At 47.2% G+C, this 1153433-nt stretch overlaps 2 protein-coding genes across 2 annotated transcripts; both read right to left on the minus strand.

The window, feature by feature from the left end:
* Positions 1-185270: 185270 nt before the first annotated feature.
* On the minus strand, positions 185271-757494 carry NIPSNAP2 (nipsnap homolog 2). Its single transcript, XM_069614879.1, has 10 exons — positions 757211-757494; positions 741759-741895; positions 741633-741678; positions 648395-648489; positions 577217-577287; positions 491955-492095; positions 390870-390901; positions 331162-331256; positions 291769-291852; positions 185271-186372 (listed from the first exon to the last, which is right to left on the minus strand). The coding sequence occupies exons 1-10, from the start codon at positions 757291-757293 to the stop codon at positions 186308-186310; spliced, it is 849 nt and encodes a 282-aa protein (XP_069470980.1). The 5' UTR covers positions 757294-757494; the 3' UTR covers positions 185271-186307.
* Positions 757495-888405: 130911 nt separating this feature from the next.
* MRPS17 (mitochondrial ribosomal protein S17) lies at positions 888406-1067934 on the minus strand. The gene is made up of 4 exons (XM_069614880.1): positions 1067871-1067934; positions 1067546-1067707; positions 992702-992846; positions 888406-892732 (listed from the first exon to the last, which is right to left on the minus strand). The coding sequence occupies exons 1-4, from the start codon at positions 1067888-1067890 to the stop codon at positions 892436-892438; spliced, it is 624 nt and encodes a 207-aa protein (XP_069470981.1). The 5' UTR covers positions 1067891-1067934; the 3' UTR covers positions 888406-892435.
* Between the last annotated feature and the right edge of the window lie 85499 nt (positions 1067935-1153433).

Here is a 1153433-nt window from a genome sequence, read left to right on the forward strand (position 1 = left end):
ACTTTTTCTAGTTTGCAGTTTTAAATGTAAAAAGGTTTTTTGTAAATAAAGGGGTGCAAAACACTGAATTGGAATGCGGTTTTGGGCAGGGTACTAGATGCACAGCCCAGGGACAATATACAGGGTAAAGGAGATTTATAGGTGGTGAATTGAGAGAGATTTGGAAGGTAGAATGAGGTTCGTTTTTAGGAAAATAGTGCAGTGAAAAAGAGAAAATCGGTTTTAAAAATAACAGGCACATTTTACTTAAACTATATTTAATGGCTAAGAAAAGAGGAACGCCACCCGTGAATATAAAAGTTACGCTGCAGTTGTAACCCTTCACGCAGTGTACCCCTTTTCTTTCGGGAAAATTAATGTAATCAAAATATTGCTAATGACTTGTGATCTATGCAAGACAGAAATGAAGAGAAAAGTGGCGCTAACGCTTGGAGATCAAGGACAAGATGCATAGAGAATTCTGACAGTTGGACAAGTTATCAGGATATGGATAGGGTTGCTTAGAGAGTGGAACAAAGACAAAAATAAAGATGGGGTAGACTTTGTGTGATGGGATGTGGATACTCACAGTCTGCTCTTAAATTTGGGATTAGGCACAGTCAACCGGGTTCTGGACTCCAGGGCTAGGGTCACTGGATGCCAGACTCTCCTGGCAAAAGACAGCTGGTCAAAGGTCTGGTCACAGTATAGCGACGCCTCAGCGGGATGGAGCGGGTAAGCAGGGCAAGCAGTCAATGGGAAAAATGCCGGTCTGGTTTCAGGAGACTTCCCAAAAGAACACCACAGCTTCACCTTTGGTTATTGGGATTTTTAGATCAGGGCTCTCTGGATTTAGGCCTTTCTGGGATGGTCAGCATTGCTATGGCCTTGCAGTGGAATCTGGAATCAGCTATGCTTTGCAGGGGGATCTGGGGAGTCCTGTCAGCCACCCTTTATATAAATCATGGTGACATCATAGAACTATACGGTGGGGCAGGCTTAGCAGAGCACGCCTCTCCACAACTGGATTGGTCAGAGGTAATGGTTGACGCCTTGCTCTCAGTTGGTTGGGTTTCAAGGGCATGCTGTCAGATTTATGATGTGAGTTTTACAATGTCCAGATCCTCTTACAGTTACGTTAGCTAGTATCCAGTTTTGCCATAAATGGCACATATGTACAGTGGTAGCATTTTAACAAATTACATAAACAGGTTACATATTTTATGCATCACAAGCCCGTCCAACTCTGCAGTCTGTAAGACATTGATTCGCCCTTCTAATAATGTTTGTTCATTTTTAGTGTGAAATATTTGGCCTAAAATTCTATAACTTTATACAGGTGTGTGAATTATCATTAGGCATGTCAGCATTGAAATTCGCAGTGGCATCAGGTATACTTTCCTTAGAATAGCCAATTCTCTGCCATTTCTGTTTCCAAGGTGGCAGTGAAAGCTACAACATCTTAAATTACACCTCACAAAATTACATTAAAACTGTTAACTTTTGACATTTTTGTGAATTTCTGCTGCAAAAATAACTGTCTTCAAAGTGTCTTAATAAAATAGTCTTTTGAAACAATAGGCTGGCTTTTGTCCTTCACTGGACCATTTTATTTTCTCTTCAGCTACCACCAACTGTCACTTCAGCCCTGTGTGGGATGGGGGTTCCCAGTTTGATTGAAGGTTTTATGGCCCCCTCCACTTGACAGGTTAGTGTCCCAGAACTTCTACTGTTCCAGCCTGGAGCACAGACGAATGTTTGACGAGCGTGTGAATGTTCTTTGTCTTGGTCCATACAAAGTTTTTCAAACTAGCAATTATCACTTTCGTGTCCTAGAAGTTTATGGTGGTTCCTTTTGGGGGAAGCCTGTCTGGAATGGCACTCTGTCAAGATTGGCACAGGGTACCCAAGTAGGGTTTGGGTGGCTGTGCTGAGGTAAGGTAGCATATAAGCACACACAGCAAGAAGTTCAACAAGAAAGAAGAGTAGGAAACAGTAGCTGTGAGCCAAAAGGGGCAAAAGATACAAAGGTACAAACAAACTGGATTCCCTCTTGGGGTGTATGCTGAAATGGGAAAGAGCGTTCCACGAACCTTAGAAAACTCCAGCCTTCTGCATAGATTGCTATAACAGAGGCCCACGCTGTATGCTCATGGCTGGGAACAACAGCAGTGGGTGTCTGTAACACTGAAAACGCGACAAAGGAAGGGGCAGAGGTTGCTTGCCGGAAACCAACAGGCAAGCTCTGTACAAAGGGATTACATAAGACACATGAGAAGACAAGAACAGAAATATCCAGCGAAAAGGAAGTCAATGAGCAATCTAGCAGAAGGAAATGAAGGAAAGGCAGTTAGACTGAAATAGATAACCTAAGGTGGAGTGCAGCGGACTCAAGGAAGAGAACAAGGAGCAGCAGTCAGGAAAACAGAAGGCTGCAAAGTAGGAAGCAGGTCTGCAGTCAAGAGTGGCACTAGGTGCAGGCAAACTGTATTGGACTGCGGAGGACTGTAGTAGGCTGAAAGGCAGGGAGTCCAGAAGAACAGGACAGAGAGAGATTAGTAGTAGGCGACAGACAGAGAGCCCAAAAGAATAGGGCCACTAGGTAGGGAGCCCAGAGGAGCAGGGCTGTAGGCAGCGAAGATGTGCAGGCTGCAAGGTAGGGAGGGAGCCCAGGGAACAAGGGCTTGGAGACAGCAGAAGGTTGCAAGCTGCACGGTAGGGAGCCCAGAGGACAAGGGCTGTAGGCAGCCGGAGTGAGGCAGGCTGCAGGGCAGGGAGCCCAGAGGACAAAGACGGTAGGCAGCCGGAGTGAGGCAGGCTGCAGGGCAGGAGGCCCAGAGGACAAGGATTGTAGGCAGCCAGAGTGAGGCAGGCTGCAAGGCGGGCTGTAGAGGACTAGGACTGTAGGCAGCCGGAGTGAGGTAGGCTGCAGGGCAGGGAGCCCAGAGGACAAGGACTGTAGGCAGCCGAAGTGAGGCAGGCTGCAGAGCAAGGAGCCCAGAGGAGCAGGGCAGCAAGGAGTGAGCCCAGAGGAGCAGGGCTGCTGACTGTAGAGGGCTGCAGAGGACTGTAATAAGCTGCAAGGCAGGAAGCCCAGAGGACAAGGGCTGTAGGTAGAAGGCAGCGGAGCGTGATCGGCTGCAAGGCAGGGAGCCCAGAAAGGGCACTGGAACAAAACAGGATAATGCAGGAACAGGAACAGCATACAAAGTAAAGGGTCAAGGCAAACAGGAGCGGGGATAACTCAAGATGCAAGACACTGTGCTCCTGCAGGCAGCTGCTTATTTACAGCCCTGCCCTGTTCTGAGGCAGGCTAATTGACAGCACCTGGGGCAGCACACCTGATGACAATCTGCCTCCTCCCTCTCAGGTCCTGAGCAGATCAAAGCAGCACTGGCCTCTGGGGATTGTGGTCCCAATAACGATGAATGAGAATAGCCAGGAATTGAGGACTGTAGCCAGGTGCATTATGGTAAATGTAGTTAATTGAATAAAATAAGAAAGAACCAAAGTTGAGCAAATGGAAATAAAAGACCAAGGCGTGAAAAGGAGTATTAGGAGGATACATGAGTACCAAGTAGTCCATGATGATTGCCAATGCGTGTTCCAGCTGCGCGGGCATGACAAAGCCTTAGCTTTGCCTGCAGGTAAAAACCGGTTCTGGAGCTTGCAAAATTCAGCCAATGCAGTTTAATTCCTTTTATTTTATTTTATTTTGTCCTGGATCAAAACAAACCTGTTGGATAAAACATCTCCTATATGTTTCCCAGCAAGAAACCCCTTTACATTGCTAGGCACCGAAGAGGAAGTGCCAATCACCATCCACACTCCAGCCACCCCCTTCGAAGTGCCAGGTACATTCACGCCGAAATATGTGACGTGTGATGAACAAATAAACCAGCAAAGAGCAGCGGTTGGGCTTTGCCCAGTGCCTATAAGAGTAACAGCACCTATTGAAGTACCGACACCTAAGAAAACATGGACAGTAAAGTCCCCATTGAGAAAACCATGTCTACAGGCAAGACAAAATGACGGTTGTCAGAATGGAATACCCAAAGAAGCCAAGAAGATAATAAAGGAAGACGAATGGTGACATCATAAGAAATCAGACTGACACACATATAGAAGATATAATCACCTAAGAATACTGACAAAGAGACGAAATACCATGGATAAGTGACATCTTGAGCCTAAGGTGAAGCAGTTGATGTCAAGACGCAGAAACATATGCTATATGCATGATGAAGATATTCAGTTAATTGAAACGTGTACAGATGCAAGAAACCGCAAGAAGCAAAGAAATCCTTAAGCTTGCTTATGCTTAGTAGCAAACATTGCGGCAAGCACCAACATATACATATATATACCTCAAAAGTACGTTATAGATGAGTGTAAATCCACTACGCACATAAGCAGAATTGAACAAAGGTTACTAAAGGTTGCAAAAGGAGAGTGTTGCGGCAAACAAATCGAGAATTAAGACGGAAAGAAACCCAGCTGAAGGTAACCATGCCAAGAAGCCAAGGCCTATCGTGCTGGAAAAGGTCAACAGTGGATAAAATTGAAGAGAAAAAGAACAGAGTATCCAGTTCAGAAAGGTCAAGATAAGCCACAGATGGTAGAAGACTGGCAGAATTAAATCAAATACACGAAAATGCATGAATAAGAGGCCGATTTCACGGTGTCCAAATCACGTGACAAGTGACGTTTATAGTGGCCATTTTGAAGGAAGGGCTTAGTTGCCCCACCTGACATTGATTATCCAATCCCCTCTCCCCGTTACCACATACAGTTGTAGTACCTATGTTAAAATGACCTTCCTATAACAAATCACGTTGCATGTTAGGTTTTTCAGATTGCGCGTCAGTGATGACGAGTTTTTGATATAAATATTGTGTTTTTTCTGAAATTAAGTGGAGTTGAAGCGCGAAGGAAGATCGAGCGGTTGCTGATGTTCATTGTACTCCCGTTTTTTGTACTTGTCATTTAACAAACTCCCTTTGCCAAACTATTGAGTTGTCATAGTTATTTGATGCAAGAGTACGAATCTGCATCCCCATCTATCTCGAGGGTGCTGCTACTCATCTTAAAGGGCTGTTTGGAGACCCCAAGTTAAATGGGTCCACTTGGTAGCAGAGATTAGATGGTTCGATTAGATAAGATACCCATTGGCCCTCGACATAAGAAACTTCGGGTCCTCTGCAATATCACGAGTCCTTTGCCATCCGGCTGAAAGAATGAGAAGCTCCCCGTAGACAGTGGTTAGTTTAATTAAAAACCCTGCAGGTTAGGTGTGAAGGGACCTTTGCTTTCCCCCAAGAACCCCTTCCCACTTCTACGAGCAGCTGATCGAAAGAGCGGCCCGGAAAGGCGGTAACGAAGGTGGTGATCCTGTGGGCTACATTGACCCACTGAACAGAATTTCGTCAAAACCAAGCTGCATTTGCACAGAAACAGCAAAATGATTGTGCTGGCTCCTGTGAGCACCATGACCGTAAAACTGTGTTTTGAAGCAACAAAAAGATGCCTGCACCATCGTGCCAAGCACATATTGGGCAGGATGGAACAAGGGGGCACACTAAGGAAGGTTGCCAGTGTGTTCTAACCTATACAAAAGAAATAAAGTGAAAAAGCAGCGTTGCCTGCTGCAAGCCCAAAATCCCCATTAAAAAGGAAACTTTTTCACCTTTAAAATAATGCTGCTGATGCTATTTTCATCTGTTCTTCCTTAAACCACAGTGATTAATAATACCCTGCCATGCCCAGTATATCTCATTGTGCTTCAGCAAAACCAGGCATGATTTCTGAATGACAGGCCCTGTCAAAGCAGCTCTGAGAAAAATCAACAAGGAACTCCACTTTTACCTGCACAGGAAAACGCATTCATTTTCTTTACAAAGTATCAAAACTCAGTAGTTCAAAGAATCTCCAGCTATTGGAGTCATGTCAATTTCAAGGCATCTGTGCTTTAAACAAAGCTCCTGCATACAAGAAATAACTATAGCTGCAAGACAGTGTGGGGATCCAGAGGGAGATGCAAAACCGAATTTAAAATGAAATGCCTGCTTTTCACCACACGTTTATAAAAATGTGCTTTGCAAACTAAAAAGGGGAAAAATTACTGTTTAAAAGTAAACTCTTGAATGAAAGCCTGCCTTAGCTAGCAATGTTAAGGGATTTTGTTGCTGGTGATAATACACACATGGGCTATTTTATTCCACAGGTTTGTTTTCATTCAGGACACAAAATAAGAAAATAAAGGTTTTAAACCACCTGGGATGGAGTTTGCAAGCTCTAAAAAAACTGGTTAATCCAGTTGGCAGAGCCAAGACGTCCCCCAGAGGAAGGGAACCACCATAAAAACTCTCAGCAGAGACTAACATCCTAATGATAATTACTAGGTTGGAAAGAATCTAGTCTGGGCTGAAACCCTTGGCAATGCAACCCCAGTACAAGAAAGTGTGAAGTGGGAAGGGGGCAATAAACCTTTGATCAAGCTGGAAAATACCCACCTTTCTCTGAAGGAAATGACAGTTGATGGGAGCTGAAGAGAACAAAAATGGTCCAGTGACAGACAAAGGATTGCCATTTGCTTCCAGAGACCATTTCATAAATAAACTTTAAAGACTTTTATCTCTGCAGCAAGACATTGTAAAAATGCAAAAATGCTACAGTTAAAATTTGATTTTATGGGCTTTCATTGAAGACATGGTAGAATTCACTGACACCTTGGGAATAGAAATGGCAAAGTATTGCGGATTACAAGAAAAGGATCCATGTTGCCAATGCAAATTTTTATACTTACATCCCTTATATTAATCCACACATGTGTATAAAGTTATGGAATTTTAGGCCAAATCGTTCATACCCAAAATTACCAAAAGGTTTTAAAAGGGCGAAACAATGTCTTACAGATTACAGAGTTGGAGTGCTATACTCTACATAAAATATGTAACCTGTGTATATAATTTGCTAAAAGATTTCAATTGTATAAATGTACCATTTGTGGCGGAATCGGATTTTGGCTAAAATAACTGTGGGAGGTTTTTGAACATTGTAAACTCACATCATAAATCTGACATCATTCCCTTGAAATCCAACCAGCTTAGAGCGAGGCAGGAACTATCACCCCTGACCAATCCAGTAGTTTAGAGGCGTGCTTAGTTAAACCTGCCCAGCCAATACTTTGGTGATGTCACTAGCCATTATAAATAAGAGTCCCTGACAAGACTCTACACACACACTCTTCCTGAAGTTCCTGCGCTGCGTTCCTGAGACTGCTCCATCCAGATTCCAGACCCACTACAAGGCCAAAGAATTGCTGACCCTACTCCAGAGCCCACTGTAAAACACAGGCATTGCTGATCCTATTCCCTGCAAGGCCTCAATTCTGAAAACCCACTAATCTCCCATTAAAAAGGAGAAAGCTGTGGTATTCTTTTAGGAAGCATCCTGAAATCAGACTGGCTTGCTGCCCCACTAACTACATGCCTGCTGCAATCCTGCCATCCAGCTGACCTTTAGTATCCAGTGACCAGAATTGCCATTCCGCCGTCCTTGCCATCCGGTGACCAGAATGGACCAGCTGTTTTCTTTTTTGCCAGGCGCACAGCCGTGTGGTGACCAGAACCCGTTGACGGTCCAAAAATCCCCAAACTAAAAGTGGACTGTGAGTATAATCCCTACCCCATAGAAACCCATAAACTATCTTGTCTTGCCTTTGTCCTTATCCCACTCTCTAAGCCATCCTATCCTTATCCTGATAACTTGTTAAAATTGTTAGAATTATCTGTGCACCCTGCCCGTGACTTTCTAAAGTGCTAGCGCCATCTCTTTTCAATTTTGTCTTTTTTAATCCTAAAACAATAGTCCTATTTCGAGTGATCGAGCTGGTTTCCGCCAGGATTGGGCGCTGGGATCACAGGGTTGAATTCGCGAATCAACCTTGGATCTTACTGTGTCCATCTTTGGTGGTCCAGTCTGAATACTCTAGTTTACAGTAAAACTGTTCTTGTCACAACTGATTTCCTTTCCTATTTCACGGCTTCATTTTACTCAAAGCGCACCTTTTTATATCTTGCATAACCCATCCAGTTTTATAGCTACAGACCTATTTTGAACTCTACAGTGTCCCTGTGATATATATCTATGCCCCAACCCCAAAACACTCCAAATCAGAGTATTTCACCCGTTTTTACTAAAAACCGTTTGGGTAATTTAAAGCGGGAATTGAAAAGACATGCAACTTTTATTACACATGTCATTTGGCTGCAATCTGTTCTAAAATGTCCACTCATTTTTTAATTGTATGCCTTTTGATGATCCATTGCCTTGTGATTGCCAGTGATATAACCTATGTATATTATAATTTAACCGCACATTAATTCATTATTTGCCATTTCAGATTGCTATTTTAGGCCTTTGTTAAAGGTTTGCTTAAAGTCCTTTTTTGCCTCTTATTCTGCGAGGGAAGGTCGTATTTTTATTCTGTCTTCTGCTTCTTATTCCTGATTACCTATTCCATTGTGCTGTATATATGTTCTAGGGGAAGGTTAACCAAGTGCATTGCTCACAATTTCATAGTAATTATCACCCCATTGGTGATTGCTGCACCATATTAAAAATGGTATGATTTATTTTGAATTTCAAAATAAATAAATATTGCATTTTACCAACCAGCCTGGTTCATGGTCCATTGTGACCTGGGGTATTTGAAAAGGGGGTGTGATACGAGTTGTATGCCATCTCAAATGGAATCTGCATAAAATAAGGAGAAAAGCATCTCAGTTGTGCGCTACATACTAGGCCGAGACCAAAGTGTGTGTCGCCTGATTGAAATCCTTAACAAACTTGGGGGCTTGTTAGTTGGGATTGAGTTTGGTTACCACCCGTGCAGTCTAGCACAGCAGACTAACCTGCAGGGTAGTGATACATTTTGTGGTTGGAATGCTGTGTTACACTGTACAAGCACCTCCCAAAAACAAATACTCTAAGTACCAGGCCTGTGTCTAAAAATTAAAGCTAATTCAACCCCAAAATAGACAGAAAGCAATAGAAGAGACGTTACCCTTACATAAATAAATAAATTAATAAAGAAAGGATATTTCCAGAATGGCTGTTTCAGTAGAGATCAATATGGCTAGGGAGCACCTCCTGCACAAGCCATTTGTCAGAAGTGAATGGCCAGAACAGGATGAAAAAATCTGGCTACAAGAAATAACACAACAGGTCACCGCCATGAACTTGGATACGTGGCACAACGGTGGCCTATTACACCAAGCTTTTAGTGAATTATTTATGACCCCAAAAATTAAAGAGGAGCAAATCAAAATTGTTAGAATCTGGGCCTACATGTATCTCCACATCGGAGCGATGCGGGAAAAGCATGAGGAAAATGAAACTCTAGCGCAGAATCAATCTGAACTATTAAATCAAGTCCAGACAGAACTACAATTAGCAGAACATAAATTACAAAAGAGCCAAGATTTGGAGGTAGAATCTGGAAATTACATCATAAAATTAAAAGAGGCAGAGAGAAGCCTCCACCTGGTCAAACAAAAGTACTATGAAAAGGGGGACAGGGCGGACAGGATTCTAGCTTGGAGGCTGAGGGAAGTACAGAAGAGTAGAATGGTGAAGGCGGTAAAGAATGAGGTGGGGGAGCTGGGACACGATACTTCTCACATTGGAGAGGCCTTCCGCCGATACTACGAAAGGCTATACTCGTCTGAGTACAGAGGGGACGGGGGGGAGATTGAGGAATTCCTAAACTCCATACAGGTCCCGTCTCTGACCAGGGAGATGGCAGAGGGGTTGGAGGGTCCGGTGACTGAGGAGGAGGTGGAACACGCGATCAGCGGCATGAAGGTGGGCACTTCCCCGGGCGAAGATGGATACTCAGTGTACTTTTATAAAAGGTTTCGGTCGGCCTTCGCCCCCCACCTGGTCAGGGTGTTCAATGCGGTCCTGGAGGGTGGTCCTCTCCCGGACTCCATGATGGAGGCAATCATCGTAGTTCTCCCCAAGGACGGTAGAGACCCCTCGGAGTGCTCCTCCTACCGCCCGATCTCCTTGCTGAATATTGATGTTAAGATCCTGGCCAAGGTCATCGGGAGCCGGGTGGAGGGGGTCCTACCGAAGCTGGTCCATGGGGACCAGGTGGGATTCGTTAGGGGGAGACAGGGCTCGGACAATATTCGCAAGTCCATAGACTTGTTTCATTATGCCCAGGTGTCGGACCTAGACGCGAGCGTCCTCTCCCTAGACTCAGAAAAGGCATTCGACAGGGTCGAATGGAGGTTCATGGAGCTCACTCTCCGGAAGATGGGCTTCGGGACCCACATTAGGGACTGGGTGGCCGCACTGTACAGGGCCCCTAAGGCCAGAGTCCAAGTGAATGGTAGACTGTCGGCCCCACTCCCTCTATCGCGAGGAACAAGACAGGGATGCCCACTATCCCCGTTGATCTATGTCCTAACTATGGAACCCCTGGCAATAGCAATCAGATCACACCCAGACATCAAGGGGATCAGGAGAGGCGACGTAGAATTCAAGCTCTCCCTGTTTGCAGATGACATTCTGGCCTATCTGGTGGACCCAAGATCCTCACTCCCACCTCTCCTGTCCCTGTTGTCCGCATTTGGGAGATTCTCAGGCCTAAAGATCAACACATCTAAATAAGTCCTCCTCCCCATGAGAACTCAGGACCCAGGGCTAGACTCCCGGGACAGTCTGGGGGGAATAGCGGTGGGGAAGACCTCAATCCGATATCTGGGGATCCTCCTGACCAGGGACCTGCACAAACTCGCCCCTGCCAACTACGACCCTGTTATGTCACAGATCACCGCTGATTTACGGAGATGGGGCTCCACGATCCTGTCCTGGTATGGCCGCATGACGGCAGTGAAGATGAATATACTCCCGCGCCTACTATACCTTTTCACCGCCCTCCCCACCATCGTCCCCGACCAAACATTCAGGGTCCTCCAGAACGCGGTGCGCGAGTTTGTATGGCAGGGCAGGACCCCGAGAACCGCGAAGGCCGTTCTTACCTTACCTAGAGAGGAGGGGGGGTTCGGGCTCCCTGATTTTCACCTCTAGTTCCGCGCCGCTCAATTGCGCGTCCTCTTGGAACACATGAGGGAAGGGATGGGCACATACTGGTCGTATCTGGAGGATATGGATGCGCACCCACTCAAGGTACGCGACCTCTTATGGGCCCCACCAAAATTCATCCCGAACAGACTCAAATCCCACCCAACACTGGGTGTTCTCTGGGCAATATGGAGGGAGGGCCCCCAAACGGCACATCTGACATCATGGCCGTCCCCGATGTCCTCCCTTTGGGGTCACCCACTCAGACTGGGAAACAAGGGGTTCCGTAATGCACAGTCCTGGTCGGACTCAGGGTTGGAATGGGCTGGACAATTGTTCAAAGAGGGAGATTTCCTACCATACGAGGACTTGCAGGCCGCCCTCGGCCCGGAGACAATCTCCATATTCGAGTACCTCCGATTGAAGGGTATCCTGTGCGATCAAGCATGGGGCCAGCGGCTCAAGAGGCAGATGACCCCCTTCGAGAAACTACTCGATACTGCAACCTCCAGGAAGGGGGCGGTATCTGCAATGTACAGAATCCTCAACACGGTTGACCTGGAGAAAAGGAGGGGGTTCCGCACTTTCTGGAACGAGCTGGCCGGGGAAGAAATATCTGAGGACTCCTGGTCGAGGATATTCAAAATAGCATTCCACGGGAACCTGTTCACTGCAGACATGGAGCACAACTTTAAAATTCTACAGGGGTGGCACAGAGATCCCGTCAAACTGTCAAAAATGTTCACGGGAACTTCCCCCGCCTGCCCGAGGGGATGTGACCAAGCAGGCACGAGGGGCCACATGTGGTGGCACTGTCCGAAAGCGCAAACATACTGGGAGAGGGTAAGGGGCTGGATCGCCGAAGTCACGGAGGAATCGCTTCCCCACAATCCCCTAACAGTACTGCTGGGCCTCCCCCCAGAGGATACGGAGATACACAGATACCCGAGGATGTGGGAAACAATGCTGAGGGCCGGGAGGGTGGCATTGGCCCAGAAATGGAAGAGCAGGGAGATGCCCACGAAGGAGGATTGGACACACAAGGTTAAAAACATGTTCTTGATGGACAAATTAACAGCGATGATGAACAATGATATGACCTCCTTTCAGACTAACTGGTACGGAGTACAGCAGATCTGGGGATGGGAGGTCCACTGAGGCTCGAGGAGGGAAGGTGGATGGAAATGAGGACCCACGTCCCGGGGGAGAATGGACGACATACAGCCTATCACGCAGTTGGAATTTTCTTGCTTTTTTCCCGAACTCCGGTCACACAAAGGTTGCAACGCATCTCCCTGCAAAGGGGGTTCTACTGGATCCAAGTTAATGGGGGGGAGGGTTTGTTTTTTCCTTTTTTCTCTTCTTTTCTTCCTTTTTCTTATCTGGGTGGGCGGGGGGGGGCTCCTCTTCTTTTCTCTTATTTTGGGGGCTGACGACATGTTGAATCTATGGTAATGCTTCCAGCCTGTTTGTTATATTATGAAAATGTTAATAAAATAAAGTTTAAAAAAAAAAAAAAAAAAAGAGGACTTGACTCCCCAACAGCGGAATAATGAAGACATAGAGGCCCAACTAGAAGCAGTAAAAACAGAGTGTCAGGAAAAGGTTGACTCTCTGGAAGGTCCAAAAGATAAAAAATTGGCCAAGAACCCCAAACCAGCACACCCCTGCTGCTAAGGTGGCGGAGGTGAAGGTTGCCCCCATTTTAGACCTAGAGATGGGGCAGCCTAAAAAAGTACCGACACAAAATCAGCAAAATCAGAGACCCAGAAGGCCTTCAGGCCAGTCACAAACAGGTGGTAGTCAGGGAAGTAATCCCACCAATGGGACCCCTAACTCCCCTGATTATATCAGTCCCTGATACAAGGGCATCCGACCAATCTTGGGGTATGTATTGACTCCCCCAGCTCCAGGGGAAATCCAATCAGGTAAGTACCGCCTGGGAAATGGAGGAGAAGGAGGGTAGATTTTATGCCCTGGTCCAAGTGCAAGGGCAATGTACATTTCCGGCGCTGGTGGACACTGGATCCCAAGCCACTCTTCTGTCAAAAAGGGCCTTTGAGCAGCTAAATTCAGGAAGGGGGGAGAGATACCAGATGTCTCTCACCACTCTTCCTGGACAACTCCAGAACTTCGATGGGAATGAAATTCCTGTTGAGGGGACTGCAGAGCTGGAAATTAAAATAGGGTGACACAAGATGAAGCACCAGGTCATAGTCGACTTGAATAGCGAAGAAAGCTTCATCAGCGAAGTATTATTTAGGAAACTCCCAAAAGACCAGACCCTGCCCGCTGTGAAGTCAGTTTATCAGTGGGTATGGGGCCTGGAAATTCCCCGCTCCAAACATCTCCTGCTTAGCAGTTGTATGCTAAAAATGTCTATAGGTGACAAAAGCATAGAACATAATTGTTGGGTCGTGCGAGGTGTTCCTTCTGCCTTTTAAATGGGCCGTCATATTCTCAACCGACTCAAAATGAATTTGGATCTGAGTTATTGCCAAGCCCAGTCCCAGCTGGAGAGTAAATCTGAGGACCCTGGCAGTCCTAAAGAAAGCATTCCGGTCATCCCCATTGCTCCAGTAGGCAATTGAAGTTCAAAAATGGAGAAGAGGTAACCATCCCAGGACTAGCCTACAGAATCCGCATCCCCAAAGGCGAATTGACAGAAGAGAAATGGGTCCATATTAATCAGCTAAAGAGTTGTCACCTTAGGCACACTTTGCAACAAATAGAGGAGCCCAGAGAGAATCAAATAGAGGAGACATCTGAAACATGAGAATAAGAAAAAGAAGAACCAGAAGGGAACAGATAGAGTCTTGGGTATAATTATGTAACAGGGAGTATTTTTCTTCATTATCAATTGTCATCATTGAATGCCTGCGTATCCCACTGCTGTCAACCCGATTGGAAGGCAGTTAATGGGAAATGGTAGTAACCGGTTTGTGTTCTCTTTCAGAAAGTTGTACTGGTTGCACCTTCACTACAAAGGAAGACCTCCTCAGGGACCTGGAAAGTAGAAACGCAAGTAAATCCGGGGGTGTTGCTCAACACCATAAAGGAAGACCTCACAGAAAGCTGTGGGTGTCGTTCCACGCGCCAACGAGGGACAGTGAGAGGATCGGGCGCTCCGCTCTGTGATGGAAGAAGAATTCCTGACCGATGAAGCCCACCTTTCCCTACTCTCCCTCGACAAGGATCTCAGAAGAGTCGGGGGAATCTGTGGGCTACATTGATCCACTGAACAGAATTTTGCCAAAACCAAGCTGCATTTGCGCAGAAATAGCAAAATGGTTGCGCTGGCTCCTGTGAACACCATGGCCTTGAAACTGCGTTTAGCAGCAGCAAAAAGATTCCTGCACCATCTTGCCAAGCACATATTGGGCACGATGGAACAAGGGGGCACACTAAGGAAGCTTGCCAGTGTGTTCTTACCTGTACAAAAGAAATAAAGTGAAAAGCAGCGTTGCCTGCTGCAAGCCCAAAATCCCCATTAAAAAGAAAACTTTTTCACCTTTAAAAAAATGCTGCTGACACTATTTTCATCTGCTCTTCCTTAAACCACTGTGATTAATAAGGCCCTGCCAGGTCCAGTATATCTCATTGTGCTTCAGCAAAACCAGGCATGATTTCGGAATGACAGGCCCTGCCAAAGCAACTCTGAGAAAAATCAACAAGGAACTCCACTTTTACCTGCACGGGAAAACGCGTTCATTTTATTTACAAAATATCAAAGCTCAGTAGTTCAAAGAAACTCCAGCTATCGGAGCCATGTCAATTTCAAGGCATCTGTGCTTCAAGCAAAACTCCTGCATACAAGAAATAACTATAGCTGCAAGACAGTGTGGGAATCCAGAGGGAGATGCAAAACCGAATTTAAAATGAAATGCCTGCTTTTCACCACACGTGTATAAAAATGTGCTTTGCAAACTAAAAAGGAGAAAATTGACTGTTTAAAAGTAAACATTTGAATGAAAGCCTGCCTTAGCTAGCAATGTGAAGGGGTTTTGTTGCTGGTGATAATACACTCATGGGCTATTTTATTCCACAGGTTTGTTTTAATTTAGGACACAAAATAAGAAAATAAAGGTTTTAAACCACCTGGGATGGAGTTTGCAAGCTCTAAAAAAATGGGCTATTCCAGTTGGCAGAGCCTAGGCTTCCCCCAGAGCAAGGGAACCACCATAAAAACTCTCAGTAGAGACTAACATCCCAATGATAATTACTAGGTTTGAAAGAATCTAGTCTGGGCTGAAACCCCTGACAATGGAACTCCCAGTACAAGAAAGTGTGGAGTGGGAAGGGGGTAATAAACCTTCAATCAAGCTGGAAAACCCCCACCTTGCTCTGAAGGAAATGACAGTTGGTGGCAGCTGAAGAGAAAAAAATGGTCCAGTGACAAAGGATTGTCATTTGCTTCCAGAGACCATTTCATAAATAAACTTTAAAGACTTTTATCTCTGCAGCAAGGCTTTGTAAAAATGTGAAAATGTTACTGTCAGGAGTAAAGGTTGGGGTAGGCGTGGGGTGCTACAGTTGTGCGGTAACCCAGTATGGAAGCTACAAGGGGCAAAGACTTCAATTCCCTGCAGCCCCTGAGCGCATGGTAGTCCTTTCATTCTGTGCCCGTTGCCCGCTGAACTCAATCAGGAAGGGCTTATCAGCCGGCAACGGCACAAGACAGGTGCGGCTTATTTTGTGTTCGAGGAGGTCAGAGGAGGTTGCGTTCTGCAGGTCCCTACATGACAGCTTGATGAACTGCAAACCAGAGGGGCACGCAGGTCGGAGGGAGAAACGCTGCGAGGCTGTTTCATTTCTGTTGCACCTTCTTCGTTGGGGTAGTCCCAAAGTGCTCCTGGGCTAAAGCTAAGTACTCAATACAAATATGTGTTTCTAGAAAAAAGGCCTTAAGCCAAATAATTTGGGTCCAACTTCAGAGTAAATATGTTCTTAAAGATGATTTATTTTTTCTTGTAGATATGCCCAACGCGTTTCGAGATCAATTCTCTTCGTCAGGGGCTGCAATAATTAATTCGACGATCAACAATTTTCTATGAATACAAAGGAAATATATACAAATATGTCAGAATTCCATTTTGAGGACAATTTATAGTTACAAAAAGTATCAATCATCGGTACCCAAGGCCTGCCCTAATCACCAATTTCATTGGTCAGTAATAGACAAAACGATCAACACTCTTAAATAAAGTGTTAAAAAAATTAGTTTTTTGAACACTTTATTTAACAGTGGCCTTGGGTACCGATAGGATTATCATGGATCTAGTGACTAAAAAGATCATTAGAAGATTTACATATGATTGATTTATGTTATTTACTAACATTGGGGCATTGTAAGGATGCACAACATTTGCTTTTATTATGACTTCAAGTGATTGGTGACCATAGAGATGTTGGAAGGTTGAACAAGATTACTCCATAAGGTTGACACAAATAAAAAGCTTTTCTTTGTGACTAGGAAACAATGAATTTAAGGGATTAGTTACCATTGAGGTGTCTGAAGGTTTAACAAGACCCCCCATAATGTTGCAACCAATGAATGATACCTTTTGTAACTATAAGTTGTCCTGAAAATGAAATTCTGATATAATTGTATATATTTCCTTTGTGGAGCTAGGACTGGACAAACCATGGCGACAAACAGGCTTTAGCAATTGAAAATGCACCAATATAGTATATGCCATTTGGTGCCCATGTGCTAAGATTTGTATCGGTATGACAGAGAGGAAAGCAAAACAGCGGATCAGCGAGCATCGGAGTTGCATCAAAAATAAGGTGTTCACAGCACTCAAGTGACATATTGAAATGGACCATCCTGTGGCAACAGACCAGAACCAATGACAAAGCAGAAGATGCAAGGATATTATTTTTTAGAGAACAATGGCTCATATTTCTAACCAAAGCATCTGAAACAGGTTTGAATGAAATGATAACCTGTAACAGTTTCTAAAAATACCACAAGTGCCAGCTCGTACTGTGTGTTGAATTCAGTGAGTTCTGTACGTTGCATGACACCCTTTGCAATATTAGTCGCACGTGCATTGTAGCAACTCACAAGAGACATTTTAAAAAAAAACATTTGGCACTTCACTTTTTACATCACAATAGGTTGCTAGTCGTGGCATTCAGTTGTACTGCCCGTATCTTTTTGTGTGAGTCGCACCCTCCATTGTACACCCACAAGTGAGGCATTACAGACCTTCATTTACTGCATCCGCAGTTGTTGCATGTAGTTTTCAGCGGACGATGCAGCTTGCGACGTAATTGATGGGCCGCCGATCTGGTCAGACTAGGTTTGTTTACATAGACCAGTGACGAGGCCGTGTTCCGCGATTGGAATGGATGCTAGGTGGACGTGCACGTCAACACGCCGCACGTTAATCACGTGAGTTCCCGCATCACGCACTTCAAAAGCACCGCATTGAGCTGCAGGCAGCAGACGGTGAGGGGAAACTCATACGCCTGCAGGTGATCCGAATATTGACAGGGTCCCAAGGAATCGACGTCTCTCTGCAGATGCGACAGAGCACTCGAACTGGTGAGCTTACCTTTATATACTGTGCGTCCGGTTTATAGAAATCCATAAAGACAATAGAGACATTGCGGCCCGGCGCTCATTGTCATTTTTCTTCCCCAATCATAGTGGAAGAATCTCACGGCCCCGTGAGTGCACACATCTTCGATTTTCAACGCGAGCCCTAGGTACACTTCAAGACCAGAATTATCTCCTCAAGTAAAATCCAGGTAATTGCCAATTAGGTAATCCGTTACCTGTTTAGTTACATGAAAAAATTAGTTGTGAACATGAGATGTCAATTGGGAATACGGGTGTTTTAGAGCACCCAGTGTTTGCACCCCTAATGGTACGGTCTTACCACCACACACACAGGTGGTGTGGCCTTGCCACACCACACACTAATGCGTTTACAATGGTGTGACTGTTTAGAACTATCGGTGTGCGCACAGTGGTCGAAATGTAAAAAAAGAAGTAGTGGAGCCATGTTCCCTACTGACCTGCACCGCTCCCCACAAACCCCATTGCCACACCCGCTCTCATGCACAATGCAAACCCCAAAACCATGCACTTGCTGTGTGAGGGCACGTCCAGTGCAGTGCACTGGAAGTGCAAGTTTCAACTTCTTCCTACACTTTTATTTTAAAACGAAACGTTCCGGAACAGTTTCTTTTTAAAATAAAAGTATAGGAACAGTAAAACTTATTTCAAAGAAGTATAGGCGCACCGCTCCCGACCGCTCCCACCCACTTCGACCACTGTGTGCGCAGGCTTCATGCTTCACCATAATATAGAAAAGCTGTGACAATACTCAGCACTAGATGATTAGCAAGAAGTATCCTTGGTTGTAACTCACTTTTTAAGAAAAATAGAAGACTGTCGAACAGACCTGACTGATTGTTTTATGTCTGTCCTACTCGGTCCCTTGTTTTGATGGGTGGTCTCTTTCTCTCTCTCTCTCTCCCTCTTTCTGTTCTCTAATTGTAGAGAAGGTGTCATCTATTTAGAAGACGAGAGATCTAACCGATTCCTGTGCCCAAAGGGAAACAACCCATACCTTTGTTGACACGGTAAGCCCATAGTGATGTTATTAGTGAATTCCTTGGGTATGCAGGTGTAACTGAACTTAGAATGACTATTAATCTCCTGCTTTTTGTTGTTGTTTTTCTCTCCCTCTCTTTCCTGTGTCCATTAGTCCACCATTGCAAACATTTAATTGTTTACTGCGATAACCCCTCGAAGGTCTGGCGTTGGGACTTCAAATTGCCATACTTCACATTGCATGAAGGATAAGAATATTAGCCTAGTGTGGAACAGGCTAAAGTAAACGTTTTGAGGCTGTTTTCTGTTTTTATATATAGTTGTCTGTTGTTGGTTCCCCTGAAGAAGTCTACAGATATTTAAAAGTACTTGTCTTTTGAAGACAGACGAAACATGTTGGGTAATATACACTGAAAAATAAACAGTGTGGAGAAATGTTCTTAGTTTAAAAATGAACGTCCCCTTAAGGCAGATAAAGGGCAACCATCAAGTACGGATTCTTCCAGTAAGGGATCACCATACGAGAATAGTTGTCTGATGCTGCCCAACTAACATTGTACTGCACTTTAGTAGTGAATTTGCACTTTACTATTGCACTGAGAAATGATTTGGTGTTTACACTGCACTATTGGTTTTAGTTTGATATAGGAAGGGTGTGGTTTTATAAATATTTTTATGTATGTTTTTTACTTGCCATTATTTTTAGGATGTATTTTAGGATAGGCAAGATGCTAATATTGTAAATTAGTGCCTCTGAAAATGGTATGTGTGTTACATTTGTATATATCTATTTTGTTGAATTTGTTTGTATGTCCCCAGTGACTAAATAAATGACATGATTTAAAAATATGTATTGACTCAAGACCTATTTGGTACATGGACCGAGTCGGGTAGTAGATGGATTGAAGAAGAAGAGGGAGGAAGACTGTTGGGTTCTTTAGTTGATGATTGTCCGTTTGCTAGCTAAGGGCTGAATCTAGCGGTCTATAAATTAGCCCGATCCAGTCTCTTTTTTGTTTTCGGTACATTTCCTTTGTATTCATAGAAAATTGTTGATTGTTGAATGAATTATTGCAGCCCCTGATGAAGAGAATTGATCTCGAAACGCGTTGGGCATATCTACATGAAAAAATAAATCATCTTTAAGAACATATTTACTCTGAAGTTGGACCCAAATTATTTGGATTAAGGCCTTTTTCTATAAACATATATTTGTATTGAATGCAATTTGTTTACCCTATTTATACTGCATTTCTCTTATGAAATATAAATTCAGTGAGCTTTTTTTAGCCATAAATAGTGTGCAGGGGACGGGAGTTCCCAAAGTGGGAACTTACTTTGTCTTCGTTTGTATGTACAGCCCATATGGCAGGGCTGCCAACTTTCTCCCCTGCACCTTGATTTGTCTTTAATACAACTCTCTTTGTTCCAAAGAGTGTTTAAAAATTCTAACCACACTAACCTACGTTATACAGATAGCTCAGTGTGCTAGGTGTTTAACTTTCCATTTTGTTCTAAAGCTAAGTACTAACTGGGAACGGGCATGACACTGTGATTTATTGCTTAAGAAGATTTCCAGTGAAAGTGTTTGGGAAGCAATTTCCACTGCATTTACGCAGCAGGGTTATCTATGGGATTACACTTGTTAATATGAAAACGTTTTGAACCTTGGTGAAATACTGATCTTTTGTTGATAACGTGCATGAACTTGGCATGGGAAAGTTAAGCAATCCTGGGCTTAGAAAATATGCACCTAGGAAACACGTGTCAGGTTTTGGGACTACAGTACTAGTGCTGCAAACTAGGGCTGTCTACAGAGTGCTAGCATTTGTGTATGTTCATGTGCTTCTGCTGCATGCCCAAAGGGCCATGTGTCTGCCTTTTCATGCAGGGATATTATCCCATTCGTTTGTTTCATCCCGCTTGAAAGCTTATTGCTCTCTATGTGTTCATGTTAGATGGTGCAAGTATTAAGGTGTACCTAACTAGGTAGAAACAGGGGGTAGGTTTATGGGACATGCATGTGTGTGAGGAAGCAAGCAAGGATTAGTGTGACAGGATTGTATAATCTCTTGCGCAGTCAGGTTAGGTTTTTATTTTTAAATTTGTTTATCAATCGACACACAGGAGAGATTATACAAGGACATTACATATAGTATCTCAGGTCATGTAACCCAGAGTCCCCGTCACCCACCCCGTACGTTCCCCGGCAAGCATAGTTCTCGGCCTTAGTCAGACTGGCTCGGCGGCACTGGTGGGTCCTCCATAGCGTGAAGGGCCCTTGTGATCAGGGGCGGTTTGTAGGTCAGGGCCGGATAATTCCGGTCATAGCCTAGCACTGGTTCCCAGATATCCCGAAAACGATGAAGCAGTCCCGCCCTGGCTGCCGTGACTTTCTCAGCTATTAGAATATCCCAAAGTTTGACCCATCAAAGGGCCATCAAGGGTCTGTCTGCGGACTTCCAGGTACGGGCCACCGTGATCTTAGCCGCTAATAGGAACTGGGATATCAGGGCCGCTCTTCTCCTTGACCGCGGGCATGAGCCTGACAATGGAATCCCTAAAAGGACCTGTTCGGGCGTGAGCGGAATGATCGCCTGGGTGACGTCTTTAATGGTGGCTAGACAGAGAGACCAAAACTCCTGCACCTGGGGGCAGGTCCACCACATGTGGAAGTAGGATCCTGGGAGGCCGCAAAGTCGTCAACAGAGAGGGTTTAGTGCTGGTTGGAAGTGATGAAGGCGTAGAGGGGGGTAATACCAGCGCAGGAGTAGGTTATGGGCACACTCCCTGTTGGTTATACAGCGGGAAGACGTCCGCGTTCTTGTCCAAATGTCTACCCATGTATGGTCCTCAATGGCGTGTCCGAGGTCCGTTTCCCATTGGGACATGTAGGAAGGACTGGACCGGAGGGGGTCCTCCTGTAGCAGCCTATACAGGGTTGATATTTTCCCCCGGGCCGGTAGGTCGCTCACCGTCAGTTCCAGTGAGGTAAGGGGTCTTGTGGCCGCCGCTCGGGTCTGTGGGTGAGAGCACCAGTGTCTGAGCTGAGCGTAGGAGTACCTATCTGTTTCCGCTAACTGAAAAGTCATCTTGCAGTGTTCAAAGGTTAGGGGGGAGTCCCCTGGGTTGAGGAAGATTGGGAAGAGTGCACTCAAGTCTCCTGGGACGCCCCGGTGTCTGCGAGCCCACTCCCAGGCCCTAATTGTTTGTTTTGTAGCTGTGAGAGTGCCCGGCCAGCTGCGGCGTAAAGCTGTGGGTAAGAACGGGAGGAAGCGAAGGTGAAGAGAGAGGCAGGATTGTTCGATCTCCACCCATTTCGGTCGACCCGTAGCAAGTCCCCATGCCTGTAGGTGGGCCAGCTGTGCCGCCATATGGTATTTGCGGAGGTCGGGGACCCCCAGTCCTCCCAATCTCGTGCTGGCCATCATTGTTCTCCGCGGATGCGCGGTTTCTTCCCTTTCCAGATAAAGTCCACCATCTTCCTTTGGAGCCGCTGCAAGGGGGAAGCGGAATGGTGATTGGGAGGGCGGCACAGGCATAGAGGAAGTACGGGAGTAAGTTCATGTTGCATGCCGTGATCCGGCCTAGGAGGGAGATCTCTTGGGGTTGCCAGCAGGTCAGATCCTTTTCTAGTTCCTCGAAGAGTGGCGGGAAGTTAGCTCGGTAAACTGCCGTTGGGCGTGGGGGGATATGAATCCCCAAGTAGGGGATCGATTTGATGCTCCATTCAAACGGACCTCTCTTCACCAGGGCCTCCCGTTCAGCTGGCGTCATGCCCACTCCCAGCGCCGCCGACTTTTGATAGTTAATCGCGAATCCCAAGACCATCCCAAAGTTGTGGATTTTAGTTAAGGCCTTGCTCATGGATCTCTCAATGTTTGTGATGGTAAGCAAAACATCATCCGCGTAGAGGGCCACTTTATGTTGCGCAGAGCCGGTGCACAGGCCACTGATTCGGGGGTTCTTCCAGACTCGTTGAGCCAGCGGCTCCATGGCCAAAGCGAAAAGCAGAGGGGATAGAGGACATCCCTGCCTCGTTCCGCACGTGAGGGAGATTGGGTCCGACAAGTGGCCGTTGACTCTCAGCCTCGTCCTGGGGGACTGGTAGTTTGCCAGGATCATCTTCTGAAAGGTCGGACCGAAGCCAAAGGCCCCCAGAGTGAGGCGCAGATAAGACCAGTCCACCTTGTCGAACGCTTTAGTTGCGTCCAATGCCAATAGGGCTAGCTGTTGGGAATCCCAAGTGGCGATTTCAATGAGATCCAGGGCCCTGCGGATGTTGTCTTTCGTCGACCTGTGGTTTATAAAGCCTGTTTGATCCAGGTCTATGATATTAGGGAGGACAGGTACCAGACGATTGGCCAAGACTTTAGAGTATATGTTGGCTTCCAAATTTAGCAACGCAACAGGTCTATATGAGCCAATATCGTGAGGGTCTTTCTGAGGCTTGGGGATAAGGACTGTAATAGATTCTTGCATCGTTGGGGTGACGGTGCCACTGGCCACGAATGAGTTGAAGAGGCGGGCTAGGGGGGCCGCTAGTTGGGGCCGGAAGATTTTGTAGAAGCGAGTGGAAAATCCATCCGGGCCCGGGGCTCTGGGTTTTAAGCTCTTAATGGCCGCCTCCACCTCCTCGATTGTAATCGGGGTCTCCAGGTCTTCCCTGGCCGTCTGGGTTAGGTGTGGTAGGGTCGCCTCTTGGATGTATGAGTGCTGCTTAATTGGATCTCTCTGGGCTGCCGTCATTATTTCCAGGTGGTGGGCTGTTGCCAAGCGTATTTTCTCATGGTCAGAGTAGTGGATCACCCCCTGCAGATCACGGAGGCCTAAGATAGTATTTCTGCTCTTTGCCTTTGCCAGTTTCCTAACCAGAAGCTTGTTGGCCTTGTTGTTGTGAGCGTAGTACCATTGCTTAGACTTCGTTAGCAGATTCGCCGTAGCCTCAGCGTAGTGGGCTTCCAGCCGTTTCCTGGCCATTTGCAGGATCCTCTAGGATTAAGGGGCCCAGCCCTTCCTTTTATGTGTAGCCTCAGCCTCTCGGACTGCTGCTTCCATAGCGTCACGCGACTCCCTCTTCCTTTTGTGGTATGCAGCTCCCTGGGCAATCAGCTCGCCTCTGAGGACCGCCTTCATGGCGTCCCAGGTGTTAGCCGAGGAAGTGTCCTCGTCCCGGTTTTCAACGAAAAAGTTAATAATGGAGTTGGCGATTGAGTCCCTCATTGCCATGTCTCCCAGGATAGGGTCATAGAGGCACCACCGGCGGCGCGGAGGGGGGTCTGGGTCATGAGACCGCAGGGTCAGAGTAACTGGAGCATGGTCCGAAAGGATCCGGGGGCCAATTATCACATCATCAGTGAAGGACAGGATCTGTGGGGAGGTCAGTATTAGGTCAATTCTGGAGAAGGTACGATGCACATATGAATAGAAGGTAAAGTCCCGTTCGTCCGGGGACAGAACCCTCCAAGAGTCCACAATGTTTAGTGTGCGAAACAGGTGGGGCAAGCCAGCAGCCAACTTCAAATCTCTAGAAGACGGGGGGTGAGATCTGTCCTTGAGAGGGTCCGGAGCCCCGTTAAAGTCTCCTCCCATGACGACATGCCCCTCGATGAATGGGAGGAGAGAGACCTCCAGATCCTGGTAGAAGCTCTCCTGATATTCGTTCGGGGCGTACACCGAAATGAGGGTGTAGAGCTGGCCATGGATGGAGCATTTGACTGCAATAAAGCAACCCTCCTGGCACTGTAGTGAGTCAAGGATCTGAGGCTTCAGGTCTTTTGCGAATAAAATAGCAGTGCCCCCCTTCTTAGTGCCGTTAGAGGCGAGGAATTGTAGCGGGAAGAGTTTGCTTCGCAGGCGTGAAAAGTCCGCCGGGATCAGGTGCGTCTCTTGCAAAAAAGCGATCGACGACCCGTTGTCTTGTAGCCTCTGTAGGATCGATTTCCTCTTCGGGGGGAGTTCAGGCCCCTAACGTTCAAGGAGGTGAACTTGAGTTTCAAGTGAGGGGGTTGGTCCGGGCGATCCTCTTGCCAGGAGGAAGGGGTTCGTGGGGGTATTAGGTCAGCCATAGACGTGAGAGCATGATCGAGTTGGAGTCTCCTGTGGTCGAGGGTTTTTTAAACTGGTCTCCAACGGGAGAAAACATATTCAAAAGCGACCTCCAACGGGAGGACCAAAGTGCGGCCAGGTGGGTCGATTTAGCACTATCGACGTGTCCCCTATGCACCAGGGCTGTCATTCGACAGAACCAACATGTTTGAAAGTCTCTCCAAGGGTAAAGTGGTGTCATCCGCCTTGGAGGGGGTTATGGACCGCATCGGATCCGCGGCAAGATGTGAAGCTTAGGGTCGTTCCAGCGTCATGGTTCCAGTGCAGGCGTTAAGGCGTGTCATTTGGGTTTGCGATTTCTCTGCACTCTGGACCATGGGGTCAGTTTCGGTTTTGGGGAGGTTGCTTCTGAGGCTGGGCTTGATCGGTCCAGAGCAGAGAGGTCTAAGGTCTCTGGGGAGTCCGGGCGGAGGATTGACGTTGCATCATCGAGGTGCGCTGAGTGCCCTTGTACGAAAACTGTAGGGCCGTAGGAAAGAGCCATCGATAACGGATCTTCTGATCCCGAAGAAAGAGTGACAGAGGCCGGAGCATTCTGCGCTTTGGAAGAGTCAGTGGGGAGAGGTCCTGGAAGATCTGTATCGGGATTCCCTGAAATGAGAGCTCATCCTTAGAGTGGCCAATCGCTGCTATGGCCTCCTTAGTGGTGTAGAAGTGGACCCTAGTGATCACGTCCGGGGGGGTCTGTATCGACCCCCCGGCGAGGGCGCAGTCTATGGGTCCGATCCAGCAGCAGTTGAGTCTCGTTCAGGTCTGGCAGGAGGGACTGGAAGAAGGTGCTAACGTATTCCGGGAGCTCCCGATCAGAGATCGAAGCGGGCACCCCGCGAAGACGTAGGTTGTTGCGGCAGGAGCGGTTCTCCAAGTCCTACTGTTTATGTTCGAGGATTTCGGTTCTTGCCACCAGCGATTGGACGGTGCGTTGAATTCCCGTCAGTGAAGCGGAGTGGTCGGTGGTCAGGTCCTCGACCTCGCCAACCCTCAGTTCGATGCCGGCGACTCTTTGTTCGGTCTGTTCCAATTTGGCGGTGAGTTCCGACATGCAGGCTCTGAATTCAGATTTAATATCGCTCATGAAAGCCTGAAGATCCTCCTTAGTTGCGAGCGTTCCGCCGCCCTCAGACGTTTTCTGGGGGGTGAGCTTGAGGGGGTCCGCCTTCCCACCCTTCCCAGAGGCCTGCAGCATAGCAGAGATGTCGGCTGATTTAGGAGGCTTTAGTGCTTTGGCCATCGTTACGCGGGGAGGGGACGTCCCCCGAGGGTGACTCCCGAGTTCACGTTTTGCAAGGGGTTGAGGGGGTGGCCAGATAGATGTGCGGGGTGGGCAAAGCCAGAGGATCCTAGGCGGTGGAGCGGACAGGTTAAGAGTCCAGCTTCTCGTGAAATAGAACAGTTCCTCAAAGTTGGCCAGTCCAGCGAGCTGGGCGTCCGCCTAGGAAGGTGGCGGTCGGCACCTCCGGCCGGTGGTGAGCAGACGTGGGCAGGGGTGCCCCAGGAAGTCGCAGGGGGGGACACACTCCGTGTGGGGTCGGAGTAGGTGGAGCTCGAGGGCCCTCCCGGCGGGGATATTAGACGCCCGGAGGGGGTGTTGTGATAGGCTTCAGGATAACCCCGGGGGCGGTGGGCAGAGAGCAGGTAGCAGAGGGGCCAGAAGACACGAAGTCGTTCCAGGGCGGTGTGTGTTGCTCAAATCGCTGACCCCCGAGCCGGGGCCACGCTGCAACAAGTAGACCTTCGATGGTAGCCGGGGGAGGCAGGGCCCCACCCCCGAGAGCAGCAGGCCGAAGATGGGCAGGGGCGCCCCAGGAATCGAAGAGGGTGCTGAGGTGGAGCTGAGGGGCTGCCAATCTCAGCCAGGCGACGTGTGTGGCTCTCACTCGAGCCGGGATCACGGGGGGCCTCCGGTGGTAGCCGGGAGAGGCAGCAGGCAGAAAGTGGGCAGGGGCGCCCCAGGAAGATGAGGGTGGAGGGTCTGCAGAGAGAGCAATCCCAGCGAGGCGTGATCACAGGGGCCCCGGCGGCAGGCCTCGCACCGGCAAGGACCAGGCACAGGGGGGGAGACGCTCCGGTGCAGGGTGTCGGGCGGGATGAGCCTCGTCCGCGTCTCATGGGGAGACAATGGCAGCCAGCCGCCAGCCTGGAGCGGGTCGCGAGGATGCGGCGGCCATTTTAGGTCGTGTTACGTGAGCAGGCCTTCGCGCTCCCCGTCGCATTTTCGCAGTTAGCAAAGGCGTTATGCCCTCAAAACGCTGCCATCCACTGCCCAGGACCACAGCAGGTGAAAGCTCCCCATCCCGACCAACGAATTTAGCTGGAAACGGGTAAAATTAACGCTGAGCCGCAGATCCGTCAGGTTAGGTTTTACCCTGTGCTTCCCCATTCCTATCCAAACTAGTTGTTTCCTTACCCCTTTTTCCAGTGTTCCCACTTCCCCACCCTATCCACAACCTCTCCCTAATCACTCTTCCCCCCATTGGCTGCCACGTGGTGTCCTGTATATATCTCAATCAGGTACCTGTGCCAACCACGGTGGGAGGGGTCAATTCATTCGGCTTCTGTGGTTCAGGAGAGAGTGTCGAACTCTCTTCCCCTACAAGGTGTGATTGTGACATAATAAGCCTCCCCCATATCGGGATACTCATAACCACCTAAGCCAAATGGATGTGACTCCTCCGCCTCTAGCCGATGTGCTAAAGGCTCTTCAAGAGATTCAGGTAGAATTGGCTCATGCCAGAGAAGAATCTACTATGTTAAAAGCACAAGTTCAGAGTCTAGTAGCTCAAGGTACTCTGTTAGAGGGGACGAGTGCAAATCCAGCTATGGGAGCTTCTACTGGTCAAAATTCCACCGTAATTGTTCAACCTCCCAGTATTGTACCATTGGCAGCTCCCGAACGGTTTTCGGGGGATCCCCGGAAATATATGATGTTTTTCACTCGATGTCGACTCAATTTTTTATGTAAACCTACAGCGTTTGAGACGATTCAGGCAACAACAGCATTTGTTATCTCCTATTTGACTGGAGATGCGGCGGCCTGGGCTATGCCACTGGTTCAAAAAGATGACCCTTTGTTATACAATTGGGATGGTTTTCTGGCTGAGTTTGGCAGACTGTTTGATAGGCGAGAAGTGTCATTAGCACAAGATAAAGAATTATTAGGATTACAACAGGGATCCCGTGATCTGGTAACATATGTGACACAGTTCAATAGGTTGGTGATTGAGACAGATTGGCCAGTAGCAAAACAAACAGTGCTCTTTTATCAGGGGCTACGGGAGGAGATGAAAGATGCCATCGCCCCGGTAGAGCCACAACCAGATAACTGTACGGCCATGATATATCTTGGCTTAAGATTAGATCATCGTATGAGTGAGAGGAAAGGAGACAAGAAAAGACCGGACCCAATACCTTTTGTAAGATTAGACAGGAGTCGGGGTGGCAGGGCCGGTGAGGTGGAACGGGAGTGTAAGAGGGCCATTGTCCGCGGCAGAAAAAGAGCAACGTAAGAGTAACAACTTGTGTCTATATTGCAGGCAGTCAGGTCATTTCATGCCCTAATACTCCTCAAAAGAGTGTTGGGGGAGAGAGGAGTAAGAAGGAAGTGGGAAAATACATGGACCGGCCTTAGAGGGAATGGAGGTGACAGGTCCAAAAGAAGCAAGGTTCCCGAGATGGGTGGCAAATACAGTGGGGAATAAGACCTTGCATTTGTACATTTTGGTGACGCTTTGTTTTGCTATGACAAAGCAGGTGGTACTAGCGATGGTGGATTCAGGAGCCACTGGCAATTTCATTGATATTACCATGGCAGAACAGTTGGGATTGCTGCTACAGGATAAACAGCGAGTGGAAGGAGTCCAATCAATCGATGGGTCTCCATTAGTGTGTCGGGTCCTAGTCGGAAACAAACTACGGCCTTGCACATGATATGTGACTCAGGTCATAGTTTGGAGATTACCTTTGACTTGATAGCAGCACCTCAGTTTGGTTTGATTTTGGGTATGCCTTGGTTGGTACAACATAATCCAAAGATTAATTGGGAAAAACAGAAAGTTTGGTTTGATGAGCAGAGGTGTCAGTCACACATGGTGCCGGAATTGGGCCCCACAGTTTCTTTGGCGGACGTAGGTCAGGTGGTGGGAGCAGTAGGATCAGTGATTTCGCCACAGTACATGGATTCTGGTAAAGTCTTTGATAAGGGTGGGGCGGAAAGGTTACCTCCACACCGACCCTATGATTGTATAATTGAATTGGAGACTGGGGCCAAGTTGCCCTGCAGTCGAATCTACACACTCACTGAAAAGGAAAATCAATATTTGGGGGAGTATTTGGATGACATGCTGGAAAAAGGTTTTATTAGGCATTCCACATCTCCTGTCTCTTCACCTTTATTTTTTGTTCCTAAGAAGGAAGGGACCTTACGGACATCTACTGATTATCGGGCATTAAACAAAGTAACGGTAAAAAATAGATTTCCCTTGCCGTTAATTTCAGTTTTGTTACATCATGTGAAATCAGCACAGATCTATACTAAGTTGGACCTGAGGGGAGCATACCATATTATAAGAGTACAAGAGGGGGATGAGTGGAAGACTGCTTTTCAGACTAAGTTTGGTTTGTTTCAGTATCTGGTCATGCCTTTTGGATTATGCAATGCGCCAGCAGCTTTTCAGTTTTTTATGCAAGAGGTTTTGAGAGAATTCATTGATTTTTTTGTGATTGTCTATATTGACAACATTTTGATTTATTCAGCTTCTCAGGAGCAACATGTAAAGCATGTAAGAGCGGTGCTACAACAGTTACAGGAGTACCAATTGTGAGGCCGATTCATGGAATTAATGTGCGCTGAAAATTCCCGCTCAAGCGTGCGAAAACGTGCGAAACGCAGTGCAAGTGCGAAAATCACAGCAAAACCCGCGCACATCGATTCATGGAAGTCTGTGCGCGAGTAAAATCTGTGATGTGCGCTGAAAATCTGCGTGGCGCACGCCGGCGTATAGGTCATCTAACGGCGTGCTCTACGGCCACAGCGAAAGCGCACATAGCGCGGCACACATAACAAAAGTAGGCGTAACACGAGGCGTCACACGCGGAATGGGGAACAACGCGTGAAAATGTGGGCATCACGGGGGAAGTACAGGAGGCAAGTGCGCGGAACGCCCACACACTCGCCTACAACACGTATTCATGGAATCGAATAGGGCAAACCAGCGCACGGGCGAAGACGCGCACAGGCCTAAACACGTCCGCCACACGAAGGCAGGCGGTAGCGTCCCTGCACATGAAAAAAATGTGCGCCAAAATGTGCGCTAACAAAAAGCACGTATATACAGCTCTGATGATTGTCCCATACTGTGGCCCTCTAGGACAAATGACGTGCAAAGGGGTACGCGACAAACACGAACACCCGCTGTGTCAAAAATAGCGTGTGAGTGTATTTCGGGGGTATGCGGGAAGTTTCACATGCGATTGGCCTTGGGCGAGTGGGGTGCATGTAAATCTGGGGTTCGCGGGAAGTTTCACACGCGATAGGCCCTGTGCGAGTGGGGTGCGTGTATTCCTGGGGTTCGCGTGAAGCTGCACACGCGATTGGCCTGGGTATGTGTAAATCTCGGGTTCACAGGAAGTCTCACACACGATAGGCCCTTTGCGAGTGGGGTGCGTGTATTCCTGGGGTTCGCGTGAAGATTCACACGCGATTGGTCCGGGTACGTGTAAATCTGGGGTGCGCGGGAAGTTTCACACGCGATTGGCCTTGGGCGAGCGGGGTACGTGTATTTCGTGGGTGCATGGGAAGTTTCACACGCGACAGGCCCTGTGCGAGTGGGGTACGTGTATATCTGGGGTGCAGGGGAGTCCTACACGTGAATTGGCAGTGTGGGTCCTCCCAGGTGTTGCCTCTATACCCTCCACAGCCCCTGCAGGCAGCCCACACCACAGGGGACTACCCTGCACCCCCTGGTCATGTCACGCAGGCAGCCCATCCACCATGGGCATGCCCCCCAGGCAAGCCACATGTCAGCTTGCACTACTGATCACCAACGCATGACCTCCTCCACCCCCACACCCCAGCAGTGCAGGGCACCTGCCAGCAGGCCCCCACTCATGTCCCACTCATGTCCCCTTGCACCCCCACCCCTCAGCAGTGCAGGGCACCTGCCAGCAGGCCCCCACTCATGTCCCCTTGCACCCCCACCCCCCAGCAGTGCAGGGCACCTGCCAGCAGGCCCCCACTCATGTCCCCTTGCACACCCACCCCCCAGCACTGAGGGGCACCTGCCAGCAGGCCCCCACTCATGTCCCACTCATGTCCCCTTGCACCCCCACCCCCCAGCAGTGCAGGGCACCTGCCAGCAGGCCCCCACTCATGTCCCCTTGCGCCCTCACCCCCCAGAAGTGCAGGGCACCTGCCAGCTGGCCCCCACTCATGTCCCCTTGCACCCCCACCCACCAGCAGTGCAGGGCACCTGCCAGCAGGCCCCCACTCATGTCCCCTTGCACACCCACCCCCCCAGCACTGAGGGGCACCTGCCAGCAGGCCCCCACTCATGTCCCCTTGCACCCCCACCCCCCAGCAGTGCAGGGCAACTGCCAGCAGGCCCCCACTAATGCCCCCTTGCACACCCACCCCCCAGCACTGAGGGGCACCTGCCAGCAGACCCCCACTCATGTCCCCTTGCACACCCACCTCCCAGCACTGAGGGGCACCTGCCAGCAGGCCCCGACTCATGTCCCCTTGCACACCCACCCCCCAGCACTGAGGGGCACTTGCCTGCAGGCCCCCACTCATGTCCCACTCATGTTCCCTTGCACCCCCACCCCCCAGCAGTGCAGGGCACCTGCCAGCAGGCCCCCACTCATGTCCCCTTGTACCCCCACTGCCCAGCACTGAGGGGTACCTGCCAGCAGGCCCCCACTCATGTCCCATTGCACCCCCACTCCCCAGCAGTGCAGGGCACCTGCCAGCAGGCCCCCACTCATGTCCCCTTGCACCCCCACGCCCCAGCAGTGCAGGGCACCTGCCAGCAGGCCCCCACTCATGTCCCCCAGCACCCCCACCCCCCAGCACTGAGGGGCACCTGCCAGCAGGCCCCCACTCATGTCCCACTCATGTCCCCTTGCAGCCCCACCCCCCAGCAGTGCAGGGCACCTGCCAGCAGGACCCCACTCATGTCCCCTTGCACCCCCACCCCCCAGCAGTGCAAGGAACCTGCCATTAGGCCCCCACTCATGTCCCCCAGCACCCCCACCCACCAGCACTGAGGGACACCCGACAGCAGGCCCCCACTCATGTCCCCTTGCACCCCCACCCCCCAGCAGTGCAGGGCACCTACCAGCAGGCCCCCACTCGTGTCCCTGTCCCCTTGCACACCTACTCCCCAGCACTGAGGGGCACCTGCCAGCAGGGCCCCACTCATGTCCCCTTGCACACCCACCCCCCAGCACGGAGGGACACCTGCCAGCAGACCCCACTCATGTCCCACTCATGTCCCCTTGCACCCCCACCCCCCAGCACGGAGGGGCACCTGCCAGCAGGCCCCCACTCATGTCCCCTTGCACCCCCACCCCCCAGCACTGAGGGGCACCTGCCAGCAGGCCCCCACTCATGTCCCCCAGCAACCCCTACCCCCAGCACTGAGGGGCACCTCCAAGCAGGCCCCCACTCATGTCCCACTCATGTACCCTTGCACCCCCACCCCCCAGCAGTGCAGGGCACCTGCCAGCAGGCCCCCACTCATGTCCCCTTGCACCCCTACCCCCCAGCAGTGCAGGGCACCTTCCAGTAGGTCCCCACTCATGTCCCCCAGCACCCCCACCCACCAGCACTTAGGGGCACCTGCCAGCAGGCCGCCACTCATGTCCCCTTGCACACCCACCCCCCAGCACTGAGGGGTACCTGCCAGCAGGCCCCCACTCATGTCCCCTTGCACACCCACCCCCAGCACTGAGGGGCACCTGCCAGCAGGCCCCCACTCATGTCCCCTTGCACACCCACCCCCCAGCACTGAGGGGCACCTGCCAGCAGGCCCCCACTCATGTCCCCTTGCACACCCACCCCCCAGCACTGAGGGGCACCTGCCAGCAGGCTCCCACTCATGTCCCACTCATGTCCCGTTGCACCCCCACCCCCCAGCAGTGCAGGGCAACTGCCAGCAGGCCCCCACTCATGTCCCCTTGCACACCCACCCCCAGCGCTGAGGGGCACCTGCCAGCAGGCCCCCACTCATGTCCCCTTGCACCCCCACCCCCCAGCACTGAGGGGCACCTGCCAGCAGGCCCCCACTCATGTCCCCCAGCACTGAGGGGCACCTGCCAGCAGGCCCCCACTCATGTCCCACTCATGTCCCCTTGCGCCCCCACCCCCCAGCAGTGCAGGGCACTTGCCAGCCGGCCCCCACTCATGTCCCCTTGCACCCCTACCCCCCCAGCATGAGGGGCACCTGCCAGCAGGCCCCCACTCATGTCCCCTTGCACCCCCAGCCCCCTGCAGTGCAGGGCACCTGCCAGCAGGCCCCCACTCATGTCCCCTTGCACCCCTACCCCCCAGCAGTGCAGGGCACCTTCCAGCAGGCCCCCACTCATGTCCCCCAGCACCCCCACCCACCAGCACTTAGGGGCACCTGCCAGCAGGCCCCCACTCATGTCCCCTTGCACACCCACCCCCCAGCACTGAGGGGCACCTGCCAGCAGGCCCCCACTCATGTTCCCTTGCACACCCACCCCCCAGCACTGAGGGGCACCAGCCAGCAGGCTCCCACTCATGTCCCACTCATGTCCCGTTGCACCCCCACCCCCCAGCAGTGCAGGGCAACTGCCAGCAGGCCCCCACTCATGTCCCCTTGCACACCCACCCCCAGCGCTGAGGGGCACCTGCCAGCAGGTCCCCACTCATGACCCCTTACACCCCCACCCCCCAGCAGTGCAGGGCAACTGCCAGCAGGCCCCCACTCATGTCCCCTTGCACACCCACCCCCAGCGCTGAGGGGCACCTGCCAGCAGGCCCCCACTCATGTCCCCCAGCAACCCCACCCCCCAGCACTGAGGGGCACCTGCCAGCCGGCCCCCACTCATGTCCCACTCAAGTCCACTTGCACCCCCACCCCCCAGCAGTGCAGGGCACCTGCCAGCAGGCCCCCACTCATGTCCCCTTGCACCGCTACCCCCCAACAGTGCAGGGCACCTTCCAGCAGGCCCCCACTCATGTCCCCCAGCACCCCCACCCACCAGCACTCAGGGGCACCTGCCAGCAGGCCCCCACTCATGTCCCACTCATGTCCCCTTGCACCCCCAGCAGTGCAGAGCACCTGCCAGCAGGCCCCCACTCATGTCCCCTTGCACCCCTACCCCCCAGCAGTGCAGGGCACCTGCCAGCAGGCCCCCATCCATGTCCCCCAGCACCCCCACCCACCAGCACTTAGAGAGAGAGGGTATGGTTGTCAACGAAGAATCTATCTTTGGTGGGGTCTCGTAAATTCATGCCTCGATTTATTGGGCCTTATGAGATAATACAATGTGTTTCTTCCACAGCAGTGAAATTATGTTTGCCAAAAACTTTACCCATCCACCCGGTGTTCCATGTGCCTTGGCTTAAACCCACAGATCCAGGGGTAACCACTAAACGACCTCTGGCTATTGAAAAAAAAAAGGTCAGATGGAATATGAAGTAAGACGCATTTTGGACGCTAAAAGAAGACATCAACAATTATGGTATTTAATTCAATGGAAAGGTTATGGCCCTGAGGATTGTTCATGGGAACCATGAAGAGAGGTACATGCTCCCCGGTCGGTGAAACAGTTTCATTTGTGAGATCCGGAGAAACCGGGTCCTGGGAAGAGCCCTAGGAGAGGAGGTACTGTCAGGAATAAAGGTTGGGGTAGGCGTGGGGTGCTACAGTTTGTGCGGTAACACAGTATGGAAGCTACAACGGGCAAAGACTTCAATTCCCAGCAGCCCCCGAGCGCATGGTAGTCCTTTCATTAAGTGCGCGTTGACAGCTGAACTCAATCAGGAAGGGCTTATCAGCCGGCAACGGCGCAAGACAGGTGCAGCTTATTTTGTGTTCGAGGAGGTCGGAGGAGGTTGCACTGTGCAGGTCTCAACATGACAGCTTGATGAACTGCAGACCGGAGGGGCACGCAGGTCGGAGGGAGAAAGGCTGCCAGGCTGTTTCATTTCTGCTGCGCCTTCTTCGTCCGGGTAGTCCGAAGGGGCTTCCGGGCTAAAGCTAAGTACTAACTGGGAACGGGCATGACACTGTAATTTATTGCTTAAGAAGATTTCCAGTGAAAGTGTTTGGGAAGCAATTTCCACTGCATTTACGAAGCAGGGTTTTCTATGGGATTACACTTGTTAAAATGAAAATGTTTTGAACCTTGGTGAAATACTGATCTTTTGTTGATAACATGCATGAACTTGGCATGGGGAAAGTTAAGCAATCCTGGGCTCAGAAAATATGCGCCTAGGAAACACGTGTCAGGTTTTGGGACTACAGTACTAGTGCTGCAAACTAGGGCTGTCTACAGAGTGCTAACTTTTGTGTATGTTCATGTGCTTCTGCTACTTGCCCAAAGGGCCATGCGTCTGTCTTTTCATGCAGGGATATTTTCCCATTTGTTTGTTTCATCCCGCTTGAAAGCTTATTGCTCTCTATGTGTTCATGTTAGGTGGTGCATGTATTAAGGTGTACCTAACTAGCTAGAAGCAGGGGGTAGGTTTATGGGACATGCATGTGTGTGAGGAAGCAAGCAAGGATTAGTGTGACAGGATTGTATAATCTCTTGCGCAGTCAGGATAGGTTTTACCCTGTGCTTCCCCATTCCTATCCAAACTAGGTGTTTCCTTACCCTTTTTTCCGGTGTTCCTACTTCCCCACCCTATTCACAACCTCTCCCTAATCCCTCCTCCCCCATTGGCTGCCACGTGGTGTCCTGTATATATCTCTATCAGGTACCTGTGCCAACCACGGTGGGAGGGGTCAATTAATTCGGCTTCTGTGGTTCGGGAGAGAGTGTCGAACTCTCTTACCCTACAAGGTGTGATTGTGACAGTTACAGTTTAAATTTGATTTTATGGGCTGCCAGCAGGCCCCCACTCATGTCATGGTAGACATGGTAGAATTCACTGACACATTGGGAATAGAAATGGCAAAGTATTGCAGATTACAAGAAAAGCATCCATGTTCGCAATGCACATTTTTATACTTACATCCCTTATGTTAATCCACACATGTGTATAAAGTTATGGAATTTTAGGCCGAATCGTTCATACTCAAAACTACCAAAAAGTATTGAAAGGGCGAAACAATGTCTCACAGATTGCAGAGTTGGAGTGCTATGCTCTACATAAAATATGTAACCTGTGTACATAATTTGCTAAGAGATTTCAATTGTATAAATGTACCATTTGTGGCAAAATCTGATTTTGGCTAAAATAACTGTGGGAGGTTTTTGAACATTGAAAACTCACATCATAAATCTGACATCATTCTCTTGAAATCCAACCAGCTTAGAGCGAGGCGGGAACTAACACCCCTGACCAATCTAGTAGTTTAGAGGTGTGCTTAGTTAAACCTGCCCAGCCATATACTTTGGTGATGTCACTAGGTATTATAAATAAGAGTCCCTGACAAGACTCTACACACACACTCTTCCTGAAGTTCCTGCGCTGCGTTCCTGAGACTGCTCCATCCAGATTCCAGACCCACTACAAGGCCAAAGAATTGCTGACCCTACTCCAGAGCCCACTGCAAAACCCAAGCATTGCTGATCCTATTCCCTACAAAGCCTCAATTCTGAAAACCCACTAATCTCCCATTAAAAAGGGGAAAGCTGTGGTATTCTTTTAGGAAGCATCCTGAAATCAGACTGGCCTGCTGCCCATTAACTGCATGCCCGCTGCTATCCTGCCATCCAGCTGACCTTTAGTATCCAGTGACCAAAATTTCCATTCCGCTGTCCTTGCCATCCGGTGACCAGAACAGCCTAGCTGTTTTCTTTATCCAGGCACGCAGCCGTGTGGTGAGCAGAACCTATTGACGGTCCAAAAATCCCCAAACTAAAAGTGGACTGTGAGTACATTCCCTACCCCACAGAAACCCATAACCTATCTTGTCTTGCCTTCGTCCTTATCCCACTCTCTAAGCCATCCTATCCCTATCCTGATAACTTGTTAAAATTGTTATAATTATCTGTGCACCCTGCCCGTGACTTTCTAACATTGACTCGAGGGTGGCCGAGCAATATAGTGAGATACCGGGAGTGGCCGAGATAAGAGTATACACCCAAGTACCTAGGTTTTAAAGAGCGCTAGAAGAAGCCTTAATTTAAAGTGCTGAATTGATAGGATGACGTAGAAGACCAGATCGATTAAAGACGATCTGAAAGAAATTAGCTTAAATTCCATGTCGGAATAGAAATTAGGGGCAGGATGCATCTGAGAAAGCAGATGCCATGACATTTGTGTAGCCGGCCGGAATCTGTCTGTCTTATGAGTTTTGGTAAATCTATGACATCATAAGGTAAAAAAACATTTTTAAAATAGCATGAAAATTGCATGATTGTAACGATAAGATGTTATATGACATGGATTGATGGTTGTAAATAAAAATAAAAGTGAAATTATTGTTGAAAAAACGGGATTGGAGCTTGCGCCGATTGGTGCTCGCTCATATTGTTGATCTTATTTGTGAAACGTAAAGCATACACTGTGCAAACAGCTGCCGAAGCATGCACCCACGCTTAAACAGTACAGTGCAGAATGGGTTAAAGGGACCATGAACAAAATGTTTATGCCATGGCCACAAGGTGGATTGCTCTCTAAAACGGTCCTGCAGCACATGACGACATATTTGCACGCCACGTATACTGGCAAAAAATTAGACAAACGCCTAGCTAGTTTAGAACTTTGGAAAATGTACCAAAAAGAAAATGAGGATGAGCCACCATTAGATTGGATACTGAATATATGCACAGAGGGGGGGTGAAGAGCCTTCTGCGCCACCCGTCCAGGCTGAAACAAAAAGCGAAGCTGGTAAAGACGAAGGATTATACCCCCTTAGGGAACGTAAAGCAGCTACGGGATATAGCAACCCATCATATGAGTCGCCTATGCAAAGTAGTGACGAAAGCCTAGAAAAGGACAGAGAAAGAGATTTTGCCTCCAAAGTCCCGAAGGACAAGGAGAGATGCGAAAATGAAAAAGGAGACCAAGCACAAGCAAGTACATCTCTAGATACGGGAAGATAGGTAAAGAGATGGAAAGGAGATGAGGATAGGACTGATGAGATGGCATTCACACAGAATTAATGGAGGGGAGGTCAGATTATATTGAAACTCGATGGTAAAGGCATTGAGGATATGGGACAAAGGGGAGAACAAGATGAATTAGAAAGGAAAGAGAAGGAAAAGGAAAAACGATTAAGAGACGAAGGGGCTAAGAAAAAAGATAGGCAGAAACGAGAGCAGTTATATCGTGATGAGCAGGTCAGAAAACAGGAAAAGGCGGAGGAACAAAGAAAACGCGATCATAAGCAGAGAACGGCTGATGATCAGGATAGAATAGAACAAAGAAGAATAGAAGAAGAACAAAAAATACGAGAGAGGAGAATAAAAAGACAAAGAGATGAGGAAATGCAAAGGGCAAATAAACGAAGAGATGCAAGGAAGCAAGAAGAAGATAGGGTCAGAGAGGAAGCAAGGAAGCATAGAGAGTTTGATGTCGACATAGAACGCAAGCGAAGACAGAGAGCACGAGATCTCAAATATCTGGAAAGAGAGGTTAAAAAACCTGATCCAGTAGTAGACTGGGAAGATATCTAAGAATTCTTTCCTGAGTATGATTCAGTACCACGCACGTCTAGGGCAAATATAGAAGGTGACTTCGACAACATAAGCATCAGAGAGACGATTGATAGAATATACAATAAGATGGGGCTATAAAAGGTACCTCAAGGGAAAGGAGAGGAAGAGTGTCTTGAGAGCACTCAGCTGTACGATACTGAGGACGCCTCTCGAAGTAGCAGAAATAGAGAGCTGTCCTTAGATAGGCTGACTTTAAATAGAAATGAGGAGGATGAGAGAAGTTGCATGAGTTGGGCACAGACAATATCAGATGCAGAAAGAGAAGAATGTGAAGAAAGAGAAGACGAGAGAAGTCACGAAAGACGCTTCTCTAGTGGAAAGGGAATAAGATGGTCGGATTCTAGTGGGTCAGCACCTAAGGCATCGGAATTAGCCAATCAATCAAATCGGCATGAAGGACTATCATACGGTCAGAGGGGGGTGTCTCCACCACCCTATGTGAGCAGATTAAGGACATTGCCAGGTAGACAGCGATGTAGGAAAATTACCCCTGCGGTAGACAGAAAAATGATGAGAGAGGAAAAGGAGTGTCATGTGTCAGAGTTCCCTTTACTAGAAAAAGGAGGAACAAGGCCATAATATATACCTTGGCCACAGATGGATAGAGAAAACCTGAAAAATAAGCTCCCAATGGTGACATCAGGAGCCAGAAAATGGATACATGAGTTAGAAGAAATGACGGAGGGAACACGTTAGCTATAGGGAATATTAAGGGTCTTTGACGATGTGCGGACACGTGCAGGTTACCCTGGGGTGACTACAGTTAATACTGCGCATGATGGAGCGCCGTTTAACAATTGCAGAACCGCGGTATGGAAAGTGCTTTGAGTGCGATACCCAGACACTTTTCATATGGGAGCTATAATGACACACAAGATGAAGGAGGGAGATGATCTGTTGCTTTACATCCAGAATTTCCAAGACACATGGGTATTGGAAACGCAGGAATCTTGGGGTAAATCTACACCCATGTTTTACCATATATTATACCAAGGGCTGCCAGAACAGGTACAGAAGCAGCTCAAGAAATTGGTAGGGATTGAGGCTAAGCCATGGTATGAAATATAGCTGACCATCGTACACTATTGCAGATTGCTGCAAGAGAAGAACCGCAAAAAGAATGCTGCACGAAAAAGTGAAGAGGTTAAATTAGTACAGAAAAAATTATCAAAGTATGTTAAGTGGGGATTTGCTCAAACTATAGAATTGTGATAATTTGAGCCTTCTAATACCAAGTGATTCCAACCCTTGTTTTTTGCGTTTATTTAACAGAAGTGCTAACTAGCCTTAAAAAGGGTAGCAGCCACTGCCAATAGAAGAGCAACAGTCCAGTTTTGCAATAGAGCAATTCCTTTATAGATCTGGTGGAAGATAAGACCCTGATTAAGGTACAAAAATATATTTTCATTTTTATGACCTTAATATATTCAATGAATGATAAGAAGTCCCCCAAAGAAAAAAAAACCCTCATTTCGTTACTTCTCAGAAATCCTTCTAAATTAGATTATGTAAATCTATTTTCAGGTGGACTACCCCAGTATTGAATAGGGTATTACACTACTCTCGAGGACATCTCTTGCTTTACTCAAGTTTGTCATCTCGACTATCTCCACACATCAAACCAGGTAAAGTTACCTCTAGGTCTTTTCTAGTTTTATACTTAAAACAGGGAGATGAAATTAAGCATTTTAAGCTTACCCGTTCTCCTGTATTGTTTTTATCAACAGTTGCAACACGTTTCATAATAATAAAGGAAACATCGTTCACACTGTTTACAAGACGCGGGAGAGAAAAAAACTCCAGCACGGTGCAATAAGAGCAGAAGTTTATGTTTTTATGAATAGCATGTGACAATTACTCCTGCAGAAAGGTCCTAGATCAAGTTAAGAGAACTGAAACACGTCGAGTGTATAACAATGGTATATGTCTGATCCATTGAAATTCCAGAGTGATTTAGATAATGACATTTTCAACTTAGAGAGTTAGTTTAGTCTCTCGATAGACAAAATCATAAAGGTTGATTTAGATCCTAGCCTATATTAGTAGGCACTGCCTGTCACAGTTTTTTTTATTGGTAATTTTATATACAGTGTTTTTTATGTTTGAATAAAGTAATATTTTTATATGTCAATATTAACAGTTGTAGTTTAATGTTTGTAACAGTTGATACAAGCTTTCTATCTCTTGTTTAAAATTTAGTCTATCTCCCATTATAAGTTATAGCTGCCACCTTATGGTGGTTTAGATGGGATTCTCTCTAAAACTTAGAGTGTATATTAATGGCATGGCTACCAGGCCTTGCAAACAAAACAATGAGAACCCCAGATGAGTTTCTGTTCAGACCAAGAATACCTATGCATGAGGAAGAGGGATGAGTGTTTCCCTTAACAATACAAGAAGCCATTGTGCGAAGAGAGATGGCGTTGCTTGATGGTTGTGATGATGAAGGCAGACAATGGTGCGCAGTAATCGTCATTGGGGAAGGTTACAAATTGACTGACGTCACTGATGACAATCTATTTGAAAAGCAAATAGGTGAAGACGAGATGACATTTGAGGTTAATCTCATTTATTGGGTGAAAATGATCAAAAGAGAGGTGCCTCAGAGAATGATGCTGGCACAAAAACGTCCTGAATATTTTGATGACGACATGGCAAAGGCGCCTGTCTCAGTGTGGACTACAGGCCCTTATGAAATAGGCTTACTGAAAGGAGTCGGAGAAATGAAGATTAAATTGAAACCAGGAGCAATATTACCAAAAGCACAACAGTATCCCATGTCTAGGGAGGCAGATGAAGGGATTTTTAAGACAATTTCTGCCATGATTAATCAGGGCATCTTAGTGACGTCAGAGTCGTCATGCAATACTTTGGTTTATAAGATTAAAAAATCAAAGGGAGGGTCTTGGCGTCTAATGCAAGATTTAAGGCTGATAAACCAGATAGTAGAGGCCAAGTTCCTTCTAGTCACAAACCCGTCCACGATCCTATGTAATATACCCATTGAAGCAAGGTATTTCACAGTGATTGACTTGAAAAGTTAATTTTTCTCACTCTCATTGCACAAGGAATCGCAAATTTGCCTGAAAAGCACAAGGTTACCTCAAGGATATTGTGAGTCTCCTTCAATTTTCAATAGAGTCCTGCAGATGGACTTAAAGCAATATTGCATTAGAGAGTGTTGTCTTGCAATATGTGGATGACATTCTTATTTGCAGCACAGCAGAGGAAAAGTGCAGACAGGATTCTATTCAGCTATTAACTATACTGGCTCCGAAAAGTATAAAGTTGACAAAGAGAAGTTACAGTATTGTCAACAAGAAGTGCTGTACATAGGCCAACTGATCACACATGGAGGGGAAAGGGTTACCCCTGAAAGAGCTGAAGCCATTTCAAAAACAGCCAAGTCACACACAATAAAACAAATGCAGAGTTTTCTAGGATTATGTAATAATGTCAGGGCATGGGTCCTAGACTGCAGCTCTTATACCAGGCCATTGTTACAAGCCTTAAAGAAAGCACAGGCAACGAAAGAAAAAATCGTGTGGGCCGAGACCATGGAAGAAGGGTTTGATTAACTAAAAAAGGCCATTTGCACGGCACCAGTCTTAGGGACGCCTAATTATGCAGAGGAATTTTACCTGTTTTCACACACGAATGGCAGTGTTATGACAGCAGTACTCACACAGAAAACCATGCTGGGGTACAAGCCCCTTGCATACTTCAATGGGAATTTAGACCCAGTAATGAGGGGTCACTTCCCGTGCGAACAAAGTTTGGCTGCCACAATGTTCACCATAGAGAAGGCTACAACCATTGTGATGGGATGCCCAATGACGTTATTTGTCGAGCACACATTATTTGCCATTTTAGAGAAACCGAAAGGCACATTGACATCTCAGAGTGCTTCTGCTTAGGAAGTGGTCATATCAAATCCAACGATTAAAATTGTTTGATGCAAAATAGTGAACCCGGCTATGTTTATAGCAGAGCCAGTCACTGAAGGAGAGCCAATACATGATTGTACGAACTACGAATAATTTTATGATGAGATTCCCAGAGTGAAAGAAAATGCATTGGCTGAAGGAGAAATCATCTTTGTTGATGGTTCTTCGAGGGTCAGTCAAAATGATGGACAGAGATATACAGGTGCCGCTGTGGTGAAGCACACGGCAAATGGGGAATTCTGAGTACTCATTAGTGCACGATTACCCTCACATTACTCAGCACAAGCTGCAGAATTATTGGCGTTGATACTCGCACTCGAGAATCTCGCAGACCAGGAAGTAACGGTGTACAGTGACTCCGCCTATGTGATGTCGATAGTGCACACAGGGCTAGAGCGCTGGAAAAGGAGGGGATACCTCTGAGCGGACACACGCAGCCTTATTGGAAAGACTCACTAAGGCACTACAACTCCCAGTGGGCATAGCAGTCGTGAAATGCACAGCCCACACACGAAAGGGAAAGATTTTATCTCACATGGAAATCAAGCAGCAGACACTGAAGCCAAACGTGTGCCAACCAAAGACAAAATAATAATGAATGTGGAAATATTTGATGTGCATGAGAGAATGATTGTTGCACGAAGTGAGCCGGAAGGCATTAGCAATATGGCAAAATCTCAGTTAATGGAGCTCGAAGGAGAAGCACCACAGGAAGAGAAGAACCTATGGAAGCGACAAGGGTGTTCTTTAAACCCCTCTGAGAGCTTGTGGTGACAAAACATCACTGGTAAACCAGTGATGCCTATAGCCTTATTGAAAATAGCACTGGAACAGTTACACTATCCAGCGCACATGCCAAAGGAGAATTTACCGGCAACAATTGCCGAAGACTTGTTCATACCGAACTCGGCAGAACACATTGCATTTTTTATGGTAAACTGTATAATCTGTCAGCAGTTCACGGCTGAACTGTGAGGTGGGAATGCACAGCTAATGTAAATCAGGATAATTGATGTGGAGTAGAAGCACACCAAAGGTGTTAGTTCACACTATTAAATAAAGAAATAATGTCAATGAATTTTATGGTGAAATTTCAGGTGCAGGCGGGCTAACGTCACAAGACCACTTGGGACAAAATATCTAAACAACCTAAACTACCTATTGCTAGGCAGTAAGCCCAAATGCACTCCTACCGAATCTTCGTTCGGGAGTTAAATGTTGACTCTTAGTTGATCAATTAATACTCTCATGTGGAAAGAGTGTTAATTGAGTCTTGACTTTAACAAATTACAAAATAGAAAATAAATAGCATCAATAAAGGGTAAACCGGGCATGTAAGATCACTTATGTAACCAATTATACAGATCTGGTACTGACTAATACTTTTTAATACTTTTTAATAGACCTCTCCAGGTCTGTTTTTTCCAAACAAATGAACAATGTACAAAAGAATTATTCAGACAATGGTGAAGCATCCAGGAATTCTCATTCCAATTAACAAACAGAGTATATCCTGGTTCGTGAAGGTACATAAATGCAACAAGAGCAGAAAGCAAGTAGCTCAAAGCCTAGCATAATTATTTACATCCTGTAAATGTTCAAAGGGACATGTATACATTTCATTAACCAATTGTAAACCAGCGATATAAATTTGACAAACAGCAATAAGTTCACTCTTGGGGTTTTGTATTGTGAAGTAGCTCCATTCAGGGAAGCCCCTTTTAATAGGTGACATAGGTAACCAACGCGTTTCGGATCGAATGATCCATCTTCAGGGTGGGGACTTCACTGTTCCTGTATGTAGTAGGGTAGTGATTGCTAAATGCGTTCTAAAAGCCTTTCCTGCGGGGAATTCAAAAGAGTAAACATTACCATTTAAGCTAATCAGTGAGGTTAACTGATGTAATTTTGAACCGAAATAAGTAGAGAGGTAATGGGTACTAACCTCAATCTGAGGCTGATAAAGTTCCAATTCAGACCCAGTCAACAGCTGTAATGCGCCGGAGGCCGGGAAGTGACAGAATACGGCCGGGACACCCTATAAGGAATAGTAACAGAGTAATGATCAGACCAAACAATCATGAGTCATCTAGATGGTCATAACAAAGTTTTCTCAACGAGCTATGTCTAAGCTATCCACCGAGGGGATAGAAACAGATATTAAATGTATATAGGAGCGCAAGCCTGGTATCTCGCTACGAGATACATGAAGTTCAATGCATCATGCCAAGTGTAAAAAGGCGGGTGCAAAAAAGTGCAGACGCAGGTGCGCCGTCCACACGGAGTCTAAAGACCTACCTAGGTTGCAGATAAACACCGAGTGAGCCGACCGCTGTAAGCGCAGCGGCTCCACTGCGGTAGGCATTAGTTGTTGTCCCGGTAACCCCACCCATGCGCGCTGGGCCAGCCGGGAAATCCGCCATATTGGTGTGGGCCACTCGTCGCAGAGAGAGGAGCTCCATAGAGTAATAGGTAAGAGCACCTTGGAATCAATGTAACCCATGTAGCGGGGTCTCTATATTAAATATGTAGAGGAAAGCACTCAAACAGGCATTGCTTACTCTGGGATGCGAGTGGAATGACTACTCGGAAAGCAAAAACAAGATGGACTGAGCATAAGTCTAATATTCGGAACAAGAGTCCCAAATCACCTGTTTCATTGCACTTCACAGAGGCACGCCACACTGTGGCGCAGTTAAAATGTGTTATTTTAGAACAAGTGACATCAGGTACCAGGGGGGGAGATATACAACGGAAATTAGCACAACGTGAAATACTATGGATTGATCTTCTAGACTCACTGCACCCCCGGGGGATGAATGTTGAATTTGATTTAATGTGCTTTGTATAAATTAGCCTGAATCGCCACAATGTCCGCCCAGCTGCAAGGGTAACTGACATATGATTGTTTCATGGACTACAATGCCTCACCCCAAGCTGTAAATAGGGTTGTCCCCACGCCATTGTGACTCTGAGCTCATATTTCCACTTTCTTTATTCCTTATTAGGTTTTCGTTCTCAAACATCTAGAGCCTGTGTCCTTAACATCTAGATTGTGTGATATCACATATTCCCCTCTTTGTCCACTCGATTCGTTACCATGGGCTTGTCGATACATTTACTCTATGACTTTGTCACTTGGTGATTAGTAGATTAGGAATGCACATAGCTATATTGGCTTGACTCGCCAGTTCAATACCTCTTTTTAGTACAGAGATACGGCCACCTGAGATACCCCCCCATAGAATTGTCATTTATATTGATGCGAGATGGGGGCACCCCGCGAATCCTTCTGGTTTCGCGGTGGTGCCCCCACTCGCATCCCAGAGTAAGCAATGCCTGTTTGAGTGCTTTCCTCTACATATTTAATATAGAGACCCCGCTACATGGGTTACATTGATTCCAAGGTGCTCTTACCTATTACTCTATGGAGCTCCTCTCTCTGCGACGAGTGGCCCACACCAATATGGCGGATTTCCCGGCTGGCCCAGCGCGCATGCGTGGGGTTACCGGGACAACAACTAATGCCTACCGCAGTGGAGCCGCTGCGCTTACAGCGGTCGGCTCACTCGGTGTTTATCTGCAACCTAGGTAGGTCTTTAGACTCCGTGTGGACGGCGCACCTGCGTCTGCACTTTTTTGCACCCGCCTTTTTACACTTGGCGTGATGCATTGAACTTCATGTATCTCGTAGCGAGATACCAGGCTTGCGCTCCTATATACATTTAATATCTGTTTCTATCCCCTCGGTGGATAGCTTAGACATAGCTCGTTGAGAAAACTTTGTTATGACCATCTAGATGACTCATGACTGTTTGGTCTGATCATTACTCTGTTACTATTCCTTATAGGGTGTCCCGGCCGTATTCTGTCACTTCCCGGCCTCCGGCGCATTACAGCTGTTGACTGGGTCTGAATTGGAACTTTATCAGCCTCAGATTGAGGTTAGTACCCATTACCTCTCTACTTATTTCGGTTCAAAATTACATCAGTTAACCTCACTGATTAGCTTAAATGGTAATGTTTACTCTTTTGAATTCCCCGCAGGAAAGGCTTTTAGAACGCATTTAGCAATCACTACCCTACTACATACAGGAACAGTGAAGTCCCCACCCTGAAGATGGATCATTCGATCCGAAACGCGTTGGTTACCTATGTCACCTATTAAAAGGGGCTTCCCTGAATGGAGCTACTTCACAATACAAAACCCCAAGAGTGAACTTATTGCTGTTTGTCAAATTTATATCGCTGGTTTACAATTGGTTAATGAAATGTATACATGTCCCTTTGAACATTTACAGGATGTAAATAATTATGCTAGGCTTTGAGCTACTTGCTTTCTGCTTTTGTTGCATTTATGTACCTTCACGAACCAGGATATACTCTGTTTGTTAATTGGAATGAGAATTCCTGGATGCTTCACCATTGTCTGAATAATTCTTTTGTACATTGTTCATTTGTTTGGAAAAAACAGACCTGGAGAGGTCTATTAAAAAGTATTAAAAAGTATTAGTCAGTACCAGATCTGTATAATTGGTTACATAAGTGATCTTACATGCCCGGTTTACCCTTTATTGATGCTATTTATTTTCTATTTTGTAATTTGTTAAAGTCAAGACTCAATTAACACTCTTTCCACATGAGAGTATTAATTGATCAACTAAGAGTCAACATTTAACTCCCGAACGAAGATTCGGTAGGAGTGCATTTGGGCTTACTGCCTAGCAATAGGTAGTTTAGGTTGTTTAGCAGTTCACGGCTGGGCATACACTATGTGTGATTAGAGGAGTTATCGCAAGGCCTAATGGGCCTTTTCAGCACTTGCATATCGATTATATCGATATGATTCAAGTATGTAACGGGTACATATATCTAATTGTTGTGGTGTCTCCATTCCATTCTCTAAATGGATACAAGCAGGTCCATGTACACACCCAGACTCTACCTGTGCGGCCAAATTCCTGGTGAGGGAGGTGTTTCCCAGATGGGGAGTGTGTGAAGTGATGAGGTCAGACAATGGTCCTCATTTTGTTAATGCAGTATTTGAACAGATTAGCTTGTTGCTTGGGATAAAGCAAGTTTTCTTCGGCGTATCATCCTCAAGGGAATCGGATATGCGAGAAGCTCAATGGCTTGTTAAAGGAATGTATAGCCAAGTTGAAACTTACCCTGTAGAAGGGATGGCTGCACTGTCCTCCACTGGCACTGTATGCACTCAGAAACCAGCCTGGTTCTGACCACCATCTCACGCCACACAAAATCATGACGGGCAGAAGGATGCAAACGCCATTAACACCTCAAAATAGAGCTAGATGTGATGCTCAGCCAACAGGAGAAGTGTTAGGATCGGAAATGCAAAACTACTTGAATTGCATGATATCTTGTCCTACTGTAATTTCAGGACAACTACAGCGACGACAAGAAGGATGTAGGGCAGTACAGAACACAGAAGGAGATGCTGCAACAAAGTTGCAGAATTACGAGTTCCTCCAATATTCCCTGGGGACACGGTCCTGGTGAGAAATCACACAAGGAAAAAGTGGGACGAGCCAAGGTTCAACGGGCCCTTTAGAGTGGAGGACATCACACCCTCTGCAGTCAAGTTACAGGGAAGAAGAGTTTGGATCTTCTTGGGCAACATCAAGCCATACATCGGAGAAAACCCTCTGCCTGCACCCCACCGCGAAAAGACTACAGACGACGGGAAGAATCACAGCACGTGCGGACAAGATCCATGACGAGGAAGAAGGACGCATGGCCAGCCAAGCAAAAGGCAAAGAACTTTTGTGCAAAGTTGTGGCTTAGTTCTGGAAACTTCCTTTGAACAAAATAAGGGAAGAAGGACATAAAAACACAGACACAGGGTGAAGGAGAAGAATGGTGCGTATAAGCCACAAAATAGCTTGTTGACTTTGAACTTTGGATTGAGCCACACTGAAGCCTTCACACACGAATGGCAGTGTTATGACAGCAGTATTCACACAGAAAACCATGCTGGGGTACAAGCCCCTTGCATACTACAGTGGAAATTTAGACCCAGTAATGAGGGGTCACTTCCCGTGCGAACAAAGTTTGGCTGCCACAATGTTCACCATAGAGAAATGCAGGAAGAAGGACGCATGACCAGCCAAGCGAAAAGGCAAAGAACTTTTGTGCAAAGTTGTGGCTTAGTTCTGGAAACTTCCTTTGAGCAAAATAAGGGAAGAAGGACATAAAAACACAGACACTCTGTGCATCCTAGCTGCAGGGTGAAGGAGAAGAATGGCGCGTATAAGCCACAAAATAGCTTGTTGACTTTGAACTTTGGATTGAGCCACACTGAAGCCTTGATAAGAAAAGAAATGCCAAATTTCGATCGAGGATACATCAATTGGAAGAGAATACAGTATCCTGAGTCTTTCCACACAGAATCCCTGTTTGGACTTACTTATGGTGTCATGCAATAGTGACCTCACCAAAGACATTCTGATCTATTTTGAGTTAGTATTGAGGTCATACCCGTAGTTGGTGGGAAGACACACGAAGATAACAGAGTTTCTTCAAGATCCTGGAAATGAAAAGACAATAAAGAGGCTACTCACGGTGATTGCAGAACAGTTTCTTTTAATCCCGGAGTACAGCGAGGACAAGACAAATGTCTCTGTCACAAGAGAATAGCAGACTAGCCAGTAATGTATTTTTCGCTTAATTGAAGACTTTCCAGAACTTGTGGGGAGACATGCCAATGTGGATGTCCTCACTTTCATCAGAGACCCAGTGAACACTACACATTTGAATATGCTGATGCATGGTTTCGTAATGCAGGTCGAACTTTCTAGTCAGCATCAGAATCACAGGAGAAGAGTGTAAACTTTCCTTCGAGGGACAGATCGTGGAGGTGCTGCCAAGGACTTCACTTTTGCTTATTCTGACAAGGAACCAACTTGTCGTCTGGAGGGAAACAGATTAGATGCATAGACTGGGAATTGGTTTACATGGAACATGCAAATTAAGACTTACTGAACTTATTGCCTCATTTGGAACTTTCGTTAATGGAAAAAGAACTGTTTCCAGAGACAAGAGACAGTCTATTTATCGGACAAAAGAGGATAATCAGTCCAGCACTCGTGACATGCAAGCAGAGGCAGCAGAATCCAGATAAAGCGGCAATATTTGGCATGTATTCAATAATTGGTTTTGCTTCCTTAGATGATCGAGATGGGAAACCAGAACAGCAAGGTTGTCCTCCCTCATGAGGAAAGACATTCATATTGGCCCAGGAACAAATGCTGCAAATTGATGTATAAATTTATCATTTACACAGGCATTGTGTTCATTATCATATTACTGTCATTGACGATTAGAAATGTGTTTTTCATTGGTGCACAAAGCGTTCAGATTTCCATGCACCCACCTAATGATGTACGCTTGAAACCTACAAAGGCACCCAGACTTTACATAGTCATTCCAGTTCATAGAAAGAATGATAGAGTGACTGAGGTTGAGATGGATGTGATAAAAAATGACAAGCACACAGCACTTGCATTAACAAATGGATTGGAACGCCGGAGACAGAGTCGGCAAAGTAAATCAGATAAGGGCTTGATGAAAGGTGCACATACACAGATAATAGGCACATACACACCTGGTCTAGTGTCAATGGCATCAGAATCACATTCCAGAAAATGGGGAAAGTTTGGACAAACAACGATAAGGTGTTTTACGCCAAAAGAAGTTGAGAGAAAAATTGAGAAAGCTGAACTTTTAAAGGGACAACAGGCTTTAGAGAATAAGCAAATAGAGACAACACCGGCAAGCGCACCTGATCCAACAAAACATGATATCAGGACCGTGCCTGGAAGAAAGACACAGACAGAAATCTTGAGAGACATTTTCATGCACAGTTGGTATGTTTAAAGGATGAATCATATTGCACTTTCTCCTACTCAAATAATGCAAGTGGAATCGCCCGGATCATTGATGGAGATGCCTGAGAATCCTCCAGCAAGAAGGAGTTATAAAGACGTACTGCGTGACATGCTTGTGAAAGCTCATATCAAAAGAATGAGATCCAGAAGAAGCACGCAAGGAGACAATAACGAATTGAACGATTACCTGGACAGCACAGCACGCTTGGGAAACAACATATGGTACCAACATATTAAGGAGGTTAGAAGACGAACCTCAGAGGAAGAATGCTTTGTTTGTGCACTCCTACCATACAGCATGGGGAAGTCAAAAATCTTCGTAGCTGTTGAAATAGATGGCAAGACAGCGCACTGCCTATCACATTTAGCAATGTGTATGACCAGAGGCCAATTCATAGTAAGTGATGCTTCACTCAAATGGGCAACTGAAGCAACTGACCCAGATGAAGATGATTATGTCCAAGACATAAAGACGAGAAACAATGGCAAAACAAAGAACATTGTGATCAGATATGAGAAGCCTGGAGTCAAAGGAGCGGAGATCAGAAGAGAAACAAACAAAAAGCTGAACGTCAAAGGGAAATCCACAGAGGAAGCTCAAAGATGGAAGGACAGAGGTCAAATGCAAATTTGAGGAACAGTGCTTTCTCCAGAAGGATGGGAGAAAGGAGTAGTGATCTGTAGAGCATGGATGATCATTGGATACCCTAAAGAAACAATTGAAAATGCACAGATGATATGCAAACCATTATGGCCGAGACTTGCAAGACTGCTAACATGGTTCGAAGATAGAGGAGGACCCCTACAGATAGTGCCATTGGAGAATTCCAAACTGTGCTTCAGAAACAATGGTACAAGAAAAATGGGAGAAAATTAGAATTGTGGATGAATCTTCGATGCTACCGCAATGATGCATGGAACAGCAGTGATCATGGATCATTATTGGGCGTGTGGATCCAAATCATATATCAGATTGCCGAAGAATTGGGGAGGTACATGTACATTGGTAAATGTCCATGTTCCAGCATTGGTGATTCCAAGAAGTGATCTGAATATTGACAGTTTCCTGAAAGCAGATGCTCACCTGAGGAAGAAGAGATCTGTGGAACTGATAAACAGGATGAAGAGAGAAAACTACTTCCCTGCCAAATTGATAGAAGCCTTTGATGCAATCCCATATGAACATAGGTTGTTCAGTTTAACCTCATCAGTGTTCATGACAATCCTGATGCCAAGAATTCAGGTTGGAGCAAATACTAAATGGCTCCAGATAACCAGATGGGAGTTTCTGCAGACCATCAACACAACCATACAGGGATGTAATGCAATCAAAGATGAGTTCAGAGCAATTCGACTAATGACGCTCCAGAACAGATATGTTTATGTTCTAGACATGATCACAGCTGTTTGTGAAAAATTCGGAGAATCATGTTGCACATTTATACCATCACACAATGGCGAAAATGGAACCTTAACAGAAGCTGTAGGTATGCTGACGCAACTACAGAATCAGATGATAGATGAAGTTGACGAAGTTGATGATGCCAGTTGGTTTGGAACACTGTTTTCATGGGTTCCACAATGGATGGCAGACGCATTCAAGTTCCTAGGAGCCATGTTGGTGATGATATCGCTTGGATTCTGTATAATCAAGCTAATAATCTCTCAGTGCCAGAAAACTGCAAAAAAGGACATAGGGATGAAAATCATGATTGATGTCGAGTCAGGATGGAAGCTCAAGAACCTGACTGACAAAGAAATAAGAGATTTTGTGAAGGCCAGCATTTATACACCAGAAGAAATAAAGTTCTGATACCCGAGGAAACATAGAAAATATGTGGGGAAATGAATCTACTGCAATCCAAGTGGAGAATGTCAACTAATGACATGGAACAAAGATCAGCACGTAAGAACAGCAGGATGCCTGAAGGGAGTCATAAAGATATGGACCCCAAAGAAACATTTCTTCAGACCTAGATGTCTAGATCCAGAGGATGAAATGAAAGTGAATACAAAGAAAGAAGTGACAGTGGTCGATGAATCACCCAGAGGGGGGAGTAAGGAGGAAGTGCCAAGCACCATCCACACTCCAGCCACCCCCTTCGAAGTACCAGGCACGTTCATGCCAAAATATGTGACGTATGATGAACAAATAAACCAGCAAAGAGCAGCGGTTTGGCTTTGCCCAGTGCCTATAAGAGTAACAACACCTATTGAAGTACCGACACCTAAGAAAACATGGACATTAAGGTACCCATTGAGAAAACCATATCTAAAGGCAAGACAAAATGACGGTTGTCAGAATGGAATACCCGAAGAAGCCAAGAAGATAATAAAGGAAGACGAATGTTGACATCATAAGAAATCGGACTGACGCACATATAGAAGATATAATGACCTAAAAATACTGACAAAGAGACAAAATGCCATGGATAAGTGACATCTTGAGCCTAAGGTGAAGCAGTTGATGTCAAGACGCAGAAACCTATGCTATATGAACGATGAAAATATTCAGTTAGTTTAAACGTGTACAGATGCAAGAAACCGCAAGAAGCAAAGAAATCGTTAAGCTTGCTTATGCTTAGTAGCAAATAGATTGCGGCAAGCGCCAACATATACATATATATACCTCAAAAGCACTTTATAGATGAGTGTAAATCCACTACGCACATAAGCAGAATTGAACAAAGGTTACTAAAGGTCTCAAGAGGAGAGTGTTACAGCAAACAAATCGAGAATTAAGACGGAAAGAAACCCAGCTGAAGGTAACCATGCCAAGAAGCGAAGGTCGTATCTGGCAGGAAAAGGCTAACAGTGCATACAATTAAAGAGAAAAAGAACCAAGTATCCTGTTCAGAAAGGTCAAGATAAGCCACAGATGGTAGAAGACTGGCAGAATTAAATCAAATACATGAAAATACATGAAGAAGAGGCCAATTTCATGGTGTCAAAATCATGAGACAAGGCAGGCAGGAAGGGATGAGACTTTCACACCTACGCGTGGATCCCTGCAATACCCATACTCCTTAAACCTTCTCAGACCAAGAAGCAGACTTAAGGCCAAACTACAAAGAAGTCATTGACACATGACCACTGAGTTGATGATTGGAGGAAAGCTGGGGTGCAGACAAACTCCCTGCACCTGGCTGGTTGTTCTGCATGCTGCTAGACGTAAGTGGAAAAGTATGAGTGAGGTGCCAACCCAATCATAGTGGTCCGTGAAATCTAGGGTCCTATAGTGAGTAGAACCAATGGCACGTCGTACTTTTAGTAACGTTTATAGTGGCCATTTTGAAGGAAGGGCTTAGTTGCCCCACCTGACATTGATTATCCAATCACTTCTCCCCATTACCCATACAGTTGTAGTACCTATGTTAAAGTTACCTTCCTATAACCAATCACGTTGCGTGTTGGGTTTTTCAGATTGCGCGTCAGTGATGATGAGTTTTTGATATAAATACTGTGTTTTTTCTGAAATTAAGTGGAGTTGAAGTGAGAAGGAAGATTGAGTGGTTGCTGATGTTCATTGTACTCCCTGTTTTTTGTACTTGTCATTAAACAGACTCCCTTTGAAAAACTATTGAGTTGTCATAGTTATTTGATGCAAGAGTACAAATCTGCATCCCCATCTATCTCGAGGGTGCTGCTACTCATCTTAAAGGGCTGTTTGGAGACCATCCAGTTCAGCACAGACACATTTGTGTTCAACATGGTACTTTTAAAACAGGCATTTTTTTTCTGGTTTGCAAAAGCTAATTTTTACATGTGTGAAGCCAGCTGGAATTTTCCTTACAAATTCCGTTTGTCTCTTCCCTCTGCATTGCCACATTGTTTTGTAGCCATAGTTAGTTTCTGGTAGGCAGCAATTTGTTTGAAACACAGATGCACTAAAATTGACATGGGCCCAGAGCCAGGGCCTCTTTGGCGCAATGATCTTTGATATTTTGTATCCCAAAAGTAAAGCGTTTCCCTGTGGCTGAAGTAAAACATCTTTTGATTCCTTCAGAACTGAATAACAAATAGCCTGTCATTCAAAGATACTGCTCTTGTCTGCCGGAGCACAATTTGAATGTGAATGGGCATGGGAGAGTCTCCTTAATAAAATAGTGTGATGAGGAATCAGAGGAAAAAGCATCAGAGCGGCATCATTTTAATGTCAATATTTCCCTTTTTCACTAAGAACTGTGGGTTTTCAAGCAGCAGAGCAGCACTGCTTTGATTCGCTTCTCTTGGGTGCACCCCAGAACACACTGGCACCTTTCTCTGTGTGCTCCCTGTTCCAACTCGCCCATTTTGTTTTTGGCAAGATGGTGCAGCCATTCTTTTGTCGCTGCAAGGCACAGTTTTGACGCAATGGTGCCCCAAGGAGCCAGCGCAGTCATTTTGCTGTTGACTGCCAAATAGCGCAGCTTGGTTATGGAGAAGAATTCTGTTGAGTGGGTCAATGTAGCCCACAAACCCCCCCCCCCCCGACTTTTCTGAGACTTGTCTAGGGAGAGTAGGGCAAAGTGGGGTTCGTTGGTAGGGCAAAACAGGGTGCATCAGTTATGGCAAAATGAGGTTCATCAGGTAGAAGTCCTTCTTCCATCAGGGAGCGGTACGCCACGATCCTCTCTCTGTTTCTCGTTGGCACATGGATCGACACCCACAGCTTTCCCTGAGGTCTTCCTTTATGGTGTTGAGCGACACCCCCAGATTTTCTTCGATTTCTCCTTTCCAGGTCCCCGGGGAGGTCCTCTGTCGTCTTTGGAGCGTGCAACCAGTAGGAATCTATAAGATAAAGAACCGGTTACTACATTTTCCCACTGACTGCCCTCCGGAAAGGATGACAGCAGTGGGACACACATACATTGCAATAATGACAATATTCAGATAGCAAGACAAAAGCTCACTCACAAGACACAGATAACTATTGTTTTTTATAGAAGTTTTGGGAATCCCTTTCGTCCTGATAATGAAGAAAAATACTCCCTGTTAAATAATTATACCGATAAATCTATCTGTTCCCTTCTGGTTTTTCTTTTTTCTTATTCTCATGCTTCAGATGTCTCCTCTATTTGATTTTCTCTTGGCTCCTCAATTTGCTGCAACGTGTGCCTAGGGTGACACATTTTTCACTTATTAATATAGACCCATTTCTCTTCTGTCGGTTCTCCTTTGGGGATGTGGATTCTGTAGGCTAGGCCTGGGATGGTGACCTCTTCTCCATTTTTGAACTTCAATTGCCTATGGTAGCAATGGGGCTGACCAGAATGCTTCCTTTAGGACTGCCAGGGCCCTGAGATTTACTCTCCAGTTGGGACCGGGCGTGGCAATAACTGGGATCCAAATTAATTTTGAGCCAGTTGAGGATATGACTGCACATGTAAAAGGCGGAAGGAACACCTTGCACGACCCAACAATTATGTTCTATGCTTTTGTCACCTATAGACATTTTTAGCATACAACTGCTAAGCAGAAGATGTTTGGAGCGGGGAATTTCCAGGCCCCATACCCACTGATAAACTGACTCCACAGCGGGCAGGGTCTGGTCTTTTGGGAGTTTCCTGAATAATACTTTGCTGATGAAGCTTTCTTCGCTTCAAGTCAACTCGGGTGAGAACAGACTCCTTCCTGTCATTTAACTGAATTGGGACGAAAAGCTGTTCGCCTTCTTCTGAAAGCCAGCTACGCTTTGTGCTGGTTTGTTATCAATTTTGGCTATAGAATTGGGATTTTCAGATTGTGAATCAGTATAAAATTTCAAAGTATTTCCTTCCAGTGTGGAATGCCACTTAAAACTGGAAGGAAGGTTGATTTTCAGGAATGGAGAGGAGTTCCCATGACCAGTTTGTTGTCCTACAGCAATTATTGTGACATTGGGTATTTCATTGTTTTGAAAATGAAACTTAATTTGATCTGATTTTTGTTCAACCATGTAGCATGTGCCATTTAGACTAACATGGTTGACACTCTGTTTTAATTTTTTTGACCTTTGAGTCTGGGTCCAGAGTACCTTGTTCACACAGTCGATTAGGGGAGACAACCTACAAAGGGTGTAATTCCCTAATCGACAGGGTGTTCCCTCTGGAGCCAGGTCTATGACCAGGTGCTTCATCTTGTGTCGCCCCATTTTAATTTCCAGCTCTGCAGTCCCCACGACAGGAATTTCATTCCCGTCAAAGTTCTGGAGTTGTCCAGGAAGAGGGGTGAGAGGGTGTATTGCTCGCCAAGAGTGCACGGACAGTTATTTATCACCAGTACATTTGCAGGGCAAATACTTTGAACGCGGGTAGACGAGGCAATGACTTACAACAACGCGCACAATTAGAGGATAATGAACACTTATATGGCTATTTATTCATAGTTAAACATACATAAGCAATGAGTGATAACACAAAAATGAATCACAGAAAAGATAGTAAGTTAGCAAGAATACATCACCCTGGGCGTAACTGAAATCCTCATCTCGCCAGAAGCGGCTGTAAGACCCCGAAAACAGCCAGGCCGAGAGCACAACAACCCACAGGGATTTCGGAAGAAGGCGTCCCTCCTTCGACTGAAGTCTTTGTGCTTTTCCCGCCTGACCTTTCCAGAGCTCCGCATATATGCCCTCCTACAAAGGGGAGGTAATTTCTTGAACCTTCTGGCATTAGTGCTTGCGCATTGATGGGTGACCGTTGATTGCCGGCCAGGTCTAATGACAGTAACCCCCAAGGAGCAAGGCGCTTCCCTCTTCTAAAGCACCATGGATAACAATTCAATAACTCATCTTGAAACTTCGGCGCAGGCATAGCAAGCCATAACAAACCTTATCGGGTACCAGCCGGCACCTGTGGATCCTAGCTTTCCCAGCGCTGTGTCCTTGGCTGAGGTATGCTTTCCAGTCTCAGCAACGAATAACATTGAAAACATGTTTTTCAGCAAGTGCAGCTTCCACTGAGTGCTCCCAGAATGCACTGCGCACCAGTGCCATGTTTTAGCTCAAGCATCAGAGACGGATCTGGTATCTCTCCCCCTTCTTGAATTTAGCTGTTCAAAGGCCCTTTTTGACAGAAAAGTGACTTGGGATCCAGTGTCACCACGACCAGTGCTGGAAATGCACATTCCCCTTGCCCTCGGACGGAGGCATAGAATCTACCTACTTTTTCCTCCAACGGGCAAAGTTAATAGGCATTCTGGGCAAGCTGGGTGGTCAATTGCTCTATTTTGGGCATAATTCTGTGTTGGAGTTTGGGAATTTGAAAGCAAAATTTGACATTCTGATATTTGGGGAGTTTCTGGCTCCCCATTTTCTGATTTTGGGCTGCCCCCCTGTCATGGCCACAGAACACAAAAACCACACCCTCTAGGGATGGGGGAAATGGGTCACTTGACTCACTTATGTCCCTTTGGGACCTATAAACACAGGGGCCCTGGCTGGACATCCTTAAGGCCGGTACTTCGCGTTACTGTGCACTTGCGTGCAACGTGACGCTCACCGCCGCTTGGACCAGTTTACTTACCTTTGAAACCAGGCGTTCTCCTGCATATTCACCTCCAGGAAACCGGTGCTTCATCGCTTCATCTGCAGACACATCTCCTGACATTCAGTGATCTTGACCCCGACGCCGCAGCACCGCACTCTGCATCCACGAACTCGCACCGTGTGAAGAAGAAGAAAGACAAGGTTAGAACATCCGTCCTAGGGCCGCGCTGCATTTGGACCCCGCGCGCCCCTAGTTGACAACTTACCAGCTACTGTACCGCTACAGCTTTGTTCCTCATTCCCTCCAGCTGTCGCCTCGAGCACCGCAGCTTCTGCCGGGCCGGCAACATCACCTGCAAATGAAGAAAGCAAAACAGCAAACATCAAAAGTGGAACGGACAGCAATACAAGACAACAAACTTTACAATACAACAAAAACAGACGAGGAAAGACCAAGGCAAACAGGAACACTTACCTGAAGTATAGTGGCTTAGTCACAGCAGGACTGGACTACCATGTGCAAGGGACCAGTGAAAGAACTCGGTTCAGATCATACAAGTGCCCCTGCCTGAAGCAGCAGGACGGAGTGCTTGCCAAAACTAAGCAACAGGTGAGCTTTCCAGGGACAGCACATCCTACGGGTACCACGGTTTGGGAGAAGGGGATCAGGCACACAAGCTGGCATACTCACGCCCCCTATTCTCCACGCAGGAGCAGTCCTGAGCAGCATCACCTATTACCACCAGTCACCACATAAGCGCAGAGGGCGAAGTCGGACCCGAGCGACCTCACCCCCAGGAGGGCTGCAACCGTGCCCCAACGCCTCCGCAGAGACCAGGTGAGCGTAACAGAACGCAAAGACTCTTCAAATCTCTGCCTGGACGTTATGGAAACTTCTGAAACGGACCAGTTGGCCCGATTACTGGGAGAGTTACAGGCTGAAGTTCATGCCTCAAGACAGGAAACCAATGCCCTAAGGAGGGATCTAATTGTGAACCGGGAGCGGACAGATGAACTAGCAAGGCAAATGCTCCACGCACAGGCAGGCCAAGTCCCATTGCCGGGGTATGCCCCTCCTGCCGCGCGTCCACAGCCCATGCCTGTACAGGTGGTTCTTCCAGGGGGTGTTCCCCTGGCCTCACCAGAATGCTTCACAGGCGATCCGAATAAGTACGCCATCTTTATGAATCAATGTCGCCTACATTTCTTGTGCAGATCTGGGGCATTCCCCAACGATCAAGCGAGAGTGGCATTTGTACTCTCATATTTGGGAGGTAGTGCAGCGGACTGGTCAATATCCTTGGTAAACCAGGATGATCCTTTGGTTCGAGACTTTGGAGGTTTCCAGCATGAAATGGAGAAACTATTTGCATGGCATACTCAAGGGCGGGCTCTGGACAATTAACTGTTATCACTACGGCAGGGTAATCAAGACCTACTAACATATATCGCTTCCTTCAATCGTCTGATAGCATTAACTAACTGGCCAGGGAGGGGGGGAGCGTGGCTTGGCAGCCATGGGGTAGGCTGCATCTCTACAGAGCTCTGTGATCCGGCAATTGATCCTAGGAAGCGCAAGCTGCCTGACAGCAGATTGCTGCACCAAAACAGCATCATAGATGTATGAAGGTGACTGGAATAAGAAGCACGTATCTACAAACAAATTGACCCAGGCGAATGGAAGATCCGACACTTTGTGCCCCGGGCCGAGAGCCGCTACAACAACAACAAGATGGTGGCGAACCTCAAGACAAAGGGACCCGTGAAGACATCAGGACTGAAAGTGAAATGTCCTGCTGAGGGTGGCACAATTCACAAGCTGATGAAAGCAGACGTGCGGCTGTGACAACATAAATACACTGGCCCGCAGACATAAGAGAGCGGCGAGCACGGTAACCAGTGGTGAGCGGAGGCCGCTGGAGACTACACGGCACAGCAAGTAGAGCGCGTGGTGGCTCGTCGCCGTGTGTGAACAAAACGAACTGCAGACCCGGCCCCCGTGAAGACCGGGAGACACAGGGTGCCCCCCAGGAGCAGGAGTAGTAGCGCGCATACGCGCATGGTATGCACGGCTGACGGCGGGGACACCCGTGAGGACAACAGCGCATCGGGGGCTTTCGATTCGTGAGCTGTAAGTGTTGCGCCGGTAAGGAGGGAACAGCCACCGAATGACACACTGCCTACAGCATTGATGCTAACTGTGGCAAGCAAGGAGTAGAGGGCATGCGACCTGGGAAGACATGCCCTCAGGATTAATGGATTAGCGCCAATGACTTTGCTTCGTGACCCGGGGAGCGCGAGCGCACATTGCGTGGCTGCATGCAGGCTGGGGGAAGTGCGTTGAGGACTACGTGTGGGCTGGGGAGTCGGTTCGGGTGCGCACCACTGGAGATGGAAGCTGCAGGAACCCTGCAAATCACATGGCTAGCAAGCGGCGGCAGCCAGACCCAAGCACAGTGAATAAGGGGTGATACTGTACAACGATCATTGCAGGAGGCTACCTGCACCTAAGCACCTAAATAGAAGCTTGAAGATAAGCCGACTAAGTAAGGAGTGGGGAACGGTCACTGGGAGACAGGATTGGACAGTCGTGGACCCCCTCCCCTCCCGAGGTCGGTCAGCAAGGAGATCTCCTGAAAGGGGTGGAAGAGCTGCACATTGCCCCCCTGAGATGCTGCACACTGCGACGTGACTAAGCACAATATTTCTGAAACAAGTGTGATGGACATTAGAGCAAATAAGTCAGTTAATAACACGCACCAGGAAGAACTGGAGAAGGAGAAGCAGGCAAGCTGAGGTGCAGGCGGCGGCACAGCATAAGACACCAAATGTGACCACAGTAAGGGGAAGGTGCAGCCGCAGACAAGGCGCTAAGGCACGACCTGGGAAAACAATCACTGGGGAGCATTGAAACCCATAGCAACGGACGGAAACACATGAGAAGCAGGAGTAGCTAGCCCCTGGCGAGGATGGGTCCTGGGGAACAAACAGGGCGGAGCAATGTCTGTAAGGGGCGGAAAAGTCAAGAGCAAACAGCCCATGATAGACATCTTTGTCAAGTCACAGCAATCTCCCACCACCCCGGCGTAAGGTACAGCAACTGCACTGACAGACGTGGCCGCTCCACGAGAGGACAGCGTAATCTTGACAGCCATAACGGAACTGAACACCTCATGGGGGGCAGCAATGGCAGACCTGAGAACTGAACTGGAAAAACAGAACAGATGCAGTGGGAATTGAGGTCAACCTGTTGAGACAGGATGTGAAAGCTCTGGCGGAATGAACGAGCGGCCTAGAAAGTGCGGTGAAGCCTAACACTGACACTAGCACGAACAATGTCAGGGAAGTCCACATATTGAAGCAACAGTTGGCTTACCTGGAGAATCGGGCAGAGGAGGCTGAAGGAAGGGCGAGACGCAACAATATACGAGTCGTGGGTCTCCCAGAGGGGGAGGACGGGCAAGACCCCACGAACTATGTGGAGAGCATGATACTGCAGGAGATAGGAGCAGGCAAGCTCTCCCAAGGGTTTGCAATTGAGCGTGCACACAGGGCTCTGATGAGGAGACCGCAATCTGGAGCCCCTCCTACAGCAATTATAGCAAAAATCTTGAACTACAGAGATAGAGAGAAGATATTGGAATTCTTCCGAAAAGGAGGGACGATAAAAAGGGGACCTGCGACCATCACTGCATATCCCGACTATACCATGCAGGTGCAAAGACAGCGGTATAGCTACGTGGCGATCAAGAGGAGACTACACACAGCTGGATACAAATACATGCTCCTATATCCTGCAAAGCTCAAAATTTTCCACAAAGGCAAAGCGCACTTTTTTGATACACCGGAGGAGGTGGCGCCATGGCTGGACAGAAACGGCTGTCCGGAGCGAGATAAGGAGCAGGACCAGCAAGAACACGATAAGTGACTATAATGCCATGTATGATGGTAGGAGGGAGGAGGGAGCCAGGAAAGTGGCTACAGAACTGGTAAACAGAATAGTATTGGGAGATGTTAAACATGTGACATTTGGACATGTGGGACTAGAATATAACCTGCGAAACGCAAGACGGGCAGCGATGAGGGCGCTTAGACTGATACATAAACTAGGAGCTCCAAGTTGGAGAAGGCCTACCCCAGAACAATAGAATAGTTGGATCGCCGTTAGGGCGATATCTCCCTGTTGAGTTGTGAGTACGGGACTTCCTGGAAAAGGTCTAGATATGGGGGTGCCTGAGATCCAGGGATGGAGCTGGGCATCAGTTGAGGGAGGGCAGGGGTGGGAGGGGATTGCAGTGGAAGTTGGGGCAGAGTGGGAAGGGGGGAGGGGGTGGGACGGGGTTGGGGAAGTTGAGGTGTTTGTAGTTGGGGAGAGTTTGGGTGGGGGGAAGTTGGAGAAAAAGTTTGGGTACGAGTCTATACCACGAAAAGGCGAGATTTGGACTGTATTTGTGGACGGAAGAGCGGGAACCTAATATGTCATCGGAGACCTTAAAGTAGTCACCTGGAATGTCAGGGGGCTCAATAGCCATTTAAAAAGAAATAAGGTCATAATGTATCTGCGTAGGCAGAAAATAGACATACCCTTGCTACAAGAAACTCACCTAACGCAAGAAAAGCTGGAGGTGGTCTGCAGGAAGTGGAGGGGGACCGTCGTGGGTGCAGCATATTCAGCCTATGCTAGAGGGGTGATTACCTGGGTGGCACTGCATGTCCTGTTTCAGTTACTGCACTCTACGGTTGAGCCAGACGGGAGGATGGTAATAATAAGGGGGTTGGTGGAAAACAAGGAAATATGTATTATAAACACATATGCCCCGAATCAGGATACCGCAGCATACTTTAGAACTCTATATAGCAAACTCATTGTGAACCTTGGGGGGGCGGTGATCTGGGGAGGAGACTTCAATTGTACACTAGACCCGAAAATGGATAGATCAGATGCCAAAATAGATAGACCTACCTCAGCTGCCAGGGCGTTGCAGTCTCTGTTAGCGGACTTCGGGTTAGAGGATGCATGGAGGTCACACCATCTACAGGACAGACAATACTCACACTATTCAGCCCCCCAGAACTTACACACTAGACTGGACTATGTGTTTGTCACACATGAACTAATGATAGAAATAGCGCAGGCAGATTACAAAGCGAGGGTCCTTTCAGACCATTCGCCGTTGATACTAGTATGGCAATACCGACCCCCAAGAGCTAAAATACCGACATGGCGCCTCCGAGCAGAAGCGTTGAAAGATAATATTTTTAGGGAGGACATGAGAGAGGAAATAATAAGCTATTTCGAGTTCAACACTGGCAGTGTGGAGACAGCGGGTATGCTCTGGGAAGCCTTTAAAGTAGTAGTGAGAGGTATAGCCATAGCCAAGTCCAAGGGGCTACAAGGAGGGATTTTGGTTGAACTGCAGGAAGCAGAAATGGAGCTAGAAGCAGCATTAAAAAGGGGAGGTAACACTAAGGACAGTAATGAAACAATACTTAAGCTGCAACAGAAATGCGCGGGATACTGGGAAAGGTTGTGCAACCTCAACTATAAAAAATACATAGAGAGGCAGCATGCAGGGGGAGACAAACCAGGGAGAGTCCTAGCATGGCTATATAAAAGTGAGACTCCCAGACCCACTATCATAACGATGGCGAAAGAAGATGGGAGTATAGTAGACACTCAAGAAGGAGTTAATCAGGAATTCCTAGATCATTACCGTATCCTGTACTGAGATGCGGAGGACAGCGACAACAAGGAGATAAGATAAACACTGGAGGATATTGGATTGCCGCAGATTAGCGCAGAAGAGCGAGAGGAGCTAGACGCACCGATCACGCTAGAGGAATTGGAAGAAGTAGTAAGGCAGCTACCCACTAGTAAGACCCCAGGGTCTGACGGACTCCCCAGCACATTTTATAAGATGTACAAAAATGGGGTACTCTCCCCTGCTCTTAGAGATGCAAAATGAGGCATATGAAGTTGGAAAACTACCAGAGTCCCTAAGAGAGGCGATTATCATGCCACTCCCCAAACCCAATAAGCCTGGTTGTGAGTGCGGTTCCTACAGACCCCTGTCGATGTTGAACCAGGACAGTAAAATATTGACGGCTGTCCTGGCAAACAGAATGAGAAGAGTCATTAATAAATTAATACACCCTGACCAGACAGGCTATGTCCCCCAACAGGAACATATCAAACAATCTTAGGCGACTCCACCGAGTCATTGAACATGCAAACGGGGATTCGGGTGAGATGGCAATAGTTTAATTGGATGCATTAAAGGCCTTTGACACGGTCAAAAGGCCATGGCTGATTGCGGCCCTGACCAATTATGGAATAGGACCAGGGTATCTCAGATGTGCCAAACTATTATATAGCGAGCCGCTGGCCAGAGTTAAGACAGGAGCGGTAATATCAGAGAGATGGAAACTCGGCAGAGGCACTAGGCAGGGATGCCCGTGGTCCCCCATGGTGTACATCTTGGCCTTAGAGCCCCTGGTGATATACCTGAGGCAGCAGTATGACATAATAGGTATTAACATAAAGGGGGAACCGCATTTAATTTCTTTGTATGCAGATGATATGTTGCTGTATTTACGCTACCCTGAAGAAAACCTCTAGTATGTCCTGGAAGTGATGAAGCGATTTGCAAGGCTTTCAGGCATAGCTGTAAACCCCAAAAAATCTTGTGTATTTCCACTGGGCAGGTACAAAGGGATCCCCTTAGAGCAGCTACCGATCCTGCAGATACCATGGCAGGTCAGCAAGTTTCGATATCTTAGGATAGACATATATAATACGGTGGAAGCAGAGCATCAATGCAACACTGATAAAGCTATTAAGAATATTGAAAATAGTATAAAGTTCTGGGTGATGCTCCCCTTGGCGATGATGGAACAAGGGGCAATGCTGAAAATGATGGTCCTACCAAGACTATTGCACTATTTTGGGAACATCCCATATTTGATACCTAGACGATTCTTTGTTAGAATAAACAGCATATGTAGGGAATTCCTCCAGCATGGGACAAGGAACAGAGTGGCCCTTTGGAAACTACAAAACTCACACGAGAAAGGGGTATAAAATTACCAAACTATGAGATTAATTATATAGCAAGTCAACTACAATATGTAGCTAAATGGCTCTCTGAGGAGCTGACTTCAGAATCCAGGCTGCTCCGCTTAGACTGTGCCCCATTCTTCCTAAAAGAAATGATGTGGTTGCCCAGATCGGATATGGAAGGACATCCAAAGATGATGATACTCAGGTGGGAGATATGGCGTAGAGCCTGTCAGATAATGGGGAATACATCCCCGTGTTCCCCGCAGGTTCCACTGGTCACTCTGGCGGGGAAAGAAAAGCAATTAAGACTAACGATTAGGAAGCACTGGGAAACCGGCGGGGATAGCAACAATGGGCGACATGTGGCAAGAGGGAAGTATAAAGGACTTTAAGGGGCTGGTGGAAGAAACAGGGCTACACACGGGGCAATATATCACATATCATAGGGTAGTGCAGCGAATTAAAGAGACTTGTTCTGAAGTAGTACTAGCGGATGAACCGGACGCCACTATAGACATATTATAAAACATAGCAGAGGGGGGACATGAAATATCTAGAATATATGAGCTGATGATGACCAAAGCGGGGAAGGAAGTGGTACAGCTTAGACAGGACTGGGAACAGGAAGTGGGTACCCCAATGAGTGACGGGATGTGGGAGCGGGCTCAAGGATATCACAAGAAAGTGTCAAGAAATGCCAGATTACAACAGATACAGTTATATATAACCCACAGAGCGTATATGACACCCCAGAGGATAGCCAAATTCAGAAATGTAGGACGACGGTCATGCTCAAAATGTCACAAAGAAAACGCCGGAATGGTACACATGTTTTGGTAATGCCCAATAATAGAGAGATTCTGGGGAGAAATAACACATAGGATGGAAGAAAAAGGGATCAATATGGTGGTGGACACAGCGTGGGCTTGCCTGATAGGAGGGTTTCCTAGACCACGTAAACTCAAGCATGTGAGTAAATTGAAAGACCTGGCGTATGTACTAGCAAAGAGAAGAATCGCTATGGGGTGGAAGGCATGTCATAGACCAAGAATAGAAGTGCGGTGGAAAGATCTACAGAAATGGGCGGAGGCAGAAACTGCAGTATGGCAGGAAGCAAGCAATGTTGGAGGGGACGAAGAGGTTGGTACCCTGATAGCTTGGAAACAACTGATAGCTGAAGTATTTGGGCCCACGCATGATGGAGCAAGTGACCGAGATCCAACAGAAAACATTGGACGGAGAAACAAAATATGAGGGATAGTAGGCTCGGGAGGGGGGAGGGAATGGGCGAAACAGTGGACACGGATAAAGTGATGTATACTCAAAGGTTATTATGTGCACTGTAAGTTTGGTTTGTGTTGGCAGTTGAAATAAAATCAATAAAAATTGTTTAAAGAAATAAAATTCACACATGCCCAACTGATGCAGAATGGAACTTTCTTTACTTGCACCTTTTCTTTTGTGTAACTTCCTTCAAATGACTTCCAGGCCACAGATAAGGACATTCCCTTTACTAAACCTCTTCAAAATTGCCAGGAAATCCCATGAGCCCCTTATGAGAGCAACTTTTTATGGCATGATAATTAATCTGCATGAATAAACACCTTTTTTCGTGATTCTTTGTTTAATAAAGATTGTTCAGCACCTCAAAAAAAAAAAACTAACTGCCCAGAGGAGAAAAGAACTATGTTCTTTTACCGAGGCTTGCGAGGGGAACTTAAGGACGTATTAGCCCAAGTACTAAATCCCCCGGAAAGATGTGCTGAATACATCGACCTGACAGTGCAGCTCGATCACAGATTGCAGGATCGGAAGATGGATCAGGCCAAGGCCGAGGGGCGGTTGGTCTACGTGCGACCCCGTGAGAATCAAACCAAATCACATAATCAGTCCGAGCCAATGTAAATTGGAGGCTTGCGGAGCCCACTCACCAAGGCAGAAAGGGAGAAAAGGAGACAGCAGCAGCTTTGTTTTGTACTCTGGTAAGGCAGGTCACTATCTCCGAGAATGCCTGGTTAAACTACCCAGGAAAGCAGTTGGAGCAACTGACAAGGGTGAAGAAGAAGAACAGGATTCTGGAAACTCCAGCGACCGGTAAGCTTAGGGGTCCACTTGTCGAGCGGTGAATAGGAACCTATACAGACCTCACATCTAGTCATCCCTGTGCTCTTGGTAAACCACAAGCAACCGTCGAAAATACATGCCTTGGTGGCATACATTGACAGTGGGGCTGTGGGAAATTACATGGACCAACATCTGGCTACCCGGATAGGGCTTCCTCTCCAACAGAAGAAGGTTTCGGAAAACGTCACAGCAGTTGATGGATCTCAGCTATCATCCGGCCCAGTGACGCATTACACCAAGAAGGTCATGCTTCTGTGTCAGGACGGTCACCAAGAGGACATCACCTTCGATCTCACTGGCGCTCCTCAGTTCCAGATGATATTGGGAATGCCCTGGCTGGAAACCCACAATCCCAGGATTGACTGGCGTAAACGAGTTCTGACCTTTCCCCAAGACTGTGCCGACACCTGTTATAGCAAGGTATTTCATTAAAAAGTCTTGCCAACCCAGGTGCGTCAAAGAAAGAAACCACACTGGGCCTCACCAGTTTACTACCACCTGAATACCTGGATTACCAAGATGTCTTTCAAAAAGAGCAAGCAAACACCCTACCTCAACACAGACCGTATGACTGCCAAATTCATCTGGTACCTGGAGCTCAAGTTCCCCGCAGCTGGATTTACACCCTAACAGAACAGGAAAACCAGCACCTAAAAACCTACCTCGATCAGTATCTGGCAAATGACTTCATTCATCCGTCCAAGTCCCCTGCATCCTCGCCCCTCTTTTTTGTGCCTAAAAAGGAGGGAGACCTGAGAACTTGCATTGACTACAGAGCACTTAACCAGATCACTGTAAAAAAAGGTACACGTTACCGCTTATCCCCAAGCTCTTGGATCAGGTCAAAAACGCTCAGATATATGCAAAACTAGACGAGGGGCCTACCATCTAGTAAGAGTCAAAAAAGGAGACGAGTGGAAGACGGCCTTTCGCACTCAATATGGCCTTTATAAATATCAGGTTATGCCCTTTGGACTATGTAATGCCCCGCCGGCGTTCCAATTTTTCATGAATGATGTGCTCCACGAACTGTTGGACGTCTGCGCTCTTGTCTATATTGATGACATTCTTATCTATTCGACCACCAAGGAGGACCACGTCAGCCATGTCCGGGCAGTTATGGAGAAACTTGTCATGAGTTCGACACGGCGTTGGTCTGTTTGGCGCCGTTGGTGTTCTTTGCATACGATACAGCCTTCTTCTACCAAGATGGCGTCACCTCTTACCAGTGTCGTTTCAGCTCTCCCACTGCTTGGGAAGCCTGTTGCTCCGCCCCTTTCCCAGGAAAGAGTATTTCCGGAAACAACGCCGGCGGATCCGTGCGTTGCTACTATCATCGTCAGCCATGCTTCGTGAGTTTCCCGAATTCATCTTCCCGACTTTCTTGTTAAAAGTAATTTCCTCTCGTCCATCCCATTCATCTTTCTCTATTCGTATTCCCTTAGCGGCTCTCTCGGCTTCAAGCCCTCCAGTTTTCACTTTCCGGTCTTCTCCCCGAGCAAACTCCTCTACAGTATTCTAAGGGTGTAAGTGAACGACAATCAGTTCAGAATTCTCTCCTATCTTTCAGGGTCTTAGTGGACATCTAACATCTCTCACCTTTCTGTAGCACGAGCCCGATCGCTCTCGAGAGTGGACTACATTTCCCATCCTCTTCTCGGATCGGATATCGCTCTCTGCTTCCACGAAGAGACTCAGACGCCTTTCACTTACTGGTAGGCTCCATAGTAATCCGTGCTTCGTTATTCCTTATCTGTCTTGCCCTGTCTAACCTTCTCAATGCCTTGCTCAAGACTTCCCAACAAGAGAGTTCCTTAAACTACTGCCATTCAGAGTTACTCGAGTCTGCTCCTTTCACCGCTACAGCCCGTTCTTCCAATTCGGATCTTTAAGGAGTCCTCTCAAGGTACCCCGAGTTCCCGGAGTGAAATTATCATTGAACACCAGTACAATATTCCCTAACCCCTGTTCCTTATATCTACAGATAGAAGACCAGGGTCCCACTTGAACCACTTCTGAATTCACCTCAGCCACAGCAGCGCTCACCTGCCCCATCTGCACTTTTCGGGGAGTTCCAACGCACCCCAGCATCACAGGGTTTTTCTCCCTTCAAGGGTTTCCCTGGCTCCTTCACCTCTCGTCTTAGTTATCAGGCAGGGTGAGGGGGGGGTCAGGTAGATTCTTAAATCCAGCTGTGTCGTACGAAGACAAGGTAGGAGTATCTATTTGTTCCTTTTTGTTGTTCTAAACTGCCTGCACTGTGGAACTGCTTCTGTCTGATTGGCTGTATGCCTTTTTAGTCTAACAGTGTGGTAGACTTGGTTGACAAAACTGCAGCCACAGCGGGTATATGCCAAATTGGAGAAATGCTTCTATCATGTGACAGAGGTAGAATTCCTCGGCTTTATTCTCAGACCACGGGGCATACGCATGGACACGCGCAATGTAGACGCTATCCTTAACTCACCCTCACTGACATCCATAAAGGGAGTACAGAGTACGCGGGTTTGCCAACTTTAATCGCCGGTTCATTCCCAGGTTCTCCCAGATCGTCCACCCAATCACATCTTTACTATGGAAAAAGAAACAATTTAATTGGTACGAAGAGGCAGAGAAAGCCTTCCAGGAGCTAAAACAAGCATTTACCACAGCACCAATTCTACGGCATCCTCGACCAGAACTACCATACGTGGTTGAAACTGATGCTTCCAACATAGCAATGGGAGCAGTCCTGTCAAAACGACACCCCGAAACAGGTCAGTTGCATCCCGTGGCATTCTGGTCTCACAAGTTTTCAGCCCCTGAATTGAATTATGCAATCACTGATAAAGAACAGCTAGCAATTAAGGCAGCGTTCGAAGCCTGGAGACATTATCTTCTTGGAGCTAGACATACAGTTACCGTCGTCACGGATCATCGCAATCTATAATATCTGAAGACCGCTAAAGCTCAATCATCACGCCAACTCCGCTGGGCTCTCTTCTTTGCGGAATACGACTTCGTCATCACCTATAGACCCCGAGTACGCAATGGAAAAGCGTGAGTGAGGGAGAAGAGGCATTCACTACACCAGACCCCGTGGCCATCATCGCTGAAGGACGAATCCAAGGCATGATTGCCGCAACCACCACTCTAGACAACTTAAAATCTGATCTGCAACACTTGATGAGTCCACCAGCGCAACAGGAATGTCTAGGGAAGGGAGACGCGTATACGATCGTGGACAACCTACCATACTACCAAGGACGATTGTACATCCTGGATAAGAAATTACAGAATCAAATCATCGCAAAAATATATCATGATTCATTAGTAGATGGGCATCCGGGAATAGCCAAAACCCAAGCTAAAATTTAAAAAAATGACTGGTGGCCAACTTGGTGAAAGGACATTGTCCAGTTCATCGCAACCTGTGGCACCTGTGCACAACACAAGTCCCAAAAACAAAGTCCTGCAGGTCTGCTACGTCCTTTAGAAGTACCCCAGCACCTTAGCATACAATATCAATGGATTTTTATTACAGACATTCCCTCCTGTAACGGATACAATACCATCTTAGTCATCGTAGGTCTGTTTTCCAAAATGGCCCACTTTATTCCCCTGAAAGGGCTCCCAACTGCTTCTACTCTGGCTACCGTGTCTTTGGAACAGATTGTCCGGCTACATGGTTTTCCATCAATATTGATATCAGACGAGGAACTCAGTTTGTCTCTGCATTCTGGAAAAGGTGTTGTAAAATTGCCAAAATCGACCTCCAGTTATCTACAAGCCATCACCCCGAAACCGAAGGCCAGACAGAATGGACTAACCAGACCCTTGTGCAATACATAAGGTGTATGCTGCAACAAACCGAGGCTACCTGGAAGGACATACTTTGGTTAGCAGAATATGCATACAAGAACTCCATTCACACCAGTACGGGACAAAGCCCATTCTACATAGTGTACGGTCGACATCCACGGACATCCGTTTTCGACCCACTCGAATCATTAGAAATGCCCGCTGTAACGACCTTACACAAAACCATCACACAGGTTTTTAAGGAAGCAGCAGAGCATCTTGCCAGAGCCAAAGAGAAACAGAAGCAGTTTGCGGATCGACACCAAAGTGAAACTCCCAACGACCAAGTCAGAGACAAGGTTTGGTTAGCATCCAAAAACATCCCCCTGAAAGGACCACGGGCATTCCATCCCAGATATCTGGGACCCTACACTATCAAGGCTGTGATCAACCCTGCGGCCATGAAATTAGAATTACCGGCCAACATGTACGCAGATCGATACTCCACCGGATCCCGAAATAGTTGAAGGAGAACCAGAATACGAAGTTAAAAGGATCCTAGGCTCTAAGATGGTCAGGTCCAAGTTATACTACCTTATAGACTGGAAAGGTTATGGAGCCCAAGATCGGACCTGGGAACCCAGTGAGCATGTCCATGCTCCACGACTGATCAGGCAGTTCCACTGCAATAACCCCACTAAACCAGGGCCAGGGGGGAAACCACCCATGAGAGGGGCCTTGAGGGGGAGTTCTGTCATGGCCACACAAAAACCACACCATCTAGTGATGGGGGCAATGGGTCACTTGACTCACTTATGTCCCTTTGGGACCTATAAACACAGGTGCCCTGACTGGACTCAGTATCGGCATCTTTGGCGCCAGGCTCATATAGAGATGTGAGCAGGAACACTTTATTTCAGTGCAGGAGTGCTTTTACTTTATTTCAGTGCAGGAGTGCTTTTATTTTACAAGAACTTTCCAGGAGCCGAATGTCGTTATTCCAGAGAACATCCTCATGTGCTGACACATCGGGTGTGGCTCCTTAGGCCTGGTCTTCATGTGCAGACTCATCGGGTGTGGCAGGTTGTGGCTGGCAGGCTGAACCTGGTGGGCGTGGCTTCAGAAGCTCAGCTATATAAGCTGCTCCATCCTTAAGGCCGGTGCTTTGCGTTACTGTGCACTTGCGTGCAATGTGACGCTCACCGCCGCTTGAACCAGTTTACTTACCTTTGAAACCAGATGTTCTCCTGCATACTCACCTCCAGGAAACCGGTGCTTCATCGCTTCATCTGCAGACACATCTCCTGACATCCAGTGATCTTCATCCCGACACCGCAGCACCGCACTCCGCATCCACAAACTCAGACCCTGTGAAGAAGAAGAAGAAAGACAAGGTTAGAACATCCGCATTTGAACCCCGCGCGCCCCTAGTTGACAATTTACCATCTACTGTACCACTGCAGCTTCGTTCCTCATTCCCTCCGGCTGTTGCCTCAAGCTCCACAGCTTCTGCCGAGTCGGCAACATCACCTGCAAGGGAAGAAAGCAAAACAGCAAACATCACAAGTCGAACGGACAGCAATACAAGACAACAAACTTTACAATACAACAAAAACAGACGAGGAAAGACAAAGGCAAACAGGAACACTTACCTGAAGTATAGTGGCTAAGTCGCAGCAGGATTGGACTACCACGTGCAAGGGACCAGTGAAGGAACTTGGTCCAGATCATACAAGAGCCCCTGCCAGAAGTAGCAGGACAGAGTGCTCACCAAAACTAAGCAACAGGTGAACTTTCCAGGGACAGGGCATCCCATGGGTACCACGGTTTGGGAGAAGGGGTCTGGAAGCGGATCAGGCGCACAAGCTGGCATACTCACGCCCCCTATTCTCCACGCAGGAGCAGTCCCGAGTAGCATCACCTATTACCACACGTCACCACATAAGTGCAGAGGGCGAAGTCGGACCCGAGTGACCTCACCCCCGGGAGGGCTGCAACCGTGCCCCAATGCCTCCGCAGAGACCAGGTGAGCGTAACACCCCCTCATTCTTGGAGACAGTCACCAGAATTGGTTTGGGAATCCTCTTGTGCTGGTTCTGGGCTGCCCCCCCCCCAGGAGGCAGTCACCAGAATTGATTTGGGAAGTTTGGGAAACCTCTTTTTCTGAATCTTGGCTGCCCCCCCCTTCTTGGAGGCAGTCACCAGAATTGGTGTGTAAGGTTTGGGATCCCTCCTTTAATACTTGATTCTCTGGATGCTCATTCTGGGGTTCAAGGATGGGCGATTCTGAATCAGTCCCCACATCCACCCAGTCTTCATTGAGATCTCTTGGGACCCATTTTTCTTTGTGAGGAGTTCCCCCGTCCCTGAAGGAGAAGATTGTTTTCCCAGAATCCTCTAAGGATTCTTCCTGTCCACATTGGAGGACACTAACTTCCTCCCCAAAATGGGGCTTTTTGAAGTCTTTATTTCTCCTACCCACCCTCTGTTCCCCGGGTTGCAGATTTTCAGGGGCAGGAGATTTTTGTTCCGATTCCACGGTGTACAGGGGCTCTTCACGTGTGGGCAAGGAAGCTTCCTCTAGGGCTTTACCCCTGTGCCTTCTTCTCCAGAACCGGTGACTTGTCGGGGTTCTCTCCCCGTCATTGTTCTGGGGTGCCAGACCCTTGGTTTGTGGGGATCTGAGCCGCCATGTTCATCTGAGGGTTTTGTTGAGCCCTCAACATGCAACCCAGATCCTGGGTAAGGTTCTGGACCTGGCGCTCCAGTTGAGACACCCGTTCCGGCTGGTACGGGGGTCTTTGCTCATACCTCGGTTGTTCACGGGAAGGGTAACTATCCCTTCTCCCATAGTAACCTGGATATGGTAGATTTTGGTAGCCCTCCCCCTTTGGCCTCCCCTCTCCTGGATTGGGTTGTCTGGGCTCCTGAACCCGGGGAAAGAAAGGAGGGTTGCCTGCAGGTTGGGGTTTTGAGGTTACTGGGGAAAGAAACTTAACCTGGGATTTGGGGAATTACTGCCCTCCTGAGGGAAGTTAGGAGGACGTTTCCTGGGGAGTACTTACCTGGCGGGACCCCCCCTTGGGCTGGAGGAGTCCACACATACCCCAATATAGGACAGTTGCCCTTTTATCTGGGACTTATATACTCAGGAGAATTAGGGGTCCCGTTAGTGGGATTACCTTCCCGATTACCAACTGTTTCTGATTGGCCTGAAGGCCTTCTTGGCCTCTGGTTTGGCAGTGGTGCATTTTTAGGCTCCCCATTTCCAGGTCTAAAATGGGGACAACCTTCACCTCTGCTACCTTAGCAGCAAAAGAGGTGTTGGCTGGGTTGGAGTTTTTAACCAGATTTTTATTTTCAGCAGGTTTTTGGACTTCATAAATGCGCGTCACCTGCTCTATTACCCAGTCCAGAGATCTTTTGTCATAGAAATTGCTCACCAGCTGGGTCATGATATATTTTGGGAGGGCAAGAAAGAAGGTAGTTATAAACTCCCTGCTATCCGTCTGAACCCTCCCAGTGGTTTGTGCAAAGGCGCGTTTTAGCTCCTGCACAAATTCTCGTAGGGCCTGGTCTTCCCCGCACAGCAAATTGTAGGCTGCTTTGCGAGCCTCTTCAGGGTTTCTGTGGGCGGGAAAAGTGTTTCAAGATGGCCGCCCTGTAGGTGGTCCATCTTGAATGGTTCTGGTCCTCCAGTCCAGCTGGAGTACTCTGGAGAGAACATCCACTTAGCATACTCTATGCAGTTCTGGTTGTCTTTAAGGTGGAAAGTGTCCATAATTTGCTCGTAGAGTTCCAAATGTTCCCAGACAGAATATTTTGCATTTTTGTGGTATGGAGTTATGACACTCCTAATGGCCTTTATCTGCCTAATGGGGTATTTTGCCATGACGCTCTTTATTTTATTTGCCTTCTTTGGCTTTGTCACCCGAGTCCACTCGCCCTCAGAGGCACTACTGTTGGTGGACCCCTCCTGACCTTCTAGGCGCTACCTGATTCTGTGAGCTTGGGAGAGGCTCGCAAAATGGTGGGGCCTAGTTTCTAATCCCCTGTGGCACACAGGAGAGTAGTCTTCTGACTCCTCTCTGCTGCCAGGGTTGGCGGAGGATCCCCCCCAACTGCTCTGATTGGGTGGAGGTCTTCAGAATGCTCTTTTTGGCCCTCATTTCATTCAGTTTTTTATCAAATTGAACCAACTGGTCCCTTGGCAGGTAATATTTTTGTAGATCTAATTCCCTGACTTTCCCCTCACAGGAGACTTCCTTGTCAGAGACATCAGCCTTGATGTTTTGGTATATATACAGGGACGCCCATCTATCAGTTTCTGGGGGGCGCTGACCTGTCAGATCCATCATACTAAACCTATTTAATTCTGCCGGCCTCATGGTTTCTGGTCCATATGGACCAGTAGACAGGAAGTCAGCTGTGTTTAATGTATTAAATGGGTTTGAGTCCCTTAGTACAGAGGTCATCATACTATGATCAGAGTTGCCCTGTCCCTCTCTACCTGTTCAGGGTCCCTCCAGTTTGTATTAGTTCCAGGATGCGCTTTCTTCAACCTCGCTAGTATTTCTTTCTCAGCCCCTATCTCTTGATAATAGGCAAAGATCTGAGCCTTTTGCTCGGCTACCAGAGCTTTAATGGCCTCCATGACCCGCTCTTGAGCTGCCACTTGTTTGTGGAGTCTATCATTCTCCTCACAGAGGGCCTCATTATCTCTTTGTGATGCCTGTATAGTTTGGGTACCCTGAGTCAATTTTTGTTGTGGGAGGTGAGCCTCCCTTTTTTGCACATTTAGAGCCTCTATGGCCTGCTCTAACTTGAGTTCCATTTGTCTCCTATGTCCTATTAATTTGTCATATTCTTCTTTTAGGCCGGTCAGGCCCTGAAGATCTGACTCCCTTCTCTCCAGATTGGTTTTTAAATTACACATTTCCTGGTGGGGGCCTCTTTCTCCTGACACAGGGCGGCCCTTTGTTCAGCCAGGTCATGCCTTTGTTGTGTAATGGGGCCTAATTTCTGGCGCTCTTCATTAAATTCGGATTGAGAGTAGAGGTCTCTCATAATTAATTTACTATTTTCCTCTTCCAATTTTTTTATCTGATTCCGTAAAGTGCCCATTTGCTCTATGCTGGCATTACTGTATCTCACTTGTTCTAATTTCAGTTGACCCTCTTCCAAGGAGTCAACCTTTTCTTGGCACTCCGTTCTTAAAGCATTTAGATGGGCCTCTTGGTCTACATTATTCTGTTGTTGGAGAACCAAGTCCTCTTTTAATTCTTCAATATAATCTACAGATTCTGCCTCAGAATCTTGGCTCTTTTGCAATTTTTGTTCCGCTAATTTCAGTTCAGTCTGTATTTGAGCTAAAAGTTCGGATTGATAATGTGCAAGGGTTCTATTTTCCTCCTGCTTTTTCTGCATCACTTCCATATGGAGATACACATAGGCTGCAATTCTAACAATTTTACTGTGCTCCTCTTTCATTTTCGGAGTCATGTATAACTCGCTCAATGCTTGGTGTAATAGGCCACCGCCCTGCCATATATCGATGTCTATGGCGGTGACCTGTTGCGTTATTTCTTCTAGCCAGACTTTTTCATCTTGTTCTGGCCATTCCCCCCTGACAAATAATTTGTGCAGAAGGTGCTCCCTAGCTATATTGATCACTACAGTGGCCATTTTGGAAAGTGTTCTTTCTTTATTAATTTATTTATGTAAGGGTAATCTGTATTTACTGCTTTTTGTCTATTTTTAGGGTTGATTTAACTTTAATTTTATACACAGGCCTGGTATTTAGGATTTTTGTTTTGGGGAGGCGCTACTACAGTGTAACACAGTGTTCCAGCCACACAAAGTATTCCTACCTTGGAGGTTAGTCTGCTGTGTTAGGCTGTCATGGGCCCCCAATTTGTTAAGGATTCGAATCGGGCGTCACACACCGGACTAGGACACTTGGTCTTATCCTGGGATGTGCTGCTCAATAGGAATGTTTTTTCTTTAATTTCAATGAATTTAAATTGAGCCGATACCCGACCCGTCTCACACCCCCTTTTACAAATAACCTTGGTCACAATAGACCATGAACCAGGCCGGTTGGTGAAAATACAATATTTATTTATTTTTAGAATTCACAAAAATCACACACATTTTAATATTGGGTAGCAATCACCAATGGGGTGATATTTACAATAAAAAAACTACAGAACTACACTTGGTTAACCTTCTACATGAACATATTCAATGCACAATTGAATAGGAACACTTTTTGAATTAGGATAGATAGCATCCAAGTTAATGTTTCCCCCTGCAATGTCCCCTCAACCGATGACTAATCAAATTCTGAGTGGATAGAAAGAAGCAGAAGGATTTTAAACCCAAGAGAATTCGAAGAACTGTCTGCTATGAGAAAACAAGCATTGGCAAGAGCCAGGAGAAAGAAAGAAAGTGTAACAAGTGCATGGTGGCAAACCAAGCCTGGCACAATGTCCGGAGAGTGTGACATATGTGAATGAATCAAGCATCACTGTCAAGTTGAAGCAGTGGCTCAGTGTTGATGGAAAAGCAGCAAATAAGGAGTATCAGTTGTTGACCTGTAATTGATGTACCGTGTGGTCCGACAACTGTGTCTAGACAGAGTGCACCCCTGTATGGAAAAGCCACTAAAAGCACCCACTAAGAAGCTTGTGTTTGAACTACAAAGAGCTTTTATGTGATTTTGAAGTCAAGAAACTGAACTACATATGTGAGCAAGTGAAAAGTAATAATATCAGACAAGCTCGGAAGTGTCCCAAGAAATTGTGTTGTTATGAAAAGCTGGAAGACTTTTAAAAAAATGTTTTATTATTGGCATTTCCAAATTTAACATAACTGAACAGACACAAATAAAAGAAACCAACCCCTCCCTACAGCCCTCCCAGACTTGCTGGCATATCATTTTTGTATTTCCAGGCATCGCCACATGATTGAGGAACGTCCCGTCATCTACATGATGTCCAATATTCTCAAGTTCTGAGGGCACAATTCTGACATATAATCTGCTGTAAAATATTCAATTACCGTCCCCCAATCTGTCCAAAATTTACTAGCATTCCCTTGAATTCTATATGTAACCCATTCCATTGCTATTATACCCCACAATTTGTTTATCCATTCTATGTTGGTGGGTGGCGATTTTTGCTTCAATTTTTTTGCAATTACTAACCAAGCTGATATTAACAATATCACAAAAGCTTTACGTTGTGGTCTCAAAGGCATATGATTTTCGGGGTTGTACATGCCACACATCCATTCGCAAGGTGTATTCATCGCTATTCCATTGACCATCAATGGTATCTGTTTAGTTACTTCTACCCATAAAGGCTGCAACAATGGACAATCCCACCAAATATGTCTCCAATCTCCCCTTCCTGAGCATCCCCTCCAACATTCCTGTGAGGTGGTAGGAAACATGTTATGTAATCTTTCAGGTGTATAGTGCCATTGAAGCATGATTTTGTACTACGCCTAGTTTGGATAGATCTCGTCAGCTTTGGTATATTTGTCTAGAGGTTTTCCCAATATGATTCTGTTACACCTTTGCACCGATGGTCGCTCTGGCGACAGCATCGTGTGTACAACACAATGCATTCTTACTCACCCAAGATGGCGGACGCCTCTGAATCTGTTTGTGAAGCTCACGCTGTAGAGGTTGCACGTTGTTTAACTTCACGCCGCGACGATCACGTGACTCCATATAATCCGACCAGGAAGTTCAGCAAATGCGTCGCTACTCTCCAGATCGGCGCTTCGTAAGTTCGTTCCTAGGGAATCTGTTTCATGTCCCGTCCTCCTATCTTTAGTCTTCTGTATCTAACTTCCTGTTCTCTCTGCCCCTTCCTCCATTAGGCCATTTCCCGTCATCCGTCCGCTCACCACCTCTCCTATAGGGTCCGATTCCAGCCTAAAGAGTGAGTTCTTGAGGGTTTATAGTTCCCTTCAATCCTCTTCCCCAATCTTAGTTCAAATACTAACATCCGCTTCTGGTTTCCGGAAACTCTCTCTCTTTCCTCATAGGACTCACCCCCTTCTTGAAGACGTTACACAGACTTCTCAAATCTCTCAACTCCATACCCGGAGTAAGTTAATCATAGCTTTTCGAATCAACAGCAGACTATCGAAAGTGGAGAAAACTCACCTCTCCTTTCTTTCGTCCAGGACCAGCTTCGTCCGCACCGGATCTTTTGAAGGAAAGCTGGCTGATTCATCCCGAAGGTCTACAGTATCCCGTCACAACAACACAGGGTTTTTCTTCCCCGGAGGGTTTTCCCTGGGGACTGTGGTTCCTCCGCAGCTGAAACTAACGGCTGGGAGGGAGCAGGGTTTCCCGGGAAGCCTTCACTATCTGCCTTGTTGCTCATACGGAGTCCGCCCGCTGCCCAGGTTAGTGAACTGCATAATTGTTCTGTCTCATATTGGACGCATTGTAATAGTTAGCGACGCCCAAGAAAATATTCTATTATAGGCTCTTGTGCAGACGGTGGACTCCGATGGAGCAACAAATGCAACAATTAATGGCTGCCATGCAGTCTATGTCTCTGGAGATGCAATCTCTGAAACAAGACAATGCTCAGTTAAGACAACAGGTCGCTCGAGCGTTTTCAGAAACTCCTCCTTATGCCTTACATATCGATAAGTATGACGGAAACCCGCACAAACTCAAGGAGTTCCTGGACAGTTGCCTGGTTCAGTTTACCTTTAAAGCACGTTTTTTCCCATCGGATAAGGACAAAGTAGGTTATCTGATATCCCATTTGACAGGCCCTGCATTGGCCTGGGCAACTCCCCTAGTCACCTCAGGAAATGCCATTCTAGACTCATACACAGCCTTTACTAACAGTTTGCGGTCTATGTTTAGTAGGCAGGAAATTTCAGTCTCTACTCAGGAGAAACTACTAGATTTAAAGCAGGGAAATAAGGATCTTATGAGTTACGTGACTCAATTTAAACAGCTATCAGCTGAAACAGGGTGGCCGGATGACGGTCTCCTCACGCTATTTCGCAGAGGTCTTTCCGAGGAACTGAAAGATGAGGTCTCAAAGGTTCCTCGACCCGCCAATTTAGCCGAGATGATTGCGCTCACGATGCAGATTGATTACCGTCTCCATGAACGCTTCCATGAGAAGAAAAGAGGGAAACCCACTAAACTCTTCTCTAGTTCTCCTTCCCCGGTTTCTCGATCTCAGAATCCCGACGAACCCATGCAAATAGGAGTGGCCAGAGGCCCTTTGTCAGAGGGCGAAAGAGAAAGACGGATGAGTCAGGGCCTATGTATGTACTGTGGGGCTTCATCTCACATGCTGAGGGATTGTCCCGCCATTCCTCCTCGTCGGATAAGGAATCCGATGCGGGGAAACGCCAAGACCCTGTCGTAAGGGGAACCACGGCAGGAAGTCCTGAAAGGAGTTCCCCAAAGAGACTTGGTACTTCTCTTAAAGAGGAGATTACGGAACACACTATGTTAGCACTTCCCCTGACCTTGAAATTACCAGACTTAGAGCTACGTGGGGTTCCGGCATTGATCGATTGTGGAGCAGCTGGCAACTTCATAGATGACCAATGGGCTGCGAAGCATGGAATCATTAGATCCGCCAAGACGTGTATAACTCCCATTCAGGGGGTGGATGGTTATCCCCTTAGTTCTGGACCTATTCGAGAACAGACTACTCCTCTTACATGCCTGATTTCAGCCCACAAGGAGACGTTAGTTTTTGACCTGATAAAAACTGCTCATTTTCCCATTATTTTGGGCTTACCGTGGCTGCGAACCCATAATCCTTTTATAAACTGGAAGGCAGGAACTTTGTTCTTAGGTTCCGAATATTGTGTTTCCCATTGTCTTGCTCAATCATCTGTTGGCATTCAAGCACCTTCCATGATGGTAGTACCAACCGAAGGCTCCCCGATTGGGATGGTCAGTCAGATCCCGAGGTGTCATCAACAATTCCAGTCCATATTTTCTCAGCCAGAATTCCCTACATTACCTCCTCACCGTCGGGATGACTGTCATTTAGATTTGTTCCCTGATCGACCGATACCTTTCGGCCGAATGTACATCTTATCCCAGCCGGAAAAAAAAGGCTCTCAAAGACTACCTTCAGACTAATCTTCAAAACGGTCTTATAACTGAGTCCAAATCGCCAGCCGGTGCTTCTTTATTCTTTATTCCCAAGAGAGATACAGAGGAACTACGGCCATGCATCGACTATCGAGGGCTCAATAAGGTTACCATCCCGGATAAGTATCCGATGCCGCTTATCCCAGACATTCTGGAAGCCGTTCAAGGGGCTTCTCTCTATACCAAGTTGGATTTACGAGGGGCATATCACTTGATTCGCATTGCCCCTGGCGACGAGTGGAAGACTGCCTTTCGGACCCCATTCGGTCACTACGAATATAGGGTGATGCCGTTTGGGTTGGCTAATGCTCCCGCTGTTTTTCAGCGCTTTATGGACCATCTATTCGCCGATGTACTCCTTCACTATGTTATCGTCTATTTGGATGATATTCTAGTCTTTTCACAGAATATAGTGGAACACATCGGACATGTCAATTTGGTATTAGACCGACTTAAGGCCAACCAGCTGTATTGCAAACTGGCAAAATGTGAGTTCCACAGGAACCAGGTGACGTATCTTGGGTTCGTGCTGTCTGCCCAGGGGATTTCGATGGACCCTCGGAAGATCTCGGCTATTTTAGATTGGCCTTCCCCTTCAAACGTCAAAGAGATCCAACGATTTTTGGGATTCGCTAATTTTTATAGAAAATTCATCCCAGGATTCTCCAAGACCGTGCTTCCCATTACCAGTCTTCTGAAGAAGGGGAAGACTTTCGTTTGGGATGACCCTGCGCAGAAAGCTTTTTCTGAACTGAAGAATCTTTTCACGTCTGCTTCCATTTTGCTCACCCCAGACCAGTCTCGACCATTCATTGTCGAGACTGATGCGTCTCACCATGCTCTAGGGGCAATTCTTTTGCAAAAGGACGAGTCAGGAGAAGAAGGACCAGTTGCTTATCTCTCCAAAACCTTCTCCTCCTCGGAAATAAATTATTCAGTCCTCGAGAAAGAATTGCTGGCAATCAAGCGAGCTTTTGAGGAGTGGAGACATCTGTTGCTGGGCTCGGCCTACCCGGTCGAGGTTCGAACCGACCATCACAACCTCAAAGTATTACAACAAGCCCATACCACAAACAGTCGACAAGCTCGCTGGGCTCATTTTTTTCTACCGTTTCGGATAGAATTTACTTTCCTTCCAGGAGATCAAAATCTCCGAGCAGATGCGCTTTCAAGAAAGGATCCTCCAATCAAAAAGTTCCATTCAGAGCCTTTCTTTCCTAAAGCTAAATTTCTGGCAACAGTAACTGATTTTCTACATATTGTCAGACAGGAAACGGCACGTCTAGATCCGATCTGCAGGAACTTACAAGAGACTCATTCGCTGACTCAGGAGAAAGGATACTACTTTTTTAATGATCAAGTATTCATTCCGACCCCAACACTTCAGAAAGAAGTCCTGTTCATGTGTCATGACTCCAAGGCAGCCGGGCATCGAGGATATCAAAACACCCTTGAGCTAATTACTCGTCATTTTTGGTGGCCAGGGATAACCAAGGATATCCAGGATTATGTATCAGCATGCACGGTTTGTCTACAGTCTAAGACTCCCAGGTATCCACCTTTTGGTTTACTCACCTGTATGCCGATTCCGGACAAGCCCTGGCAAGTCATTTCCACTGACTTTATTGTCGATCTTCCGTTGTCCTCTGGTTACACCACCATTATGGTGACTATTGACTATTTCACGAAGATGGCCCATTTCATTCCTCTGCAAAAACTCCCCGGGGCTGCTCTGATGTCAAAGATCTTTATATCAGAAATTTTCTCTAGACACGGTCTTCCTAACACTATTGTGTCTGATCGGGGTCCCCAATATATCTCGCAATTTTGGAAGGGTATCTGTCAAACATTGGGAATCAATAGAGCCCTTAGCTCAGGATATCATCCACAAACAAACGGGCAGACTGAGCGCCTAAATCAAACATTAGAAACATATTTGCGTTGTTTTGTTTCTGCGGCACAAGATGATTGGGGAGATCTCCTACCCTTGGCTGAATATGCTTACAATAATGCCAGTCATTCGGCACTAAAGACCAGTCCTTTTTACTGTTCTTATGGTTATCATCCATCCTTTGAACCGTCCATCTCAAAGTCCTCCTCCAGATGTCCTGGAATAGACAGTCTAGTCGATGGTATTCAGAAGGGTCAACAGCTCGCTCGAATAGCTCTGCTAGCTGCCCAAGATCGAGCCAAGAGGGCAGCTAATCGCCGTCGACAAGATCTGCCATCCCTTCGAGTCGGGGATGCGGTCTGGTTATCAGCCCGGTTCCTCCCGAGACATTTGGTGCCGTCCAAGCTGTCGCCCAAATATTTTGGACCATTTAAAATAAAAGCATTTGTCGGTCCGGTGGCAGTCCGACTGGCGTTGCCTCCTTCTTGGGCCCGTCTTCATCCGGTCTTTCACGTCTCCCAGATTAAATTATCCGTGAAGGATAGATTTCAACGCACCCCTGCAGTTCGTCCTCCTCCGATGATGACAGATACGGGACCGGAGTATGAAGTGGCAGAGATTTGCGATTCCAGATATCACAGAGGCCGGTTGCAATTTCTCGTGGACTGGAAGGGCTATTCTCCTGCCGAACGGACTTGGGAATTGGCATCGGGGGTTCATGCTCCCTCGTTGGTTCGACGGTTTTTCAGGCGGCACCCTGGGAAGCCGGGTTATGCGCCTCGTAGGAGGGGGCATACTGTTACACCTTTGCACCGATGGTCGCTCTGGCGACAGCATCGTGTGTACAACACAATGCATTCTTACTCACCCAAGATGGCGGACGCCTCTGAATCTGTTTGTGAAGCTCACGCTGTAGAGGTTGCACGTTGTTTAACTTCACGCCGCGACGATCACGTGACTCCATATAATCCGACCAGGAAGTTCAGCAAATGCGTCGCTACTCTCCAGATCGGCGCTTCGTAAGTTCGTTCCTAGGGAATCTGTTTCATGTCCCGTCCTCCTATCTTTAGTCTTCTGTATCTAACTTCCTGTTCTCTCTGCCCCTTCCTCCATTAGGCCATTTCCCGTCATCCGTCCGCTCACCACCTCTCCTATAGGGTCCGATTCCAGCCTAAAGAGTGAGTTCTTGAGGGTTTATAGTTCCCTTCAATCCTCTTCCCCAATCTTAGTTCAAATACTAACATCCGCTTCTGGTTTCCGGAAACTCTCTCTCTTTCCTCATAGGACTCACCCCCTTCTTGAAGACGTTACACAGACTTCTCAAATCTCTCAACTCCATACCCGGAGTAAGTTAATCATAGCTTTTCGAATCAACAGCAGACTATCGAAAGTGGAGAAAACTCACCTCTCCTTTCTTTCGTCCAGGACCAGCTTCGTCCGCACCGGATCTTTTGAAGGAAAGCTGGCTGATTCATCCCGAAGGTCTACAGTATCCCGTCACAACAACACAGGGTTTTTCTTCCCCGGAGGGTTTTCCCTGGGGACTGTGGTTCCTCCGCAGCTGAAACTAACGGCTGGGAGGGAGCAGGGTTTCCCGGGAAGCCTTCACTATCTGCCTTGTTGCTCATACGGAGTCCGCCCGCTGCCCAGGTTAGTGAACTGCATAATTGTTCTGTCTCATATTGGACGCATTGTAATAGATTCTGGATTTCCTCCCCCAGGGTTCTTTCCCAATTCTGCATGTAGGACCATTTACAATCTGATTTTAGATTGACTAAATTTGTATACAGTTTGGACACTAACTGTTTATCCCCTCTATGTGTTGTTATAAAAAGCTTGAAAGGTGTCAATGCCCTCTGAGATGCTTTTTTAATATCTGGTTGTTGCAGCCAATGGGGTAACTGATAGAATTCCATTATATCTTTTTCTGTTAAGCCAATATGATTTTTGCAGTCTTTGAAGGATCTTAACTCCCCATCTAATAACAAGCCAATGCTTGTTTTCTCATAGCAGACAGTTCTTCGAATTCTCTTGGCTTTTGCCAATGCTTGTTTTCTCATATAAAACAGTTCTTTGAATTCTCTTGGCTTTTGCCAATGCTTGGTTTACCATGTAAAACAGTTCTTTGTATCAGGCAGATTCACAAAACCTTTGTTCACTCTGATCAATATTCAAAACTTGCTTTCATTCTGATTGATTTTCAAAAGTGCTAAAACTTGCTTTCACTCAAATCGGTATTTACAAAATGGCTTGCTTCCATTCAAATCAATGTTCATTGCTCACTTTGCGTGCTTGCCTGCCATCCCGGTGTTCCCATTTCTTGGAACCCTCACTGGTCAGAGCGTACGGCTTTCCTGCGAAGTCCTCTGCCACCACAAGTTCTCTCTTTCCTGTGCGATGCCTCGCTTAGTCTCTCAGCAGCCCTCCAAAGCTCCGCTCACCCAGTGATGCTCCTCCTGCAACTCACGATTCACACGACTGATTCGCTCAGTCACGCCAGCCTCCCTCTCGCGGTTCCCCACCGGCCACCAGTGTCTCTCAGCTTTCGTGTCACGCTGCATACGTTCTGCATCCTCCAAAGGGTCCTGAGCGCTCAGCTTGCCACGCCGCTTCTCCAGAAAGGTCTGCCTTCACCCAGCAGTCTATAGCCCTGCTCCCACAGCTGACATCACTTCCACAATGATTCTGGCTTTTAAAACTCCCACCACTCTGATTGGTCCAAAAAGGACTAGACCGCTCACTGTTGTAACAGTAGTCCTGCCTTACTCTGGATGGCCTCCTCCTCTTCTCAGTACACATTGATGCCTGTATGTGTGTGAATTAACAAAATGAGGATGTGTTTCTCTAGTTGGTCTCTTCCTCGTTTCAGTACCGGACTGGGGTTTCTTGGGGAATGTTTTTTTTTCTCCAACTTTATTTAAAGCGGTTGCAAACATGGGCCATTGTTGCAACAGTAAGATGTAGGCATGCCTTGACACATCCTGTGACACATCTTTAGATCAAACCCATTCCCACCTCCTCAGGTCTCCCCTGATCCACTCCCTGTCCCTTCCCCGACTTAATCCGGCTTTGGCAAGGCAACATCTGTACCCCTAACAGGTTCCCAGAAACAGTTTAGTTAGTTGTGGTTTGTTCGTTTGCGCCAGGAAGTTCTGGTCATTTTCAGAATTGTGGACCAAGTGTCTGTGTACCGGTGTAGGCTACCTTCTCTAGTCGCAGTGACCTTTTCCGCCACCAAAATGTTGTTGGGGAATGTTTTAAGGAAAGAACATGGAAAGGACTGACACTAGCATATACAGGATTCAGGGCTAGAGGGTTTGTTATGGAAAAGAAATGGGGGATACCATGTCTCACCTAAGGGTGTCTCCTCTCCACTCCCCAAATCTCCTACACCCAGGTGATCCTCCCTCGCATATCCACCCCGAAGGTCGGAATCCAAGAGCGATGGCCTTTCCCTGACCACCTTAGAGGATGCTACAGGGAGAAAAGAAGTGAGGACGCCCTCAGGTTCCTCACACCCAATGGATAGGGCATGTATTTTTCGGCATATATCGATCTATCCTAAAAGAAATTCCATTGTATCTTACCTTAGATTTTGTCACATTTACACATGCAAAACTCATACATTGCAACCGCCATGATCCATCGCCCTAAGTTCAAGTGCGCCTGCGGCAGTAAATCATAAGACCCGCCCCTCAAGCTGACATTAGAAGCTTACGCCCCTTGTCACAAGGCCAGTGTACGTCTCATGTCAACGTCTCCCATCCGCCATGCCAACATCTCCCATCCGTCATGTCAACGTCTCCCATCCGCACCAACTGGGGCCGATCCTGCTTAGCTTCACAGGTAGCAGGGTAGAGCCCTTCAAGGCTGTAAAGCCAAATACAATCAGTGTTTCATCTCAGAACCCTGAATGCCACTAATCATTTGCCTGCTGCCTTTGAAGCTAAGCAGGATCGGTCTTGGTTGGTTTGCAGATAAGAGAGAGTGCAGGGGAAATCCCAAGTTTAGTGATTGATGCACATGGATTGTGTTTGTAAGTTTTAATTTCATTTGATCATGGCTGGCTCTAGATACCATGAAGGCATCATGAAGCAAGACACAGACAACAGATTCACGTTCTTAACAAAAAGGACTTTATTTTATGTCAGGATGGATTAAGGCCTAACTTGCCCTAGGCTACCTAAAGAAACAAAGAATATTCTGTGTCAGTAAGTTCCATTTAAGAATTTGTCTGGGAGGACCATCAGGGGGCACGGGAGACAATGGCCACTTAGTGTACTGCTCCCGCTCCCTCCAGCATAAATGTGAAGAGATAGAGCACTCCCAGCCTGAGGAGAGACCTGAAACACAGAAAGCTGCAAGCCGTCGTGTAAATTGTGGTCCGTAGCGGCGCTCGGCAGAGAAGGTGGAGACGAGGCCTCCCAGCAGCGGAGACATGACATGCAGCCCAGCAGCAGAGGTGCGGAATGCGAGTGAGGGATGCTGAAACCAAAACGGAGAAGGACCAGTGCCCGCAACGTAACACAGGTGGGCAGACTTGGCCGTGGTGGAGGGAGGAGGATCCACCCCCAGTAAAGAGGGAAGCCCGCGCAAGAGCAAGGAGAGGAGGCGGCGAGGGAGTGAGGCTAATGGCGGAAAGGGGAAGCCTGGGGGATAGGACAAAGACTGCTGAGTCAAGAAGTTGTAAAAACAGCCCTCAGTAGGACATACGGCAGATGACCCAGTAACAAAAGCATCCAGATAGGTGGTAAGGAGACAGAAGGGGTGGCCGGCCCCCTGGGAGGAGGATGCATCAAGTCCACAACCATCAAAGAGACTAGGGCTGTGACAAAAGAGCCACACCAGGGTTGTTAACGGTGGTAAAGTGGAAACAGCCACAGATCACCCCCAAACACAGTGTGAGGAGGGTACAAACACCACAGAGAGGAAAATAACACCCTAAGCTCTGGAAAACCCCCCGTAAACGCCGGAGAACAGAGAGGGGCAAGGTGGACCGGGCCCTCTGGAAGCTCCCTCCCCCCAGGTGGTTGGCAACCCCGAAAGAGTAGACGAAGCAGGCGTCCAAGATCGCAGGAGGAAAGCTGAATGATTTGAAGCAGCGGAGGCCCCTGGAGGAAGCAATGCCTCATAGCCCTGGGTCCCTGGGTTGATCAGAAGGTGAAGAAAGACCAGAGAAAGCTCTCACTCTGGGAGGTCTTGTGCAGCCAGGTTCGAGCAGCACAGAGACAGACCGGGGTCCATATTACTTAGCCCATTACCCCAGGGGGGGGAATAATAATTTTGCAATAAAGAGAGAAGGGCAACTACACAGGGCCAGACATCTGACACATGGACACACCAGGAATAAAGTAGATCCAAAGAGAGGACGGTGTACCCAGAGGAGAGACGGGAGAACCGCCCTGTGACAAAAGACAGGGATAAAGAGGGAGTGGAAAATACACAACGTTGCTACCCAACTGCCAGACACAGACCCCGGGGGAAAACCTCAACAGCAGGATAAGAAGAGCAGAGGACACACCTGTAGGCAAGGTAGTAGCGGAGGCCACAGAAACCATGGGCAGGGAAGGAAGACCACAGAGGAGGTGAAGCAGAGAGGGACTCATGGCCAGATGCCCGAACAGGGGAATCAGAGTTAAAAGGGGAGGCTGGACACAGAGAAGAAGGGGGACAAGGCGAATACAAAGGAAAGGAAGGAAGAAAGAAAAGAAAGAAACAAGAGGAGAGCATAAAAGAAAGCCTTAGAGGCAGCAACAAACATGAACTCAATGGCGCTGCAACCCGGGAAACAAGGAGGGTCAGCAAAGAAGACTCCAGAGAGGAGAGAGACTTGTCCAACCTCACGCTCTCCAGGCATAGAGATTGCAGACGCCTCAAAAAATGGTTAAAAGAAAAAAAGCATCAGGTACAGATGGGGATACCTATTCTCGGTGCAGTTTGAAGTGGAGGCAGTAGATTACCGCATAACTTCAGCGGACGAAGCGGAACAAGCCCTGTGTCACCTCACCGCAGACATGGAGGTCGAAATGAAGGGACCTGAAGGACTGACCACAAGCAGGGAAAAGCCACGTCCTAATCCAGGCCCAGAGAGAAGAAAAAGAGGACAAAAAGGAAGAAAATACATGCAACTGAATGGACCATCGTCCCACAAGGTGCCCACGACACCGAAGCAGCCGCAAGAGAGCAACTCCCGAGAAGAGACTGGGTGAAGGCTGAGGGAACAATGATAATCCCAGGTGGGAAGTAAAGGTATGAAAACGAAATGCTGGAGGGAGGGAAATAACTCCACTCTGAGGTGGCCCTCGGAAGAAAAGCAGGCGTCTCAATGACTTTTACAGAATTCAACAGGGTAAAGTTACAAACAGTTAAAAGGTTGATTGGGGGTTTGGGTAGTGGGTTAGGCCTCAATGTGGTGTGTGTCTATCAGGGGAAAAGTAGACTTCACAACAAAGATGATGCGACAATGAGAGAGTTAATAACCATAAAGGGGAGGGAAAGGCAGGCAAGTGGGGATAAACAAAATGGGGAAAGATGTAGTTAACAGGGGTCTGGCTGTGGGCACACTAAATGTAAAAGGATTCAATCCACCAACAAAAATAACTTTAGTGGCAAGGGAATTCCGTAAAGCATCCCTAGATGTGCTCTTTTTGCAGGAAACGCGACAGTTGAAGGGGGAAGAGCGGGCTCTGAGAGGGGTTGGTATAGGACAGGTCCACTGGGCCTCTGGGCCGACCAAGAGAGGGGGAGTGGGACTGGTCTTGCATAGACTACAATGTAGACTACGGGAGTGTGTAGTGACCAAACTACTGAAAGGACGGCTGCTGATACTGCAGGGCACTTTAGAAGGGGCAAGATTATTACTGGCCACGGTATACGGACCCAACCAGGGGCAAGCACAATTCATACAGAGAGCACTGGATGCAGTGCAAAGGCTGGAAGCAGAGCTATAAATCATAGGAGATTTTAATTCCTGGTCGAACAAAACATGGGATAGAAGAGAAAAGGGAGAGAAAAGGTCTCAGGAAAGAGAAAAATAGACTAGGACACCTAGGTCACGCAATAGAGGCACGCGGAATAGTGGACGTGTGGAGAATGCAACACCCGCAAGAGAGAGGCTATACCTTTTTTTCCACCCCACACACTACATCACTAGGATTGATTATTTACTGCTGAGCAGGGATCAGGGGACAAGGGCGACGAGTTGTGATATCAGACAAGTGGGATGGACCGACCATGATATGGTCCAGATGACCCTAGATATAGAAGGAATGCACAGATCAGATAGCAGCTGGCGCTGCAACAAACTACTCTGGAAAGACCCACTTTTTGCAGACCAACTAGCTAAAGCAATAGCAGAATATTTTGAGATAAATGATAACGGGGAGGTCTGTGCAGGGGTAGTCTTGGATGCCGGGAAAGCAACTTGGAGAGGGCTCTTGATAAGAGAGGGAGCGTGACGGAAAAGGGAAAGATGCCTACAGGAAGAAAGACTTTGAAAAGAGATATTTGAAGGGGAGGAAAGGATGCATGCCAGGGGAGGGAGGGCAGGCGAGATGAGGGAGGAATTGCTTTCAAAGAGGGCGGAATTAAAAGCGCCTGAGATGGGGGAAACCCTGGGGAAGGTAAGATACCTTAAACAGAAATACTATGAGAAAGGGGACAAAGCAGATGCACTTTTAGCGGCAAGGCTCTGGGCGCAGAGGGCGGAAAGATGAGCATCCACTTTGGAGGATCCCGAAGAGGGTCCCAGCAGCACACCAAAATAAATAGCAGAAGGCTTCTCCCAATACTGGGAGAAGCTTTATAAATCAGGAGTCCCCAAGGAGGAAATTACAGTGGGGGAGTACCTGCGGGATGTGAAAATGACCAGGCTCACAAGCCCAGAGGTAGACCACCTAGAGAGCCCGATAACTACTGATGAGGTCCAGGAGGCGATCGCTCGCCTCCTGAATGGGAAAGCACCAGGAGAAGATGGTTACACCATAGGGTTTTATAAGAGATACGCAGAGGTCTTGATACATCACATGGTGAAGCTATATAATCACATCCTAGACACGGGGGAGGCACAGCAACATTTAGCAGGGCGCTGATAACAGTAATGCCGAAGGAATGAAGGGACCCAGCCCAATGCTCATCTTATCGTCCTATTTCAGTCTTAAACATGGATGAAAAATATTCACATGTGTCCTAGCAACACAATTCGAAGAGAAGATGCCCTGAATCCTCCACCCAGACCAAATGGAATTTATAGCGGGAAGACAGGGCCCAGACGCGATACTGAAAACCCTGGACCTCATGGAGCACGTCAAAGGGGACCCGGCTGACTATCCTCTGTTGAGTTCAGATGCAGAAAAGGCCTTTGACCTGGTCGAATGGGGCTTCCTATTTGCAATTCTGCGGAAGATAGGGATTGGGGACAGAATGTGTCGGGCTGTCGGTGCAATCTACTCAGGCCCCACAGCGAGGGTGGACGTGAACGGAAAAAAGTCCAGGTAAATCAAACTCAGCATGGGCACAAGGCAGGGGTGTCCCTTGTCACCCCTCCTTTTTGCTCTGACAAAGGAGCCCCTGGGGGGAAAAGATATGGGAGGATGACCAGATAGGCGGCATTAAGGTGGGAGAGGATAGCCATAAAATAAGTATGTATGCAGATGACGTACTGTTATACCTCGCAGAGATATCTGCATAAGTCCCAAGGGTACTTCCGATACTAGAGGACCACGAGAGAGTGTTGGGATTTAAAGTAAATGTAAGCAAGTCGGTTTTCCTCCTTCCCTTGAGAGGTGAAACCGGGGAAAAAAGAGGGGAATGGGGCGGCCTGGAGATACCGGTAGAAGATGAAAGCATAAAATATCTGGGGGTGAGAATACCCAGGGAACTAGCTAGAATATACGAGTTGAACTGCCCCCCACTGCTGCACAGGCTTTTCGGTGAACTGGAAACATGGTCTAGGCTCACCATTTCATGGCTGGGCAGACTAAATGCTGTTAAAATGACAACTCCCCTGGGTAATGTACCTATACCAGGCGTTGCCAATAGAGCTACCGGACCTACACTTTGCAGAGTTAAGAAGGAGAATTGGGAGATTTCTATGGCAGGGGTAGAAACACAGGGTTGCATATAGAATATTGGTACAGTCCAAAGAGAAGGGTGGAGTTGGCCTTCCCGACGTGCGCACCTACTATAGAGCGGCTCAAGTTCCGAGCCTTGGTCCCCCACCTGCAGGTGGACAAGCAGAAGCAAAGCGGTGGGTGGGTATCGAAAATTACCGATGGAGGCCAGTCACACTGGGGGAATGGCTTTGGGCACCACGTAAAGCGATCCCCAAAAAGGTAAAGGCAGATAGAATTCTGGGTCTGCTTTGGATGCTCTGGAGGATTAAAAAGGAAATGGCAGGAGTCACAACCTGGCCGTCCCCAATGAGTCATATATGTCTACCCCCTATACGTGATCACATCCTAGCCCATGCTAGATTCTAGTACTAGTTTGATGCAGACTGGAAAGAGTAGGATAAGTCCTCAAGAAGAGAGAATTTAGAGACATTGAGGAACTAGAGCAGAACATGGGCATAGGCAGGGTCGAACTGGGACAAGAAATAGGCCCGTTCACCCAAAGAAAGTGGCCCACCCCTCGCCTCAAAAAAGTGGCCCACCACTCGCCTCACGAACCTTGACCTCTGATGACATCACCAGAAGTGATGCCATTTGACCCCACCCCAAAGTGACATCCCGGTAAGTGATGAAACACAACCTTTTACCCCTTGACAAAACAGGAAGTGGCATCAAATAGCATTGTTCCAAGGTACCCTATGAAAAATATGGTAATGATTTCACTAATGTGATATACATTTCATACAAGAATGGATCACCATATGTATCATTAATATCTGTGTGTATAGATCCATATTGTCAAATTGCTGTTAATCCAAGCAGACGTCCAAGGACAAATGATAATATGTTATTGTATAGCACTTATGCTTAAAGCTCTTTGTTATAGAACCAATATGCACACAATATCACCCAACCTGTGTAGGTACTCTTAAAGGTTGCAAGCTTCACAGACTGCGCTCAATCATAAGTTTGCCACAATAATGTGGTGTCAGTTGGTGCAGTTAGAGAAATTAGAAAATGAGTCCATTAATTTGAGACACACCTTGTGAGTTATAAGTAGTGTTCCTGTATTTTGATATTGACAAAAAACACATGTATTGCTATCATACATGGTATTGATGACCAAATCTATCTCTTTTCAGAACACATTTAATGTATGGATAGGCCAATTAAGTGTGACCATGGTCTATTCATGCATGATTACTTGGATGTCAAAGTATGACCCTTTCAACTGCTCATTTGATTTTTTGTCAATACCATGTATGATAGCAATACATGTGTTTTTTGTCAATATCAAAATACAGGAACCCTGGCAGGGGGATGGAAGAGAAAGAAACTCCCAGGTGAGCAATAATGAGCCTTGAAAGCCATGGACATGTATAGGATGGAACAACTGACTGGGGAGATACACAGCCTGGCCCCATCAAGGGAAATGGAGTGGGTGGCCTTCCTTGAAAGGTACGGCCCAAAGAGGTCACAGTCGACTGAAAGAACTGGGGAACCATAGACAGTAGACATCCTCAAGGGAAGTGAAAGGAATATGAATGATGGCATGAATGACAGCCGGCATGAATAACGATTAAGAGTGGTGACATAAGCCAGAGGCAGTGCAAAGCATAAAAGGTGTAAGTGAACCCTGGATCAGACCCAGAAGGATGTACGAGAAATTAAAAAGTGAATATGGAATAAAGACTCTCGGCACAAGGTGGAACGAGTGATACGAAGGGTTCCATGTGTTAATATCCCCGCAAAAATATTGCGATACAAAAATATTGCCATATTTTTGCGGCGACATTGACCCATGGACCCATGCATTATTTTAAAATGTGTGGGGGACACCCACGCAAACCCCGCTGCCACAAATTATCCCCCCAAAAAATATCGCCTATGGCGAGACAAACGGACATATGCACTGCGATATTTTTGGTGGGGATATTTTGTGGGGATACCATAAGAAGAGCTTGAATAGAAGGATCCAACAAGACACTTGGATCAGCCGCCCTGGGGCCGCATGTGGAAGGGGGGAAAGATTGGGTAGGTGTTGAGGGGGGAAAATGTTGGGAGAAAATTGACAGTGAAACGCACAAGGTGTGATGATGTAATGATTATACTTGTCTTGACAGTGTTAATTCCCTAATAAAAAAATACAAAATGTGTCTGTGTCCAAAATCTATACTTGCCTTCACAACTAACGATACACAATGTGCAGGGATGGCATAACCAAAAAAAACAGTCTTCAGAATAAAGTTCTGAGCTTCTTCCCGCTCAGGCTTGTTTCAGCTTCCCCAAGTTCAAAATAGTTGCACAAAAAGGACTCGGGATTCCCTTTCCCAAGTGTAACACAGTTCAAGGATATCTCAGGGTTCTCTTCCCTAAGTTCAACACAGTGCCAGGATAGCTCAGGGTTCCGTTCCCCAAGTTCAACACAGTTCCAGCTTATCTCAGGGTTCCCTTCCCCAAGTACAATTCAGTTCCAGGATATCTCAGGGATCTCTTTCCCGAGTTCAACACAGTTCCAAACAGCTCCGGTTTCTTGATTTTCACCAATATTCTCAGCTTCACTTTATACTCCTTTTGACTCATATCACTTTAAACAGAGGCTTTCTTTCACTTCAGCACTTGTATCATACAATCTTTATCTTTGGGCTTCTTTTGGCTCTTTTCCAAGTCAGGTTATTCAGTCTAGGTGCAGTTGTCGGACCACACGGTCCACCCATAACAGGTCACGCAAACAAAAACCCTTGGCACTTTGCGATGCTACATAGGCTCTCTTGATTAACACCGGTTTTCCACCTCGCACCAGTGTCAGTACTTAACATATGCTGTGATTTCTCTTTGGCATTTCTTGGGGCTTGGCCACCACTTGTATATTGGCAGTCTTTTGGCTTTGCCACAACTTGCATTCACCTTCCTCTGTGGTGTACATCTTCTTCCACCACCTTGCTTTCCGCTTGCCCCCCTTAGTTGCAACAACTTGTCTTTCACATTTGCTTTTCATTTAGTTCATAAATATTTATGGAAGCTTTCACTTTGTTTCTCAATGCTGCTTAGCAAGTTTAACTCCTTTCACAATAGCACATAATTCGCTTTCCACTATGTTTAATTCGGTATTCAATATATGCCGCTGCATTTCTCACAAATACTTGACACCTTTTCCATGATTCATTATTTCGTCATTCAGTTTCCAAACCCCATTCTCATAACCTTTTCGCTTTTTCGTATACATTAAATGTCCATGATGCACCCCAGAACACCCCGGTACGAGTATTCTCTGCTTAGCAAAGCGTCTTCTTGTCGTTCTCTGTCCTTCTCTCCACTCCCGGGTAGGCGTCGGGAGCTCCAGCCAGTGGTCGAAGTGAGTGGGAATGGTCAGGAGCGGTGTTCCACTACTTGTTTTTTTTTCCACTTCAATTTTATTAGGCATTCGTCAAAAAACAGTACCATGTGGTACATTTTAAAACAGCCAATAACAACAACCCTATTTCAAGCCCCCACCCCCTCCCTAACCCTCCACTCGTGCTATAGATACCAAGCCCCATCTTCTGATAAAGACACACGGAGGGATAGATATAAGTCCAGCCCCATCCGGTTAAATTGGCAATGTGGGGTTCAATATGCAGAGCAGGCACATACCAAACAGATTCGTAGGCCTAAATGGTCTGGTGCACCCCGCCACTCAGGACAGGGCCATATATTAAAGTTTCAGAGCATCACAACCCTCTTGTAACAATATAGCACTCAATTCAACTATAAAGCTGTCCATCCTATCATTCACAATCGCTGAAAGTTTTTTGTATGTAAAGATGCCCCACAGTTTTGCAAGCCACTCTTTCCTGGATAGGGTGGATGTTTGTTTCCATTTTTGAGCCAGGGTGATCCTTCCGGCCCTTAGCATGGCTTCTATTGCTTTCGGGTGGCTATTTATATCAGGGTCATTGGAAGGAACACCCAACAAGAGATCCATGGGATGCATATTCGGGCAGACCCCAACCATGTCCTTAATCCAGCTCAAGAGTTCCGCCCAGTAGATCTGAGTGGAGGCACACTCCCACCACATGGGATACCCTGTCGCCAGTTGGCCACATCCCTTTGAGCAGAGGGGGGAGACTCCCACAAACATTTTTTCGAAAGCCTAGATGGGGGAAGGTGCCAAGCATGAAGAATTTTGAAATTATGCTCCGTTGCAGCCGTGTAGAGGGACCCAGCCAGCATCACTTTGCAAATTGCACCCCAGATTTCATCTGCTATCTTCTCACCCACTTTCTCCTCCCAAAAGCGTTTAAAAGTCTGCCTCCCTGCAAGGTCCTCCGTAACCAACACTCTGTAGATTCTAGACAGTGCTCCCCTCCTTCTAGGGGACTCAACGATTATTCTCTCTAGGGGGATGAGGGGGCGGGAGAGCTCCTTACACCACCTGGGGTCCATCAGGGTGCCCTTCACTCGTAGGTATTCAAAAATCGACAGCGGGGTCAGGCTCATAGCCTCAGCTAGGGACTCATATGTGGTGAAGCTGTTCTCCCTAAACAACTGAGCGCCTCTCTCCAGACGCATGTCCGGCCATTGCTGAGTGTTACGTAGCCCTTTAGTACAAAGGGCCAGAGGAGGACCACATAGTGAGCTCAGGGGTGATGGCCAAGAGGAAAGGAGAGCATTTGTCTTGTACTTCCACATTTCCCAGAGGACGGCCAGCGTGGGATAAGATCTAAGATGAGGGGGAATTCCCTTAAGGGGGACTGTCAGGTTTAGTACTCCATCTACCCGTCTGTGGCGACCTCTCACACATTCCAAGGCCTTTTTAGTATCCTACGGGAAGCATCATCATGGGGTCAGACATACGCATCATGTAAAACAAGTAATGTTTTCCTGTGGGATCACTGAGCCCCCAGTTACAAGACTTTCCCACTCTCGGGAGCCGTACGCTTTGAGGGTGCCATGGTGATTATAGCATCCTTGGCATGCACGTTACACGTTCCGTGCAGGGGCGGACGCAAGATAGCCCACGTGTTGGAAGATACTTAGCCTTCTGGTTACCTGCAATTCGCTGCTTCTGATTTTTGAAGAATTGTGGCTTTCGTATCTTTGAACTCCTTGTAGATACCTTGTTACCAGACCCTTGCTACTCTCTACGGAATCGTTTTTCCCCCGACCTTTTGTACCTTGACTTTTCGGATACGTGTAACGAACCTCGGACTGCCTACGGATATTGAACTTTGCTACTGTTACTGCCTCTGTCTTTGCTCGCTCCCTCTCGATCCGGACCGTAAAATCATCACCCGATGCTCATTGTTTGGACTTTGGAATACCTTGCACAACGCTGACTCTGTCAACTCAAACGGATTGCTCTTGGATTGTAGAACACAGACATTCGGAGATAACATGCAAACAACATAGTGTCACTCCGGTGTACCTCCACCAAACGGAGCACACAGACTAGTAACTTCCATAACTGGTGCACGTCATTAGGGGTCCTCGTGCCGTCGTGACAGGTGAAGAACTGGAGACTCTTACCGTTCTATGCATCTGCGTGCCGTCGTGGTTAGTTGTTTGGTGGAGTACAATAGGTGTTTTTTGGAAACCACGAACCAACTTGTTTTCACTGTTTGCTCTCTACCTTACTGTAAGTCTTATCTCCACATTTCTGACACTACGTCTCATATCACCCCACTCTTCCTACAGTTTAAAAAAAAAAATAATAATTTTTACTATTTTCCAACATGACAACCATACAGCACAATACAAGCAACGTACATATTAACTCTTATGTACAGTTTCATGTTGTATTTTCTCCCCCCCAAATCCCCTCTCCTCCCCCAGCCTACAGAGTCCTTCAATCTTCCTCACACTCTCACACCAGTGTTTCCCAGGCTACTCTGCCCCTGCAGGGCTATCTTCCCCCCCAGATTTCCTGGTCTGACGTGAATAATGTCGCTATTTATTGTCTCCAGGCTATCAACGTGTCTGCTTCCTCCTCCTCGCCCATGCCTGCTGCTTCCTGCCACACCGTCATTTCGGCATTCGCCCATTTCTTAAAATCTTGCCACCAGACCTGTGTCTGCGGTTTCCTACTCGCTTTCCAGCTCATTGCTATTCTACACATAGCTAGTATATATGCCAGGTCTTTGAGTTTGCTCACATGTTTAAGTTTGCGGGGCCTGGGGAACCCCCCCCCTCCAACAGGCACGCCCAAGGGGAGCTCATGTCTAAGTTTATCTCATTTCCTGCCATGAAGTGTGACGTCTCCCTCCAAAATGTTCCTATTTCAAGGCATGACCAGAACATATGTACCATTCCTGCATTCACTTCCCCACATTTCGGACATGTCTGTGCTCCAGCGTGTTTAAACTTAGTTATTTTCTCGGGGGTCATGTATGCCCGGTGGGTGACATATAGCTGAATCTGTTGCAACTGTGTGTTTCTCAATACCTTTTTATGATATCCCTGCACTCTGACCCACAGACTGTCATCCATTGGTTCCCTCACGTCTTCCTCCCGGTTAAATCCCGTCTGGGACACCTCTTTCCCAACCGTAGACATCAGCAACTCGTATATACTGGATATCTCGTGGCCTCCTTCAGATACTTCGTAAAATGTTTCTATAGCTATCTCGGGCTGTTGGGCCAACACCTCTTCGAGCCACGTACCCTTGAGAATCTGCACCAACCCAGAATATGTAATATACTGTCTCTGATGTAACCCTGTGTCCTCCACCAATATATCAAACTCCTTCATCTACTCATCTCGCCACATATCTCCCATTGTCACTATGCCTACCGGTTCCTGCTTCCTTCTAATATTCAGCCTCATTTGCTCATCTACTCCTTCTAACGCCACTAGCGGATTCTGTGGGGAACACGGGAGCAGGTTCTTCATTAACTGGCAAGCTATATGCCACATCTTCCCTCCCAGGTCTAACAGTCTACCCTCTCCCACCCTATGTTGTTTTGGCAACCACATCCTCTTGTTCAAGAAATAAGGGGTGCTTCCCGCATTTAACAGTTTAGACTTGAGTGTTTGATTTTCTGATAGCTCCCTGCAACTGAATTTTAGTGAAACAACAAGGAGTACCTATCCTTGGGACCTGGGGTATTCAATTATTTATGATACTCATCTCCAGGGGTGACAGGACTAGGTTCTTTGGAAGTGGGCTTTCCCATTAGATAACAAACCTGCGGGGTGGGGATCTTCCTTCTTCTCTACATTCTCCAAACTAACTCTCTGGATCTCTTAATTAGAACCTCCTCTGGTCCCCCCTGGGGTTGTAGCCCACCAAATTCGCATCAGTGGGGTAAAACAGATGTATCTTCATTTTCCCCGTTCAAGCTGCTGGCCTACTCACTTTGTCCCATTGGCTTCTATGGAACATTAAGCTCACCATGGAATTCTGCTAAAGTGACTTTGTGGGGTATTTAACTGCCCAGGGACATTTTCCTGTACTCTTGTGGGCCAAGGGAGTTCTAGGCGAGGAGATAGATTGTTAGCACTTACCTGGGACTTTATATGTATTTTTAAAGTCATGTTCTCCACTTTAGCTGTGAGTATAAATGTACACTATCTAATTTAAAGACTATTTTACCCTGAAGTGACTTGCAATGAGAACTGTGTCTAAAGCCTATCCAGATGTTTTGGACGCATTTGGCTGTGTTCGATTTGTTTTTCAGCCTAGCCCTGCCGAACTGGGATATTTGCATTTACCAATACTATGCCCTACGGGGGCTTCATTATTGTTATGTTAGCATTAGGATATTTATGATTATTTTCCTGTGTAGTAAAATGTCTGGTTCGCTTCTCTTCCCACCCCTTGTCTGTGTGTGTTGAGTTCTTACTACCGGGCATAGGTCCTATAATATACATCAAATGTGGGTTGTGTCTTTTGGACGTTGTACTGTAGTGGACAGGCACTCGAGATATTCAACTGTATATTAGAATGTCTGGTTTCCTTTTTCTCTTCCTCGCCCCTCTTCGCATTGTTTTTGTGTGACTTGATGTGACAGTGGACCCACACTAAAGTATAGCGGTGAGTCCTTAAAAACCTTTTTAGACTATAGTGTATTTCTGTACTCTGTGCTCAAGTACTTACTTGACCGGACAGAGCTAAATGTGTACCATAATAAATGCATATATATATATATATGTTTTAGTATATCTGTGTACTGTATTTTCTATAGATAAGTGTAAGGACTACCTTGGAATCAGCCTGCTATCCCTTCCTAAGAGGAAAGCCTCATCGCTTTGCACACTAACGTGTACAAAAGCTGCCTGAACACTAACCATATCAAGAATGGAGTGGAGTGGATGCTCCCTTGGCCCATATTCCAGGAGGCTTTGCTACGGCGCTATGGATTTTACCCTGGCAAGGTCGGGGTTAAGCGTGTCCTGGTCTCAATACCTATAGGCTTCTGTCCCAGCTGGGTCTCTGTCATTTCAGAAAACTCCAAGAAGCCACTGGGATCAAAGCAGCACACGTATCCAGTGGTAGATCCAGGATCCTCAGCAGCCCACACACCCTCCCGCAGAAAGAATGACCAACTAAAGATAAACACCTCTCAGAATGCACATGGTTGCAACAGCCAAACCCGGCCAAGCCCAGTTTTGCTTTAACCAACGTGTTGCTATTTTAAAGCCTCCAAACTTAAAGAACTTTGAAAGGTGCCCCAAAACAACCCTGGGTACCACAAATGTCACATTAGGGATCCCAGAGTAGAACAGCATGGACCACCAGTAGGTCAGTGCAGTCCAGCATTACATCCTCAATCAAGATGGAGGGGAACCAGCATAGTCAGACCATACACCCTGCAATGAACTCACTAACAAAGGCAGCGGGCGGGACACACAGAGACAACACGAGGTACAGCACCAGAGTATAGAGAGAGTAAAGGTAAGGCATTGGGTCTCAGAGGGTGGTCCAATTGGGCTGGGTTGAGTGAGAGACTGAATTAAAAGCAGAGAGCAGAAAAGGGGGAGGTTAAAGGGGGGTTTGAGAGTCAGGTGGTATGTAATGCATGTGGGTGAGAGAGGGAAGTGAGAGGCATGAGGGTAGAGAGTAGAGGCAGTTACAGTTGGAGCAAGGGGGGGGGGAGGTATGGGGAAGACCAGCAAGGAGTTATTGGACAGAAACAGGAAATTGGAGAGACAGCAGTAAAATCAATAAACAGCATTGGGGTGATTGGAAGAGTGGGGGGGGTAAAAGAGAACGAGAACAGGGAGCAGGGAGATATCAACTGGAGGGTTTCAATAGGAGAGAGCAGCAAGAACAGGCATGTGTGGAGAGCCGAGTAGTCTCCCATCAGGAGGCAAGCGACAGACAAACCAGGTTAACTAGTAAAGCACAGAAAAATGTCTAACATTTCAATTGTCACAAGCTGTCGTCCCACTAGTGGAGAGACACCAGAAATGGCCACAGACTACTTTCATGGCAGGGTAGGATGGGAGGACAATGAGGAATCATCAGGAGAAGAATCCATTTATAAAAAAATAAGAACATTACTGCTAAGTATTTTCTCCTTCAATGGATTGCATTCTCCCACAGATTCCTCATCTGATAGACTCTGACAACAATACAGCATAGGGAGGCAGGATGAAAGTCTCAAACGAAAAAAGCTCTGTAATACTGATCGTGCATCAGCGCCATGTCCAGACAGTAGTGTTTTGTAAACGTTGGTGCGATAACCAAGTCATTGCCTGTCCCATCTCTTTCACTGCTACATCCCTTTGTTTGCAGCACGGTGGACGTAGCCACAGCCCTGATGGAATGCGCCCTACTTCCAGAAGGGAATTCCTTAGCAGCTTTTTGCTAGCACTCTGCGATGAAGAGAATTATCCAACGGGAAACCGACCACCAACCCTTTCCTGGACAGCAAGAAGGCTATGAACACTTGGTCATCAGGTCGAAAGCCTGAAGTACTGGCAGCATAGCTGCTGAGCGCCATTTTCGGGTATAACCTGTGCATCCATTCCTCAACCTTAGAAGGGTGAGATGGAGGATAGAAAACCAGAAATTCAATGCTTTGAGAGAAATTAAACCTCTGATAGCATTTTCGGAAAGAATTTGGGTAGCACTTTAAGTAATGCCTTCTCTTTGAAAAAAACACAGGAATGGCTGTTTAACAAGAGCGCCTGGAGCTTGCGTATACACCTTTCTGATGGGAGTGCAGCTAGAAAAGCAGTCTTAAGGGTGAGTATCCTAACCGAACAAGGATGCAACGGCCCAACTGGAGCCGCCATCAAAAAGGTAAGCACCAAACCAGTTAATGCAGAAACCTATTTACAAGGCCCGTCAGAAATTGGGTCATTACCGGGATGATGAAGAAGGATCCCCGATACAGAAACCTCTTGAACACGGACAAAGACTACAAGTAATCTTTGACCGTGCCCATCTAAACGCCAATGAGGCCAGGGATAGAAGAAATTCCATCACAATAGTGGTGGTGTAAGGGATGGGGGTCTACCCGCGCTCCCTACACCATGCCTCAAATTTTCTCCAACAGAATACATACTACTATCTAGTAGAAGGTCTGTGCAGCCAGTAACACCTCAAGTACTTTTTCTGAGAGATCCCAGTCATCGTACCTCATCCTCTAAAGAGTCACACATGTAGGTTGAGGGACTCCGGGTTCGGGTGAAGCACCCAACCTTCCGACTGGGATAGAATGTCCGGCCTCCGAGGAAGCCAGTGAGGTGGGCCGATGGCCATCTCCAGGAGTTTAGAGTACCATGTTCTCATCGCCCAGTCAGGGGCGATCAAGATCATGGTGGCCTGGAACCTCCTTAACCTGCTGAGAACCCACAAGACAGATGTGGGCAGAAACACGTAATGGAGGTCAAAGACCCACTGCACCAGCAAAACGTCCCCTAGTGCAACCCTCACTGGGAATTCCCTTGAGCAGAACTGTCTGTACTTCGTGTTGTCCCTCATGACAAACAGGTCTACTGTCGGGGTATCCCACAGATCGACGATTCACTCGTGTGAGACCATGCTCTGCCTGCTCAGAATGTCCACCAGCCTGTACTCTGCTCTTGCTAGATGGGCTGCAGGAGCTGAGATCTCATTTTGCTGGGGATCACCTGCAGATTCCCACAGTGAGCACCCAAGCCCTTCAGGGATGCATCTGTGATCACTTGCGCCTGGGGCCACAGTTGCCAAAAGGATTCCCCTGGCAACAGGCTCTTCCTACTGGCCCACCATGAGAGGTTGTTGGCCACCGACTTCGACACATTGAGGACGTCCTTCATGCTGGCAAAGTGCTGGGACCCTTGATCCCTCAAGAGCCACTGACGGGATCGCATCCGCAGCCTGGCGTCTAATACCATGAAAATCCATAAGGCTTAAAAGGTGGAGGAATAAAGCTGCTGGCAAGCTGTTGTGATTCTGGAAAAGCTCAACCATCTGTCTGACAGTGGATGCCAGGGTGTCCAGGACTGCCCAAATGACAGTTCAGGGAGAAGCCCAAACTGAAGCAGGAAACAGGTTTCTTTAATCTGCGTCGACACCTGCTCTGGTGAACCTCAGATCAACCAGTCGTCCAAGTAAGGTAATACATGGACACCAGATCTCCTGAAGGGAGCCGCTGCCACCGCTGTCATCAGTTTGGTGAAAACCCTGAGTGAGGAGGTTAAGTCAAAGGGAGCACCTTCAACTGAAAGTGCATATCCCTGATGACCAATCTCAGGAGCCATCCTGCTTCCGATGGATCGACACGAGGAAATAAGCTTCCTGAAGATCCAGCAACACCAACTAGTCCTGGAGCTATAGACCCTGGAGAATTTCTTTCAACGTCACCATCCTGAACCTGCCCTTACTCAGGAACTTGTTCAAGGCCCTGCGTATCCTCTTCCTTTCTTGGGGACTAGAAAGTAACGAGAATACCAGCCTGATCCTCTCTCCTCAGGTGGTACCTCTTCCACTGCACCTTTTAACAGCAGGGTCCTCAGTTCTTCCTGGAGCTCCTGTGCCGGCTGATGGAGAAGGGGGGGTGTGGTCTGTCTGGAGGTCTTTTTAAAAAGGGTAGACAGTATCCCCATCTGACGAGCTGCTAGGCCCAGGCATCAGAGGTGATCTCCTTCCACCTGTTTCAGTGCTCAGAGACTCTTCCCTCCAAGCAGGTAAATGTGCAGGGAGAACCCAAAGTGGCTAAGCGGGCACCGGCCCCCCTTCTGCTGACGTCTGCTGGCCCTTAGAGGCCCTTCTGACCTGTCTGGGGCACAAGAAATTCCTCTGTCCTTGATTGGCTTCATGTAGCTGTGCCTTCCTTTCAAAGGGAACATACCACCTGTGCGCAACGCATCTGGAGGAGAAGCAGAAGGACTGTTTGGCAGGTTGTTGCACCACTAGCCCCAGCAACTTAGCAGCTAGTTTAGAATCTTTACATTTCTCTAAAGACTTGTTGGCTTTTGGGCCAAACAGATGCTAACCATCAAAAGCCTTGTCTACGAGTTCGGCTTGGACGTTAGGTGAGAAAGCAGAACTGTGGAGGTATGCTGATCTCCCCAGAGCTCTGGATGTCCACATGGCACGGTCTGCAGTGTCATGACCCACCTGCAGTGCCTGACAAGCCACCTCCTCCCCATCATTAACCATGTCCAAGAGGCTATCCTTCACTTCTCCAGCTGGGAGATGATCAGCTGCTTCCGCTGTTATCCTCCACAGCACATGAGAGTATTTAGCGAAAGCGCAGGTGGCATGGATTGCCTTCAGGGAAAGATTTTCTTTGCCAGGGCATTCGTTTTCTTTGACTCCCTGCAGGTTTGAGGTGGATGGGGCTGGCCTAGAGCTTACTGCGGTGGCCTGGTCCACCAAACCCTTCGGAGTGGGGTAAGAGTTAAGGCAGGTCTCCCCTGTCTGGATTATATTGTTAAGTTAGTTCTGCATCCACGGCTGATGTGAAACATGGTTTCTGCCACAATGTGCCATTAGGGTCAGATATGGCTTCATTAAAGGGAAATGCTCTCTCTGCTGTCTGTAGGCCTTTGTCCAGGATGCCAGTGAGCTCATTGTCCATCAGAGGCTTGGATGCGGTGCTCATACCCAAGCCTAGGACCACCCTTTCCACTGCTTTCCTGTACTGGGCATTGGGATGTCCATAAGAGGATGCATGCTGCAGGTCGAGGTCAGATGAAGTATCGAGCCCATTTGCCTCATGGAGACCCTCAGCCAGGGCCAATAAATTGGCTTGGTCTGTGAAAAAGTCTGCTTCCCCTGCTTCTCCGCTCATCAGCTCCATGCCAAAAGGGAACGGATACCTTTCCTTGAAGATAGACCTCAAGGAGTGGAAAATCTCATCAACTGAAACGGTCGACCACCAGTGCCGACGGGATCATTCAACGAGACCTCTCAGTGCCGATATCTCAATGGCATTGGTGCCAGTATCAGCTTCGTAATTGTTGTGGTCAGGTTTGAAAGAGTAGGACCTGGCGCAGTCACCTTGGCGCTGGAACTTTGAGGCGCAACAGGTGCCTGAACTGCTCATGGCTTTGTGTTGGGAGCAGTACCCGCTACAGCTTTTTGAAGGAGCTGAAACATTTAGTCTTTAAATGCATCCCACACTTACCTCGGTCACACAATGACAGGCAGACTGGCCCCACGCTGAGGAGAAATGCCGGTCGTAGGGGCGGCCACTATAGCTTGAGACCATGCTGAAATAAGAGTCACCCGGGGGTACCAGGCTTCAGTTAAGTACATTGGCAACCCATGTGTACGTGTGAGCATGATTACCACGTGCGAAGATACAACACAAGGCTGTCTAGAATAAGGCGACATAACTTATGCTAACAAACTGTGTTCTGAGGGAGAACAATTTACAAAAGACTGAGCTTTCATTGTGTATAGTGTTTAGTTCATGCTGCCATCCACACTATACTTCTGGAGTATCAAGTCATGCTTATATCCGTCAGCTTTCCATCACACTTACCATGAGTTATGTTTATGTTGCTCAGAGTTTCCCATGCTCATCATGTATTCCATGTGCTCGGGCTGTAGATCAAGGTGCTAGGTAGGATTTCCACTGTGTATGAATTATAGCAGACTGGTGTGTACACGGTCAAGTTGCTTAGGCTGTGTTCAGGAGAGATTGAGTAAGTCGTAATTAAGAGTGTTCACTGTGTTTTCCCTAAAGTCCCCCATTCTATCCAATTACGTCACCCTAACCCTCTTTCCAGTTTTGCTAAATCCCCCTACCTATCCACAACCTCTCCCTAATCCCTCTTCCCCCCGCATTGGCTGCCTTGTGGCTACCTGTGTCTCTAAAATCAGAAACCCACGCTAACCAAGGTGGTAGGGGTTGTTCCCATTCGGCTTCCGTGGTTTAGGAGGGGGCGTCAATATTCACCTCTGGGTTCTGACAATTGCTGTTGAATGAAAAAATGGTTCTTACTGAAGAGAACCTTTCCAAAAAGAGTGTGCAGAAAAAAGGAACAGCGGTATTGGGGGCATAGTGGAAAAACATATGTACTGCCAACATCATTTCTGGAGCAGAGGAGTGGTGCGGCTAAGTCGAGAGGAGTCGGCGGTCGAGTCGTACCATGCTTCCTGTCGAAATGTTTCCAAGCAGTTGAAACTGGAAAAGATTCAGAATAGCTTTCCCTTAGAACAGCTGGCGCTTGAAAACCCCAGTTTTATATGGTAAAGCAAATGATTAGAGGTCTTGGGGCCGAAACGATCTCAACCTATTCTCAACCATGTTTTCATCAGATGAGGAATCTGCATGAGAATGCGATGCATTGAACCCCCCCCCACCCCTCCGAATTACCTCACAGATACAGTATTTCAACAAAAAGCTGAAACTAAATATCTGTTGTTGTGAAGTTGCGCACACAGGTGGCTCAACTTGGATGGGGTGGACTCTCCCCTTAGCCCTCAGAGGAGGCAGCCCTGTAGCATAAACAGTACAGCTGGTCATGGGCAAATCACTCAGGAACCCCAGATTCTTCCTGCATGTTGCTTTATTTCAGATCCTTGTTCATGACTAGGTTTTAGGTTCAAGATAAGGACTAGGAAGTACATACACACTGGGCACACCATCTCATATAGGACTCAGGCACCAACTGGTTCACAGAACATTCATCAGGCAAACCTAAACATTCCACTCCGCTTCGACAGGCCCGTCATACATTCCAGCAGGACGCATTCATGGAATGCAACACAAATCAATTAGTTGGAGGGGGTTTTCAGTAATCCCAATGTTTTCCCATTGGCTTGAATGGGTAAAGTCAAAAGGCATGCGTTGTTCTAGTGTTAGACTTGTTTGTCGAGGTAGAATAGGGAAGTCATCAGACCATAAAAAAGATTCCTATTACCACGGCTTCACCACCAAAGGCAAAAGTGACTGTTAGACAGGACTTTTACACCCTATTGGATTTAATTGGGTCTGCAGGCGAGGTGGGGGGACAACAACACAGGTATGCAATCCATTCCATCAAACCCAGAACAAAAAGAGAAGACTCCAGATAAGCATAGGCAGTTGGGAACGAATGTTTGCAGTGCTGGGTGCTAAGGTGTTCTTTGTTCATAAATGACTGACAGTTGGGATCAGTGTGTAAGCAGCTCTGAACTCCACTCAGGACATGTTTCTGGATACCATAGACACAAAGCTGAGGGAACCTCATCCAGCTCTGGCTGCACCCTTGTAGTTCAAACATTACTGCAAATTCTTAACAGGTATGTCTTCTTCACTCACCTTCTTAATTCTAAACATCTTTATTAGTGTTTTTCATTCCTTAAAAGCTGCAGAGGCTTGACAGTGTTGGCCAATGCGCTTCGGACAATCAAGTCCCTCCTCAGGGCATCAAACGGTAAATGGTAGATGCACAATTAAATATAAACCTTAAATGGAGATACCTCAACTAAAAAAAAGGAAAAATAAGTTTCGTACCAGTCTTCTAACAGGAATAGATAACGTCTGTGTTAGGGAACATGCCTATTATGATCAGCTACATGGATTATAAAACAGATAAACAACAATTGTAAATCATGATCATGCTCAAAGCAGGACACATTCTAAAAATGTTCTTGCAGAAATCATGTACAGTAATTTATGGTAAAAAACGTGATTTATGCTCTCAAAATAAACACTTAAAATAAACAAACCTGTTCACAAAGTAGTACTGGGTAGAAAATAGGTTAACTCTGCATAAACTGTGCCATATTTATAAAACCGGAGGTAAAGAAGAGAAAGACAAACAAACTAAGTACATGCCTTGTATGGAGATCCTTTTTACACACTAAACCTAGAAGATTTGATGGAGGACAACTTACCAAAAAGCAGTCTAACGCCTCTTCTCCGAGTGATCGCTATCAAAGAATGTATGTGAAGTCAAAGCCTCTCATATGCAAGTAAATCATAGATGCCAATGGAGCGTGTACCTGTCACGCGAAGACGTCATCACGTGAAAACCCAATGTCATCTTGTGAGGCCCGTGACATGCTCGACATCAGTGTTTCCACCCGTGCTATTCATACAAACTGCATCAAGTGATACTCCTCAATCGGAATACTTAAAACTTAAACCATACACTGATGCTTTCGCAATCCTGCACTATTAATTTTTCATTTCTTTTTACATTTGTATAGCGCACAAACAGACCTTGGGCATCCTGTCTCTCTCCATGGTATACCCTAATACTTTGTGAATGGTGTAACAATATACATAAAATGAAACAGAACAGAACTTGACAGTTATACAAAATGATTCACTTCTTTGGGGTACAAATGTAAATCATAAAGAACATAAACAGTTAATAAATGTTCCAAACAGATGCTCTTTAGACATGCCACATGTAAAAACCATTTCTCATCACACTTTTAACACTATCACTATCTATACAATAGGTATGTCCCTATGTAGTAATTCTTACAGTGTAATGATGAACTGCTAAAACAATGAAAGCTTGATATCCATAAAATTACCAGTTACTTTAACATAACGTTGTACATGGATTAGACATGACATGAACCTGTTACATTTGTTAATAGGCAATACTCTTTAAAATACAATCCTACAAAGAATCTTTTCAGAAATCATTAAGTGATCCTCTTCACTTACAATATATAACCTACATTGTTAAAGACTCATGCATATCGCGATGCATACAGTAATTCACACCATCTAGCAAACTGCATAATGGTCCATTTGCTAATTTCATGGATTTGGAATATTAATGCGCAATACGCATTTAACAACAAATGATGCACCATCAGTACTCATTCCATAACAAATAGTTGTCTGTGACAACGTTAGCACCAAGAGCATTTCATACCTTTCTTCTAAAAGGAATGGATAACGTTTCTGTGAAATTTGTTAGGGAACATGCCTATCATGGATCAGCTACAAGTATTATTTACCAAATTAATACATTCTTGTCTCTCCCATAACTATTACAGTAGTCATATAAGCCAGGCGCGCCACCGTGTTGAGTCTCGCTCCCAGGAACTGAGCGTCCTGCGAAGGCTCCAAGCAGGACTTCATATAGTTTATCGAGAACCCCAGTTCCATGAGCAGGCAGATGGTCCTCGCTGTGTGTTCAACAGCGAGTTCCCTTAACTTCGCTCGGATGAGCCAATCGTCCAGATAGGGGTAGACGTGGATTCCCTGCAGGCGCCTGAAGGGGGACCATCTGGAACTTCTGAGATTTTATGTATTTGTTGAAGCGGCGAAGAACTAGAATGGGCCGCCAACCGCTGGTCTTCTTTCGGACGAGGAAGTACCGCAAGTATACTCCGGAGCCCGGAGCCTCTTTGGGACGAGTTCTATTGCGCCCTTTTTCAGCATTGCTCGCACCTCTAGAAGCAGCTGCAGAATGTAGTTTTCTTTCCTGGCCACAGGTGGGAAACGGGGACACTTCCTTTGGAACTTCAGAGTGTGTCCGTGGGCCAGGGCATCCAGCACCCAACGGTCAATGGAGATGGACTTCCACACGCCGATGAATTTTGCCAGCCGGCCTCCCACTGGGGTGCTCGGGTGGGGGCCCAACATCACAGCTGGTTCAGTCCTGCTTCACCTAGGCGTTACCACCTAGGGCCCCTTGGCGACGACGACGATGTCCTCCGGCACTGTGATGGCGTGGTCCAAAGCCACCTCGCCTTCTTGCAAGATTTCAAGGGCCTCCGCCTTCTTGTCATCTGGGAGGAAGTCCAGGAGAGGGGCGATTTTAAACCACAGCTCCCTATCATAGCAGGCCACGATAGCGAGGGGGTTGGCCGCCTTAATGGTAGTCACTGCTGACGAGATGACCCAACGTCCTATGGTGTCCAGCTTCTTCCCCTCGCCATCCGGCGGGGAAGTGGAAGTCGATGCCGTCACCCCTGCAGATTTCTTCTTGGCCGCCGCAGAGACCACTGAGTCCAGGGATGGCTGCGCTCTGAGGCACATGGGTACAAAGTCTGGAACCCAGTATTTCTTCTCGTACCGGTCTCTCTTCACCGAGGCCGAGTATGGGTTCTTTAGGAGGGACAGCCCTTCCTCCCAGATGTCGTCCAACAGCGGGACCGAGAGCACGGTCTTCCTGTTGGCCTCTCGTCGCTGATAAAGGAATCCCTCATTCTGCTCTTCAGGGCGCAGCCGGAAAAGGCTCTGAGGTCCTAGCAATCATGGCGTGGAACAAGCTAATTTCGTCAGGAGGAGAAGCCCAGAGTGGTGGCGACGGGAGATCTGGTCCATCGCTGCCGTCGTCGTCTGTCCCCGTCTCTGTCTCGTCCCTCGGCGGAGGGGATGGAGGTGAAGGATGGCAGGGTAAGGGTGGATGGACTCGCCTCCGCTTGGGTAGAGGGCTTCTGATGGTCCAGGCGCCGCTGGATCACCCGCCGGAGGGAAAGGCATCCTTGTCCTTATTTCTGAGCACAGGGTGTGCAGGGCTAGTAAGATGTGCTCCGACCTGTCAGTCGGTGGTGGCAGCGGTTGCGACGGCAGAGTCAGCGTGGTGTTCTCCAGTTCCTCGCCGACCTGCCGTTCCTCGTCAGCTCCCTTGTCGCTTTCCACGCCCGCCTCGTCGGGATCCGTCCTGTAGGACCTGACCTCGACAAACTTCTTGTCAAGAACTGACTTGAGGCCCGAAAGCTCATCCTCGGAGGAGATATATGAGCCCGGTAGGACTATCATGCCCCCACCCTCTTTTCGGCCAGGGGCTTCACGGGGGTCTTTTTGATGGGCAGGAAAGACTATTCCCTCCGGGTGGGCAGGGAAACTCTTGGCTTGGAGGTCATCTACACTGGGGCTGCATCTGCGGTCTTCGCCAGGGACGCTACCACTCACTCAATCGAAGCCTTAGCCTGGTGAATCTGGGCCTTCACGACCTTAGGCACGTCTGATGCCTTAACCGTGGGGGGAGGGTCAACGCCTCGCTCCCCCTTGGCTTTCTCTGTCGGAGCCGACCGGGCCTTCTCCAGAAGCTTACCCGGGTTGTCAGACTTCCTTTTCGTCGAGCCGGAGTGTTGGCTCGTGGTTGACGGCGTCGGCGATGCTGCACCTGGCCTGGCAGCCGTGGAGCCCGTACCAACGGAGCTCCTGGGGCCCGTGGACTCGCTGTGCTTTGCCTTATGTTGGGCCCCCGTCGCCAGAGTGCCCTCAAAGGTCTTAGAAGACCGCTCAGACTTTCTCTTGGGAGAGGTATGTTGCTAGGGCTCACCTGCCGCCGGGCTCTTCTTCTCCAGCCTGTCAGCGAGTCGCTTGTGACGGTCCTTCATGGTACGGAAAGACATGTCCTTGCAGAATACACAGGCCTCCTCCACGTGCGATTTGTCTGAGTGCAGGCAGAAGAGGCATCAGGAGTGCCCATCCTCCTTGAAGATGTTCTGTTGTCCACATCCTGGGCAGATCCTAAACAGAGGCGTCAAGTCTCCTTTGTCTTCGGCCATGTTCACGCGGGGTAGGCTTCAAAAATCTTCGGAATCCTCCAAGAAGTGAAATTCGATGAAAAATCGCCCCTGAGGGGCATAGAGATTTCCGAAATGGGTTCCTGTTAATCGGAAGAAGAATCGGTAGAGCTTGAGGCTCAATTTGACCGAATAAATAAGAGTAAACACTGAAAAAACACAATACGCAGTAAAAGCTCGAGAGCTAAGCACGAGGACTCCCAACACTTGAACATGCGGTTAAAAATCTGAAGATGGCTGCCAGAGGAGGGGCTTAGGTAGAGGGCAGTAATTGGTTGGGGCAGTATGACCCAGAGAACAGTGATTGGTTGTTAGGAGAAAGACAGTTCAGAAACAAAACTTATTTTTTCTTTGTCGAGGATTCCCAGCCTGATGACAGGGAATATTCATGAGCATGTGAATCCATGCCAGACCCCATGCTGGAGAAATATGGGACTTGTCAATTTAGAAACTTAATTTATGAAGAGCCTTACGAATGGCTGGGTTGCTCATGTAGCGACTGCTATGTCTTACGAGGTATTCTTTTTTTTTCGTAAATTGAAGTTTATTGATTTTAAACAATACCAAGTGTTGAGGCAAACATAAACACACAAGGAACATGCCCTCCAGAAATCCTCCTATATACTGTACTTGTACCCGCCCTGCCACCCAGGCCCCACCTCAATTTCCATTAAACTCTTCTTTAGGCAACTGAACATTGCAAACTGTATGTTCATACATCGATAAATGACAAGTGGTCCATTAACACACATATCACCATATTTCACTGTCTGTGATGCACCCCTACCATTAAAAGTCTCTTGGGGTCGGGCTGGCACTTTCTTTGACCTCCGTCCACCCTCCTCCCCTTCACTCAAATGCATTGCAAAATTGGAGCCATTCTGTTTCTATGGATGCACTTCCCCCCATGAATGGCTGCTGTGATCCTTTCCATAGTATAAATGTCTTTTGCTGTGTTTGACCACTCTTTTACTGTGGGGAGGAGACCACTTTTCCAATATCTAGCTCGGTAGGCATGTGCTGCCAAGAGTAGAAAGTGCACCAGTGGTGTGACTGGAAGCCACTGATCCTCCTGCCTCACCAACCCAAACACCACCACCAAGGATTGAGCGTGCACTCCCCTCCCCCTCCTCCTTGATACAGCCTAGGACCTCCATCCAAAACACCTGCACCCTGGGACAGCCCCAACACATGTACCAATAGTCGGCCCTGGCACCGCATGCATGCCAACAATAAGGGTCAACTGTGGAGAAAATTCTGGACAGGCGCATCGGTGTAATAGCATCACAGCATGGAGCTTGTACTGCCACCTATGGACGTTTTAAAAGCCCTCCTACACATCAGATGCGATAGGTGCTCTCCCACTTCCATCCCCAAGTTCCTTTCCCAACGCGCTCAAAGCCCCACTATGGCTCCCAACTTTGGTTCCAATAGGGCCCAATAGAGACGTGAAATAAGACACTTCATTTCCGTGTGTCCATCAAGGACCTTTTCTACCGGCATGAGCTCTCTCTGTATACACTCTCTCCAATTCTCAGCTGTAAAGGTACCTTTTAACCTAAAATACAGGAGCACCGACAGCTTGCCTATTTCCAGTGCCGTTTCAGGTCCTGAATGCTTATAAAGTGATCTCCTTTCCACAGCTGACCTACCCTTGCAAGCCCACCTTCAAACCACGACTGGTATCTTTCAACCTCAGGTATCGCGTCTCTCACTGGTGGAGCCCAGATGTGGCTCATCAGAGTGGGCCATGTGGTAATCCCCTCCCTCTTCCTGCCCATACCCAACACCTCCCAATGGACCCTCCAAGATCGGGTGATCACATATGCGCTTAGGGAATCTACCTCTCAGGACCCAGAGCCATACACCCACCGTTGCCGGGAGCATGTACCGATTCTCCAAAAATACACATTGCCTCTCTGGGTCCTCCCTGAGATGTGGAACAAGTGCCCTAAGTTGTGCCGCCCTGTAATATGTGGATAGGTTAGGGAGTCCCACCCCTCCCCTGTCTTTTGGCAGTATCAGCATCGCATATCCTACCCTCGGCCTCTGACCCTGCTAGAAAAACTTCAAGATGTGTAACTTCACCTCTTTCCGGAGTGTTTCAGGGGGCCTGATAGGCAACATTTGGAACAGGTATAGTACCCTCGGGAGGAGGTTCGTTTTCACTGCATTGAGCCTCCCCATCCAAGAGAGCTGTCCCTTCCCCACAAAGTAATTTCTGCAAACAACCTCTTGAAAAGGGGGATAATTAGCAGTACACAGGTCCTCACCCGGTCCAACTATGTTGATACCTAGATATTTGAAACCTTCTCGCTGGATCTGCAGACCCAAGGGCCTGAGTGCATTTACATCTCTAACACCATCTGTCGCAAAGGGGACTATTACCGGCTTATCCCGATTGACCCGGAAACCAGAGAACCTCCCGTACTCCTCAATTATTGCCAGGGTCGCTGGGACTGACCCCCCCCCCGGGTTCACCAAATGGAGCATCATGTCATCTGTGTACAGTCCCAGTTTGAATTCTCTGCCACCCACAGTGATACCCTCAACCCGTGGAGCCAACCTCAAATATTCCGCCAGTACCCCCATCGTTAACGCAAACAAGAGCGGGGAGAGAGGGTGGGCAGCCTTGCCTCATACCCCTCTGTAGTTCAAATGACTGTGATAGGCGTCCATTCACCAAAACCCAGACCACCGGGGCTGCGTATAGTGCACGCATACACCTCTGCATCCCTTCTCCAAACCAGAACTTCCTCAACACCCCATGGAGGAAACCCCAGTCCACCCGGTCAAAAGCCTTCTCATAGTCCAAGGCCACAAGAACCGGGTTCCCTCTCACCCCTGCTGCAGCCCGCATTAAGATTAGCATCTTGCGCAAGTTGTCGGCCCCCTGCCTAGCCTGGATGAACCCCACCTGGTCAGAGTGGATCAATTTAAGCATGAGACTCTCCATGCGAGATGCAAGCATCCTGCATCGACATCAAGCAAGGAGATTGGCCTATATGACTTGCAGCTCTCTGGGTCCTGGCCTTCCTTGGGAATTACCGTTATCAACGACCTCCCAAAGGATGGGGAGCCATCCCCGTAGCCACAATATTGTTTAATAGGCTTGCCAGGTGCTGTGAGAGTGGCCCAGCAAAGGCTTTGTAGAATCCGGCTGTGTAACCGTCCTCACCTGGCGCTTTCCCCAGCTTGAGTCTACCAATTGCCTTCAATACTTCCTCGAGTGATCTCCTTGTCCAACTCACTACTCTCACTAATTTGGAGGTTCAGCAAGGGAACCCTGGCCAGGTTTTCATCTAACTCCTCGTTCCTCCCCTCGCCCTCTCTCCCATACAAATTCTCCTAAAAACACTGCAAATTCCTGGGCCACCTCCCCCTGCCTGGGTTAAAAGCTGCCCCCGATGTCCATGACACCCACCACCCATCTCTCGGCTCTCTGGACCCGAAGCCTGGCTGCCAATAGTGCATCGGCCTTATCCCCCATTTTATAATCTCTCTGTTTCAGGAACTGCAGACTGGCAAGAACCTTGCCCATCTCAAAGTCTCTCAGTTCTCTACGCTTCTCCCTTGCCGACTGAAGGTCTCTTCCCCCTTCCCTTGCGTCCTCTCCAGACCACGTATTTCTCCCTGGAGGTTGCTGGCCAACAGGGTCCTAACCCTTTTTTGGACGCACCCTCCCGAATGAGGAGGCCCCTCCATGTAGCCTTTGCTGCGTCCCAGACCATCCCCTTCTCCACCGTCCCCATTTCATTAAATGTGAAAAAGTCCTCAATCGCTGCTCTCATTTCTTCTGCAAACACGGTGTCCTTCAACAGGGTGTCATTGCATCGCCATAGGGTCTCCCAGGGCCTCAATCCTGTGAAGGTCACTGCCATCTCAACCATATCGTGGTCTGACCAACTGATCGGGGCATGATCGCACATGGCAACCCTACTGACACACCCCTGGTGTATAAACCAGTTGTCTATCCGCATTCGGGAACCATGGACGGGGGAGTAAAAAGTAAAACCCATCTCCACTGGATGTGACTCCCACCAGCTGTCCCTGTTCCGACATGTAATCCATGAATTCACCCTCCGCTAACCTTTCCCCGCCTCCCCGGGCTACCTGCCCACTGCTATGGTCCATCCCCCTTTCGGCCCTGTTGAAATCCCCCCCCACCACCAGGAGTAGACCCTCAGCTCTGTCTAGTATTACACCCATGGCCTCTCGTAGGAAGTGCATTTGTCCTGAGTTTGGGCAGTATATAGTAGCAAGGGTCAGCCTAGCGCCATCTATAGGCCCAGAGACCGCCAGGGCCCTCCCATCCTCTCTTTTCCAGATCACTGGGTCAACCACCCTCAACCTTCCATTGAAGATAATACCCACACACCCTTTCTTAGTGGGCCCTGAGGCCCAAAATGTCAGCCCTACGTGTGAACCTGGGATACATCTCTCTGATCATCCTTGTCTGCTGTACCAGAAAGATATCCAGGTCTCGATTCCGCATTTCTCTCCCCAGTAGCAAACGTTTAGTGGGCGAGTTTAGGCCCTTAACATTCAACGTTCCCATCTTGAGAACCTCTGCCCGACCCACTTTCTCAGGGTGCGCCATTTGTGGACATGAGTCTCCTCCCGGACCACTTGACCCCAAATACTGCAACAATATCTGAGCAAGCTGTAGCTGTGCCTTCAAATATCAACCTTTTGAACTCCGCCCCCCCCTAGACCCCCTCCCGGCATAATATTCCTTCCCTCTGAGACACCCACCATGTGATGGGCTACCAGGGATGAGTGCTTGCTCAGCCCGTCGTTCACAAATCACCACACCTCCCCCCTTCACATATCACAAAACACCGAAGCTTGTTTGTACATATTGGTTTGGTGGACTCATTCCACTTTTCATGGGGCCCCAGAGATCTTTTGTAGAGGGCTGTTGAGTTTTTAAACTTCCTGCCACCCTGCACTTATTCTTTATACTTTGTGGCCCATCTGGTCTACGCTGTTCCATTGGTTCCGCCTCCAACCCCCTCCTGTTCCCCAGCAGGGTCTCCTCTAAGAATTTGAAGGACTTGGTGCGCCTCCTTCCCGCTGGTCACTCGGTAGTCCGCTTCCCCTTTCTCGAAGGACAGTGCAAATGGGTAAGACTAACGATACCGGATTCCCCTTTCTGTCGGGCGGCAGTCTCTGCGACGAGCTAGAGTGAGTCCCGACAAGTCTTGGAACACCCTGACCGTGTCTGACGCTCTCTATTTTCCAAGTCGTCCAGCTTTAGGACGGTTTTCTCCTCACGCATTTCCAGGTCTGTTAAACGAGCCTCATACTTCATGTCAAGAAGGTCCACCTGTAGGTGGTTATTTTCCATTGCCTCCATCTTGTCCTCTAGCTTATCTACACATCCCTTCAAATCACATATTGAGGCTTGAAGGTCTGTCCACATCGCCTTAATTTCCTGATGTCCTTGAGGTTGTCTCTGGTTAAGGTGGGAGCCGGTGCGCCCGCCCCCCCAATGTCATTTCTACTTGGGCTGGGAGGCCCCCTCTCAAGTCTTCCACCCGGTCTCTCTGGAAACACTGCAAGGCCTGCAATCCTGCCTGAGCCCCACCACTATGCTTTGGCAATCCCTGGCTCTTATCCAGCGTAGATGGTTGGCGTGTCTACTGGCTGACCCTGGGTCTTCACTGAGGTTGTTTTCGGCCTTTGGTGGTTCAGAGGCAGACTCCCTTAGTCCTTGTTGCACTGTCTACTAGAGTTCCTAGGGCCCTAGAGCTCCCTGACTCCTCAAGCGGGAACAGCACCTCACCTCCTGACTATCAATATAGGTCCCTGCTTGGGGCAGGAGTGCAGTAAGTCCTTCGTATCGTGTAACCTGCCTCCCGCTCTTTGTAGCACTGCTTCTTCGTCGCATTGGGGCTCCATGGTCTCCCCTCATCGTCTGCTGTTAATTTTCACTGTTCAGTGCCAGGCTCCAGTTGCATTCTACATCCGACAGCATAGCTATTGTAAAGAGTCTGAGGGTGTCACGCATACAACGCCATCAGAGATGGGTCTATGGGAACTCCAAAGTGTGGCCGGCCATACTGCAAACTTTATGTTGGGCACCTTAATTAGCTCCTCTTGTGAGCAACCCGAGGAATTTTCCAGTGATACGGCCGCTCCTGGGAGGAGGGTCCCCTTACCAGAACTCTTTCTTGTGGGAGGCTGTGGGGGTGTTGTTCCAATAGATCACCACACTACTAAGTGAGGGTGTATGTCCAGGGTTGTGCCAGCTCCCGATGTCAGTGCAGGCCAGCCTTGACTGTGTCTCCAAATGTTGTTTCAGGTGTGTTTGTAGCATATGCAAGCAGCCTCCACAAAGGGCACTGGGAGTGTGCTCGCCCTGCTATTTCAATTTGCATGCTGCAGCACAACCTAGCCCCCAACGGGACGTAACCCCTCACCCAATGTTGCCCCCTTGTTTTTCACCACTATGGGCCTGGGTCCGTACTCACTGTCCCTCAGCTACTCTCCGCGCGCCTCCAGCCGCATCGCAGCCGTCTAATCAGGTTGGTGGGTGTTGCGGCCAGTTTTTCACCACTATGGGCCTGGGTCCATCCTCACTGTCCCTCCGCTGCTTTCTGTGTGCCTCCGGTCGCCTGCAGCCACAGTGCGGTTGTGTTATCAGGTGGGGGGGAGGGCGGGCCACAATGGCTTAGCTGCACTCGCTTCCCGCCCGGGGCCAAAGTTGTAACTATGCCCTGGGAGGGGGCGAGCGTCTCACGGCACCTCCTTCGTCCCCCCTCTGACCTGCCATGTGCGGTCTGAAGGACTTCCCACATAGCTAACCTCTTCAACGCAGGGCAGCCAGGTTGACGCTGCGGTTCCACGATGCGGCTCCTCCTGGTACCTCTTCTCGCTGCACATAAGCGCAGCCACGTCTTCTGTGGTCCGGACCCCTCGGGACTGGCGGACGCCACGGGTCGTCAGCACGGGTCCTCCTCCACTTTCCTCTGGTTCCTTCTTGCATCAGGGACACCGCGGGACTCCTTCTATGGGCACCAGGTCTGGCCCCTTCTGCACTTCAGGTCCACTTCAGGCCGCACCATGATTCACCAGCGCACTGCCTGTGAAGTATAGCGTACCGGCCCCCAAATCCTGCCTAGGACCCCGAGGGGTACGCGGAACTGTAGCCGCTAATACTGCAGGGGTGGGGGGATCCCAAAAGCTCAAGAAATACTGGGCTCAAGCGGAGCAGTGTTCTCACGTGGCCATCACAGTCCACACCCCCTGGTGGTCTCCCGTACAAGGTATTTTACTTGGGACATGTGACTATCTCAGCCTAATTCGCACATTGCTTCATATCTAATTAGTAAATAGGCATCCCCAGACTATCTCAACCATAATGTTTTCTTTTTTACCGTTTCTTTACAGTAGTAGACCTAACAGAGTCAGACTCTACTTGCCTCATACCAATCAAGTGGAACTAGAATTTAGTGAGGTAACAATATTCAGAGGCTAAACAAGGGTTTTTAACATGCACTTCGGTTTTACTTAATAGCACGCAAGGCGTATCACAGTAAGCATGCAATCTGGCCTGTGCTCACTAACTCCCATAATGGTGTTTTGAAATTAAGACAGTGGCAATTGCATAGGAATTGCATGAAATTGAACTTTGACTGGTGGCTAAGACGTACTACAATAATGGGGTGCTTCAGCAGTTTTGTTTTTTCTGATTCCATCATGACTGGATGTCATCGAGCTAATTGCAAGTTTAAGAACAGAAAACCAGCCCTTGCATCGGTACATCATACAGTAATCCCCTTATATACAGGGCCTTTACAGGTTTCTATGTGGGTATGTCTATAACGGGCCCATTACTGAAATGGAGACATGTAATGTTCGATCAATGTTTGGTCCTAATACCATTACCGATGAGCTGTGGGCTACATTGACCCACTCAACAGAATTCTTCTCCATAACCAAGCTGCGCTTCACAGCAAAATGGCTGTGCTGGCTCCTTGGGGCACCATTGCGTCAAAACTGCACCTTGCAGCGACAAAAGGATGGCTGCACCATCTTGCCAAACACAAAATGGGCGAGTTGGAACAGGGAGCACACAGAAAGGTGCCAGTGTGTTCTGGGGTGCACCCAAAAGAAGCTAATCAAAGCAGCGCTGCTCTGCTGCTTGCAAAAACAAAATGTTCTCATTGAAAAAGGGAATATTTCAAATTAAAAATGAATGCTGCTCTGATGCTATTTTCATCTGTTTTTCATCAAACTATTGTTATTAATAAAGCTTTACTATGCCCATCCATACCCCATTGTGCTTCAGCAGAAGAAAGCATGATCCCTGAATGACAGGCTCTTTCAAGCCAAACCTTGGAAAATAAAAGAAACTTAATTTTCAGCCACAGGGGAAACGCTTTACTTTTTGAGTTACAAGGTGTCAAAGATCAATAATTCAAAGAAATTCCAGCCCCCTGGGTCTATGACAATTTCAGTGCATCTGTGTTCAAACAAATTGCTACCTACAAGAAACTTACTATGGCTGCAAAACAATATTGGGAAGTCAGATGGAAAAAACGAATTTGAAAGAAAAATGACAGCTTTCGTCACGTGTGTCAAAATGGGCTTTTGCAAACCAAAGAAAATGCTAGTTTTAAAAGTACAAATGTTGAAAACTTATCCTTGCCTAGGAATGTGAAAGGGGTGTGCTGAGAAATATATATATATATATATATATATATATATATATATATATATAGGAGTTTTTATTCAGCAGGCTTTCTTCTGATTCAGGACAAAAATAAGTAAGATAAGGAATTATAAAGCAGTGGCTACATGGGGGGAAATTAGCCCAAAACAAGTTTCTGCTTGGAGGATGCTAGCAACAGAAGGCCCCTCACAGTAGATTGTCGGACACACAAGTGCTAAGTGCTACCTTGGCAGACTTCAGTCTGGGCTGGGTCTTCTTACAATGGAAATCTGGGACACGAAGATGTGAAAAAGAAAATCACACCTCCCCGCGACTTCTGCTGGGAGTTTCAGAGCCAACTCAAGAGCAGCCTTGGAAGCTATGCCCATATATGGGGAACAATACTGAACATTTGCTTCCAAAGACTATGTTATTAATAAAACTTGTAAGACTTTTATCTGTGCAACAGGACTTTGCAAAAATGTAAAAAGTTAACAGTTTAAATGTTATTTTATGGGCTTTCATTTAAGGCGTCGTAGGCTTCACTGCCATGTTGGGAACAGAACTGCCGAAGAAGTGGATATTTTGAGGAAAGTGTACAGGATGCCATTGTAAAATGTTATACTAATATGCCTAATAATAATCTATACACATGTGTAAAGTTATAGAATTTTAAGTAATATAATTCTCACTGAAAAGTGTAAAAAACTGGTAGAAGGGCGAAACAAGGTCCTGCAACCGTGAGGATTGGACTGCTATGCTCTACAAAAAATAGGTAATCTGCCCATGTGATTTGTTAAGAAGCCATAACTGTAGAAATGTGCCATTTATGTCAAAACTGGATTGTGGCAAAATTAACTGTGGGAAGACTTTTCACCTCATAAAATGCAACCTCATAAACAGACTCCTCCTCGAGGAGGCAATTAACTTAGGCTGATCTATCCGAGTCTTCGAGGTAGGCCTACCTCAGTTCTGCCCACCAATAATTCTGTGATGTCACCATGCTCTATATAAAGGGTGGGTGACAGAACTCTAGGACAGACTCTTTCCTGAATTTCCTGCGCCTGCGTTCCTGATCTTCTACCTCCATCTTGCCAGACTCCAGATCCCACTGCAAAGCCAAAGCATAGCTGACTCCAGATCCCACTGCAAGGCCAAAGCATTGCTGACCATCCCAGCAAGGCCTCAATCCTGAAACCCCACTACAAATCCCAATACCCAAAGGGAGAAGCTGTGGTATTTTTTTGGGAAGCATTCTGAAACCAGATTGGCTTTTTGCCCACCAACTGTATGCCCGCTGCAACCCTGCCATCCAGCTGTCCTGATTATCTGGTGACCAGACCTTTGCCCAGCTGTCTTTTGCCAAGAGAGCCCGCTATTCAGGGACCAGAATATTTTGTGACCAGAACCGGTTGACTGTCCAAAATCCCAGATTCAAAAGTGGACTGTGAGTATCCCACATCCCATGACACTTAGTCTACCCCATCTTGACTTTTTTCTTTGTTCCAGTCTCTAAGCAATCCTATTCATGCCCTGGTAACGTGTTAAAACTGTTAGAATTCTCTGTGCACCCTGTCCTTTATTTTCGAAGTGCTAGCGCCATCTCTCTATTAATTCTGTCTTGAGTAGATCATAAGGCCCTAGTCATATTTTGAGTAATCAATCTAATTTCCACATAAAGTTGAACGCTGGGGTGACAAGGTTGACGTCGCGAATCAACCTTGGATCTTACTGTGTCCCACTTTAACAATATAGTCTGAATAATTTAGTTTAAGTAAAATTTGCCTTTCTTTCAAAACAGATTTTCTAATTTTTAACTGCTTTATTTTCCTAGAAATTAACCTCATTCTACCTTCCAAATCCCTCTCAATTCATCGCTATGGCCCTCATTTCACCTCTATATTATCACTGTGCTGTGCATCTCTTCCCCTGCCAAAAAAATGCATTTGGGGGGGCGCTGTTGCGCCGAAGCAAGATGGCCGCCTGACTTCAGTGCTCCGGACCGGGAGAGCATATAATCTTCCAAAAATACCCTTCTCTGTGCACCATTCCGCCGTGCGCTACCAGTGCTGACGAGGGAACCCCTCCGGCATAACCCAGCTGTTTCTTGGGATCCTGCGCTCTTGGGGGACCTGGCTGTGACCCTCGCCCTCGACTGGGGCCGCCTGTGCCTGGTCGCCCCGTCCTGCGGCTCCAGCGTCGGCGGCTCTCTCCCCCGCCCGAGGGCGCGGCGCTGCAGGCCGCCGGGGGGAGGGGCGTCCGATCCTGCCTGGATACACTGACCCGCCTCGGCACTGCTGTGCGTCCTGAACTCCTCGGATCCCTGTGGTCCGCCACTCCAGCTGGCTCACGAGACTCGCCTGCATCCTCGGCTGTCTCCCTCGATCGCCGCCTCGGACGCCTGGAGACATCGGACTCCCCTGCTGCCGCGAGGTTCCTGGACGACGAGCCCCTGTCCCCTCACGCGGCCTGCTCCCCCTCCTGCTGCCGCCCCCATCCCACTTCTGCTCAAATCGTATCTGCGACTAGGTGGGGAGGTGTGGGGGGGCCCTGATATGCCGGCTCCTGCGGCCGTAGCGCCTGCATAACCCTATCCTGCGAGCATAAAGGGGAGGGGAAGGGAAAGAAAAATCCTTTTTTTTTTTCTTTTCTCTTTTCATTTTTACCGGCGCGGGCTCGCTCCAATACACTTCACATCGGCAGCTGGCCTCAGCCGTTGCCTCCCCCCCCCCGGGACCTGAGGGGAGCATACACGGCGACGTGGCCACATAAACAACACCACCATCCTCGGTGGTTTCAGTTCACTGGCCCTAACTCCCCATACTCGCTGCAGGCTGGCTGACCCTGCGTGTTGCATCACATTTGGAGGTACCTGATTGTTGGGCGGTGAGGTTTGTGTGCTGATCTGACCTGGCCACCAAGCTGCCTCCCCTTGGTTCCTGTCAATTCTTTTTGGGGTCACGCCCCCCGCCACTCTGCATCCCGTCTGCTGATACTGCCTACATTGACGGTGGCCGTGGGCCGGTACCCCCAGCGGACATTTGCCCCTGGCCACTGCTCCTTTCCCCGGTCTCCACCTCGCCTGCCCTCCCCCCCCTGCCGATCCGCCCCACGGTTGCGGCATCTGACTACATCGAGTTGGGAGGCATGCGGGGGCGGCTGTGCCCGGCCTCGGCGGTCCTTGCGGCCACCCCATCAGCCTACTGCGGATCTGGCGGACCACCACTCCTCTTCCCGCTATCCCGGTGGCGACTCACGTGCCCTTCTGTGCATGAACTGACACGGCTGGGGTGCCTCGCTCCTTCGCTACTTCTCTGCCCTAGTGGCCACGGCACCAACGTCCTTTTGTGCCCCCCCGGATACTGACTGTGGTCCCCAACCACAATTCCGGATCCGGACCCTGCACTGACTACCCCTGGTGAAATACACCTCCCCAGCTCCACTCCTACGCCACGGACAATTGGTTTTCCTCACTTCGTTATTACGCTGTTGTGAGCCTGTCTAACCTAGTGGCCCTCACCAGTCACCTTACTAATTACCATCTGGGTGGGGTCCCTGGTGCACTCAGGCCCTCGCCGGCAGTCTGCCAATAACACCCTGCTGTGCACCCTGACCCTTCTGCTCCGTGAGCCCTCCATGGGGACGGGTCCCTAACTTCAACAACCACGGATCCGGCCCAACATTCCAGCAGCAATATCTCGCCTGGCCTACCCCTCTGGTCCTCGCGTCCGACGGTCTCGCTCTGTGGGCCCTTGGGGGGGCCCCCAGTGTCTTCCCCCAGCCTCGGTAGCTGCTCTCCACGCCTTGCCTCCTCCCCCCTGGGCGTCCTGGGGCGCGGCGTTCGGAGGGCCTTCAGCCATATCTGTACCGGATCCTGGACACCAGATGTGTTCTATCACCATGACCAAGGGAGCCGGGTCTAACAAGAAGCAAAGTTCCCTGAATATGTTTGCTAAAACTCCCTCCACACCGCTAACTGACCCTCCGGAGGAGTCACCGGCCACTGTAACACCCTCAACCTCCGATGACGCGCAGAAAATGATGGAATACATGCGAGAGGGTTTCACTACGCTTCACACTAAGTTAGATGATATGAATGGGACCATCTCATCCATAAAGGCCCATATCGAAAGAACAGACAGTAGGGTTGCTGAGATTGAGACTAGGGTTGGCACCGCGGAGGACGACTTGGTCTCCCTACGCACAGCTGTGACCACTCTGACCAGCCGGGTCTCTTTGGTCGAAAAGAAAAATGACGACCTCGAATCCCGCTCCAGGCGGAATAACCTCTGCATTATTGGCATACCAGAGGACAGCATCAGGGAGCCCATGGAGGACTATATAGAGCGTACCCTTTTGACTCTCTTGGATAACCCCAAGCTTTCGGCACAATTTGCTGTGGAGCGAGCTCACCGCTCCTTGACCGCGAGGCCCAAGGCGGGTGCCCCACCCCGTCCCATCATAGCCAGAATCCTTAATTTCCGTGACCGTGATGCCCTGCTCCGGCGGCCAGGGCCAAAGGTGAGCTTTATCTTGGGGCAGCAAGGATACACTTGTACCCGGATTACTCCGTTGCTGTGCAACAAGAACGTAAGACCTTCCTTGCGGTGAAGGGGAGACTTCGTGACCTAGGAGTCAAGTACTCCATGCTTTTCCCTGCCAAACTGAGGATCGAACACTCTAACCAAACACACTTCTTCACTATCCCCGAAGAAGCCTCGAAATTTATAGATGAACACTTTCCTGGTTGATGTAAACAATGTTAATATGAGTTTTATGGTTTCTCAACACTTGCTATTACACCTGGGCCGCGGGCCGGGACCGCCACGGCGCTCCCCCCCACGATGGCCACTATTCATCGTATGTTATTGCTGTTCATGTTGTTAATGTTGCTCCATTACCTATCTGTGTAGGTATGTTTTCGCACCCTGCTGTTACAGCGTAGACTGCAATGACCATCTCTTGTTTTGTTAGGTCCCTCTCTCGGAGTTACCCGGCATTTCAGCCCAGTCACTTTTGTCGATCGGTCCCCGGGATCCGGTCCCCCTCAGACTAAGACCGCACCCAACTATGTTACTGCTGTGTCATGGCGCACGGCCGCACCCCAAACTCCGATGGTCCCATTGCTTATAGATCTGGTCCTGATGTGACTAGCTTCCACACTAAACACCCTGCTTGCCCCTACTACATAGCATAACTCTCCTTACGCTCTCCCGGTCCGGCGCGCCATCGCCCGGCCACAAACAGACCCCCAGGCATTGATGGCTAAGAGTTTATGGTTGTTTTGGATTTGTTTGGGTTTCGTCCCTCTGAGTGGGAGTGGGTGGGGGTTGGGAGGGAATGTTATGGTTTAAAAAGGTCTTGACAGCCTCCGGAGGCCCCGCAGGCACCGCGCCCAATCCATTCAAACATGCAGTCACCCGACCGCATACATCTAAGGTACACACCTTTTTTGTCCCTGGAATCCACCTTTGCTTATTCCACTGCCACTCCTACGAATATGGCTGACACTTCCTTAACTTTTATGAGCTGGAATGTTAGGGGATTAGGGAACCACAAGAAGATGGAAACAGATTCAGCTTTATGCAGAACGCCATGGAGTAAAGATCCTATGTTTACAGGACACCCACGCTCGTTCGGAGCAGTGTGAACGATTCGCCAAGCAATGGGGCCCCCAGAGAAATTACACAAATTATTCCACTCAGAGTCGAGGCACCCTCACCTCAATACATAAAAGTTTGAAGTTCACCTGTCAGCAATCCCACATAGATCCACTTGTACTCATAACTGGTACATTACAACATCAGGAGATAGTTATTCTGAACATATATGGTCCTAACATCGACGACCCTGGTTTCTACCTTCACCTAGCCACTCTACTTGAGAGCTACCCCCTGATTCCTATTTTATGGGGCGGAGACTTCAATACGATACTAGATGTCAACTTGGACAGGTCCGGTTCTCGCCCTCGCCAACTATCTAGGGCATCCTATTCTATTTTGACTTCGCTTCCCCGCTTGGCACTGGTGGACGCTTGGCGCCTGATGCATCCTGATGACCGTACATATTCCTTTTACTCCTCAGTACATGATTCCCACTCAAGAATAGATTGATGCTTGTCACAGATTTACTGGTTAGATGCATAACTCACTTCGCCATTCTCCCCAAGACACTTTCGGACCACTCACCGGTACTAATCTCCCTAAACTGGGGACCGGACCTTAACAAAACAAGACAGTGGAGGATGAGCCCTCACGCGCTTCTTGACCAGGTGTTTGCCTCGGAGCTCGAATCCTCTATCGAGGAATACTTTGAGATTAACACAAACTCTGTTTCCACACACGCTGTGCTTTGGGAAGCCTTTAAGGCACATACGAGAGGAGTCACCATCTCTAAGAGCACTGGCATACTTAAGGGCATCCGTGCTGACATTGCCACTAGCGAGTCAGCCCTATCTGCATATGAATCCCAATACGCTGTAGTTTGCTCCCCGGCTACTTTGGCGATGCTGGGTTCTGAGCTAGACAGGTTCCGTGGCCTTGCCGAGCACGAGGTTAAGTTCCTGGACTCCCCTCGATCGGCAAGGAAGTACGGCGATGGTGAGCGACCCGGCAGGATGTTAGCCAGGCTGCTACGCCGCGAATTCGGTGCCCCCAACATACCGGCCATTACTAGACCAGATGGCACACTCGCCACCTCCCCCCAAGACATCAATTCTGAGTTTCTCGCGTTTTACACCTCCCTGTACTCAGAGGCTGACACTTCTCAGATCTCAGAGATTGACTCATACTTAGAGAACCTCCCTCTATCAGTCCTATCAGCCGACACTAGTGCCTCCCTCGAGAGGCCCTTTACCCTAGAGGAAATTGTGGAGGCCATCGAGTCACTAGCATCGGGGAAAGCCCCCGGCCCTGATGGGCTCCCGATGGATTTCTACAAACTATATAAGGCTCAACTAGCGCCGCAACTACTGGCCCTGTGGGAAGAATCGTGCGATATAGGCATACTTCCACCGTCTCTTCGTGAGGCACTGATCACAGTGCTCCTCAAGCCCGGTAAAGTCCCCACGCAGTGTAGCTCTTACCGACCACTCTCAATAATTAATAGCGATATTAAAATACTTGCCAAACTACTTGCCAACCGCTTAGGCCCGTACATGTCCCACATTGTTCACCCAGACCAGGCTGGCTTCGTCCCTGGCAGGTCCACCTCCGTAAACCTACGGAGACTCTTTAATGTAGTTATCAGAATTGACCCGGCCACTCAAGCAGTGGCAGTAACATTAGACATTCAAAAAGCATTTGATTCAGTTTCTTGGAAATATTTGTGGTGTGTTCTTGAGAAATGCAAATTCGGCCCCAACTTCCACACCTGGGTAAAGCTCCTTTACACCGCCCCGTCGGCCAAAGTCCGGACGGAAGTTGGTGCTCCTCCCCTTTTCAGATATTTAGAGGTACGCGCCAGGGATGCCCCTTCTCCCCGCTCATTTTTGTCATTGCCATGGAGCCCTTTGCTGACATGATTCGGCAGTCACACTCACACAGAGGGTTGCGCACATTTGGCCAAACTGATATTGTCTCCCTTTATGCGGACGAAACCCTGCTGCTTGTTCGATCCCCTGAAATTAATCTTTTACCTATACTGATAGACGTGGCTCGATTTGGGGACATATCCGGTCTGACGGTCAATTGTTCTAAGTCTACATTATTCCCGCTCACAGATTCGACTCGACCCCCTCCCAATCTTCACGGGTTCAACTGGGCTCCCTCTAGTTTCACCTACCTGGGGGTGGTGGTCTCCCGGCACGTGTCACAGCTGCGTGACGACAATTATCACGCTTACCTAACTAACCTGCAGGTTAAAACCTCCAGCTGGACTAAGCTTCCCCTCTCACTAGCAGGCAGAATAGGCATACTTAAAATGATTGTATTACCTCAACTACTATATCGATTCACCAATCTGCCTCTGTTACCTGGGGATACCTTTTTCCAAACACTGCGCACTATATGTAACAACTTCCTCTGGCACTCTGGGGCTGTCTGGCTCAAATTGACCACGCTAACTGCCCCTAAGGCGCTGGGCAGCTTTAGCGCACCCGATTTTATCAGGTACTGGGTGGTGGCCCAATCACAGTTTGCTGCATTCTGGTTCAACACCGTTGACCCCCCCTCATGTCCGCTTTGAGAAGCTAGCTGTTTGCGACCGGGTGATCGGGTCCCTGGTTCTTCAGCCAATCCCCCCTGCTTCGGCTCTGCGAATCTGGTGGCTTGTACATCCCTGGCGTTGACTAAACTCTGGTCTATGATCGACACACCTCGCCCGTTCCATGGGGATCTGCCACTGTGGCTTCCCGATGTCCCGCACATTCCACTTTCGGTGGTCACTCGCTGGGCTGCTGCTGGTTTCTTGACCCTGCGCGATGCCTTTCATCAGGGAAGTTTCATAGAATGGTCTGATCTTCCCCCTTCACTCAGGCGCCGACCCTCGGTGTGGCTACAGTACTCTTCGCTCCGAGCACATCTCAAGTCCAGATACTCTGACTTCCCCGCCTTGCCCAGTGATGAACCCATAGTTGAGGAGCTTTGCTCCTATCTCTCCTTTAGGGGTAAGGTGTTGAGGCTCTATTCCCTATTGCAGACTAGAGCGGCCCCCCACTTCGCCGAGCTGAGACACAGATGGGGGGAGGACCTTGGTACTGAGATCACCGACGAGAGGTGGGCTCAGATGTGTGCCCGTACCCACGAGGTCTCCTACAACACTAAGTTTAAACTCATTCAGTTTAAAATTTTACACAGGTATCATCATACACCCATGAGGCTCCACCGCATGTTTCAAGCCAACCCCCCCACTTGTCCTAGGTGCGGCGCAGATCAGGCCTCCTATATACACATGTTGTTGCTTTGTCCCCGTCTGTCCCAATTCTGGCTGGACATTTGTTCTACATTGTCAGACGTTCTGGGACACCCAATCACCCTCACCCCACTGCATTGCCTATTCCATGATCTCCCGCAGTTACCCCGTGATGGTAAGAAACTGGCAGGCCTCTGCATGCTACTGGCAGTTCGCTGTATACTACTCTGTTGGCTCCGCCCTAGTCCACCTACTTATGCTCAATGGCTGAGATCGGTCACATGGGCTCACGACACTGAGCAGTCCTGGAGTGCCATGCAGCATTCCCACTCCAGGCCGAGGGACATCTGGCCAAAGTTCCGAGACTATATTGCTGCCATGACCTCGCCGTCTATTTCCCCGTCTGCTTCCCCAGGTGGTTCCCCTTGAATTGCGACCTGTTATGGTGTATGTATTAATACTTTGTGTATTGCTTTCCATCAATATGCTATATTTACGAAATATGCACTGTGGATTACGAAGTTTGATTTACATTTAGCGCTGGTGCCATGTGGCCCCCTCTGGTTGATGCTGTGCTGTCAAGTCAATAAAAAAGAGTTTAAAAAAAAAAACGCATTCGAATTCAGTGTTTTTCACCCGTTTTTTGTAAAAATCTTTAACATTTAAAGCTGAAAAAGTGTAAATGCAACTTTTCCACATGTGAACCCGGCTGCACTGGTTTTCAATTTCAACCTGCTTTGTGAACTGTATGCTTTTGTGATACCTTACCTTATAGTTGCTAGTGATACACAATACCTAATACTGTGATAAAATATATGTATATCATTATTTCAGCACACATAATTAATTATTTACAAAATCCGAGTGTCATTTTAGGCCTTTGCAAAGGCCTCTTATTTTGTGAGGGAAGGTCGGATTTTGATTCTGTTTGCTGCCTTAACTTGGGTGGTATCTTTCCTAATTCAAAGAGTGCTCCTATTCTTTTGTGCTTTGGATATGTTTTACTAGAAGGTTAACCAAGTGCATTGCTTTCATTTCCATTGTCATTATCACCTCATTGGTGATTGCTGCACAATCTTAATAATTTTTTGTGATTTTTGTGAACTTTAAAAATAAATAAATATTGTATTTTCACCAACCGGCCTGGTTCATGGTCCATTGTGACCCAGGGTAGTTGTAAAAGGAGGTGTGAGACGGGTCGGGTACCACCTGAATTTGAATTTGTTGAAATTAAAGAAAAAGCATTCCTATTGTGCACCACATCCCAGGCTAATACCAAGTGTCTTGATCCAGTGTGTGACGCCCGATTTGAATCCTTAACAGAGCACTATGATTTAATGATCAATGTCAAGATGGACTCATGATATTGGGAAACCCATGAATTAGATTCACGTTGATTTCGGAACGCAACAGCTCATGTTAATACACGGTTTGGAAAATGATGGCAGATTACTGAGGTTAATTGGAACATAGCACCAAATGGGTGATTAAAGGTTGACAGACAGTACATTATTACTGTGTCTACAATCAGTTTGATAATAATGTTTGCCTCTTTTCTCTCTTTCCTTTTCTTTTCTCTCCAATTCCTCCCTCTCTTGTTCTTTTTTACTTATGTCCTCTAGTATTTGTTTATGATCACTGATAATATTTTCATGGTTGTGTATGACCTCTTTATATATAATGGGGTCTGTGTGTATACCATTGGCCACTTATACGCTTTCAACTCTATTGTTTCGTCACATAACTATGACATGAATGAATGAATGTTAACATTAGTGTTCTACTCAAATGTGTATAATATAGATTTGCAACTTTGCCTTGATAAAGACCAAAATTGGACGAAACTCTTGTTGGCAAACCTTGTGGCAAACACTGTAGATTAAAACATAACAATGAACATCCAATCTGATTTGATTCTGTGTAATATATCTGGTGACAGCGCATGTTTATGGAACAACGGTGTGTTTTCTTGTTCAATTCTAGGTTAGGGTAACCTTAAATTCCATATTAACTGCTGCAGTCACCACTCCAATACCTCATATTCTCATAAACCAAAGTCCCAGCGCGCCATACCCTTGTCACCCCACATACTTTTATTATTAATTATACCCTGGAGTACCTTATTACTTGGATTGTAAATAATCAACGTATGACTTCTATTTTTTGTCCAAATCCTGGCTTTTTCTTTCGTTGTTATTTCTATTATTGTTGAATTTATCACGGTTTTGATTCCGCATTTGTCTAACAATTTGTCTCACAATCTATTTTATGCAGATATGCTTTTTGTGTTTTGTCTGCATGCCTTAGAAATATAAAAATACAAACATTCTTTTTTAACAAACATTTGAGATACTCTCTGTGACTATTCTTACACAATGTGAATTTTTAGAAATAATTGTAATGTGTACAACATATTAAGTTGTTTGCAGCGTGGACATTTCTTTGTTTATCATTGTATCTTGCCTCCAACCATGCATGCCCACAAGGGACTCCCCTATTTGATGTAGTATTGTACACTTAGCAACCGAGGTTGCTATGGGTGTGGAAGTCCCACTCTGAAAATCAAGGGCACAGATCAAGGACTACGGTTCGGTTTATCCTACTGCCCCGCTAACTCTAATATTGCGGACACACCTCACTGCCGGGGTTCTGCCCAACTCTCAAGAGTCTCACTTGATCCCATATAGAATGGCTGAGAACCAAACATTTAGTTATACACTGCAACAAACATCAGACATTATCCAGGGTCCTTCTACTTTTGATCCTACTGGATCAAACCAAAACGTGACACAGGAAGCAACGATTTACTCAAACTAAAAAAGAAACATTTTCAGACGGAACTGCATGGTCACTTTCTGCAGGAATATATAAAATCTAATACAATTCCTGCAGACCTCAGTCTGCAATGAGCCCTGTCTCTTCTTCAGTGACAAGGAATATACAACTACTGTTATGCTCACCTGGTCTCTGCGGAGGCGTTGGGGCACAGTTGCAGCCCCCCCTGAACTTGAATCACCCCCTTCAGGCCTCTCCCTCAGTAGAAAAGCTGTGAACGGTGGTACGTGGTGAAACTGCTCTTGTGTGGAGGTAGAGTGTGTGAGTGTGCCAATCTGTGATTGTTCTACCTCTCAAACCCTTCACCCCAAAGTACGGTTTCTGTGAGCATACGCCGGCCCATAAAGCTCACCTGTGAATTATGGAAGATAAGCTCTCCGTCCTGCTACTTCTGGCAGGGGCGCGTCGAATGGGATCTCGTTCCTTCACTGATCCCTGATAAGTATTAGTGCAGTCCAGCTGCGACTATGCTTCTCCTTATGATTGGTAAGTCTTTCTTGAGCTCTTGTGATGCTGTTCGTTCTGTTTATGTCTTTATATGTTGCTCCTATTTATGCCCGCAATAATGTCTCTCTTCTGTTTTCTTCCCTTAGATGGAAATGCGGCCTCAATGCAGCTGTGAGACGCGGCCGGATGGAAGATGGATGCTATCGCAATGTTCAACAGCAGGTAAGTGATGGTTTAAGGAAAAGCGCGAAGTATGGCAAAGTGCAACCTTAAACTGACTGTTTTTGTTGATGTCTAACCTTGTCTTCTGTTTTTCCTTGGAGGCGCTGCTGTCGACGATGGAGCGTGTCATGCTGCGGTGCCTTGATGAAGATTTCGGCGTTCTGGAAAGTGTAAAGATGTACAGGTAAGAACAGCTTACCCCAGTTGGTAAGTATGCTGGCAGGAAGCAGGATGTCCAGGAAGCAGGATCTTCAAAGGTAAGTCTGCCCTCAGGCGACGGTGAGCGTTACGCTGTTTGCAAGTGCAGAATAACGCAAAGCGTCTGTCTTGAGGATTGGGGCAGCTTATATAGCTGAGATCGTGGGCATGCCCATTAGGGCCGGCTTACCAGCCACACCCTGCCACTCCTAGAGAGTGAGCACGTGCAAAGGCAATCCATTAGCAGCCACACCCAAGAATACACTTGGGGCTGCTTAATGGATGGAATGTTCAAGGTTAATGCATCTGAAGTGCTATGTCCATAATAAAAGCTTTTTGGTGTTAAATGGATGTTCTTGTTTACTTTTGTTCATGGGCCTGGCGCCAAAGGCACCAGGGCAGTATCCACCCAGGTCTCCTGTGCATGCGACCCCTGCATGCCTGTGCCCCTGACTTCATGACCATGACAACTACCTTTAGTCATAACTCAATCAAGTGCATCCGTGACCTTATGGTCTTAACAATCTCAACTGCACAAAGAATTAGCGCCCAGATCCAAAAAGACTGTGATAAAGAGAAATGTTTAAATCATATAGCCCTCACTAATGCATGAGAACTGCAAGCGACAAACAAACTTTTTGATGAGGTTAAAAGCCGAACCATCACAAAGAAAACTAAGAAACTAGCAAAGGGCATCAAGGAATTTAAATTAGAAAACATCTTTCTGTACACAACTGACCAAGCCATTGAGGCTGCTAAGAAGCAGCAAATATCTCAGAAGCAGGGAGAAGGGCGAAAGAGATGGATTACTTTTCTTGAATTCGAGCAGCGACTCGGACTATCAAATTTGTTACAACCAAACACACAACTTTGGGACTTCTGAACAACCACCCCCACCACCACCTTTTTTAGGAAGAGGCGGAAGGGCAGCCCAGGATGGGGCCCACGTGGTTCTAACAATACACATCCATGACGCACCAAATACAAGTATGCCGAACTGGGAAGGAGAGGAAGAACCTCTGATGCCCATTTTTAACCTAGCAAATCTGGAATGATCTGTAGCACAATCATTGGTGCTATCAAACGGTTTGTCCTTTGTGTCTTGCCAGCAAACTGACTGGTTCAAAACAGAAATTGAAATTTGCAAGTTTTTCAGAACTATAACGCTCAAAGCCTTCTTCCAGGAACAACCCTACACAGATAGTGAACCTGACTCAGGCCTTCACGCACGGTCTAAATGTTGCCCTCTGAACAACCAGATATCCCCAGAGATGATTATATTCGAGAAATGTGTTTTGAAAGATTTGAATAATCTCAGAAAACAGAAAGAGAACTATAGACACGAAAGATGAAAACAAGGCAATAATTGAACTCTCAAAAAAAAATCTATAGTTATTAAACCAGCAGATAAAGGGGGAAACAGTGACTTAATGACCTGCATGCATTACTTGTCCATGATGAACACGCTGCTCATGGGCGACGAAAGCTATAGGAAAATCAAGAAAGACCCTACCAAAGAAATTGCAGAACAGATTGCAGAGATAGCCCAGTACACACTAGACCGTAGCTGGATAATGAAAAAAGAGTTTGAATTTCTCATCACCCATCAAGGACGTACACCCACAATGTATGCCCTCCCTAAAATTCACAAAAAACTTGAAAACCGCTTTGCAAATTTGTTGATTCCTTCTTAAAACCAATGAGCATCCTAACATCCACATATCTCCGAGATATAACTCACACAATTCAAATTTTTGAAGATTTGCCTTTTGACCAATCAAGACACTGGCTAACACCATGGATATACAATCATTGTACACCAGTATATCACAAGCAGTGGCAATAGAATGCATGATGGACCATCTCACCCAATACAAGTTGCAAGACAAATTGAATTGATGACTTTAGCGTTTGTAAAAACTATTTTGAGTTCAATGGCCAGTTCTATTTACAAATCAAAGGAACGGCTATGGGGGCAGCCTTTGCGCCCAGTTTAGCGATTCTCTTTATGTCAAATTATGAAAACAGCAACATCTTATCAAAAAAAAAACCTTTCCAAAATCAGATTTTAAATTGGAAGAGGTATATTGACGATTTTCTCTTCATTTAGGAAGGAACAGAAATAGATCTAGAATTGTTTTTACAATGGCTGAATAACGTTGATGAAAACATTCAGTTTACAATGGACTATAGTAAAACGGAGATCAACTTTCTAGACCAAAGAATTCAACACGCTGAAGGTGCTCTGAAATGCAATCTCTTTCACAAACCAAGTGACAGGAATATACTCCTACGCTTCTCTAGCGACCACCCTAAATATCTCTGCGAAAACCTTCCATATGGTCAATATTTATGGATTAGGAGAAACTGCATAAACCTGAAACACTCCCACAACCATGCCCAGGAGCTTGACTGAAGACTCGCCCAAAGGGGATACCCCCAAAAATGTATTACCAAATCTAAGAAACAAGCACAATTCTCTAACAGGGATGCCCTGCTGATTCCAAAAGAAGCCCCTAACCACGATGACCAGAGGACAACATGTGTCATTACTCACGGGACACCCACCTTTCAAATTCATAAGCTAATCTCCAAATACTGGCGACTGGCCAGACTGAGCCTCCCTAGCGAACCACTACCTAGGTTTGCATTTAAGCGTGTGAAGAATCTTTGAGATCCGCTAGTCCACTCCAAGATTTTGAAACTTGCACCACAACTGGGCCTTTGGAACCATAGAATTACAACTGGGCACTACCCAGGCGGTAGCTGCACAGCATGTAGATTTACAAAGAAAACAAAGGAATTTTGCTTTAATTGCCGGATATGGACTCTACGCAACCTTACCAATTGCAAGACCAAACAGGTAATCTACTGTGTAGAATGCCCCTGTGGCTTGAGGTACGTGGGCCAGACAACTAGACCTGTCCACATTAGAATTTGTGTACATATGTCAAGGATTAGGTGCAGAAATCTTACTGCACCACTGGTAAATCACTACACAGAATTTCAGCACACTGCGGATGACATGCTACAGTGTGTCCTTGACGTAGTCACTGAATCCTCTAATATCTTAGGAAGTCTACTGCAGAAAGAAGCAAGGTGGATATACAGATTGGATTACTATCAATGAGGAATTTATACCGCCTGTCTGACTGTCCACTCATACCGCATGATATTCAGAAGACCAAGTTACCTACCCTGAGGTCAGGCTCAAAGTATTTTTTGAGCCTACAAAAGAAGGGACCCCATGCGCCCTTAGCACTACATTCCCATCACATCCTGTAATATGGTACTATTTACCAAAAGTTCATTGAAACTAATTGGGCGGGCTCTATCACAATTGCAATTTCAGCACCCACAAATGCCAGATGTGACACCAGCTAACACTGCTGCAATAAAAAAATAAAATACAAAGGTGAAAGAGAACTTTTGGTGCCCTACCTGGCGTAAGGACATCATTCAGTATATTCAGTCCTGTGGTGTCTGTGCACAAAATAAATCACAGAAACAAAAACCATCTGGTCTCCTACAACCATTGGACATTCCTCCAGTTCCATGGCACACTCTTTCCCTTGACTTCATCACTGATCTACCTCCAAGCCAAGGGTTCAACACCATCCTTGTAGTTGTGGACTTATTCTCGAAGATAGTCCATTTTATTCCTCTCAAAGGCCTCCCAGATGCAGCCACTTTAGCAAAAGTGTTCCTGGTTGGCGTGGTTAAACTACATGGCTTCCCTTCAGTTCTGGTCTCTGATCGAGGCAGCCAGTTTGTTTCAAACTTCTGGAAAAAATGCTGTGCAATGGCGCAGATCGACGTTCGGCTATCTACCAGTCACCATCCCCAAACAGACAGCCAAACCGAAAGAACCAATCAGATACTCGAGCAATATTTACGGTGCATGCTGCACCATGAACAAAGAAATTGGGAAGACCTACTATGGATAGCCGAATATGCATATAACAATTCTTTGCATTCAAGCACGGGACAAACGCCCTTCTATATCCTGTATGGCAGACATCCACGTACCTCTGAACTAGACCTTCCAGCCAGCTTGGAAATACCAGCGGTAAAGACTCTACACACAACCATTACTCAGGCTTTCAAAAGGGCAAAGGAACACCTTATTCATGTCAAAGAAAAACAAAAGAGATTTGCCGACCAACACCGGAAAAAGGCCCCTGATTATCAAGTAGGAGAAAAAGTTTGGTTAGCCGCTAAATTCGTACCTATCAAGGGAACCCGGACCTTTCATCCCAGATTCTTAGGACCCTATACCATTATGGCAAATATCAACCCAGCAGCCGTGAAACTGGATTTACCACCAAATCTACACATCCACCCGGTATTCCATGTGTCCCTCCTGAATCCAATGCAACCCAGCACATGGATTGGGACACCACCTAAGCCCATACTTGTTGATGGAGAACCAGAATTCGAAGTCAAAGATATCTTGGACTCTAAATACTCTAGGACCTAGCTATATTATCTCATCGATTGGAAAGGATTTGGACCAAAAGATAGATCCTGGGAGCCCAGTGAGAATATGCACGCACCACGTCTAATCAGGATATTCCATCGGAACTTCCCAACCAAACCTGGGCCAGACAGAAGGAACACCATGGGAGGGGCCTTAGGGGGGAGTGCTGTCACGACCCTTGCCCAAAACCCCCTCTGGCAAACCCATTGGCCAAGTGGAGTCAGGACTCGGGCCTCTAGAGCCTGGCATCATCTTCAAAAGCCCTCATGGGGCCAGTCCTGGCACCTATGGTGCCAGGCTCATACACCATGAACAACAATGTGCTTGGGAACTACTTTATTGTATTGTCAGCCAACATGGAGGCAAACACATAGCTTGGTTCCCTAAGAACCAAGCTATGCGGTCTAGTGTTTTGGGTGTGGCAGGCCTGGAACTACTTTCCCTGGTACTACTTTACCTGGGCTAGAATAAACCACACCCTGACTGCAGAACATGCTTTGTGTTACTTTGTAGCTTGCAACGTGACGCTCACTGTGTCCAGCTATTCCCTCGAACCTCGAAGAAGCAGAACCTGCAAGAAAACAAAAGGAACATCATTAGCAGCAGCATCTTACCTGCAGTCTTCATCTTTAAACACTCACAGCTACTGGGAACAGCTTCCTCGAATCTGCATGCTTACCGGACAGAACGACCTGAAAGAGGAAGATAGAGGCAACATTAAAGAAAGCTGAAGAGACGTTTACAAATTACGAACTGCTCAAAAGGCTTACCTGGCTGGTCGCCTCTCGGCTGGCACCACTCCGGACATTCCACTCGCGCTAAAGAACACCGGGACCTACAAGGAAGGAAAACACAGGTTAGCAAAGGCAAGACTTCGCAGTGCTGCGCATAGCGCTTACTTACTGCATCATAGTGCTCTTAATACGCCATCATTTACCAGCGGGGCTCAACCAAGCCAGTTCACCACGCTGAAGCTCTGCATACCCAAGGGAGAAAAAAGAGACATTTTAAACAAAGAAAGGCATGCAGGATAGCAACAAAACTAAAGAACAGCAATAAGACCTACCTGAAGAATATCAAACGGGCCGGCGTCAGTGAAGTAACTGGACAGCACTCGCCCATGAAAGACAACGCGCCCCTGCAAAGAAGGCAGGACGGAGAGCACGCCTAATTCTACCACAAGGTGAGGAGAGGGCGCCAGAGGGACTGAAAGCATACGGGGGTGGAGGGAGGATACTTACCCCAGTCGGTCAGTCTTGAACACAGTCCTCCTGTATTTTCAGGCAGAACCTTCCCTGCAGACCACATCAGGGCAAAGCCGAGAAGCATACCAGTGAGTAACCCGGCCGGGTGGCGTCCCTGTGGATACCAGGTGAGCGTAACAGCATCCCTGTTTTAGGCCACGGGACGACGATATTGAATTTGACAGTAAACCAACACTTGATAATTTAACTTGGATGGAGGTTGCAGAGTGGAAATCAACTATCCACTTAAGGATATTCCAAGGGAAGCCTCTATCCAATAGTTTCTTAAATAATAATTCCTGGGGAACCGCATCAAATGCCATGCGAAAGTCTATAAACACAAGATATAGTGGTTGATTGCGTTGGGTTGCCTGAGATTGAACACTGCATAATTTCACTATGTTAATAGCCATACCAATGCCTGAAAGGTGTTGAATTCCTTTAGGACCAGTCGAGCAAAGATTTTCCCAGGGCAGTCAAGAAGGGCAATCGGGCGATACGATTTGGGATCACTTCTATCGCCCTTTTTAAAAATCGGCAAAATTATGGACTTCTTCCATGAATTTGGAATCCCTCCTACTATAAACACATGCTTGAAAATTAAATGAAGTATTTGGGCCCACTCTATTGGAATATCTTTTAAGGTACCATTATGAAGACCATCAGGCCCCACAGCTGTTGACCGACTCAGGGTTGCAATGCAAGGTAGAATGTCTTCAACCTCTATTGGGAAGGTGTACAATACATGATATCCCAATTTAGACCATTCGAATGAAAAGGAATATGGCGGGCTATAAAGATTCCCAAAATAGCACTGCCATGACTCGTTTGAGATTGCATTGGTTTGTAAGGCTCCCTGATGATGTGGATCAGCATTGTTTAGATAGGCCCAAATGCCACTAGTTGATTTTTTTATGATCTGTTGAAGCATATGTTCATTATCACGACGATATTGAATTGCACGTCGATCTTTTAACCAAACTTTATAAGCCTGTTTCAATTGTTTTGTTATGATAAATCTTGTTATTTCATCGTGATGATTTAGATTACGCAACATGCATCTCATTTTAGATTTATACTGTTGTACATCTGGATAAAAAAATGTACATGATTATTCCTGTATTTGGCATTTGGTGACTCATAATTCCCAACAGCTGCATAAGGTGGACATAGGAGTCAGATCCATCCTTGCAGGGAGATTTACAAGTCTGCTCAATGCAATTTCGTAAACGAGTCAAGGTCCTGGGATTCTAATGTAGGCGTGTACCTCTGGTATTAACAGTTGTATTCGTAATCACTTTAAATGAAATGATATGGTTCAATAGCTTAGCATTTGCATAGACATAGTCGAGAATTGAATGTTGAGATCCTCTGTTCCATGTAAATCGAGGAGGGACATCGCCCACAATTGCTCCATTCAGCATAATAAATCCCCTTTCCTTCATCATGAGAGACAATGCTGTTTCAACGACTGGGAGATCAACGGTATTCGCTTGCAATAGATGTAAATTTAAATCGCCCATTAAGATGGTATAAGACAAAGTGTGGTCCTGGAGTAAATCATCCAGGATGTTTGACAGGTGATTAAAAAAGTGATTTGGTGTAATTGAATTCTTGCTCCAATATATATTCACAATAGCAAACAAGGTGTTACCGCTTGAAACTTTCACTATTTGAAAGTAAGGAAATGGAGTAGTGCAAGATATACAAACAAGGCCAGAGATTGTTTTTATGGCCACAAGTAATACACCCATCGGACGACCGAGTCTGTGTTTAATGGCAGGTATAATGTGAATGACGTGCGAGTTCCATACCGGAGCAGAGACTAGCCATGTTTCTTGAAGAACCACGATATCTTGTTTGCTTAAGGAACTTTGCATAGAGTTAACAAGATGAGAATAGCCTCTAGTATTCCATGATGTGATATGAATATGATCTTGCTGACTCACTTGTTGTTATGCGTTCATACAGTAGGTTTGCATTGTTTGAGAGTAATTTGATGCATTTTGAACATATGTAGGAGTGACAGTTGGATTAGGATTATAGACGTTGATTAAGGCTTTTGAAGATTGTAAAATAGTACTTTCAGGTGGTTGGAGAAACAGAAAACCTAAATCAAAAATAGCCTTGCCACAGAATATTGGCTACAAGCCCTGAACGGACATGAATTCTAGCTTCATAAAGATTATTTTTGTTGGTGAATTCTATCAAATCAATATCGATTGAAGACAGGTTCTTCAATTATGGTATTTGAGCACATATGTTCAAAATGCTGGCACGGTTAGAAACATATTGAGGGGCGGGATGCTCTTGACATTTTATTATCAGACTATGTGGCTGTGTCTTCTTATGAGCATTTTCCAACGGCCTTGGAGTCTTATTTTGAATAGATTGGCTACCTGAACCCAGTATCTGACCCATTTTAAGGGATTGAAAGTTAGAATTTAATGCCTCCTGGTCAACATTTCTCTCCAAGGTTGGACCAAGAAATAACCTCTCTACATTCGGAAATTGAGCAGGATAAGACTTATCTCCATTCTGAGCTCTAGTATGTACTTCTGAGAAATAAGCTTCCATCGACGTTTTTATGATATCTCGCAGATTATCAGAACTTGGATAGTTCTCAACATTAGGAATTTGGGGAGTGGTAGAAATACTCAACTCAGTATGATTTGTCGATTCAGGAAAAATTGATGTAGTACAATTCTTGTTATACCAAATGTTCGTTTGCTGGCCTAAGTTAAATGATTTTGAGACCTCGGGGGGGGGTTCAAGAGGCACTTTTCTCCGCGCACCAAACAATTGATTGCCCTGGGTTGGAAAATGGTTTGGGGCAGTTGAAATAGCAGCAATAGGATGCCTCACCGAATCTGCTTTTGGGGATTTTTGGTTCTCATAAGTGGCTATCGAAGCACGAATTTCTTCTCTTAATGAGTCTTTTTTTACAGAATCTTGTTGGCCTGGTGCATGAGAAGTCAGTACAGAACGATTAATCGTAGTCTGTAATGACTTAAGGGAATCACCAGCAGGATTCAGAATCTGCATGGCTGAGGCTTTGATAGCAGGCACTGTAGTAAGCGTGTTTTGATTTGACAGACAAGAGAGTGCCACTAAATCATCAAGTGGCTGGTAACTATATTGGTCAGTGGCAACCATCTCATCTGAACTAACTGCAGAGGAGGAGTTTGACGTCTTCCTTAGTTGGCTAATAGCTTTAAAAAAAGTGCCTATTTTTTCCTCTCGCTGGAGCTTGTCGTGGTCTCTTGATCATTCTACTAGATTTTTTCGCAATCGGACCTTGTTTGGGTATAACAATATCTTGTTCGTTGCATTTATCATTAGGGATTGAGAACAGATTATATGTTATCACTTTAGAGACTTTGGGAGTTTCGGATGAGTTCACAGTAACATTTGTTAGTGACTTTTCATTGGGATCTTTTCTTGAAACAGTGGATTCTATTTTGGAGTCATTAATATCATTGAGGTTCTTTGCCGAGTCACAAGATATCGAACAAATCCCTGGTTCATCTAGGATCAAAATTGTCTTGGATTGATCGGGGGGGGGGGGGGGCAGGGGGGTGAGACATTTTTCTCTAAAGGCAAGGCTGATTTAGCTGGAGATCGCGTTGGAAGAAATAATCTCGGGTGTGGATTGAATATGATTGGCATTTATGATTTTTTCCAGGTTCATTACATTACCAATTAGTTGTTCAATCAGGGTGGTGTGATGATTCACCTTCCCCTCCATAATTTCATACAGCTTTGCTACTGCCAGCAAAGCTGTAGTCATGGCACTCAGTGTATTATTAAGTGCCGGGGCCTCAGGGAAGGAAAAGCGGGTCGACCGACCCTTTTGAATAAAACATTCTGGGTTATACTTATCATCATTGAACTTGGATCGCCTAGGAGTTGGGGGTGATAAATGAAGGTGATTCTTCAACGCAGTGTATATATGATTTATTAACCAAATCAGATATATGACTTTGGTTAAGAATTGGATCAGACAAATCTGAGGTAGGGGGCATCACTGACTTAGTATGGTTCTCATTAAGAGTTGGCATGGTATTTCCATGGAGTTGAATTAAATCCCCTGAGTTAGAGCATAAATACATTATTTCATGAGAGGACAGGCTGGATCTATTCGAAGTATTCATGAAATCTAATGCATCATCATCGATTTCACCAGCCAATGTGAGGGATTTGTGAGTATTCCTCAGGCGCTGCTGCGCAGAAACTGAGCACAGCACTGGTACTAGAGGATTAAGAGAGGCCATATGAGCCACTGTTGGAGCGAAGCATGTCAATCGATCCTCGTGCTCTATGCACACCGAGACAAGTGTGTTATCGGTGATTTCTATACCCACTTCATTTGTCTCAATAAGAGCAGAATTAGAGCTACAAGGGCAGTTACTAATGACTGTTAATGATACTACAGATGTAGAATTATTAGTGACAGTCAAATCCTTGATTCGATTAGAGACTGGAGGTGAAGGAGGGGCTATGGTTGTGTAAGTGGTACTAGAGATTTACTTAGGGTGTCAATGATTTGCATGCGCTTCTTTAGAGCAATAAGCACGAATATCAGTTAACCAAGGAAGAGTGTGTACGCCCTTTTTGCACAGGGTTCGCCCAGTCAGTAAGACTCGCTTTATGTCCGCCATTGTCAGTTTCTCCTGAGTTGATCGTGCTTGGCCTTTGACAAGTGCAGGCGGCAAGGGCGCAGAGGGCATGCCTGTTTTTAATGTTTATTTGGATGTAACCATGATCGTAATTTCTAAGGAACCAGTAGATCGCTATTAACAACAAAAAATAAATAAATAAAACTACCGTGAAAAGGGGCAGCTCCCTACTCCCGCTCAAAAGCAATTCCGCTTGGCAAATCCACTTGCCGAATGCGCGCGCACAAACTGTCTTTTATGTGGATTAGCTCAACTTGTCTGGGGGCGGGCTGAATACAGCTAGCCAATGAGAAACGCTCCAGGTCAACAGCTTCAGGACGCTCGAGCCTCGCACAGCGGTCCGATCCGGGAAACTTTGCGGCAGAGGAACAGGACAGGACAGCGAGACAGCAATTGCACTTGGCAAATCCACTTGCCGAATGCGCAAGATCAGGGTAAGGCCTGAACTTGAATCATGAAAAGGGCAATTTGTGGGTGAGGAAAGGCAGTACCTCAATTGCTTAAAAGGATCAGGTAAAACCAAAAAACATCCGTAGATTTACTGGAGGGAGGGGTGATTGGGATCTGCAGAATGAGGCTGAAGTAGCAAAAAGGAAACTCTTTCCTAACCAAGTGTGGGAGAAATGGAGTTCCTAATAAATATGCAGTGCAGAAAACACAATAAGACCAGTCCCTCACTGTTCAGCAAACAAATAAATGTAGACTAACTGGTGGGTGGGTGGATGGTTGGATGTGGGTGGGGGGTGTACTTTATAGATGGTTGTAAAAAATGGATGTGGAAATGACACACTTAAAATAAAATTAAAAAACGATTTAATATTTAAGCCAAGCCATGAAATTCAGTACATAAGTACATTGTGCATGCTTCAAGAGGCAAAGGTGGCGTACACATTCACTCACAGCAATGAGTCAGTATGATCAAATCAATATGAGTCCAAATAAATCATTATGGATGGAGGGGAACAAGGAACGTGTCGCCACCCACTTCTTAGTGCCAGTTTCAACTCGGATTGTTTGGGCAAGGGGGGACCTTTGGAGGGGAAGTCCAGTTACACAGTAAATCAAAGTCTATGTGCGTATGCTGGAGGTAGGTTTGCGTGTAGTCAAATACGGGGTGCCAGACATTGATGTAGTCAGAATATAGATTCAGGGTCAGTGCTGTGATTTTATTCAGCTGCCAGTGCATCCCAGATCTTGGTTCACCACATCTGCAAGAGTGTGCCTTCCACCCCCTCGCAATCATAATCCTTGCTGCAACCAATAGGTGTGTGTGTGTGACAAGTGTTGCTGTGTGCCCCCTCACTGGTATCACCAAGATGCATCACCTTTGGCTCCATAGGCAGCTGCACTCCCGTTATGGCCTTAATGTGCGACAGCACCTCCACCCAGAATATATAGCAGATTTGGGGCAGGTCCACCATCACATATGGAACAATGTGCCCGCAGTTGTACAACCTCAGTTTGGCATGTTGGCAAGTACCACCTGTAGCATAAAATGTGTGTATTCCTTGTTGGCGGTGCATCTAAAGGATTTGTGCATACAGGACCATATACGCCCCAATGTTTCTTAATCTAAGGGGTACCCATGTGCTCTTCCATCTGGACATGTATGTATGCATGGTAACGTCTCCCCAGGATCAAAGCATTCCAATAGCTTGTATAAGGAAAAAATCTTGGTCTTCGTTTGTACGGACTGGAAGGGGAGCTTGAGAACATCTAAGAGTTTAGTGCCCTCAGCTTTGATCCTGGGATTTGTCACCCAAGGCCTAATTGTAAATATTGCAATCTGTCCATCTCCTTCAATTTGAATTTAGCCTTTGATTATATTAATAGGTGAGAACCATCTCGGAAAAGCTGTTGTAAGGTTTCAAGTTCTTCGGCCTCCCAACTTGCAAATCTATCTTTTATCATGACGGGCTGAAACTCCAGATGGTTTATGACTGGGATAGAGGACAAATGCCAATCGCGGACCTCAACATTTGGTTGCCTTGCTCCAGTAGTGTATGGAGTTACAGGTAATATGCAATAACTGTGGCATATCCCAGAGTGTCTTGGAGCTGACGAACAGAAGGTGGGGGAGAGGTAGCTGGGTGGATAATCTGTTATATCCTGCTCCACTTGGTGGGAGGCCCTGATGTACCCCACTAAATATAGCAATTTGCACTGCTAGGTTGTACCTGTATGCATCTATGACCCCCCATGCTCCCCAACTTCACATTTCACATTAGGACTTGCTTAGAGATTCCCCACCCCTTACTGTGAATAAGGTTAAAGTCTCCCCCAATAAATAGTTGTCTCTCTACGAACACAGCTAAGTGTGGTAGGAGGGAGGACAGGTAATGATCTTGCTTTTCGTTAGATAGAGATTGAAACTAGTGTAAGCTTATGCCCAAGTAGTTCTCCTTTGACCTATACATCTCCATGGGGGTCGCACAACGTTTTAGTAAGGCAATCCCCGCCCCCCCATTAGAATTGCTACTCCCTTTCCTCCTCTTTTCCCTTGCAGAAGAGCAGTATTGAAGGGGGAAACGCTTGCTCTTAAGCCTGCATTCATCTTCAGGGAGAAGATGCATTTCCTACACACAAATCCTGGAGGTGTAGCAGGGCCCCATTCCTCTTCACAGGCGAGTTCAGTCCTTAGACATTAAAGTGATTACTTGGCGTGAGTCTAAACAGGAACAATAAGTGCTGAGTTGAAGCAAGGGACGAGTGATACAAACTGCAAATCCTGTCCAGTCCCATGGACATCCATTCAAGTCCAAATGACCCTTGACTTGGCCTTTTTTTTAATCCATAACAAGCATTACTACCCCCTCCCCCCCCAACAAGGATAATGTAACATGTTGCATAAACCTAACTCCAAGTGGGTCAGTGAGGGTTACCGGCAATAGCAGGGACGCCAAGCAAACCAAAATGTAAACTGACTGTCCGCCATGAGAATTCCAGGCGGGATACTTTGTATGGCTCCCTTGGACAGCAGCAACTAGACCCCTGTTGGAGCAGAAGATCGAACTTCACTGCCTTTTTGACTGGAGGGATGGCAGGTGGTCTCTTGATAAACTCCAGTGTCATGCCCTGGTGGATGAGGGATAGCACCCATTCATCGGTGATGATGTTGCTCCAATCCTGGACGAATTGAGATAGCCTTCCTACCACTGGGGTGCTGAAGTGGGAGGGCAGGACCCTGGCTAGGTCAGGGCTGTCTGGATTAAAAGGAGCCGCACCAGCGCTGTTTTGCTCTGCAGGATTGGAATTTTCTGTAAGGGTCTGGTGAAGTGTACGCATGTGATTTGTATAATGGAGATTGGTAGGCGGGCGGTATTCCCACAAAGTCCTGGCGAAACAAGATTTTCCAGAACGAAAGGAGATGCTTTTGTTGCAAGGTCCCTAGGGAGCGTGTCATGTCTGTATCAGTGTTGATGGTCTGTAGAGTTTTGTCTCCCTTTTTCCCCAAATCGATCTACTCCATTGAAAGACATGTCAACTAGCTTTGTTTGGACCTCTGGGTGGAAGTTGGTAGAATTCAACCATCCTTGTCAACGCAGGACAACCCCATTTCCTAGCTGCCGACAAGCTGTGTCTGCAATGTCCACAGACACTGAAATGGCATGGTCGAATGCAGATTCACCCTCGCAAAGTAGGTCCAATACCTCCTGCCTCTTATCTTCTGGAAGTAACTCTAGGATGGGTCCCAGCTTAAACCACAATTCTTTGTCATCCCTTTTGAGAGTGGCCATCGCATTAGCCACCTCCATGTTAGTGGCAGCCATGGTGATGATACTCTTCCCAAAAGCGCCAAGGTGTTTTCTCTCCACCAGGTGGAACAAGGGCTTGCAGACTGCTTACATGCCGCTGCAGAGACTACAGAGTCCGGTGTTCGATATGCTCACAGGCAGGTGGGCACAGAGTCAGGGACTCTACTTGATCAAACCTTTCCTTCTTGCTAGGCGCTGTTGACAGGTTGGTCATGGTAAGGAGGCCCTCCTTCCATAGGTGTGTGTTTGTTTATTCATTTATAATGCGCACCAGACCCAAGGGTATAAGGGCGCAGCAGATACAAGGATATGCAAGGCTTAGTTAATGTGATACAAAGTAGAACACAGTGTCAAGGCAAGGAATACAGGTATAGTACAACAGTACAAAAATACAATACAACAATGCAGAGAAATGTACATCGGTGCAGGGTGGGTCTTCGGTCATAGACATTAGATATTGTTAGATTTGAGCAGGTTGATGTAATTGAGTGTGAAATTCCGATAAGGTTGGTTTCTCTGATGGTGTGTGGCAAGGAGTTCCAGAGTTGGGGCGCTTTAACAGAGAAGCTACATTCACCCACCTTAGAAAGCCTAAATCTAGGTATGGTGAGGCAGTTGGTATTAGTTGGTCTCATGAGTCTGGTGGATGTTCTCCTATGGATTCTGTCTGTAAGATAGCTGGGGGCAGCATTGTTCAGAGCTTTGTGGGTCAAGGATGCAGTTTTAAGTTGAATTTTGTTGTAGGTAGAGAGCCAGATGTATTGTCGTCTTAGCACTGAGATGTGCAAACGTTTGGGTACGCCAAGTGCAGCTCTTAAGGCATTGTTTTGAAGGATTTGTATCTTCTGGATCATTGATTTGTTGGCACCGATGTATAGGGTCATTCAAAGGTAGAATAGCTAGTACAGACTCTGCTGCTCACGCCTTTGGTAAAGGAGGCTATTCTTTTGATGCTCCGGCAGTAGGCCGACGATCTTGGTAGCCCTATACATCATGGTGTGAAAACAGCAGCTCTTGTCAGGCAGGGAATCCCTGGTGGGGACCTCCTGCAGTTCACCATCCTCCAGAACTAGGCCATCAAATTCATCCAACATGTCCATGGTGTGGACGGATTGTTGTTGGTCTTGGTGCTCATCCTCGATTCTGTGGTCGTCACTTGTTGGGTTAGGGGGAGCAGGAATTCCACTGGGCACAGGCTGTGGGACCAAAAACACCTGGGGTGGGTGAGGGGTACATGGATCTTTTAGTCTTTGGTGAAACTTAGACACAAGAGCTTTCAGGGTGACCAGGATGTCCATAGAGATGTCTCTATGCACCAGTGTCTGTACTGGAAACAGTGTTTTCCTGCCGTGGTGGTACCTGCACGGGTATTGCCTTCGGAGGCGGCATGTCTAAACCTGGGCTCAAAGGGCTGAACTCCCCTTCTGAAGAGACAGATGTTTCCCCTTGAGGGTCATCCTGCACAGTGCCAGAACGCTGAAGGGCCATTTCTGGGTTGGTCCTAAGGGCCAGTGGATCTACTGGCTGTGAGAGTGCCACTAAAGTGGATCATTTTGGAGATGGAAGTGAAATGGATGCAGATTGAGTTGCTGTTGACCAGGGTTTTGTTGCCACCAAGGATTTAGTGGGCATCAACAAGGAGGGAATTGGCGCAGTGGCATTTGCACCCGCCGACTGAAGACGTACGGTAGTCAAAGGGAAGGTTTGCTAGGCGTTGATGAGGTCCCTGGGGCCACTGTTGATGAGGTTTTTATTGGTCGAGGATGAAGGGGATTTTGTGTCCGTAGCCGTCGGCGACAATGATGCCTTCATGGCCGTAGACTGGGCGGTTGATGATGACTAGGCATTCGTGGTCGACAAGGCCTTTGTGGCCATTGCAGGGATTGATCATCTCAGAGTGTGCCCTTTCATTTTTGATGATAAAGATACAAGCCTACCGTGCTTGCACAGCGTGGATAAACCTGGAGATTTCTCTACCGTTTTGGATGGCGCCATCATCGTCCGATTGTAAACCTGCAGGATGTGCCGCATGCAAATCTAAATGATTTGCCCGCGGGTGAAAGTCTCGCAGGCAAATCGTTCGCATGAGAAAAGTGCGAACTACCAAAAGTTTGCACCTTTCTCATGCGAACACATACATTCTCACGCACACACAATACACCCATGTCACCCCCCCACCCACACCACAACCCCAACATAAACAAACCCCACTTACCTTCATCTTCACGCTGGGTTCCTGCAGCGCCAGTTCCCTTTCACTTTGTGATCGGGAACCGGCGCTGCAGGATCCTTTTCTTTTCTTTTTTGTAACAGAAGGCTGCAGGGGTGTCCCTCGCAACCCACATTTTTCTTTTACAATGCTACCACCAAAGGTTCGAACTTTTGGTGTTCGAGCCTTTGGTGGTAGCATTTTTAGAACCTATGGTTAATGCGACCATTTATTTTCGGTAATTTCGTCCCAAACCCTGCATGCACCCTTTCTCTGCTTTTCAATGGTACTTCTGGACCAGTTAATAGAGGTGGTTCGCTGAGTAGACCTACTCTGTACTGGCACAAAGTCAGGAGAATGCGCAGACAGGCTAGAAACCATCAAGCAAGCATCTTCCACCAGGGGATACAGGATATGTGGAAAAACCGTAAAATATTATTTTTAACATTAATAACTTCAAAAGTAGAGAGATGGTGAGGACTCCCAACACAAAAATGTGTGGTAAAAATCTGAAGATGGCCTCCATGGGTGTAACGCTCACCTGCTATCCACGGGGACGCCACTCAGCCTGTTGTGACCTCTTACGACCTCAAACCCTTCCCTGGAGTCTACTCGACTGGAGACTGGGCCTTGTTTTCTTGGAAAGTGTGCTCTCCGTCCTGCTTTCAGCGCAGGGGCGCGTTGATTGATGCGGGCTCGTTGCTGCCAAGTTACTTCACTGGCAAGAGCCCGACAGGTAAGTATGAGTCTTTTGACCAGTTCTCGACCTTCGTTCCTTTCCTTCCTTAGATGATGGCCGGGTCCGGGGATGGCGAGGTGCTGCTGAGATGAGTAGTGCTGAAGGTGAGAGCACGATGCGCGATGCGCAGTGCGACCATTTAGTATTTGTATTGAACTGAGTTCTTTTTCTGGGTCTTTTAGATGCCGCGACGTTTTCAGCGTGGATGCCGGTTATGAAGAAGAAATGCGGTGAGTAAGCGTGGTATGCAGCGCCTCTAGATGTTTCCACGCTAACCTGGAGTGTCTTTTCCCTCTTGCTGATGGATGAGAAGTTCCGGAGACAGAGTTCCCCCAGAGCGGCTGGGATTCAGGTAAGCGTTTGAAGCTCGTACAGTCTTTAAAAAATAAGCAAAGATTTGCTGAATGCTTACTAATGCCTTTTTCTGTTCTTTTCCCTTTTCCTTAGGAAGCGGTGTGCCGGGATGGGAATTACACCGCCGAAGATGCCCGCAGAACAGAAGGAGCGATGAATGATGGGCAGAAGCGCCGCAAGGTAAGGCTGTTCCTAACGGTGTTTTTGTTCTTGCAGGAGCTGAGCGCAGAAGAAAGATGCAGGCCTACTGGAGACCAATCCAAACACGGTGAGTGTCACGCTGCAGGTGCAGAAAACACAAAGCATGTTTCTCAGCCTGGGCGTGGCTTAAATAGTCTCTGGGTATCCCAGGTGTCTCTGGGCTGAACCACACCCAAAAGACTAGACTGCATATGCAGTTCTGGGAACCAAAATATTTGGGGGCATACATCTTGTCCCCATCAATGCAATACAAGTCCAATCCCCAATGTTATCCTATGGGAGTGAGTGAGTCTGGTGCCACAAGCGCCAAGTCTGACTCCAAGTGGGTCTTTGGAGGGATGGGGAGGCCCTTGAGGGCCATATAAGTGATCGTGGCCTGGCTCCAGCCTGACATCTTGGAGGGCTGGGGACATGAGGGGCAGGAATCATGACAACGGGTGGAGCTTAGGATATGGCATTTATAACGCCTCTATACACAAGTGTTTCAAGACGTGACGCGGCAAGGGAGGGGGAACAGAGGGAAAACAGAAACAGCGATTCTACTAGGCTAAGTGTCATTCAGATCGCACAAGCGCAGGGAAGAAGAAAAGTGCAGAGTGGAAGGGTGGCGAAGGGGACAGTGTAGTACATGGGTTAATAGAATAAATAAACACAATAAGAAGTAGGGCCAGCTGGTGTCAAGTGCGAGGGTAAGTGCAGACAGGTGTCAAGTGCTGGTGGGAGACTTGAGGGATACAGAAAACTGTCCCCAAGTGCAGGGGTTGCCAGGGAGGCAGTGCAGGTGTGTAACTGGTGGGGGAGGGGACCTGGGCACGAGAGCAGAGGGTGGCCAGTTAACCAGTACAGTTTCAGCCAGGACTTCAGCAGGGGAGAGGTGGGGAGAGGGGGAGAGAAAGCAGAAGCTAAGGGGAAGGTTTTGAGGTGCTTCCGGAACCGGAAAGGATTCTCCTCAAGTTTCAGGGAGGCAGTTCCAGAGGGAGGCCCACCCGAAGAAAGAGATCTACCACCAACTCGTTGCTTGGAGAAGCGACTGACCCTGAGGGAGTAGGAGGTGGATGAACGAAGAGCTTGGGAAGGAAGATATTTAGGAAGAGAGAGTTGAAGGTATTGAGGCCCCAGGCCCCCGAAGGCCTTGTGGACAATGTAGAGGGTTTTGAACTTAATCCTCACAGCCACTGTGAGCCAGTGCAGAGATTTCAGTCCTGAGAGATACAATCCCTGGGCGTGAGGCCAAGGACAAGTCTCGCAGTCCTGTTCTGGAAGAGTTGCAGGGGGGCGGAGGGTAGACACAGGCAGATTTAAGAAGAGGCTGTTGCAATAGTCCAGCCTAGCAAGAACCAGAGCTCTGGAGACAGTGAGCGTCTGGGGGAAGGAGAGGAAAGGAAGAATACCTCTGAGGAGGTGGAGCTGGTAGTGTGACTTCTTAGAGACAGATGTGAGGATAGAAGGAGAGTGTGGAGTCGAAGATGACCCCGAGGTTTTTAGCCTCGCAGGTGGGAGCAGGAAGAGGACCAAGAGAGGCCAGCCAGAGTGACGGGAAAGGAGGGAGCGGGTATGCCGATGAGGAGAATCTCAGTTTTACTGGCATTAAGGCAGAGATCATTGGCGGCACACCACTCCTGGATAGCAGACAGACAGTCAGAGATGCGAGATGGAGAAGAGGGGGCCATAGGTAGCCTGAAAATGAGCAGTGTCTCATCCGCATAGCACTGTAAGTTGGGGCAGAGAGCAGCAATGCGGTGGGCAAGAAGTGCCAAGTATTGGTTGAGCCAGGTAGAGAGGTTAGACCCCTGGGGGACACCACAGATAGAGACAGAGGCCAGGAAGGACCCAAGTTGGACCTGGGAGGGACGATCAGAGAGGAAAGAAGTCAGCCACGCCAAGGCCTGACCGGTGATACCCACGTTATCACGGAGACGGTTCAGCAGGATGGCATGGTTGATCGTGTCAAAGGCAGAAGAGAGATCAAGTAAGATGACGACACGGGGTGTGGGAATTAAGGTTTGAGAGCAGGTCTTCACGGATGTTCAGGAGAGCAGTTTCCGTGGTTCTGGCAGCTTTGATGCCAGAGTGATGGTCATGAAGACAACCAACAGATTCAGTGTGAAGATTAAGCTGGGAGGTGGCCAGCTTTTCCAGGAGTTTGCCCAGGAAGGGAGTGATGGAGATTGGGCGATAGTTAGCCGGGCAGGACGGGTTGGCAGAGGGCTTCTTAAGAAGGGAGTGCTTCGGGGGGGGGACTGGAAGACGCTGGTGGCGAAAGATAGGTTGCAGAAGTTGGCCAGAGCAGGAGCCAGGGAGTCAATGTGGTCCTTGATGGTTTTGGAGGAACAGGGATGAACCTGTTTTGATGAGACTTTCATAGATCAGACTTGTCTAGAAACCTTGTCAGGGGAGAACATGTGAAAGGCTGAGAAGGAGGGAGGAGAGGTGGCCGAAGAAGGGAGTAGAAGGGGGAGAGTAAGAGAGAGGGACAGGATTTCCTGAGTTTTAGAGATGAAATGAGAAGCCAGAGCTGTGCAGAGGGCCTGTGAAGGGACAGGAGAGGTTGTCACGCTCACCTGATTCCCACGGAGGCGCAGGTCTGGCTTCGAGTGCTGATGCTTCTTCAATGGTGAAGCGCAGGACTCTGAAGATGGACAGGAAGGGCCCCTCTACTCTGGCTTTTCTGGCTCGCAGGAATATTCCCCTGTGCGTGAAAAGGGAGTATTACCTACTGACGGAATAATGCTCAAGCCTCCCACTCCCTTCCAACCCTCCATGATACCCTTCCACGATTCCCTGTGAAGTCTCACCTTAGGGTCTGGAAGGATGAGTTCTCCATCCTGCTTCTGATGCAGGGGCGCGTTGAAACCCAGTTACTTCACTGGATTGAAGTTTGATGGGAGTTCAAAATAAGCTTGACTATTCAGGTGAGGCGCTGTAAGAGTTCTGTTGCAAGTTCAAAAGTTCAAGCTTAATAATAATGTTCATTGTCTTATTGCAGCAAGCGCTAATGCTTATGTCTTTTTCCCCTTAGGGGCCGGGGTTCGGAATGCCGGAGATATGGCGCCGACCCGAAGTGAAACGTGCAGTTCCAGTAAATGACAGGTAAATTCTGGATGAGCGTTCAGGTAATGTCTTTGCTTTCGCTCATTCAATGTCTGTCTTTTTTCCCCATAGGGGCCGGGGTCCGGAATGCCAGGAAGCAGTAGGACCCGAAATGAAATGGGAATGACCCAACAGGTAAGTCTTAGAAGGAAACTGAGCTTTTCCTATTTCCCTTCCTTCTCTCACCTTGTTTTCCTGTCTTTCTCTCTAAGCTCTGGGAAGTGGGTGCGGATCCGGATGATCGCTGCTGAAGATGGAGGTGCCCAGGAAAGGTGAGTGAAATGCAGCGCTGCAGCGATCGAAGCAAAATGCTTTTAAAATGATGTCTTCCCTTTCGGGATCGTCGGTGTGATGTCTCTGTGATGCAGCATTAGCAGGTAAGGTCTTCTTTCTCTCCAATTCTCTCTTATCTCCCTTTGCAGGCGACCCAGGATGCTGACAGGCGTGGCTGAAGTCCAGATGCAGGAGCTGACACGGTGAGCGTCCAGCTGCGAGGAGCAGAACAACGCGAAGCGTGAGTTGCTGATCGGGCGTGGTTTAAATAGCTTTGGAAGAAGTTCCAGGTATGTATCCTTCCACCGATCAGGTATGTATCCTTCCCTGACCACACCCAGGTGGAAAGTAGTCCCACAGGTAAAGTAGTTCCATTCAGGCCTCAAGAGGGCCTGGATGTAGCAGCATGGTCTGCATCAGGTAAGTGCACATTAAAACACTTGAACACATGTCTAGCTTTATGAGCCTGGCGCCTTAAGGCGCCAGGACAGGGGTCCAACATGAGCCTGGCACCTAAGGCGCCAGGACTGTGTCCAAAGGGCCCCAGCTTGGGCCCGCTGGCACTTCCCTGGGGGGAATGATGCCTGCCTCTGGGGTTGCTGGGTCGGACCTGGCTCCTCGGAGGTAGGCATCATGACAGAGGTAGAGACTGCAGCAGGATTGGCCAGTTCCTTGCAGATTTTAAAGAGTTCGGCTGAGTTGTTAGATGCCGCAGAGACGCTGGCTTGGGTGCAAGCTCTCTTCTTGGTGTGGATAGAGAGCCAATATTGCCTTTGGAGCAGGTGGCAAGCCAGTTTGTCAGAGGATGTACCAGAAGCACGCCATTTCCACTCAGCAACCTTGCACTTGCATTGAGGGTGACGATGTGCGAGTCGTACCAGGAATTGCACTTAGCTTTGGGCTTCAAGCGGATCCTAATGACAGGGGAAAGAACATTGAGAGTATCAGATATAGCAGAGTGGAGCAAGGAAAGGGCTGTGTCAGAATGCGAGTCAGCCAAAGGGGGTGAGAAAGTGGCAGCGAAAGCCTCAACTGACACACGCTTCATGGGTCGGATAACCGAGAAGGTGGGTGGTAGTACTGGAATTGGCTTAGCCTGGGGGGGAGGAGAGGGTGAGCTGGGAGGAAAGGAGAAAGTGATCAATCCAGGAGAGAGGAGTGGTGAAAGGGAAAAGGGATAGAAAAGGGAAGGTCTGAGGAGATCAAAACATCCAGAGTTTGCCCTGCAGATTGAGTTGGGCCAGAGGGGAGAATAGAGGGAGAGAGAGAGAGTTGCAGAGGTCACAAGAGTCCAGAGGAAGGACAGGAAACATCCAGGTCGAAGTTAAAGTCTCCAAGAAGGAGGCGTTAAGTGGTCGAGACCAGGAGGGAAGAAGAGAGGTCTGCCCATTCAGAGAGGAAGGAGGAGATCTGACCGGGTGGCCGATAGATAGTAGCCACAGTAAGTGAATGGCTAGGAGAGAGAGAGACCCTGCAGGCGAGGCATTCGAAAGAGGAGTAGGCCTGCATAGGAATGACAGAGGGAGGAATCCACTCAGGAAGATCAGGGCTACACCCTCTCCGGAGGGGTTTGATCTGGGCTCAGAGAGGAACTTGCAGCCGTCAGGGCGGAGTGTCGAAGCTTATGACAGAGCTGGCCGTGAACCATGTCTCAGTGAGACCGAGGAAATCAAGGTCAAGTTCCTCCAGGAGTCGGCAGATGTCAGAGGAGTGTTTGACAGCTGAGCAAGAGTGGCAATATGGAGAAGGTTGTCGTCCTTGAAAGACTTCCGGTGAGGGGTACAAATCGGAGGTATGCTTTGCGGAGGTGTAGAAGAGGAAGAAGGAGAGGGCAAGGTAGCCAAGGAGGAGACAGCAGGGGAAGGCAAGGAAGCCGTGGAGGGAAGAGGGGGGACAGCAGGAGAAGGAAGGCAATTGATGAGGCGCGGGAAGCGTCTATCAAAGAGGAGAAGATTGGCCTGAAGGCCTTGGACCAAGACGGTACCATTCAAGTAAACATTAATGATGACCTTGGAGGAGTGGAAGGAGGTCAGGAGTGCCTCCCACCGGGTGTTCCCATTGATGGGAGAAGAGAAAGCACATAGACCATATGAAGAGCCCATAGGTCTGGCGAGGGAACGACAAAAAGGATGTTGGTGAAGGTTTGCCTAGAGGCGGCACTGGTATAGGTGTCAGCAATAGGGAGGCCTGGGTTGGAGACCAGGATATCCTTTTTAAACTTCTTCCTACCAGATTTAGTGAGGAGAGCAGGGTATTTAATAGAGAAGCAGTTAGAAATGATAGGAGAGACAGAGAATACCATAGAGTAGGTAGGGAGTGGTAGGGGAGACACAGGGCGGGGTGCAGACAAGACAGACAAGACAAGTTGACAATTGGACAAGACGACAGAACTCAGATAATGATAGACAGTTGCTAGATGAGTGCTAAATCGACCACAGAGTGGCACTACTATCACAATGATATTTAGATACTGGAGAAAAACACCCAAGTCAGAGTCCTGAAAGGGGAGGAAAAGGCATATGTTACATGTAATTTTAAAAACTTTCACAATGCAATGTCTGAGAATCTGCTATGGGGCAAGGTTGTCAGGGTAGGGTGCGGCTCTAATAACTAAATCAGGGCTGATCCTACCTTCCTTAGATGCTGCTGGTTGACAGCTGACCGCTGGCTTCCTCTGTGGACACCTGCAGATACAAGTTGGTGCCACCTCAGTGGGAGCTGGTCTTTGCCTTAGGGCCCTTAGCCACAGCGGCTGCCGGCAGAGGGCTGCCCTGGGTAGGTTGCTTAAGACCCGGGTCAAGCCCAATCAGGGAAGGGGGCGGGAGGGAAGTGGATGTCGCAGGAAGGGAACAAGGAAGGAGAGGTTGAAAGGTGGCCCTGGGGGCGCAAAGAGGCAAGACATTACAAAAAGAGATGGCCCTGAAAGTGTCTGCAGCAACAGCTGCATGCTCACCTGCTAACGCTGAAAGAGTGGGCACGGAGCACCAACACACTGTTAGGGGTGGAGGCAAAAAGGGAATCACCAATCAGAGAAGGGGGCGGGCTGGGAGGCAGGAGGGAACACAGAGAAGTGGATGTCGCGGGAATGGAGCGGGGAAGGAGAGGTTGAACGGCTGCCGTGGGGGGCAACGATGCAAGATATTACAAAGAGAGATGGCCCTGGAAGGGTCTGCAGGAACAGCCGCACGCTCACCTGTTAACGCTGAAAGTGCCCTTTCTATTGGCTGTGGGCAGAATGACCCAAAATGATTATGAAAGTACACTAAAGTGACTGAAGTTTTCAGTTTAAAATGTAACTGCTCCGTTACTGAGGATTCCAAGCCTAATGACGGGGAATATTCACATCATGTGAATCTATGTAAGATCCAATGCTGGGGAATAAGATTGGTTGAGTACAACATTACAGAGTCAACCCATGACAGTGTTCTATTAAAACACCAATTCAGATTTACTATACTAATATGATACTGACTAGCACTGTGGCTGGAATTTAGTGTACTATTGGCAGTGCAAAATTAACACTTAATGACACCTACAGCTTCCACCATTAGAACAGTAACCACACATTTACACAACAAAGAGCAGCCATCCTCTTTCCCCAAGACCCCCCCCTCCAAAAGACAAAGGACTACCTCAGTTTACTTGAACATATGGATAGTTCCCTTCTAAACGTACACTCATCACTTCAAAAACCTACAGGAGTTATATTTATTTGAGTAAGGTTGACCGGAAATCGGGAAGATGTGCGCCCTACCTGCTACTGTATACATCTTGGGATTTTGCAAATACCCTGCTACGAATCCGACTAAATCTGCTGCCAACAAGGGAGAACAAATGCTGTGGAGAGGTTGAGGGGGTAGAGGATGCTATCCAGGGCTCTAAATCGAAATGGAGGGGTGCTGGGAGCTATCCTGGTTAGCTTAAAAACAAGTTATAAGGAGCTACGTTTGGTTGCCCAGGCCAATTGATGCCGTACAAATATGTGACATTAATGTAGTATTTGAGAATGCTAATCAAGAAGAATGAGGGCACATCTAGTACACATTGAAACATATTGAATTATACAGAATGGACAAAATGTTAAAGTGTACAATTTATGTGGAAGTTAGATTTGCGGTGCACTGGGTACTCACTCATGGTTCCCTGGTGGTAGCTCATGCCTACTGGGTGATGTCTGACACCCAGGAGCTGGTTTTAGCTCCTGCTCATCGAATCTTAATTTGAAACCCTGCTATCTGTAGTCGTCGAGCAAACTCCATCGAAAATGTAAAACATCTGGTCTGGGGGGAGTATTACCTAAAATGCCCCAGTAAACTAAGTTTAGGCGAAGGAAATCGATACCCTGCAGAGCCTGGAGGCTCGGGCTGCTCATGCCTTAATTTCAGCGGTTCGGAGCGGGGGTCGAGCTGGGACCGTCTTCTCCCAGTGGGGGATTCCGACGTGTGCGGCGAGCCAAGATGGCGGACGGCGGACTGACATAACGAAGGCCCCTCCGATGTCCAAGTGGAATGGGAACTAAGGGAGCCATCCTCTCCGAAGCACACAACAGTGGATCTGCCCGGAAGAGACTGATTGGTAACACTGCCAGCACCCCCTGATTGTGGAAGCGGGGGCTGATCTCAGCCCAAGGAGCATAGGTGCGGGATCCCCCCCTCTGCCGGTGGTTCCGAGAGCTGGGGTGCGAGTCCTGCTGAGCCCCGCGACTATCCACAGCCGCCCACCTCTCGGGGGACTGCCGGGGGGAGCAGCGATGAGCGGGGGGCCCGCGCTGTACTCAGTCGTCACCCGCTGAACACAGAAGCGAGCTGAAGTCCCCCCCTCTCCGGCCCGAGAGAACCGCTGCGGACCCAGATCGCCCGCTCCCGCCACCCTTGAACAGTTGGGCCCGCGCCCGCCCCTGCCCCTCTACAATTGTCGGCCGCCACCAGGAACACCGGAGAGGCAGCGGGCAACTAGAGTGCCGGCGACACCCTACAATGTCCTCGGACGAACTCCGTCACTCCCTCCAGCAACCGCCGGCGGAGAGCACGGGACCCGGCCTTCCTCGGGGGGCTTGCTGGCACTTCTTCCGCCCCAGACCTGCACGGAGCAGCTCAGCAGGCGGGGAGTCTAGCCGCCCCCATCAAGCGCAGCCCTGAACAGGGGAAAAGAGGCTGAAGGCGGCCCCCCCATTGACGGGAGAGAATTCCCCCCCACCCAACGGCCCGGTGGGTTCGGGGCGGGAAGATCCTCGCAGCCCTGAACAGTGGAAAAGAGACTGAAGGCGGCCCCCCCATCGACGGGAGTGAATTCCACCCCACCTGACGGCCCAGCGGGGTCGGGGCAGAAAGATCCTCGTCCCCCCCCGGCGGCCCCTGCATTCTGGGAGGGCCCAGTCTGCCAGCCTCCCGGGGGCGCGGATCCTGGAGAGCGCTCCTGGAGGGAAGGTAAGGAGGCACCTGCCGCAAACTGTGGGAGTTTCCTGGCCCGTCCGGCCTATCCTTGCACCCCAGGGCCCAGTGTGGTGACCAAGCCAGCCACACAGACGCGGTCCCTCCGGGGAGCGACCCCGAGACTTGAATTGGCGGCGGCGGCCGCGCCTGGTCCCTAGCATCAACGAGGACTCCAGCAAAGACTCCACAGCGGCCCGGCTGGCCTGTAGAAAGGGTGTAGGGGGGCCCTAAGAGGGGACCAAGCGCTCTATAACAGACACAAGAAGTAATGTCCAGAAATCTGAAAGTAACCAAACAAACAGACATTGCGACACTGCTGTCCACTAGCATGGGAGAAAAGAACAAGAAAGGAGAACACAGTGACATGGTGGGGGCCACTCAAGAAGAACCCAACGGGGGGTCTGCAGCCCAAGCAGTGACCAAAGCCGACCTACAGGAGCTCCTCTCCGCCATAACCAAGGAATACCAGAAAGGGACAGAGGAACTAAAAGACAGAATTGCGTCCCTGGATAGGAGAGTGGGCGAGATCGAAACCAGAACAACAGAAATAGAAACCACCCTGTGCGAACAGAACTTTGAGATCGGGGAGGGGGCTGATAGACTCTCCGCTCTGGAGGCCAGATGTGAGTCCCTCGAGAACAAACAAGAAGAGGCTGAAAATAGGTCCAGACGCAACAATATTCGCCTGAGGGGAATCCCGAGTTCAGTCCCCGACGAGGAGCTCAATTCCTATGTCAAGGACTTATTTCGCTTCATCATAATGCTCCCAGATGGAGCTCCTTTGGAACTGGATAGGGTCCACAGAGTTAGAGCTAGACAAAACGCAAATGTTGCGCCGGATGTCTTAGCAAGAATCCACTTCTATAAAGTAAAGGAAGAAATTATGCAAGAAGCCAGAAGTTCTGCCCGAATTCTCTTCCGGGACGCCGAAATATCCCTATATCAGGACCTAGCTGCGACCACCCTCGCGAAAAGGAAGGCTCTTAAGCCACTAGCCGAGTGGTTGCGTGAGCGAAAAACAACATACCGATGGGGCTTTCCTACCTCTTTACTCTTCACCTGGGAGGGCAGGTCTTGGTCTATCCCTTCCCCCAAAGAGGCCGAGAGGTTCATGAATCCGGAAAGCGAAGAGGGGGCCCTCCCTGAAGTTGCCGAGGCCCCCGGAAGAACCCGTGGGGAATCCACCAGAGCCTGGACCAAGGTGCCTAGCCGCCGTAGACCCCGTGGCCCTGCGGGCAAGCTCAAAAGGGACAACAACCGCTGAAGAGGCAGCCTAGAACATGGAAAACACAAGCACCCCCCTGGCCGAACTCTTTGCTCCTCCGATGGGTGGAGCCGAGCTACCTCGAGATGCCTTTATCACTCAAATCAGTTAAGCTTATCCTGAACATTTACTGGCCAAAGGAAGAGGTAAAGTTTGCCTCCATGCCGAGTTCACATACCAGTCCGGCCGTATGCCCCGTTGGTTGAAGGCTGGCCCGGAAACCTTGTTATGGTTTGATGGGTGGGGGGTTGGGAGAGGGGGGGGGGACGAGGAGCAGAGGATAGCATCATAAAGATGGAAGGACGGAGAATTTCGTCACGCAAAAACAAGGAACAAGAGAGCTTCAAGGAACTATCTGAATCGATCTACGTGAAATCCAAAAGATGGGTTCGCTAGACAAAACCCTAACCATTACAACCTGGAACGTGCAGGGGCTTAATGCACCTAGAAAGCGGAAAGCAGTGGAACACAAACTAGACCAACTAGCAGCTGACATTGTCTGCATTCAGGAAACCCACCTCATTGCGGACGACGAAAGCAGACTAAGGTTTTGGCGCTACCCAAAACGCTACTTTGCTTCAGCCACACAGAAAAAGAGAGGCGTAGCTATCCTACTAAAAAGAGACCTCCCACTAACACAGATCACCATCAAAAGAGACCCCGAGGGCAGATTCCTACTTTTGAAAGGCCTCCTAGTTGAGCTACCGATCACCTTGGTGGCCACTTATGCGCCAAACAAAGAACAAGACCAATTCCTTCTCAGCCTTCTTCCAACCATCACATCCTTCGCAGCAGGCTGCCTAATAATTGGAGGGGACTTCAATCTCCCCCCGGATCCGACGACGGATAAGACCCTTCCAGCCTCAAGGGAGGACTTCTGCAAATCCCTCGCCCTGGCGAAATTCTTGCGGGAAACCGAAACAATAGACATATGGAGATTCCATAACCAAGGGGAAAGGGACTACACCTTCTTCTCGCACGTGCATAAAGGCTACTCACGTATCAACCTCTTGCTTGCCACGAACAACCTGGCCCCCTGCGTGGAGAAGATTCAAATCAGACCGATTGCAATATCGGACCATGCTCCAGTCACGATGGTGGTGTCTATCCATGGGGCCCCGGAACCTACCCAGCGGCAATGGAAACTGCAAGATTACATCCTGACAGATATAACGGCTAGCTCGGATCTCACTGAGGCGATTCGGAATTACTTCTCCGAGAACACAACCCCCGACTCCTCAACAGCTATGGTGTGGGATGCCATGAAACCGGTGATTCGAGGGGTTGCAATGGATCTAACATCCAGACTCAAGCGCCAAAACCTACTGAAGCAACAAAAGCTCGAGCAAAGACTCACAGACTTGGAAAACAAACTCAAGGCCTGTTACAGGAAAACAACGCACCAAGAACTTAAAAGAACTAAAAGAGAGCTCGAGATCCATCTGGCGGACCGGGCCGCTAAAGCATTAACTTATACCAAACAATACTATTACCTGAACAGTAACAAAGCGAACAGGCTCCTAGCACACAAACTGGAAAAGCTTCAGACCAGGAACCACATCCAATCTCTGCAGGACAGGAATGGCACCTTATACCACCAGGACCCCGAAAAACTCGGGTTAATGGTGCAACACCACGAAAAAATCATGGCAGGGCCCCCGACAGCCACCTCAGCCATCACCCAATTCTTGACCTTAACGCCAAAGAAACAGCCACCTCCATCCCTAGTGGACTTAGAGGGCCCTATCTCAGAGGAGGAAGTTAGCGAAACGATCCGCACCTGAAGAACACAACACCTGGCCCGGACGGGTTATGGGCAAAATTCTACAAAAAAATTGCTCACCTGCTAGCCCCACAGTTGGCAAATCTATTCAATTCATTTCTGTCCACTGGCTCCACGTCCCCTTCTGTGAACGAGTCAATAGCAGTGCTGATCCCTAAACCAGGAAAAGACTAAACGCAATGTGCATCGTACAGGCCCATATCGCTCCTAAACAACGATGCGAAAATATTTGCAAAAATCTTAGCAAACCGGCTGTCCCCCTTCCTCCCAGAGCTCATCCCCCCGGACCAGACCGGATTCATCCCGGGCCGGGGTACCCAAGACAACATTCGCAGAACCATCAACATCATTGAATCATCGAACAGACTGGGCACAAAGCTGGCAGTTCTCTCCTTAGACGCGCACAAAGCTTTCGACATGCTCGACTGGGGCTATGTTAGGAACATTCTAGAGCACTTCGGCTTTGGCCCGAACTTCGCAAAATGGGTCCTGGCCATCTACCAAAGACCCTCTACAAATCTTCGCCTCAACGGGACTAAATCCAGTAGAATAAACATAACTGGAGGCACGAGACAGGGATGTCCTTTCTCCCCACTTATATTTGCCCTATCTATGGAACCATTCCCTGAAAGGGTCCGCCGAAATGCATCGATATCCGGCCTAACGTTTAAAAAAGAATCCTACAAAATCGCGCTATACGCGGACGATGTGCTCCTCACACTCACCAGCCCAGAAGAGTCAATAAGAGCCCTATGGCAAACGCTCGAAGAATTCGGAGTAGCATCGGGATTCACAATAAACATCACCAAATCCGTCGCACTGGGCATAAACATCCCAAGAAAGACCAAGGCTCATCTCGAAGAGGAGTTCCAAATTTCCAAATCCCCTGGGCAGGAAGCAGCTTCATCTATCTAGGGGTGTAGATACCCAATAAAACTGAGAAGCTGTATAAAACCAACTTCCCGGCATTCTTCAGAGATTTGAGAAATGACATCAACCGCTGGAAAAAACAGGAAATCTCCTGGTTCGGCCGAACTACTGCGATAAAAATGAACCTCACGCCACGGCTGCTATACTACGCCCAAGCCCTGCCGGTGTCGATCCGGGAAAAGGCCCTGCAAAAACTGCAAGGAGAGGTGCTGAATCTACTCTGGAAGGAAAGAAATCCTGTATCCCAAAACGCATCATGCTCCGAAGTACCGCCCTGGGCGGCCTAGGGGTCCCAGACGTGTCAAGGTACTGCCTCGCGGCCCAACTAGCCCCGGACTTTGCCTGGAAGCTTCCAACCAACCGACCCCGGTGGCTAAACCTGGAGGAAGATTGGTGCCAGACCCCACTAGAATCCTTGCCCCACTCCAGGGAGCCCAAAGGGGCCCGGGACCTAGGCCCCCTATCAGCAACAAGAAACACAGTCGCCAGCTGGAAAACGGCTGCACGCCGGTGGAAATGCAGGAGCACAATGGGTCCACTCATGCCAATTTGGAACAATCCCGACTTCTCCCCTGGAATTACACCAAACCAGTTCACGGAGTGGCGAGCCGGCGGCTTAGAAACTATCTCCGATTTCTTCGAAAACGGCCTCCCCTTGAACTTCGAAGAGTGTAAAGCAAAGTTCAAAATCCAGGAAACAGAAAGGTTCCGCTACTCCCAGCTGAGGCACTGGATATCGCACCCTCAGGTTCGGAAATTAGGCAGCAGGGAGCTAACGGCATTGGAACAAACACTCTCGACAACCCCCCCCCCCCCCCCCCAAGGGAAAAATATCCGCCCTGTACAAAATACTAGATAGAACAGATCCCACAAAAAAAGAGCCATATATGGTGAAATGGGAAGAGGACATCGGGAGACCAATTGAACTGGAGGAATGGCAACACATCTGGTCCCGCGCACTGAAAAGCTCAAAATGTGTGACAAACAAAGAAAGTGCGTTTAAAGTTTGCTACAGATGGTACAGAACTCCGTCAATCCTTAACAAATGTAACCCGGCTATCCCAGCGCAATGCTGGAGGGGATGCCCGAACCGCGGAACCCTATTCCACCTCTTCTGGTCATGCCCCAAAGCCACCCTATTTTGGAAAAACATCCTGGAACAAATTAAGACAATCACCGGACTCAACATCCCCTGGGATCCAGGGATTGTGCTACTGGGGTCGACAGGAGAAGGCCAATTCCCCCTAACCGGCAACCTGGCGGACCTATGCTCCCATCTCCTGACAGCCGCCAAAATTACCATCGCCAGACTCTGGAAAAACCCGGAGGGTCTGTCCACACAGATGTGGTGGTCTAAATGCTGGGAAATCGTCGCAGCAGAGAAAGTCACAGCCATCAGGTCAGGCAATAAACCCAAATTTGAACACACATGGGCGCCCTTTCTGGACTATGGGCAGCAATTCCCTGGGGTGGCAAGGCAGCCACCTAACTTACGCTGGATGGAAACCCAAGACTGAAAAAGAAAGCACAGCCCCAAGCCGGACAGGCAGCTGAGTTCCTCCAGTCCTCTGAAGTGCCACGAATGATCAATCGATTTCCCCTGACTTGGAAGATCCGGCGCTAAAAGTACCCCGACGTAATCTAGTGAAAGTGCCACCTCGAACCCTTGAACTAGTCTCCTTGTCGAAATAGACAGTAATCTGTTCTTATGTGAAAACAGCTCCTTGTGAAAACTGCTCCTTGTCTCTTGCTCTCCCCCCTTCCCCCCCCACCCTGTTGTAGTTATTACTTTTATTATTTTTTATTATTGAAGAGAACGCAATATTAGCTAAGACCAAAGCACGCAAAATATTGTTCTCCTAGTTATATGTTCTAACAAGCTGGCATACATGTAATAATCTTAACTTCTGCATGACTTGTTATGTTGAAAACAATAAAAACAAGTTTGGAAAAAAAAACATCTGGTCTGCAAATACCCAGGTTTGACCAGGCTTAGAAATATCATCTTTGCTAACTTTATAGAAGGTCTTAGATAACAGCCCTGGAAATCTTTATGGAAGCTTTTACATACAAATAATTATGGATTGCTTGGTATTCCTTTATGCGAAAATTAGATCTTATATGTTTTATTTTAACTTTGATTATAATGTATTGTTTTATCTATTTAATTGTGTTAAGGCCTATTCATTTAAGCTACTAGAAACTAAAAAAATAAAAAGTACACTCAACATTGCTGTGTGTCAGAGAGGAATATATGCCCACCTTAACTCTCAGTAGTTACTGTATGAAGTTGGATACAATAAGTAAGATCAGGGAAATCAATCTTGACACCTCTGAAAAGCGTCTTACCTTTTAGCAAGAGCTGAACGAACAACATTGTTCTCTTGGGTGCCAAGGTGCAAGTAAGACAGTGCCCTCATTTGATTTAAAGCCATTGAGCTCCCAGGAAGGCATCCCGAAATTCCTCAGCACAGTGACTAATGGGGACACAACCTTGGATTCCTGTTCAGCTTCAAGAACATGCACCAGCTCTCTTCGTCCTCCTTAGAAGTTATAGGTAGGCTTAGTCTGCACACCTTGGCTGGCCATAACTAGTTTTGAAACTTCAGATTGCCTTTGAAGCTGTATAATGGTTGTGACGGTCTCAGAAATGTTGGTAGTTGGAGTCAGTGTCATTCACAATTCTCATTTAGACATCGAATGTCTCCACCTTTGTTGACTCTCCCTGTAGCTCACCAATACTAGAACTAACAGTGGGTGCTCATGGCTCCAAGGTGGTTTGCAAATCTACCACTCACGATTCTCCTACTTGTGGAGTGTCTCTCCCTGATTAAATGCAGTGGCTGGTACATCAATCACATCAGAAAACATTTTGATTGACTCCCCCATCATTGGAGTGCTAGGGGCAAAATCGTCCCTTTTTGGTTCTCTCGTTTTTCATTCTGTTGCAGCCTCATTCCACCACCCTCCTCAGACCAGGTCTACAGCTCGCGGTGTGACTAACCTCCCGAAAGTAACGTGCAGGACATATCTCCTAAACAAAACATGAATCTACACATTCAGAATAGCAGGGGAAACAAAAAACACATTTGCGTCCTCACTTCCATTCCCCCCTGACCCCTGCCCGACATCCTCTGCTCAGGTGGCCAGGGAAAGGCCAACCCTTTTGGATCCCGACCCTGGGGTGTATACGGGACAGAGGATCACCTGGGTGGAGGAGATTTGGGGATTGGGGAAGAGGATGTCCTTGGGTGAGACATGGTATTCACCATTCCCTTTTCACAATTAACCTTCCGTCCCAGCAGCCTTTATAAGTTACTGCCAACCCTTCCCCTTTCCTGGCTTTTCAAATAACTGTCGGAAATGCCATTATTATACTGGCACGAGGAAGCTATCAACCGGGAGGACACCTCCTTATTTGGGCATGTTAAATACACATCAGTCCCCTCTGATTTGCTCTGAGAAATATCAGATCAATGCCAAAACAAGGAGGTATGCACACTTCCATTCATTCACACCACTTTGGTACTAGGAAGAGGACTGTAGAGGGATATAATTGCAATGGCCAGGGATGTCCAGCTAATAGGCTTAACTATGGTCAGGCAACTGAAGACAAGGACTTGCACCTGCAAACATTTAACAGGCCCCAGGTGCATAAAAGGCGAGACCGCCACAGAGAAAGAGAGAAACCTGCCTGGAGGAGAGGATGCGGCTGGGAGACATGGAGAGGGGCTGGCGGGACGGATGCTCTGTGCAGCAGAAGGGTGGAAAAGACACCAGAGCAGGCAGAGAGAGGGTCGAGACACCTGCAGCACCCCTTGCCTTGTGTCCACATCTGAAGCTGTGGGATACTGAAGACTCCCAAGCACCGCGGGCTGTCGGTAGCCTTCGCGGAGGAAGAGCAGAACTACATGCAACAAGCAGTGAGGATTCCAAGACGGTGAGCGCTGCTCACCAGGATCCTGAGAAGCACAGGGGGAGCGAAAGTAGGCCGGAGAGAAGAAAGACGACACCCGGAGGAGCAGCCACATACCTGTGAGTGGAGAGAAGAGAACATTCAGAGTGGGGCACTTCATGGGCTCTGCAAGCAGCCATATGTTTTCTTTTTAAAACAATTTTTATTGATTTTATTTCAACAACCAACACAAACCAAACTTACAGTGCACATAATATTAATACACATCATTTTATCTCTTTTCACTGTGTTTCATCCATTCCCACCCCGGACAAGCCGACTTTCCTTCATGTTGTGTTTCTTCATCATGTAATAGGGTTTCCATATCAATTGTTTCCGGTGGGTCCTGGTCACTAGCCCAGTCATGTATGGGCCCAAATAATTCAGCAATTAGTTGTTTCCAGGCCATAAAGGTTCCTGCCTCCTCCCCCCCATCCCCGACATTACTTGCCTCTTGCCATGCTGTTTCCACCTCTGTCCATTTTTGTAGATCCTTCCACCACGCTTCTATTCTTGGTTTATGACATGCTTTTCATCCCATTTCAATTTTCCTATTTGCTAGTACATACACCAGCTCTTTCAGTTTACTCACGTGCTTTAGCTTATGCGGCCTAGGGAACCCTCCCAATAGGCAAGCCCATACTGTACCTACCTCTATTTTGATCCCTTTGTCTTCCATCCTGTGTGCTACTTCTCCCCAAAAGCGTCCTATTATTGGCATGACCAAAATATGTGTACCATTCCAGCATTTTCTTTGTTACATTTGGGGCACGATTGTCGCCCTGCGTTTTTAAATTTAGCTATCCTTTGTGGCGGCATATACACCCTGTGAGTGGGATATAATTGTATCTGCTGTAGCCTGACATTTCTCAACACTTTTTTGTGATATCCCTGGGCGCGCTCCCACATCCCATCACTCATTGGTGCCCCCACTTCTTCCCAGTCTTAGTTGTACCACTTCCTTTCCCGCTTTGGTCATCGTCTGCTCATATATTCTTAATATTTCATGCCCCCCCTCTGCTATGTCGTATATTGTGTCTATGGCGGTATCCAGTTCACTCGTTAATATTTCTTCAGGCCATGTCTCTTTAATCCGCTGCACCACCCTATGATATGTAATATACTGTCCTACATGTACCCCGTTTTTTCCACCAGCCCCTCGAAATAGCTTATATTCCCTTCTCGCCATATATCTCCCAAAGTCGCTATCCCCACAGGCTCCCAATGCTTCCTAATCATTCATCTTAGTTGTTTTTCTTTTCCCGCCAGAGCTACCAATGGCACCTGTGGAGAGCATGGGTACGGGTCATCCAACATCTTACAAGCACTCTGCCATATTTCCCACCCAAGTGCCATCATTCTCGGGCGCTCTTCCATATCCGATTTAGGCAACCACATCATCTCTCGAAGAAAAAATGGGGCACAGTCCTGTTGAAACAACCTGGATTCTGAGGTCGGCTCCTCAGAAAGCCATTTAGCTACATACTGAAGTTGGCTTGCTATATAATAGATCTCATAATTTGGTAGTTTTATGTCCCCTTTCTCGTGTGTGTTTTGCAGCTTCCAAAGGGCCATCCTGTTCCTTGCCCTTGCCAAAGGAATTCCCTGCATATACTGCTCAATTTAGCAAAGAATCGCTTAGGTATCAAGTATGGGATATTCCCAAAGTAGTGCAACAGTCTTGGCAGGACCACCATTTTAAGCATTGCCCCTCTTCCCATCATTGCCAAGGGAAGCTTCACCCAAAACCTCATACTGTGTTCAATATTCCGTACGGCTTTCTCAGTATTGTGTTGATGCTCTGCCTCTACCGTATGGTATATATCTATCCCAAGATATATCGAAACGTGCTGACCTCCCATGGTATCTGAAGGATCGGTAATTGCTCTAGCAGTATCCCTTTATACCTCCCCAATGGAAATACACAGGACTTTTTGGGGTTCACTGCTATGCCCGAGAGCCCTCCAAATCGGTCCAGCACTTCCAGGACATACTGGAGGTTTTCTTCCGGGTAGCGCAGATACAACCACATATCAGTATACAAGGAAATTAAATGTGGTTCCCCCTTAATGATGATGCCTATTCCAAGGCCAGGATGTACAACATGGGGGACCACGGACATCCCTGCCTGGTGCCTCTAACTAAGCTGCCACCTCTCTGATATAACTGCCCCTGTCGTCACTCTGGCCAGCGGCTCACTATATAGTAATTTGGCCCATTTTAGATACCCCGGCCCTATTCCATAATTTGTCAGAGTAGCAATCAACCATGGCCATTTGGCCGAGTCAAAGGCCTTTATTGCGTCCAGCGACACAATTGCCATCTCACTTGTCTCTTTGTTAGCATATTCAATGACTCGGTGGAGTCGCCTAAGATTGTTGGATATATTCCTGTTAGGGACATAAGTTTGGTCGGGGTGTATTAATTTAGTAATGACCCTCCTCATTCTATTTGCCAGGACCGCCGTCAGTATTTTACTGTCCTGGTTCAGCATAGACAGGGGTCTGTAGGAGCCGCACTCACACCCAGGCTTATTAGGTTTGGGGAGCGGTATGATTATCGCTTCTCTCAGGGACTCTGGTAGCCTTCCAACTTCGTATGCTTCGTTGAGCATTTCTAAGAGTGGTGGGAGTACCTTGTTTTTATACATCTTATAAAATTCACTAGGGAGTCCATCGGCCCCCGGGGTCTTACTAGTGGGTAGCTTCCTCACCACTTCTTCCAGTTCCTCGAGAGTGATTGGTGCGTCTAGCTCCTTTCGCTCTTCAGCGCTAATCTGCAGCAATCCTATATCCTCTAAAATTTCACTTATTTCCTTGCTGTCACTTTCCTCCACATCCCCATACAGGATGCAGTAATAGTTTGCAAATTATTGATTCACTTCCTCCTGGGTGACTGCTATATTTCCATCCTCTTTCACTATCGTCCTGATTACTGGTCTGGGAGTCTCGCTTTTGTATAACCATGCCAGAACTCTTCCTGGTTTATCTCCCCCTGCATGCTGTGTCTCTATGTATTTTTTATAGTTCAAATTGCACAGCCTTTCCCAATATCCCACGCATTTCTGCTGCAACCTAAGTATTACTTCATTATTGTCTTTGGCGCTACCTCCCCCTTTCAATGCCTTTTCTAACTCCTTTGACGCTTCTTGTAGTTCCGCCAAAATCCCTCCTTGTAGCCCTTTGGACTTGGCTATTGCTATCCCCCTCACCACTACTTTAAAGGCTTCCCAGAGAACACCCGCCGACTCCACACTGCCTGTATTGGTCTCAAAATAGCTTATTATTTCCTCTCTCATGTCCTCCCTGAAAATGTTGCCCTTCAGCGCTTCCGCTCGGAGACACCATGTCGGTATTTTCGCTCTCGGAGGTCGATACTGCCATGTCAATATCAGCGGCGAATGGTCCGATAGGACCCTCGCCTTGTATTCTATCTGTACTATTTCTGCTGTTAGTTCATGCGTGACAAACACATAATCCAATCTGGTGTGTAGATTCTGGGGGGCTGAATAATGCGAATATTGTCGATCTTGCGGATAGTGTGATCTCCATGCGTCCTCTAACCCGAAGTTTGTTAACAGACTGCAGTATCCTGGCTGCTGGGGTCGGTCTATCTATTTCGGAGTCTGATCTATTTATTTTCGGGTTTAGTACGCAATTAAAATCTCCTCCCCAAATCCCCACCTCTCCCAGGGTCACGCTGAGTTTACTATATAGGGTTCTGAAGTATGCCGCCGTATCATGATTCGGGGCATTTGTATTTATTTATTTATTTTTTGTAAATTTGATTTTATTAAGTTTTACAAGTGTGAGTCATGGTACATCAATAAGAAAAGCAGTACATATCTTATAACAATAGAACTAAGCCATAAAATTCCATGTATTCCGTGTTTGTCCGGCAGACACGATCTTCATACATAATGTTCGGTTGTAAACATGACTTCCCCCCCACCCCTGTTGCCCACCCCCCTCCCTCCCGTGGTCAAGCGGCGTTTGGTAGAGTTCTTGCAGCGTTCATCTTATGGTAATCAGAGTTAGTATGTGTTGTCGGGAACTTCCTCAATCCTGAGAGGACGTTTTAATGGTGGCGGACTCAATATTATTTAAGCCTCGTTTCTCTCTTCTGTCCTTGGGGTGGTCAGTCTATGGTTGAGGCATCCGTTGGGTAGGTGTATGTTCTTGTATTCCATCCAGAGGGCTTCAATCTGCGACGATCTTCCATGTAGTGACGCTGTGATATGTTCCATTATGCAAATGTTGTTGGCAACGTTGGTCCATTCGCTTTTTGTAGGGGTTGTGGGGGCTTTCCATTTCATTACCAGCGTTGCTCTTGCCGCTAGTAGCAGTTGTGGGGCTATATCCTTTATTTTGATCCAGTCATCCCCATCCTTCTCGAGGCCGAAGAGCATGAGGTAGGGATTAGCCGTTCTGATAATGCTGTCGACTTCTTTAATCCATCCTAACACTTCAGACCAGAAGACTTTTATTCGGGGGCACCCCCACCACATGTGCCAATAGTCTGCATTTTCCCCACATCCTCTCCAGCATTCTGGCTTGGTTGTCTGGAACATCTTGGCTAACCTGACTGGATCGTATTGCCATCTATGGAGCAACTTGATTGCGTGGAGCTTGTATTGGTTTGAGATGGATATTTGTGTGGCCGCTTGGCATATGGTGTTCCATAGGCCCGGTGTAATCTCTTCAGCAAAGTCTCTTTCCCATCTGTCTTTTAGTGCGTCCGTGTTCACTCCCTCCCCTTCTATCAGTGCCGTGTACATGTCGGATATTAGACCCTTCATTTCAGTTCTTGAGTCGAGTATCTTTTCAAAGGGAGTGAGGTCTCTCATGAATTTAGGCTTCCACAGAGGTCTCGTCAAGACGCCTTTGATTTGTATATATTGGAAAGTGGATAGTGGGCCTATTCCGAGGGCTTCGGTTAATTCTGGGAGAGGGATAAATGAGTCTTTTCTTTGTAGTTGCCCAACTCTTTCCAATCCTGCCTCATACCATGCTTGATATCGTCCTACGTTTGGAATGTGGTCGTTGATTCCAGGGGACCATAAGTGGCTTAAAGGGGCTGGCCAGGTGGTAATGTTCTGCATATTCTTTCCCTGTGTCCAAATATCCCAGATGGTGCTCAGTATGGGGTGACCTTTGAGTTTTCTTCGGATTCTTTCCTTCGGGGCCCAGAGCCATTCCGAGACCGTGGCTGGTGAGAAATAATGATGTCCATGTTGACCCACTGAATGACTGTTCGATTACGCAGATGTGGGATTAGTACTCTTAGTTGAGATGCTTCATAGTATTTGTGTAGGTCAGGGAGTCCGACCCCTCCCTTGTCTTTGGGGAGTGTTAGGATCTTGTACGGGATCCTCGCTTTCTTCCCTTGCCATAAGAATCGGAGCATGGCCCTCTTGGTTTCAGTAAAGAAACCAATCGGGATCTTGATGGGTAACATTTGGAAGGGGTATAGGAATCGAGGGAGGGATACCATCTTTATTGCATTAAGTCTACCCAGCCAAGATATTGTGAGCTTATCCCATCTTGCCAGGTCAGACCGGAACTGGTTTAGTAAGGTGGGGAAGTTGGCCTCATATAGGCCACTCAGCTTTTTCGTAATTTGTATCCCCAGGTACTGTAGTTTTGTGTGTTCAATTTTAAGGCCCAGGGGAGAGCATTTGGTGTTATTTTCATCTTCTGAGCCTTGAAGGGGAAAGAGTGTTGACTTAGTTTTATTTACTTTGAACCCGGATAGTCTACCGTATTCTTCCAGCAGGCAGAGGGCTCGAGGGATGGAAGAAAGGGGGTTAGTAATGTGGAGAAGGATGTCATCTGCATAGAGGGCAATTTTATATTCCATCGGCCCCATACGAATACCCTCTAGGACGGGGCCGGCCCTCATCGTTATTGCCAGGGGCTCTAGTGAGAGTGCAAAGAGAATAGCCGAGAGGGGACATCCCTGTCTAGTTCCACGCTGCAAGTTAAACCATCTGGAATATTCACCATTCACGAATATTGAGGCTTTAGGATCTGAGTATACTGCCTGTATTGCTGTCATAAACCTCGTGCCCATTCCCACTTTACCTAATACCGCTTTTAGGAATCCCCATTCTACCCTGTCGAAGGCCTTTTCTGCGTCGATAGAGAGTAGGACCGGGTCATTATCTAGGGTCTGGGAAGTATGAATGAGATGGAGGGTTTTGCGCATCGTGTCAGCCCCCTGTCTCCCGAGGATAAATCCAACCTGGTCTGGGTGTATGAGTTGTGGGATTAGCGTTTCCAGCCTTGCAGCCAAGATTCTAGTGTAAATTTTCGCATCCAGATTAAGTAGGGAGATGGGGCGGTACGAGGCACATTTCGTGGGATCCCTCCCTGTCTTGGGGATCACTGTGATCAGTGCCCTGGTAAAGGAGTCCGGGGGTTTCTCCGTGTCCATTATCTCATTGAAAAGGGTCGTGAGGAAGGGAGATAGTGTTGCAATGAAAGTTTTATAGAATCCGGCGGTGTAACCATCTTCACCCGGGGATTTACCTAGGGTTAGCCTCTTTATGGCAGCTTGGACTTCCGATTCTATGATAGGGGACTCTAACAATTCGGCTTCTTGTTGTGGTATACGGGGGACAATTATCGAGGACAGGTACGTTTCTGTATCTATTTGTTCAGGGTTCGCTTCCGATGAATAGAGTGCCTCGTAAAAGTTGGCAAAGGATTCGGGGATAGTGGTGTGAGCGTATGACGTTGGGGAGTTATCCTCAGAGATTTCCAGTACTCTTCGTTCCGCTCTCTGCTCTCGAAGCCTGGCAGCGAGAAGCGCATCTGACTTGTCCCCCTTTTCATAAAATTTTTGTTTCAGAAACCTCAGTTTGCGCACCACTTGTTCGTGTTCTAATAGTTTCAGTTCATTTCTTTTCTCTCTGGCTCTACTCATTTTTATGGGGTCTATTTCTGCGTCTGGGTCAGGTTTGCTCTCCAGTTGGTGGATTTCTGTTCGTAGCCTCTGTTCGATAAGGTTACGTTCCCTCTTTTTTGAGGAGCCCTCTCGTATCAGAATCCCCCTCCAGGTAGCCTTCCCAGCCTCCCAGACGGTCTGCTTGGACGTCTCCCCATTGTCATTTGTTTCGAAGAATTGGGAGATTTCCATCTCCATTTCAGCTCTGAAGACAGCGTCTTTCCAGAGGCTCTCATTGCATCGCCATTTGCCACTCCTGGTCGGCAGATTCGCCCACTGGATGTCTGTAAGGACCATGTCATGGTCTGACCATGTAATCGGGGTAATGCCTGCTTTAGCTGTAGCCTCAGCGAAGTCTCTGGATAAGTATATGTAGTCAATTCGGGTGTACGTATTGTGCGCAGCGGAATAGAAGGTGTAGCCGTGTTCTTCGGGATGATGTGCCCTCCACGCATCTATCATATTATACATTTCCATCATTTGCGCAAGCTCAGTTGGCTCAAGTCTGTTCTGCTGACTCGTGTTGGGGTTCCCAGGTTTACGGTCTTTGACCGGGTCCGCCCATTGGTTAAAGTCTCCGCCCAAGATAATGTGCCCGGTGGCTTCTAGTATTATCTTGGGAATCGTTCTGGAGAGGAATCTCAATTGACCCGTGTTCGGGGAGTACAGGGTCGCAATTGTTACGTTCACCTTACCTATTTGCCCGTTCACGAGCAGTGCTCGTCCTTCCACGTCAGACCATGTCCTGGTAGGAGTGAATGCTATGCCTTTCCTGATGAGGATTCCCACCCCTCCTTTTCTAAGCGGGCCAGAGCCCCAGTATTCATTCCCAACTCGTTTCCCAAGGATCGGTCTTTCTTCTCCTTTTATATATTTCGTTTCCTGCAGGAAGAGGATGTCTATTTCAGCCCTACGGAATTCTCTGGCAACGAGGGACCGTTTCGTCGGTGAATTGAGTCCTTTTACATTGAGTGTCCCGACTCTCAAGGAGACATTTTTCCTTGTATTAGTGTCTGTTGTCATTGCTCTTTCGCATGGGAAACAGTCTCTTCATGTGTGATTGGTAATGCTTTGTACTCGTGGATTGCTTGCTGCTGTGCTTGTTTTGGTTTAGTATGTGCGCTGCTTTGACCCACCTCGGCCCTATGGCCTGTCCCACACCCTCCCTCCATCCCTTCCCCAGTCCTAATTGAAGGCGTCCGATCGAACCCGGCCTGTTGCTCCAGGTCGGCATCGGACCACTTTGGGGGGCCGTTACTTCACGCCCCTTAACCGAATATGTTATCTTTGTCCGGAGTGAGCCCCTCCTTGGTTCCCCCCTAATTGTGGTCATTAGAGTTAGGGAAACGTGTGCATGTTCGTATCTCCGTATTACATCATTTGCTTATTTAATTGGAACTGTCTTACCAGTGTCACTTGGATTCAATTTTCTGCTTCTGGGGAGATGTTGCCTCTCTGGAATTTTCGTGACCCCTTTACTTTCTTTCTCCTGGGGCCTTGGATTCGCCACTCTCGTCCTTCTTCATGGTCTCTCCTGGGCCAGCCTCCTCTCCCTGCGTGCCAAGGAGGTTAGATATGCACGTTTGTATTTCTTTCTCGGATCTCAGCCTGACCCTGGTTCCATCATATTCAAATGAAAGTGAGAAGGGGTAGCCCCACCTGTATCGAACATTCTTTTCTTTGAGCATCTTTGTGAGCGGACCGCATGTTTTCCTTAGAGCCAGGGTCAGGGAGGAAAGGTCTTGGTAAATTGAGATTCGTGTTCCTCCTAGCGTGATCTCGTCGCTCCTTCTGGCTTTTTCGAGAATTCTGGCTTTGTCTCTGAAGCGATGGAATCGGGCAAGAACCGATCGTGGACCACCGGTGGGGCCACCTGCTCTGTGTATTCGTTCCGTTATCGGTTCATCCACTTCATCATCTGCTGTGAGGAGTTTAATAATATTGTGAAGTGTTTCCTTGAGATCTGCCTCCGTTTCCCCCTCTTTCTCAGGAATTCCAAAGATGCGTATATTGTTCCTTCTTTCTCTATTTTCCAAATCATCCAATTTGAGTCTGAACTCATCTTCCTTGCGTTCCAGGTCCTTTATTCTCTGATCGAGTTGTATCTCTAACGTATCGATTGAGGTCTGGTTATTTTCCACCCCTTCAAGCCTGTCTTCCATGCTGTCGAGTCTTTGGGTAAGCCTGTCTATTTTGCCTCCTATGCTAGTGCCCAAGTTCTTTATCTCGCCCATAAGGGCAGCAATGTCTCCCTTCGTTGCCGCCGCTAGTTCATTTTCCGCAGTGATGTTGTTCGCCATTGCTGGTTCAGTCAGAGCGGGAAGGGTGGGAACGTAGGCGAAGTGCAGGAGCTTGTGCTTGAAGTTCATGCGGGGTTCTCTACAGGCAGAGGAGGCACAAGCCCCTGTTTTGGGTGCCTTACCCTCTGTACCGATCCGCTAGAAGGCACATGGGGTAGTTCCTTCTTGGCAGTGGCGGGTTGGTTGCAGCTTTAGGTTTGGGTATTCGAAATACACTGCTGTGATGCTGGCGGGGAGTGTGTACTCGGTTCCTTTGGATAGAGGAGGCACACGCCCTGTGTCCAGGGGCCTTTCCCTCCGTTTGGTATGGTTTCGGTTTCACCAGCGAGGTGTACACCGGAGGGGCCTCAGGTCTGAAGATGCGTCGCATGTGTTTTCAGTCGGGGCACTGTTTGGTTCACGTGCCGCGAGTTGGGGTCTCACTACGGCGTTCTGCGCCGGGGTTCGTAGTTCGAAGGGTCGTCCCGTTCACCCCGTCTGCTGGTGGGTCCTCGGCAGACTATACTTCCGGTGGGTTTCTCGTCTCGGTTTCAGGGGTGCTTGTGATCGGCCGGTGGGGCCCCTCTACAATGTGCAGGGAGGCCGGTCCGTGGGTGCACCACGCTTCCGAGGTGGAGCCGGGCGCGTCGTGTAATCTCTCCTCGACTTAGTCCCCGGGTGATCCGATAGGTAGCCTATTGATCGCTTGGGGGGAGCAAATGCGGTCCGGGGGCCGTGGGGTGCAGATGTCGAGCAGCCCTGAACTCAGTGTTCGGCCACACGAAGGGGGGCGGGTAGTTAACAGGCCTCGCCTCGTGTTGTGGGGCCTTCGTGGATGCCCGGCAGAGGAGGTATCTCGACAAGGGTTCGGGTGGGTTTAGGGTTAGGGCACCCACCTGATTATGTCAGATATTTGCTCAGTGCCGTGATCCTCCGCAATCGCGTAGGCTCCGCTCGCGAGTTCCTGTCGTGGGCTATTCCCGAGAATGCCTTGCAGCGCACGTGTGCCAGGTTGGTTTCGGTTTCTCTCCGGTTCGGACGGCCGCCGCTTGGAAGTCGGATTTCTTCGGGATCCCAGGTCCGTTTTCGGTCCGGATTTTTCCCAGTGTTGGGGGAGATGTTCACACAGCAGCTTCACGCTTTATCTCCGGGGGGGGTCCAAAAAATGGGGGCTCAGTCCATCTTTCGGGGCGGCTGCAGCGGAGCTCACGCAGAGTCCATGGACGTCTCTGCGCCACCTGGTCCCCTGGCATTTGTATTTATAATACATATCTCCTTGTTTTCCACCAATCCCTTCAATATTACCATCCTCCCATCTGATTCAACTATAGAATGCAGTAGCTGAAACGGTACATGCAGTGCCACCCAGGTGATTACCCCTCTAGCATAAGCAGAGTATGTTGCACCATCAACAGTCCCTCTCCACTTCTTCAGGACTACCTTCAGTTTTTCTTGCATCAGGTGAGTCTCTTGAAGCAAGGCTATGTCTATTTTCTGCCTGCGCAAATACATCATAACCTTATTTCTTTTTAAATAGCTATTGAGCCGTCTCACATTCCAGGTAACTACTTTAAGGTCTCCCATAACATATCCGGGTCTCTCTCCACCCTCCACAAGTGCCCGCCAGGTCTATCAGGTCTCAGTCCTTCCCCTTTTTTATGTAGGCTTGTTCGCCAATACAAACTTCTAACTACTAAAACTTCCCCAACTCCCCGCCCCTCCCACCCTCCTCCCTTCCCAACCCCATCACACTCCCCAACTCTTCACCAACTTCCCCTCGTCCTCCCTCCCTTGCCCCAACTCACCCCACCTCCCCAGCTGTTGCCCAGCTCCATCCCCGGATCTCAAGCACCCCCGCATCTAGCCCTTTCCGGCATTTGCCTTACTTGCGGCTCAGCAGGGAGATATCGCCCTAGTGGCTGTCCTCCTAATCTAACTCTCGGGGGTAGGCTGTCTCCGTCTCTTTCTCCTTATACAAAAATCAGGTTAAATCACACTTTCCGCTATTCTTCTCACATTACACATTCTACATTCCAGTCCAACGTGTTCAAATGTCTCATTTTACAGCAACCCATCACCCCACGCCTTTCTCTTAACATGCATAGCTGCTAGGTCACTTATCGTATCTCTCTCGACCCTGCACCTCGTCCTGCTCCGGGCAGCCATGTGCGTCCAGCCACGTCGCTGCGTCTTCTGGGGTATGAAAAAAGTGTGTTTTGTCTTTGTGAAGAATCTTAAGTTTTGCAGGGTACAGCAGCATACATTTAAATCCAGCTGTGCGCAGTCTCCTCTTGATCGCTACATAGCTATAGTGTTGTCTCTGGACTAGCATAGTGTAATCAGGATATGCGGTAATAGTCGCAGACGCTCTTTATCATCCCCCCTTTCCTGAAGAACTCTAAGATCTTTTCCCACTCTCTGTAATTCAGGATCTTCGCTATAATTGCTCTCTGAGGGGCTCCAGGTTGCAGCTTCCTCATCAAGGCCCTGTGCGCACGTTCAACCGCAAATCCTTGCGAGAGCTTATTTGCACCTCTCTCTTGTATGATCATGTTTTCCACATAGTTCGTGGGGTCTTGGCCTTCTTCCCCTTCCGACAGATCGACCACCCGTATATTATTGCGTCTCGGTCTTCCTTTTGCCTCCTCTGCTCGATTCTCCAGGTTGGCTACCTGCTGCTTCAGTATGTGGACTGTCCTTGCTAGTATCCGTGTTGATTTTTACAGCACTCTCCAGGCCACTGGTCCTCTCCACCTGTGCTCTTACATCTTGCCTCAATAGATTGACCTCCACTCCAACCGCATCTATTTGTTTCTAGTGCAGTCCTTAATTCTGCCATCGTCATCCCCCACAAGGCTTTGAGTTCCGTTATGGCTGTTAAAATCATTTAGTTTTCGCTTGACGTTGCCGCACCTGCGGATGCAATAGCCACACTTTGCGTTGGGGTGGTGGGTGACTGCTGCGGTTTAGCAAAAATATCCATTGTGGGCTGTTTGCCCTTGGCTTGCCCCCTCTCACCGACATTTCCGTCTTACCGTGATCCGGTCTGTGTTCTTCAGCAATCTTTCACCTGGCTCAGGGGTTCGCACGGTGTGTCCCACCTCTGTTTCCGTGTTGTCCACTGGGAGTCACTTCCCCACTATGCCGGGTGCTTGATTGCCTGTGCCCATCGCCATCATTTACATTCACTGTGGTTGGGTTGGGCTACAGAAATTCCATTTGAATCAGCTTTAGGTCTATACTCCGCACCCAGGCTCTGTGGGGTTCATGTGTAGTATTTTGTGGTATTGACTACACGTTGCCTCAGCCAGCCCTTAATTACGCATCCGCGCCTCCTGCGCAGTGCACCTTTTCAGCAACACGGTCACACGTTCATCCTGCTATGTACCTGCTCTGGGCGTAGTACGTGGCTGTCCCTCTGTCTTTAGGTCCTCTTTATTTAATATGGCATCTGCACAGGCCGCGTCAGCCTTCCCTCCGGGCCCCTGGTATCCGTGTTGGGAGGGGCTCCGGAGTGCGCAGCGAACATTTTGTTTGCGCTTGTGTTAACATTGAACTCGCTGGCATCCACGGGGTGCTCCTTCCTGGTCGCCTCGGTCCAGGCGCCCCAGCACTGTATGTATTTATATTAATTATTTTATGTGCGACATAGAATTGTACGCTCGAAAGGGCAATCCGGCCATGTGGGTCCAGATCAACACATTCAGTCCAGGGAAACGCACCGCCGTCAACAGAAAAGTTTCACCTTGCCTCAGCCAGCCCTTCGGTGTACTCCAGTGTCTCCTATGCAGTATATCCGATCTTCCCCATGGCCGCACTTCCCCCGCCGCACATGTCCGCTCTGCCGTGCACTGCTATTACCACCAATGCCGCCCCTGTTCCCCACAGCACGTGGTACATTCGTGGTGTGCTCTCCATTCCACTTATACGAGTCGGGATCTCTCAGGCTCCGGGTTCCTGCCAGTTCTCAGCTGTGTTCCGTCACCGTTGCTCACTTGCTCGCATTAGCACCATCTTTGCCAATGCACAGTGGGAGGATTACAGTGTCCATTTTGTTGGTGCTTTCTTTCAGCTGACTCCAAGTCTCAACCCTCAGGTTGGGTTTCAATTATGTTTCCCGCTCTGGCACCCTGTCGTCACCAGTTTCTCTGCAGGGTTCCACATAGCACATTAATTTGTAATACTCTGCTATTACGGCACTTGTCTGCTCGCCCCTGTAAGCCGTATGCTACCATTTACACACTTTTGTTGCCGGCGATCACAGGCACTCCATTCCTCTCCGTTACAATGTCTCCGGCACTGTGTTGTCTGACGTTTGCCAGCTCCCGCTTGCAATGTGTTTTGGCCAGCGCAACAGTGTATCTACTGCTCAGCTGCGCTCCGCTTTGTTGGCTAATATTATGCACTCGCCAGCTGCAACCTTCAGTTCCACAGCCAAGTCCCCTCCACCTGTGTCATTTCCGTTTCACAAGTCTGCTGTGTCAGGCAACGTCTTCATCTCGTGGTTGTGTGTTCCAGCCGCGCTCGTCTACCCCTTTGTTCTCAGCAGGGCACCATCTTCTTTCCTGATTGGGCTGCTTATTCTGACTTTCGCGGTCTTACTACACAGCTCTCACTTCATTGTTCGTACGAAGCTCAGTACCGCTGCATACCCAACATCTTCATGTGACCTGATGTATTTGTACATCTCTCAGTCGGTTCTGGATATTCTTTTTTTCCCGGATCATGGACAGATCAGAAGGAGCTCACAGAGATCACGTCCTAGCTCGCGGCCATTGAGCCACGCCCGAGCAGCCATATGTTAATGACAAACTGAAAACTATAACTGATGGTTTTGGAAACCGAATCAAGTGTTTATCAATGCTGACAAGCTGCATAGTGTTATTGAGGCTTTTAAGAGTGCAACAAGTAATATTGAATACCGAACTAAAGGAATGGTATGATAAGCTTATGAACAAGGTGTAAGGCAAGTAATAAGCACTTATGAACAAAGTGAAAAGCAAGGTGATCGAAAAGGGTGAACACCACAGAGTGAGTTGTGTAGAAAACATGTTGCGGCAAAGCCAAGAAACTGCCAAGGAGAACTAGAAGTGAATGTTGACCAATGTCGCAGGTGCAGAGAGAAAACATCTGTGTTGGTAAGAGCTCGAAGAGCAAAGAAGCAGAACTAAAGGGCCAAGAGTTATCGAATGAGTGACCTGTAATGAGTGGACCGTGTGGTCCGGACAAGTGACCCCATCTTGGACAAGAGCCAAGAAAAGCGAAGAGGAAGAAGCTGTATTTAATAAGAGGTTGCTGAAGTCAATGAGAAAGAAAGCAATCTGTGTTAACCATAGAAAAGCTTGGCTAATTACAAAGTTGAACTGGAGCTGTTCTCGAAAGCCAAAAGATGTGAATTGGTCATAGATCGGAGGCCGAGAAAGCAAACCTCTTGGTAAAGGAAACCCAAGGCTTTGTGGACTATGTTGAATCCTTGGGGGGGGGGTGGGGGAGGAAGGAACCCCAAGGCCTTTCAGAAACTTTTCTAAATTAGATTTGAACTTATTGTACTTTTGAAACTGGAAGAACTGTCCTCTTGGGGAAGGGAACCCCGAGATTTTGTGAACTGTGCTGAACTCTTGGGGAAGCGAAACCCCAAGGCCTTTGTGGTACTGTTTTGAAATTGGGTAAGGGAAAGCTGGAAAGTAAGCCAAGAGCTGGAAAAAGCGCAGAACTTTATCTGGAACACGGTTTCCTTTTGGTGCCGACATCCCTACAAATTGTATATCTTTAGTTGTGAGGGCAAGTATAGGTTTTGGACACAGACATGCGCTGAACTTCCTGACAAAGACTATCCATTCATTAGGTAGGGAAATCCCATCTTAGCATAGGGAAAGTTAGGCCTTACTCCATCATGCCATTTAAAGAAATTATTTAAAAAATGTAATCTGGCGTCTGTGTCTTACTTTATGATGCCTTCGCACAAAGCATAGAAAAGAAACCGCATCACACTTAGCTGTCAGGCAGTAGATCCAAAGCGAAAACAATCCATCTAGTCATCTGCTCTGACACCGGCTAGGACTTTCTCTTCAAGCACTTTTCTATGCTTCAGCAAATCCCCCAATTAGGGATCTCAGTGGTGCAGGTACACCACCAGACGATCAGCCAAAGACACCTGCTACAGTGATTCCTCAGAATCCTCAGAGTCCAACAAGATCCTGGCCTTCAGGATCAGAGAGCCTTTGCAGCATAGGCAGCCGCCATCTTGCGCCTCGACCAGCAGTCGGAGGGTCCAGGCTTCCAGATTCAACACCAGAGCAACTCGCTGTTGCAACTCCCTGCAATAAACTAGCACACTTCTCTCATGCAAGAAATCAGCTCTTGGTAGAGATCTCGCAGTGGACTCCTAGCGAGTTGTGGCCATCATGGTGCTCTACTTCAAGTTTTAGGTTTTGAGAATATGCTGCCTACTGTGAGGAGCCATTAATGAGACTCGGACACAAGGGATTGATGGATTTGATCAAAGACTTATTCAAATAAAAAAGGGAGCTGGAAAGACAGGGAGCTGGAAAATAACTGTCCCTGCTCTAAGAGGTGTTTCCCTACCTAAAACCAAAACCAAGTGTCTGTCAATGTCAGAAGATCCAAAGCAAAACTGTCCTGTGCCCAAAGTACTTATCTGGCCCTCACATTCTAAAAAAATCAACTATAAGGTGGAAAGAGAAAATGTCTTTGGCTTTTAGTAGTGTACAAATGTTCAAAAAGGAAATGCGTAACTCCAACACAAAAAGTTCCAGAAGGACAGAGTTCCCTGTTCCATAGGGTAGATCCCTTCCCGGGGATTTCTCTTCACTTTATTTTATATTCAAGAATATCAGTTCCTTAGGTTTCACTTGATCCACAACACACTTGGCTGATGGTTTATATCATGTTAGGATATCTGGCAAACAGGTTGTATGTCCTCTTTAATAGGTTTCCACAGCCCTTTGCTGGTCCTGATGCATCCTTATCAAGACTTCCTTGGGTACTGTATATATTACACACTCATCAACTTAACAATGCCTGGTGTGCTTTCCTTCCAGGGCTTTCTCACATGAACATTCTTGCGACTTGCATTCACCTGGTACACTCTCCTGCCAGAACTTTTCTCACATGTATTCTTGCATTTTTAAACAGCCGTGTACACTCTCCTGCCAGGAATATTCTCATGTGTGCTCTGTGCACACTCAGAAACTTGATCATTCTTTGTTTATTCTGTTCCGTCTTGTCTTACAGGTGTACTGCATACACTCACAAACCGGTCATTCCCTTACGCTTATTCTGTTCTGTCTCTTTAAGAAATGTTTGCCTGTTCATTCTCATGCTCAATTCACGCTAATCTGTTTTGGCAGGGTTGCCAATACACCCCGATGCCCCTCTTCCCTTGGGCGGACTCACTGGCTCTTGCTGGCTTAGGTCGGTTCTTCCGCAGCAAGCCTGTGGTAGTCTTTCGGGGTTCCTCTCCCTTTCACTGTCTCCGCTTCTCAGCCTTGTGCGGCTCCTGCACAGCTGTTAATTGTCTTTCTGGGCTTCGGTGGCGTGGAGGCAGTATTCCAGTACCTGCGACCGCTCAGAAGCCTTCCGTTCACTTCTTGTGTTCTTGCAGCATATTCCTGCTTGCAGTCCGGTCCCTTCTTCCTTCTGGGCGAGCTGGTCAGCTCCACAGACACCTCTCCAGCCCCACGGACCCTCGGTCAGCACTGAGAGAATTAGCATTCTCCAGCCAGAGTGTCAGTCAGCTGGTCTGCCGGTTTAAATCTCCCGGCATCAGACTTGTTCTTGCAACACCTAGAGTGTAGCGTGTGCTCCGATCTCCTAGTGATCCTCATTACTCAGCTCATCTTAGTCACAGTACTTACATTTTTAGGGCAATAGTAGTCTGTTTCTGATAAATTGTATGCAAGTGATCTTAAAAGGCATAGTTTGGAAGAGAGTTTTCAGGAGTCTTGAGAGGCAAGTCAGAGTTTAAGGACTTGTGTACAGATCCTGTGAAAGTGTTTCAGGTACCTTTCCTGGTGGGTGAGGGGGAAGTATGACAATATGCGATTAAGGCAGGGGTAATGGCGGGGGAATACTCATAAGAAAACAGGGGATGCCATGTCTCATCTGATGTCATGACACCCTCCCAAGGACTGCCGCCTCCCCATGTGATCCTCGCTCATATCGCTGCTCCCAGAGCCTCGATCACGTAGCGGCTGCCGTACCCTGGCCACCTGGGGAGAGGTCATTGCCAGGAAGGGAGTGATGACACCATCAGATTCATCACACTACTTAGAAGGACACAGGATCGTGAAGGTTCTGGAATACAAGAGCATCAGAACAATTATCACAAAGACGTAAGGGAGATTTTTTCATCCAGATGGGCTATGGCTTGGTCCAGGGATTTACATGTGCAAAGAATCGCAAAAGAAATTAATTCGATTAATTATAGCATTAAAGTTGATAACTATTTAAAATAGAGAGGAGTCTCAAACACATAGAAGGATCGGGTACCTCTGCCTTCACATTTATTAAAAACAAAACACTATCAAATGATATAAATGATTGCATTTATTTTTGATGCAGGAAAAACATTTGCATATGAATTTTCTATTCACACGTTTTACCAATTGTTTTCTAGTAAAGGTAATTCAAGACAACTATGATATTGAGAAACAATTTCAAGTAGTCAAGTCAAGCACTGTACCACTGGACCAGTATGAAGATGAAACCCAAAAGGACCAGACAATTTAGAAAACTTTATTCTTTTCAGAAGGGTTCTTTCTACATGCAATCTCTTCTTACAAAGGTAAATATACATGTATCAACAAAAGCCACTTAATTATTTCAACACTGCGACTCAAGACCACAGTCATTTTATCGCTAGATAAAATGGAATGCAACAGATTTAACAATGTCAGGTGTCTACAGAACCTCAGACATTGTTTTGCAGCTATCGATTTGCCATAGAAACAGGCTGGTAAGGTTTCCTTTAATTTGTTAGAGATGTCATTAAAACAGACAAATCATCAATCATTAAACTACATCTCTGCCGATTCCATTCTCCGAATGTGAACAAATAAAATGTTTACAGTTGTGTTCTTTTAACAGATTTCCTCAATCTGAAAATCAAGAAATATTTGATTTCCATTTGAAATTCAACAAACACCAGTCTTTACATGTGTACTGCTTTAAAAGTTATAGGACAATGTTTTTGACAAAAAAGTACAGTACGTAATTGCACATGAGACAGATTACCTAAATTCTTTTCCAAAGTGGTCTTAAAGCAGTACATAAAAAAAAAGAAAATGCATTACTTGTGTAACAGATATCCAAGATTACAATTTACAGAGGCGCTTTTATGTTCTCCAATATGTGCAAATAGACCCAAAAGCAGAAAACGTTTACTTTTAACAGTTACATTCGAAACCATACACTGTTGTAGGGTGAGCCGGAGGGATGTGGATGGTAAATAAGTCTTCTTTTACATAGTAAGTACAGTATTACCAAATACAGTACAGGGCTCTTATTGGTAGCCCATCTAACTAATTATTTTCAATTGAGCACAGGTACATTCCGTTACTCGCACGTTACTGAAGTGGGGAAATTTTCAATGGGATCATTATTCGGGATTCCATTTCTTGAATAAGAGGCACTGAAATTAATAGAAATAGCAGTTTAGAACAGATGATATATTCAATACATATATTAAACACACACTAGATAAGATAGTTGCATTGGCAACTCATGTTTATGATTTCCAAACAAAGACTGAGCGCCAGGTGCAGATAAAAGTAATTATCTCTAATGCTTTGTTCATAGACAGATCACAATTTTCAGATGAATAATGCAGGCTCTAACAAAGCAAAGTATCAAGAACACAACTTAATATAATGTCAATGATGCATCGAGCAGCTATGTACAAATATGTGGGTTTACAGTTTTTTTTATTTACCAAGTATACCGCTTCTAGTCGCATTCATATTACAAGATAAAATGTTCGGAAGATGAGCTACAACTAGGACTCCAAGATGAAAGTTTGTTCTAATCTGGCATTTTGCATTTCAAATATTTCAGTTTGCAGAATCCCTCAACATTATTTAGAATGTATTAATGGCCATTTTATTTTTTTTTAACTTTATTTTATACAGTGCAAGACGTACATCATCAGTGACACATGTACAGTAATTCAGAATAGGCAGAAATCTTAAATTTAGCGGTCAGCATACACGCAGTTCATGTAAAGACATACAAGAGTATAGTAAGCATTTCAAAAATACAAGTTAAATGTCCGATCTCCTATTTCACAAATTCTCAGAATAGATTCCAAATGTCCTTAGGTCTACTGCTGGGTGCCATCAGGGATACATAGCATTCCTCTCTCTCTTGTTTGCATGTGTTAATTCTTTAAACCATAGTTTAATGTCTGAGGTGACCTTTGATTTCCAATGGGCTAGAATACATTTTTTGACAAACATCCCAAGTTAAACAATCATCTAATTATTAATGGCTATTTTTTTAAAAAATATTATTGATTTTTCTCATCAGTAACCTGAAATGTTAGCCACTTAGGTTTTTGTACATTGCAAGCGGTTCCTTGACACTACATACCAGGTAAAAAATGCCAGTTGCAAGTTACTAGCGAGCCACGTCGTCACTCCCCACCTCAATTCTACACATAATACACCATTTCTAAATCACCAAGAGACCATCATCATTAGTTAGTGGCAAATGAGCATTTTTAGCCTTGATATTACACTATCATATTAAATCAGTCTTAGATGAAGGCAGGAAGCAAGTGAGTTTTAAATGAGTTTTTAAAATGGTAAACCATGATCTTTTGCCTGAATTGGCTGAGTTAGGAATTCCACATATTATGAACCAGAAAGGAAAATTTTCTCTATTGATAACATCGCTCTCTATATATAGGAATGCCTGCATATATTACAACAGAATCTGAGCGAGCAAGTACAGGCAATTCCATAAATCAGAAACAGTCTCATGCATGTAGGCCCTAATGTGAAATTCAGGGTTTCATTTCACCTGCTGCACAATCTATAGACGTAGCAGCCCACACACAGCAGTAATCTGGCTGCTGCATTTTGTACTTGTTGCAACAAATGCAGCAAGATCTAACGTAATTACTATTCCCAGAGTCTACATTTGTGATTCCTAGTGAAACTGTGGCTTTGACTTTGTAGAAAGTAAAGAAAGGTTTAAGTTAATTACCTAGAACTATTGTTCTGCAGCATGGGTCTGGCATGGATTCCCATGCTCATGAATATGTGTGGTGGCCTGACTCCTATGACCTACCCGCCCTCCCTCCCTCAGATACTTGCATCCACCTTGCAATCAGGAACTCCTGAAGAGGTCTCATGTGAAGCCTGCAGAGGCAAAGGAGGCTGATGCAGGAGGACATCATGCCCAGCAGCAACATGGTGGACCGAACCGTCACCATCCAAGCTGATAAGTGCTGCACTTTGCCTTGTATGGCTCTCATCCTCGCCTGCGAGGTAGACGCCAAACACCTCACTGTGTTGAGTCGGGCACCTAAAAACAGCACGTCCTGAGATTGCTTCAAACAGGACTTTGGCTGGTTTATGGAGAACCCCAACTCTGTCAGCAGACGTACAGTTTTCGCTGTATGTTTGCTTGCCAGAGTGTGTGAGCAGGAATGCACCAGCCAGTCGTCCAGGTAGGGGTATACGGGAATGCCTTATAGACAAAGATGTGCCTGCCACCGGGGCCAGGCACTTCATAAAAACCCTCTGGCCGACTTCAGGCCAAAGGGCAGAGCCTTGAACTGATAGTGCTGACCTTTAACTACGAATCGTAGGAACTTACAGGGTTTCTTGTGATTGGGGAATGTGGAAGTAGGCATCGTCTAGATCAAATAACGCCAGAAATTCTACTTGCTCCATTTGGCCAAGCATGTGTTGCAACGTGACCATCCAGAACATTTGAGGCCAATATTTGTAGAGACGACGCAGATCCAGGATCGGCCTCCAACCCAGTTTTCTTTCAAACCAGAAAGTGTCTGGAATATACTCCAGAGCCCCAGAGACGCTGAGGGACGGGTTCTATTGCCCCCTTCAGTAATATCAGCCACACCTCTTGTAGAAGCTGAAGAGAATAGAGGATAGCACAGGGGCAACGCGCTGTTCTTGGAAGCAAGACCACAAAGAACAACTGAGGTTCGAATCCCCGATCCGCACTTAGAGACCCAAGTCAGGCACGCGATTAGGTGCGTTATAAAAAAAACATTTAAAACAATTAAGCGGTCTGTTTTTCTCGTCGCTGAATCGGAGGAATACGAGGACTCCCATTTTGGAACTCCAAGATGTGTCCTGTCCGAGAGCGTCCAGAACCCATCTGTCCGTGGGGATCTTTTACCACCCGCTGACAAACTTCGCCAGCCAGCCTCCTACTGGGGTGCATATAAGTGGGGGCCCGAGGCCATGGCCAGTTCAGGCCTGCTTGGGTGTTGGAGCTCTGCCCTGCGGGCGGTGCCGCTGATGTCTTCTGCTGCCTTTAGAGCGACGCCTTCTATGCTTGAGCTTATAACCCTCGGAAGACCTTCTTGGTTTTCCTCTGGAAGAGCGAAAGGATGACGGCAGTCGCCGCTGCAAATTTCTCAGGGAGCGTGCCGTCTTCGTGTCTGTCTTTATTGCCTGCAAAGACTCTTTGACTGCCTTGCCATAGAGGGTCTCCCTGTCGAACGACATATCCAGCACCTTAGTTTGAACGTCCTGGCGGAAGTTTATTGCCTTCCACCAACCTTGTCGACACGGACACCCCGTTCCCCATCTGGCGGAAACCCGTGCCCGCGTTGTCCACTGCCACTTTAATGTCGTGGTCGGAGGCCACTTGCCTTTCTTCAAAGAGTTCTAGTGCCTCAACCTTTTCGTCTTCGGGCAGGAAGTCCAGAATAGGACATAGCTTGAACCATAGTTCCCGGTCATATCGGGACAAAATGGCTAGGGTGTTAGATGGCTTAATGGTAGAGGCTGCTGTATAAATTGTCCTCTTGCCCACTGCATTCAGCTTCTGCCACTCCTGGTCCGGAGGTACCATGGCTGCAGACTATGGGGTTGCCAAGCGCTTCCTGGCTGCGGCCGAGACCACCGAATCAGGCGAGGGCTGAGACCTTAAGCACCCGAGTGCTGAATCTGGAACCCTGTACTTTTTCTCCAATCTGCCCCGCTTGATCGGCCCGTACTCTGGTGTCTCATTAGAGCTAGGTCTTCCAGGAAGGGAAGAGACAAGGTCTTTCTTCTCGACTCACGTCCCTGTTACAGGAAGCCTTCTTTCTTAGTCTCCCCGGGAATGAACTGAAACAGTTCAGAGGCCCTTGACATGATAGAATGAAAGGATCCAACTTCGTCCGGTGGGGAGGCCCTATGGGGCTCGTCAGCATGTGGTGTTTCTACGTCAGATGCAATGAAATTGGCATCCTTGGCGGTGCCCGTAGCCATGGTAGCCATGTCTGTGCCTGAGTCCGTGTATGGGGCCAGGGCTCCAAGTGAGGGTCTTCTCTCGAAGAGATGGTGGTGGAGGAGTCGGATGACGCGCAGGCGTAGGTCCCGGTGGCAGCATCCTCTGCTGGATTTCGGTGACCAGTGTGTGCAGTGTTGTAATAATATCCAGCGGCATGCTTCTCGGTCTAGGTGTGAAAGGAGAAAGAGGTGTGGGGTCTGGGCTGAAGAGTCTTCTCTTGCAAGCAGGGGACTCGGGTCCACCGCCCACAGATTTCCCCCCCCCCCTTTGTGATGTGTAGTAATCATTGCGCAGATCATTGCCTCCCTTGTCAGAACTGGAGTAGATCTGCTCCGGCCTATCTGGAGCAGCTCGCAAGTCTACATACTAGAGAAGTTCCAACTGGGGGTGGGGGGGGTCAGTCTCTCTCCCTCACAGGAGGTTGCGGGGTCGGTGCGGTCGCCAGGTCTTTTTCCTGACCCCGGAGTGGCCACTGCCTTAGTTGCTGCCTCTGTATCTCGCCTGAGGGGTAAGGACACTCGTGGAGTGGTTGTCACTACCTTCGTGCGTCCACTCCCCTTCAGTGCTGCCGTAGTGGATGTCGTCGACTTCACCGACTATGTGCTCATTGGTGCTTTCATCGACAGCACCGTTGTTGACTCAATTGACCTGGCAGACTGCAAGGTCTTAGCCACTTTCGACAAGTCCTCTCCGGACTTGTCCCTCTTCGGTTTATCCGTGGACACACAGTTTGGATTGGGTAAGGGACTTTCTCTTTGAAGAGGCCATTTTCGTTGGTAGGCTTACTGTGGAGGCCGACTGATGGAAATTGCCTTTTGCCCGACTCGCATCAGTGGCAAAACCAGTGTCGCAGAGCTTGGCCTTCTCTTGGAGCCCCGCAAGCAGGGCATCCTCAAAGGATCTCCACCTCCTCCCGGAGGGAGTACGCTCCTCTGACCGGACGGTCTTAGATGAGGCTTGACCCTGCCCAGAGGTTGAGTCGGTGGCCTTGCTCGACTTGAGCCACGCCGACAGTCTGCTGTAGTGGTCTTTTGGTTTTCTTAGAGTAACCACGGCACACCTCTCATCCCTCCACATTGTGGTCCGGATGCAGGCAATAAGCATTTATAATGCTGATCTTCCACGAAAACGTTTTTTTAAATACACACTGAAGAGGCTTTGACTTTGCGTCTTTCAGCCGTGACTGGGCAGAAGGAAAGTAGGCCCAAGGCCGGGCCTTCTCGAAACTTCAATGACGATTTGACAGTGGGTGAAGATCTTCGCTGGTAGCGTATCCCCGCAGCCAGTCTCTGTCCTTTAACAAAGAGTATCTAGCAAAAAGCCAAAACTAGTTTTGGGCAAAAATTCGAAATAGCACAAAAATTGCTCAGAGAGCAACTTGAGGACTCCCAACACAACAGTAAATCTAAAGGTGGCCATCAGGGGTGGAGCTTAAGGAGAGGACTGTCATTGGATGGGGGCAGTATGACCCAGAGGCCAGTGATTGGTTTAGAGAAGAAATAAAGTTTTAAAGTGAAACTGTCTTTTCTTTTACCGAGGCTTCCAAGCCTGACGATGGGGAATATTCATGAGCATGTGAATCCATGCCAGACCCTATGATGGAGAAAGGAACAATTCTTTTCAGTGCCCCGAGATGGAAGAATCCTTTTCTTAAACAGAAGCTACAATGAAGTTCAACTCTGTATGAACAAGGGCAGCACATTTCCATACGATTGCTACAGGTTCAAGAGTTTTTCATAGTTCTGTGGGCCATAAACTACTTGGCAAAGTAGCTGTTGTGCCACCTAGGTCTCTGTTTTAGTGGAGAGAGGTGAAAGATATTTGAGCTCATCCACTAGTCTATGAGGAACACGCTATGTGCAAAAGACTGAATAAGTGAGTAATTTGCAGGGAGAGTTGGCATTAAAGGTAGTGTGTCATTGGCCCTTCTATTTGCCTGGGGGTGGATTGGGGGAGGGCTGGTTGGTCATGGGAGTCAGGCAACCACCCACAGATTGAGGCTGGTGCCAAGGGGGTACAGGACACCACACCTCTCACCAGGTCTGTGTTAGTGGGCTGCACTAATCCCAGTCATTGAAGTCCCGTGTCCCTGTATACTCCTGTTGCAGGGAGCCCCCAAGCCCATAGCTGCACCTCACTTGATAGTCCCCCTTTTCAGGCAGCTTTGGGAGAGGAGAATTAGAAAGCCTAGCATATCTGAAAACAGGCTCTCTTATTGGACAGGAGCAAGCACTCAGCTACGCAGAAGCTGTGCGTGGGCAGTTTGCCCTGAGGAGTGCGGTCAACAAGGGTGTCATCCAAGATGGCGGCCAAGCCTAAAGTAAGCTCTGTCCCCATTGCCGCACTCCGGAAGAGTTGCTCCAATCGTGGTGTATGTGCAATAATCACAAACCAGGTCCTACTTGGCATTTGGATAACTCCATGGGTGGGATCAGGTCCAGATAAGAATGCTAGCTACTTTGACTTAGGTCTGAGAAGGGAGGGGTAAGAGAAATTAAAAAGGACAGAGAAGGTGCAGGTGTTTGAAGGAGAAAAAGAAGGATAGGTGGGAGGAGCAAGAAGGTAACAGGAGACGGGAGATTAAATGGGAAAAACAGGGATTGAATTGAAGGACGAAAGAGTGAAAAGAGAACTTGGATGATGGCGAGTTCGGAAAGGAGTGACTGGAGAGAAAAAGGGGGGGGGAGGGGGAGTGACTGGAGAGAAAAAGGGGGGGGAGGGGAAGTGGCCCTCACAAGGACTCAGGAGGAACATCTACGAGGAAGGTTGAAGGAAGTTGAGAGAACACAGAGACAGAAAATAAGGTTTAAGGGGACAGGGCACCCACAAAAGGCTGGGAGGAATATCTTAAAGGAAGGGGACAACCAGGATGCAGGAAAGATGGAAGAGGCAAGAGGCCAACCAGGGCTAGCTGGGTGAAAACATTAGGAAGGCAGTTCTAATCAGTAGGCAAAGGGAAGGGACTGGATAGAAGCATCAGGAAAGTACAAACTAATTTGGACTGAAGCATAGAAGAAAGAAAAGCAAGCACACAGGCTTGCCTGGGCACATAAAAAAGGTGAAGGTACAATCATGTTAAGACGAGAAAGGATACGGGTGCATTAGAGTTGCCCTTAGGCATGAGTGTGTTGCGACCAGTCAAGGAGCGGGAGGACTGGTTGTGAGGGAACAGAGCCAAAACCCTAGGGCAAGGAGGTGATGATCTTCCTGACATCAGGCTTGTAGACCAAGTAAGTTAACCAGATGCCCGAAAGGAGTCCTGTGGGTTTTGCCCACACTTGCGTTGCTCACAAGCTTCCATTGGTGAGCAGATCAAGTATGCAGGTGCATGCAGGCCCCAGAGACCGACAGTAATGGCCTTCCACAGCAAAGAAGGTGAAAAGCAAAATTACCCAAGCCAATTGCATTAAGGTTGAGAAACAGATGACCAGAAGCCTACTTGAGACAAGACAAGTGCTGGTTCACGTCCAAACCCCCAGGACTGAGTAATTGAACTGACCAACCTGTAGGGGAGGGGAGCCCAAGACAGGTTATTGGTATACCATAGACACCACTATTAGCAAGGGGAGAAGATACCTTTTTTGTGATCTACCTGTTAGGAGGGATTTTTTAGAACAGTCAAAAAATTGTGAATGCTCACACAAACACCATAAGGAAAATTACCTCAGTCCAAGTGTGCAAGCTGATGTCCTAAAAGATTGCCTGGAATCCAGGAAACCACCTACCTAGCAACGGTTTTAGTGAGAAAAACCACTCCCACAGCCTTTAGGCTAATCTGTAGGCATTCCCCTGCTGCTTAGTCAGACTACCTCCTCAGAGGGAGAAGAAACAAATGTAGGTCTACCAGTTTCTCCCGGCTCAATCCAAGGCCATCTATGATTTTAGAGTTTGAGTGATATGGCATGATGGGAAGAGTGGTTAAGGGAAAAAGCATATGAGCAAAGTGTTCCACAAAATGGCAAATGAATACACTGGCAAATTTCCGACTCCCTGGAGCAGAATGGGTCCCATTTGCAGTTTGACAAAGTAAACAAATTCATCCTCAGAACCGTCTCAAAAGAAACCTGGGACATCGCCACATACTAGATCTGTCTCATGATTATTGGAGTTCTGTCTGGTCTGGGAATCCTCCGGAATAGTGTACTTCTTTGCTAGGTGAGTCAGTAAAAGTGAAAAGTTGCATCTGGAAGCCCAGCAAATAATCACATCTGAGCACTGGAGCTTTTACCATGTCACCTTAACTGTAGATAATACAACTCCACCAGCATGGTGGTGCAGGCTGTGACTGTCAATATTAAATCGTGCATATTCCCCTCCAGTAGACAGAACATAAGTGATTGGATGCTTGGGGGAAGAAGGTGTTTGCGTCAGGCAGCACAGTCCTTCAATGCTGTGAACGCTTCTTGCACCGCAACGACTTTTGGCCTATGGTCCGCTATGGCGAACACGGCTGAGAATATTCCTGAGGGGGAGATCAGGGACGGCTTCCTAGCTATGGTCACAGACTGCAGGGAAGCTTCCCGATAGATTTTGCAATTTGGGTTGGACAGGGCTGACTGCATGGGCAGGTGTCCATTGCCACAGGTGCAATGCTCTGGTGTCACTCATGGATGAGGGCATCCAGATTCGCACAGGATGTCCAGGCTAAGCTCCTGGACATGCCCTTTGATGGCCAAAATGTGTTTAGGGTTAAAGTTGATGATGCCCTACAGAAATTCCAGTCAAGCGGCACAGCAAAGTCGTTGGGCCTAGTCGTGCAGCCGTCCCTCACATCCTCTACAAGAGACAGTGGGTATCGTCCCTCAGGCTCCTACACCCAGAGGGGTTGTGGCCAGGCCACCCTTTGAAGTCTGCTGGGCAGAGGTCCCCCCCAGAGGAGGAACAGCAGCTGCCACAGTCCCTTTAGCACCTCAAGGGGCCAAATCTCTGGCTTTCTGCCACAGTTTCCTTGTGGGGCGAGCAGAGAGAGGGGGAACTTTCCCTGTCCAGCACAGAATGGGTCAAGACCACATCCGATGCTTGAGCCTTGCAGATCATTCAACAGGGTTTCTGCTCCCTTCAGCGTCCTCAGAGCCATGGGCCTTACACTGCCACCTTAACCCTGGATCCCATCCTCTTGGAGGGGTACTATGTCATTCTTCCGCTTTCTAAAGGTCACACATAAAAAGACCGATTTACTTCAGTTGATTTTGTGCGGCCCTCAGAAAGCGGAAAATGGAAACAACCAAGGCATTTTTTTGTTTTTAATTCAGAGGGGGAGGAGGGAGAGTTTAACCCCCCCACTCCGAAGCACCCCTTGGCTCCTTGGCGCTCTGCTCCCCAACCGCATACACACGTTTTCCTCCACACACACACACACACACACACACACACACACACACACACACACACGCACACACACACACTTACCTCACACTCCCCCCAAGGCTCGTCCCTTCAGTCTCTCTCTGCCAGTCAGGCCCTGCGCTCACTCTTGAAGGGCTCTGGACCTTTTATTCTGTCCATTAACCCTGGTTCTGGATTTTCTGGTGACCTTGGCCCAAGCGGGCCTGGAAATTGGCACTTTTAAGGGATACCTCGCTGCCATTTCGGGTTTCAAGAGGTCCCCGGAAACAGGACTGGTTCTTAATCATCATCACTGTCAAGCAGATCTTGCTGGTTTTGTGGAACCAGTTTCCTCTACACCAGTTTGTCTCGTGTGGGATTTGAATTTGGTTTCGACATATCTGATGGAAGCTCCGTTTGAGCCTACCATTCATGTTCCATTAGACTGTTCACCCGAAGGTGATTTTCCTGTTTGCCACCACTACTGCAAGAAATGCGAGCAACCTCCAGGTACCATTACCGGTTTAATTTCCCTACTTAGTTTTGTTCAAGGCAAAGGTGAGAGTAAGACACCCTTTTCTCCCAAAGGTGGGCTCGGATTTTAATCTCTCAAAAGAACCATCTTCCTGTATTATTCCTCTGCCTCATCCTTCTACGCTAGAGGAGCGATTCCATCAGCTCAGCTCAGGGCCCACACCGGGTCCAGCTGATGGAATCGCTCTCTTGGAAGAGAGGCTAGGAAAGAGCTCTAGCTTTTCATTGGTTACGCTGGTGCTTGTGCTGGCAGGGCTGTGACCAAACAGAACCTGCCAAGGTGGATCCATCTCTGCATCTTGGAAAGCTATGATCTGACTGGAAAGGATATGCTCAAGGGTCTAAGAGTCCAGTCAAGCAGAGGGGTGGCTGCTACTACTGCCATCCGGTAACGTGGATGTGTCTGCTCATGTTCGCTAAGCCTTAATGCTTGGATTCCCTTTTGGGACCAGATGCCCGCTTTGTACGGCTGTACTCCAGAGTTTTCTGGTCTAGGTGGTGTCCTTGCTCTCCTCCAGATGTCTGTACTGCTTTGGGAGTCTACAATAGATGAGGAACCTGTGAGAGGAAGAAATCCATTAGAAGAACAAATGGCGTACTTCTCGGTATTGTTCTTTCTGATGGTTGTTCCTCCCATGGATTCCTCATCGCCCTTCCTACCTACCCTTCTAGTGGAATAGCTAATAAACAATCGGTTCCGCATAGCTGCAGTGTCAGAGTGCTATGCAAAAAGGCTGGAAATGAGGTCACTGGGTGCAGGCGGCCCCTTGCTGCGCCCTCTGGCAGCCAAAACGTTTCTGAAGAGCAGCTGTGCTGTGGATAGGATTAACAGATTGGAGGAAGGAGTGCAATACAACAGGCAGTTCTGGACAAAAACTAAGCCAAGGGCATTTTTTCTCTGTGGAGATGGTGCAAAGTATTAGATGTTGTACTCTTCCATCCGTGTGCAATACTGCAGTTAATTACTATCCTATGACTCATTAAGCCGGCCTGCTTTGTCTATACTTCTGGTACCCCAGGCAAGACTTCACAAAATCCTTGCAGAGTCATCAAATGGAGCAGATACAAAGCCGCACTGCACCGCTGGCGGCGGAAAGGTTTTCAAAGAGCAGCTGTGCTGTAAATAAGATCAGAGGAGGAATCCGTGGGCAGAAGATCCATCAGAGAGAACATTACCCCAGAGGCAAGTAATTTGTTCATTAATGTAGGTGCTGCAATGGCACAAAGTAAGATGTGATATTAAGGGTGTGCATTAGCTTGTACAGCATTCTGCAAGTGTTCTACAGAGGAATTTCAACCACTGATTGAAATAGAACAGCTTTTATCTCCTGCACCGAAGATGACCTCTGCTAGGATTAAATACCCTGAGGTTTGATGTTCGGCAAAACGAAATAGTTAATTTGCAAAGCTACCCCACTATCCCGTAGTGTATAAATCTTTGGCAATGCCTCAATGATTTGAAGGTATGCATTCTACAGCTTCAACATTCATGGCCTGAACAATTATAGCTATGCCCACCATTCTGACCTTTTCATCAAGAACTAGAGATCCAGACTACAGTGTAGACATTCTTCCGTTTCAAGTACTATTTAATAGCAACAGTAGCATCCTTTGCCACATTTGCTTCAATGGCCTTCTCTGTGTGCCCTTTTATGAGCAGTTTCAATCAATCATTCATGAACCTTTATTCGACTTTAATATATATAATAAAAACATAAAACAATAAAAACATGAAATTTGGTAAAACACTACTTATCCAACGTCTCAAATATAGAGTAAAATTGACGACAAAAAAGTAAGACACTCCCTGGTTAATGCGAAACAATCACAAATAAATAGAGTACATTCTTAATAGATTACAGGTTGTAGATTAAGCATTTTGGTCAATATTTTTCTTGAAACATTCATGGATTAAAGTGCTTAAGCGTGCCCTTAGGACACTCAATGATAAAGTGCTTCTAGTGCTCAAAAACGTGAACAGTAAAGTGCAATTATGTCTCCATGGCACAAGAAAATAAAACTACAATCCGATTCACATATAACTTAAACAGTTTGTGGTGGCGTAGCATGTAGGCTCATTACACAAGCAAGTGTTTCCAACCAAGCTCTGAGTATAAACTTTGTCACTGCACGTACTACATTCCCTATCACTTGCATGTATAGTAATTATAGTGCTTAGAAAAGTGCACAATAAAGTGCAATTATCTGACACTAGTGAAATGAAATAGAGGCACAATTTGGTTTAGGCATAACTTATCAATTTGCGGTGGCCTAAACTGTAGGTGTCTTTATACAAGCGAGCCTTCTTAGCAAAGTTGTGTATAAACTTTGCCATTACACATACATTACTATCGCTTGTAGACTTGCACAGTCATAGCATTTCCAATACAATGTACATTATTTCTAAGCAAAGGTTTCAGGTAATAAGACCTGTAGACTGTATTCTGAACAAAACAAAAAAATAAGTAGACTACTACCACTACAGCACGGATACATGCTGTTTTGTAACTGGGTCCATGATTTTGTAAAGAATGTGAATTTAGGTGTCCTCATTCAAAATCTTAGGTATGGGGATGTAGCCAGTGGAGGAGAAACATTGTCCAAATAGTCCTCTTACCCCAATCCTGTTTTGCAGTGCCAGTAGGACTGCCCTACCGATAGTTGTGCACACATAGCCATAATTCTTGTCTATAATGAAGTGAAAACGGTCTTAGCTAGTGCTTTGTTGCGTCATTGATGTCACTGGGTAGATCAGCATTTTGTGTAATTGCCAGGAAATACCTCAAAAGGTCATACACTTGCCTGGGAAAGCTGCTGCTTCCGCGCTCTAGTGTAAGGGAACTGCATAGTTAAGTCCACATCCTTGGTGCCAGAAAGTCTAGGTGTGAGGCAAAAGTGAAACCAGTAGTTGTCCCCAATTGAAGATGGCTGTTTGGATGGTGCGTATCCTTACCATTGGGTGGGCTTGGACTTACAGCCAGCTTGAACTTTGGATAAGAAGAGGACCTCTTCAGCAATTTCTTCAGATCATCATTCCAGTATCCCTCGAAGAGCAGCCAGCTGAATGTCTGAATACTACTCCTGAAGTGGCACAGCATCCCTTCCAGTAGGTAGCCCATTGAAGACCTGCTCCTCTGCCTGATCATCGAAAACCCTGATCAGTGCTTCCTTGGACTAGTGGGACCAACTAGTCTCAAAGCCTACGAGTATCCAGCCCTTTAGAGCCATCGGTAGTGTTCCTGGACTGCCTGGTGGACTGACTAGCTTGCTTGTGGTGTACCTCGGCAGAAGCATCAACAGTCCACATTCGAGTGCAGAAATGTGATGGTCACCAGCTTTTGTCACTAGTAGCCTTCTCCCCAGATTCAAATGTCCACATTCAAGGGAATCTTTTATTTATTTTATTTGTAGTGCGCGTAGACAAGGCCCGCAGGCATAGCGCCAGAACCAGACAACACAAATACAAAAAGCGCGGTTAGGGAATGAGTGACTTAAGTATCAATCAGGAGGGAACACCCAACTAGGACAGTCCTGAGATCATGTTTGAATTTTTCAAAGATCGGGCATGCGCTTAAATCAGGGGGCTGATCTTTCCACTATCTGGGTGCTGGGTGTGGAAATGATCTCTGAGCCACTAATGAAAGATTAGTGCTGGGAATGGACAGGAGATGGGAATGATTAGAACAAAGAGTTCTCCTTACAGGTAGGCATTTAAGTCTATTGACCAGATATCTCTGACTTTTCCCATAGAGGCATCTGTGCAATGCAGAGGGTCTGATAGGCCACGAGTCTTTCCACAGGGATCCAGTGCAGAGCTCTCCTGGTTTTTGTAATATGGACCAACTTTTAAAATCTTCCAGCACCCTCGCTGCATTATTCTGTATAACCTGGAGGCGGGCTAGTTCACCTTTACAGATGCCCTGAAGGAGGCTTGCGCAGTAGTCCATGCGAGTGCCAATAATTGCCCTGGAAATAGTGGTGCAATTTAACCGATTGAGGAAGGGTCTGATTTATGCTAATAGCTTTAGGTGGTAGGCCAAACTAGCAACAAGGCTACTGATGTGTGCAGTCAGATAGTTCTTGGTCCAGGACTACACCCAGCGTTTTGACTTTTGTAAGGGTCGCTATGGTGTGGTCCGCGATACTAAATGTCTTATATTCAGTCCCGAGTATCCTTAACTGGGCCGCTGTGCCTGTAATCATCAGTTCTTTTTTACGTGCATTAAGTGCAAGCCCATTGGTAACCATCCAGGATTCAATCTGGTTGTAGGTGTTGATCATGAGTGTGGCTTTAGTATGGTTGCCAGAGGGTGAGGAGACACTTATCTGCGTAGTTTGCATATAGGATACCTTCTTCTTACAACCTTTATAAAATGGGTATGTAAAAATGGTAAAAATGTTGAGCTCCCTGCTGTACTCTGCATGGGACCGGATAGTTGTTGGCCATGGCATTGTTATGAAAAACCTTTGCTACTCACCCTGCTAAAAAGGAGTTGAACCAGACGGCTGCGTTGGGGGGGGGGGGGGGTGGAAGGCTGAGTCACAGAGCCTGTGCACCAATATTTTATGGTCTACTACGCCAAAAGCTGTGGACTATTGAAAAGCATCAGCAACACTGTATTGGCCTTGTCGAAGTGGTGTACGAGGTTGGATTTAAGATGAAGCAGGGTGGATTGAGTGCTATGAGCATTCCTAACGCCGGTTTGTTTGTGGCCCCTGAGGTTGAGAGATTCCAGGAATTCTTGTATCTGCAAGTGTGCCACTTTGTCCAGAATCTTCAGCAAGAATGGAAAATTGGTGATGGGGCAATAGTTCTCCAACAGTGATGGATCTAGGGATGTTTTTTTCAGTAATGGAGAAATCCAGGCCTGCTTAATGAGACTTGGGACATTTTCTCGAAAAGAGCAGTTGATGAACTTGTTGATTACGGGAGTAAGTTGTGCAGCACAAGCTTTAACAACCACTGCCGGACACATGTCCCGTTTACATGTAGTGGGTTTAAGGCGGGAAAGTACCCCTGAAACATCTAGTTTGGTTACTTCATGTAATGAGAAAGGTGGGAACGTGGGTGGGGGCAGCCGATTCTTTTTGCCGTATCCCGAGTGGAAGCAGGAGCTGTGCATTTGGTACAAACCCTTTCTCGGATTGAGTCAACCTTGCTAATCACGGTTTGCTGAATATGGGTACACCATTCGGCATCTTTGGTAATTTTGACTGAGGCAGGGCAATTCAAGCTCTTTCAAGATTTTAAACAGTTCTCTAGTGTTAGAAGATGCCTCCTCGATTGTAGTGTCTTATGAATTTTTTTGCCTCACACACAGCTGTTTTGTAAAGTTTAGCGGCCCATGTGTATTTCTGTTGGTTGTCTAGAGTCTGGCATCGTGTCCAATGCTGAAAAGTCTTTTTTATATGTGACCTGAGTTTTTGTATTTCCTCTGAAAACCAATCTTAGAGGGTGTGGTCTTCACTAGGTGTCTCTTTTCAGGGGTCAGTTGGTTCACTGCTGTGGGACGCATAGACTGGTATGCTTCGGCCAAGTCATTTGCACAGGTCAAATCAGGGAGGTTCTGAAGTGTGGGCAGAAGGAGTGGTTCTAATGCTGCCACAGAGTTTGCGTAGCTTCCTATATTTAATCCAGTCCCCGGCACCTGCATTTTTAATGGGCTTACAGGTCAGGGCACAGAAAAGTGTATAAAAAAGTGGCTGGACCAGGGAAAGAGCAACACTTTGATGTTTGAGGTCAACCCTGTGGGTGGCCAGCCAGTCCAACATTCTACCTTTAACATGGGTGGCGACCTTCACATGCTGGAGAAACTCTAGTGCTGTCAGTGTGGAGTTGACAGAGTTAGCCAGGTTATCTGTGGAAGTCCCAGGTTCAGACCTCCCAGGAAAATCACTTTGGAAAGGGGTTTAAGAGGTGGGAAGGATCGGGTTACTGAAATGAATTAGAAAGTCCGGCATTTTTTCAGGAGGATGATAAATGAGAATGTTAATGGTGGGGTCGGTGTCTGTGGAGAGCTTGATACATAAAATTTCACATTCTGCCATGACAACACCCAGAACTTGATGCACTTGGAGCGAAGCTTGGTAGATCAGTGCAACACCCCCCACCCCTTGTGCGGGCCGTCAGCTGCATGAAGCCAACTTTCTGTAAGAGCACAAAGATCAATGTCAAGATCCTTAATATAGACTGCCATTTCTACTGCGTGCTTAACAAAAGAGCAAGTGTTATGCATAACGCATTAGAGGGAGTTGGGTTTAGGTCTCAGAGGACGTTGGTTGGTTCTAGTATCATGGTTTGTGGGAATGACTTCAGGCTGGGGGCGGTGGTGGAGAATGCTGCCATCAGGAGGCTGTGTTGGAAGAGGGGTCGATGCCCCTAAAATGTTTGTTTGCTTCTAGAGTTGTCTCTGTAGTGTTATTGGTAGACCCTGCCTTGTCCTGCAGAACAACCCCTTTGGGGGGGTGGAGGGAGTCACAGAGAGGACTGTGGCTCTTATGGCTGCATGAGCATGTACAGCATCAAGAGCGGACATAATAGTGTTGCATGGAAAGCAAGGACTGGGTAGAAGGGCTTCCCGATGAGGAGCTGCACTCCTATTCCTTCCCCTTCCTTACCCGGACGTAAACCTACGTCACCCAGCCTCACAGACAGAACACGCCCGCCTGGGGAAGCTGCTGTGACTGGAAGGACTCCGGTCGTTGCCTGTGTGCAGAGACAGTCGCCGGAACTCTCCTTCCTCCAACTTGTGCAGTGTCCTGAAGAGGTCTGTCTGCATCAGTGGATTCTGCCTTTCTTCTCCAAAGAAAGTTGCATCTTGCATGCCATAGAACCAGAAGAATCCTAGAACCTGCAACTCCTCTGCACCTCTTGATGGAACAAACAGCGGCAGGTCGAGCCCAGACGATCCCCAAAATAATCTGGGAATATTGGAATCAGGGGGGTAAGTAAACCCAGTGTGCCTGTCTCCCCTTCCCCTCCAACCGGTCCCTCATAGGATAACATTGGGAACAAGTCTCATTCCACTCACTTTGGTAGTCAAACCAAAGTCAGTTATCCTGCCCCTGGGTTAGCCTTGGGCCTGGAAGAAAGGAAAACACGTACTTACCTTTGGTAAAATTGTAGAACTTAAAAAACCAACAAAAGCTTATTGAATCCCACCTACGGAGACGTCATTCTGGTGAGAAACGTGGCTCCTGTGACATTTGGGTACAAGGCTCGATTAATCTTAGGGTTTGGACTTTTTCAAGTTAGGGCATTGTCTTGTGATCTGGTTCCCATCATTACTGCATTTAAAATACTTGCCTTCTTTGCTGCTTAGGTTATTTGATGTATAATTGAACCTATGGCGAATTGTATATATTTATAGTGTTGAGCGATAATACCACCTACTAGATTAATTTTCCATTGTGTTCAGTAGGCCTAATAACTATTTTAACCGTCTAAATTGAATTATTGTGTACCATACTGTGTGAACTCATTGGCAGCACCTGACCCCACACTCACTCTCCTGAGAATAAGCCTTGACTGCTCTCCATTGCTACCTTGATTGGTTTTTGGCTTATTCATTTTATTTATTGGGTTTTTATAATGCGCCAATACAGCAAACCGCGTTTCAAAGCCCCACAAGCCAAAAGGAGGTTGGGTGGGTGGAGGGGGGGGGGGGGTAAGACAGGGATGTTGACTGCCAAAAATGTTCCTACTAGCATTGTGTCATTTGGATCGTTCAAGTGCAGTAACAAGAAGTGCAAGGACGGGGCTGGATCAGGCTCAGTAGGAGTGCAATCCCCGCCAGGCTAGTGCAGGGAGGAGGTAGCCCAGTAGGGCAAGTGGTGGTCACAGTAGAACTAAGTGGTTGGGTAAATTAGTCGAGGAGGGCCTGGTGCCTTGTAAAACTCAGACGCACTAGGCAGCCAGTCAAAATGCAGCAGTGGGGGACATTAGCAGAGGAGAGTGAAGGAAGAAGAGAAAAGGAGGGCCTTGAGAAGCTTCCGGAACTTAAGAAAATCCGGCTCAAGCCTGAGAGGGGCAGGGAGGCTCCTGTGGAAGAGATATACTTCCCACTCTGCTTGGAACAGCATCTGATCAGCAGAGAGTTGGAGCTAGCAGACCGAAGGGCTCTAGAAGGGGGGTATTTAGGGAGAGAGTTTGGAGGTAGCGGGGCCCCAGACCCCAGAAAGCCTTGTGGATGATGCAGTGGGTCTTGAGCGTGATCCTTGCATCAACCGGGAGCCAGTGGAGAGATTTTAGGGCTGGAGTGATGCAGTCCCTGCGCTTGAGGCCAAGGATATGTTTTGCAGCCCTAGTCTGGATTAGTTGGAGGGGGGGGAATTGATTGAGGAAGAGGCTGTTGCAGTAGTCCATCTAGCTTAGAGAGGACCAGAGCTCTGGAGACAATGAGTTTCTGGAGGAATGTGAGGAAAGGGAGAAAGCCTCTTAGGAGGTGCAACTGAAAGTGGGCATTCTTGGCAAGATCTGCGATGTGAGGAGAGAAGGAGAGAGGAGTCGAAGACACCAAGGTTCTTTGCCTCACAAGAGGGTGAGGAGCGGGGACCAATGGAGGGTGGCCAGAGAGTAGGAGGGAAGGAGTAGCTCAGTCTTGCTGGCATTAAGGCAGAGATAATTAGAAGTAAACCATGCCTGAATAGCAGTCAGACAGGCATGAGAGAGGAAGAAGATGAGAAAGTGGAGGGAAGCTTGAAGGAGAGCTGCATGTCGTCTGCATAACACTGGAAGTGAGGAAACAAGGACGCAATCAAATGGACTAGAGGGGCAAGGTAGATGTTGAAGAGCCACATGGCAAGAGTGATGGGGAGAAAAGGGCCCAGTTGAACGGGGGAAGGTTGGTCAGAGAGTAAGGAGGTCAACCAATCCAGTGCCGGGTCTGTGATGCAAAGGGTATCTCAGAACCGATTTATAAGGGTGGCATGATTGACCATATCAAAGGCAGGGGAAATGTCAATAAGGATGAGAACGGAATGAGAGTTGGAAATCGAGATTTGAGAGCAAGTCATCACTGTGGTTTAGGAGTGCAGTCTCTGTGCCTCTTGCTGCTCTGAAACCAGACTGGTGGTCGGGAAACAACCAACAGATTCAGTGTGATTGATCAGCTGGGAGATGACCAGCTTCTCCAAGAGTTTGCCCAAGAAAGGGGTATGGAGATAGAGCGGTAGTTAGACGGGCAGGAGCGGTCGACAGAAGGCTTTGAGGAGAGGGTGCACAAGGGAGTGGTTGAGAGGTAGTGGGAAGGAGCAAGTGGCAAAGGAGTGATTGCACAAATCAGCCAAGGCTGGAGCAAGGGATGCAATGTTGTCCATGATCATTCCAGGAGAGCAGGGGAGAACCTGTTTGAAGGAGACTTTCATAGAGCAGACTTCTCTAGAGAACTCATCAGGTGGTACGGGCGAGAAAGAGGAGAGCAAGAGGGAAAGGGGGGCCAGAAAGTGCGAGGGAGAAGGGAGGGGTGACGAGGAGAGAGGTAACAATGCCCTGTGTTTTGGTTATAAAGTTAGAGGCCAGTGCAGAGGGTCAGGGATGGCAGGAGAGATGGACTGCAGTAGGATTGGCAAGTTTCTTGCAGATTTTGAACAGTTCCGCCGTGTTGGTGGCCCCAGAGATGCGGGCTTGGATATAGGCATTCTTCTTCGAGCAGAGTCTGTAATGTCTTTGAGGGAGGCGGCAGGCTAATCTGTCAGAGGAGGTGCTCGAGGACTGCCACTTCCGCTCAGCAACTCTGCACTTGCGCTTCAGAGAGGCTAGGTCGGAATCATACCCGGTGTTGCGCTTTGAGGCAGGCTTTACGTGGATCCTCATGATAGGAGCAAGGATGTCCAGAGTATTGGAGATGGAGAGGTGAAGGTTAGCAAGGGCTGTGTCAGTTGAGTCAGTGGCCGGAGTGGGAGGGGGAATGAAAGTGGCAGCAAAAGCAGCAACAGACACTCGCTTCATTGGTCGAATGACAGAGGAGACTGGCTGAGAGGGCAGAGGCTTAGCCAGGGCACCAAAGAGATCAAGGTGAGAGGACATGGTCAGACCAGGAGAAGGGTGAAGTCTGTTGAGATGAGGGCATTCAAGGTGTGTCCGGCGCAGTGCATCAGACCAAAAGGAAGAATGGTGAGGGAAAGTCACAGAGGCTGCATTAGGAGAGTGAGGGTGAATATTGGAGTCTGCGAGAAAGAAAAGCTTGGAGGTGGAAGCCAGGAGAGAAGAGGCGAGGTCGGACCACTTCAAAAGGAAGAGGGAGACAGGAACAGGGGTCCTGTAGATGGTGGCAAGAGACAGCGAGAGTATTGGAGAGACACCAAGCCTGCAGACAAGGCATTCGAGGGAGGTCTAGGTGGGTACAACAGTAGAAGGTAACCATTTGTGGAACATCCAGGTCACTCTGCCCCACAGCTGGTTAGGCCTGGTTTTAGAGGATCTTGTAGCCCTCCCAGAGGAGCGTGTCAAAAATAGTGACAGAGCTGGCAGTGAACCATGTCTCAGTGAGAGCAAGGAAGTCAAGGTCGAACCTCTCAAGAGTCCCCTGTTAACTATAACAGGGTGGCCTCCTAAAATCTGTCCAGCCCTGGGCCTTGAGCAATTGTCAAACAAGAGTCACAGATTAGAAAAATGTTTCACTTACTTAGAAATGTGTCAATACATCAAGTTCTCCCACTGGATAACCTAGGACATAGTCAATAGGTATGTGCAGTTACTGTGACACAAATCGGTTAAGTATTTACATACCAGTTCCCTGAAGAAAAGAACCATCACTGACAGTGCTCCAGTTAAGATTGAGGTGGGAGAATTTTACGCATGATTTTTCAAATTAGAGCGTAAATGCAATTTCAAGAGAGTAAAAATGAGTTTTCTCCTCTGCAAGAGAGTAAAATGTATCCAACATACACCCAATGCACATGTAAAATCAGACTCCTAGCCCAAAAGAGTTGTAGATCAAAGTTGGCTTTAACCATTTTATTACACTTGTAAGTTATTGGCAGAATATTTTCCACAAGTACCTGGTACTTACACAGCTTCATTTTCAAAATTCTAGAGCCTAGAAACTCTTAAGAACTACTATAGATTGAGACTGATGTTTTGCCTGCAGAGGGAGTGTGAGTAAGCAATTGTTTAGCATATGATTTACTTACAGCAACTTGCACACATAATCTTAGCCAAAGTCACAAACTGCTAATCTACCTTTCCCGCTGTCTGCTGCAGGAAATTAATGTGGATCGCCAGACACTAGTTGGCAATATCACTTCAAATAACCAAAAAGTGCATGCAAGCTGAATCGCATTATGGTAGACATATTTATAGTTTTACTGGTTCATTGTTTGTGTACAAAGCCAAACACCATAATTAAGGCAATTACAGTTAGGAAGAAATGCAGGCAAGTGCATAAGTTGAAGACTGGTCCCAAAGCCCTACTTCAACACTAAAGTGTGTGATCAGGGACAAATACTTTTGCCACTATGCCTTTTTAGCCAAAATAGAAATTGCTACTACAATTGATTTATTTCCAACTAGTTACTACTAAAAAAGCCTGACTGGCCTCCGTTCCACTGTTCGACCTGTAGCATTAATAGTAGTGACCATTTATATAATGCACATGACAAAGATTGTCTCTTGGCTTACTCCTTGCTGCTTGTTTAATATAACTTCACATGAACTCCGAGTATTAAAAACTTGTCTGTACCTTCCCCCATCTTCTACTTCCATCCTAGGAGAGCAGTCTTGATTGCCCGATAGGTTTCCTCCTAGATAGCCAAGAATCTGCATCTCGGGCATAACACGCATCACAGCAAACTCAGCCCATGACCGCTAATCACATCAGTGGTGGAAGTGGAAAAAAGGAACTAGTGGTTCTCTGGTTGCATCCAAAAAGGAGGGAGTAGGAATGCCGGACAGATGGGGTGGGAGGCAGGGTGGAGTAGGGGGACAGGGGACCAGGATCACAAGCCTTGGCTGAACAGTGAAGCAGGGATTTTAATCCACTCTGCAAATTTGACCACATACCTTCCAAGTGTTACTCAGTACTACAAATAGTTTGGATTTCAAGGCCTACAGTAATTATGTCTTAAAGAGTTTACTTCCAAAAACAAATTGCATAATCACACCACATGGCAACATGTAAATCCTTACATCAACATGTTAAGCCTGAATGGTAAACTCGAAGTCCGAAAAATCTAGTTAACCCCACTGTACTTTCAGTGATTTAATAAAAGAAGTTGTGTAATACCGGAGCAGGACAATTTGGCGCTGCCATTTCGGTGGTGGCCGATTTGGTGCGGCCGATTGGCCGCAGTGCCTGTTTTGGTGCGCCCATTTCAGCACGACCAGTTTGCCGCGGGGATGTTCGGGTACCAGGATGTTTTGGCACGGGTTTTGGCATGGGAGGCCTGCTGTCCTGTGGGGTGGAGGGGGGGTTCTGGGAGGAGGACATGCCGACTCTGAGCCCAGGATAGGAGTCTGGAGTCTGGTCACTTGCACCTCCCAGCTGATGCTTCATTGCGGCTCCGGGATCTTTCTTTCCCTTGTCCTCTTGGTTCTGCTCCGTCGCTGGCTTTCACCCGCTTGTGTCGTGCGGGTTGGGACAGTCACTGCCTTCCCAGCGCAACATCCACTTGTGTAGTTCAAGGTGTGCAAACAACGGGCCTGGGTCACCTCTACTTATCTGCAGGGCCAGTGCCATTTTCAGCTGAGGGGGCTGCCGAGCTGAGTCTGTGTCGGCTGATGACCTCCGAGAGCCTTGAGGGATCAGGCCCGCTGCCCCACTGGCGCTTCGTAGGCACTCCACATGTCCTGGCGAGCATGCTCAGAGCGGCCTGGAAAATGAACCAGTGTCCTTCATGCACCAGTATGGGAGGCATCTCCGTGATGCCCGCTGTCCTGTGGATGCAACAGGTGGGCTGGGGGGACGTCAGTCTTAAACATCTACTGATCTGGAAGATCAGGCTACCCCCACGGCACCAGCGGTGCTTGCCTCTCTTTTCTCGTAGATCCTTCCGTGCCGCCCTGGATGAAAAAAACAGCTTGCCAGAAAACCTAGAATATTACTCAGCTGGCATTTGGGTGCAAACATGCTCCGATGAAAATGCCATTCTTCCTTTCCCTGCCGTTCTTCGTCCGCGGATTGGTGTGCCCTCTGTCCTGTGGAGGTGAGGGGTGGGCTGGGGCAAAGTCCTTTCTAAACTGCAGTTATCAGAGTGGTCTGGCTACCCCCCGCAACGGCTGTGTTTGTCTTTCTCTTCCCTCGTGACCATTCATTTTCGCCACACGTCACTGGCTGTTTTTTGCATTTCGTCTCCCTTCCCTTTATACGGGCATTCCTGTGGGAAAACGTGCATCGTTTTAACAGCAAATTTCTTTTTTCACTGCAGTTTCCCGTCCTCGAATTACTAGGCATTCTGTGTCACAAGCTGTGTGATCCTGGTGCACTTCCCCTGCGCCCCAAGCAGAGCACCGCCGGGGCAGGGTGGGTGGCTGGCAGAGTGAGGGGGCTGGCGTGCTGGCTCTCACAGCAGTTGCTCATGCAGGCTCTGCTCCGGTCCCACACCCACAATTATTTTCAAATGCAACACGTTAACATTACCTGCCAACGTGCTGCATTTGAAAAGAATTATTCTTTTGAATTTGGCATGAGGGAGTTTAGACGTGGCTGCAATGTCAGCCACACCCAAACGTCCCTCACGCCAAATCAACGGCGCCAGAAAGGCTTCTGCGCCAAAATGGGCACTCCGAACTGGCCACTGCACCAAAGCGGTCGCGCCGAAACGGGATGTACCGGTGTAATACACTCCAATATGGAGATTATTGCCCTCTAATGCCATCTAGTGGAGGAAAGTATGCTTTTTAATGAAAATAAATACAGCGTAAACAGTACGCAGAAGACAATTAAATGCTCCGTAATGTCTATAATTACATGCGTATAAAGGCAAGATACACACCTTATCTGTAGGGCTGATCACCGATTTAGTGACTCAAAGGGTCCCCGCTACGAGAGTCCCATATCCAGGTTCCACCACCAAGCATTGGCAAAGCCAACAGGTTGGGCTTTTGTGTAGACATGGGATATGCATTAGCCGACACTACCATAAGGGTACTACCTGTCCAATAAGATACCTTGCCCTACGACGGTGTCTACCAATCTAATACCTATACATAAGCACAAACTGATGCTTTTGCCAATGCTTGTTTTTAATAGGCCTTCAGTGCAAGGATGCACACACACACTGCTTATAAATCAAGTGGCTGAAGGCACCCATGGTTAAAACTGGTTTAGTGCACCAATAACGCATTTACAACTGTGATTAAGCAATGTGCCCTCGGACGACTGTTAAGAAAGAACACTGGCAGGCCAAAGTTTAATGTTACTGCTTGATAGAGCTAGCTCAGAGATCCTACGAGTATGTGTTTTGGATGGGGAGGGGCCAGTACTGGGTTAGAAGGGCCGTACTGGGCTAGAAGGGCCATAGGCATTAGCATGGCAACGGCCAGTCAATGGGTGGGTAAACAACCAAACACCCACAAGCTGCGTGTCCTTTCCTCAGAACCCACCTCTCTCCTAGTTGCACTCAAATGCCATAGTTTTTGGCTTATAAGTGGCACTTAAGCACCACCTAATAGCCAGTATGGGTGCAGGGATACTGCAGGAGATTTACGGGGTCCTACCCAGTTGTCGCCACCACTTGCTCACGGGACACTTGTGGGAGTTTCCTCTGGTCAAGAGCGCTTTGCTGTACGGGAATTGCGTTGGACAAGGAATGTTCCAGTAGCAGCAGTCCTGGCTTTCTTGAAGGTTCTCTCTGGGCTTTTGGAATGGAGTTTCAGTGGTTGACTGAAGAACTGCTCCAAAACCTCCCTAGATAAACAAAATGCTGAGTTGGGGAAAAGCCAGCCCACCTATCGGGGAACATGTACCAATCCGGGATAACCACCTTGGAGACACCAAAGATGTTGGTCAAGGGAAGGATGTGGATTAGTGTGTCTGAAACACAAAGGAGGCTCGTCCACTTCACAAAATGAACGCCTTCTAGTGCTTGATATTCAAGGGATAAAAGCAACATTTGTGTAAAATGTTACATAGGAACTTTCAATAAAAATAGGTTTATTATATATATTTTATTATTGCCCATGCTTTAAGAGCAAAACATTTTTGAGCGCACTATTCCTTCAATAGATCAGACCCCTATTGGGCTACAAAGACCATTGAATGCTCTACAAGAGTATGTTAATTCGAAAGGGCCTAAAGATTCAATCCGGAAAAATCGAGTCATGACAATTGGTCCATCACAAGATGCCAAATACGCGTATATTTGCTGTTCTTAAATAACCAAAAGTTATCTAAAGTAACTTCTTTGCTCTATCTAGGAATGTGTCTTAACGCAGGTATGAGGGACGCACCGAGATTACTACTTTTGCCGAACAAGGCAAAAAACTTGGCATCACAAGCCAGGGTGATACAAAAAGAAACTGCCATTTCTCACTGATTCCACTAATCTCCTTTTACGGCGCTGAATCCTTTTTTGCACTACCCACGGATGTATGGCTGGTATTAGAAGGCATCTTTTGGAAGACCGTCCTTAATATACCAAAAAGCACGCAAATACAAGTGATTCAAAATGGAATTGGGCTTAACTTCACTTTATGCTATGGTTTTATGGATATCTTTATCTCTGTAATATCACCAAACCCATTGAAAGAATTCAAAATGGTAAAAGGATCAGACACTGTATTGAAAAAGTGGAAAGATTCACAAGGCAATACTACAGAATCTACAGACATCGAACAAGACCCTGACAACCAACCCACTGTGGGTCAAACTCTGGAGACAAGACTGGATAGAAACACAGGAGCAGAGAATCGTTCAAATTGTTTAAACGATCGCCAACGGAAACAAGAGCACTCAATGTCATACCCAAGTACCTCCAGAAGTTTCCAAATAGCCACTACTGAACTCAATTACTGCGATTGAACTTGTACGCGACACAAGAAATCCAAATCCTGAGAGCAAGGGCACGTCCACCTAAACCGAATCAAGATTGCAGACTGTGGCCCTGCGAGATTCCAAAGAAATGTTACAACATCTGGTGCTGTTTTGTCCCATACTGACTAATCTCAAATCGAATATGTTGGGATCATTTCTCCAAGATCAACCCTCGCTTTTCGCGGACAAATGGTGGGCTAAATTGGTACAGGGAGAGAGATTGTCACTGACCATAGCGTTGATAACATTCCTAAAAGACATGTTTATTCTAACAGAAGCATCAAAGTAAATGGATACTGTTTTTTTTTTTTTTTTTTTACAGATGAGACTTTTGAAGAGCACTAACTTAATGGATTCATCGTTCAGAATGTATGTATGCACAAGAATTCTGAAGCTTATGAGCAAAAGGTTTAATTTAGGCCAAATGCTTGCTAAAATAAAAAATAAAACATAATAATGATAGTATCTCATCTAATGCTGCTCCAAACAAACCGTTGTCCTCGACTGGCTTGGCTAATAGATTAACCTGTTTATTTTATTGTACATTTGTAAGGCGCTTATACATCAAGTAAATTGTGTTTCAAAGCACCCACAAAGGAACAGGGAGGGAACATGGGAGTGAAAAGCAAATATAACAATGAAAGATAGAGGCGGGCCTACTAGGCCTTGTGTGCATTCAGAACGTGCAAGTGCATAGAGAGCGAGAGAAAGGAAGAGCGAGAGGGGGCAGGCGGGGGTGGTTTTAAGTGCCAGGTGTACCATACAGGTAAGTGCTAGGGAGTGAGCAGCTGATGAGTGACTAGGTGGGAGTGGTCAGCAGCCAATAAATAAGTGCAGGCCTGTGGTGGAATAGGCCAGTGGGTGCCAAGTCAAGTGCTGGGAGTGGGCAGAGGCTGAAGGCTATTGGGTGTGTGAGGCCAGGAATCAGGAGGACACAAAGGCCCTAGTCACCAATCTCAGCAACTGTGGGGTTAGCAGAGGAGGGAGGAAGGGAAGGAGGAAGGGAAGGAGGAGATGAAAAGGAAGGTGTTAAGGAGCTTCCTGAATTTGAGGAGATCCAGCTCAAGACGAAGAGGAAGGCTGTTCCGTAGGAGAGTGCCTGCCGAGGAAAGATCGGCCAACAGCACCCTGTTCAGCAAAGCGCTTAACACACAGAGTTGATGCCGGAGGAACGTAAAGATCTAGAAGGAGAGCATTTAGTGAGAGCTAGTTGTAGGTGGCGTGGTCCCCGGCCCCAGACAGCCTTATGGATGACGCAGAGGGATTTTAATTTGATCCTTGCAGGAACCAGGAGCTAGTGGAGAGATTTTAGGGCTGAAGAGATGCAGCCCCTGGGCTGAGGCCAAGGATACATCTTGCAGCCCTATTCTGGATTAGATGGAGGGGCCGTAGAGAAGAGGATAGATTAAGGAAAAGGCTACTGCAGTAGTCTAGCCTAGAGAGAACCAGAGCTCTAGAGACATTGAGCTTCTAGGGGAAGTGAGGAAAGGAAGAATTCCTTTGAAGAGGAAGAGTTGAAAGTGTGCCTCCTTGGCAAGGTCCTGAATATGAGGGAGGAAGGAGAAAGGGGAGTCGAAGAAGACTCAAAGGTTTCTGGCTTCAGAAGCAGAAGGGGGGAGCCCATCAAAGAAGGCCAGAGTGAGGGGAAGGAAGAGGGAGCAGGAGTCCAATAGGAAGGATTTCAGTCTTGATGGTGTTGAGGCAGAGATTATTTGAGGTACAACCAGGATTGGATGGCAAATAGGCAGTCAGGAATGATGGAGCGGGTCAGAGGGAAGTTTGAAGAAGAGTTGTGCATCATCTGCGTAATACTGGAAGTTGGGGGAGAAGCTGGAAATGAGATGTGCAAACGGAGCAAGATAGGCGTTAAAGAGTCAGGGAGAAAGGTTGGAGCACTGGGGGATGCCGCAGGTGGAGATAGAGGTGGGAGAGGAGAAAGAGCGCAGAATGAGCTGGGACGGACAGTCAATGAGGAAGGTCAGCCAGTCCAGTGCCCGCTCTGAGATACCTAGGGTATCGTGGAGCCGTTTTATGAGAATGGAGTGGTTGACAGTATCAAATGCAGAGGACAGATCAAGTAGAATAAGAACAGCTGGAGGGTTGGAGTCAAGAGATGCAAGCAGTCCCTCACGTGTTTCTCAGACAAGCAGTTTTCGTGCCTCTGGATGCTCGGAATCTAGATTGATGGTCATGTAGGCAACCAACAAGTTCAGAGTGCTGGGTCAGTAGGGGAAGAGCAGCTTCTCCAAGAGTTTTCCAAGGAAGGGGGTGATGGATATGGGGTGGTAGTTATCTGGTCAAGACAGGTCTGCCAAAGGTTTTTTCAGGAGGAGGTGCACAAGGGAGTGCTTGAGGACAGAGGGGAAAGATCCAGTAGCAAAAGAGTGGTTGCAGAAATCAGCAAGTGCAGTGACAAGGGAGACAATATTGTCCTTAATGGTTCTAGAGGAACAGAGGGAGACCTGTTTGGAGGAGACCTTCATGAAGCGGACAACTCTGGTGACCTTGTCAGGTGTGATAGGAGAGAAGGAGGAGAAAAAGGCAAAGGGGGAATAGGAGGCCATAGGAGGCAGTGGGGTGGGGCGAGGGATGCAAGGGTGCTCAGGATGTCTTGAGTTTTTGCAGTGAAGTGTGTGGCCAGTGCGTTGCAGAGAGCCTGGGAAGGAAGAGTCGAGGAGGAGACTGCGAAAGGGTTGGCTAGTGTTTGCATATTTTAAAGTGTTCAGCCGTGTTGTTGGATGCACCCGAGACGCAAGCCTGGATGTGGGCCCTTTTTTTGGAGCGGATGGAAAGTCGGTATTGCCTTTGGAGCAGGCAGCAAGCCTGTTTGTCAGAGTGTGAACCGGAGGTCTGTCACTTCTGTTCCGCAGCTCTGCACTTGAGTTTCAGGGCTGCAAGTTCGGACTCGCACCAGGTGTTGCGCTTGGAGGCATGTTTCGGGCGGATCCTCATGACTGTGGCAAGAATGTCAAGGTTATTAGTATTTGTAAGACGGCGGTTGTTGAGAGCAGAGGTAGAGTGTGGTGAGGAGAGAGGGGGGGATGAAGGTAGATGTGAAGGCAGCAGCTGACATTTCATCGGACAGATGTTCGTGAACGAGGTTGGCAAGAGCTGGGGGCGGTGCAGTCAGAGTGCAGAGAGGACCTAGACGAGAGAATGGTGTTACCAGGAGAGTGGGGTGATCAGTGGTGGGGGGGGGGGGTAGGGGAAAAGTGAAAGATCACTGTGGATGAAGGCATCAAGAGTGTCTCCAGCCGAGTGGGTAGGACCAGGAAGGAGAATGGAGAGGGAGACTGAGGTGCAAAGGTCACGGAAGAGAGTGGATGCTGTGATTGAGCAGACAAGGTGGATGTTGAAGTCACCCAGGAGAAGGAGTTGAGAGATGGTTGTAAGGAGATAGGAGAAATCAACCCATTCGGAGAGGAACAGGGTGGTAGCGCCAGGTGGCCTGTAGATAGTGGTAATGGTCAGAGAGGAGGTGGGAGAGATGAACAGCTTGCAAACCAAGCTCTCGAAGGAAGGATAAGGGCTGGGTGGATATGAGGGAAGCAGGGACCCATTAACTGAAGATAAGAGCAACCCCTCCGCCAGCACAGTTAGGCCGAGGCTTGGAGATGATCTTATAGCCATCAGGGAGAAGGGAGTCAAAAGTAGTGACTGAGCCAACATTGAATCACGTTTCGTTAAGAGCAAGGATGTCAAGGTCTTAGATGCCGGAAGAGTGTTTGATGGCAGAACGAGCATTAAGCGTGGCTAGATGCAAGAGGTCACCCCTTTGAAGGTTTTCCGAGGTGGGGTAGAGGGGCGTGGTGGAACAGAGTGGAACAAGGAGTAGCAGGTGTGGGAAAGAAGTTAATGTGGGATGGAAGGCGCCAGCCAAAGAGGAGGTGGTTGGGTTGAGGACCCAGAACCAAGATAGTGCCTGTGTGATGGACAATGATATACTTGGATGATGCGAAGCCCACCAAGAGTATTTCCCATCTAGCGCCACCATTAATGGGTAAAGATGTGAGAGGAGTAGAGATGAGGAGTCCATAGATCTGGTGAGGGGCCAGAAAAGAGGATATCTGTGAAGATCTGAATGGAAGTTGTGCTGACATGGGTGTCTGCGATAGCTAGGCCGGTGCTAGTGGTTAGGATATCTTTTTGAAGCTTTATTCTTCCAGATTTCGTGAGAGAGGGAAGATAGGTAAAAGTATAGCAGTTAGAAAAGATAGGGGAGATGGCGAGTGCCATAGGGGTGTCGGAGGATAGGAGGAAGAAAGATGAGGGGCTGCACAGTACGAGTACAAACTCACCAGGCAGCCTAGAAGCCAAGGGAAGCAAGAAAACAGATGCACTGGGAATATTATTTTTTTTTTTAATTTTTATTTTGAAAAATAAACAATACAAACCAAACTTGCAGCATTATTTACAATAAACTTGTGAATATCAATTAACGCACATTACTGCTCCCCAAATCCCCCCCCCCTCAAGAGCTTATTTGCATTTCTAGTTCTGTATCCGCTGCGTGTGGCTGGGTATCGCTTCCTTCCGAAGCTGCAGGATCCACTACTGTGCCAAACAGTCCTGTTATTAACATTCTCCAAGCCATCAGGTTACCTACATCTTCCTCCCCGCAATTGCTACATGCCTCCTGCCATACCACCGTTTCAGCCTCCGCCCATTTTTGCAAGTCCCGCCACCATACCTCTACCCGTGGCTTGTGGCATTGCTTCCAGCCCATAGCTATCCTTCTTTTAGCAAGCACATATGCCAGGTCCCTCAGTTTCCCAAGGTGTTTAGTGTTCCGTGGTCTGGGAAACCCTCCCAACAGGCAGGCCCAGGCCGTATCTATGTTGAGCGGGACCCCTTTATCCGCTAGTTTCCGTGCCACTTCCCCCCCAAAAAGCTTCAATCACTGGGCAAGACCAGAACATGTGTGTCATATCAGCGTCTTCCTCATCGCATTTTGGGCATGCTGGTCTTCCTGCGTTTGCAAACTTAGATATTCTCTTCGGGGTCATATAGGCTCTATGCGTTATGTATAACTGTATCTGCTGCAATCTAGCATTTCTGGACACTTTCTTGTGGTATCCTATAGCACGTTCCCACATTCCATCGGTCATCTGTGCCCCCACCTCCGCTTCCCAGTCCAGCCTCAGATGAGTCAAATCCTTCCCCACCCGGGTCATCACCATCTCATATAGTCTAGAGATCTCGTGCCCTCCCTCCGATATGTCATATATTGTTCCCATCAGAACGTCTAAGCTCTTCCGCCAGTACAGTCTCTGGCCAGGTTTTGCGAATAGTCTGCACTAGCCTAAGATACGTGACATATTGGCCTCCATGCAAGCCTGTCTCTTCTCCCAGGTCTTCGAAATCTTTAATAGCCCCTTCTTGCCATATGTCTCCCAATGTGGCCAGCCCAACCGATTCCCAATAGGTCCTGATTATCATCCTGAGCTGGTTGTCTCCCCTAGCCAAGGCAACCAGTGGCACCTGTGGGGAACACGGGCACGGGTTCTCCATCAGTTGGCATACTCTGTGCCACATCTTCCACCCAAGCAACAGCATATGCGGGCGTTCTTCCATTTCAAGTCTAGGAACCCAGATAATCTCTTTTAGGTAAAACGGGGTGCAGTCCTGCCCAAACAGCATAGATTCAGGAGTTTCTTCATCAGAGAGCCATTTGGTTACATATTGCAACTGACTAGCTACATAATAGGCCTCAAAGTTCGGCAGCTTAATGCCCCCTCTATCATGGAAGTTCTGTAGCTTCCATAGCGCCACTCTATTGCGAGTGCCGTGCCATAGGAAGTCCCTACACAAGCTGTTCAGTTTGACAAAAAACTTTTTGGGTATCAAGTATGGTATATTACTGAAGAAATGTAACAGCCTAGGCAGGACCACCATTTTGAGCATCGCCCCCGTCCCATCATCGCCAGCGGCAGCTTCTCCCAAAACTTCATATTTGTGCGGATTTTTTTCACAGCCACCTCGGTGTTATGCAAGTGTTCCCCCTCCATAGTGTGATACACATCTATTCCGAGGTAGCGGAAGGAATCAGCCGCCCAAGGTACGGACAACACTGGCAACCATTCCAGAGGGGCTCCTATGTAGCTCCCCAATGGGAACATGCTCGATTTTTGGGGGTTCACCGCTATGCCGGACAGTTCTGCATACTTTTCCATGACCTCTAGAATATACTAAAGATTTTCTTCCGGATATTTCAAATACAGTAGCAAATCGTCAGCATATAAGGATATTAGGTGTTTCTTCCCCCCCTGCTTCAATTCCGACGATGTCATATTGTTGTCTGAGGTACACTGCCAGGGGCTCTAGGGCCAGAATGTATAACATCGGGGACCAGGGGCACCCTTGTCTGGTGCCTCTACTGAGTTGCCACCTCTCAGATATCACCGATCCTGTGCGTACTCTGGCCAGTGGTTCACTGTACAATAATTTCGCCCACCTAACATAACCCGGCCCCATCCCGTATTCTTCCAGGGCCGCCAGCAACCATGGCCACCTCACTGAATCAAAAGCCTTGACTGCATCTAGGGACACCACCGCCATTTCCCCATCGCTCCCGTTTCCCTCTTCAATCACCCGGTGGAGTCGCCTGTGGTTGTGGGTTATATTTTTGTTGGGGACATAACCTGTCTGATCCGGGTGTATCAGTTTACTGATGACCCTTCGTAGCCTATTAGTAAGGACCGCCATCAAGATCTTGCTGTCCTGGTTCAACATTGACAACGGCCTATAGGAGCCGCAGCAATGCCCTGGCTTGTTGGGCTTGGGGAGCAGCACGATTAGTGCTTCTCTGAGCGTGTCCGGTAGCCGACCCTTCTCAAAAGACTCATTGAGCATCTCTAGCATAGGGGGGAGTACTTCTGCTTTATATATTTTGTACAACTCACCTAGGAATCCGTCCGTACCCGGGGTCTTGCAGGTGGGCAGCTGTTTTACCACCTCCTCTAATTCCTCCAGGGTAATTGGTGCGTCTAGTTCCTCCCTTTCTTCATCACTAATCTTAGGTAATTCCATGTCTTTTAGTGTTTCTCTAATCGCCTCCTGATTGTCCCCTCCTCTGTCCTCATATAATGTTCTGTAATAGTCCAAGAATGCCTCGTTGACTCCTTCCTGGGTGTCAACCACCTCCCCGTCTTCTCTGGTTATTATCCTAATCGGGGGACTGGGGGTTTCGCTCTTATATAACCACGCCAACAAGCGGCCAGTTTTATCCCCACCTGCATGTTGCCTCTCGACACACTTTTTGTAGTTAAGGTTGCAGAGCCTTTCCCAAAGCTCCGCACACCTCTGCTGCAACTCGAGTACAAGTTCCGCGTCCCCTCCTGCCCGGTTGCTTTCGCGCTCCAGTTTCTCTTCCGCTTCCTCTAGTTCTGTTAGGACCCCACCCTGTAGGCCTTTTGACTTAGCAATAGCAGCACCCCGCAACACCACCTTAAAGGCCTCCCAGATTGTGCACGCTGAATCTACGCTGCCTGTGTTCACCTCAAAGTACTGTGAGATCGCATCCCTGATATCTTCCCTGAAGACTGGGTCTCTGAGCGCCTCCGCCCGGAGGCGCCACGTCGGTATCCGCGCCCTGGGGCGACAGTGCTACCAGGTCAGCACCAGAGGCGAGTGGTCCGACAGGACCCTCGCTCTATATTCTATTTGGGTGGTCTCTATCATCACATCTGGCGTGGCAAAAAAATAATCCAGCCTCGTGTTCAGGTGCTGCGGAGCTGAGTAGTGCGAGTACTGTGAGTACTGTGCTTCATTAGGGTGTTTCAGTCTCCAAACATCCGCCAGCCCAAAGTGATCTAGTAATGTCTAATACCCTGGCCGCCGGGGTGGGCCGATCAATCTTCCCATCAGATCTGTCTGCCTTTGGGTCGAGCACACAGTTAAAGTCCCCTCCCCAGATAACCGCTCCCCCCACACACGCGCCCAGATGAGTACATAGGGTTCTAAAATACGTAGCAGTGTTTTGGTTGGGGGCATATGTATTTATAATGCACACCTCTACCAAGGCCTTCAATATGACCAACCTACCCTCCGTGTCGACCACCTCTTGTGTGAGTTGGAGCGGAACGTGCGGTGCCACCCAGACCAGCACTCCCCTAGCGTAGGCAGAGTACGGAGAGCCCACTACAGTACCTCTCCACTTCTTCCCCACCAGTTCCAATTTTTGCTGGGTCAGATGTGTTTCCTGCAACAGCGCAATATCAATCCTCTGTCTTTTTAGGTACATCATGACTTTGTTCCTTTTTAAGTAGCTGTTAAGTCCCCTGACATTCCATGTTACGATCTTAAGGTCTCCCATGGCTCACGAGTGTCTTCCTGCCTCCCATGTAGCGACTCCCCTTTGCCCACGTGATACAGATACAGCCCTCCATTTTTGCTTGTAGCTTCTCGTACCAGCTCAAACTCCCCATAACTATGTACACAATAAATCCCCAACTTCCCTCCCCTCCCCCCACCCGTCCCTTCCCCAACATCACACACCCCAACTGCTGCCCAGCTCCATCCTCGGAGCTCAGGCACCCCCACATCTAGCCCTGCAAGCACCGAACGATGCAGAGCTCAGTAGGGTGAAGTCGCCCTAATGGCCACTTAACTAAAACTGTTGTGGGGTAGAGAGAATCGCTCCGTAAGGCTCCCGTTAAGTCAACATTAACCACAGTGCTTATGAAAAATAGTGCAATAGTCTGACCTTCTCTACTGAAGGCTGCGCAAGCGACTATATTCAAGTCCCACGTGCCGCGCCATCTTGCGGCACCTTCTTCATGCATCACTTATCTCTTCCGAGCTCTTTCTCCGTCCGACCTTCTGACTCCTGGGGACATCCTTGCGCATCGAGCCATCCCATGGCATCCTCCGGGGTCTCAAAAATCAGTTTTATGTTTATGAATGACTTTCAATTTTGCCGGATACAGTAACATATATTTGTGGCCCGCCTCTCTCAATCTCCGCTTTACCGTCCCAAAATTCATGCGGCTACGCTGCACAGACAGGGTGTAGTCCGGGTAAGCCGTGATGTTTGCCGCTCCTCGTGTGATCGTTCCTCCCTTACGAAAGTGTTCCAATATCCTCTCCCGGTCACGGTAATTAAGAATTTTGGCTATCACAGGCCTAGGCGGGTTCCCCGGTGGCGGCCTCCTTGTTAGGGCTCTGTGTGCCCTTTCCACTGCAAATCCTTGGGATAGGGCTCCTCCGGGTAGCTCTTGCAGTAGCATGGATTCAATGAATTCCGTGGGATCGGGCCCTCCAATCTCTCCGGAAGGCCCACGATGCAGATGTTGTTTCGTCGGGCTCGTCCTTCCGCCTCCTCCGCTCTGCTCTCCAAGTTGCCCACTCTTTGTATCAAGGCGTGCAGTTCGGCTTTATGGGAGGCGCAATCCAGTATTCGGGCTAACTTCCTTCTCAAGGGACTCCGTGCGCTCCGCCAAGGCCCTGACATCCTGTCGGAGTAGGTTAACGTCCTCCTGCACCTCTCCGACCTTGAGGTCCAGTGCTGTTTTTAGTTCAGTGACGGATAGTTCGTGCTTAGATTCCCAGGCCGCCCTTAGGTCCGCAATCGCAGCCAGGATTTCTCGATTGGCGCCCGAAGTCGTCATGCCGCTTGCAGGCAGCTTGTCCCTGCTCTTGGTAATGTCTTGACCCGGGGACGTCTTAGCGAAGTCGTCTAAGGTGGGCTCTTTCGTCTTCTGCCTCACCGTTCTATTCGACATGACCCAGGGAACCTGTATTTTGCACAAGTGACAAATGTGCACTCAGTGCGCCCCTTTCGCTAGGTCACCGTGCGGCCTGCTTCTTCTTTTGTTCCGGACATTGGTCGGCCATTTTGTGTCATCTTTCGTCTCTGGTGCTCCTTATCTCTTCCGCACCAATATCTGCCGCCGTCCCTCCTGCACCATCCAGAAGTTCACCACGCGTAGCCCAATCATTCACACACCGGCATGTGTATTTTCAGCGGTCGACGGCCCGTCTTCACGCACTTTTTTTGCCCGGATTGTTGCAGGATCTCGGGAGCTACTCCAGATCGCGTCCTCCTACATGGCCCTCGTAGCCACGCCCCTCCTGGGAATACTTTAGTACTGCAGATGGGTGCAGAGATGTTAAACAATACACCAGGCTTCAAGTTTGAACAAGAGACAAAAATGTGAAGAAAGAAGGAATACGTGAGATTAAGTAAGGCAAAGAAGGCAGAGAGGCATAGGTAGACCTTGGTTCAACAGTTGTTGGTGGAGGAGCAATGAATGTCCAGCTACAACGCACAGGTATTCTGCAGGGGTGTGTAAAGCTGCAGAGGCCCAAGTGCGTGGGGTAACAGGCTGCCTGTATGGAGACAGTTCCATGACGTGATGCAGGGGTTAAAGGAGGAGGGGGCACGTGGAGCCCTCCAGGCATGGACAGGGTCCTTATTTACGGGGCCTTGGTTGAAGGGGCCGGCTTCCGCCTGCCGGCGCCCCGGATTGGCTCTTCAAAGAAAGAGCTACCCAAGGAGTAGATATTTGTCATGCATATTTCAATAGCCAAGTGGCTTCTAATATAGTTGTATCTGCGGCTAAACTCAAAGTGAGTGATTGTGGGGCGGTCGCAAAGAAAAACACAAGATGAGCTGTCTGGCCCTCAGGAAGAACACCCTGGCCCTAAGAGGGAGGACAGGGGGGGGGGGGGTGCCTGTCCCTGGACAGCAGATGGTGCAACACCCATCTAAGAGGGATAGGTCAAGAGACTTTCCCTGAGTCTATACAAAAAATGCAGTTGATTGTAAAGCACACTCAATTTTGAGAAAACAGCCAAACAGATGGGGGGGGGGCAACCATCAGTGATTAAGGTGCCTACGAGAGGGTGATTAGATCTCGTAGTCTAGGACCAGACTGCTTCAGTTAGCATGTGGTAACTAGGGTCATCGAGATTCTTTACATATTTAATTACCCTGATGGCTCATTATTTGCATGCTGATGGTTGCCCGAATACTCGGAAGATAAAATAAAAAACTAAAAAAGTCTATGTTAGGAGATAAGATCCTTTTAAAAACACAAAGCCCATTAACTATGGGGCTTGCTATGGAGCCCACTGTGCTCCCATTGGCTAGGGGCCCTGTTCCCAGCGAGGGTCTACTGCCTCCCGGATTCTGCTCACCATTTCTTGTGGCCATCTCGTTGGGGTGAGTTCCCCTTGTGTTGCTGTGGCACATGGGTTAATTTTTTACATTTTAGGCACCTTGGCGCTGCAGCGCCTGGCACCCGCTCCTCTTGTCTTCACTTCCTTGTTTCCTTACCTTCCTCCCACTAAGCTCCTATTGGCTAGCTGGGCCCTTATTTTCAACCTGGCTAGGCAGCCCCTGCTGCAAAGGACGCAGAGGCTAAGGATAGCTCCCACCTAAGCAGCTCCAGATGGTATTAGCCGAGGAAGCATGAAGCCTGCAGCCGTTAACCTGCTAAAACTGATAGGTTAATTGCGGTGCGGACAAGGGAGGGGGCAGCAATCACTGCACCCCACTAAACTGACTCACGCCTCCAATTACTCATTTCACTTTCGCATCACACTTAAGCATCTCAGTGACCTGTATTGCTAGCCATCTCTCAACTCTCCAGAGAGAGAGAGAGAAAAAAGCACATTTCTTGCATTGCTGTTGTGTTAAAACTAGGCCTTTTGTCCCTCCTTTTAGGGAATGAGAATCTGGGTGTTTTGCAGTGCGCGCTACCCCTGGCCCCCTTTTCCGTCCTTACTGCCCACGCGTTCCGTGTGGTGTGATGGATGCTTCTTGCCTCTTGTGTGCCGCCTCCTCTGAATACTCCACCTCTGGTGCTCCCTGTGGTGCACGGCTGTGGGCTGTACTTTTTCCTCCCTCACTCCCCCCCTCTTGCTTCCTCGCACCCCCTATGGTGCGCTCCATCTCCCCCATCTTGTCAAACTGCTACTCTATCTCCTATCTTATCCCTCTCACTAAGTCTGGAAGGAAAAGGTTCAAGAGGGATATCCTCATCTCCAACCCAGGCCTCCCGATTGCTGACACCCACATTAGTGCTTCCTCCAGACAGGCTCTCAACAACATCCTCTTTGTTGTTCCGTCTTGAGACCTATGGACACCCCATATGGTCTCTGTTCTCTTGCCTTTCTCTGCCTCTCCCATTAATGGTGGTACCTGGCGGGAGGTCCTCGTGGCCCCCTTCCATTCCTCCAAGACCATGAATTATGTCTATCTAAATGGGACCATCTTGGTCCAGGGCTCTCATCCCAACCTCCTCCTCCTTGATAGGCGTCTCCTGTGTCCCATCAATTTCTTCCCTTCTCCCGTCACTCCTTCCAAACACCTCTGGCCCCTCTGCCTCCTCCGCCACATCTCTGGCACCCACCTCCTCCTCTTTGGCCCATATGCTATCTCCGTCTACTGCTTGTGCCCACTCTGGCCCTTCTACCATCCCTGCCGGGTGTACCTCTCCCCTGCACCCTACCACAGAAGTCTTTCAAATGTGGCAACCTGCTCCAAATAGCTGCTCTCAACTTTTGCTCTGCTGTCAAACATTCCTCTGACATCTGCCGCCTCCTCAAAGACCTCGACATGGATGTCCTCACTCTCACCGAGACATGATTCACGGCCAGCTCCGTCACAAGTTTTGATACTCTACTCCCTGAGAGCTACAAAACCCTCTCAGAGCCCAGAACAAACTGGCCCGGAGGTGGAGTAGCCCCAATTATCCCAGAGTGGGTCCCTGCTTCTGTCATTTCTTTAAAGGCATACTGCTCCTTGAATGCCTAGTCTGCAGGCTCTCTATTTCTCGTGGCCTCTCTGACCAGGTCACCCAATTACTCTTAGAATGGGCTGACCTCTCCTCTCCTTGCCTCGACCTCATAACTTCTCCTTAGAGACCTCAACATCCTCCCGGATGCCTCTAATCCCTCCTCTGGGCTCTACCACAACCTACGAGACACTCTCCCTCTCCATTCTACCCTCTGGTCCGACACTTTGCTGGAGACACCTTGGAAGTTCTCATCTCCTCAGACATCCCCCTCTCACCACTCCCCTCTCTTGGACTGACCACTTTCTGCTCTCCTCTCACCTAAAACTTCTTGCCCCTCAAGCAAAGCCTACCCCAGCACTGCCACCTTCCTTCTCAGTCATTCGTCCCATGAAGCAAGTGTCAGTGGATGGCTTTGCCACTACCTTGTCTGCTCCTCCTGCGAGCGACTCGCACACCGACACAGCCCCCCGTACCATCTGAAGTTCCGGAAGCAGCTTAAGACCTTCCTTTTCACCTCTGCCTTCTCTCTCTTGCTCCCTTGCTAACTTACCTGTCTGTTGCACCGACTAGTTGCTTGTGTTGCCTCAGTCTCACTGGGTACCAGGCTCCTCCACCACCAGTCTTCCTTTGCACTGCCTCCTACCCTACTGTGCACTTAGGGGCTGTAACTTACCGCCTACAGCCTCCTTGCACTTACACAAAGCCATGTGCTCTGGCTGCACTACTCAGAGCCATGCTGCCCTAATCGCACATCCTCATTCCTCCCCCCTCCCCTTGCACTCCTCCCCTCCTTCCCCAACTTTTCGTTGTCGCACTTGCACGATCCAAATGACAAGGCCTAGTAGGATTGTCTGGTCTTCGCTCCCCTGTCTTGTGGCACCTAGAAACACTTGTGCGCAGGCGCATTATAAATGCCATACCATATCATAAGGAAAGCAGTCTTGTAAGTTAAATGCTTGAGACTGGCCTTTAGCATTGGTTCGAAAGGTAGCCCCATGAGTTTTGCAAGTACACCATTGAGGTCCCGACCCGGTGGTGGATTTGAAATGGGAAGGCTGTAGTCTTTTAACCCCTTCCATGAATGCTTCGATTACTGGGTTTTTCCACCATGACACTGTTCCGAGATGTAGTGTAAGCAGATAGAGCTGCTAAATGTACTTTGAGAGAATTGAGCACTAGACCCGAGTCTGAACTATGTAGATGGGGAACAGTCAATTGGATTGATGTTTGCATGCTTTGCACCAAATTACAAATCTTTTCTATTTGTTAAAATAGCAGTGTCTTGTGTTAGGCTTCTGTGCTTCTTTTAGGATGCCCATACACCTTTGTGGAAGGTTTAAATGCCCAAACTATAATTTCAGGAGCCACGCTGCCAAGTTCAGAGTTTGATGGTATGGATGAAACCTTGTCCCCTTGTGTTGGGACAGCATATGTATGGGCACAGAAGTTTAACTGGTTTACACATTGCTAGTTTGAGTAGGTGTGGAAACCATGGTTGTCAAGCCCACACTGGAGCTATTAGGACAACAGTGACTTGTTCCTTGTGCATCGATCTTGTTGTGGAGAGGAGTCCGTGGAAAAGTGTAAGCAAATTTCGCTGACCAACTCATCCAAGGGCGTTCCCCTTGGGTACTGTTTGATGAAACCTGGATGCAAAGTCTGGGCATTGTGCGTTTTGTTGCAAATAGTTCTAGGGGTAGATACCCACATTGGGCAAAGATTGTTTAATATATCTGCATGAATTTGCCACTTGTGTTCAGCGTGTAGCTGTAGATCTCTGCTTAGTGCTTGCTTGTAAATTGTGTACCCGTGAAGGTGTTGTGCCAGTAGGTAAATGTTGCGTTTGAGAGACCACTTCCGAATCTTCGGCTACCTGGACAGTGTGTCACACATTGTTTGTTGAAATAAAACATGGCAGTGGTACTGTCTGTGAACTAGAACGGTCTGCCCTGTTAAGTGCTTTTGGAATGCTTGTAGGGCCTTGCGGACGGCCAGGTGTACTAGTAGGGTGAGGAACAAGTTACTTACCTGTAACTGTTGTTCTCCAGCATGGGTCTGGCATGGATTCACATGCTCATGAATATTCCCCGTCGTCAGGCCGGGAATCCTCGGTATAGAAAAAATCAGTATCAGTTCCGTTTCTGATCTGTCTTTCTCAGTAGTAACCAATCACTGGTCTCGGTCATGCTGCCCCCAGCCAATGACTGCCCTCTCCCTAAGCCCCGCCCCTGGCAGCCATCCTCAGATTTGGTAGCACGTGAAGTGGCAGTATGACCAAGTGAAGAGTCGCAGAGGGGTAGGCGGGAGGGTTCGCATGTGAATCCATGCCAGACCCATGCTGGATTACAACAGTTACAGCTAAGTAACTTGTTCCTTCTCCAGCATGGGGTCTGGCATGGATTCACATGCTCATGAATATAAGAATACATAGCAGTATACACATGCACAACCACAGGAGGTGGCAAAAGGCTCAATATCAAGCAATACAACAACTCAACATTAAGCAACTCTTACCTCCTCACCAGGCTCACCTTCGGCGAACAGGTTGCGCAGCACTGCCTGGCCGACTCTGGACTCCTCCCTGGAATCCCGGTCGACGCAGTAGAATCTCGTGAAGGTGTGCGTCGACCTCCACGTAGCAGCCCTGCAGATGTCGAGCAGGGGCACACCAGACAGGAATGCCGTAGTAGCAGCAATCGCTCTGGTCGAATGGGCTCTCGGACGGCCGGGCAGCGGTCGGTTTGCCAACCGGTGACAGTGCATGATGCAGCCGGAGAGCCATCTGGAAATGGAAGTCTTCGAGAGAGCCTTCCCTTGATTCACACGTCCAAAGTTCACAAACAGCTGTGATGTCTTCGGGAAACTCTTCGTGCGGTCCACGTAGAACTTCAGCGCTCTAGCTACATCTAGCGAGTGCAGAGCCCTCTCAGCCGGCGACGAAGGCGACGGGAAGAAAACTGGCAACACCAAGGGCTCGTTGAGGTGGAAGTCCGACGGCACCTTGGGCATGAAGGAGGGATGCGTCCTCAGCACCAGCCTTGTGTCGTGAAAAGTCAAGTATGGAGGCTTGCAAGACAGTGCCTTGATCTCTCCCACTCGTCGTGCAGAGGTGATGGCCACGAGGAATGCTGTCTTCCACGATAGAAACTTCAACGGCACTGAATGCATAGGCTCGAATGGGGCCCCCATGAGCCTAGTTGGTACCACGTTGAGCTCCCACGCCGGGGCAGGGGCCTTCACCGGCGGGAATGATCGGAACAGTCCTTTCATAAATTCCTTCACCAGACGATGAGACCACAAGGACACCCGTCCTGTAGTTCTGGTGTAACGTGAGACGGCAGCCAGATGTACCTTGATGGAAGCGTGAGATAGGCCAGCCTTAGCCAAAGACAGTAGGTACGGCAATACTTGAGGGGCCGTAATCCACAGAGGGTTAATCTTCTGTGCCCGGCACCAGACAGAGAACCTCTTCCATTTGTGTCCGTAGCACTTGAGAGTTGAGGGTGCCTTGGCCTTTGCAAGAACCTCTCTGCAGTCGGCCGGGATGTCGTATCCTCCAAACTCTAGTGCTGCAGGAGCCAGGCCTGCAAGTTCAGAGACTCTGGTTCGTGATGAAGAATGGCGCCTCCTTCTCTGGAGAGAAGATCCGCGTGCGTCGGCAGCTTGACTGGTGTGGATGCTGACCAGTCCAGAAGGTCCGGGAACCAGATCTGCCTCGGCCACGCCGGTGCGACGAGTATCATCCTGCAGCGGGACCTCTTGAGCTGGTTGACGAGCCGGAGTAGCAACGGCAACGGCGGGAATGCATAAAGGACCAGGCCATCCCAGGGGAACGAGAAAGCATCGCCCATGCTCCTCGGTTGGGGAAACCTGCTGGCGAACCTCCGGCACTTGGAGTTCGCCGCTGTCGCGAAGAGATCGATCTGGGGTTCGCCCCATCGTCGGAAGAGTCAGTCCACTTGATCCTGGCGCAGTTCCCACTCGTGGCACGAGCGCAGCTCCCTGATGAGTGAGTCGGCGATGGTGTTTTTTATCCCTGCCAGATGAAAAGGTACCAGAAACATCCCTTGGGCGATGGCCCAATGCCACAGATCCTGGGCTTCCTTGGATAGGGCAGGGGCTCTGGTTCTGCCCTGCTTCCGAATGTAAAACATTGTGGTTTTGTTGTCGGTGAAGATCCTCACCACCTTGCCCTTCAGGGATGGAAGGAAGGACCCGAGGGCCCAGAACACTGCGCGGAGCTCCAAGATGTTGATGTGGAGGGTCTTCTCCTCCGAGCACCAAAGGCCTCTCGCGTGGAGACCCCCAGTGTGCGCTCCCCAACCTTCCAGGGAGGCATCCGTCGTCACCGTCACCTGGTGGGCCGGGGCTAGGAAGCCTGTTCCCGCTGTCAGATGAGCGCGGACACCCCACCATCGGATCGCCTGACAGAACGTTTCGTTGAGCGAGATCCTGTCCTCGAAGCTGCCCGTCGTCTGGATCCAGTGGGCGTCGAGGAATTCTTGCAAGGGCCGCATCCGAAGTCTGCAATGGGGCACCAGATAAATGCAGGAGGACATCATTCCGAGGAGGGACTTGATAGACCTCACTCTGGCCACGTCCGTCGCCAGTAGACGTTGCACCTTTCCCAGGATGGTCCTTATCCTTTCCTCCGACGGTGAGGCCTGCCGCGCCACTGTGTCGAGCTGTGCTCCCAGAAACAGGGCGACTTGCGACGGGACCAGGTGGGATTTTGGAAAGTTGATGGAGAACCCCAGGTCCGTGAGCAGCTGGACGGACACCGCAGTGTGTTCCACGGCGAGCTCCCTTGTCCTTGCCCGTATGAGCCAGTCGTCCAGGTAGGGGTAGACGTGGATCCCCTGCAGGCGCAGCCGCGCCGCCACCGGTGCTAGGCACTTGGTGAACACCCTGGGCGCCGATTTTAATCCGAACGGGAGGGCCTTGAACTGGTAGTGCCGCCCTTTGACCACGAACTTGAGGAACTTTCGGTGCCTCTTTAGAATAGGGATGTGGAAGTAAGCATCCTCCAAGTCCAACGACGACAGGAAATCGCCCTCCTCCAGCTGTCCCAGCACGTGCTGGAGGGTGACCATCCGGAACTTCTGTGCCTTGATGCATTTGTTTAGTCGTCGCAGGTCCAGGATGGGACGCCATCCTCCTGTCTTCTTCCTCACGAGGAAGTATCATGAGTAAACTCCGGAGCCCTGAAGCCTCTTCGGGACGAGCTCGATGGCACCTTTCCTGAGCATCGCCCGTACTTCCAACAGCAGTTGAGGGACATGATTTTCCTTCCTGGCCACGGGAGGAATGCGGAGGCACCTCTTCTGGAACTCGAGGGCGTGCCCCAGGGCCAGGGCGTCCAGCACCCAACGGTCGGTGGAGATGGACTCCCACACGCCGACGAACTTCGTCAGCCGGCCTCCCACCGGGGTGCTTTGGCGGGGGCCCGATCCGACGGACGGTTCAATCTTGCTTGGAGGCCGCTTTGCCTCCTTGACCACCTTGGCGACGACGGCGGGATCCACCTGACTTGCCGTGTCCCCTGTAAGCCTCCTGCGACCAAGACCTTGCTGCTTGACGGTAAGTAGAGGAGCTGCTGCCGGCTCCCTTGGAGGCACCCTGTCTGTCTCCGGAGCTCCGAAAGGACGGCCGTCGCTGTTGGAGCACACCCAGTGCACGGGCCGTCTCCGTGTCCGTCTTGATCGCCTGAAGGGATTCATCAACCGCCTTGCCAAAAAGGTTGTTCCCATCGAAGGGCATGTCCAAAACCTTGGTCTGAACGTCCTGGCGGAAATCCGTTGCCCTGAGCCATCCTCGTCTCAGGCAAACGCTGTTGCCCAACTGACGGAAACCGGTGTCGGCGATGTCCGTAGCCACCGTAATGGCGTGGTCCGAGGCAATCTCACCTTCCTGCAAGATTTCCAGGGCCTCAGCCCTCTTGGCATCCGGAAGGAAGTCCAACAGAGGGGCGATCTTGAACCACAACTCCCTGTCGTAGCGGGCTACGATGGCCAGGGCGTTGGCCGCCTTGATGGTCGTCGCTGCAGATAAGATGACCCGTCGTCCCATCGCATCCAGTTTCCTACCCTCGCCGTCCGGAGGGGAGGTTGAAGTCGAGGCCGATGCCCCCCCGCTTTCTTCTTGGCCGCCGCCGAAACGACCGAGTCCGGGGTAGGTTGCACCCTAAGGCACAAGGGGGCAGCGTCGGGGACACGGTACTACTTCTCATACCGGTCCCTCTTCGCAGGAGCCATGGCAGGGTTCTTGAGGAGGGCGAGCCCCTCATCCCAGATGTCATCAAGAAGCGGTACGGCGAGGAACGTCTTCCTTTTAGCCTCGCGCCGCTGGTAAAGGAACCCCTCCTTTTCCTCGGGGCAGAGCTGGAAGAGCTCGGATGCCCTGGAGATCATTGCATGGAAGGATCCAATCTCGTCGGGCGGGGACGCCCGGGCGGGGGGCGACGGGGGGACACGTCCCGTCGTCGCCTCCGTCGTCATCCGTACCCGTCGTAGTCGTGTCCATGGCTGTATCATCCCCGTGGGTAGTGGACCGGGGGGAAGGCAGAGAAGGCTGCCGAGGCGGGAGAGGAGGCCTAGGATGCGTCCTCCGCCTCTTAAGCGGTGGGCTCCCTGAAGGTCCTGGCTCCGGATCCTCCGTCGAGTCTGGCTCAGGCTCCTCCGTCGGGGGAAGGGGCAACATAGTCCTCATCTCCGAGCATAAGGACTGGATGGCTGACAAAATGGCTGCCGAGGTGTCCTGCGGCGCTGGAAACGACAGGAGCGAGGGCTCTTGAGGAGCCTCGTCTGCGTCACCGTCGCCCTCGTCGGGATCCCTCCCGATGGGCTGGGTCTCCTCCACGACTTGGATGAGCTCCTCTTCAGAGGTCGTGTCCGTATCCACGACGGCTACACCCCCTCCCCCCCTTTCCAACGAGGACTTCGTGGGGGTCTTCTTGATGGGCCTGAAAGACGACTCCCTCCGCGGTGGCAGGGAGCCTCTGGTACCTGAGGGCGCCTCCACTGGTGTAGCCTCCACAGGCTGAGCCAGGGCCGCGGCGACATCCTCAATCGAGGTCCTAGCAGGGTGAATCACGGCCAACGTCACCTTCTGTACGCCTGGGGCCTTCACCTTCGGGGGAGGGTCCGAGCCTCGCTCCCCCTCTGCCGGAGTCTTCGAGATCGACCGGGGCCTCCCCAGAAGCTTTGCCGGGTTCTCGGACTTCCTCTTACCCGAGCCAGAGCGTTGGCTCGTGGTCGATGGTGCCGGGGAGGGTGCGCCCTGCCTGGCAGCCAAGGAGCCCGACCGTTCGGCGCTCCCGGTGCCCTCTGACTCGCGGTGCTTAGCCTTTTGTTGGGCCCCCGTCGCCGGAGCACCCTTACAGGACTTAGAAGACCGCTCGGACTTCTTCTCGCCTGGCGGGCTCTTACCTTCCAGCCAGTTGGCGAGACGGAGGTGGCGATCCTTCATGGTCCGCTCCGACATGTTTCCACAAAACGCGCAGTCCTTCTCCTTGTGCGTCTTGTCCTCATGGAGACAGTAGAGGCATAACGAATGCTCGTCCTCCTTGAAAACTTTCTGAAGCTGGCATCCAGGGCAGGTCCTGAATAGCTTCCGGGGCGTCGAGCTCCCTTTCTCCTGGGCCATGTCCGGGGTAGGCCTCGGAACTTCTGGAATCCTCCAAAAGCCTAACTCGACGAAATCTTCACCCTTGAGGGGCGTAGAAAACTCCGAAACGGATCCCCGTTGATCGGAAGTAGGAACGGTGGAGCTTGAGGCTCTTTTAACCGAAAAAATGAGAAAATCTCCTGAAAAAAGCACGAAAACGCAGCAAAAGCTCGAGAGCTAAGCACAAGGACTCCCAACACTTGAACGTGTGGTAAAAATCTGAGGATGGCTGCCAGGGGCGGGGCTTAGGGAGAGGGCAGTCATTGGCTGGGGGCAGTATGACCCAGAGACCAGTGATTGGTTACTGAGAAAGACGGATCAGAAACAAAACTGATACTGATTGTTTCTATACCGAGGATTCCCGGCCTGACGACGGGCAATATTCATGAGCATGTGAATCCATGCCAGACCTCATGCTGGAGAAGGTGGTTTATTGCCGTTTGTGTGAACATCCTTCGAGTGATACGTCCGTTGCGAGAGTGGCCTGCACTGGTGGGCTGCGAAAAGGTTTCCTTTTCTTTTGTTAACCAGTTTAATTTTCCATCGGAGGCATAAACAGTTACAACATACAAAAGTCAAGGCTATGTTATACATATAAATAACTTGTACAACAGTATTTGGACTTTGTTGATTTCGGCAATAGAACGGTTGCCCCCAAAGTTTTACCATAAATTCTTAACTACTGCCCCCCCTTTTTTTAGCCTCCCCCCCCCTACTGAATCCCCAATTGTTGGCCTCAGAGTCTTCTACACCTTACTAGGTTTCCTTCCGATCTGTGAGTGAGGCCTTTCTTTGCCTTCGATCTGTCAGCGAAAATGCATGTTTTTAAGAATTTGTGGTTTATGGAAGTGGGCTTCTCTGTCCTCCATAAATTCTTGGAAAAGGGTCCCAAATCGACAGAAATATCAGGTATTTACCTGCTTTTAGGTCACATATTTTTCCCATTGCCATGAACCCCCCCATGACACCCCCCCCCCCCCCCCCCCCCCGAGACCTTGACCCTCCACCAGGGCGTTGTTGGACCCACTTTAGTCTTCCATCTTTGTGCCAGTGTCATTCTCGCCACCATCAATAGGTGTGTGATTAGGGTAGCTTTGTGTCCCGATGCTGCGCAAGTGCCTTTTGCTACAGCTCCTAATAAGACTATTTTGGGCGTCAGTGGCAGATCCGCTGTGGTTATGTCCTTGATGTGCCCTAGGACTTCTTTCCAGTACGTTACAGCTTTTGGACACGTCCACCACATGTGGTACAGATCTCCCCTCCGCCCACATTGGCTCCAGCATTCTGGGGATACTTGGCATTGATTTTGTGTAGGCAAAAGGGGGACATATACCACCTATAAACATGGTTTATATGCCGATTCCTTGATCGCGTACATTTTGACAATTTGTGTGCTCAACCATATCTGGCCCCACTCTTCTTCCGTGATTGTTTTCCCCTATATCCTTTTCCCAGTTCTCCTTATAGAGAAGTTTGTCTTCTGTTTGCGCGTTGTTCAGCAATCTATATAACTTGGCTGTCCCACCCATAGTTGCAGCCTCCTGCATGGTTAATTCCAGCCCAGTCGGGGTCCTAGCTCCTGCCCATTTCACCGATTGATGAGATCCAATGTCTAATTTGTGTGTATTTGTATCTCCCCCCCCCCCCCCCCCCAATTCCAAATTTCTTTTTACAATCTGTAAAGGGCAGAGGATCTCCTTCTTGGTACATTTCCTTTACAGTCAATGTTTCTGCACCTGTCGACCCCTCCCAAAGTTTCTGCTGAAGCCCCGGCGTGAAGTCTGCGTTATGCACCAGAGGGGAGAATGGGCCTAATCCCCGCCGGATGTTCTTCATGCTCAGTGCTTTGTCCCAGCTACGCAGAAACGCCCTGGTGACCTCCATCAATTTACCCCTGTTCTCACAGGCTCCAATGTTAAGGGACTGTAGATCTTTTAACAGGATTGTAGTAGATGCTTGTTCTATCCCACATCACCCTTTCAGGTTTTCATGTCCCACCCACTTGAGCATTGGCGCCAGGTGGGATGCCAATATGCATCTCCCAATGTCCGTGGCTCCCAGACCCCTCCTCCCCCAAGAAGCAGAGGGTGCATCAAGGTTCGCCTTTGAATCCTAGGTTTCATATTTTGCCAAATAAAGGTGAATATTGCCTTTTGGAGTTCCTTAATTAGGCAGGGCGGTATGTCTGTGGGCACCGAGCTTACCACGTACAGCAAGCGGGGGAGGAGGGTCATTTTTACTGCTGAGATTCTATGTGAACCAGGACAGTTCTTGGGCTTCCCATCTTTGCATGTCATCCTGTAGTTGCTTCCAAAGCAGTGTGATATTTGCTCTAAATAGATTCCCTGTATCCCTTGCTAAATATATTCCCAGATACTCCAATGTTTCTTTTTCCCGGATTAAGGGGTATGTTTTCTCCAGACCCTTGATCACTTCGCTCTGTTATGTTTAGTGCTTTGGATTTGGAGTAGTTTGCGAACTCTTGTAGTTTAGAAATGGCCACGGGCAGTGCGTTTTTGGTGTCTTCCATGTAGACCATTACATCGTCCGCATATAATGCAATTTTATGTGTTATCTACCCACATTTCACCCCTCTAATCTCTGGGTCTCCTCTGATCTGTACCGCAAAGGGCTCCATTGCCATCACAAAGATCAGAGGGGAGCGGGGACACCCCTGTCGTGTGCCTCTCCTTATGTTGACCTGTTCTGAACTTTGGCCATTTACTATGAAGTTTGAGGACGGGAGTTGGACATTTGCCAATACCATCTTAATGAATGTCGATCCACACCCAAACTCCTCCAGGACTAGCTTTAGGTATTCTCAATCTAGGCTGTCGAAGGCCCACATAGCATCTAAAGGGGCTACTGAGAAAACTTACTTTCATTCTTGTTCCCATGTCGCTGACGTCAATGGCCCATCTAACATTATCTTGCATGCGTCTTCCCCTAATAAACCCAGCCTGGTCTTCATGAATGATTTCAGGGAGGACCCTCATCAACCTGGTTGACAATATCTTAGCATTAAGTTTTGCGTCCGTGTTTAGGAGCGGTAGTTGGCGCATTCCGAGGGTTCTTTAAATGGCTTTAGGGTATCGTTGTTGATTTCCTCATATCTGCAGGGATCGACCCTTTCTCTCTAATGATGTTTAAGAGGCAAGTAAGGGGAGCAAGCCACTGTGTGCGGAATGTTTTATAGTAGCCATTTCCCAATCCCTCCGGGCCCAGTGTTTTATTCACCGGCAAAGCAGATATTGCGTCACTAAGTCCTTGGCCCGTTATCTGTCCCCAAAGTGTGTTCCTGTCATGTTCTGTGATTTGGGGTAGGGGTGTTGCAGACATATAGAATTTCTCGTTTACGATGTAAAGGTTTTCACAATGTAATAATTCCTCATGGAATTGTACCATTATTTCTAGTTTCTGTTCCTCTGCAGTGCGTAATTCCCCCTGCCTATTATTAAGATGTGCAATGTAATAACGTGTTTTTTGTTTCTTCAGTTTAGCTGCAAGAAATTTGTTCGCTTTCCCTTCATTTATATAATAAGATTGTTTGGTGCTCAATAGTGTCTGTGCCACTCCATCCATCTGCAGTATTGTTTTCTAGCTGGGCCCTGATTTTCCTCAAGTCTTGCAGTGATTTTTGTGTTTGTCGGGTCTTGTGTTGTTTCTCTGCCTCTTGTAGTACTCCTTGTAGCTTTTGCGTTATGAGGGCCCTCTCTGTTGTATGCAGCAGCTTGTGCGATGAATTCACTGTGCACTTCCACTTTTCCCGCGTCCCAGACTACCCTCCAGTCTGTCTCACCATTATAGTTTTCTTTAAAATAATTGTTTATGGTACCCTCCACTTGTGCCTTGAGTGTTATGTCCCTCAGGATCATCTTGTTTAGTCTCCAGTGTGGTTGTTGCCGGTTTCCAACTCTTTCTATCTCTACACAGACCAACACCGGTGAACGGTCTTAGGTATTTCGCACCAATTTTCACTTTTGTCACATATGGGGGGGGGGGGGAATCAGGGATGCAGAAACCAGAACCACGTCTATCCTAGAATAGCCCGTATGTACTGCTGAGTAATGTGTGTATTCCGTTTTCTTCCCGAAAGAACCGCCATGTTTCAATCACCCCCAAATCTCTAAAGAGCTTTCCCAGTGCTTGTCTATTCTTCTGGTCGGCTGCTGTGGGTGGAAGTGTTTCATCAAGTGTTGGGTCCTTCACACAGTTAAAATCTCTGCCTATGATTAGCTGACCTACGCACCCCCTTCACCCCCCCAACTTCTGCAATAACCCGGTTATACATGTGTCCCGTTTCTGGTTGGAAACATAGTGCCAGTATTGTGTAGGCTTGACCCCAATTGTGCCCTTGATCCCCAGGTATCTCTCATCTGTGTCTTTGATCTGGTGTAGCTTTTGAAACCCTAAGTCTCGATTGAGCAGTATAGCTACTCCTTTTGTCTTTTTGCCACTGGAGGTTTGAAAGTACTGCTGGAGGAAGGCCTTGTTTATCACCCACTTCATCTTTTGGGAGGAGATGAGTCTCCTGCAAGATCCCCATCGCTGCTTGCATCACTACTAGTCTACCCAGGATTGCACAGTGTTTACTGAGGGAATTCAGCCCTTGCACATTAATTGATATTATTGTTGCTTCAGCCATTGTGATGTGGACCAGTGTTGTTGCCCTCGCCCTTCGCTCTGCCTCTTACTTAGGACTCCCACTTCCATCAATTTGCGTCTTCCTCCCCTACCTTGATCCCTGGCCCAATTCTCATTTCTAAAGTAATTCTTCTCCCCCCCCTTCTCTTTCCCTCCCAGTCCCCACCCTCCTCTCGCCCCCTTCCAAATCCCTATATATGATATAGTTGTAAACAACATCTGTTGTTCGTTAGGTCAGTGTGTGATCTTGCAGCCCTCAGGATGTCCGAGCAATCAGCACATCTCTGGGTCTCGCCCCTGGTTTGTTTCTTTTGGGGCCTACCCGATGTATCATATCCAATTCGAACTTTTCCGGTTGGGTGTCATTCAGCAAACTACTAAAGCATTGCTGCATGGTAGCTTTTAGGTCTCTGTCCATCACCGATTCAGCCAGACCTTTGACCCTGATGTTGGACCTACGTGATCGGTTTTCCAGGTCCATGGCCTGGAGTTCTAGGTTGTTCGTTGCTCTAGCCACCTTGTCCAGTAAGACTATTTTGTTTTGCTTCTTCCGCCATACTTGAAAGACCCTTCTCTACTACATCTACCCTTTCCCCCCAGTTCATTACTTTCCTTTCTGACCTCCTGTAAGGAGGATTTCAGCTCCTCCTTCATTTGCCCCATTTGATTTTGGAAAGTGTTAGTTAGTCTGGCTTCCATCCCCTTCAGACAGTTCAAAAGTTCCTCTTTCTCAGTAGCCATCATGGTTGGGGAATTGCTATGTCCTGAAGCCGTCGGTTCTTGTGATGGTGTGGGTGATGGGGTATCCACCTGCTGTGTCTGCCTCCAGCACTTCTCCAACTGGTCTGCTTGACACTTGGCTGGGGTTTTGGTTCTCGGTGGGACGTTTCTCGATTTGGCCCCAGGCATCAGGGTTACCTTGGATGGGATTGATGGGGGGCGGGGGAGGAAATCGCAACAGTGTTTCCTCTGAAGGGAAGGTAGGATGAGGGTTACTGTGTTGGAGATGCTCTAGTCGCAACATTTCCTTTCCTCAGGACTCCCCACACCTCCATAGTGTCTGTCCTCCTCCTTTGATTCTACCAGTTTCTTCCTCAGCTTATATTAGTTCTGGGGTAGTTCCCACTCTGTGTAGTACTCTGTGTCTTTGCGGTTCCACTGTGAACTTGCTTCCTCTTTTCCCTTTCATCCCCAGGACGTTGGCTGTTATTAGTTCTCTGAGGTTCAGGCCGTTTCCCAGTAGCACTTTACCTTCCCTCTGTGTTCTGGGCTTGCCAGAGTGAGTTCTGCGCTATTTGTTTTTCGATTCCGTAGGGCGAGTGGCTGTATTTCCCGGGGGCTTGTGGTACCCCAGGTCACGTTCCCACTTTATGTATCAGTGTTTTGGCTACTGGTAGAAGGCCAGAGGTGACCGTCTCACGTACGTGGGACGTACCGGTTTGTTGCTGCTTTTTTGTGCTAGCGCGTCCGCCAGGGCAAGCCTTTAGGCTACCACTCTGAATGCTAAATCCTCTGGGGCAAAGTCTGGGTGTTTGCTTCACCTTGGGTTCTGGCCTCTCCTGGGTCTCTGCCCATTCTGGTGTTGCCTGGGAGTGGGATTTGTACCATGCAGACCCTTCCCGGGTGCTTTTTCAGTGCCCTTTCCCTCCCGGGCTCGATGCGGGGGAACGTGGGTATGTGCTCTGGGTCTTGCTTTTCCTTGTCTCTACGATCCGATTATCTCTCTCCTCACCTTTCTGTATTTTACTGCTGTGTTTGCCCCTTCGAACCTGTGGGGATGGGTTGGTTATTTCTTGGGAATTTGTTGTGGTTCCAAGTGTGTTGTGTCGGGCTTGAATTGATTGCTCCACACTCACCCGTAGTCCGCTGCGTGTTGACGCGGTCTGAGTGGATTACAGGCTTGTCCACTCAGTTTCACCATCTGTGGGTGCCCTTTCTATTCGCTCCCTACAATGTTCACTTGTTCTTAAAAGTTTGAACCCCGTTTCTTCTTCAGTTGCAAGCGTACGATTATCCCTTGGCCCGGGTATGCGTTTTTTTTATCCCACCTCTCCCTCCATGGTGTGTATTGGTATCAGAACTAGGATTCTCCCCGAAGTACCCTCTTCACTTTGTGTCTTGCAGGCCGTACCCCGCTGCAGGGGCTTGATCCGGGGTAAATTACGTGCTTGGGGCAGTTCGGTTTTGCGCTTCACGCTTACGAGTTAATCACAGTTTCCCGGGCCATGCTTGTGCGCTTACCAGTCAGACTCGAGGCGGGGTAAACTTATGCCTTCCGTCTGTGCTCCAGAATTGGAGCCCTGTGCGCTCTGTTCCTGCGCTGCTTCGCTCTGTGTGGGCCCGACCGGAGCTTCGGGAGATGTCTGGTTTTACCCCACCTTAACCGCTGATCGGGTCACGACCCATTGTGCGCTCCGGCGGGCGGAAGGGGGGGGCTACTCCTGGTCTAATCCGCTTATGTAGCCTGTCCGGTCTTTGGGCTAGGCTTTTCCGTACCTCCTATTTCTGGGTTGGCGGTTACCCAGGAGAGGTAAGATCGCACGCCGGCTCCTCATAGCGGCTGGATCTTAGGGCGCGTGTTACCGTCTCCTCACAGCCTTGGGTTGCCTGGATCTGATGCGGCCCGCCAGCTGAATTCCGCTGTCGGCACCCGGCTCCGGTGCCAGAGGTTTGTGACAGTGGATCTGCCCTCCTTACGTTGGTGTTGTGGCATATAGTGGCACTGGACTGCGCCACACCTTCTCCGTCGACCCTCTTGGCAGTCTCTAGTGGGCAGGGGCCACCGGATATCTCCTTCCCTCCGCTGACTACTCGCCGGGTTCCTCCGGATGCATTGACTGCACTAGGTTTTCAGGCTTCTTGCTGTGCCCCGGAAAACTCAGTCAGCATGGAACTATTCTTCATGTCCCGCAGACGAACACGCTTCCAGACTGCTTAGTTTAGAGTGGAATTTAGCTTTTGAAAGTCGCAATTACCACCTTTTGCTTCTCGTCTGTACGGAGGACCAGAGGTGTGCGTCCTCACTGTACGGCAGCGACCCTTTTGACATGTTCTCTTTGGTCCACTAGCGTAGAGTTTGTACTAAGGTTTGCGAAAAAGCCACTAGATCGCTCCACTGACCATTTGCCCGACAATTTTTTAGCTATCCATTGTTGCATCGGACGCATGCGCAGCCACGCGTGTGTAACAAGATGAATGCAAGACGCCATCATCCCGAGCAGGCGCATAGCCTTGCGCATTTTTATCCACATAGTGAGGTACCTGGAATAGCATGTTTTGTACTCTCTCGTTTGAGGTGAAAACCAACTGTTTTTAATAGTTGCTCGCAGGAATTGTTTTACTTGACTGGGGACGAGACTTTACTTTTCCTCGTTGATTGAGACCCTTGATTGAGACGCCCACAATCTGAACAAGGAGATTGTTACCTGGGTGTTCTTTTTGCAAATTTGTGGCTCCCCCCACCCCCGTTATGAAGAAATCATCCAGATATGGGTACACTGGGATTGATTCCCTCCGCAGGTGTGCTGCTAGGACTTTGGTGAACACCCTTGGTGCTGATGAAATGCCAAAGGGGAGTACCTTGAATTAGTAGTGTACACCTGCTTGTTGGAAGCACAGGTATTTTCTGTGCGCTGGCAACGTTGAAATATGAAAGTATGCATTTTTCATATCCAATGTTGCCATGCAATCCCCGCACCCCCTTTCAAGAGTTGAACAAGTTACTCTCTTACCTGGTAATGTTCCCGTCGATGGGATGGTCCGACGACGTATTCCACATCTATGACAGGTAATCACCACAGCTGTGCTGCGTCGGAAAATTTTCAGCGTCTGCGTCCTGCGTCGATGAAGTCGATACATTGTCCTCGAGGGCCTTCGTCGAGCCGACGTCACCGGATGTTATAAGTAGGACGCACGACGCCCGTAGCCTCAGTTGTAGTTTTTTCCCCAGAACGTGTGGCACCAATCTTCTGCCAGTATGACCACAGAAAGCTTTGTGGAAACCTAAGCTACAATCACATAAGAAATTCTGTAGCGGGGCAGGGAGGGAGCGATATGGAATACGTCATACCATCCCATCGAAAGAACGTTACCAGGTAAGAAAGTAACTTGTTCTTCGAGGGGATTGAGTTCTCCAACATATATCTATGACATACTCCCAAAGCAGCACCAACGTATGGAGGAGGGAAAAGAATTTAGAATATAGAAATTTAGAATGCCCAATCAAATTGCAGAGTAAAGGACCGCTTTGCCAAAGGCCAGATACTGCCCATGGATAAAATCTAGGGAGTAGTGTCTTACGAAAGTATGGACCGAAGCCCAAGTGGATGCTTCACAGATGTTACGAATAGGAACACCCCTCTGCAGGGCAGTAGAGGCAGCCATATCCCTAGTAGAATGGGCCCGTAAGCTTACCGAGGGTCCTTACACACCAAGCGGTAAAATTCAGAAATTGGCAAGATAATCCATCTAGACAGAGTCTGCTTAGTATCAGCTTGTCCCAAACGCCTTCCAGCGTACCCTATAAAGAGCCGATCGTCCACTCTGACCCGGGACATGCGTGAAATGTAGAAACTTAAAGCTCTCCTAGGATCCAACCTATGGAGCCTCTCCTCTTCCTTAACAGGATGCGGAGGAGGATAAAATGCCGGAAGAATTATCTTCTGGCTTGAATGAAATTCCGACACAACTTTCGGAAGAAAGGAAGGATGAACCCTAAGGACAACCCTGTCCTTATGAAACACCGTGAAGGGTGGCTTAACAGAAAATGCCTGCAACTCACTCACTCTGCGATCGGAAGTAACCGCAACTAAAAATACAGTTTTAAGTGTTAATAGTCTCAAAGGACAACAATGTAAAGGCTCAAATGGAGCACCCATTAGGAATTTTAGAACAAGGTTCAAATCCCAACCGGGCACTTGGAAAGGTGACGGTGGAAACACATTAGTGAGCCCTTTCAGAAACTCAGAAATTAAAGGAATTTTGAAATAAGAACACTCCTCAGACGAGCGCTTAAATATGGACAGCCCCGCCAGGTAACCTTTAATGGTACCCACTTGCAGGCCCACGAAAACAAAAAGGACAGAACCAGAGGAATGTCACATGAAAAAGTATCCACATTCTTAACCCTGCACCAGTCGCAGCACTTTCTCCAACGGCAACAGTACAGGGACTTTGTTGCAGGCCGTCTGGCTGAAAGCAACACCTCCATCACATCTTCAGGGAGATCCCAAACCTTATACCTCAACCTTTCAGAAGCCAAGCGTGAAGGTTGAGGGATCTGACCTCTGGATGGAGAACCTGACCCCCCTCCCCTGAGAGCAGATCGCCTCGGTAGGGAAGACGACGTGGAGGGCAGATGGACAAGCCAAGAAGGTCCGGGTACCACGTTCTCCGGGCCCATGCCGGAGCAATGAGGATCATCCGGGAACCGAACCTCTGTAACCTCCGCAGCACTTGCAGGATGACGGGGACTGGAGGAAACTCGTACAGCAGTGGGAAGGACCACTCCACCACGAACGCGTCCCCTAAGGCTCCTATTGGAGGAAATTCCCTGCAAGCAGAACCTTTCGCACTTCCGGTTGACACTGGAGGCGAAGAGATCCACTTGTGGGGTCCCCCAAAGGGCGAAGATCTCCAGGAGAATCAGCTCCCACTCGTGAGATATCGTGCTCTGCCTACTCAGAGTCCGCCGTCTCGTTTTCGTCTCCGGCCAGATGAACTGCCGAGATCAAAGTTTCCTGCTGGATGGCCCAGAACCAGAGCTGCATCGCCTCCCTGCACAGAGGAAGTGACCCTGCCCCCGTCCCTTTTTGTTGAGGTAGTGCATGGCCGCTGTGTTATCTGTCAGAATCAGGACATTATTCCCTCGCACAGTCAGCAGAAAAGCCTTCAGGCCAAGCCCGACTGCCCTCATCTCCAACAGATTGATATGGAGTCTGGACTCCGGAGATCAACGACTGCTGACTGTCAACTCGTTGGCATGAGCTCCCCATCCCGTGAGGGATGCGTCCGTCACGATCGTCAGCTCCGGCCAGGGTAGCCAAAATGGAGCCCCCCCCTTCATCAGATTGCCTTTGATGCCCACCACAGACGGTCCTGGGCGACCGCGGGTGGCACCTGAACGGGGTCCGGCATCCTGCCGGAGGACTGTGACCACTACATCTTGAGAGCCCATTGCAGAGATCTCATCTGCAACCTGGCCTCTGGCACCAGAAGAATGCAGGATGCCATGAGGCCGAGCAACCTCAGGAACTCAAACGGCGGGAGACTCTGGGCATGTTGAAACTTGTGCACCATCTGCTGAATGTGAGGAGCCCTCACCTTGGGAGGGAAACACTGCCCCAGGGACGTGTCTAGCACTGCTGCTGATGTACTGGAGCTGCTGAGTTGGCGTCAAGTGGGACTTTAAGTTGAGGGAGAAGCCCAGCTTGTGAAGGGAGTGGCAGGTGACTGACAGATGATCCAGGACTTGCTCGGGAGAGCGTGCCTTGATCAACCAATCGTCCAGGTAGGGGTAGACTGAATCCCCCCTTTCCCAAGATACGCTGCCACCACCACCATGAGCTTGGTGAAAACCCTCGGGGCGGAGTCAGATCCGAACGGCAGGACCCGAAACTGAAAGTCGCCAACCGCAAACCTCAGGTACTTCTTGTGCTTGGGATGGATCCGCAAATGAAAATAAGCGTCCTTGAGGTCGAGAGACACCAACCAGTCCTGAAGTTGAAAGGCCTGGAGGACTTGAGGGAGAGTAACCATCTTGAACTTGTCCTTCCTGAGGAGCTTGTTCAAACCACGCAAGTCCATGATGGGTCTCAATCCTCAGTCTTTCTTCGAAATCAAAAAATAAGGGGAATACCATCCCTGGTTCCTCTCCGCTACAGGCACCAGTTCTATGGCACCTTTCTCCAGCTGCAGTTTTATTTTCTGCACAAGGAGCGGATCCGGACTCTTCAAAGAGAGATTCCCTGGTGGATTGTCGTGAGGCCTCTGCTGGAAAGGAAGACAGTAGCCGTGGGCTATGATCTCCAGAACCCACACATCTGAAGTAATGGCACGCCATTCTACAAGATGCTGCGCCAGCCTTCCCCCCCAACCGGCGAACCATGGGACATGGCCTCATGACTGAGCTGAAGTGGCTGCAGCGTTGCCTGAGGGCAAAGAGGCAACAGCCAGAGCAGCCTTGGCACCTCGAGTACCTTGTTTTCCACCTCTGGCACTCCTACGGTGGCCCCTTTGACTTGCAGCTCTTCTCGATCTACCTAAGGATGAGTAATATCGAAAGCAACCTCCCCTCCATTGCTGTCCCCTAGGACGAAAAGGCGGAATTTGGAGAATTGTAGCGCTCAACAAATTCACTGCAGCTTTGGAGGTCTGCAACCTCTCAAGGCTCTCGTCAGCCGTGCTGCCAAAAAGATGTTCACCATCAAAGGGCATGTTGAGAAGCTGGGCTTGTACATCAGGAGCAAAGCCTGACTTCCGCAACCACGCAAATCTGTGCATTACGGTGCTCCCCGCCATGGACCGGCTGACACAATCTGCCATGCCCAGACCCGACTGAACGGATTCACACATGGCATCCTTGCCATCCTGAACAAGAGCAAGAAAGCCATCCCGTACCTCACTTTCGGGAATATGTTCAGCCGCCAAAGAGACAATTCCACAGAGTATGAGTGAAACGTGCTAAGGCACACACGGAGTTGGCTGCCTGTAAAGCCATAACCCCTGAAGAAAACACTTTCCTCGCCCAGCCATCAAAATGTTTGTCGTCCCTATCAGGAGGGATGGTAAGGCACGACGCCGGTTTTGCCGGGGCCGTAGCTGCCTGCACCACCAAACTCTCCGGAGTGGGGTGCGTAGTCAAGTAGATGGGGTCGCTACTGGCTGGACGGTATTTTTTCGGCAAATACTTGCTCACTGCCGGGAGCCTCTCCGGAGCAGTCCAAGCCGCTGCCACCCTTCTTTGCAAGGCCATATGGAATGGCAGTACCGGGTCAGTTGGTGGACCTTGGTCAAGGATATCCGTCAGGTCATCCTGCAGAATATCCACTGGTGACGCAGACCACCCCAAGTATTCCATCACTCTCGACATAAGGTGCCGGTACGAGGACTCTGCGTGCGTGCCAGGCTCAGGCCTACCGAACTCAACCTCCGGAGAGGTGTCCAGACCACTGGCGTCGTGCAACAACTGACCTAGGTCTTCTAGCTGGCTATGACCAGACATGAGTTCGTCAGGAACCTCATCAGGAACCATACCTTCATCAGACCCTTCATCCACCTCAGAGATGTAATCCAGAGGCTGGAATAAATCCCTGGATGAGGGCACAGAAAAAGGCTCAAATACAGGCCTTACTGACTTCTGCAGGGCCTTTCTCGGAGTTTCCACCGGTCTCCGGGGCACCTCTGATAAAGCCTCCTCAAAAGGCGTCGACAGAATCGGCGTCGAGCGTGCCGCCGAAGGCATCGACACAAGCCTCGAGGGCGGAGCCCCGAGTGTGTCCTTCGACAGCCTGGGCGCCGATGGTGTCAATGGCGTCCTCGGAGGCGGATCCTCGAGAGAGTCCTTCGACAGCTTCGGAGCCGATGTCTTCTTCGAAGACCTCACAGGCTCCGACGGTCTTGAGGGCGTCGAGGACTGGGACCTAGAGCGGGCACGGCTAGAGCGATCCACCTTGTCTGACCAGGACCTCGAAGGTGCCCGGTGATTGCGACGACCGCTCGAGCCCGAAGGCTTGCGAACAGAGTCTCTAGCACGTTCCCTGCCAGCATTCTTCGACAGCACGGACGGAACGGAGCCAGGCGACTGAAAAATCGCCATCATCTCCTTACGAAATTAATCCCATTCCGCAGGAGTGGAATGCTTGTTGGGACAAGCAACCCGCCGACGGGCAGAGTCCTTGGACGAGGACGGCGACCGGAGACGGCACTTCCGTGAGTGCCTCGAAGAGGCAGAGGAATGGCAGGACCCACTCTGGGACCGAGACCCCCTGGACTTACGCCGACGATGCAGAGAGTCACCCCTCGAATCGTCAGTCGAAAGCCCAGTGGATTTCGACTTCCGGGGCTTGGACACCTTACCGACAGAAAGCTTCTTCTTACGCTCCCGCAAGGCCTTCGATATTAACGACTAGCACTCGTCACAATTGTCTGTGGCGTGGTCCTCACCGAGGCACCAGAGGCAGGCGTCGTGCGGGTCCGTCAACGACATCTTGGAACCGCAGTCCCAACACTTCTTGAAACCCGGCCACGGGGTAGAAGACGACGAAGATATCATGGAAATCTTCACAACCTAACAGGTTCGAAGAACCGAAAGAAGAAAACTCAGAAGAACCGAGGCGCGCTGAGATCTCCGAAGCGAACACGTTCGTGGAAAAAACAAAACTGAGGCTACGGGCGTTGTGCGTCCTACTTATAACACCCGGTGACGTCGGCTCCACGGAGGCCCTAGAGGACAGCGTATCGACGTCATCAACGCAGGACATTTTCTGAAGTAGCACAGCTGTGGTGATTACCTGTCATAGATGTGGAATACGTCGGAGGACCCAATCCCCTCTAAGAATAACCTCTTGTAATATCATGCAAAACGTTTGTGGTTTCACATACATGTTGGCTGGATGCAGGTCTAACAGGGCGCATAGTTAAATCTTTCTTTGGCACTAGGAAGTACACAGAATAGATACCCCGGTTTACCCGGTGAGCTGGAACCAGCTCCATTGTGTCTTTTTGAAGAAGCACCTTGATTTCTTCCAGCAGTATCCTCTGATGTTGTGGAGACATCTTCCTGTGTTTGAGGATGATGCTGGGGTTTGTCTAAAAACCAGATGAGTACCCCCCGTGGATAACAGCCACTGATCGGATGCGATTCCCTCCCATGCGTGGGTGAATTGACAAATGGGACCTCCGACTGTAGTTGCATGGGAGGGCCGGTTTTGGAATGTCATTGTTTAGAGGCAGAGGAGCCTTTAGTAGTGTCGGCTCATCCCCCTACCTATAGCCCCTTTGAAAAAAATTATTGGCAAGGGATTTATTGCACCTGGGAATTACTCCAGGCAGAGGACGGTCCTGATTGTATCCCATTGAACGTGTGTTTACTTTCCCTCGAAAGGTGCAGCGTGTATTGAACACCCCTGTTGTATAAAAGGTTTGTTGGTGATTTGACCTAATTACTTTAATGTTTCATGTTCTTCTTTTGCACTTATAGTGCATAGACAGCTTTACCAAACAGAACATTGAGCTCGATTGGCATGTTTAACAGGGGAGCACAGGGTAGCCCCCAAATACATTTGTTTAATGCAGCTGGCAACCAGTTTGCCGTCAGAGATGGACTTGAATATTTGTGACATACTAACTCGCTCATATGGTTGGCGATGCGTGTTTGGTAGGCTGCCAATGTTGCCACTTTCCAGCCCATTCATGTAGAACATCTTACTTTCTTTGTCAGGGTGTGCCTATGTGGATGCCAATGGGGTGCCTGCCCTTTTCCTTGTGGTTGTTACCACCAAGGAGTCTGGTTTCAATTATACTCTAATCTAGAGGGGATCAGTAGGAGTAAGTAAAAAAAAATGCAATCCCTGAATTAACAGCTCTAGTTAATATATGAGTGGGTAAAGACAGTTGAATTTGTCTTTGGAAAGATTGGAGCAAGGGATTGAACTGTGTTACAGCTTTTTTATTATCTCCCAAAATGTCATCCACAAAATCTGCATCTTGCAGGGCCTCTTGAGTATCAATTTTAAAGTGTTGGGCTGCCTTAATTAGCAGTTCATTGTACTGCATTCGATTGTCTATCGGGAAATTAGCAATTGGCTGGTCTTAGTCTTCTGGGTCATCGTCATAAAATTGGTCCGGGTGTATTGGTCGTCCTGTGAGTACTCATCACCTTGTTGTGGTGGGTCGAGGTATAGATCCTCAGAAGTGTCTTGACTGACTAGGTATAGGCTGGGCTAAGGAAGTACTTGGTTCTGAGGTGTCTAACTTTTGTACTTTAGAAGGTGGTTCCACACTATCCTGTGGGTGCCTGTCCATGAAGTCTACAAAGCATGATATACGTTTAATTACTTTTGCAATATTTTTGTAGTCCACTGAGTGGATTTTGGAAATGGGTTTGACCCCAAGAGAGAAGGTTCTGGACAAGAGGCACGTTTCTCTTGATGTAAAGACTTGGTTAAAGTTGTGTTGGAAGGTGTATAATGTGTCCCCTGTGAAGTGACATCTATGGGTTCCGGAATACTTAAGGATTTCAATGGTTTAGCTGTAAGCAGTGTTTTCGGGACATGTTTTAACTGTAATTGTTGCATTTTCGACATACCGGCACCTTGCGTCGAGAGGTTAGTTTTCGGCGCTTGACATTCGGCACGCGAAAGAAAGGAATTTTTCGGAGCGGTGTCAGTAATGGGCTAACTCAGCATCAGTCATGCGGTGATCGCGACTGCGAGGACCCAACTGACAATGATACTTGGAAGAAAGGGGTTTCCCCTTTCTTTTGACACTGCATGGCTGTGTTTTTCAGACAATGTAGCCAGGTTACGGCTAGTGGTTGTGTGCTTAGTGTGGTGATGGCTTTGGATGGTTTTGTCACAGAGTGTGGTCTCCATCACAGGGACGTCTTCAGCATTATTATGTGCGCCGTAGCTGCCTTGATCGTCCGACTCTTCAGCGCCTGCTACATCTATGGACGCTTTGGTGTGGGCAGTCCAACGTTTAGTGCAGCAGCCCTTCAAAGTTTTGGGTTTGAAGAGCTTACACGACCTAGTGTTTTTCTGCGCGGTCTACAGGAAAACAATGACAGAACACATGGTGCGTGTCCTTCCCAGGGATATTTACGGTTACAAGCGAGGCACAATTTAAAAGGTGTATTTTCCATGTCTGATGCGACAGGCAGCTCAACGATCGATGGAAAGTGGAGTGAAAGTAATAGAGATTCTTTAAGTACAAGAGTAAATGATACCCACTCTGGACCCTGCCCAACCCAACAACTACCGTCCCATTACAACGGTTCCATTTCTCCTTAAAATCTTAGATAAAGCTGCACACATGCAGATCCAGTCTTATTTGGAAAACAACTCTGTCCTAGGGAAAAGGCAGTCTGGTTTCCGCAAAGGTCACGGTACTGAAACTGCATTACTAGATTTGAAGAACCAAATCACCCAAATACTAGATAAAGGCAAGCCGGCCCTCCTGCTCCTCCCAGACCTCTCAGCGGCATTTGACTTGGTTGATCATACCACCCTCACAAACCATCTCACACAGGGTGCACACTTCTCCAAACAGGCCACGAACTGGATCACCTCCTTCCTCGAAGGAAGAGTGATGAAAGTGTTCTCCAATATAGCAAATGCAGAGCCTACCATCATCCGGTATCGGGTCCCTCAGGGCTCATGTACGGCTCCTACCCTCTAATCTTTTTACCAAACCTCTCTTTGATAAGCTGGACGCACTTGGGATCACCTACACTAATTACGCTGATGATACCCAAGTGCTCCTCCCGCTTATGGGACTATACCATCAGGACACTGCCACCCTCCAGAATATATACGCCACCATCCAAGCATGGATGGCCATGAACGGACTATGTCTTACGGAGACAAGACCGAAATCCTCATCCTTGGTCAAAAATCCACTCTCACCAACCGTGACACACACTACTCCAATTTCTGCATAGACAACTGTGTCATCCCAGTTCTATCTTCTGTTAAAACTCTAGGAGTCCACATTGACACTTCACTCTCTATGGACAAGCAAGTCAAAGTCCATCGTTTCTGCATCCGCCCTGAGCACCAAGCTTATTAATGCCATCAAACCTTTCCTAACCCAAGATAACTGCCCATCTATTGCCAGAGCCACCATTGGAGCCAAATTAGATTATTGTAATGCGCTACTGGCCAGCACCTCCAAACCAAATCATAATAAACTCCAAACGACAGAACAATGCACTCAGAGCAGCTCTCAATATACCAAAAGGGACCACATCTCGCAAGCTAGAAAGTCAGCACATTGGCTACCTGTCAAAGAGCGTATTACCTTCAAAAGCCCTACCACTACACACAAATGTATCAATCTGTCAGCCCCCATACTACTTGTCTGATACGATAGCCAGATCACACTCTACCAGACCTACTAGACAATGTCACACCAACCAACTAAGGGTCCCACGCATCAAACGAGTTAGAGCAGGTGGAATAAGCTTCCCCTACATTGCCCCTAAGCTATGGAATGCACTACCCAGCACACAGAGCAGAAACCTCCCTCTTTGCCTTCCGCAAAAAACTAAAAACCACACCGTTTAACTAACACACTCTTCCCTCCCTTTGTTTGCTCTTTTTTCCTCTTTATCTGCAATTGCAGTACGCCTCTTGTAACTAAGTAATGACTTCTCTGTATGTCTAATAAGTCATTTTCAACCTCTGTAACAAGCGCCACGATGCCCTTGGGCTGCCTGTGCGTTAAACAAATGTGAATAATTAAATATTATATATCTCACTTAATGCACCGTGGTTACACTTCTATTCCAAGTACCCTTATGCTTTTAATTTGCAATTGTATGCAACAAGATTTGAAAAGCTGGGCTCCATCTTATAAAATACGAGCCCAAATAAACTCGATAGACCGTGAGAACAGACCCATGACAGCAGCAGCGCTCTAGTATAACCCTTCCAATTGACTACTGTCAATGATTCGAAAACCCCAACAAGATGCAGGAATTGCACACAAGTGTGCAAGGATGCATCAAGCTCAATCGGTTTCAAACATAGTTAAGAGCCTACTACATTGGCATATTCTCATGTAAAATTAGCTCCTAATGCTAAATAAAATGCTAGTGCCATAAGATCTCATACTGCACAGGTCTCAAAGTGCTAGTGCATCGGTTGAACATTGCAAATGTGCAAAAAGCAAAAATAGCTGATTATTTAACAGTTCAGTCTCAAAGTGCTAGCGCAACACAAGCTAAATATGCGACGAGCAATAATAGCAACTATTCTATTAGCAGTTAACCATTAATAAGGTGCTTGTGCTTTACTTCACCAAGTGTGAGAAGATAAAAAATAGCAAATAACCCATTGGTAATAAAATCTCAGAAAAATTCTAGTGCAAAATTAGAGCCAATGGTGTAATGGCAATGATGACATACGTCGCCTATACAATGTGCCCAGCATCTTAAGAGCTAAGGGACAACATAACAAATACAGTTCATAGACCGTCTCAGTTACATATAGGCAATTTCCAATATTGAACTCACCCAGTCTCAAAGTGCTATTTCATCACTTGAAACGGACATTGGCAAGGTGACCAAGTATACATTGACAGTACTAGGTTAAAACGTCACCCATGTTGGGAGATAGAACCAGTGTTATGTATCAGTACTTTTTTATGTTTAAAGTTGTTGGATGTTTTCAAAATGCCTATGAATGACAAATGTTATACTAGCCGGACGAAGCCCCGGTTGGGGTGGAACGCATGGCAGTTTTTGCTCAAGGAGTCTCATTTTGCCATGGCTTTGTGGTTTTTGTATCCAGAATCTATTAAAATCCCTCTATTTTTTTAATTGGTGGAGTGCTGCGACTTATTTCCTTTATGGCTGTGAGAGTATGCCTTGCATTCACTTCGAAGGATTGTGTTGCGTGTATGAGAGTATATGAGTTATTCTAACTTGCCTCACATATGCAAGCTGGATTCGCAATTCTCCTTGGATTACCAGCTCCGTACCCAGAGATAGCTGCTCTTTTCACATGGGCCTCATGACTGTTTGACCTTTAGAGTGTTAATACTTTCAAGGACTGACTGTAGCAGGGTTTAAAAAATATAATGCAGTTGCCATGTGTTGTCTTAGTGTTTTATGAGATATTTAAAAAATACGGCATCGGGGACTGTGGACTGTCTCCCATCCATGCAGTAACTGGGAAAGACCCTGCTTATCATCGAAGCGAGGAAGGGGCCAGCCCCATCCTCATTTTGAAGCCAAGTAGGGTCGGTCCCGGTTACTGCATGGATGGGAATCCCGGATGCCTATTGTGGCCAGCGATTTTTCACCCACAAGGTCACTATATATATATATTTTTTTTAACTTTATTTATTGGTTTTAACAGTTTAACAAACACAGTATGCATCACTTGTAATATCAGACGTTAATCAAAGAAATACGTATCCCCCCCACCCCAACCCAAACTCAAGACCACAGTCAACATTATCTTCCAGTTATGGGCCGGATTGATGGCTAGGACAGTCCGAACCGTCCGAGGTATCGTCAGTGTTATTAGGATGCAGTAGTGGCTGTCAAAGCCACCCAGCGATGCAGTTCTCCACTGGAGTCCAGCCTCTGTTCAAGGATTGCCGTTTCCCACGCGCCGGTCTCTGCCGTTATCCATTTCGTCAGGTCCCCCCCCACCACAGTGCCTCATACGGGGCCCTTGGGCTCTTCCATCCCATGGCTATGCGTCTCTTCGCAGTTATGTATATCAGATCTTTGAGTTGGTTTAGAGGCTTATTTTTGTGGTTGCGTTTGCATCTGCCCAGTATGCAGGCCGCGGGGTTGTTCACTTCTAGCTCAATATCTGCGTCCGCCACCCTCTCCTGAACCTGTGTCCAGAAGTGGCGTATCTCCGGGCAGCCCCAGAACATATGCGTCATACCCGCTCTCGGCTCCTTACATTTGGGGCATACCTGGGCCTCAGCTCCTTTGAAATTGGATATGGCCTCTGGTGTTAGGTAGGCTCTGTTGGTGATATATAATTGAATGCGCTGCAAACGGGCATTCCTAGAAACTTTTTTGTGGTAGTGAGTTATTTTCTCCCATTCGACATCTGCAAAGTCTTGGCCAAGTTAGATTTCCCATTTTGCTTTGCTTTTGAGCTCGCCGTTTGTCGTGCCCTGGAGCAGGGTTTCGTATAATCGCGAGGTTTCGTGGCCACCTTCGGCTGTGTTTAATAGTGTTTCTATGACCTTGTTTTCCGTCTTTGGGGTGTTAGCCTCTGGCCATCTAACCATTATGGCTTGTGTCACTGCCCTATGGAGCAAAAATTGCCCAGCGGGTAATCCCGTAGTCTCAGAAAGGTCGGGGAAGGGTATGATCTCTTGGTCTCATCTCCTAGGGTGGCCACTCCGTAGGGTTCCCACTGGGTGCGTGATTCGAGAGAGCCCCATGGCTGGTAAGCCATAATTGCTGCGATGGGGATTTGTGGTGAGAAGGGATCAGCTGACCCCACAGTTCTGCACGCTCTGTTACAGAGCTTTATTCCAAGTTTGATTAGGTATGGGAAGGGCTGTGAGAGTCTGTTACGGACCCATAGTAGGTCCCTCAGGAGGAGATTGGGCAATGCAGGTTGGAGGAGCCTAGTGTCCGTGGAGGTCTCGTCAGCCATCCATCGCGTCACATGCCTTAGTTGGCTTGCCAGGTAGTACAATTCGAAATTGGGGACTTTGATTCCTCCCCTCTCATAGGGTCTTTGGAGTGTGTCCAGCGCCACCCTGTGTCTGCCTCCCTGCCAAAGGAACCGTCTACATAATTTATTTATGTTTCTGAAGAAGGAGGGGGGGATGTTGTAGGGAACGTTTGTAAAGTTCTATAGTAAGCGGGGAAGAGCAACCATTTTGAGGAGACCGGCCCTTCCGGCCATCGAGAGTGGGAGCTTGCCCCAGAATTCCATAGATTTTTCGAGGGTGTCTTTAGCTCTCACTGTGTTGAGTATATGTTCCGTGTATGGGTCCCGGTGTATAGTGATTCCCAGGTATCTAAAGGAGGTCACTTGCCATTTTAGATCCAGGGAGGGAAGGGATCTTAGGTCTCCTTTATACAGTGCGGCAAGAGGGTAGAGGCAGGACTTGTCTTTGTTAATTCGGATTCCCGTGTATCTGCTAAATCCGTCCAGTGTCTCTAGAATGTAGGGCAGGAGGTGTTCGGGGTTATGTAGGTACAATAGCGTGTCGTCCGCGTACATAGAGACGAGGTGGGTCACTCCGTCTATTACGATGCCCCCATCTGCGTATTCCTGTCTAAGGTATGCGGCTACGGGTTCGGTGGCAATGATGTATAACATCGGGGAGAGTGGGCAGCCCTGACGGGTGCCCCTGTGTAGGGCCCATTTGTCTGAGAAGGTCCTATTTGTGCGCACCCTAGCGGTGGGGTTGGTGTAGACTAGCTGGGTCCATTTCAGGAAGGCGGGTCCGACTCCCATTCTAGCCATAGTGGCATATAGCCATTCCCAACGCACTGAGTCGAAGGCCTTGGTGGCGTCAAGTGACGCAACCGCGTATCTCTGAGGCCTCTGTTCCGTGCTGTATATGATGTGATGCAACCTACGCAGGTTCTCTGTTATGGAGCGACCGGGCACATAACCCGTTTGGTCCTGGTGGATCAGGTGGGGGATTACCCTTCGCAGCCTACTAGCTAGCAGGGAGGTTAGAATCTTGCAATCGACATTTAACATGGAGAGGGGCCTATAGGAGCCGCAGTGCGATCCGTCTTTCCTGGGTTTCAGGAGGGGGATTATCACCGCTTCCCTCATGGAGTCAGGGAGGGCACCACGCTCGTAGGCTTCGTTAAACACCTGTGCCAGCAGTGGGGCCAAGGTTTCTTCGTACAATTTATAAAATTCCCCGGGGAGGCCATCAGTGCCTGGGGATTTACCGGCCGGGAGTGATCTGATCTGATTACTTTGACCTCATCTGGGGTGATGGGTTCGTCCAGGATGTCCGTCATTTGAGGATCGAGCCTGGGAAGGTCTATGTCGTCCAGGACATCCTCAATGTCGGAGTCGGCCATGGGTGGGGGTTTGGCGTATAATTTGCCGTAAAAGTCAGAGAACACCAAATTAATTTCAATCTGGGTGTGCACTAGGGAGCCGTCTGGTTTGAGTACTTGGCAAATGGGTGTTCTCGGGGTCTCCCTCTTGTATAGCCAAGCCAGGAGTTTACCGGGTTTGTCACCTAGGGCATGGGTTCGTTCAACGTGTTTGGCATAGCTCAACCTACCCAGGGACTCCCACTGCGTAAGACAGGTTTGTTTTAGGTCAATTATTTTCTGTAAGTGTTCTGGGGATGGGTCTAGTCTGCCTTCCAGTTCTCCCAGCTCCCTCTCTGCGTGTTCTAGGGAGGAAGTAACCGACCTTAGTGCTCTGCCCACGGCTGCGATCATCTCTCCCCTCATGACCACTTTGTATGCCTCCCAGGCGGTGCCTATGTGTTTGACACTGTTGAGGTTCCTTTCCCAATAGTCCTCTGTCCTGTCCGCAATGTGTTCGCGGAGGGGTGTGTCTAGAAGGGCCTCAGCCCTGAGTCTCCAGGTGGGGACAGGGGGTCTAGGCAGGTAGACCTCCCAGGTGGCCAATAGTGGGGAATGATTGGACAGCACTCTGGGCTGGTACTGAGCCCCGCCAAACATTGCCTGTTGTTCTAGGCTTACGAAAAGATAGTCAAGTCTAGAGTGGACCGCGTGTGGAGGGGAGTAAAAGGAAAACTCTCGCAGGTCTGGGTGTTGTTCTCTCCATAAGTCTCGGAGTTGTAACTGCTGTACCAGCCTGGACAGTATTTTGGCTGGCGGGGAGGGGCGTGTATGCTTATCGTCAGACCTGTCTTTCTGGGGGTCTAGGGTGCAGTTGTGGTCGCCCCCCCATATCATGGTTTGGTCTCTGTAAGGGCTGAGACGTGAATATAGGGAATGAAAGAAGGCTGTTGCGTCGTGGTTGGGTGCATAGGTGCTGACTAGGCATGTCCCTCTCCCTTCGATAGTGCCGCATGCTAGTGCCATCCTGCCCTCATTGTCTACTTTGGAGCTTACTAATCGGAAGGGGATAGAGGGGTCTACCCAGATCAGGACACCTCTGGCATAGGAGGAGTAGGAGGATCCTACCAGAGTACCGCGCCAAGCTTTGGCCAGTGCCTTCTTTGTTTTTACGACATTGGGTGCGTTTCTTGAAGTAGGGCTATTTTGGTTTTACTTCTTTTGATGTAGGTGAGTATGCGCCGTTGGTTCACAAAGCTATTTATGCCTCTGACGTTCCACGTCAGGATTTTTATCGAGTCAGCCATGGGAATCGGGGGTTCTAGTGACTATATCAGGCCCACCCGGATGCACTGCATGTGGCGGGAGGTGCGTGGGGATCGTATGGGTTCTAGGTGGTTCATACATGTGGGTCCCAGCTGGGGTACTTGCGTCCTTTAACCTCTGCTCCGGTGACTGTAAGCCCATCCAGCGTAGGGTAGATGCTTCGTCCGTGCTGTCTAAGGTGGTTGTTGGTGGTCTTGGTTTTCCCCGATTCGGGCACTTAACAGCTGTGCCAACTTCCCCTGTCCCACCCCCCCGTAACTTTGAACTTCCCAAACATAAACCAGGTCGAGCGAGGTCTCCCACACTATGACAGACCCGTTTCCGCTCCTTTAGACCGAACATCGGTCGCATGGTTCCCTACGGGCGGGTATCGAGTACCCTTAACAAGAAAGAGCTTTCGGGGGTAGGAGAGTGTTCGTCTGGGCGTCTCGTGTCGAGCAATCCAGTCAGCTGCGGCGTGTGTAGCCGTTCCTTGGTGGGGCCTCCGAGAGACATTGGGGCAAGGTGTAGCCATTGGGAGACGGGGCTCAGCGGGGTTGTCGCTTCCTGACTTCGATATCTGGGATCTGCTCCCTGTCCATCCAGTCCCGAGCCTCGGCAGGGGTATCGAAGAGGTAAGTTTTGTTGTTGCGTATCACCTTCAATCTGGAGGGGTAAAGGAGCATGTAGCGTAGACCGGCAGACTTCAGTCTAGCTTTGGTATGTATAAACAGTGCCCTCTTCATTTGAACCTGAAAAGTATAGTCTGGGTAGATGGAGATCTTGGCTGAGCCCCTGCAGATCTGGCCGCCTGATCGCGAGAAGGCGAGGATGGTTTCACGGTCTCTAATTAAGTACTTTAGCGATCACTGGTCTGGGTGGGTTGCCAGGGGGGGGGGGTTCCGATGTGAGGGATCGGTGAGCCCTTTCGATTGTGAAACCCTGGGAGAGTTTCTCTGCACCAATCTCCTGTAATAGGAGGTTCTCGACGAAGTTTGTGGGGTCCGATCCCTCAATGCCCTCAGGGAGCCCCAGGAGGCGAATGTTGTTACGGCGTGCGCGCCCTTCTGCCTCCTCGGCCCGGTCTTCCAGGTTTTTCACTTTTTGTCAGAGTACATCGACATCTTTGAGGAGCACAGTCTTGGCTTTGATGTTTTCGCGGACCTGGGCCTCCAGCGTGTCTGTCCTGCCGGCCAAGGAGCGGACGTCTTGGCGTAGGAGGTTCAGGTCTATGGCAACTGCGTCAATTTTATGTTCCACGGCTGCTTGAGATTGTTTGATGGCTTCGAGGATCTGTGTGTTGCTTGGTTCCGATGTTGGCCCCGAGGGGTCGAGTAGGTCTGCAGCAAGTGTCCCGTTCATGATCTCAGGCACTATGAGCCCCGCCCCCGTGAAGGTATCAATGGTGGTCTGGCGTTGCTTGGCCTTTGCTCCTTTGGTAGACATATCATCTGGGCCACAGGGCTTTGCCGTTATAGGGGTGGCCAAGGTGTGATGAGATGGAGGGGCAGTAAATGCCCAGTGCCCGCACCCGTGTCGTTGTGCGGGCGAGCAGCGGTAGAGGGCAGCAGTATGTTATGGGCAGCTCCGGAGGCACAGAGGGACAGCTAGTGCGGAGGGACCAGGCCAGCAGTGGTGGTCTTTGAGTTTCCGAAACAGGGCGCGGCTGGCGAGATACATTTACGTCCGCTTGGCGCTTCGTGAAGGGGACACCGTGCCTATGTAGGGTGGAGGAGGGAGGGGGGGGCCGCCCCGAGGGCCGGCGATAACAGCCTGTATATATCAGTTGGGTTAGTCCCCCCCGCTCACCTCGAAGGATCTCTGAAGCCCCGGCTCACGGTTCCGCGGTGGGTAGCGCCCTTATCAGGGATGTCTCAGGCTGGGTTCGGCGTCCTGGTTGCGCCTCCTCTTATTCACGCACCCGGCCTCACGGGTGCTTCGCAAGTCCCCCTCGTCGGTCTAGCCAGGCGCTCGTGTGCGACGGAGGGGCCTTCCCCCCCTCTGGCAGCTGAGCGTTGTGGCTCGGAGCAGCCTTAGAGTGCAGACCGCCGCGTCGTGCTGGGTGAGGGAGCCGCCATCTTGGCCCTGGTCCGCTGGATCGTGTCGCACGGTCTATAAGGCGAAGCCGGTCGCCCAGAGCCACGGGAGGGGACCCGCAGGTGCAGCAGGATGTTAGCCCTCGGTGAGGCGATTTGTGGGGTTCAGGACCCCTGAAAAATGTAGTTAAAGGCAGCTTATGATGGTCGCATCAGGCGGAGCGCGCGGAGCAAACGTCCTCTTCACATGGCGGTTAGCCACGCCCCACCACACACAAGGTCACTATAGCTGTAAAAAATATATCTATTACACAGCCACGGTAGTGGATGTGTAGTTATGGTTAAAGCGGTTTCTATAGGAAGAGCACTTTTTGGGCGGCTTATAACTTCGCTCCCCCTGGACGAATCCTCACCAAACTTTGCAAAAAAAGTATATGGGACACCGAGTTTTTTTGCAAAGTTTGGCGATATATATATATATATATATATATATATATTTCAGAATATTTGTCTTGTGGGGATGATTGTGGGTACACCTTCTTATGTTTGCAACCTTATATTGTTTTCAGCTTTTCAGCCGTGTGGCAATTATTTGGAGGAACCAATCCCCTACCTCCTCGGTTAGAGAAACAGAAACAAGTGGTTTGCCACACAATGATTGCGCCACACTTGAGTTTCAAATAGACATTTTTCTTTATATTTTAATGTTGGGTCTCAAAAGTTTTCCATTTAATATCACATAGCCCCTTAGTTGACATGTGTTTCGGATACTCAAGAGCCTTTTTTAAAACAAATAGGGCAAAAGCATCTCAATTCAGTACAAAATCATATTCTTGCTCTAAATCCAGGTTAAATTACATTATGGTTATGCCATTCATGTATTATCCACAGAAAAGGAGAAAAGAAGAGTTGCATTTAGATAGTCAGTTATAAAGTTTTCCATAAAAACACGAATAGAGTTATAATAAATGAAATCAAACAAACAACGCAAATGATCCCTAATGCAATAATGAATACATGTCATTGTAAGAAATGCACAAATAATGAAAAACAATATAACAAAGAAAAAACGGGGAAGGGAAAAGAATAGGAAAAAAAACGTTTTAGCACACTGTCATGTACGTAATATAAATCAAAGAAACCACTTCTTAAATTGCTATTTGTTCTAGTATCCCAAAAAGTAACCATAGTTCAGCTCAACAAATGCAGTGTATTCCATTTCATAATATAAATATATCTCTATATATGTCACCAATGTCCACCTTGATAATGTAGATTTAAAACTGACATTTGGCACCATACCAAAATATAACAGAAAAGGAATAGGAAAAAAGATAGTTATATCTTGCCCATCTTTTTTGAAAGAAAATCCCGGGTCAATCCCTACACAGTGTCAAAAAATATATATGTATAATATGGGATAGTTTTTTCTTCATGTTATTCACAAATGCTTAAATACACCGATTTACTGGAATCCCTAGCGCAATCTAAGATGCAGATTCATTCGTATTCAAACTCTTTTGTTTATAAAGAATAGATCGTTTCGGGTATCACTAGTACACATACCAATACCACATGGCATCCGGAATCGTAAGCCGCGATGCGTGTTGCGAGAAATAGTATCTATTTTGAGCTGTCCAAGGTCCATGTATCCCTTCTTTACGTTGCCTCAGTACGGGCATACAAAAATGTCTCCTCAATCCCTGTTCCATGGCCCCACAATGTCCGCTTACCTCATCGTACTATTTTTCCTGTTCCTCGCGTCGGCCTTGCACTGCAATGAGCCGCCGCGCGGGCTCACATTGTTTTCAATAGTGTTGCCATGGTTTCGAGACAATCCTTTTTCCGCTTCTACTCGCTTTCACATGGCCGCCATTTTGGAGCGGTGTGGAATACAAAGCCATGCAATGCGATCACATTGGTGTTCCCTAGTGCATACAAAGGATACATATGCCATCCCTATAAAAGTGTTCATGAATTGTAAGTCAATAAACATAGTATTGTTTACAGTGTTCCTTTACAGTACTATTTCAGGAAATATTTCCCCTATTTCACGGTTGTGGTACAGTAACCACAGGTGCCAAATGTACCATGCTGAAATCTACATTAGGTTTTTTTTTAAAACAAAACACTATACAAGCATAATGCCCCCACATTTTATAAGTGCTGTTTTGCAGATTCAGCTTCGAAATATACACTACTATAAATCCCAACCATAATAATATCGGCCATCTTAGTAAACACTACAGTAATTACCGTCCTTCACCATGTTGTGACGCCCTTCACATTTATAACTTAAAAATGCAAAATAAGTTCAAACATATAGTCCCATTTCTGCCTATGTACACCCCAGAGGCCAAAAACAGTTCATACAATTTGGCTTTTCACTCATATTCACAGAAAACTCCCCATTTCATTATCCTGATTCAGACCAAATTCTATTGATCTGAATTTACAAATTAATCTTGCTTCCATCTGTCTCAGTTTTTCTTCAAGGTTTCCCCCTCTTCTTCCTAGTTTCACCTTCTGTAAGCCAATAAATTTCAATTCCTTTTTATCATTCATCTGATGATTACGCTGCCAGTGATGGGCCAAGGGTAATGATGCATCCTGGCTTCCGATCGTTGAGAAATGCTCCCGTATACGTATTCTTGTTTCCCTGATCGTACTTCCAATATAAATCATTTGGCATGGGCATATTATCGCATATATGATATATTTCGAGCGACAATTTATATTCTCTTTAATTTTCACACTTGTTCCTCTGGAGTCCACAAAGACAGTGTTTGCCTCATGTGCAAATTGACACATGGTGCATTTACCACATTTCCGAAAACCTGCCACACTTGTGTCAAGCCATGTTCTTGTCACTTTAGCATCCCTATCTGGGAGTAGTGAAGGGCTCAAGGTCATCTTCAGTGTTTTTGCTTTACGATATGTCATTTTCGGTTTGTCACTGATGTATCCCATTAAGTGCGGATCTAGCTGCAAAAGATGCCAATTCTTATTTAAGGTTTTTATTAGTTCTGTATTATTCAAACTATATGCTGTGATAAAGTTTATTTCATTAGGCTTGGTCTTGATTTGGGCACCAAAGTATGTTCCCATGTACATTGTCAACCTTCTGTTTTGCAGTTTGAATGCATTTTCTTGAGTATCCTCTTTGTCTAAAACGGCTCTTCAATAGTTCACACTCTGCCTTAAAATCATTCGTATTCTTACAATTCCTCCGGGCTCTAATAAACTCCCCCTTTGGGACATTCCATTTGACAGGTTTGTGGTGAAAGCTGTGTGCATGTAGTGTGGAATTGACCTCAGTTTCTTTGCGGAATGTACGTGTTGCTAATTTATTTTTCTGTACGAAAATGGTCAGATCCAGAAAGTTTATAGATTTCTTGTCGTCCTGTCCCACAAATTCAATGCCAAGGTCATTCTGATTCATTCTCAATCTGAAGTCATTCAGTTCCAGACTTGTTCCATCCCAAATTAATAGATCATCGATAAAGCGAACCCACAGAATCACATGCTCATCAAATGCCTCATCCACATATACAGTTTTCTCTTCGAACATTCCCATGAAAAGGTTTGCCAATGCCGGTGCGTACTTTGTGCCCATGGCAATTCCCTTTCTCTGCTGGTAATATTTATTATCGAACATGAAAATGTTGTTTTCTAATGTCACTGCCAACATCTCCTTTAGCATTTCTATGTAGTGGTAATGCGAAGCCGAATCATCTTTAACTTCAAAGTCTATAGTTTGTATGGCTGCCTGATGTTCAATAATTGTATATAGCGCACAGACATCCCAGGTAGCTAGTAGGTAGGAAGATTTCCAAAATATTTTGTCAACTGCCTTAATTGTGTCAGTAGTATCCTTGATGAACGCCTTCAGGAAGGTCGTCCAATACTGAGTGGTATTGGCTGGCTAACGGAGAGGATTTCGGAATACATAGACAATGTACTAAGACCAAGAGTCCCTAAATTGAAGGCTTTCAAAGTCTATAGTGCCAAATGATTTATATTGGAAGTACGATCAGGGAAACAAGAATACGTATACGGGAGCATTTCTCAACGATCGGAAGCCAGGATGCATCATTACCCTTGGCCCATCACTGGCAGCGTAATCATCAGATGAATGATAAAAAGGAATTGAAATGTATTGGCTTACAGAAGGTGAAACTAGGAAGAAGAGGGGGAAACCTTGAAGAAAAACTGAGGCAGATGGAAGCAAGATTAATTTGTAAATTCAGATCAATAGAATTTGTTCTGAATCAGGATAATGAAATGGGGAGTTTTCTGTGAATATGAGTGAAAAACCAAATTGTATGAACTGTTTTTGGCCTCTGGGGTGTACATAGGCAGAAAAGGGACTATATGTTTGAACTTATTTTGCATTTTTTAGTTATAAATGTGAAGGGCGTCACAACATGGTGAAGGACGGTAATTACTGTAGTGTTTACTAAGATGGCCGATATTATTATGGTCGGGATTTATAGTAGTGTATATTTCGAAGCAGAATCTGCAAAACAGCACTTATAAAATGTGGGGGCATTATGCTTGTATAGTGTTTTGTTTTTAAAAAAAACCGAATGTAGATTTCAGCATGGTACATTTGGCACCTGTGGTTACTGTACCACAACCATGAAATAGGGGAAATAATATTTCCTGAAATAGTACTGTAAACAATACTATGTTTATTGACTTACAATTCATGAATACTTTTATAGGGATGGCATATGTATCCTTTGTATGCACTAGGGAACACCAATGTGATCGCATTGCATGGCTTTGTATTCCACACCGCTCCAAAATGGCGGCCATGTGAAAGCGAGTAGAAGCGGAAAAAGGATTGTGTCTCGAAACCATGGCAACACTATTGAAAACACTGAGCCCGCGCGGCGGCTCATTGCAGTGCAAGGCCGACGCGAGGAACAGGAAAAATAGTACGATGAGGTAAGCGGACATTGTGGGGCCATGGAACAGGGATTGAGGAGACATTTTTGTATGCCCGTACTGAGGCAACATAAAGAAGGGATACATGGACCTTGGACAGCTCAAAATAGATACTATTTCTCGCAACACGCATTGCGGCTTACGATTCCGGATGCCATGTGGTATTGGTATGTGTACTAGTGATACCCGAAACAATCTATTCTTTATAAACAAAAGAGTTTGAATACGAATGAATCTGCATCTTAGATTGCGCTAGGGATTCCAGTAAATCTGTGTATTTAAGCATTTGTGAATAACATGAAAGAAGAAAAAACTATCCCATATTATACATATATATTTTTTGACACTGTAGGGATTGACCCGGATTTTCTTTAAAAAAAGATGGGTAAGATATAACTATCTTTTTTCCTATTCCTTTTCTGTTATATTTTGGTATGGTGCCAAATGTCACAGTTTTAAATCTACATTATCAAGGTGGACATTGGTGACATATATAGAGATATATTTATATTATGAAATGGAATACACTGCATTTGTTGAGCAGAACTATGGTTACTTTTTGGGATACCAGAACAAATAGCAATTTAAGAAGTGGTTTCTTTGATTTATATTACGTACATGACAAAGTGTGCTAAAACGTTTTTTTCTATTCTTTTCCCTTTCCCCGTTTTTTCTTTGTTATATTGTTTTTCATTATATTTGTGCATTTCTTACAATGACATGTATTCATTATTGTATTGGGGATCATTTGCGTCGTTTGATTTCATTTATTATAACTCTATTCCTGTTTTTATGGAAAACTTTATAACTGACTATCTAAATGCAACTCTTAATTTGTTTTTCTCCTTTTCTGTGGATAATACATGAATGGCATAACCATAATGTAATTTAACCTGGATTTAGAGCAAGAATATGATTTTGTACTGAATTGAGATGCTTTTGCCCTATTTGTTTTGAAAAAGGCTCTTGAGTAGCCGAAACACGTGTCAACTAAGGGGCTATGTGATATTAAATGGAAAACTTTTGAGACCCAACATTAAAATATAAAGAAAAATGTCTATTTGAAACTCAAGTGTGGCGCAATCATTATGTGGCAAACCACTTGTTTATATATATATATATACATTTCACTTTGGCCTATAACCACGGCTATGAACTACAAATACTGTTATACCCTCAGTTAATATTTTGTCGTCCATATACCCAAAAATGCTTCCCTGCCTTTCCAGATCCTCACCAAGTACCCCCCCTCATGTGAGCCAGCTCCCTCCACTCCCCTAATAGCTTCCTCACCTATTCCCCCTCCCCACATCACTCGCTGTTTGTGACATAGTTTTCTCTGAAATGTTGGCTATTTGCAGCTATTCTGTCCAATAGCCAAGGTTGGAGAAAAGCTTTGCATTGCAAACTCAGTCTCTACACCTCCTCCAACTCACAAATTTAACTTGATGTCCTATTACCCGCTCCTCCCCCCACACCTTTACCGTAAATGCATTTCCGTTTTTTCACCTGCAAATGAAATGTTCCTGTTTTTTCCGCTTTTAGCTAGCTGTGACTATCGCTTTGAGAAAAAAAAAAATAGAATGCAGTCGTTTCATTTATAAACACCCAGTTTCTTGGAAATGTACCCTAGATATAGCCATCTATTTCGGAAAAGGGAGCACACTATTCTCTGTCAAATACCGAAAAGTACTGGACGGAATAACTCCAAAACATAAAAGGATCGCAAGTCAACGCTTTGTGCCCAAGTTGTTACAGACCCGATCCAAACCTGTCCATTGGTTTTGGCTGTGCGATCTGGCAAACAATCTTTTTGTGGGGCGGGGGAAGACGAATGTTTTTGCAAAATGTCAGCCAAATCTGTCACACGTGTCAAAAGTTATTAGCAATTTATTTTGTTCAATGTCCTATGTAGCCCTGTTCTACCTTACCCGTAGGGCTGAGACCGCCACCTTACTATATATATATTTTGGGAGTCTGGTGTTGGCTGTCCTAGTGTAGTGCAAACAGTGTTCGCGATAGTTATATATATATATATAATATTCAGTGAAAAAACTTTGTTAAAAGGAACGTTATGGTTAAGTTGCGCTACTAAAAACCTATGAAATTCAGTGAAAAAACTTTGTCAAAGGGACGTTATGGTTCCAAGTAAAACCGAAAAACCCTTGAAATTCGCCAGTTATGGTAAGGTAAGGAACCATAACTCGCACCACCACTGTGCACTGCTAAGACTAACATCCAGGACATCAAAGATGACATCACAAATGTCATTGATGACATCACTGGTGACATCACATGTGTATGTACTTTTCATGAAATATGTGTACAAGGGATTCTTATTATAATGTTGCGAAACAAGTGTCAAGGATCATTGCAATAAATATCATACCCTAATTAGTGCATTGAACGATGCATTGATATAAATAGCATTCTATTATGGGGTTCTATCTAGTATACTAAGCTACTCATACAGAAACATAACATTGTGTGCTGCGTACAAGATGAAGGTATAATATTCGTAATGTTAATATGTTGAATAATGAAATGATAATTGTTTTCTTAATAGATTTTTGTGTACTGTGAAATATGTAATACGTAGCCAATAAAACACATCTATTACATAATTGCATTACTATAGACAAAACACAAAGACACAAGAACACATACCAATATGGGTATATACAGGGAAAGTGAAGTTAGCAAAAAAAGCACAAATAGTAGCAGAAACAATACATAACTTAACTGATTATTTTCATGCAAATAAATGATTGCTCTGTTTCAAAGCTGCTATTTACCCTATGTATTTGTATCACTTGATGTGATTGGACCCACAGGGAAAGTACAGCCATAAAAAACAAAACAGAACTATCAGAAAGTGCTCATAAGTCTATTGATTATCTTTATGCACAAAAAGGATTGCTGTCTTTCAAGCTTGTGTCTTCCCGTATGTATATGTTTCATATGATGTGACTGGACTCTAAGGGAATTACTGTAAGAACCTACTTGAAGGATATGTCTACAAATAAAACAACATTTTTAGTTTCTGACTGTTACTGAAGAAAACCATGTGGCCTAGATATGTCAGCAAAAGAAAAGAGTGAGCCAGACATGTGATGTCATCAGTGATGTCATCAATGACATTTGTGATGTCATCTTTGATGTCCTGGGTGTTAGTCTTAGCAGTGCACGGTGGTGGCGCAAGTTATAGTTGCTTAGCTTACCATAACTGGCGAATTTCAAGGATTTTTCGGTTTTACTTGGAACCATAACGTCCCTTCGACAAAGTTTTTTCATTGAATTTCATAGGTTTTTATTAGTGCAATGTCACCATAACATCCTTTACAATAGATCAAGACCACTAACATCTTATGTCCTCAAAGTGGGAACGCCAGGTGGTAAAAAAAACAAAAAGATTTTCCTTCCTACACCGGGACGCCGCAGGTAATCTTTTACCAAGATGGCCACCATGGAAAGGGAAGGTGGGGTGTATAAAGAACACAACAGGGCATGAGCGGGGGGGTGGGCAGGAACAGGGTACAAACGGGGCATGAGCAGGGGATTGGGGGGGGAAGGAAGGAAACACGGGGCATGAGCGGTGGTGGGGGAACACGAGAGAGACACGGGGCATGAGCAGCGGGTGGGGAGGAACACGAGGGAGACACGGGGCATAAGCGGGGGGTACAGGGCACAAGGGGCATGAGCGGGGGGTGGGCGGGAGGGGGAAAGACACAAGGGGCAAGAGCGGGGGGTGGGCGGGAGGGGGAAAGACACAAGGGGCAAGAGCGGGGGGTGGGCGGGAGGGGGGAAGACACAAGGGGCAAGAGCGGGGGGTGGGCGGGAGGGGGAAAGACAAGGGGCAAGAGCGGGGGGTGGGCGGGAGGGGGAAAGACACAAGGGGCAAGAGCGGGGGGTGGGCGGGAGGGGGAAAGACACAAGGGGCAAGAGCGGGGGGTGGGCGGGAGGGGGAAAGACACAAGGGGCAAGAGCGGGGGGTGGGCGGGAGGGGGAAAGACACAAGGGGCAAGAGCGGGGGGTGGGCGGGAGGGGGAAAGACACAAGGGGCAAGAGCGGGGGGTGGGCGGGAGGGGGAAAGACACAAGGGGCAAGAGCGGGGGGTGGGCGGGAGGGGGAAAGACACAAGGGGCAAGAGCGGGGGGTGGGCGGGAGGGGGAAAGAGGCACAGGGCAAGAGCGGGGGGTGGGCGGGAGGGGGAAAGAGGCACAGGGCATGAGCGGGGTGGGCGGGAGGGAGAGGCACAGGGCATGAGCGGGGGTGGGCGGGAGGGAGAGGCACGGCATGAGCGGGGGTGGGTGGGAGGGAGAGGCACAGGGCATGAGCGGGGGTGGGTGGGAGGGAGAGGCACAGGGCATGAGCGGGGGTGGGTGGGAGGGAGAGGCACAGGGCATGAGCGGGGGTGGGTGGGAGGGAGAGGCACAGGGCATGAGCGGGGGTGGGTGGGAGGGAGAGGCACAGGGCATGAGCGGGGGTGGGGGGGAGGGAGAGGCACAGGGCATGAGCGGGGGTGGGAGAGGCACAGGGCATGAGCGGGGGTGGGTGGGAGAGGCACAGGGCATGAGCGGGGGTGGGTGGGAGGGAGAGGCACAGGGCATGAGCGGGGGTGGGTGGGAGGGAGAGGCACAGGGCATGAGCGGGGGTGGGTGGGAGGGAGAGGCACAGGGCATGAGCGGGGGTGGGTGGGAGGGAGAGGCACAGGGCATGAGCGGGGGTGGGTGGGAGGGAGAGGCACAGGGCATGAGCGGGGGTGGGTGGGAGGGAGAGGCACAGGGCATGAGCGGGGGTGGGTGGGAGGGAGAGGCACAGGGCATGAGCGGGGGTGGGTGGGAGGGAGAGGCACAGGGCATGAGCGGGGGTGGGTGGGAGGGAGAGGCACAGGGCATGAGCGGGGGTGGGTGGGAGGGAGAGGCACAGGGCATGAGCGGGGGTGGGTGGGAGGGAGAGGCACAGGGCATGAGCGGGGGTGGGTGGGAGGGAGAGGCACAGGGCATGAGCGGGGGTGGGTGGGAGGGAGAGGCACAGGGCATGAGCGGGGGTGGGTGGGAGGGAGAGGCACAGGGCATGAGCGGGGGTGGGTGGGAGGGAGAGGCACAGGGCATGAGCGGGGGTGGGTGGGAGGGAGAGGCACAGGGCATGAGCGGGGGTGGGTGGGAGGGAGAGGCACAGGGCATGAGCGGGGGTGGGTGGGAGGGAGAGGCACAGGGCATGAGCGGGGGTGGGTGGGAGGGAGAGGCACAGGGCATGAGCGGGGGTGGGTGGGAGGGAGAGGCACAGGGCATGAGCGGGGGTGGGTGGGAGGGAGAGGCACAGGGCATGAGCGGGGGTGGGTGGGAGGGAGAGGCACAGGGCATGAGCGGGGGTGGGTGGGAGGGAGAGGCACAGGGCATGAGCGGGGGTGGGTGGGAGGGAGAGGCACAGGGCATGAGCGGGGGTGGGTGGGAGGGAGAGGCACAGGGCATGAGCGGGGGTGGGTGGGAGGGAGAGGCACAGGGCATGAGCGGGGGTGGGAGGGAGGGAGAGACACAGGGCATGAGCGGGGGTGGGAGGGAGGGAGAGAGACAGGGCATGAGCGGGGGTGGGTGGGAGGGAGAGATACAGGGCATGAGCGGGGGTGGGTGGGAGGGAGAGACAGGGCATGAGCGGGGGTGGGTGGGAGGGAGGGAGAGAGAGACACAGGGCATGAGCGGGGGTGGGTGGGAGAGAGAGACAGGGCATGAGCGGGGGTGGGTTGGGGGGAGAGAGACACAGGGCATGAGCGGGGGTGGGAGGGAGAGAGACACAGGGCATGAGCGGGGGTGGGTGGGAGGGAGAGAGAGACACAGGGCATGAGCGGGGGTGGGTGGGAGGGAGAGAGACAGGGCATGAGCGGGGGTGGGTGGGAGGGAGAGAGACAGGGCATGAGCGGGGGTGGGTGGGAGGGAGAGAGACACAGGGCATGAGCGGGGGTGGGTGGGAGGGAGAGACACAGGGCATGAGCGGGGGTGGGTGGGAGGGAGAGACACAGGGCATGAGCGGGGGTGGGTGGGAGGGAGAGACACAGGGCATGAGCGGGGGTGGGTGGGAGGGAGAGACACAGGGCATGAGCGGGGGTGGGTGGGAGGGAGAGACACAGGGCATGAGCGGGGGTGGGTGGGAGGGAGAGACACAGGGCATGAGCGGGGGTGGGTGGGAGGGAGAGACAGGGCATGAGCGGGGGTGGGAGGGAGAGACACAGGGCATGAGCGGGGGTGGGTGGGAGGGAGAGACACAGGGCATGAGCGGGGGTGGGTGGGAGGGAGAGACACAGGGCATGAGCGGGGGTGGGTGGGAGGGAGAGACACAGGGCATGAGCGGGGGTGGGTGGGAGGGAGAGACACAGGGCATGAGCGGGGGTGGGTGGGAGGGAGAGACACAGGGCATGAGCGGGGGTGGGTGGGAGGGAGAGAGAGACAGGGCATGAGCGGGGGTGGGTGGGAGGGAGAGAGAGACAGGGCATGAGCGGGGGTGGGTGGGAGGGAGAGAGACAGGGCATGAGCGGGGGTGGGTGGGAGGGAGAGAGACAGGGCATGAGCGGGGGTGGGTGGGAGGGAGAGAGAGACAGGGCATGAGCGGGGGTGGGTGGGAGGGAGAGAGAGACAGGGCATGAGCGGGGGTGGGTGGGAGGGAGAGAGACACAGGGCATGAGCGGGGGTGGGTGGGAGAGAGACACGGCATGAGCGGGGGTGGGGGGAGGGAGAGAGACACGGGGCATGAGCGGGGGTGGGGGGAGGGAGAGAGACACGGGGCATGAGCGCGGGGTGGGGGGAGAGACACACGGGGCATGAGCGGGGGTGGGAGGGAGAGACACACGGGGCATGAGCGGGGGTGGGAGGGAGAGACACACGGGGCATGAGCGGAGGTGGGAGGGAGAGAGACACGGGGCATGAGCGGAGGTGGGAGGGAGAGAGACACGGGGCATGAGCGGAGGTGGGAGGGAGAGAGACACGGGGCATGAGCGGGGGTGGGAGGGAGAGAGACACGGGGCATGAGCGGGGGTGGGAGGGAGAGAGACACGGGGCATGAGCGGGGTGGGAGGGAGAGACACACGGGGCATGAGCGGGGGTGGGGAGAACAGGAGAGACACGGGGCATGAGCGGGGGTTGGGGCAACAAGAGAGACACGGGGCATGAGCTGGTGTGGGAACAGGAGACAGACACGGGGCATGAGCGGGGTGGGGAGATCAGGATACAGACACGGGGCATGAGCGGGGGGTGTGGGGGGCAACAGGAGACAGACACGGCACATGAGGGGAACAGGAGACAGACACGGGGCATGAGCGGGGGTGGGGGAAGGGAGAGAGACACGGGGCATGAGCGGGGGGTGGGGGAAGGGAGAGAGACACGGGGCATGAGCGGGGGGTGGGGGGGTGGTCGAGACAGGGGCATGAGCGGGGGGGTGGGGGGGTGGTCGAGACAGGGGCATGAGCGGGGGGGTGGTCGAGACAGGGGCATGAGCGGGGGGGTGGTCGAGACAGGGGCATGAGCGGGGGGGTGGTCGAGACAGGGGCATGAGCGGGGGGGTGGGGGGGTGCGAGAGACAGGGGCATGAGCGGGGGGTGGGGGGGTGGGAGAGACAGGGGCATGAGCGGGGGGTGGGGGGTGGGAGAGACAGGGGCATGAGCGGGGGGGTGGGAGAGACAGGGGCATGAGCGGGGGGGTGGGGGGGTGGGAGAGACAGGGGCATGAGCGGGGGGGTGGGGGGTGGGAGAGACAGGGGCATGAGCGGGGGGGTGGGGGGGTGGGAGAGACAGGGGCATGAGCGGGGGGGTGGGGGGGTGGGAGAGACAGGGGCATGAGCGGGGGGGTGGGGGGGTGGGAGAGACAGGGGCATGAGCGGGGGGGGTGGGGGGGTGGGAGAGACAGGGGCATGAGCGGGGGGGGTGGGGGGGTGGGAGAGACAGGGGCATGAGCGGGGGGGGGTGGGAGAGACAGGGGCATGAGCGGGGGGGTGGGAGAGAGACAGGGGCATGAGCGGGGGATGGGGGGGTGGGAGAGAGACAGGGGCATGAGCGGGGGGTGGGGGGGTGATAGAGAGACAGGGGCATGAGCGGGGGGTGGGGGGGTGGGAGAGAGACACGGGCATGAGCGGGGGGTGGGGGGGTGGGAGAGACACACGGGCATGAGCGGGGGGTGGGGGGGTGGGAGAGACACACGGGCATGAGCGGGGGGTGGGGGGGTGGGAGAGAAACACGGGCATGACCGGGGGGGGTGGGAGAGAAACACGGGCATGAGCGGGGGGTGGGCGGGAGGGGGAGACACACGGGGCATGAGCGGGGGTGGGCGGGAGGGGGAGACACACGGGGCATGAGCGGGGGTGGGCGGGAGGGGGAGACACACGGGGCATGAGCGGGGGTGGGCGGGAGGGGGAGACACACGGGGCATGAGCGGGGGGTGGGCGGGGGGGAGACACACGGGGCATGAGCAGGGGGTGGGCGGGGGGAGACACACGGGGCATGAGCAGGGGGTGGGCGGGGGGAGACACACGGGGCATGAGCAGGGGGTGGGCGGGGGGGAGACACACGGGGCATGAGCGGGGGGTGGGCAGGGGGGAGACACGGGGCATGAGCAGGGGGTGGGCGGGGGGGGAGACACACGGGGCATGAGCGGGGGGTGGGAGGGGGAGACCCACGGGGCATGGGCGGGGGGAGACACACGGGGCATGAGCGGGGGTGGGCGGGAGGGAGAAAGACACACGGACATGAGCGGGGTGGGGGACTTATTGTGCAGGTGGGATACAAAGCCTCTCATGCGAGGAACAAAGATGGCGGGCGTCTCTGAAGCCAGACGCACTGCACGCTTTCACGCATCCAATGAGAGAGCACGTCAGATGTCCGCGGACATCACGTAAGCTGCTTGCCCAATCACCGTCCTGTCCGCGGAGCGAACAGGGAAGTGTGTCCGCGAAGCGAACACAGACATCACTAATTTTTTTCACTTACATTTTTGTCATTTTCTTAAAAACTACTGGATGGATTTACACCAAATAAAGCAAAGCACGCTTTCGGGACCAAGCCGCCGCTTCTGCTGCAAATTTGGTGTAAATCCGTCCAGCGGTTTGGGCTGTAGGCGTGAGCAAAGTTTTTTCCCATTATGTCTATGGGAAAAAAAAAGTCTTGGGACCCCCTCTATAACTTTGCCCCCCCTGGACGAATCCTCACCAAACTCTGCAAAACAATTCAGAGGGACCCAAATACTTGTTTTGCAAAGTTTGGTGAGGATTCGTCCAGGGAGAGCGAAGTTATAAGCCGCCCAAAAAGTGCTCTTCCTATGGAAACAGCAACTTAACCATAACTACATGGCCACTACCGTGGCCATGTAATATATATATATAAAATATAATAATACAAAGTTAACGACTGCCCAAATGAGTACATATGACATAGGGGTCTAGTGATTTTAATATTAAGTTACCATAAATGATACAAGCTGTAAAACAGAATTGTTCTTCTGAGAAATACTTTGTACAAAGTTATTCATGCATAGTAAGAGATACCTTTGACCTCTTCGATAATTATAGTTGTTTCTTCCTGTGCAACTACTGGTGCAAACATCCATGGACCCGTTTGCGTGAAAGCAGGGGCACAAGCTCTACTATTCCAATAAAAAAAATGGGGAAATGGGAGTATTCATGTATTTCTCAGGATTAAAAGTGGCTGATACACACCTTATCTGTAGGGCTGTGTAAAGCAGCAATTTACTTGCATTGGTGCTATGTGCCCCACCCTCGAAGGCAGCTATGTGGTGCATAGGTTAAAAAAATGGAAATGTTTCCTAAGGCAAACTCCAATGGGCAATCTCCCTCGGTATACAATTGAGGGTGCTCAACATGATCCCCCACCTTGAACTTCATTATTCCCCCAAGCATACTCTCTGCCCCACACAAGAGGTTAAGCATGCCAGTGAGTGATAAGTTAACACCTTTGAACGGCAAATGTAAATTTTCAGAGATAAGAGAGGACCTGTGCCTATAGTGAATATGTGAATAATATCAGCACCTCCTTGCAAAAATTACAAGTTAATCATTGTAGTGACTAACGTCCCCTTTCCTCAATAGTGCACGGTGGTCCTCGCTAGGCACAAGAACAGAATTATTTTTTTTAACACAAAAAAACCTTTCCCCCTTTAAATTTCGCTGCGCGCGGTGGCATGGTACCAGGAGCATGCGCTTCCCCTGACTCTGCCGCCATGAGTTGGGCTTGCATCACAGTGTGTTAAAAGGTGTTGAGTAAATCCACGCTAGTATAAACCAGTTCATTGCAATACTGGAAATGATGTTCATTGTGTAACTGTTAACAATTTGATGTTTGATTTATGTACCAGATTTTTCAGGTTTTATGCATGAATTTTAGTGTTTTATGCTAGGATTGTGTAATAAAATGGAGACGTAATTTTTACCTTTAAAAAAAATTGGTGTTGAGCAGGAGGTCTATTTGTTTGAGACCAACCGTAGGGTGTAAGGAGTTTAGAGTAATTGATAGCATGATAATACCTTCCTTTTGTTTGTTTAAGATGAACAAGTTACTTACCTACTGGTAACATTCTTTTCATTGGATGTTCCTCCAACATATTCCACATCTTTTACATGTAATGTCAACAGCTGTGTACTTCGGAAACTTTTTCGGCAGAGGGCGTCCTGCGTCGATGCCGTCGGTGCGATATCCCTTGAAGGCCTCCGTCGAGGGCGACGTCACCGGATGTTATAAATAGGATGCACAGCACCCGTAGCCAAAGTTTGTTTTTTCCCCCATAACGTGTGACATGCAGACATCGAATGCCTGCTTGACTGCACAAAGTCTTGCGGAAAAGTAAGCTGCAATCGCATAGGAAATTCTCCAGAGGGGCAGGCTGGGAGGGCAATGTGGAATACGTTGGAGGAACATCCAATCAAAAGAATGTTACCAGCTGGTAAGTAACTTGTTCTTCGAATGGATTGTGTCCTCCAACATATTCCACATCTTTGACAGACTCCCAAAGCAGTACCAGAAAATGGAGGAGGGGAAATAATTTTAGAGTATCCAATAAGATGGCAGAACACCTTACCAAAGGCCATATCTTGACCATGGCGTGTATCCAGGGAGTAATGTTTAACAAAGGTGTGGATAGAAGCCCATGTGGCTGCATCACAAATATTCCTAATGGGAACTCCCCGCTGCAGGGCTGTGGAAGTAGCCACGCCCCTAGTGGAATGAGCACGCAACCCTTCAGGAGGGTCCTTGCCCGCCGAACGGTAACATTCAGTAATGGTGAGGATAATCCACCTGGACAAGGTCTGTTTTGTAACAGCCTGGCCCAATCAGTGATCAGCATACCCCACAAAGAGTTGATCGTCCACTCGGACCCTGGACATCCTAGAAATATAAAAGCTCAGAGCTCTCCTAAGGTCCAACCTATGGAGTCGCTCCTCTTCCTTACTAGGATAAGGAGGATAGAAAGATGGAAGAACCACTTTCTGGCTCAAATGAAATTCAGACGCTACCTTAGGAAGAAAGGAAGGACGTACCCTCAGTACAACCCTATCCTTGTGGGACACAGTAAAGGGCGGCTTAGCTGAAAGTGCCTGCTATTTACTCACTATGCGAGCGGAAGTAACCGCAACCAAGAACACCGTCTTGAAAGTCAATCTCAAAGGACAAGAGTGCAAAGGTTCAAACGGAGCACCCATGAGGAATTTCAAAACCAAATTCAGATCCCAAACCGGCACCTGGAAAGGGGACGGTGGGAACACATTAGCGAGCCCTTTAAGAAATTGGGAAATAAAAGGAATCTGAAAATAAGACCATTCTTCAGACGAGCGCTTAAAGATAGACAGCGCCGCCAGGTAACCCTTAATGTTACCCACTTGAAGGCCCCGGTGGGCCAAAGAAAGCAAGAAAGACAAAACCACAGGAATGGAACACTGAAAAGGATCAACATTTTGTCCTGTGCACCAGTCGCAAAATTTACGGCAACGGCAGAGGAATTTTGTTGCTGGCCTCCTGGCCGAAAGCAACACATCCGTCACGTCATCTGGGAGGTCCTAATCCTTATACCTCAACCTTTCAGATACCAAGCGTGAAGGTTGAGAGTCCCGACCTCTGGATAGACACACTTCCCCCCCCCCCCCCCCGCACAGATGGCAGAAAAGCCATCAGGGACAGCCTGATGGCCCTCAGCCCTAACAGGTTGATGTGGAGTTTGGACTCCGACTGAGACAAACAACCACTGGCGGTCAAGTCTTCGGCATGAGCTCCCAATCCTGTGAGGGAAACCGGCCACGGTTGCCAAAACAGCTCCCCCTGCATCAGGTTCCCCTCGTTGGCCCACCACAGAAGATCCTTGGAGACAGAGATTGGAATCTGAACGGGATCTGATATCTTGCCTGAGAACTGCAACCACTGCATCTTGAGGCCGCATTGCAGGGATCTCATCCTCAGCCTGGACTGGCACCAGAAAAATGCAGGATGCCATGAGGCCGAGCAACCCTAAGAATTCGAAAGCCAGGAGACTCTTGGCATGTTGAAACTTGTCCACCATCTGCACAATGTGATGAGCCCTAACCTTGGGGTGCGATCACTTCCCCCAAGGGCGTGTCCAACACAGCCCCGATGTACTGGAGCTGTTAGGAAGGTGTCAGATGCGACTTCTTGAAATTGAGGGAGAAGCTCAGCTTGTGGAGGGAGCGGCAGGTGAGACCGAGGTGATCCAATGCTTGCTCGGGAGAACACGTACGGATCAGCCAGTCGTCCAGGTAGGGGTAGACATGAATCACCCCCCCCCCCTCGCCTGAGATACGCTGCCACCACCACCGCCATTAGCTTGGTGAAGACCCTCGGGGCGGAGGTCAATCCGAACGGCTTGACCCAAAACCCAAAGTGCGAGTCGCCAGCCGCAAACCTCAGGTACCTTCTGTGCTTTGGATGAATCGGCACATGAAAGTAAGCACCCTGTAGGTCCAGAAACACCAACCAATCCTGAAGTTGAAGGGCCTGGAGGACTTGAGAAAGAGTGACCATCTTGAACTTGTCCTTCCCGAGAGGTTTGTTCAACCAATGCAAATCCAGGATGGGTCTCAATCCCCCGTCTTTCTTTGGAATAAATATGGGTAATACCATCCCCTGTTCCTCTAGCAGGGTCAAGATTTCCTGCACAAGGAGCGGATCTGGAAGCTTCAAAGATTCCCAGGTGGATTGTCGTGAGGCCACTGTAGAAAGCGAAGGCAGTAGCCATGGGCTATTGTATCCAGAACCCACGCATCCGAAGTAATAGCTCGCAGATATGGTACCCGGACCTTCTGGACATGTCAGCATCCCCTCCAGTCAAGCTTCCGGCGGACGCAGATCTTCTCGCCAGGGAAGGTTGCGCGATCCTACACCACGACCCGGGGTCGCTGAACCTGCTGGTCTGGCTCCTGCAGCACTAGAGTTTGGAGGGTACCAGATCCCGGCAGATTGCAAGGAGGTGCTTGCCAAGGCCAGGGCTGCTTCGACTCTTAAGTGCTATGAACATAAATGGAAGAGGTTCACCGTCTGGTGCCGTGCACAGAAGATAAACCCTCTACGGATTATGGCCCCTCAAGTGCTGCCGTACTTGCTGTCGCTGCCCAAGGCGGGGCTGCTGCATGCCTCCATTAAAATTAATCTGGCGGCTATCTCTCGCTATATTAGAACTCCGGGGTGGTAGTCTGTGGTCTCATCACCTGGTTAAGGAGTTAATGAAAGGACTTTTCTGCTCGTTCCTGCCGGTGAAGGATCCGGCCCCGGCGTGGGAGCTCAATGTGGTGCTGACTAGGCTCATGGGTCCTCCGTTCGAGCCTCTGCATTCGGCACCTATGAAATTCCCATCGTGGAAGACGGGGTTTCTTGTGGCCATCAACTCCGCACAACGGGTGGGAGAGATCCAGGCCCTTTCATGTAAGCCTGCGTACTTGACATTCCACGAGACGGGTCGTGCTGAAGACGCACCCCTCCTTCATGCCCAAGGTGCCGTCGGACTTCCATCTCAACGAGCCCTTGGTGTTGCCTGTTTTCTTCCCGTCGCCTTCGTCGCCAGCTGAGAGGACTTTGCACTTGCTGGATGTAGCTAGAGCGCTGAAGTTCTACGTGGACCTCACAAAGATTTTTCGGAAGACATCACAGCTGTTTATGAACTTTTGCTCTGTGAACCAAGGGAAGGCCCTCTCCAAGGCTTCCATTTCCAGATGGCTCTCCGGCTGCATCACCCATTGTCATCGGTTGGCAAACCGACCGTTGCCTGGCCGTCCGAGAGCCCATTCGACCAGAGTGATCGCTGCATATACGGCGTTCCTGTCTGGTGTGCCCCTGCTGGACATGTGCCGGGCTGCTACGTGGAGGTCGACGCACACCTTCACGAGATTCTACTGTGTCGACTGGGATTCCAGGGAGGAGTCTAGAGTCAGCCAAGCAGTGCTGTGCAACCTGTTCGCTTGAAGGTGAGCCTGGTGAGGAGGGTAAGAGATGCTTAATGTTGAGCTGTTGTAATGCTTAATGTTGAGCCTTGCCACCTCCCATGGTTGTGCATGTGTGTACTGTTATGTATTCTTTATACATGAGCATGTGAATACATCCCAGACCCCATGCTGGAGACAGAACATTTTACTTACCTGTAACTGTTCTCCAGGATGTGCCTGGCATGGATTCACATGCGAACCCTCCCGCCAACCCCTCTGCGGCTCTTCTATTGGTCCTACTGCCACTTTACGTGCTACCAAATCTGAAGATGGCTGCCACCGGAGGGGCTCATGTAGAGGGCAGTCATTGGCTGGGGGCAGTATGACCCAGAGACCAGTGATTGGTCGTTAGGAGAAAGACAGCTCAGAAACAAAACTGATTTTTTCTTTACCCGACGACGGGGAATATTCATCAGCATGTGAATCTATGCCAGACCCCATGCTGGAGAAAACTGTGCTCACAGCCATGGACCGGCTAACACTGCGGGTGTGTCCAAACCCGACTGAAGGGATTCACACATGGCATCCTTGCCATCTTGTACGAGAGCAAGGAACCCATCCCTTTCCTCCCCTTCAGGAATGTGCTCAGCCGCAAGAGAAACAATTCCACAGTGTGTGTGAAAATCTTGCCAAGGCACAAGTGGAGTTGGCCGATTTCAGCACCATACTCCCAGCAGAAAACACCTTTCGTGCCCAACCTTCGAAGCGTTTGTCGTCCCCATCAGAAGGGATGGTAGGGTACGTCACCTGCCTCGAAGTGGCCGTAGCTGCCTGAACCACCAAACTCTCGGAAGTGGGGCGAGATGAAAGATAGCTGGGGTTGCTACCGGAAGGGCGGTATTTTTAGTTAATGATTTGTTAACTGCCGGAAGAGATTCCGTGGTCTGCAAACCAGTTGCCACCCTTTTCTGCAGAGTCAAGTGAAACCCTTTTCTGCAAGGTCAAGTTAAAAGGTAACACTGGGTCAGAGGAAGGACCTTGATCCAGAATATCCATTAAGTCAAACTGAACAAAAGCTTCAGGAGGAGATGGCCAACCAAGATATTCTGTGACGCTAGCCATCAGTCTCCTGTAGGAGACTTCAGCATGAGCTCCAGGCTCAAGCCTGCCAATCTCCACCTCAGGAGAAGAGTCCAAGCCACTGGCATCATGAAGAGATTGCCTTAACTCTTCCAATTGACTATCCCCAGAAAATACAGGAGCCACATCAGGGTCAACAGGGTAAAAAATCTAAATCAGACCTCTCCTCCTCCTCATAGATGTCATCCAGAGAGAGGTAAAAGTCCTGTCTTGGGACAGCCGAGGGTCTCAAGTCCTTAACAGACCTTACAGACTCAGAAGTAGCCTTCCTTGGAGGATCCACAGTACCAGGGATCTCTGATGGCAAATCCCGGGCAAAATGCGCCCCGAGGGTGACGAAGGCTTCGACGTCGAGAGCGCTGGTGGTTTCGGCGGCAAGGTGGACAACGGCGCCGAGGGCTGGTACAAAGGCAAAGCTTCGACGTCTGTATCCAATGGACACCGTTGACGCCGACCTAGAGTCCTTAGCAGGTTTCTGCGGTCTCGCTGGGGACGAGGACTGAGACCTAGAAGCACATCTCTTCCGACCATCCTAAGCCTTGTCCGAATGGGACCTTGAAGATTCCCGATGAGGATCGCGCAAGGACCTGGGCCCAAAGGTGGACAAGCCACGGATCGAGACCGTTCCTTGCCATCTTCATCAGAAGGAACTGTGCCCTGGGATTGGAAAATACCCAGCATTTGTTCCCTGAAGGCAGCCCATTCCTCCAGAGTCGAGGACTTTGTTGGTCAAGCCACTTTCCTCGCAGCTCCATCCTCCGAGGACGGGGAAGGCGACCAGTGACGGCCCTTCTTAGAATGGCGAGACGAGGATGAATGGCAGGAACCACTCCGGGACCGAGATCCCCAGGACTCCTTCCGACGCGGAGAGTCGCCCGATCGTCAGTGGACATCCCCTTAGACTTAGACTTAAGGGACTTACTGGGTTTAGAACCCCTACCTACCTGAAGCTTCCGCTTAGGCTCCTGCAAGGCCTTAGCAGTCAGCGACTGGCATTTGGAAGAGTCGTTGGTGTTGTGACTCTCGCCCAAGCAACACAAACAAATGCGATGCAAGTCAGTAATAGTCATCGTAGACTTGCAGTCCCGGCAAGTCTTCAAGAAAGACCGCAGAGTTGCAGGAGTCGAAGAGGAAGACATTCACAAGGAATACACAAGGTGCGCCGAGTCTCCAAAGCAAACACGTTTGCGGAAAAAACGCAACTGGAGGCTACGGGCACCGTGCGTCCTATTTATAACATCTGCTGACGATGCCATTGACGCAGGACGTCCTCTGCCGAAAACGTTTCCGAAGTACACAGCTGTGGACATTACATGTCAAAGATGTGGAATACGTTGGAGGACACAATCCATTCGAAACCGGTTTCCCGCAAAGTCAGAAGACATCATATCCCCAGTGGGGGAATAGCCGAGGTGAGATTGGTAGCCAGGATTCTTCCACATTGCCTATTCTTTTTCAAGGGGCTTGAGGGTGGGTGCAGGTTTCGCAGGGGGGGTCTGACACATTTTGTTAAACACCACTACTGTAAGCGTATAATTTCTTGCCTTCTTGCTTTTAGTCTGGGGGGTATTCACCAGTTGATAAGGGCACTCCACCTCGCTTTCCTGTATTGGCCACTACTAGAGAGTCTACTTTGAGTTGACCTCTTATGTATATATAAAAAGGTTGCTGGGGGGCTGCCTTGTATTTTTTTTTTAATCAAGGATAAAGCACTTAGTTTGGACTATGTTAATCGAATCGGAGATGGTGATATTCTTTGCAGGAGACTCTTGAGAAGAGCTATGGACTGTGAAGCAGACTTCCTTTATTTAAGGATATCCTCAATAAATTCTGCCTTCTTGAGGGTTCCATTTTTGAATGTCAAACCTAGCTGCCGCTCTTTTTAGCAGATCAGCATATAATACCTTATCTTCTGTGGGTGAATAAGAGGTTGATGGTTCGCCCATGTGTAGCAAGGGGAGAGTATAGGCTTCTGGGTCGACGTCTAGGTTTACCTCTTCATCCCGAATGATTTCTCCATCAGTGTAAGTGTCTTCCTCCATTATCTCTTGCTCAATTTGTTTTACTACTACTTTTGCCTTGATAGGTGTATTCTGAAAGAGGACCCCTTTCCGTTTTGTTGGTAATCTATCGCAGAATTCCATTAAATTCTGCATTTTGACCATAAAGTAATGAAACCTTTGTTCTGACCATGGAATTCCTAGAGGGGTTACATTATTTGGTTCTCTGACACTGAAATGCAGATGTTGCACATGTTCTGCATTGTGGATGACAGTTCTGTTCCCCTTGTATGGTTGTGGAAATCGATATTCCCTTTTCTTCTGTCTGAGCTTGTTTTGTGAGTTTTAGACCCTGCGAGAAGTCCTTTGAGGTGTGTTTATCTCCACTCACCTTTGAGGTCTACTCTTGTGTTTTGCATTTGTTTTGATACACTCGTTGAGTGTTCTGATGTGCTTTCATGTCCCCCCTGCTCCGCCATGTTCAGTTGGTGGCCTAGGTTTAGGTGCTGAACTGGAGTGTTTGTGTGCTTTTGCCTTTTGTGTAGAAACCGGAAAGTCTGACGAATGTCGACATTTTTGGGCTGGAGGTCTTGTACAGCCTTACACCAGGGGTTGTCTCCAAAGTAGGACCCGACGTTGGTCCTACAGAGCTGTGGGCCGGCTGCGTGGCAACATTAAATGTTTCCTCTATATCCAACTCTTCAGCATCGCTCTCAAACTGATGCCCGACTTCTCTGACTAGATGTCTTCCGCTGTAGCGGCATATACTCCCAACTTCTTTAAAGCCTGCATTGGCAGGCTGCCCACTTTTTCGTAGAATGATCTTTCAGGCTCTACGGCTTAAAAAGCTTGCAAGGGAACTTGGTATTACAACTGGGGCACAATTGAAATGTAGTTTTCTCCATTGGGCAGCCAGGAAACCGGCGAGCCAACTGTAATAAATGTAGGTGAATCTACAAATGGAGTTAAATGCATTCCGTAACTAAGTATTTAGAAAGGTGTAACTTGCCTTCTCCCACTTTCCATACTGAATCACCTTTTCTGCATGATGTGCTTTTTGGAGTTTGCTCTTGAAACCATGACCGCTCCAGGGATTGAAATTGCTGTGAGCTATTTAGCCCTTACCTCTAGCTGAGAAAAGCCTGGTTAGCTTGAAACCATCAGCTACCAAGAACTACTTTTGACTCCCCAGGCCAACTGGCGCCATAATAACATACATACGTGATATTAACTGTATGTTTGGTAATATAAATAAGGGAACTCAGACATCTAAGGGGCATTTAAAGCAGAATGCAGCATATGATATGACATTTATAACGTGCCTGTACACAAGTGTTTCACGGCGCGACAAGACGAGGAGGAGGAAACAAAGTGAGGACAAAAAAAACAATATTACTACGACCTGTGTCATTCAGATAATGCAAGTGCGGGGAAGAGGGAGGGGAGAAGTGCCGGGGGTGGAGGGGAGGCGAGAGGGGGTTGATGTGCAGGTAACTCAATAAGTGCAGCCAGAGGGTGGCTCATAAGTGCAAAGAGAAGGGACTGCAGGGGATGCAGATACAGACCCTGAAGTGCTGGGGGAGCCCGGAGGCAGTGCAAGGGAAACTGAACATGCAGGAGCCTGGGCCCGATTTCAGAGGTTAGTCAGGTGACCAGTGCGAGGAGAAGTGAAAAGAAAGGTCTTTAGTTGCTTCTGGAACCGGAGGTGGTCCTGCTCAAGTTTGAGAGAGGCAGGGAGGCTGCTCCAGAGGGAGGCCCCAGCCAAGGAGAGAGATCTGCCCCCCCCCCCCCACCACCACACTTTGCTTGGAGAAGTGTCATCCACCACAGGAGAGTTGGAGGCGGATGAGCAGTGTGCTCGAGAAGGAAGATGTTTAGGAAAAGAAAGTTGGAGGTAGTATGGTTCCAGGCCCCAGAAATCCTCGTGGAAGATGCAAAATGACTTGAACTTGATCCTTGCAGCCACAGGGAGCCAGTGAGGAGATTTCAGAGCTGGAGAGATACAATCCCTGGGCTTTGATAAGTCCTGTTCTGGATAAGTTGTAAAGGTCGAAGAGTAGAGACCGGCAGATTTAGAAAGAGGCTTTTGCAGTAGTCCAGCATAGAGAGGATCAGGGCTCTGGAGACAGCTTCTGGGGGAAAGTGAGAAAAGGAAGCATACCTCTGAGGAGGAGGAGGTGCAGCTGATAGTTTGAATTCTTAAGAAACTGAGATGTGAGGAGAGAAGGAGAGGGTGGAGTCAAAGGACACCAAGGTTCTTAGCCTCACAGAGTCCAGAGTGGGCGCCAGAGAAAGAGGAGAAAGAAGGGAGCAGGTGTCCCAATGATGAGGATCTCAGTCTTACTGGCATTAAGGCAGAGATCATTGGCGGCACACAATTCCTGAATTGCAGCCAGACAGTCTGGAATGAGAGAAGCAGAGGTGGCTGATGGGGAACCTGAAAGAGAGCTGGGTGTCATCCGCATAACATTGCAAATTGGAGCTGAAAGTAGCGATGCAGGTGCAAGGGGTGCCAGGTAGTGGGTGAAAAGCCAGGGAGAAAGGCTAGACCCCTGGGGAACACCACAAGTAGAGAGAGATAGAGAGGTAGGACTCCAGTTGGACCTCGGGGGGTCGTCAGTGAGAAAGGAGGTCAACCAGGCCAGGGCCTGATCAATGATACCCAGGTTGTCATGGAGGCTATTGAGCAGGATGGCATGGTTGACCGTGTCAAAAGCAGAGGATAGATTGAGTAGAATGAGGATTGAAGGAAGATTAGAGTCTTAGATTAGCGAGCAAGTCTTCACAGGTGTTCAGGAGAGCAGTTTCCGTGCTTCTGGCAGCTCTGAAGCGAGACTGTTGGTTGTGAGACAACCAACAGATTCAGTATGCAGATTAAGCTGGGAGATGGTCAGCTTTTCCAGGAGTTTGACCAGGAAAGGAGTGATGGAGACTGGGCGATAGTTAGCAGGAGAGGAAGGATCGCCAGAGGGCTTCTTTAGAAGGGGGTGCACAAGGGAGTACTTAAGGGGGAATGGAAGGTTCCAGTGGCAGAGGAGTGATTGCAGAAATCGGCCAAGGCTGGAGCAAGGGTGTCGATGGGGTCCTTGATGGTTCTGGATGAGTAGGGGAGAACCTGCTTTGACGAGACTTTCATCGATCAGACTTGTCTAAGGGGGGGGGCTTAACAAGGGGAAGGAGGAGGAGAAATTACCACAGACGGGCCAGGAGTGGTTGAGGAGGAGGAAGAGGAAGAGAGGGTGGAGCGGATGTCCTGAGGTTTAGTGGTGAAATGAGAAGCCAAGCCCATGCAGAGGGTCTGGGAGGGAACAGGAGTGGTAGAGACTGCAACAGGATTGGCCTGCTCCTTGCAGATTTTGAAAAGTTCGGCCAAGTTGTTAGACGACGCAGGTTTGGATGTAAGCTGTCTTCTTAGAGAGGACAGAGTCTGTACTGCCTTTGGAGCAGACAGCAGGCCAGGTTGTCAGATCAGAGGGTACACCTGATGCCCTCAACTTCCTCTCGCCTACATACATCATGGAAAAAAGTTTAGTGTTTGCATCTCATGCGCAAGTTAGATTTGTGGTGCGCTGTGTACTAGCTCCTGGTTCTACTGATATAGCTCCTGCCTCCTGGTAGATGGCCAATACTCAGGAGCTACTTTTAGCTCCTGCTCATAAAATCGAAATTGCAACCCCTGGGCTCCCACTGTTGCACTTTATGCTGTAGCTTTTTGGAATGGACCTTGATTAGGCCTCAATGGTTTCAACTTCTTCACGCTTACAGAGGCGCTGTGTTTAGTATTCAATATCAATTGGGGTGGGGGACAATCCGAGGATGTCAACGCGTGAAGGATAATGGGTACATGGAGGAGGAGTAGTGATCGTGGTTACAGATATGCCCCCTATCGACGTCCACTTTTTCGAATTACAAAAAACATATGTAATACTCTGCACTAACCCCTAGATGGCAGCCTGTGCAAAGCATGTGAATCCAAGCAGATTAACCAGCCATTTTCATAATCTCAGTTTATGGAGACTTAAACAGCAAGTGTGAATGTGAAGACAATTTGCTACTGTCTGGCAGAAACAAAGAACATATGCTGATCAGATAAGCCTGGCACTGCTCATGTATCCACTGCGCAAAGGGTTCCATCACCAAAGCGAAAAGGAGTGGGGAAAAGTGGGCATCCTTGCTTTGTTCCTCTTAATCGAGAATGGGCTGGTTACCTCCCGTTCACTTTAACCTTAGCTTGGGGATTCTGGTAGTTGGCCTGTATCATTTTTAAGAAAAGTCAGTCCTATTCCCACCTTAGAGTGTTCGCTCCATGAAGGCCCAATTGACGCGGTCAAACGCCTTCTCGGCATCTAACATTAATAAATCAGGCAGGTGTAGCACCCCTCACCCCCTCATCCCCTCATCCAGCCTTGTCAATAATGTGTAGGACCCTTCTTATATTGTTGAACGTGTTCCAACCTTGGATAATACCCGTTTGGTCCTATGCAACCAGATCTGGGAGAGTCCCCTCCAACCTCGCCGCCAGTACCCTTGTGTAAAGTTTGGCTTCTACATTAATGGGCGCTATTGGGTGGTATGAGGAGCACAGCTGTGAGGTTTTCCCTGGCTTCGGGATGAGAGTGATGTGTGCCATGCTCATGGATTTGGATAGTTTCCCCTTCTCTCGAAAGTCATTATATCCATCTGTAAGGGCTTTGGCGAGCAGGTCACTGAATGTTGTGTAGAATGCTGCCGTTATCCCATCTTCCCCCGCACTCTTATTAGCCTTTAGTCGTGCTATTGCTCTTTGCACCTCTTCGCATGTTATGGGTTCTTCTAGTTGGTCTTTTTTCTTGGGGATAACCTTGGCCCGAGCCTGCCATTTGCCTTCATCGGTTGGCTCCTCCCCATACAGGTCTGCATAGAATTTGCTCACTATCCTGCATTTGGCTCTCTCCGTCCCCACTTGTTTGCCTCCCCCATATCCTCCAAAGTAGTTATGAACGCCTTCTGTTCTCTGGTCCTCATCGGTCTCGCTAAGACTGTCCCCACTGTTACCATGCTCATAGAACTTGATCCTTAGGAGGGTACTCTCCACTGACCTATTGGTGAACTGCTTAAATTGCCCTCTCGCATGTGCTAGCCTTGTGGCCACTTTATTTGTTCCCTTCTCATTATGCATCCTCGCAAGTTCCTGTATCTCTCTTTCCAACCCCCCTCTGCCCCTTTTCCTTGCCTCACGGCTCTGCTTCGATGCTCTTATGAAGTGCTCCTTAATGTGCTGCTTAAACGCATCCCATCTCTCCCCCGGGTTGTCTCCCCACCCCCACCTCCATACATTTTCGTATCTTATTCACTGTTTGATGCCTCGCTCCACGATCTCTGAGAAGATATTCCTCCGATCTCCATCTCCCAATATGGGTCCTTCTGGTTGCTTGAACCACCCCTCACGTTGCCATAATGTAATCTATTCGAGAGTAGGTCTTGTGAACATGTGAGAAGAAAAGAGTAGTCTCTCTTGTGGATGGTGTGCCCTCCACACATGAAACCACTCTTAAACCTTATTCTCAGGCGTTTGGACATTGTCCCTGTTGCAGGTCCCCTCAGCCCATCTGACCTATCCCAGACGGGGTCCGCTGCCAGGTTAAGTCCCCAGCTACGATCAATTCCCTCTCCTCAAACCTGCACAGTTCCTCCAAAAACCTTTCAAAGAACGCTTCTTGCCCCTGGTTGGGGGCAAAAACTGATGAGTGTATAAGCCAGGCCACCCATTTTCCCTTTCACCAGCACATACCTCCCCCCTCCGAGTCCCGTTTCACCTTAGTCCCTTCTATTCTTAAGCATTTATGGAATAGGATAGCCACCCCTACCTGTTTGGTTCCAGCGGCTGCATGGTATTGGAGTGGATAATTCCTGCTATGCAAGCGACTTTCATCTCCCGTCATCAAGTGCGTCTCCTGTAGACAGACTATTCCTGCCCCCTCTGTCAATTTCCCGCAGGATTGTGGCCTGCTTATTCTGGCTGTTCAGTCCTTACATTCCATGAGTTTAACCTATACATTCCTTCTTGCTAGTGTGTGCACCAGATTGCCCTGACTCCGCCCGATTCCTCAGACTGACAGCCTTAATCCCGCTATACTCAGTCGCCCCCCAGAACTGGGTATACATCCAACTGCCCCTTGATTCATTGTCCAGGTTCTTGACGTGTTCCACTTATGCAAAAAGTGTGTGATATTCGCCCCCCGCCTGTCACTCTCCCAATTCTTTACTCTGCATCAGGCTATATTCTAGTCCTTTTTAGTGAGCCTCCACCCGAATCACATTCTTCATGTCTTCTTTGCCTTTTTTGTGCTCCACCACTGGGACCTAGATCGCGCCTCACCCAACATATCCCCTGGTTGTTTTTTTTGTGCTGTCCTCCCCTGCCTCTCTGAGCCACCCCCAAGGCCGTCAGACCGTCCTTGTCCCAGGAAACAGTTTTTTTATTCATTGCCCATACGAAATTGGAGGCTTGTTGGGAAGAGCCTTCTAGATCTCATCTTCCTCTTGTTCAATTCCTCCGTGAGCGGTTTAAACAAGCGTCTCCTAGCCAGTGTGGTTTAGGATAGAGCATCATATATCGGGATTTTACAGTCCCTCACCCAGATTCTCTTTCATCCTGGCCGCCCCCATGAGTCGTGTTTTATCCTTATAGTTGTGCATCTTCACTAGTATGTTCTGAGGTCTCGCACCAGAGTCCGCTCTCCGGCTGCCCACTCTGTGTTCCTTCTATCTCTATATGTCGGGCCTGCTCCCCCTCTACTAGGTTCTCAAACAGTTCTCGAATGTAGACTTCTAGGTCGAGCCCTACACTCCCTCCCCCAGGTCCTTAATCCGGATATTGTCTCTTTGTGACCTATTTTCTAGGTGCTTGGATTTCTCCTCCAGGGCCCTTATCCTCTCCTCCTTTGTTGTGCCCATTCGGCCCCTATGTATCCAGCTCAGTAAAGCGCCCCTCATCTCCAAGACTCGCTCATCTAGGGAGTCAATGTCTCTGCGGTTGTTCGTGATGGCCTGCGATAGCTCTTCCCTTATGCTAGCTGCCCTTGGGTTTATCAGTTTATCCTACTGGGCCTCTTCTCAACTTTGGATTGCCTTCCTCTCCTGCTTGCTCCTTCAAATCTGCTTTTCTAATTCATGTGGAGTTCTCCCAGGTGACTCCCGCCACCCCATCTCTCCAACGAGGCGTCCCCTTCTGCATGCACTGGGGGTCCTCCTGAAGCGTCATGGGCCTCACCCCTAGGGATGTCTCACCACTCACCTCCTGTTGCTGTGGGTGTGAGGCCCCTCACTTCCCAAGGGCCTTGATGTGGCTGTCGTCCTCCCCTCGGCTGTCCTTTGGCCCCTGGCACCACCTTACCCCAGGGGTGCCCTGTGCTGGTGAGTATCTCTGCAGGTTATTCAGTAGTCTCCGGGCCCAGAGCTCCCCCAAGTCGTGAGTGCTGTTGCCCCTTTGCAAGCTGTGCCGCTGTTACGCGCCTTCCCTCCACTTCTCCAGTCCTTTGCTCCACTATGCCTGCACGCGCAGGGTCCATGCTTGCAGCCTTTCTCCTTCTCGACTCGCTGAGTCTCCCTGTTGGTCTCCCGACGCTCTGGGCTTTTCAGGGCACTTTGCAGCTTCCTCCTCACCTCGCACCACACTCCCCGCTTCCTGGCTCTGCTCCTCACCTCACCGCTGCACAATCTCCAGCAGCTTTGATGGGCGGTCCTCCTGGGGGCCAGATGCTTCCTGCGGTGTTCCTCCACTTCACTCCTCTCAGGCGGCGCGCTTCTTCTGGCTCACCTGAAGTGTCCCCATACTCTGCCCCACTGCAGGACAGCTTAGGATTCTTGCGTACTTTCCTTGTCCCAGCGGCACCTGTTCCACTCCGATTGCTAACCCTAACCCCCAGACAGTTGGGACCGGGTGCCTCCCGCTGCGCAACTTCTCTCCCGGGTCTTCCCTCGCCTTGCATGTTCCTTCCTGGTCCGCCTTCGTTTGACCCACCGGGGCGCTATGCACAGCGCTCCTACTCCTTCCCAGTAGGGGTTCTGCTGCTCTCAAGTTTTCAGTGGCTTCCCTGCGGCCCTAGGTTAACCAGGAGGCGGATCCACCACTTTTTGCTGGGTCTAGCAGGGGCTGCCTGCCATTTTTACTTCAGGGCCTTTGTTGATGCGGTGCCCGTTATGTGCCTTCTCCTCATCTTAGTACGGGGTTGTCTCACTGATCCAACTCGTTCCACAATGATACTCTACCTTGGCTCGCAATATTGCTTTTAATTTTGAACGCGCCTGAAGCAGGACAGAGCTCATCCACAGCACGTCTGCTCAGCCCGCCATTTTAGCCACAACCCCATTAACTAACTTTACTAACTTTATATGTCCAATACAAACTTAGTTTCTAATTCTAAAGTAGGTTTACATGAAAAATTGTTTGCACTTTTCTTGAAAGCAGTGCAGATTGTCAGCATGTTGATTAGGTTTAGTTTTGGTTATGCTTGGCAGTGTTTTGATCAGCATTTTCTTCTGTATTGTATCTTTTGATACGTTGAAAACATTGTCACGTAAGGCTTGGTACTATGACATAATACATATTTATTTTCTTTGAAAATAAAAGTTCTTTTCATTATAATTTTAACCTTGGAGACAACAAGTCTCAAGTAAAAGGGGTTCATCCTTCGGTACCATTAGGTGAGTAAGCCTAGTGCCTTAGAGTCAAAGTTACAGGTAAGTAAACAAGCAGGGAGATGGACGTCTTTAGTTCCTGCCGAACAAGCATTGGCAAATTAAATAGTTAGGTAGAACTTTTAGAATCAAGGCTTCTTTGTAGGTAACTGGTAATATTTTTGGTTTATTTAGGGGTACTCTCAAACCCACCACACAGTGTTAACGTGGGTGGGGGCGGGGGTGAGGATGGAGGAGGTGGGGGACCCTTGACTAGAAAGGCAACGATCATAGCTAGACAAAAGAAATGGGGAGTGGCCTTTGCACCTCTGCGATTCCCATCGCGGGGAGTGGGAAGGGCACAAAAATAGATAATTACACTTGGGCGTCTTACTATATTTTCTAAGTGACCACCCCAATGGTGCTCAGACAATGGGGACAGTTGCATCTGTCACTGGTTTTATAGATAGTTGTCGAGGGCAGGTGCAGTGGCTGAAGAGGCTTCGGGAGCAAGTCCGGTTTTGTGGCTGGTCAGATCTCCATTTCAGGAACAGCTCTGATAGACTCAAAGCTCGATAGGCGAGACATCAAGGCTGAAGCCACAGTGGGTCCCACGATGTGAAAAGCCCTCCAGAACACGGCAGAGCAGATAACCAGCAAGGAAAACCCTGGTAAGGGTGGGGCAGGTGAGATTTGTGGTGAGATAAAATAACCCGCTTCAGCAAGGCCTCGGTTTGTGCAGGAGAGCAACAGAAGAGATAGTCTTATGTCACAAGTGGACAACCTGAAGAGTTCAAAGCTCCAGGCAAGGAAGGCACTGGTGCAGCAGAGATACCCTTGCAGAAGCTGATCAGCACACTGAATGGTATCAAGAAAAGTGTGAATATGGGATGCACAGCTACATTCTAAACTTCATGTATTTGATCATTTAAAATGTTTCACATACATCAGGTGCTAAGGGCCCGTTCCCAGCCAAAAGAACCAAAGGCAAACTATCAAAATAAAATCACCCAAAAAAACCTAGAATGAAGCCCTCTTTTTGTTAACTACCGTATAACTCAAAGAAAATAAAGCCACAGTTAAATTTAAATTCAAAAGAATAGTTTTTACTAACAATCTTTGTCATAACATGGAAATTAATTTTCTTAGAAAAAGTTTCTCAAGCAGCAATTGTAGGCTGTAACGTGAATTGTACACAATTAAAAAAATTACAATTGAAAAATTACATGCATCAAAAATATATCCTTCATGAAAAAAGTCATACAAATACATACATTCCTCCTAAAAGTATCTTCAGAATTTAAAATATAAAGAAGGTTCTTTGTGTATGCACACAGGAGGGCCCCAGGACACCAACAACTTCTGGCGACTGGCTTCTCATGCAGAGTTCAGGACTGGTTTATCTAACCAGTCAAACAACAAGTGAGGCTCTTGTAGGATAGCTGCAAGAGAAGCAGGACTTCGGAGTGGCAATACTGGTTTTCCGTACCAGTAGTAGTATGGGTCTTCGCTCAAGCACCTCTTCAGGGTCTTGACTCCAATGGAGATGTGCTAAACTGCTGCAGAGCTTGTCATCTGAAATTATTTGGCCTGCGGCTGCCCATGCCCATCAATAGCAAGGGGATGCACCATTCAAACATGTAAAGACAGGACAATCATGGACATACTCAAACCCCACATCTGCCTAGCAACAGGCATGCTCTGACTTGGATAGTACCAGTCTTAATTCCCCCTTCTACAAGATCTAACACACAAAGGATCCTGCAAATGCATACCACAAATGATAATTTCTGGACCAGAGAAACTAGGAAGAAGGCCAATGAACAAGAGGACTAAAAATGAGGGCTTAAACCGCCTGGCACCAGCCTTTCGAGTATATGATATTTAAAATAGCATTACGCAGTCAAAAAGATGGTGCACGGAGTGACAGGAAAAAAAAATAAACACGTTTTACGGAGAACACCATCCTAGGCACATGGAAAGGGTAACAAATATGTTATATAAAACAAAAGAAAAGGAATAAAAGGTACTCCTGCAGGATTTCACTGTAGGGTGATGTGTTCTACAGAAGACACAGGAATCATGAAAGGAAATAGTTCCCTGACACTGGCAACCATATGGGTTGGCCACCTCTCCCAAAAATAAATGAGTTAAGCAACACGAGTAATGCAAACAGGCTTCAAGGCATAGCAAAATACCTAGGGCTTCGATTGATGCCAATCGAAGGAAAGCTTCTTAAAAAAAGAAAAAGGCTACCCAACACACCCAATTAGAAATTAAGTAAAATGGTTGGGGTGCATCAGTAAACTAGATAGGGTAGTTGTGTTTCAAAGGACGTTTTCTAGCAGCTGCTGCATTGAAACCAGATTGGAAAAGGGGATTTATGTTGTACATTGATGTCAATGGGTAAATCGGGTTATTTGGCAGTATTTTTCACAAAGAAATAGGTTACCTGTATAATATACACATTCATCCCAGCCATCCTTCTGCCAAGCAGCATTTCGTGTATCATCTCTGCTTTGAAGGTCTGCATAAGCTGGAGGAAAAAACAGGAAATAGAATTTTTTTAGTGTGTAGTAAAGCATGCACTGTGACCAATTAACTGAACTCAGTAAATCAGTTATAGCACCTGCGCAAATGACGCTCAATAGAAAGGATGTTCAGACAGTTCTAAGAGAATGATGTGAGCATTGTTACCCATGTTAATACTGGCTAGGTCAGTCTTGGTAGGTAATATGATAATGGTACGGTCCAGTTAAATAGATAAATACTTCAATACCGTATATAGTCTTCAATAGGTCTTATTTAGATCAGTGGTTGTGTCTGGATAGCCAACACGTGTTTCAACCCACAAGGGCCTTTAAGGCTATTAGCACAAATAAAAATCATATTTAATGAATCATATTTAGTGAACAAAAACGGGGTTTTCACCCAATGTGCAGGCCCTGTGATATTGCAAAATAAAATTTAAAAAAAGAAAATCTGATCACTCCAATTACATCGCACCATTATAGTATAGTAGAATTCCATCAATTGCAGCAACATTGTATCACATTAATCATATTTCAAATTAAGGACATATTTGCAATCACAGTGAAAAACCGTTCAAATACACATTTTTTCAAAATGGGAGGATAGTGTAGAGGAAGGAGAGAAAAAACAGCTTATCAGGTGAGTGACATCATACACACACACACACACAACATAGGACATATTCAACATACATTAACTGGGCTTTGATACGCCAGTAACTAAGGTCACAAGGCCATTTCACAACGCCAAAGCACGTCTCGTGTCAACAATCGCTGCGCTTCAGCTAATGACGTGTCGCCAGGGAAATGGCAAGACGCCTCTTTCCTCAATAAGTATAAACAGACCGTTTCACAACACACAGCAGCAGATTTTCGATTCCATTCCTCTGTGTTACTTTGAGTATTCTGTGACTCGTTTCTGTGCTCTGGTCAGCTACCTTCGCCGCTTGTAGCCCGTGTGTACACCTGTACCATCGCTATAAATCATTTTAGTTTGTTTACCACACAATGGCTACAATAATGCCCTACATGTACGAGCCCGAGTATACTGAGGAGGAACTACTGGAAAGGGAAACATGCGAAAACGATGGGGCTTCGGACGGCAGTTGGCAGGACGAATCAACGGATGAAGACACTGGACCTAGTCGCATGGACGGTGTTTCCACCTGGTGCACATGCAATCGGTGCAAGCTAATGCCAACCGAGGAGGAGAACTGCTGCTGCTGTGAAAACTCAGGATGCGTGGCCTACATTTCGGAAGGCGAGCCACGACCGCAATGCATCACCCAGCTGCCAGACTTCAGGGCAGCCTGCCTCACACGGTCCGTTGTTGAGGATAATGTTGGTGCTTATGCACGAACTTCGTGCAACTGTTCGTCCTCGTAATCCGAGTAACAATTAAGTATAATCTGCTTGTGATGGAACTACTATTTCATGGTCGTCTCCTATATCCAAAATTACATCTACATATCATTGTAACGCATGAAAGTCGTTCAATAGTGTGCAGTGTCTAAATAGCATTTGTCCGAGCAGAATGCCATTAGTTACAAGAATTGTCATTGACAAACGTTTAATCAACTTACTAATTGACTTGTAGTGGATAGATACTTGGTCCCGTGTGCTATTCACCCATTATAATTAGCAAATGTAAAGCATCCAGCTGCGGGAGTCTCACAACCTGAGAATCCTCCACAAAAGATTCATCCTATAATGACAATGGTTTTTTGTATGTTGCAAAGCTATCATTGCGCTTGGAATAGTCCACATCCATAGTATTGTGTTTGGTAACAATTATAGTCCACACATTGGAATCAAAATGTTGTTTTCTTCATATATATAAAACACTCCTGACTGTAATAGAAGAGATGTTGTGCCATGACTGAAATAATGAGCAGAAATTGAGATATTGAAGATTACGACATAGGATAAGGCCTTGAGAATGACCGCAGAGGTCGAAACACGTGTCGGCTATACCATTGTTGTTCTGCACGATAAGAATATAAAGAAAACAACATTTTGATTCCAATGTGTGGACTATAATTGTTACCAAACAGAATACTATGGATGTGGACTATTAGTTCCAAGCACGGTGATAGGTTTAATCAACTTGTCTTGGTCATTTAAAAACAGTTTGTCGTAAATCTCCCCCGTCTCACCTGAGATCGCTTCTTGCTCGGTTCAGCTGGAGGATTCCTCTTGTGGACGGATCAGGTCTTGTATAGGCTCGCTCGAGTCTCATCCGGCTGCAGAGCGAGTTCAGAGTTCCGGGAAGGCTGCTGTTCCAGGATGTCCAGGAAAAAGGTAGCGGTCGCTTGGGATGAGGATTCCGGGAGCAGATTAAAGGGAAGGGGTGAAGGGAAGGAAGAAGGAAACAGGAACTAGGAAAAGTGGATTCGCCGAACAGCACACACACGTCAAGTCACTACCTAATGATGGCGTTGAGACGCGCAGGGCCATGGGGGTGTGGCCAATTTATAGAACGTGCCGTGTGCGACGTGAAGGCTGGTGCGAGGCAAGTCGCTTGGCACGGCCATGTTGGGAGTAACAAAGAATACAAGCCCCGTCGCGATAAGGACCAAGCGTACAGAAGTGGCAAGTTCTATGGGTCATGACAGCATGCCTCCTCCGAAGACCTGTTCCACCAGGTTTGCCCGGATGTATGAGATGGAATCTTCTAAGCAATCGAGGGGTATTTAAGTTAGAAACTGGATCCCAGGTTCTCTCGCTAGGAGGATATCCCTTCCATCCAACCAGGTATTGAAGTCGACCCAGTTTATACCTGGAATCGCATATTCTGGACACTTCATATTCCAGCTGATCGTCCACAACAGGACTGGGTCTGCAGTAATTTCGGGTGGATTGGATGTAAGGTTTCAATAGGGAAGTGTGAAAGACTGACTGGGTGTATTTTCTTCCAGAAAGCAGGTAGCTTGAGTCGGAATGAGACAGGATTGATGATTTCCTTTATGGAAAATGGTCCATAGTACCGAGGGGCCAATTTGTTTGTCCGTAGATGTCACGGTAATAGTTTCGAGGACAACCAGACTTGATCACCAACAGAATAAGAAGGTGCTGGTCTTCTCTTTTGGAGTCCGCATAAAGCTTAGTGAGAGTTTGGGCCTCTTTCAATTGTCCCTTGGCTTCCTTGTGTATGTTGATGAGAGTCTGAATCCATCAGTCGAGAGTAGGTACTGGAGTGGGATGTGGAAGAACAGAAGGTAAAACCGACGGGTGAAAACCTTGACTGCAATAGAAAGGGCTGACCTTGAGTGCTGAGTGATCGGAATTGTTGTAGACAAACTCGCCAGGGGTATGAGGAGAGACCAGTCATCCTGAACCTTGGTGGCAAAACAACAAAGATATTGCTCCAGAGTTTGATTTACACGTTCCGTGGCTCTGTTGGTTTGTGGGTGATAACCTACTGAGAGCGCGCGTTGGATACCTAGAATACGACAGATGTTTCCAGAATTGTGAGATGTATTGAGGTCCTCGGTCCGATATGATCTTGGAAGGAAGTCCATGAAGACAAAAAATATGTTCCAGGAAGATTCCAGCAAGTTCTGAGGAGGATGGTAGTTTATACAAAGGTGTAAAATGAGCCATATGAGTGAACAAGTCTATGGTTACCATGATGGTCGTGTAACCTCGGGAAGGTGGTTATTCCACAATGAAGTCTGGAGCAATAAACTCCCATGGTCTTGTTGGCAGCGATGGTTGTAGTAAAAGACCGGGCGGTCTCTCGTTATGTTTGTTTTGACTGCAGATAGCACAAGCCTTGACGTACTGTTGTACGTCGGTCTTCATTCGAGGCCACCAAAACTGTCTTTGTATAAGACGGAGGGTGTTAGTTATACCACGATGACCGGAGTGAAGGGTATCATGGCAGAGGTTTATTATGCTTTGTTGTAATTTCTGCGTAGGAATGACCAGTGTATTGTCCTTGAATAGATATCCTTCCTTAACTCTTAGATTCCATGGATTCTTCCTTGAAATATACTTCCAGAGGTCAGAGGACTGGGTTTGCACTCGGATTTCTTCCAGGAGGTCGATTGCTTGAGCTATAAAGATAGCGTGGGGAAACATCTTAGGATCGGCCTTGTCCTCAGTGGCTACGTAGTCAGGACGTCGAGATAAGACGTCAGCAATCATGTTTTGTGATCCGGGAACATGAGTGATTTGGAATTGGTACTGGGCAAAGAAGTAGGCCCAACGCGCCTGCCGACTGTTCCTGCACTCCAACAACTATAAAATGTGTAGATTCCGATGGTCTGTGCGGACCTGAACTGGATATCTAGCACCCAGAAGTAGGTGTCGCCATTCAGTGAAGGCTTGGCGGATGGCCAACAGTTCCTTCTCCAGGACGGAATAGTGTGTCTCGCTGGGAGTCAGGGTTCGTGAAAGGTAAGCAATGGGGTGTTCCAGTTTATCCTCAAGTTCCTGTTTCAAGACTGCTCCTATGGCGTAGTTAGAGGCATCCGTTTCCACTAGGAATAGGCGATTTATGTCGGGCTGGGTCAGGATGGGGGCTTGATTGAACTCTGTCTTCAATCGTTGGAATGCTTTATCTTGCTGCGTAGACCAGATAAAGGGGGTGTCTTTCTTTAATAGAGCAACGATTGGCTGAACGATCTCAGAAAAGGTAGAAATAAGCTTCCGGTAGAAATTGGCGAGCCCCAGGAAGGATTGGACTTGTTTCACAGATGTGGGAGTGGGCCAAGCCAGTATGGCCTTTACCTTTGAAGGGTCCATACCAATTCCTTCTGGGCTAAGGATGGATCCTAGGTAGTGAACAGAAGTAACGTGAAACAAGCATTTTTCAGGTTTGGCTAACAGTTTGTGTTCACAAAGTCGTTATAGTACTGCCTTTACATCTTCATGTTTTAGAGGATCCTTGGAAAAAATCAATATGTCATCCAGATAGACAATGACGAAGAGGAACAACATATCAGAGAACACCCCATCCATAACATGCTGAAAGACTGCGGGAGCATTGGCTAGTCCAAAGGGCATGACTAGGTATTCATAGTGACCAAAGGGTGTTCTAAAGGCTGTTTTCCATTCGTCTCCTTCCCGGATACGGATTAAGTAATAGGCACCCCGGAGGACCAACCTCGTGAATATTACAGCCCTTCTCACAGCTTCCAGGATATTCGAGATCAGGGGCAGTGGGTACCGATCTTTGAGGGTGCATTGATTTAAGCCTCGATTGTCGAGGCAAGGTCCGAGTTCCTTGGTATCCTTCTTGGGAACGAAGAACGACGAAGCACCCGCTGGAGATTTCGATGGTCTTATGGTGCCGTTTTCAAGATTGGCGTCTAGGTATTCCCGAAGGGCTTTTCTCAGGTTCGGAAAGAATGAACATTCTGCCGAAGGGAATTACTGCTGAGGGATCTGTATCTATGGCACAGTCTTCGGGCCTGTGAGGGGGTAAGGCTTGGACTATGGCAGTAGAAAATACATCAGCATATCCCCGATAGACCTCTGGAACTTGTATGATATTGGAAACCATGAGTGGTGTTTCTTGGTCTCTTGGTGGTTCTTTAGGAGTTTGAGGAGGGATCCAGGGATGGAGAGGGGGACATACAGAACTCTGAGCCCAGGAATAATGATCCTGCTGTCCCAATTGATATACGGATTGTGCTTTTGTAACCAGGGCATACCCAAAACCATGGGATAATGGGCTGACTTAATGATGTCGAATGTAATCCGCTCTTGATTATGGTTTATGGAAAGTTGGATCTCTTTAGTCTGCAGGCTTATGGGTCCTGAAGAGAGGGGTCTTCCGTCAATTGCTTGCACCGGCTGCATGGCGTTTCGTGTCTCGTACGTAATATGATGACTAACAACCCAGTCTTGATCAATGAAAATTCCCATAGCTCTGCAGTCCACCAAGGCCAGAATGGGATAGGTCTCATCTTTGGAGGGCGACAGGAAGGCCTGTAGTATCACCAAATGAAAGTTCAAGGATGGAATTGATGTGGAGCAAACATCTCACTCCCGACACCTCGCTCCATCTAGGATCGGGAGCTGGCGTTTCCTGAACGCCGTGGAGGGGCTAGAGGGCATTCTCTAACAAGGTGTTTATCCGAGGTACAATACATGCACAGGCCTGTGTGGATACTTCTCATCCTTTCTTGAGGGGAAATAGGCCCACGGAAGACCCCTATTTGCATGGGTTCCGGATCAATGTCTGGGTTTGGGGCAGAATCAGTTTTAACAGAGGCCTCAAGGGAATTCTTTTGAAAGGGTATCTTGGTCTTTCTTCTTTCAGCCTTTCTTTCCTGGATTCGGAAGTCTATTTGCATGGCTAGATCCATAAGAGCCTGGAATGAACTAGGACGATCCACCCTGGCTAATTCATCCTTAATGTCCTCGTTTAGACCCCTGCGAAAGAGTGAAACTTGCTTCTGAGGACCAATCCGCTTCCTTGGCCAGTTGTTTGAATCTAGTAACTTACGTTAGCATATCCTGAGTACCCTGTCGGAAATCAAGTAACCGTTCCTGAGCACTAAAAACCTGTTCTGGGCGGTCGAACATATCTTGAGCGCCTGAATTAAACCATCATAATCATCCAGGAGGGCATCTCCTGAGTTGACAAAGGGAGTGGCCCAGGTCAACGAGTTTCCTGTGAGGTGCGAGATTATGAAGCCCACCTTCGCCCTAGAAGTTGAAAAATAATAGGGCTTAAAAGTAAAATGCACCAAGCAGGAATCCAGGAATTCACGTAAGGATTTTGCCGAGCCATCATATTCGTCTACCACTCCACCCAGTAACACACTGTCCTTGTTCGCAGGGTCGCGAGACAAAACAAGCTGCCTTAACGCAGCATTATCAGCTTTTAAAGTTCTGTACTTCAGTTGTGAGCTCTTGCATGCCACGCATAAGGTCCTGGACCGCTTTCTCCATAGCAGTATCCGTGTTGGTCGTTGGGCGTCTCAAACTGTCGTAAATCTCCCCCCGTCTCACCTGAGATCGCTTCTTGCTCTGTTCAGCGGGAGGATTCCTCTTGTGGACGGATCGGGTCTTGTATAGGCTCACTCGAGTCTCGTCCGGCTGCAGAGCGCATACAGAGTTCCGGGAAGGCCGCTGTTCCAGGATGTCCAGGAAAAAGGTAGCGGTTGCTAGGGATGAGGATTCCGGGAGCAGATTAAAGGGAAGGGGTGAAGGGAAGGAAGAAGGAAACAGGAACTAGGAAAAGTGGATTCGCCGAACAGCACACCCACGTCAAGTCACTACCTAATGATAGCGTTGAGACGCGTGGGGCTGCGGGGGCGTGGCCAATTTATAGAATGTGCCGTGTGCGACGTGAAGGCTGGCGCGAGGCAAGTCGCTTAGCACGGCCATGTTGGGAGTAACAAAGAATACAAGCCCCGTCGTGATAAGGACCAGGAAGTCCAGAAGGGGCAAGTTCTATGGGTCATGACATTTGTATCATTTTTCACAGGTGGTAGCGGCTGGTGGCCTACTGTTCCTTTACATGGTGGCTTCACGGGAGGCTTGGACACCGCGTTCGAAGAGTAATAACCGCCTGTGCCGTTCGTGCCATAAGAGAAACTTTCCCGAGTGACAGCGGTCAGTACAGGGGATTTTCCCTCGCTGTGCTGCAACCTGACCTGTACAATGTGTAAAGTTTTGTATTTTTGTGCCATCAAAAACAAACAAAATAAAACACCACATATATTTTAACGTTTGTTTCAATTTTTTAAATGAATCAAGTGTGTCTCCATTCAGCAGTCTTCCTGTGCCTTGTCTGCACCCCCACCGGCCCATCCATCCATCCATCCACCCCCGTCCCCTACCAAAGGTGGAGTATAACTATATAAAGTATAAAAAAGTGGTTAGTTTAACAAAAACAAAAGTCCATAACAACAAGTCCAGTGGATGCGCGCTGCCATGGGGGGCTGTCAGGGGCGCCAACGGCCAAGGTGCCAAACACCATGTACACTTCAAAAAGGTATCCCACGCCAAGGGGCCATCGCTCACATGGCCTCCTCAGACTATCTCCAGGCAGGGCTCCCCTTGAAGCAGGCCGCCCCCCTGCAATCCACATAAGTGTGTCTCCATTCAGCAGTCTTCCTGTGCCTTATCTGCACGCCCCAGGCCCATCCATCCCACCCCACTCTATCAAAGGCGGTTCGCGCCAGTGGATGCGCGCTGCCATGGGGGGCTGTCAGGGGCGCGAACGGCCAAGGTGCCAAACACCATATACACTTCAAAAAGGTATCCCACGCCAAGGGGCCATCGCTCACATGGCCTCCTCAGACCCTTTGTGTCCAGCCAGGAATCCCCCTCCTCACGCTGGCCGGCCCCTGGCAAACCACATAATACCACGACATACACACGTCATTCATTCACAAACACACCCCTGTTTGTAATACTTTATAAACCCCTTGATGTCTCATGAGAACATCTTTGTGCTTTGCAAGTCAACTCCTGAATGTGCTACCTGAGAAGCACTGAGATCTATGCTAATCTGCTCGTCGTCGTGCTATCCGTGAACTTCTGTGACCGCTTCGAGCAAACTCATCAGTGTGCTACCTGTGGCCATCTACCTGTTCTCCTGCAACATCAAGTTAAGTCCATGTATCCTAGTCATATTTCGTTGATTTTTAAGTTTCTATCTATTTGCGAGTAGAGTACTCAATAGTGCTATGTTCATTGGTCTCATTGATATTGACTTGAGTTTCCATTGTTATGCTATCAATAGATCTATTTGTTTTCATCTGGGTCAATTGTCATCGAATTGCATCCTTCGGGGGTCCAGTCTATAATGTAAGCATGTTCCCTTCTCGTGCAAGACAGAACATCCAAGGGACGAGTCACATGTTCAGAGTTTAGTCACACCATTTATACATTTCTGCAACTTATGCAAATACTAAGCTGCACATGATGAACTGCTATAGTTCCTGCGACCAAAACAAACCTTGCATTGAACATTGTATGGTTCATTTACTTTTGTATCACATTTTTATTCATCAAGATTGTATAATAATGTCGATATTTACTTTTCAAAATTTGACAATGCCTGCCTGTTCGATTAGTGGTTGCCCTTCGAAGACCCATGCTAAATCTGAAGGCACTACAATGCATGTATTCCCGAAAACTGTTGATCGAATAAGAGAATGGGTCAGACATTGCGGATATCCACTGGATGAGCTGGAAAGTAGAGTCCAACAAGTCTTAGAGGACAAGAGGGGTGATTGATACCGCATCTGCAGTTGGCACTTTTCCTCGAACATGTACACAACATCTTAGGTAACAAAGAAGAATAAAAGGCGAACAACACGAAAATTGCTCGCGAACGCTATTCCCACTCTATTCGTCCACATTCCGCCTCTGGTGAGTCAAGTGTCCAGATTTAGCTTTAGGCCTTGCGGTAGTGTGTAGGTAGCCGAATGGATCCATTGATATTTTAGGTGTTGTGTCCCTTGTAATACTTTCGACATTGATATGAGTGTATAGCTTTTTGAATCATGACATTTATCGATATATTCTTTATCGATTTCATAACTCACAAACAAAATCAATATATGGGCACAGGGAACTGTGCTACATTGAGCATTTTCAATAGCATTACTCTCAAGCATTCTGTCTCCTTACATGGCAATTTTTAATATTGGCATTTCATTATCAATCAATAATTTACCTTTACAACTGCTTGACTATCCATTGAATCTGAAGCAAGAACATTCTACATCCGTGAAGTGCTCGCAGTTAGCAACCACTTCTAGCGCGTATCAGGTAATCTTACTTGGCTATTCCGCTACAGACTTGTTTTATGCATGTCAAGTAATATTTTTGTTGTATCGTGTAATTATTTTACCGAATGTTTAGTTAGTGCTTTCCAATTGATATACACCTTAGTTATCGTCCACTGGTGTTTGTTTTCAGTTATAATTAGTGTTATCCATAGTAATGCAAGAACTGTCTTTCAGGGAGATGCTGAAACGTCCACCACATTGACAACATCCCTAGATGTTCTTCAGCAGCACGAGGTATGGATACTGACAGCTCCATCAAACTAGATCATCAGAGCTGGAATACTTGTCGTTTGATTGTTCTACACAATGTTTCATTCGTGGTTAGCCATTGATATGTACCTGTGCGATCGACCCCAAGTGTGTTATGTTTTCAATATTGTAATCCTTACTAATGCAAGTACTATGTTTCAGGCAGTGGATGGAGCGTCAACCCCTGCACTTGGTGCGGAGCCTGACATCCAAGTAATTCTAGGGGAAGCGGGACCTTGCGTATACGAATCGGTGCAACAGCTTTCGGAAGTGCGCACTACATTTACAACATCCCTACATATTCTTTGGCAGCACAAGGTATGGATACTGACAGCTCCATCGAGCGTCATCATATAACGTGATTCCATTGGCTATACTTTCTTCCCTATTAACGCAAGTACTGTGTTTCAGGGAGACGACGGAGCTTCCACTACAATAACATCCCATTTAGATGATGCAAATGTAAATAATTCGGAGAAATAAGTCGATGAAATCTAATCATATTTAAATATTCCTTGATTCTTTTAGACAATGCATCATTTGTGGTTCTCTCTTTATGTACCTGTGCCGTCGACCCCAAGTGTGTGTTATGTTTCCAATATTGAAAACCATACTAATGTAAGTACCGTGTTTCAGGGAGTTGCTGATGCCTCCTCTCCAATACAAACATTCATGGCAGTCCATGCAGAGCCAGAGGTATGGATACTGACAGTTCCATCGAACTAGATCATCCGAGCTCGAATACTTGTCGTTTGATTGTTCTACACAATGTTTAATTCGTGTTTAGCTATTGAGATGTACCTGTGTGTTCCTCCTCACGTGTTTTAGGTTTTCAATATTGTGATACATAGTAATGAAAGTACTATGTTTCAGGGAGACTATGGAGCGTCATTCCGTGCTGTATATGTGGATCCAGAAAATATAGTCGTTGCAGCGCAAGAGGAAGGGAAGACATGCAGAAACGAATCGGAGCAACAGCGTGCAGATATTGAAGTTTGTGCCAAGAAAGTTGCAAAGACAAATAAAAATAAGGTTAGTTACAAACAGTTCATAATTTTGGGGACTATATTATGTTTTTTTCCTGTCAATTGTACTATACTTTATATTGTGTTTAAAATGAACATCCCTTTTCCAATCTGTCCTCTAGTTACCCGTGGGTGTACGAACTATACATACACAGACAGTGAAGCAAATGAGAGATGTTGCTTGCCAGACCATTTACACTATGGAGGAACGATTAATTCAGACGCAGCGTGTTGAGACTCAAGATGCTCATGTCCAATGGCCAGAACATGAATTGAATGTGTCCGGAGAATCCAGTAAAGTTTTATTGGACCATTGCTACAGTTCGACCGCACCACCAAAAGAAGATGATACTGAATGTATTGAAGATAGCTCTGAAGTAGTCGCAGATCAATTCACACATTCTACACCCGCCAAAAAAATGCCACCCAAAAAGCTGTCGACATTGTTGTGTTCTCCCATCAATGCTGAAGTAACAGATGTTGAAATGACAGAGAATGAACCAGCAGCAGCACCCAACCACGCATCAGAAATTGATATCAGCGATATTTCTTTCAAATTTGTTGATATGTCCTCAACGGCACAGTCCGAAACAACTTTCACGCCGGATGACAGTCTAATGAAAGAGGGCAAATACATAGTATTTGACAGTTGTTTGATGGATATTATAAGTATGCTGAAATGTGGGCATTCAGTTGGAGGGGAAGTATGTGGGGAGCCATTGATTCATGTGACTTGTAAAAAAAAAAAAAGGCAGTAACGTCAAAATACATGCCGCCTGTAGATTAAATCATGCGTTCTCATGGTCTGCACAACCGATGCTGGGGAAGCTGCCAGCAGACAATCTACTGTGTGCATTTGCCTCACTTTTTAGTGGGTCCAGTTTTAGAAAGTTAGAGTCTTTCTTTCAGTTTGTGGGACTCCATTTCATTTCTAAAACACAGTACTACAAATACCAACATGATTATCTGTTTCCGGCCATTAGTGATGCTTGGAAAATTGAACAATTGTCTCCAGCAAGTACATTCGAAGGGAAACGATTCAGGGTAGCCGGCGATGGACAGTGCGACAGCCCTGGATTTTCTGCCAAGTACCGCACCTACCACTTTCAGGACATGGATAGTAAGAAAATTGTGAGTTTGGTGGTCGTGCAGGTGTCCCAATGTAAATCCTCAGTGGCAATGGAGAAACCAGGATTTATAAAATCATTGCAATATCTACAATCAAGGGGAATGCACATCGACCTCATAGCCATGGAGAGAGAGACACGTTTCAATTGCCAAGATAATGAGAGAGCAGTTCCCACATATTAAACATCAATTTGACGAATGGCATCTTGCTAAATCAATCAATAAGAAAATCTCGGCTGCAGGGGAAAAAAAAGGTTTTGAAAGTATTTCACAGTGGTCCCAGTCTATCAGCAACCATCTTTGGTGGAGCTCCAAAACTTGTGAAGGGTCAGTGGAAATCCTACTTGAAAAATGCCAGTCACTGATGCACCACTGTACCAACGTTCACCGCTGGACAGAAAACCAACATTTCCACCAATGTGAACATGGCCCTTTGTCCACAGAGGAGGCATGGGAGAAGACGTGGTTGATTGCATCTTCACCTACACACAAAGCCATTGAGAAGATTGCTTTCGATAAAACTATCAAGAGATTTGAGGGAACTGACATAATTCTGTCACACAGGAGAATTGGAGGTGTTCCACAATATGTGCCTAAAGTACAGGCCAAAGCGATTGCATTTCGGCATATAGGGCATGAAACATAGGTCTCTACTAGTGGTCTTGGCCCATAACGAGAATGTGGGCCGTGAACAGTCTAGGACTACGGGAAAAGTAGGGATGTCTCGCTACACTACGACCTTTGGAAAAAAGAAGAAATGGGTGGTGAAACCAGTATATGAGGAAATGGAGTTTGACTTTGTTAAAGGCCTTATTGTTAATGTACTAGAGAAGCACAGATATGGAATTTTGAGCGTTTCTGTGCAGAGCACTGATGCATTGCCACCAACCATTGCCACTGTGCCATGTCCACCCAAAGCAGAGCTCGTTGAGAAGTTCAAATCCCGGTTTAAATAAATCATTGTAATCGGTTTGCCTTTTTGAAAATAATGTTATTGTACAGTGTGCATACAAAGTATGCTAACCCTAAACCCTCCATTCACCATCCTGGGTGGCGAACAACATGGGTGTCATCTTTGACTTCTCTATTCACCTCATATCGCTGACCTTGTGAATATGTGTATGTATATAATTTTGTTGCTGTAATTAAGTTTGTTAATCTCATGTAAATGCTGCGCACTGTTAACCAAGGTGAGGCTCGTGTATTGCAAATAATAAAACAAATAAATAAATCTCACTTTCAACTCAACTCCTCGGGTACTTTATACTTTCCCTGACCTTCTCCCAAAAAGTCAATGTCTCCATAGTTATGGTTCTCTAGGGCTGCAAAGCTCGCGGACAAAGAGGACAAAATTGGGGGCCTTAGAACGCACCAAGCGAGGTATTGCAGATGGGAGAGAAGCTAGTTCGCATTTGCACATTGAGGCCTAGTACAAAGATGGAGTCGGAAATTCAAGTTCTAACAGATGGCTTTACACGGGATGTTGCAAAGTAGGAATGTACGCTCATGCAGAGTGAAGGTCAGCGGCTTTGATTTTTTGCTCGCGGGCTGAAGAGGCCCGCGAATCGCACTGGCAGTATAAGGTTCTATTGTTTATTTACCTGGAGAGACAGGGACCATGCTGAAAGGACTTCATTTGAAGGAGGGGGGCAATAAAGTAAGAGACGATAAGGCTGAAAATTCTGAAACTAGACCGAGTTTCATGTTAGTTCAGTATATGAAAAATCGTTGGCACGAACACAGTGGGATTTACGGACTGCATTACGCAGATACAATGGAAGAACAAGTTACTTCTTACCTTGTAACGTTCTTTCGACGGGATGTTCCTCCGACGTATTCCTCATCTTAACTATCTCCTTCCAGCTCTGCTGGCCTCGGCAAATTTTTTCTCTCTAGAGGGCGCTGCGCGTCGACGTCCTCCGAGTCGATGTCCCTCGACAGCCGCCGTATCGACGTCGACGTCATCCTGCCTATAAAGGCGGCGCGCAGCGTCCGTTGCTCAGTTCCGTTTTATAGCCCACAATAATACTTTCTGGACTAGACTAATCACCCTGAAGGAGCGTAAGCTGCAACAACACGGGAAGTAGAACTGCGGGGATGGATGGGAGGGCCGATGAGGAATACGTCGGAGGAACATCCAGTCGAAAGAACGTTACAAGGTAAGAAGTAACTTGTTCTTCGAAGGGATTGTGTCCTCCGACGTATTCCTCATCTTAGATAGGCTCCCATAGCAGTATTCTATTATTGGAGAAGGGAGTACTGACTTCACGCTGTCTTCTATTGATGAATAGAATGCAGTACAGCCCTTCCAAACCTAGTCTCTTGACTGGAGGAGGAATCCAAATTGTAAAAACGTGTAAAGGTATGGACAGACGACCATGTAGCGGTCGCACAGATGTCTTTAACCGGCACGCCTCTTTTGAGGGCCGATGAAGCTTCAATACCTCTGGTCGAATGAGCCCTAAGGTTTTGAGGGGGCTCTTTCCCTGCCAGTTTATAACATTCCAGAATGGCTAGAATGATCCATCTGGAAATGGTCTGCTTAGTTATTGGTAACCCCAGCTTGTGACCTGCGTAACCTACAAATAGCTGGTCTGCCTGTCTTATCCTGGCCAGTCTACTGATGTAAAAACTTAAAGCCCTTCTAGGGTCTAGCCTGTGTAACCTCTCTTCCTCTTTCCCCGGGTGAGGAGGAGGATAGAAAGATGGTAGGGTAATCTTCTGAGTGATATGGAATTCAGAAACCACCTTTGGGAGGAAATTAGGCTTCACTTGCAGGACAACTTTGTCTTTGTGAAATATTGTGTCAGGGGGTTTACAAGAAAGAGCTTGTAATTCGCTCACCCTTCTAGCAGATGTAAGTGCTATTAATAAAACAGTTTTAAGGGTAAGGAATCTTAACGAACAAGAATAGAGTGGTTCGAAAGGTGTGCCCATCAGGAAAGTTAGTACTAAGTTTAAATCCCATAGGGGAACTTGGAATGGTCTTGGGGGATAAACATTGGTGAACCCCTTTAGAAACTGTATTACCAAGGGTAATTTGAAATAGGATGGTTCTTCCGCAGTGCGCTTAAAGATGGATAGCGCTGCGAGATAGCCCTTAATGGTGCCAACTTGAAGGCCTGAATTTGCCAAATATAGTAGGAAGGACAAAACCATTGGTGTACCACATGAGAAAGGGTCGATATTCTGTTCTCTACACCAGCTGCAAAATCTGTTCCAACGGCAGCGGTATGAAGACTTTGTTGCTGGCCTCCTTGCCGAAAGCAACACCTCCATAACATCATCAGGGAGGTCCCAATCCTTGTACCTCAGCCTTTCAGAAGTAAAGCGTGAAGGTTGAGGGTTTTGATGTCTGGATGGAGAACCTGACCTCCCTTCTGTGAGAGTAGGTTCTCTCTGAGTGGAAGTCGAATTGGAGGGCAGATGGACAAGTCTAGAAGGTCCGGGTACCACGTTCTCCTGGCCCAATCCGGGGCAATTAGGATCATGGTTCTCCGGAATCTTCTCCACCTCCTGATCATTTGAGGAAAGACAGGGACCGGTGGGAACGCGTACAGAAGCGGAAACTCCCAGTCCACTATGAACGCGTCTCCCAGAGCTCCTCTCGGGGGGAAATTCCCTTGAGCAGAACAGGTCGCATTTCCTGTTTAGGCTGGTGGCGAACAGATCTACCTGAGGGGTTCCCCAAAGGGCGAACATCTCTTGAAGGACTTCCTGAGCTAGCTCCCACTCGTGGGAGACTGTGCTCTGCCTGCTCAGAGCGTCCGCTGTCAAGTTCTTCTCTCCGGCTAGGTGAACTGCCGATAGAGAGATTCCTTCTTGGATTGCCCAAAACCAGAGCTGCATCGCCTCTCTGCACAGGGATAGTGATCCTACGCCTCCTCTTTTTTTGAGCTAATGCAAGGCCACCGTGTTGTCCGTCATTATCAGGACGTTCTTCCCTTGTACAGCTGGCAGGAACGCCTTCAGCGCAAGTCTGATGGCTCTCAGCTCTAACAGGTTGATATGTAGTCTGGACTTCGATGGAGACCAACGACCGCTGATGGTCAAGTCGTTGGCGTGGGCTCCCCACCCCGTGAGTGAGGCATCCGTGACTACTGTTATCTCCGGCCAGGGTTGCCAAAACTGTTCTCCTTTCAGAATGTTCTCCTGACAGGCCCACCACTGAAGGTCTCGAGCTACTCTGTCGGGAACCTGAAGAAGATCGGTCATTCTCCCTGAGAATTGTGACCACTGAGTCCTCAGTGCCCACTGGAGGGATCTCATTCTCAGGCGAGCCTCTGGCACAAGGAAAATGCAGGATGCCATGAGGCCTAGCAACCTCAAAAAGTCGAAGGCTGGGAGACGTTGGGCATGTTGGAGAATATCTTGAGCCCTCACCTCTGGTGGCGAGGCTTTTCCCAGGGAAGTGTCCAGGATCGCTCCTATGAACTGGAGTCTCTGCGATGGTATCATTTGTGACTTCTTTAAATTGAGCGAGAAGCCCAGTCTGTGAAGGAAGTGGCACACGTGATTTAGCTGGATCTGAGCTTGTTCCGAAGAAACAGCCCTGATCAACCAATCGTCCAGGTAGGGGTAGACGTGAATCCCTTCCCTCCTTAGACTTGCAGCCACTACCGACATTAACTTGGTGAAGACCCTCGGGGCGGAGGTCAGCCCAAATGGCAGCACTCGAAATTGATAGTGAGCGTTGCCACTTGCGAACCTCAGGTATTTCCTGTGTTTGAGATGGATAGGCACATGGAAATAAGCGTCCTGAAGGTCCAGAGATACCAACCAGTCCTGGAACTGAAGGGCCTGGAGGATCTGAGAAAGAGTGACCATCTTGAATTTGTCTTTTCTGAGGAATTTGTTAAATTCTCGCAAGTCCAAGATGGGACTCAGTCCTCAGTCTTTCTTTGGAATGAGAAAGTAAGGGGAGTACCAGCCCTTGTTCCTCTCCGCTACAGGTACCGGTTCTATGGCACCTTTCTCTAGCAGGTCCAAAATGTCTTGCAAGAGGAGCGGATCTGGAGCTTTCTGAGAGCTGATCCCCGGTGGATGACTCTGAGGTATACGTAGGAAAGGCAGGCAGTAACCTTGGGTAACTGTTTCCAATGCCCAAGCATCGGACGTGATAGCCTGCCATACCGCCAGATTTTGAGTCAACCTGCCTCCTACAGGTGTCCTGTGAGGGAAGTCCTCAGAGTGGTTTTGGGGCGGCTGATGCAGATGCCGATGGTAAAGAGGCACCTGCTGTTGCTGCGGCTTTTGAATATCTACCCCGTCCACCTCGGGTAGTTCTTCTTTGTCCCCTTTGAGCCGGTCGTCCTCTACCTCTTCCGAATGCAGAGTAGAAGCGAAAGGACTTGCCCCTCACAGAGGTTCCTGTGGGACGAAAAGGAGTCTGACGGATTGCAGCTCCTAGGGATTTTGCTGCTGCTTTTGAAGTTTGCAGTTTCTCTAAACTGTCATCCGCCTTTTTCCCGAACAAAGAAGAGCCATCGAATGGCATGTTCAAGAGCCTGGCTTGCACATCTGGGGCAAAACCAGACATTCTCAATCAAGCAAATCTCCTGGTTGATGTACTTGCCGCCATTGCTCTGCTGATACTGTCAGCCGAATCAATGCCCGTCTGGAGGGATTCGCACATAGCGTCTTTACCGTCCTGTATAATATTCAGGAACGCATCCCTTTCTTCTCCCTGCGGGATGCAGTCAGCCGCTGTAGAAGCACACTCCCAAAGTGTATGGCTGAACCTAGCAAGGGTGCAAGTAGCATTAACAGATTTTAACGCCATGCTACATCCTGAAAAGACTTTCTTTGCCATAGCATCATATTTTTTATCGTCCCTGTCCTGTGGGACGGTAGGATAAGCCGACTTGACATCGGTAGAGGATGCTGCCTGTACCACCATACTTTCTGGGGACGGGTGTTTAGACAAAAACTCCGGGTCTGTAGAGGATACCCTGTAATTTGTAGACAGTTTTTTATTTACTGCTGGTACGACATCTGGGGTTTCCCAGTTTGTCATGATCTTCCTCTGAAGAGCTTTATGAAAAGGCACCACAGGATCCTCCTGTGGGCCTTTGTCAAGAATATCTGTGAGGTCATCTTGTTGGAAAGATTGTGAAGGTGCAGACCACCCCATGAACTCTGTGATCCTGGCCATTAAGGCTCTATAGGGGGTTTCAGCATGCTCCCCCGGGTCTGGCCTAGCAAACTCCACCTCAGGGGAAGTGTCTAACCCACTTGCCTCATGTAAGGAATCATGAAGATCCTTTAACCTGCGTTCTTCAGAGGACAATTCCTCTCTAATTGGGGTTACAGGTTCCTGCAACTCAAATGTATCTTCCTGTTCAGACAATTCACCCTCTTCCAAAATTGAGGACATAGTTCTCAATTGTTCTGAACTCATAAAGGGAGTAAATCTCATTTCCAAGGCAGAGGGTGCCGAACTTGTCATTATCGGCCTCGAAAACGTCGATGTCGTCGACGCCGAAGGCTTCGAGCGTGGCGTCGAAAACAAAGGCGGAGGCCTCGATGACCTCGACAGAATTGGGATTCTACTCGACAATCTCGAAGCCATCGCCATCGAGGATCTGGGGATAGTCACTGGGTGTGTCGTGACCGTGACCTTTCTTGGCGTCGACGCCGGTGTCGAAGCTGGCGTCGAGTCGACAGACCCGTGTGTCGAAGGTCCCTTCGACAACGGCGTCGAAGACACCGACCTCGGCGTCGACGGAACCTTCGAGGAAGGTTTGGCGGTCATAGTCCTACTCGAGGGTTCGAGACGCGCTCGAGAGGTTTCCTTCGCCGGGTACTGCGACTCGCGGCGTTTTTGACCTTCGGGTCTTTCGACCAGAGCATCGCTCTCGACAGTCTTCGAGGGGGGTCGAGGCCGCTTTCTCGAAGACACTCATCATATTTTTGCGGAATTCCTCCCATTCAGCCCGGGAACTATGTTTCGTGGGGCAAGGGATTCTTTTTGGCGAAACAGAGGAAGAGGAAGACGGAGAAGGGGATCTTCGACGTCTCCTCTTCGAGTGCTTCAATCTCGAGGAGTGATGGGACCCACTCCGAGACCTGGAGCGCGAATGGTGACGAGGAGACGAGTGTCTCGACTTCGTCGACGAAGAAGCAGCTTTAAAAGTCTTACCTTTCTCCAGCTTCCCCCTACGCTCCTTCAGGGCCTTAGCTGTCATGGACATAGAGTCCTCGGACTCCGAACAATGGTGTTCAGCTCCCAAACACCACAGACAAACTCTGTGAGGGTCAGTCAGCGACATCTTTTTCCCACAATCTCGGCATTTTTTGAAGCCGGATCGAGGAGTTGTCGGTTCCGACGAGGAAGCCATCGAGTACGGATCAAATAACTCGAGGTTAATAGGATTAATCTGACAAGAACTGAGCAACGGTATTCCGAGGCACTGAGTAAGCGCGGAAAAACGGAACTGAGCAACGGACGCTGCGTGCGGCCTTTATAGGCAGGATGACGTCGACGTCGATACGGCGGCTGTCGAGGGCCATCGACTCGGAGGACGTCGACGCGCAGCGCCCTCTAGAGAGGAAAAATTTTCCGAGGCCAGCAGAGCTGGAAGGAGATATTTATGAGGTATACGTCGGAGGACACAATCCCTTCGAAATAGCAAATATAATGTAAGTAACTCTTTAGACGCTTTTATACCGGAATGAATGAATGAATGAATGAATGAATGAAGAGCAAGTACAACATTTGTGGGATCGTCTTTCTACCGGGCACATGGGCATGCATGTGCCCATTCGACACGCATGTAGAGAGTCGTTTCTCGGTGGTTCAACGGTTAAAAAAAATCATTAGTTTGTGTGTTTCCCTCGATTTATTTCGTTAGTTTTCGCATTGCTTTTAGAGCCGAACATACTCCATTGCACTATCCTCGCAAGCAAATAGTTTCAGCTTGCCCATAATAAATAAAATGAATAATAGTAATAAAGATCGGCTGCTGAGACTAATTTCAATTTTTATGTTTTCTAAACAGGTACATCCTACCGTACTGCCACTGCCACCTATTCCAGACCCCGGCAGACAGATTTTTCAACCGCCAGCTGCAGCTTCTTGTAAACAACTGCACAACGTTGACCATTTTATGGGACGATTGCCAAAGGGCCATATGCCCTTACGCGGTGCTAGCGGCTAGAAGCAACATATCGACCTTTACGGTGGCCTAGTGCCTAGTTGATGGAACAGCCTTGCGGTTCACCGTGTGTCCAAAGTGCTTCTTTTAACGAAAACCAACACCCTGTGTACCATAAAGGAACAGCGCGTGACTCACGATAAACTTATCCGAATTTGCGGATCGAGAGAAGAAAAAAAAATTCCATTCCGATTTAATATGCCAATTGCTGAATATTCTCTAAACATTTAATGTCAAATAAATGTACTTTACCAAAAGTACCGTATTGCTGTTTGATTTTAAAGTACAGTTTCATATTCCGAATTGTGGCACACTGTGTTGTGAGCTGATCTGTGTTGGTTTCCAGGTTCTGTGTGAATTCGCGTAGAAGACGACTGAGTGCGTTTGCCTACGCAGCACAGTAACGTCACGGAGAGAGGCGGGGAATATGAATGTTTTGATAATGTCAGGCTCAGGGGCGGGGGATATGATTTAGTGCCGCAAAAGCAGGTCAGCCAGGGCGATGGGGCAAGTGATAGGATTATCACAAAATGGCAGCGCCCTGGTGCCTGTTTTCACGTGTGTTTAATGGACGAAAACTCGGGTAAGGTCCATAGTACATTTTTCTAAAATCGAGCGACTTAGGCTTAAAAACACATGGCCGACCCGTAGGGAAAATAAAACATTTTGACCAAACCATTCCTTTAATCTGTGGGAGATCCATCTTACCCTAAATGCTATATTATTTCCCAACAGAATATGTACATAATATTGAAGAGCCTGTTGCATCGTATATCGTGTCTTCCTATGGATGAATAAAGAGAAGGAGACCTTCCGTTATTTTGGGAATAATTATCCCTAATGTCCACAGTATGCAACGTTTTGAGAAACAAAGGGGTTTAACCTTGGTGACGAATATAAACTTATCTTGTTATAAAAAGGAAGCCTTTCCCTTTGCCGCATCAAGTTGGAACAGCTAATCAGAAAATCATTAGTTCATGCAAGGTTGTCATGCTTGCATATCGTTTACTCACTGGGTGTCTATACATAGATTTAAAGAAGAGCGTTCTCTTACCTAGCCGAATTACCACAAATGTAGCATAGGATGTCTGGTTCAGACCATCATGTCACTTGAATTAGTGTTGCGGCATTTTCCGTAACTCGATACGATTAGCTCTTATCTAAGGAACTATGGATGCGTCCTAATTGTAGAAACTCTAAAGCAGATTCGTCCTAATGCGGCACATGGTAATATGGGATGCTTACCTCTAGTTCAATGTTCTAGGTCATTGCATCGAGCGGTGTTCAGCTTAGCATGGCATACTGCAAGAGAGTCACAGACATTTTTGTACCCGATTTTATTTACACAACGACATATGTGCAATGTATGAGGTCATCAGTGAATTAAGAATGAGGACGTAGTTCAGTATTGCAGGTATAGGTCATGATGTGTTACTATAAAAGATCCATTGTGGCTTGTATAATGACAAACACATAAGATGCTTGTAACAAAAGGGCAAAGGACACTTGGTAACAATTGCTGAACTTATCTGATTCCATGTAATCGTGACTGGAGGCTTGTCAGCCAAGAGTCTTAATTAGTAGCATTCCTAAAAAGTCTGCTGTGATCCCTTGGTCCATCTTTATTTCAGGGCGGATTATAAATGGTATAGAAAAACTGAAATGCATGGTTTATTACCGAATTTAAAGCGTACAATAATATTGTCAAGTCCCAATGCCTGGTTTGGAAGAAAAAACACAACTTGGAGCCAATCGTTTAAAAAAACTACCACACCACACACAAACGGTTCTTTGGGAGAAAAGGTATAAGCAATTAGTTAATATGTCAATGTGTTGTAACTGGGAACAGATATAAACAATGTCCTAGCTGTCCCCGACAGGAGTGCCTGGCCCTAGATAGTGTGTAGTGCACAGCCTAACTAAAAGGGATAGTGGAAGAGAAAATGTCCCTGATCTCTACCAATTGGAAAGTGCCAAATGCTTTTAGAGTTAAAAAAAACTTGATACAACCAATCAGCTATTGAGACTCAAACATAGCTGACTAGCTGGTGGAAAACGATGTATATTTGTGACCGTGAGACTTTTTAAATTAATTTATTCACCCACAGGTATCAAATATGCCAAAACACAATTGGTTGTGCTCGAAAATATATTAAAAGCAAATGCCCATGTAAAGTGGACCTTTAAAAAGTGCTAGAGTACAAGTAGAATTAGGGTATGTTGTATCCCTTTTGATTATATGGGATATCAAAAAATGGTCACGAGACCCTTCATGATCCGCTGGTCGACCGTGTCGATGATATTCAAGTTTCAACCATCTTCTTCAGGAGCTTTTTTTGTGTGGTGATTCACATTCCAACAAGTCACTGTTGTACAGTGAAGACGAGCGCCTCTGTCTCCTGTAGGGAGACAGACATCAAAAAGCAGGGTATAAGTACCCCAGTGGTTACATAGGGTCTACATTAAGACAGAATCACAGCTGCATTGTTTTAATCAAAGGAATACAACTCAAAATCTCATTCAAAAGAAGAAGCGTGCCACGTCGTTGACTGGCTGTGCAAAAACTCAATACTGGACTGGAGAGGGTAAACGGGGGTGAGTGAAGGAAACATGTATACATATGCTCATGGTTGTCTAATCTCAACCTGGATATAGTTCTGGTGGTACAGAAAATTCCATATTGGGAGTGATTGCATGAACCTAAAATGTGTTTGTCCACCCACCTGGTTGCAATGGATGGTCAATGTAGAAAGGAGGATAGCGTGGATGCAGGTCAAGCCTACTGCAGCTTGTTTTCTGCGGGCGTCCCGTGTCTGAGGGACAAAGAACACGTTAAAGCCGGCTGTAACTCCTGCATCAATCTAGTTGTAGTCAGAGTCCAAACAACAAAAAAGAAGGAGACCTTGCAGTGTAGCGAATGCTTACCTTTCTGTGTTGCTTAGGTTGCTTCTCATTAGTCGCCGGTCGCTCCGGTTGCTGGAAACAGCAATGCAAGTGCGAGCGAGGAGTAACAACACTTTTGTGCTCGTCACAGTGGCCGTGGTCAGCTTGATCACGTGGCTGCGTGCTGAATCATAAGCGGCGGCCATGATGGATTGGACTCAAGCAGTGATTCTGAAGGCACGCATTACTGTTTGCGTGGTGACGCAAAACCTGCATTGTATTCTAAAGTGTGAATGTACAATGCAGGATGGCCTCAATGCAAATAAATACCTGATACTTAAGTTAACACAAATTCCACAATGGTGTTGGCTTATACACTAGCCGACTCAAGGGAAAATATGGTGCTCAGTACAGCTACTAGCAAAATGCTGAGGAACTGTTTGGGTATTCAATCCATACCTTAGCCAGATTCACTGGGTGTTAATAAGTTAATCACGAGAGATGGTTAGATCTAAAGGAGAGCATCAATATGTGATTCATGGTGGTCAAATTGGGCTGGCAAGGGCTTGTATGAATGCCTACCAATGTCCTCTAGGAGCGAATTCTGCGTGTTCATGCATCTGCGAAGGAAAGTGATGACTACACCGGACACTCCATTGTTATCGGGACATCACAGCTAGTTCCTGCCACTGAATAGCTTCATTCAGGCCATGCTTGCAAGTGTTCAACCGAAAAATCCACATCTGTTCTCTCCTTAACAGGATGTCATGGTAGTTTCCACCTCGCTTAGAGGTGGGTTATTCTTTCAATAATGGTCCATTTGAAATAGTCTGCCTAATGACCTTCTGCTAGGAAGTGGGGAGCCGACACCATTGTGGAATTTCTGCTAACTTCAAGTATCAGTTATTTATTTGCATCGAGTCCATCCTGCATTATACATTCACACTTTAGAATACAATGCAGGTTTTGCATCACCACGCAAACACTAATGCGTGCATTCGGAATCACTGCTTGAGCCCAATCCATCATAGCCGCTGCGTACGATTCCAGCACGCGGCCACGTGGTCAAGCTGACCACGCCCACCGTGACAAGCACATTACTCCTTGCTCGCATGCTGTTTCCAGCAGACTGAGCGACCGGCGATTAATGAGAAGCAACCTAAGCAACACAGAAAGGTAAGGACTCGCTACACTGCACTGTCGTCTCCTTTTTTGTTGTCTGGACTCAGACTACAACTAGATTGATGTAGGAGTTAGAGCCGGCTTTCCCCTCAGACATGGGACGCCCGCAGAAAACAAGCCGCAGGAGGCTTGCCCTGCATCCATGCTATCCCCCTCTCTACATTGACCATCCATTGCAACCAGGTGGGTGGACAAACACATTTTAAGTTCATGCAATCGCTCCCAATATGGAATTTTCTGTATCACAAGAACTATATCCAGGTTGAGATTATTATGAGGAGTCTCATGACCATTTTTTGATACCGCATATAATCAAAAGGTATACAACATACCCTAATTATAATTGTACTCCTGTCTAGTGAGCACTTTTTAGAAGTCCACTTTACATGGGCATTTGCTTTTTAGAGCACAACCAATTGTGTTTTGGGCATATTTGATACCTGTGGGTGAATACATCAATTAACAAAGTCCCAAGGTCACAAATATACATAGTTTTGCACCAGCTAGTCAGCTATTACGGACAGGATCTAATATACAGTCCCGTTTGAGTCACAACAGCCGATTGGTTGGCACTTTTCAATTGGTAGAAATCAGGGACAGTTTTCTCTTCCACTCTTCGTTAGATAGGCGGCCCACCACACATTATCTAGGGCCAGGCACTCCTGTCAGGGACAAGGTGTTCTTCAGTCAGGGACAGCTAGGACATTGTTTATATCGGTTCCCTGTTACAACACTGACATTTTTAGTCATTGCTTATACTTTTTCTCCCAAAGAACCGTTTGTGTGTGATAAGACTTAATGAACAGTTCGTCCTTTTCTTCAATTGTACCCTGTTGTTGTATACCTTAAAAAACTACCAGTCAGTTGCTGGCCTGGCTTGGCCTGCTAAAGTGTTGGAGAAAGTGGTAATTTCCCAATTGCAAACCTTTATGGAAAAAAGAGAAATGCTGGACGAACTCCAATCAGGATTTTGGCCAAAGCACTGTACCGAGCCTGCTCTGCTGGCCATGCATGATGATATGTTGGTGGTCACAGATGGTGGCGGATCAACACTTTTGTTAATGCTGGACCTCTGCGCGGTCTTCGACACAGTTGATCATGGAGTCATGCTGGATCGTCTTAGGACAGTGGGTAAGGTCTCCGAACAGGCAATGGAGTGGTTTAGATCTTTCTTAGCAGAGATCCCAGCGGGTATTATTCGGGGGTTATACCTCAAAATCTATTGTCTTGAGGTGTGGGGTCACACAGGTATCGTTGCTTTCCCCACTGATTTTCAATCTCTATATGCCTTCAGTCTTAAATATATTGAGGTGTTACGGTCAGAGTTTTCATTCATTTACTGACGACACTCAAATCTATATGATCTGATATATGGCATTTATAACGCACCTATACACAAGTGTTTCAAGGCGCGACGAGGGGGGGGAACAGAGGGAGGACAGACAATGATCCTACTAGGCCAGGTGTCATTCAGATTGCGCAAGTGCATGGGAAGGGGGAAACGGGGAAGTGCGGGGGGAGGAGAGTGCAGTATATGGGATAAAAGAATAAACAACAATAAGTAAGTACGGCCAGCAGGTGGCAAGTGCAAGGATAAGTGCAGACATCAGTGGAAGTGCTGGTAGTGGGACTGTAGGGATGCAGAAACAGTGCACAAGAGAGGGGGTTGGCAGGATGGCAGTGCTGGTGTGTGACTGGAGGGGGAGGGGACCTGGGCCCGAGATCAGAGGGTGGCCAGGTAACCAGTTTTTAAGTTTCAGCCAGGAAGTCAACATGGCAGAGGAGTAGAAAAAGCAGAAGCAAAGAGAAAGGTTTCGAGGCGTTTCCGGACCCGGAGCTGGTTCTCCTCAAGTTTCAGGGAGGCAGGGAGGCTGTTCCAGAGGTAAGCCCCAGCCGAAGAAAGATCTACCACCAACTCGTTGCTTGGAGAAGCAACTGACCCTGAGCGAGTTGGAGGAGGATTAGCGAAGAGCTCGAGAAGGAAGATATTTGGGAAGAGAAGGTTGCAGGTATTGAGGCCCCAGGTGTCATACCCCTTGCCCCTGGCCCTCACTGGCAAGTCAGCCTTCCAGTTAGGGCCAGGTCAAAGGCCTTAAAACCTCATCCAAGACTCTCTTGGAGTCAGTCCTGGTGCCTTTGGCACCAGGCTCATAACCTTCACGAAGACCAACATTAGAATGGGACTATTTACTTGGGACTATTTAACTTGGGGGGGGGAGGGGTTCAGCCAACATGGAGGCACACACATAGCTCAGAGACAAGGAACTGAACTATGCGGTCTAGTCTTTTGGGTGTGGCTGGCCTGGGACTACTTTACCTGGACTACTTTACCTGAGACTATTTAAACCACACCCAAACAGCAGAACATGATTTGTGTTATTCTGCTGTGGGCAGCGTAACGCTCACTGTGTCCAGTTCTTTGATGCCAGCTTACCTGAAACCAAGGACCTGCAGAGAGAGAAAGAACACTACGAAACTTACCTGGAACAGTATCCTGTCTTCAATCCATCGCTGACTTCAGTTCCACTCACCTGAAGGTACGAACGCCATCATCCGGCACTGCATGCATCATGGACTACCATAACCTGGAAAGAGGAGAAAGAAAGACAGCATTAGTAAGAGTTTACTCACATTTCCTCCCGAATAAAGAAAGCAACACAAATCTTACCTGGGTAGTCATCTCCTGGTCAGTATCATTGCTGGAACATTACGGCGTTTGGCAGCGAACATCGCAACCTGCAAGGAGAGAAAAGACACAGGTTAGCAATATAAAAGGCGAAACAGCGCTGCGCATCGCGCATTACTCACCGGACAGCATCGCGCACACCGCGCTTTCGCCTACCGGCCCATGCTCATCTTCCAACTGCATGGCACCACCAAAATACCTTTCCATACCTAAAAGGAAAGAAGCAAGACATTATTATTCGAACTAAGAGGAACATAAGAACTGCATATAAAGACTGTAAAGCAGCAAACCTATGGAGTCGCAGCAGGCCTGGATTCCCACAGGGGGGCTTGCACCAGTGAAGTAATATTCATGAACATTCACATGTTCATGAATATTCCCCGTCAGGCTGGGAATCCTCGGTAAAGAAAAAAATCAGTTTCAGTTTCGTTTCCGAACTGTCTTTCTCCTAATAACCAATCACTGGTCTCTGGGTCATACTGCCCCCCAGCCAATGACTGCCCTCTACCTAAGCCCCTCCTCTGGCAGCCATCCTCAGATTGTGTAGCACGTAAAGTGGCAGTAGGACCAAGTGAAGAGCCGCAGAGGGGTAGGAGGGAGGGTTCGCATGTGAATCCATGCCAGACCCATGATGGCGAACAACAGTTACAGGTAATTAACTTGTTCCTTCTCCAGCATGGGGTCTGGCATGGATTCACATGCTCATGAATACAAGAATACAGAGCAGTACACACATGCACAACCACGGGAGGTGGCAAGGCTCAACATCAAGCATTTCATCAACTCAACATTAAGCGTCTCTTACCTCCTCATCAGGTCCACCTTCAGGCAAACAGGTTGCGCAGCACTGCCTGGCCGACTCTGGACTCCTCCCTGGAATCCCAGTCGACGCAGTAGAATCTCGTGAAGGTGTGCGTCGACCTCCACGTAGCAGCCCAGCAGATGTCCAGCAGGGGCACACCATACAGGAACGCCGTGGTAGCAGCGATCACTCTGGTCGAATGGGCTCGGACGGCCGGGCAAAGGTCGGTTTGCCAACCGATGACAGTGCACGATGCAGCCGGAGAGCCATCTGGAAAATGAAGCCTTCGAGAGGGCCTTCACTTGGTTCACAGGTCCAAAGATCACAAACAGCTGTGAAGTCGTCCGAAAACTCTTTGTGTGGTCCACATAGAACTTCAGCGCTCTAGCTACATCCAGCGAGTGCAAAGTCCTCTCGGCCGGCGACGGGAAGAAAACCAGTAACATCATGGGCTTGTTGAGATGGAAGTCCGATGGCACCTTGGGCATGAAGGAGGAGTGCGTCTTCAGCACCACCCTTGTCTCGTGGAAAGTCAGGTATGGGGGCTTGCAGGAGAGGCCCTGGATCTCTCCCACTCGTCGTGCGGAGGTGATGGCCACAAGAAACGCTTTTTTCCATGACAGGAACTTCAACGGTGCCGCATGCAGAGGCTCGAATGGCGGCCCCATGAACCTGGTCAGCACCACATTGAGCTCCCACGCCGGGCCAGAGCCTTCACCGGCGGGAACGATCAGAATAGTCCCTTCATGAACTCATTCACCAGGCGATGGGACCACAGGGATGGACTCCATCGAGTTCTGGTGTAGCGTGAGATAGCAGCCAGATGGATCTTGGAGGCATGAGCCAGCCCCGTCTTGGCCAGCGATAGCAAGTACGGCAGCACTTGAGGTGCCGTAATCCACAGAGGGTTAATCTTCTGTGCCCGGCACCAGACAGAAAACCTCTTCCATTTGTGTGCATAGAGTTGAGGACGCCCTGGCCTTTGCAAGGACCTCCTTGCAGTCTGCCGGGATATCGTACCCTCCAAACTCTAGAGCTGCAGGAGCCAGGCCCGCAAGTTCAGTGACCCCTGGGTCGTGGTGGCGGATGGCGCCTCCTTCTCTGGAGAGGAGATCCACATCCGTCGGCAGTTTGACTGGGGGCAGGGGGGGACGCTGACATTTCCAGAAGGTCCGGGAACCAGATCGGTCTCGGCCACGCCAGTGCGACGAGGATCATCCTGCACCGGGACTGTCTGAGTTGGTTGACTGTGTAGACTCATTGTGGAGCCCTGACCCCACACACCTCTCGTGATATTTAGCCAGGGACCCTCTCCACGCTGCCTTGATTGGTTTGTCTAAACTCCCAGAAGTTGCTGCTTGTTCACAATACCAAGGGTGGCCTCCTAAACCTCTATCCAATAGGCCAGAGTTTAGAAATCCATTATAACAAATAATCGCTCACTAAGGTGCCCCTCAAGCCATGAGAAAAAGCAGAGGGAGGGAAGACCCGAGGAAGGTGACTCAACCCAGCAAAAGTCGATTCCAGCATTTAAGAACGCAGCAGCAATCCAGCTAAACACTGTCCCAGCAAGGAGACCGAGAAGGGAACCCCAGCACAGCCCAATGAGCAGATGGGAATGGTATTGGTGTGCAAATACCCTTCAAGGTGACATCCGAGACTAGCACCACGGTGGCAGACCCTGGCAGGAAGCAGCGCTAAAATGGTCACGAGATGGTCCCAGCATGGAAGGCCTGATCCAGCACACAAGTGGAGCTAGGAGGACCAGGATTGGCAGCCAGCAGTATAAACCCCAAACTGATGTGCCTTAGCCACTGTCTTCAGCCAGCATTGCCAAATGTTGGCCTAAAATAGGAGAAACTGTGGCCCAGGTAAATCTAGTGGTAAATAAGTACTAACACACATTATATGTAATCGCAATTATAAAAAAACAACACTATGCTTGAAGGTGCACAGACCAAAGCATAAACCTTATTTGGAACACCTAACAGTAGTTCTAGGGAAGTCAAAACCTTTTCATCCACATTCAGTATAGGTCACACCTATTCTTGGGGAGTAGGACTAGTGACCAACAGGCAGTGTCAGGATAGGTTCTTCAGTAGCAAACGTCAGAGTTCCTTAGGAAAACTGGGCAAACAGGTGAGTACTTTATTTCTGAGTTAAAAGAGGGTCCAGGGGCTTTGCAGAAGACACCCTAGCAGGATTCTAGCAGTGGGACTGGGTGCACTGGATGAGAGGCCTTCCCATCACAGAAAACACCCCACAGCTACACAGAAATCCTAACAGACTTAAGGTGAGTACATACCCAAGCCAACACAGTACCTCAGCATTGAAGAATATTTTGCAGCAGGACGACTTCAGGGTCTGCAGCCAAATACCCGGTCAGTGCCTTCCTTGTTGTGGTGACTGAAAACAAGACCTCAGAAGGAACTTTGCAGCAGGGATCGATGAAGACGGCTCTAGGCAAGTTTCTCCTCGCGGCTGAGAGCGGTTCTGCGGATTTGGCGCCTTTTCAAGGAGCACAGAAGACAGAAAATCGTGGTTGAATTCTCATTGTTACAAAGGTCCAGCACTCTGTTGAGGGGACTTTTCGGACTCGATTTGTGTCTGGAGATCCACCAGGATGCCTACGAAGTTTCTACGAGATTCGGAAGACCGTGCACGGCACAGCGACTCAAGGTCCCAGGGTATTGGGGTAATGCATCAACGCAAGGTTGCAGCATTGCGTGGGATGGCTAATATGCAGGTCTTCTTGAGTCTACTTGATCTCACTAGGCTCTGGGTCAGGGTCGTCGTTTTTGGAGTCCCCAGATCGATTGGAAGGAAGGGCTACAGCAGGCTCCGGTTACACAGCAGGCACTCCGGTCGCTGCAAATCGTTTCTACCGCATTTCCTTCGTCGTCCTCTTCGGTTTCAGTTCCAGTGGTAGACTACTCTTCAGCTTCCAGGTTTGCAGTTTTTAACAGGAACTACAGCACAACCTCTGCAATCTCTGCCCACATTTTACAAGAAGGGGCGGTCTGGTTGTCCAATCAGGACAGCCAGCCCCCCCCCCCACTGGGATTTGTCCCCATTCAAGCAAGGTGGAAGGCAAAGGGCTGGGGAGTTTTGGACTCCTCCCTCGCTTCCTGCCTTCACAGTCAGACTGGAGCCTGGGCGGGGAGTCCAGGGGACTCCCGCCGAAGATACAAATCGCACAAGAAATTTCCTGCCCTGGATGTCAGGGAAAGGAACAAGAAACGACAAACACTAAAATGGTGAAAAAAGAAGACGGGGGCCATTTTGGTCAAATGAGCACCCTTCGGTGCCTTTACTGCAGCTGTGAACACAGCCCGCGTTAAAGATGCACCAAGTTAATACAAGGTTTCACTGCCACCAGCCATTGAAGGCAAGCTTGTCCCTGTAACAGAATTGTTACAGTTTAATGTGAAAAGGGATACATTGTATCTCCCCAGCACTCCACATATGGTGGGGCATGCTGGCTTCACAGAATAAAATGTAAAAGGGATACAAAGATCCTTTCTACCCATGGGAACTTTAGTTCTCTCAAGGTTAGCAAAAGAAAGTTAAAAGGGGAGCCCCTAGGGCAACCCAGCAACAACAGGCACTTATTGGCAATAAGTTGTTGAAGAAAATAACTTTAAAAAGACTATGGAGAGTCAAAATAATGACACTGATAAAAAGAGTTAAAGATTCCGTGAGTGTGGAAAAAGTTTCCCACTCTCAGAGGTATTAAGGAAAAATATACCACTAGTAAAGCAAAAAGTTCTGGGGTTGACCCAGGTCAGGAAGATTTACCAGTTCAGAGAAAATCTTACCTAACAAGTACCACTACTCAAAGTCAGCGTACCAATCACAAGAGGGGGCCAGGGACAAAGGGATCAGGTGGCTAAACAATCTGGTTAACCCCTTGAACTGCCATTCAACACAGAAAACTCCTACACGACGTGATGGGAGCAGCAAAGGCACATGCATTGGTCTGAAACAGTAAAAACCTACATGGAGAAGACTCCAAATGGGCCCACAGAGTCCACATGTGCAGTACGGCCATTGTAAGTCCACTTCATGGCTCCCAGAACAAAGAAAATCCCTGAAACAAAATTTGAATTACACAAAAAAACATTGTGGTACCCAAAGTACTACCAATAAGGTGCACTGGGCCAAATGCGGTAAATGGCATGCTCCCTTAAAATCAAAGAACAAGTTACTTTCTTACCTGGTAACGTTCTTTCGATGGGATGGTCCGACGACGTATTCCATATCTATGACATGTAATCACCACAGCTGTGCTGCTTCGGAAACTTTTTCGGCGTCTGCGTCCTGCGTCGATGACGTCGATGCGCCGCCGTCGAGGACCTCCTCCGACGTCCGACGTCATCCGATGTGATAAGTAGGACGCACGACGCCAGTAGCCTCAGTTGTAGTTTTTTCCCCCAGAACGTGTGACATTAGTCAACTGCCAGTCCGACACAAAGCCTTGCGGAACGTAAGCTGCAATCGCAACAGAAATTCTGCAGCGGGGAAGGCAGGGTGGGAGCGATATGGAATACGTCGTCGGACCATCCCATCGAAAGAACGTTACCAGGTAAGAAAGTAACTTGTTCTTCGAGGGGATTGGGTCCTCCGACGTATTCCATATCTATGACAGACTCCCAAAGCAGTACCAAATCAAGGAGGAGGGAAAGAATTTAGAAACAAAATTTAGAATAGCCAATCAAATAGCAGAGCAAAGGACCGCCTTGCCAAAGGCCAGATCCTGCCCTCTGATGGAATCGAGGGAATAATGCCGTACAAATGTATGTACTGAAGCCCAGGTGGCAGCATCACAGATGTTGCGAATAGGAACACCCCTCTGCAGGGCAGTAGATGCAGCCACGCCCCTGGTAGAATGGGCCCGCAAGCCAGCCGGTGGGTCCTTACCCGCCAAGCGGTAACACTCCGAGATGGCCAAAATAATCCAGCGTGACAAAGTCTGTTTCGTCACAGCTTGCCCCAAGCGCTTACCAGCGTAACCAATAAAGAGTTGATCGTCCACTCTGACCCGGGACATGCGAGAAACATAAAAGCTCAAAGCTCTCCTAGGATCAAGCCTATGGAGCCTCTCCTCTTCCTTACCAGGATGCGGAGGAGGATAGAAAGCCGGAAGAACAATCTTCTGGGCCAAATGAAATTCCGTCACTACCTTTGGAAGAAAAGAAGGACGAACTCGAAGGACAACCCTGTCCTTGTGAAATACAGTGAAGGGTGGCTTAACAGAAAGTGCCTGTAACTCACTCACTCTGCGAGCGGAAGTAACCGCAACTAGAAACGCAGTTTTCAAAGTCAACAGTCTCAAAGGGCAAGAATGTAAAGGCTCAAACGGAGCACCCATAAGAAACCTAAGAACAAGGTTTAAATCCCAACCGGGCACCAGGAAAGGCGACGGAGGGAACACATTAGTGAGCCCTTTCAGAAACTGTGAAATTAAAGGGATTTTAAAGTAAGAACATTCTTCAGATGAGCGCTTAAAGATGGACAGCGCCGCCAGGTAACCTTTAATGGTACACACTTGCAAGCCCCTGTGGGCCAAAGAAAGCAAAAAGGACAGAACCATGGGGATGTCACATGCAAAAGGATCCACATTCTGAACTCTGCACCAGTCGCAGAACTTACGCCAACGGCAACGGTACAGAGACTTAGTTGCGGGCCTTCGGGCCGAAAGCAACACCTCCATCACGTCTTCAGGGAGGTCCCAATCCTTATACCTCAACCTTTCAGAAGCCAAGCGTGAAGGTTGAGGGATCCGACCTCTGGATGGAGAACCTGACCCCCCCTCCCGTGAGAGCAGATCGTCTCAGTAGGGAAGACGACGTGGAGGGCAGATGGACAAGTCGAGAAGGTCCGGGTACCACGTCCTCCGAGCCCACGCCGGAGCAATGAGGATCATCCGGGAACCGAACTTCCGCAACCTCCGCAGCACTTGCGGGATGACGGGGACTGGAGGAAACGCGTACAGCAGCGGGAATGACCACTCCACCACAAACGCGTCGCCTAAGGCTCCTTTCGGAGGAAATTCCCGCGAGCAAAACCTCTCGCACTTCCGGTTGACACTGGAGGCGAAGAGATCCACTTGAGGGGTCCCCCAAAGGGCGAAGATCTCCAGGAGAATCTCCTGAGCCAACTCCCACTCGTGAGAGATCGCGCTCTGCCTGCTCAGAGCGTCCGCCGTCACGTTTTCGTCTCCGGCCAGATGAACTGCCGAGATCGAAACTTCCTGCCGGATGGCCCAGAACTCGAGCTGCATCGCCTCCCTGCACAGAGGAAGTGACCCTGCCCCCCCCTTTTTGTTGAGGTAGTGCATGGCCACAGTGTTGTCCGTCATGATCAGGACAGCCTTTCCTCGCACAGTCGGCAGAAAAGCCTTCAGGGCTAGCCTGACGGCCCTCAGCTCCAACAGATTGATATGGAGTCTGGACTCCGACGGAGACCAACGACCGCTGACTGTCAGCCCGTTGGCATGAGCTCCCCATCCCGTGAGGGATGCATCCGTCACGATCGTCACCTCCGGCCAGGGTAGCCAAAACGGAGCCCCCTTCATCAAGTTGCCTTCGACAGCCCACCACAGAAGGTCCCGGGCGACCGAGGGCGGCACCTGAACCGGGTCCGACATCCTGCCGGAGGACTGCGACCATTGCGTCTTGAGTGCCCACTGCAAAGATCTCATCCGCAGGCGAGCCTCTGGCACCAGAAGAATGCAGGATGCCATGAGGCCGAGCAACCTCAAGAACTCGAACGCCGGGAGCGTCTGGGCATGCTGAAACTTGTGCACCATCTGCTGAATGTGAAGAGCCCTCACCTGGGGAGGAAAACACTGCCCCAGGGAAGTGTCGAGCACTGCTCCGATGTACTGGAGCCTCTGTGTTGGCGTCAAATGGGACTTCTTTAAATTGAGGGAGAAGCCCAGCCTGTGAAGGGAGTGGCAGGCGACGGACAGATGATCCAGGACTTGCTCGGGAGAGCTCCCCCTGATCAACCAATCGTCCAGGTAGGGGTAGACGTGAATCCCCCCTTGCCTGAGATGCGCTGCCACCACCACCATGAGCTTGGTGAAAACCCTCGGGGCGGAGGTCAAACCGAACGGCAGGACCCGAAACTGAAAGTGCGAGTCGCCAACCGCGAACCTCAGGTACTTCTTGTGCTTGGGATGGATCGGCACATGGAAGTAAGCATCCTTGAGGTCGAGTGACACCAACCAGTCCTGAAGCTGAAGGGCCTGGAGGACTTGAGAGAGAGTAACCATCTTGAACTTGTCCTTCCTGAGGAGTTTGTTCAAACCGCGCAAGTCCATGATGGGTCTCAAACCCCCGTCTTTCTTCGAAATCAAAAAATAAGGGGAATACCATCCCTTGTTCCTCTCCGCTACAGGCACCAGTTCTATGGCGCCTTTCTCCAGCAGGGCTTGAATTTCCTGCGCAAGGAGCGGATCCGGACTCTTCAAAGAGAGGTTCCCCGGTGGATTGTCGCGAGGCCTGTGCCGAAAGGGAAGACAGTAGCCGTGGGAAATGATCTCCAGAACCCACACATCTGAAGTAATGGCACGCCACTCTACAAGATGCTGCGCCAGCCTTCCCCCAACCGGCGAACCATGGTACATGGCCTCATGACTGAGTAGGAGCGGCTGCGGCGTTACCTGAGGGCAAAGAGGCAACTGCCCGAGCGGCCTTGGCACCACGGGTACCTTGTCGTCCACCTCTGGTACCCCTGCGTTGGCCCCTTTGACTGCCAGCTCCTCTCGCTCTACCAAAGGACGAGTAATAGCGAAAGGAGCCACCCCTCCACTGCTGTCCCCTAGGACGAAAAAGCGGAGGTTGGCGAACTGCAGCGCCCAACGACTTCGCTGCAGCTTTTGAGGTCTGCAACCTCTCAAGGCTCTCGTCAGCCTTGCTGCCAAAAAGATGTTCACCATCAAAGGGCATGTTGAGGAGCCGGGACTGCACATCAGGAGCAAACCCCGACTTCCGCAACCACGCAAACCTGCGTATCACGGTGCTCGCCGCCATGGACCTACTGACGCATTCAGCCAAGTCCAAACCCGACTGAACGGACTCACACATGGCATCCTTACCATCCTGGACCATAGCAAGGAAACCATCCCGTTCGACCCCTTCGGGAATATGTTCAGCCGCTAACGCAACACAGTTCCACAGAGTGTGCGTGAAACGCGACAAGGCACAAACGGAGTTGGCCGCCTGAAGCGCCATACCACCAGAAGAAAACACCTTCTTCGCCCAGCCATCAAAACGTTTGTCGTCCCTATCAGGAGGGATGGTAGGGTACGACGCCTGCTTTGCCGGGGCCGTGGCCGCCTGCACCACCAAACTTTCCGGAGTGGGGTGCCTGGTCAAGTAGCAGGGGTCGCCACTGGCTGGACGGTATTTTCGCGACAAGGATCTGCCCACTGCCGGGAGACTCTCCGGAGCAGTCCAAGCCGCCGCCACCCTACGCTGTAAAGCCATATGGAACGGCAGTACCGGGTCAGTTGGGGGACCAACATCAAGGATGTCCGTCAGATCATCCTGCACAAACTCACCTGGGGGAGCAGACCATCCCAGATACTCAGACACCCTAGCCATAAGGCGCCGGTATGAGGAATCGGCATGGGAGCCAGGCTCAGGCCGACCAAATTCCACCTCCGGAGAGGTGTCCAGTCCACTGGCATCATGCAGCGACTGCCTCAAATCGTCAAATTGACTATTTCCCGAGACAATGTCATCCGGCACCTGACTAGGAACCAGGCCATCCGAATCCTCATCCGCCTCCGAAATATAATCCAAGTGGTGGAAAGGCACCCGAGAGTGCCTGCTCTTAACCAGAGCCTTCCTAGGGGGAACACCCGAGACACGGGGCACCTCCGACACGAAAGGCGTCGATGGCGCCGAGCGAATCGGCGCCGACGTCGAGAAAACCGGCAACGGCGCCGAGAGGATCGGCGTCGACGTCGAGGAAATCGGCGTCGACGTCAGATGCAGCGCCTCCAGTATCGGCGGCGTCGACACAGCCCTCGAAGCCGGAGCTCCGAGCGTGTCCCTCGACGACCCGACCGTCGACGGCTTCGACGACTTCCTCGGAGCCGGAGCCTCGAGAAAGCCTGTCGACGCCCTCGACGCCTCAGACGTCGATGTCTTCCTCGAAGACATCACAGGTGCACACGGTCTCGATCGCGTCGAGGACCGGGACCTGGAACGGGTACGGCGAGAACGAGCCCCCTTGTCCGAACGGGACCTCTCCCGTGACTCGCGCCGACCACTCTAGCGAGCGGTGGCTCTCGACCTCTCACGGCCGACCCCACTCGGGGGCGCGGACGGTTGAGTACCCTGCGACTCAAGAATCGCCAACATCTTCTTCCCGAAGGAAGCCCATTCCTCCGGCGTCGCACGGCTGGTGGGGTAACCGACGTGCCGGGCAGAGTCCTCTGAAGAGGACCTGGAAGGCGACCGGTGTCGGCGCTTCCGAGAATGCCTCGAAGAGGCCGAGGAGTGGCGAGACCGACTCCTAGAAGAAGACCGACGAGACTTCCGACGATGACGCGGAGAGTCACCCCTCGAATCATCCGTCGAAAGCCCCGCCGACTACGACTTCCGGGGCTTGGACACCCGACCTACCGACAATTTCTTCTTACGTTCGCGTAAGGCCTTGGACGTGAGCGACAGGCAGTCGACACAGTCATCCGTGTCGTGGGCCTCCCCGAGGCACCAGAGGCAGGCATCGTGCGAGTCAGTCACCGACATCTTGGACCCACACTCCCCGCACTTCTTGAAGCCCGGACGCGGGGTTGAAGATGAAGTGGAAGACATCGTCGAAGGAACAATTCACAAACGAACAGGTTCGAAGAACCGGAAAGAACAGAACTCTAATGAGTCGAGGCTAGAACCGAGAAACACGAAGCAACACGTTCGCGGAAAAAACGGAACTGAGGCTACTGGCGTCGTGCGTCCTACTTATCACATGGGATGACGTCGGACGTCGGAGGAGGTCCTCGACGGCGGCGCATCGACGTCATCGACTCAGGACGCAGACGCCGAAAAAGTTTCCGAAGCAGCACAGCTGTGGTGATTACATGTCATAGATATGGAATACGTCGGAGGACCCAATCCCCTCGAAACTACATTGCAGCCAATAGCCAGCCTACTCCTCAAAACCAATGAATGATGAAAATCACCATAGGGCAAAAACTGGAGGCTTGACGCGCATTGGTGGGACTGTGAGCTTTATGGGTGACCTAATACCATATTCTCAAGATGAGTGAAAAAGGGGTTGCATAGCAGGGGAATTTCAGCAGAAGTACCTCTAACCAACAAAATCGGTCAGTGATCTACAAATAAAAATAGGTAAAAGGGGACAAAGTTGAGGGGCCCCAAAAAGTGGCTCTCAAATTCCCAAAAATAGAAATTCTGTCATAACAGGAAGCAATGTCTACACTCACACAACAGATTTGCCTTCCATTTTACAAATTAACCTCATGTGTGGAACACTATCTGCACAGAGCTTTGACAGAAATAATCTTCCTCAAACATTGCAATTTACCCCAAGAAAGATCCCTGGTAACTGCTCGTCAGAGAACCTCCGACAAACCGTTGTGCAGAGTCATCAGAGGGCGGCTGAATAGTCTCGGTTCCAGGCATAAATCAACCACAGAGTAGAGTGTCAGGTCGTCCCTTGGAATTCAAACTATCACGAGACCCATGTGCTCTCTCCAGTATTACCCTCCCTCAAAGGAAATACCCAGCATAGCCACCAGCACAGCAACTGTTAGTAGTACTAGATCTCAGTGAGCCCCTCCAGTGACGGGTGAGGCGTGGGAATGAGTCACTGGGGTGGGGTACGGTTGAGAAAAAAAAAAAAACATTCAACTTGGCTTATTTCTTCGCCTTAATGAAGGCCTTGAAATCTCCAGAAGGGTTTGCTTAAAGAGCTCTTCCTAGCACTTGCAAGTGCATCACATGCTGTACATCGCTCCACTGCAAAGTCCTGGTCTAAGCACTCTAAGCAGAGTGCATGCAGGTCTGACGTGGAGAACAGTCTCACATAGCTGGACCTATAGATCGAACACCATCGCCATCCCTTTACGAAGGCATAAGTGGAAGGTTGCACTGCCAAAAACAGTGTGTGAAGCTGTCAGACAGAAATGAAAAAACAAAGGAGCAAGATGCTCATGTGCTCAAAGGAAGTATCCATGTTGTGCCACGTAGAGAGAAAGAATGATGGGCAAGATCTGGTGAAGAGAGGCCAGGTGTGTGTTGTTGAGCGAATGTGCCCTCGCTTTGCTCTTCCTTAAAGGGATTCTTGCATTGCAAAAAGCTTTGGCTTCATCCCTAGTGGGCAGATTTCCCCAATTAAGTAGGAAAGGACAGAGTATATTTAAAAAAAGAAAAGCATTTACAAATAACAAATTCAGATACCTACCCCAAAGGTGATGCACCATGTACAACTGTCCAATCTGTGAGAAGAAACCTGCAACTGCTTCATCATTGTCTTGACGATAACCAATAGCCCGAGCCCTGGACGGATGGACATTAAAGCATGAGTTTAATGAGAACAAATTCACTTTCTACAGGGCCAACTTCATTCCATGGAATACTTCAATTAATGAGATCAATTTCACCCCAAACACCATTAAAACATCACAGGCTGCATGAAATAGAACTACCCATTTGAGTGGACAGTAGACTGGAAAGGTGCAGCAAAAAATGTGACCACAATATTACCATCACTACCATAGGTTTTCTAGAAAGCCATTACAAATGTATTTTTCCATTCATATTTATAAGGTGCCACATGCCACCCGATTACTTGTCAGGACATTGTGTGCTTGCTGTAAAGATAAGTGCTGCTTAGATAGCTTGCCGGTAGAGGATAGCTTTGCAAACACGAATTTAGAAATCTTGTTGCAAAAAGGCAGGTTTGTTTTTCTTTTTTAAAAGGTGTACATTTTTCAATAGTCACTAGCATTACTAGAATGTAAACAGGCATATAGCTCAACTGGACAAGGCGACCAGGAATAACACACAAGAAAAAGATCCTATTGATACATCAAAGCCTACAATATTTGTATGAAAGCCTGGTAACAATTCTTACTACTTTCTACTTGTGACATCACATCTCTCCTGTAGTAAGACAATGACAACGGCTGTAACTGTATGGATTTGTTGTATTTTGATGTCAATACTTGAGCTTGAGCCAGCATAGAACAGAATTTCCAGGTACCTCCAGAACACAAAACCTTGTCTAGCTTTTGAGATTATTTTCTTTATTAATACATTTCAATAACATTTTAGTCATTAACAGAACTAACGCTTTGGTAGTATTTTTTTGTTTACACTTCTGAAGGTTAATATAGTTTTAAATGCACTGTAATGAACATTGTTATAACACATTATAAGCTGCACAACTTTTTTTATCCGAACAGACTGTGCTTGGAAGAAGTCTTGCATTAGAGTAAGCCAGTGACCAATTTGAATGGAATATGGTGCAGCCATGTATTACAAAGAATGAATTATCACCTACCGTACATATAAAAGGACATTATTAGTCACCTTGGAGTTCTGTGACCTCTGACTGTTCAACTTGATAAAGCTCCCCGGCGACTTGCAATATCCTAGGGAGTACTTTAATTGATCAGTTGATTCACTGAAGCCCCGAAAAAACGTTTAGGTGCTTAGTGAAGGCTTCCCCTAAGGCGCAAAACACGTTCAGTTTACAACAAAAACACATAGACACTCCGACTCCTAGGAGCAACTGGACAGGCTCTTAGATACTTCATGCCTCTATGAAAGAACTGACAGAATAAAGATAGGTCAGAAGTATTTTATAGTGTGCTAGACAGTGCCAGGGCTCTCTGGTGCTCAGCCCCAGAATTTATTTTTTATAGGCAGAGTAACCGTACTTACTGTATCTGGGAGCCTCATACTGCAGTGCTAGCCTCACAGACCTTTGGAATACAAATCACATCAACTCAGATAGGTGTGGCGTGTATGCATGCCTGCCAGTTTAGTCTTCCTGGTATGCTGTCCCGGGTCAGAAGATGGTAGGAAAGGACTGCCGAAGCTGTAAGTGCATTATAATTATAAGGCAGGGTATATGGGCATTGATTTAAATGTACTTTTTTCACTTTACTATTTACAGTTCTCTTGTTTCACTGATTTGAACTGCATAGCCGTATTTAAGGGTTAAGTGTAGATAGTCTCAATCTGATACTACTAACTGTGTACATGCGTATAGGTGTGATTTGGGGTTAAATGCTTTTCTTAAACTTTAGGCTTTTAGCATGGACTCTAATAGTTGACTGCTTTGTGTAGTGTTAACTGTACTGGACACCGCTCCTCATCTCCCGAGGTAAGCTACTTGTGGGACACGGTGGCCAGAGGCTGGATCCTTTCAAGAGGGAAAAAGGGCCGCTCCCGACCTGGACTAGGCCCAAGATTTATGCAAGAGCCGATGCTATCGGAGAGGTGGGGTGAGGGAGTAGGAGGAGCCCCAGTCTTTGACCCAGCTGAGCATAACTTATTTGCTACTATTGGTACCAGCGTCAACCAGACAATACATTGCAGCTTCTTTTCTGGCAAGTGTTCTTTGCCCTTTTCAGAACCACGAGAGCCAGAATCGAACACAGCACCAAACAAATGCAAAGAGTGGATGGGGAAGACATTGACAAATTAGTTCCTATCCCCACAAACCTACACCTTATCATGCAAACCATGAAATGCCATGGTTGATGAAAGGCAAGATGACCGCAGATGCCAACCTGCCCGGAATGCCAAGGCAGCATTAACGCCCACAAACAAAGTGGGTGGGTCCAGGGGTAGGTTTTGAAACTATACCTGGATATCCCGGACCTGGGGATGTGCATAGGACCAGATTTGCCCAACTGTCAGGTGACGCAAGGAACCAATAGAAAGGGGGACTAAACAAATAGGAAGGCACAGGTATAAAAAGGCCTGCATTCACAAGACAGAGTGGTGTGCGGGTGAATTCAGCAGGAGTGGTGGTGGACCGAGAGACCAGGTGGAATGTGGAGCATAGTACTATGAAGTCTGTGGAGGTGTTGGATGTGAGTACAGGAAAGGTATTGAATGCGAGAGATATGCCAAATGTGAAAGGTGAAAGTTGGGGTTGTGAGAATGTATGAGTGGGTGGTAGCAAGGAGGTTAGTCGTTTATTGGATTGACAGCACTCACACACAAGTGGCGCACACAGTACGTTACAGGCGCACAGAGCAAAACCGATAGAGAATGAAAGCGTGAGAGCAAACGTGAAAAAGAAACAAAAGGAAAGACAATGAGAGAAAGTGAGAGAGAAGGAGAAAGAGGAGCATGGGAAGACCGCAAAGGCAGACAGAAATAGGCATGGAGGGAGGGAGTTGGGGAGATTGGAGGTAAAAGGGAGTGACAGAACAGCGAGAGAAAGGGCCTAGGAATGTAGAAGAAAGGGGCGAGAAGGCGAAAGTAGGCAGAGAACGGGAGAGAACAAGGAATAAGAAGGTACAAGATCAGGGAAAGGATTGAGCGAACCTGTGCTTTATTGAGCCCTTTGTGGGGCGCCAAGAGTAGGGAGTACCTAGAAAGACCTGTAGATGGCTGGCAAGATAGATAAGGCCTCAGCCTCTCGTCTCTCACCATAAGATTAGGATAGTTTAGACCGTAAGGGTTTCTTTTTTACTTCTTTTTTATTAGGTTTTTTCTTACAAGAAAACATGAGTACACATTGGCAATAGGAGACTTATCAGTGGGAAAGTAGCACACGGCATCACATTTGACAGCGAGTATCACAACAGGTGCAACAATGTGTGATGCTCAGTGTGGTCACCTAAGGTGTCTGGGCTACCCCCGTTTCCTGGTAAAATGGCTATTCCTCCCACTTCCGCGCATATTTTCTGAAACTTCCGGGGACACCCCCTTGCTGTATAAATTTGCCTTTACAGGGATGCGCACCTATCCATTTCATTGGACCAGCGGTCTATGCTTATCTGGTTCGCTGAGCCCCAGGTAGTTGCAGTTAGTCTCTTCCCCATCCCTAGTGCCACGCTCAGAAATGTCTTTTCATATTTAGTGAAGTTAGTTTCGCCCCCTATTCCCAGTAGAATGAGTTTGGGGTCTTTTGGGATTGGGGCGCCCATTATTCTGGAGAGGCTCAGTAAACACGTCCAAAATTCCTGCAGCACCCCACATTCCCAAATCATGTGGTAGAAGGTGCCTTCTGCCCTTTTGCAACGGAGGCAGGCTGTGTTGACATCTCCCCCCCCCCCCCATCTGGCCATTTGTGTTCTGGAGTAGTAAGACCTGTGTAGGATTCAAAGCTGTATCAGTCGGATTTTAGAGTTTATGCCAATTTCCCATGGGGACATCAATGCTCCGACCATTCTTCAGCCTCTAGTGCACCCAGGTCCTGTTCCCATTTTCCTCTGAGGTGAGCGAGTTCCCCAGAGCCAAAGGTGGAAGTTACCTTGGAAGAAACACGGTGTGGGAGAACATTTGTCTCCAGAGGGGAGCATGAGGGTATGTCGGTGAGGCTCAGAAATTGGGTGTTGACAGCATGTGTAAATTGGAGATACCTAAAACGGTCCATAGGCAGTAATCCATGTGTCGTTTTTAGTGCTTCGAAATCTATCAACCGTCCCTCGTGAATGATGTCTGCCAGTGTGGATATCCCTTTTCTCTCCAAGGTTTCAAAGTGGCCCATTCTCTGGATTTCGGGGAGGTATGTATATTGCCATAGGGGTTGGATCAGGGTTGGTCTGCCATCCCAGCCTGAGTGTCTATGTATTTCCTTCCAGATTCGGCAGATGTGAAGGGACCCCTTCTGCACCCCCCTTAAGACTCTTGTTGTCATGTGTAGGGGGAGAAGGGAGGCCTGTGTCTCTTGTTTCGACCCGGGTGTGTGGAAGCGTTGGGTCCAGGAGTCGCTAATAGCCGCCATGATGTCTGTGACAGGCCCGTGCCCCATATCATGGCGTCTTCCTCCACCTCATTTGTCGATTCTGGGAGCTTTGCTGGGGTACTCGTTTATCTATCCACTTTGTTCTGCGTTGCCCCTCTGCGGGGAAGGATCTTCCCCATTTCCCCGCCCTCAGTTAGGCGGCCTAAGGTGCCCGTGTCTTGCTAGGCAGGTGTGTCGCAGCCAGCGTGCCCATGGTCTCCCCGGGTATGCCCACCGTGCCTTGTGTGGGCCTCCCACACTATCCCGGCCTGTGTGGCAGCCTGTTAGTTATGTCCACTCTGACTCGTGTTAGGGGGGTGGGGAGGGAGGGGAGTTCTGGGTCCACCGATGTTTCCCCCTTCAAGTTGTTCACTGGACCGCAGGTCGCTGTGTCCTGAATCCCCTGTAAGGTATGGCCACTGCCTGGCATCGGTGTCTGGAGGGTTCCCTGTTCAGGGTGTTCACCCTATCTGCAGGTCTATTTTGCTGGTATCTGTGCCTGTGTGGCCCGATGATAGCAGGTCTTCTATGTAGCCAGGGCCTGGGGTAGTGCATCAGGTAATTAATTGCCAGCACGTGCTCCTGGTAGATTAGTTATGCGTTGTTTCAATCCCCAAGTCGGCGTAACTAACGCCCCTGACTCTGTGTCCTCCGTAATGTCTCGAGTGCAGGTTTACTGCAGACCGTGTATTACACAAGTATGGAGTGGCTTCTGGCCTCATAGGCTTCAGCCAGTGTTCGTGGCTGGCAGCCGCTCAACCGGCGTGGTCGCTGAAGTCCTGGGCCCCGTCCCGCGTAGGTGTATTTGGCCCCCGGACGTACCTTTATAGAGGACTGTCGCACCAGAGGGGCACCCCTCGACCTACGGCGCCCGACCGCTCGCACATCGCACACGGTGGGCGACGGGGAGCCCCGCATAGCGGTGGTGAGCAGAGAGGCACGTCTGGTTGGGTTATAGTGCTGCTGTCCTGGGTTTCGGTCTGTACTGCTGGGCTCAGCACTCCCCGCGGTGCTAGTCGCCGGTCAGGGCCCTCGTGGGTCGGGTGTGAGCCGCCAAGCCGCAGGTGGGGGATGGGCAACGCAGCCAGGATGTAGTCGGCCGGACTCTGGTTCGCGGTGGCCACACCTTTGTCAACGGTCCTCACATGCAAGCACGGTGAGTCTCGAGGACGGCGCAGGAGACCGAAGGCTGCTCAGATTTTTGCCGGAATTGCAGGGAGGATGATGCGGGTGCAGTCTCCTTTCTGAATATATCGTTTTTGTCGATTTCTGCTCCAGGAAGATGGCAGGATGTTGAAGGATACAGGCTGCCCCAGCAGAGTGACGGAGTTAGGTCTGCATCTGACGCCCCCTGGTGGCCCTCTTCCGACAGTAAGGGTTTCTGATCACTAGTTCCACTATACCAAACTCAGAAGAGACACCTGAGCTAGAGTGGTGCAATCCCACTGGAGGTCAAGGGATCAGTCAAAGACAGCCAAAAGTCTTCCAAATTTAACAATTTGAAAAAACAAATTAACATCCTTGAACTGTTAATCAATTTGTGGAAGTATTGAAGCCATCATTGACACCTACCGCTCAGTCTATGTTACATTGATAGCGTTTGGCTTGTCCAAATGTCAAATATTCTGTTCACTAACTATGTTGCTTCTCCGAATTCCCCCCAGCCTCCACAGGATTGATTCGGAATATCCATTTCAGAGTCCAACTCACAGGTAAGTATTTGAGATGGAAGATGGATGTTTAAAAGTCCCCCTAGAACAAGTTGTGGTAAAGCCAATAGGGTGGTTTTAAGTTGAATAAAATTGCTTTTGAAGAGAACAGTTAAGTAAAGTGTTAAGAGGTACTCTCTCAATCCCACCACTTTAGGGGTTACCCGTGTGAGGACGCTGGATCTCTGGCTAGACCTCCACCAATCGAAGCCAGGCATGAAAGTTAGGGAATTGTGTTTACAAGCAGATAATACCTCTATTGGGTGAGGGATGCAAAAACATGCAAGTGACCTTGCACCCCTTACTCAGATTTTTTTGGCTGACCGCACAGAGGATACTCAGGATAGCTGGGGACACTTATGCCGGTCGTGGGTCTCATCGATTGAGGTCCAGGGGTCAGAGGTGCAGTGGTTGAAGTTGATGTCGGTATTGGGTCTAGCTAAGCAGTGGTTCCGAACTCCAGTAGGGAGATTGCAAAGAACTGAGCTGGACAGCCCAGGCCTTTCAGGACAGCAGCCATCACAGGTTCAAAGACAAATTGAGGGTTTGTAGCGCTATATAAATGCTAAATTATTATTATATTGAGACCTCCAGAACAAAGCAGACCATAGTAGCAGCAAAGATAATCCTGGAGTGGCAGGCATGATTCGTGGTGATGTAGAAGCAACTCCAAGAAGGCCCCCTTCGTGCAGGAGAAATTGTTTTAGGTCACAAGTCAAAGCTTCAGCTCAGGACGGGGACCAGTGCAGAAGAAATGACCTTGCGGAGACTGGATAGCCCAAAGGATGATCTTCGGACACTTGCCACAGCTTCTGGCGATCGGCATCTCGTGCAACAGTCAGCACTAATCGGTCCCACTAATCTAGGGGATGAAGCATTGGTGAGGGCCTTCCAAGATTGCTGCCAAAGAAGCAGGGCTCACCGGAAGAGGGCTTTGGCAATGATGGTTGTCCTTCACAACAGTCTTCTGGGTCTTCAGCGTGGCTCCTCTTCTTCAGGTCTTGGCTGCAGTGAACCAAGTAAGAAATACAGGGCTCCTCTTATTTTAAATTCTGGCTGGGGACTGCCCCAGCGTGCCAATAGGAAGGATCTGCACCATTTAACAGTGAGGGCTGTCCAACCAGGGACAACCTCAAACCTCAACGTCTGCCCAGCAACAGACATTCTCTCGCATGGATGTAGATTGGGAAAGGGCATTCCCAACACCCATTTCCGCCTGTCAAAACACAAAACACTTTGCCCGGGAATCAAAGCGCATCCCACGAAAGCAAATGCCATATATGGCATTTTCTGGACCCGATAGGGCAGGAAGGCCAAAGAACAATATTGCCAAAGAATATGGCTTAACCTGCATGGCACGGCTATGCAGCAAAATAAAATGGTGCTCAGAAAAAAAAAAAATGTATAAAATGCAGTTCATTGCCATCCGCCTGTCCCAGGCACAGGTACATGTTTTACTGTGGACAAAATGGGTTACAAAGTTCTGCCGCAACACTATTGTAAGGTGATATGCACCACACATTTAGAAAAAAAAAATGTAAAAAAAAAAATAAAGAAGGGGGACCCTGTCCCCCTACACTAAACCAAAAATGGCTGACCAGTGCCCGCAAAATAAATTAGTTCAGCAAGATAGGCGAAGATATAGGGCTATACTTCGCTACAGACTGGTAAGGGTTCAAAGCATGGACAATATATGAGGGTCCCCTTGATGAAAATGGAAGGACAGCTGCAAAAAGAAAGCTTTCCTAGCAGGAAACAGCTATTGAAAAGGTGAATGGGATTTTTTTCTACAGGTGGAACAGGATTGGTGTTTACATGAATCAGTCAGATCATTGCTGTTTGGTGGGTTCTAGCAGTTGTTTTACACATGCCATTGGCTCTAACCATTATTTCACCTGAGGCCAGGAGTAACAGAGTAGCCATTCCCTGAACCACCTGGATGACTAAGGACGACTGTTCTGATCCAGCTGCAACCAACAGGCTCAGTCAATGCTACATCAATCAGAGACACCATCGTTCATCAGATCTCGCTGCTGTGTCTGCAGTGCTGATCGTGTGTCCCGCTCTCATTCAAGTGTATCCTTAGTCATGCACAGATTTTGGACAGGAGAAGAACAAGTTACTCTTACCTGGTAACGTTCTTTCGATGGGATGGTCCGACGATTACTGTCATATCTATGACCGTAATCACCACAGCTGTGCTGCTTTGGAACATTTTCGGCGTCTGCGTCCTGTGTCGACGTCGATACGCCGCCCTCGAGGACCTCCTCCGACGGCCTACGTCACCCGATGTGATACGTAGGATGCACGACGCCCGTAGCCTCAGTTGTAGTTTTTTCCCAGAACGTGTGCCACCAGTCTTCTGCCAGTCTGACACACAAAGCCTTGCGGAAACGTAAGCTGCAATCGCATAAGAAATTCTGTAGCAGGGAAGGCACGGAGGGAGCGATATGAAATACGTCGTCGGACCGTTCCATCGAAAGAACGTTACCAGGTAAGAGAGTAACTTGATCTTCGAGGGGATTGGGTCCTCCGTCGTATTCCACATCTATGACAGGCTCCCAAAGCAGAACCAATGCAATGAAGGTGGGAAAAGAATTTAGAAAACAGAAATTTAGCATGCCCAATCAAATTGCGGAGTAAAGGACCACCTTGCCAAAGGCCAGATCCTGCCCCCGGATGGAATCGAGGGAATAGTGACGTACAAAATAATGTACCAAAGCCCAGGTGGCTGCATCACAGATGTTGCGAATAGGAACACCCCTCTGCAGGGCAGTATAGGCAGCCATACACCTGGTAGAATGGGCCCGTAGGCCGACCGGTGGGTCTTACCCGCCAAGCAGTAACTCAGAGATAGCCAAAATAATCCAGCGAGACAAAGTCTGTTTCGTCACAGCCTGTCCCAAATGCTTTCCAGCGTAACCAATAAAGAGCTGATCGTCCACTCTGACCCGGGACATACGTGAAATATAAAAGCTTAACGTTCTCCTAGGATCAAGCCTATGGAGCCTCTCCTCTTCCTTACCAGGATGTGGAAGAGGATAAAATGCCAGAAGAACAACCTTCTGGCCTAAATGAAATTCCGACACCACCTCCGGAAGAAAAGAAGGACGAACTCTAAGGACAACCTTGTCCTTATGAAACACAGTGAAGGGTGGCTTAACTGAAAGTGCCTGTAACTCACTCACTCTGCGAGCGGAAGTGACCGCAACTAAAAATACCGTTTTCAGAGTTAACAGTCTCAAAGAGCATGAATGCAAAGGCTCAAACGGAGCACCCATCAGAAACTTGAGAACAAGGTTCAAATCCCAACCAGGCACCTGGAAAGCTGACGGAGGGAACACATTAGTGAGCCCTTTCAGAAACTGAGAAATTTAAGGAATTTTAAAATAGGAACTCTTCAGACGAGCGCTTAAATATGGACAGCGCCGCCAGGTAACCTTTAATGGTACCCACTTGATGGCCCCTGTGGGCCAAAGAAAGCAAAAAAGACACAACCATGGGAATTTCCCATGCAAAAGTATCCACATTCTTAACCCTGCACCAGTCGCAGAACTTCCTCCAACGGGAACGGTACAGGGACTTTGTTGCGAGCCTTCTGGCCGAAAGCAACACCTCCAACACGTCTTCAGGGAGATCCAAATCCTTATACCTCAACCTTTCAGAAACCAAGCGTGAAGGTTGAGGGACCTGACCTCTGGATGGAGAACCTGACCCCCCCCCTCCCGTGAGAGCAGATCGTCTCGGTAGGGAAGACGACGTGGAGGGCAGATGGACAAGTCGAGAAGGTCCGGGTGCCACGTCCTCCGGGCCCACGCCGGAGCAATGAGGATCATCCGGGAACCGAACTTCCGTAACCTCCGCAGTACTTGCGGGATGACGGGGACTGGAGGAAACGCGTACAGCAGTGGGAATGACCACTCCACCACGAACACGTCTCCTAAGGCTCCGTTTGGAGGAAATTCCTGCAAGCAGAACCTCTCGCACTTCCGGTTGACACTGGAGGCGAAGAGATCCACTTGAGGGGTCCCCCAAAGGGCAAAGATCTCCAGGAGAATCTCCTGAGCCAACTCCCGCACATGAGAGATCGCGCTCTGCCTGCTCAGAGCGTCCACCGTCTTGTTTTCGTCTCCTGCCAGATGAACTGCCGAGATCGAAACTTCCTGCTGGATTGCCCAGAACCAGAGCTGCATCGCCTCCCTGCACAGAAGAAGTGACCCTGCCCCCCCCCTTTTTGTTGAGGTAGTGCATGGCCACCGTGTTGTCCGTCAGGATCAGGACATTATTTCCTCGCACAGTCGGCAGAAAAGCCTTCAGGGCTAGCCTGATGGCCCTCGGCTCCAACAGATTGATATGGAGTCTGGACTCCGGAGGAGACCAACGACCGCTGACTCAACTCGTTGGTATGAGCTCCCCATCCCGTGAGGGATGCGTCCGACACGATCGTCACCTCTGGCTAGGGCAGCCAAAATGGAGCCCCCCCTCATCAGATTGCCTTCGTCGGCCCACCACAGAAGGTCCCGGGCGACCGAAGACGGCACCTGAACAGGGTCCGACATCCTGCCGGAGGACTGAGACCACTGGAGCTCATCTACAACCTGGCTTCTGGCACCAGAAGAATGCAGGATGCCATGAGGCCAAGTAGTCTCAAGAACTCTAACGCTGGGAGAGTCTGGGCAAGTTGAAACTTGTGCACCATCTGCTGAATGTGATGAGCCCTCACCTGGGGAGGAAAAAACTGCCCCAGGGACGTGTCGAGCACTGCTCCGATGTACTGGAGCCTCTGAGTTGGTGTCAAATGGGACTTCTTTAAGTTGAGGGAGAAGCCCAGCTTGTGGAGGGAGTGGCAGGTGACTGACAGATGATCCAGGACTTGCTCGGGAGAGCGCGCCCTGATCAACCAATTGTCCTGGTAGGGGTAGATGTGAATCCCCCCTTTCCTGAGGTGCGCTGCCACCACTACCATGAGCTTGGTAAAGACCCTCGGGGCGGAGGTCAATCCGAACGGCAGGACCCGAAACTGAAAGTGCGAGTTGCCAACCGCAAACCTCAGGTACTTCTTGTGCTTCGGATGGATCGGCACATGAAAATAAGCGTCCTTGAGGTCGAGAGACACCAACCAGTCCTGAAGTTGAAGGGCCTGGAGGACTTGAGAAAGAGTAACCATCTTGAACTTGTCCTTCCTGAGGAGTTTGTTCAAACCACGCAAGTCCATGATGGGTCTCAATCCCCCGTCTTTCTTGGAAATCAGTTCTATGACGCCTTTCTCCAGCAGGGATTGAATTTCCTGCGCAAGGAGCGGGTCCGGACTCTTCAAAGAGAGATTCCCCGGTGGATTGTCTTGAGGCCTCTGCCGGAAAGACAGACAGTAGTCGTGGGTTATGATCTCCAGAACCCGCACATCTGAAGTAATGGCTTGCCACTCTGCAGGATGCTGCGCCAGCCTTCCCCCAACCGGCGAACCATGGGACATGGCCTCATGACGGAGCTGAAGCGGCGTTGCCAGAGGGCAAAGAGGCAACAGCCCGAGCAGCCTTGCCACCTCGAGTACCTTGTTTTCCACCTCTGGCACTCCTACGGTGGCCCCTTTGACTGGCAACTCTTCTCGCTTTAGCAAAGGACGAGTAATAACGAAAGGAACCTCCCCTCCATTGCTGTCCCCTACGACGAAAAGGCGGAGGTTGTCGAACTGCAGCGCCCAACGACTTTGCTGCAGCTTTGGAGGTCTGCAACCTCTCAAGGCTCTCTTCAGCCTTGCTGCCAAAAAGATGTTCCCCGTCAAAGGGCATGTTGAGGAGCCGGGCCTGCACATCAGGAGCAAACCCCGACTTACGCAGGTTTGCGTGGTTGCGGATCACGGAGCTCGCCGCCATGGTCCGGCTGACGCAATCTGCCATGTCCAAACCCGACTGAACGGCCTCACACATAGCATCCTTGCCATCCTGATCCATGGCAAGAAAACCATCCCGTTCAAACCCTTCGGGAATATGTTCAGCCGCCAAGGAAACAGTTCCACAGAGTGTGCGTGAAACGAGACAAGGCACAAACGGAGTTGGCCGCCTGAAGCGCCATACCGCCCTGCAGAAAACACTTTCTTCGCCCAGCCGTCAAAACGCTGGTCGTCCCTATCAGGAGGGATGGTAGGGTACGACGCCTGCTTTGCCAGGGCTGTAGCCGCCTGCACCACCAAACTCTCCAGAATAGGGTGCTTGGACAAGTAGCAGGGGTCACTACTGGCTGGGTGGTATTTTCGCAGCAAAGACTTGCCCACTGCCGGGAGACTCTCCGGGCCAGTCCAAGCCGCTGCCACCCTTCTTTGCAGAGCCATATGGAATGGCAGTACCGGGTCAGTTGGTGGACCAATGTCGAGGATATCCGTAAAGTCATCCTGAACAAACTCCCCTGAGGGAGCAGACTATCCTAAGTACTCGGTGAACCGTGACATAAGTCGCTGGTACGAAGAATCGGCATGAGTGCCAGGCTCAGGCCTACAAAACTCCACCTCCGGAGAGGTGTCCAGCCCACTAGCATCATGCAGGGACTGCCTCAGGTCCTCAAACTATCTATGGCCCGAGAGAATCTCGTCAGGCACCATGTCAGGCACCATGCCATCATCAGAGCCCTCATCCACCTCTGAAATGAATTCCAGATGGCGGTAAGAAGGCACAGAACTAGAACCAAAGCCATGCTTGACCTTAGCCAAAGCCTTCCTAGGTGGTTCCCCCGAGCCACAGGGTACCCCCGTCGAAAGCCCCGAAAGGCGTTGAGTGAATCGGCGTCGACGACAGACGTGGCGCCGACAGCATCGATGGCGTCGACACAGGCCCCGAGCGTGTCCCTCGACATCCTGGGCGCCGAAAGCATCGACTTCCTCGGAGGCGGAGCTTCAAGAGAGTCCGTCGACGACCTCGGCGCCACAGACGTCTATGTCTTCCTCGAAGACTTCACAGGTTCACGCGGTCTCGAGCGCATCGAGGACCGGGACCTGGAATGCCGAGAACGATTCCCCTTGTCCGAGCGGGACCTTTCCCGGGAATCGTGACGACCACCCGAGCCCGAAGGCGTGCGAGCAGCATCTCTTGGCTGATCACGTCCGACCCCACTTGGAGGCGCGGACGGACCAGTGCCCTGCGATTCGAGAATCATCAACATTTTCTTCCCAAAGGAAGCCCATTCCTCCGGTGTTGCATGCTTGGGGGGTTAAGCGATCCGCAGACGGGCAGAGTCCTCGGATGAGGACGGGGAAGGCGACCGATGACAGCGCTTCCAGGAGTGCCTCGAAGAGGCAGAGGAGTGGCGAGACCGACTCCGGGACCGAGACCCACTGGACTTCTGACGACGACGCAGAGAGTCGCCCCTCGAAAGCCCCGCAGACCTCGACTTCCAGGGCTTGGACACCTTACCTACCGATAACTTCTTGGGCTCCCGCAAGGCTTTGGACGTGAGCGACTGGCAGTCGACACAGTCATCCGGGTCATGGGCCTCCCCGAGGCACCAGAGGCAGGTGGCGTGCGAGTTCGTGACCAACATCTTGGACCCACAGTCCCCGCACTTCTTAAACTTAAAGCCCAGACGCGGTGTGGAAGACGAGGTAGACATCTTCACGAAGAAATCGTACACAATCAGGTTCGAAGAACCGAGATGAACAACAGAAACTCCAAAGATTCGAGGCGTACCGAGATTCATGAAGCGAACACGTTAGCGGAAAAAACAGAACTGAGGCTACAGGCGTCGAGCATCCTACTTATCACATCGGGTGACGTCGGCCGTCGGAGGAGGTCCTTGAGGGCGGCGCATCGACATCATCGATGCAGGACGCAGAAAATTTTCCGCAGCAGCACAGCTGTGGTGATTACTGTCATAGATAGGGAATATGTCGGAGGACCCAATCCCCTCGAAACATGATTATCCCCTTCACCCACCTTCGGATGATGCAGCACTTCAGTTTGGTGAAGGCCTCACGTGGAATTGCCCCTCATCACTGCAGCTGTATGATAGTGCAAAGAGCTGCCGCTTCCACCAACATGAAATGCATTGGCTCCATTTCACACATCTGTGATTTTTAGCATACTTGATTTCACTGCACATGCAATTACACTTCAGGTTTGCATTCATTTGTAGGAGCATGAGCCACTCAAGATGCTCGATCCTCACAAGAATAGAGGGAAATATGTAGGCTGGTTAGTTTGGGAGACTTCACTAAAATCTATCTGGTCAGGGTACTTAAGAAGGTCTTCATTACTTGGGGTACCAAGAATTCCCTCAGGCTTCACCAGGTTCTTGTCTTAATGTAGGGTCTCAACTGCTCATAAGAAATCAGAAATTATACTTGTCTTGATTACTACAAGAGTTTTTGACTCCGATTCGACTAAGGTTGTGGGATAAACTTAAATCGTGGGTACTAAACACTGGTGTGCTTCACCTTGTTAAACAACCATTGTCAGTAAAGATAGGGCTGAATAATGATGGGCTATTATCATCGATTCCCACTAATCAGGTGGTTGGCAGGGGTTGGGGGGGGCGGGAGGGGGTAAGCAGGGCATCTAATGGCCTCTTTGTTGTACAATAGCTATTTATCCGATATGGATGTTGTATTTAAAAATATCAGTAATCGTCCCATGAGGTTGGGTACGACGGCGTAAACATGGCTTTCTAACGATGATACCATTCTATTGGACAAGACAGCAATTGGACTTCAGCGAAGTATGAAAGCTCTATTAAGTTATTCAAAAGAAAATGCGCTGGAGATGAATATTAAGACAAAAATCATGGTTGTTGGTAGTTTGAAGAGTGACAAGAGGTTTGCATGGAGGCTATGTGATAAACCGCTAGAAGTAGTAATTGAATCTAAGTATTTTGAAATTACGGATCGGTACGGTTTAGGTGCCACTGTACTGTAAAAATGTTCAGATCTGTTGGACTTGACAAGAAGCAGCGACCTCCTGGGAGTCACGAAGAAGGGTCTTCTTATTGAGAATCAGAGCCTGCTCCCCACTGTAATTTTGACAGGTACATGACTATGAAAACTAAGTAGAAGCAACTTATCCTATGCGCTTCGTAGCTATTGTGGCACCTCAAGCAGGAGGTGAAGTGGGATATATGTCACACACACATACCATAACGTCCCTCCCCCAATGTGGAAGGAATGACCTTGACCTGTCTTGGAGCTCAAACCACCGGGGTACCTCAGGTTACACTTTAACTTGATTTAATGATAGGGGGCGATGGGACCAAAGAAGTCTAGTCATGGAATACCAGAAGGTCACAGGACAAGCACGGACCCATGGAAAACCCGGTCTGCGATAAACAAGAGATGCTAATAACATAGTATCCAAAGATCCGCATAGAGCTGGATCGGCATTTGGAATACACTGCGTCTCACGGGTGACTTGCTTTTCACTGTGCCGGCTCCCTGGCATCGGCTGATGCGCAATGTCAGTGGCCATCTTGGGTCGGGGAGTCTGACCCAACCCAGCAGCCTTCTTCGAGGTGGCTCACTGCCCGCCTGGGACCATTGAATGTGGGAATCTGGCGATGGCTGCTGCTTAGCGGCGAGTCTATCGGAGCTGGCACAGTCAGCCAAGGTGGAAAGGGGCATGCCTGGTTTGGACACAAGTCCAAACGGAAGTCAAATTTACCTAAAGTACTTGCAAAATACCAACTTATCAAATCCTTTATTTCTGTGAAAGGTGGGTTCTCTCTGGGTGATATGATTAAGTTATATGTTGCCAGTATAGTATTTACATACTGGTGGGGCTGGAAACATTTCTGGAAAATGAAATTGGGTGGATAAAACGTTTAGCGGGAAGGTTATAACGTTTAACATTGGGGTTGCCTAACCATATCCTGGTTGAGGCTCTATGTTGTGAAATGGGTCAAACATCTATTGTTAACCAGCGGAGAACAACCAGGAGCTTGTTCCATCTTCAAATGGTTAATGCAGAGGTGGATGGCTTGCACTGTTGAGTTTATTTAATAAGCTAAATAGGGATATGGCCTATGCTTATGATTAATTTATTCCTGAGATTGAGGATTTTCATGAGGCCACTGGGCTGATTAAACTGCCGTTAAATCTCAGATTGATTGCGAGAGAACTCAAAGATAAAGCCAAGACTTGAGAAAGAAGTGAGCAGTCTAGATATTTGGCAGAGGAAAGGAAGTACGGTAATTACGTAATACAGGTTCTATTTTCCTCATTCCTTTTCTTATATTACTACTCAAAATCGTCCGATTAATCTCATGTTACATCTTTGTTTTAATGTTCTTGTTACTATAGGCAATCTTGGCGCATGGTCCAAAACACCATATTCTCAGTGGGTCTGCAGACTGTGCAAAATTGATGTAGAAACTGCTCGACATGTGCTAACTCAATATGAGAAGCTCAGTCTGATACCTAAAAGGGATATAGCCGGTTTGTTGGGAGCATTGAGAATATTATGCACGATCAGGCTTAAGCTAAAATTTTCTCTGGAGAATTGTAGCTTTTGCTGCTCAACACACTTGACTTGAATTTGAAAGTATGATTGGATGAGTTGTCAAATTATGAACTGGCTTTTTGCCTTATCGGTTTTAATAGCTGAAGTTATACTGTAGATATTTTATTATACATATCCAACATATGTTTGATTCTATGGCAAGACCAGATGCGAGCATTATGCTCATCTTTCTTTATTGCTACTCTCCAACAGCCCGTCAAGTCTCATTTTCTTTGACTGGAAACTTCAATAGACTGTTGCCCAATTTTTTTTTCTTAACTTTATTTATATATCCGGATGCAGCAGAAACAGGGTAAGTATATATGCAGACAGACAACATGATACAGTAAGTAGCTCCGCCCCTGCCCTCCTCCCATTCAGAACTCCCCCAAACAGTCCGAGTTTTAGGCTGATCCCCGACTATGGTCCCTCCAACTGTAAAATAAGCTGTGGGCTTTTATGCTCTTAAAAAGCGTTTCGCCTGCTGCGGCTGGCAGGTCAGAGCCGGAAATTCGCTATTTTATTCCAGCATCAGAGCCCAACAGTGCGTAAAGCGTTGTAATGCCCCTTCCTTTGTCGCTGTGACTTTTTCGTCTAGCAGCATCTTGCAGACCTTTACCCACCAAAGGGAGATAAGGAGGCCCTCCTGAGTTTTCCATTTACGGCCAGGGTTATTTTTGCTGCGAGGAGCAGCTGCATGATCAGTTTAACCATGCGGCACGTTTTTGGTTAACACTCCGGCCACAGCACCCCCGGTAGGAACCCCTCCAGGATCATAGGCAACTTGAGCCGAGTAATATCTTCAGTAATCTGTATGACGACCTCCCAGAAGGCCCGCGCCTTCGGGCATTCCCACCATATATGGAGGAAGGTTCGGCGAGCGTCAAATTGCCTCCAATATGTTGGGTCTTTGGACTTTTGAAAGTGATGTAAGCGCTCTGGGGGATAATACCGGCGGTGAAGGAGTTTTAATGCGCATTCCTCGTTAGTTATGCATCTAGGAGGCAGAATGGATCCTAGTCCAGACGTCCACCCATGTCAGGTCCTCTATGGGGTGCCCCAGATCTGCTTCCCATCTGGCCATGTACGTTGGTTTGATTGTTAGCATGTCATCCTGTAGTCTTTTTTAGAGCTTGGTAATCAGCCCCCAGCGCGGGTTTTCCCTTATCGCATGTTCCAGTGAGTGGAGATCTCTCGTGGCTCTTGGTAGTTTTCTTGCCTTTCCTTCCCCACGAGTCACTTCTTGCCTGGGTCCCTTCCTCTTTCTTTTGGCTGCTCTTCCAGCAGATAAGTACTGGGTTACTTCACGTTGTGGGATTTTTACATGTGCTATGTTAAAGAGGGGCTAATATTATTTGGGAAGTATTACTGTGTGCAGCGCATTTGGCAGTAGAATTTATACAGCTGCAGTACTGCAAAGAGATTCATTTCAGGTTTGTTGACACCAGAGGGCGCAGGAAAACCTAAGATATAGCGATTTGGTAAAGCGGTCATGGTGCGGGTTACACGGGACGAGCCAGTGAGCAGATTCATTCACACTGGGGCTCTGTACTATGCCCCCACTGTAGATTACAATTTCCTTGCACTCACACATGCGACGTGTCATTACAGAAGGTTCCCCATTAAAAGAGAGCACCTAAGCACAGCGAGTCTGTGTAGATGATTGCAGTGAATTAGATGCAGCATTCAGTTCTGGAAATCAACAAATAAGCGATTAGTATCACGTGAGGCGGAGACCATGGGCACAACGCTCTTGGAGGCACATTAGTCATTTTTGGCACATACCAACGTTGGGTGTGTAAACCCAAGGAAAAACTCGCATGACTGCAGAAAGACAAGCGGATCAGAGTGAGTGGGGTGAAGGGTGTCAGGAGGAGCCGATACCAGAGGGTGAGAGAGACCTGCCCTTAAATTTTAAAAAGGTGCTGGGAGAATCATTGATGCAGGGAGCCTCTCAGGGGGTTAAACTCCTTCAGGACAGGTTGGAGGTCCTGGAGAGTTTTCTGGGCAAGAAGGAATCACAGTTAAAGGCTGGTCCAGGTAGAGGTAGAGATAGATGGGCAGCCAGCCCAGGTGAAGGTACGTTCCTCAGGACACCTCAACGCAGGTAATGAGAGTCAGGGGAGAAGCAAAACCCTGAAGAGGCGCCTCTATTCTACTCCCCCGGGTTCATATGATGGGGTCAAGAGAAAGCCACATTAGGCTGGGGAGGCATTAGACAAACTAAAGAGTGCTTTTCTCAAGTCGACAATGCCCAGCCTCATACTCTCCTCCCCCAGGGGCGAAAAACAATGCATACAGACACATCCATCGACGATGACGCAGACAATGTGGATGATGATGGGAGGGAAAACATCCCGGGTAGGAAGAGTGTCTCCATACAAGTAGTAGAGTTCAGCACAATGGGAGCAGTACTAGAAATCATTGAAGGCATGTCGGATTGTTATTTATTGTGCATTTGTAAGGCGCCTATACATCAAGCGCACGTTTGAGCCAGACAGTATCAGACACCAGAGATCCCCAGGGTGGCGGCCCTCACCCAGGGTGATGTTGTATATGGTTCACAAGATGCGAAAGCCCTTACAGAAAAGCAAGATTCCAAATGAGAGCAGAATGTCCTAGGCCTGAGCTGCCAGACAATGTAGCAGAAACACCTGAATTAGATCCTAAAATGATTGCGTTCATCACTAATGCATCTAAAGATGTTTGCAAAGGGATGGACAGAGCGTCGAAAGGATTTCAGGATAAGGTGTTTGATTTGGCAGGACCCAACGCTAAGATAATGGACCATGCGGAAAGGGCTATAGACACTGGAGAACTAGTTGACCCGCAAATACCGGAAAATTGGGCACAATGAGGGGTTTTTGCAGTTCGTTTGCAATGAGCTTGGCAATGCCAACTGTGCATTGTAATTGGAGAGGAGAAGAGATCTACTCCTAAAGATAAACTGGGCGACCTCGCCTCTTATGAAGCAGGAGAAGCGGCACAGGGGTTGCTCTGTCGAGGTTTTCGCGAAGGAGATGAATACGTTTGTTGGAACTTTTACAGCGCTAGAAAAAGCCCAGTCCCCAATTAGGAAAATCTTTGATTTGAGTTTTTGCAGGGACTGGTCGATCAACCGATCACTGCAATTTCCAGAGGAGATTGCAAGGACCTAGAGTTCAATATTGTGAGAGACAACAGCAAGATTAGTTTCCCCCCAATGGAGGCAGACGATAAAGAGGATGCAGGAGCAGGGGCATGTACAGACACCAGGGGGCTCCCACAGTTAAGTCGAGATGTTCCTCAATGCCCGCCGGTGGGCAGCAGGACAGCGCAATTTATAGGCAATTGGTGCAAGCTATCAAACGATGCATGGGTTATGCAGGCACTAGACGGGTTACAGTTGAAATTCTTAAGAAGGCCCACACAATTTCAGATAATCCTAAAGATTGATATCGCAAGCAGAGAGAATTCTCTTAGATTCAGAGTCAGAGCTATTATGGAGGGAGGATGCTATAGAGGGAGCGGATCCATTAACTCAGGGTTTCTACAGCAACATGTTCTTAGTACATCAGAAAAGTAAAATAAGACCAGTAATCAACCTCAAACACCTGAACGATTATCTTGTTTACAGGCATTTCAAAATGGAAGGCATCCGTCTGCTAGAAGATATCCTCAGGCGAATAGATTGGTTAGTGAAAATAGACATGAGATGAACAAGTTACTTCTTACCTTGTAACGTTCTTTCGATGGGATGTTACTCCGACGTATTCCTTATCTTTGATAGATCATCTCCCAGTTTGCTGGCCTCTGCAAAATAATTTCAGTAGAGGGCGCTGCGCGTCGACGTCCCTTGAGCCGATGTCTCTCGACGGCCTCTGCATCGGCGCCGACGTCACCACACGTACAAATAGACTCGCACAGCGTCCGTTGCTCAGTTCCGTTTTGACATTAACAGTTGTTTTACATGAATTGGTTATTGACCTTGAAGGAGTGTAAGCTGCAACCACAAGGGAAGTATTACTGCGGGGATGGATGGGAGGGGCGATAAGGAATACGTCGGAGGAACATCCCATCGAAAGAACGTTACAAGGTAAGAAGTAACTTGTTCTTCGAAGGGATTGTGTCCTCCGACATATTCCTTCTCTTTGATAGACTCCCATAGCAGTGGTGTGCAATTGGAGGTGGGAGCAAAACGCCTCGTTTCCTTTTAGGAATGAACCAAATGTAATACGGCTTTGCCAAACCTAGTATCTTGACTAGAGGAGGAATCCAGGTTGTAAAATCTTGTGAAGGTATGTGCGGACGACCATGTGGCAGCCGCACATATGTCTCAAACTGGAACCCCTCTTTGGAGGATCGAGGAGGCTGCAATACCCCTGGTTGAATGAGCCCTAAGATTTTGAGAAGGCTCTTTCCCTGCCAGTTTGTAACATTCCAGGATTGCCAAAATAATCAATCTGGAAATGGTTTGTTATCGGTAGTCCCAATTTGTGTCCTGAGTAACCCACGAACAGTGGGTCTGCTTGCCTAATCCTAGCAAGTCTGCTGATGTGAAAGCTTAAAGCCCGCCTTGGGACCAGCCAATGTAGCCTTTCTTCCTCTTTCCCCGGATGGGGAGGCGGATAAAATGAAGGTAAAGTAATTTTCTGAGTGATGTGCAATTCAGAAACCACCTTTGGGAGGAAATTAGGCTTCACCTGTAGGACAACCTTGTCTTTATGAATAATTGTATGAGGGGGTTTACAAGATAGAGCTTGTAATTCGCTCACCCTTCTAGCAGATGTTAAAGCCACTAATAAGACAGTTTTAAGGGTGAGAAATCTTAGCGAACAAGAGTGGAGTGGTTCAAAAGGAGTACCCATCAGGAAATTTAAGACTAAATTTAAGTCCCATAAAGGAACCTGGAAAGGTCTTGGAGGGTAGACATTTGTTAATCCCTTTAGAAATTTTATTACTAAGGGTAATTTGAAATACGAAGGCTCCTCTGCAGTGCGCTTGAAGATCGATAGCGCTGCGAGATAGCCCTTAATAGTGCCAACTTGAAGGCCTGAATTTGCCAAGTAGAGTAGAAAGGATAACACTGTTGGTGTACCACATGAAAAGGGGTTGATATTCTCTTCTCTACACCAGCTGCAAAATTTGTTCCAACGGCAGCGGTATAAAGACTTTGTTGCTGGCCTTCTGGCCGAAAGCAACACTTCCATGACGTCATCAGGGAGGTCCCAATCCTTGTATCTCAACCTTTCAGAAGCCAGGCGTGAAGGTTGAGGGTTCTGATGTCTGGATGGAGAACCTGACCTCCCTTCTGTGAGAGAAGATTCACCTTGAGTGGAAGACGAATTGGAGAGCAGATGGACATGTCCAGAAGGTCCGGGTACCACGTTCTCCTGGCCCAGTCTGGGGCAATTAGGATCATGGTCCTCCGGAATCTTCTCAACCTCCTGATCATTTGAGGAATGACAGGGACTGGTGGAAACGCGTACAGGAGTGGAAACTCCCAGTCCACTACGAACAGATCCCCTAGAGCTCCTCTCGGGGGAAATTCCCTTGAACAAAACAGATCGCACTTCCTGTTGGTACTGGTGGCAAACAGATCCACTTGAGGGGCTCCCCAAAGGGCGAAGAACTCCTGAGGGACTTCCTGAGCTAGTTCCCACTCGTGGGAGACTCTGCCCTGCCTGCTCAGAGTGTCCGCCGTCAAGTTCTTCTCTCCGGCTAGGTGAACTGCTGATAGAGAGATTCCTTCTTGAATTTCCCAAAACCAGAGCTGCATTGCCTCTCTGCACAGTGGCAGTGATCCTACGCCTCCTCTTTTGTTGAGGTAGTGCATGGCCACTGTGTTGTCCGTCATTATCAGGACATTTTTTCCCCTGTACAGATGGCAGAAAAGATTTCAGCACTAGTCTGATTGCTCTCAGCTCTAACAGGTTGATATGTAGTCTGGACTCCGATGAAGACCAACGACCGCTGATGGTCAAGTCGTCTGTATGGGCTCCCCACCCCGTGAGTGAGGCATCTGTGACTACTGTTATCTCTGGCCATGGTTGCCAAAACAGTTCCCCCTTCCAGATGTTTTCCTGGCAGGCCCACCACTGAAGGTCTCGAGCCACCTTGTCCGGAACCTGAAGGAGGTCTGTCGTTCTCCCTGAGAACTGCGACCACTGAGTTCTCAGTGCCCACTGAAGAGATCTCATTCTCAGGCGAGCCTCTGCCACAAGGAAGATGCAGGATGCCATGAGGCCTAGCAACTTCAAAAAGTCGAAGGCTGGGAGATGGGCATTTCGAAACTTGGTGACCATCTGCAGAATATCTTGAGCCCTCACCTCTTGTGGCGAGGCTTTTCCCAGGGAAGTGTCCAGGACCGCTCCAATGAACTGGAGTCTGTGATGGTATCATCTGTGACTTCTTTAAATTGAGGGAGAAGCCCAGTTTGTGAAGGAAGTGGCAGACATAATCTAGCTGGATCTGAGCTTGTTCCGAAGATACAGCTCTGATCAGCCAATCGTCCAGGTAGGGGTAGACGTGGATCCCTTCCCTCCTTAGACTTGCAGCCACTACCGACATTAGCTTGGTGAAGACCCTCAGGCGGAGGTCAGCCCAAATGGCAGAACTCGAAATTGATAATGAGAGCCACCAATTGCGAACCTCAGGTATTTCCTGTGTTTGAGATGGATTGGCACATGGAAATAAACATCCTGGAGGTCCAGAGATACCAGCCAGTCTTGGAGCTGGAGGGCCTCAAGGATCTGAGGGAGAGTAACCATCTTGAACTTGTCCTTCCAGAGGAACTTGTTCAATTCTCGTAAGTCCAAGATAGGTCTCAGTCCTCCGTCTTTCTTCGGTATGAGAAAGTAGGGAGGAGAACCAGCCCTTGTTCCTCTCCGCTACAGGTACCGGTTCTATGGGACCTTTCTCTAGCAGGCCTACAATTTCCTGCAAGAGGAGTGGATCTGGAACTTTCAGAGAGCTGTTCCCCAGTGGATGACTGAGGGGTGCGTAAAAAGGGCAGGCAGTAACCTTGGGCAACTGTTTCCAATGCCCAAGCATCTGACGTAATAGCCTGCCATTCCGTCAGATGTTGAGTTAACCTGCCCCCTACTGGTGTCTTGTGAGGAGAGTCCTCAGAGCGGTTTGGAGGCGGCTGATGCAGATGCAGATGCCGAGGGTAAAGATGCACCTGCTGCTGCTGCGGCTTTTGTATTTTTACCCAGTCCGCCTCGGGTGAATTTTTTCTGACCCCTTTGAACCGGCTGTCCTCTGCCTTTTCCGAATGCGGAATAAAAGCGAAAGGACTTACCTCTCCAAGAGGTTCCTGAGGGGCGATATGGTGTCTGACGGATTGCAGCTCCTAGGGATTTTGCTGCTGCCTTTGATGTTTGTAGTTTTTCTAAATTGTCATCCGCCTTCTTACCAAACAAAGAAGAGCCGTCAAAGGGCATATTCAAGAGTCTGCTTTGCACATCTGGAGCAAAACCAGACTTTCGCAACCAAGCAAATCTCCTTGTTGTTGTACTTGCCGCCATGGCCCTGCTGATGCTGTCAGCAGAATCGATGCCAGTCTGAAGGGATTCGCACATTGCGTCCTTACCATCCTTAATGATGTTGAGAAACGCTTCCCTTTCTTCTCCCTCTGGGAGGCAGTCAGCCGCTGATGAATCATACTCCCAAAGTGTGTGGCTGAACCATGCGAGCGTACAAGTAGCATTGATGGATTTCAACACCATGCTACATGCAGAAAAGACTTTTTTGGCCATAGAGTCATATCTCTTATCATCCCTGTCCTGTGGAACAGTAGGGTAAGCCGATTTACTACCTGCCGAAGTAGCTGCCTGAACAACCAGACTCTCCGGAGTTGGGTGTTTGGATAAATATTCAGGGTCAGCAGAAGACGCCCGATATTTAGCTGATAATTTTTTTGTTAACCGCCGGGATTACCTCAGGTGTTTCCCAGCTTGCCAATATTCTCCTTTGTAATGCCGCATGAAATGGCACCACAGGATCCTCCTGTGGACCTTTGACCAAGATGTATGTGAGGTCGTCTTGCTGAAAAGCGGGCGAGGGTGTGGATCATCCCATAAACTATTATCCTTGCCATCAAGGTTCTATAAGGGGTTTCAGCATGTTCCCTTGGGTCTGGTGTGGCAAATTCCACTTCTGGGGAAGTGTCCAACCCACTTGCTTCCTGTAGGGATTCATGGAGGTCTTTCAACCTACCTTCCTCAAAGGTAAATTCCTCTGGTGCAGGAGTTGCAGATCCCTGCAACTCAAAAGGTCTTTCCTGATCCGAATCCTCCCCTTCTTCATAAATAGAAGATAAGACTCTGGAGTGATCAGGTCTTGAAATGGTGTAAATCCCATTTTCAGAGCAGAAGGAGCCAAATTCATCATGATTAGCTGAGAAAACGTCGTCGACGCGGACGTTAAAGGCTTCGAAGCCATTTAAAAAGGCGTCAAGAAAGGTGGTAGAGGCCTTGATGAACTCGAGAGTATCGGGATTCTACTCGAGGTTGTCGACGATATTCTCGTGCTCGAGGCTCTGGGTATGGCCACCGGCTGTGAGGTGGCCGTGGGTTTATCCTTTCTCCACGTCGACTCGACTGACCTGTGCGTCGAAGAACCCTTCGATAACTGCGTCGACGATGCCGATCTATATGTCGAAGGGATCTTCAATGACGGCGAAGACGCAACTTTGCCTTTACTCAAGGGTTCGTGACGCTTTCGAGTGGCTTCTTTCACCGGGTACTGCAACTCGCGGCTTTTTGATTTTTTGGGTCTTTCACCCAGGGTATCACCCTCAGCAGTCTTCGAGGGGGTCGAGGCCGCTTTCTCGAAGACGCTTAGCATCTTTTTCCTGAATTCCTCCCACTCAGCCTGAGAGTGGTGTTTTGTGGGGCAGGAGACCCTTTTTGGGGAAACGGAAGACGAAGACGAGGAAGGGGATCTTCGAACGTCTCTTTTTTGAATGCTTAGATCTCGAAGAGTGATGGGAACTGCTTCGAGACCTAGAACGAGAATGTCTTTTGTGATGGCGAGGTGACTAATGTCTCGACTCCGCCGAGGAAACTTTCAAAGAAGTTTTAACTGCCTTACCTCTCTCGAGCTTCCCCTTACTTTCGCCGTCATGGACATGCAGTCCTCGCACTCCGAACAATGGTGCTCGATTCCCAGGCACCACAAACCGATCCTGTGAGGATCCGTCAACGACATTTTCTTTCCACAGTCTCGACATTTTTTGAAGCCGGACCGTGGAGTCGTCGGTTCGGGTGAGGAAGCTATCGAGTACGAGTCGGTATTCACGAGGAATAATTGATATATTTGACTGAAGAACTGAGCAACGATATTCTGAGGCCACACGAAGTGCAGAAAAACGGAACTGAGCAACGGATGCTGCGCGAGTCCATTTGTACACGTAGTGAGTCAGCGCCGATACGGAGGCCGTCGAGGGACATCGGCCCGAGGGACATCGACGCGCAGCGCCCTCTACTGAAAAAAAAATTCCGAGGCCAGCAAGCTGGGAGATGATCAAAGATAAGGAATATGTTGGAGGACACAATCCCTTCGAAATGTACCTTACAATACCTGTGAGAAAGGAGCAGCAGCATCATCATCATCATCATCATCATCTAAGATTTGGTGAGAGCAGTCCTCGCAGTTCAAGAGTCTCCCATTTTGCCGCTCATCAGTGCCATGGGCTTTTACCAGATCATGAGGCCAGTGGCGGCTGCAATGAGGCAGAGAGGCATACAAATGGTAATATATTTGGATGACATCCTGATGGTACTAGACAGTCAGCAGTTGCGAGAGCAGGTAAACTGGATGATCACTGCTCGCTCTTTCCTCAGATTTTTGGTCAAAAAGGAGAAATCTGCTCTTGCCCCGAGCAGACATACAGAATTCCTGGGGTTCATGATAGATACCAGAAAGGCAACACTGAAATTACCAGTTCAGAAGATGAAGACGATAAAGAAGGAATTGAGAGTAGTGATCAAGAAGAAAGTTATTTTGCTTAGGAGTCTAGCCAAAGTAGTGGGTGACTAGCTTCTAGTCAGGTGATTTCTCTGCGGCTACTACACTATTGGGCACTGCAAAGGTTTAAAATAAGGTACCTTCAAGGAGGAGTTTGGCATCTTCAGTTGATATTAGACAAAGCAAGCACGATCGAGCTGCAGTGATGTTGCGGAACATGGAGGCTTGGAACGGTCGAGCAATATGGAGACGTTCCAGATTTAGTCATAATCAGATGCAAGCAGGTCAGACTGGGGAACCATATGCAGGCCGATACAGACAGGGGGGAAACTCTCCCAAGGAGAGTAAGAACTACACATCAACTGCCTGGAACTGCTAGAAACATTGTGCGCGGTAAAACATTTGCGAGAGGGAAGGCTTGTGTTGTATACTTCTCAGGATGAACAATTTATCTGCGGTACAGTATATAAACAAACTGGGAGGAAAGAGGTCCAGGGTGTTGGTGGAGTTAGCAAAGGATTTCTGGCACTACTGCCTTGGGAGAAAGATCACTATTATGGTGGTATGCCTTCCAGGGGAACAGAGTAGCGGGCTGGAATTTTCAGTATCTATGGGGTTCTAACGACTGGAAGCAGTGTTCTCGTCTGGGGACAGTAGCCATGAACCTCTTTGCATCCAGACTAAACGTGGAGAGCGCAGTATTTCAGATGGAGGTTGGACCCAGGGGCACAAAGTTCTGATGCGTTTCATCAACAATAGACTGAAGCAGTTCAGTATGCGTTTCCGCCGACTGCAATGATCGCAAGAACACTAGTGAAGATTTGCAGGGAGGAAGCAGAAGTCATGATTTTGCCAGTCTAGAGATTGCAGGCATGGTTTCCAGTTCTGGTGGAACTTTCTTTGGATTTTCCGAGGATGATTCTGTTCCAGAGAGATCTACTGATAGACCCAGGAGAAGCAGTACATCAAGTTAGTACAGTCGGGGAGTCTCAGCCTATTGGTGTGCAGAGATTCCGGAGTAGGTGGAACATGCCAGGAATTTCAGAAGGGGCTGCTGAGTTAATCAGAATATCTTCGGGGGGCGTGGCTAGCGGCCATCTAGAGAGGACGCACCTTCAGAGAGCTCCGCATGATGTGTCCATGATATGCTGTAAAACATACTAAAAGGCTGAAAATTTGTTTGGGAAACAACGTGATTGCTGCTGGGGGCATCAGGAGACGTCTCTGGGAGTTATACAACGCTGCAGCTTCTGCTTGAGACGCACCACCGACCGAAACTGAGCCGCGGACTCTAGGGAAAATGGCAGCCGCGGCCCGATAACACAGAGCCGCTGAAGAACCCGACTGGAGCCTGTGGCGCTGCGACCTGCGAAGACTAGGACCTCGCGCTTGCTGCATACGCAGAAAATGTATTAACTGCTAAACAAAGCCTTTTTAGGAGACCTCCTGGAGGGTGCCAGATGGACTAGGCAGCCGCAGCGTACCTTGAGCCCACTGGTAGCCGGAGACTACGATCATATATGTATAGACCCCCCAAGCTGGTATCCGGAAGACTAAACTGCAGCAACACACCTGGAGCCCATCGGTAGCTGGAGTCAGAGGAAGTCGCGTGAGCCTGGGTGACAGAGGCGGAACCGGACCCCTCAGCGGCGAGAGCGGGCCGCGGGGACAGATCGAGGCGCACGCAAGGAGCAGCGAACAGAGCACTGCTACCGGGCGCAATAGAGGAGCCCCCTGCGGACCCAACGGTTGGAGGCGGATTAGCAGAGTGCCTGCAACGACCAGCGGCAAAGGAGCAGACCGGCGCCTGGGGAGAGAACCCAACCACGCAACGTGACAGGTGAGGGGCTGGTGCGGGGGGGGGGGGGGGTGACCCAACTGTTCGCTCGCACTGCCAGTCCCCACCGGCTAGGTTGGCCCCCCCCCGGCTTCCCCCAGCAAGAAGAGGCAAGCCTGTGTCTAGCCCAGAGAGGGTGGCGGACACCCATAGCGCTGCAGACCCCAGGGCTCTCTGCAACCGCCACCTTGCATGAGCGGAGGGGCGGCGCGCTCTGGCCGTGACACAACACTACTGCGAAAGCTTGGCACGCACAGTTACTGGAAAGGAGGGAGTGCCGTTCCACCCACCAACAGCATCACTGATACGGCCCTCCAACTCTGGAACTGCTTAGTAAACCGAACACAGCGTCTTTTTTTGGGCGCACATCGCCCATGCAGGATGTCACCGTTAGAGGAGCTGCACTCATGCCAGTATAACCACGAGCCTTCAAGCCTGTAACTGATTCCCACGAAAGAGGCATAGCGCAATTTAAGGGAGGCACAAGGGATAGACAGACGACGGCCAGCACCCCAGAGCGACTCCGTCCAGCGCCTCTACTACAACAGCACTCAAGAGGGCAAAAGGGAGCGGCGCTATCCTCTTACAGCACAGCACCTACTGGAGACGGTTGGCCCCCCTACTGAGAACCGAAGAACCCCTCGTCCTCGGCGTAATGTTCTCAAATGGAGGGAAAGCCAAACAGACGCACACCACACTGGAAACTTTCGCGGCCGGTGGGCGAACAAGACCAGAAGCTAGCATAGAAAGCAGTGCAGTTAAACTGCCCGGACCTCCTGGGGCCATGGCGGAGCCGGGAAATTTACAGATTCTGGAGGCCATCAAAACACTCCAGTCAACCTTGGAGACTAAAATAGACGCTGTGGCCATAGATTTGGGCCTACTGAGACAAGACGTCCGTCCTATCGCTGGAAGGACAGATGTACTTGAAGCCCAGGTCTGAGAAAACACAGAGGCCAAGACCCAGATGATGGACGTTGAAGAATTGGCGCAAAAAGTGAAGCAACTAGAAGACAGGGCCGAAGAAGCGGAAGGGCGAGCATGCCGAAATAACAAGGATTTTAGGCCTGCCCGAGGGTATTGAGGGAACGGATCCCACCAACTATGTAGAGAATCTACTGATCCAAGAGGTCGGAGCGCAGAAACTCTCACAAGGATTCACTATTGAAAGAGCCCATTGATCTCTCACCAAAGGACCGTCGCATGGAGCTCCACCACAACCAGTGATTGCTAAAGTGCTCAACTATAAAGACAGGGATGGACTGGCCTTTAGGGAACTCTGGAGATTTCCCGGTGGGCCTCTGCACCCTGGGCCTCTTTTCTGTGATATTTCCAAATTTTCTCATAGGAAAAACATTGGGCTTGCTGAATAAGTGACATATAGGGCCACTTTGAACTTTATTTCCAGGGCCTCTTTTGGTCCCCAGTTATTATTTCCAGGGCCTCTTTTAGTTCCCAGTCCAGCCCTGCAGGGAAACTATTCTGGCTTTTTCAAGAACAAGAGGCCAGATCCAAAGAGACTCAACGAAAATTGCCATATATCCCGATTACACCTTCCAAGTCCAAATGAAAAAAGAGTGCAATACAGCTACACGAAAGCTAGATTGTAAAAGGCAAGACTTCGATATATGCCCCTGTACCCAGCAAGATTAAAAGTGCTCTAAAAAAATCGTGCGCTTCTCTCCGAGTCGCCTGCTGAGGCCCGTGAATGGATGGACACTGAACAGATTCAGGATCTCGAAGTAAAAGAATGCAGTGCACGCTAGGGACTGCCCGGAGACATCCCAGGCAAGACAAGCACGCCAGCTGCAATGATTAGATCACGTTCACACAAGAATGAGATGGAACCCATACACAATTCACAGCAAGATCAATTGCATACAGTAGCCACACTGGAGGAGGAATGCTCCTGATAAGAGTAGACAACAGCGGACCTCTTCCGCCCCCAGAAGCAGTTTCGGTATTATTAACTCGCCCATAGGGCACCAGGAGACGAGTATAGAGTCAAATGGAGAGGAAACGGGTAAGTCCTAACAGGAGGAACCCCGCTGGACAAGTTTTGTTAAAAGGGAGTTTAAAGAGGGGTAGGGAGGGCACATGGGAGTTAGTAAAAAGGTTGGGGAAACAAAAGGGAATACAAGACCACCCAGGGCTCCGAAGACTGCCAGACCGAGAGGAAGTGCCACAAGATACGCCACCCACAAGCACACTTTCCAAACATTATGGCTGACAAGATCAGAGTTATGACGTGGAATGTCAGAGGAATGAACAATTACGCCAAGCGATGCCGGATCTATGCATACATCAAGCGGAATAAGATTGGGGTCGCCCTGTGCAAGAGACCCACCTGGACTCAAGCAAGCAAGCAGCAATAGCTAGAACTTGGGGAGGTACAGTGATGGCTCCACGTACTCCACTTATGCCAGTGGGGGTTCTGATCTGGGTTTATCCCACAATCCCTCTCAAACTATCACTACTAAAACTGACTATGAAGGCAGAATGGCCTTATTACATGGAACCATAGAGGGCAAGGAGGTCTGTCTAATAAACACTTACGCCCCCAATCCCGACGCTACAGTTTTCTTCCGCTCACTATACAAAAGGCTGAGCCCATTCAGAGGTAGTACCCCAATATGGGGTGGAGACAACAATTGCACCATGGATCCCCGCAAAGATAGATCTGACAACAAACATAACCGTCCATCCCCCTCCCGCCAATATACTAGCTGCACTGACAACAGTTCAAGCTCAGAGACCCGTGGAGAGAGCAGCACTGTGAAGACAAAGAATACTCATATTACTCTCCCCCGCATGCCGTCCACACCAGGATAGACTATATATTTGTGAGCGAGGAGCAGCAGGCCATGTTGAGTGACGCACAATACTTAGCCAGAGTTCTATCAGACCATGCCCCACTCCTGGTCACCTGGATGGTGTTTCCTATTAGACCCCCCCCCCATACCAGCATGGCGGCTTAGAAATGAGGCCTTGCTAGATGTCGCCTTCCGCGAACAGATCAGAATAAGCACGCAGGAATTCATGCAGATAAATGAGAACAGTGTACGAAAGGTTGGCACAGTTTGGGAGGCATACAAAGTGGTCATACGGGGGGAAAGGTTTGCTGCTACCAGGGGGGCCCAAAGGTCCATTGAAAACACATTAGCTCACACTGAAAGGGAACTGAAAGCATTAAAGGCAGGGCTAAAACAGACCCAGAGCATTCGAAAAAAATAGGTGGAGCTCAGACAGGCCTGTTTAAAGCAATGGGAAAAATTGGGGAAATTTAGCTACATGAAACAGATGGAAAGGAGCCACGCCCTAGGCGACAAACCTGGGAAACTATTAGCTTGGCTATACAAGCGTGAAGCCCCCAGGGCACAAATATGTCATGTCAACACCCCAGAGGGCAGGACCGTGCACACACAAACCGAAATAAACAGTCTTCTCAGCGTTTTACCAGGACCTTTACGCTAGCACCCATTCGACCACAGATACCGAAATAGAGGATGTAATTGACATCATTAAACTACCCAAATTAGACGCTCATATGGCAGAAGCATTAGACTAACCCATAACCCCAGAGGACTTCCTGGTCACCATCAGGTCCCTACCATCCGGTAAAGCCCCTGGGACCGACGGGCTCCCAGGAGAATTTCACAAGGCATACGATTAAGTTCTGGCACCAATCCTTACCAAAGTATTTAAAGGAATGGTTCGGTCAAAAAATGTTATTGCCCCTACGGGTCGGCCATGTGTTTTTAAGCCTAAATATCTCGATTTTAGAAAAATTTCCTATGGACCTTACCAGAATTGTCGTCCATTAAATGCACGCGAAAACAGGCACCAGGGAGCTGCCATTTTGTGATAATCCTATCATTTCCCCCATCGCCCTGGCTGACCTGCTTTTGCAGCATTAAATCATATCCCCCGCCCCTGAGCATGTCATCAGCAGACGCGTACCGCCCATTTCACAGCGCCAAAGCAAGTCTCGTGTCAACATTCGCTGCGCTTCAGCTAATGACGTGTCGCCACGGAAATGGCAGGACGCGTCTTTCGTCAATAAGTATAAACAGACCGTTTCACAACACACAGCAGCAGATTTTCGATTCCATGCCTCTCTCTGTGTTACTTTGAGTATTCTGTGACTCGTTTCTGTGCTCTGTCAGCTACCTTTGTTGCTTGTAGCCAGGACAGATACCAGTACAACCGCTATCAATTATTTTAGTTTGTGCAACACACAATGGATACAATAATGCCCTACATGTACGAGCCCGAGTATACCGAGGAGGAACTACTGGAAAGGGAAACACGCGAAAACGATGGGGCTTCGGACAGCAGTTGGCAGGACGAATCAACGGATGAAGACACTGGACCTAGTCGCATGGACGGTGTTTCCACCTGGTGCACATGCAATCGGTGCAAGCTAATGCCGACCGAGGACGAGAAGTGCTGCTGCTGTGAAAACTCGGGATGCGTGGCCTACATTTCGGAAGGCGAGCCAAGACCGCAATGCATCACCGAGCTGCCAGACTTCAGGGTAGCCTGCTTCACACGGTCCGTGTTGAGGATTATGATGGTGCTTATGCACGAACTTCGCGCAACTGTTCGTCCTCGTAATCCGAGTAACGAGTAAGTATACTCTGCTTGTGATGCCACTCCTATTTCATGGTCTTCTACTATATCCAAAATTACATCTACATATCATCGTAACGCATGAAAGTCTTTCAATAGGGTGCAGTGTCTAGATAGCATTTGTCCGAGCAGAATGCCATTAGTTACAAGAATTGTCATTGACAACAAACGTTTATTAAGCCTATCTTGGTCATTTAAAAACAGTTTGTTTCATTGCTTTTAACAGGTGGTACAGGCTGGTGGCCTATCGTTCCTTTACATGGTGGCTTCACGGGAGGCTTGGACACCGCGTTCGAAGAGTGATACCCACCTGTGCCGTTCGTGCCATAAGAGAAACGTTCCCGAATGACAGCGGTCAGTACAGGGGATTTTCTCTCGCTGTGCTGCAACCTGAACTGTACAATGTGTAAACTTTTGTATTTTTGTGTCATCAAAATAAGCTACAAAATAAAACACCACATATTTTAACAACGGTTGTTTCGATTTTTTAAAATCAATCAAGTGTGTCTCCATTCAAGGATGGACGTCAGACACCTGTGCTCGGAATGGGTGAAGTTCGCTGTGAAGCGGGGTGGTCACTATCTAAGCGAACATAATATATTATCAATAATGCATGCACTAAATAACACTTGTTCAAAGTCTTTCAGTAGGTTATGTCTCTATAAATGTCACACATATCAATACTATCAATGAACATTGGATTATACAGGCCTTAGGTCAAGGATCTTGACCATTATAATACAGTGTTTGAAGTGTGGGTCTGTGCTCACAAGAATCTCCGATATGTGGCATTTGTTATTGATAGACAACGATATACTGCAGTAGGGGTCTAATGTTAGTTGGGGATCTGCTAGGTGGCCATCATGGCGTGGACAGTGGTCTGGCACATGAAGAGAATACCTTTCAGGGACACAGGGTCAGAATAGCACTAACATTCCACTGGCGAGGGTGCGTGGGCAAGGACACGTTTGTGGAGATGAACGAGCCATGTGCTTGGTTCAGGCCGGTTCACATGCAGGACCGTGATCTCAGAGTGATGTGTTACATTTATTAGCTGTTGCAAATACCTCTCGAGTTTTCCAGTCAGAGTGGGAACGAGGCTGTGGGCCATGTGCACTGCACGCTGTACTATCGCAGTGAGGCCTGGTCACCAAAATAGAGTGGAAAGGGGGTACACAAATGGATGCCCCGTGTGCTGCTCAGTGTTCCCATCTACGCGAATGTCATAAGGGCAAGGGACGGGCACAAACGGCCAAGGTGCCAAACAGCATGTACACTTCAAAAGGTATCCCAGGCCCAGGGTCCATCGCTCACATGGCCTCCTCAGACCCCGTGTCTCCAGGCAGGCCTCCACTGAGGCAGGCCGCCCCCCTGCAATCCACATAAGTGGATCTCCATTCAGCAGTCTTCCTGTGCCTTATCTGCACGCCCCAGGCCCATCCATCCCACCCCCTCTATCAAAGGCGGTTGGCACCCGGGGATGAGCGCTGACATGGGGGGCTGTGAGGGGCGCAAACGGCCAAGGTGTCAAACAGCATGTACACTTCAAAAGGTATCCCACGGCCAGGGGCCATCGCTCACATGGCCTCCTCAGACCCTGTGTCTCCAGGCAGGCCGCCCCCCTGCAATAAACATAATACCACGACATAAACACGTCATTCATTCACAAACACACCCCTGTTTCTAATACTTTATAAACCACTTGATATGTCTCATGAGAACATCTTTGCGCTTTGCAAGTCAACTCCTGAACCTTCTACCTGAGAACACTGAGATCTATGCTAATCTGCTCGTCGCCGTGCTATCTGTGACCGCTTCGAGCAAACGCGTCAGTGTGCTACCTGTGGCCATCTACCTGTTCTCCTGCAACATACTGCTCGGCCTGCTGAATCCAACTGTTTGTTGGTCAAGGTAAGGCCATGTATCCTAGTCATATTTCGGTCATTTTTACATTTCAATCTATTTGCTATTACAGTACCCAATAGAGCTATGGTCATTGGTCTCATTGCTTTTGACTTGAGTTTCAATTGTTATGCTATCAATAGATCTATTTATTTTCATCTGTGTCAATTGTCATCGAATTGCATCCTTCGGGGGTCCAGTCTATAATGTAAGCATGGTTCCTTTTCGTGCAAGACAGAACATCCAAGGGACGAGTCACATGTTCAGAGTTTAGTCACATAATTTAAAAAATGTCTAACTTATGCAAATACTAAGCGGCACATGATGAACTGGTATAGTTCCGGCGACCAAAACAAACCTTGCATTGAGCATGGTATGGTTCATTTACTTTATGACATTTTTATTCATCAAGGTTTTATAATAATCTTGATATTTACTTTTCAGAATTTTCAGCAATGCCTGCCTGTTCGATTAGCGGTTGCCCTTCGAAGACCCATGCTAAATCTGAAGGCACTACAATGCATGTGTTCCCGAAAACTGTTGATCGAATAAGAGAATGGGTCAGACATTGCGGATATCCACTGGGTGAGCTGTTCTACACCAGGTTTCATTTGTGGTTAGCCGTTGATATGTACCTGTGCGGTCGACCCCAAGCGTGTGTTGTGTTTTCAATATTGTAATCCTTACTAATGCAAATACTATGTTTCAGGCAGTTGTTGAATCGTCAACCCACGCACTTGATGCAGAGCCTGACATTCAAGTAATTCCGGTGGAAGCGGGACCATGCGGATACGAATCGGCGCAACAGCTTTCCGAAGTGTGCACCACATTGACAACAGCCCTAGATATTCTTCAGCAGCATGAGGTATGGATACCGACAGCTCCATCGAGCGTGATCATATAACGTGATTCCATTTGCTATACTTTCTTCGCTATTAACGCAAGTACTGTGTTTCAGGGAGATGATGGAGCTTCCACTACAATCACAAGATCCCATTTAGATGATGTAGATGTAAAGAAATCGGAGAAATAAGTCGATTAAATCTGATCATTTTTAAATATTCCTTGATTCTTTTAGACAATGCAATATTTGTGGTTATCTCTTTATATGTACCTGTGCCGTCGACCCCAAGTGTGTGTTATGTTTACGATATTGAAAACCATACTAACGCAAGTACTGTGTTTCAGGGAGTTGCTGATGCTTCCTCTTCAATACAATAATTCGTGGCAGTCCATGCAGAGCCAGAGGTATGGATACTGACAGCTCCATCGAACTAGGTCATTAGAGCATGAATATTTGTCGTTTGAATGTTCCACACAATGTTTAAATCGCGTTTGGCTATTGAGATGTACATGTGTGTTCGTCCTCACGTGCGTTTTAAGCTAACAATATTTTGATACAAAGTAATGAAAATATGTTTCAGGGAGTCGATGGAGCCTCATTCCGTGCTGTTTATGCGGATACAGAAAATATAGTCGTTGCAGCGCAAGAGGAAGGGGAGACATGCGGATACGTATCGGAGCAACAGCGTACAGATGTTTAAGGTCGAGTCAAGAAAGTTGCAAAGAAAAGAAACAAAAATAAGGTTAGTTACAAACAGTTCATAACTTTAGACATTTTTTTGTGCTGGGGACTATTTTATGTTTTTTTAAAGTCAATTGTACTATACTTTATCTTGTGTTTAAACTGAACATCCCTTTTCCAATCTGTCCTCTAGTTACCTGTGGGTCTACGAACTATACATACACAGACAGTGAAGCAAATGAGAGATGTTGCTTGCCAGACCATTTACACTATGGAGGAACTATTAATTCAGACATGGCGTGTTGAGACTCGGGATGCTCATGTCCAGGGTACAGAAAATGAAATGAATGTGTCCGGAGAATCCAGCAAAGTTGTATTGGACCATTGCTACAGTACGACCGCACCACCGCAACAACATGATACTTGATGTATTGAAGATAGCTCTGAAGTAGTCGCAGATCAATTTACACAATCTACACCTGCCAAAAAATTGCCACCAAAAAAGCTGTCGACATTGTTGTGTTCTCCCATCAATGTTGAAGTAGCAGATGGTGAAATGACAGAATGAACCAGCAGCAGCATTCACTGACGCATCAGAACTTGAAAGCAGCGATAGTTCTTTCAAATGTGGCGATATGTCCTCAACGTCACATGCCGAAACAACTTTGACGCAGGATGACAGTCTAATCAAAGAGGACAAATACATAGTATTCGACAGTTGTTTGATGGATATGATAAGTTTGCTGAAATGTGGGCATTCCGTCAGAGGGAAAGTATGTGGGAAGCCATTGATTGACGTGACTCGTCAAAAACAAGGCAGTAACGTCACAATACATGCCGCCTGTAGATTACATCATACGTTCTCATGGTCTGCACAACCGATGCTGGGGAAACTGCCAGGAGGCAATCTACTGTGTGCAGCTGCATCACTTTTTAGTGGCTCCAGTTTTAGAAAGTTAAAGTCTTTCTTTCAGTTTGTGGGACTCCATTTCATTTAAAAAAAACTCAGTACTACAAATACCAACATGATTATCTGTTTCCGGCCATTAGTGATGCTTGGAAAATTGAACAATTGTCTCTAGCAAGTACATTCGAAGGCAAACGATTCAGGCTAGCCGGCGATGGACAGTGCGACAGCCCTGGATTTTCTGCCAAGTACTGCACCTACCACTTTCAGGACATGGATAGTAAGAAAATTGTGAGTTCGGTGGTCGTGCAGGTAACACAATGTACATCCTCAGTGGACATGGAGAAACTAGGATTTATAAAATCAGTGGAATATCTGCAATCGAGTGGAATGCACATCGACCTCATAGCCACGGACAGACACGTCTCAATTGCCAAGACAATGAGAGAGCAGTTCCCACATATTAAACATCAATTTGACGTATGGCATCTTGCTAAAATCAATCAATAAGAAAATCTCGGCTGCAGGGAAAAAAAAAGGTTTGGAAAGTATTTCAGAGTGCTCCCAGTCTATCAGCAACCATCTTTGGTGGAGCTCCAAAACTTGTGAAGGGTCAGTGGAAATCCTACTTGAAAAATGGCGGTCACTGATGCACCACTGTACCAACGTGCACCGCTGGTCAGAAAACCTACATTTCCACCAATGTGAACATGGCCCTTTATCCCCAGTGGAGGCACGGAAGAAGTGGTTGAATCCATCTTCACCGACACACAAAGCCATTGATAAGATTGTTTTCGATAAAACTATCAAGAGATTTGAGGGGACTGACAGAATTCTGTCACACTGGAGGTTTGGAGGTGTTCCACAATATGTGCCTAAAGTACAGGCCAAAGCGCTTGCATTTCAGCATACAGGGCATGAGACATAGGACTCTACTTGCCGTCTTGGCCCATAACGAGAATCTCGGCCGTGAACTATCTAGGACTAAGGGTAATGTAAAGATGCCTGGCTACACTAAGGCCTTTTCAAAAAGAAGTAAGCAATGGGTGATCAAACCAGTCTATGAGGAAATGGAGTTCGACTTTGTCAAAAGCCTTATTGTTGCTGTATTAGAGAAGCACAGATATGGAATTTTGAACGTTTCTGTGCAGAGCACTGATCCATTGCCACCCAACATTGCCACTGTGCCATGTCCACCCAAAGGAGAGCTGGTTGTGAAGTTCAAATCCCGGTTTAAATAATTGTAATAAGATTGTCTTTTTGTAAATAAATTTTATTGTACAGTGTGCATACAAAGTACGCTAACCCTAAGCCCTACCTTCACCATCCTGGGTGCCGAACTACCTGGGTGTCATCTTTGAATTCTCTCTCTATTCACCTCATATTGCTGACCTTGTCTATATGTGTATGTATATATTTTTGTTGATGTAACTCATTTTCACAATCTCTTATAAATGCTGGGCACTGTTAACCGAGGGGAGGCTTGCGTATTGCAAATAATAAAACAAACAATAAATCTCACTTTCAACTCAACTCCTCGGGTACTTTATACATTCCCTGACCTTCCCCAAAAAATTAAAAGTCTCAATAGTTATGGTTCTTTGGGGCTTCAAAGCTCGCAGACAACGAGGACAAAATTGGGGCCTTACAACGCGCCAAGCGAGCCGTTGCAGATGGGAGAGAAGCCAGTTCGCATTTGCCCATTGAGGCGCACTACATAGATGGATTCGAAACTTCAAGTTCTCACAGATGGCTTTACTACGGGATGTTGCAAAGAAAGAATGTATGCTAATTTCTAGTGAAGGTCAGCGGCTTTGATTTTCAGCTCGCGCCCTGAAGAGGCCCACAACTTGCACTGGCAGTATAAGGTTCTATTGTTTTTTGACCTTGAGAGACAGGGACCATGCAGAAAGAACTTCATTTGAAGGGAGGCTTGGGGGGGGGTGCAATAACGTTTGAGACGATGAGGCAGAAAATTCTTAAACTAGACCGAGTTTCATGTTAGTTCAGTATACGAAAAATCGTTGTCAAGAGCACAGTGGGATTTACGGACTGCATTACGCAGAGACACAATGGAAATTGCAAATATAATGTAAGTAACTCTTTAGACGCTTTTATACCGGAATGAAGAAATTAATGAATGGATGCATGAATGAATGAAGAGCTTTGAAAAGGTTTGTGGGATCGTCCTTGTAGCGGGCACATGGGCATGCAGGTCCACATTCCACAAGCATGTAGACAAAGTCGTTTCTCATTGTGTACCAACCTCGATTTATTTCGTTAGTTTTCGCATTGATTTTAGAGCCGAATATACTCCATTGCACTATCCTTGAAAGCAAATAGTTTCAGCTCGGCCGTAATAAATAAAATGAATAATATTAATAAAGATCGGCTGGCGAGACTAATTATAAATTTTATGTTTTCAAAATAGGTACATCCTTCCATTTTGCCCCTGCCACCAGTTTGACACCAGCAGACGGTTTCTTCAGCCGCCAGCTGCAGCTTAAAGTAAACAACTGCACCATTCTGATGATCTTATGGGACGATCGCCAAGGGCCCATATGCCCTTACGTGGTACCAGCGGCTAGAAGCAACATATCAACCTTTACGCTGGCCAGTGCCTACTTGATGGAACAGCCTTGCGGTTCAACGTGCGACAAAAGTGCCTCTTTCAACGAAAACCAACACCCTGTGTACCATAAATGAACAGCGCGTGACTCACGATAAAATTTTAAGGATTTGCGGATAGAGATAAGAGAAAATAAATGACTTTCGGAGTTCATATGGCAATTGCAGAATATTCTATAAACATTTAATGTCAAATAAATGTACTTTACCAAATTTACCGTGTTGCTGTTTGATTTTAAAGTACAGTTTCATATTCCGAATTGTGGCGCGCTGTGTTGTGAGCTGATCTGTGTTGGTTTCCGGGTTCTGTGTGAAGTCGCGTAGAAGACGACTGGGCGCGTTTGCCTACGCAGCACAGTAACGTCACGGAGAGAGGCAGGGAATATGAATGTTTTGATAATGTCATGCTCAGGGGCGGGGGATACGATTTAGTGCCGCAAAAGCAGGTCAGCCAGGGCGATGGGGGAAATGATAGGATTATCACAAAATGGCAGCTTCCTGGTGCCTGTTTTCGCGTGCGTTTAATGGACGAAAACTCAGGTAAGATCCATAGGAAATTTTTCTAAAATCGAGCGACTTAGGCTTAAAAACACATGGCCGACCCGTAGGGGCAATAACATTTTTTTGACCAAACCATTCCTTTAATGCTGCGTACGACGAAGGTATCCTCCCCGACTCCATGAGGGAGGCTGTAATTATCCCATTACTGAAACCTGGGAGGGATGGGGCAGAGTGTGGCTCATTTAGGCCCTTGTCTATGTTAAATCAAGACAATAAGATTCTGACAGCACTCCTAGCGGCGAGACTGCGGAAGGTGATCCCTCTACTGATCCACCAGGACCAGACGGGATATGTACCTGGGCAGACCATTTCCGAAAACTTGCGCAGACTGCACCATGTCATACACAGCACCAATGGCAGACCCGTAAAATGCGTGGTGGCGTCTCTGGATGCCACTAAGGCTTTCGATTCAGTCAGATGGAACTGGCTGTACGTTACCATGACGAAGATGGGGGTTGGACCAGTCTTCTTAAAATGGACCAAACTCATATACACGGGTCCGATGGCTAGAGTGTGTACAGGCAAAACATACTCTGATAAGTGGCAGCTACACAGGGGCACACGGCAGGGAAGCCCACTCCCCCCCCCCCCCCCATGTTCTACATCATCGCCTCTGGACCGGTAGCTGCCTAGTTACGACAGGAATATAGAGACGGGGGCATAGTAATAGACGGGGTACCACATTTAGTGTCTATGTACGCAGATGACACGCTACTGTATCTGAATAACCCTGAACACATACTACCATATATGTTGGAGACACTAAACTGGTTCGATTGACACACGGGGATCCAAATAAACAAGGATAAGTCATGCCTCTTTCCCCTAGCCGCCTTGGGCGAGGAAAGAATTGAGAACCTCCCTACCATGGCCCTCCAATGGAGGCCCACCTCATTTAAGTACCTAGGAATCGCTATCCATCGAGACCCCAAAATAGACCACACATTAAACAGTGAGAGCTAGAGAGCCCATAAAACTCAATGGACTTCTGGAGTAAACTGCCACAGTCAGTAGCAGGGAGGGGTGGGCTCCTCAAAATGGTGGCATTGCCCCGGCTGTTGCACTGCTTTAGCAACGTTCCATTCAACATCCCCCCCCACTGTTTTTCAGGGACCTGGATAAGCTCTGCAGGCAATTCCTCTGGCAGGGTGGAAGGCACAGAGTTGCAGTGCAAGTGCTGCAGAGACCCTATGAGAAGGGAAGCTTGAAAATCCCCAATTTTGAACTATATTTCTTGGCAGGTCAATTGTGACACGTAGTGAAATGGATGGAGAATGAGATCACGACGGACACTCAACTCCTACAACCAGCCATCCCACAAATGCTCCTCAGTGATCTACTATGGGCCCCGACAAGTACTACACAAAACTGTCCCTACTTGCCGAAACTTGGGATTGCAGACCCTGGGGTCACACGGAAATAAGAAGTGGGTGGCAGCCCTGCAGAGTAGCCACATTGGGGGACCTGTTTAACGACCACGGATCCTGACCTTTACTGAACTGCGTGAAGCTATGGGACTGCCCGGAGGTCAGTTCCTGCTGCATAGAGCAGTGGTGGAAAGGCTCATGGAAAGATGGCCCGATATTAAGAAAGAAACAGAACATGAAACTATTGAGAACATAGTAAATGTCGCTGAAGGTGGCCAAGAAATCGAGGCTTTACGAGACACTACTGGACAGTACATCCAAGGAAGAGCTTAGATGCAAGGCGAAATGGGAAAACTAATTGGGCATGGAATTCGAGGGCACGCCATGGGACACCATAACCCACTACCAGAAAAAAGTCTCCAGAAGTGCCAGATTGCAGTTAATACAGTTATACATCACTAACAGAGCGTACCCTACACCAGACGCTCTCTTTAGGTTCAAAGGGACAGGAGCCAAGGAATGCCCTAAATGTAAAGAAACTGGTGCCGGAATGACTTGCATGTTTTGGGGGTGCCGAGAAACAAATTTTTTTTGGACAAAGTTAGCTGCAATGGTGGCTGAGGTAGGCATAAACCTGGACATACAGACCCCTGTGGCATGCATTTTGGGCAAATATGAGAGAAGTCAAAAGAACAAACCACTGAACAAGCTAAAAGACGATGTATATATTAGCAAAAAGACGCATCACCATGGGGTGGAAAAACACCAAAAGCCCAAGAGTGGAACTGTGGTGGAGAGATCTCCAAAAATGGGTGAGGAGAATGCACTACAGGAACAGAAACTAGACAACAGTGAAGATCTACAACAATGGGTGGCGCTAACGGTGACCTTTATTCTATTCAAGGAACGATGACACCACCACGGAGGAAGCAAGCAGTTTGCAATCGGAGCCCTGTAACGGTAGACTCAATGGACAGACTGTGGTCTTGGGAGGTACAGAATGGTGGGGGGGTATACAGGTCAGGCATATCTGCAGGGCATGACATGGTAGATGGTTCTCCAGTGGGAGAACATCCAGCACCTGTCAGACTTATGAAAGGAGTAAAGATCAACAAACAACCTGCCCTTAAATATTCAAAGTTATGGCATGTTCACTTGGTACTCGATCAGTGGCCAAGTAATGAGCTACTGACAGATCAACAATTGTCAGGCAAGTTATCCATGTTGCTCTGCCTAGTGTTGTGTACGAGAGTGTCGGATGTGAGAGCTCTTGAAGTAGGTGTTTTTTTAAGCTTCCAAAGCATTTAATGCAGAAGTGTCATAGCAGATTGGTCTGGTGATTCCACCTTTAAACATTTTATTTTAAACCAATATCCAACATTGCAGTGACAGTTATGGAGCGTTAGACAAGCTTAATGCTTGCCTCCGTTCTCGACTTAGAATGAAGATTACCCAGGCTTTCAGCTCAGGGAGTCTTGAGTCTATTAAAGACAGAGGCGCAAGCTTTATACCTCCCTGAATATGCATCACAGGTGATAATAATGGTATTGGTAATACTAAGATGCAGGAAGCATATTCCCTACCCTAATTATGATTGTGCTCTTTCTATAGGTGAAAAGCAGAAGAATGGTTAAGCATCAGCGGATGGCAGGAGAAGGTTTGGGATGGAGAGTTAAAGGAGTTTCTGTAGGATAGCACTGCAGCAAAGTTCTTGATCAGTTCAAGTGGAGGTCTTCAGTGTTTTGGGGACAATTATCTTAAATTCAAGTAGTTTGTTTTTTGAAAGTGGAAGTGTCTCTTTCAGGACACCCAAAAGAAAGAGGAAGGGACCCAGGCAGGAAGTGACTCGTGGAGAAGAGGAGGGTCCTCGTTGGTTGAACCTGAAAACAGGAAAACTACCATCAAAAGGAGACTTATAGGCATAATGCTACCTCTGTCTCTAAACAGAATCAAGACTCCATGAGCTGAAAGCCTGGGTAATCTTCAATGTATCTTTGATATGTTTTTTTTCATGGGTGTTCAGAATGGTTGTATATTTAGTAATGTAAATGTTTTGTATATATTCCACGATTGTATTTTTTTAATTGTGTTAAGGTTGTATTGATTAACCATATAAACAATGAAAAACAAAATATATATAATATTCCTAATATAAGAAAAGGCAAGAGATACAACACTTACAGTCAAGTACACTTCAAAAAATAAATTCAACACTAACAGAAGTAGAAATAGTTTAAAAGAGTTCCCCAAAGTCTTTCTTAGAAGGGAAAATGCATTGTTAAGCAAGAAATACTAACATCTTCAGAGACTAAGGGCAACCAGTTGTGTAGAGGTGGACTTTTTTTGGAGAATGATTACCCTTTACAGAAATATGCTGTTTCTGGAGTACAAGGCACAGGAGACCCTTGGTGAAGGAGACACACGAAACCAGAATCAAATGAAGAAAAGACTGGATCACCATCAGCGCCAGAGAGTGAGTTGAGTGAGTAGAAAATACACTCGGTCCTAGAAGCAGTTCTGCAGCAGGCAGTTTCGGAGTTCACAGAGGTGGTCACTGGATATGTAGCTTGGTGACCATAGTGGGCTCTGACAACACGTGCAGGAGGGTCCTCAAGACTCTTGGGAAGAATGATCATTGATAAGTTAGTGTCATCCCCCCCCGCCCCGGGTAACGTTTTGTCCAGAGGAGGGTTCCTCCATCATCCTCAGTTACAGGATTCGCTTGAGGATGGGGTTGGAAGGCAGATTATTCACGACTTGCTTGCAAAGTCATACCAGAGGAGGCAGCCTCAGAAAACTGGCTTCACAGATGGAGGAGCTAATGGCAGAGTATTTGCCTGATGTCAGGGGATGAATAAGCAGGTCCAGGTGGTGTTGAGTCTTTGGGATACCAGCAGCGAATGGGCTCCCACTTCTGTATCTGGCAATGACCACTACAGTGATTTATTTCTTGTATTCTGTAAAGGCAACACTTCAACCAATCTAATTTGGTTAGGCATTAAAGGATGTGGAGAGCGTTGATCCATCCTCAAGCAGCAGGCCTTCCTTGAATGCAGGTTCAAAGTTCCAGCAGTAGCCATGGTGAGTGTGTAAGGAAGCCTGGTTGTATCCCTCTCGGAAGGCAAGGAGTCAAAACAGCACCCAATCATACACCAAGAATTATTTCAACAGAGATCTGGCCAGCTAATGAGTCGATTACTCCAGGCACAACCATGCACTCTGAAGGCCTCTCACACAAAGTAATGAATCTGCACTGTCCCCGAAAGGCATCTGCATAAGGCAGAACTGTTTTAAGGGTCATGACAGCCCCCAGTGCGTGTTTACAGGTACAAGGCATACATTAGTTTTTAAAAATTGATTAGCAGAGTTTGCCCATTAAAATGTTCTTCATTAGCAAACAAACCCATTTGATTAGCAATGTTCTACTAATATTTGTAATGTCACAAGAAGTTATTTGTTCCCAAGACATAAAATGAGAAACAATACCGCAGTTGTGTACTGACATTAGGGAGAGGAGTCGAACCTTGCAAATTCTTCAAAATTCACCAGACTTGCAGGTTGAGTAACTTCATTTACCTGCTCGACCTAAGAGAAATGCACTCAAATGGCAACGGATAACAGACAAATTGAAATGTGCTTTCTGTAAAATAGTACATATGACCAAAAACCCACTATGTTTGGCACACTGCTGCCACCCAGAGGCCAGCCATGCACAGTGAAACGTTTTTACATTTTCTGCAAACAAAGTAAATGTTATATAAAAGTTTCAAACCTCCCATGCAAATGGTACTCGCCCTGTACAAAACCTACTCGACTACACTAGTGGGCGAAAAAGACTTTGCGAGCCCTGGCCGAGTGTCTGTAAAATGTAAAACATTACGAGCATGAATGGACACAAATAGAGAGGATAAAACGGCTCTGAAAACAGTTTGGCCAGCTCTCTCCCACATGAGTTAATATATAACGCAATCATAAAGCAAGGCGAGCTCTGGAGGCCAACTACAGTGTTATGGTATAGCAGTAGATCTGTAGCTATATAGAGTGGATGGAACTATTGATCACTCCTTTGCAGAAACATCTAGTCAGCTTTTGTAGTCATTATGTAAGAGGAAAGAAGGTAAGAGTAAGCAGAGTGGATGGCATAGAATAATAATGGTATTAACGGTTTATGCACGAGCGGCATGTACACAAGCTGTTTGGAAAAAAAACTACTAGTTTCATTACCAACGCGAATATTTCACACGCAAATCCAGTGAGTTTTTGCAGAAATTAGTTTCTAGTCAGCAAGACCTATGAGAGGTGCCTGTAGTTGTGCAGTACGCGCACAAACACAGGAAATTAAGTAGCACCGAATAATAAGCCAGAATGTATCTTGAACGACTTCAATAAGATTGAAAATGCTTCCACAAATATCAGCTGAAATGAGAACAGGCCGTTAATGAATCGTTCAATGTTTTTCTTATCTACAGAAACATATCTGAGAACATATTCAAGATATTGTGAGAATATAAAATAGAACTTTGGCCTGGTTTGTTTCACTGTGATAAAATATGGAATGAACAGAGAAGACCAACTCACAGGTCTTTAACAGTGAATGGTATCAAGTTTCTCAATTGAGCAATAACGAAAAGGAAATTATGTAATTTAACTGCTAAGTAGAAACGACACAAAATACATAAATATGCCTTTTAAAATATTCATTTATAGATCGGGTGAATAATATACCCTACTTTGGGGAAAAAAAAAAAAATCGGAAATAGTTTATCTGAAGCCAAATGGGAGAACAAGCTCCATTGTTTTGAAAAATAATTGAAGTTCCTATCCGACTACAGTGTTTAAGGCTACAGGTGGGTAGCCATCAAAGTTTTTTTTACTAATAAAACATGGTTGTCATATATCTAAAGTTTTTACCATGGCATTATTTGCTCTTTATTTGTAGTAATTTTGAGACGACAGCCTGAAAACAAAAATAATCTCTGTCCTGAAGATGTCCAAAAACATGTAATGATGCTAGAGATGGCATCTAATTTACTTTTGAAAATGTCCGAAACATATGTCGACACATTTGAAGAGTTGATATTGAAATAATCTGTATAAACTAATATAACATCTGTTGATTCATAACAGTCATTGTTCTGTCACGTACTAACCTCACATAGAACACTGGGTGTTCTTAGTAAAGTATATTGAAATGCCAAATTGTTTTAGGCATTCTTAAAGATTTTAGATTGTTAATGAATAAAATTTGTATTATGAAATATTGTTACAACCATGCCTAGTATCCCTATTTTTATGATTAGAAGAAAATAGATGTAATACCACACCTGTTAACTTTAACCAAGCGGATTGAGAAAGGAGTAGTTCATCTGGTCTCTTCATATACGTAAAAAAAATAGAGCCAACAGTCTACACGAGGCAGGATATAGTTAGCTTAATAAGATCCTGATTATTTCTGGTTTGCAATTATATGAAAAAGAAAAAAATGATCGTGTCTAACACTACTATACAGGCTTTTGGCTTTTGCACTTGCTCTCCATTAGCCCCTTTGAACTTGCAGTGAAAAGAGGGCGGAGAGAGCCCTGAGGTCAAGAGGAATGCAGGACTTCCTGTGCTTTCATTGAACAGGGTAACTTAAATAGCTAGCTTTGCTACATAAGTGTCAATTGAATTAACAAATTTACAGAACTGCATAGCAAATTGCTATAGGCCTTGAAGCATCCAGTGGCCAAATATGCCCACCTCCTCTCACACAGAGGGACAAGGGACAGGCATTTGACTACTCAGGTTTTTGGTGGAGGAGGTGGGAGGCACAGAAAAGGACCCAAACAGGTAACATTCTACACTACACAGGCATACACGCCACTACCAGGCTAGCCACACGACTACCAAAAGGGGTACCTTATCTGGACCACTATGTGGTACCCCTGCCTTAGATGTCAAATACTCTTAAGGCAGAGCATATTGAAAGAGCTACATTTAGTCAGGACTGTTTTTCTCGGCTAGGTTTAATCCAAGTCCAAAAGCCAGAAAAGCCACCAAAACTACAGGGGGCTACCTCATCTGGTAAAATGTGGGCTTCTACTCAACAATGAGCTACTTACTGTAGCTATGTATAAGGCTATGCGCTGCCCTTATATCAACATAGGAAAGCTTGCAGTACTGGAGTTTACGCTACTAGCCGAGGGCTTGCACTGCTGTGGCCTATACCGACCTGCTCTTGCAACATTGACTTGTTATACATGTGGGTAGATTGCACTGCTGTGAATCGTACTGATCTTTGTGAAAGTTGTGGTGAGTCGGAAAGAGGACACAGACTCTCAGAGGTCATGATGTACTCTTACTTATTACCGGAAAAAAGTAGAAAGGCCTAACTTTCCCTAAGTCTGTGGGTGGTCCCTGCCCATAACAACTAAGGTGCTTGTTTGTCATTCGTGAATATCCAAAGAAATAAGTCAGCTGTTCCAAACTGACCCCAACAGTAACAGAAAAACTTGGGTCAGGGGAATGACTCCCTTCTCCTGATGGTACTGCTAGAACTAATCTTTAATATCCAATTCATAAATCGTTTCTCGTGACTTGTAGTCTCTTTAATTCATAACTTCCACTGAGAGGAGTTGGTAGTATATTATAATAACTCTTGACAAAGTCTTTGTTGCCATTTAGTTTCAAAGCAAACTATTTCAGGTTTTCTACTGTGACGAGTTGGCTGTATAACATTTTGAGTCTCTGGCGCCTCTCGACACCTCCCACATACCTGGCTACCTTCTTTTGTGGCTGGGAACATCAGAGTGTTTCAGACCCAGGGTTTCCCCTTTCTGCTGGTTGTCGTGGATGCAGTTTCTTCCCCGATGCTCAAGTGTTTGCTCTCATTCTACTGGTGCCGTCGTGCTTGACTGCAAACACGGACACCAGTTTCTTCTGTGTTATTGACAGTCTGTGACGTTATTACAGATGGTCCTGCCTGTGGTCTCTCCACCACCTCTGCTTAGGCTTGTGTTTCTGCCCTGTCGTTTTATCACGTCCCGGGCTTGCTGAGGCTTTGGCGTCCTGAAAAGAAACTGCAAGCGAGTTTGAAACTATATTTGTAATGCAGCTTGGGACCTCCCACAGCCTGCAATTATGCCTCTTTCTCTCTCGTCTGATGCTTCTCTCACTTTACACTTCGGAATCCTACCTTAAACAATTCCATACGGACGGCCAACGGATGGAAGAAAAACAATGGTGGCATAGAATGAAAGGTGGAGACAGAGCTTCCTGGCAAATAGCGCTAGTAAAAATCCTCCAACATACTCTTGCAACGATGCCTTGATCACCAAGGCAAAGTCAGCTAAAGCAGGTGGCAATTCGCCTTCGAACTGGTTGCTTCTTTCTTTCAGCACGAGCTTCAACAGACTTTAAGAACACATGGTTCTTTTTCTTCACTTCTTTTGTAAAAATCCTATTGGATTATACACAAATAAAATTTAAAAAAAACAACCATTATAGGCATGCCTCATGGTTTCAACAAAGAAAGAAAAGCCCCAAAAACAATATTCTCAGCAGACTACTTATTAAAAACACTGGCAAGTCAACATTTTATGTTACGGCTTGATTGAGTTAGCTCAGATCCAAGGAGGATGTGGTTGGGGCAAAGTCGGGCAAGTAGTGGATGGGAATGTCCATTGGGATTACAAAAAGAAGCATCTATCAGAGCACACCTAATTACTCAAAAACTAAATAACTATTTAGAGACATTTTATTACAATTCTGGGTGCTGGGGAGGAATACACACCCTGACACTGGAGCATGTGTTAAACATAAAACAAAAAGTGTCTAAACTTAAAGACACTCCCGTCCCCTGCACACCTTACAAGCTGAAATAAATCAGTCAAATTTCATAACATTTGCACTTTTATATATAGAAAGAATTGTCAATTTAGAACATAGGTAACAAAATATCTTCATAAAAGTACAGAAAAAAGGTATCAACTGACTTCCAATATGGCCAGCATGAAAAACAAATCAAACCAGACAAAAAAATAAGATCCCCATTTTGAACTGCAGCTTCAAGCTCTACGCGTTTCGGGGACTATCCCCTTCTTCAGGAGCAAAAATATCTGCAAGTATAGATATATATACAATTAGAGGACATCTCACATATCATTAAACGTTTGGACAAACTAAACAAATTAAATAAAGAGAATACATTAAATAATTATGTACACATAAATCCAACCACAATTCTACATAACATACACAAGTGGTTGTATATTCACAGTGGTACAACTGGTATGGCTCCAAATGTAAATCTCAAAATGCATTAAAACCTAAAACATTTATACGTATGTACCTCACAGTGGGAATGTTGTCAAAGAAAATAGAGTCTCTGTCTGTGCATCTGTCTGTGCACGACGTACACAGAACCAGGATCCCTGCGAATACTCCTGCCGTCCTCAACAAGTGAAATGTGATTGCCGAACTCTGGAATACCAAAGCATATCTATCAGCTCCAATTACACGTAGTTAAATCACCAAACCTTAATGACTAAACAACTACTTCAAAAACCACCTATTACTCATTGGCAACTAATATGTGCAGCTCAACGATCACCAAAATCCACAACCTTGTGCCACCACCTCATCTTTGTGCCAACACATCAACTTAACACAGAAAGTTAAAAAGCCCAAATCCTCAAAGAAAACCCAAAATTTAAATTGTGCAACTCTTCCAACATATATTATTTACCCAAGGCAAATCAATAGCCAATCCAATCCAAATTCAGGACTTCCAGTACCCCGCATCCAATGTAAAGCATCCTGCTGATTATAGAAATGTATAATGCAACTAAAAAACAAACACAAAATATACCATTTACAAACTAACACCACCTTTCCAATACAAACACAAATAAATATAAACACATCCACACAGCTTAAACTTACTTCCAGAAGCGCACCTCTTCACCTCAGATTCAACGGCTCCTCTCCAATTCACACAACAGATCCCAACCCACAACACACTTCCTGGCTCATTTTATACTGTTTCCTGGTAGTCACATGATAAAGTCACGTGACCCGCCGGCACTGAATACTAAAAGAATGCACAAAGCTCCCTGCAACCTGCCAAATACACAGGTAATGCTAACTAAGCACACAGGTACTGAGTGAGTAAATAAAAAAAAATAAAAAAGACACCAAAGATGAATGTGTGTGTATTTAAAAAGGAGATAGACATAGAAGAAAGACTACATTTTTGAAAAAATTGAAAAAATAATGAATAAGTGCCTTAAAACAATTGCTGTCCATCAACCATACCTAACTACGCGGCAAATTCAGAAATAACCAAGTAAACTAGTTATGTACTCATTACACAAACCCAATAACTACTCTTCCATACACCTCTAATGGAACAACCAGTATGTAACGCCCGGAAAACACAAATCACTCCATGTGACCTCAAACACATATAAATTTATGCATTATGAACGACTTAAACCATTCACCAACCATACCTCGACACCTACACAAAACAATTCAAAGAGAACTCTTCATTGAGCCCTCTTGGAGATAAAGTCCCCAAGAGGTCAATCCAAAACATCCCTCTCTGGGCTAATATTCTCAAAAAGTCACCTCCTCTGGGTGGTTTCTTCACCACTTCCAAAACATTAAACCTCAATTGTGCAATAGTATGTCTAGACATATTAAAATGCCTAGCAACTGAAGATTTCTCATTTTTTCACCGTATTTGAGATTTATGTTCAGTCCATCTTTCACATGCGGATCTGGCTGTCTGTCCAATATACATTAATCCACACGGGCACTTAATGCTGTAAATCACACCTGTGGATCTGCATGTGGCAAAATCTCTAAGAGTGATTTTTTTGCCCGTCTGCGGGTGAAGAATGTATTCTCCTTTAGCCACATTGTTACAATGACTACACGACAGACAAGGAAATGTTCCCTTTTTTTTAGTCACCAATGTCATCTGAATTTCCTTCGGGCCTCTTTCGGCTCTCACAACCCTATCTCTCAGGTTCCTACCTCTTCTATACACCATCATTGGTGGAGATGTAAACAATCCCAGAAGTGTAGGATCATGATGGAGAATCGACCAGTGTTTATGTATGATTCTTTTAACATGCCAACTTTGTCGAGAGAATTTGGAAATATGCAAAATTGCATCAGACTCCTTCTTCACCTTAGGTCTTTCTTCTATGTCTATCTCCTTTTTAAATACACACACACATTCATCTTTGGTGTCTTTTTTATTTTTTTTTATTTACTCACTCAGTACCTGTGTGCTTAGTTAGCATTACCTGTGTATTTGGCAGGTTGCAGGGAGCTTTGTGCATTCTTTTAGTATTCAGTGCCGGCGGGTCACGTGACTATCATGTGACTACCAGGAAACAGTATAAAATGAGCCAGGAAGTGTGTTGTGGGTTGGGATCTGTTATGTGTGAATTGGAGAGGAGCCGTTGAATCTGAGGTGAAGAGGTGCGCTTCTGGAAGTAAGTTTAAGCTGTGTGGATGTGTTTATATTTATTTATGTTTGTATTGGAAAGGTGGTGTTCGTTTGTAAATGGTATATTTTGTGTTTGTTTTTTAGTTGCATTATACATTTTTATAATCAGCAGGATGCTTTACAGTCCTGAATTTGGATTGGATTGGCTATTGATTTGCCTTAGGTAAATAATATATGTTGGAAGAGTTGCACAATTTAAATTTTGGGTTTTCTTTGAGGATTTGGGCTTTTTAACTTTGTGTTAAGTTGATGTGTTGGCACAAAGATGAGGTGGTGGCACAAGGTTGTGGATTTTGGTGATCGTTGAGCTGCACAGATTAGTTGCCAATGAGTAATAGGTGTTTTTTGAACTAGTTGTTTAGTCATTAAGGTTTGGTGATTTAACTACGTGTAATTGGAGCTGATAGATATGCTTTGGTATTCCAGAGTTCGGCAGTCACATTTCACTTGTTGAGGACGGCAGGAGTATTCGCAGGGATCCTGGTTCTGTGTACGTCGTGCACAGACAGATGCACAGACAGAGACTCTATTTTCTTTGACAACATTCCCACTGAGGTACATACGTATAAGTGTTTTAGGTTTTAATGCATTTTGAGATTTACATTTGGAGCCATACCAGTTGTACCACTGTGAACATACAACCACTTGTGTATGTTATGTAGAATTGTGGTTGGATTTATGTGCACATAATTATTTAATGTATTCTCTTTATTTAATGTGTTTAGTTTGTCCAAACTTTTAATGATATGTGAGATGTCCTCTAATTGTATATATATCTATACTTGCAGATATTTTTGCTCCTGAAGGGGATAGTCCCCGAAACGCGTAGAGCTTGAAGCTGCAGTTCAAAATTGGGAGCTTATTTTTTTGTCGGGTTTGATTTGTTTTTCATGCTGGCCATATTGGAAGTCAGTTGATACCTTTTTTCTGTACTTTTATGAAGATATTTTGTTACCTATGTTCTAAATTGACAATTCTTTCTATATATAAAAGTGCAAATGTTATGAAATTTGACTGATTTATTTCAGCTTGTAAGGTGTGCAGGGGACGGGAGTGTCTTTAAGTTTAGACACTTTTTGTTTAATGTCCATTGGGATTAGCAGGGTCATGGCCAGTCAGCTGATTGGTAAATAACCAAAATCCAACAAAAAGTGTCTATATACATGGTGTCTCCCTACTATCTGCACTGCAATGCAATTGTTTGGGCTTGGATGTGGTGCTAAAGTGCAACCTAATAACCCAAACTAAAGGTTTGCAGAGATGGGGAGACTTCAGTCGAAGCCCCTCCGGCCACAAAAATAAAAAAAATAAAAAAATATCACGTTTAGGGGTCCCATACAAGGGATGGCGGGAACCGCCAAAATGGAACCCTGCCAAAATGAATGTGATTTTCGAATATCCATTTTTTGGAATTTTTAAATGCCAGTAAAGCTATGGTTGGGGAAAAAAAATCAAAAGTTATTGTTTGCATGTTTGCATCACATATGGAAGCTAGATTAGAAGCACTTTACATACCATTTCCTTGTTCCCAGAGAAAGTTACTGATTACAGGTTGATGGTAGATTCGCAGAGGCGGCTTTTACCTCTTGCTCATCAAATCTTTATCTCGATCCCTTCACCTAGCATTACTTCTAAGGACGACCAAAATGATGTAGTACCAGAACGAGGTCTTGCCAGATAAGGGGGTGAGGGCACAGACTAACAGAAAGCCTCAAGCTGGCCCCTGTGAATTTTGTATACAGATGTTAGGCAGTCTCTTCTTTCGAGTAACTTTGATAGACCCCCCCGCCCGCCAAACATTTTGTGTTTTTTAACCTGTCCGGACTATTTGCAGTGAAGTGACACTTTCAATATCACTCCTCTGGCCTTTTGCTTATTTTGTTATGGGGAACCAGTTAGTCTTTCAGGTCATCAGTGCTGGAAACTAGGTTTCCCCTTTTGTTCTTCACCTTTTACTTTTTCAGCATTGCACACAGCATCTTACAATGCAGTGTAATGGGGTTATTTTTGCATCACCTTAGTCTTTTGCATTTGGGATTTTTGGTTACTTTAATTATGTCTAAAGATAGGCTGGTGGCAGCAGATATTTTTTACAGTGCGTTTTTTCTAGTGTACATTTTCGCGTTTACCGCGTATTGCTACTAGAACGTGGCTAGCGTCTTAAATGACCACACCACAAGATTTTCACTTGTGCTTTGGCCATGTTGTAGTTTGGTTTTCTTCCTGCCTTGCCAGGTCAGGAAATCTAGGAAATCTAATAAGGTGATGAACTTACACGGGAAAGCTGCTGATTTCGTGGGCTAGCAATGCCTTTGTGCAAAGTCGTCTGTGTGCAGTGACAGTCACTGGAACTCACCTTCCCCATCCTCTGAATCATCCTGAAGAGGTCTGCATTGGTGCTTTCTGTATTTCTCCATCGACAAGGGATGCACTCTGCTCCTGGACCAGGCCAGAGGAATCCTTGCACCTGCAGCTTCTAGGCACCGCTCAATGAAACCAAAAGATGGGGAAACCAACCTCCAGCCACCCCCAGTCAACCCATCTAATCACCTGGGAACATTGGGAGCAGGGGACCGGGGCGGGGGTGCGGGGGGTTAAGTAAACTTAAAGCCATGCGTCCACCCCTGTCCTCCATAGGATAACACAGATATCCTTCCATTCCACTGCGTTTTAGTCATCGCCCCTGAGCAGCTTTACCTGAAAGAAAACATTCCGACTTACCAGTAACTTTGGTGCATCTCTTCTCGAACAATCACTAATGCCAGTACTTTACCTGCAACAGATCCATTCCGAGAGAAGCATTGTGACTTTTGTGCACAAGGTCTCACTCGGCATAGGGATTGACTTCTGAAGTTTTATTTATTACATTTGTGGATCGCCCAGACCCAGGAGTATCAAGGTGTTGGTACAGTGCAGTGGTAGAGAAGAGTCATGCAGTTCTAAGCATATTTGTTAAACAACCAGGTTTTTACCAGTTTTTTTTTTTAAAGGCTGTAGGACTGTCCTTTTCTGATATGAGGGGGTAACAAGTTCCTGAGGGTAGGCACTGTGACAGGACCCCACCAGATCTCATCTTTCTGAAGCGCGGGACAAGTAGTGTAGGACTGGAAGCAGTTCTTAGTGAGTTCATATGATACTTAGTGGAGATGGCATTATTCAGTTATATGGGTGCTTCTTTGTGCAGTTGTCAGTGTTTTCAAGTTGGTACAGGTTTTAATGGCTAGCCAGTGGGCTTCTATTCTAGTTGCCGAGATATTGTCTGATCTGCGTAGGCCCAGTGCCGCACGCAGGGCTTTGTTCTGTAGCAATTGGAGTTTAGCCAAGTTAGTTACGGTGGTGCCCATTAGGAGTACATTGGAATAATCCAACTTGCTGATGAGAGCTTTGGAGAGTGTGAGGCAGTTCTGGGCGAAAAATAGTCTACTCAGATCAGTTTGTAGGTGGTCGATGCTATCGCAACGGTATGTCATGGACAATTCTGCATCTAAGTGAATATGTAGCATTTTAACATGTTTGAGGACCGAAATGACATATCCAGCAATGCACAAGGTGGTGAAGGCTATGTCCAGGTTTTTTTTAGACGGCGAGGAAAGCCTACAAAGGATTGTGGGAGGCCATCCAGTTTTGTACGATACTGTAGGTTTTGTTTATAGATTTGTTATTGCATGATATGGGGATGAGAATTTGTGTATCAGTGGAGTTAGTACAGATGATTTCAAGGGAGTCCAGCAGATCGAACAGAGGCTTAGTTTAGGTGTTGTAAAGAGTAGGTGAGAGACATGCGCGTTGGGGGACACTGCATGGGATCGGTGGCTGAATCACCAATGAAGGCCCTTGAAGTGCCATCACTGAGGAAGGATTTGATCCAGATTGTGGCTTCAGGCGGGAAGTGGGAGCTGAGGTGCTGGAAAAGTGTCATGGTCAACAAGGTGCCGCGCTGCGGACAGATCCAAGAGGAGTATGGTTAAGTTCGCTAAGCCACGGATGCGGCCCGTCTGGATTTTTAAGTCAAGCAAGGCTGTTTCCGTGCTGTGTTTCAGGTGGAAGCCAGATTAGCTCGTTCCTAGCTAGTAGTGTTATAGGTATGTTTGTACTTGGGAGTAGGCTAGTCCATCTAAGATTTTGAGGAGGAAAGGGACTGTAGTGATTGGTCAATAGTTGGTGGGAATAGTCAGATCGAGTGACTGTTTCTTGAGAAGAGGGGTGACCTCGCTGGATGTGAAGCAGACATTCACGAAATCAGTAACAATGGGAGTTAAAGTGGGTGCACAGAGTTTGACCGAATGTGCAGGGCAGGTATCACCCTTACAATTGTAGGGTTTCAAAGCTAGTAGGGTTACAAGGACCTTTTGCTTGGGTAACTTTGGCAAACAAAAAGGGTGGGGGCGGGAGGGACATTTTTGTGACTTGGTTTCATCTTACTGCATCACTAACGTACCTTACTTTATTAACTTAAGTAACTGAATGCATATCAGAACCTATGGGGGCAGTATATATGTTCATCGAGTTGTGCGATATCACCTGCTTGTTTCATATTTAGTGTATTTTGGGCCTTTTTTGTACATTTATGTCTAAATTGAATTGTGTGCTTCACTGTGTGGACTCATTGTGGATCCCTGACCCCACTCCCCTGAACATAGCCTTAACTGTTCTCCACTGCTACCTTGATTGGGTTTTGGCTAACCTCAGAGTTCCCCCTGTTGACGAATAACAAGGTTGGCCTCCTAAAATCTGTCCACCAGGCCAGATTTTAAAAGTTAATCTCAACCCCAAGGCACACTCCATACAATTAAGGTAAAAATATCTCTCTCTCACTCTCTACCTAGGTTTGTAACAGATGGCCCAGAAAACACTCAGTCTGTGCGACAGTCCAATGCTTTTTATTGAAAACGTGTGGGCCCTCGCCCTCCCCCCCTCACCGTCTCATCTCCCTTAGAATTTCCATCCCGAACCCAGGCATCTGTAATCCCAGAATAGGGATAGTGATTGGTAACCCCTACTGTTTAATTCATGACTTTTACTGATCGTCTCCTTAAATGATGCTTCTCTTAACTCCCAGAGGCACTTACTACCTGTCCCTACTCTCTTCCCAGGGGTTTTAGAAAGTGCTCTGCTCTTCAGTCGGACTCGAACTTGTTCATTCGCCCCCACACCCTTTCCATTCTCTACTCTTACAGTCTCCCCTTACTCCACCAATCACTTATCTGTCCCTTCAATGTTACCACTCCACTTTATTACACCCCCCTCCCTCCAGTACTACTACCCCCCCCCCATTCCTCACCCCAGTACTACTCCCTTTCCAGTGTTACTCCCCGTTCCACCCCACCCCCAGGTACTTCTTCCCACCTTCCTGCCAGTACTGCTCCCCCCCACTACTGCCAGTTCTATTGTCCAAGAACCATCCTTTCACCCAGAACTATTTGCTTCACTCCCGACACCGATATCCTGTACTCACTTGCCACACAAACACGCTCTCAAACTGCAGAACCACTTTCAATCCTAAACAAATACCTCACCTGCTGCACCAGTCTCCTCCACCAGTCGCCACCCCCACCATCCTCCTGCGGGTCTCTTGGTTCACCTCCACTGCAGAGGTCATGTGAAAAACTCCTACTTCTTTCCCTGTGTTTAAGTACCCTTCCCCTAGTGGGTATGGATACCTCTCCCTACTCAACCTCTGCTCTGTGTCCCTCCTCCCTGGGGCGCGTGATGTGTAGGGGAACGTTTTTAAACTGGGGCTACGCACCGCCCACCGTCTCGATGGGAGATTGCCCGATATAACGCATGGCTTCACAGAAGGTTCATGGTTACTGTTTTGGGCCACATTCCGGCTCCTTCCCCACACTTAAGTATCTTGGGGATATTTAGTCCACACCCGGCTCCAGGATGCACATCTGGGTTCCCTTCCTTTGTCTCCCATCAGCACTCAGCAATCTGCTCTTCATCATTTAGCAAGGGAGGAGGGGACAAATTGTTTCCATCTTCAGCGTGTTTAGTCCTAAAGTTAAGGCCGCCTCGGGCTGGCTCCAATCCCCTACCAGGGGAAGGTGTCTGCCTCCCCACCTGACCCTCCCTGCTACTTCACATCCTTATATAGGATACATTGTGAAATCTGGCGGTTGTAGAAGACTGGTCTCAACCGTGTATAACTAAGTGCAACAACATGCCAGTATCCACGCGCATGAAGAGAGTGGGGGTTTGTCAAGACCTACAGAAGTAAATTACAGGCTCACGATGTCAGCAAATGTGTAGGTCAACTAAAAAAAAATGTATCAATGAATTCCAAATATTCGTCTCAGAAAATTTAAAATACTTGAAGATCGTATTACGCTGTAACCAAAATTAGGTTTTTCCAACCAGAAATTGTGAGTGCAATTGCCAGAGATGTGAATACTATGCATGTCCAAAATGTTGGGAGGGGTTATGCAATATGTTGCCTGACATCACAGGTTTAATGATTTTAGTTTTACCCCCCCCCCCACATGTTTATTCGGGGAGGTTGGAGTAATCTTCATACTAAAGAGTACATTTGTAAAACGTGGGTACGTACTTGATGCATGCTACAGAATGCAAGCATCGAACATCTCAGCGAGTAGAAATGTGCTGCATCGACCTGCTCTAAAGTGCTTCCTATATTTATAATTTATGGACTGTTGCTGGGTACATAAAGTTTAAGCAACGTAATGAAGACAGTTCTTAGCATCCAGCACCTCATTTACGCAAGCTAAACATTATGCATAATAGAAACTGACAAAGTTCTACTCAAATGTAGGCAGTCAGTGAAACGTTCACTCCAACCATATGCTGCACATGCTTTTCCTTTATGAGAATAAAAAAGTTACTGAGAAACTAAAACAATTAAGTGGTAACTTTCATAAGTGATTACTCCTGAAAGCCCAGAAAGAAATAGATTAAAATAACTATATGATTGGGTTGAAGCGCCGTACTTCAGGTTTTATGTGCTTTCATCGAATTCAACCAGTGCGGCAGTCGAGAGGGGTCAACCAAAACAACAAACCAACCATTAAAAGGCAAAGTGGTTCACATTTCAGAAAAGGATGTCCACAATGATTTTTTCATGGGGCATTACAAGAACTAATCTTGAACAGCCTTCAAATGACAAGTGTTTTTGTGACAGATTTAGTTTTATGCAGATTTTGGACTACACACGGAAATCGTAAAAAGCATAGAAAAATATACTTACCAATAATTGCCCCATTCAATCATTGTTCCAGGCTAAAAGAAAAAGACAGATGCATGTCATACTTTGGTTTATGATAGGTTATTTATAACACAGAAAAGAACATTTGTTCTGTTCACCAAAATCAAAACCTACAAAATACCACATGCAATCCTTAGGCGCCAAGGAAAAGCTTATATTTATCGTCAAAAATATGAAACTTTTACATATAACCAAAGTTTAAAGGAGAACTAGAATCTATGGTCCTATTAACAGAAGATCACACATTTGTATAGCACTTCCAACTGTATTCCTATAGCTTCCACAAATTATAATAAATCTTGCTATTTACTTAACTTCATGATATTCTATCTACTGAGTAGACCCTGCCAGTCTTCAAACCAATGCCTCCTGGTTCAAAGCCTCGATGAGAAACCTTACTGTAACAGTTATGATTGTAGGCGTCTCCCATGGTCAAAATAAAAAATGGGACCGTTTGTCTTAAGGTCCTAAAGTGATCTGTTCCCGTGAGTTAGCGAGCACACAGGGTTCAGGACTCCATGTCTCATCTGTAATAGTACTTGTTGCCACTACCAGCCTAACTGGTGTGTGGAACCCTAATGCTCCAGCAACACAATCAATGGGTAGTGTAAATAAAATATGACCGTTAAAGAAGCATTTTGTGTGCAGGGTCTCCACTCCAACTGCAGTCCCCTACCACCATGTCACATCACACAGGCATAGTTGTTGACCTTAAGCTAAGCGTACACGTCCAGTGTCATTTGCCAGGAGGTGAGGGGCTTGGTCTAGGCTCCTGTAAAACCTACACCTCTTCGGCTTAACTTGGACTATGGAGCTCCTCAACCAGAGGCTTGCCGACAGGCTGTCACGGACCAACAAAGTCCATAAAAAAAAAATCACCAGGCAAAAGCTGTAACTAACAGAATTTGCACTGATGGTCTACAGTTTGACAACTCCTTTTAACTTTAATCTGCAGGCTTTTTCGGGTATGTTGGCTTACAATGGAACATTAAGTCATGCCCCTCCACATTGCAACACTCCATGGTGCCCTTTGAGAATTAAGGGGAGTCTCACCAATCGCAATGTGTACTGGATCCTCACCAACCACACTGCTATCCTCCTTGTGCTGATGTCATTGAAATTTGTTCATAGGGAATCCCTTAGTGTTTTCCATGAATCTTGCTTCCAGGTAACCATCTATTTTATTTGGCATCCACTTCGATCCTCTACTTATTTTCCCTACTGTAACATACCATCCACAGTATTTTACTCCGAGGTCATTTATATCGAATTGTACACTGCTTTTAAGTAAATTTTCACTGCACATGCAGCAAGGTGTATTTTGCTTCTAGGTACTGTGATGAATCTGATGTCATCACATCTTTCCCAGGGGGTAACCTCCCCTCAAGTGTCCAGGGTATGGCAGCCGCTACCTGATCCTGGGGATGGCTATTTGAGGTAGGATCACAAGAAGGGTGGCGACCCCTCAAGGGGGCGGTGGGGGGGGGCAAACATCAGGTGAGACGCAGTGTCCCTGCAAATTAAGGGTGCCCAGACACCCTCCCCCTCTCCCCCTTTCCTACAACCCTAGGAACAATCCCTTCCCTAATGGACTCATGAGTTGTATTTATCCTACCATTCCCCTAAAAAGTACTGGGACCAGGAAGAATAGGACTTACTTCAATGAAGATCCCTTTCCGAGTACTGTGGTGAGAAAGATCCCCAATGACTCAGAAGTGGTTCATAACATCAGTACTGTGAGGGAGAATAGAGAAATGAGGATTGCATGTAAGAACCTAATACAGCAGTCTAGTCTTTCAAAAATCCTATTGGCCAGAGCCAGTATAAAATCAGGAGAACACCCAGGAGGTATATGAGATGCCCTCCATGGAGGACAAAGGAAAAATAATAGTTTGTTGCAGAAGGGGTTACCCTTGCACCTCAACAGCTTGTGGGGAACTGGGGAGCGCTGAGGGAACCCAGGGAACCACTGTGGGCCCCAAAAAGGGGGAGCACCCCTTGGCACCAGCAGTGTGCCAAAGGGAAGCTGGCGGTCCCTCATTGGGAGAGTTCTAGTCCGGACAGCTACAAGGTATGAGAGGGCAGCCACGGTGAGCAACGTGTTTTGGAGAGGCTTGCAGAAATCTGAGCACGAGGAAGCAAGTTGTTCTTCCTGGAAGCTACAGAGTCTGGGATGCCGTCCAGAGTACAGACGCTTACAAGAGACACTGCCTGGGGAGGTGCTGACCGAGGAACTGCCAAGCTGCAGAGAGGTCAGTGAAGCAAGCCGGCACAGGGAGAAGGCCAGAGAATTAGGAGTGCAGGTGCCAGTCTGCTGTGTGGAGACTGCGAGAACAAGAGAGCGAAAGATGGCCATGGGAACCAAAGAGCAGTATCAGTGCCGATCGAAAACGGAGAAGTGTTCAGCAGGCCAGCGGGAGCCGTGAAGTACGTTGAAGGCCCCCAGGGAAACCTGTGAGTCCATGAAGTCGAGGCAGGACACTGAAGCGCTGCTTCCCGTTTACCACAAGGGATACTAAGAACGCCAAAGAAACCCGGTGAGCTCTCCGGAGGGAAATTGGGACAAGTAGCACTTTGGCAGCCATAGCAAGTACAAATAAAAGCAAGTGAAGTGAATGAAAGGGCAACATGGAAACAGGTATTTGCAAAGGAAGAACAATAGAATGAACATGAGAAAGACCAGTTTGCAAGTGTGCAAAGTGAGTCGCATGAGAAAGTCCTGGCAGTATAGTACACCAAGCAAAGCCAAGCTTGTGAGTGAAGCTACATTAAAGTGGAGAGGATGCTGGAAGGGGAGTACACCAGGTATCCTACAAAGTTGGGACTTGCATCCAAGTTGTTTCATACAAAAGTAGTTTTTGTTGACCAGAGAATTCCAAGGAAGACTCAGGTCCTTCGGAGTTTAAAGTGTATCAAAGAGAAACCTGGGGAAGCGAGCCATCCCTTGGAACTGTGTCCATTAGGAATCTTTGTGTTGGAGTTGTATCTTCCTTTTGAGTTTGAACATTTGTGCCCTGTCAAGGCAAAGACATTACCTGTAACACCTTAGAGTTACTTTTAGAATGGTAGGGCCAGAAAAGGATTTCAGACACAGGACATTTGCTTTGGAAATCCTGACATCGGACAGACCCTCAGGTTTGATTGCGGTAGGGAAATGCCTCACAGCAGGGACAGCGAGGCATTTTGCAACCCTCTTATTATTTGAATAAAAGTGTATAACAAATCAACAGGACTCCTCTGTCTCTATGTCTCATTCCTGGTTCATCACAGTACCTGCACACTATGTAGCCTCCACTGAATTATTCTTCCAGGTGTACTCCCACCATATAATACATTTAGGTGTTTTAATAAACCCCACTTCCCCCACTGCACTATCTCTGGGTGCTCCCCTACAGTGGCTAGAGCCTAAGCCCATCAATGGTGTCCCTTTCTTTGACTCACCTGGGTGCTCTGCTGTGGGAGCGGGGTCCTGGGATTCCCACAAATACTCAAGTGTAATCCACACACAGTCACCATTTACTGCCTGCTTTCCCTTGTTTAATTCCATATCGCAACACGACTTACTAGTACAAGCACCCTCCACTCCAACATCCAACTGAAAAGCAAGGGGTATAGCCACCCTCCACAGCATTCATTACATATTTTTCCATAAAGAACATCCAGAAAGCACCCCATAGTACTACACAAGAACGTCTCGCTATGACCAAGGGATGAAATACAGCAGCATATCATTGAGAGGGACAGAAGGAGTTAAAGACATCAATGAATGAATCAACAAGAAACAGTTAATCCAAAGACCTCTGACCTCCATTTGCACATCACAGATGCTTTCCCGCACCAGGAACAGACTACCCTCACTCACTTCAAGCCATCACGACAGAAAGTGGCCTACGACAACTACAAAGCAAGAGCAGCAGCACTGGTTCTCTAAGACCCCATCTACAACTAGGCCACAGATCTTACCTGGACAGGACTATGGATTAGAAAACTAACCAGAATCGTTCTAGGAATCAGAACAGATCACACCTTTTTTTAAAACTACTAAAACGATTACCCATTGGCAATAGACCCAACCACCACCCTGACCCCGAAAAACATGCTAATTCTCTTCAAAGATTAATACAATGCTCCAAATGCATCCTTTCCCCTCAATGTCTGGCCGGGCCTCCCTTGGCCCCCCTCCTATCCCCACCTGCGAGGCTAAGAACCTCAGGGTCAACATTGACTCTACACTTTCCTTCTCCGCCCACATCTCTGATGTCTCTAAAAAGTCAAACTTCCTACTGCACCTCCTCAGAGGTACTCTGCCTTTCCTCTTTCCCTCAGAAGCTCATGGTCTCCCAAGCTCTGGTTCGCTCTAGGTTGGACTATTGTAACAGCCTATTTCTAAATCTACATGCCTCTACTCTCCGCTCTCTGCAACTAATCCAGAACAGGACTGCAAGACTTGTCCTTAGCCTCAAGTCCTGGGATGTTATCTCTCCAGCTCTGAAATCTCTCCTTGGCTCCCAGTGGATGCAAGGATTAAATTCAAAACCCTCTGCATTGTCCACAAGGCATTCTGAGGCCTGGGTCCAACATATCTTCAGCTATCCCTCTGCAAATACCTCCTCTCAAGCTCTTTGCTCCTCTACCTCTAACTCCCTCAGGGTCAGTCATTTTTCAAAGAAACGAGCTGAGGGTAGATCTCGGTCTTTGGTTGGAGCCTCCCTCTGGAACAGCCTCCCTGCCACTCTAAAACTTGAGGAGAACCATGTCCGGTTCCGGAAGCACCCCAAGACCTTCCCCTTTGCTTCTGCCTTCGCTCCCCCTCCACCGTGCTGATCTGTTCTCTTGGCACTGTGTCACTGTGTCATTGCATCCCACTGTGCCTATGCTAGATGAAATCTAGTCACTGTAGCCCACTGTGCCTATGTTGAATTCTGCCCATAGTGCCTGTCCGAAGGATAGTGATTATAGCCCACTGTGCCGGAACTATGTAGAATTCTGCCTATTGTGGCCATTCAAAGTAGCCTTTCAGCTTACTCTGCCTATTGGAACTTAGCGTCCACATCATGAGTGGCACGCACTGTAGCCTGCCAATGTATTTAATTCTCCTAATCATCACCCTCCAGAGAGCGGACTGCAGCTTCCCCACAGCGCTCACCAGAGCCCTCAACAAATCTTCCATGACCCCCCCCAGCTACCGGTACTATTATGGAACACCCGGATCCGAGTCCTTCAATTGAGTACCCAAGTAACCCTTGCAGTCTACTCCTCAGAAATTCCAGGCTCCGAGCTAGACTTACGAGACTTCGTGAGCCCCTGACTAGGACCTTACCTTCCACTAACAAAAGATCCAACACCCAGAAGGCTAACAACTTCCACCCCAACAGCCTGAGGCCTCTCTCCACCATTACGAAAACAGAACCGCCCCAACCTACTGCCCCACCCCCCCTCAAAGGAGGACTAATAAATGCCAGATCCTTGACTGCACATGCCGCAGACATCTGCGATTTGATACTGCTCGATAACTTGGACTTCCTCGCTATCACAGAGTCATGGCTGCACAACGCGGCAGGACCCCTACTCTCCCTAGCAATCCCGGAAGACAATACCATATTCAGACAAGCTAGAACCAATATGCGCGGTGGCAGCATTGCTATCATCGCAAAGACCAGTTTAGGCATGAGAATTACACCCACCATAGCATCAGATTCTTGCGAAACGCTCGCCATCAAACTTCCTCTAGCTAGTTCCCAAACACTAACCATCCACCTTATCTATAGACCACCGGGACTTATAGGGACATTTGAGGAGGACATCCACAACCTACTTTCTAACAACCTCAAAACCTCCCAACTACTTGTCCTAGGGGACTTTAACCTGGGTTTCAATGACCCTCTAGACAAAAATGCCACCACCATTGCCAACTCTCTTTTCAATCTGGGTATAATGCAAAAAACTCTAGAACCCACTCACAATAAAGGGAAAATCCTTGATTGGGTAGCAGACTACAACTGCACCGCCAATATCAAAGCCATTGTCCCCCAACCCTGGACAGACCACTTCTTGTCATTTGAATTATCTACCCCCAGACCATGTCCGCCAGTATCCATCATGGCCCCGCCATGCCTAACAAGAAATAAAAAGAGCATCACCAGAGATAAAGTGATCCTGGCGATTCTACCCACCCTTAACCGACTAGAGGATCACTTAGACCCAGAAACATTAGTCAACGAGTATAACAAAATTATGTGAACCACCCTTGACAATATCGCCCCTCTGAAACTTAGACCGAGTAAACCTAAATCTCACCTAAACAAATGGTTTACCCCTGAAGTAAAAGATCTCCGACTACTTAAGAGGAGTTGCGAAACAGCATGGAGGTTTATCCCCCTCAGAAGATCACAAAATGAAACTAAGAGAAATCTCCTCCCAATATAAAAAAGAAATCCACTTGGTCAAGCAGAACTCATTCAACAAGCGTATATCCAATGCTAATTCAAGCATGAGGGAACTGTTCACTATCCTCAAGGAACTAGTCACCCATCCCTATTCCGGTTATATGCTCCAAAGATAAAACCTGGTGCTCCGATATTCAACAAGCACTCAAATAAAATCTCCTTACTCCCAAAAAAAATAGCCAATAAAAAAGCCTCCCTCACTCAAACACCCAAGACTTACAACCCCAACAATAGACTGTGCTCTAAAGGAACAGGACCCAGCTTCACGATTTAAGTTCTGTAAAACATCTATCCTTGAGGTGGAGAAAATCATCCTCTCTTTCAAGCCTTCAAACTGTCAGGGAGATACCTGCCCTGCCCAGCTGATAAAAGATGCCGCGAGGGATCTTTCTCCATTTATTTCAAAACTTGTCAATTCCTCATTCACGTCCGGCATTGTGACCACCAATCTAAAACAATCTTGGGTACTACCCTTGCTCAAAAAGCAAACGCTAGACCCACTTATAACCACGAACTACCGTCCCATCACGACAGTTTCTGCTTAAAATCCTGGATAAGATTGCTTATAATCAAATCCAAAGCTTTCTGGAACACAAACTCTTAGGAGAGCGTCAATCAGGATTCCGACCCCAACATGGCACAGAGACTGCCCTCATTGATTTGAAGGCACAAAAAGATGAACTAAGAGAAAAAATGGCTCTCCTTTTGCTGTTGGACCTCTCGGCGGTATTTGACCTTGTGGACCACTGGGGACTTTGCAGCCACTTAGACTCTGCCGCACATTTCTCCAGAGAGGCCATAACTTGGGATTGAATCCTTTTAGTGACAGGACCATGAGGGTGTTCTCCCCATTTGCAGCGGCCGACCCAATTCCCATCTTGTGTGGAGTTCCTCAGGGTTCTTGCGTCTCCCCTACTCTATACAACAAATTTAACAAGCCCTTTTTTGATGATCTGGACCTTCTTGGTATCACCTACACTAATTATGCAGATGATACCCAGATTCTCCTCCCACTCTCTGGGGATTATGGTAAGGATTTGGCCTTGGTGAATAGGGTGTATATGATCATCCAGGCATGGATGGCAACCCACGGTCTATGCCTGAATGACAAAACAGATCTCATCATCCTAGGGACTCATTCTAACCTCAAAAAACTAAGCCAGGAATACACCTCATTTGAGATCGATGGTAATATCATTAAGGTGTCTAAAGAAGTGAAGACACTTGGCTTCCATCTGGATGCCACCCTCTCTTTCGACAAACGGGTGAAGTCTCTGTCATCTGCCACTGCTTACACATGTAAGCTCATTAGAGCAGGCAAACACTTTCTCTCAGACAAAAACTGCCTTATGTTAGCGAGAGCCTTAATCCTCTCTAGGCTGGATTATTGTAATGCCCTCTATATTGGAGCCAACAAATCCATTACCCATCGAATTCAAATCTTACAAAATAACGCCCTGCGAGCGGCTCTTGGTGTGTCTAAAAGATCGCACATTTCAAATATCAGTGGCCAAAACAACTGGCCGTCCACCCAAAATAATATCAACTTAAAAGTGGCATCCCTTGTTCACAAAGCCCTGAACAATGCTGCACCGAGCTATCTCACAAATAAACCCATAAAAAGAAACCATACATGCCCAGCTAGAACTTCTAATGCCAATAGCCTCATCATACCTAGATTTAGGCTAACTCAGGCGGGGGGAGGCAGCTTCCAGGTTTGAGTGGCCCAATTATGGAATTCACTGCCACACCCTTTACGCGAGGAGCAGCCCTTTCCGAAATTTAGAACCAACTATATCAATCTGCTGAGGTCTGCCAATGATTAGCCCACTAGCGTTTACTAGTTTGTATATAGTCACATCACTGTCCTGCCTATTTTTGCTCTTGCAGACATTTTCACTTTGCCCATCTAGCCGATGAGCTATTGTCCATTTAGTGTCTGTACGTATACTGTCTTCATCGTAGTTTGTACCTACTATGCTTGTATTTAAACTGCAATTGCCGCACTAACTGTAACAGTGTATTTGTATGTAACCCATGACCCTACCCTGTAACTTAAGCCTTGCATTTTCTGAACTGCTGCGCCTGTCTAACTTAGGGTCTGGTGCACATTATAAGTGAATAAAACAAATGTGCACCTGGCCACCCTTTGTCCTCCGGGCCTCGGTACCTGCTCACCCTGCCACCCTCCCGCACTGCCTCTGCGCCACCCCTTGCCCGTACAGTCCCCCCCCCACCCCTTTTTTCCTGCACTTCAGACTTACCCTGTCTGCTGCCTTAAACCCAGATCTTGACACTGGCTGCCCTACCACTGTTTGTTGCCTTTATTATTCATTTATTATTTTTTATCTGTTTCTCCTTTGCTCCGCACTTTGCACTTCTCCCCCCTGCCATGCACTTTTCCCCTCCCCTTCTCTCATGCACTTGCGCGTTCTCAATGTTACTGGGCCTAGTAAGACGTTGTTTTGTTCTCCCCTGTTCCCCTCCCTTGCCTTGTCGCGCTCTCAAACACTTGTGTACGAGTGCAATAGAAATAAAATATCAATATCTACGCTCGGACGCTTACACTCCAAAGGTAAGAACTTAACTTTACTTTAAATCTTATAACGCGGCCAGATCACCCAAAGGTCTCAAGGTAGACACAAGAATCGAAAATACAAAGCAGGAGGCGAATGAAGAATCGTCTCTAATCTACACCTAGATTGAAAAGCAAGGTCAACCTGCTAAACCAGGCAACAGAGGGGACCAACAAAGACAATCCTAGAGCCAGATGCCTGCTCATCAATCCCCTCTCTGTAGCTACAAACCCCTTTGACACATAAGAATTTCTCAGCAAAGACAAACCTGATCTGCTTTTGATCAGAGACCTGGCTCACAGAAGACTGTCAATTTAAACTAATACAACCTATAAAATGAAACTAGTCAACAGAACCACTAAGAGGAGGTTGAAAGAAACTTTTACACAAACTATTGTAGAAAGTCAGAATCGGGAGACTGTTGTGAAAACACGAGTTATCAATCACATAAAACATATCTAGTCCCTACAGCCATGTTGCCTATACTAAAGCAAAAGAAAGGTTTCAAAGGGTGCTCCTCAGGATGTCGTCCAAAGGAAAGGCGGTCTGCCTTCAGATAACCTATTTTAGCCTAAATTCTAGACCTAACATTAAAAAGAAAACAAAAGATATCCTTCTGCCTTTTACCCAGAGGATAAAAGATGTGGTTGGTTAGACAACTGGTAGAAGAGAGGATGAGGTGGAGATGCGCTAGACACTCCAGCAATAAGGCACACAAATAATACAGTTGATGTTTTAATTGTAGCAGAAACAGCCGACACGTGTTTCGACACGCTGGTCGCTCTCAAGGCGTATGCGAGACAAATGTTGATAAATCGTGGTGGGGTAATCCCACAAAAAAGGAAGGCGATGTGAGACTCACTCGGACATCGCATGCAGATAACAATCCCTGCCGTAATGGCCGTGACAAATATATTACTCGTACAATCGAGCGGTCAAATAACAAGGAAATCCCCGAAAGCCAACCTCTGTAAGGTCTTTGTGGTTAATGTGGCCTTTCCTCTAAGACACCATTCGGATCAGGTCATCAGCAAATTTCTGTGGTGGCCTCACTTTTTTACAGTTTAAAAAGGGAAAATAAATTTCTTTAGGGTGCTTAGCTCAATGAACAGTATGAAAGAAAACAGGAAACTTGTTTCAGGCTCTGTGCCCGTAATACCATTCTCTCTCTCAGCCTCCTCAGGGCCCTTTTGATTTCACCTTTCCTGTCCTGGGATCTCTGGTGGCACCGCCTTGGTGGAGTTCTCCTCCCCACGGCCTACTCTGTGCCCTTCCGACTAAATCCCACCCTGGGATTTTGGGTTGCACACACCCTAGTGGGGTTGCATTCCTCAGCCCCCTTTCCTTCTTTATGCTGCTTGCTGACACTCGACCTCGTGGGGTTGCCTTTTTCACGCCCGTTCTGAGTCTCACACTGCCCTGGGATCTCAGGTCACCATTCTGCCCGCTTTTGGGCTTGGAGCAACCGCATACCTGGTTTCTTTGTGCTTTGCTGGTAGGCATTCGGCCAGGCCGGCAAGGCTCTTTCTCTGAACCCCTCTGGTGGCGCTCCGTTCGTAGGAATAGCAGCTCCTCTTCAGCTTATGATCAGCAGCTTCTTTGGCTTGAAAATTCAGTGTTCCACTCTACATCATTCTCGAGCGTAGGCTGCCATTGAAGAGTACCCCAGACCATCCTCCTCTAGTCTAGCTCTCTGGAATGGAGAGGGCCGCTCTGCGGTCACCTCCGCATTGACCCTAGTCACATCGAGCGAGCATGCTCTATGCTCTAGTGCACCCTCTCACGGAGGGGGTCGTGGGGGTCTTTCCTCATTCTTGACTGGTGAACAGTCTCACGCTCCGTAGTCCTGCAGGCTCCTCTGTCCATTTCCTTCTCTGAGATCTTGCTTTGTATACTCCATGAAGGAAGGGAATGGGAGCTCCCCCTATACTCAGCCCCATGTAAGCAATGGTGCCTTAGGGGTCAGAAACCATACCAGTGGAATGTCAAGTAACTCGTTACATACATCAATCCCCACGTAACAAATAACTATGGGATAAGGAACAAGTTACTTACCTGTAACTTTTGTTCTCCAGCATGGGTCTGGCATGGATTCACATGCTCATGAATATTCCCCGTCGTCAGGCTGGGAATCCTCGGTAAAGAAAAAACCAGTATCAGTTTCGTTTCTGATCTGTCTTTCGTAGCAATAACCAATCACTGGTCTCTGCGTCATACTGACCACAGCCAATGACTGCCCTCTACCTAAGCACCGCCTCTGGCAGCCATCTTCAGATTTGGAACCACGTGAAGTGGCAGTATGACCAAGTGAAGAGCCGCAGAGGGGTAGGCGGGAGGGTTCGCATGTGAATCCATGCCAGACCCATGCTGGAGAACAACAGTTACAGGTAAGTAACTTGTTCCTTCTCCAGCATGGGGTCTGGCATGGATCCACATGCTCATGAATAAAGAATACATAGCAGTACACACATGCACAACCACGGGAGGTGGCAAATGCTCAACATTAAGCATTACATCAAACCCAACATTAAGCACCTTACCTCCTCACCAGGCTCACCTCAGGCGAACAGGTTGCGCAGCACTGCTTGGCCGACCCGGGACTCCTCCCTGGAATCCCGATCGACGCAGTAGAATTTCGTGATGGTGTGCGTCGACCTCCACGTAGCAGCCCTGCATATGTCCAGCAGGGGCACACAAGAAAGGAACATCGTGGTGGCTGCGATCGCTCTGGTGGAATGGGCTCTCGGACGGCCAGGCAGCGGTCGGTTTGCCAACCGATGACAGTACATGATACAGCCGGAGAGCCATCTGGAAATGGAAGCCTTCGAGAGAGCCTTCCCCGGATTGACAGGTCCAAAATTCACAAAGAGTTGTGACGTCTTCCGAAAACACTTCGTGCGGTCCACGTAGAACTTCAGCGCTCTAGCCACATCCAGCGAGTGCAAAGTCCTCTCAGCCGGCGACGAAGGCGACGGGAAGAACACAGGTAACACCAAGGGTTCGTTGAGATGGAAGTCCGACGGTACCTTGGGCATGAAGGAAGGGTGCGTCCTGAGCACTACCCTCGTGTCGTGAAAAGTCAAGTACTGGGCCTTGCAGGAAAGGGCCTGGATCTCTCCCACCCGTCGTGCGGAGGTGATGGCCACAAGAAACGCTGTTTTCCACGACAGAAACTTCAACGGGGCCGAGTGCAGAGGCTCGAACGGAGGTCCCATGAGCTTGGTCAGCACCACGTTGAGCTCCCACGCCGGGGCCGGGGCCTTCACCGGCGGGAACGATCTGAACAGTCCCTTCATGAACTCTTTCACCAGACGATGAGACCACAAGGACGTCCGGCCCGTGGTTCTGGTGTATCGGGAGATCGCAGCAAGATGAATCTTGATGGACGCGTGTGCCAGTCCAGCTTTGGCCAGCGTCAGCAGGTACGGCAGTACCTGGGGAGCCGTAATCCGTAGAGGGTTAATCTTCTGTGCGTGGCACCAGACAGAGAACCTCTTCCATTTGTGTCCGGAGCATTTAAGAGTCGAGGACGCCCTGGCCTTTGCAAGAACCTCTCTGCAGTCGGCCGGTATGTCGTATCCTCCAAACTCTAGCGCTGCAGGAGCCAGGCCTGCAAGTTCAGCGATTTCGGGTCGTGGTGGAGGATGGCGCCTCCTTCCCTGGAGAGTAGATCCGCGTCCACCGGCAGCTTGATTGGCGGGGACGCTGATAAGTCCAGAAGGTCCGGGAACCATATCTGCCTCGGCCACGCAGGTGCGACGAGGATCATCCTGCACCGTGACCTCTTGAGCTGGTTGACGAGCCGGATTAGCAGTGGCAAAGGAGGGAACGCGTAGAGGAACAGGCCCTCCCAGGGGAACGAGAAAGCATCGCCCATGCTCCTCGCCTGGGGAAACCTGCTGGCGAACCTTCGGCACTTGGAGTTCGTCGCCGTCGCGAACAGGTCGATCTGGGGTCTGCCCCACCGTCGGAAGAGGCGATCCACTAGATCCTGCCGTAGTTCCCACTCGTGGCACGAGCGCAGCTCCCTGCTGAGCGAGTCGGCGATGGTGTTTTTTATCCCTGCCAGATGAAACGGCACCAGAAACATCCTTTGGGCGACGGCCCAATGCCATAGGTCCTGCGCCTCCTTGGACAGTGCTGGGGACCTGGTTCCGCCCTGTTTCCTGATGTAAAACATGGTGGTGGTGTTGTCGGTGAAGATCCTCACCACCTTGCCCTTGAGTGACGGAAGGAAGGACCTGAGGGCCCAGAACACTGCACGGAGCTCCAGGACGTTAATATGGAGGGACTTCTCTGTCGGGAGCCAAAGGCCTCTCGCGTGCAGGTTTTCGGTGTGCGCTCCCCACCCTTCCAGGGAGGCATCCGTGGTCACTGTCTCCTGGTGGTCTGGGGTCTGGAAGTCCATGCCCGCCGTCAGATGCGCGCGGGTGCCCCACCACTGGACCGCTCGGCGGAAACTCTCGTCGAGAGTGATCCTTTCCTCGAAGCCGCCCGTCGTTTGGATCCAGCGCGCGTCCAGGAACTCCTGCAACGGGCGCATCCGGAGCCTGCACATGGGAATGAGGTAGATGCAAGAAGACATCATTCCGAGGAGGGACTTGATGGACCTCACCTTGGCCGCGTCGGAAACCAACATCCGCTGTACCTTGCCCAGGATGGACCTGGTCCTTTCCTCCGACGGGGAGGCCAGAAGGGACACTGTGTCGAGCTTCGCTCCCAGAAATAGTGCGTTTTGCGCGGTTACCAGGTGGGACTTGGCGTAGTTCACGGAGAATCCCAGGTCCGTGAGAAGTTGGACGGTCCTCGCAGTGTGCTCCACGGCGAGCTCCCTCGTCTTGGCTCCGATGAGCCAGTCGTCCAGGTAGGGGTAGACGTGGATCCCCTCGCGGCGCAGCTGCGCCGCCACCGGTGCAAGGCACTTGGTAAATACCCTGGGTGCCGACCGTAGTCCGAAGGGGAGGGCTTTGAACTGGTAGTGACGCCCTTGGACCACAAACCTGAGGAATTTTCGGTGCCCCTTTAGGATGGGAATATGGAAGTAGGCATCCTCCAAATCCAACGACGACAGGAAGTCTCCTTCCTCCAGCTGACCCAGGACGTGCTGGAGGGTGACCATCCGGAACTTCTGCGCCTTGATGAATTTGTTCAGACGTCGCAGGTCTAGGATGGGGCGCCATCCTCCCGTCTTCTTCTTCACGAGGAAGTATCTTGAGTAAACTCCGGAGCCCCGAAGCCTCTTTGGGACGAGTTCGATGACGCCCTTCCTGAGCATCGCCTTTACCTCCAGGAGAAGCTGAGGGACGTGAAGCTCTTTCCTGGCCACGGGGGGGACGCGCGGGCACCTTCTTTGAAACTCGAGCGCGTGTCCCCGGGCTGAGGCGTCCAAGCACCCAACGGTCGGTGGAGATGGACTCCCACACGCTGACGAAGCTCGCCAGCCGGCCTCCCACCGGGGTGCTTCGGTGGGTGCCCGACCCCACGCCGGTTCAATCCTGTTTCGACGAGGCTTTGCCGCCTTGACCTCCTTGGCGACGACGGCGGGGTCCGCTGGACTTGCCTCGTCCTCTGTAGGCCTCCTGAGACGACGAGCGGGCCGCTTGACGGTAGGTGGAGAAACCGCCGCCGGAACCTTTGGAGGCACCCTTGCCTCCGCTGCTCCGAAAGGGCGTCCGTCGTTGCTGCAGAACCCCAAGGGCCCGGGCCGTCTCAGTGTCCGCTTTAATGGCCTGGAGGGAATCGTCCACTGTTTTCCCAAACAGGTTGTTCCCATCGAACGGCATGTCCAGGACTCTGGTCTGTACGTCTAGACGGAAGTCCGTAGCCTTGAGCCATCCACGCCGCCTAAGGCACACGCCGTTGCCCAACTGGCGAAACCCAGTGTCGGCGATGTCCGTCGCAATAGTGATGGCGTGGTCCGACGCCACCTCGCCTTCCTGTAGGATCTCCAGGGCATCCGCCCTCTTGTCGTCCGGTAGGAAGTCCAGCAGGGGAGCCAGTTTGTACCATAGCTCCCGGTCGTAGCGGGCCACGATAGCCAAGGCGTTGGCCGCTTTAATCGTCGTCGCTGCCGACGAGACGGCCCTGCGTCCCATAGCGTCCAATTTCTTTCCCTCGCCGTCCGGTGGGGAAGTCGATGTGGAGGCCACCCCCCCCCCCCCGCTTTCTTCCTGGCCGCCGCGGAGACGACGGAGTCCGGGGTAGGCTGCGCCCGCCGGAGGCACAGGGGGGCCGCGTCCGGGACCCGGTACTTCTTCTCGTACCGGTCTCTTCTAGCTGACGTCGTGGAAGGGTTCTTGAGGAGGGCGAGGCCCTCATCCCAAATGTCGTCCAGTAGAGGCACCGCGAGGACCGTCTTCCACTTGGCCTCGCGCCGTTGATAAAGGAATCCTTCCTTTTTCTTCTCCTCGGGGCAGAGTTGGAAAAGCTCGGATGCCCTGGCGATCATGGAGTGGAACGATCCAATCTCGTCGGGAGGAGAAACCCTGGTGGGAGGTGACGACGGTAGATCCTCGTCGTACACCTCGTCGTCCGTACCCGTCGCTGCCGTGTCAGACCCCGTATCATCCCCTCGGGTGGACGGGGAGGAGAGCTGGACGGGGCGCGACGGCTGAAAAGGAGGTGGAGGGTGAATCCTTCTTTTCTTGTGCGGGGGAGCGCCAGAAGGTCCCGGTTCAGGATCCCCCGACGGGAGAGGTTCCTCCGTCGGCAACGGTAGTCTCGTCCTTATCTCTGAACATAAGGACTGTATAGCCAACAAAATGGCCGCCGAGTTCTCTTGCTGCGCTGGCAGAGGGGAATCCGACGGGCGATCAGGGGCCCCGTCGGTACCCTCGACGATGTCGTCGTCACCTGCGTCGGGATCCATCCCGACGGGCCGGTCTTCTTCCACGCCAAGGCCGTGGCTTAAGACCTCGATCAACTCTTCCTCTGAGGTTGAGGCCGAATCTACGACGACGCCCTGCCCCCCCTTTTTCTTCCCCGCCGGGGGTTTCACGGGGGTCCTATCGATGGGCACAAAAGAGGACTCCCTCCGAGGTGGCAGGGAGACTGAGCCCCGAGGTCGCCACCACTGGTGTAGCCTCCACAGGCTGAGCCAGGGCCGCCGCGACAGTATCGATAGAGGGCTTGGCCGGATGGATTAAGGCCTTCACCACCTTAGGTGCGCTCACCGCCTTATCCTTGAGGGGGGGGGACACTGCCTCGCTCCCCCTCCGATGGGGCCTTCGAGCTCAATCGGGGCCTCTCCAGGAGCTTCGCCGGGTGCTCGCCCTTCCTCTTACCCGACCCAGAGCGTTGGCTCGTGGCTGAAGGTGCCGGGGTGGGTGCGCCCTGCCTGGCACCCGTAGAGCCCGACCGTTCGGCGCTCCCGGTGCCAGCGGACTCGCGGTGCTTGGCCTTGTGTTGGACCCCCGTCGCCGGGGCGTCCTCAAAGGTCTTAGAAGACCGCTCGGATTTCTTCCTCTTCTTCTCGCCTGACGGGCTCTTCCCTTCCAGCCAGTTGGCGAGACGTTGATGGCGGTCCTTCATGGTCCGCTCCGACATGTTGCCGCAAAACGCACAGTCCTTCTCCACGTGCGTCTTGTCCTCATGTAAGCAGTAGAGACAAAAGGAGTGTTCGTCCTCCTTAAAGACGTTCTGCAGCTGGCATCCAGGGCAGATCCTGAACAGCTTTCCGGGCGTCGAGCTTCCCTTCTCCTGGGCCATGTCCGGGCCTGAGAAACTTCTGGAATCCTCCAAAAGCGTAGCTCGACGAAATCTTCACCCTTGAGGGGCGCAGACGAATCCGAAACGGGTCCCCGTTGATGGGATGGAGAGTCGGTGGAGCTTGAGGCTCTTTTGACCGAAAAAACAAAGTTTTTGAGAAAAAAACGTGAAAAAAAATAGCACTAACGCTCGAGAGCAATAGCACGAGGATCCCAACACATGAACGTGCGGTAAAAATCTGAAGATGGCTGCCAGAGGCGGTGCTTAGGTAGAGGGCAGTCATTGGCTGTGGTCAGTATGACGCAGAGACCAGTGATTGGTTATTGTTACGAAAGACAGATCAGAAACGAAACTGATACTGGTTTTTTCTTTACCGAGGATTCCCAGCCTGACGACGGGGAATATTCATGAGCATGTGGATCCATGCCAGACCCCATGCTGGAGAAGGGAGGCGAATACTCTTTTCTAGTTAGCAATGTCCTGGTCTCAAAGGGGGCCTTCAATGGGACCTGCTTGCCATGAACCCTCGGGGATGTTAAGTGGAGCAGACTCATCTCCCTAGTCCCTTTGGGGGTGACTTCCCCTTGATGGGAGGGGACAAATTCCCTGTATTCATCCCACTATTTACATTAAAATCTCACAGTGACAACATTGCAGACAATCAATTTCACCTCATGACCTTACTCATTGCGAGTTTGTCTCATCTACAGAACACCCTCACACACATCCCTCTTTTGCAGATAACCTGGCAAATTTGATCGTAAAGCAAGGCAACTGAAAAATGTTCACCCGTAGGACAGTTTTTCTTAGCAAAATCATACAACTGAGACAGTACAAAACTCCACACTTCGTTTAAGGCTGAACCACCAGAGTATGTAGTAGCACAGACAGAGCAGCCACGCTTATCTTAGGAGGGAGAGAGAGAAGCTGTAGCATACAAATGGTCCAAGAGAAAAACTTACACTATACCAGGAAGTATTATAAACAAAATAAAGGTTTATGATGGATACAGATAGGGCAAGGTACATTTTGGTGGGCAAGTACTTTGTAATAAAAACACAATGTTTAAGGTACACAGGCCAAAGCATAGACCTTGTTCAGAACAGTATTTTTAGGCAAGTCAGACCTAATCATACACATTTAGAATAGAACACACCTATTCAGGGGGTGTAAAACCACAAGTTACTTTTAGTACACCCTGTCAGTCATGCAGTGACTCAGTTAAGAAATCACTTCATAAACCAACCCTCTTACCACGATACTTTTCTGAATAGTGGAACCCAAATTCAAGGAACAGTACAAACCTATAACTATATTCAGGATAAGGATAACCCAGTTATACCAAGTGAGTAAGACCCAATGTTGTAATAAACGATTACAGTTGCTTTCAGATCATCAGTGGAAACACAGATTGAGGTAAGCAATGACCAACATATTTTAGGATGGCACAAGCAAGGTTTGTGAAACCCACAGAACACTTAAGAATTTCACACGGTTATTTAAGGTAAGTAAAACCCAAGACAGACTTACTCTACACAGGCTATACAGCAGTTTGGGGAAGCAAGACCCAGTTGCTAGACTTATATATTTATATTCTGAAATAAATAGTTAGGTGAAGCCAACAGCATTACCTCTGGGAAGTGGGGGACCCAATTCACAGGTGAGTAAAATAACCATACATATACTTTTCAGAATGTATAAACACATTCAAAGGACTTTTGTAACTGCTGGTATTTCAGAGGGACAGTTGCCAACCAACTCTTTCACAAGTAAGTAACTTTTAAAACTTTGTACACTTTTCAAGGCAGAATAATTATCTTATCCAGTCCTTCCCTGGTCTACTGCATGAGTTCTCTCAGGGGCAGACGAGGGACCCTTGTGGTCTAGGTGCAAAGGCAGGTTGAGATAGGGTTCAGTTGAAGGAAAGGTCCGCGTTCCTGAGGATGTCTCTTCAAAACAAGTAGTTCACTTTAGAGTTAGAAAGGGTCCAGTGACTTCAGAGAACACACCCTAGAAGGATCCCAACATTGGGCCTGGGTGAACGGGATGAGGGGACACCCAATCACACAAATCACCCCCAAAGCTTCATAGGAATCCCAAAAGGCTTAATGCAAGTAATGCCCCAGCCAATACAGTACCTCATCACAGAAGATGAGTTTGCAGCTGGACATCTTCAGGATCTGCAGCCAAACACCTAGTCCATGAATTCCTTCTCGCGAAGACAGGCCACTGGAAGGAATTTGCAGCATGGATCAACAGCAAAGGTTCCAGGCAAGGGTTTCTTCATGGCTGGATGCGGCTCCGATTTTGGCACCCTTTTCAGAAGACTGAATATCGCTGGTCAGATTCTAGTCACTCATCTGGTCCAGCACTGATGAGGACTTCAAGGACTCAAATCGTGTCTCTGGAGAGCCAGGAGGAGGCAACCAACGTTTTGGATGGATTCGGACTTTGGAAGACCATGCACCACACAATGGCTCGAGGACCCAGGGTATTGCAGCTCGCAAGGGCGCAGCACGACGTGGGATGGCTCAAAATGCAGGCCTTCTCGAGTCTGGTGGATCACTTCAGGTTCTGGGTTGGGGTCGTTTTCAGGACACCCCTCTCCCCCCCCACCCCGGTCGATTGAAAGAAAGGGCTACAACAGGCCCTGGTTACACAGCAGGCTCTCTGGTCGCTGGAAATCGCTACAGCTTTTTTCTCTTATCTTCCTTTTTGAAGTCGGCACCAGTGGTCGACTTGTCAGCAGCTTCCAGGTGCGCAGTATTTAACAAGAAACTACAGCACAACCTCTGAATTCTCTCCCTGCATTTCACATTAAGGGGCGGCCTGGCTGCCCAATCAGGACAGCCAGATCAACCCTGGGAGTTGGTTCCTTTCAGGCAAGGTGGAAGACAAAGGGCTGACGCAGGTCAGGAAGATTTACCCCCAATTTGAAAATCTTTGCTAACCGCACCATTTTGGGATTTCAATCTCTGGCTGGAAAAGGGGGAACAACACTGCTATAAAACAAATGCTATATGAAAACATGGGTGTCTTAAACTTGAAGCAACTAGACAAAAAGACCAAGTCCCCCAACTATCTCCTCAGAAAGAAAACCGGAGACAAGTGAACTTAGAGAGAAAATCATCTACCAACACACAATAGTTTATCACAGACTCCTCCAGATCTACAGAGAAGAAACAGACCAATAAAAAAAGCCTCACACACACACTGCATAGATTGAGTGCAACGTGCTCAAATTATATGTTCAAATTATCTGGAAATGCAAACATCTTTCAGCCTTAAACAGCGCATAAACCCCACCCCCAACCCCCAGGAGTTGTGTGTGTCCATTGCAGTACACTTCAACAACAAAATTAAACGTATCTAAGGTGATCTAGATAAAAGACCATCACCAGCAGATTCCATCAATGAAAACCGCACCAAGTAACTTACTCCAAGATAGACAGGCTTTTGTTCTTTCTCAATACCAGTTTTCCCAACCACGTTCAAGATTACCAATCCAGCAGCTTTGTTGAAGGACCCATGCCCCTCTCCCCCACATCTACAAAGATATCACACAACAAGCCGACTAGCTCCATCTTTCCCATATTTCACAGTCACTGCTAAAAAGGTCGCCCCTCTCGTGCTTGCGAAGCAATTTCAGTCAAGACTTCCAAAAAATAAAGCTGATCCCAACGACCCAGCAAACTGACAAATTTCCAACACACCATTTGGCGGAAAATGGAAGACAGTTATGTACAGTTCTGAGAACATGTGGAAAGCAACAGAGCCCTGTGAGTCGACGCAAAGTCAAACTTGAGGAACAGACTATGTCCCATGTTCCATATGGGACATGAGAAAAAACAATGATGGAATTTTGCCTGCTGCACCTATTTTAGTAGATATCACTGCCACACTGGATACCATCAGCCACGAAATTGTTAAACATTGAGGGAGTCCGATTACGAGAGAAAGTGTAACATCACTTCATTCCTCACCAACAGAGCTGAAACAGCAGTTTTCAGATCTCCGAAGCCTCGCCTATGGGCTACTCCAAAGATCTACATGACCCAACATCCCTCAATCAAAATCTCAAGCCTAACTTGTGTTTAAACTACATAGACCATACCAGAATCTACAAGCTTACAAATAACTGTACATCAAATAAACCAGGTATCAGCACATTACGTTTGTATGTTGACAAAGAAACTTAAGTCAGGGAGATTTTCCATAAACCTGGTCGTGGGGGTCATTAGGAGTATCTTCCTGATTAAAGAACTGTTTGTGGTTCCTTCAAAGTCACCAACACCTCTAAGCTTGAGAGTAGCTGGGCAGTTCAGGCCTTACTCTCAGGATGTGGAACAAGGTGGTCAACAGGTACAGTACACACTTTGATAATAACCGATTTGAGAAAGTCCATAAACTATATTTTCATAGAAAATATATTTACATATGAAAAGGATGGAGAAAAATCACTACACTTACCTGTAAGTAAACTTTGCAAAATAAAGATGCTGAAATGTAACAAGTAGGTAAAACAGTTACAAGAAACATTATCAGAGTTCCGTAAAGAGCATTTCCTAGAAGTTAAAATGTAGAAGAGGTAAGCAACATACTTTTCCGATTTAGGCCAGAAAGATGAGGCGACCAAGGGAGACCAACTGTGCGAGTTGCTGGCTGTCTTTGGTGGCAAAGAATAACCTTCTGCAAAAGTGCTGAAGGTAACAGTTTCAAAGTCTGGTGAAATGAGACACAGAAACTTCTTGATGGTGAGAAGGGGCTTCAGGGATGAAGACACTGATTAAGAAAAAAAGAAGCAACGCTAGCGCGCCAGGAGATCAATATCATTGGATGAAAAAAAACAGTTCTGCAGTAGTGGTTTGGCGATTTACAGAGGCAATCGCTGTGCACATTGATAGGTAATAACCATAGGGTCCAGCAACCACAGAGGTGCATGAGTGAATTCAAGAACCTTGGGAAGCACGATTAGTCACGATTCAGCGATTACCAGGTCGAGGGTCCGAGCCAGAGGTGCTGAAATGAGGAGATGTTGCGGTTGTCAGCGATGAAGTTTCTCATATCACGCTTGAACACGGGACTCACAAAGTCCCACATGAGATGTGCCAGACATGAAAGGAGTATCGAGAGAAGAGTTTGCTGGTGCAGTTGCTGGATCGCAGACAGCACAGGCCTCTGGAAATTATCACATGAGGAGATCGAACAAGTGCGCTTGCCTGATGTCCTTGGAGTCGTCTTTGGTCACTTTTCATAGGAGAGCCTTCAGAGTCCGGTCAGTGAAGCAGACATTGTGAGGTGCTTTAGGGAACAAAGAACTTTGAGCATGAGCTGTGATCCAATTGGTCACATCTGATCAGGGGAAAGGAGCACTACATTTGGTCATTCTGAAGAGGCCAAGCACTGCTGTTGGATTCCTCAGCGTATCAATGGATGCTAGCACAGAGCTTCAGGCATTCCTCAAGTAGCATGCCTTCCAGGTATGTATGAACAGTGTTCCAGCAGTAGACAAGAGGAGTGGGTAAGGGGGTCTGGTTTTATATCCCTCGGGAGGCAGAGACTGGACACAGCACCGTGACAAGTATTTAAACCGAGCGATGGTCAGCCAAATTTAGAGCATCCCTCCAAACACCAATGTATACTAGAAAGCTTTCACACACAGTGAATCCACATGATCACAGACAGGCAGATGCATATACCAGCCAGAACTACTAGCAGGCCAACTACAGCCAGAAGACCTGGGATACATGCATTATGTGACCAAAGATGGTCACTTCTCACATACACAGGGTAAATGATAGTCATCTGACCCCACAGATCTTCGAGGCCAACAAAGACAACACCTATTTTGGTGAAATGGATACTGGGGGGAGTGATCAAAAAAAAGACCCATCCAAGTAAAATGGATTCAACCCTGTGGAACCACATTACACAAGAAAAACAGCTACCACCAGCCTAGCCACATGACAAACAGAGATGGGATACCTTCTCTGTGACACACTAGGGCACTTTTGGAGTCATGAGGGCAGTTGAGGCAGAGCAAATAGAGCCACAGGTAGTCAGACTTTGTATAAAGCCTGTCTGGGAGATAAACAGTCCAAAACCCAGAAACTTTAGTGAAAGGTATAGGGGCTACAACATCTACCCAGCAATAACCTAGATAAAACCTGTATTAGATATTCTGTCACCATAATAGCAAGCCGAAACCAATACCTTGGCCTGAAGAAAAGGAAACTTGCCTACTGCCCCAGGTCCAATACAGACACTTTAACAGCCAGCACCCACACACTGGAACGACAGGTTAAAATCATAGTAAGAAGTCATTCAACTTTGAACAATCTTTTACAATATGACTTCCCTTAACATCCTATACAGTACAAGACAGCCGCTGCACTAGTGTTCTTAAAACTGGATTAAACCAATAGTCTGCCCCTGGGGCTCCCGGATACCTACTGAGCAAGTGTCCCAAACACAGCAGCTAGATTTCTGAGACAAAGAAAAACATTGCCCCAATCCTTAGAATAACTTGGTTCCCGATCAAACAGAGGATTCATTTGAAACTATGCATAGCTTCTCGCGCATCAACAAGGAATACATCAACTCTAAAGCCAAAGATCATAGGGGACCCAACTCATTTCGGTTGGTTCCGCTGCACCCCTGAAATCCAAACTGTTTACCATGACTTTGCCCAAGTAAATTATTTTGCTGTAATTTACCTCGACAGCATTATTTTATGGGGATGTACGTTGGGCATTTTGAGAATCATGGGGTAGTGGCAGGGAAGGGGGATTATGTGGGCCTCTCTCCCACCACATTAAAATAAAAAAGTAGTAATGTTGAAGTAAATTACCAGGTAATTTGCTTCAGCAAAACCATGTAGAAGCACCCAAACAGTACTTGTGGACATGCTAGGACACTGTACTGAGCAACAGCAAAGGAATACTGGAGCGATCAGATGGATTCGTGTCTGTCTCACTGTGCGCCCAATAATGAAACAGGGACAAAAAAACCTTTAAGAAAAGGAAATCTTTGAGCAAAGCTGGAATCATAAACTTAGACCAAAGTTTCTCACTCACTAATCCATTCCCTGCCCCTGCCCCCACTGCCAGACCCGCATCTTGATCTCTCTGCACCTTATGCTACTTGCACACTCAACCCTCAAACATGGCAGCAAGCTGGCACCAAAACATGCCATACTAGCAAAGCAAGTTTTACAGCCAACTTCTCTAGGACCCTCGCCCATCTCCACCCCACCACAGCCAACCAGGCCCTTGCAGCACAGACTTCATCTTATCGATCTTGGTCTCTTTCCTTTGCATGAAACACCCATGGGTCTCCACAAAGGCCAATCTGAGAGGCCAATCTAGTGGATGAGCAAGGGCTTTGAAACTTGGCGTTACCTAGTTATTTCTAGCTAGTGTAGGCTGAGCATTATGACAGATTTAAGAGATCAGGGACAATTAACACTTCAAGATAACCAAATATTAGAGATCCACATAGGTTAAGACGAGATATATTTATGCTAACCCCCCCCCCCATCTCCACCACCTTAGTAGTCTTACGCTGCGTATCCCTGTCTTGGTATCGGTGTAAGGGGAGGTACTCATTTTATTTTTAAACACTACCAAAAAAAGGCATTTGAAATCCCCCTTTGCCCGAATTGGTGTCAAAATCTGCACTCAAAAACTGGATCTTAGTTTAAAGGACCGTTCCAAAAATATCCATTGGCTTGCCTATTAGAGTTATTGGTCAGTATAAAAATGCTTGATTAGGCCACACATATATATATATATATATATATATATATATATATACACACATACAGGCACGCCTGTGTCGACGCCCATTTTCGACTTTCGAAAAACAAACTGTAATACTCCGCAGCTTCCACTAGATGTCGGCCTATGCACAGCATGTGATCTAAGCAGATTCCACAAGCCTCAGAAATATATATATATATATACACACATACATACACATATACATACACACACACGCACACATATATACACAGTGAGCATTATGTACCCAGTAAAAGTCCATCTACTTACAGTCGCATGCTTTGCTTTGAAGATACCCATGATCCCCGACGCATCAACGTTTCTCAGATTGTTATTCTGATAAAAGGTGTTGCATGATAGCATTATTTTAGCTTCCATTTTGGGACGCTAGGAGGGTGTATGTGGCCAAGCACATACAAGCCACAGTGACTACTAGGAAAATAATGCACTCCTGGGACGTGTTAATATGCTTAGATTGACATGCTTTCGATAGACTACCTAGCAGTACCTGAAGAAGGTGGCATGTAAGCAGAAGTAAGACTCGTAAACAGATGTTTTAGTATTCCTTGACCCACATTGCTTGTGGGTCGACACAATAGGGTTGTGCTAATGGGTGAACTGGACTCCAAAGTGCCGCTTTGCAAATAGCATAAAAATAGAATATTTGCTGGTCCAGTACCCCAGGAGAGCGAGCTTTGGCAGTGAAAGGAAAATGTTTGAGTCAGTGTTAAACAGATCTTTACAGTGAACAATTCATCTTACAATGATGGATTTAGTTACTCGGTCACCCTCGCTTCTCCGTCGCAATGGACAAAGAATGTACTTGTTTTGCACAGCACTTTCATTTGACTTTAGACTGATCATAGCTACTCTATGTACACCCAGAGTCTGCAATGCCTTTCCCCCCCAGTTTTGTGGATTTGAGAAGACTGGTGATTTTATAGATTGGTTCATGTGAAATGTATTTGGGCAAGAATAATGGATGTGCACAAAAACATTGGGCCTCATTACACGGATGGCGGTAAGGATTTACCGGTACCGGTAAAATACCAGTACCGGTAAATCCTTACCGCCTTACTACGAGGTCCCTTTGCGGGTTGGGGAATTTAACGCCTGCTTTTTGCAGGCGTTAAAATCCAACCTGCAAAGGGACCTCGGAGCTAATTACGGCACTGCAAAATTGCGGTGCCGTAATTAGCGCCTTCCCCATTCCCATAGAGCCCTATGGGGCAGAAATGGGGAAGGGCAATGGTGGAAGGGGGATTTACCGCCCCTCCAACCTTGGAATGGGGCGGTAAATCCCCTTTCCACCAAGGCGGTGCCGGTATTTTACCGGCATGAGCCATGGCGCTAATAGCGCCATGGCTCACCGCCTACCGTGTAATGAGGCCCATTGTGTTTGTGAATAGTTGTTAGGGAGAATTCTCAGATTTGTGCTAATTCCTCTCAACCTTAGAGACCCCCAGCAACTTTGCTGGATTTTGAGGACTTGATTTTTTTTTTACCTGGAGAGAGTGAGCGCCTTTTCCCCACTCTCTCATGTATTTTAATGTGATTTTGATCTCTGTTTCTTTTGGTTGTGGAGCCTGACAAACTCCATAGGCATCATCTTTTGCATTGTGCCACACAGCACCATCAGCGCAGTGACACAGGGAAGTCTTTCAGATTTTCCAAATGTTTAAATACCCTCTCTTGGATAAACTACTGTTTCCAAGGGCAGTAAAGTGAAATTGACTTTACTTACATTTGTAACTTTCTAGACCCAGCGCAAACTATCTTACAATAGGGTGCTGGAGGGGTTACTCTATCCCCTTTGTCTAGCTTCTCATGTAACAATTTTATGTTACCCTTTCCTCGATGAATGGCTGGTGGCAGTGGTTTACTTTTAACTACTGTGGTGTGCTTTTACCGCAGGCTGCAGTTGCAGCCAAGCACCAAAGGGTGCCATTTTTTCTCAAAATGGCCCTGGTTGTCTGTATTCGCCATTTCTTCTTGAAAAAGGTCCTTCTTGAGATTTACTGTACACGGAAAACCAGGTTTGATCTCTGTTTGCTTTGCCTTTGGCGGAATTCACGAGTGAAGCCTGCCTCTGGCTCCAGGGTGTCTGGCAGGTGCAGGAAGCCAGGGAGGTGCCCGAAACTCCCTGTGCTTAGTCTCCTAGGAGACAAGAATGCACTCTTAAGTGATTGGCTGGCTGGCCGGCAAGGACAGTCACCCTGCTTGGTGACTGACAGCTGGGCTGGAATTAATAGGAAAACCTTCATAAAAGGCGAGACTTTTTGGCTTGGAAGGCAGTCGACCACTGGACAAAGGAATCCAAAGAAGAACTTGAAGAGGACGCCTGCTGCAACTCCTGGACCATTAGTTTGCCCGGTGAAGCCCTGCTGCAGTGCCGAAACGCCAAGTTGGCATCGATAGAAGCCCCTGCAAGGACGACTTCTCCCCTTGAGTTGGTGGGACCAATCAACTCCAAAGTAAGCCACCTGGACATCCTCTCGGAGTGGGTTGAAATTCCACTGCAGTTGCTGCTGGAACCGAATATCCAGGGTGAAGAACACCAGATCATGTGCGTTACTTTTAAGCTGGCCAAGAGCTCCAGGAAATTCCTCTGGACTCCCAGGAAGCAGGACTGACAAAGCCTGAGCCACAACAGAGTGCTGGACCCCAGATGCAAGAAAGTCCATCTCGACAGCCAGAAATCACGGTGGTGCTGTTTGCGGTAGATGCGAGGAGCTGAAACACTGAAGTGCCACTTGTTTGAAGATTGCTAGTTGCGGTCGGTGACCGTCCCATTGCAATGCAGGAGTCCCCAGAAGCCCTCCCTCTTGTCCCCCACGACTGAGGCCCAGAAACACCAGGATCTGCCGAGCTGCACAGGAACAGAAGTCATCTGCTGCACTTTTCTTCAACCTAAAGGTACTATACAGTCTAAAAGAACTTACCTCTTGTCATGTAACCGCACTTGTTCTCTTTTGGTGAGACTTGTGGTGGTTGCTCTGTAGAGTTGCTGATAGCTTCTTTACTTCACAAGCCTAAACAGCTTGTGGCCCTACTTTGAATTCTTCTTTTCTTCAAAAAACTTCTAAAACATCGTGCAAGCCTTTTACCCACCTCTGAGAAGTGCTTCAGTTTACCTAGACTTTTTGCCCAATTGACTTTGGCCTAGCCTGGCTCCCTGAATGACTCTTCTTCCCTCTGTTAGTGTGTTCCGTCTTCCTTATAGGAAGGGGTTAACTAACTTTGGATTGGGGGGTTTCCAAAAATACTTGCCCGTTTTGAGAATATTTGTGAGATCTCTTGTTTTGTCATAATAACCTCTCTGATTCTAAATGCCAACAGTAGTATATTAATGTCCACATTGTCCAAGTTACTAAAGTCACCTGAGGGTGTAGGAAGTGTGTGTGCCATCCCAAAAGGGTACTTACTGGTTTAGAAATATTAAGAGTGTGTATTTTGGAGTGTATTTGTGCGTTACCATTATATTGCCCCTTTCTGAAGATTCTTACTCTTAATAATAGTTTGATCACAAAACCTTGTGGGTAAGTTTATTTGAATACTTGTCACTGAATCTCTCTAACTCCCCTACAGCTCACATTGACCCCTCTTGAGATAAGCCTGGCTGCTCAACACGCTACCAACCTGTGTAGTACAGACTTGTACCAAAGGTTGGGTTCCTATTGCCAAAAGGTCACGGTTGTTGTAGTGCAAACAAATGCTACTGCATACAATCTTGCCCAACAATAGTGGCACATGCTTTGTCCACTGAAAGCGCCTGAAGCTCGCTTACGTTCTGTATAGAAGGTAGGGCAATGAGGAAGGCCATCTTGTATGTGAGCACCTTAAGACAAGTTTCATGCAAAAATGGGTCTCGTGCTCCAAATAGTTTATGAAGAGTATTTTACGTGACAACCATGCAGGGTGTGCATGACTGGTGGATATATGCGCTTTATTCAAGACACCTTTTATTGTGAGGCAATGTATATATACTGCCATTGTAGATGAACATACTTTAAGTGAGTTCTATGCCACCTTGAGCGAAGGAGATAAACCAAGTAGGCAACAATATCTGCCGGTGAACATTTAATATGATTGGCTAGTTTTGCTGTGCACCAAATGACAAAAAGCCTCACATTAATTGAAGTAGAAGGGTTTGGTTTTCGATTCCTTGCCTAGTCCAGTATATCTATACATTGCTACAGTAGGTGCAAATGACCAGACAATGACCGGCGCCAGGCTGCCAAGTTTATAGTTTGTGGATTTTGGTGTTCTGTGAATGATGTGTTAAAAGGTTGTGAGTTGAGCGCAACTGTAGATACAGATACCACAGCTGCCTTTCCCCATGTTGGAGAAATGAAAATCGGGATTAAGCTCTCCTTGAGTAATCTATTAATTACTCTCAAGTAGAGGGTTAAGAGAGTCCACAGTATTTTGGTGAAATGGGAAGCTACACTTGGGTCTACCCACAGTCAACCAAGGTAGAGTAGCTGAACAGTAAGGATTAGGCTTAGGAAAAGTGGGTGTAGTGGTACAATGACACACAGCCCTCAAATCAAATTAGATGGGGAACATAATAGTATACTGACAATAAGCAATAAAAAGGGTAGGTAAGTAGAACTACTCAGTACATTCTAAGTACACATACATTCACCAACAGGGGTAACCTAGATGGAACAAGTTACTTACCTGTAACTATTGTTCTCCAGCATGGGTCTGGCATGGATTCACATGCTCATGAATATTCCCAGTCAGGCCGGGAATCCTCTGTAAAAAGAAAAAAAAAATCCCTTGCACTTGCAAACTGTATTTTGCCTCTAAACCAATCATTGTACTCTAGGTCATACTGCCCCCAGCCAATGACTGCCCTCTCCCTAAGCCCCTCCTCTGGAAGCAATCTTCAGATTTAGTAAGCATGTGAAGTGGCAGCATAGCCAAGAACAGCCGCAGAGGAGTAGGAGGGAGAGTTTGCATGTGAAACCATGCCAGACCCATGCTGGAGAACAATAGTTACAGGTAAGTAGAACAAGTTACTCTCTTACCTGGTAACGTTCTTTCGATGGGATGGTCCGACGACGTATTCCATATCTATGACAGTAATCACCACAGCTGTGCTGCTTCGGAAAATCTTCAGCGTATGCGTCCTGTGTCGATGATGTCGATACACCGCCCTCAAGGACCTCCTCCGATGGCCGACGTCGCTGGATGTTATAGGTAGGACGCACAACGCCCGTAGCCTCAGTTGTAGTTTTTTCCCAGAACGTGTGCCACCAGTCTTCTTCCAGTCTGACCCACAAAGCCTTGCGGAAACGTAAGCTGCAATCGCATAAGCAATTCTGTAGCGGGGAAGGTAGGGAGGGAGCGATATGGAATACGTCGTCGGACCATCCCATCAAAAGAACGTTATCAGGTAAGAGAGTAACTTGTTCTTCGAGGGGATTGGGTCCTCCGACGTATTCCATATCTATGACAGACTCCCAAAGCAGTACCAATGCAAGGATGTGGGAAAAGAATTTAGAAAACAGAAATTTAGCATGCCCAATCAAATTGCGGAGTAAAGGACCACCTTGCCAAAGGCCAGATCCTGCCCCCGGATGGAATCGAGGGAATAGTGACATACAAAAGTATATACCGAAGCCCAGGTGGCTGCATCACAGATGTTTCGAATAGGAACACCCCACTGCAGGGCAGTAGAGGCAGCCATACCCCTGGTAGAATGGGCCCATAAGCCGACCGGTGGGTCCTTACCCGCCAAGCGGTAACACTCGGAGAGCCAAAATAATCCAGCGAGACAAAGTCTGTTTCGTCACAGCCTGTCCAAAACGCTTTCCAGCGTAACCAATGAAGAGCGGATCGTCCACTCTGACCCGGGACATGCGTGAAATATAAAAGCTTAACGCTCTCCTAGGATCAAGCCTATGGAGCCTCTCCTCTTCCTTACCAGGATCTGGAGGAGGATAAAATGCCGGAAGAACAACCTTCTGGCCTAAATGAAATTCTGATACCACCGTCGGAAGAAAAGAAGGACAAACTCTAAGGACAACCCTGTCCTTATGAAACACAGTGAAAGGTGGCTTAACTGAAAGGTGGCTTAACTGAAAGTGCTTGTAACTCACTCTGTGAGCGGAAGTGACAGCAACTAAAAATACAGTTTTAAGAGTTAACAGTCTCAAAGGGCATGAATGCCAAGGCTCAAACGGAGCACCCATTAAAAACTTGAGAACAAGGTTCAAATCCCAACCGGGCACGTGGAAAGGCGACGGAGGGAACACATTAGTGAGCCCTTTCAGAAACTGAGAAATTTAAGGAATTTTAAAATAGGAACACTCTTCAGAAGAGCGCTTAAATATGGACAGCGCTGCCAGGTAACCTTTAATGGTACCCACTTGAAGGCGTCTGTGGGCCAAAGAAAGCAAAAAAGAGAACCATGGGAATTTCACATGCAAAAGGATCCACATTCTTAACCCTGCACCAGTCGCAGAACTTTCTCCAACGGCAATGGTACAGGGACTTTGTTGCGGGCCTTCTGGCCGAAAGCAACACCTCCATCAAGTCTTCAGGGAGGTCCCAATCCTTATACCTCAACCTTTCAGAAACCAAGCGTGAAGGTTGAGGGACCTGACCTTGGGATGGAGAACCGGACACCCTCCCCCGTGAGAGCAGATTGTCTCGGTAGGGAAGACGACGTGGAGGGCAGATGGACAAGTCGAGAAGGTCCGGGTACCACGTCCTTCGGGCTCACGCCAGAGCAATGCGGATCATCCGGGAACCAAACCTCCGTAACCTCTGCAGTACTTGCGGGATGACGGGGACTGGAGGAAACGCGTACAGAAGTGGGAATGACCACGAACGCATCTCCTAAGGCTCCGTTTGGAGGAAATTCCCGCGAGCAGAACCTTTCGCACTTCCGGTTGACACTGGAGGCGAAGAGATCCACTTGAGGGGTCCCCCAAAGGGCAAAGATCTCCAGGAGAATCTCCTGAGCCAACTCCCACTCGTGAGAGATCGTGCTCTGCCTGCTCAGAACGTCCGCTGTCTCGTTTTCGTCTCCTGCCAGATGAACTGCTGATATCGAAACTTCCTGCTGGATTGCCCAGAACCAGAGCTGCATCGCCTCCCTGCACAGAGGAAGTGACCCTGCCCCCCTCTTTTTGTTGAGGTAGTGCATGGCCACCGCGTTGTCCGTCAGGATCAGGACATTCTTTCCTTGCACAGTCGGCAGAAAAGCCTTCAGGGCTAGCCTGACGGCCCTCAGCTCCAACAGATTTATATGGAGTCTGGACTCTGACGGAGACCAACGACCGCTGACTGTCAACTCGTTGGCATGAGCTCCCCATCCCGTGAGGGATGCGTCCGTCACGATCGTCACCTCCGGCCAGGGAAGCCAAAATGGAGCCCCCCTCATCAGATCGCCTTAGTCGGTCCACCACAGAAGGTCCTGGGTGACCGAAGACGGCACCTGAACAGGGTCCGACATCCTGCCGGAGGACTGAGACCACGAGCTTGAGTGCCCATTGCAAAGATCTCATCCGCAACCGGGCCTCTGGCACCAGAAGAATGCAGGATGCCATGAGGCCGAGCAGTTTCAAGAACTCGAACGCTGGGAGAGTCTGGGCAAGCTGAAACTTGTGCACCATCTGCTGAATGTGATGAGCCCTCACTTGGAGAGGAAAACAATGCCCCAGGGATGTGTCGAGCACAGCTCCGATGTACTGGAGCCTCCGAGTTGGTGTCAAATGGGACTTCAAGTTGAGGGAGAAGCCCAGCTTGTGGAGGGAGTGGCAGGTGACTGACGGATGACCCAGGACTTGCTCGGGAGAGCGCGCTCTTATCAACCAATCGTCCAGGTAGGGGTGGACGTGAATCCCCCCTTTCCTGAGTTGCGCTGCCACCACTACTATGAGCTTGTTGAAGACCCTCGGGCGGAGGTCAATCCGAACGGTAGGACCCGAAACTCAAAGTGCGAGTCGCCAACCGCAAACCTCAGGTACTTCTTGTGCTTTGGATGGATCGGCACATGAAAATAAGCGTCTTTGAGGTCGAGAGACACCAACCAGTCCTGAAGTTGAAGGGCCTGGAGGACGAGAGAGTAACCATCTTGAACTTGTCCTTCCTAAGGAGTTTGTTCAAAACGCGCAAGTCCATGATGGGTCTCAATCCCCCGTCTTGCTTCGAAATCAAAAAATAAGGGGCATACCATCCCTTGTTCCTCCCCGCTACAGGCACCAGTTCTAGGGCGCCTTTCTCCAGCAGGGATTGAATTTCCTGCGTAAGGAGCGGATCCGGACTCTTCAAAGAGGTTCCCTGGTGGATTGTCTTGAGGCCTCTGCCGGAAAGGAAGACAGTAGCTGTGGGTTATGATCTCCAGAGCCCACACATCTGAGGTAATGGCGCGCCACTCTGCAAGATGCTGCGGCAGCCTTCCCCCAACCGGCGAACCATGGGACATGGCCTCACGACTGAGCTGAAGTGGCTGCGGCGTTGCCTGAGGGCAAAGAGGCAACAGCCCGAGTAGCCTTGGCACCTCGAGTACCTTGTTCTCCACCTCTGGCACTCCTACGGTGGCCCCTTTGACTGGCAGCACCTCTCGCTTTACCAAAGGATGAGTAATAACGAAAGGAACCTCCCCTCCATTGCTGTCCCCTAGGACGAAAAGTCGGAGGTTGTGGAACTGCAACACCCAATGACTTCGCTGCAGCTTTTGAGGTCTGCAACCTCTCAAGGCTTTCGTCAGCCTTGCTGCCAAAAAGATGTTCCCCGTCAAAGGGCATGTTGAGGAGCCGGGCCTGCACATCAGGAGCAAACCCTGACTTCCGCAACCATGCAAACCTGCGTATCACGGTGCTCGCCGCCATGGACCGGCTGACACAGTCTGCCATGTCCAAACTCGACTGAACGGCCTCACATGGCATACTTGCCATCCTGAACCACGGCAAGGAAACCATCCCGTTCGTCCCCTTTGGGAATATGTTCAGCCGCCAAGGAAACAGTTCCACAGAGTGTGCGTGAAACGAGACAAGGCACTAACGGAGTTGGCCGCCTGAAGCGCCATACCCCATGCAGAAAACACTTTCTTCGCCCAGCCGTCAAAACGCTTGTCGTCCCCATCAGGAGGGATGGTAGGGTACGACGCCTGCTTTGCCGGGGCCGTAGCCGCTTGCACCACCAAACTCTCCGGAGTAGGGTGCTTGGACAAGTAGCAGGGGTCACTACTGGCTGGGCGGTAGTTTTGCAGCGAAGACTTGCCCACTGTCGGGAGACTCTCCGGAGGAGTGCAAGTCGCCGCCACCCTCCTCTGTAGAGCCATATGAAACGGCAGTACCGGTCAGTTGGTGGACCAATGTCGAGGATATCCGTAAGGTCATCCTGAACAAACTCCCCCGGGGGAGCAGACCATCCGAAGTACTCTGTGACTCTTGACATAAGGCGCCGGTACGAATAATCGGCATGAGTGCCAGGCACAGGCCTACAAAACTCCACCTCCGGAGAGGTGTCCAGCCCACTAGCATCATGCAGGGACTGCCTCAAGTCCTCAAATTGGCTATGCCCCGAGAGAATCTCGTCTGGCACCATGCCATCATCAGAGCCCTCATCCACCTCTGAAATTAACTCCAGATCGCGGTAAGAAAGCACAGAACTCGAACCAAAGCCATGCTTGACCTTGGCCAGACCCTTTCTAGGTGATTCCCCCGAGCCACGGGGTACCCCCGTCAACACAGCCTTTGAAAGGTGTCAAGTGAATCGGCGTTAACGCCGAGAGCGACGTCAACAGCATCGACAGCGCCGACAGTCCTCGAGGCCGGGGTCCCGAGCGTGTCCCCCGACGGCCGGGATGCCGATGGCGTCTACGACTTCTTCGAAGGCAAGCCCTCGAAAGAGTCCGTCGACTACCTCGGCGCCACCGGCGTCGACGTCTTCCGTGTAGACACCACAGGTTTACACGGTCTCGAGCGCGTCGAGGACCGGGACCTGGACCGGGCAAGCCGAGAACGATTCCCCTTGTCCGAGCCGGACCTTTCCCGCGAATCGTGACAACCAACCGAGCCTGAAGGCATGCGAGCGGTGTCTCAGCTGATCACGACCGACCCCACTCGGAGGCGCGGACGGACCAGTGCCCTGCGATTCGAGAATCGCCAACATTTTCTTCCCAAAGGAAACCCATTCCTCTGGTGTCGCATGCTTGGTGGGGTAAGCGACCCGCCGACGGGCGGAGTCCTCAGATGGGGAAGGCGACCGATGACGGCGCTTCCGGGAGTGCCTCGGAGAGGCAGAGGAGTGTCGAGACCGACTCCGGGACCAAGACCCACTGGACTTCCGACGACGACACGGAGAGTCGCCTCTCGAGTAGTCCGTCGAAAGCCCCGCAGACCTTGACTTCCGGGGTTTGGACACCTTACCTACCGATAACTTCTTGCGTCCCGCAAGGCTTTCGACGTGAGCGACCGGCAGTCGACAAAGTCATCCGTGTCATGGGCCTCCCCGAGGCACCAGAGGCAGGCGTTGTGAGAGTCTGTGACCGACATCTTGGACCCACAGTCCCTGCACTTCTTAAAGCCCGGACGGGGTATTGAAGACGAGGTAGACCTCTTCACGAAGAAAAACTTCACAAACACCAAACAGGTTTGAAGAACCAAGAAACAACAAACTCCAAAGAGTCGAGGCGCGCTGAGAATCCCGAAACGAACACCTTTGCGGAAAAAACGGGACTGAGGCTACGGGCGTTGTGCGTCCTACTTATAACATCCAGTGACGTCGGCTGTCGTAGGAGGTCCTGAAGGGCGGCGTATCGACGCAGGACACAGACGCCAAAGATTTTCCGAAGAGGCACAGCTGTCGTGATTACAGTCAGATATGGAATACGTCGGAGGACCCAATCCCCTTGAAACTTGTTCCTTCTCCAGCATGGGGTCTGTCATTGATTCACATGCTCATGAATAAAGAATACATAGCAGTACATAATTACACAACCAGAGGAGGTGGCAAGGCTCAACAGAAGCAATTACCCTTACCTCTGGAACAGGCTGACCTCAAGTGAACAGGTTGCGTAGCACTGCTTGGCTGACTCTGGACTCCTCCCTGGAATCCCTGCCCGTTGCAGAGATCGCTCTGGTAGAGTGGTCTCGGACAGCCGTGCAGTGGTCGGTTCACCAACCGATGACAGTGCGTGATGCAGCCGAAGAGCCACCTTGAGATGGAAGCCTTGGACAAGGCATTCCCATGGTTCACAGGACCAAAGTTAACGAACATACGAGAGATATTCCGAAAACTCTTCGTTCGTGCCACGTAAAACTTCAGGGCACGAGCAACGTCCAGCGAGTGCAAGGCCCTTTCACCCGGCGATTAAGGTTTTTCGGAAAAAACACTGGCAACACCAAAGACTCATTGAGGTGGAATTCCGACTGAACCTTCTGCAAGAAAGAGGGGTGCGTCCACAGCACCACCTTCGATTCGAAGAAAGTCATATATGGCTGTTTCCAGGACAGGGCCTGGACCTCACCCACCCTCCTTGCCAAGGTGATGGCCACAAGCAAAGCAGTTTTCCATGAGAGGAACGAGAGGGGCCTGAATGCATAGGCTCGAAGATGGCTCCCATGAGCCTCGTCAACACCATGTTGAGCTCCCACGCCGGGGCAGGAGCAGGAGCCTTCAACGGCGGGAAAGATTGAAACAGTCCTTTGAGGAACTCCTTGACGAGACAACGGCACCAAAGAAGATCTTCCTGGAGACCTGGTGTAGCGGGAGGTAGTCGGCAGATGCACCTTGATGGAGGCGTGTGCCAGTCCAGCCTTGGCCAAGGACAAGTATGGAAGAATCTGCAGGGCTGTGACCCTCGGAGGGGTGATCTTCTGCGACCGGCACCACATAGCAAAACGATTCCACTTGTGACCGTAGCACTTAAGAGTAGACAATGCTCTGGCCTTGGCAGTGACTTCCCTGCAGGATCTCCCAACAAGCGGACCCCATCGGAGAGGGGAGAGACCGGGAAGAGAACGCCACCCCGGCGGCTCGAACACCAAGAGGAACAGGCCGGGTCCGGAGACGTCGCAGCTCCGGTGGGGGAGGAAATTGACGAGGGAGAAACCCGCCGAGAGAAGGAGTCGGCCAGTCGGGAGAGGTCGCACACCCCCCCCCCCGGCATTGTGCGGGCCCAGGAAGAGAAGGCGGCAGACGCAGTCGGCAAGCAGCAGGTTGCTGAGTCCAGAGGAGCCCAGCGGAGCTCCCGACAACGCAGGTACGAGGCGGGGGGAGAGATCCCGGGACCAGCGGGGAGGGAGTATCCCCCCCTTACACAGACGATAACGCGTACCCCCCCACCTCCCCCCCCCGAGCGCATTTGGGAGGGAAAACGGACCAGGACAACAGGGGCAAGGGAGATGAGGGATTGTTTCCCCCCCGCACTGTATACGAGATCACAGCAATTAATCCAGCGCTCCACACTCGTGCATCGGAGAGAGTCAGCCTCCCCCCTCTAAAAAAGAAAAAGAGGCCCGCCCGGTAGCCGGGGGGAGGACTCAACGGTCCCAGAGGGCAGACCCCCCCAGGTAAGGGAGACCACGACAAAGAGGATAAGCAGGGGCCCAAAAGGGAACAAGGCTACAGGGACACGAACAACCCAGTAGAAACGAAGAAAGAATTTGCAGAGGTCCCACAGAGAATCAATACAGATCCCCGACAAAGAGTCCCAAAACCAGGGGAGAATACTCCATCAGATTCAAGAAGTGGGACAATAATCATTAATTAGTGCAAAAGCCATAACGCGACAGTGCCTCCTAGTTGAAATCAAACGGAATACAACAACAGATACCTGGACCCGAAGTGAGGAAGATAAAGAAGTACTCTGGTAAAGAATCACACACGTCAAAAGCTAGAACGAAGACTGGGCCACAGGCAACGGCGGCAAACAAAAGCGGATCCAGGCAGGACCAAAACCTGACTCATATCTGGTGAATAGGGAACACAGTACCCAAGCGGACAAACAGACAGAAAAATAAGGGGGGAGACCCAACAGAACAAAAAGAGGACAGACATGGCATCGAGGGACGATATGAAAACCTGGTTTAAGGAATTCCAGGACCAGTTCATCGCATCAACCCAGGTGCAGTTTGACAATATGAAGAGCGAATTGAAACAAGCAGTCCACAAACTGAAAAAGGACATAGAAATCCTAGAGGAGAGAACAGACAATTTGGAAAGGTCGGTCCAGAATATGGACGAGGAAGTACTCCAACATGCAGAAGCACAAGACCGCCTCGCACATCTGGCATTGGAATTGGAATCCCAATGCGAAGATTTGGAAAACAGGTCCAGGAGATCGAATATAAGAATTAAAAATATGCCAGAAACCTTTGACGACAAAAACCTTCGCACAGTGGTACAACAAGTATTCCAAGATACCCTAAAGGATGGACCCGGGGAAGAAATCCACATCGACAGAATACACAGATTAGGCCCTCGAAGAACAGGGGAGCCCGTATCCCGCCCAAGAGACATACTAGTGGCCATGACACGATACTAACAAAAGGAACAAATCTTAAGGAAGGCCAGAACTTTAGAGCAAATAAGAATGAACGGAAGAGAAATACTGCTGTTCCAAGACTAAGCTCAATCCACGCTCAGAAAGAGAAGAGAAATGAGCCAGTTAACCAAACTCCTCACCGAAAAACAAATACGATATAAATGGACATTCCCATTCGGCCTATTTACATGGGAAGAAAGACAATATCGAATCGCTACATGGGAGGAAGGCCTCAATCATGGGGTGCCAGGAACACGATCCCGAGCCCCCAAACACCAGTGAACCCCAAAGACAAAGGAGACTACCGAGGGTTTGGCAAACGGAGAAACAAAAAACAAGACTCCAATCCCGCAAGACGTAGAGAAAAACTAAGCTCCCCCCGAACAGGCAACACGCAGCACGAACAGACGGAGGGAGAGGCAATTTTTGCACAGACAAGCCAGCCAGGGCAGGTGCCCACATGAAGGCGCGGCAGAGCCACGGGATGGACATGGAATCCGTACCACAAGCAGGGTTTAGGAACCCCTGCGAACTGTTCACCCTGAAGTTAGAGGGCATGGAGCAAAGGCAAGACGCCGGAGCAACCATATGGCCCAGCGCCCTCCTCAGGGACAAAGTTGAGGGGGGAAGGAGGGAGGGGGGAAGTTGAGGGGGAAGTTCAGAGGGGACAAGACTTGATCACTGGTACTAATGTGCTCCGCAGCGACCCACAGGTTTTATCCAAAAAGAAACAAACACGAAAGAATGGGGCTGAAAATCTTAACTTATAACATCAGACGGCTGAATATGCCAGTGAAGCGGAAAAAAAATGGAACACTTCTTGCGTAGGGAAAAGTATGACAATTTCGCTCCAAGAAACTTACATACAGAAAAAAAGGAGAGGCTCAATCCGGATAAGAGGCTACAATCAAATTCTCCAATCCAATGATGGAGAAAAAGAAAGGAGTATTCATAGCATTCGCTAACCATCTACAGGTCCAAATTAAAGCGTCACTAGCAGATAAAAACGGCCGCTTTGTCTTTGCGAAAGGTCCAGATAGATAATCGCCAATTAACTTTAGCCACCCTATACGCTCCAAATACTGGCCAGGAGGGATTTATCAGAGACACGATCAACAAACTAGAAAACTTTGCAGAAGGAGAGCTGATCCTGACCGGAGACTTCAACCTAGCATGGAACCATACAGAAGACCGATCGAACCCCAAAAATAACCAACAAGGATCTCCCTCACCAGCGCTGAAACAGGCAATGCAGAACTTGGCGCTAGAGGACGTGTGGCGCAGGCTCAAAGGAACAACGAAAGGATATACATACCACTCGCACGTTCATTATACTAGCTCCAGGATAGACTACATATGGGCTACAGGGGCCCTAGTTGGATAAATCCAGGACATCGAGAAAGGCCAAATCTCACTATCAGACCACGCTCCATTGTGGATCACACTCCCCAAATTCACGAAACGATCCGGTCTATGGCGATGGACCCTCCCCAGAGAAATCATACAAGGTCCAGTGGCAAGAGAAACAATCAGAAAAAATAGAGGAGTACTTAAGAGTACGATTCTCCGGATGTCTCCCCAAGCACAACATGGAAAGCCTTCAAAGCGGTGATAAGAGGTCAAATAATAGCATTAAAAGCACAAAAAGATAAGCTCTCACACAAATGGGAAGACGAACTGGGGAAAAAACTGGAAGAAATAAGAAATAACCAAGAATACTTCCAGGAAAATTAAGAGGGCGCACCGGCACATCCAGAACCAGATAGACCTGATGAGGACCAAAAGAGCAGAAACACAATTCCTGCACACAAAACACTGGTACGCAATGAAATCAAACAAAGCAGACAAATTGCTAGCTAGACAACTAAAAGGCAGACGGCAAGAGCAATGGGTGCAAACCCTGAAAGACGGAGCAAAGAAAACACAAACTAAAGACAAAGAATTATTCCGAGACTACTACCAGAACCTGTATTCCTCACAGCACCCGAGCGAAAAGGAACAGGTGGCCTTCCTAAAAGAAATCACCCTCCCAACAGTATCCCCCACCGAAAAAGCGGCCCTGGATGAGCCAATAACGCCAGAGGAGGTAGCAAAAGCAATTGGAGATCTTCCCAAGAATAAAGCCACAGGACCGGATGGCTTCACGGCGGTCTTATACAAAACTTACGCGGATATAGTAACTCCCTATTTAACCACTGTTTTCAATACCTTCAAGACCTCGAACAACATCGCCGCCTCCATGAATGAGGCAAAGATACTAGTCTTCCACAAAAAGGGGAAAGATCCGGAAAACCCGAGCTCATACCGCCCAATCGCCCTTATCAATGTCGATGCCAAACTCTACACTAAGATACTCGCTAACAGGCTGGCGCCTCTGCTCCCCAAACTCATTCACCAAGAACAATCAGGATTCATCCCCAACAGGAAAACCCACGATAACATAAGACGAATAGTACATCTCAGAGAAGGCCGGAATCATGAAACTCCCATCAGCAATTATTTTGTTGGATGCAGAAAAGGCATTCGATCGGCTAGAATGGACAATGCTTTTTGCAACACTAAAGAAAATGGGCATGGGAAACGAATTTATAAATATGATCCGAGCCAACTACAACTCACCTTCGGCCAGGATCGTAGTCAACCGGGAACTCTCGAATCCAATCAGAATAGAAACGGGCCCAAAGCAGGGATGCCCTCTGTCTCCCTTGCTGTACGCAATCTTCCTAGTACCCCTCCTGGCAAAAATCAAAGCGTCCCCAGACATAAAGGGCATAGAAATGGGAGGGCAAATGCATAAGACAGCTGCATACACCGACGACATGATGACCACCATAACAGAACCAAGCAAGACGCTCCCTCTTCTCATCCAGCACAGACAACTATGGAATAATTTCGGTTCTGAAAATAAACAAACAGAAATCGTCGGTAATGGCATTGGCGGGAGACAAAGAGGAGATCCACAGGATAACGAAAATCCTACAACTACAAACGACGGAAGAGGGAGTGAGATACCTTGGAGTGAATCTGACAACTAAGATAAAAAACCTCTACATGGAGAATTATACAAAACTCCTGGAAGACGATAAGAGATCTGAACAGATGGAACCCGCTGACAATCTCCTGGTGGGGCAGAATAACGGTCATCAAGATGACGATTTTACCCAGATTGCTTTATCACTTCCAAGCTCTCCCCGTACGGATCCCGACAACCTTCTTTAAGTCACTCACCAAAATAACCACCAAATATATATGGCAAAACAAAACACCAAGACTATCACAACAGGCGCTTACAGCACACAAATTAGATGGAGGAATGGCGCTTCTCCACTTCAGGAAGTACTACAAGGCGGCACAACTGTGGGTCCTAAACGAGTGGATCACGGACACATCAGAAAAATGGTGGGAGGCACAGGATAGAGCTGTCGCAAGATCAAACCTGCGCCACCTCCTGTGGAAGAGACCAGAGCACAGACACCAAAACATTAAGATAAGTGAAGTCTTGAGTACCACCATGGAAATATGGGACAGAGCCACCAAGAGAGAAACCCTCACAATTGATCCCGCCCCATTCATTCCAATGTTTGACAATCCAGACTCCCCCCGTCCCCGCCCCCAGGAGTGGAAATGGAACTTTCCAGAAATGGCGAGATGCCGGCTGTACAAAAGTGGGAGACATGTTCGAGGGGCAGCAGATCAGATCTTTCATAGAATGTCAGGAATTGCTGGGCCTCTCGGAAAAGGACAGATACCAGTACGAACAGATCCACCACTGGCTCACAACCCCAAGAATAACGAAGGCCCTGACAAGGGATCCCACCCCATTCGAGACTTACATGTTGACCCAAAAGGGAGAAAAGAAATTCGTCTCCACCCTTTACAAATTCATCAACGCCCAAGAAGAAAACATTACGTGGCTCTACATGAAAAAATGTGAAACCACGCTAGGGAAACAAATCACGAGGTATCAATGGACATATCTCTGGCAAATAATCCCCAAATGGACACGGGCAATACAAACGAGGGAAGCCTGGACAAAAGTGATGGTCCAATGGCACTATACCCCGGAAAGATTACCCAAAATGTTCCCGACAACACAAGGGAAATGCGACACCATGGGCACGTGGAGACACATTTGGTGGGACTGCAAGGAACTACAACAATTCTGGGCGGAAGTGAAAACACAGATGCAAGAGATGTTCAAGGGAACGGCCAATCTAGAAGAAGAAATATGGATGTGCGGCATGTGAGCCCCCAGGGATAAGACACTTACAAAGACACAAAAGCAGAACTTTATGGGGCTCGTCATAGCAGCCTGGCTAGCAATACCACAAAAATGGAAACAAAAGTCCCCTCCAACCACTCAAGAATGGCTTCATAGGATATGGACCTTTATAGCGATGGAGAGAATTACATATAACCTCCAAGGGGACAGACAGCGATTTGCTATGGACTGGGGAGACGCCATAGAATTCCTGCAAAGCGACTACATGCTACAATGGTGCCCCCACAACCTACGCATTCTGGATATGTTCACTAGCTAAGACCGAAGCATTCAAGGGGCGCGGTGGAACTGCAAGGACGCTAATACCGGTAGGGAGGGAGGGGGGCGGGAAGGGGGTATTTGGGACAATGTTGAGTCCCGATGTTTATGTTTAAAGAAATGCCAATAAAAACGTATTTAAAATATTTACTGTCTAAATTGTATTATTGTGTGCCATACTGCGTGGACTCCATGAGGGCCCTGCGTAAGCCTCAATTTTGTTTTGGCCTACTTCTTAGAGTCCCCGTTCATTTTAACCAAGGTCCACCAGGCCCGATTCTAGAAATGCATCATAACAGGTTCAGCAAATGGTGTTCCTTTGCTGTGTGTTTTCATGCAGCCCACACTTTTCCTCTCCCTCCCACCCCCCAACGTGGATGTTAAGGTCGTTTTTGTACAACCTTCTGTTAAGTACTGTACAACAAGGTTGTGCCAACACACCTGACAAGAAAGGGAAGCCAAACCTATCATAGCTAAATAACGTGGACCGAGTGACAAAGCTCAGCTCTGGTATCGGTAGCAGAAAGACACAGGTAGAATTAGTTCACACACCTATACATAGAAACATACAACACACGGATATACACAAACATATACATGTATTGTGTTTACTTCGGCACCTATTAAACAGTATTAACACATTCCCAGTATATGTATAAAACAGTACATTCTCTTTGCCCATAAACGCTAATGTGGGTCCAAAATCACAGACCGGCACACAACCCTACCGATGAGGAGTGTAGCATCCACTTTTATGCCGTAAAATTATGCAAATTTCCCACCCCAAAATAATACTCCCAAAGAATAAGAAAATGGCACAGGAGCGCATCTCTCAACTTTAACCCACAATTCTAGAAATGCTTGGATCAGTAGTACAGTGTCACAGGAAAATCAGATTATTACTGTGCTCTCTGTAGAAGTAAAGTATCTTTTCATGTGCATTAAAAACTAGGTGCAGAGAAATATGCATCACTAAAATAATCCCTTTAAAGAGTTAAGGATTTTTATTTGCTTGCAAAATACTCCCATTGGGAATGGCACTTCAACTCCCTGAAAAGTAATTTTGTTCTGAAGTATAAAAAATAAGGAATAACATACTTTTCACTTCAAAATCTTATCTTGATCACAGGGGGCACGAGGGATGGGTGGGGGGAAATGAATAAGACAAAGTCCCTGGTGCCTGTACAAACCTTAGTACAGTGTCCTAAAGACGCAACCCACTTCTTTATGCGGTTGTGGGCTTACATTCATTTATAGGGCTGACAGTATATAGCAAGGGTGGGAAGAAAAGAACCAGACATTTAACACAAGGAAATTTAGTCATACATGCCCCCAAGGCCAACACTGATACTGGAGATTAACTCAGGCCCTCAGGGGAACAGTACTTGAACACAAATGCATACATTATAATTAACAGTTTTAGAGGGAGAAAACAATTATTGCATGCAGCCAACAAATCAGGATACATTTGAAAAATAATTAGCAGTGCAATACACATCAGGGAAAAATAGTTGCTAGTCACTAAAATGTGCAAGTGTAATAAAGCATTGACTGTTAAAGAAGTGGAGAGCAAGACTTCAAAATACATTGAAAATCCCAGTTAAACACTAAAAGTCCAGGTCTTGGCATAGAGCTCCCTGAACCCCTTCTGTGTACAAGAAAAATGTCCAGGGGCAGGCAAGTACCCCAAAGTCACTTTAGGAGTGTTCCAGGACAAGTAGAAAGCGCCATAGAAGTAAATGGGAAAGTCAGTAGACCACCCGCTTGTTTGTGGAAAAATAAGGTTAAGTTTCTGTTTTACCATGCAGATTTGATGGAAAACAACCTCAAGGAGGACCAGAGAAAACCCCAATGAAGAGATCAAGAGGTTGGCTAAACAACCTGAATAAGATGCAGCAAAGCAGGAAGACATCCCTCCTACAATGTTAGTCAATGGGAAATACAATTGAGACTGCAAGGAATATCGACCCCGTCCCAAAAGGGACCCCCCGAGGATGAGTCCATCGAGTATTCACCTGCTCTGAGGCCAAGTGTAAGTACTCAAGTCAGCAGTTTCAGCGAAAACCGATCCAGCAGCATGAAACACGTAAAGTACATGACATCTTTTCCAGGTTCGGTTTACCAGATCCAGTGTGCCCAGGGATTGAAATCTTGGCAAACAAGAACAAGCAGCCTTCCCACGACACAGTCCCTCGAGCTAGTAGTAAAACCACTAACAATGAAGACTACAGGAACACGAAAGAACCTGTGAAGATGGATTAAATTAAAATTAAGCCAGAGAACATCTCAGTTTCTTTTGTCGGGTTTAAGTCTTTGAAATACAGTATTTAAACCCATACGAGATCTATAAACGACATGTAAATTAATAGTTGGGTACTCTCAGAGTGGGAATTAGAATGGTAAAAATAAACTTCAATTATGCATAACATTCTATACACATTTTTGAATATTCCGATAGTTTATTACATGATGTGTAATTTTTAAATCAGCTCTACAAAGCAGATTATTCCTTTTAGTTCACAAAAATGAAACTTCACAAATAACAGCGGGTGAAACCAACCAGGAAACGAAGTGATCAAGTGCAGACGTTGCAGACCTAGCTCAAACCCCAGCTTCATCACTTAAGCAAAGTGTTTTTTTTTCCTGGGCAACTCGTTTAGCCACAGTGCCTTAAACTGTTAAAATTGCCAGTCCCCAAATTCAAAATTGTCAGCCGCTACAAGGTATTTAGAGTTCTCTTTAATAAATGTGGGTCAACAGGCTGCAGTGGTACTTAATATGTAAATCAGAGTGACCGACTGAATATTGCACACCACATCAGTTCTTTTGTGGCTCACTCTAGTTAACACAACTTGAAAAGCATGGCTCTCAGTCTATTTTAAGTTATGTGCACCCTTATAGTAACATACTCTGTATCATCTATATATGCAACAGCACGTTCATCTTCCTCATTCCTTCCGATCTGGCCTCTGTATCAATGATAAAGCAGACGTACATTCCGTGAAGCTGCTAATCTAAGTTCTATGTCTATGCTGGTATATCCATATCTTTTAGATAGGTGAACTGACATGTGCCCTGCATATATACTGCAGCCTGTATGTTGTGACAGCATCATGAAGCAAGACACAGACAACAGACTCAAAGTTGAAACAAATATTAACAGATGTCACAATGGTGTAAGCCCCAACTTGCCCTATGCTAAGGTGGGATTTCCCTACCTAAAGAAACTAAGGATAGTCTGAGTCAGTAAATTCAACATAAAAGTCAGTCTGTCACATAAGTATATACCTGCCCTCACAGCTAAAGCTAAACAGTGTGTAGGGATGTCAGCAATAAAAGAAAGTTTTCCAAATAAAGTTCTGAGCTACTTCTAGATCTTGGCTTACTTTCCAGCTCCCTTTTCCCCAAGTTCAAAGCAATTCCAAAAAGCCTTGGAGTTACGCTCCCCAAAAAAGACAACACAGTTCACAATGTCTCGGATTTCCCTTCCCCAAGATGTCAGCTCTTCCAGCTGGCCAACTCAAAATCAGTTCGTTTAACATTACAATCCTTCAGGTTCTGTTTATGCAGATTGCCATCTTTCACCTTCACTACAGCAATCTAATTCACAAGTGGAAATCCTTTAGCTTTACTTTTCATGGCTTTTCCAGAAGGGGTATCCTTGGTCTAGGTGCAGTTGTCTGACCACACAGTCCACCCATTACAGGTTGCGCAACAGAAAACCCTAGGCTTTCTTGCCCACACAGGTTTCTCACTGCACCAGTGATTTGGTTTGAATTTACTTTGACTTCACCTTGACAGTCTTTTGGCTTTGCCACAATGTGTTCTTCCACACAACTCACTTTGTGGTGCTCACTCTCTTCCACCACTTTGCTTTCCCAATCTTTATAGGTGCTCATCACTTTGCTTTTCACTTTATTCATAAAGATTCATAAGTGCTCATTACTATAGTTCCACTATGTTCATAAGGATTCACTGCCTTTAAATGTTAATTGTGTCTTTTACACATGCCCTCATTTCATTCGTACGGTTAGCAAAGCTTTCTTTTAGTTCTGTATTCAAGAATGTTCGCTTTATATTCCGGTTCCTTCACTTATGTGTCAGCATTTACTTGTGGTGTTCAAAAACCTCTCACTTTGGGTTCACTGTTACTTGCAAATGTATTATTTCATCCGGCATCACCATATGCCCCAGCTGTAGCCCCAGGAGCACCCTGGTACAAGTGTCCCCTTCACTGAACTCGCTGGTCCTCGGTAACTACTCTGGGCGTCCTCTCTCTTTTCCTGCCATTCATCGGCTCCGCGCACACTTATTGGACGCTCTGCGTACAGCGCTTGCCTTCAGCCAATCTCGCTGTGGGTTGCCGGTAGCTCCGCTCCTCACTCACAGACGCTACCAGTGGCCTGCAACACTTTGGGATCTTCCGTGCCCCACAGTTCTGGCTGTGGGCACCCGGCAGGGAAGACTCCCACGGTTTCAACCCTCTCACTGCCTTCTCCTCTGCACCTGCCGGCGTCCTGGCCTCCAGGCAGGACTCTCCTTGGCAGCCCTCTTCTGGGCAGGGTTTCTCCCTCTCAGACCAGACACATCCAGCCCGGCGGCTCTCCTGCTGGTTTCCCCTTCCTTGCTTGCGACTCCACCTTTTATGCACCTGTGACCAGTTAACAGGTTGCAGGTGTGGGCCCTTCAACTTAATTGCCCAACCATAATTACTTCAGTTCTCTGGAGATGCCTGACCCTTGTATTAGTTTCCAGGCCTCTTACTCGTCACGGTATCAGAGTGATGTGGCTGAATGTTAGTGGGTTTAACTCTTCGTAACCTCTTCCTAATCTCAGTACTAGAGTAGTGTGACTGAGGGGAAATAAGAGGAGCTGAATGGCAACAACCTCTGAAGGTAGGGTTTATCATTACAAGGGAAAGGGGGATACAATGCCTCGCCCAATGGCAAATTTTCCCCACTCACCAAGGACCCTCCACCAAGGTGATCCTCCCTCACAACTCCACTCCCAGAGTCAGGATCCAAAAGCGATGGTCTTTCGTTGGTCACTCGAGAAGAGGGTCCAAGGGGAGTAGGTGTGAAGATGCCCTCAGGTTCCTCACAATGTGAAGATTGGTTTCTAAAATCAACCCTGAGGGGAAGATTTTAGGAGGTTATCCTAGTTATGGTGAACAGGGTGTCTAAAAGAGTTTAGCAAAAGCCCAATCAAGGTAGGAGAGCAGTCAGAGCTTTATTTTAGGAGTGAGTGAGAGTGGTCTATGGCCACAGAATCCACATAGAATAAACCAATAATTCAGCTTAGAGAGTATGCATAAAAATACAGTTATTTATCAGACCTTTAAGAACACAATAAGAAATGAAATTACTAGATAGTATCACAAAAATATACATTTACCGGAAGGATCACTTACCTATACGTTTTGACTGATGCATTGTAAGTAAGGTAAGTAATCAGATGCCGTTAAAATGAATAGAACACAATCCCAAGCCCCTTTCACTTAAGAAGTCCAGCCCTACAATGTTTGGGGCCAAATGCCCAAAAGTCAGAAATTCCAACACAGGTTTCTCCAGGGAAAGTATTCTCTATAAGGATACAAATGGATTGTGGTGGTGATTTCCAACAGTACCAAACTATTTAAAAGTGGAATAACTAGGGGAACAGGGGAAAGGAAAGGGGGTGGGAGGCAGGCAGAAGAGGAATCGTTACATTTACTTCCCCTACATCCCAAACTCAGATTTTCAAAGGAGACACAAAAAAGCCAGTAGTTGTCCAATCAGGGACAACTATTGGTTTCACATCCACCCAGCAGCAGACTCTCTGGCACCATGGGATGTGGACTGGGACCAGAGTTGCATATTCCTCCTTTGATCACACACAACCATGCACACAAAGGTTCACTAGCCCGCGAAAGCAGCAGCTTTCCCAGGCAAGAACATCACCTTATGTGGGATTTCCTGACCTGAGAGGGCAAGAAGAAGCCCAAACTGCAATTTGGCTAAAGAACAAGGGAAAACCGCCTGGCACGGCCATCTTAGGTTGCTAGCCACCTTTTGTAGCCATTTGTGGTAAAGGCAAAGTGCACAAGTAAAATAAAAACCATAAAAACCTTACTGCTTGGCTGACAAAGTCCGAATTTCGTTCCTGCATGGCAGAACTTACCACCAAATTAGAACATACCGATCAAAGGGTGACTGAGGTGGAGCAGAGGCTGGGAGAGATCGAGGATCACTCACAATAACATACAGCTACATTGGGGGAAGTCCAACGCTCAATCAGAGCCCTACAAGACAAATGTGAAATCCAGGAATTTAAACAGGACCTTGAAAATGGGGCACGGCGCAACAATCTCCAGATCTGAGGGATTCCGTCCTCGATAAAAACTTGGCGGAATACGTAGGGGATTTTTTCCAGACCCTGCTCCCACAGCTGGACAAATCCCAGCTCCTGTTAGACCGCACCTATAGACTGCGCCCTCGTCGGGAAGTGGACTCGGACCTCCCCCCAGATGTCATCACCAGGGTCAATTTCTTCACTACAAAAGAGGCCATCTCTGCCATAAGCCGTTCTCATGACGAACTCTTTCCAGGGCTCGCCAGTCCAGATTTACCAAGACCTCTCAATGCTCACTCTCCAGAAAAGATCACCACTCCGGCCCCTGACACTCTTTCTTCAAGATCACCAGGTGTGATATAGATGGCTACTCGCAACGGCCCTACAGTTCTCATATAAGGGTACGTTACGGCAAATCAGCCACTTGGAAGATGCTAATAAAATCATGTACCCAGCCTCGCCTAGAGAGACCACTTCACTGGACCTGGAGGGGGGGGGGCGAAAATTCGGTCCCTGCTCCCCCCCCCCGAAACCTAGGCAGTCCTCGTGGTCCAAGGTACAGCGGAGCAACAGGAGGAAATAGCCGGGGGGGGGGGGGGGGGGTGACCGCGCCCTACAGACCCATACCACATTCACTCACCGGCCGCCCAGCCCTGCTCCACAGGAAATCATCATCTCCGACCCAGCAAGCGAACATTTATAACCATGGCAGCGGGCTACACCCACGGCCCATGCCCATTCAAAAGGTACGTTCCATCTCCGAGTCCTTGGAAATCCATAGTATCTCTATTTACTTGTTGGCCCGGTTGGCCAGGGGTGCGACCGTACCTACAATGTCGGCCCACCCACCAGTTAAAGTTAAGGCCTCCCGTTGGGGGCTTTTGTTAAAACTCCAAGTGCAGATGACACTTCTAGCTCTCACCAGAGATGGCGGATGACCCGCTCACCTTCAAACCCCCCGTGCCCCCACTAGATGGGATGGCAGGGAAGGGCTTAGCCCAGGAACATCAAAACCTAAAGCTCCTCTCTCTTAACGTCAATGGGCTGAACTCCCCCCGCGAAACGGAGAGCGATCCTGCAAAAACTCCAGGATGAAGAGGCTGCGGTGGCTATGCTCCAGGAGACTCGCCTGTTACCGGCAGACGTCGGGCGGCTCTGCTCCCGGCTATACCCACTCCAGTTGATTGCCTCAGGAGGCACCAAAAAAGGAGGTACTGCGATCCTTTTCAGGAAGGACCTAAACCCTCAGGTCCTAGATTCAAAAACATACCCAGATGGCCGATTTATAGCAATCAAATGCCTTCTGCTAGGGGACCTTTACACCTTCATCTCACTCTATGCCCCCAACTCTGGGCAATCAATCTTCTATGACTCGCTGAGTTCCACAAAGCGTGAGCGGGAGGAAGGCGACTTTAATGGAGTACCAGACCCTATAAGAGAAATCTCACCCCCACCCCACGCTGAGTGACTTCACCCAGGCGCTCAGCCTACTTCGTCTATTCAGATCCCTGGAGGTAGTGGACTTGTGGCATGTGCTCCATCCCACCGAAAAAGATTACTCCTTTTACTCTTACGTTCACCAAACCTTCTCAAGGATCGACGACCTACTAACGTCCCCACAAACTCTCGCCTTTGCCAACAAAGTGACTATTGGCCCAAGGATCCTATCTGACCACGCCCCAGTGATCATGGAGAGCTGGGCACAACCCCAAGCCTAATTCCCCACGTAGATGGTCCCTTTACAACCCAATCCTCAATGACATGTCGACAAGGGACAGGATCGCAACCACGATCAATAACTTCCTCAAAGAAAACCCAGTCTCAGACACTTCTCCAGCAAATAACTGGGATGCCATGAAGGCAGTCATTAGAGGAGTTTTGATTGCACAAGGGGTGGCCTACCACTGGAATAGGCGGCAGATCTAGATGGCTCTGGAGGAGGAACTTAAGAGTGGCAGAGGAAATTCACAAGGAAAAAGGCTGGTCCCCTAGGACGCAGCAAGGCATTCGCATAGCCAGGAAGAAACTAGAAATCCACTATGCTGAACAAACCGCGCAACTAATGGCCAAGTCCAAAAAATCTTACTATGCAAAGAAAAATAAAGCAAACAAAATCCTGGTAGCCAAACTGGCTAAAACAAGACAAACTAATACCATCGCCGGCCTGCGCAACTCCCAGGTAGTCATCCAATATTCAGAACTAAAAAAACAACAACTGGCTGTGGACCACCTGACCCAGGTAAGGACTGCTCGGCCGCGAGACCAGTCCAAACAGGTAGAATACCTGCGAAGAGCGGCATTGCCCCAACTCACCGACTCGGCAAGAGATCCTAGAGGCGCCCATCACAGATGAGGAGGTCGAGGAAGCCATTAAAGCTCTTACATCTCGGGCCCCAGGCCCACAGGGGTTCTCTGCAAGATTCTACAAGCTATTCAAACCCCCAGCTGGTCCCTCCCTTGGTGACACCAACTCCTTCAGAGAAACAATTGGATCAGTGACCTCTTCAATGCAGGAATCCACCACCATCCTCCTGCCCAAGCCAGGCAAAGACCCGAGAGACCCGGCTTCATACAGGCCAATAGCCCTAATGAATATAGATACTAACCTGTACTCCAAAATTCTCGCAAACCGCCTAGGTCGCATACTGTAACGCTCACCTGAACTCTGCGGGAACCTTCTGGAACTCCAACTGACTTCTACTCTCCTGGGAACTAGACACGGAATTTCTGTGAAGAAAATAACAATTTTCCCTTCCTTAGTTTTCTTTTGTTAAATAGGAGGAACAAACTGATAACTATGGGACCAGCAATCGCTCACCTTGGTATTTAATTTGTTGAGCTCTTGATCCTGTTCTATACAGGGGCGCTAGTCCTGAAGATGGGGCACTTATGGAGAGAAATTATCACTGGGAAAAAAGGGAATGACAGAAACCCTATCCTAATTAGACCCTAAAAGGGGCAATATGCTGTGGTGAGATGCATGTGTAAAAATTACAGAAAAAAGAGCTGTGAAGAACTATTACGACTTGCGAACTTCCTCACTACAATGCGTGACGGAGTAGAAAACCCCTGAAAACAAGTAGAAGGGTCAGAGAACTACTTGGTCGGCAACATGGAAGCACCTTATGGCTTGCGTAATATGAACATGAGTGTGACCAAAAATATCTGACTAGAAACAACTTCCAAGGCAAACTCCACAGAAAGGGCACGAACCCGCCAATAACAACGTAATACCCTGAAATGCGTGAGGGATTGTAATAACATTTATACACACTTCAATGTAACTGATAAAGCAGCAAAAACAAAGCTAATGCATTCGCACATCACTGGGAGTACTTGCGTGAGAGAAAACTGCCACGACTGTGAGGTAAGGAGACCGCTCTGACAGGACTCCGGACTATGGACTGTGACTGAGCCGGAACGACTGCAACTGGAAAATACAGGAAGGGAACTGATATCTAGTAAATGTTACTCATGGAATGAACGGTAATTACCTGTGGGCAAGGAATATTGAGCTGTGACAGGAAACGGAGGTATGCGGCGAGCGTTCCATCTGAACTCAGACGAACGACGCGAAGCGCGAGCCTCCTGATGGACGGGGCTTAAATAGCCGGCACCTGAAAACAACTAGACCCGCTAGCTAACTGACCCAAAGGCACCACCTAGCGGCCATTAACGAAACTCCAACCAACCATTAACATGGGGAATTTAGGATCAATAACCAGCTAGGGCAAATGGAGTCCTTATGAACCTGCATTTCTTAGGACTAGTATGGGAAAACTAACCTGTGGTCATGACACATACTACCGGAGATAATTCATCTTGATCAGGCGGGCTTCATCTTAAACAGAACAGCAGGAGATAATATCCGCAGAACCTTGAATTTGGTCGACCTCGCCGCCCGAAGCTCCCAGAGACTAGTACTAATGGCCTTAGAATCTACCAAGGCATTTGACAAGGTGGACTGGTCATGTATGAAACTCACCTTAGAGGCCTTTGGATTTGGAGCAATGTTCCAGACAAGGATACTGGCTAACTACAAAGCTCCAAAGACACTTCTGAGGATCAATGGATCCCTCTCGGCCCCAATCACCCTGTCCTGCGGAACCAGACAGGGCTGCCCGCTATCGCCTCTGCTTTTCGCACTCACCATGGAACCCTTTGCTCAGAGGATCAGACGGAAAAACCACATCAAAGGCCCGCAGGTCAGTTCATCGCAGCATAAAATCGCCCTGTACGCCGACGACATGCTGCTCACGATCTCGGAGGCCCGCTCCTCTTTAAAGCACGCCCTGACGGAAATAACCAGCTATTGAGAGGTTTCCGGCTTCTCTGTCAACTTCACCAAGTAGGTGGCCTTAGGCATCGGCCTCCCCCCAGAGGAAATGGAAACATTGGCCAAGATGTGCCCCATCACTTGGAAAAGAAGGGCCATCCCCTACCTGGGAGTCCACATTCCGGCGAACCCAAAAGATACATACCAGGCTAACTTCCCCCGGCTGTTCAAGGAACTAGGAGACCTGAAACGCTGGACGACCCAGGAAATTTTTACTAATGGGACGCATAACAGCCTGCAAAATGAACCTTATCCCGAGGTTTCTCTATGCCTGCTCTTCCCTCCCAGTGGCAATCCCTGCACCGACCTTTCGCGACCTGCAGAGGAAAATGCTGAAGTTCATTTGGGGAGGTAAAAGGGCTAGAATCCCCCACAAGACAATGTTGGGCAGCTCTAAACTGGGTGGGCTTGGGGTCCCAGACCTACAGGCCTACGGGGTGGTAGCGCAACTGGCACATGTCCACGCATGGCAGACGATCACAAACCGCCCCAGATGGGTTGAAGTGGAGCAGTCGCAACTTCCACTCCCCCTGCGATTCCTGCCACATATCCCACCCCCCCTCAGAATGCGCTGGGAAGGTCTTTTGTCGGCGAACAAACACACCCTGATCTCCTGGGACTGTGCACTCAAACGAAAGGGAATCCCGAGGGGTCTGAGCCTGCAATCGCCAATTTTCCATAATCCAGCTTTCTCACCCGGGTCAAATCCTCGTAGCTTCCAGAATAGGATAAACGGCCTCGAGACCCTAGAACAGCTATACACGGGAAATGTACCCCATACATTCGAACAGTGCAAGGAAAGGTTCCAACTCCAGGAAAGGGACAGATTTACATATATTCAACTGCGTCATTGGTGCTCACACCCCCAGAATCTCCAGGCGGCAACACGCCCCCTCACCCCCCATCGAACTGACACTCGAGGACCTCCCAACTCGTGGCAGGGTCTCCACCTTATATAGGCGCTTTTTGGGAGACTTCCTGGCATCAAAGATCTGATGCATGGCTCAGTGGGAGGCCGACCTGGGTCACCCAATTGAGGATCAGACATGGGTGGACATGTGGGCCCGAGCACACTCCTCGGCCACCTGTTTCACCAACAGGGAATGCGCATACAAGATCATGCTGCGGCGGTACTACCCCCCCACCCCCTTAGGCTTCACCACATGAACCCCCAGGTGGACCATACTTGCTGGGGAGGGTGCGGTTAACCAGTCTCCTTCCACATGTGGTGGACGTGCCTGAAAATCCAGCAATTCTGGAAACTATATCTGGTGACTATTGCACAGATCACCGGGACAGCAATCCCGCTGGAGCCGGAACCCGTTCTGTTGGGGGTCCCAGTCCCCGCGATCTACCCACGCTCCAGGAACAGAGTGAAATTGCTGACCCAAAGTCTCCTAGCCGGGAAAACGGTGCTGGCCTGCTTCTGGAAAGCCCCGGACGGTCCCCTCATGTCCCAGTGGTGGATCAAGCTATGGGACATACTGATCGCGGAGAAGGTGACAGCAGCAAGAGCCGGAGTCCTCCACTGATTCCAGAACATTTGGGCCAGTGCTGGAATACAATCAGCGATTCCCTGCCCTGACCTAAAAACCTGCCAATGCCCGGTGGACCCTGAGGGACCAGGAAGACCCCACATAGCCGATGGGGCTGCAGAGTGGGTCACCCGGGGGTGGTGGGAAATCCAAACTTGCCGCCTTCCACAGAAAGCTACAATATAAAAGCCAGAGCAGATCTCGAGACATGAAAATGTGGAAAGCTAGACCTGCTAGGCGAAGGGAAATCCCTCAAGACTATAGTCCATTTATCACAGTGGAATGTGGCAGGACTGCAACAGAACCCTTTGCCTTCAGTGTTTCCCATTCATCCGCACCCAGCCTTAATGAATCGAGTGATGCACCAAGCTCAAGGACAGTCAAACTTCTGCCTGAAGTGCTAGAAACTGTACAGTGAGGAGATGATGGCCTACCCTGAAGAGCGAGGTGTCACATCACTGGACACTTCCTTTTCCGCACCAGACCATGGGAGTCATTCTCTTTAAGCAATAAAACCACTTTGACACCAAGCTTTATCAGGCACACTATCCAGTTCACAAGGAAACGATGGTAACTTGTACTGCTTCAAAGGAGTCTGCAATACAGAAGGCACAAATAGACTTCACTGTGAGTGTGCACAGCTTTTAAGAAGCATAGTTTAGGCTAAGTGGAACGTATTGCACCTTGTCGCATTTACTTTAAGATAATACTTACCATTTTTGTCCTTTACAATCAAATATGTATATATTGATAGTGAAACTTTGTTTCATTTTTTAAACTTCTTTTTCACTGTATTTTTCTACGTTTTGTCATCTAAAATACAGCTGAACGGTTTGGAAGAGATTTGTTATTTATTTTTTTTTTTTTTAACTGTCTCCCTCCTGTTTAAAACGCTTTGGAGGTTTACAAAGTCAAGTGAGGTTCTAGGTTAGTTTGATAGTCCGGCTTTTGAACCTCTGTCATCCTATAAAGCATTTGGTGTGTTGTATTACTTACGTGCCCAGTTTTTGACTTCTCCATGTGATGCTTATTCATCTGATGAAGCAACGATTTTGGCCTCAGCTTTTCTTTTTTCTCCTCTCTGTGGTCATGACAAAGTTGAGTTCTTACTTAAGTTTGTTTTTAAGCATTTTGTGGGCACACCTTTACCAAATATTATAGGTCCTGTCTGAGGGAACAGTTGTTTGCACAAATTGCACAAAGTTAGCGAACTTCAACATGAATCAGGCCTGAATTGTAAGCTTAGCCCCGGATCGAGATTGGGGGAGGGGGGAATAGGACTTGAGGGGGATGTTTGAGGGATCTCCGTGTCACATCTAATGCTCAGGTTGTACGATTGCCAACCTGCCTTGGATTTAAAATAAATATTTAATAAAAAAAAACTTTACTGCTTCCACCAACTTGTCTTGGGCACATGTGATGGGGTGGCCCACCACAAAGAACCACGCTGACTCTTAATAGTAACACCAAGGGAGTTCATTTGGAATTACAAATGGAGTTGCTGTATTTTCTTGGCAAAGGCATCTGGGCCTAGCAGGGTGGGCAATTTGGCGCTAGAGCTGGCCCTCTCCCTCTAGTCTACCCCAGCATGTCCCCCACTTCCCTAACCCAGGAATCCCTAATGGGGTTGTTAGTGGCTATATGATCAGTAACCCCCCAACTGTCTTTCGCGTCAATCGTTTCCCCTAAAACGTTGGCTACCTGACTCCCTAGGCGTCTAACTTTCCCTCTCCTACCCTGCTTACTAGCCTCAAGAAGTTTGGGATGGTGCCTTCTGCCTGGTGTAACACCACCTCTCTCACCCGTTCATACCTGCCCCTTCACTATACCTGGTCTCTTAAGGTGTTCTGCTCCCACGATGCCACTATTCCTCCCATCTCTCACTCCGCCTTTCCCCCTCACCCTTCGATCTTCCTTCTTTTCCTACTCATATTCTTAATATTGCTCATACCTCCAACTACCTCTCTACCTCCATTACCTTCTCGTCCCCTCCTTCCTCTCACTCCACTTCCTTGTCCCACGCTATTCTTCTGGTTATAATCTCTGTTTTACCCTATGCTGATAGCTACTCCTTTTCTCCTACTGTTGCTACTCCGCTACTAGCGCTACCCCTTTAGTACCTGAAACGGTTACGGATATGGTACCCTGCTCAACCCTCTACTACCACTCTACTAATTTCCTTCACTCGCTACTCCAGTATCTACTATCTTTACTCCCAACTACTACTACCTGCCACTACTACTACTCCGCTACTCCTACGTTTTCCTCACACACAAAATCGCCCCTAAACTGGCTCCTTTTAATAGCCTCTGCACTCCTTGCGCTCACTTCTCCTCTGGTATCTCGATCATCCTCCACCACCTCTTGTCCTCACCCAATGAACCCACATTAAAGCATTCCCACAGGCTTATACCTTGCTTTAGGGGGTGTGACAGGACAGGGGAATGCCATGGGAGGGCTTCAAAGGGCTGGTAAACCCTGCCCCTTTCCAACACAGACCCTGCAGGCATCCAAGGATGTTGCATGGAAGGCATCCATGGGGACTTTTAAAATGATATTCCCTGGTGGGCTATTGGAAGAAAAGGCCTCTCTAGAGGCCTTTAATTTAACAAATTAATAATCCCTGGTGGACCAGCGGGCCCCCTGTGGGTGCAGACTCCAGCAGACAGTCTGCTAGAGCCTACTGGTGGTGTGATGACGCGACACCCCTTGGTGCCGCATCCATCCTTGTCACGGCTAACAGCCGGGGTGGGCGTTCGCGGCACCCCTCGACAGGGATGCCTTGAGATCGCAAACCTCTTCTGGTTGTACTTCTCCCCTGGCTGCTGTGCTGCTCCTACAGCCTGCAGGCCACCATCACCGCAGGTAAGGAGGGGGCCTGCCTGCATTCAGGCACCATTGTCGAGTTGGGAGCCCCCCACTCCGCACCCCAATACTGGCCCGGTCACAATAACAAGTTACCAAAAACCCAAAAGATTAAAAGTAATCGGAATAAAGTATCCCCATTGCACTGCAAGGTGCTGTGTGCAATCACTAAAATACAATAATTACAAATATAAACTTCTTAGTACGGGAAGTCTGAGAGACTAGTCGGTTTCCCCATAACAATGAGGAAAAGGTAAGGGAAGTGAAAGCTCAGGAAAGGTAAAGAAAAAAAAACAAATAGAAAGGTGCCCCATTGAAATCAATGAAGGGAAGGGTGCAAAAGAAAATCTTTCCTCACACTGTGCACCTTAACTTTGGTACTGTTAAAATATGTTTTGTGGATAACACAAGTACGTCAGACAGCCAATACTGCTCTTGAAATTATACTTTACAATTTTTATTTTATTCCAGCACAGATGAAGGGGGTTGGGGGGTGCTCCATCAGCGTTCAAGGGAGTTCACATGCTCATTTAAATTGCTACCAGAGAAACGTATCAAGCTATGGGTTGCAATCATGACTAGTTGGGGGAGAGGAGGTTTGCATTCCTTAATTTATTTGGTTTGATGGGGCCCAAATTTGTCTGCACCACAGGCAGCAATATCACCAACTATGGCCCTGTCCAAGCACAACAGCTACTCACAGCAAGGTTGGAGACGATGTTGAAAATCTGCAGCAAAAGGCAGTATAATGAATGGCCTGTAGATGGTACCAGTAAGGAATGCTTGAGCCGACACCAAAGTATAGTTGGCAGGATAATGCAGGAAAGTCGGGCTAGATTTCCAGATGCAGATAAACCCAACCTGGATGTAAGCAGCCTCTACATTCATACACTAAAGCCTTAGGGGGGCCAAAAATACACAGTGTAGGAATCAATGGAAAACTCATCCAGCAGGACGGCAGACTTGCTTCTTCCAATTTACAGTAACAAGAGCTCAGAGCAGTGGAAGTGGTAATGGGAGTTAGTCAGGAAGGAGCCAGGTACCCAACCTTTCTGGTTGCCACCTGGTCAGCAACTCAGTCCGGACCAGCCCCACAGGAAGCTAAAGGGAGAATACAGGGACTTGGAATGGCCCAAGCCAGTTAGAACCAATATAGAAGCTGCAATGTGGGTGCACAGAGCCCACGTGATAATAATGGACATTTTAGCCTTACCTCATGGTTGACCTGATCAAAGGAAGCTGTGAAATACAAAACAGCAGAAACCGACAAAAAAAACAACAACACATTGTTACACCAATGGCTACTGATAAGGTACATTGAGCTACCAATGCAGTAAAATTGCTTGCACACTTAATAAAGCCAAAAATTGCAGCTGCCACCAACCTACTCCCTAAAAACAATGTAGATTGATCTGATCACCCCGGGGCGAAACTAGGGTCTCCGCTAGGCATCTTTGGGCTGGGAGCCTCATTGGTGGCTCAATAGCATATACCTTAAGAAAATAAGGGATGGAAATGGCATGACTACTTCAAGAGATGCCCTTCCAGCCACCAGAAATAAGTCAGCGATCCAAAGAAATACAGGGGGAAAAATAAAATGTTAAGGGGCCATATAAAGTGACCCTAGAATCACCAGAAATATGAATTCTGTTTTAACAGTGGGGGGAGGCTGTTGATATACATAGGGAGATTGAATGCAACTACTACTGCCCCAACACTACCTCCGATGAGAATTCTACGGACCCCATTTTACGTAGAGAAAAGAGTAGACCCCAACAACATATATTCTTTGAGGCTTGGCAAAAGTAACAGACTTGCCCTGCGAGGCTCCCTTCTCAGCTGTAGAGATTTTACCCTTTTCAGTGACTATTTTTGTCAAGGCTTTACGCTTCTTTTTGGTATACCGTGTCAATGCAGAAAGTGCTTGACGACTCTGACCTATCGGCCTCTGTTGATTACAAAGTCGACCCTGATTTTTCAGCACTCCCCCAGAAGTATGCCTTGTGCGATGAAGCAGACTGTCACCAGATGTACTGTCTCAATATGCGTCCATTTGGAACAGAGGGCCGACTGCACAGTTATCTTATCGCACCTCTTAATGGGTCGCCTGGGGTCGATCTCAAGCTGCGATTGTTCAACCTCGATAACCTCAGTCAAGGTGGATGCCGCCCCCTACACTGACCTGCATAGCTGTTACGCTCACCTGGTCCCTGCAGAGGCATTGGGGCACGGTTGCAGCCCTCCCTGAACTTGAATCACCCCCTTCAGGCCTCTCTCTCAGTAGAAATGCTGTGAGCGGTGGTATGTGATGATACTGCTCCTGCGTGGAGATAAGTGTGTGAGTTTGTCAATCTCTGTTGTCCCTCTCAAACCCTTCACCCCAAAGTACGGTTTCTGTGAACATACGCCGGCCCATAAAGCTCACCTGTGAATTATGGAAGATAAGCTCTCCGGCCTGCTACTTCTGGCAGGGGCGCATCAAATGGGATCTAGTTCCTTCTCTGATCCCCGATAAGGATTAGTCCAATCCGGCTGCGACTATGCTTCTCCTTATGATTGTTAAGTCTTGAGTGCTGTTTGTTCTGTTTAATCTCTTTATATGTTGCTCCTAGTTATGCCCACACCAATGTCTCTATTCTGTTTTCTTCCCTTAGATGGAAATGCAGCCTCAAAAGACGCGGCCGGATGGAAGATGGATGCTACCGCAATGTTCGACAGCAGGTAAGCGATGGTTTAAGGAAAAGCGCCAAGTATGGTGAAGCGCAACATTAAACTGACTGTTTTTTCGATGTCTAACCACGTCATCTGTTTTTCCTTGCAGGCCTTGCTGTCGACGATGGAGCGCGTTGTGCTGCGGTGCCAAGATGAAGATTTGGCGTTCTGGAAAGTGTAAAGATGAATACTTGGTTCGCCGAAGAGATTTACAGGTAAGAACAGCTTCCCCCAGTTGGTAATTATGCTGGCAGGAAGCAGGATGTCCAGGAAGCAGGATCTTCAAAAGGTAAGTCTGACTTTAGGCGACGGTAAGCGTTACGCTGTTTGCAAGTGCAGAATAACACGAAGCGTCTGTCTTGAGGATCAGGGGAGCTTATATAGCTGAGATCGTGGGCACGCCCATTAGGGCTGGCTTACCAGCCACCTGCCACTCCTAGAGTGTGAGCACCTGCAAAGGCAATCCATTAGCAGCCACACCCAAGAAAGCACTTGGGGCTGCTTAATGGATGGAATGTCCAAGATTAATGCATCTGAAGTGCTATGTCCATAATAGTGTTTTGGTGTTAAATGGATGGTCTTGTTTACCTTTGTTCATGAGCCTGGCACGAAAGGCGCCAGGACAGTGTCCACCCAGGTCTCCTGTGCATGCAACCCCTGCATGAATGTGCCCGTGACTTCATGACCATGACAATAGCATAGGCCACCTAGCACTCAAATATGCACTCTTAAAGGGTCTTCGTTTTAAAAGGCTTCTATGCCAGGCACTTGAATTCATCATGGTCCCTTGGAAGGTACAGTATGTGCGTGTGCCCTTCTCCCTACAGTATGCCTCTTTCGACTGATCGAAGGGTTATGGCAACCTTTAGTCTGCTTGTTCGCCATCAATCGCTGAGGTGAATTCTGGTTTTGAAGTAGTTGAATGGTGTTGAGTCACAAGTTTTTCTACTCCACTTGAATGCGACCAACCAATGGCAGAAAAAGAAAACCCCAGGACGTTGAGGTGTGCTGATCATATGCATCTACACATGTACGGTAGGGACTGTGTGAAAATGCCCCGTCAACCCTCTCACTATTTTGGAAAAAAAGTACAACACCCTAAACCAACCACTGAAAGGCGCTCTATGCAAATCATCTGAATCGAAGCAGATTCATAATCTTCTGCTGCAGGACGTTCAGAAGGAGTGGAGCATAACTTGCAGAGTGTTTGGAAATCACAAGTGCATAATAAATAGCACCAATGTGAATTTTTTATCCCTAAATAAAGTCTTCGACGTGGTGTTGTGAAGAAATAGACATTGCCAAGTTGTTGTAAGCTGATCCTTACCACAGAAGGGCTTGTAGTTCATTGTTTTTTCTGGCCTGGCAGGAGAGTACACCGGGTCAGAGATTGTGGTAACACTTTATACTGTTCTGGCAGGAGAGTATACTAGAACAGAAGACATTGCAGTAGTATGCCTGGCATGGGAGTAAACATGGAAGTTGAAGTATTGTGAAGTGGTACTTACAAGTCGTATAGAAGAAGTGGTAGAACCACTCATTTGTTTTTGTGAAATATTACAGAATCTTCCTGACAAACCTTAATTGCTGAAGCAAGTGTCGAATGAACTGCTGCATAAGGGTTGAACATTTTCAAGCAAATACATTGTTGCAGAATAATCCTGACAAAGACAGTTTTTGTAAATCCTAATGAACTAAGGAAATGTTCTTGGTTTAGAAGAAGGTTGTTCTTAATGTCACAAGTAGAAGAGGGAGAAATCTTGTGAATCAATTCTGAAGTGTTGGAACATTTGTTGCCTAGTCATTCAACAGGAACTGCGTTGGAAACGCTAGTTGTCAAATTGGAATCACAAAATCTGTGTTGGAACTTTGTTACAAGACAGGATTTCCTTATTCTTTTGGAACTGTTGAACACAATCCTGCTTGAATTTGGGGAAGGAAGATTCACCCATATTATAGGGAACAACATTCATACTGTGAATTTATATTTGTTGCTTTATGAAACTTCCCTATATTACCTTTGTTGAGTTGTTTTATGTATATGTGTGAGGGACATACACAGATCAAATCAGAAAGATCAGTTAATTTGTGCTGGGAAATATTACCGACAAGTGCCAGACAGGTGGGGTAGCCCAAGTCCTTTTGCTCAAAATACAAGTGAGGGACAGACATCCTTCGTTAGAGATTATTTTAGGAAGGGAAATCTTTGTCAAGGTAGGGATGGTAACGCGTTTATCCAACCTTCTGAGTTAATAAAATGGCATCTTTTGAAAAACCTTCACAAAGTTTTCCGCCTCACATTTCTGACCTTTCACAAGAGCCTATGGTCGCTGCATTTTCCCAATCACAGACACATGACTTGGATGTGGACTAGAAAATCTTGTGGCACAGCCGTTTTACAGTATATGGTACTTGAATTGGCATTAAGCTGTAAAATGCATAAGTACATGATGTTAGGGAGAATTCTCTTATAAGGCTAATTTCCCAAACCTAGTGAGTCCCCCAGCAGCTTTGCTGGATTTTTGGGGTTTGTTTTTTTCTCCTGCTAAGAGTGAGACTCTTTCCTCCCACTCTTAGGCATGATTTGAGGTAGGTCTTTGACTTTTTTTGTGCTTATGGGCTATGGGGTCTTTTTACTTCATAGGGTATCATCTGTTTTAGTGTATGTGTTACACAGCACCCTCAGTGCAGTAACACAGGGGTATCATAGTGACCCCCAAACAGACTCCATACCCTGGGACTGACTGCTGTCTCCCGGGGCATGTAAAGTCACCATTGACTTTACTAGTCCAAAATTGTGAACAGAACCAGTAAAAACCATCATATTGTGGAAGTACTGGAAGGGGTTAATTAGATTGCCCCTGGGTCTGTTTCCAAGGGGGCACTGTCCAGTTGCCCCTTGTGGAGTTTCTGGCTGGTGGCAGTGGTTACCACGCAAAATATTCCACCGGAATATTTCCTATGGGATTTTCCCATGGATTTTAAACGCACCACTTTTTGGTGCAATGTTAAAGATACCGGCGGTTTATTTATTTAATATAAAATCACCGTTTGGGTCTTTTCACCAAAACTCTTTTCTAAAATGGCGTTCGTGTCCGTCTCTAACTCCAACCAAGGTCGGGCCCTTTGTTCCACTTTTTGGCGGGCTTCTCCACAGAAGCCCTCCAACTGGTGCCACTCTGTATGGGTTCCACAGGATGTGTGGGTGGGGGAATTGGCACCCTGGACTGCGTTGCCTTAGCAACTCAAGTCACACTCTGTTCTGATTGGCCCAGTGGTGAGCCGCCTGGCTCACCACTTAGCATGTATGAGTGACAGCCAGGCTGTTGAATGGGGGTTTTTCTGCATAAAAGCAGGGCTTTTGGGACTGGAACTTCAGAAGTCGCCACAGGACCTAAGAAATCCGAAGAGGTGAGAAGCTGAGCCATCTGCTACGACGACACCACCGGTGGAGCCCTGCTGCAACGACCACCACTTTCCAGACGACACAAGAAGATCCTCTGCTGAAAGAGTCTTCTTCCTCTGAGCTGGTGGGATCAACCAGTTTGCCATTTCGCCTTCCTGGACGTCTCTTGGTCGAATCGCCCGTGCCAAGCACCCCGGCGGCCGGATAGCCAAGCTTCACCACTGTGACCGCGAATAACAGGAACGCACCTTTTAACTGACGAACTCCGCGGATGGTCTCTTCCCTGGGCAGTGCAACGACTCCAAGTTTCCTCCTCGACGAGATCTTCTCTTCCCCTGGTCTAAACCATGAACTGCACCCGCTGCCAGGAACAACTGCCACAGCTGGAGCTTCCTCAACTTTAAAGGTACTGTGTTCCACCTGGCCTCCCTTTCTACGGTTTGCTAATCCTTGGCTTTCCAACTGGGTTGGCCCCCAGAACTTCTAACTTTACCTTCTGAATCAACCAAACCTCTTTTGAACATTGTTACAAAGACTTGAATGCATTTCTAAACTGTGCGATCTTGGGCACATTTCACCTTGCTCAATTTAAAGTGGGCCTGGCCTATGAACTTTGGCTCTACAGTAGACTGCCTTCACTAACTTGTTTTGGTCTTAGAAAAGTGTTGGGAACAGTTTTATTTTCATGACCTGCCTTTTTCTCTCCCTTTAACTGAATTATTGGAGTGCCATCTAAGTTACGGGCTCGCATCTGTTTTTACAAATAGTGGTGTTTTGACTTAAACTTGTCTAATAATTCTTGAGAGGTGTGTATACTTTTCTGATTGTGTTTGAACTTGCTTTTATTTATAGTGCTAGTGTATTTCCTTAAGTGTGTGTTAAATTAATTATATACTTTTGATACCAAGCTCTGGTCAGTGTTTGCTTGCTCTACTGTGTTTTTAGCCCTATTGTGTATCCTCTGTATACTGCCCTACTCTTCTTGAGAGAAGTCTGACTGCTCAGCCACAGCTACCAGGTAAATCTGGGTGGTACAGACTGCTACCAATTGGGTTTACTGCTTACTCCTGTAGTCTTAATCATCTTGCAGTGGTCCCCAAGGGAACTGCACAGGATTCTACCCAACACGTGATACTACAAAAAAGAAACAATTACAAATGTATCTGCTGCCATCAGCCCATCATGCAATTAACCACAAAGTGACAAAAAACAAAGTTACAGGGACACAAAGTGTCCCTACCAGACTTCACATAACGTGATGTGTGCTTGAAAAATAAACAGACAACTTAACTTGGAGAACAGAGGTCTCTTGCACTGATAGCTGATCAGTGCCGACTAAGTGGATGAGCTTAGCAAGATGGGTGGAGTAAAAAGGCTTCCACTTGCCTTCAAAAGTCAGGAAAGTTTCAAAACAACAAAAGGTAAGGTGCCCCCATTGATGAATTTTAGGGAAAGCAGCAAAAAGAGGAGACTTCTTTCTTAACACTGTATTACAAAGTACTACATTTGACCTGATTGATTTCTATGTGTAACTTAAGAATCTATTTTGTCAGTATATCAGCACAGAGTATTTTTGAACGAATTGTATCTTTGCGTCAGCCTGCTAACCCAAGATCATACAAGGAATGCGCAGATTTTACTGCAAAAGCCGAAAATGTAAATTTTCCACATCCCCATTTCACCCCATATATGTGGGGGATGGGTACAGTAAATAATTAACGCTGGAGGGAGTAGGGAGGTTGCGCGGGGTCTCACCTGCATATATATGCAGTGAAAAGGGGGTAAAAAAAAAAACACTTTACAAAAACAGACTTTTTTGGTTGTTGCAGTAAAATTGGTTTAGTAATCACATAGATCCACTAACCCTACCTGAGAGTTAAGCCTTGGCGCTGTGCTCACATTACTTGCCTTAGGAGGGATTTGGCTTCCCTTTTTTGGCAGGTGTTCGCACCCCCTACCACTCCCTATTTAGTTCAGTAGTTGTAGTTCCTACAACAGGCAGTGGGTCAAAAGCAGCTTTAACGGGTAACATGACTGAGCCGTAAGCTTTAGACTAAGGTGGGAGGAAAATTCATAAGTAAATGTAAAAATGGGTTTCTAAAATCAGCCCCTGTATGGAGGATTTTAGGAGGTGACACGAATCATAGCATTCAGTCACTTTCCCCAAGAGGGGAGCCCCTTCCTGTGAGGCTAGGGAGGTGAGCCCCGTGAGGCAACATTCCCCCTATGGGCGGTGGCAAGTGGGACTTCACCGGGATTGAGACCCCTTTTGGCGATAAGGACTCCATTTCCAATGAGGAACTACCTTCTCATACTAAAAACCCCAGAACATCCCTATTAATTGACAGACAAATATACTCCTCTTACATATGTTGTGATATAATGACAGCAGAAAAGTATCAGCCTGGTACTGTGAGTAAGGACATAGGAGTGATAAAGAATGCCTGTGTCAGTGACTGAGATGAAGAAGATAAAAAGAAGTTATGACGAACATGGCCGAACACAAATGAAGGACTTTCCTGAGAAGCTGGGGAAGCCCCAGCAGTGCGTAATAAAAAGAGGCGAACCAAGAGAAACAGGGAGCGAGACCTGGGAGGTTCACACCGGCCAAATCGAGGAAGCTGGGAACCCATGGAAGGCGCCGATTTACACGCACAAAAGCAGCTACAGAGTAACAGTACCAGCAGTACGCAGTCCGAACGACAGACTGGAGGAAGCCTGTCAAAGTTCCAGGAGGGACATTCGAGCAGGGTCGGAAAAGAGCCCCAACGTTGGCAACACACCAAGAACGGAACAGAGGGAGCCTGTTCACGGAAGGAGAACCTGAGGAGAGAATTGAAGGAGGAGTGGTGGTGGCATGGAGGGGAAACAAGTGAACAACCCTTTCATCGCTGATACCATCATAAGACACTGAAGGGTGTCGTAAAAGCGGAAAGAGAAAAGCTGGAGTATCTTCTTGATCAAATACGACGAAGTGAAAGAACGCCGCCCCAGTGATAAAGGTAATGGTGAAACAGGGAGACCAGAGGAACGAGGCATAGAGGAAAAAGCGGCCAGGGATATTCCACCCAATAAGCAAAATGAATCATTGGAAGAAACCCACTCGTCCCAGTGAATGGCAAGATCACAAGAGTAGGTGTGAAACAGACTCTTTCCATATTTCTCAGTGAGAGGCTAAATAACAAAAGGAGGATCTGTGTTTGTATCCAAATGAAAAAAGAAGGGTTGTGAAGCACAACGCATGACATGCATTACTTACCGTAAATGCATTTCTGATGGTTATATCTGCTTAGATTCACATGCTGTGCATAGTCCGACATCCAGTGGTCACGGCAGAGAATTGAATCTTGTTTTTCGAAAGTCGAAAAGGGGACATCGACATAGGCGTGTATGTAATACTATCCCTATAGTAATGTGTAGTGTACCCAAAATCCCTCACGCGTCGAAGTCCCTCTGTTTGTATTTATTCTGCCATGAGGGAGCCTTATGACTACGTGAGAGTACAGAAAAGAGAGAAAGTAATAAGACATCTATGTTCCTTCCATCCGAGCGGGGAGGAAGGGTGGGCGCATGTGAATCTAAGCAGATACAACCATCAGAAATGCTTTTACGGTAAGTAATGCATGTCTTCTGATGTATGTTAATCTGCTTAGAATCACAAGCTGTGCATAGACTAGCAAGCATTACCCGGAGTTGGAGGTGGGGTATTTTCTGTGCTCTGGCAACATTGAAATATGAAAGTATGCATCTTTCATGTCCAGTGTTGCCATGTAATCCCCATGTGTGAGCAGGGAAATTACCTCCTGCAAAGTCACCATACGAAATTTATTAGGTTTTACGAATTTGTTCGCTGGGCGAAGTTCTAGTACAGGGCGCATGGTTAAATCCTTTTTGGGTACAAGGAAGTACACTGAATAAATACCCTCCTTTACCTGTGATAGAGGCACGACCTCTATTGCTTCTTTTTCCAGTAGCAGTTTGACTTCCTGAAGAAGGATGGAGAGGTGTTCCGGTGATAGGCGTCTTCCCCTTGGGGGTCTGAATGTAGGGGACCGACTGAATTCGATGCAGTAATCGTGGGCTATGGTTGACAGTACCCAGCGGTCTGTTGTAATTCCCTCCCATGCTTGTAGGAATGATGTTAACCGGCCCCCGACCGGAGATGCATGGGAGGGGACCCGAACTTTCGGGTCATTTGGTGTTGGCAGCCGGGGAGCCTCTGGGAGTGGGACCCCAACCACTTCCCTTGCCACGACGTTGCGCCTCTGAGCATATTGTCCATTGGTTCCCTGAGTGGAGGACCAGTTGCCTGCTGAAGAGTATTATTGTTGTTGGTGGTGGTGATTTTGTCATTTAGAGTTTCAAATTCCTTCTTAGCTGTCTCCAGTGAGTCGTCCACCGCCTTACCAAACAAGTTTGAGTCTTCCTGGGGTTTGTTGAGGGACGCCTGGGTTTCTGGCTTGAAACCTGCGTTCCTGAGCCAAACATGACGCTTAAGAAGTACCCCCTGGACTAGTGACCGGCCAGCCGTCTCTGCAGCATCTAGCGTGTTCTTAATGATGCTTTGGTTTACCAGAGTACCTTCTGTCACAATGGCTAACAAGCGGGTTCGTAAGGGCTCAGGAGCTTCTTGTAGGCCTTCGCGCAACATTCCCCATTGGGCATCAGCGTAGCTTTCCAACAAAGTATTGTTGTTGGCAATCCACATGGAGAAAGCTGCCGAGGATGTAATCTTTTTTCCCAAGGCATAAAGCTTCTTCCCCTCCTTGTCTGAGGGTGCTTCGCTAGTAGATAGCGGAACCCCCCCCCCCCTTTTCCTTGTGGTGGTTACTACCAGGGAACCAGGTATGGAGTGACCCCTAATATATAAGGGATCCGACGGTGAGGGGCTAAAAATCTTCTCAATTCTTAGGTTGACACCTAACCAATGCAGGTGTGGATAAAGATGGAACGAGGCGTCGCTTGACTGAGGCAAGAAGGGGTATGGCCTGGCTAGTAGGTGGTTTTTCCTTAATTATTTTCTCCACAAAGTCTACTTCTGGAATAATTTCCCCTGTGTCAATTTCAAAATGTGCTGCCGCCTTGCGTAGCAATGCATTGAAAGTGGGTTGGTCATCCACAGGTGACGGGTTTCTGACCGGTGTGGTCTGAGGAGAGGACAGATCTAAAATGTCAGGGTCTGTTGACGCCCTTGGAGACTGCCAGGGCTGGGGTCTTCTTCAAAGTCCCCTACAGGGTCTTGTAGATCCTCAGTATTTAGGAACTCTTCATCTTCGTGAAAATGTGGGTCCTCTTCACTGAGGTCATATGTATCAATTTCCTCTTCAAGTGGGTCAAAGAGACTTGGATATTTGGCCCTGGGCTGGTCGTGAACAGTTTTCGGCGGTGCCGGAACCTTTTCACCGACGGTCACTCTTCCGAGGCGCTTAGTCTGACGTTTTGGTGGTAGCGCTCTTAGTTACGGACGGCCCAGTCGCTGGTCGCGCATGTGGCTGCGGGGAGGGCTGGCGACCCTTACGGTCGGCGCAGGCTGTCGGTAGATTCGGCGTCTCCGTTGGCGCTGGGGCCTTCTTCGACTTAGTCGAGGAAGGGCCGTGGGTTGTGCGTTTAGTTTTCACTTTTTCATGTTCGTCGGCGTCGCCGGGGTGTACATCCCCATTATTAGGGCGTGAGCCGAACTCTCGGGGCCGGGGAAAGACGCGAAGGAGCGGGAGCGCTCCTTAGAGAGGTCGACAACCTCTGATACGTTATCACCATCTCCCTCGTCAAATTCGTCGGCGGCGGGTGAGGAATCAGCCTTCGACATAGCGTAGGCTGCCCACCTCTTGACCCTGTGGTCCTTCAATGTTTTTTGACGAAGGAGTTAACAGGCCGCACAGCCGGCCTCGTTGTGGTCGAGGGGTAAGCAGCGGTTACACCGCTTATGCTCATCTTCCACAGGAATTTTCTGTTACGAGGGCAAAATCGAAAAAGGAGTCCTTTCCATAGCTGAGGATGTAATAAGTGATAACGACCCCGAAGGAAAAGGGGGGGGGTAGAGAAAGGCATTATAGCAGAAAAAATGAAATCTCGACAACAACCCCCACTCTCCCTACTGTGTAGGACGGCGAGGCCAGGCGACGTGTTCGGCAGCGGCAATAGGATCGCCTTTGTCGACACCACCGCCAAAGATCTTGACTCGGTGAGGAAGTTGCTTAGCTGTCGAAAGAGGGCTGGAGGTGTTTGGATTAACGATAACTGACAAAACGACCAAGGGTTGAAAAAATGGTAAATGCAATGTCTCTTACGAGCTCCGCATAAGGCGACCAGTGTTCTGGGCGGAAAAAAACAATCTGAGGGACCCCGACGCGTGAGGGATTTTAGGTACAGTACACGTTACTATAGGGATAGTATTACAGACACGCCTATGTTGACATCCCCTTTTCGACTTTCGAAAAACCAGTTGCAATACTCTGCAGTGACCACTGGATGTCAGACTATGCACAGCATGTGATTCTAAGCAGATTAACAAACATCAGAAACACAGATATTAAGGCAAGAACAAGAGAAGGTCCATAAAGGAGTCTGAAGAGTACAGGGACAAAATACACAAGGGCCGGGAAAAGCACCTTGAAATAACTGAAAGAATTAATACGAGAGATAGCAAGAGACTATTTGTAGATTACATATTGCGAAGAACTTTGCTGAGAAGCAATCCATGTGAAGAGAGTCATTCTCCTGGCCTTTTTGTTTTGTATTAATAGTGGTAGGGTCAGCCTAGCTTAGTTTCAGACGGAGGACAGACTTGATTTTGTACTTCATTTCTGATGACAAGCACCCTAGTTTCGTTGTTAGGTAGGGAAACCCTTAGGATAGGGAAATGTAGGCATTTTCTTAATCATTTTCCAATAATCCTTTTTAAAAATGGTACAGATTTGTCGGTTTCCTCCTTCTGACCTACCACAGAGGCAAATCTATATGTATGGTACACAGGGAAGACACAGGGGGTAGCCAAAACCCAATCAAGGTAGCAAGGGGTCATGAACCATCGGACGCGTCCTTTCTGGACTTCCTGGTCCCTGACCCATAGGGGCTTGCACTCAACAGTACTCCCAACATGCCCGCCGAACGCGGAATACTGTTTACCAGTTTCCGCGCCGTACACATTACGTTCTATAAAGCGGACACGCCCCCGCGGCCCTGAGCATCTCAACGCTACCGCTTGCCATGGCTAGATGTGTGCTGCGTAGTTCGCTTGAGTTTCTACTTTGATTCCTGGTTCCCAATTCCCCTAATTTCCTCCTCCTTCATTCCCCCTCCTTTTGTCCTTGCATCCTGGATCTCCGTGCACTCGTCTTCTGTGTGCACTCTATACTGTTTTCCTGGATTTCCTCAGACTTCCCAGACATCTGAACGTTCCCAGGACACGGAACGCTGAACGCACGCTGGAACCCGAGGACCTGCACTCAGGGTTATAAAAGACCTGAACCCTACGAAAGAAAACTCCATCAAAGAACTCCCACAAACAACAAAGACAGGTGAGAAGGGGGGGGAAACCCTTGACGCAAGGGTGAGCAGACAAAAGGATTTGTCTCAGAAAAGAGTGAGAATGGTTTGTGCTATGGGTCCAAACAGAACACCAATAAGTTATGAAGTATGATAATGCATTACTTACCGTAAAAGCATTTCTGACGGTTGCATCTGCTTAGATTCACATGCTGTGCATAGTCCGACATCCAGTGGTCACTGCGGAGTATTGCATTTTGTTTTTCGTAGTCGAAAAGGGGACGTCGACAAGGCATGTCTGTAACACTATCCCTATAGTGACGTTCAGTGTACCCACAATCCCTCACGCATCGAGGTCCCTCTGTTTGTATTTTTTCTGCCCTGAGGGAGCCTTCTAGACGTGAGTGAGTACAGAAAAGAGATAAAAGGATGTCTATGTTCCTTCCATCCGAGCGGGGAGGAGGGGTGGGCGCATGTGAATCTAAGCAGATCAACCATCAGAAATGCTTTTACGGTAAGTAATGCCTTGTCTTCTGATGTTTGTTAATCTGCTTAGAATCACATGCTGTGTATAGACTAGCGAGCAGTACCCGGAGTTGGAGGTGGGTTGTGAGAAGTAACAGTAGAGAAAAGGTGTCTTAATACTGCTTGTCCCACCTGTGAATCAGACCTAGAGTGGGCATCTAGACAGTAGTGTAAAGGTGTGTACAGAACTCCAGGTTGCCGCCTTGCAAATGGACTCGAGGGGAACATTTGCAATGAATGCTATGGAAGCACCAGTGCCTCGAGTAGAGTGTGCTCTTGGCTTGAAGGGTAGTTCTCTCTTAGCAAGAGAGAAACAGAGGGTGATGCATTGTACGATCCATCTAGATATAGTGTATTGTGAAACTGCATCTCCTTCTCTTCCTGCTGCCACCGAGACAAATAACTGATTAGTCTTTCTCAGTGGTCTAGTTCTTTCCATATAAAACATAACAGCCCTGCGCACATCCAGTGTATGCAGGCTTTTTTCTCCCAAGTTTGAAGGGTTTTGAAAGAACGTTGGTAGTTCTATAGATTGGTTCACATGGAACTTAGAAATGAATTTAGGTGGAAACCTAGGGTGTGTGCGTAGAACCACCTTATCTTTGTGAACTGTTACAAAGGGGTCTAGAATAGATAGCGCTTGTAGTTCACTTACTCTCATGATGGAGGTGATAGCTATTAGAAAAGCAGTTTTAAGGGTGAGGTCCTTAAGCGTTGCTTTGTGCATGGGTTCAAAGGGTGAGCCCATGAGCATGGTTAGTACAACATTTAGGTCCCATCCGGGAGCTGGGTTAGCTATGGGAGGGTGTATTCTTTTAACTCCTTCCATGAAGGCTTCAATAACTGGGACTTTCCACCACAACACTAAGTTGAGAAGCGGTGTATGCGGAAAGTGCAGCTAAATGAAACTTAATAGAATTAAACACTAATCCTGAGTCTAGTAGGTGACTCAGGTAGAGAACAATTTGTGTGTGAAAGCAGTCAACCGGGTTGATGCTCTTATTTCTACACCATATGACAAATCTTTTCCACTTGCTAGAGTAACAGTGACGAGTGTTAGGCTTTCTAGCTTCCTTGAGAATGTCCATGCATCTCTGCAGGAGTTGTAAATGACCAAATTCTATGATCTCAGGAGCCATGCTGCTAAATTCATGGTCTGTGGGCATGGGTATAGTGTCTTGCCCTTGTCCTGTGACAGCATGTTGTACGGGAAGGGTAGTTTCATCGGTGGAGACGGAGACATCTCCATCAGGTGAGCAAACCATGGTTGCCGGGCCCACATAGGGGCCACTAGTATCATGGTGACTGGGTCCTGGTGCATCTTGTGCACTCTCTTGTTGAGAAGGGGAGTCAGGGGGGAAAAGCGTAAACAAATTTCCCTACCATGGTATCGATAGACCGTTCCCCATGGATTGGTTCTGGGGGTACCTGGAGGCGTAATCTTGGCATTGGGAGTTCGAGAGTTGCGAACAGATCTATTTCTGGGAATCCCCATTGTGTAAAGACGATGTCTTCTTGTAACCGCCATTCGTAATCTGCGGGCAGAGGGAAGTCTCTGCTGAGTTCGTCTGCTAGCAGATTGAGTACCCCTGGTACATGTTGTGACAACAGGAACATGTGTTTGAGAGCCCACTTCCAGATGTTCTGGGACAGCTTGGACAGTCCTGGAGAGTGAGTGCCCCCTTGCTTGTTCAGACAGTACAGGGCTGTGGTGCCGTCTGTGAGGACCATCACTATCTTCCCTTGCAGGTGTGCCTGAAAAGCCTTCAGTGCTTTGAAGACCGCTAACAGTTCCAGCAAGTTTATGTGTTTGGACGCTACGCTCGGAGTCCAAACTCTGTGTGCAGTCTGATGGGATAGGTGAGCCCCCATCCTGTGAGGGAATGCGTCTGTGGTTAGAGTGGCCTCCACTGCGGGGGTGGCGAATGGTTTCTCTATTACAAAGTTTTCCTTCGACAACCACTGTAGCGAGAGAACCAAGGCCTGCGAGACCACCACTAGATCGTCCCATTGTCCACTGGCCTGACACCACTGGCTGTTGAGACAGTCTTGCATTGGGCGCATGTGCAGTCGCACGTGAGGTACCAAATATATACATGACGCCATCATTCCCAGCAAACGCATTGCTTTGCACACGTCACCTCTCGACCGGCCACATTGAGGGATCTGAAACAGCATATTTTGGACCCTCTCGGTGGAGGGGAAGACGAGGCTGTCCTTTGTTCGAATTAGAGCCCCTAGGAATTGTTTGATCTGGCTGGGCTCTAGGCTGGACTTTCCGTTGATGGAGAAGCCCAGTTGGAACAAAAGGTCTACAGTCTTTTGGGTATTTGAGAAGCGTGTCTCGTAAGAATCCCCTGTTATAAGCCAATCGTCGAGGTAAGGGTATACTGGGATGGACAACCTGCGCAGGTGGGCCGCTGCCACTGCCAGTACTTTTGTGAATACCCTCGGCGCTGACGCTATGCCGAAGGGTAGCACTCTGAACTGGTAGTGTTTGCCCTCTATCATGAACCTGAGGTATTTTCTGTGCGCTGGCAACATTAAAATATGAAAGTATGCATCTTTCATGTCCAGTGTTGTCATGTAATCCCCTTGAGATAACAGGGGGATTACTTCCTGTAATGTCAACATACAAAATTTTTGAGGTTTTATCTAGTACAGGGCACATGGTTAAGCCCTTTTTGGGTACAAGGAAGTACACTGAATAAATACCTTCCGTTACCTGTGATAGAGGCACAACCTCTAAAGCTCCTTTTTCTAGTAGCTGGTCCACTTCTTGAAGGATGGCGAGGTGCTCTGGTGACGGGCGTCGTCCCCTTAGGGGTCTGTACGTCGGGGAGCGGTTGAATTCTATACAGTAGCCGTGGGCTATGGTTGAGAGTACCCAGCGGTCTGATGTTATTTCCTCCCATGCTGGAAGGGAGGATGTTAACCGGCCCCTGACCGGCGATGCATGGGAGGGGACCCGAATCTTCGGGTCATTTGGTGTTGGTGGCTTGGGAACCTCTACGGGTGGGACCTCGACCTCTTCCCTTGCCACGACGCGGTCCTCTCTGGGTGTATTGTCCACTTGTTCCTTGATTCGAGGACCAGTTGCCTGCAGAGTATTGCTGCTGTTGATGTGGTTGCTGGCGTTGGCCTCGAAAAAAGCATCCGTTTCCATAACCTCGCTTGTTGGGAGGCCTTGAAACCTGATCTAGGGTCTTAATGGTGTCAAAATCCTTTTTTGCAGTCTCTAGTGCGTCATCCAACACCTTCCCAAAGAGGTTGGCATCCTCTATTGGTTTGTTAATGAGAGATGCTTGTGTTTCGGGTTTAAACCCTGAATTACGTAGCCATACATGACTTTTGCGGAGGATTCCTTGGACTAGGGAACGGCCAGCCGTTTCTGCAGCATCTAGAGTATTCTTAATGATGCTCTGGTTGACTAAGGTTCCCTCAGTAACCATGGCCAGAAGCGGAGTTCTTCGCGGTTCAGGTACCTACTCGATGTCTTTGCATAAATTGCTCCATTGGGCTTCTGCATAACTTGCCAGTAAGGAGTTGTTGGCAATCCTGGTGGAAAAGGCTGCCGAGGCTGTAATCCTTTTACCTAGGCCATACAGCTTTTTACCTTCTTTATCTGGTGGTGCCTCGCTGGTTGATAGCGGGACCCCTGCCCTCTTTCTTGTATTTTTTAATACCAAGGAGTCCGGTACTGAGTGGCCCCTGATGTATAACGGGTCCGATAGAGAAGGACTAAATAATTTTTCTATCCTTGGATTGACCCCTCTGACCAATGCGGGTGTAGATAGCGAAGGAATGATTTGTCTCTTTACTGAGGAGGGGAATGGTCTGACTGACAGGGGGTTTCTCCTTGATGATCTTTTCCACAAAATCTATGTCAGGAGAAATGTCCCCAAGTCTCGATTTCGAAATGCGCTGCTGCTTTGCGTAGTAGTGCATTGAAGGTAGGTTGATCGTCAACAGGTGGCGTATTCCCGATTGGTGAGTCTTTGGGGTGTGGGGGGGGGGGAACAGGTTTAGGGCGTCAGGGTCTGTGGACGCTGATGGGGACTGCCAGGGCTGTGAAGCACCTTCTGGGTCTTCTTCAAAGCCCCCACCACCCATGTCTGGGTTATCCTCGAAACCTTCCTGGTCTAGATTTTGTTCTTGTTCGTTAGTTAAGAACTCCTCATCTTCATTAAAGTGGGAGTCCTCTTCAGTGATATCATATAACTCTACATCCTCCTGGGGGTGGGGGGGGGGGTTAAACAGCCTAGGGTACTTAGCCCTGGGATCCTCCAGAGGTCCCTCTCTTGGTCTTTTGGGTGTGGGTAGGTATTGAGTACACATAAAACTCTCCATTTTGTCCATACAAAACTGAGTCTCTCTAAGGTCCCTTGTGGTAACCCAGAGCAGTCTGGGGGGGTGGGGGGGGAGGGAAGGCTTTCGGCCTGTAAACGCTTTGACCTATCCCTTAACATTGAGGATAAGCTCCCATCGCCTTCTGAGAAGCCTTCTAGTAGGCTAGCAGTCCCTTTCGACTGAGGGGGCAGTTCCTGCCTTCCTTCCACCCCTTTCAGCGTTTCCCTGGCCTTGCGAGCGGTATTCGGCGTCTCTTTCGCTGTCCGTCTCTGGCTATTGGTGGAAACAATACGAGCCAAGCTCTCGACGACTAAATGGTCTGTCGAGGGTTCCTCTGGCATCGACGTTACAGGTGTCGCGTTCTCTACGCCGACGGGCACTCGCTGACTGGGCACGTCGTCTGGCGGATTGGTGATAGCGCCCTTATCTGGGGGTAGCCCAGTCGCTGGTCGCTTCTGCGGTTGCGAGGGGGGCTTTGGACTCTTACGGTCTGTGGAGGCCGCCGGTAGGACCTGCGTCTCCGTTGGCACTAATGCTTTCTTCGTCTTCGACGAGGAAGAGCCGTGGGTCGTGTGCTTATGTGAGTGCTTGTGTGCGTCAGTGTCGCCGGGGTGTTCATCCCCATAAGCAGGGCGTGAGCCAAGCTTGTTGGGGCCGGGGACAGATGAGGAGTGTGACCGCTCCCTAGAGGGGTGTACAACCTCGGAAGCGGAGGTCGAGTTATCACTTTCGGCGGCGGGTGAGGAATCGGACCTAGACATGGCGTAGGCTGCCCACCTCTTGACCCTGCGATCCTTTAAAGTCTTAGGCTTAAGAAGCTTACAGGCCGCACAACCGTCTTCTTTGTGGTCGAGGGGCAAGCAACGGTTGCACCGTTTGTGCTCGTCTTTCCAGGTGGATTTGCCCTTGCAGCGCGGGCAAAATCTAAAGGGTGCCCTCTCCATAGCTGAAGAAACAGTCAGACGTGATAACAACCCTGAAGGAAAAGGTGGGGAAAGAGTCATTCTTAAACAAACAAGAAATGTCCCACGACCCCACTCTCTACTGTTTCAGGCCGGCGAGGCCAGGCCACGTGTTCGGCGACGCCTAAGGATCTCCTCCGAAGGCACAGCCGAAGATCTTGTCGGCGGAGAACAGCTTCATCGAAGGAGGAACCTAACGTAAGGTAAAGTTAAATAACGACCAAATGGTCGAGTGAATATTTGCAATGTCTCTCGAGGAGCTCTGCGTAAAGGCGACCAATATCTGGGCAGAAAAAAACAATCTGAGGGACCTCGATGCGTGAGGGATTTTGGGTGCACTGCACGTCACTATAGGGATAGTATTACAGACACGCCTTGTCGACGTCCCCTTTTCGACTACGAAAAACAAAATGCAATACTCTGCAGTGACAACTGGATGTCAGACTATGCACAGCATGTGATTCTAAGCAGATTAACAAACATCAGAAATGAAAATACATTTATAATGGAATTCTAAACACAGCATAACATTCACAGGTTAGTATTGTACTCCATCATGTATCATATATAAAGATTACATACGAGTACAGGCGAGTAATTAAATGCAGTAAAACCAGTTAAATTAGATAGAATGATCACAACCACAGTTACCGCTGTCTGAAATCCAGCCCCAAATAGTCACAAGTTCCACTAAGGTTGCTCCAGGGAAGGTATTTCAGAACTGATGCAGTGGTTATTTAAAAGTTCTTTAAAGGAAGTTAAGTATTTACCTCACTATATCCTGTTCCAAACCCAAGTTTTAGGACAGGATCCTTGGCCCAGGTTCAAGGACAAAAGGGGCAGGCCAGAGATTTTAGGGACAATGGCTCCAACCTAATGTTATCCTATTGGGGATGGGGGAATCAGAAACTGGTATGTTCACTTACCTTCTGACTCCGATTCTTCCAGGTGATACTGCAGGTCTAACCGAATAACGGAATTTGCTGGGACTCCAGTCCTCCGTCCTTGGTTCGGGTGAGAGGAGTCCATGTGCAGAGGTTGCTTTTAGTGTTGGGAGCTGGTCGTGGTTCTCACCAGACTCTTCCAGGCAATTTATTGAGGACCACCAAATGAAGGAAGGCCCTTCAGAACACCGCACGGGATTGCAGAAGAATGCTTCCAGCAGAGGTCATTGCAGTCAGGAGGCAACAGGCTATCTTCCAGTGGTGAACACAGAAGGAGCCCCAGCTCAGCTTCCTTGTTATGAGAAGGCTGAAATTGTGAGGACAAGCAGCTTACGGCATAAGATGAAACTTCCTGCAAGTCCCAAGGCTCTGCTCAGAATGGCGATGGCTGAAACATGGTAGCCCAAAAGGGAGCTGGTAGTCCACCGAGCGGTCTAGGGGCAATTACAAAGGCTTCCATGGCCTGTATCCGTGAGCAGGGGTTGAGCGATTGGTGCTTCGACCCATGGACCAGTGGGAACCACAATCAGTCTCTTCTGAGATGTGCCAGAGAAGCAGGGCTTCACTGGAGTCGATGCTGGTCCGCTACAGATGGTCATCCTTGGGTTGTCAGTGGGCTGCTCTTCTTAGTAGAAGTCTTGGCTCCAACAATGATCTGTCGAATAGCTGCAGGAGACCTTTTATCCAAGTTTCAGGCTGGGAGCTAGCCCAAGGCCACCAATGGTAAAAAACACTGCCACATTCAAACAGCTCAGGGTTTCCCAATCCTGGACAACCAGTGGTCATCATAACCGTCAAGCAACAGATGTCAGTCCAAGCCCCCTCGTCAGACAGACAATCACTTTCAGCGTCAAGGGTTTACCATATATGGCATTTCTTGACATGAGAAGGCAGGAAGAAGGCCAAAGGACAAGATGGAGAAAGAACAAGCGAAAATCTTGCGTCAGGGCTAGTTTAGAGTGCTAGCCACCTTCAGTAGCCAGCCGCAGTAAATTCAAAAGTGCACAAGAAAAATATCACAAACCGGTAAAAATCACACATCGGCGACCAGCTTGTCTTGGGAACATCGTTAAATTAACCAAAAAGCCACCAGGTAAAATGTTAAGGATACAAAGTATCCCAACTGCACTTCACTGTAAGGTGATGCGCAATTGTAAAAATACAAGAATTCCAAAGAGATAGAAAGTCTCCCAGTACTGAGTCTTGGGGACTAGTCAGTTCCCCCATAAGGATAGGCAAAATAGGGAAAGGGAGTAAAGCATAAGGCTTTACTGACCTCCAAAAGTCAGGGTTGGGGTAAAAAAAAAACCAAAAAGACTGCATGTTCCATAGGAATCTATGGCGGGAAAGGTTCAAAAAGTGAATCTTTACGAAGAGTAAACGATTCTATAAACTCACACAGCACAGCATGTGTCCAATCACAACTTGGATCAAAACAGTTAAACACAATACTTTTACATAAGCTAAAGTCGGAGAGAAAATATTAGGTTGCATCACAAACTTTGTAAAAGTATAAAGCATGCCACAAACAAGGAAATAAAATAAAATCTTGAAATTTACAATCCTACCGTAGAGACTATTGTTCATCAAAAGTCAAAAGTCACAGGTAAGTAATCAGTTTGGGGTATTTGGAGGAATTGACAAGTTCTACCAAAGTACTCCCATAGTGTTTAACTGGCTCAATAGAATACCTGCCTTGTGTATTGCCGCCATCCACATGGCAAACAGAGCCAGATGCCGGCATTTCTGCAGCACTGTCACAATCTGAGACTGACAGATGCAAGCAGATCTTGCAGTCATGGAAATGCATACTCTGTTTCCCAGAGGTATTCATTTAATGCATTGTTTGTGAAACTGCCTCAGAGTGGCTGAATACAATACATTAACAAGCAGTCACAAAACGCATCTTTGCCAGCAGCGCTACAGGCACTGAAAGGATCTCATTTAGAGGCTCCATCCCCCACCTAACGTCTGAAAACAGAGGCCCATCCATTTTACACTCCTATTTAAGGGATACAATCTATGGTGGTCTTGAAACTTTTTTCACCCCCCACCCCCCCGTGAGCAAAATGTGGGCAGGCCAGGCCCCCCCAAAAATGCCAAATGGACAGTAAGTCCAAATGGCTATGCACTATTGCATGCCGTCACCACACCCTACTCCCAGTATAGTGTCTGGGCTCCCCCCACCTGCTCCCATCACAGTCTCTGGACACCCTCACCCCACTTTTAGCCCAGTCCCTGGGCTCTCCCCACTGTGAAAATGAACCCATTTTGTTTCATTTTGGGTTAGCCTAGGCACAGACAAAGTGTGGTCCTCAGGCTCCATTCTGGTTGCTTTGCTCACTTATGACTGTTTTCATGTTGCCTACAGAATAATTATCACATCCGTAAAGGCTGGTGAATGCATCTCTGTAAAGAATGCTTAGCCAAAGGAATTTAGCAGCTCTGAGCCTTGAACATGTAGACACAGACCGATAAAGTATAGTTTATGTCTCTCCTTGTCTCCGGCTTGCCAGAGTTAAGTGTGCGACTAATGTTTGGTAGGGCTAATTGAAGTACCGAGCCGAATGCAGTGTCCTTCTTGGAAGGAGCGAAACCACAGATAAGTGTGTCCAGGAATGCTTGTGCATTGGGAGCAGGGTGAACCTTAGTGCTCCGAGACAGTAAATTGTACAGAGGTGACGCAGAGCAAGGTACCACATGTTACCATGGTAAATGCCTGCGTTACGTGGGTCGTAAACTATGCATTATTTCGCAACCAAAGCCGGTTTGAAATGTACTGTCTGTCCCCCATATGAATGCTCAATTTCTCTATGGCTGTTCGCGGACATAGCTGAACCAGAGACCCGCTTGAAGCGAGAATAAAATATTGTTTATATTTGTGGTGTGCTCTTCATTTACTTGCAGTAACTCAGATTTGGGACTAACACCACCCCACCACAGACCCTGGACTCTCCTCACCAGTCTCCGACCAAGGTGCCTGGGCTCGCCCCACCCTGCTCTCTCTACTATGCATTGGTCCACCCCATCCTGCTCCCAGCACAGTCCCTGGGCTCATCCCACCTGCTCCCAGCATAGTGCCAGTACCAACTGGTGAATTATTTAAGTGGAGGGGCATAACCGAGCACAGCGAGGGAAGCCCAAGTCCATCACAGAGGGTTCGGGGGGGGGGGGGGAATCAGACTAGACTCCGCCCCCTCTGGGGATATTCGATGTCCAGTAACTGCAGGGTATTTTTACTGAACATCTATGATAGATGTCCAGTAAAAAAAATACCATCCGTCCCCTGTGCTCCACAGCACCTCAGAAGGAGAGCTAATTTTGGCATGTGGGTAGGGGGATTGTGCAACAAAGGCATTTTTTAAATGCACTGTGGGTGCCGAAATGCCCTGCTCCAGCCTGCTAAGACTGCATGTGCGAGGAGAAGCAAGAGCTCCCCCTCACAGATCCAGACATGCAGTTCTCCAGCCAGCATTTCCAATGAGCTACGCAAGGCTGGCGAAGCAAAAGGCCCCCAGCCTTGCATGGCTCGTTGAGCATGTGCGGCTGGGGAACTGAATTGCCACAGTTCAGCCAGCCCTGCAGCACTCCCTCAGCTGGAAAAGCAGCTGAGGGAGCACTCAGTGTTTCACTTGCCTGGCTCCTCCATAAGGGGTGAAGGGGCTATTAGGTCGACACCCCCTCACCCATTATGGAAGAGCCACACCTGCATAGGACTCACCCTGCCCAGCTTTTTCTTGCCTCCCGGTAAAAAAAGGTTACACAAAAAATATTTTAGTGTCATGCTGGGGATCCGTGCACCCCTGGGAGTGCGGGCAAGCCCCCCCTCAGAGAGGAACACCCCCCAGTTTGAATGCCTCTGATCCATGGTGAGGTGTCAGATGTTGCTCTGAATATGAATGGACTCAAACCAGAAGCTTTTGCAGCAACATTCAGCCAATATATTCTTTGGTTCCCTAAATCTGCAGCACAGGCTCTGCAATGATATGATATTTTATTTGTATCGCGCTCGTACACAAGAGTTTCAGCGCGCGACTAGGCGAGGGAGGGGTACAGGGGAGAACACAACAACGATCTTACTAGGCCCAGTGACATTGAGAACGCGCAAGTGCATGTGAAAGGGAAAAGGGAAAAAGTGCATGGAAGGGGGAGAGTGCAAAGTGCGGAGTAGAGGAGAGTAGATAAATAACAAAAATAAATAGAAAATGGAGGCAATAAACAGTGGTAGTGCAGCCAACAAGTGGCAAGTGCTGCGTTTAAGGCAGCATACGGGGTAAATCTGATAAGTGCAGAAAAAGAAGAAAAATGGGGGGCTGTATGGGTACAGATACAGTCCCCAGTGCAAGGAGTAGCCATGAGGCAGTGCAGGAGGGTGGCTCGGTGAGCAGGTACCTGGGCCCAGGGGACACAGGGTGGGCAGGTGCACAATGCCAAGAGAGCAGATCAGCAGGGGAGAGTGGGAGCGAAGGCAGAAGCAAAGAGGAAGGTCTTGAGGATCTTCCAGAGATGGTTCTCCTCAAGTTTTAGATTGGCAAGAAGGCTGTTCCAGAGAGAGGCCCCAGCCGAAGATAGAGATCTACCCCCAGCTCGTTTCTTTGAAAACCGACTGACCCTGAGGGAGTTCGAGGTAGAGGAGCTATTTGCAGAGGGATAGCTGAAAGTATTTTGGTCTCAGGCCACAGAAAGCCTTGTGGACAATGCAGAGGGTTTTGAATTTAATCCTTGCATCCACTGGGAGCCAATAGTTAATGTTTGTGCCCTGACGCTCTGTTGCAGGAATCAACACCACGATTTCACGAGAATGAGCCAACTATCAGTCTTTATAAATATAAACTAGTCTTGGAACACTATAGGATCGACGCTAGTACGCGTGTCTTTCAATACTAGATCATGGCGCCAATTCACCCCCACCCCGCTAGAAACTATATCCTTTTGCTTTATATTCCCCATTGTGTCAATTTCTTCTAGGGGTTGCCCATTGCCCCTTTTTATAAAAAAGTCATGAACACAGACCACATCAGTAGTATGTGAATATGTCACCAGTTTGTTAGCGTGGCAGTCTGCTCTTGATGGCTTTTGGTATAAAAGTAATGCGCCTCTCTAGGCTGCGCGATCTTATAGCGATTTCGGTCCTTACTGTTTAACACTACTATACTGGGCAGCTTTACAAAATTATTTTGATGGACTCTTCGAGGTGTGGTGCATCCGAACCAGTTTTTGGTGCGCACAGACTGAACATATCTTCCTTCCCGAGAACTTCGCTCATCCGCCTCCAACTCCCTCATGGTCAGTCGCTTCTCCAAGCAACGAGTTGGTGGTAGATCTCTCTCTTCGGCAGGGGCCTCCCCTCTGGAACAGCCTCCCTGAAACTTGAGAACCATCTCCGGTTCAGGAAGCACCTCAAAACCTTCATCTTTGCTTCTGCTTTCTCTCTTCCTCTCCCCTGCTGAAACTGCGCTGGTCACATGGCCTCCCTCTCTGCTCACAGGCCCTGCCAGTTGCTCAACTGCACTGCCTCCCTGGCAACCCCGCACTTGGAGACTGTTTCTGTATCCCTACAGTCCCCCTACCTGCACTTATGCCTGCATTTACCTTGCACTTGCCACTAGCTGGCCGTTTATTTATTCTCATTCTTCTATCCCATGTACTGCACTTCCCCCTCCCCCTGCACCCTTGCACTTTCCCTTTTTCCCCCCTTCCCATGCACTTGCGCGATCTGAATGACACCTGGCCTAGTAGGATCGTTCTCTGTCTTCCCCTGTTCCCCCCTCCCTTGCCAGGTGGCGCCTTGAAACATCGGCGCGTTATAAATGCCATATCATAACAATCAGAGATTTCAGGGCTGGAGAAATACAATCCCAAGGCTTGAGTCCAAGGACAAGTCTTGCAGTCCTGTTCTGGATAAGTTGCAGAGGGCGGAGAGTAGAGGCAGGTAGATTTAGAAAGAGGCTGTTACAATAGTCCAACCTAAAGAGAACCAGAGCTTGAGAGACGGTGAGCTTCTGAGGGAAGGAGAGGAAAGGCAGAGTACCTCTGAGGAGGTGCAGTAGGAAGTTTGACTTTTTAGAGACCTCAGAGATATGGGCGGAGAAGGAAAGTGTGGAGCCTCTCAGGTAGGGGTAGGGCCAAGGAAGGCCAGCCACAGGGTGAGGGAGAAGGATGGAGATGGTGTGCTGATGAGGAGGATCTCAGTCTTGCTGTCATTCAGACAAAGATCATTGGCGGCACACCGATCTTGAATGGGAGTTAGGCAGTCAGAGATGAGAGAGGGAGACGAGGTGGCCGAGGGCAGCTGGAAAAGGAGTTGAATGTCATCAGCGTAGCACTGGAAATTTGAGCAGAAAATGGCAAGGCAGTGGGCGAGAGTTGCCAGGTATTGGTTGAAGAGCCAGGGTGAGAGGTTAGACCCCTGGGGAACCCCACAGGTAGAGAGGAAGATAGATGATAGGAAGGACCCCAGTTGGACCTGGGAGGGTCGATCAGAGAGGAAAGAGGTCAGCCAGACCAGAGCCTGATCAGTGATGCCCAGGTTATCACGGAGACGGTTGAGCAGGATGGTGTGGTTGACAGTGTCGGATGCAGAAGAGAGATCAAGAAGGATGAGGATAGAGGGAATGTTAGAGTCCAAGTTGGAGAGCAGATCTTCACTGATATTCAGGAGAGCAGTTTCCATGATTCTGGCCGCTCTGAAGCCAAACTGGTGGTCTGGCGGTCAATCAACGCAGCCTTCAGCACCTGTTCCTGTCTTTCTACCGTCCCAGTGCCGGCCTGAGTTTTAATGCTTGGGTCTATAATCCAGTCCTGATGAACGGTGTTTTCACTAATATATCTGCTGAAACGTTTAACAAGTGGGAACATCTTGTATTTCTGGTTTTATAAATTTGCCAGACCCCACATAGACACGTTAGGTTTCACTCACGTCAACACCGAGAATACCCAATAAGAAACTAAACTTCTCCCGACTACCCTAGCATTTATCTAAATAGTTTGAGGACCTGATTGAAAGTAATGCACTTTTGTTAGAGAGAATACCTGGTGGACACTAACCAAATTGGATAAGAATGTCATTAGCATGACTAAACATGCACATGTTTTTCAAAACTGTACTGAATGTAACAATTAATTTATATGAATGGTTTGAAGATTGATTCTCAACTGATAAGAATAATATTGTTTTTCCTTTTGATGTTGTATTTTCTATACTACCTCACTGGTTTATCACAATTCCATTCACTTTTTCTTTCTATTTCCTACACTCTTTGCAGGTCATAACACTTTTCAGGCTTTTTCTCGTGGACTCATCTTTATACTTTGAGCTTCATTCAACTACAAGACTTATTTAATGTGTATATTGTTTTTTCCTGTTAAGTACATGTCAAATGATTAATATATTTGTCTTACTTCTAATTGACACATTGTTGTCATACTTAGCCTTTGTTTCTTTACCAATAACTATACAAGTGATTATTTTTTTGTGTTTAACCAAATTGGTTTTTACAAAAGTTCTGCGTTTGTCTTTTTTATTCTTGGCGTTTGTAGGCTACTTAGGACACCACTTTTGGACGAGAAGATTCTGAGAGACTGGACATAGGGTTATAGAGACACAGGGGACGAGATGGTGTCTGACGAATTGGCTCTTTTTAGGGCCACTACCAAAAATGTTGCTGCCATCCTGGTCCATCTAGCAGAGTCACCTGCAATCAGCCGAAACCATCCAGTTTCTTCATGTAGTACCGAAGCCTGTGAAGTAAGTGGTGCCAAGTAAGATTGTCTTTCCAATGATAAATCTGGGCAGGACATGAGGAGATGTCGGATTGTTTCCACTTGTTCAGTAACTCCACACAGCCGACAATTGGATGCAGTCGTGCGCACTCGGGTAGCCAGGATTTCCCTAGTATGGAGCAAGTTTAGTCGAGCTCACAAATGTTTTTCTTAGATCTTTCTCCGGAAATTTCTCACAGTACTTCAGTGGGACTTTTAGCTAGTTATGGGTAGGTGGTAGGTGCTTTAAAGATTTATTCAACAGAATCTTCTCATTTGTGTTGATCCAATCCTGTTGCTCGAGTTTCACCTTCACTCGTCCTGGATTAGTAATTAGAATTTCCACAGTGCAGGCAACTTGGAGCTTTTCTTGGACTTTTTTACCCATGCAGTTAGCGGTTTACAAGTTCCTTTGTGGATTTCTGTTGCCACAACCTGAAAAATCGGCAGCAAGCTTGGCGTCAGGATTTTTCTGTATAGCTGGATGGCGCTTTGAGCTACCACCAAGGGTAAAGATGGTAGGCCTAGGTCGCGCCGAATTGCTGGCATTGGAGTGGATTTGGGCAAGCCCAGCACCGATTTCCACAGAAAACCCTCCAACTGGGTCCAAATCTCTGGAGGCAGATTTAAGTTGGCCACCATTCCGTAGGTTATTGCTGGAACTACTTTAGCTTTCTGAAATGCTGGTATCCATGAAAATGTCCCAATTATTTTGTCTACTGCACGAGTTTGCGCCACCAGATTTCTTATTTTGTCCCCACAGAGAATTCTGAAGGGAATTTTCGTTCAGTGTGTTGTCAATCAGGACACCCAGGTATTTGAATTCCTTTACTACTTCGATTTTTGTCTTTTCCAGAAACCAGGACGGAGTGTTCGTTCTGGCTTTCTTTGGTTGATTTGGAAAATAAAATATTTTTTGTTTTCTTTTTGTTGATTTGTAGGTTGTTACTTTCCATGTATGTGGTTAAATTGGTCAATTGCCTTTGTAGGCCTATTGCAGTCTGGTCCATAAGGATCAAATCATCGGCGTACCACAATCTTGACACTTTACTGTCTCCTAGTTTCGGCGGGAAGGAACGGACCGTTTTTTCAGACTCCTGAAAGTCACCAAAAAAGGCTATAAACAGCGCTGGGGCCAAGGGACAGCCCTGTTTAACTCCTCGTTCTGTGTGGATTTGATCTGAAAGGATTCCTTGTTGGCTTAAGCGAACCCACAGGGATGTCGCTGTGCGTAGGGCCATTATTGGTTCTAGTACCGGGCCAGGGCACTTCCAGATTGTTAGCTTTGACCACAATTTATTGCGGTCCACCGTATCAAAGGCTTGCGACAGATCCACCATGGCCATATGGACCTTGGGCGCGCCTCCCTTCCCTTTGGCTTTGATGATGTTGAGAATTAGGAGGTTGATCGTTGTTCAGGCGCCCTTTTGAAAGCCAGTTTAGAAGATATCTGCGGCCTGGGATTTAGAGGCCCACTCTTTGAAGTGCCGCAACAGAAGAGACACGAAAATCTTCCCAATAATGTCGAGTAAGACTATTGGTCTGTAATTGGCCGGCCTGTCTCTTGTCCCCTTTTTGAAAATCTGTACCAGAACTGCTTCCGTCCAAGTTTTAGGAATTTGCTTCTGTTTGAGGCAGTAGTCAAATAGCTCACCAATCGCTCGAGCCCAAACGCTCAGATATTTTTTCAAGTCTAAATTAGTCAAACCATCAGGGCCCAGAGCCCTTGAAGATTTTGAGTTAGAGATTACTCTAAGGACGTCTGCCACGTTTGATAGTTGGACCCATGGTTCGACATTCAAGGGTAGCTGGTGAGGTGCCACAGTAGAGGGAAGGCGCTAGAGTTCAGTATAGTGCGAGATCCACTTTTGTTCCGAGACAGAGTTTGAGAGCGGCTGTACATTCTGCCCGTTTGCACTCTTGAGAAGGGACCAGAAGTCTCTTGCATTCCTTGAGGCCCAGGTTTTTAACATGGCTTCTGCGTCGTTCTGGTACAGAATCTGGTGCTGTTGCTTTAGCCATGATTTGTAGTGTGTTGCTCCAGTTTGGTAAGCGGTCCAAGATTCTTCAGTTTTATTTTTCAGGGCCAGTCTTTTTAGATTTCTCACTTCTTGCCACTTAACCACTGTGATGTTATACGTGTGGATGTGTTATGGCTGGATCAGTTTCTTTCCGGCAAAACTCACTTTATGGGGGGCCAGTAGGGAGACGTACTCTGGTCTTGTCTCTGCCATACCTCTGCTTAAGCATCCTTGTTTCCTGCATAGTTTGTCCTGAAAGGTTCTTATGTTTTCAGACGAAAGGCGTAGCCGATTTTGCTGTTTATTGGACTCAATGTCGGGAAAGTAGTACAGTCGTTCCGGAGACGCTCCACCCCATGACATATGAAGGAGATTGTGGTCACTTTCGCTTGTCTTTTGGACTTTGAAGGCAATGAGATATGGAATCGGGCCTTCCGTGATGAAGATGTAGTCCAAGTTGGCGAACGATTCCGCCCGTTCCCAGGTTGGGATAAGATTGCCTTGGTCTTGGAGTGTCGACACATTGTGGAACTTTCTCGACTTCATTAGGTTTCACCAAGATCGGCCTCTTTCATCGATCCTCGCGAAATTTGGGGGAACTGTGCCGTTAGAAGGGGCTGCCCCACATTTTGCATTTAGGTTTCCACATATGATAATAGCGACGTCACGGTCGACTCTGATCTCGTCAATGGCATTGGCTAAGGAGATGCAGAATTCATTAATGGTTGTTCTGTCTGGGTTCCAGCACAAGGTAATTATGGCCAGTTCAGAATTTGCCCAGGAGTCTCGGTCCAGGTCTCGGTAGTGCCACGTGGTTAGGGTAGTCCGCATACCGTACTTCTCTATAATTGTTTTCCTTCGGGGTGATCCCTGAACCCAGGCGTATTGCAGTCAGTAATCCTGCTGATGGTCTGCCCAAGGTAGGCCTGGATGCAGGCGAGACTTCGATTGCAAAACCGTCCAGTGCCGGTTTTTCCAGTAGCCATGTTTCTTGCAGACATATCAAGTCGAATGAACCCAGGTTTACGTCACTTGGTCTAGTTAAATGAAGGTGGCCTCTTGCATTCCACGATGCCATCTGCAGAACGTTCTTGTTAAGATGAACCAAAGAATTTGCAGTTTGACTGTTGCTGTCAACGGCACCATGAACTCGCTGCTATTTCATCTGATAACGGCTGAAGGTGTCGGCAATCCACTTCCATGGTTTATTTGCCACTGATTCCTTCTTTTCCGTCTTGGGGGGGGGTGTCACCTTGGCTCCCTTAAGTTGTCCATCGTGAGGTTGCTCCACAGGTCTTTTTGGAGTTTTGTCTGTTGTGCGATTTCCGTTTGTCCGATTGTATGGTCGATCTGCAAGCTGTTCGCTCCACTCCCTGTCACTTCTCTTGCAGGGTTCTTCCCATCTACAATCTTTCGGCACATCTTCTGATCTTAAATCGCGGCGCTTTCTCGAAGCACCCCTCTTGTTCCTTCCAGACTCTTCCAGGATAGAGTCGGGAGTCTGTAGCTGTTGGAGTTTGAGCCCTAGACGATGAAGATCATTCGTCACTCCTGTGGGCAATTCACTTAGCGCCTTTGTTCTTATGTGCAGATATGCTTTGGCTCTGTGGTCCCTATGGTAGGGTTCTACAAATACAAAGTCGTCAGTAGCTAGATGTTGAAGCTTAACGACTTTCTCCGTTATTTTCAGCACCGTCCTGTTCACGACCGTATAGCTTTCCCTCGCTGATTTGCTCCAGTTTGAAAAGTGACGTTCTTGCTAGCTTTACTTCCTTCTTGGATTTGAACTCTTTGTATCTTCGGGCTTCCTTGTACGATGGTACTCGGAGCCTGCCACACTGGTACTTTCGGTCCGGTCCTGAATCACATTCACGATCCACTATGTGGTTTGGAGCCTGTTCTGAATTCTTCAGAGTTTTTATTGCCTCTATAGCGGCGCTTGGCGTGTTCGAGCGGGACCTTTGATGACGAACAGGTGGGCTTCCAGCCGTGAGGTTTTTCTCTGCCTGAGAAGGCAACGTCATTTGTTCAAGGGGGGCCTTTTGAGATGTTCGTCCACTGGCTTTATAGTTAGTGGAGAAATCACTTCCACGGAATCTGAGTGCTGAGACAGATTCAGCAGGTCCGTGGTAGAGGCCGCATCTTCGTTCACTTTGAGTACGAGTGACGGTCCGGACCAGGTCTGGGTGTTTGTCATTTGAGGTCGCTTTCTTTTTTGATTGGGCTTTGTTGATATGTCAGCCGGGGGGCTAGTACGTCGGGCCTTCACGCCGCTTGCCGGTTTTTCATATGTACGTGGTGCGATGTTGGAAGCGATGTTGAATGAGGTGGACTTCTTCAGCTGCTTGGTGTTCCCTGTGGACACGAGATCAATCAGAGACGACGGTAGAGAAGGGGCCTATGGTGGAATTTTTGAAAAGATTGGGGCCAGGTCTTTCTGCTTTTTGCCCTCTGCAGTCTGGGTGGCTTTGGTAAGTGAAACTTTGGCAGTTTGGATCGATTGGCCTCTATTCATCAGTTCTTCCCCAAATTTTAGTATTTTTTCTTCCAAATTCACTTGTATGTTGTTTGAGTTTCGTTCCACAGCAGTTAAGTACCCTTCAATGAAAGTCAGTTTATCCCTCATTGTGGCTATCATTGAGGTGTTATCTTTCAGGGCCTCGTGAATGGACTCAGAGCTTTCCAAATGGGTTTAGTGCTATCGAAACAGCAGACATAATTGATAGCAAATCAATATTTTTTTTGAGGGAGTCTCTTTTTCCGAAAGGCCTGAGATTTCACGTTGCCGTCTATTTTTGGGTGGGGTGTTTGGCCCTTTTTCACTTGGGTGCTGCTGAGGTCTTTCAGATAGCCTTTTCTCAGATGAGATCAGTGACTCTTGCGTAATAGACAGGATTTCTCCACACAATCTGCTGTTGCCTTGAATGTGCGGTCGAGTCCATGCGTGATATTCCTCAGCTTGTGCTGGTCTGGAGTTGGATTTGGACTTGTCTCGTGCTGCGGCACCTGGAGTTTGGGCAAGCGCTAATTCAGGCGTTTGTTCTAGATCTGGCCTGTCTTTAGGCTTGTCACTGATTTTATCTCTTGAACCCAGTTCAGTCTGGGGATTCGCTGTCGCTTGAGGTAGGATGTTAGTTGTAGTCGCTATACTCCCGGTCTCTCTGCTCAGACCTGTGTTTGTACTAGTTTGGGCATGCCATTTAAAGCTTGGGTTGGGCCTCCGTGAATTTAGGTCCGTTTTTCTTGCTTTGCTCAGCGGAGAGCAGTCTTGAATGGCCTCCAAAATTTCTGCATCCGACAGCTCCGGATCCTGCTCTAGTTTCCTTTTGTGCTGTTTTATGAAATATTCTTTTAAAGACGACATCAGAGGTGCTGGTATACATTTTGAACCCCCCTGGGTTTTGAGGCCTACTTTCCAATGTTTCTTTGAGGTTAGCTTGTCGCATTTGGTTTTTGATTTGGCGCTTCCCTTGGTAACCACATCAGGACCTCGTCTGAGGCTGTAGGACGGGTTGAGGCCGGGTTAGACTTTGGGCTTGCAGTTGGAGAAATGAGGGGTAGGCCCACGCCTGCCCCATCCACTGTATCTGCTGCCGTTTTATTTTTAAGTTCGCTTGTTTCTGTAGATAAATCCTGATGAGTAGAGTTTGCCTCATGAGTCACTTCGAAAACTGAATCCTCCGACCTCCTGTTCGGCGAACACACCGGGTCCTCACTGTCTGTGGCCGAGGAGTCATTTGGGCTGGTCGTTTTAGATATGGTTTTTGGTGCACTCCGCTGTAGATGCTTCGGCTGATCAGCTGATGGATTTAGACTATGATGGATTTGCGCCAAGATCATTAGACCTTGTCCGGACGAAGCCGGTACCTGCTCAATTGGGTCACTGGGGCTAGCCTCCCGAAAGAATGGGACGCGGCCGGCCGCTGTATGCGGATGCAACTTTGAATTGACACCATCGGAAGGCACTGCCCCTGGCCAATTAGACCCCCGCCACGACCGTCCTCCGACAGTCTCCGGCGGGGAGTTCCTTGTCGCAACGGTGAAACGGCCGGGCGCTCTCGGTGCAGTTGGTCCTGGTGACGTGCCAGAAACGCTGGAAGCAACCCCTTCAGGTTTGTGGGATGAGGCCTCCTCCGCCAACTCCAATGTCGCTGAAAGGAGCGCAATAGCAGAGGCATTTATGTAAGCCCCCTCGCCATCCTCTTCTGCTGGAGTCTGTGATGATACGGGGTGAGTCGATCTTCCTGGGGTCCGGGACGCCATAGCCGGGGCAGAATCAAGAGCCGGGCGTCAGTCTGGGCAAGAGTTTCCAGATTTCCCTGAATGTTTACCGTAGGGCGAGGTTTCCTTTCACTGGATTCCAGTTGTGGTTTACTGCTTCATAGCCATCGGCCTGAGTCAGCTTCGGTCAGGGAAAGCGGGGCCATCTAGCCGACTAAGGTTGTGATTAGCAGAGTGAGTTTATGTTCTTGTGTTTACTGGTGGGAGGTGCGCACAGTCCTTGCCGGGAAGGGGGTGGGGGGATCCGCTTAGCTCGCCTCCCGTCTCCAGACATCAGACACTGCTTAGGAAGTTCTGTAGTAAATTCAATGGAGCTCAAAAGTGGACTGCAGCAGCAGCAATCCACGAAGAAACGAGGAGCGAAATGAGCAGGGGTCTGTCCTCATTCCTCAGCCAGACACACTGCTTCGCACACAGTGATTATTTAGCAACGTCATTGCAAGTGCCAGTTCAAATTTCTTTTTTTATTTGAAAACTTTTTCATTACATTCCGGTGGAAGCATTTGTTTTGCTTCCTCAAAAGAATAGGTAAGCATTGCTGTAGTGGCACAATCTTAAGATGGTTATCACAGATGGCTCAATGAATACTCTGTCATACAGACAGTGGTTTGTTTTTGATTTTTTTCAGGGCTCTACGGCTGTCCATCTCACCTCTAGAAAGTACCAATCTTCCCTAGGCCAGGCGCCCCATCTTCCCAGCTTAGTGTATACCAAATATGAACCCCTACGGTCTTAAGTTCCAATTTAAAATAGAGGTGAAGACTTAAAAGCAAAATGTCTCAACTCCCCCCGCCACCCTCAGGGACTTCCTAGACTATAGTGCTTAGTTCTCTAAAATGGGATATTGAATTGTGCCCGGACACGATGCTTTAATCAGTCTCCCCTCCCTCTCCTCCTGATGCCCCCCTCTTCTACTCTCCCGATTCTGTCCGCCTTCTTCATTTCTTGCATTATCATCCTCTCTCCTCTGATGTCTCACTCCTAAACCTTGCCTTCATCTTTTGATTTTACTACTCCCTCCTCCACACTACGCCTCCACCAAACCTAGTTAAACACCCTCCACTTACTTCATAATCACTCCTTACACTCCATCACCTACGCACACACACCGACAATGCAGTTCCACCTGCACTCACTAACCAATGCCTCACCTGCTCCTAAAATGGCCTCCACACTCCAATCCACCTTTCTCCTGCTGATCTCTCCATCTGCCATCTCCGCCTGACCTGAACAATCGACAACTTCCTAGTTCCAATGGTTTCTTTCAACTGCCTCTATATGTTCTGGCTGGTTTACTGTCCCTGGCCAATCTGGCACTAGATACCCTGACAGGGAGGTGTTCCATACAACACAGCTTTCATATATTGCATTAAGCCTGGCCTCTTTTGCCTGCACGGGACCGTTGCAAAATGGAGATTTGCGTACAAAGTTAAAGTTTATGCTGGGGTGTCTGGCTTGCCCCCTTCAAGGCAAGTCCAGTCTCTTTGGTAAGATTTTGCCCTTTGTCCCTGTGTTCTAGGGTGGCTGCACTGGTCTCCTTGCTGGGCAGGCTGAGAGTGGCACGTGGTGCTTGGTAAAGGAAACCGCCACGTAGCAGCTCCGGGTTTCCTTCCCTCTGTTGATATCTATCTGACGTTTGTGCAGGACTCTGAGCCAGACCAAAAGGCCTCCTGTTCTCTCCCTCTCTGGCTAGGTTTATGTGGGGCGCTAATGTTCTCATGCAGGTAATCTTCTCCGGTGTCTACAGCCGATCTGGAAAGAAAAGGAAAAATGTAGCCAGCATTTGGAGTCATAGGCATGCGGTGATGGAAATGGGTACTGCACATAAACTAACTGGCACACGAGGAGTGGACAGAAATGTGGGCCCTCCCAATTCAGTAATACAGATTCTCTCCCTTATGGAATAATGTGCAAAGCAAGCTCAGCTCTACTTACGGGTTCTCTTAAGTAGTGCAGGGTGCCCACCAATCTCCCTAGATGAGATTCCCATATCCAGGTTTCAACGAAGGTAAAGCAAGGGTGGCTGCTAAGCAGGTCTTTAAGTCCCATTGGATTCAAGGGGGAACTGGGTGACAAAAGAGGCAAGTCGCCCTGCCTCCCAAACACTGGTGAAGTAGCCCAGCAACACCAGGTAAGTCAAGGCTGTGGAAACAACTATTGTCAGTGTTGGTGGTGGTTCAGGGGTTACAAGTACAGAGGTGTCTGACAGATGGGTCCGGGGAGTCGGCGGTTCTTGCCTCCATGCAAGATTCCTCACCAGTCAAGATTCCACCAGGCTGGATTTCAAACTTTTTATCGGTTGAAGGACTTTTGCTTTAGCACCCATGATGAGGAAGGCCCACAACCATGAAGTAGTCGGGAGAAACAGCCTTTGTGATCCAAGGCGGATAAAGGACTTTAAATTCAGTAAGGACCCTCTGCATGGAGTGCAGCATCAGTGCCACAAGTGTAAGTACCTCTACAAAGTCTTACAGCACGGAAGGCTGCAAGGAGGCTCCAAGGAGTCCTCTTTTCAGAGGATGCAGACCAGCCATGGGGCCACTGTTTTCATGAGCTTTCCAAGGACGTCCAACAAGGTCTAGGACTGAACAGGTTGCTCCCAGCCGTTCAAGAAGGAGAGATACAATTGAGTCTTTGCCTAGTCGCAAGAGGACAGAGCTTAGCCTTAAAGGAGCTAGCTCTGCCAGAACCTGTCACTGCAGCAGCTTTCCTGCTGTAGCCCCTTGCGCCCCAGAGTCCAAGATCCAATGGTCAGCTGAAGAATGGCACCAAAACTCCTACATTTAAAAAAATACTGGACTGGGTTTGACCCCAGCTACCCTATCTGGGAACATATGCACTATTCAAACATTTGAATGGTAATTTAATCATCGATATCCAACTTAGACACTTGTGAAGCCAATGGAAGGATGCAGATTAATGTGTCTGTGCCCTAAAGCAGTCCCCACCAGTTCCAAAGATGTGGCAATTTCCAACCCTGAGCTGGTGATTTTGGGCTGGACAGGGGCAGTGGGGATAGGATGTAGACACCAATAAAGCATAGTGGCTCACAGAGAAGAACTAAAAGAAATGCAAAAATGGCCACCTTGCTGTAAAAGCACCAGGAAAAATCAGAATGTCACACTGCCACTAGCCTGCCTTGGAGCCCAGGGGTGTAAGCAGAAAAAACAGTTTTGGGAAACTGGTTCCACTAGCATTACTTCTCTTAAGGCGTACAGTAGTGCTAGACCAAAATGAGAAAACAATTGGACGATAGTGTCCCCCTTATACAGAGTGCCTGAGCGGCTGACTAGTATTGCCCCAAAAATATGAGCCATAAAAAGAAAATGGTCAAGTGGTGCAAAGAATCAAAGGTATTCGTCCCTTCTCCCCAAGGCGGAGCCTTCCCCTTTGAGGCTGGGGAGGTGAGCACGCGCCACAAGACCCTCCCTAGGAGAGACAGCCACCCACCCCGCTTTGGGACAAGGACTTCCATTCCTGTGATCAACTCCCCAAGTCACAGCCAATAGCAAACATGGGACTAATTGCTACAAAGACTAATGTACCTTATACCCGATTGGCTGAAAGCAATGCGGGAACCTACCAGCATGAAGAAGGAAATGAGAATCTCTCTTTAAGAGGTCATGCATACTTAACTGGGACGAGTGGAGTAAGTTAGAGAAGCAGAGATTATCCTACATCAGAGAAGCTCCCTGAAGTGAGCACGCCTGGAGGTGGCGGACCAGAGAACAGTCACGGAGCCCGTGACTTTCGAAGAGCGTCTGAAGGCCCGAGTGAGATGTTGGAGACCCAGCGCATCCAACAACGGGAGAACCGCTGTACTGCAGGAAAGCAGAGTCCTGCTGCAGGTGGTGGCGAGAACACATCTCTTTCGTGGTGGGCAGGGCGGCCAACTAAATATGTCGGGACCATCCGAGAAGGTAACTGGAAGCGTGATCAGCTTCTAAGCGGTAAAACCCATGTACGGCATAAGGGAAGCTGAGAATGAGAGACCAGCGAGCACACAGTACAAAAGTGTCATTGGGAACACGGGCAGCTTCGCAATCGCCCACTGTGCATACGGCAGAAGGACAGGTGGAGACGAGGGCGGGATGAAGAGAAGGAAGAAGAAACCCAGTACTGGAGAAGAGCCCCCAAGCGAATGCAAGAGTCTCCCACGTTCCCCAGCCTGCAGAGAGGTAATTGGGAGAAGTGGGAAGTCGGCAGGGCAACGTAAGACGAGAAGAGGAACTCATTCCAGTACTCATGAAGAGTTACTCAATATAAACTGTATAACTGTAATTGGGACTGTATAAAGCGGAGAAGGGAATTGAATAATTCTGGATGGAAAATCTATGAAGGTTCCAAACTAGAGCCTAATAACAAAGGGAAAATACCATATGAACAACATGCTGCAAAGATAAGAAACTGACAACGTCTGGCAAGAGACTAGACAAATTTGTCAAGTACAGAAAGTGGCAATAAAGAGAGAATCCATAAGTGGTGAAATATCAAGTGGGCAGAAACCACAACCAAGCAGAGAACCTGGATCAATAGACAGAGGTCTAAAACCGCCAACCAACAAGTGAGATAGTATAACAAGGAAGGTTGAACTAAACCCTTTCTTAAAGAGAATATCAAATCCAAGAATGTTGTACAGGAATTACAAGAGTTAATTCAAGAAATAGAGATTACTGAAGATTCTGCTAGATAAATAACCATAATAAAGGCATTGATATAAATAAGCCGTTGGAAAAGACTGGGACATCCAGATAATCAATCCAATCTCCTGGAATTGTTTAGTTTTAGTGGTAGGGTCAGGGTAGAACTAGATTTGGACGGAGGGCTTTTCTTTCTTTGGGACTTCCTAATGACAAATGGGCACCGTTAGTTCCTTTAAATAGGTAGGGAAAACCCTTTAGAATAAGGAATGGTAGGCTGTTCTCTTATTTAAATAAAATTAGTTTGAAAATGTCCTCCAAACGTCCGACTACTCCTTTCGACCCACCAGAGTGGGGTTAAAAACATGCCTTTGTGAAAATATTTTTTTATTTGACTTGATTTATCTATTTGTAATTTTTACAAGTTTTGCGCCTTGTTAAAATATGAATTATTTTTCCTCGTTTCTTCGTCTTTTTCCTTATTGAAAGAAAAGTCAATTTATGACTAGAAGAGTAGATGTCCTTCGGTTTCTAATCCATTCCTGTTGTAGGTTATTTAGAGTCCAGATTTAGGCTTTCTAAGAAATTCCCCACTGCGATGACCGGTTTGATGTGTTCTCCGTTCATCAAGTATGCCCACCAGTAGTCTTCTTCCAGACTACAGAAATAAGTGTAGAGATGGCCAAGATGTGTGCTTCTGGTGGCCGATAGGCCTTTGCAGTTAAGGAGCAGATGTTTTAGTGTTTCCACTGTTTGAGGCTCCTTGTAATATCGGCAGTTATTTGTTTTATCCCGAATTGCTTGAATTTCCTTCGTTTTAAGAATGTTCAGCCATGGCTCTCTCATGAAGATCGAGCAAAGTTTTTTGTTAGGGAATTTCACCAGGTAGTTTACAGACATGTTCAGCTTCTCTGCTGCTATAGGCAAATGAGGTGTCAATTTGTTCTTCCCAGCCGTGTCCAATGTTTTTGTGAAAATATATGCCATGAGAAATGTCTGCGGTTGCTTGTGGTCTTGCACAAAAGGGATATTACTAATCAGTTCAGGATGGACTGTCCCTTTTTGGGTGGGGCCATGTTTGATTTCCATATTGTCTTTCCCCTGTCTGTACTGGCTTAGAAAGCTTAAGAACAATGGTTTGTGGGTTGCCAAGTGCAATGCCAGAGGCTCAGATTAATTCTGAGACTTCCAGTCATCACTCCTTATGTTTTGCCTAGGAAAACAGACGGCAGATATACCAGGGGTCTAAGAATGTGTGATGAATCCCTGGTGACCATCTCTTCCCACAGGGCCAGGAGACGGTAGCCACTTCCTGACCCTGTGGGTGGTATTATAAGGGAGGATCATGTGGGAGGGGACGACTGCCGGGAGAGAGATGCAGTATTTCCCCCTCTTGTATGACGAAAAACCTGTGATGCCTAATATTCTGATGGCATAATATTCAAGATACCATTCATATTTCACAACACACACACCTAACATGTCCTGTTTCTAATGTTTTCTTAGGTGAAAGTTCTGAACAATATTAATGTAGAAATCTTAAACATTATGCGAACTCCAACTCCCATATGCTACCAGAAACTGAGACAAGGAAGGAGGAGTGAGGAGTTGATGCAGATTGAAGAAAACTTCAATCTGAATGAGCAGACTAGCTATTTAGGAAGCTCAAGAGTGCACGGAACAATTAAAAAATGCAGTCCGCACTTCAACTGCAGAGAGAACACGAGAAGGAAGCGTACACAAGAGCACCACGCCAGAGGAGATCAAGGAGGCAAACTAGTCCAAAAAACAACTTGCAATCATCCGAGCTGCTTACTGGTGTGGTGCACGACAAGTAGAGGCGCTGTAGGGATCGCTGGAGTACCAACAGAACACTGGCAGCAGCAACAGATCTCCCAGAAACACGATCACACTGAGCGGCAGCGTTCTTTAATCTCGGTTGCAGTGAGAAGCCAGCAGGTGAGCTACAAGCTGCGAGGTGAGCCAGAGAAAGGTCTGCAGAGTAAAAGACGCTGTCCTAGAGAGGAAGCTTCATCGAGACAATGTGGCACGAGTCAGGAATGCTACGAAACACTGGTGAGTCCACCTAAAGCCATAGGGAGCACTGGGGCGTATCAAAAGGCTTGTAAGCCAACAAAACATAAGAATCTGAATACCAAACAAATCAAGTGCAAAAGCAGAACTTTATCAACTCTCCATATATGGGATGCCAATATGGGGAAAGTTGGAGCAAGAAGAACCCTAAGCCAGTGAAGGTTAAAGAAATCAGACAGCGGCAGAACTTTAACAAATTCCCATATATGGGATAGCAATGTGGGGAAAGCTGGAACAAGTCATACCTCAAGCAAATAGATACAACCTTGTTATGTTAAAAAGATATTGTAGTCTGGATAAAAGGATCATCAGGCAGTGAACATTTGGTAACAAGATACCTGGTAGGAGAGTATACCAGGGGATCTGTAGAGTAAACTCGAAGAGTAGAGGAGTACTGGCGGGAGGGGTGGGGAGGGGAGGGGGTAGTATACCAGGAGGTCCATCAAAGCTGTATTAAGAAACTTACTTAGTTTATAAAAGCACATGGTAAATGAGTATACCCTACACCTTTGCCATCCCAAAGGAATTATTGTTTTAAAGACTTTTGCCATCATAAAGAAATTCATTTGAAAGATCATTTTTGCCAGCCTCAAGATAGTGGTTTGGAAGGGTCACTTGGCCATCCTATCTAAAATCAGCGGAAGGAAACCACCCTCTAGATCCAAGAAGTTCTCCTTGGAGAAAATCATTTCTATTGGATTTCTTTTGATTATGAACACTTTTTGGCAAGTATAAGTTTCAAATATTTCCTCTCACCCTTAAATGAGCATTTCTAGTGCAAGGGTCAGATTAGTTTGTTTTGGACACAAGGACCATTTATAGGATTTGACGATTTGACACAGACTGATGTTTATTTTTAGTTTCTAGGTAGGAAAACGCTTTAGGATAGGGACAGAGGCCTTCATCCAACCCTTTTGTTTTAATAAAGATGTCTGATGTGGAGAATATTAATGCTTTGTGCCCGCCTAATTTCTGACCCCTCACAAACGGGTCTGAAAAAGCTGTGAAAACAAAAATCTAACAATGCAGCAGCCAGGAGGAGCCTTTTCGTACCCATCCTCGCTCAAAGTGTGCTTGTGCGCGCCACCTTTGATAAAATAAGCAGGAATAGGTGTTATATGGGTTGTGGAAAAAGGGTGATACCTTTTCTAACCGTTGAATGCTTCTCTTCCACTCCCAGAGGACCCCCTACCAAGGTGATCTTCCCTTGCGCGTCCACCCCCAGGGTTGGGAGCCAAAAGCGATGGCCTTTCCCTGGCCACCTGAGTACAGGATCCCTGGGAACGGATCTATGTGATCACTGCGCTGCCCGTAACTGCGACGGCCAAAATGCTGCCGCCAGTTACAGCGCGGCGCAGTGATCAAATGGATCACTGTGACCCCTTCCCTGGCCTGCATTACCCCTCCCAACCCCTCCCCCCACTCCACTTACCTTTAGGGCGGCACACGCAGAAGTGTGCTGCCCGTACTCTGCGATCCCTGCAGCGTCAGCTCCTCCCACTAACGTGGGTTGGAGCAGACGCTGGTGGGTGCTTTTTTTGGTTTCATTTTTTTTCTTGTGTCCCCGCTTGCCGAAATAGAAAGCGGGGACCCCCCCCTGCAACCCCAGACCCCCATTACTGCACCCAGGAAGAGCGGGGGACACTCCCGCTCTGCTTGGGCGCAGTAAATGTCACCCTCATTTTGTGCACCTCCAAAGTAGCAGTGACTGCACAGGTGCAAAAATGAGGGCGACATTTTTGTACAACACCCTGGGAACTAGGTTGTGAAACACCCTCTGGTTTTTCACAGCATCCACTCAGGGGAGCAGAGACATCCTTTAGGCAGATTAAACACTGGAAGTCCAAGGGGGAAAAGGTTTGCCTGTCTTTGTGGATACAGGTCCTTTCTTTGAAACAAGTGCAATAAAGTGCACTTTGACTGCAATCCTTTCCTTGCACCAGCTTCAATGTCCTATGAATAAACAATGAATAGTATTTTTGATTGCATGTGTACCATGTGCCCGTTTTGAAAACCTCTGTAAACCGGATTGCATAATTCAGAAAAGACAAAGGGACTACTAGTCCCGAGGGAGAGGAGATCGTGGTAGGTTTGCCATTTTTGGAACAGAATGTTCAACACTTTAGAAACAGTTGAAATCTGCAGCAAAAGGTATTGAAACAATGCAACTAAAAACAGAGAAGTTACATGACAAAGGAACATTCAGAAGCTACATATGTATGCCTGCTCAAAGGAAGACCTTTTCAATTGTTTTACTTACTCTAAGTTGGTAAGATCGCAGCTCATAAATGTTAGGTCCCTCCCTGGGTGTTGGTTCATTCCAGAAGCTGAATTCCAATAGGAGCTGATTCTTCCGAGATAAAAGCATATTGCCCCGCTCCTTACGAAACTCTGTAAATTCCTTAAAAAGGGGTAAAAAAAAGAAAAAAATTGATTTCTGAAACATTAATATTCCTACTATGCCTAATTTTACTTCCCCAATTGCCCCTCACTGCATTGTTTAAAGTAACATTAAAGTGTAGCTTTTTCATTTGGTCATTGGTAGTGTGACAACATACAGGCTTCAACAATTACTGTACTGACCCACTCAACTATACAACTGTGTTTACTTATAACTCTTTGTTCACATTAGCTCATCTGTCAATGGAAGTCCCACTTATGTGTCAATGTATTATTCCATTCTGCATGCAAATATCCAACCAGACGCCAGATTTCTGAACAGGTCTTTGACGCCACCAATAATGTGGAGAATGTGTCATGCAACAGATTAAATGGTTTGCATTAAATAAAAAAAAAAAGAAAAACAGCCAAGTAGAAAGCAACATTGATCTTTCTTTCTTATAAACATGTCTGCATATCTCACTTTTTAGTTACCAATTTACACATATGCCAAATTAATGTCATAATATTTTAAACAAAACAAAGGGGGGTCTGGGAATCTCTCTACCAGCGCGAACACAGCCCAATGACCTGTTCTTGAGTGAATAACCCCTGGGAGAGACTCTACCAAGTCTTTAGCTCACTGTCTCTTTGACAGAAGAAATTTCCCCGCATATCAGCCTTTGTCATGCCCAGGGGCAGTCCAGCGCCGAAATGCTAGGTAATTCTCCTCTGAACAAGAGTACCACCAGTAACCCCATACACGCGTTTCAGCCTTGTTGGGCATCATCAGTAAGGTGAAACTGTGCCTCTCTAAGAACAGTGAACAACCCCCCCCAATGTATAGCCCAGCAAAGGGAAAATGCCGGCAGCGCCATAAAAACCCCTGGGTCCGAGACGTTGAGAAAGGTCTTCTGGATTGTAAACCATGGAAAAACCGGACCAGGCTGAAAGGTCAAGGAGAGAGTTGCCAAAGGACATATTACAGCTGAAACAGGATGCAGAGCAGGAACACCGAAATGACAGAGCAAAGGCAGACTGAGCCGATAAAGCAGGAGAGTGCACGTCGGTTGGGGCAGAGCGCCAGGCACAACAGTAGCAAGCAGGTGAAAGCAAAGTGAAGAAAATATCAAAAAAGGAAGCAGAGAACAAACAAGTGTCTAACCCCGGAGAGTGAATCAAAAGGTTTGCAAAGTGGAGCAAGGAAGTTTTGAACATGAGATAACCTGCAGTGTGGGCACCATGTTGAAATAGACTAGACCGGTGAAAGCTGTGGGAGAACAAACGTGATGGAACATTCAATGGCTGATGCTCCAGGAATGCCATAGCTTCCAGGGGGACCGAGTTATGACATTCTTCTGCTGAGCTCATCCAGCCTCTCCATAGTAGGTCCATAGTGTAGGTCATCGAGTAGCCTCTTGTGATTGGTTCCGTCTGCCAAGGTGTCTCATATCGGGATTCGGCTTTCCCCAATGTCCTCTCTAAATGACCTTCTCTGCATTGATTAATGATATTACCAGCCTAATCTGGTGGTTAACAGGCTTAATAGGGGCAGCAGAACGCCATTTTGAAGCAGCTCCACATTCTGCAACGTCAAGCATCCTCCCAGGATCAGGAAGCAAGTAACAGCATCCTTGTTCAACCATGCAGAAAGTTTCAAAAGTTAATCATTTTTGACAAAGACAATTCAAGGTGATTGCGTGTCCGCAAACAGATGTTCAAATCTGTTTGAAGTAGAGTTCCCAATTCATGGTATGAAGCAGTCTGATAAATATGCTCAGAGTTGAAAGTTGGGATCATGGATGTCCAGGGTGGGCAGTGGCGAAGAGGTGGAAGAAAGCCAGCAGGACCCCACTCCAGCTGTCCTCTGGGAAGCACATTGGGTAGCTGCCAGACCAGTCACTTGCTGCTCGCCTGCCTCACATATTAGGATTGGGAGTCCTGAGCTCACCTCATCATACAGTGAACACATTCTAATAAATGCAAAGACAAATTCACTGTAATGCACTGTTAAATGCCACAGCTTAAAGTTATCGAGCCAGGAAAATGCACGTAGCAGAAATGTTTTCCAATTACAATATGCAAAGATGTATTCTCCATAACAAGGTGATGACATGTCACATTCTAAACTAGTAACCAGGCAGAATATTCACTAGCTAGTTTTGCACATGCACGCAGCTCACCATTTCTTACTCGCAAATAGAGAATTATCCCTCTCTAATAGAGGGAGAATTGTATGTCCTTCAATAAATTGTCATAGCATGCCACAGTTCAAAATTGTTACTCAGAAAGATACCCACCAAATAGGAACAATAAGTCAGAGCCGACAGTGTTCCCTGGCATGTAATATTATTCTAAGACCGCGCCTGTGAAAATACTGCTTTAGTTAAGATGCAACATCCCAATGAAAGGCACACTCTAGAAGACCGTTACAGATTGTGATGACATTCTTTAACCACACTGTTAAGCAGCCCAAACACCAGAATATCAATTTACCAAGTAGCCAGGAAAAATGTATTGCTTAAAAGCAACATTTTATAACTTTCCTCTCCGATTGCACAGTTGCAATAGCTTCTACAATACAATACTATAGCAGGGGTTTCACTATGCTGAACTCTTTCTGCATAACAGTACAGCTGACTGACAACCGGCAGATCTACATACTGCTGCAAAAACTAAAGTTAGTGGTCAAGCTCCCTCACCAGTCCTACAAAGGCACAGCCAGGATATAGAACATCAGGCCTTGCTTCCTGAGTCAAGATAACCTTCTCGGAGTGAAAAGTTAACTGCTTTTTTACAACTTCTGAAGCAATCAAAACCTGACCTATTTCAAGAAAGTAATAAGCCAACACCCACTGCCCCAGGGAACGTTCAACTATGCGCTCTATAAAAATCATGTATGTTTAGTAATCTGTCATTTCTTTCAAAGTGTTAAAGACTGCCTAAAGACATCATGCATATATAAATCACTAAATAAAACATGAAGTAATTGGGTCAGGTGGTGCTAGAGCAGAATTCTTTTTTCGGGGTAGAGTTCCCATTTTTCAGGACGCCTAAACCTTGCATATTTCTCTTGGTTTTCTGAAATCAACAACATGTGTTGGTCAGAAGAACCAAATACTTACCCAGGTAACTTTCTTTCGACTGGATGTTCCTCCCACATACTCATCATTGATACTCAAGTCTGCTTGCAACTTACTTCTAAAAGTTTTTTTTCAAGTATCGGGCGCCGTCGAGTTGTGGCCCTCGACAGCCTGCGTCCAGTCCTCAGCTCCGACTTCTATGCCAGTTTTAGTAGCACACATGGCGACCATTGCCTCAGTTCTATTTTTTCCTCTGCATGTTTAGTCGATGTCACCGAAGTCTCCAGGAATGAAAGAGGAAGGTGTAACATCACGGAAATTCTAGGCAAGTAAGAGGGCATGGATGGGAGGGGAAATTAGGAATACGTGGGAGGTACATCCAGTCGAAAGAAGATTACCAGGGGCAAGTAATTTCTTCTTCGAATGGATAGTGTCCTCCCATGTATTCCTCATCTTTGATATACTCCCAAAGTAGTCAGAATGAGGAGGTGGATGCTGATCATTTCCTTTAATTATTGATGCTGTCAAGTACAGCTTTTCCAAATTTGGCCTCCTGACCTGAAAAAGTCTAGACAATGTTTACTGAAGGTATGTAGAGATGACCAAGTAGCAGCTTTGCAGATATCCTGCATGGGTACTGCTCTTTCAAGAGCCAAAGCAGTCGCAACTCAGAGTAGAATGTGCTCTCAATCCCTCAGGCAGGTCCTTGCCAGCTGAAGAATTGCATTCTGAAATGTATAATATTATCCATCTTGAAATGGTTTGTTTTTTGACAGTCGACCCTAATCTGTGGTCTGAGTAGCCTATAAAAAATTGGTAATCCTGCCTGATTTTTGCCATTCTTGAAATGTAAAAACTTAAGGCTCTCTTTGGGTCTAAACAGTGTAACCTCTCCTCCTCCTTAGAAGGGTGAGGTGGTGGATAAGAGGAAGGTCATACCATCTTCAGTGTTGAAAGGAATTCAGATACCACCTTTGGTAAAAAGGATGGACACACTCCACACCACCTTGTCTTTGAAGAAGGCTGTGAAAGGTGGTTTGGCCGAAAGTCTGCAGTTCACTCCCCCTGTGGGTAGATGTTATATCGGTCAAGAAGACAGTTTTAAGAGTTAGCATCCTAGGAGCAAGAATGTAGAGGATCGAAGGGCATCCCCATTAGATGTCTCAGTACCAGATTTAGAACCCAAACTGGTACAATAAAGGAAAAAGGTTGGTCAATCCCTTTAAAAATGAATAATCGGGTTCTTAAAATGGGAGCCTTCATCCAGCGAACGCTTAAAAATAGAAAGCGCTACCAGGTATCCTTTTACTGCAAAACATGAATCCCAAGGTGGGCTAAATGAAGAGACAAAACAGCACAAGTGAAAGGATCACTATTCCTTTCCCTCCACCAGCTGCGGAATGCGTTCCAACGGCAGCGGTATAGGATTTTTTTGTTGCTGGTCTCCTAGCCGAAAGCATCACCTCCATTACTACTATGGAAGATCCCCATCTTTGTATTTTACCGTTTCAGCAACCAGGCGTGAAGATTCACAGTACTGATTTCTGGATGAAGGAGACACCGCTCTTGCGAGAGTAAGTCCTCTTTTGGGGAAGACTAATTTGAGTGAAGACAGCCATCTCGAGAAGGTCCTGGTACCATGTTCTCACGGAGCAATCAGGATCATTGATTTCCAGAACTTCCTCAGCCTCCTAATGACATGAGGTATGACAGAGACTGTCAGAAACACATACATAAGTGGGAATTCCCAGTCCACTACGAACACGTCCCCTAGAGCTCCTCTTTGGTGGAAATTCCCTGAAGCAGAACAGGTCGCACTTTTTGTTGACAGTGGTTGCAAACACATCCACTTGAGGGGTTCTCCAAAGGGCGAAGATCTCCAAAAGGACTTTGAGCCAACTCCCACTTGTGGGAGATCGTGCTCTGCCGGGTCAGAGAGTCCACCGCTGTGCTTTTTCGAGCTAGATTCCCTCTTAGGGCCCAGAACTAGAGCTGCATTGCTTCTCTGCACAGAGGCAGTGACCCTACAACTTCTCTCTTGTTGAGGTAATGCAGGGCCACTGTGTTCGCCGTTATCAGGACCTTTCCACCCCCATACCGAGGTCAGGAAGGCCATCAGCGCTAGTTTGATTGCCCTCAGGTCTAACAGGTTGATGTGAAGTCTGGACTCCGCTGGAGACCAATGTCCGCTGATTGACTTCATGTGGGCTGCCCATCTTATAAGGGAGGCGTCTGTCAAAATGGTCTCTGGCCATGGTTGCCAAAAAAGGTTCTCATATTCTCTCAGCAAGCCGACCACAGCAGATCCTGGTCGACCTTGTTCAGGATCTGAAGTAGGTCCGTCATTCAGCCGGACAATTGAGACCACTGGGATCTGACTGCCCACTGAATGGATCTCATTCTCAGATGGGTTTCTGGCACCAGAAAAATGCAGGATGGCTTGAGGCCAGAAGTCGAAGGCCGGAAGAGGTTAGGCACTCTCAAATCTTTGGACCATCTGCGAAAGTGGTCGAGTCCTCAACTCAAGTGGCAAGGCTTTTCCAGACGCTGAATCCAGGACTGCTCCAATAAATGTAGACTTCTGTGATGGTGTCAAGTGGGACTTCTTGAAGTTCAGGGAGAAGCCCAGCTAGTGGAGGAAGTGGCAAGTGCGACTGAGGGGATTCTGAGCCGGTTCCGGAGAACAGGCTCTGATCAACCAGTCATCCAGCTAGAGGTAGATGTGCATTCCCTCACTCCTTAGACTTGCTGCCACCACTGCCATAAGCTTGGTGAAGACGCTCGGGGCAGAGGTGAGCCCAAATGACAGAACTCGAAACTGAATGGGAACCACCAACTGTGAACCTCAGGTACTATGTGTTTTAGATGAATGGGCACATGAAAGTAAGCATCCTGAATGTCCAATGACACCAATCAATCGTTGAGTCGAAGGGCCTGAAGGATCTGCTAAAGAGTTACCATCCTGAACTTGTTTTTCCTGAGGAATTAGTTCAATCGTCTCAAGTCCAAGATGGGTCACACTCCTGCGTCCTTCATGGGAATTAGGAAATGAGAGTACCATTCCGGACCCCTCTCTGCTGCAGGTACTAATTCTAGCACCATTCTTCAACAAGCATCCAGGGTTATGCCCTGCCAGCTCTCAAGATGCTGAGACAGCCTGCCCCCCACCACAGTATTGTGTGCCAAGGAATCAAAGGTGTTTTGAAGGTGCTGCTGTGACTGAGGGCAAGGCAGCTGAGGCCGAAATGGAGGTACTTCCTCCTCTACCCTCTGAACCCACGTTGAGCCCTTCTCTGTCCCCTTTGAGTGATGTGGCCTCTTCCCCTTGACACAGATTAATAAAATTGAAAGGGCCGCCCTCTCCAAGCATGAGAGGAACCTTGAGGTTGGGTAGGCTGGCAAACTGCTGCTCCTAGGTATTTTGCTGCTGCTTTTGAAGCTTGCAGCTTCTCCAAGCCATCATCAGCCTTTTCGATAAATAACTTGCACCTGGCCCATTAAGCGTGCTTGTACATCAAGCGTGAAACCAGACTTTGAGCCATGCAAAACGACTTGAGACTGTCCTGGCTGCCATTGCTCTACTAAGTGAATCTGCAGCATCCAATCCAGATTGTAGTGATTGGCCCATTGCCTCCTTGCCATCTTGTACCAAGTTTAAGAATTCATCTCTCCTCACATTCTGTGATCCGTTGCGCCACCAAGGAAGCAACATCCCATAAAGGTATGGGAGTACTTGACCAAAGCGCAAGTTGCATTAGTAGATTTTAATTCCGTATTTCCAGCACTAAAGACCCTTTTCCCCAGGACATCAATCTTTTTCATATCCTTATCCAGTGGAACGAAAGGGTAGGCTGAAGCTCTCGTCTATACTACTAGACTGAGTCAGGTACCTGGATACAAATAGAGGGTCTATAGAAGCAGCCCTATATTTGTTAGATTTTTGTTCACTAATGGTGTGGAGTCAGGCTTAAGCCAGTTCTCCAAAATCCTGGTCCTCAAAGCAGTGTGCAACGGTAGTATTGCTTCCTCTGGTGGTCCACTGTCGAGGATGTCCATAAGATCTTCTTTCTCTACTATGTCAGCCAGCCTCCTCCAACCAAGATATTCAGTTACCTCACTCATCACCGACCTATAAGAAGGATCAGAGAAGTTTCCAGACTGGTAGCTTCTTTCAATGTTTCCGTAGGGTTTTTCATTCTAAATTCTTCCGAGATTAGTTCCTTGAGTACATTGGGGGTACCATACTCTTATCCAAAAGGTACATCATAGTCCTCCTCTTCCTTGAATATGGATCCCATAGCCCTGAAAGAAAGGTAGAGGCTTAAAAGTCTTCGATGCCTCAACAGTAGGTTTGGAAACCTAAAGCGGCTCAGATGGTGCCGTCGGCTTTGCCAATTTAAATGAATGCTTCGACACAGGTTTCGAAGGCCCAGGTGTCTTACCTCTCAATCGTCTAGGAAGAAGAACCCGACTTAAGCCCGTGTACGAGAAGACTCCTTCAATGCACGACGAGGAGATTTTCTTCCGAGGCTTTCTGGCATGAGAGAAGCAGAGGCTACAGGCACCCTGTCAGACGCAGTGGGCTTAAAAAGACTTTCAGCTCTTTTGGAGGGGCGCTCAGAGGGACACTCAGCGCAGCCTTTTGGAAAACCTCCAACATCTTTAATCTAAACTTTTCCCAGTCAGCCGGGGATGCAGACTTCTTTGGGAAAGTAACCATCCTGTCAGGTGAGGAAGAAGGACAACGGTAATCTCTGGCATCCCTGCTTCTACTTTTTATGGGCGGTTAATGACCAATGTCAGGATCTCAACCCAGAGCGCTTTTGGCATTTAGTGTGCTTTTTTTGTCTGGGAAACATCCCTCGAATCATCGAGGATCTCCTCTTTGATGGGGTAACAGAAGGGGGGATTATGGTGGGGGCCTATCTGTCACCAGTTTCCCCTTCCTCTCTCGCAAGGCCTTTATTATAGTAATTGATTAGCAGGAACCACAGTCATCCACTCGGTGGTCCGCTCCCAGGAACCACAAACAGACTTGATGCAGGTCTGATATGGATATTTTCGCCCCACAATCAGACCACCACTTGAACCCAGTCTTGGGGTCCACATCATGATTTCTCAATGAAGCGCAGTAAAATTTTGCTGAGGTGACGAGCCGTTCGAAGCACGCTAGCATGCAGAAAAACAGAACTGAGGCAATGGTTGCTGCGCGTGATACTTCTACTGGTGTTGGCGTCACGGAAGAGGACTGGGCGTAGGCCATTGAGGGCCACGAATCGACACTGCACGGCACCAGATACTTAAAATCCTGCCATTGAAGGCCATCCATTTGTGGAAAAACACAACGAAGGCCTAAAATGGCTGTTGTGCACACATGGGCTCACACTGAACACAGCACTGCATCTCTGTAGAGGTGTGGACTTTAGTAATCCCTTGCCTAAGAGGTCAATAGCTAAATTGTGTGGATGGATACAAGTAATTGGCATTTTTTATGGGATAGCCATATTGGCTAGTGACAACTGCGGAAAGCGGGAACCATCTTAGATTGTTAAGCAATTCCAGCAGTGCTCAATCAATCATGAATTTGGTGTATTTGGACACAAAAGCCTGCCACTGATGCATACCGTAGCTAAACTAATTCTCTGAACCCGAGATCGGGGATGAGGACCCACGGTGTTGTCTGCTCCCTCGTGAAATGTATTGCTGCTTAGCTATTCATTAGTTACAACACTGCTTATATGCTGAATCATATATGAAAACTAATGTTCATAAAAAATATTTGTAATCAGGAGACAAAAGGGAATACCGAAGTCCAATGCATTTCGGACTATGTTAAGTCCTTCATCAGGGATGGATCTGCAAGAACACAAAACAAAAAGCAATGTAAATGCCAATCGTATTTTGAACAATCTCTTATAAAGTTGAAGTGAAAAACTACTTTATCAGTCTCCTTTCTGAATATTCATTCCAGATTTCCAGTCTCAATCGGTTTGCAAATACAAAGTAAGGCATAAATAAAAGTATCCAGTGTCTTCAAATAGTGCTTGCGGTTGTTGGCCTTAACTATGCCTGGGGAACATGCATGCATAGAGGAGCCTTGAGCCTCGCCTCCCAGATTGGCGCTGCTGAGGTAGGGAGCAGCCGCTCCTATTCCACATAGAAGGAAAACTACGGACAAAGTTATCTTTTGTGCAGGCAAACGACAAGACAGGGGAAAAAACTATGGAGAGCCCAGACCTGTCAACAAGCTGAAAGCAGCCAGCTAATACGCAGAATTGCCTAATATGAAGCCACAGGTGTCTCAGAAGGTACGCTAGCAGGGGGCGAGGCGAGACTGCATATTGCAATACGACTGACCACACCCGAGTCGAGCAGCAGGACCAGTGGGAGCGCATCAATATCAGTAAAGTCTCCCAGGAGGTCTGGGTGTAAAGGAGGCAGACACCAGAACGTCCAACTACAGGCTCTCCTACTGGAAATGAGGACACTAAACCAAAGAGTGATCAACACCAATACAGCAGTACAAGAGGTAGCGAAAGGACTCGAGAGTTGATTCATCATATGAAACTACAGTATCATCGGATCTCAGATGACGAACACAACTAAGATACTCTTGTAAGTGAACTGGAACTGGCGGTAAAAGAGATCCAATGCCTCTCGACCAGATGGATGACCAGGAAAACCAGTTGAAAAGGGTAAAATCTCCAGTTTGTCAACACCAAGGAATTCGCCATTGAGCGCCCCAACAGAGCACCTATAGCAGAGCCAAGTAAAGGAGAACGCCCTTCAACCATCACAGCGTGTTTCTTAAATTTCCATCACAAGATGGAGGTCAATTGGGCATACCAGCGCCAAGGAGAGACGATACAAAAAATAACAAAGGGGGGCGCCGATACGCTTCTTTAATGACTTCCAAACAGAAGTCTCAAACAGAGTGAAAGAAATTAAACCCATGTTTGAGGTACTGAAAGGCTCTGTACTGTGCTACTACAAATATACGAAAATATTCTCTCAGCTATGGCTGGGAAGGGTGGCTCCCATCTGGCAGCAGGAAAGCTAGCCACAGACTTGCATGAAAAATAAACTGATTGAAACGAGTATGTCGGAATAAAATGCCTAAACCTTTGGGTCCTGCAAAGGAAAAGAGACTCTGGCATTGGTTTGGAGCAACGCCTAATGAATGACAGCGATCTACATTAGTCAAACATTCCTTTATTCGACAATAAAGGTCATAGAAAACATTACATAATTCCTTTGTTACGTATGAGAATATGTAACACGCTCTGATGACTACACAGGGAGCAATACATGCTTATATGAGGGACGTTGCATGTCAAAACACATTTTAAATAATAAATGTGAGCTAAACGATGCAACATGTTCATCAGGGTTCCACTGTGTAGAACATTAGCCGGTCCGATAGCACAGCGAGTAGAGCGCTTGCTTTGACATCTGTGCAGAGCCTGCTGACGTAGGTTCGAATTCCAGCAGGGCCAAACTCGGCCTTTCATCCTTCCGAGGTCGATAAATGAGCACCACACACCGTGGGTAATAATGAGCAGCACTCAGATACCCGAGGGTTCGTAGCGCTCTATAAATGCTACATTTATTATTATGGTCATGCCAGAGTTAATTTCTTCCTGATCAGCCATGCTCTAAATATAAATTTAGACACTACATACATAGAAATCATTTCCACATGATTTACATATGGCTATTGCATCAGATAAATGTCACATTATTCCAAAAGGGGATTCAAATACGTTTCTCTCGGGTGCTTCTACCTCGAACAAACTAATTCAAAATGTTCATTACTCAGCCTTGATCCTCAAGCACACAAGGCAAATGTCAAACGTTTATTTTCCTCCATGCATACTACTGGTATGCTAATGGTAATGTCCCCAGGTGAACCCTTACATATGCTTGAAGAAACTCAACTAGCATCTTACACTCTCCATGGAATCAAACAGTAAACCTCTGCCTCTCCAGCAACCAAGAATGAACAGACTGTGGCTCACCTTCCCTCTGTTCTGGCAGGGACAGCTGGATCATCCCACAGCGTAAAGGTCTAGTCTCTCCAAAACCCCTAGCTAGGTCTTCAGAACCTGTCCCAGAAGCAGGACCAGAAGACTCAGCAATCCTCCAACTGTTGGACCAGATGCATCTCCTATAGGGACACCTGGCAAGTGCTCTGGTTCCATCTTGTCCCCTCTTGGAAGCTCCAATAGCTTGTGCTGCCCTCTTTCTGCCTCACTGCATCACTGAACATTCAACATGGGGACTAACAAATGCTCTTCTCTCCTGTATAGCCCAGAGGACAAATCAAAGAACCTTCCTTACCTGGTGTCCATCAACACCGACCCTACCATTGCAATCTTGTTCCTTGGCCAAAGATGTTGGAACACAGAATCTCTGGCGAGTGCCAACATCAAAGGCCGACAGCTACTTACAGTGAGGCTGGTTTAGACCTGTGGTGTGGCTGGCAGAGAATCTGCAATAATCAATCCTACAAGAGGAGTCTACAATAGTGCACCATCACTGAAGTGGAAGAGGGAGGAGGTTCCAGAGAACCTTAAACTCTGGACCGCTCCTGCAACCAGGCACCACACCTGCACTGGGCCTGACCCCTTTGCTCTTAATTTAGTTTAATATGTATAATGCGCCAGCGGACCAAAGGCAAAGAGGCGCACACGCAAGACAAGCATAGCCATAAACACCAGACAAAGAATGCAAGACAATTTCCAATTAGCCATGAAAGAAACTGGGTGATATTTGCTAGTTTAAAACCGGCAAATAGGGCATATTTTAAGTACAGATTCAAATCTTCAAGGTCCTCTTAAAACTTGTCTGAGAGATTGTTTCTCTAAGAACTGTTGGAAGGCTATTCCAGAGACGAGGAGAAATGGAATCAAATGCCAAATTACCAGCTCTGACAAGTTTGATACGTGGTTTGACCAAAAAATATGAGGTGTTGGATCGCAGGATTAGGTTTAAAGGCAAATCGGTTTTTGGAAGTTAATGGGAGCACTCAAATACAAACAATTATGAGTGATGGTAATAAACGGAAAACAATATGCTCCCTGACGCGAAGCCAGTGAAGAGCAGAACGAGCTTCAACCTGGTCTTTATGGTTAAGTGGGTTAACAATCTGAACAGTGCTGTTGTGCAACGTCTGTAGTTTGGCCATGTTGCCCTGCAAAGAGTCAAATAGAAGGTTGCTGTAATCTATTTTCGCCTCAACAATGTCACGTAGCAAATGAGTACCATTCCCTTTGGATAAAAAGGAGCGAATACGACAGAAGCTTCAGATAATAGGAAGTTGTTGAGACAATATGATTAGTGTGTGCTTTCATATTCAAAGCAGCATCGAGTTAGACCCCCAGGGTCTTAACTTTTGCTACCACTGAAATGGTGCTGCCACTGAAATGGTGCTGCAAGCTGTTGTAAACTCCTTCTACTCATGGGGCAGCCTATATAATCTATGTGTACCTATAATCAAATTCAGTTTGAGTCGTTGAGTGCCAATCTATTATAAGCCATCCGATTCTGAATAATGCAGATGTTATTAATGTGATCTACATTGTATTGTATGCTTGTATTCCCTAGATAACTGAAGTAATACCGGAGTATCATCAGCATAGAAGGTGTAAAAGACGTCAAAATCATCCAGACTGTCGAAGAGAGGTTTGGTGAATATATGAGGGACGCCACATTGAACAGTGATTGGAGTGGCTACTGCAGAGTGGTTGAGGACTCTGGTGGAACGCTTGGATAAAAAAGAATGAATCAGCTGTTCGCATCAGATGAAAGGTAGGCTAAAGAGCATAATCTATCTGCAAATATCTTATTGTCGACCAAAGCAAAAGCAGCACAGATATCAAGGAGCATAATCAGTGCTAATTTACCCTTATCCATAATCTAGAACATACTGGATTTAAGATCTACAAGGGTGGTCTTCGTACCATGTACAACTCCGAATCTCGACTGTATGGGCGAAAAGATTGTGCTTTTCTAGGCAGGGCTTCAACTGCAGGTATGCAATCCTATCCACGATTTCCTTTTCTTTAAAACTTTTTTTGTAAGTTTTGATGGACAGGATTCATGTACACCGTCTAAACCTGTTGGCTGGCAGTGAAGTCCGTGCCCAAGCCTAGAGCAGTGCTAGATATTTATATAGCTTGGGGCATGTACCCGCCATGGTAAGCTTCTTGCATGTACTCTATAAAGGGAAGCCAGGTAGCTATGTAGGAAGATTATCTCCCTTCCGCCAGCTCCGTGATCTTCTCTGATGACAGCATATCCCATACATTCTCCCACCACATGCCCAGCACCGGCCCATCTGCATTTTCCCAGTTCGGGGCTAAGGCTATTTTGGCTTGCAAGGAGGCGAGTAAGCAACCTGGCTCTGTGTCCCGTCAAAGGATAAAGCCCATCTCTGCAGTCCCCTAATAAGACAATCAATGGGTCCAGAGGTAAGTCAATGGCCAACAGGGTTCTGATGTGCGAGAGAACCTCATTCTAGTAGGATTGAGCTTTAGGGCATTGCCACCACATGTGGAAGTTCTGTTTTCCTGGCAGCCCCTCCATCCGTTCTCAGGGTACGAGGGAGCTATGCGATGGAGTGTCGGGGGAGTAATACCATTGGTAATAAAGTTTTAAGTTGACATTCCTTATCCGTGGTACACCTGGAAGCCCTGTGGTTCCCAGATGTCGCACTATAAGTCCTCTCCGATCTGCATCCCCAGGTCTCTCTCCCATGCCACCATATAAGGTAAGCGTTCTTGTGGGTCAAAGCGGTCTAGCAAGTTGTAAAGCTTTGAGACTCTGCTCTTGGATCTGCCTGCTGAGCATGAGAGTTCTACAACATTCAGAGTTCTGCTGTCCCTCTGTAGGACAGACGGGTGGGACCCCCCAGTGTTGCAGTTGAAGCTACCGAAACCTCAAAATTAAGTGGGGATCCGTTGTTGCAAAGCTGACGAAGTTCCCTCATGTGCCCAGCTGTCCAGGCTGCAAGTGTTGCTGCATGTTTGCCCAGAGAAAACTTGTGATTGTTAATCACGGGTGACAGTGCGCCTAACCCTGTGGGAGTGTTCCATTGTTTTGTTGCAATGTTCCAGCATCGAAGTGTATGAAGTGTCGAAGACAGGAGTGCAAGTTTGATCCACTTCCCCCCTCACCTTAACAAACGGCAGCTGTTTCAGCAGGATCGGGTGGCTGCCTGTTCGTTGCGCCCACTTCCCCGGACTGACCCCATGTGAAGATGGGCGAGAGGCGAGATAATAGTGGTAGATGTCAGGGACCCCCAAACCTCCCAAGTGTTCCCTGCGCATAAGAACTTTCTTAGCTACCCTCGGTACATGATTTTGCCATATGTAAGCCAGAATCTTCCCCTGTAGCCTGTGTAGTTTTGAGAGTGGAACTGCGGCGGGAAAGGCCAGGAGTGGCAAAGGAGTCTGGGAATGACAGTCATTTTAACAGCCGTAATGTGTCTGAGCCACGGCGTGGTTTGCTTGTGCCACAGATTCTACCCCAGTGAATAAGGAAGGACCATTGGCCCGAGTATACTGCTTTGATGAAGGTGGGGATATTAACTCCCAAGTACTCAATATGGTCTTGCCTCCATTTAATTGGACAGGTGTGCGCCAGCATGTCAGTGTCCCCGGGTACTAATGAGATTGCCAGGCCAAAGGATTTTGCTTAATTAGCTGCAAAACCATAGGCCCGTCCAAAGCCCTGCAGTTCTACCCTCAGGGCTGGGATCGACTGCCGCACATCCGCTAAAGAGAGCAACACGTCGTCTACAAATAGGGACATTTTGTGTTCCCCACCCTGATCGGAAATGCCCTGAATGTCCTGATGGTTATGCACCTGGGCCGCTAGAGGAAGAGGGCAAACAGGAGCGGAGATAGGGGGGCACCTGTTATGACCACGTAACAAATGATTACACAGAATATATGGACCGTACCCGAATGCAGAAAAACCCTGTCCGGGATGAATTTGGGGAGTCTTCCATAACCCCTCACCGGTTCCTGGGTGATGGACCCAGAGTCCGGTGGGGGTGGGGGGCTCTGGGAAACCCTGATGGGGAATAAAACCCAATGGGAAGTTCCCGGAGTAGTTCCTTGTGGGGTGTTTTTCCTTGTAGAATGGACACTGATGTTGCAAGATATTTCAGAGATTAAAGTGAAGGAGGGAAAGGTTATGTTCCTCAGATCAGATATGCACAGAGAGGTGGAGAGGAATGAAGATCGATCGCAAAGCGCAATAAGCTAGTAAAGCAACAAGCTGCAATACTGGAGCGTGTAGGAAAAAAGCAGGGTACAATGAGGGATACGGCGTCAAGATTCGGAAAGGAAGGCATGTTGCCATTAAGGCTTCAAATGGAAAGGGCAAATGCAGGAAGAGAAGTAGATGTTGTCTGGGGTGTGTGGACCGTGTTGCGCAAGGGAAGATCTTGGCTCGTAATGGTGAACGAATTGCAGGCTGGAAAAGGATGGACGGTCCCGATGTCCCACGAACATAATATCGCTGGAGGAAAGGAATGAGTAAAGAAAAAAAAGGCAGATAGCGAGGCGGGTAGGGAGAAAGAACGTAAAGAGAAAAGTAAGGAGAGCAAGTTTAGGGGAAAACTCACAGTAACGTCGGGTCAAGGAAGAAGCAACGCGCCAATCCCCATGTGGGGATGCTACTTATACAGTTGCTTGAGTGTTTCTGAATGAATGGTTGTTTTGCCGTCTGCCATTTTGAAATAAACTAGACCGCAATTGACAGTTCTCAATGGAGGGGCAATCCGGCGCCATCGTGGATGTGGGTCTAATAAGTCCTATTCATCTCTTTCTCCACCGGTGACATAATGACCACGTAGGGTAACGAGTCATGGCAGCACACTTGCCGTGAACTTGAATTAGAGGGGTAGCTCTGCCGTTCACCAAGATCCAGGTCAGCAGGGCCGAATAAATAACCAAGACCAATTGGTGAAAATTCAGACCTAGCCCTGATTTTTGAAGAACGGCCTCGAGGTAGGACTAGTACAACCGATCGAATGCCTTATGGCCATCGAGGGCCAGGAGGCCGGCTTTAGTCTTTGTTCTGGCTATTCTCAACTAAGTTAAGCGCCTTCCGGATATTGTCCCGAGTGGAATGACAGGTGATAAAGCCGGTGTAGCCCACATGGATCAGGGTTGACAAAGCCGGTATCAGCCTCGTAGCGAGAACTTTGGTTTGGGGGCATCTAGATTGATGAGTGAGATGGGATGATACGAGTCGAGAGGGTGGGGATGTTTGTGCGGCTTCAGTAGTACGATGGTGGAGGTTTCAAACACTGTGGCCGTTGAGTGTACCGGCTTCAGGGAAGCCGGACCGGACCCGGTGTGTTCTGTCCAGCTCAATTGGCTGATCTGCCAGGGCATCTAGGATCTGACAACAAGGTCTATGGTGTAGGCATCCAGGTCGCGATCCAGTATCTCAGAGGGGAACCCCCTGATGCGAATATTGTTTGCTGAGAAGGATTCTAAGAGTTGTTGTACTTCTACCCCAAAAAAGGCCATTATCTTCCAGTGCTTCCGTTCGTTGAGCCCATTCGCTGGTTTCGTAGGTTTGCACACGTACGGTCATTTCAACTTCTTCCACTCTCCTTTCAGCCAGATGCTTATCGATAGCCGAGACCTTACCTGCCATCTCTGCCAAGCTTCCCTGAATGTCCTTCTGAATTTCGGTTAGCCATTGCAGGTCGTCTTTCGTAGCCAGTTGCAGGTTTATGAGTGGTACCCGCCTCTCCACCATGAACCTGTGCCACTGTCGCACTTTCTTTCCTGCCCCAGTCCTGAATCTGCAGCAGTGATGCGATATCTGGATTTTTGGGCTTTCCCCGATTTTGCCATGGCACCCAAAGTGTCACCAAGCTGCAGGTCACAAAAGACTGTAGGGTTGCAGGGTGCAGGTGCATGGTGTCGCTGAAGAAGCTCAAGGGTCCAAGACGGTAGCTCCTGACTCCTGCCAAGTGAACCCTGGCTCTGTGTAGCGGGGTGGTGGCGTGGAAGCCCCAGGCAAACAGCCAGACCTGTGGGACACGAGCGAGGACTGGGCCGATCTTCACTGATTCTCACCGCACTGGAAGATCCCAACCGAATAGGCCCCAGCTAAGATGGCGGCACAAAAAGCTCCGGCCTGCTGGGGCCTCCTCTGGCGTGTCAGATGGCTCTTACACCTATGCGTGCGCCAGGCGGGCACCCCTCCTATGCTGCCGCATTTGACGAGCCTCAAGGTGCTATAGGGGGTTGCAGGAGCTGTCTAGGTACTCCCAATGGCTCCGCGCACTGGCCAGGCCCAGCCAGGTGGCCGGCGTCGCACAGCAGGCCACTCCTCTGTTGTAGCAAGCATCCAGGGACTACAGCAGGGCAGGACTCCACCCCAGGCCTTGTGACTCCATGGCAGCTTCAATGGGGCTTCCGTGCCTGGCTTCCGGGCCCAGCCACACTCTGGGGCAGCATTAGCAAGATTCCACCTCAGGCAGCCCCATCAGCAGTGCAGTCTCAGAACTGAAGCACTTACGGGCCTTGCAAGCCCTCAGGCCCGACCTGGCCGAGAAGACCACCAAGGGGGAGGGGGAGGGGAGAGGGGAGGAGCCCAGGGAGGCACACATGCCACTCACTTGATTATAGGATGCAGGCAGAGCTCTGTCAGCTCGTGGGTGCTGCTCGGCATGTGGGCCTCAAGCTCGTCGCGGGGCGCCCCGTCTTGAGGCGGCTTCCCAGCATGTTGAAGGCCCGGCATGGCACACGCAGGGGCACAACTCCTCTGGGCCTCTCAGACCTAGCATGCGCCACTGCAGCTCTGACCAGACTCTTCCCGCGGCAGCCCCTGCGTACCATTTGGCTACCGCAGCCCGCATGGATCACTGGAGCAGGATCCCTGAGCCGCACTGCTGACATCGCCGCCAGCCCCCTGGTACCCACTGAGCGACAGCAGCCGTGTCCTCCAAGGGCCCAAGCGCGTCGGGCTGAGCGTGGCTTTGGCGCAGGCATCCAGATCGAGCCCGCCCACTGAAAGCCGCCCACTACAATTAAGACTCTGGAGGGTTTCAAGCACACCAGCCGTGTGTCTGCAGGCAAGTCTTGGTCCTTTTACACTATTTAACAGGTATTATCTCCCTGTTCGATCAGGAGCTTTTAGGCGGCTATGCTACTGCACATAGCCTCCACCCACTTATCAATGATTTTTAATAATAAAACAGGCATATTTGTTATAGGCCGGTAATTAGTGGCCATCCTGGGATCAAGGATAGGTTTTTTCAAGAGTGGAGTGATCCAGGCCTGTTTAATTGAGGGCAAAATTGTGGCCTATCTGAAAGAGGCATTACTAAACCTGGGGATGGACCCAACTAAAACAGTAGCACATTCCTTGACAATGACTGCGGGACTTGGGTCCCCTTTACAAGCTGCAGGATAGAGGGACTCAATGGCTGTAACATCTTGTTCTGAGACCTGAGAATGTGAATGGTGGAAAACCTGGCAGAGAGAAGCCTAGATGAAATAGAAAAAGGTACAGGCTTTTTAGGAATTGCCTGCTGTAAAGTATGAATTGTGTTCATGAGAATGGATCTACACCATGTTTCGTCTTTCAAGATGGTGTCATGTGGCTTCACATCTGGAGACACCAATTCCCTTAGGATTTTAAATAGTTCTTTTTATTCTGAATTTACACAGGCAATCCGAAATTCGTTGTGTTCCTTTTTTGGCTTTAATGAGATCACTCTTGTATTGTTTAGAAGTAAACAGATGGCTTTCCTTAGCACTGTCTGATATTTTCCGAGCCAACTTTTCTGACGTGAACAAGGTTTGTTTGGTGGCCCTAATACAAATCTTGTGATCTGCAAATGGCGCAATCTTCGACTGCTAACAACCGAGTTGGATAATCGTATTCTGCCATCAGCCCTCCAGATAAGGGGCGTCTAGGCCTTTTTACGCGCTTAATCCTCGTCAATACGGCCCTTTTAATTCTTCGTTGCGTACAGATTATGCAGGCTATTTTTAGCAACACGCCCATGAATCAAGAGTTCACTGGTGACAGCCTGGCCAGCAGCAGCTTGCAAAGCCACTCTTCACTTTAGCAATCCACACAGTTCTTTGAAAGAAGAAACTGGGATGAGACCTGGTCTGTTTATTTTTTTAACACTCAACTGCTCAATTCTATCAAGATAATATTTTAAGTAATGTAGAAGGGAATTTGTGTTTTGTTCAACTGTCTGAATTTTGTATCAGTGTTATTGGATCATTTTTAATCATGGACATGCTTTTCACATTGCTTTAGGACACATGTAGTATTGTGTAAAATGAAAATGGTCTTAACCTATGGCTGCATTTTTGCTTAATTTTGCTCTCTTTTAATTAGCTTTTATAGTGGCAGCGCAGTTGCAGCAGAATGGCATTCAATACTGTGTTTTCTTTTCATCACAGAGGCACATACATGACATTTATTGGCTTGTGGTTCTTGAGGTCTTGAAGTTTTATAAGATCCTAACACATTTCTTCAACATCTCAATTGATGCAATCATGAATGACAGCACTGGCTGCTACAACGTCTATGGCTTTCTAGTAGCCTTTAAAGTGCAGAGCTGAATCAACATAAGCACCAATTTGCTTAATATTTTCTATGCAGCTCGCATAGTTTTTAAATAGCAGGTGTACTAGGTTTGACGACTGACTTGAATTGAAGCCTCATGTTCCTCGGGGCCAAATGTGAATCAAAGTTCCACAATAGAAAGCAACAACTTGAGATTACGCTCTAAATTGACACTCCTTATACAGAAACTAAGATAACCCTCTCTCAAATAACTGTCAAAAAGTCCCTCTTCAATCCGTGCACATTGTGCAGTTCCCCTAACTGCACAGATTGCTGCAAAACAAAACAGAACCAATTTTATAATCCTGACATTATTACAATGAATCAATGTCATACCCATCTTGCACAGAAGCTATAAATACCTTCATCTTCCAAGATCACTAGGCAATTCAACATGCGTTAATGTGCATCCAAGTATGGTCTCAACATACTGCTCCATTCCTTGGTGCAAACTCTGAATACAGAAAAATTAAGACGTATTGGCTGCACCAATACATGCCAGTATTCCCATACGAACATACTCATGTTTGCTTTGCCATAATGCCAATAATACTAGAAGAAAACATGTCCAAAACTGGCTTTGCCAATATATGCCAATAGCCCTGAGCAAAAACATACTTGCGTTGGCAAGCACACAATCAATTCATATCCATTTGCCCACCACTCACTCACCCATACACTGTCACAATCGCATGCTTTCAGAATTCTGCATTCTCCACATGGACCCCCCCACAGAACATTCACACACACTGCACTGAGTCACAAGACATGCACACTCACATATACATATGACAAACATTCCATACCTGTACTCTCTATTCTTAGGCTTGCTTCGCATAGGCCGATATATGGTGGTTTGTGCAGAGTATTACATTATTTGTTTTCGAATGGGGTTGTCGGCAGGGCATTTCTGTAATGCTATCCCTACTGTGGCGTGTAGTGTACACGTCGAGGTCCTCCGATTATTTTTCGGACCTGAGGTTGCATGAAGTGTATAGTGAAACATGAATGTTGAAAATTCTTACATAAGACATCTTGTCTATAGTACCTTTCTGCTCCCAAGTGGAGGATGGGTAGGCGCATGTGAATTGAAGCAGATACCAGCATTAGAAAGACAATTACAGGAATGATGAGTACAGAAGTTTTGTCTTCTGAGCCTTACGGATCTGTTATGTTATTTGGCATTTATATAGAGCCTTATGTATCATTGGTATGACCTCAAAGCGCTGGTAGGTGGAACGCCCTCAGGAACCGCAGTTCAAGTCAGTAGAGAGACAGTAGTATGGTGTGTGGGCGCACCGGATGTGTGCAGCTGGTGTGGTTGTTGCATGATAGCAGCTTCTTAGCAGTAGGTGTGGTGCTGAGGAAATCAGTTGTATGTGTGGAGTCTGGAGGGTGGACACCCAGACTGAGTTCTGGCTGCGTTATGCCTGAGTAGACGCCTAAGCTAGCCGGTATGTGCTCAGCTGGCTGTGTTTTATTAGGATGATGATGTGTTGTGGGGTCATGTTAGTATGAGAACAGCTAGGCCGAATGTGTCATAGCATAGCTGTGTTCTAGTTGAATGATGGTGTATAGGAGAGAGTTAGCGTAGTAGTGTGATATGGTGGTTATCAGTAAAGCGCCTGTGACCAAGCACGAGAGCCGGACCGGGGGCGTACATAGCGGCATACGTATATAAAGCGACAGGATGGATAGGGAAAACATGTGACAAAGTGAAACTACTCGCTCCGCATCATCCAGTCCCTAAAGGTGCTTCCAAACTGGTTCCCCTGCCACATCCTTCCTCATGGCAGTCCACAATTCTGCTTAGAATCACATGCTTTGCATAAACTAGCAAGAAGTACCAGATGAAGGCAGTGGGTTGATAGAAGGAACAAAGACAAATGTTTTAACAATGCTTATCTGACATGCAAGTCATTTCTGGCATGTGTGTCAACACAGTAATGCTGTCTGAAAGTATGCACTGAACTCCATGTAGCTGCCTTACAGATAGCCTCCAGCAGTACATTTGCACTGAATGCGAGTGTGCTATAGGCCTAAATGGCAGTATTTTTATTTAACATGGAGCAACACTGCTGATACACTTTACAATCCATTTAGCAATGGTAGCCTTAGAGACAGGATCGCCTTCTCTTCCCGCGGCTAGAGACGCAATGAATTGGGCAGTTTTTCGTAGTGGTTTTGTTAAGGTAGAGGACTGCCCTCTGAAAATCTAGCATAAGGAGAGCCCTCGCCACAGTTGACATGGATCTTAGAACTGTATTTTGGCAAGAAGCCAGGGTGAGTTCTTAAGACCACTTTATTTTTATGAATTTTATATGGGTGCTGCAGTGTGTTTTGTGGTCACTTGAAGGAATCACTGTTAAGTGTCTACCCTTGCTACTGCTATTGGAGAGGAAGAGCCTTTATTACATCTTTCCCAGCGCGGAGCACCAACGATGCAGTCGCTCTCCTGGTGGCCTCCGTGGGATGCCCGCTGCATTTCACATCCTGATGTGGTTCCTGCGATTTACTACATGATTGAATGGCAGCGACATACGAGGATACAGGGTCTCTGCAGTTTTAGGGACGGTAGTCCCGGGAAGGCGGAATAAGGACTTGATTACCTCGCAGCCTCCCTGCCGCATAATCCAAGATGGCGGGCGGAACCACGAGACCTGTGCGGGGCAGAGGGGGAATTAAGGAGTCTGCAGCCCCTCTGAACCACGCTGCTGCGTCCTGGAGACCGTGTGCCCCCCCCCGGATGCCGCCATCGTAACCCCTCTTTGGGGTTCTGCCTCATCGAGCACCTGATGAAGAGAGCTGGGGGGGGCTTCCTGCGGCGTCCCTCTGTCTGCGCCCGTGCCCCAGGGCCGAGACTTCGGGGCTCTGAGAGGGCCTCTGGTTGTGCCATGAGGAGCAGTGGGAGGAGAGCTCCGAACCAAGCGAGCGCCCGACATCAACAGCCAGCTGCGTATGATCCCTTCTGGCAGCCTGAGTGGCTTCTGCAGTCCTCCCCGGATAACATCATTGGTCTCCCGTGGGCTGCCCACCGAGCCCATCCCGTCCGCCTGCATCCTACTAACCCTTTCTGAGGGGGCGGGCCCGGCGGCAGGTTGCGGTGTGGGATCGTTGAGGGGCCCGACCCGGCCTACTTGATCTAACAAGCCTCTTCTGGAGGCAGAGGAGCCTTGGGACTCTGGCTCTCCCCCGCTTCTGCCACTTTGAGACCCACCGGCTTCTGAGCCTTGCTCCTGCCTCTGGGGCTCCCCAACCACCTCAGGAGCCCATTGGTGGGGACCCCCCCACTCACACCCCCGTCTGGGGCTTAGTGGGGGGGCACTGGATTTGCTGACCGAAGAACCCCCCCCCTGCGCCTGCCCTTCATCCACACACGATAGGCGCTCTGGCTGACCACGACACAGGCTTCGCCTGGGAGAATCCGGTGGCCCATCGCTGCACGAAGTGGTGCTCTAGATCTGTCAAGGGGCCTCTCATTGCAGCCGGAGTCCCTCGCCAGGTGGAGCACAATCATCGCGCACAAACAGACTCTGGGAGGCTCCACTTCAAGATGCCCCACTGCCTCCACTGAATACTGGCTCTCCCTTCCCTCCCCTCACATGAGCATCTCCTGGGGCACCCTGGCCCACTCTCCAGCTTCCTCCCTCTCTCTGCTGGCCCAGGCGGGCTCTCCAACTTCACCCGCAACTCAGAGGTAAGGGCTTTCTCCCCCACCAGCAACTCCATCATCCTCACGTACCATAGAGCTGTAGTGGTAGCCACCTCAAATTCAAATTTTGGACAACTGCTTACTTTGCCCTCTCAGGGGGTCGTCATACCTCCCATTCCATTGTTGGAGACGTCATGGCCAAGTAATCAAAATCCAACAAGAACTCGGACATCGCCACAATGCTATTATCAGCTGACAAGGGGAACAAACAAGACCCAACCCTAAGCCACAGAAGACAGCGGAAGACAAGGGGACCCTCGCAACCAGAGACGACCTACTGGCTTTCATGGCCGATATTAAAATCGGAATTTAGGTCCCGCATGACCGAACTTTCCACAAAATTAGAACACACTGACCAGAGGGTGACAGAAGCAGAACAAAGACTGGGGGAGGTCGAGGATCAAGCCCAGGATCACACAGCAGCCCCAGGCGAATTCCAATGCTCGATTAGATCCTTACAAGACAAATGTGAAATCCTGGAGTTCAAACAAGACGACTTGGAAAATAGAACCTGATGCAATAATCTGCGGATTGGGGGTATCCCGGCCTCAATCCCAGATCAAAACCTGGCGGAATATGTGGTAGACCTCTTTCAGTCCTTGCTTCCACATTTGGACCAATCCCAACTCCTGCTAGACCGCACCCACAGGTTGTGCCCACGCCAGGGGGTGGAGTCAGACTCCCCCCCCCCACCCCCCCTCACCTCCCCTCCTGATATCACCAGGGTGCACTTCTTCACTACAAAAGAGGCCATCTCATCAATTAGTCGCACCCGGGATGAACTGACCTTTCAGGGCTCTCCCCTTCAGATTTACCAGGACCTCTCTTCTCACGTTGCAAAAAAGGAGGAGCCTCTGGCCCTTGACCCTCTTCCTATAACGAATCTGGTGGTCTTGAAGGTGGCTCTTTCCGACAGCCCTACAAGTTCACCTACAATGGCACCCTACGGAAAATCACCCACCTCGAGAATGCGTAATAGATCATGCACCCAACATCATGCGGGAGCCCTTCGCCCATAGCTTCTGAAAACAATGCGGACAAAGATCCTACTTCCCCACTAAAAGGGAAGCAGACCATTGTCGAGAGTCCCAAGATACAGAAGGAAGAGATGATTTAATACAAAAGAAAGGCACATAGGCGGGAGTGCCAGACGCTGGAAATTTGAAGCATGAACCCTACGGCCCCCTGCCCGCCTACAATCCCATCTGGCGCAACTCTGCTCTTCCTCTTGACCTGAATCTTTCACCCTGATAGAGCACCACCCACGAACGAACAGAGGAACCACCACCCCCCACGGTTCCTGCCCATTTCCAAGGTACAAACCATCAGCGCGTCCTTAGAATAAGGTATTACCCAAATTGACCTTTTACAATTGACCTTTTGCACAAATGACCTAATTATAGTGGTCCGAATTGACCTTCTGCACAATGGACCTTTATATTATTTTATATATGTATTGGGTTGGTTTTGGATTATAAATAATATAAGGGGATTGGGTGGGGGGTTGCAGGGGGTTTTGGATTGGGTAGGGGGTTGCGGGGGGTTTCCCCCCGCATATGTCCTAATTGACCTAAATTAGGTCAATTCTCCCAAGGTCAATTCTCCCGAGGTCAATTGTGAAAAGGTCAATTAGTATACAACCTAGAATAACACACACCGTTTGATCCTAGTTCCAGCCATGTTGGCTGATCGCGGTTACTTGGCCCAGTTGGCCTGGGGTGGTGCCAGACCCACAAATCTGCCCCCCCCCCTTTGGTTAAAAGCCAGCTCCCCCGTTGGAGGCATGGTCGAAAATCCCAAGAGCAGGATGGTGAGCCGCTTCAGACTCTCCAAAACGATGGTTGATTCACACTCAGCCAACTCCCCCCATGCGAATTTAGCAGCGACCTCGCTACCCGCCCAAGAACACCACACCTTGAGATTTGTTTCCCTTAACCTCAGAGGATTAAACTACCCCACCCGCTCCCAAGCGCAAATCAATCTTACAAAAGCTCAAGGATGGAGATGCAGCGGTGGCCCTGCTCGAGGAAACACCTATTACCAGCAGACTTTGGGTGCCTTCGCTCACGACAATTCCCGAAGCAACTCTTCACCTCAGGTGGCACCAAGAAAAGGGGCACAGCGGTTCTCTTTAGGAAGGGGCTAAATCACCAAATTCTGGAAACAAAACTCTTCCCGGGGGGCGTTTTTGTGGCGGTGAAATGCCTACTGCTGGGCCAGCTACACACCTTCATTTCGGTGTACAGCCTAAACATAGGCCAAGCCGCATTCTATGAGGCCCTAGGCGCCACTCTGTCTCCCTTTATAGGAGGGCCAAATGGTAATGGGGGGGGGGTGACTTCAATGGAGTCCCAGATCCCATAAAGGATAAAATCACACCCACCCTCCCCTGGAGACTTCACGCTGGCTCTGCTACACCTATTTAGGACCCTAGAGGTGGTGGACACGTGGCAAGTGCTTCACCCCTCAGAGGAGGACTTGACCTTTTATTCCTATGTCCATAGAACTTTCGAGAATCGATCTCTTGACATCCCCGCAAATGCTCGCCTACACCAATGAGGTGTCCACAGGATCGAGAATCTTATCCGACCATGCCCCAGTAACCCTGGAGATTCGTGTACATGAGCTAACTCCCACTGGCCAACGCAGATGGACCCTGTACGACCAGATACTTAACGAGATGCCGATAAGAGACGCAATAGCAACGTCAATCAAGAACTTCTTCTAAGAGAACCCTAGCGAAGACAACGCCCTAGCAAAAACGTGAGACGCTATGAAAGCGGTAATTCGAGGATAGTTGATAGCGTGAGGAGTGGCATACCACAGGAGCAGGCGGCAAACCCTCGAAGAACAACTCCGGAAAGCAGAGGAGACTCACAAAGAAAAGGGCTGGTCCCCAAAAACACAACGAGCCATCCATATTGCACGGAAAAAGATTGAAGCCCACTGCGCAGAGCACACTGCGCAATTACTGGCAAAAGCCAAACAATTCTATTATGCAAAGAACAATAAAGCGAACAAATTACTGGTGGCTAAACTCGCCAAAATAAAGAGGAGCCACACAATCATTGGACTGCGAGACCTGCAGGGCAGGATTCAGTACTCTGAACCGGAAAACTACGGCTGGCAACAGATCACCTGGCACAAGTGATGGCCACACCACCGCGAAACCTTAAGGAGCAGACAGAATACCTCAGAAAGCAGCCCTTGCTCGGCTGAGTGACTCAGCCCAAGACATCCTTGAGTCTCCGATCTCAGGCGAGGAGGTAGATGAGGCCATAAAATCCCTTAAAACCCGAGCTACCGGCCCTGACTGATATTCCACCAAATTCTACAAGATTTCTAGGCCCCCAACTGCTGACACCACTAGTGAAGCTCTTTAACTCCTTTAGGGACACGGGCAGGGTTACCCCATCCATGCAAAAATCAGCATCCTTTTACTCAAACCTGGGGTGGATCCGAGGAACCCGGCGTCTTACAGACAAACTGCCCTGCTGAACATTGATGCCAACATCTACTCTAAGATCCTTGCGACGGGACTTTCCCACATACTGCCTGACATTTTCCACCCTGATCAGACCGGGTTCATCAGGAACAGGTCCACAGGCGATCACATCCGTAGAGCACTGGACTTGGTGGACCTGGCACCCAAGACTCCCAGGGGCTAGCACTTCTGGCCCTCAACGCCACTAAAGCGTTCAACAAGGTGGAATGGACCTTTATGAATCTCACCCTGGAGGCCTTTGGGTTCGGGCCGGAGTTCCGAGCCATGGTCCTGGCGAACTACAAGTCACTAAAAACCCTCCCGAGGATCAATGGCACCCTTTCCGATCTGATTTCCCTGTCCAGCGGGACTAGGCAAGGATGCCCGCTATCCCCGCTCCCGTTTGCCCTGATCATGGAACCCTTCGCCCAAAGAATCAGGCTGAAAAATCTTATCAAGGGTCTCCAGGTGGGCCCCTCGCAACATAAAATCGCCCTGTACGCAGACGTCTTGCTCACTGTCTCAGAGCCCTGTACCTCACTGATACATGCCCTAGCCGACAGATAGCTACGGAAGGGTCACTGGCTTCTCCAACTTTAACAAGTTTGCAGCCCTGGGGATAAGCCTAACCCCAGCCGAGAGGGAAGCTTTGATCCTGCTGTGCCCTATTCAATGGAAGGCTAAGGCAATCTCCTACCTGGGTATCCAAGTCCCAACGAACCAGAGGAAAGTTTATCGCATACATTTCCCCCGACTTTTAAAAGAATTTGAAGATAATCTGAAGCACTGGAAGTCCCAAGAAATTTCGCTAGTGGGCCGCATCACTGCCTGCAAAATGAATCTCCTTCACAGATTTCTATATGCTTGTTCATCGGCTCCCGGTTCCCGGTTCCAATCCCGTCGCTAGCTCTCCGTGACTTGCAGAGGAAAATGCTACGATTCATCTGGAGGGGGGAAAAAGCCTAGGATTCCCCCAAAAAACAATGCAAGCAATGCAAGACTAGGCGGTCTGGGGTCACTGACCTGCAGGGGTACCAGATGGCAGCACAACTGGCGTGCACTCAAGCATGGCAGGTATCCACTGGTCGCCCCATATGGGTGGAGCGCGAACAATCCCCGCCTATCTCTCCCCCTACGCTTCCTTCCACACATCTCACCCCCAATGCGGCGGAAATGGGAGAGACTGCTGCTATCCACCAGGCACACTATAGACACTTGGGACAGAGCCCTGAAGCAGAAGGGGATCCCAAAAGGACTGAGGCCCTCATCTCCGGTATTCCATAACCTGGCCTTCTCACCCAGGACAAATCTTCAGAACTTTAGAAACTGGATCTCGGGGGGGCTGGAGTCTCTGGGTCAGCTGTTTGTGGGGGAGAGGGGGGTGTGCCCCGCGCCTTAGAACAATGCAAGGAAGCCTTCCGGCTTCAGGAAAAAGAGGTTCTCCTATATCCAGCTTCACCACTGGTGTTCCCACCCACAAACCCACCAGGCAGCAACCCGCCCCCCCTAAACCCCTGGAGCCGACTATGGATCTCCCAACCAGAGTGAAGATCTCTACTCTACACAGATGTTTCCAGGGAGACTTCCTTGCCTCCAAAGCCTGATGATGCATGGCACAATGGGAGGCAGATCTAGGCCACCCCATAGAGGAGACTTGGGTAGATATAAGGAGATGTGCCCACTCATCTGCCTGCGTCACTAACAGGGAATGCGCCTGCAAAATCCTGCTGTGCTGGTACTATCCCTCCATCATATGAACCAGGCACTCGACCCGGGATGCTGGAGACAATGTGGTCATCCGGGGTCCTTTCTCCATATGTGGTGGACATGCCCAGGGGGCGTGGCTAGCCGCCATGTAAACTGGTCGCCTTTCAGTGAGCTCCGTCTGATGCGGTTATTATCCTGCTGAATCCCACCAATTCCCGGGCGAAAAAGCAGTCAATAACATCCACGAACGTGGCTGATCGAGGTCGGGTGATCCTGCAAAAAAAAAAAAAAAAAAAAAAAAAAATTAAAAAAAAAAATCGGATCGCGGAGTCCCTTCCCTGCAGGGAGACACCAAGGAGCTATCGTGGGGCCCACGGCCTGAGGTGGAAAATGGTGCCTGCGGTCCTGTGATCCTCACTACACGAGCCCGCGACTCGGCGGGCGAGTGGGCAGCCTGCGCGAGCACTGGAGAGCTCGGCGAGCGGACTGCGCTTGGAGTCGGCTGCCGCTGGAGTGGAGCCTGGAAACCCCGGAGAGCCGTGCGCGCTCTCCCCCTAACACCCCCCCTCCCGAGAGCTGAGAGACCGAGGCACAGCAGGCCGGGCGCCGGGCCTGTGATCCACACTACGCGAGCCTGCGACTCGGCAGGCGAGTGGGCGGCCTGCGCGGGCACTGGTGAGCTCGGCGAGCGGACTGCGCTTGGGGCCTGTGAGCACGGGCGGGCCCTGTGAGTGGGGACCGCGCCACCCACTGAAACGCTCGGCCACGACGTTCCGCCTCCTGCATAACCGAAGCAACCCCAGGAGGGCGGGCAGGCCCGCACTGCGGCACCGAGTCGCTGTGGGACTCGGAGCAGCGCCAGGTGAGGAGGAGGTGGGCGGGGGGACTGAGGGGCGCAACACCACCGCCATAGGCGGCCCCCCCCTGGCCACAACAAACTAAGCCGGCGCAACCTTGCTCTTCGGGCCCAGAGGCTGGACCCCACCGACACCTAGGTGGGCCCCGCCGGACTGGCTGACGGGACGAACACCCTTGCTTGAGCACTGCCCTGGACTCCCTCCATAACATCGAGGGGCAGACCCAGCGCCTGCTTCACGGCTCACCCTGAGCCTTCCCGCTTTACTGCCCAGGAGCGGCCCGGAGGCTCCCTCCCCCCATAAAATCAGAAGACACCAGCACAATAGTGTGGAGCGCGGGCTGAGAGCGCGGCTGAGACCCAGACCAGCCATCCCGCAACCCCCCGGGACCCCCATCCCGTCAGCGTATGCCCGCTAAAAACGTTAAAGGCAGGCAGAAGCAGACCACAATGGACATCTATGCTGCACGTGGGGCGTCCGGGGCGGCGGCCTGCCCCACGCCGAATCAAGGGGTACCGCCTGGGAAGCCAACAGAACTAGCAAACTTGCAGTTGATGGAAGCCATCTTGACACTGCAAAAAACCATTTAAAGCAAAATCGATGCAGTGGCAATCGACCTGAACTTGCTCAGACAGGACGTCCGTTCCATAGCAGGCAGAACAGAGGCCCTTGAGACCCAGGTCCGGGAGAACACAGACCAAAACCCAACTCCTGAGGGACATGGACATATTAACCCAAAAGATGAAAAACTTGGAGGGCAGAGCCGACGAAGCCGAAGGGAGGGCACGTCGCAACAACTTAAGAGTCATTGGCTTGCCCAAGGGCATTGAGGGGAACGACCTCACGGACTACATTGAGAACCTCCTACTGCTAGAAATAGGGCCAGGGAACCTGACGCAGGGTTTCACCATCGAAAGAGCGCACCACTCGCTCACCAAAAGACCGCCCCCGGCGACGCCTCCCAGGCCCGTGATCGCTAAGTTGCTTGATTACAGGGACAGAGAGACTATCTTGGCCTTCTCGAGATCGGGAGGCTGCATAAAGCGAGACGCAGCAAAGATAGCTATATACCCTGACTACACATTCCAAGTGCAAGTTAGAAGAGCCCAATTCATACAAACGAAAGCTAGACTGAAGAAAGCGGGCCTGCGCTACATGCTCCTGTACCCCGCCAGACTGAAAGTACTGCAAGACAACAAGGCGCACCTGTTCGATACCCCTGCCGAAGTTACTGAGTGGATGGACAAACAGCAACTCCCGGACCTCGACATAAAGGACCGCAAACCACGGCGTACAGCGAACGGAACAACCGCCCGGAGCCAAGGTACCTGCACACTCGGAAAATGCATTGAACACAAGTCAGCTCACAATTGGGAACAGCAACTTAAATCCTACCTGAGCTACACTGAACCATGACCGCACCGACACCTCTACGGTCAAAGCGGCGCCTTCTGCCCCCAGGAGGAATTAGGGTACATTAAACCCGCCCATAGGGCACCAAGAGACCACTCCGAGGTCAAATGGAGCTGAAATGGGATAGTCAGAACGGGGGGAACCCCGCTAGACTTTATACATTACAGGGAAGTTTAACGTTAGAGGGGGGAGGGAACCTGGGGTTATGCACCCACGGTCGGGTTAGTTGTTTTATTATACCAAGACCACTCAGGACATGGAAGGCTGCCAAAACCACAAGAGGACGCACCAAGAGTACCACCCAAGCAAACCGGACTAAACCAGACCCATGGCAGACACCATTAGAATTTTGACTTGGAATGTCCGAGGAATGAACAGCTACATCAAACAGCGCCGGATCTACGCATTCCTAAAGCGCAACAAAGTCGGAATCACCCTTCTGCAGGAAATGCATCTCAACGCACTAAAGTTAGCCTCCTTGTCCAAAATCTGGAGGGGGACACCGATTGGATCCTAATACTCAACGTACGCAAGCGGTATCCTGATCTGGATAGCCCCCCACCAACCCCGTGAGGCTGCTGAACACTAAAACAGAAAATGAAGGCAGAATGGCTCTAGTGCATGCCAACATCGAGGGCAAGGACTTCTGCTTAGTTAGCACCTCTGCACCCAACCACAACGCCACTGTCTTCTTTCGCTCCCTATTTAAGCGCCTTAGCCCATACAGGGATTGTACCTTCATATGGGGTGGGGACCACAACTGCACTCTGAATCCCATTGTAGACAGATCTGATGACAAGCACACCCGCCCGGCCCCTCCCGCCAATATCTTGAACACACTGACAACAACTAGTGCTTAGAGACCTGTGGAGAGAAGGTCACCCAGAGAAAAGGGAGTAGTCCTACTATTCGGCCCCACACGCTGTCCACACTAGAATCGATTATATCCACGTACGCGAAGAACGCCTAGCCATGTTTAGGGACACACAATACCTAGCCAGGGTGCTGTCAGACCACTCCCCATTGATAACAACGGGGTCAGTGTTTGGACCGAGACCCCCTGTGCCCACTTGGAGGCTCAGATCTGAAGCCTTGCTGGATAAGGCTTTCACCGGACAGGTTAGGGAACGCACCCTAGACTACTGGCAATTAAATAAGGACAGCGTACGGCTCATCAGCATGGCCTGGGAGGCGTATAAAGTAGTCATAAGGGGAGAGATGTCGCAGCAATAGGAGGCGCCCAGAAGTTCATACTCACCTCACTAACACGCAACGAAAGCGAGCTCAAGGCACTGGAGGACAATGCTCCTGCCAAACCCGCCCATGTACAGAGAATAATAGAGCTTAAACAGGTCTGCCTGGAGCTCTGGGCTAAACTAGGGAAGCTTAGTTACACCAAGCATATCGAGCGTAGTCATGCCCTAGGTGATAAGCCAGGTAAACTGCTAGCATGGCTCTACAAAAGGGAAGCCCCCAGGACGCCCATCTGCCAAGTCCACACCACCGATGGCGAAGTGGTGCATACGCAGGCTGATATAAACTCAGCTTTTGCCGGTTATTACCAGGCACTGTACACTGAACCCCAGTCAGCTTCCGATAGCAAAATAGAGGATGTCTTAGACATCATAAGGCTGCCCAAACTTGACAGCCAACTTGCCGAGGCCCTAGACGAACCCATTACCCCAGAGGAGGTCTTGGTTACCATCAGATCCCTCCCCCCCGGCAAGACTCTGGGAAACGATGGGCTCCCTGGGGAATTTTACAAAACATTCCAGGAAACGATGGCCCCGCTCCTGGCTCAGGTGTATAATGAGGCATACGAAACTGGCACCCTCCCTGATACCATGAGGGAAGCGGTGATTATCCCCCTATTGAAACCGGGCAAAGACAGCGGAGAGTGTGGCTTGTATAGACCCCTATCCATTCTCAACGTAGATAATAAGATCTTGATGGCCCTATTGGCTAGGAAACTGCGCAGAGTGATCCTCCAGTTGATACACCAGGACCAGACGGGCTATGTACCCGGCCGAACCATCACCGAGAATATACGCAAATGGCATCAAGTAGTGTACAGCACCAATGGCAAACCCGGGAAATGTGCCCAAAGCATTTGATTCAGTCCGATGGAAATGGCTGCATGCTACCATGACCAAAATGGGGATAGGGACGGCTTTTCGAAATTGGATTAAACTCATCTACACTGACCCCACGGCTAGGGTGCACACAAACAACACATACTCAGCAAAATGGAGCCTCTACAGGGGCACCCGTCAGCGATGCCCACTCTCCCCCATGCTATACATTATTGCAATAGAACCTGTGGTGGCATACCCAAGGCAGGAATATGGGGACGGGGGCATCACGATTGATGGAGTGACCCACCTGGTCTCCATGTACGCGGACGACACTCCTCTACTTAAACAACCCTGAACACTTATTGCCCTACATATTGGACACTAGACGCGTTTAGCAGATACACAGGAATACTAATCAACCACGACAAATCTTGCCTCTTCCCCTTGCATCGCTAAGCGAAACCAGCGCAGATGGACTCCCAGCCATGGCCTTTAGATGGGAGACTACCTCCTTCAAGTACCTAGGGATAGACGTACATCGATACCCTAAAACTAGAGCACACCCTCAACACAGAGAGAGCCAGATATAACCTGGAAAAATCTACAACTTTCTGGGGCAAACTCCCGCTTTCTGTCGCCGGAAGGGCGGGCCTGTTAAAGATGGTGGCGCTACCCCGCCTACTCAATATTTTCACCAACGTTCCCTACAACATCCCCCAGAGGTTCTTTAAGGACATAAATAAACTGTGCAGGAGATTCCTGTGGCAGGAGGGGAGACAGAGTGGCACTGGAGGTGATGCAAAGACCCTACAACAAAGGCGGTCTAAATATCCCCAACTTTGAGCTATACTACTTAGGCGGCCAACTAAAGCATGTGATTCAGTGGATGGCGGACGAGGCCACCACCGACACTCGCCTTTCACAGCCAGCCATCCCCCACATGCTACTCAGACCTATTCTGGGCCCCAGATAGAGTGAGCCAGCATGCACCTCACTTAATGAAGCTGGGAATCCAGATCTGGAAAAGAGCCTGCAGGATCATAGGGCTAAGCGACCCATACTCACCCCAAATACCTATCGCAGCAATCATGGCAAGCAGACCGGGAGGCCTGAAGGAGATCAGAAGCACTTGGGAATCCTGGGGGGGTCGCTACCCTCCGAGACCTCGTGGACGACCAGACCGGTTTGGCGTTCTCGGAGTTGCATGAAAACACTGGACTGCCGGTAGGACAGTTCCTGCTCCACGGAGCAGTGACAAGGAAGCTCGCCAACAGATGGCCTGATGTGGAGGACCCCGAAAATGGACTCGATACCATTGAAAACATGTTAAGTACAGCTGAGGGCGGACACGAGATCTCAAGACTATACGAAACACTCGTAGACAGCGTAACCAGACAAGATCTCAAATGCAGGTTGAAATGGGAATTGGAGCTAGGCCAGCAATTTGAGGACAAAGAATGCGATTCAATAGCCCACTACCATAAGAAAGTGTCCAGGAATGCCCGGCTCCAACTAATACAGTTTTATATCAGGGGTACCTCACACCTGATGTTATCGCCAAATTCAAAAGGAGCTAGATCATCGGGGTGCCCCAAATGCAACGAGCCCCATGCAGGAATGACCCACATGTTCTGGGACTGCCAAGTCATACGAACATTCTGGTCACAGATAGCGGCGAAGGTCGCTAACTCGGACACTATCGTGGACGTAACATCACCCGGTGCGTGCATTCTGGGTAGATACGAAAGGAACAAGAAGAATAACAGGCCCTTGTGTAGGCTCAAAGATTTGATATATATCCTAGCAAAACGATGCATAGCCATGGGGTGGAAGTCTCCCAAAACCCCCAGCTTAGCATCATGGTGGGAAGATCTCCGCAAGTGGACAACTGCTGAAACAGGAGCGTGGGAAAACGCGCAGAAGGAACAGAGACTCTACATCAGTGAGGACTTTCAACAATGGGTGGCGCTCACAGTGTCATTATTTCATCCACCAGCACCTGCTGCTACCTCCTAAGATAGCGGCAGCCCTTAAGGCAACCCGAACTTTAAGTATCGCTATGGAACATTTGCGGTCTTGGAAAGTTGGGATAGGAAGGGGGGTTATCTGAGGTTTCATTTGATACAACAGTGATGTTTAACTGTTTATTTGTTCAAAAACCAATAAAAACATGTTAAAATAAATTTGGTGGACATGCCCAAAAGCCCAACAATTTTGGAAGCAGTGCCTAGCCACCACTGAAGGGATCACCCAGACTACGGTTCCACTAGAGCCCGAACCCATCCTTCTGGGCCCCCCAGTTCCTGGGATCTACCCAAGGTCAGGAGCCAAAGCCAAGCTACTGTCTCAATGCCTCTTGGCAGGAAGAATAGCGATCGCCCACTCATGGAAATGCAAGGATGGCCCTCTCCTGCCCCTTTGATGGGTTAAAATATGGGACATACTAATCGCAGAGAAGGTAACAGCGGCCTCCGCCGCTTCCATAACATTTGGGGCCCATTACTTGATTTTTCCAGCTCCAACCTACAAACCCCAACAGGCCAGGAGGGTTCTAGACAATGGGGGCACACTCCGGGAGGGGGAGTAGGGATAAAAAATGGAGAGGAAACCCTGAACTTCTGAGACTTTGGGCTGGCACCCACAGAGGGGGGTGGAGAGCTGCTGAGCTTGTTCCCACCCTGCCTTGGCTTAAAATAAACAATCAAAAAAATGAAATGATGTAGGAGGAGTAAAGTGTGAAAAGTAATTGCCAGACTACCTTTTAACCCTGCATCCACCGATCAAACGCTGCCCGAGTATTCTAGCAAACACCTTTTTTTCCCCCCACATTTTGTTGAAAACATTTTGCTGAATTTTTTTCTTCAAATGTATTTTTATTTTATGTGTGTTTTTTTATTTCGTAAGTTTAAAAAAGTGTGAAAAAAGTGTGGGATTGGGGGGGAACCCCCCCATTTAAAAAATAAACAAACATTCGGGAAAAATAATTCGGCAAAATTGTGTCGAGAAAATGGCATTTGAAAATATGCCATTTGAAAAAATCACTATACACCATGAAATATAGCAAGCAAATCCAAGAAGGATTAATCCATCTTGAAAGTGTGGCGTAGTGTGGTCTATTCTTCCTCCTTGCTTGCCGCAAAGGTTATAATTACAGCAACGGAAAACTTAAAAACGTTAAGATGCCAGCAGTTGGGAGGGGACCGAGTTGTGGACAATACATCTGTGCTCGTTGGGGGGACTGCGGGCTTTCAGCCTTTGAACCACTTACAAATAGACTATGCTGGGATATGTGAAGAAAGCGTAGGAGATTCAGCTGTTTGCTAGACTAAGCAAATAACTGTGCGTTAAGGGGAGACAGTGGCCCTTTGGCCTCTGAACCGCTTACCAGAAGGCTGTGCATTAGCCGTGTGAATCCACATTTGGCAAATCGATTGACCGTAATAAAGAGGATCCCCCAAATAGTTACTAAGCAATGGTGGCTACCCTTAGAAGCATGAGACTGGCACCCGGGTCCACCTTGGATGGGGAAAAAGGCTGCAGGTATGCTGGGCATGGGCGGGGGGGATGGACATTAATGGCACAGCCTTCCTCTACATGTGCACCAACCTTGAGTCCTACAATCCCTGCTGTGGTAGGAGATGCAGGGCAGCAGGTTAATTTGGGACTGGTTGGCCGAGGCAAGGAATAGCCGGCAATAGCAATCCATGTTCCTGACAATTATCTGACGGCAGCAATGGGAAATGTGGACCAACCGTTACCCAGGATTGAGGAAAACATACATACTATGGTGGATGGGGATTTCAAACCAGGGATGGACCTGGTCTCAGAGGTATCCATGTTGTTTCCGGTCATTTCACCTGAACTAGGGAAGTTAGTTAGACCATCACTGGACTTTAAGACTAATCAGTGGGCTTTCCTAGAATCACTAGCGAGGGCCCAGGGTCTAACAGAAAGTATGTTATTTCAGCCAGAATCACTAAACCCCAATAGAGGGAATGCCTCCTGCTCAGTGGAACTACATGGTCGGGAGGTCGGGACCGGCAGTTAGTATATTCAGGGGGAGGAAGGGCCGGAGGGTCTCCAAAATATACAGTCCCCTCAAGAGGGCCAACTTGGTGATGGGGCATGCCCATCTGGGAGAGGGGGTGGGGTGGGGGGGAACACAACATGTGTGGTTGATGAGTTGTCATTTCCAATCTTGGTACGACTACTAGATCACATGGATAGGGGGTATGACTCCTTGAATCTTGAGCTAAGGGAGGCAAGCCAAACCCTAAAAGATCTTGTGGGGAAAGTGAGTTTTTTGGAAGAGTATATTGTTGCTTCAACACAGGTTCCTGTGAATGCAGGCCGTGAGAGGCCAAAATTAAAGCCCAAGACCAACATGGAAAAGAAGGTCATCCTTGGGTATTGTGCGGAGACAACTCAGGCTGCGGTCCCTGCAGACGTACCTCTGCTATCAGTGTCAATCCTGTGGATGGTCTCTGAGGTAGCAGGGTTATTCTGTGTAGTAGTATAATTGAGGCACCGCCAGCTGCTAGAGGTCCAAAAAACAAAGTAAAATCGGTGGTCGGAAAGAAAAAAAATAATTGTAAACTTCCACCTAAACAGACTAATTGGGGATCACATAAATTCCTAAGGAACTTAAGGATGGAGGTGGACAAGCGAACGGCTCTGGCGATAGAAGATCTTGATCGGAAAAGGGACTATTTCAAAAGCAGGAAGGTAAAGGGCAAGATTGAGCCGGCCACTGAACTAGGGCTAGTTGAGGCAACAAGGACAGAGGGTAAGGTGTTAAAGGAAGTTAAACAAGTTAAAGATAGTCTGTCCGTTGATCCAAGTAATATTTCAGCATACAAGGTGGAGGATGAGAACATAGATCGGGGAAAAGATGGTGGTAATCAAGATATTCCATTAAAGATCAACCCAAGTGAGTGGGGGTAGGGGGGAGTGAGTGTGAGTGTTAGTGTTATGAGGGATTCAGTTACACACTGCTTCCATGGAACCAAGCCAGTGAGGGTAGTAGGCGATACATCTGGGGTGGTGGACTTAAGATCTGTATTGGGGGGACCAGAAATTGTTGTCAATATTCTCTAGGAACATGGTGGTAAAGGAGGTACCACCAGTTGGCGGCTTGCAGGGTACCCCATGTACAATCCCAGTGCCCATGTCACGCACCATTGAAGAAAAGAGGTTGGGGATCCCAAAATGTAAACCTCTCCAAACAACTGTGGTACACGAAACCAATACTAGGTAGGCAAGTGAAGGGTCTAACCAGTGTGTCAACTATTAAGAGAAAGCCAGAGGAAGAGGCGTTCTGTTTTTACCTTAGTCGCCTCTTCGAAAGTTCTAATAGAATCCCCCTAAATAGACATTACATACTGTCCTTGTTGTTTGAAATCAGAGTTTAAGGTTGGTAACTACTGACGATATTGGGCTAGTGGAATGTGTTCATCAAGATTGCCTGGATATTGTCAAATTGCATTTACGCTCACAAATTGTCAAAAATGCATTTCTGGCTGAACATGAATCATTCCTCTCTCTAGGGTTTTAAATTGCTGATGTGGGGACTACCATTATATCAAGATTTGTCCCCCCAGAAATTGGGTTTGGAAACAGGAAAGTTGAGCGACAAAGTGCTGTGCAGACAGATATGGTTGGGTCTTCACTGTGCTCTGCACAGTTTCTGCAAAATGGTGTGAACTATGCCTGGACTACAATCACGTAGCCTCAAAAGCGGACTTGTCTTGTGTCCTGGAATTCTAGGGGTTTTGTGAATATTGTGAACAATCCAGATTTGTTTTCCTCATATGATATCGTGTGCTTGCAAGATGCTTTGCTGATGGAATAGCTGATTATACATGGTTTGGATGTAGTCTATATTGAGGCAGAACTAAGTACTTGGGGTTTGGGGGAGAGAGGGGGGGCCCATTTGGAGGGATATTGATTGCCATTAGGAGAAATCTGAAAAGGAGTGGCATGCTGGCCATCTTGCTAGAATGGATGGGGGAGGGTCTAGCAAGTGTTTGCTGGTAAATGTATACTTAAACCCAGAACCTGTTAAGATGGCGGAAACCCTGAACTTTGTCTCTTATTTCGGGGGGAAATCCCTGAAGATGGAGCTTTGGTTATGGTCCTGGGTGATTTTAATGCCGAATGATTGGATTGCTGGTACCAATAATCAGTGAGGTTAAAAACATTAAGGGAAGCACGGGACAGGAGACAAAGGGTATGACAGGAGTTAGAGGCTTGGGACTTGGTGCCAGTGAATGGAAACGTCTCCTCAGGTGATGTCCCACACCCCTCCTCCCCCACCCAGAGTTTCACTTGGCAAAATGGTCCCTGGAAGTCGACTAGCGGCTATATTCTCCTGTCTGTCAATTTGTTCCAGAAAGGTGGAAGCTTGAAAGTTAAAGGTTCAGGATTGAGTGGTCATGCTACGGTTTTCTGTCAGCTCCCCTTTTTAGGGTAACAGTCTGTGGGAAAGGCACTGAATGTGTTGAAATTAATCCAAGGAACCATGCAGTAAGTGGTCCCTGAGAATAGCCATGGCTTTTGATAAGATGGGGAGTCTCTTGTGCAGAGGCTGATGTCCTGTGCTCTCCGGGTGGGTTTGCCCCCTCTGTCTCCAATGTGCTAGTGGGCCTAATGCCAGTAAAGTAACAGGAAAAGGGATTCAGGAAGGTGGGCCAAAATCATGGCTTTGATCCTATGGTCCAGGAGCGTAAAAAGAAGATGGGATGAGAGCTAAGGGTGAAACGGAGGGCAAGGACGCCCGGGGAGTTAAGGGAGGTAAGCAGTGTTAAACAAATCTATAGAAATTGGCTAAAGGGCCATACATTCCTTATGGGGATCAATGAGGCCAAAAATATGTTGTCCTGCATGCTGGGTAACACTGAGGTTCTGGCAGTAGATCAAGCCAAGGGGGACAGACCAATATCTGCAAATTCTATCTGAAGACGCTTGGGTAAGATATTTCTCCGATGTATATGTGAAGTCATGGGTGCCTGGGGGGTTCCCAATTTGCACATGGTGGTTGCCGGAGGGGCGGATCTTATTTGGACCCTTGATGATATTGCAGTTTTGATTAAGCTCAGTTAAAAAAAAGAAATCGAATGCTCCTGGGCCGGACGGTTTAACTAACTTCACCTTCAAATCAAATGTTCTGTTATGGGCCCAGCTTTTGTCACTCTTGTTTGGTAATATCGTGGTAAGTAGAAAGCTTCCGGGATCCTGGTGAGCGACCTCCGATTGTTTTGATCTTTAAGGGAGGAGATAGATTGTCCCCGACGCACTACAGGCCCATTTCTTTACTAGACGCTTCCAACAAAATGTTTGCCAAGATGATGTTAAAAGAATTGCAAGAGTGGGCTAGGGGCGTGAACTGTCTGGATCCCTACCAGGCAGGTTTTAAGAAGAGTGGGAACAACCCTGAATAATTTTGCTTTGACGCTTCTGGCTTATCTGGCAACCGTTTGGAAGAGCCTGTCTGATAGTGGATGTCCCCAATCGTTAATTGGTATCTTGGAGGACTTGCATTGTGGAACAAAAATAAAAATCAGACTGGACTCACATGGTTCCTTCTCTCAATGGATGGAGACAAACTGGGGACTGCGACAAGGGTGTGTCCTCGGTCCATTTTAATTCTCTTTCTACATAAAGGACATGCTTGCCTGCTGGAAAACTGTTAGACAAATACGCCCAAGTTGGGAAATGTAGCAGTACAATATTTAGCATATGCAGACGACGTGGTCATCTGCGATATGACTCCAATAGGCCTGCAAAGAGCTTTACAGGCAGTTGATTTCCTTAGAAAGCTGGATCCCTCAATTAAATCTAAAATGCTGGTGCTCAAAAGGAGAAAAAGATGTAATATGAGAGGTCAAGATTTGGAGGTGGTTAATATGTAGATATACCTGGGCTTGTGCATTTATGATGGAAATGGCAGGAATGCGCCGGAAGCTGAAGTAAAGTCAGTGTTTGGCAGCGACTAGTCAGCTTATCCAATTTGACTACAAGTTTGGAAGTTTTTCCTTACTACCTGTGTTGAAATTGTTTAAACAGAAAATTGGCCCGAAATAAGTTTTCGGGACCCAAACATGGGAAGATGGGAGTCTGCTGGGCAAGACTGGAGGCTAAGTTGTGGAGAAGGGTGTTGCACCTACCGGCCTCGGTCACAATAGCAGATATACTGTTTGAGTTGGGGCAACAGCCAATTCAGACAGTGATTGAATGGGGAAAGTTGCAGTCATATGCTGGCATAGTTTCTGCACCTAATGCCTCGTTTTCTGCCCACATGAATGAATTGTGGGTAAGGGTAATTGTAAGGTGTTGGTGGATTGGGGTGCATGGTGTACGCAGACCCTTTCAAAAACTGAATCAACATATGAACAGGCATGTTAGTTTCATGGTTGGGCAAATTGACATTTTGAGGAGGTGGGAATACCTCGTTGGACGTGCCCACGTTAGTGCTATTATAATCATAGTCAAGTGTTCTTAATGCAATTTGCGGATTACTCTGTCCAAGAATGGTGTTGGAGGTAAAGAACTTGCAAGTATCCTTGAAAATCTGATGCAGTGCGTTCCTTTGGATTCTTTCTGTGGAAACATGGTGTAATTTGGGCATTTTGCATTTCTTTTGTGGCAAGGAGATCTATAGTTGATTGGCCCCAAGACATAAACATGTTAAGTATGTCAGAGAGTAGCTCCCACTCGTGTCCTGAGGGTTGTGCGTTTAATGTGTCTGCTAAGGAGCTGTGTTGCCCTGGAACATGCTGTGCCTGGAAGTGTATTCCTCCGTGGAGGCTCCATTTACATCTTCTGTGGCGGTGTGCACACACTTGAGTGAATCCTGCCCTGTTTGTTGAGGTAAAACATTGTTTTTATGTGGTCTGTGATAATTAGCAAATCTTTCCGGATTAAAGGATGTTGGAAAGCTTGAAGTGCTTTGTAAACTGCCAGAAATTCCAGAACATTGTGTTTCTTTGAAAGTGGTTCCTTGCGCCGTATGATAGAGACAATGGGCTCCCCATCCTGAGAGTGATTAGTCTGTTGCGATCGGGAGGATGCTGGCATGTTGATATACAATCTTCCTTGTAACAGGTTTCCTTTTGTGCACCACTTCAGAAACCTCCACTAGATCATCCTAATTGCCTTTCGCTTGCAACCATTGTTTGGCTAACCATTCTTGCACTGGACACAGATGTAGACTTGCATGTGGCACAATTAAGATGCATGATGCCTATTAAGTGCATTATCTTTCTGACTTATCTGCTGACCAGCTGCGTAACAGGGGATTTATTGCATTCAGTTTTGGAACCCTCACGGCGGGGAAGACTAAAGTGTTTTCTGTACAAATGAATGCTTCCAGGAACTAGATTGGATTGCTTTTTGATTGAAAAGGCCAGGAGATGATTTGTTTGCATATTTTTCTGACAAACAGGTTTTTTACTAGGCAAAGCTATACTGGGATACTTTCCCTGCGTAGATGCACTGCTGTAATTGCTAGCACCTTTGTGAATACATGAGTGGCTGATGCGATGCAGAAGGGAAGCACCTTGAATTGGTAATATGCTTTACCTTTTTTGAACCTTAGATATTTTCGATGTGCTGGCAGCACTGAAATATGAAAGTATTGTGGTAGGTCAGAAGGAAGAGACAGACCAATAGGTACCAAAAAGGTTTTTTGGAAAATAAAATAAATGTCTACCTTTCCTTATCCTAAGGATTTCCCTTCCCCAACACCAAAACTAGGGTGCTCGCCAGGAATTAAGTGCAAAATCAAAAGTCTGTCCTCAGTCTGGAACCAACCTAGACTGACCCTACCACTATTGATACAGAACAAAAAAGGCCAGGAGAAGGACTCCCTTCTCCTGGATTGCTTCTGAGCAAAGTTCTTCTCAAAATGGAATCTTCAATTAGTCTTTTGCTTTCTCTCGTTATAATTCTTTCAAAAGGGCTTTTCCATGGCCTTGTATATTTATTCCCTCAACGCTTCAGACTCCTTTCTGGGCTTTCTCGGATTCGTGACTTGGTCTTCGAGTAAGCATTCTGCTTCACAACCCTTCTTTCTTCATTAGGATACAAACAAATTCTCAGTCCAATCCTCTTTCCTTGTGTTAGTCATCTTCGCACTGAGATATGTAGATAGAGTCCGTTTGATTATTGCTCTTATTATAAACTTGACAATCGCTGGGAGACTACACCAGCCCTCTTGGTATTAGGTAACCCACCTATTGGTATAGGTCTGTACTACACACGTTGGTAGTGTGACTGAGCAGCCAGACCCCTCTCATGAGGGCTAAATGTGAGCTGTTCTCATGATGCCTACCCCCGGGCATCCGGATCAAGCCCATCAGCCCCGGGAGCAGGCATCCAGATATTTAATAAAACCCCAGCAGCCCCGGCTGGGGGCTGTCTGGGTTCAGTCCTGGCGCCTTAGGCGCCAGGCTCATTGACTTTACTTACCTCATGCAGACCATGCTGCAAATGAATCCAAGCCAACGTAAGGCCTGGATGGGACTATTTTACTACAGGGACTATTTTTTACTCGGGTGTGGTTCTAAGGACTTACCTGGAACTACTTTGGAGGCTATTTAAACCACGCCCGAACAGCAGCACATGCTTCGCGTTATTCTGCATCCAGCAGTGTAACGCTCACCGTGCCTGCAGTCAGCATCCAGTCTTCAGCCACGCCCCTCTCGAATCCAGAGCTCCTAGCAATAGAAGAAAGACGAAGGAAACGTTACAAAACAGATATTTCAATCCTTACCTGAATTCCGGATCCATCACGTCTTCAAACTTGAAAAGGACATTATTCTACACGCGTCGCATCGCCAGCTGCACTACTCACCAGTCCTCAGCATTTTTCGATCCGGCGCAGCCTCCATTTTCTCCGCCGAATTCCACCATCTAGGGGACAAAAGAAACATAAGGTGAGCCGAGAGAGCCAACAAATACAACCTCTCCACCATAGACTTACCTGATTAACAACTGGAGGCATTATTCTGTAACAAACCGCAACTTCTTACGCCGCACCTGTAAGGAGAGAGAAACCAGCAATTTAAACACACGCATCTTTTGCCAGACAGTGTTGGGTAATAGACTCTTACCTGAACACCATCAGATGCCACAAGACAATCTTCCCTTGGACCCAGCTGCAACACAAGAAAGGAATGTACAAGAGGGAACATCGGACATATTGAACTCTTTGAACTTTATACTTACGGGTTCTCGCCTGGAACTTCGGAGTCAATATTCATCCGGAACTCTTCCAACGCCTTCAAACCAGTGAAGTAACTGGTATCTACGCGCCCCTGCATTCCACGCAGGATGGAGAGCTCATCATTTACAAACATAAGGTGAGTTTACTGAAAGTGAATATCGGTGGTGATTAGTGGGGAGAACAGTGGGGTGCCATTACTAAAATCCACAGGTGGCTAAATCCCTTTCTCCACTTGCGGGAGAATACTTCTACGGGTCAGGCAGATGAGATTAGGTGGTCCAGTCCAGTCTCATCTCTGCACTACGCTTCACATTGGAGGAGGTCGCAGCTGTCCGGGTCCGATCAACGCCCCTGTGGGAGCCAGGTGAGCATAACAGCTGTAGCATCGAAATCCACAAATGCAAGTATCAAAATAACACACTCAAGGTTTCCTAGTGAAATAATTATTTATCTATCAGTTTTAAATGAGCATTCTTTAAAAAAAGGCAATGTGCAACAATTAAAAATCCACTTCAAAATACTTTCTCAGAATCAAGGCAAAGCAAGTAGACACTCTTTAGAGATGCTTCATACACACTTCCTACAACCTGAGGCGACTTCACCAACTAGGACAGCATTGGCATTTATATATCACTTGTGCACTTTGTAAAATTCTGAGGTTGGTAAAGAGGAAAGGTTAAGGGAAGGAAAAAGATGAACAAGTTCTCAGAGCATGTGAGCACTTTAAATCTCCCAATTAAGTCTAGATAAAAACCTTTCTGAGCAAATATTAGTTAAAAACCAATGTATCACCTATGAGGTACAGTAAAAATCTAAGGCAGTGGGTTAGAAGAGTCTGCAGGGAGCCAGAACAGCCAAAGTCAATTTGGGACAAAGTCTATAGAGCCGAGGCACTTAGATAGCAACAAAGGTCTTGCAAAGTTAGAGTGGTTGTAGAAAATCACTGTTGGGCCACAAGCTACTACACTTGTGAGAAGTTAGAGCTGAGATCAACTCTAGAAAGCAGCTACTGCAAGTCTCAACTGAGAAAAGCAAGCTACAGACAAGAGGTAAGTACCCCTTAGTCAGAACAGTATCTTAGGTTAGAGGAATATCCAGCTGGCTTCTGTCTTGGTTGCAGTTCCTGTGTTCCTGGGCCTCAGTCATGGGGACAAGAGGGAGGATGTCTGAAGGACTCCTGCACAGCAATTCGGAGGCAGCTACGAGCTCTTTTCAATTCAGCTGCACTTCTCAGTTTCAGCTACCGGCAAATAGCACCACTGTGGATCTTTGACACTGGATGGGCCTCCTTCACTCCTTGAGTCCAGCACTCTGGTGAATTGACTCGAGCTTGGGTTGTCCTGCTTTGTAAGGGTCCTCGGGAACTTTCTGGAGCTTCAGTCCTGCTTAAAGACGCTGCACTCTACTACAGATTTCTCTGCCCCTGGCACTCTGTTCCACCAGAAAAAACAATGGGCTGAACCAGTAGCTAGAGGCTGACAAGATTCTCGAACTCAATTTTTAAATGCAATTTTATTTCATCAATACAAAAATATATACATTTATGTTGTATATCATGAATCTCAAATACATGCAAATATCAAAATCAATTCCTTGGCCAAGAGAACTGTAACAACAAATGGAGAGTGACACCTTTATTAAGGATAGGGTCCAAATATGTTGTAGACGCACTCGACTAAAATATGGTGTAACACAGGGCTCTAATTGCACAGAAAAGTGGGGAGCTGTTGCTGATATGAGAGTGTGTATGTGAATGAATGACGAAGATATTAGTGTGAGCTGTATTCGACTTTATGATATATATATATATATATATACACATACACACATTACTCACCATAATCGTATTTCTGATGCTTGTATCTGCTTAGATTCACATGCTGTGCATAGGCCGACATCTAGTGGAAGCTGCGGAGTATTACAGTTTGTTTTTCGAAACTCGAAAATGGGCGTCGACACAGGGCGTGCCAGTAATACTATCCCTAGTGTGACGTCCACTGTACCCATGATCCCTCACGCGTCTAGGACCCTCAGATTGTATTTTTCCTGACATGAGGTAGCATGAGGAGTAGCGCGAGTACAGATAATCCAAGCAGATAGAAAGGTAAGAATACAAGCATCCATGCACCTTCTCTCAGAGGGGAGGAAGGGTGGGTCGCATGTGAATCTAAGCAGATACAAGCATCAGAAATACGATTATGGTGAGTAATGTATCCCTACTGAGGCTTTTGGAATCTGCTTAGATCACATGCTGTGCATAGATTAGCGAGCAGTGTTAGAAGGAGGTGGGATTTGAGAAGGGTTATGAGCAAATAAATGTCTTAGAACCGCTTGTCCCACTTGAGTATCTGTCTTGGAATGGGTGTCAATGCAGTAGTGCCGAGTAAAAGTGTGAATACAGCTCCAAGTAGCTGCTTTGCAAATGGTGTCAAGGGGAACATTTGCAATGAAAGCCAGAGTGGCCCCAATGCCTCTTGTCGAGTGGGCTCTGGGCGTAAAAGGCAAAGTTGTCAGAAAGAGAGTAACACAACTGGATACAGTTGACAATCCACTTGGAGATGGCACCCTTAGAGACGCGATCTCCCTCTTTGCCTGTGGCTACGGCGACAAACAGTTGATCTGTTTTCCTAAGCGGTCTGGTCTTGTTTACGTAGTAAAGGACCGCCCTACGCACATCTAGGGTGTGTAGTTTAACCTCAGCCGAGCTTTGTGGGTTTTGGAAGAAAGCCGGAAGCTCGATGGACTGGTTTACATGGAATTTAGAAATAAACTTAGGTGAGAACCTAGGGTGTGTCCGTAAAACCAGCTTATCCTTTAGTAAAGAAAGGATCCTGCACTGACGGAGCCTGAATTTCACTGACCCTTCTTATGGATGTAATGGCTACTAAGAAGGCAGTTTATAGGTCAGGTGTTTGAGACTTGTCTTATGCATAGGCTCGAATGGGGGGCACATGAGTTTAGATAGCACCACGTTCAGGTCCCATCCTGGTGGTGGGTTAGATATAGGGGGATGAAGTCTCTTTACTCCCTCCATGAATGCTTTAACCACGGGTACCTTCCACCACGACACCTTGCCATGTGAGGTGGTGTACGCTAACAGGGCTGCCAGGTGTACCTTTAGTGAGTTGAAAACCAAACCTGCGTCCAGCAGGTGGAGCATGTATGCCACGATTGTGGAAGGAGTGCAATCAACTGGGTTGATTTGTTTATTCTGGCACCAGATAACGAATCTCTTCCATTTGTCGAAGTAGCAATGCCTCGTGTTCGGTTTCCTAGACTCTTAAGATGTCCATACATCTCTGTGGTAAATTGAAATGTCCAAACTCTATGACCTCAGGAGCCATGCTGCTAGGTTCATGGAGTTGGGTAGAGGATGCACCTTCTGACCTTGGTGCTGGGACAAGAGATGGTACCAGCCCGGGAGTTTGATGGGATCGCACACCGAAAGTCTGCATAGGTGCGGAAACCACGGTTGTCTCGCCCACATGGTAGCAACTAGGACGAGCGTCATCGACTCTGTTCATCTTGTTCACCACCTTCCTGATGAGGAGTTGGTGGAAAAGCGTACGCAAACATCCCTGACCAGTTTATCCACAGGGCGTTCCCCAGGGAGTCTGGTTGGGGAAACCTGGATGCGAATCCTGGGCACTGTGTTTTCGCTTGTGGCGAATAGGTCTATAGTGGGGAAGCCCCACTGAGAGAAGAGATCTTCTACGATATCTCTGTGTAGACACCATTCGTGTTCCTCCGGAAGGGGATCTCTGCTCAAAGCGTCCGCTAGAGAATTGAGATCCCCTGGAACATGTTGAGATGACAGAAAGATGTTCCGTCTGAGTGCCCATATCCAAATTTTCTGGGCAAGTCTGGACAGATTTGGCGAACAAGTCCCTCCTTGCTTGTTCAGGTAGAACATGGCTGTCGTACTGTCCGTTCGGATCTGCACTGACAAGTTCAGTAGGTGGGGCTCGAACGCTTGAAGTGCTCTGAAAACTGCCAGAAGCTCTAGCAGGTTGATGTGATTCTTGGCCACTGTGTGAGACCAGAGACCCTGAGCTGTGTGGTGGAGATGGTGAGCTCCCCATCCTGTCAGGCATGCGTCCGTCGTGACTACCGCCTGTATCTCGGGATCGTAAAAGGGTTTCCCCTTGGATAGATTGTCTCTTGTCCACCAGTGGAGGCTTTGTACAAGTGTTGGCGAAACGACCACTAGATTGTCCCACTGACCACTTGCCTGAGACCACAGTTTCGCCAACCATTCTTGCATGGGATGCATGCGCAGGCGCGCGTGGGGGACCAGGTAAATACATGACGCCATCATGCCCAGCAAACGCATTGCTTTGCGTACTGTTATCTGGCGACCGGTTTGATATTGCGGAATGTGCAGTAGTATATTCCGAATTCTTTCCTCTGAAGGAAAAGCCAACCCCTCTTGAGTATTTAGAACAGCTCCTAGGAACTGCTTGGAGGTGCTGGGCACCAGACTATTTTTTCTCGTTTATGGAGAAGCCCAATTCCAAGAGGAGGTTGATAGTTCTTTGAATGTTTGTCCTGCAAATTACTGGGGTCTCCCCCGTGATGAGCCAGTCGTCCAGATAAGGGTACACTGGGATTGCCTCACTGCTTAGGTGTGCCGCCGCCACCACCAGTACCTTGGTGAATACCCTTGGAGCCGAGGTTATCCTGAAGGGCAGTACCTTGAACTGGTAGTGCTGACTGTCCACCTTGAAGCGCAGATATTTTCTGTGCGCTGGGAACATGGAAATATGAAAATAGGCATCTTTCATATCCAATGTTGCCATGTAATCCCCCTTTTTTAGGAGGGGAATTACCTCTTGGAGAGTAGTCATGTGACATTTTTGGAGCTTGACATACTTGTTTACAGGCCGTAAGTCCAATACTGGGTGCATTGTCAAATCTTTTTTTGGCACAAGGAAGTAAGTTGAATAAATACCCTTGTTTACCTGGTGTCCCGGGACGAGTTCTATCGCGTCCTTTGCGAGAAGAATTTCGATCTCTTCGAGTAGGATCTTCTGGTGGTCTAAGGAGTGTATTCTTTGTCGTGGAGGGTGGTTTCGGGGACACTCTAGGAGTTCTATGCAGTATCCTGCGGACACTGTGGACAGCACCCATCGGTCTGATGTGATCCCTTCCCAAGCTTGGGTGAAGATGGAAATGCGTCCCCCTACTGGGGATGCGTGAGAAGGGACCCTGAACGGAGCGTCACTGTTTTGGTGGAGGCGTGCCCCCTCCTTTATTGGGACTGCCTCTACCCCTACCATGACCTCTTTTGTTACCCCTGCCATAACTCTGGGTAGACTGTTGGTTAGTGTTCCATGTAGTACCCTGGCCTTGGGAATAGTTTGAGCCTCTTTGGGAGTTTTGTCCACGAGGCCGATGAAAATTGCCATTCCCTCTCTGGTTAGGGGGTTTGTTGGTTAGTTGCCCTAGGGACTTGAGTGTTTCGTACTCGTCCTTGGCATTCTTTAGCGCGTCCTCGACCGCCTTTCCAAACAATAGATCCGGCTCCACCGGCTTATCTATCAATGATGCTTGGGTCTCAGCCTTGAAACCAGACTGCCGTAGCCAAGCATGCCTCTTGATGACCGTGCTTTCAGCAATTAATCTGCCGGCGTTATCCGCGGCATCAAAGGTTGATTTTAAAATGCAACCTGACACGGCTCTCCCTTCTGCCGAAACTCGTGCCAATTGGCTCTTTAAGGGTTCTGGGGCGGAGTCTATGAGAGCCGAGACTTCTTCCCATTGGTGGCAGTTGTAACTAGCCAGCAGGGTGGTGGAGTTTGCAATCCTTGCCTGGTAGGCGGAAGTGGAGGCTACTTTCCTGCCCAAACCATAAATCTTCTTGCTCTCCTTGTCGGGGGGAGCTTCGGACGATGACAAGGGTGTTCCCGCCCTCTTACGGCGTTTGTAACAACCAGGGAGTCCGGTTTGAGATGTCCCCTTATGTATAGTGGGTCAGATTGGGCTGCCCTGAAAAGCTTTTCAATCCTGGGATTTACTGCCCTAGTGAGATTGGGGTTAACAAGGAAAGGGTCATCCTCCTTTGTATTGACTTAAGGATAGGGATGGCCTGAGCAACAGGTCTCCTTTCTCCCACCAGTTCCTCTGCAAAGTCCCTCTCTTCCTGAGCACCCTGGGTGTCAATGTGGAAGTGCAACCGGAGAGGTTGGTTGTCGACAGGGGAGTCGGTAACCGCGGGCCCTTTCTCTACCGGGGAATCTATCCTGTATGTATATGGGTCGTCCTCTTCCTCCTCTTCCTACTCCTCCTACTCCTGGTCCTCATCATCCCCATAATAGCCTGTCCCAGTTTGTTCTTCGAACATGCCCACGTCTGGATCCTCAACAAAGGATGGATCTTCCTGGTATTGAGAATAGGGCTGTATATAGAAGGGGTCTGAAGATTGTGCTTCACCCCGGGACTTCCTACTTGGGGGTATTGGATCCTTCGAGCCTGAGGGAGTTGACCCTTCTGGGGTATAAGAGAGAAAGTATTCCGGGTTCTTGGCATAGAAATCTGCCAATGATGACATCCTTGACATTACTCTGTCTATGTCATCACTGGACCATTCCCTTGAACTGGGAATAACTCTTTCCTGGAGTGCTTTCCCTGTTTTATCCTGACTAGACCTACTGGTTTGAACAGGGGCCTTAGGGACAGGGGACTGAGACTTGTCCGTCTGTTTAGGTGGAGTAGAATGTAGTTTAGGAGTGGAAGTAGGCTGGGACTGCTTACTTAGTTGTTTTCCCCCCTCCCCGTGGGTGGAAGAGTGCTTCCCTGACTTTTGTGCCCCATCAGAGCTTTTCGATGCCTGGCGTCGAAATTCGGGGGTAGAGTCCCTGTCTCTGGAGAGTAACGGATTTGGTAGGAGCCTTACCGCTGCGTGCAGACGCCAACTCCTGGAGTGCAGTTTGGGGGTAGAGGTCGGCGTCGTCCTCCGACGACCGAACCTCAGTCACCAAGGGGAGCGAGGCACTTTTAGCAACAGTGGAGGGTTGCTTGGTGACATGAAGCGATCTCGAACGCGAACGCCCAGAGGACACGACTCGGTGGACCGTTCTCTACGTGCCTCTTTCTGAGAACTCGACGTGCGCGTCGAGTCTCGGTTGGACTGGTTTGCTGGAAGTGATGTGGGTAGCGCTCGTGTCGCCGGGGGTCTTCCCCATAGCTGCCCTTCCGGACAACCTTCCGAGGTCGGAGACTTGCGCTTGGCTGTCCATCGACGCCACATTGCCCTCGCCGTCCGAAAGTACGGCATCGCTGAAGGCACCCTCCGCGGCCATGGCCTCTTGTCACCTGGCGTGGTGGGCCCAACGCTTTGTCAAACGGTCCTTAAGGGTCTTCGGTTTAAACCGACTGCACGCTAAGCAATTCGCCTCGGGGTGGTCCCTCGGCAAGCAGAGGTTACACATGGCGTGTCTGTCAACCCAAGGATACTTGCGGTTGCCCTTGGGGCAAAACTGAAAGGGGGTACCCTCCATACGCACCCTATGGCAGCGGGCTGGGAGTGTAGGAATAAGTAATGTACCTATATTAATCAGAGTGTAGGATATGTGCCGCCCCCCACTCTCCCTACTTGCAGGGCCGAGGCCAGAGGCCTTCCGAGGCCCAAATCCGTCGCTGTAGTCCGACGGTTGAATTTTCTCCGATCCGGCGTCGAGTGTCGATGTTCGGAGACTCGACGTATAGGTGGAATAAACAGGGAAATATATAACAATATTTGCAAAATCTGACTAAGTCAGGGAACTCTGCTCAGTGCTTCCGACCAGCATGGCGGAAAAAAACAATCTGAGGGTCCTAGACACGTGAGGGATCATGGGTACAGTGGACGTCACACTAGGGATAGTATTACTGGCACGCCCTGTGTCGACGCCCATTTTCGAGTTTCGAATAAAACAAACTAATACTTCGCAGCTTCCATTAGATGTCGACCTATGCACAGCATGTGATCTAAGCAGATTCCACAAGCCTCAGAAATATATATATATATATATATAACAAAATTGCATTTAAACAGAAATTGAGTTCGAGAATCCGGTCATCCTCCATCTACTGTTTCACCCCATTGTTTTTTCTGTTGAGCTACCTGACGGACCAGAGATTAAGAACAGGTAACCCCTATATTTCTTGACTCGGTTCCAGCAGCAAAGAAGTACAGCCAGTTGGGGAAGGAACTTCCAGCAAAGTTAGTTTTGGGGTTAGTTCGTCCCAATAACCCAAGTTAAGAAGTTGTCCTTTGCTGAGCTTCTCTTGTCAATTCGGAAAAGGAGTATCAGTACAGCAGCGGGGCTTCACCAGGCAGTTCAACGGTCCAAGAAGGATGCAGCAAGCTGGTCTTCACGAAACATTTGTCGGATGTTTCTTCCAGTGGTCAACTGTCTTCAGTCCAAGAAGCTCCGCCTTTTATGCAGGTTTCTCCCATTCATGTACAGTCTAGCTGTCATTCACACAGCTGGGTGGCTATCTGGCAAACCCAGCCAGCCAATCAGGTCTGGGTGCATTCAGGTAAACAAGGAGACCAAGGCCAGGGGAGTTTTGGGGGGATCTCCCTCACTTCCTGTCCTGCCAGACACACTCGAGCCAGAGGCGGGTTTCAGGCAAAATGAACAAAATGGTTAAACCTGGTTTGGTGTGCAGAGTAAAACCCAAGAAAGACCTCACAAACAAAAAATGACTAAACAAGAAGACTGGGGCCATTTTGACACAATGGTCACCCATGGGTGCTATACTGCAGCAGAGGATTGAGCCATGATAGTATAATTAAACCACAGCCACCAGACATTAAATGTAGGGAGGATAACATACATTTTGTTTACATGAGTAAGTAGGAAAAGGGGCTACTAAGTAACCCCCCAGTACTCCACATAGGATAGGGTGTGCTGGACTACATAGGAAAAAGGTAAGTAAATTAAATTTCACTTTACTATTCTTGGGAACTGTAGTTCACCCAAGAAAAGGTATTTAAACCTTAAGCGAAATCTAAAGGATTTCTCTGAATCACCACTGAAGGTGCTGTGCGTCGTCATACAAAAAGTAGATGGCTATTGAGTTTGTCAGACTTCAAAAACAAAGAAAAAACAGAGTCCAAATCAGATCAAACATGAGGGAGTGAGAAAAAGGTCACTCACTACAGGGTAGAAATTAAAAGTCCTAAAGTCCAGCAAAAGAGCCGGGGGTCTCTAAGGTTGATGGGAATTAGAACAGAAATGACAACTCTCGATTACAGAGACAAGTAGATGGGTCTGCAAGTGACTCACACTGCTAGGCAAAGTTTGAATGTAGTACCCTCTGGGAACACTACAAGCAAATATGACTGCAAGTGTAAGCAAACCAACCTTTGGTATAAGTCTGTACTACACAGTATTGGTAGCGTGTTGAGCAGCCAGGCTTATCTCAAGATGGGAAATGTGAGCAGTAATGATATTGCACAGAGGTCTACAATCACAGGTGTTCAAATAAACTTACACTCAAGGTTTCTTGGTTAAATACTTATTCATTTATTAACTATTCAATTATAAAACATTCAATAGGCAATCATAACACAAATATACTTCAATACTGTACAATCTAAGTTTCTGAACCAGTTAAGACCCTTTTAGGATGGCCCACAGACAACCTACAATCACAGGTAACTTTAGTAATAAGGGTGCAGGGAACATTAATATCTTACTGTTGGCATTCAGAATACATTTCAAGAGGAATAAAAGGAAAAAGGTTATTAGAACATAATAATGTTACAATTATTCTTAGAAAGTGCAAATATTTTAGTTCACCAGAAAAGTCAGTTCAATTCAATAGGCTAGGCCAAAGTCAATGGGCTAAAGTCTTGGATAGGACAAAGCAGTTCTGGTAAGTAGATGGAAAAGTCTCTGCACAAGTTCTTAGAAGTAGTTTGTAGAAAGAAGAATGATCTGTTGAGTCACAAGCTGATTAGCCATGCAAGTTGCGAAAGTTTCAAGCACTTTCACCGAGAGAGCCAAGTACTCAGTCTTGTACAATGTAGAAAAAGGCAGCCGATGACTTCTGTTCCTAGCAGTTCCTGCAGATCTCGCTGTTCCTGGGCCTCAGTCGTGGGGACAAGACTGCACTGAGACAGTCAAAAGCTCACAACCGGCCTCTTCAATTCCAGTGGCTGTAAGTAACTAACACAAACTGGTGTCCCTCTCCCTGGTTCTACGGTTTCCTGCAGCAACTCTAAGGAAATTCAACCAGCTCCGAGATTGGGTGTCCAGGTGGCTTACTGTTGAGTTGATTGGTCCAAACAACTCAAAGGGAGAAGTCGTCCTTGCAGGGGCTTCTCTGTTGAGGTGAACTTGGCGATTCAGACCTGCAGCAGGGCTTCACCAGGTAAACCAACGGTCCAGGAGCTGCAGCAGCCATCCTCTTCAAGCTCGTCTTCGGTTCTTTCGTTCAAGTGGTCGACTCTGCCTTCCAAGCCAAGAGACTCGCTTTTATTCAGTTCTCTCCCATTCATTCCAGCCTAGCTGCCACTCACCCAGCAGGGTGGCTGTCCTTGCCGGACAGTCAGCCAATCACCACAGAGTGAATTTGGGTCTCCTAGGAGACTACGCACAGGGAGTTTCGGGCACCTCCCTCACTTCCTGCCCTCCTCAGATACTCGGGCACCAGAGGCGGTCTTCGCTCCTGAAGCCTGCCAAAAGGGGAATGAACAAAGGGACCAAACTAGGTTTGGTGCGCATAGGGAAACTCTAGAAGGGCCTTTCCAAAAAGAAATGGCGAAAAAAAGACCGGGACCCGTTTAAACAGAGGGGGCTCAGACGCCATCTTGAAAAACATGGCTCGCGCAATTTAACACTACCGGAGCTACGAATAGTTTGCGGTCGGAAAATCATGGTAGTTCATCAAAAAAAACCTGCCACCGCCATTCTGAAAGGGAAGCATTTGGCTGCTACATGAGTATCTAGACATAGGGGATACTAAGTAACCCCTTCAGCACTCCATTGTAAGACAGGGTGTGCTGGGTCTAGGAATTTAAATGACTAGTAAAGTCAATTTCAATGTACTTACTCTGGGAAACAGTAGTTTATCCCAGGGAAGGTATTTAAACCTTGGGAAAGTCTGAAAAGGTTTCCCTGTGCCACTGCACACAAATGAAGAGGATGCCTATGGAGTGGGTCAGACTCCATAACCAAAGAAAACAGAGGTAAAACACATCAAAATACATGAGTGGGAAAAGGCTCAAACTCTCTCCAGGTAAAAAGAATCAAGTCCTCAAAATCCAGCAAAGTTGCTGGGGGTCCCTAAGGTGAAGGGAATTAGCACACTCTTGAGAATTCTCCCCAACACACACACTTCTGGTAATCTGGCCATTCACTGGGACAAGTGGGTTTCTTCCAATAGGTCTATTCAGTTGCTTATTGGGTGGAATATCACTGTCCCCTTTTTTCTCTATGCCCCGCTCTCCGGGTCTCCCGCTCTCCCCATCTCAGAACGAATCTCCCACTTTCGTTGCATCACTCTTCCAACATGCTTCTGTGTCCTTAAGATGATCTAGGCGATGAAAGGGTTCTTCACTCATTTCCCTCCACACCACCACCTCTCACCTTAGGTTCTCCTTCTGTGAACAGACTACCTCGGGTACGTTCCTTGCAGATTGCTAACATTGGGGCTCTTCTCCGGGCTTTCTGCTCAAATGTCCCTTTTGGGTCTTTAACAGGCTTTCTCAAGTCTGTCAATCGTACAACTAGTACTTCTACGTAGATGCCTGTGTGTGTAATGAACATCTTCCTCAGCCAGGTTTCCAGCCTCCTGGTTTGAAACTCCCGGGTCTCACTTGCTTTTTCTCATGCCCTCCTCTTTTTATTACACACTGCTGGGGCTTCCCCATCTTATCAGAGAAGTCATTCCTTTGTGTTAGGGCCATGTTCTTCAGAACGCCTTTTGGCGTCTTCGCCTCAGTGATTGGGAGCTAGGCATCCTTTATTACTCCTATGTTCTTACTCTTCACAATACCAGGTTGATACTTTTCTCATCTCATATCACAATAACATGTAAGAGAAGTCTAGTTGTCTGTCAACTAATATGGATGTACTGTTTTTTTTAGTATAATGGGGAGTTCCTCATTGGAAAGGGAGTCCTTATCCTCAAGAGGGGAGTCGCTCCATGTGAAGTCCAGCTTACTGCCACCTCTAGGGGGAATGTGGCGTAGGAGGCTCACCTACCTAGCCTCACAGAAAGGGGCTCCCCAGTTGGGGAAAAGTGATCAATTCCCATCACTGTATGCATTTTTCATATCTAGTGTGGCCATGAAATCTCCCTTCTCGAGTAATGGGATGACTTCTTGCTACATTGTCATTCCGGATTTTGTGGTTCGGAAAGGGTTCGCTGGTCTTCAATCGAGCACCAGGAGTTTTATTTGGTCTTTCTTGGATCAAGGAAGTACACATAATAAATACCCTGGTTTACCTTTGATGCTGGTACATGTTCTATTGTTCTCTTTTTTTAGTAGGGTCAGTATTTTGACTTGTAGGACCCGTTGATGCTCTACCAGTATTCTTCGGTGTCTTGGCGGACGCTCGCACGGTTGATCTAGAAGTTAAATGCAATAGCCATCTGGAACAGTTGACAATACCCATTTGTTTGACGTGACCCCCTCCCATATGTGGACGAATGATGTTATGCAACCCCCTACCGGGGTGACATGGGAGGAGACCTGGAACAGGGAGTTCTTGTTTTGAGAGTGCGGCCGAACCTCTGGTAGCTTGGCCTCTACCCCTGCTACGCCCCCTTCTGAATGGTCTAGAAAATGAGGACTGTAAAGTCGACAGTAGGATATGTTTGGTAAACCAAGGGCTAGACCCTGCACCTCAGCAATAGCCGGACTGCCCGGATGATCTTGGGTAGCTTTGGCCTACAACTATGGAAGTTGGAAAATGAACCTCTTTGATAAGCTCCGCTTGTAATCTGTCCCAATGTTGTCAGTGTTATATACTCCTTTATTGCATTTCTAGAACTTCTACTGCTTTACCGAATAAGACATTGTGTTCTACTGCCAGGTTAAGCAGGGTGGCTTGAGTTTCTGGTCAAAAGCCAGAAATCCTTAGCTACGCCGGTCTTAAAGTGACTTCGGCAAATATTCTCCCCTTCTATTCATGTTTTGAGCATTTCTGACCTTGGGTACTCATGAACACCATTAAAGAGATACTCAATGTGATCCCATTGTGCTGTATTAAAACTTGCCATGAGAGGTGTATTATTAGCAATTTGCATTTGGTAAGCCGCTGATGTTCCAACCTTTTTATCTATGTGTGGCAAGCCATGAAGACACTGACCAGAGGACATACTACTTACGTGTCTTTATCCTATTTTAAGGAATTTTAAAAAAAGACTCACTCAACCTATTGCTAAAAGGGGAGTTCCCTTCCTATCAAATTAAGGTGCTTGTCAATAGTCAAAAGAAGAATAGTCTGCTGTCCAAACCTATCCACTAAACTGGCCCTACCACTTAGACAAAAAAAAAAGAAAATTAGGTGGGGTGACCTCCACTCAGTGTTGGATGTTAAAAGGTATTTCCCAGCTACACCAAGCTCTATGCTTCTTCAAATTCATCACATAACCCTTCCACTGGCCTTAGGACCATGTATAAACACAATTACATCATTAGCATAGGAAAAGACCCAGCTTCGAAAGGGTAAGGAGGCCTTTTTGACCAATTATGTATAATACATTGTTTTGATCCAGGTAGTGATACATGTGTATATAATTTCAACAACCCATGGATATGATGTTTACCTTGGGAGGCCAATGAGCTCACTTCTACTGATGCAGAACGCCTTTTAAAAAAGTCAATACATCCTACAGCTTTTGTTTTATATTGTGCAAAGCTTTCTAGGAGGCATTGGAGCGCATCACATTTGTATAACGTTACAGAATGTGAATAGGGAAGAACAAATCTGTATTAGCAAGCCAAAGTTACGAGATCCAACCGAAAGAGAATCCTAGGACTATGCACCCAGACTAAAGGTCCCTGCTCTTAGTGGCTGTAAAACTTCCAGCAATCTTTAGCTTTTTGGCAAAAAAGGGTTTTGCAAGACAAATGCCTTGTAAGCAATATAGCCCATCTTGAAACGGATACACTTACTAAGCGAAGCCAATATAGGCGTGCGTCAGTAGAGAAAATATAGTACTTCTATGGAAACAAGTCTGGCACCTGCATGAAGTACAGACCTCAAAGGGTGATGGGTGCATTCTGAAGTTGCTTGGAGGCTAGCATACGGCCAATCAATATGAGATGAAACCATAAACTGCACCCCTGTTCTAAAAGATCTTGTTGGTCAGGGGAGAGAAGGTGAATATTTTCTTGAGCAAAGCAAGCTGAATGTTAGCCATTTGAGATCTTTTGGGGGCAGGTTCCTTCAATGAACATTTCGGATCGAGCCAGAAGATGAGAAATTGAGAGGTTACCAAGGCAAAGGTTGGCAAAAAACCATCTTTAGCCAAATTGAAACTCAGTTAATTGTGTCCTCCTTACATTGTGGTGGGAACATAAATGACAAACATTGTCGGCACTATAAAAACTGTTTGATATATTAATAAGGAAAACAAACAGCCAGATGTAAAATCTAGGACTTTTACCGTCGCAAACAAGTGTACAAAATATGAGGACTTTTCAGAACCAGCCCTGTGTGATTTACGTGTTCAAAGTGGCTAAAGTAGGGGATGAGCAAAAGCCATTCACTCTTGGCCATACCAAACTAGGGTAGCTTAGAATGGGCAATAAGGCATAATTAGGAGACCAGGGCTTTAGTGTGCAAGAACAGTTAATACTTGGAGATAGTCGAGTAAGAGTCCCACAGAGTAATATAAAATATACCATTTATTAAGTCTTAACACAAGCAAGTAAAACTTAATACTATGCACTACATAACACACATAAAACACATATGCACACAGTAAGTAATCTTAAACACGATAACATAACCTGTTACAATATAAACAGTAAAAATCAATTCAACAGAAAATCCTACTGTACCAAGTAAAATGGGTGGAAACATGGTTAAAAACAGAAGATTCCAAGATGGTGGGCGACCGTGTGTAGGAGAGCTCCGCCCACAATGGGCCGCAAAAGAAGCAGATAATAAAAACACGCACCCCCGATCGCAGGCTGCGACAGTGCTCTTGACCCGATACTGAATAGAGTGCCCAACCAGAGCATGGAAATCGGCTCTGACAAGCAGAACGATAAGCCAGTCCATCGGCGGGGCGAGGCAGCGTTCGGCAAAGCAAGCTGCCGCTGGAGCCCCAGGCAGTGTAGAGGAGTGGAGTGCTAAGGGCACAGGGCCCGGGGTTGAGAGGACCTCTACCTGGTAAGCCGGCAAGTGAGAGGCATTCACCCGCCTGGGTAGGAAAAAAAATAAATGCACCAGCAGGAGGCCGCGTTCCCACAGCGGAGCTCCCGACAGCTAAAAGGAGCTCAGAATGAAGGGGGGCACACACCAGAGACGAACCAGCACAACTTATATCTCTGCTGCAGCATAGGGAAAGCACCGGGGACACAGGAAGGAGTCCGGCAACGCCGAAGGCAGCATTTATTCACCAGAGTCCCCGGGAGTAAGGAGAGCCAGTAAGCGAATGGGACAGGCCTTGGGAGAGAAATGCTACAATTTAGCAGAGCCAGCAGGCATGAGATTCTATGACAAGACTGGAGGCGAGCATTATGCTTCATCTTCATTTATTTCTACTCTTCAGCAGTTCAACAAAACATATATAAAACCATGAAAAGTGTAGAACAGATTTTTTCTCTTTTCAAAACTACAATATCCATGAGTCTCTGTAGTCCATGCCCTTTCCACCAGTCACAACCCACTTCCTGTGCTTGGGCTCCTCCTCTTCTTTTACTGCTCTTCAAGCAGATAAGTACCATTTCTTCCCTCTCCGCATGTCAAGGTTGGAATGACTGGGTTTGAGTGGAAGATTAAGATTATGCCTAGCACAGTATGTGTGTGAAAGAGATTTGTTTATGTAGCATATAAAGAAAAAAAAAAGGAAATCATTTCTGTAATAATTTATCCAGAGTGCTATAGGCGCGTAGTCTAGTAACACGGACGCGTGCTCTTGCGAGTTTGAGTGTTTTATCGTAGCTACGCATCGGAGTAGATTCCGCAAAGATTTCGTGAGGCAGAGATCTCGTTCACGAGGCCGACGGCCCCGTGTCCTAAGACCGGCACTTCAGGGGTTTAGTCAGCCTCCCGAAGACGGAGAGCTCGCAAGCAGGCAACCCCCGCCCGCGGGTGGGCGGAGCTGCCGCGAGCCGTGTGTAGGCTCTATGCTCCGAAGCGTTACCCCCACCCGCGGGAGGGAGGAGTTAGGCACGTTACGCGCGCCTCAGGACGCCGCATTTGTGCGACGTGAGAGTTTTCCTTACACACCAGCAGCAGAGCGCTCGGAAGAGCGAATAGCTTACGTTGGCTTGATCAAGGCCCTGATACCAGCGATCTTACGATCGTGAGCGCCGTTGCTCCAGGAGAGCATATTAGGAGACTGCAGGTCCACGTGGAGAGAGCTAATGAGCTAAGACACTGCAGATCCCTATACGGTTACTCAACAGAAGATTGGTGCCTTAGAGACAAAGGCTTACTAGAGCCTCAGAGCTAAGGACATAGGTGCAGCCACTGAAAAAAGAAAAAAAAAAAAGAAAAAAAAAGAGAACAGAGTTAAGAAGTAAAAGGACTTTACTGACTCTGATTTATCAATCAGGAGCAGTGGCCGTTCTAAGAGACCTGTCTCAGGTATATAAGGCACACAGCACTTCAGAAAATGTCAAGAGTTCGAGTGGAGCGAGGAGGAGCAGTCGCAGGACCTCGCTGCCAGCTTTAAGCAAGTGCTGGGGAGCTCTCTGGTTGATGCAGTGGCAGAGGGCGTCAGGCCCCTACATGAGAGGCTGGAGACACTGGAGGTTATGTTTTCGCATCCTAGTAGCAGCACCAAGGACTGGAAACGCACGCCCACAGACCCCTTAAACGGGGAACTCAAGGGGAGTAAAACAGCCCTCAAGAGGAAAGCCTCGGACGACCCCCAGTGCGCTTTGGAAGGGGCAGCGAATAGGGCCCCAGAGGTGTCCGACGCGTTTGCTAAGCTGAAGGAAGCTTATCTGCAACGGCAGGCGGTGCCGAACCTCATGACCCCCGCTCCAGGGGATGAAAATACAGGAGATGACCCCGGCTCGGAAGAGGAGCAGGCTGACGATCAGACTTCGCAGGAAGATGAAGAGGTCGAGGAAGAAGACTGGGCGAAACCCAGTGGGGGCAAGAGAGCACGGAAGGAGAAGCACCTTCTGGAACCTCAGGATGATATGTTTGACCCGGAGAGCATCCAGAACCCGAGGTCCACCGAATGGCAGCCATACCCCCCCCCCCCCCCCCCCCCGAGTGGCACAGTATATGACAGAAAGACTACGCAAGCCTTTGGACAAGGAGGTGAGACAACGACTGCGGGCAGAATGCCCGCGTCCAGATCTCCCGGGGAAAGTAGCGGAAGCCCCAGAGCTCGATCCGAAGATGCTGACCTTCATGTCAAAAACCAATAAAGACCCCCGTAAGGGTATCGATAGGTCCTGGAAAAGTTGCCAGGAAAAGGTTTTAGATTTGGCAGGCCCTCTCGCGAAAATCATGGACCTCGCAGAGAGAGCTACGGACACAGGAGAAGAAGTGGACCCCGAAGCTCTGGCGGGATGGGCCCAGAGAGCAGTATGTCTTCTTGGGAACGCCAATTGCGCCATCGCTTTGGAGAGGAGGAAGAGCCTTTTGCTCAAGATGGATTCGAAACTTAGCAACCTCTCCTCAGATGAAGCGGGAGAAGGAGCTCAGGGCCTCCTATTCGGAGAGACCTTTGGGAAGGAGATGGGCCGGTTCGTCAGGACATACGCTTCCCTCGAAAAGGCTCAGGCATCGATTTGGAAAATATTCCCAAGTAGAGTTTTTGGAGGGACCGGCCGCTCCAGAGGTCGTGCAGCCGGTCGCAGTCAAGGAGGCAAAAGACCTCAGAACCCCAGAGCGCAATACTGGGAGAACAAGAGCCAGGATACATTCTTTCCGTCCAGAGGGAGATTCCCAAGAGGCCGCAGATCCAGGGGATCAGGACGAGGTCAAGGATTTACACCAGGTGAGAGCGATTCAGTATCCTCCTGTAGGTGGGAGGACACGCATGTTTAGAGAATTGGCGCAAGCTTTCAAGCGATTTCTGGATATTGCAGACCGTTAGAGGGCTGCGGCTAGATTTCATAGAGAGCCCAGTTCAGCGGAGCAGACCACAGAGTCAGAGGCTAGCGCAAGCTGAACAAGCATGCTTAAGACAGCGAGATAGCGCAGCTTACCCGCAAACAGGCGATAGAGAGATGCGAGACCGCCCCCAAATTTGTGAGCAATATGTTCCTAGTGCACAGGAAGGAAAAGGTGCGTCCAGTCATAAATCTCAAAGAGCTGAACGGATGGATAGTATACCGCCACTTCAAAATGGAGGGCATAGATCAGCTCAGGGACTCTCTAAGAGAAGAAGACTGGCTAACGCTTTTAGATCTGAAGGACGCCTACCTCACAGTCCCGGTCCTCAGAGAGTACAGACCATACCTAGCTTTCCGCTGGCGAGGACAATTCTGGCAATTCAAGACAATGCCATTCGGGCTTGCTTCAGCACCCTGGGCATTCACGAAGCTGATGAAGACAGTAGCGGCGGCAATCAGAGAGAAGGGCGTCAGACTAATCATCTATCTGCACAACCTCTTACTCCTGGCAGAAGATCGAGAGGTGTTAGTATACCAAACGAGATGGGTACACGAACTTCGAGTCTCACTAGGATTTCTAGTGAACACAGAGAAGTCAGATACCATTCCAGCACAGAGATTAGACTTTCTCGGGTTCGTACTAGACACAAAGAAAGCGACTCTGGAGCTGCCAGCTCGAAAGCTCAAAGATATAAAGAGGGAGATCAGGTTATGTTTAGAGAAACAACGAATATCCCTCAGGACATTAGCGAGGATAGTTGGGCTGTTAGCAGCATCTATTCAGGCCATATTCCTAGGGCCCCTGCACTACCGGGCTTTACAGAGATTGAAGATAAAACATCTACAACAGGGTCTGAAGTATCACCAACAGGTGCCCCTAGATCAGGACTCCATTACAGAACTAGAGTGGTGGTTAAAGAATATGGAAGCTTGGAATGGGCGAGCCATATTCGGAGACAAGCCAGATCTGTTAATAGAATCGGATGCCAGCCGGAAGGGCTGGGGAGCCAGATGTGGGACCCTACAGACCGGAGGCAAGTGGAGCGAAGAGGAGCTCAGTCTCCACATAAACTGTCTAGAGCTCCTGGCAGGATCATTCGCGATCAAAGCCTTCACAATAGGAAGGGTGAAATCTGGTGTACTGCTGAAGATGGACACATCAGCAGTAAGGTACATAAACCACCTAGGCGGTACAAGGTCCAAGATGCTAGCAGAGCTAGCGAAGGACTTCTGGCACTTTTGCCTACGGACAGAAAAGTCAGTGACTGCAGAGTACCTACCAGGCTCGCTGAATGTGGTAGCAGACTGGAACTCTTGTTACCTGACAGACTCCAGCGATTGGAAGCTGGATCCAGCAGTGTTTCAGAAGCTGGACAGGAGATGGGGACCGTTAAACATGGACCTCTTCGCCTCTCGGCTCAAAACACAGACGAGCCTCTATTTCAGCTGGAGGCTGGACCCAGGAGCGCAAGGAACGGATGCTTTCCTGTAGGAATGGGCAGGAGGCCCGCATTACGCTTTACCTCCCTTTGCGATGTTGAGCAGAGCGCTAGCGAAGTGTCGGAGGGAGAAAGCGGGACTGGTATTAGTAGCACCTTTGTGGAAGTCACAAGTGTGGTTTCCAACACTAATGGAACTAGTAGCGGACGTTCACAGAGTCCTCCCCGAAGGAGAGCGACTGCTCACGGACCCAGTTGGGTCGTGTCATCCTCAGAGTGAGAGGGACACTCCCGCTCGTCGCGTGCAGGATATCAGGAGACGCTGGGTGCTGCCAGGAATTTCGGCGCAGGCTGCTCAGCTTATCGCGGAGTCCTGGGCTCCATCCACTAGGAGGAGCTACGACCCAGCTTGGGAAAAGTGGACAAGCTGGTGCAAGAACAGAAGTGTTCATCCCGTTTCAGCACCTGTAGTGGAAATACTGAATTTCCTGGCACACTTATTGCAGAACGAGAAAGCTTTACGGACAATAGGAGTATACATATCAGCAGGGCATATGCCAACAGAAGGGGTACCGGCAGGGGAGCATCCTGCGGTAGTGAGGCTCATTAGAGGAGCGAGATTCAGAGTGCTTCCAGGGCCCAAATATAGTACAACATGGGACGTGACGACGGTATTGCGATTATCATCATATTGGCCATCAGATAAATACCTTTCGCTTAAACAGCTATCAGGTAAACTAGCTATGTTATTATGTCTGTTTTCATGCAAATGAGTGTCAGACGTTAGAGCGCTAGAAATTAACAGATGGTCCTTCGGTCCGGAGGGAGTCACATTCTCCATAGCCAGGAGGACAAAGACAGGCACCTCCACAGTGCATTATCCGTATTTTCCGAACGATTCGAAATGGTGCGTTGCACGGTGTATTAAAGAATACGAGAATAGAACAGCAGAGAATAGAGCAGTAAATACTACTCAGTTATTAATAGCGCGTAGGAAGCCTTGCCACGCAGTGGCATCAGCTACCATAGCTAGATGGGTCAAAGAAGTCATGCAAGCAGCAGGTGTGAATGTGGACACGTATGGAGCTCATTCAGTGAGAGGAGCAATGGCATCATCAGCCGCAAGAGCGGGAGTGCCTTTGAGCGAAATAATGCTAGCAGCAGACTGGTCAAGCGATCGTACTTTTAAAGAGTTTTACTTTAAGCCAGCAGAGGGTTTGGTGGCTGGTGCAGTGCTGGAGAAGCTTTGAACAAGCATAATGCTCGCCTCCAGTCTTGTCATAGAATGAAGATTACCCCTGCTAGCTGCGCAGGGAGTATTAATTCTATTAAAGACTAAGGAGGCGAGCATTAAATTCCCACCCGAGTACTGTAATGTATATAAATGTTGATGCATTATATGAGTGAGGACATTACATACACACCACCCTAAGATCTCTTATTATGTTTTCATAGGGGAAGATCAGAAGAACTGAAAGCAGTGTCGTAGCTGAAGGTATCAAGAGTCCGGGAGAGCACCGGCAGTTGAGTTTAAAGTTCAGAAGACCCTCTGCACCGTTGGCAAGGATCAGTTAAAGAACATGAGTGACCGTCAGAGCGAGTAAAAGCAGAGGAGGAGCCCAAGCACAGGAAGTGGGTTGTGACTGGTGGAAAGTGCATGGACTACAGAGTCTCATGGATATTGTAGTTTTGAAAAGAGAAAAGTTCTGTTCTACACTTTATGGTTTTATATATGTTTTGTTGAACTGCTGAAGAGTAGAAATAAATGAAGATTAAGCATAATGCTTGCCTCCTTAGTCTTTAATAGAATACATACTCCCTGCGCAGCTAGCAGGGGTAATCTTCATTATCCACTTGGGGAAGAAGCAAAACAGATGGAGGCTGCTTCCCCATAACAGAGCTCTCTGCAGTTCAGTGGCGCCAAGTGTGAAGGGGGCACTCACCAGAGACGAGCCAGTATGAGATTGCTGCGCCAGGGGGCTAGAGGTGATCGACCAGGTGAAGGCTTAACGGACCCTAGCAGGAAGGCAAATCGTAGGCCCACCGGCCAGTCAGTGTTCCCGGTACCACGCGTATCATCGAAGGAACTAAGCAAAGAGCGGAGCGCATGGAAACATCTAAGGGAATGAGGTCACGGGCAGTTAAGTCATCGAGATTGCAAATGCAAGGTAGGCGTTCATTAAATTAAAGCCTCTCGCCGACACTTCTCAAACAGTGAGAGCTAGCACTGCAGACAACGGTTGTGATAGCGAGCAAAGTCTTGCAGGTTTTTCTGTCCACTATTTTAAAGTCCGGCATGATTGCGGACATCACATATTGTCCCAGTGTTTTACGCCGTCTTGTCAGGCACTCTGCTAAGAAAATTGGATGCGACTTTTTTGGTACACCAATCCCAATTTTCAATCAACTGTGCATGTTTTTTAAAGAAATTCCAGAGGAATTATTGTCAGCATCAATGACCGTCGCCTAAAAAGGAGTTTATGCTAGTAATATACAAACCAGGAGTGTTTGAAAGCAAGGCCCTTGGCAGTGCACAAAGTTTTTTTTTTTTTTCACATGGTGGGGTATAAAGGAAATGAATATCCCCGGGCCTGCGCGGTTCCTTGCACACCCAGGCGAGCCCAATGTTAAGTGGGCGGATTGGAAAGATGGATTCATGAGGTATCTGCATGGAGTATATGGGAGTCATTTTGCAGTTGACTGCAAGGACTCTGCTACATCATTGTCTGGGACAAGAGGGTCAAACGCTATTAATAAAACTGCCGAATTATAGGCCCAAGAAGCAGAGGTTTTGTCTATTTTTGAGCAGAGTCTGTTAAAAGTTTGATACTCACTTCATTGTCAAGGAAAATTAATTCTAAGAGATACCACTTCAATATAAGGGATCAAAGAAGTAATAAGGAAGAGACTAAACAGACAAATAAAAAGAAAGTAGACTTCAAGGATGGAAGACCCTTCGTCAAGAGATGTTCTAGATGGGAAAACCCTGACCATCTGACTAGCGATAAGCAGTGTTTCGCGCCTCATGTGATATGCAAGGACTGTGGAAGGAATGGTCAGGTGGCTTGCTGTTGCAGGCACTGGAACAGGCCTGGTGGTATTAAATTGGTCCAGGATTGCACAACTTTTTGGCAGAACGAAGGAGTGGTTGAGAAGAAGTGCGTGTGTGGTAAATGATGTTTATGCTATGCCCAAAAGTGTTACGCTTCACACAAAGAGATCAGTCAATGTAGTACTTGTTAAATTACGGATAGTGGTGCGGATTATACTCTTGTGAATATGGAAACTTGGAAGAAACTTAATTGTTGGGATTTACAAGAGTCAAATGTGAGCGCACATCCCTATGGGGATGTTCCCATCAACATCGTAGGGGAATAATTTTGGGCTCAGTTCAGATATGGTGGGAGTAGTGCCCAAGGAATGGTTAGAGACATCCAAGAGTGGGAATCTACTGTCCTCGGAAGCCAGGCCGATCTTGGGTTGAGACTGGAGCTGAATCACCCTTCTCAAGTAATAGGTGTGCATAAAGCCCTGGGTTCAGTAGAATCTGTTCAGGTGATGGATACAGGCGTGGTTAAATTGTTTACAGAGGTCTTTGTACAAAGGATGGGATGTCTGAAGGGATTCAACCATCTGATAAAAGTAAGGCCGGGGCGGTACCAGTAACGTCAACAGCATGCACTATACTGCTTGCTTTGCTGGTGGATGTTGAAAATGGACTGAAGCATATGATGAATGAAGATTTGAGGAGGCAGATGGAGCAGAATGGATAAGCCCCATCGTGGCCGTGAGCAAGCCCAATGGGAGTTTGAGGCTGTGCATTGATCTTAGGGGTCTTCATAAAAATGTGATGCCGGATAGATTTCCACTTTCCAAAATGGATGATTTGGTGGTGAGAATTGAAGTGGCTGCAACATTTTGAACTCTTGACTTGAAGGCAGCTTACCATGACCCAACTGCATTTATAACACCCGTTGGCCTATATCGATGCAAAAGTATACCGTTTGGATGGTGTCTGCTTCAAGTGTGTTCCAAAGGGTTATGGACAAACTGCTAAAGGGACTAGCATGTACATGATGTTATCAGGATGATATATTGGTCTGGGGGAAGAATGAGGAGGAGCAGGATGAGTAACTGAATGTGGTGTTGAAAAAGATAGCAGAAGCAGGTTTGACTATCTAGGTAGAGAAATGTAAAGTTAAGGTTGCGAAAGTTCAGTATTTGGGACACAAGTTATCGGAAGATGGGATGAAGCCAAAATATTTAACCTGGAGATCAATGCCCCCAAAGGATAAAACAGAGTTATCATATCTGGGGTTGGTTGACATTTATGGAAAACGTATCAAGTAACTGGCTAAGAGAACAAAGACCATGAGAACATTGGTTAAAAAAAGGGTGTGAGAACGAGTGCGAGGCATGTATGGAAAGTGATAAGGAACTACGTACCAGGGTACCGCCCAACAAGATTATGCAGCCACCCAGTTCAGTTTGGGATATGGTTGCCATGAACATTTTGGGTCCAGTGTCTGTTTCACGAGCAAAGAACATATCTGGATGGATTGATGGACTTGTTGTCGAAGTGGCCTGAGGTGTGCATCGTGAGGGACATTAGTGCCCGTGGGATAATAAGGTCACTGGAGTCAGTGTTCTGGAGACAGGTGTTACCCAGAAAAAAAAGTGTTGGATAATGGACCCCAGTTTGTGGGAAGAGAGAGATGAAGGTTTTTCTGGAGGAAAATGGTATTGAACACTCAATGACGGCACTGTATAATCCAAACGAAAATGCAACCGTTGAGGTTTAATAGGACGTTGGTGAAGGTAATTGGAATTGCCATCGCGTCATGAGAAAATTGGGAGCGGACTGTTACGGAACATGTGGTACAATACAGGATTGCTCCACACTGTCATGATTCCTGCCCCTCATGTCCCCAGCCCTCCAAGATATCAGGCTGGAGCTAGGCCACGATCACCTACATGGCCCTCAAGGGCCTCTCCATACCTCCAAAGACCCACTTGGAGTCAGACTTGGCGCTTGTGACACCAGACTCACTCCGGTAGGATAACATTGGGGATTGGACTTGTAGTGCATTGATGGGGACAAGATGGATGCCCCCCACATATTTCGGTTCCCAGAACTGCATGTGCAGTCTAGTCTTTTGGGTGTGGTTCAGCCCAGAGACACCTGGGATACCCAGAGACTATTAAGCCATGCCCAGGATGAGAAACATGCTTTGCGTTTTCTGCACCTGCAGCGTGGCACTCAACGTGTTCGGATCGGTCTCCAGTAGGCCTGCATCTTTCTTCTGTGCTCAGCTCCTGCAAGAACAAGAACACTGTTAGGAACAGCCTTACCCTGCGGCGCTTCTGCCCATCATTCATTGCTCCTTCTGTTCTGCGGGCATCTTCGGCGGTGTCATTCCCATCCCGGCACGTCGCTTCCTAAGGAAAAGGGAAAAGAACAGAAAAAAGGCATTAGTAATCATTCAGCAAATCTTTGCTTATTTTTAAAGGCTCTACGAGCTTCAAACGCTTACCTGAATCCCAGCCGCTTTGGGGGAACTCTGTCTCCGGAATTTCTCATCCATCTGACAGAATGAAAAGACACTCCAGGTTAGCGTGGAAACATCTAGAGACATCGCATACCGCGTTTACTCACTGCATTTCTTCTTCATAACCGGCATCCACACCGATAACGTCACAGCATCTTAAAGACACAGAAAAAGAACTCAGTTCAATACAAATGCGAAAGGGTCGCATCGTGCTCACTCACCTTCAGCGCTACTCATCTCAGCACATCGCCTTCCCCGGACGCCGGCCATCATCTAAGGAAGGAAAGGAGTGAAGTTAGAGAATTGTTCAAAAGACTCATGCTTACCTGTCGGACTCTTGCCAGTGAAGTAACTAGGCAGCAATGAGCCCGCATCAATCAACGCGCCCCTGCGCTGAAAAGCAGGACGGAGAGCACACTTTCCAAGAAAACAAGATGAGCTGTGGATCAAAGGGAAGGGTTGGACCCACGGGAAGATGGGGTTCAAGCACACAGACAATAGGGAGTTAAACTCTACCAATTCTGTGTTTCAGGCCCAGTCTCCAGTCGAGTAGACTCCAGGGAAGAGTTTGAGGTCGTAGGAGGGCAGAACAGGCTGAGTGACGTCCCCGTGAATACCAGGTGAGCATTACACACACCAGGCGACTGGTGTTTCCCCGTTTGAGGCGTTGAGAAAAAGGGTGCCTAATTCCAGGTTGCATCGTAGATGGATGAAAACATTTATGGAACAGATATTGAAAGCAGCAAGGGAGTCAGAACCAACAGGAATCAATGATGTTGAAGTAAAACGATTCCAAGCTTTGGCACAAATCACGTTGCAGAAAAGAAGAGGGATGGGGCCGGTAGTACAATTTCTAGTTCAGAAATGTTTTAAATACAAATGGATATTCTCGTTTGGGCTCCTGTTCATGTGAGAGAATCAGCAGCATAGGATCACGACGTGCGAGGGGCTGCAGATTCTGCAGATACAGGAAGACTGAGGTGGGAGCCTGGAACAGTTCAAGAGTGGGAGTTGAATCGGTAGGAACCTGTGGGAATAGAGAACAGTGTCAAAGAAGGGGAGAGGAAAGGAGGTGGAGCAAGGAAGGGCTTCTGGGAAGACATTGAGCAACAACCTGAGGACAAGTGGGTCAGTGTTGGGACAGCCCTGTGGCGGGCATGACTACATTTGTGTTGGCGATGCAAGAGTGCAATGCAGTTATAGCAGCGGCACGGTGGGGACTGTCGGAATCTGGGCAGGGGGATTTTAGGATACCACATTGGTGGGTCTCTGAGAGATTGAGGGCCAAGAGCAGAGGACTCTACATCCAAGCTTCCATAGGAACTTTGGCCCTCCCCTTGCATTGGCTAAGGGAAGGGGTAGGGGTGAGGGACGAGGGGCAGTTGACTTGGCTTTTTTTTTTTGGGAATGTGAGGGTGTGGGCAGGGGCGGTTTGGGGGCAGGGAGGAAAAAGAAGAAGAATCACAGGAGTTCGGGGGGCAGGATGATGGGAGAGTGGTTGCAACAATGGCCCTTAAAGTCCTCACTTAAAATGTGCGGGGCTTGAACACCAGGGGGGAAGAAGAAAAAATTGGAGGCATACTTGAAGAGGGAGAAATCAGATGTATTAATATATCAAGAAACCCACATTAGAAAACAGGATAAAGGGAAACTTTGGATTCAATCAGGCGAATGCAATGGATAAGCCGGCAGGGGTGCTCATTGCGCTGCAAGATGGTCTGGTCAATCAGGTTGTTGACTCTCAGGTGGACTCGGCATGGGGGGTATGTGTTTAAACATGCAGATGGAATCCCAGGAATAAACAATGTCCACTGTCTAAAACCCGAATGCAGATCAAGATGGGTATTTGAAGGGGGTACTGGCCCAATTGGATCATTCGCGCAGGGGGATTTTAACATAGCATCAGTCCCCGAAGAGGATAGAGTAAACAGGCATTGCAGCATGTGTTGGCACCATTTAAAGCGCTAAAGCAAAGGATAGCTATGTTGGCACTGGATGATGCCTAGAGAGAGGTTCGGGGTAAGGCGAAGGTATATCGAAAAAGTTACTTACATGTAACTGTTCTCCATAACGGGTTGTAACGCTCACCTGATTCTCGTAGAGGCGCCGGTCTTGACTGGGCGTATACCGTATCTTCAAAGGTGATGTGTAACACACGGCTGGCTCTTTGGGCTGGACCTCTGTGCACTGTATGTTTGACTCGAAGGGTAAGATGTCTGCAGATAGAAAATATGGGATTAATGAACTGGGTTATTGAATGTCTCTCTCTTCTTCCCTTTCTCTTCTCCTGTAGAACTCCGAAGGTTAACGCTCTCACCTTAGGTAAGTGAACGCCGTGCTCTCCATCTGCCTCGGGGCAGGGTGCTGTAACCTGTTTCTTCACTGGATAAGGGGAGCAGGCCTCTTGACTTCAGAGGACTGCTGTCCGTCGTTTACTGCACGAACGGTAAGTTTCGAGTAATTCTAATGTCTTTAAAGTCTTTAGTAATGATGTCTCTTGTTTTGCAGGGTTCCGGCGATGGTGGATGACGGGCTGAAGTGAGTTGAAGATGGAGCCCGTGTGATGAATAGAAGCACCTGGAAGCACGTAAGTAAGCGCTTGTTGCCTGCTTCACGATGCGCTCTAACTGTCTTTTTATTTTGCAGGTACAAGTTCGGAGCGGCTGCAGGGTGCTGGAATACCAACTGGGTTAGATGTGGAAAGGAGTAATGGCACGTGAGTATTAAAGTTCCCCAATGTCTTTAAACGCACCTTGTTTTGTCTTTCAGATGCGGGATGCAGCGCCGAAGGCCTCCAGAGCGTGCGAAGAGTTGGTAAGCTTTTGTCTTTCAGATGCCGGAATGCAGTGTGAAGACCTCCGGAGCGCACGAAGAGTAGGTAAGCCTTTGTCTTTCAGAATGCAGCGCAAGGCGTTGGTGACAGCCGATGGCCCAGATAAGTGAAGAGCTGTCACTGAAGACCGTAATGCTAACCTGTTCTTTCTTGTCTTTATAGGTGTTGCTGAAGACTGGATTCAGGATGGTAAGCCTTTTTCCTTAGGCCCAGGATCAGATGCAGAAGACACGATGGCCGTTCTGCTGCAGAGGATGCAGAATAATGCAAAGCAAGATTCATCCATCGGGTGTGGTTTAAATAGCCTCCTGTAGTGCTTAGGTGTCTCCTTCCACAGCCACGCCTAGGTAAGAAAAGAGTTCCTGCTTTCCAGAAGAGTTCCAGTGTTCTGAACCTAGGGAGTGGCTCCTGCCCCACCCAACAGGAAAAGTAGTTCCAAACAGAAGAGGATCAGAGGCTCAACTGGCAGGCAAGTAAGCAGCATGGTCTGCTGCAGGTAAGTCCACCCAAGCATTATGAGCCCGGCGCTTCTAGCGCTGGGACTGGGCATATTTATGAGCCTGGTGCCACTGGCGCCAGGACTGGGTCCAAAAGGTCCCAATTGGGACTGGTTGGCACTCGGAACCTGGGTTATGAATCTGCTTCCAAGGGAGTTGGGAAAACCCTGACCTTTTGGAAGCAGAGATCATGACAGTACCCCCCCTCAAGGCCCCTCCCAAACCGGGCTTCTCCGGGGGTTTTGGCTTGTCAGGAAATGTTCGGTGAAATCTTTTGATTAGGCGAGGAGCGTGGACATATTCAGCAGGTTCCCAGGATCTCTCTTGGGGGCCGTAGCCTTTCCAGTCAATTTGGTAAAATAGTTTAGATTTGGAGATCTTGGAGTCCAGAATGCTTTTGACTTCAAACTCGAGTTCCCCATCAACTAGGATAGGTTTTGGAGATTTGGTTAGTCGGGTTTGAGGTTGCACGGGTTTTAATAGAGAGACGTGGAAGACCGGATGTATCTTCATGTGCGGGGGCAAGTCCAACTTGACCGCTACTGGGTTTACTATGGTAGTGATGGAATAGGGACCAAGGTATCTTGGGTTGAATGTGCGTGGCCCTTTTAGAGGTAGATATTTGGTGGATAACCAGACTTGATCCCCTACTCGATATTGAGGGGCTTCCTTCCGATGTTGATCTGCTCCTTTCTTGTATTGTTCTTTAGCCCTTTGAAGGTGAGAAACAGCTTCCTTAAAGGCTTGGGTGATTGTAGAATGCAGGTAGTCTACTGCTGGTGTTTCAAGATCTTGGAGGGGATCCAACTCCGAGGTTCGAGGGTGACTGCCGTACAAAAGAAAAAACGGGGTTTTCCCAGTTCCCGAATGGACAGAGTTATTGTAGGCATATTCGGCTATCCAAAGGATGTCTTTCCAAGTATTTTCAGTTTGTTGCAGCATGCAGCGTAAATACTGTTCCAGAGTTTGATTGGTCCTCTCGGTTTGTCCGTCGGTCTGAGGGTGGTGACTGGTCGATAGTCTCACATCAATTTGAGCCGACCGACAGCAACTTCGCCAAAAATGAGAAATAAATTGACTACCTCGATCCGAAATTAGAACCGAAGGAAAACCGTGCAGTCGGACGATGTTTTCGAGAAATTCTCGGGCCAGAGTTGCTGCTGTTGGCAAGCCTTTGAGCGGAATGAAATGCGCCATCTTGGAGAATAAGTCCACGATTACTAGAATCGTATTGTATCCGGAGCATGGAGGTAGATCGGTGATGAAGTCCATAGAAAGCGTATGCCAAGGGCGAGGTGGGATGTCAATAGTGCGTAAGAGGCCTGCTGGTCTTTCCTTTTGACTCTTGTTTTGGGCGCATACTCCACAGGACATTATAAAGTCTCTGATATCTTTTTTCCAAGACGGCCACCAGAAGTAGCGCTTGATCTTTTCTGAGGTCTTGGCTATACCGGGATGTCCTTCCATTAAAGAATCGTGATAACAAGAGATTACTTCTTTCTGTAAATCTGTGCTGGGTAGGTATAATCGTTCTTGGAAATACAATAAGTTGTCCTTTACTGCAAAGTCCTTTCCTTGCAGATGCCAATTCTGTATGTCTGCTGGAGTTACAAGTTGCCTGGCTTTATCCTTAACTTCCTCTATGGATTGTGTGGCGATTACACCCAGAATTCTTTGTTCGGGAATGATTGGTACAGGTTTAGGGTTGATCAAGTGTTCTTCCACTCCCATCCGAGAAAGGGCATCAGTTTTACCGTTTTTTGTACCAGGTCGATAGATAATTATGAAGTCAAACTCGGCAAAGAATAATGCCCAACGGAGTTGTCTAGAGGATTGGGCTTTTGCCGTTTTCAAATATTGCAGGTTTCGGTGATCCGTAATCACAGTAACGGTGTGTCGGGCCCCCAGCAGATAATGCCGCCAAGCCTTAAAGGCAGACTTAATAGCCAGAAGTTCCTTGTCAGTAATCGTGTAATTGATTTCAGGAGGCGAGAGTTTGCGGGACCAAAATGCCACGGGATGCAACTGATTGGTTACCGGGTCCTTCTGTGATAGAACTGCCCCCATGGCAAGGCTTGAAGCATCAGTTTCCACGATGTAGGGGAGTTCGGGGCGAGGGTGTTTTAAGATTGGTGCAGAGATAAATTTAGTCTTCAAATCCTGGAAAGCTTGTTCCGCCTCGGCAGACCATTCAAAACATTTGTTTTTCTTTAAAAAGGCAGTGATGGGCTGGACTATTCGAGAGAATTCGGGGATAAACCTGCGGTAAAAGTTAGCGAAGCCTAACATGCTTTGCACACCTTTTACGGAGGATGGTGATGGCCATTTGAGAACTGCATCGACCTTCTTTGAATCCATACGCACTCCGCCAGGTGATATGAATCCCAAGAATTCAACTTCAGTCACGTTGAAAACACATTTTTCCAATTTAGCGAAAAGTTTGTGTTGACGCAATCTTTCGAGGACCATTTTCACGTGTTTCCGATGTTCAGATTCCGATGAAGAATAAACGAGGATGTCGTCAATGTAAACAACAACACACACATCTATGAGCTCTCTGAGGACATCGTTCATAAAATATTGAAAGGCGGCCGGGGCATTGCAAAGTCCGAAGGGCATGACCTGATATTCAAATAGCCCATACTTGGTGCGGAAGGCCGTCTTCCATTCATCGCCCTCTTTTACTCGTACCAAGTGGTAAGCTCCTCTAAGATCCAGCTTTGTATATATGCATGCTTTTCTGACTTGGTCCAGGAGTTCAGGGATCAAAGGTAACGGATATCTATTCTTAACGGTGATCTGGTTCAGGGAGCGATAATCTATACAAGTTCTAAGGTCTCCTTCCTTTTTTGGAATGAAGAACAAAGCTGAAGAAGCAGGGGACTTGGAAGGACGAATAAACCCATTTGCCAGGTATTGATCCAGGTATTGTCGAAGGTGAAGGTTCTCAGGCTCGGTGAGGGCATAAATTCTACTACAAGGAGGAGTAGATCCAGGTATCAGGTCTATCTGGCAGTCATAAGACCTATGAGGAGGTAGAGAGTTAGCCTGATCCTTCCGGAAAACATCTTGGTATTCTAGGTATTCGGGAGGTAACTGGGGAGTCTCTGAAGAAATTGCTGCCAGTGCAACACCAGGTGGAGGGTGACAAGTAGAGACACATTCTGGAAACTGGACCGTTCTTGCTCGCCAATCGATCAGAGGATTGTGTTTCTCTAACCAAGGTATTCCTAGAATAATCTGAAACTGAGGGGCCTTGATCACATCGAACACGATCTTCTCATGGTGTCCATCTTGACTTATTAGCGTCACTTCTTGAGTGGTATGCGTTACTGGCCCGGAGGCTATCTCCGTACCATCCACCGTAGTAATGACGTCCTTTACAGCCTTGGGACAAAGAGTTAGATTCATCCTCAAAACCATTTCATGATCCACATAATTGCCGATGGCACCGCTGTCGACGTAAGCTTCAATTGCATGTAATCGATCCGGATTATCAGGGCTAATGAGGACCATAGGTATCACGAAATGCGAGGTCACGGAACTGGTTTTCACGCTCGGCAAGAGGACCTCTATTCTTGTCGGGCGAGGTCGTTTCCCTGCTCAGAGTTTGTAACTTTGGTAACTGCAGCTCCTACTGCCTTCTTGGCAGGTTTCACCGGACAGTCTCGAAGAAAGTACCCTGAGTTTCCGCAATAGAGGCATAATTGCAACTGTTTTCTCCTTTCCCGCTCCTTTTGTGTTAGAGGACCTTTCAGACCCCCTATTTGCATGGGTTCCCCGGAGTCTACTCCTTTGGAAGGAGTTGGCGGTTTGGAAAATACTCGAGCATCAAACTTGGAACGATCGGCCTTCCTGTTCTGCAGTCTGTGATCTATTTGAACGACTAAGTCTATATAGTCCGAACAATCTTGTGGGGGATTCACTACTTGGGCTAACACATCTTTGAGCTCTCCACGTAGACCTCTATAAAACAGCGTAATCCTTTTGTCCTCAGGCCATTGAGTTTCCACTATCAGTCTGTTGAAAGACGCAATATAAGCCAAAAGGTCTTGATTACCTTGTCGCAACGAAAGAAGCTCATTGTCCAAGGTCTGCCCCTGTGAATGTCTTGCGAACAGTTTTTCCATACTGAGCTGAAAAGCTTGAAAATCATGGAGGACCGGATCATCTTGATTTACTAGAGGGATCGACCAGTCTGCCGCATTGCCACTAAGGTACGAAAGCACGAAAGCTACTTTAGCTTGATCAGTTGGAAAGGCTGCTGGCCGGCATAAGAAATGCAACCGGCACCGATTGATAAATACTGCAAACCTCTTTGGGTCACCAGAAAATCGTTCGGGCGGAGCCAGAGGTACATTCCCAGGTAGGTTGATCTGCACTGGATTCATAGAGGATGTAGAAGGAAGATTTCCCCCAGATGCGGGTAACGGGGTCTGTCCGGCTTGTGACTGTAGCAATTGTCTAGCGAGATCATCTGTTCGCTCCTTGGAAATAATCAGTTCCCTTCTTAGAGCGTTCGTTTCCTGACGGGCTGCATGCACTTCTGCCCTTAGTTCCCCAAGTAACTGGGCTAGTTGGTCGGTATCCGAGGTTTCCATAGCGCCTGGACGGGAGTTTTGTGGTAGGCTTTGCATTCTGTAACGCTCACCTGATTCCCGTAGAGGCGCCGGTCTTGACTGGGCGTATACCGTATCTTCAAAGGTGATGTGTAACACACGGCTGGCTCTTTGGGCTGGACCTCTGTGCACTGCATGTTTGACTCGAAGGGTAAGATGTCTGCAGATAGAAAATATGGGATTAAGGAACTGGGTTATTGAATGTCTCTCTCTTCTTCCCTTTCTCTTCTCCTGTAGAACCCCGAAGGTTAACGCTCTCACCTTAGGTAAGTGAACGCCGTGCTCTCCATCTGCCTCGGGGCAGGGTGCTGTAACCAGTTTCTTCACTGGATAAGGGGATCAGGCCTCTTTACTTCAGAGGACTGCTGTCCGTCGTTTACTGCACGAACGGTAAGTTTCGAGTAATTCTAATGTCTTTAAAGTCTTTAGTAATGATGTCTCTTGTTTTGCAGGGTTCCGGCGATGGTGGATGACGGGCTGAAGTGAGTTGAAGATGGAGCCCGTGTGATGAATAGAAGCACCTGGAAGCACGTAAGTAAGCGCTTGTTGCCTGCTTCACGATGCGCTCTAACTGTCTTTTTATTTTGCAGGTACAAGTTCGGAGTGGCTGCAGGGTGCCGGAATACCCACTGGGTTAGATGTGGAAAGGAGTAATGGCACGTGAGTATTAAAGTTCCCCAATGTCTTTAAACGCACCTTGTTTTGTCTTTCAGATGCGGGATGCAGCGCCGAAGGCCTCCGGAGCGTGCGAAGAGTTGGTAAGCTTTTGTCTTTCAGATGCCGGAATGCAGTGTGAAGACCTCCGGAGCGCACGAAGAGTAGGTAAGCCTTTGTCTTTCAGAATGCAGCGCGAGGCGTTGGTGACAGCCGATGGCCCAGATAAGTGAAAAGCTGTCACTGAAGGCCGTAATGCTAACCTGTTCTTTCTTGTCTTTATAGGTGTTGCTGAAGACTGGATTCAGGATGGTAAGCCTTTTTCCTTAGGCCCAGGATCAGATGCAGAAGACACGATGAGCGTTCTGCTGCAGAGGATGCAGAATAATGCAAAGCAAGATTCATCCATCGGGTGTGGTTTAAATAGCCTCCTGTAGTGCTTAGGCGTCTCCTTCCACAGCCACGCCTAGGTAAGAAAAGAGTTCCTGCTTTCCAGAAGAGTTCCAGTGTTCTGAACCTAGGGAGTGGCTCATGCCCCACCCAACAGGAAAAGTAGTTCCAAACAGAAGAGGATCAGAGGCTCAACTGGCAGGCAAGTAAGCAGCATGGTCTGCTGCAGGTAAGTCCACCCAAGCATTATGAGCCCGGCGCTTCCAGCGCTGGGACTAGGCATATTTATGAGCCTGGTGCCACTGGCGCCAGGACTGGGTCCAAAAGGTCCCAATTGGGACTGGTTGGCACTCAGAACCTGGGTTATGGATCTGCTTCCAAGGGAGTTGGGAAAACCCTGACCTTTTGGAAGCAGAGATCATGACACGGGTCTGGCATGGATTCACATGCTCATGAATATTCCCCGTCAGGCTGGGAATCCTCAGTAAAGAAAAAAATCAGTTTCACTTCTGAACTGTTCTCCTAGCATCCAATCACTGGTCTCTGGGTCATACTGCCCCCAGCCAATGACTACCCCTCTACCTAAGCCCCTCCTCTGGCAGCCATCTTCAGATTTGGTAGCACGTAAAGTGGCAGTAGGACCAAGAGAAGAGCCGCAGAGGGGTAGGCGGGAGGGTTCGCATGTGTATCCATGCCAGACCCATGCTGGAGAACAGTTACAGGTAAGTAACTTGTTCTTTCTCCAACATGGGATCTGACATGGATTCACATGCTCATGAAAATAGAATACATAGCAGTCCACACGCGCACAATCACGGGAGGTGGCAAGGCTCAACATAAGCATCTCTTACCGCCTCACCAGGCTCACCTTCAAGCGAACATGTTGCGCAGCACTGCTTGTCCGACTCTAGACTCCTCACTGGAATCCCTGTCGACGCAGTAGAATCTCATGAAGGTGTGCGTCAAACCTCCCCCCCCACGTAGCAGCCCTGCAGATGTCCAGCAGAGGCACACCAGACAGGAACCGTTGACAATGAGTGATACAGCCGGAGAGCCACCTGGAAATGGAAGCCTTGGACAGGACCTTCCCATGGTTCAGAGGACCAAAGTTCACAGAGAGCCGAGAGGTTTTCCGGAAACTCTTTGTGCGGGCCACATAAAACTTCAGCGCTCTAGCCACTTCCAGCGAGTGCAAAGTCCTTTCAGCCGGCGACAAAGGTGTCGGAAAAAACACAGGTAACACCAAGGGCTCGTTTAGATGAAAGTCCAACGGCACCTTGGACACGAAGGAGGGGTGCGTCTGGGGGAACCACCCTCATCTCAAGGAAAGTCAAGTAAGGTGGTTTACAGGATAGGGCCTGGATCTCCCCCACTCGTCGTGCAGAGGTAATGGCCACCAGAAAAGCCGTTTTCCACGACAAGAAGTTGAGTGGTGCAGAATGCATAGGCTCGATCTGAGGTCCTGTGAGCCTAGTAAGCACCACATTTAGCTCCCACACCAGGGCCGGAGCCTTCACTGGCGGGAATGAGCAGAATAGTCCCTTGACGAATTCCTCGACAAATCAGTTCCACCACAAGGATGGTCGTCCTAGGGATCTGGTGTAGCGGGAGATAACTGCCAGATGAACCTTGATGGCGGCGTGGGCCAGCCCCTAATTGGCCAACGACAGCAAATATGGAAGTACCCGAGGAGCCTTGACCCTCAATGGGTCGATTATCTGGGAACGGCACCAAATAGCAAATCTCTTCCACTCTCGTCTGTAGCATTTCAAAGTAGACTATGCTCTAGACTTGCCGAGAACTTCCTTACAAACCGCCGGGAGATCGTAGCCATTGAATTCTAGCGCTGCAGGAGCCAGGCCTTCAGGTTCAGAGACCCCGGATCGTGGTGAAGAATGGCGCCTCCTTCCCTGGCGAGAAGATCCACGACCACTGGCAGCTTGACTGGTGGTGACGCAGACATGCTGAGAAGGTCTAGGAACCAGATCGGTCTTGGCCACGCCGGCGCGACTTGGATCATCTGGCACCCTCACTATGAGTTGACTGTTGACTCGAAGTAACAACAGCAAAGGGGGGGGGGGCGCATACAGAAAGAGGACTTCCAAAGGGAATGAGCATGCGTTCCCCCACGCTCCCCTGCTGGCAAACCTGCAGCACTTTGCGACGGCGACTAACACCAAGTCGATCTGCGGATTGCCCCATTTGAGGAACAGGTTCTCCACTAGGTCCTGCCGAAGTTCCCACTTGTGGCAAGAGGGAAGCTCCCTGCTCAGAGAGTCGGCGGCCGTGTTCTTTACTCCTGCCAGATGAAACTGGATGAGGAACATCCCCTGGGCAACGGCCCAATGCCATAAATCCTGCCCCTCTTTGGAGAGCGCTGGGGACCTGGTCCCCCCTGACCCCGTTTCCTGATGTTAAAAATTGTGGTGGTATTGTTTGTGAAGATCCGCACCACCTTGCCCTTGAGGGACGGAAGGAATGATTTGAGGGCCCAAAACACTGCCCTAAGCTCCAGAACGTTGATGTGCAACGACTTCTCATCCAGCAACCACAGGCCTCTGGCGTGAAGACGTCTGGTGTGGGCTCCCCATCCTTCCAGGGAAGATCCCTCATTATCATCCCCTGGTGTGGTGGGGCATGGAAATCTGCGCCTCCTGTCAGATGAGAACGCACGCCCCACCACCTTATCGCCTGCCGGACCCCTCGTTGAGAGCGATCTTGTCCTGGAAGCTTCCGGACACTTGAATCCAACGGGTGTCGAGGAACTCCTGCAGTGGGCGCATCCGTAATATGCAGAGTCGGATGAGATAAATCCATAACATCATGCCGAGCAGAGAATTGATGGCCCTCACCGTGGCGATCTTCAGAGCGAGTAGCCGTTGCACCTTGCCCAGGATGGCCACTACTCTCTCCTCAGACGGTGGCGCTAGGCATGACACCGTGTTGAGCCGGGATCCCAGGAACAGCGCCTCCTGCAATGGAGTCAAGTAGGACTTTGCATGAGAACCCCAGATCAGTCAGTAGACGGACGGTCCTCGCTGTGTGGTCGACAGTGATGCTCTGTGAGCTGGCCCGGATGAGCCAGTCGTCCAAGTAAGGGTAGACATGGATCCCTTGCAGTCGCGGATGGGATGCCACCGGTGGCAGGCACTTGGTGAAGACTCTTGGCACTGACTTCAGTCCGTAGGGAAGGGCCTTGAATTGGAAGTGCTTCCCTTGGACGGCTAAGCGCAGAAACTTGTGGTGTCCCTTGTGAATGGGGGATGTGGAAGTACACATCCTTCAGGTCCAACGACGACAGAAAGTCCCCCTCTTCTAGCTGTCCCAGCACGTGTTGAAGAGTGACCATGGAGAACTTTTGGGACTTGATGTATTTATTTAGTTGTCCTAGGTCGAGAATGGGCCTCCAGCCCCCGGTCTTCTTTCGCACTATGAAGTACAGTGAATAAACTCGAGACACGGAGTCGCTTTGGAACTAGCTCTATCGCTCCTTTCTTTAGCATGGCTCAAACAGCAGTTGAGGGACATGGTTTTCCTGCCGGGTCACAGGTGGGATTTGAGGACACTTTCGTTGAAACTCTAAAGTGTGTCCATGGGCGAGAGCCTCCAGCACCCAGCGGTCGGTGGAGATGGTCTTTCACACGCTGACTAAGTTCGCCAGCCAGCCTCCCACTGGGGTGCACGGGTGGGAGTCTGACGTCACGGGCAGTTAATTCTTGCTTGGAGGTCGACAGGCCGCCTGCAGGTCCTTGGCGACGACGGAATCCTCCACTGAAGGTCTTGGAGCGGCCATTGTTGGTCTCTTGGGCCAAGATTCGGGAGGGTTGGCGGTACGAAGAGCCACCGCTGCAACCCTTCAAAGAACGGGGCGACTTGCATCTTGACGACCGAAAGTACGACGTCGTAACATGCCCAAAGCATGTGTCGTATGTGTCCGCCTTGATGTCTTGTAAAGACTCCTCTTCGAGGATCCCGAATATAAAGAACCTGCCGACTTCATGGCTTCTGCAGAAACCAACGATTCAGGTGACGGTTGGGCCCACAAGCACTTGGGCGCAGAGTCCAGGACCCTACATTTCTTCTCAAAGCTGGGGCAGTGGAAGGATTCTTCATGAGCGCCAGTCCTTTGCCCCAAATATCATCCAAGAGTGGGACTGACAGGATGGTCGTCTTCGCCTCACGGCACTGGTATAAGAAGCCCTCCTTCTCCTCGGGAGCGAGCTGGAAGACCTCTAAAGTTCTGGAGATCATCGCATGGAACGAGACAATCTCGTCCAGCAGAGAGGATCTGGAAGGAGGTCCCCCATGCCACCGTCGTCATCCGTGCCCATCGTCATCGCTGTGTCCGACCCAGTCTCACTAGTGGGGGGCGTAGGAGAAGGTGGCGAAAGGTGGCAGGGAGGCATAGGGCGTCTCTTCCTCTTCATGGACAGCTGCTCTCCCATTAGCGGGATGGAGGGCACCGGAGCTGCTGGGAGATTTGGGGGGGGGGGGGGCGTCGCCGGCATCCTCTTCTGTATCTCAGGTACAAGAGTATGGAGGGTGTCCAAAATGTTCGACAAATCTCTGGAAGGCAGCTGCGGTGCAGGAGGCAGCTGCGGTGAAGAAGGCATCAGGGGCAAGGACGCAGGGTCCTGAGTCTCCCTGTCCAAAGGCCCTCCAGTCTTCGATGGTATACTAGTCATTGCCCTCATCTCCTTCGTCGGTGCCCTCGTCGTAGGGCATGACCCCAACATTTCCCTAGTCATCAACCTCCTGGATGGTCTGGAGGTACACTAGTTCCTCATCCTCCGCAGAGGAGATATCCGTGCCCTGGAGGACTCGACCGCCCTCCTCCCCCCCCTTTGTCCGCGTCCAGAGGGGACGGTCTCGGGGAGATGACCGGCATCTTCTTCTCCGGGGTCCTCTCGATGGGCTGGAATGCAGCTTCCCTCCTGGGCGGGAGGGAAACTCTTGCCTTCGGAGGGGCGTGCTGAGGGTCAGCCCCTGCAGCCTTTCGAGAGAGAAGCTACCACCACCTCGAAGGGAGCCAGCTTCGACTGGTGTACCTGGGCCTATACGGCCAGGCCAAGACCCTTGTCCTGCTTGGCCTTCACCTTCTGGGCCTTCTCTGTCGAGGGAAGGCCGCATGCCGTACCCTGTTTGGACTTCTCCTTGGTCTTTTCCGGGGCCACCTTCAGCTTGCCCAGGTAATCCGACTTCCGCTTGGATGAAGATCCGGAGTGTTGGCTGGAGATCGATGCAGCAGGAGATGTAGAACGCGCCCTGTCCACCGAGGAGCCCGCCGAAACGGTGCTCCCGGCAGTAGCGGACTCGCGGTGCTTAGGCTTCCGTTGGACCCCCACGGGAGGGGCGCCCTCAAAGGACTTAGAAGCCGCTCAGCTTTCCCAGCCTATTCCCGGGACCCACCAAACGTCGAGGCCTTGGTCTGCAGCCACTCATTCAGCCGCTTATGCCGATCTTTCAACATGTGTGGTGTGAACTCTTAGCAAAATGCACAACATTCTTCCTTGTGCATCAGGTAAAGGCAGTAAAGGCACTGATAAGGTTTGTCCTCCGTGAAAACATTCTGCAAGCCGCAGTCGGAGCAGAGCTTGAAAATGGGGGTGGAATCCTTATCGTCCGACATGGTCCACATGGTGTAGGCCTGAAGAATCTTCTGGAAGCCTCCACGAAGAAACTCGACCAAATCCGCCCTTGAGGGGCACTGAAGAATCCGAAAAACGGGTCCCCATTAATCGGAAGGATGATCGATGGAGCACAAGGCTCGATTGACCGAAAAATAGAGAAACTCTTCCAAAAAGCGAAAAACGCAGTAAAAGCTCGAGAGCCAAGCACGAAGAATCTCAACACTTGAACATGCTGTAAAAAACTGAAGATCGCTGCCAGCAGTGGGGCTAAGGTAGATGACGGTCATTGGCTGGGGGCAGTATGACCCAGAGCTCAGTGATTGGTTGCTAGGAGAAAGACATTTCAGAAAAGGAAACTGATTTCTTTTACCGAGGATTCCCAGCCGGACAGGGAATATTCATGAGCATGTGAATCCATGCCAGACCCCATGCTGGAGAAGGGGTGTATTCAAAGCATTGCTTTTTTGTGTGTTAATTATCAAGTATCAAGAATTAATTTAGGAAGATCTGTCTTCATTTGCATCTTCTATTGTCTTCAGGACTATTTACTTGGGAGTCCTGGCCTTTCTAGTCAGACTTAAAACCTTTTCATTTTTTCTCTGAGCTAGATAAAAATAAAGTAAAACCCCCAAAATGTTAATATATATCTTTTCCCAGGTCCCAGGTCAAAACATTTGAAACCATATTTTCTGAGAAAATGCCTTCAAAAGTGTTATCGAATTATATTTAAAAAGAAACAACTTTGAATAATTCTTTCAGGATTACTTTTTTTGTCAAAAATAAGAAAATTATTTTGACGCATTTTAATGTCTCACTGCAGCACTTATATGTGGTACACGCACGTTTTGGGAGTCTTTCAAATAAAGCAAACTGGAGTCAATGGCAGTACAATCATTCATTACTATAATCATTGATCGATGTGTGAATTTTGGTAAATATCTGCATCATTTCAGATACTAAGAAGCTTTACATAAAGTTAAGATCAGTGGTGATTCGACAACAGTGTAAACAGTCACTGTACTGGCATATGAATAGCAGTAGTAAAAGCAACATGCCTAGGAAACAAAATCCTCTAATGCACAGAAGACTATTTAATCTAACCTGGTTTTTCCGAAGTTTACTCATCACTTCAGTGAGAGCTGGATAGCCCCCCTCATACCGCCAGAGATGCACTAAAATAGTAAAAAGAAAAAGAAAAGAAGAAAAAAGTTTAAAAAAAAACTATTCTTATTGATACAGAACACTGGACAAATACAAATGTGTTACCATCACAAATACATGCACTTTTCTGCTGGAGGTCAAACAAGTTGCCACGCAGGACAAACTGAACATAATAAACATAATCTGAACAATTTAGATCCTTTGGTCTACTATACATTTAGGCCTGAAGTTGTGCTCATTCTAGACACCTGGGTAACCACAAATAAGGCATGCAAGATTGTTGACACAATCCATCCCCCAAAGCCAAGGGAAGCGAGCTGTAAGCAGCACAATTGCACTTCATTTCTAACAATAGCTCTTGCAAAGGCCTAGTTTACTTTCAAATTGAGAGGTAACTATTTACCTTCCATTAGCCTGTATTATTTAGACTAATACGAGTGAGGACTGTAGAGGTAAAAGTCGTGAGCAGGAGCGCTTGAAAAATACAAGCAGGATATTTATAATAAAATCTAAATAATACGGCCAATACATCATGACATTCACATACAAGCATAATGTGATTGCAACAGGACAATGAGGAGATCTACAGTATTTCAAGAGAATAGTATCAACCCATTCTTAAACATACAAGGAATATAATCTCCATCAAGATACAGACTAACCAAGAGCGCATTGGGAAGAGAGGCAGTTAGTACAAATAAGTGAGTAGGTCTTGATTGTGTGATGGAGATGTGACAATATCCCCTGGCTGACCCTTATGTTGTGTGGGGGAGGAGGGGGGTCATGGGAGCTGGGTACTGCATTCTGCCATCCGCTTCATTATGCAGGGCCTGGAGGAAGTTTGGGGAGAATCCCCAGGTCTCCAATGTCAATACCAGACTCAGGATCTCATTGCATGTACTGCACAATACCATCTATCCCTTTAAGAAATGCCCCAAATTTATTTAGGACCGATATTGGTGCCGCTGACCCTTTTGAGTTAGGGGCTACAGTGGGGCATTCCATTTTGTTCTACGCAGGCTAAGTGCAGCTCTCAGAGCAGGACAATACCTCTCACAGAAATTGAAATATCAATTCAGATCCCCAGAAAACAGAGTGTGCCAGCTTTGCCCGTCCACACACTAAGGAACTCTGGAGTCTGTGCGCATGAACAGCACTAAAGAAGGATTAAAAATGGCCGACTATGTAACTTTGGTCTCAGAGATCCAGGACACCCACATCTCAATGAAAATGACCTTAAGCAAAATGCATATTCAAAAAGGACCAATCCTGCACCAACAAAAGGAATCCCTCCCAGGTGCAAGCCCAGAACCACAACCAGACTGATTGGATGACTAAAGGCATATATTTAAGGCGATTTCAGAAATGCAGAGGGATTGGAGTTTGGAGAAGGAAAACAAGATGACAGAAGCTTTCCTAGGAGGTCCAAAGAAAGCCAGAATTACACCAGTGAAAGACACAAAATCTTTTCTGTGGGTTTTAGAAAGACTTGGTTTGTTGACAAAGTCGTTCGTTTTACCTTACCGTTACCAAGAGACGAGAACCCCAGCCGGAGAGAAGACGTGCAGAGGGCTGTGATCTTACCCCAAAAGCATGCTATTCTGACAACCCAAAGTTATTCTTTAAAGCTTCTAGATTTGCATACGATTGCACCAAAGCACAGTCTGCAGCAGTCCCCGATATTGCACGCAAACCTGGGCTTCCAAGCAGAGCAACACATTCAGGACTTCTAAGCCTCTGGGTGAGAAAGAATGACTAGAGAGAAAGTATGAGCTTATGAGCAAATCACCAAGCAGAACATCTAATGGAAGCGCACCAAAGTACAGCCAGCAGCAGTTCGCTGTCAGGCAAGGGCCATGGCTATAGATAAAATTGCAATTTCTGACTTCGAAATTGGCAGGAAGCTATTTTACCTCTACTTGTAACCTAGACGATTGTTACCAAACACTAATGGTTGCCAAAAGATACTTTAATTGTCGAAAACGCTATATAAATAAAATATTTGCCGGGCCAGCTGGTGCCAAAGAAAACATATCTATGTGACTTTAATTATGGGTGTCTGAAACAGGACTAGGACATGTTTAGAAGACATTTAAAACTTAACCGGTCATATATAATTGACAAAAGGTTATAGATTACTGCTCATTTGGAAGGTACATTAGTATCTTGCTATCCACTAGCTCCTTGTTACCCAAAAGTAGCCCCAGATTGCGGGCTGAGGCAGCAGCCTCTTGCTTTTAGTTCTGTTCAAGGAATCCTTATTTCGACCGTTGCAATTCATCTTCAAACTATCTATGAAAATGATCATGTTGTAAATGGGCAGCGGTACCTTATCCAATTTCAAAACAGATTATACATTCAACATTTCCCAACTTTACTTCCATTTGTTTACACCACCGCTAGTTGCTAGCTGTCGGGTCTATTGCTTGGAGACAGATCTTTTTCTGCTTCAAATTTACTAGAAGTAGGTACAACTGTGTTCGATTATATTTGGACTAGACTACACAAATCTAGCAAGGCACGTCCCTGAACATGTGTAAAATCTGTCTATTACATATTCTCACCCTCCAACTGTTTTTTTTCAGTTTACTCTGTGGCATTAATGCTGCCATCCATCCAGTGGCAACTCAAAAGTTGGTCAAAGCTAGAAGGAGAGTCACTAAGCCAGTCAGATAATTTTCCCCAATATCCTTTTTTGGAGCCTCCTTTGTTCATAAAACCGTCTTCTTAATTGCACTTCGTGCTTTACATTTTCTTGCACTCACAGACCTAGTCATACAATTGAACCGGGTTTAGATCTGGATTAGTTTTTTAAAAACGAATCAAAATAAAAAGTATAGGTTTTTACATGCCAACCAGAAGGTTGTGCAGCAATGTTAGCTGGTGCCAATGGTTCCAGAGAAGATTCTATTAAGCCTTATGTGTTTTAATTACTTTAGCCATCTATTATTTATGCAACTGTTCTTGTTTTGGATATCTTTGATTTTTGACATTTGAGCTATTTTTTGTGCGTGTTTAAGCGTGTTTGTGATGTCAAATCCGCTAAGCAGAGTGCTGGACCGAGATAGCGAGGCAAATCTGATCGGTGACTACCGTGCTTCATCTAGTACCTTGAAAAGGGCACCAACTCCACAGAACCGCGCGAAGCACTGAAGAATCCTTTGTTTGGGAGCCTTTTCTGTCAACTGCTGTAGTGATTTCCCATCCATGGTCTGTTCTTTCTTCACCACAACCAAGAATCCAGAGACCGGGGGGACTGTGTTGCTGCATCGTGAAGGCGTCCATCTGCAAGCTCTTCTTCACTGCTGAGGTACTTGTGTGGCTGAGGGTAGTACTTACCTAAAGTCTTGTGTCACTCCTGCATAGCTGAGTGGGTGATTGGCGTGTTTGCCCATATTGATCGCACAGGCCCAATGCTGGAATGCTACTAGGGAGCCTTCTACAAAGTCCCTGAACACTTTCTACTAATGCTAATGGCTGTGCTTGTTCAACGAGAAATCCTCTGGATCTCTGACTTTCCTGCATCTGAGCCATATCCTGACCTTCCTACTATTGGCCTCTGGATCACCAGTCTCTTCTGCTTTGGAGATCACTCATGCCTTGGAATAGGGAAGGACTTGAGTAGAAGGCCTCTGACTAGAAAATATAACACACTTGCTACGGTGTTCGTGCTGTAACTATCTCTGCAATAGAATAATTTACAAAGTGTTGGCGTTCTTGCTTACCTAAGAATTGCTTACTGCTATTCTGAAAAGTAAACAAAGTTATTTACTTACCTTTCAATTTTGTTCCACTATTCTAGAAAGTAACATTTGTATAACTACAAATTCCTATAAAAATAGTGTACGTGTGTATTAGCAATAAGGTTTTTGTTAAGACGGATTTCTGAACTCTGTCCTGGTGGCGCAGAAGTTCAGAAGGCCAACCTAATTACTTGGAACAGGGTAACCTCTGGACGAGCCAGACCAATCAAGGTAGCGATCGCGGCGGTCAAGACTAGGTCTCAAGAGGGGTGAGGGTGACTGAAAGCCCGCAATGAGCACACAAAGCAAGATCACTTACAAACTACTCCAAACAGGTGTTATATAAAAAATATATACACATTTATTTTAAGGCCTTTAAAAAAATGACCGTAGCGAGAAAATCACAATATAACGATAGTAAACCAACACATACCATATCAACACAATATATATACAAATACGACAGTCGCAAGCGTTATATGCACGAAATGTGTAGTCCACCTGCAAGGGAAGGAAAACAGGCAGTGCGATACAATGCTTTAGACTCAGTTCGTCTTCAGAGGCACCTAACTAGATGGAAGTCCGAGCCCTGCGAAGAGTGGAGCCTTGTGCTCAAAAGTACCTGCACACGCTGGTGCCAACGGGAAAAAGGAGATTCTCTTCTAAGGAAATCAGGCAGTTCAGTTCAGTGCACAAATGAAGGAGAACAAGTTCCGCGACTCAAGCGCAGCCTCCACAGTGGGCAGAAGCAGAGCGCGAGTACTGCAAAAGGGTGCTGTTTTACCGAGCGGGGAAAAGCAATGGGCTCCTGCAGGAGGGCGACCAGATCCTAGCTAAACTACTCACCGGTCCCCCTTGCAAGCAGACCCAGGCTTCTCCGCGTCAGTTTCAGCAGCTGGCAGGTTCAGAAGAGCAGGGAACGCCTCGTCGTGTTGAGTAAAAAGACGTCCCAATCGAAGAAACCCGCACAGTTTGTTACCACAGCAGGGAGAACGGAGCGGCCGTGTGTATCTGAGCCAAATGTACACTACTCACTTCAGACTTGGGAACGCCAAGTGTACGAAGCGTGTGAGAGTGACAAGGACTCGTAAATACTACACAACCTGGCGGCGGTTACAGAGCAAGACTCCCGTGTAAACTGGTCAGTCAACTGGATGGCCCAGAGACGCTTCCGAAGGCTTACTGGCAGGAGATGGTGAAGATGCCGAGAATAGCTGTTCCCGCTATTCCAAAGGGTCGAAGTACCAGTACAGGCCTTCTGGTTCGATCAAAGGTGAAAAGGGTTTCACAAGGCGACAGCAGTGCAGAGGAGGAGTCCTTCAGCGGGTCACCAGCGATTCCTCGGTCCAGCCTCTTGGTTGCAGGATACTTGGCTCCTGTATTCCTTCGTTCGTGAGAACTCAGGAGATCGACCTGGTAGTGGTGTTTCCAGCCCCCTCTTATCCATGGTTCCCTTCGCACCAAAACAGAGGGGACCCAATGGGAGATCCGCTCATCAACACTCACACCATTCGTGGACCACGGTGGTCCCAGGCATTCACACCACCCTAGACTCTCTGGCACCCAGGATGTGTATTGGGACCAGACATCCCAGCCCACATCCTGGAGGCACACACAAGACATGTAGAAGCCCACGAAAGCATCCGTGTTTCGCGGGAAAGTACATGCCCAAATAAGGAAGGCCCCGGGTCGGCTCGACCTGGGGAAGGTGAAGGGAGCAAGACGGTCAGCGGACAGGACAAAGGAGCCTCGTGGTCTGGCCATTTTCGGAGCCAGGCCACCATTTTGGGTTAAGCGCAGAAAACGCGCTTGGAACGCCAAAAGGAGCTCAAAATACAAAGAAACGATCGCTGCCACCATTCCCGTCCCTGAATCACTTGCACCGATCAAATACAATCCTAAACGAGTATCTAGGGCCTGTAGAAGGCTAGAGACCCAAGAGAGCTGTAACTTAGCTTACAGTGCCCTCTTGTGTCATGTTGCACTAAAGCCGCAACATGATAAAAGAAACTACGGGAAACAGCGTTCCCCGGTACTGACTGTCTTAAGGGCATGTCAGTTTCCCCGTAAGAAAGGAGCGAAAGCCCAGAGGAGTGCGGCAGAAGGCTGCACTTCTCTGGCAAAGTCAAGAACAAGGTGAAAACAACAGCAAAAAGTTTAGGGGTTGCCACATGGAAGGAAAATTACCTACAATTACGAAATCTTTCCTAACAGTTTTACTCATCTTGAATATCTTATTGCCATTCTAAATGTGTATCCTGAGTTCTTACTTCTCCAAGAAGTGCTTACTGGCCCTCTGAAACGTAATTCTTAAGTTATTGCTTACCTTAGGATTGTGTCCGCTATTCTGAAAAGTATTGTTGATTTAACTATCATTCCTGAGAAAAGAAAAAAATCACATATGTTGCAAAGTGCTTACCTGTTAAATTTGGTAGTGTAACTTTATTATTCCTAATACAGATTAATTTATACAAGTGGCCAGGTACTTGTAACAGTGTTGGTATTACTTTATTATTACGGAGACTGGATAAGTGTAAAGTTCACCAATAGGGTTTGCTTACCTTGAATTACATACTGTCATTCTAAAAGTCTACTAATGTGGTTTTACTCTCCATGAATAGCTTAGTGCCATTCTAAATGTGTATGACTAGGTTTTACTCACCTTGAACTGCATACTACTATTCTAAATAAGGTTAACACTTGGTTTGCATACCATAAGTATAGTGTTGGTTTTTATAATTGTGTTTCTGAAAGATCATAGTACTTACCTTTCTAAAACATGCTCTTTGCCTGTGTATATAAAATAAACCATTATCTTTACTATACATAAGAATCATGGTTCTTTGGATCACATGTCTGCTACAGGTTCTTTGTACACATCTACAGCCCTCTCTCCCGCCTAAGATAAGTCTGACTGATCTGTCCACGCTGTTTTATGCAGTACAAGCATAGACTTCTTTACAAAAAGGCTGACTAGGCCCAAGCCTAGGGCAGCAGATTGCCAGAGGCGCTGTACTTTATTGCAGTTAATTTTCAATTTACCGGTTATTTTTTTTTTTAACTATAAAGCCAGACAAGAGACTAGTGACAAGCTCATGTGTACAGCGTTCAGTGTCGGGAGCAAAGTCAGGGTGCCGTGGTGGGGGGAAGCAAGCTTGTCCGCCTCATCAGGCAGTTTTCAGGCTGCATTAAGGTGCGCCATTGAGCCGTCGTTTACCTAAGGTGACCCAAGGTAAGCTTCCCGACCGGGATCGCAATGTTGAGTGCAACCTGTCATGGGCGCCAGGTATAAGGGAGCCTTTCTGGGTCCTTGTTAAATTTGTAAGTCTGTATGGCACTTGGGGGCCCTTTGTAAACCCCCCCCCCCCTCCACAAACCTCATCTAGCAGAGCAGCAGTTGCCCGCAGGGGGCGGCTGCCTGCAGAGCTAAGGGATATACTGTAACTCTCAACTGCTGCCTGATTACGGTACCTATATTAAAGGATCCAAGGATTTTTGATCCGTGTATTAACACAAAGGAAATGCATTGCACTAGGAGTGTCGGAAGCGGCTGACAGTGCAGCTTGTTACCCCTGGTGCTCCGTTGGGAGTGTGGTGCTTTGTTTGGCGCCTCAGTCCATATTGTGCAGAGGACAGCGGCGGGTTAATCCACTTTTTGGCTGGAATAAATCACTGGCTGTAAAAGCCCCAATGGAGTAGGAGATTGCAGATTGAAAGAGCTCAGAGACATCTGCACTCGATTCTGGGCACTGTTCTACCTCAAAAACCTGCAGAAAGTGTGTGCGTTTCAGAAAGAGGCTGATCTAGTGGTAGTTGGGCAATCTGGCAGACAGTCTGGGGTATAAACTTGAAGTTGCCTTTGGGAAGTGGAGCAAAGTGGTAAGGAGAGACCTGTGCAAGAAAAGAATACAACAGGTTATCTGCGCTGCTGGACCGAGCAGAGGACCCCCGAATCCCTGTTCTCGTCCTCCTAGCATGCACGCGACTGATAAAAAGTACTCCCTGCGCAGTAACGTGTGTGTTCTAGGAAAAAGTCTTCGTCAGTCAGCAAGCAAATAAATAAATATAAACAAACAACGTTGAGAAAGAACATCACTGATGCGATTGTGGGATCACTTGACAAATGTGATGGGGTGAACTCTGCAACCAAGGGAAAAAGCACCTTTACTTAAATTGAGAAACCCTCACACATTGGAAAAGATCTCTGAAGCGCAAACAAGTAGTAAACATTTCATGGCGATGGTGTGGCCAGGCAGGCTCGGGTGCAGGTGGGCCTGCTGTAGGCTCCGTCTTTGAGCACAAGTTTTACCTCCTAATGTGGTCAAATTAAATGCTTTTGCCCCTCGGATTGTTGGGCACCTACTCCTGAATTAAATGCCTCCTTGAGGACTGACGTGGTGACCCCAGGAAGCGCTTCAGACACAAGGTGTTGGCCCGGGGTCCTTTTCCCCCATGGTCGCTGGCATTATGGCAGCATCCCGCACTCTGCAAGTGAACGGTGAGGGCATGGTCCGCTGTGGGAGGTGCTGATGCTGGGTCGGCTTTGGGGCAGTCTGAGGCCGAGATACCTCTAATGCAGGTGACGACGGGAAAAGGCAGTAATGGAGGAGGCACCCCGATAACCCGTGTGGCGTCTTCCTCCCCCTCCCCCCCTTGGGTAAGTTTTCGTTTCCTGGCTGATAAGGAGTTCGAGGGATTCAGAGAGCAAAGGTAATGACTGCACCGTTTTGGGATTATTGAAGGATAAATGTTCGTTCAGGGATGAAAGGTGCGGTCGTGCCATATTTGTTGGCTTGATAGTAATTTTTAGCAGCAATGTGTAATGGTACGGTGGGTCTCTTTCAAGCGGGGTACACGAGGCGGATGTGTTGGAAAGCAAAAGAGCAGTCGCTATGCAGTAAGCAAGGACGGTCGCTGTGCCGCTTTGTGGCCTGCTTGTGTTTAGGGACGTATTCTGCGTTTCCCTTCGGGGGATCTGCAAGGCTTGAGGCAATAAAAAGGGCCTTTTAACTCCCTCAAAATAAATACAGGGAAAAATATGTTTGACTGTTAAGGAATGTTGGTGGATCTTGTGGTCCCGGGCCGTTTTGATGTTTCTAGGCACTGGCGAGATTGCGCCAAGGACTGGTAATGCTTAGTAGATGACATACTTACATGCCTCGTGAAACATAGGAAGTCATTTAAATTGAAAGGCATTCTTCAGCCAGTACAGAGGTCGGAAAGTGTAACTTGGGGTGCAAAGGGGAATGGGTGTTTTAAATTAGGGCGGCAGATTGTAAAGAAAGCCCAGGGTTTATGGAAACAGCACACCATTTAACTATTAAACGGCCGCAGTATAGCGGCAGCCGGGACACCCGCATTGGCGTTTAACGGGTTTGAAAGGCATTTGCAAACATGGTAGGGTAGGCTGGTTACAGGCCGCCTTGTTGTATAACTTTACCTGATCGTTTGCCCAACTGCATTCTGGTATTCATAGTCTGTGTGGCAAACACTTTGTATTCATAGTGGAGGTAGGGGTGAGCGCCATGTGTTGAGAGGTGGCTAGCTTGCCCCAGATGTGTTGTAAGGAGCAATGTGGGGTGTTTTTGTTAGTGGGACGATGATTCAAAATAAAGGCCCAGTAGAACACGCTACGCATTGCTTAATATGCATAGCTTACTGAGCTGCATGCCCTGTGGCGTGCTGAGTATGACAATATAACGCCGGGGGGATAAAACAATATTACAGCATAGGACGTAATATGTAATTTATGGAATATGCAATTCATGGAAGTCAAATGTTTATGTAATTTATGGAAGATAAATGGTTCTGTTTAGCGGATGGGACAGTGAGGAATTGTGTTTGAGGCAAGACGGGCGGCTAACAACTGTAATAACTTTCTATTGAACATGTGCTGGTACTTTAGGGGCGAGGCACGGGTACGGCCGTGGATTTAAGTACATGCTTCAACTACCCGGCTACGTTAAAATACTTAGTGCAGATTTTGACGGTTGCCTTCGAGGCATGCTTACTGGTAAAGAGCGAGTGTTGTGCATGTTAGAGAAGTCACCAGGCAAGACGTTTCGTGTTCCATCATTCAGGCGGAATGGCCCCCAATATGCACGCGCATTTCTATCCCTTTACGGACAATTTCGGCATAGCCATAGTTTAACCTTAATTAAGTCGATAATCAGGCTTTGGTGAGGCGCATCGGTTGACAACCGGGGTATATATCTCGGTGGGTAAAGGGAGGATAACCAAAGGACAACAAGCTCAGCTGAGAAGCAAGGCTACGGTAACGACGCATGGGGATCTTCGGGTCCGGGATTAGAAAGTGCTGGGTGTGTAGTGCAGTGGGAGCTTCCAGGCGGAGGTATTTTTTGTTTAAGGTTGTCACTCGCAAAAGTACAAACCTACCAGCCGGGTTTCTGGGGTTTGAAAGGGCTTCTTGCACTACGGGGAGATGTAATACTGGCCTCGGAGTATGACTGGTGGATAGTATTCATAGGTAGGTTACACAGCCTCTGGGTTGATTATCACGCACCTTCCTGTGTGGCGGTGTGAGACCGACCCCGGTTTTCAACTGGGGACACTGAGGGGAAGCGAGCAGCGCGAGAACGAGGATATTAGGGGGGGATGGGGGGGGAGGGAGTAGCTTTACTATTATGGGATACAGCAAAGTTGGGCATGGTAGGTAATCTTATAATGGCAGTGGCATGGGGAACTCTGGGAAAGGTTGCCTCTCAAATACACCCCATTGGTGCCAGTGCAGGCACACCTGCCAGAATGCATTTTGATTGGTAAAGGTATTGCTAGTTACTCTGCAGAAGCGGTGCATAAAGTACTGATACAGATTACTGGATAGGCAGGATTTACTGACGTGCAGGTTCGGTGGCTGCCTAGGTGTAGAAATAACTGTGGGTGGTCCGAAGTGGTGAGCACGGGAATGAGGATGTTCGGTGTAGTGGCCCCACGGCTCAGGGTTTGTAGTTTTAGAGTAACAGTAAGGGTTCTGGAAGGGCGTGGGAAAGAGAACCTCCAAAGATACCCGGTGGCCTGGGGCAGGAGCACGGGGCAGGGGTCTCGACTAATGGCAAAAGGTAATTGGAGAGGGGAATAAGTTGTTAGACAACCCTGTAGCTGACAGAGTGCAACAAAATAACGCCAAGGGAATAAACCAAAAGGCGGGGTACGTGGAGCGCTCGAAGGCAGAGTCAAGTTTCGAGCAACATAACAGGAGTTGAAAGTATCAAGAGTTAAGAGGATTTAGAGGTTAGAGTGATTGCCTTCCCGAGGTAAGAGAAGGGCATGCAGGGTACAGGGTTCTCAAACTTTTATCCCACACGCTGTGGGAATAATGAGCAATGGTGAGAGGCCGGAGGGTTCGTTGCTAATACATAGAGGCTGAATTAGTACAGGTTTTAAGGTGTTTCCTTCAGGTAACTCACAGGGATGCGCCGGCTGTGGATCCCAGATTAGACATAGGAAGCTGTTAAGGGACGGCTGTGCAGCCTCGGACGCCGCTAGGGGCCAGCTGTTTGTTTCTTCCATGGCACAAGAGTACACAGCTCAACTTATTAGTGATGGTGCACTGTGGCAAATCGGTTACAATCCCCAGGGGCGCCAGGCGTAAAACATAGCGCATGGGTACAAATGAGAGGGAGGAGACGTTTAGAGCTTGATTGGGGCTTGGTCTGGAGCAGCTTAGCAGGAAAGACAGGAAAGACGGAGCTAGAAGGGCGCAGAAGCTCGCAATACGCTGGGAAAAGTGGTCTGCAAGGAGGTCATCTGGTGATGACACAGGGGTGAGCGACATTGTGAATATTATGACTGGGGGGCCAGGTGTCCAGCATTGCCAAAGCGTCTAGGTAAATTGTGGAAAGGCATTCTCTAAATATAAAGGGTCAGGCGATGCACGGGGGGACATCGGTAGCGTTGGATCTTGGGTTCTAAGGTTGGAACAGGTCGGCAAGGCCATCTCAGCATTTCAATCCCTCGGGGGGCGATATACAAGTAGCATGGGCTCAGGGACGTCTGGTAGATAGTAGTTTGGGTGGTGTTAAGACGCTACTATGGCTGGGAAGTTATGGCTTACATAATGTATAGAAGAGAGGAAAGGGGTCTCTGTTAAGGGTAAGAGGTTGGCACACTACCGTGACAGGGTGGGTAGACGAGAGATCTCCATTGCTGCTGCTGTTCTGTGGAATGGTCTTCCATCTGTTATCATCCCTTGCGCCATGATGCCCCTGGGCGACCGTGCGCTTTATAAGATTAAGTAACATAACATAACATAACAGCAGCTCTGGGTCAAGAATGGCACTCCCCCAGGCGGTTAATACTCCCGCAAGGGCAGGCAATCCACAGAGGATCAGGGTAGGGATGATTCGACCTACATGACAAGAAAAAAACGGAATTGGTGGGCACCCCTCCCCCCCTTTTTGTTGGAAAGTCAGGAAGCAGGGGGGGCTTTTGCTAAGGGGGTTAAAAGGTAAGCTTCTCCCGACGGAATCGGTACAAGGCCGTGGGTTCGTGTGTGGGCAGGTTTGAGCATGATAAAAAAGGGAGAGGACTGTGGCAAAGTGGAAGTAAAGCAAAGGTAGTGTCTGAAAGTCTAAGGACTAGAAACGCTACTTCACCCGCCAAGAACACGCCGTGATAACTTTTACAAGGGCAGGCGAGCAGGAATAGGTTGGTTGGGGAGTTTTCGCCTGCGGAAACATGGAGAGAACTTACTGCGGGCGAGGTATGAAGAATGGGTTGACCCGTCAGCCGGGTTAAGAGCATGAGCCGGTCAAGGAGCCATTGCAAAGCCGGAAAGGATGTTCACTCCTCCCAGACCAGCGCCTCTTGGGAGCCTAGAAGGCGGGGAACACCTGCAAGTGCAGGCGAGGCACAGACACGAAGGGTTGGGAGAGTTGTGCCTACGGAGGACTTTGTGGAAAGAAAGGGGAAAGCAGGTTGGACACGGAGCAGTCGCCGCATCTTCAGAACTATTTTCACTAATGTGTGCAGTGTTTTTATGATGTTGTGAAAAATAAATCTGCTGCCTTTTTATGCCAAGAAAAAGACGAGTCTCATTCTGCACATTACTGGGGGGACAATGAATGAGCATGTAGAAATGTTATTGGTGCAAAATGGACAGAGGCACGGGTTATGGAGGAGCGCCCAACCTCACCAACTGAATGGTCCTAATCTTTTCTCCTTTGGCTGTGTGGCAACGGTGGCTACTACGAGCACTCTGGTGTGTCAGCAGCACCACGCTCTGAAAGTTGCCGGTCTTGTGGGGCGGCTGTGGCCCGGTGATAGGCCGCTTCCTTCTGCGTTGGTGCAACACTGGTTGAGCTGCCCCCTTTGTGTGGGAACTGCTGGAGGCCAACAGCAAACAGTGTGCATTTCTCCAGACTGGGAGCTTGCTGGTCCTGTGTCCACGTGCATTTTTCTTGTTCTGGGAGTTTCTAACTCTCAATGCGGCAGCTCTCCCCTGGGTGAACCCCCGGGGCATAGCCGCCTGCTCAGAAGAGCGTCGGGGTCTGATTACAAATATTTCCGCAGTGCCTCTTGTACTACAGGTAGCTGGGGGTCTGAAACGCCACGTACCTTGGACGCCCACCGAGCATTTGATTGCATGTCCTGGGACTATCTAAAACCCTTGCTTCCGCTTCTCCAAACTAGGGCTGGCGAACTTCCAGATCCCGGCTACCCGGCTTAAGGTAAACTCACTCTGGTCTGCTTCCCTTGGGCAGAGGAACCAGGCAGGGCTCCGCCCCTACATCCTCAGGTTTTTGCCAAGGCTATGGAGCCATTGGTGCAAAGAATACATCGCCATCCCCGGATCACTGGTTTCACATAGAGCGGGATGAGCCACAAAGTAGCATTATACGCAGACAATGTTTTGTGCTTCCTTCGCGATCCATTATCCTCCTCACCGGTCCTAGCGGAATTCCTAGATCAATTTGCTGGGGTGTCAGGATTCTGTATTAATTATGGGAAATCTGTAGGTCTTTGCCTGACCGAAACACGAGGCTTTGGCTACCAAGAGAGACCTATACTTTTCACTGGGCAGATCGGGAATTCACTTGCTTGGGGGTACATATTACTTCAACTAATCCCAACTTAATGAAAGCCAAGATTCTGCAGCTATGGAAAGAAGCCAAAGACCTACTGCAGCGCTGGAATGCTCAGATATCATGGCTGGGGGCTAGATCTGCACTGTCAAGATAACGCTGCTTCCAAAATTGCTCTATATTTTTCAGGCCTTACCTATCCTAATCCCAGAGCGTGAGCTGCTGGAACTGCAGAAAGCAGTCAGGCGGTTCATCTGGCAGTGTAGACGGCCACAAATCCCTCACAAGCTGCTCACAATGTCCAGGGCTCTGGGAGGGCTTGGAGTCTGGTCAATCCAGAGATACTTTAAAGCTTCCTAAATCGCCCCAATGCTAGACTCGGCCCTAGGAGAGAGTTCATCCAAACGGAAAGACATAGCACAGGCCGTTTCCCCTTTTCCTTTGGGTCAGCTGCCCATCCAACCCAAGGAGCAGACACACTCATGGCAACCTAGTGGCAACCACTCTGCAAAATTGGGACAAGGCATGCGCACAACAGGGGTTCAGATCGGGGTTGGGTCCTCTCTCCCCGATCCTCCAGAACCCTGCTCTCTCACCAGGCATGCACACTAATTTGTTTAAACAGTGGGCCATGGGGGAGATACTACGGCTAAGTGACCTATATAAAAACGTAGCTCCACTCACATTCATTGAATGCAAAGAGGTTTAAGCTTAGTGTCGAAGTGCTTCCGCTATGCGCAGGTATGCCATTGGATCTCCAATAATGGGTCAAGCAACTGGGCTGTCGCCCTCCCATGGGTATACAACTACAGGTGCTTGAGGGGCAGAATTTATGAAGGGTCTCAACAGGTTACCATTTACTTGAGAACGCATCTCAGGGAAAAAACTTGCACGCATGCTGCGCTGGGAGAGGGAGATGGGTATAACAATCCCGGAAGAGTCATGGCTGAAAATGTGGGCCCAGGCGCATAAGAGCCCTTGATGCACTCAAAGAGAGTGCCATAAAACTATGTTTCAGATGGCACTTATCTCCTCAGCATTTACATGCGATTCGCCAGGATTACCCTGACCGCTGCTGGCATGGCTGTGGACAACTAGGAGACTTACTTCACATGTGGTGGCACTGCCCAATCATACAGACTTGATTAACAGGAAGTCTGACCCAAAATTAAGGAGATCACAGGCAGTTTGCTCCCCCATGTGTCCGCTGTCCCTAAAGATGGCACATTTCCAATGACAGGCCACAAAGTAGACTTGATCTCTCAATTGCTGATGGCTGCACGGATTACCCGTGCGCATTTCTGGAAGACAACCGAAGGCCCATGGATTTCTTATTGGTGGGTGAAGGTGTGGGAAATCATAGGGATGGAAAAGATGACAGAACTCCTCACAGGCTGAATACTGAAATTCTCTCGAACCTGGAGCCCTTTTCTGGAGTATGTGCGTGATAGGGAGCATATGTTCTTGCGGCCACTGATGCTGAAGCACCTTACTTTGTAATAATCAAATTGATGTGAACCATACGAACTAACAGAGTACCTGAAACAATGTTATTGTCTCTAGTCGTGTGATATATACGAGACATTACTCACCGTAATCGTATTTCTGATGCTTGATTCACATGCTCTGCATAATCTGACATCTAGTGGTAGTCGCAGAGTATTACAAGATTTGTTTTCGAAACTTCGACAGGGTGTGTTCGTTATACTATGCCTAGTGTGATGTGTACTGTACCCATGGTCCTTCACGCATCGAGGTCCCTCAGATTGTTGGTTTCTGACATGAGGTTGCATGAAGTGTAGCACAAGTACAGATGTGATAAAGCAGAAAGAGTGAAAGATCAAAAAAGATCAATGCACCTTCGACTCCAGAGGGTGGGCGCATGTGAATCTAAGCAGATACAAGCATCAGAAATAAGATTACGGCAAGTAATATATCCCTTCGGAGGGTTGTGGATCTTCTTAGATAACATTCTCTGCATACATTAGCAAGCAGTATCTAGAGAAGGAGGTGGGATGTCAGCAGCAAATAGATGTTTTAGAACCGCTTGTCCCACTTGTGAATATGCTTTAGAGCGAGTGTCAATGCAATAATGCTGTGTGAAAGTATGAATGGCACTCCATGTAACAGCTTTGCAAATGGCATCTGGAGCAGGGGTGCACAACTGATTTTGACCGAGGGCCGAAAGTACCTTACATGAGGGCTATAGTGGGCCGAAAAGTAAATGTGGGCGCGGCGGTAGGCGGGGCATGGCAGGAGGCTTTTTTAACCCCCAATTTTTATTAAACACATGGAAAAAGAATGTTTGAGTGGTAACAATTTTTATTTGCAAATCAAACTTACATTTTGTACTACACATTTTCCATTGTCAATGTATTTATATTTAGTTATTGTAGATCGACTGTTTAATTAAATTATATATATTTTATTGACCCTAGATTGGACATTCCGTTTTTTTTTGGACTGCTATAGTTTGCTGATTGGGTTGCCCAAGAGGAGTATGGCCTTCGTTGTCAGGTTTCCTCAAAAAGCAAAGGATGTACATCTCCTAACTCTGCCTGTTTTAGCTTTATTATTGGGTTCACTCTTGGAGTGCAACACTATGCCCCATGGCTCCCTCAACCCCCAACCAAATACTATGCCCAATGTCCCTCACCCCCAACCAAACACTATGCCCCATGGCCCCCACCCCTCAACCAAGCACTATGCCCCATGTCCCTCATCGCTACACAACTTGGAGCAGGAGCACTGGCTTGAGCATGCACAGCATTTGTCCAGCAAGCTCTAGAACCCACTGGGCCTCCCCTTTCTGTAGCCCAGTAGGGTGAAATAGGGATTCTAGCAGAAGCTTGGCGTGTCCATAAGGGACAAATGAGTGCCATGAGTGTAACTGTCCTCAACTACACACGTTCCATTTGGCATTTTGTACATGCAGGATTTGTGTTTGTTCCCATCATTCATATAATTTACTAGAAATGTTCCGTACTCCAGTGGTATGTTCGGCTGGTTATATGATAATTGTTTTTTATACAGAGCAGTGTACAGTTTACACTTGGTGCTGTAAAACACCCTCAAACCAGGTATATGTCCCTACCTAATTACTATAGAAAAATAAGTGCTTTGCTATTATAACAAAACTCTGGTTTGGGATATGGCAGCTGCTGCTGAAGAAAGTGCTCTCGTAGGGATCCGAACCCCCACGCCCCAACTCAGCACACACTCTCAAGCATGCACCCATACAGACCCGAACCCCCCACCGCCCAAATCAGCATACAAACTAGCAAGCATGCACACATACAGACCCTGCAGCTCAACATACACCACACTTAAACTCCAAAACAAACATTCATGCACACCCGACAACCCCCCACCCCTGCATCTCAACATACACAACACAAACATACAGCAGAACAGACCCGACACACACACAAACAGACCACTTACCGGACATGCTGGAAGGCATGCTAGCTGGAACGCTGGCGAGGTAAGTGGAGTGGTACTACGGCTGGCGTGGCAAGCAAGGCTGAAATGCCTTCCAGCATCAAGCCTTTCTGGCCATGCCAGCCGTAGTGCTGGCCCTCCATTGGTGGCTCGTAGGAGCGACGTGGTGCATGTGTGCTGAGCCAAGGACTGCCAGTGTTTTGTCCGTCCCGGAAGACAAAAAAGACTTTCCTAATGGAGGGTGGCCGATGCTGCTTGCGGGCCGCCCTCCATTAGTAAAGTCTTTGTGCCTCACGGGCCGGACAAAACAGCATGGCGGGCCGCAACTGGCCCGCGGGACGCATGTAGTGCACCCATGATCTAGAGGGATATTTGCAATGAATGCCAAGGTAGCTTCGGTACCTCTGGTAGAGTGAGCCCTGGGAGTGAAGGGTTAAACTCTTTTGGATAGGGAATAGCAGAACTGTATGCCCCAGACTATTCATTTGGAGATATGATAGGATATGTGATTGTTTCCATAGCACCTGGGAGAGAGGGCAAAGAGTTGGTCTGTTTTCCTTATGGGTTTAGTTTTCTTCACATAGTACAAGACCGCTCTCCATTCATCAAGTGTATGCAGGCTTCTTTCAACTGAGTTAGATGGATTCTGAAAGAAGGTTGGAAGTTCTATGGATCGATTAACATGGAACTTTGAAATGAACTTCGGTGAAAACCTAGGATATGTTCTGAGGACAACATTGTCTTTGTGGATTATAAAGGAAGGGTCTTGTATGGACAAAGCTTGTAGCTCACTGACTCGTCTTCTAGAGGAGATGGCTACTAGGACTGCAGTTTTGCAAGTTAAATGTTTTAGGCTGGCTTTGTGCATAGGCTGGCTTTGTGCATAGGCTCAAAAGGCGGACCCATGAGCTTGGAGAGCACAACATTGAGATCCCAACCCAGGGGAGAGTTGGGAATTAGGGGGCATAGCCTCTTTACCGATTTCATGACTGTCTTATTGACAGGGACTTTCCACCAGCCAGGACACCTTGTTTTGTCAAATGGTGTAAGCCGATAGGGCCGCCAGGTGCCACTTTAAGGAGTTAAATACTAGGCCTGAGTCTAGTAATTAAAGCATGTAGTGATGAATGTTAGCTGGAGAACATTCTAATGGGTTCAATGTTTGTGATCTGCACCATGTCACAAATAGTTTCCATTTATAATAGCATTGCCTGGTGTTGGGTTTTTGTGCCTCTTTAAGGATATCCATACACCTTTGTAGAAGGTTTAGATGGCCAAACTATGACTTCAGGAGTCAAGCTGCCAAATGCATTGATTGTGGGCGTGGGTTAAGGGATGCTCCTCTGCGTTGAGTCAACCTGCTGTACGGGCATGGGAGCTTGATTGGGTCACACATCGCCAGTTTGAGCACATATGGAAATCAAGGCTGTCTCGCCCACATGGGAGCAACCAGGATCACGGTTACTTGTTCCTGGTGCATCTTGTGCACTATCCTGCTCAGGAGTGGTTTCGGGGGAAACGCTTAAGCAAATTTCACTGACTAGTTCATCCACAGGGAGTTCCCCTTGGACCCTGGCTGGGGAAACCGGGACGCAAAGTCTGGGCATTGTGCGTTTTGCTTTGTGGCAAACAAGTCTAATGGGGAGGGGGGGGGGGGTGACCCCCCAAAGTGAGAATATTCTGTCTAAGATATCTGTCGCGTTGCAACTTGTATTCTTCTGGCAGCAGGTGTCTGCCAGATGAGTTCCCTATGAACATGTCGAGATGTTGGAACATGTTCCGCTTGAGTGCCCACTTGCATATTTTTTGGGATAGCTTGGACAGACTTAAGAGTGTGTGCCTCCCTGTTTGTTCAACGAGAACATAGCCGTGGTGCTGTCGGTGAGGACCTGCACCGTTTTGACCCTGAAGATGTTGCTGAAAGACCTGAAAAGCTTTCAGAATTGCCAAGAGCTCCAGGAAGTTGATGTGTCCAAGCAGCAGCGTGTGTCCACCGTCTGTGGGCTATGTGGTGGAGGTAGAGCACCCCCCAACCGGCGAGTGAGGCAGCTGTTGTTGGGATCGCTTGGGCTGGTGGAGCGCAAAAAGGTTTTCCATTTAACAGGTTTTCCTTAGACCACCAGCGAAGAGCCTGAAGCAGGGTTAGCGAAACAACCACTAGATTGTCCCACTGTCCTGCTGTCCTGTTAAGGATTTTAATCGGATGTCAGACACTGGACCAGGACCCTTGCCCTTAGCCTAGGATGTAGCGCTCAATTAGAATACTTTTTCTTCATTTCCTAGAACTCAGATTGAGCTGGCACCCAACCCGTCTCAAACACCCTTTTAGAAATACCCCGGGTCACAATGGACCATGCACCAGGAGGTTGGTGGTAATACAATATTTATTTTAAATTCAAAGAAAATCACACAATTTTACTATTGGGCAGCAATCGTCAATGGGGTGATAATTACAATGTAAACTGATGAAATACACTTGGTTGACCTACTAGAACATATCCAAAGCACAGATGAATAGGAGCAATTATTTTGTTCAGGTAGATAGCACCCAAGTTAAGATTTCCCCCTGCAATGCTCCCTCAAACCCAACTAATCGAATTTTGAGTGGATAGACAGGAGCAGCAAGGAGTGAGCGATACTAGGCAGCAAACTGAATTAAAATCACGAAATAGAAAACCTTTGCTATTGCATAAATAACACTCAATTGGTAAATAATTAATGTAATGTGCGGTTGAATAACTGAGGTAAATATGAGTTATCACAGTATCAGGGATGTAATAACACTAGCAACTACAAAGCAAGGTACCAACAAAGGGCAGAGAATTCAAAAATCAACTTTGAAGTGACAACACAGTGCAGCCAGAATAACACGCACAGACTTTGCATTTGTTTAAACGTCAAAAACGGTTTTGAAAAATGGGTGAAATATAATCGGAATGCAGTTTGTAGGCTGGGTGATAGATGCACATCACATGGATAATAAAAGTGAAGGAGTGACTAGCTGAAGAACTGGATGAGATTTTCAAGGTGAAAGGAAATTTGGTTTTAAAAATAAAAGCAGTTAAAAAAAGAAAATTGGTTTAAAAAAGGAAAGAACAAGTTTCACTTAAACTAGATTTAGTGGCAAGATTGTTAAAGAAAGACACGGTACGCTCCAAGGTTAATTTGCAAGGTTAACCTTTTCACCCCGCGTTCAGCTCTATGTGGGAATTAATTAAATTATTCAAAATATGACTAAGGACTTATGCAAGGCAGAAATGAATGCAAGAATTGTGCCAACACTAGAAAATCAAGGAACAGAATACACAGAGGATTCAGACCATCTTCAACAAGTTATCAGGGTATGGATGGGATTACTTAGAAGGTGGAACAAAGACAAGGTATCAAGTTGGGTAGGCTATGTGTTATGGGATGGGGAAATACTCCAATCAGCGCTTGAGTTAGGGATTTTGGGACAGACAACCGAGCTTCTGGACAGCGAGGCAATATCTAGTCACTGGTCACAACGGTGTGCTCTCCTAACAGAAAACAGCTGAGCAAAGGTCTGGTCACGGCACAGCAGCCTGCAGGTAGTGGGGCAAATAGTCAGTCTGGTCACAGGATACTCTCAAAAAGGCTACCCCAGCTTTTCCCCCTTTCTCCCCATGTTAGTGGGATTTTATTATGGGGTTTAGTTCCGATGGGTTGTTCTGCCTGGACAGGAAGGCCTGGATCAACTATCCCCTTCCTGGCAGTTGAGTCTGGAATCTTGCAGGACGAATATAAAATGTCTGGATAAGCAGGCGCTGGGAAATTCAGAAGGGAGTGTTCTTTGTCTCTGTAAGCTCCCACTTTTTATAAGGCGGGTGACATCACAGGATTTATTGTTGGACAGAACTAAGCTAGACCTACCCCTAGAGATCAACTAGGTCTGCCTGTGTTATGTCGCCTCCTTAGGGGCAGATTGAACTGAAGGAGGGCACTGGGTGTGTTTTTATGGAGGTACAAAGCCACCCCCCACTCATTTTTGCCAAAAAACAGTTCTGACATAAACTGGACCTTTTTTACAGCTGTGGTGCTTTCACAAATCATACAGGCACATTGCATATTCCACACAGAGCATAATACTCCGACTCCCAAGTTTGTAGGACTTTGTTTTGTCCTTCTAATAATTTGTGATTTTAAGTGGGAAATATTTCACTTACAATTCTATAACTTTATACATGTGTACGTTATTATCATAAGGCAGGTTATTATTGAATTTCAAAGTGGCACCATATACACTTTCTTGGGAATATACAATTTTCCGCCATTTCAGTCCCCGATATAATAGTGAAGGCTACCACGTCTTCCACGTCTTCATTTAAAGCCACAAAAATTGCATTTAAATTGTAAAAGTCTTGCATTACTGCGTTGTCCGACAGCAGAAATAACAGTCTTAGTTTGTTAATAAAATAGTCTTTTGAGCCAGATGGCCAGCATTGTCTCCCAAATAAAGGCATAACTTCCAAGGCTGCTCTGGAGTTGGCTTTGAAGCCCCCCAGTTGAAGTTGGGGGGGAGGTGTTATTTGCAATTTCACACGTAAGTGTCCTGGAATCTATTGTACCAGGTCCAAGCCCAGACACAAAGTCTGATGAGCGTGTGAACTACTTCCTCTTGGTCCAGAGTTTCAAAGGGGGTGGCCCCTTTTGGGAGAAGGCAACTCCTGTTCCCAGCAAACAAATGTCCTTTGAAGCCAAGCAGGAACACCTGTTTTTTCTCGTTCCCCAGTACAGCAAATGGATTATTTCTTTTTCTGAATCAGAAGCAAGTCAGTTGAAATAAAACATTCCATATAGGTTTTCAAGAAAAATCCCCGGTTTTCAAGCAAAACCCTCTTACATTTTCTAGGCAAGGACAGGGCTTATTCAACATTAAACTTTTAAACTGACATTTTTCTTGTTTGCAAAAGCAACCATTTTTACACATGTTAATTCTGCTGGAATGTCACATTCAAATGTAGCCTTCTTACATCATTTTCTGAATCTTTCCAAAGCCCCAGTCATGTTTCCAATGCAGAAGCATCTGTCAAAATAAAGATCCCTTCACTGGCCACCAGGGGGCGCACGGGTGATGTTGTGCCCCGTCTGAGCTCGCTCATCAGAGGTCCTGCGAGAGGTCTGAGCCCCCACTTCTAGGACCCCCCCCCACAGCTGAGACTCGAGACGAGGCTTTGGGAAGGTGCCCCCCGCCAGTGGCAAAAAACCCGGAGCAAATCGGTGGAGTTTTCGCCTTACACCGACCGACTGAAGTTCTCCCCCGTTTCCACATCGAAACGATACGAACGCACGGAGCCCAGCGTAGGCCCGCCTAGCAGGAGCTCTGCGGAGGCCTTGCTCCCAAATACAGGCATCTTCAAGTGACTGGAAGCGGCACAACGCACATACTGCGCCTTCCCCCCCGCACAGTTTCGATCGTCAGAGAAAGCCGCGGACATTGGAGCACCGACGGTGCGCGGAGGTGCGCTCCCGGTCTGCGGGGAGGCCCCTTCTGCGCGCGACTCGTGTGGTGTAGCGGTAAGGGGACCCACAAAACTGCAGCGTGGCGGCTCGCACCCCCGGCGGATGAGCCACGGATAGTTCCACGGATTTGGGAGCCCGAAAGACCGCACTACACCACCCCACGCCCTCTTAGCAGTGCGGACGGCCGCGGGTGGGTGTAGCACCGCAGTGCCGCGGATCCCCATGAGATCCGAGACGAAAAAGGACGATCACCCCTTCCTACAGTAACGGGTCACTCCGGTGACTGCACAGCTCGGCAACTTGCGTCGCAGACTGCAGGCCCACGGACAAGGCCTCTAAGAGACATCCATGGGGGAAAATTGAAAAAACAACCCAGACCCACGGGACGGACTCCTCTACATAGGGCCGCATAGCATGGCGGGGTTCGCCCAGTTACTGTGACAATTGGCAAGCTGAGGGTTGGGCCCCCAATCCTTGGGGCGTGTGCCCTCCTCGATTACACTGGACACCTTGCTTCAGCCAAACCACGTCAGTAGGTAGACCCCTCACACGCTTGCGGTGGACCTCACAGCGATGAGTCTCTCCTACTCCTGATAATCAGGCAACCCACTCATTACGCGCACAGTAACCGAGGTAAGGAGCTACAAACCCTGCACCCAGAAAACCACACTGCGACTTAGAGTTCCCTCTGCCGCCCCTCTGGCGCGCTACAGACTCGTTCCAGCACTATTGGGACCCTGCCTAACGGATTACTGGCCTACTTTAGATCTATGGACTTTAAACAGAAATTGGCCAAATTTCAGTATAATCAGGTCTCTGAAGCACCGCCCCTGCGCGAACCCTCCACCATGGCCTCCAAAAATCCAGAGGCTGCACTGACCAGGGGTGACATCGCTGACCTCCTTTCAGAAATGAAAGGGATGAGAGCAGACATAGGCAATAAGATCGACAAGATCACAAGCAGAATTGACAAGATGGAGGAAAGAATTGAGGAGGTTGAGCATAACCAGACCTCCTCAGGCATCCTTGAAATGCAGGTCGACCACCGCCTTATGGAAATTGAGGGCAGAGAGGAGGAACTCCGGCTAAAAGTCAATGATTTAGAAAATAGAGAGCGTCGGAACAACATACGTGTCTTTGGTGTTCCTCAGGTGGACGGAGAATCAGAGACACACCTCAAAAAAACCCTACATGACATTCTGAAACTCCTGTTTCAAGACGATGGAATAGATGCACCCAAAATTGACAGGATCCACACAGCCGGAGGAAAACCGGGTAGCCCGAGGTCCATCCTGGCCCGGTTCCACAATTATGCAGACAGAGCCCGGATTCTAGATAAAGCCAGGCTTGCATCGCAGATTTCTCTGGAGGGGTCACGCATCACCATTTTCCAGGACCTGTCCTCCCTTACACTAGCGCTGCGAAGAAAATGCCAACCAATTACCAAGTTTCTCAAGGCTAAAGGTGCCAGATATCGGTGGGGCTACCCATTCTCACTAACGTTCGAATGGGACGGCACGAAAATGAAACTCACATCAGAAAGAGACATTTCCAACGCCATTACTGAATTACTAGGCCCCCAAGCAGATGGAGCTCCCATCCCGACAAAAAAAGAATGCTGAAGAAACTTGGCAAACTAAAGGCCCTCGAAGACGGAGAATGCAGGGTTCCAGGAAATTTAGGAGGATGAACGCCTCATCAGACATGGAACAGTGACTTCGCCACTATTTTTAACACCCACTATGAAGAGGCAACTCGAACGACAGAAGCAAATCGGGTGACACTTCTACTACGCTGACTCCCAAACTGGACCCAAGTAAGAGGTTGGCGGGCGGTGTCATGCGAATTGAGGTACAGGGTGGGATCAAGGGGGGGAAACGATTAAGATCTCGACTACACCTGGGCGGAGAGGGCCATTTGAGATTCTGTTGGCTGGTAATGGAGGAGGCCTCTTTCCCTCAGGCATCGAATGACTCGATTGGGGGGGGGGCTCGAAAGTTTAAGTTATGATGTGTTCTTATTGAGAACGGACCGATTGCTGTGCGGTTCACACTGGTGGTTCGATAACAGTTGGGTGATGTCAAACCAACTGCATCGGACGCCGCGGGAGGGAATGTTTAGGGGTGACCCTACAACGGGCCACTTTGTTCTTGGTGGGAGGGTGGGGGTTTGGGGTAGAAAAGTTGGACTTTTACAGGTTCCTTTTACATAATGCAGGATACATTTGCAAACAGGTGTCGACCTAAGAGCACTTACTCAGTGTGGCAAGGAGCACATTTCGACCACATGGCTACGAGAGTCCACAGAGTCAACACGACAGGCACAGAGAGTAGCAAAATCTTCTTCAGTAAGCCCTGATGGCAACCACACATAACATTGATCAACTACGCATAGGCACACTGAACGTTAAAGGCCTAAACTCCCCTACGAAGCGTTCCTTGGTTGCAAGAGAATTTAAGCGCTCCAAGATTGACATCTTATTCATCCAAGAAACACATTACACGAGAGGACAAGAGAGGGCAATCACAGGTAGACCTATTGGCTATACCCTATGGAGCTCCGGTATATCGGTCCAAAGCTCGTGGGTGGACACAGAGGGAAGAATGGCAATCATTACAGGACTCATACAGAACGAGTCTGTCACGCTGGCCACGGTATATGCTCCCAACCAGGGCCAAAAGAGGTTTCTCCACAAAGCAATTGAAAAAGTGTTTAATATGGCAAAGGGGCAAACGATCCTTGGAGGAGACTTCAATATGTGGATGGACCCCGCCCTAGACAGACAAAGTGAAACAAACACACCCAAACCACCACGCCCGGCTGAGGACAGTGATATGAAAGTAGCGCTCTCGACATTTGGGCTGACAGTTGGCGTCATCTCCACCCCACAGACAGCGGCTTCACCTTCCGCTCCATTCCCAATGGAACCCTCACACGAATTGATTACGTGTTCCTGTCCGAAAACCTACTACGAGAAACCTCTGCTGCAGAAATATGTACGATCTCGTGGTCAGATCACGATATGGTTATGACAGAGATACGATGGGTGACGCACATCCCCCAGAAAACAAAAATGGAGGTGCAACGGCTCTCTGTGGAAAGACACGGCGTTCAGAGATGAATTTGAAAACGAAATTAAACAATTTTTCGTCTCCAATGACACTGGGGAGATTTCAAAAACTTCGGTATGGGAGGCAGCAAAAGCAACATGGAGAGGTATTCTTATTAGAGAGGGGGCCCGCAAAAAGAGAGCGAACCTTGATCTAAGAAAATATCAGGCAGAAATTGAGCGCAGTAGAGAAGCTGGCACAATCAAACCCACAGGAAAGAGCGAAATACATCAATGAAGCCAGGGAACTCAGAAGAACTAAAAATACTAGAAGTCGGCAAAATTACCCAAACCCTACAGTATTTAAAGCAAAAATTTTACGAAAAAGGTGACAAGGCTGATGCTATTCTAGCAGCAAGACTACGCGCACAGAGAGCTGAGAGGTGGGTGAACGTAATAGAGAGAAGGGACGGCACACTCCTAGACACCACCGAAACCTCACCCCAAGGAATTCAGGAGGCGTTCGCTTTTTTCTACGAAGACCTGTACACTTGTGACCCGCCATCTCCGCCAGGTGCCATAGAAGATTATCTCAAAGAAGTCAAACTACCATCGTTGTCACGTGCTGAATCGGAGGCGCTCAATGTCCCTGTTAGCGAAGAAGTCGCCGACGCTATCAAGAGACTCAAAGCAGGGAAGTCTCCAGGAGACGATGGATTCACCCCTGGCTTCTATAAATCATTCACCGCGTACGTTGTCCCCTTCTTAACAACGCTCTTTAACGAAATCTTTGAAACAGGCAAAGTGCCCCCTCCTTCGCACAAGCACTGCTAACGGTTATTCCAAAAGAAGGCAGAGACCCGAAATTATGTGAATCATATCGTCCCATATCGCTTTTGAATATAGACGCCAAAATATACGCAAGGGTCATAGCAGCCCGAATGGAAGTCCATTTGCCCCGACTGGTGAATCCGGATCAGGTTGGCTTTGTGATCCAAAGACAAGGGGCAGACACCATGAGGAAAACACTCCACCTGATACACAAAGCACGGCGCATGCCAGGAGACCCCACCCTCTTGTCACTGGACGCCGAGAAGGCCTTTGACAGGGTGGACTGGGACTTTCTAGAAAAGGTACTCATCGAGGTGGGACTTGGCCCGAGGCTCCGCCTTGCTATAAAAGCTTCATATTCATCCCCGCAAACATCTGTCTCTGTCAATGGTGGCTATTCTAGATGGTTCCCCCTGGGAAGGGGAACGAGACAGGGATGCCCACTGTCAGCCATCCTGTTTGTCCTCTCTCTCGAACCTTTGGCACAACGGCTAAGACAAGACACCGGGGTCCGAGGGATCAGAGTCGGAGACAAGGAATATAAGTTGGGTCTCTATGCCGACGATATATTGCTTCATCTCACCTACCCGCTCGAATCTATCCCGGCAGCTCTAAATATTATTGAAGAATATGGACAGATGGCAGGCTTGAAAATCAACACTGGGAAATCAATCCTGCTCCCGCTTGACAAGAGCAGAGACGATGAAGTGGAAAGATTCGCCCCACTAGGAATGAAAGTGAGCCTGACCACCCTACGATACTTGGGCATCAACGTCACCCGAGATCTCGATACTTTGTACCAAGCTAACTTCCCGCCCATGTCACTAACATTGCAAAACAATATGAAAAATTGGGCCAAACTCACAATCTCCTGGATGGGGCGCCTAAACGCCATTAAAATGGTAATTCTCCCTAAGATCCTATACCTGTTTCAGATGCTCCCTATAAAAATGCCTAAAGAATTCTTCACTGAAATGACAAAGTCCCTGTTGGCTTTTCTTTGGCAAGGTTAAAAACCGAGAGTCCCCAAATCCCTTCTGTATCTCAAGAAAGATGACGCGGGAGTGGGCCTCCCAAACTTAGAATCATACTACAGAGCGGCTCAGCTGCGAATATTAATCCCTCACCTGAGACAACAGACAGACTCACATTGGATAGCTTTGGACAATTTTCATCTTCGTCCGTATACTGTTGGCGAATGAATATGGGTTCCTGGACCACAACTGCGAAACAGTATCAGAAATCACCCGATACTCGGGACCATTTGGTCAATCCTGAAACCAAATAAGGACATGAAAGGGATTACAACCTGGCCCTCTCCCCTAGGACATCTTTGGGTCCCGGGAATATGTGATGACATATCCGAACCACTAAGCTACCAGTCTTGGTATGAAGCCGGCCTAGAGCGGGCAGGCCAATTGTGGAGAAATAAGGCTTTCATAACCATACAAGAACTCGAGGAGGCACTCAATATAGGTCCTCTATCAGTTTTCCAATATTTAAAACTAAAAGGAGTAATGTCACGAGAGAAGTGGAAGGACCACCTGCAGAGGGACCTCACGCCTTTTGAAAAAATTCTGGACACCTGGACGGGCTCCAGAGGTTTGATAAGCGCCATGTATAACGCCCTGATAACAACCAATATAGCCCCCTCAACCAAACTGAGGAACAAATGGGAAACAGACCTACGCAGACCCCTACACGACGAGTTGTGGCTGCGCATGTGCAGGCAGACAGCCAAATCATCAATATAATGTTAATATAAACTTCACAGGCTCAAACTCCTCCACAGGTGGCAGTACGACCCACTCAGACTTGCTAAAATGTATCAAGGGGTCAACCCGCAATGCTGGAGGGGCTGTGGCCAAGACGCGAACTACTGGCACATGTGGTGGGGCTGTAGCAAGGTACAGGCTTATTGGGATGAAGTCCTCAGTTGGATAAAAGATCTAGATGATGAGGACAGAGAGAAACATCCCATACTGGTCCTCTTTGGCTTAATTGAAGAAGACGAAATGATCCTAAAGGCCCCTAAAATGATCGTGGGTTTACTGCTGGCTGCAAGAGCTTGCCTCACAATGGCATGGAAAAGACCATCCCTCCCCACTAAGACGGAATGGGTGAACGTCACACGAAACATCTTCAGAATGGAGAGTTTGACCGCTGCTCTACACGGACATAATACCTCGGTGGAAACCGAATGGGCTGACTTCCGTGCACAATATATTACTTGGAAATTGGTGTGTGTAATGCCTTAGTTTGATCTCATAGAATTATCTGATGCCTGTATAAATAACATGTTGTTCTCATTTCTCTCGAACACTTGTGCCTACTGTTGTCATCCGAACTCTGTAAAGAACTTTACTAAGTAACAGAAGAAACGTCCCTGTTCGCATCTGGGACGCAACTGAAAGGGGGGGGGGGTGATTGATGTTTGCGATGTTCTTCTTTTGCTGTTACCAGTATATCACATGCCACACTCTTATATGGTTTCTTTTGTATTCAGATTACATGTTCTTTTTCCGCGCACATGCTTGCATTGAAGAGGTATCTCTGTTTTACCTGTAAAAACCAATAAAACTGAAATTTAAAAAAAAAAATAAAGATCCCTTGAAACTGACAGATGCACAGAGAGATAGGGTTTCTTTTGAAGAGTTTATCTGGGATATTTTGTAGGAAAAAAAGTCAATCATTTTTCCATACGGCTGGGAGTAAAGTTGTTTGTGATTTCACAGATTTTTCCTGACACAGCCTGTCATTCAGTGAGAAACATTTTTAGCTGGGGCACAACCTGAATATGGCTGGGCATAGCTGGGTCTCACTGGATCAGGACTGTGTATTGTTGAACAGATGAAAGAGCATCAGGGCGGCATCATTTTAAATGTAAAATATTTCCTTTTTCAATGTGAAATTCTGAGCTAGCAGCAAAGCAGCGCTGCTTTTCGATTCTCTTCTTTGGTGCACATGAGGAAACACACTGGCAGCCTTTCTCGGTGTGTTGCCCGTTTCATCTTGCCCCATAGGTGCTTGGCAAAGACCGCTCAACCATTATTTTGGAAACTGCAAAATGCAGTTTTAAGGCAAGGCGATAGTGCTCAACAGTGCCAGCACAGCCATTTTGCTGGTAACTGCTGAAGTGCAGATTGGTGATGGACGGGAATTTGGTGGGGTACATTTACCCACCCAGCAGTCCGCTTGCCTGAGACCACCGTTTCGCTAACCATTCCTGCATTGGACGCGTGGGGAACCAAGTAAATGCAAGAGGCCATCATACCTAGCAAGTGCGTTGCTTTGCATACCGTTATCTGGTGATCAAATTGAGGTACCTGCAACAGCATATTTTGTACTCTCGTTTGAGGGGGAATGCCAGCTCTTCCTTTATGTTTAGGATAGCCCCCCAGAAATTGTTTGGTCTTGGGACTAGACTCAACTTTTTTCATTGATAGAGAAACCCAGATTGAAGAGTAGACTTATTGTCTTTTGCATATTTAACTTGCAAGTTTGAGGAGATTCCCCAGTGATTAGCCAGTCGTCCAGATAAGGGTATACTGGGATGGACTTTTTGCGCAGGTGTGCTGCCACTACTGCAAGCACCTTGGTGAACACTCTTGGGGACGAGGCGATGCCAAATGGGAGTACTTTGAACGGATAGTGTACTCCCGCTATCTTGAAACGCAGGTATTCCCTGTGCGCAGGGTGCATTGAAATATGAAAGTGTGCATCTTTCATGTCCAATGCCACCATGAAGTCCATCCACGTTTCAGGAGTGGAATCACCACCTGATGCGTGTTCATGCTAAACTTGTAGTTTGACATATTTGTTTACGGGGCGCAGATCTAATACATGTGCATGGTAAGGTCTTTTTGGCACAAGGAAGTATGTTGAATAAATACCCTGGTTTACCGGGACAATTTCTAGTGAGTCCTTCACAAGCAGCTCCTTTATCTCCTCCAGCAGTATGGATTTTTCTTCTGCTGTTAGTTACTTTTGTCTTGGTGGACGGTATGGTGGTTTCTGAAGCAATTTGACGCAATACCTGTCTGCCACGGTGGACAACACCCACTTGTCTGATGTTATGCAGTCCCATGCGTGGGGGAATGGAGTGATTCAGCCGCCTACTGGAGTGGCATGGGAGGGGACCTGAAACGGCGTGTCATTGCTTGGGAGGGGCTGAGCCTCTCCCAGGTGAGACTCTGCCTCTTGTATTCCCTTTTTGAAAGCTGGACGAGGATCCTTGGATTTGAGACTAGTTCCTGCACCCGGATTGTCCTCCCTGGAAGTAGTCTGAGGAACGCTGTCCACGTTGGCTCTGAAATCTCAGTTTGAGGAACCCCGTTGGGACTAAGGGTCTGTTAGTTAGCTGGTCCAGGCCTTCAGAGTGTCGTACTCGTCCTTGGCACTCTTTAAAGTGTCCTCTATGGCCTTATCAAATAGGATGTTTGGTTCTACTGGCATGTTTAGGAGGGTCACTTGGGTCTCTAGCTTAAAACAAACTGCCTAAGCCAGGTATGGCATTTAATGAGCATCCCTTCGGCTATGATGCGCCCTGCGTTGACCGGCGCATCAAGGTTGCTTTTCAATATGCAGCTTCAGATTTGTTTGCCTTCACAGACCTAAGCAGCTAGGCCCTTAGTGGTTCGGGAACGGCTTGCAGCTGTTCCAGCTCGTCCCATTTGCGACAGCCGTAATTAGCTAACAGGATTGTATTGTTAGCAATTCTTGTCCGGTATGCTGCAGAGGAAGCTACTTTTCTCCTAAAAGTGTAAATCTTGTTACTCTCCTTGTCTGGCTGGGCTTCTGCTGATGCCAGGGGAGTGCCTGCCCTATTTCTGGTGGTGGCAACTACCAGAGAATCTGGTCTGAGCTGGCCCCTAATGTACATGGGGTCAGTGGGCGCGGGCTCAACAGCTATTCTATCCCTGGGTTAACCGCCCTTGTAAGATTAGGTGTAACGAGGGATTGTTGTATAAGTCTCTGGATTGGCTACAGGAAAGGTATGAATTGAGTGGCAGCCTTTTTGTCCCCTGGTCCTTATCGACGTGTCTCCCCTGTGTCAATGTTGAAATGTTGCGCCGCCTTCTATAACAGTTCATTATACTGTGGTTGTCAACTGGCGAGTCTGCAACCGGCTGGTCTTGATGGTATGGTGACTGTACTCTGGGAGGACACAGCTTACCAGTGTCGCCCTCCCCGGTCATGTGTAGCTGACACCCGACAGCTGCAGGTACCTCAAAAGCCTTTGGCCTTGGGCAGCCTGATTAGAATTTCAAGGCCCCATGGAATTACATCTCCATTGTCAAATCTTGATGGTGGCAGGAATACTGAAGCATGTTAATTAGCAGGCCTCAGGAAAGGCCAGACACCAACACCTCTTTGTAATGCAATGTGTCAACTTGGTACTGACACCGTTCCTTGGTATGAAAGGGCAGTGAATGTCCTGTCTGGAACCTCTCCTTTCAGAGCAGGGAAGTATGTGAATTATAGGAGAAGCAAGTCTGCCTGCAACCCCGTACTTCAAAGGAGGCCCATGTTGTGAACAAGCACTGCATAGGGCTCAGTTAATTAGGGAGATACTTTCATGTACAGCAGACCGGAAGATGGGTGGGACTTAGAAGTACATGTTGTCATCCATCCCCTGTCTGTTGCCAAGCGATCTGATTTTGACCTGAAGCATCACTGAAGCTTGCTGGTGGAGACCCAGGATTGGCTCACTTAAGTTGGGCTTGGCCTACACCAATCCCTGGGTCCAGTTTGGCTTTAAAAGAAGGTTGAACCCCTCACTGAGCAGATCTGAAGACTTTGTAAGGATTAAGAAGGAATCATTTGGACCCGAGCTGAAGTAACAGTCTACCTTACATCTTCCGCCAGTGAAAGAAGGCCAGGCCAGAGAGGGTGTCTAAGGGAGTAGAAACCTCTTTTTCGGTGACCTGGGGGGAGGGGACAGAGGGTGGGGGGGGGGGGGAGTTGAGGGGGGAAAGGGCTGCTGGCCCAGAGTACATTAAGGAAACCTGAGGCTTTATCCTCGGTCACTGCATGAGCACTGCTGCTCGACGATGCAGTGGAGTCAGCCATGGTGTATATCCTTAGCGTACTTGTGTTTGTGTGTGCTGTGGCCGCCAAGTGTCTTCTCCATCACAGGATCACCGCCGGCCTGCTTCTCGGAGTCGGGGGCCTGTAATTGGTGTCCGGACACATCCGGATCACCCTTGGTGTCACTCATAACCAACTGCCCTTGCTGGAGGCTTCCGTCACGCCTATGGAAGAATAGGATTGCATGGCGGGAGCGGCCCAGCGTTTCATCAGCCATTCTTTTAGGGTTTTTGGCCAGAAAAGCGGAAAAGATTTACAGTGATTTTCAGCGTGATCCCTCGGGAGACAGTGGTTGCACACCCAGTGTACGTTTTTCCATGGGTATTTACGATGTCAGGAGGGACAACATTTAATTGGGGTTTTATCCATTATGTTTATACAGGGCAGTTTGGAGTAAATAGAAGAAAGGGGCTAAAGAGATAAACATTCTCTAGAAAAACGAGTCAGTATAGAGAACCTCCACCCTCTCCCTACTGTAATGGGCCAAAGCCCAAAGAGGCCCATAAGGCCGCGTCTGGGAGTCAATCGAGTCGACGGGTTGGGTGTTCGTCAGGAGCCGTCGAATGGGTGAACAGTCATGCAGCGAGGCGAACAATGAAGGAAAGGAAGACATTCTACCAATATAACTTTAGTAAATCAAAAAGGTGTAGAGGAGCAGCTGAAGGCCTCTGCAGGAAGTCCTGCCCCCCTTCTTCCGGTATGCTGGGAGCCTGAGATTGTACCATGCCGGACACCAGCAGTTGTGACCATACCACCGCGGGTATTCGAGAAAAGGTATCCATTGAGAAAACCGTATCCGAGGACTCCCCGAAGAGATGACAAACTGAGTGAGGGACTCTCCGAAGGAATATTAAAAGAGCGAAAGAAGATCTGGTGATGTCACGAGAGACAAAGGTGATGCCCTGAAGACTGGTTGAAGAAGAAAACATATGGACCTTATAGAAACTAACGATGGAGTAAAGAATCAAGTAAACTATCATACGCGAAAAGAGTGCATGAGTAAAAAGCACTGTGGAAAATGCAAGCCGTTCAGTAATTGTACAAATGCAGCAACGCAAGTAGACTGAACTTAGAAGCTGGCTATACGTAGTGAATAGACTGCAGGCAAAGCCGCAATTGTATAGAAACTGGACATCGGCGTCATGAATTAGTAAGCTCAGACCCACTGAGAAAAAAGGATTGAGAGCTGTGTCGCAGCAAAGAATTAACTGAAATCGAAAACTTGAATGGTGAAGCTGACTGGCCTGGTATCAAAGTTGAAGCAAGCTAAAGCTGATTATCTATTCGAGGCAAACGTGAGAATCGAATCATTCCTTGTTAAGGTGCAAAGAAAGAACACCAAGCATGGCAAGTTTTATTCCGTTAAACATTTAATTACTACAAAAATGGTCCGAATTGTGGTCTTATGTCACATGAATAGATACAAATAGAGTCAAGGGGCTATCACCTCCTGTCTATACCCAAAAGTTCACAACATGAGCCAAGGATGAAAATAGAGCTGGGAATGCAGTTCCAGAACTATGATAGCGCGTGCTCACACTCCCTTATATTCACAGAGATGAAAATATACTGCAAGGCCAAGTTCAAAGAATCCTCATGGCAGAAAGCATGGGTGATGAGACGGTGGGCTCATTAGGTGGGCCGGTAAAGTTATGTCCACCTCCTAACACCTGGGTTTGAGCTTACATGCTGCTACGTCAGCCGAATGTTCCAGAAATGGCACAAGCGTGCCAACCAATTGTAGAGGGCCGTGTAATGATGGGCCTTATAGTTGAGAGCCAATGCAATAGTGTGTACTTAATGATGAAGATGACTTGCACTAGAGGTGGGCATAAATTGTCCACCTGATGGATATCCAATCACAACCCAACCCCTTATACAAAGTTTACTTACATGTTCCCCTTGAACGTAACACAATCCCACTTAGGTTTTTCTATTTGCCACGTAGTATGACATCACGTATGACTAATTTCTACATAACGATTTTTTATGAAAAGTACGAGAGAGCGCTTGTGCAGCATCCGTTGATGTCAGTTGTACCCTGTTTTATACAATTGATATTAAAACAAACACTTTGCCATCTTCCTGAGTTGGTTTGATTATTTGGTGTCAGTTATTCTGCATCCCATCCACTACATGCGCGTTACCCAAAGATCTCTCTAAAGCTCATGTGGTAGCACTGCAGATAGTTCAAAAAGATCCAAACTAGTTCAGCTACATTATTTCGGAAGATCGGACATCCACTGCCATTTAGCTGGAAGATCGTGGGGGTTTCCTGTGGTGAGCGGCCGATAGAAATAAAACTTGCAAGTAGAACTAAGACAGTGGGCAGGTCCCCCTTTTGACGAAATCCCTGCCTGGTTTCCACAGGCGCTCTGTGGACGGAAGGAAAAGTGGTCCGTTGGAGGAGGAGACGATACCGAAGGCCTGGAGTCGATTAACGAGTGAATGGCGAGAAGACTAAGGGAAATGGCAAATTAAGGGAATGGGATTATGATAATTTTGAATAACAGGAAATATTGTGTGAAGAGAGTAGCGCCTAGAAAGTCCTGGCTCAAGGAAGCTTCAGAAAAAGACATCTCAAACAGTAGGAGTTGAGTGAAATATATAACACACAAACAGATTTGTGTAAGGTGATGTCTTAAACCCTATACAGGGTATTTAAATAGAGGTGAGGGAGAAAAGGTGTGATCAGTGTTTTACTTAAATGTGTAAAGTCAACTAGTCTGTTTGAGTAGAAATATTGAAGAGGTGGTAGAAGTTGTGACATTTTTGAGAAAAGAATTGAGAAGCTATAGTAAATACCCTAGTGAAGAGGTTGGTACCAATCCAAAAGTAGAGATAGCTAATTGAAAAAATTAGAGGCTTGAGCAGCGATTGATGGTGTGCGCTCATATTTGGTATTTTGAGGTGTTGAAGAAAGCAACTTAAAAGGTTGTTTAACAAATATGGAAAGTATGGACAGTCAATTGAGACTTATCATGGGAGACACTCATCTTATGCAAGACACTGATGTTTGGGCATGTGCTTTGGCAAACAGTTTAGTGCGGAATGGGTGAAAGGCACGGCAGACAAAATGTTCATGCCATGGCCACAAGGAGTATCACTGTCAAAAGCGGTATTGCAACACATGACTACATACTTGCACGCTGCGTACACAGGGAAGATGTTAGAGAACAGGTTAGCTATTTTAGAGCTCTGGAAAATGTAGCAGGAAGAGAGGATCCACCACCTGAGGAGTGGATGCTTAGCCAGTGTGAGGAGGAAGGTGTTGAGCCCTCAGCTCCCCTTACCTCGCCTGAAGGGAAAGGCGCTAGTACGGAAGAAATAGGGTTGTACCCTTTAATGGAACTGAAAGCGGCGGCGGGGTATTGCAATCCAATATACGAACTGCCCGCTTATAGCAGTGATGATAGTCCAGAGATGAATAAGAGAAAAGAGGAGATCTTTAAGATCATACAAGATGAAGAAAAGAGTGAGCGGTTCAATATGTCGACAAACAGATCAAGAGATGGAAAGGAGAGAAGGATAAAGCTGATTAGGGAACGCTCGTGAGAAAGAATGGATGGGAGGGCATTACTTGAACTAGATAGGGAAAGCATTGAGGAAGTTAGGCAAAGGGAAAATACGGACAAACAAGATAGAATGGATAAAGAACAAGAGAAGAGATTGAACGAAGATGAGCATAAAAGAGCAGGGAGCAACGAGAGCAGATGTTTCAAGAGGAGCAAGAGAAAAAGGAAGAAAGGGCAGAAGAGCAAAGAAAGTATGACAATAGACAGAGCGAAAGAAGATGGGGATAGAAAAAGGCAGAAGGAAGAGGAGGAAGCACAAAAATTAAAAGAACACAGAGGCGAAGAGAGGAAAAGGGAAGGAGGGCAGGAATAAGACGAGAAGAACAGAGGTAGGAGGAAGATGGAATTAGAAGGGAGGCAAGAAAACGAAGGGAATGAGATTAAGAGCTAGAACGAAGGAGGAGATAGTGGGATCTTGATATTAGCCATATTCGAAAGGTGCCAGTAGGGGCCAAGCCAAGCAATACGATGGGATAGAACAGAAGAATTCCTGCCTATAAAGGAAGCAACGCTCAGGGCATCCTGTCATAAAATCAACAATGTATCAATTGAAAAGGATATGGTAACCAAAAAAGGATACAATTGGTAGGGCTCTTGCGGATCCTTTTTCACACAACTTGATTGTAGGTAGATCAAATTAGACCTTCCAAATGATACAACTCTCTGACTGATGAAACAGGCACAGAGATGGATCACTGGAAAGGGCGTGGGTATTGTATCGGAAGTATGCCTAGGATAGATAAAGTATCATAAAAAACTGTCCCAAAACCAAATCACTATGATAGCACAGTATTAGCATAAATTCCAAACACTGACCTTATTGCAAAAAACTGAAGTATTCAACGAAAGTCTCTTGAAGAAAACCAGGAGTTGAACCAACGACAAGGAGGGGAAGATTAGTAAGGGAGACTTATCCCGAACGGCACGAGGCTCACGCTAGATACCGGGTTGGTGCACCCCAGGATAGCGTCCAAAGTACTGTGCACAATCACCTTCCAATAGTTCATGAAATACTTCCTTTCCCACGAAGAACAAAAATTAGAAGTTCACCTGTTAACTGTCACGGGTACCAAAGGTTCAAAGTAGTTCAGAAAACCACGTGCAGGATTGCACGCGAACAGGATACACGCAGCCCAGGACAGCCGTGCTTGGAGACAGCGTCCGCGTGGAGATTTGGCAATCAAACAGGATACACGCAGCTCAGGACAGCCGCGCTTGAAGACAGCATCCGCGTGGAGATTTGACACGCAAACAGGATACACGGCTCCAGGAATTAGCGTGTGGAGGAAAACACGCTCCAAAAGGCCAAAGAAGTTGCTGAAGGGAATGCGAGAACGCAGGTCCAGAGTTCAGCTACAAAACACCATAAATGAATTAATCAGAAGCAGCAATCGACGTTTCCACGCTGCTTATGTACGTACTGCCGTGATACACGTGACGGAACTAAGTCACGTGAATTTAACGACGTGAAAAATGCAGATGTCGTTTTCTGGGCAATGCAAACAAACTCCATTTCGAATAGAATGGTCTAGCGGTTCTATGGGCGTAACTCATTTTGTATGGAGAGGTTGTTCCTGGTCCAGAGATATGTCCAGCAGGCATGACACATCCAGGATAGCACTGGAAAAAGAAAACATTGATATAGGAAGCATCTAGGATCGATAAAGCCCATCAAGAATTTAAGGAAGGTAGCAACTATGGAAGTCGAGGGAGGAGGGATCAATCTCTAGCATTCCAGTTACGAAGTGAAGAAGAAACTCTGTTACGCCACCAGCACAGAGCATTGTCCTTAAGCAGACAGAACTTCGACCATAGCCATACTTCTTGGGAACAAGAAATGTCAGACGAGGGCAGAGTCCATCCTCGAGGCAGGAGGGGGAGCGCAAGCGCCCCCGAAGAAAGCCTACAGCTAGACAAAGAAGTGAGATGGTCGGATTTGGAACAACCCAAGGATAGGACACAAGGACCAATAGCATATCCAGAGCGTCCTTGAGGACCATCATATAGTGAGAAGAAAGAATCGCCGCCATATGTGAGCAGATTAAGATTGCTACCATCAAGGAGACTGTCCGGGACGATCGTCCCTGCCATGTATAGTTGACAATGGGAGCCGACTGCAGGTTGGGGTTTACACAGTTTCCCTTATTAGAAAAAGGGGGGCAAGACCACAGTATATTCCATGGACGTAGGTGGACAAACATAATTTAAGATATAAGCTGCCGAATTTAACTTTGGGCGCTGGGAAATGGATATACGAGTTGGAAGAAATGACAGGAGGAAACATGCTGGCCATAGGGGACATTAAGTGTTTCCTGGCAGCTGTTCTTGGGGAGAGAGCTGATGACATATGGTAAAGAGCAGGGTATTAGAGTGTGACAGCACAGAATACAGCGCATGACGGAGCACCATTTAATAATAGCAGAGCAGATGTTTGGAGGGCTCTCAGGCTACAGTATCCTGATACAACGGATATGGGTGCAATTATAACTAACACGTAAGATGAAGGAAGAAGACCCTATTGCTTATATTCAGGATATTCAAGAGCGAAGGCAGCTTGAAACACAGGAGCCGTGGGAAAAAACTGTGGCATTATTTTACCACATTTTATGTCAGGGGTTGCCTGAGCAAGAACAGAGACAGATGAAGAAACAAGTAGGAATGGAAGCAAAACCATGGCCTGAGATACAGTTGACGATAGTGCATCACAGTCGGTTGTTGCAAAAAACAAATAAAGATGAGGTTAGGAAAATCGAGGTAGCCAGGCTAGTTCAGAAGAAATTGTCAAAGTGTGCCATAGAAGGGGTGTTCTTGACGAGTGGAGAAGGTCTGGGAATGCAGCAAGCAGTAGGTGCATCGCAGGCGAGAAATCGGCACCCGATGGATCAAGGTGGATATTGGTTCGTGCCACGGGGCAGACGTATGGGCTATAAAGAAGACGAGGTGGATTCCAAAATAATCAAGGTGGGTTTCAGAATGCACAGAATGAGAACCAGAGCACCCAGGAAGGACTTGGTAGGCGAGCACCCCCAGTAGTTGGACTTGCGGGATGACAGGGCACATTGCATGAGTATGCGGGAATCAAGGGAATGTACAGAATGGTCAATAATCAAGAGGGACATCTTATCCTCCACCATATAGAACACAGACTAGAGAAGGGTATGCCCAAGATTGTATTAGACGCAAGTGCCACGAGTGCAGCATGTACAGCAACCAGAGTGAGTGCAAATGAATCCACCAGAAGGGCAGTCTCAACAAGCCTCTATGCAGACAGCAATATGCAAACACAGGACAGGTGCTGACACCCAGAATAGGAGATGCCACGGTGGTAGGAGGAAATCCTTTCACAGGAACGGGAATATGCTTATACCCACAGCAGGACCGCTCACAAGGTGAATTGATGTGTTCAGTACCATCAGTGACACCTGACCCCTAAGAGGAACGAACGATGTGACAATAGGAGGCAAATAATTCTTTAATAGACAAGGGGGATAATCGTTTGTGTGTGTATACGAGAGGGAAAATATCCAATGTCGGGAATTGCCATGAATGCTCAAGGGTACAAGTCGAGTTCCTTTTACTGATGAATTACCAGTCTCTATAGGAGAGCGTGACATGTCTGTTCTTTTGTTTTATTTGCAACAGACACCAGTTAACATTTTGGGAAGAGATTTGATGACAAAACTTAACATGACAATTTCATTCACTGATCGAGGGAAAGTGTGTTCCGCTCCAGGAATACACTACTTAAACGTGGGCAAATGTATACTGGCATTCACAGGGCAACTGACTCTGCGAGGCGTTCCAGTAGAGACAGAGGTTTTCTTGTAGGAGGTGAGCATGCTACTGACATGGCTGCCTGGCTTCGTGGAAAACATTGTAAGAATACCTGATGAGTTTTTGTTTAGACCACGGATACCTATGGACAAAGAGGGTGGACAGACAATCCCTACAGGATTGTAAGCAGCCATAGCAATAAGGAAAATGGCAATGCTTGTAGGAATAGCCGATGAGGGCAGACCATGGAGAACAGCAATAGCTCTCGAAGAAGCTAACAGATATCAATGACTACATGTTTAGGGAAGACCAAACAGACAAAGTGGTGTTTATGAGCATCACATACTGGATAAGAATAGGGAAGAGGGAAATCCCACAGTGAATGACAATGTGGCAGCGCCCAGCATATTTTCAAGAAGACTTGGAAAAAGTGCCAAGTGTCCTTTGGACCACAGGCTCTTATGATGAGGGTCTGCTGAAGGGAATAGGGACAGTCAAAATAAAACTGAATCCAGGGGCAATTTTACTTCGAGCAAGACAGTACCCCATGTCTCGAGAGGCTGATGAGGGTATATTTCACACTCTCTGGGCACTGATGAAACAAGGTATTCTGGTGTCATCTGAATCATTGTGTAATACTGCTGTCTATCCGATCAAATAATCGAAAGGAGGGTTGTGGAGACTTATACAAGATATGAGACTGATTGACCAGATTGTAGAATCAGTTTTTCCTTTAGTTCACAACCCGGCGATACTATGTAGTATCCCAGTGGAAGCTCGATATTTCACGGCGATGGATTTGAAAAATGCATTTTTCTCGATCCCGTTGCACAAAGACAAGACTTAACCTCCTTTACGTTTCACCAAACTCGACTGAAACATACTTGTTTGCCCCAGGAGTTCTTTGAGTCCCCATTGATCTTTAACAGTCATAAAGATCGATTTAGGCAATATTTATCTTAAGAGTGCGGTGTTACAGTACGTAGATGACATTTTAATTTGCAACACCAAGGAAGAGGAGTGCAGGCAAGATTCGATTCAGTCGATGACTATTCTAGCTGGCAAGAGATACAAAGTAGACAAAGAGAAGTTACAATATCGTCAGGAAGAGGTGTTATATATAGGACAGTTGATCTCACATGAAGGAAAAAAGGTAACACTTGAAAGTGCTGAGGCGATTATGAAAACCGCAAAGCTACACAAAGTGCAACCATTTCTGGGATTATGCAACTACGTTAGAGTCTGGGTGTTTGATTACAGTTCCTACACAAGACCCCTTTTGCAAGCCTTAAAGAAAGCACAAGTGGATAAGGTAAAAATGGAATGGAGAAATGGAAAGGTTTCAAAAGATGAAAAAAAGCAATCTGTACGCCCCCTATTTTGGGAATTCCTAGTTGTGCCGAGGAGTTTCTTATTTTCGCATACGAATGGGACAGTCCTGACAGCAGTGCTTACACAGAGGACCACATATGGGTACAAATCTTTAGCATGTTACAGTGGGATTCTAGAGAGGATACTTTCCTTGCGAACAGTCATTGGCAGCCGGCGCGTTCGCAATTGAGAAGTCTACAAGTATTGTGATGAGCTGCTCGAGGACTCTTTTCGTGGAGCATGCTCTGTTTGCCATTTAAGAGAAACCCAAAGGTACATTGACATCCCAAAGAGCATCAGCCTATGAGGTAATGATTTCGAACCCAGCGATTAAAATGGTCAGATGTAAGATCGTGAATCCTGCCACGTGTATAGCTAAGCCAATAGAGGGCAATTATGTGCAGAACTGTGCAAATTATGTTGAATTTTATGATGATATACCCCGTGTGAAAGAGAATGCTTTAGCAGGAGGAGAAATTGTCTTCATTGATGGTTCTTCAAAAATGAATCAAACTAGTGGGGAGCCACATTCTGGCACAGCTCTAGAAAGACAAGTTAAATGGAGAATTTGAAGTTGTAGCAAGTGCAAGACTACCGTCTCACTTTTCGGCGCAAGCAGCAGAATAAGTGGCACTTCTTGGCACACTCGAGAAACACGAAGGGCACGAAGTGACTGTGTACAGTGACTCCGCCTATGTGAAGTCAACCGTACACGCAGGGCTAGCACGTTGGAAAAAATAAAAAGGGTTTACTCCTGTGCAGACGGTACTCCAGTGCAGCAAGCTTCCTTATCAGACAGGCTTATTAACGCAATACAGCTCCCAGTGGCCATAGAGATGGTTAAGTGCCCAGCTCACACAAAGCAAACAGATTTGATCTCTTACGGCAACAAAGCCGCAGACGTAGAAACCAAAAGGGTTGCATATTCTTCAGATATTTCAAGTATTAATGCTCCAAATGTCAAGGAAAAGGTAGTCATGACCATGATAGCGCAAGGAGGGTTTAATAAATTGCTGGATGGAGATTCAAGGAAGCACACTGCAGGAAGAGCATCAATTATGGAAGAGAAGGGGGTGTTCTTTATCTGCCACAGAAGTATTATGACGACAAGATAGCACCGGAAAGCCGGTGATGCCAGTAGCATAATTGAAGGTTGCGCTTGAACAGCTGCATTTCCCTGCGCATGTAACTAGGGAGAGTCTTGCTGCAGCGACTGCAGAAGACTGGTTCATTCTGAATCTATTAGAGCATGTTGCATTCTTCATAGTGAACTGCACTGTGTGTCAAACGTTTACTGCTGGGCATACACTGAGAACAATTAGAGGGGTAATACCTCAACGAAATGGTCAGTTTCAGCGTTTACATATTGATATGCTGCAAGTACGTAATGGATACAGGTATCCGATAGTGGTGGTGTGTCCCTTCTCTAGGTGGATGGAGGCAGGTCCGTGTACACATCCTAATGCCACTTGTGCAGCAAAGTTTTTAGTACGCAAAGGCTTTCCAAGATGGGGTGTGTGTGAAGTGCTGAGATCTGACAATGGGCCACATTTTGTGAATGAGGTGAACAGATAGGGCTCTTATCAAATATTAAACAAGTATTCTTAAGCTTATCACCTGCAAGCAAACAGAATAAGTGAGAGAATTAAAAGCCTCCTGAAAGAAAGGATGGCCAAAATTAAATTGATATTGAAGGGATGGCTAAATTGCCTACCCTTAGCTTTATATGCCCTACGGAATCAGACTGGCTCAGACCATCACCTCACCCCCCCCACAAGCTAATGACAGGGAGGCGAACAAGAACGCCTCTTACACATCCGTCTAGGAGTAGAAGTGATGTCCGGAGCACAGCTAAAATGTTAGGTGATGAATTAAATAACTATTATACTTGTATGACCTCTTGCATCCCTCTCACTTCCGATCAAGTCGAGCGTCCGGGGGGGGGGGGGGGGGGCGTGGGGGGGGCGGTTGGTCTCAGAACACAGATAAAGAAAATTGAACAACCGGATCATGTGAACTTCTATCAGCACCCAAGTTGTTTGTTGGCGATTCTTAATTAAGAACTTTACTTAGGAAGTGGCATGAGCCACCCTATCATGGTCCCTTTTGCGTTGAAAATATAACTCCTCCAGCATTCAAGGTCCAAGGCAGGCGAGCTTGGATGCACTTGGGTGATGTGAAGCTATATAAATGGCTAAACCCACCCTGCCGCCATTGTGTATACAGAAGCTAGACAAGTAGAATTTCAGCATGTGCAGACTCTAACGATGACAAAGAAGAACAACTATAAGCCGACTGGCCGATGATACACCCTTAGTCCAAATGCAAAATGTGCAACGGACAATCCTTATAGATATTTTAGCAGGAGTGGAAACCCTTGCTGAGAATCTTAGGACATTTTGAAAAAAGAACGTTTAGAAACTTGTTGACGTGTCTAAACATCAGTTCTTAATAAGAAATTGGAAACAAGCTCAGTATCCAGATTCATTTCATGGTGCACATTTGTTTTAAGTAGTTAACCCCTATGGTCCTCACAGATAGTGATGTGCATAGACTTGTGCTTGCTGTTTGTGTGTTTATACTTCAACCTTATCCTGCTCTTGTCAGAAGAGACGTTGGTATTCACACTTTACAAGATCCTAAAAATTGGCCCTGTGATTAGAAGGTTGCTAATTGCAATCATTGAACAGATACTGCAACTGCAGGCGTAAAATAATGTGGTACAGTGGACTAAAATGAGAAATTTGAAGCTGACATGGTTCTTGAGGTTGAACAACAAGTGCCAAAATGTCTCAGAACGTGGTTATTTATGTTTTGGTGTATACTGTATTCCAGCACGATGACACAGTCTTTCCATTTCTCACAGTCTCTATTACATTAGTACTTCTGCTAAAGCAGAGGCCATTGTGGTTCCCTCCACCATGGGAACTGCTGTTTAATTGCCTACTCCCAATAAGATAGAAACTCTTGTGGTGTCCCACAATATGAGAGCTGCTTTGGCCCCCAATATGAGAGCGGCTTTGGAGCGGTTTACGTATTACGCAGCCCTTATATTTGGGAGACGTAAGAGAAGTGCAGAAGATGATAACAAGGGGATAAATGCTTATCTAGATAATGCAGCACACAATTTTAAAAATAAGTTGGCATTCATGTAGTGCTACGAACCCTCAGGTATCTGAGCGCTGCTTATTATTACTCACGGTGTGTGGTGCTCATTTATCGACCTCGGAAGGATGAAAGGCTCAGTTTGGCCCTGCCGGGATTCGAACCTGCGTTAGCAGGCTCTGCACGGATGTCAAAGCGAGCGCTCTACTCGCTGTGCCACTTGACCAGCGTAACATGGGTAACATATGGTACCAGCACATGAAGTGTGGGGGAAACGTCTAAGGAGAGTTGCTCTCATACCTTATGCCATGAATGCCGCACAAACTAATTTCCAGAGAAATTCCAGATGCCTTGTTCATCTTGCAGCATCTATGACCTGAGGATAGTTTCAGGGAATTTGTGCTACCTCAAGATGGAGATCGAAATGATCATTTCCGTTCCAGAATGATTATATCAAGACTTCACAGATTGCGGAGTAAGCTGGATGGGAGAGCAAGACGCTCTTGTATCTTGTAGACAGACAGGAAGAAATGGTCATAAAAGACCTGAAGAGAAAGGAATGGCCTGATATAACAGATAGCTGAATACCCTGGATGATTGGCATTAACTCAATTCTTAGTTTATGGACAAGTGAAATCTGAGAAAGGATGGGAAGCAGGAATGTCGCCCTAAAAAGCTCATTTACTGAAGTCAGAATATGCACAAGAAGTACAAAGCGTAAACGATGGGCATTTAAAGTCATGGGTGAAGCATGCCAAATTGCGGACGGTGGTAGAAAATGAATGAGGGCCAATGATGACGATTCCATTGGCGAATGCAAAGTTGTGCTTCCGACGAGAAGGAAGAATTTGTGTAGGATATAACAAAGGCTGCAAACTGCAGTTGACATGACCAGAATGGGAGCAGGGACAGCAGTCCTGATGGATCGATATTGGGCTTGTGGGCCCAGGGCCTACACAAAGCTACCAGAGGATTGGGGAGGAACGTGTTCCTTGGTACTCGTCCATGTTCCAGCATTAGTGATTCCTCAGAGTGACCTGAACATTGGAGAATTTCCAAAAGGTAGATGCCCATTTGCGAAGAAGATTGCTTAAATTTCTCAATCAAACCAGATGAGAGAACTACTTCTCAGCTAAGTCAATACAAGCCTTTGAAGCTATTCCATACAAGCACAGGTTATTTAGCCAAACCGCTTCGATGTAACTCTCACCTTGTATCCACAGGGACGCCTCTGGACTGGTCCGGGACACCTCTGAGCTCTCTGCAACTCCCCCGGACGTTCTACCTGGGATAAGTTCTAGAAAAAGGGAGAGGGGTTTAGCGACTTTTTGTCTTCCACAGCCCACCTCCAGGTCTTCTCTTGCTATTTCCCCTTGGGACTCCGCTCACCTTGATTTTCGTTATGCTGCACTCTTCGTCCTTCCGTGCTTGGCAGGGGCCTGTCGCTGTTGGTGTGGTCCGCCGAGTTACTTCACTGGCGTTACCCTGGAGTCCAGACCGGCTGCGACTCCTTTCAGGTAAGTCTTTTAAATGTTTCTTTTGAAAAAAAGTCTACGTTGATGAATGTCCCAGTAACCACCTTCTTTTGTCTTGTAGAGGCTGATGGAGAATGCTGAGGCCGACTGCAGAGTTCGAGAAGGTAAGGATGCGCTAGATGTGGCGCTGAAAGCGTCCTTGCAAATGAGCTGACCTGTGTCGTGGTTCTTTTCAGGTCGCAGAGAATTCCTGGAAGCGACGATGGATTGGGGGACTGAGCGCCAAAGGTGAGGTTCGTAATGGCAGAGGCCTTCCAGGTGAGATGGTAAGTAGCTTCTTGTTCTTGCCTCTCGGAATCCTGAATATGTAGCCGAGGACCGATGGACATACCCTCGAAGGCTCCTACTGGATGAAGAGTTGGAGCAGGTAAGAATAGCAATGTTCTTCCAGGCTGTTCGCCCGAGCGGGCCAGGATACAGAGCAGGACCCGGTGTATGTCACGCTGCAAAGCAGAATAATGCGAAGCATGTGCCTCGGTTCGGGCGTGGTTTATATACCCGGCAGGTAACCCAGGTGCCTTAGGGGCGGACCGCGCCCAGAAGCTAGCCTGCTTGTTGCAGTTCCCCGATAATCCTCGTAGGGACAGCCATATTTCCCCCCATTGTCCATTGGAAACCATACTTGCCAAGTGCGCCTGGTGCAAACGGTGCCAGGATTGTGTCCAGGGCACCCGCGACAGGCTAGTGTGGGCCTTTCTGGCCTTGGAACGGTACTGAGGTGGAGGCCATGGTGCCCAAGACCCACAGCCAGGGCTCGGGGTCGTGACATTCGATATTCACAACTATCTTCATGCCTCTGATCCAGACGATGGCCAATGCTAAATGGTTCCAGATTACAAGATGGGAGCTCCTGCAGACGATTACCACCACCATAAAGGGATTCAATGCTATCAAGGAAGAGTTGAGGGCCATACGACTGATGACCCTGCAGAACAGATATCTCCTTGATATGATCACATCAATGGAAGGAGGAGTTTGCGCCTAAATCGGGCCATGATGTCACGTTCATACCTTCTCATGACGAAAATGGGACCTCGACAGAGACCATAACATTGCTGATTAACCTGAAAACCAAGATGGAAGACGAGACAGAGGACATTATAGATTACAGCTGCTTGCGTCTATATTCTCATGGATTCCGCAGTGGATGGCAAATATCTTCAAGTTCCATGGGGCACTATTGCTCATGGTGGTGTTCGGATTCTGTACAATCGAGATAATAATTGCCCAGTGTAAGAAGACCGCAAAGAAAGCAGTAGGAATGAAGATCATGATCGATGTCGAATCAGGGTTTAGAACAAAGGAGTTGACTGATGAAGTCAGAAAATACATAGTGGCCAGCATCGTAGCACCTGAAGGAACGAAGAAAATACATAGTGGCCAGCATCGTAGCACCTGAAGGAACGAGGTTCCTATATCCAAAGAACCACAAGAGGTACGTGGGATTATGGGTTTATTGTAATCCGAATGGACAGTGCAGTTAAATGACCTGGAGTGTGGATGAACATATCAAATTAGCTGGTTCCTTGAAGGGAGTGATGAAGATCGGGATTCCAAAGAAGCACTTCAAGAGAAGGCATCAAGATGTGGAAACCGATGAAGATGTGGTTGCTGGATCAACCAGAGGGGGTAGTGTAGAGGAGCAGCTGAATGCCTCTGCCGGAAATCCTGCCCCCCTTTTTCTGGTATTGGGAGCCTGAGATTGTAGCATGCCTCGCAGCAGCAGTTGTGACCATGCCACAGCGGATATTCGAGAAAAGGTATCCATTGAGAAAACTGTATCTGATGCATCCACGAAGAGATGACAATCTGAGGGAGGAACTCCCCGAAGGAATATGAAAAGAGCGAAAGAAGAGCCTTTGACGTCACGAGAGACGAGCGTGACGCCCTGAGGACTGGTTCAAGAAGAAAACATTTGGACCTTATAGAACCTAATGATGGAGTAAAGAATCAAGTAAACAATCATATGAGAAAAGAGTGCACGTGTGAAAAGCACTGCAGAAAATGCGAGCCGTTCAATAATTGTACAGATGCAGCAACGCAAGTAGACTAAGTGACCTTAGAAGCAGTGAAGAGACTGCAGGCATAGCCGCCATTGTATAGAAGTTGGACATCGGTGTCATGAATTAGTAAGCTCAGAACCACGGAGAAAGAAGGATCAAGAGCTGCGTCGCAGCAAAAAATTTGCTGAAATTGCGAACTTGAATGGTGAAGCTGTCTGGCCCGATATCAAAGTAGAAGCAAGCCAAGGCCGGTTATCTAGTCTCAAGCAAATGTGAGAAGCTGAATCATTCCTTGTTAAGGTGCAAAGAAAGAAAACCAAGCATGCCATATTTAATCAGTTAAGACATTTAATTACTGCACAAATGGTCCGAATTGCGGTATTATGTCACGTGAGCCAAGGATGAAAATAGAGTTGGGCATGCAGTTCCAGAACTATAATAGCGTGTGCTCACACTCCCTTATATTCCCAGAGACTAGACTCCACTACAAGGCCAAGTTCAAAGACAATCTTTTTTTTAAACATTTGTTTATTGGCAGAAAGGCAAGACAGGTACAGCAGAGAATACACAGAGGTAAACAAGCATCAGAGTATGGCATATTGGCATTGCATCATACTACATAAAGCAGTTCAAATTTAGAGAAGGGGGGGGGACTGATAGCACAAAGGGGGCCTAAGAAGTCAGTGCTTGCAGTGAGCTGGACGGCTCAGGCGGAGGGGTGGATCTCCACTCAACCCTGTCCCTATTGTTCAGGTAAGTGCTGAACTCAGTCCACACGTTTTTGGGACGGGATGGAGTGGGCAGGGATCTGACATACATCTCCTCACACACCTGCACCCAAGTAAGGGCCTTCAACCACATCTCAAAGGTGGGGGGGCACGGCGTTTCCAGCATTGTAGTATGCATCTCTTTGCTACAATTGCGCTTACATTTAAAAATGTTGACATTTTCCCCACGTTTTCCCCCCGTCCACATTCCGAAAAACATATCAAATGGATCCGGGTGTACTGGGGACCCAATTATTTCAGAGAGCGCTTCTGTCAATTCTGTCTAAAACGGCTTCAGCGCCGCACAGGACCAGAACATGTGTGCATGATCCGCTTCTTCAGACTTCCATTTAGGGCATGTGTGGGTCGGGTTATGTGTAAATACCGCCACTCTGTGCGGTGTGTAGTATAGCCTGTTGAGAAGTTTATATTGTATGCAGCGGAATCTGGCATTGAGGGAAACTCTGCGCGTGTGTGCACACATCTTGTTCCACATTGCTTCGGTAATTTCTGTGTCCAACTCATTAGCTCATGCCTCCCGCGACTTGAGGGATGAAATCTCTAGTTTCCCCAGTTGGATTTTATACAGTGAGGATATTATGCCCCTTCCCCCTGCAGAATTTGCAATGTACTGGAGTTCTGGTGAGTCTGGGGGCTCATCTGGGTAGGAGGGCCACATTGCCCGGTCCGCCGCCCTCAACCTGAAGTATTGTAGTAGTTCCGTCGCTGAGTTGGAATGTCCAGGTCGGCATGTCTGGGGGGTGATAAATTTGCCATCAGGGAATAGGTCAGTTAAGGCTCGGTACCCCAGGTTTTCCCAGTGACGCAATAACTGTTGGTCATATGTTGGGGAGAGGCCCGGAAATTGCCATAGGGGAAGCCACTTCTAGTACGGGCACTGTTCTTGTTTGGAATGCAGAATACTATTGCATACTCTGATCGTGGTGGCCACCGGGTCGGATGGGGCGTCTGACCGGAATGTACGGTGTAACAGTAGGGTCATAATTTCGGTCCCATCACCTGCCAGTCTCTCTAGCTTGACATGAGGGGGCGGGTTCAAGTGTGTGTACCAGTGCGTGGCATGTTGGGCCTGTGCAGCGTTCCAGTATAATGCTAGGTCTGGGGCTGCAAAACCACCTTTTTCATAGGGTGGGGTCATATGGTGCCACTTTTTGCGGACAGCTCCGGAGTGCCAGAGGAAATGGGCGCAAGACGAATGGAGCCGTACTGCTTCCCAGGCCACACTGGTACATTAGCGAAGATATATAGGAGCTTGGGGACCACAATCATCTTTATTAGGGACAATCTGCCTGCCATGGACAGTGGGAGATTGCGCCACTTAAGCATCTTGGATTCAATGAGTCGTGCCGTAGACTCGTAATTGTCTGCCAGCAGGGAGGTTGTGGTTAGCAAGACTTGCACCCCCAGGTATCTGATGCCCTCTGGGGACCAGCGTAGGGGAAATTCACAAGATGGTCGCTGGGTTGCTTTAGTGAGAGGGAATATTTCTGACTTGGAATAGTTGATGGTGAAGCCAGAATATGTTCCTATCTTGGTTATGTCACGGATGATTGGGTCCAGGTATGTGGAGGGGTCTCTGACATACAGGAGCACATCATCAGCATACAGCAAGATGATTTCTGGTGTGTCCTGAAGGCAAACACCCTTGCAGGTGCGACGGTTCCTGACATGGTCTGCCATGGGCTCGATAGCGAGCGCGAAGAGGATGGGGGAGAATGGACAACCCTGGCGAGTGCCTCTGTGCAGCTCGAAGGGGGAGGAGGTTGTGGAGTTAACGAGCACCCTGGCCGATGGTCCTGTATATAGTAATTTAATATAGGAGATCATTTGTGGCCCTACACCCATTTTCTCTAGCACGGCCCACAGGTATTGCCATGAGACCATGTCGAATGCTTTCTGGGCATCCAGTGTGACCGCCACCGCATCAGCCTTTGGATCTATCCTGGACATCGCATTGAATAGGCGAAGGATATTAAGTGCCGTAGAGCGACCAGGGACGAATCCACTTTGGTCGGCATGGATTAAATGGGGCATGAATGGTAGGAACCTATTAGCGATGATTTTTGAATATATTTTCATGTCGGTGATGAGCGATAAGGGCCTGTAGGATCCGCATTCGTCTGGGGGCTTCCCTGGTTTGGGGAGGACTGTTATTAGAGCTTCCCTTAAGGAGGGGGCAAGGGTGGGTAGTTGGAGTGATTCTATCCAGACCTCGTGTAGTATGGGTGCTAAAATGGCCACGTGTTCTTGGTGGAACTCAGATGTGAGCCCATCTGGGCCTGGGGCCTTATTCTTAGGGAGGTCTGAGATTACCCGGACTATCTCGTCTAACGTGAACGGGGCTTCCAGTTGCTCCCTAGTGTCATGGGAAATGTGGGTCATAGGGATACTCTCTAGCCGAAGGTCAAGGTCATTGTGTTCCGGCTGGGGGCCATATAGATTAGCGTAAAAGTTAGCAAAGGTGTCAATGATGGCCTGGTCCGACCAGTGTCTTGAGCAATGGTCATCGATGATGCTATCTATTCGGGTCTTGCCACCCTCAGCGCGTACCAGTCTAGTCAGGGTCTTTCCAGGTCCATCTCCCTCGCTGTACTTTCGAGCAGCCTTGGGACGAGCAAAGTAACGCACCTCGCTCAGGGGATGGGACTCGAATACCTCTAGTTCTGCTCCAATTTTTGCTATGGTGCCGGTGACGGTGTGGTGGCGTATTCTTGTTGTAGGGTTTTAAGTTTGGCTTCGGAAGTATTTAAGGACTGTCGTATGGATTTGAGGACCCCGGCCTCCTTCGAGATAGACATCCCTCTAATGTACATCTTAAACGCCTCCCAGCAGGTCCCTGCGGTTGTGTCACGTGTGTTATTCTCAAAGAACGTGTTCACGTCTGCCAGAATCTCCGCCTTGAAGACAATATGACAGCCTCGGATTTAAAGTACCAGGCGGGCCGATCTGCTAGTGCATTACCCATTCGGATCTGGAGTAGTACAGGGGAGTGATCCGAGAGCGTGCGTGAAAGGAACTTGACATCTGAAACCCTGCCCATCCGGCACCCCGAAAGGAGGAACATATCTATTCTCGAAGAACTGTCGTGTGCCGTAGAGTAGAAGGTGTAATCTCTGTCGTGAGGATGGAGCATTCTCCATACATCGTGTAGATTCAGGGAGCTCAGTTGCATGTGGAGGCGCCTGGCTGCCCGAGTTGTGCCCCGGCGGGTAGTGGTCGTTCTGTCCAGGATGTTAAGTAGAAGATTCATGTCCCCCCCAAATGATGGGGATTTCCACATACCTCGTGAGAATGGCGGTTACAGTGTCTATAAATTCGGGTGAATCGATATTGGGGGCATATGTGTTAACAAGCAAGCATTCTTCGTTCGCGAGAGTACAATGGAGAATCACATATCTACCCTCTGTCATTGCGAGATGTGTGGAGTCTGAATTTCACAGACTTATGGATAAGAGTAAGGGCCCCCCCTGGCTTGGGTGGAGTATTGGGTATAGAATCTGTTGGGGCCCCAGGTCTGTGCCAGGTTCGATGAGTTTCAGAGCGTGCGTCTCCTGTAATAGAAGTATCTGGACCCCATGCCTTTGTGCATATGTCGTGATCCTGTGGGACTTGGTGAAATTAGTTAACCCCCGAACATTCCATGTCATTATTTTGATAGACATACTAAGAGTCTACCGGACATCCCAGGTGCAGAGTATGACTGGGTAAGGCCATGTGTATCGTGATGGCGAAAAGTTGCCTCTCTTTACCACCAGCCTTTACCATGCTGCCAGTTTTTGTACAAATCCCCCCAGTTTTCCCACCCTCACCGTCCTGTACAAACTAGCAGTGTGACAAATCCCACCCCTGAAGCAACCAATTGGTGCCATCCCCAACTCTGCAACGCCTGACCAAGAGCCCAACCGGGGCTTGAACAAACACACCGCCTTAGCAGGCATTGCAGCTGCAGTGGGGGCTGCTGCTGCCGTTGACCCACATAAGTTAATGCATATTGTGATGAAACAATCTTCAAAGCGACAAGTGAAACATTGGATTACAAGAAAAAAAGAGGCTAATTTACGGGTAGCGAGAACAACCATAGTGTTGCCCTCGGCCAGAGCATCACAGCACAGAGAGGTTTAGTATACAAAGTCCTAACCCAGTGTGTGGTGTTACGGTTAGATAACTTAAGGATGCCTCCCCTTGCAAAAATGCCCCTTATGTGCCGATATGTCGGCATTATACAGCTCTACGTAGGGCGAAGAGGGGGAGATCACCAGTCCACTGGGGGACAGTCGATAGAATGCATCCGGCCCGAGGGATCCGTAGTGGGGCCAAAAAGCCCAGGTGTTAGTAGTTATCCATAGGTTCCTCAGGGGGACCAGTCATTGGGATTTGTGCCTCGATGAACTTGACGGGCTCATCAGGAACAGTGAAAAAGTACATCTTGTTGCGGTGAGTGAATTTTAGACGGCCCGGGAATAGCATTGCATACTTGATTTTCCTGTCTCAGCATTTTTTTAACATCCACGAATTGCCGGTGCTCGGCCTGCACCCCCACAGAAAAGTCAGGGAAGATCCTGATGATTTGCGAGTCCAGCCTTAGCTCCCCTTTCTCCCTGGCCAGCCGGAGTATGTGGTCCCTGTCCTTGTAACTGAGCAGTTTCGCAATTATGGGTCTGGGGAAGTCACCTGGCTTAGGCCGGGGGGCCAGGAAGCAATGTGCTCTTTCAACCGTGAGAATGGAGAGAGCTCGGGGTTATCCAGGAGGTCCTTCAGCAGTTGTTCCACCGCGAGTTTCATACGACCTTTTAATGCAGATTCGGGAACCCCCACTATGCGAACGTTATTTCTTCGTGACCTTGATTCTAGGTCGTCGCACTTAGCTGTGACCCGTTTCATGTCGCGGACAAGCTCCGTGACAGTATTTTGTAGGGTATGGATGTTGTCCTCATTGGTTCCTATCCTTTGCTCCGCCTCGGTGATCTTAGCCCCCTGTTGGTCGAGCTTAGCTCTCAAAGAAGCGACATTTGCGTTTATATCGTCTAGTTTTTCGTGAAAAGCCACAACATTTTTGGCCATGGACTCAATCAATGCAGTCAGAACCGGCTGCGGGGGGTCCGGTAGAGCCTCGCCATCGTCCTGTGCCATGGAGGAGGAAGCCTGATCAGCCCTGGGCGCTGCTTTGGCGAACTTGTCCATAGCGCCCACCTTGCTGGTGCCTTGCGATCTGTTGGACATCGCTGTGGTAGGTGGCGGTGGTAGCTCGGTAGGTTTGGAGTCGGCCGCGGGCCAGGAGTCGTGCAGGGGTGTTGAGAATCGGCCCAAGGTGTGGGCTTGTGAGTGGCGTGCGACAGGGGTTCTGATATTGCCCCAAGAGCTTGGATGTAGGTTGTCCTGGTTGGGCGATGGTAGCAAGATTGTCACGGTCATGCGGTTCCTGGGGGAGTGGGGGGGGGGGGGGGAAACTGTATGGTGATGGGTTCCAGTGGTATATCGTGGCTGCCACAGGCACAGTGGGTGGAGGGCTCTGGAGGATTGCAGACGGCCCCAGAGCAGCTGCTACCACTACAAAGCATGTATGGGTTCACTGGAGTTTAAACCGTTAGCCGATTAGGTGCTAGAACCACCAAGGCGAAAAACAAAACAGTACAATGTGCAGATCTGTGCAGTAGAGGCGTGGGGCGCTCCACTCTGTTATGGCGCTCCAGGGATCTCAAGGCCGCAATGGGAGCTTCCCAGCGGGCGTGTGGAGCACACCGATGTGGAGGGGAGGAACAGCAATGTTTATATGGGCCTTGGGGGGCAGCCGCCCGGCCCTCCGTACACCGGGTAGATCAGCCTGCAAGGAGGATATATAGGAGCGGGCAGTCAGCATGTGAAGGAGGGAGCCCGATCTCGCAGCTCCGCACTCGGGTCAGCTCAGCTCAGCCGCACTCCGCTGCCAGGTCGGAGCAGGCAGCTCTTCAGATGCTCCGACTGGCCGAGCAGGGCCGAAACCGACCGCCGCCGCACCCAGGCAGGTGAGTCCATTAGTGAGGAGGGAGGGGGACGGGCGAACCCCGGCCACCGCCCCGATGGAAGAGGGCCCGCGGGAGCCAGGCAGCCAGCCCTTCAGTCCCGCTGGCAACAGTCACGGTCCCTGTCCCCCACAGCACCTACCGTCGCCGCACGCTGACCACACGGGGCCGCGGCAGCAGAGTGGGAGGCCGCGGAAGAAGCTGCAGCGCAACGGCCCGTCTCACTCTGCAGTGCGGCAGCGCTGCCGATATTAGCCCAGTCGGGGGAGTCCACAGTAAGGCCCGCAGGGAGGCAGGGCGGCGTCGCCCAGGGCCGCCGACGTCCTGCCGCACACCATGTCTCAATGGGCCCGCCGGCGTAGATGGTCGTAACTCGGCCGTCATTGATCCACCAGTAGCGATTTTTCCCCAGAACGTGCCTTATGTTCAGGGGGTCATCCGGTGTGATTTTGGGGGTCAGTGAAAGGATTCCGCCGCTGCTCGTGGATCGAATTTCGTGGGTCACGGAGCTTGAAGGATAAGCAGCCATCTTGCTGGCTGCACAACAGCGCCGCTCCAAAGACAATCTTCATGGCAGAAAGCATGGGTGATGAGCCGTTGGGCTAATTAGGTGGGGAGGTAAAGTCATGTCTACCTCCTAGCACCTGGGTTTGAGCTTACGTGCTGTTAAGTGAGCTGAATGTTCCAGACATGGCACAGGCGTGCCAACCAATTGTAGAGGGCCGTATAATGAAGGGCCTTATAGTTTGAGAGCCAATGAGATTCTGTGTACTTACTGATGAAGATGTCTTGCACTAGAGGTGGGCATAAGTTGTCCAATTGATAGTAGATATTCAATCACAACCCAACCCCTTATAGAAAGTATACTTGGATGTTCCCCTTGAACAGATCACAATCCCTCTTAGGTTTTTCTTACGTGCCACGTAGTATGACGTCACGTATGATGCATTTTTACTATATAACTGATGAAATGTACGAGAGAGCTTGTGCGACATCCCTTGTAGCTCCCATTTTAGACAATTGATATTAAAACAGAAACACCGCCATCTTCCTGAGATGGTTCTATTAATTGGTGGCTGAGTTATTCTGCACCCCATCCACTGCATGCATGTTACCCAAAGGGCTCTAAAGCTGAAAGGCATCAGCCTAGAAGAGAACTCTGAATTTGCGACCGACTTCGATGGTGCAAAAAAACTATCCGAGGGACCTCGACGTGTAAAGGACCATGGATACAGTACACGCCCAATTGAGTTTCAAAAACAAATCTTGTAATACTCTGCAACTTCTACTAGATGTCAGACTATGCAGATATAGATATATATGTCCTTGTACAAAGTCAGTAATTAGTCAGTAATTCAATACAAACCTAGGCTAAAAAATATATACATTTTCCATGGCACAGATGCAAGCAGACCAGTCAGCCATTAATCCTATAGACAATAACTAAGTGATAAACCTCTGTTTGAGCCTTGAGAAGGAGAAAGAGGTTACTCCAATAACGGAATCAGTGCACAATTGTTAACCTATTATCCTGCCGGCTACGTTTGGCAATTTGTCCAACACCACGGATCTGGCTAAAATTGCAGAACATTTTCAGACCTCTTCGCCATTGCTTAGCTCGACATTTTCTTTGACTGATTCTCAGGATGAAGACCAGGTCACAAAGCCTGAAAGGATGCCAATATTAAAAGAACTGTTGTCCCTTTGCAATACTTTGCACTGTGATCAACAAATCATTAAGAGCAGACTCATATGCTTTGCTGATACTGTTTTAGAAGCCAATGCTAATGCGCTGCCGTTAGTGCTGGAAGCAGGTAATGTTTAATCTACAATAACAGAAGAATAAAATGCAAAACACCATAAACGGCGTTCACACAACCAATACTCAAAACACCAATTTACGGGCAGACCCCCACACAAATGGGGGAATTAAGGGGAAAGAGACAAAGACTTGTTACAGAAAAAGAAAATCATGCCCAAAAAAAAAAAAAAAAACCCATAAGGGATACTTTAATGATCAAGGAAATACCCAAGATAGGCATGTTACTAAGAAACAACTTAAGACTGTAGTACCGGAAGAACATCGGACGATTGCAGATATTTCCTGGGATATTTCCAGGGATTATAATGAGGATAACTTAAGAGAAATCATATAGCAGTCCACAGGGAGACCAATGACAAAGAGAATTTTTTAAACAAGAGCCCTCCTAAACCCCTGGAAAATAGACTAAGAGGCAAAACTGCAAAAACCTCCCCCATGCGCAAAATGAGAAACTAGACGGGGAACTTGGATCATCAAAAAACCAATGCGAAAATATACAAACTAAAGATGGTGTGTTGGAAGGTATAATCGAAGAACATAAGTATATGGCAGCCTCAGAGGAGATCAATAAGAATAAATTGCAATATACTCTGGAGGAGCAATGGGTCACTGAATATCGATAGAAAGCCCTTTTTCTTTTTAAACAGGTGTAATGTTCTATCAATCCTTCATAATGGTCTTGACTTGTGAGTTATTACCACCAAAGATGTTGCATTAGTAGAGTTTCCCAGGTCAGCATGTGATGAAAATTGGGCAGAAGCTCACCTATTTTCTTCCCATTATTGTTGAAGTTATATATGGCCCATATGAGCGCTCGAGAAAATGGGCTTCAACATTGAAAGAATGTTCAATTGTGTGGAAAAATCTAAACAGCCAAAAAAAACAGAATGGGAAACCACTCGGATGAATTGTGCAAAAATCTAAAAGGATGACAAAGACGACAGATCTAAACACATCCAGGTCATCTTGTGGAATACCAAAGGGTTTAATTACTTTACTTCTAATTCTAAGAGACAAGCCTTCATCCTGGCATCAGATGTATTCCTCCTTCAAGAGACCTGGATGATGGATTGATATTCCCTGGATGGCTTCCAGACAATTCAGAGGAAAGCTGTACAACCTAATAGTGGAAGGCCCTCTGGGGGGCTCCTCATAGGGGTTAAAAACAATCCTCCAATGAAAGTTTAAACTGAGGAAAAAGAAACGCAACATCTAGGAGGTTAAAATAACCCCGATTAAGGCTAATACGCTGGCACACCTTCTCCTTAATGTAGGTTTGGCTTCAATAATAAACACCTTGGAAGTAATCATTGCAGACTGGCTCTTAGAACAACCTAATGTAGCTTGTATTATTGCAGGGGACCTAAATTGTTAGCTGTTTCATGGAAGTAAAATGAGCACACCTAAGCCATAATATGCTCTTAAATCAATACGAAATTAACGGTATAGAGCATATTCTGAAAGTTTACCCTTGCGGAGAGGCCTATGGAATAATTTTGTTGCTACTCGAGACCTGGTTCAACTTACTGAGAAAGCTGAAGACCCAATGTCCCCCCCACCTTTTACCTGGACTAATGGAAATAGAGCCTCCTGGATAAACTAGATCTTGCCATCAGAATGCTCATTTGAAAGTAGTATGGATTTTCAGCTGGGTCTTACCGATATCAGTGATGACAAAATCTTACAGTTTTGAATTTTCCTGGACCATGATCTAGAATATGAAAAATTAGGGGGAAATCTCCATGTCAACAAAGCGGGGAATCGGGTGATATGGACGGAGATCACGATTTCATTGAACGCTTGTTGGTTTCGGGGGGTAACCCCTTTGGCAATGTCCCCATTATCACTGAGATCAGTGATTATGAATACATAATAGGGTGATGTATATGGCTGTATATTGCAAAGGGGACACATTGTCACTGTAGATCGCAGGTTGAAAACATTTATATGGCCAGCGTAGAAAGGAAAAACCAGTTGAAGATGGCCATCAAAGAAATAAAACAAATGCCTGTCTCTGACCTTGAGAGGAATGGTGAGATTGCCCAATGCAAGACGGAGTAACAATTGGATCTGCGCCCATAAAAGTTCCCTCGCCTCTGTTCAGTGGCACAGTATGTTCCAGGCCCTGAAATCCAGAAATCCAAACTGCCAAAAATGTTGGTCTCAAAACCCTCTTCCACCGTCCTTTTAAAAAGGGAAATTAATCCAATTGCAGAAACAACTTGGATTACTTTTGTTCAAGAGATGTATTTTAGGGATATTCATGAATAAGAAGCTCCTATGTTTTATGTATACTCTGCAGACAGGGACCTCTTGGATTTCATCATTGGGGATGTTGAACATAAAATAAATTAGAAATGTCCAGGTTACCAGGTCCGGATGGCCTGGCCAACAAGACCATTAAATAAGATCCTTGCAACTGGGCTTTAGTTCTGTATGAAATACTCTCTCTGGTAATTAAGAAGGAGATACAGATGTACCCTCGAGCTGGAGGAAATCCTTGCTCATTGTGGTCCATAAGAGCGGTTCGAGGAAAGGCCGATAATTAGTAAATATTAGCTATGGTGGTCACAATTGCAAAGATATTCTCCTCATTCCTACTTGACCAACTTAATATCTGGATTAAAGAATTAAAGACACTAAGCAATCAGCACATAGGCTTCTGCAATGGGGTGAGCACTTCAGCCAGTCTATGGACTCTGATACGCAAGACCATTGAGGATAGGTTATCCTCACCGTTTCATAGAATACAGTAAAGCATTTGACTCGGTCATCCAGAACATATTGTGGAATAAGCTGGAGGTTCTGAGTATCCATCTTTAAATCCTACATTTCATCAGAAGCCTTTATATCAACACCATTGTTCAAGTTAGACTAAATCAAGAAGGTCATCTTAGCCAAAGTATCCAAACTAACCATGGCCTAAAGGAGGGGGGTACGTTAGCTCATATGCCATTTAATTTATACACCTCTGACTTTGAGATCGCTATGGCTAAGTGTAGGAATTTCCCTCCCTGAATTAAAACGAATGCCATCGCGTAGGAATCAGGATTTTATATACGACCCTTATTGGTCTTCAGACGAAGCTTATGACAATAACTGAACATGCGGAAGCCAATAGTCAGTATCAATCATAAAAAAACTAAAATCATGGTGATTAGTCACCCGGAAAAAAGGACAATAAATTCAGGTCGAAAAGTAAAGATGAGGTAATCGCACAAGTTGAGAAATACACCTATCTGTGCATCCCCATTACTAATCTAAGTGCTAGTAAATTGGCAATTTATACCACCAGGAAAAGATAAAAAGGTTTGATAGGAGTCATTTATAACGCGCCTGTACACAAGTGTTTGTCGCATAGAAGGGTGGCTTTGCCACCAAAGATATGGTAAGGGCATATCAAAGATGTACTATTAAGAGTTCCCTTTATGGAGATATTTAATAACAAAGAGGTTAAGTGGCTTCCGAAGCTGGAGGGTAGAGTTTGGCGTGCCACACTGGGGTGGTCTTCATCAACTCCTATTGAAGCAGTCCGGTGCGAGTTAGGCCTCATATCTCTTCTCACCCTAAAAAAAGATAGCCACAAACATATTATACTTAAAGATGATTGTTGAAAGTTCTCTATGACACTGTAAAAGCAAAAGGAAATATCAAGGCTGAGTACCCCAAAAGGAAATACACCAAACGCGGGCTTATAAAGATTCACAGATCTTTATTCTAAGACTGTACAGTTTACAAAGAAACAAAGTATAAGATAGCTATCTGGCCCTCAGTACATCACAGCGAATACCAGCCCTTTCGGTGTGAGGAGTGAGTGGTATTGGACATCTAGACAGTTGTGCATTTTATACATTCCCAATTATAATGTCCAGCCCCTCTACAGGTTAATGATACTCGGTCTAGGGTTCGTGCCGAGTTCACATCTAGTTTGTCCAACTATATGCATGTGGATCATCATCAGTTTGCATGTCAACAAGTTACAATGGCAACAGTGTATTCCCGGATTTAACAATAAGCCTTAACGATTACCAGACATTTGGTCGAAAAAAATTGGACGACCAGACAAATGGTCGATGTCATGATCTCTGCTTCCAAAAGGTCAGGGTTTTCCCAACTCCCTTGGAAGCAGATCCATAACCCAGGTTCCGAGTGCCAACCAGTCCCAATTGGGACCTTTTGGACCCAGTCCTGGCGCCAGTGGCACCAGGCTCATAAATATGCCCAGTCCCAGCGCTGGAAGCGCCGGGCTCATAATGCTTGGGTGGACTTACCTGCAGCAGACCATGCTGCTTACTTGCCTGCCAGTTGAGCCTCTGATCCTCTTCTGTTTGGAACTACTTTTCCTGTTGGGTGGGGCAGGAGCCACTCCCTAGATTCAGAACACTGGAACTCTTCTGGAAAACAGGAACTCTTTTCTTTCCTAGGCGTGGCTGTGGAAGGAGACACCTAAGCACTACAGGAGGCTATTTAAACCACACCCGATGGATGAATCTTGCTTTGCGTTATTCTGCATCCTCTGCAGCAGAACGCTCATCGTGTCTTCTGCATCTGATCCTGGGCCCAAGGAAAAAGGCTTACCATCCTGAATCCAGTCTTCAGCAACACCTATAAAGACAAGAAAGAACAGGTTAGCATTACGGTCTTCAGTGACAGCTCTTCACTTACCTGGTCCATCGGCTGTCACCAACGCCTCGCGCTGCATTCCGGCATCTGAAAGACAAAGGCTTACCTACTCTTCGTGCGCTCCGGAGGTCTTCACACTGCATTCCTGCATCTGAAAGACAAAAGCTTACCAACTCTTCGCACGCTCCGGAGGCCTTCGGCGCTGCATCCCGCATCTGAAAGACAAAACAAGGTGCGTTTAAAGACATTGGGGAACTTTAATACTCACGTGCCATTACTCCTTTCCACATCTAACCCAGTGGGTATTCCGGCACCCTGCAGCCGCTCCGAACTTGTACCTGCAAAATAAAAAGACAGTTAGAGCGCATCGTGAAGCAGGCAACAAGCGCTTACTTACGTGCTTCCAGGCGCTTCTATTCATCACACGGGCTCCGTCTTCAACTCACTTCAGCCCGTCATCCGCCATCGCCGGAACCCTGCAAAACAAGAGACATCATTACTAAAGACTTTAAAGACATTAGAATTACTCGAAACGTACCGTTCGTGCAGTAAACGACGGACAGCAGTCCTCTGAAGTCAAGTGGCCTGCTCCCCTTATCCAGTGAAGAAACTGGTTACAGCACCCTGCCCCGAGGCAGATGGAGAGCACGGCGTTCACTTACCTAAGACATCTTACCCTTCGAGTCAGACATACAGTGCACAGAGGTCCAGCCCAAAGAGCCAGCCGTGTGTTACACATCACCTTTGAAGATACGGTATACGCCCAGTCAAGACCGGCGCCTCTACGAGAATCAGGTGAGCGTTACAGTCGAACCAATTTGGTTGAAAACCAAATGGTCGAATTTTTCTTTTTTTCTTATTTTCACCCTTTTTTTGGGGGGGGTCCCCCCCCCCAACCCTCTTTTTCTAAAAAAAACCCTTTTTTTTTAAACAAAAACCCGAAAAATAAAAATATAATTTAAAAAAAAAAATCGACCATTTGGTTTGAGACGAAATTGCGTCGACCAAATGTCTTTCGACCAGTTTTCGGTCGACCAAATGTCTGGACACCGCCTTAACACATGTCCTATACAATGCAGTTCATCTAGAGTCCACGTTCAGTATTAATACTACATTGTGGTTGATTTATGTCCGTGGATCGGACTTGTTGGCGCAGATAATCCTCTGTCTACAAGTGGCATGGGACAAGGTCTCTTTACTCAACCCAAACATTCGGCCAACGGACAGTTTAGACATTAACTTGCGTACAAGGTTCAGGATGGCTCAGTTACAAGCGGGAAACACTGTCCACCATTTTAGAACACAGAATCACTTTAGAATAGAAACAAAAATGGCGGACGGACCTAAAATGGCGGCTAAGTCGATCTAAGATCGGAACGTTGCAACGCGGTTTTCTTCGCAGAGCGACTGGGTTTAGGCCAATATATACAATAAAGGAGGCACAACATAATATCCCGTTTAACACCACAGGTCAGGACAATATTGTAGCGCTTACGAAATTGGACAGTGGCTGGGGAAAACTCCCAGCGGGGTGATTCTCTGTGCAAACCTTTCCCATCAGACAAGCCAGTAGGGAAAGGATGACAAGAATACTAAAGCTGAATCATTGATGTTCATTTGTCTCATGTGAATTGTGTGTTATCGTGTATTGCTTATGGTAGGAGAGTTGCTCTCCATGTGTGTTATGTGGCTACATCATATTCACTGTATGTGCTTACATGTTTAGGGAAGTCAGGAGGCAGACAGGTAGCAGGAAGCAGGACAGGTTTGCAAGTGTTAGGCATCTGACTCGAGCAGAAGAGGCCCTATACACTTTGTGGCATTTGCACGTATATGGTATGGTTTTTTCCCCCCCTTTATTTCCCTGTACCCATCCATCTTTGCATCCCTAAACCTCTTCCCAGTGATCCTCATCTCCCTCTACCTATCCACAACCTCTCCCTAACCCTCTGATCCCCCCCCAAAATCGGCTCTCTCGTGGGGAACTGTTTATACGCATCAGGGACCCGTGCACAACCAAGGCAGGAGGGTCGTACACCCTTTGGCTTCCGTGTTTAGAGAGGGGCTGCGGATACCCCTTCTGGTGTGACACTGAGGAACCTTGTTTGTAGAAGAAATCCAGGATAAAGGGATCTTCCTCTGACCAAGGAGGGTTTCTCCAGAAGGAACTTGTGCTGAAAAAAAATCGAGGGGGAAGGAATCATCATCTGGAACAATGACCTTTTGAGAACTTTTTTCTTTGTTGAATAAACATCCAGAGGAAGGGAATCACCCTCTGGAACAGGCACTCTAATCCTTGGTGAACTTTGTAAATAAAGAATAAATGGTTTCAACTCAAACTCTTTTCCAAGCACCTAAGGTCATACACATTTCCTTTTTCACCTTGTAGTTTACTTTATAGTGCACAGGTCAGAATATAACTTTTGGATATAAGGACAGTTTTGATATCCTGACAGACAGATCCTTAGTTTTGATTTTAGGTAGGGAAATTCTGCTTAGAGCAGGATCAGAGAGGCCTTTTACCAACCCTTTTATTTTCAATAAAAGGCTTTAACCAAAAATATGGCTAACTTGTGTTCAAGTTTCATTCCCGACACCTCACACCACGTAGAGAATGGATGTGCATATGGCTCTAAAAATTGTATGTCTGCATTTTTCTATAGCGCCAATACAATAACCCAAAAGGCCTCATGGCGCTTACAAAGAGAAACAGACACAGGTAAGAGGGACACCAGGAAACATGCCGAAAATTAAAAGAATAGTGTTGGAATATTGGCTTATCAGGGTGTAGAAGAGTTTTTAAGTCATTCCACCGACTTCAGCATCGAAGAGAAAAGTTTCCAAATGTTTCTTGAAAAGAGTGGGTGAATCGCTGTCAGCCAGATGTTTGGGGAGAGCATTCCACAGGGCGGGAGCCCAGGAGTTAAAGCTGGCTCCCCCAATTTTCTTCAAGATGATGCGTGGTGGACTCCAACAAATAGAATCATTGGAGCGGAGAAGGCATCCAGTGGACTTCTTTATTCTGGTTTTCAGATAGAGCGGTGCCTTATCGTGAAGGCATTTTTAAACTGACTAGGCCCTTTAACTGTAACCTTTGTTGGAAGGGCAGCCAGTGTAAGATCCTGCGGGCTTCAGTGGCGTGTGTTTTGCGGTTCGAACCACAGACTACGCGTACACCGCTGTTCTGAATTACCTTGTTTTTTTTTATATTGGTCTGCGAAGTTCCCATCAATAGACTGTTACAATAGTCCAATTTACAATGATAGCAGCTGCTATAATCTCTCGATTAGCGTCAGACAGGAAAGGACGAATAATAGGTTGGGTGTAGTAACAGCATGGGGATTTAAGATGGCTGACGAGACGGTTGAAAGAAAGTTGGGGATCAAGAAAGACTCCCAATGTCTTTACTGTTTTGGAAACAGGGAGAACATGTTGGGCAATGGTAAAGTTATCATAGTTGGAATCAAGCTTTTGAAGCTTGTGTTGGGTGCCTGTGATGAGAAGCTCAGTCTTTGAATTGTTCGGAGCTAATGAATTCCTTGCCATCCATTTTTGAATCACCATAAAAAAGGTATTATTGATGTGCACAGGGTCATCAGTGTGTACGCGTGATAACCTCAGAACGATCTGTGTGTCATCGGCGCAATTTTCAAAATATACCCAGAGGGTAGACAGGAGGTCGCAGAGATGTCTTGAGTAAACATTAAAAAGCAATGGTGACGAGCATGACCCCTGAGGTACCCCACAAGCAAGAACAGTCCTATTTGGGTATGCAGTGTCATTTGCAACATTCATACTTCTTGGACCCAGAAAGGATTTGACCAATGCTGTGGCAGAAGGGGTAAATCTACCAACAGAAGATAGTCTAGCCGCAAGAAGACAATGATCCACAAGATCAAAAGTGGCAGATAGGTCTAATAGCAAGAGCAACGCTGCATTTCCTTCTTCAATAACGCCTGCAATATGTGACTTCAGGTCACGCAAAGATGTCTCAGTCCCATGATGGGGACAAAAACCAGATTGCTGAACTGCTAAAATGTCCTGGTTTTCAACAAACATTTGGTACTGCATACATGCTATTTTATCCAGAACTTGAAGGATAAAAGGAACATTGGTTATAGGGTGATAGTTACCAACTTCTGCTGGATCAAGGTTGTCCTTCAATAATGGGGTAACCCAGGCCTCCTTAATGTTTTCGGATACAGAAGCCTCTTGGAAGGAACGATTTATGAATCTTGTGACCCAGGGAACTAGTGCAGTGATGAACTCTTTAAACAATGTAGCAGGAAATATATCGCCTCTGCAAGGTTTGTGGACTACTTCCAGGACTTACTCATCTGATACGGTTTTAAATGCAAAGAGTACCAATTCAGGAGCAGGTCCTTTAATCACACTGTAGTAGAGTATGTAGTAGCAGACAGTAATTTTACTTGGTCTTGTATATTGTCCTGATGTTTACGTGTTTTATCTGTAAAACCATCATGGACGCGTTGACACCAGTTATCTACAGGTGTAGTGGAAGTAGCAATACATCCTTTTAGTTCCTGTAGAGTTGAGAAAAGCTCCTTTGGCCGTGATTTTTCTGCTAGAATCAGAGTATTTAGATTGGATTCCTTAGCCTTAAAACTCAGATTCAAAGATTTTAGCAGCCTGTTTGTAGGCACTATGTTTTCGCCGGGCCACATTCCAGTTTTCGCTTCTGGGCTCTGTCCTCAATTACCTCAGGCATGATGGGAACGTTGAGCGTGGTAAGCTTTTTCTGACGTAAAAGTTTCTGAGGGGCTAATATATAAAAAGCCAGGTCAAGAGCCTGTCTAAAACCAGAGATGAAATCTTCGAGAGGTTTTCCTCTAGAGAGGGCAATAAGGGAGAAACTAAAACACAAAAAGCTTTGTGGGTAACTTTCCAAAAGTTACGCGATCGACTGGGTAAAGAAGACTGCTGAGTGCAGGTTGAAGGAGCCTTATTGTCGATTTCAAAGAATACAAAACAGTGGTCGGTCCAGATACATCGCAACAATAGTATGAGAGATGGTCAGATTTTTCGATAAAACCCAGTCCAAAGTGTTACCCCCAATATGGGTGGGCAGCTTAGCATGTTGTACAAAATCAGGAGTATGAAGAGACTCTAGTAGTGGTGATGCCTGCAGGTCCGAGGGATCATTTTCCCAAAGATTGACGTCGCAGAGGATAAAAGTGGCCGAATGCTGCTTGCAGGCACTTCCCAGAAAAGCCAATAATTGTTCCTCAAACAGAGGTTTCAACATCGGTGGTCTACATAACAGAATATTTAGCGTTTTGACAGGATCAATGCTAAGTTTCAAGAAGAATTGGGCTATCTGAACTGGATCTTTGTCAATCAGTGGACATTGTTCAGAAGCAGCTAGACGATGGTGAAGGCTATGCCCCTGCTCTAAAGTACAAACAGGCAGCAAAACTGCTGGGCTCTGTGCACTTAATACATCACTCCATATTAACAGAGGGTACTACACCAGCACTCCCAGTCCCTCGGCCCCACACACCCTCCCCCTCACCCTGGACTCAGCGGAGTGACTCGCACACAGGACTCCTAGTTCCATTAAACAGCCCTTGCTGGCCTGCACAGCACTCATTTCTTAAATACAAACTATCCTGCAAAGGACTGGTAATAGGAGGCGCCACGACCCACAGTGTCCACAGCCAGCAACTACGCTTTGAGCTCCTCGACCACCATGTGCGCAGATTTGGGTTACAGAGTAGGTGGCACCATGCTCCAGCATCTTGCTCACAATTCTTTACTCCAGCGATGTAGAAGTGTGTCCTGGAGTCAACCTGCGTAGACGCTGGTTGCTGCCTGCATACCCTGCACCTATGCTGCTGAACCCTGGCTTTGCACACTCCTTTTCCCCCCTCAACACTAGGCTTGCCTATGTCGATAACATTGGCCTGTAGACAATCACTAGGTACAAGCTAAGCAGAAGTAGGAATTGCGCTAAATGCCTCCTTTTCCCCATAACACAAGCTTTCAGTTTGCACTTATCAAGTGTTATAACACATGGTTTTTCCAACAGAGGTCACTGACCTAAAGACACCAAAGCTCTCCTTTCTTGATCTAACCCCTGTACAAACATACTAGGGGACAAATTATCCCCTCAATTTCCTATGAACATATGCAAGAGGACAATATTGGGGTGACTGGGAATAAAAGGGATGGCATGCCACTACAGCTTTTAGCAGGTTTCTTACCCTTTAGCGGACATTGTGATGCCCAGATGGATCTATTAATGCTGGCTTGGCTACTGCTTGTTTTTTGCTAGCGGACTCTTGAGCATGAGCACAAAATAAGTCTGAGGCTGTTGCCTTGTAGTAAATCCAGCCAAGGTGTTTAGGCCTATGTAACCTTAAGAACTGTTTGCAACAGGCCTAACCAAAGGATCGCTCAGAGCAGGTGTGACACGATAGGAGGGGTGCCTTCGAGAAGGACTTGGTCATGAGACAGTAACCAGAAGAGAATATGAAGGAAAGACTAGATCTGACTGAAAGGATGTAGTGTCTTGGATGGAGGTGGGATGTGACGGCTGGAAGACTTTCAGAACATTCTTTAGGCTTCGAATCAGTCATATGACCAGTGACAAAGGTGAGGGTATCTGGAGGGCAGGTTAGGTCCGTTAGGTCCCAGTAGACATAGGATGCTGTTTCTTTTGTCTTGCAACACAACAATAAAGCAGTGTCGGTTTGCAGTCACCAAAAACGAAGCGTGAGCCTGGTTTCTCCAGCAGTTTAACAAAGACTTTCCACTGTGTTGCTATTTACAACCACTAAGACAATGAACGGTTTGCAGTGTTGAAGGGACATGGCTAGTCAACAGGGCAGGCACAGTGTGAAGGTTAAAAGAATCGGTCTACACTTATAGCAACAGCAGTGCATGAATATAAATTGTGGACATTTTTAAAGGAAAGGTTCCGAGACATGAGATACAAAAGTATTGATTGGGAACAGAAACAGAGCCATGTTCTCCCTAGAGATGGTGAAGGGTAGGCGTTGCAAATCTTCAACTCCAGAATTCACACTCTCCCTCAGCCTTAGACCTGCAACAACTAGAACATGGCCAGGGTGACTGTCTCTACCCCAGTTTTTGGTCAGAGGAATTCTAGTACAGATAGCAAGGGAGCATGGAACTTGCCTTAAAAGTCAAACCCCCCCCCCCACAAATAATAATGCATGAGAAAACCTACTGGCTATTCCACCCATCGGTACCATGCCTGCCAGTGTACATACCCGCAGGCAGCCACACTTGAAGGAATAAAGCCAGTCAAGGACCCATATTGCACCTATCACAGGGCCCAGTTTGCCAGGAGGAAAATGTGTGAATGATTTACTGAGAAAGAAGAACAAAGAACCAGAGATGCCTCACTAAGTTGCATAGTGCAGTGCTCGCAGCTGGGTCCTAGCAGATGCTTACAAGCAGACAAACGAAAAAGAAAAAATCCAGTGCAGCTGGCTATCCCTCTATGTGGGATTCCACTTGCCAGATAGAACCGGTATTGAAGCATGCTGGTCCAGGGAAGTTGTGCTGGCATAGAGTAAAGAGACCAAAGGCGCAGAATGCTGTGGAATTCAGAGGAAAAGGTGGGACGGCCACCACAGATGGTCCGGGCTAGCGAGACACAGGAAATTAATAAGTTGACTTGAGCCACTAGAAGGAATGAAGCAACCCATTAACGAGAGTGATCAATCACAGGACAGAAGAGAAAATAAAGCCAGAGGCCCCATCAGTTAAAGAAGTCACCTGGAATAGAGGTAGAGAGCTAAATGGAATGTACTTCGATTCAACAAAGGAGCAACACTATGAGTCACATAAATTATCTGGCCAATTCACAGGAGCTACAACTCTAAAGAGCTGCAACAGGCCGAGAGAAGTGGCATCCTGATGCTTTTAGAACAGCAAGCTGGATTCTCAATCCTGGATACAGTGAGCTGGGCACTACGTCCCCACTACAGTGAGCCGGGCACTAAATCCCTTGATAAGTGGGCTGGGTGCTGGACAAGTAACACAAAGTATACCAAAAAGACAGTGGGAGCCAGGATCCCTCATATAGGGCATCAGAATGTGTTGACATGTCATGGCAACCGTTTTGTTCGATGATTCAGAAACCAGACCCTTTCTCTTTCATTAGGTTAAACCCTAGACCAGTGTTACCAAACCTTGTTGATGTTGAGCTTGCCTTTGAGTAGAAATAGAATATGGGGCCTAGGCATTGAGCGTTTATCCAAACCCCAACCTACCAAACCCTTTGTCGTGGAATATATACACATCGACCTAATCACAGAGTATGGGCAATCAACAGAGTTTGAATAAACCTAGTGTCAGACCAAGATCGATGTGAAATAGGATACCAATATACATCGCAATCTGTCCACCTCCTTCAACATTTGTTTTGATTGTTTTAAAGTTGGAATTTCCTTTTCAGATATAACCACTCATTTCCAGAAGAGTTCATCCCAAAACCCAAAACGGACAACATCATAAAGACTCTTGAAACATGGTTTCATGTGTTCTGCTAATCCACTGCATAAAGGTACCGCCAATATTATGGGGGTTGAACTTGCTCCAAACAATGATAGTTAAGGAATAAGATTTTGGTTTTGAAAGATCATGGGTCTGCATACCAGATATGTCACAAGCCACTTGTGTAAATGAGAACTTAAATGACCTTTACTTAGGTGGGAGTATTGTTCAGCAAAGACTTAAATTCTTTTATCGGTTTGTAAATATGTTAATACTCTATAGTAACTATGAATGTGGTCCAAATGTGAATAGTAACTAAGACCATTTTAACCTATATATTTCAGGGCCTCCATTTTGATCATAGACCTTGTAAAACATTCCATCTAAGTTTACCATATTCTCATCTGGTTCATGTAGATTTGAAATCCTGAAACACAGATGTGACTAAGCACACATAAGCTTCGCAGTTTGTAACAAGGACTTCAAAAGAGCAAAACAATGGTAGCAGGTCTACGGATTTTTAGTACACTTGCAGCTGCTGCTTTATGCTAAACTTCACTTGGGAAATCTTTTCATAACCAGGGTAATTTTTTGGGAATGTTGCATTTCCCTGTCAGTTTTATTTTTGCGTTATGATACAGAGGAGGAGTTTCCCACATTCTTTTATTCGTCAAAGCTAACATTCTCTGGACTACTCCTCGTTCATACAAATTTGCTTGTGTACTTTTTACAGCAGAGATAAAATAACCAAACTATAAAGTTAAATAACACTTGCTAATTATTCATGGGTACCATTTGCTGAGATAAAATCTTTCTTCTCTTGCTAAGCTGCCATTTAGTTGCCACTTGCGTAGACAGGGAACCCCTGATCACTTCAGTTGGAAACAAACATTGTCAACTCACAAACATTTCGGAATAATAAAAGTCTACCTGTGGAAACACATCAAAAGGAGTAGCATTGAAGGGTTACATTTTAGCATTAACGCAAACAGGAGGATTTATAAAAACAGAAATATAGTTCATGTTGCAAAATTCTAGTATAAAACAAGCTAATTGTTAACTGGATTAAAATAAAACGTGCATCTTATGGGTTTTAGAACAGCACTAATGTTAATCATAAAACTCAATCACTTGAGATGGAACTTAAGAAAATATAATGCCGATCCATGTTCATTCTAGTGACCATTTCAACATAGTCAAGCGATGTTTGTTGGCAACCCTGATGCCATTTCAGGATTTAACAGTATTACAACACACAAGGATTTGGCAGCATATTTATATATTTTAAGAGGGAAAATATGGCAAGCAAATATTGCATGTTAAATTTAGCATTAACATTCTGTCGTGCTATCTCATACCAGCCTGATCTTGCTCTCCGTACCACGTGTTCCAAGTTCCCACCAGTGTACAAGGGTAGTTTTTTTCTTCATGAATCTTTGGCAGCACCTCTTCACTTAAAAACAAGGAATATTGACACTATATTGCATTCGTTTCGGTGCCAACAAGACAATCAATGCCACCATTAACTAGCTTATCAAGTAAAAACTCTAACATCTATAAAACTAGCATGAACCTTTTATACATTAGATCAGTATAGTACAAAGACCTAGATTATTTAGTTAAGTAAGCAAACAGTACATCTTTTTTCAATCAAAATGGCAATCATAGGGCCTCAGACTATACTTGAAAAGCAACAGCATGTTTTTTTCTTAATGCTGCCAAACAGAAGTTGGATTTAACAAGAGCATCGGTTGCTTTAGGAATACAAACAAAAAGAAAGTGGGGCATTAGTAGCAGGTGTTGGCAAACATCTGCGTATGGACAGACCTGACCACTATCAAGGGCCGACTGCTACAATGTCTAAAAATTCAGTGAGTGAAGTAAGTTGGCATAACTAAGGTCTGTTTCGGGGTGGGGGGGTCCGTTTTTAAGAGAGTCATTGGACAGAGCATTGACAGGCCATATCAGAAGAGAATGCAATCCCAAAAATGACCACAGAGGATGCAAGCAAGAAGAATGGGTCCCAAGGACTCAACATGGCAAAATGAATAGGTTCAAGGATTGCTGGTCTACTAGCAGAAATATAATTATTAATGGGGACGGGGAGCAGAGGAATTAGAGAAGATGAGAAAAAAAACGCATGGGTAGATTGATTCATGGCCACAGAGAAGCGTGGGTTCTGACATATCAAGAGATTGAGGGCGTGGAAGGGTAACATTCTCACGAAATGCAACTTTGGGAACATTAAAATATCCAATATGCACTTGTGACTAATTGAAGGCTGAAAATAAATTGGTAGAAGGGGGAAGGAAAAAAAAAAAGCAGCGATAGTTGTGGACCCAACCAAACAACCAGGGTGCAAATAAAAAAAAATGTAAAACTTACCATTAAAGAAATTAAAAGATCGCCATCATGATGGATTGAGATTGCAAATGGTGCACAGAAGAAGAATCAAAGGCAGGTTTAAATACATTAAATAATGTAAATACTACCAATGTGTCCACAAATGAACTGCGCAACAACAAAGGGCTACGGTAACGTAAGCATTGAAAAGGATGTTGGGCATTGTCACTTCGACACCTCAGCAACTCAATCACCTAATGACAATCTCTCTGCATGCCAAATACACAGCAGTGTATGCAGAGCATGAGGCATACATTTGCGCTACAGCTGCTTTTTTAACTGCCAATGGATCATGATCTGAAAGGAATACCTTTATTGACTAGGCGCAGGAGCCAGATTGCCTGCAGACGGTGGCATTCACAAAACAAATGGTATCACTAGTACACGGCTTTTAAGACTGCTGCCACACTGTGCATCATTTGCCATTCTATCCTTCTGGCTTGCTTCAATACCTGAATTTTACAGATTATGGTGCACTGGAAGATCTTCTGCCCCCGCTAGCCCCAGCAATGTTACACTGGAAAACAATTGCTGCACCTTTTCAGTGCTGGGCTGCACACACCCGCCGACCTGCAACTTTTAACAGGCTCCTCGTGGGTGACATGGCTCTTCACCTTAAGCGATATCGTCGGTCTACCTGTGGAACCTGGGAGCAGGGACAGTTTGCTTTCAATTAATTCTCGGATCAGGCGACATGGCCATCCAACCCAGGCGTATTGACATAGCTGTCAAGTGTCCATGTTCCATGTGATAACTCGAGCCAGTCCTGGTGTTTCCCATTGGGTGCTGGTACTTCGAGTTTTGTTTTTCCCTCTAAGTATTGCCTACAAAGTCCCAGCATGCAATGAGAAAAACCAAGACAGACTAGTGAGGTTACGCATAGAACTGGCAAACGTGACGTATGCTGCTACACTAGAGAATCTCTCTGTTGGATCATTACCATCACTTTACCTTCTCAGATTGGCGTCCGCGCGGCATGCATATGCTCTGTGCTGCTGCTTGAAAGGCGTGCTTTGAAGGGGAGCAATTGACTGACTATGTATGTCTATTTATTTTTTTGGTAATGCACACTAAACCCTTAGGTAGCTGGGCGCAGCAGTTACAAGGATACTTGAAGCTTATTTGCAGAATACATATAGGTACATACATCATAGAAACATATTACATATTTACAATTTGGTTGGGTATAAGAAATGCATAGTCGATACATTGATGGGGCAAATGGAAGCAGACAAATATATAGCGGTAGTGGCCGTGTAGTTATGGTTAAGTTGCTGTTTCCATAGGAAGAGCACTTTTTGGGCGGCTTATAACTCCGCTCTCCCTGGACGAATCCTCACCAAACTTTGCAAAAAAAGTATATGGGCCACTCTGAATCTTTTTGCAAAGTTTGGTGATGTTTGTTCCGGGGGTGGGGGGAGGAGTTATAGGGGGGGTCCCAAAACGTCATTTTTTCCCATAGACTGAATGGGGGAAAACTTTGCACACGGCTACAGGGCAAACCGCTGGACGGATTTTCACCAAATTTGGGGCAGGGGCTTGGTCCCGAAAGTGTGCTTTTGTAAATTTGGTGACCTTCCGTGCAGTACTTTTCTTTAAAACGACCAAAATGTAGATCTAAAAAAAAAAAATTTGTGATATCCATGTCCGCTCCGCGGTCACACTTCCCTGTTCGCTCCGCGGACAAGATACAGATTGGCCAAGGGGCTGGCATCAAGACCACGGACAAGCGACGTCTCCGCCGATTGGCTGCAGTGAGACGTGTTCTGCGTCAGATTGTTTGGATGCACCCGACATCTTGGATCCGCCGACAGCGGAGCAGCAACATGCTATTTCGAAAACTATTTTGCTGTGTCATAGTGTTTGGGCAGGTTCAGACACTAAGAGATAGGTGAAAAACTGCATTTTTTCTGGCGGTAGGTGTTCAAGATGTATTTTCTATGACCGCCTTTTTCGGGATGTTTGTACGTACAGAAAACGAGGGGTTTACTAAGGTTAGTATTTCAGTCCGTGCTGTGCACAGGGACCTTGAAACTGTTCTAAGGACACACGTGGTGTTAGCAAACATTGAAATTGAGTACATGCCGTATTTACATTATTTTTTCCTATGGGTATGCTATTCATTAGTAAGCCGCCATGGGTGTGACATGCTGCGGTGGTTGTGGCCAGGGCCTAGAGTCTTGGATGCATGGCCGTAGGCCGAAGGCCATACTTCCAAGACTGTAGGCCCTGGCCACAACCACCGCAGCATGTCACACCCACGGATAGACCTGTAGTTTTGATTATCTGGTTGTGGGCAGTGTGTACAGTCCTGGGTGCACAAAGTTACGCAATGGAGGTCTAAGCCACTGCAGACCCATACATTGCAATATCTATGGACAAACAAATAAGAGTCTATACTATGGCCTCTTCCTCTGCAGCATACCACACCTATACATATACCCGTAGTATCGCACATCCCTCAAGCAGTGCAGGATATCACATTCATACATCATACCCATACATTAGATTATGTATCTGGTAGGTGTGGGCAGGGCCTAGAGTCCTGGGTACAAATTGAGTACATGCTACACTTATGTTTCATTGTATGGGTGTGTTACTCATGTATAAGCGACCATGGGTGTAAGATGCTGCGGTGGTTGTGGCCAGTGCCTAGAGTCTTGGGTGCATGGCCGTAGGATGTAGTGTAACGCTCACCTGATTCCCACGGAGGCGCGGGTCTTGGCAGGAAGGTGTCTGTAACACGAAACGTGATGTGCAGGATTCGGTTGGCTTCTGGGGTCGACCCTCTCCGCACTGTGTGTCGAACTCGAAGGGTGAGGTTTCTGCAGGTGAAATAATATGGGGATTAAAGGTCTGGGTTGCTGAATGTCCCTATCTCTCTCCTCCCAGCTTGACCGTTGAACCCCCCTCCCAGGTCAACGTGCTCACCTTAGATAGGTGAATGCTGGGCTCTCCATCTGCGTCTAGTGCAGGGTGCCGTTGCCAGTTCCTTCACTGGTGAAACGTGGGCCTCTTGACTTCAGAGGATGGGTACCGTCGTTGACTGCACGACCGGTAAGTTTTCTGGACACCTTTAGTCTTTATAGTCTTTTATGCGTGGCACTGAAGCGCCTGGAGTTGCGTAAGTATGGCAGCGCTCTTACTGTCTCTTTCTTTGTCTTTGCAGGAGACGATGCAGAATGAAGAAATCCGGAATTTGCCACGTGCTGGTAAGTGTGACACTGCTGTTTATCTTTGCAGGTGCAGATGCAGCGTGAAGAATCTGGAGTGCACAGCGTGCCAGTAAGTATAGTAATACTGTTTATCTTTGCAGGTGCAGATGCAGCGTGAAGAATCTGGAGTGCACAGCGTGCCAGTAAGTATAATAATACTGTTTATCTTTGCCGGCGGAGGTGCAGCGTTAGACACGGCCGCTGCCGAAGGATCAGGTAAGCAAGCACTGCGTGTGAAAGTTCGTTCTGCTAACCTGTTGTTTCTGGTCTTTTGCAGGTGCTGAAGTTGCTCGGGTACAGGAATGGTAAGTATAATTCTTGCAGGTTCAGGATCCCAAGAAGAAATGCTGGAACAGACTCGGTGAGCGTTCTGCTGCAGATGCAGAATAACGCGAAGCACGTTTCATCAATCGGGTGTGGTTTAAATAGCCTTGGAGTGATGAGGCGGCCCCGCCTAAGTAAAAAAAGAGTTCCTGCTTCCAGAAGAGTTCCAGAAGAGTTCCAGTGCTGTATCCAGGGAGTGGAGCTGCCCCACCCAGGTAAGAAAGTTGTCCCAGTACACCGAGGACTTCTAGGAGTTTGGCAAGTAAGCAGCATGGTCTGCCGCAGGTAAGTCCACCCAAGCACCTTCACACCAATGATGAGCCCGGCGCTTCCAGTGCCGGGACCGATGCTTCTGATGAGCCTGGTGCCACCGGCGCCAGGACAAGGTCCAAAAGGTCCCTGTGGGGACCGGCTGGTGCCTAGGATCAGGGTTAGGGGCCTGCTTCCAAGGACGTTGGGCTGGTCCCGGCTCCTTGGAAGCAGTGATCATGACAGTATCCCCCCTCAAGGCCCCTCCTAAGTGTGTCTTCTCCGGGGGCTTTGGCTTGTCGGGGTGATTCAGATGAAATCTCTTGACCAGACGAGGTGCGTGGACGTGTTCTGAGGGTTCCCACGACCGTTCCTGGGGACCGTATCCTTTCCAATCAACCAGATAGTATAATTTAGACCTGGAAATCTTGGAGTCTAGGATGTTCTTCACTTCAAACTCGAGTTCTCCGTCTACCAAAACGGGTTCTGGGAGTTCAGTCAATCGGGTTTCTGGTTGTACTGGTTTTAATAAGGAGACATGGAATACTGGATGTATTTTCATATGCGTAGGTAATTCCAATTTGGCAGCCACCGGATTGATTATGGCAGATATGAGGTAGGGCCCAAGGTATCTCGGAATGAAAGTGCGGGGTCCTTTTAAAGGCAGGTGCTTCGTGGATAACCAGACTTGATCTCCTACAGCGTAGTGAGGGGCCTCTTTACGGTGCCGATCGGCTGCCTTTTTGAATTGAGCTTTAGCTCTTTGCAGATGGGCAGTGGCTTCCTTAAAAGCACAGGTAATCTCCGAATGCAAGTGATCCACAGCAGGTGCTTCAATTTCTTGGGGAGGATCCAGGTTGGAGGTTCTAGGATGGTGTCCATATAATAGGAAAAAAGGAGTCTTCCCGGTTCCAGAATGAGTCGAATTGTTGTACGCGTATTCAGCGATCCAAAGAATGTCCTTCCAGGGGTTTTCTGTTTGTTGGAGCATGCAGCGATAGATATTGTTCTAGTGTCTGGTTTGTCCTTTCGGTTTGTCCGTCCGTTTGGGGATGGTGACTGGTTGAAAGTCTTACATCAACTTGGGCTAGACGACAGCAACTGCGCCAGAAGTGGGAGATGAATTGACTTCCTCTATCGGAGACTAAAACCGAAGGAAAACCGTGTAAGCGAACGATGTTCGCCAAGAATTCCCGGGCCAATACTGAGGCTGAAGGCAGACCCTTCAAGGGTATGAAGTGCGCCATTTTCGAGAATAGATCCACGACTACTAAGATGGTAGTATATCCCAAGCATGGAGGTAAGTCCGTGATAAAATCCATGGACAGGGTATGCCATGGACAGGGAGGGATGTCAAGTGGCTGTAATAGGCCGGCTGGTTTTTGCTTTTGACTTTTATTCTGGGCACACACACCACAGGAGATTACAAAGTCTCTAATATCCCTTTTCCACGATGGCCACCAGAAATTTCTTTTAATCTTTTCCATGGTTTTGGTAATGCCAGGGTGCCCTTCCATTAGAGAATCATGATAACCGGAGATTACTTGTTTTTGTAGTCTCTCACAGGGCAAGTGCAAACGTCCTCGGAAATATGGTAGGTCTTGATCTACTGAAAACTCTTTTCCCTTTAATTGCCAGTCTTGCAAATCGGTCGGAGTTAGGAGCGATTTCACCGTGTTCTTGATGTCTTCAAAAGATTGAGTGCTGACCAAACCCAAAATCCTTTGTTCTGGGATTATGGGTATTGGATCTGGATTGATCAACTGTTCATCTACTCCCATCCGGGATAGGGCATCCGCCTTTCCGTTCTTACTACCTGGTCGATAAGTAATTATAAAGTCAAATTCTGCCAGGAACAGAGCCCAGCGAAGTTGTCTGGAAGACTGAGCTTTGGCTGTCTTTAGGTATTGTAGATTGCGGTGGTCAGTCATTACGGTGACTGTGTGTCTGGCTCCTAGAAGATAATGCCGCCAGGCTTTAAAGGCCGATCTGATGGCCAAAAGTTCCTTGTCCGTAATTGAATAGTTGATCTCAGGAGGCGAAAACTTGCGGGACCAAAAGGCAACCGGATGTAGTTGGTTTGTGACCGAATCTCTTTGTGATAACACTGCTCCCATAGCAAGACTAGAAGCATCCGTTTCCATGATGTAAGGAAGTTCTGGGCGAGGATGTTTTAAAACAGGTGCAGAAATGAATTTAGCTTTTAAGTCTTGAAAAGCTTGTTCCGCTTCCGAAGACCACTCAAAACGTTTGTTCTTTTTCAACAGAGCGGTGATGGGCTGGACTATCCGGGAAAATTCAGGAATGAATCTGCGGTAAAAGTTAGCAAATCCTAACATGCTTTGAACTCCTTTTACAGAGGTTGGTGATGGCCACTTGATAATTGCATCAACCTTCTTTGAATCCATATGGACTCCGTTAGGTGACAATATGAATCCCAGGAACTCGACTTCGGTTGCGTTGAAGACGCATTTCTCAAGTTTAGCAAAAAGACGATGTTGACGCAATCTCTCGAGAACCTCTTTAACATGTCTCTGATGTTCTCCTTCCGATGATGAATAGACGAGGATGTCGTCAATGTAGACAACTACACACACGTCAATGAGTTCCCTAAGGACATCGTTCATAAAATATTGGAAAGCAGCAGGAGCATTACACAGTCCAAAGGGCATCACTTGATATTCGAATAGCCCGTACTTGGTGCGGAAGGCCGTTTTCCATTCATCGCCCTCTTTGATCCTTACCAAGTGGTAGGCTCCTCTGAGATCCAGCTTTGTGTATATACGGGCGTTTTTGACTTGGTCCAGGAGTTCAGGGATCAAAGGTAACGGGTATCTGTTTTTAACAGTGATCTGATTCAGGGCGCGGTAATCTATGCAAGTTCTAAGGTCTCCTTCCTTTTTCGGAACGAAGAACAAAGCCGATGAAGCTGGAGATTTGGAAGGACGGATAAACCCGTTAGCTAGGTATTGGTCCAGGTACTGTCTGAGGTGAAGATTCTCTGGCTCGGTGAGGGCATAGATCCTGCTGCAAGGAGGAGTTGTTCCAGGTATCAGATCTATTTAACAGTCATAAGACCTATGAGGGGGGAGGGTGTTAGCTTGATCCTTCTGGAAGACGTCTTGGAACTCCTGGTATTCGGGAGGTAATTTGAGAATTTCCTCAGAAGAGATCGCTGCCAGTGAAACATCAGGTCGAGGATAACACGTGGTAGAACACTCTGGAAACTGAACCGTCTTTGCTCGCCAATCAATCTGAGGATTGTGCTTCTCCAACCAAGGGATTCCCAGAATGATCTGGAACTGAGGGGCCTTGATTACATCGAACACTATTCTCTCCCGGTGTCCATTATGACTTAACAGCGTCACTTCTTGGGTGGCATGCGTTACTGGTCCGGAGGCTATCTCCGTGCCATCCACAGTAGTGATGACGTCTTTTACTGCCTTAGGGACAAGGGGTAGATTCATCCTTGACACCATTTCACGGTCCACATAGTTTCCGATTGCTCCGCTGTCAATGTAAGGTTCAATTGCGTGCAAACGATCCGGACGTTCAGGACTAATGAGGACCATGGGTATCACGAAATGCGAGGTCACGGGACAGATCTTAACGCTCTGCAAGAGGACCTCTACTTTTGTCGGGCGAGGTCGTTTCCCTGCTCAGAATTTGTGGTACAGGTATCCGCGGCTCCTACAGTCTTCTTAGCTGGTTTCACGGGACAGTCCCGAAGAAAGTGTCCTGAATTACCGCAATAGAGGCATAATTGCAGCTGCCTTCTTCTTTCCCGCTCTTTCTGGGTTAAAGGTCCTCTCATGCCCCCTATTTGCATGGGTTCCGCAGTGTCAGCTCCCTTATTCGAGGTCTGTGGTTTGGAAAACACTCGGGTATCAAATCTGGAGCGATCTGCCTTCCTGTTCTGTAGTCTATGGTCTAGTTGGACAACTAAGTCAATATAGTCTGAACTTTCTTGTGGAGGATTCACAACCTGCGCTAGCACATCCTTGAGCTCTCCACGCAGACCTCTGTAGAAAAGCGTTATTCTCTTGTCCTCGGGCCATTGTGTTTCCACTATGAGTCTATTGAAAGAGGCTATATAAGTCAAGAGGTCTTGGTTACCCTGTCTTAATGAGAGAAGTTCATTGTCCAAAGCCTGCCCTTGTGCATGTCTTGCGAACAGTTTCTCCATGCTGGCCTGGAAGGCTTGAAAATCGTGTAAAACCGGATCATCCTGGGTGACTAAAGGGATCGACCAATCTGCAGCGCTGCCACTGAGATAAGAAAGCACGAAAGCCACCTTGGCCTGGTCAGTTGGGAATGCAGCTGGTCGACATAAGAAGTGCAGGCGGCACTGGTTGATGAACACTGCGAATTTCTTTGGATCACCAGCAAAGCGTTCGGGCGGAGCTAAGGGCACATTACCGGGCAGATTGATTTGCACTGGATTTGAAGCTGAGGCAGAAGGGTAACTTCCTCCTGGAACGGGCAAAGGTGTCTGTCCTGCCTGCGTTTGTCACAACTGCCTAGCAAGGTCCTCTGTTCGCTCCTTAGAAATTATCAGTTCTCTTCTTAGAGAGCTCGTTTCCTGGCAAGCTGCATGTACTTCTGCTCTTAATTCCCCAAGTAACTGGGCTAGTTGATCAGTATCTGAAGTTTCCATTGCGCCTGGGTAGGAGTTTAGTGGTTGGCTTCGCGTTCTGTAACGCTCACCTGATTCCCACGGAGGCGCGGGTCTTGGCAGGAAGGTGTCTGTAACACGAAACGTGATGTGCAGGATTCGGTTGGCTTCTGGGGTCGACCCTCTCCGCACTGTGTGTCGAACTCAAAGGGTGAGGTTTCTGCAGGTGAAATAATATGGGGATTAAAGGTCTGGGTTGCTGAATGTCCCTATCTCTCTCCTCCCAGCTTGACCGTTGAACCCCCCTCCCAGGTCAACGTGCTCACCTTAGATAGGTGAATGCTGGGCTCTCCATCTGCGTCTAGTGCAGGGTGCCGTTGCCAGTTCCTTCACTGGTGAAACGTGGGCCTCTTGACTTCAGAGGATGGGTACTGTCGTTGACTGCACGACCGGTAAGTTTTCTGGACACCTTTAGTCTTTATAGTCTTTTATGCGTGGCACTGAAGCGCCTGGAGTTGCGTAAGTATGGCAGCGCTCTTACTGTCTCTTTCTTTGTCTTTGCAGGAGACGATGCAGAATGAAGAAATCCGGAATTTGCCACGTGCTGGTAAGTGTGACACTGCTGTTGTCTTTGCAGGTGAAGATGCGGCGTGAAGAATCCGGAATGCACTGCGTGCCAGTAAGTAGAATAATGCTGTTTATCTTTGCAGGTGCAGATGCAGCGTGAAGAATCTGGAGTGCACAGCGTGCCAGTAAGTATAGTAATACTGTTTATCTTTGCAGGTGCAGATGCAGCGTGAAGAATCTGGAGTGCACAGCGTGCCAGTAAGTATAATAATACTGTTTATCTTTGCCGGCGGAGGTGCAGCGTTAGACACGGCCGCTGCCGAAGGATCAGGTAAGCAAGCACTGCGTGTGAAAGTTCGTTCTGCTAACCTGTTGTTTCTGGTCTTTTGCAGGTGCTGAAGTTGCTCGGGTACAGGAATGGTAAGTATAATTCTTGCAGGTTCAGGATCCCAAGAAGAAATGCTGGAACAGACTCGGTGAGCGTTCTGCTGCAGATGCAGAATAACGCGAATCACGTTTCATCAATCGGGTGTGGTTTAAATAGCCTTGGAGTGATGAGGCGTCTCCTTCCACGGCCCCGCCTAAGTAAAAAAAGAGTTCCTGCTTCCAGAAGAGTTCCAGTGCTGTATCCAGGGAGTGGAGCTGCCCCACCCAGGTAAGAAAGTAGTCCCAGTACACCGAGGACTTCTAGGAGTTTGGCAAGTAAGCAGCATGGTCTGCCGCAGGTAAGTCCACCCAAGCACCTTCACACCAATGATGAGCCCGGCGCTTCCAGTGCCGGGACCGATGCTTCTGATGAGCCTGGTGCCACCGGCGCCAGGACAAGGTCCAAAAGGTCCCTGTGGGGACCGGCTGGTGCCTAGGATCAGGGTTAGGGGCCTGCTTCCAAGGACGTTGGGCTGGTCCCGGCTCCTTGGAAGCAGTGATCATGACACGTAGGCCATACTTCCAAGACTCTAGGCCCTGGTCACAACCACCGCAGCATGTCACAGCAATGGATACGGCTGTAGTATTGCTTATGGGTCTGATGGTTGTGGAGAGTGTGTAGAGACTTGGGTGCATGGCCACATGCAGCCGAGATCAAAGTTGTAAGCACTGCAAAGCCACTATGGATTTTATATACTGCAAACCCATACATTGACAAACCTATGGCCTTACACCCAAGTCTGTAGCCTGTGGCCACAACTACTGCATTTCACAGGTATAGGTACACTCGTACTATGAAACATCATTCAGGTGGTTGTGGGGAGGGCATAGTGTTTTGGCCACGCTCCCAAAATCAACTTTATAGTGAATTTAGAAGCCACAATGGTTGCAATATGATTTGGTGATTGGCCGTGTAGATTCGCATATGTATGAAATGACTAATTATACTTACGGTTTAATTTGTTCAGAATCCATATATGACTTACATGACTGTAGTACTTGGTGGAACTAGCCTTTTTAATTTCTGTGATAAAAGAAAAAATCATGTTAGTGTTTGCATTTTAAGAAGATTACATTGTATGATAGACAGTTTGGCTTTTTTTATCCTCATATTTAGTTTACAAACCAGTGTACTGTGCATTGTGCTCAGTTTCTGTGTTTGTTGTTCAAATCCTTGGGTCTGGGGGGAAAAAAATCCTTGTCAGATTAAAAAAAACCTTTATTTGCTATGTTACAAACTATTTCTTTGCTTTCTTTTAGTGTTTCTGTGTTCTTTCTGAATAATGTTATGTTTGTTGCCTTGTTGCCGAATTTTAACAGTTAGATACCTGTTGGCGTATTCTAACTGTGCATTTGTTGTTACGATTCTGTGGTATTCATTTATCTGTGTCGTTGTTATACACTCTTGGGCAGTTAGATACCTGTTGGTGTATTCTAACTGTTTGTAGTCTTTTACTTCACTTTTTGGTAATGTTGAAGTACACATTAGTTATTAAATTTTGGCTTTAGGAAGATTAAATACGCATTTGTAAGATTAGCTGGCAATCTCTGCTTTAGAATAATGGTGCTATCATTACATTCCAACCATCCACATTTCTTTTTAATGTATGCAGTGTAGTGACCTCCATTGGTTGTAGCTCCTGCATGGTAGATAATACCTACTGTTGTAAAGGTTTTCTTTCCAAGTGACACTTGACCGTGTGTGAATCCAGTCAGCTTGCAGTTGTTTTTGGTACCATCTGCATTATAACGTAGCAGCATAAGTATTATGTACTTACTATGTGCTTGTATCAGTAAGGTGGAGCGTTTGTCTGAATTGCACATGGTACATAATCTGCCATGGTTTGCATTCTGTACAAGATGCTGAAATGGAATGGATTCACAATTGGGTATGGATACATACACAAATCGCTCATTTGGGATTTTTTCCTGTATCACATTGCTACAGAGTGCATGTAGGTTTCCACATGTATGAAATCTGGAAGATTTCATTTATAGTTATGTTTTTGTTTTCCAGTACTTGTAGTAAGTACATTAGAAATTCTTGTGGATCTTGTGCGTTTAAAGTGAATCTCACCATTCGAGCACAGTAGTCCAATTCTTGTCTTATTCCGTGAACACTGTGTTGTCAGCATTGTTTGTTGCGTTTCTATGAAGGACTAACATTTGCAAACACAATTGGTCTGTACTGTGTAAGTAAATATTGTTAACAATTAGTGGCAATTGAAATAGAATATTCATTGCTACATTTGCATAGCAACTTACACCAGTTTCATTTGAAAATTTGAATGGACCAGCTAGTTCTATATCAGTGCTTTTTTCGGAGTTTCTCTTCCTTCTTTGAAGTAGTAACTGGATTACTTTCCCTAATAGGTTCTTCTTTGCTTCTGGTGATTGATGAATCTTTACCTTCTTTTGTTTTCTTTTTTTTTTTAACTTGTTTATTTTTGGTTAGCGCACAGGAAAATAAATTAGCATATCAGTTGAACAGTTCATAACCACATTAACACATAGTTGTATATCCCCCTATACCCACTCCCAGCTTTTAGTTCCGGGAGACTTCTGAGGACTCTCTCTTTGCCCCTAAAGTCCGGTCCCTGACTCATCAGCCTCGGTCATCCCCCACACCACTTTGTCCTCCCCCTGAATCTTCGAGTTTACGTCACCAGGGCCTGATTCTGGCTATCCTCCGGGGCCTGCTCCTCTCTCGATTGAGTCTGTTCTCCCTCTGCCGCCCGCAGGGCACTCATCACTAGGCGCGGCTTGTATGTCAGCGCCGGGAAGCGCAGATCATAGTCTATCACCAGTGACCAAATGTTTGTGAACCGGTGGAGGCGGCCTCTATTCGCTGCCATGATTTTCTCAGCGATGAAAATGTCCCAGATTTTCAGCCACCACAGCACTGTTAAGGGGCCTTCCAGGGACTTCCATGTCCGGGCTACTGTTATTTTAGCGGCCAAGAGCGATTGAGTGATGAGGGCCGCCAGCGAGCCTGCTTTTGGGTAAATGCCTGGAATCTGGGTCCGCAGCAGGAGAGGTTCCGGTTCCAGCGGCAGGGAGATCTGGGTAATGTCTGCGATGATAGCTACACATTGGGCCCAAAAGACTGACACTATCGGGCACGACCACCACATGTGTAGGTACGAGCCTGGCGAGCCACAGCGACACCAGCATTGTGGGTCCAGCGACTGATTGAAGTGGTGTAGTTAAAGCGTTGGGAAATACCATCGCAGGAGGAGTTTATGTGCGCATTCTCGGTTGGTGATGCAGAACGAAGATGAATGCGTGCGGGCCCAGATATCAGTCCAGGCCTGATCTTGGATCGGATGCCCTAGGCCTTTCTCCCACTGCGACATGTATGTTGCTCTGGCCGACAGTAGGTTCACCTGGAATAGTCGGTGTAGTGTCGAGATGCGCCCTCGGGCTGGAGGGTCGGCCACCGTTAGTTCCAAGGCGTCCAGGTCTCGGGTGGCAGCCTCCCATGTTCGGGGATGTGAGCACCAGTACGTACCTGATTTGGCAATATGAGAACCTGTCTGACTCCGTGAGATTAAACGCTCTTTTGCATTGGACGAATGTCAGCAGCTGGGATCCTTCAAATAGTTGGCCTAGGGAGCTGAGGCCTCCGGCGATCCAGTTTCTAAAGTTCGAGGGGGAAGATCCAGGAGAGAATGCCGGATTGTGGAAGACTGGAGCTGAGGGGCCTTGGTCTCTCGGGATGCCTCTGGATTTGCGGGCCCAATCCCATGCCTTTAGCGTCTGCTTGGTCGAGGATAAAATGAGTGTAGTCGGCAGGTGCAAGAGAAAGCACAAGGGGAGAGGTAATCGGGATTGTACTATGTCCGTCCATTTGGGGCGGCCTGATGCTATGGTCCAAGCCCGGGTGTGAGCTATCTGCCTCGCCATTTGGTATTTTTGGAGATCCGGGACCCCCAAGCCTCCATGGTCCGAGGCACATAGCATGGTCCTCCGCGGAATGCAAGTTTTCTTTCCCCTCCATATGAATTCAAAGATCTTCCTTTGGAGTCGCTGTAGCTGGGGGTGGGGGGACTATGATGGGAAGGGCCGAGCAAGCGTATAGAAATCGAGGCAATAGGTTCATTTTACAGGCCGTGATGCGACCTATTAGTGATGTTTCCTGAGTGAGCGTCCAGGTCTTTTTCCAGTGTTTTAATCAGGGGCGGAAAGTTAATCTGATAAGTGTCTCCAGGGTTAGCGGCGAGCTGCACCCCGAGATAGGGGATGGATGTTTCACTTAGTGGGATCGCGCACTGGGCGCTGAAAGCTTCCTAGTCTCTTTGATCCAATCCTATCCCTAACGCTGTTGATTTCATGAAATTGATGGCAAATCCGGACACCTTCCCGAATCTGTGGTCTGTGGATTTCCGCTAGGGCGGTTCTTAAGGACTGGGAGGTGTCTGATGGTTAGCATCACGTCGTCAGCGTAGAGCGCGATCTTATGCTGGGTGGAGCCCACTTGGAGACCTTTGATTCTGGTGTTGAGGAGAATCTGTTGGGCCAGGGGTTCCATCACCATAGGAAACAATAGGGGAGAGAGGGGACAGCCCTGTCTAGTGCCGCATGTTAAGGTGATCGGGCTGGTTAGTAAGCCGTTGACTCGGAGAAGGGTAGTCGGGGTTTGGTAGTTCGCTAAGATTAGCTTTACGAAGGTGGGTCCGAGGCGGAACGATTCCAGGGTAAGGCGCAGGAACGACCAGTCCACTTTGTCAAAAGCCTTGGTCGCGTCTAAGGCTAGCAGGGCAAGTTTCTGTGAGTCTTGCCTCGCTATCTCGACCAGGTTGAGGACTCTACGAGTGTTATCCGTGGTGGCTCTGTTCAGAATAAAACCCGTCTGGTCCGGGTCTATGATGTCCGGGAGGAGCTTCGCTAATCGGTTTGCCAAGACCTTTGAATAGATATTCGCATCCAGGTTTAATAAGGAGATGGGACGATATGCTGCGATATCTCTAGGGTCTTTTCCTGGCTTCAGCGCTAGTACTGTGATCAACTCTTTCATCGATGAGGTTGTTGATCTAGAGGTGGCGAAGGAGTTGAAGAGTGTTGTCATTGGCGCTAGCAGCTGGGGCCGAAAGAGTTTAAAAAATCGAGACGAGAAGCCATCCGGGCCTGGGGCTCTAGTTTTCAAGCTTTTAACAGCCTCGTTGATCTCTTCGCCGGTGATCGGGGCCTCCAACTCTTCTCTGCCTGCCTCTGAGAGTTTGGGTAAGGAGGCTTCCCGCAGGTAGGACTGCTGCTCTCCGCCGAGTTTTGGAGTCGCTGTCATAGTCTCGATTACGTGGGCCTCTGCAATCCTCAGCTTATCCCGATCTGCGAACTGGACTGCACCCAGGGAATCTCGGAGGCCTATAATAGTATTTCTCCTCTTGATTCTTGCCAGTTTCTCCACCAGGAATTTATTTGCCTCGTTTCCTCTAGCATAGTAACTTTGCTTTGTTTTGGTTAGGAGCTGGGCTGTGTCCTCCGCATAATGAGCCTCTAATTTCTTTCGGGCCGTCTGCAAGGCTCGGTAGGTTCTTGAGGACCAGTTTCTGGCCTTACATGTCGTCTCGGCCTACTGGACCTTGTCTTCTAGGACGCGCCGTGACTGTTTGTTTGTGGTAGGCCGCTCCTCGGGAGATCAGTACTCCTCTTACCACAGCCTTCATTGCGTCCCATGTATTCGCTGGGGAAGTATCTTCATTTTTATTTTCTTCAAAGAACTGCTTAATTGTTTTAGCTACTATGTCCCTGGTGGCCATATCATTTAGGATCGGGTCATAAAGCGACCATCTGTGTCTTGGGGACGGGTCTGGGTTATGCGCTCTTATCGTTATTATGGGCGCGTGGTCTGAGTGGATTCTGGGACCTATGAGGACATCATCTGTGTATGCCAGGATCTGCGGGGATGCCAACAGAAGGTCGATGCGTGAGTAAGTTCTATGTACATAGGAATAGCACGAGTAGTCTTGCTCCTCTGGGTGGAGGATCCTCCAGGTATCTACCACGTCGAAGGTACGGAACAGTTTAAGTAAAGCATTCGCCAAGCCAAAATCCCCGCGGGCTGGGGGGTGTGATCTGTCTACTAAGGGGTTAGGGACCCCGTTGAAATCTCCTCCGAAGATGGTCTGGCCCTCCGCAAACGGTAGAAGGGTGCTTTCCAGGGCCGAGTAGAATGCCTCCTGCTCTTCGTTCGGGGCATATACGGAGATCAATGTGTACAGTTGGCCGAAAATTCGGCACTTCACCGCTACAAAGCGGCCATCGGGGCCCAGCTTAGAGTCCAGGATTTGCGGCTTCAGACCTTTGGCGAATAAGATTGCTGTGCCACCTCTCTTTGTTCTGTTCGATGCCAAAAACTGTAGTGGGAATTGACGATCTCGGAGCCTCGTGAAATCCGCCGGGATCAGGTGTGTCTCCTGTAAGAAGACAATGGAGGCCTTGTCGTTCTGAATGCGTTTTAGGATCGCTTTTTGTTTCTGTGGGGCGTTGAGTCCTCTAACGTTCAACGATAGAAACCTTAGTTACTGATATGGAGGGGGAGCCTCCTGGATGTCCTCTGGAATGGGATTCAGTTCCTCGTAGGGGGGCTGAGGGTATTCAGTCTTCATTTCGTGACTCAGAGTTAACTAAGCTTTCCTGCGGCTGAGTTTCCTGTGTCCTCCAACGGGAGGGTGAATTTTTATGTGAGTGGGCCAACTGGGCCTTAACTGTCCTCCCAGCCCCTCTCCAACAGGAGAGTAAACTTGAATGGGAGGGTGAACTCGAGGATGTGTGGGGGGCCGGGGTTTTCTGCGCGGCCCCCTCCACTGCCAACTGGGCCGAAACGGTTTCCTCCGCCAACGGGGAAGGGGTCAAACCATCAAACTTGGTTTGCCTCCAAGGGGGAGTTGATGACATACACCTCGGAGTGGGGTATGGGCCGTTCAGGGCCCGCGGCATTACTGTGCTTTGTTTCGGTTCCTGGAACGGGGTTCGCATTGTAAAAGCGGACGACTAGATCACCTCATTTTCCGGCGTCCCTGTGCTTTGGACCAGGATTTTTGCTGCCGTCTCTGGGGTGATTGGTCTGGTTCCTCAGGCGGGAGATGCAGACTGGAGGTGAGCGAGGCTTCTGGGGAGTTCGAGTGCAAAATAGATTTCGCGTCTTCAAGATGGCTGATTTTACGCAGGGTTCCCTGGTATGAGAATTGCAAAGTGGAGGGGAAGAGCCATCGGTAGCGGATCTGCTGGTTCTGAAGGAACAGGGTCAGGGGTTTGAGGGCTCTTCTTTTCTGTAGAGTTATCGGGGAGAGATCCTGGAATATCTTTAGCGGGGTCCCCATGAATGAGAGTTCGTCTTTGGTGCGGCTTATCGCCGTGATGGCTTCTTTGGTAGCATAGAAGTGGACCCTAGTGATCACATCTGGGGGGCCGTCTGAATCCACTCCCCGTCTCGAGCGCAATCTGTGGGTCCGGTCCAGGACGAGGTTAGCTTTGTCCATCAGCGGGAGGAGGGCCTGGAAGAAGTTGCTAATGTATTCCGGTAGCTATGTCTTGAACCGACAACGGGATCCCCCGAATGCGCAAGTTATTCCGTTGCGCCCTATTTTCCAGGTCCTCCTGCTTAAATTCAAGGACTTCGCTCTTAGCCTGGAGCGCTTAGATCTCGCGTTTCATTTCTATTATCGTTGCATCGTGGCTCTGGGTCAGGTCCTCAACCTCTCCTATTCTCTGTTCGGCTTCAGTGAGTCGCTGGTCCGTTAGTTCTAGACGTGTAGTGAGCTCGGTCATGCAGGACCGAAACTCAGCTTTAATATCACTCATGAAGGCCACAATATCATCTTTGGTGGCCAGTTTGCTTTGTTCCTTCGGGGTCCTCTGTGGGGTGAGATTAGGGGGGAGGGTTCTGCTTCTTTGTCTTGTCCGTTGCTAGTAGCATGGCAGAGATGTTCGGGGTTTTAGCCGATTTATTGAGCCTCGACATCCTGTCCACGCAGTGATTTCGGGGCTCCGTCTTTAAAGTGGGTCACGTAGAGCAGTCGGGACTTGGAGAACTCAGAATTCGGGGGGTGGGGGGGACGGGGGGAGTAGTAGGGGAAGGAATTCCACAATGATTGGGCTCGCCATGGGCACTTTCCTGGTTCCCAGAACTGTCCGTTGGACGGGAGTAGACCTACGTCAGGGCCGTGGATCAAGCTGGCGGGGTGATGATGGGCGGGGCGCCCCAGGAATTCGGCTGGTGGCTAGGCCAGTTAAGTAGAGTAAGGCTCTTGCAGGGAATTGGCGGCAGCAGGGGAGGATCTAGGGTATGCGAGCAGGTGAAGAGCGTGTTCGAGGAAGCCCAGCGTCAGATGGATTTGCTATCTGATCGCTCTCGCCTGTAGTTCCAGTCCGGGTTGGAGAGCCTAGGGTAACAGGCCTCTTCAGTGCCCCCAGCGGGGGATCTCGCCCTCCGGGGACGGTCCAATGGTCAGCTGGCGACAGTGAGGCAGTAGATGGAATGGGGGCCACGGCTCCCGAACCAGGTCCACAGCCTGAGGCAGGGTAGAGGTGGCAGGACTTTGGTTTGCCCTCCGCCGTCGCTGAAGATAGAGTGGCTGATGGAGAGGAGCGATAGAGGGGAATAAGGCTCCTTAAACAGTTGTGGGTCAATGGTGGGCAGGGGTGCCCCAGGAAGACAGGGGGGAGGTGGGGGAAGGATGATCCTGGGGCCTCAAGCGGGACCTTGAAGATACCAACAGCCCACTTCAGTATGGGGCCCGCAGCAGGGATCTCAGTCCACAGAGTCCATTCGTAGGGGGGCAGGCTGGGTGTAGTACAGCGTCAGAGCGCGGGATCTGGGGAAGACTCCGCACTCGGACACCTCCACCTGGTGCAAGAGGCAGGGGTGTCCGCCCATTTTGGGATAATGCCGGCATCGGATGGCTCAGCGTCTGATAATGTTGAAGTAACCCCCAGCGGCTATCGCCGGCGGGAGCCCCGTCTCGGTCTCCCGCAGCAGGGAGAGTCAGCGCGTAGTGAGAGCAGCGGGAAGACTCCGCTGGTGACGTCCTCCGCCAAAAGCCTGGATCAGGCAGGCCGGGGGGGGAGGCGGAGCGTCCCGGAGCAACAACGGGTCTGACCTTGGGAGGGACACAGGGCTTGCAGGCGCACTAAGGGTGGAGACGAGAAGCTCCGCTTCTGGAGGAGCAGCCTCCGAAGGGCCCAGACTGGGCTGGGCTATTGATTCGCTCACCTCCGCGTATCTCGTGAGGGACAGCGAGCAAGCTCTCCAAGCTGCTGCAGCGCGTTCCACAGTTATTTCACCCGCCTGGGATGGATCGCCGGGCCACTAGTACTGACGGCGGGAGGCCGCGACTGGGTTACGGCATGGAGGCCGCCATCTTGGATTCGGGTGCGCAGCCTCGCTGGAGAGTTTCTCTGCCGCATTCTTAGGGATTCTGGATGCGTTTTCGGTCGTGCTTGTCACCGGTGATGCTGCTCATCTTCCGCTGCTCTGAAGTGTTTGCAGCGTCATTCAAGGGTAACAGGAACCATTAGTATTCCGCGGGCCCGAGCAGAGGCCGTTAAAGGAGCTTCTTCATAGCTGGCGCTCCAGGCCACGCCCCTTTTGTTTTCTTTGAAGGATTTGCTGTCAGCTTCTGTTGCATTTCTGTTTCAATTAGTTTTCTTTTACCACGTTTTACTTTTTCTGGAACAGGATATTGTTTCAGATGGGGGCAGGGGTGTAGAGTGAACGTAGTCTATTGTATTCTAAAATGCAAGGAATATCAGCTTTCAATTTACTTGCATCAACGTTGATTAGAAATAGACCGTCAAGAGTACGTAAGCGTGGTGGTGCTAGGTAGCTCATGCCTTCTTTAATGACTGTTTCCTATATCTATCAATGCTTTGTCTAGGGTAAGACCTTGGGATTTATGAATGGTGACCGCATATGCAAGAGTTAGAGAAAATTGTTCTCTACGTACATACATGTCTTCTCTATTTTCTTGATAGTGACACATGCTGGTTTCCACTTCTGTCATAGCTAATTGTGCCTCATTAGCTATTAGTGGCTGCCATAGTGGTTCTTGGCTTCCTGTTACAGAAGGTTGACTACTGTCAAAAGAGTCCTTATCTAGTTGGGCCTGAAGTTCTTCATGTTGCTGTTCATTGTGCAACATTGTTTTGTACTGCGTAAAGTTCACATCGGTGATGGCGCTTTCAATTTCTTTGAAAGTATCTTCAAAGCAGTCATAGTTATCTAGTATCTCTTCCTCTTTTCTCCATGGTTTAAAAAGTTGTAGCAGAGACATGTAATATAGTTTTCTGTTGAGGAGTTTTTAATGACAATTTAACATGATTAATTAAGCTTTGTTTGGTAAGTTTTACTAAGCTGCCTTCACAATCTGTGACTCTATATCTGCCTTTGCTTTCATCGGGTTTTATATTATTTTTGTATGCAAAGTTTTGAGCTATGTGGTATAGACACATGCTTTCCAAAGTGCTATTCCTGTTCAGATAGTATGTGTCCAGGAAATTGTTTTTTAAAAATGTCTTGGCTGTTGGGATCATTTCTGGCAATTGTTTCTATGTCCTCATATGATTTCAGAACTCTTCCTAGATTTAGCAGGACCAAGACTTAGCCATACTATGTTGTCTGATTTTCCGTACAAAGCAGTACCGGTTAAACGATCTGCCGCTTCATAGGCACCACATTCTCTATGAGAGAGCATTTTTATGCCTAGGCTGTACAATTTCTGAGATAGTGTTTTGTCTGATGATGGGTCATCCCAGAGGTCTTGAAGCTCTGTTTTTTCTGCTTTTGTTAAGTAGGCTGTAACATATCGTGCAACAGCAGTGGGATTGTCTGCAATATACTGCACATCAATGTTTGCATTCCATAAGAGGGCAATGATTGCATTGTAATCATGGATATATTTTGATTCTTCTGTTCTTTTTATGTAATACGTGTTCTTGGGTGATTTACCTTTAACACTATGTCGAACTGAAGACATGAAGTTGTTCACTTCACCTGTTTCTGTAACTGGTCTAGGGAAACCAAACCGGCATTTGGGTAGTATTTCCCTTTGTTTTTGTATTTGCACCGGCAATATTTGCCACATTTGTGTGTTTGAAATTGTAAAATCTGCCCATGCAGGTCACTGTGTGTCTGTTGTGAAGGGATTTCACAAGTGACATTTTTGGATGAACTGCAAAACAGAGGCATCAGTGTCGTGACCAAATTTAGGTGCAACTTTGATCCATAAAAGCATGTGAATATGTGGTGCTCCTCTCGCTTGGTATCCTTTTCTCCAAAAGAAGTGTTGCACTTCTCCGAGGGATGGAACAGTTTTATTGCAAATAAAGTGTAGTATAGCAATGAAACTATGATAAAAATAGCTTGAGACATTAACTGGATCTAGAGAGCATAGTTCTTCAGGCGTTAATAAATGTTTGTTGGTTTTATTGCTGTTTGATATGCGTAGGAACTGATGTAAATCTTCCCATGCATATTTTGCACAACTTAGTGTAACATACCAAGTCGGTGGTCCAAGGTTTCTGATAATACAACGTACATCTCCGTGCCGTCGGAACCAGTATTCTTTTGTGTCACGCATGTTTGCAAACAAATTTGTAATACTTTATTGTAAAACCTCATCTTTTTCTTGTACTTTTTATATTAATTACGTAGCTGACATATTTCGAAAGTGGGTTCCAGATTTCAAAATGTGTGCAACTCCGTAACATAGGGTTGCTAGTTCACTTTCAAAGAGTAGGTGGAATATGTATTCCACATTTTGTCTAAACCTGGGATCTTCCGAATACATTCATAATGAGCGGTATTCTGATGCTGTAATCTGAGTGGGTCCATCATCGTATCTTCCACCTTTGCCAGTAGGAAATAGCAGTGGAAAAGCACGTGCTTCTATACTTTTTTCCCCCATATGCTCGTTGGTGAACATTTGGTTTGTCGCATTTGGTAAGTTTCTAGTGCATCATCTATGCTTTCATTGGAATGCAATGGATGAATTGTGTACTGGTCCAAAAGAGTGGATACTCCAGTTTCCGATGACTTCAATTATTTCAGTTGTTTCCCTTAAGCTTTCTTCAATATTTATTTCCTTGTAAAAATCGTTATTCTCTTTTAGATATTGCAAGGCTTGTCCAACTTTATGTAAGTCCACCAGTTGTTGCCACATTTTTTTGTCTTTTGTTGGTAAACCATTTACCAAGACAATTACAGAATATTCTATTGAACGTTGCACTCCTAGAGTGTGTACATTTTCTCTTAGATCTAATGGCAAATAGACTACTTTGCCACGAATGCCTTTCACCAATTCAGAGAGGTAATTTTGCTGTTTTTGGATGAAGGCGTATAATTGCTTGAAATGGGTGAACGGTTTGAATTATGATGCTCTCATACAAATTGAGTTGTTGCAAGGTTTTTGGTAGTGGAAACAATTCCAAATTATTTGTGATAGCATGTGAAGGAGTTTGCTTGTGGTCCAGTTTTGTAGTACAGTAACTGCAACATATTTGGGGTTCACTTACTTGATATTTGTTTTCGGTTAAAAGGTAGAGAGCTAATTCAAACCATTTGGAATCTTTCATTGTCTTCTATTTTGTATGCTAGGTCTATATTTTTTGTGTTCCTTTTGTAAAACATTCTGCGGCAACACACACACACACACAGGTTTGGTATTTCAGCCGATGCACTTTTACATTTTAGTACTTCTTTTTTGTATGTGTAATAATTATTATTATAATAATTATAATAATTATAATTAGGCATTTATATAGTGCTACGAACCCTCAGGTATCTGAGCGCTGTTTATTATTACCCACGGTGTGTGGTGCTCAATAGAAGGTTGCTATGTGCAGAATTGTTGCTGGTCTGCTCTTACAAGTATTGCATTTTGTAAGTGGCTTTTACTTCCAAAATATTTTATCTGGATATGGTCAATTTCTTCTTGTAGATATTTGGGTGTACCATGCAGAAGAGTGTGATTTAAATTGGCTAATTCTGAAGCTGGACTTTTTTTTTAAAAAAAAACATTATTGATTGCGGTACACGTCGCCAAATCAACACAACATTCCATCCATTTTAGTAACTTAGTTGTCAAGTACAGAAACACAGTAAGACATAATATTTACATAGCCGGCTCATTTCAAGGACCTGCCGGGCTACTACCGGCCGATCGCAACTCGCACAAATATACTCTGAACGGAGGCCAAATGTCTTTAGGTTTACTTGTCCTCGGGAGTGATATTACATACTGTTCCTCACACTCATTGACATACGCCAGTTCTTTGAGAAGTGATTTCTGCGTGGCGCGTGTGTACTCTTCCAGTTCTGTAATATACATTTTTTAGCCACTACACACGCAACGTTAAATAGTCTTCTAGTGACTTCTGAGATCTTCCCAATGTCTCCGAAGAGGTATATTTGGGGTTTTAGGTCTGCTGGGACTTGTGTGATTTCTACTAGAATGGTCGCCACTTCTCCCCAGGATCTGTATATATGTGGGAAGCTCCAGTACATGTGAAATGAGTCGGCATGTTCGCTCCCGCATTTCTGGCAGCCGTCAGGGCCATCCCGTGTAAATTTAGCGATTTTCTGAGGTGTGTAGTGCAATTAAAAAATACCTTAAATTGGATCTGGCGGAGGCCTGCATTGATGGATACCCTCTTGGTTAGTTCACAGTATCTTTCCCATGACTTATCCGATATGGTGGTTCCCAGGTCAGCTTCCCAGGAGGCTTTAATCTTATTTACCGTCGGCATGTTTGCCTGCACAACTGCGTAGAGCCCCGAGATACTGACTCCCGCCTGGGTGGACAAGGCCACGAGGCATGGGTGTGGAGGAGGCTCGTCTGGGAATAGAGGCCATCTAGCCTTAAAGGCCATTCGCATCATGTGATATTGTATTTTCAACTGATCCCTCCCCATCCCAACCTTGAATTCTTCGAGTGTTCTGAATTTACCATTGGGGAAGATGTCTTTAATTTTGAATTCTCCCTCTGGGTCCCATGTTTTCTGAACATCAGGGTCGTAAGATGGTGCGATGCCAGGGAAGTTCCAGAAGGGGGCTCCCAAGTAATAAGGAGTTTCTAGTTGGAGCCTACGATAGATCCTAGACCATGCATGCACTGTTGTGCTGACTGGGTCGAATGGGCAGTCATCTTTATGCTTAACTTTAAAGATGGTGGATCGTAAGTCGGTCGGGCGTGCTGCGCGTTTCTCTATACAGATGTGAGGTGAGGTGTTCAGGTCATCATACCAGAATCTGGCCTGCGCTACGAGGTAATATAATTTAAAGCCCGGGGCTGCTATGCCCCCTTTGTTATATGGCTCCACCATTTTATCCCATTTCATTCTAGCCGCCCCCCCCCCCCCCACACCACACAAACTCTACAACCAGGATGTGAGGGCTGCGAAAAACTGTCCACCAGGCCATATTGGGATGTTAGTAAAAATATATAATAGCTTTGGTAGGATTACCATTTTTAGTATGGCCACTCGACCAATAAGTGAAATAGGAAGTTTTGCCCACAGGCGGAGTTTGGTGGAGATAGTACTCAATAGGTGTTCATGATTGTCGCAGTACAGGGAGGTTCCCACCCCACCCCCCGACACGATAATTCCCAGATATCTTATTTTAGTGGGGGGCCATTGCAGTCCATGTGTGTTGTTCGGGCACCGCGTGGCAGGGGTAAGGGGAAAGATTTCGGATTTAGACCTGTTGGTCCTATAACCGGAGTATTTGGCAAACTCGTGTATGGTTTCCATCGCCGGTTCCCGGACATACAGCAATGTATCGTCCGCGTATAAGGATATTGATTGGGTTAGGTCGGCCATCTTTATGCCCCTCTGTCCCCGATGTTCCCCGATGGCTGCTGCGACTGGTTCCATTTTGAGGGCGAACAGTATGGGGGAAAATGGGCATCCCTGTCACATGCCCCTTCCCAACCCAAACCAGTCGGACAGCGTTCGGTTAGTCAGCACTCTAGCTCCGGGATCAGTACAGTAGCCTGACGCATCTCAGGAAGTACGGGCCAATTCCGAATTTCTCAAGCACTGTAAATAAGTACGTCCATGACACTGAATTCAATGCTTTTTCAGCGTCGAGTGATACAGCTACCGCCTGGGCTTCAGGTTTTATCTGGGCCATGATTCCAAACAGTCTCCGAAGGTTTAGAGCCGTAGACCTGGTGGGAATGAAGCCACACTGATCTGGGTGTACTACTGTGGGCATATTTGGTAGAAGTCTCGTGGCGAGGATTTTAGCAAAGATTTTGGCATCGCAATTTATTAGGGACAGGGGTCGGTAGGAGGACATCTCGTTGGGTGGTCGCCTAGGTTTCAAAAGCACTGTTATTATAGCCTCTCTCATTGATGGTGGGAGGGTTCCTAATTCTATAGATTCCTCCCACACCGACAGCAGCACTGGGGCCAGTTCCTCGTTTAGATCCTTGTACAACTCTGCTCCCAATCCGTCTGAGCCCGGTGCTTTGCCGCTGGCCAATGACTTGATTGCTTCTGTGATCTCATCAGTCGTTAAGGGTTGGTCGAGCGACAGTTTGTATTCTATGGGCAGTGTCGGGAGAGTGATATCGTCGAGGTACTTTCTTACATTGCTGGCTGATTTCAAATCATGATAAGAGTATAGTTCTGAATAAAACCGGGTAAATACTCTATTTGTTCCCTCTTCGCTAGTGACCACTGTGCCCGTCCCCTGCTAGTATGCTGGAGATCGGTGTGTGCTGTCTCTCGGCTTTTAACAGGTTGGCTAAGGTACGACCTGCTCTATTCCCTTCACTGTATCTGCGTGCTCCGAGCGGGGTTGACATATAGAGCAGTTCCCTAGTTGCTAGTTTATTGAATTCCAGTAGACTGCCGTTAATGTCTGAAAGGGTTTTGTCTTCATGCGTAACTGTGCATCGCGCTTCCAGGTCTCCCAAGTGTTTCTCTACCTCTGCCAGTTCCACCCTGACTGACTTCAACATACCCGTAGACTTGGAGATTAGTATTCCACCCTCCCATACTTTAAAGGTTTCCCAAAGGGTTGAGTTCCTATCAACTGATCTCCTGTTGGTATCAAGGAAGTGTTCCACCTCTATATGCAGTGTGTCAGCTACCGCTGGGTCCTTAAGAATGTCTGGTGGCATCCTCCATCTCCTAGTCGGGGGTTTTACATTTTCTAGTTTAATTTCCACTGTGATGGGGGGGGGGGGTCTGACAGGGTGCGGGGAAGTATCTCACAGTTATCGATCTGGTGTATGAGGGATGCGGATACCAGCCAGTAATCTATTCTAGACTCAGTGTTGTGCACCGAGGAGTAGAACGACTATTGTCTCTTATGTGGATGTAGCAATCTCCAGGCATCAACTATTGTCAATTGTGATGGAATTTGTTGTAACATTGCTGCTGTCTTGGAGAGAGTTCGGTGTTTGGAAGTGGAACGGTCTAGCGTGATGTCCAGGATGGTGTTAAGGTCTCCGCCCCATAGGATCTGTTCACACCCCGTGTAGCCTATTTCATGTACCAGGTCTATGTACAAATCAGGGTCATCTAAATTCGGGCCATAGGTATTTACTAACACCATCTCCCTCCCTGCAATGCTACCCCATACTATGACATAGCAACCCCGAGTGTCTATTTTGCTCTTACCAAATCGAAAGCCTACGGAGTGTGAATCAGAGTAAGAACACCTCTTGCCTGTGTGGAGTATTCAGTGTAATATCTATGTTGCCCCCAGTTCTTCTGTGTTTACCTTCCGGATTGCGTGAGTTTCTTGCAGCATGATCACCTGAGGGTGATGCCTAGTGACATAGGCTGCCAACTTGCTCGATTTAGTTTGGTTTTTCAATCCTCGAACATTCCATGTAAGAGGTTTTAGCTTCGGCCCGAGTCATCGCTCTAGTGCGTGCCATTACTGTGTCTTTACTGTGTTCCTTATCCCAATGTTTCTTGATAGCATGTCATGTACAGCGGCGCAACCACAAATTTTAACTTGCAGGACCCCTCCAACTGGGTCCCGGAACCTCATCCCCCCCCCCCCCCCAACTCGAATCCCATACAGCTCAACATATCGAAGTCTCATTTGGCAATTAAACCCCCCGACCCGCATCATCTCCCCCAACATAACTATGCTGCCAGATAACTCTCGGAACCTTCCCCATAACTGATGAGGCTTTCCTGAGGGAAGCCTGCTGCAGCCATCCGGCTTACCCTGTCAGGGGCTCAAGGCTCGAAGCTACAATAAACCTGTGTCCAGGCCGTTCTTTGCAAGTGTTCCTTTCTTCCTGTGACAGGGATTAGATGGTTTACTCCGGTCAGTCTGCTGAGTCTCGCCTCTCCTCTCCCGGCTGTGGTCTGGCGTTTTGATCAATTACCCGGTCTCTGGGAGGCAACGGGATAGAAGCCTCCTCGTATGTCATGGCTTCCTTGGGGTTTTCAAAAAAGTGGGCTCTACCACCATGTTGGATTCTGATCTTCGCAGGGAAGATGAGGGCACATGGTACGTTGCGCATCTGCAGTTTTTTCACCAATTCGTAGGATCGTCGCTGTGCCCGGAAAAATCTGGGTATATATGAATTCTATTATGTTCAAAATGTAGAGTGCCTTTCTCTCTGGACAGTCCGAGTATAGAATCCCTGTCGCTGTAGTTGAGAAGACGTGCTATTATGGTGCAAGATAACATGGCGCCAGAGCCCCTCTCTCCTGATGCCCATACTGGACTTTACCGTAAAATGGTACAAGCACGCTGGAACACCATCACAACATGAGATAGCAACAAGATTACGTGGCCCGCCGGGCCTCCCACACATGAGCACACAACGACAACCCCCGAAAGACCAGTGCAGGCCTGTTGCCAGCACAATCCTGCTCGCGGCGGAAACCCTGAGGGGGCCAGATTGCGCGAGAGCACCTGAGCACTGCACCTCACCGGCAGGAGCTGGGTGCACCAGTTGTGTGTTACCGTTGAGACCGTTCTTCTCCCCAGAACCACCCAAAAAATCAATGAGCATTCGACACCTAGAAATGAAGCTGGCCGATCCGCAAACACAGAACAAGAAATGATGCACAGTAGCACGAGATCTTGTGGCGGAGAGACAAGGGGCCACCCACGGCAACAACCGCATCCAAGCGATGGCGCCACAACTTAACATAATCACATGGAATGTCAGGGGGATGGGATCCTACGTAAGGAGGAACCGTGTTCACTCATACCTGAGGCGCAAGAAGGTGTCGATTGCGCTCCTCCAGGAGACACACCTCCTGGCAGACACCACACACAAACTGGCAGACTACTTGGGGGGCCAAGGCAGTGGCGCATCGGACTCCAAATTCGCACGGGGCGTGTATACATGGGTGAGTCCAGACACACCATTCCATCAAATGGGGACAGAAGTGGATAGGGACGGAAGATACGTAGTGGTGTGGGGCATGATAGAGAACACAAGGATATGCATTGTAAATTCATACTTCCCCCAGCACGGCGTGCCTTCCCATCTGAAACAGTTATGCGCCAGAATTGCGCACCGCAGAAATGACACCTTCCTATGGGGGGGGAGGGGGAGACTTCAACTGTGTCATGAATGAAGAGTTGGACAGGTCTAGGACGCCACGAGCTACCAACAATTCCGCTTCGAGGGCACTCTGCAAAGCAGTGGAAGACCTGGCGCTGGTCGACATCTGGAGAGACCTACATCCAGCCGATAGATCCTACTCATACTACTCATCTCCACATGGCCTCCACACCAGGATAGACCACTTTTTCATCAACAGCGAACTACTCCCACAGGTGCACTCCGTAGACTACCTGGGCAGGTCGATCTCGGATGACTCCCCTCTGCTCATGCAACTAAATATGAGAGGCCCGAGGCCCCCCCCATCCCGATGTGGCGTATGCCTACGGAAACTCTGGCCGACCCTTCCTTCAAGGACACCCTAGGGGAAAGACTGGAAGAATACGTGAGGCTCAACAAGGGGTCGGTCGAGAAGTGGAGCACGCTCTGGGAGGCAATGAAGGTAGTAACCAGAGGCGAAGTGATAGCAGAAGCAGGAGGCAACTAAAAAGGGAACTTGAGACCAAGGAAGAGGAGATTAGACGACTGGAAAACAGCCCGACCCCAACCAGCGAGAAGGAATCCAAGCTGGCAGAAATCAGGGACGGCTGCCGACTCGCCTGGGAGAGGCTATCCAAATTCAACTTCTCCACACGCACTGTAAAGGCACACAAGGAGGCGGACAAACCGGGTAGGATATTGGCCTGGCTGTGCAAGAAGGAGCACCCAAGGCAGGCTCCCAAGGAAATTAAGGACGAACACGGTGCAACTCAGAGGACACAACAGGCAATTAACGATGTCTTCTCAAACTTCTATGCCAAGCTCTATGCTCACGATGAACAGGTCCGAGTAGAAGACATTCGGGACACCCTGGCTGAAGTTGGCCTCCCCAAACTGAGTTCGGAGCAACGAGAGATGCTGGGAGAAGCTATCACGACGGAGGACATCTCAGAGGCAATCAGGTCCCTCTCCACAAGCAAGACTCCTGGAACAGATGGCCTCACACCAGAATTTTATAAAGCCTATGAGGAGATCCTAGCCCCGATGCTCCATGGAGTATACGAAGAGGCATATGAGACTGGCATACTACCTGGCACCATGAGAGAGACGCTTATAATTCCAATGCTTAAACCTGGTAAACCCGTCGACGAATGCGACTCATATTGCCCTTTGGCAATGCTGAATTATGACAGCAAAATCTTAACAACCATACTGGCGAAAAGGCTGTCCAGGGTGATTGGGTCTATAATACACGAGGACCAAAACGGCTTTGTCCCGGGACGTAACACCACAGCCAACCTGAGAAGGCTCCAACACGTTGTAGCTCAAACCGCCGGGAGTAAGGAAGAACTGTCAGTACTCTCGTTGGACGCCATAAAGGCATTTGACTCAATATTCTGGGAATGGCTGATTGATATAATACTCCAGTGGTGAGGGTAAAGACAGAGGGCGTGGTGTCAAAATCCTGGGATATTCAAAGAGGAACGAGGCAAGGATGCCCACTGTCGCCAATGTTGTACGTCCTTGGCCTAGAGCCAGTAGCGATCTATTTCAGGAAGCAGCTCTTCGATGCAGGGATCAGAACGGGTGGGACGGATAACATCATCTCGTTGTACGCCGACGATGTCCTCTTGTACCTGCGCAACCCCCGAATGAACGCACCAATAGCATTAGACATCCTAGACAACTTTGCGAACTACTCCGGGATCAGGTTTAGCAGGCAGAAATCATGCTCCTTTCCCCTGGCCGGACTTCTAGGGAAGGAAATGGAAGAACTACCTGAGATTGGGATTCAGTGGCAGACAGAAGCGTTCCGCTACCTAGGACTCACCATCATGCACACGCCAGCTTCCACACACGAAAGCAATACGGAGGTAGCAATGCAAGGGGTGCGCAAATCCACCAAATTCTGGTCCAGACTTCCACTCTCCGTGATGGGCAATGCAGCTATCACTAAAATGATAATACTACCGAGATTCTTGTACTATTTCACCAACATAACATACTACATTCCTCCCCCCTTCTTCAGGAAATTGGAATCCCTACTCAGAGATTTCCTATGGGGCCCGGCCAGACACAGACTTTCGCTGAATACCCTCACACTTCCATATAGGGAGGGTGGAATCCAACTCCCCGATTTCCAGAAATACTACCTCGCAGCACAACTGACACACGTCGTCAAGTGGTTGTCCGATGAACCAACAGCTGAGACAGGCCTCCTTCGCCAACTGATAGCACCAATGTACCCCAAAGAATTAATATGGAACTCACAGGTAGGGCCTCCCGATCCGCCCATGCTGGTTAAGCTGGGGAGACAAGTCTGGAACAAGGTCTGCTCATCGCTCGGCCCGAGCCCACCATATATGCCCGAAATCCCCTTGCTTGCCGGTGTCTGCAAGACACCCACCGACCTACCGGCAATGAGGAAGTAGGAGAATTCTGGCCTTTACACGTGGGGGGACATGTTTGTGGACGGAATATTCCGGGACTTCGACTCATTACAGACGGAAGAAGGGCTTGCCGCTGGCCAATTTTTATGGTATCAGAGGGTGAAATATGCTGCTAAGAAGACCTGGAGCACATGGCCCGAGGAACCGGAAACACACCCTCTCTTGCAGGAGATGCACAACTTGAGCGATGGCTGGAAACCCACGTCGAGACTATATACCCAACTAAATGATAGACGCAACCTGAAGAGTGAGCACCTGAAAGAAAGGTGGGAGGCTGATCTGGAGACTAACATCACAGAGAACGAGTGGGACAGGGCCCTGATGTACCCGAAAGAAGTGTCCCGCAATGCCAGGTTCAGGCTCATCCAGCTGAATGTCCTCTACAGGACCTATATGACCCCACACAGGGTATCCACATTCAGTGATAAAACCCCACCAGTGTGCCCGTGGTGCACCAGTGAGCATGCAGACCTAATCCACATGTTCTGGACCTGGCCCAGAACTAAGAAACTCTGGTTCGCTGTCGAGAGGACTTGCAGGGGGGCTGGAGTGGAAAGGTACGAGTGGACGCCCAAGGAATGCCTCCTGGGCACGTATCCCAGACTGAGCAAAATTAAGCACATAGTGAAATTAATGGACATGGCTTGCATTCTAACGAAGAGAACGATAGCAATGGCTTGGAAATCTCCTGGAGGCCCCAGATATGAACCTTGGATCAGGGAAATGGAGAGATGGACCAGCGCTGAAACTAGGGCCTGGGAAGAAGGGAATAACCGGGGAGGCGAGGATGTGAGTGCAACATTGGAATCCTGGAAGGCCCTCCTGAGAGACATGATCTTCTCGACGAACTTCAAGCCCCCCTGAGCAGACCCATTGTCATGGACAGTTGTCATGGAAAAGATCTGACAACTACACCCACGCTTACCCCGGCACTGCGACCCTTCGGGACAGCCAAGTGGTGTCTGGAATGTGGCCCGGAGTAGGGCTAGCAAGTAACCCTATGGTGGTGGGAGACGGGACGGCCAAGTTAATGTTTGTTTGTTCACTGTTATTGTTTTGTAATGTTTATTGGACAAATCTTGTAACACTCTGGATGCTGAGATGCATTCATGCTTAACTGCCCTCGGTCTATACAAAATGCCAATAAAAACATGTAAAAATAAAATGGTGCGAGGTGGTGCCCCTGGTTTTGGCGGTGGTGCCAGAGTGCGGTGGGCCCTCTCCACGAGGAAATGTTCCGAAAAAGATTGTTCCCAGGATATCCTTCAAAAGGTTTTCCACTTGTCGCTCCATGTCGTCCTTGCCAAAAGTTTCCGCAACTCCAACAATCCGGATGTTATCCCTTCGAGATCTCGATTCCAAATCTTCGCACTTACTTTGGGTTTTGCGTAGTTCTGTTTGGAGTTGGGCTATGTCGCGGCCATGTTGTGAAATTGTGTCTTCGTTCGTGCTCATTCTACTCTCTACTTCCGTGATACGCGTGCTCTCCTTCTCCACTCTAGCTTTCAGGGATCCAATCGTTGTCATCCAGTTTGACATTGACCGCCATAAATCCGTTCTGGACCAGTGTTGCTAGGTGCTCTAAGGGATCTTCTTCCTGTCTGTCGGGCGCCTGTTGCATCCCATTGGCTGCCCTGTGTGGTTGGGAGCTGGCAAAGGAGTCCATTGGGCCAGTCTTTTTCCCTCCTGTGCCCTTCCTCTCGGTGCAGCCCATGTGTTGTAGTTTATGGCCTTAGAGTGGACGGTGTTCTCCCACATATTAAAGTCAGCCGTGTATTTGTTCCGTGGAAAGGGAGCGGATAGTATGGAAGCACTTTCTCCTTTTCACCCCCTACCTGCACGGGGTGTTTGCACACTTCTTTTGTTCCTTCTATTGGAGCGGAGATCTCTGCCAGGCGGACCCCAAAAGTCTGATCAGGATGTTTATCTCAATGTGGTTCCCAGCAGGGCGCCCCTCTACACCTCTCCGGGTCGAATGGAGTTTAGTCCTGACCCCTGTAATTACGAATGTCCTTAGGGCACCGGCAGCCACACCAGGGGTTTGTTATTATCCGATCAATGTTTTCTCACCATGTGCCAGGGGTGCAGCCCCTTGCGCCTCCCCCGCAGTGCCAGCGCTGGCCCACAGCGGTCACTCAGGGGCACTGCCAGTGATCCCCCACCACGTTCCGTATGTTATACACCCAGGGCCTTGTGATTGTCCAGTCGTTTCAGTAGTGGCTCATGGCGAACATTAATGAGCTTTCCCCGTGGTCCCCACCACGTTGTGTACAGTTTCCGCCGTGGTGTTTATTGTTGTGGTGGGGGGTTCCTTTCCCCACCTCGCCCCACTTACTTGGCACGAGGGACGGGAGTTCCCCCCCTCCCCCCGCGTGTCTCCACTCTGCTCCGAAGTACCTCCATCGGAGTGGCTCCTTGGCCAAGCAGGGGCCGGTCCCCTGGCAGCGGCTGCAGCGTCGCGTGCCAGCAAGAGCAGTGCACAGCCCCTCCGGCGGCTTCCCGCTTCTCCCCTGCTCTGCTTATTCAGCTTCGGTCGCCCGCGCTGTCCTCCGGCGGCAGCACCACACACCAGGCTGGGGGGCGGCCGCACTTTGTTTTTCTTCCGGGCTCTGCGATAAGGCAGTCACCGCAAAGCTCCTCCCCAATGCGGCCTGTTCTTTCGTACCGCACCTCAGGCACACAGCGAATGTCCTGCGGAGCTGCTGGGCGGCTACGCCAATTCCTCACGGCCGCCAAAGCGCTTCAGGCAGGATAGCACAGCAATCTCGCCACGTATACGCCCAGCTTTTCCAGGTTTTGTCCAGGAGACCTTCCGCCACAGGAATCTTCCTTCTTTTAGCGTCTAGAACGGCGTTGGAAGGATATATTTTTAACAGGATTTTCATTCGAGCCGGAGCTCGCCTTTCAGGCAGCCATACTCAATGTGCACAACAGCGCCCCCTGCCCTGAATAGGGGTGTCACGGTATTCGTTTTAGGACGGTACGATAACCTTCTTGCCAAATGACGGTATATCCTGGTTATCGCGGTATAGCAGGTGGAGTTAACTGATCTTAACAAATATTTTCTAAAAGGTCATAAATTGACAGATGTATCATCACAAACAAAACCAGGCACCCAGGGCCAGAATTGGGCTGTTCAACATACTTTGCACTGAAATGCCTTGCTTCCACCAAACACAAACACACGTGTGGAGAGGAGGGGGCGGGGTGGAGGCCTGCTGTAACTGGCAAAGCAAACTGAATAGATTTTCTTAAGTGGTCATTTAGGCTTTTTGCTTCCCCACTGGTGAAGATGAACATGTTGCCATCTTGATAACCTGCATGCCACAGATCAATGGAGGCTGATGGTAGTATACGCACACACACAGTTTTTCATGGTGTATGAACCTGGCACCTTGAGGGCTTTTGAAGAGGATGCCAGGCTCTAGAGTCCCGAGTCCTGACTCCACCTGGCCAATGGGTTTGCCAGAGGGGGTTTTGGGCAAGGGTCGTGACAGCACTCCCCCCCCTAAGGCCCCTCCCATGGTGTTCATTCTGTCTGGCCCAGGTTTGGTTGGGAAGTTCTGATGGAATGTCCTGATTAGACACACACACGCACTCTCTCTTTACGTTACAGCCTTTAGTTTACTTGCGGGCCAAAAGGTGTTCAGTAATCACCAACATGTTACCCTTTGGTATGGCAGCAGGGAATACCCACAGAGATGAGTGAATTTCGCAGTGTGACTTATTATATGTAAATTCAATGATAGAACCAGGGAAATCCCCCATCGCCATATGTTTCGAGAACATTATCCATTATAAATATATAAACCCCAAAGCCGCCACCCCAAAGTAAAGCCTTTTCCTTCTTGGCACTGTACCTATTCTTCCTATTGCTAACATATTGATTTTGTGTAAGGCACGTGTGGTTTATGGAATGGCATTAAAAACTGCTCCAACTGAAACTACTTGGCAGAGGCACATCCAACAGTGCAAAACCAAGACTGCGCAGCAATTGCTTACTGCAGCCTTTCCAAATCAGATTGAAAAGCATACTTAACGGTATGAAGGGTATAACGGTATAAACAATGTGACGGTTATTATTGTTCAATTAAGTGGTTCACGGTATCTTTAACGGTATACTGTTATACCGTTACATCCCTAGCCCTGAAGCTGGACTTTTAGCATAGTATATTTTATACACTAGATTTCTTACATTTTAATGATGTATTCATATCCTTTTGATATCATGGAAGTTGCTTTTGCAAATAGGTCCAGAAATGCAGGCTAATGAATGTCCTTGTAGTCCTGTGCATTTGCGCACTGGACAGATATCCATATTTTGCAGCACTTTCATTTTAATTTTGTCTTTACCTTTCACATACTGATGGAGGCACTGACGTAAAGATTTGTTAGGAATGGCACACATTGACGTGCACGGCCATTTGTATACTGGACGGTCTGGTTCAGTCGAATCGAGAGGTAATTCTGAGTTTTCAGGGATACTTTTCTAAGCAGTGTTTCTTGTTCCATGATGCCATTATTGATTTCTTCATACTCTCTTCCACTGCTATGGATGGAAACTGTGTTGGTTTGATTTTGTTTGTATGCAACTTCATTAAAATATGGTTCTGTGGTTGTTGTGTGACTCCATTCACCTCCACAAATATGTAACAAGTTATTTTTGTTCACATTGCGTTTATTGATATGTTTTTTTTGTAGTTTGGTACTTAGTTTTGTTAGTGGTTTCATCCTATTTGAACATCAATATAAACAACTTCCTTTTGAGAAGGATTGCACTGTCCACGAGATTTTGTAGGATTAATTTTCTACGGTAGGTTTTTAGGGTTGAGAAGGATTTCAGTCCTCTTCTTATTAGATTCTGAAGGACTCTGTGGCGAAACATTTTTGCTAAAATCATTTTTCTTACTATAGGTTCTTGTTACTGTATCAGGATTAATAGGAGCATTGTTAGCAGTACTGGTAGCCAATACTTTTTTGTACAGTGTTTTGTGCCACATTTTGTTGGAGGAGGTAAAGTTTAGGTCGTTGAAGCTTCCTTTGTTTCGCTAAACGACAGTATTAGTTGTTTTGTTCCATAATTCTCTCCAAATTTTGCTACACATGGATGCTTAGGTTGGACACTTATTTTTATTTGCTCTACTTCTGCGTTCCTTTCTACGGACTTGCTTTTTGGTAGGCATTCTTTGGGGTCTGTTGAAAAAAAGAAGGCATGGTTTTGTCTGTTGTACAATGTATGTGTGCTGTGTGCATGCGCAAATGAGTTTGATGGGGAAGCTCTTTGTGGTGGTGTGTGAATGTGCATTGGCCTCTTACCATGATTTGGGAAGGCTTTTTCTCCGTTTGTATACCACTACAATGTGCTTCAGATGAGAGTACATAGTGGGTAGTGGTGAGGAGAAGCATTAATAGTAAGTGTAATGGCATAAAATTGAAACAGCTATCTGTTTTCTAGTACTACCATTCTAAGGCTTCTGTATGCTATTTGAGTTCCGAAAAAACACAGGGATTTGTGAGCCATTCTGCCTGGTACTCTTTGTTTAATAAATAGGGATTTGTGGGTAGAATGGTTCAGAAATCACTGTTTGCTTTGGTGCGCAAATTACATACATAACCAACACAGTCTGTTTGAGGAATAGTTAGAATATAAAGGTCGTACTGGACTTACTTTTTTTTGCAGAATAACCAGATTTCTTCGGATATGTCGTTTGCAGTGTAGATGCTGTTGATTTTCAGGAGAGTAGTCTCCACTGCGATTGCGATTGTAAAAAGAAGAAGTTAGTAACTTTGTGTGTTTAAAGCAGTGATGTTACTTGACACGTTACTTTTGCATCTTTCGTCAGAGTATTCTCCTTTGATATTTCAACTCAGTGCATGTATGCATTTCACTTCACTATGTGCTGCCTTTGTATGTTACTTCCCGTATATTAGTTGCACGTGCTTCAGAAATGAGTACATTTTTTTAGGGAAATGAAAATGCCTTGTTTCTTTTAAGCTGTCTCATCTATAGCAGAGAGGTTTGTAAGCAATAGGTCATTATAGTAGATGGGAAAAATGTCTGTACTTTCATATTATAAGTATACGATTTCGAAAAACGTTTATTTTTCTTATAAAATCGCATTGAAAGTTGCACTTATGTAGGCGGTACACAGTAAAAAATGGTGCCATTTTGTAATAAAAATCGAGTTTGGCGCTAAATAGGGAGGGTTGTAACGTATGTATAGTTTATGCGGGAGACAGTAAGAAGTAGTGCGGTTTGTAAATGACAAATCGGACATCTTGTACTTAAAGGGGGAGCGTTGGTATGTATTGGCTATGCAGATTTAGTTGCATTAATTTGTTTAAATGCAATCATAAGGGTTGCAGATGTTCTCCGATTAAAATATGCATACCTGTACTTTATACGCATGCATGTGCGCATGCATGGAGCTGTAGGTAGAAATCCGCGACACTTGCTCAGTAGTTTTTGAAGTAGGTGCTTTGCAATGATACGCAACTTGCATTCAGAGTGATCAATAGTACATTTGAAGTGCGAAATTTTGATGACAAAGTTAGATGAGGGATGTTGAATGTGATTGGTGGATGGTTGTGGGAGTGCTTAGCTGTGTCCAATGAGGGGAAGGGATTCGCGAGTGATGTGGAAAGGGTAGGAGGACTGGTTAAGAGTTACGTGCCTCGCGTAGACAACGCTTGTCTGCGGGTAGGGCACGTCACATACGGGTTTCTACAGCAAATTCAGCATGCAACGGAGACTCTAGGCATCAGCCAATTAGATGTTCACATTGCCCTTTGTGTCGAAAGACGGTGCGTATACTGAAGATGGCAGAGGTGCAGAGGGTTAGGGTTTTGGTCCTTGGAGACATTTTTTGTGCATGCTTTACAGCGCAATGCCGAAAGTAGGCATGTGGCACACCATTTCGATGTGAGGAGTGGAGGTGGTGTGGAGCGCTGAGACTGATCGCAATGTTTGGGCAATTCTTCAAGTTTGCACCAAGATGCGTACGATGACCAACCTCATGTGGTACTTTTGCACTACGGTGCTTGCCATTTGGGCTACGTGAGTTCATGTACTTTGTTGGAAGATTTGGAACATTTGGTTCAAGCAATTCATTTTTTCCTGTAACATCAATCGCGGCATGCATGCTTTTATGTTATGCGCTGGTATGTTTTTCTGCAGCCACGAGAACATTGTTCCCAGTAATGTGGCTTATTTTGAAACAGATGGTGTTGGTGTGCGTTATCTTCTTTGGGAAATGCCATGTTCTTTTGGAATGTGAGGCTTGCTTTGGAGAAGGTTCTGTAAGGGTTGTAGGGGTAAGGTAAGAACAAAAAATATATTAAAAAAACAAAAAAGGGTGTCTAAGGCATCTGCCCAAAAGAAAAAAAAACGGCTCTTTTCAGAGCTCACCTTAAAGGGGAAAAAGGAAATAATATTTAAATGTACAGTCACGCTTTGATCCTGTTTGGTTCTGCGAACATGCGGTAATTTGCAGGCGGCGCGTATTACCAACGGGGATTCTGGGGTGGAGACGCATGCAAATGAGAATGTGCGAAGATAGGGATTGATCAATAAAGTTCAGTGGGTGTGTTCTGTAGGGAGAAATTTAGTGAGAACGTCTTTTCCCTGACAGGAGACCAGACAGCCATGGCTCTGTGTGCTCGAAAACAGATCTGGATTTTGGGAGACTCGTGGATACATTGATTGAAGGTGCATGCAGAAAGTTGCGGTCTATCTGCAGATCTTGGATTTTATCATGTGAAAGTGCACTGGCATGGCGTGTGTGGAATGAGGTGGCTGGACTTGGTACCTCTCTGTGCAACTTTACAGTCAGAGCGTCATCCTGATCTAATTATCATTCATTGCGGAGGAAACAGTTTAGGCCATGTCTCTGTAATTTCTTTGCAATTTGCAATGAACGAAGGACTTGCGACGGTCATGGACATGTTGGCAAATTGCCAAATAGTTTTCTCCGTATTGCATAAAGGCAAATATGGCTGCGTTCTTCTGCATTTGGTCCACAAATGGAGAAAGCGAGGCGCAATGTGAATAAGGCAGTTTGTGCCTAAGAGATATTGGAATGTCCACATTCCACAATGAAAATATTTTGTTTCAAAGCTCTTTCATTTTTCGCAGAGATGGAGTCCATCTCACATATGCTGGCAATCAGATTTTTCTTCGCAATGTACAAAATGCATTACGACTTTTTTTGGAATCAGTGTCACCTATTTGTCAATCCATTTTTGACCACGTACATTTTTTGAAGCACACACAACACCACCAAAAGGCTCTTTTCAGAGCCACCACTTACTCCCAGTGAAAAGTCCATTGGTTTTGCTATGCTTGCACCGTCCATTTTTGTGTGTCCCACGACTGTCCGCGGACTTTTCCAAAAATGCGCGGGGGCCTACAACAGTCACTTGCTAGTTCTATTGTTAACTGAGAAAGGCAGCTCTGAAAAGAGCCTTTTTTAAAATGTTTGTTATTTTCCAGTTTACTGCTTTTGGAGGACACGACACACTAGGAGAGGTGGGCAAAGGAGTGTAAGGAAGGGACACCAACCACGGGGATAAGGAGGGCCAGGTTGAGAGAGAAAGATATAGGGTGGGCTTTAGGTAGGGAGCAGTTCTTCTGGTGCTCCGTGACCGTAGCCTCAAAAGCACTTCAAAGACTCTCCCCCTGCAGAGCACTACATACACAATATTGTGACCCTCGAATGGGTAAGGGTCAACAGCATCGCAAATGGCTTGTGAGGCAGCTGGAGGGATGCGCTCCCCCACAGGAGTTTCTCGTGGTGAGAGGATCGGACATGGAGGATGCTGTGGAGGAACTCAATCTACTACATTCTTCGCATGGCACCACCTTGCGAATGTCCGCACTGTGGAACGAAGTTAGGCTTCATGGTTGTCATACCAAAGCTGTACGCACCAGGTCTCCCGCGACTCAGCACCAACTGGCACTCGTTACACCAGACGAGGTTCACACATGCTTTTGGTACGTTCCCAACAACGCAAAACAATCACCACACCCACGACTCCCGGCGAGTGTTTGTAGTGCGGAGTTCCTCCACCTCATTCTCTTCTTCCTCGATCTCTACATCCTCACCCGTAGATCCCTCTGTAGGGCCTTGGGGAGGTGGTGGAGGTGGAGGGTGTGAGGGTGGTACTGAGACTAATGAAGCAACAGTAGACATGGATGTCATAAGGATTAGTTGCCAAATGGTCGCTACAGCAGTAAAGGCAGCACAACTCAAACTGCTATAGCCAGAAGCACAATGAAGATGAGCTCGGGGGTGTGGCCATTTATAGGGGTGGAGGGGTGCGCCTCGTGACCATATTCATCACTCATAAGCGCTGCTAAAATTCTAAACGACTCGTTCACAGGTAGAGATATTGAATGGGACATGTGAAATGGTCATTTTATACTGTAAAATAATTTCCCATGTATGTATAAGTTCTTTTGCAATGTTGTGGAAGCAGACAAAAAACGCAAATTAGTCCACATGCTCAGCGTGGGTGCGGCCACATGACGATGTCCTGAACAAATCCTTGAGGGAAATGCGTGCCCGCTGGACAGCAAATGCAGAGTTTCAGCCGTGCGCATGCGCACGGGTGTTCTACGGACAGTGTTCGGGTCCTGAAAGTAATTAAAAGTGCGACACAAGTGAGACGGACAGTTAGGGACAGGCGCGATGGTCGCAGCCCTTATGGGTGTACTGCGCATGTGCGTACATGATCTGATGACTGTACGGACAGGTCCAGTGTCCTTAGGACACCTCCATTTGCTTTGACTAGAACAGGCGCGGTGGCCGTCATGTTCGTACGGACGCTTCCATCTGGTATAGTGTCCTTAGGACACTCCCATTTTGCTCGTTTACAGACATCGCAGACACTAACAACATGTTTTCTCGTTTGTGAGCGTTTCGGAGAGGTATAATGTCCTTAGGACGCCCCATTCTGTTTATCTACGCACAACTTGCACAGATGGTGCGTTCTTAGATCAGTTCCATCTTAGTTGGCATTGGTACGGGTAGGTATATTGCCGTTAGAACATCCATATTCTATTGCTTACGGATAGCTGGAACAGGCGTGTTGTTCGTGGACATTTTAAGTCTTTTTTGAAAAAAAATTGCCTCAAACTCTTCAACAACAACTAACATACAAAAACATTCTAAAAACAGACACTTCAATCTAAAGAAATACAGGTGGAAGCAGATACTGACACGAATATAGGGGAATTAGGATTCAACACGGGCTGGTTGCAAGGGGATGATTTATGAGGTGAAGAAGGGATGGATGTTTCATCAAAAGGTCTACTTTCTTCTTGAAGGTTTGGGGATGGTTCACTAGGGAATGGAGAAGGGGGGCAGGTACAGGTGGGACAGCGAGAACGTATTTTTCCTCTCACAAACTCCTCCACAAATTGCCATAAACTGTTGAAATTGTCATTTCAGGTGTCCATTTTCAGTTCTATCCTTTTCAGCCTGTCGTCCTCTGTGTCGTTTGTTGGCCATTCTTTTTTTTCCTGGTCTGTTAAAAATAAATATATGTTAAATGCCCATAAAATACTGACCATTGTTTGGTTATGCAGAGCAGTATGCACCATTTTATCGCTATCTTCGGACATTTCCCCATGCGGAAAATTCTCCTCCAGCCACTCCAAAGCACAGCACATTTCTGTGTCAAAACATCAGAAAGAAATTTTTTATGCCCCACATACCAAAAAAAGTACACACACACACATACGAAAAATGAAAGTCCCTTACTATTTTGTTGTAATTTGCCTTTGTTGTACTGCGTGCGTCTGTCGATCCTGGCTGCCGAGTTTCTGTGAGGTAATTACGTTGGAGGCATTTTTTCTTATGGTATAATCCATTTAATTCTACATGGTCATTAAATGCATGGTTTTTATTTCACACGTTTAGGTTTCCCCATTTATTTATTAGTACTAATGTCTTTGTGTGTTCTTTTTCAAAGTTGAGCATTTTTTGTGTAAGACAATAGTACAATTTCAGATAACCCCTGACTGTTTGGGTACTGTTAACCTTGTCCGCGCCCGTCCGCAAACAGGCACTTAGTCTGTGCCTTTGAGATATCAATAGCGAGGAGGTTCTGTATGTTCTACGTTACATCAATATAAAGTAAGTAAATTATACTACATATCTCCCAAGATCACATGATGATCGTGTGTATTCAGCAAAAAAACTATTAACGCGAAGTTATGATCATGTTCCCCTTCAAAAAAACCTGTGAAATTCAGTAAAAAAAAAAAAAAAGGGGATGTTATGGTTAAGTTGCCCACCAAAAACCTGTACACTTCACTAGAAAAAAAAAAACAAAAAAAACAAAAAACAAAAAAAACTTTTCAAACGTGCCATTATAGTTCAAAGTAAAACTGAAAAAACCCAGAAATTTGCCAGTTATGGTAGGCTAAGCAACCATACCTGCCATCACCACTGTGCACTACTAACACCCAGGACATGAAAGATGACATCACAAATGTCATTGATGACATCACGTTTACCCCCTTTGTTTTTGTTCACTGCCATATATATATATATGTATGTATACTCAGTAAAAAAACTTTGTTAAAGGGACGTTATACTTCACAGTAAAACCGAAAACCACTTGACATTCGCCAATTATGGTAAACTAAGTAACCATAACTCACGCCACCTACGTGCAAAGTTTTTTTAGTGAAGTGTACAGGTTTTTGATAGGGCAACTTAACCATAACGTACCCTTAACAAAGTTTACTCTTTAGTGAATATGACAATGCATTACTTACCGTAAAAGCATTTTTGATGGTTGTTTCTGCTTAGATTCACATGCTGTGCATAGTCCGCCATCCAGTGGTCACTGCAGAGTATTCCATTTTGTTTTTCATAGTCGAAAAGGGGACGTCGACAAGGCGTGTAACACTATCCCTATAGTGACGTGCGGAGTACCCACAATCCCTCACGCGTCGAGGTCCCTCTGTTTGTATTTTTTCTGCCCTGAGGGAGCCTTCTATACGTGAGTGAGTACAGAAAAGAGAGATATAAAAAGATGTCCATGTTCCTTCCATCCGAGCGGGGAGGAAGGGTGGGCGCATGTGAATCTAAGCATATACAACCATCAGAAATGCTTTTACGGTAAGTAATGCATTGTCTTCTGATGTTTGTTAATCTGCTTAGAATCACATGCTGTGCATAGACTAGCGAGGAGTACCCGGAGGTGGGTTGTGAGAAGGAACAGTAGAGAAAAGAGGTCTTAATACTGCTTGGCCCAACCTGTGAATCAGATCTAGAGTGGGCATCTAGACAGTGTTTTGTAAGGGTGTGTACAGAACTCCAGGTTGCCGCTTTGCAAATGGACTCCAGAGGAACATTTGCAATGAATGCTATGGATGCCCCAGTGCCTCGAGTAGAGTGTGCTCTTGGCTTGAAGGGTAGTTCTCTCTTAGCAAGAGAGAAACAGATGATGCATTGAACAATCCATCTAGATATAGTGGACTTTGAGACTGCATCTCCTTCTCTTCCTGCTGCCACCGAAACAAAGAACTGATTAGTCTTTCTCAGTGATCTAGTTCTTTCCATATAAAACATGACAGCTCTGCGCACATCAACCCTTCTCACATCAAGTGTATGCAGGCTTTTTTTCTCCCAAATTTGAAGGGTTTTTAAAGAACGTTGGTAGTTCTATTGACTGGTTGACATGGAATTTCGAGATGAATTTCGGTGCAAACCTTGGGTGTGTGCGTAGAACCACCTTATCTTTGTGAACCGTTACAAAGGGGTCTAGAACAGAAAGAGCCTGTAGTTCACTTACTCTCCTAATGGAGGTGATAGCTTAAGGAAGGCGGTCTTAAGAGTGAGGTCTTTAAGAGTTGCCTTGTGCATGGGTTCAAAGGGTGAGCCCATGAGCCTGGTAAGTACCACAGGGTGTATTCTCTTTACCCGTTCCATAAAGGCTTTAATAACTGGGACTTTCCACCATGACACTTTAAGTTGGGAAGTGGTGTATGCAGAAAGTGCCGCTAGGCGGACTTTAATAGAATTGAATACTAAACTTGAGTCCAGTAAATGGGTCAAGTACAGAACAATTTGTGTGGGAGAGCAGTCAACAGGGTTGATGTTTCTTCCTCTACACCAGATGACAAATCTCTTCCATTTGCTAGAATAACAGTGCGAGTGTTAGGCTTTCTAGCCTCCCTGTGGATGTCCATGCATCTCTGCCGGAGTTGTAAATGTCCAAATTCTATGATCTCAGGAGCCAGGCTGCTAAGTTCATGGTCTGAGGGCATGGATGCAGTGTCCTGCCCTTGTCCCATGACAGCATGTTGTACGGGCAGGGAAGTTCTGGAGGAGATAGAGACATCTCCATCAGGTGAGCGAACCATAGCTGCCGGGCCCACATAGGGGCCACTAATATGGTAACTTGTTCCTGGTGCATCTTGCGCGCAATCTTGTTGAGAAGGGGAATCGGGGGAAAAGCATAAAAAAAATTTCCCTGACCATGGAATCTATAGACCGTTCCCCTTGGATTGGTTCTGGGGGTACCTGGAGGCGTACTCTTGGCATTGTGAGTTCTCCAGGGTTGCGAACAGGTCTATTTCTGGGAAACCCCATTGTGTGAAAACATCGAAGACGATGTCTTCGTGTAAACGCCATTCGTACTCTGAGGGCAGAGGGAAGTCTCTGCTTAGCTCGCCTGCTAGCAGATTGAGTTCACCTGGTACATGTTGTGACAGTAGGAACATGTTGTGTCTGAGACCCCACTTCCAGATGTTCCTGGACAGCTTGGAGAGTGAGTGCCCCCTTGTTTGTTGAGGTAGTACATGGCTGTGGTGCTGTCTGTGAGGACCATCACTGTCTTCCCTTGTAGGTGTGCCTGGAAGGCTTTTAGTGCCTTGAACACAGCCAGTAGCTCCAGTAAATGTATGTGCTTGGATGCTACGCTCGGAGTCCAAACTCTGTGCAGTCTGATGGGATAGGTGAGCCCCCCCATCCGGTGAGGAATGCTTCTGTGGGTAGAGTGGCTTCCACTGCGGGGGTGGCGAATGGTTTTCCTATTACCAGGTTTTCCTTCGACCACCACCATTGCGAGAGAACCAAGGCCTGCAAGACCACCACTAGATCGTTCCATTGTCCGCTGGCCTGACACCACTGGCTTTGAGCCACTCTTGCATTGGGCGTATGCGCAGGCGCGCGTGGGGTACCAAATAAATACATGACGCCATCATTCCTAGCAAGCGCATTGCTTTGCGTACCGTCACCTCTCGACCTGCTACATATTGAGGGATCTGAAATAGCATGTTTTGGACCCTCTCGTTGGAGGGGAAGACGAGGCAGTCCTTTGTTTGAATTAGAGCCCCTAGGAATTGTTTGACTTGGCTGGGGTCTAGGCTGGACTGCTTCTCATTGATGGAGATCCCAGTTGGAACAAAAGGTCTACAGTCTTTTGGGTATTTGAGAAGCATTTTTCGTAAGAATCCCCGGTTATGAGCCAATTGTCGAGGTAAGGGTATACTGGGATGGACAACCTGCGCAGGTGGGCCGCTGCCACTGCCAGTACTTTCGTGAATACCCTCGGTGCTGATGCTATCCCGAAGGGTAGCACTCCGAACTGGTAGTGTTTGCCCTCCATCATGAACCTGAGGTATATTCTGTGCGCTGACAACATAAAAATATGAAAGTATGCATCTTTCATATCCAGTGTTGTCATGTAATCTCTTTGTGATAGCAGGGGGATCGCTTCCTGTAAGGTCACCATACGAAACTTTTGAGGTTTGACAAATTTGTTCGCTGGGCGCAGATCTAATACAGGGCGCATGCTTAAGTCCTTTTTGGGTACAAGGAAGTACACTGAATAAATACCTTCCGTTACCTGAGATAGAGGCCCGACCTCTATAGATCCCTTTTCCAGTAGCTGGTCCACTTCTTGTAGAAGGATGGCGAGGTGTTCTGGTGTCATGCGTCGTCCCCTTGGGGGTCTGTACGTTGGGGAACGGTTGAATTCTATACAATAGCCGCGGACTATGGTTGACAGTACCCAGCGATCTGATGTTATTCCCTCCCATGCTGGAAGAAAGGATGTTAACCGGCCCCCGACCGGCGATGCATGGGAGGGGGCCCGAATCTTCGAGTCATTTGGTGTTGGTGGATTGGGAACCTCTAGGGGTGGAACCCCGACCTCTCCCTTTGCCACGGCGCTGTCCTCTCTGGTTGTATTGCCCACTGGTGCCTTGGTTAGAGGACCAGTTGTTTGCAGGGTATTGCTGCTGCTGATTTTGCTGCTGGCCTTGGCCTCGAAAAAAGCACCTATTGCCAAAGCCACATTTTTTTTTTTTAGGAGGCTTAGAATCTGGTCTACAGTTTTGATGGTATCAAACTCTTTCTTTGCTGTTTCTAGTGCCTCATCAACCGCCTTTCCAAAGAGGTTGGCATCTTCTATAGGCTTGTTGATTAGAGATGCTTGCGTTTCAGGTTTAAACCCCAAATTACGCAGCCAGACATGGCGTTTGAGGAGTATTCCTTGGACTAGGGAACGGCCAGCCGTTTCTGCAGCATCCAGAGTGTTTTTCACGATGGTTTGGTTGACTAGGGTCCCTTCAGTAATCATGGCCAGAAGCCGTGTACGTAGGGGTTCTGGTACCTCCTCGGCGTCCTTACGTAGCTTGCTCCATTGTGCATCTGTGTAACTTGCTAGCAAGGAGTTGTTGTTTGCAATCCTTGCGGAAAAAGCAGCGGAGGCTGTGATCCTCTTCCCCAAGGCATTTTTTACCCTCTTTATCTGGTGGTGCTTCGCTGGTAGACAGCGGGACCCCTGCTCTTTTCCTTGTATTTGTCACCACTAGGGAGTCTGGTACAGAGTGGCCCCTGACGTACAACGGGTCTGAAGGAGAGGGACTGAATAGTTTTTCTATCCTCGGGTTGACCCCTCTGACCAACGCGGGTGTAGATAGTGAAGGGATAATTCGTCTCCTTACTGAGGCGAGGAGGGGAACGGTTTGGCTGACAGGGGGTTTCTCCTGGATTACCCTCTCAACAAAGTCAATGTCAGGAGAAATCTCCCCAGTGTCTATTTCGAAATGCGCTGCTTCCTTGCGCAGTAGTGCATTAAATGTAGGTTGATCGTCTATAGGTGACATGTTCCCATTAGATGAGTCCTCGGGAGGGGAAAGGTTTAGTGCATCAGGGTCCGAAAACGCTGATGGGTACTGCCAGGGCTGTGATGCACCTTCCTCTGGTTCTTCTCCGAAGCCCCCCCACCTATAACTGGATTTTCTTCAAAACCCTCCTCCTCTAGGTTCTGTTCCTCTTCATTGCCTAAAAATGTGTCCTCCTCCTGAAAGTGGGGGTCCTCTTCAGTGAGGTCATAAATCTACATCCACTTGGGAGGGATTAAACAGCCTAGGGAATTTAGCCCTAGGGTCCACCTGAGGTCCCCCTCTTGCCCTTTTGGATGGTGGTAGGTTTGAGTCTCCATAAACCTCTCCATCTTCTCCATACAGAACTGGAGTCTCTCCAGGGTCTCATGAGGTACCCCTGAGTGGTCTGGGGGGTGGGGGGGAAATAGGGTTTTTGGCCTGAAAACGCTTTGATCTCTCCCATAACGTCAAAGAAAGGTCTCCGTCGCCGTCTGAAAAGCCTTCTGGCAGGCTAGGAGTCCCTTTAGATGAAGGGGGCAGTTCCTGCCTTCCTTCCGGTGTTCTCGGCGTTTCTCTAGCCTTCTGAGCGGTATTCGGCGTATCTTTCGCTGTCCGCTTCTGGCTATCTGCGGAAACGATCCTCGCCAGGCTCTCAACGACTAATCTGTCTGTGGAGGGGTCTGGTATTGACGTTATGGGCGTCGCGCGTTCTACGGCGATGGGCGCTCTGACGGAGCGCTTCGTCTGGCGGTTTGGGGGGTAGCACCCCTATCTGGGGGAAGCCCAGTCGCTGGTCGCGTCTGCGATTGCGAGGGGGGCTTAAGACTCTTACGGTCTGAGGAGGATGCCGGTGGAACCTGCGTCTCAGTTGGCGCTGATGGTTTCTTAGTCTTCGACAAAGAAGAGCCGTGGGTTATGTGTTTTATGGGAGTGTTTTTTGTGTGCGTCAGTGTCGCCGGGATGTTCACCCCCATAAGCAGGGCGTGAGCCGAGCTCGTCGGGGCCGGGGACAGACGAGGAGCGCGAGCGCTCCTTAGAGAGATCTATGACTTCCGAAACGAATGTCAGGTTATCACATTCCTCGTCACTTTCGGCAGCAGGTGAAGAATCGGACCTCGACATGGCGTAGGCCGCCCACCTTTTGACCATGCGTTCCTTTAAAGTCTTAGGCTTGAGAAGCTGACAAGCCGCGCAGCCGTCTTCCTTGTGGTCGAGGGGCAAGCAACGGTTACACCGTTTATGCTCGTCTTTCCAGGTGAACTTGCCCGTGCAACGCGGGAAAAACCTAAAGGGTGTCCTCTCCATAGCTGTGGAAATATGTCACTGTGATAACCCCGAGGGAAAGAGGGGAAAAGGAAAGGCATTCTCAGAGAGAAACAAGAAATGTCCCACGACCCCACTCTCCCTCTTTTGGCCGGCGAGGCCAGGCCACGTGTTCGGCAGCTCCGAAGGATCTCCTCAGTCTTGTCCCCACCGTCGAAGTTCTTACTCGGCAGAGAAACGGCTTCGCAGCTACGTCGAGGGAGGGATCTTATGTAAATAGATATTAATAAATAACAACCAAAGGTCGAGTAAATGAATTTGCAATGTCCCTCGAGGAGCTCCGCGTAAAGGCGACCAATATCTGGGCAGAAAAAAACAATCTGAGGGACCTCGACGCATGAGGGATTGTGGGTACACCGCACGTCGCTATAGGGATAGTGTTTCAGACACGCCTTGTCAACGTCCCCTTTTCGACTACGAAAAACAAAATGCAATACTCCGCAGTGACCACTGGATGTTGGACTATGCACAGCATGTGATTCTAAGCAGATTACCAAACATCAGAAATATATATATGATAAATTACTCACCGTAATCGTATTTCTGAGGCTTGTATCTGCTTAGATTCGCATGCTGTGCCTAGGCCGACATCTAGTGGAAGCTGCAGAGTATTACAGTTTGTTTTTCGAAACTCGAAATGGGCATCGACACAGGGCGTGCCAGTAATACTATCTCTAGTGTGACGTCCACTGTACCCATGAACCCTCACGCGTGTAGGACCATCCAATTGTGTATTTTTTTCTGACATGATGTAGGATAAGAAGTAGCGCGAGTACAGATTATTCAAGCAGATAAGATAAGACTACAAGCATCCATGCGCCTTCTCTCAGAGGGAGGAAGGACGGGCGCATGTGAATCTAAGCAGATACAAGCATCAGAAATACAATTACGGTGAGTAATGTATCCCTTTTGAGGCTTGTGGAATCTGCTTAGATCACATGCTGTGCATATATTAGCGAGCAGTGTTATAAGAAGGAGGTGGGATGTGAGAAGGGTCATGAGCAAATGTCTTAGAAACGCTTGTCCCACTTCACTAGCTGTCTTGGAATGAGCGTCTCTTGGGAGGGGATCTCCGCTCAGAACGTCCGCTAGCGAATGGAGATCCCCTGGAACATGTTGAGATGACAGGTATATGTTCCGTCTGAGTGCCCACATCCAAATTTTCTGGGCAAGCTTGGACAGATTTGGGCAAGCTTGGACAGATTTGGCGAACGAGTCCCTCCCTGTTTGTTTAGGTAAAACATCGCTGTTGTGCTATGTCAGGGTCTGCACTGACAGGTTCAACAGGTGGGGCTCGAACGCTTGAAGTGCTCTGAATACTGCCAGAAGCTCTAGCAGATTGATATGATTCTTGGCCACTGTGTGAGACCAGAGACCCTGAGCTGTGTGGTGAAGTAGGTGTGCTCCACACCCTGACAGGGATGCGTCTGTTGTGACTACAGCCTGTACCTCTGGATCATAAAAGGGTTTCCCCTTTGACAGGTTCTCTCTTGTGCACCAGTGAAGACTTTGTACAAGTGTTGGCAAAACGACCAATAGATCGTCCCACTGACCACTTGCCCGAGACCACTGTTTCGCCAAACATTCTTGCATGGGTCGCATGCGCAGGCACACGTGGGGGACCAGGTAAATACATGACGCCATCATGCCTAGCAAACGCATCTCTTTGCGCACCCTTATCTGTCGACCGGGCTGATATAGAGGAATTTGCAGTAGTAGATTCTGAATTCTTTCCTCTGATGGAAAGGCCAACCCCTCTTGAGTGTTTAGGACAGCTCCTAGGAACTGTTTGGAGGTGCTTGGCACCAGGCTTGATTTTTTCTCGTTTATGGAGAAACCCAATTCGAAGAGGCGGTTGATCGTTCTTTGAATGTTTGATCTACTAATTACTGGGATCTCCCCCGTGATGAGCCAATCGTCCAGGTAAAGAGTACACTGGCATTGCCTCCCTGCGTAGGTGTGCCGCTGCCACCACCAGTACATTGGTGAATACCCTTGGAGCCGAGGCAATACCGAAGGACAGCACCTTGAACTGGTAGTGCTGACTATCCACCTTGAAGCGCAAGAATCTTCTGTGCGCTGGGAACACGGAAATATGAAAATAGGCATCTTTCATGTCCAATGTTGCCATGTAATCCCCTTTTTTAGGAGGGGGATTACCTCTTGGAGAGTAGTCATGTGAAATTTTTGGGGCTTGACATACTTGTTTGCAAGGCGTAAGTCTAATACTGGGCGCACTGTCAAATCATTTTTTGGCACAAGGAAGTAAGTTGAATAAATACCCTTGTTTACCTGGTTGCCCGGGACGAGTTTGATCGCGTCCTTTGCTAGAAGATTGACGATCTCCTTGAGGAGGATTTTTTTGTGGTCCAAGGAATGGATCTTGACGTGGAGGGTGGTTTCGGAGACGCTCAAGCATTTCTATGCAGTATCCTGCGGACATTGTGGACAGCACCCATGTGTCTGATGTGATCTCTTCCCAAGCTTGGGTGAAGTTGGAAATGCGTCCCCCCTACTGGTGATGCGTGAGAAGGGACCCTGAGCGGAACGTCACTGTTTTGCGGGAGGCGTCCCGCCTCTGCTAGGGCTGCCTCTACCACGGCTCATCTGGTTTCCTCTGCCGTAACTCTGGGTAGTTGCTGGTTGTTACCCCGTGATGTACCCTGTCCCTGTGTATAATTGGATCCCCTTTGGGAATTCTGGTCGCGTGGGCGACGAAAATTACCATTGCCTCTTTGATTAGGGGGCTTGTTGGTCAACTGTCCCAGGGATTTCAGAGTATCATACTTGTCTTTGGCAGTTTTTAATGCGTCCTCTACCGCTTTGCCAAACAATAGATTAGGTTCCACCGGCATGTCGATTAAGGATGCTTGTGTCTCGGGTTCAAACCCCGACTGTCTTAACCAAGCATGCCTCTTAATGACAGTGCTCTCTGCTATTAGCCTGCCCGCGTTATCTGCGGCATCAAAGGTTGCCTTAAGGATGCAACCGGACAGCTCTCCCCTCCGACGCGACCTGGGCCAACTGGCCCTTTAGTGGTTCCGGTGCAGAGTCAATGAGGGCAGCTACCTGCTCCCACTGGTGGCAATTGTAACTTGCCAGCAGAGTGGTGGTGTTGGCAATCCTTGCCGGGTAAGCGGAAGAGGAGGCTACCTTCCTTCCCAACCCGTAAATTTTCTTTCTCGCCTTGTCTGGGGGGGCCTCAGATGATGATAGAGGAGTCCCCGCCCTCTTCCGGGTGTTAGTAACTACCAAGGAGTCAGGCTTCAGTTGACCCCTTATGTAAAGCGGGTCTGATTAGGCTGCCCTGAACAATTTCTCGATTCTGGGGTTTACTGCCATGGTGAGGTTAGGAGTGAGAAGGGAAGGATCAATTCTCCGTTGGATGGACTTGAGAATTGGAATGGTTTGGGCAATGGTTTCTTTTCTCCCACTAGTACCTCAGCAAAGTCCCTGTCCTCCTGTGCTCCCCGAGTGTCTATGCGGAAGTGCTCTGCCGCTCTAGTCAAGACCTCATTTAGGAGGGGCTGGTTGTTCACTGGAGAGTCAGTAACCTGAGGTTCTTTGCCAACAGGGGAGCTTATACTGTAGAGTTCTGGGTCATCTTCCTCCTCATCTTGGTCCTCGTCGTCCACATAATAGCCCACCCCAGTTTGATCGTCCAACGTTACCAAGTTTGGATCCTCATCCTGTTGTGGATCCTCACTATACTGGGTGTAAGGCTGGATGTAAAAAGGGTCTGAAGTCAGACCTTGCGTTGGTGTCCCAAACTGAGGTTTCTTACCAGGGGGCTGCGGGTCCCTAGATTCTGAAGGAGTAGCACTGTCAGGGGTATATGAGAGGAGGTGCTCTGGGTTCTTGGAGTAGAAGTCTGCTAGGGAGGACATTCTAGTCATAACCCTGTCTATATCCTCACTAGTCAATTTTTTGGAGCTGGGAATGACCATTTCTTGAGAGAGTTGCCCCTCTATTCCTTGTCTGGACCTATGGGCCTGTACATGGGTCTTGGATTGATGATTATCTGAAGACCTAGAACGGTCTTTATGTATCTGAGGTGCAGAAGAAGGGCGAGATGGTTTCTTCTGTGGTTTATCCCCTTCCCCATGAGTAGAAGTGTTACCCTGATGTTTTCACCTTCTCAGAGCTTTTCGACGTCGAGATTCGGAGGTAGTGTCTCTTTCGAGTGAGGACATCGGGACTCGGAAGCAGCCGCCGAACGGTCTGCCGGAGTCGACTGCGGGTGTGCGGCCTGGGGCTGGTGGTGGATTTCGTCTTCTGACGAGCGTACCTCCATGACTTTGGTGAGTGAGGCACCTTTGGCAACTGTGGACGGTTGCCTCGTGTCGTGCGGCGATCTTGACCGAGAACACCCAGAGGACACCGATTCGGTGGACCGCTCTTTCTGTGCCTCTTTCCCAGAACTCGACACACGCGTCAAATCTCGGTTGGACTTCGAGTGTTTAGGTGTAGAAGTGGTGTGGGTAGCGCTCGTGTCTCTGGGTGTGCTCCCCAAAACTGCCCTGCCGGACAATCTTCAGAGGTCGGGGACTTGCGCTTGGGTGTCTGTCGACACCTCCTTGCCCTCGCTGTCCGAAAGTACGGCGTCGCTATAATCACTGAAGGCGCCCTCCACTTCCATGGCCACGAGTTGCCTGGCGTGGTGGGCCCAACGTTTGGTCAAGCGGTCCTTTAGTCTTTTAGCCTTGAACTGGCTACACGCTCTGCAGTTCGTCTCGGGGTGATCTCTTGGCAAGCAGAGGTTATAGGTGGCGTTTGTCAACCCAAGGGCACTTGGGGTAAAATTTAAACCGGGTACCCTCCATACGCACCCTGTGGCAGCGGGCTAGTGTGTGTAGGAAAAATAAGAGTGTAGAGTATGTTTCCACCCCCCACTCTCCCTACTTGCAGGGCCGAGGCCAGAGGCCTTCCAAGGCCGAAAGTCTGTCGTGCAGCTCTCGACAGTTGCTTGTTCTTCGGGCCGGCGTCGATCTTCGAACTTCGATGTCTCGATGTGGGAGTGGAAGAACGGGGAAATTAATATGATGCTTAGCAAAATATGGCTAAAAGCCAGGGAACTCCACGCAATGCTTCTGACAAGTATGGCAGAAAAAAAACAATCTGAGGGTCCTACACGCGTGAGGGATCATGGGTACAGTGGACGTCACACTAGGGATAGTATTACTGGCACGCCCTTTGTCGACGCCCATTTTCGAAAAACAAACTAATACTCGCTTTCACTAGATATCGGCCTACGCACAGTATGTGATCTAAGCAGATTCCACAAGCCTCAGAAAAAAAAAAAATATATATATATATATATACATACATACACATATACATACATACACATACATACATACACACACAGTGAAAAAACTTTGTTAAAAGGGACGTTATGGTTCCAAGTAAAACCGAAAAACACCTGAAAATCGCCAGTTATGGTAAGCTAAGCAACCATAACTCGTGCCACCACTGTGCACTGCTAAGACTAACACCCACGACATCAAAGGTGACATCACAAATGAAATTGGAGGTGTCTTAAGAACACTATATCTGTCTGTACTGTTCGCTAGCAAGTTAAGTGTTCTAAGAACACACGCGGTGTCCAGAAATGTTCATCAATGGACCAAATGTGGGTGTCCCGACGCTGTCTGTATTGTTCGCTAGCAAGATGAAAGTGTTCTAAGAAAATATTATGTGTCCTGGGATGTTCGTAAATAAACAAAATGGGGGTGTGCTGAGGACGCTATGCCTGTCCGTATTGTTCGCAGGCAACTTGAAACTGTTCTAAGAACAAACGCCTGTCCGTAACTGTTCGTTTCACTTGTGACGCACTTTTAATCACTCCAGGACCCGAACAGTGTCCGCAGAACACCAACGCGTATGCGCAAAATAGTTTCAATGCATTTGGTGTCCTGTGGACACCCGCTCCCTTTGCGGACATGTTAGCGAAGTCATCATGTGACGGCACCCACGATCAGCCTATGTTCTGATTGCGAACACTGTTCGTGTCCCCGAACAATTTAAAACTACATTTTCAAGTAATCTATAATATTTTCCAACAAAAAATCACCATAGAACAAGTCCCACATATGAATCCTGAGTTTCTACATACTTTTTGTGACTTTTTAAAACCTTTTTTCTGTTCGATCTGTCCGCGGACAGCTCGCATGTGCGCGGTTCGCGGACAAGCACCCCTATAAAAGACCACGCCCTAGAGCTCAATCACATTGCGTTTCTGGCTTTCCTACAGAGCACAGTGAATTTTCCTGCCAATTTGCAGATTTTCAACGCCAAGCTGATGGTTTCCGTGGCTCCACTACTGCCACCTGCTGCTGCATCTGCGTCAGCACCACCCCCAGCCACTCCACCTCCCCAAGGGCCTGAAGAGGGGAACAGGAGTGAGGATGCACAGGAGGAAGAAGAGGATGATGAGAATGGGGTAGTGGAAGTCCTCCCTACTACCAGCACTCGATGTGAGACTTGGGTGTGGTGGTTATTTACCATTCGTGGTAATGGTCCTAAGGCGCGTGCGAACCAAGTCACCTGCAATGAGTGCAAAATGATACTCAGTCGCGGGAGGCAAGGTTCATACAGCTTTGGGACAACTACCATGAAGCGATACCTAAAGTCATTCCACTCAGGGGCCGTTCGCAAAGTTGTACCTTACGAGGAGCATAGCAGGTCCGATCCTGTCACCACAAGGAACACTCCTGTAGGACAGTGTATTCCTCAAGCTGCCTCACAAGCCATACGCAATGCTGATGACCCTTACCTTTCGAGGGTCACAGTTGTGTGTATGTACTGCGACGCAGTACTATGCAGGGGAGGGGGGGGAAGAGACTTCGTAGTGCTTTTGAGGCTATCGTTTCAGAGCACGAAAAAGTCTGCTCACTACCCAAGTGAAACCCACTCTAAATCTTCCTCTCTCAGCTCGCTCTTTCTTATGCCCGTGGTTGGTGTCCCCCACCTTACCCTCCTTTCCCCTCCTTTCCTAGTGTGTCTTGTATAAAAAAAACAAAAAAAATTTAAAACAAAAAAAAAAAAATGAGGCTCATTTCAGAGCCGCCTTTTACAGTTAAAAAATAGCAGTGAAAATAAATGAAGCAGGACTCTGTATTTTTTAGAAGTCCACGGACATCTAAAATTTTTGGGTGCTACCCTATCATAACCATTGCAGTTTTATCTGGAAGAAAGTGGTGGCTCTGAAAAGAGCCTTTTGGTGGTGTTTATTTGTGTTTCAAAAATTTGAAATGCTCAACACCTACTATAAAATGGATGCTGTAGTTCCAAAAAAGGTCGCAATGCATTTTGTACATTTCTCGAAAAAATCTGATTGCCAGCATAAGTAAGATGGACTCCATCTCTGCGAAAAATGTATGTACTACGAAACATAATATTTTCATTGTGAAAAGAGGACATGCCAAAATCGCTTAGAAAGGCACAAACAGCCTTATTGACATTGCGCCTTGCTTTCTCCATTTGTGCACCAAATGAAGAAGAACGAAGCCACATTTGTCTCTGCGCAATCCGTGAAAAAATTACTTTAGAATTTGGAAACAGGTACATGACCTTCCCAAGTCCTTCTTTCATTGCAAATAAATTCCAGACACATGTCCTAAACTGTTCCCTCCACAATGAATTACAATTATGTCTGGATGTTGCTCTGACTCTAAAGTAGCACAGAAAGGTAGCAAGTCCAACCACTTCATTCCACGTACTCCATGCCAGTGCACTTCCACATGTGGGAATCCAAGATCTACAGCTACTCCACAGCTTTCTGCATGCACCTTCAACCAATGTATCCACGAGTCTCCCAAAATCCAAACAATCTGTTTTTTGAAACACACAGCCATAGCTATCTCTTCTTCTCTCAGCAAAAAGAGTATCTGAGAAACTCTCTCCTGACACATCACACCCACTAAACTTTCCTGACCAATCCCTTTCTCTGCTCATTCTCATTTGCATGGCTCCCCAACCCAAAAAATCCCCGGATGTAACACCCGATGTCTGCGAACTACCGCCATGTCCGCGGACATATTGTAACATGAACAGTCCTTCTACCATTTCCTTTTCACTTTCTGTGCCATTCCCTCATTGGATATAGCTAAGAAGTCACATGAACATCCACCAATCACATACAAGACCTCTACATCTAACTGCATCATCATAGATCACCACTTTAAATGTACTGTTAATCTCGGAGTACAAGTGTCATATCATTGGCAAGCACCTTCTACAAGAAATACTGTACAAGTCTCCAAGATTTCTACTTGCAGCTGCATGCATATCCATATGCATGAACACAAACTACAGGTATGCATATTTTCTATATAGTACATGTACAATTTTTATAGATTCATATAAACAGATTAACTGACTTTTAGCTTGTATAATCTATAAAATGAATTTACTGTCATTTTTTCCATCTGCTATTTAATTTCTTTTCACACACACATTTTCAAAGCATGAACTAACATATTTAAAGTACAATATGAAGAGTTAACATACTCAAACAAAATTGCATGCACACCGTATGTTCAAAAATCAAACAACAATACTTGTACAAAAATGTAACATTTATTTACTTATATTTATATACTGCACAAGCAGCCCATGGCATTGAGGCGCTGTTACTTACAAGAGCTTAGTTACAGAAATAGTGGTATTCAGTGGTATATTATGAATTCCACAAGGCATACAAATGATATTTTGGTTGGTACAGTTAGTCATTACAATACAGTTTATGCATTATACATATATGATAAGATTTGTCGCATCAGTTGAATACATATGTGAATAAGATAGTTTTCATGATTTTGAGGAATGCGCTGAGGGTCAATGTCAATTAAAAAAAATCAATGTCTAAATTAAAAACAATGCTATATACAAACAAAATTCCTTTCTTGTTTTCTTTACAATTGCAGTGAAGACCATTCGCCTGAAAAGAAGCATCCGAATTTGAAGTACAATGAACTAAGAAGAAACCTGCTCATTTAAAAAAAAGTAAGTTGAATACCACCATATTATTTGTACTATTATTTAAACACACTAATGTTAATTCATGCTATTTCTGTGTCTAAAAATAGAGATTGTGCACCATTCGGTCTACAAATCCCCATTTCTTAAACAGATTTACAGGCAGAATGACGCACAATTTCTTAGTTTTCGACACAAATAACCCAACAACCCCTAGAATTTTCATATTATAGAACAAACTGTTTTAAATTGTATACCATTAGATTTACTATTTCTACTTCTCCACACCACCAGCTTACTTTCTACCATCATCTGAACCCCAGTTTAGTAGCACATAAATTCAAGAATAGCCATCCCAACTAGTTGTAGTTGCCCAATGCACAATCACACACCATTACATACATCTTTATTATCTTACTCACACACTCATGCAAATATCACACATACATTAACACCCCAGCCCATACCTTCTTTATTTTTTTCAACAGACCCTAAACAATGCCTACCAAAAATCAAGTCTGTAGAAAGCAACGCAGAAACAGAGCAAATGAAAACAGAAGTGTCCAAAACAAGAATCCATCTCTAGCAGAATTTGTAAAAAACACAAAACAGCTAATACAGTCATTTAGCGAAACAAAACAAGCTTCAAGTACAGAAACTTTGCCTCCTCTATCAAAATGTAAAACAAACCACAAAATAATTAACAAAAAATCAGCTACCACTACAGATGAAACTGCTCCTATAAATCTTGATAAAGTGCAAACTAAGCATACAAAAAAAGTATTTTAGCAAAAACGTTCCGTCAGAGTCCTGCAAAATCTTATAAAAACAGGAGAGAAATCAAACTCAACCCTTAAAACCTATTGTAGGAAATTAATCTTAGAAGCGTTGATAGACAGTGCAATCCTTCTCAAAAGAAACGTATTTATTTTAGTGTTAAACAAAATGAAACCACTAAGAAAACTAATGACTAAATTACAAAAAAAGACTTCTCAATAAACAAAATGTCAACAGAAATAACTTCTTAAGTATCTGTGGAGGTGAATGGAGTCACACTAGGAGCATAAAATCATACTTTAATGAAGAAGCATACAAACAAAATCAAACAAATAGAATTGCCATACATAGCACTGAACGAGGTTATGAAAAAGTTAATACCATAATGGAACAAGAAATACTACTTACAAAAATATCCCCAGAAGTCTTAGAATTACCTCTCCATTCAACTGAATCAGAACATCTAATATACAAATGGCCATGCACGTCAATGTGTAACATTCCCAAAGAATCTTTCAAGTCTTTACGCCAATTCCTCAATCAAGATGTGAAAGGCAAAGACAAAATGAAAATTAAACTACTGCAAAATATGGATACCTGTCCAGTGCGCAAGTACACAGGACTACAAGGACATACATTGGCCTGCATTTCAGGACCTACTTGCAAAACCACCTTCCATTATATCAAAATGGTATCAACACATCATTCAACTATAAGAAATCTAGTCTATAAACTGTACTATGCTAAAAGTCCTGCTTTAGCACTAGCCAATTTAAATAACATTCTTCTACATGGTACAGCAAAAGACCTACTTGAAGAAATTGACTATATCCAGAAAAAATATTTTGCAAGTGAAAGCCACTTACAGAATGAAATAGCCTTAAAGCAAATTAGCAACAATTCTATGCAAGGCAACCTTCTACTACACACATACAAAAAAGAAACACTGAAATTTAAAAGTACATCTGCTGAAATACCAATCCATGTGCGTGTATGTTGCCGTAGAACTTTCTATAAAAGTAACACAAAAACTGTATACCCAACATATAAAATAGAAAACAATGAAGATTCTAAATGGTTTGAATGAGCTCTTTACCTTATAGCAGAAACCAAATACGAAATAACTGACTCCTTAATACTTTGCAGTTACTGCATTACAAAACTTGACAACCACCAAACTCCTTCACGTGCTATCACAAATAATTTGGAATTATATCCACTACCAAAACCCCTACAACAACTGAATTTATATGAGAGCATCATAATTCAAACAGTGCACCCCTTTCAAGCAATAATACGCCTTCAACCAAAAACAGCAAAATTACCTCCCTCTGAATTAGTGAAAGGTATTCGTGGAAAAGTAGTGTATTTACCTTTAGATCTAAAAGAAAATGTGCACACTCTAGGAGTGCAACGTCCAATGGAGCAATCTTTAATTATCTTAGTAAATGGTGTACCTAAATTTGGCAACCACTGGTAGACTTACATAAAGTTAGACAAGCTTTGCAATATCAAAAAGACAATGATTACTACAAAGAAATTAATATTGAACAAAACTTGAAGGATAGCACTGAAATAATTCGAGACACAAGAAGCTGGTCAATTTCAGCTCCTAGATCCTGCTACAATATCCAATACATTAGACCATTATACAATTCACCCGTTGCAGTCTAATGACACTGTAGAAGATGCACTAGAAACGTACCAAATGCGTCAAACAAAAGGATCACCAATCAGCATATGGGAAAAAAGTATAGAAGCACGTGCTTTTCCTCTACTTTTTCCTACTGGCAAAGGAGGAAGATACAATGAGACCTATTCAAATAACAGCATCAGAATATCGTTCATTACGGATGTATTCTGAAGATCCACATTTTGTCTAAATCTGGGAATACATATTCCACCTACTCTTTGAAAGTGAACTAGCAACTTTGTGTTGCCGAGTTGCACACACATTAAAATCAGGATCCCACTTTCAAAATATGTCAGCTACACAATTATTACAAAAAGTGCAACAAAAAGATGAGGTTTTACAATCAAATATTACAAATCTATTAGAAAATATGCGTGGTACTAAAGAATACTGGTTTCGATGTCACGGAGATGTACGTTTTATGATAAGAAACCTTGGCCCACCCACTTGGTTTGTTACATTAAGTTGTGCAGAATATGCATGGGAAGATTTACATGATTTCCTATGCATATCAAACAAAAACAAAACAAACAGATATACTAACACCTGGAGAACTTTGTTCTCTAGATCCTGTTAATGTTTCAAGATATTTTCATCATCGCTTCATTGCTATGCTACACTTTACTTGTAATAAAACTGCTCCTCCCCTTGGAGAAGTACAACACTTGTTTTGGAGAAAAGAATACCAAGCCAGAGGAGCACCACATATCCACATGCTTTTATGGATTAAAGATGCTCCTAAATTTGGTCAAGACAGTGACGCCACTGTTTTACAGTTTATTGAAAAATATGTCAATTGTCAAATTCCATCAGAAGCAACAAATAGTGATCTCCAAGCACAAATTTTACAATTTCAAAGACACAAATGTGTCAAATATTGTCGTCGCAAATACAAAAACAAAGGGAAATACTACACCAAATGCTGCTTTGGTTTCCCTATACCGGTTACAAAAACAGGTCAAGTGAACAGCTTCATGTCTTCAGTTAGACAGTGTTAAAGGCAAATCACCTAAAAACAGATATTACATAAAAAGAACAGAAGAAAAATATATCAATGATTACAATGCAATCATTGCCCACTTATGGAATGCAAACAGATGTGCAGTACATTGCAGACAATTCCACTGCAGTTGCACGATATGTTACAGCATACCTAACCAAAGCAGAAATAAACAGAGCTACAAGACCTCTGGAATGACCTGTCATCAGACAATACACGGTCTCAAAAATTATACAGCTTGGGCATAAAAATGCTCTCCCATAGAGAATGTTGCTCCTGTGAAGCAGCAGATCGTTTAACTGGTACTGCTTTGTATGGAAAATCTGAAAATATAGTATGGCTAAGTCTTGGTCCTGCTAAATCTAGAAAAAGAGTTCTAAAATCATACGAAGATATAGAAACAATAGCCAAACATGATCCCAACAGCCAAGACATTTTAAAAAACAATTTGCTGGACACATACTACCCAAACAGAAGTACCACTTTGGAAACCATGTGTCTATACCACATAGCCCAAAACTTCACATACAAAAATATTATAAAACCCAATGAAAAAAAAAAGGTAAATACAGTGTCAAATTGTGAAGGCAGCTTAGTAAAACTCACCAAACCAAATTTAATTAATCATATCAAATTGTCATTAAAGACTCCTCAACATAAAGAACTATATTACATGCCCCTGCTACAACTCTTTAAACCATGGAGAAAAGAAGAAATACTAGATAACTAGGACTCCTATGAAGACGCTTTCAAAGCAAATGAAAGCACTATAACAAACTTTACACAGTACAAAACAATGTTGCACAATGAACAGCAACACGAAGAACTGCAGGCCCAACTAGATAAGGACACTCCTGACAGTAGTCAATCTTCTGTAACAGGAAGCCAAGAACCACTGGGAGAGCCACTAATAACAAATGAGGCAGAATTAGCTATGACAGAAGTAGAAAACACCATGTGTCAGTATGAAGATAAAGACGACTTAACTGTACTCCAATCAAAACTAAACAATGAACAACGTGGCATTTTTGAAGAAGTAACAAAAGAAATTGCACATGGTGTATAACATGAAAACAAAGAATGCACCTGCCAAAATTACAAACCTATACTACTATACGTCAGTGGTGAAGCTGGTTCTGGCAAAACATTCTTAATCAAAATCATCAGTAAATTCCTTCAACAATTGACAAACAACAAACTGTCAGCTGTTGTCACTGCCACCACAGGTTTAGCTGCCTACAACATAGGCAGTGTCACTTTACACCGATTACTACTCCTGCCAGTAGAACACCAAAACAAATTACACTATTACAAACTTTCTACAGAAGCTGCAATGGAACTACGCAGAGTATTAAAACAAATGAAAATGCTACTAATAGATGAAGTGAGCATGGTCTCCAACCTAATGTTGGCCTTGATTCACCTCAGATTACAAGAAGTACTCAAAACAAACTACGAAGAGCTCTTTGGAGGAAAACACATTATTGTTTTCGGAGATCTTCAATTAACACCAGTGAAAGCTGAGCCTATTTTTAAAACCCTAGGACACAAACTCCGCCGTAGAACTGTTGGCAGCATTGGAAATGTCAACCTTTGGCAACATTTCCAATACAGAGAATTAACACAAAATATGCGGCAATCTGCAGATCTCCCTTATGCCAACATCTTAAAAAGTATTAGAGTTGGTATATTATCAAATTGTGGGTAAGATTTGTGTTTGGAGGGGAGTTGGTTCCTGGTTTCCTGAATGAAACACTTGTGCTATCACTACAATAACCAGAATCCTTTGAGACTGAAATTGAATGATATTGAAAAAAGTAATTAGCAACACCAGAAAAGGAACACAGCTAACACAGCCTCCCTGATGAGAGTTTGAGACTTGAAAGTACTTGGAGGAGTAGAACTAACTATTGTGCTTTGGAACTGTAGCAGTTGGGATTTAACCCTGGTCATTTGTGAACATTGTTGGAACTATTTGCATCGGGATTCAGCCCTGTTATTATTTTTTGAACTGTGTTGGGATTCAACCCTGTTATTACTTACATCAGGATTAAATGACTTGGAACCAGAGTGCGCGCCTGACCTTTTTCTACTTAGAATTGCACAGTACACTGGTTTGTAATCTACTAAATATGAGGGTAAAAAAAAAAAAATATAAAAAAAATGTTGATTATTCAATCTTATAAGTTGTTACAAAATACCAATACTAACATGATCTTTTCTTTTGTCACAGAAATAAACAAGAAATACATTTACTACAGTTACTAAACCCAAACAGTAAGTATATTATATTAAGTACAACCATCACAGCAAATCACACCCATAGTGGCTTATAACTTTGGCTGCTTATAGATTTGTTCTTGGATCCAAAAGTTATAAGCCACTATGGTTGTGATATGCTGCGGTGGTTGTGACTAGGGCATAGAGTCTTGGGTGCATGACCATATGGCCATGCTCCCAAGACTATGCCCTGGCCACAACCACCACAGTATATCACACCCATAGAGTCAAACATTTTAACTATACCATATGGACACTTTTAATGTCCGCGGACATCATGAGTGTCCTTAGTACAGTTTCAACTTGCCTACGAACAGTATGGACAGACATAGCGTCCTCAGGACACCCCCATTTTATTTATTGACGAGCATCCCAGGAAACATTGTGTTCTTAGAACACATTCAGCTTGCTTGCGAACAATACGGACAGGAGTAGTATCCTCAGAACACCCCCTTTTCGTTTATTTTGAACATTTTAGAACATCTGCGTTGTCCGCGGACAAAGCGAACACAACAGGGGGGTCTACCACCTAAATAAATAAAACATTTAACCCATTTCTTACTCTCCCACTGTCCCCAAACACTTTCACACAACAACACACTGTACTAAATAGTATTTTTCAACAAAGTTTCACCGCGCTGTCCGCGGACGTCCGCGAATCCAAGATGGCGAGCGTTCCCGAAAATCTGACGCGTTTCACGCTCTTCACCGTCCAATCAACGAACACGTGTGTCCGCGGACCAAACATAGATATCACAATTTTTTTGTGACCTACTTTTTGGTCATTTTATAAAAAAACTACTGGATGGATTTTCACCAAATTTGCAAAAGCACGCTTTCGGGACCAAGCCGCTGCTCCTGGTCCAAATTTGGTGAAAATCTGTCCAGCAGTTTGAGCTGTAGGCGTGAGCAAAGTTTTTTCCCCATTCAGTCTATAGTTTTGGGACCCCCCCTGGGCCAAACCTCATTAAACTTTGCAAAAAAAATCAGTGTGACCCATATACTCTTTTTGTAAAGTTTGGTGAGGATTCGTCCAGGGGGAGCAAAGTCATAAGCCACCCAAAAAGGGCTCTTCCTATGGAAACAGCAACTTAACTATAACTACACAGCCACTACTGTGGCTGTGTAATTATATATATATATATATATATATATATATATATATATATATATATATATATATATATACACACAAATGCAGGTTTAAACAAAGATCGGAGGTCCAACTGTTATTAGTTGTCATTGGTTTGCAGCCAAGTCTGCACATTTCGCCTGAAGCTAGAGTATGGTTGTTCCACTCTGATGTGGGTGGGCAAAGCATTCCAGGAAAGAGCAGCTTTGACAAGGAAGCTGGTTCCACCTGCTTTGGAAAGTCTGACTCTAGGAATTTCAAGGCAGAGGTGGTTGGAGGCGCTGCTGTGGTGTGTTGGGATTTTTCTAGTCAGTCTGGCAGAGAGATGGGGAAGCGGCATTGAGACATTTGAAGGAGAGGGGCGCCATTTTGAGAAGTATCCTGTCGCTAATTTTTAACCAATGCTGGTCTCTTCTATGGTTGGAGATGTTTTCTCATCGTGGTATATCCAGGGCGCTCTCAACGCACTATTTTGTAGTGTTTGAATTTTGTTAATGATACTTTTGTTAGCGCCAGCATATAAGGCATTACAATAGTCTAGTTTAGACATTATTAATGCATTGGCAAGTGTAATGCAGCTGGGTTTGTATAGAAGGGTCTACAGGCCCTAATTAATTTACAGGTATAGGCTGTAGATGAGTCCATGGAGCTAACTTGTTTTTTTTTAGCGATAGTGTGGAATCCAAGTAAAAACCTAGTGTTTTTACCCGAGTGACTACTTCATCAATGGTAAATGCAGCATAGTTGGGGCTTAGTTTTTTTAGGTTTGAGTCAGAATCCAGGATCAAGATCTCGGTTTTGTCATCATTCAGGCAAAGTCCATGTGAGGCCACCCATGTCTGAATGATGAGGTATATCCTATTTACCAGAGTTGTATCTTTGACAAAGTTGCCCGAGAGGGGAATGAGGATCTTAGTGTCGTCAGTATAATTAGTATATGTGACGCCCAATCGGTCAAGTTTGTCAAAGAGTGGCCTGGTAAAGATATTATACATTGTCGTTGAGACGCATGAACCTTGTGGAACACCACAGGTAATTTGGATTGTGTCTGCTGAGGCTGATGGGGAGAACACTCATCGTACAGTTGGCTGGGAAGGATTGAACCCAGGCTATAGCAGCACTCGAGAGGTGTGCAGCTGATGCTAGATGTTCGCATAACACTGCGTGATCCACCTGATCAAAGGTTGCCGAGAGGTCGAGGAGGAGCAGCATAGCTGTTTTCCCTTTATCTTTCAATTTGTGTTTTTAAGTCAATTAACGCCGTTTCAGTCCCATGTTGTGGTCTGAATCCAGATTGGTGTGATCCTAGTAGGTGGTTTGCCTCCAAGTAAGTTTGAATTTGGAGGTAGGCTACTCTGTTAATAATTTTGAGGAGGAAGAGAACCGTTTTTATAGGTCTGTAGTTGGTGGCGATGGAGGGGTCTAGTGTCTTTTGTTTTTTTTTAAGAAGTGGTAGTACCCACGATTCTTTGAGATTGATCGGGACGGTACTTGAGTTAAAGGAGGCGTTAATTAGCTTAGAGATAAAAAGGTGCTAGATCTCTGGCTGCATCCTTAATTATTTGAGCTGGGCTGCTGTCACCCTGGCAATTGGAGGGTTTCAGGGAAAGTATAACCTTGTCAGTGTCCAATATGGAGATATCATTAAATCTGAAAGGTGAGTTCATGATTGAAGTGGTGATGGGAGGGATAGGATGGGTCTCAATGAAGTGCAAGGAGGCTTTTTTGACAGATATTTTAGCCTGCAACGTGGCTATTTTGTTAGAAAAGGCGTTTGGATTCTAGTGCACCATTGTTTATCTTTCGGGCTGTTATCTGTGGGTGGAATAGGGTTTTCCATTTCACGAAGGATAGTGAAGAGCTCCTTGGTGTTGGAGTTGGCTTTGGAGATTCTTTAATTGAATGCATTTCTTTTGGTAAGGATTATTTCTTTTTTGTACATATTGGCGAAGTTGGTTAATGTAGATTTGTTTTCGACTGTAGGGGGGTGTCGCCAGATGGCTTGAAGTTTCCTCTTTTGGAGTTTTAATTCTTTAAACTGGGGAGTGAACCACGTATTGAGATGAGACTTGTTTACATTTGCAGACTTTGGTAGGTGCAATGATGTCAAGGGCTTTCGTCATGGTATCATTGAAGGTGGCTACTAGAGTATTAGGGTCAGTGTTATTAGTGAAAGAGGAAAGGGAGGGTAGGAGGAGTGGAAGTCGTTTTTGTACAGTGATGTCTTTTGCTTCTAGTGGGGAGCGGTGGTGCCATTTCGATGTTTTTCTGTTTTAGTGACTCTATGGCAGTCGAGAAGTTGATTAAATAGTGGTCGGTCCAAGGTTGGGGGGTTATTTTGATGATGGTGATAGCGCAATTTAGATTAGCTACCCAGTCTAAAGTGCGTCCTTTTATGTGTGTAGGGGAGAGGACTGTTTGGGTCAGGCCATGATCAGTCAAGATAGCTTCGATCGATTGAGCATGTTTGTCCTTGGGGTCACTGAATCCCAGATTGAAGTCTCCTAGCAGTAGGAGTTGGTGTCCTTGATGCTGTTAGTAAGGAGGCTGGATAGGTCCTCTTCGAATGAGCCGATTGGACCAGGGGGTCGCTATACTAGGAAAATAGTTAGCGTGCTATTGTCAGAGATTGGGAGTTTGGCTGAGAGTAAATCACAGGATTTGAATTTGAAAGGTGTACTCGGCCTTAATGCTAGTTTAGTTTTGGCTATGATGGCCAGGCCACCCCCTCTGGCGTTGGGCCTGTCCACCAAGTATTTGTAGAGTAGAGAGTATATCTGCTATTTCTGTTGCATGTACCATAAGGGATCTGGCATTAATGATGGCTCCTGTGATAGTTGTTGCTTTGTGCTGCCCTTGGGTAGAGGAGGGTCTTCGTTTAGGGAGGTTAGTTTTAGAGTGAGTTTTGTATGCAGTTTCTGCAGGTGGTGTAGGTTAATAGGAGCGTGAAGTTCTGGTATTCTGCCGTATGTTAGAGTCTTGGAAGCGAAGGCTGTTAGCCTTAGGTTTGTAGATCTGGGGCAATCTTGCTCCGAGTCTTGTATTTCTCTCCTGCGAGGTGCAGGGTATAGGAGTAATACAGGCCATTGTTATGAAGGCGCAGAGGAGTATTAGTTTTATAAACATTAGTTGAGTCTTAGTAGTGGGCATGGTTTGGTTTGGCTATAAGCATACATTGAGCCCCCAGAGGTTGTACAGCCAGAGCAGGCAAGGCAATATTGGGTAAACAAGTGCTAGATGGCTATGCTAGTTGGAAAGGCAGTTCGGCTTAGCACAGTAGGCAATGTAGGGTAGATGAGTAGGCAAATTCGGTATAAGGTTAAGGGTAGGTTCAATTAGTATCACTGGTCAGTATATGCTAGCAACAGAGATGGGTTCAATGCAAAATCAGTGACTGTATATGCTAACAAGTTGCCGGTTCAACTTATAATCAAGCGACAGTATAATCTTGTTGAGCATACATTCAGTTCTGAGATCGAAAGACAATATGAACTAGCACGAGTAGGCAAGGTCACTTTAAGGTTGGAGGACAGTAGATACTGACTAGATGGGCATGTTCAGTTAATACTAAGGATAATCAAGTCTATGCAAGTTTGAGTTGTAATCATATGCTAGTACACGTACAGTGCTGGTGGGCAACTAGGGTCCTCATATGTCACACAAAACAGGTAGATTAGCATGCAGTAGAGGAAGTACCCATGGCATGAATGACTAGAGGCACAGGTATATTAAATAGCAGTAATATGATGAATAAGCGAGATCACATGCAAAGTTTAACCTAGGACGACTTAGGCAGTGAGTGGGAAAGCAGGGGGAAGGACTGCATGATCTATATAGAGGTAAGCTTATTAGACATTAGCAATGGTAAAAATAATATCATGCAGGCAGTTTGACATACTCGTGTAATGGTCGGTATGGGATCGTTATTCTGAATCATAGTTAGTGCGACAATACGGGTAGATTTGGTCCCGTTTGTGTCTCAATTAGGGATAACTTGCATACTCCTGCGGGGAGAGTTACGCTGTAATTCATCGCCGGAATAGGTCTAGCGGGTAGGGCGAGATTCACTGTTCATAGTTCGGTAGATCAGGTGTTCTTAGATGCTTGGCGACTTGGAGAGTAGGTTGAATGGTAATAGCACAATGAAGGGCAGAGGGGAAGGCAAGTGCTTGGCAGGGTGCTAATTGAGCAGCATGCCGTCGCCTGGCGCCGGTTGCGCTCGGTCAGCTCAGTCAGAAGCTCAGCCTTTTCTCAGTGCCTTCTCTCGTGGGCCAGCTCTCGCCTGCCGGTGAACCCCCCTTGGCTTCTTACAGTGGAGGGGGGCTAATCACGTTGGTCTGGTTGTCCCCTGGGCGTGAGCCTAGTTAGGTGAGAAAGTGGTAGCCAACAAAGCGGCCATTTTGGACTGGATTGAAGCCTCGTGGGTTCCAATGGTGAATATATCAGAAGGTGAGTAAAGGTGGGTCAGATCCTATGCTCTCAGATCACTGCCCACCGGCTTGGTCTACGAGTTGGGCCTTTGGTGGTGTGTGCTTGCACACTTTTGAGCCGTACTTTTTAATCTCCATGCATCATGCTAACGAACAATACAACTGAGTTACAAAGTCACTGACTAACCTCAGAAAACCATTTTCAGGTCACAAACCAGTAACCAGATAGTCCTTTCAACTTAAAGGGTACACTACCCATCACCACAACGCAATTTAGTGTCAATGGCACATGGCAGGAAACTCCCATCTAAATTGTCTTGCAGGGCAAAAATCATTTTAAGGAGGTTCCGTCTCATGTAGTGGGTCTCCTAGACTTTGCTTTTAGCGGTTGGTTTCCTTGGAATTTTAACCTTATTTTTGCGGTCATATCATCCAGTTTTGCTGTCCTATGGTTGCTCATATGGCTTCTAGAGCAGGGGGAGTCGTCATTTTAGGCCCTAGGGTGACTATCTCACCCTACACTAATGGAGTTAAAAAAGGCTGATGGCAGCTGTAAATAGTTTTTGCTACACCATGGGCGTAGTCTGTCTACCCCATTAGTAGATCAATGCAGCAGTATGCTAGCCATTGGGGCACTAATTTATTTAAGTCCTACTCTCTTCTGGGTTTGGGCCTTTCCTTAAAAAGAAGTCACTAGGCATGCTAAAATGGCTGTTGTGCAGCCATGGGTTCACTGAACCCACCCTGCACCCTCAGGAGTGGTGTGGAATAATTTAGAATGGTTTCTAGTTCGAGCAAGGCCATCACAGATACTGTATGTTTCGATTGAGTGTTTGGTCTATTTTAGGGTCGATGCAATTGGCTGGCCCCAAAATCAAATCTTGTGTAACTACCCTGGTGTTATTGGAGAGCTGGCATAAGGCACCCAATGAGAAATGTGGGTATTTCTAAGGGATACCCTGACCATTCCTCAATTCTGCACGTTTACTTACCTGCAGGGGGACTTTGCCACAAAGCTTCTGCTGCAATTTTAAGACCAGGTCTGTCCATACTGGCTGGGTCCTGGATCCTAACTCTTTGCTCAGATTCTCCTCTAGGCTGCCAGACAACCTTCCTGGGTAGTTCCCACCCATCCCCTGCCCCCTGCTTCTCCACATTGGATAGGTTGGGCTCTCCATGCTGTAACTGTCTGAGCAACGTCACTGCAGTTTCACCGCATTACCACCTAAGGTCTTGCTCTTAGAGTAGGAAGCAGCAATAGCGCAGAAAGGTGCTGTGATCTTACTACCAAACCTCTGCTGTTCGCCTGAGCTGCCATAGGTTGCCTCAACCATTGTTCCATGCTGGGACTGTTTTCTGATGATTGGCTGCCCAACTTTGCCATCAGGATCCAATTAGTTAGGTTCCACTCTTTTCCTGGAGCCAGCGTGCCGCTTTTTCTCCCCTACACCTAGCTGGCAGGTCCCACTCCAAGAAAGGCAGATTGGTCTTTTGCATCATCACTTGTCTGGAGATAAAGCCCCTAGGTGATTGGGTTCTTAAGAACTTTTCTACTCACTGGGTGTTTTTGCCATTCCTGAGTAGTGTTTTTGGGAACTGTGACCAGGAGAACTAAACATCTGTGCCCTGGCTTGCAGAGCTATTCGTGATCTTAGCCTCTGTAATCCCAGTGGTCGAAGGTTTGTGCAGGTTGCCTTCAACTGAGTCTCGCCATTGATTAACATTGGTCTGAATAATGCTTTGCTTGCTTCCTTCGTCTTCTGGGCCTTGAACCTGGAACTAATCAACTCTTCTTGAAGGTCTCCTTAAATCCTCTAGAGTTTGTTGCACCTTTGGGATAGAACGAAGACTTAAGACTTTATTCCATCACTGCAGTTCGGCCTATTTGAGGCGTCTTGATACTTCCTAACTTTTCTTCAACTTTTAAAGACCTAAAAAAAGTGTGTGTCTTGAAGGTAATCACCTAACAAGTGGCCTCTTTGGCCTATTTTGGGTGTCACTGGAGTTTATTACAAGAACAAGAATTGTAACTGGCAATGCAGATTTATACTGACTTAAATCACTGAATTACACTCCTGCCTTCTGAAATGTACAAGGATACCATGTACAACTGGGGTTACTTTGAATCCAAAATGTTTCTAGGAGTGCAATGAGAACATCATGTCTAATACAAGAAACCTACGCACATATTGACCTTTGGGTGGACCTCTGGGCCTTGTGTATGGTTCACCCCCTTCTCTTCCTTTAGGCCTTATATTGAATATGTGTTTTGCAAGTGTAATAGTGCTTTTACCATCTACTAGAGGTTGGGGGAAATTACTGCGACTTTATGGGCCCTCACTAGGACTCAATGTGTGATGTTTGGGTCTAGGGATCCTTTTCACCAAGAATCACAATGGACTGATTTTATCACATAGGTATAGGTCATACATTTAGCTTCAGAGAAGAAATGGTCTGTCTCAGCCTCCTTTTACTGACACACACACACACTGCTCTATTGTATTACAACTCTATTGGAGCCATTTGCGTTTTCAGAGTAACCCCTTTATGAGAGTGTATATGTTTCAGTATCTGATCAGTGTACTCTTGGGTTGTCTAATGGGAACATAACTACCTATACAACAGCCTTACCAGCATTGAGTGAAGTCTGACTAATCTGCCACTGCTACCAATTAAGAGTCTCATCAAGCTTTTGGTTAGAACCCTGTGGGGAAGGAGCTGGTGCCTCCTTTCATTCTGAAGCACTTTAGAATTAGGCAAGACTTCTTTTGACTGTTTCGAGGCACTACAAGAAACCAGGTGGGAGGAGCACTGAGAAAGCTTTTTTCATGCAAATATAATCACACACACACACACACACACACACACACACACACTAAAAGAAGGCAGTTATTTAAGTAGAAGGTGCAAATAATTATTAGCTGAATACATCTGTAAATGTTAAATTCTATTTAGTTGTACAATCTGTAAGCACACAATCGAAGCAGGCTCTCTGCCGTGAAGAATGCAGCCTGTGCTAAAAATGGATTGCAGGGCTCATGCAGTGTTGCGTCATTAAGGCTTGCAGAGAGCAGGAGTTAACTCAGCAGCTGTCTGCTGTATGTCAATAGCCCACGCATGCTAATTGGGGATTTTAACATGGTCAAGGCACACAATGCAGAATTATGGAAAACAAGGTTTTAAGGGGAATTACTGTACCAGAAAAAAACATGGAGAATGAATGAGGCATGGAGAGAAAGACTGGAAAATGTTTTTGTACATTAGTCATAGATAGCAAAATGAAGGTATAGTGTATTTTCTCATAGGCTAGCAATATGTAAAGTACTAGGTCCTAAACAGAAATCGCCGTCCATGGAGAAGGGAAGACTGGAGCATCCCTTGTATGGAAGCAGGACGGTGTGGGCTGGAGCCATGCCCATAGCCAGAGATGCCACTACAGCAAGTTATGAGTATAAAAGCTCCTGCCTGGCACCAGTTTGCAGGAGAAAGGAACGGTTGAGGGACAGAAGAGACCGTTAGGGGAGCAGAGTTCTTTGCCCCATCCTCATTTCTGTAAAGATTAAATGTGTTATCCTTGCAAGATAGACTCACTTCCCTAGAGGGGTGCATTTACTCTGGTGGGAGTGTGATTTGGGATACCAGTATAATTGAGGGGTACCCCTAAAGTTGGGCTATCCTGACACTGTGTACCCTTTAGAGATGTGGTTTTTCACTAAAGGGTTGTGGAACATCTCCCTAAAAAGGATCAACTCCAGGTGCAGCAATGGACGACGGCACCCAACGAATGGAAGAGACAACATTGAGGGAAACACAGACTACTCTCCCTATAGTGCTACTATTACAACCAACAGTGGCAAATGTTTAATACAAGTTGGGTGCACTCACTTCAAAAGTGAACCCTCACACTACAAGCAATGGTGTCAGATTATTGAAGCAGAACAAAGCAAGTAGGACTGAACGCCATGCAAGCAGTAGAGAACACCAAATTTTGCCACAAGGATCTGGAAACTGGTTGACCAAAAGCAACAGATTTGAAATTCGTACAAGGAGAAACCATATTTGCATCCCAGAGCTGCCAGAATCCATGCCAACAGTTTGCTTGGAAAAACCCCTTCCAAAGTCATTGGGCAAACACACCCTTTCAGATCAAAAGATCACATACGCAGAGACCAAGTTGATGGTCTTATTTATTAGGATCAGGCTATGCTTTTGTGAGCTGCAAGATACAAAAGGAGAAAAAAAATGGGCGAGTCGGTGCCAGAATGTTCTCAGCCAAGTAGAAATTATGTAATGGGAAAGCCAGTTTCTTCACTTCCAATCGCGTTTGTAAGCATGCATTTGAGAAAAGTTAACACGGTATGCTAATAACTTGCTGCCGCTATTGGTGAGTTGTAATATTTGCCGAGTCTTGGGGGTCTTTTAATGTACGACTCAGTTCTCCATCTGCACAATAGTCTAAACACTGACACCTTGTGTGATGGCGTAAAAACTAGATTGGCCCAGGTTTTAAGCAAACGTTCTGTTCTGAGCACACTCTGGTTATAGCACTCACTGATATATGAGCACTGCATCAAAAAGATTATCTTCCTTACCCAACGATTAAGAATGGGTGCCTAATGTGTAAAACTGAAGCCAATTTATAAATTTGGGCTTGAATACACCTTTGGCAGTACTTCAATTCCCACTAGTTTCACATTAACCATTGCAATCTTTTCAATTTGTTACTGCATATTGCGGTTTGAGTTGCTGTGATCCACTCACTGGACGTTGTGGTTTAGCTAGTGTTCGAAGAGGGATGAGGGGGGAGGGAGGAGGAGGATTAAGGATGTGTGTTTTAGGTTGCTTTATGCAGGATGTTAGGCAGGTTTTGCATAAATTGGCAGCATGTTTTTAATGACCAGACTTTAGGTGATGCATCAACTTATGCAGATTCTGTCCATCTATTCTGGATGCATGAGAAAGAAGACTGGTTTCTAATATGCTGGTTTTCTCCGTTTTGTGTGTTTATGTTTTTAGTTATTTTCTCCGTTAACGCTTGATCCTACCCTATGCCAACCCCGGTTATGTTGTTGCAAAATGTTTATGATTTGATAGCACATGTCCGGTTTTGACAAAGGCCGTTAACCAATAGGCGTAACTAACAATATTAAATGAACACGTGGTACAATCTAGAGTGTCTGGAGGATGGGGGAAAACTCCTTTGACACTCTGAATGCGACTGTTTAACGGCATAATACTGTCACAGGAAGATCAACCCTGAATAACCTATGGCTATGCTTCAGAATATATGTAAAAATTAAGAATTTCACACCAACACTTTCAAAAATTAAGAAAAATGTGCACTTGCCATTAGCTGTCAAATAGTGATAATGGACTCTTGCCGAGTACAAAATTATGCGCTATGTGTACGTGTAGAATGCGAGTGGCACTATGGTTTGCAAACTAAAATGTTTATCTGTGCACCGGGATTAGGGCATATAATCACACAATGCTGTATTTGCAACTGAGGGGAGAGATGGTGGACAGATTTCCTACATTTCTGGGAAATAACTTAGTACACCACACTTGGGCATCAAGAACATGCAAGTCTCTCTCCACAATGTATAGGATAGTTGGTATTACCCAAATTGTTCATATATATGGTTGGGGTAATAATAATGTAAGGGGTTTGGGTTTGGTGGGGGTTTCCCCCCGCATATATATCCTAATTGACGTTTAAATTCGGTCAATTGTGCAGAAGGTCAATTGACATTCGGACAATTGTCAATCGAACAAGTCGTATACAAGTGGATAGTTCTGCAAAGGCAGTTAACCCAACCCCAACAATCAAAACATTTAAGCGGGGTGGCTCTTGGAGCAGAATAAAACCATGTGTGGGCAGAAATCTGTGGTCAGTCCAAGCGCATTTTGCTCATAAGCAACCACTGCCTTTTACATTTCTCCAGATATACAGGCCCCTAAACATTAGAAATGATAAACAGATTGACCGTATGGCCTTCAATGCTAAGACGGTGAGGTGGATTGTATGATGTAATCTGGAATTACTTGGCAGCACAAACTACTGACTTCGAGTGACCCAGAAAAGGACCAAAACACTGAACAAATCATTACCCTCAATCATTTTAGTATGCTTATTGGGCTCCATACATGCTCCACCAAATACAGCTGTGTAGCTTTAGCTCCAGAAGCCATGCACACTCATCGCCCTGCATTGGATACATCTCACCATTCCAACATTAAATGCCTAGCTTATGGAAAGGACATGGGTAAACGGGCATGAAGAAACATCACCATGCACCTCGACCTAAGAGGTGCCATTCTAAAGATTTTTGTTTTCACAAGCTATTTGGCTTCTCTTACCAATGCTTACTAGAGGTTAGGTTATCCACTATACAGGCAGAGTCTTATACAATTATCTAATGTACTGTGTATTTTATCAAATAGATCCATTTTTTACTATAAATAACGAGAATGCAATGTCAATTCTTTTCCCCACGATTAAAATTCAATAAAATGTCAATCTTCAATAAAAAGATGGAAAGCAACCCACACACACAAGACAATTGCTTTTAATCCAAGGCTAGAAACCAGACTCTCAGCAGAGGGACAAAATTGGCATACAAAATGTGGTAATTGGGACGAAGTTACCAAATAAAAAATACATACAAAATAGAGACAAAATCAGTCAGACAAGCCTGGGTCCAAATCTTTACTTAATGTTAAACTAATGATAGATTGTGTCATACCATGATCAATGCCAAAGTAACATCTTCAAACAAGGTATAGATCTGAGAGCTATCCTGGATCCGTCAGTGTGTATGTAGCAGACCTAATCGCTTCCCCTGAAGGGATACCTAACCTAAATCATCTTTGACAGTGTATATAGTCACAATCAATCTAAAAGGGGCGGCATTGCCATAATTTTCAAAAAATCCCTTGGACTTGGACCCATTCCTTATACACAAATCCCCTCTGCCGAACTGCTATCAGTCAAACTAGCTATCTCACCTAACCATACAGCTACCATGCACCTCATTTATAGGCCTCCAGAACCTCTCTCCTCCTTCGCAGAAGACATATCTACGATCCATGCTACCAACACAAAGCCAAACTTACAAATTAGATTACTTGGTGATTTCAACCTTGGCCTCCAAGGCCCAAATGACACCTCCACCTTCAACCTAGCCAACTCTCTGACTGATCGAGGCTTCACCCATCACATCCAGGAACCTACTCATATCAAGGGTAGAACCCTTGACTGGTTAACAGACTTGGTTAACAGACTAACTGTACAATTAACCTATCATCCATAACACCACCATGTTTATCTTCGGATCACCACAAAATAATCTTCACCATTAAAGCTTCTCCGTCTATCACCAAAACAAACATAGAACCTGCCACCCTCCCCCCCTTGCAACAAGAAGGACATAACCAAGTAGAAATTGCTCCCTTTAATCACACCCCTTCTCAACAAAATGTCATCATCCAACTCTGACCCTACGGTCCTTGTCGACACTTATAACCTTACTATCTTAAAAGCCTTAAACACCATTGCACCACTAAAATTACGCAATCCAAAACCACGTCTTCATCTGAACTCATGGTTTACGCCTCAGCTCAGAGACCTCCGCAAAGCAAAAAGAAATGCAGCGGCGCATTGGAAAAGTACTCCATCTGACGTCAATCAAAGCTACCTGATCACTGCTTCATCAACATACAAAGAAGCTATCTTCCTCGCTAAAAAAGATGCCTGCAACAATCCTATCTTGTTGGCCCAATTTAATACCAAAGAGCGCTTTAAGATTCTTAAAGAACTCGAGTCACCCATAACTCCATTAGACCACTGCAACACAGATTCCTCCTGGTGCACTAACCTCCAGAAAGCTCTCCTTTATAAAGTCACATCTCTCCAAACAAAAATCAACTTTAAAAAATGCAATATCAACCCAGATCCTGCATTCAACTTGGCATTTAATACCACAACCTCCACTTATCCTGCCAAACCATTCAGCTTCTCACCACTCTCCACATGGGAAGATGAAATCATCATTAAAAGCTCAAACCCACCAATTGTCAAGGTGACTCTTGCCCAGCACCTATTATTAAAGGTGCGCCCTACGTACTTGCCCCATTTATCACTACTATCAAATGCCTCCTTTAAATCTGGGATTGTACCAGACAACCTCAAGGATGCATGGGTTGTCCCCTTAATTTAAAAAACCCACCCTCGATCCCAGTAACCAGGGCAATTGTAGACCTATTACCAAGGTACCCTTCCTCCTAAAAATTCTGGACAGGGCAGACTATTTACAAATTCAGGCTTACCTTGAAATCGAACAAACTTCTTGGCCTCCGGCAATCGGGCTTCCGTCCTAAGCACGTAACAAACTGCCCTTATTGATTTAAAAAACACAAATTGAGGATTTAAAAGAAAGGCAAACTGGCCCTACTTCTACTACTTGACCTATCGGCAGCTTTTGATTTGGTCAATCACCAAATTCTGTGCCAACATCTCAAAACTGCTGCCCACTTGTCAAACAAAGCCACTTCCTGGATCAGCTCATTCTTAGCAAACAGAACTATGCGTGTCTTTTCACCAATTCCTTCTGCTGAACCATCCCAGTCTTATGTGGAGTCCAACAAGGTTTGTGTGTCTCTCTCAACACTTTACAATGCATTTACGAAGCTCCTTTTTGATATTCATATTCGACTATCTGGGTGTCACCTATACCAATTATGCAGATGACACCCAGATACTCATCCCCATCACGGGCAACCACGCAATTGACTCCAAAGTACTTCATGATGTTTACTCGGTCATTCAGGACTGGATAGCACATCATGGATTGTGTTTAAATGAGAAAACCGAGCTACTCATCCTAGCCCCTCACACGAGACATAGCAAATTGGACCTCACACTCAAATCCTTTATCATTGACGGGAATACTATTGCTTCCAAGGACACAAAAACATTAGGTATCTACCTTGATTCCACCCTGTCACTCACAAGACAAACAAATGCTGTTGTATCTGCACCAGTCTACACTTGTAAACTAACAGCATGTAGACCGGTTTTAACCGCCCCCAACCGCATCACCCTCGCCAGAACCCTTGTCATGGCAAAAATTGATTACTGGAGTGCCTTATATGTAGGTACTAGCCAAAGAAACCTCAACAAGCTCCAAATCACCCAGAACATTGCGGCCCTTAACATCCCTAGGAAATCACACATCTCCGACACGCGACACAGTCTACACTGGCTCCCTATTGTCTCTAGAAAATCACTCTGGCACTCACTCACAAATTCAAAACTAACCAGGCACCTCTCTTGTCAACCGCTTCACTGCCCACATTCCTAACAGACCCTTAAGATCTGCACAAGACCACACTCAGCTCCAGAAATCAGGGGGGGGGGGGGAAATCTAGTTTCCCAGTCCTCGCTGCTAAACTTTGGAACACATTACCCGCTACATTGAGAGTCGAACCATCTTACCTGACATTTATGAACAGTCAAATCCTGGCTCATCGAGCAGGACCACAGTACATCTACTATGTAATCTGCTGCACCTTCACTATCTCCTCTTTTTACCGCATGTTAATACACCACCTCACCGTACGAACTATGCCTTCTTGTAAATTATGTCTTCCAATTTCAGATAGATTGCCTCGCTGAAAAATCTGTAAACTTACTTTCCACAGCTGTATCTGGACATTACTGTATATTTATTGTCATACTATGTGACTCCTCCATCACCCTTCCCTAAGAAATGCGCCCAGGTGCCTTTGGGCCAGGTGCACAATACAAATAAAATAAATACAAATATGTTGCACAATGGCCTCCGAGCCTCAGAAAAGCTGGCATTCATCATGGTGTGTGTAATGAGACCGGAACATCTATTACCAAGCTGTTTGTCGTCTGCCCCTTTGCTCTTCGCCCCAAAGATGGAGCACAAGAAATGGCGAGGAGTAATTTGTCAAAAGAAAAAGAATAGAGAACACATCATGATGTTTTGTTATTTGTAGACAATGTAATATTCAGATCCCAAAGAGTTACTGCCGATACTGCTTGAGGAACTGAGAATTTTGGCAAGGTCTGGTTTTAAGGGGAAAAAAATAAAACAAAATGGGAAATTATAAATTTGAACATGAATAGGTGGGGAGACGATAGAGAAGAAAGAAAAAAAAAGTTTAATGGGTTGAGCGCTCTTTAGCTACCTAAGAATAAATATAACTCTGAAGCGCTTTGTTCTTTACTATGCCAACCAGCTGGAGCTATATTGCCCCCTCGAACAGTTCCTTGCAAGTTCTGGAGGGTTTGAGCTTCTCCTAGTTAGGCAGAATATCAGTTACAAAAATGAATATTCTCCCATGGATGCTATATCTTTACAAATCGGTCCCAATAGAGAACCCTGGAAAGGAACAAAAACTGGCAGGAACTATCAATTAAATGTGTTGGGGGAGGCGGGATGGGATGTGAGTGGAAGAGCGATCACCTTCCACGAAAAGATACTGTTGACACCATGGGCGAGGTGGAGGTGGGATGACTGGACAACATCCGGGAATACCATCTGGTGGCGCAACTAGCTAATCTGGAATGGATAAGAACAATCACACACAAAAAAAAAATGGCTTATAGAACAAAGCATCGCAGGGAAACATATGGTCCCAGCCACGGTTGCCCAAAAAATATAGCTCTCTGTGCATACACATATGTACAAAGTTGTGTGCTATGGTATATAGTATCCTTCAGTTGAACTTGCATGTGTGCTTGGGACTAATAAAGAGTCTATTTTTATACTTCGGTATGAAACTCCATTACCTTTCTGTATATATGCGTTATGGCACATGGCCAAGGGAACACACAACTACTGACAACAGAATAAGCTTAAAGGTTTTAAGATTTAGATTTTTTATTTTTAAAGTAAAACATAAGACTAACTATTCTTGGGAGATTTAGTACTTGACCTCGGGATTATAAACTAAGGACAGCAAACAAAAAGGCATATCCATTATACAAGTGACAATTACATTAAGGACAAGGCCTCTCTGCATCTTGGGATTTTGGGCTTTCACCCTTTGCCAAGTGTCGCAAAAGTCATAACCATCACTGCTGCTCAACTTTTTTCTGTTACTTACCTCTACCAGGGACAAGGAGCTCTCTCCCCTCTGTTTTTACGCTGGGTTTATGAGGCCCTGGTCGCACACCCAAGTATATGGTGCCCTGCTCAGGTCTCCCAGGGAGGGACATAGTGCCCTGCTTGATCTCTGTCTCTTTACTGTAGCACAGACCGATTCTGGATTCCAGGGACACCACTCCTGTTACACATTCCATCTTCAGTGGCCAAAGTCACTACTTCTCACCCCTTACTTTTCTTGGGTAAGTGGTTTTTCACTGGCCACATCCCTCTTCTTGGGGCCCAAGGCATCGCCTTCTACTCACAGGAGTAACCCTCTTCCAGGGGCCAAGGGGCTCTTCGCCCCCCCCCAAACTCCACCCCCAACAACTGCAGAAAACCCCTCTTCAGGGTTCAAAGGGCTCCCTTGCTCTCCTGCAGACAACTCCTTTCCTCAGCTCTGAACACAGCAGGAACTGTCTGTTCCTTCTTTGGGAGTGAAAGTAGACCAGGGTGACGTGCTGCCGAAGCTGGATACATGAGGAACTTGCTACCTAGAAAGGAGGTATTGCATGCCTTGCCCAGCCTACAGCAGTTTCTCTGGAGTGGGTTAACAGAGCCCCTAGGCTGCAGGAGGGCAGTCTGCTGGGTGAGGCGGACCCAATGAATTGTCCTGAATTAATCAGGGAGACACAATATCGTCTGCCTGAAAAGGAGCCAGAGTTTGGAGGGGGCCGCGGGGGATGCAGGGTGCGGAGGAAACGGTTGAAATACATTTTGAAGGCTGAAGAAAGTGAGAGCGACCTCCTGCGAATACTGTCAAACCTAAAGTCTTTGGTATTTTTTGTCCTGCATACATAAGTCTCTCCCATCAACGTGAATGCAGAGGAACCCAAGCTCTGGGAGATACCTACATTCCGTAAGGAGGGTTGGGGGAAAATAAGGACACATTGAAGGCAGCAAAGGCTGAAAAAAAGCCTGAATGAAGGATCCAGAGACAAAAAGGAAGATCCCGAGACCTAGGTCGTCTTCAAAGAAACGGTGAAAGCACAAAGAGTGCGCAAGACTGAGAAAACTGTGACAGAGCCTTCCCATGAAAACATCTGTTTTGTTAGCTTAGGATCGTACATTTGAGATCGGAACTTGTGAACTATTGTTGGCTGTACCTTGAAACACTTGTGCTGTAAATTTACAGAGGGCAGGATGATAAAAACTGTTAAAATGAGGTTTTACAACGTTTTGTTGCCCACATCCTTTTGACATTTTGTGGTAAAAGGTATCCTTGGGAGGGCCAACGACTTTTAAGAATAGATTAAGAACTTTAGGATTTGGACACTTGTTTTTTAAGATGGACCCTTCCCATGATCCATCCCTGAAACTGTTCACTTTAGAAACATCATGGGTTGTTCACATATCCATGAATCGTATAGCCATTTTGTCCAACCGCACCCCTGAACAAATAATTGATAAGTCCTTGAATTGTACCACATTTGTATAGTGTCACATGGATCATTGCTCGGCCTTGCTACAGTAACTCTCAGATGGGAAAGCTATAAACCAGGACTCAAAAACCACTAGGCCATCACTGTTCAGCCACTTGCTTTATTTCCGTTTCATCATTCCCACATTGTGCCTGTAGAAAGTGAAAACATGCTACTTCACACAGAAGTAAAGCGGAGTGGAACTGAGTGGAAACTGGTCTCTTTCCATTCTATTGTTGGAGGAGGAGCAGTTTATTCAAGAAGTCGGTGTCCCCCGGGGAGCGGTGTGGAACTGCGTGGCAGTCTGGGCAGCAACTCTTTGGAAATTGTGATCTTTCTTTCCATTATATTGTTGGAGGAGGAGCTTCTTATTCAAGAATCCTGTGTCCCCGCGAAGCAGAGTAGAACTGAGTGGAAGTCTAGCCAGTCCAGGCGGGACGTGCCGGAAGAGCAGCCCATCGGAGAAGTAACTGCTTCACGGACTGCAGGCTATCGATAAGCATGTAGCGTGATTGCGACACTGTTGGTTACTCTGTCCGGGCACCTCCTCCGCCACATTATAATTTGAGAAGGCATTAGGGGCAGTGGCTGCAGGAGGGGCACTGTGACGACACTCCATTCGGGGAAAACCTTGGCAAGATCGGCCCAGTGACCACAGGGGAAGCCGCTGCAGAAATCAAAATTCTCGCAGGGCTACTACGGTGCAAACATCTAGACCCACATGGACGAACAGCGTTGTGCGAGCCAAGGCTTTATGGTGGTCAATATTGTGAATAAAGATGACAACACTAGCGTAGATATTACACGCAAAGTTAAAATTACAGGCTTCTTTCATCCAATAAGCAGCAAGCCTACGACGAGTCGATGTACAAGTATGGCGATACCTGAAGCCACTATTTCACCTACTCCTTCCACAAGCATAGATAACACGTTAAAACTATGCATGAATTTAAAATCAAGGACTCCAGAGAGGTCTAATCGCAAGGAGCTTACACAAGGCGGGACTGAATCTCATCAACCCCAGTCTTGGAAGGATTAGGCTCTTCCTCATCTGAAGATGGATTTACTAGTGACTTCTCGAACCCTACTAGTGGCAATGGCCTGGCTAATACAGACAGGCTTTCCTTTGAGTACCTCCAAATGGTCGGCATCGATAGCAACCATAGATGCCAGGTTTTCCTTTCCACATGCAACCTGCTCCTGCAAGAGCAAAGTGACGAAGATTATTCTGGCCTGAGTGGTGGACGTTATCCTTGCAAATAGTCAGGAGGTGGATTTGCCTAAGCAAAGCAGTGACGAACAGAGGTGTGACGCATCTATATTCTCCGATTGCGGTACTCCACCATCTCTTTTACCTAGTTCCTGACATGAAAGCTCTAACACACATATGGAAGTAAACATGGAAGTGGACAAAACCCCTCCGGATAGGTTTAGCAAAAGGTGCTCACAGAAGGAAGCACTGAAAAACATCCGATATAGGGGGAGGAGACAAGGGACAAAGAAAATAAAAGCAAAATCCAACAGCCAGGTTTTGGCCACCTTTAAAAATAAAGAACTACTGTGTGTTAAGGAAGAGGGCTTTTATATATTAACACAAGCACATAAGAGGAAAGTGGAAAAACTCACATCAAGCAAAATGAAAACCAAACAAACTTTAGATAAATGGTGTAGACTGGGGTAGAAAGGCAGCAAGATCTGCTGAGGAAAGGATCCCATAATTTCCACAAAATGCTTGGCTTCTGCCAGAGGCTGCGCTTCTTACAGAAGTAGTGACATCTAATAGCAGCCCGTTTTTTATGCCGCTCAAATCTGTTACAGATTATACATTGGATTCCTGATTTGAGAATAATAGTGTCTACTGATATCAAAAAAAGTGGAATTGCCAAAGATGGGAAGTGGTTCCGATTGGGTGATTGTAACCTTTGTTTCACCCATCACTGTGCAGATCAGGACTGCTTATTCTGAATGTTTTGCACAGGTGGGGTTTAAAATGCAGGCTAACACAAATGTGCATGACCAGTCCCTATTTGGGGCATTCCAGAATCGGCAATATCCAAATGCAAGGAGGCAGGACAGAGAATGCATATAGCTACCAAGGGAGGCAAGCGCAGAATATATACAATTGACCGAACATAATTAAAACTTATGGTTCGAAATTTCCATCTTGCAACACTAGGGGCTTACACTCTCATGGTGAACCTGGAGGGTCAAAATCTGTTGTGCCGATATTGGTCTTGCAGGAGACTTGGCCATGGAAAGAGCTAACTCAACCGAAAAAAAAAAAAAAAGAGAAGGTCGCCCGTTCTGGCGGTTTGTGCATAAAGTTCGGTTTGAGATTGCCTCCTATATGAGTGGTATCCACCGAGTATCTGATGTCGGCAGTGATTAGCAGCGTTCCTACAGCAAAGAATCAATACACTGATACTTGCATTATATGACCCTATGGGGAGTAACATCACCTCTGACTTGCTAGAGAAAGTAGTTTTCATACCGACATCTTGGTTAACGAAGGGAAAGGTGGGAGAGAGGGCTGCTATAGTAGCAGGAGATGTTAATGCCCACTGTCCATCATTGGAAGTACTGGAGCTTGGCTTTGGAGGAGACGGTAAAGCATTTATGGAAATAAATACGTCAGCAAGACATGCTCTCCTCATACAGAAGGTGAAAAAATGGGTGGTCGCTCTGAGTGATTTTGGCATGCATTAATTGGAACCTATAGATAAGTGATACTTTGGAGGTGCATTAAATGGAGAGCTAGAGGACAATCCTCTTGCTTGGATGCGATCTTCGTGACCACTAACCTAGGTGTAAGGAGATCTAGTTACAAGATTGGGTTCAATAACCTAAGTGATCATGCAGCCCTGTCAGTTAGGATAGAAAAATCAGAGGGTAGCGATCAAAGCAATCCCTTAACGGCTTTAGCCACGGTTAATTCACAGAGGAATAGATTGCAATGTCAGCTACAAGCACTGCTATGGCAAATAAAATCTTGCTTGTAGCAGCCAAGAGGGGGCTGTCTCAAACTACAGACTATGTGCAAGCTTTACCTAGTTTGGTGCAAAATATTATTGATGTAGTCAAGATGGATACAAGAACACATATTGCAGAGTCCAAGGGTAGTGCTTATGATGTAACAGTACACAAAATTTAAAAAAAACAATTTTCGGAGAGGCTCTAGACTGATCCGTAGAGGGATATCGTAGGAGGAGAAAACCCTGGCTCTGAAAAAGCTGAGAACGAAATGTAAAGCATGAAAAAGCTGAGAATGAAATGTAAAGCACGGATAAAGCAAAACAAGCATAATAAAAATATCAGGAAAATGATATATAGACTAATGAGGGCAAAGGACGCCAAATGTTTCTGGCAGTTATACCGCACTCACATAGCAGAAAAACCTCGCGAGTTGGCAAATATTACTGAAGCATCCTGGGACCGATATAAAAAGAAAATTATTGTATAGAACTGGATAATGTAGAGCGAACTAGCTAACCCAAGCAGGAAGCAGATTGGGGTGCTTGGACTTTGATGTAGATGGCATTCATCAGATAATAACAAGGTCCAAGACTTCGAGAGCTCCCGGCCCTGATAGTTTACCTAACATCGTAATTAAAAAAGGGGCCTATGTTGTGAGCCCGATTTTTTGTAGCGCTTTTAAAACTATTGTGAAGAGCGGTACAATAGCTGAGAGTTTGAGATCCTCTATCCGTACACCGGTTCATAAGAAAGGACCTAGAGATGACCCAAGGAACTGCAGGCTGCGGGCTATGTTGGATGCCAGCAGCAACATTTTTGCCAAAATATTGTTAAGAGATCTCAATAAATGGAGTAAGAATATTATCTTAAACATGAGTCAAACAGGTTTTCGCCGTGGAGGAAGCACAGTGCATTGTATATGGGCTGTTAAATTGATACTAGCATAGATTAAGAAAACACCTGGGGCCCAATCATATGTGGCATTTGTGGATTCCTCTTGCACCTTTGATTGTGTCAGAGATAGACTGTGGGTGAAAATAGAGGCCTGGGGGAATAGATCTGTGCCCATTATATTTTATAAAAGAATTGTATATGGGTACTAAGGTGATGGTGAGAACATCTCAAGAGGGAACTAACGGATTGAAACGAATTTGGGACTAAAACAAGTCTGCATCCTTGCCCCAACTTTGTATTATCTGTATGCGAGATACCTGTGTGAATGGTTAAACGAATGTGTGAATTTCCCGCCAAAACTAGCTGGAGCGCCTGGGCCTTTTCAGTGTTATGCAGATGACAATTCTTATGGATCAGACCCCAGTAGGCCTACAGAGGTCGCTGAATTGTTTGGAAAATCACACATCAATGAACTAAAGAACTAAACATCAAAGAAAATCCAAAATTATGATCTTAGAAGGGAAAAAAATCACAAAACCAGTTCGATTATATTACTCACCGTAATCGTATTCCTGATGCTTCTATCTGCTTAGATTCAAATGCTGTGCATAGGCTGACATCAAGTGGAAGCTGCAGAGTATTACAGTTTGTTTTTCGAAACTCAAAAAGGGGCGAACTAGAGCGTGCCAGTAATACCATCCCTAGTGTGACGTCCACTGTACCCATGATCCCTCACGCATGTAGGACCCTCAGATTGTATTTTTTCTGACATGAGGTAGCATGAGGAGTAGCGCGAGTACAGAGTATCCAAGCAGATAGATAAGACTACAAGCATCCAGGCACCTTCTCTCAGAGGCAAGGAAGGGCGGGGGCATGTGAATCTAAGCAGATACAAGTATCAGAAATACAAATTCGGTGAGTAATGTATCCCTTCTGAGGCTTGTGGAATCTGCTTAGATCACATGCTGTGCATAGATTAGCGAGCGGCGTTAGGAGGTGGGATGTGAGAAGGGTCGTGAGCGAACAAATGACTTAGAACCGCTTGTCCCACTCGAGTATCTGTCTTGGAATGAGTGTCAATGCAGTAGTGCTGAGTAAAGTGTGAATAGAGCTCCATGTAGCTGCTTTGCAAATTGTGTCAAGGGGTACATTTGCAATGAAAGCCAGAGTGGCCCCTGTGCTTCTTGTAGAGTGGGCCCTTGGCGTAAAAGGCAGTGCTTTATCTGAAAGGGAGTAACACAACTGGATACATTTGACTATCCATTTAGAGATGGCACCTTTAGAGACACGATCTCCCTCTCTGCCTGTAGCTACGGAGACAAACAGTTGATCTGTCTTCCTTAGCGGTCTGGTCTTGTCTACGTAGTAGAGGACTGCTCTTCACACATCTAGTGTGTGTAGTTTCACCTCAGCAGAGCTCTTGGGTTCTTGGAAGAATGCCGGTAGCTCAATGGACTGGTTAACATGGAATTTAGAAATGAATTTAGGCGAGAACCTTGGGCGAGTTTGTTGAACCAGTTTATCCTTATGAACAGTAAAGAAAGGATCCTGCACTGACGGAGCCTGAATTTCACTGACCCTTCTTATTGATGTACGGCTACTAAGAAGGCAGTCTTATAAGTCAGGTGTTTGAGATTAGCTTTCTGCATGGGTTCAAAGGGGGGGTCCCATGAGTTTAGCAAGCACCACATTAAGGTCCCATCCTGGTGGTGGGTTAGAATTTGGAGGGTGGAGTCTCTCCACCCCTTCCATAAAGGCTTTAACAACTGGCACTTTCCACCACAACACCTTGTTATGGGAGGTGGCGTAGGCTGACAACGCCGCCAGGTGTACCTTGAGTGAATTAAATACCAACCCTGCGTCCAGCAGGTGGAGCATGTAGGTGACAATATTCGAAGGAGTGCAATCAATCGGGTTGATTGGTTTGTTCTGGCACCAAATTAATCTTTTCCATTTATCAAAATAACAGTGCCTTGTGTTAGGCTTTCTAGATTCTTTCAAGATGGCCATACATCTCTGTGGTAAATTGAGATGGCTAAACTATGACCTCAGGAGCCATGCTGGCAAGTTCATCAAGTTGGGCTGAGGATGCACTGTTTGTCCTTCGTGCTGGGAGAGTAGGTTGTACCAGCACAGGAGTTGGATGGGGTCGCATACTGCCAGTCTTCCCAGGTGTGGGAATCACGGTTGTCTCGCCCACATAGGAGCAACTAGGATGAGCGTCATTGATTCCCTGCGTATCTTGTTGACCACCTTCCTCATCAGAGGGGTTGGTGGAAAAGCGTAGGCAAACATCCCTGACCAGTTCATCCATAGAGCGTTCCCCTTGGAGCCTGGCTGGGGGGACCTGGATGTGAATACTGGGCATTGTCTGTTTGCTTGTGGCGAATAGGTCTATAGTGGGGAAACCCCACTGAGAGAAGAGATCTTTTACGACTTCTTCGTGTAGACGCCATTCATGTTCTTCTGGAAGGGGATCTCTGCTCAGAGCGTCCGCTAGTGAATTGTGATACCCTGGAACATGTTCGGACGACAGGTAAAGGTTCCGTCTGAGTGCCCATATCCAAATTTTCTGGGCAAGCTTGGACAGATTTGGTGAACGAGTACCCCCCTGTTTGTTTATGTAAAACATTGCCGTCGTGCTGTCTGTTAGGATCTACACTGACAGGTTCGATAGGTGGGGTTCGAACACTCTGAAGACTGCCAGAAGCTCTAGCAAGTTGATGTGATTCTGGGCCACTGTGTGAGACCAGAGGCCCTGAGCTGTATGATGGAGGGGTCCTCCACACCCTGACAGGGACGCGTCTGTAGTGACTATGGCCTGTATTTCTGGATCGTAAAGGGGTTTCCCCTTTGAAGGATTCTCTCTTGTCCACCAGCGAAGACTCTGTACTAGTGTTGGCTAAACGACCACTAGATCGTCCGACTGACCATTTGCCCGAGACCACTGTTTCGCCAACCATTCCTGCATGGGTCGCATTTGCAGGCGCGCGTGGTGAACCAGGTAAATGCATGACACCATCATGCCTAGCAAACATCGCTTTGCCAACCCTTATCTGGCGACCGGACTGTTTAGGAGGAATTTGCAGTAACAGATTCCAAATTCTTTCCTCTGATGGAAAGGCCAACCCCTCTTTGGCGTCTAGGACAGCTCCTAGGAACTGTTTGGAGGTGCTTGACACCAGGCTTGATTTTTTCTCGTTTATTGAGAATCCCAATTGGAAGAAGTCAATCGTTCTTTGAATGTTGGATCTGCAAATTACGGTGGTTTCCCCTGTGATGAGCCAGTCATCCAGGTAAGGGTACACTGGGATTGCCTCCCTGCGTAGGTGCCCCGCCACCACCGCTAGTACCTTGGTGAATACCCTTGAAGCCGAAGGCTATACCGAAGGGCAGCACCTTGAACTGGTAGGGCTGACTGTCCACCTTGAAACGCAAGAATCTTCTGTGTGCTGGGAACATGGAAATATGAAAATAGGCATCTTTCATGTGCAATGTTGCCATGTAATCTCCCTTTTTTAGTAGGAGGATTACTTCCTGAAGTGTAGTCATGCAACATTTTTGGGGCTTGACATACTTGTTTGCAGGGCGTACGTCTAATACTGGGCGCATTGTTAGATCTTTTTTTGGCACAAGGAAGTAAGTTGAATATATACCCTTGTTTGCCTGGTTGCCCGGGACGAGTTCTATTGCGTCCTTTGCAAGAAGAACAGCGATTTCCTCGAGGAGGATTCTTTGGTGTTCCAAGGAGTGTATCTTCTGTCTTGGAGGGTGGTTGCGGGGGCGTTGCAGTAGTTCTATACAGTATCCCGCGGACACTGTGTAGACAGCACCCATTTGTCTGAAGTGATCCCCTCCCATGCGTGGGTGAAGGTGGAAATGCACCCCCCTACTGGGGATGCATGGGAAGGGACCCGAGCGGAACGTCACTGCTGTTTATTGGGAGGTGTAGCTCCTCTGCCTGGGCTGCCTCTCCCTCTACCACGGCCCCTCTTTTGACCTCTGGCAAAACCTTGTGAAGCTTGTCGTTTGCCGCCCCACGAGGTTCCTTGGTTCTGGTAGTTATTAGATCCTCTTTGGGAGTTTTGACCGCGTAAGCAACGAAAATTGTTATTTCCCCGCTGGTTTGTGGCCTTATTAGTTAGCTGGCCAAGGGACTTTAAGGTGTCATATTCGTCCTTGGCCGTTTTTAGTGCTTCCTCCACTGCTTTTCCAAACAGGAGGTTGGGTTCCACTGGCATGTCAATGAGGGTGGCCTGGGTCTCGGGTTTGAACCCTGAGTGGCTCAACTCAGTCTCCCTGCATTGTCCGCTGCATCAAAGGTAGCCTTGAGAATGCATCCGGATACTGATCTCCCTTCCGACGCAATCTGTGCCAACTGGCTCTTTAGAGGTTCTGGTGCAGAGGATATGAGGCCAGCTACCTGTTCCCGTTGGTAGCAGTTGTAGCTTGCCAGCAGAGTGGTGAAGTTAGCAATGCGTGCTTGGTATGCTGAAGTGGAAGCCACCTTCCTTCCCAGGCCATAAATTCCCTTGCTCTTTGTACGGGGGAGCTTCTGAAGATGCTAGTGGTGTTAACGTCCTTTTCCTGGTGGCTCAAACCACTAACGAGTCGGGTTTGAGCTGACCCCCTATGTAAAGTGGGCTGGATGGAGCGGCCCTGAACAATTTCTATTCGAGGGTTAACATCCCGGGTAAGATTAGGGGTGAGCAAAGAAGGATCGATTCTGCGTTGAACAGACTTGAGAATCGGGACGGCTTGGGCAATGGACCTTTTATGCCCTAGAATTTGTTCTGCAAAATCCCTGTCTTCTTGTGCCCCCACCCCTCCCCCGAGTGTCGATCTGGAAATGGGCTGCAGCCTTGGCCAAAACTTTGTTGAGCAAGGGCTGGTTGTCAACAGGTGAGTCATTCATCGGGGGGGTCCTTGGGAATAGGGGAGTCAATACTATATGCCTCCGCCTCATCATCTTCCTCCTCTTCCTGATCCTCATCTTCTCCATAATAATCTGGTCGTCCAGTATCTGTACTACTGGATCCTCACCATACTGCTGGTAAGGTTGAAAATAGAGAGGGTCTGAAATGGAGTCTCAGAGAGGAGTCTCTTAGCAGGAGGTGGAGGGTCTTTGGATCCCGAAGGGGTAGAGGGTGTAGGAGTATAGCTAAGGAAGTAGTTTGGGTCTTTCTCATAGAAATCTGCCAGAAAAGACATCCTCCTCATTACTCTGTCAATGCCCTCAGATTTCCATTCCTTGGAACTGGGAATAACTCTTAGCTGCGGTGGTTCCTCCTCTAATCCCTCCTCTAATCCCATATCCTGGGAGTGGGAGGGACAATCTTTGGCCTAGTGACAGGGTCAGGGGCCTTGGACTTTTCTGGGTGTTTCTCCTTCTCAACCTGGTGTTCAGAGGCTCTTTTCTGTTTCTCCCTGTGTAGAGGAGTGTTTACCTGACCCCTTGGACTTTTCAGAATCTTTCGACACCTGGCGTCGAGAATCGGAGGAAGGATCACGAGATTCGGAGGTTTTAGAAGAGGGACGTGGAATCTTGGACACACACGTTGCACAAAGAGCCTTCGAACATGCTGCCTGAGGGTAGAGGTCTGATTCATCATCTGACGACCCTACCTCTGTGACTAAGTATTGTTGCACTCTTAGCAATCGTAGTCGGTTGCCATGTGTCATGAGGCGACAGTGACCTGGAATGCCCAGAGGACATCGATTCTGCGGACCGCTTCCTTAGTGCCTTCTTCTGCTGATCACTCGACACGTGTGTCGAATCTCAGGTGGGGTTTGTGTGCTTAGATGAAGATGTGTGGGTAGCGCTCTTGCCGCTGGGTGTTGTCCCCATAACTGACCCGCCGGCCAGTCCTCTGAGGTCAGGGGCTCCCGCTTGGGTGCCTAACGACACGATAAGGCGGCGTTGTTGCCATCACTGAAGGAACCCACTGTGTCCATGGCCTCGAGTTGCCTGGCGTAGTGGACCCAAAGTTTGGTCGAGCAGTCCTTTAGTGTCTTGGCTTTGAAGAGCTTACAAGCTCGACAATTCGCCTCTGGGTGGTCCCTTGGAAGACACAGGTTACAGGTGTTAGGTTTATCTACCCAGGGGAACTTACGGTTGCAGTTGGGGCAGAATTTAAATGGAGTATTCTCCAGATGTTAAAACCTGGCAGCAGGCGGGTATAAGTAGGAAAACGAATGTGTGAGTATGTCCACCGCACACTCTCCCTACTTGCAGGGGCCGAGGCCAGAGGCCTTCCAAGGCCCAAAGTCCGTCGTGTAGTCTCGACGGTTGTTCGTCCTTGTTCTCAGGTACCAGCGTCGGTCTTTGTCGAACTTCGACGTGGGGTTTGAGAACGGGGAATTTTTGATGTTAAGATAAATGGCTAAAAGCCAAGGAACTCTGCAACTATGCTTCCGACAAGTATGGCAGAAAAAAACAATCTGAGGGTCCTACACGCGTGAGGGATCATGGGTACATTGGACGTCACACTAGGGATAGTATTACTGGCACGCTCTAGTTCGACGCCCCTTTGAGTTTCGAAAAACAAACTGGTATACTCCACAGCTTCCACTAGATATCGGCCTATGCACAGCATATGATCTAAGCAGATTCCACAAGCCTCAGGAAATTTTTTTTTTTTTTTATATATTATACACATACACACACATTTCTGAAAAGATTTATACCAGCAATAATGTATGCTTTAGAGACCGTCCCTGCACAGCATATACATTGGATGGACCAACTGGAGGGAAAACCTTTAAGATCAATATTGGGAGTCCCACAGGCAATTCCTGTGGAGGCTTTGCACCTTGAATTAGGTTAAACTTCCCTGATAATATAGAACTGTATACCACCTCAGTATATAAATTGGAAGAGGGCCTTACGCTGAAAAATACCCTGGTAAATCACACTAAATGGGCTAATTAATAGAGCGAGAGAAACCAGGAGAAACTTAGCACATACTGAATTAGGTATTACTCCTCTCCACCACCTTCAAATGTTGAACACTGCACTACCTGTGGATGGGGAGTTAGAGCAATTCAAGGCAAAGCTTAAATCTATTTATTATGATAAAGTAGAAAATATTGATCAACTCAACACAAAACAAAGGTATATAGTTTACACAAAGCAGGGATTTCTTCTTAACGAACCACAGACCTACCTGGTTAAATGGACAAGTATAAAATAAGGCAGATTTATTATTTATTGGCGCTTAAATAGATTACCTGTCCACGAATATACTGGAGCATGGCGCGGTATTACGCGAGACAGACGTTCATGCAGACTATGCACTGAATAGATAGAAACAGAGAGACATGTCCATACAGGCTGTGAAGCGCTTGCCTCAATATGAAAAAAAGCTATAATAATTTTGTTAGAGAAGTGTCTGGTTATATCACGGACCAATTTTGGTCTACTATCCATGTGACTAATTCTCCGATAGTAACTGCTGCCGCCTACCATGTATGGAAACAATTTTTCGGTAAACTGCCTATGGAATAAACATTTGACATGTTTTTAAATATTTAAGTCTTCAACTTTAAAAATATTTCAGTGCTCAAATAAATAATGTTCAAAAGAAAGAAGTATAAACAATCTTACCAAAGCTTGTTGTAAGCGTCCAAGTATTCCGGCTTTACGTTATGAACTGAAATACCAATATTCATAAATTACTCTTGGCACAAAAGAAAAGCAATTACTCCAAAAATAATTAGGATTATAGCTTACACTGTATTTTGTAAAGGCTACTGGTCTCTCTTTTGGCCAGGAGATTGGAGTGTGCATCTTTCCTTTGGTCGACTTTACGAACAAAGAGGGATTTCAACCAGCTGTCTTCTCGTTCTCGATTACTAGACGCCATTCCCCTGTAAAATAAAATGACAGTTCAATAACTACTACTTGTATTCAAAGTAAGAGTACATTAAGTGACTATGTATACTTGTGGAACCCTATCGGAAAGAAGTGTATGTTGATGGATACAAAAAAAAGTTTGCCTGATTAAAGATAAGGAAAGGACATGGGTTGTGAAACCAAATGGGGCTTGAGACAGAGGGACTCCGGTTATAGGAGGAAAACCAAGGAGAGAAAATGTACACTTACAGAAAAATATACTCATGGAAGCAGTGTGCATGCTTGTAAAATTATTTGGGTGTGAGGAGAGAGTATCCAATCCATCTGGAACAAAACAAACTTTCTGGATTCACAGGAGAAAATAAAACCTACTGTTGCAAAACATGAAGCATGCACACGTGAAATTATACTAAAAGTAGCTTTTCTTGTGCAAAAGTATAATTGTACACTTTTGGAATGGTATTTGAAAATAAAGTCCTTGTGCAAGTGTACGAACAATAATATTGTTGTGTTCCAAAATGTAAGCAATCTATTCCATGTATAAAATTATATTAAATACACGCACACACGTATCATGAAATAGCATAAGTATCGAAATGGTTCAGTTTCAGCATTATTCCTCAATATTTTCAGCTTGTATGCACAATAAGACTTGTGAAGCTGGACCCCATTTAAATATTACAGCCCCAACCCCGAGGACGCCCCGCAATGCCTACAAAGGTTGGTAAAGCAAACAGCTCCATGGGTTCTTGATCTAAAATTGTTCTCCCTCTCGTACCATGGAGGTCTCCCTCTTTGGTTGATTGAAGGTCTCCACAATTGACTTGCTGACCTACACTCTATTCCCTTTCTTCACTGAACACGAATTACAAACAATTTCCTTTGATTACTTCAAAGCAAGTACCTGCTTTGAGGAACCTGAGGGCATCCTCACTGCCTCCTCCCAGATATCCTCTGCTCAGGTGGCCAGGGAAAGGCGGATCCCGACCCAGGGGTGGATATGCGAGGGACTATCACCTGGGTGGAGGGGATTTGGGGAATGGAAGGAGAATACCCTTAGGTGAGACATGGTATCCTCCGTTTCCAACTTCCGTCCCTGAAGCCTTTAAAAGGAGACTGTCAAATCCCCTTCCTTTCTTCCTCAGGTAAATCATCAATATAGAGGAATAGGGAAGAAAACAATGACAACACCTCCTTATATGGACAGGCTAAACCCACATTCACCACCTCTTTAAATCTAGAAATTGTCAAAATACACCCTACCCTCCCCCTGCCATTGTAGGTTATTACCAGTCTTCCCCACTGTCACACAATCCAATGGTCCCATATTCCTATACCTTTAAAACTGGTAGGAAGAGTCAACTAGAAGTAATGCACACTCCCAGCTATGCACACCACTTTGGTTCTGAGACAAGGAAGAGGACTGTGGAACACCACTAGAACGGTCAGGCATGTTCCACTGACAAATGTTATGGTCAGACAAAGGACTTGCACCTGCAGCCAATTGAGAGGCTACAGTGCATAAATGGAAGCGACCCGCCTAGAAAGAGACCTGCCGGGGCAGTAGGACGGGGGAACCTGATGTTGAGCAAGCTGGAGAGGGGGCCGGTGAAAAGGGCACCGAATGCTGCAGGAGAGCAAGAAAGACGCTGTGGCCAGGGCAGGCCGTGAGGGTCGAAAGCACTCCAGATTCCAGAGCTGGGGGACAAAGAAGCCTCCAATATGCTGCCGACAGCAGCAAGAAGGTTCAGAAGAGGGTAGCTGGGGGCGCTGTTCAAATACATATGTGTGCCTTGTAGGCTCCACCGAGGCTGCAGACATCCTGGTTATAACATCCTTATCGGCGAGTCACCCAAGCGTATAATTGGGACAGTTGTTGGCGTGAGCTGATCGCACATCTTGTGCCAACTTGGGTTCGCCCCAAAGCCAGGAAGGCCTGTGTGCTGTGCCTGAAGGCGGGCTGTGGTGAGAGGGGCTCCGCTCCATTTTGGCAGTGCAGCCGATTCTGAAACGTGTGAGCTGTGGGATAGGCGAGAGGCAGAGCAGCAGTGTGTGACATCTGTGCCCAGCCACAAGCCCATGAAAACGCAGTCCATCCTGGACAAGCGAGAAGCAACCTGGAGCACTGTGTGGAGGACCGAGCAGAAGGCGCAAACGTCCCTGCACTCCCCGGAGTGCGCCCAGGGTCAGTGGGCAGACTCTGGGTCCAGACCCATGGAGCCACTCCAAAGGGCGAGTGACTAATTTGGGCTGCCACTGGTGGGTGAACTGGGCCAGCGGTGATGCTCCCCGTAAGGGAGCCGACCTAAAAAGGTGCAGGAAGGTTGGTTTGGCCTTGTGAGAAGAACACAGCGGGAGCTGCTCCATGTGAGCGCCAGTCGCAGATAGGCACCACCCCAACGCTGGTGCCTTTACACTGAACTACCTAGGCCGCAGTGGTGAAACCTGCCTGACAGTGCCTGGACACTTGCGGGGTGCGGGATCAGCTGAGGCAGCCAGGCGGTGCAGTGGGCACAGGAGCGCAGCACTAGCCAGGCCCCCTATACGATTGCATAACCTGGGCAGCAGCGGTGCAAAGGACAGAACGCAGCGAGGCCCTGGCCGCGGCACAGTGTAAGTAGCTCATGGTGGCAACAGTAAAGACGGACGACACAAATGATCACAGTTCAAGGGCGTTTATTAAACTGTATAAATGGGTGAGAAAAACGCCTAAGCTAAATCTAAAATGGGAGCAAGCTACGACCATCAAATAATAAAGCAGTTTTTAAACGTCTTGTCAAAATAAGTGCCTATACTAAAAATAAAAAAATAAACTATTGCCTATCCTTACCGCTAAGTTATAAAACAGTGTGGGATAGTGTTCAGAAGAAAAGAAAGTAGTTTTCACAAAATCATAAGTCAGGATGTTCTAGCCTGTGTGTCCGATCCCCACATTTTTTTTAGCATGGGACAAGATGGGACTCTTGAGCACAGCCCACCCCTGGGCTTCTCCAGTACGAGGCTACAGTTTCTTGTAGCTCTATCTGGACCTTCGGTTTCCAAGTCTTTGCTAAAAGTCTTGTGCCTCCGAGGGCCTGATGTATCAAATTTACAAAACAAAAAGTTCTACTCGTTTCTTCTGTAGGTTGAGGACTCTTCACCCCTGGATCCCCCTCAACGAGGCTCCGATCCTCTCAGTGTGTTCGCCTTCCTCCGCTGGGTTCACTACGGCCTTTCACTCAGCAGAACTTTACGTGAATTTGCAAGTCTCACAAGTCTCAATGTCTTTAAACAACCTCTCACTGTGGACATCCTTCAGCCGGGTTCACCGTTGTCAACACAATGTTCACGGGTGCATTACTATTCGCCCCACTTCGCAGGCATCCCTCGGGTCGGGTTCACGTTTGCCAGTTACACAGTTCGCTTTATTTTACCACGATACAGGATTCACTTCCCTTAGCTTTCTCCTGGCATCCCTCCGTCGGGTTCACATTGCCATCTTAACATCATTCAACAGAAAGTCATTCTAGACCCCTTCGGTTCTTTTCTTATTCAAGTTCAGGTCTTAGTCCCCAGTCAGGCTTTCCCGTAAGCCCCAAGTCAGGCTTTGCACACAATTCTTTTATCACAGTGTTCACAGATGGTTACGGTTTACCCTAATTTGCAGGCATCCCTCAGTCGGGTTCACACTTGCCTCTGCTACGTCCCAAAAATGTTCAAGGGAGCTTGGCTTGACCCTCGTATGACCACTGACATTTCACGCCGGTCTCCCCTAAGGCCTCTTGGCAACTGTAGTTACTACGACAAGTGAAGACTTCGACTATGCACAGGATTTAACATAAACCGCTGCAGGACCACTTCGATTTCCCAGTTTTACACATTCTCCTTTTTTAGGAGCACGGTATTAGCTAAGAGTCCTAGAATAAGCACCCACGTGGTGCCGGACCACTAAGTCCGATACCCAGTACATGCACAAAAAGACCTCTGTGTCTTTTAATCTTCTTAAATGTTGCCACTGCAACCTTGAGTTTAAACACAGTTCGGGTCCTATAAGGTTCTTCCGACTCACCTGCTGCGTCGTATTCGTTGGGTGTTTCTTTTGCCACTGAAGTCAAGGACGGTACCACCATTGCAAACTCGTCTCCCCGCCCTAGCTATCAGTGCAGGAGGGTTCCACGTACCGCTGACATCAGCCACACCATTCACCAGCTGCAATTCCCGGTCTTATGCTTCTTTTTTCAGAGGAATAGCGGGTCTGGGTTGAAAAGGGCAATTCCCTCCACGCCGTCCTTTCAGGTCTCGCCGCCTTTCTCCTCCATTTCAACTGCCATCCTGGAATGACTGCTTCCGCGTAAGGTTGGCTTTGCCCTCAGTGTGCTCTTGTGCTCCACCTTTTAAGGCCCGAGAAAGGGCCACCAGGTGTGGGTGTGTAGTTATTGTCAATGAATTGCCCGATTCTGCCTGGCCCTCGTGTTGGGGCATGTAAGGTAAACAGCCCTGGTTTTAGTCTGTTTTCTTTCACAATGTAAAAAAAGTGTTTGTGTCGGGAAAGGGGGGGGGGGTGCTGAATATCCTACAGGGTAGGATGGGGAAAAGGTGTTATAAGGAAGTGGGTACCGCATTTCACCCATCTGCATCCCACTCACTCCCCGAGGACCACTCATCCACGTGATCCTACTGCACTGGTCCATCCCCGGGTACTGGATCCAATAGCGATGGCCGTGTCCTAGCCACCTGGATGACCTTCAGGTTTCTCACAACTGCCTGAGACAGAAGGTGAGCGGCCTCAGCCAACCGAACGGGGAGCAGCGGTAAGGGTCATTATGGCTCGGCACTGGTCGGAAGAGCCTGCACTGCATGCAGGTATAATGTGGGGACCCATTCCACCGAATCAGATCTGTGGGACCAAGTTGAGCCACTGGAGCAGTGGGGAGGGCACACACAAATTGGAACTGCAATCAGCCAAGATTGTCATTGAAAACCACGCACCCCCAGGAAAGTGGAGACTTTGGTTTGTGATCCCCAGGGCTGTGGTCCTCTGCATGCTATGGGGGAGAGGGGGGCATCCCAGCGGGGGTGCCGGAGTGGATGAGTGGCCCTTTGTCTGGGAGCGATGCCCCGCAAGAAGACAGCCAGGTGCCACGCGCTCAAACTAGCAGGGACAGTTGGCTAGCACCACGGACATGGCCAGTGAGCTAGTGTGGAGAAAAAGCTGAAGGGCATGGCCCCCCAGACAGTGTGGATAGACCGGCACATCCGAACATATCACAGGCTGGCAAGGACTAAGGGGGAAGAGGCCCACCCTTGGCCGGGCACAAGAGAGGCAGCGGCTGGGAGAGAGACGTACAACTGGGGCAGCAAGAGTCCCCCTGTACCACTGGTGAAGTGCGTGGAAGCCGCAGGACACAGGCAGAGCCTGGCGTGGAATAGTAAGCAATGAAGAGAAAGCTTGTACGTGCAAACCACAAGAGAAGCCTAGGAAGGGGGGCCTGGGGACGACTCAAAACAAAATGGACCAATATACAGTATGCAGCCCATCCACTACCTCCATTCCCACCCCGGCAGAGGGAAGCTCAGCTCTCCCACAAAGACAGAATAGGAGCCATCCAGGAATTTTAGTACCTACGCAAGAACTATGGAAGCTCTCCACAAAGGTGGGGAAGGCAGAGCAACACATCTCCGACTCAGAGGACGCTTTAAGGCACCTGGAGAAATAAATGGCTGCAGTATCTTAAACACACACCCCTCTGGAGCGAAAGGCAGACGACAGCGGGGGAAGTTCCAGACACAACAACCTGCAGATCCTTGGGATGCCCGAGAGGGAAGAAGGCCCCAGTATGGAGCTCTTTCTAGAGAAATGGCTTGCGTACCTATTGCCCCAAAGGAACTGCCGAAGTTCTTCTCTATTGAAAGGGCGCACCAGATTCCAACAGGTCGCCCAGTGCCAGGGTCCCCCCCGCCCACCCCGCACATAGCTCGGCTTCTGCATCTGCAGCAGGAAGCCCTGCTGCAGATGGCAAGGGCAACTGGCCCGATAACATACAATGGCCACATCATCAGGCTTTTCCCAGATGACACCAAGGAAGTGCAGAAAGCCCAGCAATCCATCGACTCAGTCAAACAGAAACTGGCAGCCATGGGGATTAAACATGCCCTCTTCTGACTTAGACCACCGAAGGGAAGGCCCAGAGCAGAGGTGGCTGGGGGAGCATCCCCACCTCCGTTTGACTCACAGCCGGCAGAGCATCCTGGCGAAGCGGCAGACGAGACACTCCGGGGTCCCCGGGTGAACTCAAAGCTGCACATTCGGGTCCAACTTATTGGGGACTGCAACAGGGTGGAAGTTCAATGCGGGCGGCTGATGGAGGGAGAGTGGTCTGCACAGACTGTCTGAATGCGCACCCCACACACAGTTGTTTCTGTTTTTTCATGTCCGTTTGACAAGGCACTAGGGTGATAGGTGCGTCTTGCGGGGGGGGGTAGAGGGAGTTGGGTTATTTGTGGGGTCATGTTTTCGAAGGTATGAGGGGCATGTGGGGGTCTCACGGATACGGGGAGGCACAGGGCATGGGGTGGTAGAGGGCAGAGTGTGTGGGCGCGAGAAGCCAGCAGCACAATAAGGTTTCTCTGGGATGACGGCTCATAATAGGAAAGTTGATGACCTGGAATGTCAAACGGGCTATGCACTAGTGTTAAGCGCAGACTAGTGCTACAAGTTCTCAACAGGCAGTCCCCCTATATTTTATTCCTCGCGGAGACGATTTTTGCGGGAACAGAGTGCACATTTTACCTTTGGTCCAATTATAGGCTGGCATTCCATGCAGGTTTCTCGATGGGTTGCTGGGGGAAGCTTATTGTCCTGCATAAGAGGATCCCATTTCAGCTTGAAGAGGTGAGGTCTGACCCTAGGGGACGCTTTGTGCTGGTTAAAGGAGAGCTGTGGGGTGCCACATGGGGTGTGGGGGTTGATGCTCCACCACTTGCGCCCAACCTTCTTTCGGAACTTCAGGGGCTCATCTTTCAGCACCATGCCGACACATGGGCGTTGGGGGTGACGGGGGGGGGACTTCAAGTAGGTGGACAGGGTCCTAGACAAAACACACGTGGGCAACGGGAACCCGGAGCTTTGCAACAAACTGTTCTTTTGCCACTGCCCTGGGCTGGGTGGATGCAGGGAAACATCTGCACGCAACAGACAAGGGGTATTCCATTTTCCTCTGGGGTTCACGCCATGTCAAGGCTTGATTTTTTTTTTTTTCCATTGAACATAACTCATATGCTGCTGTCTGCTAGATTCCTGGCCTGAGGGATATCAGACCACTCACCACTGGTCATTGAGGTGAAAAGCGGGTAGCCTAGGCCCGCTGGCGTTTTAGCTGGGCGACCCGGAATTTGTGGAAGATCTGTCCACCAAGACTGAGGAATATTTTATGATAAACATGGGGACTGTCGGCAGCCCTGCGGCCCTCTGGAAGGGGTACAAGGCAACACTGCGGGAGAAGGCGCTCTCACTGGTCGCAGTCAGGCGGAAAAACACTGTACAGGAGGTGGAGGAGGCAGAGAGGGCTTTAAGACGAGCAGACTAGTTCCTCTCCTCAGAATCGCCAGAGGCAAGGTTGACCCAGACTATGGTGCAGGAGTCACTGCGTAACGTGGCACTGGCTAATGCCTGGGAGGCACACTGGGATAGATAAAGCCAGATCCATGAGGCATGGGACAAGGCAGGTAAAATGCTGGCCTTGCTGGAAAGAAGGGATAGGGGGAAGCGGACAAGTGCCGGTTACACAGGATGCCCGAGAGAGGGACCTGACCGATGATATGGATATCGCAGAAGCCTTCACCCAATTTTATGATACTTTTAAGTCCCTTGACGGGGAGCTTGACGACTGGGGGGAGGGGGGTTGAACATGTTGAAGCAGGTTCCTCTTCTGAAACTCCTGCTCAACAGGCGTTTGGTATGGAGGCCAACATTTCTGAAGATCTCAGTGGCAATAGGGCAACTAGTCGGTGCAAGGTAAGGCATATTGGACATCAGACGTCACAGCCTTGGAAGTGGACAAGTCCTTTTCGCCTTCGTGTGTGACCTTTCACGTCACCAAGAGGCCTAAAACCGGGACCAAGGCAGTGACTTATCCATCTTTCCCGGATCAACCAAAGTTGTGCCTTGTCAAGTATCTGGTGGCTTACGAAGTTATGACAGCTCCCTTTAGGCCGCAGGAACAATCCCGGCTGCTGCTAGCATTGCAGAAGCCTTTTAAAGCGGTGTCTGCAGCCACTCTGGCTAGATGGATACGGTGGTGGTGGTGCATGCAGCAAGCAGGCATCAATAATGAGGCTTACAGAGACCACTCGGTTCAAGGCACTATGGCCTCCAAAGCCTTAAACGAAGATATTATGAAGGCGGCCGACTCGTCTAACAAATCAAGTCATAAGACCTTCAACTTTAAGCCAATTGAGCAAGTTTCAACCTTGGTGGTAAGTAAGCTTTAAACAAGCATAATCCGTGCCTCCGGTCTGGACATAGAATCTTAATTCTATGTCAAGACCGGAGGCACAGATTATGCTTCTCTCTCTTTACTTCAAACTCGAGCAGCATATAACAATTACAACTCATACAAAATTACCCATCCAAAAGACAGCATTTCTCATATATAGCCGTTTTTGTCTAGTCAATTTTGTGATATGTCCATAAAAAAACCACGTGGCACTTTCAGCCAATCATCTTCCTCTAAATTCCTGTGTGCTTCCTCTTTCTTTGCTGCTTGGGCAGCCAGATAAGTAAGTATTTTTGAATTTACATACGATATTGATTGCAACGAGGGATAAAATTTGTTTAAAGTGAATTATTATTTTTTTTTGTTTTATTTCATTTAGTTTGTACAAAACTTTTTGAAAAGAGATTTCCCATGCCCCTCCCACAGTGTGTCGGAAAAGTTCCATGGTATCAACATGGTGCGGAGAGTAGCTACTCTGTGCGGCTACTTGGAACCAAGTAGCGACAGCTTCTGGGCTCTCAGATCCCATTCGTTCGGCAATGTCCCAAGATACTTCTTTATCCTGTTTTCACATCACAGCTTCTCCGACACACCAGCGTCTTAGGCCCCACTGTTTATCATCTTTCTTGTCCAGCTTTGAGTAGTATTCCCAGTTTCTGTAGAAAATGGGTTAACCCAAAGATTTCTTTTTCCCTTTAGTTATGGAATTTGCGCCATAAGTCCTCTCCACTTAGAGTGTCATACTGTAGTACCAAACTTCCTAAGTGAACAGATCTGAGATCTTTCAGACTTTCACAGTACAGTGTGAGATGTTTAAGAGTCTCATATTGTTTCTCGCAAAAGCGACAATTAAGCATTACTGTTGTTTTCCGTGCTCTTATCGCTTGGCTCACTCTTGCATTGAATAAGTTTAAACGGAATTTCATGTAGGTCATTCTGTGTCGCGCGTTAGGTGTCTTAATCAAGTATTGCAGCATCTGTTTACGGTCTTTGGCTTCAATGGGTGCATCATCAAAGAGCTTATGACGATTTCGCTCGTCCACTGTCAGACACATATAGGTTTGGAATGCGCACGCACGAAGCACAGAACTTGTTTGGTGGAGCATATCCGCAGTCATTTGAAGACAAACTTTGTATGTATGTATATCAGTTTATATAGCGCCGGCAGCCCGCAGGCATCAGGGCGCTTTAACAAACAGCCACAAAAACTATCCTGAGAAAACAAAAAAGCTAAACTGTAACCCTCCTAATTCTATGTTCTTTGTCTCAGGTTGTCGTTAAAAGCGTTCTGGGTCTGGGACCTCCACACCTTCAACTCTCTCTTCCTAAATATCTTCTCGCTCTAGCTCTTCCGCCTCCAACTCCCTCAGGGTCAGTCGCTTCTCCAAGCAATGAGTTGGTGGTAGATCTTTCTTTGGAACAGCCTCCCTATCTCCATGAAACTTGAGCATAACCATCTCCGGTTCCAGAAGCACCTCAAGATCTTCCTCTTTGCTTCTGCTTGCTCTCCTCCTCTCCCCTGCTGAACACCTGACTGTGGGCCTGATCATGACCTCGGCGGTAACGCCAACGCTATTAGCGCGGGGGCTATTAGCGCAACCGCCATAGCCCCCGGCGCTGATAGCGCGGGATCATGAGTTGGAAGTTCCCATTCCTCATTGAGCACATTCGGGAATGCCCCATTCCCCATTGGGCTCAATGGGGAAAATTTGCGCTCTTACCGCGGCGGATTTCCCGCCGGCGGTAATAGCGCAAATCGAAATGCGCTGAAGCCCTCATTCGGCAGACCCTTAAATCCGGCGGTAATAGCGCTACCGCCAGATTTAAGGGTTACCGCCGAGGTCGTGATCAGGCCCTGAAACTGCACCTGGCTACCCGCTGTTCTCTGGCCCAGGTCCCCTCCTCCACCAGCTGCACACCTGAACTGCCTCCCGGGCAACCCGTGCACTTGGGGGCTGTTTCTGTATCCCTACAGCCCCCAACAGCTCATTTGATGTCTGCACTTAACCCTACACTTGCCACAGGTTGGCTACACTTTTACCTATCGTTTTATTTATTCTATTTATTACTGTTGATCCTGTGTACTGCACTGCCACTGCACCTTTCCTTTCCCCACTCCCGTGCAATTGCGCTAGCTCAATGTCACCTGGCCTAGTAAGATCGGTGTCTCGGTCTTATCTCCGTTTCCCCTCCCTTGCCTCGTCGCGCCTTGAAAAACTGGTGTATATGCGTGTTATAAATGCCATATCATATCATGTGTTACGGTGCATATATGATGATCCCAGTATCGAAGGAAGATCAGAGATTGCTACAGTTTTGGTAGAGAGGCCAGAAGTAGGAATTCACATGCCTCCCATTTGGTCTAGCATCAGCTCCTTGGAACTTTACGAGGTTAATGCAGACAGTAGTGGGTCACCTCAGGGAACAAGGCATCAGGCTGATAATACATTTAGACGACTTTTGTCTGATGGGACAAGACAGGATGAGACTGGTAGAACACGAAGAGGCAATCCAATTATTATAGGAGCTGGACTTTAATAAATTGGAATAAAATCTGTGTTAGAACCATAGTAGACATGAAGACAGCCACGCTCAATCTACTGATGGACAAAGTGAAAGCAATCAAGAAGGAGATCAGCTCTATATTAAACAAAGGAAGAGTTGTCGCTCAGGAGTTAGCAAGACTAGTGTGAAGACTAGCATCATCCATTTAGGCGATATCCCCGGGGCCGTTGCATTACAGGACGTTTCAACGCCTGAAGATCCAACACCTGAGAAAAGAGTTATCGTACGAAGAGAGCGAGGACAGAGCTATAGTGGCAGTTCAGACACAGAGGCATGGAACGGAAGAGCGATATTTGGCTCATCCCCAGACCTCGTCATAGAATCGGATGCCAGTCGATGGGGAGCCCATTGCAGAGAGATGACAACGGGAGGCAGGTGGTCAGGAGAAGAGCACATCAATTGTCTGGAGCTACTGGCGGTGAGATGCTGGACCTAGGACAGGGTTAACTCCTGCATACTTCTAAAGATGGACAACGTCTCAGCAGTACGGTACATAAACAGGCTAGGCGGGACGAGGTCCAGGATGTTAGCAGAGCTGGCGAAGGATTTCTGGCACATGTGCCTGTAGAACAAGATCAGCATCATGGCAGAATATCTCCAATGTCTCCAGAACATAGTGGCAGACTGGAACTGACGACCTGAGAGATGCCAGCGATTCGCAACTGGAAAGGACAGTTTTTGCGCCCTTAATGTAAGTGAGAGGTCCATGCAGGACAGATCTGTTTGCATCCAGGATGAACACTAAACTGGAGCGATTTTTCAGCTGGAGACCCGATCCAGCAGCAGAGGCAACAGACGCATTCCTACAAGTGTGGGGACCGGACAAGGAATATGCGTTTCTCCCACTTGCAATGATTCCGAGGACGATAGCACAGGTCAGGAGACAGCAGATAACTAATTTTAGTAACACCAGAATGGAGGAGTCAGGTATGGATCCCGGACATTCTCAAACTGTCAATCGACAAGCCGCAGAAGCCAAGGCTTTCGGGAGATGCTGCAAAATTAATCGAGGAAGCTTGGGCACCAGGTTCCAGAAAGGCCTACAGAGGTGGACTAGCTGGTGTGTGGAATGGCATATACATCCCAATAAAGCAGATGTCACGCAGATAGTAATTTTCTTAGCAGCTTTGGCAGCTCAAGGGAAGGCATATTGAACGGTAAACACATGCAGATCAGCCATATCTGCCGGCCACCCGAAGATAGAGAATATGGCAGTGGGAGAACACCCACTCGTATGCAGACTTCTTAGCGGAGTGAGACTTTTAATACCACTGTTATCCAAATACACTCAGACATGGGACGCGAACACTGACCTGAATAGGTTTATCGACTGGCCAGACAACGACAAGGAAAGCAATATCGCAAAGCTCACCACAGTGCTCTCTCTGCCTCATATCTTGAAAAAGAGTATCAGATGTAAGAGCATTGAAATAGACAAGAAATAATTCAACCATTCAGGGGTCACATTTCCTATTAGCAGGAGAACCAAGGCTGGTATCAAAACAGCATCATACTCTGCTTTTCCGTACCAACCAAAGTTATGCCCAGTCCGGTGTCTAAAATAAAATACGAAGAGATGACAAGTACACTAGGCCCGCAGGAGTGATACAACTGTTTATATCACTGAGGAAACCTTTCAAAGGCTTTGCGGGGGCGGCCCTAGCCAGATGGGTTAGATGGTGTATGCTACAAACAGGCATTGACATTGGTATGTACGGAGTGCATTCCATTAGGGGAGCTATGGCGTCTAAGGCCTATAAAGCAGGAGCTAGGTTGGAGGACATCCTAAAGGGCAACAGACTGGTCTAAGGAGTCGACATTTAAGCTATTTTATTTCAGACCAATAGAGGAGAGGTCTGCGTTGGTGGTAGGTAAACTTTAAACAAGCATAATCCGAGCTTCCGGTCTTGACATAGAATATTGATGTTCCATACTTACGTTATAGAAAGTCAGAATTCTATTAAAGACACAGAGGCAAAGGATTATCCCACCCGAGTAATCGCTATATGGAAATGTAAAGTAGTTTTCTATTTGTTGATGAAAACTTGTGACAAACATGACGCATATGACTTAAGAGATACTACAGTGGTACAGTTTAATGGCGACTTAACGATTATCATCCCTATTACAGCTAGACTCAGCTACTTGTTTGATTACTTTACAGGAACAGAAAGTTGAGGATGAAGACAGCGTTTACCGGTTGGCGCGCAAAAGTTAAAGTTGGGGACAGACAAAGAAAGAGGAAGGACACAGGAATGTAGAGGAAGATGGGGAACATAATTGGCTAAAAGAGTCACGTGTTTTTTTTAAATGGACATATCAAAAATGGACTACACAAAAAAGGCTATATCTGGGAAATGTAGTTTTTTGGATGTGTCATTTTTTATATGAGTTGTAATTGTTATCGAGTTTCAAGTAAATTGAGAATCTAATCCTTTGCCTCCGTGTCTTTAATAGAATCTTGACTTTCTATAATGCAAGTATGGAAAATCAGTATTTTCCATAATATCGTTACAGAAAGTCAATTCTATTAAAGACACAGAGGCGAAGGATTATCCCACACAGGCAATCGCGTAGAGGTATGCACGAGAGCTATATGTGTACACAGTGGGACAGTTTTCTTGTTCGCGATTGCCCGCCCTTTTTCTTACCCTGCAGTCACTGTTGCTATATTCTGTTTTTTTCATGCAGGTGCAGAGGCTAAGCCGGCGGGCTCGTTTAATAGCAGTCTAAGTTTGTTTGGTTGAAGCTTTTACCGGTATGGATGCCAAGTTGAGTTCATAGCAGCGAGAGGAAGAGGATCAGCAAGCCGGGGTGGTCTAGCCTCAGGTGGACTGGAATTGTCTGGCAGAGTCACATGGACTTTTTCACACTACCACGTTAAAACTACAAAATTAGGTGTATCTGGATTAAATTATCGTATATGGATATTGTAATTTTTCTGGTATTGTGTTGTTTGACAGTTGTTAAAAGACGCTGCTCCAGAAAGTAAAAAGAGTTGATCGTAATCCTTCACCAACCGTGTTTTAATAGAATTATGACTTTCTGTAACAATAGTATGGAAAATCTGAATTATTTTTCGGATGAAATCATATTTCGGTAACTGTCTTGAGCTTCTCAGAAGCACTATAGTTTTGGACTATCTACTCTGGTCAAGGAACAGTGCACAAAACACAGGTTAACCGGTCTATTAAAGTAAATTCTTACGTTAACCTTTCTGCATAATCAGGGTTTGTTACAAATTATTCTGCTTTGCTTCATCAGCATTAAACCTATTCTGCATGGCTGAATGGATTAGGTTAATAGCCTGCAGGAAGGAAAATACCATTAGCATTCTAAAAAAAATGTAAAGACAAGATAATAAACAAGTTAGGGACACAGAGTACTAACAATCCATGTTTAAAAGTAACTTCTCTAAAACCAAATGTAAACAGTCTTAAATTACTGTAAATAGTGTTCTAGTGTATGTGCAACAAATGTCAGCATGCATCTCCACGAGTTAAAGCCGTTTTAGTTCCGAGATGGTTTTACAATTCGTTATCGCGGTATAGCGTACCATTTAGTTTCCTCCCAAAACCCTCAAGGTGGATACCCTAAGGGGCAATTGCACTCTTGGGTGCTAACCGTAGATCTAAGCGAAATCACGCTTTCCGTAATTCTTTAGAATGATTAGCAAGCAAATAGCAAATGTTAACTAAACAATCGTAAGAGCATTGTTAGAGAAGTTCCGTGTCCTTAAGTTTAAGGCCGGATTCAGTGACCTTGAGGCTTCGAGTATCAGCTGCTTGGGCAGCTGCTGTCAAATTCAGTCACCGCTTCACACTTAAACGAAGAGCATGCACATACGCAAAGCGGTGCTGGTCGGTTACAAAAAAAACGGTAGGCGCAAACTCAACAAAAGGTTCACCACTGACAATGCTGAGTTCACCTCACACGAGTCCAAGTTACTCTACTGGCAAAAGCATTTACACACCGACCTATCTGCACGGGCATTAGAGCATGTATGTTAGGGTGAGATGAAAACATCTCTCTGGTTTAGGATGTGTGCGTTTACGGTAAGAAACGAAAGAGTGTTGTAGACCAAACATGATGGAGTACAAGGCAGCAAACAACAGCACTCGTGTGTGTGTATATCAGACATTTGTCCCTATGTATTATAAGGAGGCATAGCTGAAGAACACATGGTCAGTCATCACTGTTACATACGGTAATGACTCTCGGCTATCGAAGCCGACTAGAGAGACAGTGCATTACGGGCACAGCCTTCGTGCAAGCAGCACCCTGTCTCACCTAAACGCGAATCCGCATAGCGCGCCGCGGCTTCCCGTCAGACTCAGCCCTGCTCCAAAGCTCTTCAACACTTGGCTCGCCATTTTCAGCTCTACTGTGAAAGTCGGAACTCTGAAGGAGTGGCCAAGGAGCAGTACTGCTGCCTGGAGGTGACGCAGTGCCTGTGCTGCGTTCAATGAGCATTCACCGTGCGGAGGAATGATGTAACGTCACAAGCGACACCTTCCAGCCAGCAGCCATCTTCCAAGGGAGCCAATAGCGGTCCATTTCAATAATCCAACATTACAAAGTCGCGCAAACAAGCCTCTCTTTTCTAACTCTTGCCACCTCGATGAACCGTGGGTTTAGCTGTATTTCTTTCCCGTTATAAATACACAATCGAGTGCGGGTAGAAGCGCCCAACTGGTCTGCATAACACCAGGGAAAGAAGAACAAATCCCTTTTTGTGGGATCTAGCTTCAATTTAATAAACGTGTGACACCAACGATTGTGTTTAGCTTACTTGTCAATTTATCCCAGTGATGAAAGAAAGCTCATTAAGTGAAGTTTACATTCTAGTTCACAAGCAGATGAGAGTATTACCTCCACGCTTCTCTTCCTCGTCTCAGTACTTAATTTGGAGGCACAGCTTCCATGATAAGAAACTTAATCCTGGGCTACCTGCAGGGCTAGAGTCTCAGTGGAGGAACTCATTACATCACAGAGTCCTTGCAGGATGCAGGCACTGCCAGTGGCGTCATTAGAAATCCGTATTAGAGGGGGCAAACCAGGGGGCACGAATACAAGAGGGGCACATCAAATAAGGGTCAGCAGAACAAACTGGTTAAATGGGTTTTAAGTCAATACAAGTTTTGCTTCAAGTTAATATACATCCTAAAAAATGTATTCATGCTCAACAGTTTCAAAAATGTCCTATGCACTAAAGAGACCGCATTCTTTTAATTCAAGCGGACATTAACATACATAGCAACCCTCCCGATTTAGGCAGGAGATTCCCGATTTTAAATGAAAAATTTAGCTATTTTTCACTTTCTCCCACCTAAAATTATTCTAACCATAATGCATTCCTATGCAATAATTATTTCCTCCCAATTTCTATGTAAAATTCTCTCTCCCAGGTGCTTCAGAATGTTGCCATGTATGCATTACTCCCAGCAGAGCTTCAAATAATGCGTAGTTAGAGGTGGTATTTAGCAGAAGAGACATCACTTCCAGCTCAGCTTTAAATAATAACCAGTCATAAAGAGTCTGTTTAATAGAAGAGATCTCACTCATACCTCAGTATCAAATGATAGTCAAGGGAATTCTGTTTAACAGATAAAATATCACCTATAGGTGCCGACTACAGGGGGGAAAGGATGCAACTGTTCGCATGGTTCTTTAGCAATGGTTACAGCAATCTCACTTTGCCCCCATAAAATTGGTTACAGTTTTTAGTTTCTGGCTGTACATCCCAGTGGTGGCTGGTACATTTTTTTATTGGAAGGGTGTACATATTTACCCCAAATATGCCAGAGCGACCCAGCGTAATGAGGGAGCCAACTCAAGAAAGAGGTGTTGGGGGAATGGAAGTCCCGCCCTCCTCCCCAAGAACATGTTTCAAAAAATGGCTTAAAATCGTGCATTTTAAATACACTTTTTTTGAAAAATTGAGTAAAAAACCAAACAGTTAGCATTTGGTCTTGTAGGGTAACCCATAAAAAAATCAAATAGATGCAAGTCATCAACAGTGCAATGGTACATTTCCCCAAAACATTTTCATGATGCCTTGCCCACAATATATACCAGTATAAAAACATTTTCACGCTGTCTGTGCCCATACATTTCCATGCTGGCTGCACCAATATGCACCAGTATTCCCATATAAAAACATACTCGTTTGCTTTGCGCATAATGCGAGTAATGATACTATAATAAAACATGTTAATGCTTGTTTTGCCAGTATATGGAAGTATCCCCACCTTAGAACATACCCCATTTGACTTTATCATTAAAAATGCCATGCCGCAGTATGAAAACATGTCCAAACTGGCTACTCAAAATGCCAGTCTAGCCACCTAATAACACTGATCATGATTCCTTTATCGAAGATGCCAAATACAAAATGTCTAGCCACCGTAAGAAATGGCTACACTGGCCACATTAAAATGCCAGTCTAGCCATACAATAGCACCTATCATGCTTGCTTTATCAAAGATGCCCAATACAAAATGTCATGCCAGAGTAGGAAATGGTTTGACAGGCTGCACCAAAATGGCAATCTAGCTACATAATAAGACTTATTATGCTTGCTTTATCTGTCATACCACAATAAGATATGGCTAGACTGCTACACCAAAATGCAAGTCTAGTCACGTAGTAACACTTATCATGCTTCCTTTATCAAAGAAGCCCAATCCAAAATGCCATGTCACAGTAAGAAATGGATGGATTGGCTGCATTAAAATGCCAGTCTAGATACTTAATAATACTTATCATGCTTGCTTTATCATAAATGGCCCGTAGAAATCACCATTCCTGTCCGTTTGAACCCAGGCGCCTCGCACACGCACAATCAATGTGAGTCATGGTATTTTTTTTTACAAGGCATCTGTCATAGAGGCCCAGTAAAAAAGTACCATGCCTGCCCCCTAGGCCCGCAAGCTCCTCGCAAAGGGATCACATTTTGGCCAGTAGGGAAGTGGGTTGTGCAACAACAGTATTTTTAAAATGCTGTTGTTGCACAACCCCTCTACTCCCCCCAACCCACCAAAATCAGCTCCCCGGCCCAGCACAAACGCGTTCGCATATTCACACAACATTCCCACGTGCACCCATTATCATACACCCACTCATTACACACAACACAAACATACACATATTTAAATTAACATTCCTTCTGTCCGGGTCCTTAAGTGTCCTCCCAGTGCTCCAACTCCTGCATTGCATGAACAAGAACCAGGAAGCAAAAAACACTTCCTGGTTCCTGCACATATGCGCAGGAGCCGTAGCACTGATGACGAAGTGTCCCGCTCCGTTTGTATGTGCGGGGAGGTGCAGGATTACCACCTCAAACATACAAACATGCAGGTCCCCAGACAGCATCCACAATAGGCCATTCAAGGTTGGAGAAACGCAACTCCCCAGGCTTTGCATGGCCCCTTGGACATGCATGGCTGGGCAACAGATTTGTCAAATGGAAATCGTGTTTCCCTTTGACAGTTCAAGCCAGCTGTGATGAATTGAGGGAATTCGTCCCTTCACCCCAAGGGGGAGCCCCCCAGAGGCTAGGGATGTGAGCCTGCTTCGCAACATCCTCCCTAGTGGTCGAGGCAAGTGGGACCTCACTGGGAAAGACTCCCCCTTTGGGGACAAGGGCTCCTGTTCCTGTGGGGAACTCCCTGGTGGCATCCAAGTGACAGCTTATATGGACTTGTATAATACACCAGAATATTATCAGTTTCCTGAAAATAAAGTGAACCTATATCATCAACAACCAGAAAGTGAGGCTGTCCCTTTAAATCCAAGACTCCAATGGACTCTGCCGAGGAGACTGAAAAGGGATGAGATGCCAAAGAACCAGCGAGAGAGAGAGCAGAGAGCTGAGAAAGGGCAGAAAGCTGAGAGAGACCAAGAGAACCAGGGGATCCCCCTGTACGTAGCAGAACGGAAGGAGGCAGGCTGTAGCAGAACACAGTGCCTGCGCCAGGCTGACCACCTCCGATGCAGAGCGAGAAACACTGGAGGACTGGCATCTGAGAGCGGAGGAAATCGGACGAAGGAGGAACAGAGAGTTCTTCGGTGGTGGTGTGACCACAAAGCAATCATGGTGGGCAACCTACCCATACAATGACACCGATACCACCAGCGGGAGGAACCACTTTTCCGAACCTAGTCACAGCACCAGTGATATCCCAAAAGCAAGAACGGAATGGAGATGAGAGTGATACTGCGGAAAGTAAGCCACAGAACCCCGAGGATCGCAAAAGAGAGTCCAACATCCTACATGTACCAGCGACTTTGCCTCTGAACACAGAAGGTAATATAGGGAACGGTAAAACCAGAGAAATAATAGGGACTTATTATAAGCTAATCAAAACTCATCCCAGTACTAATACTAAATGAGGTGGAAATTATTTGATGAACCAGAGCTGTGTTAATGAGATCAGAAGAAATACAATAACCACTAAGTGGGAAAGGAATAGAGCTGGAACCTTGCTACCCCGGGAAAAGGGAAAATTCAACCCATATTCCGAGGATAAGGAGGAGATTATAACAGAGAAATATAGTTGGGGAGTGCAGACCTGTGAGCTCAGAAAATTAAGACTCATATATGAAACAACACTCTGGGAAGAAGTGAAGTGTAATGGGAAATTGAGCAATGAAAATATCCGAAAGGAACACAATATACGAGAGGGTCTCAAGCCCTAGTGGAGAGAGGGAAAGAGCATGAAGAGAACTAAAACAATATGTAGGAAAGAGGACAGGGAGACGACCAGTCTTCTAACTTCAGAACTTAATCCAGAGGATAGCAAAAGACTATTTACATTTGGTCTATTGAGCAGAAAAAGAAAGCCAAGAAAACCCTTTGATAAAACAAGCAACCAGGAGTAGGGAGTCATTCTCCTCGCTGTACTTGGTTATACTAGTTATACTAGTAGTAGGGTCAGATAGGTTAGTTGTGTACTGACAGATGAGCACCCTAGTTAGTAAAATAGGCAGGGAAGACCCAGTAGTTATAGGGAAAGGGGCCTTATTTTACTGTAAATAGACAACACAGTTAAAATGTCTTTATTGTGTCCGCATCCTGATTTTCCACACAGCCCATGAGCGCTCCCAGAGCTTCAAAAAGCAGCTGAGGGAGCACTCATTGTTTACACTGGGATGCCTCCTCGGCTCCTCCATAATGGGCGAGGTTGCCGGTGGGCCAGTATGGCTGGAGATGAAATACTGTTGACTTTAATGTCACGTACATGAACTGCACTGTTGTTAATGCATTGATCTTGAACACATTAACGATCCATAGACACACCCAATAGTAGAAAACTACCAGTATAGCTCAGAGGGTTCAGTGACTGTTTCTGAGTTGTTATATATTTAAAACTGCCTGTAAATCTCATGACATTTTGCAGTTCCTCAAAAACAACAAGTGCTACAAAATGCGTTTGGTCATGGGTTGGGTTGGGCTGGTCGCTTGCTTATATTCAGGGAGGTGAGGGTGGATTTCTGCCCCTTTAGTGAAAATAAAAGGTTGGCACACATGAACCCACAGTGTAGTTTCCTAAGAACTGCTGTCAGCACAATAGAAGCATTTATTTGTGAGCAAGCAGTATGAAAAGCAAACAACATCTTTAGAAATATATCCTGTGATAAAACACAAAGGAAGGGGCACAAAAAACACAAGGTATTTGTGCGGTAGTCTGACAAAAAAATTAACACATTTTAAAGAAAACTAGAGAATGCAAGTTTAAGAAGCATGTTTCAGAAATGTCTTTTTTGTTTGTTTCTATGAAAGTGTAAGATGCACGTTTGGAAAATGATGTACCCACCGTGTAGGACACCTGCTTTTAACAGTGATGTCCCCCATCCCAGTGATATTCATGGCCAATTGATTCCTGTGGTGTCTGTGATGAATGTGATTGTGTCATCACTCCTTTCCTGGCAGCGACCACTCCTCATGTGATCAGGGACCGGCAGCCGCTACCTGATCCTGACCCTCGGGGCGGCTATATGAGGGAGGATCACTTGGGGGAGGCAGCCCTTGGGGAGGTATCATGGCATCGCCCGACGAGGCATGGTATCCCCCTTTCTCTTTTGAGGATACCTCCTCCATTCCCCATGCCTTAATGGCATATTGTCATACCTCCGCTCCCCCACCTAGGAAGGGTACTGAAAACACTTTCACAGGATCTGTGTACAAGTCATCAAAATCCAACTTGCCATTGAAGACTCCTGAAAACCTATTTCCATACTCTGCATACTCTGCATACAAGTCATCAAGAATGGGCTTGCCTTTCAATGAGAACACTGTCCCAGACTTTGCCTATAAGTTATCAAGAACTGCCTTTTATTTTCCTAAATGCAAAAATACTGCGATGAAGAAGATGAGCCGAGTAATGAAGATCAATGGAGGCCAAGAGCACAAGATGCGCTGTAGTTGTCGCAGGAACATGCCTGATGCTGATAGATTTAAACCAGTGAACAAGCTGACAAGCAGACGCTGGCTGGACAACTCTAGTCCTCTCAGTGTTGACCGATGGACTGCGTGACAGGTGGGAGGTCCGTGGAGCCAATCGGCTTGCCGAATAGGCCAAGGATAGCTGACTGAAGGGTAAAGTACGGTGCAAGGACGCCTGAAGCAGGAGAAAGGCTTCAGAGCGTTCACAGGTAGCGAGAGGCAGCCTCCGCACTGCCCAAGCCTGGAAAGATGCTGAACAGACGAGCGGGAGCCGCGAGAGACACAGAAGCTACAGCGCAGAGACGGCAGAAGGGAGCAGAACACCGAAGAGATGCAACAGGCTTGCCGCAGGAGAACCTAAACACACCATCAAGAGCCTGTGAGTCCACCCACGGGAATCAGGGACACCAGGGAATATTGGCAACCCGGCAAAAGCAAATAACAGTGAATGCAGTATATAAGAAAGAACAAGCAAGTGAATGGGCCTCATTACACGGTAGGAGGTAACCATGCCGCTATTAGCGGTATGGCTACTCCCTTACCACATACCAGGTCCGGTAGGCGGTATGGGGACTTACCGGGTCATTCCGACTCTGGAGGAACCGGTAAGTCCCCATTCCAAATACCATTCCCCATTCCCATTTGAATGGGAATGGGGAAGGAGCTAATAATGGTACCACAATTCCTTAGCGCCTACCGTGTAATGAGGCCCAATGTCTCTTAAAGAGACAGAACAAAGTACATATAAGAGACTGTCAAGTTTGTAAGTGTAGGCCGTATATCTATAAGAAAGGATAGTATACCAGGCAGATTCAAGACAGACCAGAATAAATATAGAACATCATCAAGTTTGTAAATGTGCACAGTGCACATATAAGGAAAGCCCTGGCAGGACAGTACACCGGCAAACTCAAGACACAAGAACATACCTTTGAGAAAAGCCCTGAGAGGACAATATAACAGTCAGGTTATAGTTGCGAGAGTATACATATGAGAGAAGCCCTGGCCAGAGAATATAACAGTCAGATTCAAGTCACAAGAGAAAAGCCCTGGCAAGAGAATATAACAGGCAGATTCAAGTCACAAGAGAAAAGCCCTGGGAAGGGAATATACCAGGCATATTTAAGTAACAAGAGAAAAGCCCTGGCAAGAGCATATACCAGGCAGATTCAAGTCACAAGAGAAAAGCCCTGGCAGGAGAGTATACCAGGCGGTTGCAAGTGTGTTCTTATAAGAAAGCCCTGGTAGGAGAGTATACCAGGCAGATGCAAGTGTGTTCATAAAAGAAAGCCCTGACAGGAGAGTATACCAGGCGGATGCAAGCTGCAAGTGTAGTGTCTTCATATGAGCAAGCCCTGGTAGGGAAGCATACCAGGCAAGAAAAAGTTGAAGAGTGTGTGTAAAATACATCATCTAAGGAGTGTGAGAAACCTGAGGGTATCCTCACACCTACTCCCCATGAATCCTCTTCTCAGGTGGCCAGGGAAAGGCCATTGCTTTTGGATCCTGACCATATGGGTGGAGAAGCGAGGGACCATCACCTGGGTGGAGGGTCCCTGGGGATTGGGAAGAGGGTATACACAGGCGAGACATGGTATCCCCCTTTCCCTTATGAGAACCAACCTGCCCCCAACCCTGCCTTTTTGGGCTATTGTAAAACCTCTCCCCACATTTTCCCTCATTCACCCTACTACAGTACTGGGACGAGGAAGAAGCGACTTGAAGGAGTGAACACTAGTACGTAATTTCACCACTGTAGTACTGATACGAGGAAGAGGCCTGCAGACTATTGTAAAAGTCAGGCATGTTCTAAGTTCTCCTCTAATCGCAGTCAGGCAATTTTAATTGGGAACTCACACCTGCAACCTGTTAAGTGGTTGCAGGTGTATAAGAAGGGGGGAGACCAACAGAAGAGAGGCCAGCAGGGGATGCTGTATGCGAGGCAGCATCCGTGGTGGGTCCTGCAGGAGAGCCAGGATGCTGGCAGAGAACCCCAAGGAACTGTGGTGCCCTGAACCAGGCGGGCCTTAAGAAAGCCACAAGTGTGTGAGACTCCGTAGTCGGAGATACGCAGCCAGAGATGCGGGCCAAGAAGAAGAAACAAAGCAGCAGCTAGTGTCCGTTGAAGAGAAGCAGAGCTGCCGGCTGGAGCAGAGGAGCACCCGAAGTGCAAGCTGGACTCGCGGTTGATGGCAAGCCAGCAGGTGGAGCAGAAACAGAAAAATGAAGCTGCCCAGAGGGAAGACGAGAAACTGTTGAGTGAAGGGGAAAGTCACTCAAGACCGAGGCGCTCCTGGGGGGTTGTGCGAGTGAGACAAATGCCAAATGAACAGAATAGTATGCGCACAAGGAAACAAACCCAGAGCCACAAGTTAGGAGAAAAGTGAACCGGCAAAAGTGAACGATCACTAATATTGAATATCAAACTGAATAAGCACTTTAAGGCCAGAGCTACAGCCTGATGACAGATGAATGTGAATTTACCCATTCGAAAAGCAACGTACGAGATAAGAAAGCAAGTTTGGAAGATTGTGAAAGAGCAAGACAGAAAGGTGTGGAAGAAAATAAAACCACTGCAAAGTGAATTTTATGCATGAATACAGTATGGCAAGGCCATAGACTGGCAAAGGATATTGGCAAAGTCAAGAGGCCGACAAGGAGAAGCCAAGTGAGGGCGAAACCGTCACATAAAGCCAAAAGGCTACCAAGGAGAAGTGAGAACATTCACACGGGTAGATACAGAAGAGCCTGTGTTGGTTAAGGAGCCTGGGGTTCCTGGTTGCGTGACCTCTGATGGGTGGTCCGTGTGGTCTGAAAACTGCGCTTAAACCAGGGAACCCTCAATTGTGAAAGCCGAAGACATTGTTGATGGAAAATCAAGAAGGAGTAATCTGATTGAACTGTTAATCCAAACCAGAGGTAGTGCCCAGTGGATCTGGAGTTGTTTCGAACATTGAAAGACTGAGACTGAGTATAAGTTGGCAGGTTGAAGTCTTGGGAAGGGAAACCTGAGACTTAAGGAACTTTAGTGCTGTCTTGAGGACGGGAACCTCATGACTCTTATCTTTGGAACTGTGTTGCCTTGAATATGGGGAAGGGAACCCCGAGGAGGTGTGGAGCTGTGTTGCCTTGAACTTGGGGAAGGGAATTTGTAAGGAACTCATTTATTTTGGCAACAGTAAAGACAGACACAAGTGATCACAGTTGAAGGGTGTTTATTAAACTGTATAAATGGTTGAGAGCAAGCTACAACCATCAAATAATAATAAAATAGTCCTAGTGGCATCTTGTCAAAATAAAAGGGCCTATACTAAAAAAACTATTGCCAGTCCTTACTGCTATGTTACAAAATAGTGTGAGATAATGCTCACAAAAAGAAACAAGTGTTCACAAAATTATAAGTCAGGATGTTATGGCCGGGGTCTCCCCTCTCCATGTTTTTAGCATGGGACAAGGCGGGACTCTTGAGCACAGCACACTCCTAGGCTTCTCCAGTACGAGGCTACAGTTTCTTGGAGCTATATCCAAACTTTTGGTGGCCAAGTCTCTTTCCTAAAAAGTCTCTTGCCTCCGAGGACCTGATGTATCAAATTTACAAAACAAAAGTTATTTTCCGGTTTCTTCTGTAGGGTGAGGACTCTTCACTGTTATGCCGTCTGTCCCACATGCCCCACAAGCGAGCTCCCACCGGTCTACTACCACCGCCCTCTCTGTTCCCGATCCACATTTGCATTCTCATCAATCAAATTCGCCTCCCATCTATAGATCCCCACTTACACATGTAGGGCGGCAGCAACAAGGCAAGCATAGGCAGCGCACATGGAGACAGCCTATTGGATATGGGCGCCCAAACTTTTTGCATCCGTTCCGCCAGTGGCAAATACCTTGGCGTCTCAAGCTGTTCGGCGTAGCCACCGGCCCGTCTTGCTGCAACGTCACGTGACCCGGAAGGCCCGGCCGACTGTTGTTGCTGCGGATCACGTGGCACGGAAGCGTAGGGGACCGCGCGTCATGTGACGCGATCACATGACGGGTTCCTTTTCCTTCAAATGCTGTGAGGGAACGCTTATTCAGTTCTTCACAGCTGAATTAATTCGGCACTGTTTGGCGTTCCTGTTCCTTCGATCACGGTACTGATTTACGGACTGTTTTCTCAGATTTTCTTCTTGTCAAGCCCTTGGTTTTGTTCTGATCTGCTAGTTACCGGACTTCTGGACTGCTTCTGGCTTCCTTAGACATCAGAACTCTTATCGGATTGTCTACGGATCACCCCACTCATTGCAACACCCGAACTTGACATTTCAGCTCACGCAGGTGTCCTAGTGCGAGTCCATCCGGATTGCCGTCCAGTGTGCTACATCACTTGCTACTGCCAGTTACACCCTGCATCAACCCTGTATCAACTCAGAACATTTCTCATCCTGTCTTTCCAACTCAGGGTTTGGTTCCCTCCACCTTGGTAACCTCTTTAGAACTAAGTTACGTTGTGGTCCTCGCGTGTTTTTCTTGTCACTGCACTTGCCCATTGTTTGCCTTACAGCGGTCGGGGGGTTTCCGGTGTTCCTGGTTCCTGGCATTTCCGGCACTCAATATCTGTGCCCTCAAGGATCACACAGGGAGTTGTTTTGTATCTCCCTGTGTGGTACTTGGGGATAGAGGCCCCATAATCTTCAAGACCATCAAGATAGAACAGACTGTGAAGCCTGATTGGTCATCCGGCTTATGGAGGCATCAGCCGGGGACCCTGTGACCGCTCTGGTGCAAGCTGTCACGATCTTGAGAGCAGATATGGCCGCAGCTACAACGGCAATACATCACCCCCTTCACTCCCTCCAAAGCACCCGCCATCCTCTACCAGCTGACTCCGAATTCGGGGATACCACACCCCAGACCCCCAGTCCCTCTACTGCTCCATCCGCCACCACACCAGTGGTAGTTCCCACCCCCTTTCCTTTAGCACCCCCTGAGAGGTTTCAAGGCGACTCTAGGAAATTCCGTATATTTTTTAATCAATGCAAACTCCACTTCCTCTGCAGACCCCTAGCGTTTCCCGACTCAACCACCAAAGCCGCATTCATGCTGTCCCATTTATCCGGCATTGCCGCCACCTGGGCGAACCCACTACTTGAAAACGACCACCCAGCCCTTTATGACTTTGACCTACTGGTGAGCGAAATGTCCAAGGTATTTGACACAAGGCACAAGGCCCAGTCTAGGGACCTGGAGCTGCTCGATCTATCTCAAGGGAAATACACCCTCATAGAGTACATAACACACCAGTTAGCGACAGAAACATCATGGCCAGAAAACAAGAAAGCCGTGGTTTTCTATATGGGTTAAGCGGCTCCATGAAAGATGCTCTATCAGTGGTACCATTACTTCCGGCTTTGTATCCTGACCAATACCTGTGGCCTCAAGGATCGCACAGGGAGTTGTTTTGTATCTCCCTGTGTGGTACTTGGGGACAGAGGCTCCATAATCTTTGCGACCATCAAGATAGAACATTCACCCCTGGATCCCCCTCAACCAGGCTCTGATCCTCTCACTGTGTTAGCCTCCCTCTGTTGGGTTCACTACAGCCTTTCACTCAGCAGAATTTCACTTGTTGTATCGGCAAGTCTCAATGGGTCTCATTACGGGTTTGGCGGTAGCCATGCCGTTTATAACGGCATGGCTGCCTCCAAAACCGGGTCCGGGTCCAGGTTCCCTGAATGGGGAATTACCGGGCCATTCCGAGTTCGGAGGGCCCGGTAATTCCTCCCTCAGGGAACCCGGGCCCGGACCTTCCCCATTCCCATTTGAGCCCCCATAGCGCTCAATGGAAATGGGAGCGGGAGCTAACAACGGGCCGATTACGACCGGCCCGTTGTTAGCTCCCTGGTCCCCTCGCGGGACCCGGTAAGGATGCCTGGTTTTACCAGGCGTCCTTACCGGGTCCCGCGAGGGGACCTCGTAATATTGCGGAATGGTGTTGACGGGCCCGCCACCATTAGCGGAGCCCGTTAACCCATTCCGCAATTCTCGTAATGAGGCCCAGTGTCTTTTTAAACAACCTCTCACTGTGGACATCCCTCAGCCGGGTTCACCATTGTCAACACAATATTCACGGGTGCATTACTATTAACACCACTTTGCAGGCATCCCTCAGTCGGGTTCACGTTTGCCAACTACACAGTTCACTTTATTTTACCATGATACAGGGGTTCACTTCCCTTATCTTTTGTCTGGCCTCCCTCCGTCGGGTTCACATTGCCATCTTAGCATCATTCAACAGAAAGTCATTCTAGTTCTTTTCTTACCTAAGTTTGGGTCTTAGCCCCCAGTCAGTCTTTCCCTTAAGCTCCCAGTGAGGCTTTCCACACAATTCGTTTATCGCAGTGTTCTCCAATGGGTTATGGTTTACCCTAATTTGCAGGCATCCCTCAGTTGGGTTCACACTTGCCTTATTTACACCGTTCACTTTGTTTAGCTCCCTCTTGGCATCCCTCAGTTTGGTTTACATTTGCCTCCATTAAGCGCCAAGCCTTTCGACTGTACTAGGGGGTTTGGCTTGACCCTCATATGACCGCTTTGACATTTCACACCAGCCTCTCCTAAGGCCTCTTGGTACTTGTAGTTTCTATGACAACCGAAGACTTTCGACTATGCACGGTATTCAACATAACCCGCTGCAGGACCACTTCGATTTCCCAGTTTTACACATTCTCCTTGTTCCGGAACACAATATCAGTTAGAGTACTTCGAATGAGCGCCCGCGTGGCGCCGGACCACTCTAACTCTGATACCAAGTACATGCACACAGAAAAGACCACTGTGTCTTTTAATTTTCTTAAATGTTGCCACTGCAACCTTGAGGTTACCACAGTCTGGTTCCTATTAAGTTCTTCCAACTCATCGTCTGTGTTGTATTAGTTGGTGTTCCTTTTGCCGCTGAAGTCTTGTATAGTACCACAATGGCAACCTCGCCTCCCCAGCATGGCTATCAGTGCAGGAGGCTTCCATGTACGGCTGACATCTGTCACATCATTCGCCAGCTGCAATTCCCGGTTTTATGTTTTTTTTGTCAGAGGCTTTGTTGGTCGGGGTCTAAAAGGGCAAAGGCAATTCCGTCCTTGATGTGCTTACATGTCTCGCTGACTTTCTCTTCCGTTTGAACTGCCATCCTGGAATGACTGCTTCCTTGTTGTCATGAACCACCGTCTTCGTCCCTTCTGGACTTCGTGGTCCCTGACACATAGGGGATTGAACTCAGTAATCCTTCCAACATGGCTGCTTGATGCGGAACGCTGCTTGCCAGTCTCTGCGTTACACGCTCCATGTTCTACAAAACAGACATGCCCCCGCGGCTCTGCGCGTCTCAACGCTACTGCTCGCCGTAGCTGGATGTGTGCTGCCGGAGTTCGCTCGGGCCTATTTTCCTGATCTCCCTATTCCTGGTTCCTTGATTCCTCCTCCTTTTCCTTTCATCCCTCAACTTACCAAACTTCCTGGATTTTCACCCGCGCTCGAGCCACGGGTTCAGTGCCTCCGCGCACGGACATTGTTTCTTCCTGGTTCCGTCCTGGACAATCTGAACGAAGCACGCTGGAATCCGAAGACCCGCGCATGTGCTTATATAAATCCCGGACCGTGCGGAGGAAGTCACAAAAGAAGGTTGCAAGCAAACAGGAAAGACAGGTGAGAAGGGGAGAGACTTGTGACAAATTGAGACGCCTAAAATTCGATACGGATACAGGGATGGAAGCCACGGTTCAAAACCTCATGCAAGGCATGCAGGAACTCACCACAGAAGTGCAAAACCTTAAGGCTGAGAACGCTGCCTTAAAGCAGCTGGTATTGTCTCGTGATTCTGCTACCAAGGAAAGTGTGTTATTGGGAGGAGTGGTGGACAAATATGATGGCTCTCCAAAGACCCTTTGTGCCTTCCTTGATTCATGCTTGGTGCATTTCACCTTCAGGCCATACTACTTTTCCACCCCTAGAGCAAAGGTGGGCTTTATGATATCACACCTCACTGGCAACGCATTAACCTGGGCAACTCCCCTAGTCAATTCGGGCAACGCCCTCCTGGATGATTACAATGGATTTGTGGAAGCCCTAAAGGCCATGTTTGATCGTCCTGAGCAGGTTTACAGCGCTCAGGAATGTCTACTTGATTTCCGACAAGGATCCCAGGATATGCTTACCTATGTCACCCGTTTCAAACAACTTATGAAGGAAGCTGATTGATCCCAAGAGACTAGCTTCACTCTCTTTCGCAGAGGCTTGAATGAAGAAATAAAGGACGAGCTAGCCAGGGTAGCTCGCCCTAATTCCTTCCAGGCCCTCTTGCACCTTTCCTTGCAAATTGATTTCCAAATCCAGGAAAGAAAGGCAGAAAAAAAGAAGTCAAAATTATCATTCAAAAAAGCTGTCGTAGACCACTCTTCTAGCCCAGAACCTGCAGTCTCTCCGACCTCAGATCCAGAACCCATGCAACTGGGAGCATTCCGTGGACCCATTACCCCACAAGAAAAGATGCGCCGTATTCACACTGGTCTCTGCATGTATTGCGCCTCCGATAAACATCTTGTCAGAGAGTGCCCTATTGCTCCTCCACGGCGTTCGGGAAACGCCAGCTCCCGATCCTAGATGGGGCACAGTTTTGGGAGAATGATGTCTGCTTCACATCAATTCCTTCCTTGAAATCTCCTGGACCAAACAAGCTCGTGATTCTTCAGGCCTTCCTATCGCCTTCCAAAAAAGAATCTTACCCCATTCTGGCATTAGTGGATTGCGGAGCCATGGGTATATTCATAGATCATGATTCGGTCACTACTCACAACATTCCACATGAAACTCGAGAGACGATGCAACCAGTAGAGGCAATTGATGGAAGACCCCTATCTTCAGGACCCATAACCCTTCAAACTAAAGAAGTCCTACTCTCTATAAATCACCATCAAGAGAGGATCAAATTTGACATTATAAGATCTGCCCACTATCCGATGGTTCTAGGCATGCCCTGGTTACAGAAGCATAACCCCTACATCAATTGGGCAGCAGGCTCCTTGTTTCTTGGTTCTGAACACTGTATGTCCCACTGCTTATTCCTAGATTCCTTACCAAAGTCCTCTGAACACTCGCAAGAAAACCAGCAGAGTCCAGTCACTGTCTCTAACATCATCCGAATTCCCAGGGCCTATCAGGCTTACACCAATGTATTTTCGACTGCCATAGTTCAAGCTCTTCCTCCTCACAGACCCGAGGATTGTGCCATCGATACTGAGCCTTCATCAGTGATTCCTTTCGGGAGAATGTTTATTTTATCTGAACCTGAAAAAAGGGCCCTCCGGGAATACCTGGATACTAACTTGGAAAATGGCACCATATGACAATCAAAGTCCCCGGCGGGCGCTTTGTTATTTTCCGTACTCAAGAAAGATACCAAGGAGCTTAGACCATGTCTAGATTACTGAGGCCTTGACCAGTGTACTCTCAAGGACCGCTACCCATTGCCTCTCATCTCGGATATCCTGGAAGCAGTAAGAGGTGCAGTAGTATTCACAAAATTAGATCTCAGGGGTGCCTACCATCTAATTCGTATAAAGGAAGGTGACAAATGGAAAACAGCCTTTAGAACACCTTTTGGCCATTTTGCATACCTGGTTATGCCCTTCGGACTTGCTAATGCCCCAGCGGTCTTCCAACGTTTTATGGACCAGGTGTTTTCAGACATGTTGTTCCTCTTCGTCATTGTATATCTGGACGACATACTGATATACTCCAAGGACCATCTGAAACATGAAGAACACGTAAAGGCAGTTTTACAACGTCTACGTGAACATAAGCTCCTGGCTAAACCCGAGAAGTGTCTTTTCCATGTATCCACTGTTCACTATCTTGGATTCATTCTTAGCCCTAAGGGGATTGGAATGGAACCCTCAAAGGTAGATTCCATTCTATCCTGGCCCGTTCCAACTACTGTAAATCAAATTCAATCCTTCCTGGGGCTTGCTAACTTCTATCGGAAATTTATACCAGCCTTTTCGGAGATTGTACATCCTATTGTTACATTGCTAAGGAAGGATACCCCCTTTTAGTGGACCTCAGGCCAAGATACGGCTTTCCAACGCTTGAAGTCGGAGTTTACACAAGCTCCCATCCTAGATCAACCCGACATTGATCGTCCTTTTCTTGTGGAAACTGATGCCTGCAACTACGCCATTGGGGCAGTCCTAAAACAGGAACTTGATGATAAGTTAGAACACCCATCGCCTATCTTTCGCGCACCTTGACTCCCAGTGAAACTCATTATTCCGTCCTGGAAAAGGAACTGCTAGACATCCGCCAAGCCTTCACTGATTGGCGTCATCTTCTCCTGGGAGCCAAACACCCGGTACAGGTCCGCACAGACCATCAGAATCTTCAAGTCCTGCAATCCCTAGAATGTAGAAACAGTCGTCAAGCCTGTTGGGCCTTCTTTTTTACTCAATATCAGTTTCAAATCCATCATGTCGCTGGAACACACAACTTAATAGCCGATGCCTTATCCAGACGTCCTGATTACGAAACCCTTGAAGATCGGACTTTTCCTAAAATGTTTCCCCTCACAATATTTGTTGCCCAAGCAATCACCCTCCTGGAGGACATTCGACTTCAAACTCAGTCATCTGAAACCTGGAAGGAGTTTAAGAGCAACAATCGATGGAAACTCAAGACAAAGGACGGATATCTGTTCAAGGACAATCGCTTGGTCATCCCCACTCCTGGACTGCGGCAAAAGATCACAGCCTATGTAATGATACTTTTCATTCAGGACACCGTGGCATCACCAACACCCTCCGTTCAATACAAAGACAATTTTGGTGGCCGAGGATGTCCGGATCCATATCCAGGCATGTGCAGTCTGCAATCAGAACAAATACGATAATAAGAAACCGGCAGGTCTACTACTTCAACCAGCAATACCAACAAGACCCTGGGAATTCATCGCCACAGATTTTATCGTGGAACTACCATCTTCCAGGGGATACACAACAATCATGGTTACCATTGATATGTTCACTCATATGGCTCATTTTACACCTTTATACAAACTGCCATCCTCATCTGAACTCGCCGGAATCTTCCTGGAACACATTTTCCGGCTTCATGGGCTACCCTCCAAGATCATTTCTGACGGAGGACCCCAATACATATCCCAGTTCTGGAAACAGTTATGTTGAATACTGGGAATCCAACGTGCCTTGTCCTCAGGTTATCACCCACAGACCAATGGAGCCACTGAACGTGTAAACCAAACTCTGGAACAGTATCTTCGTTGCTTTGCCACCAAGGTCCAGGATGATTGGTCACCCTTAATACCTGTGGCCGAAGTCGCTTACAACAATTCGGATCATTCAGCTATCAACACCAGTCCTTTCTTCTGTAGTCAAGGATATCATCCTTCAGTTCTTCCTTCCATTCTCCCACACCCTACCTCAGTTCCTACGGTTGATTCCTGGATTGAAACCCTTATTAATGTATACAAAGAAGCAAAGGAACACTTAGAAAAGGCCCGAAAAGACGTTAAACATCATGCTGACTCCAAAAGAAGACCTGGGCCTTCTTACTCAGTAAGCGATAAAGTCTGGTTATCCTCGAAACTCCTTCCTCGACATCTGCGACCAAATAAACTGGCTCCCAGGTATTACGGGCCCTTTTCTATAAAATAAATCGTCAATCCAGTGGCCTTTCGACTTCGGCTACCAGAATCATGGAAAAGGATCCATCCTGTCTTCCACACGTCTCTATTAAAACCATATGTTCAGCCCTCTCGAACTGCTCCAAGATCTACCCCAGTGATTTTCAATGACCAACTCAAATATGAGGTTTCCAGAATCTGTGACTCTAGATACCGACGTGGTCAACTATAATATTTGGTCGAATGGAAAGGGTACCTTCCCAGTGAGCGCACCTGGGAACCCGTGTCAAACATGAATGCTCCCGGCTGATACGAAGATACCATCTTATGCATCCGGGCAAACCCGGAGGAGCTGGCCTTCAGAGGAGGCATACTGTCATGAACCGCCGTCTGCGTCCCTTCTGGACTTCGTGGTCCCTGACACATAGGGGATTGAACTCAGTAATCCTTCCAACATGGCCGCTTGATGCGGAACGCTGCTTGCCAGTCTCTGCGTTACACGCTCCGCGTTCTACAAAACAGACATGCCCCCGCGGCTCTGCGCGTCTCAAAGCTACTGCTCGCCGTAGCTGGACATGTGCTGCTGGAGTTCGCTCAGGGCTATTTTCCTGAACTCCCTATTCCCGGTTCCTTGATTCCTCCTCTTTTTCCTTTCATCACTCAACTTACCAAACTTCCTGGATTTTCGCCCGCGCTCGAGCCACGGGTTCTGTGCCTCCGCGCACAGACATTGTTTCTTCCTGGTTCCGTCCTGGATAATCTGAACGAAGCACGCTGGAATCCGAAGACCCACGAGTGTGCTTATATAAATCCCAGACCGTGGGGAGGAAGTCACAAAAGAAGGTTGCAAGCAAACAGGAAAGACAGGTGAGAAGGGGAGAGACTTGTGACACTCGTATGGTTGGCCTTGCACTCTGTGTGTTCTTGTGCTCCACCTTTTATTCCTGTGGGGATTCTGATGTCTATGTCTTGTTTCATGATGCCTTCACAAATGGTGTTAGAAGTGGGATGCAGCTCAACCAATACAAGTTGGGGGACCCTAACATTTCAAAAGCTGAGTGCCAGAGCATCAGACCCCTCAGTAGCCACAACTGGCTCTATTGAATTTGATATCTGTAGCAGTTGGCATGAGACTATTTCTCCAGGTGAACGAAGACTGATACCCACTGATTTGATACTAATTCCACCCACTGATACATACATCAGACGAGCACCCAAATAAGGGCTGGCATGGAGGTTTGGAATTGATGTATTGGCGGGAATGATGGACCCAAACTTTAGAAGTGATATTATGTTACAGAACCACAGGAAGTACCCATTCCAAATTCATCAAAGGGATAACATTGCTCAAGGGGTGCTTGATAAAGCAGTGTTCCCTAGGGTTAAAGAGGAATCTGGGAAGGAGACAACAGATAGAGGAACTCAAGGCTTCGGAGAGGCTGATAAAACATCTGATGGCCCTCCCCATCCCGAACCTAATAAAGCTAAAGAGGAAGGACCCGAGACACTTCCAGACTTAGCCTTTGCCCAAAGAAATTACCATTTCTTAGTTGAAGCCTTTTTAAAGGTCCTATCAGAGCCAGAGGGTCGTGATAAAAGGGGGACCTCTTTTGTTGAAACATGGACTTCTGTATAGAGGAGACAGTTCAGAGGGCTTGGTATAAACGCAATTGGTGGTCCCTAAAAGTCACAAGCAGGTAGTCCCAGAGATAGCCCATTCACATTTGACGGGAGACCTTCTGGGTCAGTCCAAAACTCAGGCCCAAATAACGAATACGATTTACTGGTCCTGAATCCATGTTGACATTACAAATTTCATTCAGGCTTTTTAAATCTGCCAGAAAACTAGCACTCACATACCACCACAAGTTCCCTTAAATCTGTCACCAATAATTGAGGTTCCATTTTCCCGGATTGGTATGGACATTGTAGGGCGCCTGGAAACCTCCAAACTGGGGAATACAAACATTCTGGTCATTGTAGACTACGCTACACAATATCCCGAGGCCTTCTTCTTGAGAGCCAACAAAACACAACAAATTCTGAAACATCTCCTGCCTTTCTTTTCCTGAGTAGGGTTTCCGAAAGAGATACTAACTGATCAGGGCTTTACTTTCATGAGCAAGCTTATGGGGGAAGTTAAGCAACTTTTGCATATCACCACACTATGAACATCAGTGTATCTTCCCCAGACAGATGGCCTGGTGGAAAGATTTAATAATACCCTAAAAACTATACTATGCAAGTAAGTGGAACAGGATGGTAGGAACTGGGATTAAATGATACCATGGGATTTTTTAACAGTTAGGAAAACCCCTCAAGCATCAACAGAATTTCCCCTGTTTGAACTCCTTTATGGACGAGAACCCTGGGATGTTCTGGCTATGCTGAGGGAAACGTGCGAAGAGGGAGAGGAGCCCCCAATTCCACTCTCCCAAACTGCAACTAGGCTTAAAGAACATATGACGGCTGTTAGATCTTTAGTACAATCTCACATGGTTACAGCACAGGAACAGCAAAATACCTTCTATGTTAAAAGGGTTTCTTTAAGGTCCTTTTCCATAGATCAAAAGGTGCTGGTACTATTGCCTACTTCTGAAAATAAAGTTGTATCCAAGTGGCATGGACCATAAGAGGAACTAGAACAAATGGGTCTGTGTAATTATAAGATTTCACAACCGGACCGCCGTCTTAAAACCTAAGTCTATCATGTAAACCTATTAAAGGAATGGAGAGAAAATCCTTCGGAATTGCAGGCTGTAATATTATCTTGTCTGTTACCATAAGGCACAGATAACAACGCCTTAATTGCCCCTGACCTAAGTAACAATCAAAAGCAAGACCTGTATGACCTTCTAAGACAGCTTACGGAAGAGTTAAGAGAGGAGCCCGGAAGGGTGAAGGATGTTTATCATCGTATCTGCACTTCTGTAGGCAAAGTAGTACTCTTAAAGCCCTATTGATTATCTGAAGCTAGAAAGGATACCATCATTCATGAAGTTAAAAACATGCTTGAGGCTAACAGCATCAAACCTTCTGGTCCTCCCCTATCGTGTTGGTGGCCAAACCTGATGGAAGTTGGAGTTTTTGTATAGACTTTAGAAAGTTGAACGTATAGACTTTAGAAAGTTGAACTTCATCTGTGCCTTTGACGCTTAGCCAATGCCCCGTATTGACGATCTGATCGACTGGCTGGTAAATGCTGTCTACCTTTCAACAATAGATCGAATGAAAGGGTATTGGCAAGTTCCTTTGTATGGACCTGATAAAGAGAAAACTGCCTTTGCTACTCCCATGGGATTGTTTCATTTTAAAGTCCTGCCTTTTGGTCTACATGGCGCTCCCGCAACATTCCAGAGGTTGATGGAAAAATCCTATAGCCATACTCAGAATTTTGCAGAGCCAACATTGTGATACATATAAGGACATGCGAAGACCATTTGGACCACCTTTACCCAGTCATGAGAGTGTTACGAAAAGCAGGGCTGACCGCTAATCCCAGAAAATGCAAACTAGCCCAATCTATGGTTAAGTATTTGGTGGTTTTGGTGGGTAATGGTACTGTCCAACCCCAACAAGAGAAGGTGAGAGCCGTTGTCATGACTCGATGGGCTCGCCCCCTCTGGAGATCGTGGTCACAACAGCACCGCTTTGCGGCGTCCATTTTTCCTTCCAACATGGCGCCAGCATCTTTCCAGCCACATTAGCGGTCTAGTTTCCTGGATCCTGTTTTCGTCACGGCAGATAGGCACCGGACTCGAATTCAGCTGCACGTCTCAACGCTCGAACTCTGAGGTCAGCGCATCGTTGCTCATATTCCTTACCTGTTACGCAGCCTCTCTCCTTCCTGCCACTTACCTGCTTGCTTCCGCATAGCCCTCTCTCTTCCTGGCTTCTTGCGTGTTGTTTAGTCTGCTTCTTCCTGGTTGTTCGTCCCTGGTCCTTCCAGGATTCCTTCCCGGATTGATACTGTCAAACTCCTAAACAAATGGTACATCCGGTGCCTGCCAATCCAGCCCTGGCTGACAGGGCGGTGCCTGGAGACGCGCCCTTATCTCAGAGACACACGCACCAAGAAAAAGGACAAGCCTCCTGCTACAAAGAAAAAGAACTCCAAGTGTAAACAGGTGAGCCCGGGGAGAACTCGTGACAGCCGTTCTCGATACCCCTACTCCAAAAACAAAGAATGATCTAAGGGCCTTTTTAGGACTAATCAGGTACTACCGTAGGTTTATTCCAAATTTCTCCAGCACAACATCCAGATTGACTGATAAATTGAAAAATGCTGAGCACTAACAGATCAGATGGAAAGAGGAGGACAAGCTCTGTTATACAACCCTGAAACAAGCCCAATGCCAGAGCCCCATTCTGAATGTCACAGATTTTTCTAAAGAATGTATTCTCCAGACTGATGCTTCCTTAATGGGGTTAGGAGTTGTCTTATTCCAAAATCATAATGGCATGTAACATCCAATCTTGTATATTAGCAGAAAACTGTTCCCCAGGGAGAAAAACGACTCAGTCATTGACTTAGAGGCAATGGCAATCAATGGGCAGTAATACACCTAAAGTATTATCTACTGGGTCGTAGATTTCACCTAATAACCGATCACTCTGCTTTGGTATGGATTAGTCAGAGGAAAGAATCCAACCCTCTGGTAATGCAGTGGTTCCTGGACCTTCAACCGTATTGCTTCACAGTAGAACACCAGAAGGGCCAAGAGCAAGGTAGCGTGGACTTCCTCCCCCTGTTTCCCTGTGAACCACCCCGGTCCAACCCGCATTGGGAAAGGGTATGTGAGAAACCTGAGGGTATCCTCATACCTACTCCCCATGGATCCTCTTCTCAGGTGGTCAGAGAAAGGCCATTGCTTTTGGATCCTGACCCTCAGGGTGGACAAGTGAGGGAGGATCACCTGGGTGGAGGATCCTTGGGATTGGGAAGAGGGTATTGTGAGAAACCAAGGGGTGTCTCACCCGCAAGTCCCCGGGGATCTGTCATCCAGGTGGCCAGGGCACGGCCATCGCTATTAGATCCAGACCATGGGGGTGGACCAGTGCGGGAGGATCAACTGGGTGAAAGGCCCTCAGGGAGTGGGAGTGGGACACCTTGTGGTGAGATGTGGTATCCCCCTCTATAATCCCTTTGTCCAATCCTACCATGTAGGATATCTGGGGACTGTAACACCCCCTTCCCTTCACGAACACTGCTACACAGACAGCCTGCTCTGGGAGAAAACAGACTAGTACCCGAACAATGTGTCTGTCTTCACTGTTTGATACCATGCCTTTCCTACACGTGGTGTCAGGAATGGGATGTGACTCAATTGATAAAGATTGAGGACCCTTGAGGTAAATTGTTACCACCCCAGAAGAGAAGCCCAACAGATTAGAGAATAATATCATTTGAAACTTCAGTCCCTTGACAAAAATAACCAAGAAGCACCCTGATTACGGAATGGGCCTCACCTTTCATCTTTTAACTCCTCAAGCCCTTTCCCCAGTGAGGAAAGTGGCGGAGGGAAATATGTACCATCTATTTTGACCTCAGCATTATGAGGTGCCAGGTAGAGAGAAGGTAATTATCTCCATGGACCTACAAGTGAACCTCCCTACTAACTGATACATATATGTTGTACCCCACCGGTAAGGAACTTGTGAAATGTTACCTTTGTTGTCCTATGGACATAACTTAACATTCTTTTTTTTAAAATGTTCTCCCTTGCCCAGATGACTTAACCGGGGTGAGACACTCGGGACTCTAAATCTTAGAACCTTCCCCTTTTCCTAGTGACATCTATGGGAAATCCCAACCCAACTCTTATTTTTCACCCAAGGAACTAGAAAAGGAAGACTTCCTTTACCCCATTGAGGCAAAACCCTCTAGTTCCTCTATAGAAACAATACTCGCCATTTGGACGCATGGATAAACTCTAAGGAGACCGAAGACCTTACAGCTTTGAAGTATCCTCAGAACTCACAAAGCCCTGCTATGCCATCTGAGAGGGATGACTTCATTGGTGACCCCATCATGTATATGACTCAGCAGTGCCTGAGTTGTGCCAGAGTTTTGCAGTCCTGCAGTTAACTCTCTCACAGTCTGTCTACCAGCGTGTCTTTGGCAAGAAGGCGTGAGGCAGAGCCTTCATAATATGAAACTTAGTTGTGCCAGAGTTTGGCAGTCCGGAAGGAGAGTTGAGGCGGAGGGCAGGGGCCCCTGCAGCGTCCAATGGATACGAGCAGAAGAATGACGACCAACCCGGCAGTTTCCTGTGAGGCGGAGGTAGAGATTGTCAGTGGAGTCTCACCAACCTCCTCACCCAAGTCAAGCATGTTCGTAGTGGAGGAGAACAGCTCGAGTGTGACAGGGGCAGTTTTCACAACTTCAGGTAACTCTTGGGAATCTATCCCGCAGTTTGCGCCCTCTCCACCCCCACCGCCCCCTTTGAGCATTGAAGTGTCTGTCAATGCCAGCACCGCCTTGTACATTGACAGAATGAACGGTACGTCTAACTTCATCCCGCACCTTGTAGGGAATTCAGTGGTGTGAGAGGAGGAGTTAGATGCGGAAAGCCCGCGTGGGGTGGTTGCGAGACAGGATCTCAGTGTTTGTCATCCCCATTATTAACTGAGTCAGCAGAGTCAGTGGAGTTGGTGAGCAAACCGACTGCCCTTGGGCAAAAAAGGGGGGCTGGGCCTCTGTGAAAGCTCTCTGGCCCCTAATTGTCGATGGAACTCTGAGCAACAGGATATGACTGTGTCTCTGTGCCCCAGCCCCCCCCCCCCCACACCAGCCCCGCTAAAGGGCGGCCCGAGAGTCATACAGAAGGGCATCCATCAACAAAGAATTGATGCACCATTACACTGGGGGATGAACAGTGGCAAAACTCCTTTGATGAGACAACCCTCTGGGAACAGCAAGTGGGAACCAACAGGCATAAAACCCCTGGCACCTCCAGTTGGCAGGCATTTTTCCTATCATGCTCAAGGCGCTGACGACAAACTGGTCCATCATGTCCATCTAGCTCACTCCAGCTCCCTCATTGACACTGAAAACATACTGAATGGTGAAGTGCCGGACCAGCTGCTCCTCGCAACATCACTGTTGATGGAGTCGGGGGCAGCCTACGACGGGGGGTGTCTCACCTAGCGGGCCAGTTCCTCGTCCGCAGTGTGTGGGAACCACTGAATCAACAGCACCCAGTTTTGTTCCAACTGAACATTGCGTGAGCTCTGCAACGAGGTCCACTACTTTGGCTCTAGCCAGCAACATATGGAAAGGCCCAGTATTACAATCAGGTTACTTAGCTCGAGTGAGCAGGCACCTGCAGGATGACATGCCTGTATCTGAGCAGGAAACAAAACAGATGGAAGCTAATGGTACCCAAACGAAAGAGAATAGTCTGGATATGCCCAGGGGTGGACTCAAAGAATTGGACTTCGTTTTGGTTGCAACCCTGACTTTCATCTTATCGCCCTTTATGAAATTATACAAGCAAATGGGTGAACAATTAAAAGACCAAACCACAATGCTCGCTCGTTAATAACCACTGAACAGGTTATCATGTCTGTTCTTGCGAGAGAGGGGCGCCCGCTACCTTTGTAAAACAATTTTTAAGGAACCTGGGATTGGTAACCCTAGGTCTCCTGGGGGCAACCAGACGTGGTCTCCCTCTCACTGTGCTTAGAGAGGCATCAGCTTCACCTCACTGATGATCCCCAACAAGGGTGAAACACGTGTATGGGGTTGCTGGTGGTACTCTCGTTCAGATTGGAATTGCCATTGTATTTCGGTGCTGGACTGCCCCTGGGCAGGACAAAGACTGATATGCAAATGGATATTTCCCATCTGTGAAAGGCACAGTGAGTAAAAGCAGTGGCTGCGAACTCTCAAGTGGTTAATAACCACTGAACAGGTTATCATGTCTGTTCTTGCGAGAGAGGGGCGCCCGCTACCTTTGTAAAACAATTTTTAAGGAACCTGGGATTGGTAACCCTAGGTCTCCTGGGGGCAACCAGACGTGGTCTCCCTCTCACTGTGCTTAGAGAGGCATCAGCTTCACCTCACTGATGATCCCCAACAAGGGTGAAACACGTGTATGGGGTTGCTGGTGGTACTCTCGTTCAGATTGGAATTGCCATTGTATTTCGGTGCTGGACTGCCCCTGGGCAGGACAAAGACTGATATGCAAATGGATATTTCCCATCTGTGAAAGGCACAGTGAGTAAAAGCAGTGGCTGCGAACTCTCAAGTGGTTAATAACCACTGAACAGGTTATCATGTCTGTTCTTGCGAGAGAGGGGCGCCCGCTACCTTTGTAAAACAATTTTTAAGGAACCTGGGATTGGTAACCCTAGGTCTCCTGGGGGCAACCAGACGTGGTCTCCCTCTCACTGTGCTTAGAGAGGCATCAGCTTCACCTCACTGATGATCCCCAACAAGGGTGAAACACGTGTATGGGGTTGCTGGTGGTACTCTCGTTCAGATTGGAATTGCCATTGTATTTCGGTGCTGGACTGCCCCTGGGCAGGACAAAGACTGATATGCAAATGGATATTTCCCATCTGTGAAAGGCACAGTGAGTAAAAGCAGTGGCTGCGAACTCTCAAGTGGTTAATAACCACTGAACAGGTTATCATGTCTGTTCTTGCGAGAGAGGGGCGCCCGCTACCTTTGTAAAACAATTTTTAAGGAACCTGGGATTGGTAACCCTAGGTCTCCTGGGGGCAACCAGACGTGGTCTCCCTCTCACTGTGCTTAGAGAGGCATCAGCTTCACCTCACTGATGATCCCCAACAAGGGTGAAACACGTGTATGGGGTTGCTGGTGGTACTCTCGTTCAGATTGGAATTGCCATTGTATTTCGGTGCTGGACTGCCCCTGGGCAGGACAAAGACTGATATGCAAATGGATATTTCCCATCTGTGAAAGGCACAGTGAGTAAAAGCAGTGGCTGCGAACTCTCAAGTGGTTAATAACCACTGAACAGGTTATCATGTCTGTTCTTGCGAGAGAGGGGCGCCCGCTACCTTTGTAAAACAATTTTTAAGGAACCTGGGATTGGTAACCCTAGGTCTCCTGGGGGCAACCAGACGTGGTCTCCCTCTCACTGTGCTTAGAGAGGCATCAGCTTCACCTCACTGATGATCCCCAACAAGGGTGAAACACGTGTATGGGGTTGCTGGTGGTACTCTCGTTCAGATTGGAATTGCCATTGTATTTCGGTGCTGGACTGCCCCTGGGCAGGACAAAGACTGATATGCAAATGGATATTTCCCATCTGTGAAAGGCACAGTGAGTAAAAGCAGTGGCTGCGAACTCTCAAGTGGTTAATAACCACTGAACAGGTTATCATGTCTGTTCTTGCGAGAGAGGGGCGCCCGCTACCTTTGTAAAACACAATGCTCGCTATGTTCCATTCTAAAATGTTCTATGTCGTGGGCTTTATAACCAGCATCCAACATGATCTTGATACCAGTACAGAGAAAGTGGCGTCACTTCTGCACACGATACTGGACCCCATAATCAAAGAAAAGAAAGGAAGAAGATTATCTGGAGCATTTGAGGCGTATGAACTGCCAACAGTAGCTTCACTGGTCCTGAAATCTTCAGTACCCATAGCAACACAAACTGGTTCGGCAGGGCAGGCTGACAGCAGCTGACGTTTCGGGGGGTCCGCCACCGCCCGAGAATGAGGGGACTAGACAACCAGCCCTTTGTATCCCCACCCAGGTAATAACGAAAATCAAAACAACATCAAAGTCCTCAAGAAGAATGGGCTCCCACTTCAGCAAGAGGAGTTGATGAATCTTTCTAAAAAAAAGGGAAGGGCTGCCGGCACAAAAGGAAATGTTAGAGGCGAAAAGACCACCACACCAATCACCCAACCAACATTTCATAATCTTTACCAATGCTAGTACGAATAACAAGGGAACCACACCTGTGAATACAAAAGGAGATAAAGACAAGGAGAATAAACAGCCGGTTATGAAAACCGGCTCTAGATCTTGGCAAAAGCATTCAAAAAAATCCAAAAATCAACCTGTACCAATAAGACAAAGAACAAATGGGGGAAAGACTTTAGTGAAAAACACCTCACTCCCGAAGACTATAGTATGCATGAATGCTCCTTCTGCAAATAGCAAAAAGGCAAATGAAGTAACCAAATCATTGGTGCCCCAAACTTTGGGATCAATGACAGTCAAACCTGCTCAGAGAAATGAAGCAGATGTTATAACGGAGACTGATTTGATTAATTTATCCACCTACACAATATCGGAGCCAGATGACCGTGAAGCACACAGCTCCGACCTCGAAGACCCTACTTACCATCGGGCAACATCAGACAGTGATACTGAGATTCTAGGGGCATCTGGGCCTTCCTGCTCAAAACTACCACTAGGGCTGGGGTTTTTGTCCCGAAAGGCCAACAACCATCTACGGAGGACCTCGGCTGCGACCCGGCCATATGGTAGTAGGCAGGTCGTTGACAGTAAGCAGCGACAAACAACCCTAATTCCAGTTCCTGGGGAGGACCGGAGAGAACGTGCAGATCTGAACCCCTGGGGCTCTTGTGCTGCCCGAACTAGAGGTAACCAGCAGCCAAATTTGAGTATTAAGTTAATACTTGACCTGCAAAACACGACAACTGAACGAAACAACAAACTCTGAAGCCGAGGTTAATCGGAGAGTCGACCTGACCAGACGATGGGACCGAGTCCCGCTACTCATGATGACTACCTAATATCCCCTCTCATAATAGTCAAAAGAAAATCACCAAGACGTAATGCGCACAGAAAGGATGCCTCAGCAACTCCATCTGCAAGTCATCCTAAAACAGCAATATAACATAGTGATAATACCAGTTTAAAGTTATCTCTGGAGAGACTGATTCCAACTAGCAACGGTTTGACTCTGAATAGGGCAAACGTTATCAGGTTGTTTCATCATGTACCAGCGCTGAGACTCTTGACCTCTGATGATTTAGTAACAATCGAATTTCTGGAGGAAGCCAGATTGGATCGAGTGAACCTACATCTCTCAAGTCACCTTACTAAACATCTACTAATTGAAGAAGCTAGGTACTTGAGGCCTATGGGCTTCGACCTAAGGGCCCTGAGTGAAACAAGTCTAAAACCTATAGAATTAGAACCGAGAAAGCAGCACCCGCTACACAACAGGAAAAGGGAGTAAAGCAATCGAAGAGTGTGGTCGAACACTAATGATACCAGGGAGAGAACAAGGAGGATGCGCCGGTTGCTCCGAGGCGGCAGATAAAATAGGGTGAAGGTTCTGAAGATAATTGGAAATGGTTAGCCGGATTACTAGCTCTGAAATTGAATACAAATGTACAACAAGATCAGGACGAGACCCCTCTTACCATAATAAGCTGGAACACCAACGTGTTCTCCCACCTGTTTCTTGTGGAAGACCTATTAACAAAGGAATATGACATTATATGCCTGCAACAAACATGGTTGAGAGAGCTATCCATATTGGAGGGATATACCGCATATTTAAATCCAGCATCAAAAAGTACACAGGGAAGACCCACGTCAGGCCTCCTAATTGCATTAAGGAACAACCTACCTCTCCAGGTTCTGGAGACGAGCAATATCCATGTGCACTTACAACAAAATTACTAGCGATCATGAATGTATACTGGAACCTGGCAAATAAGAAGCTAAATGACCTACTTGAACAGATGGTCGACAAGGGAAAAATTGGGAAATCCCCATTTCCTTATATGCAGTGACTTAAACTCCCACTGTTGGTCCGTGGATGGCTATGAGACTGAAGTAGATTGGTCAACAACAACAGCTGCAAGGAAAAGAGGCAATCAGTGGAGAAAGGCCATCTCTTTGAGAAATATTTACATCTTAACTGACAACACCAGTGGTAATAGGTCTCACACCAATACATGGAGAGGGAAGAAGGGGGGCCAGATAATTGACTACATCTGCGCATCAGAAAATCTTAGGATGACAGTTCAGAGTTTGGTCGTTGAAGTAAAGCCTCAAAGGGACCATAATCTCTTGAAATTAAGCTGATCTTTTCCAATGAGAAGACAGGTATATACTTACCCCCTGGACCCCGAGGTAACCGCAGGCAGGAATCGTTTAAGGATCCGCCCTGACCAACTAGTAAATTTAACAAGCAAAGTAAATGAAGCAATATGGAACACGAAGACCAACAGAACCTCTCAAATATTAGACTGTACGACCTTGTTTAGATCATTCGAAAGTATGAAAGGAACTGGGAAAATACTGAGATTCAAACATCGGCATACTTTCGACTCGATCATGTGGGAGAAAAAAAAGCTATTGCCATTGGACACGTATATTAAAAAAAGAAGCCTCTGCTTCGTCGCTTATTAAAATAGCTAAAATTAAACAACATTACAGGAATGTAACGCTCACTGGTTCCCACGGAGGCGCGGCGTCGAAGGCGCAGAACTCTGAAGATGGACAGGAAGGGCCCCTCTATTCTGGCTTCCCTGGCTCGTTGGATACCCTCCTGTGCGTGAAAAGGGAGTATTACCAACTGTGGAACAATGCTCAAGCCTCCCACTCCCTTCCAACCCTCCACGATACCTCCTCCACGATTCCCTGTGAAGCCTCACCTTAGGGTTTGGAAGGATGAGCTCCCCATCCTGCTTCTGATGCAGGGGCGCGTTGAAACCCAGTTACTTCACTGGATTGAGGATTGATGGGAGTTCAGGTAAGCTTGACTGTTCAGGTAAGGCGCTGTAAAAGTTCTGTTCAAAAGTTCAAGCTTAATAATAATGTTCGTTGTCTAATTGCAGCAAGCGCTAATGCTTATGTCTTTTTCCCCTTAGGGGCCGGGGTTCGGAGTGCCGGAGATATGGCGCCGACCCGAAGTGAAACAGTTCTGGATGAGCGCTCAGGTAATGTCTTTGCATTCGCTCATTCAATGTCTTTGTCTTTTTTCCCCATAGGGGCCGGGGTCCGGAGATGCCAGGAAGCGGCAGGACCCGAAATGCAGTGGGAAAATCCAACAGGTAAGACTTAAAAGGAAACTGAGCTTTCCTTATTCCTTTTCTCCCTCTCACCTTTGTTCTTGTCTTTTTTCCTCTAGGCGCCGGGGCGTAGCTGAATCCGGAAGATCGCTGCTGAAGATGGAAGCGCCTTGCAAAGGTGAGTAAAATGCAGCGCTGCAGCGATCGAAACGAAATGCCTTTAAAATGATGTCTTCCTTTTCAGGGCCGTTGGAGAAATGACTCCGGGATGCAGATTTAGCAGGTAAGGGCTTTTCTTCTCCTATTCTCTTCCTTTCTCCCCTTGCAGGTGTCCCAGGGTGTTGGCAGGCGTGGCTGAAGTCAGGATGCAGGAGCTGACACGGTGAGCGTCCAGCTGCTAGGTGCAGAACAACGCGAAGCATGTGTGGCTGTTCGGGTGGGGTTTAAATAGCCTTGGAAGAAGTTCCTGGTATGTATCCTTCCACCAATCAGGTATGTATCCTTCCCAGACCACACCCGGGTGGTGAAGTAGTCCTACAGGTTAAGTAGTCCCATTCAGGCCTCAAGAGGGCCTGGATGAAGCAGCAAGGTCTGCATCAGGTAAGTGTGCACCCAAGCACTTAAACACATATCCTCTTCTATGAGCCTGGCGCCTAAGGCGCCAGGACTGGGGTCTGCTATGAGCCTGGCGCCTAAGGCGCCAGGACTGAGTCCAAAGGGCTCCGACTTGGGCCCGCTGAGACTTCCCTGGGGAAAATGATGTCTGCCTCTGGGGTTGCTGGGCCCGGCCTGGCTCCTTAGAGGTAGGCATCATGACAGTACCCCCCCTCAAGGCCCCTCCCAAGGTCTTTTCCTCCGAGGGTTTTGGTTTGTGCGGGAATCTTCGATGGAATCTTTGAATTAATCGTGGTGCGTGAACATAGTTACTGGGTTCCCAAGATCTTTCCTGAGGTCCATATCCTTTCCAATCAACAAGATAGAAGAGTTTCGACTTAACTATCTTGGAATCTAAAATGTCTTTCACTTCGAATTCTAATTCTCCATCAATTTGGACAGGGCCTGGGGGCTCAGACAGTCTGGTTCCAGGTTGTACTGGTTTTAGAAGAGATGGGTGAAAAACGGGATGAATCCGCATGTTGGATGGTAAATCGAGTTTAAAGGCCACTGGGTTGATAATAGCTTTGATGGGGTAAGGCCCAATGAATCTGGGATTAAAAGTTCGCTGACCCTTGAGGGGTAGATGTTTAGTTGCTAGCCATACCTGATCTCCTACTTGGTAAGGAGGAGTTTTACTTCGGTGCAAATCAGCGTTTTCTTTATACTTTTTCTTGGCTTGCTGTAAGTGGGTTGTAGCTTCTTTGAAGGCTTGGGTTATTGTGGAATGTAGGTGATTTACTGCAGGCATCTCCAGGGTCAGAGGTGGATCTAGGTCAGAGGTCCGAGGATGGTGACCTTACAGGGTATAAAAAGGAGTCTGTCCGGTTCCAGAATGCACTGAATTGTTGTATGCATATTCTGCAATCCAAAGGATGTCCTTCCAATTCAACTCGGATTGGTGTAACATGCACCGCAGATATTGCTCGAGAGTCTGATTGGTTCTCTCGGTTTGTCCGTCGGTCTGGGGGTGGTGGCTGGTGGATAACCGCACGTCTATTTGTGCTAGTTGGCAACATTTCTTCCAAAAGTGGGAGATAAATTGACTTCCACGGTCTGAGACTAATATGGAAGGGAAACCATGTAACCGCACTATATTTTCCATAAATTCTTTGGCCAAGGTGGAAGCTGACGGCAATCCTTTTAAAGGGATAAAATGGGCCATTTTGGAGAATAGATCCACTATTACGAGAATCGTGTTGTAACCACCACAAGGAGGCAGGTCAGTTATAAAGTCCATTGACAAGGTGTGCCAAGGTGCTGGTGGAATGTCCAAAGGTTGAAGTAGGCCGGCTGGCCTTTTCTTTTGACTCTTATTTTGGGCACAGATTCCGCAAGACAACACAAATGACTTTATGTCTTTTCTCCAAGAAGGCCACCAGAAGTGGCGTTTGATCTTTTCTTCTGTTTTCGCGATACCGGGGTGTCCTTCCATTAATGATTCATGATGACGGGTAATGACAAGTTCCTGCAATTCTTTACTTGGCAGAAATAACCGCTCTTGGAAGTAGGGTAAATCATCCTTAACGGTGTAGTGAGGACCCTTTTGACTCCATTCCAGTAAGGCAGAAGAGTCAAAAAGCTGTTTTACTTGAGCTTGGATGTCCTCAATGGTTTGCAATGAAGTCAAGCCCAGAATTATTTTTTCCGGTATGATTGGCACAGGTTCTAAACTCGAATTGGGTTCTTCCATGCCTATCCGGGATAAGGCATCTGCCTTACCATTCTTGCAGCCAGGGCGATAGGTAATTACAAAATCAAATTCCGCAAAGAATAAAGCCCATCGGAGTTGTCGCGAAGATTGAGCTTTGGCCGTCTTTAAATACTGCAAATTTCTGTGGTCCGTAATTACGGTGATGGTGTGTCTTGCACCGAGAAGATAGTGACGCCAAGCCTTGAAAGCTGATTTAATAGCCAGTAGTTCTTTGTCGGTAATTGCGTAATTGAGTTCAAGTGGAGAGAATTTTCTGGACCAAAAGGCTACAGGGTGTAGTTGGTTAGTTTCTGGGTCTCTTTGCGACAGGACAGCTCCCATGGCCGAACTGGATGCATCGGTTTCCATGATGTAAGGGAGATCTGGGCGCGGGTGCTTCAATACAGGTGCAGAGGTGAATTTGGTTTTCAGGTCCTGAAAGGCTTGTTCAGCCTCAAGAGTCCATTCAAAGCGTTTGTTTTTCTTTAGGAGAGCTGTGATGGGTTGAACAGTTCGAGAAAATTCCGGGATGAACCTTCGATAGAAATTGGCAAAGCCAAGCATGCTTTGCACTCCCTTCACAGAGCTAGGAGATGGCCATTTGAGAATGGCGTCCACTTTCCGCGAGTCCATTCGGATTCCTTGAGGTGTCAGGATGAATCCGAGAAACTCCACTTCTGTGGTATGAAAAACGCATTTTTCGAGCTTGGCAAATAATTTGTGCTGGCGCAATTTCTCAAGAACTGCCCTAACATGGTTTCTGTGATCAGATTCTGAGGAGGAATACACCAGGATGTCGTCAATATAAACGATGACACAAACATCGATAAGTTCCCGAAGAACATCATTCATGAAGTACTGAAAGGCGGCAGGTGCGTTGCACAAACCGAAGGGCATTACTTGATATTCGAAGAGCCCAAATTTGGTGCGGAATGCAGTCTTCCACTCGTCGCCCTCTTTTATACGTACCAGGTGGTAAGCTCCTCGGAGATCTAGCTTGGTGTACACACAAGCATCTTTTACTTGGTCGATAAGCTCAGGTATCAGGGGCAAAGGGTAACGATTCTTAATCGTTATCTGATTTAGGGCGCGGTAGTCAATACAGGCCCTAAGGTCTCCTTCCTTTTTAGGTACGAAGAACAAAGCGGAAGAGACTGGTGACTTTGATGGGCGAATGAAACCATTGGCCAGGTATTGATCCAAATACTGGCGCAAATGCAGGTTCTCAGGTTCAGTAAGAGCATAAATCCTACTACAAGGTAGTTGTGAATTGGGTACCAAGTCGATTTGGCAATCGTAAGATCGATGGGGAGGTAAGGTGTTAGCCTGCTCTTTCTGAAAAACGTCTTGGAATTCTTGGTATTCAGATGGTAGCTGTACAGGGGTGGAAGTTACAGAGGCTAGACCCATAGCTGGATTCCTTGGGTAACAGGTTGGTTCACAATCAGGAAAAGTTATCTTCTTTGCTCGCCAGTCTATTCTCGGATTATGTGTTTCTAACCAAGGGATTCCAAGAAGTACTTGAAATTGTGGGGCCTTGATCACATCAAACACGATTGCTTCCCGATGTCCGTCCTGACCCACCAGAGTGATTTCAACTGTGGAATGCGTTACAGGCCCTGAGGCTATTTCGGTTCCATCAACTGTAGTAATTACATCTTGGATTACTTTCGGGCGGAGAGGAAGCTTAATCCTGGAAGCCAATTCACGGTCTATGTAATTTCCAATAGCTCCACTGTCCATGTATGCTTTTATAGCATGCAACTGCTGAGGCTGTTTTGGGTTCACAAGCACCATTGGCATGACAAAATGCGAGGTCAAAGAGTTTGTTTTCAAGCTCGGCAAGCGGACCCCTACGCTTGTCGGGCTAGGTCGTTTCCCGAACCAGGTGTCAATAACTCATTATCAGTGGCTCCAACCACCTTCTTGGGTGGTTTAACTGGACAACTTTGAAGAAAGTGACCGGAAGTTCCGCAATACAGACAAAGTTGCATTTGTCGCCTTCTCTCTCGTTCCTTCTGCGTTAATGGTCCTTTAACACTGCCAATTTGCATAGGTTCGGAAACGTCAGTACTCTTGGAGTTAACATGGGTCTTGATAGGTACTCTGGTTTCATACTTGAGCCGATCTGCTTTTCTATTTTGAAGTCTGTGATCAAGTTGAACCACTAAGTCTATGTAGTCTGCGCAGGCCTGGGGTGGATCTACTATCTGAGCTATAACATCTTTAAGCTCTCCGCGCAGGCCTCGATGAAACAATGTGATCCTTTTATTTTCAGGCCATCCGGTTTCCACAACTAGTCTATTAAAGGTGGCGATATAGGACAAAAGATCCTGATTACCTTGTCGTAAGGATAGCAGTTCGTTGTCAAGGGCCTGTCCCTGCGAGTGTCGAGCGAACAATCTTTCCATGCTGGCCTGGAAGCCCTGGAAATCCCGGAGAATGGGATCATCCTGATTTACCAATGGAATAGACCAATCGGCAGCACAGCCACTGAGGTAAGATAGTACAAAGGCTACTTTGGTCTGGTCGTTGGGGAAGGCCCCGGGCCTGCATAAAAAGTGTAAACGGCATTGGTTCATAAAAACGGCATATTTCTTGGGATCCCCCGCAAAACGTTCCGGCGGGGCCAAAGGCATGTGTCCAGGTAGATTGATTTGTACCGGGTTATTCGAACCCATTGTTGTAGAAATATCTCCGGAAACAGGTAAAGGAGTGTGCTCTGCCTGGCCCTGCAATAACCTTTTGGCCAGATCATCAGTTCTTTCCTTGGATAGGATTAGTTCCCTTCTGAGAACATTAGTCTCCTGGCGGGCTGAGTGCACTTCTGCCCGTAATTCCCCTAAAAGATGGGCCAGCTGATCTGTCTCGGAAGTCTCCATAGCGCCCAGGTGGGAAATTGTGGTAAGGCTTCGCGTTCTGTAACGCTCACCTGGTTCCGACGGAGGCGCGGCGTTGAAGGCGCAGAACTCTGAAGATGGACAGGAAGGGCCCCTCTATTCTGGCTTTCCTGGCTCGTTGGATACCCTCCTGTGCGTGAAAAGGGAGTATTACCAACTGTGGAACAATGCTCAAGCCTCCCACTCCCTTCCAACCCTCCATGATACCTCCTCCACGATTCCCCGTGAAGCCTCACCTTAGGGTTTGGAAGGATGAGCTCTCCATCCTGCTTCTGATGCAGGGGCGCGTTGAAACCCAGTTACTTCACTGGATTGAGGATTGATGGGAGTTCAGGTAAGCTTGACTGTTCAGGTAAGGCGCTGTAAAAGTTCTGTTCAAAAGTTCAAGCTTAATAATAATGTTCGTTGTCTAATTGCAGCAAGCGCTAATGCTTATGTCTTTTTCCCCTTAGGGGCCGGGGTTCGGAGTGCCGGAGATATGGCGCCGACCCGAAGTGAAACAGTTCTGGATGAGCGCTCAGGTAATGTCTTTGCATTCGCTCATTCAATGTCTTTGTCTTTTTTCCCCATAGGGGCCGGGGTCCGGAGATGCCAGGAAGCGGCAGGACCCGAAATGCAGTAGGAATAATCCAACAGGTAAGACTTAAAAGGAAACTGAGCTTTCCTTATTCCTTTTCTCCCTCTCACCTTTGTTCTTGTCTTTTTTCCTCTAGGCGCCGGGGCGTAGCTGAATCCGGAAGATCGCTGCTGAAGATGGAAGCGCCTTGCAAAGGTGAGTAAAATGCAGCGCTGCAGCGATCGAAACGAAATGCCTTTAAAATGATGTCTTCCTTTTCAGGGCCGTTGGAAAAATGACTTCGGGATGCAGATTTAGCAGGTAAGGGCTTTTCTTCTCCTATTCTCTTCCTTTCTCCCCTTGCAGGTGTCCCAGGGTGTTGGCAGGCGTGGCTGAAGTCAGGATGCAGGAGCTGACACGGTGAGCGTCCAGCTGCTAGGTGCAGAACAACGTGAAGCATGTGTGGCTGTTCGGGTGGGGTTTAAATAGCCTTGGAAGAAGTTCCTGGTATGTATCCTTCCACCAATCAGGTATGTATCCTTCCCCGACCACACCCGGGTGGTGAAGTAGTCCTACAGGTTAAGTAGTCCCATTCAGGCCTCAAGAGGGCCTGGATGAAGCAGCAAGGTCTGTATCAGGTAGGTGTGCACCCAAGCACTTAAACACATATCCTCTTCTATGAGCCTGGCGCCTAAGGCGCCAGGACTGGGGTCCGCTATGAGCCTGGCGCCTAATGCGCCAGGACTGAGTCCAAAGGGCTCCGACTTGGGCCCGCTGAGACTTCCCTGGGGAAAATGATGTCTGCCTCTGGGGTTGCTGGGCCCGGCCTGGCTCCTTAGAGGTAGGCATCATGACAAGGAACTGGCAGAAACATTGGGAGAAGGATATCTTGAAACAAGATGCTGAAACTATGTTACATCACATCAGAACTAAAAACACTAAAGAGATTTGGGCCATCATTAACACCCTTGACACGCCAGGAGGCTCTTGCTTCCAACCCGATCTCTGCCGCAACCTGGACTGCCCATTTTTCCAGCTTTTTCGATCCAACCTGAATACATTCCTCCCCAAGGTGTTAACAGTACCTTGGACCAAATGGCCATAAACAACGAGTCCATACTAGAAGCAATTGAGAAACTTAACAACTCAAAAGCGCCCAGCCCTAATGGGCTAAGCAATGCCACCCTGAAGCAGAACCCCAGACAATGGTCCAAGTTCCTATTGTCTCTCTTTAGACACATCATGAAAGAACAAGTACTACCAACATCTTGGAAAACAGCGATTACTATACCAATCTTTAAAAAAAGCGATAGGACAGAGCCAAGCAACTACCGACCTATAGCATTGCTTGACGTAGTGGGGAAGGTATTTGCTTCTTTGGTCTTGAAGACCCTGCGGAAATGGAGCATTGACACCAACCACAGAGACCCATGGCAGGGCGGGTTTATCAAGGGAGTCGGAACATCTCTGAATATCTTCCTCATTAATATCTTGAAAGCCCAGGCAGAAAGAAATAAAGGCAAGAATATCTATGTGGTCTTCATCGACTTGACGGCAGCCTTCGACACAGTTGATCACCCAAGATTATGGTTGAAACTATGCCAATGGGTTGTCAGTCGAATACACTTGAAGTCATTCAGGGTTCCACTCAGGCACCTCTACGAGAATTAGATTGGATAGATCTGGAATGTTAAGTAAGAAGATTCTAGCCAGCAAAGTCCTGAAACAGGGCTGCCCAATGGCACCAGAACCTTTTAACCTGTTAATTTCGTATATCGATGAATCCTTCTGTAACACCAGGGGTTGTCCACCAAAAATTGGAGGTGTGGAGATACAACGTTTGCTGTACGCTGATGATGTGGTCTTGATAGACCAGACACTGGTAGGTCTGCAGCGCCAATTGGAGGCCCTCCAGAATTATGTGGAGCTAAATGGCCTCACAATAAATCCAAACAAATTGAAGATCATGGCTTTTGGTGCAGGTTCAGGAGGGCGATGTAAGAGAGGTAACTGACGCCTAAGGGGCAACGAAATTCCCCAGGTCACATCATTCATATACCTGGGTGTATGCCTGAACACGAGTAGCTGTTATCTGCCAAGGCTGGATCTTTTGAAAGCAAAAGCACGAAATCTGACAAGCCATGGCAGAATGCTTCTTAAAAGATTCTGTGGCATTTCATTAGAGCCGCTCATCGCTTTCTATCGTATGAAAGCCCTTCCAATCTTAACTTATGGTGCAGAAACTGTATTTTAATTTCATAAGAAAAGCTGGGCCATCATCGAATGGAGCTAGGTCTCATCTCAATGAAGACTGTGGTGGTTTGGAAATTCCTAGCTTTATATAGGAAATGTTTAGAAGCACCTGAGAGAGGTGTCTTTTTGCCATAAAAGAAGCCTTAACTAGTAACAGCGACACAACTCTATTAGAGTGGGGCAAGATCTGTCAAGCAATCCTAGTTGACCTAGGGGAATCGGTTAAAGCACTACGAGCTAACCCCGATAAAATCAAAAGGAAACTTCATACAAAAGACTGGACTGATACACAAGACGAGAGGCAACCCTTGAAACTGTATGAGAAACCATTTAAGGAAGCAAGGAAGCACAATACCTTGCAGCAGTATCTTAAATTATTCCCAAATTGGTTCTTTAGGGACCAATTGTTGTGAGTGAGACTAAACCTACTCCGTACTGCTGGAATACTGAGTCGAAGAAGGAAGGGCTTGGCAAATGCCAGGTGTAGACTGTGTGAGAAAGAGACTTCAACTGAGACACTAAAACACTTGCTGATGTGTTGTCGTGTAATGGAGTTGACAAGGACTAGTCTCATGACTGAATTTACGTAAAAACACAGTTGGAGATCAAAAGAAGACTGGCAAGAACTGTTAATGGGAAGTCAAATCCCAGTGACTTTGGCTTTAGTGAAATTAGTTTTAGAAATGTTTAAAATAATCAGAGAATTAACATCTAATGGACACAATCCTTAAAAGAATAACAAAGTTGTTATCAAGGATTGTACATGTCTTGATAAATGGCAAAAAGGTTGTTATATTTAAAACCAAATAAAGCCTTAATAAAAAAAATATATAAATATCTTTGACTCCAGTAAAGCGCTCTCTCTCTCTCTCTCTCTCTCTCTCTCCTCTCTCTCTCTCTCTCTCTCTCTCTCTCTCTCTCTCTCTCTCTCTATCTCTCTCTCTCTCTCTCTCTCTCTCTCTCTCTCTCTCTCTCTGACAAAGCCAGGATGACCTAGATGAGGAAAGTAGGGAATGAGAATCCCTTTTGGAGGAGAAGGAAGACGTAATTCACTAGTGCTCCTCTGTAGGGGAATATGAGTCTCATATAGAAAATAACCCCTTAATCAAAATTAAGAAAATCCTCATGACTCAAAGCGCCACCAGGGTACCCTATGAAGATGGGACGCCTGACTCAACGTTACATCCATGGAATTAAAACAACTTAAAATTCTCCAGTACCAAATTTAAAACATGTTACTTCTGTAACTGGGTCATGTGGCACGACATTATCCTTTCAGAAAGACCAAGACTACCATTCATCAAAGGCCCAATACAGAACAAAGGAGAAACTCTGAGATTGAATCACCTCCAAATCCCAGTTTAAAGAATATTTGTAAAAAAATTCACCCCAATGCCCAACCCTTACCAACACAAGAAAAGAACCCCATTAGGAATATGCGAGACTCCTTGGATGGATTGGTCTGTGGTTCTCTCCAAGGCCCACCTCGCATATGGGAAGGGTGTGTGAGAAACCAAGGGGCTCTATCATCCAGGTGGCTAAGGTATGGCCATTGTTATTAGATCCAGACCCTGGGGGGGTCCAGGGCAGGAGGATCACTTGGGTGAGGGGTCCTCGGGGAGTGGAACACCTTGTGGCAAGACGCAGTACGCCCCCTATGATCTCTTTGACCCATCCTACCAGGTAGGATATTTGGGGACAGTAACCCCCACCTACCCCTTCACGAACACTGCTACACAGACAGTCTGCTCTGGGAGAAAACAGACTAGTACCCGAACAATGGACCGACTAGTACCCGAACAATGGACCGGACATGTCCCATTACCATGGTCAGGCAGAGTCAGGCAATCGCCATTATCCCCACACGAATAAAAGGCGGAGCACGAGAGCACACTTTGAGCGAGGCAGAGCACACGAAGGAGCAGTTTCTTCCAGACAGCAGCTGAATCGATGGAGAAAAACGACTGGTCGAGAAGAGAGAGAGAAAGGAGGGAGATGCCCTTGAGCTTTTTGACGAGTGATCGTTCTACTCTTGAGGATTTGAAAGCAGCCCGTGTAAAGCCAGGAAGTGAAGCAAGAGAATCCTATTCTGTGTGTCCGAGATACCCGGGGCCTTCCTGCATAACTGGCCGAGTCAGGGAAGAACAGCAGCTGCTGTGGTATCGTCCTTGGCTACCGGATCAAAGCTATAGCAGAACCTTCAACACAGCCGGTGAGTCAGGAGGAACTGTATGAGGCCGATCTGTGTTTAAATGAAGGTTTAAGAGAGGTGACAATGTATCCTCAGAGAGGGAACATTGAAGCGTTTTGATGAAAGATGCAAGTAAAATACAGAAAGCTGATAAGTGTGCTGGACATTAAAATATATATATATATATATTTATTAGTTTTAGTACAGCGATTCACAAAAGACAACAAGAACTATTCAACTTTTCCCGTCACCCCTCCCCGCCAAAAGTGGTGTCTGTCTCTACCATTGTGCCAGGTATTCGCTTTGTAGATATGTCAGCACTGGTCCCCATACCTGTTTGACTTTGCCGTGGTCTCCTTGGATGTTATATGTTCCCAATTCTAGTGCCACAAAGTTCCACACTTTTTGCAGCCAGTCCTGTATCGTGGGAGCAGTGTGTTGTTTCCATTTATTGGCTATTGTCAGCCATGCTGCTATCAGTTGGGTCATCAAGCATTGTTTCTGGGTTTTAGTTGGTGTTTTTGATCGTGGATCCCACATTCCACACATCCAAAATGTGCCCCCATTTGTTCCGTTCCCTAGAATGTTTGTATAATTGGGCAGGTCTTCCATATATGTCCCCAGTCGCCCACTACCTTGCATTCTCTCCTGCACTGATCTGATGCTTGGGGAAACATAGCATGGATCCTTTCTGGCATGTAGTGCCACTTTGATCCACATTTCCCTTAGTTGAATGGAGCGAGTTCGTTTGAGGATTCTTCCCCACAGATTTTCCCATTGTCTTCTTGGAGTGGACTCTCCCAGTGTTTCCCCCTATTTTCTCATGTACTTCCACTGTACCTGCTCTTCTTGATCATTTAAGTGTTTATATAGGTTGGATACTAAGCTTTTTGACCCTGTATTTGTAGTAATAAAGTGTTCAAATGGCGTCAATTGTCTAGTGGCTACTTTTTTAATTGTTAGGGTGCTTAGCCAGTGTTTTAGTTGATGATATTTGAATCTATCCCTTTCCATCAGGCCTAAATCCTGGATGCATTCCTCAAACGTTTTGAGATATTGTCCCTGATACATGTCCCTTATTTTCTGGCAGCCTGCTTTTTCCCACTTCCTGAATGCCTCTTTTGCCATTCCTGGTTGAAATTCTGGGTTCCCAAACATTGGGAAGAATGGAAATGGTTTCACCAATAACGCCTCCTTACCGGTTACCCCTCTCATGTTTCTATTCCTACCCCCAGTATCTCACTTATACTAGTGTTGGGGTGTCTCTTCCTCTTGTCCATCCACAGAAGCCACAGGAGTGGTGATACCGATACAACTCTATTCTGTCATGCCCTTATTTTGTGTTGGTCTCCCGTCAGCCATTCCTTCTTGACCTGTAATTGAGCAGCCTCAAAGTATCTGGAAAAGTGGGGGAAAACCAGCACCCCTTTATTCCTCGAGGCCGTAAGTGTTGTCATTGCTACCCTGTGAGGTTTTCTCTTCCATATGTATGCATTAATAGCCTTATTGGGTGAGCCAAAGAAGGTTTTTGGGACTCTAATAGGTAGTGCTTGGAGAAATAGTACATTAATTTTGGTAGTATCAACATTTTTATTGTCGTCATTCTGCCCCACCATGTTATTGTGAGCGGGTTCCATTTCATCAGGTCTGTTCTGATTTTTTCCAGTAGTTGAGGATAGTTTGCCCCATATATTTGTTCTATCTTTCTTTTAGGGGTAATGCATAGATATGTTAAACCTTTTTTTAGCTTGTTTCAGGTGTGTTTTCGACTCTAATCTGTTCATTACCTCGCGGTCCTCTGATAATTTTAACATTTCAGATTTTTGTCTATTTATTTTTAAGCCTGAGATCACCCCAAATTCCTCCAAATCTTTTATTAGGACCGGTAATGAGTGTTCTGTGTTCGACAGGGCTACTAGCATATCGTCCGCGAATGCTATTGTTTTATGTGTTTCCCCCGCCATTTGTATATCTGTCAACTCGTCTAATTGCTGCATCCTGGCCAATTGGGTTTCTAGGTATATGCCATAAAGCAGCAGAGGTAATAGGCAGCCTTGTCTGGTTCCCCGTTGTAATGATACCTTGTTCGATACCATACCATTTAGAGTTATCCATATTGATGGTGTTGCATAATTAACTTGTATCATTCTGAGATCATTTGTGCCAAACCCCATGTTTCATTGTTTTGAACAACATAGACCACTTGACCCCATCAAACGCTTTTTCTGCGTCTAGCAACACTAAAATAGCTGGGTATTGTGTTATTCCCGTTTTTTCTATTAGATGGCATATTCTGCCAGTATTGTCGAATGTTTGTCTGGATGGTATAAAGCCCGATTGGTCCTGTCCTATTATTTTCGTCAGGAGATGGACTAGTCTATTTGCAAGTATTTTAGTATATCATTTTGCATCTATATTTATTAATGCTATTGGACAGTAGGACTCTGGAGTTGTTGGATCTTTACTTTGTTTATGGAACACAACTAGTTTTACTTTGTTCATTGAAGATGTGATATTTCTCTTTGTTTTGAATGTATTAGAATGTTTTGTGAGGATTGGGGTCAGAATGTCACTATTTATTTTATAGACGCTTGCCAAATAGCTGTCCAGGCCTGGGCTTTATTCTTTGGAAGGTCTCTTATGGCCTTTTGGACCTCTTCTTCCCTAATTTCCTCCTCTAAATCTACCTGTTCCTCTTCTGTTATCTGTGGCATGGGGAGTCTCGACAGATATTTTTCTTGTTGTTCTTCCGAGGGATTATCTGATGCATATAGTCTCTGATAGAATTCCCTAAATATTTCTCCCATATCTTCATTTGTTGTCTTGTCCTGTCCTTGACTATTTCAGAGTTTTATGATGGTTTGTGTCTCCTTTTTTTCCTTCAATTGTCTGGCCAAATGTCTATCTGCCTTGTTGGCATTCACGTAGTGCCACTGTTTTAAATATAGTAGTGCTTTCTCTGCCTTCTTTGTCCTTAGTGTCTCTAGTTGTCCCTGAATATGTCTCAGAGCCTTTCTGAGTTTATTGTTTGGGGCTTTTGACATTTCCTCTTGCACGTCTCTTAATTTTTCTTCCAAATCTTTTTCCCACTGCCGTCTCTGTTTCTATTTCCCCACCTTTAGTGCTACAAGGTGCCTCCTCAATACTGCCTTAAATGCATCCCATATTATTTCCTGTGGTACCTCCTCTGATAATCTTCTATGAAATATTGCTCAATCTATTCTCTTATCAATGTTCTCCCTATAGGGTCATATAGTAGGTCAGAGGGGAATTTCCACTTCCATAGTCCCCCCATAGTATTTCCCAACTTCATGCCTATCCACAGAGGGGCATGTTCTGAGAGGGAGATAGATCCTATTTCTATTCCACTTACTTTCCCCAATGCCCATGTAGATGACCAGATGTAGTCTATCCGTAACATGGTGGAGTGTACATGTGAGTAATGGTTGAATCCCTGTTCCTGCCCTTTAATTATCCTCCAAATGTCATGTAGGGCCATTGTGGCCATCTTTCGTCTTAGTGCTTTTGAGGGGGCTTGAGTTCCCTGTGCCATATTCCCACTCGTATCCTGACGCGGGACCCATGCTATGTTGAGGTCTTCCGCTAATATGATGTCCCCCTTAGCAAAAGTCTCTAAAATGGACAGTTCTCCCCTTAGATAGCCATCCTGCCCTGTGTTTGGAGTGTATATGGACACCAGCGTTATCATTTGGCCCCCTATGACTGCGTTCACGAATACGTACCTTCCCTCCTTGTCCGCTACAGAGTTCTTGACCTGTGTTCCCAGCCCATCGTGTAACACGATCAACACCCCAACCTTCTTGTCTCCGGCATTAGCTTGGTAAATTTGATTATATCCCCTGATTTTTTATTTGCATTTGTCTTGTTTTCTTATATGTGTTTCTTGGTACATGAGTATATCTCATGTTTCTCCCTGATGGTGTTGTTCTATTTTTATCTTTTTGACCAAGGTGTTAAGTCCCCTCACATGGTATGTTAGTATTTTAAGGTCCTTCATCTGGGTTTCATCCGTCCCCTCCCCTCCCTAGTTACCATTCTAATGTTTATGTTGTCCCCATCCTGGCTCCCTCCCTTCCCTCCCCTTTCCTTCCCCGGTCCTCCAACTTGTCAACAATAACTCTCAACTTGAACTACCTCCCTCCCCTTATGCCTCTCCCTGAGGAGGGTCCAGGTTCCTATGCGCACTTAGATGTTGTGTCCATCACGCCTGGCCCTCGTGTCTTCCCAGAGAATACATTATGGGGATTACTAAACCCCACTAAAGGTTCCAAGATACGCACTCCTCTTCCTTCCCCTTGGACCGCAATCTTGAGTTAAGAGGTATTGTCTTACCCTTTCTTCATGCTCTGCTCCTCCTTTCATGTTTTGGTTCCACTTCTTCCCTTCCTTGTCACTGTTTTCCATTCCCACGGGTTGGCTTTAGGTAGTATCTTCTCTCCTGGGATTTGCAATATTCCCTGTGGCCCACAATTGCTTTATACCTGGTTCTTGCTTTCCTTGTGGGCTTTGTTGGTTTGTTGTCGCCACCTTTGCCCTTGTTTTGGACATGTGGGAGCTGTTTGGGACTCTTCCGATGTGACCCTTCTGTGTTGGTAGTGGTTCCCTTCTTTTGCTCACGTTGCTGAGGCTGTGCTGTTGTTCTATGGTATCCCCAGTTCGTGTTTCCCTTCTCTGCCTTCTTGCAGGCTCCAGGGGAGGGTATTTGTTTTTTCAGTCTATTTCCTCTGTTTCTTTCTGGCCTTTTGCCCCTCAGCTGCTCTGATTCTATTTCTCCCTGCTTTTATTGAATCCATTGGGGGGAGTGGGTGGGCCACCCCCTACACCTTATGCTTGCTTGGGTTCCCCCTCTTTCGGTCCTGTAGCTCTTGTTTCTCCCCGTGCCCTGCGTGTTTTGGAGGTCGGGATCCTATCTTCCTTGCTTCTCTCCCTCACCTTCTTCCTTTGCCTTCATATATTTTGGCCCCCGGGCTCTGCATCCCTCGCTTAATTCGCCTTTATCTTGGCGTTTCCCTTGTTTCCTTGCCTCCGGGTCAGTCCACTTCTGAACTTGCTTCCCCACTCACTGGTGGTTAAGTTTGCTTCCCAACCGGGGGGTATCTCTGCTCCCCCTCCATCCTTCCTTCCTGCCCGGATGTTCACTGTGTGATCTGATCATGTATGGGGTCAGCTGGGTTATTCCTGCCTTCTCCCATCCCTCTCGCAGTTGTCTCTGCTGCGCCTCTAGCCGGGTCCTGATTGTCGTCTTTGTCTCTGACCTCCGGCTGGCTCCTGCTCCCCCACTGTGTTCACCTCTGCTGTCTGGGTGCTGCTGCCACGTCTCCAGGCGTTCATCGTCAGCAGGGTTTCTTCCTGTTGTGGAAAACTGCTGTGTTTACTTTGACACTCTGAGCTGGGTCATTGTCCTTTTCTCGCCTTCTGTGTGGAGGAATAATTGTTGTACTGGCTCCACGTATCTTTATAATTTATCATTTTTGTTGCGGCCCGGCAGGAAGAGAAGCTCATACAGGTATTCCTCCGCAGGCCGCCATCTTGGATCCCCTCGTGTTGAACATTTTATGAGAGAAACAAAAGATACAAGTTTGCAGAGTGGTCCGGTACCACGTGGGTGCTCAATCGAAGGTTATGTTATGTTATGTTACTTGGCATTTATATAGCGCCTTATATATCATTGGTATGACCTCAAAGCGCTGGTAGGTTGAACGCCCTCGGGAATCGCAGTTCAGGTCAGTAGAGAGAAATAGTGTCGAATGGTGCACCGGATATGTGTGCAGCTGGTGTAGTTGTCGGATGATAGCTGCTTTCTAGCGATAGGTGTGGTGCTGTAGATATTGGTTCGATGTGTGCAGTCTGGTGGGTGGACACCCAGACTGGGTTCTGGCTGCGTTAGGCCTGAGGAACGCTTATGTGAGCAATTAGGCTGGAATGTGCTTGACTAGCTGCGTTTTATTGGGTGATGGGTGTTCATGGGGTCGTATTCGTATGTGAACAGCTATGCCGAATTATCAGGGGTATAGCTGTGTTCTAATTGAGTGATAGTGTATAAAACAGAATAAGCGTAGTGGTGTGATATGGCGGTTATCAGTAAGGTGCCTGAGACCAGGCACGTGACCAGGATGGTGGGGACATACACAGCGACATACGGATACATAGGGACAGGGTTGATACAGGTATAAATGGGGATACAGATTTCTATCTAGATGCGAAGCAAGGCTATAGTTCACAATTTCATCCAAGTGTGGGACATGCTATCGCTCACATTTCTATTTAGCTGTGACGCAGGCTAGAGTTCATAAATTCATTTAAGTGTGGCATATGCTATCATTCGCAATTCTGTTTACATGCAGCGCAAGCAAAGTTAAGAATTCCGGCCAAGTGTGGCTAACATTAATAATTCTATCTAGATGTGACGCAGGCTAGTGTTCACAAATTCATCTAAGTGTGGCACATGCTATCATTCACATTTCTATCTAGATGCGATGCAGGCTAGAGCTCACAAATTCATCTAAGTGTGGTGCATGCTATCATTCACATTTCTATCTAGATGCGGCGCAGGCTAGAGTTCACAATTTCATCTAAGTGTTGCGCATGCTATCATTCACATTTCTATCTAGATGCGACGCAGGATAGAGTTCACAATTTCATCTAAGTGTGGTGAATGCTAGCATTCAAATTTCTATCTAGATGTGACCCAGTCTAGAGTACGCAATTTCGTGTAAGTGTGGCGCATGCTATCATTCACATTTCTATTTAGATGCAACGGAGTCTAGAGTTCAACAATTTCATCTAAGTGTGGCGCATGTAATCATTCATATTTCTATCTAGATGCGACACAGGCTAGAGCTCACAATTTCATCTAAATGTGGAGCATGCTATCATTCACATTTATATCTAGATGCGACACAGGCTCGAGTTCACAATTTCATCTAAGTGTGTCGCATGCTATCATTCGCAATTCCGTTTACATGCAGCGCAAGCAAAGTTAAGAATTCCGGCTAAGTGTGGCTTACATTAATAATTCTATCTAGATGTGACGCAGGCTAGAGGTCACACATTTATCTAAGTGTGGCACATGCTATCATACACATTTCTATCTAGATGCGACGCAGGATAGAGTTCACAATTTCATCTAAGTGTGGCGAATGCTAGCATTCAAATTCCTATCTAGATGCGACGCAGGCTAGAGTTCACAATTTCGTGTAAGTGTTGTGCATGCTATCATTCACATTTCTATTTAGATGCAACGCAGTCTAGAGTTCAACAATTTCATCTAAATGTGGCGCATGCTATCATCCATATTTCTATCTAGATGCGACGCAGGCTAGAGCTCACAATTTCATCTAAGTGTGGCGCATGCTATCTAAGGCTAGCTTCTCTTGGTCCTCCCTACTGACAGGCATGGTCCAGTACCCATTGGTTAGGTCAATGGCAGTGTATACCTTTGACCCCTGAATCTGGGCCAGCCCCTGGTCAATGTAGGGGAGAGGCCATCGGGACATGTGGACCCGTTTATTTAGCTTCCTAAGATTGGCACAGAGTCTCCACTGGCCATTCGGTTTTAAAATCCCCAGCACCGGATTATTAAAGGTGCTGTGGACTGGACGAATTATCCCACAGGACTCAAGGTTTTTGATGATTTGCATGAGGGACTCCATGGATGCGAGAAGCAAGCAGTATTGCTTCTCAAACACTGGAGTCATTCCAGGGTCCATGGGAATTGTTGTAGTATGGATTTCGGTGTGACCACAGTCATACGAGTCCACCGCAAAGAGATCTTGAAAATCTAAGAACACCTGTTTCAACTTTTGCTTTTGCTCCAGAGTCTCACAGGCATCAGCCAGGTTGACTCCCTCTTCAACCATTTGCCTGAAGCCTGGCAAGACTTACGGTTTTGCTATCTCAGCGGCCTCCTCCAGCTGGGTGGAGAGGTCCCTGGTTGGAGTATTGACCTGCACAGAGGTTTTCAGGTAGGAGAGACAGTCCTTGTGGACCTGGAAGATCACCTCATCCTGCCTGATGTCGCAGTTTACCTCTTCCTCACCATAAGGGCAGGAAGAATACACCAGGAAATTCCCCCCTTGCCGGGTGAAGATCCTGTCTGGTGGTAAGTCATTGTCACTATCACTGTGAAAACAGTCATCAGGGATTGGTCCTATCAGTTCATTACCTAGATCCATGGATAAATGTCGGTCATCAATCGCCATTCCAACAATGGTGCCTGCGCCCATAGTGATACTACTAAGGTCGCTGTTATCCATCAATATTGTAATGGTGTTGTGTTCTACATTGACTATTGGTGTTGGGTTTAATCCCAACCGCTGCTGTTGGAGATGGGCATTGAGGTGTACATATGCCTCAGGATTTTGCAGTTTCTATCCTTTTTCAATTTTTAATTCAAGTGGGAATAGTCGTGTCCGTCCTGGGATGGTGACCTCCTCTCCAATTTGAACTTCAACTGCATACGGCAGCAGTTGGGCTGACCGAAATGCTTTTTCTGAATCCTCAAAGTCCATGGGATTACCCCATAGTCGGAACCAGGATTTGTAATTTATCAGATCCTGATTAATGGCAAAACGATTGAGAATGTCACTGCCCAAATAGAATGCAGCTGGGACATCTGGCACGACCCAACAATTATGTACTATGCTTTTGTTTCCTATAGACATTTTTAGCATAACCTGCTAGGCAGGAGATGTTTGGAATTGAAATCACTTTTGGCTATGGAATTGGGATTTTCAGATTGTGAATTGGTATAAAATTTCAAAGTGTTTCCTTCCAGTGCGGAATGCCACTTGAGACTGGAACGAAGGTTGATTTTCAGGAATGGGGAGGAGTTCCCATCACCAGTTTGTTGTCCTACAGCAATTACTGTCACATCAGGTATTTGATTGTTCTGGAAATGAAACTCAATATGATCAGGTTTTTGTTCACCATGTGGCATGTGCCATTTAAACTAACATGGTTGACACTATGTTTCAATTTTATTGGCCTGTTAGTCTGAGTGCAGAGGACCTTGTTCACACAGTCTATTAGGGGGGACAACCTACGCAGGATGTCATTCCCCAGCAGACAGGGCGTGCCCTCTGGAGTCACAACTATGACAGGGTGTTTCATTTTGTGTTGCCCAATTTTTATTTCCAAATCTGCAGTCCCCTAGACAGGAATTTCATTCCCATCGAAGTTCTGTCCAGGAAGAGGGTGAGTGAGACTCCCCCCCCCCCATGGAGCTAAGAGAACTGCTAGATTCTGCACAGATTGATTCCCTAGTAATTCCCCCAAAGCGAAAGTATTCGGTGGTGACAGTCCATGCCGAGTGTCACCAGACAGCCACCCACTTTTCTTTGCTCTGCCAGGATCTTGCGTTTAGTTTTGGCCTCAGGCTTAGAGTGAGTTTGCAGATTGGAAAGAAGAGTAGACTTGCAGAGAAAAAGAGTCAGGTTGGTGTCTCCTCCATTATCAATCTTCCAACAATCCTCCAGCAAGAGCGAGGGCATCGGGGAACCTCCGGCACGCACCCTAACCAACCACAATGACCCCCGTCTCCCACCGACTTCTCAATCTTCTGCTCGCTGTTCACTCTCACCTCGGCTTTAGGCTTTTGAGAGCTGGTCCTTCTTGACCAATCTGATCCTCTATGGTGCTCCCTTCAGACCACTAGTAGGGGGGCAGTTAATGTCAGGCAAAGCACCAGCACTTATGGACCAGCCAGCGCTTGTGGAACTCCCTTTCACAGTAGAACTCCTGTGCCCTTAATCCTCACAGGAGCGGGATGCAGCTTTTGGCGGCAGGGGGGGTGGGCCTCACTCGCCCACAGAAACGGTGGCCGTCCTGGGATAGATGCTCTCCCTTCGAGAGTAGAACTCCCGCACCCTTAATCCATGCGGGCTTCAGCCCTGTGGGATGCACCTTCAGTTGAAATTCTTAACGGAGCAGGCATTTGATGGAGTATGATCTGCCGCAATGTCTGTGGGGGTAATGATTTCTGGCAGGAGTCATCTGCATCACATGTATTGACAATCTGAAGGTTCACAGAAGGCAACAGACTAGAAGCTTCCCTTTGAGGGTATCATGGTTTTTGGGACTTGCTGGAAGGGAAGTTGTCTTATGTCTTTAAGGCAAACAAGCATGTGGATAAGCTCAGACAAAAGTAGCCTATCAATGTCAGACCACAGTTTATCGCAAATTAGCCCCTTTCTTCATCACAACCACAGCACAGGCGGGAACTGAGGGAGAGGGTTTTTCTTAATCCTGCCATTTTGCATCAACCACAAGAAGGGCCAAACTATGTCCACAGAGATGAGAGGAAGCATTTTTTCCGGAAGCTGTGAAGATTAATCCATTATTGGCCAGCATGGTAGGTAGATGGTAATTGTAAGTGTAATTGTCATTTATATGGCGCCTTTTAGCATTACTATAGTCTCAATACACTTGTGGCGGGAACACCCTACTCCCTATAATCGATCTAAGTGTAACACATTTGCTATTCCTCATAAACCACCTAAGTGTAATACATTTCCTACCCACCACAATCCATCTGAGTGAGACGGTATTAAGTGAAAAAAACGAATAAAAAAAAAAATGGAGAAAAAAATGACCAATTTAGAAAGATGCTCCGAGCGGTCTTTCTAAATTGATCTGTCAGCCCCTGCAACGCACACGAGTGCGTGCAGGTGTTGACAGGCACTGCAAGACTCAGAGGAGGAGGAGTGCCAGGTGAGTGCATCACTGTCTGTGTGTGTCTGTCTGTGTGTGTGTATGCGCGTGTTTGTGAAGGGGGAGGGGAAGGGGGAAAGGAACGTGTTTCGTGTTTGTGTGTGTATGCGGTGGGGGAGCAAGGTGGAAAAGGGGTTGGGGGGTAAAACCCCTGGAATTGGAAGAAAAGCAGCAGGCATGTGCTTTTTTTGGCTTTTTGAGGGCTGAACAAAATCGACCTAAATAAATCTGTCTTTTTTATGTGCGGCCTTCAAAAAGTGGAAAATCTGCATTGAACAGAGAGTGACACCTTTCCTACCCCTGCCAGTCCATCTAAGTGTAACACATTGTCTACCCCCAAATAGTGCAGAGGCTGTAACATTGACTATCCCTAGAAATCCATCTAAGTGTAACACATTCCCTACCCCCAAATACAGCTGAAGTGGAGATATTTCCAACCCCAACAATCCCTCTACGTGTAACACATGTCCTATCCCTCACAAAAGTATAGTACATTCCTTTCACCAGCAATCCATCTAAGTGTACTGCATTTTCTGCCCCCAAAATACAGCTGAGTTTGCTACCCCTAACAATCCATCTATGTTTAACACATTTCCTATCCATCACAAGCCATCTAAGTGTAACAAATTTCCTACCCCCAACAATTCACTGGGTGTGATGCATTTTCTACCCTGCGCAATCCATGTAAGTGTAACACATTTCCTATCCCTTGAAAACCATCTATGTGCACTACATTTCCTAACCCCAACAATCCAATTGTGTGTGACGCGTGTCCTACCCCCAGCCATCCATCTAAGTGTGACACATTTCCTATCCCTCGCAGAACATCTAGGTGTAACACATTTCCTATCCCTCACAAAACCATCTAAGTGTAGTACATTTCCTACCACAAGCAATCCATCTAAGTATAATGCATTTTTTGCCCCCAAAACACAGCTGAGGGTGAGATTTTTCCTACCCCGAACAATCTATCTAAGTGTAATACATTTCCTACCCTCAACAATCCGTCCTGGTGTTACGCATTTTCTAACCTGAGCAATCCATGTAAGTGTAACACATTTCCTATCCCTCGCAATACATCTAGGTATAACACATTTCCTACCCACAACAGCCCATCTAATTCTAGCAGGTTTCTATCCCTCATAGACCATCTAAGTACAATACATTTCCTATCCCAACTAGCCAGCTAAGTGTGACGTGTTTCATACCCATAGCAGCTACGTTTAAGCAACATTAGCAGCAGCCCTGCAAGTCCGTAATTGGTGGAGGATTGGGCTGTGTGGATAGCGGTTGCCAAATTGAGAGGAGGGCCTCAGCAATAACCGCCTGCACTGCCTGGGGTTGCAAGTATGAGAGGCGAGCCACCGCAATAATGGCCAGTGCAGCCTTGGGTGTTAGGTCATGACCCTGAGGAGTTTTGCACTGTCGTTATTGGGGGATGACTGATCTGTGTTATGCTACTCCTTGCAGAGCCAACTAGTTTGTGGATGGAAGAGTGATGATGTTGTGATGGAAATGGGGGAGGGACTCCCTTCCACTACACGGTTCAGAACGCCACTGGAAACAGCCATGTTTTTAGGTCCTTTCTGAAGGAGAGGTAGTGTTTGTTGCGGCGGATGTGTAGTGGAAGGGAGTTCCAGATGGAGGGGGCTTGGATAGAGAAAGTGGATCCTACCAATCTGATGGAGTTGTGAGGGAGGGGATTACAGGAAGGAGTGCTGAGCCGGATCAGAGAAATCTGGTTCGATGGTAGTGAGTGGTCTTGTCTTGTAGGAACTCTGGTCCAGTGTGGTGGAGGGCATGGTGAGTGATGCACATGGCTGTAAATGTGGACGATCGGCTGATAGGGAGCCAGTGTAGTGTTCTGAGGACGGGTGTAATATGTTCTCTGGTTGAGAGGGTGAGGAGGAGTCTGCCGAAAAAGTTTTGGATCAGCTGGAGTTTCCTGAGCTGATGTGCTGGGACGCCTACATAGAGGGAATTGGCATAATCTAAGCATAATCTAAGCGGGAGAGAACAATGGCAAGTATTGCAGAGAGTCTATGAGGATAGGATAGGTACAGAAAGACTTGCCTTAGGATGTGTAAATGGAAGTTGCGTGTTCTGGACACAGAGTTGATGTGTTGGGAACTGGGCGAGGGGTGGACGTGAAAGGCGGAAGGAGCATGATTTGCGATTGATTAGAGAGGAATGATGAGATCCATTTATGGGCAGCGTCTCTGATGCCCAGTGCATGAAGCCTCTCCATGAGAATTGCATGGTCAATGGTGTCAAAGCGGCAGATAGATCGAGCAGAAGAGTGCAGAGCGTCCTTCCAAGTCACATATTCTTTTTAGATGGACACAAGGGCAGATTCGCCTCGAAGGGGTATGAAGCCACGTTGTCTCTGTGCGTCCTTCACTTTGCTATAGTTCTCCTTATTCTTTGGCCCTGCCAGCAGTGTTTGGTCCTGTCCCAGTGCCGCCTCGAGTTCTTTTTTTAGTTTGTCCTCTACTTTTCGTCTTTGGGCTTTTAAGGAGATCAACTCCCCCTTCAAGACTGCTTTAAAGGCATCCCAAACTGTACACGGGGGGACCCACAGCGTATCGGTCATTACCAAATACTCTATGATTTTAGCCCTCACCATTTCCCGTAAGACTTCATCCCCAATAAGTTCTTCTAGCATTCTCCAATTCCACAGTGCATTACTTGGTTTCAGCCCCCTAAGGTATATCTTTATCGAAGCATGGCCTGACAGGGAGATCGGGTTTACCTCTATATCTGTTAATGCCCCTAGTATTTCCTGGGAGCCCCAGGCGTAATCTATCCTAGAATAGGTTTGATGGACGTGGTAGAAACATGTATATACCAGCTCCAGCCCCTTTTTTCCCTCCATAAATCGCTCTATCATCGACGTTGATGGATGCAAACCTTTCCCAGTGGTCTTGCCACTCCTGTCCTTCTCTGGGTCCCAGGCTATGTAAAAGTCTCCCGTAAGGATGATTTCCCCTTCCGCAAACTTTTCCAATTTCCCTAGCGTCTGATAGAGGAAGGCGTTCTGTCCTATGTTAGGGGCGTATAGCGTTCCTATTGTCATGACCCTTTTATCTAGCTGCACCTGTAGAAAGACATACCTCCCATTCGGGTCTGCTAGAGTTATAATAATTTCCCCCCCCAGTGAATTTCTTAAACCCACCAGGATGCCCACCTTTCTATTGCGGGCATTTGCCTAGTAAATTTGTGCGAACTGCTGTATTTGTGTTTTATGACTATCCCCTTTCCTATTGTGTGACTCTTGTAGAAGTATTATATCCGCATTACTCCTTTTAATCTGTCTGGCTACCTTCATTCTTTTTGTCGGGGTGTTTAGGCCTCGTACATTATGAGAGAGAATTAGCAGTGGCCTTGTCATTGCCCTGTTGCCCCACCCCTCCCGCTACTTTGTGTTTCTGTGTTTCCCCTCTACATCCCGCCTGCCCATGTAGTTTTGTGATCTTTTGATGCAGTTCCCCCCTCCCCTACCACTCCCCCTCTGCCTCTGCCTCTCCCCCACCCGGACCTGGCTCAGTATCCTAGGATACATCCCCCAAAAGGGAACCTACCCACATTCCTCCCAGACCCCCAAGGTTACTTTGACCTTCTAAGATTGCAAGTGGTGCCCCACTCCCTCCTGGAGAGGGCCGCTCATTCCCCAATGGACAGCACCCCCTGACCTTGAAGATGCCATTTGTACACAGCCTTCTATCCAGTTTAGCCTATCTTTCCAGGCTTCCCCTTTATAGTTTGTTCTTCAGAAATAGTGTTATTTTTCTTTTTCTCCTCTTTTTCTGGGGCAAGGGCCCCTCAGCGTCTCTCTTCACTTTCCATGCACGGTGGTCCATTGAATCTAAGTGATCCAGCCGTGGCTGAATCTAACACGGCCGGAACGTTCGCATGAGAAAGGTGCAAACTACCAAAAGTTTGCACCTTTCTCATGTGAACACACATACATACTCACACCCACACACACAACACACCCACAACACACCCATAACACCCCCCACCCACACCCTCAGCACACCCCCACCCACACTCCCAACATAAACATACCCTACTTATCTCCTTCTTCACGCTGGTTTCCTGCAGCGCCAGTTCCCTTTCACTTCCGTGATCGGGAACTGGCGCCACAGGGTCCTTTTCTTTTTTTTTTTACGGGGGCTGCAGGGGTTTCCCCCGCAACCGCAGCTCACTATACTGTAAAGTATAGTGAGCGGGGTGTTGCGGGGGACACACCCGCAGCCCTCGTTTTTTTTTTTGTTTTTTTTATCATTTTTTTTTTGTTTTTTTTTTTTTTGTTTTTTTTTTTTTGCAGGTATGCCTCGGGGGTATCCCCCGCAACACCCTGCCAGGCGTGCGGGGGGCACTCCCTGCACACCACAACTTCCCCAGAGAGCCTCTTCCTACACTCTGGTCTCCGGATCCTACAGCTTGGTTTTCTGGATGGGCTACTTTCCACGGCCTTTGCCCCGGCAGCCCCTCTCCTTCTTAGTGCAGCGTCTCAAACGGCTCACCCAGCCATAGAATCTCCACTGGTTGGTGTGCCGCGATCTGCTTCCTCCTGTTCGCTCGCCAGCAGCTATGCTGTTTCACGTCTCATCCTCACTCAGGGTGCGCGTTTCACATTGTGGTGATAATGGTGTCCTTTACTTAAAATTGTACACCTTCCACAAGGACTCGCCGGGATCTCGTGGGAGTGCAACTTCACTCTCGGTGGCCATCTTGGATCAATGGTTGATGGTTTTAAGGGATTTGAGGGAGGGTGTTTACCACTTCAGGATGGGGCCCGATCTCTGAGAGGTGCGTCTAGTTGGCATGAGGGGGGTCGGGGCGTTGATGAGCCAAGGATCGAAAAAGGTTGATGGACGGTTATCCACTGTGATGAGAGGACTGGAAGGGTGTTTAGAATGGACTTTATTCCAGAGTGGTTCTGTGGGGCGGGGGACAGAGGTGGGGTTGGAGGGGTATGGGTGGGGGTGAGAAGATGTCAGAATCCGTCAACCTCCGGGCTGTTGAGCTCATAGAGTAGCTGACCAATTCTTCTAACCAATGTACCCCTCTGAGTGGTGAAAACACCCTGAGGAGTCTATTAGCGGGAAGATGGAACACTGGAACGCAGACCGTAGGCTGTAGAGGGAAGAAACAAGGCACTGTCAGGGTTTAAGCAAAGTATGGACCAATACAATGTACAAGGTGACTTGAAACCAGCCTTATTGTTGATTAAAGACGTCTGTATAACAGGAACTAAACCCTCGATCTGGATAGGATTTGATTCTGTAATACAGGTAGGTATACTTAGACTAATGATCAGGAGTAAGTAACAGATAGCATAACATGATACATAGTGTCGCTTACCTGTTGGTTAGGTGTGCAGGAGATGTTGATCAAGGAAGTCCTCCAAATGTTCAGAAAGATTAGAAAACAACACTGAACCGACGGCACAAGGATGCCTAAACCTAAGGTGGCAGTCAGTCGCCAGTCCCAGTTCAGGCCACTGGAACTAACGGCACGAGGACACCTAAAAGGTGAAGCAAACGCAGTGTAGGAAATTTCTAGTCCGTGCGTATAGGCAGAGAAAATGAGATGCAGCAATCCAAGCAATCCAACAATCCAGGAGAATAAACAGGTGACTTAACTGGAGGGCAGAGTATGTTGCAAAACGTGAGGCAGGCAATCCTTTATAGCAGAAAACAGTTCGGCAACTGGCGGGCTGTAACGTTACCAAACGTGAAGAGAAGCAATCCAAATGAGGCAAGCCGGGTCTTGAGCGATACGAAAAGTACTTCACCGAGGAAATCGAGGTGCAGAAGGCAGTCCGAAGTACGAAGCAAAATTTGTCAACGAGGGGTCAAGAATGAATTGAAAGGCAGAGCGTAGCAAATCCAGGGACAATGCGAGATTCAGTAACAGGGATATCCAAAGTTCCAAAGCAAGAATACACAGCAACTTCATGTAATCAGAAGCACCGAAGCAGGATTCAAATGCGGCTTAAATGTTCATTGTCACGTGACCTCACTCAGAAGGTGCTGTGGAATTGGAAGCGTACAGAGGACGCCAGCGTCTCCATGGCAACCTCCAATGCTCCAATAGCCATGATCTGCTCGTAACGGAAACCCGGGTCTGATCACTAACAAACCGCGGCATGGAGCGCAGAACGGAAACAGTGACCATTAACAGATTGTAATTGGACATATCCTTTCTTTCCTTTCTTTGCCAGGCAACTTGATTTATTTCCCTTGTGCAACACAGCATGATTCTTGACAGAAGAGTGCACGAGGGGGAAGAATATAGCGTAGTGATCTGTCCAAAGTAGAGGGTGAGGCAGGAGGATGGACAGTAGGCTTGATGTTCTGAAAAGGGCCTCTAGGGTGTACCCTGCAGTGTGAGCTGGGAGGGAGATCCGCATAGTCAAGCTGGGAGCTTCCAAGTTATCAGTTAGCAAACTGGTCATAGGGTTGGTTGGGACGTCAAACCAGATGTTGTAATCTCCCAATAAAGTGAGGGATGGATGTAGGATTAGGCTGACTAATGGGGAGTCCATGAGGGAGTCAGCGAAGTTCCTATTATGGCCCTGAGACCTATATACAAGTAGAACGCTGTGGGTGAGAGTGGGGAGGAGGCGGATCTTTACTAGTAATGATTCGCAATCAGAGTTACAGAGTAGATTTTCAGTGGATATGACTGAAAGATATTGTTTGTGGAGGATGACTAGTCCTCCTGCTCTGCTGGGCCTATTTTGTACGATCAGAGAGTAGCCCGGGGGAAAGCCTCATATGGGATGGGCCCATAGTCATCGGTAAACCATGTTTTTGTGATGAATAGATATCAGGATTTTCATTGGAAATAAGGTCGAACATGTATTTGTTTTTTGAGACAGATCTGGCGTTAATGAGTATGCAGGACAGCTGGTGTGGCTTCTTGTGTGGGGTCCGATAGGGGATGGCATGGGAGATTTGTGCGGTTGGGGGGTGATGAATAAGGGTTACTCGTAGCGAGGATGGCCTGAGGGGGATCAGAGTGGTGATCAGTTGCTGTGCTGTAGGCGGGGAAGTGGTTGGTGGCACGATGGTGCTTCCAGTGCGGTGGGGGGCAGGATATCTTGACTGTTGGTAGGCAAAGGGGGCTTTAGCTGGGAGGTGAAGAGAGCCAGGATGGGGTTGGGAGTGGGACGGGAGGGTTGAGAGGAGTAAATAGGTGGTGTCCAATAGGATCCTGGGTAGATCTGAGGAGAGGACTGAGGGTGTGAAGTCCTCTGGTGGATGAGGCTTGTGCTTTTAGGGGGAAATTTGGGGGCTATATGGGTGTGAATGAGAGTGGGAGATGTTACGTGAGGTGCGCTTGCCAGGGCGGCCCGTGCTGTGCTATGTAGGTGAAGCTCGAGAAGGTGGCACTAGGAGTTGGTGTAGGTGGAATAGGGTTGGAGAGTTGACGGGGAGGACAGGGGGTAGGGGAGTGTCTGGGAGTGTGAGGGAGGTGAGGGTGTATGAACGCAGGGGCTGTCTGGTGGTAGCTGGTGCTGATATTCTGGACAAAAGAAAGCCAGTGTGCCGCTGTGTTCCTGGAAGTGTGGAGGACACAGTGGGAGTGGGTTTGGCTGATGTCAGGTGAGGGCCAGTGGCAGACGCAGGATGGGTGAGGAGGCCAGTTTGGTTGGTAAGGGAAGTGAGAGTGGGTGAAAGAGACTGAACATTGGATGGTGGACTGCAGCTGATGTTCTGGGCAGTAGAGCGAATTTCAGTGGAATTACTGCAGAAGCAATTCTTCCGGCTGTAAATCCGCCGAAGTTTGGCAGAAAGGTGGCAGATTTACCTCCAGCTCATAGCTGGAGGTGAATCCTCCAACATTTCGCTAAACACATAGTTGGGCTGTGCGGTAAGGCGTCAGTAACAGTATTACTGCCTCATTTTACCCGCACTGCCCAACTCATAATGAGACCCAATGTGTGTTTTTTTATCATTTTGACCATTACCGCTGAGACAGACTATTGCATTGGAGTACAGATCCGGGAGAGATGAGATGTGCAGGACACAGCTTGTGGATGTTATTTGGTAATGTAATCACCCATTTTATTGCCCATGGCCTGGCCATGCTAATCCCAATGCCCATTGGAACCTATATTAAATTCCGCACCCAACATCCTCCTGGCATCTCTCTGAACAAGGTTTACCAAGCAGGAACATCATTATGTGTGCTATACATGGCCTGCCAGTATTTTTTCAAAAATACTGTGCTGAAAGTTAATGGCTTAATTACAGCTTTACTGGTGTAATAAACATGTCTTAAGTGTGGCTTCAGCCACTTGATTTATAAACAGTATGTGTGACCTCCCATCTGTTCCTTGTCCCATGAAACCCAAGCATTGGTAAAGTCAACAGTTTGGGCTTTTATATAGTTGTAGGGGGAGGTATTTTTCAGGCACTGCCATGATACTACCTGACCAAAAGAAGGCATTAGCTGGCAACTGATGATGGTGATTGGGATGGGATGTCACTGCTTGGCAGGTGAGGAACAATGGTCTGAACGGCTGCCCAGAGCAATGCCAGAGGTTAAGATTCATTCAAAACCTTCCAGCCATCACTGCTTTTGTTTTGCTGAAGTCACCATGAGTGGGACGGGTATGCCCAGAGGTGGGTCCTGTGCCTGCTGGGCCTATAAACGCAAGCTACTCCTCACTGATGATGCTCAACAAGGACGAAACATGTTTGGGGCTGCTTGTGGTCTCGTGCAGAAGGGATGAGACTTAGCAATTTGGGCTGGACTGCCCCTTTGGAGGTGGGACCAAGCCTGATTTGCATATACTTTCCCCTTCTGTAGTGGCTTGGCAGGCGAAGAAAGATGGTCTGGGCCTGGGGGTGCCCAGAGCAATACCAGAGGTTAAGATTAATTCTAAACCTTCCAGCCATCACCCTTTTGTTTTGCCCACATGCTTTATTAACCATCAGTGCCTCAAAATAACACAAAACATCGACTATGAATACTTCACATTCGTGGGTCAGTAATATGATCGACCGAAATGATAAGCGACTCATCAGTAGAGCACTATAATCAGTGGTTTAAGATCATCAGTGGCAATGTCTTCTCAGGGGGTTGGCATTATCGGTGACTCAGTATCATCAGTAACTAAGTATCGGTTGTGTGGTCAGTTGGAGAAACTCCCATTCTTGTTTATGAGGGGGGCGTGCCACAGGGCGCAGGGCTGGTTAGGTGGCATCCTATTAGTCTCCCAGAGGCAGAGACGTTTATATGGGAGGGCAAAAGGTGCACTTGCCCAGGGCCTCCAACTTGTAGGGGGCCCCCACAAGGCTGCCTGATCTAAAGAAGTAAGATTCAATTGTTAATCAGACTTAAATAGCACATGCCATAAGATTTTATGGCATGCTGCTGAGGTTTTAAAACTATTTCCTGTCTGTTTTGACAAGTACATTTTGCCTTGATCAATTAATCATGTAATGCTTTCTGTGTTCACTTTGGAATACATAGTTTGTGTGTTCCGTATGGCACAAAACCTGTAGCATTCTTTCCTTCTAGTGGGAATTATGTTGATCATGTGCAATAGCCAAAGTTGAAATGCATATTTATAAACTGAGTGCCACAGTGGTTCAGAAGTTAGCTCAGCGTGTTAAGCACTCATTGCAGACATATGTGTTTATATGAAAGATTAGAAGACCACATTCCAGCAAGGCTGGCTGAACCTTTCTATGTCTGAAGTTTATAAACCTACTTGCATATGTACTTGGTTTTGTAACATAACAGGTGCTTTTATCAGCAACGTACCTGTAGAGGAGCCAAATGCATCTACCAGAAGTCCCGCCAACATTTTGCCTACATGTTGGGAACCGGAATCTGTGACATGGGCAACACCAGTAATGATGCCTACATCACAAAAAGCCTTTGAGACAAGGTATCCATTGAGAAAGCCCTATATGATGTATCCTCGGAGAACTGACGGTCTCCTGGAGGGAATCCCAGAGGGAATAAGAAGATGAGTGAAAGAGAAGATTGGTGACGTCACATGAAGTAAAGATGACGCACTGAGAAGAGTGACCAAGGGAAAGGCTGAATAGACCGTATAAAATCTGATGATGAAGTAAGGAATCGAGTAACCTTTTACGTGCGGAATGAAGATTGCACGTGTGAAGAGCGCTGTAGAAAATGCAAGCCGTTATTATAACTGTACAGCCACTGTAACGCAAGTAGACTAAGTAATCATAAAGGCTGGCTATATGTAGTGAATAGACTGCAGGCGGTGCCACCATTATATAGAATCTGGATATTCAGTGTCACACTTTAGTAAGCCAGGACCCCTGAAGAGAAGGGATGAAGTGTAGCGCAGCAGAGAAAAACAGCTGAATATCGAGGAAGGATTGAGAATGCTGCCTGGCCCAGTGTCAAGGGTTTGGGCAGCCAAGAACTGGTTAAGCCAGATAAGCCCCTGTTAAGGTGCAAATGAAAGACACCATGAGTGTCGAGTTTTATTCATTTAATATTATTAAATACGAAAAAGGAGCTAAAACACGGTCTCCTATCACATGGGGTAGATGGAAATAGAAAGTGGGCAAGCAGCACTGAGACTTGAATATAAGAACATACTTGCACTCCCTTCTATTCTCAGGAGCATTGATACTTTGCAAGGCTGAGTTCAAAGTCAATTCAAATGGTAGAAGGTATGAGTGATGATGGATGATGGGCTAATTAGGTGGGCAGGCATGGTCAAGTCCACCCACTGATACCTGGGGTACCAGCTTGCGTGCTGCTAGCAAGTCGAATATTCCAGAAGGGTACAAGCGTGCCAACCAATTATAGAGGGCCATGTATTGAAGAGCCCTATAGTTTGAGACCCAATGATGTACCGTGTATCTAACAAATGTTGAAGATGACTTGCACTAGAGGTGGGCATAAGTTGTCCACCTGACTATAGAGATCCAATCACAATCCAATCCCCTACAGAAAGTATACCTAGATGTTCCCCTTAAGCCAACCACAATCCCAAGAAGGTTTTCTTAGTTTGCCACGTAGTATGATGTCACAAATGATTACATTTTGGCATATAAGAATGTTTTTTTATGTGATGCTTCGAGATTATGCTGTGCGACGTCTGTTGATGTCCGTTGTACTCCCTGTTTTAGACTATTGAGAATAAAACAGAATACTTTGCCAACTTCCTGAGTCAGTCTTATTATTTGGTGTAAGAGTTATTCTGCATCCCCGACCATCTAATGATGTCCTACCTCATTTAAAAGGGCTGTAACGGTTCATACCTGCACCAGATAGGGTTGCTATAAAAACTACCATGTCATTCGTATGATGAACATCTAGAAATTGGTTTGTTCAGATGGGGTATTGTAAAACCGAGGCAATCCCCACCAAAGATGAGCATAAACTATTAGTCCAAGAGGTGAATAAGTATCCAAATTCAAGACTGTGGAACCAAAGTGTTCATGCTTGTATCCTGGCTTTGCCAGCGGACGATACAGTAATCCTGGTCAAATCATCTAATATCTCTGTGCTGTCTTCTGTGAGGTTTGCCTTCTTGCATGCTGGTGGCATCGTTTAGCTCATTACTTGATCTTTCTTCTTATGTAGGCCATTTGAGTGGAAAGGGTGGTAGACAGGAGGGAACGGACCAGTTGTTGTAGGCCTTTGGCAAGCATATTTTAAGGTCTGCTCATTTGACACAAAAAACAGTTTGCTTTTTCTATAAAAGTCAAAGATTTTTCTGCACGTTTATGAATAACAATTTCACAAGCCATTGTTTTGGAAGTATTTCAAGCTGAAAAGTACAAAAGACACACCTAGATTAAATATGTTAAATCACATCGATTGGTATGCCGGTACTTATATTCTTCCCTTGATGATGGAGAGAATGAAGCTAGAATCATTCCCATTTTGCTTAACACGCTTATATAATATTTTCGTTTTAAAAATGGTCAGGTTTGAAAATGTGATTTGTGTACTTTTCAAGTCAGTTTTATAAAATTAGATTGTTTTAGTACGTGGTAAGAGCTGGAAAAGAACGTGTTGAAATGCAGAAATTGCAGAGTTGGCACACATCCCAGCTTCACCCCTTAAGCAATGTGTGATCCTGAGCAGCTCATTTAATCTTGTATTGCCTAACCTCTCAGAAATGCCAGTCCCTAAACCTTTCAAAATTGTCAGCCCTTCAGAGTGATTTCCTTCTCAGAGTATGATCATCATAAAAGCCTCACTCATGGTTTCACTGGCTATAGGGTTGCTTCCACTATAATAGTGAGCATTGATATACTGCACAGGCACTTGTTCCCTTGATCTATAATGGCAACACTATTTGAAAATCATGTCCTACTTTTAATCTCAGTCTGTATGGATAGAGACACCTTCCTGGTAACTTCTAATCTGCATCCACTATCCATGCTAGGCTGTGTGCATCTTTCTCCTTCCTTACAATTGGTCTCCTCTATCCATGATTGAACACTTTTACATTCTCTGAGGCAGCTTATGTGAGTTCTCTGCCTATTCTGGGTTACATGTACCTTTTACATACAGTCCTGTATTAATACTACAGGCTGCATACCATCCCGGATGCTATTGATACAAAGTATCCTGTTTCTATACTAGAAGAGAAGTAACCTCTTTGCAGATTGCTAATTTTTCCTCCAAATGCTACTTGTTTACCATTCTGATTAGACCAAGAATGGAGAGGGGGGAGGAGGGGGCTTAAAAGGAGTAAACATGCTTATTTTGAATGCTTAAAATAGCCGTGCCCAAAGGATGGATAAAATGGGGTTTCCTAGGGTTGCTCTCCCCACAGAGATGCAGCATTCCTTTAAGCCATGATTCAACGTATTCCTTAAAACCTGAGTTACACTACAGGTTTCAGCATCTCCTACAAGGTAAGAAGATGGGAAGTGTAAATATTTCCGAAACGAATACTGAACTTGTCATAGGAAGCCCACATTTCAGGGAATTGTTTTCACCAGACTTGCAGATCAATGGAAAGGCGACCCAAGTAGGCGTTCGCTGAATGCAGACAAGGATTAATACATGGGAATACGAATGAAATACCGTACCCTCAAAGCAGAGTAGACCTTTGGCAAGAAAGCTTCAAAGCAGAAAGCTCAACATCCCGAAACTCCACAGATCCCGCGTCAACCTGCATTTGCAGATCCAAAATGGCGCTGACAGCAGTGGTAGAAGTGTAACAAAAGAAGTAGTGGAACTGTGACTCTGACAGGGATGGGGCATTGAGCGGGCCATTTCAATTTTTCTTTCATTTTCATCCCTCATGAAGCAAAGTTTCTGGTAGAGGCAAAGCAGAAACGTGATCCTCGCCTTGCAGTATGCTTGATTAAGTCACTCCTAACTCCTATTCTTTTATTGTAAAAAGAAAGTGCTCACGAATGGTTTCTTTTCAAAATAAAAGTATAGGAATGGTGAAAGTGCAAAAATAAAAGTATAGGAGCACCTCTCCCAACCGCTCCTGCTCACTTCGACCACTTGCGCTGAGGGCTTGACTCATGTTAAAAGGCTTGAGCCAACCATTATTTTATACTTCAGTTAAGACGCTACCAATGCCACAAGAGAGATAATAAAACCACATTTCAAATGAAACATGATGAGAGACAAAACCAGTGAGAGAATGTTAAACTAGCGGCACAATGGAAGGACCAATGCTGGGTTGGCTTAGAAAACGTCTACGTAGCACGAGGACGAGTGGAGGCTAAAACACCTACACAGTCCTCACAATTTTAGAAACCAAGAGGCAACACAATCATAAACAGGCACAGTTAAGCGATATAGCTCCATCGCCTTTTGTGGTAACATGGGCCCATATAAAGCTGTACTCTCAAAAGGGGTATGAATGTGAAACACTAGCAACCCAAACAGCGAAGAACATTTCTAAAAAAGGAATGTCCAATCAAGGTTCTATACAAATATATAGTATTTAATTAAACACACCATATGAATTCATAACTAAATAGAAAACACTACAAAAAGCCACACCAGTAGAAAGAAAACAGAAGATATTGTCACGACTCGCTCCCTTCGCTCCCGTTCCCACCACTTGGGGGCATGATTTGGGGTTTATTCCCTACTGGACCTTTCCTCCGAACCTTATGCTACAGTGCTGTGATGAATTGGGAGCGCTAAATCCCTATTTTCCAAGCTACTTCCCTTCCGGATCCATTCCAGGTTTTTGGCAGCCAGCATGCTTCTTTAACCAAATGACTATGCTTCCCAGAATGCCTGGCCCACTGCTCCACCTCCACCCTTGCAGGACAAGGTTGGGTGGAGGATAGGTAACAGCTGTGGCTGCAGGTGCAGCAATCAGCACACCTGAGGCGTGTGCTCATTAAGCAGCTTTAAAAGCCTCAGTCTTACTTCAGTCCAGCGCTGGTCATCGTTTGCAGTGTTCCTGTTGTGACTAGTCCCTTGTTCCTTGCCTTTGTACCTAGTTCCTAGTTCCTGTTTTCTTGTTCCTCCGCCCTGAATCTCGGATTCATGCGCTAATTGATTTCTGCTCCCTTGATTCCCTTTTTGTCTTCCTCTGTTTGCAGGCAGCATTTCTCAGTGCTTTCCCCTTTTAGATGCAGCCCAGTTTGTCTGTGTTCTATATTTCTTTGACTCTGTCCTTTGCTGCTGTAAACCCGTATGCCTTAGCCTTCCTCTTAGATTGCTTCCTGTCTTTTCCTTGGAGGGGTAGGGAGAAGTTTGCATTGGTTATTTCGTTTTTTTCCCTGCTCCTGATCCTTACTTTCTATTGGGATCCATTCCATGTTTTCCATTGCACTTATGCATTTATTTCCCATTTGATTATTAGGTGTGGTGTGCGGTTGTAGCTAGCTCCTGTGTGAATGCTTATGTTTTCCTCACTAATTTGTAATCACTTTTCCAACTTAGGTATTTAGTTTTCCTCCCATTGCTGTTCTAGCCTTTCTGGGTCCCAGTTTCATCAACAGGATTCGTGGGCTAGCTGACATTCAAGAGGTTTATCTCGTCCTCGTGAGTACAGTTCTTTAGTTCCCTTATTTAATACCATCAAGAGTGTTAGTTCACAGATCCTGTCATTGCTTGCCCTCCACGTGGGTTTAGCGCTGTCAGTACCTGTAACAGCAATTGGGGGTAAGGCGCTTGCCGACTTTCCTCGCGGTCAGGTGCTTACCCCACATCCCTTTTCATATATTGGTTTTGTTGTCACACTCTATTTGCACTCCTGGGTTCTAGCATACATGAGTCGTTGTCCCTGTGTGCACGTAGTTTAATTCGAAGCTATTCACTGTGTGATTTAGTGCACATTTCCCTTGCCATATTCGCTGCCTTTGTACTCGCCTGACTAATCCTGACAGATATAAGATAGCAAGATGCAGCACTCTGGTAAACAAGAAAGAACAAATGTTCAAAAAGCATATGTTCTTGAGTCAAAAAAAAGGATAAATGTGACATAGCCAGTCTCCAGAGGAAAAAATGGGGGTTGGGGATAGGGATCAGGCAATAATACCTTTACAGTGTCTTGGCGGTTCAGCAGTGAACCAGGCTTCTCAGCGCTGGCAGTAGTTTGATTCAGTTCGGTTCGAAATGCAGCAGTCGTGGTCGTCCAGCGGCAGCCAGGTGTCGAGACGGGGTTGAATGGAAGGGTGCTGCTGTTTGAAGTGGTATTCAAGCAATGCGGCTCAAGGAGGTCACCAGGTTCAGTCTGGCCATCGAGATTCAATGGCAGTCGAGCTGGTGACAGGATGCCCAAGAGTTGGTTCGATGTAGTGGCTGGCAGGAGTGGTTCAAAGAGAACACCAGGATCGGTTCGATCGTTGACTGGGGTGGTGACGAAGAGATGGTTCAAGTGATGCAAGTGCAGGGATGCTCTGCTATTCAATCAGAGGCAATGACGCACTTCAGCTGGCACGGTAGTGAACTAGTTCAAGTGGGCGAAACTGAGGTTTGAAAGATGGCAAGTGCCCAAGGCATCCTCGGGGGGTCCTATTAGTTCGAACTGGGCAAAACGCAGTTGAATCAAAGCTTGCAGTGGTGCGATGTCAATGTTGCAGGAATCCTGGCTGCCTTGGCTCTCAGGGGTTATGAGTCCCACTCCAGGGTCGCAGGGAAAAGAGGAGCCCTTTTTTCTGACTCCCAAAAGCGGAGAAGGCTGGCACACACGTTCAAGTGTCCTTCAGCACATTGAGGTCTTGGGCAGCAGTGTATGGGAGAGATACAGGTCTTGTTCCAGCAGCAAGTCAGCCCCAATGGATGGTTAGCTGGACAGAGCAACTGGAGGACTTTGGAAAGGACTACTCTCCCAACAGGGTCCAACAAAATGTTCTTGAAGGTTTTAAGCCCAGATATGATTCAAAGGAGGATTGGGAGGCCCCTTCTTTTAAAGGAAAAGTTCTACAAGTGTTGGAAAAAAGCAAGTATGCTGTGAGGGTCCAATCCCTGTTCTTGAAATAATTGGACGTATCCTTATGACATCACACACAAAGTGCTTTGTTTTTTAAAATCTTATTTTAATTGTACAATAGTTCAAAAACTGACCTTTTACAATATTTACAATTACGAATACTTCACACACAACACATATTAACTCACATAATAAAACATTTTCCAACACTTAAAAAAAATGTGTTCAACTTAAAATGATAAAACATCACATTAAAAAGAAGAAAGAAAAAAGAAAAACCAAATCATTATTCAGGCCTTCATGTGAGATACCCAGTATCTCACATGAAGGCTCCCACGGCTCTCATTTGCCGGGGCAGGACACCACAACGAGGGTTATCCTGATATTCGAATCCATACACAAAGAGGGCTAAACCAACAGCTGTATTAAGATCTTCCAGACCCAATAGAGGGCCAACAATTCAGATATTGTTGAAGTGTTTACACAGAACCCATCACTTTTGATAGTGTCTAAATTGTGCACAAGATGTCCCAGTGCAACCATATACAGAAAACCTAGTCTCGGACATTCCGTCAGGACATGTTTTGCTGTCGCAAGGTTGGTAACAATTTGGCAAAACCTGCAATATCTGGCCTCACAGGGATCTTTTTTCTTGCACCACAAATAGATAACACTGGCAATTGCTTCACACGTAGCGGGTCAGAACAAAGTTCAAGGTAGCACTCAGGCTTCATATACTGGTGTACCAATGGCGCAACACTCAGGTAACTTTTCAGGGAACTGAGATGATTATAATTGCAAACCCAGTCGTATTCCCGTACCTTACACCTGAATGCACCTTTTAAGGGATCAAAGTTGGAACAGTGATTGCAATCAGGTAGCCATCCAAACTCTTTCACATAACTCATGGAATAATTGGGAGTGAGGGGATTTGTTTCTCCCACCCAGTTCCAGCTCATAATCTACTGCCAAAGCGCTCAGTAATGGGCAAGAGGGGGAGGTCCTAGATTTCAGCATCAGGCAAACTCTTTGTGTTAACAACTGGTCTCTAAGAGATAAAAGTCCCAGTTCCAAACGAATATATTCCACCGAGGTTGACCTGGGTAAATATAATACAGTTCTCCAAAATCTAGCCTCCACCCCATCCAACCATTTCAAGTCTTTCATCGCTAGAGATTCTAGCCCATACAATACAGTTGTACATTACGATTGTGTTATGGTGTTAGCTTGAGTGGAACATGGTGATGCCACTTAGAATGTTACATATGTTGTTGTTGTTCTATTAGTGTTGATGTGTTTATGTTTGCTGGGATTCCAGGGCACGGCGGTTGGAGTGTAGCAGTTCCACTAGTGGCTGCACTTGGCTGTGCTGGGGGTCCCTTTATGCCTAAAAGCTTATCAATAAAGCTTCCAAAACTGTTACTGTGTCTGTGCGTCAGTAACTCAACACATTGCTTATAAAGCATTAGCAACCCGTCGGGGGGAGAAGCCTGAGTGCTCCTTTAAGAATTTCCTACAAACCCCTGTTATTTGTCTGGCCCTGCTTACCTTAGCGGCTATAATGTCAGCATAAACCTGGGTCCCAGAAATCTCCAGCCCCAAATATTTGTAGCTATCTACATACTCAATGGTCCCTGTAGAGGTCACCAGCTTCACCCTGCTGATAGTTTGGGGAAGACACCAGCATCCCCTTGGTTTTACCAAGGTTAATTGACAGCTTAAATTCTTCTGCATAGGTGGCCAATTCCTCCAGCATCGCCTTAAGACCAGTCAGCATGTGGTAATAAATAGCCAAATCATCGGCATATCGCATGCCACCAATTCTGGTGTTTACTATCTTAGGGGGGCAGCCCGCTCTCTCCAATCGTCTGGCAAGTAAATCTACCACATAGATATTAAGAAAGTAGCAGGGCCAGCATATACCCCTGTCTCACCCCCTTATTGATGCGTATTGTTTCTGACCGGGTACCCTGATCAATCAGTCTGATCCGGGCGGTGCTATCCTCATGCAGAGCTCTAATAACCTCCAAAAGCCAGCTTGGACACCCCCACTTCTGCAGCTTTCCCCACAGAATACATCAAAAGTGCTTTGTGCAAAGGGAAGTGGAGGGGACAGGAAGGAAATTAAAGGCAGAGAGAAACAAGAAGGTGGAACCCTCCTCCAGCGGTCAGAAGCTCCCTCTGTCTGCACTAACCCTGCCCCTTTTCTTTCTCAATAGAAAAAAAGGGCACTTTTGGCATGCAGCACCCTTCTGTGAGGCTAGTCTTTTTGTGAATGGGTGTGCCCTTTGATGCCTATTCCCAGAAAAGATTTCTGTGAAGTGGCAGCCTCTCTGGGGAGGGTGTTACCTGCCCTCACAAAAGGATCAAAGAGGCCATCACCAGGGCTACAGCCTTGCTGAGGGAAAATAGCACAACCCTTTCACAACTGAGCTGGGCTCATAGGACTGACATCGGTTATATCAAATTGGTGTGGCTTAGAATAACAGATGCTAGCCACCAAACCTCAAGTATGGTTTACATTTACAATTTAACTTACCACCATGATGGAAATCTCATAGTTAAGATTAGTTTTTGAACAGAGGTGCACATCGTAAATGCAGCCCCTGTGCTGCAGAGACTTGGCTGTCACGGCAGCCATCAGATGGGCAACCTGTGACTACCGAACCTGCTCTGATCAGGCTACTGATTCCGCAGGGCACAGTTATACCTATGCTTTTGACAAGGAGTTCATGCAAGGGGAATCTGATTACCAGACTACCCTTTCAGAGATGAAAATACCAACATCACATCAATCAATACAAATAAAAAAGCCAGCGGTTCTACACCCATGCCAGATGGCAATTCCTCACACCAGCATAACACTATAAAAGAAGCTGAAAATTGCTAGAGAACGGTGAGGACTGAGGAGGTAGATGTGCATTCATCCACTCCCTGGATACATGGGGAGACAACTCTTGGGAAGAGGTAATTGATTTACGATCAATTGGGCAGCAGTTGCTTTATACTGAAGAGGGGACCTAGGAACAGGTCTCATCTGCCCAATCTGATATTGGAAGGAAGTCCTGAGGGGGGTGAGGGGGATACCTACATGATGCAGATTGAGAAGAACTATCCATGGCAGGATGGTGACTATCTTCAGCATGGGAAGGACCATGAATGAGAGGGGGGTACATGTTTTTTTAATTATAGCACTTTTAATTCTATTATGAAAACCTTACTGAATTATACAAATCCAAATAAAATAATAAATGCATACAATTAAGTTTGTAACTAAGAACTCTTTTCACACTTTATTAAAATGTAAGAACATGCAAAAGCCTCTTTAATGTTGTAGAGATTTCAATTTACTCCTGTGCTAATGATTGGGTCTCAAAATATTTTAAACAATTAAGTTTATCATAGAGAGTGGCCGTCATTTATTGCTTGATGGGTAGGGAATGGTACAATCTATGTTTAGTTCATTTTCTGAAGAACATACACATTTTCAGGGAAGAATTGTTTCAGAACCTTTTTCAGTTGTTGATGTTCGATACCATTAAAACACCCAACAAATAATTGGTTGATGCCATTCTTAATTTTATAAAGAAAGAGCCATGTTTTTTAAAAATTATTGTCCATTGATACCAATCAGAGTACCGCAATCATTTGTATCAGCATACTTTTGGGGAAATCAAGAGCAGCCCTCCATAATTTTTCTTCTAGTCAAGACACCCACTTTAAGGACATGCCAAGGTAGCAGTCCACACCATAGACAATAATTGGAATAACTTGTTGCTGGCACCGTTTAATTAAAAGCGTACTCATTCCCTTGGCCATTCATTTTTGACCAGTCAGTGTTATTTATGTGGTCAGTTAATTCCCAAATAACTTAAGTTATTCATATCTTCTACGCGGCTATCGATAAGGCACTACGTGAACTCTTTTTGCAGCTTGGCTGCAGCAAAGCACATTATTTTAGCCTTGTGTTTACTCATTTCCAGGGAAAACATCTCAGCGAATTTTGACAAGGCATTTAAACTACGTTGATGACCTATCTTGTTCACATTAAACAATATGTTGTCGTCCATATACGGAAGATAATTTAAGCGAGTATTCTCAACCTTGACTGGATAGGCTATGGCATATTGCAAGGCAACATCAACATGCGCAATGTAGAGGTTAAAAAAAGGAAAGGGGCACAAATACATCCCTGTCTGATGGCCCAATCAGTAATTATGGGCTTTGTAAATGTGCCTTTAGCATCCATACAAATGCCAAACTTCATTTCAATGTGCAACTGGATTATAGACTTTGCTAGTCCCTGGTCAATACCCTAGTCTGCCACCTTTTGTCATAGATCAACTTTGTCAAATTGATCAATGGCAGCAGAGAAATCGGTAAAAGCTTCATACAGAGGCACACTGCCCTCCGTAAACATTCTTCTTGTCAAAAAGCAAAGGCAAAATCTTTTAATGGAATTTAGCATACATATGGAAAGTCCAGCTTGATAAGAGGATATTACCCAAAGGGCACTGATCCAAATATTCAAGACACTGAAAAAAGGGAAGCAAAGACTATATTCGTCAAGTCCAACAGTGCCATTAGAAATTCATATTTTGGGGGTTCTTCCATTTTCCCCTTTCTACACAAGGCATACATTAAATTGATTAGCAGAGTTTTCCAATTCAAGTTCTCTTGATTAGCAAACAAACCAATTTCATTAGCAAGGGTGTACTAATATGTTTAATGTCAACAGAAGTTATTGGTGCCAAGACATAAAATGAGCAACAATACAGCATTTTTATGCACCGCTCAATTAAGGAATTAGTGAAAAGAGTCAGGCCTTGAAATTCTTTACAATTCTGCTAGACCTGCAGGTCTAGTAACTTAGTTTACCTTCTCGACCTGAGAGAAATACACCGGACTGCAGCAACAGATGATAAATGTTAATGTGCTTTCTATAAAATGGTGCATGTCAGTGATGTCACAAAAACCCACATTAGGTTTGGCACGCTGCTGCCACCCAGAAGCCAGCCATGCACAGTGAAACTTTTATTTGACATTTACTGCAAAAAAAGTAAATATTAAATAAAAGTTTCAAACATCCCCTGCAAGTAGTATTTACCCCCCATAAAATATACTCGACTATGTGGATGCGAGTGGATGAGTAAACTTTGTGAGCCCTGGATGAGTGTATGTAAAAGGTTAGCTGCATGAATGGACACAAATAGATATGATATAAAAAGGCTCTGAAAACAGTGTGGCCTCCTCTTTCATGTAGGTGCTATTATATATAAGGGTATCATAATTCTAGAGCAAAGTGAGCTCTGGAGGCTAACTACGGTGGATGGTATTGCAGAAGATCTCTGGATGTACATACTGGATGGAACTATTGATCACTACTTTGCATACAGATCTAGTTAGCTTTTGTGTATTCATTATGTAAGAGGAAGGAAAGTAAGAGATTAAGCAGAGTCAATGGTGTAGCAGGCAGAGAACTTGACAAACCACGTGAAATATTGTAGTTTGTGGCCATCTCACTTTCAGGGAAGCGGATATAAAACAACAGGGTGATAAGATAGAATGTATGGGTTCAGCTCATGGGTTGAGCACCAGTTGCAGATGTATGGAACCAGTAGGTCATAGAACTAGGTTTGCCATCAAAAGTATTTGGCCATGTAATAATGTATTTTTTCAAAAGTGTTCATTCGTCAATATGCTGGATCTTCCCCCAATGAAATGAAATCCAGTTGACATAGAGATTTAGATATACTAACCTAAACTTTAATGTAAAGCGTGGAGTCAATTCAATGTTTTACAGTAGTGCAATTATGCATTAAGTCAGGAATGGATTTGCATTACTGTGTTTAAAAAAATAAAAGTTAACACATACTAGTCTTTGCCAGACAGGATATAGTTGGTTTAATAAAAGTGTCATCCCAATGACTTCTGGCTTGCAATTAATTAAGGAAAGAAACATTTTCACAAGCCCTCCCAAGTGGTGGAGATGATTACTGCAGTGAATAGATAGAAAAAAGGGTGGAGAGAGACCTGAGGGCCAGAGAGAAATGCAGGGTGAGCTGTGTTTTCATTGAACAGGATAACTTAAAGCATCTACGTAAATTTACCAAACCGAAACGTTCGACTCCCAAAAGTCATTTTATTTCTTCTTCAATTTTCTGCAAATATATATGTGGGAGGGGGACCCCCCAGACCTCCCCCACCATACCCCTATATATTTCTTATTCACTTTACCTCCCCACACATATATATATATATATATATATATATATATATATATGCAGAAAATTGGGGGCACAAACTTTTGGAGTAGGTAATTTTGTACAATACCAACTTAAAGACACTGTTTATTTTATGCCATGCTACATACAGAGATGAGAAGGGCTCCCCATCCAACTTAATAAAAACATGAAGAAATACAATATGTGTTTTGAAGTATTTTCAAGACTATTGTTCAAGTTACTGGGTCCTGTTTTAGGACATCTAGACCCAGTGGTCTTGACGATTTAAGATGCATATTATGTTTTCTGGTTCCCAGATGTTGAATATGCATGCTCACTTTGCTTTCTTATCATCACAGCTAGCAGCTACCAAGAATGTAGTAGCCCTAAATGCTTGACCTCTAAAGCGCCCACATTTGAATGCCTCAATTGGACTTAGTAGTTTATGCTCCACAATTGTGGGTGAATCCTTTACCGTTGCCCAGAAAATGTTGGTATAATTTTCCTTGATTATGCTCAACTCAACATGTCGGACCATTTCTCAGCCCTTGATGATTTACTTTATTTTTTATGTATATTTGTTGATTTTCAAATATTCGTACAATCACAGCCCTCCTCCACCCTTACACCGCGATGCCCCCCTCCCTTCAGCACAACCGGTTGAGCAAGATAACACGTAGACTTGTCAGTACATTCAGAAATGACTTCTTTCCTATGTAATGTCTAGAATTTTCAAGTTCTGAGGACACCACTGTTGAATATAGTCCCCTTTAAGGAAGTCCATTATCGTGCCCCAATGATTCCTAAATGTGTCAGTTTCCCCCTGAATTCCATAGGTAACCCATTCCATGGCTATTATGTTCGATACATTGTGGAGCCAGTATGTAATCCTTGGGGGTGGGGGGAGGCCTTCTGGTTCCGTTTCATGGCAATCACCAGCCATATAACCAGTAGCATGAACGCTTTACGTAGAGGTTTCATGGGGATTTGAAGATCTGGGACCATTATCCCACATAACCTTTCTTTAGAGGTAAACTGTTGCAGTCCATTAATCATCTGTTGCACCTGATGGCTAAACTCTCCCCAAAAAGGGACCAGTACTGGACACTCCCGCTCAGACAGGTCTCCAATCCCGCTTCCCTGAGCACTCCCTCCAGCACTCTTGTGTTGTGTCCGGATATATGCAATGTAATCTTTCCTGTGTATAGTGCCATTCAAACATGACCTTATACCAGGCCTCCCTGATCTGTATGGATCTTGTGAGCTTAGTAATATTGCCCCATAGGTGTTCCCAGTGTGTCCCTGGTATTTCTTCTCCTAGTGTCTTTTCCCCATCTATGCATGTAAGGCCATATAGTGACCTGCTCCTCCTCCATCATGATCGAAGACAGGTATGAGACTAAGTGTTTGTCAACCCAAGTGAGTCGTTAAACATTTCTTGAATGCTGTGAGAATCCTAGAAGTCACTGTTTTGAATATTGTCTGTTTCAGCCAATGTCGCAGTTGGTAGTATTCCAACCTATCCCTTTCTGTCAGGCCAAAGGCAAGTTTTACTCTCCTCAAACGACATGGCTGCCCCTTCCCGCACCATGTTACCCACTTTCACACAGCCTTTTACCCTCCAGCCTCGGAATGTTTCCTGCTTCGTCCCGGGGAAGAATTGCGGGTTATCAAAGAGCAGGGTAAACGGGGATGGATGCGTCAATAGATGACCTTTCCTTAGTAGTCGATCCAATATGTTACATGTTACCAATAGTATCTGTCAGACACTCTGGGGTCGGTCCTGTTTTTCTAGCCATAGGAGCCCCGCGAGCAGCGTGGTTGCCACTGCGCGATCCATTCCTGCCCATTGCCTAGTCTTGTCCGCCGAAAACCATTCCCTCAGTACCCTTAGTTGGCCCGCCTCATAATATTTAATAATATTTAATATTTAATAACATTCGGAAATCCGAGAACGCCTTGCTCCTGGAAGCCATCATCGTAGCCATAGCTTATTTTGCCGTATAAATTGTGTTATGATTCTATTGAGTGATTTAAAGAACGTCATTGGCACTGTAATGGGGAGCACCTGAAAGGAGTATAGCAATCTCGGTAGTACGATCATTTTGATCATGGCTATTCTCCCCAGCCAGGAGATTCGTAAGGGGGTCCACATGCTAAGGTCCAACTTGATTGTAGCTAGGAGCTCTGGATAGTTTGCCTTGTATAGTCTGCAAAATACTGGCGTCAATTTTATACCTAGGTATGGAGCCCTTTGCCACTTTAAATGGCCCTGCTGATACCTGATCCTGAGGTTGGACCCCTGGGGTCCCCAGCCACAGAAGCTTCGACTTAAGCTGATTAATCTTTAGCCTGGAGACCTTCTCCATCAATTGCAGCTCCTGAATCAGGGCCAGGATTGTCCTATCATGGTCCAACAGGGTCCGCAACATGTCATCCGCAAAGGCCACAACTTTATGTTCCTCCCCTCTGAACCGTATTTTGCGAATCGATGAGTTTCTCCTAATTGAGGCCAAAAGTGGCTCTATGTATATAGCATACAGGAGGGGCGACAGGGGGAAGCCCTGCCTCGTGCCCTGAGTAATGGGGATCTTATATGACAGATAGGAGTTGAGGGATAGTCTCATTGAGGGATCTACATAATCAGCCTCTACTTTCCATATGAAATTTGGGCCAAAGCCCATCTTGTGCATTGCTTCTAGCATGAAAGTCCATTCCGCCCTGTCAAAGGCCTTTTTGGCGTTGAGGGCTAGTAGGAATGCCTGTTCCCGTCTTACACCCACCTTCTCCATCAGGTGTGCCACTCGTCTAGTGTTGTCCCAGGTATGGCAACCCGTTATAAAAGCTGATTGGTACGCATCTATCAGCTCCATGAGGAGGGGGGCTAATCTTGCCGCTAGTACCCCTATGTAGATCTTAGCGTCCAAGTTCAGGAGGGATATTGGACAATATAAACTGCATGCCATCAGATCCTTCTTGGGCTTAACAAATACCACCACTCTTGCCTCCGTCATTGTAAGTGTCACTATTCCCCCACCCCGGTCCTATGGAGTTTGTCAGGAGTAGGGTTGGCCTTAAGCCAAGTACTGTTGGAGCTGTGGGGCCAGGGACCATGAAGAAACCCATATCCAGAAGGGTACTGTACTTTAGAGGGCTGTTATGCCCTTTCTGCAGACAAAATGCGGCTACAAACTACAAATCCCAGCGTTTGGCTCACCAGGACTACAATCCCCAGCATGCTTCGCGGGCTCGGGAGCCAATGGAAAGCCGCGCTGGGTGTGGCACGCGAATGCCCATGCGCAAGCCCCAAGGCACGGGGCTTGTGCTCGAGACACTGAGGAGAGAGGACGTAAGCCCAGCAGCTCCCCGGAATCCATACGCGAGGGGCCCAGAGCCACTGGAACAACGATCCGGCCCCTCGCTGATACAAGATAAGTGCCGCTCAGCCCAAGCAGTTCCTGGGATCCTTAGGGGAAGCGCAGGGGGCATCGCCAGACCCCCCAGAGCCCCTGTGCATCACGTAAAAGCTAAGTGGGCTGGTTCACGGGAAAGTCATAGTCTTGGTACCGCTTCAATGAATGTGCGAAAGTGAAGGAAGGAAGTGTTTATGGTTTCACGTGCATTCGTCTCGTGGGGAACACGCCGGAAAGGCGCATGAGATGGAAGAGCACTAACTTATGGCACCCGGTCTGAGGAAAGACCGCGTTTTGGCAAAACTGTAAAACTTGGGGGTTAATAGGCCACGTGCGGCAGCGCACCCATTGCAGTGCGGCAGCGCACCCATTGCAACTTGAGATTCGTGGAATATATTAAGCGCTGAATGCGTGTTGAGAGAGTTTGTGAGAGTGAGAGACCGAAAGAACTAAAAACATACGCTAATGCTTGTCCTTTGTTTTCTTTTAGTTTGAACCTGATTTGAACCTGAACCTCAGACTGCAAGGACGTGGCACAGGACTCGACAGCCTTTGAAGGACAGGACTTCAAAGACTGAAGCGAAAGCTAAGTGTGCTAGTGCATGTGACTGTGCTCATGAAAATGTAAATGGGCTCATGCCTACAATTGTTTGTTGTCAATCCTAGTATGCTTACCGTCGTGCTCATAGGAGCACCTACATGTTTGTTCTAAGGGTAAGGTGAAGGAAAACACCTTTACATGTAAAGGTGTTAAGGCAGTTCCATCAGCCAGTTTGAGGAAAGTGTGCAGACATCGTTTACCCTACAAATCCCCAGTCCCATCCATAACCTCTCCCCAACCCTCAATCCGGTTATCCTAAAATCCCTCTACCTATCCACTCATCGAGATCCTAACCCTCCTTCCCCGCTCTGGTTAAAGAGGTCTGTGTAAGCTTTGACTTGCAGGCACTGAAACCATTGAGGGGGTGGTTGGTACTGCGTCGCTCCTGCGCCTTGGACCTGGGCACCCTGACAGAAGCACAAGCCCACGTAATACTCAGGCGCCTGAGTGGTGTAGCCAACCCCCATCACCGTCATGGAAGAGATTGCCAAGGTCTTACATGACCTACAAAGCGACAGGACTATGCCACGCTGTCAGCGCAGGTACGTAGTTTGGCCGCACAAACAGCACCTTTGCCGAGTCACGCACCAGTACAGGTGCAAGTCACCCCAGAGCCCGTGATACCTCTGGCACCACCTGAGCGGTATGCAGGAGACCCGCAGAAATTCTCTACCTTTATTACGCAATGCCGTCTCCATTTCCTTACGAAGCCGGCAGCATTCCGGTCCAATCAGTCTAGGACTGCATTCGTTATCTCCTATCACAGGAGATGCTGCAGCATGGGAAAACCCCTTAGTCCAAAAGGACAATACAATCCTATATGATTGGGACGAGTTTCTCAGTGATTTTGAGAAAATATTCAACCGTAGGGCTGCCACCTTATGTAAGGATCGGGAATTGCTGACATTGAGGCAAGGAAATAAGGAACTAGTGACTTACGTCACTCAGTTCAACCGATTGGTAGCCGAAGCCGAATGGCCACGCGACAAATGCATGTCCCTATTCTATCAGGGCTACATGTTTGTTCTGAGGGTAAGGTGAAGGAAAACACCTTTACATGTAAAGGTGAACACCTTTACATGTAAAGGTGTTAAGGCAGTTCCATCAGCCAGTTTGAGGAAAGTGTGCAGACATTGTTTACCCTACAAATCCCCAGTCCCATCCATAACCTCTCCCCAACCCTCAATCCGGTTATCCTAAAATCCCTCTACCTGTCCACTCATCGAGATCCTAACCCTCCTTCCCCACTCTGGTTAAAGAGGTCTGTGTAAGATTTGACTTGCAGGCACTGAAACCATTGAGGGGGTGGTTGGTACTGCGTCGCTCCTGCGCCTTGGACCTGGGCACCCTGACAGAGTTGAAGAGTTTCGCCACCCTGGGGCTTAGTTTCTGTCTGTATTTCTGATGAAACCCTGCTGGGACCCCATCGGGTCCCAGGACTTTGTTTTACGGAAGGGCTTTTATGATTGCCTCCACTTCCTCCTTTGTTATGTCCTCTTCCAGGTGGGCCTTATCTAAGGGAGAAATTCTGCGTAATTGGAGATTTCTAAAGTATTCTTTCACTGCAATGTGGTCAGGATAGTCGGAGGAGTATAGATTTCTGTAGAACTTTTCAAAGGAGCCCACTATCGTCTCTGTGTCCTTTGCTACCATCCTGTCATCCTGTGTGATGCCTGGTATTGTTTGCTTTGCTTCCACTTTATTCACTTGTTTCGCCAATATTCTACCTGCCTTATTAGCACTAACGTAGTCTCTCTGACATGTATGCAGGAGAGCTTTCTCTGTATTGTGGGTCCTGAGCAACTCTACCTGGTTTCTAATCTCTTAACTGCTTCATATCCGCTTTATTTCTTCCCTTAGTCCCTGCTAGTATTGCCTACTTCAATTGGGCCTCCAGTTCCTCCTTCATCGCCTTTCGCAACATACATTTCTGAGCCTAAAGCGCAATGGCTTCCCCTCTCATTACTGCCTTGAAGGCATTCCAAATCCCTTCCTGTGCGGCCACCTGGTTGTCATTGAGCAAGAAGTATTCCTCTATTTTTCCCCTTAGAATATCTGCTGTTGTCCTGTCCTCTAGTATTTCTCAGGGGAGAGTCCAGGACCATAACCGTTTGTGCGGTCCTCATCTTTGCATTTTTACCGTCATCAGGGCGTGATCAGAAAGCACCATCGCTCCTACCTGAATGTCCTCCACCTCCCCCAGAATGGTTGGTGTCAGCCACACATAATCTATTCTGGACATTGTTCGGTGTCTATGGGAAAAGCAAGTGCACACTTTTTCTTTGCCCTTTCTCTGTGTCGCCATGTATCCCTTAGAGTGCGGTTGTCAAAGGCTTCTCTCAGGGTCTTAGATGCTGGGCGGTCCCCCAGATTTCTGCCCACACTTCTATCTATCTCAGGATCCCATGCTATGTTCATATCCCCTGTTAGAATAATCTCCCCTTCTGCATATTTTTCTAGCTTTTGTAAGGTGTCCCTGAGGAAACTTTCTTGGCCAGTGTTGGGGGAGTATATCAAAGCCAGGGTCAATGCCATGCAATCTATCTTTATCCTTAAGAAAACGTAGCGCCCCTGGGGGTCTTTCATGACCTGCTGAACCTCAGATTGCAGTGAGTCTCCCAGCCCAATCATTACCCCAGCCGTTTTCCCTTGTGCATTCGCCTGGTACAGTTGTGTGAAGTGGTAGAAGTGTGGAGTTAATTTGTCCGCCCTTTTTATGAGTTTCTTGTAGCATAATAATATCAACCCTCTTTTGTTTCACCTGCCCTTCCACGTTTTTGCGTTTATACGGGGTGTTTAAACCCCTTACATTATAGGATAGTATTGTGAAACCCACCTTTGCTTGTGTATCTATGGCGCTTGATCATTCTGAATCTTTATTTGTTTCCTATGTCCTATAGTCCCTCAGGTGTTTGGATGCCCTTCGTCACCCCCTCCACCGCCCATGCCCTCTCCCTCTGAACTCTACCCCCTGCTCCCCTTGTGCCCTCCCTCTATCCCGGTCAGTGCCTGTGGTCCATTCAACCTCCCCAGCTACTATTCTGAGGATTCGGACCTGGTATGACCCCGGAGTTACCCCTTCAAAGGGTGAACTACACCCTCCTAATGATTCCATGACAGTCAACCATTTTCCATCCAGATTGGCCTTAGTTCACTTGCCAGCCACTCCTGTGTCCACTTCAAAAGTGTTCCACCACCGTCCGGCAATGTTTCTCTGTGTTTATATCTCCATCCAGCCCTCAGTGCCAGGAGCATGGCTTAGTCTCAGTCTTGAAGTCCTGATACCCCTTTCTTGCCTTGGGGCCCCTGTGGCATTCTTTCTTTGCAGTTCTCCTCCTTTGAATTCTAGACCATTCCCAGGTATTTGCATTTTTGGTGGGGGTGGCTGTGGAACTTTGCATCGCATGGTCTACCCCCCCTTCCATATTCAAAACTGACAGGCTCTCTTCGCACATAGCCAAACTCTGTTGCCGGCTTTCCCAAGTGAAGAGGAGCGCGAACGGAATGGTCCATTTATAAGAAATATTTTGGCTTTGAGCACCGTTGTAACTGGGTTCATTGCTCTCCATTTTTGTACGGTTGATAGCCCCAGGTCTTGGAATAGCTGGACGGGGCATCCATTCACTGTGGATCTGGCCGCCCGCAGTATATTTTTCTTCACGGCAAAAGATGTGAACGCGACCAGAACATCCTGTGGCCTCACCTTTTTGGACCCACTCTGTGTATGCAATCGATTAGGATATCTTCTGGGAAGGTGTCCAAGGCTCCTCAAATCGCCCTCCAAGGTGTCTTCACTTAAGCCTTTCACTCAGATGTTTGATCTTCAATAGCGTTTCTCAAGGTCCTCCACCTGTATTTCCAAGTTTTGTGTCACCCTGGCCACCTGTTCCAGAAGCTCACTATTCTGTCTAACCTCCTTGGAGATGTTCGATGGACCCTCCTTCTGTCCGGTCCACCAGGTTATTGATCTCATGTCGCACTTCTTGCAAGGTGCTACGCAGGTCCTCTTTCATCTTATTGAGCTGATCTTGAAAGGAGTTTACCATTTCTGCTTCCATCCCACTCAGGCACCCCATTAGTTCTTCTTAATTCAGGTCCATGGTGTGGGGGTCTTCTCCCTTATTATTCTCCCTTGGAGGGGCTTCTGCATCTCTTTGGAGTCCTTCCTCTTGTTGCTGACCCCCGCAGCGTTCTAGTTGGCCCCCTTGAGGGCCGATGGTCGATTTATTTGTGGCCGGCAGGTTCTTGCCATGTGCCCCTGGCATTTGGAAGGATTTTATCCCCCTCTCCCTGCTTCGTTGCTTTAAACTTAGCCCTCCAAATATGGGCCTTTCCACTGATATCTGGGCACTTCCCCTCGTTCGGGCTGGTGAGGATTGCTAAAGTTGCTCCTTCATGTTGTCAGGTATATGGCCTGGATCCCCTCCAAAGTAAATTTCACCCATTATCCGCTCTTTTGTGTTGGTGCACACTTGCTGGTGGGGAGATGAGGTGTACCAGCTTCATAGATCCCCCATTGGGCTTTTTCCATCAGGGTGTCTCCAGTGCTTCTTCTGCACTTCTCCCCGGGTCTCTCCCCATGTCTGCTACAATGCTGGTGAATTGGGCTCCCCAGGATCTCTTGGCGTGGAGGTACTCCTGGTTCTTGCATTTTCGGATGGCGGCACCTCCCTTCAAAATGTTCTTTGCTGCCTGGGGGGTGGTTGCTGAGTGTGTATCAGTCCCCTCTCCTTGAAAGTCTTCAATTTCCCCCAAGGTGACCTCCTCCGTGTTTTGCCACCGCGGTGTCAGTTTCAAGTTTTTTTATTCACCACTTAAGGCCCGGGTCCATGTTCTCCCGCGTACCCAGGCTATCCAGCAATACCAAGAAGCAGCTCTTCCTCCGTACCGTCCATATACTGCTGGGCGCTGCAGGGACTGGGTCTCCTCCGTGAATCTGGCTGCACATGTTCCCTGGTAGGGTCTGCTGCTTTCTCCTGCCTCTCAGCTGGGTGCTGCTCATGGTCTGTTCTGTGCGGGGTAGACCTGGGGGATACCTGCTGGTCCGCATCTCGTTTGGGGGGGCACTTTGGCTACCTCACTTCTCTTCTCTCTGACGCTGATGCCTGAGGGAGCTTTGTGGTTGGCTGCTGTTTGGAGTCCGGCTCCGTTTCCTGTATCCCGTCCCTCCTTATCGCCTCTGACGAGGTGAGGGTTGCTTGGCTGGCAATGGAAAGCCATTCCTTAGTTTCCCTTCGCAGGGGATCTCTCTGCTTCTATTGTGGGCGGATTGTGTAGCTTAAGGATGGCTGAGGGGCCTGCTGCAGCAGGCCTTGTCGGATAGCGTGAGGATGCAACCTCACAGTATGGTGGCCATCTTCGAATCCAGCCCATGATTTTTAAGCTAATTTTTAGATAATCTTTGTTCTCCTGATCCTTTCTGGTCTCCCTGAAGAGTAATTACTAGGTCAATGGATCATTTTTACTCAACATTTAAGATTCACAATCTCTGCATCAAATTTCTTCAATATTTTCCCTTGTAAAAATGCTGATATTAATCCAGAAACACTGTCATACTTTTTTGTTGTTGAAATCTATGAAACCTTACCTAGTTTACAAATGGTTCCTACACAATACATAATTGACCATTTTTGCTCCCTTACATACTCTAACTCTTTTGATGCTCTTCAAAGACCAGACAGAAAGGCAGCAGTTTAGTTTTCGGTAGGCAAAGGTTTAGTAATAGTGGTTTCTTGCAAGAAAAAACAGATTGCATCTCATCCTAACCGCAAAACCTAATTAACCCGCTCCATCCCCCAGCTCTGCTACTCTTTGGTCTCTAAAGAAGCTCAACGTCCTATCTTTGAGGAGGCATACATAGGACTTCCAGCACACAGTTCCTGCCTCCCATATAAGAAAGGAGTTCATTGTACTATCGTGAGAGACTGCCTTCTATTTGCCTGGTTAGTTGTTTTCTGGGTCATGAAAAACAAATTTTACAGCTTCCAGTCTTGTCCTCAGAGGAGGAGCCAGGTCCTCCACCCACTGATGCATATCAAATCTGCTTTAACAGGCTCATTGTCTAATCCAGCTAGAACCTGTGTAGTCTAAAAAATGGCAGGCTGATGGCCTTGGCACTGTGACCCTAAGCACATCCAAAAGTCCTCAGCTAAGCAGCCCTTAGGGAAAGCATGCTCAGTCTTTCAAATCACTTACAGCCATTACCTTCAGCCAACAACCCAGGTGAAACCCTCAGTCAGCTAGGATTTAAAGCAAAATAATAAAGACAGAGACTGAGTGTGTAGTCGTTTGACGTTGGCGTTGGGTGCTTTCCTCGAGTAACAATAAGCCGGAAACGGTGACCCAGAGAAGCGAGGAGCGAGGCTGTGCAAGGTAAACGTTCGCTCGCTCGCTGGTTCTGTGGGTTTGTGAGCTGCGGAGAACGGCGGAGAGCTGCGGAGAACGGCGGAGAGCTGCGGAGCGGAGGTCCGGTGTGCGGTGATTCCGCAGTGGTGCTCTCGCAGCTGCCTCGCAGGATTTAAGACCGCATGGAGCAAAGGTGAGGAGCAGTTAGTGGCGACCTCGGGGATTGTGTTAAATCTCCCCTCGCCCCCTCCCCTCCTCGCCCCTCCCCCACGCCAAGTGAGTTTGGGCTGAAGTGCCCCCTGGAAAATAACTTCCTGAGGTGTGTTCACCTAGGAGGCGGAGTGCTTGGGCCCTCTTCCCCCCCTCCCCCTTCACCCTCTCCTACTGGCTCCTGCCATTTGCCTCCTGCTCCAGTTCCTGCTGTGTGTCACTGCGCTTCGCATAGCCAATTGGAACCTCTTTCCACCCCCAGTGCCCCCCGCCTACTCCTTATCCCCTGTGCCTTGAACAACGACATGTCAGACAGAGGCAAGGGAAGGAGCAATTTATAAACGTGGGTCTTAGTTACTTCCACTTACTCTGGACCAGGGAAACTTTAGGCTATCTCATTGAGCCTAGCGCACAATTTAGATCCATTTATTCTGAATTATAATCAGACACTACGTTTTGCTTACTGACTGTAAGCACTATCTGTGTCCTTGCACTAACTGCGCCAATTACTTGAGGATCCGCATAAAACATCTCTAAGATATCCTGCTCGTGATTTCCAACGCTTGATAGTATTGGAGTGAGCGTTTCACAGTATCAGTAAAAGGCTATCCTGCTGGACATTTTGCCAACGGTACATCCTCTACTTGCCTTGATCTGTCACAGAAGGGAAGGAAAAGATTCATTATGCTAACTGTTAAGAAGTGTTCTGCCACGAGGTATAACCTGCGGAATCAGAAGGGCAGGACCTCTACAACAGGGCTGAACAAGGGCAAGGGTACGAAACCTGCTCCAATAGAAAAAGGTCCCATTACTGACTTTTTTTCCACCTCCGAGCACCCCAAATCCCACAAGTCCACTGCTAAGTGAGGAGAAGGAGCCGGGTAGTCACAGTATGACGAACAACTCAGTGGGTCTAGGCGAGAGTGCAATTGACAAAAACTCACTGTTAGACCTTCGCCTGTCCATGCAGAGAGCCATGACTCCTCTGCCTGGAAGTGACGTGAGTAACCGAATCAATAGCTACCAACACCAGATGTTAGACTCACAACGTAAAGCACTAGACAGATTATCTGCTTCCCCAAATCTCGATGTCCATTTAGACTCATTGGAACCAGAAAACAACAGCGATCAAGGAGAAGGCTGCACGAGCCTGGGTGATTTGCAAGCTTCTGTTGCATCTCTACAATTTGCACTAAACATCCTCCTGAAGATGTGTGGGAAGATACTAGATGTGACCCTTGCAATTGCGACAAGAGATACAGAAAAAAATAACCCGAAGGAGTCTGAGCCGGAACTCACTAGTGTTATACACGATGGCTCTGACCTCGGGGCCCAGGACCCAAATATTACTTACAATTCGGAAATCTACCTCTCACGTAAACAGAGACGCCTGACCAAAAAAGCGATTGGAAGAAGAAAGCGTCAAATGGCAACAATTACACTACCTGATACAGCAGAGTCTGTGGAGGAAATCTCTAGGCCAACAGAAGGTAGTACGCCCAAAAAGGGGCAGCGGAAAGCCAAACGGAGAGCGGCACGAGCCCGTAAACGTATTGCAGGAAATGAGGGGAAGCTCACCAGCTGGCTTATTAATGACAAATGCAATACCTCTCAACCAGCAGTGGCACAAGAACCAGAACCATCTCTATGTGGAGAAGAACAGGACACAAACTTATCCCAGAATAATACAAACAATCTGTCAGTTATCACAACGCTGCCGACTAACGAGCCTCAATTACCAACAGCAGCACCAACTGAGGATAAGGACAACATCATAGTGCCTAGAGGCGGAAGAACTTGCCTGATTAAAAATCTTTATCAATCCAGTAATCATGACTGGATCACTCGATCAGCACTGATGACCAGACTGCATTCCATTCCGCAGCTGAGAGTACTACGATCTGAGGACTTTGAATTTGTCGAACCATTGAAAGTCAGGAATTCGAGCAAATCTGCCCTACACTGTAAATTTTTAGCTACTGCAGAGCTGCTACGTAACTTCAAAATTAATCTGAGGGAAGTTGATTTGGAAATAGACGCTGACCCCAATATCACTGACCCTCAGTGGCCGACCCAGATGTTAAGTCCAATAACGGAAGAAAGGACCCCACCACAGTTACCCAAAGGTGATTCTATACAGATGGCAGATATACAGAAGGTTCTCAAATGGCTAGCAGAGTCCCTGCCGGGAATAACATTAAGTCAATGAGATCAAACCTTAATATCTTGGAACTGCCGGGGATTCAGCCATCTACTATCACCTGACGGCTCTATCCCCTTATTAACAGGCCATACCTGTATATGCTTACAGGAGACGTGGCTTACTTCCCGAGCTCTGCTAAACGGATACACCATCCATCAGGTACTGGCAAAAAAGGGGCAAAGGGGAAGACCATATGGAGGTCTATTAATCGGCATTTTGCATCCACTAAGATCCACCCGGATCTACACGAATCTGGACGAATTTGTGTTAGCAGTAGAATTGGATCTTCCTGGTAAAGACAAAACGGAACATGTTTTGCTGGTTAATATATACAATCCAACTGAATCTTTACAGAGAGAGTATATCCAGGAAGCCTGCCATGATCTGTTGATCAATTGGATGACAGAGTCGAAGACAAATATGGTAATTTTTGCTGGTGACTTTAACTGCCACTTAATTGGCGAGATGAGCACAAGTAATAATCCCTTGCTGAAGAAAATAGGCAAGCTGAGACATGCAAGCGTAAATACTGAGGGATTGATATGGCTTAACTTCTTTAAGTCATGGAACTTTGAAATTTTAAATGGCAGAACCACCAGTGACTACCCGGGAAAACCAACATGGGGAAACTCTAAATCCAGCAGCACATTGGATTATATCTATGTAAGCCCCACTATGACCACTTGGGTCACAGACATGAAGATCAAGGATAACGATAGGAGTGACCATGCTACTCTTACACTCTCATTTAATTATATTACGCAGCATATACCGCACAGACCCATCGGAGAGTTGAAGACGAATCATGATCTCTCCAAGATTCGGTGGTCTGACAACATCAAACGAGCCACAGAATACACAATCAACAACCCCAATTTGTGTCGTGCATAGCTCTTAGCCATGACCAGCTAGGAGATTGAAGAATGGATTACAGCATTCTCAAACTGCTATGCAGCTGTTAAAACAAATATGCTGGCCCCTGAGGCTAAGACCACTAATACATTCGACATTGAAATCAGAGATGCCAAACGAACCTTAAGAGCAGACCTGAGAAAATTACGTAAAGCTTCAATCACATCGTACAATTATTTGACTTTAAGTAAGAAGTTGAAAAACGCCTATACAACATGGCTCAAGCAGAAATGCTATGCAATAAAATTGCTCAAATGGCAAATAGCAGTCCAAACACTATGTACCGGGAATTCCCGATCTATATGGGGACTACTGAGCACGGCCCGTGGAGACACCAGTATCCCCTTAACCAACCCAATCGGTATTAGCCAATGGGAGGAATTCCTGAAAACTCGGAACGGCATGGATCAGGCAAAGCCACAGGAGAGGACAGCTGCGGTCGACCTACGGCCCCTTTTAAAGTGTCAGCTGAATAATTTATAACTAGGATAAAAAAGCTTAAATCATCAAGAGCTCCTGGACCTAACGGCCTAGCAAATGCCGTACTAAAGAGTAATCCGGAGTACTGGGCAGAGGTACTCGAGATACTTTTCGAAAAGATCCTGAAGCAGGGACAAATTCCGGAATCCGGGCAGACATCAACCTTGATTCCTGTATATAAGAGAGGTGACCGTACAGACCCTGGCAATTATTGTCTACTCTCTATGATGGACGGTACGGGCAAGTTATTTGCAGCATACTTATTACAAGAACTGCAAACATGGGCAGACAGAGAAAAGATCCTTGACCGTTTCCAATGCGGATTTAGGAGCGGATATTCCACAACACATAACCTGGTAGTAATGGATATTCTCTGCAATAAGGCCAGAACACCAGGCAATCCGCCCCTATACGCCCTGTTCATAGATTTTAAGTCCGCTTTCGATCTAGTTCCCAGGGAACTACTGTGGGCCAAACTTGAAAACTTGGGATGTCCTAAAGGAATACTACACTATCTCAAGCTATTACACCATAACACCACAGTTTCCCTGAAGTTAGACGCTAAAGGGAACATGACCAACAAGATCGACCAAAATTGTGGCGTGAAACAAGGATGTGTCACGGCACCAATACTGTTCAATCTGTTTGTCCATGATATACCCAAAGTACTATCATTGGAAAATAACTGCCCCCCCAAGATTGGAACTGCTCACTGTGTGGTCCTAGCATATGCCGATGACTTAGTCATCATGGACCATACTATTAGCGGCATTCGAAGATCAGCAGAGGCATTATGGTCCTATACTCAAACCAACGGACTGGCTATTAATCTGAACAAAACTCAGATGGTAATGTTCAGTTCCAAGAAGTCATCACGAGTCAGCTTAAACATATATGGGACTGTAATTAACTATACCCCATATTATAGATACTTGGGCGTCGAGGTTGAGCCCAAGGGGCAATACACTATCTGTAAACAAACCAGAATAACGAGAGCGGCCCAAGTTACAGCACTTATTTATCGTTTCTCTACATCCTACTGTGGGTATACCATCTGGGCAGCACACCAACTCTACCTTCAGGTCTTAACACCAATGATCATTTATGGCCTTGAGGCACTGCAACTGATGGACCTAGACTGGCTTCAAACCCTCGAAGGAAAATTTGGGAAAAAAATACTCGGTCTTCCGGGCTGCATTCCAATGGCCATCCTTAGATTAGAACTGGGCCTTATCTCCTGGAAGTCCCTAGTACTCAGAAAAAGAGCTGAATTATATCTAAAAGCAACATCTGATACAGACAACATATTGTTAGCGGCAATTCACTCTGAAATTAATAAAGCTTCTTCATATTTATTTATGAAAAAGAACATGAACAACTATCTGGAAGCGATGATTGGATCAGCAATTTTGCGCATTTGGAAGATCTAAAGCGCTATAAATGTGTGCAATTCATGAACTACACTTTCAAGAAACCTTCACCTTACTTGAATCTATGTCCTTCCCCACGCCTAAGACGATTCATTCTTCTGTTAAGGATCGATCAGCTACCTGTACTGGCCATAAGTGGGATCAAGAACAATCTCACCTTATCCAAACGCTGCTGCAGGTTGTGTAAGGACAGAATGAAATCTGAATCGGGTAAACATGTCCTTACCAGATGTGCGGCTATGATAAAAGTCTACACAATATTTTATGCAGACTTTGTCCATAACTTGGAACATGTTAGTAGCAACGAATTCTGGCAAAAGAGCCATTAATGCTAAAGGAATGAAATTATACATTGCAATGTATAATGTCTGGACGAAAGTCGAGAAATTATTGGGCATAAACATATAGTAATTAGCTCGTTTGGGGAGGGTAACTTTGGGAATGTCATACGCAGCAAATAATAAGCTTACCTATTTGCCATTAGCAATCGCTTTTTGGACCTGAAGTTTTTGAACTGGCAAAAGAGCTCACATTCATTAACTGTTGGTCTTAAGGCCTTATTCATACACTCTCTTAGACATGTACATTTTTAGCTTCTAAATTCTAATTCTTAAGTTAAGATCCTATTTTCTAATTTTCTAATTTTTTTTATTCTTTTTCGCTTACTTTTTATCCTTTTCTTTACCTTTTCCTTTATTAATTCTCATTATGTTATTACTACCTGTTTTTTAATGTATAACTGCTTTGTAAATGTAATATTTTATATCATGTGAAAAGCTTATGTTAAGCTATAACACATTAATAATAAAATAAATAAAATAATAAATGCTATGACCACTAACATATGTGCGCAGCGAAAAACCGGTATTACTTGTGTTTGGTTGTGTCATACTTCCAGATGATCTTCAGACAAGAAAGATGTTAGCTATACTGCATCTTGTGTTTTTTGAAGGGTCTTTCTTTGATTCGGTTTTCTGTGCTGTAAAATCATTCATGTGATATATTCCACCGTTGTTGGTCATTAGTCTCAAGATTGTTGTTACTTAATGTAAAATGTGTCTTTACATTAGGTGTTCCCGACTCTTTAGTAATGTCCTCATTTGTTATCAATCATTTCAGTTTACCTTGAGGTTTTTTCATCATAGGCTTCTTTTCCTACCTATATTTCAACACTTGAGTTAGCAATGTATAATTGGATTGTTGCTTATAGTCATCCGCAAGAGGGCTTACTACGTGAGCAGACACTGCCATAAATGGATCAACCGAGTGCAAAACTTCCTGCTCATTTGTACTGATGCAATCTTTAGGTGTTCTTGTTTTTTTTTATTTATTCTTAAGCAATTTCCGCAAATCCGTATTCAAACTGGTTTGTTTTCCTTGTTGTTGTTTGCCACATCAATCAAGGGTATTTTCTAATAGCAGTCTATGTTCATGGACCTCTTCCGCTAGCTGTTGAACTACATTGACAAGTGAAGCTGGAGTTGAACTACCAGTTAAACATTTATCATGCTTGTTTATGTTACCACTCTTTCTTCAAAGCAGGAAGCTACTATCAATGGAGTGAGACTTGCTTAGTAATAACACAGAAATCTTATTAACTCTCCTACAATCAATCAGAGTATTACTCTGCACCCCAGTGCTTTTTCTTTGCGTTAATGTCCTATTCTTCCAGACTCTCACATTCCATAAAAAAAGAGCTTTGGTGGTCAGGGGCTTTGTTGATACCTGCAGTTTGATGATGTGAGAAATTATCTGAATTTTTTTAAACACAGGTCAGCATTCAAAGGGGACATAACCCAAAGCTTTGCTAGAGATTCAGTCAAAAAGACATTGCCCTGAGCAGTGCTGCTAGGAGATGTACTGATTTGTCTGAAGTATGCAGTAATCTTACACTTTACTATGTATTGTTGTTCTTTCACTCAGTGTATCAGGGTAAGAATAAGGAGGGAAGTGTGATAAATCAGAATCAGGAGACTGACAAGGTAGCATTTCGAGTTAAAGATTTCTTTATTTTGAACACCGAAAACCTGAGCTGTCCTCAATTTTATCGGCCCCACTATAAAGAAAAGAAAGTCTAAAAGCTTTCTTGTCAGGATGTCCTACAAAATAAAATCTGCCTTCTAGACACCTGTTCTCGTCGGATTTCTGTCCCTACCACTATAACAGAAAAAAAGCCCAACCAAAAATGTACATTAATGGGCTTTGGCAAACAAAAGAACAATGGCAGTTTCTGTCCCCGCTCTGATGTCTCTTGTATTAAGAGAGAGGGGCTCCTTGCCCCGTTGGACACTACAAATCATAACACGATATGACTCTTCAAGTTTCCCCTCCTCTGGACTTTGGTTACTCTTTCTCCCTGGATTGCCAGGGACGTTGTCTCATTCTCAGGATTTCCTCACCCATTGGAAATCCCTTGGTTTTTATGTCCACACAGGTACTTTCCTTGGGTTCCACACCAAGGGCTCTCTGGTACTTTGCCCACTTAGCTACTTCCTGGTCTATACCCTTCCCTGGGGCTTCAGGTCTCACACTTGGGGTCTGGTTTCCCACACCCCGCCTTGGGGCTGGGTTTCTCTCAACCTGCCTTGGGGTTCGTTTAATTTACCCCACCATCTTGGGGGTCTCCGGTTTTTCACGCCTAACTTGAGGTTTTGTCTCTTCTTCTCCACCCTGGGGTCTCGTTGGGCCTTTCTGCCGACATCTCATCTGTAGAGTATACCTTCCATCTCTGTGCGGTGCTCCTCTATGTAGGCGTTCCAGTAGGATGTCATAGCTCTTTTCCAGCTTCCTATCGGACTTCCTCATCTGATGGACAGGCACTTCTATTCCGCTGTCTTTCATCAAGGCTTCGGTCACTCGTCACATCTCCTTTTTGCCGCTCAGGCCCCCTCCTCTGCTTGAGACTCTCCAGGCACGGGTTTCTCTCGTCCGAGTCTCATTCCGCAAGCTTGTCTGCGTTTCAATCTGCCACGCCAGGTGAGTGCTTCCGTCTTCCTGCCACACCTCCCAGGAGGAGGTCTCTTCTCCTCTACAGGCTACTCTCCTCCTTTATAGTAATGCTGATTGGTTATTCATCCCCTACACAACGAGGGCGTGGGCTTATTCATTGTGCTCTCTTCTTCAATATGTACGGTGCCCTAAAAGGGCCAGAAACCATGTTATGGAGAATGTTCAGTTTCTGTGCTAATTTCCTTTAAGCAGAAAGACACCCAGCACTTTTGCTGCACTTTTTTGATTTTAAACTGCTGAGTGAGTGAAACTTTTTGCCACTCACACATTCTTTTTCTCTGAGTGGGATTTTTATTTTTACTGTTTTATGGAGTCTAGTAACCCCCATATGTTTAATACAGGCATCTGCTTTTTGCTTTGTGATACTCAGCAGCCTATAAGCAGTGTCACTGAAAAGTCTCTTTTTGTTCAAATATATTTTCTTGTGAGAACTACAGTTCCCACGAATAGTAAGATAGAAGTTATCCTACTTACCCTTTTCTTTTGTGGGTCCAGCACACACCACCCTACGTGGGGTGCTGTCCCACTACTCATGTGACTTTTTGTTACAACTGACTAACAAATGGCTGGTGGCTACTTGTTACTACCTTTTGTGCAGGTTACTAGCAGGCTGATTTCTCAGCTGCAGTACAGAATCCATGGGTGACCATTTTTCCAAAATGGCCCGGTCTTCTTTTTGTGTCATTTTCCAACTGTCAGTTCCTTCTGGGCTTTTCTTCTATCCTTTAGAGTAGATTTGAGTTATTTGTGAGTGTGCCTTTGGTGGGTTCCGCCCTGAAGCCCGCCCAGGCTCCAGTGTGTCTAGGAAGGCAGGAAGTGAGGGAGGTGCCCAGAACCTCACTGTCCTTTGTCTGTAGGTTTGACTGGCTGAAAGGAATTCTAATTGGGTGGCTGCCTGTCTTGGAGGACAGCCAACCCCCAGGTGATAGACGCTCCAAGTGTGTGAATGACTGGGATCCTGCATAAAAAACAATGATTTTTGGACTACAGAGTCAACCACTGGAACATGGAAACTGAATCAGAAAACGAGCAGAGACGCCAGCAGCACCTTCAAGGACAGCGAAAGCACTGGTGAAGTCTTGCAGCTGTGCTGACCCTGTTTTCACATTGACAGGGAAGACTCACTAAGGACAACTTCCTCCCTTAGGCCAGTGGGACCAACTAGCCTCATTTTGTACCCTCCCCCAACTTGAAGTGACTTTCCTGAGCTGCAGAATCCCAATTACCTTGGGTACCTGGACCATTATTGAGTGCGTCGTCTTCCGAAGATCGAATCCAGCTGAAACTGTGCAGGCATCCGTGTGGACCTCCAGAGGCAAGAATGCTTCACCAAAAGTCCCCTCACCAGAGTTCAGGACCGAGTAATCAAAGACAATCCAACCAGCCAAAATACAAATATCCACTGGAGTGAGCTGAATCCATTGCTGCCGACCCCTTCTCCCGAATGCTACCGCAGAGGCCCACCAGAGGTCCCCCCCTTTCGTCACCACAAACAAGGAATAAATAATCACGGTCTGCAGCGTTGCACCTAGAAGGAAGCCAGCTACAATTTCTTCTTCATTCTCAAGGTACTGTAGGGCTTGGGTTGTAATTACCTTGTACCATTTCCGGTGCTTCCTGGTTTAGAAGTTACTTACCAACCAACTAGTAACGTTCTTACAACTGGCTGTTCTTCCCACATATCCTCATCTTTGATATTTGTATCTTCAGCTTTGCTGCTTCGGCAAAAATACTCCACACCAGAGGGCACTGTGCTCAATGTCATGGCGTCGATGTCCCTCGAGGGCCGCCGTAGAGCATCAAAGTCATCAGTAGTACAAATAGCTTGAGCCACACCCGTTGGCTTCAGTTCTGTTTTTTCGTTCCCACCAATCGAAGGATTGATCAGTCGTAGCCCAAGACCGCAAGCTCTCAGAAAGTGTGAAGTGTAAATCACATACATTTTACAGCAGGGTAGGCTGGGAGGGGGCCATGAGGAATACGTGGGAGGAACATCCAGTCGAAATAACATTACCAGTTGGTAAGTAACTTGTTCTTCGAATGGATTGTGTCCTCACACATATTCCTCATCTTTGATAGGCTCCCAAAGCAGTGATCATTTGGAGGAGGGATTACTACTTAGATTTATCGTGAATGGAATGAAGGACTGCCGTCGTAAAAAGACCTTCCTGAGAAGAGGAGTCTACGTAATAATGCTTAACAAATGTATGCATTGACGCCTAAATCGCTGCTGAGCAGATGTCAATTACAGGGACACCCCTTTTAAGAGCCACAGAAGTTGCCATGCCCCTCGTGGAATGAGCTTGGAGCCCTTCCGGCAGGTCCTTTCCTGCAAGTCTGTAGCACACGCCTATAGCCAGTGTAATCCACCAGGATATGGTTTGTTTAGTTACTCCTAGTCCCAATTTAGGACCGGTATATCCCCCAAAAAGCTGATCATCATGGCAATGTTTTGCCATTCTTGCAATATAAAAATTCAGAGCCCTTTTTGGGCCCAGCCCATGCAGCCTCTCTTCCTCCTTGCCCAAATGAGGAGGAGGGTAGAAAGTTTGGAGTGTTATCTTTTGTGATAGATGAAAGTCAGAGACTACCTACGCCAGAAATGATGGTTTAATCCTAAGGACTATCCTTATGAAACGTAGTATGAGGAGGCTTGCATGAAAGAGCCTGCAACTCACTCACCCTGCGGGCTATGTTAATGCCACAAGAAGTGCAGTACTCAGTGTTTAGAGCCTTAACGGGCAGGAATGTAAAGGCTCAAAGGGTATACAAGTTAGAAGCTTTAACACAAGGTTTAAATCCCAAGCAGAGACATGAAAAGGTACTGGAGGGAACACGTTAGCGAGTCCCTTCAGAAATTGAACAATTAAAAGGTATTTTGAAATATGAGACCTCTTCAGAGGAGTGCTTAAAAATGGAAAGCGCCGCCAGATATCCTTTTATGGTTCCAATCTGGAGCCCCAGATTAACAGGATGTAACAGAAAAGAAAACACCATTGGAGTGCCACTTTGAAAAGGAACCACATTGTTATCCTTGAACCAATTACTGAATTTATTCCAACGACACTGCTACAAGGATTTGGTTGCTGGCCTTCTGGTATCGAATGCAAAATCTCCATTACATCATCCGGGAGGTCCCAATCCTTATATCTCAGCCTCTCAGAAACCATGTGTGAAGACAGTGTCTTGACCTCTGGATGGAGAACCCGACCTTCCTCTTGCGAGAGAAGATCCTTCCTTTGTGGAAGACGTATTGGAGGACAGATGGACATGTCTAGAAGGTCCGGGTACCACATCCTCCTGGCCCAATCCAGAGCAATTAGGATCATGGTTTTCCTGAACTTTCTCGACCTCCTGATTGCGTGAGGAATCACGGGGACTGGAGGAAATGCGTACAGGAGTGGAAATTCCCAGTCCACTACGAACACATCTCCTAGAGCTCCTCTTGGGGGGAAATTCCTTTGAGAAGTACTGTTCGCACTTTCGATCACGAACAGATCCACTTGAGGGATTCCCCAAATGGTGAAGATCTCTTGAAGGACCTCCTGAGCTAGTTCCCGCTAGCCTGATCGCCCTCAGCTCCAACAGGTTGATGTGTAGTTTGGACTCCGATGGAGACCAACGACCGCTGATTGTGAGATCATTGGTGTGGGCTCCCCACCCCGTGAGCGAGGCGTCCATCACTACCGTTATCTCCGGCTATGGTTGCCAAAAAGATTCTCCATTGAGGATGTTGTCCTTGCAAGCCCACCAAATTAGGTCTTGAGCAACTCTGCTCGGTACTTGCAGGTGAAGCGACATATTTCCTTAAAATTGGGGCCACTGAGTCATTAGAGCCCATTGGAAGGATTTCATTCTCAATCGGGCCTCTAGCACCAGAAAAATGCAGGATGCTATGAGACCAAGTAACCTAAAAATAAATGAAAGGCCGGAAGATGTTGGGCATTCTGGAATTTCGCTACCATCTGCTGAATGTGTTGAGCTATCACCTCGGCAAGCGAGGCTTTGCCCAAGGAAGTATCCAAGACTGATCCGATGAACTGGAATCTTTGAAATGGTATCATATGGGGCTTCTTGTAACTGAGGTAGAAGCCCAGAATGTGTAGGGAGTGGCAGGTGATACTGAGATGTTCCTGGGCTTGCTTGGGTGAACGAGCCCTAATCAACCAGTCGTCCAGGTAGGGGTAGACGTGAATCCCCCTCTCCTGATACTTGCTGCCACTACCGCCATCAGCTTGGTGAAAAGCCTTGGGCAGAGGTCAGCCTGAATGGCAGAACTCGAAACTGATAGTGAGAACTGCCAACCGCGAACCTCAGGTACATTCTGTGATTGAGATGGATCGGCACATGAAAGTAAGTATCCTGAAGGTCCAATGATATCAACCAGTCTTGGAGAGCTGGAGATCCTGAAGGATCTGAGAAAGGGTTACCATATTGAACTTGTCTTTCCTGAGGAATTTGTTCAAATTTCTCAAGTCCAAGATGGGTCTCAATCCTTCGTCCTTCTTGGGAATGAGAAAATAGGGGGGGAATACCAACCCTTGTTCCTCTCCGCTACAGGTACACGTTCTATTGCACCTTTCTCTACCAGGGTTAAAATTTCCTGCAAAAGGAGCGGGTCCGGAATTTTGTCAGAGTTGTATCCCAGTGGATGATCCAGAGGGATTTTCTGAAAAGGAAGGCAAGAACCCTGGGCTACTTTTTCCAGTGCCCAAGCATCTGAAGTAATGCCCCACCATTCATTCAGATACTGAGAGATTCTGCCTCCGAACGGGGTCTTGTGGGTTAAGGCCTCAGAGTGGTTTAGAGGCGGCTGAGGGTAGAGTTGCCGCTGCTGGGGATAATCTAGCACCTTCTCCTCATCCACCACGAGGGAGTCTTTTTTTATCCCCTTTTCCCAGCCTGTCCTCTTCCCTTTCCAAATGAGGAATAGAAACAAAAAGGACAACCTCTCCAGGAAGATGAGCCTGAATAGGTTTGTTGTTGAGGTTGGCGTATGGAGACGTTAAGTGATTTAGCTGCCGCTTTAGAGGTCTGCAGCTTCTCCAGACTCTCATCCGCCTTGTTGCTGAACAACCTCAAGCCGTCAAAGGGCATATTGCGTAGTCAGGCCTGCACATCCGGTGCAAAGCCTGGCTTTCTCAACCATGCAAACCTGCGTAGTAGCATGCTAAAAGCCATGGACCTGCTGATACTGTCAGCAGTGTCCAGTCCTGACCGGAGACACTCCCCCATTCTCTCCTTTCCATCTTTCACTAAAGCCAGGATATCCCCTCTTTCCTCGCCTTCCGGAATGTGTTGAGCCGCCATGCTAACACAGTCCCACGGGGCGTAACTAAACCTCAAAAGGGTACAAGTAACATTTGTTGACTTCAAAGCCATACTGCCCGAAGAAAAAATCTTGCGAGCCCAGGCATCAACCGCCTTGTCATCCCTATCCGGGGGAATAGAGGGGTAAGCAGACTGTCTAGTCGATGTAGCTGCTTGGACCATTAAGCTTTCAGGTGTAGGGTGCTTAGTTAAATAGACCGGATCCCATGCTAGAAGTTCTACATTTTCTTGCAAAAATTCTTGTTAACAAAAATGTTCTGGTCCAGATTCTGGAGTTTCCCAGCTTGCCATGACCTTCCTTTGGAGGGCTGTATGAAACGGCAATACTGGGTCCTTCTGAGGGCCTTGGCTCAGGATATCCGTCATGTCATCTTGTTCATAGGCAGGAGAATTTCTGCTCCAGCCCATGAATTCAATAACTCTGTTCATGATAGTCCTGTAAGCTGAATCTGCATGTTCTGTTGGATCAGGCATGTGTCATAATTTTGCACTAAGTCAGATGCAGGCAAACACTCAAGACCATAAAAAGGATACAAGTTGTTGATGCCCATACAAAGGATACTGGTAGTCTGCGATTAGGAGCTTGCAGAGGTAATCCCTTCCTATCTGCACAGGTTCAGTGAGAAGTAGAGGAAGATGGAGTAACGGGGTAGAAAACCTTTCAATTGATGACACCCTCTGCCTGATAATTATACACAATCAGAACGAGGAATCAATGGAAAGGGCACAAAATGAATACACCTGCCAGGCTGTGTAAAGGAAACAAAACACAATCAATATATGTCTACTGGCTGGAATCCTATATCACCTACATCTAAATAACCACTTACCTTATGGAGAGTCTTGAACGTAGAAGAAAATCCAGTGTAGGTTATCATGTTCCACAAATGGCAAACAACGACCAGGGAAAAGGAATGCTAGTAGGAAATCTAATCCTGCACGGAAGGAGGGTCGAACTACAGCCAGGTTGGTGCAGCCAGGAAAGCGTCAACAAGTTCAATGCACAAAATTATACAATGAGTTCACAGTGGAATCCCAAAAAATCCTCCCTTGACACTTAGTAATAGTCCAATGCCCTTGGGTATAATATAGCAATAGTTCAGTTCACTACCGCCATCTAGAAAAGAAAAGAATCACCCTTGTCCTGTGTTGAGTCTATACACAGGAACGTTGGTCATAGAGCATCAATGTTTGATTAAAAGATAAGGAACAATGTGGGGTGGTTGCTCACATTACATACAGCTGTGGAGAAGTAAGCGGAGGAATACCTGTGTGTGTTCTGGGATATGGCAGGTTTCCCTCTAATGGTGGAGGAACTGCAGAGAGAAAGTAGTGAGTGACATTTAACACGTTGAGTGCTGGATAAATGAAATTTCCGTTCCACTCGGTTCTGGAGAGAGTTTAACGCTGAAGGAACCACGACTCGCGTTCCGCGTATGGGCGGAGCACAGAAGGGAGTGGAATAACAGCCGGTCTCTGGGCTTGACTGAGCAGCATCCAAAAGGGAAATGGAGAAGGACTCGCTGCCCACTTAGAATGCCGGTAACTAGTAACAAGAGGAATCCACAATCACTGAAGCTTCGGTCAGGTATTTAGATGTCAATCAGAAGCAGCGTTCCGATTGCAACGCGCACATTAATACGCCAACATCAAACTAGGGGACACAAAACACATGACTAGTAGGTATCACGTGATACATGAACAGTGTTTTTGCTGATAACGCCGCTTTCCAGGAAGTGCATCAAAAAGCCTCCACTTTGTATAGAACGGTTTGACTGCTGTTCTAAAAGCATAATGATTTCGTTGTTGATTGACAAATGACGGTTGAACATTCAAACCAGGGGAAGGTGCCTTGAGAGGCAGTGGCATGACAGCCTGTCAAACTCCAGCTCTGGCGAAGTGTCTATGCCACTAGCTGATTGAAGGCAATCATAAAGATCAGACATCTTAGAAGCTGGGTCAATAAGCTCCTCAGGAGCATTTTTTGTACCAGGACTCAATTCAAAGGTGGGAGAAACCTCCTCAGAGGCTTATTCCTCTTCATAAATTGAGACCATTGACTTGAAAAAGTCTTTCCTCGGCAGATGTGTATAAATCTTACTCAGAGTGGGCAGGGGCCATGAAGGTGAAGATACTGGCTTCAACAATGGCGTCTAAGTCGTCAATGGAATCGACTTTTAAAAAAAAATATATCTTTTTTTATTTGTATTTGGCACAAAGCAGCTTTACAAATATTCAAACATAAACATAACAATATACAGAAAAAAAGCATATTATACATCCAAGGTATAACAAATAAAACATAACATAGTTACATACATTTAAGACTCAAAATACTTCAGGGTAAATTACATACTTAAAATCAATAATTCCAAAATGAAAATGTTGTCCTATAAGTCAGTATTTGCATATATCAAAAGAAAATAATGAACATGCTTATTATATTCAAATTTGTTTTGTTCCATCTCGCTTAAGTAAACCTGGATTATTGTTAAGAAACAGAAACAAGTTAATGCCAATACCAGTGACTGTCTTGTACCCCACATACATTGTGTCCACAAAAGTTTGAGTGAAGATAAGAGATCGAAGTTAAAGTAGATCCCCAAATGTGTTATAGGCAAAGTTTTCAAAGTGGGCACAATATATCACCAGATTTTTCAGGTTTTCATAACTCGCACACTCTCTACAGAATCTACAGCCGTCAATGCGAACTCCATTTTTGTTCTTATCCCAAAGCTTCATATTTCGAAGGGATTGTGTCCTCCGACGTATTCCTTATCTTAGATAGAAATCCTTCAGCTTTGCTGGCCTCGGAAAATTTTTTCGCCAGAGGGCGCTGCGCGTCGATGATCGCCGAGTCGATGACCCTCGACGGCCTCCGTGCCGACGTCGACGTCATCCTGCCTATAAAGGCCGCGCGCAGCGTCCGTTGCTCAGTTCCGTTTTTCCGCGCTTCGTTGTGCCTCGGAACACCGTTGCTCAGTTCTCGTCAAGATAACGTATATAATAACTACTATTTACCTCGATATCGATGGCATCCTCCTCCGACCCGACGACCCCTCGGTCCGGTTTCAAAAAGTGCCGAGACTGCGGGAAGAAAATGTCGTTGACGGACCCTCACAGGGTCTGTTTGTGGTGTCTGGGAATCACGCACCAGAGTTCGGAGTGTGAGGAATGCCTTTCCATGACGGCGAAAGCCTTGAAGGAGCGTAGGGGGAAGCTCGAGAGAGGTAGGTCAACTTTAACTTCCTCGAAAGCTTCTTCGGTAGAGTCGAGACGTTCGTCTCCTCACCATAAAAAACACTCTCGATCTAGATCACGAAGTGGCTCCCACCACTCGTCGACATCGAGACACTCGAAGAAGAGACGTAGGAGATCCCCTTCGTCATCTTCGTCGAGTTCTCCTGAGAGAGTTCATTGCCCCACAAAACGCAGCTCGCAAGCTGAGTGGGAGGAATTCAGGAAAAAGATGCTAAGCGTCTTCGAGAAAGCGGCCTCGTCCCCCTCGAAGACAGCTGAGGGTGATACCCCGGGTAAAAAACCCAAAAAATCTAAACGCCGCGAGTCGCAGTACCCGGCGGAAAAGTCAACCCGAAAGCGCCTCGAGCCATCGGGAGATAAAGCATCATCGACGCCATCGTCGAAAACTCCTTCGAAACAGAGGTCGGCGCCATCGACGCCGTTGTCGAAGGATTCATCGGCGCATCAGTCGATCGAGTCGACGCCGACGTCGACGCCGATATCGACGCCGGTGAAGGAAATAACCACGGCTACTCCACAGCCAACGGTTAGACAAAAGACCTCCGACTCGACGCCGAGAACGTCGACGTCGTTCTCGAGCAGGACTCCGATCCTTTCGAGTTCTTCGAGGCCTAGTACACATTTCTCGACGCTTTTCACGGCGCCTTCGAGTACTTTCACGTCGGTGTCGACGACATCGACGTTTTCAAGGCCTGTGATGATGGCTCCTTCTGCATTGGAAATGGGGTTTATACCATTCCAAAAACCAATGTATCCCCCTTTAACCTCGATTTTTGAGGAAAGGGAGGATTCAGACCAAGATATTGATTTACAGAGGACCACATCACCAGAGCCAGAGACTTTCGCCTCTGAGGAAGGAAGATTAAAAAATCTTCAGGATGCACTTCAGGAAGCTAGTGGCTTGGACACTTCTCCTGAAGCAGAATTTATCAAACCAGACCCAGGAGAACATGCGGAGACTCCATATAGAGCTCTGATGTCTAGAATCATAGAATTTATGGGTTGGTCTGCACCTTCTCCTGCCTTTCAGCAGGATGACCTCACTGACATACTGGACAAGGGCCCACAGGAGGATCCTGTGGTTCCATTTCACTCTGCTCTACAGAGAAGGATTTTGACAAACTGGGAAACGCCAGAAATTATCCCGGCAGTAAATAAAAAACTGTCAACAAAATACAGGGTGGCTAGTTCTGACCCTGAATATTTGTCAAAACACCCTACTCCTGAGAGCTTGGTTGTACAGGCTGCAACCTCATCAGGCAGCACATCTGCATACCCCACTGCTCCGCAGGATAGGGATGACAAAAAGTATGATGCCATGGCTAAGAAGGTTTTTTCTGCCTGTAGCATGGCGTTAAAGTCTATTAACGCGACCTGTACGCTCGCTAGGTTCAGCCACACCCTTTGGGAGTGCGCTTCATCAGCGGCTGACTGCCTCCAAGAAGGAGAGGAAAGGGACGCATTTTTAAACATCATCAGGGATGGTAAAGATGCGATGTGCGAGACCCTACAAACTGGCCTAGATTCTGCTGACAGTATCAGCAGGGCCATGGCGGCAAGTACCACAATCCGCAGGCATGCGTGGTTGAGGAAGTCTGGTTTTGCCTCTGACGTGCAGACCAGGCTTTTGAATATGCCCTTTGACGGTTCTACCCTCTTTGGAAAGAAGGCGGATGACAGTTTGGAGAAACTGCAAACGTCCAAGGCAGCAGCCAAGTCATTGGGAGCTGCTATCCGTCAGAATACCTTTCGTCCTTCGGGATCATCGTGGAGAGGACGGTCCTTTCGTTACTATTCCTCATATGGAAGGGGCAGGGGACGACCGGCTCAAAGAGGCCAAGGAAGATTTACCCGTGGTGGACGGGGTAGGGGAAAGAAAGCCGCACCCGCAGGAGCAGGAGCCACTTTACCTTCGGCAACTGCATCAGCCGCTTCAAAACCACTCTGAGGTCTCCCCTCACAGAACACCAGTAGGGGGCAGGTTAACTCACCATCTGACGGAATGGCAGGCTATTACGTCAGATGCTTGGGCTCTGGAGACAGTGGCCCAAGGTTACTGCCTGCCCTTCCTACATATCCCTCAGAGTCATCCACCGGGGAACAACCCTTTGAAGCTTCCAGATCCGCTCCTCTTGCAGGAGGTTTTAGACCTGCTAGAGAAAGGTGCCATAGAACTGGTACCTGTAGCGGAAAGGAACAAGGGTTGGTACTCCCCCTACTTCATAATACCGAAGAAGGACGGAGGACTGAGACCCATCTTAGACTTACGGGAATTGAACAAATTCCTCCGAAAGGACAAGTTCAAGATGGTGACTCTCTCTCAGATCCTTCAGGCCCTCCAGCTTCAGGACTGGTTGGTATCTCTAGACCTCCAGGACGCTTATTTCCATGTGCCGATCCATCCCAGGCACAGGAGATACCTGAGGTTCGCAATTGGCAGCTCTCATTATCAATTTCGAGTTCTGCCATTTGGGCTAACCTCCGCCCCGAGGGTCTTTACCAAGCTAATGTCGGTTGTGGCTGCAAGTCTAAGGAGGGAAGGGATTCATGTCTACCCTTACCTAGACGATTGGTTGATCAGAGCTGTATCTTCGGAACAGGCTCAGAGACAACTAGATTATGTTTGCCACTTCCTTCACAAGCTGGGCTTCTCCCTCAATTTAAAGAAGTCACAGATGATACCATCACAGAGACTCCAATTCATTGGAGCAGTCCTGGACACTTCCCTGGGAAAAGCCTTGCCACCAGAGGTGAGGGCTCGAGATATTCTGCAGATGGTCATCAGATTTCAGAATGCCCAATATCTCCCAGCCTACGACTTTCTGAGGTTGCTAGGCCTCATGGCATCCTGCATATTCCTCGTGCCGGAGGCTCGCCTGAGAATGAGATCCCTCCAGTGGGCACTGAGAACTCAGTGGTCACAGTTCTCAGGAAGGATGACAGATCTCCTTCGGATCCCGGTCAAAGTAGCCCGAGACCTTCAGTGGTGGGCCTGTCGGGAGAACATCCTGAAAGGAGAAATGTTTTGGCAACCATGGCCGGAGATAACAGTAGTCACGGATGCCTCACTCACGGGGTGGGGAGCTCACGCCAACGACTTGACCATCAGCGGTCGTTGGTCTCCATCGGAGTCCAAACTACATATCAACCTGTTGGAGCTGAGAGCCATCAGACTAGCGCTGAAGGCTTTTCTGCCGTCTGTACGGGGAAGAAACGTCCTAATAATGACGGACAATACAGTGGCCATGCACTACCTCAACAAAAGAGGAGGCGTAGGCTCACTACCACTGTGCAGAGAGGCGATGCAGCTCTGGTTTTGGGCAATTCAGGAAGGAATCTCTCTATCGGCAATTCACCTAGCCGGAGAGAAGAACTTGACAGCGGACGCTCTGAGCAGGCAGAGCACAGTCTCTCACGAGTGGGAGATAGCTCAGGAAGTCCTTCAAGAGATCTTCGCCCTTTGGGGAACCCCTCAAGTGGATCTGTTCGCCACCAGTATCAACAGGAAGTGCGACAGATTTTGCTCAAGGGAATTTCCCCCGAGAGGAGCTCTAGGAGATGCGTTCGTAGTGGACTGGGAGTTCCCACTTCTGTACGCGTTCCCTCCGGTCCCTGTCATTCCTCAAATGATCAGGAGGTTGAGAAGGTTTCGGAAGACCATGATCCTAATTGCCCCGGATTGGGCCAGGAGAACGTGGTACCCGGACCTTCTAGACATGTCCATCTGCCCTCCAATTCGACTGCCATACAGAGAGGATCTTCTCTCGCAGAAGGAAGGTCAGGTTCTCCATCCAGCCATCAAGACCCTCAACCTTCACGCTTGGTGTCTGAAAGGTTGAGGTACAAGGATTGGGACCTTCCGGATGATGTTATGGAGGTGTTGCTTTCGGCCAGAAGGCCGGCAACTAAAACTCTATACCGCTGCCGTTGGAACAAATTTTGCAGCTGGTGCAGAGAAAAGAATATTGAACCCTTTTCTTGTGGTACACCTATGGTGTTGTCATTCTTACTTTACCTGGCTAATTCAGGCCTACAGGTTGGCACAATTAAGGGCTATCTCGCAGCGCTATCAATCTTTAAGCGCACTGCAGAGGAGCCTTCATACTTCAAAATTCCATTGGTAATACAATACCTAAAAGGATTAACTAATGTTTATCCCCCGAAACCTTTTCAAGTTCCCTTATGGGATTTAAACCTAATTTTAAACTTCCTAAAGGGTGCCCCTTTTGAACCACTACACTCTTGTTCATTGAAGCTTCTCACCCTCAAAACTGTTTTGCTAATAGCATTGACATCTGCTAGAAGGGTTAGCGAGTTGCAAGCCTTATCGTGTAAACCTCCACATACAATCTTTTACAAGGACAAAGTTGTTCTTCAGGTGAAGCCTAACTTCCTCCCGAAGGTAGTCTCGGAGTTTCACATCACTCAGAAGATTATATTACCTTCTTTCTACCCTCCTCCTCATCCGGGGAAGGAGGAAGAGAGACTGCACAGGCTGGACCCTAAGCGAGCCTTGAGCTTCTATATCAGCAGATTGGCTAAGATCAGACAAGCAGACCAACTCTTTGTAGGTTATGCAGGACATAAGTTGGGCCTTCCAATAACAAAACAAACCATCTCCAGATGGATTATTTTAGCCATTCTGGAGTGCTACAAATTGGCAGGAAAGGAGCCTCCTCAAAATCTAAGGGCTCATTCTACCAGGGGTATCGCAACATCCTCAGCCCTTCAAAGAGGGGTGCCAATTCGAGATATATGTGCGGCTGCCACATGGTCGTCCGCACATACATTTACCAAATTCTATAGCCTGGATTCCTCCTCTAGTCAAGAAACTAGATTCGGCAAGGCTGTGTTACACTCTGTCCATTCTGGAAGGGTAACATAACTTTTATTACTCCCGCCTCCAGTCACAATACCACTGCTATGGGAGTCTATCTAAGATAAGGAATACGTCGGAGGACACAATCCCTTCGAAGAACTAGTTACTCTTACCTTGTAACGTTCTTTCGATGGGATGTTCCTCCGACGTATTCCTTATCGACCCTCCCATCCATCCCCGCAGTATGACTTCCTGTGGGTTTGCAGCCTATGCTCCTTCAAGGTGATTAGTCTAATCCAAAAACATTACTGGGGACTACAAAACGGAACTGAGCAACGGACGCTGCGCGCGGCCTTTATAGGCAGGATGACGTCGACGTCGGCACGGAGGCCGTCGAGGGTCATCGACTCGGCGATCATCGACGCGCAGCGCCCTCTGGCGAAAAAATTTTCCGAGGCCAGCAAAGCTGAAGGATTTCTATCTAAGATAAGGAATACGTCGGAGGAACATCCCATCGAAAGAACGTTACAAGGTAAGAGTAACTAGTTCTTTTCATTGTATGGAAAAGATTTAGTTTAAATTTCAAATACAAGCTTCTTGCTTTATTGCAGGTAAAGATTAACAGGTATTGTAGCTACGGTTGTTGTTTATGAATGAAACATGGCTGATCAACATATGATTTATAGGTAGCATTCTGATCAGTAGTATTTGCCCAATCCAATTGAAAAAAATCTCTTTTTTACAATACACAGACGATCATGCAAGTCTTTCTGATCCGTGGCAATTAAATTCAAAGTTGTTTGCATCTTTTTGACATACCTATTAATCGAAGTGGGGTAAGCATTCAGCACCATTTTTGCAAGATCTTCGTAAAAGGAATTTGGTGGAGGATATAACATTTTATCATAATTCGTAAGCATCCTCCAAAACAATTTAGCTGCAAGAGAATTTAGACTAAGTTCATATAAAATCATCGTGTTAGGAAGTGCTTTAGGGAAGCCCAATACCGCTTTCCAAATCCTTCTTTGTAATTTGTTTAAGACTTTAGTCAGATCAAGTAAACAGAAGTCCAATCCATACAAAATTATTGTTTCTACCTTTAGGGTGTAAAAATCACTAAGCGGGAGTAGTGAACATTTTTAATATCTCTGACAGATGATTTTCATTTGGGAAATCAAATGAACAACTTTTAGATTTAGACTTTTACTCCACATAGACAGAGTTTGCATCACAGAGATTGTATCCCAAATATCGCGTTGCCAGGACCCTTTGTATCTTGGCCCCTTCCATCCCCCAAATAAATCTACAAACTTTCTTTCTGTTGGCAAATACTATTATGGTATATTTGGAAAGATTCGTAGTTAGATTGTGTGTTTTGGCATAGGCAGAAAACAACTGTAGTTTCTTTTGGAGGCCATATGGCGTCCAATCAAACATAATTATGTCATCTGCAAAAGCTAACCAATTAATCCTGGCATTTCCCAATTTAACTGGGAATGTGTCAAGATTTTCCCAGATCTTATCAATATCATAGATATAAAGTGTAGCTGCTAATGGACAACCTTGTTTGACTCCAATTTCTGTGTCAATTGGGTCAGTCACAAACCCATAACGATTTATGCGTACCTTATAAGAAGTTTGTTGTGAAGTAAAGCTATTAACCCTACCAGATATTCCGGTATGCCATACTGAATCATCTTACTCTATAACAGTGTTCGAATAACACTGTCAAACGCTGCAGACAGGTCCAATGATGCCATGTAGATTGCACCTGAACAAGTAAGATGTGAGGTTTCTAGGAGATGGGCTAAAATCGTGGCATTTAAAGTGCTGCCCATCGCTTTCCTGAATTCTACTTGGAACCGTGATAGAAGGTGATTATCAGATAACCATTTCTCCAGTTCATTTAATAGAAGAGTTGCAAATATCTTGGCAGACACATTAATCAATGAGATAGGGTGATAATTACATGGATCGTCAATTGGCTGATTTTTATGAATGGGTACAATAATGGCAGTAAGCCACGCAGGAGGTATGATTTTAGTTTCAAAGATCAAATCAAATGTTGGTTTGATCATATTCGCCCAAAAGCAGGGATCATCCTTTAGGAGACAGGGCGGTAGCCCGTCAGGCCCTGCGGCCTTTGAATAAGTGAATTTATTGATGGCCCATATCAGATCTACCAATTGCCACAGAGATTTTCTGGGTATCTTTTTGATATAAAGGTTGATATCAACAGGGAGGAAGCTTTTAGGTAGAGCATATCTTTCTTTAATGTATGCACTCCACACCTCACCCGAGATAGAAGAAACAAACTCAGTTTGTACTGATCTACCAGGATTACGAAGTATGGCCCAGATATCTTTTGTTTCACGCATACACAATAGCGAGATAATTTGTTGGTTATCGGCCAATACTCTAGCCCTCTTCACCCTTTTAAGATTGTTTCTACATCGTGCTTTTATGTCCTTTTTTATGTTTGTGAATGACATAACCTCGGATTACATTCTTCTTTCCCTTCTAATATCCCTGTTGCGTATACTTTTAAGTGCAGCAATCTCTTTACAATAAATGTTTTGGTGCATGATAGTCTGGCTCACATGTTGGTATTGTGCAAGTTGGTGAAGGTGTTGTCTTATCACAAAAGTATTACGATCTGCGATACTTGGCTTTGCTGTAGTCGTCTTAGAATTAGTACCTATTTTCCACATATCTCGGTTTACCAAATATGTCAGCTGTCTGCACATTTTCGGATTCCACTTAATGGATAGTACATGCCCATCTACTTCAATTACTGCCAACTTATTTGAGTACATGAATAATTCAACTGTGATGTTTAGTCTGAGATTTAACATCATGTGATTACCAAAACATAAATTATTAGAATGGGTGCACACATCTTTAGTAGATTTTCTGATACCGCAATATAACCGATCAATGAACGCGAGTTCCCTCTCCTCCAAGTAAAATCAAACTGGTCAGTGGCATGGGAGATTATGTGGATATAACAATCTACTAGGAAATTCATCCAACAACGCCCTCTTTCACAAGATAATAGATTGGGGGACTGATTAAGTTGACCAAATTTAGATAGGGAGTAATCCTTCAATATGGAGTTAAAATCTCCCCTTATAATCATCTCATATTTCGCATTTCGTAAGAAAGGGTTTTGTAGGATCGCGTCCATCTGAAATATTATGCTTTCTTTAGACCGCAACTTTGGGTTCCAATACAAGTTAATGATTAACATGTGAACATGATTGGATATTACCTCAATAACAAGTAGTTCATTCGTGGAGGAAATAAAATTGGATGACATCTTCAAGCTGTTATGCACTAATGTCAAAAGGCCTCCTGAAGGCCGACCCATAGTCCCGCGTATAGAAGGATGGCTTTATGAGGTAAAACCATCCAAATCAACATGTTTCACAGCCATAGTTTCTTGTATCAGAAAAATACTACACTTATTAAACACTGGGTCTAGAGACTGGCATTTCATCAAGTTATTAAACCCACAACAGTTCCAACTAAGAATGGAAAATGCTGAGAGTTATAGGTGTTCTTTCTTGGTATCGAGAGAACTCACATTTTTCAGAAATGGTTCGAAGCATGCCAAACGCTTTATAGGATTCACAACAGAAGCTAACTGTGTTAGCATATCTTGGTTTAGAGCTAGATTAGATCTCTCTTGTATACCTGGAATTACACTACACACCATCTTCTGTGGTTGAAATTCAATAAAGCTGGTTGAATCATGCATGTTTTCAAAAGCATGCAGTTCATATCCCAGCAGGTTAAAGTTATCCCTTTGTTCCCACAACATTTTTGTAATTATAAGAGATTTAGATTTACAGAACATCCTATTATTGTTAATGGGAAATAGTTTAATCCATTCAATATCTTGTGAATTTAGGTTACGCAAAGTGGGTATTTGTTGAAATACATGAAACAAATGGTTGCGATTAATCCTATCACTTCCATGTAGTGCTACATCACTACTCCATCCAATAAACATTTGCATTTCTTTCAGTATATCTTAATGTGTTCTGGCAATGTCTGACTGAATATGGTGATGATTTACACTTGCTGTGTGGACCCTTTGCCCCCTAAGTCATCACCTTAATTGGGCATATGCTCCTGTTTGGCATCATTGTGTCTAGAATGTTCACAACTATTTGGAGCGAGCTGTTGCCTTTCATTTGTCTTCAAGATAGAGGTACAGGACGAGATCTCAATACTCGTAAGGTGTTTTGGGGAATTTCCTTTACTCTGGTTGCTGTGCTTCAAACATATATATGGGGGGTTTTCTTCAATTTGCATTGAAGGTCCTAACAAAGTTACTTCTTTTGCATGTTCTGCATCACAACTGTCTCTTCTAAAGATTTATTTAGTTTTAGTTGTTTGGTAGAAGGAAGCTAAATTGGATTGTTTCATGTTTACTCCTTGAGAGTTAGTAACACCCGAAGTACTAGCACCAGCATCCTCTTTAGTCGCCCCTACAGATTTGTGTTGGATCGGCGAGCCCAACAGGGGATCTGATTTATTCAATACTTGTCTAGACTTGTTTTGGGCATTAGTAAGTTCCTTATGTGGATCTTGCCCATCCATCTGCAGATCAGCTTTGGATTCTTTGTTCAACTGACTTAAGTCAAGTCCGTGCTCATCCAACAATTGGCTAGCTCAATTTTTAATATCTTCACTGCACTCATTAGGAGCAGCTATAGAACTTTAAGATCTTTTTTGCTTGATATTTTATCTGGTGCAGTGGTAGAATTCCGTTTTAATACTTTGTTGACGTTTTGTTTTTTTGCTCGTAGCTGAGGTTTTTTAGCTTTGCGAGACAAAGTATTTCCACTCCTGATTCTCTTCTGTCTTAGATGCATCTACCATAAGTGTGGCATGGTCATTGTTTGCGAGATCCTGTTGATCCAAGATTTCAGTCAAGACAGAAGGGCTATCAGGTGTCTCTGTATATTTATCTCTACGCTCTTCATTAGACGGCTCAACTTGGTAACTTCCACTCTCCTCTGGTGGTGCCAAGTTTGCTTTCATCAACAAGTTTTCTAACACCACAATTCTGTCATGGTGTAGCTTAGCTACTTTAATTAGTTCAATCTTTGCAATCACAGCTGGAGAGGGTGTATATCCATCTTCCTTTTGTAACCATATTACTTGATCACTTATAGTCATCTCTACTTTTTAGTCTAAGGTAGTTGTTTGTGTCGCTTGGGATGACATCATCCCATGAGGGTGAAATAAACATGATGATACATTGCTTATTCGGTTAATGTTAGATGTTTGACTCACCTGAGATTGTCTTAGTGATTCATGACCTAGCATGAATCCTTTTAACTTGTTAAGTTTCCCCATCATTTCCATTATTGACCCTTTCATCTCCCTTATAGCAAAATGGGTAAATTTGTGCCCTTTGTCTAGAAGGTTTAGAATCCGTGTCAAAAGGGGAAAGGTATGACAGTTCTGCTCATGAAGGTCAAGCATAGTTTCATCAGTAAGGTTGTTTTCTTGCTTGGTCATTGAAAATTTACAGGGGGGGGCGACATTTTCATGATCTTTAGGAGACATAGGAAAGGGGTAAAACTCTCCAAACTCATGGAGGTGGAGTTCTTTGCGAATCTCACCATGAGTGGGCAAGTCGGCTCGTTTGAGTCCGCTAGGGCTCTCCCAAAACCTTTGGGATCTGGCATATGGGTGGAACTTGAGTTAATACACAAGTCGGTGTCGATATTGCTGTGTAAATTCACATAGTCTGTGTCTTCGAGGTATGGTCACTGGATTAGATGGCCCCAGAGACAAACACATCTATCAAGTTCTGCCATGATTAACGGTGCTAGCATAGAGACATCAGCAATGTCTCCAGATACTTTTAGTTCATCTGGCGGTCTAGGTGTATATGAGTGAATATCACTGGATTGCATAAAGTCATCATAAATATCTTCTAGACCATTAAGTTCACTAAGATAAAGCACTTTTTTCTCATTCGTTGAGGACTGAATCAAATGTTGTTCCCCACCAAGACCTTGCTCCTCTAAATGCGTTACTGAAGCATTGTAAGGCAATTCCGAAAGTTTAAGTGGTACTGGAGAAAATGTACATGAGGGGTTATTGGTTTGAGACTCGGAATCTTGTCCCTCTTGAGAGTGAGTCTCCTCCATCCCACCCACATGTGGAGACTTAAGCAACACCTTGTCCTTTCTTACCACTGGACATTTACTCATTTCCCACTTCTGAGACTAGTTTCCATTTTTATTCACATACTTAAACTAAGGTCGTTCACCAATACCGCACAAAATGAAGAGAAGTGGGTTGGTCACACAACTGCACTTTCAAATGACCATACAGTACTGTTTATAGTAAAAATATACTCTTCTATAAATTTCCACTTGCATGTTAATAACACATAACATCCATTCATATTTAGGTGAGTTTAACAGAGGTAATGTTAACCACCGAGTAATGTAGGTCTTGTACACAATGCTGGGACCAATAACTCCTACTGAGTTTACAAACTTTTTAAATCTACGGCAAGCTAAATACTCCAATTAACACATAAAAAAGGATAAGCAGTGTTATTGCAAAATCACTTTCAACCTGTATTCAGGCTGGAATATAGCAGGCACACATGCAACATCAATTGTTAATGGATAGCTGATGCAAATTAATTCAGCCTTTAGTTGTACAGACCAATTTCACATAAATTACGGGCTCAAGGGATTATATACCACAGTCACCCCATTGGTTCAATGAGTTCTAGTAGCAAAGCCCAAATTACAGACTCCTTACACAACTTGCCAAGGGGCTCAAAGGCTACAAGGCCCGCAGTCACCCCATTGACACCGTAAACCTAGGGCAGCACTACATCCGTATTCACCAACACTTGTTACAGATTTACTAAGGGGCTCATAGGCTCTATGGCCCACAGTCACCCTTAAGCTAGTGTGTTGTCGGTGGTATGTCAAATTGCAAAAGCGATGCTATATAAACAATAGAAACCAAGAAGATATGCTCGCTAAACTTGAGTTGGTGTGTTCAGTAAAATAACCCTGAGCACATCCCATTCTTATGCATGTAACACTGTTGCACGTAACTTGATGACGCTGTTGTTTTCAAAGTAGAGAGCCCTGTGTATAATTGTTCACACCGAGCTTATGGCAGTGGGAACAGATGATTTATGAATAATTGCTGCGTGAACACAGTTACAAAAGCAGTTGCCAAACACAGATGATGTCGGAGCAGTCACGTTTAGACTGCGCTGCACTAATATGGGATCCTACCGCCCAATGAGGACAACCGATTAGCCAAGTCAGTGAAAGTAGTCGAGAGTTTTTGACAACGAAGCAACACCCCAATCACATGGCATCCAGCGCTTTAATATATAAACTTTCCATTCTTGGATTCTGCCTCCATGCAATGCACCAACGTCTCAAAATTCATAGGGGTATGGTTGCCAAATACTCAATATAATCAATGAGGACACTGCAGTTGAATTTGGTCCATAACTGACAAGTAGATGGCACATAACTGCAAGCCACAATGTTACTTGGACTAGATTGGCGTATCGTGAGGAGAATGCTTACCGCCAAGCAACGTAGGAACTCTGGCAAACGTCCGCCGCAGCCCATAAAACACACTGCTGGAACACTGCGCATGCGTGGTGTGTTTGTAGGCTGAGTTCCCGGCGATAAAGATAGAAATAGGACTACATTGATAAGAGTCCACATCTCAGATTCAGGAGAACAAACAAACAGAACCTTCTTCCAGGTTTGACAAAACACACTGCTGCACACCGTGCCAGTCGATGGAATCGACTTTGGCTTCGACAATGGCGCCGATGCCGGCTTCGACAAAGTTGTTGATGGCGTCTTGGCCAATCGTGTTGATGAAGTCTTCGACAAAAGGTGTCGATGGAGCCTTCGAAAATGGGGTCGATGAAGGTTCGGACTCTAACGCCGTTTCGCCTGGCGTTGCCTTCGATTTATGCACCAACAGGCTTGTCGATTTGCTCTTTTTCTGAGGTATCTGAGAAGGTTCTCTAGACGATACCCTCGACGATGTCTCACCGAATTTAGAGCGTTTGGTAGTCTTTGACCTTCCTCTGTCATCCTAAGGATGGACCGGTGCATGGTCTTCGCGTGACTCCTTCAAGGGGGATGGGGGCTCATTCTCGAAGATACGCATCATAGATTTTTTAAAAGCCTCCCATTTTCTGGGGGAATCTTGTTTAGTTGGGCATCTGATAACCCCTGTAGAGGTATCAGAGGAAGAAGAAGAGGGCGACCTATGGCGTCTCATCTTCGCCGAAAACGAAGATCGTCTCGACAGACTCCTCGATCGAGACTTTTTACGCCGGGACGCGTCTTTAGACTCCCCAGACCTCTTATCCCTCTTTGAAGATGTTTTCGAAGTTTCCCTCCCCGCTGCCAGTTTACCTTGGCACTCCGAGAGCTTTTCCTGTCATGGCCTGACAGGACCCGCAGTTATCGGTCCGATATTCGGAACGCAGACACCACAGGCAGAAACAGTGGGGATCTGAGATGGACATTTTCTTCTCACAGTCATGACACTTTTTAAAGCCAGACTTTGAGGTTGAAGCGTTTGAAGAAGACATATTTGACGAAAACTGAAGCATGCCATTCAACACGAAGTGAAAGCTGTCGGAAAAACAGAACTGAAGCCAACGGGCGCGGCTGGAGCTTTTGCACTACAGATGACGTTGACGCTCTATGGCGGCCCTCGAGAGACATCAAGGCCATGACATCGAGCACAGCACCCTCTGGTGTGGACATTTCTTTTCGAAGCAGCAAAGCTGAAGATACGAATATCAAAGATGAGGAATATGTGGGAGGACACAATTCATTCGAAATTCTGTTTTCTTCAATTGAACGTTGACCTCAACTCCACTCCACTGTGCAGGCCTTACAGATTGTGCATTATCAGGTAGGCTCCCCTTGAGCTCCTGTATTTCTTCAAGAACCACTGACCGGTTAAATAACTTTTCCTCTGAAGATCTTCATCAGAACTGGAACTGTCCATTTGACTTTGCCTGTCCTGGTTTCCCAAAGGTCCCTCTTCTTGATCCTATTGGCTTTGGCAATGCTGGTTCCTCCATAGGTTTTAATTTTGAACACTTTTTGCTAGGAAACAGACTGCCTATATCCCTCTGGGAGAGTACTTGTTATCAACAGTTGCTAGTTGTGTGTTCTGCCTAACTCTGGAACTTTCCCTCTCATCTCACTTTTGCAAAAGGTGATGTTAATGTTTAAGGGTATTTCTACCACGTACTAAATCCATCGGAGTGGTCCCCTGGTGCTCTGGCAGCTCTGAAAGAGGGGAGGGGGTGAGTTAGTGGGAATGAGCTGGAAAAGTGCAAGATAGCAGTGATGTGCTGTTGGCAGTCTCAGCCCGGTGGGTCCGTTGGCTGTGCTTGGGGCGTTTTACGGTCGGTAGTCATTGTGTGCTGTTGTGCAAGTCTATGGGCAGTTTGTTTTGTTGTAGCAGTATAGTGAAGTTTGTGCGGTTTGCTGCACTTTAGGCTTGTGGTTGTGTTTTGTTAGAGTTTGAGGGGTGTATGCAGAGGGATGAAATTGTTAGTGGATTGGTTAGTTGGCACTGCTGTCCTTGCAATTATGTCTAGGTGTGATGCCTGCTATCATTCACTATTCCATTAGAGTGTGGCGCTTGCTAATTTTCAATATTCTGTCTAGATGTGAGGCAGGCTAGTGATCACGATTACAATCAAGTGTTGCAATTGTCATCATTCATAGTTTCATTTAAGTATTCTAGAATGTGGCGCTTGCTAATTTTCAATATTCTGTCTAGATGTGAGGCAGGCTAGTGATCACGATTACAATCAAGTGTTGCAATTGTCATCATTCACAGTTTCATTTAAGTATTCTAACATTAATATTTTTATCTGGATGCGACGCAGGCTGAGGTTAAGAATTCCAACCAAGTGTGGCACATGCCAACATTCACATCTCTATCTAGATGTGACGCAGGCTAAGGTTAAGAATTGCATCCAAGTGTGGCACATGCTGACATTCATATTTCTATCAAGATACGATGCAGGCTAAAGTTAAAATTCCATCTAAGTGTGGCACATGTTAAACATTCACAATCCTGTCTAGATGTGACGCAAGCTAACATGAAGAATTCCAACTAACTGTGGCACATGCCAACATACACATTTCTATCTATATGCGACGTAGGCTGAGGTTAAGAATTCCATGTAGAGGTGGTACATGCTAACATTCACAATCCTGTCTAGATGTGTACGCAATCTAAGGTAAAGAATTCCATCTAAGTGTGGCACATGCTAACATTCACAATCCTGTCTCCTGTGATATATATATATATATATATATATATATATATATACACATACGCTGATACTGACCTTAATTGATGTCACTCTGTGTGCTGGCTATGTGAAGCATAGAAAACATTAATCAGCTGCATTATTGTTTCTTATATTAATTGATTACTTTTCACATTGATTGTTATTGCTAGTTGCTGCATTTTAGATTTGCTTCTGTGCCTTGTGTATATATAAATACATATATTTTATTACAACTTTGAAAAGTGTTTACTTGGATACCTGTGTGAACTGATTTCATTGTACTGCTCTACAGCTCACATTACTCCCTCCCAAAATAAGCCTGGCTGCTCAGCCACTCTACCGACTTGTGAAGTACAGGCCTATATTAAGAGTTGGGTTCCTAATACCAAGAGATAAGTCGTATGAATTCCCACACCAGGTGGACTTTAGAAAAACGTACCTAACAAACCATACTAGCCATTAGTGTAGGAAGTTGCAAGTCATTACACAGTTCAACCTAATAGAGCCAACACAATTATTAGGTTCCTGAGACAACGGTGTATAACATACAACCCTGTTTATGAATTGCCTGTCTGCCAAGGTGGAGATCACCCCAGTGGGATCCCACTTGCCCTGTCCCCTAGGGGGTGTTAAGCTTAGTGGGCTCACCTCCCTAGTCCCAAAGAGGGTGGATCCCCCTTTGGGAGAGGGTTCAAATTCCTAGAATTCATCACAGGAGGTTAATAGATGTTTCCTGCAAGCTAACATCCACTTCTGCCAATTCTATAGTTTTTATTTATTTAGCGTTTAGAAACCACTGTGATGGTTTTGATATTTGCCCTCCCTCTGTTGAGCTTTTTGTGCAAGCTGTAAAAGGCAGGAGCCCGAGTTGGCAGTCCGTAGGGAACAAACGTTTGCTATGCCCTGTCACTACTTAAACACATTTTTGGCACATCAACTAAACAGAGGTAAATTAAATTCACCCATACTTCAGATTTACTTCCCATGAGTCGCCTACAGCTCTAAGTCGGAGAATGAGTCTGCTTGAGTAGGCGGGAACCTCGCAGTTCCTGCAGCACATTTAGTACAATACAACTGCCCCAAGATGCTTTATGAAAGTCGAGGTATTGAGTTGGAGAGTCTGCGGAAGCTCCAGGAACTCCATACTCATTCCACCACCCTGTGCTGCCCTGATCCAAACTGCTGTGCTGGCTGATGGTAGGCCCCCAGACTTCATTTGCACGACTTGCTTTGAAGATTAAAAGGCCCAGCTTCTTTACAATCACTTTGAGTAGAACTGCTGCAACTCTCAAGTTTGCCCCACCTGTCATTCTGCCTGATAGGAGTGGGGCGGGGGCTATATCAATTTTTGTCAACGGTGTTGTGCTGCAAGAAGCAAAGGTCATGGAGGGACCAAAGAGAAGCCTACAAGAACCAGAGGTCTCCAAGAGTGCCAAAACTGAGGCGTTATGGAACAAGAGGCTGTGAAGAGCCCAAGGAATTGGTGTTAACTACAGATCCTGCAGAAGGCAGAAAACCACGAGAATCCCCAGGAAGGAAATGGCCAGAGAAGCATCTGGTGTATGTGCGTTTCCTAGAATAGGGATGGACTTTGAAAGAATAAGCGTATGAACACTTTTGTTGGTCATACTTGAACTCTGTTCTAGTTTGGGTTAGCCAAGATGCTAAAGGACTTCTAAAGAATAGGTTTGAACTTTCTGTTGTCCATCAACTCTGGACTTTGGTTGTCATAAAAATGAGTCTTTGCAGGGATAGAGACTTCTAAGAATAGGTTCAAGACTTTTAGGTTAAGCGATCACCCCAAGGTGCAAGGGAACCCTAGAGAATCCCACTTAAAGCTAGCCCGTGTTTATGAAGGGTGGATATGATATGGAGTTTGTAACATGCCTATATACAAGTGTTTCAAGGCGAGGCAAGGAAGGGGGAACAGAGGGAGGACAGAGACAACGATCTCACTAGGCCAAGTGACAATGAGATCACACAAGTGCAGGTGAGAGGACAATTTCTAGGGCAGGGGGCAGTGCTGTACAATCAAAACAATAAAAAGAAGTGTGGCCAGCAGGTGACAGGTGCAAGGGTAAGTGCAGACAGCAGGTGTCCAAAAGTGCAGGTAGGGCGACTGTAGGGTTACAGATACAGACTCAAGTGCAAGAGTTGCCGGGAGGAAGTGCGGGTGTGCAACTGGGCAGGCAGGGACCTGGGCCCGAAATCACAGGGTAGCCAGGTGACCAGTGCATTATCAGACAGGAAATCAGCCGGGGAGAGGAAAAGAGAAGGCAGAAGCTAAGAGGAAAGTCTTGAGGTGCTTCCAGAACGGGAGATGGTTCTCCTCAAGTTTCAGAGAGGCAGGGAGGATGTTCCAGAGGGAGGCCCCAGCTGAAGAAAGATCGGCGGTGGAGGAGCGAACAGCTCGAGTACGAAGGTATTTACAAAGGGAGAGTAGGAGGTATTGAGGACCCAGGCCCCAGAAGGCATTGTGGACAACGCAGAGGGCCTTTAACTTAATCCTTGCAGCCACTGGGAGCCAATACAGAGATTTCAGTGCTGGAGAGATACGATCCCTGGGCTTGAGGCCAAGGACAAGTCTTGCAGTCCTGCTCTGGATGAGTTGCAGAGGGCGGAGAGTAGAAGCAAGCAGATTCCGAAAGAGGCTGTTGCAGTAGTCCAGCCTAGTGAGAACTAGAGCTCTAGAGACAGTGAGCTTCTGGTGGAAGGAGGGTAAATGAAGAATACCTCTGAGGAGGTGGAGTTTGTAGTTGGACTTCTGAGCGACATCAGAGATACGAGTAGAAAAGGAGTGTGTGGAGTCGAGGATGACCCAGAAGGTTTTAGCCTCACAGGTGGGTGCAGGAAGAGGGCCACGGGAGGCCAGCCAGAGTGACAGGAAATTAGGGTGCAGGTGTGCCGATGAGGAGAATCTCCATTTTACTGGCATTAAGGCAGAGATCTTTGGCGGCACACGACTCATGGATAGCAGACACACAGTCAGAAATGAGAGGAGAATAGGTGGCGAAGGGGAGCCTGAAAACAAACAGTGTCATCCGCATAGCACTGAAAGTTGGAGCAGAGAGTGGCAATGCGGTCGGCAAGAGTTGCCAGGTATTGGTTGAACAACCAGGGAGAGAGGTTATACCCCTGGGGAACACCACAGGAAGAGAGTGAAATAGAGGAAAGGAAGGACCAATGTTCCCTCTAATTATTTTTTGCTATGCGCGGAACTGGTTGGCTGTTGTCCGCACATTATTTTCCATGTGCACAACTGACTAATGAGGTAAGCCGCTTTGTAAGCTACTGTCGCAGAAGAGTTTGGAAAGGAATTTCCTCTTAGCCATTGCAATTCTTTACAAATCTTACAACACTTTTTCCAAACACTCAGGCTAAAATAAAATATGTCAAATGTGATTATACAGAAAACTCAACCAGTCCAAGACTTCAACATCTGCCACAGTACCTTGCAAACATACTTCAGTGCCGACAGAAATGTATGTTTTATGCCAGTGGAAAATCACTCGTGTATTACACAAATATCTCTTGTCATAACTGATGTGGCTGTCAATAAATTCAGACAGAATACAACATTTGCCGATGCATTAATGGCAATTAAAAGCAAGGTGTCAAAAAACATGCCGATAGGAGTTCAAGTGCCACTTTAATGAAGTAATTCAAGGTCCAGGAGAACATGATTCTAATAATGTGTGTAAGAATGATAATTACATCAGAATAACTGCACCTCAGAATCTGATAAAAAAAATTCCTGTGCTTCTACTTACTATCCACATTACATTCTCCTGTGGGTATTGATTACACCAGCCTTACAGCTGAGACATATGCACCATCCATTCTTACTCCCGAAAAAAAGGAAAAACGAGAAACAATGAACATATGATTGCTTCAACCCACTAAGCTGCACTGATATTTTTAATTTGTGACCACTAGAGCAGTTGCATAGGAAGGAACAATAATATTAATGCCTGATCTCAAGAGGAATTTTAAGGGGAAAGAACATCTTTTAATAAGCAGAAACAATCCCGAATGGCAAAGCTAATTACTTCTTTACTCGCCTTCTGTAACTATGGACCCCTATTCTGTAATTCTTTGTGATCAGTTAAATAAAATGCAAGGAGATGCTAGAGATTATACACACAGAAAAAAAGGGTTATATTAAAAAGCCCTCTCCAGCTGAGCATAGAAAGAAAAAGAAGGTGCTGTTGTCTAGACGGGTACTAGATTTTCTTATCCGTTAGCAAACAAGCAACACATTTCCTTCAGTTTACTGCTGAAACGTCAGACTTGGTTTTTGAAATGTGCTGCTTTGTTCATCACCCACAAGGAGTGATGACCTGTGCTCTTCCACCCATACCCTTCCCCAGGCCCTGCGCTAGCCTACAATACCAGTTGATAGAGAACTGTAAAAAGTAGCGACTGTAGCAGTAAACACTCACTGGGATATTTGCAGACCCACAAAACTTTGCAAGTACGGCATATTTAATGGCTCAACATATTCTGTGCATTTTAAGAAGGTCATATCTCTGCATGTACACAATTCTTTTACAGTGAAAACAAGATTGTTTGCAACATAACCCACCCTTATACCATTGTGCAGGATTACATAAGTGCTCAGTTTTTGTATAGAAGCGAGTTATCATACAGCATGTGAAGGTCTATTCCCAAATTATGTCTGAAAACTTGGAAACAATGCAGATTGTTTGAAAAGCATTCTCCTGTCTGAATATCCCGTGCCCTAAAACGATGGGCGAGAAATCCCAGCCACAGTCCATACCCATTATCCCTTGTTGGCTGAGTAAATGGTATTGCAATGTTGCTCTCCACTTATAGGGTAATGTTAGTAATGCTAAAGTAGGAGACGGTGAAAAGAAAGAAGAGGAAATATGGGATAAGGGTACAAATCCAAGTAGCCTACTTACTTACAGTCAGTATCCGATATTTGAGCTGGTAGTTCGATTATATAGTGTGGGTGACGCTTTTGGTAAGGCACAATCAGTAACAGAAATTCTGGCACGTGAACATTATTCATGTTACAACAAACATAAAACAAGTGGATGTAGGAACACGTCTACTAACCTTTTGCAGAGCCAAGAGAGGAAGAGTCACCATTGTCTAGTAGTATCTTAATGTGTTATGGGGCAGAAGTTTGTCAAAAGGTAAAAGTGTGATAGAGTCAGGTTTAGCAGCCATGGGTGCAGAGGGGACATTATTTGGTTAATGTGTGCAGGCCTAGCTTGGTTAGATTCTTCTGTACATGGAGCCAGTTTTTCATATTCGTTTTTAACCTCATGTGTGTGCATTTTACTCTAAGGGATTTTATGTGTCTCTTGCGTAGTAGTGTGATGCCAATGAGTAGAATATCAAGATGAATGGCTTACTTTAAGAGAAAAAAACAAATCAGGTAATTGCTGTGGCTTGTGCCTTATTAAATCTTTCTCAATAGGTGAGAATTGTCTGTGTGCGCTGCTAAACATTTTCTGAGCGGCACCCAGAAGAAAGCTGGGCAAGCGCACATGCGCATAGCTTAGAGGAAACATTGGGAAGGACCCAAGTTGGACCTGGGAGGATCGATCAGAGAGGAACGAGGTCAGTCAGGCAAGGGCCTGATCGGTGATACCCAGGGCATCACAGACGATTGAGCAGGATGGCATGGTTAACCGCATCAAAGGCAGAAGAGAGATCGAGTAAGATGAGGACAGAGGGGAGATTGGAATCAAGGTTAGAGAGCAGGTGTTCACGGATGTTCAGGAGAGCAGTTTGTGCTTCTGGCTGTTCTGAAGCCAGACTGATGGTCATGGAGACAACCAACAGATTCAGTGTGAAGATTAATCTGGAAGATGGACAGCTTTTTCAGGAGTTTGCCCAGGAGTTTTGGGGATATCTAGCCGGGCAGGAGGGGTCGGCTGTGGTTTTCTTGAGAAGAGGGTGCACAAGAGAGTGCTTCGGGGGGGAAGGGAAGGCTCCAGTGGTGAAGGAGTGGTTTCAGAGGTCAGCCAGGGCAGGAGCGAAGGTGTCAATGTGGTCCTTGATGGTTTTGGAAGAACAGGGAAGAACCTGTTTTGACAAGACTTTCATAGATTGGACTTGTCTAGAAACTTTGTCAGGGGAGAACAGAGGAAAGGAAGAGTAGGAGGGAGGAGGGGTTGCCACGGGGGGCCACAGGTAGAGGAGAGAGTAGAGGGAGGAGGAGGAGAGGAGGATGAAAGGGTGGGCAGGATGTCCTGGGTTTTAATGATGAAATGAGAAGCAAGGGGCTGGGAGGAGGCAGGAGAGGTAGAGACTGCAGCAGGATTGGTCATCTCTTTGCAGATTTTAAAGAGGTCGTCTGAGTTGTTAGATGTCGCAGAGATGCGGGCTTGGATGTGGACTCCTCTTCTTAGTGCGGACAGAGCGCCGGTATTGCCGTTGGAGCAGGCAGCAGGCCAGTTTGTCAGAGGATGAGCAAGAAGCTAGCCATATCCTCTCAACCACCCTGCACTTGCGTTTAAGGGTGACGAGGTCGGAGTCATACCAGGTGTTGCTCTTGGCTTTGGGCTTTAAGAGGATCCTCATGACAGGGGAAAGAACATCAAGAGTATCAGCGCTAGAAGAGTAGAGCATGGAAAGGGCTGTGTCAGGATGCGATTCAGCCTGAGAAGGAGGAAGGGGAGTGAAAGTGGCCAGCGAAAGCCTCAACTGACACAGGCTTCAAGGGTCGGATGACCAAGAAGGTAGTTGGCAATGCTGGAGTTGGCTTGACTTGAGGGTAGAGATGGGCGGAAAGGAGAAAGTGATCACTCCAGGAGAGAGGCGTGATGAGGGGGATAGAGAGGGGGAGGTCTGAGGAGATCAGAACATCCAGAGTGTCCCCTGCAGAGTGAATCAGGACCAGAGGGGAAAATAGAAAGAGTTGCAGAGGTCGCAAAAGAGTACAGAAGAGGGACAGGAAGCATCCAGGTGGATGTTAAAGTCTCCAACAAGGAGGAGGTGAGTGGTTGAGGCCAGGAAGGAGGAGAAGAGCCACTCAGAGAGGAAGGAGGCGATCTGAGCAGGTGGTGGATAGATGGTAGCCATGGTAAAATGGTGTCCAGGACAGAGAGAGAGAGCCTGCAGACAAGGCATTCGAAAGAGGAGTAGGGCTGCATAGGAATGACCGAGGCAGGAATCCACTCTGGGAAGATCAAGGCTACACCCCCTCCGGAACGGTTGGATCTGCATGTACACAATTCTTTTGCAGTGAAAACAAGATTGTTTGCAACATAACCCACCCTTATACCATTGTGCAGGATTACATAAGTGCTCAGTTTTTGTATAGAAGCGAGTTATCATACAGCATGTGAAGGTCTATTCCCAAATTATGTCTGAAAACTTGGAAACAATGCAGATTGTTTGAAAAGCATTCTCCTGTCTGAATATCCCGTGCCCTAAAACGATGGGCGAGAAATCCCAGCCACAGTCCATACCCATTATCCCTTGTTGGCTGAGTAAATGGTATTGCAATGTTGCTCTCCACTTATAGGGTAATGTTAGTAATGCTAAAGTAGGAGACGGTGAAAAGAAAGAAGAGGAAATATGGGATAAGGGTACAAATCCAAGTAGCCTACTTACTTACAGTCAGTATCCGATATTTGAGCTGGTAGTTCGATTATATAGTGTGGGTGACGCTTTTGGTAAGGCACAATCAGTAACAGAAATTCTGGCACGTGAACATTATTCATGTTACAACAAACATAAAACAAGTGGATGTAGGAACACGTCTACTAACCTTTTGCAGAGCCAAGAGAGGAAGAGTCACCATTGTCTAGTAGTATCTTAATGTGTTATGGGGCAGAAGTTTGTCAAAAGGTAAAAGTGTGATAGAGTCAGGTTTAGCAGCCATGGGTGCAGAGGGGACATTATTTGGTTAATGTGTGCAGGCCTAGCTTGGTTAGATTCTTCTGTACATGGAGCCAGTTTTTCATATTCGTTTTTAACCTCATGTGTGTGCATTTTACTCTAAGGGATTTTATGTGTCTCTTGCGTAGTAGTGTGATGCCAATGAGTAGAATATCAAGATGAATGGCTTACTTTAAGAGAAAAAAACAAATCAGGTAATTGCTGTGGCTTGTGCCTTATTAAATCTTTCTCAATAGGTGAGAATTGTCTGTGTGCGCTGCTAAACATTTTCTGAGCGGCACCCAGAAGAAAGCTGGGCAAGCGCACATGCGCATAGCTTAGAGGAAACATTGGGAAGGACCCAAGTTGGACCTGGGAGGATCGATCAGAGAGGAACGAGGTCAGTCAGGCAAGGGCCTGATCGGTGATACCCAGGGCATCACAGACGATTGAGCAGGATGGCATGGTTAACCGCATCAAAGGCAGAAGAGAGATCGAGTAAGATGAGGACAGAGGGGAGATTGGAATCAAGGTTAGAGAGCAGGTGTTCACGGATGTTCAGGAGAGCAGTTTGTGCTTCTGGCTGTTCTGAAGCCAGACTGATGGTCATGGAGACAACCAACAGATTCAGTGTGAAGATTAATCTGGAAGATGGACAGCTTTTTCAGGAGTTTGCCCAGGAGTTTTGGGGATATCTAGCCGGGCAGGAGGGGTCGGCTGTGGTTTTCTTGAGAAGAGGGTGCACAAGAGAGTGCTTCGGGGGGGAAGGGAAGGCTCCAGTGGTGAAGGAGTGGTTTCAGAGGTCAGCCAGGGCAGGAGCGAAGGTGTCAATGTGGTCCTTGATGGTTTTGGAAGAACAGGGAAGAACCTGTTTTGACAAGACTTTCATAGATTGGACTTGTCTAGAAACTTTGTCAGGGGAGAACAGAGGAAAGGAAGAGTAGGAGGGAGGAGGGGTTGCCACGGGGGGCCACAGGTAGAGGAGAGAGTAGAGGGAGGAGGAGGAGAGGAGGAGGATGAAAGGGTGGGCAGGATGTCCTGGGTTTTAATGATGAAATGAGAAGCAAGGGGCTGGGAGGAGGCAGGAGAGGTAGAGACTGCAGCAGGATTGGTCATCTCTTTGCAGATTTTAAAGAGGTCGTCTGAGTTGTTAGATGTCGCAGAGATGCGGGCTTGGATGTGGACTCCTCTTCTTAGTGCGGACAGAGCGCCGGTATTGCCGTTGGAGCAGGCAGCAGGCCAGTTTGTCAGAGGATGAGCAAGAAGCTAGCCATATCCTCTCAACCACCCTGCACTTGCGTTTAAGGGTGACGAGGTCGGAGTCATACCAGGTGTTGCTCTTGGCTTTGGGCTTTAAGAGGATCCTCATGACAGGGGAAAGAACATCAAGAGTATCAGCGCTAGAAGAGTAGAGCATGGAAAGGGCTGTGTCAGGATGCGATTCAGCCTGAGAAGGAGGAAGGGGAGTGAAAGTGGCCAGCGAAAGCCTCAACTGACACAGGCTTCAAGGGTCGGATGACCAAGAAGGTAGTTGGCAATGCTGGAGTTGGCTTGACTTGAGGGTAGAGATGGGCGGAAAGGAGAAAGTGATCACTCCAGGAGAGAGGCGTGATGAGGGGGATAGAGAGGGGGAGGTCTGAGGAGATCAGAACATCCAGAGTGTCCCCTGCAGAGTGAATCAGGACCAGAGGGGAAAATAGAAAGAGTTGCAGAGGTCGCAAAAGAGTACAGAAGAGGGACAGGAAGCATCCAGGTGGATGTTAAAGTCTCCAACAAGGAGGAGGTGAGTGGTTGAGGCCAGGAAGGAGGAGAAGAGCCACTCAGAGAGGAAGGAGGCGATCTGAGCAGGTGGTGGATAGATGGTAGCCATGGTAAAATGGTGTCCAGGACAGAGAGAGAGAGCCTGCAGACAAGGCATTCGAAAGAGGAGTAGGGCTGCATAGGAATGACCGAGGCAGGAATCCACTCTGGGAAGATCAAGGCTACACCCCCTCCGGAACGGTTGGATCTGGGCGGGGAGAGGATCTTGTAGCCATCAGGGAGGAGAGTGTCAAAGCTTGTGACAGAGCTGGCCATGAAGCATGTCTCGGTGAGACCGAGGACATCGAGATCAAGTTCTTCCAGAAGGCGGCAGATGTCAGAGGAATGTTTAACAGCTGAGCGGCGAGAGTGAAGACTGGCAATATGGAGAAGGTTGCCAACCTTGAAAGACTTCCAGGAAGGGGTACAAATCAGAGGTACGCCCTACGGAGGTGTAGAAGGAGCCCGGGGGGGGCAGAAGAGGGAGGAGGAGAGGGCAAGGTAGCCAAGGAGGAGGTAGAGGGGGTTTGGTGGAAGCAAAAGAAGGGAGAGAAGGGAGAGCAGGGGAAGAAAGGAAATTGATAAGGTGCGGGAAGCGTCTATAAAAGAGGAGAAGGTTGGTCTGGGGGCTTTGGACCAAGATGGTGCCATTCAGGTAAACATTAATGATGACCTTACAGGAGTGGAAGGGGGCCATGAGTGCCTCCCAATGGGTGCCACCATTAATGGGAGAAGAAGAGAAAGGATAGAGCACAGAGACCATATGAAGAGTCCATAGGTCTGGCAAGGGAACGACAAAGAGTATGTTGGTGATGGTTTACCTGGAGGAAGCACTGGTATAGGTGTCATTGATAGGGAAGCCTGGATTGGAGACCAGGATATCCTTTTTGAGGAGAATAGGATAGTCGATTGAGAAGCAGTTTGGAAAAATAGTAGAAATAGAGAGCACCATAGAGTAGGTGGGGGAAGAGGAGAGGAAAAGTGGTGGAGGAGAAAGGTGGGGGGTGACACTAGGGGAGGAGTGCAACAGACGAGATTGAAAGGGACTAGACAATAGTGGATGATTGACCAAGTAGCCAAGAACTCAGATGGAAGAACAAGGCAGTCAGGTAAGCAAATCAGGTTATCAGGGCATCAGGAAAAGAGCAGTCATTGAAAGGAGAACATGGAGGGTGGAGCGCAGCAGAACACAGAACAATAAACAAAAGAACAAAGCAGTCGACAAATATAAAACTAGAAGAATGAAGAATGCAGCAGAACACAAAGCAATCCAATGCAAAACAGGGCAGTCAATGTGGAAGAGCAAAGGGGGCGAGTGGGTGCAGGAGGCTGGATAGGGGGGCACGAGGCACACACGATAGGGAGTTGCGAGGGACCACACGGTCAGGAACACCCTATTATATTCAGAATATTTCACTAGCACGTATAGGTTTTCATCCAACCCAAGACCTTATATTGTGAATCATAATAAAAATTGTTAAAATCCATTTATGTTGCATCACTGCTCGAAATCCCTACACTTGGTCCAATCAGTTGCGCAGTATCATCAGTGGGACATGATCATATCTTGGTATGAACAATATGAACAGTGGCTCATTATCAATGGATTAGTATAATCAGTGGCTCAGCATCACTCACTCTTTCTCTCTCAACGGCTCAGTATCATTATTGGCCCAGTATTGCTGTTGAGGATGCATCATTATTACCTCTGTATTCTTGGAAACTAAGGCTTATCAAAAGGGTCAGAGCATGTTTTATGCCAAAGTGGGTTCTAACTGCCTGTCAAAGCCAGCTTTCCAAGATGTCCACTCATCTGGGAGGGGGAAAAAAAAACAGCCGTAGATGCTTTGCGGAGTCCTTTAATATAATGAATATAAACACAGCTGCTCTATTGTGTTCATCAGCTAGCGTCAGGCACCTATGCCAAATCATGTACACCCAACATGACTACCAAGTTCAGGTCTTTCTTACATCTGCTACTCTGCCATATTGGGTATACTGAAACAAGGGGCTGCGCAGCACAGCGAAGGCGCTTTGGCACAGGTCGCAAGGAGAAGATCCAATGCGGGAAGTGCCACATAAGACACCTGTTGATGAAGCATTTGGTCATAAATATTGCTTAGAAATCAAATGTCTAAGCACAGCAATTTCCACATCCCCAGAGTCGAGTTGAAAATCACTTTGACCTTTAAAGTATATCTGTCATTCAAATATACCACTTGAGTACATATTTTATTATTCAGATATGGAGAAAACAAACTGATGCTCTGACCAGTAGTTTTCCGTCAAGATAAGCAGAATTGTGCATGTGGGAAATGCATACTAAAGATGTGGTTATGTAATTGGTACACATTCGCCAACGTTCTCCTCACCCTTGTGTTTTCTTCATCTTCATTCTGAACGTGCTGGCTGCTGTTCCAGATCGTCAATGGCATTTTCTCTTCTTACAAGTAAGTCAACACTTTGAATTCCCGAAAACCCAGTCAAACATGTATCCTAATTAGAGATTATAGGTTCAAATGATGGAGTGGTCTAACAACAACAGGGCATACCGAACGCAGACACAGTCGGTTATGGTAAGCTGAAATCCAGTGTTTTTAAAGCCTTCCTGAACCCATACGCGTCTCAATGGTGCGCAATGTTTGAATCACTTTGCTAGGTATCAGCAGTCCATGTTCCAGGTGGCTCTACAATTAATGTGAGATGTGGTCATGTTGGTTCCATTATGGAAACATAGTGGTAAGCACAAGTCACTCAAAGTTGCGACTACTATTCTTCTAGTCCAAAGTCCCTTTTCAACCATATGAAATTCACTTTACTTTGATATTCATCTGCACCTTGTTAAACTAATGGATTGAACTTTTCGACACCCTAATCCTCATAAAAATACTGATTGGTAGAAAAAGATAAGAGGAGCCCCATGCCCCACATATAACCCCTCCAAAGCTGCCCCACACAGCAAACTGTCAACAAGCCACAGTGGGGATTAGTCCATTACTCCAAATGACCTTGCAAAAGAGCCCCACGTCCTGTAAACATGCCCGGTTAGCTAAAAAAAAGAGACCCATTAGTTCACCAAGCCACTATTGCTGCATTTATAAATAGCTCATTGCAGAGTGGGCTTGTCTTGAATGCCATCAAACCGTCTCTCAACAATCCATTCTTCAAAAGGTATTACTTTAACTAATCAGAACTGACCAATGTCCTCCTTATTGCCAAACTACCATGGCACTCTTAATGATTCTTTCAAAAATGTTGGCAAATGCCAGAGACAGCCACTTCGTCCCTTCTCCCGAGCAGGTAGCCGCTCCCTGTGGAGGTAGGGTGGCGAGCCGGCTCTGCAAGACCCTCCCTAGGGTTCTGGGACATGAATTCCGAGACTGATAAGGGCCTCCCAGAGCAGAATACATGGTGTACATACATGGGACTTGTACAACCTACTTTCATTCCTGTTTGGACTACTCCAATTCGTGTCAACCCTTCCTTCCTGTTGGCTTCAGGCAATGCTGGATTTTATCTGATCCCAAAAGACACAGAAGGGGGACATACCTTTGTTGTTCGTGATGACATGTTTAAACAGGAGAGGAACTGTGAATGGAGAGAAGGAAACTCCTACATAGAGGTAGGTGTGATCCCAACGCAGGGGCAAGCCCTCTGGAGATGTCCTGAGGGGACAAGCCACACTGGAGCGTGGAGAGCGGGGCCAACGCTATGTGGACGCGGGGAGACGGGCGTTATCTATGGTGGGTTTGGAAGCTAGTAACCGAGACCAGCTGGCTGGGGAGAGCTCTACGTGCAAAGGATGTAATTTGCGGCGACAAGCAGTAACAGGGAGGCGAACACTCCCACAGATAGATCACCCCTAAAAAGGTACGGATACAGTGAATCCAGGCTGGGAGAGCCGACGAGGACCTGAGAAACCCGAGCCGGCAAGCACCGTGAAAGATATACAAACATTTTGTGCCAAGGTTGGGAAAATTGAAGCGGTTGCAGGAGCTTGAGAAATCCTGAGCGGGCACGCAGCCTGTGCCAGTTACGTGAATTGAGAGAACACAGGTCTAATTAGAACACTGTAGGACTTTGGGTAGTCCCAGAGGCATGACCCTGTTATAAAGAGAACCATGGTAAAAGGGACCAGAAAGGTCTTGAGAAAAACCCTGGTGTTCCCAAGGAAGAAGGAACCACAAGGAGAAACTTTTATTTGGAATAACAAAGTCTACAAGATAACTGTGAACTTGTTTTTTGATTGGGCCTGACAGAAGCCGAAGAAAGAGGTCATTGCGTCAGCCTCTTTTTAGTTCAGTTTTTCCTAAGTGGTAGGGCCAGAGTAGTTTGGTAGGATTTTGGATAAAGGACTATTTTCTTTAAGAAGCACGTTAGTTGTAGTTCTGGAACTTCTCATAAATAGTGCAAGAGTTCATTTTACTTTTAAATAAAGATCTCTGTAATGTCAGTCCATGGTAGGAGTCCTTCTTCTAGTTCACCACACTAGTCAACAGTTTGGGCTGACATTCTGAAATTTGTGGACAAAGGTTCTCAGAATGTGCTATTATCCTTGACCTTCCGGAAGGTTATAGGTAACAAAAAGGGACAGCCCTAGAGCAGGAAGGACAATGGGCTAAGCAAACACATGTACAGGGGTGGTGTCCTACCCTCAAGAATTTGAATCTTTGCAATTATTTAATGCAGAAACATTTGTACGCTTGCATTAATCCAATGGGACAAGAACCATTTAGTCTCATGGATACGAGACCTAGAAATACACAAAACCAACTGTAATACTTCCACAGCTCTTTATTATTTAGCGGTTGTATTGAAAGGAAATTAAGCATGTTGTAAATCTATCAGTCGTGCCAATCATGCTAGGACAGTGTCTTGTAAATATCGTAATGAACAAAAATCTGTTAAACACTCACAGTAGGAATGATCAACACAGAAAATGACCGTAACATAACGTAGCCTTCAACATTGTAAATAGACAGTAAACATACATTTTGTGATTTACAACAGGCAACATCTCTTAAGACCAGTAGCCTCCCACTGAAGAGATATATACCACTGGGCTAGCCAGGCAAAGGATTCAGGCATGGCACCCGAGCACAGCATCAGCTGAGTGATGCAGGAGCATGCTAGGACTAGCAGTAGCACAAAGCGCTGCGGACCACAAAAGAGGCTAAGAAAGCCGAAACGCCCACAGAATGGGCCAGGAAGGGAAAGGGGATTACATGAAAAAAACACAAAGAAAAAAAAACACTGGCATCAGGCAGAAAGCACGGTTTGATGGCCGACTGCCAGATACCCCCGCCCCCAGAAGTAATTTCAACTAGAGTACCCCCCCCCAACCCAAAACCCTGCTTCAAGGTAGTACAAATGGGAGGGGCAGATGAGAAAGATCAGAGGTTCTGAATGGCATACCAGACCACTCAAACGTAGGGGGGTTTCATCGCTGCAGAAGATACAACAGGAAAGCGAGCATGCTGGTAGAAGGTGAAGGAAAAGTTGAAAGAGAAGGAGGAAAAGTTGAAAGAGAAGGAGGAAGCAGTGGGAAGACAAGAACCCAGAGTGGTGGCTTTTGTGGCCGATGAAGTGACAGGATGTATGAACAGCTTTGACACTCTCCTCCCCGATGGCTACAGGATCCTCTTCACACCCAGGTCCACTCGGCCCGGAGGGGGTGTAGCCTTGATCTTTCCAGAGTGGATTCCTGCCACTATCATTCCCACTCAGATCTACTCCTCTTTCGAATGCCTCGTCTGCAGACTCTGAATCTCTCCTAGCCGCTCCAGGGAGTCCTCTATGCATGACTGCTGGTTCTCCTTATATACATGGCAATGAAATTGATAAACAGACCCAAGTATTGGCCAAAACCCCTCAGAAATGTGACCCACTGGCTTCCACTTTGGCTCCTATTGGCCTACTTCCTTACCACTACGGAATTACCCTGCGAATACTCGCTAAGCTCCAACCCCTTGGTCTGCCTTGGGCTCCATTGCAGCACATTTTCTGGTTATTCCTGCACTCCCTGCTCCGGACTGAATGGACATGGACACTGAAGGAATAACTGAGGATAAGCCCTCTCCTAGTTCCACCTGCAGCGAGACTATGTCAGCTATCCATTTGGGGGCCAGCTCCTTCCTCCCTTTAACTCCATTCAGGACACCCAAGCCCACCACCCAAGGCAACCTGTTCCCCCTCCAGATCCATTGAACATGGAGGTCCATATTGCCCAGGGTTGTTGTTGTCAACAGGTGCTTTCCGAACTGGCAGTTATAATTTTTTTTAAAAAAAACAGTTACAAGACTTGATTGAGACCCAGGAGAGGGGAGTGGATGGGAGGGTCCCTTGGGGGATGCCCAAGCACTGCCATCTCTGCTGTTGGCCCCATTACTTGTGTTCCCCCCGGAACACTGCTCTTTGTGAACCTAATGCTCTCACACTGATGAGTCAAACTCAGGCCGAGCAGCCGCTGCACCAGAATGTACATAGAGAGCCCCTTGTGGCCCCAACTTTGTGCATCAGGCCCCCTATACCAGTGGTTGGTGCACCAAGCATGTTGAGGACCAAGTGCCCTAGAGAGAGTGCTTGTCACTATTACCCTGGGGGAGGGGGTGTTCGTCCAAGCGTTACGTCCACAGGGGTTGGGGGGCCAATAACATCTGCCGTATTTCTTCATGGGGTACCCAAATTGCCCCCAGACAGGAGAGAACCGAGGGACGCTCTCTTGAACAAATTTCTCTATTGGCTTCATTCTGTCGCGGATTGTGCCTTTGTAACCAGGGAAGCCATGGTGAGATGCTACAGACTGTGTAGCGACAAATCTGGTGATTCGGTTAAACTAGTTAAGGAACCAGAGAACGGCTAGGGGCATCTTGGAAAGATTTGAGTGCCATGGTCTGGCCTCTAAAAGCGGTATTGTAATAAGCCAGTTTCCTGATCCTGACCCCGCTGGTTGCCTGGTAAATACCCCTACCAATAATGTCTTAACTGCTGCGAACCTCATTCCCCTGGGTCTTAGGCCAGTTGGGTATTAATGCTGCTCTGGGCCTGTGGAACTGACGACTAAGAACTGTGCTATGTCGCATAGTAAGGTTCCTGCTTTTATTTTTACATTATTTTTTTTTGCATTTATGAGCTCCGAGCAATTTCTCTCCTTTTTCTGTTTATTATTGTTTTATATGGAATAATACGATGGTAAGCTTAGAAATGTTTTTTTTTTATGTAGGATGCACTTGGACGGTCCAACGACCAAATAAAGTTATATGGCTGACTGTTTAAATATAAGAAATTACAAAAGCAAGAAAATACTCAACATTTTGAATGGAATATATATACCACTATGTCACAAAGCAGAAGGTATAACAAAACAGTTTTTCTAGTCACCATTTAGTTTCTATATTTAAAGTGTTTGCTATTTTGACTCAACGCAAGTCTTTATAAATTGCAAATGTGTTTGTTTCAAAACAATAAAAGATAAAATGAATAGTTTTTAATGTCCAGCTTTAATGTGGGGAGGGAGTACACAATACTCTCCCTTAACTTTAGCATTGGTGGAAAGCAAACAGGGGGAGGGGCAGGGGGGAGAAGGGAGTTTCTGGTGAAAAACGTCCAGTAGACACTTTAAAGTGCTTTCGTGCCGCAAAACGTACCCAACCTACTTTACCAGGACTCCTTCCTTGCAATGCAGTATGGCACCAGAGCGCTTTTTTTAATGAAATCATAAAGCTATGTTTTTTAAGCGAATCAATGCTGCAGCAAAAGGGTTGCGTTCAGACACCTCTCACTCATCTCCTAAGAAATTAATCAATATCTCCTTATTCTACACAACCAATTACAGGCAAAATTGACAGTCACTGTTTAAAAATCGAAAAAGGTGTAGCCTGTCTCGCAACAGTTTTTTATTCCTAGTCAGAAAAGCCTCTCACGGATATTTAGTTAATTAATATTTATACTTTATTTAACCTTCCTCCATAGAGAAAGGTGGCCTGGAGGAGCGGGAGTTGGAATGTCTGCAATGATTTCTGAACAATATCTCTAAAATGTAGTCACTTTGCTCCCAATCTCCTAGTCTGTGCTTAATAGGGACATAATTACAATACATATTACACAACGAAACAGTTGTAAGGTCTCTTTTTTACAATGTATTGTGTTCACCCGATTTAGGTGAGTTTTGTGAACACAAATCTTTCAAATACAGGGGATTACATGCAGATGCACTCCCTATCAATATATGAAGGGGCTGGAGCATATGCACATTACTTTTGTTTAATGAAGAACTCGCTAAAATGATCAAACAGCTGTACGAAAACATATCCATTGTGAAAAAATTACATGTTTTTCAAATTGTGTACACTACATGTATACAGGGTCGCACTTACGACTTTTCAGGACATTTTATTTGTTTGTAAGTAGCCCAATGAACAAAGTAAAAGGACAATATTTCACAACGGCATGTTAGCAAACAATAGAGGAACTACTTAAAAGTCAGCAAATGTACATTTTTTACCAAGAAACCTAATGCTGTTAAATCAAAACATAATTGCTTGAGCCAGACAAGACAAATTGCACCATTTTAGGGAAATGGCTCCCTCTGTGAGGAAAAATGTGTTCAAGGTGGGGAACGGTACTGCTTGCGTTAAGCTGCCCACGGGTGAGAGCTCTTCAAATGTCTTCGCCATCTTTCGGGCACTGGAAAAGCCCAGTTTCAAAATGCCCCCAGTTTTTCTTTTTGCGATTTACATGTAATCCCATACTACATGTGGACACAGATTCCACTGAGACAGGACATCTTTTTGCAGTCAGCTCTCACTCATGTAACCAGTTGCTTCTCACTCCCTTCTGTTTGCACTGCAGAGATCTCCAAGCCCTGTAGGCCGTCACTTAGATTTGAATCAGTGTCTGTCAGATTTTCAAGCCATTTACTTCCAGCACAGGCTTTTCCCGTCATTGGATCTATGACTCTCCCAACTTTATACACAATTTCGGCCAACTCATGTTTCACAAGGTTGGATCTCCGCTCAGGTAAGGCTTTCAGAAGGACAACATCTCCAATCGTGCATTGCTGCTGTGCATCGTAGGCGAAGTAGGTTTTCCGCTTGTTATAAAACTGTTGTATGGAAAAAATGAAAACAACGTAAACATTAGAAACAGAAAATTGTACGACTGCATTAACAATACACGATAAGAACTGTCTTTAACGAAAAAAAGAAAATGTAAAAAACACAATAACCAAGTAAAATAAATTCGTATGTTTAATGGACATCAGGTTTTGCATGGACATGCCTCGCTGCCCACAGGGTAGATTTGCATTTATAACTGGTTATGTAGTCAGTCTCAATCACTTCATGAGTGATCAGGTAACTATAAACTAGACATCCGAATTAAATTGCCAACATAAGCAAGAAAATATTTTTTTTTTTTTTAGGAAGGAAGAAAACTGACAACTGCAGCCTAATCAAACATTTGTGGAAAAGACTCATTGTTCACAGGTGCTATGAACCCGCTGAGTTTGTTGGTAGCGAAAAAAGGAGAAGCAAACATTTTGTATTTAGTTGGAGATATCAGAGAGATTTGATAAATGAACAAGAGCTCTCAAACTAGCTGGAGGTTACACACATGGAAATACCACTGACTCACACTGCAAAGAATGCAGTTTCCCCACACACTAAAATTCCTTGGCATGAAACTGTGTATACAAATTAAATGTACATAGACTTATTTGTATATGCTACGTTCCCTGCAGTACCCTCCTCCTGCCCCCCCCCCCTTAGTCGATCTTCCTTCAGCCTCCGCTAACAAAGTAAACAAAGTGGGTGTTAGGAATTCGGATCTGGGTTTAGCTCCCAAAGACATTGATGTTGTAAGATCCTCCTTCCATCTTTGACTGCTAAGACATACTCTTCCCTTCCTATATCAGGGTGATCAAGACAGTGGTGCGTACTCTTATAAATTCTCTTGATTATGCCACTTAATTACATGAAGGGTTTTCTGAATTCGCTCTTGAATCACTTTCAAACTGTTCAGAAGGCAGCCCTTCGTCCGATTTTAAAGCTTTCTAAAGGCCACTGTTTCTTTAGACAACTACACTAGCTACTTATTTGGCATCATAATTTCTTTTAATATCATTTGTGTTCTCTTCAACTGTGATCACGACCTGGCTTCTAAATTGAGCAGATCAAACCATATCAACTTGCAAGGTCCCTGCGTTATCAACATCTGGTCCTGCTATCTATTCTGCATACTCTTAAATGGAGTGGAGACAGACTGTGCTCCGTTGTGGGACTACGTATTGGGATTTGCCTTCTCGATAAACGTGCAAATGTCCCCCCCCCCACCCCCTAGAAGTGCTTAAAATCCCAACTTTTTCAATAATGCTGGTCTTGCAGTTCACTAAATATCACTTGCGCCTTTACATCAGGATACCCACCAATTAAAGTGGAAAAATTCCCATATACTACTGATCACCTCTATAGTCCCTTAATGGAAGTCTATGATTCATCCCACCGGCAGTGGCGGACAACAGTCCGGGCGCTTCTCCTTGGAGTTCCGCAGCAATCCCCGTATCGGGTCGGCAGCCTGTCGAAGGTCTGTCTACCAGGGAGCTTAGGCAAAGATCAGCTGAGCACGATGGTCCCTCGTAGCTCGGGAAGAGGGCGCCTTACCAGATCCTCTTTGGGTCAGTTCTTGAAGCAGAGCCACTTTCAGATTGCAAAGGAGAGCAACAGCAATTCTTCTCGTCCAGCAGGGCTTCAGGATCAAGCTTCAGTTACTCGTCGTAGTGGACTTCAGCTTCTGAACACGATTCCTAGCAGTGAGAGGTCCCCAGATATACTGTTGATCTCCCATTCATTCCGCTGGGTCACACTCAAGCATCCAATCACGACTACGGGCATTCATGCAGGCAGGCAGCCAATCAGGCACACAAGGTATTCAGGCCATTCACTTCTCTCCAGACACTCGCAACAAGTTATGTGCATTGGGACAAGTCCCGAGCCATTCAACACTCCAAGCTGCATTCATACCAGTTTCGGACAGGGCTGTCTCAACCATTGTGTCAAACACCAGATACTAGACAGCCACAACAGAGAATGTATATTCGTCACACACTCCATTCACCCAGGTCCCACCCACAGGCATACCCACAACATACAGTCGTTGAGAAGGCTCCAGCCAGTCTGGTCGGCACTTCCCCACACTACCATATACAGAACTTCCACCCAACAGCCAGTCAGGGGGAAGGGACAGAGGCAGGGCTTCCCGGGACTTCATGAAGATCAAGGTAACAGGTGATGGAAGGCAAGAGGCCATGGGGGCCATTTTGTCTCCATCAGGAATCTACCGATTCCAATGACAGAGACTGGGCATCCCAAAATGGAGGACGCTCAGGGTACCAGTCATTTCAGCACAGAGCTGCCACCAGCCCGTACCCTGCTCTGTGGGTCACACACACAGGTGCCCAAAAACATACACTAGGGGCACAGGGTTGTACCCCTACCCATGGGTGCCGTAAGGGTATCCCATGGGTCTGTTCGCCAAACCAAAAGAGCTGCACCGCCAGGAGTCCCACATGAACTCCTGCGTGGAAAACACGACAGAACACACAATAAAAAGGCAGTAAAGGACAAGGATACGGAGGCCCTGTCCCTCCGATGCATTTCCAGCATCACAACCCCATTGCAGTTCCAAGGCATCCAAGACCTCCTCTGACCTTTGTCCCCTTATTATTGCTTTTTCTGCAGTAGCCCAGGTTAGGACGTCTTGTGACCATTGTTGCGGTAGGGGCCTTTAGGGTTTTTCCACATGATGTCTAAGCAACGCTTTGCTAACACCAACCCGGGAGCATCCTTTTCCCTCCCGGGAGCATCCCCAACAGGCACACCCCTGGAATACATTCCATGCATCTCCCCAGCAGATTATTTTGTCAATAATCTCATGCCAATACGTTGCTATGCACAAGCACCCCATGCCATGTGCCTGAAATCGGCCGATTCACCCCAACATCCTGGGCAAGCATGTGGATTCTGTGCGTTCATGTGCAGCTTTTGTGGCATTAGGTACACTCAGTTTATGATGTTAAATTGTATCAGTTTAAAGCTTGCGTTACGGGAGACCTTCAGTATGTAGCCGTAGATTTTAGCCCACCTTTCCTCTCCTAGTGGTTCCCCCAAGTCCCGCTCCCATTTTTCCTTCACATTTAGCGCGGGCCATGATCCATGGTCTTACATTGCCGTGTAGTCGTGCGATTGCATGCCTTCACGCTCCTATCGTTAGGACAGTGTGGAGAGCCGGGATGGTTGGGGGTTCTTCCGGTAAAGAGTCCCATTTCTTGGCTAGGACCCTTGTTAAACAGGCGAAGTTCAGAAATAGCCCTTCTGGCATATTACATTTTTGCCTTTAATCTGTAAAGGACATCAGGATCCCTCCTGCAAACATATACCTTACCGTGGTAGGCCTGGCATTTACGCATCTGCTCGAGCCTAAGTCGCATTTATATTTGTGATTTCAGGGTCTGCTCTTAGAAGTATACACAGGATGTACCCCCACCCCAGTTTCAGTTTAATACATGCCCGTCTCCAAACCCGCTGGACCACCGTTGTTATGCATTTAGTTGGGAGTCCCCCTATATCCCTCCATAACAATTCCAGCCTGTTGTGATGTTTCGGAGGTTCCCTCAGTAAGAGTCTGTCCGTCCCTCCCACCCGACTGTCCCATTTGGCTGTGTGTTGAAGCTGGACTGCTATGTAATATAATTCAAAGTCTGGGCGAGAGATCCCGCCCTCCAGATGACTTCTCTGTAATGCATCCAAGGATACCCGTCTCCTGTCCCCAGGCCACAAGAACTCAAACTACGTTATCTAGCTTTCAGAAGAAGGGGGGGGGCTGGTGGGGGTCTGACGAAATATGATATGGTCACAAAGTAATATAGGAATTGGGGTAAGATGATAACCGCTATCCTACCCATTAGTGAGAGGGGCAGCTTTCTCCAGAATACGGTCCTGTCCTCCAAGTCCGTCATTGCCCTGCCTACGTTGAACTGGAAGGTGTCTCCCAACGTATGGTGTATCTGTATACCCAGATACTGGAGGGATTCAGTTTCCCATTGCAGGCCCACTTTCGGCAGGTCTGTCTGTAGTTTCCCCTTCAAGGAACCCAATGGGAATGCGATTGATTTGCACCTATTGATACAAAACCCCGAAAGCTTTCCAATGGTAGAAATTGCTTCTAACATGTAGGGTATCTGTCCACTGGGGGGTGAAACGTAGATGAGGACGTCATCTGCATATAGGGAGATGACCTGTGCTCGTCCCTTCACATAATCCCTGCGTTCTGAAACTGGTTTCTGAGAATATTTGGGTGCCAAGGTCAAGGCGAAGAGGATAGGGGAGAGTGGGTAACCCTGCTGTGTGCCCCTTTCTAGTTGTCACTTGGGAGAGATTTCACATACGTGTTATCCATTTTCGCATGTTCGGGCCCAGCCCTATTTTAAGCAGAATTTGGAAGAGCCACTCCAAGTCCATCGAATCAAACGCTTTAACCTCGTCTATAGCTACCACTGCCAACTCCCCTGCTCGTCCTCAACCCTCTCCATTAAGTGGTGAAGGTGACGCAGATTAATTGTCGTGTTCCTCCCCTTTACAAAACCGCATTGGCCGGGATGAATTAACCCTACCGTATGCTTTGCCAGTCTGTTAGCTAGGATTTTCCCATCTGCGTTTAACAGAGTGTCCTGCGGCCGTATGATTCCCCGCTCTCCCCTTATTGCACACTCCTTGCTGCACCTATTTGTGCACCGGGTTGTTCGTGGGCTGTCTGGGGCACTGGGAGAGCTTGCTGCAGAGGTGCTACTGTTACAGTGCTGGATCTGTCCTCCCCTCAGTGAGCAGTCTTCCTCATCTCTGCCCTGCCTCTGCCTCTGCCGTGGGCGCAACCGCTGTCCCCCCTGTCTCCTCAGCGCCCTGCTGTGTCAAATGAGGAGGGGGAAAGGGAGTCTACAAATGTGTCTCGTGTCTGCGGTTGCTGAGAAGGGTTAGGAGGGGAAAATCACATGCAACCGGCTGGTGCGCTCCTGCCTGCACCTCCTCCCTGCTGTTTAATCTTTGCTGGGGCTCCCAGGCAGGGGACCGATTCACCTTTCCATGTCTACCCGTTGCTCCCGGGGGGGTTTGGCCCGCTGCCATCTGCAGTAATGGGTCGACGCCAGTCTTCGACACCTGTTCTTAGGCTCTACCGGCGTGGACTCACGACCGGTGTACCACTGAAGATCTTCACTGGGATCTGGCCCGCTCCGGCCGATCAGCTTCTTTGCCAGGTGGCGGCCATCTTAGGTCACCTGTTCCCACTCGCCTCACTCCGCTGTTCGTTTGGTGGCTAACTGCTTCAGAGGACCACAGTGCCACTTCAGGTTTGCTCCGGTTCTTACCTCTGTTTTCCACTGACCGGGAGTCTGCTTGGCACCAGCCTCCGAACTCTGTATCAGGATGAAATCCCAGGATAAAAACAGATAGCCACAGGAGCACCCGGGATTCATGCCTTCATCCCGTTCCTGTTGGCCACGCCCCAGTGCCACAACACTTTATCACCACCTCTAAAGTCTGGCTCTATTACTCCCGCCAATTCAAATCTCCATGCCAGCCCTGATTTGGGTGCTAGTCTGATCTACTTATCAGGGGGTGGAATTAATATCAAATCAGTAGTTATTGGTCTTCGTTTTCCTGGAGGAATGGTCTCATCCCTACTACAGATATCAAAGCTGATAGAGCTCTTAGTAACTACTGAGGGGTCTGATGCTCTGGTGCTTAGCTTTTCAAATCTAGGGTCCCCCAACTTGTATCAGTTAGGCCGCATCCCATTTGTGAAGGCACCATGAAGCAAGACACAGACAACAGATTCAAAGTTCCCAATAAAATGGTTTATTAAATCAAATGTCAGGATGATAGAACTTCTAACTTGCCCTGCACCAAGGCAGCATTTCCCAACCTGAACAAAACTAAGGAAAGTCTGAGTGAGAGTTCAACAAATGTCTGTCTGTGTCCAAAACCTATACTTGCCCTCACAGCTAAAGCTAAACAGTAGGGATGTCTACAGTCAAATAAAAATGGGCATTAATACAAAGTTCTGAGCGTCTTCCAGGTCTTAGCTCCCTCTTCAGCTCCCCTACCCCAAGTTCAAGAAGGTTCCACAAGAAAGTCAAGATTTACCTTGTTTAAGTTTAAACAGTTCCACTAACTCCTCAGGGTTTCCTTCCACAAGTTTATAGTAACAGTTCAAACAAAAAAAGTCTTGAGGCCCTGGGCTCCAGACGGTATTTGTAGTTCATCAAGCCTCAGGGTTACCTTCTCCAAGATTTTCAACATAGCAACCCATGTGTGTTTCAGTCTTTAAACTTCAACTTAACTCTGGGTCAACCTGACCCTCCTTCTGGCTTGCATCACCAGCTCACTTGCAGTGCTTCTCCTTGTTGGGGTTAACAATGCCTTCGTCTTTCACAATGCAGGGCTCACTGGTCTAGGCGCAGTTGTCAGACCACACGGTCCACCCACCACAGGCCGTGCAACCAGGACCCATAGGTTCTTTATTCCACACAGGTTCCTCTGCTTTTGCCCCTGTGAACACATTTCATTTATTTCCTCTTTATCAGCCTCTTGACTTTATGCGCAGTTTTATACTATACTGGCTTTCCCTAGTTAGCCTCCTGGTTTTGCCACAAAGTATCACACACCTCCTGACAGTCTTTAGCCTTTTCACACTGCATCTGTTCATAAGATTCACTTTATGGTGGTCATGGTCATGCCGCACCTTTGTTTGCATTCCTTTACAATTGCTCTTTTCCCCAAAGGTTGCTTTTATATAAATAGTTCCTTTTGAGCTTTCATCAGTTATTTGCTTTGCCTGTAAAGTTGTATTTCAGCTTAGTATTCAACATGCATGTTTCAAAAGCGTACCGGCATCAGAGTGGCTTTTCCCAACACTCACTGGTCTTCGGCGTCTGGCTCCTGCGGCTCTTGCTGCTTCCTTTTGCTTCCCAGGTTGACGCTCCGACGCTTCAAGCCCCGGCCGCACGCTGGTCGGAAATCTGCATACACTGGTTACGTTGTTGCTTCTGAGTGGTCGCAGAAGGCATCCTCTCGCTCTCTTGCTTGTTCGCAGCCCCAACTGCTCAATCTTTGACACAGAGGCCCCCACACCTCTGGGATCTCGGCCAGCATCCTGGCTCCTCTTCAGGTCCCACCATGGCTGCCTCCACACAGAAAGGGACCCTTTGTCTCTCCTACACAGGCCTCCCCGATGCGCTCTTCTTTCACTGGTCTTTCGATATACACCTGCAGCCCCTTGACAGGCTGCAGGTGTGGATGCCTAATTAGACTTGCCCGACCATAGTTAAAAGGGACATGCCTGATCCTCGCAGTATTCTGCAGGCATCTTCCTCGTCCCAGTACTAAGTGGTGAAATTAAGGTGTGGTGCTCATTACTGCTAGTCGCCTCTCCCTCGTCCCAGTCCCCTCATATGTCAAATATGGGGAAATTAGGGAAATGCTTTATAGTGACCCATAAAGGTCAGGGCGTGTTAGGTTGGTCTTCACTAGGAAATAAGTTACTTTGCCCTGGTAACATTCTTTCGACTGGATGTTCCTCCCACGTATTCCTTATCTTTTGATATTTCCAATATCCAGCTTAGCTGTTATAATTATTTTTTCAGCAGGGGGTGCGGTGCGTCGATACCTGTGGACTTGATGTCCCTTGGAGGCCCCCGTCTCAATGTAGACGTCACCGAAGGTAGATATAGTACGCACAGCACCCGTTGGCTTCAGTTCTGTTTTTACGAAAGAATTATTTAACCCATACCTGACGGTTACTGCTCCTGAGAGCGCGCAGACTGTAACCAGAAGGGAAATTTTACTGTGGGGTATGTTGGAAGGGGCAATAAGGAATACGTGGGAGGAACATCCAGTCGAAATAAGATTACCAGGGGTAAGTAACTTGTTCTTCGAATGGATTGTGTCCTCTGATGTATTCCTCATCTTTTGATACACTCCCAAAGCAGTTTCTAGTTTTACTGGAGATGGAGTCAGACTTTACATGACAATTTAATAGCTTTCATGGGTGTGTGTGCATGGAATGCAACACTGCTTTACCAAAACCAGTTTCCTGACCTGAGGAAGAGTCTAAACTATAATGTTTGGTGAAATTATGTACAGACTACCATGTCGCAACCGCACAGATTTCTTTTAATGGTACTACTCTGTTCGGTGATAGCCATACCCAATTTGTGACCCGAATAATTGTTCAACCTGTCTTAACTTTGCCATTCTAGTGACATAGAAGCTTAGTACACGTTTAGGGTCAAGCCTGTGAAGCCTCTCCTCTACCTTCCCAGGGTGAACTGGGGGTAAAAAGACGGCAAGTTATCTTCTGTGCGAGATGAAATTCAGAGACAATTTTAGGTAGAAAGGTGGGTTTTACCTTCAGCACCACCTTATCCTTATAAAAAAATAGTGTAAGGAGGCTTTCAGGATAAAGCCTGAAGCTCACTCACCCTTCGGTAAGATGTAATAGCTACTAAAAAGATGGTTTTCAGGGTTAGTAGCCTCGAAAGGACAAGAGTGTTAAGGCTTGAAAGGAGCACACATTAACTTCAACACCAAGTTGAGATTCCAAATCGGGACTTGAAAAGGGATAGGAGGGAAAACATTTGTCAATCCCTTTAGAAGAACAAGTTACTTTCTTACCTGGTAACGTTCTTTCGATGGGATGGTCCGACGACGTATTCCATATCTATGACATGTAATCACCACAGCTGTGCTGCTTCGGAAACTTTTTTGGCGTCTGCGTCCTGCTTCGATGCGCCGTCGTCGAGGGCCTCCTCCGACGTCATCCGATGTGATAAGTAGGACGCACGACGCCCGTAGCCTCAGTTGTAGTTTTTTCCCCCAGAACGTGTGACACTAGTCAACTGCAGTCAGACACAAAGCCTTGCAGAACGTAAGCTGCAATCGCAAAAGAAATTCTGCAGCGGGGAAGGCAGGGCGGGAGCGATATGGAATACGTCGTCGGACCATCCCATCGAAAGAACGTTACCAGGTAAGAAAGTAACTTGTTCTTCGAGGGGATTGGGTCCTCCGACGTATTCCATATCTATGACAGACTCCCAAAGCAGTACCAGAGCAAGGAGGAGGGAAAGAATTTAGAATCAAGATTTAGAATAGCCAATCAAAAAGCAGAGCAAAGGACCGCGGTAGCACTCCGAGATGGCCAAAATAATCCAGCGAGACAAAGTCTGTTTCGTCACAGCTTGCCCCAAACGCTTTCCAGCGTAACCAATAAAGAGTTGATCGTCCACTCTGACCCGGGACATGCGTGAAACATAAAAGCTTAAAGCTCTCCTAGGATCAAGCCTATGGAGCCTCTCCTCTTCCTTACCAGGATGCGGAGGAGGAAAGAATGCCGGAAGAACAACCTTCTGGGCCAAATGAAATTCCGTCACTACCTTCGGAAGAAAAGAAGGACGAACTCTAAGGACAACCCTGTCCTTGTGAAATACAGTGAAGGGAGGCTTAACTGAAAGTGCCTGTAACTCACTCACTCTGCGAGCGGAAGTAAACGCAACCAAAAACACAGTTTTCAGAGTTAACAGCCTCAAAGGGCAAGAATGTAAAGGCTCAAACGGAGCACCCATAAGAAACTTAAGAACAAGGTTTAAATCCCAACCGGGCACCAGGAAAGGTGACGGAGGGAACACATTAGTGAGCCCTTTCAGAAACTGCGAAATCAAAGGGATTTTAAAGTAAGAACACTCTTCAGACGAGCGCTTAAAGATGGACAGCGCCGCCAGATAACCTTTAACGGTACCCACTTGCAAGCCCCTGTGGGCCAAAGAAAGTAAAAAGGACAGAACCATGGGGATGTCACATGCAAAAGGATCCACATTCTGAACTCTGCACCAGTCGCAGAACTTACGGCAACGGTACAGAGACTTTGTTGCTGGCCTTCGGGCCGAAAGCAACACCTCCATCACGTCCTCAGGGAGGTCCCAATCCTTATACGTCAACCTTTCAGAAGCCAAGCGTGAAGGTTGAGGGATCTGACCTCTGGATGGAGAACCTGACCCCCCTCCCGTGAGAGCAGATCGTCTCGGTAGGGAAGACGACGTGGAGGGCAGATGGATAAGTCGAGAAGGTCCGGGTACCACGTCCTCCGAGCCCACGCCGGGGCAATGAGGATCATCCGGGAACCAAACTTCCGTAACCTCCGCAGCACTTGCGGGATGACGGGGACTGGAGGAAACGCGTACAGCAGCGGGAATGACCACTCCACCACGAACGCGTCTCCTAAGGCTCCTTTTAGAGGAAATTCCCGCAAGCAAAACCTTTCGCACTTCCGGTTGACACTGGAGGCGAAGAGATCCACTTGAGGGGTCCCCCAAAGGGCGAAGATCTCCAGGAGAATCTCCTGAGCCACCTCCCACTCGTGAGAGATTGCGCTCTGCCTGCTCAGAGCGTCCGCTGTCACGTTCTCGACTCTGGCCAGATGAACTGCCGAGAGCGAAACTTCCTGCTGGATGGCCCAGAACTCGAGCTGCATCGCCTCCCTGCACAGAGGAAGTGACCCTGCCCCCCCTTTTTTGTTGAGGTAGTGCATGGCCACTGTATTGTCCGTCAGGATCAGGACACTCTTTCCTCGCACAGTCGGCAGAAAAGCCTTCAGGGCTAGCCTGATGGCCCTCAGCTCCAAAAGATTGATATGGAGTCTGGACTCCGACGGAGACCAACGACCGCTGACTGTCAGCCCGTTGGCATGAGCTCCCCATCCCGTGAGGGATGCATCCGTCACGATCGTCACCTCCGGCCAGGGAAGCCAAAATGGAGCCCCCCTCATCAAGTTGCCTTCGACGGCCCACCACAGAAGATCCCGGGCGACCGAGGGCGGCACCTGAACCGGGTCCGACATCCTGCCGGAGGACTGCGACCATTGCGTCTTGAGTGCCCACTGCAAAGATCTCATCCGCAGGCGAGCCTCTGGCACCAGAAGAATGCAGGATACCATGAGGCCGAGCAACCTCAAGAACTCGAACGCAGGGAGCGTCTGGGCATGCTGAAACTTGTGCACCATCTGCTGAATGTGAAGAGCCCTCACCTGGGGAGGAAAACACTGCCCCAGGGAAGTGTCGAGCACTGCTCCGATGTACTGGAGCCACTGTGTTGGCGTCAAATGGGACTTCTTTAAATTGAGGGAGAAGCCCAGCCTGTGAAGGGAGCGGCAGGTGACGGACAGATGATCCAGGACTTGCTCGGGAGAGCTCCCCCTGATCAACCAATCATCCAGGTAGGGGTAGACGTGAATCCCCCCTTGCCTGAGATGCGCTGCCGCCACCACCATGAGCTTGGTGAAAACCCTCGGGGCGGAGGTCAATCCGAACGGCAGGACCCGAAACTGAAAGTGCGAGTCGCCAACCGCGAACCTCAGGTACTTCTTGTGCTTGGGATGGATCGGCACATGGAAGTAAGCATCCTTGAGGTCGAGTGACACCAACCAGTCCTGAAGCTGAAGGGCCTGGAGGACTTGAGAGAGAGTAACCATCTTGAACTTGTCCTTCCTGAGGAGTTTGTTCAAACCGCGCAAGTCCATAATGGGTCTCAATCCCCAGTCTTTCTTCGAAATCAAAAAATAAGGGGAATACCATCCCTTGTTCCTCTCCGCTACAGGCACCAGTTCTATGGCGCCTTTCTCCAGCAGGGCTTGAATTTCCTGCGCAAGGAGCGGATCCGGACTCTGCAAAGAGAGGTTCCCCGGTGGATTGTCGCGAGGCCTGTGCCGAAAGGGAAGACAGTAGCCGTGGGTTATGATCTCCAGAACCCACACATCTGAAGTAATGGCTTGCCACTCTACAAGATGCTGCGCCAGCCTTCCCCCAACCGGCGAACCATGGGGCATGGCCTCACGACCGAGTGGGAGCGGCTGCGGCGTTACCTGAGGGCAAGGAGGCAACTGCCCGAGCGGCCTTGGCACCACGGGTACCCTGTCGTCCACCTCGGGTACCCCTGCGGTGGCCTCTTTGACTGCCAGCTCCTCTCGCTTTACTGAAGGAGTAATAGCGAAAGGAACCACCCCTCAACTGCTGTCCCCTAGGACGAAAAGGCGGAGGCTGGTGAACTGCAGCGCCCAACGACTTCGCTGCAGCTTTTGAGGTCTGCAACCTCCAAGACTCTCGTCAGCCTTGCTGCCAAAAAGGTGTTCACCGTCAAAGGGCATGTTGAGGAGCCGGGACTGCACATCAGGAGCAAATCCCGACTTCCGCAACCACGCAAACCTGCGTATCACGGTGCTCGCCGCCATGGACCTACTGACGCATTCAGCTAAATCCAAACCCGACTGAACGGATTCACACATGGCATCCTTACCATCCTGGACCATAGCAAGGAAACCATCCCGTTCGTCCCCTTCGGGAATATGTTCAGACGCCAACGCAACACAGTTCCACAGAGTGTGAGTGAAACGAGACAAGGCACAAATGGAGTTGGCCGCCTGGAGCGCCATACCACCAGAAGAAAACACTTTCTTCGCCCAGCCATCAAAACGTTTGTCGTCCCTATCAGGAGGTATGGTAGGGTACGACGCCTGCTTTGCTGGGGCCGTGGCCGCCTGCACCACCAAACTCTCTGGAGTGGGGTGCCTGGTCAAGTAGCAGGGGTCGCTACTGGCTGGACGGTATTTTCGCGACAAGGATCTGCCCACCGCCGGGAGACTCTCAGGAGCAGTCCAAGCCGCCGCCACCCTTCTCTGTAAAGCCATATGGAACGGCAGTACCGGGTCAGTTGGGGGACCAACATCAAGGATGTCCGTCAGATCATCCTGCACAAACTCCCCTGGGGGAGCAGACCATCCCAAGTACTCAGAAACCCTAGCCATAAGGCGCCGGTACGAGGAATCGGCATGAGAGCCAGGCTCAGGCCTACAAAACTCCACCTCCGGAGAGGTGTCCAGTCCACTGGCATCATGCAGTGACTGTCTCAATTCGTCAAACTGACTATGGCCCGGGACAATTTCATCTGGAACCTGACTAGGAACCAGGCCATCAGAATCCTCATCCGCCTCCGAAATATAGTCCAGGTGGCGAAAAGAAGGCACCTGAGAGTGCTTGCTCTTAACCAGAGCCTTCGTGCCACGGGGTACTTCCGACACGAAAGGCGTCGATGGCGTCGAGCGAATTGGCGCCGTCGTTGAGAGAACCAGCATCGCGAGGAAATCGGCGTCGACGTCAGACGCAGCGCCTCCAGCATCGGCGGCGTCGACACAGCCTTCGAGGCCGGAGCCCCGAGCGCGTCCCTCGACGACCCGAGCGTCGACGGCTTCGACGACTGCCTCGAAGCCGTAGCCCCGAGAAAGCCTGTCGACGCCCTCGACGCCTCAGACGTCGATGTCTTCCTTGAAGACTTCACAGGTGCACACGGTCTCGAACGCGTCGAGGACCGGGACCTGGAACGGGTACGGCGAGAACGAGTCTCCTTGTCCGAACGGGACCTCTCCCGTGACTCGTGCCGACCACTCATGCGAGCGGTGTCTCTCGACCTCACACGACCGACCCCACTCGGGGGCGCGGACGGCTTAGTACCCTGCGACTCAAGAATCGCCAGCATTTTCTTCCCAAAGGATAAGCGACGTGCCGGGCAGAGTCATCTGAGGAGGACCTGGAAGACGACCGGTGTCGGCGCTTCCGAGAACGCCTCGAAGAGGCTGAGGAGTGGCGAGACCGACTCCTAGAAGGAGACCCACGAGACTTCCGACGATGACGCGGAGAGTCACCCCTCGAATCATCCGTCGAAAGCCCCGCAGACTTTGACTTCCTGGGCTTGGACACCCGACCTACCGACAACTTCTTCTTACGTTCGCGTAAGGCTTTGGACGTGAGCGACTGGCAGTCGATACAGTCATCCGTGTCGTGGGCCTCCCCGAGGCACCAGAGGCAGGCGTCGTGCGAGTCCGTCACCGACATCTTGGACCCACACTCCCCGCACTTCTTGAAACCCGGACGCGGGGTTGAAGACGAAGTAGAAGACATCTTCACACAAAGGATTTGCACAAAACGAACAGGTTCGAAGAACAGAACTCCAAAGAGTCGAGGCGTGAACCGAGAATCACGAAGCAACACGTTCGCGGAAAAAATGGAACTGAGGCTACGGGCGTCGTGCGTCCTACTTATCACATCGGATGACGTCGGAGGAGGCCCTCGACGACGGCGCATCGACGTCATCGACGCAGGACGCAGAAAAAAGTTTCCGAAGCAGCACAGCTGTGGTGATTACATGTCATAGATATGGAATACGTCGGAGGACCCAATCCCCTCGAAATTGAACTATTAGAGGTATTTCAAAGAAAGAAACTTCATCTGAAGTGCGCTTGAATATCAAACGCGCTGCCAGATATCCCTTAATGTACCAATCTGGAGCCCCAGATTAGCTAGATGAAACAAAAAAGATAACACCATTGGTGTATTAAATGTAAACGGTTCAACATTCCTATCTCTACACCAACTGCAGAATTTGTTTCAACGGCAGCGGTACAAAGACTTTGTTGCTGGATTTCTGTCCAAAAGCAAAATCTCCATGTCTGTGAGGTCCCAACCCTTGTATCTCAGCCTTTCAGAAGCCATGCATGAAGGCCAAGTGTCCTGATATCCGGATGGAGAACCCGACTCTCCTCTTGCAAGAGAAGGTCCTCTCTTTGTGTAAGACGTATTGGGAGGGCAGATGGACATGTCCAGAAGGTCCGGGTACCACGTCCTCCTAGCCCAATCCGGGGCAATTAGGAATATGGATTTCCTGAACTTTCTCAACCTCCTGATCACATGAGGAATGACGGTGACTGGCGGAAACGCATAAAGGAGTGGCAAATCCCAGTACACCACGAACGCATCTCCTAGAGCCCCTATTGTAGGAAATTCCCTTGAGCAGTACAGTTCGCAGTTCCGGTTGACACCGGTTGTGAACAAATACTCTTCAGGGGGTCCCCAAAGGGTGAAGATCTCTTGAAGTACTTCCTGAGCTAGATCCCACTCGTGGAAGACTGCTCTGCCTGCTCAGTGCATCCACTGCTGTATTCTCCACTCCGGCTAGGTGAACTGCCAATAGGGAGACTCCTTGTATCGCCCAGAACCAGAGCTGCATTGCTTCTCTGCACAGTGGTAGTGACCCTATACCTCCTTTGTTGAGGTAGTACATGGCCACTGTGTTGTCCGTTATTATTAGGACGTTCTTCCCTTGTACAGCTGGCAGGAACGCCTTCAGCGCAAGTCTGATGGCTCTCAGCTCTAACAGGTTGATGTGTAGTCTGGACTCCGATGGAGACCAACGACTGCTGATGGTCAAGTCGTTGGCGTGGGCTCCCCACCCCGTGAGTGAGGCATCCGTGACTACTGTTATCTCCGGCCAGGGTTGCCAAAACTGTTCTCCTTTCAGAATGTTCTCCTGACAGGCCCACCACTGAAGGTCTCGAGCCACCCTGCCGGGAACCTGAAGAAGATCTGTCATTCTCCCTGAGAATTGTGACCACCGAGTCCTCAGAGTCTACAGATGGCAGAAAGGCCTTCAGCGGTAGTCGGATTGCCCTCAGCTCCAAAAGGTTGATGTGTAGTTTGGACCCCGATGGAGACCAATGAGCGCTGATTGTCAGATCCTTGGTGTGGGCTCCCACCCAGTGAGTGAGGCGTCAGTCATAACTGTCATCTTCGGCGATGGTTACCAAAAAGGTTCTCCTTTCAAGATGTTCTCCCAGCAGGTCCACAACCGAAGGTCCTGTGAGATTCTGCTTGGAATTTGTGGAAGGTGTGACATCCTTCCTGAGAATCGGGATAACTGAGTCCTGAGAACCCATTGGAGAGATCTCATTCTCAGGCGAGACTCTGGCACCAGAAAAATGCAGTATGGCATGAGGCTGAGCCACCTCAGAAAATCGAAGGCCGGTAGATGCTGAGCATTCTGGAATTTGGTCATCTGCAGAATGTCTTGTGCCCTCATCTTGGGTGGCAAGGCTTTTCCCAGGGATGCATCCAGGATTGCTCCAATGAATTGGAGCCTTTGAGATGGTATTGTGCGAGACTGCTTGAAATTGAGGGAGAAGCCGAATCTGTGCAGGAAGGGACAGGTGGAGCCGAGATGTTCCAGGGCCGTGAAACGTGAATCCCCTTCCCCTGAGACTCACTGCCACAACCACCATCAACTTGGCGAGAACCCTTGGGGCAGAGGTCAGCCCAAATGGCAGAACCCGAAACTGCGAACCTCAGGCACTGTATGTGCTTGTGATGGATCGACACATGCAAGTAAGCATCATGAAGGTCCAATGATACCATGCAATCCTGAAGCTGGAGGGCTTGAAGGATCTGAGAAGAAGTTACCATCTTGAACGTGTCCTTCTTGAGGAACGTGTTCATGTCCCTTAAAACCAAATGGGTCTCAATCCTCCATACTTTTTTGGAATTAGAAGTTCGGGGAGTACCAACCCTTGTTCCGCTGCGCTACAGGTACTGGTTCTATAGCACCTTTCTCTAGCAAGCTTTGCATTTCCTGCATAAGGAGTGGATCTGGAGCAGTTCCCCGGTGGATGACAGGCTTTTTTAGAAAGGGAAGACAGTAGCCCTGGGCAACTGTCTCTAATGCCCATCCATCAGATGCTTTGACAGTCTGCCTCCCACTGAGGTCTGGTGAACTAAGTCCTCAGAGAGGTTTTGGGGCAGCTGACGCAGTGGCTGATGGTAAAGTAGCCGCTGCGGTCTTAGTACCTCTTCCCCGTACACCACAGGGGAATTTTCTTGGGCCTCTTTGAACTGGCTGTCCTCTGCCCCTTCCAAATGTGGAGTAGTGACGAAAAAACCTACCCCTCCAGGGAGTACCTGTGGGGCGACTTGGAGGTTGTCTGGTCGCAGCACCAGGTGATTTGGCTGCTACCTTTGAAGTCTGTAGTTGCTCCAAACTTTCATCAGCCTTGCTTCCGAACAAATGAGTACCGTCAAAAGGCATGTTGAGCAGTCTGGATTGTACATCTGCAGCAAATCCCGACTTTCTCAACCAGGCAAACCTGAGCATAACTGTACTAACCGCCAAAGCTCTGCTGATACCGTCAGCAGAGTCGAGACCAGTCGGGAGGGATTCGCACATCGCATCTTTCCCATTTTTGAATATGTTTAAAAATCCTGTCTTGTTCCTCCCCTTCGGGGCTATTGTCAGTCGTCATGGATATACACTCCCAAAGGGTGCGAGTGATCCATGCCAACGTGCAGGTGGCATTAGCAGATTTTAAGGCCATACTTGGTGCTGAAAAAACTTTTTTGGCTAGGGCGTCGTAACACATCCCCATCAGGTGGTATAGTAGGGTAGGCATTTTGTCTATTGGTTGTGGTGGTGGCAGCTTGAACCAGCAGAGTTTCTAGTGTTGGGTGTTTTGATAGATAAAAAGGGTCACTGCTTAATACCCTGTATTTTGAGGTCAACTTCTTGTTGACAGCTGGATTGAGTTCAGGTGCCTCCCAATTGGTAGCCACGTGCTTTTGCAAAGCTACATGGAACGGCACAATAGGGTCTTCTTGAGGTCCCTTGTCCAAAATGTCAGTCAAGTTATTTTGCTCAAAGACTGGACGTGGTCTATCCCAACCCATATACTCTACAACCCTTGACATCAACTGTCTGTAGGTAACCTCTGCATGATCACCGGGATCTGACCTGCCTAACTCATCTCTGGTGAGGGGTCTAACCCACTGGCATCATGCAGGCACCCTTGTAGATTCTTTATTTTTGACTCTTCAGAAATTAATGCTTCAGGGACTGATGGCGTACCATATTGGAGCCCAAAAGGCCTAGATTCACCTGAAGATGGTTATGCATACTCATGAATAGAGGAAAGTGACTTAAAATATTCAGCCTTCAGGTTACTCGATGGAGTCATAATGTTTGTCTACAAAGGAGCCAAAATCGTCGAAACTGTCGACGTTGATGGCTTCGACACTTGTGGCGTCGAGGAGCTCGACGATCTAAGCATCAATGACCTTTCATAACTTTTCAGCAGTGGTCGTGCCGATGACGCATCTTTTGACCCCAAAGTCATTGATGTAGGATCTCTTGGTGCCGGAGGCATCGACTGCTCCGTCCTCGGAGGGACTTTTCCTAGACTCAAGGGATCTTTCAACCGCTCGAGGAGTTTTGCCTGCCGGGCAATGAGGTCTTTCAACCGGAGCATGGCTTTAGGGTGTCAAGGCCGCATTCTCAAACATGTTTAACATTTTAAGCCTAAACTCTTCCCATTGAGCTGTTCAAGCATTCTTAGTCGGGCATACAACCAGTTCCAGGAAGGAACTTGAAGACAAGGAAGATGGCAATCTATGGCGCTGTTTCTTTTCATGTCTAGACGATGACGAGTGGTGGGAACCACTACGCAACCAGGATAGTTTATTTTTCTTACGACGAGGAGAAACAGTTCTTGACTCGTCCGAAGTTTGTTTTTTCGACAGTCGAAGGGGATTTATGGGTCCTACCTACCGCAGGCTTCCCTCTGCGCACTGTCAGGGCTTTCGACATCAGACAGGCCATCCTCACACTTTGATTAACGATGAGCGGATCCCAGAAGCATATTCTGTGGGGGTCCGTGACTGACATTGTCGACCCGCAGTCACAGCATTTCTTGAAACCCGACCTGGGAGTGGAAGACGCCAATGATGAAACCAGTCTTTTGAAAATTACTCTTAAGATTTTTCTTCTAAAATAAACAAAGCGTACCGTATCCGAAGCGTTAGCGCAGAAAAATAGAACTGAAGCCAACGGGCGCTGCATGTGCTATATATACCTTCTGTGACATCGAGACGGAGGACTCTGAGGGACATCGAGTAGACAGGCATCGACGGACAGTGCCCCCTTCTGAAAAAAAAATCCAAAGCAGCTAAGCTGGATATTGGAAATATCAAAAGATAAGAAATACGTGGGAGGACACAATCCATTTGCAAGAGGGCTATCATGTCTCACCTGTGGTTACCCACTCCTAATCCTCGAGGACCCTCCACCCAGGTGAACCTCCTTCGCTTCTCCACCCCCAGGGTCAGGATGGCCTTTCCCTGGCCACCCGAGAAGAGAATCCCAGGGGAGTAGAAGTGAGAATACCCTCAGGTTTCTCACAACAGCGAAACCCCCCACTAAGCTGCACTCAAAAGACGGTCCCAGGCCTGATGCCTTAAGAAACAAAAAGGGAAGCAATCCCTGAGCCTACACTATGAAGGGCAAGGTGATGCTCCAAATCCTTACTGGTGAAATTGTTTTTCAAGGACAAATGTTTCCAGGCTTAAGAGAAATTCCAAAGAAAGCGGGATTGTCTGGTTAATAAGGTTACGCACTGGCTATAGCACAAGGGGGGGTGTCGGTCTATAGAGAAGACATTGTTGAGGCCCTGAGAATGGCCAGCAGAGTTTTGGGAGTAGACAAAAATAAGGTCACACTAAGAAATAAACAATTAGTGGAAGGGCTACTCGCCACAGAGATTAATCCTACTCCCCCGGAGCCCCGCCCCCCCCAAAAAGCCCCCAAGTGGCCCAACGGTTTTGCAAAGATGACAGACATGGACCGGTGTGCCATTACAGTTCCCCTAACCCTGGTACCACTAAATCCACGTTGAACCCATTATCCCAAAGTGATTAACTATCAGCAGATGCAGGGTTCGAAATTGCTGGACGCCATTTAGCTTCTGGATAGGGTACAGAGGAGCCTAGTTAGCTTGACGCCAACAGCTACCAGGAGCAACCTTTGCCCCCTATGCCAATCAGTGCCATACAAATATACCTACCCGATATTAACTATAGGTCTAGTAATTGGCATTAAAGGTGCAATAGCAAACCTCTAGAAGACAGGTAAAGCATGAATGGTCACATGTAGTGGCCACAAGGTTATGGTTGCACCACATTTCGAAGTTAGATGTGTTACATACTACGTCTTACCACTTCATTCTGCAGGAGCAGCAGAGAGAAAGAGTGCGAGCAAGCTCACATCACAGAAAAAGCAGTGGCAACAGAGAAAAGTGTTGTGGGTAAAACAAAGATCAATTCAGTAACAGATGTAGTAGCAGAGTTATGGAATAGCAGCAAACATAGCCAAAGACTAAATGAGAGGTAGCAGCAAGAAAGAAGAACTGACTGAAAATAAATGTAAAAGAAACCTAAGGGAAAGCAGTTTTTTTTGCAAAGGAAAAGCAAGATCTGTCACTTCTAGTCAGTGGAAAATCCTGACACTCAGGAGTTACCTTCAGCTCTTGCTCATTGAATTCCAATGTAGAACCTTTAGATGCCACTGAATACATCTTTAATGCTACACACGGACAGTAGAAAACAGTAATACAAATGGCTCCCTCACTTACAATACACCCTTTGCCTATAAACAAAGGCATCCATTATCTTACTATTATATAATATATCATAATTGAGTTAAGAAATAAAACCCCTAACCAGGATTTACAATGTTTCCTGGATCAATCTCGGGTGCTTTGTTTACAGAAAACCTGGGTGACTGATATTTTAAACAAGGCAGGTTATGAAGACCTCTGTATCCCTGCCATCCAAGGTCATAGAGGCAGACCAAGTTCAGGAATGGTGGTGTGGGTGGACCCAACATTCAATGCTAAAATCAAAATGGTAGAGACTTCTTCTAGGGAACTGATGTGTTTCAAGTGAAGTTTCCCCTTAAAGACATTGCTACTGTTCAATCTTTATTTACAAACCAGTAAATCCAGAAATGTAACCTCTGTTTTGGGGGATCTGGGAAAAATGTCACTACAGCCCAACGAATAGTAAGACAGCCCTAAGCCTGAAAATTGCGACGGGTGACACACAAATTGAGCCTCTACCTATTCATAGCTTAATTAATGAGGAAGATGATCATTGGGGTAATACCAGAGCTTGACTGGCCGGCACCCAAACGCAGTTACAGCCATTACATGCCTCACAAACTTTTAAAAATGTCACTGGTCCTGGACTTGTGTTTCTTTTAATATTTTTCATTGAATAAAAGTAAAATTTTAGCACTATTATGGGGTTGAGTGCTTTTGCTTCAAGCTGTATAGTGATAACACTATAAACAAAAAAGAGATAAGCAAGTGATGGGAAGCAATGACTTTAACTATGTACCTAGAGGAGAAACGTATACCTAGGGGTCTTATAATGCTAACCATCCCCACATATGAAGACATGGTTCCAGAACTTCTAGATGAATGGACTAATCATACTAACAGTTGTCCCTTTGGGATGATGCAATCCCTTATAAAATATGCCAAAAATGATTGAGAAAAGCTAATTGGAGAAATTTGAAGAAACATTATTTAACTCCAAAGAGGCTGATGAATGTAAAAGAAAAGTTGCACGGATGAAGAAATCTGACTTAAAAAACAGAAATTTCTAAGGGACAAAAATAAATAAATAAATAAAATAAAATAAAAAAAAGACTACCAACAAGGTAGAATCTATACATTTGCATGAAAATATGATGAACATACAAGAGAAATGAAGAACAACAAGACAATATTAGTGACCAATACGGATACAACCATGGAATCCATATCCTCAGAAGTAGAATCCTCAGATGCCGACCTAAAACCTGCTCGTCTTAATTTTTTAGAAGAGTTGAAGTTGCTTCACATGGAAAGCAAAAACGACAGGAAACCCAGAGGTCAACCACCAGGAGGAGGAAGAGGAAACAAGGAAACAAGAAGGGGGAGGAAATGTGGGAGTTGGGAATCCAACGAGTCAGGCAACACGTTCTGGAAGAGGTGCACAGAGACAGAATTGAAGTCCAGGGTGTTCAATATCTCGGCAAGAACTATAACAACTGCCGAACAAGAAGTATTAAAACTGGGGTTGAGCTTTTGTCCTTCTACAGATTTTGATTAGACCGAAAACAGGATAGATCTGTTTAAATTCCACCGGAAAATAAAACTAAAAAAGTTCTTTGCTACTCAAGTACATGAGACTCGAAAGTTATCTCAGGAACCTATGCCCACTCCCAGTATTCTGAGCGTGAAGGATCTAACAACTATAGGCAATCTTTCTATGCCATCAGAGACACAACCAGTAGACCATGTTACCACCATGGATGACCAATTTATCCAAGAACATTTAGGAATCTGCACTGATTTAACTACAGAGAGTGGCCTAAAAATCAAGTCGACATTCAATCCTGCAATTGTATTCAGCAACATAGATATCTTTGAAGAATGGGTTCTTAATGATCACAGGACTTTAGCATCTAAAACTACAAGTAATACATCCGACCTAACATCCCTACAAAGAGCTGTGATTGTATCTTTAAAAACTGATGAAACAATAGTAGGCAGACAAGGGAGGAGGTGCAGTTGTCTGGTCTAAGATAAAATATACGGAGGAAGCCTACAGACAGCTACAAGATGAAGAATGCTATGAGGTCATAGAAATTGAACACTTGAAAAAGGTCAAAGAATTGGATACAATGTTGTTGCATTACAAATATAAAAACCTTATGTAACCAGAAGAAGTATAGTTTGTGACGAAAGACTTTCCTACTACTTCAATACTGTACCTTTTACCCAAAATCCACAAAGATGTAATTACACCCCCTGGGAGGCCTATAGTCTCGTCAAGAAATCCGTTGTTGGAAAATATCTCTAAATAACTTGATTCTTTTTTTTACAACCTTTTGTAAAAGATCTGAACTCGTACATCAGAGACACCACTGATTTACTGGCCAGAATCCAGGACATAAAATGGGAAACATACTGGCTGGTATCATTAGATGTGGTGTCTTTATATACATCGGTTTTACATGAGTTTGGATTAGAGGCATGTCAATTCTTTTTGAACACCATGTCTGAGTTTCAAGCAACAAAATTATATGATTATGGTTTTGTTATGATTTTGCATGAACATAATGTATTTTTATTTGATAAACTATACAGACAAAAGAATGGCACTGCCATGGGTTCCTGTATAGCTCCCACATACGCAAATCTTTATATCGGGTGGTGGGAGCAGACAATAGCCTGGGCAGAGCAGAAAGATGAATTTGTAAACCAGGTTGTCTGCTGGTACAGGTTCATTGACGATTTATTCCTGGTGTGGAATGGCAGTCCCGGAGAGTCTATTGGAATTTGTGGAAAAGCTGAATATCAACAACATGAATTTGAAATTGACTTGTGTATGTAGTAAGGAACAATTGGTCTTCTAGGATGTATAACTATGTGAGAGAAAACAAAATAGAAAGTAAATTACATAGAAAACAAGTAGCATCCAATGCAATACTTAAAGGATAGTTCCGGGACTTTTCTTTTATTGTCCCTACGGTTCGGCCATGTGTTTTTAAGCATAACTCGGTAGATCGTAGAAAACTTTCCTATGGACCTTACCCGACTTTTCGTCCATTAACGCACTCGAAATCAGCCGCCATTTTCTGATAATCCTATCATTTCCCCCCATCGCCCTGGCTCACCTGCTTTTGCGGCACTAAATCAAATCCCCCGCCCCTGAGCCTGACATCAGCAGACGCGTACCGCCCATTTCCCAACGCCAAAGCACGTTTCGTGTCAACAATCGCTGCGCCTTAGCTAATGAAGTGTCGCCATGGAAATGGCAGGACGCCTCTTTCCTCAATAAGTATAAACACACCGTTTCACAACACACAGCAGCAGATTTTCGATTCCATTCCTCTCTGTGTTACTTTGAGTATTCTGTGACTCGTTTCTGTGCTCTGGTCAGCTACCTTCGCCGCTTCTAGGCCTTGTGAACACCTGTACCATCTCTGTAAATTATTTTACTTTCTTTACCACACAATGGCTACAATAATGCCGTATATGTACGAGCCCGAGTACACCGAGGAGGAACTACTGGAAAGGCAAGCACGCGGAAACGATGGGGATTCGGACGGCAGTTGGGAGGACCAGTCAACGGATGAAGAGCCTGGACCATGTCGCATGGACGGCGTCTCCACCTGGTGCACGTGCAATCGGTGCGAGCTAATGCCAACTCAGGAGGAGAACTGCTGCTGCCGTGAAAATTCCGGGTGCTTGGCCTACATTTCGGAAGGCGAGCCAAGTCCGCAATGCATCACCGAGCTGCCAGAGTTCAGGGAAGCCTGCCTCTCACGGACCGTGTTGAGGATGATGATGGTGCTTATGCACGAACTTCGCGGCACTGTTCGTCCGCGTAATCCGAGTAACGAGTAAGTATACTCTGGTTGTGATGTCAGTGATGCCACTACTATGTCATGGTCGTCTCCCACATATAAAATTACATCTACATATCATTCGAATGCATGTAAATTGGTTCCATATTGTGCATTTTCTAGATAGAATTTTTTTCAAAGCAGAATGACATTTTTTACCTGAATCGACAGTGATAAGAAAGTTTTGTCATTTTAATACAGTTTGCATCTTTCATTTTCACAGGTGGTACAGGCTGGTGGCCTATCGTTGCTTCACTTGGTGGCTTCACGGGAGGCTCGGACACCGCGTTCGGAGAGTAATACCTGCCTGTGCGGTACTTGCCATTAGACAACATTTCCCCAGCGACAGTGGACAATACCGCGGATTTTCCCTGGATGTGCTGCAACCGGAACTTTACAATGTGTAATGTTTATTATTTATGTTCAATTGAAATTAAGATCTAAAATAAAACCCAACATATATTTTAACAATGGTTGTTTTGATTTTTTAAATGAATCTAGTGTGTCTCCATTGAATAGTCTTCCTGTGCCTTGTCTTGTCACACCACATGTCTCATTGACTAACTGCCTAGGCATCCAGGGTCTCCAGGGTGAACTGCACCCATATATTCTCCTGGGAGGGTGAGGTATTTATAAACTCACCCCCTGCCTTCCATGTACTAGATCCTGCAGCCTGCCTCTTACATGCAGTTAGATGGCCTCTCCTTGGTGAGGCCCTGCGGCAAACGAGTCTTGTCTGCACGACCACCGCCCCAATCCACACCCCCCCCCGCCCTATCAAAGGCAGTTCGCACCGGGGTACTTGTGCTGGCAAGTGGAGCTGTCAGGGAGCGATAAAGGCCAAGAGGTGCCAAAGACCATGTACACTTCAAAGTGGTCTACAGAGCATGGGTTGTTGTTCCCATGTCTACCTCCAGACCCCGTGTCTCCTGCCAAGCATCCCCCTCACGCTGGACGCCCCCCTGCAAACCGCATAATGCCACGACATATACACGTCATTCATTCACAAACACACCCCTGTTTCGAATCCTTTATAACCCACTTCATATTTCTAATGAGCACTTCTTTGCGCTTTGCTAGTCAACCCGTGAAGGTGCTGGTTATCTGCTCTTCGTCTCTGTGAACTTCCGTGACCACTTCGAGGAAACTCCTCAGTTTGCAACCTGTGAACTGCTCCCTGTTCTACGACAAGAAACTACTCTGATCCCTGCATCTAACTGTTTGTTCGTCAAGGCAAGGCCATGTACCATAATCATTTTGCGTCCAATTTCTTTTCGTTCAAGACAGTACATGCAAGGAACTAGTCACATGTTCTGAGTTTAGTCAAATTATTTTTCTATTTTTTTAAAGTTATTCAAATACTTATCCGCATGTGAATAACGTGTATAGTTACAAGAACCAAAACGAACCTTGCATTGAACCTTTTATGTGTCATTTAATTTTTTAACACATTGGTATTCATAGAGAATTGTTGATCTTTACTTTTCAGAACTTTCCACAATGCCTGCCTGTTCCATTGGCGGTTGCCCTTCGAAGACCCATAATAAATCTGAAGGTACTATAATGCATGTTTTCCCTAAGACAATAGATCAGATAAGAGAATGGGTCCGATATTGCGGATATCCACCCTCTGAGCTTGAAAGTAGAGTCCTAGAAGTCTTTGCGGACAAGAGGGGTGATCGATACCGCATCTGCAGCAGGCACTTTAGCTCAGACATGTACTCCACATCAATGCTAATAAAGAAGAACACACCGCGAGCGAGGCGAAAATTGCTCTCAACCGCTATTCCCACTCTATTCGTCCACATCCCTCCACTGGTGAGTCAAGTTTACGTATTTATCTCTCGGCCTTGTGGTAGTGTGTAGCAATAGCTAACAATTTCCCCATTTATGTATTCACTCAATATGAAGGCGGAAGATTCTCCATCCGTGTCGTTATTGCAGTCATCAGCCACTTCAAGCGCCTATCGGGTAATCTTACTTGGCTTTTCTGCCACTGACTTCTCTTAGGCATGTAAATCAATAGTTTTAATTGATCGTGTAATTATTTTACCTAATGGTACACCCTTGTACTCGTCCTCTAGTCTTTGTTTTCAGTTATAATTATTGTTATCCAAAATAATGCAAGTACTGTCTTTCAGGGAGATGCTGAGGAGTCCAACGTATTGACGACAACCGTTGATGTCACTCAGATCCTCGAGGTACGTTTCCGGACAGTTCCATCGATGGAGATCATCAGATCTTGCATTCTTGTAGCGTGATTGTTACACACAATGTTTCTTTTGTTTTTAGCCATTGATATGTCCTTCTGTCGTCGCCCTCCTATGTGTCTTCTTTTTTCAATATTGTGTTCATTACTAATGAAAGTCCTATGTTTCAGGGAGTCGATGGAGCATTAGTCCAAGAAGAAGGGGGAGCATGCAGTTACGGGTCGGCGCAACAGCTTGCAGAAGTGTGCACCGCAGTTACATCGTCCCTTGATGTTCTTATGCATTTCGAGGTATGGATACTGACAGTTCGATCAAGCGAAATCATATGACCTGATTACATCCGCTATACTTCCTTCTTTATTAACACAAGTACTATGTTTCAGGGAGATGACGGAGCTTCTTCTACAAGAACATCACCCCTAGTAGTTGATGCAGATCTCTGGGTGGTGACACTTCCAACGATCGAGCAAATCGAATCATATTTACATATCCATTATTTATTTTAGACAACTGATCATTTGTGCAGGTCTATTTAGATGAGCCGTTGACGCCTGCACAAAGTTTATGTTCTTTTTAACAAAATAGAAAACCATACTAATGCAATTACTGTGTTTCAGGGAGTTACTAAAGCATCATCTTCAATAATATCATCAATGGAAGTCTATGAGGAGCCCGAGGTATGGATCTTGACAGTTCCATCTAACTAGATCAACAATGCGTGAATAATTGTCGTTTGAATGTTCTACACAAAGCGTTCATTCGTGTTTTGCTATTGAGATGTACGTGGGTATTGGTCCCCAAGTACATTTTGTGTTTTCGATATTATTATACATACTAATGAAAATTCTATGTTTCAGGGAGTCGATGGAGCGTCAGTGCGTGATGGATGTGCTTATCATGAAAATATAGTCGTTGCAGCGCAAGAGGAAGTGGAGACATGCACACACGAGTCGGAGCAACAGCGTCCTGATGTTGAAGTTCGAGGCAAGAAAGTTTCAAAGAAAAGAAAGCAAAAGAAGGTTAGTGTCCTGGTCACTATATTATGTTGTTTTTCACTGTTAATAGTTCAATACTGTAAGTTGTGTTTAAACTGAACATCCCTTTTCCAATCTGTCCTCTAGTTGCGAGTGGGTGTACGAACTAGATCTACACAGACAGTGAAGCGAACGAGAGATGTTGCTTGTCAAACCTTTTGGCAGGGACTGGAGACTGGAGATGCATCGTGCCAATGGGAAGAATATGAAGTGATTGACAACGGAGCTATACCACATCCAGCCATTGATAGTGAATGTCCTCCTGGTAGTTCGGATGCAGTCGGAGATCAATTCACAGAATCCACACCCGCAAAAACTAAGACCGCTAGAAAGTTGAAGAAATTGTCTTATTCACCCATCGCCGGAGAAGGAACAGATGTTGCAATGGAAGAGAATGAAGTGGACTACAATGAAACACCATCAATATCACTGAACATAGCGGAAGACGATATCAGAGATTCTACCTTTCATGTGAGTGACATGTCCTCAACGTTACAGGCCGAACCAGCTGGGATGCAGAGTGACAGTATAAGGAAAGAGGCCAAATTCATTGTATTCGATAGTTGTTTGATTGATATTATTATTCGGTTGAAATGTGGGCATTCGGTAGGTGGGGAAGTATGTGGGGAGCCATTGATTAATGTGACTCGTGCAATTCGAGGCACTAACCTTAAAATACATGCCACCTGTACAAAATATCCTTTCTCATGGTCTGCACAACCCATGCTGGGGCAACTGCCAGCAGGCAATCTACTTTGTGCAGCGGCTGCACTTTTTAGTGGTTCAAGTTTTAAAAAGTTAGAGTCTTTCTTTCAGTTTGTGGGAATCCATTTCATTGCGAAAGCTCAGTTCTACAAATACCAAACCGATTATCTATTTCCAGCCATTAGCGAAGCTTGGAGAATGGAAAAAATGTCTATTGATAGTACATTCGCGGGCAAATGGTTCAGGCTAGCCGGTGATGGACAGTGCGACAGCCCAGGATTTTCAGCCAAGTACTGCACCTACCACTTTCAGGACATGGAAAGTAAGAAAATTGTGAGTTCGGTGGTCGTGCAGGTGTCACAAAGTACATCCTCAGTGGCCATGGAGAAAGTTGGCTTTGTAGCATCATTGCAAGAACTACAATCGCGGGGAATGGTGATCGACCTGATAGCCACGGACAGACACGTTTCAATTGCCAAGACAATGAGAGAAGAGTACAAAAATATAAATCACCAATTTGACGTTTGGCATCTTGCAAAAACAATCAATAAAAAAATGTCGGCTGCAGGTAAAAAAAAAGAAATGCAAGGTATTTCACAGTGGTCCAAGTCAATCAGCAACCATCTTTGGTGGAGCTCAAAAACATGTGGAGGGTCGTTGGAAATTCTACTGGAAAAATGGCGGTCAGTAATGCTACACTGTACCAACGTTCACCGTTGGAACACAAACCAACATTTCCACAATTGTGAACATGGCCATTTGTCCACAGAGGAGGCACGGAAGAAGAAGTGGTTGATTCCTTCATCACCCACTCACAAAGCCATTGAAAAGATTGTATTTGATAAAACTATAACAAGAGATTTGAGGGGACTCACGGAATTCTGCCACACAGGAGATTTGGAGGTGTTCCACAATATGTGCCTAAAGTACAGGCCAAAACGATTGCATTTCGGCATGGAGGGCATGATAAATCGGACTCTTCTAGCGGTCTTGGCACATAACCATAATGTTGGCCGTCAACAAAGTAGGACGACCGGAACTTTAGGGACGCTTCGCTACAATAAGGCCTTCACTAAAAGAAGTAAACAATGGGTGATCAAACCAGTGTTTGAGGATATGCAATATGAGTTTATTGAGAGACTTATTGTTGACGTCCCTGATAGGCACATAAATGGAGTTGTGAACGAACCTGTGCAGGGGACAACTGCATTGCCACCCAACATTGCCTCTGTTCCATGTCCACCTAAAGAAGAGCTCATTGAGAAATACACATCACGGTTTAAATGATTGTAATTTGATTGTCTGTTCTCTCGAGTCTCCTCATGTCGCAGGCCCATTGAATATGTGTAGCTATGTAATGTGTAAATAAAAGTAATTGCTCAATGTACATGCAATGTGTCTATCCAACCTTGTTCATTTGCACATTAAATTAAACCAAACAGTAATATAAATCATTTTTCAAAAAATATAGAATGTCTCCGTATTTATGGTTCTCTGGGGCTGCAAATGCACGCAGACAAAATGCAAAGATGGAGTGTACATTTCAAGTCCTGTGAGATGGCCTTACACTGAATGTAGCTAACTAGGAATGTGTGCTCTTTCAAAGTGAAGGTCAGCTGCTTTGATTTTTTGCTCGGGTGCCGGAATGGCCCACGACTCAGTAGAAGGTTCTATTGTTATTTGACCTTGACAGGCCGGGACCATCCCGAAAGACTTCTTTTTGGGGGTGTGGGGCAATAACGTAAGAAACGATAATGAATATAATTTCAGAAACGAAAGCCATTTAATGTTCGTTCATTAGAAGAAATAACGTCGGCATAGAAGGAGTGGTATTTCGGGGCTGCCCTACGCACAGACACAATGGAAAATGCAAATATAATGTAAGTAACTCTTTAGATGACTTTATACCGCAATTTAATTACTATACAGTAGCTTTAAAGACGGGTTAAGTTGTACTTGTTCGTTCTATGTGGCACATTGTTTTGTACCGCGCACTATCTTGAGGAGAACCATCTCCTTTTACGGAAGCACCTCAAAACCTTCCTCTTTGCTTCTGCTTTCTCTCTCCCTCTCCCCTGCTACAACTGGTCCACTGTCTGCGACCTCGGTCCTGGGCCCTTCCACTCTCCACCTGCACTGCCTCCCTGTCAACCCCTGCACTGGGGGACTGTCTCAGTATCCTACAGCCCCCCCTTGACGTATAATACCCAGTTGCACTGTCCTAGCTATGAAATAATTTATATAAAATGAATAATTTTAATAAAGATCTGATGGTGAGACTAATTTCATTTTTTATGTTTGTCAAACAGGTACATCATCCATTATTGTCTGTGTCACGAGTACCAGACACCGGCGGATGGGTTTTTCAACCGCCAGTTGCTTCTCCGCGGGAACAACGTTACCAGCCTGACCATTTTATGGGACGATCGCCAAGTACAAGTATGCCCTTACGCGGTACTAACGGCTAGATGCAACATACAGACCGTTGTGGTGGCCTAGTGCCTCGTTGTTGGAACAGCCATGCGATTATCAGTGCGACCGCTGAATATTCAAATCGCTGAATATTCTCAAAACATTTGATGTCAAATAAATGTACTTTGCCAAATGTACAATCTTGCCGTTTGCTTTTAAACCACAGTTTCATATTCCGAATTGTGGCGCTGTATTGTGAGATGATCTAAGACCCTGTGTACAGCAAAGGAACATCGTGTGTCTCAAAAACGAACTTTTTGGAACGTGAGCAAATAAAAATGCAAATCGCTGAATATTCTCAAAACATTTGATGTCAAATAAATGTACTTTACCAAATTTACAATCTTGCGGTTTAATTTAAAAGTACAGTTTCATATTCCCAATTGTGGCGCACTGTGTTGTGTGAGCTCATCTGTGTTGATTTCCTGGTTCTGTGTGGAGTCGCGTAGAAGGCGCCTGGGCGCGTTTGCCTACGCAGCTCAGTCACGTCACGGATAGAGGCGGGGAATATGAATGTTTTGATCAAGTCTGTTTCAGGGGCGGGGGATTTGATTTAGTGCCGCAAAAGCAGGTGCGCCAGGGCGATGGGGGGAAATGATAGGATTATCAGAAAATGGCGGCTGATTTCGAGTGCGTTAATGGACGAAAAGTCGGGTAAGGTCCATAGGAAAGTTTTCTACGATCTACCGAGTTATGCTTAAAAACACATGGCCGAACCGTAGGGACAATAAAAAAAAAAGCCCCGGAACTATACTTTAATGGCACAAGTCATCATCCTGGGAAATTGAAATCTAGCATCCCATATGGTGAAATGATCAGGGACTAAACGTATTTGCTCAGTCCCACAAGAATTTGAAAATTAGGCTGAGTTAATGGGAGCTCGGTTCTCAGAAAGAAGTTACAAGAAAACAAAGACATAATTGAGGCATACACTCCAACATCAAAAAGGCATAGCAAAGATCTTTTGAAGGTGAAAACATAAAATCTAGAGAGTGAACCCATTAGATTCATAAGCAGATTCAGTAACCAGGCCACAGCTATCGGGCAAATACTTAATAAGCATTGGCCTATTTTATGTACAGACAGCCCAATAAGTGATTCCATTGGTGAGAGACCATTGATGACTTTTGGCAAGGCAAAATCTTTGAAAGACCTGCTAGCACCTAGTATGGTGGCCGAGGAGAAGATGACAGAATTGGCTTGGAAAGCTAAACAACAACATGTAATGTGTTTTGATTATCAATTGCACTTGTAGATTGGTCATAATATGCACTGGCACTTTAGTTAGAGATGTATCCAATAGATGAACATTGTTGTCAAAGGATAGGGAATATTTGAATTACTTGAAGATGCACTTGCACTTTTTAGAATGATACCAAAAATCCTAAAACTGCAATTGTAATTGTGAATGAGAATTGGGTTTTGTAATTGGTTTTAACATGCATTGACACTTTAAATTGAATTCATTTTATTCCTTGAACTGGTGGGTAATAATGTAATTACTTGAACCTGCATTTGTACCTTTTCGAGAGCTGCTTACTATGGTCCTTGTACCTGAGACTATGGTTTAACTAAGTCTAGTAGAAACAGGAACAATGTTTTACCCAAATGCTTTTTGGAATAGAACTTGTTGCGCCCACTGGAGCTGTACAACCAATGTGGAATGAGCACTTTTGGCTGATTGAGAACGGGTTATGCATTACTTAATAATTTAACTATAGCGCAATTCGATTGCACAGTGACCATGCAATGCCAGCACATTGATTATGTGTGTGAGAATAGATACGATTGAGATATCGAGGCATTGGATGGTTGACTAAGAGTCTGATTGGAGCAAAAGACGCCCACTGGGGAGTAACGAGTAATACACAAGAGATTTTACATTGTGAGAGACTTGTGAGCTGCCGCTCATTTCCATAGACCTCTAAGTTGCAGTCTTCGCAGCGCAGCCATGCATGATGCAATGCATAGGTTTTTTTTTAGTTATTTGTTAGATATTTTATCTTTGAGCCGAACATTTTTGATATTTAAACATTAGAACTGACACTAAACAATTGAGTATCAAATGTTTTATTTGAACATGTAATTAATTATTGTACTACAAAAAGAGTACAAGCCTATATAATTTGACTAACCCAATATGGCTGCCAGTTTTTGTATCTACAAAGACCAACATAGATTGATCTAATAATCGTGAAAGAGTTGGTTTTACTTCCTGTTTGAGCCTAGATAAACAGCTCAGTAGCCTTAGGCTGCAAATTTAGCCTGAAGTCGTCCCCGGGTTGGGACGGAACGCGTGGCGCTAACACTACGGCAATGGAGCCAAGCAACAATTTGTAAGTCCATGCTGACTGGTTTCCCTTTTAATGTTTATTGAATAAAAGTAAAATTTTAGCACTATTCTGGGGTTGAGTGCTTTTGCTTCAAGCTGTATACTGGGAGTGTGTTTTTGACATATAAAGTGCACTTTACTGAGATACAGTCTAGTTTGTGAGAATATATATATATATATATATATATATATATATATATATATATATTTTGTTAGGCAGAATCCTGTGCAGTTCCCTTGGGGAACACTGCAAAAAGATTAAGACTACAGGAGTAAGCAGTAAACCCAATTGGTAGCAGTCTGTACCACCCAGATTTACCTGGTAGCTGTGGCTGAGCAGTCAGACTTCTCTCAAGATGAGTAGGGAAGTATACAGAGGATACACAATAGGGCCAAAAACACAGTGGAGCAAACAAACACTGACCAGAGCTTGGTATCAAAAGTATATAATTATTTATTTAAAACACAGGAAATACACTAAACACTATAGATCAAAGCAAGTTCAAACACAATCAGAAAAAGCATACACACCTCCCTTCATAAAGTCTAGGTCAAAACACTACTAGTTGTAAAAACAGATGTGAGCGCTAACTTAGATGGCACTCCAATAAAGTTGGAGGGAGAGAAAAAGACAGGTCATGAAAATAAAACAGTTCCCAACACTTTTCTAAGACCAGAGCAAGCTAGTGAAGGCAGAGTCTACTGTAGAGCCAAAGTTCATAGGCCAGGGCCACTTTAAAATGGAGCAAGGTGAAATGTGCCCAAGATCACACAGTTTAAAAATGCACTTAAGTCTTTGCAAAAATGTTCAAAAGAGGTTGGTTTGATGCGAAAGATAAAGTTAGAAGGTCTGGGGGCCAACCCAGTTGGAAAGCCAAGGATTTAAGGGTCACCTTTAGCAATCCGTGGAAAGGGAGGCCAGGTGGAACACAGTACTTTTAAAAGTGAGGAAGCTCCAGCGGTGGCAGTTGTTCCTGGCAGCAGGTGCAGTTCGTGGTTTCGACCAGGGAAGGAGAAGATCTCGTCGAGGAGGAAACTTGGAGTCGTTGCACTGCCCAGGGATGAAACCAGCTGCGGAGTTCGTTCGGTTGAAAGGTGCGTTACTTTTATTCGCGGTCCGGCTGGACTGAAGGTTGGCTATCCGGCCGCCGGGTGCTTGGCACTGGCGATTCGCCCAAGGGACGTCCTGGAAGGCGAATGTCGAACTGGTTGATCACACCAGCTCAGGGGGAGAAGACTCTTACAGCAGAAGATCTTTTCTTGTCGTCGGGGAAGTGGTGAGGTCGTTGCAGCAGGGCTCCACCGGTGGTGTCGTCATTGCAGATGGCTCAGCTTCTCCCCTCTACGGATTTCTCAGGTCCAGTGGTGACTTCTGAAGTTCCAGACCCAAAAGCCCTGCTTTTATGCAGAAAAACCCCCATTCAACAGCCTAGCTGTCACTCATACATGCTAAGTGGTGAGCCGGGCAGCTCACCACTGGGCCAATCAGAACAGAGTGCGACTTGGGTTGCTAAAGCAACGCAGTCCAGGGTGCCAATTCTCCCAGCCACACATCCTGTGAATCCCAGACAGAGTGGCACCAGTTGGAGGGCTTCTGTGGAGAAGCCCGCCAAAACGTGGCACAAAGGGCCCGACCTTAGTTGGAGTTACAGAGACGGACACATACGCCATTTCGTAAAAGAGTTCTGGCGAAAAGACCCAACCAATGATTTTATATTAAATAAACCGGCGGTATCTTTACAATGCACCAAAAAAGTGGTGCGTTTAAAATGAATGGGAAAATCCCATAGGAAATAATGCAGTGGAATATTTTGCATGGTAACCACTGCCACCAGCCAGAACCCCGACAAGGGGGGACTGGACAGTGCCCCCTTGGAAACAGACCCAGGGGCAATCTAATTAACCCTTCCAGTACTTCCACAATATGATGGTTTGTACTGGTTCTGTTCACAATTTTGGACTAATAAAGCCAATTGTGACTTTACATACCCTGGGAGACAGTAGTCAGTCCCAGGGTATGGAGTCTATGTTTGGGGGTTACTATGACAACCCTGTGTTATTGACATATCTCAAATCATGCCTAACAAACAAACAAAAAAACAAAAAAACAGGAGAAAAAGCAGGAGAAAAAAAAACAAACCCCAAAAATCCAGCAAAGCCGCTGGGGGACTCACTAGGTTTGGGAAATTAGCCTTATAAGAGAATATATATATACACATATACATATATACACACACAACTCTGCGTAATCGTATTTCTGATGCTTGTATCTGCTTAGATTCACATGCTGTGCATAGGCCGACATCTAGTGGAAGCTGCGGAGTATTACAGTTGTTGTGTTTGAAACTCGAAAAGGGGCGTCAATAGGGCGTGCCAGTATTACTATCCCTAGCGTGACGACCACTGTACCCATGGTCCTTCACGCGTCGAGGTCCCTCAGATTGTTATTATTCTGACATGAGGTAGCATGAAGTGTAGCGTGAGTACAGTTCCCAAGCAGATACATGTCAGACAAGCTCATAAGCATCTATGAGCCTTCTCTCCGTGGGGAGGAAGGGTGGGCACATGTGAATCTAAGCACACACAAGCATCAGAAATACGATTGTGGTGAGTAATGTATCCCTTCTGAGGCTTGTGGAATCTGCTTAGATCACATGCTGTGCATAGATTAGCGAGCAGTGTTAAGAGAAGGTTCACGGGCGAACAGAAGTCTTAGAACCGCTTGTCCCACCTGTGCATCTATCTTGGGAATGAGTGTCAATGCAGTAATGCTGAGTGAAAGTCTGTATCGAGCTCCATGTAGCTGCTTTGCAAATGATGTCTAGAGAGACATTTGCAACGAAAGCCAGAGTGGCTCCTGTGCTCCTTTTGGAGTGAGCTCTAGCTGTGAGATGCAGTGTTTTGTCTGATAAAGAATAGCACAATTGTATACATCCGACTATCCATCTGGAGATTCCATTCTTGGAAATACGGTCTCCTTCTCTGCCTGTAGCTATGGAGGCAAACAGTTGGTCTGTTTTTCTTAGTGGTCTGGTCTTGTTTAGTAAAGGACCGCCCTCCTCACATCTAGTACGTGGAGTTTTACCTCAGATGATCTGGTGCGGTTCTGAAAGAAAGCCAGTAGCTCAATAGACTGGTTTAGTGAAATTTAGAGATGGACTTAGGGAAGAACCTAGGATGAATACGTAAAACCAGCTTATCCTTGTGTATAACAAAGAAAGGATCCTGCACCGACAATGCTTGCATTTCACTCACTCTTCTAATGGAAGTAATGGCCACTAAGAAGACAGTTTTGTAAGTTAGGTGTTTAAGACTACACTTGGGCATCGGCTCAAAAGAAGGTCCCATGAGCTTAGCAAGTACAATATTGAGATGCCATCCGGGCGGCGGATTAGAAATTGGAGCGGAATTACCAGGTTACTCACCGTAGTGACCACCCTACTCCTAGTCCATAGTCCCCTTTCCTCCATACTTATGGGACATCTCTCCGTCCTGTGGGACGGGACCGTAGCCCTTTGTAAAAAGCATTAAAAAAATGTGTCCCTCCTCTCTTTCCTGCGCGGGGCCCGGCATGCGGCCATAACCCCGCCCACCTTGGCTCCGCCCCACGCATCGCCCATCAGTCCTTTTCTATTGCAGGGTCAAAGACCCATTAGCAATAACAGAGGAACCTTAATAGAGGGTACGGCGGGCGGGGTTATGGAGGAAAGGGGACTATGGACTAGGAGTAAGGTGGTCACTACGGTGAGTAACCTGGTAATACTCCTACGTCCCGTCCCGTCCGAACCTAAGAGCTCTTCGGACATCCAGGCAGTGTAGAACCCTTTCCGCCTCCGAGGCAGGGTTCGGAAAAAAGACCAGAAGGGAAATCAACTGATTCAGATGGAATTCGGTCACTACCTTTGGTAGGAAAGCTGGGTTCGTCCGAAGGACTACCATGTCCTTGTGAAAGACCAAGAAAGGGTGCTCCACCGACAATGCCTGGAGCTCACTCGCTCTCCTCGCTGACGTAACGGCGACCAGAAAGGACACTTCCCAGGACACGTACTTAAGGTCAACCGTAGCCATTGGCTCAAAGGGTTTATGTCACAGCGCCGCCAGGACTACATTTAGGTCCCAAGGCGGGTGTGGACTACGAACCGGAGGGTAGAGGAGTGTCAAGCCTGCAAAATGCCTCTTAACCACTGGCTTACTCAGAGAATAAGAGCATTGGTCTGTAGCAAGATAAGCAGAAACCACTGAAAGTTAAGTTCTGCATGACAGAACGTAAACACCAGACTCTGCTAGGGAGGACACGAAGGACAGCACCTTGTCAATCGTAGCCACCCTTGGATCCAACTGCTTTTCCAAACACTGACAGAACCTGAGCCATTTACTCCTGTATTGGGATCTGGTCGAGGGTTCCCTGGCTGGCTGGATGATATGCATGTTATCCGTAGACAAGTTAAAAAGCTCTAAGACTTGAACTCAGGCACCATGCCTCCAAGCTGAGCGATTGTGGGGAGGGGTGCCACATCTGCTGATCCCTTGATGAAGAAGATCGGGGGTCACTGGTAACCTGATCAGCAGAAACACCGACAGGTGTTGAAGTTCTGAGAACCAAAAACTGGCCGGCCACCACGGGGCCATGAGCAGAAGGGAACAGTTCACAGAGTTCTTCAGCTTCCCAATTGCTCGATGAACTAGAGGCAGAGGCGGGAAGGCGTAAGCTCTCATGTTGTGCCATGGAATCTCGAGAGTATCCCCCAGAGAGGAGGCTCCGAGCCCCCCTCTGGAGGCATACTGAGGAAGCTTCTTGTTCACCGCCGTAGCGAAGAGGTCCACCTCCGGTGTGCCCCAACGCAAGAAAATCCATGAGAGGATCTCCGCCTTCAACTCCCATTTGTAGCTGACCACTGTCCGCCGGCTGAGGGCATCCGCTTTGACATTCAGCTGGCCCAGGATGTGCACCGCAAGCAGCCAGACGCCATGAAGCATGGCCCACTCCTATATCTGGATGGACAGATCAACCAAAGGTGCCCACCCAGCAGGCAACACAAAATTGTGCGGAAGGGGTATCCGAGCATTCGGTCATAAACTGACCGATAAGGATGCACACAAGGCCGAGAAACTCGCCCTACACCTGAGGCCGATGGCGCAGCTGTAGGGGTAGCATTCAAAATGGCCGCCGCGGTCGTGGCGGGAACGGGTGCCATTTTGTCATCACCTGAGGGCAACTGCGGCACGTGAGGAAGTGAGGCAGGGGTCCCCGTCGATGGATCAGGGGTCTTAACTTTAGCCTTAACATAAGGAACCTCGGCAGAGCTGGTACTATGAGGCCTGGAATGTTTCTGCGACATAACCGCTAAATTAGCCTTCTCAGGAAGGACCTCGGCGCTGCCGGTAAAAGTATTTCCCTTCTTTGCCCCCTCAACAGATCTGGTGTTGCCGCAAGAGCAGGAACGGTGAGAATCAACCTTCACCGATAAGGCCTTGCCAGACCCTCAGAAATGTTGGTAGCTTTAGCCTCTGTACGAGGAACCTCGGACCCAGGTCCGGTAACAGCCTTACTCGCGCGGGCCTCGAACATTCGTTCGGTAGCACCAAGGCCTCGGGGCGCACCCCGGTATAAGAACCAGTCGTCCAAATACGGATACTCATGGATACCCTGGAGACCCTGGAGACGAAGTTAGGCAGCAATCACCGACATCTTCGTGAAGACACGCGGCGCCGAGCTGAGGCCAAAAGAAAGCACTCGAAACTGGAAGTGCTCCTCTCCCAAAGAGAAGCGGAGATATCTCCTTTGTGGGTTCCAAATCAGGATATGCATGTACGCGTCCTGAAGATCCACAACGCAGAGCCAATCGCCCATCCGCAAGGATGAGCATATCTGGCTGGCGTGATCATCTTGAATTTCTCTTGGGGTAAGAAAAGATTGAACTGGGAAAGGTCTAGGATGGTGCGGCCAGCCTGGTTGGGTTTGGGCACCGTAAACAGCCGGGAGTAGAAGCCCTTCCCTCGCTCCCCAAGGGGAACGGGTTCCACAGCTCTGAGGTGCAGAAGTTTCTGGACCTCGGCCTTGAGGGAGGGTGATCCCGACAGCTGAAAAGGAGGGTTGAGGGGTGGGGTAGGGGGTAAAGGTAAGCGGAAGCCCGCTCGAGCGACTGACAAGACCCATCTGTCTTCTGTGATGGCCTGTCACGCCTCCTAATGAGACGCAATGCGTTCTCCCACCGGGGTCTCGTGCGAGCGCAGAAAACCCTCATTTGGCACCTGAACCTGTTGAGGAGGCTGAGGAGCGGGAGAAATACCGCGTACGCTGTTGTCTACGGCGGTTATTCCCCGGCAGAGTATCCACTCTGCGAGATTTGCGGTCGAGGAAGCCCCTAAAACCAGAGGAAGGTCGATCTTGCGACAACGGCCTTTGAGACTTGAAGGGAGCTTTAACTAGAACAGACAATGGTTTAGCCGTCTGAGTGCTATCTTTGGTTTTGGTGAGCTCTACATCAGTAGAAGAGTGAAAAAGCTCCTTATCAAATGGAAGGTCCAGAACCTTGTCTTGCACCTCCTTCGAAAACCTAGTGGCATGGAGCCACGCTTGCCGCGAGGTATCAACCCCAAGCATCAGACCCCGAGCCGAGGTGTCTACGTGATGAGCCGCAGCCTCCAGGAGATCTTGGGCCAAGACCCTGGCATCGGAAAGGCCTCCTCTGAAATCCTCCAGCTTCTCGACCGGAATGTGCTCCTCAAACTCCGACAGATCTCTCCACATCCGCATGTTAGCTCCCGCCAAAATCGATTCTGCATTGGCCTGCCTGAGCTGCAAGGCCGAATTGGCAAAGATTTTCCTCCCTAGGGAGTCCAGGAGCTTGTCCTCCTTTCCCAAGACCTGAGTCGCCATCGCGGAGGAGGAAGCTGCAGATTGCAACGTGTCCGCAGCCACCACTGTGGAGGAGGGAGGCGGACAAGACGTCAAGGCCACTTCTTCCGAGGAATGTAGCCTGTACCTCGCGTCAATCTTTTTATTTACAAAAAGTCCCGAGTGTGGCTTTTCCCAAACTCTTCGGACCTCGGCCAGAACGTCCTTCTGCAAGAACAGGCCGGTACGCTCCAAAGGAGACAAGGTGAACGCCCCAGAAAGCACGCCCTCCTGCGGAGCAGGTGCCTCGGGCACCGGAACATCTAAGACGCTCATGTTCAGTACCCGGTCATGGAAAGCTCTGGTAGAGCGGGGCAGGTCCTCGTTGTCCTGATCGCCTTGAGGGTCATGTGACAGGTCCAGATCCTGCTGAGCCGTGTCCGCACTGCCTTGTCCACTGGGGACAATGGTGGCACAGGCAGAAGCGCAGGGGGAGGCACCATGGGCAAGGGAGGCGCCGGCGGAACCACCGTCGGAACGGGTGGAGCCGGAGGCGCGGGTGGACATATCTCCTTGAAAAGCCCCTTGAAATATTCCCTCATGGGGTCGGTGCGCATAAGCGCTTGAAATTTACCGAAAAAGGCGTCCTCAGAAGATTGTTTCGGAACCTGAGGAGGCCTCTCGTGAGGTGGACAAATCCAGGGACGTAACGGGGAAGGGTTCCACAACGGCCCCTCTGCCGACGTATCCACATAAATCAAGGGAGCCGCCCCCACGGGCAACGAGACATTGTGCGGAAGAGGCATCCAGGCGTTCCAATCATAAACCGGCCGGTAAGGATGCGCACAAGGGACCTTAGGTTCACCCGAAGGACCGAACCCTACACCAGGGGCCGATGGCATAGTTGTAGGGGGTAGTACCTAAAATGGCCGCCGTGGTCGTGGCGGGAACGGCTGCCATTTTGTCCTCATCTGAGGGGAACTGCGGCACGTGAGGAAGTGGTCCCAGTCGATGGATCAGGGGTCTTAATTTTAGCCTTAACGTAAGGAACCTCGGCCGAGCCGGTACTATGAGGCCTGGAATGTTTCTGCGACATACCAACCGCCAACTGAGCCTTCGAAGGAAGAGCTTCGGCACTGCCGGTAAAAGAAGAAACTTTCTTCTTTGCCCCCTCAACAGATCTGGTGTCACCATAAGAGCGGGAACGGTGCGCTGTCTCCGACAGGGCCTTGCCCGGCCCCTCAGAACTGTTGGTATCCTTAGCCTCTGTACGAGGGACCTCGGACCTAGGCACGGTAGAAGCCTTATCGGCACGGGCCTCGAACATCCGTTCGGTAACCTCGAGCCCAGCCAAGACCTCGGGGCGTACCCCGGTTTTGTTTTTGAGGGAAGCTGAAAGAGCGGCCTCAGAGCAAGCTCCGGTACCCCACGACTCAGTAGAACTGAGTCTACACACAGCCCCCACAGGAGGGGCCTCCGAGTGTACTCCGGTCATCACAGGCCCCTTACGGAGACCCTCGGAGAAAACTCTGGTAGAATTATTAGGCACGACAGGCACCTCAGGGCGAACCCCGGTAACAGAGCGATCAACGCCCCTCCCGGCTCGAGAGGAACCCAGGAAGGTATCCCCCGGCCGGGGTGCTCTGAAAATTAAAGAACTTACCGGGCGTTTTTTCTTCTCGTCGAACGCCTGAAAATGAGAAGGAGGAGTCTGTCCGAACACCACCTCCCACCGCTCCAACCGACGTTGAAGTGCCCGGACCAAAAGGGAGTCACAGTAAAAACAAGAGTCCCAACAGTGTTCCGTACCAAAACACTCTAAACAAAGAGGATGGAGATCCGCCCTCGCGAAGCGACGGTGACGCGATGAACAGTCTGGAAAATCTAGTTTAAAAGACAGACAGACTAGTAAACGAACGCTAGCGAGAGCCAGAGGGAAAAAAGGGAAGAAAATCTTCCGAGGATGCAAGTGCGTCCGGCCCTGATTGTGCGGAGAAAATGACTGATGGGCAATGCGCGGGGTGGAGCCAAGGTGGGCGGGGTTACGGCCGCGTGCCGGGCCCCGCGCAGGAAAGAGAGGAGGGACACATTTTTTAAATAAATTTGGATGCTTTTTACAAAGTGCTCCGGTCCCGTCCCACAGGACGGAGAGATGTCCCATAAGTATGGAGGAAAGGGGACAGTACGTAGGAGTAAGTCTCTTTACCCCTCCATAAAAGCTTTGATGACAGGCACCTTCCACCATGAGACTTTATTGTAGGAGGTGGTTTAGGCTGACTAGGCCGGCCACCAGGTGGACCTTCATGGAATTGAATACCAACCCCAAATCTAGCAAGTGGAGCATAGAAGTAAGAATGTGGGATGGAGTACATTCTATGGGGTTAATTTGTTTAGACTGGCACCAAATTACAAATCTCCTCTACTTGTCAAAGTAACAGTGCCTAGTGTTAGGTTTTCTTTCAATATATCCATGCACCTTTGTGGTAGGTTAAGATGTCCTAACTCTATGACTTCAGGAGCCATGCTGCCAAGTTCATTGAGTGAGGTTGAGGGTGTACTGTTAGCCCCCCCAGTGCTGAGTGAGTAGCTTGGTTGGGCACGGGAGCTTGATGGGATCACACATCGCCGGTTTGCGCAGATGTGGATAGCAAGGTTGTCTTGCCCACATAGTAGCAACTAGGATGAGTGTCATCTGTTCCTTGTGGATCTTGTTGACCACCTTCTACATGAGAGGTGTTGGGGGAAAAACATAAGCACATTTCATTGACCAGTTCACCCATATGTTGTTCCTCTTGGAGCCTGGCTGGGGGAACTTGGACGCGAAGACTGGGGATTGACTGTTTGCTTGTAGTGAACAAGTCTATTGTGGGGAAACCCCATTGAGAGAAGAGGTGTTCTACGACCCCTGCATGTAGTTGCCCTTCGTGTTCCTCTGGTAGGGGATCTCTGCTCAGTGAGTCTGCCAGAGAGTGGAGTTCCGCTGGAACGTGCTGTGACGATAGGAATATCTTCAGTTTGAGTGCCCATCTCCAAATTTGTTGCGCAAGCCTGGACAGATTTGGAGAACGTGTGCCCCCCTGTTTGTTGATGTAGAACATCACTGTAGTGCTGTCTGTCAAGACTTGGACAGATTGGATTCGCTAGGTGAAACTCGAAAGCCTGAAGGGCCTTGAATACCGCCAGTAGTTCTAGCAGAGCGATGTGGTTCTGGGCAGCTGCCAGAGACCACAGACCCTGAGCTGTGTGGTGAAGGTAATGAGCCCACCACCCAGCGAGTGAGGCATCTATCTTGACAATCTCTTGTACTTCTGGATCGTTGAAGGGCGTCCCCTTCAGCAGATTTTCTCTAGTCTTCCAGTGAAGATTTTGTACTAGTGTTGGTGAAATGACCACTAGATCGTCCCACTGACCACTTGCCTGAGACCATTGTTTCGCCAACCACTCCTGCATGGGTCGCAGATGCGCATGTGGTACCAGGTAAATGCAAGATGCCATCATGCCTAGCAAACGCAAAGCTTTGCGCACCCTTATCTGGCAGCCGGCCTGATAATGTGGTATTTGCAGTAACATGTTTCGGACTCCTCTGACAGAAAGACCAACCCCTCTTCTGTGATTAAGACAGCTCCTAGGAACTGTTTGGTTGTGCTTGGTTCTATGCTTAATTTTTCTTGTAGACGGAGAAGCCCAATAGTTCTTTGAATGTGTTATCTGCATTGAAAATAAAATCATTGACATTCTATATTTCACATTAAAAGTACATAGCCATCGAATGGATATGTACTTTTAAATGTAAAATATAGCATTTTGATGCTTTTATTTTCTACATTCAAAGTTACATGGAGTTGTCCAGTGCTGAAATTTCGGCACTGGCCAACTCCATGTAACTTAAAAAAAAAAATATATATATATATTATATATATTGGAGCGAGGGTTCCCCCCAACACCCACCCCCCTTAGCCCTAACCCTAGCCCCAATTCTAACCCTTAATCCAACCCTTACCCCCTAACCCCTAGCCCCAACACTAACCCCATCCATCGAAATGAGCCATTGAAATGTATTCAATGAATATGCTTTTCGATGGAAAGGCAATTCAATGAATCATTTTCGATGTTATGGCTTTCGATGGAAAGACCAGATACCGCCAGTACCTTCGTGAATACACTTGGAGCAGATGCTATTCCGAAGGGCAGCACCTTGAATTGGTAGTGCTGGTTTGCTATCTTGAAACGCAAGAATCTTCTGTGCGCTGGGAACATTGAAATATGACAATAGGCATCTTTCAGATCCAGTGTTGCCATGTAATCCTTTTTTTAGTAGAGGGATTACCCCTTGTGTAGTCATACAGTACTTTTGTGGCTTCACATATTTGTTTGCAGGGCGCAAATCTAATACTGGCCGTATTGTTAGATCTTTCGTTGGCACAAGGAAGTAAGTTGAATAAATACGCCCTTTTACCTAGTTGGCCGGGAAGACTTCTACGGCGTCCTTTTGGAGCAGCTTGACAATTTCCTCGAGGAGGTATTGGTCTTCTTTGGAGTGGGTTTTCTGGCGTTGTAGGTGGTTCCGGGGTTGCCCGAGAAGCTCTATACAAAACCCGCCCGCTACGGTGGACAGCACCCATCTGTCTGAGGTGATTCCCTCCCATGCTTGGGTGAAGTTGAAAATGCACACTCCTACTGAAGAGGCATGAGAGGGCACTTGAAGTGGGATGTCATGGCGAGATCTGCACGCAGTCTTCTCTCGTAATTTTGAGAGGTCTGGCCTGGATTTTTCCCCCAGGCCATACTCCGACTTCGATAATAGGAACGCCTCTGGGCAAATTGTCCTTGTGTGCAAAAAAAATTGCTCTTTCCCCTTTGGCCATGAGGTTTATTAGTCAATTGGCCCAAAGATTTCAATGTATCATTCTCCTCCTTAACTGTCTTCAAGGCGTCCTCGACGGCCTTGCCAAAGAGTACATTGGGCTCGACGGGCATGTTAATGAGAGTAGCTTGCGTCTCTGACTTAAAAATCCGTATTGGAGTAACCAAGCGTGACGCTGAATAATGGTACCCTCAGCTATTATTCTTCTGGCATTGTCTGCGGCGTCAAAGACGCTCTTTAACAGGCAGCTTGAGATTGCCATCCCCTTCTGCAGACACCAGTGCTAAGTGTGTCTTGAGGGGTTCCGGGGCTGACAAGAGTAATGCTGAAACTTCGTCCCATTTATGGCAGTTATAACTAGCCAATAAGCTTGAGTTATTAGCAATTCTGGAATGCAGCAGAAGAGGCCACCTTCCTCCTCATTGTGTAAAATCTCTTGCTTTCTTTGTCTGGGGGAGCCTCAGAGGAGGCTAAGGGAGTACCTTTTTTTTCTTGTAGTAAAAACTAGTGAGTCAGGCTTTAGTTGGCCCCTAATGTACAGCGGGTCTGAAGGTGCAGGTCATAAAAGTTTTTCTATGCGTGTGTTCACTGCCCTCGTCCGATTGGGTGTCTCCAGCGAGGGTTGTACCTTCCGCTGGACAGACTTCAGTAGTGGAATAAACTGAATAACAGCTTTTTTATCTCCCAAGATTTCATGCAACAAAATCCTTGTCTTGCGGATCCTCCCAGGTAGATATTTGAAAATGTTCAGCCACTTTAATAAGTACCTCGTTCAGGAGAGGTTCAATATCAATGGGTGAATCTACAATAGGGGAGTCTTGATCAACGGGTGAATCTATGATGTACAGGTCTGTATCAGGGTCACCCTCATCCTCCTCATTATTTCTATAATAAGGGTCTGCAGCTTCTTGGTCATAGAGGTCCTCATGATCAGTGTCCAGGTCATATAGTTCAATTATAGTTGGATCTTGTGCTGGTTCTGCAGGGCGAGACCTTTTAGCAGGGTATTCAACAGGTTTCAGCGACCCAGAGCCTGCTGTTGTGGGAGGGGTGGGGTAAAAACTTGTGAAGTAGCTAGGGTCCTTTTCATAAAAATTTACCATGAAAGGCATTCTTCTCATTACCCTATCTATATCTTCAGCTGACCATTGGGCAGAACTAGGAAAGACCATAGATTGGGGTGGGAGACCTAGATCTTCTGGAGTGGGTGGGATTACCTTAGAAGGTGTAGCCTTTTTCTTTAAGGCAGAAGACAGGGAATCCTGTGTATGAGGATCCTTACTTTATGAGGGGACATATCCTTCTGCGTCTTATCCCTATGATGGGTCTTAGAGGAGCTCTTGTTAGACTAACTTGACTTTACTAGGCTTTCCGGTACATGCTTTTAAATTAACTGGGCAAGTCAGGCCGGTAAGGGCTTTTTTACCGTAATCGACGAGGAACGTCAAATCTCGGCTACGGTTAGCTCCGAAATCTCTTCAGCTGACTCATGATCTTCGGGAGTATTTATATCTGCAACATCCGTTCTGTCTTTCGACAGTCGGGACCTGTCATGTGGCGATCTGGAGTGCCCAGAGGACAGCGACTCAACGGACCTCTCCCTAGACTTCGCACGTTGCCGTTTGCTCGACACGTGTGTCGAGTCTTGGCGGTGGGTTGTGTGTTTGGTTGGGGGTTGAGGGATTTAGTGAGCGCTTTCGCCGCTGGTTTTTGTCCCCATAACATGGCAGCCGGCCTCTCTGTTGGTGTCGGGGGCCTGCGCTTGGGAAACCGGAGTAACCCTGTTGCCTTTGCCATTGGATACTGCAGCGTTACTTCTGTCGCTCAATGCAACCTGAACTTCCATGGCCTCGAAATGCCTGGCGTGAGGTCCTTCAATGTCTTGGGTTTAAAAAGCCTACACGCTCGACAGGAACCCTCAATGTGGTCCTGAGGGAGGCACAAGTTACACACAAGGCGTTTGTCGACTCACAGGAGCTTTTTGTTGCACGTGGTGCACAATTTAAAGGGGGTCCTTTCCATAACGAAATGAAACAGCAGTTAGGCGAATGTAGTGTCCGAAAAGGGGTATATACATTCTCGTATGAGCACTCCCCTCTCTCCCTACTGTGAGGGCGGAAGCCCAGAGCGGCCTTCCAAGGCCAGAACTGATCCGTCGTCAGGAGTCTTTGACCGTCGTTTCTTTTCTCCACTGCTGTCGGATGTTCTCGATAGCCGGTGGATATAAAGGGTTATAAAGGATAGTAAGAAAACCCATGGTCCTTTACACAACGAGGTCCCTCCGATAATTTTATTTCTGACATGAGGTAGCATGAAGTGTAGCCGGAGTACAGATGTAATAAAGCAGAAAAAGCAGCGAAAAATCCAGAAAACCATATTTGCACCTTGTACTCCAAGAGGGGAGGAAGGGTGGGCGCATGTGGAACTAAGCATATACACGTATCAGAAATACAATTACAGGGAGTAATGTATCCCTTCTGAGGCTTGTGGATCTGCTTAGATCACATGCTATGCATAGTCTAGCAAACAGTATCAGGAGAAGGAGGTGGGTTGTGAGAAAGTACGGCAGTAAATAGAGGTTTTAGCACCACTTGTCCCACCTGGGAATCTGCTTTAGAATGTGTGTCAATGCACTAATGCAGAGTAAAGGCACGTATGGAACTCAATGTAGCTGCTTTGCAAATGGCATCTAGTGGGGCGTTTGCAATAAAAGCCAAAGTAGCTCCTGTACCCAGGAGCTACTCCTCGGAACTCAGGCTTGCAATTGAGCGACAGATGGAGTAGTGAAACTCCGAAGCTCCCACTTTAGGCCGTGAAGATCCTGCAATAATCCTATTGAAACGGCACGTAGGGGGCGTCGAGACGGTGCACCAGGTGTGTGAACACCTTGGGTGCTGCAGTGGAACACTTGTAGACAAAAAGAAGGGCTATATCTTGAGAAGCCCTGAACAGCAGCTGGTGGGCGAGAAGGCAATGAGGGCCCCAAGAGAGCTGCTGCTGGCTGGGGATTAGGTTGGAGAGATAGGCAACTGCGAGACGGAGCCTGGGCAGCATATCAGGAATCGGAAACAGCCACAGATGTCCGCTGCCTCCCTCATCCCTGAGGAACACATCGGCTCTGAGAAGTAAAGGGGCGGGCTGAAGCACAGCAACAGTGCGGAGCAGTTGGAGGTGCTAACGATGAGCACTGGGAGTCGCGGCAAAGGAATCTGAGGAGTGAGGCGACCCCAAAGGGATCACAAACGACAAAGGCTGCGGGAGGAGTCGAACAGCGGGGAGACCTCTAGGAATACAATGTGGTGAAACAGATGAAGGCTTGAGGAGCTCAGCGACACCCTGCAGTGTAGCGCACAAGTGGAGGCCGGGAAGAGACAACCAGCAACAGGAGCACGAAGGCAACCAGTGACGCACTGTGAGACAGGATTGGAGGCCTGAGATGGGCAAGTGAAAGCAGCCCAGTGTCACTTTGCCCCTTGGATGTGCCCGCAGAGAGGGCTAACAACCAGCCCAGGAGGCCCCCAGATAGTGAAGGGGGGATCCGGACGGCAGTTGAAGCACACCGTGAGCTGCAGCACTACTGGATCCTGGGTAGTGAGAGGTGAGACTAATCAGCAGCAAAGTGCTTTAGGGAGCCGCACACAGCTCGAGAGGCTAAGAGGCGTGGGCTGGGACTTATACAAAAAGTGGAGCACCGGATAATAGGACACAGCACAGGAAGATTTTATTTTTATAAAGAGACGAGGAGGGCCTGGGGTGCTTAATCCCTCTCAAACTATGCTGCGCCCCGCTGACTAATCGCGTCTCCCTAGTCATGGGATCCTAAGCTATATACGCTCCTTGCAGTCATGAAAGTGAGCTTGGCTGACCTCCACCACTATCTCTCCCAACGTCAACTGTGTATCTCACCACTTCTTCCTCGTTGCAATCAACACTCCCCTTCCATCAGTGCACTTGTGACTTCTAGGAACTTTGGATTTAGGTGTGTTTGTATTCCATCCATGAACCTCCTGCATTCCTCTGTGCTGTGCCTTCATTTTGAGGTCTCCTACTTAGACCTCCTGGTGAGATTAAATAGAACTGAACTGCGCAGCCACTCCACTTTCTTTTCTGTCCAAACCTCTGCCGACCTATGGCTCTCTTCTTTTCTCCTATATTCTTTAACTGCTACACTATCACCTAACTGCTACACTATCACCTATTCCCCCCCCTCTCTCACACAGAGTCTGGTAGAAAAAGCACAAAAAAATACATCTTGAGTGCAAACCCGGTACTTCCCATCGCAGACACCTATGTCAGCGCGTCCTCTAGAGATGTTTTTACCAACATCCTCTCCTCGGTTCCCTCTCCAGATCTATGGATCCCCCAACCCCCATCTCACCTTTATTCTCTCTCCCTCCACATGCTCTACCATGAACAGTGGCACCAAGTGGGAAGTTGTCCTCCTCCTCCTCTCATTAACTTCCTTCCTTCTCTTGCATCTCTGCCTTTTACTCTCACCCCCTCCTCTGACTGGTGTACCACGCCCCTGCACACCATCTCAGAAAACCTTCAAAGGGACAGACCTCCTCCACCTGGCAACTCTTAACGCCGCTCAGCCAATAAACAATCAGCTGACATCGAGCTCCTTCTTGAAGACATTAAATGTATTGTTATAGTTGTATTTAGTGCCTAGAAACTTTTACAACTGTTACATATGTATTTACATAATTCATAGCTAAATTCATTCATTCAATTCATTACATTACAAATATTTATAAATATTGCAAAACAATACAGTGAGCTTACATACATACATTTTCAATGAGAACATCAAAAAGTTCTGATTAGCACTTCACAGTATGTACAAAATAAACTGGCTAATCAGCTGCTATAGACTAAAAACTACCTGCCACACATGCTCTCGTACGAAAAAAGAAAGCGCAGTCATTACTTCTATGTGTCTAGGTTTAATATTCAACATTTAAATCTCTCCTTTTTCATTTTTGTTGATAAAAAACAGTCACTACAAGAAGCCAAACACTAAGTAGCATAATGTAAATCGATTCAGTATTCGTGTTTAGGCAATAGTGCCAAAAGTGCTTTGTTTTAATTGTTTCATACGGATGTACATACCGACCATAGGTAGACATATAGTGATGCCAATCCCGGGCACTCGGTAAGAACATGCCTTACTGTCTCAAAATGTTCACTACATTTACAAATATGGTAATAGCGCTGGTTCATAGACGGTTGCCATTGGGCACCACAGATTGCCCTAACCGGCAATTGATTTGTCCTCATAAATAAACGAAATTTACATACCGCTGGATTTGGGCATCAAAGGAGATAAACTTGAGGGGGAAGATATGCGTGAATAATTCCCTCAATTTGGGTGTAATTATGAAGTAAATATCCTTCCACCCTATCCACCCAGAATGCATTTTTAACAAAAAGGGCCTCTATGCCATAAGTTATCACAGGAATCAACCACTGGGTATATAACATCATGATTCCTTTCAGAGAATATCCTGCATAGTTAGAAAGAAAGCTATGTACGAGCATAGTTATTTGTTCAGATTTCCGGATCTTATTTTCTACAAGAGGGTTATATTATAGCCAACTCTACTGTGAATTACAACACCTATTTATAGGATGCAGTGTAGTCTATTGTTCCCCAGCTGGTTTCCATTTTAGGGTTGTTCACTTTTTTAGCTGAAAACAGCATAATCCCGGTCTTTAGATTAATTTGTAAAGAATGTTCAGAAGCAAATAGGCCAAGTTCTTCTAATATTGCTTTCATACCATTATAGGTATTATCAACTACAACAAGATCATTGGCATAAAGCAATGCTGTGACCCTTTTAGATTTAAATGTAGCTGGACAATTAGCTTTATTTTCGAGACGTTTTATTAGTTTGGCTAGATAGAGATTAAACAAATGAGCCGCCAACAGACAGCTTTGTTTGACGCCTTTATTAATCTTAATAGGTCTAGTCAGACGGGCTTCGTTATCAAGGCATATTTGGGCACTATTAGAATTAAGTTTTATTAAAATCTCCAATAGCCAACTAGGGCAATTAATTTCTGCTAATAATTCCCACAACTTCTGTAGATCCACACTCTCGAATGGCGAGCAAATGTCTATAAAAGTAACATATGCAGATGGATTGTTACTCTTTTTTTGTCTTGGATATTATCGCATCTAATAGGCCAATATTGTGGGAAGTGCTGGACCCGGCCCTAAATCCTGCCTGAAAAGGATGGAGTAGTTGATTGTTTTTAGTCCAGCACTGCAGATGATCCAAGACTATGGCAGCAAATACTTTAGTAGTAGTGTAATAATGAGTGTAAGCAGTAATTTTCAGGGACAATCCTCTCTCTCCAGCCTTATACACAGGGATAAAGATGGAAGTTTTCCAAGAAGCTGGTATGCGTTTTTCACTGCACACTTTCATATACAGAGCATATTTAATTTCTGTCCAAATTACAGGGTTGTATTTAAAAAACATATCCGCAAGACCATGAGGGCCAGGGGCTCAGGAATGTATTGATTAATTAGCTCTCTGATGCTGTGCCTTGAACATGTTTGTGGCTATATTGTCATCGAACTTCTGGCAACAGTTTCTAGGTGGTGCTCATACATCACATTTGTGAGGTAAGTTAACAATGTTTCCTCACCAATCAAATTCAATGGTTAAGGAAGGGAGTTTCCTCCAACTTTATTCTGCAATTTCCACACAGAACTGGTGTCTTTTTTTCCACAGGACACCTTTCATCTGTTGCCACTTAAAGTTCATTTTCTCAACTTTTCTTTTTTCGGCCAGCTTCTATATAGATAGTTGCTTTTTTTTCTTTCATATGGTAGACATGTTCTAACGTTTTAATTTACAGAGATTTTTCCGATGTCTTCACCACTAATAATTCGCCATCATAGGATTTATTTCACCTTTTCCCCTTAGTAATAAGATGGGCTCAGTGATTCATGGCAACATCAGCTGTAGTGATTTTAATTAAGTTTTCAATGTCATCACTCTTCATAAAATGTATGTCATTTTTCAACTCATTAGTTAGAAGGCGAATTCGCCAACACATTTTCTTGATTTTTGCCACATTCTATTTTAATTTCGTGCCATTACTACTCACTATTTCTAGGACCCCTTTCATTCTCAGAGGGAAAAGGCATATTCAAGTTGACATAAATTAGCGAGTGATGGCTATACGGTAAATGGACCACTCCAAAATCACTGATATAGCTAAGAGCATAAGCATTTCCACAAAAATATAGTCTAAATGTAGCCGATTTACTGCCACTTAACCATGTACATTTGCCTGCGGTATCACTTTTTGTTCTACCATTGAGTGGCCATATATCCCATTCTGCCACAAAGTTCTTCCACTCTAAACCTTTTTCATTACTTTTAGACTTCTACATCACGTTTGTTACAGCAATAGTTTCATAGAGATCAGTCATAGGGAAGGCACCACACCGAGCATTAAGATCTCCACCCATAGTGATCACATTATTACACACAGCCAAAAGCCATTCAGTGATAATTATATCAGCGCTTTCAAATATATTGTTTGAACATTTTCTAGTGGAGGGTCATATATATTAACAATCAATATGTTAGGAGCAACATCATCATGTTTAGCTTTCACTTGGATTGCCAATAAATTATCATTTGCTTGTTTTAACTTAATTTCACTAGCATGGAAGTCATGATTAACACCAATTAGTAGACCGCCATACGGTTGGCCTTTAGGCCCTATTTTTGCATTTAGTTGGAATAGGGTATGGGTATCTGTATGAAAATCATTCATTAGCCACGTCTCCTGTAACAAATATTGGATAACCAATTACCCGGTCAAGGGAGGCGCCCATATTGAGGACGTGTGCATGGCCTCGTGTGTTCCACAAATCAATAGTGCACACTCATGGTTGTGCAATTTCCATTTGGTGTGCTAAATCTTTTAGCCATCGCCAACCCACTTGGTTCTCGATGACCGGTTCTACATTAGACTTACTTGCGACTTTATTCTTTTCCATCCAGCAATGTTCACACTGAGAGGGTTGTCGAGAGACAGGAATCTCTTTATCTAACTCATATCCCAGAAAGTCCAAAGATTCTTGCGATCAAATCAAGTAGCTGTTGCAGGTAGTACACAATGCACTAGTGTTATGGCTCCTCCAAAGTCTCTTTTCATGGGTTGTATGAACTCGAAGTCACAGGATTGGAAAATAATCAATGCTGAGAATTTTGTAAATAGATGAACCAGCGTTGATCTTTTTATATGCTTTTTTTGTTCTTTTATCTTCCTTTTCGCTAATGGTTACTACTTTAATATTAAGAGGGCACACAGGTTCTTTCACAGTCTTCCTAGCAGCTGTTTTCCATGAAATTTTGGGAATGATTTTCTTTGCATGAGTAGTTTACGTAGGGCATAGAGGCTATTTCGTTCTTCTCACTCTCAGATAAATTCACCTTTTCTAAAGTCTCCTCAAGCACATCAGTATTAGATTGCTATCCAGTAACCGCCAACTAGTCAGCGTGCCCGTTTTCTGCATAGGTGTTCTCTTTCTTCGATTTTCATGCTTACGCAAGCATCTAGATTTCCCTTTGAGTTCACATATCAATGTTTCAGTGGAATTTAGCGGTTGGAGTTGGTCTTCAACCTCTTCTTCAATAATAATTGGTTGGGATTTCTTTTATCCCCTGCTGTTTGCGTTGTTTTGCATGTTTCCGAACTTGCTTATGTGTGGGATAGGAGAACAGGGGTTCCGATATATTATGCAGGTTCTGGGAATGTTCATGGCCCATTGAGGAGTTTCGCAATAGCAACTTCCTTCGTTTTAGGAAATGTTTAAACTGTAGTTCCCTTCGATTCATCTTGTTGAGGAGATTCCTTATGATGTTGATATAATGTTTCAAGTATCTCACTATGTTAAATTTTATGAGTAGATCCTGTCACATCATTTTATTAATATTATTTTGAGAGCAAAATGCATTAAGCTGCTAGAAGGTAGCACCCCATTCGGTGTAGAGACGCCATCTTTCGGTTCAGAGTAAATTTGCTCCGTGTCCACCACACTTCTCTTCCGGATATTATTTTCTTCATCATCATGGGAGAGATCAACAGATTGCAAGGAGAAGCGCAAAGTCATATGAAACAGAGTGGGATTAGTCGATAATCTCAGGGAGATAATGGTCTTTTCATCTCCCATCCCCTGCTTGGCGGAATCAGAATTTTATTGGGAGTACTAAGTGTGCCACATAACCAGTAGCAGAGATGCAATAGAGAATTATCATCAATGGCCCCCATTGATGTGGCATACACCAAGCTATCGTTGGAATGAATTGCATTAATTTCCGCCACTGCGGTAGGAATATCTTTATTCGTCACAGGGGCAGGTTCAATGTTCCCAGGCTTAAAAAAAAAAATCTCTAATTTGACCAGGGGTTTGTATTGCATGGTATGGGATTGTTTCTTTATCCGTTGTGGTACTGATTTTAAATGCTCCACATCAATATAATTTCTTTTGTCATTAGTAGCGGTATCACATTCTTCTCGTTGATCCCCAAGGTTTTTGCCGTAAGGTTTGGATTTCCTTAAATTATAATGTTTATTTTGACTCTAAGTTAACAGGCATTTTGTCAGCACAACACAGTAGGGCTTACACCTTGTTTTGTCTGCTTTAATCGTCTGATTCTAGTGCGTTTCCCGATGTAATGCAGGGATTTCCACTTTGTCCAAGAAATGAGCGGAGGTACAAATATGGAAACCTTTCCCAGCTGAGTCTTTTAAAAATCAGAATTTCGTTCAGCAATAAGGGAGAAGCCAACCCTGCCAAACCACGTCAAACCAGTAAAACACACTAGACTACACACACGGCTACACGCTCTGCAACTATCTGTAGTTATAATGTTCCAACAACAGCTGATGAAGCGGAGAGAGAAAAGGACTGCCAAACAGGAATAGCAGCAGGCAGTCCACAGTAAAACTCGCTCAACTACACACTCCAACCAAACTCGTTCACCAACATCCCCCCCGATCAAACGAGAGTCTGTGGCTGCCTTCGCTTCCACCTTCATCCCCTCTCAACACCCACACCTTCGACTACCTCCAGCTCTGCCCTCAACAACCTCCACCTTTCCATCACCAATACGCTTGACATTCTTGCCCCAGTCATTTGGATCCGCCTCAAACCTGCCTCCAAGTGTAACACCTGGTACGACACCGAACGTGCGTCCCTGAAACGCAAGTGCAGGGAAGCAGAAGCTCATCCTCTGACAAACTGGTCTGCCGCCTGATTGAATGGCAATACAGACACTCCATCTGTTCCAAGAATAGAGCCCATTCAGGCACAGTTTCCGGTGAATCCAATAACACAGCTGAACTTTTCAGGATCTGCAGGCAACTAGCCAACCCCTCCTCAGTCTCCTCCTCCCCTTCCCCCTCCCAGGCCCTCTGAAATGCACTGGCCTCACACTTAGCCTCCAAAACACAGGACATCCACACAACCCTTGCTTCTCTCCCTCATAACCCGCCCCCCACCCCCTCACCTCTACCCCCTCCCTCCTCCTTCACCCCTGTCACACCTGAAGAAGTTACCAGAGTTGTCCGCTCCATAAAGGCCTCTTTTGTAGATTTCGCCCTGCTCAACCAGGACCATCAAGGATAACATTGGCTCTCTTGCCCCTGCTCTCGCCGATTTCTGCAATCACTCTTTCGTCACAGGATCTTTCCCCTCCTCCCTCAAGTCCTCCCTTGAGCCAACTACCGTCCTATTTCCATCACCGCCTTCCTGGGGAAACTGCGGGTGGTCTCCACGACCATCAATCTGGATCCCGAGCATCAATCTGGATCTCGAGCATCCAGAGGCACAGAAACTGATCTTCTGAACACCCGCAAAGAACTGCAAGCATATCTTGACTCCAACTCCCTAGCTGTCCTTATCCTTCTCAATCTCTCCTCTGCCTTCGACACAGTCAACCATTCCATCCTCATACAAAAGGCTCCAAGATACCCTTGGTATCTCGCAAAGGCACTGGGCTGGCTGACATCCTTCCTTACTGACCGCTCTTCCTAGTCATCCTATGCACTTTCTCATCCCCTACTTCCCTCTCCACCTGCGGTATCCCCCAGGGTTCTATCCTCTCCCTATGGCAATTCAACATCTACCTTGCTCTGCTTGTATGCCTCATCTCCTCCTTCTCTTCCAACTTCCAGTGTTACGCAGATGACACACCGCTCTTTTTCAAACTCCCTGCTGACCCTCTTGCACCCTCCATTATCCCCGACTGCCTATCTGCCATCCGGTCCTCGTGCGCAGCCAATGATCTCTGCCTCAACGCCTGTAAAACTGAGATCTTTCCCGTCGGGACCCCTGCTCCCTCCTTCCCTTCACTCTGGCCTTCTTTGAGTTCTCCCCCTGTGCCCTCTTCTGAAGCCAGAAACCTTAGAGTCATCTTCAACTTCTCCCTCGCCTTCCTTCCTTCCTTACACTCAGGACATTGCCAAGAAGTCCTGCTTTCAGCTCTTCCTTCTCAAAGCAATTCTCAGTTTTCTCACTTTCCCACAGAGGCTCAATGCGACCCAAGCCCTGGTTCTCTCTAGGCTTGACTATATTGAAATAGCCTCCTCCTGAATCTACCATCTTCTACTCTGCGACCTCTCCAACTAAACCAGACTAGGGCAGTAAGACTTATCCTTGGCTTTACGCCCAGGGACCGCATCTCTCCTGCACTAAAAAGTCTTTGGTTGCTGCACTGATTAAATTGAAATCCCTCTGCATCATCCACAAGGCGGCCTGGGCCTGGGGACCACACCATCTTCAACTTTATTTTGCTAAATACTTCTCCTCTAGACTAGTACGCTCCTCTGGCTCCAACTCTGTGTGTAAAGCCTTTTGCTAAACAGAGGGCAGGTGGTCGTTCACTTTCTTCATCTGGCTCCCTCCTATGCAACAGCCTCCCACTCCCTCTGCGCCTTGAGCAGGATCTCCGTAAAATTCCGGAAGCTCCTTAAGACTCTCCTCTTTACCTCTTCCTTCCCAGCGATTGGTGTCCTGGGCCCTTATGCATCCCCGGGCCCGGACCTCCCGCACCCAATCGGCTCAGCTCCTGTCTATCCGCACTTACACTTACACCCACTGCCCTGGTGGCTGGCACTTACAAGTTCCCGCAGCTCCTTAGCTTTACTCGCGATCACTGCAGTTATTCAATCAACTGCAGAATTCAGGGATATATTGCCAAAGAGATCCACTCTTCTCTTCATGGCAGAATTATGGGGTAAGAGCCATCTACCCAAACGCATGAAGATCAAGGGGCTGTGCCATAAGGCTATTACCAACTGCTCACATTCCACCCCAATAGAATACATTTACTCTGAATGTGTCTTACACAAGTATTGGTGGAGTTCTCGCAACAAGGATCTGTCAGCTATATTGAAAGCTAACTGCTCAGACTTATCCTTACTAAGCATCCTCTAAAATGCAGCTATCATGCCCGTAATTGACTTTGGAAAATCCTGCTTTACGTCTAACGAATGAAGGATGGAACAGGCGCACCACTCTCTCCTCTGATCCTCATGGCTGTCCCTACTCATGAATCAAGGCAAACATCAAATCTAGCTGCTATGCTGTGGATTGAGAACAAACTAGTGCCAATTTAGCTACCAAAACTCATGGCCGTGAGTACCTCTCACAGCTTACCAAATGAGTAGCTATCACTCAATACCTGCGGGATTACCCACAACAGGATTCTCATTACCTATATGGGACTAAAATGTAATCTGCAAAGTATGCTTGAGGTTCAGGGGAGCAAGATGGGCTTACACATGGTTCATACATTTTGTAGACGTATGTAACGCTCACCTGATTCCCGTAGGGGCGCTGGTCTTGACTGGGCGTATACCGTATCTTCAAAGGTGATGTGTAACCCACGGCTGGCTCTTTGGGCTGGACCTCTGTGCACTGTATGTCTGGCTCGAAGGGTAAGATGTCTTAGGTAAGTGAACGCCGTGCTCTCCATCTGCCTCGAGGCAGGGTGCTGTAACCAGTTTCTTCACTGGATAAGGGGAGCAGGCCTCTTGACTTCAGAGGACTGCTGTCCGTCGTTTACTGCACGAACGGTAAGTTTCGAGTAATTCTAATGTCTTTAAAGTCTTTAGTAATGATGTCTCTTGTTTTGCAGGGTTCCGGCGATGGCGGATGGCGGGCTGAAGTGAGTTGAAGATGGAGCCCGTGTGATGAATAGAAGCGCCTGGAAGCACGTAAGTAAGCGCTTGTTGCCTGCTTCACGATGCGCTCTAACTGTCTTTTTATTTTGCAGGTACAAGTTTGGGGCGGCTGCAGGGTGCCGGAATACCCACTGGGTTAGATGTGGAAAGGAGTAATGGCACGTGAGTATTAAAGTTCCCCAATGTCTTTAAACGCACCTTGTTTTGTCTTTCAGATGCGGGATGCAGCGCCGAAGGCCTCCGGAGCGTGCGAAGAGTTGGTAAGCTTTTGTCTTTCAGATGCCGGAATGCAGTGTGAAGACCTCCGGAGCGCACGAAGAGTAGGTAAGCCTTTGTCTTTCAGATGCCGGAATGCAGTGCGAGGCGTTGGTGACAGCCGATGGATCAGGTAAGTGAAGAGCTGTCACTGAAGACCGTAATGCTAACCTGTTCTTTCTTGTCTTTATAGGTGTTGCTGAAGACTGGATTCAGAATGGTAAGCCTTTTTCCTTAGGCCCAGGATCAGATGCAGAAGACACGATGAGCGTTCTGCTGCTGAGGATGCAGAATAACGCAAAGCAAGATTCATCCATCGGGTGTGGTTTAAATAGCCTCCTGTAGTGCTTAGGTGTCTCCTTCCACAGCCACGCCTAGGTAAGAAAAGAGTTCCTGCTTTCCAGAAGAGTTCCAGTGTTCTGAATCTAGGGAGTGGCTCCTGCCCCACCCAACAGGAAAAGTAGTTCCAAACAGAAGAGGATCAGAGACTCAACTGGCAGGCAAGTAAGCAGCATGGTCTGCTGGAGGTAAGTCCACCCAAGCATTATGAGCCCGGCGCTTCCAGCGCTGGGACTGGGCATATTTATGAGCCTGGTGCCACTGGCGCCAGGACTGGGTCCAAAAGGTCCCAATTGGGACTGGTTGGCACTCGGAACCTGGGTTATGGATCTGCTTCCAAGGGAGTTGGGAAAACCCTGACCTTTTGGAAGCAGAGATCATGACAACGTAGCGGTATTGGCTCACTAGAGACGGGCAAGCACCTAATTTTGCATTGCAACAATGTTAAGATCAGATCTAGGGCATTTGGATGCTCTGGTTGCTCAATTGAGTATGTGTAAGCATTTTATGCGGGTAATGACGTTTTGATTATTTACCTCCTAACCAAAATGTGGCTTGCTACTGAGGACATTTTAGATTTTCTTACGTTTTAATGTATATTTGTTGATAAGATGGACATGACATTTTTTAATTATCTTGACCAATGTTTCAAAAGCTTTATGAGCCGATGAATACTAAAATAATAAAAGGAACAATTATTCTCGATTCAGTGACTCCCAGGTCAGGGGACAGGCCAAAGAAGCTGAAGTGCAAACAGGATGTGGTTGGCGGTAGAAGGCGAAGGAGAGTTCTCTGGCACAGGATTTGGCTTCCGAGGCTGCGGTTGTGAAGAGAAGACACCAGGGAAGAACGATTATTTGGGATTTGCTTGAACAGTCACACCAGATGGGAGCCAGCCATGGAAGAATGACCAGGAGGAGAGTTGGGTGGTGTGCCACAGGAGTCCAGGCAGCACAAGCCTCTGGAGCTTCCCAGGGTATGGAGAGGAAAGCAGACCACTTTGCTGGCAGGCCTGGGATGAAGTGTCTCTGGTCAGTTTGGCAGGTCTTGGCAGCAAAGGGCCACTCGCTACAGATTTCAGAGATGTAGACATGGTCAGGAGCTTCATGGAGAATAGGCCTTCAAGCTTGAGTGGTGATCCAGTTCCCCCACCAGACCACGGGAATCGGAGCTTTTGAAAAGTATTATCTAATCATACATTGTTTAAGTAGATCTGGCTTCGAGCCGCGAGTCTTCAGCATCACTTTCCCTTCTCCCTCCCTCCACCCCCCCCCATGGGCCAAGCAGGCATCTTTATTGACATATCTGTGTATGTCTATGATTGGTCACATCGTATAGGCGTATGGACTGCTTTGTTGGGAGGGTCTTTTTGTGCCTTTGTTCGGCGCTTCTTAAGTCCATCCATAGGGCCTCACATTGTGAGGCTCTTCCATGAAGGGATGCTGTTATCATTTCCATTATACATATATTGGAGGCCACATTGATCCATTCCCTTTCAAATGGAATAATTCTAGAATTCCATTTTATCACGAGTATCGCACGGGCAGCTAGCAATAACTGGGGCCAAACCTTTAATCCTTCTCCATTCGTCTTTGCTTTTTTCAAGGCCAAACAATACAAGATGGGGATCTGCAGATCTGTGGATGCCATCTATATCTCTAATCCAACCCAGGACCTCGTCCCAATATACCTTTATTCGGGGGCAGCCCCACCACATATGCTAATAGCCGGCAACCCCACCACATTCACGCCAACATTGAGGACTGGCCGTTTGGAACATCCTAGAGGGCCTGAGAGGGTCATATTGCCATCTGTGTAATCATTTGATAGCGTGTAATTTGTATTGACTCGATATCGATGTTTGCGAGGCTGCCCTACACATTCTTCCCCACATGTCTGGGCTTATATGTTCACCTATGTCCCTCTCCCATCTGACTCTCAATGGTTCCGTAGTCCAGTCCCCTGCCTCCACCAGTTCTTTATACATGGCAGATATCAAGCCCTTCATCTCTGTTCTGGTGTCAAATATGCTTCAAAGGGGGTAAGGTCCCTCAGCTTGTCCCTCCATTCTGCTTTCATCAGAATAACAAGTTACTCTCTTACCTGGTAACGTTCTTTCGATGGGATGGTCCGGCGACGTATTCCATATCTATGACAGTAATCACCACAGCTGTGCTGCTTCGGAAAATCTTTCGCCGTCTGAGTCCTGCGTCGATGACATCGATACGCCGCCCTCGAGGACCTCCTCAGACGGCCGACGTCACTGGATGTTATAAGTAGGATGCACGACGCCCGTAGCCTCAGTTGTAGTTTTTTCCCAGAATGTGTGGCACCAGTCTTCTGCCAGTCTGACCACACAAAGCCTTGCGGAAACGTAAGCTGCAATCGCATAAGAAATTCTGTAGCGGGGAAGGCAGGGAGGGAGCGATATGGAATACGTCGTCGGACCATCCCATCGAAAGAACGTTACCAGGTAAGAGAGTAACTTGTTCTTCAAGGGGATTGGGAACTCAGACGTATTCCATATCTATGACAGACTCCCAAAGCAGTACCAATGCAAGGAGGTGGGAAAAGAATTTAGAAAACAGAAATTTAGAAATGCCCAATCAAATTGCGGAGTAAAGGACCGCCTTGCCAAAGGCCAGAAAACACGCCCCCGGATGGAATCGAGCGAGTAGTGACGTACAAAATATGTACCGAAGCCCAGGTGGCTTCATCACAGATGTTACGAATAGGAACGCCTCTCTGAAGGGCTGTAGAGGCAGCCATACCCCTGGTAGAATGGGCCCGTAAGCCGACCGGTGGGTCCTTACCCGCCAAGCGGTAACACTCGGAGATAGCCAAAATAATCCAGCGAGACAAAGTCTGTTTAGTCACAGCTTGTCCCAAACGCTGATCGTCCACTCTGACCCGGGACATGCATGAAATATAAAAGCTTAACGCTCTCCTAGGATCAAGCCTATGGAGCCTCTCCTCTTCCTTACCAGGATGTGGAGTAGGATAAAAGGCCGGAAGAACAACCTTCCGACACCACCTTCGGAAGAAAGTAGGCCGAACTCCAAGGACAACCTTGTCTATATGAAACACAGTGAAGGGTGGCTTACCTGAAAGTGCCAGTAATTCACTCACTCTGCGAGCGGAAGTGACCGCAACCAAAAACACACTTTTAAGAGTCAACAATCTCAAAGGGCATGAATGTAAAGGCTCAAACGAAGCACCCATCAGAAACTTGAGAACAAGGTTCAAATCCCAACCGGGCACCTGGAAAGGTGACGGAGGGAAAACGTTAGTGAGTCCTTTCAGAAACTGAGAAATTAAAGGAATTTTAAAATAGGAACACTCTTCAGACGAGCGCTTAAATATGGACAGCGCCGCCAGGTAACCTTTAACGGTACCCACTTGCAAGCTCCTGTGGGCCAAAGAAAGCAAAAAAAACAGAACCATGGTATTGTCACATGCAAAAGGATCCACATTCTTAACCCTGCACCAGTCGCAGAACTTACTCCAACGGTACAGGGACTTTGTTGCTGGCCCTCTGGCCGAGAGCAAAACCTCCATCGCGTCTTCAAGGAGGTCCCAATCCTTATACGTCAACCTTTCAGAAACCAAGCGTGAAGGTTGAGGGATCTGACTTCCGGATGGAGAACCTGACCCCCCTCCCGTGAGAGCAGATCGTCTCGGTAGGGACGACGACGGGGAGGGCAGATGGACAAGTCAAGAAGGTCCAGGTACCACGTCCTCCGGGCCCACGCCGGAGCAATGAGGATCATCCGGGAACCAAACCTCTGCAGTACTTGCGGGATGACGGGGACTGGAGGAAACGTGTACAGCAGTGGGAATGACCACTCCACCACAAACGCGTCTTCTAAGGCTCCTTTCGCAGGAAATTCCTGCGAGCAGAACCTCTCGCACTTCCGGTTGACACTGGAGGCGAAGACTTCCACTTGAGGGGTCCCCCAAAGGGCGAAGATCTCCAGGAGAATCTCCTGAGCCAACTCCCACTCGTGAAAGATCGCGCTCTGCCTGCTCAGAGCGTCCGCCGTCTCGTTTTCGTCTCCGGCCAGATGAACTGCCGAAATCGAAACTTCCTGCTGGATTGCCCAGAACCAGAGCTGCATCGCCTCCCTGCACAGAGGAAGTGACCCTGCCCCCCCCCCCCCTTTTTGTTGAGGTAGTGCATGGCCACCGTGTTGTCCGTCAGGATCAAGACATTCTTCCCTTGCACAGTCGGCAGAAAAGCCTTCAGGGCTAGCCTGACGGCCCTCAGCTCCAACAGATTGATATGGAGTCTGGACTCCTACAGAGACCAACGACCGCTGACTGTCAACTCGTTGGCATGAGCTCCCCATCCCAGAGGGATGCGTCCGTCACGATCGTCACCTCCGGCCAGGGTAGCCGAAACGGAGCCCCCTTCATCAGATTGCATTCGACGGCCCACCACAGAAGGTCCTGGGTGACCAAGGACGGCACCTGAACAGGGTCCGACATCCTGCCGGAGGACAGACCACTGGCGCTTGAGCGCCCATTGCAAAGATCTCATCTGCAACCTGGCCTCTGGCACCAGAAGAATGCAGGAAGCCATGAGGCCGAGCAATCTCAAGAACTCGAACGCTGGGAGACTCTGGGCAAGCTGAAACTTGTGCACCATCTGCTGAATGTGATAAGACCTCACCTGGGGAGGAAAACACTGCCCCAGGGACGTGTCGAGCACTGCTCCGATGTACTGGAGCCTCTGAGTTGGTGTCAAATGGGACTTCAAGTTGAGAGAGAAGCCCAGCTTGTGGAGGGAGTGGCAGGTGACGGAGAGATGATCCAGGACTTGCTCGGGAGAGCGCGCCCTGATCAACCAATCGTCCAGGTAGGGGTAGGGGTAGACATGAATCCCACCTTTCCTGAGGTGCGGTGCCACCACTACCATGAGCTCGGTGAAGACCCTCTGGGCGGAGATCAATCCAAACGGCAGGACCGAAACTGGAAGTGCGAGCCGCCAACCGCGAACCTCAGATACTTCTCGTGCTTTGGATTTTATCGGCACATGAAAATAAGCGTCCTTGAGGTCGAGAGACACCAACCAGTCCTGAAGTTGAAGGGCCTGGAGGACTTGAGAGAGTAACCATCTTGAACTTGTCCTTCCTGAGAAGTTTGTTCAAACCGCGCAAGTCCATGATGGGTCTCAATCCCCTGTCTTTCTTGGAAATCAAGAAAAAAAAAAAGGGGGAATACCATCCCTTGTTCCTCTCCGCTACAGGCATCAGTTCTATGGCGCCATTCTCCAGCAGGGATTGAATTTCCTGCGCAAGGAGCAGATCCGGACTCTTCAAAGAGAGATTCCCCGGTGGATTGTCCTGAGGCCTCTGCCGGAAAGGAAGACAGTAGCCGTGGGTTATGATCTCCAGAACCCACACATCTGAATTAATGGCGCGCCACTCTGCAAGATGCTGCGCCAGCCTTCCCCCAACCGGCGAACCATGGGACATGGCCTCATGACTGAGCTAAAGAGGCTGCTGCGTTGCCTGAGGGCAAAGAGGCAACTGCCCGAGCGGCCTTGGCACCTCGAGTACCTTGTTTTCCACCTCTGGCACTCCTACGGTGGCCCCTTTGACTGGCAGCTCCACTCACTTTACCAAAGGATGAGTAATAACGAAGGAACCTCCCCTCCATTGCTGTCCCCTAGGACAAAAAGGCAGAGGTTGTCGAACTGCAGCGCCCAATGACTTCGCTGCAGCTTTTGAGGTCTGCAACCTCTCAAGGCTCTCGTCAGCCTTGCTGCCAAAAAGATATTCCCTATCAAAGGGCATGTTGAGGAGCCGGGCCTGCACATCATGAGCAAACCCCGACTTCAGCAACCATGCAAACCTGCGTATCACGGTGCTCGCCGCCATGGACCGGCTGACGCAATCTGCCATGTCCAAACCCGACTGAACAGCCTCACACATGGCATCCTTGCCATCCTGAATCATGGCAAGGAAACCATCCCGTTCGTCCCCTTCGGGAATATGTTCAGCCGCTAAGGAAACAGTTCCACAGAGTGTGCATGAAACGTGACAAGGCACATACAGAGTTGGCCGCCTGAAGCGCCATACCCCCTGAAGAAAACACTTTCTTCGCCCAACCGTCAAAACGCTTGTCCCTATCAGGAGGGATGGTAGGATACGACGCCTGCTTTGCTGGGGCCGTAGCCGCCTGCACCACCAAACTCTCCGGAGTGGGGTGCTTGGACAAGTAGCAGGGGTCGCTACTGGCTGGGCGGTATTTTCGCGGCAAAGACTTGGCCACTGCCGGGAGACTCTCCGGAGAAGTCCAAGCCGCCGCCATCCACCTCTGTAGAGCCATATGAAACAGCAGTACCGGGTCAGTTGGTGGACCAAGGTCGAGGATATCCGTAAGGTCATCCTGAAGAAACTCCCCCGGGGGAGCAAACCATCCCAAGTACTCGGTGACCCTAGACATAAAGCCCCGGTACGAGGAGTCGGCATGAGTGCCAGGCTCAGGCCTACAAAACTCCACCTCCGGAGAGGTGCCCAGCCCACTGGCATCGTGCAGGGACTGCCTCAGGTCCTCAAATTGGCTATGGCCCGAGAGAATATCGTCTGGCACCGCATCAGAAACCATGCCATCATCAGAGCCCTCATCCACCTCTGAAATAAACTCAAGATGGCGGTAAGAAGGCACAGAATGTGAACCAAAGCCTGCCATGCTTGACCTTGGCCAGAGCCTTTCTAGGGGGTTCCACCGAGCCTCAGGGGTACCCCCGTCGACACAGCCTCGAAATGTGTCGAGGGCATTGAGTGAATCGGCGTCGACGCCGAACGCAGCGCCGACAGCATCGATGGCGTTGACACAGGCCTCGAGGCCGGAGCCCTGAGCGTGTCCTTCGAATGAGCCTGGGCGCCGATGGTGCCGACGACTTCGGAGGCGGGGCCTCGAAAGAGTCCGTTGACGACCTCAGAGTCTTCCTCGAAGACACCACAGGTTCACACGGCCTCGTGCGCGTTTAGGACCGGGCATGACTACAATGATTCCCCTTGTCCGAGCAGGACCTCTCCCGCAAATCGTGCCGACCACCCGAGCCCGAAGGTGTGTTAGCGGTGTCTCTCGACCAATCACGACCGACCCCACTCTCAGGCACGGACGGACCGGTGCCCTGTGATTCGAGAATCACTAAATTTTCTTCCCGAAGGAAGCCCATTCCTCCGGCGTCACTTGCTTGGTAGGGCAAGCGACCCGCCGACGGGCGGAGTCCTTGGAAGAGGACGGGGAAGGCGACCGATGACGGCGCTTCCGGGAGTACCTCGAAGAGGCAGAGGAGTGGCGGGACTGACTCTGGGACCGAGACCCACTGGACTTTCGACGACGACGCAGAGTCTCGCCTCTCGAATCGTCCATCGAAAGCCCTGCAGAACTCGATTTCCGTGGCTTAGACACCTTACCTACCGATAACTTCTTGCGCTCCAGCAAGGCTTTAGACGTGAGCGACTGGCAGTCGACACAGTCATCCGTGTCATGGGCCTCCCCGAGGCACCAGAGGCAGGCGTCGTGCAAGTCCGTAACCGACATCTTGGACCCACAGTCCCCGAACTTCTTAAATCCCGGACGCGGGGTGGAAGACGAGGTAGACATCCTTCACGAAGAAGAAACTTCGCAAAACGAACAAGTTAGAAGAACCGAGAAACAACAAACTCCAAAGAGTCGCAGTGCGCCGAGATTCCGGAAGCTAACACGTTTGCAGAAAAAAAAGGAACTGAGGCTACGGGTGTCGTGCTTCCTACTTATAACATCCAGTGAAGTTGGCCATCGGAGGAGGTCCTCGAAGGCGGCGTATCGACGCAGGAAGATTTTCCAAAGCAGCACAGCTGTGGTGATTACGGTCAGGTATGGAATACGTCGGAGGACCCAATCCCCTCGAATGCCTTTTATCTGTAGATATTGAAAGATGGACAATGTGCCCACCCCCAGGGCTTCTGTCAGTTCCGAGTGTGTTATAAAAGAGTCCTTTTTCAGCAGTTGTCCCACCCTCTCTAGCCCGGCCTCGTACCACGTTTGAAACCTCTCCACATTGGGAATGTGTTCTTAAATTCCAGGGGACCATAAGTGGCTCAGTGGGGATGGCCATGTGGCGATCTTTTGCATCCTCGTACCCTTTCTCCAGATCCCCCATATGATGCTCAATATCGGGTGGTTTTTGATCCTGTTACAAAGCTTTTTGTTTGTTTATTTGTATGGTAATGTGCACCAAACCCTTAGGTAGACAGGCGCAACAGAAACAAGAAATGTTAAAACTTAGTTACAGTGCAAAGGTAGCAATACATAGAGCAGTGATTGCAATATGAGCCAGGTAACAAGGTAAAAGATACATTAAATACAAAGCAGTGGTTTTGGTAGGTCACCGAAGCATTATCTAGAGTGTCAGTAAAAACACGCCTACATATACACTACGTGCAAGGTTAACCAAGCTACGGTGTGGTCTGGTGGAAACAAAGGATCGTGTAGGGGCTGGAAAGGTGGAAGTGTAGTTCGTCAGTTAGGTGTCAGTGTGTAGCCAATTAAGTATCTTGCGTCTGAATTTAGGGTAGGGTTGTACTAGTCTGAGGTCGATGGGTAGTTTGTTGCAACATTGTGGAGCTTTGACAGGGAAGCTGGTTCCTCCTGCTGTCGAACGTTTGAACCTAGGAACCTCCAACATAAATGAGTTGGCGGATCTCGTAGGGGGGGGGGTAGCTGTTCTCCTAGTGATTTTATCCATTAGGTATGGAGGTGCTAAGTTATTCAGGCATTTGGAGGTGAGGGATGCTCTTCTGAGGAGAATTCTGTCCGTTATTTTCAGCCAGTTAACCTCTTTCCTGAATTTGGCAATATGCTCTCTGTAGGGGATGTTCAGTGCTGCCCTCAGGGCGTTATTCTGCAGTCTTTGAATGTTGTCTGTAATATATTTATTGGCTCCCGAGTACAGGGCATTACAGTAATCTAATCTTGACATAATAAGAGCATTGGCTAGTATGGTACAGCTCGCTCTCGAGAGGTAAGGTCTGGAAGCTCTGATAAGTTTGTAGGTGTACGTTGTGGATGAGGAAAGGGAGTTGGCTTGCTTTTTGAGAGCGAGAGAGGAGTCCAAATAGAATCCTAAAGTTTTAACTACAGACATCACCTTGATAGGGTTGTCATCAATGTTGAAGGATGTGTAGTTTGGGCTGAGTTTTTTGGATATTAACTTCAGAGCCTAAGATTAGTAACTCAGTTTTTTCGTCATTCAGGCAGAGGCCATGGGATGCCATCCATGCCCGAATGAGGATGTATATGTCATGATCTCTGCTTCCAAAAGGTCAGGGTTTTCCCAACTCCCTTGGAAGCAGATCCATAACCCAGGTTCCGAGTGCCAACCAGTCCCAATTGGGACCTTTTGGACCCAGTCCTGGCGCCAGTGGCACCAGGCTCATAAATATGCCCAGTCCCAGCGCTGGAAGCGCCGGGCTCATAATGCTTGGGTGGACTTACCTGCAGCAGACCATGCTGCTTACTTGCCTGCCAGTTGAGCCTCTGATCCTCTTCTGTTTGGAACTACTTTTCCTGTTGGGTGGGGCTGGAGCCACTCCCTAGATTTAGAACACTGGAACTCTTCTGGAAGGCAGGAACTCTTCTTACCAGGAACTCTTTTCTTACTTAGGCGTGGCTGTGGAAGGAGACACCTAAGCACTACAGGAGGCTATTTAAACCACACCCGGTGGATGAATCTTGCTTTGCGTTATTCTGCACCCTCTGCAGCAGGACGCTCATCGTGTCTTCTGCATCCAGTCCTGGGCCTAAGGAAAAAGGCTTACCATCCTGAATCCAGTCTTCAGCAACACCTATAAAGACAAGAAAGAACAGGTTAGCATTCCGGCATCTGAAAGGCAAAGGCTTACCTACTCTTCGTGCGCTCCGGAGGTCTTCACACTGCATTCCGGCATCTGAAAGGCAAAGGCTTACCTACTCTTCGTGCGCTCCCGAGGTCTTCATACTGCATTCCGGCATCTGAAAGACAAAAGCTTACCAACTCTTCGCACGCTCCGGAGGCCTTCGGCGCTGCATCCGCATCTGAAAGACAAAACAAGGTGCGTTTAAAGACATTGGGGAACTTTAATACTCACGTGCCATTACTCCTTTCCACATCTAATCCAGTGGGTATTCCGGCACCCTGCAGCCGCTCCGAACTTGTACCTGCAAAATAAAAAGACAGTTAGAGCGCATCGTGAAGCAGGCATCAAGCGCTTACTCACGTGCTTCCAGGCGCTTCTATTCATCACACGGGCTCCATCTTCAACTCACTTGAGCCCGTCATCCGCCATCGCCGGAACCCTGCAAAACAAGAGACATCATTACTAAAGACTTTAAAAAGACATTTGAATGACTCAAAACTTACCGTTCGTGCAGTAAACGACGGACAGCAGTCCTCTGAAGTCAAGAGGCCTGCGCTACCTATCCAGTGAAGAAACTGGCTACAGCACCCTGCCCCGAGGCAGATGGAGAGCTCGGCATTCACTTACCTAAGGTGAGAGCGTTAACCTTTGGGGGTCTACAGGAGAGGAGAAGAGGAAAGAGATAGGGACACCCCAATAACCCCAGTTCATTAACCCCATATTTTCTATCTGCAGACATCCTACTCTACACGTCAGGCATACAGGGCACAGAGGTCCAGCCCAAAGAGCCAACCGGGTGCTACACATCACCTTTGAAGATACGGTAGTCGCCCAGTCAAGACCGGAGCCTCTGCGAGAATCAGGTGAGCGTTACAGAACGCAAAGCCTACCGCAAAACTCTCGCCCAGGCGCTATGGAAACCTCGGATACTGACCCCCTAGCCCGGTTACTTGGGGAACTAAGGGCAGAAGTGCATGCAACTCGTCAGGAAACGAATGCTCTAAGAAGGGAACTAATTATTTCCAAGGAGAGAACAGACAATCTTGCTAGACAAGTGCTACAGTCACAAGCCGGACAGACCCCGTTACCCGCATCAGGGGCAAATCTTCCTTCAACATCCTCTATGAATCCAGTGCAGATCAACCTACCTGGGAATGTACCTCTGGCTCCGCCCGAGCGATTTTCTGGTGACCCAAAGAGGTTTGCAGTATTTATCAATCAGTGCCGGTTGCACTTCTTATGCCAGCCAGCAGCCTTTCCAACTGATCAAGCTAAAGTAGCTTTTGTACTTTCGTACCTTAGTGGCAATGCGGCAGACTGGTCGATCCCTCTAGTTCATGAAGATGATCCGGTTCTCCATGATTTTCAAGCCTTTCGGCTTAGTATGGAAAAACTGTTCGCAAGACATTCACAGGGGCAGGCCTTGGACAATGAGCTTCTTTCGTTGCGACAGGGTAATCAAGACCTTTTGACTTATATTGCATCTTTCAATAGACCAATAGTGGAAACTCAATGGCCTGAGGACAAAAGGATTACGCTGTTTTATAGAGGTCTACGTGGAGAGCTCAAAGACGTTTTAGCCCAAGTAGTGAATCCCCCACAAGACTGTTCGGATTACATAGACTTGGTCGTTCAAATAGATCACAGGCTGCAGAACAGGAAGGCCGATCGTTCCAAGTTTGATGCTCGAGTATTTTCCAAACCGCCAACTCCTTCCAAAGGAGTAGACTCCGGGGAACCCATGCAAATAGGGGGTCTGAAAGGTCCTCTAACACAACGGGAGCGGGAAAGGAGGAAACAGTTGCAATTATGCCTATATTGCGGAAACTCAGGGCACTTTCTTCGAGACTGTCCGGTGAAGCCTGCCAAGAAGGCAGCAGGAGCTGCAGTTACCAAAGTTACAAACTCTGAGCAGGGAAACGACCTCGCCCGACAAGAATAGAGGTCCTCTTGCCGAGCGTAAAAACCAGTTCCGTGACCTCGCATTTCGTGATACCTATGGTCCTCATTAGCCCTGATAATCCGGATCGATTACATGCAATTGAAGCTTACGTCGACAGCGGTGCCATCGGCAATTATGTGGATCATGAAATGGTTTTGAGGATGAATCTAACTCTTTGTCCCAAGGCTGTAAAGGACGTCATTACTACGGTGGATGGTACGGAGATAGCCTCCGGGCCAGTAACGCATACCACTCAAGAAGTGACGCTAGTAAGTCAAGATGGACACCATGAGAAGATCGTGTTCGATGTGATCAAGGCCCCTCAGTTTCAGATTATTCTAGGAATACCTTGGTTAGAGAAACACAATCCTCTGATCGATTGGCGAGCAAGAACGGTCCAGTTTCCAGAATGTGTCTCTACTTGTCACCCTCCACCTGGTGTTGCACTGGCCGCAATTTCTTCAGAGACTCCCCAGTTACCTCCCGAATACCAAGATGTTTTCCGGAAGGATCAGGCTAACTCTCTACCTCCTCATAGGTCTTATGACTGCCAGATAGACCTGATACCTGGATCTACTCCTCCTTGTAGTAGAATTTATGCCCTCACCGAGCCTGAGAACCTTCACCTTCGACAATACCTGGATCAATACCTGGCAAATGGGTTTATTCGTCCTTCCAAGTCCCCTGCTTCTTCAGCTTTGTTCTTCGTTCCAAAAAAGGAAGGAGACCTTAGAACTTGTATCGATTATCGCTCCCTGAACCAGATCACCGTTAAGAATAGATATCCGTTACCTTTGATCCCTGAACTCCTGGACCAAGTCAGAAAAGCATGCATATATACAAAGCTAGATCTTAGAGGAGCTTACCACTTGGTACGAGTAAAAGAGGGCGATGAATGGAAGACGGCCTTCCGCACCAAGTATGGGCTATTTGAATATCAGGTCATGCCCTTCGGACTTTGCAATGCCCCGGCCGCCTTTCAATATTTTATGAACGATGTCCTCAGAGAGCTCATAGATGTATGTGTTGTTGTTTACATTGACGACATCCTCGTTTATTCTTCATCGGAATCTGAACATCGGAAACACGTGAAAATGGTCCTCGAAAGATTGCGTCAACACAAACTTTTCGCTAAGTTGGAAAAATGTGTTTTCAACGTGACTGAAGTTGAATTCTTGGGATTCATATTATCACCTGGCGGAGTGCGTATGGATTCAAAGAAGGTCGATGCAGTTCTCAAATGGCCATCACCATCCTCCGTAAAAGGTGTGCAAAGCATGTTAGGCTTCGCTAACTTTTACCGCAGGTTTATCCCCGAGTTCTCTCGAATAGTCCAGCCCATCACTGCCTTGTTAAAGAAAAACAAACGTTTTGAATGGTCTACCGAGGCGGAACAAGCTTTCCAGGATTTGAAGAGTAAATTTATCTCTGCACCAATCTTAAAACACCCTCGCCCCGAACTCCCCTACATCGTGGAAACTGATGCTTCAAGCCTTGCCATGGGGGCAGTTCTATCACAAAAGGACCCGGTAACCAATCAGTTGCATCCCGTGGCATTTTGGTCCCGCAAATTCTCGCCTCCTGAAGTCAATTACACGATTACTGACAAGGAACTTCTGGCTATCAAGTCTGCCTTTAAGGCTTGGCGGCATTATCTGCTGGGGGCCCGACACACCGTTACTGTGATTACGGATCACCGAAACCTGCAATATTTGAAAACCGCAAAAGCCCAATCCTCTAGACAACTCCGTTGGGCATTATTCTTTGCCGAGTTTGACTTCATAATTACCTATCGACCTGGTACAAAGAACGGTAAAGCCGATGCCCTTTCTCGGATGGGAGTGGAAGAACACTTGATCAACCCTAAACCTGTACCAATCATTCCCGAACAAAGAATTCTGGGTGTAATCGTCACAGAATCCATAGAGGAAGTTAAGGATAAAGCCAGGCAACTTGCAACTCCAGCAGATATACAGAATTGGCATCTGCAGGGAAAGGACTTTGCAGTAAAGGACAACTTATTGTATTTCCAAGAACGATTATACCTACCCAGCACAGATTTACAGAAAAAAGTAATCTCTTGTTATCACGACTCTTTAATGGAAGGACATCCCGGTATAGCCAAGACCTCAGAAAAGATCAAGCGCTACTTCTGGTGGCCGTCTTGGAAAAAAGATATCAGAGACTTTATAATGTCCTGTGGAGTATGCGCCCAAAACAAGAGTCAAAAGGAAAGACCAGCAGGCCTCTTACGCCCTATTGACATCCCACCTCGCCCTTGGCATACGCTTTCTATGGACTTCATCACCGATCTACCTCCATGCTCCGGATACAATACGATTCTAGTAATCGTGGACTTATTCTCCAAGATGGCGCATTTCATTCCGCTCAAAGGCTTGCCAACAGCAGCAACTCTGGCCCGAGAATTTCTCGAAAACATCGTCCGACTGCACGGTTTTCCTTCGGTTCTAATTTCGGATCGAGGTAGTCAATTTATTTCTCATTTTTGGCGAAGTTGCTGTCGGTCGGCTCAAATTGATGTGAGACTATCGACCAGTCACCACCCTCAGACCGACGGACAAACCGAGAGGACCAATCAAACTCTGGAACAGTATTTACGCTGCATGCTGCAACAAACTGAAAAAACTTGGAAAGATATCCTTTGGATAGCCGAGTATGCCTACAATAACTCTGTCCATTCGGGAACTGGGAAAACCCCGTTTTTTCTTTTGTACGGCAGTCACCCTCGAACCTCGGAGTTGGATCCCCTCCAAGATCTTGAAACACCAGCAGTAGACTACCTGCATTCTACAATCACCCAAGCCTTTAAGGAAGCTGTTTCTCACCTTCAAAGGGCTAAAGAACAATACAAGAAAGGAGCAGATCAACATCGGAAGGAAGCCCCTCACTATCAAGTAGGGGATCAAGTCTGGTTATCCACCAAATATCTATCTCTAAAAGGGCCACGCACATTCAACCCAAGATACCTTGGTCCCTATTCCATCACTACCATAGTAAACTCAGTAGCGGTCAAGTTGGACTTGCCCCCGCACATGAAGATACATCCGGTCTTCCACGTCTCTCTATTAAAACCCGTGCAACCTCAAACCCGACTAACCAAATCTCCAAAACCTATCCTAGTGGATGGAGAACTCGAGTTTGAAGTCAAAAGCATTTTGGACTCCAAGATCTCCAAATCTAAACTATTCTACCTAATTGACTGGAAAGGCTACGGCCCCCAAGAGAGATCCTGGGAACCTGCTGAATATGTCCACGCTCCTCGCCTAATCAAAAGATTTCACCGAACATTTCCTGACAAGCCAAAACCCCCGGAGAAGCCCGGTTTGGGAGGGGCCTTGAGGGGGGGTACTGTCATGATCTCTGCTTCCAAAAGGTCAGGGTTTTCCCAACTCCCTTGGAAGCAGATCCATAACCCAGGTTCCGAGTGCCAACCAGTCCCAATTGGGACCTTTTGGACCCAGTCCTGGCGCCAGTGGCACCAGGCTCATAAATATGCCCAGTCCCAGCGCTGGAAGCGCCGGGCTCATAATGCTTGGGTGGACTTACCTGCAGCAGACCATGCTGCTTACTTGCCTGCCAGTTGAGCCTCTGATCCTCTTCTGTTTGGAACTACTTTTCCTGTTGGGTGGGGCTGGAGCCACTCCCTAGATTTAGAACACTGGAACTCTTCTGGAAGGCAGGAACTCTTCTTACCAGGAACTCTTTTCTTACTTAGGCGTGGCTGTGGAAGGAGACACCTAAGCACTACAGGAGGCTATTTAAACCACACCCGGTGGATGAATCTTGCTTTGCGTTATTCTGCACCCTCTGCAGCAGGACGCTCATCGTGTCTTCTGCATCCAGTCCTGGGCCTAAGGAAAAAGGCTTACCATCCTGAATCCAGTCTTCAGCAACACCTATAAAGACAAGAAAGAACAGGTTAGCATTCCGGCATCTGAAAGGCAAAGGCTTACCTACTCTTCGTGCGCTCCGGAGGTCTTCACACTGCATTCCGGCATCTGAAAGGCAAAGGCTTACCTACTCTTCGTGCGCTCCGGAGGTCTTCATACTGCATTCCGGCATCTGAAAGACAAAAGCTTACCAACTCTTCGCAAGCTCCGGAGGCCTTCGGCGCTGCATCCGCATCTGAAAGACAAAACAAGGTGCGTTTAAAGACATTGGGGAACTTTAATACTCACGTGCCATTACTCCTTTCCACATCTAATCCAGTGGGTATTCCGGCACCCTGCAGCCGCTCCGAACTTGTACCCGCAAAATAAAAAGACAGTTAGAGCGCATCGTGAAGCAGGCATAAAGCGCTTACTCACGTGCTTCCAGGCGCTTCTATTCATCACACGGGCTCCATCTTCAACTCACTTGAGCCCGTCATCCGCCATCGCCGGAACCCTGCAAAACAAGAGACATCATTACTAAAGACTTTAAAAAGACATTTGAATGACTCAAAACTTACCGTTCGTGCAGTAAACGACGGACAGCAGTCCTCTGAAGTCAAGAGGCCTGCGCTACCTATCCAGTGAAGAAACTGGCTACAGCACCCTGCCCCGAGGCAGATGGAGAGCTCGGCATTCACTTACCTAAGGTGAGAGCGTTAACCTTTGGGGGTCTACAGGAGAGGAGAAGAGGAAAGAGATAGGGACACCCCAATAACCCCAGTTCATTAACCCCATATTTTCTATCTGCAGACATCCTACTCTACACGTCAGGCATACAGGGCACAGAGGTCCAGCCCAAAGAGCCAACTGGGTGCTACACATCACCTTTGAAGATACGGTAGTCGCCCAGTCAAGACCGGCGCCTCTGCGAGAATCAGGTGAGCGTTACAGTATATTTTGTTAACCAAGGCGGAGTTTGTCCGAAAGAGGTATGAGGATCTGTGTGTCATCTGCATAATTAGTGTAGGTGACACCCAGTCTATCCAACTGGTCAAACAAAGGCTTGGTGAAGATCTTATACATAGTAGGGGATACGCAGGAACCTTGTGGGACCCCGCAGGTTATTTTGATAGGGTTGGCATAGGCTGAAGTAGAGAAGACTCATGGTCCGGTTGGCTAAGAAGGATTGGACCCAAGTTGTAGCATCATTGGTGAAGTTGGCAGCCGATTGGAGGTGGTTGCATAACACTGGATGGTCCACCAAGTCAAACGCTGCCGACAAGTCCAGTAGGAGTAGCAAAGCTATTTTTCCATTGTCCTTTAATTCTTCAATTTGAGTCTTAAGGTCTAGCAGCGCTGTTTCAGTGCCATGGAGAGGGCGGCAGCCAGATTGTCGTGAGCCAAGTAAGTGGTTGGCTTCCAGATAGTCCTGAATTTGTATGTAAGCAGCTCTATCTAAGATTTTAAGAAGAAATGGCACAGTGGTGATGGGTCTTTATTGGTGGGGATAGAGGAGTCCAGAGTTTGTTTTTTTAGTAATGGTAGAACCCAAGATTCTTTAAGGTTGGCTGGTACTGTGTTAGTTTTAAATGAGGAATTTATCAACTTGGAGATAAACGGGGCGAGGTCTCTCGCTGCATCCTTTATTATCTGTGCTGGGCATGTGTCGCCTTTACAGTTCGAAGGTTTGCGAGAGAGTATTATATATTTTCTGTTTCAGTAATGGAGATAGTCTTGAATCTCAAGGGTGTGGTTGTCCTAGGCACCAGGGTTTGACTAGTTTATTGGTCAGTGAGTGGTAGTGAAGCCTTTTTTTTTTAGCAATTTAGCATTGTAATGATGAAATTTTATTCAATAGGGCATTTTGTATATTAGTGCACCATACACTTTATCCTTTGGGGCATTGTCTACCAGTTGGATTGGGGATTCTAGTTCGGGGAGGATGGAGAATAATTCTTTAGTGTTAGATTTAGCTTTCTCAATCCGATCATTGAAGGTATTCTTTTTGGCTTTAGTTATTTCTTTTTTGTACATTTTTGCAAATTCTGTTAGGTTGTTTTTGTTCTTTTCAGAGGGGGAGTGGCGCCAAGTAGATTGGAGTTTCCTTTTTTGTGATCTTAAGGATTTAAGTTGGGGGGTGAACCAGGCATTCAGGTGCGCTACTTGCCTAGCTTTGCACAGTTTGACAGGAGCAATCATGTCCACTCTGAAAATGTGGCCGGTGATAGGTAATGGTTGTCCAAGACGATCCATTGGGGTTCTTTGTGGTTGCGTAGATGGGGGATTAGGACTCGAAATTGGGCCGCTTCATAATATTTTCTTAGTTCCAGGAGACCTACCACGCCTTTGTCCTTGGGAAGTGTTAAGGTGTCATATGAGATTCTAGCCTTTTTTCCCCTGCCAGAGGAATCCCACAATGGCTCTCTTGACCTCCACGAAAAAGTTCACTGGCATCTCAATGGGGAGCATTCGGAAGGGTAACAAGCCGGAGGAGAAACCATTTTAACGGCGTTGAGTCGCCCCAACCATGAGATCGTCAGTTTGCTCCATTTACCAAGGTCTGCATGGAACCTTTGGAGAAGGGGAGGGAAATTGGCTTCATACAGACCGCTTAGATCTCTAGTGATTTGTATGCCTAGATATTTTAGTTTAAAATGTTCGATCTTGAGACCTAATAAGGAGAATTTGTCCACGTTTGTGTCCATTGAACCTTGTATGGGGAAGTGAATCGACTTGGCTTTGTTCACTTTAAACCCAGAAAGTCGACCATAGTCTTCTAGTAGATAAAGAGCCTGGGGGATGGATGTCATGGGGTTGGTCATATGTAGAAGTATGACATGTCAACGGCATAGAGGGCCACCTTGTATTCAACTCCTCCCAGTTGCATTCCCTCTACCCGGGGGGTCACCCCTCATCTTTTGTGCCAAGGGTTCTAGGGAGAGAGCGAAGAGGATTGCTGAGAGAGGGCATTCCTGCTGAGTGCCTCGTTCTAGCTCAAACCATCTGGAATATTCTCCATTCACAAATATAAAAGCTTTAAGAGATGTGTACACCGCCTGTATTCCTTTTCTGAACCTTGGGCCTATCCCAACCTTACGTAGGTCTGCTCTCAAAAATCGCCACTCTACCCTATCTAAGGCCTTCTCTGCGTCTATTGAGTGGAGGACAGGGTCACTGGGCATATTCTGGGATGGACGAATAAGATGGAGTGTTTTGCACATTGTACCAGCCCGTCTCCCCAGTATGAAGCCCACCTGATCGGGATGGATGAGTCAGGCATTAGTGTCTCTAGTCTAGCGGCCAGAATCGTTGTATAAATCTTTGCGTCTAGGTTCAGCAAGGAGATGGGGCGATATGATCTGCATTTTTTGGGGTCTCTTCCCTCTTTGGGGATTACCATAATCAGTGCGGGGGTGAAGGAGTCTGGGGCTTTCCCTCACTCCGATTTCGTTGAAGAGTTCTACCATGAATGGCGCGAGTTGTGCACTGAAGGTTTTATAGAATCCAGCCGTGTAACCGTCTTCCCCCAGAGATTTGCCTAAGGTTAACTTCTTTATTGCGTTTGACTTCTTGTTCAGTTATAGGGGATTCTAAGAGCTCTGAGTCGGGACCTGATATCTTAGGCATAATGATAGAGGACAGATAGGTTTTGGTATCTGATTGGTCAGGGTTTGTTTCCGAGGTGTATAGGGTCTCATAGAAAGTGGCAAAAGATTCTGGGATGGAGGGAGTGATATTGTCTGGAGCAGGGTTGCCCCCAGTTATTTCTAGCACTTTTCGCTCCGTTCTTTGCTCTCCAAGTCTGGCGGCTAACAATGCGTCAGCTTTGTCTCCTTTCTCATAACATTTCTATTTCAGGAGTCAGAGCTTGCGCACTATTTGCTCGTGTTCTAATAGTCTCAGGTCCTCCCTTTTCTTTTTTGCCTCATTAATTTTGTTGGGGTCATTTTCATCTTCCCTCCCAATTTCCCCTTCCAGCTGACTGATTTCAGTTCTGAGCCTGTTTTCGATAATCTGTCTCTTCCTTTTCTTGCGGGACCCCTCCTTTATTAGGACACCTCTCCAGGTAGCTTTCCCCGCTTCCCAGACTACCTGTTTGGATACCTCGCCGGTGTGCAATTGAAAATATTCACTAATCTCTGTCTCCAATTCTGTCTTAAAGACAGGGTCCTTCCAAAGGCTCTCGTTACATCTCCATTTCACTCCTGTGACAGGCAAATTATCCCACCGGGTGTCGGCTACCACCATGTCATGATCGGACCATGTGATTGGGACTATCTCTGACCGTGTTGTGATGTCTGAAAGATCTTTGGAAAAAATATATGTAGTCGATCCGGGTGAGTGTGTTGTGGGGGATGGAGTAAAAAGTGTAACCCAGTACGTTTGGGTGCATAGCTCTCCACACATCTCTCATACCATATATATCCATCACCTCAGCAAACTCTGTGCGGTCACTCCTATTCTGGTCTCTCGCCTCGGGGTTACCAGACTTCCAATCCATGTTTGGGTCTGCCCATTGGTTAAAGTCCCATCCTAAAATGAAATGACCTGAGGCCTCTAGCATTATTTTTGGGATTGTTTTAGCCAGGAAGTGGGCCTGTCCTGAATTGGGGGAATAGATTGTGGCTATCGTTACCTTCACTTTTCCAATGGACCCCGTCACCAATAGGGCACGCCCTTCTACATCGGACCAGGTCTTGGCGAACTCAAACTCTATTCCTTTTCTGATGAGGATCCCACTGCTCCCTTCTTTAGTGGACCCGATTCCCAGAACTCTGTACCCATACGCCTCCTGAGGATTTGCCTCTCCTCCCCCTTGGCATATTTAGTCTCTTGTAATAGGAGAATATCTATCTTGGCCCTATGGAATTCTCTGGATGCCAGTGACCTCTTAGATGGCGATTTGAGGCCTTTCACATTGAGTGTCCCTACCCGTAGAGAGTCCCTTTGTAACGCTCACCGGATTCCCGTAGAGGCTCCGGTCTTGACTGGGCGTATACCGTATCTTCAAAGGTGATGTGTAACACACGGCTGGCTCTTTGGGCTGGACCTCTGTGCACTGTATGTCTGGCTCGAAGGGTAAGATGTCTGCAGATAGAAAATGTGGGATTAATGAACTGGGTTATTGAATGTCTCTCTCTTCTTCCCTTTCTCTTCTCCTGTAGAACCCCAAAGGTTAACGCTCTCACCTTAGGTAAGTGAACGCCGTGCTCTCCATCTGCCTCGAGGCAGGGTGCTGTAACCAGTTTCTTCACTGGATAAGGGGAGCAGGCCTCTTGACTTCAGAGGACTGCTGTCCGTCGTTTACTGCACGAACGGTAAGTTTTGAGTCATTCAAATGTCTTTTTAAAGTCTTTAGTAATGATGTCTCTTGTTTTGCAGGGTTCCGGCGATGGCGGATGACGGGCTCAAGTGAGTTGAAGATGGAGCCCGTGTGATGAATAGAAGCGCCTGGAAGCACGTGAGTAAGCGCTTTATGCCTGCTTCACGATGCGCTCTAACTGTCTTTTTATTTTGCGGGTACAAGTTCGGAGCGGCTGCAGGGTGCCGGAATACCCACTGGATTAGATGTGGAAAGGAGTAATGGCACGTGAGTATTAAAGTTCCCCAATGTCTTTAAACGCACCTTGTTTTGTCTTTCAGATGCGGATGCAGCGCCGAAGGCCTCCGGAGCGTGCGAAGAGTTGGTAAGCTTTTGTCTTTCAGATGCCGGAATGCAGTATGAAGACCTCGGGAGCGCACGAAGAGTAGGTAAGCCTTTGCCTTTCAGATGCCGGAATGCAGTGTGAAGACCTACGGAGCGCACGAAGAGTAGGTAAGCCTTTGCCTTTCAGATGCCGGAATGCTAACCTGTTCTTTCTTGTCTTTATAGGTGTTGCTGAAGACTGGATTCAGGGTTCCGGCGATGGCGGATGGCGGGCTGAAGTGAGTTGAAGATGGAGCCCGTGTGGTGAATAGAAGCGCCTGGAAGCACGTAAGTAAGCGCTTGTTGCCTGCTTCACGATGCGCTCTAACTGTCTTTTTATTTTGCAGGTACAAGTTCGGGGCGGCTGCAGGGTGCCGGAATACCCACTGGGTTAGATGTGGAAAGGAGTAATGGCACGTGAGTATTAAAGTTCCCCAATGTCTTTAAACGCACCTTGTTTTGTCTTTCAGATGCGGGATGCAGCGCCGAAGGCCTCCGGAGCGTGCGAAGAGTTGGTAAGCTTTTGTCTTTCAGATGCCAGAATGCAGTGTGAAGACCTCCGGAGCGCACGAAGAGTAGGTAAGCCTTTGTCTTTCAGATGCCGGAATGCAGCGCGAGGCGTTGGTGACAGCCGATGGATCAGGTAAGTGAAGAGCTGTCACTGAAGACCGTAATGCTAACCTGTTCTTTCTTGTCTTTATAGGTGTTGCTGAAGACTGGATTCAGAATGGTAAGCCTTTTTCCTTAGGCCCAGGATCAGATGCAGAAGACACGATGAGCGTTCTGCTGCTGAGGATGCAGAATAACGCAAAGCAAGATTCATCCATCGGGTGTGGTTTAAATAGCCTCCTGTAGTGCTTAGGTGTCTCCTTCCACAGCCACGCCTAGGTAAGAAAAGAGTTCCTGCTTTCCAGAAGAGTTCCAGTGTTCTGAATCTAGGGAGTGGCTCCTGCCCCACCCAACAGGAAAAGTAGTTCCAAACAGAAGAGGATCAGAGACTCAACTGGCAGGCAAGTAAGCAGCATGGTCTGCTGCAGGTAAGTCCACCCAAGCATTATGAGCCCGGCGCTTCCAGCGCTGGGACTGGGCATATTTATGAGCCTGGTGCCACTGGCGCCAGGACTGGGTCCAAAAGGTCCCAATTGGGACTGGTTGGCACTCGGAACCTGGGTTATGGATCTGCTTCCAAAGGAGTTGGGAAAACCCTGACCTTTTGGAAGCAGAGATCATGACACCCTTCCCCTTGCATCAAACGTGTATTACTCTTCTGATGTTGTCATGGGTCCCTCTTAATGAGCCAGGTTTGGTCTTCATTGATTATATGGGGAAGGACCTCGTTCAATCTATTGGCCAGGATCTTTTGCTATAGAGTGTGGCGTCTGTGTTTAATAGGGCTATGGGGCGATAGGAAGTGCAGCCCTCAGGGTCTCTCCTGGGTTTCAGAATCAGTGTAGTCGTGGATTCTGCCATTGATTTGGATATTACCCCCGATTTAGCGAAAGAGTTAATAGAGTGGTGAGCTGTGCGATTAACGGCCCGCAAAGTCTTTGTAGAATCTATTGGTGAACCTATCCGGCTCCGGAGCTTTCCCTGCTGGAAGGGAGCGAATAGCCTGGGCGATTTCCTGGGACGTTATAGAATTCTCTAATGTTTCTCTTATTGCCCCAGAGAATTGTAGGAGCTGCGCCTGTTCTATGAAGTTCTGAATTTGGGTAGTATTCCCTTGGTTTGGGGTGGAGGAATTACTCAAAAAAATCTTCCATAACCTTCAGTTTCCCAGCCTCTGTGATCTCCTCCTTCCGCTCTGTAGACCTCGGGACCTCATTAATTTTCCACCAATCATTTATTCACCTTGTTTCGTCACACCTAGATAGGTTTTTTAAATTTAGCATGTGCCACACTTAGATGGACTTAAGATGGAATGCTTAACTTTAGCCTGCGTCGCACCTAGATAGTATTGTGTATGTTAGCATGCGCCACACTTAAATTAAACTGTGAATGTTGCCAAGTGCCACACTTCGATGGAATCGTGATCACTAGTCTGCCTCACATCTAGATAGAATATTGAAGATTAGCAAAAGTGCCACACTCAGATGGAATAGTGAATGATAGCAAGCATCACACCTAGACATAATTGCAAGGACAGCAATACCAATTAACCAATCCACTAACAATTACAGCCCTCTGCATACACCTCTCAAATGCTAACCAAACACAACCACAAGCCTACAACACAACAATCGGCACAAACTTCCCTACACCGCAACAACAAAACAAACCACACAGACTTGAACAGCACACGACTACCGACCGTAAAACACCCCAAACCCAGCCAAGGGACCAACCAGGCTGAGGCTGCCAACAGCACATCACTGCTCTCTTGCACTTTTCCAGCTTATTCCCACTAACTCACCTCCCCCTTTCCCTTTTCAGAGCCGCCAGAGGAACACTCCAGTGGAGATGATGTTAAAGGCTATTTATACCGCGCTCTAACATTGAGTAACGCTTGGGCCGCCTTTCCCATCATGTGAGATTCTAGGGCTTGTCTTGCTATCCTGAGGTCTCACAGAGTGAGTCTCCCTCCCTTCTTTGCATGTGCTTTCTCTTTCCCTTGTACCACTGTTTCCAACTCCCTTTGGCACAGTTGTTGATGCCTACCCCAGGTTGTTGTTTGCCCTATAATACCACCTCTGAGCACTGCTTCCCCCCCCCCCCCCCATGTCCCATATGTGGGGTATATCCACGCCCTCCATCATATTTTCTTAAAAGTAGTGCATTATAGCCCCTTCCATTGCCGCCATGGCTGTCGTGTCTGTTAAGATCGCCTCATTGAGTCTCCAAGGGGGTCTCTGGTGTAGAGTGCCCTGCCCCAGGTCTATTTCTAGTTTTACCAGGGAGTGGTCTGTGAGAGCTTTTGGTAAAATTTCTATTCCCTTGACCAACGCGATGAGGATAGAGGGGACCAAGAACATGTCTAACCTTGGGAACCCCCCCGCCAAACCCCTCCATGTACAGCCGAGAAAAGGTGTATCCTCTCTCTCCTGGGTACGTAAAGCGCCATGTCTCTATCAGCGATAGTTCTCTCAGTAGTGTAGTCATGGCATAATTGTTTTTGGCGTTTGTCGTGGGGGCTAGTGTTTTATCCATGGTTGGGTCTACCACGCAGTTGAAATTCCCCCATAATATTGGGTCTCCTATGAAGTTCGCTAGGATCTTTGGCATTTCAGCTAGAAATTCTGCCCAATTTTGTTTAGGTCCTTATATTATCCCCAGTGTGATGTTCTGGCCCCCTAGGACACGTTTCATTAGCAGGTATCTTCCTTGTGCATCTCGCTTGACTTCCGTTGTTCGTAATGGGGTGCATTTGCGTACCATGATGGCTACTCCCCATTTTTTGAGGCCGGTAGTTGCAAAATACGTTCAGGGGTACGTTCTACTTCCGAGACGTTTTTCATCTTCTTTTAATAGGTGGGTTTCCTGTAGGAATGCAAAGTCTATCTCCAAGAAGGACAGCCTTAGTAGTACGGTCTTCCGTTTTATATTGGCGAGTTCAGACCCCGCATGTTTAGGGTCAGGCATTTCATTTCAATGGTTACTGCTATGGGATATGCAAGTTGCTTTTTATCCAGCCAACCTGGGGGCCGGAGCGGGCTTCTTTTCGAAACAGATGGGGGGACGTAGTATTTGGGAAACCATGTATACTTTGTGCACGTGGAGGAGAGAACATAAGAACAGAAATAAAAATAACCCCCCCCTCAAAGAAAGAAAACTGTGGTACTCTCCTGCCTGCACCCGTAGACGACATGCGGGTGGCCGCCATTCCCTCATAGCGAACCCACCCACACCCCAATCGATGCATGTCCTCTATGGTAACGTGTGTGCAATTTCTCACCTTTCCAGGCGATCTCCATCCAAGGCGATCACCATCCCCTCGAGGTAGGGCAACAGGCCAGGCCAATTGGTTTCCAGCTTTTCTTCTTTTGGGCTTTTCCTAGTCATTTTTCTCCAGCCGTTGATGTTTCTAGGATTTTCCTCCTCCTCGGTTTCCTTGCATTGCTCTTGGTGGTCCATTCCAGAGTGCGCCGTGGTTCCATTTTGCTTGGATCCCCTGGGGTCCCAATCATCAGTTCTGCCGCTTCCTCGCCGGATCCGATTGCGTATCTTTGATTCTGACCCTCGAATAACAGTTTGCAGGGGAACCCCCACCTGTACCTGATTTTTTGCAATTGTAACCATGCCGTTACTACGTGTAGTTCCCGTCTGTTCGCTAGCGTGCAAGGTGCTAAGTCCTGAAACAGCAAGATGTGTGCTCCTCGGAATTGCATCGGTTCTTTCTTTCCAGCTGCTGCCATGATCAGTCCCTTCTGGTGGAAGAAGTGTACCCTGGACAGAACATCCGGTAAGAGGTTACAGTGCTGTTGCATTGTCGTGTCCTGTCCACTTATATTGCTGCAGTCTGGAAGTTCTAGGAGCATCCAAAACATATCCTGCACATAGTCCGTTATTTCTTGAACTAGGATATCTTGTCGAATTCCCTGTATCCCAATGTTATTTCTACAGGCTCTATTTTCAAGGTCTTCCTGCTTCGTCCATATCATTTCAAGTTGTTGTTCTATGCCCAGCACTATGCTGTTGAGCTCCGCCTGGGTGCGATCCTGCGCGTACCGTGTGTTTTGAACCGCATTCACTCGTGTTTCTAGTTGTGCGAGTTCAGCTCTGTGACTATTTTGACCATTGCTTCTTTGGTGTCTTTGATCCCCTTCGTCAGGTCCCGTTTCAGCATGGAGAGCATTTCTATAAGGTCCTATTTGGTGAAAGAGGACAAAGTATGTGTTCCAAGTGGTGGTGGGTGGACCTCGGCCTGAGTTTCTTTAGCATTCCTCTCTTTCTCTTTCTCCTTCTCCTTCTCTTGCATACCCAGTAGTGCTTCGATATTGCCTGCTTTTGGCTTTGCTCCTCCTTTCAACATCTTTTCTTCAGAATCTTTCTTCCCTGTTTATATACTTTCAAAATGTCTTTCAATTTCAGCTGGGAAGCCTCTCCGGTTCAGTAGCCAACAGGATTTCCTTCAGTGGCTTTTCACGACATAACTTTGTATGCCCTGAGAGAATTGAGGTGTGTACCCTGTTCAGCTGTCAGCCGGCTTCCTTTCTGTTGTAGCGCCTTAATAACTTATCAGGGTTGTGGCTTGTAAGCGCTGTCCACTGGTAGGGTGTGGTCATCACTCCTATGCCTTGCTCTGTTCCGCTACTTGTCCCTTGCTTCAGTGTTAGCGAGGTGCAGATCCAACTCTATGTCTGGTGTTCTTGCTGAGCTTCTTCTGCCAGGAAAACATGGCTAGTACAGTCTTTTCCCGTCAGGTATGGTGCTGCTGTTGAGAATGACTTACGTGCGCAATGGTAGCTATGTGATGCCCCACCTCCACACCGACCCGTTGCTATTGTCTAGGGCTCGGGTGACTCCTCAGCCCGATTCGGTTTAGCATGTTATTGTTCGTCCTGCTTTCCCGGCTCCTCTCCTTTCAGTCTGATCCCCCACTTCTTTGTCCCTCACGTCGGCGTTATGGAGGTGCAGAATGCAGACTTTTCAGTCCGCATGCTATGGTGCCGTAATTGGGAATGCCTCTAGTGCTCTGTGTTAGCTTGCGGCTGCGTGCTGCCCACATCTGCTCCATCCTGTTAGTATTGACCGGGCGTCAGGTGGCTCCTCACCTTGATTCTGGACTGCGCGCTGCTCCGTATCCGCTCTGTCCCGTTGTTTTTATAACATCGGGTCTAGGGCTCGGGTGGCTCTTCTCACCTTGCTTTTGGTTCCATCCCTGCTGTTCGTCTCGTTGAGCATCAGGGTTCTGTCTTCTGAGCCTCACTACCTGACCTTGCGGACGCCATGATCCAATCCGCTGCAATCAGATATTTTGGGTATCCCACGCAGCGTGGTTAATCCGCTCCTCTGGCACCTTCTTTCAGGTCGCCGTTCTCTGGTATCATGTGTACTCGCGCTTCGTTCTTTTGAGTGCTGTTGCTCCTTTCGTTCCACCGCACGCTCCCATGTGTCTTCAGATTGCCACGTTAAATCGCCATTGTTTTTCTGGGGGGTGAGGGAGAAGATGGCATAGGCGGCCATTTCCTCTGCACACGCAGGTGGTCTCTCCTTCCCATGCTCTTGTACAAAAGAGAAACAAGGAGAAATGTATGAAAAAAGGAAAAAAGAAATCAGTGTTTAAATGATAATGATCCCCACGTTAGGCCTCACGACGTAAGGCATTCCTTGTAGGAAGGATGACACACTCTGGCTCGGTTTCCAACACAGTACACAGTTAAAAAAACGTGGATCAAGGCTCGCCTGACCTTCCACGTTAAAGTCTTTCTCAGATTTCAAATTTAATGTTTCAACCAAAACTTTCAGAGGTCCCCCTATACCAGGCTCAAATCTTTCACCACACAGTTCTCGTAGGTGCCACTCTTCCGGGCTCAGACCTCTCACAATAAAGTGCAACACAAAATTGCAAAGGGGGTCCATTCCCCAAGCTTAGTATACATCGGGTCTCCCTCAATCGGGCTTAGACCCCTTTCGAAAGTGCGTGGCTTTCTTACAGACCAGAGCAGGACCACTTCGACTGAACGTTCACCATTTTACTTTCACTCTTGTCATTTATTTGCCTTTTAGATTCAAACAATGTACCTTTCATGGAGACTTTCGAATGGGCTACTTCCTTTCACCAGACCACCCAGTTACTTAGTATTGCTGATTTTGCAGTTGTATTTAACTTTAAAGTTCATTCACGGGTCTGCATTTCTTCGCGTACCAGCCACACGCGTGCAGCCATCACTTGTGATATGATGTTGCTACTTCATTCACTTTAACACACCGGTCTTTCAGGTCGCTTGCCAACTCACAGGCTGTGTGCGTTTCTTTCTTGTGTTGCGTTTCCAATTTTCGAGTCAAGGTTAGTACTCGCCTCCCCAACTCTACCGTTCACCCGGGTCGCAGGTGTCCCTGAAACACAATGCAATCTTCACTTGTGAGATCTCGCCTTCTCCACGTGTCTTTTGTGGTCTGTCTGAGGTTTCGCCCTCCAGTAGAGAAGACTTGGGGTTTTCGGCCCGCTGCTCACATCCTTTGGTCCATTGATCTGCTGCAGTAGGTGTGCCTTCATCCCAGAAGTTTTGCTCGTTCTCGTGTTCTGCCTTTCTCAGAGGGTGTCTTTAGGTGTTGCCTTTTATTCGTGTGAGGAGAGCCAACTGTTATCAGGTGTATGCACTTAGGGTAAAGTGCCTGACTTTGCAGGGATCCGATTAACAGGACATGTCCAGTACGATGTCAGAGAGTTAGTCTGGTTGTTCTTAGTCACCCTCTTCTTCGGTCCAGTGTTTATGTAAAAAGTGGGCGGGGGGAGTTGGGACTTTGGAAAATCCTAAAAAAATAGGATGGGGTATCTGAACAAAAAACAAGAGGGGGAATACTGCAACTCACCATCGGCTATCTCATTGTCACTCCCCGAAAAACGCTCACCCAGGTGATCCTACAGCACTGGTCCATACCCAGGGTTTGGATCCAAAGGCGATGGCCGTTCCCTGGCTACCAGAGAGAGAGCCCTGAGGACTAGCAGGTGAGACACCCTCTGGTTTCTCACACCTGTAATTAAACCCTATTGGGCGGCTGTTACTCTAATCCATGAAATTGTGGGTATTCGGCTCCCTTAGATCCTTTGGTAGTCTTGTTCGGAGATCTAGATGACCAGGATATTTTTACCATTGGTGTCCCTCGCCCTCTTTTATTCAACCATATGCTCACCGCAGCTAAACTCACCATCGCTCAACATTGGAAAAAGGTGGACGCCCCTTCCCTTCATATATGGTGGGCAAACATTTGGTATATTTGCACCATGGAGAAAATCATTGCTACCCTCTCCAATACTTTGAGCAAATATATGCTTATATGGGATCCCTGTATCACTTTTGTTACTTTGGAGTATTACAGCCCTCCGATTCCCCAACAATGGAAATAGTTTTTGTTATTGTAAGTAAGACGCTGTGAGCGCAGTAAATGGATGCCATGCTGTGTCCGAGCGAAGCGCTGTGAGCACTGAGGCTGCACGGATATGTAGGGATCCCTTCTGCCTGAATTGTTCCGCTGTGCTGGGCTGCTGTGGGGGACCGTGTGGAATCCGGTAGCCAGGTGGTCTACAGGGATGTAGGGGAGCAGTGTTGTTGGCTGCTGCCCATTTGGTTCACGTTTCACATGCTTTTCGCGGCAGGAGACAGTATACCAAGGCTGGAGAGCATGGTGCTGGCTTTTGTGTTGCGTAGGGTTGCTGGTAATAGGATCGATTTCCTTTTTAGTCCATAATAAACACTGCTGGGATGAATGCCCAACCACATATGGAGTGACCTGTAACTCGTATATATTTTGGTATACGTCTGTGAGATGGTCTTGACAAGACAGGGTACCATGTGTGAAATGCTAACTCCCCATAGAACACGACTAACTGAGGTAAGAGCTGCCAGTGCTCGTAGAAGACGTCTCCATGAAAATAAACTCAGGTTCTCAGAGGATGTTATTTGGGGAAGTGAGATTAGAGGATGGTGCCAAGCAAGAAGTATTGTGGGATGCTAGCCAAATGGTGGATGGCAGTTCCATTGACCAGACTGTTGGTACTGAGTTGGTAGACCTGTTGATAACCATGTCCCACCTGTCTTGCCTTGATAAAAGGGATAAAAGAAGCATCTCCTCAGAGGAAAGTTTGCATCAAACGATGATCGTTCTGTTGAGTTGGATGTGTTTTCTGCCCAATGGCAGTTAGTGAAGGAAAGAATTGCTGCTCATATTTTTCAATGTAGAAATTACCATGAGTTTGGTTTATGGCTGGACCTGCTGGACAGAGTGGTGTAAGGAACGCATGGTGGCAATAGTAAAACAGACACAAGTGACCACATTTCAAGGGTGTTTATTGAACTTTCACAAAGGTGCGATAAACGCCTATCTAACCGACCATCAAATAAAAATAATGCAGTCCTCGTGGAGTCGCGTAAAAATAAAAAGGGCCTATATTAAAAAAAAAAACACTATTGCCAATCCTAAGCACCAAATTACAAATAATGTAGGGTAATGTTCATGAAAAAGAAAGAAGTGCTCACAAAATGATATACGTCAGGATGCTCAGGCCGTTGGCCTCTCTTGCCCACATTTTCAGCACAGGGCAAGGTGCGACACTCGAGCACAGCGCACACTCTGGGTTCTGTGGCAAGAGGATACAGTTCAGGACCTTCTGTGTCCAAGCCTCTTTACTTCTTGCAAGTCGCTTAACTCACAGGGCCTGCTGTACAAAAACAAAAACGTAAATGTTATTTTTATTTCACCTGTATTCAAGTTGGGTATTCACCCTGGATCCCCATCAGCCAGGCTCAGATCTTTTTCAAATTAATAGATCCAAGTCGGATCCCCCTCTTCTGGGCACAGATCCCTTACCACAAACAATGTCCGAATTCTTTCTCGGGTGACTCATGGTTCACCCCGGATCACCCTCAGCCGGGCTCAAATCCCTTTCTTTCGCTCAATGAGTCTCCCTCAGCCGGGCTCGGACCAATTGTGATGCACCTTTTATTATGTTATCGAAGACTTTCGAATGTGGAAAGGGTTTAGCTTGACCCGCTGCATGACCACTTCAAACTGAATATTCTTTTTTCCCCACACTCAGCATCAGTTGGATACCTAAACACAGACTTTCGAATGAGCTCCCACGTGGCGCTGGACCACACTGTGTATGGTATCTTTACTTGTCTCCAAAAGTTAAATTATAAAAAAATCAACTGCTCCTTTTGGTTTCCAATTATATTTGCTTTGCTTCTCGCAAATGCCTCACACACTGTTCTCTCTATACAAAATTGCAGTTTGCAACCTTGGTTCAAAAAACACAAGCTGGTTTGGTATCGGTCTCTCTGACTCACCGTGTTTTCTGTGTGCTGTGTTTTCTGATGCCGCTTTGTTGTAGGAGCCAAGGACAGTATCACTGCTGCAATCGCTCCTCCCCGCCCAGGTTATCAACCTCCGACACACTGCAGGTTTGATCAGCCTTAGTTCCTAGTCTTCAGTTCCTTACTTTCCAAGGCTCACGAAAGCAACGTCTTTAGTGGTCAAGGGTACTTCCCTCCTTGCGACCCTCTCTGGTTTCGCCATCTTTCTCCTTGTACTAAACTGCCATCTTGGAACTGCTGTCTCCTCGTGTATCTTGCCTAGCTCAGAGTGTGCTTTTGTGCTCCATCCTTTATCTGTGTGGGGAAGTGTGATGGTAGTCGGGTGCGTGTAATGATCTATAATTGCCTGACCTTGCGTGACCACGGTGCTGGGACATGTCAGGTATACGGCTCTGGTGTTAGTCGGTTGTCGCTCAGGGTGGGCTGTCTGTAAGAAAGTGTTTGTGTCCTGAAGGGGGGGGGGGGGGGTTGAGTTCCTAGGTATCCTACCTGGTAGGATGGGGGAAAAGGGGTTATAGGGAAGGGGATACCACGTCTCACCCTCTGGTGTCAAACTTGAACTCCCCAAAGACCCCTCATCCAGGTGATCCTCCCGCACTGGTCCACCCTCAGGAACTAGATCCAAAAGTGATGGCCGTGACCTGGCCACATGGATGACAGATACCCGGGTACTAGCGGGTGAGACACCTTCAGGTTTCTCACAGCAACAACATTAATCTGCCCTGTTCTGGTGGATAATTCTGTCAGACAGATACACCTGGGTGCGTTGATATGGTTAATATTGACTGCCAAACCTCTGCAGAATTCTGGCATTGCAGTGGCCATGGATATAACTATTCAAACCAAGCTTGATGTTTTGTATAGCTCGAAGCCGTTGGTACCTGAAAATGTAATGCAGCTTTACTCCATCCCTACTTCTGCACCTACTTCTGCACTTACTTATAGGCTTGTTCAAGTAGGTCTGACTAGCGTAGATGCAGACCTGGGCCAGTCTATAGCATCTGTGGCCTTTAGAGTCTGTACTAAAACTAGAATCAACCCCTTTACGACTGCTCGACTCAGCAAATCCAAGATGCCACATATTGCTGATAAGTCATCAAGGAAATTCGCTCTGGATCCAAAAAATCTCATTACCAATGTCATGCCACCTTCAAGGCCGGAACCGAGAGAGGCCCTTAGAAATAAGGTGATGGCCTGGCTCTGTGGTAGAATCGGACCAGGGATTGCAAGAAGTCTGGACTTGAAGATTGGTGTACGCAAGCTAATAGAGACTGCATAATAATTGGCTGCGAACAGAGCAATCTTCCTTTCTTTCTGACAAATTGTAACAAGTTTTCTAATATGCCCTCGGACCTGAAGCTGATTGTAGATCGTGGATAATTTAATTTTGCCATACACCTAATAGGGCTAATCCACTATCATCCCACTCTGCATTTTGATTTCCATTTGCCTGTCTTGTAATCTTTCTTTGTGCGCCCTGAGACCTATGGGTGTGTGGCGTGTTATAAAAATTAATTAAATAATCATTAAAAAAGAAAATGCTGAGTCTTTGCCTTGTAAACTGTATCGATGTATTCTAGGTGCTCCATGTGTTGAACTCATCAACAGCTGCAGTTGATCCCAGCGCTCTCGCTACATGTGGTTTTCTTTTACCCCGTTTAATTGCTCTTGTATTGGAAAGCGTATATGTATGAAATGTCTTTGCCTGACATAGCTCTTCTTCGTTTGAATTGACTCGTTGTGCTTTTTTTTTTTCCATTTCTCTAACTAACCTGAAAATCAAATAAACATACTTTAAAAAAAATAATAATAAAAAAAGAGAATGTCCAAGTGAATGGCTGTATAACATGTTAACATTTGCATTTAGGAACCCGGCAGGGATCGACAAATGCCTTCGCCCACACGCATAGTTAAGGAGATTGTATGAAGGACCGAGTACCATTTCCATGGAAGAAGGAAGCAGAGCAGACTGGGCACTGATGCCCGACGAGCACGAGCAGCAGGGCTTGAGAGGCAGATGATCCACTTGCTCGAGTGAGTGACCGCGAGCGACAGGATTCAGTAGCAAGTAGTAAAACATTCAGGACGATCCACTCCGAGTGCTTCAAAAGATAGATGTATATCACTCTGTGGGAGTGGTCGGGACAGTATCTTCTTGTATGTGCCACGAAGACTGTTGCGCTAAGCGTTGTGAAATCTGTGTGGTGTGTGGTTCTTGAAAAACAAAGCATACACAATATGCAGGTCAAGCAGTTTGACCTGCGTTTTGTGTATAGTTTGTTTCAAGCTTGCAGTACATTTACATATATTCCTTTCCTGACCGCTCTACTTGCTGAAACAGTCTAGTTTTTCTGTGTGCGCAAAAAAGGTGTTCCGCATGCCCACATCAGATCCACATTTATATCCTTTTGGGCAATAAGTGAAATACACACATGACTTGGGGATGGAGTAAGACACCTTTTTGTGCACACAGCCGGTAAAAAAAAACAGCAGCATTTCAGGAAGCCCGGTGTGGTGTCTGTTTATTTACAGAGTGGGTGGGACAAATGGAAGAGACTGGGCAGTAAAGTTCTACATCTTCACTAGTCACTGAGGCAGTGAGTGACTCGGTGGCTCTGCCTCTGAACTAATGGGAAAAGCAGTTTAGAACCCAGACTATCAAAACCTAGGATAGGCAGTAATGTTCAGAAATTGAGATCTTCTGGTAACTAGTTGAATTTATCTAAGTCAGCATGACTGACTTAGCATCTCAGATAGAGAGTACTCTTTCATGTTTATCTCTTGGAATATACGGGGTCACCACTCGTTTCTCATCAATCGTAGGGGCAGGGAGGAAATTGTACAGTCCCATCTCTTCCTGCTCCAGGAGACATGCCTCACTCCCTCCCCTTTGTAATGGATGGCTACTCAACAATCTTTAGACTATCAACCTCACCAATAGTGGGTCACCCTAAGGAGGGGGGGGGTTATGTATTGAAGCTAAAAGTTAATTCTCTCTGGGTCTGTACACAGGTGCTAAAGAGCACATCAATTTCCTTGCTGCACTGTGTCCTAAATTTCCACAAGGCTCGGGTGGAACGTTGGTGGCCACCTTATATGATCCTCGGGGGGCAATTGTATGTCCGACCTCATGGAGGTAGTGACAGATAATCTGCAGGCATGGTCCTCACAGCCAAATAAAAGAGGCATAATCTTCATGGGGCACTTTAATGTGGATTGTCTTTTAGACACCCCAATAGTTAACAGGAGTGAACAAAAAACGACAGTAGGGAAGAAGGGTATCGAATGGTTAGAGTTATTAGCTGAATTTGATTTATTTCCTCTCTTGCCCAAGGACTCTGTCCCAAATGTGACTTGGTCTAATGGGACTTATTGTAGTCACATTGATTTCATTTTTGTCAATAAGACGATATTAGACTCGTCTCCTGAGCACCAGGTATGCCGGGTGTCTAGGAGTGACCATGCAATGTTACTTATAGGATGCAATAAGGGTAAAGTAAAAGCAAGGGACAGATTACGTCATAATCCCACGCTTAATTTACACGATAACAAGACTTTTGTGGACCAGTGTGAACATAAATAGCCTCAATGCATCCTTGTGGTAAAACCCTTTGGTGAAATGTTGTGGGACTGTCATTGGGATTTGAAGCTACTGTTGGATCCATACTGGCCTAATGAATGTAGACATCTGGTCAGGAGTAGGCAGTTTGATAGACCAGGGCTAAGGTCTGATTTGTGTATTGCTAAAAAGAAAAAAAAAAAATTAACGCCTAGCTGAGAGGTGACACCCGGACACTGACAAAAGAGTAACCGCAGCAAGAGTAAAAGTAAACTAACCATTGGCTGCGTGATCATCAATTTAAAGATTATTCCTCAAAGTGGAAATTTGTCAATGCCCTAATAAGAACGCATGATTCACAAAGGTTTTGGCACTTATTGAGGTTTTACATAACGTGTTCAGTCGAGGTTGAATTTTGTGGCATCACAGAGGCCAAGTGGGGAACTTTCATTGGAGAACATTACTGGGATCAAAAAGAAGCTTCCCATCTGTTTGGGAGGAAATCAATGACTGGCAAACTTAGTTCGGAAGCATGTCAGGGAATTAGACCTCATGACCACTTAATAAAACCAAAATTCAGGGCCATTGGCCCGGATGGATTGTGTAATGCAATAATAAAAAAAAGATTGTGCTCTGGGCATTACTACTAAAGGAACTATTTCTCCACATTTGTGAATCGGGTGACATACCATGTCAAAAATCAATTTTAATCCCGGTTTATAACCAGGGCTCATGTCTGTTCTCCAGTTGCTACAGACTTCTTGCAATGCTTGATTGCAGTACTACGATTTTTACAAACTTACTCCTGGATATGCGAACAGTGTGGTCTAGAACTTAACATTTATTACCCCCTTACCAAACTGGTTTCAGGAAGGGCTTTAGCACCTCACATTATTTACGACACCTACCGTAATCCTGAGACTTCGCTGTACATATGTTTTGTGGATTATTGTGCTGCATTTCATAGTGTCATCCGGTTGAATTTGTGGGAAAATTTAGAGTCCTGGGGGATGGATTCCTCGTTGCTCTGTTTCATAACATTGCTGCACAATGACAACAGTGTTATAATTAGGATGTCACAGGAGGGTATTTTATTGATATTGATTGTTTATTTGTATAGCGCCTATGCACAATGTGTTTCGAAGCGCTTCAAGGAGGGAGGGAGCATGGTAAAATACAGTAACATTCTTACAGGTCCTTGAAACAAATCAGAATGTGAAAAATAACTATCAAATCATAACAGATAGTACAAGTGCATAGAACAATAAGGGAGAAGAGAGGGAAGGAAAAAAAGGAGAAACAATACAAGCAGTAACATTAGTATGCCTATCGGCAATTTTTGCAGTGCGAGGAGGGGAGGTGGAGGGGAGAGAAAGGAAGAGGAGAGGAACAAAACATTTCACTATCTTGAAAGGGTCAGTGACTTACCAAGATAGTGCTGGGGAGGGAGTGGGGGGAGAAAACGAGGGAGGGAGGGTGAAGGACAGACAGACAATCTTTTATCAGAAGACAAGGGACTGTGATAAGAGTAAGTGCAAAGATAAAAGAAAGATGAAAGAGGGGAAGGGCGAGATGGTGAAGGAGACAGGCAGCTACAATCATTACGCCAGCCGGCAAATTGGGGTAGTGCCTAGCTTACACAGGACAGGGCAGGGAGAGGAGGGGGGAGGGGAGGGGAAGAGAGACGGGGAGAAGGAGGGGGGAAAGAGGGCAAGGGGGGTGAGGTGGACTTTGAGAGAAAGGGGGGGAAGGGGAGAGGAGGGGACTGTAAAGAAGGAAAGGGTGGAGAGAAGGGTGCCCTGAGGGAATTAGGCCAGAGGGGGCACACAGACTCACTCGGGGGGCAGAGGGGGCACACAGACACACTCGGAGGGCCGAGGGGGCACACAGACACTTACGGGGCGGCACAGCGGCATACCGTGGTGGACAGGGGTAGACAGGGCCATTGTTGAGGCCTTGGTGGATGGCCGGCTCCTGCCTCCCGGTTGCTCTCATTGGCTTAACAAGCCAAAGTGCAGCCAATGGGAGGGGGAGCTGAGCCAGGCCACAAGAAAAAGTGAGAGTCTGTATGTAAATTATCAAAGCCCTTTTCTACTAGTATAGGTCTTAAGCAGGGGATGTGTGCTCGCCCCCTGCTTTTTAACCTGTACCTTGCCGATTTTGTTCAAGCTATGAAGCAGGCACAAAATCATCCACCACATTTTGGTAACAAAGACATAATCTGTCTAAAATATGCAGACGATACTGTCATTTTAGACAGGACAGCAGTTGGTTTACAGCATGCCCTTAATATTCTTGAGTCATATGCGAAAACCAACATGTTGCTTGTCAATACTACTAAAACCAAATGATGATCATCAGCAAAAAGTCTTACAGTGGTACTACCCTTAGTTGGTATTTGGGTAATACTTGCTTGAAACAAGTTAATATGTATACGTACATGGGCATCCATATCATAGGGCCACCACTTCACTGACATACTTTGTTGATATCAATCCCCCATAAAGCATGGAAAAAGTGTCTCTCTCAAGAAAGTTATTAATGTGTGTGGTGGGCGGTCTATAGAGGCCAAGCTTATCGCCTACATAAAATATCCGTTAACCCTGGCATCATCTATGTCTTAGAATCATTACCCGAGAAGCCATTGACTTGGCTGCCTAAAATAAAGGCAAAAATATTGTGCTTCTTGCTTGGCCTGCCTGGGTCTGTCCCAGTAGAAGCCATCGGACTTGATCTGGGTTTACAGTCATTGCTCTCATTATGGAAAGAGTCTGTATGTAAATGGATCAAAATAAAATTTGACGATGTGCCTGTGGACGCGCTCCGGAGCCAAACTACACCCAAAGCAAAGCGCTATACATGTAGCGTATGGTATAGGGACATGGAGGATACGGTTCATTCCTATTGTTCAGATATTGGTCCGACTTGCACCTCCTGTCGAGAGGTGCTGCGGTTCATAAAAAAAAAACTGGGTATGGAATCCAGGACACCATCTTTATTTAGCCCATTTGGCTAATCTCTGTAACTATGTGACCTATACATATCAGGGACTGATGAAAAGCTTGGTAGCTATTTGATTAAAATGCACAATCCTGCACTGATTGTTTTGGTCCTTTTGTTACGGTTTGACATCTTACTGGTATTGGCCCACATTGGTGCCTGGAGGGGTTTCCCCCTGCAGGAAAGGTTCTGCCATCTTTGTAAGACGCGCATCGAGTCTACTCGCCATATACTCAAGCAATGTTCAGCTTTGAGTGCAATGTATGAGAAAGGCTATGCCAAATTCAATCTATATGGGTCTGACCAGTTCTGGAGCATGACCTATGGTGCAGAATCATTAGTGGTTCCAACTGCTGCCTGCCACATACGGGTGAGGGCTAAAGCTAGGTTGGATGTTATATCTGTACAAACAAAGCGAATGAGTATGTTATTTTTAGCACGTTTGGGTCTCTTAAATTAATTGGCCTTATAGAAGCAAATTTTATAGCGTGATGCTGTGCTACTGTAGTTTTTTTATTCTGTTACCCATTTGTATGCCTATGTGATGAATTCCATTTATTTTTTAACTTTGTAATGAAATTAATGTTGTGATGTTTTTAATTCCTTCTTTTTTCGAACAGTGTAAAAGGTTGCATTCACACAACCGTATGGACCGTCACTGCCTCAAAAGACACCACCTGGACAGACCACTGTGTGCTATTGTAAATACAACTCCTCTATGTCAAATGGAGAATACCGGCAAGAATGGGAACTATAGAATAAGAAAGAATAGTACACAGTAAGAAAGAATAGTCCAGAGAAATAGAAGGACAAAGATCCTCAGCTGAAGAGGACCCAGCTCAAATGCATATAAAGCAAAAAAGAACTTGCATTAGTGAGTCGTGTTCATCAAGCAGGTAAAGTCAGAACCTAAGAGATAAGCCAGGGCGTTCCGGGAAGTTCTCGGTCGAGAGGACATGGAGAACGAAGGAGGAAAGCAGAACAGGACCCGGCAGGGAGCTGACTCGTGTGTGTGGCAAGCATTGCCAGGTGGTGATATTACCTTATGGAGGTGGACCTCGTGGTCCGACAACGACGCCGAGACAATCCAGCAGAATACTTCGCATAGACCAAAGCAGGGAAGGAAGGGAAAAGTTAATCAAGACAGCGTGATCCCGAGCTCACAGGAAGGACCAGTGACTGCAACCTGACAAGCTAGAACGGGAACGGCGGGAGACCCGGGAGTGGCCACGGGCCAGCGCTAAACAGTATCACGAATACCGAGAGATTCATCATACTCATCCTAGAAACTATAACAGTAGAAACGAGTGTAATGATTACAGAGACCTCATACTTGTCTCAGTAACAATAAAAGCAGGAAGGATTATAATGAATACTGAGAGAATCATACTCATCATACTTGTCTCAGTAACTGTGAAAGCCACAGAACATACAACTAATTCCAAGGGGCTCCTCATACTCGCCCCAGTGTTTACAACAGCAGAAAAGATAGTGAAGAAAGTCAAAAGACAGAATACTCGTCTCAGTGATTGGGAAGACCAAGCAAAGAGGAACAGAATAGCCTGCATGATGGTTCACATGAAGAGAAGTATTTAGAAGATAATGAAGTGGTAAAAGAAACTGGTCGGTGTGGAATGAGAAAGTTTACAACAAGTACAAGTGAGGGAGAGAGATATTGAAGCAAAAGAAATTCAGAGTAATAAAGGCCAAGAACCTGGAGTGGGGAGCAATAAATGAGTCAAGCCAAGGGATACCTGAAAGAAGCAACTAGGTCACAAGGAACTCTTTCAAGATAGACTATTAAGGCTGAGAAGGCCTTTCCCAGAGAAGGGAGTCATTCTCCTGTAACCCCCCTTTTTTTAATGATACAATCTTTAGTGGTAGGGTAGTTTTTGGACGGAGGCCAGACTATTTTGATTTGGACTAGATCACCGACTACATGCACCCTAGTTAGATTCAAGTTAGGCAAGGAAATCCCCAGTTAGGTAGGGAAAGATGGGCCTTTTGTTTATTATTTGAATAAAATCATATGTAGAAATGCCACCTCTTTGTCCGCCTCCTTCTCACCTACCCCACAACCCACAGGCACACAAAGCTTTGTCCACACCAGGCCTCAAATTGTGGACTCTACACTAGCCATTGGCTAGTGACAATTGATCCTTGGCGAGTAAGTAGTACTGTTCTATGTGCATGTGGAACACTTAGGGGGCGAGTGACATGGTTCGCTAGTGGCTTTCAACTTTGAAATGTTGACCCCTGGTCCACACAGTACACTTACTGAAAAATATACTTTTAAGTAGATATAAAGCATGTAAAGGATATATACTGTATCAGATTAGCACCGAGCTTCAGCACAGGAATATAATGTGGCCAGACTGAACAATGACACATGGAACACGTACGTTATAGCTAAACAAGTCTTCCCTCTGTTCTCAGGTTCTAAGGATGTAGATGGATAAATCCTATAAATAAATAAGTAAAGATCTTAAACAGTGGTCTGGACGTGTCAATACGAAGCATGGTTCCTACCAGGCGTTCAATAAAGATGCATCTTCCAAGCTTTGTACGATAGGGCGTCTCAGGGAAGAGGCAATGACCAATGAATCGGTCAGCTGAGTTTATCAATGCCGTCGTCTTCGTAAGTCCTAAGCCTCCTCACACACCTATTCAATAAAGAAAAAATCTTTACGTTTGGCCAACCCAAACGTTCTGGGGACAGTGAGCTAAAGACTTGGTTGAGACTCTCCCGGGGGCCATCCACCCAAGAACAGGTCAATGGGCTGTGTTTGTGCTGGTAGAGAGACTCCCAGAACCCCCTTTGTTTTGCAAAAGTTCTTAAACCGATTTATCGGAGGCCATCCATAATCTATGAGACAGAAGAATCCAAACAATACCTTTCCACGCAGCTCAGAATGTTTTTTTGCCACTAGCAACTGATGCATGATAATTGACTTAGTGAGAATAAGAAGTTTTGTGCTGTGTTGTATGAGCAACTGAGGTGGCGAGTGACATTCATTCTAACCAGGCTAGTAGCATTCAAACAGAAAGGCCTATCCCTGCCTTCTGCGAAGGCTCTTCATGTGCTACTCACATTCCAGACCCACTCCCAGTTTTCCTGCTTTCTCCCAGAGTCTAGAAGCCCTTTTTAGGTATTGCACTCAATAGTTTGTTGCGAGGGACTTAATCACCAAGTGTCTCCCGCTCACCATCTCTGACAAATATTTCAGCAATGCTATTGGTCTCGCCTTCGGATTCTCCAAAACCCAATGGCTTTCCCACCCACCAATGAATATCCTCAAAATACACACAAACAAACCTTGGCCCCCACAATCAAATCGCAATGCTGGGATTTCAATAGTGGAGACCAAAGACAACAATGACCAATCCAGTGATATGCCCCACCTAGCGGTTTCTGCCTTCCTCTCGATCCTAAGGCAGGGTCAAAGCTGGCCCCAGTCGACATTCTATCCACAGGTTTGCTATGCCCACTAAAAGTAGCCTAAGGCTCAACACAACTAATAGCGTTTCTACTTGCCAACGGACTACATGAGGTAATGTCAGAGTTAATGGTCTACTAATACACATTCCTTCAATCCCGGAACGTATGTAAGCCTAACACAAATTAACAAAAGTAAAATAATATTATAATTGAACTTACCTTAAGTAAATAGGGGTCCAACACAAGCCTGGTTACTCGAACCTTAGCAGTTTGTGGCATTTTGGTTCCTATGACTTTTCCTACAATCCATTTTGCGTGGACAGCTGCATGCTTTGCTGACATTTTCCAGCAAAATGGCAGATATCTGTAATTGTGAAAAAGAAATGCAGTTCAAAATTACAGGAAAGATAAAAGGCAATATGGATGTGAAATTATCTAATCTATAATACTTGTTGATTAGATGTACATTTTAGTACTGTTTGCCTGAATACCACTACAAGTTATTTTAAACCAATTAATTATTAGAGGGATGATTGTGCCAAAAATCAGATGTCCGTGACTAGATTTGAAAATAATTCCTCACCTTACTGCACATTATCGTAATGGCATACTTTACTTATTTATTTGATGCAAAAGCCTTCTAAACACACAAATTACTGCACATTTCTTTGGCTGAAGCGAGAACAGTAGACCTTTAGGTTTTAAATGCATCTCTTGGTTCATGTTACTACATGCTAGGTGGGTACCTGGTGGTAAGATACTCTAGGAATACACGGTTTTACAAGTGTGGCGAATCTACCCCTAATATGGAAGGCAATATCCAGCCCTACGCCCTTACTTGTCACCCCAAAGGTGCATTCCCCATATACACTACGTCTAGGGCTCCGTTGCTTTCAAGCTATATGTGTACTTAATACATGTCATACGTAAATACATACAGTGTGATGGGAATCGGTTAGTAGGAAGAAATAGAGGGGAGCATGTTTCACCCCTCAATGAGCATCCCAGAGTTCTATTGAGGGCATTACGGGGCTAAGAAGGTGCTGTACCAGTATGAGTGATGCACTTGCTTTGTGTATGAAATCCCTTAAGAAATGTGCCTCCACCATGAGAGAACTGTAGAACAAACTACAGGAACATCCTTTTTAAATGCTAACAAACTGACATGGTGTCCTTTCCCACGTCCCATGATTAGCCCGATGCCATTTCATCCTTTTTCCTCCTCCAAGTGGAACCTGGATATTCCAGTTATATCCGTGGTCATCTCTCATCGAACAAAACAATGTTTTCTTACTTTAATAACTTTTTTAAAAAAAAAGTTTAACTCAGGGGGAGGGGGGACAATCTGACAAACTTTGTAAAATATTGGCCCAATCTGTAATTTTCTCAGCAATTCAATTTTTGTGTCTCAATATTCAACTATAGTGCAGCGACAGGCGCACTATAATATTCATATATATATATATATATATATATATATATATATATATATATATATATATTGGAAAAACATATTTAAGGTGCAGTTAAGTAGCACAGATTTATCGCCACAAAACTCTTGAAATTCAGCAGATGTGGGAAGTCATAACCAGCTTAACTCGGCACGCTCCAATTGATGTCCCCCATATTGTATGTCATTGTGAATGCCTTCTCTTATAACATGTATGTGCTCATGGGCTTTGTAACGGGCAGAGTTAAGCTGGTCAGGACGTCCCACATCTGCTACATTCAAGTGTTTTGTGGAGTTAAATCTGTGCAGCTTAACTGCACCTTAACTAACGATTTTTCAGTGAATTTCAAAGGTTTTGTTATTCCATATTTGTTTTACAGCCCACTAGATATGGCCTTTGGCCGTGTCCACTGTACATGTTCCTCCAATATGTTTCTTTTGGACCCACTAGGTGGCCACAGCCCTTTCGTGCCCACTAGACCAGGACCTTCCGCTGTGCACTGCCCACTGTATATTTTTTAATACTACCTCACTTTCTTACTCATTAGCCATGGCCTTCGCCCAGGATCATTGCTGTGGTCCCTTTATATATGTTACCCCAATAGCTTTCTTCCGATCCGACAAACAATGGCCTTCGGCCATGGCTAATGCCCACGGCCTTCACCCGTGGCCTCTCTACATATTGCTTCAATCGGTTTCCCTAAACAGGCCCACTAGCCACGGCCACACCACTAGGTTTATCTTGGGCCCAATGGCCATGTGGACTTTCCATATTGCACCCTTCACATGTTGTCCCAATAGGCTTTGTTGGGGCCCACTAGACATAGCCTTCAGCTGTGTCTGCTTTCCGTATTGCACCATTTGTTCCTTAAAGTAACAGTACCCATTTGCTTCGGCCGCACCCATTAACCCCCGCCTCACTGTAGCTGTAAAATTCCACTTTTGTATTGCTCTCATTTAACTGGTTTCTTCTATAAAACCGCAGTTATCTCCAGTATAACCCGTTATGCAAAAACGTTTGAGTGCTGAACTTGCTTGCTCTCCAGCCTCTGCAAAACTCAAATTTCTCATGGTGTCCTCTTTCCTCCTCCCAACCTCAAGCCTGATGCCATGTCATCACTTTTCCACCTCCAAATGACATTTTTTCCACTTTACATTTTCGGCTAACCCTGGTTATACCTGTAATAACCCTGATTATCTCTTGCATCAAACAAAAAAAGGAGAAAAAGAAAAAAAAAAAAAAAAGACACCTTTTTCATTTCTGAAAAGACTGCTGCGAAGTACCATGGGAAAAATGTAGTGATCCTTTATGGGAGAAGGGTTTACCCCCTTCTCTGTCAAATATTTGAACTACTGGACGGAATAACCGCAGACCCTTCCCGGAAATTGAAATCAAAGCTTTGTTACCAAGTTGTTTCATACCTGATGCAATTCAGTCCAGCGATTTTTGTTGTACGCAGAAATTTTGTTTTTTTCCTCTATGGGAAAATGAATGGGAGAAGGCAGAAAAAACTGCGTTTTTGTGCTTTGATAACTTTTTTCATTTTTTTAACAAATCTTTCCCAAAATGTCCAGTCTAAGGGGGGAGGAGGGCCATGGACGGGGGGCCCGTGACAAACCGGTTTGCAAATTACAGCCAAATTCGTCATGCAAGTCAAAAGTTATTAACAATTCAAATGATGCGCAAGAATATATTCATCGAAAGAACATTTGTCAAGAGAGTCAAGGTGATCAGATTTAATGCAACAAAACTCTTGAAATTCAGCACTAGAATCTGAAGCAAGTCCACCACAACTTTGTGCCCTGTGCTGCACAGCGTATGATCACAATGATGGCAACACAGTTTCTTTGGGGCCGACTAGCCATGGACTTCGGCCATGGCCAGTTGCCACAACGTTTTGCCATGCCCACCGTACATGTTGCACCAATAGGTTTCTTTGGTGGACTCTACTAGCCATGGTGTTTGGTCATGGCCAGTGACACAAAGAACAACCTCACCCCACCTACTAGATGTGATCACTACAGGTGTAAAAAAATGTTATCACGCTCTTCCGTACCCCACGGGATTCCTAGGATAATGTCCGTGAACTACCCATTGCCGCGGTATTCCCCCGATAATCGAAAAACATTTATTTTAAATCTAAAACTCTTACCAGTCCTCTAAGACACTCAACAAGTGCACACCCTCTTCTATCCATGTGCCCCTCCTCCCCCATTCCCCTCAGCTGCTTTTTCCCTCCCTGGCCTTCTTCCATTACCCCCTTTCACTCTTATTTTCGTGTGACGCATTTTCTTTTCTGAGCCTGTCTTGCATTGCAGCCGTAGGAATCTCGCGAGATTCCCCCGCTATTCCGAAAACGTTCAAACTAACTGGCTCCCCCCAAACTCTCCAATTTCACATAATATTCTCTTTTCCCCTTCCACACCTCCAGCCTAATGCAACTGCATCCTTTTCCCTCCTCCAAATAGCTTTTTGAGCACTTTTGTTTTCGCATTACCCCAGTAATCGCTCGTATTGCACCAAAGAAAAATGGCAACTTTTCATTTCTGAAACGCCTCTCTGCTGCAAAGTATCATGAGATATAGCTATTTTTTGGGGAGCAAGGGGGGGGGGGGGGGGGGAGAACAGACTTCCACGTCAAGTATTTCAAAAACTACCGAACTAAATAACCCCAAACCCGTCACCTAATTAAGTCAACGCTTTACCAATTTTGCACTTTTTCTCTACGGAAAAAATAATGGAAGTAGGCTGAATCGTATTTATGCTTTAATAACAAATCTTTCCAATAATGTCTGTTATTAGCAATAGAATTTTCAGATTTCTTATGCCTTAATTATTGGGCAGCAATTGCTGCACTAGAATATATTAGTGTAATAGTGTGAAGCACTCCTTTTTTGCGCTTGCGTTACATACCAAGTAGGTTTGATAGTGTTGCAGCATACCTGGATCATGGCAGAGTATGACGTAGGAGAGAAAGAATATTTGTTTTACACTCGTCACGGCAGAGTGCTTTAAGCACCAAAGGCAAGCATTGCTTTAAGCACCAAGGGCAAGCACGAGGAAGCTTATCAAGGAGCTTTACTTCACTAAGTGGGTTGAACCTCTGTGGCCGAGATCTAGATGTAACCAAGGAGGCACTGGTTCCTCATTCTAGTACATAGCTCCTAATGTTGTATATTAGTTGCTGGGCCCAGAATTAAAAATCAATAATATACCTGCACCTCACAGGTTTTCTAACAAGAGAAATTTCAAGTGAAATACCTTGGGCACTTTTAAAAGCTCCTACTCGGACAACGTGACCTGCCTTGCCCAAGTTTTCAGGACAGGGATCAATGGGGCCGCACCTCCATTAATGATGTGATACAGGGTCCTGGGGTGATGTGGGGATGATACCCTGGCCCACCCCACACTCCCCCCAAGAGGTTTACAGGGATTGGTCACAGTGTGTCAAAAACCAGCTTTGCGCTTTTAAAGAGACATGATGCGAGAAAACCCGGGGTGGGGTGAGGGGGGGGGGGGGGTCGCTGATGCAACTCCCAGCGACCCCCCCCTCCAACCCTCCAAACGGCCCATGGTAAGATGGTTAGTCTGAAGAAATGGATTGCTGGCAGATAGGCCCAGGGATTCGGGGAAGTAGGTAAAGCAGCCACAGAAGAACCACCAACAAGGCTTAGGTTGTAGAGCGCAGTTAATTGCTTGGCTATGTATCATGGTATTAGGTCTTGTTTTGCTGTGTTGTCTCTGGTAACAGAATAAGGATCCGGAACAGTCTGGGAATAATCAACTCTAGTTAATAGTATGTAAACAAGGAGGGAAGGTAACCAGCCTGACGTCAATCTAAACAACCCTTTAATGTGTATCCGAGTTAAAGATAAAGGAGGAGGAGCGGTGCTCATGTGGATTCATGCGTAACTCTGAATAGAGAAGCTACAGTCTGTGAGCGCAGTTGCTCTCGTCGCTGACGGAAAGCAGCACTGACAAACTCCTCAATAAGACATTCCATGTGTTCCCGGCGAGTATGGGGACTAGTCAGTATAGAAAAGTGCTGCTTCCTCCGAGAGGAAATCCAGCCCGCTTCATGCACACACATTACTCTCCCAAAGCATAGGTTCCTGGATAAATGTCACTATTATACCCACGATGACCAAGCCAAACAGTTTCCCCAGGGAGGCACGGTCGATTTGGATCACATAATATTCTTGCATGGTGCCCTCAAGCAAAAGGCTCCAAGTGGAATCGCTACCTTTACTGGTACTCTGAAAGAAGTAAGAGACAGTATGTATGTAAAACACGGATGCTTAAGGACACGCAGGAACAGCTGCAGGGGTAAGTGAAAACCGTAAAGGTACAAATGTGGCAACTTGCCAAAGCTTAGACACAAGAGATTATTGCAGTCTGTATCTGGTCCTCCAAGGAGTACTCCCACGGAAAGAATCACCAGAAGATGTTCTTGACTCAAACCATGACATTCTGAATTTGAACCCAACCAGCAGCAAGGGCATATATCAATTTCTGCCTCTGCACCAGTACAAGTGCAGTACGATTCTGAGCCCCGATTCAACCTGTCTGGTTTGTTTGACACACAGGCAACCCAGTAATGGTAACCACAGGCTATGTGATATGCCAACCACCTGTTACCAAAAGGTGAGCCTTTTTAATCCTATGTAACAGTATGGTGCCACAGTCTAATTACCAATGAGGACAGCATGCGCTTATATTTACATATATTATTCACCCAACAGAGTAGTAACCTGTGTGGTGCGTTTCATTAAAAACCAAAAGAAGATAAGCAAGATGCTTGTTGAAAGAACAAGGATGACAATTAGGTAATATTTTGTGCATCCAGTTCATTATATGGATCATTAGCTGGCTGCAGGGTTCAGATCCCTAGTTTAAACCCATGTGGAACAATTACAGAAATAACAGAAGAGCATGGACAATAATGCCATGCGACAACCAGCCAGACGTACACAAGAAAAATGCACGATAGGTGTCCCATTGTGGGGTAAGAAAGAAATGTAGAGCATTAGTGCCTAATGATAAACGATATTCGGATAGGACCCCCTTTTAATATTAGATTTATGTTGGTATTATAGACACAGGATCACAGGAAATCCTCACAATTTGTTAATATGGCAGTGTTTAACAAACACTGCATAATTTGTGAGGAGGGCAGACAGACTTAGATAGTACCAATAAAGCAAGAGGGTCTGTATCACGTGTACGAGTCACTTTTGAAATCATGAATCTTATGCACATGTAATGTACTAGATTTGTATTCCTGTGGAACTCAAATATATGGATTTGTTTGTAAGTTTTAAATAGCACCGGTCTTGATACATGAATTATATTGGATCCAATTTCTGAGAGAGAGGAAATAGATTTGAGTGGGTAACTCATTATTCGGAATCGCCATGATCAATTTTGTTTTTGGAGATGTATTGATACCTGGGTAGATTAGGGAATACCAGGTGCTCCTTCTTGTATGCAGATTTCGGCATTGGATATTGAAACTTTTGCTTTGGATATTCTGACACTAGTTATTTCAGTTGTGTCAGGGAACCTCCTATTGGGAGAGTATGTTCCTTTTTTCACGTGAAAAGTTTCTAATAATCACCATGACCCTTACAATACACAGAAGCTGCTTTTAGCTCCTGCTTCTCCAATCTTAATTTTGAACCATGGACTCTGATTCCGCGAAGGAACTTCCTAATCCTCCATCTTATAAAAATTCAAGACCTGCCTTGTCACAAGAAGTCCAACCTGAAGAAATTACTGTTTGCTATTGTAAGTTCTCTTCTTTTACTTGACCCAAGACCTGAAACCACCAAGAAGAGGAAGCGTAAAAAGAGACATGAAGAATGACCATAGGTTGAAACCCAATAGCACTGAGAAGAAGATTTAAGGAGCAGTAACAACTACTACTTCAGCGAAGATAGCCAGTACTGGGAAGAGTTGGAGCTCAAGGAGGCATAAATGATCTCTCTTGCAAACAAAGGAAGAACTCTAATCCTCTGCTGGGGAGGAACCCGCAACAGAGGAAAAACCCAGAGGAAGGACTTGCTGAAGGGAGAAGCCAGTGTCAGCCAGCAGAGCCCGGGAAACTCAAACATGGGGAAGATAATTCAATGAGAAGAAGCTGGTCCTCAGTCCAGGGGATGAAGTAGAAGCAATCCGGGAGCCGGCGAAGGGCCGACTCATTGGAAGCTTGGGATAACTCGCACAGTGGCGTGACCTCAGTGATCGGGACCATATGGCCTGCAAACCGCACCAAAACCGCCAAACCAAAGGCTCTGCGGAGCCACAGAACAGGACGAGTAGGTGAGAATAGAAACGCCGAGAGCGTCTATGGGAAAGAAGCCAACCCACGACCCGAGGAAGAACCGGTGATGCACATTCAAAGAGTCAGAGGTAACAGGAGTGATAAGAAAAGGCAAGAGTTTTAAGGGCGTGAACTCCCTTGTCACAGCAATTGCAGTAATTGTGAAGGCCAAAAGAGAAGTAAAAGCAAGAGCGGTATGGGAGCAATCTTCATCACAGTGATTGTGAAAAATCCTAAGAAGTCAAGAGGCCTGCAGGGGTAATCTCCCTCTTCACAGTAATTGTGAAAATTATAAGAAATGCCAAGAGATCCACGGGAGTGACCTCACTCGTCACAGTGAGTGGGGAAACCCTAAGAAAAGCCAAGAGTACTAAGGCAGTTACCTCCCTTATCCTAATAGTGAGAAGAACAGTGTATTGGACACTTGGAAAGACCAAAGTCGCTAGAGAGAATATATGAACAATAGTTAAGGCAAGAAGCGTTTTGGACATTGAGAGCCAATAGTCATTGGACAATTGTGAAAGACTTAAGAAGTCCCTTCGAGGATCAGCAGGGGGTAATCAGAACAGTTACAAGAAACCATAAGAAGATCAGTCACCACCGCGGAGCAGGCCAAGACAGAAGGGAGTCATTCTCCCGAGCCCCTTTTTGTTTTCCAAATCCTTTTCGATTAGTAGTAGGGTCAGAAGTGGGTAATTTCTTTGGACACAGGACAGAGTTTTTGCTTTGGACAAACCATCCCCGACGACGAGCACCCTAGTTAGAGTTCTATTAGGTAGGAAAAACCCTTTTAGTATAAAAGGAAAAGTCTTTTCCTAATTATTTCAATAAAAGTGTTGTGTAAAATGCCACCCCTTTATCCGACTCATCCCGACTTACCACAGTAGGTAAACTAAGTACTAGACTACATTAGTAACTACACCTGTTCTGGGTTCATGGGGCTTATAACTTGTGTTACATGTCCCCTCTTGTGGGTTTCAAAGTCACTCTGCTACTTTTCACTGTGCCCTTCTCTTGGTTTAGGGGTCCCCTTCTTCTGGTCTCTAGGGGGCTCATCTTCCCCTCACCCCTCTTCTGAGCTTTGCGGGGCTCTTCTTCCAGGAGCAGGCCTACTGATATTTTTAAGTGTGTGTGTGTGGTCTGTGTTACAGTAACTTAGGAACTTGCAAATGCACTGATTTTCCCTCTTTTCTCTGGGCAGTTATGTCCAATCTGTGAACACCCTTGGAGGGATTTTAGAATGTCTGTCTGGTTCATGGTTCCCATCCCTTGCGGTTTAATATCTATGGCTCCTTTTCCTCATTTGCCATGTCTGTTCTTCCTTCTTGTTCACTCTCCTGCTGCATGTGCTTGGCAGTCCTTTTTCATCAGTTAAGCTATTCTCAAACCTGGCGAGGGTGCCCAAATGCAACTCCTGACATGCTTGGAGATAAAGAACTGAACATGCCCAACAATAATGTTTTCAAAGTGAACATGGTTCCACGTTATTGGGAGGATGGTTGGGCAAGGTAAGGTAAGGTAAAATCTACCGCGCAAAATCATCCTACACCACACCCAAAACCGCATCTTGACACACAAATCCAGGGCTCAAACACCACATGCTAAACAGTGGACACAGCTGACCACTGCATCTTCCACTCGCTCCTCGATGACCGTATGGTATTCTCTGGTACTGTCCTGAATTGGTGTACCTCCTACCTCTCGGGTAGACAACAGGCCGTCCAGATGAACATGTTGCGTTCTAACCAACTCCCAGTCCTCCAAGGCTCTGTACTCTGTGATCCCTTTTAACCTTTACATGGAGCCTCTGGGAATACTCCCAATGATCCAGATAATCCAGCAATACGCGGACGATACTCAGTTGCACACTAGAGTAAAAATAGCACAGGACATTGGTGGCCTCCGCAAATACCTAGCCATACTCCAGTCCTGGATGTCAACTGCTTAGCTCAAACTTAACCCATCCGAGACCAAATTTGTTCTCAACGGTCCCCCAGCTAAACAACAATTTGTTCTACAATGGCCCAATGATATTCACCTAGAAGGATTTGATCCACAACTCTAGCATTCATCTAAATCCTTAGGCTTCACCACGGACTGCAGCCAGCCCTTCCATAAGCACATAGCCACCAAGGCCCAAACGGCCTGGCTCCAAAGCTCCAGCCGTCGTAAAATCAAACTCATCATCCACCAAAGGACTTCCAGAATGTAGTCTTGCACATCGATGGGTGGAATGCTCGCCTACCAGCTGCTCACTTGGCTACCCTAAAAGCAGTCCACCATGCTGCAGCACATCTTATTTTGGGCGCACAGTAATTTGACTTAATCACCCCCATCCTACGTGAAGCACATTGGCTTCCTCTCCAAGCCAGGATACTGCTGAAGAATGTATGTATCATCTACAAAGCAGTCACCAGTAGCACACCACCATACCTAGCGGAAAAGTTCCACATATCCGGAGGCACACCCTCCTCGAGCAGCAAATTGATCAACCGACCCAAATCACAACTTGTTCCAAAAGAGAGGACCTGCTAAACAATTTGTCTCGTCACACACCCACCTTCTGCAATTCGATCCCGGGATCTGCTGGGAATGCCTGCAAAATTCTCCAGCATCGCAAATCTCTCAAAACGTGGCTTTTTTTAATTTATTTGTTTTGGCTCGACAAGCCTTTATAAAAAAGAAACAAAATAAAACATACATTACAGTTTATACAGAAACATAAAACAAGTAAAAGAGAGCTACAACATTGTTTTCCTATTTTTTATCAACCCTGCCAAGTTTTCTGTTTCCTATGTGCGCGCTTGTTTAGATGCATTTATCCTTAACCTTTGTACGTTAAATGATTATTTCGCATTTGATTAGCACCTGAATTGCTGCAAACGACAATGCAGCATTGGTACCTGATCTGATTCTGTCCCATAGGAAGTCTGATATTATACCTTCCTCTCTGCGCACAAAATTTCGGAAGAATCTTCCATGAACCTTCACAGTCCATTAGTAGGTGCCTTAATGTTTGTTTGGCAGGGTTTATGCAAATTGAGCACAGTTTTTTTGCCATGTCCCCTTGGTTGCGTTTTTCCAAGACAGCCCCACAGTGGACGAGGTTTAGTCTCATTCTGAGGAAGTTTGACCGCAACTTCCTGTTGGGGAAGTTCATTAGGTAGCGAGAGGGACACCCAAGTTTCTTTTCTCCCTTCAAGAAAGCACTTTGGATTGGGTCTGCTCTTACTTTCTCTATTGTTTTGATCCAATCCCGAAGTTCTAATTTTCTTTTTACTTTGAGAGGGTTTAGGACCAGAGTCTCTTCATCCAGATCTGTTCTCCTCAGTGCTTTCATTGCCTTTTCCCCTAATGAGGTTAGAAGAGATGATTTATTTTGCAAGCTTTGATATCTTATATCTCCATAAAGCGTAGAGTCTTTACTCGTAATTATTTCTCGATACAGGGAAATAAGTTTCCATTCTGCCATGCATTTCAACGAGTTGAGACCTAGCTCAAATCTTAAGCTTTTTAAAGAAGCGCAGTTTAGAAGGCCCAAGGCTCTTTTGCATAGTTGACCCTCGAAGCTTTTCCAATTTGCAGACCAAAGTTCTGGTTTAGCTTCCAGGCCATAGAGTAGCACTGGGACCACTTTTGCTAGGTAGAACTTCACCAGTGGAAGGATAGAGAATTTACAAAATTTGTAATTCAATTTAATCATTTGTGATGTAGCTTGTGTTATTTTGGTCATTACCTCGGATTCTAACGTGGCTTTTTCCAACAACCCCTGACCAAGGACTAATCCCAATGGACGCACAGACAGGAACTCTCAGTACTGCGCTTCTGCTAAAAGATGTAAGCCCAGGTGACTTCTCGGGAGGATAATAGGGCATTGTTGGAGGAAACCACACCCCCATCCCCAGGCCTCGCACAATCGACTAGCCCACTTGCATTGGCAAGTGGTTTTTATTCAGGGCGAGTACCATTTGCACAATACTTGACCTTGCTGGAGAGTATGGGGATGCTAGAAACCTATTTTTCATTTACTGCAAACACGCTTTGTTTGCACTGAATAGCAAATACAGGTTTCACTGTGCATGCTTGAAAGGATTGCAGCAAATATGAAGTGTGCTTATGGCGACATGCACCATTTTACCAAAAGCACTGGTAAATATTTTTTCACCAGTAACCTGGGGGCAAGTGCATTTCTCTTAGGTCGAGTATGCAAAAGGAGGAACTTTCCCTGCAGATCTAGTGGGGTTTTTAAGAATTTGCAAGGGCTGCACACCTTTCCTTTCAGGGATGTTTCCTCTGCTCGCCTTGCCTCAATGGCATTTTGGCACATTGCTCCCCAATCTCTTGATAGATCTATTGTTATTGCTCCCCAAATTTCCATTAGGGAAGACCCCGGGAGGAGACGGCTTCACGGCCGTTTTATACAAGCAATACCAAACATTGCTGCCAAAACCTCTGGCTAAGCTGTTTAATTTAATAGTGGGGCAGGATACAATACCACCTATGTTTCTTCAGGCCCTGATTGAGGTCATACCAAAACCAGGAAGAGACCCTGCAGAATTCACCTCATATAGGCCCAACTCCCTTCTAAATGTGGACGAAAAAGGTTTTCACCAGGATCCTAGCGACGTGGTTAGAGACATGTCTCCCCCGATTGATTCTCCCAGACCAGGTGGGGTTAGTGTTAAACAGGCAGGCAGCGGACAATATGCGGAAAACCCTCCTTGTGCTGTGCGCGAGGGCAGTCCAGGAGGAGGGAGTGCTCTTGCTATACCTAGACGCCGAGAAGGTGTTTGACAGGGTGAGTTGGGCCTTCAAAGGGGAGGTTTTTTTCATCCCTGGGAATGGCCCTGGAGGTGGATGGGTTGGATATCAGCCTTGTACCCAAAGCCCACGGCCAGAGTTGTGGTCAATGGAAACAAATCAGGTCCCTTTCCACAAGGGAGGGGTACGTGTCGGGGAATCCCCGTTCATATATGCACTAGTGATGGAACATAGGATCTCCTACGAGATTTTAACAAGGCCAAAAGGAGGAAGGGGTAGGGGGGGAAGGCTTCCCAGATCTAGCAACGCACTCAAGGCATCCCAGCTGAGAGCCCTGGTGGATCATTTTTCCCCCAGGTTCAGGGAAACAATGTGTGGTTATGGACAAGGAGGTACTGGTCCCAGTCACGTTAGACGAGTGGTTGTGGGTTCCTAAAACCCACGTCCCGTGGAGTGTCCTGCTGCATCCAGTGTTGGAGGTCCTGTGGTCTGTTTGGAAGGAGGCGATAATAGGTGGCTTACGACTTGGCCATCGCCCTTGAGCTGTATCTGCCCCCCCCCCCCCATTGAGGGATGGGAATCGAGGAGCCTTTGGCGTTACATCCTGGTACAAAGCTGGAGGACTCAGTAGGGCGGGACAGTTATGGGATGGGAGAACAAGGGACTGGAAGAGGCCTTGGGTCTGAGCAAGCGGTCACCCTTTCTCTTCCTGCAATGCAAGGGGGTAAAGACCGCTTGGGGGTGGAGGGGAGAATCTACAGAGGGAGCCGACAGACTTTGAAAGGCTCCTGATCACGCAGAAAGGAACCAAGGGACTGATAGCTAGATTGCATAGACTGCTTCTCCTGGCAGCTCCAAGGGAACCCCCTCCTGCAAGAGTGAGGTGGGGACAGGACCTGGGCTGGGAGATTGAGGACCTGTTGTGGGCCCGCATGTGTAGACAGGCTAACTGCTCCACTAGATCGCTTCAATATAGACACCTAGCCCTGAAACTATTGCATAGGTGGCATTACCCCCCCCCCCCCATTACCCTCCCAGTGATAGCCAGGATAAGGGAGGGATACGACCCCCCATTGCTGGAAGTGCCACTGTGAAAAGGGCGATCATATACACATGTGATGGAACTACCCGAAGGTGCAGACATATTGGAGAGAGGTCCTATCGTGGATAAAGTGGGTGGATGGGATCCAGTGGGACCTCTCCCTGTGACTCATCCTCTACAGTGTAAACGTGGAAGGGGAGCCTGTAGCGGAACAGGGTCACATGTTTCATATTTTTTTTGTATTTTTATTTTTTATTGTTTTAACCTGTATGGTTTTTACAAAAGTCGAGTTCCTGCATTAATTGAAATATTTTTTTACTGTTCATAAGATACATTAGCGACACCACTTCTAGTTGAGTTACTTCGTTGGGTTTAAGAAATTCCCTGGTTTTCTAAGGACCCAGACAAGAGGACAGCGGGAAGCGCACGGACTTCTGGCGCGTTTGCTTTGTTCAAGGCCACAGTCAAGAATTTGGCTGCTGTCCTGGACCATCTGGCTGAGTCCCCTGCTATCAACCTGAGCCAGCAGGTTTCTTCCTCCAGTATCGACGGCTGCTCGATGAGTGGTGTCATGTAAGCTCACTTTCGAGCGCTAGAGCTGGGCACGACATGAGGAGGTGGCAGAGTTTCTACTTGATCCTGGACTCCACACAACCGACAGTTTGATGTAGGCGACAGCGCTCTGGTAGCCAAAATTTCCCTTGTGTGGAGCAAGTTCAGACGAGCACGCATTTAAGTTTTTCTTAAGTCTTTCTCTGGGAATTGTTCACAGTACTTTAAGGGCTCCTTTAACTGGTTGTGAGAAGCAGGGAGGTGCTTTAAGGATTTGTACAGTTGTATTTTAGCGTGTGTGTTGATCCAGTCTTCTTGTTCTAGTTTAGTTTTTACTCGGCTCGGATATTAAATAAGGGTTTTTTCATTGCAAGCTACTTCTAATTTGGCTTGGATTTTCTTGACCCAGTCAGTTAGAGGTTTGCAGGACCCTTTGTTGATTTCAGAGGCTACGATCTGGAAAACAGGGATTGAATTTGGCATCAGTATTTTTCTGTAAAGTTGGGAGGCACTTTGCATCACCACAGAGGCTAGGGATGCTAAGCCAAGGTCACGCCTAATCGCTGGAATTGGAGCCGATTTAGGCAAGCCCAGAACCGATTTCCATAGAAATCCTTCCAACTGGGTCCAGAACTCAGCTGGCAGAGTTAAGTTTGCCGCCATCCCATAAGTAAATCGCTGGAACTACTTTCGATTCATAGAACTGCAGAGCTGGACTCCATGAAAATTTCCCAAATTTTTTGTCGACTGCTCGTGTTTGTGCTGTCAGATTTCTCATTTTTGCCCAAAGAGAATTGGAGAGAATTTTCTTTCAATGTGTTGTCCAAAATCACTCCCAGGTATTTATATTCATTGACCACTTCAATTTTCGTTTTTTCAAGAAACCAGGAAATGTTTGGCTGGTGTTTGTTTTTTTTTTTTGAAGGACCAGAATTTTGGTTTTTGTTTTGTTGATTTGTAGGTTGTTGTCTCCCATGTATACGGATAGGTTGGTTAGTTGCCGTTGTAGACCTATTGCCGTCTGGTCTATCAAAATCAGGTCATCAGCATACCATAATCTTGACACTACTTGTTCCCACTTTTGGCGGAAATGCTCTCACTGTTTTTTCGGATTCCTGAAAGTCGCCGATAAAGGCTATGAACAGGGCGGGGGCTAAAGGACAGCCCTGTTTTACTCCTCGCTCTGTATAAATCTGTTCTGAGAGGATCCCTTGCCGACTTAGGCGCACCCGTAAAGATGTTGATGTGTGGAGCGCCATAATTGGGCCAAGTAGAGGGCCCGGGCAGTTCCAAGATGTTTTGACCATAGTTTGGATCGGTCCACCGAATCAAATGCTTGTGACAGGTCTACCATCGCCATGTAGACCTTCGGAGCTCCTCTTTTCACTTTAATGACATTGAGAATTAGGAGGTTTATCATTGTACCTGCACCTTTTAGAAAGCCAATTTGAAAAATTTCTGCTGCTGGCGAATTAGTGGTCCACTCTTTAAAGTGGCGCAGCAAGAGGGATGCGAAGATTTTGCCAATAATATCTAGTAGCGCTATAGGCCTGTAGTTTGCTGGACAACTTTTGTCCCCTTTTTTGAAAATCGGGACCAGGACTGCTTCTGTCCAAGTTTTCGGAACTTGCCTCTGCTTGTGGCAGTATCTGAAGAGCTCGCCAATTGCGTGTGCCCAGGCAATCGGGTGCTTCTTAATATCCAGATTAGTCAGCCCATCGGGTCCCGGGGTCCTCGAAGATTTTAAGTTGCCAATTACTCTATAGATGTCTTCAACGTTTTCCAAGTTTATCCACAGTTCAACGGACGCAAATTGCATCTGCGAGACTAAAGTTGGAGGTGGCCGATAAAGGTCCGTAAAGTATGAGATCCAATTTTGTTCTGATACGGAATTAGCAAGCATAGGTGTACTTTGGCCGTTTATGCTCTTGAGAAGCGTCCAAAAATCTTTAGTGTTCCTTGATGCCCAGGTGTTTAGCATAGCTTCAGCGTCGTTCTGATATAGAATTTGTTGCTGATGCTTGAGCCATGTTTTGTAGAGCCTCTCGCTTGTATGGTATGCAATCCACGATTCGGTGGTTCCTGCCTTTGCTGCTAGTCTTTTTAACTTTCTCACCTCTTGTCGCTTGGCAACCACTTCATGATTGAACGTGTGAGTGTGGTTTGACTGATTTTGTGTCTTGCCGGTGAAACTCACTTTGTTAGCGACTAATAAGGACGTGTACTCAGGTCTTGCTTCTGCTGAGTCACTACTTGAACAGACATGTTTATTCATTAGGTTGTCCTTGAAGGATTTTACATTTTCGGATGTTAGTCGGAGTCGATTTTGTAGTTTATTAGACTAGACATTGGAAAGATAGTGTTTTTTCGGTTTCACTCCACCCCATGACAACTGAAGGTTATGGTCACTTTCAATAGTTTTCCGCACTGTGAATTCTACAAAGTGGTGGATCAGACCTTCCGTGATGTAGATGTAGTCCAAGGTGGCTGAGGCACCCGACCTTTCCCCAAGTTGGAATTTGGCTTATGTGATCTTGGAGTGACGCTTCGTTAAAGAGCTTTCTAGACTTCATTAACTCAGATGGACGAAAGAGGTAAAGCATGGTCTGAGGTCCTGACATCTGGTCTCGTCCACTTGATGTTGCAACTCCACATTTAGCGTTCAGGTCTCCACATATTATCATGTTTGGAACCTTCTGGTCAACTGTGATTTCATCAATAGTATTGGCTATGGAGTTGCAGAAGTCTTTGATTGTTGTTCTCTCAGGGTTCCAGTACAAGTTGATTATCGCCAATTCTGTCTGCGCCCAACAGTCTAGGTAATGGTCATGGTGACACCATGTGGTTTGTGTAGCAAGCATGCCGTATCCCTCTGTGATTTTTCCCTTTGGGGTAATTCCAGATCACAGGCGAACAGCAGTCAGCAGACCCGCAGAGGGTCGTCCCACGCTGGATCTTGTTGCCGGAGAGACTTCGATTGCGAAACCGTCTAACGACGGCTTATCCAGAAGCCAAGTTTCTTGTAGACATATGAGGTCAAAAGAGCCCAAATTTACCTCACTGGGTCTCGTTAGGTGGCGATAGCCTCTAGTGTTCCATGATGCCATTTGGAGGGGACTTTCTTTGGGCCGATTCGATGGATTCTCAGTCTGTCTCCTAGTGGCAGAGGAACATGGGGGTCGCTGCTATTTCTTTTGAGTACGTGAAAAGGTATCCGAAATCCACTTCCATGGTTTGGATGCAGGTGTTTCTTTCTGGCCCCTCATTACTGGCGATACTTTTGTTTCCATGCGCTGTCTTTCCTGAATGCTCTCCACGTTTCTTTGTACTGAGTCCAACGATACGTGGTTTTCACCGGTCCGAGTTTTTGGGTAGTCACCATACAGTCTCGACCGTTCCTCTTCCCGTCTTTTCCTAAGAACTAACCATCTCGGTTCATAAGATTGATCCATTGCAAAGGATTTTGGACGGCGATGTCTTGAGGAGCCCCTTTTTTCCCTTCCATCAGGCACCTGGACTGCCTTGGGCTTCTGTAACTGTTGAATCTTTAGACCCAAGTGTTGTAGGTCTTTAGTTACTTCAGCGGAAATTTCACTTACCGCCGTATTTCTTATGTGGAGGTATGCTTTGGCTCTGTGCTCTCGGTGGTAGGGCTCGACAAGTATAAAGTCATCAGATGTTAAATGTCGGAGTTTTTCGACTTTCCCCAGTAGTTTTAGCACTGTCCTACGAGTAAGTACTAGGTAACTGTCTTTTGCTGAAATCTGCTCTACTTTGAAGAGTGACGATTTGTCCAGTTTATGAATCTTCTCGGCTACCGCCTCATTTGTTCTCGAGGCCACCTTAGCGGGTGAGACTCCATGCCTGTCATGTCGATATGTTTGTTCGGATCTTCGATTTGTTTCCCTGTCAGATCTCTGTATGGGTGACCTTCCCCTTTTCTTTAGTTCTTTGAGTGCTTCTAGACCGGCACTTGGAGAATTTGATCGTCGTCTGTGGGTGCGGGCTGGGGGGTGAGTTGGAAGTTGTTTGGAAAGACTCGGAAGAGCCCTTAAGTGGCCCGCTGATGAAGGAGTCACTACTTCGACGTCAAGTTGTTGTGAGATGTCTAGCAGCTCCTTAGAAGGATCTAAATCGCCACTCGGTTTCAGTACCAAGACTGGCCCCTTTTTTTTCTTGTCATTTCTAGACTACTATTGGTCCCTTGCTTAGGTGCTGAATAGCCTATAGGGCCAAGGCCTGCTAGGGAGTTGGCTTCACTCAACTTTTCTTGCGTGCGGGTATTGGCCAGATTTTTTTCCTTTATCCCCTTTGCATTTCCAGAGGGCCGGACTACAGTGTCCTGAGTTGACGTTGGTAAGGAATTTTTTTTGGGTGGTTTTGCAAAGATGGGGACAAGTCTTTGAGCTTCTCAATTTCTGAGGTCCGAGTAGATTTTGATAGCGATGAATTAGAGGCTTGGTCCAGTTTGGTTCTATTTTTCAGCAAGACGGCTTCTAAATTTGTCTATTTTTTCTTCTAAGTTCATTTCAATCCTGTTTGAGTTGCGTTCGACGGCAGTTAGATATCCTTCAATGAAAGTCAGTTTTTCGCTCATGGAATCATTGAGGTATTGTCTTTGAGGGCCTTGTGGATTGACTCATAGAGCTTGCCAAATGGATTTAAGGCTATCGTGAGGGCCGACATGATTGACATCAAATCTGCTTTTTTTTTGTTGCTGGAGTTTCATTTTCTGCCATACTTAAAATTTCACTCAACCGCCTAGTTTTAGTCAGGGTTTTGAGGCCTCTTTCGTTTTGCGACTGTATTGATCTTTCCAGGGACCTTCTCTCTGAAGACGTCAGTTTTTCTTGGGTGGCTGACGAGGTTTCCCCCGACAGTCTGCTGAAATTTCCTTGGATATGTGGATGTGTCCATGCGTGGTGGTCTGCAGATTGAGTTGTTTTAGAGTCCCGTCTTAATCTGTCTTTTATTGGGACCCCCAGGATTTGGGCGATCACTCCTTTGGGCGCAAGTTCGATGTCTACGATCTCTATTAATGGTTCGCTGGATTCGTGGCCATGGCTCTTTTCGATCTGGCGGCTCTATTTCCGTATGCTTGCTGCTATGCCGGGGTACAAGGCTCTCTAGCTCTAGACTTTGGTCTGTACTTTCAGCTGGGTGCCCATAGGGTTTTTGAGTTGGAAGTGGTCCATGAGAGTTTGCGTCGATATTTCGAGCTTTTGACCTTGGGGGAAGGATCTTTAATGGCCTCCAATATTTCTGCATCCGAAGGGTCACAATCCTGGTCTAATTTTTTTTTAATGTTGCTTTGTGAAATATTCTTTCAAAGATGTAGAAACAGCGGGTTAGCCAAACATTTGGCGCCCCCATGTGTTTTACCAGGTGCTTTTCGGGATTTCTTTGACAATGTTTTTTCCGACCTGGATTTCAGTTTGATGTTCCCCTTTGTAAGCAGAATCTTTGGGCCGCAGTTTGAATTTGCTGGAGCTGTGGCAGGGCCTCGGCTAAGGCAAAGGCATCCGCCGAATTTGTGCAAAGCCTTTGAGTTGAAATGCCCTGCATTGGGTTTGTGCCTGTCATAATCTTATCATTGGTTGAGGTTTGAATCAGTAATTCAGTCTGTTCTGTTGCCAATACTTCATGAGGGGAAATCTCCCCATACGACACTTCAAACACCGAATCTGCATCTGATCACCCAGTTAGAGGACAACTGATCCTCGATGTCCGTGACCCAAGAGTCGTTGGAGCTATTTCTGATGGGCGTGATTTTTTGCTTCTGCTGCTTTAAAAGATCTGTTTGTAGAGTTGTGCGTTGATGGATTTGGGCTGTGATAACTTTCCCTTGCGTAGACGGTGCCGTCAGCTGTATGTTGGAGTCGCCCATTCCAGACTTCCGCATTACAGCGTGGAAGCGCACTCCTATTTCAAATATCCGATTCGGTGTAGCATCCTCAGTGGATCGCAACGAGAGCTTTGCTCCCGGTCGTTTGGGCTCCTGTCACAACTGTCCTCCGACAGTCTCCGGCAAGGAGTCACTCGTCGAGATGTTAGAACGGCCAGGGGCTATGCTCGTTGCAAGTTTCAGTGGACCCGCTGGTCTTGTAGGAGAGAAGCGCTTCTTTGGGGGAGGCGCTTCTGCCTTCTCATCGCCGTCCCGGCCCACCGCCAAACTTGAAGATAAAAGATTGTGTGGGGGACCACGTCATCTTTGCCCACCGCGATTCGTGGGTTCGAGCCCACAAGCGATTTCCCCAAAAACAGGGGAGTCAAGGTGGGTGGGCGAGCGGAGGATATGATGGTGTTTTCCGTAATTAGCTGCACAGGTACTGTGGTGACGCCTTTCCCTGTTTCGCAATTTTTCCCCTCCCTACCATTCTGTTGGTCTTCCAGTTGTTCTGGAGGGAGTTTGCTACTGCGGAGATGACGGCTTATGTCGTCTTCTATTGGGGAAAGAGGCGCCATGAAAATTTGAGGCTTGAGTTTAATTAAGTTTGTTCAGACTGAGTTCAAGTGTGTACAAGTAGGGAGACACTCACTTCAGGCGAAGAACCGCTTACCGTCACCAGTCTCCTGGCACCTGACACCGGACACACTGCTTCGCACACCGCTCCGCGCCTGCACGGCGTTTAAGTAGGAAGTCCTTGCAATTTCAGTAGAAATGAAAAGAGGACTGCAGAAAAACACCATCCACTGTCCACGTAGCTGAAATGAAGCGTGAAAAGCAGCAGAGATCCTTCCTCACGACACACACCGGACACACTGCTTCGCACACCGTTTCATATTATGTCAGTGGCAGCGAGGCGTTTGGCCCAACGGTGGAAAAGTCCGCAAAAGCCAAGAGAGAATGAGTGGACCTCCAAAATCCATGCAATATAGGATATATAATACTGAACCTACCTCCTAGATGAGTCCAGATCTAACATTGAGGGAACGTGGCTCTCGCTCTTTGAGAAATATGGACGATTGGCTTAGTGAATCTGGGGGATAGTTGGAGGATGGACTGAACAAAGAATGTTTCCGCATTGGAGAGTGTTTCTGACAGCCTCTTGCCTAAGTCGGTCTTGTCTAAGTCGGGGACCAGAGGGGGGCGGGCACATGCGTCCAACGTTCTAGCATACCGAGAAGGAAAACTAATTTGGAGAAGAGACATTAACATGTATCCAACTTATGGTGGAGTTGAACGACCCATGGTTGAGGGGAGGGGTGCGCCTTATTGTTAGGGTTAATGAGTACAGCATAACTGCTATTCTATGTTATAACCGAAATGCCAATAAAAGTTGATTTTCAAAAATAAAAATGGGCCTACACTAAGAAACCTATTGCCAAACCTTACTAATACACAAAGGGTGTGGGATAGCTTTCAAAGAAAAAGAAAAGTGTTCTGAACTAGTATGTCAGGATGCAGTAGCCTGGGTCTCCCTTCCCCACATTTTGATCATGGGGTAAGTTTGGAGCACAGCATAGTCTCAGGCTTCTCTAGCACAAGATGACATTTCCAATGGCAGTTCTCAGCACCGTCAACCGCCAAGACTCGTTTCCTTTGAAAGTCTTTTGACTTCAGGGTCTGATGTTTTTAAATATCAAAAACAAAAAAGTTCCTTTAACTAAATGAAAGTTACTTTAGGATGATAATGGTTCACACCTGGGTCCCCCCTCTTCTGGGCGCTGATCCTTCATGTATCGTATTCCTCAATTTACATGTCAGATATTTTCTTACTTGAAGTTAGGATGATAGCTTTACCCTCTGGCTCTCCCTCGGTCCGGCTCAAACCCCTCTTAACTGCTAATACTTGGGAGATGGCTTCGCCTCTAGATCTCCCTCTGCCTGGCTCAGACCCTTCTTCTCCAGCATCCCTCCTTCGGGTGAACTCTTGCCGTCTCTTAACTTTTGCTTTCACTTTTCACAATCTTGGGGTGACAACTTTCACCCCTAGATCCCCTCTGCCGGGCTCCAACCCCTCTCTATTCTTAGCCTTCCTTCACACGGTTTACTGTGGCTCTCGATCAGGGTGATAGTGGCCAACCCTGTGTTCCCCTCTTCTGGGTGCTGACCCCTCTTTACTTTCAATGTTTTCTTTTTACACAGTTCACTGCTTGTAGATCAAAGTCTTTCGATTGTACAGGTATTTTGCTTGACCCTCTGTATGTCCACTTTGACCTATTTCGCTGTCCCTCCTACGGCCTTCTAGTATTTGTAGTTTTACTCAGACGGGGAACGACCAGAGTTTGAGTTACCACGGATGTGCTGCCGGTTTCCCACTGAAGCTGGTCTCCCCGTTTCCACTCTTTACAGTTCATAGAACTTTGGTTCAAAACTTGCCACTTTGTGATTCTCACTCAACACAGCCGGGTTCTTATCGTTTCCCCTTCGACTCACCGGCTGTGTTGAACCACTTGGCTTTTCTTGTTCATCAGAGTCAAGGCTGGTACCAAGGGTGCAGGAGCCGCCCTCGCTCCTGCTTATTGGCGTAAGCTTGCCCCGTGTCCTGTTGACATCTGCTGCAAGACACTTGTGCTTTTGCTCGCGGTCTTAGGCTCTCTTTCACAAAGGTTACGCGTGTCTGGGACAAAAAGGGCAAGGGCACTTCTCGCCTCGCCACCCTCTCAATTCTTGCCGCCTTTCTCCTTCCCTTGATCTGCCGCGCTTAGTTAGCTGTCTCGTCGTACTGTCTGCCCTCTCGCCTTGCTCGTCCTGTGCTCTTTTACTACACATTTTATCCCTGTGGGGAAAGGAATGGGCAGTCAGGTCTGGGTTGGATCAGGTTAATAGCCCGACGCTAGGGTTGGGACATGTCAAGTAAACAGTTTTATTACAAGCCTGTTGACTTGTGTCTCTGAAGAAAGTGTTTGTGTCGGAAAAGGAAGGGGTTGGAGTGTCAGATAAAGCGGGTGGTAGAGGTTCCAAATATCCTACAGGGTCAGAAGGGAAAGAGGTAATACATGGAATTATAACCCTAGGATTGGGGTTTGTAATGACCTCAGGAGATTAGGTTTTGTAGGATTTGTGAAATAAGCAGGAGGGTTTGTGAGAATTCAGAAAATGATAATCAGAGGGGCGGGATTGGTAGGGCTTGCGGGGTAAGCAGGAATAGCTGGGATCGTGACATGAACAAAGGGGATTGTGGGACTCAGTGTTTTGTCTGATCAGGTTGGGAGTGCGGAAAATAATAAAATCAATCAGAGGGATGGGAAGAAAGAGGGGGAGTATTCAAATGGAGACCGGTGAAAAAAGGATTCTGTAAGTTATGCTTTCTGGGTTGAACCGTGTTTGGGACCTTAGAGGGTTGATTACGTATGGAGGGGTTGTTAGATCTGGGCCGGAGAGATCTAATGGGAGGAAGCGAGGCAGATGCAATACAGCCCATGAAAGCCTCCGATATCTTGCCCTCCTCTCCTTTTCTGGGACAATACCACGTCACCTGGGGCAATTCCCACGAGCATAACCCAGGGTTCCCCTACCCAGGTGTTCTTTCCCTGCTCGTTTGCCTTCAGGGTTGGGGTAAGAGGGCTAGACCTTTTGTGGCCACCTGAATAAAAGGTTACTGGGATCTACTCGGGGGAGGGGGGTGGGTGGGAAACACCCTCAGGTTTCTCACAGTTGCCAGGATGTGAATGTCACTTCAACCAGTACACTGAAGCAAGAAAGAGCGATGGAAAGCTGGAGGTAACCGGTAAGCCCTGGGAAGGAAAGAGGGTTACTGGGTTGCCAGCATGTGGATGTCGCTTCTAAGTAGTAACAGCAACTGAAGGGAATCGAAGCAAGGAGAAACCAGAAACCAATGGTTAACCTAATGAAAGCAAGTGGGTTACCGGATGGCCTAAGAAAGTAAAGCGCTTCTTGAAAACGCAATGAGAAGTGAAGAGCAAAGCCATTAAACAAGCAAAAGTAACAGTACAGAAATGGGTTATTGAACCCCAATCTGAAAGAGTGATTTATGTAAAGAAAAGTCCTCGCAGACAAGTATACCAGGTCAAATTAAGTACATGTGTAGTAAAGTCCTGGAAGGGAGGTATACCAGGCGAAGCTAAGTGTTTGGGTAAGAAAGTCCTGGTAGGAAGATACATCAGGTAAAGAAGAGTTAAACATTTGTGTAACAAGTCCTGGCAGTAGAGTATACCAGGCGCGGACAAATCTAGACAACCATTAAAGACCTTCATGGAAGGCCATGCCCTTGAAATCATGTACTGTTGAGAATAAGCCAACAAGAAAGGAGTGTCCTTAGGAAGAGACATACCCTTAGAATTTGCTAAAAGTAAAGAGGAAGAGAACGCCTGGGGAAGGGACTCGATGCCCCAAGGAAAGTAAATACCCTAAGGGGAGGAAGTAATCATCTTGGAACTTGATTATTCTTTTTGAACTGATAAGACTGATACAAGAAATCCCAGGAAGGAAGTGGTTCCCAGAGATTGCGATCATTGAAACTTCTTTTGACCAAGGGGAGAGAGAGTAATCCTCTTGAGATTTAGTTATTCTTTTTGAATTGGCAAGATCGACACAAGGAGACTGGGAAAGGAAGCTGTCCCCTAAACACTGGAACCCTTTTTGTTGGATTTGAACTTTTGTGTTGAACCTGAACATTTGAGCACTTGTGAATAACAAGAGACAGTATTGCACTCTGCAGTTTATTTAGAGTGTGAGGGCCAGAATAGGATTACAGACCTAGGTCATACTTTTGGTTGGACATCTTGACACTGGACAGACTCATTTGTTTTTGGTTGAGGTAGGGAAATTCCTCCTAGAATAGGGATACTGGGGTATTTTTCAACCCCCACTTCTTTTAAATAAAAGTTTGTAACTACAAACATGTCTCCTCTGTACCTACATCGCATTCCTGGCTCCTCAAAGCCATAATGGTGGTTTCAATTCTACTGATGAGGTGATCCCACATCGAGGTACTCCTTTTATTGCAATGTCTGCCACTCTTTTTAGAAGAATCTCTTGGATAATGGTATCAAAGTGCGCTGAGTGTGTCCCAGGTGGAGCATGGAACAGTACCCTTTGTTGGTCTAGAGCTATGCAGTGTCTTGTGAAGGTGGTCTGTCTCGAGGACAGAACAGAGGAGCGTATATCTGAATTTTTCCAGTACCTTTCTGACAGTCAGTTTTTATTTTAAAGGAAGAGAGGTCTTACACAAGCAGACTTTGAATAAAGGAAGGATGCCCCCAGTAGTGATACAGCAACTAAAAGGGTAAGGACATGACCATCTGTTCCTGATGGTTCTGTGAAGTGTGTGTGTGTGTGTGTGTATGGTTGGTGTGGGGGGAGGTTAGGGGGGGAATATTCTGGAAATCCTGGTGTGCCGCAGGCGTTGATGTTAGCAAGAAGATCATGTAGGCAGAGTGGAGAGGCAGAATTTGGTAATAAATGGTGTGTTAGGTACCTGGGGTACTGTCTCCTTGGTAGAATATACTATCCCAAGTGGTCTTGGATTTGTAGGATCGTTTAAAATGTCCTTCAATCAGGTTGCAAAGTTGTGGAGACAGAGTTCAGGCCGAGAAGACTCTGAATTCTTGAATGATCTTAAACATTTCCTTTTAGTTGCGTTGTGGCGATTGTCGCATGGCCAGGGGAACACACAACTACTGACGGTAGAATAAAGTTAAAATGTATTTTATTAATTTCACAGACTCACAGCCCATCAATTCCCCTCCTTGCATCTGGAAGCTGCTGGGATGCTTGGGAGAACCGAGACGCACAAGAAACTACACCTCAAGGTCTCTAAAGCCCACAGTTTCATTGCATTCACGAACGCACGGCCAATCCAGCAGGGAAGAGGGAGAGCGAGAAAGGAACATTTTTATTTTTAAACCAGTTAAACTGCCAACAAGGAACTAAAGCTTTTGTGTCTCGGCATCTCTGCGCTCCTCAACAGTGTCACTACCCTACAAGTAGAGTTGTGTTTGTCCCTCGTCCTGCTGATCTGCATGTTGATTTTCCAGCCTTCATTCATCTGGTTGTTTCTTTGATGCGCGATTGAATTTTTTGCACTCAGTGATCTGGTGGTTTGGTTGCTTGGGAATGACTTGGTTTACGCTTACTTATTAACTCGACTGGATTCCCCTGCTGGCCCAATGACTTAGTGAGTTACTTCCCCAAACCAGATCTGGATTTCACCCCTTGGATTCTGATTGAATTGGTGTTTGTTTGGCTCATACCTCTTGCATTGAGCTCTGGCTGACTTTTATCCTATAATTCCAGTCCACATTCCGTTTAGGTAAAGTCCCTACGGACTGCTGTCCCACCTGCAACACTTAGTGAATGAATTTCACATCAAGAGGTCACCTACTCTATGGACTCTGGCACATCAGCTTGAGGTGCACGTATGTTCTCCATCTGTTCACGACCTCTCTAAAAAGGGAGAATAAAGGGCAGACATGGTGTGGGAGTGTGGAGTTACACCCACATACGTCAAATTCCATCTTTTTCCTTTACAGTCTGGGAGATAAGTGTTAAGGGACCTCTGCCTTTTCATCTGACTCCTCCCTGCAGAAGTGATTTTGTGTCCATTAGTAGGGGTGCGATTCAGAGAAAAGCGTGCAATCCTTCCTGGCATCAGCACATCTCAGTGGTTTGACAATTAAGCCAAAGTTAAAATAAAAATAAATAAAAAGAGAAGACTATTGCATGGAAATGGTTTCCAAATGGTTATAACGCAAATGTTCTTGGAAAACAGGGGCTCGCCTTCCCTGTTGCTTATTCCCCCTCTTGCAGGGCCATGGGGCCATTTAATGCATAGTACCCTATACGGTGTAATGGTATACCGTTATACTGTTATAGATACCGTGAACAACTTAATTGAACTATAATAACCGTCACATTGTTTATACTGGTATACCGTTTTAGGGCCTGCAGCAACTGAGCTTTTCAATCTAATTTGGAAAGGCTGCATTAAGCAAGTGCTGCGCAGTCTGGATCTTGCACTGTGGGATGTGACGTCTGCCAAGGGGGCCTTGTTTGGCAGACAAGAGCATAGGGAAAGTGAGGCCACATTAGTAAACGCAGCTTTGATGCTGTGACCGCTCTTTCTCTGTGATCAGTAGAGTCGGGTTAAAGATCAGCCGATTTGTAGTTTTCCCAATTTGAAAGATGGGAAACTACACATCCCAGAATTCAAAAGGAGGGAATAAACTGGATGCCCTTCTGATGCATGTCCACAGAAAACGTTAGCTCTGTGGACTGTATGAACACTGGGCCCATCAGTGCTTTGTGCTAGTATATAAACTGCCCCCCCCTCCCCCAACTGTCCTCCTAATAGATTTTCACTTGGCACTAGAGTGGTTGCTTCGCTTGATCCTTCACCTGCCTTCTGCATATGGCACTTGACTAAAGCAGGCAGGACAGATTCTACATTCAATTTGAATTATGGCAGAGCAATGGGGGTGAGCAATTTCTCAGGTCTATCCTCGATTTGTGTCACCACCCATGAAAGCAATCCTCCATCTCAACTCACATGACAAGGGTCCTAATGCGCTCAGACCTATGGAAAAATGGTAATCATGGGGCTGTGGTGAGGTGGTGGTCCAGGCTATATTTGTGCCGGTATGTATTTTAACTTTGTCATTTTCAAAAGGTTTTTGTGCCACTATCTTTAAGAAGGTAAATGAACATGTATTGCAAGAATCAAGAAAGAAATGAACGGCGCCCACTGAACCCTGTCCTGTTAGGATTACATGGTCAGTGGTGACTCCAACATCAGACCTTTATAATACACCAGGCAGATGGTAAACAAGCTATAGTGATTTGATCAATATGCAACCTTTCGATGAGTGTTGGTTATAACATTTTGACAAAAGAAACACAATGACATGGGCTTTCAGACCTCACATGAGTGACTTTTCTCCCTTTAATGGGACAAGGCCTTATCAAAACAAACTTTCATGACTAATCGCAGCGAGGGGTCATAATGCAGGTCGAGGCCGATTTTCAAAGCTATGACCTGTGACTGAGCAGCAGCAAGCTCATTGCTCAAAATGTGCATTTTAACACTTCCACTAGTCCCTCTTTCATTCAAGGCGATCAACGAGTGAGCACCATGAAAGACCAAATCTGCAGCAGCCTTAGATTCCTGGAGGATCACCTAAAAATGTGCAGAGACAAGTTTCAAAATGTTGACAATTTATTACCTCTAAGAAAATATTTGTTAAGATTAGTTAACTCCACCTACTATACCGCGATAACCATGATATACAGTAATTTGGCAAGAAGCACCTGGGCAGTTATCAGTGAGCAAGCCTTGAGCAGTGCAATAATTCTAGAGGTTCAAAGCTTTGGGTTGCTCTTTGGATTAAACAAGATTGGATTTGCTAGAAGCACTGGAAGCAAACTTGCCCTTTTCCCCGGTCCCAGGTTAGCCCCTATGCAGCCTCTTGTACATCATGAAACTCCATGAAAATAGCAGGTGTGCTATACAAGACTCAATAAAGCCTAGCAAAGTGTTTCACTAGTTCTACCCTGTAGCAATACTCTGGCCACCCAAGCAAGCGGTGCAGGCAGCAACAGGAGGGAAATTAACAGCGTTATGTTGCATAGTCTGCTATATTGGAATCTCTGGTGAAACTATTATCTGCCTGTCAAATCAAGTGATATTAAGACTGCTAGTGGTAGGGCCAGCACACCAACAACACAATTCTAGGTGACACTGTGACAAAATGAGTTCTGCTCTGCGGAGTACATGGATGGTAGTGGTTTCTAAAGTCCTACTCAGCCCCACTACTAAAGCAGCAGCAATGTCAATGATAGAAGTGTAACAGGCAGAACATGTATGGTGTACCTCCTACGCCTCGTAGGCTAGTGTAGCCAGAGGGCAGGCTATAATCTTCAGAAGGGGTGTGAGCCTACAAGGAAGCAGTCAAGACATGTGATAACAGAATAAAGGAAATGCCCAATTAAGGCCCTATAAAAATACTTTCAAGCTAAATGGAGACTTTTGGTTGACAGGGATACTCTGGGTATTTAAGATATGGGTCTGCAGGCAATTTTTATTTCAGCAATACTCAAGTTAAAGTATATGCCTTTAAACCAGTAAGGAGTGCAGTCTTAAAGGTCAATACGGCACATAAAAATAGGCCCAGCGACGGAGCCACTGCAGATGGCTTGCAGTCTTTCTTTGAACTTGAAAGCCTCAATCCAGAGGTCATGACATTAGTGAGCTGGTCAACGGGGAAAAACACGTTGTGTGGTTCAGAAGTGGCAATGGCACTTGGTGCGAAGAAGCTTGGGACAGTCATGCGATGGTCAGGTCAGCGCAGCTCACAAGTGCTTGAAGCCGTTGGAAATTACAGAACCTCTCAAGAAGCCTCTTTTCTTCTTGGTGTGCCTGAAACGTGAGCTCCGTGGCAGGCAGATCGCTCAATCCTGATCTTGGGCATTTACGATCTACAACTTGTACCAGACTGCTACGATTCGCGAGCTGCTGGACCAGGGACCAATTGGTCCAAATCCCGAAGAAAATCGGCGCCGGTAACCCTGTAATCGGGAACTGCCGCGACCATCCCCCCCATCACCCGCGAATCTGCGTGCCGAAATCCGGCACTCGAGGAGAGTCAGACGGTCCAGAGCTGCGGCACACCAACGGACGCCGGGTGCTGCACTCCCTCGCGGTTGTGGACTGGGTTGCCGGACCTTTGGCGCCCGCAAGGTACGTGGGGGTTGGGGATGCTGCTAACCCCTGGCCGTCCTGAAGCAGAGAGAAGGACAAATCGATGCGTTGCTCCGCGGGGGTCACCAACCATCCGCACCCGATAGAGGACGGCCTGCTCCCGCCGAGCGACGTGCTGTGACCCTCCCGGCGCAGACCGCACTAGATTCTTGTCTGCACTTGGAGGGGCCCGGACCCCTGGCGACCTGGCCGCGGCCTGCTAGGATCCCCTGTGGTGCACGTTATCCGGCCCCGCTGCCCCGCACCAGATACCTTGCGACACCCGAAGATTTGCCCTATCCCCGCTTCTCCACCTTCCAGGGCGCCCGACTTCGGGCTCCCCGGCGCTGCTTGGGTTGTACCCTGCCAGCCTCTGCCATCGAGGCCTGGATCCCCTGGGGGCTGTACCTCGTTGATCCTGTCCGTGGAGGCGAGGGACACCATCAGCTCTCCCTCTTCTCTCCTGAGTCACATCACTGCCACAATGACTAAAGGAACTGGGAAAAAACAGAGCTCCATAAACATATTCACGAAGACTCCGGTCGGCCCTGCTGAGGAGGTCTCCCGAGCAGGCCCCTGCCACTACCTCATCCCTTGCTACCTCAGAATCTCAGGACATGATTGACTTTATCCGTGAGGGTTTTACCACGCTTCACTCGAAGTTAGTGCCATTCATGTCATCTATCTCCTCTATCAAGGCCCACATTGAGAGGACTGACAGTCGAGTGTTGGAGGTCGAAACCAGGGTGAGCCCGCAGAGGACGGTCTGGGGCGCTGCGTTCGGAGGTCACGGCTCTATCCAACCGCGTCCTTGAGGTGGAGAAGAAAAATGACTTGGAATCTCGCTCGAGGCATAACAATCTCTGTATCATTGGGGTCCCTGAGAGTGGCATCGGAGAGCCGATGGAAGACTTTGTGGAACACACATTACTGTCGCTTCTGGATTCACTGAAGCTCTCTCCGCAGTTTGCTATAGAGCGGGCGCACCGGGCCCTGACGCCTAAACCCAAGCCAGGTGCACCTCCGCCACCCATTATAGCTCGTGTCCTTAATTTCCGAGACCGCAATGCCCTCCTTAGAGCCGCAAGACTCAAAGGTGAACTTCTACTGGATGAAGCAAGGATACACCTATACCCCGACTTCTCGGTGGCTGTCCAGCGGGAGCGCAAGACTTTCTTGGCTGTGAAAAGGCGGCTTAGGGATCACGGAGTCAAATACTCCATGTTATACCCTGCTAAGCTACGAGTGGAGCACAACAATCAGGTGTCATTCTTCACGATTCCGGAGGAGGCCTCCAGGTTCATCGACGATCATTTCCCAGGTTGACCTTCCTCCCCAGCTATTCCTCTACAACTACTCGGTGTGCCCGTTGGGGAGGCGCCGACACCGGCTTTCCCCCGACATCAGAATATACCACACTTGTACTTCTCAACAATTGTCAGTTGGATTACTCTGCATGACTGTGCCAAGGTAAATTGTGCCAATTATAGTTGTCAAGTCACGTCCGAAGCTTCATTGTAGGCACCATGTTCTCTCTGGATCTGCCACAGGCCCGGAGCGGCGTCATCAGTCCGGCCCACAGGCCCCCAGGCATTGATGCCACTGGTTTGGATTTGGTTAAGGGGTTTCGGGGTTGTCATTCCTCTTGCTGGGGGAGGGATGTGGGTGGGTTGTGATGGGTGTTCTGTTATAAAAAAGTTTGGCATTGGCCGCGAGGGCGGACCGCAGGGTAATACAGTGTTAATGGGGCTACAGGGGTGCTACATCGGCCCACTGGACATTATCATCCCGGCGATATAAGCGTCACCGCTCCTCTGACGGAGAACAATCTAAGCTTCATGAGCTGGAATGTGAGGGGACTGGGCAATCTTAAAAAAATGAGACGGATAACAGCTGCAAGCGGAAGGGCATGGATCCAAGATCCTTTTCTTACAAGAGACACATACGCGTTCTGAACATTGTTTGAGATTTGCCAAAACCTGGGGCCCCCAGAGATACTTCACCAACTTTTCTACTCAAAGTCATGGGGTTATGAGTATTATTCATAAGAGTCTTAAATTTACACTCATTTCTTCACAAATAGACCCCCAGGGTAGATATGTACTACTTCATGCTACACTCCAGAATAGGGAGGTGATCTTGCTGAACATCTATGCCCCAACATAGATGACCCGGAGTTCTTCACACACCTCACATCCCTCCTAGATGGTTTCCCTTTGGTTCCTATCCTCTGGGGTGGGGACTTCAACACCATTTTTGATACAGACCTTGACAGATCTGGGTCAAGGCCCCGCCAACTTACCAGGGCTGCCTATGCTACACTGTCGTCCCTCCCCCGCCTTGCGGTTTTAGATGCATGGAGACTACTCTACCCTGATTCCCGTGTCTATTCCTTTTACTCTTCAGTCCACGATTCCTATTCCCGAATTGATAGGTGGGTAATCTCTGATGTATTGATCAAAAATGTGGTACAATTAACGATCCTCCCTAGCACCCTATCTGACCACTCCCCGGTGACCATCACCATGGGCTGGGGACTGGACGGTGACCGTTCCAGACGCTGGAGGATGAAACCTCATTCTCTCCTTGACCCTCTGTTCAGATCGGAGCTCGAGGTAGCCATTGAGGAGTATTTCGAAATAAACAAGGACTCGGTGTCCTCCCAGGCCACCCTATGGGAGGCCTTTAATGCATATATTAGAGGCATTGCACTGTCCAAAGAGAGTGGCATACTTACAACAATTCGAAGGGATATCTCTGTCAGCGAAACCAAACTGTCGACCCTGGAGGCCCAGTGCTCGCGGTCCTCAACCCCTGCGACCCTTGCAGCTATAGGAGTGGAGCTGGACGTTTTTCGCTCCCTGGCGGAATGGGAACAAAAATTCCTAGATAGCCCCGGCCTGGCGAGGAGATACGGAGAGGGCGAGCGCCCTGGCCGCTTCCTTGCTAGACTCATCCGTCATGAGCTGGGTGCTCCACATATACCTGGGATTGTTTGTTCGGATGGCTCCTTAGCTACCACGTCACAGGCCATCAACTCAGAGTTCTTCGCTTTTTACGAAGCCCTATACTCCAATTCGGACGAGGCCACGGAAGTGGAGGTGGACTCCTATTTTACGGCTCTCCCCCTAACGGTCCTCTCTCCCGAGACCGCTGGTTCCCTTGATTCTCCACTCACCCCGGAAGAGTTTACGGAGGCCATAGACTCTCTCTCCTCGGGGAAGGCCCCCGGCTCGGATGGCATCCCGGTTGAATTCTATAAATGTTATAAGACACTCTTACTCCCTCACTTAATAGCTCTTTGGGAGGAATCGGTAGAGGCAGGCACACTCCCCTCATCACTTCGCAAAGACACAATTACGGTACTGCTCAAACCCGTTAAACCTGCCACCCAGTGCAGCTCATATCGCCCACTTTCCCTCAAACTGACGAACATTTTTTGCTAAAATGTTAGCGACCAGGCTTGCTCCCTGTATGCCATCTATTATACACCCGGACCAGGCGGGGTTCATTCCAGGCCGCTCCACCGCTCTGAACATTAGACGGCTCTTTATATTAATCAGCAGGATCAGCCCCAATGTGCAGGCGGTCGCCGCAACCCTCGACATGCAGAAGGCGTTCGATTGAGTCTCTTGGAGATACCTCTGGCGGGTGCTCGAACAATGCAAATTCGGGCCGGTTTTTCGCTCCTGGGTCAAGGTACTTTACTCAGGGTCTGTGGCCAGTGTCCGTACGGAGGACAGATGCTCCCCATTCTTTAATATTGCCAATGGAACGAGACAGGACTGTCCGTTCTCTCCTCGGATATTCGCTTTAGCAATAGAACCTTTCGCCGACATGCTTCGACAACTTCACTCGCACAGAGGGCTTCGCTCGGCGGGTCAAGCCGATATTGTATCCCTCTACGCTGATGATGCACTCCTTGTGCGGTCCCCCTCCACTAATTTACCCCCGATATTGAAAGATGTTATCCACTTCAGGTACATCTCAGGCCTCAAGTGAACTGCAAAAAAACTACACTCTTTCGGCTCACGGAATGCACCCTTCACCCCCCCCCTGACACTATGGGGTTCTTGTGGGCGCAATCGAAGTTCACATATCTGGGGATTGAAATAACACGTTAGTTTGAGACGACCCTCGAGGAGAACTATCAGAACTACCTTGCGCATCTGGCGACTAAGACTCTGGCATGGAGCAAATTGCCGATCTCCCTGGCGGGTAGAATAGGGTTATTAAAAATGATAGTATTACCCCAACTACTATACAGGTTCACCAACGTCCCCCTGTGGCCGGGCGAGGGTTTCTTCCAAGCATTGACAGGCAGCATCAACTCTTTTCTGTGGCATTCGGGCGCGGTCAGGCTCAAGCTCGGGACCTTGTCCACCCCGATGGCTGACGGCAGCTTTGGGGCCCCCGATTTTCTTAAATACTGGTTGGTCTCTCAAATCCAATACACATCCTACTGGTTTAACACAGCAGACCCTACTCCACATGTTAGACTTGAAAGGCTGGCGGTCAGCGACTGAGACATCCGCTCCCTGGTGATACAGCCCATTCCTTTTGCACGGGATACTCTGAATCCGGTGGCTTGCACCTCCCTGGCGCTAACGAAAACGTGGAAATTGCTAGATACTCCTCATCCATTCCATGGCAATCTCCCACTGTGGAACTTTCTCCCCGGAATCCCACGAGTACCGCCGTCGACTGAGCGCAGATGGGCTGAGGCGGGATACGAGTTGCTCCTTGACGTATTCGAGCAGGGTAGCTTTGTTGAGTGGCCCGACCTGCCGCTGCCCTTGAGGTGTGGCCCGAGTGCATGGCTTCAGTATTCAGCTCTACGTAAAACCCTTAAAAGAAACTACCCCATGTTTCCAGCAATGCCACCGGATTATCCCGCTATCGAAGAACTGACTTCCCCCACACCTACCAGAGGGAAAATATCTAGGCTATACACAATGATGCAATCCAGAACTACTCCGAAATTCACTGGGCTAAGGCGGGCGTGGGAGGACCTCGGGGTGGAGGTGACGGACGAGCGCTGGACTCACATGTGTGCCCGTATACACCAGGTATCTTTCAATTCCCGTTTTAAATTGATTCAACTGAAGGTGTTGCATAGGTTTCATTATACCCCGAGCATGTTGCATCGTATGCTTAGTGATCACTCCCCAAGATGCCTCAGGTGTGGGCAGGATGGCGCCGACTATATGCACATGATATGGGCCTGCCCCCGCCTCTCCCAATTTTGGGAGACAGTGTTCACAACCGTATCTGCTATAATCGATCAATCTATCGACCCCTCCCTAATGAAGGGCCTATTCCATGACTTTCCAGAGCTACCCCGAAATTCCAAGAAACTGGCCGGCCTTTGCATGCTCCTTGCGGTACGAGCCATTCTGCTTTGCTGGCTTCGCCCCGTACCCCCCACGCATGCGCAATGGCACAGGGCTCTCACATGGGCCTCAGACACCGAGGAAGCGTGGACCTGTCTACAACCAGCCCACTCGAGGCCTAGGGATGTCTGGATCCAGTATCGCTCGTATAGGTCTGATTTAAATGCGACACCTGATACAACTTCCCCAACTACTACACCCACTCATGCGGGTGATCCATCCTGAGCCAAGGGCTCTCTTATACTGCGTTTGCACTGTATGCATCCTTGATGGAAAATGTTAATGCTAGATGCACTGACTGCATGCCTGTACTGGTTTAACTGTTCCAACCTTGTGCTTACCTTGTGGATTGTTCGCCTGTGTTCTGCTGCCAAGCTGTTTAATAAAAAAAAGGTTTTAAAAAAAAAAGAATCCATCAGTGTCTCAGCAGCAGGCAGGCCTTGTCCAACAGCAGGTCACTTCAAATAGTCTTCTGGAATGAGTGGGGGGAGGGTCTTGCATGTTCCTTGGAAATCCTTATTTTCACCCCTTGGCATGGGACTGGGCAGAATGAGACCCCAAAAAGCCTCCAGTTAAATACTCTTTCAGTCCAAAGACAAGGGTTGAAATTGGAATTCATGGAGCTTTAAGTACCCTGGGTGTCAGGATTGTCATCGCACCAGGAGTAACTTATTCTATCCTCATGATGAAAGTGTCTGAAAAATGGGGGAAACTTCTGCCAAACTGTGACATACATCAACAAATTGCACATTCCTTGATCCACTCTTTCTGTTGCTAGATCTTATACTCTATTTGTGTCTGTTGAATCGGTCTTTTGCCATGTAGCTTTTCCAGTTTTCACTTTTTATGTTCTCTTTAAATTGCTTTCCCTTTTGTGTTTTTACATTTCTTTCCTGTCAGTTCTTCCTTCTTACTGCTACCTCTCATTTAGTCTTTTCCAGTCTTTGCTGCTACTTCACAACTCTGCCACATCTGCTACTGCATTAATCCTGCCAGAACATTTGAATCTCTGCTGTAACCTCTTTTTCTGTAATGCGACCTTGTACACTCTCTTCCCTACGTCGCTCCTGCAGAATAGGGTGCTAATACATAGTGTATAACAAATCTAACATCCAAATGAGATGCAACTATAAAACCTTATGTCCAGTACACATGACCATTTATGCTTTACATCTTTTAGAAGTTTACGATTGTACCTTTTATGCACATTCCTAGTCACATAGCTAATGTCAGATAGGTATATCTGTATGGACCCCCGTCAGCTTGGGAAGTCAAAAGAAGATTGTGGTAGCTGTTGGTGTCAAGCTAACCAGGTGCCTTTAACCCCCATACAGGAGCTAAATAGCTCTCGGCAATTTTAAATGTTGAAAGAGGATTGAACTAAGAATGCGACCAATCAAGGCTGCTGTGACAAGTCTTTGTATTCTGATGTCAGACCCAGGGCTCTTTTTCATGTGCGAAGTGGGGAGGGGGCACAGAGTATGGGTGACCTAGGAATTTCCGAAGATGGTGGAATCCCTCTCCTGCTTGTAAAATGTCTCCTGGTCTACCCTCCCTGTCTACTTATCATCAAAGAGGCTTGTGGAGGGTGAGAGGAAGGATGCATACTCTTATAAAGACATTTCAAGTGTACACTTATTAAAGAAAAAGGATAATGCCTGGTCTCTCCCAGCTTCTATGGGGTATTCACTACCAAACAAACTAGCTAAGGCGCTAGTCAGTCATCAGTGAATGTCTTCAAAGAATCGGTCAACTGTCCAAACTAAGCCTAACTGACCCTACCACTATCTTAACTAAAGACAGGTGAATGACTCCCTTCTCCTGGGTTTTGTTCTCGGAAACCTCTGTTCAATAGCTAATTTTCAAATAGTCTCCTGTGACTTCTTTGATCAGTTCGAAACAGTTCTTTTAACACTTCATTATCCTTCTGGTTCTTCCCAAAAGGAGGTCCCTTTGACCTTCGATTGATATCTTCTCCCTTGGTAATGGTTTCCGTTTGTTACTCTCGTCTTTACTTTTACTACAAAGAATTAGTCTTTCCTTTTCCCAGTGTAACCTTAGCCAACCTTTATGAATCTCTAGAGACTCTTCCCTTCTGTGCAATTCACAACCTTGGTTTCTTCTAGTGAACCGGTCTTTTGACATTGTGAGACAGAAATGTTATCAAGAGATGATACAGAGAAACAGCTTTCAGGTTTCCACAAGACTTTGTATTAAATAATGTCAGGATGGAGTAATGCCCAACTTGCCCCATATCTATAATGGGTTTTCCCTCAACTGATTCAACTAAGTAAAGTCAATGTCCGCAAGTCCAAATCAAAAAGGCCGCCTGTCAAAACCTATGCTTACCCTCACATCTACATCTAAACTTAGTGAAGGGATATTCACAGCCAACTAAAAAGTTTTCAACTTAAAGTTCTGAACTTCTTTCAGCTCTTTTCACAAAGGTTCAACACAGTTCCACCAACTGTGCATTTTAATGGTCACCATGTCTTGGGTCTTCCTTTCCCAAGTTCAAAATAACATTAGCCAGTGTTCCACCTAATCTCAGGGCTCCCGTCCCCCTAGTCCAAAACACCTTGGAGCACAATTGTTCACAATGTTCTCGGGGTAGCTTTCCCCAAGTTCAAAACCCACTGGAGCACTTTGATTTGCAATATTCCACTGGATCTCAGGGTTCCCTTTCCCAAGTTCAATATCACTTCACTTAGCACTTGCTTTCAATTTTTAACAATGTTCATGAACTGGTTGGGGCTCTCTGGTGTGGGCGCTGTTAGACCACACAGTCCACCCATTACAGGTCGCGCAACCAGGTCCCACACCGCCCTCTGTCATGGGTTCTCTTCAATTCACGTTAGTTGCTTTCCTCTAATTCATTCATTCTGTGTTGCAATATATGTCTCAAAGCTTGGAGACCTTCGACAAGGTGTCTTTCCTTACACACGAACACTTGGTTGCTATGTATACTTTTCTTTCTGTTCATATAACTTTAAACGTTCAGTATACTGATCAGGGAATTTCACGAACGTGCTTTCATTCGCACATGACCTCTTTGCAAGTATACCTTTCACTTTCTTTCCGTACCTTTAAATATTGTTTTACTTCATGAGCGTGCTCTCGCTCACACACAGTTATTGTTACTTTGTATTTTGCTCCCACTTCAAAGTTCACTCATTCGCGCACCGGGTTGGGAACTCACCGGTCGCTACAAAGGCTCTTATGCATTTTATTTATTGAGCATTTGTTAGGCACCTATATAACAGAATGGTTTTTCCAGGCGACCACAAGGCAAAGTGGGGAGGGAACAAGGGGGAGTAAACAACAGTGGTAACCACAGTAAATATACAATCGTGGTCCTACTAGGCCTTGCGACATTCAGACATGCAAGTGCAGTGAAGGGAAGTGCAGGAGATAGGGAAGGGAGGGGATGGGGAGAGTGCCAGGTATGGACAAGTGCTGGTGGGAGCCCGGGAGGGAAGTGCAAGGGGAGCCAAGGGAGAATGCCACTGGCTAATTGCCATGGCGGAGGAAACCCATGGGTGGGATGCACAGCCCCCAGTCAGGGGGCCCGCATGGACAGTACGTAGGGGGGTAGTGGGTGCTGGTGTTGACTGGGCAGAGGGCCTGGTAACCTGTGTGATTCATGAAGGACCATGCCGCAAGTCTCAGCGGCAGTGGGGTGATTAGCAGGAAAGGGAAAGGAAGGAGGTAGAGAAAATCAGAGTTTTGAGAAGTTTCCAGAACTTCAGGAGGTCCGGCTCAATTCTGAGGGGGGCAGGGAGGCTGCTCCAAAGAGAGGTACCAGCCAAAGAGAGACCTGTACCCCACTCTCTATTTGGAGAAGCGTTCGACAAGATAAGAGTCAGAGGAGCAGAGGGCTCTAGCAGTGGAATATTTAGGGTGTGGAAAGTTGAAGATAGCATGGTCCCAGGCCCCGGACAGTCTTCTGGATGATGCATAGGGTCTTGAATTTGATCCTCGCAGCCACTGGGAGCCATTGGAGAGATGTGAGGGCTGGAGAGATACAATCCCTGGGATTGAGGTCAAGGATGAATCTTGCAGCCCTAATCTGGATTAGCTGAACAGGGCGTAGGGGGGAAAGAGGGGAGATTGAGGAAGAGGCCGTTGCAGTAGTCAAGCCTGGAGAGGACCAGAGCTCTGGGGAAAGGTGAGGAAAGGGAGACTGCATCCAAGGAGGTAAAGCTGGAAGTGGGTCTTCTTAGCAAGGTCCAAGATGTGAGGGATGAAGGAGATGTGAACATATATTTAGCTTAGTTAGCCCTACGCTACTCCATTCTTTTTCTTGTTGAAGACTCCATTTTGTATAGAGCCTTTACTTTGTAATCTTTGCTGAATAGACAAGAAAAACTATGTTCATGGCATACGTGCCAAAGGCTAGCAAAAACATGTTATTGCAGGAATTGTTCGTTTTTGCAGCTGCAAGGTGGAACTGTAGCCCTCGGCAGCATGGACAAAGATAAGGTATGGTTGGCACCTCCTTACCTGGATGGCTAATCTTGCGAGGCCTGGTGGTCTTGCAAAGAACTCATGACTAACCCATCTTTAATTGGACAATGGTGTACGTAACAGGAAACCTGCGATAAGTCACACCAACTGTACATTTTGTGAAGGGTGTATGAAAGAGGGACTGCCCCTCTGACAAATTGCTCACTTCACTACTTTCCCTGAGATCTGGGTCATGGACGAACCTGATCCCAGCTAGAATGGAATAAACGTGTTGTTTATCTAACTCCTAATGAAGTCTCATTTCCATTGACAGATGTGCTTTTGGGCATACAAAAATGCCACCCAACCAGGATGAGCCATTGGATTTGACCGAGCGCGCTAGGACCGTCGAGTATCGAGGATCCCTGCCAAAAGGATATGAAATTATATTTTATTTGTATTGCGCTTGTACACAAGTGTTTCAGAGCGCGACAAGGGAGAGGAAAAGGGGAGCACACAAAAGCGATCTTACTAGGCCAAGTGACATGGAGAACGCGCAAGTGCATGGGAAAAGGAAAGGAGAAAAGTGCATGGAAGGGGGAGAGTGGAAAGTGCGGAGTAGAGGAGAACAGAAAAATAATAATAAATACAAATAAATAGATAATGGAGGCAATAAACAGTGGTAGTGCAGCCAGCAAGATGCAAGTGCTGCGTTTACGGCAGCGGAACTGGGTAAGTCCATAAAAAGAAGAAAATGAGAGGGTGGAGGACTGTCTGGGTACAGATACAGTCCCCAGTGCAAGGGGTGGCCAAGAGGCAGTGCAGGAGGGTGGCAGGGTGAGCAGGTACCTGGGCCCAGGGGACAGAGGGTGCCCAGGTGCACAATGCCAAGAGAGCAGATCAGCAGGAGAGCGTGGAGCAAAGGCAGAAGCAAAGAGGAAGGTCTTGAGGTACTTCCGGAACCGGAGATGGTTCTCCTCAAGTTTTAGAGTGGCAGGGAGGTTGTTGCAGAGGGAGGCCCCAGCCTAAGACAGGGATCTACCCCCAGCGCGTTCCTTTGAAAAACGACTGCTTCTCTACCTCTAACTCCCTCAGGGTCAAAGAGCTTGAGAGGGGAGGTATTTGCAGAGGGATAGCTGACGGTATTTTGGACCCAGGCCCCAGAAAGCCATGTGGACAATGAAGAGGGTTTGAAATTTAAACCTTGCATCCACTGGGAGCCAATGGAGTGATTTCAGAGCTGGAACGATACAATGCCAGGGCTTGAGGCCAAGGACAAGTCTCACAGTCCTGTTCTGTATTAGTTGCAGAGGGCGAAGAGTAGAGGCAGGTAGATTTAGAAAGAGGCTGTTATAATAGTCCAACCTAGAGAGAACCAGAGCTTGGGAGACCGTAATCTTCCAAGGGAGAGAGAGAGGAAAGGCAGAGTACCTCAGAGGAGGTGTAGTAAGAAGTTTGTCTTTTTTGTAGACCTCAGATATGTGGGCAGAGAAAAAGTGGAGTTAAAGATGACCCCGAGGTTCTTAGCCTCGCAGGTGGGGGTAGGAGGAGGGCAAAGAGGCTGGCCGGAGAGAGAGAGGGGAAAGGATGGTGAAGGTGTGCCAATGAGGAAGAGCTCCGTCTTGCTGGCATTCAGACAAAGATCATTGGTGGTCCACCAATCTTGAATGGCAGTTAGGCAATCAGAGATGAGAGAGGGAGAGGTGGTGGCTGATGGCAGCCTGAAAATGGAGTGGAGTACCCTCAGCGTAGCACTGGAAATTTTAGCAGAAAATGGCAATGCATTGGGCGAGAGTTGCCAGGTATTGGTTGAAAAGCTAAGACAAGAGGTTAGACCCCTGGGGAAAGAGGAAGATAGATGATAGGAAGGACCCCAGTTGGACCTGGGAGGGTCGATCAGAGAGGAAAGAGGTCAGCCAGGCCAGAGCCTGATCAGTGATACCCAGGTTATCACGGAAATGGTTTAGCAGGATAGTATGGTTGACCGTGTCGAAGGCAGAAGAGAGATCGAGTAGGATGAGAACAGAGGGAATGTTAGAGTCAAGGTTGGAGAGCAGATCTTCACAGATGTTCAGGTGAGCAGTTGAAGTGCTTCTGGCCGCTCTGAAGCCAGACTGGTGGTCGTGGAGACATCCAACAGAATCAGAATGAAGGTTAAACTGGGAGATTGACAGCTTTTCCAGGAGTTTGCCCAGAAAGGGAGTAATGGAGATTGGACAATAGTTAGCCGGACAGGAAGGATCAGCTTTGGGTTTCTTGAGAAGAGGATGCACAAGGGAGTGCACAAGGGAGTGCTTCAGAGGTGGGGGAAGGGAATGATCCCGAGGCAAAGGAATGGTTGCAAAAATCGGCAATGGCCGGAGCAAGGGTGTCAATGTGGTCCTTGATGGTTTTAGAGGAACAGGGGTGAACCTGTTTTGATGAGGCTTTGATAGATCGGACTCGTCTAGCGACCACATCAAGTAAAATAGAGGAAAGGAAGAGAAGGAGGGAGGGGGGGTGGTTGAAGGGGGGTCAGCAAGCGCAGAGTGAGGGGGATGGGAGGAGAGAGTGGACAGGATGCCCTGGGTTTGAGATAAAGTGAGAAGGCAAGGGCATTGCAGAGACCTGGGAGGCAACAGGAGGGGTAGAGACTGCAGCAGGGTCGGCAAGCTCCTTGCAGATTTTAAAGAGTTCAGCCGAGTTGTTAGATGCCGCAGAGATACAGGCTTGAATGTGGACTCTCTTCTTGGTGCGGACAGAAAGTCGGTATTGCCTTTGGAGCAGACAACAGAGCAGTTTGTCAGAGGATGAACAAGAAGCCCTCCATTTCCTCTCAGCCACCCTACACTTACGTTTAAGTGTAGCTAGGTCGGAGTCCTACCAGGAATTACACTTGGCTATGGACTTCAAGCGGATCCTCATGACAGGGGCAAGAGCATCAAATGTATCAGAAATAGTAGAGTAGAGAAGGGACAGGTTTGTGTCTGGGTGCGAGTTAGCCAGAGGAGGAAGGGGGTCAGGGGGAAAGAGAAGGTGGCAGCGAAAGCCTCAACTGACACACGCTTCATAGGTCAGATGTCTGGGAAGGTAGGTGGTAGTGTTGGGGTGAGCTTGGCTTGGGGGGGGGAGGGGAAGAGTGAGAGAGGAGAGTAGAGAAAGCAGTGGTCACTCCAGGAGAGGAGTGGTCAGAGGGATAGACAGGGGGAGGCCAGAGGAGGTCAGGACATCAAGGAGATTAAGTTTCTCGAAGCTGCTACTCACGATCCAAGTCGGCCTCCCCACCCAGTGATCATACAGACACGGGTCCCAAACCGTTGTAGCCGATTTATAGTGGCCCGAAAAATTGTTCTTTTGATTTAGCTAAGGTCCAACATTTAGAGTCAGTGTTGTCACAGAAGAAAGCCAGGCCTGCCGCTTTATGTTGTTTTGGATTGGTGAAAAGAAGCCACTAAACGCATCGTAAGAAGAAAAACAGGCTCGCAGACAAAAATCTCAGGCAGAAAAGGCATCATTACATGATAAGAAAAAACAAGACGACAGTTGTAGAGCTGTCGATAAAGTGTTTCAATTAGCTTATTGTATCCTACTACAGAGGTAACCCCACCCGATGAATTAATGAAAAAATTATTAACTGAGAAAACAGACCTGCCCTTTTCTCCCCCTCCATAGGTCTCCAAAGCACCCCCAGTGCTAGTACAACCACTTTTCCCACTTACAGCACCTCCTCCACCGCCCGGACCAATCATTCCAATGCCTGACCACCTGTTCCTTTGCCAGATACACCCACTCAACGGCCATCCCAGTCACCATCAGATAGTGTCCATTCATTTCCTTGGGGCTTTCCAGAATAGGATTCCTTACCTGTACTACTTTGAACACCCACCAGAAGAAGGAATTGGCAAGTCTAGCAGCGGACCGTATCTTGGGGATGGTCAAACAGCCACCTCCCATTCTATGAATGACTACTCTCTTTCCGAACAAAAGTATTTGTTATAACACATGGGGAAGGTACTTGAGGGGATGTGGAAAGATATCACTGACACCCCAGTGCCACAAGACTTACAACAATTAAATTGTGATGTTTGTATATTGAGCACCATGAACGGTGTACAGCGCCACGTGAACAGTTCTACACGCTAAAGGAAGAAATGGATCAGTTAAGCGGTCAAAACAGGGGATCTATGTCTTTCGCCACTGTGTTCCCAGCCTCTATATACCCAAAAGTCTGTCTCCCTTCAATGTTCCGAGGAATCAAGGGAAGACTGCGTTGTTGCGAGGGATGCAGTGAGATAGATGTCCGATCTATCTCTTGCCCCTACAACTATACATCAAACCTTTGTACAATATCCGCTCCCCGCACAGCGACAGGTTTTACAAATCATGGCTGAATGGTTACAGGAAGAGTGTCTCTGACAAAACATGTGTTGCCCTGCTGAAATCATGAGAATACACAGAGAATCCCTCCTCCCCGGTGTCCCACCAGTTACCCTGTCTTTTAATTTAGGATTGCTACTGAATAATAGGAACATGTCACCTACCTCACAATTACCCATGAGAGAAGTACTTCCTACACTTGTACCACGTAAAGAGGAAACGGGAGCAAACCAGGGAGACCCTGTGGTTGTTAGAGGCAAATTATCTTGAGCAATTTGTATACATCCCTTTTTCCAGGCTAGAGGTGAATACTCTCAAACAAACTATACCTGATATTAGAAAAAATCCCACTGGTTTGTACAAAGAAGTACAGTCGGTTCGCTGTTATTCTGCCTTCTGACCTATGGAAACAGATTAGAGACCAGGATGACCAAGGTTTGGGGGTACGTGGGTTGAACTCATCACTGCCAACGCCAAATTTAAGGCTGGTGAAAAACCCACACAACTATTACAAAATGTGCCAATGCCATTTTGACTAAAATAAAAACTCTAATGCCCGAAAATTAATTGGGATTAAATGGCCGCCTGCAAGTAAGCAAAATAAAAATGAGGGAGCAACCAAATATTGCAATAGATTTTAACAAATGTTTTCTGATTGGAGTACTGAACCAGGAAAGAGACTGTCGATAAATTTGTACATGCACTTTTACCTGAAATTCAGTCCCAAATCACAGCTTCCGAAATTGCCTGGCAGACAAAATCACCTTCCAAGATTTTGCACATGGCTCAGTATTATAAGAATGGAGTGAATAACGAAAGGGAGAAGTAAGAAAAGAAAAAAGGTGGCTCTAAAGACTAGAGTACCTTTGCAACAAGTGGCTAGAGGACCAAGGGGAGGTTATGCCCAACGCAGAGGACAGTTTGACCCGAACTCTCGGGTTGTAAATCAGATTCAATGTGCCTATTGTAAACAAGATGGCCACTGGAGAGCACAGTGTCTGATCCTTCAGCAGAAATGGAATGTCAATTAGAAGGCCAAGAGGACTTAGCAATGGCATGCAGTGGCCAAATAGAAATCAGTTTCCCCAGAATCAGCAGTTTGACAATAATTCGGTAAATAGGGATGCCCAGCAGACTCCAAAGAGCAATAACATTTTTGATAACCCTTCCCGGAACTATTTCTCAGAGGATTAGACGTCTGATGATATATTATTTGGCTAGGACAGCCCAAAACAGGAGCTGGAACCTAACCCTATCCCCGTTAACCAGAAAAGGCCCTACGTAACAATTAAAGTTGGGGATAGGCCACACACACACACATTTCTAGTGGCTACTGGAGCACAAAAATGTTCCATTGACCATTCTTCGGTTCCAGCTATTCCCCTGTCAGGGCAACAAAATGTTTCCGTACGGTTCGCAGGTACACCACTATTAGCCCAGTCTCCAAGCCGGTGCCCATTTCACTGGGATCTTTTACCGACAACTGTCCCTTTCTGCGAACTTCCAATTGTGGGGAAAATGTATTAGTCTCAACTTGTTAAAACAATTACATGCCGTTATTTATTGTTCCCTGTGTAAGGAAGGCATGGTATCACAAGTGAAGACAGACAAGAGATGCAAGGTTCTAGGTTGATTATTGAAAAACAAGGGTTGGAAAAACTCCTATCTGGCCCTATATCTAAAGATGGGAGCACGCTTTACCATCAAATAATAAATAACAATCCTAGTCATGTCTGTCAAAATAAAGTGGCCGATACTAAAACCTATGGCCTGCTCTTACGCTACTACAATAAATGGGTCAAGGGAAAATGGTGCATGTAAAGGAAAATCAGTGTATTAACATAAAAGATCAAGCTGGCTGAGTCAGCGCTCCTCCCCACGTTGGACAGCACAGAGTAAGGTGGGCCACCGTAGACAGGATGACACACTCTGGCTCAGGTTCTCAAGACAAACGGAGTTCAAAACGTGGATCAAGGCCCATCTGGCCTTCCACGTTAAAGTCACTTTTCCAGCGTTCCAAAAGTTCTTGCACAGTTCAACAGAACAAAAAGTTCTGTTACGCTCACCTGGTATCCACGGGGACACCACCCAGCCCTGGTTGGATGATTTGCACTCTTGAACCCTCTCCCGGTCCCTTGGTAAGGCCTCTGGTTAAAGATGGGTCTTAATATTGTAAAAAGGTGGATTCTCCGTCCTGCTCCTCGTGGCAGGGGCGCGTAGATGTGGGGGGCAAGCAGCGACCAAGTTACTTCACTGGTGCAAGCCCCCCTGTGGGAATCCAGGCCTGCTGCGACTCTGTAGGTTTGCTGCTTTAGTCTTTATATGCAGTTCTTTTGTTTCCTCTTAGTTCGACTAATAATGTCTTGCTTCTTTCCTTTTAGGTATGGAAAGGCATTTTGGTGTTGTCATGCAGTTTGAAGATGGGCATGGGCCAGTAGGCGAAAGCGCGGTGTGCGTGATGCTGTCCGGTGAGTAATGCGCGATGCGCAGCGCCGCGTCACCTTTTAGATTGCTAACCTGCATCTTTTCTCTCCTTGCAGGTTGCGATGTTCCTCGCCGAGTGCCGTAATGTTCCAGCGATGATACTGACTAGGAGAGTACTACCCAGGTAAGAATTGTGTGGCTTTCTTCGATGGGGAGGAAACGTGAGTAAACGCTTACTAATGCTGTCTTTCTTTCTCCTCTTTCCAGGTTATGGTATTCCAGGATGCATGCGGTGCCGGATGGAGTTCGTACCTTCAGGTGAGTGGAAATTAAGTCAGCGATGGATTGAAGACAGGATACTGTTCCAGTTAAGGTTCATAGTGTTCTTTCTCTCTCTGCAGGTCCTTGGTTTCCGGTAAGATGGCATCAAAGAACTGGACATGGCGAGTGTTACGCTGCCCACAGCAGAATAACGCGAAGCATGTTCTGCTGTTTGTGTGCGGTTTAAATAGTCTCAGGTAAAGTAGTCCAGGTAAAATAGTCCCAGGCCTGCCACACCCAAAAGACGAGACCGCATAGCTCAGTTCCTTGGAACTGAGCTATGTGTGTGCCTCCATGTTGGCTGAACCCTCCCCAAGTTAAATAGTCCCAAGTAAATAGTCCCATTCTAATGTTGGCCTTCATGATGGTTATGAGCCTGACTCCAAGAGAGTCTTGGATGAGGTTTTAAGGCCTTTGGCCTGGCCCTAACTGGAAGGCTGACTTGCCAGTGAAGGCCAGGGGTAAGGGGTAAGGGTCATGACAGTTCACAATTCAACAACAAGTTCACAGAGGTCTCTCTCCTTCGGGCTCAGACCCCTCATTCACAGCACTTGCAGGGGTTCCCTTCCCCAAGCTTAATTCACATTCCTTAGGGGTCCCCTTCGGCAAACTTATCACACTTCAGTCGGGCTCGGTACTTTTACTGATGTTGAAGACCTTCTGAATGTGCAAGGCTTTTACTATAGACCTCCGCAGGACCACTTTGACTTTCTGAAAGTTTGCTACAGGTCTCCCTCTGCCAGGCTCGGACCCCTCAATCACTCACAGTTCATCACAGGTATACCTCAGTCGGACTCGGACCTCTCACTTTGCAACTCAACGTGATTCACTTTCCTTAGGCTTCCCTTACCTTGAAACCAGACGGTTCATATCCTTTAGGCTCACAGTACTCGCTCGGAGACTTTCGACTGGGCACTGTCGCTATGCAGGACCACTATGTTCTCTCAGGAGTCTCCCTCAGCCGTGGTCAGACACTCCCAGAATGCACTTTTCTCATTTCGCTCCCTCTTCGTCAGTGCCCCTAAACCATTCTAGGGTTTAGGGAGCTACAGGAGGTAAAGGAGATAACTTGTTGAGGTCAGGGTCTCGCCACCTGCCCTTCAAAGGCCTGGGCTTTCCTGTTTTGCCCAGGGGAGGAGCCGCCCCCTGGTTTGGCTCCCTGGAGTTAGCACTCCCTCTCCACACTGCAACCTCTCCTGTACTCACAGGCCCAGCAGGTAGGCAGTCTTTCTTCCTCCAAGCCTTTCAGGATCTCTCAAGCTCAAATTCTCTCCTCTCAGCCTCTGTGCACTATCCAGCATCCCCAGCTCCCTCAAGGTGTGTCTGTGTTCCACCTTTTATACTTCCTGGGAGAGTTAACAGGTTTCAGGTGGGAATGATTGTAAAGGGAGGCCTGACCTTGCCTAGCCTCATTACCGGGACAAAATGGGACTGCCCATAGGAATCCCTGGTGCATTGGTTCCTATGGGTAATCTTCATGGCTCCCTCTTGCCTCGTCTTCATCCCAGTGGTTTGGTAAATGGAATTTCTAGAGAGGAGGTAGGAATTGTGGGAGTTGTACATTTTTTGAGAGGTGGTAAAAATATCATAACAAGGGGAACTATTTTGTTGTTGTGTGATATAGGGTGTTGTGTTTGTTCTCCTATGCCTCCCTTTGATTTGGGTACCGGTTGGAATTGGGGAGGGGGCAACAGGACAAGACTTACTACAACCTTTAAAAGATGCAGGGCGTTTTGGGTAGGTGTTGTTTGTGAAGGGGTGGGATACCGTGTCTTACCATTGGATGTCTCACACCACTCCCAGAGGACCCCCCACCCAGGTGATCCTCCTGCACTTATCCACCCCCAGGGTCTGGATCCAAAGGCGATTGCCTTGCAATGGCCACCTGAGCATGAGATCCCTGGTGTCTAGCTAGTGAGACGCCCTTTGGTTTATCACACCGATGGAGTGTATTTAACTATTTCCCTCAATCAGACTGTTTCTCAGTTCCTTGCATTACCATTACCTAGCGAATTGCAAGATGTACCTACATCTTTACGGGCCCTAAACGACAACAATGCAGGCATACACCATGTTGAACGAGTACGTATCATGCTAAACCCAAACATTACATTACCCTAATAGAAGAACTCGTTCGAAGGAGAGCCAGCACTCAAAACGATCATGAGGAGATTTCTGGTAGCCCTTGCAATAACGCCATTTTGACAGTTTATAAAAAGGGAGACGTTTTACCCTACCTTTTTGTGATTGATCTAAGGGCAATTAACAAAATCGTTTCCCCCTAATTTCCCATTGTTCCAGACATCCCAACCATCTTGACCATGATCCCTGCACATGCGACTTATTTTTCTGTCACTGATCTTAAAAATGCGTTCTTTAGTATCCCAATACACATAGTCAGTATTTGTTTGGCTTTACCCTTGGGGGCCGATCCTTCACATTTACCAGAATACCCCAAGGAATACACTGAGAGCCCCAGTATTTACAGCAGGGCTTTAAAAGAGCAACTATACCACCTAGAGTTACCTTCAGCTTGTATGGTAATTCAGTACATTGATGGTGTGTTAATTGCAGCAGACTCCCAGGACACTTGTCATGCATGTACTATAAAATTATTAATGCACCTAGCTAGTACCGGGCACAAAGCATTCTTGAAGAAATGTCAGTAGTGTCAACAGCAGGTCGCCTATTTAGGATACCCCCCTGTCAAAGGAGGATAGGCGCCTTGCACCTGAAATGATACAAACCCTCTCCGATATGGCGGTACCAAGTAAGAAGTTAGGCCATTTTTTGGAATGGCATCCTATTGCAGGCAATGGATTCTGAATTTTTCTCAGATTATCAAGCCCATTTTACAATTAACAAAATAGGACACAGTTTTACCCATATCATCGTATAAAGCGTGTCAGGAAGCCTTAACCATGCTGAAGACTGCTTTATGCTCTGCTCCCCTATTGGGCACGCCAAATTATGCGAAGGGATTTGTGTTTATGCATGAGAGAGGTGGTTGTTGTCATGATGCCTACCCCTGGGCATCAGGACCAAGCCCATCAGCTCCGGGAGCAGGCATCCAGACACTTATTAAAACCCCAACAGCCCCGGCTGGGGGCTGTTTGGGTTCAGTCCTGGCACCTTAGGAGCCAGGCTCATCATAGGAATCAGTCCTGGTGCCTTAGGCTCATCATAGGAATCAGCCCTGGAGCCTTAGGTGCCAGGATTATAGATTTACTTACCTGATGCAGACCATGCTGCAAGTGAGTCCAAGCCAACGTGAGGCCTGGATGGGACTATTTTATTACAGGGACTATTTTTTACTCGGGTGTGGTTCTGGGGAACTTCTTACCTGGAACTACTTGGGAGGCTATTTAAACCATGCCCGAACAGCAGCACACGCTTCGCGTTATTCTGCATCCAGCAGCGTAACGCTCACCGTGCCTGCAGCCAGCATCCAGTCTTCTGCCACGCCCGCCTCGAATCTGGAGCTCCTAAAAACAAGAGGAAAGAAAAGGACAAGTTAGAAAACAAACTATTTTCGAATTCCTCACCCGATTCCGGATCCATCTCGCCTCCGGACCTGGAAAGAACATCATTTCAGTATGCGTCGCATCGCCAGCTGCAGCGCCGCGCCGCGCCATACTCACCAGTCCTCGCAGCATCTTCCGATTCGGCGCTGCCTCCATCATTTCTCCGCCGAACTCCAGCACCTGGGGGACAAAAGAAAACAACAAGGTGAGCCGAGAAAACCAACAAATATAATTCTTATCACCATAGACTTACCTGAATTACCACCGGAGGCATTATTCAATAACTCTCCACATCTTCATGTGCCGCACCTGCAAAGAGAGAAAACAACACGTTAAACACGTGCAACATTTACCGGACAGCGTCGGATAATGCAGACTCTTACCTGAGCGCCACCAGCTACCACAAGAGCATCTTCTCATGAGCTCAGCTACAAGACAAGGAAGGAAGGGAGGGGGAACAAGAGTGAACATCGGACATATTGAACTCTATGAACTTGATACTTACTGGTCCTAGCCAGGAACCTCAGAGTCAATACTCTCCGGAACTCTAACACGCCTTCAAACCAGTGATGTAACTGGCATCAACGCGCCCCTGCAATCCATGCAGGATGGAGAGCTCATCTTTCAAGAGTATAAGGTGAGATTGCTGAAAGGGCACTTCGGAGTGATAAGTGGGGAGGACTGTGGGGGGGGGTGCCATCACTTGAATCCACGGGTGGCTAAATCCATCTCTCCACTTGCAGGAGAATACTTCTACAGGTCAAGCAGACAAGATCCGGAGGGCCAGTCCAGTCAGTCATCTCTGCTCTACGCATCACATTGGTGGAGACCGCAGCCGTCCGGGCCCGACCGACGCCCCTGTGGGAGCCAGGTGAGCATAACAGTTGTGCTTTGGCGGTATTAACACAGGAACACAGAGGGAAAAGTAGATCATGCAGATATTGTTCCTCCACGTTGGATCCTGTTGCACACGCTTTGCCAAAATGTTTAAAAGGCAGTGGCTGTAGCCACTGCTTCAGTAAAACAAAGCAAAAGTATGGTTTTGGGTCACTCCTTAACCGCGATGGCATCACAATTTACCACAAGCCAGTAATATGCAAGAAAATTGTTTATCAGAGATAAGGTCGGCAATGGCAATGGTACCTCTCTGCTTCCAATGGAGAAAAGGGCCAGACCAGGAATTCGCTACCTCTAATTCAATAATAGACCTTCCCAATGATATTCCCTACTAGCTACCAAGAAAGTGAAAAGCTAGATGAGTATACCATTTGTAAGGGTGCGGGATCCGAAGCACAGGAATATACCAGGCTGAAATAAGAAATATACATCAGAAACTACACTCTAGGATATTAGGATAAGCCTGAAAATGTGCCAAACTAACCTGGAAGTGTAAGATCCCGAGCTTCAGTAGCGGTCATAGCAAGAATTGCCAGTATAAGCAAATTAACCTGTCAAAGTGGCATCATTATCCCCGTCCCTAAGAATCGCCACTAACATTCTTACCATGGTGAATCTTGTGTTAATCCAATGGGAAAAGATAGTAGTCCAAGTAATCCAATGTGTAACAGTAGAAGGAAACGACAGGAAAAAGGAAGGTTAGTAAGGAGCTAAACCTGTACGCCACGAGCAATGCTCTAGGGTCGGGTTGGTGCACTGGATAAGCCTGCAGAGCGTCCATAAAGGTCTGTGCACTAATTCACAAGGTAGAAGTAAAGGAAGGACACAAGGAAGTTGGACAATCAAATGTAGCCTCAGAAAGATTGTGTACAATATATCCTGCTAACCATCATACAATTTCAGATATTGGAAGAAATGCGATCTTAATAGCGCAGGGAGAGAGGCACACCTATTAACTGGAGCTCTAAGGGATATGATGCTGGAATAGAGTAACGAAAGCTCATGATTGAATGGAGCTCCAGATATCCCCGGATAGAAGCAAGGTTTTAACTAACGAAAAAGCGCAGGTAGAATTGCAAGGTTCCACCGGGAGGGTGAAACAATGGAGATACATAAGTAAACTTATCGAATTATATGAATGTAGCCAATCCGTTTACCAGTCCGAGGTCGAAAGGGTCCTGTACCTACTAAGCCGTGGGCGGAGACAGTTGGAGTCCAGAAACGGGTGCCGAGTCTTCAGGATAGGAAACAAAAGTAGCGCGCTGGAATGCGGGATACAACAGAGCTTCAGAATACAAACAATCAGAAGCACCTGGTTGCTGCATTGTGAATGTTCAAATAGCTGCCACATGACTCACCACATCATCGTGGGGCGCGTGTCACTCTTGGTTACCTTGCAGCGTACCGTCGCACCGCTGCATAGTCGCCATGGCGACCCACCCAACAACTTCCAGCGTGTGTAGAACGGCTTGGCAGCTGTTCTGCAAGCAGACAGTGAGCGTCTTGCTCTGGAATCAGAGGCCCTGAGTTTATGGAAAACAGGAGGACAGAGCTTAGTAGCAGTGGTCCAGGAATCAGCAGGCATGACAGATGGTGCCTCACTCAGGGGACATATTACTAAATTGGATGCAAACTCAGCAGCTCACGGCGGCGCGTCTTAATAAGGTATGAGCTTGTCTTGTTTGCGCCTCACATAAAGATTAAAAGATGTAATTCTTTGAATCCGTCTGAATTATTACCCCTTCAGGGGGAAACAATATTCATGACAAAAATCACGATTGTATTTTTATCACTGAGCAAGAAACTAAAGGGAGAATGGACTTGGTTGATACACCTTTGCCATCCCCGAATGGGGACATTTATTGTGATGGTTCTTGCTTTAAACTGCCAGATGGCACCTCTGCCACTTATGCGAACACCAAACTGGATACAGTACTGCTATAATTCTGCAAAAACAGCTGAGATATTTGCCCTGGCTAGAGCTTGTGAGATATCCCAAAGGAATACTATGGACGGAGAGGGGATTTTTAACATCTCGCGGTACCAAGATTCAGCATGGTCCATTGATGGTACAGTTGTTGTCGGCCCTAGCACTACCTACCCAGCTGGCAATCATAAAATGTGCATGCCACCAGACAATTGTTAACAATGTCGGAAAAGGCAATGCCTTTGCGAACCGAATAGCCAGAGACAGCAACAGACTATGTATGTAATCAGGAACGTATGCATTAGGACCCGCTAGATGGGTCCCTGAGACTGGGATGATGGAAGAGCGAATAAGCAGTGTGAAGGAAATACAAGCTGAGGCCATGGCAGAAGAAATGGACTAATGGGGTTCGGGGCCAGCCAGACAAAATGATGAAGGATGTTGGGTTGATCACACTAAGCAAAGATGGATGGTTACCTAAGGCCTACGTACAAGCTGCAGTCACTATGGCCCACGGCCAAGCCAACATTCGCACTAAAGGCGGTTGTAAACATCTAGACCCACTATGGAGAAACGACATTCCCAAATTAGCTGAACGATTAGTGCAAAATTGCATGGTTTGTTTGCAACCTAACATTCAAAAAGGAACTTCAGTGCCATAGGGCAGTTTTGGCCCACCTTCAATGCTATTTGAAGTTATACATTTCGAATATAGTGAAATTGAAAGTTTTCAGAATTACAAGTATGATTTGGTAGTGATCTTTAGCAAATGGGTTGAGGCTTTTCCTTTGAAGGACAACACTGCCATTTCAACCTCAAAGATTATGCTGAAGTAGTATTTTCTCAGTTTTGAATTTCATTGTGCGATTTGGTCCAATAATGGACCTCATTTTACAGCCAAAATTAAAAAAAAAATGTGTGTGATGGGTTACAGATCAAAAAGAAATTCCATGCAGCCAATCGCCCACAATCAGCTGGTTTAATTAAGAGACAAAAATATACTAGAGGAGGAACCCCTTCAGGACAATTACTCCCTGGGGTAGTAAGGAAAACTACCTTCAAGAAGGGTTTAAAGAGACAAACAATCAGCTACACCAAATTGTCATCACAATATATACATTTTATTAATAATCTTTAAAAATCATAAAAACATACAGAGGTTACAAACTCAAAATGTAAAGTGCAAGTGACACCAAGCTAAATGCTGACAAGTAAATTGTAACAATTCATCACCAGTCTTTAGCTGGACTAGGACACAACTCCTGTTTACACCTTAGTATGACATATACAGGAGAGGAAAAATGTCTTGGTCGATAAAGACCCAAATACACAAACCAGACGATCTAGTAAATGGTGTAATGCCTCGACATGTTTCAGTTCGTATATTTTCATTTGAACTTTTTTCAGGAGGGTGTTTTTGATCCGTCACTTTCTCTTTATCAATCAATGTGGCACATTAACATTATAAGGTGCTCAAACCAAATTGGTGCTGCTGAAAAACATTTAAAAAGAACAATGTGTGAGTCTAGTTATTCACTACAGGGTAGACAGATTCAATCTGTTTTAGCTTGACAAAAGAGAAACAAATACATCCTTTACCTAGCATCAGAGTGGAAGTAGTACAGGGGAGGCTGGGAGTAATTCCGTCTTCAAACACTTAGTACGCCCTTAACAGTTTTCAATATCTGTGGAGATACATGCAGATCGTATCAAAACTACTATTTAGAACCTCTAACTGCCATCTGTTAATCGTGAGTGTGCACCACTATCCAAATCAACATATATTATCCTAGTGGTGGAAAGAGGAAATGCAGTGTACCCAATGAGATGCCCCTTTTACTTTTCATTTCTGCGGCAATACCCGACTGGGTTGCCACTTGGTGTAATTTTCATGCTTTAACCCTGCATTTCCTCTTTCCACCACTAGGACACCTCCACCAGCAGACTTAGGTTTCTGCAGAGACACTAACAAGGGACTTTACATCTCCCTTTTCGCCTCCCTAGTTTGACCACCTCTTGATGGCCGACGGCGTTGTGTGTTTTTTTCCCTGCGGGTCGCCAGGAGTGCAATTTGCAAGGGAACGCATTCACACTGTCCCGCAAGCTGAACCCCCCCCAAGGAGCTATTTTTTTTTAATCGCGGCACTCATCAGGCGCATTTACTACAAGCGCCAGTGAGGGTAATCTATCTAGACATGCATACCATTACGCCGTTGGGACATCACTAGGTCTCCCACGGTTTACATTAGCCTGGAGATTAGCATTTCCATTGTAAATATGTGAACATTTTACCGACATCCGCTTCCATTCATTTTTCCTAGTGGATGCTAGCCCCCACCTTGGCGTAATTGTTTCCTCCCTGATCCCAGTGTAGGATTGTACTTCGAACACGCATAAATGGCAACGCCCACGGAGACCACTTTAATAATTTTCCAGCTGTATAACCTTGTTAACAAGGTAAGAGGTGGACCGTTTAATATCTTCTTCTCTAAGTAGTCCTGGTAATTTTATTTTTGTCTAGGCTCATTTATTGAGGCATCACGACATTGTGGTTTTTGTCTTGAACAATTCAGATGATAAGATTTGAAGAGATTTTGGCCTTTTATTACATCAGTTGTTTTTTTAAGAAGAGATAATGTATGTTGATTTGGATAGTGGTGCACACTCACGATTAACACATGGCAGTTAGATGTTCCAAATAATACTAGAATAATAAACCGAGAACAGAATCTTCCACCCCCAGGTGCTCAATAAATTCTAAAATTTCTTGGACTAGTTTTAGGATGTCTTTGTGTTCAATGCATACCTGTTAGTTCTATGCTAGCCCCAGTTTGTATGCCCAAACCCATAACCCTGTAAATGTCACCAATGCCCTAATAATGCAGGAGGTTGAAATTAGTAACTTAATGGCCATTGATATAGGGGATTCAGAACAAGTTTACGATGATTGCATGGCCCTACACCTAGCTAGAACAGCAACCCAGTGAACTGACCAGAAGTCTACATCATAAAAAGTGTAATATTAATCGAACAAAAATGTATTGGCTTAGGCTAAAAGGAGGGTTTGTGAAAATATATTCAGCTTAGTTAGCACTGAACTACTCCATTTCTTTATTGTTAAGACTCCATTTTGTATAGAGCCTTTACTTTGTAATCTTTGCTGAATAGCCAAGAAAAACTGTTCATGGCATACGTGACAAAGGTTAGCAAAAACATGTTTTTGCAGGAATTTTTCGTTTTTTGCAGCTTTAGCCCCCGGCAACAAGGACAAAGATAAGATATGGTTGGCGCCCCCTTATCTGGGATGGCTAATCTTGTATCTTTTGTTGGACAATTGTGTACCTAACAGGAAACCTGCGATAAGTCACACCAACTGTACATTTTGTGAACGGTGTACAAAAGAGGGACTGTCTTCTCTGACAAATTGTTTACTTCGCTACTCTCCCTGAGATATGGGTCGTGGTCGAACCCAAGCCCACACGAGTGAAATAAACAGTGTGATGTTTTATCTAACTCCAGGTCCGATAATCTCAGTTCCATTGATAGATGTGCTTTTGGTCTTACAGAGAGAGCCGAGTCGAAGATGACCCTGAGGTTTTTGGCCTCACGGGCTGGTAAGGGTAGAGGGCTCAAGGAAGGAGGCCAGAGGGAAGGGGGGGAAAAGGGCACAGGGTCCAATGAGGAGGATTTCCATCCTGCTGGCATTAAGATAGAGATTGTTAGCCGCACACCTTGCCTAGATGGCAGTCAGACAATCAGGGTTGAGAGGGGAGGTAGTAGAGGGAAGTTTGAAGGAAAGCTGTGTGTCATCAGCATAACACTGGAAATTAGGAGAGAAGGAGGAGATCAGGTGATGCAAGAGGGGCAAGATAGATATTGAAGAGCCACATTGATAGGATAGAGTCCAGAGTGAAGCGGTGGAGGAGAAAGGGCTTAGTTGCAACTGGGCAGGTCGGCTAGTGAGGAAAGAGGTCAGCTAATCCAGTGACCGGCCCGTGATGCTGAGGGTATCAATGAGTCGTTTTACGAGGACAGAATGGTTGCCCGTGTCAAAGGCAGAGGAGAGATCGTGGAGAATGGAGTAAAGTCAAGATTTGTAAGCATGTCATCACAGGTGTTCAGGTGAGCAGTTTCCCTACCTCTGGATGCCCCGGATCCAGAATGATGGTCATGGAGGCAACCAACAAGTTCCGCATGAAGGGTCAATTGGGGGAGGACCGACTTCTCCATGAGTTTACCAAGAAGGGGGTGATGTTTAGCTGGGCATGAGGGAGTCAGCAGATGGCTTTTTAGCAGAGGGTGCACAAGGGAGTGCTTGAGGGATAGAGGGAAAAGATACAGTGGCGAAGGAGTGGTTACAGACTTCTGCAAGAGCCGGGGCGAGAGAAGAGATGGTGTCCTTAAATGGTACTAGAAGAGCAGGGGATAACCTGTTTGGATGAGAGCGTCATAGAGCGGACAACTTCAAAGGACATCCTCCCGTCTCGGGAGGATAGCTCAGCGGCAATGTGCTCGCCTTGGAAGCAAGACGACATGGAGCAACACGGGTTTGATCCCCGGGTCTGCGCTTAGAAACCTCTGGGTATTAAGCGCGTTATAAATAACCAATCATATCATATAATAAAGAGCTCATCAGGTGCTATGGGCAGAAAGGAGGAGTGCAGGGGTGGAGGAAGGGGAGGCAGGGGAACAGGCGCTTGAGTGTAGATTGGGGTGGTGGAGAGTGAGGACAGGATGTCCTGAGTTTTAGATGGGAATTGGAGGCCAAAGCAGTGCAGTTAGCCTGGGAAGGAAGGAGATTGGTGGAGAATGCAGTTGGATTGGAGAGTTCCTTGCCGATTTTAAAAAGTTCAGCCGTGTTGTCGGTGGCTCCAGAGATGCAGGCTTGGATGTGGACCCTCTTCTTGAAGCGGATAGAAAAACAATATTGCCTTTGGAGCCCGCGACAACCCAGTTTGTCAGAGGGTGAACCCGAGGTCTGCCACTTCCATTAGCAACACTGCACTTAGTCATACCATCCATTGCAATTGGAGGCAGGCTTCAGGCAGATCCTCATGACAGGGGCAAGGACGTCAAGGGTGTTAGAGAGGAAGAGGTGAAGGTAAGCGAGGACAGAGTCAGAGGGAGAATCAGAAGCAGAGGTTGAAGGGGCGAAGAAAGTGGAGGCAAAAGCAGTGACTGACACTTCATCGGTCGTATTATGTCAAAGGAGGCTGGCAGTGTGGGAGGTGGGTGGAATGGAGGGGAGAGGGTCCCCAAGTGAGAGGAGAGAGTGGTTGGAGCAGGAGAGGGGGGTGGGGACCGGGTTAGAGATAGGGATGTCGCCAGAGATTAAGGCATCTAGAGTGTCCGGCTGAGTGGGTCGGACTGGAAGGAAGAATAGTAAGAGAGGGAGTCACAGAGGTCACAGAATCGTGAAGTAGCTGATTCAGGAGAGTCGAGGTGGATATTGAATTCACCAAAGAAAATTTTGTAGTAGAAGTCAAGAGGGAGGAGGTGAGGTTGGCCCATTCAGAGAGGAAAAGAGTGATGGGGAAAGGGGGACTGCAGATGGTGGCGAGTGAGAGTGGCTTGACCCCAAGCCTACAGACGAGGCATTCAAAAGATGTGTAGGATTGTCTAAGTAAGCAGGGACTAACTCGGGGAAAATCAGGGCTAATGAGAGAGAGGACAGGTGCTGGTCAAGAAAGAGAAAAGTAAGGGGGCATGGCTTGGAGCGCCATTGATGTGGTCGCTCCTCTGAAGCTGCCCGTGGGATGCCGCCGCCGTCAAAATCATGCGATTCCCTTGAGGGTACCGAGCCACTAATGCCATCAAAGGCGACCGGAACCATCACAGCACAACCCAGCCCAAAATGATCATTTAACGCGGGAGCGTTCTATCCGAAATTGGCCGCCAAACTCAGCGCCCGTCACCATCCGAGAAAAGCAAGATGGCGGCCACGCCGGAGCCCAGCAGCAAACTACGAACCTCGCGGTGACGGCGTGTGGAGTGCTGGGGAGCTGGAGAGGAGGAGCGGACCGGTGCCCGACATCCCGCGGAGGTCCGCAGACCCGCCGACAAAGAGCCTCCCAGATCGAGTCGGTGGCAGCCGGCGCCCGAGACGAGAGATCCAGCCGTAGCCTGTACCTGGAGCGCGCAGCGTTCGCGTGCTCGGCTGCGGGCAATATGCTGAAGTTGGCTCCCTCCCTCCTCCCCTCCCGAGCTGACTCGGAGCCTTGACGCGGACACCGGAGGAACGTCGGGCGTTGCAGGTGGGTTCCCCTCACCCCCGCCCTAAGGATCGACGTCGGCCCTTCTCCCAGCACCAGCCGACAACTTCGCCAGCCACACACGAGAAACGCGCAGAGGCGACCAGGGTCTCCCCGTTGATTGATCTGCCCCGGGGGTGTGGGGCACTGAGCGGATGCCCCAGGGCTGCTCCTGCCGCTCAGATAAGCTCTAACCTCGTAGGTCCCACTAAGCAAAGCCCCCTCTTCGCGCAACAACTGGACATCCTGAGCCGGACCTAGCCTGCTAGATCAGCAGGGGACCCCAGCAACAGCCCAGGGTCCCTCCCGGACCAACGCTCCTCGCGGCAGTCCCACCAGCTGAAGCCCTACCTGCTACAAACTTCCCCCCCTTACAAGCTTCCTAGGGCACCCCGGCCCACATACCCAACCAGTGAACTGGTTCGCCTCGGGGCAACGGCTGTTCCCGCCAGCTCTTCTTTCCACGCTCGAATGCCCCTCGATAGCTAACTGTGGAAACGCACAACCAGCCGCCCCAACAACTCTCAGGAACCTGCAAGACCTGACCAAGCAGGGAGCTTGGAGCAATATTCATCCCTAGAGGCTTCCCCCACAATCCTAGTGCTTCCCGGAGAACTCCGTGACCTCTTCGGCCGAGACCGCTCCACACAACCATCATGTCCAAGCAAACGAAGACCAACAAGGGCGCGGACATAACCACCATGTTCGCCACATCGGATAAAAGCAAGAAGCAAGACCCTCCTAAACTCACCCCACAGACACTTCAAGAGGAAAGGGGTGCCCTCGCTACCAAAGGGGACCTAGTGGCCTTCATGGCTGACATTAAGTCCGGGTTCCGCTCATCAGAACTCACCACCAAAGTGGAGAAGACAGACCAGAGGGTAACGGAGGTCGAGCAGAGGCTCGGAGAAATCGAAGACCATTCACGGGATCACACAACCACTCTAGGGGAAATCCAGAGATCCATCAATACCCTGCAACACAAATACGAGATCCTGGAATTTAAACAGGAGGACCTGGAAAACAGGGCACGTCGCAACAACCTCAGCATCTGGGGCGTCCCAGCCTCTGTCCCCGACAACAAGCTGGCGGAGTACGTGGGGAGCTTCTTCGAGGCTTTACTCCCAGACCTAGACAAATCCCAGCTCTTGCTAGACCGAACCCACAGGCTACGCCCACGCCGGGGAGTGGACTCAGATTTCCCCCCCCCTGATGTTATTATCAGGGTCCACTTCTTCACAACCAAAGAGGCTATCTCAGCGATCAGCCGTCAAGGAGATATCACCTTCCAGGGCACCCCACTTCAGATTTATCAAGACCTCTCTCATTACTCACCCTTCAGAAAAGGAGAGCTCTCCAACCCCTGGTGCTTTTCCACCAGGACCAACAGGTCCGATACAGATGGTTATTTCTGACGGCTCTGCAGTGCTCATATAAAGGCACCCTGCGCCGAATTAGCCACCTGGAAGACGCAGATAAAATCATGCACCTGACCTCACCCCGAGAGCCCTCCACACTGAACCCAGAGGGGGCGGGGGACCCCGAGCCACCCCCCTCCCCGAAGCCTAGACGGTCATCATGGTCGAAAATACAGCGGAACAACAGGAGGAGATGATCAAAGGTGGTTCCGCGTCCCAGGGAACCTATACTATTCCAGCCTCGGCTCACCTGGCCGCACCTAATAGGGATCCACCACCTCACTTCTAAACTAATAGATCTCAACGACGGTGGCGGCGGGCCATACCCATGGCTCATACCCACTCCAAGGAAACGTTCCAACTCTAGTTACTTGGACACCCACAGTACACAATACTCGGTTGGATAGTTGGCCCTGTCGGTGTCATGATGCCTACCTCCAAGGAGCCAGGTCCGACCCAGCAACCCCAGAGGCAGGCATCATTCCCCCCCAGGGAAGTGCCAGCGGGCCCAAGCTGGGGCCCTTTGGACACAGTCCTGGCGCCCTAGGCGCCAGGCTCATGTTGGGCGCCAGGCTCATAAAGCTAGACATGTGTTCAAGTGTTTTAATGTGCACTTACCTGATGCATGCTGCTACATCCAGGCCCTCTTGAGGCCTGAAATGGAACTACTTTACCTGTGGGACTACTTTCCACCTGGGTGTGGTCGGGGAAGGATACATACCTGATCGGTGGAAGGATACATACCTGGAGCTTCTTCCAAAGCTATTTAAACCACGCCCGATCAGCAACTCACGCTTCGCGTTGTTCTGCTCCTCGCAGCTGGACGCTCACTGTGTCAGCTCCTGCATCTGGACTTCAGCCACGCCTGTCAGCATCCTGGGTCACCTGCAAAGGGAGATAAGAGAGAATTGGAGAGAAAGAAGACCTTACCTGCTAAAGCTGCATCACGGAGACATCACACCGACGATCCTGAAAGGGAAGACATCATTTTTAAAAGCATTTCGCTTCGATCGCTGCAGCGCTGCATTTCACTCACCTTTCCTGGGCACCTCCATCTTCAGCAGCGATCATCCGGATCTGCAGCCACTTCCCAGAGCCTAGAGAGAAAAAGACAAGAACACAAGGTGAGAGAAGGAAGGGAATAGGAAAAGCTCAGTTTCCTTCTAAGACTTACCTGTTGGGTCATTCCCATTTCATTTCAGGTCCTGCCGCTTCCTGGCATTCCGGACCCCGGCCCCTATGGGGAAAAAGACATAAGCGTTAGCGCTTGCTGCAATAAGACAATGAACATTATTAGTAAACTTGAACTTTTGAACTTGCTACAGAACTCTTACAGCGCCTTACCCGAATAGTCAAGCTTATTTGAACTCCCATCAAACCTCAATCCAGTGAAGTAACTGGGTTTCAACGCGCCCCTGCATCAGAAGCAGGATGGAGAACTCATCCTTCCAGACCCTAAGGGGAATATTTCTGCGAGCCAAGAGAAGCCAGAGTAGAGGGGCCCTACCTGTCCATCCTCAGAGTCCTGCGCTTCACCATTGAAGAAGCATCAGCACTCGAAGCCAGACCTGCGCCTCCGTGGGAATCAGGTGAGCGTGACAGTTGGCCAAGGGTGCCTCCGTACTCACAATGTCGGCCCACCCACTAGTTAAAGTTGCAGCCCCCCACGTTAAAACCTCAAGTGCAGGATGATACACATGGCTCACACCGGAAATGGCGGTTGAATCACCCTCTTGTGACTCCCTCACCCCCCAACCCAAGCGACAGGGAGAGAAGTAATATCAGACCATCAGACCTTGAGACTTCTCTCCCTAAACGTCAATGGACTGAACTCTCCTAGCAAGCGAAAGGCAATTCTACTAAAGCTCCAAGACGAGGAAGCTGCGGTAGCCATGCTTCAGGAGACCCACGTGCTACCGGCAGATGTTAACCGACTTTGCTCCCGGCTATTCCCACATCAATTTTTCACCTCTGGAGCAACCAAAAAGGGAGGCACTGCGATCCTCTTTAGAAAGGACTTAAACCCACAGGTACTGGAAACGAAAACGTGCCCAGAAGGCCGATTCATAGCGGTCAAATGCCTTTTGCTAGGAGACCTATACACCTTCATCTCGGTGTACGCCCCCCAATGCTGGACAATCAAACTTCTATAACTCACTGGGTTCCTCCCTCGCACGTTTCGTAGAGGGCCAAACGATAATCGGAGGGGATTTCAATGGGGTTCCTGACCCCACCAAAGACAGATCACATCCCCCGACTCCGAGCGACTTTACCCAGGCGCTGAGCCTCCTCCAGCTATTCAGATCCTTAGAGATAGTGGACGCGTGGCGGGTGCTTCACCCCACCGAAATAGACTACTCTTTTTACTCATACGTCCACCGAACCCTTGAGGATCGACCTCCTCCTAACCTCCCCTCAAACCCTGGCCTTCATCAAGGAGGTGTCCATCGGCACAAGAGCCATATCCAATCACGCTCCAGTGATCCTAGAACTCTGGGCCCAGAACCCCAAACTCAACAACCCACGTAAATGGTCTTTATATGACCCGATCCTCAACGATATGGCAACAAGAGACAAGATCGCAAAGGGGATTAAAAACTTCTTCGATGAAAACCCGGCCTCAGACACCTCTGTGGCGAATAACTGGGACGCCATGAAGGCAGTGATTAGAGGCACCCTGATCGCCCAGGGAGCGGCCTACCACCGGAATAGGCGACAGGCCCGGATAGCCTTGGAAGAAGAGCTGAGGGAGGCAGAGGAAGTCCACAAGAAAAAAAGGTTGGTCCCCCAAGACGCAGCGAACCATACGCACAGCCAGGGAAAAACTAGAAGCCCACTATGCGGAACAAACCGCACTGCACGTGGCGAAGGCCAAACAATCCTACTACGCGAAGAACAACAAGGCGAATAAATTCCTGATGGCCAAATTGGCCAAAACGGAGACGAACTAACGTGATCGCTGGCCTGCGCGACTCCAATGGAGTCATACAATACTCAGAACTTAAAAAATAACAACTAGCGGTGGACCATCTGACCCAGATCATGACAGCAACCCCACTGAACCTATCGCAACAAACGGCGGCTTTGTTCTTGGAGCGAAGGACAGTACCACAGTGGCTGGAGATTCTCCCTGCCTTGGTTACTGACGCCGGAGGGTACCGGGTACCTCCGACACACAATGCTGGATTCTTCAGCCTGGTTTCCTGGTATTAGGCTTTTTCTTGACGTTTCGTGGAAGTAAGGGTTCCTTGTCGACGAGGTCAAGGGAACTTCCCTCCTTCCGACTTCCTTCTGTTTCCTGTCTTTTTACTCTTGTTAAACTGCCATCTTGGAACTGCTGTTTCCTTGTGTGCTTTGCCTCATTCAGATTGTCTCTCGTGCTTCGCCTCTTATCCATGTGGGGAAGTATAATGGAAGTCAGGTGTGAGTGATTGTCGATAATTGCTTGACCTCGCCTGACCATAGTACTGGGACTGGTCAGGTAGGTAGATGGTTCGGGTGTTAGTCTGTTTTTCCTTACAGCGGGCTGTCAGTGAGAAAGTGTTTGTTATTGTAAAAGGGGTGTGGGGGCTAGAGTTCCTAAGTATTCTACCTGGTAGTATGGGGTAAAGGTGTTACAGGGAAGGGGATACCACATCTCACCATTCGGTGTCCCACTCCCAGAAGACCCCTCACCTAGGTGATCCTCACGCACTGGTCGACCCCCAGGAACTGGATCCAAAAGCAATGGCTGTGTCCTGGCCACCTGGATGACAGATCCCGGGGACTAGTGGGTGAGACACCTTCTGGTTTCTCGCAATAGGCATACATCTAGTGGTTGGCGGGAGTATTGCATGACATACTGTGGCAAGAGGTGAACTGGAGGAGCTCATTACAGAGGAAGAGATTGAGGAGGCCATTAAGTCGCTCAAAACACGAGCCCCGGGCCCAGACGGATTTTCGACCAGGTTCTATAAATTATTCAGACCCCAGCTGATTCCCCCCCCCCCTGGTAACACTCTTCAACTCCTTCAGGGAAATGGGATCGGTAACCCCATCGATGCAGGAATCAACTACCACCCTCCTACCCAAACCAGGAAAAGATCCGAGAAACCTGACCTACAGACCGATTGCACTTCTGAACATAGACACGAACATATACTCGAAAATTCTGGTGAACCGCCTGAGTCGCGTCCTACCGGAGATCATCCGCCCAGACCAGGCGGGCTTCATCTTACACCGGGCGGCAGGAGATAACCCTAAACCTGGTGGACCTTGCCTCCTGGAATTCCCAGAAACTGGTCCTAATGGCCCTGGTCGCGGCCAAGGCATTTGATAGGGTGGATTGGACATTCATGAAACACACTCTAAGGGCCTTTGGCTTTGGGACAGCATTCCAAACAATGGTCCTGGCCAACTATAATGGACCAAGAACTTTCTTGAGAATCAATGGACACAGCTCAGCTCCAATCTCCCTGTCCTGTGGAACCAGACGGGGCTACCCGCTGTCGCCTCTGCTCTTCGCACTTACTATGGAGCCCTTTGCCCAGAGAATTAGGCGAAACGACCAGATCAAGGGCCCGCAGGTCGGCCCCACACAACCCAAAATCCCCCTATATGCAGACGACGTACTGCTCACGATCTCAGAGGCCCACTCATCCCTGAAACATGCACTAAGAGAAATAGCCAGCTATGGAGAAGTTTCAGGCTTTGGAGTAAACTTTGCCAAATCAACGGCCCTAAGCATCGGCCTCACCCCGAAAGAGCGAGAACCACTGGCCACGATGTGCCCGATTACGTGGGAAAAAAGGGCTATCCCTTACCTGGGGGTCCACATCCCAGCAGACCCAAGAGACACATATAAAGCTAACTTTCCCCGGTTGTTCAAAGAACTGGAAGGAGTCCTGAAACGTTGGGCGACCCAGGAGATCTCACTGCTGGGACGCATTACAGCCTGCAAGACGAACCTCCTCCCGAGGTTCCTGTATGCCTACGCCTCCCTTCCAGTGGCGATCCCCGCACCAACTCTTCGTGATATACAGAGAAAGATGCTGAAATTTATCTGGAAAGGTAAGAGGGCGAGAATCCCCCTCAAAACACTACTGGGGGGCTCCAGACTGGGAGGGTTGGGGGTCCCAGACTTGCAGGCCTACAGAGTGGCGGCCCAATTAGCACAGATCCAGGCGTGGCAAACCATCACAAACCGCCCTAGATGGGTAGAACTGGAACAATCACAAGTGCCCTTACCCCTACGATTTCTGTCACACATCCCCACCCCCCTCAGAGCGCACTGGGGAGACCTCCTATCAACTAAACACTCCAAGCTCCTGGGATTGGGCACTGAAACGAAAGGGAGTGACAAGAGGTCTGAGCCCACGATCCCCGATCTTTCATAATCCGGCATTCTCACCTGGAGCGCACCCCCGCAACTTCCAAAACTGGATAAATGGTGGCCTGGAGACCATAGACCAGCTATACGCGGGAGAGGCACCCCTCACACATTTGAGCAAAGTAATGAAAAGTTCCAACTCCATGAAAGGGACAGATTCACTTATATCCAACTGCGCCACTGGCGCTCGCACCCCCAAACTCTGCAGGCAGCAACGCGCCCTCTCACCGCCTTGGAACTCACACTTGGGGACCTCCCGGCTCGTGGGAGGGTATCCACCCTATATAGGCGCTTTCTGGGCGACTTCCTGATCATGAGAACTCGCTGCATGGCACAATTGGAGGCAGACCTGGGACACCCAATAGAATGCCAAACCCGGGTAGACGTTTGGACTCGAACACATGCCTCATCTACCTGCATCACCAACAGGGAATGCGCTTATAAAATCAAGCTACAGTAGTATTACTCGCCCCTTAGACTCCACCATATAAGCCCTCAACTAGACTATTCCTGCTGGAGAGGGTGCGGCCACCCAGGCTCCTTTTTCCATATGTGGTGGACATGCCCAAAGATCCAGCAATTCTGGAAATCATGCTTGGGAACCATCACACAAATCACCGGAACAGCGATCCCGTTAGAACCAGAGCCAGTCCTGTTGGGAGTTCCAATCCCCGCGATCTACCAACGCTCCGGAAACAGAGCAAAACTACTGACCCACTGTCTGCTAGCAGGTAAAACGGTGCTGGCCCGCTCTTGGAAATCCCCAGAAGGCCCCCTCATGTCCCAGTGGTGGACAAAGCTCTGGGATATATTGATTGCGGAAAAGGTGACAGCAGCAAAGGCGGGAACTCTCCACCGATTCCAGAATATCTGGGCCCCAATACGAGAAAATGACCCGCGATTCCCCGCCCTGACCTACAAACCCACCAAGGCACGGTGGACCCTGAAGGACCAAGATGTCACGCTCACCTGATTCCCACGGAGGCGCAGGTCTGGCTTCGAGTGCTGATGCTTCTTCAATGGTGAAGCGCAGGACTCTGAAGAAGGACTCTCTGGCTCGCAGGAATATTCCCCTGTGCGTGAAAAGGGAGTATTACCTACTGACGGAATAATGCTCAAGCCTCCCACTCCCTTCCAACCCTCCACGATACCCTTCCTCGATTCCCCGTGAAGTCTCAGCTTAGGGTCTGGAAGGATGAGTTCTCCATCCTGCTTCTGATGCAGGGGCGCGTTGAAACCCAGTTACTTCACTGGATTGAGGTTTGATGGGAGTTCAAATAAGCTTGACTATTCAGGTAAGGCGCTGTAAGAGTTCTGTAGCAAGTTCAAAAGTTCAAGCTTAATAATAATGTTCATTGTCTTATTGCAGCAAGCGCTAACGCTTATGTCTTTTTCCCCTTAGGGGCCGGGGTTCGGAATTCCGGAAATATGGCGCCGACCCAAAGTGAAACGTGCAGTTCCAGTAAATGACAGGTAAGTTCTGGATGAGCGTTCGGGTAATGTCTTTGCATTCGCTCATTCAATGTCTTTGTCTTTTTTCCCCATAGGGGCCGGGGACCGGAATGCCAGGAAGCGGCAGGACCCAAAGTGAAATGGGAATGACCCAATAGGTAAGTCTTAGAAGGAAACTGAGCTTTTCCTATTCCCTTCCTTCTCTCACCTTGTGTTCTTGTCTTTTTCTCTCTAGACTCTGGGAAGTGGCTGCGGATCCGGATGATTGCTGCTGAAGATGGAGGTGCCCAGGAAAGGTGAGTGAAATGCAGCGCTGCAGCGATCGAAGCGAAATGCTTTTAAAATGAGGTCTTCCCTTTCAGGATTGTCGGTGTGATGTCTCCGTGATGCAGCTTTAGCAGGTAAGGTCTTCTTCCTCTCCAATTCTCTCTTAGCAGGTGACCCAGGATGCTGACAGGCGTAGCTGAAGTCCAGATGCAGGAGCTGGCACGGTGAGCGTCCAGCTGCGAGGAGCAGAACGCCGCGAAGCGCGAGTTGCTGATCGGGCGTGGTTTAAATAGCTTTGAAAGAAGTTCCAGGTGTGTATCCTTCGACCGATCAGGTATGTATCCTTCCCCGACCACACCCAGGGGAAAGTAGTCCCACAGGTAAAGTAGTTCCATTCAGGCCTCAAGAGGGCCTGGATGAAGCAGCATGGTCTGCATCAGGTAAGTGCACATTAAAACACTTGAACCCATGTCTAGCTTTATGAGCCTGGCGCCTAAGGCGCCAGGACAGGGGTCTAACATGAGCCTGGCGCCTAAGGCGCCAGGACTGTGCCCAAAGGGCCCCAGCTTGGGCCCGCTGGCACTTCCCTGGGGGGGAATGATGCCTGCCTCTGGGGTTGCTGGGTCGGACCTGGCTCCTTGAAGGTAGGCATCATGACACAAGAGAACCCTGAAGGAGACAGACGATGAGGCGCAAAGCAGGCAACCTAAGAAGGAGGAATCCAGTCTCGGGGACGGGGGGGATAGAAGGGGAGGAGGGGAGGAGATCTGGAGAACAGGACTGGGGATCGACATGCCCAAATTGTTGCTCATAATATTTTGTAATTGTCAACCTGCCTTGATTTAAAAATAAGCAAATAAAAATAATTAAAAAAAAAAATTATAAAAGTAGATTGGGAACCATGGGCCATGTGTTCTGACTTGAGTCGTGTAGACCGATGAGACCTCCGTCCCCAAGTGACGCACAGGGGAACTAATAGAAACCCGCTGTGCGACCTTTGAGGCCACAGGTGAGAGATGTCTTCCCAGATCCACGGAACCTCTGGAACACCGATGCTGCTGTCAGAAGGGAACGAGGTTAAGTACCAGGCAATTACAATACAATCAGGTAAACAATAGGATCTAAAGAGTCTTACCTATCTGGTGTTGGGGAAACCCAGGTAACCTAGTAGAGAGGTTCGAGACTCAGATGACGCGGCGGTCCCTGGAATAGTAGAACCGCAGGTGAGCGTGGATGTAGGGTTAGCCACCTGTAGGAGAGAGGGCTTGACTTGAATCCCAAGAAGGGAAATGGCGTAGAAGTACAGCAAGGTATCAGGGGATGATCCAAAGACAAGTCGAGGTAAAGTCCAAAATCCGGCAACAGGTAAACAGTTCCAGGCAAAGGTACAAAGGGGTGTCCGAAGGAGTCCGAGGTAGAGTTCCGTGATCAAAGTAACAAGGAGCAATTCGTAACGCCAAACAGGGTCTGAAGACAGCTGAGAAGCAATGAGCATTCTGTCTCTCAGACCTTTATACTGTGTGTCTCTGGGTCATGTGACGTCCACCAAGGTCACGTGAGGAACGCCACAATGGATCACGTGACCGACGTGAAGACGTAACGCCGCCCCTTCTGCTATATGTTCTCCAAGGCAATTGCCAATGCAGAAAGGGTTGCAATCGAGCCCGTACACCAAAGCTGGTACAGTGTTTTCGGTCCTTTGGGTTTACCGAATCACTTGAGCCTCGAACCGTGGGAGGAGATGTTGGGGGAATGTGCGCAGTGTTCTGATGTGGAGTGGACTGGTGTGCAGAGGATCGCCTAACACCATGCTAGTGCCGTTGTGATAGACAAATGATGCACCTAGAGGATGAGAAGTATACCAAGAGTTCTTCCCATCTAGTGCCATCATTAATGGGTGAAGAGGATAAAGAGGAGAGCATGGAGACCAAGTGGGGAGTCCATAGGGCCGGGGAAGGGACAGAAAAGAGGATGTCAGCCATAGTATGCCTGGAAGTAGCATTGACGTAGGCGTCAGCAATAGGAAGGCATGGTTTAGAGGACAGGAGAGCTTTTCATCTTTTTTCTTCCAGACTTCGTGAGAGAGATAGGATAGGTGTTAGGCAAGATTGTATGTAGTAACCCTGTGGGAGACTACACCAGCCTTGCCCTCTTGGCAATAGGTAACCAACCTTTGGTACAAGCCTGTACTACACAAGTTGGTAGTGTGACTGAGCAGCCAGGCTTATCTCAAGAGGGGTCAAAGTGAGCCGTAGGGTGGCAACATAGAGATCCACAGTGACAAGTATTCAAATAACACGTATACTCAAGGTTTCTTGATAAATTTTTAACAGTCAGTTTTAAAATAAGCCTTCTTTAGAAGGGAGCAATATGCAACACTTAAAATACACTTCAACACAGGACACTCCTTCAGTTCAATAAAGTAAGTAGATACCCTTTTGGGATGGCACAAAGATATTCCTACACCCTGAGGGGACTTCAATAGTTAGGACACTGTGGACATTAATCTATCACTTTTCACACTAAATGGTAATACTGAAGTTGTGGCAAAAAGGAAAAGGTTAGGGAAGCAAACAATGGTTAACAAGTTTCTCAAACAGGTAAGCACTTTAGAATCCTCCAATGCAATGTAGGTTAACCCTTTCCCAGCTATACAAGTAAGGTATGTAGGACTTTTTGGAGGTACAGATCAACACAAAGTCAGAGGGTAAGAAAAGTCTTCAGTGAGCCAGGACAGCCAATGTCACTCGAGCAAAGTCTAGGTGAGCTGAGGAACTTCTTGAAGATTAGCACAAAAGTCTTGCAATGTTAAAGAGAGTTTTGTGTAAAAGAAATCACTGTTGGGCGACAAGCTGGGAGGCTTGTGAAGGGCAAAGTTGCAAGCAACTCTGCAAAAGACAGCAAATTCAAGTCTCAACTGAGATCAAGCAAGCTACACACAACAAGAGTTAAGTACCCCTAGTTACAGTACCTTGAGTCTAGAGAAAAAGATTCCAGCTGGCTTCTGTTCATGCAGATCGTGTTGTTCCTGGGCCTCAGTAGTGGGGACAAGAGGAAGGACGTCTGGGGACTCCTGCACTATGATTCGAAGGTCAACGGCAGCAATGGGCACAGTTCAGATCACCAGCACTACGCATTTCAGGTACTCGCAAATAGCACCACTGCGGTTCTTGGACAATTTGCAGACTTTCCTTGCTTCTGGGGTCCTGCACTCTATTGAGGTGGCTCATGCTTGGTTAGCCATGCTTCAAGGGGGTCCATAGGATCTTCCTGGAGCTCAGGTCCTGCTTAAAGGCAATGCACTCGATTCTGGTGTTCCTGTCCCCTGGCACTCGGTTCCTGCAGCAGCAAAGAAGTACAGCTAGCAAAGAGAGGGGTTTCAGTCGAGTTTGTCTTGGGGCTGATTGGTCCCACCAACCTAAGGGGAGAAGTCGTCCTTGCAGGGCTTCTCTAGTCGATTACAAATTCGGAGCTTAAGCAATACAGCAGGGCTTCACCGGGCAAACCAACGGTCCAGGAGGTTACAGCAAGCTTCTTCTTCAGTTCCTTCGTCCAGTGGTCGACTTGCCCTTCCTTGCAAAAGACCTCACCTTTTATACAAGTTTCTCTCATTCATTCGCAGCCTAGCCGTCACTCACAGCAGGGTGGCGGTCCTCCAAGGACAGCACGCCAAACAATCACCTTTGGGTGCATTCCTGTAACCAAGGAGACTAAGCACAGGGAGTTTCGGGAACCTCCCTCACTTCCTGCCCTGCCAGACACGCTAGAGCCAGAGGGGGGACTTCAGCAGTGAACCCCACCAAAGACAAAGCAAGCAAAGGGACCAAACCTGGTTTGGCGCGCATAGTAAATCTCAAGAAGGACCTTTCCAACAAAAAATGATGAAAAAAGAAGACCTGGGCCATTTTGACAGAATGGGCACCCATGGGTGCTATACTGTGGCTGTGACGCAGCCAGTGGTAAAAACACACAATGGTAGGAAAAAGTAAACCACTGCCACCAGCCATTAATTGTAGAAAGGGCAACATGAAAATGTTACATGAGAAGGTAGACAAAGTAACCCCTCCAACATTCTATGTAACATAGTGTGTGAAGGGTCTACAAAGATACAAAAAGTAAGTAAAGTCAATTTCACTTTACTACTCTTGGAAACAGTATTTATCCAAGAGAAGGTATTTAAACCTTGCCAGAAATCCAAAAGGACTTCTCTGTGGTACTGCACAGAGGGTGTTGTGTGTCGCAATGTAAAAAGACAATGCCTAAATTTGTCAGACTCCAAAACCAAAAGAAACAGAGTTCTAATCAAATAAAAATACGAGAGTGGGAAAAAGGTCTCTCTCAACAGGATAGAAATGATAAGTCATGAAGTCCAGCAAAAGAGCTAGGGGTCTCCAAGGTAGAAGAGAATTAGCACATTTCTGAGAATTCTCTCCAACAATAAGTGAGAGAGTAGCAGTTAGTATAGATAGGGAGATAGAAAGCATCATGTGAGTGGTGGGGGAGGGAGAAGGGACAGACAGGGGAGTTGCACAGTGCACAAATAAACTCACCAGGCGGCCTAGCCATCAAGCAGGCACAGATGAAGGGGGGATGTTTTGAACAGGATATGCACAAGGTGGCAGGATTTTAAGCAGCCAGTGTGGGTGAGCGCTAAAATGCAGCAGAAAGCAATCAATGGCAAGGCTTTAAGGAATGGTTCGGTCAACATTCTGTATTGCCCCTACGGGTCAGCCATGTGTTTTTAAGCCCAAGTCGCTCGATTTTAGAAAAATTTCCTATGGTCCTTACCCGAGTTCTCGTCCATTAAACGCATGCGAAAACAGGCATCAGGGAGCTGCCATTTTGTGATAATCCTATCATTTCCACCATCGCCCTGGCTGACCTGCTTTTGCGGCACTTTTTTTTTTATTATTTGCAATACGCAAGCCTCCCCTCGGTTAACAGTGTGCAGCATTTACATGCGATTGCGAAAATTTGTTACATCAACAAAAATATATACATACACATATAGACAAGGTCAGCAATATGAGGTGAATAGAGAGAGAATTCAAAGATGACACCCAGGTTGTTCGCCACCCAGGATGGTGAAGGTAGGGGTTAGGGTTAGCGTACTTTGTATGTACACTGTACAACATTTATTTACAAAAAGACAATCGTATTACAATTATTTAAACCGGGATTTGTACTTCACAACCAGCTCTCCTTTGGGTGGACATGGCACAGTGGCAATGTTGGGTGGCAATGGATCAGTGCTCTGCACAGAAACGTTCAAAATTCCATATCTGTGCTTCTCTAATACAGCAACAATAAGGCTTTTGACAAAGTCGAACTCCATTTCCTCATAGACTGGTTTGATCACCCATTGCTTACTTCTTTTTGACAAGGCCTTGGTGTAGCGAGGCATCCTTACATTACCCGTAGTCCTAGATTGTTCACGGCCGAGATTCTCGTTATGGGCCAAGACGGCAAGTAGAGTCCTATATGTCTCATGCCCTGTATGCTGAAATGCAAGCGCTTTGGCCTGTACTTTAGGCACATATTGTGGAACACCTCCAAACCTCCTGTGTGACAGAATTTTGTCAGTCCCTTCAAATCTCTTGATAGAGTTTTATCGAAAACAATCTTCTCAATGGCTTTGTGTGTCGGTGAAGATGGATTCAACCACTTCTTCCGTGCCTGCACTGGGGACAAAGGGGCATGTTCACGTTGGTGGAAATGTAGGTTTTCTGACCAGCAGTGCACGTTGGTACAGTGGTGCATCAGTGACCGCCATTTTTCAAGTGGGATTTCCACTGACCCTTCACAAGTTTTGGAGCTCCACCAAAGATGGTTGCTGATAGACTGGGAGCACTCTGAAATACTTTCCAAACCTTTTTTTTCCCCCCTGCAGCTGAGATTGTTTTATTGATTTAGCAAGATACCATACGTCAAATTGATGTTTAATATGGGGGAACTGCTCTCTCATTGTCTTGGCAATTGAAACGTGTCTGTCCGTGGCTATGAGGTCGATGTTCATTCCCCTCGATTGTAGATATTTCACCGATTTTATAAATCCTAGTTTCTCCATGGCCACTGAGGATGTACATTGTGTTACCTGCACGACCACCAAACTCAACATTTTCTTACTATCCATGTCCTGAAAGTGGTAGGTGCAGTACTTGGCAGAAAATCCAGGGCTGTCGCACTATCCATCGCCGGCTAGTCTGAATCGTTTGCCTTCGAATGTACTTGCTAGAGACAGTTGTTCAATTTTCCAAGCATCACTAATGGCCGGAAACAGATAATCATGTAGGTATTTGTAGTACTGCGTTTTTTAAATGAAATGGAGTCCCACAAACTGAAAGAAAGACTTTAACTTTCTAAAACTGGAGCCACTAAAAAGTGATGCAGCTGCACACAGTAGATTGCCTGCTGGCAGTTTCCCCAGCATCGGTTGTGCAGACCATGAGAATGTATGATTTAATCTAAAGGCGGCATGTATTGTGACGTTACTGCCTTGTTTTTGACGAGTCACATGAATCAATGGCTTCCCACATACTTTCCCTCTGACGGAATGCCCACATTTCAGCAAACTTATCATATCCATCAAACAACTGTCGAATACTATGTATTTGCCCTCTTTCCTTAGACTGCCATCCTGCGTCAAAGTTGTTTCGGCCTGTGACGTTGAGGACATATCACCACATTTGAAAGAAATATCGCTGCTATCAAATTCTGATGCGTCGGTGAATGCTGCTGCTAGTTCATTCTGTCATTTCAACATCTGCTACCTCAACATTGATGGGAGAACACAACAATGTCGACAGCTTTTTTGGTGGCAATTTTTTGGCAGGTGTAGATTGTGTGAATTGATCTGCGACTACTTCAGAGCCATCTTCAATGCATCCAGTATCATGTTGTTGTGGTGGTGCGGTCGCACTGTAGCAATGGTCCTTTACAACTTTACTGGATTCTCCGGAGACATTCATTTCATGTTCTGGCCATTGGACATGAGCATCTCTAGTCTCAACACGCGGCGTCGGAATTAATAGTTCCTCCATAGTGTAAATGGTCTGGCAAGCAACATCTCTCATTCGCTTCACTGTCTGTGTATGTATAGTTCGGACACCCACTGGTAACTAGAGGACAGATTGGAAAAGGGATGTTCAGTTTAAACACAAGATAAAGTATAGTACAATTGACTGGAAAAAAACATAAAATAGTCCCCAGCACAAAAAAAATTCTAAAGTTATGAACTGTTTGTAACTAACCTTATTTTTGTTTCTTTTCTTTGCAACTTTTTTGACTCGACCTTCAACATCTGCACGCTGTTGCTCCGATTCGTATCCGCATGTCTCCCCTTCCTCTTGCGCTGCAACGACAATATTTTCTGTATCCGCATAGACAGCACGGAATGAGGCTCCATCGACTCCCTGAAACATAGTTTTTTCATTACTGTGTATCAAAATATTGTTAACATAAAACACACAGGTATATCTCAATAGCCAAACACGATTTAAACATTGTGTGGAACAATCAAACGACAAGTGTTCCAGTCCTGATGATCACGGTCGATGGAGCCGTCAGTATCCATACCTCGTGCTGCTGAAGAACATCTAGGGCTGTTGTCAATGTGGTGGACGTTTCAGCATCTCCCTGAAAGACAGTACTTGCATTAGTATGGATAACACGAATTATAACTGAAAACAAACACCAGGGGACGACAACTAAGGTGTATATCAATTGGAAAGCACTAACCAAACAATTTAATAATCACACGATACATAAAAACTATTACTTGACATGCATAAAACAAGTCTGTAGCGGAATAGCCAAGTATGATTACCTGATACGCGCTAGAAGTGGTTGATAACTGCGGGCACGTCACTGATGTAGAATGTTCTTGCTTCAGATTCAGTGGATAGTTAAGCAGTTGTAAAGGTAAATTATTGTTTGATGATTAAATGCAAATATTAAAAAATTGCTATGTAAACCGACAGAATACTTGAGAATAATGCTATTGAAAATGCGCAATATAGTACAGTTCCTTGTGCCCATAAATAGATTTCCTTTGGGGGTTATAAAATCAAAATATAATTTATTGTTAAATGTCATTATTCAAAAATCTATACACTCATATCAATATCGAAAGTATTACAAGGGAGTATTACAAGGGACACAACACCATGGCGACACGTCAATAGCTGAAGCACAGCGAATGTTGACACGAGACGTGCTTTGGTGTTGTGAAATGGGTGGTGCGCGTCTGCTGATGACAGGCTCAGGGGCGGGGGATATGATTTAGTGCTGCAAAAGCAGGTCAGCCAGGGCGATGGGGGAAATGATAGAATTATCACAAAATGGCAGCTCCCTGATGCCTGTTTTCGCGTGCGTTTAATGGACGAAAACTCGGGTAAGGTCCATAGGAAATATTTTTAAAATCGAGCGACTTAGGCTTAAAAACACATGGCCGACCCGTAGGGGCAATAAAAAATGTTGACCGAACCATTCCTTTAAAGGCACAACTAAATAAATTTACCAGAGTGGAATAAAGTTAGCCAATTTCCATTCAGCATCATACTGGCAATGCAAGGCCAAGATTCTAGTTAGAAGGCAAGGATTATCACACACAAGGAAAATGGCAGTAATTTTCGGGCAAGAAGGTTACAAAATACCCAATATGGTCTTTCCAGGCAGAAGCAGGGAAATGCAACAGTTCAACATGGGAAAGCGATGAATTACTAACACATCTAGATTTGAAAATGAAACACATGGGAAATGGCAGCAATTTTACAGGGCAAAAGTTTAGAGTGCCCAATTTGATGTTATTAGAAAAATAGGCAGGAGAAAGCGATAATTTCGGAACAACGTGCCTTTAGGATGAGAAGTGATGGCAATCCTGAGCATGGAACGTGAGCCAATTTACACTTTAGTGGGTAGAGATCAGTAAATTGGGTGAGTAAATAGAGAATAGGGGCATCAGTGCTGGCTTCCATGCAAATGTTCAGCTGATGTCAGATTCCTAGGGGTGCTGATCAGATACTGATGCAAAAGTCAGGGTAACGCAGAAAAAGCAAATCTGGTCACATCATGAGGGTAGGGTGAAAAGCGATCATGGACTCGCAAAAGGCAAGTAGGCCAGGGACTTGTAAAGTAGCTAAAGCGCAGAGGGGACCGGGGGAAGGGTGGGACGGCGAGCAAGGTTGCTTGAGGCTTTTAATGGGGCATTATTTGGCTATAGAAGCCAAATAATGGAAAAGGAGAAAGACCATGCGTGCAAGGCCGCAGAGAGTAGCGGCAGCATGCAGCGATGAAGAGGTTGAGGGTTCTTACCCCTGGATATAGGCGGGATGGCCATGATGGCAGGTAAGGTTACTCAATCGTGGCGCCGGAGGCCCTCACTGCCCTCCCCTGCCCAGACAGGCTAGTCCCTGGGCCTTAAGGACGGGTCGTGAGAAGGCTCCCCGGTTGGTGAAGGAAAGGCTGACCAATCAGGCGGTGTGAGGCGGGACACAGGGCACCCACAGAGGGGGTTATGGCCTGTGAGAAAAGGCAGCAGCCATATAGGAAATGTCATGAGGCTGCCGAAAAAAATAGTAGAACTAGTGCCACAAAATCAGACAACACTATGTGCTCCTTGGAGCACAAAAGGAGGCACCAGTGTGCATCAGGTGCCCCAGTGGGCTGAGCACGCAATTGTGGAAACAAAGATTCTTTGGATTTTAAAAGTATCCACAACGGCATCAGAGTGTCAGATAATATTAAATTACCTCTCAGTAATTTCACGCAGCCTCAGCGACACAGCATCAGGTGATGAAAGTGGATTAGTTATGCTGCAATGGTGAAGTAACACGGAGAGCGCAGTCTTCTCCGTTTACACCAGGGTTCTGTCCTTCGCCCCTCCGACACTCCTGCGTTGGCCTCTTGCCACAGGGGAACGAGCACCTTGAACAGACAGGAAAGGGGTAGCTTCTCCACATTGCTCCCTTTTTCCAGCACCTTTTGCTCCTCGCCAGCTCTGTTCCTTCACCACACTTCACAGGGCTCTTCTGCAGCTCCCAGCATCAGCTTCCTCACGACCCCCAACTGTACGCGTCGGCTTTCTTTCCTTCTCGGCTCTCTGCTTTAATACACATGGGCTCTATTAAGGGTATGCAGGTGTACGCCCTTTGACTTTCTCGCCTTTCCTTGTTCACACCAATCAATAGGACCTGCAATGTGGGATTCCTCCATACCCCTCTTCCTCATCCCAGTACTACAGTGGTGTTTGCTATAGGAAGTGTCCACTGCTCCTAGTCTCTTCTTCCTCATCCCAGTACTTGGCCAAAATGAATAGGGGTGGATGGGATGGGGTTGGCAATCGCCCATGAATGCGGAGGATCCCTGGGAACAGGTGTGAGAATGCCCTCAGGTTTCTTAAAATGTATATAACAGTTTGTCGTCCTCTTCATGTCTTTCTCTGATATCTCCGCTTTCTTTCTGGATTATGCTTTCATGGACTTGACTGAGACGAGTAGGACTATTCCCATAATGATGCTGACGCACGGTTATACTCTTATTATCTTGACTGGGACAAATAAGAATAGTCCCATAATGATTCCTATTCACTTCTCTTGCTTTCAATCTGATAATCTCAGTTATTTGGACTGGGACAAGTAGTCCCATTACGATTCTATGTCTCCCTCCCGGATCTCCAGTTTTCCCCATTATCTGTTTCTCTAAGGGAGAACGTCACCAGTGTTTCTCTCACTCTGGATTGGCCTTCTCCACCTATCCAGTTTCCTTTATTCTGTCAATGCTTCGTGCTCTGTTTCTTCCTTTAGGATGGCCGCCCACTGTTTGATACCAGGACATTATGCAGTTCCAAATCATTGCCTCCCTAAAACCGACCAGGTGTCAAGGTGTCTGTTGCCCTGCAAAGATCATCAAGGATGCTGCTAGAGACTTGGCCCCATTTCTAACAAAATTAATAAACGCCTGCTTCACCTCAGGCATTGTCCCTAGTAACCTGAAGGGATCTTGGGTCCTACCACTAAAAAACAAACATTAGACCCTTCCATACCAACAAACTACAGACCAATTTCTGCTGAACATCTTGGATTTGCAAGACTACCTACAGACTAGACAACTATTAGGGATTCGGTAATCTGGCTTTTGACCGCAACACAGGACCGAAACAGCACTGATTGATCTAAAAAGCCAGACTGACAAACTCAAAGACAAGGGCAAAATTCGAATTCTGCTACTCTTAGACTTATCGCCGTGTTTGATCTGATGGACCACGAAGCTCTCTGTAATCACCTGGCTTTGGCGGCTCATTTCGCCCAATCAGCTATTACTTGGATCAAATCATTCCTCAACAACAGAACTATGCGGGTTTTCTCACCGTCCGCAGCAGCAGACCCCATACCTATCACATGTGGAGTGCCTCAGGGATCGTGTGCATCACCGACCCATACAACATTTTCACAAAGCTGTTATTCGACAAACTGGACTGTTTGGGTGTCACCTATACGAACTACGCGGATGACACCCAGATCCTCCTCCCTCTAACTGGCATTTATGACACCGACGTAAAGCTTGTGAACGATATATAGGTCATCATTCAGGCATGGATGGCCACCCATGGCTTATGCCCGAGTGATGATAAAACGGAACTATTGCTGGTAGGCTCATCAGCTAAAATCAACAAGATTAGCCCAAATGATGCCTTCATCAACATTGATGGACATAATATTCCAGTAGCCAAACAAGTAAAAACACTTGGTCCAACCTTCATAAACAAATCAATATGACCACATCAGCCACTGCCTACACAGGCAAATTAATTAGAGCTTGCAGACCACTTCTATCCACAAATAGTTGTCTCACTCTAGCTAGAGCTCTCATATTATCCAAGCTTGACTACTGCAACCGACTCTACCTAGGTGCCAGCAAGTTTGTGCTCAACAAACTACAAATCTTGCAGAATAATGCACTTAGAGATCCGGACAAATCAAAGCGATTACGCAAATGGCAATAAAGCTAACAAATTCCTGGTGAACAAACTCGCCAAAACCCACCGACGGAAGCACATCACCGCACTGAGGGATCCAGGAGCAATACACAGCAGACGCCCGGCTCCCACACGTTTCAGAAGAAAATAGAGCAGCCCTGGAAGCCCCGATCTCACCCGAAGAGCTGGAGGAAGTAATCAAAAATCTGAAACCCAGAGCCCCCGGCCCAGACGGCTTCCCACCAAAATTCTACAAACTCTTCCGCCCCATGCTGATGCATCCAATGACAGAGCTTTTTAACTCTTTTCGGGATTCAGGCTCCATCACACCCTCAATGCAAGAATCCACCACAATCCTGCTTCTGAGGCCCAGCAAGGACGCAAAGGAATGCTCATAATATAGACTGATAGCCCTGCTCAAAGTGAACGCTAATGCATACTCAAAGGTTCTAGCCAACAGATTGGCGCAAATCCTCCTGTCTATCATAGACCAGGACCAGGCGGGGTTTATCAGAGGAAGAAGCACCTTGGACAACATCCGCCGAGCGCTTAATCTCATCGAAATTGCGACCCAAGAACATCAAGGCATGGCGGTCCTGACCTTAGAAGCCACCAAAGCATTCAATAGGGTGGACTGGAACTTCATGCGCCTCACCATGGAGGCATTTCGGATCGGCCCAACATTCCAGAAAACGGTGCTTGCAAATTAAAAGCCCCGAGGACGTCAATCCGCCTAAATCAGAAGACCTCACCTCCGATCCAGCTTTCGTGCGGGACGAGACAAGGCTGTCCGCTCTCCCCACTAATTTTTGCCATGTCATGGAGCCATTCGCCCAACGCACACGAGCTAACGAGAACATCACTGGCCTAGAAATAAACGGCGAACAATTCAAGATCTCCCTATACGCCGATGATGTGCTGATCTCCATCACCAACTGTCAATCCTTCCTGACCGCAACCCTGACCGAGCTAGAGGCGTTCGAGGGAGTGGCTGGATTCCAGGTGAACTTCGCCAAATAAGCGTCAACCTAAGCGCTCCCCTCGTAGCCAACCTCCAGGCTCTCTGCCCGCTAACATGGAGCTCCTCCTCAACAGCTTACCTGGGTGTCCGCCTCACAGCAGACCCGAAACAACTATACGACGTCAACTTTGCCCCGTTATTCAAGGAATTGGAAGACCTCCGAAGATGGGACAATCAAGAGATCTCGCTATTGGGTCGGGTCACGGCACGTAAGATGAACCTTCTCTCTAGGCTATTGTACATGGTGCTCCGCTCTCCCGATCCCCCCCCCCAAAGAAGGCTTTGGGACAGCTACAAAGGAAACTAGCGAAGTTTGTGTGGAAGGGACGCAGACCCAGGATACCTATGAGGGTCATGACGGGGGCCGCGAAATGAGGCGGCCTCGGCCTCCCAACCTGATGAACTACTTCCTGGCGGCCCAGTTGGCAAACGCAGCAGCCTGGTCGAACCCAGAGACCCCCCCCCCCCCCCCAAAATGGTCCTGCATGGAGCAATCCAGCTGTCAGCCACAACTACACTCCCTGCTACATACCCCGGGACCACGCCGAAGCCAGGGACCGCAGATGCTAGCAGCCACCAAAGAGATTCTTGAGGCATGGGTCCGTCGGAGGAGGAAGATTCTCCCCGGTAATCGGGAACCCTGAATTCAAACCAGGAATGGAGTCAGCCCGCTTCCACCGATGGACCAAAGGTGGCCTTCAAACCCTCTCTCAACTATACAAAGCCAACAACGCACTTAGCTTCGAGGAATGCAAAGCCCGCTTCCAACTAACAGAAGGAGAGGTTTACATACATCCAACTCCGACACTGGATCTCGCAGCCCGCGGTCCGCCGGGGAGCCAGCCAGGACCTCCACCCTCTTGAACTGGCCTCTCGCGCCTTGAAACACTTGTGTATAGGCGTGTTACAAATGCCTTATATCATAACTGGCAACGGAAGAAAGCACAGGCCGAGGTCAGATCACCAAACTGTACCGACTCCTCCAGGAGGGCATGCTTATAGTTAGACCGCCATACATATCCGGATGGGAAATGGACTTGGGACACCCCATAGAAGATCAAACATGGGTGGAGATATGGTCCAGGATCAGTTCGACATCCAGATGCGTTACAAATAAGGAATGCGCCCTGAAGCTCCTGCACCGATGGTACTACTCGCCAGCCTGCCTGCACCACTGTTACGCTGATATTGACCCGAGCTGCTGGAGACTATGCGGGAGTGACGAAGGATATTGATCCTTCCCTTCTGGAGTGAAGTCCTGCAGATCACAGAAGACATCACTCACCGCAGACTCCCGATGGATCCAGAGGTCAACCTGCTGGGGGTGGCGAGCCCGGACTGCTATCCCAGAACGAGCCGAACAGCCAAATTACTCACACATCTACTGCTAGCAGTCAAAATTGTGGTGGCAAGGAAATTGAAGGCCCAGGATGGCCCGTTGCTGGCCCTCTGGTGCATAAAGGTCTGGGAGATCCTGGTGGCGGAGAAGATCACAGCACCGAAGGAAGGTGCCCTCCACCGCTTCACCGACTGCTGGGCTCCACTACTGGACTACCACTCCCGCTTCCCGGCCCTAACATTTTAATCCCGCCTGGTAGAGAACTTCCCGGGCCCTCAGAGCCCCGATGGGTCCCCTACCCACAAGGACACTACAGACTAAAGGGGGGGGGGGGGGGGGGAGAGATGGGGCCGATGGGAGCGGGCACAGAGCAAGCTGCAGGCATATTAAATGTGAGTAGAGTCCTGTGGGCTCATGTGATGCACTGATAATGCTGTAACCAAAATAAATAAAGTTGTTAAAAAAATATATACCTAGGAACGAGCATATATCTGCTACAAGAACACAACACAAATGGCTTTCTATCAAGGAAAAGATCGAGCTAAAAACCCTGTGTCTCACATTCAGAGCTCTGAACCACACGGACCCTCCTTACCTTACGGAAAGGTTCACCGTCAGATCTTCCACACAGGTCACCAGATCAGCAAACAGCTCCTCTCTAGTGGTCCTGAGATATAAATTTAAAAAGACAGGAGGGAGTAGCTTCCCTGTTTTAGCAGCCGAACTGTGGAACACTCTCCTACCTTCTATCAAGAATACACAGCACTTTACCAACTTCAGGGGAAATACCATCTCCTGGCCAGTCAAGAAGAACTAACTCACTTCTACAGCTGCAAATACCATCCAATGCATATACCTGTAAATATTGTACTATGACTCTGTACTTTGCAACTGTAAACGTATCACCAACTATGTATCTATGATTGTAACGTCTCCTACCTGCTCAAATGTGCCCAAATACCTCAGGGTCAGGTGCGCTATAGAAATAAAACAAACAACCGTGTAGTGGTATCGGTCTAGTATCTGGTACCGCTAGTCCATCACGAGATCTTCGTGGTCTTTTTTTCATAAACATCATCCAGCTCATGGTACACAAGCAGTTTTGGCTTTTCCGAATTCACAGTCTTCACCCCTCTCGGGGATTATGTAGCAGTGGGACCCTCCCTCCCTACCTCTCTCCCTCCCTGCGGCCCTTCTTGTTGCTCCATCCTCCTCATCTCAGTTAAATGGAGTTTTCCATTTAAAAGGGATATTAACCGTTTGTTGACAACAACAAATACTTGTTCTCTCTTCATATTAGCCTTTGCAGGGTATACCTTAAGAAGTAATGTTGGGCTGTTCTTTAGGGAGTTCCTCACAGGAACGGGAGTTCTCGTCTCCACAGTTGAAGTCTCTCCCAGTGAGGACCTACTTGCCTCCACCCCTAGGGTGGATGTTGCAGAGTGGACTCACCTCCCTAGCCTCACAGGCAGGGGGTTGGCTCCCCCTTGGGAAGAAGGGACGAATTCCCACAATTAGTTACAGACTGCAGTCATTATCTTCCTGTTGGGCTGGTCAAATACCCTTTGAAGCAGTTGTTCCCACGCAACTCCCATGAGGTTGATCATGTTCCTCTGGGACGGGTCAAGCCTAACAGCTTGTATTTAGGAGAAACAAGCACCAAACAGTGGTACACAAAATGGACAGTTGCAGGGATCACTGGAAAGCCAACTGCATCAAAGACATCAAATGGGTTTGCATCCACAAAAAGGGATTTTTCAGGGTGCAACATTTGCACTCACCGGTAGCCATTCAGTAGTCATAACGGACTATTGGCAACTAAAAATGGTGTGATGCATGTATGGATAGAATAGAGGTGGATAGTTACTTTTTACTAGCCAATGAAACTTGAAACGCTGACACCTTGCAGGTTGATATCTATCATTCTGCCACAAGGCCCTGGGGATACACTATAATTGAACACTGCTTATTTACTTTCAAATTGATTGACGTTTTTATTCCAAAAAAAAGGCCAGAGCGAAATTTAGAATAACACTGGTTCTAAATGCCAATAATAAATCCTTTGGGGGGTGACGCCTCCCTGGAGTAGCCACGAATGCCCCTCTCCCCGCTCCATTTGTAGACTGCTACAACATTTCTAGTTGACTTGCAACCATGAACAGGTTTACACTTTATAGTTAACAAAATCGGCTAGGGCCATTTTTAAGAGTGAAGATCCACTGCTGCTTACATGCTGCTGACTTTGTGGCGAATTAAAAGAAGGACACCTTCTCGCCGAGGACATGGTGTCTGATATTTTGTTAAAGTAATGTTATAATGCCTAACGTTCCCTCTCACTATGGGTGATCCCCATTTATGTTACTAAATAAGGTGTTAGTCTGTCGTGAACGTCCAAGGAATAAGTCAGCTATCCCAAACTTCCCTTATTGACCCTATCACTATGAAAACTAACTTAGGCCAGGAGAATGACTCCCTTCTCCTGAAGGTCCTTCAGTCTTCAATACAAAATCAGCACATCTCTTGGGATTTCTTGGTTCAGTCTCTTTAGTTCCTCAAATGGGCTATTGGGTGCCCTCTCCTCTTTGCCAATCCCTTGTGTGTTCTTGGCTGCAGACCTCAATGTATCTTTGGAAGGTAATATTGCTTTGATGGGCTTTCCCTCCTGGGTAATAACAGTTCAGCTGGTTTGTTTAGATCTACTTGACTCTGTATATGGCTCAATTGCCGAGTTCCTCTAAGCTCTGGCTCCTATATTTCATTCTCTTTAGCATTATATTAGTTTTGTACAGGATGTCAAGTTACTTTCCCCTTTTCCCAGGGTATTTTTTTTATCCACTGTTCTCTCTCATTATTCAGCTTTTCAACAATTCTTTCTCGTGAATCACAACATTTGTATCGCGTTTGTTTCGAGGTTAACTCTGTTAGATAGCTTTTACTGAGACAAGTTAATTGTGCGGTACAATGATTCCCTTGGGTCCTCATGTGCTTCACGTTCTCCCAGTTATCTTCGTTGTTGAAGGAGAACCTCTTCAGGAGTCGTCTTCCTTGGGTGCCCTCTTGGGTGCCCTCTCTCTGATCATTAACCGCTGGTGCAATCTCTCCTCTGGTGTCCCTCTCCTCGCTTTTTCCTGTTTCCTCACTGTACCAGTGCTCTGCTGTGTGACCAGACACCCTGTGACCTTCTGTTCCCGGTAGTATCAGTGTTGGTTTATAGACAAGCTGCCCACCTCAGATAATCGCCACCACCTTCTTTTGCACATAAGAAAACAGTATCTATTAGGAGTTTATTCGTCTCAGTCTTAATACTCCACAGTTTCTGGTATTGTAAAACATCCCATCTAGGCCACAGTATGCCCAGCTTCAGGGAATTCCTCAAGGAAATGGGAGTCCTTGTCCCCTAAGGGGGAGTGTCTCAGTGAGGTCCCACACTTTCCTCTACCCCTATGGAGGGTATTGTGGAAGGGGCTCACCTCCCTAGCCTCATAGGGCGGAGGGAGGGGGAGGAAGACAAGTGATGAATTCCTTTGATTCGTCACAACATATACAGGGGTCAACATTAAGATTGCTAAAGCCAGCTCCTCTGTATTTGGCACCACCTAGTAGGCAGAAGCAACCCCTACAGTACCAGGAGCTAGTACATAGTGTGCCATAACTATAACATTAAGTGAGAGGCAAACTTTCCCTTTTCATTCATTATTTACAAACCATGAAGCTTTAACTGTCTTGTAGGTGTTTCCAATGTTTCTTTATGCACACACACACACACACACACACACACACACACACACACACACACACACACACACACACACACACACACACACACACACACACACACACACACACACACACACACACACACAGAGAGAAAGTTAACATTACATGGGTATGTCTGTACTGCACAAGATGGCTCTGGGAGCCAAAGGCATTTCCTGATAGCTGTTGGCAGGAAGCTAACCAGGCTCTCATTGGCTAAACACAGGAGCTAAATAGGAATTTTGAACCCCGACATGAAAATCCGAACATGCCAAGTTACTTCTTGCGGGTCCAACAAATTACTGGGGTAATAAGATTCGCTAAAGGCAATCTTGGATACACTCTTGCTTCCTTGATTCAGCTGTATAAGACTAAGGATAGATCTGTTTTAATGTTTCAAAACCCCCTGGTGTGGCAGCTCCCTTACAATCCTTTCTTATTCCGTTCTGAATTAAAAAGCCAATGTTTCCTTGCTTTAAAGCTTCTTTAATGCATAGTCATTCTTAAATATGCAACAACTGCCAAAAAACAAGTTGTCCAATTACTATTTCAGTCAAGTATGCACAATTCCTGCCTACGCGTGTTTCGACCTGTTACATTAGTTCTTCATCAGGGCTGTTGTACATATTAAAACAACATGAATCATGATACAAACAGTACATTAGAAATAACAATCATTACCAAACAGATTAATATGTAACACGCCAGATCACTGACTAGTCACAATTAAGGGGGGGGGGGGAAGAAAAAAAAATATATACAAAACACAACTGTGTGTAAAGACAGTCATCCCAATCTTAATACTTGATTCACATTACCAAATATAATGCATCATAACATTCACTTGATTATTGTAAATTAAATCAGTTTGAGAACTCTTTGTATTAATAATGCACCAATGCAACTCCAATTCCGCAATTCAAGTACTCTGTCCGGATTAATAAAGCACCAGTGCAGCTCCAGTTCCATCACCAATTAACATGCAAGTGTTGCATGCAATTCTACTGGACGTATCCCTTCCCCACTTCCAACACTCTCTGTGTTAAATACTAATAGAACAGCATATTACATGTCACAATTTACTTTGTTCTGTCTTAATTCTAACCTAATCAAGACGTGGAATCCAAATTACTATAGACCCACCACCTCTTATTAGACTCTCTCAAACACCAGGGTATCTAAATCGCTCTTAACTTACTTGCGCGCTCTGCTCCAAATAAATACCTTTTCAAACTCCTAATCTTCACAAGGATATCCACATTCTTCAATACCTTTGTTAAACAATTACAAATCCTTAACTCATTCCTAATATAAATATCCCCATCATCACCTATCCACAAGACTTATATAATGTCTACTTGCATTAGCTGAGAACGTATTAATTAGCCACAATCTTCATATCTCTCAACTTACTTCCGTGCTGTGCGCCAACCCGTTACTTGTCCATACTTTTATTAATCAAAAATGGTCTCTAACTTACGGTGATTTCAAGCTTGGGGTCACAGTCTAAAACAATACTGATGCAGCCAGTTAACTGTGTTCTAAGGTAATTGTTGATAAGGGACTATAATAAATTGTTGGGTAGAGAGCACAAGGAAGTACCAAGCCTCATTGTGATAACATTAGATCTGTACTTCTTTATGCCTGTGAAATTTGGGATTGCACCCACATCGACCAGGTTTTAAAATTGGAACGTAAACGTTCAAAGACCCTACTCCGTTTGCCATGCTCTGTCCCAATTGAATAGGTTTACTTGGAAATTCGACTGCCTGCCATCTTTAGCTCCATTCTAAATCAGTAGACTCAATCTTATCCTAAAGGCTCTTCTTGCATCTGAAGGCTCATTGCTGCAATATAATTTGTCGCTAACCCAGCTAAGGTTGACAGGTTGCTCTGCTCTCCCTGTTTTTAAGCTATACGCAGATTGATTGGGTTGGTTTGAGCTTCTTGGAATTTGGAGTGATGTATATTCTCATCAAAAATTTACTGCTAATCATAAGACTCCATTTTATGAGGTCACACCAGAACAATCAATGGTGAATGTTTGTTAAATCTGTGTTTAGTGATTATATTTATTATCAGAATCTGCCTAATCCTGGATCATATTCCATTTTATATCCTGATAATTGGATTCTATGCAAGTATGTACGCGTTTAAATTTAATCGGCTGCCTACAATGGAGGTTTTAGGAGCACAATATGGTATTCTAAGGAAGACGAGAACCTGCAGGTTATGTGGTGAATGTGATCTAGAAACTGGTAAGCACTTATTGTTATTTTGCGAAGCTTTGACTAAATGGCGAAAATCTGCATTACTCGCAAGTGCCATAAATTATATCTACTGGTACCTGGGTACTGACTGGGTTGAATATTTAGCAGGGAACAATTTCAATTTGATTTACCATCTTACTAAAATGTGGAACAATGAGATTGTTTATTGGTTATGCAAACTTTGATTGCACAGGGATTCCAAGTATTGCTGAAGTATTTTAATGCTTTTATTGATTTGTAATGTGCTAAATTTTGAAACGACTTGTAACTTAGATTGCGAATTAGAATGATATCCTTTTATTTTAGTTATGAGTGAACTGTTGGATTCATATGATGTATTGTATTCGCTTTTATTAACTGTACTGTTCTAATAAATCAAACTTCTTAAGATTAAAAGAAGAAAAAAAAAAAACACACAAAGTAAGCTAGTACAAAGTAGGTAAAGGCAAAAAGTAAGCATTAGCCCAATTTGCAATATAATTCCATAGGCTTGCCAATTAATGTGGCACAGCTGATGATTTCATTGATGCGGTTCAAAGAAAAAGCAGTGCACTACATTCCTCTCATGACCTCGAGGCTCTCCTCACTCGTTCCTTTGTTGACAGCATGTTCAAAGGGCTTTCTCTATATGGCATTCCTCTATCTGATTTTCTTCTCATGTAACCGATCTTGTCCCTTTTATGCAGATAACTCACAAATAATCTCTTGTTCCTCACTTTCACTTTGTAACACGGGTACTTCTTGCCTACTCGCTGTTATGTCTTGGATGTCCTCACGGTTTCTTCATCTTAACCCCTCCAAAAAAAGAGGTTATTTTCTTTTCTTCTACTCCTTACTGTGCTTAGCCTCCTTCTGGTCTCCTTTTTCTTCCATCTCTGCCTCTGCTCGTAATCTTGGTGTCATTTTTGACCCTTTTCTTTCTTTCTCCCTACATATTTCTATACCTGCTCGCTCTGTTCGTTTCCATCTTTATAATCTTCAGCGTACTCGTCCCCCTCCATCATTCCAGGCTACCAATCTCCTCATTTTCCTCACCTAAACTAGTGCTTAGTGCTGTTATTAAGCAAGGCATAAAATAAGCAGCATCGCAATTTGCAATATAATACTGCTGGTTTGCTGTTCAATTGAAAAATCATGGATGTCTGTAGCTTATATACTAACATCACACATGAAGCAGGCCTGGAAGAAATTGAGTGGTTGCTACTGTCTTCGCAGGACTGCAGTGCGAATAACTTATGCATATTAAGTGTTGAAAATAGTTCTAAATAACTTTTTTTTGCTTTGAAGATAGATACTTCATACAAATCTCGGGTACATCCATGGGGGCAGCCATGGCACCCGGATATGCCAATACTTACATGGCATATCTTGAACAAACATTGATACTAAACAAAACAGAATACCAGGTCCATTTAAGAAGCTTCTTTTGTATTTGGAGAGGTTCCCATCAACGCCTTCTGGAATTTTTTACATACATGAATCAACTGGTACCAAGAATTCAATTCACAACTCAAGTCAATAGGAATCTTATTCAGGTCCTAGATGTAGATCAAAGAAAATAAATCGCTTACACACTACAATATATAACAAGCCAACTGACAGAATATGGCATCAAGTTTTCATCGAAACACGACTATCCAAAGTATACCTTACATTCCATTTTTGCGTTACAGAAGAATTATCTCGGAACCATTGGAATTTAAGAACCAAGCAAAGAATCTGCAAGAGAAATTTCTCAAAAGAGGATATTCACAAGACGAGTTATCCGCAGCTTTGATTAAAGCTTCACCTATTCCAAGAGCTCAAACCCTGGAGCAATCGGTCAAAGGGGACTCCGAATCACTGGTTTATGTGACTACTTACTCTGAACAGAGTTATAAAATAAAAATAAAAAATAAATCATAAAAAGAAACTGGCAAATGCTCAAAATGGACCTCCTAATGGCTCAATTGTTTGCAACCGAACCTACGTTTGCATACAGAAAAAGTAAAAGCATTTGAGATTTTGTAGTGAAAGCAGATTATCAACCACCTTTATCGTGTCCACCCCGTTTAAAGGGACTTTACCATGCAATAACTGCCAGCATTGTTACAATGTGATTAAAAGCTCAAGCATCCCTACACGGGCAAAATAATTCCATTGAAACACAAGTACCTGTGACACGAGTAATGTTATTTATGGGTGTAGATGTGCATGCAGGATATTCTATGTGGGCTCACAAAAAGGAAGGTCAAGCTGAGGTGGACTGAACACAAATCTAACATCCCATTATGCTCAGTCCACTCACGAGTGGCACAACATTTTAAAACTTTCCACCACACTGTAGCACAAATCAAATTAGCGATTCTTGAACAAGTGAAATGTCCAAAAGAGAGGAGGCGACATTAAGCTGTTATTAAGACAGAAAGAGATTAAGTTGATTGAAAGATTGGACTCCCTAGAGCCAAAAGGGATGAACAATGATTTCGACTTATGCTATATTTGAACATAGTCAATGTATGTTGTTTTTGGTTTTCTCCCCTCATAATTTTGATTTCTAGCAATACACATTATGGATTTAATAATATGATGTACAGTCTTTTTCAGCGGGGGATCGTGTTCATGTAATGATTTATAGCTTTGTGAGAAAATGTTTTTCTGAATGATAATCACATCCATCAGTGAACCCCTATGGCACTAATGGCAATTTGGCTCAATAATTGGCACAATTTGCTTAAATTTCAATAAAACCCCAATAATACACTTGTGTATAGGCGCGTTACAAATACCATATCATATCATAAGTGTTTCAAGGCGCGACGAGGCAGGGAGGGGGGTACAAGGGGAGACAGAAAACGATCCTACTAGGCCAGGTGTCATTCAGATCGCGCAAGTGCAGGGGTAGGGGAGGGGAAAAGTGGAAGGGGAGGGGGGGGGAAGTGCAGTACAAGGTAAGAGGCGTACGTAATAAATAAATAGGGCCAGCTGGTGGCAAGTGTGAGGTAAGTGCAGAACAAGTGCTGGGGGTGGGGGGGCTGTAGGGATACAGAGACAGACCCGCAGTGCAAAGGGGTTCCAGGGCATCAGTGCAAGTGGAGAGGGGCAGGGCCCAGGACCGAGGCCGTTTAGAGTGGTCCAATTGCAGGATCAGTGCAGCTTCAGTGAAAATTAATTAGCCGCTCAGCAGGGGAGAGGGAGAGGGAAAGCAGAAGCAAAGAGGAAGGTTTTGAGGTGCTTCCGGAACCGGAGATGGTTCTCCTCAAGTTTCAGGGAGGCAGGAAGGCTGTTCCAGAGGGAGGCCCCTGCCGCGGAGAGAGATCTACCCCCAGCTTGTTGCTTCGAGAAGCGGCTAACCCTGAGGGAGTTGGAGGCGGATGAGCGAAGGGCTCGGGAAGGAAGATATTTGGGAAGAGAGAGTTGAAGGTATTTAGGACCCAGGCCCCAGAAGGCCTTGTGGACAATGCAGAGGGTTTTGAACTTTATCCTCGCAGCCACTGGGAGCCAGTGTAGAGATTTCAGTCCTGGAGAGATACGGTCCCTGGGCTTGAGGCCAAGGACAAGTCTCGCAGTTCTGTTCTGGATGAGTTGCAGAGGGCGGAGAGTGGAGGCAGGCAGATTAAGATAGAGGCTGTTACAGTAGTCCAGCTTCGAGAGAACCAGGGCTCGGGAGACAGTGAGCTTCTGGGGGAAGGAGAGGAAGGGAAGAATACCTCTGAGGAGGTGCAGCTGGTAGTGTGACCTCTTGGCGACGTCAGAAATATGAGGAGAGAAGGAGAGTGTGGAGTCGAAGATGACCCCAAGGTTTTTTGCCTTGCAGGTAGGAGCAGGGAGGGGGCCAAGGGAGGCAGGCCAGAGAGCTACAGGGAAGGAGGGGGCGGGAGTACCGATGAGTAGAATCTCAGTCTTACTGGCATTAAGGCAGAGGTCATTGGCGGCACACCATTCTTGGATAGCAGACAGACAGTCAGAGATGAGGGAAGGAGAGGGGGAGGCTGAGGGTAGCCTGAAAATGAGCTGGGTATCGTCCGCATAGCACTGGAAATTAGGGCAGAGAGCGGCGATGCGGTGGGCAAGGAGAGCCAGATACTGGTTGAACAGCCAGGGAGAGAGATTAGATCCCTGGGGGACACCACAGGTGGAGAAAAAGATGTCGGAGAGGAAGGACCCCAGTTGGACCTGGGAGGGTCGATTTGAAAGGAAAGAGGTCAACCACGCCAGAGCCTGACCAGTGATACCCAGGTTTTCCCGGAGACGGTTGAGCAGGATGGCATGGTTGACAGTGTCAAAGGCAGAGGAGAGATCGAGCAGAATGAGAACACACGGAGTGTTGGAATCAAGGTTCAAGAGCAGGTCTTCACGGATGTTCAGGAGAGCAGTTTCCGTGCTTCTGGCAGCTCTGAAGCCAGATTGATGGTCATTAAGACTACCAACAGATTCAGCATGGAGGTTAAGCTGGGAGATGGCCAGTTTCTCCAGGAGCTTGCCCAGGAAGGGAGTGATGGAGATAGGGCGATAGTTAGCCGGGCAGGAGGGGTCGGAAGAGGGTTTCTTGAGAAGAGGGTGCACAAGGGAGTGCTTGAGGGGGGAAGGGAAGACTTCAGAGGCGAAGGAGTGGTTGCAAAAGTCAGCCAGGGCAGGAGCCAGGGAGTCGATGTGGTCCTTGATAGTTTTGGAGGAACAGGGGTGAACCTGTTTAGACGAGACTTTCATAGATCGGACTTGTCTGGAAACCTCGTCAGCAGAGAAAGGTGGAAAGGCAGAGAAAGAGGGAGGAGGGGTGACCGCAGAAGGGCCGGGTAGGGAGGGAGGGAGGTAGGTGAAAGGAGGAGAGCGAGGACAGGATGTCCTGAGTTTTAGAGATGAAGTGAGAGGCCAGTGAAGTGCAGAGGGCCTGGGAGGGGACAGGAGAGGTAGAGACTGCAACAGGGTTGGCCAGCTCCTTGCAGATTTTAAAGAGTTTGGCGGAGTTGTTTGATGCCGCAGAGATGCGGGCTTGGATAAGGGCTCTCTTCTTGGTGAGTACGGAGAGCCGGTACTGCCTTTGGAGCAGGCGGCAGGCCAGTTTGTCAGAGGATGAACATGAAGCACGCCATTTCCTCTCTGCCACCCTGCACTTGCGTTTTAGGGTGGCGAGATCCGAGTCGTACCAGGAGTTACATTTGGCTTTGGGCTTCAGGCGGATTCTCATGACGGGGGCAAGGAAATCAAGAGTAACAGATATAGCAGAGTGGAGCATGGAGAGGGATGTGTCAGGGTGGGAGTCAGCCGAAGGGGCAGGGGGGGCGAGAAGGTAGCAGCGAAAGCCTCAACTGACACACGCTTCATGGGTCGGATGACCGAGAAGGTGGGTGGCAGTGATGAGGGTGGCTTTACCTGTGGGGTAGGCAGGGTGAGGTGGGAGGATAGGAGAAAGTGATCACTCCAGGAGAGAGGAGTGGAGAGAGGGACGGAGAGGGGAAGGTCAGAAGAGATCAGAGCATCAAGAGTGTGCCCAGCAGAGTGAGTAGGCCCAGACGGGAGAATAGAGAGTGAGAGAGAGTCGCAGAGGTCACGAAAGAGACCAGTGGGGGGGCAGGAGGCATCAAGGTGGATGTTAAAGTCGCCAAGAAAGAGGAGTTGAGTGGTTGAGGACAGGAGTGCGGAGGAGAGGTCAGCCCACTCAGAGAGGAAGGAGGAAATTTGACCAGGTGGCCGATAGATAGTAGCAACGGTATCCCATTGCATATTAATTTATCACATCATCATATCTGTAGTAATGTGACCAAGTGTTGTTCGCACTGAGAATGCCAACACAATGTTTCCATGAGGCTTAGCATTAACCAATGACAGTGGAGCAATGTAATCATGTGACCGCAGTGTGTGAATTTATTACGTATTCACATATAATTATGGTTAGGCTATACAAGGACATCCTCCAGCGAGACTGGCCCATTACAGCACAATGCACCAGAGAACAGGGCGGACAAGACTTCCCGTTCCATGAATGCATGCTTTCATACAGCAACGGAACGCACGCACAATATGGAACTGTGCGATCACGTGATCGGTAACGTAAGTAGATTAAAACGTGATGCAGGGCGGGGGGCTGCATCAGCAGCCGTCTTCCCATTCCCGGATCGCGTTTAATGGAAATGGCAGAAAGGTAGGCAAACTACTCTGAAGATGAAACGCTGGGGAAATGCTGGAAAGCACTCTCAGAGCTGTGCATTTACATTTTTCTGAAACATTAAATCAATTGGAGGATTCATTTACGCTCTTTCAGATCAGGCTGACAACTTAAACAGCCCTCTAGGATCACATTTTGCGGATGCCATTCAATAGACATATTAGTGAGAATAACACAGAAAGAAGTTATCCTTGCAAAACATCCTTGTTATTTTGGAGCTTGAAAGAAGAAGACGCACCTTTGTGCATAAAGGTTAGTCAAATAAGTCTGTTGCCATTAAAAGTACATAGGTGTTCACATGGAAAAATGTATAGTGTAGTGACTGTCTCTTTACATTTTTTTTAGATTGTATTTCTTCACTATCAATATCTACACCTGAAGAAGGGGGCAGGGAACCCCGAAACGCGTAGTGTTATGCTGCAATTGTATTAACATATTGTGATGTACTTTGATGCAGTTGAAAGACAGAGATTTACTCTGCTTTATGTATTACTTTGGATTTTTATTTTGTTAGTTCACTTTTGAACACCATTACTTCTTTGAATTCACTTTCTTTGTATAAACCCATTGAGAAAAGAATATATAATTATCAGTGAATGATGAAATTCACCATATCTTTTATTCTTTGTTGAAATGATATGGACTATAAAATACAGTTTATCTAAAGTGAACATATTGTGCATTTGACTTTATGGAATATTAGATTTTTCAAATATTAGTGATTAAACTAAAAGTGTGTAGGAAGAGACCTTGTTCTCAGAGTGATCAGGATTTTACCTCAGTGGTTTCTGAGGTAGCAAGTGTGCAATTGAAAAATCATGTCCCATCATGTTGGCACGGGTGGTATAGCTCATTGGCAACGCTCTTGTCTTGGAAGCAAGATGACGCAGTGCAGCAGAGGTTCGAATCCCGGGTCCGCGCTTAGAAACCTCTTTGGTATTAAGCGCGTTATAAAAAAAACAATTGTATCTGCAATATAATTTCCAGAGCATATTCAGATATCTGTGCCCTTTTATATAAACTCTGTGCACAGCGTACAGCGAGGCAGAAGCTCCCAGGTTGGGCTAAAAACATTGTATCAATGTATGAAGCCAGCGCGGGTGCGGAATCATCAAATCACGCGGAGAGACGAGGAACAGCACGAGCAGCTCAGCTCCACTGGCACATTCTGCTAGAGCGGTCACAATCTGAGGTAAGGAATCATGTTAGTGTGCTTAGTAGAGGGTGGGGGGAGCCCTTCTGCAAGCAGGTAGTGTTTGGTGCGGGGCTGGGTGTTAGCAAGTGGCCGCTGGGATGAAATATTTCTCCTGCCTGTTCAGGTGGGAGAAATTAATTCCAGCCACTTTCTAGCACCTAGCCCCGAAGTAATAACACAGCATGCTGGCAGAAGGCCTTTTAAATATTCTTTCATTCTCGTGATAAAAAGGTGCTACGGGCAATGCTTTAATCAGAGAATGAAAGAATATTTAAAAGGACTTCTGCAAGCAGGCTGTGCTATTAGTGTGGGTAGGCCCGGCTGAACATATGTTGGGGCCCATTTCAACATGATGGTTGGGGAACCCCTGCTGAGAGCAAAAACGGTGTAAGGCACCCGTGTGGTGCATACCTTACAATGACGACAAAAATAAGGTTAATAGTCTCCGATTATCACGAGACGGCCAGCCAGCAGGGAGCTTAAACACTAAACAGCCACTGAAAAACTCTAAACCCTTCGTTGTCGGCCAAGCGGCCGATGTGAAGTCACCAGTGTTAGAAGGCAATGAGGTGAAAACACTTCTGTATATCCTGTGGGAAGAAAAGGCACAGCTTTAATGCGAGCGCTTAAAAGCACATATTTTAAGCCCCAGAATAAAAATAGAGCAAAACATTTTTTGCTGTGTTATACGACTACTGACTGGCCCCCAAAGGCCGCATTCATTTCAAAAAGTAGAAAGGCCCTGATGCCGTTCCCGATTGCAGACATGGGTGCTAGCATGGGTCTGGGAATAATCTTTCTATCGCCCAATGATCAGCGGGAGAAATATTATTCCAAGCCAGTTGCTAGCAGTCAGCCCCGCACTAATAACAGCCTGCAGGCATGAGGCCTAAATGTGGTTGAAACACAGGACTGCAGCAAGGCCAACGTTAAGGCCTTTCATTTTTCATTTGAAAGGTGTCCGAGCCCAAGGGGCGTCCCCCCAACCCCCGTGGCATGGAGGGACACTAACAACTGCCCCCCATGTTGGCAGTCAGGTGTCATGAAACGGCATGATTCGGCAACTGCTTTCAATCAGAACTTTAAATGCAATCTTTTCAGTGCACACATTACAAGCTGCATTTGCTGGAGCCTTTCAAAACATCACCTCCCGGGCCTATGTGGTAAACCAAAGTGTTCTTATCTTCTCTTTGCTTTTTTTTTTTTAAATTTAATTTTTTTTTTTTTTTTTTTTTAAAAAAACACAGGTTGCTCTCCATTAGCCCCTTGCTGACAAAAAACTATGAATAGCTTTTCGTGAAGGTTTAGTGTTTCAGATCCCCGCTGGCTGGTCATCTGTGGCTATTAAACCCATTGTCTCCTTCATATTGTATGCAACCCACGGGTGACTCAAGCTGTTTTTTGCCTGCTCTAGGCAAGGAGGAGTTCCCCAAACATGTTGAAATAGGCCCCCACGAGCCGTGACACATCTTCATCTGGCTTTGGTCACGGCTAGTGGGAGGACATTTCAACATGAATTTTTAGTTAGTCCCCCTTTCCCCCTTTGCCTGGAGCGGAGAAAAACTCAGAGGCACCTGTGGGATGCATACATTATAATGAAGACAAAGATATACAGCCGGGGGGGGGGGGTTAGGTGAAAGGAGGGGGCGGGGGGGTGAGGGGGAGGGCGAAACACTAAACTTCCACTAGACGTCCTGTTGGTGATGAGTTAAGGCATAGCTTGCCCAAAAACACATCTCAAAACACATTGTAGCCCTTCAGTCCTTTTAAAAATGCAGTATCCAGTTTTCAATGAACCAGTTGTCTGTGGCTGATCCCTTTCATGCCACACTGGCAAAATGATCCAACTTGATAAAATTTAAATTGGCGCACACAGAGAAACCGTTGATTTTTTATTGATGCCGTATTGCAGTTAACTGCTCATCAGTTTGAAAATAGGGATAAAAATAATTGTTAATCAATGAGGTTGGATAATTTTTTTTATTTAGCAATTTCAACTAATCAATTTTGCAAAACTTAATTATGCATCATTAGGTATTCCCTAGTATCATCTTACTCCTTTACGCTCGGTTTTAAATTCTGCAATTTGTCTTCTTCTTCAGCTCCCTTTACAATCCTCCATTACTCCTCTTTGTTCTGCCTCCAGACTTTCCATTGCTCTCCATCTTATTTTCCACTTTCTTTGCTTTGTCTACAAAGCTCTTAATGGTCTTGCTACCTCCTAATCGTTGTTCCCTGGTTTCTTCCTATTCTCCTCGCTCTCTTGGTCCTCAATCCCTATTTCGTCTTGTTGTTCCCAAACCTCCTTGTGATTCTTCTCGATTCCGTTCTCACTTCTTGCACCCAAGCACTAGAATACCCTTCCTCTTTCTATCCGTGCATCTTATCATATTTTTCCGTTCCCAATTAAAAACACATCTTCTTGCTCTTTCTCCTAATCAGTTTTCAGTTCCTTTTTATTGTAGCATTGTATTGAAGAGGTTGCAAAGCACTTTGGCAAAAGCAATACATACAAATACATCCTCACCAGCATAGCCAGTCGCCTCCTGTGTGCCCTATGCATTTCAGTCTATCTGGAGTACGGTATTCCCTTGCCAGAAACTTAAAGCCCTTCTGTAATGTGTCCTTTCTATGCCCATCCATCTCAGGACATATGACAGGCAATCCCTCTGTCCCCTTTTTACTCCTGTTGTGGGTTGCAGTCCACCATGAAAAGCTAGAGGCAGTGTTACCGCCTAACGGGCAGTTCACATTTATGGATTAAAGAGTTTAGACCTACATTTACGGCTGCTTTGTTTATTTGATACGCAGCTTAATTTTGTTTATTGAATTGCTTCCGCTGCTGAGGATATAATATTGGCAACGAGGCTGAACATTCCAGTGCTTGTCACACTGGGAAGAAAAACATTGCCTACCGAGACTGAGTCGCCGGTCTCCAACTTCCACGGAGCTGTCAGATGCCCCAGGACTCTGCAGAGGCGCGCTGGATCCACACTGCGAGTGCTCTTCCCCCGCCCCATTCAGGAACCAGCGCTATGGCACCAGGCCCTCCATAAGAATACCAGCATCGCGTTGGCAGGTGTGGCCGTCGCTCCGCATTTCGCAGGACTGCGCATACACGCGGCATCAAGAGGCCCTGCCCTACACTGGAGCCCGATCTCGACAGCACGTTAGGTTTGCCCACTGTAACACACATTTTCCTTGCATCATCGCTAAGAAAGTTATATAATCTGTCAGGACATTATTTCACTGCCTTGCCACAGAGGAAATTTAAGCTATCAGCACTGTTAGGGAGAATTCTCAGAAATGTGCCAATTCCCTCCACCTTAGAGACCCCAAGCAACTTTGCTGGATTTTGAGGACTTGACTTTTTTACCTTGGAGAGAGTGAGACTCTCTTTCCCACTCTCTCATGTATTTTAATGCGATTTCTGAACTTTGTGGTTATGGAGCCTGACAAACTCCATAGGAATCATCTTTTACATTGTGTCACACAGCACCTTCAGTGCAGTGGCACAGGGAAGTCTTTCAGATTTCCCAAAGGTTTAAATACCTTCTCTGGGATAAACTACTGTTTCCCAGAGCAAAAAAGTGAAATTGACTACATTTGTAACTTTCTAGACCCAGCACACACTCTTACAATAGGGTGCTGGGAGGGGGGTTACCTAGTATCCCCTTTGTCTAGCTTCTCATGTAACATTTTTTATGTTACCCTTTTCTCACTGAATGGCTGGTGGCAGAGGTTGCATTTTAACTACTGTGGTTTACCGCGGGCTGCGTTTGCAGCTGCAGTGAAGCACCCAAGGGTGCCATGTGTGTCAAAAAGGCCCAGTCTTTTTTTGCCATTACTTTGTGGAAAGGTCCTTCTTGAGATTTACTCTGCGTGCCAAACCAGGGTTTGCTGGGTGACTGACAGCTGGACTGGAATGAATGGGAGGGAACGGAATAAAAGGCGAGGCTTTTGGCTTGGAAGGCAGAGTAGACCACTGGACGAAGGAACCGAAGAAGAACTTGAAGAGGACGCCTGCTGCAACTCCTGGACCGTTGGTTTGCCCGGTGAAGCCCTGCTGATGTGCTGAAACTCCAAATTTGTATCGACAGAGAAGCCCCTGCAAGGAGGACTTCTCCCCTTGAGTTGGTGGGACCAATCAACTCCAAAGTAAGCTACCTGGACATCCTTCTCTGAGCTGGTTGAATTTCCACACAGCTGCTGCTGGAAAACATAGCCAGGGAGAGCAAGTTGACCAAGAGCTCCAGGAAGATCCTCTGGACACCTAGGAAGCAGGACTGACCGAGCCTGAGCCCCCTCAACAGAGTGCAGGACCCCAAAGCAAGGAAAGTCCATCTCGACAGCCAGGAACCGCAGTGTTGCTATTTGGGTAGTCGAGAGGAGCGGAAACACTGAAGTGCCACTTGTTGGAAAGATCCCCGGTTGCGAGCAGTGAACGTCCCACTGCAGTGCAGGAGTTCCCAGAAGCCCTCCCTCTTGTCCCCATGACTGAGGCCCAGGAACAGTGAGATCTGCAGAGCTGCACAGGAACAGAAGTCATCTGCTGCACTTTTTCTTCAATACAAAAAAGGTACTGTAAAGTCTGAGAGAACTTACCTCTTGTTGTAGACTTGCTTGCATCTTCTACCTTTCACAAGTCTAACAGCTTGTGGCCAATTTGATTCTTCTTTCTTCAAAGACTTCTAAAGACATTGTGCAAAAACTTGGTCTACTTACCTGCAAAGAACGACTTCAGCTCAGATAAGACTTTTGCTGATTGACTTTGGCTTAGCCTTTTTCACTGAATGACTCTTCTTGGAGGACCTGAAAGTTCTGCTTAAGAATATTTGTGGTCTCTTGTATGTTCTAAATAACCTTTTCCTTTTACCAAATTCAACAATATTCTAAATGCCAACAGGAAGATATTAATGTCCCCAGCACCCTAGCTATTGAAGTCACCTGAGGGTGTAGGCTGCGTCTGTGGGCCATCCCAAAAGGGTCTTTACTGATTTATAAACTAAGAGTGTACAGTATTGAAGTGTATTTGTGTGTTACTTTTTATATTGCTCCCTTCTGAGGAAGGCTTATTCTAACTGATAACTATATTAATAATTGTTTATTCAAGAAACCTTGGCTGTGAGTTTATTTGAATACTCGTCATTGTGAATCTCTGTAACTCCCCTACAGCTCACATTGACCCCTATTGAGATAAGCCTGGCTGCTCAGCATGCTACCAAAACTGTGTAGTACAAGCTTATACCAAAGGTTGGGTTTCCAATACCTGTAGTCAGAGTTGTGTGTAGTGCACCCAAAGGGCACTGCATTCAAACTTTGCCTAACAAGCACAGACAGAAAGGGGAAAGCACGTGACCCAGAAGGCCCTGTGCTCACTGGTCTCTGCAAACAGTGCTGCCTGCAGGAACACTCACGTGTGGCCCATAAAAGGTCAAGAAAAAAAAAGAGACAGCTTTCAAGTAAGATTCTGCCTAAATCTTTCTGCACTAGAACCCTGCCATCATGTCAGACGATGAGGGTGTCAGCAGCTCACAAAGCCCACCTGCCAGCTCAACCCAGCGCCCCGGGAAGGGGGTGTACATGAGTCCCTATAACTCCAGGCCATACAGCCATTTGATATTTCAGATACAAGCAGCTTGGCACCAAGGTGGAGCAGTTGGCTCAAGGAACTTAATATATACATTGGTGCAACAGGCGTCGGGGAAGAACGCAGCCTCAGAGACATACTTCCGCACTCGCTGGGCCCAGTTGTGAGAAACATTGCATTTGAAATGCTGGAAAATTCGACTGACACCTTCCATGGTATTATTGACTCTTTGAATAATTATTTCGCCCTGCTAAAAAGAATGATTACGAATTCCACATCTTCCACACATCTACACAAGACAAAGGGGAAAGCATTGACAATTTCGTCATGAGATTGTGAAAAAGGCAAAATATTGCGACTTCGACTGCTATTCAACAGATGAAGCCTTAAAGTCAGACTATTGCAGGGTGCGAACCGCCCGACTTTAGAAAGAAATTACTGCGGAAGAGCAGGACCCTTGACGAAATCCTACAACTTGCCAGAGCAGACACCGCATTTTCCATGCAGACTGAATCTTTAAGCAACATTAAAATCAGGCAGACTGCCCCAACAGCATCGCTATGTCACGTGCGCACGTCACAATAGAATCAAGAACAGAATAAATGTTATAGGTGTGGCTATAATTTCCCACACATCGGCCAATGCCCGGCCGTAGGCCACAACTGCGATAAATGCGCAGGGAAAACCATTTTCAATCAATGTGCAGAAACATCAAGTTCTTCCAGAAGGCTGAAAATCGAGAAACAAGAAGGCGGGAAGTCATCATCCGAGGCGGGAAAGCCATTGACCAAGAACGTGGCGCTCTCCAGCACCCAGTAGAGACAGTTTGCACAGCAGAAGCAGGGAATCGTCTCACAGGGACAGACGACATGAAGACAGAAGAGGAGACGCCCGGCATTCACAAAGGTATGATATTTAGAGGCCTCGCTGAGGCAGCAAAATGAGTCCGACTCATCAAGTGGTGATCGGAAAAGAGGTTACGTGCATGCTATAGGAAAGGTCACAGCAACTCGATACAGTCCGACTTCGCTGCTACAAATAAATGGACACAGTCGAGAATTTCTCAGATACTGGAGCCAGAGTCAATGTAATCAATGAAGAGTCCTCCAAATCCCTCGACATTAAGAAATAAATAAAGAAGACAGCCATTGACATACATCTGTATGGCACGAACTCACTGCTATACTGCAAGGGAATGTTTAAGGCTATGTCTACATACAAAGACAAGAGAATGAGGGTCATGATATATGTAGTAAAAGGTTAAGTCCCAGGAGGAAGGCTGCTTAGCTTCCAATTGGCCATCCAGATGGGTCTGGTGCATGTGATGTAACAGATCATGTCGGCCTACACGACCAGCCCAAAAGAGATGACAAAAATGTTCCTGCCACTATTCAAAGGTCTAGGAAAGATAAAAGGAAAGCAAATCAAGTTGCATATTAACACGCACGTCAAACTGATAGTACAATATTACCAGGGAATACCACTCAACACTAAGAAGAACGAATTACAGTCTCTACTAGACCAGGACATCATCGAACAGGCACTGGGCCCAATCCCTGGGTGTCGCCCATAGTGCCAGTACCCAAGAAGGAAAACAACTAAAGTATTTATATCTGCGTGCACATGGGAGCACCCAATTGAAAGAGCGGCACATGGCGCCCCGTATGACTGACATGACGCACCTGTTGCATGGGGCAAAAGTCTTTTCCAAGTTAGATTTAAATAAAGGATATCATCAGCTCGAACTACATCCAGATTCTCGTTATACAACCACCTTCTCCACGCACCTAGGATCCTTGAGATATAAACCACTCAGTTGTGGGGTATCCTCCACTTCAGAGATCTTTCAGAATGAGATACACCAGGTCATCAAACACATTCCCCACTGTTTAAACTATAGCAATGACATTTGATCTTCGGAGCGACACAAGAATCGCATGATGACACGCTGAGGAGGGTGTGCATGGCACTCGAAGATGCAAACCTGACCTTAAACGCAGACAAGTGCGAGCTAAGCAAATCAACGCTCAAATTCTTTGGGCACATCTTTTCGCACAGAGGTCTGCCCCCCGATCTGGACAAAGTGCTAGTAGAAGCTCCCACACCAACATCGGTGTCTGCCATCAGATCATTCCTAGGCATGGCAAGTTATTGCACCAGGTACATTCAAGATTTTGCCTTAGTCAGCTCGCCCCTCAGTTTACTCAGTGGCAAGGGACAAGAGTTTGCCTGGTCGGCTGACTGTGAAGAGGCGTTTCAAGAAAATAAAAGACGTATCGCCTCTGCCTCGTGCATGGCCTATTACTACCCAGAACTAGAAACTGACCCAACAGTCGACGCCTGCCCAATCTGAACACAGATAAAGCCTGGTGAGTCACCATCCTTGGCGAGACGTGTAGTGGCCTATGCAAGTCGCAGCCTATCCCCAACCGAGTGCGCATATTCACAAACAGAGAGCCTCAGGGTTGTAGGGGCATCTGAGCATTATCATTTCTTCCTATACAGTTCACCATTCACCATCGTAACCTATCACCAAGCCCTCCCGACCATAAATGGCAAGTCAACAGCGAAGATGCCACCTTGCATCGCCAGATGGGGATCCGTTTACAGGAATATTCATTCACCATCATATCGACTGGGAAAAGACAGCAATCCCGCCGTTTTTCTATCCAGAAATCCCCTTCCCGCCAAAGATGACAGTCTATCAAGGCAAACCAATATTTAAATTAAATTATGAGCAATGCACTGCCAAAATCACTTGCGCTACCGCAAATATTGGAAGGCATAAAGCAAGACCATTTGCTAACGACAGTACGAGACTGTAGCATCCAGCAAGTGGCATCAGAGACATAACCACGAGAAGCCCAAGTCGGCAGCGGAGGAAAAACAACTCCAAAAATTCCGACTCATAAGGCACACCCAGTCTGTCTCCCCGGAAGGACTTCTATTAAAAGAGAACAGAACTACAAAAAAAAAAAAGGTAGCAGGCGCCCCTCTCTCGAAAGAACAAGGCATGATAACCTGTTCAGTGGTTATTAACCACATTGACAGTTCGCAGCCATTGCTTTTTGCTCACTGTACCTTCACAGATGGGAAATATCCATTTGCATATCAGTCTTTGTCCCGCCCACAAGGGCAGTCCAGCACCGAAATGCTATGGCAATTCCTCTCTGAACAAGAGTACCATCAGCAACCCCATACACGTGTTTCAGCCTTGTTGGGCATCATCAGTGAGGTGAAGCTGAGCCTCTCTAAGCACAGTGAGCAGGGAGTCTACGTCTGGTTGCCCCCAGGTAACCTAGGATGACCAACCCCAAGTTCCTTTCAAAAATACAAAAAAGGTAGCAGGCGCCCCTCTCTCGAAAGAACAAGGCATGAGTGGGGGCAACCAGACATGGTCTCCCTGCTCACTGTGCTCAGAGAGGCACAGCTTCACCTCACTGATGAGGCCCAACAAGGCTGAAACACGTGTATGGGGTTGCTGTCGGTACTCTTGTTCTGAGAGGAATTGCCATAGCATTTTGGTGCTGGACTGCCCATGTGGGCGGGACAAAGACTGATATGCAAATGGATATTTCCCATCTGTGAAAGGTACAGTGAGCAAAAAGCGTGTGCTGCAATGCAGGTTCTCTCTGGAGAGGAGCGCCTGCTACCTTTTGTGAAGTAAAAGGAGAACAGAATCGTCATCCCTGAAAGTCTACAGGACCAAGTAATTGATCTGGCACACACGGGACACCATGGCATGGTATCCACAAAGAGGCAACTCAGGACAAGTGTATGGTTCCCACAGATGGATGCCCAAGTTAAACAGATGCTGGGGAAGTGCATAGCGTGCAAGGCAGTTGCCCCATGCACTTTCCCTGAACCACTAAAAATGTCCACAATGCCACAGTAAGTGTGGGACAAGGTCACTGTGGACGTTTGGTCCCCTCTCAAATGTCAAGTATGTACTAGTAGTCATGGATGAGATGTCCAGGTTTCCAGAAATACACCCGATACATTCCACGAGTGCTCAGTCAGTCATCCTTGCGCTAGACAAAACTTTTGCTGACTATGGTATCCCGGTCCCCACCATGGTGAAGTCAGATAATGGACCCCCATTCAACGGACATGGCTTTGCAATGTTCCCAGAACTAGGATTCCAGCACCGCAAGCTAACGGAACAATAGAGAGGTTCATGGGCAATCTGAAACGTGCTCGCCAAATCTGTTCGATCACAAAGGGATCGTTCATGTAGGCCATCTGTACATTACTCCGGGATTATAGGAACACACCGCACAGCTCCACGAGGTATGCCCATCGGCCTTAATGATTGGTCGCGTGGTGAGAACCACTCTCCCACACAATCCCAACAGCAAGATATCGAACAACAGTGAAGCCAAGGATCAGGAAAGCAAATGCAAAATGAAAAGAATATGCCGATTACAGAAGAAAGGCAAGGACCGGTGACTTTCAGATAGGAGATCAAGTATTAATGCGTCAATCACAAGACTACAAGGAAACACCTGGTTCAACCCAGACCCCATGACAGTGACCCACATCCATGGAACCATGGTAACTAACGGTTGCCTGTCCCACAGGCACGGTCACAAGAAACTCCTCATTCTTCTGTTGCAAACATTTGAAGGAGGTTGAACTCCTGAGAGAGACGATTCAACAAACTGAGGACTCGTGTGATGCAGACTGGAGTTCATGGAGGGCGATGTGGACACAGATGACAGTGATCGCAATACCACCCCCGCCCCCTCCAAGCCCATCTAGAAGGGTGATTCACAAACAGTCAAGATGGATTAAAGAAAATGGGTAAGCATCCCCAGCTGTACGCTAAGCAAGGGGGAGATGTAATGTCCCCTTTCTATGCCCATCCGTCTCAGGACATATGACAGGCAATACCCCTGTCCCCTTTAACTCCTGTTGTGGGTTGCAGCCCACCAGGAAAAGCTAGAGGCGGGGTTATCGCCTAACGGGCAGTACACATTTAAGGATTAAAGAGTTGAGAGCTACATTTACGGCACCTGTGTTTATTTGATACGCAACTTCATTTTGTTTATTTCATTGCATCCGCTGCTACGGATATAATACCTTCTCCGAATAGTGAACACTAGGTGGAAGTGCAAATTCCCCCCATACCTCTTGTCAGTTATCTGCCAGCAACACTCCTTCCACCCCAACCCAATTCTTTATGCCAGGCATAGACAGCTGCGGGAACGTCCTCATTCGGTTTATCCATTAAACAGTTATGTGAACAAGACATTATACCGGGGATGCCCTCAGGGGAGACCATCATTGGCTAAGTCTATGAGTGGCCTAGTGGCTGCAATCCTGCTTTGGGGTTGTAGAAACTGGTGGCTTAGCTGCAAATACTGAAATCGTTCTTTCTTGCTCACCCCGGAACAGCCAGATGCTTTTGATGGAAAAGCAAGTTCTGCAACATGCTACTTACATATGCCTAAGCAGCTGCGCTTAGCCCAGGAGCCGATCCTAAACTCCTTGCCATTCCGCTCATCTTCCTGCCACTTTAAAACAGTTATCCTAAAAGTGAGTCTGCAAAAGTACACATTTCCACCTAATTTGCCCAGTTCTCTGTCTGCTACAAAGCCAGCCACTCGGCTTAGTCTTTCATCTTACAAAATACCTAAAAGGTAATTAGATATTTATGCAAAGTGGCGATCAATAGTTCTATCCAGTCTGCACATCTATAGACCTGTAAGACCATATAATATATTTAGTCACCGGACTTTGTTGTTCTATTATTATTATTATAATATTGTATTATATATTGGCAACTAAGGGAGAGGCACTGCCTAATACAGAAGCAGGCCACTCAGGAAGAATTCACAAGTAACCATTCGTGTTCCATGCATCCCCCCCCTTGCACCTCCTCCCCCTCTCCCCCCCAGCTGCTATCTTGGTTGTGGTGTCATGGGCTGGGTCTCCCATTCTAACTCACTGGAGCATGTCGCACCCCGACTCGCCCGCCCACCTCCAGGTCCTGTAAAGTTATTTCCAATCACAGGCAGGTACCTTTTTTTTTTTTTTTTTTTTAAAAAAAGGGAAATAGACACGTGAATCGCACACAAAAAAGTATCAGCACCTCAGATTGCAGTGAAGGCTTCCACAAGCAATAAATATCTCTGTCGGGGCAGCGGGCTAATAATGTGCATGGACCTACCTGGCTCAGGCTGGCAGGGTGTTACTGGCTCTGTGCTGGTCTCAAAAGCAGTATTCATCACCATTTTTATATCAGTTGATATAAGTGACAGGGAAGGTCCATCTTTTCCATCTGAAGCTACCAATTACTCTGCCCGACAACAATATACTCTGTACTTTATCTCCAGATCGGACTTTCCTCCAACATGGTGATCTTTTTGATTGATGACATTTCTAAAACTTCTCGTTATACAGCATGTGCTAGAGCAGGTATAACGTATATACGGTTCCATGTGTTAATATTCCCGCCAAAAATATTGAGATACAAAAATATCGCCATATTCTTGCAGCAATATTGAGCCATGGACCCTGCAGGGGACACCCCCGCATTATTTTTAAATGTGCGGGGGACACCCCCGCTCCCACAAATTATCCCCCCCAAAAATATCACCTATGACGAGACAAACAACCATATGTATGGTGATATTTTTGGTGGGGATAATATATAAGGATACCGTATATAGGGGACACCGCCCTGTACAACACCTACTGCACCTTCCTGCCACAGGCCTTGCACCGAAAACTGTTTTCAGAGCCTTTCTACCTTATTTGTGTTTTTTTGTCCTTTCAGGCAGTTAAGCAATACAATGTATAGCCCTCCATCGCATTAACGACTTATTTCAGAAGTACACAAACACTGTAATGTGGCTCATTTTATACCTCACGTACACATAACTCCTGGGGATAATAGGGATTCTCAGCCCAAACCTAGGAGAGGAGGAGCAGTTGACGAGATCACGAGGAGAGCTGGCAGACCTCTCCAGGACCGGCATGGAGGAGAGCGGGCTCCCTACCAAGTGAGTTGACGGTGGCCGACCCTCCATTTGAAGAATTCAAGCACTACACAGGCCTGAACACTCAGCATCGAGGAGGAGAGGCCTGATTCAAGGATGCACACCGGGAAGCACCATCAGCAGGCAGACTGAATGAGCGAGCGGGGACCCGGAGATTGTGTCAGCGCCCTGTGCAGGGGGCTCCTTTCAGCCCGGAGGACCGGTCTGGAGGAGGGAAACGGTCACTTGTGGCCCACTGGAAAGAGCCAGGAAAGTTGGCTTCGCCGCATGGGAACGCACTCCTCCGGGCGACCTCTGGAGGGGAGCTAGGATGCAGCTCGTGGGCACTGCATCGTGGGAGAAGTCGGCATGGAGGAGAGAACGGGTCCTCGAGGGGTCATTGGAAGGAGGTAGGAAGCTGCATTTGGCATCTCCTCAGAGGTCCTTTGTAGGGGGTTGGGGGAAGGGGGGGGGACTGCTCCTTCCCGATGGCCAAGGGCAAAGTTTCGGGGCAAGCATGATGGTCCAAAGGTTAGCGCCCTGCGGCAAAGGGGAGCCTGCAACAGTGTTGGAGCCTGGGAGCGGAGGCAGGGGGTAGCATGCCCCCAGATGCAATGGAACCCACCCAGACTCAAACATAGTCTATCGACCGCAGCAGCAGTTATGAAGGACGACCCAACAGTGCTTACACACATTCCAAGAGAAGCTAGCTGTGATACTACAGGGCCAATACATCTGCCCTTAGAGGAGACCTCGAGCAATCGGTAGCGAAGATCAAAGGGGAATTTGAGAAGCTGGAGGTCAGACGGATACAGTGGCGAGGGCCCTGCAGGATGTAGCAGAGGATGTGAGGAAGGACAAAGAAGTTCTGGAGTGCTTGGTGGGAATCACTCATAATCTTGAGATTCAATGCGAGGAATTGGAGAACTGATCCCCGCAGGGTGAACATTTGCCTTAAAAACCTACCAGAGGACATTGTTGAATCGTTGCGCTCAGATCCTTGTCAGCAATTATTTGGTGATCTCCTTGCGGACACCCCAAATTAGTTGATTCATTTTGATAAAACCCATTGTACAGTCCCCAAGAAAACAAACCCAGAGTCATGACTGAGACGTTTGGTGGAGCTGGCCTCTTGCTCACAGAAGGAAGCCATACTGAGTGGCCCAATTCGGGAAAATGGACGAGAGATCCAGCTCTTGCAGGACATCTCAAATTACACTGCAGAAGAGAAATTGGTCCAGAGCTTGCAGAGGTGGCAGGAAAACTTGCATAAGTCCTAACAAACGTATGATCTGGGTTAGAGGGTTACAGCTGGTCACAATAGGGCCTCGCATTAGAGGACCGTTTGTGAAATACAGCCAGACATGCATAGTGTTATGAGCAGGAGATTGAAGATATTAAAACAGAATATTAGGGGACTGGTGAACCGAAAAAAAGACGACCACTGTTTGCAAAGTGAAAGAGCAGAGATCATATCCCTACAGGAAACGCATATTAGGCGGTCAGATACGGTAGAGTGCGGTTCAGGGGGTACACGCATATCTTTGATGCAATAGCACCTGATAAAACTTGTGGGGTTCTGTTGGCTTTCTTGTAACCAGGACTATATGTGTGGCAGAGGGACTCCCAGGACCCCCCTGGCTTTTCATGATAACCTTAGAGTGGTCATGCAGGGGAATGAGGAGGATAAAAGTTTTTTTTTCCTCTCTATCAATGCACAGGTGGCCAATAAGAGCCTCACGGTGGCCAATGTTTATGCCCCAAATGTGGGCCAGGACGGCTTTCTCAGGGAGGTCCTATCCGAGTTGGAAGAGTTCGCTCATGGAGATATTATCCTATTGGGGGATCTCAATATGGCTTGGGACCCAGCGAAAGATGATAGTTAGGGCCCCACGACTGGCAGTCTTGCCCGTCCAAAGCCTTAAAATGAGTGAAGAGGATGAACCTCATCGATTCCTGGAGGGCACTACACACTCGGAGCCAGCGATATACATTTCACTCCCACGTGCATCACTCCGGCTCTAGGATAGAGTAGGTTTCGATGTCGGTGCAACTAGTGGGGTGGGTAGATATCGAGATAGTGACGATTTAGCTTGCTGATCAGGCCCCTGAATGTGTCTGCCTGAGCTGGCCAAGGGCTAAAACAAAACCTTTCAAATTAGCATTTTCCAAAGGAATTACTAAAGGACACAATCTCAGAGATTTGTTATTGTCAAAGAGGTCCCTGATATTTGTCTAACTTCCGAGGGGGTTGCGTGGGATACCTTCAAGGTGGTTCTGAGGGGGGGGGGGGGGGGGGAGGGAGAGAGATTGAATAGCCATTAAAGCAAGGAGGGACAAACAGGCAGAACAACTGAAGAGGGAGCTGGAAGAGGATGTGAACGAAGGAGCTCGAAAGGGACCCCTCTAGAGCGAACCTAAGGGGTTTATAGGACCACTTGCGGGAATACTACAGGCTAGAAGGGCTTCTCTTTTGTACACTAACCAAAGTTATATGAAGGACAAACAGGCGGGTAAATTACTAGTGAAATTGTTATGGGATCTGACCATCGAGGCAATTAGGGACTCAGAAGGCTGCCTATTAACTAATAAGCACATATCCAGGGAATTCGCTAAAATCTACTCCTCGTTGTACTCCGACTCTCCCAATGAAAATGCACAACTGGATAAGTTGTTTAATTTGTCCCTACCTAAAATATCCCTGTTGGATAGGAAACCCTTAGAGGCAGACATCACTCAGGAGGAGGTGTTAGAGGTTATAAACACGGTTCCCAGCCATAAATCTCCAGGTGCCGCCATTTATCAAGCTATCTTTTACAAAACGTCCTTCTGATCTTGGCCTCCTCCCCCTTCATTCCTCAAAGTTAACTGCGCTCCTCAAGTCTTTCAAGGAAGGAGGGGGATCATCACCTCGATGAATGAGGCCACGGCAGTTTTACTCCCCAAACCCAACAAATACCAAACCTTTTATGAATCGCATCACCCAATCGCACTTATCATTACCGATGCCAAAATCTACACAAAGATCTTGGCTAACAGGTTAGATCCGTTACTCCCCGAACCTACACCGAAAAGGCCTTAGATTGGGTGGAGTGGTCTTTCTTGTTTGAAACTTTATCACATATGGGATTTGGGTCTTCCTCTCTCCAGATGGTAAGGGCAAACTACCAAGAACCATTGATACGCCTACTAATAAACAGGCAAGTATCTGAAAAGATAGGGGTAAGCAGGGGAACTAAGCAAGGATGCCCACTGTCCCTGCTCCTCTTCGCCATATATATTTTGAGCTGCTCCTGGCCCACATCAGAGCAGGCGAGCTGGGGAATGGTCTTTGGAGGGGAAGAACTTAAAGTAATTGCTTTTGCAGGCCGCATGCTGCTTATGCTAGCTAATCCCAACTAAATCGATGCCCGCTACAATACTGGCTTTAAAGGCCTAAAGGGATGTAGCAAGCTTGAATAGAAATCTGAACAAATCTGAACTACTCCATCCTTCCATGCCGGGGGAGGAATTGAGGCTGGCCAAAGCGTCCTCTCCCATTAGCTGGAAGCCAGAAGGAATATCTTACTTCAGTGTTACTTTGAAGGCGGATCTCGACACCTGATACGCAGCTAACTACCGTTTGTGTTTCAGTTAATCGAAAAGGGATTTGTCATGATGGGGCCCACTATCAATATCGTGGCTAGGAAGGACAGCAACAATCAAAATGGGGACCTTGACTAGGATCTTATTTCTATTCCAGAATTTGCCTATTAGAGTACCACAGTCTTTCTTTAATCAACTGATTAAAGATATCTATGCATCTGTGTAAATGGGAGGAGGCCACGGGTGGCCCTTAAGATTCAGATGGCACCCAGATCTATGGGGGGGTGGGGGGGGGGGGGGAATTTGCACTTCCAAACTTTATGTAATAATTTCAGGAAGCCCAGATTTAAGTTATTAGGGATTGGTTTACGATGGATAAATGAACATTTGGGCGAGTATGGACAGGGCAGTGATGAGGTCACAGTTAAATGAAGTCCTGTGTTACATAGTCATTACAGACCGGCAAGTATGCATTGTAGTAGCATCACAGGGTTGATAGAGAATATTTGGGGTGTACTGGTCAGTAGAAAATGGATTACAACATTACCTTCTCCGTTCACTACGATCCACAATTTACGCCTGGAATTGAAAGGGGGGTGTTTACACCATGGAAATTAGCAGGTTGCAATAAGATCAGAGACCTATTTTAGGAGGACGAGTTAAAGGATTTTCTATAAGGGTTCGTTCAGACTATCAGATAGAGATAAATACCATTGCCACCAACTGCAGCACAGGGTGTCGGACCCGGGGATCAGGCACGCAGCGAACAGACCCTTGATCCCACTCAAAAGCTTCTTGATATTGCTCTAGGAGCCCAATTTCCTCGCTTTATAAAATCCTAATGGAGAACAAACAAGATAGGCAATGCCCCTACATGTCCGCTAGGGAGAACACACTGAAGAGGCTATTCTAGAGGGAGCACTGGGAGTTTTTGTTGGGAAACATCTAGAGACTGACGAGGACTATTCAACTAAGGGAAAAGTGGGGCAAAATGTTGGTGCAATGCATTATACACCAGTTAAGCTACAGAAAATGTTCCCCCCCGAGCAAACCCAATGTGCTGGCAGGGATGTGCGGACAGGGGGACGTGATGCATATTTGGTGGTCTGCCAGAGTCTGGAGGGATTTTGGTCCGTAGTGAAACTCTGCTTACAGGGCACGTTTGGTTCCATACAGAAGTTGGGAGCTGATGAACGTCTTCTCGGTCTGTGGGACCCGGAAAATGCCCATTGCACTATACCACCATTTAAAGCACATATGGTCCTCCTCCTGGCTGCAAATCTACTTATCGCGCAAAGGTGGGAATCTAAAGGGCTCCCGCTGAACACGACTGGATACGGATGATATGGGGGCTGCTGACCATGGAATGGTTCACTTACTCGATCCAAATGGAGTGGGCTAAATTTCGACAAGAATTGGGAGCAGTGCTGGACTTCTACATGAAGACTCCAATAAAACCATATGCACACAATATCTGAGGCTGCTAAACTTGTAATAGGAGCAGGGGCTACCAGGAAGGCAACGGCTCTCGCCAAAGGACTATGGCAAAATCTGGTGTATGCAGTTGGGGGATTTGAAATGGGCTGGGTTGTTGGGACATTCATGTACACGGTTGGCATTTGAAAATGCTAATAAACAAAAGTTAAACTTTTTATTAAAGTCAGTTCCATCAACATGCTCCATGTCTTTGTGATTCAATTCATCCGTTTACATTAGCTTCCACTGAAAACCATTTACAAATCGTCATTATATTATAACTTATAGGCATCTCATTCACAACATAAAATCTAATGTAAGCATCAACTAATCATGAGCATATGATTACATTGATTGCACAGCCCACACTCAACTGGCTTCGAGTTTAAGACAAAATGTAAGATTGACAGAAAGAATATAACGCCACTAACACTACAATATGCCTTGAATACACATCTTAAGTCAGTTCAATTGGGCATTGTCCCTCAACTTCTTTCCCCTTAAATACCAAGCTTTCCGTATGTACAGGGACAAAGGTCAAGGGGGTAAGGGAGTCTCCACCTTCAAAAAATAGTAAAGTGCTGGCCGATATTGGGTAAATCTATTTCCTTTTATAGCAAGCACCAATAAACGTTTTCTTAAAGAAGCAAATGCTGAGCAGAAAAAGAAGAAATGGGGCATATCTTCCACCTCCAACTGGCACCTTGCCTCTATATCATACGCTGGTCTACTTGCTAGGACGCCATTTAAAAAATAAAAGCAATAAAAACGTGTTCTTATTATAGACTCTTTGAGGTTTGTCTCTTAAATTACAAACATTTTCATTAGCAAACTCTGCTAATCAATTTTTGAAAACTAATTTATGCTCTGTAAATTTTCATATTGTAACTCTTTCAATGAAACCAGCATGCAAAATACTGATGGCCAAAATCAAGTATATAGAGGTGCCTAATAAATGGCTTCTGTTCGTTTCAGTTATACATCTTAATGGCCAACAGGCCCAACTGGGTACCAACCCGGCAACAACATTTTAAAACAGGGCACAGTATGTTAGTGAGACTATTAAACAGATCCGAGTTTCATGGCAGAATCCATTTACTAGGGCTCCTAACATTCCCAAAACTCTGGGAGATTCACCTTACCAAATGGTTTGCACTGGCTTTTGAGCCCATGGCTGACAGCGTGTGAGATAAAACACTCGCAAGGGCATGCGACACACCGGAAATAATACCGCTATATGCGGATGACGTTCTCCTCTACATCAGGGACCCCCTCCACACACTTCGACCCAATCATCCGCGACATAACAAAGATTGGCACATTCTCGGGATTTACTATAAATTATTCCAAATCTGAGATATTCCACCTCACCACTGCAACACACCAGCCAACATGTGAATTCCCTTTACGCTGGTCCCCAGAGGGCTTCAGATACCTAGGGGTTCAAGTATCCCTCGCTCGACCCTCACTACTCGCTGACAATTATACATCCACTGCGCAATTAGTTGAGTCCAAAATGGCAAGATGGCGCAATCTCCCGCTCTCCTTATCGGGCAGGCTGGCCTTCATTAAAATGATAGTGGTCCCCAAGCTCCTTTACATCTTTGCAAATGTCCCGATCTGGCTGGGGAAACACTACTTTACGCAGTTGCATTCTACATGTGCCCAATTCCTATGGCATTCTGGTGCGGTTCGAAAGAAGTGGCTACACATGACCCTTCCCTATGAGAGAGGGGGCTTTAGCGCTCCTGATCTCATCTGCTACTGGACTGCCGCACAAGCCCAGCATGTCACACACTAGTACAAACACTCTGACCACCCCCCTCATGTGAAACTCGAGAAACTTGGAAGTGAGGAGGTAAACATCATGTCCCTAATCCTCTATCCCACATACAACACTGATGCCCCGACGGATCCCGTCGCCACTACGATCATGGCATGGCAGTGACTATTGCAATCCCAACCTGAACACCGTCCATAGTATAAGTGGCTACCCATCTGGTGCTTTCCGGGCCTCGCCCCCACACACAAGCTCCTCATGCGACACTGGGTCAACTTGGGATACCTGCCACTGTCCAACCTATATCCTGATGGGAAATTCATCACCCCGCAGACATGGAGCCCTGGCCACTCGGGTTCAGCGTTGGAGCCATTACATTATTTTAGACTTGGAGCGGCATCGTAACCAGATGAACCTCCCGAATCACCCGAAATTTGCTACATATCCAACTCTGCCGAAAGTAGGGGTATAACGTCCTCCTTGTACAAAATGCTGGTCGCAAAGTCGACACTTACATCTTGGAGGCCGCATGAGGCGTGGGGCACTGAACTGGATCTGGATATCACGGACGCCACGTGGGGGGAAATGTGTTTGCACACCCTCATGGTCTCCCTGAACTCCAGATTCAGATGCATGCAATACAAGCTCCTCAACCGCCTCTATTACACACCTTACAGGGTAGGTAGATTTGCATGGGCCAGGTACCATCCATGCCTGAGATGTGGAGACACTGAGGCCGATCACTCCCACATGTTTTGGTCCTGCAGGGCGCTGGCCCCGTTCTGGGAAGCAGTGACCCAAGCTCTCTCAGAAATAGTGGGAATTCATATTGACCCTGATCCTCTTGCAATGTTGGGGTATGGGAGGGGGCTGGGATAAAAAAAGGTCTCCAAGTGTCTGAATGTTGGAGCCATGGTGGCCAAGAAATGTATATTACAGCGCTGGAAGCGCCGCACCCCCCCCCCTTCCTTTGAGATGTGGTTAAAGGCCCTCACCTGGACTCAAAGATGTGAGGAAGATTACATCAATTCTCTCCCCAGTAACTCTTGCCCAGAAAATGTGTGGACGGACTTCTGCAGCTACCTTAACAGCAAGGATGATTTAGAACTCCTTTCGTCTCCAACAAGTGATCTAAATACTGCACTATGAACGGATCAGTGTAAGAACTGTTGTGCCAAGCACTCTTGTCCCGTACCCCACCCCCCCAAGGAAAACCCCCCAAACCCGCTTTGTACTCCGCTGTCGTATTTTTAACTACTGTCGTGCTGTATGGTTTGCCTGCTGCTTTTTCTTGCCAAATAGAGAAAGTTTAAAAAATAAAGAATATACATAACTGACTAACTTAATTAACATTTACTAAACACTAATTCTAACTTCCCTAACTTTATAATGTAGTCATGTGCAAAATGAGGTGAAAATACATATTTTGGTAGCACTGCTATAATTCGTTTTTAAATGCACACTGGAATTCTTTTTTTTTTTTCTCTTTCTGAGTTAGTTTGCAGAAAGCAGAGGGGAAGAGGCAGCCGAAAATAAATTGAAACAGTTGCTCAGAGAGCAAGGGTTTCTTTGTTCTGGAAATGAAGGGTGGCGCAGAAAACATGCTTTTGACCTGATTGGAAGAAAGTGTCTGCAGACATGCCACGTAAATAAAGTAGGAAGGCTCTGAGTTTTGTTAATGGCAAAACTTACGGAGAGGGATTAGTTCGTGGAAACTGGGCTGTGAAGACAGAAGTCCAAGGTGTCACAGATCGCTGGCTAGAGAGTTTCTCGCTGTGCTTCCTAGACACACAAGATTTACAGAAGCATTCCGTGCTGGCTGGGCCTGTTTTTGCGAGTGGAGCAAGGTCGCGTAGGCGACTTTAAAGAAACATTTTGGGTAGGATAAGTACAAGTGAGGATACTGTTAAATGCCGCATGACTGGCTGAGCTTTACAACAACGTAGAAAGGCAGGGAAGTCACTGCATGTATTTGTTCACCATGTTCAGAATGGGGCAAAATTAACAAAAGGCTCATTTGTTCCGTTTTCTCTTTCTTTTTTGTATTTCAGATGATGATGCTATGTATCCATGATAAGATTTGTTAATAAGGTTCCAAATAATAAGTATTCATGAAAACAAATGGTTTAGTGTCGTTTTTGCATCTGTGAATTTATGTATAAATATACAGAGGAGATTGCCAAAGCACAACAATTGAACTATGATCTAGAAATAATTCAGAAGACATTGGATGGAATTAGGGGTGGATTGGATGAACAAGTGAGATTTTTCAACGATACTGCGGTGATACTAAATGAACAGGCTGAAGTTATACAACATAGTACTAAACTAATAATCAAGCATTACCGAATATTGAATGAGATTATGAATGTAATAAATCCTGTTGATAGATTGTTGATAAATTACATGAGGGAGGTCCAAACTGCGATTTCCCAATTAATTCAAGGACATATACTGTTATATTTTGTTTCACAAGATATTGTTCATCAAATGATAGAAAGGATAACTAAAAGAGAGATTGATACCATGCCAACCCCCAAATTTACCCACAAAATATCCTACAGATAATGGTGCGTTGGCCAGGAAAGTGGCTGTAGAGCACCTACTGGGCGTGGCAAGTGTGTCTCACACTACCACACGTGCATTAAAGGGAACCCATTTCATGAGAGCAGTGTGACACTAGAAGTGAATTTCAGAATGTCTCAAATGGAGACCACATTCCCAGAGTTAGTGCAATATCTGGAGGCAAAGCTATATGCACATGGGACATGGTCATTAAATAATGCCACAGAATGTCATGACCGCATATATGGTGAATTGCAGAAAGAACCATTAGACAGCATCTTTGCAGAAGGCAGCATAATTCAGGTCTGCCTTTTGAGATTACTAAATGCAGCTGATAAACACGCAGAGAAAGATTGTCTGATACGGCTATGTGCCAAGACATGGTTTATCCTAAATAGGTCTCTGCGAAAGCAAGAAAATGATGCCAAGCTGATTAGCAGATTAAGAGTTGAACTGGATGGAGTTAGTGAAAAAAAGGAAAAATTAAGAGCAGAACGGGAAGTATGTCAAATGGACATGCAGTCAAAATGTAAAGATCTCGACACTCAATTGTCTCAAAGAAAGAAACAGTTTGAGGATAGCGAGCAAGAATTAAAACACTTGAAAGCGTTGGTAGATCATATTAGACAAGATAAAGATGAAGTTGTTTTGGAAATGCAGATTTTACAATAAGAACACTGAGAAAGAACGTGATCTTGAAAATGCTGAACAGGAAATGGTTAAAATGTTTCAAGAAAGAGACAAGAGAGACAAATAATTCAATGAATGCCAAATGCAAATGAGCGATATGCAAAGTGTGATTAATAAGATGAGTGATGAAAACAATTATTTGCGTAAGGGGGCAGATAGGTTCCTTAAAAAGTGCAAGGATTTGGAACAGCAAATATGCATTTCCAGGTCCCAGGACAAACTAGAGGGCACCACATTCAATGGAGTTGATGTGAATCCTATTTCTACACAGAGAACTAGTGCCCCAGTGGCTGGATCAGTGACTGAACATGGTTGCAGCGCACTTGGGGGGATTTGACACACCCATTAGGGCCGCCACCAATCCCTTACGCCTAAAACAAGGGTTGAATCACAAAGTAGTGCAAATCCATGCATAGCAACGAGAAGCCCCATTAAAATAATGAAATCAATCAAGGCTCTGTTCAAACCATTTAAAAAAGGAGGGGAGTGCTATATAGAGGACCACTTAGGAGCGGTGCACGATATATTTAAAGCCCTCCAGATACCTAAAGAACAATACAGACAACACTTAACTCTGGACGCGCCCACAGCCAGCATCATTAGGGGATTAAATGAAGAGCAGAATATGACATGGGCAGAGTTTGAAAAAGACAGACATAATTTCTCTCCTTTCCAATCATTACAAGAGGCAAAAAAGGTTGCAGACACGATTACGGCTGTGCCAAATACATCCCCTCAACAATTTTTGCGAGACTTAAAGAGAGCTTTTTCTTGACCCCAATTCGAATGAGTTTAAAACTGCCTACTTCTATGGGCAACAGAAAGACATATCACAGTTAGTCTGTGAATTTGATCGTGACAAGTCCCTTGAATGGATTGTACACCGAAGTACAAAACTATATGAAGTACTCTATTGTCAGGATAGAGAGAGTGATCAAACGAAAGACACTAGACCAAAATCTAAAAAACCCTCGGCAACAGTGATGGAGATCAGGTCAGCTAAAATGTACCTTGAGTCTGCTCAAAGTCCAGGTAAAAATAATGTGACACCTGAACAAAGGGGTAATCAGAGGTTGTTGCTCCCTGCACCAATGTTTCAATCACATGATCCTAGTAATAGGGAGAGCGACATTAGTCCTAGGTACTTAGGAGACAGACCCCGAGCAGGATATCATCCTGATATGTCAGGTATGAATAATAATCAGAGACAACGCCAGGATCAAAGGAATAATGGTCCCTAACAGGCATTGGGGGACACAGAGCAGATTTGACCGCAACACCATGATATATGGTAATCAGGATAGACCCTGATATGTGGATCGATTTACTGAAAATGGGAATCAGCATAGGGGACAATACCCATAAAATGAGAGACAGGACATGAGGCAGAGTATGAATTATGCCCCACGTCAATACAATGAATCACCACCATCAGGGGACTACAACCAAAGGATAGGTGCACCCCGCTCCCCTCCACATATGAATCAAGAGTTCAGAAACAATCCCAATAGAAATCATTCTCCCGAGAGATATCAGAATAGATTCAATCAGGGGGAAAACCACCAATATCGACCTAGGCCACAGAGAAAAGATTCTAGACAGATGGAAAGATTCCAGTGTCTCGAGGCCCAAGTGAAAATGTTGGCTGAACAAATAGGAAAGCTCTGTATGGCACAAAAACAGTCATCAAAGGAGGGGGCAGAAGGCCATAGTAACGATCGGGTGACTTCTGATATGTGACTAAAATTAATTATACCTGCAATGCTAAAGAGACAGATTGCCCTGATTTGATTGTGTATAATGACTCAGAGGCCTCTGAGAGGATTTAAAAACAAAAATACCTGCAGATAAACATGTGACAGAAATTGCAAATACATCTAAAAAAGAAGTTTGGTTTAACCTGGAGTTATATCAAACGTTGGAGAGTTGCACAAATGAAAAAAGGAAAACATGACATTCCAAAAGAACAAAGGGACAGATTTAAGAAAGACAACTCATGCATGGGGAATACAATTGAACAGGGAGTAAGTGGGGATGTTAGAACGCTTTCCATAGACAATCAAAAAACTAACCAAATACAGGCAGAAAGAATAAATACTCAAAAAGAGGGTAAAGATCAATCACCTAAAGAATTATTTTGGGCCACAGATTTTTGAGGAAGTTAAAAAGATTAATTCCATGTTAAATATCCACAAATGCCCAGAATTAGAAAATGATAAATCACCAAGTAATGTTTGTACGCATATTCAGTTGGAGGATTGTAGTGTGAACTCTGATGATCCCCGGATGGAAGGGCGAACAGTGGCCACACTCCAAAGGACCTCTGAATATGGGGAAATTAGTAAGGTTTCTCAAACGGAAATGGACAAAAAGGAGGGGAAAATGTCTTTCCATTTACCAATGTGCTTAACCAAAAGTGAAAAAGGTCTGAGAAAAGTGAATCCTGAAATTAGTAAGAATTTGCACTTTTTGTGTGTGTTAGAAGAAGTTGAAAACAGGTATTATGCTGGAAGAGAAATGCAATACATTTGCAATGATTGACACTGGCACACAGGCCACAATTATGTCCAAAGAATTGGTAAAAAGTATCAATGAAGGGAGGTCTCCATAGAATCAGATCACAATGAGACAGAGTGAAGGCCCAGTGCATAACTTTAACGGTGAGGAGGTACCTATTATAGGTGTTACCAAAGTCGACATAAAGATAGGAAAACACAGAATGAAACAGGAAGTATTGATCACATCTATTTGTGAAATTCCATTCCTGATGGGGACAGATTGCCTGAAAATATTGTCTCCTCTCATAGATGGGGTAAATGGAGTACTGTGGTCTTTAACCAAAAAACCGTTGAGACCTAAGAAAATGAAATCACAAAAAACAGCAGTATAAATGAATGTCACACAATTGCCAAAACTAATGATGCAATGGAGGTATATCTCCAGAATAGCTGTGTACCTAGTGTCACTGTCATTTTGATGTGTCAGGATAAAATACAAAGTGAAAAAGAAAAACAATCTGTGCAGATTTATTTGGATCCTAGGAAGAAATGGCAAACTGAAATAGATGAGCACACATTGCGCTTCTATTTAAAAGAAAAGGGCAAACGGAACAATATTCCTAAAGCAGACACAGAAAAACACATCACCATCCTTGCTGAAATACACATGGAAGATGAGCAACCATGGGTTCACATTGGTATAAATGACCATTCTAAAATGATAAAAGCCACTTTGGCGCTTGAACAGGAAAGGAGCTTTATTAATGAGAAATTACTGCAGAGAATACTTAAAAAGGGACGTGATCCCAAAATTTAGAATTAAAAACCAATATGTCTCTAGTTTGGACAACCTAGATTTTGTAAACCAAATTGCAGGAAGATGCATGCTAAAGATTAACATTCAGGAAGATGTATGCTAAAGATTAACATTGGACAGAAAACCATCTACCACAATGTGTGGATAGAGAGTGGAACACAAAATGATTTTTACGTGGGCAATGATATCCTGCACAGAATGTGTATGGTGTTAGATTTCCTTAACCAAAAAATATGGTCCCGGGTAGGTGGGTCTGTGCCCGAATTTGAAGACAAGAGAAAAGTTTATCATTGCGCACAACTTGTCCCATATGCAATTGAATTACAGGTGAAAAAGGATATTACTATTCCTGCATTCACCAAGCAGGTTGCTATAACACTAAAGTGCAAGAATGGACAGCAAATTAAAAATTCTGATGCATTTGTGCTTGAATGAATCCATAAAACAGCAAGGCCTGGATTATGAATACACCCCATTGATAGATGTTGGAGAAGGATCTGTCAAAATGATGGTGAATAATAAAGGGTGTCAGGATATTCATTTAGAAGAGAATTGTTCATTAGAAATGGCCATACAAATATCACATTATACCGCAGATTTTAATAACATGGTGATTGGAAATATTCCTGAGAGATATGTAGATGCACAGGTTGTGTTGCCAGAATATCTGGATTCTCAACCCAAAGGGATCTTCAAAATTCAATCTGTGTACCCTTATGATTCCAATGAGACAGTGTGCTGTCACAAAGAGAATGATATTGTGTTTGACTTAAACGAAATAGAAAATCAGCACATGAAGTGGAGGCCGATATGCCAAAATATTTAAAAGTTGCAGCTTTACAGAGAGACAGCCACACAGTTGGAAGAGAGCACAGGGATTCCTCCATTGGAGGATTTCCCAGAGTTTTCAAAAATGGTAGAGGAGCAGATTTTGTTAGCAGATGCATGTGATAGCAAAAAGGATAAAGATGAATTGATGAAAATATTTATGGAATTTAAAGACGTTTTTGCCAAAGATGCATATGATTGCGGCCTAACTAATTTACATGTTGCCACATTACCGGAACGGTGTGGTAGAAATTCAGTATTTGTGCGCCAATATCGGTTACCATTAGCATGTTTAGAGTCATTGGCAGAGATAATTAAAAATGTGGAGTCTCTGGGAATTATTAGGCCCATTCATAGCACCTCCAACACTCCTATTTTGGGTGTGTTAAAGCCAAATGGTCGATGGCGTTACAGATAATGGTGCAGAGTCAGTGTTGAGTCGAAGGAGTTACTGGTGTGGAGCCCTGCGTCTGTCTACACCGTCTCGATCCTGTGGGCATACCTGCGTGCACTGAAAGACTCGATTTCCCCCGCGGAGCGGGCGCGGAGTCGGTGTTGAGTCGAAGGAGTCCAAGGAAGTCCAAAAAAGTTTGAGGACGCTCACGTCTATGCGGCAATGAAAGTCGTTCATGCCACCAAAACTCGTGCCCAACGGCGTCTGGAGGCAGGGGCGCCATGGCCACCAGCGTCTACGGTGTGTGTATCCCCTCCTGTCCACGATTGCTCCACCGGCCTGGACTGTGTTCTTACTATTGAGCCGGCTCCTACTCTAGACATCGCTGAACTCTCGGATGAGTCCCAAGTAAGTGACATGAACGTTTGTGGCCTAATACCAAGATTTGCATCTAGTTGTAGGAAGGCTGGTATGGGGGCGGGGGTTCCTCCTGGCAACAATGATGGCAGTAGTGCTGGAAACGCCTCTCCAAATCACCTCACACCAGTTTGTTTCCCCCTCCTCACTTCGGCCGTAAGTAAGGTCGTGCTCATGGGCAGTGCACTGACTGGATTGGCCTCTTCAGGGGGGAGTGGGAATCCTGCGAGTGACGTTGTGGCCGTTCTCAGTAACAGTAACGTAACGCCACTGACAGATTCCAGGCAAGGCGCCAAGGAATGTACTGTACCCGTCGCTGAAACTTTCTCTGCTATAGTAACTGGTACGAGCCTAACGTGTATCGTGCCCCGTCACCCGGGCTCTTCTCCCTCAGCGACTGGTTGTAATGGCGACTGGCAGGTAACACCATTACCTGCACGTCTAAAAATACTGTCTTAAGATCATCTTCCGTCGGAGACTTCCCTCATGGGCGATTCTTCAGTGCAATATCTACAATTGGATCTGTAGGTGAAGCCACACTCACAGAATTTCACTGCGCCTCCGCTTGCGGCTCCATCTGTGAAGATGATGTAGTCTTTAAATGCACGGACGACCTTGAGCCAGATCAGCAAACAAATCTAGTGGTCGCCCCCTGGACGCCACTGCCAAGGGATCTCAAACCCCCCCGGGTTAACGCTGGTGTAGTTGATTTGGCCCGCAGAAACTCACTTGAGGTTGTGAACAAACTGCTGGCTGACCTCACTCGCATTAACAAACAAATAACACGGAAAGGCAATATAGGATCAACGATGGACAGTCTACTGATTGTAGATCCACTGCCCGGAGTGTTTCCCGTTGAAAAGGCGTCCTCGCCTACTATTGTACCACAGAAACTGTACAGTGCCCGCTGTCTTGTCAAACGCCGAAGAATGGATGAAAGCATTTCACCTAGTCTTAGATGCTCCCAAAACAAAAAAGCAAAAAGTCTGCACCAGAATGATCAACTAAAATGCAACTCACTCAATGGAAGCGCTGCAATATGAACAAAGCGAGTCAGCAAACGAGGAAGAGTTACAGCAGGCGTCCTCCGATTCCTCTCTCATAGAACGACCTTTTCCCAAGATCAGACGACGGGTTTCCTCGCAAAAAAAAGGACGTGCGCGCTGTGGCGAGTCTGAGCATGATGCACCAAGAATTGCTCAATCTCTTCAAGACTTACAGGCGATAATTATGTCATCCATGTGTATGTCCATTGCACCGTTCCTTAAAATGTACGAGCATCTCAATGATAACTTGAAAGAAATGGCATCGGCTATACACATATTGACAACAAATATGAGTATAATCGATCAAGAGTCTCTTTGCTGTAAGGCGGTACTGCAAGAGCTAAATGAGAAGACCGATGACACCTTTACAGCTTTGTTGGACAATGTAAAGAACGCCAACATTGATAAAAAAACTGCTGGCTGAGGTTGCCAAAGAAGCTCTGAACATATTCCAAAAAAGACACCACACTGAACGGCCCATCAACTGCCTCCAAGTGTCAGAAGTGTAGCCCGGCCTCAGTTTCAGACACTCTTCGGCCGAGTTCCAGTTCAGATCATAACAATTCTTCCAACATCTCGCAACTTGTGGGACCGTTGCCATTAGCAAACAAAAACTTGGATCCCACGGAATGCACACTTGGCCCAGTGCTTCCAGCAGCAGCTCCACTGATACAGGCTGGGTCGGTTGTTCCAATCGGCAGTGTTGAGTCCAGTCTGATTGTTACTATCTCGGAAATGGACCTTGACTCGACAGCAAAAAGTGGTTTTGCGAAAGCTGTAATAGAGGCTCAAGATGCGTCGAATCCAGCTTAACTAAACCCTCAAATACCGTCAACATCTACAAGCATGTCTTGCCAGGAGATGGGGCCCGCAGTTCCACCTAGAGTGTTGTTGGATGCCGCCGAGCCTCCGGCTGCGATATATGACATCTTTAAGAACCCGTCTGAAGCACTTAAAACAAAAGTATTGAACACGCTGTAAGTGGCCCTAGTAAGAAAACAAAACAAAACAAAAAAAAAAAATTACCAGCATGGAAAGCGAAGAGAGCTGCCACAAACTCACAAAATTTCTACGCAACATGAAAACTGAACATCACAGTAACCGGCCTGCTATCAAAAAGTAAACCAACTGAAAGTAAGCAGTCGGCGAAAGTCTCCAAGGAGTTACCGACAGACTTAGAAGACTCTCACACGTGCATTAGCGACGTCTCTGACTCGCTGCTGAATGTATCGACCTACGAGGATGTGGAGATGCCCTGTAACGCCACTGACGCATCCACGTCGCTAGTGCCTGGTTCAGTGGCATTGGCGTCAGTGGCTGCTGAGGTTTCCCCGGTGAATCCCTCTGAATCTAATACAGCGAAGATGGTCTGTTCCGATACAGCGAAGACGGCCCCTTCCGGTAAATTGTCTTTGCCTACAGTGTTAGCTGTAGCGGTGTCTGACACACCTGCAGAGACAATGCTGAGTCAAGTCTCGCCACCGATCACGCCACTGAATGACCAACAACCAGCTGTCACCTTGGTCCCGGACATGGTCATGAAACCTATCACCCCTGCAGTGTGTCAAACTTCGGTAGGACCCAAGCAAGTTAATGACAGTCTGATGAGAGTTTGCCAATTGATCGAACCTCAGTGTGCCCGTACTACTGGAAAGGTGGACCACTGCCCTAAATTCTTAACCCTGGCAGATAAACGTAAATTGTTGGAAGTAAAATTTAACATCTCCCGTGACGCACACGGTCCCAATAAACTAGTATCCAAACAGGGCAACAAGGTTTTACTGGCTGAGCCGAGTGTCCCCGCGATGCCTTCGCTAAAAAGCCCCTCTAGGGTCAATAACCCTGAAAGCCATGTGCCTGCCTGGTCCCGTAATCTTAAAGAACACCTGAACAGACAAGGCCCTGCCAAAAGAAATGTTCGATCTGGAGAGAAAAAGACGGGATCTTCAAGGAGCAATCCCCAGCAAGGTTTACATCGCCTCCTACTGGAACGTATTGTATCCTCGGACAACCTAATCTTAAATCGGCATAATGTAATTTGGCTAGGTCATTTGATACCAAGTCTGAGAGCAATCGCCTCCCAAGACCTTACAATGGTCGAATTTTTCAATGTAAAAACAAACAATGCTGTAATTTTACATCTGCAGTCAAAACTGATTGCCGATGCTCTATTAGAAGCTGGTCCTGTGCTGATGTCATTAGGGTTCGACATATTAAGGGTTGACCCCAGTGCGTGGCTGCCGACCACAAAAGAAGATAACTCGAAAATTGAGCCAGAGACAAATAGCGAATGACAGCAAAAGCAAGAATCGAGGTCAACAGCCCCAATAACAAAGGCTCCAATAATGGATCTTCCCTTGACTGAGGATTGTGTGGCGTTGCCTCATGAGGATAAACCAATAAGGATTACAATTAGGGGAACCCAGAGCCTACCAATGACCAATGGCTCGCCTGTTAATCCCCCACACAGTGTGTCCGACTGGTCCTGGCTTGCAGCCACCTTAAATAAAGTATCAAACATATAACGCCAGGATGTGGAGCCAAGAAGCATCAGCACATTGGCATCATCGAATACCCGAGGGTTCCGCCACTTGTTCAATACCCCTTGGGCAAAAAACTTGGATCTTATTTGCCTACAAGAGACATGGTTAAGCGAAACACCGTTACTTGAAGGATTTGAAATCGCCTTCAACCCAGCGATATGCCAACCTAAGGGAAGACCTATGGCTGGTTTACTGACGGCTGTCAGAAAGGCCTCGGGTTTAGGATAATTGAATCAGCCAATGTGTCGCCTTATATTCAGCTAACCACAATATGTGGACCTCAACGAGTGAATTTCAAGACTGATAAATTATGCATTATTAACTTCTACTGGAACCATCAAGCAAAAGAAGCAAATGAGTTTGCAGATTTAGTATGAACAACGATTGACGGACTACTTGAAAAGTCTCAGCCGCCTGACTTGATCCTATGTGGTGACAAATCTTGTATGTCTAAACGAGAAAAGACATCTAGCGCCTAAAGCATCACAATGGTGCATAGAAATGAAAGCTTGAGGAATGCACATGCTGAACGGAAACACGGTGGGAGACATTCCAGCTAAGCCCACTTGGAGAAGGTTAAAGCAAACCTCAATTTTAGACTATATATTCGTCAGCGAAAACATTCATACGAGAGTTCTTCACCTAGATATACTTGAAATGTCACATAGTGACCACGAAATGGTACAGCTTACTCTTGAAAACCCGAACAAACATGCAAGTGTTTGCTGGCCTCATGCCGTCGGCACTGGGTCTAGTAGGATCCGCCTAAATCTCCTGGATACTGAAGTGGAGGTGATAACAGCCAACTTCATGAGAGACACAAAAGGTCTTGAATATCAACACCTGTTGTCGAACTTCGCAGAAAATAAACACAACTTACGTCACTGCGAACTAAGACCAAAACATAAATTCGATGTCTATGTTTTGCAACGGAAAAGACTCATGAGACAAGAAATAAGGAAGCTCAAGGGGCCCATGAACGAAAACACACAAAAAAAATAAGGAAACTCAAACAAAATTATAAGAATTGGCTCAAGTCTCATGCAGCAATAATGTTGCAAAATGACAAGAATATGTTACTCAAAATGGAGGGAAATTTTGGAAATTGATCAATAGTAGTCTAGCACCTCAAAATGCCATCCAGGCCATTGCAGTGACTAAAGATGCATGGGTAGAGCATTACTCAGCCTTGTTTACCAAAGGAGTTCCACTGACAAATTGCGCCCCGCCAGTTACAACAGAGTGGGACCTGGAGTTCGAGAGAACAGACATCCTTTTGATAATCAAATGTGTACATGAATCCAGAGCCCCTGGGCCTGACGGCTTAACAAACTATACTCTTAAGCGCAATCCGGATCTATGGGCAGACTTCTGTGTCACTTTATTCAAGCGGATTGTCTTGGCTCGTGCAACCCCTAGTGCTTGGAAGAGTGCAGTTGTGGTGCCAATATTCAAGAAAGGGGCCCGCACGAACCCGAAAAACTACAGACCCATAGCGCTTCTCGATGTTCTGGGGAAAGTATATGCTACACTGCTCCAACGAAAACTTTTGAAATGGGCCAAAGACTCTTACCACATAGACCCCAGGCAAGCAGGCTTTGTAAAGGGGGTGGGCTGCGGTTTAAATCTACTTATATTGAACATCTTGAAGATGGAGACCCTCAGACTCAACACCAAGCTGTACCTAGCGATGATAGATCTCTCGCAAGCATTCGACAGCATAAATAGAGAGTTGCTGTGGGAAAAACTAGCCAAACGGAACTGCCCATCGAGTCTCGTTAGTGCAATCTGTGAACTGCACACGGAAACTTCCATCAGGATTCGGCTTGACATGTCTGGTACGCTGTCTGCTAAAATAAACACAAATAAAGGCGTAAAGCAGGGGTGTCCTTTGGCTGCCACTATCTTTAACTTGTTCATATCAGATATCCAAGAGCTATTCTTTGGCGCAAATACGTTTCCCCCAAAAATACATGGTGCACCTATTGATTATTTGGTATACGCCGACGACCTTGCACTGATAGATCAGACCCCAGTTGGGTTGCAACGTAAAATGACTTTATTAGACGCCTATAGAACATCAAATGGATTGTCTATTAACACCCAAAAAAGCGAAATTTTGATCCTGGGAAATCTACAAGGTTCGTGCGGCAGGGGTAAGAAACCATCCTGGTATATTGCTAACAATAAGATCCAGCTCGTTAAATATGCGACATATTTGGGTATGCGAATTAGCACGAGCCAAAACGATGCTCCTTGGGCTGAAGTAGCTAAAAATAAGGGTCGTCAGTTGGCATCCCAAGCTTCCTTGAACAATAAATACGGAAAATTCTCTAATTAATTATCCTGTTTTATAAACAGAAAGTGGTGCCCATCCTGATATATGGAGTGGAAAACGCTTTTGGGTTTTCTTATGAACTCTGGAACACATTAGAAAACATTTTCTGGTCATGTGTGCCGAAATTGCCAAAGGGTACCTCAACTACTTGTATACGCTATGAACTAGGGTTGATTTCGATGCACGCCAGGGTTGCATGGAATCTCCCAAGTCTATATCGTAAAACAATAATGACGGAGCCGGCACCCCAATTTGGCATCCTGCACAGGCCAGTTTTGGAAAAAGCAAATACCATTCTTGCAAAATGGAACCGGCTGTCGCAAGATGTACTTGAAGAATACAACATCACTTGTGCTCTGTTAATGGACAATGCAGAGGCTGCTAAAAAAAAGCTGTGGAAACTGGATTGGATCCAAACTTGTGATCAAAGAGTGCGTTCTTCATCAATGGTTGAAGTACCAGGTGAGGCCAAAGCATATAACCATCATGCAAGCTATCTAATGGGCCTCCCGAATCAGCATGCAAGAGCGCTGTATATGCGCTTCAGATTAAATGTGTTCCCGACACGAGATCGTATTGGAACGAGGTTAAAACAAGCTACCTTTAACTTCAACTGTCGATTCTGTAATGAAGCCAAGGAAACCTTGAAACATCTGATTATGTCTTGTCAGACTCTGGAGCAGCAAAGGGGTCGTTGCTTTGCCCCAGTGATTAACCTCTATCGCACAAGGAGCACTGAAGAGTGGTGGCAAGTTCTCTGTGAAGGACTTAACAGAGCAGCTCTATTTGCCCTAATTAATGTTTTAAAACTTCTAAAAACTCGGCTAGAATTAGAGTTATAGCCAAGTATGGCATGAGACGTAAGGAAGCCTGGCTGACTTACTCTGACATCATTTACCATTGAGGAGTGTGGAATGGAGGAGAGGAGAACTTACATGAGAAGGATCTACACGAGAGAGACGCATATGTTTTGGCTTTTATATATTTTGTTTTTTTCTTATAAAGGTTGAACAAACCAATAAAAAAAATAAAAGATAATGGTGCGTTGGCAGGAAAGTGGGATTTCTCCACCATGCAGCAGTATAAAAAATGATGTTCTGTTAGATAAGGTAGAAGTAAGGCATGTAACATATGTTAACTTTGTTTAACATCACTGGCTGAGAAACCCCAGGTGTGCACGTCTTCCCAAATCCCCGGGTTTCCTCCAATTGTGGATTTGGGTAGTCGTAATTGTCGGAAAAGGAGGGAATATGTAAGAGTATATATAGCATTTTACTAAATATGATGGGATTTTATGGTGTTTTGTTGCAAAGCCAGTGGCATTTTTTTTGTTGTTGCCAGAAGTAATATGGCACATATATATATATATTTTTTTGTGTTGCCAGTATAACATGTGAATATGTTTTTGGTGGCATGCAAGGTATAGAATGTATAACACAGCCAAGCCCATCTTGAAACTGCAGATGATGAAATATACACATACAGCTTAGTGCTGCCAGGTCAAACAATGAAGTGCACCATTTGTTTTTGGATACCTCATGTATGAAAACTACATTAGAATTTACATAACTAACTAACTTAATTAACATTTACTAAACACTAATTCTAACTTCCCTAACATTATAATGTAGTCTCATGTGCAAAATGAGGTGAAAATACATATTTTGTTAGCACTGCTATAATTCATTTTTAAATGCACACTGGAATTTTTTTTTTCTTTTTCTGTGTTAGTTTGCAAAAAGCAGAGGGGAAGAGGCAGCAGGAAATAAATTGAAACAGTTGCTCAGAGAGCAAGGATTTATTTGTTCTGGAAATGAAGGGTGGCAAAGAAAACATGCTTTTGACCTGAATGGAAGAAAGTGTCTACAGACATGCCACGTAAATAAAGTAGGAAGGCTCAGAGTTTTGCTAATGGCAAAACTTACAGATAGGGATTAGTTCGTGGAGACTGGGCTGTGAAGACAGTAGTCCAAGGTGTCACAGAGCGCTGGCTTGAGAGTTTCTCGCCGTGCTTCCCAGACACACAAGATTTACAGAAGCATTATGTGCTGGCTGGGCCTGTCTTTGCGAGTGGAGCAAGGTCGCGTGGGGGACTTTAAAGAAACATTTTGGGTAAGATAAGTACAAGTGAGGATACTGTTAAATGCCGCAGGAATGGCTGAGCTTTAGAACAGCGTAGAAAGGCAGGGAAGTCACTGCATGTATTTTTTCAACATGTTCAGAATGGGGGAAAATTAACCATGCTTTAAAAGGCTTGTTTGTTCTGTTTTCTCTTTCTTTTTTGTATTTCAGATGATGATGCAATGTATCCATGGTAAGATTTGTTAACATGTGAATAAGGTTCCAAATAATGAGTATTCATGAAAACAAATGGTTTAGTGTCATTTTTGCATCTGTGAATTTATGTATAAATATACAGGAGAGATTCATTTTGTTCAGTAGTGCATTTAACAATTTACCACTGCAGATGAAACAATCCAAAAGAAGCTAATAATATTCAGTGATAAAGCAGTTTAGTGCGTGTGTGCGTCTCCATTGCATGATGATGGGAGGTAATCTGAGATGAGATATGGATTACTGGACGTCCATGAGCCAGTAATACTTTACGACATAGATCGCTGGATGTAAATAAGCTAAAGATTCCAGGCCACAACCTATAGGTGGCACTCTAAATAAAATTGAGTTTCTATCACGTACATAGGTCCAAGGCCCTCTATAGACCACTGGGAGGTACTCTAATAGAAAGGAAGGTTTTGTTTTATGATGGGGTCATAATATAAGGAAGAAAACCATGCTCACCACTAAATACCACCCAATATAATATAACAAGGTATGGTCACTAAAATAATATGAGGCCAAACCCAATATAAATGCAAGGCTAATTTACCACCAAACCACCGCTCATATTTTGACGGTAAGAAAACACTGCCAAACCCCAAATTTACCCCAATAAGACAAAATATCCTACAGCTATCACCACATCACTGCGCATATTTCTACTGCACAAACGAACGTCGAATTTCGACATCCCCATTTCACCCCATATATATGTGAGGGTCTCTCGCCCTCATATATATGAGGTGAAAGGGGTGGGCAATTAAAACACATTTCGTATGCACAGTAATCACATAGATCAATAAGGTTGCCTGGGAATAGATTGTCACTGTTCATTTGACTATCCACATAAAAGCAAACCTGGTTGTGAAGCTAGCAGGCGATCATGGATATAAACGAACTTTTTAAAGGGGGCCTTACTGTACTACTCAAACGGTCATGGAAAAAGACACATAATTGGTAGGCAACTGGATGGCGCTGTGCGTCGCCTTTCATTTGGCAATATATCACTAGAATGTCAACTGCATAAACGTTCACACATAAGACAGGCACAACAGATAATACAAGTAATTGCGAGACATGTTGAGATGCTGACCTTGCAGCCCGGGTGGGCGCTATTTATCAACAGTCTTCTATTCTTCTCATGAAAGCACTGAACGTGGGCAAGTCCCCCCAGAAAGAACCCATAATTGCGGGGGCGAGACAGAGTGCCCAATTATTCCAACGGTTTTGTCCATATGGAGGAATATGCATAATTAAAGGAAGAAAGTACCATGGAAGCTCTCAATCATTTTAAGTAAACCGCTTTCGAATGCTTCTGGTCACTCTTCCAACAAGAGTCGTAAGTCAAATGAATCCGCATCTTAGTACACTATTAAAAAAAACTACAATACATTCTTCTTAATTCACCTAAACTGGATAAGTCGATCAAAGTAAAAAATACTTCACCTGCGAGAGCCTCACCTACGCAGCGCTTCTAGCCTTTTTTGACCGCACGCCGTGAGAGGTGTCAGTCCCTGACTGCAATCTTAACCCAGCAACCTTCAACAGCTACTGGCTAGATCTGATTCGAGGAATGGACCTTAGCCACGTACCGTCTGGCGTTTTACGTTACGTTCCATGACACGAGCGATGTTCGTCTTGACGTTGTCCAGTGTCTGTAAGTTTAGGAGCGGGACTGTGGGAACTAGACACTTCTTTATGGTAAAGGACGTTTTTTAAGAGCTATAACCTATAGACATAAACACAGGGTGCCCTTACTTCGGTATGATCGGCGAAGCAGGCAGTTTATCTGAACCGGACCGGCTGCAGAATCTATCTGGGAATGTAGAATCCCTTCATGCGTTCAATTTTATGAAAGAATTCAGAAAAGAGGACTGTCAAGTGGCACCGAGTGCATACACACTACGCATGCGCAGTAAGCAAGAAAGCATTTTCGAACGAAAAGCATTACCTCCACGTCCACTCTTCCTCGTCCCAGTACTTACTTCATGAGGCACCCGCCTCCGACACAGGACCACCTTCTATTTCTTTAAATCCCTATAACTCCTCCCCCACATCCATGTCACTCAGTTTAAATTTTTCCTGCCTCCGGCAGGTTGGACTTTTTCTTCCCGGTGCGGGGCACTGGGGAGCACCGATTGCTGGCCCCCTGGGGGGGGCTGTGTGGCGGGGCCCTCGGCTCCCTCAGGTGCGGCACTGCTCCTGGGCCCCCTGCGGGGCTTGGGGTCACAGTTGAGCTGGATTGCCTCGCTCGGTTCTTTGCTGGGCTCCGGACCACAGCGTGAGCATTGTGTCCCGGGTCCTGCACGGCCCGGGGGAAGGTAAGGAGAGGGGAGGACTGGGCTTGATGTTTTTCCCCTCTCCTCCTGTTTTGGCCATCTTGATTCGACTTGGCAGTATGGGCTAGCCTTCCCTTTTGTTGTGAGGCCTCTCTGCTTCTTGTCGTGGGGTGACAGTGGCAGAGAGTCTTTGGGAGTGCGGGGGCTCTGTTCTGTCGCAGGCATGTCACATACCACCCGCTCCTCAGACACACACAGCACAGGATGCACCGGATGTTGGCTGCATTATCTGGGGGAAGGTAAGGAGAGGGGAGGACTGTGCTTGATGTTTTCCCCTCTCTTGCTGGTATGGCCATTTTGACTCCTTCAACATGCCGTTTTCCTCGTGCTTTGTGTGCACATCTTTATTGGAAATGATGGCAAGCACTTGGCAGTATGGGCTAAGCCTTCCCTTTTGTTGTGAGGACTCTCTGCTTCTTGTCGTGGGGTGACTGTGACAGAGTATTTGAAAGTGCGGGGCTCTGTTCTGTCACAGACATGTCACATACCACCAGCTCCTCAGACACACACAGCCCAGTATGCACCGGATGTTGGCTGCATTCTTTGCGTGCTGCCTGTGAATACGGCGCAGATTTTGGACACATCTGCAAGCGGCCGGAAGGGTACCGGCCTGGCATAGTCTACACTTCGGGTTCGAGTCTCAGCGGTGCTGACTCGGTCCTTCATCCTTCCTAGACCGATGCATTGGAACGATTTAGAGCATGGGGCTACCAGCTACTGGATACAGGGCTCAAACCACCTCTCAGTCATGTGGTGTGTTAGTGGTGTGTTTGGGTCTGTGCTAGCTATGGACGCAGACTCCTTGTCCTGTCCTCTTCCTCTAAACTGCGCAAGGGAAAGTCAAAGGAGTTGATTTGCTTTTCCCTTGTCCGGCATGGGATTATGGAAAATGATCATGGAAGTAACGGCCATGCAGGGGGTTCCCAGTGTCTCTTCTTTTAGGCCCTAGATCCTCCGGTGCTGACGTGTTGCTTTCACGCCTCCTCTCAGACTTGTGGGAAGTGATAGGGCACATGGTGGCACATGTCTGTGCTTAGAGGGGTTCTCAGAGCCCCTGGTGCCGGTGGAGGGGGATGTCACTTCAGTGGGTTTTCCAGTATAGGCATACCTCAGGTAGGGGGTTGCCTTTGATGTCGGCTATCCGGGATGGATTGCTTTGCCCCGCTTTGTGACAGTAGTCTGCCCTTTTGACGCCAGCCTGGTGGCTCCTCTGTCGGCTGAGGGGGCCATAGTCTGCTGGACTTCTGGCCTGACCAGTATCTTCCTTTTGATAGGTCAAATCTTTTTGTGGGCTGATAAGCATGCTGTTATATTGTGGCGCAGGCCTGTTTCAACGTCCTGTGATTTCCCTCTGGTGCAAGTGCAGTGACTGGCGGTTTTCTCTGGCTCCTCGTCTCTTATCTTCTCGGAGGTGTATGGGACCGGTGGGGTTCGGCTTCCTGGGTAATGGGCTCCTTCTGGAGGGGGTATCAGTTGCCGTTCCTGTCTCCTCCTGTCCAGGTTTGCATGGTTAGGACTTTGGTACCCAGCTCACGGTCCAAGTAGTTGGCCATGGGATCCGTTCTCTCCGAACGGTTGTTGTGGGTTACCGTCTTGCCCGTTCCTCTCCCTGTTCAGGGTCAAGTTTTCTACTTGCGGGTGTTCCTGGTCCCTATGCCTTCTAGGATGTGTCACCTGCTTATGGGTCTCAAGACCCTGCACTGCTTGTCCGGACGTCTGGGGAGAGCGTACTCTGGATGTTGTGCAGGGGGGGCGCTTGCTGGCTGTTCTGGGCTGGGTTCTCAGAAGGCAGTATGTCTCGACTCACCTGTTGCTGAAGTTACGGGGCACGTGGCGTCTTGCATGTTTTCCAGTTCCTTGAGCCTGTCTTCGGTTACGTCTCCTGGTGTCTTATACTCTCTCCCACTGGCTCCCGACATCTCGGCTTTCGTAGTTTTGTTTTCAGTGTCCCCAGCGCTGCGAGTGTCCCTGCTATGGTGGCGGGGGGTTTCAGGTCTACAGGCTGAGGTGTGCATGGTCCTTCCTCCTGTGACCTCTCCTACTACCAACACCAGCAGAAAAGGTATACATTGGGGGTCCTCTCAGCTCAAGGGTTGTGAGATCTGGGGAGAGCCGGTGATCATCCAATTGGCAAGAGTTGTGCCATTGTGCAAGCTCTGGTGTACTTCGAGGAGTTGCTGGACGGTCGGCGGTTTTTGGTCCGATCGGACAATACGACGGCCTTGGCATATGTGAACTGCAAAAGGGGTTCCGGCTGTTCCTTGAATGCTCTGGCAGCGCTGATAGGCACCTGGGAGGAATCTCATCTGGTGTATCTGCTGGCCTCACGTATCAGAAGGGTGGACAATGTTCAAGCGGATCTTCTCAGACGCCGGTTTTCACTCCTCTGCAGAACTGGTCCTGTTGGCCCAGGTCTTTGCGGTGACCTGTGTCAGTTTAGGGTCCTTGGTTCTAGACCTGTTTGCATCCCCGGCCTCAGCAGAAGTTCCCCTCTTCTGCTCTCAGTTTCAGGTTGAGGGGATTGGGGGATGGACGCCCTCTCTGTACAGTGGCCTTGGGGTTTTCCTTTATGCCTTTCCGCCTATTCCCCTTCTGCCCCGGGTGGTTTGGCGCATCTGAGTTTCCAGGGTGACTGTGTTGTTGTTAGCTCTGTTCTGGTGCCGCTGGAGTTGGCTCCCCTCTCTGTTGGAGCTTCGTTCCTAGGAACCTTGGCTGGTTCCGAGGTGGCCGTGTCCCCTTCAAGGGGATCTGCGGTTAGAATTCCACCGGATGCAATGGGCGGTGTGGCTATTGCTCAGTCTAGGTTGATATCTCAGGGGTTCTCAGATCCTGTAGTTGAGTCCAAATGGATGCTCTTAGACCCTCCACTCTGAAGGTGTTAGGCAGACATTGGGGCCATTTCCGAGACTGGTATGGGCAGTCTGAGATCCCTCCCCTGCGTTCTGGCCTCTGCTATCCTTCGGTTCCTCCAGGAGGGGTTTTGACAGGGGCCTGGCAGTTTTTCCAGGCTTCGCTCTCAGCGGGCCTCCATGAAATTCCTTTTGGGGGGCTCTGACGGTCACTTGGATGGGGAGGTGTTGGTGGGGAAGTTGATCCAGGGTTTTTCTTCTTCCCTTCCTTGTGCTGATAAAGGGTTTTCCTTTTGGGATCTCCCTCTTGTATTACGGTTCCTTCACGGGCCTCCTTTTGAGCCCATTTCCGAGATTGATATCAAACATCTTACACTGAAATCTGCTTTTCTTATTGCCCTCACTTCTGCCCGTAGGCTTGGGGAGATTGGGGCTCTCTTATGTCACGCTCCTTTCCTGAGGGTGCTGCCAGACTCGGTGGTGCCGGGGTGTGGTCCGAAGTTTCTCCCTTCAGTTGTCTCTCGGGTTTCACACCTCTCAGGGTCTGGTTCTCCCTGACTTCTTTCATGATCCAAGAACGCCTGAGGAGGTGGCTCGGCTTAACATTGATGTCCGGCGGTACGCGTTGGAGTATTTGGCTTGGTTTGCCTTTTCCACCAATCTGATAGTCTTCTGATTGCTTGTGGTCTGGCTGGGGCTGGGCATAACGCATCTGTGGTTTCCATTTTCCGGTGGTTCCGGGTTGTGATCTCTAGGGCCTATGTGGCTTCTGGCCTGCCTGTGCCTGCGCACAATCAGGGGCGGTCTACCAGGGGTTTCGCGGCTTCCTGGCCCGATGTAAGGAGGGTTTTTCTCTGCAAGAGATTTGTATGGCTGCCGCCTTGGCTGGTCTAGGCATTTTCATCAACCGCTATGGGTTGAGTTTCTCCCACTCGGGGGTTGGTTCCTTCGTGGTTGGAGTTTTTGGCTGTGGGGATGTGATTTAAGAGTTATTGTGGGTGTGTTTTGCTGCACTGTTTTTGGCTCTGTCTCATTGGGACCTTTTCCCCGTTGATGCTTTGGTATACCTCATGAAGTAAGTACTGGGACGAGGAAGAGTGGACGTGGAGGTAATGCTCTGATTACTTACTGGTAATCTTCATTACTCCTAGTCCTACTCTTCCTCGTCACAGTACTGACGACCCTCCTCACCCTCCCTGCGGGGAAGGTCCCATGCTCCGGCTTGGTAATATGAAACTGAGTGACATGGATGTGGGGGAGGAGTTATAGGGATTTAAAGAAATAGAAGAAGGTCCTGTGTCGGAGGCGGGTGCCTCATGAAGTAAGTACTGTGACGAGGAAGAGTAGGACTAGGAGTAATGAAGATTACCGGTAAGTAATCAGAGCATTTCTCGACATTACACCGGCCCTTGGATTTCCGTGTACGTGGGTGGCATAATAGGCCCCGTATTTGCTTAAATGGTGACATCAGTGATATGAAAATCACTGAGTCTTTAATACGCAAAGGTATTATGGGAAGTTCAATAAAAAAACACTTTGCTATTGGATAGTCAGGAGACAAAAACATTGGCATGTGTACATTTTTACCTAAGTGGCAAGATCAAATAGCAGATAGTGTGAACTGAATACCTGTAAAGACTTATCATTTTGCCAGATAAGGCATTGTGAGATAAAAGTATTTGCCCCACAGCACACACTTTGTTTAAGCGACCAAGCTGGGATTTCAGACCAGTCTGCAATTCAGGCACGTGAACATACTTCTTCCCAGATGTAATTAGAACTCGGAGAGCCAGCAAATTCGTGGCTAGGACTGAGCCTCTGGTGTGGCCTGGCACTTACAGCCACAAACGGGAGGTGCCTGCATCAGGCTGGGGCAAATAAAAGGTATTGGGGGGTGGGGGAGGGAATTAAAGGGGCAAAAGAGACTCGACAAAGGGGGACTGGGGTTGAGAAAAGGGTCTAAAGGGGGCTGGGAAGCAAGTAAACGGGCAAAATAGGTCTGCAGTGTCAATACAATCAGCTAAAGAGGTTCGGGCAAGAACGAGTTAAGCGGCAAGAAGAGGGGCTGGGGGTTAAAGGGGATAAGGGCAAGAAAGGGCAGAATGGGGGGCAAGAACGGCCTAAAGGGAGATGAGGGCTAGGGGTTTAAACAGATTGGGGCAACAAAAGGCTGGGGGTTTAGAACAGGTGATAAAGGGGACAAAGACAGCTAAAGGGAGCTGGAGGAAAACGCAAGGGGCTGGAAAGCGAGAAAAGAAGCCGGGGGACAACGCAACTGCTTTTTGAATGGCAAAGGGAGGGGTGGGAGCAGGGGAGGATAGCAAGGGGAGCGAGCACAGTTTGTGTGCTGCACTTATCTTTACATCCGCAGTCACTGCCAGCTGCTGCGCACTGTCCCAACCAATGAGTTGCTGCGGTGGGACAGGAAGTCAGGCGGCCACGCTCCTGTAAGGAGCCCCCTAATTTCCTGGCCGCTTGAGTTGCTGTCAGACTCCCACCCCAGCCATTCATTGATTGGCTAGGACAGGAGCGTGTATTTTATTTCTCTGGGGGACGGGTTGGCAGCCTCTGGGGCTCTTGACTGGCCTCTGCTATGGGCAGGCACTCACCCGTGAAGCAGGTCAAGCCAGAGCCACAGCTGCAACCCGGGCCGTCCCGAGCCCCACCAGGCTCGCCCAGCTATAGTTGTAATTGGTAGAAATATTGTTTGCAAAAGGTCTTTTTGAAAAAACCATCTGACTGTGGAAGGCATTGCAAAAATATGGTGATTGTGTTTGTTAACTGAAGCCAACTGCTGTTTTTTCAGAGGTTTCCAATTTTGTTATATTTTTATTGTATATATATTTGGCCATATTGTCCAAACTAGCAATATGCTTTTATTTCATAAGCAGCGGATCAGGATTACTTAGTCAATATAAATAAACTCCAAGCCGGTTCCAAGGATATCATGTCAGGGCAGGAATAGGGGCTGGGGCAGACAGGCAGGTTGTGTATATGTGAGGATTGCTTTATAGTGCGGAAGAGCCTATTTACCTGGGAACTCTAGAGGCAATGAGAGTAAACAATTTCCCAGGTCTTCAAATGATAACAAAATTAACATGACTCAAGTCCTAAAAGAAGTTGGGGGTTCAATAATAAAAGCATAGCTGCCGAGTACACAATGGCAGAGGGTCCTGTTCACCTATTCTCCTTGCACAAAGGGGGCAGAAGTGTCATTTTGCCCCTGTGGAGATTCTACAAATAATTTGCATGGGGCAACCAAAAATGAAAAAATAAAATCCGATTGAGTGCCGTGCTCCTCTAAATCAGTGGGTATAGCAGGATTTTTGACTCCTCTACTGCTGGGTTCAGGCTTGGTGACATGTTAGCATGCATCTTGCAAAGTTATCAAGTTCTGCTCACTTCAAAATAAGATGGGAGCCCCATCAATGTACCCTGTACCTTCATCAATGTACCAATGTAAGCGCTTTGAAACACATTGTGTATAGGCGCTATACAAATAAACTATCAATCAGAAGGAAGCAGACAAAGAGGTGGCATTTCTACCCGTGATTTTAAATAATAAACAAAAGGCCTATGGATGCCTACCAAAAAGTAGTTTTCCCTACCTAAAAGAAATCTAACTGCTCGTCGTCAATGATGTATTCCGAATCAAAATAGTTTGTCCTATGTTCAAAAACGACCCTAAAGTGATAGGATAGGTCCAGGACCAGGAGAAACGGTGTCTGTGCATGTTTTCCTGCTAATGAGTTGATTGCATGCACTGGCTTGTATCCGTAAGGGTAAGGTCCGGTGTCTGGGTTGTTTGTTGCATGCAAATGTTTGTTATGTTGGGTGTATATTTGTGTGTTTCATGTGTAGTTTGTCTGGTAGTTTGATCATGCCCACTGGCCTGTTGTATCCATATGGGAAAGGTCCAGTGCCTGGGCTATTTGTTGTATGCAAATGTTTGTTATGTTGGGGGTGTGTTTCATGTGTAGTTTGGCTGGTAGTTATGATTGTGTGCACTGGCTTGTTGTATCCGTAAGGGTAAGGTCCAATGTCTGGGATTGTTTGTTGTAACACATGTTAGTTAAGTTGGGTGTATGTTTTTTTATTTTTTATTATTGTAAATTGGTTTATTACAAGCATTATACATCTTTCTCATATAAAACAGCCATACATAATACCTTAAACAAATTCTTAACAGTCATACATTCTTAAAATCCCTATTTTCACAATAGATAAATAATTACTATCTAAACAGCTTAATCCAAATAAAACAAAAAATGTAAACAATTCATACAGCAAAATAATTTCCAACAAATCACTAAATTAAACACTTTGTTACTTGTCGCTCGACAAAATCCATAAGTGGCGTGTTCAAATTCCATGTTTCCTTTCGTTTCTCTCTGTCTCATACTAGTTTCCCTACTTTCTTTCACTCAGGAGATCTTAATGATTTTCAAGATATTTACTACCGCAATCACCAAAGAGGCAACAGAGCCTTGAATAATATATCTCCAGAAGTTTACTGTATTCAGCGATTCTGTCGAGTGGACACATTTACCAAAGCATTCTTCTCTTAGCTTCTGTAGTGCCCCACACTCTATCATTAAGTGTTTAAGGGATTCTACACTTGCTCCGCAAAAGCGACACTGCGCTAATTCCTGGGTGCCTCGTACCAGTTTAATCTCTCCAGTTAAGAGCAGATTAAATCGGAATCTTAAGAAGGTGTCCCTATAGCGACTGTCAGCAGACTGCATGAGTTATCTCTTAAGCGTTCCCTTCTTTTTTCATTCAGTATTTAGTTCCCTGCTTAGACTATAATGCGTCCTTTTATCACTAGTTGCAATCCAGTCTATTTCCATAAATGTGCGCTTTACTTGCCTTGGATTTACCCACAGTAATTCTAGAGGGATCTCATATTGTTCCATTACGAATTCACATTTTAGCTTGAAATCTATAAGGAAGTCTCCCTCACCCCCCAATTGCCATTTGGCTCGCCAATAGACTATAGATAGAGTTCTTCCCACCACTAATAACTTGCGAAATATCAAGATGTTCCTTACTTGTACACTTGATTTAAGAGAATTCAGCCCTAGCTCAAAGAGGATCAAAATTATGGGGACACAATTTGGCAGCCTTAACACTTTTCTACATATCATAACCTCGAGTTTATCCAGTTCCAGTCTCTCAGTCCTGAAGAATATATCTAGGCCATAGATTAAAATGAGAATAACCTTGGATCTATAAAACTACCAGTGGCATGATAGAAAAGCGACAGTACCTTTTTGCAATGAAGGACATTTGCGCTACTAGTTGACGACGTTTGGACCACAGTGCCTCCTTATATATTTTGGTTTCCATTGGTCTCACTAGCAGGAAGCCTAGATATTTAGTATTGCTCACTACTGGGACGTGTATAACAGTATATCATCAGCGTAGATAATACAGAAGCAAATCTCTCCTTTTAATTTGGGTGAAATGAAAGTCACTCTCGGTAAATAGTCCCACAAATCAGCCATATACAAGTTAAAAAGGCATGCCATTAGCACGCACCCCTGACGTAGGCCACAGTAGGTATCAATTGGTGCAGAAACATCTCCATTCTGATTCAGTCTTATTGTAATGACAGTATCCCTATGCAATTGAATAAGCATATCCAAGATGTATAGTGGAATCCCCCAATCTGTGAGCTTCATCCACAGCCTCGCTATTTCTACCGAGTCAAACGCTAAGCTCAGGTCCATACTTGCCACGTAAAGTGGGCCCCACCAACCTTGCTTGCCTGATCAATAAGAGATTGAATCATCAGCCCACTAGCATCTGTGCCTGTCTCACACCTGAAGCCTGGCTGGAATTTAGAAAGAATTCCCTGGTCTCTGCTCCACTCTTCCATTTGTTTTCAAAGGCATTTAGCGAATATCTTGCTTTCAATATCCATCAGTGCTATTGATCGATAATTTATTGGGTCAATGCGGTTTCACTTTTTATATATTGGCACAATTATTGACAAGGCCCAGGCCAAGGGGATAGTTTTATGATAAAGCACATTTCGGAAAAAGATGCAGCACCTTTGCTCATGCTGCTGCCGCCTCCTGTTTCAGAATTAGATTGCACAGTCCATTTGGACCCTGTGCATGTGAGTTTGACACAGCTTTTATGATGGCTTCTAGTGTCTCCACAGAGACAGCTAGATCACATTTTGTGTTGCTTTGTTCATGTTGTTCTAACGATGTTCCTTCATATAGCTGAGAAAAGTGATTCACCCAACTCTCTTCTGAGATGGGGTTTAGCACTGATTGGAGTTGATGTTCTTTTTTACAGTTTATAAGTCACCAGAAGTTTTTGCTATTTTTGCTCAGCACCACTTCGAGCATCAATTACCCATCTCTTATTTATTTTTAGCCAATTATTTTAGAGCCTGCTTTCCTTTATTTTTTTTAACCAGGCCCTTTTTTAGTGGCGCTTCCATCTTTGTTATTTTTATTTTCTGAATCTTGATTCTCATCTCCCTTTTCCTGACATGTCAGCATTTGGAGTATCGACCCTTGCTGCTAGGCTGAGGGCACAAAGAAGATTTTTCTCCACAAATATCAGGAAGGTGTGAGAAACCTAAAGGTGTCTCACCCGCTAGTCCCCAGGGATCTGTCATCCAGGTGGCCAGGACACAGCCATCGCTATTGGATCCAGTTCCTGGAGGTGGACCAGTGCGGAAGGATCTCCTGTATGAGGGGTCCTCGAGGAGTGGAAGTGGGACACCAATGGGTGAGACGCGGTACCCCCTTCCGTATAACACTTTTTCCCTATCCTACCCTGTAGGATATTCAGAAGTTCTACCCCCCCTTTCCAACACGAACACTTTCCTACACTGTGACAGAAAACAGACTAACACCCGAGCCGTTTACCTGACATGTCCCAACACAAGGGTCAGACAGAGTCCGGCAATTGACAATAACTACACACACCTGGCGGCCCTTTCCCTTCCCCACAGGGATGTAAGGCAGAGCACGAAAGCATATTTCGAGCAAGGCTGAACGCACAAGGACGCAGCTATTCTGGACCGGCAGTTCAAACGGAGGAGAAAGGCGGCGAGACCTGGAGGGAAGATGAGGAGGGAATTGCCCAAACCCTTTTCAACTTAGACCTGCAAAGCCACCAAAAGGGAAATCATAAGACCGTGAAGTCCAGCTGGCGTGTGGTATGACAGTTGTCAATGGAACACGGGGCCCTTGTCGTGCTCTGGTGTACCCCCGCAAGCCTCCTACTCACCTCTCTCCTCGGATGAGCTGTCTCGGGTCTCAGATTGTTCCCTTCGCCTTGATTTCTTGACTTCCTTGGTCTTCCTTTTCTTGATCTTTTTCTCTTTCTTGTCATGTAGGTAGGGTCAAGCTCCCCCTATGGCATCAGATGCCCCTGCAATCTTCTATACATAGGCAAAACCAGCAGACCCGTAAGACAACGGATATGCGAACATAGGGTCATGTTTGAAAAACAAAACAGACAAAAAAAACCACTAGTTGCCCATTATATTACAACCAAACACAAATGCACCGATAGTTTGTGATCCAAAACATTTCCTCCTCAACGAGGGGCGGGAACAGGGAATTGTCACTTAGTCACTGTGAATCAAGATGGATTTATACTCTGAACACGGTCAATCAAGGCCTATATTCATCTGTGGAATGGAATAGCCTTCTTGGGTAACTCTATAACCCTATAACATTTGTTATCCTGCTCATATATCGTGACACTAGAATTATCTTGTGTTTTCCTGGTTAGTGCCACCAATTTTGGCAAATCTAGATATGGCTGACCCTACAACTGCCATTCTTGACACTCAGACAGATCACCCTTTCCCATTTACAGACTTTAACACCAAGGGGTCCCTGCTGCCATTCCCCTGCTAGCTTTCACCAACTTAGAGTCACTTTTAAACATCAGGAGATACGTGCAGCTATACCTCTTCACTTCCATCATTTAAACATTCACCATCGTGCCGTCTTGACAGTACCATCCAGTCTCTATCTTTGACTGAAACACAAGGGAGAGATAGTGCTAGCTCCACTTCAGAGACTTCTTACTCTTGGGGACATGTTAAGTTGCAATGTTTTTGTAATCTATCTTTTCTCTCTGTTGTTTGGTTTGAATAAAATTAATAAAATCTTAAAAAAAAAAAAAACGATCTTTTCTCTCTGTAATTTTTCCATGGAATCTTTTCTGCAGAGTTTATGGATAATTATATACATAAATACCTCTGACATCGACTGCTGTTTGCAGTCTGCAGTGCAGCCTTTCGCTTGGCATTTGCCATGCACTAGACTCTAATAGGAGCCCATGCCCCTTTAAGAAACTGAGGAAGATGGCCGCCGGCGCAGGGAGACGTGTGTGAGTCTCGCTCCTGTCAGCAGCACCATACAAAGCATCAAACCAGAGGGTTCCCGCTACGCTACCGAACAACCGTCCATCCCCATGAACACCAGAGACACCAGACGTGTCAGGGGAACAATTCCCTGAGATCAGATCCACCGCGTCACAGCGGGAGCTGAGCGCCCCTCCCCCACCGCGACTACTACTCCTCCAAAGCGGCCCAGTGCTCAGGGCTGCCGCGATTCGGGGCTGCGGGGCGGAGCATTCCAGTCTGCGCCTTACTGGGGCGGCGGCTGCGGAGGGATCAGGCCGCCGCGAGCAGGAGTGGTGCCGTGGGCAAACACCGACATCACCGCCCCACCCCACGCGAAGATCAGCGGAGCAAGCTCTGGGGAGGGCGAGAGCAGAGGCGGCGGGAGAATCAAGCCGGGGATTCCAGCACCGCAGAGCCCAGCTGGGTGAAAGAGACGTAGGCGGCCCCAGAGGACGGATCGGGCAGTCCCTGGTTCCTAAAGATCGCACGGAAGAAGTGGGGGAGAAGCCGGAGACCCAGCGAAGGACCTGATCACACGCTGTAGCTGCGAAAAGGGGGACCTCAGCGGCAGCCGGCGGTCAGGCAAGTGAAAGGCTCCCTCGCCCCCCCCCCCGCGGCCCCAGTGGGACAGTGGTTGGACCCAGAGATCCCTGGGCTGGGGGGGACACCCATTAGCCCCGTATAAACAGCAAAAGAAGCAGGGCTTCAAAGAAAGCTGGGCATTATCAGTCCCAATGAAGGACCCCACCCCCACTATCATCCGGCGTACTGCCATATGGGTAGAAGGGGGCCATCAAGCACCGGAGAGGAGGGAAAAGACAGTCTCACCACATCAGCTGCGAACACCTGAGAGACACCTACACTGGGGGACCACACCAAGGGGAAAGAAATAAGCGAGAGACTGGGACCAGTACCCCCCCCCCCCAGGAAAACCCAACTTGGAGGATACCAAATGGATTTTCATCAATACACAGAAGGGGATCTCCGGAGGCACCACTGTAGGGAGCGCAGCGCAGCCACCCCATAAGAACATGGAATTCTCAGGGGAAAAAGGTGGCATAGCAACATAGAGGGTCCAATGACCAAAGGGAGAGGGGGGGCAGCTGCACCCACAGTCTGCCAAACAAGACTCCAGTTTACTACAGATGTGGGCAGCGGACACCCCAGTGACAACCAGAGGGAGATTGCAGGAAGACTCTATTATACATACAACAGATCCCAGTCATACCACCTCTGGCTCCCTACCCCCGTCAAAAGATGATATGCACGCCTGGTTTGTAGAACTGCAGGACAAGCTCATGTCGACAGTTCAGGACCAATTCGCTGCAATTAAAAACGACATAAAAAGGCAATCCAGGAGGTAAAACATGATATTGCCAACCTGGAAGAAAGGACAGACACCCTGGAAAAAAATTGTGCAAAATGTAGAAGATGAGGCCCTAAAATATAGCGAAGCACAAGAACACTTAGTGCGTTTAACCCATAACCTGGAAATCCAATGTGAGGACCTAGAAAATAGGTCCCGCAGATAGAACATTCACATTAAAAATGTGCCAGAATCTGTCTTGGACAAGGACCTAAAGAGAGCGGTACAGGAAGTCTTCAGGGACATTATTGAAACACAAGAATCGGAAGACACAGGGCTAGACCGCATCCACAGAGTGGGCCCTAAATGCACAGGGGCACCAGGGGAAAGACCCAGAGATGTGCTGGCTGCTATATCTTCGTACCCGCAAAAAGAACTCATCCTACGCAGAGCGAGGCAGCGAGATCAAATCAGGATGAATGGGGTGGACATCCAGCTCTATCAGGACTTGTCCGCTGTAACACTCCAAAAAAGAAGAGAAATGGCCCCACTGATAAGGGAACTTGTCGCGAAAGAAATAAAATACAAGTGGACATTCCCCTTCGGTCTGTTGTTCGACTGGGAAGGAAGGCAGAGGTGGGTGACCACCTGGGAGGAGGGGCTACACATGATGGACATCCAAGCAGAGGAGACATCGTCTGGGGCCGAAAAGACAAAAGGGGAACAACAAAAGAGGCCAAGGGGGTGGGAAAGGGTCTGACAGAAAAAGAAACGGAATGGAAGAGGTAACTACAAACCAACCACATAAGAATAGAGGCTCCAACCCGGAAATATTTGGAAGGGGCTCCATTTTTCATCTAAGATACGCGGTGCGGTACCCAATGAAGGGAAGCAAAATCATGGGACTTAGTAGGCCCGGTGCGGATCAGGAGCGACTCGCATCAAGGCTTGAGGAAGGTGCGGGGTTTAGGACCCCCCGCAAAGTTAGTCTCGAGCCAACCGAGGGCTGGGAGCGATAGGCAGAACGCCAGAGCTACCATATGTACCCAGGGCCTCCTCGGGAGCAAAGGTGGAATATGGTTAATAGTTGGGGGACAGTTGGGGAGTTTGGAGGGGGGGCAGGGAGGAGGGATTATCCGGAAGAGTATGGGGGCCACAACGCCCGGGCAAATAGGGTAGCACACAGGGGCAGGCTGAAATGGGGAAGATAAGAATCTTAACTCTGAATGTTAGGGGCCTGAACTCCCCTGTGAAAAGGAAAAAGGTTGAGAATATGCTATGGAAGAAAAGGCAGACATGCTCCTGCTTCAGGAAACTCACATCAGAGCACAGGATAGGGCGAAAACACGCCTTAGAGGTTACAATGTGCTTACACAATCCAATGCAATAGAGAAACGGGCAGGGGTGATGATAGCAACAAAGGGGGGAACGGAAGCATTGACAAGCAGACGGACAAGGAAGGCAGATACGCATTTGCCAATATCAAATTACATAATAGCATGCTAACCGTGGCATCTATTTATGCACCGAATACTGGCCAAGATGGATTTCTGCGGGCTACAATGGGGAGGTTGGAGGGGCATGCGAAAGGCGAACTAATAATAGGGGGGGATTTTAATATGGCCTGGTGCCCTCAGATAGACAGGAGTGCGGGGGGACCCCACCACCAGGGTGCCCCATCTGAACGCCTCAAAAAAAGGATGGAAGGTATGGCACTCTGTGATGCATGGAGGGAACACAAAGGCCAAAACAAGGGGTACACTTATTACTCGCACGTGCACAACACGATGTCGAGGATAGATTATTTCTGGGTTTCGGCGGGGATTCTGGGTAAGGTCCACGGGATGGAGCTCGGCCCCATATCACTGTCAGACCACGCACCACTCTGGCTGGAGCTAGCGACCCCAGGGAAAGAGGGAGGCCTTTGGCGATGGAGGCTTCCGCAGGAGCTATTATCTGACCCAGTAATGGGTGAGACCATAAGGGCCAAAACAAGGGGTACACTTATTACTCGCACGTGCACAACACAATGTCGAGGATAGATTATTTCTGGGTTTCGGCAGGGATTCTGAGCAAGGTCCACTGGATGGAGCTCGGCCATATATCACTGTCAGACCACGCACCACTCTGGCTGGAGCTAGCGACCCCAGGGAAAGAGGGAGGCCTTTGGCGATGGAGGCTTCCGCAGGAGCCATTATCTGACCCAGTAATGGGTGAGACCATAAGAGATAAAATCACGGAATTCTTCGATCACAATGACACAGGAGACGTTCCCTTGAGCACAGTGTGGGAAGCGTTCAAGGCGGTAATTAGGGGCCACATGATCGCCCTGAAAGCAACAAGGGACAAACAAAGATGGCAATGGGAACGAGAACTGGAAAAGAAATTATTGGAAATCTGTGATGAAGTGGTGACAACTCCTACCCCCACCAGAACCCTAAAAAGGGCATTGAAGCACAAGCAAGGGCAACTGGAACTCCTTCGTAATAAAAAGGCAGAGAGATCCTTCCTCTACCACAAGCAGAGATACTACTTCAAAGCCAACAAGGCTGATCGATATCTAGCAGGACAACTCTCAGCGAAGCAAAAGACTATGACCATCCGGAACATTAAAAACGCACAAGGAGACACGCTAACGCGCACCAAAGATATTGGAGAGACATTCAGGGCATTCTATCAGAAACTATACGCAACATAGCACCTAAATGAGGCAAACCAGGAAAGATTCCTGAAGTCAATCCCCATCCCAAAAATATCAGAAGAAGCCAAAACGTCAATAGATGCCCAGATAGCGGAAAGCGAAGTAAAGAAGGCTATAAAAGATCTCCCGCTTAACAAAGCACCTGGCTCCGATGGCTTTACAGCCTCATTTTTATAAAAAATACGAGGACATTTTAACCCCAATCCTTATCAGACTGCTAAACTCCTTCAAAGATAGTGGGAATGTAACTACATCTATGAACGAGGCTAAGGTATTAGTATTTCATAAACCAGGAAAAGACCCCTCCCTCCCAGGCTCATACAGACCCATTGCTCTGATAAATCTTGATTCAAAGATCTATACTAAAATCCTGGCAGCTAGACTCTCCCCGCTGCTTCCCTCTTTAATAAACCCGGATCAGTCTGGATTTATCCCGGGGAGGCAGACTCATGACAACCTAAGGAGGCTAATACATTTGATTGAAAAAATAAACTTTTCCCATACCCCAGCAGTACTACTATCACTTGATGCCGGAAAGGCTTTTGACAGGGTAGAATGGTCCATACTCTTTAAAACCCTGGAACACATGGGATTTGGGAAACCTTATTTTGACATGGTCAAAGCCAACTATACCTCCGCATCGATCAGGATTGCAATTAATGGGGAAGTCACAGAGAGGGTAAAAATCACTAGGGGAACGAAACAGGGCTGCCCGCTCTCTCCCCTCCTCTACGCACTTTTTCTGGAGCCGCTATTAATTAAAATAAGGGAAACAAACCAAATTAAGGGGATAGAAATGACGGGAAGCCAACACAAGGTGATAGCCTACGCAGATGATATGCTTTTAGCACTTGAGGACCCAATCGCACCCTGCCCTGCGCCATGCGGTTGCTTGAATCTTTTGGGGACATCTCGGGTCTAAAAATAAACAAGAAAAAATTGGAAATCCTACATTTAGCCGGGAGTAAAGAAACTTTGGACAGGGAAGCAGGGCTTTCAGGCCTAAAAATATCGGAGGAAGTTATTAAATACCTGGGTATAACACTCACGCACAAAGTAGACGCCCTATACAAAAGAAATTACCCCCCACTAATAACTAAACTAAAAAGAGACCTAGAAAGGTAGTCCCCGCTAAATATTTCATGGTAGGGAAGAATCCAATCGGTGAAAATGAGCACTCTTCCTAAACTACTATACTACTTTCAGGCCTTCCCGATAACAATCCCGAGCTCATTCTTCAAAACACTGGCAAAGTCAATCTCATCGTTCATCTGGAATGGGAAACCCCCAAGAGTTGCTAGATCAGTCCTCACATCCCACATCAGAGAGGAGGGACTTGCACTCCCATATTTTAGCAACTACTACCAAGCGGCGCAATTATGGATCCTGAAAGAATGGCTAGGGGACAACCAGCGTACAATCTGGGTGACTGAGGATAGGGCGGTCGCAAGAACACCTCTAGAGGATCTCCTATGGAAACCTAAGCATCATAGACACCCAAATTTACGTATCAGCGAGATCATGAAAGCCACATTGAACGCATGGGATGAGCAGACACGGAGGGGAAACTTAACCACGGCAACTGCCCCGTTTACCCCTATATGCAGAAACCCACAATTCTCACCGGGACTAGACCATGGTGCGTTCGAGAACTGGGAAGAGGCAGGCTGCAGGAAAATTGGGGAAATGTTCCTGGACAATGAAGTGAGATCATTCGCTGACTGCAAGACACTATGGAATCTCACAAACGCGGACAGGTACAAATATGAACAGCTCAGACACTGGTTAATAACGCCTGAGATAACCCAGGCGGCGACAAGGGAACTGACCGCCTTTGAAAATTCCTTCTTACCAACTCAGGGGACAAGAAGCTAGTCTCCGCCCTATACAACTTCATAAACACTCAGGAAGAAGAGCTAAAATGGGCATACATGAAAAAATGGGAACGAACACTGGGAGAAGACATTACGACCCAACAGTGGCAGTCATTATGGGCGGACATCCCCAAACTAACGCGAGCAGCCCAGACCAGGGAAATGTGGATTAAGATAATCACACAGTGGCACTACACACCAGAGAGGCTCAACAACATGTATACACAAATGTCAAACAGCTGCTGGAGATGCTTCACGGATTCAGGCACATGGAGACACATCTGGTGAGATTGCAAAGGAGTCAAAGGCTTCTGGACTGAAGTGATTTCGGAAATGAAAAAGATGTTCCCAGAGGCAGACCAACTAGAGGAGAAAGTATGGCTCTGCGGACTGAGAGGGCAACTTCCAAAGAAATATACCAGGGCGCAATGGAGAAGCTTCATGTGCCTGGTAATAGCGGCTTGGGCCACAATAGCGCAGAACTGGAAGAAACAAGATCCACCGCTAATTTACACATGGCTACAAAAGGTCTGGTCGCAAATGACCATGGAAAAAATCACACATAAGCTTCAAGGAACACAAGACTCCTTCATGAAGGAATGGGGGGGGGAGTTGTAGAATGCCTACAATCAGACTATATGGAGCAATGGTGCCCACATAACATCAGAATTACGGACATATTTGCCTCATAGTCGATCCCAAGAACAATTGAACTCTGAAGTTCTTCCGGATGGGGGTGGTAAGGGGAGGGAGGATGGGGGCGTTTGGGGGGAAATGTTGATTACATGTAACCGGTTAAACATGTGAAAATAATAAAAATAAGTTTTTTAAAAAAAGAAACTGAGGCATCCTATCCTGATAGTAACACAGGTCACGTGTCTCGCACGCGCCAGCTACGTTGTTTCCATAGACACCACTACATTTAAATAGACCCGTTTCCGGGCTGGACGTACACTCCTCCAACGTCCACGGATGACGGCGTTCCTAATCGGGTACTTGTAAAGTAAGTTTTTCTAAACCTGCCTCTATCCTGGTGACATTATAGTCATTAGTCGCAGTCAGTGTTTTTCTGTAATACTTTTTTTTTTCCACTTTGTATTTATTAAACTTTTCAATACCAGCATTTACATCAGTAAACATCTGCCGAATTTCTAAGAACATTACAACCAACAAGACATTTAAGACCCCTTTACCCTCATTCCCCCTCCCCCCTCCCAATCCCAATCCCACCCGAGCTCCCTCCCCCCAAACAACAAGCTACATTGGATTCAACAAGTACAATAGGAAACAAACCGTGCACGAGAGATAAAGCAGAGGCATAAAACCTGGAAAGACTGTTTAACAAGCCATCCCTACCGGCAAGGTCCAAGGAAGGCACCAAGATTCAAGTGATACATTTAAATACTAACCACCCCACCCGTCTTCGATCCCCATTTAGAGCTCAAGATTTTAGAGTTTTAAGGCTTCACAGTCCGCATTTAACAGCACAATAGTCCATTCCTGTAAGAAAGAAGACATGCTATCATTGGCAATAGCCGCTAGTTTCTCATAAGTAAAAATAGCCAAAAGTTTATTAAACCATTCTACCTTCGTGGGGGCTTGAGGACTTTTCCATTTCTGGGCTAGGGTCATTCTCCCAGCTCGCAACATCGCCCCGTCACCTTAGAGAACTGCAACTCCTCACACTCAGGTCTGGGAGTACCCAAAATGATCTCCATGGGGTGAAGTGATGGGCATGTTCCCAAGATGGCCTTAATCCAATTTAGCAACTCCGCCCAGTAGACCTGAATAACAGGGCACTCCCACCACATGTGGAACCACGTTCCTCTGCTAGCACAAGCCCTGGGACACATATGTGAGACACTAGAAAACATTTTGGACAAAGTGACGGGAGGCCGGTGCCAAGAATGAAGGATGTTAAAATTATGCTCCATGGCTGCGGTATAGACCCTCACCCCGAAAGTAGCCCTAAAAACAGAATCCCACGCGTGATCATCAAGGGCCATACCCATCCTCCCCTCCCATGCACTTTTAAACTCTTGCCTGCCCTCTAAATTAGCTCAGACCAGTACGCTGTAGATTTTGGAGAGAGACCCTTTCCTGGACTTGGCCTCCACAAAAACCTTTTCAAAGGAAGTCAGAGGACGGGAAAGGGGAGCCACCCAGTCTGCCTGAGTAAGAATGCCCTTAAGCCGCAGATAATCACAAATAGAAATTGCCATTTCCGACAGCACATCTGATAATTGGGCAAATTCAATGAAAACCCCCTGGTTAAATAGTTGAGCAGCCCTCTCCAGCCCCTGGTCTGACCACGACTGCGTCCCTCGAAAACCTCTGTTCCCCAAATTGAGCGGGGGACCCCACAAGGATGACAGGGGAGAAGGCCATGAAGAGAGTAGCTTATTGTCCCTATTCGGTTTCCACAGTGCCCAAAGAACTGAGAGGGTTGATTGGGATTTAACAACTGCCGGTAAGGACCGTGGAGGGGCCCAGAGCAAGTCTCTGACTTTATATGGATGAACCTGAACATCCTCAACATATGTCCAATACGTCCTAAGGTCATCCCTTAGATCAGTGGTCTTCAAACTTTTTATGCCATGGCCCCCCTGAGCAGAAAATAAATTGTTCGGGACCCCCCTGCCCCGCCCCTCTGTGTTGGTGTTATTTTTTTTTTTTATAGAGAGGGCTGCAGAATGCGTGGTGCCATAATTATGAAGGGATATGCTGTTGGGGAGACATTCCAAGACACTAGGACAATCACATCCAATCCAAACATAGAAACCGTGCAAGTAAACACAAAATTCTCCAGTAGGGCTTTTATTTTCTCAAAATACATTCCTATTAGTATATTCAGCAGAAGGCAATTTGATTTTACAGAGCAAGCACTAATGGGAAGGGTGGGCCTGTCTCTCTGCAGAAAGTGAGTCAATGTGTGGCTTTATTTTTGAGACCGCCACTCTGAGGTTGTCCTCCACTTCCAGCCTTGTGCGGTATTTAGTTTTCAGTACAGCCAATGCTGAAAAGCCTATTTCGCACAAGTAGGAAGACCCAAAGGGTAAGAGAGACTGTATAGCAGACCTTGCCAATGTAGGATACTCCAGGATTACCTTCAGCCAAAATTCACCCACTGCAATGTTCCTAAATTCAGATTGCAGAATAGTGTCCGACTGAACCTCAATCAGCTCCTCCAGGGCATCAAATGGAAGATGCACCACCTCCTCTGCCAGAAAAGGCTGCATCACCCAGTCATTAATGCCAGCATTTTCTTCAGGGAAGTATTTATCAAAGCTGGACCTTAATGTTGTTAGGTGACTTGTGATTGGTTCTAGGACATGCAGCAGGTTGTACTCTGTTTCCTCAATTGCTTCTGCAAGCAATGGGAACTGAACTGCTACCCCAGCTCCAATTGTTCGTTTCCAGAGGTCTAGCTTCCTCTTGAAGGCAAATACTTTTTTATTCATTGTAAATGAGTTGGCATTGGCTCCTTGCAAAGACATATTGAGGGTATTTAGCTTATCGAAAATATCAGCAAGGTATGCCAAGAGCACAAGCCAGCGGGGATCACACAGATGGTTTGCTTTGCCAGTGTCCACATCCAAAAGGAATTGCCGCACTTCATTTCGGAGTTCAAACACACGTTGCAGCACTCTTCCCCTGGACAGCCATCTGACTTCTGTGTGAAAGAGCAAACCATCATGTTCTGACCCCATTTCTGCACACAGAATTGCAAAGAGACGTGCTCTTGTTGGCTGTGCTTTGATGGCATTAACTATTTTTACAGCTGAACTGAGTACATCAGAAAGTTCATTGTCCATATTCCGAGCAGCAAGCGCTTCACGGTGAATTATGCAGTGTGTCCATACAACATGTGGAGCGACTGCCAACACTTTGGCCTTCAATCCCGATCTATCTCCACACATTGAAGGGGCACCATCTGTGCAGATTCCTACGCAGGCTTCCCATCTCAAACAGTGGCTGCTCATAAAATCATTTAAAATGTCAAACAGTTCTGATGCTGTTGCCCTGGTTTTAATGGCCTTACAAAACAAAAAGTCTTCCAATATTGTAGTTGCCCCACAGTACCTTACATAGGCTATTAAATGAGCCTCTCTGGATATATCTGTTGCCTCATCCAACTGTAATGCAAAGAGACTCGTTTGCAGCTGTGTGATTAACTGAGCAGTGATATTGTCTGCCATCTCAGACACACGTCGGCTGATGGTGGTGTCTGACAGAGGAATCATTTTTAGCTTGTCCGCTACACTTTCAGCACCCATTCTCCTGCACATTGCGATGGCTGCTGGTAGAACGACTTTCTCGGCATCGGTGAACGTTTTTTTATTTTTGGCAAGGAGGTAGGCAACATCATAAGATGCCTTCAGTGCACTGGCTGGAGTAGAAGCAATATTTTGCACTGTACTTTTCTGCTGACTGATGACTTGTAACTTGCGAGCAAAGAAGTCTCTGCTCTTGCCAATGAGCTCCCCATGTTTTGTTTCCAAGTGGCGTCTTAATTTGGCTGGTTTCATGCTCTCATTGGCTAAAATTGCTCCACACACCACACACTGAGGCCTCGTTTCACCTCTGATCACAACGGAAGTAAATCCAAGGTCTAAATATGTGCCATCAAACTTTCTGGCTTTTGCAGGTTTTTTTCCTGTGTCAATGTCTGCGTCTGCCTTCCTTTTCACACTACCGTTTTTGGGCAAAAAGAAGTGCTCCATTTCAAAATGGGTTCCTCACCTATGAAAAAATGTAAACTCCCATATTAATGCCTTTTCATATGCTTTGTTGATAACCTCATTTACGTACCGAATGAGGTACAGTAGGATTTGAAAACGATAATTCAAAAACAAAAATGCAAAACATGTAGCTGTGACAAAATCACACATGCACTAGAAGGCTTTTGAGCAAAAATGAGGGGCTGAAAAAAACATGGTCCTCCAATAGTGCACCACATGTTTTGTGGTGTTCTACATGTACTATGGGTCCCGACTTGAAGATCTGGTTAGTTTGTAGAATCCAAAGAAAGGCAAGGGACATTGCTAACTGCTTGTGCTGGCCACAATCCATTGGGGCATTATGTGGTGGTCCTCCAAGAAAGAAATTGTACCTTTGCCTCCAATAAGCCTTGAGACAACCATAGCCGCTTCACCCACCCCTTCACAATTCACTATTCACTTGTACAGAGACCTCATTTCTCACCCGCTTAGAGTGGAATCAGTCTGCGGCATACAGCTTGTAATGCAAAGCGCACATATTAAGCAGCATCACAAAAAAACAGGACTGAATACATCACTGAGCTAAATGAATTCTGACTGGCAACATGGGGGCAGTTGCTCCCCCTCCCCGAAGACTTAGAGAAGGCCCCTCTCATGTGAAAAGTTTGAAATGCCCTGGCGACTGTAATTTGAAACGGATGAAATGCCCTGGCGCCTGTAATTTGAAACGGATGAAATGCCCTGGCGCCTGTAATTTGAAACGGATGAAATGCCCTGGCGCCTTCCCTGGCCACTGGTGCTGCAAGAGACATGAGGACCATGGGGTCTTTTTTCTATTCACTTGTATGGAGTCCCCACAGACCTCTTTTCTCCCCTGCTTAGAGTGGAACCAGTCAGCGGTATACAGCTTGTAATGCAAAGCGCACATTTTAAGCACCAGCACACAAAAAAAACAGAGCACTGAATATATCACTGAGCTAAATGAATTCTGACTGGAAACATGGGGGCAGTTGCTCCTCCTGCCCCCAAGACTCAGTGAAGGCCCCTCTCATGTGAAAAGTTTGAAATGCCCTGGCGCCTCCAATTCGAAAGGGATATAATGCCCTGGCGCTGTCCCTGGACACTGCTGCTGCAGGAGAAATAAGGACCGTGGGGACCTCTGTTCTATCAACTAGAACAGAGGCCCCCACGCCTCGATTTTCCTTGTGTTTCTGGTCACTTTATTTATTGGTCATGTATGTAAATGCCACTTACCTTTTTGAAAGTAAAAAGAATAGAAAAGCAGGAACCTCGTGACAGCATGTAACTCCGGAGTTGATGGACGCAATCTGAAGCAGGATCACTGAAGCTGCAGGTGAGTACTATTTATTGTTGGAAGACGTGGCGCCTTCCATCCTCATTGGATGTCAGTCAGCCAGATTGAGCTAGCAGCACAGCTTGAGGCCCTTGCCAAATGCAAGTTTAGAGAAGCTGGCTGTCATGGATTGGCTCACTCTCCCTACCACCCCTCCCATCTGAAAGTAGGGCAGTTTGTCACTAATGTGCCATCATTAGTGGTTTCCTGCTCTGCATTCATATGGGAGGGGCTGGTCATCCCTGCAAAACAAGGTGTGCGCTTTACCTTGTTTCATGAATAGGCTCCTAATGGAGCCTGCAGGGCCTCACAAAAGCCAGGCCCCTGACCTCAGTGTGACAGGGGTCGGGCCTTTGTGGGGCCTCAGGCTCCATTAGGAGCCTATTCATGAAGACAAAAGAAAAAGCGCACACCTTCTTTTGCCGCGATGACTTGTCATCACGGCAAACAAAGTGTGTGTGTTTTTTTTTTTGTCTTCCTTAATAGGCTTCTAATGCGAGCCTGAGACCTGACAAAGCCCGGCCCCTGTCGCACTAAGCATGTGTGGCAGGGGCCGTGGATCGGGCTGTTGCTCTTTGATGAAGCAACAGCCTGATCCTTTGGTAATGGATGCTAATGTTTACTTTCAAGTTGTGGATGCGCGGACCCCTGGGCATGAGGCTGCGACCCACCAGAGGGCCGCGACCCACAGTTTGAATAACGCTGCCTTAGATGCTCTATCACCCGCAGCTGAGCTGCTTTATAGTATAGTTTAAAATCCGGTAGGCCAAACCCTCCGAGCGCCCTTGGAAGGGATAAAGTTCCAAACTTCACTCTGGCTCTCTTGCCACCCCACACAAAACGAAGAAGACGAAGTCGAAGGGATGTAAAGAAGGAGTCTGGGTTGATACAGGGAAGAGAGGAGAAGAGATAAAGAAGCAGGGGAAGTACATTCATTTTCACAGAGACCATATGCCCAAACCATGAGAGTGTGAGGGGAGCCCATCTAACCAAATCATCACAAATCTTGGCCTGCAGGGGCAGGAAATGTAACTCATAAATCCTACCCAGGTCCCTGGATATATTGGTACCCAGATACCTAGTACTAACACTCTCTGTTCTGCCACTAACCTCTTGGTCCAGTTTACTCATGGGCATAATGCAGTATTTAGATACATTAATTTTAAGCCCGGAGAACACCCCGAAACCACAACTTATCTCCAATAACCGTGGGAGGGAGTTGTTAATCCCAGACATATACACCAGGATGTCGTCTGCGAAGAGAGACAATTTAAATTCACAATCTCCACACCGTACCCCCGAGACTCCCCCATAATTTCTGATCGCAATGGCAAAAGGCTCCATAGCCAGAGCATACAAAAGGGGAGAAAGAGGGCATCCCTGGCGAGTCCCCCTAGAAAGCGAAAAGGTCGAAGAAATGCAACCGTTTACTAGTACCCGTGCGAAGGGACCATTATACAAGACTGAGACCGACCCACAGAATCTGCCACCAAAGCCCATCTTGCGGAGCACTTTCCCCATATATGGCCACTCAACGCGGTCAAAGGCCTTTTCAGAGTCCAGCGGGAGGAGATAAGCCTCTGACTCCCGCTCGGACACCTCATACATCAGACCCAGCGTTTTCCTGATATTGTCTGAACCCTAACGCCCAGGGACAAAGCCTACCTGGTCTCCGCGGACCAAAGAGGGGAGAAATCTAGACAGTCTATTCGCTAGAAGTTTGGCTAGTATTTTAACATCGATATTTAGAAGTGAGATGGGCCTATAAGATTGGCAGAACAAAGGGTCCTTCCCTTCCTTAGGGATGACCACAGTAAGAGCAGACATCATGGAAGGGGGGAGGCAACCAGTGTCCAACGCGTTGTTATACACCTTAGCTAAAAAAGGAGCCAACGTGGATCGAAATGTTTTGAAAAATCAGACAGTGAACCCATCATCCCGCGGAGCAGTACCACTCTTCAAGGCAGAAATAGCATCCGTCACTTCCTGGGGGGAGATAGGAAGTTCCAAAGAGGCAGAATTCTCTCGAGCAAGACAAGGGATTGGGAGAGAATCAAAGAACCGGTCCACTTCAGATCCATCCCCCGAATATTCAGAAGTATAAAGTCTTTCGTAATACAGTTTAAACTGCTGTGCTATTTGGTCATCACCAAGCAGCTTTTTACCCATCTGACCAGTAATAAAGTTCACTCGTCTACTTTTACGTAGTTCCCTCAGCCTCCAGGCCAGAATCTTGTCCGCCTTTTCCCTTTTCTCCATAAACCGCTGCTTCATAAACACAAGCTTTTTCTCAGTCTGACCAATAAGGAGGGCGGACAACTTCGCCCTAAGATTTTGGAGTTTCTCGCGCTTATCTGGGCCCATCTGGGTTGGATAGCAAGGATCTGCTCCCTCAGTTTGAGCTCCTCTCTAGACCTGTACTTCTTCCTCCTAGCTCCTATTTCCATTAAAACACCCCTGATGGTGGCCTTAAACGCATCCCACACACTTCTAATTTCCACCTCCCCAGTATCATTCAAACGAAAGAATTCAATGATAGATGCTAACAGGGACTGGCGCAGTTCCCTATCCATTAGTAAAGTGTCATTACATATCCACCGCGACTTGCTCTGAGCCATCGGCGGAATCCCCAAGGTAACTCGAACTAAGTCGTGATCAAACCATGGGACAGTCTCTACACCAAAATCGGAAATATATTCACGGATCGAGGAGTCTACAAGCACATAGTCGATCCTGGAAAAAGATTGGTGCACTGCGGAATAATAAGTATAGAGAGGGTCTTGACTGCCACCAACACAATGCGCATCAACTAAACCCAATTCCTCATTCATCCGGCGGAAAGAGTCCGCCAACTTCGTCTGGGACCTAAGATCGGGACATGGCTTGGAGGATTTCCTATCTCTATATGGGTACAGAACCATGTTGAAATCTCCCCCAACTATTACCGCTCCTTCTGCAAATTCTCTGATTTTCCCCTCAATCCCCTGCCAAAAAAGGGGCATACACTCCCACAAAGGTGAACAGACGACCCTTCACCTCTCCCTTAACCGTAATATAGCGCCCTTCCGGGTGCGCTTTATGGGCCCTGGGAGAGAAGTGCACATTCGGAGAGACCAAGAACACAATCCCTCTCCTCTTTGCTCCATATGAAGACCAGAACATTTGCTGGATGGCTCTAGACCTAAAAGTAGGTTCCCTCCCCTTAACCCAGTGGGACTCTTGCACAAAAAGAAAATTAAGTTTTAGCCTGACAAACTCCCTCAGCAGCAGAGACCTCTTTGTCAGAGAGTTCAAGCCTCGCCCATTTAGGGACCCCACCGAAAAGGGTTGGTCAGAATCACCCATTGAAGCAGCTAAGTGACTCATTCTCCTTCTGCTGGAGACCTTCATGTGAGCCCTGCCCTAAGACCCCCCTGCACACAGGTAAACCGTAAGAAAACATGTTGAATCCAACAATTATGATAACTCCTAGCCCCCCTCCCCCTCCCAACGTTTGAGCGCCTGAAAGGACTGCAACATCCGCCTGTCGAGCCCGCAGACCACCATGGATCGCCTCCACCAGGGCGAGAAAGCTCTCTAAACCACACAATATTCGGATCCCGCCCACTGCAAAGAAAAAAGAAAAACATTTCAATTCAACACTCGGTCAAGCATAGAATCCAAGTTTCCAGCCCGGCCCAACAGACATTAACTTATTCCAAAGGCGTTTCAACTAACAAGACAATGAAAACTCTGCTTCCCATCTAAGCCGATGGCTGCTCTGGAGAGGGGGGGCGCCACCTTTCTGTACTTTCTGTGGCCCCGGACACACCGCCGCCCCGAAGACTCTGAGGAATCTTTTTGATGACCTCTGCCGGACCCTTCACCCGCGTTAACACACTCCAAGGGAGGGTTACTCAGCAACTCACTCATTACTTTCCGAATGTCAGCTTCTGATGTAAGTGAGTACTTATCTACGTTGAATTCGAAAGAGAGCGAAAACGGATGCCCCCACCTGTAGCGCACCCCCTTAGTCTGCAGC

The sequence above is a fragment of the Ambystoma mexicanum genome, chromosome 9, assembly GCF_040938575.1.
Source record: "Ambystoma mexicanum isolate Mex_15411 chromosome 9, UKY_AmexF1_1, whole genome shotgun sequence".
Taxonomy (NCBI): domain Eukaryota; kingdom Metazoa; phylum Chordata; class Amphibia; order Caudata; family Ambystomatidae; genus Ambystoma; species Ambystoma mexicanum.

What these genes read in the sequence shown, in the direction of transcription:
- NIPSNAP2 (XM_069614879.1), bottom strand. Translation starts at nt 757,293, where the DNA reads ATGGCGAGCCAAGTGTTGAAGAGCTTTGGAGCAGGGCTGAGTCTGACG. An exon ending in GTAAACTTCGGAAAAACCAG is followed by an intron (nt 492,096 to 577,216) that starts GTTAGATTAAAT and finishes CCCCTTTTTAAG; the next exon opens with GAATTTACAGAGTTTCGTAA. An exon ending in TGCGATCTTACCAACTTAGA is followed by an intron (nt 390,902 to 491,954) that starts GTAAGTAAAACA and finishes TTTTTCTTTTAG; the next exon opens with CCTGGAACAATGATTGAATG.
- MRPS17 (XM_069614880.1), bottom strand. Translation starts at nt 1,067,890, where the DNA reads ATGTTCTTCAGCAGCACGAG. An exon ending in ATGTTCTTCAGCAGCACGAG is followed by an intron (nt 1,067,708 to 1,067,870) that starts GTATGGATACTG and finishes ACTATGTTTCAG; the next exon opens with GGAGTCGATGGAGCCTCATT. An exon ending in TGGACCCCTATTTACTTAAG is followed by an intron (nt 892,733 to 992,701) that starts GTAAGTTCAATT and finishes TCCATACAACAG; the next exon opens with TTTTATAACAAGCGGAAAAC.